This window comes from Manis pentadactyla, chromosome 13 (genome assembly GCF_030020395.1).
Source record: "Manis pentadactyla isolate mManPen7 chromosome 13, mManPen7.hap1, whole genome shotgun sequence".
Classification (NCBI taxonomy): Eukaryota; Metazoa; Chordata; class Mammalia; order Pholidota; family Manidae; genus Manis; species Manis pentadactyla.
In genome coordinates, this window is record NC_080031.1 from 97858056 (window position 1) to 98824537 (window position 966482).

General features: G+C 45.0%; 3 protein-coding genes, 1 long non-coding RNA gene, 1 other non-coding gene and 1 pseudogene across 13 annotated transcripts; 1 reads left to right on the forward strand and 5 right to left on the reverse strand.

The window, feature by feature from the left end:
- Positions 1–180931: 180931 nt before the first annotated feature.
- On the reverse strand, positions 180932–689692 carry SPOCK1 (SPARC (osteonectin), cwcv and kazal like domains proteoglycan 1). Its single transcript, XM_036897747.2, has 11 exons — positions 689535–689692; positions 688755–688940; positions 451099–451144; positions 336358–336472; positions 313194–313320; positions 269639–269753; positions 215403–215519; positions 211762–211983; positions 190873–190935; positions 184741–184878; positions 180932–184284 (listed from the first exon to the last, which is right to left on the reverse strand). Exons 2-11 carry the CDS (start codon positions 688938–688940, stop codon positions 184094–184096), a joined length of 1320 nt encoding a protein of 439 aa, XP_036753642.1. The 5' UTR covers positions 689535–689692; the 3' UTR covers positions 180932–184093.
- On the forward strand, positions 373239–413762 carry LOC118916898 (TIMELESS-interacting protein-like; annotated as a pseudogene).
- On the reverse strand, positions 513326–513432 carry LOC118919080 (U6 spliceosomal RNA). Its single transcript, XR_005027363.2, has one exon. It is a non-coding gene; the product is annotated as a U6 spliceosomal RNA (small nuclear RNA).
- Positions 689693–805779: 116087 nt separating the features above from the next.
- Positions 805780–939604, reverse strand: KLHL3 (kelch like family member 3). 9 transcript variants are annotated; one of them, XM_036897639.2, is made up of 16 exons: positions 917099–917351; positions 916509–916711; positions 901386–901505; positions 888665–888771; positions 877520–877641; positions 867393–867555; positions 856134–856243; positions 843423–843539; positions 839710–839859; positions 825628–825745; positions 825027–825224; positions 823443–823544; positions 820254–820382; positions 816075–816215; positions 813910–814053; positions 805780–810300 (listed from the first exon to the last, which is right to left on the reverse strand). In XM_036897639.2, the coding sequence occupies exons 2-16, from the start codon at positions 916520–916522 to the stop codon at positions 810272–810274; spliced, it is 1764 nt and encodes a 587-aa protein (XP_036753534.1). In that variant the 5' UTR covers positions 916523–916711; positions 917099–917351; the 3' UTR covers positions 805780–810271. The 9 variants fall into 9 exon arrangements, with proteins under 9 accessions (XP_036753534.1, XP_036753561.1, XP_057346886.1 ...); XM_036897666.2 differs by lacking the exons at positions 916509–916711; positions 917099–917351 and adding an exon at positions 939441–939604; XM_057490903.1 differs by lacking the exons at positions 916509–916711; positions 917099–917351 and adding an exon at positions 924785–924955.
- Positions 871724–873016, reverse strand: LOC130680423 (uncharacterized). Its single transcript, XR_008993431.1, has 2 exons — positions 872018–873016; positions 871724–871924 (listed from the first exon to the last, which is right to left on the reverse strand). It is a non-coding gene; the product is annotated as an uncharacterized LOC130680423 (long non-coding RNA).
- HNRNPA0 (heterogeneous nuclear ribonucleoprotein A0) lies at positions 935997–938819 on the reverse strand. The gene has a single exon (XM_036897715.2). The coding sequence runs from the start codon at positions 938497–938499 to the stop codon at positions 937582–937584; it is 918 nt and encodes a 305-aa protein (XP_036753610.2). The 5' UTR covers positions 938500–938819; the 3' UTR covers positions 935997–937581.
- Positions 939605–966482: the final 26878 nt, after the last annotated feature.

Genomic DNA, 966482 nt, shown 5'->3' on the forward strand with positions numbered 1-966482 from the left:
ACAAGTGTTATTTTAAAGAGCTTAATTTGTGTGAATTGGTTGCACAGAAATAGAGAAGAAGACAGGAGGTGATGAACCCGAACCTAACCCCCAGGCTCTCTGGTCCTGAGGCCGTGATCCTCCACTGCTCCTAGGGCGTGAGAGTGACGAGGGCTTCCTGGACCATCAAATTCTACAAGTGTTTATTGAGAGCTTTTACTTACGTAGCCCTGGATCAGGCAGTGGGTTTGCAAGATGATTAAGATTTGACAGCATCTCCCAAGGGGCTCACTGCCTAGGATGGAAGACAGACAAGAGGCAGGTGGAAGCAATGGGAGACAGCCTGCGGCAGGCGCGGGTAAAGCGCTGCGGGAGTCAGGTGGGAGAAGCCTCCGGAGGAAGGGAATTTTGAGCGTGGGCTTGGAAGACTGAGTAGGAGGCCACAGCAAGGTGGGAAATGCATATGTGAAAGGGGTCAGAAACCAAACTGCACACTGAGTAAAACAAGGCAGAAAATGGGTTTATTACAGGGGTTTCGGCCTATAAGCTGGGAAGTTCAAAGCTATGGGAGCAGTGAGTTCTGAGTTGCTCACAGACTAAGGAATCTTTATGGGGTAAATGCAGATGTTTTTGGCTTTTTCAGCTGATTGGTTGCCTAGAGGTCATCCTCTTTATTTGGATTCAGGCGGCCCAGAGGAGGCATGAACAGACTTGGTGTTGGGAGTCAGCTGGTGTCCTCTGCTGATCACTGAGAAGAGCTGTAAATTCCCGCAGTTTAGGTGAGGTTAAGTTTCATTTTCTTTAACGCATCCATGTCGGCCAGCTCCATTTTGTTCCTGACATAAGTGACTCCATTTTAGTTTGGTTCTGCAAAGGGCAATGACATGGGAAAGGCAGAAACAGAGTACATGGGTTTGAGTGTGTGGGTCCACTTATACGTGGATTTTTTTTCAGTAAATATATTGGAAATTTTTCAGGAGATTTGTGATAGTTCAAAAAAACACTTCCTTTTCTCTAGCTTACTTGTAAAAATACAGTATATAATATTTATGCAAAATAACTGTTCATGCTATCCCTAAGGTTTCCAGTCAACAGTACCCTATTAATAGTTAAGCTTTTGGGAAGTCAAAAATTACATGTGGATTTTCAACTTTACAGGGGGGGGGTCAGTGCCCCTAACCCGTGTTGTTCAAGGGTCAGCTATATATTCAAGTTCTAATAAACAGATCATGGTATCTGGACCGTCAGATACACACAGAACAAGTGGAAGACGTTGCAGGAAATGAAGAGTCCACCAGGCATGTCAGCATGATACAGTGGTCAGACCAATTCCTCCAGAGGGTGAGAATAATTTCTCTGGTCTGCCAGCCCTGTCTGCCCAGAGATCTCACCAAAATCTAAAGGCAACTTAATAGGTGACATTCTAGGCTGCCTTAATATGCATTAGATCTCAAGCTCTGCGACCTCACAAGGCTGCCATTCCTTTGGTGAGCTCCTTTCACCAGTGCGGCGGCCCCTGCTGGGCACCATGTGAGGCCGGGGGCACGGCGGTGGGAGCTTCAGGAGGCCCTTCCCCCCAGGGAGCTGCCAGGGTCTGCACTGACCCTTCTTGGGGTGGGGACGGGGGAGTAGTAACAAGGATCCACAAAGCATTTCCAGAAGGAGGAAAGGGGAACTTGGCTCCTGGGAAACGAGGGAGAAAGAAACCGGGAAACAGCAAAGGCTTCCCTTTCCCAAAACTTTCTAGAATTCTCTGTGCTCAGAGAATCTGTTGCTTCTGAAGAATAACTGTCAGGTCTCAGCCAGGAAATTTATGCAGGTCACCAGAACTAGTTCGGAGCTGCTGACTGTGCCTCGGTTGACCGGATGCTCGGGGATGAATCGCTATGAATCCTTGGCCTCACTTGTATAAGGGCTTCTTTTCTTTGTTAAACTTTGGCTTAATGACATCAAAGGCAGCTTAACATTTCAAGGGGCACTTGGGTAGGACTGTGTTTTCCTGCAGCAGACATCTTTCCTGTTTTCAAGATGAGTTTTACAGTCCGATGTAAAAAGGAATAAAAAGAAATAGGGGAGCGGTGGAATTCCTCTGCTTCTTGACTGTAGGGGTAGTTTCACGCGGGTGCCAGTCGCTCAGGCTGCCATGGCAAAAATGCCAGTGACTAGGTGGCTTAAATAGAAATGTATTTGCGCACAGTTCTGGAGCGTGTGAAGTCTGGGATCAGGGTGCCAGCACCGTCGGGTTCTGGGAGGGCCTCCTCCGGGCTCCCAGAGGCGCCCACAGCTTCCCGTAAGGACACTAAGCCTGTCACACCAGCCCCACGATCTTAGTGATCTCCTTGTATCTCCACCTCCGCCTACAGTCATACTGAAGGTTAAGGCTTCAACATACGAATTTTGGTGGACGCAATTCAGTCCACAGCAATGAGTGTATAAATCTGTCAAAACTCATCGATTCGTATGCTTTAACTGCGTGCCGTTTATTGTAGACAAACAGTACCTCTAAAAAGTTAAAAAAAAAAAATTGTACAGGCTAGATACAACCAGAACTTGGCCCTGTAGATTTAATAAAGACAAACAAAAAAATCAGATTAGTTCTTATTTATAATTGAATAACTATCGCTGTTCAGGGGCAGGTCGGAGCAGGAACCATGCCCTTCCCCATTGCCCCCTCTCTGGGATTACATTTGCCCATCTGTGACCCGGCCCTAGGACGGGACTGGGTGCTACCTTGATGCCCACTGAGCCCAGGCTGGTTTCTCCACTTCCCCAGGCCAAGCTGGGCACCGGTGACCCCTGCACCCCCTTGGCTTTGGGGGCTCTCAGGATCCAAATAAAAGACTGACCTACCCCAGCTTTTGAGCAACAGCTTCATTTTACCACCTACTCTTGAGCATACGTATTTCTGCAGTATTTTTAGGAGGCTGTACAGTGGAAAAAGGGTCTCAGATGCCAACCGCTACCCCAGCACACTCACTATTGCCAGGCCAGAGCCCAGTTCTGAACCCAAGTCTGGCTGCTCTTGCCCGAAAGGGCACAACTTGAGAGACAGGAGTTAGTGAAAGAGAAAGGTTGCTTTATTCAGGAAGCCAGGACCCCGGGAGGATGGTGGACTAGAGACCCAAGACCATCTCTGAAGTGTCGTTCAAAGCGAGAGCGTTTTAAAGGGGAATTTCGTCGTGGCAGGAGGGGCCTGGCAGTTAATCACTGGCTTATGGGCGGCTTGCTGGCACGGAGGGGACTGTGTGCTTTGATCTGTCGTTTCCTTGGGGGCTCCAGGCGAAATTCCTGAAACTCAGAAAGGTCTGATTAGAGGACAACATGGAGGGAACTTCTTGTTTCAAAGGCGTGAGGTAGGGTTTGTTAGGGCCTCTGACACCATCAAGGCTGATCCCCTCCCAAGGGGATTTGTTGGAGAGAAATCCCACCTGAGGAGGTTTCCCTGTGTGCTGGGTGAGACCTCAACCTGGAAGAGGGGTCTTGACTCCGAGAATGAGTTAGTGAGCAGGTCAAGCAGGTGCAAGCAAATGAGGCCGAAGTTCACACTCAGAGGAGGAGCTGGCGTGCTGGGGAGGTGAGCGGCAGTGAGCTTCAGCTGGGTGGTCTTATAGCTGGAGTTTAAGCATGGCTGGAATATTCGTCAGATGGGTGGGGTTTTCTCAGAATAGGGAGGGGATTTCAGGGAAAAGAGCCTACACCCTCCTTTTGTTCTGAAATGGGCAGCCACAGAACTATCAGGGCGCTAAGGGGTGTGGCTTTTACTATGCTAATGAGCTTTTAATGAGCTTTGGGATAACTGTAGGTGACCTTTGTTGCTCTTCCCAGATCCAGTTGGTTTGAAGCAGTTAGAAACCAGGGTCTGTGTTGCCATCAGTTATTTCCCTAGATTCTACCTGGTTTGTTTTTACTCGTTCTGCCCGCTGGCCGCACGAACTTGCCTCAAGCTTTTCTTGACTTGCCCAGGGCCGAGCTCCTTTCCTGAACTACTCTGCCTGGTCCAGTATTTCCTACCCTTTTCTGGACCACCTCATGACGTGTGCTCCAGCTCCAGCTCAGGAGACTCAGAGTTCAGATAATGTGCTGGTGGATGGTAATTGCTTGCATGACCCAGGGTTGCCTCCAAGTTAACAAAAGCTTCTGTGCCTGAACCCTAGGATTCTTGATGCTTTTTATCCAACCCCCTCGATCTCTAGCCTGTCTGTCCTGCATGCCTGGGGGGTTTCTAAAGCCCCAAATGAAGCATATCACTTGGCTAATTTTTCATTCACTTGGCCAACTATCGTCCTTTATTATTCATTACTTTATTCTTTCAGAAATTATATATCAAGTTTCTGCTGTTCTCAGCACTAGGCATACAGAAATGAATAAGACATAGTTTCTGTCCTTTAAAAAATCACTGTCTAGTGGAGATGGATAGACTTTTAAAAAGTAGATAAATGTCACAGAGGGCTGTAGTTGCTTTGAAAGAAGTGATTATGGGATTTAGCAGAGCCTAAAGAAGAGAGATGTCAGTTCTTCCTGGGTAATAAGAAGGTATCAAGGAAAACTTCAAAGAAAAAGTGATCCCAAGAAAGATTTTGAAATGAGACAGTCAAGACATTCCTGCCAGAGGAAGCTACACTGAGCAAGGGCACTGTAGACACGCTTGTCGTCCTGAACCAAGGAGAGGGTAGTAGGGAAGGAAGGCCATTGACAGGAATGTGAGAGAGTAACTGCTTGGCAAACCAACGCGTTGTGGGCCACCCAGAAACAATGGGACATAGAGAGGAATTTAACGGACTTGGCCACATTCCTCCCTGTCCACCACCCCTAGTTCGTACTAGGATGCAGTTATCTATGGTGATAGCTCTCTTCCTGCAGCAGGTTCTCTATCTAAATTCTTTTTATGCGATTGGGGTGGGAGAGGGAGGTCAGCTGTTTCTTTCTGAGTCATTTGGGCCTTGACTGTTTTCAGCTCAGATAATCTGCATGTCACAGTGACACATCTTGTGACCCTTACACAGGCACAAATAATGTGACCCTTTCAAATTTGAAAAAAGAAAAAGATTATTGTTTTGTTTTGTTTATTTATTTTCCTGATGACAAAGTATAAACATTACAACAAAACCAAAGCCTCATTCACCCAGTACTTAACACCTGACCAAAGTTTTGATTTATATGTTCTTATGAACAAAATAAAATGAACTGTGACCCACAGGCCATTGGGAGCTGGCCTATTTGCACTCACACTTAGGCCATGTCACACGAGTTGCCCCTTTGAGAAAGATCGATCTTTGCAGCTATGCTGTTGGGTCTGCCACGTAGACTCATTGTCCTATTTCCTGGAAGAGAGCTCCTGAATCCATAAAGGAGAATCAGTATTCAATCTACTTTTATATTAAGAAGGTTTTCACATAGATATCTGAAGATCTCTGAAGATGCCTGAAGATCACATAGATCTCTGACTGTCTGAGGGAAAAGCAGTGATTAGATCCAGACAGATAATGTCAGCATCCCCCACATGACATCTGTGTGTTCGTGTGTTCAGTGAAGGTGTATCATGTCATCTCAACTCAGTTCCTCATATCCCCGGAGGCCCTCGTGGGCTGAACAATGGTATCCAGGATTAAGAATGTCTTGGACCTTAGGACCAGAAACTCGAGCATCACTTAGGCAGGAGAGAAGGCAGGTTCCTGCAGATGACTCTTGCTTACTGAAGCCCACCCAAGGGTCCCATCACATTCCACTCCCCAGGTAACCAGCAAGACCTCTGGAAGCTCTGTCTGGCCCTACGAGAACGTTAGGTCTCAAATTCCAAAAATACCTGTGTAAAAATTTGGGGGTATCAAGAGAAGTTCTGCTTGATTATTTTCAAGGCCAAGGGATCCAGAAACACTGTGTACCCATAAGGCATCACTCTCCATATGATTCAGCAAGACAAATAATGTATAGGGCAAAGATAGAAGATAAGACTCACTTTAGAGTTAGCTGGGCCATTGACCCTAAACCCCAGTATAGACACTGCCGCTAAACTAGACTGGACCCCAAGCAGCGCTCTTTCTCCCACATTAGTTGAACTCAATCTCCAGCCCTCAGGCCCTGGCAGTGTTGAAGCCAAGGGTAGCCAATCCAAGGTGGGCCGCTGTGGCATGCAGGTCATTTCAGACTTGAAAACAGTCAAGGCCCAAATGACTCAGAAAGAAACAGCTGACCTCCCTCCCCCACCCCAACTGCATAAAAAGAATTTAGATAGAGGACCTGCTGCAGGAAGAGAGCTATCACCACATGTAACTGCATCCTAGTACGAACTAGGGGTGGTGGACAGGGAGGAATGTGGCCAAGTCCGTTAAATTCCTCTCTCTGTCCCATTGTTTCTGGGTGGCCCACCACGCGTTGGTTTGCCAAGCAGTTACTCTCTCACATTCCTGTGAATTGCCTCCCTTTTCCTTGGAAGTCCCAGAGCCCTAGCCCTTTCCCTTATTTCAGAATGCCATGTATACCTCACCGTGTCTGTCTTTGGAATCTATGTCTGTGGGTTCCCCTTTTTTCTCCTGCTAACCTCTCTCACACCAGTTAGATTCTTAGACCAGCAAGAAGAACCTTAAAGGGTAGAGGGAAATTCTTCCACCCCGAGAGCAGATGTCCCCTCATCCACTGTAGTGCTTTGCTGTTGTCCCGACATGGCCTCAGACGCTTCCATACAAAGTTTAAAGAAGCGATTCCTAATTCATTAAATCAGTACAAAGCTTAGGACCCTTTGCCATTTTTGGCCCAGAGGATGAGTGGACCTTGCTTTGTCCTGGCCTTGTCTTGCTGCTTCCCACGAGGCTCTCCTGCTGGGCCACATACCCATAGATTTCATGCTATTAAGAAAGATGTCACATACTTGGATTTGGGTCACCAAAGCTCTGCCATGCATCTCCTTCCTTCTTCTTTTTCTAACCGTTACTAACCAAACAACGAGAGGGCATTGTGTCCCCTCGGTCTTCTTCCTTTGTTTTCCCCCTTACGTGGATCTGAGTCATGCCCCTCCGCCTGGGTTATCCTTTGCTGTCCTTTCCCCACCAGTTGATATTTTTAAATATTTTCATAAGAATCAAATCTTGGAAACTTTAAACTAAGTCATCCAAACCTTCTCTTTCACTGTTGCTAACATGGGAGTCCTCTGTGCCAAAGGTACTGGTACTTCTGACTCTAGTGTCTCTTGATTTATAACTGAAAACACTGTCACCCACTGTCTTAGGGATACTTTACATCCTACTATCTCATGATGTCTTGGAGGCTCTTGTTAAATAATATTTCTCTCAGCAAAGCCTCAAACGTCCCTGCCTCCTTTAGAAAACTTCCTTACTCTGTGTGGCTTCTGAGGTTGGGCCTAAATCTCCCTTTACTGCCTTGAAGGAAGTGAGAAGATGCCAATGAAATGGGCATAAGTGGCCGCAATTACTCTTAAGCCCAAAAGCTCTTAGGAACTGACTGATTCTTGCTTCTTTTAGAGGATGGAATTCAAATCAGCGTCTCTAACTCCACTGATGTCACTCTGAGGACGGTATTAGTATGATGGGTCAGGTTTCAGAGATCATCTCCCAGGAAAGTGACGTGCCTTAAGGGCATACATAAGCAAGCCCTAGTGGACAAGCAGACTCTCTGATTCCCTCCCTCCTGCAGCTGGTGCATGTCTTCCTTCCGTAATAATAAAAGATTCAAGACTTGGGTGCTGAGGGGGGAGTAGAAGAGAAGAAATAGGCAGGCTATTCCGTGGTCTCTTTTGTCTGAAAGTACTTAGGCTCAACTAAGTCATCACAAATGTGCAGGGACAATAGGCGTCGTCAACACCCCTTATCGGGACTCTTAAATTGACTCCACAAATCTGTTTCTGCAGCCTTGCCTTCTTCCGATCCATCCTGCATCCCGAAGCCACAGTGATTTTATGAAATGTGAATCTGATCATATCTCTACTCTTGGAAAAGGAAAACACATTCAGAGCTCTGGGACAAGGAGCAGAGAAGTGGTCGTGCTTAGGGAAGACTAATGTCTGCCTGCCCACAAGCCATGATTTATTAGAGAATTCAGGTTCTGATAAAGAGCCACATGCACTTCAGCCTTTCCAGCAGGGAGGTTGAGGGGTGTGTGTTGGGGTATCTGATGGTGGACAGCAGAATGAAAAGGAACTAAAAAACAATGTCTTTAAAAATCTAAGTGTTTTGCAAAATAGGTCAACCCTATTATGTTGCAAAAGAGGCCAAGCCCATCTTATAAAGGCGCCACATTCTGAATAATTTAGTAAGTACGTCATATGTGGTCTCCTCCCAAGCAGAGAATTCTGGGTCTACTTTTGGACAGGATTATGGTGCTGTGTGCGCCAGCAGGGTAGGCTGTTCTGCTCCCATTTTTGGATGAGGGCAAGAGACTGCGTCTCCCCTTCCAGGACTCTGGGCCTGATGAAGAAGAAACTCTGATGTATCCAGGCGGGAAGCAGGCTCTGTTCCTTAGCAGCTCAGTTGAAGGCAGTCGCAGCAGCTGTCAGAACTGCGGCAGCAGAAGCCCAAAGCCAGGGAGTGGAGGGAGGTACAGGGCTCGTGGGACCAAATGTCAGACTTAGGCGTATGAGATGAGGCCAAGCTGGTGCAGGGAATATGGAGGGGTCTGGAGTCTGAGGCTAGGTCAGCTCCACAGGAGACAGCTACTCTGAGCAGTGTTTGAAAATTATAATTTGGAGTCTGATTCAAGGGCGAACAAAGCTTGTTAGGAAGTCAGGGCCAGCTTTCAGGATGGAAGGCCAGAGAGGCCAAGCCCACCTTCAGCCTCCCTGTCTTCTGAGAATTTCTACCTGCTCTGGTCTTAAAGGAGCAGACATCCAAAGCCAGTGTCTGTTGCAGGTTGAGGTGCTCCCCCCATCAGGCAATCCGAAGATGTTAGCATTGTGTGGAGACCCTAGACAGGGTCCACATCTTAGCCGAGAAAGTATTGTCTTCATTGCTTTGCTGGGGTAAACTGAGCACCCCAGCCCATGTGGGTCAAAGGTGTACGCAGTAGCAAATGCCTTTTATTTCAGAAACATTTTACATTTTCTATCATGAATTTTGAAATAGTCCTTCATACTGAGACATCCTAAAACTGAATTTGAAAACCACAAACATGAGTTTTAAGCTTTGCAGCTTCTTGCCTTCTTCTTGTCCACTGCAAGTTTTTCCTGAGCACCTGTCTCTACCAGAATGACCTTCCCCCACAGAATACACACTCTGAGATGGGCTTCTCAAAACACCTGCATTCCCTCTCCCGTCTCCCAACTCTCCAAAGACCTGGAGGGCTGGCTGACCTTTTGATTCTTAATTTGTAGGGTAAGGACAAAAGCCATAAAGTGGGCTTTTTTAAGGGACATAACAGCCAGCAAAAAGGCAAGATAGACACCTTCATGACAAAGGAATGCTGGTTAGGCATAGCCGTAAAGATTTCTCTTTCTTTCTCCATGATGTATGTCTCTTTGCCTAAAGGAGAACTTTGTGGGTAAAATTGTAATATTTCCAAAATATCTCGCCTGGCTTTAGTACATCTGCATATCAATAGGCATTCAGAGGTGGAAAGAAGTATGGCTTTAATTCATTTGCATCATTCCTCAGGGGTGGAGAGAAGTTCATCTCCATATCAATGGGTAATTACCTGGGCAAGGAGGGCTTATCTGTACTGGAGAGGTGAGGTGGGGGGGCAGTTTTGCTTCTGCTGGAGCAGGAAAGAGAGAAGGGCCCAGACTGCAGTTTGTAAGCAATAAACGGATTTTAAACTTTATTTCTCCCTTTGACTGATTTCGGTTTTAAGAGGTACTTTGCCCCAGGATTTCCTTTACCCGGACTTACAACTTTCATACTGTTTGCCCATTTTAAATGATACAGGATTCAATAGGAAAAAGAAGTGGGCACTCAAGCTCCCCACTGAGTGATCGTAAGGGTAGAGTTTGTTCTCAGTTCTTTTCCCCGCCAAAACAAAGAATTGAAAGGCAGAGACACAACAGTAAAGCGGAGTGAAAGTTTTATTTGAATGTACTCCAAGGGAGGAGTGGGCCGGAGGCGAGGTAGACAAAGGTCCTGACCTATTTGTGGAGGGTCTATTTATCATGTCCTAGCTGGGAGGCACCTCTTTGATTGACAGGGTGAGGTCATTTGATTGACAGTTCTGGTTATGCACCCATTCCTTTTGGTACACATGTCTTTTCCCAAAATACACACAGAAAAGCCCATGGGGATGGGAGGGGGGTAACAAAACCACAGTTTTATTTTAATGAGATCGTGCTGAGGGGTGGTTTGGGTGGTTCTTAGTTTTGTTAGATTGCACCCACGTTGAGATCTGTGTGGGGCCAGTTTGGCCTGCTTACCATAGGCAGGGAAGTTATCTGCCTATAAGCCTTTGTTGTCTTTAGGTGGGACCTCCAAACTGGGCAGGTTTCTTCTTAAACCTCATCTTCTCCTTCCCTGGCTGCTCGTGTCTGTCTTTCTACCTAATAATCTGACTCATCCTCTTCATTTTAATGGCCTTTGTTTGCAGTGCCCAGTACCTGACCTTAAATATCAGCGGAAGGGATTCCCTCATCAGTCAGTATGTGCACCCTGAGCTCAGCACAACAGATGATCATAGAGGAAATCCCCCCATGTCTGATACTGGGACTGATGAGGATATTTATCAAGAAGTAACTCTCCCTTCATTTTATACCAGCATTTCCTGCCCCTGAAATATTAGTTCCTAGCCCAGTGCTATCATCACCTGCAGGGAACACCGTGTGGGTGAGGCCAGGTTCCACTAGCCTTGCCTTCTTCCAAGATCTTCTCCAGGGTTCTCCTCTGTGGAGTGGCCTCCTGCAACCCCACCCCAGTCATTGTTTGCTAGGAGGCAGCTGGTACACTGGGAAGATGTAAGTCATGAAACCATAAAATTCTTAGAAGAAAACATAGGCAAAAATCTCTTGTATATAAACATGAGCAACTTTTTACTGAATGTATCTCCTCAGGCAAGGAAAACAAAAGCAAAAATGAACAAATGGGACTACATCAAACTAAAAAGCTTCTGTACAGCAAAGGACACCATCAGTCGAGCAAAGAGGCATCCTACAGTATGGGAGAATATATTCGTAAATGACTTATCTGATAAGGGGTTAACATCCAAAATATGTAAAGAACTTACATGCCTCAACACCGAAAAAGCAAATAATCCTATTAAAAAATGCACAGAGTTTATGAACAAACAGTTCTCCAAAGAAGAAATTCAAGTGGCCAACAGGTACATGAAAAGATGCTCCACACTGCTAATTATCAGGGAAATGCAAATTAAAACCACAAAGATATATCACCTCACACCAGTTAGGATGGCCAACATTGAAAAGACTAGGAACAACAAATGCTGGTGAGGATGTGGAGAAAAGGGAACCCTCCTACACTGCTGGTGGGGGGTGTAAATTAGTTCAATCATTGTGAAAAGCAGTATGGAGGTTCCTCAAAAAACTCAGAAATACAATTTGACCCAGGAAAAACACTCCTAGGAATTTACCCTGAGAATGCAGGAGCCCAGTTTGAAAAACATATGCACCCCTATGTTTATTGCAGCACTATTTACAATAGCCAAGAAATGGAAGCAACCTAAGTGTCCATCAGTAGATGAATGGATAAAGAAGAGGTGGTACATATACACAATGGAATACTATTCAGCCATAAGAAAGAAACAAATCCTACCATTTGCAACAACATGGATGGAGCTAGAGGGTCTTATGCTCAGTGAAATAAGCCAGGTGGAGAAAGACAAATACCAAATGATTTTCCTCATTTGTGGAGTATAACAATGAAGCAAAACTTAAGGAACAAAACAGCAGCAGACTCACAGACTCCAAGAAGGAACTAGCAGTTACCAAAGGGAAGGGGTGGGGAGGGTGGGTGGGGAGGGAGGGAGAAGGGGATTGAGAGGCATTATGATTGGTACACATGGTGTGTGTGTGGGGTGACGGGGAAGGCAGTATAGCACAAAAAAGACAAGTAGTGACTCTGTGGCATCTTGCTACACCGATGGACAGTGACTCTGGTGGGTGTGGGGAGACTTGATAATATGGGTAAATGTAACCACAATGTTTTTCATGTGAAACCTTCATAAGCATGAATATCAATGATACCTTAATAGAAAAATAAATAAAGGTGGGGAAAAGGGACTGTCTCTGTCCCCAGGATCTGTAGGTAAAAAATAACATCACTTTCACTGCTGTAGTTGTTAACATAGCAATTGCAGCTGAGGCGGCATCCCAAGGGAGCAAGGTGAGCTTTTCAACAGGCATGACCTCAGGTGCTCCTCCTCCCCCTGGGGATCTCCAGGGTCAGGGGCAGCGAGGGCAGAGGGCACTCTGGGGCTCAGGGCTCCAGATGCTGTGGGAGAGACCTGCCAGCTGTTTACCAAAGCCAGTCCCCTCCCCGTCTGAGAACACAGCCGGACTAAGTGTCCCCGCCCCCCTCGTGGGTGGGTGTGACCTTTTCACTGTGTTCTGTCCCATGAATGTCAGTGGAAGATGCCTTTTCCAGCCTGACCCAGGAAAACGACTCACCCACTCTCTCTCCACCCATCTGCCAGCTGGATACTGATGCTCGGGGCAGCTTTGGGAGACATCACCCATTAAAGGTGGCAGAGAGTCGGTAGCCTGGGTTCCTGAATGAATGCCTCCACCACAACTGGCCTCTGCAGGAGTAAGATATCAACTCTGGCATTCAACAGCAGAAAATCTAGGCTTATTTGTTATAGCAACTAGTTGCATACAAAAATCCCTACATACAAAAAAGGTGTTTTCATGATTGATTCCTTATGACCCACAGTTGAATGGCAACTTCTAAGGCTTCACCTTGGTAAGTCAATGGACCATCCACGGAGGTTCCAATACCAGTGTCTCAGGTGTTCATGAACGCGTACTGAAGAAATCCTTGGACAAATCACGAGTGGGTAAATAACTACCTGAACAGCCCTATCAGGAGTGGGTGAGATGGCAAACACGTCTTCTCCCTGCGCCTCTAGCTGCGTCTGCAACAGCTGAGAGTAACCACTGGCCCCTCGCGGGGAAGTGCGATGGCAGTTGTAATGAGACGCCGGACTCCCTGAGGCAGTCAGCAAGAGGCCCAGAAAGAGACTGGCTGGCCGTGGCCTCTGGCCGGCACTGGGGAGGGAGGAGGGGAACGAGGGAGATGGGGAAGGGTCGTTCAGGCAAAAGTCAGGGCGGCGGCACCTCTCGGCCTCGGGAAGGGGTGAGGGGCTGCTTCCTCCCATTCTCTACCCTGTGATGTAAGATGTGTGCAGTCGTAATTCCCAAACAGTTAAAAGCATAGCTCTTTTTTAATATAGAATGAATGTGCATCAAAGATACTAACTGAAAAGTGCAGGAACCAGTAAGATGATAAAGTTGGTTCAAAGAACATTCTGAAGAACGGGTTATTTATAGTCTATCAGAGAGGTGCTCTGTAATAAATGTGCTGCGTTAGACACGAAACTGGGGTTCCTACAGGGCAATGAAGCATAACTTTCAGGGTTATCTTTTTTACTTGCAAGAAATCTACATGTTGCATGTAACTTCATTGGGTCTGATCCCTGAATAGCAGAGCCAAATAATGTATTAATTAATATTCAGATGAGACTTTTAAGCAATTAATTAATACTCAGATAAACCTGTTAAGCAATTGTCCAGTATAACACTGAAGAGACACATTGCCCCCATCTTAGCCTTATTTCCAAGTTTTAAAAGACTTTTCCCAACAGTCCGCCTGTTCCGACCATAAATGATATCCAAAGATTTTTCTTCGTAAGCAGAGGCTGGTCTCACTATATTTTAGCCTGATTATTTACAAAGGTAAAGCAAGAGGTATTAATTAGCATACATTATGATCCTTGAACATATAGTACTGAGCAAATACTAAGGCCAGAAAGTTAACTTCTGTCTGGAAATCTGATTAAGGGATCTCAGATTAGGCTTTTTAAAAGGCTTAACTGTTTGTTCTTCTATCCCGAGCTTAGAAAGCAGGTCCAAGAATCTCTATCAGACTTCACATGCACTACCAATAGATTTTGGTGAATTCTTTCTTCAAAATTCTCCCAATTTTTTGTAAGATCACTGGCATGCCAGGAAGTGACATTCTATACCTCCTGTGAGGCTGGGACCCTGTCAGCCATTGAACACATCTCAGGCCAGGTTCCTGGGAGGGCTTTGTAAACATGGACAACACGCGTTTTAAGTATTGTAAGATGTTTACACCTTTTTAAAGGTGAGTTTGTCAAACTAGATCAGATGAGGTTGAAAGTTTCAATATGACATTCCTGATGTGGCCACAGTGGCACAATTGGTTTCTCAATTTATATCTTGTATGCAAATAACTATATTGCTGTGCAAAGTAAAGAAACTCAGAGAAGGTATTAGTTCCCAAGTTCTGAGGTGTCAGAGAGAATCCAGTATCATTAAAGTATATATTTCAGCTTGCCAAAGCACAGTCTGCTGAATTAGAGAAAGATTAAAGAGAAAGAAAACAGATTTCCTCATATACTTATCAGAAATAAGAATATTAAAAATTAACAATATTCTAAAGCAAATAACTGCAATTGTATTTCTCTCTTTATTCAGTCCTATGTAATTAGGTTTATTCCACTGGATCTGGGGTCAGCAGCTGCTTTCATAAAATTGTCTGCTTCTGAATTTAAAAGAATTCTGGAAATTCTGCCCAGTCCCCTGCTACAGCCTGGCAGCTGCCTAGTGTCAGCTTCACACTTTGGAACCAGTCTAGTCCCTACATCCCTAAGTCCCGTAAGTCTAGTCCTAGATATGACAGTAGTTACTGGTTCCTGCTGTAGTCCTTTCTTCAAGGTTCTGAGTCTGTCCTTTTTTGAAGATACAGATTCTAACCTGTGGACTCTTGGGGAAATGTCAGAGGAAAGTGGAAACCGCCTATAGTGGATACTATGTGTCTGTGGTTCATTTGGACATAAATAATAATACCAAAGTAGAGGACTTGGTGATATGGGTGAATGTTGCACCACTGTGTTGTGTATTTTAAACCATTATAAGATTGTACATCAGTGATACTTTAATTTTAAAAAACAGTGGAAGGGAGTTTTTTCCCTGTTAGGATGGAATACATAACTTTTTTTTCCGGAGAATGAATCAGTGCCCCTTCTCAGGTAGGGACAGATCATGGACAACGAGAACTGTGGCGAATCTCTAGGACCTCCCAACCCCTTCTGGGATGTGATACCTTCTAAAACATTAATATTAATAACTACCTTGTAGCTAATAAAACTATTTTACAAGATGTATTCTTTGATTTAACAAAAGTAAAATTATTCTTTGACTTGACAAAGCAGTTGTTGTCATTCAGCTTTTACAACTGTTTAGAGCTAATTAAGAAATATGCAAAACATAATTATTTCTAGCATCCCTTTGTATTTTAAATAAAATTAAAGAATACATCTTTGTGAGTTCCCATGGGAACTTTTGGGACATTGTGAAGATGTTTAGGTATTAAAGAAATACTGTATTTTTTTCCTAAATTATTGTCTGATTTGGGGATGGCAGGATCAAGAGTTAGGAGAACTCTGGGTGCTTGATTAGGATAGAAACCGTGATAACCAAATGGTTAACTAATCATCAAAGTGGTAATATAATAATTTAAACTAACATCAAAGGTGACACAGTTTCATGGAAACTTGACTCCTTAAGAATCAAGGGCGTGATAAAGTCAGCCCAGAACACAGAAAAGTACTCCGGTGAGAATTGGAAGCCTTGTTATCAAGACAGGTAACACAGAACGTAAAGGATAACCTTTTACTCTCCCTTGCAGAAGCAGATTAAATGCTCTAAGATCAATTTATCATTTTAACAGAGAGAAATAAAATTCTAGTTTTACATTAACATCAGATTTAGGAGTAAAGTTTCTCCAGTAACTCCTACCCCTTGTATTAAATTTATCTTATGAGTAAGCCTAGCAGCCCTGAGCAAATTCTTCCAAAATTTTAGCTTTGATTATCTCCAACTCATTATTTTCAGGTAGTATAAACAAAGGTGGATAAAATTTGGTTTCCACAAATCTACAACTTCCTATATCCAAGTTTTGTCTGTGATGATCTTTTTCCATGTTTGGGAACAACCAGGCAATTTAAGTCAAAACTAATCCTTTTGTCGCTTTGGAGACACATCCCATTATCCTGCAAGTCACTGAATTTCTTGGCCATGGCTCCTACTATATAGTATTAGCCATTCATGTTGATTAAAATTTTTAAGTAGAGTAACTGAATTCTGTTTTAAATAGAAAACTGAGAGGTAGGTAGGTAATTGAAAACTACCTGTCAAACACAGGCATTTAGGAAACCAAAGGGCTCACAGGAACATATGATATGATTCCCTAAATCTACCCACAGGCTTTATACATCTTCTCAAAGTGGCAAAAAAGAACACATGCATTAACATGACCCAAAGATGTAGCCACTGTACAATATATGAAAGTAAGGAGCAGAAGTACATGGATTTATATATTAAGACTATACTCAGTAACCAAGATTTCTGTATTCTGTTTTACTTAGAAATTATCCAGGTATCCAAAATTTATTCATTAATTAACTCAATTTAATGTTAGTGGATGGTTTTAAAGTTGGTTAAAAATGTTGGAACTTCTATTCAAACTGACATGCTACAATAATACTTGCTGTTGATATAAAATTGTAATTGAAGTACATTGTAACTCATAAAATTGATGTTATAATTGAATCACAATTCAATTTAGTTGAGATTTTTACATTTTTCCCCATCCTAAATACTAAATAGGAGTAAAAGTAGCCTTTTTGATCAATAAATTAGTATATAACATTTCAGAAGTTCAGATTAGTTTCTTCTGAAAAACATTCCAAGATCTTACTTTTAAAAAATATTGTATTATACCCCATCCTGATAAAACCAGAGAAAACATACATGTAACTATTGTGAAGCCCAAATTATTAAATCATTCTGATTTGCCTAAGGATTCACCTTGATTACTTGAATTTTGGTTGTTTATAAAAATGCCTGTTAGCTAGAATTTTCTGTAGGAAAGGGTTTTTGTAAACCAGCCCATTTAAAATATTAGAGGTTCAGTTATTTGGGAGGACTTCTGGGAACATACATATTCGTGTAAGTGCTTAGCATCTCTACAAAAAATATTCATTTCATTTAGGAGACATTGTAATCTAATTTATTAATACCTTTCAGGAAAGGGAAATATTTCACACTCACACAATGAGAAGTAAAACTGTAATTACAGACACATAAACCTACAGAGAGCTTTCAACTTCAGTTCTACAAACTCAGTCACAGGTCAAGAACAGATATAGAAATAGAAAATTTCACTGGTCTAGACCTCAACAGTTGTTCTTAGTTCCAGGAAGAACAAGAAGTTTTCTTCGGTTGATTTGAGCTGGCAAATGGCCGGAGAGACAAAAAGACTAAAAAACTGGATTCTCAGTTGTTTCTGACCCAACAGAATGGATCTGATCATCCCAGTAGAAATCATGGCAGTCACCCATGGCAAATAACACACTGGTCGTGCACGCGTCAGAACTAAAGTTAGCCAGCGACCAGAAACAAAGGGAAAAACACAGAATTAGATCAAGAGGGAGAGTCAGGGAAGATAAAGTTCTAGTGCCGTTTGCATTCCATCCCTAGAGCCAGAATAGGATGCTAGGCTGAACAGCCTGTGAGGGGCACTTCCTGTACAGCAGAGTTGATTGGCACCAGCAGGTTAATCCACTTGGCAATCTCAGTAAAGCTGCCAAAACTGACAATTATAATTATTATAATTTTCAAGAAATTAAAAACATGCAAATATGGAACAAATACATGTCAAAGATTTAACTGACTCATCAGTAAGGGAACCAGTAAAATGGCAAAGCTGGTTAGAACTGCATATTGAAGAATTACATAGATCATCTATATCCCCAGAATTACATAGTTTACCAAAAAAAAAAAAGGCATTCTGAAATAATGGTGGTTATTACAATGTGGTAGGCCAAGAAATGATCCCCCAAGCATGTCAACACTCTAATCCCCAGAAGCAGTGAATGTATCACCTTACGTGACAAACAGGATTTTGAAGGTGTGATTTAGGTTACGGATCTTGAGATGGGGTGATAATCTGGGTGGGCTCCATTTAAGCACAAGTCTTCAAAAGTGGAAGAGGACAGACGTGGAGATCGGAGTGATGTGGTGCGGGGAGGGCCTGCTGTTGCTGACTTGGAAGATGGAGGGAGGGGGCCATGAGCCAAGACCTGCAGCAGCCTGGACACACTGGGAGTGGTCCTGACCTGACAGGTAGCAAGAACACAGGGGCCAGTGTCCTACATCTGAAAGGAACTGAATTCTTCTAGCACTTGGAATGAGCAGGAAAAGGATTCTCCCCAAGAGCTTCCAGAAAGGACCACAGTCTGCCTACAATTCAGTATTCTAGTCTGAGGAGACCTGTACTGGACTTCTGGCCTCCAAACCAGGGAAATAATACATTTGTGTTGTCTTAAGCCACTAAGTTTGTAGTAATTTGCTCTGGCACCAATAGAAAGCTAACATACTGAGAGAGAGATCAAATTTGTTAACATTCTATAGACCAACAAAACTATAACCTCTGAGGTTATCTTTTCTGCCAGGTAGATACCTACATGGTACGTTTCACTTCACAAGGTTTCATAACTTCAACTTCACTGGTTTCATAACTGATAGTAAATAGCAAAGTCAAATGCAGGTGCATTACTCTAGCTAATTAAATAGTTTGAATGAATCTGTTAAACAAAACTCTAGTTGATGTTGAAAGAACATACTATTCACCTTTCTGTCTTCTTTCCAAGTTTAATTAACTTTTTCTTGAAAGGTAAGAAGGGGAATCATTCCATTTTAGAGACCATTAACTCCATGAGGGCATCTCCTTATTTGTATCTGATGGTGTTGTCTTACCACAATGCCTGACACATAGCAGGTGCTCAATAAATGTTTGCTGAATGGATGAGTATACCCGTGCAACCTCATCTCTAAATATTTCCTGCTGTGTAGTGTGTGATTCAGCCACGCTAAACTCCTCTTCTTTTAACATAAACGAGCCATGCTCTCTCACCATGAGACTCGCATTTAGTTTCCCCTCTGTTGGAATCCACACCCTTGTTTGGCTTGGCTCCCGAGCAATCATACATTAGGTCTCAGCTTAGACATCACCTCCTCTGGGAAGTAGTGTCTGATTGCCTCATCTCCCCACACGTGATTCTCTCTGCTCCAACAGCCTCTCTGCTTAATGCCACAGCACTGGGCATGTCACATTTATCTTGTACAGACCCGTGCCTTAATGGTCTAATGTGGCAAACTGTAATAGTTTAAGCATCAATTCTAGAGTCAGACGACTTGGATTCAAATTCTACTCTGTGACTGACTCGCTGTGTTTATTTTAGGTAAGTTAACTGATCTTTCTGTGACTCAATTTTCTCATCTGTGAAATAGGTAATATTAATACCTCCATTGCATATGACTGTGGTGAGGATTAAATGTTAAGGGCTTAGGACGAAGCTTGGTATACAGCTAGCACATAGGAAGCTATTACTGTTTTGTAAGTTCCTTGCAATCAGAGCCACCATCTTGTTCATCACTGTCCTAGTTTCTGATGCAGAAAGCATGGCACAGAGTAAGTGCTCAGTATCCATTGGTGACTTGAATAGAATTGTAATCCAATGAGGGTTCTTCTATGGGACCAGAACTGGAGATAAAAATGCAATATCTTAACAGTGAGTTAAGCTATCCAGGGAGGCTCCACTCCAAAGCTGGGAGAGACCCTCCCCCTACAATGTCTAGAAGTCAAAGTAGCAACCCTGGTCCTCCTTGGCAGGGGCTGTTGACTCAAGCCTTCTGGGACATATGCCCTGTCACATTACAGGGGCAAGAACCTATCCCAAAAGGACCCAAGGACCATCTCAGCAAGGGAAGACCCTCTCCCTACCTCCCCAACCCACACACACCTCCCTCCACACCACACCCATGCTTGTTGAATTAGGAAATTGTCCAGCAGCCTCGAGACCCATGACATTGACCTGAGGAATCCACCTTCAAATTTCCCATCAGCTTGCTCAGGCCCAGGGTGTCCCCTGGAGGAGTGTAGAAGAGTTTGCTCTGGCTAAGGGAATGTAGGCTGTTCCTTCCCTCCCTGAGTTATGGGGTTGCTAGCTGAGCCATCACATCCTCTTTGGCGCGCAGCCTGTGAACTGTCCTCCTTTAGCCCTTGTGCCCTGTGGGGTCTGGAAGCACCAGCCCAGCCAGCAGCAGTGCAGAGCCACCCGCACAGGATGGAGCCTGCGATGACTTAATCAAACTCACACTCCCGCAGGCATCTGATTCAGCCCCCGCAGAGTGAAAGAAAAACATAAATTATAGAAAGGCACAGTCACTTTGCAGAAATTACCCTGAGCCAGCATGGAATTTGTACATGGACAAAACTGAGATTTAGTGTGAATTTTTAAAGGCCTCGTCCTGCGACTTGCTGAAGTGGTCTGGGCTGCACCCAAATGAGCTGTGAGGGGGCCTCAGCAGTGAGAGTCTGCACCCTCCTAGTTTTCCTCTGTTACTGAGTAAGGTTTTACAATCACAATTTTTGTGTCTCGCTTTAATATTTTTATTTCCCCTAACATTAAGGATCTTGAGAACACCACATAAACATAGGAATTTAAGAAAGGAGAGCTAAATGGAACCCCTCCGAATTATTATTTTACCTTTGAGAAAAGTGAGTCAGAAAAGCTTACCCCAAATGTCCAAGGTCAGCCACAGAGACAGAGTCCTGGATTCCAGATTGCTAGAAACACGATCTCATAAACAGTGGATACTGTTACTCCACCATCAAGCTAAGGAAGCACTCTATTGAATGGCATGAGACCGGGTTCTGAGAGCAGATATTTGATGAAAAAATAGAATTTTTCACTTCTAAGAGACTGTGAAAATTTTAACAGTAAATAAATAAATAAGGGCTTTCAAAACGCTTAGCGGCACCGGCAAAGGGAGCCCCAGTCAGGCCCGGGCTGACCTTCCTCTCATCCCTCCAGGAGAGTGGCTCGTTGACCATGGAAGCCCGTGCCCCGAAAGGCAGTTTACCTGGGCCCAACACACTGCCAGAAATCACAGGACTAAGCGGCATAAACACAGAAAGGCTCCAAGCACCTTCTGGCTTGACTACAAGACAGCACTCGAGCAACATTACAGTGCAGTTTCCAAGGGTGAGTTGGCACCACCCTTTGAGGGATCTCACCTCGGGGCCCTCTGAGGAAGCGCTAGGAAGTACCCTAGTACCTCCATCCTCTACAGCCCTCCCCGGTAGGTAGGAGGGGAACAGTGATGCAAATGGGTCAAGGCCATGCCTTGATCAACGAGGAGAATATGATTTGCCAGAGGCATCCTCTCCCGGGCTGTAGCCTGAAGTGTCTCCTCGCTCCCTCTCTGCCCCCAGGAATGCCTTGCTGGGCAGCACCCATCCCTGTGTAACCGGCAGTAGCTGGTATTGGTTAATGTGTTCTGCCTACCACGTAATGTAGTCCTGTGTTCAACAGGGGCTTCTTGAGACATTTTTTTTTTTTGCCTTTTGAAAATAAGTATGTGTATTTGATTAAGAAAACAATTACATAAAAGAAGAAAATCACTGGGGCTTTTATGACATTATAGGTTAGCTTTCCCTTCTGGTAGATCAAATAAATAGTTCCAAAACCATTCCTTTTGAATCATTTTCCAATTTTTATTCTTCAATATGATTGATTCTCCTCTATGTATTCCCTAAGAGAGTCTCAATCTAACTAAAATTCTTCCCAATGGGACCCTAAAATATATATGATCTGATACATGCTTCTGTTTTCTTAATTTACCTTTATTATATCTTTCTTCATGTTTACTAGTAATATCTAATTTATCTGTTTATTTTCGAATTACAAAGCCCCTATTATTTTATTTTTATTTTTATTTGAGGGATATTTGATGTACAGCATTATATTCGTTTTAGGTATACAATATAATTATTCAGTATTTGCAAAATGACCACCCCAATAAGTCTAACATCTGTCACCATACATAGTTATACAATTTTTTCTGTGATGAGAACTTTTAAGATTTACTCTTAGCAACTTTCAAATATGCAATGCAGTATTATTAACTATAATCACCAACCAGTATTTTATATACCCATGAGTTAGTTTATAACTAAACCTTTGTGCTGTTGGATTTCCTTGACCCGTTTGGCCCACCTGCATCACCTCCACCCCCACACAGTCTCGCAACAACTATGTTCTCTGTATCTATGAGATTGTTATTATTGCTTTTTAAGATTCCATTGTGAGATCAAACAGTATTTGTCTTTCACTGTCAGACTTATTTCACTAAACATAATGCCCTCAAGGTCTATCCGTGTTGTCACAAATGGCAAAATTTTATTCTTTTTATGGCCAAATAATATTCCATTGTATATGTGTGTTTGTGCGTGTGTCATATTTTCTTTATCCATTTATACATGTGTGGACACTTCAGTGGTTTCTGTATCTCTGCTATTGTAAATAATGCTGCAGTGTACATAGGGATGCATATGTCTTTTCAAATTGGGTGTTTTCATTTTCTCCAGGTAAATACCTAGAAGTGCAATGGATGGATCATATGGTAGTTCTATTTCTAATTTTTTGAGGATCCTCCATAGTGTTTTCCATAGTGGCTGCACAAATTTACATTCTCACTAACAGTGCATGAGGGTTTCCTTTAGTCCACATCCTGATCAACACTTGTTCTTTTTTGTCTTTTTGACAAAAAATAATAGTCATTCTAACAGGTGTGAGGTGGTATTTCTTGTGGTTTTGATTTGCATTTCCCTGATGCTGAGCACTTTTTCATGTGCCTTTTGGCCATCTAAATGTCTTCTTTGGAAAAATGTCTATTCACATCCTCTGCCCATTTTTATATTGATTGTTGTTCTGCTTTTAAGTTGTATGAATTCTTTTTATATTTTAGATATTAACCCCTCGCCAGATATATGATTTGCAAATATTTTCTCCCATTTGGTAGGTTACCTCTTTGTTTTGCTGATGGTGTCCTTTTGCAGTGCAGAAGCTTTTTAGTTTGATGTGTCCCATTGTTTATTTTGGTTTTTGTTGCCTTTGCTTTGGTGTCAAATCAAAAAAGTCATTTCAAGGGCATCGACCAAGAGTTTACTGCCTGTGTTTTCTTTTTAGGAGTTTTAAAGTGTTTTCTTTTAGGACATTTAGGTCTTTTATCCATTTTGAGTTAATTATTGTGTGTGATATGATAGTGGGCCTGTGTCATTCTTTTTCATGTGGCTGTCCAATTTTCCCAACACTTTTTTGAAGAGATTGTCCTTTCCCCATTGTATATTCTTGGTATCTTTGTAATAAATAGGTTGACTATATATGCATAGGTTTGTTTTTGGTCTTCTATTTTGTTCCACTGATCCATGTGTCTGTTTTCATGCTAATACCGTATTATTTTCATTATTATAGCTTTGTAATATCATTTGAAATCAGGGAGCATGATAACTCCACTTTAGCTCTTTCTTAGGATTGCTTTGTCTATTTGGGGTCTTTGTGGTTTCACAAAAATTTTAGGGTTGTTTGTTCTGTTTCTGTGAAAAATGCCATTGGAATTTTGATAGGGTTTACACTGAATCTGTAGATTGTTTTGGTTGGGATGGACATTTTAATAACATTAATTATTCTGATCCATGAGCACAGAATATGTTTCCATTTTTTTGTGTCATCCTCAATGTCTTTTATCAGTCTTAAGATTTTTCAATGTACAAGTTGTTCATATTGTTTAATTTATTCGTAGGTATTTTTTTCCTTTTGATGCAATTGCAAATGAGGTTGTTTTCTAAATTTCTCTTTCTGACAGTTCACTGTTAGTGTATAGAAATGCAACAGGTTTCTGAATGTTGGCTTTGTATCCTGCAACTTAACTTAATTCTTATTTATTAGTTCTGACAGTGTTTTGGTGGTATCTTTAGGGTTTTCTGTGTGTAAGATCATATCATCTGCAAATACTCACAGTTTTACTTCCTTACCATTTTGGATACCTTTTTTTTCTTTTTTTTACCTAATTGCTCTCACTAGGACTTCCAATACCATGCTAAATAAAAGTGGTGAGAGTGGGCATCCTTGTCTTAATCTTAGAGGAAAAGTTGAATATGATGTTAGCTGTGGGCTTGTCATATATGGCCTTTATTATGTTGAGGTACATTCCCTCTACATCCTCTTTACTAGCAGTTCTTATCATAAATGGTGTTCAGTTTTGTCAAATGCTTTTTCTGTATCTATTGAGATTATCATATGATTTTTATCCTTCATTTTGTTCGTGTAGTATATCACATTGATTGATTTTTAGATGTTGAACCATCTTTGCATCCCTGGAATAAATCCCACTTGATCATGATGAATTAAATTTTAATATAATTGTTGCATTAAATTTGCTAACATTTTGTTGAGAATTTTTGCATCTATATTCATCAGGAATATCAGCCTATAATTTTATTTTCTTGTGGTATCCTTGCCTAGCTTTGGTATCGAGATGATACTGGCCTCATAGAATGAGCTTGGAATTATGCCCTCCTTTTCTATTTTTTGGAAGAGTTTAAGAAGGATTGGTATTAATTCTTTTTTGAATGTTTGGTAGAATTCACCAGTAAAGCCATCTGATCTTAGACCAGTTTTGTTGGGAAGTTTTGATTACTGATTCAGTCTCCTTTCTGGTAAAAACGTTCAGATTTTCTATTTTTCCATACCTCGGTCCTAGAAGGTTGTATGTTTCTAGGAATTTATCCGTCGCTTCTAGGTTGTCCACTGAGACAACATCTTAGCCTAAATGAAAGGGTGTTAGATACATGTCCAATAATCTAGGTTCTCCCTAAGGCTCCATAGGGAAGATTTTCTGGGGGTTCTTGAACTAGTCCCAGTAGGCAGCTGCCAATGATAACTTTCTCTGGTGTTTGTTCAGTTATTCTTTTCTTCCTCCAGTTGCTTGACTGAGACCTCTGGGTAGGGCCGATAGAAGACAACTTCTCAAATGCCAGTGTATATCAAAGTCTAGCTCACCAGAAATGCCTGATTCTGCCCAAGAAGGCAGGGAAAAATCCAGAGACCCTCCTAGAAATGCTGTAGCTCCCAGAGCATCCTGTTATCCCAAGAGCCTCACTGGCAGGTATATACCAAGCATATCCGCATTGACACATGATTCTTGACTATAGAGGAAGGAGAGATGGAATAATCAAGATCATCAGTAACACTGGGAAATAAGAAAAGTCAAGCCATAAACCATGAATTCTCAAGACCTTTGTGATGCAAAGTAGCAGACAGTGAAGACATTGAAACACAACGGCTGCTTATTGGTTGAAGAATCTGGAAACTTAACATACAGAATTAAACACTGCGTAACCAAGTGAGTGTTGCTCTTCAAAGTAGTCTTGGCAGATGTGATGTTTATTCTATAAATACCTCTTTGCTTAAGATCTTCAGCCAACTCCAGCTCAGTTTACTTCCTAAGCAGTGACACATTCTTTTGCTGTCCCCTCAATGATGCAAAATCTTTGTCTTTGGAGCATGGATTTAAATTTTGGAAAACAGACTAAGGTCGTTAAGGGGTCTAATCTGCTGGGTAAATTGGATTGTACCATTCTACCATTCTCTCTAATCCCCTGCAAAGTGACTGTGAGGTAATGAAGCTTATATAGATTCCTTGATAACTTTGGAAAATGACCCTGAAGATATCTTGAGAGTAGAAACATTAATGAAAGGTCTGTCTGAGGCAATGAAAGCATCTTTAAAATAAATATACAGCCTTCAGAGTGGCTGTGGTGAAGTAAAAGTAGGGTACGTAGGTCTGGGCAAGATTCCTTTAAAAACAGAATCAATGTTCATTTATCACATACATAATCAAAAACTTTACAGTATTTCACCTTGCTTCCATCTCTGAAAACCTAAATAAGGGAAACAGGCTCCTTAGGCTTCCAGAATCTTTCAGGAAACTCTCTTCTCCTTACCTCTCCTAGCACACACATGACACACAGCAAGAGGTTGAGAGGGAGCCTGAGATCATGAGAGCTTCATAGAGAGAGACAGACCGCGTTTTGGCAGTGGCGTACGATGATTTCCTTTTCCTGCCAGCCGTTGTTTGCTTGATGATTCACTAACTCACTGCAGAAAAACTGAGTGCTGGATCTCCTGCCTCTGAGCTATTGAGACCAAAAATGTAAATTTTAGCAGTGTTCATTTAAGTCAAAGATCATTATAAATGCAAATAATTTCTAAAATACACACACACATACACACAGAGATCAAGTTTGTAAAGAAGTAAATATATTTCATGTTTAGGATTACAAAAGCCACATTAGTGATTTTAGAAGCCGAGCGTCAAGAGAGTCAAGATGTTGAGCACTATAGCCGTTCTGTGCTGAATTGAGCAAAAGTAAATTTATTTGAATGATTTGATTAGATCTATTAGATTCTATGTCACATGGAATTAAAGCACTGCCAGTCCTGAGAGACCTCACTCATTGCTAAATTGTCCACTGACTAGAGGTTGAGTGTGTAGATTGGCATTTGGGTCAGTTGGAAACCTCCACACTGGAGCGCCACCTTGCCCAGTGCAAGAAGCAGGAGTGTGCTGGCCGTGGGCTGGCGCTCACCAGGCTCAGGCTGTGGTCTGATGGTCCTCTGGAAGTTTGGGCTTCCCTTCAGCCTTCCCCTATGTGACTGCCTGCAGTGCCTCCCATCTGTCATGGGGACAGGACTCAGAACCAGGAACCTGGGGAGAACCTAGATTTCTGGGCATGTGTCCAGCACCCTGGACAGTGTATTGCCCGAAGCCAGAACTAGTGTCCCTTAGTTTCCTTACTGAAATCCCAGGTCCGCCGCAGAGCTGTTCTCCCTCCCTGCTTCTCTCCAGTCTGCTATGAACTTATGGGCAGAAGACCCACCTGTCTTTGAGGAGGGGAAGACCTGAGAAGGAAGATCAAGGGCCAGGATCAAGTCCTGGGCCCTCAGCTTCTTACCCACACAGCTTCTACAGATCTCGGGGATGCCCCAGGTGGGCCCTGGAGTTCCCCCCACCCCACCTCTGCACAGGACGCTCATCTCCCCCAGCCCTTCTGACTTTGTGGGAACCAAGAGCTTTGGCCCTGAGCTCGGCTGAGGCAGGATGATGCACATAGTGCAGCAAAGATCAGGAAGGCACAGGGACTCCCCTCTACCTCCCCTGCAAGAGGAAATGTCATGCTGGGGATGAGGAGGAGGAGGAGGGTGGTGATGGTGACGGTAGGGTTTTGGAAAGCAAGTACCCCGTGCCACCCATTTTATACTTTATTAAGTTAGTATTGAAGAGACTTTATAAAGAGACAATGGGAGAAACAGCTTGGACTCAGTGAGTCAGCTGACCCCAAGCCTTTATTCTCTTTGCCCGCTCTCCTGAGGCGTGGCCTAGATGCCCCACCCTCTGGGAAAGCTTCCCTGACCTCCGTAGCCCCTCACAGGTTGAGTGTGTTCCCGCAGCTCCTTACGTTTCTGTCGGAACACCTCCCTGCACACACACGCACACAGTGGGCTGTCTGTTAAACGTGACTGTCCCCCTTGATTAGGCTGTGAGCTGCAAGAGACTGGCTTTATTTGTCTTTGTAAGTCCAACCCAGTCCAGCACTAAGGACAGAAGATGCCACAAGGATGGATGGATGGATGGATGGATAAAAATCTATACACAATGCCTGGATTTAACAGCTGATGAATATATCCTATATGCCAGGCCATTGTGCTAGGTGCTAAGATCTCAGTAGTCATGAGACATCAGTTCCTGCCTTTAAGGAGCTTCCGGTTGGTTTGTAAGTCATGAGCTCTAATTCCTTTCCTTCTTCCCATCTGCTGAAATCCACCTGAGAGTCCTGCTCAGTGTGTGCTGTGTACAGCCTGCATGTGGAAAACAGAGCAGCAATCTGGGCCCTATTACCAGTCCTGCCTGCACAGAGGATAATGTAAATAAACGTGGACAGCAGTGGTGGGCAGAGTTCAGTCCTTTGTGTCACTGTTCAGAGGCTCCTACTGTCTACAGTCCTCTCAGGGCCACCTGTAGCCATTTACCTTTCCAGGTACCTCTCTCCTGCCAACTTCAGTCATGGCCCAGTGCAGCAGATGCCAGAACCTCCATCTCCCCACACTGAGTGCAGATCAAATAGCCTTATGCAAGGCCACACTAGCACCGCTTGCCCCTGGTTCCCTCCCCTGCATAAGAGAAAGGGTGACTACTTGCTGCTGAGCAGGTCTGGGTCTCAGGTAGTTACTTTCCTAAGCCCTCAACCAGCCTGCAAGATAAATGTCACAGATAAGGGAATGGAAGCTCTCGGAAGTTGGACAGACTTTTAAGACCAGACAGGATTTGAAGTCAGGTCTTGCTAGATCCATAGCAGGTGCTTATCTTGTTACATCAGACTTTATGGAGCAAAAGGAAGGTTTCTGTTTTGGAAAAATGGGACAATGTGCTGAAAGGAACAAAGCTGGATTCTTGGTAGTATTACCAAGGGCTGTGGCAGTCCTCTGTGCAACTGCGGTCTTTCCTCTCACAACCTGAAGAAAAAACAAATACCTGCCAGTGGAAGAGAACTGGCAGGAAGGAAGGAGCTTACAGGGCTGATGTTAAATTGCCAGTGAACCAGTGAGCTATGGAAAATGCTTCACTCATGAACAACTTTATAATCCAGCAGGGGGCAGCATGCTCCCTGTCGTGCAAAGGAGATTTCAGAAAAATGGGCTGAGGTCGGGGTAAGATTGGGACTTAATTCACAGATGATGCATGAGCTGACTGTTAGGTGCTATTGAGACCCCAGTGTGCGGTGGCAGGTTTCAGTCAGCAGCTAACGTGTGGTGGGCACCCTGGGCAAGACTCGGGCTGGGCCTCAGTTTGCAGCCATGGAACTGGCAATGCATATGGGCTGGTACAATGGCAGTCAGACGAATACATCTTGCGCAGCGTGGGCAGGGCTAAGATGAGGGCAGCTCCTACTCACACCTCTGCAAGTACTAATAACAGTCCCTCTTCCCGAGCTTGTAACTGCTGTGGCCTGCGTAAGACAAGGGCATAAATACCTTACAGCAAATGACGGTCATTCATTCAACGAACACCCATGGGCCAATAAGAAGACAAAGCTACTAAGACATAGCCTTTAATCTCAGTTTGCTTATCTTTTGGGCATCATTCCACACATTTTACAAAAGAGGGAAAATACTTTCAGAAGGCTTGTTAATCTGGGGCCATGAAGCTGGTGTGTGACAGACACAGGACTGGAACACAGGACTACCTGACCATGAAGCCTGCATCTTTCCATGATACAGCAGATGCTGAAATGACGCTGGAATGGTCCTGGAAATGAATTTCAGATTATCTACCTCCATCTGTAAGCATCCCTGGAGTTTGAAGAGTTGCTCTGATACAAGGCCAGGGGCTTGTTCATGGGCCCCGTCAGGCCATTTGGCTCAGACGCCTAGAAAGAGTCGAGCTGCTGTGGAAGTTCTTCCTGGGAGGCGGTTCATACTGCAGAGCAGTGGAGTCGGGCCTCACCCTCCCTGCACATGGCACAGACACAGCGATGTGCCCCCCGGATCACTTCAGGGAAGGGCTTGCTGCCCAGCAGCGGACATCTCACTCAGCAGCTCCTGCAGGACCTGCCCCAGCCGCACAGTGCCGCCTCGCCTGGGCCATACTCTTCCTGGGCAGCCCCTAGTCAGTGTGCCAGGCCCAGCCTTTCAGCCCAACAAGGACTGGGTGATGCTGGCTTCCAGGCTCCCCACCTGGTCGGCCAAGGCTTTGTGGGGCCTGTGTTGTAATTCGACTCCTCCCTCTACCCAGTGGTGCTTCCGCCCCTCTCCTTGCACTGGTGTTCATCCCTGATAAACATCTGTACTCCCCTCTCAGCTCTCAGACACCCCAACCTGCAATAGCAGTGAATGCCCTTTGGGGTTTGCACACGTGAGAGGCGCGCTGGGTGGGCGATGCAAAGAAACAGTACAGCCTTTGTCTGAAGATGCTCATCAGTGGGCACAAACAGGGAAGTGCGGATGGCGCAGCTCCAACTCCCGTCTGCTGAAGATGAGCTCAGAGTGTCATCTTCCTGCCTCTGCCGACAGCCAGCACCGTGGGGCCATCCTTGGCGTTCAGCCCGCTTAGGGCGAATCACAGGGGGCTGCAGCCCCATGAGGAGTCCTCCTGGCCCTGGACGCCAGCTTCTTTGCAGCTGAGCTGCCGAGCATTTTGCTCACAGCTTCTCCTCATAGTCACTGACACCATCCTGGTCTAAGCCACTGACATCTTTGCTGGGCTATTTTGGCAGCTCCGTCCCTGGACCCTTGCTTCTGGTCATTCTCCACACCACATCCACAGTGAACTCAGCAGATAAGACAGATGGCTTCCTCCACTGCTTAAAGCTTTCCAATAGCTTTGCATTGCTTTTAGAACAAAATCTATACCACTTTACATGGTCTGCAACATTCTCCATAGTCCGACCCTACTTATGTTTCTGACCTCAACAAATATTTTTTGGGTCAACCACATGCCAAGCACCTGACATTTCAGCAGAGTCATAAAGGGCTTTGACAGAGGGAGCCATGTGGACATCTGGTAGGGGTGCGGGGGGAGGAAGGGCCCCAGTGGCATAAGGAGCAGGTTCAAAAGCCCTGTGGTGGGCATGTGCTTGGCAGCTTTCAGGAAAGCAAGGAGGCTACTGGGGCAGAGTGAGTGCCGAGGAATGGTAGGAAAGTTCAGGGGCGTGTGAGGTCTAATGGTCACCACACAAGCTTTAAATCACACTCAGAGATGGGAGCTCTGAGAGGGATACCAAGTCCAGCATTTCATCCTTACCATTCCCCCTGAACTCACTGTACTCTCCCATCAGTCATCTATCCTTTTCTATAAAATCAGGTTCGTGTTACCTCAGGGCCTTTGTGCTTGCTGCGCCCTCAGCCGGCTGCTCCCCAACTCTGCGAAGGCACCTGCTTCCTTCAGGTCTGAGCATGACTGTCATTCTTGCCCATGTGCTGAGAGGAGACCCCACCCCCTTCCCATCCCAGAAGTCGTGTCCTCTCCTTTTGGTAGCATTTATCACGATCTGTATGTAGCCTTTCTGTTGATCTGTTTGTCTACCTGCCAGTCTGTTAGCTACATGAGGTTTAGGACTATGGCTCTTGTTCCCTGGCACTTAGCTCAGTGCCTGGCAAATGGTGGTCGCTTAATAAACATTTGTTAAATTAACAAAGAGTGGAAACGGTTGCCCTGTACTCCAGGGGCTCAGATCCCGGGCGAGGAGGCGATGTCACTGAGTATCATCTGCATGTGAGGAAGGGCAAGTGCAGACAGAGCCAAACAAATGCCTGCTGGCAAAGGGGCAGAGATGCGGCCTGGCAGGGAGAGCCTTGGCACAGCTGGCATAAGAGAAGGAGCTGGAGCAGGTGGAGAGCTGTGCTGCTGGCAGGCGGGCAAGGCTGTAGACTGCCAGACCTGGGGCCAGGGGCCAGGCCAGCGGGAGTGGGGCACCGGCAGGCAGGGCAGCCTTCGCTGCACCCAGCCTGCAGGGGGAGGGTACGCAGTGCTCCCCCAGGGCCAGGGCAGGGGGCATCCACCAGCATCCTCGACCACGAAGCCATTGCGAAAGCTTGCTTTTCCAGGTGACAGAGGGAGGCGTGGTGACCATAAATCAGAATTACCTGCTCTGTCATGCAAAGAGGGTGGTTCCCCAGCACGTCTCTACAGACACAGAAGGAAAGAAACCTCCCCAGTTTCAAGTACCAGGGCCAGTTCGTTGTGTTCTAACCCACCGGTCCCTGCTTGAGCACTGCAACAGCACTCAAAGCTTCCCCACCGACAAGTCCTGACCTCCGATACCCTTGCTCTGTACACAGTCAGAAAGTAGCCTTCCTGCCAATGTCAGGACCTAAAGGAAGTAAAGCTACTGAAAAATATTGAAACTCTCTTTGTGCTTCAACGCGGACTCCCCCTGCAAACCTTCTCCTCTCCCCCCAGCCTGAAGGTTTCTCTGTGGCTGTGGGGGGGGTGGTGCTGGGGGGAACAACTTTTCCACATCACCGGTGAAAGAAGGCAGTGTGTGCCAGCTCAGAGCAGGGGCAGGGGCCGGTGGGGGACAGGACAGCCCTGCTGGGAACACCAGCCAGGTATAGAGCCAGTCCGGCCTATTTCTTGGTAACTGTTGGTGCTGGCTGTGTTTAGCAGCAGCTTTCAGGGCAAAGCTGGTTGAGCTCATGGATTCTTCTGCTCTGGGTATTTTTCTTGACTTCCTGAGGCCTTGGATAGCAGGTCTCTCCTCCTCCTGACTCTTGCTGGGGTCTGCACCAGAGTTAAAAGCTGCTTGCCTTGAAGGACCCCCACTGCATCAGCCCCATGTCTGGAACACGCTGAATTGGAAGAAACGTGCCTCACCTCCCCCACCCCCAGATTGCTGCCCAGAGGCAGTCCTTAAGCATTTCTGGGGCGGTCGGGGGAACACCTGCAAGTGTGCAAAAATTGGAAGGGCGTGGTTCTGGGTCATTTCATCTCTTGGGTTTTTAGCTCACCTGCAAACCTTTTCAGAGAGCCTCTCCCTGGGTCATCCTCCTCCCTGGCTGTGCTGTGAGGGGGCCATTGCTACCTGAACCCCACCTGGGTTCCAGTTCCGAGGCCCCAGTTCTGGTCCTCCACTGCCCCCCAGTGGCTGGCTAGGCTCACTTCACCCTGACTGCTGAGCTTAATATTTATTCCTCTTAAATTCCTTTAATCACAGTAGACTCTGCATTCACCCCCTATACGCCTAACCCTTAGGCATAGGGACACAGTGCGTGACCTAAAAGAATATAAGCTCCCCAGGAACTGAGGGCATACCCACAAGGGAACAATGAAGCTCAATAAGACAGCATGTACTCCCAGGGGAAGTGTGATATTGTGATTTACGAAGAATTATATATTTGGTCTTTGTCCACTGTTCCCGTCAAAGCTCCTAAAACCCTTGGCATTTCCTAAGTGATGAGAGCTATAAAGGTGTGTTTCGTTAGGTTAGTAGGGTAGCTTTTGGAATGCATCTGAGAGTGGGGGCTGGTTGCCAAGAGGACCAATCATGTGATCAGAGAGTCAGAACTTGCAGTCCCACTCTATCATCTGACCTCCAGGGAAAGGAGAGGGGCTGGAGATTGAATCAATCACCAATGCCAAGTTACTGAATTAATCATTCTTATCTAGTGAAATCTCCTTAAAAAAACAGAAGGACTAGGTTTGGTAAGCTTCCAGGTTGGTGATCATGTGAAGGTCATGGGAGCTGCTTCTCAGAGGAAGCATAAAAGCTTCAAACCCTTTTCCCATCCTTTTCCCTATGCATCTCTTCCATCTGGCTATTCCTGGGTTATCTCCTTTTATAATCAATTGGTGTCTATCAAAATGTTTCTGTGAGTTCTGTGACCTATTCTAGTAAATTAATTGAACCCAAGGAAGAGATCATTGGAATTTCCCATCTATAGCTAATCAGCTAGAAGCGTAGGTAACAACGTGGGCTTGCAACTGGCAGCTGATTTGAAGTGAGCAAGGGGGCAGCCTTGTAGGACTGAGCCCATAGCCTGTGTGATCTGATGCTATCTCAGGGCAAATGGTGTCAGAGTTGTAGGAACCCAGCTGGTGTCCAAGAATTGCTTGGTGGTGTGGAGAAAACCTGCCCCCACCTGCTGACATTAGGATTGGGTCCCAGAACCCGTTTAGTTGGTGTCAGAAGTGGGATTTGCTAGCCTGGCCCTGGCTCACAGAAAGCTGGTTTGGGAAAAGACAAGATGAACCGTTGATTCCTGAATGGTCAAGCAGTCACCTGTGTTATGGAGCAGCAGCTGTGTTATGTATTCAGTTACTAAAGGTAAAAGTTACCAATGGAGTTTAGAGATGGACCCAACTCCTGGGGAGTTGAATCACAGGAAATACAAAGACATGCAGAATAATAAGAAACATGGTAAATATACAATCCTTTTTTTATTGTTACCTGTAGTAGCTAAAATAAAAGTAAGAGGAAGGGCTAGGTTGGGCCTTGATGCTAAACCAAGCTCAAATTTGGATCTGTCTGAGCTTCAGCCACTAGCCTCAAAGCTGCCCAGAAAGGGAAATATTATACCAGGGCAAGAGAAAGTGCCTCTAAGATCCCTGGTCATCAAGAAAGTAGTCAATGCAGGGAGATGGCAAAAACCAAGGATCTACTGCCACCAGGGCCTATACTGTGAAGGAACTGTCTCATTTTGTGGATCAGTATCATCAGCCTCCCAAGGAACCTTTACTAAAATGGGCCATGAGAATAACTAATCTAGGAGCCGTGTCAGGTTTTGAATGCTGCAGAGTGGAAGAGGATGTTTGGGTTGATAGGGGACCCACGACTCATAGTGGACCAATCACAGGTGGCTGCCCATGATCTAGACACAAGAGGTTATTCCCAAGGGACCACCGTAAGGCGGTTTATCCTGAGACAGGGTGGGTCCGTCTCCCGCTGTGAATGCAGTTGATACGTTTCACAGTCCCCATGAGGGACTGACTGTAAGAGGACTGGGGTATTCACTCACTGAATATGCCCCTTCCCCAGGACATGGTAAACGCTGTGCTTTAGGGGGCCTCTTTCACATGGGCACCCATATTACCTTATTGTTGCAAAACTGAAGGATGGTTTGGGGAGCCTTCGCTGCTGATGGAGAATGGGACAGAGGCCCTGGCTGAAGGATGGTTTGGGGAGCCTTCGCTGCTGATGGTGAATGGGACAGAGGCCCTGGCTGAATCTTCCTCCTAGATTAGTTATTCTCATGGCCCATTTTAGTAAAGGTTCCTTAGGAGGCTGATGATACTGATCCACAAAATGAGACAGTTCTTTCATAATATATGCCCTGTTTTCAGTAAATTCAAGTCTTTCCCCTTTAAATTCCAGAAATCTCAAGATAAATATGACAGTTGAGTATGGAGTCGAGTAGACTCAACAGGCACCAGAAGTAATAAGCATAAAGGGAGACCTTCAGCAATCCAGCCCTTGAAGTAACTCGTCCATGGAGAAGGGGAGGCACTGACCCTGAGGCCCACAGATGCTAGATCTGATCTGTGCCCTGTCCCCCTCAGGTTTAGTTGAGCCCACAGTGGCCTTGTGTGGAAGTGTGTAGAATTGTCCCCTATTACAAACAGGGAGACTGAGGCTGAAGAGCTCAGGCATGAGGTCACATACCTGGTAAGTGTCCAAGCAGGACCTCAAGGCTCTCCGAGGTTCCGTAATTGGCTGCCCCTAATAACAACCACAACTAACCCTGAGTGGGTCCATAATCCGCACAGCACTCTCATATGTTTAATTTAATCGTCATGGCAACTCCATGAAGCTGGAAGTATTATTTTCATTTTACAGGGAAGAAAATAAACTCTCAAAGAAATAATATCCCCCATGACTCATTGTCTAGTGGGTGGGTGAGCTAAGATTAAAATACAAATACACTACAAGGTTCTGGTTTATGTCCCATCCTGCCATTAAAGTCTGGGGACTGCGTTTTCTTGGGACAGCTGTTCTGTCTGCCAGCCCAAGCTGGGTGCCAAGTGCCACACGTGGTCCCCGACGTGCATCAGCCGGCGTGGCTGCTCCTGTCGGTTTTGTCACTGCTGTTCCTGCATGCGTCCCCTTATGAGGTTCTGTGACAGGGCTCGTTAGGAACAAATGCCTCTGCTCTGCAAGAGCCCTGGGCTAGTCTCATTGAAAATCTCCTGTGCCATCCCCTTGAGAACCCTTTCCCCTGATGGTGAAATTTATCTAGAGGGCTTGCCTGTGAGGAAAAATCAGCCTCCAGCAACACGAAGGAAAGACACACCACGTTCAGAGAGGAGGAGAGCGTGATTCCTGCTCCCACAGTGTGGACCCCAGGAAGAGTGAGTGACAGAAAGCCCAGAGGTGGCACGCAGCTGGCGTTCAAGCAACCCAGGATCAAAACCAGGGCTCGTGTTACCTGGGATTCTACCTGCTCAGCACTGGACATGCCCCACCCCATAGAAGCATTCTAACAACTCAGTGAGGGCAGAATTTTCATATTCCCATTTTACAGGTGAGAAAACAGAGGCTTGGTAAACTTAGGTCATTTGCTCAAGGGTTCACAAGTCAGTCTGATTCCCTCCTCTCTGCTCATCACTTTGCTGCAGAACCCAAAAGCAACGGCTCTCAGAATCACGCAGAAGACCCCATCTACAGCATTTTCTGATATAATAGGCCTGCAGTTGGGCCTGAGGTTTTGCATTTTTAACAAGTTCCCAGATAATCTGGGAAGTTTGGAGAACCACTGTTCTAGTAGCTGGGTAGCTAATGAATGATTTGCTCAAAACCAACCCAAGAGCATAGCAAAAGGGGGTTGCCTCCTTCACCATGGATCACCCTGCATTTGGAGATAACGCGGACTGGTGATGTCAGCAGTGGGCTTCCTCCGCTGCAGCAGTAGCTGACCCTGAACCTGACCCTCTGCCCTGTGGCTCGCTCCCATGGAGAGGGCAGGGAGGTGGGCTCTGCACCACTGAGCCTTAAAAGAGCCCAAACGGGCCTCCAGTGGGCTGATCCATTAGGCAAGGACATCAGAATGGTGGGCTTCAGGGGCCCTAACAGCCAGTAAGTGCTGGAGGCCAAGCCAGCGGAGACACCAGCCATTAACAAGACCAGGAACAGCCAAACTCTACCCTCATTTTGTCCACCACCAAAATCTGAACTGAGCATCCCTGGAGATTTGCTTTCACTGTCTCAGGATCAAAAAGCAGACATACTTGCTCTGCCTGCTGCTCTGAGGGCATGTGGCCTCCCTCCCACCCCTACCCGACACACAGGCTGACAGGAGATGATGACAACTGGCAGGAGGAAGGAAAGAAAGGGGCCAGAGCCAGCCGTCAGCGGGTGGTAAACATGGGAGCTTAGGAGGTCCCACCCCTTGTCCTAGGCACTGCCCCTGTCTGCTGAGGCCAGGCCAAGGTCAAAGTGCACAGGGCAGCAAGAGACTTAAATTCACGGTGAAAGACAGTAGCATCCTTCCTGTGTGATATGCTCTTCTGTGCTCTGCTTTAGGTCAGGCTGACCCTGGACTCTTAATATGGATGCACAGACAATCCAAACGCAGATAATACTGTATGTATAAGGAGTCGTCCAGCTGGTGAACATATTTTCTAATGATTCCACCTTTGGATCTACACTGATGGAGCCAGGCAAAGTCAGGGCAGCAGGTGATGTGCAGGAGCTCTTCTTCTAAAAGCCTATGTCGAAAATCCACTGCTCTGCAGTAGCCACATTACAGTTTCAGCAATGCCTGAGTGTCACATATAAGCACAGAAGTTGGGGACTATCAGTGGGTCACCTGGCAATATCCAAAAGGAAGATATAAGTGGTTTCCAAAAAAATGTTTTAGTTTATGAAACATCTTACCCAAAGCCAGCCAGCTATGTAGATCGGAAAGCAAAAGTCATAGTCCCATTTCTTTTATGTCAGTTTAAAACAAACATTTTAACATTGAGATAAATAACAAAGCAAAACAAAACAAAAGAATGAAAAGCAAAAGAAATGAAGAAAAACTACGTGTATGACTGTGGACTCGCAGCACCAACTGCTCGGATCACGTGAAGCATCTGACAGCCCCGATGAAGGGGCAGCAGCAGGGAACAGGGACAAGGACACATTTTAAATCTACATAAAGCCTAGGAGGGCCTGGGCCCCGCTGGGGGGAGACATCACCGCCCACAGCAAGTCTTGCTTGTCAGTCTCACCTCGGGCCCCGGGGAGAAAGTCTAGATTCTGGATTTCTTAGGCTTAAAAGAGATTGTGGCGGGACAAAAAGATACTTACCAACTTACAGTCCTGATGGGCTTCTTCCATCAGCGGTTCTCAGTCTTGGCTGAACATCAGAATTATCTGGGATGCACTTAAAAATCTTAATGTCAGGCCACACCCCAGAACAGTTAAAGTTGCTGAGAGCCGCCCATCAAAGTTTTAAAAAACTCCTTGAGTGATTCCGTGGGCAGCCGAGGCTGAGAATCCTGCTCTAGAATAGTCTTGTTGACTTTGGATTTCCTGGATGAGTGACAGATTTTGCTATTGGTTTTATACCCATTGTCCATTCAGTCAGTTAAGCCCGGGCTCTAAATCCACCTCATTGCCCGTCTCTGTACTCTGTATCCCTATTTATTTGCATTCATTTCCTCAAAATGGGCATGAACTAGATCAAGTAATTAATTTATACTTTAAGAGGATGAATAAAATTGTGAAAGTACTTTCCTGTCCTCCCAGTATATGTCTTCTGAGACTACAGTAACATCCTACCCAACTTCTTTAGCCACACATGCCTTTGCAAAATAAACTCCAACCCTAAAAACACCAGCAAGCCAGAGGTTTCTCCTTCCATTTCCAATCAGTAGTTACTTGATTTTTCTCTCTGGCTTCAAAAAAACAAACAAAACCCCACCTTTTTGGAAAAACTGCCACCTCTTCTAGTAACTTTTTTTTTTTTGTATATGTGATAATGTGGTAATTGTGATTTTTTTTCCTGAGAAAAAATTATACCAGACAGACACTTCTTAGATAATTTTTCCCACTTCACCACCATTTCCTTGTCCTATTTTTTAAAAAGTTCTTTTAGAAGTGCCTCTTCCAATCAAAGGAAGGCCATTTATTTCAAGATCTATAAATAGCCCTGGGTCTTTTAAGATTCTTCTAGCACATTGTATTCCTCTGCTCTCTGCAGTGTTCATTTTCTTCCCAGTTTTCTTATTCCTATACAGCTTGAAAAAATATTTTCCTGTGGGGAAAACTATGACAAATACACCAAAACAAAATGGGCCATGCTAAATGCCCAGAGGGTGCTTAATAATTACCTAATGAATGGATGGAAAATAGCAGAATCTTTCCAGCCCAGGGATAGATTTCAGCACTATGAATGACCACACATTCCTAGATAAGTATACATGTCACACATTCAGGAAAAATACCTAGAGAAAACTTAGTAGAAACTTTGCCAGCGGCTATGACCATAGGCCAATAGATAGACTATTGAATCTCTGCTTTTATCCCTGCTCTGAATCTCTGATGAATCTTGGGAAAAAGCTGTTTGGATTCAGAACTAAAGGAAAAAGATTGAAATTATTTAGTGACTTAAGAACTTTGTTTATTGCTACTTGAGATAATCAAATTATGTTCTATTTATCTCAAACCAGTTCATTTTATTTCTGATTAATATTCTTGTCCTGATCCTGTCTTTTAAGTCATGCATACTTCAGTATAGCACACTTAGCCACACTTAGCCATTCCTTCAAGTTGTCAACCACCTAATCTTTAGGAGTAGCTCATGATTGAGAGTATTTTGTTTCAAGATTTAAATTAAAAAATAATTTGGTAATACGTCTCAGAGGAAATCAACTTCCAGGAGCCATGCTCAAACCTTTAGCTGGCCCACGTTGTCTCCATTTCAAGTGTAGGATTTCAGAGTCCAGTGGAAAATGCCCTAGATTTTGGGGGAGACTTGTGTTTCAGTCTGTTCTCTGCTCTTTCAAAAGATGTATTCTTTTTCAAAGAGGAATGAGAGTACATTGTTTGGAAATTTAGTTCTGATTTTAGATAATAGTGTGGGATATTTATCTGAGGTATTGCTGATGGGCACCATAATGACCAGTCCTAATGAAACTAGCCGCTCAGAGAACAGAGATAAAAACAGACACAAGACTCATCAGCCACCTATCAGCCAGACTGTTCCAACCCTGCCAGCCACTCCCAAGCCCTGTGTTTCCAAACAGGAATTCCTTCGCAGCCTTTCTCAGGCAGTGAAGCAGTGAAACGTGGCAGTTTTCTGAATCCCCAAATCTGAGAACAGTCGATCAAGGAGCCAGGAAAAAAAGGGAAACAGGTCTTATAAATCTCCTTTGAGAATTAAAACGTAGCAATTAACAAGTAACAGAGACATTATTGGTTGGAAGGAATTTACTGACTTCAAATTGAAGGGAAGAGCAAGAGAGGCTGAAAGGAGAAAGAAAGGTTACGGAGGATATTTATGGGACACCAGTCGGTCACAATCTAACCAGTTCCCCTTGTAGCTGTTGCCATGTTTGTGAGTGGATGTCGCTGGCCCTGTGCGCTGCTTATAGTGAGTCATTCTTGCAAATAAAATGAAGATTAATAAGCTTATACAGATTCTAGAATGATGTTCCAGAAATAACAAGTTTTGCAAACAAATTAAGTCCTTAAATCGGCAGTTTTGCCATGTGATTCTGTGTAGTATGATTAATCTTGGTAGGAGATCTGAATGCTACATGATTAGAATATTATTACATTTGCTGGCATTTTTCCAGTGGTTGACTATTGCTAGAAGCTACAGTCCTTTCTAAAGAAATTAAACTTAAAATTTCTTATTATTCTTATTTATTTTCACCTGTCAAACAAATTTTCAGATAACCATAATAATGATTAAGGAATATATATATATATAAATGTTTGAAATATTTTAAGAAAAACTTTCCATTTCAGAGAATTCCTAGGAATCCCAATTTCTTGTTTCCAAGTCCCCAAACCGTCAGGAATTTGGAAACATTACTCTCAGCTTTATCGCCTAAGATTCTCTTACCGTCTGGTGCCCTATCTCAGCCCACAGCCTGAGCTGCTTCCGGTTTGGATCGGACCTCCGAACACCCACTTCCTGGGTTCCCTTCGGTTCATTCTCTATACTAGAGCCACGGAGGCCTTGCAAAAACACAAGTCTGCTCATTTTATCCCCTCACATGAGAGGTTTTAGTAGCTGCCCACCTGAAAAGGTGCACAACCTCATTAGTAACTTGGGAAGTGAACATTAAGACCACAGTTAGTTAGAGTTTACTGCATACCTATCAGATTGGCAAAAAATGTGAATTCCCAGCTCCTGGGGGCAGGGACAGTATCTGTTTTTGATAACCATTTTCTTTATAGGCTTCGTGTGATACCAGTTAGTAGGTACTCAGTGTCCATTTACAGACGGATGAATGGCTAAGTGGTGAATGAACATGAGGCAGAAGGCTTCATGCTGGGTGTCACACACAGTGTCGCCCAAACACCTGGGGAAATGGGGGGCCCTTTGGCTGTTGTCCAAAGTGGTTTTTCTTCTCCGAGGATGACAGTCAAAGATCCCTTCATTTATCAACAATACCTTCTCCTATCACAGTGGCGCAATTGATTCATACGAGTCTGTTTTCCCACCTTGAACATGGGGAGACTGTACAATAGGCCTGGCATTTCCTTCTTTCTGAAAAATTATCAAACTACATCAAATTATATAAAAATCCATTTGAACATACCATTTCCTCCTCTTTTGTGGAACTGCAGTGAGGAACAAATGAGATAATGCACATAAAAGTGCTTCACAAGGCACAAAGCATCATGCAGCATTAGCATCCAACATTATGAAATTGGCAGGCCTCCACTTTATAAGCACAACCCCGTCCACATAAGCTCCCACCACACAGGACCTGGGCTCAGCTTTGAGCCCTCCTGGAGAGATCTTCCTTCTACCTGGGAATGCTTCTCTTCTGGTTATTATCTCTGCACAACTTTGGGGACCCCACATTCCGGTACCCTTCCTCATTCTCTCTGGACAAAAATGGACCTTAGAATCAAACCTACCGTGTTTTGAATTTTGGCTTTGTAGCTTAGAACTTTCTTGGCCCTTGACCAGTTTCTCAACATTTCTGAACCTCATTTTCTGCATCTTTAAAATGGGAATGATAATCTCTCACTAACAAGGGTGTTTTTGAGAATTGAGTAAAGCCATTTGCTCAAAGAGCGTTCTTACTAATGAGGATAAGATATATATCAATTTCCTTCCCATTATCTCTGAATAATACAAACTGAAAGAAAGGCTCATCTTCACTAATAGGAAAGGGCAAAAAGCAGATCCTCTTTGATAAGACAGGAAGTGGGAATATCAGGTTGGGTAAGACAGCTGTCAATCCCTTACGAAAGCAAAGGATGAGAGATCTGGTCACACAGAAGCCCACCAGCCTCTCCCAGTGACCACTGAAAAACTTCCATGTGATGGAAGGATTGGCATGCACAGAAAAGGAGCTGACCTACTAAGCAGAAACCCTTGTGCAAAAGTATGTCCTTAACAGCGTGATGATTTTTCAGGTCTCAAAATCACGGCCAGCTAGAATTTGTCCATCCCGGGTCTGAGTGGACCACTTAGACACATTCCGGGAACCATGCCAACATCATCCCTAAACCTGAAAGGAATGATCAATATAAGGAATGATCATCTTACACCAAGACTTGCAACAGGGCTGACCTTGGCATAGGCTTGCTGTGAGAGGCTGGGCAAGACCACCCCGCAGGGGGACCCCAGTCTACCTGCCTACAAATTGAGCAGGCTGGGCTTCCACAGAGAACCCTTCCCAGGCTTGTATCCAGTTGGTCAGTAGCGTGTGCCTTGCCCATGACAACACAGACCTCTGGATCCAGGAATGAACGTTTCCCTTGATCTTAAATCAAAATCATTCCTGCTGTATTTGAAATCTGTCCCTGCACTCTGCTTTTTTAACAGAAAAGGAATGCTTTTTCACTGTTACCGGCTCCCATCGCCCCTCCAGCTTCTGGTTCCCTGCTGCCCTCTCACACTGAGGTCCCCAGCCTCAGCTCTGTGACCACCAGGGTGCTGGCTGTCAGCACTACGGGTGTCAGTCGTGCCCCAAATGCTTTTATTCTGTGCTGTCTCTCCATCACTTTCATATGAGCAAGGGTTTGGTTCACAATATGCAGGTTTGCTCATTACCGCTCTCAGTACACTAGCTGGACCAGAAGGAGCTCTGATCAGACACAAAAGGCTCTCTTAGCTGTAACATCCTCATGTCAGGGATTTCCCAGAATAGCACCAGTTTCAAATACTATATATTTTGTTTCCAAATCAGTTCTAAATTTCCATTGTAGAAACAGTCATTGCAGTGATGATTAAGAGCAGGAAAATGGTTGTGAAACTGACCTGTGTTGGGGGTATAGGTGATGAGGAAAATTCATGTCTGGTGGTCAGAACAGAATCATCCTGGACAGAAAGAAAATACGCGGTTTAACAGGAGCCTTTTTTTTCGCTGTGCTAACCCCCAACAGCAGGATATGCATGTCTTTTATGAGTGTGGCTCTCCTGCCCTCTAGTGTCTCAGAGTGGTAAGAACTTGTGGAACCTAAAAATGTCTTCTCACCAGGGGCCATAGATTTTATAGTCATGGAACAAAAATATTAGAACTCAAGGTAGAAACCAGAAGAGATACTCTAGTGAACTTTATCAGCCTTTGTGCAGGTGGGAAGGTGAAGACCAGAGAGGAAAGGACTTGCTCAACCTGCCAGAATTAGAGACAGCACAGCATGACTGAATCATCTCATTCATTCATTCAGTTGTAGCATATGTTCATTTTATTGTATAATACTGGAAAAAATAAATTACATTCTATGTTCCTGAAATTAGATCAGTTTCTCTGAGGTCCCAGAGGACATAAAGGTACACGTTGCTGACTGCAGAGCCAGAATTCTTAATTCCAACTTTGCTCCTAAGCTCCTTTATATCCCTTAGAAGAGAGGAAAGACCAGGTCCGTGGTGCTCATACCTCTATTGAAGTACTTTGAAGAGTTGGGCACCTGTTAGGTGCTATATCAGTGTTTGCTGAGTAAGTCCATAAATGAATCAATGGCAGGATAATTTGTTGGAATAGTGATTGTAGTGTTCTTGTGGTTGTTATTACCATATGTATATGAGCATTTGATTGAAAGAGCAGAATTTAACAAGATGCTGTCATAAAACAGCTCTCTCCCAACTTCTGCCCTTTCCAGCCTGCTTGCTGGGATGGTTGCTGTTCCGTGCTGACCCCTGTGCATTGGTTATGTCCAGGGTAGGTGTTCATGATTGTGGTGGTTACTTTCAGATACAAAAATGACCTCTGGTCACTTTTAAACACAGTGGTTTAATTTTCTAATCACTTGAAAGTGGACTTCTCCACTATTTTAGTGCTAATCTTAGACATGGGGATCAAATAATGATGAGATACCACTCAGCCTATCAAACTGGCAAAGATAAAAGCATATCTGTTGGATTTATGCTGCTGGAGTATCAGACCAACATAGTTCAGACCAGCTCTTTTCCCACAATTAGAAAGGCTTTCAAGCCTTCAAAATGTGTCTGAAGGTATTAGAGAGGTACAGAATCAACTAAAACTTGAGAGATTCAAGATTTCTGAGAGATGAGAAGTCCAGAGCTCAACATTTGCAAAGTTCCCCATCCTGAAAAATTTGGAGACTGGAAATCTTTGACCAACACTGAGAAGGTGAGCAGAAAGCAGCCGATGAGAGGCTGAGAACTGAGCAGGGATTCTGTCAGTCTGCTGCACTTGGAGGAAAATTGAAGTTCAGGGTTTGCCCAAGTTGGTGGGGGGGGACCTGGTAAATATCCTAGAGTCTCAGTGTGACTCCCTCCCGACAAGGACTTCACACTAGATCAGGCTCATCTTCACAAAGAATAAGGATCAACCTCTAATTTCTTAAGGTGATTTGATCCAGAGCCTCAAATGAGCTCTACAGTTGTTTAAATACAAAAGTCTTATTATCATCAAAATTAATGAGACATAACAGAATCTGACAAAAACAAACAAACCCAGACACTTAAAATAGACCCATGGGAGATCCACATATTGAAGTTATCAGATGGAGACTTTCATAGGGCCGTGATTCATATATTCAAAGACTCAAAAAACAGGTTGAGACTTACAGTAGATAACTACAAAGCATAAAAAGAATAAAAGAAATTCTAGAATTGAAAAATACAGTAACTGAAATAGAGATCTGATGCAGTTAAAGAGAGAGCCAATAAGCCAAAATATAGACCAGAAGAACATACGGTGACTGAAGCAGAGACAAAAAGTACCAGATACAAAAAAGAGCATAGGAAACATACATATCATTTGAGTCCTGGGAATTGAGATGGAAAAGAATGGATCAGAAGCAGTATTTGAATAATCAGTGGCTGAGAATTTTCCAAAAAAAAAAAAGGAAGAAATCAAGCCATATATCCCAAATGCTCTATGAACACAAAGTAAGATAAATACAAAGAAAACCACACCTAAGTAAATCATAATAAAGCTTATTAAAAAAAAAATCAAAGGCAGAGGGTCTGGGGACAGTGTAAAAAAATAAACTGATATATATTCACACTCTGGAATATTATACAGCAGTAGGAATGAGAAATTTATAATTACTTGCAAGAATTTTTTTTTGTTGAAGGGTAGTTGACGCACAGTATTACATTACATTAGTTTCAAGTGTACAACACAGTGGTAGAACATTTATATACATAATTCTAGGTTCCAGCTATCACCCTACCAAGCTGTTACAATATCTTGACTATATTCCTTATGCTATACATTACATCCCGGTTACTTATTTATTTTACCATTGGAAGTCTGTCCTTTTTTTTTTTTTTTTTTTTTTTTTTGTGAGGGCATCTCTCATATTTATTGATCAAATGGTTGTTAACGACAATAAAATTCTGTATAGGGGAGTCAGTGCTCAATGCACAATCATTAATCCACCCCAAGCCTAATTTTCGTCAGTCTCCAATCTTCTGAGGCATAACAAACAAGTTCTTACATGGAGAACAAGTTCTTACATAATGAATAAGTTACATAGTGAACAGTACAAGGGCAGTCATCACAGAAACTTTCGGTTTTGCTCATGCATTATGAACTATAAAAGAATATTTTTTAATGTATGCATAATGTTGAGCAAAAGAAGCCAGACATAAAATATGTCTATTTCTGAGTCCATAAAAACAATAAAGTGTAAAAAAATAAAATAAAATCAGCAAGATTTACAGTGAATGAAATCAGAACAATAATTAACTTTGGAAGGAATTGTAGTGACAGGAAAATGAGAGGTAAAATGTTAAACCTAAAAAAAGTTTGCATTAAACAATAATAATACTGTTTTGTTAGATTTAAATATATGTGAGTATGTACCCACACACATACATATATATGTATTAAAATATAGTATCTTAATATATATTAGAAAAGGTATTATAAAGCTATATGTATATTAAAATAAGCAACAATATCCAATAGGTAGGACAGAGTTAAAGTGTTGCAGGTAAAATGGAGTTAAAATGTTCCATGTTCTCTGCCATGTCCAGGAAATTTAAAAAATACCAGTTTATATTAAGAAATACTAAACCATGTTTTAAAATATTTAGGATGATAAAAGAATAGCAAAAGAATGTACAACAAGCAAATACAGGAGAAAAATAATAAAACAGTTATCCTAAAGAGAAATTAAGACAGAAGAGAGAAAAAATAAAGTAGAATATATGAGATTAATAGAAAACACATAGAAATACAGTAAATTTAACCCCAAATGTATCAACAATCACGTTAAATGTGAATAAACTAAGTACTCCAATTAAGTGACACAGATTGTCAGACTAGATGAAAATTTTTTCAAAACTATTTGCAATTTATAAGAGATAAACTTTAACATATAAGGATAAAGAAAGGTTAAAAGTAAAAAGATGAAAAAAGATAGACTGTTGCCATGGTCTGAATTTTTGTGTCCTCCTGCCCCAAACTGGTATGTTGAACTCTTACTTGCTTAAGGTGATGATGTTAGTAGGCAGGGCCTTTGGGAGGTGGTTAGGTCATGAGTGTGGCCCTCATAAATGAGATTAGCGCCCTTACAAATGAGGGTCTACAGTGATGCCTTGACCCTTCCACCATGTGAAAACAGCGAGAAGTCTGTGCCCTGGAAGAGGGCCCTCGCTCAACCATACTGGCACTCTGATCTTGGACTTCCAGCCTCCAGAACCGTGAGCAGTCAATTTCTGTTGTTTATTAGCTACCCAGTCTTTGTCATTTTGTTACGGCAGCCCAAACAGACTAAAACAACTGTGCAAAAGAAAAGCTTGCATACCTACAATAACATCAGCAAAATTAGATTTTAAGGCAAAAACGTGCTACTAAAGATCAAGAGAGACATAGTGATAAAAGTTTCGATCAACTAGGAAGACTGTGATGGTTCATTTAATGTGTCAAGTGTCAACTTGACTAGGCCATGCAACCTAGATAGTTCTCTGAACATTATTCTAAATGTTTCTGTGAAGGTATTTTTTAAGATGAGTGTAACAGTTCAATCAGAAGATGTTTAATAAAGCAGATTACTTTCCCTGCCATAATGTGGTTGGGCCTCGTCCAATCAGTTGAAGGCATTCATAGAAAAAGACTGACCTCCCCAGAAGAAGAGGGAGTTCTGCCAGCAGACAAGTCATTAGGTTCGAACTGCAGCTCCTCCCTGGGTCTCCAGCCCATCACCTACACTGCAGAATTTGGACTTGACAAGCCTCCAGAATCCTATGAGCCGATCAGTTCTTCCCCCACTTCTTTCTGTCTCTGTCTCCGTCTCTCTCAGGGAGAAAGAGAGAGAGTCTAGTGGGAGGAACCTGTCCTCCTCAGCAGGCTGCCTTTGCTCTCCCTGACTCCCCGGCTCCTGCCTCCCAGCTCCCTCTGCAAAGTGCACACCTGATGCTCTCAGGGCGCTATCACTCTCCGAGTGACAGATCTTAATGCTCCTAATTGTCACCCATTATATTATTATTTTTTTCTGTGAAACTAAAATCCTTTTCATGAAAGGGCGAGGAAAGTTCAGCCACCTTACAGTGCATCCCGAACTTCTTTATTGGGGTAGGTGGCTCTTTAAAATTTCCAGCTGTGACTCCAGAGTGACTTTCATTATCTGTCCCCATGGCAGTTGGCATGAAGGATGTTTAAGTCACACAGTAACATCTGCTGTCACCGTTTCCATTTTAAAGTGGAAACTGCTAAACAGTGAGCACTGGCAGGAGCATTATTTTCGTGGCCCCTGGGTGCCTAGCACAGTGCCTGACACGTCACAGGTGACCGTTAAATGCTGATTAAGTAAATTAATGTGTCACTACCATTCCTGTTTTTTAAGTACTTTTGAATCCTCTGTCTTAAAATCTATGGGGTGGCTCTTAAGCTTGATGGAACTAGACTAAAATATATTTCAAAAAATATCAGTAGAAAAGTTTATGTCTCATTTGACAGTGGGGGAACCCACAGCACAGAGATGCTGAAGCTGAGAGCTGCACAGTGGAGCTGCCGCCGAGGAAAAGCTAGTCAGAGAGCATCAAATACCTGCCCTCTCTGCGTCCTCCAGCCCGGACCCCCTCCTGGGATTTCTTGGGTTGGTTCATTCTTACTTCTCTTCTTTCTGATCTTATCCTCTCCTAAGCCAGTGTTGAAGTCACTGGCGGTGCAGGGTCAGGGAGGTAAAAGTCCTTCATCAGTGTCAGAGCAGGACTGAAGTCGAGCACTGAAATGCCCCCATCTAAGTTCTAAGGCAGCATCTTTAACCCATGGGTCAAAAGAGAGTGACGGGTGTCACATTCTGCGGCCACTGTTTGTTGGCCTGTTTGTCCCCCGAGGTGGGGCTGGAGGCTCCTGGGGAGATGGTGGGCAGTCAGAGAGAGCGTCCAGACTACAGTTTCTCCCCACTTCTGATGCCTGGCCGTGCTCCCGTTCAGTACACACTGACGGCCAGGCGCCCAGCTGGGACTGGAGGCTGTCATGGCAACAAGACGACTGTGCTGTGTGCCCTCGTGGACACCTCAGGGGTACATCTAGAGGACAGGCATTTGATGAATGAATAAAACTATAGCTAATATTTATGAGTATTTACCACGTGCCAGACACTGTTCTAAGTGCATTTCGCGCATTATTTGAAGATGAGCCAGTAGGTGGCAAAGCGAGAGATTCAAACCACATCCCTGCCCATCTGACTCTAAAGCCCAAACCAATGTGAAGATACTAAATATAAAATACTGTGTCGCCATTCGTAGGCAACACGGCTGCGTGGAATGAGCCTGGATTTGAGTCAGAAGGCCAGGGCCTGAGTCCTTCATCTGCCCCTCTGTGACGATGGGCACAGGGCTGAGGCCCATCTGGGAGAGCAGGCTCCACGAGGCAGGGTCAAGTCAGGCAGGAGCAGTACTTTAATTTGGGCATCTGGCACAAAGAAGGTGCTAGAATTCAGTTGGCCTGACTTAAAACATCCTGGGATACTACAACTTGGAAGAACTTGGCAGCGTTATACTCAGTGAAATAAAGTAGACGGGGAAGGCCAGATACTGTGTGATTGCACTCATGTGAGTTCCCCAGAAGAGTCAAATACATAGAGAAAGAAAGTAGAATAGAGATTACTAAGGGCTGGGGAGGAGAGGATGAGGGGTCATTCTTCAACAGATAGAGTTCCTGTTGGAGATAATGAAAAAATTCTGGAAACAGATCGTAGTGATGGCTGTGCAACATGGTTAATGCACGTAATGCCAAATCATTCCCTTTAAAAATGGCTTAAAGTGGTACATTTTTATGTTATGTATATTTACCACAATAAAAATACATAAGTAACATTTTTAATTAAGAAAAAAATCCTTGGAAGCCAAACTCTGTTGCAAAAGCTTAGAAAAATAGTCTGAGGGGACAGACATGCAAGACGCACATGAGGAAATAACGTCATGATGATGTGCAGTGGCTGATGACCAATACCATTCTCACCAAAATATAACATCTTCCCGTGTGTATTTTACCCTGTGCACTTACTTTACTGTCACCAGAATCAAAGCTATTATTTCTCTTTACACATAAGAAGAGAGCTCAAGGGCTTTCCTCCCAGCTCCACGGCCTGTGGGTGGGAGAGCTGGACTTGCACTCAGGTCCTGGATGTAACCATCCCAGCAGGCATTGCTTCCAGGGGGAAAGCACCCTTGATCCAAGCCGAGCTGGGCAGACCAATGGCTGTCATTTGAAGGTGAGCTCTGGTGAGATTCCAGGGTCTCCGGGACCTGAGGACTGTGTTTAGTTTGGAAGTATGCATAATTAAAATAACAGGAAAGTTCTCATCAAATCCATATGCCCTGGGACCAATCATATCTTCCGCTAAGAGAGCTTTATACAAATAAAGGTGCACAGGAAATGGCCTCCTTGAGCTAAGGAGGGAGATTAGCTTTTATCAGGTGGTCTTGCCCTCGCTGTACCTACCCCAGGGCAGAGGAGCCTGTGCGCGCCTGAGTCTAGGCCCTTCGTGGGCGGCTGCCATTCCTTCTGATGCCCCTTGTACTCTGCAGAGACTGAACAGCAGCACCTGCCCGTTGTCCTAAGAAAGACAGGACTTCTCTGGACATTGGCACATGCCCCAGGTAGGCTAGTAACAGGGATTCCCTTGGGAAACCCAGCAGTGTTGTCCTGAGGAGTGTCTCAGTGGACGGACTCGGCAGGTGTGTCTCCCTGCAGCGTGCCTCTCTGGAATGGCTTCGCCCTGGGAAATGGACTCCAAGACCCCGACATCGGGGGCTGCTCCAGTCTGTCCATGTGGGGTGACGTGTACGGGAGACAGCTCGCAAGCCAGAAAGCCAGCCTGCCTCTGCGGGAGACAAACGGCGGAGCTGTTAGCAGCGGGTCACAAGAAGGTCACGAGCAGCAGGAACAAGACAGTGGTTAGCTTACCATCAGCGTTCAGTAAATGCTAGTCCCTGTTTCTTCTGCATATTACAAAGGAGGTGGGCTGTTCTCTGCCAGATAAGAAAGGACCTACTCCTTGTTAGCCACAGTTTCGTGAAACAAAGGTCAGCAATTTCTGAACGAATTCGACTTTAGAGTAGCCTTTTTGGTTTACTGGCTTTGTTCATTTTAGACTTTTAAAATGACTAATAAAGGTACTATTTATTATAGAGAAAGTAACTACAAAGAATTGCATTGGCACAGAAAATAATTCACAAATGATCCTTTTGCTAGAGATGGTGCAGCAAACAAATTAGACGTTTTTGCCATAATTCTGTCAAGGGTTTTTCTTCTGTGATTGTTATTTATTTTTAATTTTTTAAGTAACATATTGTATTACTCAGTCCTAGGAAAAAAACAGTGATATGCTTAAATTGAGTAATTCAAAGAGAGTTTGCTAAAGTTACAGTTTATAACTGAGTGAGCAGGGTGCTAAGAAACCACGTGGGATCGTGCAGCACTGGGGGAAATCTAGTAGCTGTGGGGTGCCATTACCGGCTACAGGCTGACAGGGAGTGGGGAGAAGTGGTGATCAGACCTGAGACAGTGAGCGGGATTGCTGCGTGGGGAGGATCCTCTGCAGGAAGATGGGGTACCTGCTTCTCAGTCTTCTCCCTCCATGCCTGTGGCCCCAGACACCGGTGGGCATGGTTGCCCACTGGTACGATCAGCCTCTCCAAGCACAGGACAGGTGGACAAGGGTGGAGGGTTGATCCTGTGAGGCCAACAGAAGACATCTAGCCCAAACAGAAGCATGTTCCTTTGGTCTAATATTCAATCATTCCACAAAGAGCTCCCCCTCCCCCTGAAGAAGAGACCATTGGTTGAAATTTGGGTACAGTTCCTTCCGGGCTACTTCCCTAAGTAGTTACCTGCATAATATAGGCCCTCATAAAACATGCAATTTTGTTCTTCCCCTAGGGGTGTGTGTTTTATAACTGCTAAGATACAATAGGTATCGTTAAACAGCTTGCTTTTTCACTCAACAGTATGTCTTAGACCCTTCCTGTGCCAGCTCTTATAGATCTAACACATTATTTTGAACCCCTGCGAGGTGTGCCGCAGCGTGTCCACGGGAAGCCAGCTTCCCAGTATCCTAGTTCCTCCTCTCTCCTGCAGACGTGACAGGATCGCAGGTCCCTCTTCTGCTAAACTCAGATGTGCTAGGGTCATTTCCTTCAGGTGAGGACATACAAACCAAATCCACACGTGTCACCTCCACACCAACTAACGCCTCCCAGCGAAAGTGTCCCCGTCTCTCTCTTTTCCTCTGCCACCAGGATGAGGAACGTTTTAAACCAGCACTGTCCCATAAAAATATGATACAAGCTGCTCTGTAATTTAAAATGTTTGGGAAGTCATGTTTTTTTTTTAAATTTAAAAAGCAGGTAAAATTAATTTTGATAGTATATTTTATTTACCCCGTATAGCCAAACGGTTCTCATTTCAGCAGGCAGTCAAGATGAAAAATTAGTGCTATATTTTATTTTTTTTTTATACTAAGCCTTTGAAATCCAGTGTGCATTTTGCACTTACAGTGTATGTCAGTTCCCACCAGCCACATCACAAGGGCTCGATAGCCATACTTGGCTAGCAGCTACCGTGCAGGACAGAGCAGTTCTGCCTGGATCTCTGTGTGACCGGCAATCAGTGTGAGTGAAAAATAAGCCTGTTTTGTTTCCTCGTGGCATCAAGATTAGGATGTTTACTCCCACAACATCGTTTGGTCCATCCGGGGAGATACACGCATCATGATTCATTCAGTCATTTCCCTATGGGTGGACATGCATGGTATTTCCAATTTTTTCACTGATACAAAAATGTGTTGGTAAACACCCTTATGTGTATTTCTTGTGCTTATATGCAAGTTCTTCTCTGTGGTAATTTCCCAAGAATAAAATCATGTATACTTTTTTATTTTAACAAACATTTAAAAGGCTGGTCAGACTGACTTTACAACTTTTCGCTTCTGTCGGCAGCATATGAAAATATCCGTTTTACTCATGTCCTTGCCCGTGCTTGATAGCATCAATTTTTTCATTTCAAAGATTTTTCTATTTTTTTTATAATTACCTCTCTGATATTATGCTTGACATATGATGTTTTTCAACATCATAAATATTTTGACTTAAAAATCTGTACAAGCCTTGACTTTAAATAGCAGCTTAAAAACATGGCACGGATATACTAAGTTTACCTAACCATTTCCTTAATATTTTTAACATTTGGATTATTTCTAATTTAGACTATCAATAACACCTTCATGAACATGTTTGTACATTCAGCTTTTTCCTCATATCAATTCTTTTCCCTTAGGATAAATTCTAAAAGTGTAACTATTGAGTCAAAATATCCGTAAATTTTAAGGTTCTTGATATTTGCCAGCAGGTTTTTTTTTTTCCCCCAGAAAAATCGTGTTGGTTGCACTCTTTCAGGGAAATTCCAGATTATTGTATGACATTTACTGGGCATTTATCATGTGCAGACGCTTTCAGATATATTATTGCTCACAGAGGTCCTGTGGGTGCGTAGAGGGGAAATGACCCGTCCAGAGTCACGTGGTAGGTGGGAGGCCGTGCTGATGCTTGAATCCAGCTTGGATCACAAATTCAGGCTTTTTGTTTGTTTGTTTAAATAATGTAGTTGTCTCCTTTATTCTACCCATGGAAAGATGGCCTTCCCCCTGATTCCCTATTTCAGCCACAAATCTTGATGCCAAATAATGCATAAATTGAGGTCTCCAAGTAGAGAGGACGAGTATTAACAATGGTTTTTTTCTGTAGGACAAACCTCAGGGCTCGAAAAAGGGAATGCAAAGCTATGCCGCCAGGATGCCAGGAGGGGGCACTGCTGGCCCGTAATCCGCTGTAGAAACAAACAAAAGCATTCAAGAGGAGGCTGATGGTTTCTGAAATGGTTTTTCCAGAAGAGGGAGGGACCTGCCCCCAAAGGAATATTAAACTGGTGTTGGGGATACAGAGCTGTTTTCCAATGAGACTCATTGGGATTCTCCACTCAGGTGATTTATCTGCACAAACAAACCAAACTGTTTCCAAATGAAAAGGGAGTCATGATAAGATGTTGAACTGTTTTAAGTGGAAACCATCGCAGATATTTCTCAGCATGGTTCTTGCTATCACAGATAACAGTGAAATGCAAAAGGGGAAATAGGGCCGAATGCAGAATTTTCTCTTAGAGTTCAAGAGCGTTGAGTGTGTTAGAAAAGGTCAGAAACAATCTTGGCATTTTCACCTTTCGACCCTTGGACGCTGCTGGTGCACTTGAACGTTAGCCGAAAGCGAAGTGTGTGTATGTGTGTGTGCCCTCTGAGGACGCACAGAGACGTCCCTCCCCTGCTGGGGTCTGAGCCCCCTTCCTGCCTTCACCGTGGCCCCAGTTTCTCACTGGTTTCCTTTCTGCATCGCTCATTGCCCCCAAGCCCCACTACAGCCCGTGCAAGCATTCTGTCAAAGAGTTGGATCCCCACAGTCGCCTCCTGAACGCCCTGGAAGGTTCCCACCCTCTGTGAGATAAAAGCCTTCATATGTCTTACGCCACCTTCCAAATCAAGCCTCCACCCACTTGCCCAGCCCCGTTTTGTGCCACTCTTCCTGGCCCTTCTCTGACTGCTGGGCTCCAGCCATGGTGAGCTTCTCGTCTTCCCCAAACATGCTTTGCTCTTCAGCATCTCCATGACTTCGCACCTTCTGTTCCCTCTGCCTGGGAAGTTCTTCACCTGTATCTATCCTGCCAAGTTCTTGCTCATTCTTCAGAACCCAGTTGACGGGTCACCTCCACCTGAAGTCTTCTCCAAACCATGGGAAACAGCCGCTCCTCTGCTGCACCACCCGTGGGTGATCTTAGGTCCACGTCGTGGTGTTATTTCTCGTCTTGATGTCCATCAGTACCTCTGTCCGAGAGCTGCGAGAGGGAAGGGGCCATATCTCACTCATCATTTTATTTCCAAATCAGGCTTATACTGGCATGTAGTAGAGCCTTAATAAACTATTACTGTTGTTTGCATTTGCGTTTGAATAGAGAGGCTTTCATGAACTTCAGTGATCAGGCAACATGCCAAGTATTCCTTCTAAAATGTTTTGGAGGTTCTAAGCTATCATTATTTGCAGTTTTAAAGTTCACACTTGAGACACTGTTTATGCTTACTTTTATTCCTTTCAGCTTCTGGATTATTTTATTTGGAAAGAAGATATCCGAGGCTGGAATTTGGACCAAGGCCATCATACACTTCTTAAGAGAGATGGAATTTCAATGAATGGAGGGGAAATTTTTTAAGAGGTAAAAAGAGAAACCTTCTCCAGCATTTGACAGAAAAGCAGAAAGACTGAAGTGGAGAGGAAAGCAATGCTGCTTGGAGCAGATTTGTCACACTGTAGGGAAGGAGAGCTGACAGAACAGGAGGGAGTGAGGGGGGAGAGGGAGGCCTGAGTCTCGGCATTCATTCATTCATTCATTCTTCTACAAGTTCTGCTTCTGCTCCCACAGCAGGAATTAACATTGGCGAAAGACAATTGCCAAGTTTTTACCAACTCCCCATATTCTTTCAGATGGTAATGAATTCTGAATGATCATCACATCTTGAAATGTAGAAAGTCCTGAAAGGGAACTTTAGCCACTCAGAGATCTATGGAGCTTGTCACCTTACCACGTACACTCTTTTAATGAGTCTTGAAACTATACAGGTTCTATAACCACACAGAGAGTCATAACCAGCAGTCTCTGTGACCACATGCTTGCACGTGACCGCACACACACACACCTGGGGTTTCACACATCAGTCTCCTACATGGATTGCTTCATTTTCCTAATGACGGATGGACCCCTTGGGCTGAGATGAACCATCTGTCTCCCAAATGGCATTTGTAGTGCTTCAGTCCCCTCTCCAAACATCATCATGTTAGTGGGAAATTATGTAAAAAATGAATAAATGTAACCCTCCACCACCAGAGGCATTGATGATACCTATGTTTCGTTCATTAGAGCCACGTGGGAGAAAATGATTATTCTCACAATTCATTTCTATAGGAAGGTCTCTTCGCTGTTGCATAGAATTCATCCCAGTAGGAGGAATATTTGAGAACTTGGTGGTTCAAAGGCAAGAAGTGGAAAGTATTATCTACTCCAGTGAAAACCAGGGGTCTCAACTCTCAGCCCTATGAGATCAACTCTACTCCCGGGAGAGTATGTGGAAGATTTTTGTAGAAGGGACTGGTCATGCAAAGCCCTTGGAGCCTGGCAGAACTGGCTTTGAAATATGACACAACAACTTAAAAACTGGATGATTTTAGGTAAGTTAGTTAACTTTTCTGAATCTCTAGATGACACATATGGGGTACCTGACACATTGCCTGGCATATAGACCCCGACTACATTGGTGGATTCTCTTCCGCACTTCACTGTCTTCAACATCCACACTGACGATCCATTTGACACCCCGACCTCAGAATCTGAAATGGGGAGCACTCTGTGCCCCATTTTCAAACACAATGGAGTGTCTCTCCTGTGCCCTGTGACTTGCTCCAAGTGCCCTCTGCTATTGCACTTTCTAATTGAACACTGAATACTGCAGGTCCTCTTGGCAAGAGTTCTGAGTGGCTTCCTGCTTATTTGCAAATCAGCCTCTAGTTCAGCCTGATTTCTTTGCCTCTCACAATGTCAACAGGAGCCCCGTGGAGACCTCAAGCAAGGCTGGCTGAACCATGGGGAGCAGGCAGCAGGCAGCTACCGCATATGGAAACAGCTCTCATACCAGCCCAGCCTGGCATCAGTGTGGGCATTTCTGCTTTGTTCACTCCCCTGGGCTAAGTCATGCAAGGCCCATACTCACTGATGGAGGAATTAATGTGCAGAACTGAGATCTTTTTTTCCAGCTTAAAGGACAGGCCCAGGGGGAAACACAAAGGAAAAAGGTTGGATGGGAGCCACACCTGTCCCCAAACCAGTCTTCCAACTTCATCTTTCTATCTCTTCTCACCAATTGAAATGGATCATCACAATCTCGGTAATCTCACCTTCTCTCCCTTCTGGAACATTCTTAGTTTGTATATAAGTTTGTATAGTTTGTAGTTCTCCAGATTGCAATCATCCTTCAGAGACTTCTGTTCAATTCCTATTTCCTCAGCCTACTTTATTATCTACTTCCCCTCAGTATCTGTGGCACTAGGTTACCACCCTTACTCAAGTGTGTTTGAGCTCAGACTCCGGAGTCAGACATAAGGGATCTGAATTTTGGCCCTTCCTCTCATTAGCTGTGTGATCTTGAGAAAGTGTCTAATCTTTTCTAAGGAAGAATTTCTTCATTAGTAAAATAGTAATACCAATAATACATGTCTCATAGGAGTGCTGTGAAGATTAAATAAGATAATCCATAAAGAACAAAGAAAAGTACCTTGCACATAGTTAAGTGTTTAATAAACATTTTTTAAGTTAATTATATTTTTCACTGTAAAGTCCTGTGGGTTAAGATTGATCACCTATCCATCCATCCTTCCATCCATCCAATCAATGCTTGGGACCCAGAGATAAACCACACCCAATCTGCGCCCACAGTGAGCCTCAGTCTTACCAGGGAGACAGAAATGCAAACAAATGTATTATGAAATGATGTATCCAACAGACTTTGGGCTCGCCCACTGGGAACCTGTCAGCGCCCCCCACTGATGGGACAGTCGAGGCAGAGTTTTCTCGTCTGGCTGCAGGGTGCTGTCTCATGATTGCTCCTGGCTGCTCAGGGAAACCTCTTGGTCCCAGAGAAAAAGCCGAAAGCTGTGGCTACACAGAGGTCTGGAGGGACCTGTGCTATGTTCTGATTTCAAGCTACAATAACCTCCTCTTCTGCTGTATGGGAAATGGGCTAACTATTTAGCACAGGCTGCTGGAGTTCTAGGACCTTGCCAGGATTTTAATCCATTCAAACCAACTGTTCCAAGCTGAGGGTCAGGAGACCAACTCTGGACTTGATCCTAGAGTCAAACAGCAGAGGCTGAAGGTCCCCTGATGCCTTCTCAACAACTACCCCACAGGTCTATCTAAGCTATACAGTAGTAAGGTAGGTTCTGTCTTTGGAAGATTTTCAGGGGAGTCAATTCCACGGGTGTTCCTTCAATCATTAAAACCTCTGGACCATTGTACCAAGCTGTGGGAGCACACGAATATAGAAATAGCATCCAATTAGCTTGGAGGATTACAATAGCCTGTGAGCATGCCCTTAGTCGGGGGTGTGGTTCCCACATAAGCCAGCTGGCCTCTCTCTGATGCCTACAGACCGAATGCTGACTGAACAGCATGTCTTCAGGGATGAGGGGAGAGTATGGGCAGCTCTGCATAGTCCCCGTGACCCCAAATCAAAGGCTATGTCCCGAATTACATCTGTGCCTTTGCCCATAGTGTTCTTTCTGCTTGACACCCCTTGTCTACCTGGGAGATCCCTGCTGCTCGAGACAAACCCTGCTTGTGTGTCTTCTCTTCTGTGATGTTTTCCCTAACTCACCATCAGTCACTTCGTGCTTCCCGTTCTGCTCAACGTTTCTGAGGTTCTCTTTCTACTTAGATGTGCACACGCTGCTGCTACATTTTATGACTTGTGTACATGTCTCTGTTAGACATGAACTCCTCAAAGCAGGGACATGTCTTCTCCCCTATTCCAATGCTTGGTGCAGAGTTGGAATTGGAAGATAATATGAATTGATAGGACCAGATGAAATAAATAAGAAATCATACTTCCGCCCACACGAGGGAGGAACGCTAAGAGTTGCCATCAGCAAAGAGCTAAGAGGAACGGAAGAGCCTCTGATTATCTCCCAGGTGGGAGGAGATCGCAGTGGGAATTTCTGAGCTCAGATGGAAGAAAGCAACTCAACCCCTTACCGACTGTTTTCCCACAGAGCTTAGCAGCTCTTTTGTTTCCTGGCCAACTGACTTTGCTTTTTCCCTAATTATTTTGCTCCATTTTACCATTATCTAAGCTCTTAAGGTTATTTGCATCTGTATCTGAGGGTGAAAATACTGTAGAATGGTACAGTAAACAGATGCAGCAGATGCAAACAACCTTAAAAGCATAGGTAATACTAAAATGGAGCAAAATAATTAGAAAGTAATAAGTTTCGAGTATGTATTATCTTTGTTTAAATATATTTTAATCAGAAACATACATAACTTAATTTTTAACATGGCCCCATTTAACAAGTATCTGGGAAAATTTCTAGCAATCAGCACTTGGGAGCTGGTGTGGGTGAACTCCAGCGCCATCGTCACGGGGGTCAGCGCTGATCATTGCCCCACCGCCTGTAGGGCTCTGCACACCAGTGGGAGTGCTTGCAGGAGAATCCATACCCCAGGATCAGAGACCTGAGCCTCAGACGTGTTCAGATAGACGCAAGAGCAAAGAAGGCCTGGTCATCAGAACTGCCCCTCTACCGCCAAAGAGACTGGAGATTGCCGAGGCCACGAAGCAGGTCTGTCCCTTCCCGTTTGCTGGGGCTGCCGGAATGCAGATGCGCATTCCTCAGGGAGGGCTACCGGGACAGTCCTGCAAGGGGTGAGGGCAGAGGATGGGTGGAGGAGCAGGTGGACTGCAGTGTGGACGCAGTGAGGCCCCGCTGACCCCGTGGGGCACTCCAGCCCCGGGAGGGGGCTGTCCCGCATGGAGGCCTAGGGATCTGGCCTTTGTATCACATCCACCCATCATTTGATGCAAGCTGTTGTTGGTGAGCAGGTAAAACGTGGGGCAGACAGCACCCTGCACCAAAGGCAAGGCCCGAGGAGGGCTCGGCTGTAGGCCTGCAGGCCGGCAGTACTCCAGGCGGCTGTGCTGGGAAATAGATGCCTTCCTCTTGCGGGGTGGTCCGTCCACCACAGCGGCCCTCCACCAGGGTGGGCCTAGGGTCAGCATCAGCTGGGACTAGTTGGAAGTACACATTTTCAGGCTCCACCACAGCCCTGCTGAATGAGAAACTCGGGGGCAGGGCGTAGCCGTGTGCTCTGAAGCATAACCCCCACACCAGCGGTTCTCAGTGTCTGGCCTCAGGACCCCTTGCCCTCTGCAAACTTTCCTAGGACCTCAGAGCTTCTGTGTCTGTGGGTACAACCTACCTATATTTACCCCATTAGACATTAAAACTAAGAGATTTCAAAACTAGTTCATCGGTTTATTTAATAAACCCATAACTTTTATGGAAAATAGCTAGATTTTCAAAATTAGAAATAAATTAGTAAGAAAAGGGGCACCGCCTCACATATTTGCAAACCTCACCAGTGTTTGGCTTTGTAGAAGACAGCTGGGTTCTCGTGTCTACTTTCACATTCAGTCTGTCGTGACTCACGTGCCATGGAGCTTGTGGAAAACGCCACAGTACAGTTAGAATGAGAACAAAAAAGGCAGATAACATCCTAGCATCTTTGTAAAAACAGCTTTGACCTCATGGACCCTGAAAGGGTCCCAAGGACCCTTGCTTTGAGAACTGCTGCTCCCCACCATCTCTCCTGGAGGAGGAGGCACAGGCCTCTAGGACAGATACTGCTGGTTTTTCAAATACGGAGTGGATTTGGATTGTGTCTTAGACCTTGGGAGCATCGCTTTGAGAGGACTCCGGATTATGTTATGTCCTAACAAGAGTGGTTTGGTTTGGTTTCGTCCATAGTGGATAGTACGCATGGTTGGGCTCAGGCTGCAAGCTCTAAAGTCCTTTCTGTGCGTGCATTGTCCAGGGCCCAGCCAGAGGTTCGGGCAGGGTTTATACACAGGATCTGGAGCCCTCGCTCTGTGGCTCCCTCCTGTCTGGGTTCCCTCTCACTTCCCAGCAGCTGTGGTTGACCCAGGCTCAGTCCTCTGGTTTTAGACCAGACAGATTGTTGGAGTTTTAGCTGCCCTGCAGAAGGCAGATTTCAGGCTGCCCTCAAGCCAAAACCCCATCAAACTCAGCCCTGACACAAGCCATTCCTTTGTTCTGAGGGTCGTGTCCCCTCCAGCACCTGCCTGATGTGCTCTCCCAGCTCCGAAGCCTGTGGGTGGTTGTGTGTTGGTACTTTTTGCGGTCCCGTTACCTGCAGGAGGGTGGTCAGGAGCAGCTGCCTGGGCACAGGACTTTGGGGAAGGTTTTTTAAGCTTCTTTCTTCTGCTCTCTTCACTCCCCTTTTGGGTCCTACCTGAAGGAAGGATACTCATATGGATGCTGGGATCCTGTGAGTAGAAATTCTACGAGTTAAATGGTTCATGCACAGGCAAGCTGCTCTTTCTGGCTGCTTCCCTGCCTGGGGCAGAGGGGCAAGCAGCCCCGGGGCATCTCCTGCGAACTGACCCAGCCAGTGTCTGTTTCTCTCTGAACAGTCCTCTTTTGCTGTGAGGCAGCTGGCCCAGGACGTCTGCCTTAGCTGAGATCCGGGATAGCTCGGGACCCCAACTCCTGGGACCCCAAACCCTTTCTTTGGCTACCATTCCTCTCTGATGGCATTCCTCTTGTTGATGGGTTTGTGTTGGATCAACCTTTGGTCTGCACTTCTTTAGGCCTCACTAGCTTAGGAAAAAGGTATTTACCAGCTTACTAGAATTCTCTCTTCTGGAGTTTGAGGAGAAAACAGAGCTGTAATATATTGCTTTGTTATATTTGCTATATTTTATTTTTGCCAGGCATTTCCCCATATTTCTCTATTCCTCTGGGACCTCACAGAGAGGAGCATTGACTGGCTGGGCAGGATTAATGAGTTCCCAAGTGCATGGCAAAAATAGTGTCTCACAGTACCCCAAGGTCACCATCCGTGCCAACCGGAGACACTGCTGAAGGCTGGCAGGCCTGTGCCACCTCTCAGGCCCTGCCCAGAACCACAGGGTCTGGATGGCTGAGGCAAAGTGCAGAGTCTCTTCCCAGGCAGCCCGGGAGACCTACATATGGGAGAGGAAGCACCCCGGACTTGAAACCTGCCCAAGCCCCACGCCCCTCGGGGCACCCACCAGGCCATGGGCAGAGCTCCGCCACGAGGCCTGACTGCCTGGGCTCTCGTGCCCCTCCCACCCATGTCTCCTCCACTAGGCTAGGTGGCCTTCAGCTCCCAGGTGCTCATCTCTTTCTTTTTAGACTTGCCAGACTCTTGCACATTGTTCTGTTTCTTTTCTTAGACTTAGCATACCCAGGAGTCAGACAGATGAGTTCTACTTCACATCCTTGTCACATGACCCAGAAGGGCCAGCAACCATTCAGCGTGGCCCCTGTCCCAGTCTAAACGACCCACACCCACAGTGTCTCTCAACCTTTCTCTACTTGGCAGGGATCCTGGGGCCAGGTCAGTACCCTCTCTTGGGGGTGATCACATGCCTCCTTCACTGACAACCTCTCTTCTTCTCTGTCTAAGGCTCACTGTGTTCTCTGCTCCAGTCAGGATCCCAGCACAGGAAAATGGTATACACAGGCTGGATAATCCTAGGAGAATGTTCTAGACAGATGTGGCCAGGGTTTAAAGAAGAATGAAGGGATGAAGCAGTCCTCCAGTACTGGGAACAGAGGCAAATGTTTCTGGAACCTGGGGCAGCAGCTCTGTGAGGAGGGCCACCTAAGAGAAACTGTGGCCTGGGGTCCAGGGACACAGCCTGCCTGTGGGCTGCCCAACAGGCAGGGAGGCAAGGGAGAACACCCCACCATCACTCTGCCCCTGCCTTCTGACCTCCTGCCACTGACCTCCACTGGCTTAACTCAACCAGAAGCTGACAGGCAAGGCAGCCCACGGCGGGTGCACACTGCTGGGCCAGGCTCCTGGGCCAGGGCAGGGTGATAAAGGGGAATGGGGGCTGGGTCTGGAGGAGCAAAGAGATGATCCGAGACACTCCCATCTTGCACTGCTTTCTTCCTTACTGACTCAAGGACCAGGATAGAGCAACTCTTCTATTCCAAGAAAAGTAGCATCATATGATGATGGTTTAATCTTACCTGCTATATGATCTTGGGCAAACCGTTTAATCTGTATGCATCTCAGTTTTCACATCTGCAAAATGATGGCAATCGTATCTATATTACAGGGTTATTATGAGGCTCCCACAGTGGGTATAATGCCCATTGGTGGAGGCCTTCACACGGAAGCCTCCGTGAGTGGCAGATGCCCTTAGCAGGTCTGTCTGTCCTTGTGTGCCCTTAATCATATCAATGTTCCCCTACTTTTGCCTTGGTGAGCAAACATGTCTAGGCATCCCTTTTCCTAATTCAACTTGAGTTCCGTTCACAGAATGCAATGATGGACATTTTCATAGAGCTGGATTCTCCTGGAGGGACAGAAGGCTGGTGTAGGGTGTAGCCATGGGCCAGCAGTATGCCCTTCTTGTGGTCACCCCAGGGTCACAGCCAGCAAATTACTTCAGCCATCTGGTTGGCTCAGACCACAGGAGCCCAGGTGCAGGCAACGTTCATTAGCAAAGGCAATACCGGCCCTGGGCGGCCACTCAGCTATGGGTCTGGCTGTGCTGAGCTGCTACCAGACAGGGGGCAAAAGACAAATCTGGAAAACACTGCCTGTCTCTGGGTGTGATTAGTTATAAAGTGTGCATATTTATGGTTTCTTGGCCTTTTCCAATTGTGTCCTGACTGTAACCAATCCTCAGGCCCTACGAGCCAGGCGAGGTACGTTATTGGTGATGTGGTAAGAAAGTCGCAGCCCTTAAGTGGACATCTAGCTACCTTCAGGACGGGCAGCAGGTAAACAATACGAGCTGTCAATACTCAGATGCCCTACATAACCGGGTACTACAGACTGGGTGGCTTAAACAGCACAAATGTTTTTTCTCATAGTTCTGGAGCTACGAGTCCACAATCAGTGTGTCCGCAGGACTGGCTCCTTCTGAGGGCTGTGAGGGCGGGGTCTGTACCAGGCCTTCCTCCCTGGCTTGTAGAGGCGTCATCTCCCCTACGTCTCTTCACACCGTCTTTCCTCCATGTGTGTCTCTGTGTCCAAATCTCCCCTTCTTATGAGGATACCAGGCCTAGTAGATCAGAACCCAGCCTAATGACCTCATTCAATTTGGTTACCTCTGTAGAGACCCTATCTCCAAATAAGGTCCCACTCTCAAGAACTAGGGACTAGGCCTTTAACAGATGAATTTTAGGGGCAAACCAACCCGTAACCTTCTCTAATGGCTTTCGAGTCAGTGGAGGCTCATAAAAACAAATATATAGCTAGAAGATTCTTAAGTTGGCTACAGCCGTGTAGGTAATTTTCTAAACAGTCATTTTCCTGCCAAGGGCAAATTCTTTTCCCTTCCTCCCTTATAATTTGTTGGGGGGCTAAAATCTATATATGCCAAGTGGATTAAAGAATTCACATGCAGTATAGACAGGTTGACTACACTAGCCTCTTCCCTTTGCACAAGTCAGAGAAGGTCCCTCGGTGTCCTCAAATGAACTAACTGGCAGAGAAGTCAGAGTTTTGGCCTGAACCTGTCTATTTACCTGAATCTGCTTTTGTCACATCCTTGGGTAATGCCGTCTGAGAGCCATTATTTGTCTTGTCAACACAGACCAGGAAAAGAACATTAAAACTGAGCTCTATGAACCCTGTCTTTCCCACATCTTGTCCTATACCTCGTGTCCAGAATCCCAGGTGGCACCCACCCCACCTGTGCCAGCATGAAGAAAAGGCTCTTTCTCTCCAGGGCTTGAAATGTTCAGACTGACTCCTCTAGCTCCAGGCTGCTGAATCCACAATTGTTCCACTGCAGAAAGCTCATGTTTCCCCAGAGCTCAGAGGTGAGAGTGCCTCAGAGGCAGGCGAGAGACGTGTCTGCAGAGGTATGTGCTGGGATGTGGGCAAGGCACATGGGACAGGAGAATGCTCATCCCTCAAGGGACTTGCTGCCCCTCGGAGAGACTCAGTGGATAGTGAGGAGATCCACTGGCAGAGGCTGGAAAGGCATTGACCTGGGTCCATGGCTCTGCCTGGACTGGGCTGTCCACCTTAGGTTAGTGGATAATATACTCCAATGCTAACTGCGTAATATTAAAAATTATGGTCAGTATTCAGTGATTCTTTTTTTATTATTAGTCATGAAAAAACAATATAAAACCTAAGATAAAAACAAATTGGAAAATTAGGAAAGAGATTGTGGGGTGGGAATTTGTATCTCTGTTTAAGTATAATTTGCTAGTTTATAACCAAGTATAAAGTGAGAAAGTGAAAGGCAGAGATATGAATAACATGGGTACTTCTGTACACAACCAAACCAAACCAGACCAGAGGTCTGTTATCAGGGAGGCTAAGGGACTATGCATAAAATCATAAAGAAAAGGAGTTTTTACATGTTGGGTAGGTAAACAAGATAAAAAACTCCATTTTTTTATAGTCATAGAGAAATATATTCAGTTATTTTTACTTCTGAAAGTATCCCTTGTGATTAAAACACCAAATAGATAAATGTTATTTCCTTACAGTTTTGAATACATACCAGGTGAAAAGATGGGGATACTTCAGTGTTTCAATGGTCTGTTCCATCTGTGAACCATCATTGGAGCCTAAACATGTCAATTAGAGTCCCTTTGTAGAAGGTGATTGTCCAGTTAATCTATTTCCATGTCCTTTTTCTCAATATTTATCTCTTCTTTCCCCTTGTTAGCAAAAAGGAGAGACAAATGGCTTTGGAAGCAAAATTAGTTGATTCGGTATAAAATGCTAACCTGAACTTCATGTATAGTTGGGGATTAAGAAAATCTCTTAATTTAAGTAGAGATGAGTATCCTTTGAAGATTTCACTGATTCATGCATCTTACGTCTGAACAAACTAGTTTCAATCTGTTTATACCTTTGAATAAGATGTCATCAAATAATACTAGAAATATGTTGGAAAAGAATTTTCAATAAATATGTGCGCTGTCCATTATTTAAACAAAAATGATGGACAGATTATTTTAATGATATTTTATACATTAAATTCTTGATTTTATCTACCGTTAAACAGTAAACTAAGATATTTCCAATTCAAATGAGCAAATTGTTACCCGATAATAGACTTTAGGTTTTGTTTGTTTTTTCTTGGAGATTACTTATTTTTTGTAATTCATGCCATAGCTGCCTCATTTTCTTGATCTATATTTTTTCTTTTTCTTTTCTAATTGAAGTATAGTCGGTCTACAATTGTATATTGGCTTCAGGTATGCAACATGGTGACTCAACAGTTATATACATTCTGAAAAGCTCACCACAGTAAGTGTAGTCAACCATCTGTCGCCTTACAAAGACACTAAATACTATTGTATTATCATATCCCCTATGCTGTACTTCTCATCACCATGACTTATTTATTTTATAACTGGGAGTTCATACCCTTTATCCCCTTCATCTGTTTTGTTCTCTCCTCTTTCCCCCTTTCCTAGGGCAAACTTGTTCTATATTTGACTATGGATTGATGGATTTTGGTCAATACTATTTGAACAGGGATTGGAATGTTCTCTCTGATTTGCTTCCTAATTTTCCAGTTTACTGTGTATACAAAATTTTATTATATTTTAAAATGTCTTATGTTGATATATATATATATAACACAGTGTGTGTGTGTGTGTGCGCGCGCGCGTGTGTGTGCGTGTGTGTGTGTGTGTGTGTGTGTGTGTGCACAGGAGGAAAAGCAGACAGGAGGTGAGCTAAAGGCATCTGAGTGGAGCCACCAGCACAAGCAAACCTAGGGGAGCCTTGAGGCGCACATACTTTGGGGTTTGACAAGCCGTTCGGCAGTCTCTACGTGCTTCCGTGTCACCAGCCCCCTGAGCTGGAGAGCTTCTCCCCAGCTCTGTAGCTCAGACAGCCCATGGGAATGCTGTTACTCGCCCAAGTGCACCTTCGATGGCCCCCACCGAACGATGCTATTGAACTGGTTTGAATTCTACAATGGAAATCTTGCCTCACTTTTCAAATTCGGGCAGCACAGTAACAAACCTTCCTATTATTTTATAGGGTCGAATGGGAAGAACAATTAGGGAATGAGAAAATTATGCAGGACCTCAGCCTGAGAGAGCATAGAAATTAGCAATTTATTATTAGAATGGAAAACGTGACAAGGGGATTTTAAGAGCAGCGACACCCTGAGACAGCCAGCCTGCTGAAGATTCTGGCAACACTGTAATGAGCCATTTCCCAATTCCATGGAACCAAAGGCTCCCACTGCCTTAGAAAAGTGTGCAGCATTCTTTCTGTCATGCCCGGCCCCCTGCCGTCCTGGGCAAGCGGGAGTGGATGTGATGTTGGCAGGGCCCATCCACAGAGAAGCTCCATTTGGTTCTGACTTAATCAGTTCTCTGAGTGACCTGAACCGTCACTGCCTGCGGTTGAGGGGGCTTGTTGCAGTGTTTACTGTGCAGGAACATTTAGTGGGATCCTGACACCTGCCTGGATACTAGTACAGCCCTGACAGCAAAGTCAGGCATCAGACATCAGCACGGGCACCACTGCGTTCTGGGGGCCCACCTGGAGTCTGTGACCTGTCCAGAAGTGACAATTATGGAAGAAGAACAGCTGACATTAATTATGGGATAATAGCCACTAACCTAATTTGAGTCCTTGTTACAACTGAGGTACTGTTCTAAGCTTGCTACATGTACTGTGTTACTTAATCTTCACAAAACCTCTGTAGGATAGGTGCAGTGATTAATTCAATTTTGCAAATGAGGAAATGGAGACCATGGGAGTTTCAGAAACTTGCCCAAAGTCACTGAGCTGATGAAGGATGGGGCCAGGGTTTGAATCCAAGTGGCCTGCCTCAGGGTCCTTGCTCCTAACCACTGCACTGTGCTGCGTCTAGTTCTCCTTGTGGTGTGCGTGACTGTTAGCTATCAGGTTCCACAGGTTGCTTTAGTCTAAGGTCTGTGCAGAATCTGACTCCCACCTGATTTTAGGGGGTGCCAATCTAAGCCACATCTTCATCTGTGAGGTCTTGATTCCTTACCTCAATTTATGTGATTTTATTCCTCCTTAAAATATAATTGAAATGGTCTTGAGATAGCTCAAACATATTGTTCACCTGTTGAAAGTGAATCGACCTTTTATCTGGGATCTGCATTGACTCTTGCTTGAGTCAATCCAACTTCTTGAAGAATCTGGGTGGGACTTTTGCCCAAGATACCAGGATTCCTTTCCCTCTGACTGTGGTGATTTTATCTTTTTCATTTTATACATAAGTGAGTAGTTATGGCTTATATTGTTGAAATTATTCAACTAGGCAGCACAGAAAACTTGTAAAGCTCTGTTCCTTAGTTATAGTATTCTCTGTATTCTTCTGAAATTTAGACATTTAAAAACTTACATGTGTGTAACACACATACACACAAGTTCTGTTACAACATTAGGTTGATAGGGACAGAGGTAGGGTGTTAAATACATCTCCCAAAGTTGAAAGGTATATAAGATCTGAGAAGAAAATAGGATGATGAAAGAAATGATATGAGTGCCTTGGAAGGGACTAGAGAATGAATTATAGGAAAAGGTGAGGTCTTGCAAATTCCCATACACCCCTTCCAAATGAGTGAATGAATGAGTGAACTAGGAGAAGAGCAAGTTAGCAAAAGGGGAAAGGAGTGCAAGAATTTTATGATGAATTAAGTTAAGCATCAGCAAGGTAATGCTCTTCTCTGGGGCCCTGTGAAGCAGCGGTCCCCCCAAAAGCTGTTGGGTGGGGGCGGATCAAGGCATAATATCTCCAGCAGTTCCTGCTGCCTTGGACGAGTTCTAGAGACCTGCCCAGAGGGGGTCACGGCACCTCAGCTGCAGTCTATTGGGGTAGCTCTTTTCTGTTTTTCTCCCCAAGCGTAAGGGATGGTTTCTGTTAGCCCAGGAGATGTGCTTCTTCCTCTACTCCAGAGAGCAGAAGGATGCTGAGCCCACAGGGACGAGGCCGTCCCCCGAGGTGCAGACCCAGCATATTCCCCTTAGGGAACCTGAGCTGATGCTTTCTTTCTCAGGGATAAAGAGCAGAGGCTGCAATGCACAGTGTCCCTGGATGGAAAGACCCCGTGTTGTTAAGATGTCAGCACTCCCTGGCTTCTTTTAAAATTCAGTGAATAGCAAATCAAAATCCCAACAGGATATATCATAGATACTATCAAACTGATTATAAAATTTACATGGAAGAGAAACTGTTTTTACAAAGAGAGAACAATTGAAAGAAAATAGAGATCTACTTGACCTAACATATATCAACATACACAATAAAGGTAGAATGCTTCAAACAGGAGAACTTAATGAATAGATTGTTGGAATAAAACAGAAAACAGAAAGATTCCATACATATACAGGAATTTAGCTTATGGAAAAGATGGAGTTTCACATGGGCAGAAAAAGAATGGACTATTTTCCCCTCAAATGAAGAGCCAGTTGTCTCAACATCATTGATTTGATAAGTTAGACATGCCCTAACACTGAGATGTGTTAAAAAATTCTGTATTCAAGACAATGATAATATTAGATAAAAATGAATGAAAATATTTCAATAACTTTAGAGTAAGTTAGGTCTTCTACGGAGAGTACAAAGTGCCAGAAATTTAAAAAAGAAACATTAATAGATGTATGAAATAAATTTGAACTCAGTATACAAAAGGCATTTTAGGGAAGTTAAAACAATAACACTCTTTCAACTTGCTGAACGTTTGAAAAGTTCCGTAATAAAATTTTGTAAAAAATAAGCAATGTAGAAGGAGAAAATGTTTATGACACAAATTGTAGTCAGGATTAATATTCAGAATATATAAGAAGTACCTATGAATGCCAAAAATGAAAAAAATAGAGACAGGCAATTAAGATAAGAAATGCCAACAGACTATAAACATATGAAAAGTTGCTCGATTTGACTAGTACAAAATTAGCTAACATTTATTATCCATTAAATTAGAAATAATTAAACATTGATCATATCCCAGGTTGTTAAGGAAACAGACACTGTTACCCACTCTGGGGCATTCCTTGCAAAGCCAACTTTAGCAGTATTATCAACATTTTAAATACACACACCCATTAATCCAGAACTTCTGTATGTCAGACATACTCTGAAGGGAAACACATTCTTTTTCAAGATCCATGTAAAAACATTGGACAAGTGCCCACTTTAGAGGAATAGTTAAATAAACCACTGATACACACAACCTGTGGTCATTAGGAATGTGGTGAAATTATTCCAACGTATTTTTCTTTGTCAGTGAGAAAGGCCAGTCAGTAAACAATTCATAGAGCATGAGTCCCATTGAATGAAGGGAAAGCAAAAATATTTGTCTTACATAGAAAATGGAAGGATGGACATCACATCTCATTTCTCTGTCTGTCTCTCTCTCTCAGAGCTAGCACTTTGCCCTCTCTGTCTAACCAACACCCCCCCCCCACACACACACCTACACACCTACACATTCTTTGTTAATGCTTCATTAATGCTCACTTGCAAACCACTTAGAATCACCTGCTGATTAGGTTTGGAGCTCCTTTCCCTAGTCTGTGTTCCCACAGCAGCCTGTAAACCCACTTTCCTCATCTGTATCCTAATTGTTCATTCAAAATCTCTGTTCTACACCAGCTTCCTGAAGAGAGGGATGGTGTGTGTCGCATATATGGAGCTAGTCATACACTAGCCCCAAGGCCTAGCACTGTGCTGGGCACACAGGAGGCAGGCACTCAATAAATACTTGTTGAATGATAAATAACTCCTGTGTAAAAGGAAACACTGAAATACATGAATACATTGCTAATTAACAGACCTCCCCCATGTCAAATGACTAATCGGAGGAGAATACGAACTCCACATGTTAGAATGCCTGCAGCGTCTGTCGCACAAGCACCCGCCCCCCCCGGGAATTGTAGGCGTGGCTAGGTTTTCTCTGGTTTGTGGTGAGAAGCGGCCGGCTGCCTGAGCTCACGTCACAGGGACCCGAGCACAAGCTTGCACCCGTGTTCTTTCTATGCCTCTGATATGTGGAATCTCAAAGGGGAAAAGACAGGGCAGGGTATGGGAGAAGCATTTTGGGTTTTTTTTTACAATTTATCAAGGTGAACACTGGCATGTCAATTTTATTAGAAAAAGAAAAAAATCAAGGAAGCAAAGATAATGTAGAGTTTGGGTTCCAAAACAGATAAACTGTGGAAGCAATGCAGCTCTCCTGTTACGCACAGATAACGTATTATGACCAGAGAAACCCAATAACTCAGGGGTGGAATGGATCTGAGAGGTTATCCATTCCGGTGAAATTATATTTATTATAACATAAATCTGCAGTAGATAAGTTATCATTATGGGTGAGTTTCCAGGGAGGGATAAAGCTGTACGTGGGTGTCGGGAGGAGGAATATCATGTGGGGAGGACAGGTGGGAATTGTGAGGACTGGGTAAGATGAGCCCTCTTGTCTTTGTCTTAATCTGCAAGCCCCCCTCTGCTCGTGTTTGAATGTTTCCGGCAGACAGTGATCAGCCGGCTTTGGGAGAGGAAGGAGGGGCGGTCCGCACGCCAATGTAGAGCATCTCCATCGCTGCTCGGGCTGACATTGGGGATCCCTGAGCCCCGCTCTCAGCAGTCCGTGGAGATCTGCTCATTGTCTTGTTCTCCAGGGCCAGGCATTGCCAGGATGCAGTAGGCACTCAAAAAAGTGTATTGCACTAACAACATTAGATACCTCTTTTTCACATGGAAAGGAGGTAGTCCTTTATCTGAAAATGATAAGTGGCTTTGGAAGATGGGAAAAAAGACAAAAAGTGTGAACGTCTGTTTTATCTCTGAATATTTCTTTTGTGCTTTGCCACTCAGTGTATGATATTTGCCTTACTTAATAAGATGGGAGACCAAGGGGCTCAATAGCAGTCTTAGGCTCGTTACCACTCCACTCTTAGAGGATCATTTCCATCAGTAGATGCCCTTTGAGAGGGGATGGGTAGACCAGAAGGTAGGGGGGAAGCAGGCAGCAAAAAAATGATTCTGTTTTTCTGTTGCACATACTGTGCTTTTCTCGATTCGTTTTCATGGATTTTGTAGTTCTGGCCATAACCCTGTTCTCTGGGAATCCCCTCCATCCATCCACAGCCCTTTGGAAGGGCCGGCCTGGGCAGCGAGCAGCGGCAGCCGGGCTGTCAGAAGACGAGCTGGGTAAGAGTCTGTGGTGGGCGGGGAGAGGCAAGGAGTAGAGAAGCCAGAAATGCAAGCACACAGACTCCACAGCTGTAGATAGTGACTTGCTAACGGGCAGCTATGATGTTGCCTCCGTGTGTGGAATGCCCTTACAGCCGTCCTAATTTAGGGGCATCTGGCCTTGCTGTCTGTAACCCGGAAGACATTTTTGTCTGATGAAGGTAATTCCCTGCTCAGTCCGTATTTGCTGGTGTGGGGTGTTCATGCATATGTGCGCATACACGCACACGCTCCTATCTCCTTCTTCTGCTCCAAAGAGTAGAGCTACGTGTCTATCCAAGTATTCTCTGTATTCTCTTCTGTGCATTCTCCACCGGAAAAGATGCAGGCCCGCTGTAGTTGGTAACAATTGTGCATGGAAGGGTTGTTCTTTAAAAGCTCTGCTAAGTGTATATTAAATACCATTTATTAATACACAAATATTTAGGTATGTCCTATTAAAAGCAAGGTCACTTTGAATACAAATCCAATTCTCATCTGCCTTTCTCTGGCCAGCTTCATTAGCCTTTGCCTTATGGCATGTTTATACCATAAAGGACATGGACTGTTAGGTACAATCCTGTCCTTAACAGATGAAGAAACTGAGGCCCAAGAATATCAAGAGACCTACTTACCCAGGGTCGCAAATGATCTAGGATGAAGCTAGACTTGAACCTCAAATGTCCTGAACTGGGAAGCCCTTTGACACTCCCCTTTCTTCAAGGCATCTCCGTATCTTACCAATGCTCAGGTTATTCCCTGGCTGCAACATCCTCTGGCTGGCGGAATCAAAACTTAGACAGGCTTTATTTCTTTTCCCATGAAGTTTTTCCATATGGTTCTTTAGATAATTGGTCCTCAGCTAGAAGAGAAAATTTATGCTGGTGTCAGGGAGTAAACCCTCTAACTGTTGCAAAGTTAGCTTTCTGCCCACTGCGTTTTTCAGCTGCAGAGCCAAGGAAATCTAGGACAAATGCTCTCATGAATCACTGATGGGGTCTGTGAAGAAGGATGTTTCTAGGCCCTCAGAGGCCTGGCTTAAGAAATGCAAGTCATTTTAGAAAAACGGAAAAGGCTGCCACTCTTCGAACTAATACTTTGTCCACCTTCTGAGGCTCTGACCTGCAGGTGCAATGTTAGCCCAGACAGGATCCGCTCAGCTTCAGCTGACTTGTTATCTCAAATCCCCGACCAGCCCTGCTTCACGTTTGAGAAGCAACACTTTGGAGGGAGGGGCAAGACTACGAAAGAACTAGAATAACAGGCGGAGGAGAAGCCAGAGAGTTGAGAGGGCGAGATGTGCTACAGTGGCCAAGAGCACTGGAGCAACTGGGCAAGAAGGCCGAGAGCACCAGGAAATGGCATTTTTCTGCACGTTTCTACCCACGGCACAGGTGTTCACTCCTGCAAGTGTACATAGGTTGAAAGAGCCAAAAGGAAGGAACTGACGGCAATGAACACAACTTGTAAACCTTTGGGACAAAGGAAGCAAGGCTTCAGAAGTTGGCCGATCAGCCATGCAAGGAACACAGGACCAGCCTTCAAGCCTGTGCTCTGAGCCTATGCTGGGTCCTTGAAAGGGACACTAACGTGACAGCAGGACACGCAGGGCTCCTCCAAAGCCTCCGAACTCTGCTGCACTTGCTTTGCACAAAAGATAAAAATACTATGGACTTGGCATTTCCCCTGAGCTGTACTGGACACTCTTTCCATACACTAGGCATCTATTTAATCTCCAGAAGCTTGTTTGGAATGCTATTATCCCTGTTTTCCAAATGGAGAAGCAGAACTCTGCAGAGTTCAAAATCTTCCCCAATGTGCACATGTGTAAAGGAGAAAAACCCCAATTCAAACCAAGCTTTCTCTGGCCCCGGACCCACAGTCTGAGTCATTAGGCAGTTATTTCTTACAGTGTGTTTGCTCTGCAAGAGCTTGCTGACCCTCTTGGCAACCATGTTTAGATGCTGCTGGAGTCATTCTGAGGGCCAGGCTTTCTGGCCAACTCGGGGAGCATGTAGGATGCTCTGGGGGGCTGTGCTTCCTCCTTCCCTTCTCCCTTCCTCCTTTCCTCTTTCTCCTCTTCTTTTTTCTTTGCCTCCACACTTCTGCCGACACTCTCCCTGACCCCAAACAATTTTGTTGAAGCCAATATTTGGTTCCCTGTGTCAAAAGGTTTCCTATTTGGAGACAAAGGTCACACTCTCTCTTTTCCTTTGGTTTCTAACTCTTGGCTAATCAGAACTTCCAAAGATCTAACATTTGCAGTAAAGTATAAATGGTTGATGAGTCTAGTCTCATCAAGGAGGGGCCAAGAATTGCCCAAAAAGAAATATCACCCAGAGATCCAAGAACCACAGAAGAAATCAGATCGAAATGGAGATGAGTCACCAAGGAAAGGAATTAGTCACTAAGAAGAACCAAGGGTGTCATCAAGGCCGAGAGGAAGGTGTGGGGAGAAGAGATGGTCAGTCCACTGAGTACACGAACCTCTTTATTGACTTCTAAACCACAAGCTGTAATGCTCTTCCTTCTCCAAAGGCTGCCTCCCTGCAGGAAAGGGCCAGGTTGTCTTCTCCCCGTCCCCCGCTTGCCCTCCTTCTCTAGCTGACCCAGATTCCTTACGCACACCCAGCCTCTGCCCCTCGAGGCAGCCTGAGCCCTCCTGTTCTCTAGCATGACTGATTCATCCAGGCCCTGGATGAAGGATCTTTATGGTACATCCCTCCATGTCTTGCCCCAACACAAGGAAGTATACGGGGGACTCACACCTAGAAAAGAACCTCCCTAGAGATATTCTCAGAATTTGCAACTTCTCACTGCTAGTGCCAATAGAGAGGCGAAGGGGACAGCTGTTCCAAGCCCTGGAATTGCAAACACAGCCGGTGTCACTGAGGACCATCTCTCCCCATTCCGGAGTTTCGTTAGCTCAGCTTCAACTGACTTAACTAGAACAGACAAAGGCTCATTAAAGTAACATGTTGGATGAGATGTAATTCTCAGAATAATGTTAACATCAAACAAGCAATTGGGAGGCAGCGTTGCTCTGGCCCTGCAAGTGAGGAGGTATTTTGCAAGGGAAGCAGTCTTCTCACCAACAGGAACTAGATGCCGGGTGGAGGTCAGACGGCCCTGCACGGAGAGGCTGTTGCTGTGGGGAGAGAAGCCCCAGGTTGACTATACCCAGCCCTGTCTCGTCAGCCCTATTCTCTGAATGTTTGGCTTCTCGAAACATAATTCTTTTTTAAGCCTAAATCCACTAATCATGTCTCCTCTGAATCGACTCTTCGGCAATTCTTCCATACAAATCAGCCAACCACTTTGAAGAGAAGCTGCCAAATTAACTTTGGAGTCTGCCGGAGTCACGTTCCCCACAGAGGGGACCAGTCTGTTGTGAGGCAGTATGGAAAATAGCATGAAGGCAAATGAATTGCAGAGGTAGCTAGTTTGGTGTCATATGAAGAGCATATGAAGTCCCTTGAGTTAGGGACTACTCTTTGATACTAGCTCAGTCACCATAGTGGGTTAAACAGGTGCCCCCCTGAATATATGTCTGCCCAGAGCCTCAAATGTGACCTTATTTGGGAACAGAGTTTCCGTGGACATGATTAGTTGAGTGATGGTGAGGTCGTCCCAGATTGGGGTGGGCCGTACTAATGCCTGGTGCTCTTAGGAGAAGATGAGAGGCACACAGAACCACACAGGGGGAAGATGGCCACATGCAGGTAGAGGCAGAAATCAGAGTCGGGCAGCTCCAAGCCAAGGAAGGCCAAGGGATGCCGGGAGCCACTGGAGCTAGGAGGAGGCGGGGAAGGTCTCTTTAGAGCCTTCAGACTGAACATGGCCCTCCCAGTACACTGTGTTTAGACTCTAGTATCCAGAACTGGGAGAGAATAGATTTCTGTGGTTTCAAGCCACCAAGTCTGTGGTCATTTGTTATGGCAGCCCTGGGGAACTAATACGGCTGCTGACCAACTGAGTAAACTTAAACTAGTTATTTATCCTTGCTAAACCCCTGTTTCTTTGTCTAGATCAGTTTAGACCTATGACTTTGGGTAAGTTATACCATATAATCACTCTGTTTTCCAATCTTAAAAAAGTAATATGATTTTATTTAATAAGGAGAATTAGTGTTAAGACATGTTGAGCACTTAGTACATCGCAAGCATTAACGGGCATCTTGCTTAGTATGTTATCTATTTGTGTATCCCGCTTTGATCTGAAAAGAAATTGAGATGGCTTAACAAGTTTTTGCCATAAAGCATGATACACTTGCACAGAACTTGATGCTAAGCCTTCCAACATCCAATGCAAAAAGGGAAACATGATGTTTTATGGGACTCAGAACCACAGGGCAAATTACCACGATTTTATCCAGGCAATCCTGGGGAAGAAAAGAAGGGGCCGAACTGTATACTCCCATGGGTCCAAAGTTTTCCATTACATGCTCCCAGATTTGATTTAGCTTCATATGTTATTGAATTTCTACTGATACAAGACTCAGAGTAGGTAGCAGAAACAAGGGAAGAACTAATTTCTGTGCCGAAAGAACTTCTAGTCCTGTAGTAGGGTAGTGAGTGGAGGGCATTCATACAAGCCTACAAGCAACTGATGGAAGGCAGAATGGGGTCTTGCCCTCAGTCCTTGGAAGGTTGAAAGGATGATGGATAAATCGGTAGCATTCTGAAACAACTCAAAGCCATGTCTCACCTCTCAGCCAGGGGACATGTTTCTCAGCCAAGTAGTGACCACTCCAAACACCTCACCTCCATCCCCCAGCGCAGTGCCCAACCAAGGTAGTTTGAAGGATAAGCGGCTTCATTTTCCTGAAAAACCTATTCTGAGCATCACCATTTCTAAGAAAAACAAAGTCTAGGAATTGAAGCAAGAATGTAGTGTTGTAAGTGCTAAGGATACACTGGTGGGTAAAACCAAGATCTTTGCCCCGATAGAGGTTATACTCTAACAGAAGAGACAGACATCAGTTGTTCATTACCACATTGAAGGTAAAAATGTTCTTTGTATGAGAGTGAACCATACAGAGAATCGTTCTAGTTAGGGAGGTTGTCCTGAAGAAGTGATGTAAGCTGAGATCTGAAGGATGAGTGAAATTTATCGAGGTGGATGGGGGGAAAGGAGCATCCAAGACAGAACGGGTAGTGGGTATGAAGGCCCAGAGACGGCAGAGCTTGGCTAGTAGAAAGGGCTAAATGGAGCCCAATGTCAGTGCTTTGGAATGAGCAAGACCGACTTAGATAGCAATGGGGCCATGCAGAAACTTGTCAGATGAAGTTTTGTCTTTACCCCAAGAGAAATGTGAAGCCATTTGCAAGTTTAGAAGTTTGCTACACAGTGTGGTTCATGGGTCAGCAGCGTAGGCATCACTAAGGCACATGCTGGAAGGATGGACTCTGGCCCAGCCCACACCTGCTGCAACAGGGTCTGCACCCAGCTGACTGGCGTGTGTATTAAAGTTTGCAAAGTGCTGGTTTAGAACATTTTCAGGTAGTGGAGGGATTGCCAAGTGCGGAAGATCCACCTGAAACACTTGTGTTACGAAGTATGTGTGTATGTGTATGTGTGCATGTATCAGGGAAGGCAATAATAACTCCTTTCAAAGAAACCTGGGTAATGGTAGCACATGGCTTGTTGTTCTACATGCCCTGTCCTTGAGAGCAATGACTGCAATTCCTACTCCTCCGAGCTCCACCGTGTGCTTGGGACAGTGCATGTTTAGTATGCTCCATAGTCATTGCATGGCCCAAACAAGTCACTCTCCAGGGTGACACATCTGAGGCACGGGTGGGGCTGGCTCCTGCTCCTGAATGACATCTCTAATCAATCAGGCTCCTAAGTTTAGACATGGCCTGATTTCCCACTGTTCTCCAGTGCATACCAACTGACCCGAGTTGACACAAGATTAAATCAGTTTACCACCCTCCCATCCTAATTTCTTTCAGCAAGGCATGAAAACAAATTTCAGCAACAATTGACGTTTCTGAAGCTTCAGATGTATTTGCCCAGGATCATTTTGGCTTGAAAGCCTAATTGTGGAGAAGAGCTTTCCAGGAGGGGGGCAGAATCACACCCCCATGGAGCTCGGCCATGAGAGGCGGTGTTGGTCACACGGCAGGTTCCCCAACCGAAAGAGGGAGACCAGATGACGGTTCTAAGAGCCTGGTTCTCCCAGAAGCAACGATGGCTCAGGGAACAGTAGAGACATTTTCAAGAAGTTATTTGTTCTTTTGAACCATCAGAGCTGCAAAGAGGGATGACTAGAAGCCTTTCAGAAAAACAACTTAGCAACTGGGCAACTTCACTACCACAAGCCTAGACAGAGATGAATAAGCTGTCAAACACCACAAAATTAATTCTGAATCTCTGAACCGAGCAAGATTCCCAGCAGCATGAGTAGTCAGTCAGCTTCATTTTCCCCTCAGTTGTTTAGAAAAGAACAGACAAATCTTTTCTCACCCCCACAACATGCACAGAAGTGAATGTTAAAACTGGATTTGCCACCAGCTGTGCCAAATCCAATATCTGGTCAGTTTCTTCCTAGAACAAGCATTCTTGGACAGTCAGATACATAACTATAATTGAGATTGATTATATGTCTAAATGAATCAACATTATTTTTGGAGGTATGTGGACTTGGCCTAGGTCAACATTCAGGTTGTATCCATTTGGTAGGTTCAGAAAGACCACTGGGTACTCCTATGTTTCAGTTTTCTTTGAGTCCTAGTAGTAAGAGGGACAAGCAAGAAATTCCAGACACAGTCCCAGTCCTCGATAATTAAGTGTCCTTTCGTTTATGCATGAGACATCAGCAGAGGCAATTACGTGGCTGACTCTAATCAATAGAGATAGTGAGTAACAAGCAATCAAACAGAAGGGTTTGGATGGTGAGGGAAAACCGACAACACAGTTAACAACACAGTACAACACAATACGAGCACAGTATAACAATATACTACGTTATAACTTAGGGAGCAGGCTTAGAGGAAGAGGAGGAACTTAAGATGAATGCTGGGAGTTGAAAAGGGAATAACAAAGTTAACTATTGAGCAAGCCATCCAGTAGGGATACATGTAGCTTCACGGAGCATGTTCAGAAAATCTTAGCTGATACTGTACACCTTATACTTAGTCTGCCCCGGGGTGGCAGCAAAAGGTGGTCACATTGGCAAATCTCAAAAGATCAGTCATTCAAACAGGTGAAGACATCTTTTCTCCATACACCAGAATTTCCAAGTAATTTTATTGCAATGTTCAAAAAGGTTTACTGTGGAACACGAAAAGGTAGCAATTAATTCCAGCTTTCATATCTGAGTACTATTATTTCAGTATTCCTCTGGGAGTTACTCTACTACCGTTTTATTTTATTACTATGTTCAGTTTTATGCACAGTATGAAAACCCAACTCTGAACCTCAAACTCCATGATGCTGATTCAATACTTTTCATACCTCAACTAACTCCTCTGGGGAAAGGACTATTGAGATATATTTCTGTTTGAGAGAGCTCTGATTTTGCTAATAAATACAAAATCCACTGCTGAACAAAAGACATGTATCTGAGTGTGTTTATGATGCATTCTTGGCCTGAGTGTAAGGCTCTCTATGCACTAAGGAAAGTGCCTTATTTATTTATTTATTAAGATAGCAACTTCCAATTCATTTTTTCCAGTTTTACTGAGATATAATGGACATTTAACATTGCATTAGTTTGAGGTGTACAGTGCAGTGACTTAATGCACTTACATATTGCAAAATGATTACCACAGGAGGGTTAGTGAACACCTCCAGCACCTCATGTAATTATCACTTCTTTTTTTGGATGGGGTGAGAGAGAAATGGGCGTCTTTGGCAGTGTCCCTCCCACACAGCTGGAGCGGCTGGATACCTGCTCACAAGATCTCACTTTCTCCCTCCGGGGATGTCACAGTCTGAGAAAATCTCCCTTGGCCCTGAGCTGTGCTGTCTTGGGGGAGGCACTGTGCAGGAAAAGTCTGCAATCTGTCCAAATGTTTACTTTTTTACTTACTATTATTTTTCAATTTTTTTGCTCCAGTGGTGTGCTAGGCCTTCTCCACTGGAAACGTGGACTTCCACAAAGGCTTTCTTGTCCATGAGTAATTGCCTGAGACAGTGTTTTTCGGTGGCTCCTGGACCACACCTGAGGGGGGCTGAGTTGTGTACCTACTACCAATGCACAAGTGGGTGACACTCTTCCAGGGCGCTTCATCTGTGGGACTTGACCTTAGCACTGTCACGTAACACTCTTGTCTGGATGGATGCCAAATTGGTGTTGTGTCAGGGTGTTCCCAGCAAGGGGCGTCTTACTCAGTCATGTTACTGACATAACCTTCAATTCCTGGGGACAGGCAGTAAAAGCGGCTGTTAATTTGAAACAGTGAGAACATCTGGATGAGGTATAGAATTTAAACGAATTGTTTGAAATTCATCAATGCGATGGTTTTAATGAGGAGTAGGGGGATATATAAAGGAGCCTTCATTTTACTTAGCTCACTTCCTTGAAGATATAAAACCAGAGTGAAGATGTAAAACCAGAGTGACATTATGTATATTTTAAGCAGTAGATAAAAGCAAATGCAATTCAAGAAATAATACTGTACTCAATTCTGATCAGAACACAGGGGGGAGAATGCATTCAGATCTCAGCTCGTCTTCCTAACAAACACAAATATTCATAGGAAAGTGTTCAGGGTGGAGAAATATTTAAAAAGTACGTCGTGTGAGAAATGACAGAGGATATTGAGCCTAATTTTAACCCTGGGAGGAAGGCTTCAGGAAAAGGTCTTTGAGTGACTGAAAAACTACTTTGTGGAAGCAGATTCGTTTTGTGTTGTTCTAGGAGGGCAGAAGCATTACGAAGTAAACACAGTGATAGAATTTTCCAGTTGTTAGAACTGCCCAGTGATTGAATCAAGGGCGGCAGAGGCCGCACAAGATGAGAGCATCCCAAGAACCCTCCGGGAGAAAAAAGCAAAAAGGGAACTAAGTCAAAGAGTGAAGAACAAGTTCTTTCTCATGATTTAAATTTTCCACATAAAGAGAATCAGAACTAGGAGGGCTTTTTTTAAATAAAAATAATAGACTTTATTTTTAAGAACAGTTTCAGATGTACCAAAGAATTGAGAAGATAGTATAGAGAGCTCCCACGTTACCCACGCCCAGTTTCTCCTGTTATAACCGCTTACAAGGTACATTTGTTATAATGAATGAATTAATCTTGGTACAATATTATTAACCGAGTAGAAGCCCATACTTCATTCAGATGTCCTTAGTTTGACCTAATGCCTTGCCAGGATCCTGTCCAAGATGCCACATGACATTTATTTGTCATAACTCCTTGGGCACCTCTCGGCTGTGAAAGTTTTTCACGCTTTCCTTGTTTTGTTTGGCCCTGACAGTTTTGAGGAGTATTGGTCAAGTATTTTGTAGGACTTGCCTCAAATGGGATTCGTCTGCTGTTTTCCTCATAATTAGACTAGGACCAGGGTTTGGGGCAGGAAAATCGCAGAGGTAAAATTCCATCTTCATTGCACTGTATCGAGGGTACACGTAAGCAACATAGTTTATCACTGTTGATGTTGACCTGGGTCACCTGACTGGGAAAGCATGTCAGGTTTTCCACTGTCAAATTCGTCTTTTTTGCTGCTTTTCCTTGCTGTACTCTTTGGAAGAAAGGCCCACATGGAAGGACAAGGGATTTCTGCTCTCCCCCATTGAGAGCAGAGTATCTGCATAATTCATTTGGAAGTCTTCTGCAAGAGAAATTTGTCTCTTCTCCATCAATTATTTATTTATTCAATCATTTATTTGTATCAGCATGGACTCATGGATATTCATTTTATACATTGGGCTATAATCCAATACTACTGTATTTATATTGTTGCTGAGCTTGTTCTGGCTTTGGCCACTGGGAGCTCCTCCACTCGGCTCCTGTGTTCTTTGGACGTACCCCATCATGGTACGTTGGTTTTTTTGTTTTGTTCACCCGATCATTGTACATTGTTTTTTGTTTTTTAGTGTTTTGAGCACTTCTTTACATTTGGCCTGTCAAAATGCTCCAGGCTTATCTTGTAAGCTTACTGCCCAAATACTAGAATCTGCCATTTCTCCAAGGAATTCTGGTTCCTTTTAACGGAGAATGGAATTACAGACCAAGATCTGCATGCTACGTGTGTTTATTGCTCCTGGGTGCTATTGCTTCTAGGCTATCTCAGCTGACAGAACAAGGAGATACATGTGTGTGTACTAAACCATGTATATGCATTTGTTTCTATATGTAGCCATCTGTATATGTGTTAGTACTGAGTTCACACTGATGTCTTCAGCTCTAACCTAATTAGCAGGTGGCTTATTCCAGTCTCTGTAATACCCATTCTAACAGTGAGAAACCCGGCTCCCGCTGTCTGTCATCCATGTACTTAATTGTTCAGTCTCAGTATCTGGACAATTCATAGGAACCCCCATATGAAATCGTCATACAACTAGAGCGCAGGGCTTATGTGCAGTTCCTGGTGCCTTTAGACTTGCAGACTCCACTTACAGGCTCCAAAGTTTCTTCGCTCAGCACCTTTCCCCCTTTAGTGAAATAGTTTCATACAGTGAAACAGTTAGATTCGCATATCCCAGTCTGAAATTTATTCTTTATGATGTCAAATTCTATGGACCTGGAAATCATGTCATGAATCACCATTACATTATCATACAGAATAGTTGCACACCTTAAAGATTCCCTGTGCTTCACCTATTTAACACTCGACTCCTCCTCCCCAAACCCAGGCAACCACTGATCGGTTAACCATCTCTGTAGTTTTGTCTTTCTCAGAATGTCATATAATTGGAACCAAACAGTATACAGCTTTTTCAGGCTGGCTTCTTTCACTTAGCAATGTGCATTTAAGGTTCATATTCATATCTTTTTGTAGCTAGACAGCTCACCTTTTTATCAGTGAGTAATATTCTCTTGTGAACAAGCCATGCAGTTTATTTATTCATTCACCTATTCAATGATGTCTTGATGGCTTCCAGTCTTTGTCAATTATGAAATAAAGCTGCTGTAAACATTAATTTTCAGGTTTTTCTGTGGACATGAGTCTTCAGTTAAGTTGGAAAAATATCTAGGAGTATGAATCCTGCATTGTATACTAAGAATATGTTTAGTTTTGTAAAAACCTGCCAAACTGTCTTCTAAATTGACAGTAGTATTTTCATTTCCAACAGCAATGAATGAGAGTTCATATTGCTTTGCTGCCTTGTCAACATTTGGTGTTGTCAAATTTTCTTTTAGCCATTTTAATGTGTATATGATAGTATCTCACTGCTATTTTAATTTGAAATTCCTTAATGACAGTGTTGAGAATCTTTTCATATGATTATTTTCCATTTGTTTCTCTTTTTGATAAGGTGTATGTTCATATAATTTGGACATTTTTAAATTAGGTTGTTTGTTTCCTATTGGTGAACGTTAAGAGTATTTCTGTTTTGGTTACAAGTCCTTAATCAGATATTTTGCAAATATTATCTCCTAGTCTGTGGCTGTCTTTTCACTCTTTTAAAAGTGTCTTCACAGAGCAGAAGGTTTTAATTTTAATAAAGTTCAATTTACCAATTTTTTCTTTCATGGATTGTGATTTTTGTGTTGCATCTAAAAGCTCATTGTCAAATCCAAAGCTGCCAAGATTTTCTCATATATTTTCTTCTAGAAGTTTCATAGTTTGCACTCTATATTTAGATCTTCAATGCATTTTCAGTTAATTTTTGAATGGTGCAAGGTTGTGTCTGGAAGCTTTTTTTTTTGGCATTTGGACATCCATTGCTCCAGCATCATTTGTTGAAAAGACCATCTTTTCTCCATTCAGTTGCCTTTGATCTATAGATCAATTGATCATATTTATGTAGGTCTGTTTCTGGACTCTATTCTGTCCCATTGATCTATGTGTCTTTTCTTTTTTTTTCCACCTAACCCATACTGTCTTGATTACTGTAGTGTTAAGAAAATGTAGTTTTAAGTAATTTTTGAAGTCATGTGGTATCAGTCCTCCATCTTTGTTGTTCTTCATAATGTGTTTTCTACCTTGGGTCATTTGCTTTTCCATATAAACTTTAGGATGAGTTCATCAATATCTATAAAATAATTTGTCTGGATTTCGATTGGTATTATGTTGAATCTTTAGAAGAAATCTTGGGAAGAATTGGCATTTAAAAATATTGAGTCTTCCTTTCCATAAACAGAGAATGTTTCTCCATTTATTTTGATCTTCTTTTATTTCTCTTAGAGTTTTATAGTTTTCTGTGCATAGATCTTATACATGTTTTATTTATTTTATAACTAGGTATTTCATTTCTGTACTATTGTAAGTGGTGCTGTGTTTAAAAATTTTTCAATTCCAGTTATTCCTTGGAATTGAGAGATTGCATTGATGTATGAGAGTGAGGGAAGGAGAGAGAGAGAGAGAGAGAAAGATTTCAAGGAATTGGCTCACGAGTTTGAGGGTTTGGTGACTCTGAAATCTTTAGGGCAAGCTGTCAGGCTGGAAATTCAGGTAAGAGTCGATATTGCTGTCTTGAGTCCAATATTTTCAGGGCAGGTCAGGCAGAGAGGAAATTCATGCAGGGTTTCTGTGTTGCAATACTGAGGCTAAATTCCTTTTCCTTTGGGAAACCTCAGCCTGGTCTTAAGGCTTTCACCTGACTGGATGAAATCTACCCAAATTATGGAGGATAATCTGCTCAGCATCTGCTGATTAAAATGTTAATCACATCTAAAAAGCACCTTCATAGCAACATCTAGACTAGTGTTTGTCCAAACTGGGTACTCCAGCCTAGCCAAGTTGATCCATAAAATTTATTGTCACATAAATGTACCTCTGATTGTATTTCCTGGGAAATATTGTACAGATTGGCATCGTTTCACTTTTGTGAATGAATTTACCAAGGAAACCATGCGGACCCAGTGCTTTCTTTTTTGTAACATTAAATATTGACTGAATTTCTTTGATATTTATGAACCTTTTCAAATTATCTATTTCTCCATGAGTGAGTTTTAGTAGTTTGTGTCTGTCAAAGAACTGGTCCATTTCACCTAAGTTCTCATGTTTGTGGGCATAGAGTTGTTCATAGTGGGGTTTTTTGTTATTCTTTTTATGTCCATGAGATCTGTAGTGATAATCTCTTTCATATATGATATTTGTAATTTCTGCTTCTTTTTTTATTATTTTGTTAATCTTTTTTTTTCTGTATACAATTTCATTGACTTCTTCTCTAATTTTTATTATTTCTTTTTCTTGCCTAGACCTGATTTACTATACTTTCCTCTGGTTTTTTAAAGTGTAAATTCAGATGGATTACTGATTTTAGATCTTTCTTCTTTTTTTAACATATGCACTTAATACAATGAATTTCCCTCTTAAGCACTGCTTTTGCTGCATCCCACAAATTTTGATGTTTTATTTTCATTTTCATTTAGTCGAAAATGTTTTTAAATTTCTCTTGAGTCTTTTTTGATCCATTTGTTATTTAGAAGTGTGTTGTTTAATCTCCAAACATTTGGGGATTATCCAGCTTTCATTTTATTATTGATTTCTAGTTTAATCTTGCTGTGGTCTGAAAACATACTTTGTATGATTTCAATTCTTTTAAATTTGTTAAGTTATGTTTTATGGCTCAGAATGTGGTCTTGGTGAATATTCCATGTAAGCTTGACAAGAATGTGTCTTTTGATGAAGTTGGGTGAAGTATTCTATAAACATTGATTAGACCCAGTTGACTGATGATGCTGTTTAGTTCAACTATCTTACTGATTTTTGCTTGTCAAATCCATCAACTACTGATGGTTCTTGAATGTCTGACTATAATCATAGGTTTGTCTATTTCTCCACGTAGTTCTATCAGTTTTTGCCTCATATATTTTGACACTTGTTCTCATATGGATATACATTAAAGATTATATCTTTTTGAAGAATTGAGCCCTTTATCATTACATAATGCCTCTCTTTATCCCTGATAATTTTCCTTGCTTGGAAGTATATTTTGTCTGAAACTAATAAAGTTAATCCAATTCATTTTAAGTTAGTATGGTCTGTCTTTCTCTACTCCTTTCATTTAACGTATCTGTGTATGTTTAAAGAGGGTTCTTTATAGACAACATGCAGTTGGGTATTGGTTTTTTTATCCACTATGACAGTTTCTATCTTTTAACTGATATATTTAGACCAGTCACAGTTAAAGTGATTATTGATCTAGATGGATAATATTTGCTATGGCTGTAACTGTTTTCTCTTCAATGCACGTCTTCATTTCTTTTCTTTTGCCTTTTCTGATTTTAATTGAGCACTTTATATGCTTCCATTTTCTCTCATCTCTTACCATATCAGTTATATTCCTTTGAAAAAACCTTTAGTGGTTTCCTTGGAATTTGCAATATACATTTACAACTAATTCAAATAAAACTATACTGCCTCACAGATGGTGCAGATACCTTATAACAGGATATTGCCAATTCTTACCTCCCATCCCTTATAAAAATGTTGTTATTCATTTTGCTTATCCATGTAATGTAATCACACAATACAAATATTACTATCTTGAACAGTTATCTATGAAATCAATTTGTGACAAGAAAAAGATTTAATTTTATCTTCACTTATTCATTCTCTGATGCTTTTCCTTCTTTATGTAGATCCCAGTGTCTGAGCTATAGAATTTTCCTTATCTTTGAAGAACTTCCTGTAACATTTCTTGCATGGCTGGTTTACTGGTGATGGATAACCTCGGTTTTTGTTTGAGAAAGTTTTATTTTCCTTAGTTTTGAATGTTGATTTCGCTGGATATAGAATTTTAGAGTGCTGAGGTTTTTTTCTTTCAACACTAGATTCTTCACTCAACTCTATTCCTTCCTATATGGTTTTCTGTGAGAAATATACTATGACTTTTATCCTTTTTCTCCTAAAGATATGGTGTTTTTCCCTCCTTTGGCTTCTTTCAACAGTTTCTCTTTGTCTTTGGTTTTCTGAAACTTGAATATAATATACTTTGGTGTAGGAATTATCTATTTGTTTTGTTTGGTATCCTTGCAGCTTCCTGGATCTGTGGTTTGGTTTGTCATTAATTATGTACTGTTCTCAGCCACTATTACTTCTGTAATCATTCTGTTTTGTCCCCTCTTTCCATTCCCTCTGGCATTCCAATTAAGCATGTGTTTGTTACACCTTTTAAAATTATCCTACAGTTGTTGGATATCATTTTCTGACTTATTTTCATTCCCTTTTTCCCCTTATATTTCAGTTTGGGGAGTTACTATTGATATACCTTTAAACCCACCAATTTTTTTCTGACAGTTTGCTGTGTCTAATCTATTAGACACAAAAGCATTCATCAGAGGCATTCTATTTGTTAGTTTTTTTTCATTTCCAGCATTTCCTTTTTATTATTTCTTAAAGTTTCCATCTCTCCACTTACATTACCTATCTGTTCTTGCATGTTGTCTACTTTTTCCATTAGAGTATTTAACAGATTAGTCATGATTATCTTAAATTCCCAGTCTGATAATTCCCAAATCTATGTCATATTTGATTCTCATTCTGATGTTTACTTTGTCTCTTAAGGCTCTGTTTTTTCTCACCTTTTAGCATGGCTTGTAATTTTTTTTGAAAGCAGGACATGATATAGAAGTTAATAGAAACTGAGGTAAATAGGCCTTTAGTGTGAGGTTTTATATTAATCTGGTTATGAATTAGGATGTATTTAATGTTCAATGTAGTTGTGGTTGCCTAGGGCTTGAAATTCCTCTAGTGCCTTTATTATCTTCCCTCCTGTTGTCTCTGGGTTTTCATAAGGGCTCCTTCTTAAATAAAGTCTATGCCTTACAACTCTTTGAGTCTTTGAGGTGCATTTCACTGTTATTGTACTGGAGCTCTGTTGATGTGGTGGTGAGGAGTAGGGAGAGAAAATGCTGTATATAAGCTTATGATTAGGTCTCAGTCTCGTAGTGGGCCTTTCTCTCTGGACTGTGACCCTTACAAGTGTTTCTTAGCTTCACCTCCCGACTTTTTTGGCGAGGTAGAAAGGCTAAAGGGGGTTGGATTGGGTAATTGCCATTTTACTTTCTGCTTTGGTGAGATAAGGCACTGAGCAACTCTTTCACTGGAGGGTGGGCCTTTCTTATGGAGAATATTGAAGTGAATTTCAAAGTGTTTAATTTGCCACTCCTTCTGCCAGGATCATGAAATTATTATTATTATTTTTTTTGTCTCATCATGAAAACCTGATAGGTACCTGGAGTTAAAACCCATAAAGGTGTAGCTCACCCATGAGTACAGCCGCCAGAGCTTTCTCGCTCTTGTTAGCCCACATGCAGCCTCCAGCAACACATTAGACTAATCATTTAAATACTCCTTCCAGTTTATGGCTCCAGGGGCTCCTGTGCTAAGGAAGTAGAACTGCTTGTATTTCTGCAGCATCCTGGCTGGGACTCTCTGTCTTTTGGGGAGGTGATTGGCCTTGCGACCTCAGTTCTCTGATGAGTCCAAGAAAAGCCATTGATTTTTAGTTGGTTCAGCTCTCGTTGTAAGGATAGTAGTGACAGCTTCCAAGCTTTTTATGTATTAGGGCCGACACTGGAAGACCTTGGAAGAATGAGACAAGGACATGAATCACAAGGGAGACGTGGATTCATAATTGTGACTTTTACTCTCAAAAAGGACTTTCAGCTGGGTCCTACTTTTGTGTCATGGAAATGAATGAACTATGAGCATATCAAATAAGATGTTGATGTTCAGCCATAGAGATGGTTAAACGTCTAATCACCCAATTTGAGGTTACTAAAAATTAGAAAAGACAGATTTTGTAGGCCTTCCTCAGATGTGGCATGGAAAGAGAGAGTTAATTTCTTATGAAACCTGTCATATTATGTCTGAGTTCCCTAGCAGATGACCCAAAGCTGGAAAACATACTGTTCTCATTTGCTAGAATTTTTCTTGTTTTTTTCTTTTATTAAGACAAAAATTTTTATTTAATAATTATTAATGCATCACTTGCTTCATCTTTTTCTATATATAGACACTTTTTTCCTGAACCATTTGAAAGTTAGTTGAAGGTATCTTAATGCTTCTATATATGTCTCCTAAGAACAGGAATTCTGAATAACTACAATATAATAACTACACTTGGAAAATTTACTGTGTACTTAATACAATTATCTGACACCCAATTCACTTCAAATTTCCTCATTTGTTCCCCCAAAATAATTTATTGTGATGTTTTTTTATCTATTATTCAAAGATAATGACTTGCATTTAATTGTCATCATATGTCTTTCGTTCTCTTCAGTTTAGAATAGTTGCCCAAATATTTTTTATGACATTAACATTTTTTAAGGAATCCAGAACGTTTTCCTTTACAGAGTGCCCCTGGGTTTGGGCTTGTCTGATTGCTTCCTCATGATTTGATTCAGATTCAACCTCTCAGGCAGGACCACTACACTGGTTACATCGCCTCCTTTTAAGGAAATCACTTTGGGGGGGCGCTGGATTTTTTTCCATTTTTCCCTCCATTGGTGACATTACCTTTGATCCCCTGTTTAAGGTGGTGTCCACCAGGGTCTTCCATTATCAAAGAATCTTTTCAAGTTTGTAATTAGTAAGCAACTTGTGGGGAGACATCCTGAGATGCATTGAATCTTTAGTTCCCCAACATTCTTTCCTTCAATTGGCTGAACATCACTGATATTTCCTGCCTGAGCCAATTATTACTCTTGGGCTTATAGAGCAGGAGTGATTGTTTCTATCATTTCTTCAGTATTTTTTACTAAGCATTATTCTGTAAAATAGAACTTCCTATCTCCTCTATATGTATATACTCTTTAATACCAATAAGTATGTATGTATGTATGTATGTATGTATGTATGTGTGTGTGTGTGTGTGTGTGTATATATATATATATATATATATATATATACATATACATACTGTACATTAGAGGAGCTTGAAGCCCCTGGCACCTACAGCTACAGGCATTATCAGCATGGACTCAGGGGTACCTTTTAAGAAAATGTATCATAATCCATTCTGTTATTTTTCATCTTTATACTCACATATACTTTAATTTGGTCAATGAGTACCCCTCAAAACTACCTGTGGAATCCTTTTGACATGGTCCCTTTAGTCTTTGACCAAATTCTTATTTTCCATTACAGCAAGATGTTCTGAGTTTGCTCTGTTCTTTCTCTATAGGAAAACCTAGAACTGGCGTTTCTCAGATCCCAGGTTTCTTTTAGTGGGAAATGGTATTTAGAAATCAAGATCTAGGCCCAATGTGTGCTCATTGCTAGTGGGGTGTCATTGCTCATAACCCTTTTCTGTGGACAAAACTAGAGCATATTTTTAAATTTTGAGTTAATACTAATCTAATTTAATCCAGTGTCACAGAAATCTTTCTCTTCTTCCTGCATTCCTTATTCATATCTCTCTTCTCCCATAGTGTAAACCAATATTGTGTGAATAGGCATAGTGATAACTCTGGTTTGCAGCATCCATATAGTTACTCATTTGCTCAGATCTACAGTACACATATTAGTAGTATTAGAATTACTACAGCAATACCACTACCAACAACAAATATCCTAAATAAGGTTTGAGATTTCTTTGTTGTTCTTTTTGTCTTTAGAATAAATCTCAATGAGGCTATCTTGAGTAATGTATTCAGAAGTTATTTGAACAAATCCTGTTTTTCTTTTGTGTGATTTTGATATCCATTTTCTATTAAATAAGGTCATTTTTATGTGTTTATACTTAATTTTATCTTTCTCCCTATCTTTGTTAATTTATTTTGATTGTTCAAACATTAAAATATTAGCATAGAAGCAAGGGCAAAATTACATAAAAAGATAAACTCATGATGTCTCAGTTCCTTCCCTGGCTCTTATACCATATTCCCACCCATTCCCTTTAGGTTATTAATTAAGTAATTAATTTTATTGGTTTCTGTCTTGTTTATCCTTCTAGTATTTCTTTTTTGTAAAAGTAGCACACATGCATTTTCTAATTCCCTGCTTTTTTTTTAACATGAAAGGTAAAATACTATATATAATCTTTTGCACCTTGCTTCTTTTCACTTAGAGAAATATACCCTGGAGAACACTCCATATCAGCTTATAAATAGCCTCCTCATTTATGTATAGATGCATAGTACTTTACAATGTAAATGTACAATAGTTTATTCAACCAAAGATTCTGAAATAGACATTTATTTAATTTCCAAGGTTTTGCCATGATAATGCCTTAGCCAATAATCTTGCTCAGATTAGAGTTTGTCTTTTACACTGTTATGGGTAAATTTTCAAGGTAAATTCCTAGAAGTGAAATTGCTTGGTCAAAGAGTTTTCTGGGTTCCCCCCCCACTTCACATGAACACTTAGACTCAAGTTTGAAAGCAGATTTTTATTTTTCATTGTGGAATTGTGGGGAGGAATATAAGAATAGTTTGGTTATGCAAAATTTGTCACAGCTGAGACAAGGAGGAGTTAAACTTGGAAGTGTAATAATTTGTAAGTTTAACTTATATGTTTTAGAACTACATCAGGAGGTGAGCCTAAAACCAGGAGTAATGAGAAAACTAGATTTATTCTCACTCTGGACCTCAATACAAACAAAGAGCTGGGGACTAGCAGGGTTGCCATGCTTCAACTTCATGGGTGCTTTTCATATGGCAGAGAATTTTAATAGTATCTTCCAGAAGTTAAGGCATGTGACAGTCCTGGGAAGCTGGACTCCAGAGAGAGAAAGAGCTGCTCAGATGATTGACCTTTGGGCAAGGGTGTCACTAAGAACAGGAGGAATCAGGAGCATCTGGACAGCATCGATGACAAAATGTTTTGGAGTAACTGGATAGATTCAACTCCATTCAGCTCACATTTATTTGGCATACACTGTATACCAGGCTCTGCAGGATGCAAGGAAAGTGAGACACTCAACAAGTACCAACTCCATGCCATAGACTGAATGCTCATTATTTCAGTGAGTATTGACGAGTTTGTAGTGAGGTGATGTTAGTATCCCCAGAAGACAGATGGAGAAGCTGATGCTCAGGGTATTTCATGGATATCAGATCAACCTAGTTTCAAATTGTTAGTTCATCTCCTTGCTAGCTGCATAACTCTGGGTAATTCAGGTAACCTGACAGTCGGGCCTCTCATCTGTAAAAAGGGGAAGATAATAGGAGAACTGGTAACAGAATCTAGAGCAGCCTTGTGCCATCAGCGTCTGTATCACCTGGGAACTTTTTAGAAATGCATATTCCCAGGCTCCACCTCAGAACCAGAACCTCCAAGAGTGGGCTAAGCAATCTGCATTTTAATGAGCCCCCAGGTGATTCTCAAGCATTCTGGAGTTGAAGAACCCGTGGTACAGAGGTTCAGGGCATGGATTCTCCAGCCTGACTCCATGTGCTTGAATCCTGTTAAGACTCTGTTTAACGGCTTTGTGATCTTGGTTATTTAATCACTAGTTACTTAATCTGAGGTCACTCATTTGTAAAATGAGGAGAGTAATAATACCTACTTTGCTGAAATTGTTATGAGGATTTAATGTACATAAAACACAACAGTGCCTGGCATATCATGAGTGTTAAAGTGAGGATTTTATAGCTATTTGTTAAACAGAATACATAAAAATAAGGGTTGCTGGGGAGATTTAGATAATATGTATAAATTGTGATTGACACATAATAAGTGCTCAACAAATGTTGACTATTATTATCTTAGTATCAATGATGTCATAGTGACTTTTTCTGAAGTCTTAGAGCCAGTAAGAGGCAGCACTAGGACTGGAGAGAGCTCTGCCCTTTTCTGACACCTGTACCCTCACCACACACGTGATGCTGTATCCCACATGCATGCAGGTCCTGCTTTCAAGGGGAGATAAACATAAAAGTCCACACAAAGCACGTGGACTTCATGGTGGAGGTAAACCCAGGAGTTGCGGGACAGCTGCAGGCAGAGCTGCAAGTAACTAAGAAACTAAGTTGGCCTCAGAAAAGGACATCAGCATTGGGGAAGTGGTGGAGGGAGGTTGACGACTGCTGGTCAGAATTGAAAGGGACACATCATTTCAGCTGGAAACACTCCAAACATCATTATTTCAAAATTGCCTGGTTCAAAATTGCCAGCAAATTCAATGGCTGGTATTGCTGTGCTAATGTGTTAATAATAATTCTGCAGTTAGAGACAAGCCTGGGCTGTTAACATTCAAGGCCACTTAAATTTTAAAGAGTCATTTTATGGAAAGTTTTAATTAGCTTTGGATTGTAACTAACATTCTCTTTAAAACTGTTGTGGGTGTTTGATGCAGTCTGAGTTCTGTGGATGGAAATTAGAGCTGGACTTTACTCACTGCTCTGCCTTTGGGTCCAAAGCAGTTCATCTTTTCTGCACCTCAGCTTGAGCTCTGTATAGCCAGCCATTGCGTCTACCAGAGAATTCAGGCCTCTCTGTCCCATTGTCCTTGTGCAAGAGCTAGCCAGGCCGTTCAAGGATGGAGCTTGGTCTGATCCAGACGGCAGCCCCTGCTTCTCTCCTCCCTCAGGTTGATTCCTCTCTGAAAGCCAAGATGCCCTTCCTGGTGTTCAGGACAGTCTCCAAGGTACAGCCGCCCCCTCACTCTTCCTGCTTGTCCCTTCACCTCCTTCCTCCTAGATGCTCACCTGTACCCCTGTCTCGCCAATGGGTTTCAGCCCCGGGCAAGTTCACTATGAATTTAATGTGACCAAAGAAATGACAGTAGAATGTTCCTGGGGTGAAAGGGTTATACCCAACTTTATTTCCATGGTGGCAGGACAGTCACTAAAATCCCATTCACTCAGAGCCAGTCTGCAGGCAGCAAGCTGGTGTCTGCCTCTGGGCCCCTCTGCCTGCACAGCTGTCCTCTGGCTCTGTCCTTGGCATGGCCACCACTCCAGCCTCTGCTCTCCTGCAGCCTTGCATCCCTGCCACCGTGTCGCCCAGAGCACCAGGCAGAGCTCTTTATACAGAGTCAGTAATAACGCATTGCCCACACCTGTGTAGTGAGCTAGCCAGCCAGGGCCAGGTGGGAATCCTGGCCCCAGGAGCTTGCATTTTATCCACAGCCCCCTACCTAGATGCACAGGCCCAGCAGTGTCCACCTGTCTATTCTGCAGTTTAGTGAAGTTGGGACCAGCATGAATAGGATCCTAGTGGGCCGAGGTTTGAAATTTGCCTTTGCCACATATAAGCTGTATACTTGAAGCATATTCATCTTTCAGACTCTGTTTGCTCATCTGTAATGTGAGGATCAAATATAGAACAGTGTTACTGTTTTCGCCTGAGGGGGATTGCCCCCTGGCAGGTTCACTCTGGATTTGGTGAGACTGAATATCAACAGTGGAAGGTTAGGGGTAGAAGGGTTTATACCAAGCTTTATTCTCACCATGGCAGGTTGAGTGCTGAAATCATGCCTGCCTCTGGGGTAGTCCGCATGCAGCAAGCCCATCTCTGTCTCTGCCTCCCAGCAGAGCACGGGGCAGAGCTCTTTATATAGTAACACCAACAATAATGGCTTATTGCCAATGGGTGTGTAACTATTAGCCTAGCAACAGGCCAATTACAGCATCAAGTAGTTTAGGGTCAGGTGAGGATCCCGGCCATAGGAACTTTCAGTTTCCCTATGGTTACTGAGGATTGAAGATAATCCAGTGGCTGGCATATAACAATTATTAAAGGAGCAATTATTATTGTCATCCAATCACTTCCAACCATTCTCCCCTTTAGTTCTGCTCCACCTGTGTCCTTGAATTATTTTGTGGTGGCTTCCCTTTATCCCTGAGGGCAAGGACCAGGCTGACTTCTCTGAAGTCCCTCTCATTGCATCTCCCACTTAGTTCCCTCCATGCTAATCATGTTTTCCTGTTGACTAGAAGACCCACACCCCTTGTTACGGGTGTAAGTGTGGTTGTGACAAGTTGCCCAGGCTCATTTTGGAGGAATTTTAAATGGCTCCAGTGGTGTAACACTTAAGCAGAAAGGAAACTAACCAGGTGTGAGATCTGGAACTTTAAGAACCGTGCTAACGCTGGCAGCTTGGGAAGCGAAGGTGTGAGGACTGGTGGGTGCAGTTTCTGCAACCGTCTGTTATTGAGGGCCTGGGAGGCCCAAAGGAACTTGAGGGGTGAAGTGAATCTCAGCCACCCCTGTGACTGTGCAGCAGGGAGAGGGTGGCCGAGCAAAAGCCTAAGTGCCCAGAAGTCATTCCGGCAGCTGGTCTGAGGGGATCCCAGGGCCCTGACTGCAGGGTAGAGAGCAAGAAGCTGGGATGGGACCGGAGGGCGTGCAGTGACCCACTTGACTTACTTCCCCTTGATGGGCCTCCTCGCACCTCACGACTGTCTTTCCATCTCTTTCTGGCCATGTTCCTGTTTCAAATGTAGCTGTGAGTTCTTTGGGACTAGAGCTATTGTTTTTAGATTATGGTCTTTTGAAATATCCAGACCTGAGTTTGAGTTCAGGCTTCAGCATCTATCAGCTTAGATTGGACAAGTCACTCCATGTCTGTCTCAGTTTCTTATCTGTAAAGTGTGCAAAATAAGGCTTATCTTTCAGCTATGAGGTTTCTCTGTTAAAGCATGTTTACGTATTGTGCTTTCAATGAATGGTAGCTATTTGGCCCTCAGTCACTTTGAGGCTCTGATAAGGTATTGGCTAGAATAGAAGATTCAGTGACTTGTTCAGGGGATGACAAACTAACCCTAAATGACAAAGGCTTTTCTTTTTTCCAGCTGATTTAGTCTAACCATCTTTTAGTAATTCAGTCATTTCTATTCACCAGTAGATAAATTGTCCTCATCATAGACTTAACCATGCAGCTAATGTGGTTTTGAGATGGATTGATTAGCAAAGCCCTAATTGAGGCTCAATGAATGAGATAAATCCGGAAGCCTGTAAGATCAACCAGCAGTCCAAAAAGACCATTAGCAATATTTTGGTATTGAATAATTGGTAACTATCCAGTTCATCTAGCAATATTTCAACAAATATTTATTGTGTGTCTACTTTATGCATGCCAGGGTCAGGACACTCTCCCTTGACAAAGTAGGATATTAAGGGAATACCAATTTGGCTATGGTCCATCTGAGTAGAATATAATTAGGAAAGATGACTGCTGTGGGGTCAGAGCTAAAGTAGGAAGTTTAAGGCAAGTGAAGAGATGGAGTCAAGCTGACCAAGGGACCAGAATGCAAGGCTGGAAGTCACCAGGAGTCAACCAAGCAATCTGGACGTGGTTATCTACCAGAAATGAGGATCGGAGCAGGAATGGGAGAGACAGAGATCCAGGAGAGATCGGGCTGTGGCCAAGGCCTTTGTGTGTGGTGAATGGAGGAGGACTGATACTGGAAGGTGGAGGAGGCAACACAGACTCCGTTTATAGCCTGGCTGGGGCAAGATATAGTCACACATGTGTGGGTGAGTCTGTGTGATTTATAGGGACAACATTCCACAGATTTGTTAGAATCAATGTACCAAATATGAACTGTTGCTTTTACAACTGTGAGCCTGTCTATCCTTCCTGTTGGGAAAAGGTAACTGGACAGATAACCAACTGGTGTCTATCTTCCTTGATTTTATTTGTGGTCTCAGCAATGAGCCCGTGTCCTCCAGATTTACTGTGCGCCATATTTTCGGAGCAGGGCCATCTCACATGCTCGCTCAGCTTGCCAAGGTCGGATTTCCTGGCACTGGATGTGTGCCTTTTCCACTGGCACAAAAGCACTGAGGAGGTGAGTGGAGGTCTCAACTTGGTGTCCACTTGGTTGTCTGATCAAAGCAGGCTTATCACCCTTTTCCCAATAAAAGTAATTATCAATCTTTATCCAAACCCTGGTATTTGGGTCCCCTCTGGCAGCTATGGGGCTTAAAACAGGGATGGAGATAGAGACTGTATCTTACTTGGACAGTTTTAAAGAGTTCCTTGATCACCCCTTTCCACCCCAGAGCAAACATAGCTCCTGCAGAATATCTGAACTCCCATGAGTTTTCTTTCCTCTTGTATAATCAGCTGTTCATCTGTTTCACCCCCTGGGTAGACCTGCTCCAAGTGTTAGCTAATAAAGTCTGTTTCATCTACCTAGCATCTTTATATCTTGGTGCCTTGTCCTGCCTTACAGAGATATCTACTATTTAATGAAATAGTGTACTGCATGATACCAAATTGCTGTCTGTTTGCAGTTCTGGAAACCAAGTTTCCAGAAAAGCTGTCAGTTTGTGGAAGTCTCAATAAAATTTCCATGGGAAATAAAAGTATTCTCCAGCCATGAGTCTCAGAATCCAAATGGCCCCTGAATATTCCCTAAATTTCTTCTGATGCTTGACGTGGTTATGGTTAGTTGGGAATGTGGTTATCAGGAATTATAGTCCACAACTGAAATGTGGATTCTACCTCAGGACCTGGTAGGACCCTAGGAAAACGTGTTGAGGGGGCCTAGAGCTCACGACTTCTTTATATTCTTTTTAAGCCTCTCTTTCTTTATGTAAGGAGAGAGAGCTTCACTTCTTGAGTCACATGTTAGAAATGCAACACACAAAAGGAAGCTTTTCTAATAATAGATTAGTTTCACGACTAATCATGTTTACATTAGAACCAAGGTGAGGATCAGGGCAAAAGAAAGATCATTAATCTGCAGAGAAATCAGTGTCTTCCTCATCTACCTTCATCTCTGAAGTTTATCCAAGCCCAGAAGGAGCTTCCATACAGAAACATTTGTATGCACCCATCACAGATGTTGGATAGCAGCAGTGGGGCCAGTAAGGCCACCTGTTTAGTATTCAGAAATGAGCACAAACTTGCCCTTGTAAGACATCCATCAGGGAGGGCTGGAGGAATAGAAAAACTTGCAGCAGAATATTTTCTTAGTGGTCTCAGCTACCTTAAGCCCTTTGCCTTGAGTTAGAAGGCCGCTCCTTGCACAGTGCATTTGTTGATTTCTTTTTGTTAGCTAATTATTTAAGTTGACCCGTGACTATTTCCTCTGAACAGCTGAAAAACACTCCAACGACCCTGTTTCTCAGCTCATCTACTTCTACTCTAAATGTATTTCTAGAACAAGTGTACTCAGAAGGAGGTTTTTGACATTTTCAATTATTAGAAGTCAGAGCATTGATTTTTTTTTTCTGTATCAAATGCACAATGGCAGAATGTACCCTTAATTTCAAGAAGACTCATTAAAAACTTCCATCTTGATACATAATTATCAAGAGTCAAAGTGGTCATGATTAGTCAAGCCTCACAATTAAAATCCTCTGTTTGATGAACTTTTGAAATAAATGCCATTCTCATCTAAAACCTCAATCATCTATGATAATGAAGCTCTCAATTAATTCTTTTTGTTCTTCACAGAAAGATTAATAATGCTAGTTCATATTTTTTTTAAAGTATCAACATCTGCAAGAGGCATGCCATATAAACCATATGTAGTTAATCTTTTCCAAAGGGAGCAAGCAGCCGATTTAGGCATATGTTTAATGGACAGCTAATATTTCCCTACAATAATTGTTCATGCTAATTATCTTTCTTGAATTGATTATGTTTGCAATAAATTATTATCTTTATGATTATTGCTAGTTTCAGGAAAACGTTCAAGAAATAAATGATGGTTAGTCTAAATGACCTTGCGCAGAGTTAGTGTTTCAGATAAATGCCACATTAAGTGGATAATTGCTGTGATCTGATCCTCACCCTTAATAGCTTCTTCTGGTCCAGCTGCTGCTTTAGAAATCTTGAGCTCCAAGGCTGCATCCTACAAGTATTAAGAATACGTTGGAACCAATTGGATAAGTCTAACTTTATGTGGGATATTGTCTTGAGCGTTAACATGACTAACTTAGGTGGCACCTGTGGCCATATTGATGGCCTTTACTTGTTCCAAGGTAGTGATCCATCATCAAAGCCAAAGGCAGATTGATACTTCATTTGCCTATAAGGCTCATGGCTAAAAATGCAGTAAACTCAGGTGATAGTTGATCTCCTTATACAAACTCTCGTAATGTTCACGGCCCTCATGATCAAGATCTTCCATTATAACTTATATTTATTTTTCATCCCATTTTCTACTTGGTTGCAAAATTAACTGGGAACTAAATGCCCAAGCTCTATTAATCTTTGGGAAAGTAACAATTCCTGGAGACGTAGGGTTTGCATAGCTCACAGTATATAACCTACTGCATGCAGGCCCCCACAGGAGGCTTCTTAGGGGGCTGTTCAGTAGCCCCTTGCATTCTCATAGGGGAAACAATGAGTGAAGTAATCAAATACAAATGGAGTATAAGCTAAATATCTCAATCTACCTTCAGCAAAATGAACCTAATATTTCTCAGGTCTTACTTTTTATGGCTAAGGTTCCACCACAGCAACTTTCAACAAATATGTGAGCCGTTCATTATGCTGGACCATGCAGAACACAGTTGTGAATAATCCATTTGCCCTGAGCAGTCTTCTGAGGCATATTAAATAGGTAGTGACCAATAATAATAATAATAATAATGACAATACAGAGTTATAGTGCAGTTATGGTGTGCATGGTCATGGAACTGTCGGGTCATAAAGAGATACACCTTGCTAGCAGAGTGTGAAGAAAGACCACCAGGTAGAAGTGACATCAAAGTTGAGTTCTAAATGATGAACAGGAATTAAGAGGATTTAAGGTGAGCTAGGAAGGGCTAGGAAGGCATATGGAGGGTCTGTTCTACATTCTGGACCATGGGAACGCATATGTAAGTTCCGAAGGCCAGCGAGAGCACAGCGTACATTGAGAGCAATAATGGAAATTAGTGCAGCGTGGCTAGAACATAAAGTGCAGACAGAAGCTCTGAGTCCATAGAGGTAGAAGTCTGGCTTTTCTACTGAAGATAAAGAGAGTCATTGCAGGGTGTTAGGAGGGGAGTGGCTACTATCACATGTGCATTTTAGAAAACACTTTAATACCAGTATGGACTACAGTCAAGGAGGGCAGAGGAGACCCGTAGAGATGCTGGAAATACAATCCAGGACTGAGAATGGGGCCCACTCCAAACATTCTTGCTTTTCCATGTTCCCTGCAAGCAAAAGCCACTTTGGGAACAAGGGTATTTTCAGTTACTCTGCTGCAGGGCTGTAATCTACTTCATAAGACAAAAATGCTGTTTGCCATAACTAAGAAATGCTCAATTGGTAGTTCTCTGGGAGAAGCACCTCAGTCTGCTAGAATTTAAATACCCACAGAGTAAAAACAAAAGCAGCTAATAAGAAATGTGTCACTGAAATTGAACAGAAGCTAGAGAAGTCCCATTTCTTGTTCTTTTTATCTTTTCCCAAGCATGGCTCCACAGCAATTTACCCATGTTATCATTCATCTTTTGTATCATTAGCATTTGGGAAAATGCCTGAAACTGTCACCAGGAGACAAGCAACATGTAGAAGCTAGGACTGCAGTTTTGGTAAATTAGAAAATAAAACTCTTAAGGAGGAGGATTAAATGTTTCATTAAACATAAAGATGATGCTAAAAAAAATCCTTCCTGACTTCAAGAGTTGTTGGCTACTGAAATGTCACCATCAATTAGGCCTTTTTTGCATATGCTCTGTGGTGCAAAACCAATTACAGTGACAGGCCCTGTCCTCAGAACACAGAGACCACGGATGTGGGAGACAAAAGCAAGGGGCGACTTTGAGCCAAATGTATATTAAAGCAGGTACCAGTTTTAAAAAGAAAGTCACTGGAAAGTACTTATTCGTTCATGCATGCCCGTGTACACCAAGAACAAAGCAGGGGACGTGGAGGGGGTGCCGGGAGAACCGGATGTGGGCCATGCCCCAAGTGGGCTCAGTTACAGTCCAAGTGTAAAGACACGGCCTTAAATGGCAAAAACAAAGTGGAAAGTATTATCCGTAGAGCCGGGCTTTCAGTAGAAGTGGCTCAGGGACACAGTGGGGACTAGTGAGTAGAAAGAGGAAGAAAATAATAGCAGTCAACATTTATTGGACCAGGCATTGTATTGAGTCAATTTACGTCTTGTCTTCAAAATAGATTTCATGTGGTCATGACTATAATTTCTCATCTTTTAACATGGAGGAACTAAGATGTCGATGTACTAGTTCACCGTCCAGGGACCTTGGCTAGTGTTGGCAGTAGGGATCACCCTGGTTTCTGTCGGAATTCACGGTACATCATTTTACTTCTAGCGACTCTGGAGTTGAGGTCTCGGGGGAAAGAAGAACTTACGAATTTGGCTTCAGGATTCTGCAGACTTCACTCAGTAAAAGGACCATGAGAATTCCATGTATACTCAATTATTAGTAGAACAGAGGCAAGAAGCATGGAGCTGATGAGTGATAGGGTCTCTTCTGATATGGTCCAGGAGGAACAGTTAATAGGGGCTCTGGGGTTTCAGAATCTCAACATGCCAAGGAAGGCTTCCTGGAAGAGGTGGGGTTGTAGCTGGACCTTTAAAAATAGGACCTGGGAAAAAGGGAGAACAAGGCAGTCCTTAGAAGTGCAGAGAGCTGAGGAAATAAAACTAGTCCTTCATCCAGTGGAAGGGTAATACTGGTTCCGGTTCAGATAACCCAGCAAAGACCTCTCTGTACCAGCGCCCAACTTGAGGGGAGGAGACCAAGAAATAACCTCATGAAGGCTGCACACCCGAGATGATCTGGGCTGTGGGGCTTGGGAGACGTGGTTTGGAGCACCAGCGGTAGACATAGAAAGACTGGGCTGCCCCCTCAGTCTCCACTTGCTCTTCTCCAGTTTTTGATATGCACTGTGGACATTTTCTTAGTTTTGACAAATGCAACTTCAGACCTCCTTCTCACCCCACCTAACTTCCCATCAGAATGTGTTCCTGAGCCTCTCTTAGAGCTGACACTTTAAAGGAGGGCAGGTTGGATACAGGGCTGTGAAGGATGGCCTACACGAATCAGCAAAGCATGGGCAGAAGGAAGAGGGTAGAGTTGTGTTCTCTCAATAGCTCTCTACTCCTCCATCTGATGTTTGGCTCTGTGATAGAGGGCCTGGATGTCATGGGCAGACGACCAATACATGCACAGAATTCTAAAGAGCTCAGCTCTGTCTGTAATGGTAATGATAACGTAGTTGAAATGGCCCTGTTGTTCATAGGTTGATTAAACTATTGAGCTAGAAGACCACTAGCCCATATAACAGAAACATATACATAGCCTCAAATGTGCCCTTCAAAAGACCTTGGGACAGCAAGAAATTTCTTTAGTCCTTTTCCTCAATTCTGGGAAGGTGAAGAGACTAACTTGGCTTACAGTGGATTTCTGTTGGAAGATGGGAACGTATGCTTTCTCCCAGTACTACCTTTTGACATCTTAGATGTCTCCGTGGTCAATAAAGTTCCTTTCGAGACACCCTTGGTCTCCCTAACAGCTTTCCTTCAGAGCTGCTGTCATTCAGTCCACCTGGGCCACCTTTATAGTCCTACCCAAGTGCAGTCTAACTCCATGTGTAATAAGAGGACCTACTCTAGGTAGATCTTCTTGAAGAAATATCTCAGTTGAGCTGGCACCCAACCCATAGCAAATGTAGAATAAATTTGGTTGAACTAAACAAGATACTGCACCAGGGTGCGGGTGCAAAAAGTAAAAATAAAATCTTTCATGTCAAACAGCTTTCCTTATCAGAAAACTATAAAATATTTACCCCTATCCAAGACATCATACAAAATAAGCCAGTGGCTGTTCCTGAAGAGCTGATCCTCTCTATAAAGTTGGTAGTCACACAGGGCTATATTTGGATGTATTAGGGGGAAAAAATAAACACTTTTAGCAAAGTGACCAAGTGAGGTTTGCTCTTTCAGCTCTTACATTATTCCTCTTCCTGTCTCCTTGATCAAGTCAGTGGAACTTGGGGCAGAGCTAGAAATATAGAGGTGATTAGGAGAGAAGGAAACGGAAAGAGTGGAGAAATACATGTAAGGGTTTGGTGGAAATTACCAATTAGGATGTGGGGAAGATTAATTAATTAAATTACTCTGTTGAGTGTAAGTGCCCCTCCCTACCACTGTGGACTAGGAAATCAAATGTAAGTGAATAAAGGATAATCAAATCTGTTTCTCTGAAAGGTACCTTATATGGGGTTAGTATAAATTCTTGGCATCTCTTTGTTGGAAAGAGTCTACATATTCAGTAATTGATCTGATACAACTGGATACCTATTAAAACATTTTTAAAGTTAATTCTCTGTTTTATATTAAATTACTAAAATAATTTTCAGATGAACCAAAAGTACTTAGAGAAAACATAATTAGTATATTATCAACTGGGGACAGACCTTGTCTTTCCTAGTGTGATTCCAAAGAATGAGCCCATCAAAGAGGTGGGGAGAGAGGACACAGAACTGCCTGCATGGAATTATTATTAAAGCTTCTCCATACAGAAGACACTGTATGTGAAACTAAAAGGAAAATTATAAAAACTGGAAAAAACCTTTATAATATATGAGAAATGCAACAAAGGACAAATTTGGGGAAAATAATTTTCACAGAGAGCCAATAATCGTACATGAAGTATTCAATACCCTAGTGATAATGTCAAAGATGCAGTAAAACAGAAAATACTTTTAAATAGGAATGCTGAGAGAAATAAGCTTTTATAGTTACTGGTGCTGGAAAACTTTGTCTTTCTCAGTCACAATTTGGCAGCACATTTCAAATGTGGGTCTATCATTTTTCCTACAAATTCCACACTTAGGAATTTATCCCGTGGGGTAATAAAAAAAAAATTATAGCAAATGCCTGGTGCATATTTCTATTTCATGGCCCTCTGCCAAGCAATTTACCTGCTTTATCCCACTTAATCTTCTCTGCAGTCCTATGAGACAGAGACTGTTATGTCTTCTTTGTTTGAGGAAAGAAAGGGTCACCAAATCGTAGGTAGTTAGAAAATGAAATACTTGCTTCCTGGTAAGGGTTGTTTTAAGTATGAAAAAAAATGAAACTGCTTGAAATTATAAAAGGGGAATTTGTTAAATGATGTCACAATTATACAAGAATTCAGCTATCTTGACACTGAAAATAATCGTGTAGAATATTTTTGACCTACAGGCATAACTACAATGTAGTAAGTATAAGAAATAGATTACAACAGATTATGTACAATATGATCCCATTTTTGTTTAAAAAAATAAGTATCTGTATATATTTTCCTGTATATACAGATACATTTTTATAAGTCACAAAGTACATACATGAAAATATCAACAGAGTTTATGTCTAGAGGGTGGGATTGTCTATGGCATCTGTTTTCTTATTTTGTTGATTGCTTACTTTTTCTACATTGCACTCATTTTTACTTATTTAGTATATAAGGTTGCTTCCCCACCCCGAAGTTTTTTTAAAAACAGAACAAATCAGTTAACAGTTGTTAATTTTTATATTGAATAGAAAACAGAAGATCCGAGGGCAGTGCCCTCAGTGAACCATGAAACAAAGCAGGTTCAAGAGAAATAGGTTTGAGATGGACTTTCTCAAGATTTTCTTGACTAGCAGGGAGTAAAAATTGGATCACACAGCACAGTTAGTTTGTAGAGCTATGTGGCTTTGTAAAGAGCAACAAAACGGGAGGCCCTCTGAAGGTGACTTTCCCAGTCATTTACCAAGTCCCTCCATCGAGAACAGAGATTCTAAACTCAGGGCCCAACGAGTCCCTGAATAGAATTAAGGGGGTCCATGACCTTGAGTACAAGGAAACTGCATCTTGATTTTCATTAATGTCTAGCTACAAATTAGAATTTCCTTCAATTATACACGTAGGCAACAAATCACCATGATAGCACTTAGGGTTTTGTCACCAAGAGAAATCCCAGAGTTTAATGTCTTATTACAGATGTTCATATTATTATTTATGTTTGTTGTTACTTTGAAATATGAGAGTTCTTAGCTATGCTTCTTAGTCTTATTATTTAATGCAGTAATAAAGAAGCATGTAAACTGCCATCTCATATTTGTTGGTTTTTAAAAATATTTTGCTTGCCATATTTCAGTATCATAGTTTGCTGTGGAATCCTGTGTGTCGTAATTTTAAGTGTTTGAAAACATGGTTCTGAGAAGGAGGTCACTAGGCCTCACCAGAATGCCAAAAGAGTCCATGGCACAGGATTAGGTTAAGTGCCCCTGATGCAAAACCTGTGGACAGACAGGTCTGGTCAGTTGGAAGACAACTCTTGGCCCTGACGCTGAAAGATGGGTCACAGAGCTGCCGGTACGGGAGTGTGAGCACAGTGACTGGCATGCAGTGGGCACTTGAACACAGGCATGCCATCTTCTCTCTTTCCCCAGCTCCAAGGTCAGTGGCTATCCCTGCCTACAAGCCAGTTAAAAAATAAGAAGTTAGTAATTGGCTATATTTTTAATGGCCATCTGTTTAAGTGTATTCCGTGGGGCTTTTTCCAACTGACATATGTGTACACAGATTATCCGCTCAAACATCCGCTGAGCATGCACCAGGTGTACGGCCCCTGATGTGGTCTTTGGGAGCCCAAACTGTCAGCCCCTTGTCCTCCCTGACAGGAGAGATGAGGTCGTGCAGAGACCATCATCATGGGAAGTGGACGGTGGGAGGGGCACTAGAGCTGATTTTGCGGTGTGGTTGCACACTTATTTCTGGTTCTCTGTACTTGCCTACATTTCTCTTCATAGAATTTGCCTTATTTTTGTGGTGTTCTTGTGGAAAAACATCAACAGAAGCATACAAAGCACCCTTTCTCACCTCCTCTTTGAATTTGTTTTTCTGCCTGTTTCACTATTATGTCCCCCCACTTGCCACTGGGCAACGCAGAGCAGACGCTCAGTTGCTGTTTGCTGATCAGTGAAGGTAGCACGCGTTGCAGCTTACGAAGCCCCTCCTTCTCCTCCTCTTACCCGTGTTTCTTAAAGCACGATCCTCGAAACAGAAAGATCGTGAAAAGTAGTTTCCGGGGCTTGACTGCAACCTACTGAGTCGGAATATCTGAGATTAGGCCTCAGAAACCTGAATTTTAAACAAGTACTCTCTCTTCCCTTTTTGATTCACTTCTTCAGTAATTCTTATGCACATGAAAATTTGAGAACTACTGTCTTGTGTGATCCTCAAAAAATCCTTTAAATGAAGTAGGTTAAGCACCTACCTAGTTAAGGTGTTCGGCCCATTCTCAAAATTAGGAAAATGAACATAGGAGAGGTTAAGTGGTTTTGCTTAAGATGATACCTAAATAGCATGGCAGCTGGTTAAGGTATTATTCAGAGAGGTGGAACCAGGCGGGGGTGGGGGGGAATGGAAAGGCAATTCCTGTCAGCCAAGGCATGTAAACGCAAGCTCAGTGAATGGCAAGCATAAGGTAGACACGGGAAGCCTGAGGCTGAGGCAGAAAGGCTGCCCAGGAGAGTTGCTGTGTTAATCCAGGCGCAGGGAAGCCAGGGCTCACCAAGGGCAAGGGTATTGGGTATGGGAATGAGAAAGTACAGTCAGTTCTCCTCAGTGGCAGATTCCATATGTGCAAATTCATCTGCTTGCTGAAATGTATCTGTGACCCAGATGTCAGCAGTCTAGATGCTTCCACTGTTATTCATAGACCCACACAGAGCGGTGAAAAATCTGAGTTGTCCAAAATGTGTGTCCGCAGCTGAGGTGGAGCAAGGCGACACTCTCTTACTGTTTCAGGTCTCACACTGTAGACATCTCATTTTTGTAGTCACTTAGTGCCACATTTTTCAGGTTTTTGTGCTTTTTTGTTGGTGATTTACAATAGCCCCTGGGCGTAGGGCTGTTTATTGTTCCTACGTGCTAGAAGACCCAGCTGTGCCTTATGGAGAAAATATCTGTGCCAGATAAGCTTCCTTCATGAGTTACAGTGCTGTTGGCCTTGAGTTCAATGTTAATGCATCAACAATGTATATCAAATAAAGTGTTTTAAGACAGAAGCGAACATAAAACAAAGTTATGTACTGATTAGATGGTGAAAATGTGATCAGAGGCTCATAGCAACCTAACCCTGTGTTTCTCCAGGAGCAATGGTTCAGTGTTCACTCACTCAGTGAAGTCCTGGTGACTTCATAGAACGTAATTACCAGGAATAACAAGAAGGAGCTGTAATTATTGTAGCAACAGTGACTGGACGTATCTAAGCTGTACAAGTCCCTCTGTGTGTAGTGTCAGGACCGTTAACCCTTACAACATCTGTGGTGGGTTTTCCATGATCTACATGGCAACGATTAGGAAAGAGGCTCATAATTGTTGAGTTCATCCCAGGTCACTTAGGGAAGAAATGCCAAACGCTAGTTTGCCTTAGACGTTTCAGAATCAGAACGAACAGGGCTTTCCTTACTGTTGGGATGGACGGGCAAGGAAGAAGGGAGAGTTTTAAAGTTAATGGATAGATGTCAAGCCCCACCGCCCAGGGAGCTGGGGGTGCCACCAGAAAGAAGAATAGCTACGATTTATAGTCAGAGAAACAGGACATGATTTTAGCTATAGATTTGGAAGGCACCCTTAAAGATGCACTTATAGTCATGGGAGAGAATGAGATACAACCCCTGGCCTCCAGAGGAAAATTAATTTGAAAAATGTTTATATTTTAAAGGAATAGAGGGAGGAAGGGGAAGCAACAAAAGAGAACAAAAACCACAGTTGGAAGTAAGAAAAGAGCTAGAGACGGCAGGATATGGAAGCAAATTGGATTTTTCAAAAAGGCAAGAGAGGAAATGGCCCACAATGTGAGACACTCAGAAAGGTCGAGAGGATGACGACCGAGAAAAGGTCACCACATTGGCTGATAGAATGTCACTGGTGACCTTTGGCAGAGCAGTGTCTGCTGACAGTGGGGAACAGAAGACAGAGAAGGCAGTGGGGAGCAGGTCTGAGGAAATGGAGGCTACAGACCAGGGCTGCTGCCCCCCAGCTGGCGGTGTGCAGGGGGGTGAGGTGGGAGGGTGACTTTAAGAGGAGTTGCGGACAACCTTGCAGACCAGGAACTGGAGTCCTGGGAAAATGGAAAGGCAAGAAAAACATCACTTTGAAAACACAGAAGGGGCTGAGAGGGAAGGCACAGCAGACTTGGCCTTTGGAAAGAGAAGGAAATGGATCTTCTTTTTGAGGCAGTGTGCAGCTTACAGGCTGAGTCCTGCAGAGGCAGAGAAACCTGAAGTTGTTAAGCTAAGATATAAACCGGTAGCCATGGTCATCCTACAAGACATAAATGAATAAACTGCAAGACAGATTGGCACCGCTACTGTGCTCAGGTTGTCCATCTCAGAGACACTATGTTGAGACACCATCAGTTCTGCCTGGATAATGTCTAGTTATTTGCGGAAATAGCACTGTTGGAGAAGTAGACGATTTCTTTAAAGCAGATAGAGTTAGCTATTTCTAAAAACTTATGACCTAGAAATCTTGCTGAATCTGCTTTTCCATTAATAACGAGCATTTAGAAGCTGGCATTTTCAGGCCCACACCTTGCTTAAGTTCTTTACCAATAAAACAAAAAAAATCACGTAAGTCTCTCAAGTAGGTTAAACGTTCCCCTTTCTCATTTGTCTGTTTTCCTTATTCATCAAAAACCTGGCAAACCTTTTCTCTACAGATGTTGCAGAGGCAGATTTCGGCCAGGCTGATGTTAAATTGTCACACAATCCCAAATTAATAAGACCTGACTGCCTGATGCCATGCGCTCTCGCCAGCTGGACCTGGAGCCCCTTTAATTGCCCTGCCCGTGGGGATAGGAAAGAGGGCTAGGCGATTTTACCACGTCTTGGTAAATCCCTCTCAATGATAAAATGCTTCCAGGCATAGAATGTTCAGCCTGTTCCCTGGGAACTGCTGTGTAGAAGCTGATGGGTAATAGGAGTTTGCTCAGCCAGGCCGAGCCATGAGAATTGAGATATTAAAGTTTGATGTGCTAGGGAAGCAGTTCTAACCCTGGGTCCAGCTCACAGCTGTTACTCTCCTGCCCCACCACCTGCATGGAAGGAAATTGCTCGCCATCAGCTGATACCCTGATCAGCAGCCTCCAGCTTGACTGCTGGCCCCTGGGCTGCCCTCCAGCTGTGCCTCTCCAGGGCTCCAGCAGTGGGCCAGACCTGGATTCAAAAGTCAGCTGGGTCCCTTCAGTGGTGCAATTTCAGGCAACTTACCAAGCATTTCTGAGCCTGTAAAATGGGAGCATAGATCACTGGGCAGTGCAAACAAGTGTTAGCAGTGGATAAGATGCAATAATGGACTGCTAGGCAGTGCTTACTGATATCATTTAGTACTATGTGCTGTCTTAGATGCTAAGTAATTTAATATTTCTAACCTTTTTCATTATTCTTTCCACCTCAGATTCTAGCAATACATGCTCATTGTGACAAGTCAACCAATACAAAGGTGTCCAAGGAAAACCTTATTTTTTGCCTCCTTCCCCTTCTAGCACCTCATCTACCCTTCCAGAAGAATCATTTGCTAATTTTTGTGGGTATTTCTCACACCTTCTCTCTGCTCATACTAACACATACATAAGCATCAGCAACACTTCCCCCAAGTATATAAGTGTGTTATTTTTGTTGTTTTACAAAACTGGGATCATATGTCCTCAAACTTATTCTTTGTACTTCCACAAACATCTCTTCAGGTCAGTATTACAAATAAACTTATTCTTTTGAAAAGCCACACTATCCAAAACAACTTGTTAATCATATAATCAATCCATAATATAATACTACCATAACTAGCCTTCTATCAAGGGAGAAAGAGGGTATTTATGGTTTTGTTTCTCTAGTATAAATGTTGTCATTATTATTATTCCATTTTGGGCATAAAACTGGGCTTCCTGTGATATCACAGTTTGGATGAAAAACCAGAATCCGTAATTAATAACTCTCCTCTTCTGGAAACAGGGGCCATTGAAAGTTGTTTCATTCCTGCATTTTATTGGATCTGGACTTCAGGCAGCCTATAGCCCTTTTTATGACAAAGCATTGGTTGCAAGAGGACTTTGCAAACCCCAAAGCAAAGGGCTCATGTAAATTAATTACCAGGCTGTATTCTACCCCCCTGGTGGACACCCTGGTAGGGTCATTTGTTACAGTAGTCTCCTCAGAAAAGTCAGAAATGTGAGATTCCCTTAAGCAGAGGAGAGCTCTTTCTTCATTCTGGAGAAGCCATGTTGGAAATTGGTGACAACTTCTGTTACAAGCTGCATTTTTTAATCTGCAGCTCTTGATGTAAATTCCTTCTAAAAGCTGAGTTCGTTGCCTTCTTCCCATATCCTCTGGTTCTGACAATGAAGAGACTGAGCTGATTTTGAGGCCAGAGACCCAAAGTCTTAGCCCCTCTTGCTACAGTGGTGGTGCCCGCTGATGGCCAAAACTGGACACATAGTGGGACAGGCCAGGGCTGGCAGAGAGAGATGGGGCTGGTCCCTGGTCGGGGGAAAATTCTAGATTCTAGGGCAGGAGGACTGGCTCTGACAAGCCCTTGTACACAACCTTGCTTGGCAAAGAGAAAATTAAATTTAGCCTAATCCACTATATTCAGTTCAACCTACAGTGTTTTAGTCACTTGTCGTTTAAAAGCCTTGCCCAGGTATTCCGTGAAATTTACATTCTTTGTTACTTAGAAACAATTCCCAGTTCAGAGAGCTCCTCCAGGTTTTATACACATGCACGCACACACACACACACCTACACACACTGCTTCCGAGCTTCTTGAGGCCTCCCACCAAATAGAGCAGAAAGGTGGTGGAGGAGTGTGCATGGGGTGCCCCTCTGGGTGCCCCTTCCCCACCCTCCTGGAAGCAGAGGCATGGGAGCTTCCACCAGCCTTGTTGTGCCCTCTGCCTTGGCCTTTGCCCTGTGAGTGTCCTTGGCGCTGCCTGGCACGCTGGCCCATGTCCCTGCCCCTCTCACCTACTCCAGATCCCAGGAAGCCGCCACACCGGCTCAGGTTTGCAGGGGGCTGGGACCAAGCTTTGCCACCTTCTCTCTCTGCCAGCCTGCCAAGGCTGCTCCCGGGTTCACCTCTGCACAGGACTGGTGCTTAGGAAACACCGGCTGAGAAGTGAGTGCCAGGCCCAGGGTGTATAGTCACCCCCCAAGCCGTCAAGAATGCCCTGTGGAGGTCACCCAGAGAGGAGAAAGCAGTCTGGCAATGTATCTCTGCCAGCTTCCTGACCTGCCCTGGTCTTTTCTTACTATCTGTCTTGGTAGCAAAAACCACTCAACCAGCTGAGCTTCTACTCAGTACAGTTTGGGAGAGCCTAGTGCCAAGAAGCGCATCTCTTTTCCCTTAGAAGATGAAGGATTTAACTCCCTGGTTAGCAGCCGCGAGCTTACCCTTCCAGGGCACCAGTGGGAGCGCAAGCGGTCAGCGGGTAACCAGACAGAGCAGGGACGGCATCTTTCAGTGACACTTCACGCCACCTTGTCCCAGATGCCATAATTAGCTATGCGACCACCTGCTGTATGTCATTTGCCCGTCTGCTGGGGGAGGCAGTGTGGCCTAATGGCCAAGATTGTACTGTCTGCTGTTATATCCCTGACCCTCTGCGCAAGACCTGCCATGTCAAAGGTGCTCCGTTAATATTTGCTGAAAGAATGAGGGAGCGGTCAGCCCCGTACCCACTGTCAGAACCCGCCTGCCCACAGGGTGAGTCCTACCAGCCTAGGAGGGCTGACCAGGGCTCCCTCAAGCTCCCCTGCAAGGGCCAGAATTGGTGCCAGAGGCACGGGCAGTCTGCATGAACAATTGGAGGAAGAGCAGCAGGCATCTGGGGAGTGAGGTGCCACCTAGGAAAGGAGGAGAGGGAACACCTGCCGTTTAGCCATCTCTGGTCGGACATGCCGAGTGTTTCCACGTGAGCATTAAGGGCAGGATACTCCGTCTGCCAGTGCAAGATTCCAGCTGTCATCAGTGGCCATTTCCCATGCCCTAAACTTGTGTCGAATTCATAAAGGGAGGGCGAAGGAAATCTAAATCCTATCGCTTGGCTCTTTGATTTGAAAGGGCTTTGTCTGTGTGCCTGGGTGCGCGTGACTGAAATCCACAAGTGGGGAGCTCTCTCTTCGTTCTTGCACCAGCCTTTGTTATTCCCCTTTCTGTGTGGGAGGCAGTATAATACAGTGTTTAAAAGAGTTTGAAATCCAAATTCTGCTTCTATTAGCTGTGTGACCTGTTTCTCAACTCTCTAAGCCTCAGTTTCTTTAGCAGGAAAACCAGAAATGTGCTTGTCATAAACATTCAATAAATGTTAGCATAATCTAACAGGCAGGGAGAAAACACCCCTCACACACTTACCTCTGTCAGTCAGTCTCATAAACATTACGACAACCCAGTTGCATTCATTCATTTATAAACTCATTCATTCGACAAATGTTATTTGAGCCATGGCAGTGTAGTTGCTAAGATGGCAGACTTCGGAGCCCTGCTTTCTGGGTTTAAATTCTTCTGATATTTATCGGCTGGGTCACCCTTGGTCAAGTTACTTAACCTCTCTCTTTCCCAAACTCCTGTTTCCAAGGTGAGTGTATCAATAGTATTTATTTCATAGGTGACTGAGGATTAATTAGGTTAATGCATTAAGAAGGTGTAAAATACACAATGAATGTTAGCTCCCGCTGTGATTATGAGCCAGGTGCTCTACTAGAGGGTGGGATATGGTATAAGTAAAAATAGATGTGATCTCTGAACTAACAAAGCTTGCAGTCTAGCAGGAAAGATGGTTTGCAAATAATTATACACATGTTCTTATAATTGTTATAAATGCTAAGAAGGCAATGAAAAAGGGGCAGTGGGCCAGTGGAGCAGAGACATGATCTGGGGTGTGCGGAGAAAGGGCCTGAGGGGAGATCTCCCAGCGGAGTGAGAGTCAAGCTAGGTTCTGAGGCCCGGGGAGATCTGGCCAGGCAACAGGCAGCATCCTAGGTGGAGGATACAGGTACAAAGGTGCAAAGGCCTTGGCATGCCAAGTCAGAAAACTGAAATGAGGCTGGTAGTGTGGTGGGGCTGACAAGTCCGGAGATGGGTGCAGCCTTTGGAGTCAAGGTAAGGGTCTTAGGTTTGCTCCAAACTGCCACAGAAGCCACCAGCAGGTTTTAAGCAGGGAGCGCTGCAACTCCTTTCCCATGGCCTCGCTCTATCCTGGAGCCACAGGATGAGATTGGAGCATGGCCCTTGGGCCACCGAGTCCCCCTAATGCTTCCCTTCAGCACATCCTATCAGCTAACCAATCTCTGCACCTCAAAGCCAGGGGCAATTGTGGGAAACCCCCAGGAGCCGCACATTCAAATCCTGTCATTCATTCCCGTCTGGCATCCCCACCGTAAGAGAACATACTTCTGGAAGAAAATGTGTCTTTCACACACAGTTTTCCTTCTCTAATCACAGCCTCATTGACTGACACAGTGGACGGTGTAATGGACACTGACCCATCCATAACCGGTGGACTTTCAGAACCATCACCACGCTGTCACCATAGAATTCAACACACCGCAGCCAACTCGCTTCCCCTCTGCCCCTTAGGCTGTGGCAGGAGGGACTGGGGCAGAGGGCCTGCCTGCTGGGCTCCTTCCCCGAAGCCCTGGCGCAGCATGAGTCAAAGTTATTTCTGATTTTGGGAAACTGTGAGGTTCACAGAGACAAGATGCTGTGACACTGCTTAGTTTTGTTTCTGTATTTTCCTTTTAGCAGCCATTTGTTCCTTCCTGTACCTCTTTGAAAAGCTCCAGGTTCCCTGAGAAGCACTGAAGCTGTTTGAATTACAATACATTGTGATCCCAGCCAAGGTGTCTGCGCTGGGGAAACCGTCCCTTGATCAAACACGACAACTACCGCTGAGCATTTTGAAACATCACAACCCTTTGTTTGCTGTGCCTGAGGAGTATATTCCAAGAAGAAAACACTGCATTCTCTGTCTGATAAATCAGACCTGTCACGAAGGCGTCCCATCTCTGGGAGCATTAAGCATGAGGCCAAACTGCTACCTTACCTGCACCACAGCTGCTTTCTCCAGCACTGATTAAATGGCGAGCGCAGGTCTGTATAGACACACATAGGTCAGCGTCCTCTTTGATGGCTGAATTGCTGTCCTGCAGCCAGAATTCCAGCATGTAACATCCCTAACAAGGTTTTGTTTTACATTCCAGACACACACAGGCTCGTGGAAGCCTCTGACACCCACCTAGGCCCCCCCCCACTTAAGCCCCCCATCCCCTCCTTGCACAAACGGGCCCTCTCCTCCTTCTACAGTCCGAGGAGTTAAACCAGGTAAAATAACAGTGTAATTCAATTCAAATTCAGTTTAGAGAATATTCTGATTTTCTGGTTGAATAATTCTAGAAAAGATACAGGTTAGTCCGGAATCCAACTGGCTTACTGGATTTATGTATTTAAAAACAACTTTGATTTGCTTCATAGCTCACTTTAAAATAACCTGGGCTCAATCTGATTCTGGAAATGAGTGTGACCTATCCCCATTTTCTGCTTGGTGCACAGATCAAGACCCTGAGCCCCACATAGGAAGCAAATAAAACGCAGTCTGAAAAATAAATCTTCCAGGGTCCTTGTCTGACTGCTTGGGATCCAAGGGCAGAAAAGGCCCAAGAAGCCTTTTTTATGCAAAGGGTTGGCCTACAGCCAGTTTTAATAAAAACACCTTTACTTTTCATCAGTGACCATAAGACTAGCCTTCCATAGAAAAGCTAACAGGGTACCCTGGAAACGTAGCAGCTGCTCTAAGTTCTTCCAGGAAATCCTAACTGACTGTGGCCCAGTCCAAATCATGATGGGCTAAATGCTCCTCTCTGATCTCCTAGTGTGTGTCTCACCTTTTCTTGATCCTCTATAGTCTGCAAATTCATTATTCTTCTCGCTGTCCCAGAGCCAAGTACCAGGCCTAATATATAATAGGAGTTTGCTAGGTGTGACTTGAATTGAATCCAGATCTTACCTAGTATAAGTTAGGATTAAATTTGGCTGCAAGAAACAGAACTCCTCTAGATGGTAACTTAAACAAATGAGGTTTGTTTCTCTGTTGTATAAAAGAAGTTCAGAGGTAGGCAGTCCCGGGCTGACCTGGCATCTCACGATGATCAGGAGCCCCATTTTCCCTCTGTCATCTGTAGTGAGTAGCCCTCTTCTTCCATCAAAGAAGGAATTAAAAAACATGCCAACTCATTCTTTTGTTTTTCTCTTACTTACTCATTATGAACTGTAAATCACATACAGAAAAATGTAAAAAAAATATATATATAACTCAATACTTACCATACAACAAACAAATATAACAAGTGTCCAGGTCAAGAAACAGAACATTGCCAGCACCCCAAAAATTTCAGGTTCCTGCCTAATGTCTCTCCTCACCACCATCACCCTCAAAATAACTACCATCCTGATTTGTGTAGTTTATAGCTCATTGCTTTTCTTTAGTTTTATCAAATAAGTTTAACTCAATAAACTACAATTTAGTATTGTCTGTTTTAAAGTTTTTATAAATGGAATTGTACATCATGTATTGTTGTAGATCTGATTTCTTTGGTTCAACATTGTTTGTGAAATTCACCCAAACTGTTGTGTAGAGAAATTGTTTTCATTGTTGCATAGCATTCAGGTAAGTGAACAGTGGTATCTTGTGCTGCTTGCCTTTTCCTGATTACTAGTGTTGTTAAGTACTTTTTCATCAGGATTTTAGCTATTTGGATAACTTCTTTGGTGAATTACCTGCCCAAATCTCTCATTGTTAAATCTGCATGGTCTGTTTTATGTCTTTGTGGTTCTTTCTATGTTCTGGATACAGTTTGTCAATTACTGTGTTACAAATACATTTTCAGACATCGTGGCTTGCTATTTCATTACCATGAGTGTCTTTTTTTTCATATTTTTAAAGCTTTAATAAGGTATAAATGACATGCAGTAAGACACACATAATTAAAACATCCAATTTGGATAAGTTTTGACATTAATATAAATACATGAAGCCATCACTGCATTCACGATAATGAGCCCATCCATCACCCCCACATTTACCTCATGTTCTTTAATGTTATTCTCTGCCCTCCAGCCAACCAGATTTACTTTTCTTATTTAGTTTGCATTGTCTAGAATTTTGTATGATTAAAGTCATAAAGTGTTTGCATTTTTTCCCCTTGGGTGCCCTCAGGTGGCATAATCATTATGAGATTCATCAACAATGCTTGAATGTGTGGTTCATTCTTTTTATAACATTGGGGTATATACTGCTTTTTGTTCATTCATTCATCTTTTTGTGGATATACTGCTTTTTGTTTATTCATTCATCTTTTTATGAATATTTGAATCGCTTCCAGTTTTTTGTAAATAAAACTGCTACAGACATTTGACTACAATGCATATAGATTTCATTTTTGTTTTAATACTTTGGAGGCCAAAGATGAAGTTAACAGGGTTAGTGAATGTTCAACTTTTTAAAGAACTCCAAGCTGATCTAAAACAGTTGTTTCCTTTTTTATTCTACCAGCAGTGTTAGGGACTTGCAGTTTTCCACATCCTTGCCAATAGTGGGTTTGATTACTCTTTTTAAGCTTTTGACTCTTTTAATAAATGTGTATCTCATTGTGTTTTTTATTGCATTTCTCAGATGTTTTATGATGTTGAGTATTTTTTCATTTGTTTATTTACCACCTGTATGTCCTCTTTGGTAAAGAGGACATATCCCAGCCATACCTTCTTTTCATACCTTTTGCCTATTTTTTTAAAGGTCATTTGATTATTTCCCTTTTCATTAACATAAAGGCTTATTTGGAATTTCATTCTTTAGTGATGTGACTACTTTGCCTTAAGAAGTAATTGTAAGAAAAATATGAATACCGAAACATTTTTTTTTTCTGTACACAACGCAGTGGCCACTAACAGCATATACTTTTAAGTTTAATCTGCATTATTTAAAAATGATATTAGAATATTAACATATTCTCCATCACTTTAAGTCTAGATATTCACTAAAGTAAATCAAACCAAGATTTATAGTGTTTGCAGTTTCCCCAGTGCAAATATTCCCACCATGGTCAATTTAAGACTTACAGTGTGATGTCACTGACATGGTGTTTGAAGAGTTGTCAGTGGCACACCGATATACTCTGTTTCCACTGTAGTAATAGTATAGCCACAAATGACCTCAAGAACAACAACCAAAAGAATGTAGTGAAATGACGGGGAGGTCAGAAATTTTTACATATTTGTAAATAGTTTAGTTGTGATACAATTGCATAAAATAAACTGGACATATTTTAAATGTCCGTTTTGTTGTTTTGATACATGTTTATACCCCAAACCAGAAGTTCCCTGCTACGCTTTTTAACTCATCCTTCTCAACATATCAAATTATTGACAGATATCTTTTGTTACAGCTATTTTCAATGTATTCAAAAATGGAACAGACCACATTAGGAACTGGATGAACCCTTTCCCAATCTTCCGACATTATTTATCATTTTATGCCATTCTTGTTTTATCCATCTTCATGTACACTAGAAGGTTATTTTTAATCCCAGCCATACCGTTTAATGCATAATCTCTTTACAATACTTTTTTAAAATTCGAGGACTCCCTCATAACCCCAATAACTATCACATGTGATGAAAACATTTTAAAATATGTTAAGTATGTTATCAATACTTAATTGTCTCAAAAGTGTGTTTAAGGCAGATTAATTGCAATCAGGATCAAAATGTATTCTTATGGCTTTCACTAGCTGTCCCCAAATTCTCTTAACCTATAGATTTCACTCACCATTTTTATTCCCATTTGTTCGTCACAATCTGTCACGTTCTACACGTGGCCTGCGGAGGCTCTAATACCGCCTCACTTGTCACCTGTGGCGCACACCAGAGAGCGGTGGGAGGTGAGGGGGGAGGTTTGGTCCCTGCAGGCGGCTATGTGATGGCGACTGCCAGGGGGGCAAAACTTTTCTCCCATCCCAGAAATTCTCTCCGCAGAGGTAGTGGAGACAGGAAACGCTTCTATTAAGCTTTAGACCAGAATTTCATATGCATCACAGGCAATGTGCTAAGAAATTGCAAAGCAGAAAAAGAACTCCCCCTTCTATAGCTAAGCAGATACAACCCATTACATACAGGTTTTGAAGATAAAGAATAACTAGTGCCATGCTCGTCGCTGGCTGAGAATGAGGCTCTGGAGGCCACAGCGGTTCCCTGAGGCAGCACAGCTGAGGGCTGCTGGCCGGCCACACTCCCCACAGCGGGGTCCCTCCTGAGGAGAACCCAGCAGCGCTTTCCCGTGGCTGCGCAGGGCTCCACTAGGGGCAATATTGGAATAATTTTTAATATGGTGTGTTTGACGAAGAGGCAGCAGAATAATCCTTTAACCAGTTTATCTCGTCGTTTTTGAAACTTCCATCTCATTCCTTATCTTTTTCTTTTTCTATCACATGTGCATCCCAGTGGTTCAGCAGTGCCCCCACCCCCCCCATCCTCTCCCCTCCTCCTTGGCAACCACTAGCCCCTTCTCAGTGTCTATGAGTCTAATGCTGTTTTTTTTCCTTCTGTTTTCCTTTGTTTTTATATTCCACATAAAGTAAAATCATATGGTATTTGTCTTTCTCTGCCTGGCCCCTGAGTATCTTTTTATGGTAGAAGTCCTTCAGGTTTTGGGTTTACAGCACAGTGTTTCAGCAATTATGTACATTACAAAATGCTCACCACGGTAAGTGTAGTTACCATCTGTCACCATACAAAGATATCACAATACTATTGATTATATTCCCTATTCTGTACCTTTCAACCCTGTGACTTATTTTTTTATTGGTATCATTGATATACACATGAGCAATATTGTGGTTACTACATTCACCCATATTATCAAGTCCCCCCCACACCCCATTACTACACTGTCCATCAGTGTAGAAAGATGCTATAGAGTCACTGCTTATCTTCTCTGTGCTATACTGCCTTCCCTGTGCCCCCCTCTACATTATGTGTGCTGATCATAATGCCCCTTAGTCCCCTTCTCCCTCCTTCCCCATCCTCCCTCCCCACCCCTCCCCTTTGGTAACTGCTAGTCCCTTCTTGGAGTCTGTGAGTCTGCTGCTGTTTTGTTCCTTCAGTTTTGCTTTGTTGTTATACTCCACAAATGAGGGAAATCATTTGGTACTTGTCTTTCTCCATCTGACTTATTTCACTGAGCATAACACCCTCTCCCTCCATCCATGTTGTTGCAAATGGTAGGATCTGTTTTCTTCTTATGGCTGAGTAGTATTCCATTGTGTATATGTACCACATCTTCTTTATCCATTCATTACTGTTGGACACTTAGGTTGCTTCCATACCTTGGTTATTGTAAATAGTGCTGCAATAAAACATAGGGGTGCATCTGTCTCATTGAATCAGGGATCTTGTTTTCTTTGGGTAAATTCCTAGGTGTGGAATTACAGGGTCAAATGGTACTTCTAGTTTTAGTTTTTTGAGGAATCTCCATATTGCTTTCCACAATGGTTGAACTAATTTACATTCCCACCAACACTGTAGGAGGGTTCCCCCTTCTCCACATCCTCACCAGCATTAGTTGTTCCCTATCTTTTCAATGTTGGTCATCCTAACTGGGGTGAGAGGATATCTCATTGCAGTTTTAATTTAGATTTCCCTGATGATTAGCCATGTGGAGCATTTTTTCATGTGCCTGTTGGCCATCTGAATTTCTTCTTTGGAGAAGTGTTTCTTCAGATCTTCTGCACATTTCTTAATCGGGTTATTGCTTTTTGGGTGTTGAGGTGTGCGAGTTCTTTATATATTTTGGATGTTAACCTCTTATTGGATATGTCATTTATGAATATATTCTCCCATCCTATAGAATGCCTTTTTGTTCTACTGATGGTGTCTTTTGTGGTAAAGAAGGTTTTTAGTTTGATATAGTCCCATTTGTTCATTTTTGGTTTTGTTTGTTTCCCTTGCCCGAGGAGATGTGTTTAGGAAAAAGTTGCTCATGTTGCTCATGTTTATATTCAAGAGATTTTTGCTGATGTTTTCTTCTAAGAGTTTTATGGTTTCATGACTTAGACTTAGGTCTTTTATCCATTTCAAGTTTACTTTTGTGTATGGAGTTAGGCAATAATCCAGTTTCATTCTCTTGCATGTAGCTGCCCAGCTTTGCCAACACCAGTTGTTGAAGAGGCTGTCATTTCCTCATTGTATATTCATGGCTCCTTTATCATATATTAATTGGCCATAGAAGTGTGGGTTTATATCTGGACTCTCTATTCTATTCCATTGATCCATGGGTCTGTTCTTGTGCCAGTACCAAATTGTTTTGATTACTGTGGCTTTGTAGTAGAGCTTGAAGTCAGGGAGCATAATCTCCCTAGCTTTATTCTTCCTTCTCAGGATTGCTTTGGCTATTCGGAGTTTTTTGTGGTTCCATATGAATTTTAGAACTATTTGTTCTAGTTCATTGAAGAATGCTATCAGTATTTTGATAGGGATTGCATTGAATCTGTAGATTGCTTTAGGCAGGATGGCCATTTTGACCATATTAATTCTTCCTACCCAAGAGCATGGAGTGTATTTCTATTTATTAGTGTCTTCTTTAATTTCTCTGATGAGTATCTTGTAGTTTTCAGGGTAAAGGTCTTTCACTTCCTTGGTTAGGTTTATTCTTTAGTATTTTATTCTTTTTGATGTAATTGTAAATAGAATTGTTTTCCTGATTTCTCTTTCTGCTTGTTCATCATTAGTATATAGGAATGCAACAGATTTCTGTGTATTAATTTTGTATCCTGCAAGTTTGCTGAATTCAGATATTAGTTCTAGTAGTTTTGGAGTGGATTCTTTAGGGTTTTTTATGTACAATATTATGTCATCTGCAAATAGTGACAGTTTAACTTCTTCCTTACCAACCTGGATGCTTTTTATTTCATGTGTTGTCTGATTGCCATGGCTAGGACCTCCAGTACTATGTTGAATAAAAGTGGGGATAGTGGGCATCCTTGTCTTGTTCCTGATCTTAGAGGAAAAACTTTCAGTTTTTCACTGTTAAGTATGATGTTGGCTGTGGGTTTGTCATATATGGCCTTTAATATGTTGAGGTACTTGCCCTCTATGCCTATTTTGTTGAGAGTTTTTATCATGAATGGATGTTGAATTTTGTTGAATGCTTTTTCAGCATCTATGGAGATGATCATGTGGTTTTTGTCCCTCTTTTGGTTCATGTGGTGTCTGATGATGGATTTTTGAATATTGTACCATTCTTGCATCCCTGGAATAAATCCCACTTGATCATGATGGATGGTCTTTTTGATGTATTTTTTAAATCATTTTGCTAATATTTTGTTGAGGATTTTTGCATCTATGTTCACCAGGTATATTGGTCTGTAATTTTATTTTTTTTGTTGTGTCTTTATCTTGTTTTGTTATTAGAGTGATACTGACCTCATAGAATGAGTTTGGAAGAAATCCTTCCACATTTTGGAAAACTTTAAGGAAAACAGGTAGTAGGTCTTCTCTAAATATTTGATAAAATTCAGCAGTGAAGCCATCTGGTATAGGACTTTTGTTCTTAGGTAGTTTTTGATTAACAATTCAATTTCATTACTGGTAATTGGTCTATTCAGATTTTGTGTTTCTTCCTGGGTCAGTCTTGGAATGTTGTATTTTTATAGAAAATTATCAATTTCTTCTAGATTTATCCAATTTGTTAGCATATAATTTTTCATAGTATTCTCTAATAATTTTTTGTATTTCTGTGGTGTCTATAGTGATTTTTCCTTTCTCATTTCTGATTCTGTGTATGTGTGTAGAATATTTTTCTTGATAAGTCTGGCAAGGGGTTTATCTGTTTTGTTTATTTTCTCAAAGAACCAGTTCCTGGTTTCATTAATTCTTTCTATTGTTTTATTGTTCTCAATTTTATTTATTTCATCTCTGATCTTTATTATGTCCCTCCTCCTACTGACTTTAGGCCTCATTTGCTCTTCTTTTTCTAATTTCATTAATTTTGAGCTCAGACTTTTCACTTGGGGTTGTTCTTATTTCTTGAGATAGGCCTGTATTCTTATACACTTTCCTCTTAGAACTGCCTTTGCTGCATACCACAGAAGTTGGGGTGTTGAGCTAATGTTTTTATTTGTCTCCATATATTGCTTGATCTCTGATTTAATTTGGTCTTTGATCCATTGATTACTTAGGAGATGATATCTCATGGTTTTGATTTGAATTTCCCTTATGATGAGTGATGTGGAGCATCTTTTCATGTGTCTGTTGGCCATTTGTATTTCTTCTTTGGAGAAGTGTCTGTTCAGGTTCTCCACCCATTTTTTAATCAGTTTATTTGTTTTTTTTGGATGTTGAAGCATATGAGTTCTTTATATATTTTGGATAGTAACCCCTTGTCAGATATATCATTTATAAGTATGTTTTTCCATTCAATAAATTGCCTTATAATTTCATTAATGGTTTCTTTGCTGTGCAGAAGCTTTTTAGTTTGATGTAATCCTACTTTTTTATTTTGTTTTTGTTTCCCTTGCATGGAGGACATATGCAGAAAAAAATTACTAATGCTAATGTTCAAGAATTTACTGCCTATGTTTTCTTTCATGAGTTTATGGTTTCAGGTCTTATATTTAGGTTTTTAATCCATTTCAATTTTATTTTTGTGTTTGGTATAAGACAGAGATCCAGTTTCATTCTTTTGTATGTAGCTGTCCAGTTTTTCCAGGACCATTTATTGAAGAGACTGCCTTTCCCCACATTGTATGTTCTTGCCTCCTTCCTCATAGGTTAATTGACCACATAAGCCTGGGTTTATTTCTGGAATCTCAATTCTGTTCCATTGATCTATGTGTTTATTTTTTGTGCCAGAACCACACTGTTTTGAATACTACAGATTTGTAATATAGTTTGAAATCAGGGAGTGTGTTTTATTCAGCTTTGTTCTTTCTTAAGATTACTTTAGCTATTAATGGTCTTTTGTGGTTCCATACAAATTTTAGGATTATTTACTCTAGTTCTGGTATTGGTATTTCGATAAGGATTACACTGAATCTATAAATTGCCTTGGAAAGTATGTCCATTTTAGCAATATTCTTCCTATCCATGAGCATGGAATATCTTTTTATTTACTTGTGTTGTCTCCAATTTCTTTAATCAATGTCTCACAACTTTCAGCATACAGTTCTTTCACCAACTTGGTTAAATATATTCTTAGGTATTCTTTTCTATGTAGTTGCAAATGGGATTGTATTCTTATTTCTCTTTCTGCTAGTTCATTGTTAGTATGTAGAAACACAACATACTTCTGTATATTTATTTTGAATCCTACAACTTTATCAAATTCATTTCTTAGCTCTAATAGTTTTTGGTGGAGTCTTTAAGATTTGCTATATACAGTATCATGTCATCTGCAAATAAGGTAGAAGTCCATACTTTTAACATAGTCAAGATCACCAATCTTTTTCATGTGGTTACTGTTTTTGGTATCTGGCTAAGAAATCTTTCTGCAGCTTGAGTGCATAAAGAATTTCTTCTATGTTATTTTCTAGAAGCTTTATTATTTTCCCTTTCATATTTAGATCTACAGTCCTCCTGGGATTGATTTTTATGTATGTGTGAATTAAGGTCAAGCGTTCCCCCCACTGAATGTCCAGTAGTTGTAGTACCATAGAGCAAAAATCCCATCATTTCCCCCACTGCTCTGCAGTGCTGCCTTTCCCATTAACCACATGTCCATATATGCGTGGGTCTATTTTTGAAAATTTTATTCTAATCCATTGATTTATTTGTCTCTCCTTGATTTAATACTACACTGTAAAAATGCCTGTATCTTTATAGTAAAACTTGATACCAAGTATAACCTGTTCTCACTTTTCTTCAAGAGTGTCTTGGATTTTCTTGGCCTTTTGTATTTCTGTATAAACTTCAGTCAGTTTGTCAAGTTATGCATGCACGTGCAAACACACAAACACACACACACACACACACACACCTGCTGAGCTCTTGATTGAAATTTAATTGTTTATAGATCAAATTTAGGAAGAAATTACTTCTGTACAATACTAAGTTTTCAAATCCAGGTATATCTACATCCGTCCTTCTAGTTAGGTCTTCTTTAATTTATCTCAATAATGTTTTATTGTTTTCTATATGAAGCTCTTACACATAGATTATCCCTATTTATTTGATAATTTTAACATTATTGTAATTATTTCTTTAAAATTCACTTTCTAACTGGTATTTATAAATGTAATTAATGTTTACATTCTGGCCTTAAAATCAATAATTTTTTCTAAACTCAATTATTAATTCTAATTGTGGATTATTTGGGGTCTTTTACATATATAATTATATCAATAAATTTCCTTAGGTAACATAGGTTTTCTGTTTCTTCTTAGCTCTGTTTTTATTAATTTCCCTTATTTTTATCACACTGTGTCTGCTTCCATTATGTTTAATTTGCCCTTTTCTTATTTCCTAAGATGTAACTTTCAGCCATCAATCTGAGTCATTTCTTTAGTAATAGAGCTTTTTAAGTTTATAACATCCCTCTAAGCATTGTTGTATCTGCCTCCCAAGATTTTTGATATGTTTGTATGTTTTATTATCATTTCAATTCAAATATCTTCTAAGTTCTCATGTGATTTCTTTTTTGAACCAAAGATTATTTATAATTGTGTTAATTTCTAAATACTTTATCACTATTTGGTTACTTTATCATTATTGTTTGTTTCAAATTTTGTTGTGCTTTGACTCTCCCATCTCCTGTGGCATTTTACATATGTGTATGTTTACTGTTTGGTAGCATCTAAGTCTGTAAGGTTCTTTTCATTTCTTTTTCAATCTTTCTTCTCTTCCTTTTGCATCTTATGTAGTTTCTATTAACCTGTCTTCAGGTTCACTTACACTTTACTCTGTTATGCCCATTTGACTAGTAAGTCCATCCCATTGAATTTTTTTTAATTTTAGGAATTACATATTTCAGTTCTAGAATTCCCGTTTCTTTCTTTTTTATTATTTCTATTTCTCTGCTGAGATGTTATTTTATTAAAACATGGTTTGTTTTACTTCACTGAGAATAGTTACTAGAGTGCTTTAAATACTTTAATATTTTTCAACTTTACTAGATATTTTCAAAGTTACTAGAGTGCTTTAAATATGTTTCAACATTTAGTTCATCTTAGGCTTGGACTCTATTGACTCTTTTCTTCTGAGATTATGCTCCATTTTTTTGGCTCTTTGAAAGCCAGGTAATTTCAGATTATATCCTGAACATTATGAATGTTAAGTTATGAGAATTTTGGAACTGAAAATACTATTTCTTGGGCAGCAGCTTTCATCTTAATGCAGATCTTTTGTCTTTAGCTTAGCTGCTCTGAATCTGGTCCATGCTTGTCCATTCAGGGGTTATACAGAGATCTGGGAAAGCAGAGCTTGGATCCCCAATTAGGCTCTTTCCCTTTTGAGCATCCTGTACCTTCTTCAGCACCCGTGTTTGCCCAGCTTCACTGTTCTGGTTCCCCAGGCCAGAAAGACTACATACAGGTTTCTTCATGCAGCCCCACCGCCTCTGTACATGCAGCTTGGCCCCCAGCTAAAAGCCTTGGATGCGGGAATTTACTTGTATAGCTCTCTTTCTCTCTCTTCCGAGCTGGCATGCACTCCCCACAGCTCCTTCTGCTTCTGTTCACTTTCCAGCATCTTCAGGCTGTTGGGTTTCTATTATGTCCAGGATTAGCAGTTGTTTTCTACAGGGGAAGGAGCCTATCTTAGTCTATCATACCCAGAAGTGGAAATTCTCTTTTAGAATTCCATCAGGAAGGTAAGGAGAGGAGGAATTCAATGGCAGTGAGTCGGGCTACAGACTGGCCATTGCCCCACTTGATATAAATAAATATTTCACCAGCAAAATTCTTTATTTCTGACACTAGAATATGAGCAACAGGATAAGACCACCTCTCCTATTCAAAATGCCCAAACATGTTGACCTTATGAGCAGGTGGCCTTTGAACAGACCCAAGGCACACACCCAAGTGACTGTATTTGGAAAGTTCTTAGGTTTCAGGTATATTCAATAGGATATGAGTTAAGTCTGGCAATTAGAAACTTAGGTTCCATGAGGAGGACCCCTCCCTGACCCTTGTCACCAATGTTCCCCAGTAAGAACAATATATATGGTCTTGTAGAAATCAGAGCCAGATAAATTAATCAGGAGAGGCTCGAGGTTGGAGGAAGACAGGAAGGACCCACCATGAAATTCACATTGGGAAATAGAAACATAAAAAGCACTAGGGTTTATTAAGTATTGACTTACTGAACCATCTGGGAAATAAAGTCAGGAGTGAATTATGGGTAGACAAGAGGCTGCTCAGTAGGTCCATCTGAGACTTGCATTCCACAGAGAGGGGACAACTGGATATTAAGTACCCCCCCTTCCCCATGCTCTGGGGCTGCCATGCTATCTCATGGCCCCTGTTAGAGAAAGAAATTGAACCTCAGACAGTTTTTATCACTTGCCCTATATTTCACAGCTAGGGAATGGCACAGTCAGGGTATGAATCATGGTCTGCTTGGACTCAGAACAGGTAGGATCTCAAGCTGAGAGAACTCGGAACCATTTTTGGATCAGAGGTTCTCAGTCTTTACTATGGTAAATAAGACTGACTGATAGTGGATCTTTATCATCCACTCAAAGTGCAAAGTGAAAGGCAGGTGAGCAAGACTGCCATCGTTAAAAAAATTAGCCAGGAATTTCAGTTTAAGAAAGGAAGTAAAAAGTCATTTGCACATTGCAATCTCTTGATCACAATTCATGACACATTCCTTGAGCCACCACATCATAACTTAGCAGGGTGAAAGCACTCAAGGCCTGGAGCATGTTAACCTGGAAAAAAGGAAATGGCCCGAGTTTGGATAAAGGAACTTAGCAGGAAAGAAACTGCATCAGTTTCCTTCGCAGCCCTTGCAGGAACAAACAGAGCAGCAAGAGGCAACCAACAGATGCAGATGCCTGGTTTCTCGCAGCCTCTGCAGCCCCGTGCCACCTCCTGGCTCACACCTGCTGCAGTCAATCTGGCCTCTCAGAGCTATTGACCAGTCTGCCTGAAAGTCATTGCCCAAATTCCATCTCCTCTCAAATCCGTTTTCCCCACCCTGGAGGGAGCCAGTTGGATTTCTCAGTTATCAAGCTGTATAGTCATAAGCTTATATACTTCTAAGAGGCAATACGGTGTTAAGTTTCTTTTCTGTGGAAATGTCATCTTGGCTCCTCTGGGGAGTGAGTGGAATATTTAAAATACTCTTTCAGTCTTGGTAGCCCATTAATAGAGATGCAAAGGTGAAATACGACTTTGCTAAGGCTGGAATAGAAACGTGTATTCTTCGAGAAGGTCTGAAGCCGTTTGCTTCTGTGATAGCATCACTGCCTAATCTTTTATTATCTATTTCTCTTTCTACCTTTCTATCTGGATGAAAAAGTACATCCATGGGCAAATAAAATTTCTCTGCTAAGGCACATCCATGCCACACATAAACTAATTTTTGGCAATATGTTTATCACCTTTAAGGCTAATTAAGTAAGCATTGGTTGTTTGTTTTTTAAAACAATGAATGCAGATACTATTTCTTGGGCATTTCTTTGTGCCAGGCAATACTGAGGCACTTTACAAATGCTATATAATTTTTAATTAATTTTTGGCTAATGGTAATATATAAGTATATTCTCCGTATAATATTCAAATAACTTAAATAACACTGAAGTCCAATTTGATCTCACTTCCTGTCCTTACCCAAGATTCTGCTGTCCTACCAAAAAGTAACAGCTTTTCCAGCTTTTTCTATCCTTCCAGAATTTTCTATGCACTTATAAATGTATGTTCCTGTAGAAGAGATACAGTACTGTGTGTGTGTGTATGTGTGTGTTAGTTTTATAAATAGAATCATCACTGTGTTTCATGCTGCAATTTGCTTTTCACATTTGGTGATACATCTTAGATATTTCCCCAATTTGTTGGTCAGTGAGCTCTGGCTTTCTTGTAAATTCCTGTTTCATTGTCCATAACAGGTAGCACCAAACCTTACTTAGCTATTATTCCCTGTAAAAGCAGACTTAGGTTTCTTGGTTTTTTTTCATTTCTTTTCCTTCTTGCTATTATACACAAGGGTAAATTTCTATATTCTTCAGATATTTAGTGTTTCTTAGCTTCCTTATTACCAAGCCTAGTGTGTAGCTTACACAGACAGATTTTGAAACCCAGTACTTGATTACAGACAAAACTATCCGCATTTTATCTCAAGGGTGGAAGAGGGCAGGGGGAGGGAGGAAGAACAGTTAAAAACACAACAGCCATGGAGATGTCACCTCTGGGATCAATTGCTTATCTTTCAGACAATAAAAAGGACGTCCAAGCCATAGGAAACACACGGCTGTTTTTCATTTTGGTTTTGTTGTGTTTTTAATTAGAAATCAGCAGAAATCTCCTGCAGAGATGAGCAAAACAAACTCTTAATTAAGAAGAGTGTATTAGGTATGCGGAGACCCCATTTCCTTCCAGAGTCTGCTACTTCCTGTGCACCCCCAGGGACGCAGGCCGCAGCACAAACATAAAACTCCCTCAGGGCTACTGTCCTCACGCTCCAGGCTGGGACACTTCTGTCCCGCAGGCTTCAGAAGAAACATTTGCATTTATTTATCTTTTCAAAATCAGTAGTGTTGTTTTTAAGGTTCTATTATAAATCAGACTTATTCTTATATGAGATATTCAAGCATTACGGAAATGTTTAAAGAAGAAAGTAAAAAAAACCTCCCATTTTCTCTATCCCAATATTAATTAACATTTTGGTCAACAGCTTCGAGATATTTACGTGTTTTCTCTCTCTTTCTCTGACAAATATAATTTTCTATAAATGGGATTATAGCAGTCCATACATTTTTATAGCTAAAACTTTTTTCACCCACATGTTCTATGTGTCTTTCTTTAACAAAGTTAATGGATGTGATCTGTCCTTGATATTGACTAAATCATCATCAATCTCATGGTGATATGGTACATTTGACCATTCACTCATTCCCCCATCCATTTATTCCCCCAAATCTTCATTTTGCAGCTTGTTCATGTCAGATATCATGCTAAACCCACACATTCTAAGTAACTCAGGCAAGTATGAGGCCCTTAGGCATTTAGGTCTAGCAGGGAAAACAAATAAGCAGTAGGAACATGTGGTAAGTTCTACTGGACCTAGTTTAGGAGGTGTGGAGTCAGGTGGGAATTTGCAAGGGGACAAGAGAGGAGAGGGGTGAATAAGAGAGGGGGGAGCTGCACGTGCAAAGACATAAAAATGAGAGATCCTGGCCATTCTGTAGAAATGAATACATCCCATCCAGCTGGAGCTAGCCCTTCGGGGGTGTGGAAGCGGGTGACGCGGGGTTTGGGCAGTAACATCGGCCGTGCTCAGTGGTCTGCTACACTGACTCAGCAGTTGTTTTCATGGCACGAGTGTATTAAATCCCTAAACCACCTGTTTAAATTCAGACTTGGGCGTGGCTCGAGTAAGCTGGAGGGCAAGTCAGTTCCATCTATTTTGATACACTTGTGGAAAACTGTAAATATGACCAGACACATTCGTAAGTGTGCTCAAAAGGAGACAGAACACTGTAGCAGTGAGAGAACACGGGCTGGCTCTCTGTCTGGTGCATGGTACTGCTGAACGGGGCTGTAGAAAGGAGAAACGGGTCTGTATGGGAATAATTGCTGGAATCACTACATCTCCGTTGTCCAGCTCCAGCTGGGTTTATGAGGGGTGGCTTGGAAGTAAAATAAACCCCAGGAAGAATATCGAAGATTAATATTACAGAAACACTTGACCGCTGAACAGACTTTCAGCATTCAGGGGCGCAACGCAGGGACGAACAGGGCGAGCGAGGCCACGCGGCCAGAGCAGGGTGAGACCAGCAGGTCATCATAACGCAGCCGTGGCTCCCTCGTCCTTCAGGAGCACGTGCAGGTCTGAAACACAGCGAGTCAGGTGAGCGGCCCATGGGGCGGAGGGAGGCGCCCCCGGGAAGGGGAGGCCCCCTGGAGAAGGGCAGAAGCACAGCGGCCAATACGCGGCGGGTGGCCCCGGGAAGCCCTGGGGCAGGCCGAGCGCGGGAGTGGCCTGGGGAGCCGGGATCGCCCTCAAAAGCTGGAGCTGGGTCCTCGGTTCCGGCCTGCCTGCGCGGTCCTTGCACATCTGCCGGCTAGCTGCATGCCCCGAGTCCTTGGGCCGCAGTCCAGCCCAAACGCACTGGGTCTGCAGCCAATGAGCCAGGTTGTCATCTTGGCAGGGTCCCTCACCTGAGGTGTGTTCCTTGGGCAAGTAACCTCTCTAAAGCTGCTTCTTCCTCTTTAAACTGGGTGTGGGCACTGCCTAGTGGAACTCAGTGACCCAGAGGGCTGACGGTGGTGGCCCTGGTGGTGACGGCACCCATGGTGACATTCCTTCAGAGCTCTGGTATTGGGCGAGACCGAGAAGGTGCAGGTGTGCAGCGCGGCACTCTCTCTGCCAGAGGACGGGGCACCTCTTCCGTCCACCTGCCTTCAGCAGGAAGAAGATAAGAAGCCCCAGAGAAGGGCCTGTCCCTGGACCCCCAAAACTCCACCTAGGCAGAGCCCCAACAGGCTCCCATCAGCCCATGTCCCCACAGGGGCAGAGCGAGCCTGCTGGGGAGCAAGGGGCCCACGGGACAGGCCATTGAAAGACTAAGGGACAGTTAAGATTCTGACCTCAAATATGAGGCTAAAAAGACTAACAGGGAATCTGCAACTAAACAATAATTCATAATTTTGACACTTAAAAGAAGCTTCATTTCCTCAAGGTGACTTTGAATGGACATTTTTATACTCCCCACCCAGGGAAATTCTGAGAAATGAAGGTAGAGCCATGATCCTCCTTGCTTCGACATTCTGTGATTCCCTGAGATTTCTAGTTAAAAAAAAAAAACATTATTTTTCTCTATGTTGAATAAGGATTGAGTGCCTAGCAGGACACTGAGGTAAGTTGAGCACTGTTCAAATATCAAAGGAAAAAATATCTTTGATCACCTTTGTAGCCCAAAAATCAGGTTGGAAGAAGTACATTATTCCAAGACAGTGGGAAAGAATTTGCAAATGAATTAAGTTTCAGTGAATGAGACTACAGGTAGCTTGCACCTCGGAGGAAAATGTTTACTGACTATATATTATGCTGAGAAATAGAAAAGGTAAATATTTATGCTTCCATTGAGACACATTTAAAATTCCCAAACATCCATTGTATAATCTGCTGAGCAATTTGCCCAACTGTTTTGCATTCTTTCCTGAACAGGTGATTATGATATTTATTCCAGTCTGTGTGGGTTTGTTATTCATGACTATTTGTGCCTGTTATTTATCTGTTGTTGGGGTTTTTTTCTTTCTGAGAGGGCGGTAACAACTTAATAGAAATTATATGTAAAGTGTTATAATACATCTCTTCTGATTTTTTAAAATCAGAATCAATTTCAGTTTCTCCACTGACAATATGCAAATCCACAATTTTGAACATTGTGGGACAAAAATATTAATTAAACAGTACAGACTCTGCTTTCAGTGTCATGGAACTGGGTTTCCTGGGTCATCAAAGACACTGGTTAGTAGAGTCACCACACATACAGTACAACTAGAACTCAACCAAATGCATATCACTAAATTGAGATCAAACAAATATTTTTCTTTGATAGTAAGGAGGCACCTCAGGATCTTAGAATGCCGTGAAGGGGGTCACTGCTCATCACCTCTTACTATACAGAAGATCACAGTGGAGATCTCTGACCAGCCAAATGAAGAACAGCTCACGATGTATTTTGCTCAGTTACTGTTTTCACACTGAGATTGATTGTTCCAAAGACTAAGTGGAATGAAATAATTTTAAGGATATTTGATTAGAAAATGTCGATATGATAGGATTAAGAAGAAATGGTGAAAGACCAGTTATGTGGTTCCAGGATGAATCCGGGCAAGAAGTGAAGAGCATCTTGATGAAGATGGAGCTGAGAAGGAAAGGATGAAATTTGGCCAAGAAAAGAGCCGAAGTGCAGGGGAGAGGGACCAAAAGATGTGCAGCTGTGAGGGCAGCAGAAAGATGTGGGTCTGGGGGAAAAGAGCCATTTGGTTTATTACTTAGAGACTGACTGCAGTCATCTAAGTGACTCTTCGGCCCTCTGGGTCATATTGGTATTCTGTATTTCTGAGAGCTTCGTTGGTAAGGTTTAGTTGGTCATGGAACTTTCCCCTTGTGTTTTAATTGCCTTTTGTCTTTCTCTTTCCCTTCACCATGAGCTCTTTGATGGCAAAGGAAGCAAATTGTCCAACCTCTTTGTTCTTTTAAGGCTTCAAATCATGTGCTTCTATTATGTATCAAAAAAAATCTTTTAATATAGAGAGTGGGCTATGATGACTCTAACAGGGCTAGGTGTAAACCCGTAAGACTGAACACAGATCATACTGGTTAAGTTCTAGAAAATTGAATTTTTAAAATTACTAGTTGATTACTTTTTGATAGGTAATAGAAGCATATGATTTGGAACCTTAAAAGAATAGAGAGTTATAAATGAATACTAAGTAGTGAGAAGACCCTTTCTTCTGCCTTGTGCCCCACCAGGCCAATTACTACCCAGCATGTAGGTACAACAGGTACATACTTTTTTAGTTTCTTATGCATATTGCAGAGTTTCTGGTTAAACAAGCCAAATGTGAATAAATATTCTTAGTTACCACATTTTTAGTACACAAAATGTAGCATGTCACATATACTGATCTGCACCTTGCTTTTTTTTTTTTTAACTTAAAATATCTTGGAGAACTCTCATATCAATACAAAAAGAACTACTTTTACTCAACCACCAAGTGTTTTATTGGATAGATGCAACATAATTAAATAACCCCTTACTGATGGAATTTGGGTTATTTCTAATCTTTGGATGTTAGAAAACAATCTTTCAGTGGGTAGCATTGTACATACACCAAGGGTTTGTGCATTTATAATCGTGACATATTGCCAATTATCCTTCTAGTGGTTGTGCCAATTTACGTTCGAATCAGCAATCTGAGAGTACCTGAGTCTTCACAGCTTCAACATCAGAGTGCTTTATCAAACTTTAGGATGTCAGCCAACCTGTTGGGTGAAAAATGCTACTTCATGGTAGTTTAATTTGCATTTCTCTTAGGAATGAGGTTGAGCCTCTTTAAAGTGCTGGAAAATGGAAGTAGAGAGAAGATCTAAAACAGAATTTCCTTCTACCAACATCAATAACCAGCACATAGTTGGCCCCAGAGAAGGAGGCCTCTCCTCTGAGAGGCATTGAAACAGCCTCTCAATGCCAGCACTTCGTGTGAATTATCTCGTTAAAATTCACAAGCCCTTGAATGGTAGGCCCTGTTATCTCCACTTCACAGATGAGGAAACTGAAGTTGAGAGGGCATGACCTTCCCAAAGTCTGGGAAGTGACGGAGCAGGGGCTTGGCCCAGGTCTGGAGGACTCCAGGATCAACCATGGCCTGGACGGTTAGGATGCGGTCTTTACAGAGTGTTTGAAGTAGGTCATTTGTATGCTGTTCTTCTCCCATTGGATTTATGCTCTTCTCCCTGGCCTAGCCATCTCCCAACTCTGCACCTGGTTAGGAAGGACATTGTTTCTTCAATGTGCTGTGGTTCGTGGCCTTTCCCTGTCTGTAGAATGTTGACATACAGCAAGCTTACTCTCGGGCGGTCTCTCCCTCTCTGCACTTTACCCTTTTCCATCGTGTCTTGATAGAAGCCACTGCATTTGGAACGAATTACAGATATTGATCTGTTTTCTCTCACACCTTTGTATAAATACGGGAGTTGGGGCATTGAGCTGCATGATAATAAAAAAACAATTGGAGAAAATTAATTTTCTTGGTTGTATTTCAAGAGATTAACTCAACATAATCATGTGAGAACAAAATGATGCAAGACTAGTTGACTGCTAAGCTCACCACAACTGGATTTTTCCCACTTCTCATCTGGGAAAGGCTGGTTCTCCCCAAGTAGAACTATCACTTTGAGAGGGATGGAGAATGAAAAGTCAGAGCGAGCTACCAGTCTTCCACTGAAGTCGCTCACCCTTAGAATTGGAGAGGGGGCCCTATCAGCTGCAGCTGATACTCTGGGAAGCCTTCAACATGCTATAAAGTAACTAGTTGTGCTCTGTCTCCTCTCCAGGGCTATCTGCCAACCCTTCCAGGTTCCTCTGATCTCACTCTGGCATCTAGACATCTGCCCCCGCCCCAGGAGGCACGTGCAGTCCTCTCTGTGGTAACCCAGGGCAGCCCTCATAGAAATCATGCCTGCCTTCCCAGTCTGGCCCTCCCGGGTCCTCTGACCCTGAAGCTTCAGCAGGCCTGCTGAAGGAAGGTAAGCTTTGTGAAGGCCAGGTGCCATCCCCATGCGTCCTGCACCACCACCAGGTGCCATCCCCATGCAGCCTGCACCACCACCAGGTGCCATCCCCATGCAGCCTGCACCACCACCGAGTGACACCATCTTAGTCCTGGAAACCAGCAACCCCATTAAGGCTGTTTCTAATCAGATCACTTGAAAATCACCATGAAAATGGCTGGCATGCAGTTCAGTTGAGGGATGAAGGAATTTAAACAACTGCTACCACATGCACTGCTGTTTACCTCATCCCAGGGCTTACCTCAAGGCTGGTGTTTTCTGTCCTGGGTAGTCAAGAAGAAGGGCTTGGCAGAAAGAGAAGGAAAAGAAACCAGGATTCAGCTGCTTCTATTTTTCTTCCCCCTGCTTGCACTGTGAACTACTGCTTTTCATTTTACACTGTGGTTCTCTCTCTTGGCTGCACCTTGGAAATACCTGGAGAGTTTTTCAAAATACTGATGCTTGGGTCCCATTCCCAGAGATTTGTACTTGGATAAGTTTAGGTACAACCTGCATGGTTTTAAAACTCCCTGGAGGTACACCCATGTTCATGCCAACATTATTTACGATAGCCAAAATGTAGAAGCAACCAAGCATCCATGAATGAATGAATGGATAAACAAGAGGTGGTATATTCATATAATGGAATGTTATTTGGGCTTGAAAAGGAAAGCAGTTCTGACACATGCTACAACATGGATGAACCTTGAGCATATTATGCTAAGGGAAGTAAGTCAGACATGAAAAGACAAATATTTTATGATGCCACTTATATGAGGGACCTAGAGCAGTCACGGACTTTGTCTCTGGTCACAGATGTCAATGGGACTCACATGACGGTTTCCAGATTAGCTCTGTGAGAACCTCCAGGGGTCTTTAGTTTCCCTCCTAAGATTATAGAATCAGAATTTCAATGGTTGGGGCTTGGGGATACAGACTTTAGTAACCCCCCTAAGTGAGTCTGATGTGCTCCAGGGGTTGTAAATCACTGGCTGTTGTAACTCCCTGGTCTTACCAGAGGTCTCAGGCAGTCTGGCATGCTTTGCCAGCCTTACTTTATGTTTTCCCTGTGTCCCCCAGACAGGACTTGTTTTCCTCACCTTAACACCCTGCGCTCTCATAATGCTCTGGTCTAGAATGTTTTTTCTGCCTAGAACACCTTCTACTCCTTTGCCTACAACACTCCTCAACCTTCAAGACTTAGACCAGCTTTTACCCTTTCCATAGAACTTTCCTGGATCCCTTTTCCGTCCCCATTCCTTCTCTCTCCGATTACTGGTTACAGTTTGTTTTGAGCTTTAGGGCCTTTCCATCATATGTGTGTTTCTCTCACTGTTGGTATGTACAGCATACGGCCTCATGCTTGAGTCTGGTTCTCCCTGGGAAGACAAGGCCTTAGCATGATACTCGGCTCAGAGTAGGTGTTCAGTATTTATTATATTCAATTGAATTTAACTTTCCAGCCCCAACCTTAATTCTAAGCTCCAGATAAAATATATCCAGGGATCCACATGATGTTTCAAGCTTTTTGACCAAAGCACAGTCAAAACAAGTTCTTGATTTAACCCTGCAGACCTCCCCTTGCCACAGTGCCCCTCATCTCAACAATGGCGTCTCTATCCACCCAATTAATTGTTCAGTTCAGAAGGCTGACACCACCTTTTACACCTCTGTATTTCTCACCTACTACATCCAGTCAGACATCAGGACCCGACATTCCATCTCTAAGAAAAATCTCAAATCTTCCCTTTTCTCTCCATCTCTGCTGTCAACACCAGGCTACGGTTCTCTCCAGGATAAGGTTAACTGATCTCAAATATCCTGCCTTGTCCCTTCCAATTGGTTCACCTCACTTCAAATGAGCTAAAGTGTGTAACATGTCTAGTTACATCACCCCACTGCTCAAACCTTTTCCTTGGCTATCCATTGCCCCGGACAGTCTTTAACAGGATCTAGAAGGTTCTGCCTCCACCCTGTGCCACTCACCGTGTTTTTACTTTCCATTCTAGCAACACCAGCCCCATCTCTGTTCTTTAGTTTGGCCTATGTCTTTCTTAATCAAAAAATCTGTCCATAAAATTATTTCTACCTAGAATGCTACTACTGTTGGTAACAGTTATATTGGCCCACTTGCTATTCTTTCAGTCTTAACTCCAAATGCATTGCTTCAGGGGTACCTAGCCTCAGCTCAACTGGGGTAGGGCCCCAGCTTACCTTCTCAAATCACCCTTGATTTTTCCATGTTAGTGTATAATATAGGTGTTCTTATAAAAAATAATAATTTACCGGATACTCCCACTCTGTTGGGTTTCATCTCTAGTTCTATCCTTGGATTCAACCATCTAGTAATTGGTCAGTGAGTATTCATTGCATGAATCAACTCCATACAATCCAGCTGTCTGTATAGACCATCCTTATTTCCTGGGCCCCACTTCTTTCCAACCCCAAGCAGAGAAAATCACTGATATATCTGTCACAGAATTGCTCCTTTGTTTAGCTGGCCCAAGCTAATCATTGATACACAAAATAGGGAGAGCTGGCTGAGGAGGGGACATGCAGAAGTGGGCCCCTCAGCACCACACACTGAGACCCCCAAGTCCTCCAGCCCACCTAGGGTTGGAGGGTGGGAGGGAGGAAGACCCCACCCCTTTCTCTTTCTGTCTCTAGACACATTATCATGAACAAAGTCAGGAGAAGGAAGATTATTTTCTTGTGATGAATGCTGAATTTTAAATGAAGTTCCTTAGGCTTTTAAACAATCATATTTATTCTACATGCAACAACAGTTTCATTATATATAGTGAAAATCCTTCTAAATGTTAATGTAACATTGTCCCAAGCACCTCACATTTGGAATAAATAAACCAAGATATGGCCTCACATTCATGAAAACTTAACTGAGCCCAGTTCTCTCTCTGCTGCAGCTTATTTTAGAGAGAAAACAGAAACAATTTCTCATAGTTTTAAACATACAGCCTGTGAAGACTGAAAGACATGAGTTAAAAACCTAGCTTTAAAAATAAACATGTGACTTTAAGAAAATAATTTACTGTTACAGAGCCTACTTTATAGGGTTTTTGAAAAGATCACACAAGTGAACATATACCAACTAATTAGCCCATAATGCTTTAGTATATAGTATATTGTATATTGTTATCATACATAATATATAGTCAATACTCAATGTAGGCCATATTAGTAATTATTAGTATTATAGATTCCTTTTCTTCTAGCTCAGTTATAAAGCATATCATGGGTCAAACTGAATCTGCCTCACATCCATTCTTCATTCGGTAAGTATTTCTTGTGCGCCCCTACTATGCTTCAGGCTGTGTGCTAGGTACAGGGAAATACTTTGGTGAATAAAATGGGTATAGCTCTGCCTTCATGGAGTGTAAAGCTTAATGGGAGGCAGAAAAACAAGTAAGCAAACTAATTAATATATAATGATGAAATGTGGTAAGTGTCGTAGGGAAACGAGCAGTATGCTCTGTGAGGGAATGGGGGCGGGTGGGTACTATAAACAAAGACAGCAAATGAACAACTACAGCTGATTGGCCAAGATCCACTGATTCCTGTTCTCAACCCCACAACACTGTATCAAGAGAAACTGGGTCAGGCACCTCATTTATCCGTTGTGGTACTCATCAAATTTCCTGATACGTTTTATAAAGCTAGCCAAACTCTAATGCTCTAATCTGATAAAAAATGGTGAGTGTGAAACACATGCCAAACCTACAGGTCAGTAGGTTAAAAAAAAAATCTTTACATAAAATGCTAACAAAATTAAATCCAGCAGTATTCGAAAAGGGTAATTCACACAACTAACTGGTGATCTACATAAAGAAATCTGCTAATAGCATGTATCCTATCAGTTGGTCAAAGGAGAAAGACTGTATTCTTATCTCCTATAAGAAGAAAAATATTTTCATTACATTCAACATTCAGAATAAGGCTTTACTACTCATTGTTGTGGTTTTTGCCTGAGGTTCTAAGGGTTTTGGCTACCAAACATAATGAGTAAGACAAACAGATCTTCAAGGTTAGAGAAAAAAAAGTGTGTGTGTAGGGGGTGTAAATTGGCCCTCTGAACCAGCCTAGTTTGGGTTACACCAATATCCACAAGACTTCACATCAATATAAGCCTGGTTTCTGCCTAGCCCGTGCGGTCTGCTCAGCCCAACAGCTTTGCCAGAAGTAGCAGAAATAAACCCTCGAAGACTCTTGGCTATTCTCTAGCGACGTGGTTTATGCCAGGATATAACTGACTGACAGCCTCCATTTCTGAAATTAATTACTTTTCTTCTGGAGTTAAATTTGCTGATGATGCTTCTCACAAAACTATGAGGTCTTTACATAGCAAATGTTTCTAATTAAATAAGAATAAAGGCAGAAAACTTCCAGACCTAAATGAAATACATTTATTCCATGCATGTGGTTAAATCTTTAATAATTTGAAATGTAACAGCCTCTTCCCTCCTGGGAAAGCAATGATGTCTTGCTCTTTCCTGTATTTGCGTCTGTCTCCCTTCTAATGCTTATTTATGACTGTAGCAAAGAAGAGAGATGTATTCATGTCTTCTTTCCCTACCACCTCCTGCCCAATCTCCTAAACCTGTGCTATGGATTGGGTTGTGTCCCCACAAAATTCATTTGTTGAAGCCCTAACCCCCAGGGTGACTATATTTGGAGAAATGACTTTTAGGAGCAAATTAATGTGAAATGAGGCCAGAAGGATGGGGGTTCTAATCCAATGGGATTGGTGACCTTATAAGAAGAGGAAGTGATCTCTCTCTCTCTCTCTCTCTCTCTTTCTAGAAGGTGGCCATCTGCAAGCCAGGAAGAAAACTCTCACCAGAACCTCACCATCCAGCATCCTGATCTCAGACTGCCAGCCTCCAGGACCATGAGAAAACACATTTCTATTATTTAAGACTCTCAGGCTATGGTATCTTGCTTTGGTAGCCCGAGCAGACTAAGACACTCAGAGAGGAGAGAAGGGGGCTGTTGTGAGTGTAAAAAAAAACCCTAGCTCTCTCCCGTCTCCTGTCTAAACATTCTCACCTGCTTTCAACCCTTGGCCCACTTAATGAAGAATGCTGGGTTACTGGGTCCTTCCAACTGGCTTCTAGGAGCCCAAGGTTTGTGCATATTTCCCTACATAGGGACCACAGACATCACTGTTTGAGGATCAGTGTCTCTTTTCTGCATCCCTCCTTTTCTTCTTGACTCTCTTCCTGTGGAGATACATGGAAAGAACAGTGAGTACCTCTGGGTACCAGGTTATGGGCCAGCACCACAGCCTGAGAGCAGCCCCTTTAATCCTCACATCCTGTGCATTAGGAGAAACGCAGCAAGGGGCTCCCATACCATAGGTCCTTTTAGTAATAGAATCTAGTTGTGTCTGGCTTCGAAGCCAGTGCTCTTGGCCCAGTCCTTTGCCCATATCACAATGCTCTCAAGAACCAATTATCACAGGAGCTGCTGCTGGCCAAGAACAGGTGGAATGCAGAGACCAAGGGGGTTTCCAAATGGCCAGGCTACTGTCAACTTCTCCTCTCCCACACCTCCCCACTCTCCCTTATGCTAGACCCGGATCCATCAAACAAAGCAGATGGAGAAATCCCAGGTGCTCCAAGCCCTCAGAGCTCCCAAGGTTGCTCTTTGATGTATCAGGATTGGAGGAAAGCAAAGGAAAGAATATGTCAAATAAGAATCTTTGAGTTGAAAGCTAGCTTAGGTAGGGAGTGGGGAGGGATTTAATTAATGAAGAGGGGTATCTCACAGAACCTAAGAGCAGAAAAGAGGCTGGGCTTTGGGAAGAGAACTAGCAGAATAGGAACTAGCCGGTGGACATGATGCTCTCCGTCTCTCGTTCTTGCTGCTTAGGGGCTTCATGGTCCTCTCTTTCCATATACCAATTGCTTTGACTGTCCACATGGAGCCCCACACGGTCAAGGTTTCTTGTTTCTGTCTCAGCTGTCCAGAGACTTCTTCTGGGCTATCTCTTAGTTCCATTTGTACATCCCTAGGACAGAGGACCTGATTGGCCCAACTTGGATTATCTTCCACCCTTGGTCCAGGTTGCTGTGGCCCAGAGAGGCAGGATCACAGAGTACGCGTGGCAATGAGCTGGGGGACAAAGGACCATCCCCCCCAAGTGCATACCACAAAAAAAGGAGAAGAAACCCGGAGAAGGAAGCCAACTGGCCAACTTTTGCTGAGTTCTTCCCAGGAGTCTCTCTGTGTCCTGGATGTTGTGATGAGTGTGAGTGAATAAAGCATGCTCTCTAAGGGTCTAGCTGGGCGGACCAGAGGCACCTAACAGCATCCATGCCTGAGCATATGAAATGGCATCTACTCAGGAGCCAGAGTACGTGATCAGATGCCCTCCTCAGAAGTTAGAGGGTGACTGGGGCCGTGCCAGTGAGAGGGAAACTCAGATTCACTGTGGCGAGTATCTGCTCCATGTGTCCACATGTTTCATCTGATTCCAGCCTTTCAATGACCCCGTAAGTTACACGCTATCTGAGAAAACTTCCAGGAGGAGGGGGGAAAGCATTCCAGTGGAGCTAACAGCACGAGCAAAGGCGTGGCCGTGGGAAGAACTGTGGCTTGTGCAGGGGAGATTCAGGGGACCCGTCTCAATGAGGCAGAAAATACTTTGGAAAGGGCGGCATTTGTAGGGAAGAAGTTTAGTAACGTAGCCTAGTAAACTCACCGCCACTGATGTATCCAGTTTACCTCTCGATGCCTGTGATGGTATATATGCAGCTCTGGAGCCCAGCCTTGGTGATGAGCAGAAGAAGGAGGTGCAGCTCAGACTTTGAGAAGTTCACATTCTAGCAGACGGAGGAGGACAAAGACAGACGGAAGCAAAGGGCACACTCATCACACATTTCAGAGACTGAAACATCACCTGGGGATTCTGGTTTCTCAGTCTCTGAGCCATGTTTTTTGCCATGAAATAGGGAGGGCCGAGGGGTCCAACCAGAACATCGCTATTGCAGGTCTCAATCTGTTTCTGTCACTTTAAAGGGAACCTGAAGAGATTCTTAAAAGAGATTCAAGAATTTAATAGCTAAGATTTTGGAGGATTTTAGGGTGACCTGGTACCCAAAACAACAACATGCCAAGGTCACCAATCTACAGGAGCAACTACCCGTGTTCAAAACAGCTGATGCTGTACCATTGGGCAGCAATGCTGCTCATATAGAATAAATCTCATTTTTAATAAAAATGTATCTTTAAGATATACACAACGATTACCCTAGGAATAGATTGGACTGTCTATTATATTGATATATACACAATCTCGGAAATTTGTCTCTAGTGCCTGGTTTACTATACACCAACAGAATTTAGAGTTCCATAAAAATACTTTATAGCATTCAGGCAGCAATGTTCCTATTTCTTATGCGGATACATTGGAAATGTGGTCGGCACTGTCATTCATGCCTGGCACTTAAGTGTTTTTCACAAATAGTTGCTGCCTTAAGAAAGCATCACCAAAGAAAATGTTTTTATTTGGTTCTTTGAGGATATGTCAATAGACATTAAAATAAAAACTTCCTTGTTCTGAGGTGCTCTAAGCCCTGCTAGAAATGCTTTCAAGGGGGAGCTGGAGGGTCACTATGGACTCAGCAGGGGGGTCGAGGAGGTAAAGCTGGACGACTGTTACTTCCTAAAAGGATGGCTCTGTTGACCACTTCACCTTTATTGGGATTGGGAAGGTGGGTGCCTACAGAATTTGAGTAAGATGCACCCCCACCTGTCCCGGGGGAATCATCATATCCCCGTGCCTGGTGCACCTGCCTGCACGGGAGGGCGGCCCTGCAGAGCACCCGTGCCTCTCCTCCGCACCACTAACATGCACGCATCCCTTTCTTCCAGCAAACTCAGTCCTTGACTGCATGTTTACCCACTGGCTGTAGTTGGGGATATGTAGACTTTACAAAATGTAGACTTTACAATTTTGTAGACTTTACAAAATGATTCATCCATAATCTGTTTAAATAAGGAGGCTGGATAGGACATTGAAAATAGACTTTTGCGTCAGATCTGCCTGCCCCACTGTATTGCTTGGAGTGAGTGGGTCACATGAATATAACAACAGCAGTGTTACTAAAAATAACAGCACTCCCCCAAGTCCCTTTTTTGCTTTAGTTTTCTCCATAGCACTTATCGTCTGATTTGTGTTTATCATTTGCTTGGTTTACCTTCCTGCAGTAGAATGGACACACTATGCAGGCAAAGGATTATGTCTTTTTTTTTCCTCCACTACCTGTATCCTCAGCACCTGTAACATGTCTGGCTCTATTAAAGCATGTGCTCTATTAAATATTTCTTGAACAAACGAAAAAGCCAACCTTTATTAAGTCTTGATTATGTATTTTGTTTCACTTAATTAGTACAATGTTATGAATAATACCATTTATTATTCCCATATTTTTAACTTAAGAAAACACGAAATGCATGTATGTTTCATATAAAGAGTTGAAATACCAGTAGAGCACAGATTATGGTTTTAAAATACCATTTCCAGGTAAAACCAGCAAAGGCTTCGTGGAGAAATGGCTAATTCCAGATCTGGGGTGAGGCATGTACCGAAGGAGACCAGAGCATCTAGTTATACGGAAAGCAAAGGAGCAAAGACTACTTGAATTGTGCCAAACGTGTTAAGAGGCCAGCTTGAAGGGGCTCCACTGGTCAAAGATGCGGCAATTTCAGTATAAAAAGAACACTGCCATAGAAAACCTTAAAGGCTTAAAATCCATTAGTTCATAATGGTAGCTTTTAAAAAATCCTGATTGGTCACTTGAGAGTGGTAAAAAAAGAAAAGAATCAAGACTTCCCATTTTTAGCTCAGAGAAAGAGAGCTGCAAGCAGTGTTGTTCCCACACTTAACGCAGGATAAAAGCTGGAGAAACTGCAGAAATGTCTTTTCTTGACCTTTCAGAGAACTGGGGTTACAGGGCAAATAACTGTGCCAAAGGCCAGTGTCAAAGACAAAATGCAGCAGACAAATAAGGAGATTATTTTATTCAGACTACTGCAACAGGGACAACACCCAGATTCAAAGATCAGAGAGTCTCCGCAAGGTGGTTTTTGCCTTAGACTTTTATAGGGAATGGCAGACGGCGTCCGTCAGGGTGTTCACAGGTGGGATTGCTTTGCGATCAGGGAAGGGCTTAGCTGAAAGTTCATTGCTGTGTCCAGCCAGTTTCAGGGGGACAAACAATTCTACCTTCTGCTATTAGCTCACGAGATAAATAGCAGGAAGTCGGCTGGGCTGCCAGGGAAGGTGTGGTCTGGCTTTGTCAGCAGGTTCAGGAATAAGGGGAAAGGCCTGTGTTTGGACCCCTTATGGGCAAACACAGGAGTCATCTAGAGTCTCAGCTAGTCATGATAGAGTAGATGGCAAATCTGGCCTGAGTTCTGTGGGGAAAGGCAGTCCTTTGTGGGAAGCCATTTCCTGGACACAAAATGGTGAGAGGATTTCTTCACCACAGCTGTTTGGTGGGGGCACAGGGCTCGGGGAATGGCTGACACTGTCACTGGAGAGACAGGGGGCGAGCAATCCACCACTTGACTGGGGCAGACTACCAGATGGCAAAGAAGTCCCTGAAGGGACCCTGGAGGTCCAGCTAGAAAGGTTTAAGGAATTCCTAAAGGCCGGGTGTGGGCTATATAAGAGTGTGAATGCCAAACAGGAAGGGTTTGCAAACTCTCGCAGGTGTGTTCATTTCAGGGACCCCTGAGAGGCGAAAGGCAGCCCCCCTGAAACTCCACCTAGCCCAATCTCCCCTGTGAAACAAAAGCCCTGACCTTCCTGAGGAAGAGCAACAAAAAGCGTGGCCCGAGGGGGCTGGAGGCAAGTCCCTGAATCCAGAAGGAAAAAAACCTCTGGCCCCGCCGCCCCCGCAGCAGGTCCGGAGGAGGGGAGAGGAGGGGAGGGGAGGGGAGGGCAGGGCAGGGGAGGGGAGGGGAGGGCAGGGCAGGGGAGGGGAGGGCAGGGCAGGGCAGGGGAGGGCAGGGCAGGGGAGGGGAGGGCAGGGGAGGGGAGGGCAGGGGAGGGCAGGGCAGGGCAGGGCAGGGCAGGGGAGGGCAGGGGAGGGGAGGGCAGGGCAGGGCAGGGCAGGGGAGGGCAGGGGAGGGCAGGGGAGGGGAGGGCAGGGCAGGGCAGGGGAGGGCAGGGCAGGGCAGGGCAGGGCAGGGGAGGGCAGGGGAGGGCAGGGCAGGGGAGGGCAGGGGAGGGCAGGGCAGGGGAGGGCAGGGGAGGGGAGGGCAGGGCAGGGCAGGGGAGGGGAGGGGAGGGCAGGGGAGGGCAGGGCAGGGCAGGGCAGGGCAGGGGAGGGCAGGGGAGGGGAGGGCAGGGCAGGGGAGGAGCCCGCGGGAGGCCGCGCCCCGGCCCAGGTGCGGGCGAGTGGCCCCAGCCGCAGCCCCGGGCCCGGGGAACCGCTCCCCACACGCCCGCCCCACGCCAAGTGCCAAGAAAAAACCACAGTGGGATGCCCACAGGAGAAGCACGAGAGAGAGATTTTCTCTGGGAAGCAGGGCAAAGGGAAGACAGATGTCTCGCAGGGCGCGGACACTGAGAAATACACCCCCAAACAAGGTAGGGCTGCTCGTGATGGAAATGCGCTTACTTGGTGTTACTTTAATCTGTGTAAAATATTTCTATTTCATCTACCTTTTACCGTCTGTTCCACTTCATCATATGTTAGCAATTAAGTTTCTTGTTATTACTGGATTTTTTTCACCCCTCTATTTTCAACCTTCTTACATCATTTTGTTTCAGAAGTGCTTCTTGTCAAAGCCCACGACTGCTTTTGTCGTTGGCATTTGTTGCAGTGGCATTTCATAATGGCCTCTCTGAATCCCTCCAGCGACGGGTCCTTTGAGGGTTTAGATAAGATCATAACCTTGGTGAAAGCAGCCTGTTGGGTCTAATGATCGGTTAGAGCATTTCCTTTAGCTTTCATGTTATCTCTTTTTAAAGCGCTCAATCTTTACAATAGCCACCTCTCTAGGAAAGAGTGCATCAACAAGTTTCTTGTTATCCATATTTTCCCTCCAGTTTTTTTTTTATTGTGATAGTTTGGGACTTAAAAGTGTCCAAAGAATCCATATATACTCTCACCCAAACATCAATGTACCACATTCCCTCATTTGCTCTAACATACATCATCGTCCATCTTTTTGCTGAAAACCATCTCACTGGGTGTGAAGTGGTATCTCATGGTTGTTTTTCTTTTATTGAGGTGTAACTGGCACATATTAATTTCAGGTATACAACACTGATGGACATTTGTATACACTGCGAAATGATTCCCACGGTAAGTCTAGTTACCCATCCATCATCATACATGGTTAGATTTTTTTCCTTGTGATGAGACCCTTTCAATTTACTAACACCTTTCAAATATGTGATAGTATTAATCATAGTCGCCATGCTGTACATTACATCCTTATGACTTACAACTTTTTGACTCCTTGTACCTATTTTGTATGCCCCCCAAACCCCCCCCACACCAACTTCCTATATCCCCTGTGTGATGGGATTTCAGCAGGGGTGAGAAACCCCCTGTGGCTCCAAAGCAGCTGTTGGGGAGGAAGAAATTTCTTCTACCTGTCAAGGTTCTCCTCGCTGGTCTGAGAATCAGTTGACATGAGACAGATTAACAGGAGGAAAAAAAAATTTAATTACATACCTATGGGGAAGCCATAGACTGGGGTTCCAAAGACAGGGACAGCGAGGTACATAGGGCATCCTGAACCAAGGGGAAGCGGGTGGGTGTCTGAGACTTCAGACGAAAAGGGAAGTGATTCACAGGAATAGGGAAAGAGTAAATTTTTGATAAACAAAAATACCTGACGAGTCACACGGAAACAGTGGGGCACGGAGAGAAATTTTAACAGACTTAGGCACATCCCTCCCTGTCTACCGCGTCTAGTTTACATTATAATACAGCTGCTATGGTGACAGCTCTCCTCCGGGAGCAGTTCCTGCATCTAGATTCTTCGTCTGCCATTTGGGGTGGGGCAGAGGTCAAAGTGTCTTCCTGAGTCTTTTGGGCCTTGATGGCTTTTAGCTCAAAATAATCTGCAATGTCACACTGGCGCACCTTTGGGGCGGCCTGACCCTGGTCCCTACAAAGTCATGCACTACTCCAAAAGCGTATTGCCTGTCGGTGTATGTTTACTCTCTGGTCTTTGGCTAGTTGACAAGCTCTAATAAGTTCAATAAGCTTTGCCATCTGGGCTGATTGTACCTCAGGCGGAGGTCTATACTCTAAAGGAGAACTTAGATTAGTGATAGTATATCCTGTTCGATGACCTCCAGTTTCAGTCTTGAGGTGTGATCCATCAACAAAGAGCATTAGGCTGAGATTCTTGATAGAAGTCTCTAATAAATTTATGCAAGATACCGAAACTTCCCTGAGTCATGATGATGATGAGGCCCCCCTTCTGATATGGGAGGTGGCCAAAAAGCCTGTTTGTTATCAGTCAGTAGTACTGTCTAGACTGCGTAAGGACCTGAGATGTCAAGTGAGAAGCCTAGAACTGGTTCTGCACAAGTGTCAACAGGTATTGAAGTGGCAGCTATTACCCTTCGGCAAGGGAAATAATAGGCCTTTGGCTGCTGGGTCAAGGAGAAGACTATACCATGCCACCGGTGTTTGATGGTTCCCCTGAGGTTAATCAAGGGCTTGTCCAGCTCACTCACACACGAGATCACGAAACAGCTTTCTGTAGTTAGGGGAGGGAGGCCGCTGAAGAGCCTCCTCTACAGCCAGCTCACATCTGAGCTGTCAGAGCAGAGAGGCTCTTACAGAGGACTTAGCCAGTTCATAAAGAAGTGTTGCCATCTTAGAAAAAAATGGCACCCATTGTCTGCAATTTCCAGTTAAATCTAGAAGTCCCCTCAATTGTCATTTGTGAGGAGTCTAAGATAGCTTTGAATAGTCTTTGGTCCATCAGGAGAGAGGGCTTTTCCCTCATAACTAGGTCATGCCCGAAATAATTCTGTTCAGCAGAATTTAAATTTGTCTTTTGAAACTATGTCCCTTTTTTGCTAAGGCAAAGCAAGTAAATGGCATCCTTCTCATAGGTTTCTTTGTTGCTTGAACAAAGTAAGAGGTCATCTACATATTGTACCAGGACTGAGTCACAAGAGGAGGTTAGATCGTTTAAGTCTTGATTGAGGACCTGGGACATGTAGAAGGGGGCTTCAGTGAACCCCTGGGATATGACTGTCTAGATATACCTTCCCAGATGTAGGCAGAAGAGTATTACCACCCTGGTCTACAGGCACCCTGAAAAAAAGCAAAGCACAGATTCACTCTAGTGAAGCCAGTGCCTTCAGGAGGAATTGAGGACAGGATTAGATACCCCTGGGGAAGCAAGGGGTAACAATTTGGTTATGGTTCTGAGGTCGCAAACAAATAGATATCCCCATCCACTTGGTTTTCTTTACTAGCAGGATGGAAGTATTACAAAGATTAGTATGTGATACGCAAGGACTTGTGGATAAAAATCTCCCTGGTAGATTTGATGCCTCTGCTTCTGGCTTAAAGGAATATGGGGAGGTTTAGGTAATGGTGTGGTAGGATCTATCTGAACTTTTATAGATCCTGTTCCAACTATTTTGCATATGTATGTGACATTTTTAGCCCATAAAGTGTCAGGTAGAGTCAAAATCCTTTTTTGGGGTATGCGTTAAATATAATGGAGGAAGCAAAGGTTTATCCAGAGCAGACCCTACATCATTATGACTAGAGGAATCTTTTAGAACCTCAAGAAATAATCCCTCTGGTGTGTATTTTCTTTTACAATTCAATTAGCAAAGGTGTGGTATCTCAGTAGGAAGAAGGACCCAAGCATTAGGTTAAGGACTTGGCGACAGGAAGAATCCGTGGTGATACACGATATACTCCATATACTCACCACCTGTGTGGTATGTTTACTCCAAGGTCAAAGTTGAGCAAAGCCGGCAGGGTTTCATGTAGACAGAGTGGCACCCATATCTCTTTGAACATGAATAGCACCAGGAATTGATGAGGATGATTATATGTTTATAGTTAATTCACTTTGAGTGTTTTAGGTACGTGATGTGAGTTTAGCGAAACTACCCATCATGTTGCCGCCCTGGCTTGTATTTTGGGTGACCGAGTGGCCTGAAGGGCCGTTGATCTGACACTAGCCCCTCCATTGAGTGCAGACCCTAGATAATAGCCTGCAGAGTCAACAAATAAAAGTAAGTTCCTTTTATGATCCCCACAAGGGCCCTTGTGATCAAGTCTCTCCTGCCCCCAGGCTTCCCCTTGGGTGCTTGACTAGACAGTGCAGAGCTTATAAAAACCGTGCTCTTTTTTTTATCAAATTGGCCAACCTGGCTTTAAGCAGGGAACCCTAAAGTGCTCCACCAATGGGGATACTAAAAAGGGCAAGGGGCCCAGGTCCAGCCTCCCTCTGTGCTCACCCTGGGTAGACCTCCTAGCACCATCCCTCAGGGTGCCACTTGTCCTTCCCCAGGACCTGCGGTAATAAACTTCTCCCTTTCAGTTCCCTCGTGGCCTTGTTGAACTAAGGCTCAGCATCTGACATGCCAAGTGCTAATTTAACAAAGTCACAACAGTATGACAGGATATCGAATGCTTCTTCCTTGCTTGCTGGAAGAGCCTCATTGATCCTAATTGAGGGATTTTTTTCCTTTGTCTTGGGGTTTCATAGGATGGGACAATCTCTCCTCCGGTTCGCTTCTGTTAGTTGCCAGGATCTACAGGTGTCCTTGGCAGTAGGTAGGTGGTTGGGGCATGGGCCTGTCAAGGGTTGACGTGTAGGGCCAAGTTCGGTGGATCTTGTTTCATTTTTGTCCTAAAGCCCTGTCAGAATGTTCTGCCAGAGGTTGTATTTGTACTCAAGGGTTATTTCCAGTTCTAATTTCTGTTTTTGGCTGAAGTCTTCAATTTCAGGTTTAACTCCACCAACAAAATCAGATGGAGGGGCTGCTGATGCATCAGCGCTTCCTTTAGTCTGAAGTTATTTCCTAGTCAGTTCTGAAAATCTCCCATAGTTTCATCTTCTCTGTTTGCATGATTGAATTTTGTTCCAGTCAATTTTGCAGGGAATGTTTCAGGTATGGCTTTTAGGAGATGACTTACTTTTTTGAACTCCACCTTTTTTTTTTTTTTAACCTTGTCAGGTTTACTGTGGGAAGAAAGACATGCAGGTGCCTTTCCAGATCCATCAGCTTTTGCATCCAAGAGCTGGCATTTGAGGTTCTGACCAACACGCATACTACTTGACAGGTCAGGCGATCCTAGGTCCTTTTGTACCCCCTGAAATTCTCAATTCTTCTCTGATACTTGCTGATCTTGTTCGGGTTTAGGGAAATCTTTACTGCTTTTAATTCAGCTCAGGTCCAAGGCTTATGTTCTGCAGTTGCCTGCCTACCTGGCTCATGGGCTGGATCTTTACAGGCAACTGGCATTGTGTAGTTTTTAGTAAAGTTGTTGGGGGAAAGGTGGAGGGTGTGGACAAGGGGAAGGAGGGGAGGAAGTGTAGAAGGAGAGGACTCAGAAGGACCATGGGGCAGAGGGAGGACTGGGAATTGAGAGGCAACTGGAGGGCAGGAGGAGGCTTCCCAGGGAAGTGAGTCTCCTTTGTCCTTGCTTAAGGTGTGCGGTTGTTCCTTAGCTTTGGCCAGAGAATCATTCAGAGACGTGGTCATCCATTCAGATTTTCATCTGGAGACCTCTGCCTAGCCAATCAAAAAACTGCTGCTCATCCTGCTTGTAGAATCTTAATCCCTTTCTTTTCTCAGGCGCCTCTCAAATGAATGGTTTCGTTCAAATTAAATGTCACCAAGGGTGGCCCCTGAAGGCCCAAATCATCCTTGGTGAAATTTTGCCATTTGGAAAATCGGTACAAGAATTAGGATTTTAATCAGAGAGCATGTAAGAAGCAGGAGTTCCAGCTGCAGCAGAGGCTGTAGAGCTAGAAGACCCCAGGACATTGGTGACGGCCGGCAGGAAGGCAGTGCTTAGGCACCAAGTTCGTTGTTTCATGAAGAATTTGACTTCCATCCTTATACTGCTTGGGCAGTTTTTACGCCATTGCCAGTTTTTTATGCTAGAATGCTCCAATTCATCCCCCATGTCCCGGGCATGCACACACACCTAGTTTCATTTTTTTTTATTTTATTTTTTTATTGAAGGGTAGTTGACAACAGCATTGCATTACATTAGTTTCAGGTGTACAACACAGTGACTCAACATTTATATACATGATATTTCTAGGTACCAGGTATCACCATACCAAGTTGTTACAATATCTTGACTATATTCCTTATGCTATACATTACATCCCGGTTACTTATTTATTTTACAATTGGAAGTGTGTTTATATATATATATATATATATATATATATATATTGTGAGGGCATCTCTCATATTTATTGATCAAATAGTTGTTAACCACAACAAATCTCTGTATAGGGGGGTCAATACTCAATGCACAATCATTAATCCACCCCAAGCCCATTTTTCATCAGTCTCCAATCTTCTGATGCATAACGAACAAATTCTTACATGGAGTACAAATTCTTACATAGTGAATAAGTTACATGGTGAACAGTACAAGGGCAGTCATCACAGAAGCTTTCGGTTTTGTTCATGCATTATGAACTATACACAGTCAGTTCAAATATGAATACTCATTTGATTTTTAAACCTGATTTATATGTGGATACCACATTTCTCTATTATTATTATTTTTAATAAAATGCTGAAGTGGTAGGTAGATACGAGATAAAGGTAGAAAACAGAGTTTAGTGTTGTAAGAGAGCAAATGTAGATGATCAGGTGTGTGCCTGTAGACTATGTGTTAATCCGTGCTAGACGAGGGCAATAAACATCCACGGATGCAGAAGATTTCTCTCAGAACATGAGGGGGGAGGTTCTAAGCCTCACCTCTGCTGCTCCCCATTTACTCACCAGATGGCCCCCTGCGACTGTGCCTGTCTTAGGTTGTTCCTCCCTTGAGGAATCTTACCCGTCTCTGGCTAACCAGTCATCTTCCGGGGCCATACAGGGAAATGTGAAGTTGGTAAGTGAGAGAGAAGCCTTATCGTTTGAAAAGGTTAGCTTTTTACTTCTTTGCATATTTATGCCCTGTGGCTTCTATGCCCAGCATTTGTCTTGAGGTGTCTTTACCACTTGGAAGAATTATGATACTCGGTAAATTCGACATGTGGCACGAGTTCTATTTAAAGGTTGTGATTAGGTAGGAAGAAGAAAAGCTATAGAAGTAGCAGGCAGAAGAAAACCTGGGAAGATTGATTATTTCTTTGACATATCTTCTTGTAGAGTAACTTCAGCATGGATAGGTTTTAAACGACTAATTAAATTGTGCACATACAGTAACATAATAGGAATATAGTTACCTAACCAAAGCATACCTGTAATTACCAGCCATCTCCAGTGAAACCAAGAAAACCAGTTAGGCACCTTAGGCATTTGTGAAAACTTATCTATGATATGGTGGATATTGTCCGACTGAACTTAAACAGTCTGAGAGAATTCAGATAAACTAGAACAACCCATTCCTGGGGACTGTTCACATCCCATATGTTCTTTTAACGATAAATAGTCTGTGGTTGTAAGATTTTGGAGCGCTACAATTTGCACTTCTCCTAATTCTTGGTTGAGTTCCAACAGTATAGATCCAGTCCAATTTTTGTTTTACTGCATGCACAGGCCAGCTTAGATATCTCCTTCATCTTTCCCATGGCAAGTCCAGGAACTGGTGGGATGAGTGCATCTACAGCTGTAGCAGTGCGTGGATCTTTGTTGGGGTTTTTTGATGATCATCTTCTGTCATGAGTCTTCCCGAGAGTGCTGATGTTGGAAGTTCTTTTTCATATCGTATCTTAGTTCATTTTCGGGGTAGCCAAATTAGGCTTTGATCCTCTGTATAAACACAAACAGACCCTTTTCCTACACTTTTATATGCCCTTTATATCATTGTGTAGAACTCATTAGAGGTCACCACATAGGAACTGCATTTTTTTTTTTTAATCATTAATCTACACTTACATGACGAATACTTTGTTTACTAGGCTCTCCCCTATACCAGGTTCCCCCTATATACTCCTTTACAGTCACTGTCCATCAGCGTAGCAACCTGTTGTAAAATCACTACTAGTCTTCTCTGTGTTGTACAGCCCTCCCCTTTCTCCCACCCCGCTATGGATGCTAATCTTAATACCCCCCTACTTCTCCCCCCCTTATCCCTCCCTACCCACCCATCCTCCCCAGTCCCTTTCCCTTTGGTACCTGTTAGTCCATTCTTGAGTTCTGTGATTCTGCTGCTGTTTTGTTCCTTCAGTTTTTCCTTTGTTCTTATATTCCACAGATGAGTGAAATCATTTGGTATTTCTCTTTCTCTGCTTGGCTTGTTTCACTGAGCAAAATACCCTCCAGCTCCATCCATGTTGCTGCAAATGGTTGGATTTGCCCTTTTTTTATGGCTGAGTAGTATTCCATTGTGTATATGTACCACATCTTCTTTATCCATTCATCTATCGATGGACATTTAGGTTGCTTCCAATTCTTGGCTATTGTAAATAGTGCTGCGATAAACATAGGGGTGCACTGATCTTTCTCATACTTGATTGCTGCATTCTTAGGGTAAATTCCTAGGAGTGCAATTCCTGGGTCAAATGGTAAGTCTGTTTTGAGCATTTTGATGTACCTCCATACTGCTTTCCACAATGGTTGAACTAACTTACATTCCCACCAGCAGTGTAGGAGGGTTCCCCTTTCTCCACAGCCTCGCCAACATTTGTTGTTGTTTGTCTTTTGGATGGCAGCCATCCTTACTGGTGTGAGGTGATACCTCATTGTAGTTTTAATTTGCATTTCTCTGATAATTAGCGATGTGGAGCATCTTTTCATGTGTCTGTTGGCCATCTGTATTTCTTTTTTGGAGAACCGTCTGTTCAGTTCCTTTGCCCATTTTTTAATTGGGTTATTTGTTTTTTGTTTGTTGAGGCGTGTGAGCTCTTTATATATTCTGGACGTCAAGCCTTTATCGGATGTGTCATTTTCAAAGATATTCTCCCATACTGTAGGGTTCCTTTTTGTTCTATTGATGGTGTCTTTTGCTGTACAGAAGCTTTTCAGCTTAATATAGTCCCACTTGTTCATTTTTGCTGTTGTTTTCCTTGCCCGGGGAGATATGTTCAAGAAGAGGTCACTCATGTTTATGTCTAAGAGGTTTGTGCCTATGTTTTCTTCCAAGAGTTTAATGGTTTCATGACTTACATTCAGGTCTTTGATCCATTTTGAGTTTACTTTTGTATATGGGGTTAGACGATGGTCCAGTTTCATTCTCCTACATGTAGCTGTCCAGTTTTGCCAGCACCATCTGTTGAAGAGACTGTCATTTCGCCATTGTATGTCCATGGCTCCTTTATCAAATATTAATTGACCATATATGTCTGAGTTAATGTCTGGATTCTCTAGTCTGTTCCATTGGTCTGTGGCTCTGTTCTTGTGCCAGTACCAAATTGTCTTGATTACTATGGCTTTATAATAGAGCTTGAAGTTGGGGAGTGAGATCCCCCCTACTTTATTCTTCTTTCTCAGGATTGCTTTGGCTATTCGGGGTCTTTGGTGGTTCCATATGAATTTTTGAATTATTTGTTCCAGTTCATTGAAGAATGTTGCTGGTAGTTTCATAGGGATTGCATCAAATCTGTATATTGCTTTGGGCAGGATGGCCATTTTGACGATATTAATTCTTCCTAGCCATGAGCATGGGATGCGTTTCCATCTGTTAGTGTCCCCTTTAATTTCTTTTAAGAGTGACTTGTAGTTTTCAGAATGTAAGTCTTTCACTTCTTTGGTTAGGTTTATTCCTAGGTATTTTATTTTTTTTGATGCAATTGTGAATGGAGTTGTTTTCCTGATTTCTCTTTCTGTTGGTTCATTGTTGGTATATAGGAAAGCCACAGATTTCTGTGTGTTGATTTTGTATCCTGCAACTTTGCTGTATTCCGATATCAGTTCTAGTAGTTCTGGGGTGGAGTCTTTAGGGTTTTTTATGTACAGTATCATGTCATCTGCAATTAGTGACAGTTTGACTTCTTCTTTGCCAATCTGGATTCCTTGTATTTTTTTGTTTTGTCTGATTGCCGTGGCTAGGACCTCCAGTACTATGTTAAATAACAGTGGAGAGAGTGGGCATCCCTGTCTGGTTCCCGATCTCAGAGGAAATGCTTTCAGCTTCTCGCTGTTCAAAATAATGTTGTCTGTGGGTTTATCATAAATGGCCTTTATTATGTTGAGGTACTTGCCCTCTATTCCCATTTTGCTGAGAGTTTTTAACATGAATGGATGTTGAACTTTGTCAAATGCTTTTTCAGCATCTATGGAGATGATCATGTGGTTTTTGTCTTTCTTTTTGTTGATGTGGTGGATGATGTTGATGGACTTTCGAATGTTGTGCCATCCTTGCATCCCTGGGATGAATCCCACTTGGTCATGGTGTACGATGGTTTTGATGTATTTTTGAATTCGGTTTGCTAAAATTTTGTTGAGTATTTTTGCATCTACGTTCATCAGGGATATTGGTCTGTAGTTTTTTTTTTTGTTGGTGTCTTTGCCTGGTTTTGGTATTAGGGTGATGTTAGCTTCATAGAATGAGTTTGGGAGTATCCCCTCCTCTTCTATTTTTTGGAAAACTTTAAGGAGAATGGGTATTATGTCTTCCCTGTATGTCTGATAAAATTCCGAGGTAAATCCATCTGGCCCGGGGGTTTTGTTCTTTGGTAGTTTTTTGATTACCGCTTCAATTTCGTTGCTGGTAATTGGTCTGTTTAGATTTTCTGTTTCTTTTTGGGTCAGTCTTGGAAGGTTGTATTTTTCTAGGAAGTTGTCCATTTCTCCTAGGTTTCCCAGCTTGTTAGCATATAGGTTTTCATAGTAGTCTCTAATAATTCTTTGTATTTCTGTGGGATCTGTTGTGATTTTTCCTTTCTCATTTCTGATACTGTTGATTTGTGTTGACTCTCTTTTCCTCTTAATAAGTCTGGCTAGAGGCTTATCTATTTTGTTTATTTTCTCGAAGAACCAGCTCTTGGTTTCATTGATTTTTGCTATTGTTTTATTCTTCTCAATTTTATTTATTTCTTCTCTGATCTTTATTATGTCCCTCCTTCTGCTGACCTTAGGCCTCATTTGTTCTTCTTTTTCCAATTTTGATAGTTGTGACATTAGACCGTTCATTTGGGATTGCTCTTCCTTTTTTAAATATGCTTGGAGTGCTATATACTTTCCTCTTAAGACTGCTTTTGCTGCGTCCCACAGAAGTTGGGGCTTAGTGTTGTTGTTGTCATTTGTTTCCATATATTGCTGGATCTCCATTTTGATTTGGTCATTGATCCATTGATTATTTAGGAGCGTGTTGTTTAGCCTCCATGTGTTTGTGAGCCTTTTTGCTTTCTTTGAACAGTTTATTTCTAGTTTAATGCCTTTGTGGTCTGAAAAGTTGGTTGGTAGGATTTCAATCTTTTGGAATTTACTGAGGCTCTTTTTGTGTCCTAGTATGTGGTCTATTCTGGAGAATGTTCCATGTGCACTTGAGAAGAACGTGTATCCTGTTGCTTTTGGATGTAGAGTTCTGTAGATGTCTATTAGGTCCATCTGTTCTAGTGTGTTGTTCAGTGCCTCTGTGTCCTTACTTATTTTCTGTCTGGTGGATCTGTCCTTTGGAGTGAGTGGTGTGTTGAAGTCTCCTAGAATGAATGCATTGCATTCTATTTCCTCCTTTAGTTCTGTTAATATTTGTTTCAGGTATGTTGGTGCTCCTGTATTGGGTGCATATATATTTATAATGGTTATATCCTCTTGATGGACTGAGCCCTTTATCATTATGTAATGTCCTTCTTTGTCTTTTGTTACTTTCTTTATTTTGAAGTCTGTTTTGTCTGATACCAGAATTGCAACACCTGCTTTCTTCTCTCTGTTGTTTGCTTGAAATATCTTTTTCCATCCCTTGACTTTAAGTCTGTGCGCGTCTTTGGGTTTGAGGTGAGTCTCTTGTAAGCAGCATATGGATGGATCTTGCTTTTTTATCCATTCTATTACTCTGTGTCTTTTGATTGGTGCATTCAGTCCATTTACATTTAGGGTGATTATTGAAAGGTATGAATTTATTGCCATTGCAGGCTTTAAGTTTGTGGTTACCAAAGGTTTAGGGTTAGCTTCTTTACTGTCTTACTGTCTAACTTAACTCGCTTGTTGAGCTATTATAAACACAATCTGATGATTCTTTATTTCTCTCCCTTCTTATTCCTCCTCCTCCCTTCTTCATATGTTGGGTGTTTTGTTGTGTGCTCTTTTTAGGAGTGCTCCCATCTAGAGCAGTCCCTGTAGGATGCCCTGTAGAGGTGGTTTGTGGGAGGCAAATTCCCTCAACTTTTGCTTGTCTGGGAATTGTTTAATCCCTCCTTCATATTTAAATGATATTCGTGCTGGATACAGTAGTCTTGGTTCGAGTCCCTTCTGTTTCATTGCATTAAGTATATCATGCCATTCTCTTCTGGCCTGTAGGGTTTCTGTTGAGAAGTCTGATGATAGCCTGATGGGTTTTCCTTTGTAGGTAACCTTTTTTTTCTCTCTGGCTGCTTGTAATACTTTGTCCTTGTCTTTGATCTTTGCCATTTTAATTATTATGTGTCTTGGTGTTGCCCTCCTTGGATCCCTTGTCATGGGAGTTCTGTGTACCTCTGTGGTCTGAGAGGCCATTTCTTCCCCTAGTTTGGGGAAATTTTCAGCAATTATTTCTTCAAAGACATTTTCTATCCCCTTTTCTCTCTCTACTTCTTCTGGAATGCCTATGATTCTTATATTATTCCTTTTAGATTGATCACTCAGCTCTCTTAAAATTCTTTCATTCCTGGAGATCCTTTTATCTCTCTCTGCATCAGCTTCTCTGCGTTCCTGTTCTCTGTTTTCTAGTCCATTAATGGTCTCTTGCATCTCGTCCATTCTGTTTTGAAGTCCTTCCAGAGCTTGTTTTATTTCTGAATTCTCCTTCCTTAGTTCTTGCATATTTCTCTGCAAGTCCATCAGCATGGTTATGACTTTTGTTTTGAATTATTTTTCAGGTAGACTGGCTAAATCTATCTCCCCAGATTCCTTCTCAGGGGAAGATGTAGCAGATGCCGAAGCTGTCTGGGTTAGTCTTGTCTGGATCATATTTTTTTGCCTTTTCATGTTGACAGGTGCTATTGACTGTCAGCTGGGAGGGCCAAAATTTTCACTTGCTACTGGCCTTTCTTTACTGGGGCAACTGCGACCCCTAGTGGCTTGTGTTGGGTAATTGCGTGTAGACTGGGTCTTTGTGTCTTGCCTGGCCGGGAGGGAGGAATTTCCCTTTCTGTGGGCGGAATTTGTCTCAGGCTGCTTCTCTGCTTTCGCAGCGCCCGGAGGGATGATGGATGGGGGGGCTGCTTGACTGTTTGCCTCCGTGAGGGGTCTCAGAGCTGTTGCCCAGGGGGTTAGTGCACCCGGTTTTCCCTGTAATTTCCAGCTGCTGTACTGTGACCTGGGTTGTTTCCGTCAAGCTGTTAAGTCCCTGTCCCTTTAAGACTTGCAAAAAGCCCCCGCTTTTCTTTGTCACAGGGGCATCAGCTTCAGCACCCGCTCAGAGGTCTTACTCCCTGTTCCCCCAGTATCCAGGGCCCCCTGGGCATGTACTGTGTCTGCACTCTGGCCCGGATGGCTGGGGCTGAGTGTTCGGCAGCCCTGGGCTCCGTCTCCCTCCCGCTCTGCCTGCTCTTCTCCCGCCGGGAGCTGGGGGGAGGGGCGCTCGGGTCCCGCTGGGCCGGGGCTTGTATCTTACCCCCTTCACCAGTCGCTGGGTTCTCGCTGGTGTAGCTGCAGTCTGGCCACTGTCCTGCGTCTTCTGGTCTCTCTTTTAGGGCTAGTTGTGTTTGTTGTATTTTCAAAAGTATATATGTTTTGGGGAGGAGATTCCCACTGTCCTACTCACGCCGCCATGTTGGCTCCGCCCTAGTTTCATTTTTTTAAAAATATATTTTCTGTAATCGGTAACAATTTGTTGTACAAAACAGAAGTTTGCTACACATGTTTAGTGTGCAGTCTTGAAACTGGAAACATTTTAGTCTAGTGGTTGTTCAAGTGTGGGCCAAGGATGCCTGAGGGTTCCCAATACCTTTTACGGGGTCTGCAAAGTCCTTCTTTTTTCAACTTCATATTTGTGTGAAGATAGATTCTTTTCATATATTTCAACCAAAACAGTGTATTGCAACAGATTGAATGCTGGAACAAATTTAAGAATTCAGGTGTCTTCTCTTAAATCAGACAGTTAAAAAGATTTGCATACATGTGGATCGGTGATGTTCTTCTCATTAGCATTGTTTTGGAATATGTATTTTTCATAAAACATGTTTTTGACATTAACATGTAATGGCTTTCTTATGTTAATTCATGGATTAATAAACAGGAAATATTGATAGATATAATCTGCATAAACAATAGATCTTTGAGGTCCTTAATAATTTTTAAGAGAACAAAGGAGTCTTGAGGCCAAAACACTTGAGAACTGCCGGATTCGTCCTGTTTTACTTGTGAAAATCCTTGCCCAAGGGTCCCAGCTAGAGGACGGTGGTGGCACTAAGAGCCACACCCACAGTCTGCACTGCCCATGTGCAAAATCACCACATATATTGTTTTTCTATATTTCAGCCATCTCCCTATTATATGCAAGCATGTAGTTTTTATTTTACTGATTGTATTATAAAGAAATTAAGTGTTCTAATGCCAAAGTTTCTGTGTGTGTGTATGTCTGCATCTACATGCATGTGCACATTTTTCTATCCCCAGTGTAAAGGAAATAGAAATTCTTTATTGCTCTGTTAATGCCTTCTCATATGGGACTTGGGATTGGAATTTCATTGCACTGACATATTTTCATGGATTCCATGGTCGTTCACGTGCACTCTGTTTTTTCCCCAGCAGCTTTCTATGCCAATAAGCTGTCTTATGTTCTTTTTCATTAAAGATTGAATATGTACAAGAGTATAACGTGTGAATAAAATGTAAAGAAAAACACACTAGAGGGTGGATACACAAAAATCAATGATCAGTCCCCTACGTTTATTTTTTGATCCCATATCCCACCTCCTAATATGCTGATGTAGCTACTTTGCTGAATATAGTATTTATCATTTTCTTGCTTCTCCTCATAATTTTGCCACATATGTAGGCATCCTTAATCAAAATATTCCCTAAAGTTTTGTCAATTCCTGACCATGTATCATACTATATGAATTCTTTTGGAAATTTCTTTTTCCTACAATTTTTTCTTTTTGGAGACTTACCTATGTTGATATGTGAAGTGTACCTTTTTCATTTTCCTGCTATACAGTTTTCTGGTGCACAAATGTATCATGATTTATTAATTCATTCTCCTATCAAAATAACATCTAGATATTTTGTATTAAGGTATCCTTGATATACAACCTTATGAAGGTTTCACATGAGCAACATTGTGGTTCCAACATTCACCCTTGTTATCAAGTCCCCCCCACACACACCCATTGCAGTCACTGTCCATCAGTGTAGGAAGATGCCATAGAGTCATTACTTGTCGTCTCCATGCTGTACTGCCTTCCCTGTGAACCCCCCATACCATGTGTGCCAATCATAATGACCCTTAATCCCCTTCTCCCTCCCTCCCCACTCACCCTCCCCAATCCTTCCCTTTCGTAACCGCTAGTCCCTTCTTGGAGTCTGTGAGTCTGCTGCTGTTTTGTTCCCTCAGTTTTGCTTTGTTGTTTTACTCCACAGATGAGTGAAATCATTTGGTACTTGTCTTTCTTTGCCTGGCTTATTTCACTGAGTATAACACCCTCTAGCTCCATCCATGTTGTTGAAATGGTAGGATTTGTTTTTTCCTTTGGCTGAATAATATTCCATTTTGTATATGTACCACCTCTTCTTTATCTGTTGGACACTTAGGTTGCTTCCATATCTTGGCTATTGTAAATAGTGCTGTGATAAACATAGGGGTGCATATGTCTTTTTGAATCAGGGATCTTGTTTTCTTCAGGTAAATTCCTAAGAGTGGAATTCCTGGGTCAAATGGTATTTCTATTTTTAGTTTTTTGAGGAACCTCCGTATTGCTTTCCACAATGGTTGAACTAGTTTACATTCCCACCAACAGTGTAGGCCCCTTTCTCCACATCCTTACCAGCATTTATTGTTCCCTCTCTTTTGGGTGTTGCCATCCTAACTGGTGTGAGGTGATATCTCACTGTGGTTTTAATTTGCATTTCCTTTGTAATTAACGATGTGGAGCATCTTTTCATGTGCCTGTTGGCCATCTGAATTTCTTCTTTGGAGAACTGTCTGTTCAGATCCTCTGCCCATTTTTTAATCGGGTTATTTGCTTTTTTGGATGTTGAGGTGTGTGAGTTCTTTATATATTTTGGATGTTAACCACTTATCAGATAAGTTGTTTACAAGTATATTCTCCCATACTGTAGGATGCCTTTTTGTTTTGCTGATGGTGTCCATTGCTGTACAGAAGCTTTTTAGTTTGATGTAGTCCCACTTGTTCATTTTTTTATTTTGTTTCCTTTGCCCAAGGAGATGTATTCAGAAAAAAGTTGCTCATGTTTATATTCAAGAGATTTTTGCCTATGTTTTCTTCTAAGAGTTTTATGGTTTCATGACTTAGATTCAGGTCTTTCATCCATTTCAGGTTTACTTTTGTGTATGGAGTTAGACAGTAATCCAGTTTCATTCTCTTGCATGTAGCTGTCCAGTTTTGCCAACACCAGTTGTTGAAGAGGCTGTCATTTCCCTCCATGGCTCCTTTATCATATATTAATTGGCCATAGATGTGTGGATTTATATCTGGGCTCTCTATTCTATTCCATTGATCTATGGATCTGTTCTTGTGCCAGTTCCAAATTGTTTTGATTACTGTGGCTTTGTGGTAGAGCTTGAAGTCGGGAAGCATAATCCCCCAGCTTTATTCTTCCTTCTCAGAACTGCTTTGCCTATTTGGGGTATTTTGTGGTTCCATATGAATTTTAAAACTATTTGTTCTAGTTTGTTGAAGAATCCTGTTCATATTTTGATAGCAATTGCATTGAATCTATAGATTGTTTTAGGCAGGATGGCCGTTTTGACCATATTAATTCTTCCTATCCATGAGCATGAGATGTATTTCCATTTATTCGTGTCCTCTTTAATTTATCTCATGAGTGTCTTGTAATTTTTAGGGATAGTTCTTTTGCCTCCTTGGTTAGGTTTATTCCTAGGTATTTTATTCTTTTTAATGCAATTGTAAATGGAATTGTTTTCCTTATTTCTCTTTCTGCTCATTCATCATTAATATATAGGAATGCAACAGATTTCTGTGTATTAGATTTTACACAGAATTTTTTTTTACCATTAAAACAGTTTTACTGTGAATATTTTTAAACCTTTTTATTCTGAGATTATTGTGCATTCACATGAGGTTGTAAGAAATAATATAAAGAGATCCTATGCCCTTCTCCCAGTTTCCCCCAGTGGTAAGGTCTTGCATATAACCCTTGTACAGTATCACAACCAGGAAACGGACACTGATGTAACCCATTTACCTTATTCAGGTTCACCAGTTTTCTGTGCTTGTATGTATGCAAGTACATTTAGTTTATGAAATTTATCTCATTGTCAAGATAAAAAAAGTTCCAACACCATGATCCTTTATGTTGCTCTTTTATAGTAACAGCCACCTCCCTCCCTTTCTCCTTTCCTAATCTCTGATGACCACTAATCTGTTTCCCATCCCTATAATTTTGTCATCCCAGACCTGCCACATAAATGGAATCACACAGGATATAACCTTTTGAGATGGCTTTTTTTTTTTCACTCATGATACTTCCTTTGAGATCTATCCAAGTTGTTGCATGCATCAGTGGTCTGTTGCTTCTTTACCAAGTAGTTGTCCATGGCGTAGATGTTCTGCCGTTCCACCTGCACAGGACATTTGGGTGGTTTCCAGTTTGGGGCCAGCTCATAAAACTGCTGGACACATTTGTACACAGGTTTTTGTGTGAATATACTTTTATTTATGATAAATGCCCAAGAGTTCAATAGCTGGGTTGTATGGTAAACATATGTTGTGTTTTGTCGGAAACTTCCAAAGTGTTTTGCAGAGTGGATGCACCACTTTACATTACCATCTATGAACATTTTAATATGTCTTTTTGTTGTAGACCAAAAAGAATTCTTCCAAGGTATACACCCAAGGGTGGATTTCCTGGGCCGTGCTGTCTACATGTCTTCACCTTTGCTAGAGAATACCAAATTGTTTTCCAAAGTTCATGCAAAAATGTATTTTTCAGTATATAAGAACTCTGTTTACTCCTTGTTCTCAGTGACACAATAATCTCTAGCATTTTCATTTCCTCCATTTGGGAGAAATACAGAATCTCAAAGGATTAATTGGTACTTTCCTAAGCATTTTTCATATGTTTATTGCCATTTAGTTTTCTTCAGTGATGTCCCCTCCAACACTCTTGTCCATGTTTCTCTTGGTTCGCTTGTCTCTGTCTAGTGATTCTTGAAGGCAGGATACTAAAATTTTGTCACATATAAACATTTCATATTTGTGGTTTGGTTTTTCATAGCCCTTATGAAACATTTTTTGGAATAAAAATCATTAACTTTCATAGTCAAATGTATCAAAAATTTCTGGTATGATTAATGTTCCCATGTCTCCTCTGTTAAAAGTTGGGTCTGTTTGCTCCCAAGCAGAAAACAGTCACCAAGGCACTGGTGTTTGGCAGAAAGTTTTATTGTCAGGCCGCTGAATAAAGGGACAGGAGTCTGGCTCAAGTCTGCTTCACCCAAGCACTGCGTAAGGAGAGCTTTAATGGGTCAGGGTACATGTTTACTCATTAAGGAGAGGGGTGTGTTCAGGGTGTTTGGTATGACTGGGGCTGTGCTTATTAATGTGCAGACGCAGCCTGTCACCATGCTTATTCATACGTCATATGTTTAAAAAATGGCAGGTTAAGTGCCACCCTGGGCAGGGATCTTAGCATATCAATGAAGCAAAAGTTACTGTAGGTCCTTTCAGGGTTCTGTTCATGCCCTGGAAACTAGTTCCAGCTGGCTCCTCAATGGGAGCCCCCTGCTCTCTCAGCAAGGGCCTTGTGGTTCCAGATAAGCAGCCTGCTGAATAGCCAGAGAAAAAGTTTATGTATTTAACCCATTTGAGGGTGGTTTCACTCCTATACTCTTCAAGTTTTATGGGCTTATCTTCTCTAATTCACTTAGAATTTACTTTAAAGCATGGTTTGAGGTGGAAATCCAAATTCATTTCGGTCCAAATGAATACCCAGTTTTTCTAGCACTCTACTGCATTCCATATTCTATTCCCAGTGATTTTTCAGTGTCTCTTTTGAGGTATGTCAAGTGTCCATTGATGTGTGGCTCTGCCACAGGGCTCTCTGTCCTATTATCAGTCAATGTCATTACATGGTGCTTTCATTACTCTAACTGTATAATAATTCTTGATATCTGGCTGTCCCAAACCTGTTTTATTTTTCCCAGGAGTATGTGTCCATTCTTGGCCCTTCCTTGTAAAACTTTGAAGTGGCATATGAAATTTCATAAAAGTTTGGAATGATTGGAATTGCATTGAAACTATATGAGGAGAAAAACATCTTTATAGTCTCCCAACCTATGAATATGATGTCATGTCATTTCTTAGATCTTCTCATAGAGTTTGCTAATACATTCCCAAGAAGTTTGGTACATCTTTTAGTTACTTTTATGTAGGTAACATATATTTTGGTTACTATTTTAAACGATGTCTCAATTTCCTAGGAATTCGCTAGGATATAGAAATGCAATTAGGTTGCTAAACCATTTGCTTTCCAGGTTGTCCCCAGTACTTATCCTCTATCCTATTTATCTTTCTCTGTACATATTACTTTCTAATATACTATATAATTTTCTTATTTATTTAGTTTATATGATATGATTGAACTGCACAGAATATCCCCCCAAGATATTTGCAATAAATTATTCAAATTATTAAGAGTTCATCCATTGTTACATGATGTGATTGAACTGCACAGAATAACCTTTGGTACATTTTATCTGTATCTATTGATAAGACTTTGTTTATTTTATGTTTTCCTTCACCAGAATGTAAACTATGTTGGAGAAGAGATTTTTGTCTGTTTTGTTTCCTGTTGTGTCTCCAGCATCAAAAATAGTGTTCTGCTCATAGCAGGTGATTAATAATTATTTGTTGAATGAATGGATGAACTCTTTTTTAATTCTAATAATTTACTGCAAATATCTTGGGGGGATATTCTGTGTAGTTCAATCATATCATATGCAAATAATGACAGTTTAATTTCTTCTTTCCAGTCCCTGTATCTTTTTGTTGTCCAGTTGCTCAGGTTGCTTCCCTTGATATAACATTGGATAGAATTGGTGATACTGGTGATGGTGGTATTCTTTTCTTGCTACAGATTTTAAAACTTCTGATATTTCTTATAGATGGTGTGTGTGTATACCCATGTATTTTTTATCAGGGGGAAATTTTCTTTATTATTTTAAGAAAGTTTGTTTTTACTTCTAGTTTTCTAATTTAAAAACTATTTTAAAAACTGGAAATGAAATTATTTAGCATATTTTATCTATATTGATAAGACCCTATGACTTCCATATTTGCTTAATTAGTGTGGTGAAATGGATTAATGGTTTCTAATATTAAACCAGTCTTGCATTCCTGGGTAAACCTAACTTGGTTCTGCTTTGGTTTATTTGTGGTAAATCTAACTTTTAATACTTGATGTTATGCTACTCTTTTATGCTGCTTTATTTGGTTCATTAACACTTTTCTAAAAATTAATTTTACATCTATATTTATGAGTGAGATTGGTCTGCAGTTTTTTATTTCCTGTAATATCCTTTCCCCAGTTTTGGTGTCAAGGTTATGCTAACTTCATAAAAGGATTTGGGAAGTGTGCCCTCTTTACTATGCTGAAAAAGCTTATGCAACATCACACTCAATTTCTTCACTGTTTCATAGAATGTTTCTGTAAAACCATCTGAGCTTGAAATGATTTTCTAAAATTAATTATATAATTTTAAAATAGTTTTCCATTTTTTTCTTGAGTCAACCATTGTAGTTTATATTTTTTCAAAAAGTCTTCCATTTCATCTACGTTCTCAAATTAATTGGCATAAATTTCATAATTATTTTTACTGCTTTTAAATCTCTGTTCCATCTGTGGTTATGTCCCATTTTCATTCCTAGTATTACATATTTGTATTTTTTCCTCCATTCTTTGTTCTTTTTGGATAACTGGTCAAAATAATCAATATCAATTGAAATGTGTTCATTTTTACCCATTCTCTTGCATCTTTTTTCTCTATTTTATTAGTTGTTCCTAAATTCCAAACACATGGGTTTTTTAATTTACATTTATTTATTGCTTTCTAACTTTGAGCTCAGAGAATGAGTTCTGTGTGATATTTAATGACTGAAATTTATTGACCTCTTCTTTATGGCCTGATTATGTGCATGTATTTTCTCATGTAGGATGTAGTTCTGTACCTGTCTGTTAAGTCCGGTTAATTATGGCACTCAATTCTTTTATAGCCTTACTCTTTATTCCCCAGTTTGATTTTTCAGAGAGGTGTGTTTTTAAAATCTCCTATTATTATAGTGGATTTATCAATTTCACGTTGTAGTTCATTCAGTTTTTTGCTCTTTTGGGTTTGAAGTATGTTATTAGGTATGTACAAACTTAGGATTTTAAATTTACTTCTTGTGGAGGGCCAGATGTGATGTCACCCCAGAAGTGACATCACCGGATCCGGGCACCAGGGAGTGATATCACCAGAAAGTGATATCACCAGAAACAGAAGTGACATCATTATGAGCTTGTGTATATAAGTGGTGGTCAGAAAATAAACTGCATCACTTGTCCACCATCTGTAGGCAGTGAACCTCCTGATCCCAGCTTTGATTTCCATGTTTTTCTTGTATTTTTCACTGTTTTCCTCAAGCTCCTCATCCACTCCACTCAGGTTCAGCTGGTCTGTGGAGCTGGTCTCTGCAACTTCTTGTCATTTTTTTCCATTTTGTTCACCATTGTATCCCTCTTGTCTAAAATAGTAGTTAGAACTTAAGTAGACTCTTAAATATATTTGTTGAGTGAATGAATTGAAATTTTTATCCATACATATAGTGAGCCTATAAATCTCAGTAATTTCTTTTTTGTAAGGTGTATTTTATTTGGTCTGAAAGTAATGTAGCTATAATAACAGAATTTTGGTTTGTATTTGTTTGATACTTGTTCTATCATTTTCCATTCAACTTTTGTAAATCCTTGCATTTTAGCTGTATTTCAAGTACAGCAGGGGCCTGAATCTTGATTTCTATCCAATATGACTGTCTATATTTCAACTGGAGAGCTTACTCCTTGTATGCTGACTATGATTACTGATATATTTGGTTTCTTTTCTACTGTCTTTTTTATTTTGTAAATTCCTTTTGGTTATATATTTTCTTTTTATCTCATTCCATAATTTCTTATACTGTTCTTACAGTGAATGCACTGGAAATTTTTAATTTATATTTCATTTTACAAGTCTAAATTTAAAAAATTTGTATTCTTTCTCCTTAAATGAAATAAGGATCTTAGAATTTTTTAAATCTGATCATTGCAATCATGACCTCTATGGTTTTGTATTCCAGGATATTAATGATAAATTAACTTTTGTAGCCCTACAGATTAGAGAATAACATTTTTGTTTTGCAAAATTAATGTTGGTTTAAATTTACACACATTTGCTATTTTCTGGGTTTCTACATTTCTTCTTCCATATCAGAACTTCCTTCTGGGGTAATTTTCCTTCTTCCTGAAGCATATATTTTATAAGTTATTTCAGTGAAATTCTGTTGCTAATAAACTCTGTTTTTCTTTGTCCAACAATATCTTTATTTTACACTTATTCTTGAAAGATAGTTTACCTGGGTATTATCAATTTTAGGTTGATATTGATTTTTCTCTGTGTTATAGGATCATTCTATTTTCTTTTGTCTTACACTATTACTTTATATAATGTTACTCTGAGTCTAATTCAGTGGTTTTCAAAAGGTAACCCCTAGACCAGCAGCATCTAAATCACTTTGGAGCTTATTACAAATACATTTTTTCAACTTTATTCAAGACCTACTAAATCCAAACTCTGCAGCTGGACCTCAGGAATATGTATTTTAAAAAGTCCTATAAGATGATTTTGATGCATACTAGAGTTTGAGAGTCATTGATCTAATTATTATTCCCTTGAAGGTAATCTTTCTTTTATTTCTGGCTGCTTTTAAGGGTTTTTATTGTCCATGGTGTTCTGTAGATTGTGATGAGTCTAGGAATTAATTGGGTTTTAATTATTTTAAGATTTCTTGGATTTTCTGAATCTAAGGGTTTGTGGTTTCCAAAATCCTGAAATTTATAACCTATTAACCTATTTAAATATTGCTTTTACCCTTTTTTCTGTGTTATAGTGTTCTGGAACTTCAATTAGGCTTACACTGAGCTTTCTCCCTTACACTAAAGTTTTTTTTAAGTATTTCTCCATATTTTATATATATTTGTTACTTTTATTATATTTGGGTTCATTCCTTCATCTGTCCCCCAAAGAAGATTTATATTTCTTCTGTTAGGAGCACATTAAATCTGGCTTACATCTTTGGGTTTTAGACCACATAAGTGATGTGAATTCTGTCCCTAAACCCTATAAATTCAGATTGTGTTAGAAATTCTCATGGGAATGTTTTGTCATTCTACTTTATAGTGAACAAAGGCCAAGACCTGCATGTGTACTTCCCTCCCCCGGTTTCCTCTGTGTGTGTGTGTGTGTGTAATAAATTCATCCACTGAGGTTATTGCCATTTGAAGGTCTTGGCATCCCTGAAGTTTCTGAGCTTAACTCCATCCTGCTGACACCTATGTAGTCTTACTGCCTCCTGTCTGCACAGATTATTAAAGTACAGCTACAGACCACCAAAAGATTAGCACAATCTAGTTCTTGTGTTAGCTTAATCCTGTAGATTTTCACTTTTTTATTTTCTTCTGCCAATTAAGAAATCAATGTATTGATCAATACATGATCAATGATGACTTGATAGATAAGCTATCAGGAGAGTAACTTAATTTTCTTTAATATTTTGAGAAATACTATAACAGGAGAGTTTTCTCTGAGCATCTTGTCAGCCCTATTACCAAATGTTGAGATCACTTGAATTGTTATTTAACCCCTTGTATCACTCTCCATACCCTTCTTTGAATATTTTGGACTTAGTGACCATGCTGGCCCTAGAACTCAGTAAACAGTTTGGAGAATTCCCTTGCTTATAGGCTTGGGAGTTGGGTTTTGTCCCTGAGAGTCCAAGCCTCATCCTGGCTTCCCCAGAGTGTCCTGGCCCAGGGAAACCTGGCAGCCAAGTGGTAGCAAAGGGACATTTGGGGTCCATGCCCTCTTGTCACTTTTACCTCAGTTCAGAAGGGGTAGGCACAAATTTGGCACAAATAAGACTGCAGGTCAGAGGTGATGGAGTGGAAGCAAAAATATATTGAGTGTCCTAGATCTGGCAGCTGCTGTTCCCACAGATGTGGCTCCAGTGTTTGGAAATTCTCTCTGCTCTGAATATCACTGCTCCTAGAGTGGAACATAAAAGAAGCCATCAACTAATACAAAATAAGAGCAAAACAAATATTTGTAAAATGGATGAGTCCACAGATTTCTCTGAGCCTTGGAACCTTACCAGAGGTTCTAAACCATGATCGGCCCCAGTTATTTATTGTTTCTTTTGGTCTATAAATATGCGTTTGTACTGAGCATATGTCCTGCACTATGTTCAGTGTAAGCCACCTAAAAACAGACCTGCTACTTCCTGTTAGAAGCTTATAGTATTTTGGGTTCAAAAAACATTCCTTAGAATGTACCAGCCCAAAGGCCCAGGGCTATGTTTTTACGGGGCAGTAGAGAAGTGGTTCCTTCTGATGGTTGAGGGGAACCATCAGAGGTGGGTACAATGCCCCCTCAAAGCTGTCATGGATGAGGCATGTACTTCAATTGAGCACAGAGATGGGAAGAAGTGAGAGTATTCCAGAAACAACACTACTTACTGTAGGATATAAATAAAGCAGGTTGAGGGAAAGGATTACAATGGAATAGGAGGTCAGTGCCTGTGATGCTAGAGCATTGAAGAGAAGTTTGGAGTTTGTGTATTTATGTAGCAAAAGGGGACCCATGGGCTTCTGAACAAAAATGGTCCAGGATATTTCCATGTTAACAGATGTGGCTGACTAAACCCGTAGACAGGCCAGACGTTTTACATTGGGGAAGGAAGATTTCAGGGTGTCCCAAAATTCCCCTAGGAGTGATTAATGCAGTTGATTTCAGGTGAGGAAATACTGTCTGGTGTCAGGAATAGATGGCTGTCTCCCATGGCCAGCTGGCTGTGACATGATGTGTGTAATTACATTAAATGTGATTCTGGAAAGTGGCTTCATTGCTATTGGTTAATGTTCGCCAGCTCCTAAATCCTGGCTTGGTGCTCACCCAAGATTCTTTGTTGGTGAATTTTTTGTTAAAGTATAAAATGACTCAGGAGTTATTCAGCAGAAAATGTCAGGTGGCAGAATGAATAACCATTCCCCTCATCAATCCCTATGGGCAGCATCTGTTTGAGAGCTTGGCTTTTCCATAATAAAAATATGTCAGCTCTGAATATATGTGTAAACTATTGAGACTGAGCAGAGTCTCAAAAGGACTTCTCCACTCAGCCACAGGTGAAATACGGCAGTTGGTGGTGAATGAGGCACCGAGAGCTGTGACGTTGAGAGCTGGACCTGGAGAAACCATGGCGAGGCTAAGATCAAGCAGGAGAGGGGAGGGCAGTGTGTGATTCAAGGGTAAAGCAATTCCTCGAAAAATTCATCTTAATCCACCCCCATTTATGAGAAAGCTGTGCCATAGAGAACAAACATCTGGGTGTTTAAGAAATATATGAGGCTTTGTTGTCCTCAAAGCCATGGAAATCAGCAGCTAACCCAGGGGTGAGGTCTGATGCACAGAAATGCCATTACACACGATGCAAAGGCTGTCATGCCAGTGAGTACAGAACTAGAGGGCCTCAGGACAAGCCCGCCCAACCACTCATGGCACAGGTGAGAAGCCTGGGGTCCAGAAAGGGAAGGGACTGGCCTAAGGAATCGCAGGGAACCAGTGAAATTCTCAGTTCGTGCTGGCATATAGACGCATAGCCTATTCACTCAACTCTGAGCCCAGGCTGCCCAGCCGGCTGTGTGTCCTCTGCTCTAGCTTAGAAATCATGAAATCTTCAAGGTCCGATTCCTCATCAGACAGTGCTGGGTACCTGGGAGTTGATAAGTGTTGTAAACTGACATATTGCCAGAGGTCTGGAGTGTGTGATTGTGTGTGTCAGGGCTTCCTGTTTTTTTTACTTTTTTGAGCCAGAACGCACAGCCCCACAGCATAGTAGTTAAGCACTTGGGCTCTGGAGACCTCCAGTCCTGGGTTCAAATCCTCACTTTGCCACATTTACTAGCTGTGTGACTTTAGACATGCTGCTTGAACTTTCAGTAAAATAGGAAGAATAACCACATTTACCTATAGAATTGTTGTGAGACAACATGAAGCTTGTCCCTTCTGTTTTCTTCTGTTTTATAAATTTAGCTCTTAAATTTAGGCCTTTGATCTATTTTGAATTAATTTTTGTATATGGTTTAAGGAAAGGGACCAACTTCATTCTTTTGCACGTAGATAGCCAATTTTACCAAGATCATTTGTTGAAAAAAAATGTTCCGTCCCCATCAAGTGATATTAGCATCCTCATTGAAAATTATTTGACCATATTAGATAAGGGTTCATTTCTAGGTTTTCTATTCTATTCCATTTGTCTATAGGTCTGTCATGATGCCAGAACCACATTGTTTGATTACCATAGATTTGTAATAAGCTTTAAAATCAGGAAGTGCAAGTCCAACTTTGTTCTTTTTCAAGATTGTTTTGGCTATTCAGGGTCTCTTGAGATTCTATATAAATTTGGGGTGGATTTATCTGTTTCTGCAAAAAAAAAATCCATCTTTGGGATTGTGTTGAACCTATGGATCACTTTGGATGATAGTGACATCTTAACTATAAAGTCTTCCAATCCAGGAATACCATATGCTCCATTTATTTATGTTTTCTTTAATTTCTTTTAGCAGTGTTTTATACTTTTCATTGTACAAGTCTTTTACCTCCTTGTATGCGTTTATTCCCAAGTACTTTATTCTTTTTCATGTTAATGTACATGGAATTGTCTTCTTAAATCCCTTTTCAGATTGTCCATTGTTAGTATTTAGAAATACAGCTGAATTTTTTGTGTTGATTCCATATCTTGTAATTTTGTTGAATTCCTTTATTAGTTACAAGCTCTTTTTGTGAAATCTCTAGGGTTTTGTACATACAAGGTCATGTCATTTGCAAACAGAGATAATTTTATTCTTCCTTTCCAATTTGGATGTCTTTATTTTCCTTGCTTAATTGCTATGGCTAGTACTTCTAACACCATGTTAACTAGGAGTAGTAAAAGCAGACATCCTTGTTTTGTTCATGACCATAGAGGAGAAGCTTTGCCTTTCACCATTTGAGTGTGATGTTCACTGTGGGATTTTTATATATGGAATTTACTATGTTGAAGTAGTTTCTTTACATTCTTAGTTTGAGTGTTTTCATCATGAAAAGGTTTTTAATTTTGTCAAATGCTTTCTGTGCAATTGAGATGATCGTGTGAATTTTTTCTTATTTTGTTAATGTAATACATTACATTGATTGATTTTTGTATGGCAAAACATCTTGTGTTCAAGGGGTAAGTGGCTTAGTTATAGTTTACAAACCTTTTAGTATGTTACTGAATTTGGTTTGCTAATATTTCATTGAGTTTTACATGAATAGTCATAAGGGATGTTGGTTTATAGTTTTCTTTTTTTTTTTATTAAGGCATCACTGATACACAGTCTTAAGAAGGTTTCACATGGAAAACATTGCGGTTACTACATTCACCCATATTATCAAGTCCCCACCAAAACCCCACTGAAGTCAATGTTCATCAGCATAGTAAGATGCCACAGAATCACTACTTGTCTTCTCTGTGCTACACTGTCTTCCCCATGAACCCCCAACACCATGTGTAACAATCATAATACCCCTCAATCCCCTTCTTCCTCCTTCCCCAACCACCCTCCCCTTTGGTAACTGATAGTCCCTTCTTGGAGTCTGTGAGTCTGCTGCTGTTTTGTTTCTTCAGTTTTGCTTTGTTGTTATGCTCTACAAATGAGAGAAATCATTTGGTACTTGTCTTTCTCCATCTGACTTATTTCACTGAGCATAACACCCTCTAGCTCCATCCATGTTGTTGCAAATGGTAGGATTTGTTTTCTTCTTATGGCTGAATAATATTCCATTGTGTATATGCACCACATCTTCTTTATCCATTCATCTACTGATGGACAGTTAGGTTGCTTCCATGTCTTGGCTATTGTAAATAGTGCTTTGATGTTTCATATTTGTAGGTGGCACCCTCTAGTACCCAGAAGCCCTAGTCTCTTGAGCTGCTCAGCCCCTGGAGTGATGGCGGGCTTCACATGCGAGCGGCACTTGTGCCTGCCAGAAGGAAAGAGCTCTTTCCTGCTTCCCGGCTGCAGTACCTGCCTCCACTTCCTGGGCCAGTGGGCCAAGCTCGCAGGGAAGAGCCTCTATGCTATGCACTTGTAGATACCATAAGTGGGGCTGCCATCTGGCTGGCCTGGCACAAAAGTGGGGGCAGCTAGTTTGCAAGCCAGTGCCAGCCAAAAAGAAGAAGTGGCAGGCTGCATATTGTGGCACGGGGCCTCATAGCTGTGTTGCTAGCCAGGGGGCTGGAGCACTTGAAGCTCCTAAACGTTCCCAACCTACTTGGTTGAGTGTGCCAGGACAATTTTGTCCACCTGTCCTTTCTCCTGACCAGCAAGTTCTGCAATCCTTGCCCCTTAAGCAGCCTTCTTGCTGTTAGGAAGTCTCTCAGAGTGCCTGCCTTTCTTTTGCCCCAGAGTGGTGGATGTGGGCATCTGTCTCCACAAGTGGCTGTAATCTCAGTCTCTCTAAGAATTCTGCCTGTCTTAGCTTTCCAACCTCACTAATCTCCAGAGCACCATGTAATATAGGTTCATGTTCCCAGGGCAGATCTCCAGGGCTGGGTGTTCAGCAGTCCTAGGCCTCCACCCACTCCCCGCTCCATTTCCCTCCCTCCCACTGGTGAGCTGGGGTTGGAGAAGGGCTTGGGTCTCACCAGATCACGAGTTTGGTACATTGCCCTTTCCCATGAGGTCTGCTCTGTTCCCCAGGTGTAGACAGTCTGCCACAGCCTTCTTTCTGTTGCTCTTTCAGGACTGGTTATATTTGCTGTGTTTTCATATTATTTGTGGTTTTGGGAGGAGATTTCTGCCTTTTATGCTGCCACCTTTAAGCCCTCTACCCACAGGTTCTTAATCCCTGGTCTATAGTTTTCTTGTAGTGAGTTTGTATGGCTTTGGTATCAGGGTAATGCTGGCCTCATAGAATGTTAGAAAGTATTCCATCCTGTTTGATTTTGGGGGAAGAGTTTGAGGAGGCCTGATGTTAATTTCTTCTTTAAATGTTTAGTAAAATTCACCAGTGCAGCTCTGTGTTCCAGGACTTTTCTTTGTTCGGAGGTTTTTAATTACTGATTCAATCTCCTTACTACTTACAGGTCTATTCATATTTTCTACTTAGTCTTGGTAGATTCCATGTTTCTTAAGAATTTGTCCATTTCACCTATCTGGTTTGTTGGCATAGAATTATTCCCATACTCCCTTGTAGTCATATATATATATATATATATATATATATATATATATATAAAGTCAGTAGTAATATCCCCCACTACATTTCTATTTTTAGTACTTTGAATTTCCACTCTTTTTTTCTTAGTCAATCTACAATCTAGCTAAATTTTGTTAAGTTTGTTAATCTTTTTGCAGAAAACCCTTTTATTTCTGTTGATTTTCTCTATTTTATTTTATTTATTTTATTTTTATTTCCTTCCTTCTCCTAGCTTTGGGTTTATCTTGCTCTTTTTCCAGTTCCTTAAGGTATAAAGTTAGGTTGTTGACTTCAGATCTTTTTTTTAATGTAAGCATGTACAGCTATACATTTTTCCTTTTAGTACTGCTGTTGTTACACCTTCTAAGTTTTGATATGTTTGTTTTCATTTTCACTTAATCCTTTTATCCCTCCCTTCCCACCTACCCTTCCCAGTCCCTTTCCCTTTGGTAACTGTTAGTTACCTTTAGGTAACTGGGAGATTTTTTCTAATCTCCCAGTGATTTCTTCTTTGACCTATTGGGTGTTTTGGAGTATTTTGTTCAACTTACACACATTTCTGAATTTTTTGGTTTTTCTTTTGTTACTGATTTCTAGTTTCATTCCATTGTGTTCAGAAAAGATACCTGTATGATTTCAATCTTCTAAAATTTATATAATTTAAGTCTTCAAATAATAAGACTAGACTAGTTCTGTGGCCCAACACATGGTCTATCCTGGAGAATATTAATGTGCACTTAAGAAAAATACATATTTTGCTGGTGTTGGATAGAGTATTCTGTATATGTCTGTTAAGTCCAGTTGGTTTATAGTGCTGTTCAGGTCTTCTTTTCTCTTACTGATGTTCTGTCTAGTTCTATCCATTATTAAAAGTGAGCTATTGAAGTCTCTGATTATAATTGTAGAGCTGTCTATTTCTCAAGTGTATCAATATTTCCTTCTTTTTTGGAGCCGTGATTTTTTGGTGCTTATATATCTATAATTGTTTCTTTTTGGTGAATTGACCCTTCTATCATCATATAATGCTATTCTTCATCTCTTGAAAGAGTTTTTTACTTAAAGTCAATTTTGTCTGATTAGCAACATAGCCACCATTGGTCTCTTTTGGTTACTGTTTTCATGGAATGTAATAGCATTTTCAATCCTTCCAATTTCAATCTACTTTTGTCATTTTATATAAAGTGAGTCTCTTGTAAATACCATATAGTTGGATCTTGGTTTTTATTCATTCTGCTGATCTATGCCATTTGAGAAGTCTGATAACGAAAAACTTATTTTTGACATTTTGTTATTTGCTGCATGTCTTATGGACTTTTTTGTCCTTCTCTTCTTCTATTACTGCTTCCCTTCTCATTTCTTTTTGCAAATATTGTATAAATTTTTTGTTTTGTGGTTATGATAGGGATTACATATAATATCCTAAGATTATAAAAATATATTTTAAGTTGATACCAACTAAATTTCAATTACATACAAAAAATATATTCTATTCCTTTACAGCTCCATTCTTCCCCTTTATGTTACTGATAACAAATTATATCCTTATATATTGTGTACCCAATTAACATAGATTTATAATGACTTTTATGCATTTCTTTTAAATACTTTAGAAAATAAAGTCTACAAACCAAAATTATAACAGTACTATTTGTTATATTTGCCCAAGAATTTACATATACCACAGAATTTTATATCTCCATAATGATTTGAGTTACTGTCTAGCATCCTTTCACTTCAACCTGAATGACTCCATTTAACATTTCTTGTAGGAAAGATCTAGTAGTAATGAACACCCTCAGCTTTCGTCCATCTGAAAATATCTTAATTTTCTTATCATTTTTGAAGGACATTTTTTTGGTTATAGAATTCTTTGTTGACTGGTTTTTTTTTTTTTTTTTTTTTTTTTACCCCCAACACTTTAAATTATTTCATTTCTGGCTTCCAAGGTTTCTGCAGGAAAATGGGCTGAAAATCTTACTGAGGATCTCTATCATGTGACAAGTCACTTTTCTCTTGTTGTTTTCAAGATTCTCTGTTTATCTTTGACTTTCAATTTAATTATTATGCATCTTGATGTGTGTCTCTTTGGATTTATCACACTTTGATTTAAAAAACCCTGAGTTTATTGAGCTTCCTGGATGTAAAAATTCATGTTTTCCCTTAAATTTGAAACATTTTCAACCAGCATCACTTCAAGTGTCTCTTTGCTCCTTTTTGTTAACTTTCTGGGACTCCCTTTATATATATTAGTCCATCACATGGTGATCCTTAAGTCCCTTAGGTTCTGTTCACTTTTTTCATTATTTTTTTTCTTTCTGCTCCTCAGACTTGAGAATTCCAATGTTATATCTTACAATTCATTCATTTATTTTCCTGCCTGCTCAAAATGTGTTGTTAAACTCTTCTGCTTTATTTTTATATTTAATTATTGTATTTTTCAGCTCTGGAATCATTATTTCTTACTGAATTTCTATTTATTTTTACAATTGCTCTCTCTGTTTATGTGGTGGGGGGAAGGGGAAGGAAGTGTAGCACAGAGAAGCTTACTATGCTGAAGGACAGTGACTGTAATGGAGTACGTGGTGGGGACTTGATAATAGTGGGAATGTAGTAACCACAATGTTGCTCATGTGAAACCTGAGCATAAGATTGTATATCGATGATACCTTAAAAAAAATAGGACACTTGATTTTAAAAATCCACCTCTCTTAGTCTTTGCAGACTAGTTGTGTGACAGGCAGTCCTTCATCAATTAACTGGCATGTCTGAGGCTTGGGATTAGTCCAAGTGAAGATGTAAGGTTTTCTCATGTGTCTTGTCTCAGCATGCATCTTGCCTGGACCTGTGTGTGGCTTTGAAGTGTTTGCCCATGTACACAGCTGCTTTTGAATTCCTTAATTTTCCAGAGATTCTCTCTTCAGCTTCTCTTCAGAGCCTTAGATGCTCTATTGTGTTTCTTTACCTGTAATCTCTTGTCCCGGGCATTTTCAGGTCGGTGATTTCCCTGCAGCTTTCATGAGCATTGCCTGCTGTTTCTCCCTCTCTGAGATTTGAGTTAGGTAACAGAGACACCAGATGGGTAAGCAGCCCCCAGAGAGGTTAGAATATTGAGGAGGGGGCAGCTTCTCTATTCTCTCTGGCATAGGATGGAATTGGGAAATGGGCTTTCACCGCCTCTAGACCACGATCATGCTGCACTGGAGAGGGAGTGGTCTAGGGCAAGTAAAAATACTGTGCAATCGCTTATCATTTAAAATGTGGCTTTTGGTGTTGATTGGGTATTCACTTGGTTACTCTCATCTTTTAACTTTTATAGAACTCTTGTTTTCTTAGTTTTTGTTTGTTGTTTTCTTTTAATGTCTCATGGTGGGAAGACTGAGGGTTTGGCGCTTCCTAGTCCCGTTGCGTTCCGTTTCTTGCTTTTTAAGGCTCATATTTGTTGAGTGAATTGGACTCGGCAGTTACCAAGCACTTGTGTTGGAGATATGCCTAGGGTGCTAGATGAAAAGAGGAGGAAAGCCTGGTTCTCCTGGGAGCAGCTGATAAGGGTTCCTAGAGGAGCAGCGATTGGGCTGAGTCCCCTGGGCATTTCAGATAAAGGAACTTTCCAGAATACAGAGACTGAAGAAGGGTGGAGGTGCTTAGGAAAAAAATAGAATTTGAGAAGGGATGAGTGCAAGGGGACAAAGAAGTACAAAGGGAATGAATTATAAAGAGCTTGTTTGCCAAGCACATAGTTTATATTTGGTCCTGAAAGGAACCTTGAAAACCTGGGGAAGTGACATGATCATATTTGCCTTGAAAAGAAATTACTCTGACAGCTGCAGCACATGGGATTGGAGCAGAGCAGGGCAAAGATAGAGTCACTAGTTAAAAAAATATCCCAAGACAGCCAACAAAGAGGACAGTGGTCAGAACCATGGTAGTGGTGGGGAGATACAGAGGAAGATATTCAGAAAGAGGAATTGACAGAACCTGGTGATTTATTACAAGTTGGGAGTTGGGAAGAAGGGCATCCATGAAGGTGCCATTCCTGAAGTAAAGGAATGTCAGGGGAGAAAGTTTAAAGAGGAAACTGACGAATTATTTTTAAATTATTGATTGTTAAATCACAAGCTTCTTAGTATATTGCTTTTGTTATAAGTATTTTGTTATAATTACCGTGTATTTCACTTTTGTTATAAAAAAACCAAAGTTTTTATGTATTTTGATGTTTTTTAAAGTTTTTTGAGGTTGATACCCCCACTGACCATCAGATCCAATCCCAGTCCTTCCCTTAGAAGTCCCCACCACTACCAGCTTGGTGTGTGTCCTTTCAAGCCTTGTTCTGTACATTTCTATGATTACCTGGAGAAAATTGATAATATTGCCTTTTGGATATTTATATATTTCAGACTCTATATTTCATTTGATTTTTTTTCTCATACAACTGGTATCCTTGAAGTTTTGCTAGGCCAGTGTCTGTGAAGTTGCTTCATTCTTTTTTACTACTGTATAGTATTCCAGAGTATAGCATCACCCAGTGTGCCCACTGATGGATATTTAGTTTTGTCCGAGATTTCCTAACAAATGATGCTATAATGGGTTATACTTTTACACATATCTATGTACATTAGTGCTGTATTAGGAATAGTTACTGCGAAGAGGAATTATTGGGCCCTAGGGTATATATGCTTATTTTGGTAGCTATTGCCAAAATGCCTTTCACATGGCTGTTCTGGTTGTAGAGTATATGAGTATTGTTTAAATATTCTCATCAACAGTTGACATGATCAAGGCTTTTTTTCTGAGTGAAAATTAGTATCTCATTGCTGTAATTTGTTTTACTCTGATCATGAGCAAGGTTAGGCATAGTTTTCTTGTCATTTGTCTTCTATGAATCACTTGCTTCTATCTTTTCCCTATTAATCCATTGGTTGTATTTTTCTTATGGATTTGTAGCAGTTAAAAAAATTATATTCTAATCCTTCATCTGTTTTGTATCTTCTTTAGTCTCTTATGTTTCAAGTTTGTTTTTGACATTAATTTTGATGGAGAGAAATTTATCAGTCTTTCTCTTTATGGCTCATATTTGTTAGGACTTAAGTTTATAAAAGCCTTGCTAATTCCTATTGTCATAAGCATAATCATTCTGTTTCATTCTATTATTTTGATTTTTAAGGTTTTAAAGTGTCAGTGAGAAATTCAAGTAGAATTAGCTGAATGGCAGGTGATTGTTTCAGAATGGAGTGGACGTCAAAACCTACACTCGAGATAGAGATGGTTGAAACCAATGGTATAGACAAGGCTGTCCAAAGAAACCACATGACATTGAGAAGTGGGCTGGGGACACAGATCTGAGGAATGCTGATACTGACTTGTTCAACCAAAGGATATATGCGAGACCTAAAAGAACACATGGGAGACCCAAAAGAAATGGCCAGAGAGGTAAGAGGAAAACCAGGGAATGATAGATAAAAGGAACCAAGAAAGGCAAGCTTTAACATGGCAATCATGGTATCAATTATGATGTCCACCAACTGATACTGTAACAGTTATTTATTGGTCTGTTGTTTTCAAGGACATAACTTCACAGAGCAGGCACCAGGCTTTATTTACATTTATATTCCTAGAACTGAATGTGGTGCCTGCCTATAGTGGCATTTATCCATCCAACATATACATACATCTTCAAATCTACTAAAAAATCTGTAGTCTTGTTGAGTGAATAAACTTTGAACTCTTCTTCTTTCCTTGAATCAATTTATCAAAACAACTCTTACAGCTGACTAGGCACTGTGAGAAGGTGCTGTGACCTTGCTCATGCTGGGAAACTGGCCTCGAGTCCTCCTTCAGTCCTTCAGTAATGGACCAAAGTGGTATCCAGGAGGTCACAACTTGAGAAAAAATATGAATTTGACCTGTACAACTGTGCTGACTTAAGAGGAATTTGGAGTATGCCCACAAACACCAACCTTCTCTTTAATGTACCCTGTAATTACCCTGGAGGCATCATATTGGCTGCTGTTCTCCTGACATTCATTTGTGGACTTGTGACGCATCTTTTCCTTGAACTGTCAGTTTATAAATTGTCTGTAAAATTAGTCCATGGGGTAAAGGAATGGGATTATTCATAAAAAAGTTTCTACCTCAGCTCATGGCAAAATTACTCACTCAGGGTATAATTAAATCATAGGCATGCTGGCATGAATGTGGATAAAGGTGGGAAGAAATAGTTCCTGTTCCAATGCTTTCTGATATTTGACAAGCATCTGGTGTGTTAATCCATGAGCCAAGGCGAGCCCAGAGTCCCATGTAAAGGAGAGAGGCGTTTTTCTGCAGGAAAAGTGGAGAACAACTGACTGTGGAGGAATAAGAATTGAAAAAGCTCTAGGCTGTAAACAGGATGAAAGCAGCAAAATCAGATAAGTGAGGCCTAAGTAACAAAGTTGAAGCCTGAGAGAGGTGACAGCACCAAAAGGGGAGCCAGGTGATAACAATGGTTCTAGACTAAGTGGACGCAAGGCATGCATGTGCCAAGGTGTGCCGAGAGGGTCCAGGGCAGGCGGGAACACCCACAGGTGCCCCACCACCACCAACCCCCGACCAGGTACAGAAGCCTTAAAGGAGGGCTCTGCATTGGCTGGCCCCTCTGCCCATACTGTTCTCAAGAGGTCATGTGTGGACATGGTCTTGTGAGTTCACATCCAAAGGCAACAAATAGACACACTCAAACATTGCAGACAAATTAAAATTTATTGAGACAAGACAGAAATGCACCTACTCAGGACTACAGTTAAGCATATACTATTAACCAAAGATTCATGTTCACATTCCAGATAAGTCTACGTGGAAAAGCATTCAGAATTTACTGGGTTTTTCTACTTCACTATTTCATCTACAATAGGAACAACAAAGTGACGCTCAGGATTTGGTGGGACCTTATTACAAGGTTACACACTGAACAGGGACAAACATCAGTGACTTTGAGAAAAAGGTATAAAAAGACCAAACCACCCACTGTAGAAAGGGTTCTTGGATGTTACTGTACAATGTGGTCAAGGTAAAAACAAGTGTGAGTGGCATTCTGGGGCAGACCTGGCCAAATGTTGGCATGGGGAAATGGGCATAAAGGGGAAACTGGTACAAAACCTCAAATTCAGTACCAAGGCATTCCCATGCCTAGAATATTTGTGGAAGCAAAAAGACATTAATAGAGCAGACAACCATGGTGGCAGAAAATTCGGGGACCAAAGTTGGATGCCAAGAAAATGATAGTCAATAAAACAACCATTTGTGGAGTAAGAATACAACTATTCACTAAGGCAGTTCCGAAAGTCGAGTGAGGATTCATCTGAATACCTGTCTCAAACAAGGGGATGCATTGTCAAAGTAGTTTTTTCTTTAATCAAGATTTTTATGTATCCTTAGTCACTAGCTAAAGGAGTCCTACCAAAAAAAATGGAAAACAAAATTCAACTTCTTTTAGGGTAACTAAAAATCTCTTTAGTACTTGTGAAAAGTTACTTAAAAACCATTAAAAAATCTAATGTTGTCACGTCAAAGGGATGTTAATGTTGCTCCATTGATTTTGGGTTCCAGTCTTAGGAGGGTTTTTTATTTAATATCTTAATGAATCAAAATATCTTCTTAGAATATCTCCGAAAATGAACATCTCATTACCTTATTGGAAATTGACTACTGAGCACTCTCCTCCGTCATTAAGTTAACGCTAAGTATCTTGAAGTGTCATCTTAATTTGACACTTGTTGTAAGATAATTAGGCAAATTAAAATCAGTGGCTCACTCTGTTTCTAGAAGTTTCTTCAAGTGAAATCAATTTGTCGATTTTAATTTGTTCTCTTGTGCATTCTTCCAAGCTCAGAGGAGACAGTAACAATAGTTTTCTCTGATGGTCTTAACTGAGACTTTTTAATGTCTTGATTCTTTTATATACTCTATTACGATTTAACTGCAATGAAGCACCTGTTTTCTAAATTATGATCTGTTTTGTTCAGTGAAGGAAAAAAAAACTGAAATAGAAGTGAGGGAGTTGAGATCCCAGTACAAAGCTTGCCTGCGGTCTCCCTTACAGTTGGCTCCTGGTTGTACGTATGCCTGTGAGGCCAGAAGGAGTTTGCTGTATCGAGTATGTTCATTTCCCATCTGAGACCGATTCTAGGGATAATGCCACTTTGGCCAACGCGAGGATTAGAAAATCCTGGTTGGAGGCTGGTTGGTAGAGTGCAAACAAATGGTTGGTTCGGCCGAATGTATTTCTCTCCTGAGTTTATTTGGTCGTTTTGTGGACTGGCTGGAGCTCATGGGGAGGGGGAGAAAAACCAGAGAGACTTGCTGGGTAGCTGGCAGGTAGGTGGAGACCAGGTGGGGCAGGAGCTTCAGGGCGAGTGCTAAATTAAATGGGGCCACTTTGAAGACTACTCTTTGGTACTTACATCTCGGCCAGCATGATGGGGAAGGAGAGAAATCCTAAAGATGAGAGAGAGAGAGAGAGAGAGGATGGCCCTACCAAATTTGGAGATGATTACAAGCTTACTTAGGGCAAAGAAACGCAACAGTGAAGGGCTCTCTTCATCAGGATCTTGACACCTGTGTCGGTGAAGGAATGAGGGCAGAATTAGCTCTGAAACATCCAACCCTAGCTTCCATGAGCTACCGTGCAGTTCTTTCCAAGCCTCCACCTGGGATTCTTTACAAATGATGAGTGACATCAAATCCGTGTAGCTCGTGTACCCTCAGCATGATTTGTGGGCAGCAAGGGGGTAAAAACAAAACAATAAGAATCTTGAATTTTCTCTGCTAAGGAACACTGTGGTACTGTCTTCTCAGCACGGGGGTGTGTGTACGTGCCTTGGAAAAAGCCCTTGAGGAGGTAGGGAAGGGAGGAACCTGCGGCAGCCAGGCCTGGGGGCTTTGAGTTGGAATGAGAGAGATGGCTTGTGACGCTGCCCACATGGGAGTCTCATGGCTTCTGCAAGGAAAGCGCTTCAGGCGGACAGAGGCTTATACAAATCAAAGAGGCTTCCAGTAACTCTGTTGATGCCTGGAGAAGAAACCTCCTCAGCCTGCAGGCTACAAGTTCCAACTGTTAGTGCAAAAAGGGACTTCGATACAAATTTCTATTCCAGAAATTGTGTTCCAGGTCTGGACAAGCCGATAAAGTTATAATTGTTTTGTCAAATGAGTTTTTGATACCCAAACACTTGCTGAGGTGTGTGTATTTGTGTACTTGCAAGGCGCACACACCCAGTCTCTTCTGTACATACATGTTTATGCATGTACAGCGAGGAGCTTCCAGACACCACTTCCTAATGAAATCAGTTCCCCTAAGGGACTCTTGACTGAATTAAGGCTGTTGTTTATAGGAAGCCAGATAGAGTGATATGAAAAACTAATTTTTAATAGTAAACACCAGGGGTGGTGGGGAGAAAGGTACAGTGTGGTGTGTTTTCCACAACATCTACAGGACACAAGAAAAGCACTTAGACACTGTAAGGCTGGGAACCATGCTGGAATAACCACCAGTGTGGGTCATCAAATAGGGTCTTTGACGTTTAGAGGGTGGGGGGCTCCCTGCACGGTCAGAATCCCACATCAATCACATGCTCGTTGCAAAAATCTCCTGGGAGGGAAGGAGGCTCTCATTCAGCCGGCCATCCCCCTGTCTGAAAAATAAAACTCAACACCCTTCTTCCCACACAACCATATGCAAAATCGGGATGCTCTGGGGACAAGGAGGTGTCGTCCAAGCCTTAGGTCAGGAACAGAGAGCGACAATGGAGAAGAAACCTCGGTGCTGTGGAGTCCTAGATACAAATGCGGGAACAGGAAGTGACTTGCAATTGTGTGCGAAGCTCGTGTCCTCTGCCCCGTGGGGACTACCACAGGTACCCGACGCCGTCCTCCTCGTCGTCCTCCTCGTCCTCCTCGTCCTCGGCCACGGCCCGGGTGTGCACCCTCGGCTGCCCCGGTCGGTCCGCTGGTCCCGGCTCCCGCTCATCCTCCAGGTCATCCAGCAGGACCACGGAGCCACCGCTGCCGAAATCCCCGGAGGTTTCCTGCTCCTCTTCTGAAACATTGAGAATGAAGAAAAGACCAGGGATCAGTTTCTGCTTATGCCTCATGACCCATGTGAGGGGTTCCCTTGCCCGTGCCCTGACTGAAGGGCAAACCCTTGGCAGGTGGCTTCCTGGACATGGGAGCAGCCCTGCCCCGGGGGGTTAGTCTGTGTGGCCTGGACCACACGCTTTGTTCTGACATGAGCCCCAGAATTCCTGGGATGCTTCTGCCTCCCTGGGAGGTTTGTCTAAGTCACTCTTTTCCTGTAACAGTTTCTGTCAAAAAACGTTGTCCGATCCGCCGGTCACGGTGAGTTCCTGCCCCTTGGAAAGCTAGCTGTGCAGAATCTTGGGGTTTCAGGGTTCCTGTGGGTCACTGCTACCTCCTAAAATCCTTCTGCCTTATGCAGTGAGGACTTACAAGTCACCAGAGGTCACTGGGGGGCCGATGCGAAGGCCGTACTCACCACAGCTCACAGAGCCCTGTTTCCTGGAGCCAGCCAGCTCGTTGCCGTATTTGTCCACGCACCAGCACTGTCCCGTGCTGCCGTGGCACTGTGTGGCTTTGTAGTAGCCCTCCTCATTACACCGAGGTATGAATGCTCCTGGGGGGAACAAGAGGCCCGGATGGCGTCAGACACTCAGGGTTAATGACCTCCAGGACCGAGAAGAGGGCTTACGTACTGGGCTTTGCTGCAGAGCTGGTAGGAGAGACCTGGGTGATCCGTGGTTACTTACGATTACGGGGCCCTGGGACTTACTTAGACTAAGAACTCATCAAAGAAGGAAAACCCCTTTAAATCATGAATGAGTGCTATTCCTATGAGTAACTTTTATTTTTAAATTTTCCTAGTTTTACAGAGATACTGAAGCAGTCTAGGGTGTACATCATAATGATTAGACTTATACTGTGAAATGGTTTTCACAATGAGGTTAGTTAATAGTCATCATCACATACAGATACAAAAAAAAATCTTTTTTCCTTGTGAGAAGAGCTCTTAGGATTTACTCTCCTAACAACTTTCTTGTATAGTGTTAATTATAGTCATCATGTTGTACATCCCATCCCTAGTATTTGTTTATCTTAAAACTGGAAGTTTGTACCTTCTGACCCCCTTCCTCCAATGTCCTCTCCCCCAGCCTATGGTAACCACCAAACTGATCTCATTTTCTATGAGTTTGGGGGTGGTGGTCTTTTAGATTCCACATATAAGTGAAATCATACAGTATTTTCCTTTCTCTTACTTCACATAGCATAATGCTGTCAAGGTCTATCCAGGTTGTCACAATCGGCAGGATTTCCTTCTTTTCATGGCTGAATAATATTCCATTGTGTGTGTGTGTGTGTGTGTGTGTGTGTGTGTGTGTGTGTGTACACACATACATACAACAACTTTATCCATTCATCCATCAGTCAGCACTTAAACTGTTTCCATATCTTGGCTATTATAAATGATGCTGCCATGAACATGGGGTGCAGGTATCTCTTTGACATAGTGTTATTTCCTTTGGATATATTCCCAGAAGTGAAATTTCTGGATCATACGGCAGTTCTAGTTTTAATTTTTTTGAGGATCCTCTGTACTGTTTTCCACAGTGGCTGTACAAATTTACATTCCCATCAAGAGTCCCCTTTCTCCACATTCTTGCCAGATTTTGTCTTGTTTTTTTTATGATGGCCATTCTCACGGGCATGAGGTGATATCTCATTGTGATTTTTTTTGTATTTCCCTGATGGTTAATGATGTAGAGCATTCTTTCATGTACCTGTTAGCCATCTGTACGTCTTCCTGTTATTGAGTTGTATGAGTTCTTTATATATTTTGCGTATTAAGTCCTTATCAGTTATATGGTTTGCCAATATTTTTTCCCATTAAATAGGTTATTTTCATTTCATTAACAGCTTCTTTTGCCATGCAGGAGTTAAGTTTGATGAAGTCCCACCTGTTTTTGTTGCTTATGCTTTAGGTCAGACCCAAAAATAAGTCATGGCCAAGGCCCATGTCAAGGAGCTTTTCTCCTAGGAGTTTTATGGTTTCCAGTATTAAATTTAAGTCTTAAGTCCATTTTGAGTTAATTTTTGTGAGTTGTGTAGGACAGGGATCGAGTGTCAGTCTTTTACATGTGAATATTCAGTTATTCAAGTACCATTTGTTGGATTCTGTCTTTTCTCCACTGAGTATTCTTGGCTCCCTTGTCAAACATTAGTTGACTGTATATGCATGGGTTTACTTCTGGTCTCTTGATTCCATTGGTCTGTTTTTATGCCAGGACCGTGCTGCCTGATGATTATAGCTTTACAGAATAGCTTGAAATCAGGAAGTATGATGCCTCCTGCTGTGTTCTTTCTCAGGATTGCTTTGGCTATTCGGGGGCTTGGGTAGTTCCATATGAATTTTAGGATTGTTTTTACTACTTCTGTAAAAAATGTCATTGGAATTTTGAAAGGGATTACATCGATCCATAGGTAGTTTTGGATAGAATGGACATTTTAACAATATTGATTCTTCTAATCCATCAACACAAGATTCTACTTATTTGTCTTCAATTTCTTTCATCAGTGTCTTATAGCTTTTAGTGTAGAGATCTTTCACCTGCTTGGTTAGTTAAATCATATCATCTTCAAACAGAAAGTTGTACTTCTTCCTTTCCAACTGGGATGCCTTTTCTTTCCTTTTCTTGCTTGATTGTTTTGGCTAGGACTTCCAGTGCTCTGTTGAATAGAACTGGTAAGAATGGGCACCTTTGCCTCACATCTTCATGGAGAGGCCTTCAGCCTTTCACCACTGAGTATACTGTTAGCTGTGGGCTTGTCACATGTGGACTTCATTATGTTGAGGTATGTTCCTTCTATACCTAACTGGTTGAGAGTTTTTATCATGAGTGGAGGCATGTTGAATTTTGTCAAATGATTTTTTTGTATCTATTGAGATAATCTGATCTTTATATTAATGTAATATATCACACTGATCGACTTAAGCCATCCTTGCATCCCAGGGATAAATCCCTCTTGACAATGATGAATGATCGTTTTAGTGATACTGAATTTAGTTTGCTGGCATTGAAAATATTTGCATCTATATTCTTCTGGGATATTGGCCTATCTACAGTTTCCTTTTCTTGTCATGTCTTTGTCCAGCTTTAGTATCAGGGTAATGCTGGCCTCATAAAATGAGTTTGGGGGTATATCCTCCTCTTTGATTTTTTTTTTTTTTTTTTGGGTGGGGAGAGTTTCAGAAGGATTGGTGTTAAATCCTTAAATGTTTGGCAAAATTCACTAGTGAAACTATCTGGTCCTGGGATTTTCTTTGCTGGGCAAGTTTTGATTACTAATTCAATCTTTTTACTAGTAATTGGTATGTTCAGATTTTCTATTTCTTCTTGATTCAGTGGCTTTTTTGACACTTGAGAAAATCATGTGTTTTTTTTTTTTTATCCTTTATATACTCCTGATGAGATGAATGAGTGTCCCAATTAAAATAAAAAACATACCTTTGCTTTCCTGGAATAACTACTACTTTGTCATGATATAATGCCATTGGAATACTACTAATGCAATTTACATGTACATTACTAAGTGACAGAGGCATACAGTTTTGTTTCTTCAATTTCCATATCAAAGCAACTAATTCATAAAGAACGTCAGGTATTTTTCATTTTTTGTCTACTCTATACATGTATAAAATGAGGATGATATCTTTTGTGAAGGATTCACCCATATTTTGGGCCTAGTGCCTATTTTGTGGGTGGGGGGGGTGAGAGTTGCATTTTAATTATATTTTATGATTTTTTTTTTTTCAGTCTAGATGGGTTCTCTGTTTCTTTGTGACCCATAAATATCCACTTCAACTAGGTTTTCATAAATGTTAAAAGTTGGTTCATAGCAGTGGTTCTCAAAGTGTGGTCCCAGCACCAGCAGCTGTATCATCACCTGGAAAAATCTTAGAAAAACAAATTCTTGGGGACCCACCCTAGACTTACTGAATCAGAAACTTTGAGACTGGGGCCCAACAAACTGTACTTTGATAAGCCCTCTAGGTAATTCTGATACAGGCTGAAGTTTGAGACCTAAAAGTTTATAGTGTTCTATTATCTGAGGGCATAGGCCACTTTTAAATTCATGACAGTATTTGAGCCTCTCGTATTGCCAAAGGTTTGTATGTTTCATTGTTTTCTGCTTTAGTCTTAATTATTTATTGTATTTTCCCTACAGCTTTTTGATTTAAAAACTTAGTTGATTTAATTTTTCCTTTAATTAATGCATTTGAACCTTTGAAAGCTCACCTGTTGCTTCCCTCTGGTCTTGGCACATAGTGCTTTTGTTTTCATTCAGCTCTGCATCTTTGATTTCTCTTTTTCCTGTGTTGTAGTAAGGGAATTTGATAGTTTTTTTGGTCTACTTGAACTAAAAAAGTTGCAGGAAGAGGCAGATATGACAATTTCTCCTTGCCGTTCTCTTTGTTCTGTTGTGAAATTGTGGGTATACCAACTGATGGTGTCATAAGAAGTGAGTTCGGCCTAGTCCCATTTATTGTGATTAGGTATGTTTGCTGCTCTTATTTTGTGTTTAAAACTATATATTCTGTTTCCAATATTCTTATTGTTATCCTTGAAGTTTCCACAAAGAAGCATATTTTTTGGTCATAGTTATTCAGATTTAACAGTGTGTATTATTTCCTACAATTGCACCTCAATAGCTCCTTCTGGGATGATTTGCCTTCTGCAAAGTAAATCCTTTAGGTTTACTAACCCTAGCCGTACTGAAGTATCACCAACCTATTGTTTCAGAATACCTGTCATCATATTTGAATGTGCATTGCTGAAGATATGATCTGTGATCGTTTTTCTTAGGGTGTGTGTTTCATTGGTCATGTGCTCATCTTCAAGGACAGAATTCTCCTGAGCGTGACCTGAGTAAGTAACATTATCTACATCAACCATGTGAAGACAGAGGTCTCTGCTTATTACAGCAGCTTTCTCTCTCCTAATTTTTAGAGTGCTTGTGTTTTTAAATTTACCTTTTCTGTTTCATGTAATACACACCAGAAAGACGGGTACCATGGGAGGCAGAGATTATTTTGAACCTGGATTCAACTTTAGATTCAGCTCACCAGGCTACTGCAAGATGATCAGGCTCTCAGAGATCAAAGGAGATAATGGATAGAAAGGTGCTCTTTCTAGGGGTGCTGTGCACTGGCTGAACGCTTGGGGAGAAGGAGGAAGAAAAGGTAGATGCTTTCAAAAGGCAGGTTTGTCAGGAGATCCTCTGCAAAGGGGGAGAATAAGCTGGGGAGATGCTGATCCTCCTCTTTGAACTGCAGTTGGAAAACTTAATAGACCAAAAAAATTGCATACTGGGCTGAGCCCCATGGTTGCCAAGAAGTAAGTGCTGCTCTAAATATATAATGTAATAGAATTACTATTTTTCCTAAGTAGGTAGTAAATATAACTGATTATAATTTATTGTTGCTTGTTTACTTTTTGAATCTGAATGCCCCTGAGTATACATAAAAACAACATTGACCTGTTTAGATTCCTCCATGCAAAAAGTAATTTGTAATGAGTCAGCCAGGGTAATCTCCATGGGTGAGGAGAGGTGATAAAGTAAGCCTTAAATGAGGTGGGCTCCGTGGTAGGTATTTCATTCATGTAAGGTAGTCAGAATTGGAGACAGGTCATTTTATTTCAACCCCACATCTTATGAATATTTCAACTCATCATTAACTAATGGAAGAAAATGTCCAATGAAAGTAATGTTTTCAAAATAACATTATACCAGTTCTGTAACTACCCGTGGACCTTAGGCACATCACTCAAACCCAATCAGTAAAGGAGGATCTGCCAGACCTCACAGGCCACCTATATCTCCAAAAGGCTTGCCCGTGTCTTTCAAGTAAATAGCTAAACATCTGAAATAGGAGACTACGTGGGAATGTACCGGCTTCTGTGTGTTTAACAATAGTTCTGGATTACTGTGTGGCAGCTGTCAGCTCTCTTTCGAAAAGCAAGACAGACTCATTTCTTTGGTGAACAAATGAGGCTTACCATTGTCTCTGCAGCAGCCTGGTCTGAATGCCAGAGGAAGGGCATGGAGCTGAAAGGTTAACTTTTAACAGGCCAGCCTGGCAGGGAAAAACCCACTCCCTCTGTCTTCCTCTTTGGACAAAGAAGAAGCAGGCAGGGTCTTGCCTTACGCTTTCTTCCAGGGATCATGCACGGGAAACATAAATGCACACTCAAGTCCTTGAAACCTGTTTGATAAATTTAGAAGGGAGTATGGCTCATCATCTTCCTCTTTAAGTGGACAACTTGATCTAGGAAATAGAGGACATTATATAAGGAACTTGGGCTCCAGTTCTTCCCAGGGTGGCCACTGAACGATCACTCACAGTAGAGATGGTGCTGGACTCCAGCTCTGGCAGGCCCCTCAGCCAGCTCACCTAGCCTCACATTAAGTCCAGCTGCCTGGAAGAGACCTGTCTGGGGTGAAATGAGGCATTTCTTTTAGGAAATGCAGGTCCCTAATTGAATAACCATTGCTGTGCTCCAGACATGGATGGTTTAATTAGTTTCAGCGAGTGGCAAGAAATTGTACTTACCCAACAGGCTTTTCCCCTTGCTCAGCTTCTGAATCCTGTTCATTTCATTCTGGCAAGGGAGACCTAAAAAATAATTTATGAAAGTTTCCAGATGGTACCGGATATAATCTCTAATGATTGGCGTCACTCTTGATGTGAAATGCAGACACTGACTCACCTGGGAGTGGGATCGCTCCATATGCTGCTGCTATGCAGCAAAACAAATTCAGGCCATTCATGTTACTAATTTAGAAATTCTTCTACCATGAGCTCCTTAAAATAGTATTTGGGGGCTACTTGCACTGTATAGGAATTTCTCTTCCCACCAGGTATCTACTAGGTGACTTGATACTAGGCTTTTTCCTTTATGTAAGGAAGTCAGTACTCAGCTAAGATTCATTTGAGCTGAGAATCAGGACCACAGCTTTCTAGTGGGTAAGTGTTCTGAATCCACTGACGCGCTAACCAAAGGGAAGGTGACAAATGTGAAGACAGAAGAGTCAGACCTTAATTCTCAGCGCTGCCATCCCATAACAGAGTCCGCTGGGTAAGACCTTCTCTCAGCCTCCCAGACCTCTCTTATAAAGCACCCATGTGTTATGAATAAACACAAAGCTGCCGGTTCTCAAGGCCTGATACAGCGGGAGCCACCTGGCTAAGGACGGCATGTGAAAGAGAACATCTTCCTTCCATTCTAAGCAAAAAGAAGGGTGACCTCACTAGTTTTTGAGTCTCACCATGACTTGCCTTAGCAGATCCTGTGGCTCTGCTGTTTGCTCATAGTCTTCCTCCAGGCACGGACAGAGGGATTCTGATTCGCTGGGCACTTAACTACCTATGCACATGCAAATGCTTGCTTTTGTAACTATGCAGAAACCCAGAGGAGAAACTGTAGGCACTTAGAACCCTGCTCCCGAGAAGGAAGAGCACCATCATTCATAGAAACACTACCAGACAGATGACTATGAAGCAGGTTTCCATCCATAAGCCCCCTCCTTCAAGTCACCCTACAGTAATTTAAAACGCTTACTTATTGAAAGATAAGGAAAAACGAATCTGACTGAGACTAGAAATTGCTGCAAGAACGAATAAGACAAAAATGCCAGATGAAGAATTCATAACAGAAAAATGCCTGCTGCTGAGCAGATGAAAATGATTAGCACACAGTTCTCTGAGTAGTCACGGGTTCTAATGAAAAGAAGCTGCACAAAACTAGCCTCTACTGGACAGACACAAAGGCTCAAAAATGACACAGGAATGAAACTGAAGCAACAAAGCTGATGTGAGAGAAACATCCATGTTCGTGATAGAACAAATCAGATGGAACAACAAAAACAATTGAACTCTAGAGCTTAGAAGAGTATAACGTGTCCTTCAAAGGTAAAGAATCATTTTGGCGTCTAGGCCAAATCACAAATAAGATGGGAAAAATTAGTATGGGTCCTCATTATTCTGTAGCTACACCCAGTGCTAGGAGGATAGTGTTTAAAAAAGATATCAAAGAAACTGTGAATCCAAGAACTTTATATAAACAAAATAGAAACAATGGCAAATGGACCAAGGACTAGAATTCCTGTGAGAATTTTTGAATAAAACTCAAACTTTATAGTATTGAAAAGTGCTCTCTCCATAAAAAAGGCACTCAGAGACTTAATCGTAGAGTTAGCCATAATAAAAATTCCAGATGCCAACCCCTGTGAGCCGCAGCGTAAGGAGTTCTATGGAGAAAAATTTTAGCCTCGAGTTACAGTAATAAAGGAATGTGCAAGCACAGCTCCCAGATGTGGGTCAGGGAGGGAGGTCGTAGGAACCCAACAGCAAAAAAAAGAACTACAACAAATGTACATGTGTTGTGCCTTGTTCAGCTCCTCCTGGATGCTGGTCGTGCCGTGGCCGGGGGCCCTGGCTTCCTTCAGCACTTGCTGAAAGGGTGGGACAGCCCATGTGGCCGGGTCCGTGGCGTGGGCAGGGCGGTAACCTCCCTCTCAGGGCCCAGCAGCACTTGTGCTTACTCAGGCTGCACCCGAACCCGGCTAAAGTCACAGGATATTTTTTCTTTCTCTTTTCTACACACGCGTCTTTATTAATGCACCAAATAGTAAGATGGAGCAGTGGGTCTAATAAAGCCACCACCATCTTCAAGTAAGGTTGAGTGTAAATGATATTCCAAGACTTCTGCTGCAATTATAATGTGATTTGAAATGATCTGCATCTCCCGCGAGTGACAGAGCCGCGGGTTCTCCGGTGACTACGATGGCTCGTTACTGACGCAAAGTCACAGGATTGTATGTGAGCTGAAGGCCAAAGCTATCGTTCAGCCTAATACTGAATCGCTACCAGCAGTTCTACTAAAGTAAACACATGGCTGCAACTCAACATCGATTTGGAGGTATGAGCCGACGTGATTAGAGGAAGAAATGAGGTATAAAAACTGAAGAGAGGAGGAGGGGCAGAAGATGGCGGCGTGAGTAGAGCAGCAGAAATCTCCTCCCAAAACAACATATATCTATGAAAATATAACAAAGACAACCCTTCCCAGAATAAAGACCAGAGGACACAGGACAATATCCAGACCACATCCGCACCTGAGAGAACCCAGCGCCTCGCGAAGGGGATAAGATACAAGCCCCGGCCCCGCGGGAGCCGAGCGCCCCTCCCCCCAGCTCCCGGCGGGAGAAGAGCAGGCAGAGCGGGAGGGAGACGGAGCCCAGGGCTGCCGAACACCCAGCCCCCGCCATCCGGGCCAGAGTGCAGGGCCCTCGATACTGGGAAAACAGGGCGGCAAGAAAGGTGAGCAGGCACTGGAGGCCGGGCGACAGAGGGCATAAGAAAAGCGCGCGACCATTTTTTTTTTTGCTTTTTTGCTGTTTTGTTTTGGCGAGCGCTTTTTGGGAGTTTTAAAGGGATAGGGACCCCAATACTAGGGAAACAGGGCAGAAAGACCGGTGAGCAGAGGCCTGAGGCTGGCACCGGAGAATAAAGAAAAACAAACGACCACCTTTTTTTTTTTTTTTTAATTAAAAACTTTTTTTTTTTTTTTAATTAAAAAAAATTTTTTTTTCTTTTTTTTTTGGTGGGCGTTGTTTTGTTTTGGCAGGTGCTTTTTGGAAGTCTTAAAGGGGCAGGGCGGGTCACTTAATCCAGAGGTAGGGAATCCGGGATCTCTGGGCACCCTAACCCCTGGGCTGCAGGGAGCAGGGAGGCCCCTTACAGAGATAAATAGCCTCCCAGCAGCACCTGCTCCAAAGCAACTCCACCATTTTGGAGTAGCTGCCCGAGCCAGGCCACGCCCACAGCAACAGCGGAGATTAACTCCACAGCAGCCGGGCAGGAAGCAGAAGCCCTGTCTGCGCGCAGCTGCGCAGCACAAGCCACTAGAGGCCGCTGTTCTCCCAGGAGAGGAGGGCCACAAACCAACAAGAAAGGAAGTCCTTCCAGCCGTCACTCGTCCCAGTTCTGCAGACTATTCCTATCACCATGAAAAGGCAAAGCTACAGGCAGACAAAGATCACAGAGACAACACCAGAGAAGGAGACAGACCTAACCAGTCTCCCTGAAAAAGAATTCAAAATAAGAATCATAAACATGCTGACAGAGATGCAGAGAAATACGCAAGAGAAATGGGATGAAGTCCGGAAGGAGATCACAGATGCCAGAAAGGAGATCACAGAAATGAAACAGACTCTGGAAGGGTTTATAAGCAGAATGGATAGAATGCAAGAGGCCATTGATGGAATTGAAATCAGAGAACAGGAACGCATAGAAGCTGACATACAGAGAGACAAAAGGATCTCCAGGAATGAAACAATATTAAGAGAACTGTGTGACCAATCCAAAAGGAACAATATCCGTATTATAGGGGTCCCAGAAGAAGAAGAGAGAGGAAAAGAGATGGAAAGTATGTTAGAAGAAATAATTGCTGAAAACTTCCCCACACTGGGGGAGGAAGTAATCAAACAGACCACGGAAATACACAGAACCCCCAACAGAAAGGATCCGAGAAGGGCAACACCAAGACACATAATAATTAAAATGGCAAAGATCAAGGACAAGGAAAGAGTGTTAAAGGCAGCTAGAGAGAAAAAGGTCACCTATAAAGGGAAACCCATCAGGCTAACGTCAGATTTCTCAACAGAAACCCTACAGGCCAGAAGAGAATGGCATGATATATTTAATACAATGAAACAGAAGGGCCTTGAACCAAGGATACTGTATCCAGCACGACTATCATTCAAATATGACGGTGGGATTAAACAATTCCCAGACAAACAAAAGCTAAGGGAATTTGCTTTCCACAAACCACCTCTACAGAACATCTTACAGGGACTGCTCTAGATGGGAGCACTCCTAGAAAGAGCACAGCACAAAACACCCAACATATGAAGAATCGAGGAGGAGGAACAAGAAGGGAGAGAAGAAAAGAATCTCCAGATAGTGTATATAACAGCTCAATAAGCGAGCTAAGTTAGGCAGTAAGATACTAAAGAGGCTAACCTTGAACCTTTGGTAACCACGAATTTAAAGCCTGCAATGGCAATAAGTACATATCTTTCAATAGTCACCCTAAATGTTAATGGGTTGAATGCACCAATCAAAAGACACAGAGTAACAGAATGGATAAAAAAGCAAGACCCATCTATATGCTGCTTACAAGAAACTTACCTCAAACCCAAAGACATGTACAGACTAAAAGTCAAGGGATGGAAAAACATATTTCAAGCAAACAACAGTGAGAAGAAAGCAGGGGTTGCAGTATTAATATCAGACAAAATAGCCTTCAAAACAAAGAAAGTAACAAGAGATAAAGAAGGACACTACATAATGATAAAGGGCTCAGTCAAACAAGAGGATATAACCATTCTAAATATATATGCACCCAACACAGGAGCACCAGCATATGTGAAACAAATACTAACAGAACTAAAGGGGGATATAGACTGCAATGCATTCATTCTAGGAGACTTCAACACACCACTCACCCCAAAGGATAGATCCACTGGGCAGAAAATAAGTAAGGACACGGAAGCACTGAACAACACAGTAGAGCAGATGGACCTAATAGACATCTATAGAACTCTACATCCAAAAGCACCGGGATATACATTCTTCTCAAGTGCACATGGAACATTCTCCAGAATAGACCACATACTAGGCCACAAAAAGAGCCTCAGTAAATTCCAAAAGATTGAAATTCTACCAACCAACTTTTCAGACCACAAAGGCATAAAACTAGAAATAAACTGTACAAAGAAAGCAAAGAGGCCCACAAACACATGGAGGCTTAACAACACGCTCCTAAATAATCAATGGATCAATGACCAAATCAAAATGGAGATCCAGCAATATATGGAAACAAATGACAACAACACCACTAAGCCCCAACTTCTGTGGGACACAGCAAAAGCAGTCTTAAGAGGAAAGTATATAGCAATCCAAGCATATTTTAAAAAGGAAGAGCAATCCCAAATGAATGGTCTAATGTCACAATTATCGAAATTGGAAAAAGAAGAACAGATGAGGCCTAAGGTCAGCAGAAGGAGGGACATAATAAAGATCAGAGAAGAAATAAATAAAATTGAGAAGAATAAAACAATAGCAAAAATCAATGAAACCAAGAGCTGGTTCTTTGAGAAAATAAACAAAATAGATAAGCCTCTAGCCAGACTTATTAAGAAGAAAAGAGAGTCAACACAAATCAACAGTATCAGAAACGAGAAAGGAAAAATCACGACGGACCCCACGGAAATGCAAAGAATTATTGGAGAATACTATGAAAACCTATATGCTAACAAGCTGGGAAACCTAGGAGAAATGGACAACTTCCTAGAAAAATATAACCTTCCAAGATTGACCCAGGAAGAAACAGAAAATCTAAACAGACCAATTACCAGCAACGAAATTGAAGCGGTAATCAAAAAACTACCAAAGAACAAAACCCCCGGGCCAGATGGATTTACCTCGGAATTTTATCAGACATACAGGGAAGACATAATACCCATTCTCCTTAAAGTTTTCCAAAAAATAGAGGAGGAGGGGATACTCCCAAACTCATTCTATGAAGCTAACATCACCCTAATACCAAAACCAGGCAAAGACCCCACCAAAAAAGAAAACTACAGACCAATATCCCTGATGAACGTAGATGCAAAAATACTCAACAAAATATTAGCAAACCAAATTCAAAAATACATCAAAAGGATCATACACCATGACCAAGCGGAATTCATCCCAGGGATGCAAGGATGGTACAACATTCGAAAGTCCATCAACATCATCCACCACATCAACAAAAAGAAAGACAAAAACCACATGATCATCTCCATAGATGCTGAAAAAGCATTTGACAAAGTTCAACATCCATTCATGTTAAAAACTCTCAGCAAAATGGGAATAGAGGGCAAGTACCTCAACATAATAAAGGCCATCTATGATAAACCCACAGCCAACATTATATTGAACAGCGAGAAGCTGAAAGCATTTCCTCTGAGATCGGGAACTAGACAGGGATGCCCACTCTCTCCACTGTTATTTAACATAGTACTGGAGGTCCTAGCCACGGCAATCAGACAAAATAAAGAAATACAAGGAATCCAGATTGGTAAAGAAGAAGTTAAACTGTCACTATTTGCAGATGACATGATACTGTACATAAAAAACCCTAAAGACTCCACCCCAAAACTACTAGAACTGATATCGGAATACAGCAAAGTTGCAGGATACAAAATCAACACACAGAAATCTGTGGCTTTCCTATATACTAACAATGAACCAACAGAAAGAGAAATCAGGAAAACAACTCCATTCACAATTGCATCCAAAAAAATAAAATACCTAGGAATAAACCTAACCAAAGAAGTGAAAGACTTATACTCTGAAAACTACAAGTCACTCTTAAGAGAAATTAAAGGGGACACTAACAGATGGAAACTCATCCCATGCTCGTGGCTAGGAAGAATTAATATCGTTAAAATGGCCATCCTGCCCAAAGCAATATACAGATTTGATGCAATCCCTATGAAACTACCAACAACATTCTTCAATGAACTGGAACAAATAATTCAAAAATTCATATGGAAGCACCAAAGACCCCGAATAGCCAAAGCAATCCTGAGAAAGAAGAATAAAGTAGGGGGGATCTCACTCCCCAACTTCAAGCTCTACTATAAAGCCATAGTAATCAAGACAATTTGGTACTGGCACAAGAGCAGAGCCACAGACCAATGGAACAGACTAGAGAATCCAGACATTAACCCAGACATATATGGTCAATTAATATTTGATAAAGGAGCCATGGACATACAATGGCGAAATGACAGTCTCTTCAACAGGTGGTGCTGGCAAACTGGACAGCTACATGTAGGAGAATGAAACTGGACCATTGCCTAACCCCATATACAAAAGTAAACTCAAAATGGATCAAAGACCTGAATGTAAGCCATGAAACCATTAAACTCTTGGAAGAAATCATAGGCGAAAACCTCTTAGACATAAACATGAGTGACCTCTTCTTGAACATATCTCCCCGGGCAAGGAAAACAACAGCAAAAATGAGTAAGTGGGACTATATTAAGCTGAAAAGCTTCTGTACAGCAAAAGACACCTTCAATAGAACAAGAAGGATCCCTACAGTATGGGAGAACATATTTGAAAATGACACATCCGATAAAGGCTTGACGTCCAGAATATATAAGGAGCTCACATGCCTCAACAAACAAAAAACAAATAACCCAATTAAAAAATGGGCAGAGGAACTGAACAGACAGTTCTCCAAAAAAGAAATACAGATGGCCAACAGACACATGAAAAGATGCTCCACATCGCTAATTATCAAAGAAATGCAAATTAAAACTACAATGAGGTATCACCTCACACCAGTAAGGATGGCTGCCATCCAAAAGACAAACAACAACAAATGTTGGCGAGGCTGTGGAGAAAGGGGAACCCTCCTACACTGCTGGTGGGAATGTAAGTTAGTTCAACCATTGTGGAAAGCAGTATGGAGGTTCATCAAAATGCTCAAAACAGACTAACCATTTGACCCAGGAATTGCACTCCTAGGAATTTACCCTAAGAACGCAGCAATCAAGTTTGAGAAAGACAGATGCACCCCTATGTTTATTGCAGCACTATTTACAATAGCCAAGAATTGGAAGCAACCTAAATGTCCATCAATAGATGAATGGATAAAGAAGATGTGGTACATATACACAATGGAATACTACTGAGCCATAAGAAAAGGGCAAATCCAATCATTTGCAGCAACATGGATGGAGCTGGAGGGTATTATGCTCAGTGAAACAAGCTAAGCGGAGAAAGAGAAATACCAAATGATTTCACTTATCTGTGGAATATAAGAACAAAGGAAAAACTGAAGGAACAAAACAGCAGCAGAATCACAGAACTCAAGAATGGACTAATAGGTACCAAAGGGAAAGGGACTGGGGAGGATGGGTGGGTAGGGAGGGATAAGGGGGGGAGAAGTAGGGGGGTATTAAGATTAACATACATGGGGGGGTAGGAGAAAAGGGAGGGCTGTACAACACAGAGAAGGCAAGTAGTGATTCTACAACATTTTGCTATGCTGATGGACAGTGACTGTAAAGGGGTTTATAGGGGAGACCTGGTATAGGGGAGAGCCTAGTAAACATAATATTCGTCATGTAAGTGTAGATTAGTGATACCAAAAACAAAGCAAAAAAAAAAAAGGGCAGTTCCTGTGTGGTAACCTCCAACGAGTTCTACACAAGGGTATAAAGGACATATAAAAGTGTAGGCAAAGGGTCTGTTTGTGTTTATACAGAGGATCAAAGCCTAATTGGGCTACCCCGAAAATGAACTAAGATACGATATGAAAAAGAACTTCCAACATCTGCACTCTCTGGAAGACTCATGCCAGAAGATGATCATCAAAAAACCCCAACAAAGATCCACGCACTGCTACAGCAGTAGATGCACTCATCCCACCAGTTCCTGGACTTGCCATGGGAATGAGGAAGGAGATATCTAAGCTGTCCTGTGCATACAGTAAAACAACAAAATTGGACTGGATCTATACTGTTGGAACTCAACCAAGAATTTGGAGAAGTGCAAATTGTAGCGCTCCAAACTCTTACAACTACAGACTATTTACTGTTAAAAGAACATATGGCATGTGAACAGTCCCCAGGAATGGGTTGTTTTAATTTGTCTGATTTCTCTCAGACTGTTCAAGTTCAGTTGGACAATATCCACCATATCATAGATAAGTTTTCACAAATGCCTAAGGTGCCTTAATGGTTTTCTTGGTTTCACTGGAGATGGCTGGTAATTACAGGTATGCTTTGGTTATGTAACTATACTCCTATTATGTTAATGTGTGTGCGCAATTTAAGTAGTAGCTTAAAACCTATATACGCTGAAGTTACTCTACAAGAAGATATGTCAAAGAAATAATCAATCTTCCCATGTTTTCTTCCGCCTGCTACTTCTATAGCTTTTCTTCTTCCTTCCTAATTACAACCCTTAAATAGAATTCGTGCCTCATATCAAATTTACCAAGTATCATAACCCCTCCAAGTGGTAAAGATACCTCAAGACTAATGCTGGGCATAGAAGCCACAGGGCATAAATATGCAAAGAAGTAAAAAGCTAACCTTTTCAAACAATAAGGCTTCTCTCTCACTTACCAACTCTACATTTCCCTGTATGGCCCCGGAAGATGACTGGTTAGCCAGAGACAGGTAAGATTCCTCAAGGGAGGAACAACCTAAGACAGGCACAGTTGCAGGGGGGCCATCAGGTGAGAAATTGGGGATCAACAGAGGTGAGGCTTAGAACCTCACCCCCCCTGTTCTGAGAGAAATCTTCTGCATACGTGGATGTTTTATTGCCCTGGTCTAGCTTGGATTAACACATAGTCTACAGGCACACACCTGATCATCTACATTTGCTCTCTTACAACACTAAACTATGTTTTCTACCTTTATCTTGTATCTACCTACCACTTCAGCATTTTATTAAAAATAATAATAATAAAGAGAGAAATGCGGTATCCACATATAAATCAAGTATAAAAACCAAATGAGTATTCATATTTGAACTGACTGTTTAGAGTTCATAATGCATGAGCAAAACTGAAAGTTTCTGTGATGACTGCCCTTGTACTGTTTACCATGTAACTTATTCATTATGTAAGAATTTGTTCTACATGTAAGAACTTGTTTGTGATGCCTCAGAAGATTGGAGACTGACGAAAATTAGGCTTGGGGTGGATTAATGATTGTGCATTGAGCATTGACTCCCCTATACAGAATTTTATTGTCGTTAACAACCATTTGATCAATAAATATGAGAGATGCCCTCACAAAAAAAAAAAAAAAAAGGACAGACTTCCAATGGTAAAATAAATAAGTAACCGGGATGTAATGTATAGCATAAGGAATATAGTCAAGATATTGTAACAGCTTGGTAGGGTGATAGCTGGAACCTAGAATTATGTATATAAATGTTCTACCACTGTGTTGTACACTTGAAACTAATGTAATGTAATACTGTGTGTCAACTACCCTTCAATAAAAAATAATTATTTATAAAAAAAAAAAAAAAAACTGAAGAGAAAAAAATTACCACTATTTGCAGATGATATGATTACACACCTGAAAATCCAAGAAAACCAACCAGAGTAACTATTTGAATGTGCTAAGGTGGCTAGGAACAAAATTCATATGGAAACCACCACCAGCAAGCAAGGAAATATAATGGGGGAAAATGGATTGTTTATAATGGCAGTAACAATAGGTACGGGGAAAGCATGTTGTCCATAAGAACAGGCTTAAACGTAACTCCACTGGTTAACAGATCCTGCTCTGGGATAAAAACTCAGTATTATATAGCCAACGATTCTCTCTATCAGAAAACACCAGCAAGAACTTTTTAAATAGAAACAAGCTGATTCTAAAATTCAGGCATAGAAGACTATATCCTGGAAATTTCTGAAGAAAGATTAATGGCAGGAGAGGGTAGCCCCACTAGATATTAAAACATATTGTGAAACAACTGTGATTTAAACAGCTTAGAACCGATTTACAAAAAGTTAGATTAATAGACAGAGTACCCAGGAATAAACATACAAGTTTTATATTTGATAAAGGCAGTCTTTCAGACTAGAGGGAGAATGATGAGTTAGTAAATAAATAGCAGAGGTTTACTGGACAACTACCTCCACAGAGGGCTGGGTTGCTACACTATTGAAATCTTTAGTGATGTAAGATTTCAATAAACAACCAACTGAAAGGTACTGAAGAGAACACAAACACGAGAATTGCTTTGCTCTCTCTCGGTGGAGAATACTTTTCTAAGCTTTATGGCTTCCAAGAAACCATAAAATAAAAGATGGAGAAATATGACTATCTTAAAATTTCTTCAGAGCAAAAGTGCACACAGTTGGGAAAAAATACTTGCCATATGTTAGACGAGAACAGTTCTAATGTCTTTAATTTAGAAAATTCCTACTAAAAACATACTAGAAAACAATTCCCCCAAAAAATACACATTTCAAGGAAAAGGTAACTCAAGAATATCTCAGGAGAGGGGCGGAAGATGGCGGCATGAGTAGAGCAGCGGAAATCTCCTCCCAAAACAACATATATCTATGAAAATATAACAAAGACAACCCTTCCTAGAATAAAGACCAGAGGACACAGGACAATATCCAGACCACATCCACACCTGAGAGAACCCAGCGCCTCGCGAAGGGGGTAAGATACAAGCCCCGGCCCCGCGGGAGCCGAGCGCCCCTCCCCCCAGCTCCCGGCGGGAGAAGAGCAGGCAGAGCGGGAGGGAGACGGAGCCCAGGACTGCCGAACACCCAGCCCCCGACATCCGGGCCAGAGTGCAGGGCCCTCGATACTGGGAAAACAGGGCAGCAAGAACAGTGAGCAGGCACTGGAGGCTGGGCGACAGAGGACATAAGAAAAGCGCGCGACCATTTTTTTTTTTTTTTTTTGCTTTTTTGCTGCTTTGTTTTGGCGAGCGCTTTTTGGAAGTCTTAAAGGGACAGGGACCCCAATATTAGGGAAACAGGGCAGAAAGACCGGTGAGCAGAGGCCTGAGGCTGGCACCGGAGAATAAAGAAAAACGAACAACCACCTTTTTTTTTTTTTAATGAAAAAAATTTTTTTTTTTTTTTTTTTAATTAAAAAAATTTTTTTTTCTTGTTTTTTTTTGTGGTCGTTGTTTTGTTTTGGCGGGTGCTTTTTGGAAGTCTTAAAGGGGCAGGGCGGGCCACTTAATCCAGAGGTAGGGAATCCGGGATCTCTGGGCACCCTAACCCCTGGGCTGCAGGGAGCAGGGAGGCCCCTTACGGAGATAAATAGCCTCCCAGCAGCTCCTGCTCCAACGCGACTCCACCATTTTGGAGCAGCTGCCCGAGCCAGGCCACGCCCACAGCAACAGCGGAGATTAACTCCACAGCAGCCGGGCAGGAAGCAGAAGCCCTGTCTGCGCGCAGCTGCGCAGCACAAGCCACTAGAGGCCGCTGTTCTCCCAGGAGAGGAGGGCCACAAACCAACAAGAAAGGAAGTCCTTCCAGCCGTCACTCGTCCCAGTTCTGCAGACTATTCCTATCACCATGAAAAGGCAAAGCTACAGGCAGACAAAGATCACAGAGACAACACCAGAGAAGGAGACAGACCTAACCAGTCTTCCTGACAAAGAATTCAAAATAAGAATCATAAACATGCTGACAGAGATGCAGAGAAATACGCAAGAAAAATGGGATGAAGTCCGGAAAGAGATCACAGATGCCAGAAAGGAGATCGCAGAAATGAAACAAACTCTGGAAGGGTTTATAAGCAGAATGGATAGAATGCAAGAGGCCATTGATGGAATTGAAATCAGAGAACAGGAACGCATGGAAGCTGACATAGAGAGAGACAAAAGGATCTCCAGGAATGAAACAATATTAAGAGAACTGTGTGACCAATCTAAAAGGAGCAATATCCGTATTATAGGGGTCCCAGAAGAAGAAGAGAGGGGCAAAGAGATGGAAAGTATCTTAGAAGAAATAATTGCTGAAAACTTCCCCACACTGGGGGAGGAAGTAATCAAACAGACCACGGAAATACACAGAACCCCCAACAGAAAGGATCCAAGAAGGGCAACACCAAGACACATAATAATTAAAATGGCAAAGATCAAGGACAAGGAAAGAGTGTTAAAGGCAGCTAGAGAGAAAAAGGTCACCTATAAAGGGAAACCCATCAGGCTAACGTCAGATTTCTCAACAGAAACCCTACAGGCCAGAAGAGAATGGCATGATATATTTAATACAATGAAACAGAAGGGCCTTGAACCAAGGATACTGTATCCAGCACGACTATCATTCAAATATGACGGTGGGATTAAACAATTCCCAGACAAACAAAAGCTGAGGGAATTTGCTTTCCACAAACCACCTCTACAGAACATCTTACAGGGACTGCTCTAGATGGGAGCACTCCTAGAAAGAGCACAGCACAAAACACCCAACATATGAAGAATCGAGGAGGAGGAACAAGAAGGGAGAGAAGAAAAGAATCTCCAGACAGTGTATATAACAGCTCAATAAGCGAGCTAAGTTAGGCAGTAAGATACTAAAGAGGCTAACCTTGAACCTTTGGTAACCACGAATTTAAAGCCTGCAATGGCAATAAGTACATATCTTTCAATAGTCACCCTAAATGTTAATGGGTTGAATGCACCAATCAAAAGACACAGAGTAACAGAATGGATAAAAAAGCAAGACCCATCTATATGCTGCTTACAAGAAACTCACCTCAAACCCAAAGACATGTACAGACTAAAAGTCAAGGGATGGAAAAACATATTTCAAGCAAACAACAGTGAGAAGAAAGCAGGGGTTGCAGTATTAATATCAGACAAAATAGCCTTCAAAACAAAGAAAGTAACAAGAGATAAAGAAGGACACTACATAATGATAAAGGGCTCAGTCAAACAAGAGGATATAACCATTCTAAATATATACGCACCCAACACAGGAGCACCAGCATATGTGAAACAAATACTAACAGAACTAAAGGGGGATATAGACTGCAATGCATTCATTCTAGGAGACTTCAACACACCACTCACCCCAAAGGATAGATCCACTGGGCAGAAAATAAGTAAGGACACGGAAGCACTGAACAACACAGTAGAGCAGATGGACCTAATAGACATCTATAGAACTCTACATCCAAAAGCAGCGGGATATACATTCTTCTCAAGTGCACATGGAACATTCTCCAGAATAGACCACATACTAGGCCACAAAAAGAGCCTCAGAAAATTCCAAAAGATTGAAATCCTACCAACCAACTTTTCAGACCACAAAGGCATAAAACTAGAAATAAACTGTACAAAGAAAGCAAAGAGGCTCACGAACACATGGAGGCTTAACAACACGCTCCTAAATAATCAATGGATCAATGACCAAATCAAAATGGAGATCCAGCAATATATGGAAACAAATGACAACAACAACACTAAGCCCCAACTTCTGTGGGACACAGCAAAAGCAGTCTTAAGAGGAAAGTATATAGCAATCCAAGCATATTTTAAAAAGGAAGAGCAATCCCAAATGAATGGTCTAATGTCACAATTATCGAAATTGGAAAAAGAAGAACAGATGAGGCCTAAGGTCAGCAGAAGGAGGGACATAATAAAGATCAGAGAAGAAATAAATAAAATTGAGAAGAATAAAACAATAGCAAAAATCAATGAAACCAAGAGCTGGTTCTTTGAGAAAATAAACAAAATAGATAAGCCTCTAGCCAGACTTATTAAGAAGAAAAGAGAGTCAACACAAATCAACAGTATCAGAAACGAGAAAGGAAAAATCACGACGGACCCCACGGAAATGCAAAGAATTATTGGAGAATACTATGAAAACCTATATGCTAACAAGCTGGGAAACCTAGGAGAAATGGACAACTTCCTAGAAAAATATAACCTTCCAAGATTGACCCAGGAAGAAACAGAAAATCTAAACAGACCAATTACCAGCAACGAAATTGAAGAGGTAATCAAAAAATTACCAAAGAACAAAACCCCCGGGCCAGATGGATTTACCTCGGAATTTTATCAGACATACAGGGAAGACATAATACCCATTCTCCTTAAAGTTTTCCAAAAAATAGAGGAGGAGGGGATACTCCCAAACTCATTCTATGAAGCTAACATCACCCTAATACCAAAACCAGGCAAAGACCCCACCAAAAAAGAAAACTACAGACCAATATCCCTGATGAACGTAGATGCAAAAATACTCAACAAAATATTAGCAAACCGAATTCAAAAATACATCAAAAGGATCATACACCATGACCAAGTGGGATTCATCCCAGGGATGCAAGGATGGTACAACATTCGAAAGTCCATCAACATCATCCACCACATCAACAAAAAGAAAGACAAAAACCACATGATCATCTCCATAGATGCTGAAAAAGCATTTGACAAAGTTCAACATCCATTCATGTTAAAAACTCTCAGCAAAATGGGAATAGAGGGCAAGTACCTCAACATAATAAAGGCCATCTATGATAAACCCACAGCCAACATTATATTGAACAGCGAGAAGCTGAAAGCATTTCCTCTGAGATCGGGAACTAGACAGGGATGCCCACTCTCTCCACTGTTATTTAACATAGTACTGGAGGTCCTAGCCACGGCAATCAGACAAAATAAAGAAATACAAGGAATCCAGATTGGTAAAGAAGAAGTTAAACTGTCACTATTTGCAGATGACATGATACTGTACATAAAAAACCCTAAAGACTCCACCCCAAAACTACTAGAACTGATATCGGAATACAGCAAAGTTGCAGGATACAAAATCAACACACAGAAATCTGTGGCTTTCCTATATACTAACAATGAACCAACAGAGAGAGAAATCAGGAAAACAACTCCATTCACAATTGCATCAAAAAAAATAAAATACCTAGGAATAAACCTAACCAAAGAAGTGAAAGACTTATACTCTGAAAACTACAAGTCACTCTTAAGAGAAATTAAAGGGGACACTAACAGATGGAAACTCATCCCATGCTCGTGGCTAGGAAGAATTAATATCGTCAAAATGGCCATCCTGCCCAAAGCAATATACAGATTTGATGCAATCCCTATGAAACTACCAGCAACATTCTTCAATGAACTGGAACAAATAATTCAAAAATTCATATGGAACCACCAAAGACCCCGAATAGCCAAAGCAATCCTGAGAAAGAAGAATAAAGTAGGGGGGATCTCACTCCCCAACTTCAAGCTCTACTATAAAGCCATAGTAATCAAGACAATTTGGTACTGGCACAAGAGCAGAGCCACAGACCAATGGAACAGACTAGAGAATCCAGACATTAACCCAGACATATATGGTCAATTAATATTTGATAAAGGAGCCATGGACATACAATGGGGAAATGACAGTCTCTTCAACAGGTGGTGCTGGCAAAACTGGACAGCTACATGTAGGAGAATGAAACTGGACCATTGCCTAACCCCATATACAAAAGTAAACTCAAAATGGATCAAAGACCTGAATGTAAGCCATGAAACCATTAAACTCCTGGAAGAAAACATAGGCGAAAACCTCTTAGACATAAACACGAGTGACCTCTTCTTGAACATATCTCCCCGGGCAAGGAAAACAACAGCAAAAATGAGTAAGTGGGACTATATTAAGCTGAAAAGCTTCTGTACAGCAAAAGACACCATCAATAGAACAAGAAGGATCCCTACAGTATGGGAGAATATATTTGAAAATGACACATCCGATAAAGGCTTGACGTCCAGAATATATAAGGAGCTCTCACGCCTCATCAAACAAAAAACAAATAACCCAATTAAAAAATGGGCAGAGGAACTGAACAGACAGTTCTCCAAAAAAGAAATACAGATGGCCAACAGACACATGAAAAGATGCTCCACATCGCTAATTATCAGAGAAATGCAAATTAAAACTACAATGAGGTATCACCTCACACCAGTAAGGATGGCTGCCATCCAAAAGACAAACAACAACAAATGTTGGCGAGGCTGTGGAGAAAGGGGAACCCTCCTACACTGCTGGTGGGAATGTAAGTTAGTTCAACCATTGTGGAAAGCAGTATGGAGGTACATCAAAATGCTCAAAACAGACTTACCATTTGACCCAGGAATTCCACTCCTAGGAATTTACCCTAAGAATGCAGCAATCAAGTTTGAGAAAGACAGATGCACCCCTATGTTTATTGCAGCACTATTTACAATAGCCAAGAATTGGAAGCAACCTAAATGTCCATCAATAGATGAATGGATAAAGAAGATGTGGTACATATACACAATGGAATCCTACTCAGCTATAAGAAAAGGGCAAATCCAAGCATTTGCAGCAACATGGATGGAGCTGGAGGGTATTATGCTCAGTGAAACAAGCCAAGCGGAGAAAGAGAAATACCAAATGATTTCACTTATCTCTGGAATATAAGAACAAAGGAAAAACTGAAGGAACAAAACAGCAGCAGAATCACAGAACTCAAGAATGGACTAACAGGTACCAAAGGGAAAGGGACTGGGGAGGATGGGTGGGTAGGGAGGGATAAGGGGGGGAGAAGTAGGGGGGTATTAAGATTAACATGCATGGGGGGGTAGGAGAAAAGGGAGGGCTGTACAACACAGAGAAGGCAAGTAGTGATTCTACAACATTTTGCTATGCGGATGGACAGTGACTGTAAAGGGGTTTATAGGGGAGACCTGGTATAGGGGAGAGCCTAGTAAACATAATATTCGTCATGTAAGTGTAGATTAGTGATAGCAAAAAAAAAAAAAAAAAAAAAAAAAAAAGGCAGTTCCTGTGTGGTAACCTCCAACGAGTTCTATACAAGGGTATAAAGGGCATATAAAAGTGTAGGCAAAGGGTTTGTTTGTGTTTATACAGAGGATCAAAGCCTAATTGGGCTACCCCGAAAATGAACTAAGATACGATATGAAAAAGAACTTCCAACATTTGCACCCTCTGGAAGACTCATGCCAGAAGATGATCATCAAAAAACCCCAACAAAGATCCACGCACTGCTACAGCTGTAGATGCACTCATCCCACCAGTTCCTGGACCTGCCATGGGAATGAGGAAGGAGATATCTAAGCTGGCCTGTGCATACAGTAAAACAACAAAATTGGACTGGATCTATACTGTTGGAACTCAACCAAGAATTTGGAGAAGTGCAAATTGTAGCGCTCCAAAGTCTTACAACTACAAACTATTTATTGTTAAAAGAACATATGGCATGTGAACAGTCCCCAGGAATGGGTTGTTTTAATTTGTCTGATTTCTCTCAGACTGTTCAAGTTCATTTGGACAATATCCACCATATCATAGATAAGTTTTCACAAATGCCTAAGGTGCCTAACTGGTTTTCTTGGTTTCACTGCAGAGGGCTGGTAATTACAGATATGCTTTGGTTATGTAACTATACTCCTATTATGTTAATGTGTGTGTGCAATTTAAGTAGTAGCTTAAAACCTATACATGCTGAAGTTACTCTACAAGAAGATATATCAAAGAAATAATCAATCTTCCCATGTTTTCTTCCGCCTGCTACTTCTATAGCTTTTCTTCTTCCTTCCTAATTACAACCCTTAAATAGAATTTGTGCCTCATATCAAATTTACCGAGTATCATAATTCTTCCAAGTGGTAAAGATACCTCAAGAGAAATGCTGGGCATAGAAGCCACAGGGCATAAATATGCAAAGAAGTAAAAAGCTAACTTTTTCAAACAATAAGGCTTCTCTCTCACTTACCAACTTCACATTTCCCTGTATGGCCCCGGAAGATGACTGGTTAGCCAGAGACGGGTAAGATTCCTCAAGGGAGGAACAACCTAAGACAGGCACAGTCGCAGGGGGGCCATCAGGTGAGAAATTGGGGATCAACAGAGGTGAGGCTTAGAACCTCACCCCCCCGTTCTGAGAGAAATCTTCTGCATACGTGGATGTTTTATTGCCCTGGTCTAGCTTGGATTAACACATAGTCTACAGGCACACACCTGATCATCTACATGTGCTCTCATACAACACTAAACTATGTTTTCTACCTTTATCTTGTATCTACCTACCACTTCAGCATTTTATTAAAAATAATAATAATAAAGAGAGAAATGTGGTATCCACATATAAATCAAGTATAAAAACCAAATCAGTATTCATATTTGAACTGACTGTTTATAGTTCATAATGCATGAGCAAAACCGAAAGTTTCTGTGATGACTGCCCTTGTACTGTTCACTATGTAACTTATTCATTATGTAAGAATTTGTTCTACATGTAAAAACTTGTTTGTTATGCCTCAGAAGATTGGAGACTGACAAAAGTTAGGCTTGGGGTGGAATAATGATTGTGCATTGAGCATTGACTCCCCTATACAGAATTTTATTGTCGTTAACAACCATTTGATCAATAAATATGAGAGATGCCCTCACAAAAAAAAAAAAAAAAAAGGACAGACTTCCAATGGTAAAATAAATTAGTAACCGGGATGTAATGTATAGCATAAGGAATATAGTCAAGATATTGTAACAGCCTGGTAGGGTGATAGCTGGAACCTAGAATTATGTATATAAATGTTCTACCACTGTGTTGTATACTTGAAACTCATGTAATGTAATACTGTGTGTCAACTACCCTTCAATAAAAAATAATTATTAAAAAAAAAAAAAAAAAGAATATCTCAAACATAAGGAGTCTCAGTCTAAGTCTTCAACAGAGAAATGGAATGAAGTTCATAAGGAAATATAATTTCTTATCTCTCCCTTTGGCAATCTCAGAGTTTGGCTACACCACTGAGAACTAGGTATTCTTGTATATTTTTGGTGACAGTGAAAATCGTACAGCCTTTTTGGAGGGCAAATTGGAAATATCGCTCAAACTTAAAAATGCACATGCCCTTTCGACCAATAATTATGCTTTTAGGAATGTAACTTAGAGTCTTACAAACATACACATGTACTTAGTTTTCACTGAGTGCCCTTTTGTAATGCCCACATTTTTTTGCTCGGTGTGTGTGTTGACTCTGCATGTGTACATACACACACGTAATTTAAGTACTTTAACGTTAGTAGCTAGCTTCCTTTCCTGGGGATGGGTTCTGCTGGCTATGGTCATAGTGCATCATCTTGGGTATCTGACTCAGGCTGAACCAGTCTTTTCTGGGACATGGGACTGGGATTCAGACCCAAGCCGTGTCTCAGCTGGTCCCGTGAGCTGTGGATCCCCACGCCTGGGAAGCTGAGACAGAGCCAGACTGTGCGGCCCCTCAGGGACGCTCAAGAGCTCCTGCCTCTGGATTCCAGAGACTCTTGAGTCCCGAGTCGGCACACCCTGCAGACCGACCCTCCCACTTCCCATTCATGAGATCCTCCTGTATTCTTTCCATACACCCCTCCAGTCTTGACTCCTTCTTAAATTAGCTGGAGTGTTTTTTAATAACCCAAACATCCTTATCTAAGACACTCAGTATAAATCCGTACTTACCCTAGAGAAGCTGACAAATGGCTTTCTCCAAGGATTACATGGGGAATTCATGGGACAGAATTCATGACAACTCTTATATTTCTCACAGTAAGAATCTCAAATGATCTTGGAAATTAGGTAGCAAAGTTTTCTATACCCATTTCACAGATGAATAAGCTGAGGCACAATATGGTTAAGAGATTTATCCCAAAAAGAGAACTGAAGAATGGACTCCTGGATTATGTCCATGGGTTTTTTAATATACCATGCTAAAAGTGGAAATAAATTATGAGAAAAGAGCCTTTGGGCCTGCTGTTAAATCATGGAGGCCTTTTTCTCCAGCCGTGTCCTTCTGTCCGCTGCACTGCACCTGCCTGCCCCCGACGCGGCGTGTGGTCCTTACCTCCAGGCTTCTGGAAGCAGTAGCACCACTCGTTGTTAGAGAGCTTGCCGTCCTTGAAGGAGTCGCAGGAGTTGAAGAGAGGCTTGATACAGGGCTCATATTTATCCAGGTAGATGGCGTTGATCTCTGAGTGGTCCAGCAGAAGGTCATAGTTCATGTCCAGCTTGTTGAACATCCAGCCCAGGGAGTCCTTGCAGATGGGCAGGATGCTGGTGTCAAACCCTGCCAAGGGAAGGGCACGTCTCAGCTGCCCCCAAGGCCGGTCTTCCCCACCACCGCCGCCCCTGAGGCCACTTCCTTCCAGGGGCCTGGCCTCCATGGGGCACTACCGGAATATGCTGTCGGTTTTTAAATGAAACAATCGGAAATGTACTAAAACAGAAGTCAGCATTTGAGGAAAATAGGTTCTAAAGGACACAAATTCCCAATGCTAATTAATCTGTGATACAAATCGGGGTTTTCATTTGCTGGAATACAAGTGGGGAAGAGGACTACATTATAATACTGCAAACTACTATGCTTTTATATTTAGGGGGAAAATTATTTCAAAAACCCAAACAAAAGAAACTATGGTAAAAAGGAGGGCAAAGAAATGAAACTACGTGTCACTGGTGATGTCCCAGAGGAATGTCAATCGCAAGCGGTGTGAGCCCGAAGGGGAAAACCAGCTGGGTGCCTGCCTGCGCTCCCCCCTCTCCGTTTCCACAGCCCCCTCCAGAGCTGCATGATATGGAATCCAAACCGACTCAGTGATCCCTTTCTTATTTCCATAGGGGAAAAGGGGTAGTTTTCTCAAAGAATTATTTGTGTCCACACTGGGAATTGTATGCACCCAGGTAATGACACCTTGCTTGACACTCCAGATACTGGGTCTACTGTGCACATACCCCAGAGAAGGCGCGCCCCAAATCCAGACCCCATTTTGTCTTCAGAATCAAAAGCACCATGCAATTTCAAGTTGCTCCATAAGCCGGGCTGCAAGGACTAGAGTCATTTTCCCAGAAAAATAATGAAAGTTTACTTTTTGTGTTACTTCAGGCATTCTTCTAAGTACTTTATACTTAATTATGTCACTGAATCCTTATAACAGTCCTATGAAATGATGCTACATCCTCTACACTTTACAGATGAAAAATAAAAACAGAAGCTCAAACTCATAAAATGGGGGAGCTGGGATTCGAACCCAGGCAGCCCAGCCCTGAGTCTATATCCTCAATCCCTCTACTCCCAGGGCTGACTCACAGTCCTCCTAGACAGATGACATCCACTGGCTTGGGTGGCACATCTGGGGATGGGGGTGATACAGTGACTGCATTTGAGGGCCCTGATGGGGTCAGTTCCCTCTTCTGGGGCTCCTCCATGCATCACCAGGAGCCCCTGTTTAGCTGAGTATAAGATAGAGCAAAGCATACTCACCCTTTTTAAAAGCGTCTTTACAAAGGAATTTTCCCTGTCCAGAGGCCAGTAAAACACGTGTAGCACCTTCCTCTGAGTCTCCTAGAACCCTGACTTCCCCTCATTGCCAAGGCCTGTCACTTAGACTCTAAGCACCTTGAGTCAAAGACTGTTCCCTTAAGCGGCCTCAGCCAGTACACACATAGTAGGTGCTCAATAAAAGTTTTTGTTGCGAGTAGCTTTTCTAGCTACTGCAAAGTTTATCTCTCCAAACATAAAATCTTTCCATTTTAAAATGCATTGCTTTTAATATCTTAGAACACATCTTAGAAAACATCCCCTTTTTTGAGAAGAGAGAGACCATGGGACATAGTGTGGCCTCGGTGCCTAAAGGTCATTATGGAAGAATCTGTGCTGATGATGTCCTCAGGGGCTACCGAGTAAGGGAAGATCATTCACACTGATGCTAAATGGCTCCACACTTTTATATAGGAAATTTATATGAGATGCATCAATTTTATAGGATATTAACATTTGAATACATGGGAAAGAGGAGTTACTGCTGGCTGACCACCAAAAGGAAGCACAAGGCTGGTTAGGCAGTAGTCTAAAGGTCAAGCCCACCCCACACCTATTTAGAAGTTTCCAGAAGAGGGGCCTCTGTATCTGATACCTCTGGGTGGAGGGGGCAACAGAGCAGCCCTTCTAGTTGTCCCCAAGCATGTAGAGCTTCAAGCATAGTCCACGGTTTCCCCTACAGCGGCTGACACAAACACCTCTCCCTCCTGTGGCCTTGCGGGCTAACCAGTGTCATTGGTTCCTGTTTACTACTTTCACTCCAGTTGCTTCAGGACATCAAACCTAAAAGCCTCTTCCGAGACTCAGTTTGCTTCTGGCCAAGGGCAGGTCTTTCACGGGCTCCCCACTTGCCTGCAGAAGGAGTCTCCCGGGACCTGTAGCTGCAGGAGCAGCTCTCCATGCATCAATCTACTCTTTGTTGAAAGGGTTATTCAGAAAGCCCAAGGGCCTGCTGCTCTTGGAGGATCCCAGGGAAACATTTCTCTAGACCATCTGTGAATTAATTGCCCACAAACTCTCAAGCAAGCCTCCAACAGGGAAGGGAAGAAACCATCTTACTTCCCCTTGCCCACAGACAAACCAGGAACCCTTCTTCCGATATTTAGATTCTGGGAGACAAACACCATCTATTTTTCCCTTAAGATAAAAGATCTAAACAAGTGAAAGAATTGTCTCCTCAATCAATGTTCTCTACTGGGAGTTACGGCTATGAGCAGCAAAGAATAAGCAAAAATTAAGGCAATCATTCTTATTCTGGCTGAAGACTAGATGCTGGTTAAACTCTGGATCCCAACATTGTTGCAAAACTCCAAGCATTTGAACACTTGTCACTGCCGAGGCCATTCTGTGCTGATCAGTCACAGGGAGGAGAAGCCAATACCCAGTGGCCTTTGAGTCTAAGGCACTGAGAGACGGCATCAGAGCACAAATACGTGCACCCACTCTGAGTTTTTCCTGCAGCTTATGAAGAGGCTCAGAGTATGAATTTTGCCAGCTGAGTGGTAGGGGAGGAGACACTTCTCTGAGAGTTTCTGTGGAAAATAAAATGCAGTCTGACTAATGTTTACAAAGGTAGATTATCAAAGATATTTGCTTCTAACAGCTGAATGTCAGGATCAACTTCAGTGCAGCAAAGTAAAGATTGAATTACATAAATTATGTTATATCTACAGAGTTCTCTGTAGCTATTGCAAAGCAGACTGTACTCAACAACACAGAAAGAAATTCATAGTATATGGCTAAATGATAAAAGGCCAGAAAATAGTCTGTAAAGTATCTATGGTACATACATGCACACACATGGTTTCTGTATGCCAAGGAAAAAAAATTCGAGGTATACACCACAAAATGCTTAGAGTTGTTAAAAGGTTGGGGGGTATAGATTTTTTGGTATTTTTATATATACCTAATACATTTTCCAAAATGTAAATGTATGACACTTTCCGCCAAATTTTTTAAAATAGAAGTTGTATATTATTTGCAGTTCTAAGAGATGCCCCCCTCCTCCATATTGTAATATTTCTCAAACTGGGACATACTCTCAGTATGCACATTTAACAAAGTGTTTCTTTGATCATCTCCAAAATGCTACTGTTAAATCCACAATGTCTAATTACAGATGGTGGAATTTAAAATGAAATAAATTAGCAAGAGTAAAGTGGTCTTACTGCCTTGGGCTGTGTCAGAGCTGGTGGGCTTGATGACCCTGTTTGCATCCTCGTGAAGGGCTCCAAACCAGTCTTTGAGCCGGGAAGCAAGGTTCCTCAAGTCCTTGTCTGTGCAGGCTGGAGAAAAGCAAATGAAAGACAGGCTGAGTCCACGGGCCGTCTCTTGCGAGCTCTCCGCCAAACCCACGAAGCCAAAGCCATGCTCAAAACAAACCTCCTCTCCAACCGTGATACAACCACGATAGAATTCCTCACCCACACTTTGAAAACATCCCCAAGGTACTGTTACCCACGGTCGTGGAGTATGACAGAGCGCCCAGACTCCAGGCAAGCTGCAGCCTTCGGAGCTGAATTTGGACTAGGTCGATCTGTTAACCAAGCTGTAATGGTCCCGCAGCCGTGCATCAGCCCCAAAGGCCATCATGGATCCCTCTTGCTAACCAGATTAAACTTGCCATGGCCATTTGCCAGATAAGATGAGATTTTCCACCACACTCATGCCAAGAGATTCACACTCGGCAATAGCTAATGCTCTAGGAAGAGGCTGTCTGGGACACCAGAAGACCCCGGTAACACAGACTCTCAACTTCATTTTCAGCCTAAGGTTTGGTATTTGTGGATGTGACCTATTTTCCTGGCCTTTGACAGGCTGGTTTGACTTTCTTCTGTGGACAGATGGAGGCCTTCTTCATGGAAGAGTCCATGTGTGACTGTCCAGCTCATCTTTGAGGCTGTGACAGAGGAGTTAGGGCCAAGGAACATTCGTGAGTATGTTCTGAGAACAAGAGGCAGACCCTGATGGCTGGCTGGCTGGGTGCCTGCTAGGGGAAGGTCTTGGGGAGTGCTGAGCCTAGGCTTGAAGGGAAAGATCCCCAGTGCGGGGAAGGGAGCTCACTCTCCCTTGGCTCCCCGCTTGTCCCCTGGTGCTGGGCACTGAGGTCCCGACAGAGGCCTGGGCAGTGGGCCCCTGCCAAGAGGCAGAGAATCCAGCAGTGCATAAAATGGCCTTTAGCATCTGGAGGGGCAGAAATTAGTGATGTGAGAGGCCAAATCCCGATAGTAAGAAGGGAACAAGCAGTGAACCCCACAACTGTCACTTCTCCTGTATTCTAAAGCTACAAGAGGCAGGCTGTGATGAAGCCAGGCAAAATGTTGTTACAGTACAGAGCCCAGTTCTGAATGTTTCAGTGGTGCTGAGGGGATGTAGATTAAGGCTGGAATCTATGAGTACAGACAGACCACGGCATATGCTCAAGGCCTCCCACCGGAAGGCATGGGGTGGCAGTGAATGAGTAAGTCTTGTGCGAACTCCAATCCAGGCTTCAGTGCAGGCTCTCACTGTATTGGGGTGAACCTGCCTTGCAGAGGGCAGGGTATATCTTCTCTCGAAGAAAACAGTGTCACACAGATCCTGTCCTCATTTTCACAATCCCCATCTGCTTTCAGGAAAGTCCATCTCTCCTTAGGCTGGGGCTTGATGGGGAAGAGTGCCCAGCTTCCCAGACCTCAGGCAGGAAAGGTCCCCCTCACCCCGCCTGCCCTCCATCTGGGGGGACATGTCGGATGCAGGCTGGGTCTGCACCATCCCAGCACCCTCACTAAGTGCTGCCTCCACTCCCGGCAGGATCCGGATCTAAATTCTGCAAAGCAAGGAGTGCGGGGCCATTGTTTACACCCAAGTTGTGCATGGCAAGACTCTGTCTTGCTTTCAACAGCCAGGATGTGACTCTGTCTTAAAACACCAGCCAGAACACGGCCCTGAGAAGCTTCTTGACAGGTGGTGGGGGTCTAACACCTGTAACCTGGCCTCAAACGAATCCCAGATTCACCACCACAGGCTGGGCGACTCAAGTCCCTTCACCTCTCCCTGCTCAGCTTCTCATCTGTAAACACAGGATGTCATCATGAGACTAGAAATTAGACAAGGTGTGTAAGGGCTTAGCACAGCACAGGGGGCAGAGCCACTACTTGGCACATGCCAGCTGTGATGAGCACCACTGCCAGTGTCACTGTTTTTATTTTTAAATCCAAGATTTATAGGCAAGCAGAGAGCAAACATCACAGCATTGAGAATGCCAGTAAGAGAGACGCACCTAAAGGAAACTGGCTTTGACCACACAGGAGATGGATGAAAATGGATTCTGATTTTGTCTACTACAGCTGCCACTAGCCACATGTGGCTATTTACATTTAAATTCATTAACATTAAATAAAAATTGAAATTTAGTATCTCAGTAGCACCCACCCCATTCCAAGTTCTCCATCGTCACACGTGGCTAGTGACGCCATATGGGACAGCACAGATGCAGAGTATTTCCATCAGGACAGAATGTTGTGCTGGAGGGAGTTGGCTATCCCTTTAGGATGCCTAGCTTTTTGGAAATCCATCACAATGGCCTGACATCCAAAGTTGTGCCTCCATTCCTCTCCCTTCAGTCTTTACAGATGGGCTGCGTAAAGTCACAGCCTGCAGGTGACAGGAGCCAGCATCTCCTGTTAAGCCACGTACACCAATACAAGGGGGAGGAGCTGTTGCCAATGGCTGGGACTTGTGGCTTTGGTGGGGCCTTGGGAGCAGGCCCACACTCGCTGGCTTACTGGCCCAGCTTGCAGCCTTGTGGGGAGACAGCTCTCCCTTCCTGGGCTTTTGGGTATTGCACGGCTCTGAGCAGGAGAGGATGTGGTCTGTGTTTCTGTGGGGGATGGGATGTAGAAATGGGGATGAAAATGGAAAATTAACAACATCTATTTCTTCTCGATTGCCGTGCACACCATCCGTTCTAAGTGTTCTCAAAGCAGACAAAATTGCCAAGTCAACTTGCAAAGAAATGAATCCCCACCTCACACTGCAGGATAAATTAAACCGTCGTGTTTAACTAAACTCTGCGGGATGTGCAGGTAATCTGTATCTTCAGAAGACTGCCGGGTTTCCCACAGGCTTCCCAAAGCACACGGGCTCTGGATGGCTGATAGAATCCAGCACTGGAGTCTTAAAAAAGTGAATGTTACTCAGGGAGAAATCTGCACACAGGAGGCCACTGGCTTGGGCAGAGAGTGATCAGAAAGCCGAAATGGAGGCAGGAGGCACTCAGTTACTGGGCCCTGTTCACCCCGGGGGTTCTCAACTGAGTGGTCCTTGTGAGGAGAAAGTCAGGCACAGTCGGCCTGGAGCTAGATACACCCAGAGAAAAAAGAAAGACAAACAGCCTGCGGAGGGCTTTTTGTTCAGATTTGGTATTCTAGCCACAATGGACAGGCCGGCACTGCGAGGAAAATGCCTGCCATTTAAGGGGCCTGTCACAGCCTTGGATGAAGGGCTGAGGACTAATGATTTCAGAAATGGGGGCACCGAAGAATACCTCCCACATACTCAGTTGCTTCCTGGGGGAAAAGTGGTTTTTGTGGGGAGAAAAGCGTAACACCATTCCCACCTGCCATTCTCCCGTGCTGCCCTGAGATGGACAGTCCTTGGGATTCCTAGAGACAGATGTCTAATGGTCTCTGCATCCCTTGGTGAGAGGAGTGGGGTACCCACCACCAGCATCACCTCTTCAGAGGAAAGGATGGTACTACCGCAGGAAGGGGTCCGGTTCACTCGTGCAGGCCACCCCCTTTTCCACTGCAGTCCTTCCTCTGCAGATGACTGCAGCCCGTCCTGCGTGTTCCCCCACCTTCCGTTCTGTTCCCTGCACGCAGCCTGAGCTCACATTTGTTTAGCTCTAATTGCTCTCATTCTCCCAGTTGTCTCTGCCCAGCATTCTATTCCTCAGGGTTTCCATATTTGCCCTCTGGTTTCTACAGCGTACTGCCCATCTTCTTACACAATCTCCTTCTGCACCAGCGTGGCCGCTGTGTGGCATCTCTGAGATCCGCTAACCCCGCCTCCGCCTCCGTCTGCAGTGGGAAGATGGCACTACCAGGCACTCATATCCTCAGGGCAAACACCTGGGAGCCTTTCTGGATTCCGACAGAAAGTTCCCTGCTTGTTGCTGCCCGTGCTCCCTTCCTTCCAGTGCAGGTCACGCTCTTACCTCCCGCCTAATCGGGCTCCTGTCTGGTTCCCCACATCCCCCTCTGCATCCGGCGGCCAAAGCCAGCTTTCTAAAACGATCAAGTCACTTCCCCACTCGGCTGCTTCGGAGGCTCGCAGTCACCCTGCAGGCAAGTCCGAACTCCGTAACGGGACCCGGGGGACCCTATCGAGGCACACCTCTTCTCCATCTTGCTGATGCCAACTCCTCCATCAGATCTCTGCTTTTTGGAAGAGGAAAGGTATTTCCTCTCAGAGGATTGTCCTAATCTTCCAAAAAGGTGAGTTTTCCTTTTCATATGCTTTGAGCGTCTTTGTCCTCAAGTGGCACACGTCACATCTGTGACTTCTCACCCAGTGCCCCTCTCTCCCTCTAGCTCACAGCAGCGTAACACCCTCTGAGTCTGGCACAGCCCTTAGGGCCCAGCATCTTACCCAGTCAGTTCCTGGCAGGAAGAAAGCTCTCCACACATGGTTATTAACTGAGTATAATAACCCTCTTGTTGCCTTTGGTAAACTTCAATTTATCCATCTCTAAAATGGCATAATATAGCTTGACTTACAGCATCATTGCACGGAGTAACATAGTATCAGTAACACATTGCTCACGGCTACTGGCATATAGCAGGGACTCAATAAATTTCTGGTCCCCTTTGTATCTCCCAACTGTCTGCATAAAATGTTAGAATTTTATTGTTATGCTTTTTTTAAGCCTGAGGAGATGTCTGTGATATCAAAAATAGCATCTCTCCTTTATTCTATAGATGGGTCAGTAGAAGTCTGAGGGATTCAGCTCGTAGTAGATGCCTCCCTTCTCCCAAGGAGAAAGCTCGTATTTCCCCACACCTGTAATCTCAGCACTTACTCTAAGGACAGATGCATGGTAGCCCTTCAAAATACACGTACTGAAATATACATGAAAGACGTATGAATGAAGGGTCCCACCAGTTACTAACTCCCATAGTCGAAGAGCTCTCAAGTGGCAGAGACGGGGCTGGGATGCAGGCTGCTTGCCGCCCTGCTGGAGGCCCATCTCTCTGGGGGCCCATCTGGCCCTTGGATTGGCTGGGCTTGTGGGTAGCCAGCGCTGCCTGCAGTAATCACTACCCTTGGTCAGCTCGGGGTTGAATAAAAATCAAATTATGAGGCCCCCAGGTAAAGGAGGCTCTGCCAGTGGCGCGGGTGATGCAGCGGGCTGAGCGAGAGGGCGCAGGGCCGGCAGGCCCCCCGCCTTCAGGAGCTCTGGCGGAAGAGCGGCCACCCTGCAGGAGGCGGGTGCACAGCCTGTGCCTTCCTGTTACGCCCCCAGAGGCATGTGTCCCCGGTGCAGCCGCTGGGGCTTCATCAGAGAGCAGTGTACATTATTCCAAAGTGTACGGAAAGACAGCTCTCTCCCCCAGGGACGCGCAGGGCTCAGGCAGAGACGGGCCCGGGTAATTTGGGGGTCTCCCAGGGGGCTTTCCTTTCTGTGTGGAAATATGAACAAAAGGCAATAAGGAAGTGTAGAAAAGGCACGCACAGCCTCTGTGCAAGGTCTATGGCTCTGGGAAGAAAATGTGATCAACTTTTTCTACCTGGGGCCTCTTCTCCCCATTCTACCCAAGGCTTGGAGCTTTAAGGGGCTTAAAGCTAGACTGGATTTGAATGCAAAGGGTTCACACAAAGTGGAGAGTACATCATGAGTGACCCAGCTGACGGGAGAGAGGAGACACTGTGGCGATACTACAGGGCAGAAACGCTGTTGCAGGATGACTGCAGCCCTGGTGGGATTCTGAGGCAGGAAGGGAGCGGTGCTCTCATTATGAGTATTTGCTTGTGGGCATTAGCCCAGCAGGGCCAGAGAGAGGACTGCTGCTTGCTTGAGTGTCAGTAGCCTGGCTCTGCCTGCCCCCTAAGCCCCCATCACTCCATCTTCCCTGGCTTCTCTGTCTTCCTTCAGACAAAGCCAAGGGCTAGTGAAGAACTGGTGAGAAATTTCGAAATCGGTAAGGGTTTTGGAAGGAAGGAGACAGAATTCAGGAAAGCCAGGCTTCTTTGAAAAATGTTCACAAGGGCCATAACCGGTGATCCAGGCTGGTGTCAGCTTATGACTTTGGAGGCTGAAGGACACTCTAAACAGCCCTGAGAGAGGATTAGGCAGAAAAGGGAAAGGAAACAATCAGAGGTATAAAAAATATTTAGGAGTTGATATAAAAAGTGGAGTTATGGGGGAACACAGTATTCAAAGCTACAATGTTAATATCAAATAGAGTGAGAGTATGTCTGTGTGTCACAATCTAAACACCCAGTTGGGGATGTTTGCAATGGCAAATCTGAGATACAAGCCTCACAGGAGCTCTGCGAACCTCTGCTAGGGAACCAATTACTGACATACTCTTGCAACTCATGAAATCCTTCAGCTGAAGAGCCAAAGGAGAAAAACCCCACCTGTCACTTGGGGCGACCTCGCCCTCCCACCCCGGCCTCACTAACGCTTAGCTCAGGGCTCTGGCAGAAGCTAATATGAAAACAATCAAAGTTTAATTTAAACTTTAGTGCCTCTGAAGGTGATTAAAGAGCTGGGCCAGACTGAAGTTCTCTCTGGAGCAGGCTGGGAGGCCTCTCAGAAAAGAAGACCTGGTGCTGGCCCTTTTCAAACCAATCTCCTTCAACCCTCCTAGGCACTGTTGTGCATAATTACTTAATCAGAGCAGCACTGGATCAATGCACTCAGAGTTTTTGCAATTAGCATCTCCCGTAAAAGGTCCAGCTGAGCCTTCTTCAGGGCAGAGATTAGATGCCGGGCAGAAACTGGTTTGGAGCAAACATGAGGATGCCTTCCTGATCCTCCTTGCCCAGGGTCATCCCTCTGCCACATTATCCTCAGGCTGCTGGCGGCCTCTGGGCACATGCCAGCTCCTCTTCCCCACAGGGACCCTGAGACCCCTGTGCTATTGCAGGCCCACCACCCAGCACGTGTCCCTAGGTTGGGGATATTGCAGGGACCCTGACAGGGGTGCTGCACTCTGGGGGAGCTTGGAAAGGGTGTGGGGAAGGAGCAAGGCTACAACTCCTTTGGGGACATGGGTGCTAATAAACTGGCATCCATGTAGATGAGGGTGGATTTTGCTTAGCAGAGTTTTAGGAGCAATAACCAGAGCCATTCTGCTTTAAAGCAATCCTGGGGCAGCAGGAGAGAGCAACTAGGCTCTGGAGAAAGAGCTGAGGTCAGATGCAAGCTCTGCCATCCTAGCCAAGACTGGACAAGTGACCTTTCCGATGTTCAGTTTTCTCCGCTGCAGAATGAAGGTGCTAAAAGAACTAGCTCATCACATGCTGTCGAAGATTAGACTAGAATGTGCCTAAGTGCTCAGCACTAGGTGACCAATGGTACTGATCCTTGTGTTCGTGGACACAGGGCAGCATGGTGATCCACCAGATGCAGAAGAATGGGAATCAAGACCATGCATGTGGTATTTTCACATGAAGTGACCCCCCTGAAGCCAGCAAGATATAGTTCTCTTCTGTTGTTTTTCAGAGGTTAGACAACATCTCCAAGGTCCTACAGGTGGTAAATGGGATTCACACCCCAGTCTCCTAATCTGAGGTTCACTTGATCTGCTCACATACCATAACCCCAGGCTTGCACTGTGATCCCCCCCAGGGCCCCAAGAGCAGGATGAGAGCCTCTTCTGCCAGACAAAGATCATGCCCTTGAATCGGGGGGCCAGAACCACATCACCTTGTCTACACGCAAGCAGGCAGCCACACTGCAGCTCAGAGGTCAGGCTTCTGGGTCTGACAGTCCTGGGCTTGAATACCAGCTCCCAGTGTGCAAGTTGTTTTTCATGTAAGTGACTCCTCTTTTCTCTGCCTCTGTTTGTTCATCTGTAAAATGGGGATAATAACCATACCACCCTCTCTGGGTTGTGGTGAAGGTTCACCGAGTAGATGCAGCTTGCAAGAGCCAACAGGCAGCTGCCGCCATGCCCCCCAGGGAACCTTCAGGAGCTGGCGGAGCTGGCGCTGCACACCCCGGGGAGCTCAGAGATGGGGAACTCCCAGCCACGAGCAGTTTTAATGACAAGAAACACAACTGAAGCTTCCTGGGGATTTTTAAAGTTTACCCAAGGTGAGTTCCCATTTCTTACTGGCGGTCATCTAACAGAGATTTGAACTAGGTTACACCTGCACAAAGTAAATTGAATTATTATGTGTAATTCCAGCTTTTACTTTTCAGTGGCTAAAACATCAATACACATGCATGTTCTCTTATCCTTAGAGAATGTATCACTTTATTTAAAAACAGGCATGAGCATAGAAATTAGGGCCCCATTACACAGGAGCTTGCTAATAAAGTCCTTCTGAAAAAGCAATCTTTGGAAGAGCTTAAAATACTGACACAAAACTTGGAGGAAGATGAGTTAAACTAATTAATGGTACAACCTACAAGCAAAGGCAGATAAATTTCCCTTTTGAGCCCATTAAGACTATTCTTAGTAACCTGATTTGAGGACACTTTAATGTTTCCCTTGATTCTAATGATAATCCTCCATCTTAAAAAAGAAATACATTGCACTACATTTGTAAATGAGCATTAGTGGAGTAACACTTACATTTCCCCCTGAATAATCTAGAGTAGGGAGGTTAGCTAGAGGAAATAAGCTTTTAAAACTTCTAATACAATCCACAGTTACACATTCTGGACTAAAAAAAAAATTTGAATATGCAAAATATCGGCTAGAAATGCCAAACCCGGGCTTTAACTGTGTTTCCCAGGTAGTGGGTAAGCATTTCTCTACATGGGAAACCTGGAATAAATGAGTACTGTAGAAAACAGCATCATAACCAGAGGCCTTACTGAAGGATTTCACGGCCAACCAGACTTCCTAGGCCCTCGACTAATGCAGGTTAAACTGGAGCTATGACAACCGTTGTTCTGGGTCGTGAGCGGCAGCTGCTTCAGGACAAGGTGTGGGATTCAGGCTCAGCCCAGACGGCTGGGAACACTGAGGTGGGCGGAGCCCAGGGAAAGGAGCTGGGCTGGTGATGGTCCCCCTGAGGGCCACTGCAGAGAGGCAGATGAAGGGTCAGGCCAAGAGAAGTGGCATCTTCACTTAGCGTTTTGTTAATGTGTGAGCCCAAGTGTCTGATGACAGTCAGGGAAAGCTTCCAGGAGGAGGCAACCAATTTGAATGAGGTAAATTATTTCTAAAGCTGATTTATACTTAAGATTAGCTTTGCTCAAATAAAACACACCAACTTTAGCATGATTAGATCTAATTTAAATTACAAACATATATAAAGGTCAAACATGTAAGTGTATGTTTGTGTGTATATATATAAAAGATATATATACATATATGATCTTCTGTATGTCTGCCTAAAGATACTCCAACATGTTACACATTATATAAATGTTCATATACATTCCAAGGACTGTCTTCTGACCAGGTAGCAATGACTGTTCCAGGACTGATACATAAGCCTGTATCTGAAAAGGTTTTAGTGACAGAAAACATATTTTTAGGGTACATATAAGATGAATCTCCATTCCTAATTGGCAATTTGTGTCCAGTTTAATCTGTTCAAATTTAGTGTCCAAATCTGGCCATTATTAAAGGTAATTTAAGTTTCTATGTTTGTTAATTCCTAAAGTACCAATACATGCATGTACGTTTTTATCCTTGAACATGAAATAAGCTTATATTGTCATTCAATGGGGCAGGAAGTCACAAAGGACTGACTGAGGACCATGAATGCCACACTTGGCATTTGCAATCTGACCCTGATGGCTGAGAATGTTCAGGGAGCATGAGATCGCTTCTTTAATTTGGGGTTCACAGGAGGTCATGGGCGTACATTCATTCACAGACTAGGTGGGGGACCAGGAGTAGATTTAGGCCGAACGCAGAGAATCCTGAGCTCCTGTAAGTTCCTCCCCACCACTGCCCCCTCTCCTGGTCTAGAGTAGATGGTGACATGGGTACATTGTGACTTGGGTATATGGACTGATGGGAAGGATGGTGGCAGCACACCCTTCTTGTGATGAAGGTCCAGTACCTCCAGGTCTGGCATCTAGGGTCAGAGGGTGAAGGCTGGAGCTGGATCGAAAACTCCCAGCTGGCACTGAGGCCAGAACAGAATGGACCTGGAGATGCCAGTAGAGATGCAGCCTGGCATATTCATTCTGCTGGACAAATGGATGGAAGATCAGGATAGATAAAGGAAGACCTAAGGAAGAACTGCCTCCTGAAACCACAAAGGGCACCTTCAGCTACTCCAAACCTGCCAGGCTCAGTGTTTGACTCGCTATTCTTTTCACCCCTCAGGTCATGCAACCCACTCTAAATTCATCTCCACTCCAGAAGCCTTGGGACATGAGTGGGCACAGTGACTTGGCATGAAAAGAGTATGGCACCCAAGCCTCAAGGGACCTCCCGAGAGCTTGAGAGGATCATGTGATTGACACAGAGGTGAAACAGTGGCTATGACCATTTTAAGAAACACTACTATATCTGATCAAAATTGACTGTTCAGAGATCTAATGTCTAACAAGCCAGCAATACCCCTCTTCCCCTCCTAAATATCATATATAATCAACAATATAAACAGAGAAAGAATCAAATTCGATTTTCAGTAAAATGAGGAGATATAATCCCCTCACTTTGAACAATATAGCAGAAGCCACCGAGATGGAAGTAAACTGTACAAGTGAGCCAATAAACCTAAAAAATATGCTTCTGACAGGCAAAGGGTTCCTCCTGGAGTGACAGACCAACATTTCCTGTTCAGCAAAAACTAAGGGATCTGAAGGAAAGGACAGGGCACAGATCAGGCAGAAGTTGCACAGGAAGAAAACCCAACAAGAAAGCAGAAAATGACTAAAGTGGTCTGGGGCGCAGTCTCAGCAAAGGCCCATGAAACTGTTCATCCTGTAGGCAAGGGGCTTGCTCCAAAGTCTAGCAAGAGAGATGGAGACAGAGTGCACACAAATGATGAGAGAAATCCTCTCAGGCCTGATCTGTTTCATAAAAACAGAAAAGACAGCACAGAGCAGCCACTTTAGCGGGAAGCCATCTGCCGCTGGTGACTCACTGAAGCAGAGGGCTTTTGGTTTGTGACGTCTACCAAGCAGATGCTTTGCTCCCCTTCCATCCACAGAACTTCCTCTTGAGTAGGTAGGCCCTTAAAGGCTACCTTGTTCCAATAATTCTTTTTAAAAGCTGCTGGCACATTGATAAAACATATATATATAAAGGAAAAATTGTGAAAAAGAGCAGGAACACTCAGCAGAAAAATGGAAAAGGGGAAGATGTGGACCAAGTATAACACCATGGATTAAAATCAAACAATCACCTTTATAAAGAAAGACAATAAAACTGTCTACAAGAGCCGACAGGAGAGATGAAGAGAACCAGAGGAGATGGCATGTGCGTGTTTAGTCCCCAGGAAGGAAGCAGAAAGAAAAACCGAAACCATCATAAAAATGAAGCCACATGGGAAGGAGCACAGGGGAGTACAGACAGCATGGAAAACTCAGTTTTCTCAGTAAGAAAGGAGAGTGGCTGAAATGAGAAGAGTGGACAACGTGAAAAGGAAATAAGGAATCACAGAAGATTAGAGAGTGAAGGACAGCTGTAGAGAAGAGGCAAAGAATCCCTGCATGGGCGTAATGCAAGCCCGTGAAGAAGCAAAAGAAAATAGTGGAAGTGGACATATACTTAAAATACAATTCATTAAACCATTCCTGAAATTAAGAATTGAATCTACATATTGAAAAGGCACACTCTTAGAGAAAATCGACCTGGAAGGGTCAATACTAAGGTCTATCCTGATGAAGTTACTGGGTTTTAAAAATAAAGAAATACTGACAGTAGCAGAAAAGATACCCAAGTAACCTGAAAGAAAAAGGAAATAAGGCTGTCCTCAGATTTCAAAACAGTTCTATTCAAAGCCAGAAGCCAGTAAAGCAATAGCCACAAGATAGTCAAGGAAAGGAAGGCTTTTATCTGCACCTGAGCTCCCTTCCGAGAGTAAATACTACAGAAAACCCATTTGGAGCATGCAGTGGCTCAGGGAGGGCTGTCCCCGGGAACCCTGCAGAGGCGCTACTAGAGACTGTGGCCAACTGTGGAGATGACTTGGGAAATGCATTTATTTAGGAATGAGCAAAGGTGGAGAGCTGGGTGACAGATAAGAATGCTAGTGCTATATGCCCAGACGATGAAGAAATGATACAACTACCAAGGGGAAAAATCATAATAAAGGAGGGGGAGAAGATATAAAGTAGGGTGAGTTGGCCAGTGGCGCTCATATATAGTGGTTTGGGGGTCAGAAAAAATCCTCAAAAAATGACAAATCAAGTAATAGAAGAATGAATATATTGAATAGAACAAAGGTAAAGCCTAAGAGGATAACTATATTAACTATTATCAAGTGAAAGAAGAAAAAGAGGGGAAGGAGAGAAAAACCCTATTAATTTTATCACACTTTTAAAATAACATCCGTGATTATCAGAAGAATTATACACACACATGCCCTCTCCCACCCCACCCCACCTCCAACACACACACAAAGAAAATAGTACACCCAGTGGGGGAAAAATGAAGGAAAACAAAAAATAATATAGTTTTAGGACCACACATAATTTTTTACACCAATAAATCTAAATGGGTTAAAATTTACCTCTTAAAAGAATTAAGATTTTATTTTCAGACTGGGGTCCCAAAGAAAAACCTAATTCCGTGTAGATTGCAAGAATCATAATGGCAACATGATGCAGAAAAGTTGCTAGGTATTTTGACTCTAAAATTCCACCTTGGGACTAAAATCTATAAACATGAAATATGTGCATTTGAAATAACATATATAAAGCTGACCACTACTGCATTGTTTGAAATAGCAAAAATCTGGAAATAATTCAGATGTCCGTAGTTAAATCCACCCAACGCCCCCAATGGAAAATGAGATAGCTATTTGTATGATATTAAGGATCTCCAAGATATATTAAGTAAAAAAAAAGCAAAGTACAGAGTGTTTCATATGTTACTATCTGTGATAAAAGGAGGGAAATAATCTGTATTTGTGCTTAACTGCTGTGTGCATTAAGAATCTCTTCAAGGACATACAGAAAACTAGTAATAGTGGCTTCTGTTTTGTTGGGAGGTGGGCACTGGGCAGACAGTAGGCAGGACTGGAGAGCTCCTACATTCCTCGTAAATCTTCTAGGTTGTGATGTGAACATATACCGCTTTGAAAAATGTAAGTCTATCTCCTGGTCTGTTTCCCCCACTACGCGGAGTGCTCCTGAGCACAGGAACCTGTGCCTACTCTCCACTTGTTTCCTCAGCACTGAACTCAAGCCCTGCAACAATGCAGGAGGCCGTATGCTGAGTGAATGAACAAATGAATGAACAAATGCAGTGCGGGGCCACAGCCCCACAGTGGGAAAAGGTCCCAAGAGACCTGTTAGCTGTGTGACTCCCGAAAGTTTGCACCTATCCATCAGTTCTGAAGCCGCATGCTAACATTCTTCTTTTTAATCCAAGGGGGGAACATAATCCCTGAACGTGGGATTTTGTAATCAACACGTGTGTGCTGTTCTCCCTCCTGACACGTGACGTTGGGCAGGCCTGAATTCAATGCCAGAGCTCCCTGAGTCAGATGCTCTGGGGGGATGAACACGATTAAGACATGACCCTTGTCTGGTGCTCGTTCTCCCCTCTCCTTATTTGTAAGAGGAGAACGTTTTCCATCCACTGAGTTGGTAGAATTTTAACAGTGAAGACCTGAGCCGCTCTCTCCCCCAGAATACTCTTTCCTGAAGAACCAACGCTGAGTTCCAAGCATGAGCTCATCTGTGAAATCCTCTCTCCACCCACAGAGGATTCAGCTGCCCCTTCCTCGGGCGGCCCCAGGGCCCTGCACTGGCAGTCTGCTTCTCTGTGCCGTGGCACAACCTGTGGCACGGGTTCTGGCCTCCTTGAACTGACCCAGCGAGGATTCTGCGGCTGTCACATCTGTACTTATCCTCAGCTCCCGGCAGTGTCTGGTTAAAAGTAGGCATGGAGACATGTTTGCAGAAGGCACAAACCAAACGCTGCGAATACTCTGAGCTGGGTGAGACACTGCTTCCATCACCATAAAAGCACCAAGAATAAACCTAAGGAACAGGCCAAGTAAGAAAGTGACCAGTGTGTGCCTTTGAGGATGAGGGGGAGAGCATAACCATCAAGACAAATGACTTCCATCCAAAGAAGACTTGCCTTGGGCAGGGGGGGACAAGATGAAATGCTTGTGTCCCTGACTCCATGATGCTGGCTGTATACAGAGATACCCCTTGTCTCAGTGAAGCCTCAGGATGCCTGGGAGGTGATCCCTTTATCTCCACTTCACATCCAGGAACAGCCTGGCCTACGCAGGTCAGAGACGTTGCCCCTTCTCACCAAAGCTGGCATCTGAACCCAGGACCAAATGAATCAAGCCCATTCTCCCCACCTGTGCTGACCTGCTTAGGGGGAGGATGGCCTAATTGATTCTACTGCAGATATCACACTGCCTCCTGCTGTCCGAGGGAAGAATTACAAGAAAGCCTGGCAGCTCCGGATCCAGGGCTCCAGAGGCTGAAATCAGGCCTGTGTGCTTACAGATTGGCTTCAGCCAGCCCAGCAGCCGCCAGGGCCCCCTCTGGGTTCTCACTTTCATGTCTTTTCCCACTGTGATTGGGAGATGCTAGAAGGACTCCACACACCTGGCCTGCTGCAGTACCGGCTTCTCACTCCTGTCTGGGTAGTTACCACTAAGTAATTTGGTTTATCTGTGTCTTCAAGAGCTTATTTGGAAACCATGGAACACCGCTTACAGAAAATTAAGCTCCATTTTTCGTAAGCATTCAACCAGGAGCGCAGGCAGGAGATGGTGATTTGGAGGTAACTGGCTTATGCATATGTAAACATGATGCATTTAGCAAATTACGTAGACTTCACACTTCAGAGCATTGAAGAAAACAAAGGTACCTTCCAAATAAATTTTAGAGCAATAGATTCATTCTGAAAGGAATACAGAATTACTGGTTTGTAAGAACAGTTGGACTTCAATACAAGTGGAAAATAATGGTTTATCATGTAGAGCACAGGGTGGGAATGATCAGAATTTGAACAGGGCTAATTTTAAATGGTGTTAAGGGGTCTCTAAGGACTTCAAAGAATTACAGCCCGTAAGGTGCCTTGAGATTGAATTCATGGTGTGATGAAGCTGTGCATTTCCAACTCAATTCCGCTGTGACTCCTCGGGTTCCACACAGTTTCCCAGCATACGGCTTTCTCCCTGGACCTAGACAGAAAATTCTAGATCTACCTTGAGCTCAAAAAGCATTGCACGAGTTAAAGAGCCACTGCAGTGTATTACATCCCTTTTCCATTATCCACTAAGACCTGTTGTCTCAGTCCCTTCTGATATCTCATCAGCAAGAAATTGCACTGAAAATGTAATTACAAGCATCACCCCACGAGGGGCCCTACAAGCCAGCATTGCGGACTTTAGAACTCTTGGGCAGGGCAGGGCAGAGCGCTGGGCTTGAGGGGTTCCAATCCGCAGCCCGAGCAGAGTGGCTCATTCGTCTGCAGGCATAGCATCCGAAGGCCCCACTACCGCGCAGTCCTTGAACGGCCAGCTGTGGACTCTAAGAGACAGGTGGGCCAGCGCAGCTCAGCTGGTGTCCCTTTCACCAGTATAAACACCAGCAGTAACACTATGTCCTAAGAGCTGCCATGTATTAAACACTGACTATAGCCAAGAACCATGCTGGCTAGCACTTTGCCTTTTCACTAAACTCTGGTGATAACTCATCAGTCATCATTTCTCTTACCGATGTGGAAACTGAAACTAAGGGAGGTTAAGTGACTGCTTTTCTGGCTGCCATTGACAGCTTATATGACAGGTGCTATACACACAAGCATGGCCTCACTGAATCATCACACCAATTGTCTACGAGGAGTGTTTCATTCATATCCATGCCCCAGGTCGTGAGCCAGAAGGAAGTGACATCCCACGTCTAAGGTCAAGCCAATAAACGGCAGAGCTGGAGTCACATCAGGCCACCCCCGCAGCCAAGTCTGTCCTGTGCTCTCACTTTTTTAAATGACGTCCCCAGACAATGAGGCAGAGCCCAGGGAAGGCGCAGGCTGGGCCTGCTGGTCTCTGGTGCCAGTACTTCCCCTTTCCTCTCCCTCCCTCTCTCCCAAACACGCATGCCACACACACACACACACACACACACACACACACACACACACACAGATTCCAAGAGACAGATTCATAAATCGTCACAACTTTCTGAGGCAGGCACTGTTATTATGGTTTGCATTTTATAGCTGTGGGGACTGAGGCTTGCAGAAGTCACATCGACTACTCCACTTCAACAAAATATTCTGTAGCAGAGCCAGGGTTTGCACTAAGGCTGTCTGTCTCTGGGCCCTGTCCTGTGAGCCAGGAGGCCCTACAGCTAATCTAATAATTAGAGACATGGTATTGACGGGCCAAGAGCTGGTTCTAATTAAGATTCTGTTTCAGGATCAGGAACATACACTGACAATTATCACCGTTTAGTAGATTTTTATATGAGACTTAAGCAGGCACAGATGGCTGCAAAGATTCATTTGTACTATTACAAACAACCACAATGCTTATAACACTAAAAAAAAAAAAAAAAGGTAGACACACATGTCCAGTGATAGGGCTTAAATTAGGGTTCACAAATACATTAGAAAACCCAGAAGCCATTAGCAAGTATGACAGAAGGATTTAAGATGTAGAAAGTGTTTATAACAAGTGAAAAAAGCAGAATATAAAAGTGTGGCTTGGTGTCATTTCTGGGGCATGAAATGGGTAGCGTGGACCTGGGGTGGGAACAGAGACACAGAGGCAGGGGGAAAACACACAGCGCAAGGTTAATAAGCACAGGGTCCCCACGTTCAAGCATCTTTGTCAGCACTTTTTCTTGTTTTTTGCCTGTTAATGTTTTCTAATTGCCTATAATAAACACATATCCATTCTTTTGTGATTTTTAAAGAGTTGTTTTTTAGGTCTAAAAGTTTATATGTAAGACAAAAAGTCCAATGGGTTTGGAGTATGCAGATGCTTCCAGAAAACAGTTTCATGGGGAAATCCATTTGGCAAGCAATTCTCTCCCTGATGACTTGTACTGCATAATCTCAGGTTGAATTGTGTTTGTTTAAATTTGCTTAACCTGGAGGCTCCCAGATTTATACAACCACCAGACACTTTTTCTGTGTAGAACATAATATCTTGCAGCTCTGAGGGACCGGGTTTGGGAAATGTTTGCCTACAGATCATTATTTATTCATCTCCACCATCTATGCACTGTGCAAATGCCAATCTCTCCCTCCCAGGAATTCCCTGTTTCTATCACCTGTGACACTAATGAATTTTTCCTTTCAGTATCTCCCATAAATACCTTCAGAATTTAAGTAAGAGTGGAAGAAATAGTCTTACTCCTTTTCGACTTCAGACACCTGGATCTGTAGACATCATCTCAAGTCCAAACACTTTGTGATGCATGAAATACTTCTTTAATTGCCGCTGTGCTAACACAAGTGTTATCACTGAGTGGCACACTATTTTTTTTTTTTGAGAACATGCTGGGAGCCATATTAGGGAGCCCGAGTACTACACAGAGATGAGCAGGAGGCTGAGACAGTGGTGGCCTCACAGGGTGGAGTGGTGTGCAGTGGGGCAGCAGTGATGGCTCTGACTATGTGGTTCCTTGTTGAACCCAGTTTTCCTTGGCCATGTGGTCCCCAGTGGTGGTGTGCCCTGAAGACATTCAGAGTCACATGTATGTACTTGCTAGTCCATGGGTGGGGGTCTCAGGGCATCCACACTTGGGGTCTTGATGGAAATGTGGCCTCACACATAGCTGATGAGCCAGTGAAGCCTGCAGCATCCAGATTAGAGGGAGTGCCCTGGATAGAGGGAGGGGGGAGCCCCTCGGGGCCTCCGAGCTCTGTCTAGGAAAGGGACTTCCTGTGTCAATGTGCCTGCGCTTATCATCCGTAATGGGATATGTACATAGCTAAGACTCAGTCATCCAATTTTCTATCTCAAGGGATATAAAAATCCTGACAGGTTTAAATTCCTGTAAGGGTCAGGGTACACGTCTCTTGTTCAGTTTGAGCTCCTCTTTAAATCCTGTGTAACGATGTGAAAACCCCAATGACTCCAATGGAAACCACTCCTTTCTCTGGCAGTGGTTATTCTGTATGAAGCAAGGGTTTCACCGAGAAAGCCTGGCAGGGTGAACCAACAGCAGCCAAGTTCATCTGGAGGCAACTTCTCCGAGATGGATGATTCAGAGCCTATGAAATGAGGCTGGAGCCGATTCAAACAGCCTCTTTGGGTGAAAGTGAATTCCAAAAGACTCATTTTTCCACTTTACCAAGAGGTGGCTTAGTAGCTGCAAGAAGAGTCTGTCCTGTGGCTGTCACATCAGTATTGGGGAAGAGAAACTGGTCTGACCTGTAAAGAGCAGAGCAGGGACCCAGGCACTAGCGTCAGCAGCAGTCACAGTCATGCTCAGGACACAGTTCCCCAGCCGAGTCACTTCTCCCAGAAAGAAGGCTGAGGGAGCCCAAGGGCCTGCTGGGAATAAGTCGGGGCCCTGGGAGCTCTTGCTTCTGACTCTGTCGCTCCCTTGCCAGGTCTCAGTGGGGAAGGACGGTCTGCACAGCTGTGTGCACACATGAATGGCTCGGGCTGCAGTGGACAGTCCCATCCCACCCTCTGCACTCACTCCCCATACGCTGACAGATTTGTTCTGGGCCATGTGTGTTTTTTGTGCTCTGGAGAGGGAGAAGGGAGACACACAATGGGACTGTTTTTTGATGTCACCATGTCCCAACATACTGCAGAAGTCCCTGGCACTGGAGAACATGACACTGAGCCTGTCATCACATGGCTCTGAAGGGAACCCAGCCAGGATTGAGGAGCTCAGAGCAAATGAGGTGACAGGGTCCCATCCTGTACCCAAAGGAATCTCAAGGACACTCTTGTTGAAATGCAGAGGTAGGCAGGCCAAACTTTCTGTTATGCTAAAAAGGGAGAGAAGCTAGGACAGACGGGTTGTGGCCTGGGGATGTAGGGGCCCCTCTGGAACAAGACTGCTCTTCATCGCAAAACCAGACCACTAGCAAGCCTGTAGCTGCCTGTCTGGGACCTTTGCAGACATGAGCATCTCTCACAAGCTGCTGTGCTCTCCTTGTGACACCTGAGGGGGTACGCATGTGCACACCAGCTGGACAGTGTCTCCCCACATCACCCTCCACCCTGGAAGACGGAACAAGCACAGGTCAAGCATGAGCACAGACCTGGTGGGGGTTGAAGTCAGGTCTCCCAGCATACTCATCCTCCACTGACTCACTTAGGACTCTTCACATGTGAGGAATTGATGCACAATACATTCAGGTCAAATTCAAGTGGTATTCCAAATGAGGCAGACCTAGAAATCTTTGGAGAACAAGTTGATACCAAAAAGCAAAATCCAGCTTATAAGGACTTGGAAGAATCAGGTAGATCAGCTTAATACCAGCTAGTGTCTCTCAGCTCTGGCAGGAAGGAGGACCCAGTTCTCATGGAGTTCCCAGCACAGAGGTCTGCTGCACTTTTCTAGGCTCTTGGCAGGAAGCCAGCACACCAACCTCAGGGTTAAAAGTAGGGAAAGTATGCTCAGGTGGCAAAGGAGGCTTCCCAGGACCCAAACTGGAAGAGGACAAAGGAACCAGAGCTACCAGCCCAATATGGCCCCACGTAGACACTGCCCAGAGGGAGGCCGGATGAGGGGAACTACACTCCAGAAGAATACGAATAAAAAGACACCTTGATACAAAAATCAACAAGAGATTTGAACAGGAACTTAATGAATGAAAAAATGAGAATGACCAGTCAATAAAAGATATTCATAAATGCCAAAGAAAACCACAATAAGACACCATTTCATACACATCAGGTTGATGAAAATTTAAAGAATACACACAAGTGTTGGCAGGGATGTGAAATAACTAGAACTTTCCTATACTGATGGTACAAATATAAATAGAACCAACCCTGTGGAACACAACTGGGCATTTCTAATAAAATTGAAAGCAAGCATTTGCTATATACCTCAGCAAAATTTCATTCTAGGTATACGCCCTGGGAAAATGTTGACACGTGTATACCTAGGGAAATATAAGAGGGTTAGTATCAGCATTGTTTATAATAGAAAAAATGGAAACAAATGTGCACAAACAATAGAATATGTTACTGTTTACGATGTTGACTACCTTATAATAGAGCGCTGCTGACTCTAGCTACGTGCGGTTGCCTGGACAGATCTCCAGATTATAGCACTGAGTGAGAGAACAGAGTAGAGCCCCAAGTAGGAAGAAAACGAAAACAAAATGCCATGAAGGGATGCAAATGAGGGACAACCATAAAGAAAATTAATGTAGCAAGAAACAGGATAATGGTTAACTCGAAGAAGGGAGGAGAGGGGATGACACAAGCTGACTCCTAAGTTAATGGCGAAGATCTATTTCTTACTATTGCTGATAGATACACCGGTGCTCTTTGTATCATTACTGTTTATTTCCTGCATGTGTTTCATAGATAACAATGATTATTTTATATTCAATAAAAATCATTCTGAAAGTCAAAATTAAGTATGATAGTTTAAAATGTTTCTTCATTGACATAGGTCTGGCCCTAACCCTATTCACAACAACGTGGTAACCATTCTGTAAACCAGAAACCACTAAAACGGAAGGCAGTCACACTATAAAGTATTTTGGTTATATCTACCATCCTTGGAATTAGTCTAAATTATTTATGTTTTGCTTAGGATGAAGAACAAAGTATTCTCAGTTGATTCATATGGCTCAAGATAAGATGCATGCTTGATTTTTTTTTTGATACTCAAATTGTCTCACTGAGAAAAGAGTGGATATCAATAATGAGTTTAAAGAGAAATATCTATGCGAATAGAAATGTTTGCTTAATGCAAAAATATTAGCTCTACAAGGAAAAATAGTCTTAGAAAAATCAAGGTGGCACATTGTATTTTCTAAACATGGCCAAGCATGTTCTTCCTTATCAAATGAGGTTGCCACAACTCATCCCCGAAGGCAGAGTCTCTACTCCTTCTGCCTGATTTTGGAGATTCGTGTCGACAAATAGAGTGCAGGGGTGATAGCTTGTGACTTCTGAGTCTAGGTCATGAAGTGTGACAGAGCTTCTCTCTGGACACTGGCTTTTGGGATCCAGCTGCCACGCTCTGGGGAAGCCCCAGAGAGACCACACGCAGCTGATTCTAGCCGACAGCCCCCGCTGAGACCCCAGATGACAGCCAGGATCAACGCCAAACACAGAAGAACTTTTCAATACGACGCCAGCCCAGCCACACGAGAGACTTCAAGGGAGAAGCACCCAGCAGAGCCGGGCGACCCCAGGAGCCCTGACAGATAACAGTAAGTGACTTGTGGTTATTTTATACCACCCAAATTGGAGTGGTTTGTTACATAGCAGTAGAAAATTGGAAAAAACTATGACATTACGCTCTCTTACAACAAGTAGAGGAAAGATAATACAGAATGAGTATAGAATGCAGCTTGCCACTAACTAGCTGTGTGCCTGGTTAATCTCTGTGAGCCTCAGTTTCCCTAAGTGAACAACTGGGGATTAATATGAATTTATATCACTGAAAAAGCTTTTCAAGCGAGGGCTATGATGCAGCCATGTTGTGCACTGTGCACAGGAAACAATAAAGGCCAGCTGATGATACTGATACTAGGGCTGGCGTCTGGCTGGCTCCCGTCCTCTTCCAGACCTCGTCCTTCCTTCTGTGAGCCATGGATAGAATTCCCCACTGCTGCCTGGCTGGGAATGCACCAGCCAAGCCTGCAACTCTCACATGAGGGGTCATTTGGTCCAGCCGTCACCTCAGAGTTTCTTTTTTCTCCCATTCCTTAAAATGTGCCATGGCTCCTGACCAGCAATGCCCACAAATAAGGGAGAGAGACAGCACAACATAGTGCTAAGAGCACAGACTCTGGGGCTCGGCTGGCTGAGTTCAAAGCCTGGCTTTGCCTTTGCCTCTTCCTAATTTTGTGATCTTGGACAATTCACATGGTCTCTGTGCCTCAATGTCTTCATCTGAAGAATGGGATTAATATCATCTACTGCATGAGAATATTATGAGGATGATATGAAGTGAATTAACATACATGGAACCTATAAAACATAACAGAATCTTGACTGGCACACAGCAAATTCTTCATAAGCATTGAGAGCTCTTGGTCACTAGCTTGGAGGAAAGTGACTGATTTTGGTAATGCAAAGAGTAGAACTCAGTGAAAACAGAAGGACTGGCTTCTTCCAATGAACCACTACCAGGAAATAGAAATGGGGCTCTGGCCAGAGGACCATGTGCCTCTGCAGTGCCATCTTGAAAAGAAACTCCAGCAGCCATTGCTCAGCAGCCTCGAGGCAGGACGTAATCTGCTAACCGTTGCCGTACTTTTAAAGCTGTAACGGACAACTCATGCCCTGAGATAACTGACATGAAAAGTGTGACTCATATACCAGACAGGGCCTATAAGACTAGTTTAGAAAATAAGAACCAAATTGTTCTACTGATGGAGAGAAGGCACGAGGAGGAAGGCATCCTTTCATCTGCAATGCAGGCCCCAGGCATGTTCAATATCCTAATTATCACACAGGAGGAGAAGTGCCAATTCATTGTCATCCTAAATGATGCTTGTCGCCTGTCTCTCAACCTCTCTGCACTCACAGAAAGGCAGGGGAGCCGGACAAATCTGGCTCCTTAAAAGATTGCTCCTCCCACATACACTGGGTACATTGGAAGGAAGCACTGTCATAGTACAAAGCAAATAAAGGTAGTAAAACTCACACAACCATAGCAGGCTACACAGTGAAACTGGATCTAATTAGCAAGTGTCAATATAGTATTCCTTGCTTACTTGAACATTTGCATCCTTTGCTATTTCAGGAAGTCAGCAGAAGATTTTGTTAGACACCCAACCTAACAGCTTGTACTTCCTATGAAGTCGCTTTATATTAATAAGGTAGCTTCTCTCTGAAATTCAAGGGCCAGGCAGCTCCCTGAATGACAAGAAAGCCAACTCAGGTCTTTGAGCTGCAAAATCCAGAAGCTCAAGTACGGCTCCCCTGATAAGGTTGCACAGAATGAGGGAGTGCGGCCGAGGGTGGCAGGTGTAATTAAAATTATGTTCGGCTGCTGATCTGCCAGGCAGATAAATTCCATAAGCACTAAATTGCATCAGTTTACTGAAAAAAGTTACAATTGACTGCTCTTTCTTGTTAAATACAGCATTGATTTAAAGCTGGGATCCTGGAACCTCACTGTGATTAATGAAATCTCACCACATCTTTGGAATAAAAGGAGCACCCATCTTTAACCCACAGAAGCATTTCAGGCATTGATGCAGATCATGGGAGAAAGTGCCCTGCGCTTCCTGCTCTCTGCCCCACTGTTACTCTACAATTTGGACACCTTAACACGCATCATGAAAACTGATTTCCTGTTAGAGTATAGAGCGGTTCCTAGGAAGGGGGCCACCTGGCATGTAGGGAAAAAAAGGAGACCAGAAAGCTAGGCATGGAAAAGGAAATGATTAAGTATTCCCTGATGTCATGAATGTCATGGTAAGTCAGTCATCTCTATCTACCATGCTGGTGAGAAAAGGCCTGGAAAGAGGGCCTCATCAGCAAGACCAACCGTGGTGGGAAGGACACCTACACTCAGAGTGTTTGCTACATATCGAATAGCCCTGCCTACATCACCCCCTTTCAATCCACTCATTCAACATTTAATCAACAGATATTTAATGAGCGTCTGTATGCTAAGGACTGTTCTGTTTACACGACGGTGAATAAAACATAGTTCTGCCCTCAAATACAACCAGAACAAATAGATTAAGAGGAGATCCCAAAAATTGAATAAGAAGAGCTAAAAAGGTAACCATGAGAAAACTATTATCCCATTTTGCAGATGAGGAAACTGAAGTTCACAGAGGTTACAGTTGGCCAGTGATGGAACCAATCCAGATCTGTCTGACCCCAAACCTGTGATATTTCCACTCTGTCCTGAGCTTCCTTCCAGCTTCAGGAGGGAGAAGAAACTGGGGAGATGGTATCCCTTCTCAGGACAACATGGTCAAAAAAAAAAACTGGGCTCAAGGAGTAACTTACAAAAAACAAGTGGGAAGCTGGTTTGACAAATGGCACAAGTGTTGCTAAATTGAAGGAAGACATGCAGAGAAATGTATCTGCATTTTATACATTTGAGGCTGTCTGGCCTCCGTGTGGGACAGAAAAGGGAACAGCATGGTCTGGGTGAAGAGCCACTGAGGGAGGAACCTCCCCGCTCAGTGTGGGTGGAACCAGTGGGGTGGGACAGCACCCCAGCTCCACCAATGCATGAGACAGAACTGCCGTAATGGTGCGTGTGGTGTATGTGTCACCTTGGCTGGGCCATGGCACCGAGATGTTTGGTCAAACAGTACTCTAGATGTTTCTGTTAAGATGTTCTTTTTAGATGAGATTCACATTTAAATCCGTAGACTTTGCGTGAAGCAGGTTGTGCTCTGTAATGTGGTGGGTGGGCCTTGTCCAGTTAGTTGAAGGCCTGACAAAAAGAAAGACTGAACCCCCCCAAATTCTATGGACTCAACGTACACCATCAACTCTTCCTGGATCTGCAGCCTGCTGGCCTACCCTGCAATTTTGGACTTGCCAGCCTCCACAATCACACAAGCCAATTCCTTAAAATCAGTCAATCAGTCAATCTCTGTTTATTTTTTCACATACACACACATATACACACACATGCACACACCGGTTCTGTTTTTCTGGAGAATCTTAACTTAATACACCTACATTAAAATATGGAACTAGGAAACCAGCTTCCAGGGCCCTGAGAATCCCACCACACCTACAACAGGACGAATCCGAAGCTGCTCGCCGGTTGCTGGTCTGAACAGCTGGGCCTGGCATCCCTGAAAGGTTCATGAGAGGCAACAAGGAACAGCAGCGTGAACAGCTTGGTGGACTCTCTTCAGGATGAATAATGCATTCATTTGATAGATACTTACTGAATGCCTTCTATGTGCCACGCCCTGTGTTAGGTGCTGGAGGATCTGGGCTCTGCCCCGTACACAGTAGGCAGTCAATGAATTCCTGCTGAATGAATAAATACCTTCACTCTAAAAAATTAACTCACCTATTTGTATGATCGTTACATCCTAAAGAACTCCAATCCAGGATTAAATCTGAAACTCAGTTCAAGATATCAGGAGGGCAAGGATCACATACAGGCAAGGGTGGCCATGGAGAAAGAACAACTAATGAGAGACCCAGGGCTCTGGGACTCTGCTTTACAAGTTGGAGATTTTCTCCCCAAGCTCTTTTTATCTTTTGTACTTGAGTTTTCAGTGGGAATGTGTGTGGGTCACAGGGACAGTGCTTTCAGAGACAAACAGGCCCCAGTTTACACAAATAATGTAGTCATCAAAAGCTCTAAGGCCAGTTTTATATAAATGCAATGCTTATCAAAATGTTCTCGTGTTCCAGAACCCCCAGGGCCATGTTGCCGAATAGCACAGGCTGGGGTGATGGAAATGTTCTGCGTCATCGTGTCCAGATGGTGGCTACCAGCCAGGTGTACCTATTGATCATTTGAAATGTGGCCAGTGTGACAAAAGAATCGAACTTTCAGCTGTACTTCATTTTAACAGCCACATATGGCTGCTAGCTCTCATACCGGACAGCACAGCTCCAGACTGGGGTACGGGTACTTGAGCAGAGGAGATCTGTCCAGACCTGGGGACACTTCTCCCATCAACCTGGTTACAGTCAGATCAGCTGCTTAGCAGTCTGGCTGGCTGTGGTCTCTCCTTCTGCCCCAGTGTCTACTGCCCCTCTGTGCCCCTCACTCTCCTTTGCCCAGGGGCAGGCAGACACCCAGACTTCGAGGAGGCCTTGGGGCTACCCTGCTGAATAGCCTGCTGGGCGAGGAGCTGAAGAGGGTGATAGGGTGGACCCCAGGGTGGACGGCAGGGGAAGGGGCACCTATGAAACTCTGGTCAGAATGCACTTGTCACCCTCGAACTCCCATCTCCTTCAGATTGTAGGAAACCCACTTTCTGCCCCGGGGTGTCGATACTTCCTTCGCTGCCCCCCATAAGCCAGGATGGCCCTGAAACTGACGGTCTGGGCTGTCAGAGGAGACTTGTCCCCACGGGAGAGCTGTGAATCTCCGCCGTGGGGAGCGGGCTGCCTTCGCAGGAGCAGAGGCAAAGGGCTGAACGGGTGGCAGTCACAGTGAGGGGATGCAGTTCTCCGGCCGAGTGACACAGAGTAGAAAAATCATCTCAGCCTGACTCTCACTGGGCAAAATGCTATGTCCCAGACGAGATGTAATTCATACCACTACCACTGGCTGACTCTAAATGCAGAATACAGGGCCAAACACAGAGCGTTCACACATCCGGCATGGCAACCTGGGGCTGGCTGGTGGCTTTTAGTGTGTTCACAAACAGGTTCAGGACATTTTTGAGCAGCAGGAGGTCCTTAGGGTTTCTCCCAGCATCCTGGAGACACTAAGGGGTAACATGTCGGTGGGGATGTCATCCTTGGGGGCGGGGTAGGTTTCATGTCCCACCCCAATGCTTAAGGTAGAAAGTTTGCAATGGGTCATGGGGTAGAGAGGGCTAAGAGGTTGGTCTCACCTGCCCACTCACTCAAGGGCTCTCTGGAGATGACACTGACTCTAGAGAAGTGACAGAATCAGTGTGCAAGCGGACACATGCAAAATCTCCGACAGACTCTTTCTAGAATGAAAGACTTAGTGGTCATTAATAACCAGCTTAGAGACAATGACACAGCCAGGCAGACGATGAGTCACTCAGAAACGGAAGTGGTTAGCACTGAGCCAAAAAGAAAAGGAGAGACTGAGAATCAGGTATGCGCACCAAAACGGTAAGTTCCCCTCGAAGTTCTCCAGGGAGCAGATAGGAACGTGGTCCACACACGGTGATTAAGCCCAGTCCTGTAGAAAACACAGTTCACCAAACTCCTGGAGCTGGCTTGGGCTGGGAGGGGCGGGGGTTGCCGTCTTACCATCCGCTAAGTGCACTTGCTCTAACTCCTGACCCACCTAACAAGCACTGATTCCAGTCTGGCTCCTGGAGAGAATTCCAGCCTCTGTCTATTTCACAAATGTCCAGACTTGATAAGCTATCTTATTTTTTATTTATACAACGTTCACTTCAGAACTTGGTTAACGTGACCTCGTAACAGACACTGAGCCAATCTCAGAAAATAAAATCAAGTTTCAGGTCAGTAAAATTGCATCCAGACAGATCCACAATGTGGGGAATTCGTAAAAGTAAAAGCCGACTTACACGAGCTTTTGTCATTAACTAACCAGCTAGATTTCCTTAGTGTAAATCTATGTGACCTTACTCCTACTAATAGCTATTATTGAGTGTCTACTCTGCACCACATACTTTAAATCATCATCTTGACTGATGCTTCAAACAACACTGGTGAGGTAAAAGCTTTGTTTCCCAATTTTAAACCCTAGGAACTGAGACCCAGAGAAGACGAATAGTAAGCCCCAAAGCTAGGACTGGCTCCAGGTCTACTTGGCTCCAAAATCCTTAGACCCCTGACTCCAGCGATGATTTTCAAGTTTAGTTGGGCAGAGAGGTCAGAGATCATGCTAAGGGGCAAGGCAGAGGCCAAGAAGACACCAAATTGATTAATTTCTACAAAAAAGGTGCCGGAGGAAGTTTCATTTTGTTTTCTATAAACTGAATTTGACTTCTTTGGTACTGGAATCTGCCTTGAGAGGCTTCTGCAGGCTTGTGAAATTGTACACGCTTTCTATGGCTCAAAGCGCACCCTTTTAGAGGTAGGCTTGTGTTATGAGGGATCCTTTAAGAAATTCACATACTCTGATGGGCTCTCTGTACGTGAGTGGGAAGGAGAGTGGGTGTCTGTGAGCTCTCCTTTGGACTAAAGTTTTGAGAGCAGGAACTAATATAGCCTGGCACACTTAGAAAGTACATTGGGCAGAGCGCTGGATGGATGAAGAGTTGAAATACTGTCCTACCCCTCCGGGGGGTAACAGCCATCAGCTCTTGAGCCTACAACCATTTGACTACTGTGTTATGATTCATTTCACATTTATTCCACAAACATTTATTGTTGGACAAAGGACCAGTTTAAAGATCTGATCCAATGTGACTCAACACAGCTTAATGAACCATTAGCGACTACGCCTCAGCAATTCAGTGCAGGAGCAAAGATGTTTAACATGGCCACTAAAGGATACAACCAGCAATTTTCAGAAGAACAACAGCATATAGAGATCACCAAAGAAAAGACATGTTCAGCCTCACTAGTAATCAAAATAATACAATATCTGCTTTGTGGCAGGGGGCGTCTAGCAAATAGACAACATTAAGACAAATTTGTTTGTGTCTTTAAACCAATTCTTAGGATCAGAAAGGATGTTGGCAAATGGCCAGGATGATAGAGTCTAAGGACAGTATTTTTTGGCACATAAGTTGACAGATGGATCAAAAGACCTAAAATTATCCATATCTTTGACTTAACAATTTCATTATATAACCATTTATCCTATAAAAGATGTGCATAAAAACTTAGATATAAAGATGTTTATGAAAGTATTTAGATAGAAAAAACAAGAGCTAACAACTTAAACCAAGGGACTGGTTAAATATATCATATAACAGGATCTATGCAGCCACGAGAAACCAATTTCTCAAAAAATTGATTTGGGGATGGTATGCAATATATCTCAAAGTGAAAACAGCAGGTTTCAAAGCATTGACCAGAAAATCATTTAAGTTTCATTAATAAAAATCCACATTTTATGTATTTTTATTTATATTTTTGTGTTCAATAGTTTAAATTATTTTGTAATTTCATTTTGAAACTACAACTGACAATACCCTCTGACACTCGTGTGGGACCTTCTCCTGTTTCCTCACACTCTTTTCGTTCCCCATGGTGGCCCTCATTTGGAAAAAGAAAGAACTTGTGCGGAGCCACTAACTACACCCCAGACCAGACCTCACACCCAGCTCCCCCACTTGGAGAGCAGATTCTCTCCATCACACAGAAGCTGGAGTTGCCCTCTACCATTGCCAGTTCCCAGATTTCAGCAGATCTCAGGGTGAACTTCTCAGAGTTCCCATAATCCAACTGCCTTGGAACATGGCAGATATAATTACGCCATTGGTCTAGATGTAAATATCCCCTAATGGAAGGACTGAGCAGCTACCATATGTTTTTAATTCTAATCCCTTTCAAAGAATTTTTTTTTTAATGATAATATGAACAGTAATAAGAGTTTTGTTTTATAAGCGTTGTCCCTCAGAAGCATGAAAGCACATTCTTCCTTGTAAATCATACAATGGCATAAGTACAACCAGACGGGCTCCGCTTTGGGGCTCATTTCAGCAATGCCATTTTGAAACATATCCTTGAATAAACACAAAACACAGCTTTCACTGTGGGACTATTGGGAACCAGTGGGCTCGATTTTTAAAGGGTAGATACTACCTGGGTGGGGTTGGAGGTAGTTCAAGTTCTCAAAGCCTAGCTTCATTCCGGAAAAGCTCTTTTTATCATAATCGCAAGTTCAGGAACAGGACTGCGAAAGTGAGGGTGGTAAGAACAATTAACAAGTGCACAGAGGACAGGCGCCTCTGCTGCAGGAGCCATCAAAGGGCAGTTCAGAACGTATCAACTATGCCATCATTTCTTCAGGGAACTAATGGTTTCCCGAGCTTTCTCTCCGTCTCTCCATCTCAAACACCTAAGTTGAAGTTTCTGGACAGCCTGAAGCATGATAAAATCTCAATAAATGTTTTCTGGATAGCTGTGAATACCAGTAAGAAAGTATCTCTCTCCTAACCCCCCCAAAAATGTTTTATCCCAGAGGAGCAATCCCTGGGGGCTAGGGTGGGTGGCTTCATGGGCTGACAAAGGGAAGAGAGAATTCCAAAGCTTGGGAGCAGCTTAACTGAAACGGGAGTCAAACTAAATTCGGGAAAGTGAGTTACTATGCCTTTATCAAAGAGCAGAGACGGTTGTTTCCCAAGCAGTGGTTTTAAATGGTTCACCTGAGGTGGGGCAGAAGGGAGAGAGGAGACAGGACAGCACGTGAGCTGCTGTGGGGCAGGAGGTGGAGAAGGCGAGGACGGAGGTACCGTCAGCAGAGAAGGGGAGGAGGTAAATGAGCAGAATTGTGTACTAATAAATGCGGAAAACAAGGGTACAAATGAGAAAACCGAGGAAGGAGAAGTCAGCGCAACTGAGAGGGGAAGCCGGACATCCTACTAGGAAGGGAGGAGAGTTTTCAGCAGGAGGAAGGTGGGCAACCTCCCCAGAGGCCACAGAGAAATCGGGGAGGAAGAACAGGAAGCACTAGGGACCGAGGGGTCAGGACGGCCGCTGGGGCTTGGAGATGGAGGGCAAGGGTGACACAGGGAGGCGGGGAGAAGAGGGATGATGTGCACTGTACCTGAGGGTTGTAAGCCTGGACGGTATCAGGGGCCAAGATGGGGAGACCCTACTGGGTACAAATGATAGAGAGCGAGGGACAACAGGAAAAAGAGGAGGATGGAGGGTCGGTGGGCACGAAAGAATTCCCCCTCCTGTTCCTGAGGAGGAGAGACAGACGGGCACCAGGGCTGGCAACCAGCGAGCTCAGTCCTTCCCGGCTCATCGCCCTGCTGGGCAGAGGGAGGGGCAAAGAGGCGGGCTGGTTGGCAAGGGGCCTCCACTTCTCTTGCACTTAAATCCATCCTTCCTCCATTCCCAGGGACTCAGCTCGCAAGCCCTCCTAGAGACCCTCAAAGGCATGGAGGTGCGCCCTCAAGGCACACTCCTCCCTTGGCCTCCCCGCACCTACTAATCCTTCCAACCTCAGGGCAGGCGGCTGGAGGGGTCCAGGTGTCGGCCAGCACAGCCTCGTAGGCAGGAAAGGGCAGATGCCACCACACCAGTTCTTCCAGAAAAGGCCTCCTTCCCTACCAGCGAGCCCATAAAGGGCCTGGTGTGCAGAGGACCGCACAATGTAGCACCTGAATTTAAACCAGGCCAAACTAGTGCTATTTCTGCAGGTGTCTGTGCTGCTACTTCTTTTTTTTCCTCGTCTTGAAGGAAGAGAGGACCCTTGAGTCTTGCACTGAGACTTACCAGCCCGCCAAGCGCTCCAGTCCCTGTGCGCTTCCAGGCAGACTGCTGTGCATGAGGCCCAGGTGCACACACCCTCTGTAAGGCAGATCCAGAAGGAATGGGCAGATCGGGCAGGGGATGGCCAGCCTGGGGCAGGGCTCATGTAGGTGGGCGGGGAACCGGTGCTAAGCCATGCTGGGGAGCCGCACCAGGCCTCTGTGATCAGAAGCCTGCCACTGTCTTAGTGGCTGGCCAGTCTGGTTGCTGTGCCCTCAGGGCAAGGCACCCAGTGCTTGTAACCTGATGGGCGGAAAGCATGTTTCCTGAGGACACCGTGTGCCCTTGCCTTCCCTTGTCACATCAGTGAATCTTCACCAGGCTTGGCTGACTGGGATCGTGCCTTACCCAGGCTGGGGCTGGAGGGTGGGGCATGTGTCCACTGGCAACTGGCCCCCAACAGTGCCCAGATGACCAAGGGGGACAAGTGACATTCAGAGAGGAAAGACCAATGGCCAGATGAGAGCAGGTGGCCTTTTCTCTCTGCTTGGATGCCCTCCGTGCGTCGGACTGATGTCCCACACTGGGGAGTAACTGCTCACCGGGGAATGAGGCAGATGTGGGACTGCGCCCATAAAGCCCCCAGTGTCCCAGCCAGCAGGAGAGTGCAGAGCCGAGCAAGAGAAGACATGGTGTGTGGCTGCAGAAAAGGGAGGCGCAGCTCCCAGGAGCAGAAGCTGGGGAGCACTTTACCTGTGTCCTTGGAGGGATGGGACCTGATGCTGGGCACCAGCTCTGGCCTACCTCATTCCATTTTTTGTTAACACTCGTCACCAAGTAACCCCGAGCAGGGGCTGGCCCCCGGGCTCAGGTTTCTCTGCCGTGCCCTATCCGGCCTGACCACAGCCAGGAGTTCTGAGAAATGGAGGAAGGAGTGGCTAAAGGCAAGAAATCCAAAGGCTTCCTTCTTTGCCATCCAGGCAGCCCTCTCTGACTCCCCCTTCTCCTCTCTCCCCTGCCCCCCAGGCTCCTCCTCAGGGGCCCTCAGCTCTGTCACATATTACAGTTATCATGGCCTCTTTGTACCCTACAAATAGGGCAGGATGGGTATCCAGCATACAGGAGTGTTCAGGAAATGAACCATGGAACAAAAGTGTGAATGAGCGAATGAAGGTCATTCAGCTCAAAGGCCCCGGGCCACTGGGGAGGACAGGCAGGATGTGAAGGGGGGAGGCCTTCCACCTCAGGCTTCTCTGCACCAGGCATCTTGCTGCCCTGAGCTCTGCCCCAGGCTAAGCCACGGGGGGATCTGCTCCATAAATGCTTACTTAGCAAGACATTTAAAATGCTACTGATTTCTATGCTCCAAAGCAGAGGTGAGACAGCGATAGACACGTTGAGCAGTGAGCAAGGAGTCCTGCACCCCCAACCAGAAGTCATTTTCCTTTCAGATCACCAGCCCGGCAGCCCTAAGAGAGACGGGACCCCACTAATCGAGGCAGCCACTAGGACCAGCGGGTGCTCTGGCTCCGACAGCAGCAATTAGAGGCTTAAGCTGCCTTTTCTATGAGACAATGAAAAATAAAGCTGATTTCAGATAGTGTGCTTGCTTGGAAGGCATCTTTCTCTCCTAAATTTAGGAAGAAAGACAGGAGACCACACAACCCCAGGAGCCAGGATCGGGAGCCGCTGACCCATGTGAAGCCACCACGGACAATGCTGTCAAACACTAGATGCTGGACATGGGACTAGGTGGCAGGGGCCCAAAGGTGCATAAAAACAAGGCCCTTGTCCCCTTGCGGCCAACCTGCACCTGGGTGGGACCCCGCCGAGGCGTGCTGCTGGACGAGTGGCACCCTAGCGCCCTGAGGGCAAACTATCCCCCTGTTCCACGTCACTGGCATCTGTTAAGAACTGAATTCATACGCTGAACCCTGACCGTGATGTGATGCTATGGGGTGGAGCTTTGGGAGCTCACTGAATTTAGGTGAGGGTTTGAGGGTAGAGCCCCCACAGTGGGAGTGATGCCCTTGTAAGAAGGAAGAGACCAGAGCCAACCCCTCTCCACCAGGACATGAGGGCGCACCAAGGAGGCTGCAGGCTGTGGGCCAGAAAGGGGCCCCTCACCCTGAGCAGACTCTGCTGGTACCCTGATCTTGGACTTCCCAGATTCCAGAACGGGGAGAAATAAATGCCAGCTGGTCAAGCCTCCAAGACTGGTATTTTGCTAAGCAGCAGGAGCCAGACAGGGTCCCAGCATGGAGCACGAGGCCTGTCTCAGAGCCGGTGCTCAATCAACATGCTTTGAATTAATTTGTGTTAGGGTAACTGTAGCCACCATAACTGATAAGCCCCAACATGGGACAGGACCTGGCAGTCACTGTCCTCGCCAGCTAAGATGAGAGGACTGCAGTATCATCATGCAGGTACCACGGCCTCATTTGCAGATTTCTTTGAGGTGGACTCTTCTCCTTACACTCGAACATTCCTAGCCTCCAAAAAAGTCTCCTCATACATAAATATGCATTGGAAATAATAAGCACACCAGTGAACTTTCAGAAACCCGGTCACCAATACCCGACGCTTAGGGCCAAGATACAGCTGATGAGCACCGGAGAGAGACAGAGGCTCTGGCCTCCCACACACGGGCGGAGGGCTGCAGGGGCTGCATTTCTGTATTTCAGTGATCACATGACTGGGGGTTTGTGGCAGAGGCCACATTCAGTTTGTCACGAATCAGAAAAAGGCCTTTGGGAAATTAGGTTTTCGGGACCAAAAGACCTTTCTGCCTGCCAGCAAGATGGGCTGAGACGTGTGTCCAGCCTGGGCGGAGCCGTTGCCCCTGTGGGCCTGCTGTTATGGGGGAGCCCTGGGCAGAAGCCCTCAGGATCCAGCTGAAGAAGGAAAAGCCACGGAATCAATTCTGCCTCTCCCCTTCCGACTGGGAGAGGGCAGAAGGTTACGGCCGCGGTTCTCGAGCCACTTTCCTGGTCACCAAATGGGGCGCTCCTGGAAGAGCTCGGTAAGGCCAATGCTCTGTCTCAGGGGAGATCTGATTCTCCGAGGCCCCATGGGTGGGGGACACGGGCATCTGGCAGGGGAGCAGCCGGTGGATGACAACACCTCAAAGCAGGCCTGGGAGGTGACAGGAACAGCAGGCTTGATCAGCCCCTTTTCTTCTCCTTCTGCCAAAATCTTTTTTGAGGGCCAAGATTTCAACTGACTGGGTGGTTTGGGAAGGAAGGGAGGTAGGGAGGAAGGGAGGATGAAATAGTGGGGACTCAAGATGCAGACAATGAAGAAGGCAGGGACAGGAATACCCACTTAATGCCAAAGCCACACTGGCTTCTCTGTCCCCTGTGCTCCCCCACCCTGAATGCCAACTGTTTCTGTGATGCAGGTTGACAGTGGTACGAGCCACCTTGTGGGTCAGGGCCGTGTGTAAACAGATGAATACCATCTCTTTGGTTTCCCAGAACCACCTATGGCATTGCTTATTTTTATACCTCTGGAAATCTGGTACGTATGAATTTTCACCCTTAGAAGATACAAGTTCTACGAGAGCAGGAACCGTGTGTGCACGTGTCTGCACTCCTGCATACAGCAGGAACCAAGAAGAGCTTTATGATTTTGATTTAAAGCAAAGCACTAAGGACAGAGAATTATTCAATGGGCCCTCCTATTACCCATAATAAGGTACATGATGATGATGATGACGATGATAGTGTGGTAATAAGGGCATTTATTATGAGGTTATACACCAGGCCCCATTCCAAGCACTTCACGTCAATTATTCCATTTGAACCTCAAAACAACTCCATGAGGAGGTATCATCATTCATATCTCCTCCATTCCTCCAATGAAGACATGAATTCAAACTAATTAAAGTATTTGCTACAAGTCCTCCAACTGGTAGGTTTCTGTACTGAACACAGATCTGTCCGAATCCAGAAACAGGACTTTCCACCACTGTTTTTCTGCCTGTCCTGCCATGGCTTTTGCAACAGGGCCATTCTGCTCACACTGGGAGCCTGGGGGAGATGGGGATAAACCTGCAGCATGTGCAGACAGAAGAAATTATGAATCCTGATCCTTGGGGATCTCAAGGCCCATTTGTGCAGATGACCCATTGGCAGCTTGAATTTCATTTATTGCTCCTCAATGTCATTCCACCCTGCTTGCTGCTTTTGCAGAAAACCCGAGTTGGAGGATGCAAATTCAGACTGCGAACCATGATCCGCATCCTTCCGGCTCCCCCACATACCCAGAGCATCCTTGCTTTAGGCCCCCTCCTGCTCAGGGCCGCGGCTTCAGCAAGCAGGCCTTTGTTCACTGTGACCCAGAAGGAGGCACAGTCCTGGCACCAGGTCCCAGAGTGTGAGTGGAGCTACACACCCTCTGCTGCTGGTAGCTTCTATCAAGCCGCATCAGGCAGGCCCTGCAGGAAGATGAGCGGTCTGCTCGAAGGGAACTTCCGCCTCCCAGGCACCCAGGACAGCGCTGCGCATTCACAGGTGTCTGGTTTGCTACCTGAACAGCCTCCTTCCTGTGCCAGCCTTCCTCAGGTGAGGGCAGGACAAGTGCCCCCACAGGTAACCCATTCACTGCTCAGATGCTTTGAGAAGTAACAAACCCAGCTGCTGACTTGGGTCTGCCACAGCGGCCTTCCCGAGAGCTTCTCTGAAGGTGAATGGAGAGCTGTCCCGCACGGCTAGATTTCCACCTGGGCTTCTGTCCTTCCTCCTGCTCTTGTCTCCCTGCTCTGACTCTGTCCAGCAGCTTCCCAGAGCCTGCTGCCCAGTGGTGCCCGCACGGCCTGGGCTCTGAGCCTAGAGCCAAAGGGCTGTCGGTACTGAAAGGCTTCCCGCTGACGTGGGCCCGCCCCCAAACCCATAGGGGCGGGACGGATGGTGTTGACAGCTTGCTAGCGCTGTGTGAGGGCTCGGACGCCGGTTCTAATGCATCCTGATGAGCTCCATCTGCTGCCAATCCACACCGGGCATATGTCTCCTTACCCCAGAACTGCATTTGGCTGGAAAATTCATCACAAAGTGTGGATATGCCTCACAGTGAGGAGACATGCTGGAGACAGTCCCTAAGCATATCTAGGAGCAAAGGAAGGCAGGTGGGGAAGAATATTCTGCAAACATAGACTCACAAAAATGCATACGGGATGACTACTTTCTGAGACATTCACCCTTTCCCAAATAGCCAGACAATACCGGAGCATAAAAGTGAGCCATCAAAGTCTTTACGTCGGCTGGAGCCTTAGCTGAAACCATTTCCTCAACTGCTTCTCTTGTTTCTGTGTGATCATTGCTCTCATTCTCTCAATTCCAAGATCCCGTTTATCTCAGATCTCTATTTTTTGTTTAAGAACCATCAGTTTCACACACTTCTTCACATTAATGATCTTCACTAGGAATTAGTTTTCTTTTGGGAACCACAAGTGTTTTGTTGGGAGAGCCGCTGAGACATCTGCTGGACTCACTGCTGGCCAAGTGCTTTTCCCACACTGGCCTTCCAGACCGTCAACGGTGATGAATGAGGGCCTACTATGTGCCTATGAATCCAGCATTGGATTCCCTGGGCAAAGTACATGTTTTAGGCAAAAAAGGCTAGGAACCAAACATACATCCTTTAAAAAATATATTTTATATTACTAAATTTTCAAAGAGTATTGTAATACTGAAGAGGAAATACAAAGCAGGAGTGCCCATACCACCCAGTTCCAAGCTTATACAAAGCTACAGTAATTCAGTCAGCGTGGTGGTGGTGAGAAAAGAAACAGACAAACAGATCAGTGGAACACAAGACTAAGAATTAGACCCACACAAATATAGTCAAGTGGTCTCTGGGAAAGGCACAAAGGCAATGGGTCTAATTCAGTGGCAAATGGATAGTCTTTTCTGTATATGATGCTTATGATATGGTATGATCATAAGATGTCCAAATGCAAAGGAATGACCAGAGACAGGGACGTCACGCCTTACACAAACATTAACTTAAAATGGATGATAAGCTGAAATATATGTTACAAAACTATAAAATTTCTAGACAAAAATACAGGAGAACATCTATGTGGCCATGGGTTTCTGATGAAGTTTTAGATGAAACACCCAAAAGCATGATTCATGGGGAAAAAAAAAAAGGTAAACTGGATTAAAATTTAAATCTTCTGCTCTATGAATAACACTGTTAAAAAACAAAACAAAACAGAAGCTACAGCCTGGGAGAAAGTATTTGCAAACACATATCTGACAAAGGACCCGTATCCAAAGTAAATACTCCTAAAACTCAACAACAGGAAAACAAACAACCCAAGTTAAAAATGTACAAAAGATCTGAACAGGTACCTCACCAAATAACATGGAAAGTAACTATATGGAAAGATTCTCAACATCAACTGTCACAAGGGAGGGAATTGCAAATTAAAACAATAATGGCATACCACCACACACCTACTAGAATGTCTACAAAATACCCTGAGCTGACAATATCATCTGCTGGCCAGGGTGCACAGTAACAGAAACTCTCACTACTGCTGGAGGGAATAGAAGGGGGTACCATCACTTTGGAAGACAGTTTGGCAATTTCTTTAAAAGCTAAACATCTTACCATCCAATGATAGCACTCCGAGATACTCCCCCAACTGATTTGAAAACTTATGGCAACACAAAAAGCTGCCCTCGAATGTTTGTATCAGCTTTATTCCTAATTGCATGAAATAGAAGCAATCAAGATGCCCTTCAGTGGCTGAAGGATTAAACAAATTATGAAACATTCCTATAATGGAATACTATTCATTGATAAAAAAAAAAAAGAATGAAATAACAAGCTATAAAAAAGGATAAATATTTGCTAAGTGAAAAACAAGCCAGTATAAAAAGGCTACATAAGGTATGGCTCCATTTATATGACACTCTAGTAAAGATCAAAGTATGGAGAGAGTCTGCAGCTTGCAGGTTCCCAGGGATGTGAGGGGGGAGGGGGAGTGGTGGATAAACGGGAGTGCAGGGAATTTGTTTAGAGGGGTGAAACTCTTCTTTATGATACAGTAGTGGACATATAACCCCATGAATTTGTCAAAACCCTTAGAACATTATAGCCCAAAGAGCGAACCTTAGTGTATAGAACTTTTTAAAAGTCATTTAGGTCAGGAAACCCTAGGATGAAATACAAAATGTGAAAAACCAATCTACCTGTATTACAGAGATGCTGACCTGAGTAGCTTTGGAAATGAGGTCATAAGACTGAAGAACAAAAGACTATACGTAAGCGCTATACTCTGGCTGATAGTCATTTCCCACAGAGGTAGGGGTAGGGGTTAACAGTTTTGTTATCACTATACATGCATAGTGGGACTGACAACGAATGGATGGCAGCAGCCGGGAACCAAGTTTCTCCCTGCTGGAGTGGGAGGTTGCAGACAAGCACGGGAGGGCCTGGAATGATCCACGGGGTAACAGATTAAAGTCAGAGACGTCAGTATGAGCTCATGTTTTGTTCAATATACAGACAGGTGATGAGAGCAAAGGAGCAGACAAGATGAGCCTAGAGCATCTTGTAGTGCCAGCAAGTAAAGAAGGGCTCAAAAATAAGTAAATAAAATAAACCACAATGAGAGTATATCAAAGGGACACGGGAGCCACAGAAAGAGCTCCGAATGTCTAACGCTGGAACACTTTGAACAAAATCTTAGGATTGGCTTAATCTGATAGTCTGTGTTAGTTCATAACCTTAAGAACAAAATAAACATCTGTGAGTCTATAAATCTATGATTGAATGGATAAACAAATCAATAAACACATCAGGAAGAAACAAATCTTCCAGGCAGAATTCCAAATAATTGATGCAGACACTCCCTCCTCCAGGAGGTGAAGCATCAACTCCCCGCTCCTTAAGTGCGAGCTGTGTGCACAGTGACCTCCACCCGAGGAGCCCAGCATGAAAGGGCAAAGAGTGACCTGACAGCGGAGAGCCCCGATGGGCGCCGCCGCAGCCAGGCAATCAGGGTTCACGCCGACAGCAGCAAGTCATGTTCTAGTATGTGACAGGATGTGATGAACGTGCTGTTGCTGCTGAAAACCCGTAACCTGTCTAGTCATGAGAAAAACATCAAATGAACTCCTTCTAAGGAACATTCTAGAAAATATCTGACCAGTACACCTTAAAACAATCAAGGTCATCAAAAACAAGGACAGCCTGAGGAAACTGTCATAGCGCAGAAAAGCCGAAGGAGACAGAGCAGCTAAACAGGCCACAGTCTCGTAGAGGGAATCCTGGGACAAAGGAAATGAGGTGAGAACTAAGGAAATGTGAATAAAATATGGACCTTAATTAGCTATAATGTATCAATATATTGCTTCATTAATTGTGACAAATGGACTGTATGAACGTAAGATGCTAGTGCGGGGGAAATGGGTGCTCTCTCGACTATCTTTGCAATATTTCTGTAAATTTAAAACTTTCCTAAAAGAAAAAGCTTATGTTAAAAAAAAATGAACATTGAAGTAATGACTTTGGGAAATTCTAGGATTTTGTTGGATACCAGTCACTGGAAAGAAGAGGTACACAGTCCTCTAAGCATAGGAAGGACCAAGGATTGACGGTGTCAAGGAAGTGGAATAAGGACCCTCTGCAAAGGATGCATGAGGCACTCGCCAGACCAGCCACAGAGGGACACACGGTGCAGAGGCCTTCACAGCCATGACTCACCTTTGCACCCCAGCAAAACATTAAATTGCCGTCCATGGGCTTCTTAGTATAACGATATTATTGTTTACCCCATTCTGGAAGTTTTAGCCAAAGCATTAAGACACACAAAGAAAGTGTAACATACCTAGAGATAGAAGAGTAAAGCACTTAAAAGCCTAGGTGCAGGAGACAGAATTAACCTGGGTTCAAATCCTGACTCTGCCATTTGCTAGATGTGTGGCCTTGAGCAATGTAAATAAACAAAGGTCTGCTTTCTCATCTTAAAAATGGAGATACCAGTATCTCCCACCACTAGGCTTTCAGATGATTAAATGGTAACATAAATATGACACACAGTGCCTAGTCATAGTGAGTAATCAGTACATAGCAACTATTTCTTAAAATGTACGTTGGAGAGAGGATGATAAAATGCCCATCATCTGTAGATGACGTAGTCTTTCATGGAAAATCTAAAACGATAAAATTAAACCGCCCCACCCCCCGAACCAAGCTTTCCTGTTTGAAAGAAAGAATCATTTTAACAAAAATGGAAAACAGATTTCATTCACAAAAAGCAATCACAAACATCAGCTTTCTGGTCAGAAATGGAATGAGAAATAGAAGAGCCTATATGAAAGTAAGCTGCAGACATTTCCTGAAGAAACTTGAAAAGAAAAGAGAGATATGCCATCCTTCCAGATGGAACAACTTAACTGTAAAATTATCAGTTTGCCTCAAATTACTTTATACATCCAATTTAAACCTCATCTTCTGAAAGTTTTCAGAAGGACTTTTAATATCATCCGGGAAAATAGGCAAGAACAGCCAGGGAGATTTTTTAAAAGAGTAGCTGTTCTTAGTGAAAAGATGAATTACAGAGTAAAAGTCATTAAGAAAACCTGTTATTTTAAAAAAAGGAAAAAAATTCTTCAGTCCCATTTCTCAAAGGCACCCCAGAATATTAAATTGATTAAAACAGCATTTTTTTCTACTGGTCATAATCCATGAGAGGGTCATGAACATAACTTTCTAAAATATGAAGTATAATGGGAGAGAATTGATAATAGCACATACTATGCAGAGCAAGAGTGAGTATTACTTGGTAAAAGTTCTAAGTACTGGCTCACAATACAAACTGTTTCTTCCTGTTTGAATGCCACTGGCCTAATGCATCAAACATGAACATTCAAGCCATGAAAGAGCAAAATGGAAACAGGTGAAATTTTTATCTGGCCTCAGTAAGGGAGATTTCTAAACATACATCAAAGCCAGAAACTCCAAAAGGAAAGAGTGATAGATATGACTGGGCAAAAACATCAAAATCTTGGTCTATCAGAAAATATCACTAAAGGCAAATGACAGATTGGAAAAAAAATGTGAAAAATACATGATGGATTCATATCCTTAATATGTAAAAGCATCACCATATAAATTAACTAGTACAAGACCAACACCATAAAAGAGAAAGTATAGTGAATATGAGGCAATTCATAAAGATGTTACAAATAACCTACACTCACACACACACGCACGCATGTACACACATATGCATGTATATGTGTGGGAAAAAAAGTTAAACATGCAAGTGTAGTCAAATAAGTAAAAAAAAACAAATTATGACAGGTAATTGTCTCCCAAGAGCCATTCTTCCTCTTTTCTTGAGAAAGAACTTTGATTTTTAGCTATCTCATTGCTTTCTAGGTTTAAAGTCTGCATTCCTCAGAATCTAGGAAGGGCTATGCAACTAAACTCAGAATAAAGTCAGACTGAATTGGCCATTAAGATGTAAACAGAATTATACCCAAATTCACAGAGCCCTGCTTGAAGGAAAGCAAAGTGCCCTTCTTTGCTCTCTGCCCTTTCCTGTTGACTGGACTACAGGTGGAATGTCTGGAGCTCTAGCAGAAATACTGGACCATGAGGTTGCATGCTAAGGTTGTAAGAACAAGACAGAAGGGTCCTTGATGATTGAGATTCTCCACACCAGACCTGGATGTCTTACCACTTGACTTACTTGGTATGAAATAAAATAAACCCTCTTTTGCTTTAAGCACTGTTATTTGAGCACCAGAGTGTTATGTCTGCTGAATCAAATTCTAACTAATAAAAGCACCTTTTTCTTAACCCACACAGCAGAAAAATTCTTTTAAAACTTACAGTATCCAAAGTTGGTAAGTGTCCCCTGAATAGGTATTCTTATTGCTTACAGTATACATTTTCTGGAAGAAATTCTCCCAGTATGTAACAAAAGAGTTACAACATGCATATCCTTTTACCCATAAATTCTACTGCTAGAAATGTATCTTATGAAAATAATTAAGATGTGTGCAAAATGAATATACAATGATGTTCATAAAAGCAATGTTTATAATAATGAAAAATTAGAGAGAAGCTAAACGCTCAATAACAGAGGACTAGTTATAAAAATTACATAGTACATTTATAGAATCAGACACCATGCAACCATTAAAAATCAAGTTTTAAAAGAATAATTGATGATATGGGAATATTATCAAGTATTATTAAGCTAATAATAAAGATTTTAAAGTGGTATGTGATTATACTCAGCTTGGGAGATCGTGGGTAATTTTTAAACTTTATTCTTTGTATATTTCAGAATTTAAAAAATGTTCTGTAAAAAACGTGTAGCTCTCATAGTGTTTTTAAAATGAGACTTACAAATCTGCATGTCTCTGGCCTCTCACCACATACCTGTCTCCTGCTTGGGAGTTCCTTCTGCTCACCTTCACGTACGGTGTGCTCTAGTCCAACAGGCCTCACGGGTTTGTAGCATGGAATGTCCTATCTGCCCCCTCGTCAGCAGTCTTTGCCAGGGATGGGGAAGCCCTGACGCAGAGCCACACTGTCTTTGCTCCAGGTCAGATGGCCCCACTCCAGGCCAACCCCAGCCCCTGCACCTGGTTCTGGGAACTGCATGCTCTTGGGACACTCTGGGTCGAGGTACTTCGAGCGATGCTCCTGAAGCCATCTCACGTCTTCCCTTCTCAACGCCAAGAAGCCATTGTCCCTGAGCCCTTGGGAGCTCATGGCCTCACACCAATAGCGCCTGTCTATAAGAAAATGATCCTTAAAAGGAATGTGCTCTGTGTCAATTAGGAAATATGTGTAGCTGCAAATAACAGAAGTCTTGACTAACAGTGGCATAAATTCATGGAGGTGACCTTGTGACATAAGAAGCCAGGAGAGCACCCACCCAGGTTCTTTCTACGCCTCTGCGGAGTCATCCTTAAGGGCAGACTTCAGTCCTTAGGCTCATCACCTTGTGGTCACAAAATGGTTGCGACAGCTCCACACAAGCCTCTGCAGGGAGGAAGGCCAGCGCCCGCTCTGCCGGTCCCCGTTCTCATGGCAGCAGACACTGTCTCAGAAACCTCCAGCAGACTTCACTTGAATGTCACTAGCCAGGGTTGACCCACAGGGCCACACCCTCAGCTGCAGGAGACAGGGAGGTACACATTCTTCTCCAAACAAAATCAGAACTGAGTGGGTACGGGATAGACACCTAACAGTGTCTGCTATGTGTTGGCAAGACTGCTTCTAGAACCCCAAGGCCTTTCAGAAGGCAGGGTGCTACCCAACTGCAGAGAGCAGAGCAGGTCATCCGTGTGTGTGTGTGTGTGTGTGTGTGTGTGTGTGTGTGTGTGTGTGTTAAGAGAGAAGGAAAACTGATACTCACTGAGCACTTTTTAGAACCAGCCGCTGTCATAATTACCTCACTGAATTCATTTCATTCTCAAGATAGGCCTTATTCTCTTTGTTTTTACTTATAAGGAAACTAAGACTCAGAGGTGCTAAGTGGCTTGCCCAAAGCCCATAGCTGGTAAGTCCTGGGGCTGGACTTCAATGCCATGACTGTCTGACTCTGCAGCCCATGCACTTGCTGGCAGACCACACTGCCTTGCAGCGAGGGCTGTCGTAGGTCCCTGCTGGCCAAACCAAAGAGGGGAGGAAGTATAAATGAGCTGTGTTCAAACTCGAAGATCCACAGTTAAAGACTCATGGGAGGTCAGGTAAAGAGCAGCCTTGCTTGGGAAACAGAAGGTAGCAGGTATGCTAGTGGCCAGGACTGTGGTCTCTACCTGAACCGCTGCTCCCGGACAGAGGCAACGAAGCAGAAACACAGGACCCCAGAGGGCAAAGTCCTCAGTTACGGTTTGCACAGTAAAAGACTGGGGAAAGCAACCCAGGGAGAGTAGGTACTGCGTATCAGAAGTCTTGCAGGAAGCCAAGGAGGCCTGTCTCCATCACAGGTAGAATAAACAGTAACTCCTAACACACAGGAAACAGAAAGGTACCAATTTAACCTGGATATTTACTTAAACATTGCTCTTCTTAAATGTGTAACAGATATGTTACAAATTCATGCTTATATTTAGCTGTGTCCATTCATTCAACACATATGCCAGGGATATAAAAGTAATTTATTTAAATTAGACATAATTCCTGCTTGCAGAAGGTCCCAGTTTAGTGGCTATACAGTGCCAGCATATCAAAGGGTCCCAAATGGAACAGAATGCCCATATTTTTAAGTTCGTTTTCTTGTCTCAGCCACATGAGATGAAGTCTAGCTCTTCTGACCACCAGGACTATAACAGGGGGAGGTCAAAACTGTAACAAAATACTCAAAAAGCAATAAAAAGCCTGTGGAGTACCAGACTTATAAACCCAAATGCATAGAGATGGGCTCTAGGCAGCCCAGCCCTAGACAATTGTTACCTTGGGACGTAATGAGCTCCTTTGCAACACATTATTGATGAATTTGTTGCTGAGAATTCTTGTCATCCCACTCAGGGGAGAAACAGCACAAGACCTGGGCACAGAATAGGCATTTAATAAATGCTAGATAGATAGGAGGATGGATGGGTAGACAGTTGAAGACACAGTTCTCATGACCTCCAAACTCAATCACTGCCCTCAATTTTTCAAAACAAAACAGCTGTCAGACTGTTGCCTTAAGCTTTAAATTTTTATTTTCAGTAGGGCTTAGAGGCCTTCAGAAGCAAAGAATGTAAAGTCACTACATTTTTTCCTACATAGGCAAGTTTCCTACTGGACCCAGAGGTAATCTGGATTTAATCCAGCTATCTCACAGCTTAGAAATATGTATGATTCTTATAAACTCTTGCCATCTCCAGACACTCCCCCCTTTGCCCAGAAATGTTGTCTGTGTTCTCATGAGGGCCTGACAAGACACTGAGCAGAATGTTCCCTTCCAACGGATACTACACTTCTGCCATCGAGGCACAGGTGTGTGCTTCCTGGGCCACCTTGAGCCCTCTTCCTAAGGTGGAGAGGCAGGACTCAGGCAGGGAGAAGGCCTGCCTGAGCCTGGCGTGGATGATGCTGGAAACGGGCACAGCCATCGTGTTACAGCCAGAGGTCAAGCCCCAGAGTGACTGAGGCCAGGGACTGGTGTCTTCGCATCACGGAGCCTGTCTCTGAATCTAAGGTCCTAACTCACCTCCAACCTCAGCCTCTGCAAGGGCGGCAGCTGCCACAACACCCAGGACACGAAAGTGCTTTGAAAACCGTAAGAGCCTGTACACACATTCCCTGTTCAATTAATTCCACAGATGATGGAAGGCACCCTAATCTATGCCACATACTGGCCTGTGCAGAACATGGGGCCCACAGCAGCAGGCAGTCTGTAGGGAAAGCCAGGGCAGAAGCCCCAGGTGGAGAGGACAGACTGGCAGGCGCAGACGCACAGACAGGAGCCTGGCAGGGGAAGGGACCCTCAGCAGCCCCCCTTCAGTCCCCGGGGAGGAGCACAGATGCTAGGTCCTGGAGCCCAGGGAGGGCCAGCAGCATCCCCACACTGAAGGAACCCGGCCACAGCCTGGGACCCAGACACAGATCGGGCCAAGGGGGCCAGGGGCACGGTGCCGCCCCTCCTCAGCCTCTGTCCTGGAGATCTCGGCAATCCCTGGGGATTGACCGGGCACAGGATGGAGTTTTCTGAATTCTAAGATCAAGAGAGATGCAGGGACAGGGCCCCCGATGTCTTCCACCTCAGTAACACCTCTCAGGGTAGTACTTCCATAGGATTAACAGCCCCCATACATGGAAGGGCTTTAAAAAAAAAAAAGCCTAATTTTTTTGGAAATCACTTTTTAGGAGTATTTCTTGTCCCTGTGCCTTGGCACACGATCAGACTTTTGATCAACCTCCCGGTATGCACTAAATTGCTGGTCTTTGACATTTGACTCCTAAATCTGGCTGCATAGCATCAGCGTCCCCTGCCCAGGGGCCTCTGAAGCTGGGGCTACATTCAATCCCTTGCTGGGGTGGGACTCAGAAGACTTGCTGGGCTGCTGGCCTCAGCCTACCCGCACCCATGAGTTGCTACAGAGAGTCTGGTAGGAATCTCTCAACCCTGGCCAAGGAGCCCAAAATAAATTGATACCCTCTGGGCTGGAGTGGGAGGGAACAGAACCATGTAACTGCTGTCTTGGGGTGTCCAGGCAGGGACGTTAGTGACAGGAGGGCCACACTTCCTCATGCAGGTCCATCTACGTGGCAAAATTCTGTCAATCAGGAAGGACCTGGTTCCAACACCACCTGCTACCGCACCACTGGGAGACCTGAAGGCGAGAACTCTCACATTCTGCCGAATATATTACTACGTATTCAACTGGCTGCTCGTCTTGAGCTTTACCTGGCATTACTATGTATTCCTCAAATTAAATAATCAAAGTGACATTCCTGCTTCCTGCATGTCTAATTCCTACTTTCAGTTTTTAAACAGAATCATCATCGTCATCATCGAGATAGTAGTGGTGATGAAGATGATAAAACAACTCTATTTTGAACTCTGTTTAAATCTGTGGTTAAAACTGAGTTCATTCCACTCCCAGCGCACCTGTTAGGGTGGAGCAGCCCCCTCCTTTGTCCCGACTTGGTGGGGGTACCCAGGCTCCCACCACCACTCTGGGTCTAGGAAGAAAGAGGCCTCCTGACATTTCACAAGCAGCTGGCTTGCTGGGGTGACAGCCCCCTGCTTTCTTTCGACTGTAATTTCAGTTTTTTATTGTAATGCCATCTTTTCTTTTCATGGCAAGACAGAGCAGGCAATGAAAGAGCAGTTGACTCCAGGACAGATTACAAGTGAATTTTGATCTTTAAGGAGCTAAGTCGGAAACTTGTGTCTATCAGAAAAGCATAGTATGGTGGTGAGCCACGAGCCCACAATAGGGTTCTGATAAACTTCAGAGTGCCCAGCACGCTTATGGAAAGAAAGAGGAGCAAATGAGGGAGGATGTTAATGTTCTCACCTTGGGAAAATCCATCAGGGAGCTGTGAGCTTGGTGAGGGGGTGCATTCCCTCCTGAGCTCTGCAAGCGGGGTAAAATTCAGTTTAAAATGTGTGGGTGTATGTGACTTTGTCTTTTTCTGAAGGAAGGCTGCCCTTTTAATGGGCATTCAGTTTAGGTTAACACAGTCTAATGTGAGTAAAAGAACACAAGCCCTGGGAAGACTTCAAATCCTTGCTCTGTCATTTGTTAGCTTGTGGCCTTAGGCAAGGTACTGAAATGCTCCAAATCTCAAATTTTCTCACAGCAACAGAGAAGCCATTATTTGGTTATTAGAAGAATTAAACCTACACATCAAGTGCTTACCACGGCACACAGATTAAGCTCCTTATACAAATTATCTCTTGTCACAGTAAATCATATCATTGGCATTTTAAATTATTACATACTACGGTACATCTATATAACGGACAGCCTTTAAAAAGAATGAGGTAGTCAGTCATCATTTGACAAAAAATGACTGAGAATTCAAACAAAAGGCCTTCATGTAATTTCCGGTCTAGTTGAGTGAGACAGACAATAAACAAAATAGATAAATGAATCACTGAATATACCAGAAGGTGATAAATGGGACAGAGAAAAATAAATGAGGAAAGGAGACTAAGAAGCACAGGGAAGGGGTTCCTGAGAAGGTCACACTTGCGTGGAGACGTCAAGAGGTGGTGAGGGGTGGGCCATGCGCTGTCTGGAAGACGGTCCAGGCTGAAGGGGCCATCGGTGCAAAGGGGCCATCGGTCCCAAGCAGGAACATGACGGGCGCCTTTGAGGGACTCCTCGGAGGCCTGTGTGCCTGGAGCTGAGTGAGCAAAGGCTATGGTAGCAGAAGAAGGGGGGGCAGAGACTGATCAGGGCACCCCATCTTGTTGGGCGTTGCAGGTCGCTGAAAGGATTTTAGTTTTTCCTCTTAACAAGGTGTGAACTCCTTGGGGTGTCTCAAAGAGGGTATTACACAACCTGACTTGCATTTTACAGAATTAAAGCTCAACTGCAATATTCAAGAGAATACAGGAGCCCAGAGATCGATTAGGAAGCTATTAGGAGATGACGGTCGCTTACACTAGCAGCGTGGTAGCAGTGAACATGGAAAAAAGTGGCTAGAGCTGGAAATCTGCTTGAAAGGAGAGTCAAGATGGTTATTATGGAATGTGAGAGAAAGAGAGTTTGTTTTTTTTTTGCTTCAGCAGATGAAAACAGGGAGCCGCCTCATTCATTAAAATGGTAAATACGGCAGGAGGCAGGAGCAGATGTGGGGGGAAGATCAGGAGGTTGGTTTTGGACGTGTTATGCTTGATCCACCGAGGGGCGTCGACGTGGAGGTGCCGGGCAGTCATTCCTGGTTTCAGTCTGGAGCTCAGGGGAGCAGTGCCGCGGGGGGGCTATGGGAGGGAGCGCGGGAGAGAGGGAGATAGACACACGGGTAGATTCGTGTACACCTAAATGAAAGCCTATCTGTGATGTATAAAAGAGGTGTGCACAAAGTATTATGTAGAACACGATCCTGATTTTGGATGAGTAAAGTTTAGTAAGTATGCTAGTATATATATATATATTAAAATAATTGCAAGCACGTGCAACAAAAAGCTAACAGAACTGGGAATATGAGATACTTTTACCATGACATACAGATTTTAAAGAATATGTATTATTCTATAAATTAAAATATATAAGGGCAGGGGAAGGGTACTATGCCGGCATTGTCAAAGCCATTAAGTTCTAGCACAAACTTCTATCCACATCTCTGGACTCCAGTTATGACAGGGGCCATCCTCTGCCTCAGTTACTCTCTTTTCACCAGCAGCTTTCGAATCAGTTGCCACCAAGTAGGCTTCAGAATGACCAGGGGAACCGGCGGTCTGCTTTTGCAGAGTTTAACTCACAGAAGAGGAACCTGAGTTCAAAGCCAAAGTCAGCAGTCACCCCGAGAGCCTGGATGAGAAAGTTTCTCTTCTTTGCAGTTGCCAATTCTGAAGCTTTCTTTTTTTTTTTTTTTTGACGTTGTGACTTTTAGAATAATAAGGCCTTAAAATAAAATGTTCTTTACATGTTTAATTTCTGGCCATAATGTAGTGCTGAATAATAAGTGAATAAAGCTGAATGGCTATGGAAAGGTTAATATAAACTGCTTTTAAATTGCAAGTTTGCAAGCCTGAGGCCTTCACTCTGTTACACAGTAGGCATTAAAGAAAAATGGTCTTTTCAGGATGCAATGATAAATCTCCATTTTGCTGGGAGTCTCTGCAGCAGGATTCTTTCAGGATTTTTCCATTGAGACATCGCAGCTAGGAAGAACTCTTTATCCCATCTCTTTGGCACCACCTCCTGTTCCCCTTGAAACACATTTCCCCAACTCCACTTGTGAAAAGTAATGAAATTAGACAACCGTCTGTCAACCCAGGACTTTGTTCCCCAGAATCTAGCCCCTAGGTTGAGATCACTGTTTGAGGAAAGGAAATCATCGTAGACTATTATTCTACTGTTGCAAATAGCTCAGCTGGAGGGAAGTTATTTCTTCCTAGCATACTGCTGGAGAGACGTGCAGCCCTCTTTTCTAACCAGCCTTACCAGCCATGCCCCACACCGCCCCTACCACCCAGCACGCCTCCACAGCCTTCTTCAGAATTTGGGCTTTGCTGGCTGGACCCACGTGCCTTTTCCAAAAGCAAATCTGTGCCAACAGAGCCAGCAAAGAGCTGCCCTTAGAGAAAGTTCTCTCCACTTCTTCCTCCAAAGACAGAGGGAGAAGGGACTGGGAGAAATTCTGTAGAAAGCCTTCAAAAACATTGCTAGTTGTGGGGAACACAACTCATGGCTGACACTTCGAAATTCGGGCAAGTGGTATTAGATCCCTGAAAATGAAATCTAACTTCCACCCAACTCAGCTATAGACCATCTTCAGGGCGAGGACTCCGCTGTGGTCTGAGGCGCACACACAGTGGGAGCAGAGATGCTAGCCCGAGGGTCAGGCTCTAACAGAATTCCACGCAACCCAACGCCAGACCTCAGGCAAGATTCTTTCTCTCAACGGGCCTCCAGTTTTCTCTTGTGGTAAGCAGGGCCTGAACAGAGGTGGCAAATTCTCTTCCTACACATGTAATGCAATGTAGTAAAGCATAAAAATGGAGTCACTCTGGGGCAGGTCTGAGGCCCTACGCACTTGGCCGTCCCTGGTCCTCATGGGGAAAGGCAACTTCAAGGGACACAAGAGTCCCGTCTAGCATAGTTTGGAAGAAGATAAGTGAGATCGTTTCCTGATCTGGTATTTTACGACCACAGGTTTTCCCCTCAGCAATGTGGGAGCTCCAAATCCCACCTCCAGATACAATACAGCTGCCAAGGGCAGGCCAAGGGGGAGTGCCCTCTCTCTGCCAAAGAGGGGAGGGAGGCAGGCTTGGACAGGCTCACGTCTGGCAAGAGAGAAGTGTTGGCTAGTGTAACAATGTATCTAAAGGCTCTAATTGTAAGAGACCTCTGTTGTCCCCTTAGATTTTCAACCACTAAGGAAATCAAGAAATGAGTACCTCCAATATTCCTCATATTCTTGACTGAGGACTTAAGAAAACAGTGGCAGCAATTCTCCGGAGCAAAAAAAGGTTAATGTTAGATGTAAGAAGTGACTTCCTAACCAGGCTGGCTGTTGGGTACTGGGAAATGCTGAGAGAGTAGGGGGGGGTCTTTCCTGGAAGACTCTCAGGCAAACACAGAAACCCAGGCTAAACCCTAGATTTCATTTTCATCTCCCTCTTTTTAATATTTTTTCTTTTTCCTTTTCTGAGGCTAGACTGGACTCACAGACATAAGAGAGAGAAAGCAATGAAGTAACCTGCCCAAAGTCAGCCATGGTAATTGACACATGTGAGAGGAAATAGTCAGTGATATTGAGGGACCCTCAGTGTCTTCAGGGACCAGGAAAAAAAAAATCACACATGCACAAAAAGAACAAAAATCGACCACTTGGCATTGGCTTCCCAAAAATGCTCTTGAAACTTAAAGCTGATACATTGGACTTTTGATTTGCAAGAGCTCGGGATGTTATAACTCAAAGGAGCAGGGCTAGAAGAAGCAGAGAAATGCATGACACTCAAAAGCCAAGGAGCTAGCCCCCACCCTCACAAACCTTCAACACTCCCCCAGGAATGATCAAAGTTGGAGCTACAGGACACACCATTTTGGGAAGGAGAACGGCTAGAGGCAGGTGAGTTCCTTGGAAAAGGTCTACTCACCATGCTTCTCCCTGTCTCTAATCCAGCTCTAGGTCCTGGGCAGGGAAGGGGGAAACCCCAGATGGGGAGAGGGCCCCAGGAGCAAAGGGGACCTGCATTTTGCTACCAATATGAAATCCAGTCTGAGGCAAGCCTCATAAAAATATCCTCTGCAGAGAACAGAAATTGCTCCCAGGCGGCTCCAAGAAGAGAGGGCTTGAGATAGCAACCTCAGCACAGTCTTTCTTGACACCAGAAGGTCATAGAAGGGCCTCCTCAAGTTGTCTGTGGCCCTGAAGGGGGCCAGGGAGGGACAGTATGAGGATTAATAAGCCCAGAGGAGTAGGAAGTATGGGAAAGAGAACTCGGTATGACCTAGGGGACGTGTGAACAGAGGTCACGGGTGGATCTCTGGTGTCTCTGGTTGGATGCAGGGAGGATGAACATTGCTAGTCAACTAAGTAAAGATGCCAAGACACAGAGACAAGTCCAGGAGCCACTTCTCACCAGGATCGGGGCTGGTAAGCCACCACCCAACCCTACTAGGTTGAATTTAGGTACAACCCTGAGTTAACAAAATTTCTCTGGAAGTGAGTACATGAATGTTTTTATTACCACATGAAACCCAGGTTCAAAGTCGCAGTCTGAAAATAAAATTTCATCATCGGCAATACTAATGCCACATTTTTGACACACCTGCCTTTTGAGACGGTGCAATGTCATTTCTGCAATGGGTGCAGACGTAAGGCTGCTCCTGACACAGTCCAGAGCCCCGATGTGTCTCAGGAAGATGTGGACTGTCACTCGCAGGGCCTGCAGCTTCTGGAAGGAGCCGTGGCAGGTAAGGCCAGGGGACTGCATTGCCACACCTCCTCCTCCCTCCACGCCACGGATGAGTTGCCTTTCATTTCACCTCTGATCTCTCCCCTTCATCCCAACTGCTACAACCTCCTTCCAGGATTCACATTTTGAAATGGAAACACTTTTAAATGTGCTCTTGTTCTCACTGACCTGACTCTCCATAAAGAGCTAACAGACCTTTCTGGGAAGACTTGGGGGGTCCTCCAAATGAAGTACACCCTTACTTCTTAACAGAGGGCTTGTCACACTTGATTAAATGAATTCACTCTCGAATATGCCATTCCAGATATGGCCTTGATGGCACCATCTCTTTGCTCAATTGTGTCCTGGTAAAAATTAGAACAAATTCTTACTGAGCCTATGCAAGTAGCTACATTGCTTTTAAAAGTAAAGAGACTCAGAGAGCAGTGTTGCACTTCATTTGGAGGACCACCAAGCCCTCCCAGAAAACTGGCCTATCACCTATTATGGTGAGTCAGGAAACCTTAGCAGATCTGGGGGCCCCTGAGGAGAAATGCATTCACCCCAATTCCAGATGCCGCAGGCAAAAGGGTAGAGATGACTTCCTTGGTTTGGTTTCTCCACCACAGAATAAAAGAGCAAATAAAAACACTAAACAATACACCTGGAATAACAGAGACTATTGAAATTTCCTAAAATGAATCTTAAATCTCTAGAAGTTAATTTTCCAGACTTTGTGGTTGCTTAACCTCACCACAGCTTGAGGTTTTCTGACCACACGAGGAGGAGGCCTAGGTATATTCATCAACTTTTTTTTACTGTAGTTACATAAATGAGTCAGACCAAAATGCCTTAAGATCAAGAAAAATCTATGGAGATTATTTGTGACCACAGTGCCTTATGCATTACAACGTCGTTCGCATTCTGAGTTAAAGCTCCCAAAGAGCCTTTTAACACAACAGTCCAGCAGTCACCATCATGAACACATTTAGACGTGAACAGCTCCATCCGCGTGCCCTCGGGAAGATAATCCAATTCAGGGAGTGGTAGCCATTCATCCTCCTCCAGTACAGAGAACACACGAGAAGATGCGCACACACACACACACACACACACACATGCACGCACACACACACACATGCACGCACAGCACTTCCCACGGGTGAGCCACGACAGCTGAGAAAGCCCAGCTCCATGGAAGGCAAAGGGAAACTTCCACCCTGGGTCTCATTAAGGAAGGCTCAAAAGGGACTGAGACTAGTCAGACCACATTACCGTGTCTGCCCTGACAATATCCAAGTCGGTCCCGGCTGACCTGCCCCTCAGTCATGGAAGGGAACAGCGGCCCCAGGGACCTCATCTCCCTGCATCTGTCTCCTGGCTCTGGCCGTGTTCCAAGCAGAATATATTCATAAAGGAATGCTTTCTGGGGGAATATTCTCCACTGTTGTGACTTCTCTGCATCTCTGTTTTGAAATTTGGCCTTGAGAGGTTCAAAGGATTTACGGACTTGAGTTCAAGGAAGACTAAGATATACCCTAAGGCAGGCCCTGGTCTTAGATGCAGAAAAACCTGCCCTTCCTCCACCAGAGTCAGTGCGGCGTCTACAGGAACCTAGTGCACATTGTGCTCTAACAGAATTATTGTCAGACTCTCAGCTCTTCTATCTTTGTCATGGCAGCTGATGGCAGTTCTGCTCCCAGGCCCTAAACAAGCTGTCGTACCCGCCAAGCCCAGCTGTTTCCCCACGTGGGCTAGAATAGCTCTGTTGAATGCCAGGTTCCAGGCACCGGGGGCAGAGCCTGGCCATGTTGGCCCACGCTGGCCACCCACACCCCCCTTCAGGCGTCCCCTGCCATCCCCACTCACCATTCTTTTCTGCTTTGTGTTTCGGTGGCTCAGGCTCCGGGAGACACGGACAGGGCCCGTCACAGAGCATGGTGAGGCTTTTGCCGGTAGAACAAGCATGGAACTCCAACTTGCACTGCAAAACAGAGAGCGAACAGGCCTTCAGAAGGCAGCTGCGCAAACCCCCACCTGGCTCCCTCAGGAACAGCCAGTGCCTCGCCAAGCCACGGTCAGGCTCCTGGGCGCAAAGATGGGAACAGGGGAGTCCGTCTCAGTTAGAGGTCTGGATCACAGTATCCTAGATAAGAAGTGGCCGTTTGTGTTCTTCCAAAGGTTTCCATAGGTTCATGTCTAAAGACACTGCAGAAGCACAGCTTACTTACTCTAACTGACGGCAACCTCCATGTAAGTGTTAGTAAAAGTATTAGCCTGAAGCAACATCTTGGAGTTCCACAGGGTCCACAAAGACACCCCCCCCCACCTCTCAGCAGAAGGCTGCTTCTCCATGCCGCCTTACCCCCGCGTCGGGAAGCGCTGCCAGGGGCGCACTCCAAGGTCCTCAGCGGCTCACACGCTCTTCCTGAGAGCAAGAGGAACAGTCTGTTTAGTAAGTTTGGATGGGATGTGAGAGGCCCAGCCTCTTGCCTCGGGAACAAGTGAAGAGTGAAGGCTTTTGCTTCAATCACCCAAAACCTACATTTACAGTCTTTCCCCCAGAGGATGCCTGCGGTGATGCAAGTAGCCTGGGACTAATAAAAATGTCCAATGAATTCGCAATTCAGTATTGAAGCCGGAAAGTCATATACCCTCTTGTCAACCCTTTATCAGCAACAGTGGCAGTATTTGGGCCACTTTCTGCCAGCTCTTTACTCTGAAGTCTCAAACGATTCAGAACACAAGCAGGAAAGAAGGATGCTAATTATAGGTGCAAAAGACCGGAGCACTGAACAGCATTCTTGTTAGTCCCACATTATGGAACAAGAAATTGAGACGCAGAGATGTTAAATAAGATGAAGAGGATCACAGTGCTCACAAGGGGTGGATTCAAAGCATGCCTGACTCCAGGGCTAAGCACTTAATGGCCCCACATCACTCCTGTCACGTGGACGGACTTGAGAGAACAGATATCCTGTATGGAGCTCTGGGCTGCTGCCGGCCAAGGTTGGAGTTGTTTGAGATTCACTCCTTTTTTCCCTGTGAAAGTCTCAAGATCAAAGCCTGTGTGTAATGAGTCTTCTGCCAAGGCCCATGGGCCCAGGACCATGTTTGTATCTGGTGGAGGTTCAAAGAAAGAGGAGATAGGCAAAATTTATGGAGCACCCACTGCACATGAGGCTCTTATCAGGTGCCAAGGGGAATCTTTTAAAAGAAGGAGAAGAGCAGATATACGCCTTGCTCTTGGAAAACACAAGTGCCTACCTTTGAAAAAGGCCACTAGCATTTGCCAAGCAGCTCACAGCAGTACAGCTGAATACTGACTCATTGTGGGGACGAGATATTCAGCCCCCATACCAATTACAAACCGAGGCAAAGAGTACTTTAAACATGGTTCTAAATGCACTGGAGTCACTCGAGTGACTCCGACTGTCACCCACACAGTCGCTGACAATTCTTGTGGACAGAGAGCAACAGAGAAGCCCACAGGGGCCTGGCTTCCTCTTGACGCAAACCTTCCTTTTGTCCCTGTTTGTTAGGTGTCCGGTAGGGGCCCAGTGGGGCCGTGGAGTGGTGAGGCGGTCTGAAAGGAAACCGTGGCCCGGCCCTCAACCTCACTGACCCAGTGAGGGAGCAGAAAAGCTCATGTCCTCCTAAAGCCATGCGGACGTGACTCTGAGGTGAGGCAGGACACGTGTGCACGTAGGGATGCAGCACAGAGACCCGAAGGTTAGGGACATCCTGCAGATGGGCTGAACTGAGAGAAGGTAAGCCAAGGGGAATCTGGAAGGTGGCCGGGGGGTCACCGTATAAGAGCTTTCTTTTCAAATTGCACAGAAACATGCCTGTGCCCAGGGCAGGAGCAAAGACCTCTGGGGCCAGCCCCGCCGCCTCCTTCACTCTGGGTTAGTGCTCCGGAACAGTTCTCAGTTTCAGATTAGGGGGTCTCAAACTATATTTTCAACAGAATCCCTAAAGCTAGTAATTTTAGGGTAACAAATATTTTTATATGAAAATGTTTTTCAAGTTCAGAAGTTATTATGATACGGTCTCATCACACTCTTACTACAATTGCCTGTTTATGTCTGGATGGACTGCGGCGCTCCTCCAGACATTCTCTGGTCTCCCTCAAAGAGGCCCTACACTTGGCCGTCACGCTACGTCTTGCAGCGCAGCACCACCCCACGGGGAGGCAGACTTTCCTTCCCCAGTGATGACAAGCCTCACCACACAGCTCCCTCTGGCCAGCGGGTGGCCAGCAGGAGTAAGGCAAGCCAGGATTGGACAGGTGCTTTAAGAACCGCTGCTTGGTGTCACCACCTCTCTTGTGCTTCCTTCTACCATGAAAATGACATGGGCCTATGACGGCTGCTCCTGCCACCTGGGACCCACAAGGCAGAGGATTTGGACCAGTGCTGAAGCTAAGCCACAGCCAGTGTGCAGCATGACAAGGAATTAATGCTTGCTGTTGGAACCCATTGATGTTTGGGGCTCATTTGTTACTGAGAATAATTTAGCAAAAGCTGACTAACAGAACAACTTGCTTCCTACTAGACTGTGAAGTCCTTAACAGCTGGAAGAGGTGGTGGTCACCATCTTATCCCCAGCCTGACACGATGCATGTGGATCCCTGGCACAAAGTAGGTGTTCAGTAAATAGCTGCTGAATGATAAAGGCAGAAGGTAAGGTGGCATTGTTCACTCTGCTGCTGGAACCTCTGCCCCAGCCTCCAGGAGCTGCCAGTCTGCCTGCACAGGGGTGCAGGGGCCGGAGCTCAGTACTCGAGAGGCTTGTGGTTAGCCCCCCTGACCCGTGCAGGCTCCCTGAGTCCTCTCTCTGAGCTCCACACTCAGCACTCTGCCTCTCAGCCGCCCTGCTCCCCCCTCTGCCGCTGGAGCCAGAGTGTGGTCCACCTGCTGCCGGATGCCCGGAACATGTATTCCCTGGCTGGCCTCATCTTGCCTGGCAGCCCCCGTGGACTCTACCCCAGTGACCCAGCTTCCTTGGCCTCCCCCGGACCGCCTCCTGGACACTGTTGCAGCCTGCGGATGCCGCCCAGCCTCTTCCCTGACTCCAGGAAGGCACCAGCAGTCAAAGGGCTGGAAGTCCACTTTTCATAAAGCTCAAAGCAAGCTAGTTACACACACACACACTGGTATGTAGACCAGTAAAAGCTAAAACATGGTAAAGCTACAGAGGTGTTGGAATGACAAGATACCATTGGAAGGAGGGTGACACCAGACAGCAGCCCACAGAAGCGCCGTGAAAACTGGGAGTGGTTTGTTTCACAAGGTGGGTGCTGGAGCCTGAAGCTTTTGGTTTCTTAGCACCTATATAAATAATACATATATGTTTATGAATCAAATACTTTATGATCAAATATAAAACAAAGTTTACACCCATCTATCAAGGTTACGGCCACGCTATAACCACACCTCCCGCGAAAGCTCGCTAGGAGGAATGAGAGCCTGCAGGGCCCCTGGGAAGGGCAGAGGGCACACGGCTTGGAACCCGAATCCTGAACTTTCGCTGGGCAGAGGGCTCCCGAGGGCCTGCGGCGCAGGCATCTCACGTATGCTGGCTTCCTACAGCACCTCTCCAAGTCCCGCCTGGCGATGACCTGCCCAGTTTCTTACCTCATCCTCTCTCCCCCACGTTCTTGCTCTGGAAGAACAGATAAAAAGCCAATAGTAGCCCCGCGCAGCCTTACCCAGCAGGGCCAGATCACTCTCAACACTCAGGGCTTCCTGCCAGACCAGGCCTGCTCTGTGACCGTGATTTTCCCACCAAGTAGAGGCCTGCCGCCCACTCGCCCCACCTGCAGGGAACAGATGCCCAGCAAAGCCCCGGCCGCCTGCCGCCCGCCACGGCGGCAGAGAAAGCACAGACCCGGCCCACCTTTGTCCAGTGTGCGTGGCTTGACTGCACACAGCTTCTGAATGCATGGCAGGTTTGCTGCCCCCTGCACAGAGGCCTGTCGAGGGAACAGGAGGCGAGGGGGCAAGAGGCAGGCCATGGTACCTTCCCCTGCAGCGATTGCTCCTCGCCGTGGGTGTCACCTGCCCTGAGACTCTGGGCTCCGGCCTGCCAGGCCGCACGCAGCCCTCCTTGGGAAGGAGGCGGCAGGAGCAGAGAGCGTCCTTACAGAGTGTGAAAGTTTCTCCTGGAGAGGCGAGGAGGGAGGAATGAGGGTCCCCAACACCACAGGGACATCACTGGCTTCTGGCCGCTTCAGGACCAAAGGACAAGGGCCCAGAATTCCCATGCCTTCTCTTAGAGCACCCAAGGCAGGCATTGAAAACTGGCCAGATTATGGATGGTGACTGCTTTGCAGTGAGGAGCTGCCCAGACAGCACCTGTCCACTCCCTCCTCCACAGCTGCCCTGCAGGCAGAGGACCCAGGTGGCCCACTGGCACCACCGGGCTCTGCTGACCTGCATCCGAACAGTGTCTGCAGAGCTCCAGGTGAGACAGGGTAGATTGGGAGCCCTCCTCATGGAGTCCGCAGCCTGGAGGTGGAAAAGCACAGAGCAAAGTACAAACTGACACTCTTGGGGACTAATAAAGGGACACCCATAACTCCTCACTTTAGAAAAGAATTGGGGTGTGGGTAAAAAAAAAGGAGGAAACAGGTATAGAAGACAGTGCTGGGATGTGGAGTGAAGAGCCAGCCCACTACACGAAGCTCACAAACAGCCACAGGCACGCCTCCAGCAGAAGGGGAAAGACACACACTGCAGTAAAGGTGGGTCCTATCAGACGGCCCCTGTGGCCTGTGCAGAGAACCCCGCTGGCCCTGGGCCACGCCAGCCATGGGTCTAAGTGGAGAGCAATCACCACTGCTCTGGCCCCTGCCTCACCCTTGAGTGGGGAAAGCTTTGTACCTTATGTTATGGGCTGAATTACATCCCTCCTGAGAGATATTTTGGAGTCCCAATCGCCAATATCCCAGAGAGTGGCTTATGTAGAAAGAGGGTCTTTACAGAGATAATCAAGTTAAAATGAGCTCATAAAGGTGGGTCCTAATCCAACATGATCAGCATGCTAATAAAAAGGGAAAATTTGGACACAGACACACGTGGAGGGAAGATAGTGGTGTGAAAGACACTGGGAGAAGATGGCCATCTACAAGGACCACCTGAGGCCACCAGAAGCTAGAGGACAGGCAGGGGACAGATTGTTCCTCACAGCCTCACAAGGCACCAAGGCTGCTCACAGCTGGGCTTCAGACCCCTACTCCAGGACCGTGAGACACTAAATTTCCATTGTTTAAGCGGCCTAGTCTGTGGTACGTCATTACAGTAGCCATTGCAAACTAGTAACAGTCCATCCAGGTTTTTTAAAAAGAGTCTCTAAGGAATGAAAATGCCTTGTCTTAAGTTTATAAAGTACAGGTCTTTGTGCCAAAATGGCTCAGTTCTCCTGTAAAGAAAAAGAAGAAAAAAAAATGTGGAGTGGCAGCCTCATGATATAAGGCAGCTGGACATAAAGAACTTGGCCAAATTTTATCAGCTGTGATTCATGCCCGGAAAAGAAGAAATATGAAAAATTCAAGCCTTTATATTGACTTTTTGATCAAGCAGTTAAATAAATAATTAACCCTAACTATTTAAAACAGGAGAGCCCGAAAGTGGGAAATCAGTTAAGGACTGTCGAACATTGTACTGAAACCCATATTCATACAAATGCAAATATAAATACAAAACCCTGAAGCTTCTAGACCCCTTGACCTGCCATAACAGAAATGGCTTCCCCAAACATCACAAAAACAGAAGACGGAGAGAGCCAAAGATTTCACAAATTGGCAGGAGTGTTCAAAATGTTGACCTGCTTAAAAATAAATGTGCTAGCAGATTTCCCGACCAATCTTTCCTTCCATTTTGCATAACACACCAACACGTCAGAATGAGTGAATGTTTTTCTGCAAATGGCCAGTAAATCTTTCTCTTCTATGATCTGTACAGCAGAACTAAATGACCTCTCTCTGGTTCACTGCTCACTCAGGTCTCCACCGAGTGCCCTTCTCCACCACACCACACTCTTCACTTTGCCTTGCATACTTTGGGTATTATTTTTAACATTTTATTTCAATTGCTTTCTCCACTCTATTTCATCAACCAATCATCTATTTTTAAACCAGACTGTTGACAGTTCACAGTTGACCATTTTGTTCACAGTTGATGAATTCTGATTTGTTTTTATTCCCCAAAAATCATGTCAAAGAAGGAGGGGGGGTAATATCATGGCTCCACTGGCTTTAATAATGGGGTGTGGAGTGAATGGTTGTTGACCACATGTGTGATCCTTGTAGGGCAGAGAAGAGCCGTGCATCTCTGCCCAGGGCTTGGGTGTCTCTGTGGCCATCTGGAAAGAGCCATGAAAAGAAACAAGGGGACGGTCTTTGGTCCCATTCAGAGCTTTACCAAACATGCAATTATGTACATGCTCCTTCTTGCATCCAAATGAATATTTATTGAGAACCTAGTAATGGGCCAGACTCTGTTCAAGGCTCTGAACCAACAGGACAAAGCCCCTGTTCTCATGGAGTTTATATGGTAGGTACTGATGAGGGCAGGGGAGAAACATAAAGGGGAGCAAGAGACAAGAATAGGGGGGAATGGTATATTATTTGGTGTGATCAGGAAATTGTCTGGCAAGATTATGTCTAGACAACGAACAGAATAACGTGGGCCATGCAGCTTTCCAGGGAAGGAGGTTCCAGGAAAAAAGAGGTGCAAAGGTCCTGGGGTGGAAGATGCTGCCTCTGCTCAGGAGAGAGCAAGGACGCCAGTGTGGCTGGACAGGAGCGAGCAGGGAGCAGAGGGGAAGGGGCCCTCCCAGCTGCACTGATGGCGGCCTTCCCAGGAAGGCCTGGGTGACTCAGGGCTCTGCCTTTACTCCTAGTTCATTTCCCCTTCTCTCCTCCTCTCTCTTCCCCCTCCTCCTCCCCATTCCCAACACATTTCTGAGTCAAGAGTTCTAAAGAAGACAGAACCTTAAACTTTAAAATCAAGTTGCTAAAAATGTGAGAAAGGAAAAGCTCTTCCCTACAGGCAAATGCCAGCTACACTAACTTAGAAGGCATGCTGGGATTAGAAAGTCATTTTGCAATTCCCCATGTAATAATCAAGTCAGGAAAGGATCATTTGATGTTTACTAAAAACACTGGTTAAACGTGATTGGAGGCCAGGACAGTCACATAGTCTCAAAGCGTCATCTCACAGGACACAGAGCAATTAAACATTTCCCTAAAAATATATGGCAATCACCCCTTAACAAAGGGACCAAGGGGCCAATTAAGTGCCCCAAGTAGTGGGACCATCTGGCATGTACCTCCTGACACGCTACAAAGGGAAGCACGCAGTAGTGCCTATGTGGTAGAGCTGCCAAAATAGCTTAACCTCACCTTTGTTAGGAAACAAATCCATAATTGAGGACATCTTGTAAGATAAGTCAAAAAATAAACAAAAAGCCCCTGGGGTGAGCAGGTGTTTGTTCTAGATTAGAAGAAATTAAATAAATGAAATAAATGCAATGAGTGAGGCTTGACTGGATCCTGAAAAATAATTATTATACAAAGCTGTAAAAGACATGGTAGCAAAAATCACCGTGATTTCAACGTGGACTGTTTATTAGGTGATATTACTGAATTACTCCTCTCGGAGGTATAATAAAACCTACGAAGGCCATACAGGAGCTCATCTACTTTCTTTTCTCAGGGGTGAGATGTTACAAGGTCTGCAATTATTTCTAAATGGGTTCCTGGGAAAAGTGTGTTTGTGGGTGCAGAGACAGCAAACGATTCAAAATGTAAAGAATGCCAAATCTCGGCGATGGGTATACAAGCATTCATTACATTATTCTCTAGACTCTTCCTATGTTTAATAATTATTAAACCACTAGGCAGGTAAAAATAAATGTACATTGCTTTGCCCAGTGCTGCTGGGAAACTTTTCCCAGAAACACTTGCGTTTGCTCCCCAGCTGCGCCCCCTGCAGAGCCCAGGCCACTCCCCTGCTGCAATGACATCCCCTCTGTGCTTCCCCAGCAGAGCGGGAGCTCTTTGAGGGCAGCAGGGATCTGTTCACTGTCTGCAGGACCTGGCCGAGAACTGTCAATGGGCATTCCACAAGAAACCATAGCAGTTTCTCTGGAGCACAAGTTCTGGGAATTGACGTAAGCACGCAGTCCTGTGATGAGAAAGCTGAGGACGGCGCCCTGAGTCGCAGCATATTTCATCTTACAGAGATACTTTTCCATGTTGCCTCTGGGAAACTGAGGCTGGAAGAAGACAGGCATCTTGTCCAAGGTCATTCTCCTGATTGACTTCCTCACCCTCTGCTGACCTTGTTTGCTCCGTCAGTGGCTTAGTAAACCCTTTTCCAGCGAATGAGGAGGCAAAGAGGTCATCCAGCTAAGGCACAGCTCACCCCGGGTTTCTCTCAGGATCAAGGCTGCATGAACTTTCCCTGACTTGTGTCACAAAGCCAGTGGAAAGTGCTGGATGTGAAATGCCCAGGGGCAGAGGCTCTACCTGAGGTGGCCCAAGAAGAAGATGCCATCTCCCCAGAGGCAGGACTCTGGGGCAAGTCACAAGGGTAAGCAATTCCTTCAGCCTTTGCTGAGCCCCCCACGCGGTGCATCTGGTGGTGCCCGTGGCTTGGTGAGGTGGCACCCATAGGTGCCTGCCTGCCCCGCACACCCACCAGACTCACCACTGCTACTGCCTGGTCCCTGGTCCATGCTTTGCGCTCCCCAGCCTCCCATCCCAGGGCCTCCCTTGTCTCACCTCTGCTGCTCCTTACTTCTGGGCCCCTGCCCTGCTGTCTGCTCAGCCTGGGAGCCCCCTAAGGCTGGATAATATTGTGAAATTTTACATTTCTGTGGGATTACTCCTCTATCTGGGGTTTGGGAGAGACAGCCCAGGTGAGGATGGACTTGAAGTTTCCAGGCCCTGCTGCTTCCTGCCAGCCTCTGGGGGAGACAGCAGCCCCCAGAGAGGAGAGACTGGGGCACAGCTCAGGAGCGGAGGAACCACACACAGCCTCACCTAGTGCGGCATGGAAATGGCAGAGAGGCCTTGGAGATGGGGACAGGTAAGGGTCCCTTCATGCGTCCGCTCACCTTTAGGCTGTCACTCAGATGTCACCTTCTCATTGGAACCTCTCAGCACACTAGTAAGACCACAACTGGCACACCTTATATATATGTAATCTTTTATCTAACTTAACATCTTCTAATGTGCTGTGTAAATTTATGATTATTTTATATGCTGTTTTCTGTCTTCTTTGCTAGAATGTAAGCTCCCCGAGCATAGGGATCTTTGTTTTGTTCACCACGGTATCCAAAGTGCCTAGCATAATAACTGGCATATAGTAGGTGTTCAATAAAAGTATACACAGTAAAGGAATGAGTCAACAAAAGCAATGGCCTGTGTGCACAGGTGAGTGGCAGACCAGCTCCTCCTCGCCACCCCCGTGCTTCTACAATAATACATAATACATAATAAGAGCTCCCCACCCAGGACTAGAGTGAATCTCACAAAATGCCCAAGGTCGGTTTCCTCCCATCCCTGTAGGAATGGGGGTCCCCATAAAAATGAAACTGGTTTACATAACACTAAGGAGGCAAACCACTTCAAGGACCAGCCTGAGTGTGAGAACTGAGATTCAGGCCTTCCCCTCTTCCTCGACCACCAGCAGCTCCCCTGCGCTTTTCTCACTGCACTTACCACACTGCACCTGTTTACCTAGCTGCCTCCTGAAGAAAACAGGCGTCTTATCTAGATCACAGCACACAGCAGGTACTTAATGTATGTCTGTTTATTTATGGGATATATTTCACATAGCACGACATGAGAGCTGGTGTTGCCAGGTTCGTTTTGCAGATTAAGAAACCGAAACCTTGAAAGCAAACGACTGTCTCAAAGTCACAAGGCCAGTAAATGGCCAATTTCATTTTTAATCCAGATCATTCCATTTCTCCCTCATGCACTGCTGTGTGTGGTGACCCCCAGACTTCTAAGCACTGAGGGGTCTGGCAAAGCCTTTCCAGGCATCTCAGGATTGCTGAAGAAAGAGACAGTGGCTCCTGAGGAGAGGGAATGAGTCCAGCACTGAGGAAGCGGAGACAGCAGGGCAGGTCACGACACCGTGCTGGAGCAGGGAAATGACCACAGTGGGCCACCTACCCTAAAACGTGCCAAGGGCAACCTTTGTCAACTGCACTAGCAATGCTGATGGTATTCAAAGTCAGTTTAAATACTTTAGGTGGCATTTAGCTAAGATAACTTGCAGCAGTCAAGCTGATGCGTCAACGACACTGGATGAGATGACGCAGGCACCTTGCTCCGTGTGTTCAGGAAGCTGATGGCACCCAGGCTCACCTCCATGGAGGCGTGAGGGCCTGCAGCTTCTCCCCGCTAACAGGGGAACCGCCAAGTATTACAATGAGACTCCCCTGAGCAAAACACTTAGTTGCTGGCAGTTCAGACTGGCCCAGCCAGGGCCTCAGAACAGAGGCTCAGCCCTCTGAACTCGGATCCCAACTGGAATCGGCTCCTTTGAGGGAAAGAAACTGGACACTTGCTCACGTTCACATGCCCCCAGGCCCAGAGAGAAGCCCCACACCTCAAAGTGGATAGAAAGGGCTGAAATTAATTAACCATCTTCCCAGCAACTCTGCGAGGTTCAGGATAACCACTCCCATTTTCCAGATGAGGTGGCCGAAAGGTAAGGAAGGAAGGAACACAGATAAAAATAAAAGGAGACAAAACGAAAAAAAGAAATCAGCAGAGGAGGCGTGGCTGTAAGCAGAGAGGGAAAAAGAGAAGAAGTACGAGGAAGACCACGGGGGCGGTAGGGAGACGCAGCCAGTGGAGGAAAGCGGACACCTCCAGGAGGCTGCAGGCAGTGGAGGGGCGGGGTGGGAGTGGGTGCTGGGCCGCAGCCCTGCTCAGCCCAGGCGTGGGGGCCCCAGCAGCTCTAGAGAAAGGAAGAGAATGTGCCACGGTGCTGGCACCTGCTTAAAATAAAAATGTCTCCTTTGCAACAAGTGCCCCTTGGATGCCTGTCTGGCTGGCTGTCCCAGCCTCCCTGCAGGGCCCACGCTAAGCCACCTCTCCCAGCCGCCTGTCCCCCCACCACTGGGGCAGGCTCCCCCGCAGGCACGGTTCACGGTTCACAAGAGACAGGCAGGCAAGTTGAGGTGGCGCCTAACTCCTGTCCTGCCTCTCACCTCCCCAGCTGTGTTGGTGGAGGGGGCAGGCCTTCTGCCAGGCTCTGTCTGTCTCTCTCCTTGCAGCCCTGAAGGGCAGTCTGGCGGGCCACTGCTCTCTAGAGGTGAGAACCTGAGCAATTTGCATACCCCGCCCAAGCCTCCCTCTCCTTATCACTAAATAAGGATAATCCCCTCCTGCAGCTGTCAGACCAGAGAGAGATCCCTCCGCTTGGCAGCTTTCCAGGCACATGGTGGATGTGAAATCTGAGCTCTTTCCTCCAGTCTGCCCAACCCTGCCTTCATTCTTCCCTTCCACCGCGGGCCTCTCCACACCTGAGTGACCTCTGTGAAATGCAAATCTGTGATACTGCCCTGCTTTACACCCACTCCCCGCTCCCTGTCATCCCTGGATAAAAGTGCAGATTTGAGTCCAGCAGGAAAGGCCCCTGGTGACTGACGGCCACACGTCCCTCCCCCTCTGGCCTTTGCTTCTCTGCAAACACACGCCCTCTCTGCTCCAGAGCACAGACCCCCGAGGGGACGACACACCGTCCACCTGGGTGCTTTACTTTGTCAGCAGCCCCCCAGGAGCCTGTGGCAGGTGTCCCCGTGGGTGCCAGCACCCGTGCCCACCTCTGCAACCCTGGCGCTTACCCAGTATTGCAATGACTGCCTTCCCGCCAGTCTTTGTTCTGAGCTCCTGGCACACAGTGTTGTACTTCGTTTGTTTAGGCTCAGTGCCTCGCACAAGATCTACAAAGAGCAGGCGCTGAGTGAACGCCAGATGGACCGACAGAAGCTCGGCCAAAAGAGCACCCGGACCGCAGCCCCCCACCTTCTCTGCCTGTCGAGGAATTCTACACACTCCAGGCTGGTGGCCCAGATGAAGTCACCTCTCAGCACACAGCCCCTGAACGGCACCGGGGTCCTCCCAGCCTCTCAGATGCAAGCCTTGCAGGGCCCTCCGGCTACCCAGTCGGGGCCTCCCTGCTTACTGGGGGGCCACACCAAAGACCAATCCCCTAGGCGCTGACATTTTCCTCGCACCCTCAGATTAAGCTCAAGTCCTCCTTCCTGAGGCCTGGCACCTCTGGCCCTGATTTGCTTCTCCAACAACCTGGCCCCAGTGCTTCCAGACCACTCCCCGCCCTCGTCCCCAGACCTTCTTCCCGCTGACGCTCCTCTCACGTGACTGCCTCTCTCATTTCCTCAGCCAGCCCTCCCCACACGGAGCAGGCTGCTCGGGGCTGCTCCAGGACCCCGGCACACCGACCTGTTGGACCTCAGCTCAGGGCATTCAGGTGACACCTCTGGGCACCTTCAGAGTAAAGCTATAAACACGAATCTGTCATGACCCCACAGGAGCATGGGCCCCACGAGGGCAAAGGTTCTTGGTTTTTTCATTCACTGCTACATCTCAGGCACCTAAAACAGTGCCCAGCACATACCAGGTACCCTTATCTGTTCAATGAAAGAAAAAGAGAAAATAAGCTCCCCAAAGCCCTACCAGACCTATCACCAAAGAAAGTATGAGTTTCTTGGAGAAATGAGGGGAGGAAAGCTCAGATATTCGAAGTGGTAAAGCCGTGTGAGCCATGTAAGGCAGGGCTGGGTCACCATGTCACCAATGCACAGGAAGGTGAGAGCCAGGACCCACAGCCTCTACAGAGCAGCCCAGCAAAGACGCTGATTTCTGATCTCGGAGATACTTATTTGGCTTCATGGGCGCTTAAGCATTTGAAGCTCAGCAATGGTGAAGCCACCTGTCAGCATGGCCACCTCTGCCAGTGGGGTGCTGCCCCCTGTCCTAGAGCAGCTCTGCTGACCAGCCTCCCGAGGGGTGGGCCTGGGCTGCCTCCCTCCCAGGAGGCGTTTCTCTGTCATCACTACCACGCTGTAGGGGGAGGCTCCTGGTTCCTGCGTTCTGAAGCGAGGACCTCCCTTAGAACCTCTGCATGAAATCCCCTCAAGACTCCCGACAAGGGAGAAGAAATGCACATGGCGAAAGAGGAGCAGCAGATTTTTAGTGATAAGGAGTCCATGTTTCATTCCCAGCAGGCCCTGACATTCTGAGGAATGAGAAAACAGTTGCTTGCTAAGCATATCACCAACTCGTTTCCAAAGCTAACAGTCCCCAAGGTCAGAAAAAGCCATTAACATCTCACCATGGCCTGACAGGAGATAACCATCCCTCCCCAGCCAGCCTTACTCTATGTCTGCTCTGGCCCAATTTCTTCTTCTCCCATCTACTTGGTCTAGAAACTAAGACCCAAAGACCTGCCGGAATAAAGACTGCAGATGTTCATAAGGGCCAAAGAAATGAAGCTCTAGATAAAGGTGCCCAAAAATGCCAAAGCAGACTTTTGAACAAATGCAGCAAGACTAAGGCGATATTTTTAAAATGAAACAGTACCTGAAACTTTGAATTACTACCTGCTTTTACTGCTTAGAGATGAAAGACCCTGTAGTGCTGAACAAAAAAGCCATATAACTCAGAGAGGATTTTTCTCTGCTTGGCGTCACCTCTGTGTAAAGTACATTTAAGTAATAAAATGCCTTAGCAAGAGTTCACTCTCTGCTGATGGAGCTGAATGGTGAAACTGGTGCGGGCTGGAAGCAGTCTGTCATGGTTCCTTTCTTTGCTTATACAATTTCCCCCCAGACAGGTCTCTTCTCATTTCTCCTACAACCTAATGAAAGGTGAGCCAGCCGGACCAGGTGACCATTCTGCCCCATGAGACAAGTGGCAGCTGATGGTTCCTACCATTCATCCCATGGCCAGAGATGTCCAAGTCGCATCACTCCTGGGGATCCCCTGCCCCCTTGTGCACTTTCTTTTGAGGCCCACACTACAGCTCCAGTGGCCCTGAGATGGCCATGACATGACACAGGCAATCTCACAAGGCTGGATGAGGTAAGGGCATCTGATGCCGGAATGCACCCACCTGAGTAACTTCTTGGGATGTACAGAGAGCAGCAGATCTGAATCTAGGAGGTCAGCCCTGGGACAAAGCCTGCAGTCTTGTGATGAGATGCCAAGCCCCCAACCAGATGGGTGGCGATGGTTATGTAGATAGATTCAAAGGGTGAGCAACTGGCATGAGACTAGAGGGGCAGAAGTAGGGACCCAATTATAGGGAGGCATGCAACTGGGGACAAGCCACCACTGGGAATCCTAGAAAGTAAAGACTGCAGGGATGGTGAGGTTACATGCGGATGCATGACCATTATTCAAGCACTAAGGAAATGGGACACGAGGGAAGTTGGTGCAGTGTCTGAGGGTCAGTCAGCCTTAGATTTCTACCCTGGCTCTGCGTCCTTGGGCAGAGAACAGGGAAGGCCCCAGAGCCTGTGCAGGACCTCAGTGTACAGAGGTCTCAGCAAAACGGTGGGGCTTCAAAGATCCAGGAGCTCGTTACATATTTAGGCCTTAGCTCCAGGCTTTACACAAGCCTCCCCTTCCCCTGATCTCAAAGTTAGCACGCTCAGACTAGTCTCTGCCCCCCTACCAAGTTGCCACTTGCATATTTTGATGTCAGTCCAGAACCTATGTTAATCAGGCCAAATTCATTAACGAAGGCCAACTGTGATCTCCAGGAAGCTAGCTGCTCTCCATCTAATATAATTTGTGTTTCATACAGCCCAGTGATTTTTCAAACACTGTAACACCAAACTCTGGTGGGGGACCCCTGTGAACAAAAGGGAACAGCTCGTATCTCACGGCGCCCGTTGCAACGTGCCTGCTCCCTCCTGTTTCAGGGAATTCTGGGCTGCAGTGTAATAACGAGCACTACGTTGCGGCACCCTCATCATGTCAGTGCCGCAGATAATTAAGCTCATCAATTATCTCTTTTCCTTTCCTGCCTTAGGAGGACACCACTTGTGAGGTTCACAGGGAAGCCACTATATCAGCCACTCGAATCCCCGGGAATTACACCGCTGACTTCTCGGAACATCAGAGTAGTCAAAGCAGATGCTCTAAAATGAGCCATCCTGGGTTCAAATCCTCCTTGACTCTAGGCTTCCCAGCTATGGGAACATTAATTAATCCTCTTGTGTCTTATTTTCTGAATTTGACAAATGGGGGAATAGTATCTGCCTCAACGGGCTGTTATAATGTACTCATTCAACTAGTACCTGTTGAGTACCTACTGTGTGCCAGGCAGTGCTCCAGCTGCTAGGGATATAGCAGTGAACAAAACAGGCAAAGCTACCATCCTCTTGGGGCTTATGTTCTAGAGAAGGAAGCCAGATACTAGGAAACTCAATATAAAAGGAAATGACGTGTACAAAGTGCTCTGCACAAGGCTAGACACAGAGAACGCATTCTGTGCGCGATGGGAAACACAGGATACTTTTGGGACATGCATCCCTCCCACTGCACCTGCCCATGAATGAGAGGGACATTCTTATAGTCTTTGTCTCCAGGAAGTTTGCCAGACTTCTATCCTCCAGGGAGACAGCAGGAAATAACGATACAGCAAGAATCCTGCGGGGTCAGGACTAAGGCAATGTCAAGGGGAGGAAAGACTCTGAAGGCAGACATCCCAGACTCAAAGACCTAGCATTGCTTGCCCATTCTGTGACCTGGAGCAAACTGCTGAGCCCCCTGAGGCTCAGTTTCTGCATCTGTAAAATGGGGATGATAGTGACACCTGCCTTGAGTTTTGAGGATTGGCCCGGATCACGGTTAGAGCTCAGCCTGATGCCTGGCACACCATAGTGGCCATCCCCTCACCCCCACAAAGACTCCGGGAGCCACAGCTGGTATGCAGCCTCCATTCCACTTCTGAGTCATTTCACTTTTCATCCATGAAGATGCCATAAATGCCATCCTCACATAGTGGCTTTGTCCCCTTCTACTTGACAGCGATATGCCGAGCAGGCTGGGCACGCCCCAGAGGCTGCCGAGTGGCCAGGGCTGGTGAAGCGGGGACAGCACCTCGCCCAGCATGCTCCATCCACCTGGAGCCGTGGCCTGAAGATCTGCTGTCTCCCTGCACCCTAAGTTTCTGCAGGGCAGAGATTCACTACCTCACCCTGAGCACCTGTGCCAGGGCCTGGGGTGTTGCTGGGGCACAGAAAATGCCTGAGAGATGCAGTCAGAGCAGGGCTGGTTCAGGGGCACTGAGAGGCCATAAGCACAGAGGGACTCATCACTTCACTTCCCCCCAAAAAAAGTCCTCTGTGAGAAGCATTAGTGAAAACTCAATGTTCTCTAAAGGTTTTGTAGAGTCAGAGGAGAAAGTTCTATCACAGGGCCCTACTAAGCCTGAAGAAAAAAGGAAATCTCTATCAGATTCTTCAGTCTCCTCCAGAAGTTTCTCTTTGGCTGCCCCCTGAGCCAGTCCCTCCGATCCCTCCAGATGGCCCCCCTTGCTGTTTCCTGCTGGTTCCCCTCTGGATGGGCACACTCTTCGCTCTGGTGAAGCCACGGGCCCACTTCAGGATCCACCAACTGCAGAAGGCCAGGGAATTCTACAAAGCACATCATTTTCCACAGTCAAACAAATATTCTACACTTATTACAATTACAATCAGAACAAAGCAATAAAACTTGTTAAAATAAAAAAAAACATTTCCATGTAGCTAGAAGAAACCGAAATAGATGATTCTAACAGAAGGGTCCCTCAGCACCCAGCATGACAAACCCGAAGGTTCCCTAAGTAGTGCCCCTGAGCCATCCAAATCTGCCCCCACCTGCCCCCTGCCCCCAACGCACAGGGCAGGCCGCACAGGACAGCATGTGTAACGCAGACCTATTTTCCCAAGCAGAAGCTCAGTTCCGGGGAAATGGTCCCACTCACCGCCTGTAACTACGGCAAGGCTGGGGCGGCCCCTCCCTGATTCCCCAAACCAGGAGGGAGGAGACGGTCAGAGACAGAGGCGGCTGTCCCGCAGAACAGTTCCACTCTCGGCGCATGGTGAGGAAGGCCCTTACCTTTGCCCAGGGATGAGGAAAGGCAGCCCCAAGGCACGCCCTTACAGAAGGAGATGGCCAGCAACTCTCTTGCTCAACCATTACCGAAGGGAACGTCCAATGATGATGACAGTGATAGAAATGACTACTGAACGCAGAGCTCTGCGGCCATTAGCTCCTTTCCTCCTCACAGTACACCTCAAATGTAAGCACATTCTCAAGATATTTGCCCATGGGATGCATGGCAAATGGCACCTCACTACTATTCCATCCAACACAAACCCCATCCCTTCCCGCAGACACAAAGCAGTGCCCTGGGGGTGGGAGGGTGGCTCCACAGCCACACAGACCTCAACTTCATGCCAATGCTGCCATGTACTAGTTGAGTCAGGTTTTCCCATCAGAAGACTGAAGGTAATAACAACATCTACTTCAAGGGCTGTTAAGCTAAGGCAAAGGAAATAAAGAATGCTGTTGATGCGTTTACTGCAGGGACTCCCCGTCTGGTCCTGCTCCCGTCTCCCGAGCAGGGCCCTGCTTCTTCTGGTCCCGCTGCCTAGGTCACCTGCTGCCTGGCTGCTGAGGATGCCCGCTCCCCACCGAGAGCAAAAGAGCTCCTGCCTGACCACTCGGCTCCTCCCTCTGCTCCTCTCGCCACCTCGCCCCGCAACCCATCCTCAGCCCGACCACAAGGATTCTTCACTGAGGACAAAATAAGCCACCTCAAGTGTTACAAGATGTCAAGGGCTCCTCAGTCCCCTGTCAGCCCCCAGCTAGGTGCAGACGCTGAAGAAGGACAGTCGTGGGATGACAGCCTCTATCATCATCAGCTTCATTTCATGGATGAAGAAACTGGGACTCAGAGAAACCCTGTGATTTGTCCACAGAAACCAGGATAGTAGGAAGTAAAACTGAGGTTTGACTGATGTTTTCTGAGTCCTCATCAAATGCTCTTATTATGTAACAAACTCATTTGCCCAGTGGCTGGGGAAGTCCTTGTGGATATTTGTTGAAATGAATGAAATCAGTACAGTGAGGATACATCTTCCTGAAGAGAAGCATGAAGGAAGCACAGCCTGGTTTATTTCCCTCCTGACTGATCAACTGCAGCAGGGCCAGACGGCAGAAAGGTCACCAAGTGGCCTCCCTTCTTTTCTGAAAGCGATGGCGTTCCCCGAATGCTGCATCCGAAAGCTCTCCACCGCTCTGACCTCTGACCCAAGAGGCCGCGATTAGGTCCGAGTGTGGGTCCTGGACCCATCAACTCAGACAAGTTGGCTCACCTCTCTGAGCTTCTGTGTCTTCCTCTGGAAAACAGGGGCAGCACCCCCGACCTTTCTGGGCTATGTGCAAAGTGAGGCAATATGGGCAAAGGCCGTGGCACAGCCCAGCATTCGATAAACTGGAGCTGTTATATCCTCATCTTTATCATCATTGCGATCATTATCAATATGGTTATTCACGTCATCAAGTTCATTTAAGGAGCCATCTCCTCAAGGTCTCTCACCCTTCGCGCTCCTGCATCCTTGGACCTCCTGGCGGGGAGGCTGGGGCCTTTGCTTCCCTGCGACACGGTGGCTGGCAGCATTTCTCAGGTGGACAGCACAGCAGGTGTGCCAGGGCAGGAGACCCAGGGGGCACGGGGACTGCGATGCGCAGGAGCAGGTAGTCGGAAGTGCAGCATCGGCTCGAACCTTCGGAGGCCCAGAGGGCTCCCCAAGCCCCATGGGAGGGGGAATACTGAGGAGCCTCAGAAAGGGGGTCCGGAAGCAGGCAGAAAATAGGAGTGCGTGAGCAGGGGAAAGACGAGTGACTCCCCCATTTAACAGGGACTCCCCCATAGGATTTCTGCAAGGTGGGGCTGCAGACCCTACGTGTTTTCTCCAAGCTTCCTGGCGCCCTGAAGCATCCCCCACACTCCCGCGAGAAGCTCTCAGGTGGAAGTCGGGAGACTCAGGTCCCAGTCTCTCCTTAAACAACATCCTGCCTTCGCAGCTCAGTTTCCACGTGTATAAACACGGCTGAGTGCTGGGGAGTGGGGACCAGGAGAGGCTGAACTTGGTGGGCTCTGGGCTTTGCTCCAACTCAAACACACTGTGTCCTCAGCAGCCGGTTGCATGTCCCACCTCAAGGCTGACGCGACTTCCTCCCCAGGGAGGGGCTATGTCTTCTGTTCCTACAGAGCTTCCCACAGAATGGGACTGACGTGTCTGAGCAGTGCCGCGGCTCCGAAGCCACATGGTTGCCTCCTGCTTCCTCATCAGGTAAATTTCACTTCTAACCCCACTGGTTTTCATCAATGCGAGTCGGTTGTACATTCTTCCTGTGCTCAGCAATCTCTCACAGATTTCAGAGATGAGCATCTCTGTCTCTCCAGAGGGCTTGTTTCTACTTTTGGATATAAATCACCTAATCTCAGCTTGCTCCAGGGCACCTATAAGGAAAGCTAAGAAGAATGGTATCTTGATAGGAAATCTATCAGCCCCTCGGAGGGCTGCTAGTCCTCCTGCCCCTCCCCTGACCCACCACCAGCACCCCGCCCCTCTGGGGGCCCTGAGCTTTCCTGCTGATCATCCCCATCTTGGTGACAACTGTAGGTTGAGAGATACACAGAGAAGTAGCGGGGTCAACGCCCTGCCCTCAAGGAGCTTGCAAGAGGATTAACAAATGGATCGACTAGCATATTGGAGCAGACTGGCCGCGAGTACACAATGGGCCACGGCAGGTCCCCTTAGGCGCCATGGGGGTTGAAAGATGGTGGAGCTCCAAAAGTAGGAGGGTTCCCCATATTCCCAATGAATCTGGTGGAACTGAAGTGAGGCAAGCGAAAGACTGGATGGGTTACGGGGTTTTATTTCCCAAAGCTTGCTAGCCAGGCTCCACACTGTCCGTCCCTCCCGGCCTCGGAGCATGTGCCCTCTCGCTCCTTTCTCCCCGTCCCCGCTTGCAAAACCTGCTCCGTGCCCCAGCCCCCCCGCAGCCCTGGCGTGTGCCCCCTTTCCCCGCCAGCCCCTTCCGGGAGAAAGGTTATGGGCGGGTCCTTGGCGATTGACGCGCGCCAGACCAATTACATGCCAGGAACGGAGGGAAGGAGCGAATGGCCGCGCTCTCTCCACTCCTTGCCCCCAGATCTGCCAGAGGCTCTGCAGCGGTAAAACACCCATTGGTATGTAAATGCATTAAGGACAGGTGGAAAATTCTAGAAATTCTGTCCATTTACCCCACAGACAGAAAACCTCTTTGGGGATAAGTCTTCCCAGCAGCCTTGCAATGTGTATTTCTGAGGACTGGAAAGAATGAGGTGTGGGGTGAGGCCAGGGACAGCGACAGAGACAAAGACAGGAAAGTGGCTCAGAAATCAAACTGGAGCCTGGTCTTGTGAGGAGTGAGCAGCAGCTACTGCTTGTGCTCCAGCAGAGAAGCACAGTCTGTGTGCCAGGAGAGGATATAGAGCAGGGGCCAGGAGGATGCCCTGGGGAACAGGTGAGGGACAGAAATGGGGCACTGGCCCAGAAATGCACGCAGAGAGAGAGGAGGAGACAGCCTGTTCCTGACAGCCAACACATCACCATCCTCTCAGCTTCCCTTCACCCTCCTTACCGCTGCCCGTGGGCATCAAAATCTTTGACACTCCCTCTGACTCAAACTGGAGGAACAGAAAATCAAAATCCTTCAAGCCTCCCTGTCCCAATAGTATCTCCTAGTTTTCTGGTGGCCCTGCTGCGAAAGGAAGTAGACATGACTTTAGGCTGCAGACTAAAAACTCTAGTGATGCCTCCTATCCCATACTGCATGCACTAAACCCTATTGGCTGGCATGTCAATGTCCAGAATGTGGCCACCCTCCTCCTCCTCCCACACCTGCCACAAGTGTGATAGCAGAGGGCCTTGGTGCCAGTGGCACAAGGGCCCTGGGACACCAACAGGCCTTCTCCACACCCAGGACCTGGAGCGCTGCTGCTCCCCCTCAATGCCCCTCAGTGACCTCACCCAGTCAGACCTGTTTGCGATGGGAGTCACCCACCCAGCAAATCCGGGGCTGACTTCTAGAAGCCATGCAAAGCAGATGAGGCTTTCATAAAGAAGTATTCTCCACTAAACTTGGATGTCCACTCAACTAGTCCAAAGTCAGCATCATCTGATAACAAGATAAAAACATCCAAATCTATGCTAATTTTTAGTAACAAAATATACAGAGAAATTGAGAGTGAGCTTTTAAGAACTTCAAGCTTCTAAAAACACTCTGGGAAGCACTGGGTTAGAGGAGAGGGCTTTGTAACTACAGAAGATAGCTCCATGGTTTAAGCTGGAATGAGGAAAAGAAGGGTGTCTTCTGGAACATACCCAGGAGATGTGCCAGGAATGCAACAGAGGCCACCAGCAGGCTGGAGCATTCCACTCCCCAAATAATTGGCCAGAATATAAGCACAGGATCTAAAACTTGGATGCCAGACCTTTTTATGGTCACTGACTTGGTTGGGAATCCATGGAGAAATGGAATCAACTTGGAGATGGTCCATCATTATCCTTGTCCAACAACAGAAATGGAGGCAAGACTTTTTCTAACAAAATGTGCAAGTCCCACAGGAGACACGCTGCTGGTGTTAAGGTTCTATCTCAATGAAATAGCATTGAGCTTGCCTTTAAAACCAAACAACTGTTGGCAAAACAGCAATCTGAAGTTCATCCTTTCGTCAACAAAATTGCTACGTAATTTCCAAACTTCTCAGAGAAGCAATGAGCCAACGAACACACCCATGAGCAATGACATAGTGAGTGAGAGAGGGAGAGTCCCTGCTCTTCTCCACCCCAGAGCACCCCTCTCTCCTGGCCTGTCAGACAGCACGTCACTCCTGGGCTCTGCCTCTGGGCACATCCAGACCTGCCTTCCAGTGCATAGAGCAGGCATCTGACACACAGATATACACTGTGTGGGGACACGTGATCTTCTACTTCAGTGCAGCTCACTGTGCCACCAGCGTAAGTAAGTGGCACCCAAGACAGCCAATTTGTCTAGGGCAGGTGCTATGCCCAGCCAGTCTTCTCATGCCCCATGGCCCAGCCAAGTGTGGGGACCAAAACACAGCAAGCACTTTTGCTGGCTGGAGTTAAGGAAAGAGCAGAATCAGTCACATTTGGGTGCTATATGGAGTTTCACCTTGAGGGCATGAAATACTTCTCAAATGCTCCATCATCCCCAAGCCAGCAGAGAAGAAGGGCCACGGCACAAACAGAATAGGCAGATTCTGTAAAAGGAAATCCCTTTGTCCCCCTAGGTTTTAAGTAAGGGGCTTTGACAAGATGCTACCTGATTCTGCCGAGACTCTCAGGCACCTGTCATCAAGAAGTTTCTCTTTCTCACAGGACTCTCTGGCTAACTTTCAGATTCCAGTCGGCCTCCCCACCCCACCATCTCCTTACATGCTTGTACAGCCATGGACCTGAGCCAAGCCCAGGGGAAAAGGCAACACAAAAGCAAGAAAAGTGGGCCGCAGGTTCCCTTTCCAGCCCTCTGCGTCCAGTGGCAAGAGCAAAGGGGAGCGGAGAGACACCCAGGGGCGGGCATGGGAGGGCTGGTCTAAGGGCGCACAAAGACGTGTTTGATGCATTGGGCAGTTTCTTTGCGAGCCTGGGGACTCTGCTTTCAAACTTGGCAGCTCTAAGTGATGTTCTCTGTCCTCTCAACGACTATCTCCTCTCTCCTCCAGCCCTGCCTTCTGAGCAGCAAGGCACTGTAGGTGCTAAGGATATAAAGTAACAGCTCAGGCAGAACGGTGCCATGCCAGGCGAGAGGACACTCCCAAGGGCTGTACTAAACTGCAGTGATAAAACCCTCGCTGTCACTGAACACTGAGAAACAATTCCTTCACAAAAAGCATCAATACCAGGCAGCTAAATGCCCTGGGCTATACTTAGAAAAGGCACATCTCCACTGAGAGACAGCCCACTAGCCACCTCTACTTTTAGGTCTTGGTTTCCAGGTGAGGACACATAAAGATAACAGTTCTTTGGACAGCAACATTTAAGTTAATTGCTGGCTCTCCCTGGCTCCCAGGCTCTCTGAGCCTCCATCTGCCTCAGATGCCCCATTTTGCTCACGGTTGGGGGAATCACAGATCGTCCCTCCCTGCCCCCAAATGCAGAGCACCTCCAAGTAGGGGCCTTGAACTGTTCGTCTCTGTCATTCCCGGGGCTGGGCACAAAGCCTGGGATGAAGGTACATGGATGGTGAATTGAAGTCCTTTCTTCAGAACTGAAAACTCTTTACATATGGGGGTTCATCTGTCCTGAGAGGGTATTATATTTGCTCACAAAGCTATTCCACCCACCAAGACAAAAACGAGTCCCTAGAGTGCTCAGTCACGTCAGTCCTCGAAGACACATGAACTTACATTCTGCTATTTTCTTGTCAAGTCCCTCAGGAGGCCACACAGAGACCTTTGTGGTCTGCCCCTCCCCACTCTCCTCTCCTCTCCTGCATCCCCGCACACCTACCTGCCAAGGTGTAAGTGTCTCATGAGTCATTTCTCCATGCCAGGCATTGGGTAAACTGCTGGGGATAAAGCAGTGGGCCAGAAATAAATATGGTTTCTATTCCAAGTTACTCATAGTGTAATGGGGAGAGAGAGATTATTTAAATAACCTCACAAACACAAAACAAGACTATAACCATAGTGAATGCCAAGAATAAAAGCTATGTGGTTCTGCTGAGACGTACAGGTGCCCTGCCCAGCTCCAGGCCCGTCAGGGAAGGCCTTTCCCCAGGGAGCAGTCTAGGGGTGGGGATACGGGGGACGAGGGGATTGCTGTGCTCTCACTGTCTCCCTGGCTCCCGGAAAGGCAATCGAAGAGGCTATCATCCTCATCAGCGGGCAGAGGAGAGACTCGTCCCCTGCCTGCAAGAGAGTCTGGACTGAAAGAAGCCCCATGCCTACTTGAGCACATTTCAAGAGCTCTTCACTTCACTCAATTATTTCATCTTTTACTCACAAATATTTACTAAGCACCTACCATGCATTAGACACTATTCTAGAAACTCAGTAGGAAACAAGACAGACATTGTCCCTGACTTCATGGAACATACAGTTTTGAGTAGCAAGTTGAATAAGATGAAGAAAGCAGAGCAATGGACCAGAAAGTAACTGAGAGTGAAGCTGGCTCTGTTGTGTGGTGGGTGGCCAGGGAGGGCCTCTCGGAGGAGGGGGCCTCTCAGCTAAGACCTGAATGATGAGAAGGAGCCAATCACGTGATGTTCTGGGGGAAAAGCATTCGGGCAGATGGAATGGAATGTGCAAAATCCCTGATGGCAGACCAGCTCGGCGTGTTGGAGGAAAATAAGCTCATCAAGATGGCCAGAGCGCTGGGGAGAGAGACGTGGTTAGATAAGGGAAGCCAGAGGCCGAACCATGGAGGCCATGGGGGAAAGGGTGGGCATCTTGGACAGTATTCCACAACTGACGGGAAACAAACTGGGTGTTTCACTTGCTCACTCAGCCACTCCGTGAGGAGCCAACCACAGAGAATGCTGACGGAGACAGGGAAGCCAGGGAGGGGGCCAGTCAGTGGCCCAGGGGCAAGAAGATGGTGGTGGCAGCCCCCAGTGTGGTGGGAGATGCAGCGGCGATGAGCGGTTGAGGCAGGAAACAGCTTGGAGGAGAAGGAGACAAGGCTTCTACAGGACAGGCTGAAGGGGATGAGAGGAAATGTGGGGGGTCCCAGATGAGTGAGGTCTGGGGCCCGAGTCGCTGGGGGAGAGTAGACTGTGGCAGACTGGGAAGGGTCCTGCAGGTGAGAAGACTTAGGAGCCGTTTTGGCCACGTTCACTGAGAGATGCCAATCCCACATCTGAGCGAGCAGTCCCGGCAGGCCACTCAAAGGCCACTCTGTAAGCATACTATTCACGGCCCTGAGCCTGGAAAGTTAAATACTTCAAGTGCATCAAGTATTGAAAAAGACTGAAACTGCTCGGGTTCAGCTAAGCCCAGGTGCACGTACACCTCTGTCACTACGGCTGTAGGATCTTAGGCAAGAAACCACCTTTTTGTGAGTGTCAATTTCTTCATCTGTAAAAATGAGGACGAGATCGATGCACCCCAGGGTTGGGAGCTGGATGGGGACCAGCACCAGGGGCAGGGCGGGTGCTGCCCTCAGACTTGGCCGGCCCCCAGCTGACCGCCAGGCCCACCTGTGGGCGAGGAGCGGATGAAGTCACAGTGCTCCCCCATTCTCACCATTAGCTATCACCCTCCCTAGGTTCATGCAGACTTTATGAAGGAAAAAAGCCTGAGAAATTCTGAAGCAATATAGTAACACCGTTTTGAGTGACTGAAATAGCAGGTCAAGAAAAATGACAGCTACAGGGATAAAAATGTGGATCTACAAAACATGCAATCAAGAAGACCTGTGAGCTGTGCAAACCAAGTAACCTCAGGACCCCTCTCCCTGCCCACAGCAGAGCTCCCACCAGTACAGAAGAATCTGGCAGGGTGGGTGGGCAGAAGGGAGAGGGGGCCGCCCCCACTGAGGAGGTGGGGTCACCTAGGAGACTAGAGTTGAGGAGGCTGTCAGCACCAGGGGCATGTGACAGAAGAGCTTTGTTTATATGACACAATAACGGGGTGGGTGGACAGGGCCTCCTGGAGGGCGCCCCACTGCCTGCCTCATCCACAGCAACTCACTGTCTGCAGCAGCCCCTGAAAATTGCTCAGCCGCATACTCTGTTCATTTCCCCGGGGTGGGCCCTCCTCTTTTTCCACGTGGCTGTAATAAAACAATGACCTGGGCCCCAGACAGAAAACACAAAAACAGGTTTCCATGACGACCTCTTCCCAGCGAGGTACTTGGGAGATGCACCACACAGATGCCGTGCCAGTGGGGTCCGCTGCCACCGACGGAGACCAAGCCCTCCGCCGCACGCCACCCTCCGCCCCAGACACCCAGACCAGGGCTCTGCCCAGCGCCAGCCTGGGCGGGCCTGGGGGCATCCAGTCACCAGTTTGGAAAAGAAACATTCTGCTGAAGAGGAGTAACTAATGCAGACAACTTCAGAGAGAATATTTCAACTCAGGAAAAGGGGCTGTTCGTGATACTTGGAAACAAATCATCATAGCAGCATGTTGTATCTGTGAAATCAATGAACCAGCCCAAGCCATTATTTGTACTTATTTGCCACAGCAGGATTAAATAGACCCTCAGACTGCAGCCACAGTATTTCTTGAAAGAAAAAATTTTAATATTGATAATTAAAATCCAATTTTCTTGCCAATTCCAACTGAATCCGACCCCTCCTGGGTTAGCTGAGCCAGGCAGTTCTGTTACACTGACGTCGTGACTGTGGACTTGGTGACTTTGCTGTCGGGGTGACATTCTGGCGTGGCCAGGCCCCTCCACGTGGACGCTGAGAGGGCACGGCAGTGTTACCAGCCGAGTCTGTCTCCCTTCATTACCCCAAGAAGAGGCTTAGTGCCAGTGCCCATCTCACAGGATCACTGGGAGAATGAAGTCAGATCGTTTCATGCCACCTGTGGGGGTGGCAGCTAGCCTGGGGCAGATCCTCAAGGTGTTGGTGAGGACCACACCTAACGGTGGTCAACAGTGCCAGTGAGGGCTGGGGTATGATGCCCAGGTCAGGACACACAAAGCTGGTCTCCGGAGAGGGTTTCTGGAGCAGGCCCTGGTGTCTGGCCATTGACTGAGGCGGCTGTCTTTGCTTAATTCCTTAGAGTGGGGGGCTTCCCAGGGAGGAGCAGACCTAAGCCCAGTTATCTGCTCCCCTTGCCCATCTGGCCAACTTGGTGAGGGCCCATTTCTGTCCACCCCCTCCAGCCCTGGAATGGCCAGGCCGGCAGCCAAAGCTGCTGGTTGCTAGTCCTCCAAGAAGGCTGTGTCTCAGAATTTGTGACCTTTGGCTTAGAAATCCCAGCAAAGTTACTCCCAAGCTCTAGAAAGTGTAGCCAGCTCACCGGCCTGCCTCAGTGACCTGAACATGGGCCGAGCATATCAGACAGGCTCAGCCAGCAGCTGATGAATGAGCAAGTGGTGAAGTGAGGATGCGAGGATGTGAGGCCAAGCCAGGCGGAAGGGTGAGTGTGCAAAAAAACTCCCCCCTGCAAGGCTGAGCAGGTCTGTGTCCACTTCCCGCCACCACCTCCTCGCAGTCTCTGGGAGACCGTTTGAACTCAGACCACCCTGATTTCCCTAACAGGAACTCAGTCACACCTGAACCCCCTGGGGCCCAATGCTTGTACCCACTGGTGGATGAAGGAAATGGACCCGACTGCCACCTACATGAGCACCTACCGTGCTGGGTGCCTCCATGGGATCAGGGGTGGGGAGGAAGGCCTCCTACCAGCCAGTGCCTGCCACGGAGCATGCCCTCAGCCAGAGGCGCCTGCCCTCATCCCTACCTCCATTGTCCAGAACATGGAGCCATCCCACCCGCTTCAGGGAAGGTGGCAGGAAAGACCTCAGGAGGAGAAAGGGAAGTGTGATGTAAAAGCTGGGCCACTGCAGCCAGAGGGAGGATGGGTTTTCTAGAAGAGGTCCTCAGACTTCCTTGGGAGGAGGCAATTTGTATTTAAAGATGCTTTTGTATGTGCCAGATACTATTCTAAGAAGTTCATATGTAATCATAAATTTCACCTTTGCAAAACCTCCGTGAGGTAAGTACTGTCGCTCCCATTTTGCAGATGAGGAAACCAGGCCACTAAAAGGCTTCATAACCTGTCCAAGGGCACACAGCTAACAAGCCAACCTGGGACTGGAGCCTAGGCCATCCAACTCCACGGGACAAGCTCTTCACCAAGACACTGATGGGTCAGCCCTTCCTCCGCGCCCCCCACAGCACTCACCCCGACCATGCTATGCCCCCACGCACCCTTCACCTGACTGCCCTGTGAGGCTGTCTATATTTACATGACTCTCTTCCCCAGAAGCAGGGAACAACCTGGGGACAGGACTAGTGTCCAGCATGGTCCTAGTACATGGCGGGTGTGTCTGATGGCTGGAGGAGCCACTTGGGAAGAAGGTCCCAAGGCAGGCACAGAAAGTACATGGCCTCCTCTGACTCTGCAGATTTGGAGTCTTGAGATGGGCCTCAGTGAGTGGAGCTGAACGCTGGCAGAGTGAGAAGACAAAGCAGCCCCTCCCAGTCATGGGGCCTTCAGAGGGTCCATCTCCCTTGTTCCCCTGTCACCTACGGGACTAATGGCTCTGTCACATCAGCCACCAGGGCCATGCCAACCGTATTACCCTTCCCTCACCTGCACTGACCGCGGATTCTTGTTTCCCAGGCATTTGTGTACTTTGCATAGTTCTTCTCGACACACAGTGAACCTAATGTCTCCTTCCCAAGCAGCCTCCTCTGAAAGGCCACTGGGGCCCCCGGCTGCCCCAGGAGGCCTGTCCTCCGCCATCCCAGCCACTCCCTGGGTGGCTCTTCCGCCTGCTGCTCAGTCCCCTGAGACCCCTGCTTCTCACAGAGGGGCAGAAGGGCCACACCAACAAATGAAAACTACACTCGGTGCCCAAAGGGATGTTAAAATCCAGGACTCACTTCAAGTACAGAGAATTCCTCAGGAAAGGGGAATCTGAGTGTTCATGGTAGCTGGCACCTTCTTTTCTTTCAGTGTTTCACAGGAAAAATCTCTGAGAAGCGTCAACTCTATTTTCTATGACTCAGCCCAGAAGAGGCTGAATGTGGGGTCTTCCTAAATGATGGGGGATTATCAGCATCAAAAAAGGAAAACACAGAAATAAATGTGGGTAACTGGAAGAATGTCCTAATCTCAAGACACACTTTACAGGCCTGGCCATCTTCTTAAAAACTTTTTAAATAACTGTACTGAGGTATAGCTGGCATACAACAAACTATATTTAAAGTGTTCGATTTGATGAGCTTTATATACAAGCCCTCATGAAACCATCACTGTAATTAAGGTAACTAACATATCCATCATCCCCAAAAGCTTCTTCACACCCGTTTGGGGTCCTGCCCCCCCCTCCCTGCCCCCACCACAGGAAACCGCTGATCTGCTGTCTCGCATTTCTGAGCTGCTTGGCTTGCATTTTCTGAAGTTGTCTATCAATGTCATCAAACAGTCTGTACTATTTTTTGTTTGGCTTTCACTCAGCATAATTTGAATATTCATTCGTGTTGTTACATGCATCAGCAGTTCATTCATTTTTTATTTCTGGGTAATATTCAATTGCATAGATCTATCACATTTGTTCACGCACTCCCTTGATGGACATTTGGCTTATTTGCAGTTTGGGGCTCTAAAAAAATAAAGTCACTATGAGCCTTTCTCTTGGGTAAAGACCTAGAATGATAGTTTTTAAAGAAGTTTCCAAAGTACTTTCTAAAGTGGTTAGACCGTTTCACATTCCCACCAGCAGCGTATGAGAGTTCCAGTTGCTCCACCTCTTTCCCAATACTTGACATGATCGGTCTTCTTCACTTTTGACATTCTTGTGTAGTGGTACCTCACTGTAATTCTAACTCGTATTTCCTCAGTGACAAATAATGTTGAGCATCTTTTGTGTGCTTATTTACCATCCATATATCTTCACTGGTGAAATGCCTGCTCAAATCTTTTGCCCATTTTTATTGGATTGCTTACTTTTTATTATACTTAGTTTTTTATATATTCTGGCTGCAAGTGCTATATCAGATTTATGATTTTCAGATATTTTATCCTAGGCCATGGCTTCATTTTTCACTCTCTTAACAGCCTCTTTTGAAGGCAGAGTTGGGAAAAAAAAAAAAGGATTTTTATTTTATGTATCATGCTATTGGTATTGTATCTAAGAAAGATTTGCTCAGTCCAAGGTCACAAAGATTTTTCTATTTTTTTAGAAAGTTTTACACTTATATAATGTAAATTTTTATATATAAGTTTTATATTTAAGTCTATGAGGTATTGTTATGGAAAAACCTGAAAAACCTGGACTGGATCGCCGATGGAAGAACCAAGTGGCACTCAGAGGTCTTGGTGTGTTGAGGTTTAAATTTTACAGTGGTGGGCTCAGAGGGGAGTAGTCTCCCAAGGTCTGAGCCCTGAACAAAGGCAAGGGGAGCAAGATATATCTTTCTGCTTCTGCATCTGTGACATTTCTACGTGCACAGCAAATGAGCAGGCAAGAGGAAGTGAGGTTAGGGAGTGAGTGCCTGGCAGAGCGGGGAGTGAAGGGGAGGTAAAAATGGGCATTTCTGCTGTCTTTGCTACCTAGAGAAGCAGAAGGGAGCCCCCTGGACTAGACTGCTGTCCTTGTACATTTTTCCCTATCAGTATATATTCTTATCACTTTATAAATTAACCATTTTGTTTTTCCTAAAACTATCCTGCAAATACGGCTTCCTTCCTTTCACTAATATTCACTTTATGCAGTCAATATTAGAGATAATAAGATAACAGGAAATGGTGTCTCCTCTCAAAGAACATACTCGTTTTCTTTTCTTTTTGGAAAAATTTTGAATATATGCCAAAGCAGAGAAACCCCACCACGAATCTCCATAATATCAGCTTAACAATTTTCAAGACTTTGCTACATTTGCTCGACCCTTACCTCTTTTTCTTCTTTGCTAAATTATCTTGAAGCAAATCCACTATGGCCTTCACATATCTCTTTAAAAATATGTGCTTTTTTCACTCCACCACAATGCTATTACTGTATCTAATTCCCACTGCATGGTTAATTTTTTTTAAAGTCTCCCGAACATGTTTTTCTTTGTAAATTTTGGTTGGTTGGTGTCCTTTTGGGTCCATCCACTGTTAGCAAAACATCTGGTGACTTTATCTCCCCCTGCACCTTTCTTTAGGCAGAAACTGGGTTCATTTTCAGGCTCTCAAAATACCTCACCTTCTGAATCGTCTGCTTACCTCTGTGGGGCCTCCTTTCACACATTCCTGTACCCCAGCACTTCCTGCAAATGGAATTGAGCACTGCAGCCTTCAAGAGACTGAAGTTCAACTTCTTTTGCCAAAAATACCTATGGGTTACACATTGTTGTATGCTTTCTATGCCTGACAGCTAAGGACAAACAATGCGGTTGCCCACTTGAGTGATTCTATGATTCATCAGAGGGCTTAGGAGGTAATAGCCTGAAGTTCATCAACAGCATTTGTCTAATGGTTTCTTCCATGCTTGATTGTTGCCCACATCAGCAATATATCTTTAGGGGCTGAAAAATGGCAATTTTCTAGTTCTATTAGTACTTCTGCATTTATTAGCTACACTCCTGTAAAGAATCTTCCTTTATTGAATAGAGCTTTAGGGTTACCCTGAAGTATGATTTGTACAGAAATAGTATGTGTCTAATTACTTTCTTAATTGCAAAATTTAGAATAAGGAGCTGGAGCCCTGCTTCCTTTCCAATGGCAAAGGAATTTACATGTACGTTTTCTTCATTAAATGTACCTTCAAGGATTGTTTTCTCACTTCTAGAAGTTTCAAACTCATCTGGCAGAAGTATAGACCTGGTTCTATGGAGCTCGGAGGAAAGGAACGGCCTAACCTGTCATAATAGACTCATGGAGGCTGCGCGGAGGACAAGGTGCTTAGGCTGAGGCTTAGGGCTGGAATCCAGTTACCCCGTTTTTGCTGGGGGTGGATGTGGGTCAGGGAGACTCAATCCACTCTACCCTGTCATTGCATTAAAATGCAGAGAAGGGGGGCACCCTCTCTGTCTCACCCTATCTTGCTTTGCTTGCTGCCGGGAACTGGGTTGGTGCTGGTGTTCTAGAGGGGCCAGGTGGCTGGTCCAGAGAGCTTCCAGCAGGAAATGGTGGAACACAAGAGAGGTAGTAGAGCTTGCTCAGCATTGTCTTTGGGGCATCCCACCCCCATTTATACATGAATATCATCTTTTAGTCTCTGTAGTAGGAGAAGAGGAAGCAAAGGAACCCTTCTGAGGAGCTCCATCGGATCAGTCTGGGCAGGGTGCCCAGGTTCCTGTAGTGCCTGGGCTCTCGTCTGGCCACCACGGCACAGCTAGCCTTGGACTCTGCTAGCTTTGGACTCCAAAGCAGTCCTCAGTGCCTCTGGATAAGAACTTGGGGAAGTTGCTCTTTTGGACCCAGGACCTTCACTGCTGCTGAAGGTCTGCTGTGCTGAGCATCTCACTGGACAGAAGCCAGCCCCTCAGGAAGGCCACCCCTGACCAGAGGATTAGGCATTTCTGCTCCATGCCCAGTATCTAAAGATGCAGAAGTGTTTCATTTGTCTTAGAAAGGGAAAAAAAACCAACAACTTGCTCTGGTGAAAGTGAGACCATCATTAAAGCCATTTCTGTCAATACACAGTTGTGGTGTCAATTTATGGTAAGATCTAACCCAGCTAATGTCCTCTCGTTCCCTCACAATAGCATACAGGGCCTGGACCAGGGCTTATGCAGTAGTATGAGCTTCTGTGAACATTACCCATATCTGGTGCTAAAACGTTCTCTTGGAAAGTGTGAAAAAAATCTGACTGTACTCAGTTGAGCAGTATACCAACAGGGAATATTTTGTTTCTTTTAAAGAAAAACAAAAGCAACATGATCACGAACTTAATTAAAGTTGTTTGTAATGATTTAATTAGATTTATAACACTGTGCATATTCATTCTGGCCAGGGACCTCTCTGTCTTCTAAAGGAATGGCTGGCAGAGATCTCATGTGCTTTGCAGTTTTACCTAATCCTTAATTTCATCTCCTGATGAAGTGAGGATGAACATAATCGTGTTCAGGTAATTGCTTTATCAAATGGTTTAATTGTGCATTCAGGAGAACTGACAACAAGGAGGTTATTCTTCCTAATGTGTTTTTAACAAAAGCTCCAACTAATTACATGGCATTCTACTTGGCATTTGAGAAGAAATGAAAACTTATTCTTCAAATCTTGGTTAAATGTATGTTTGCATATAGAACACAGAAATCAGTAGTAAAATAATTAGTTGAATTGCTTCCTTCTGCTGTAACTTCCTAGCTAATCCGCAGGTTGAAGTAGTCTGTGTAAATTCTGTGGACACATTTTCACCATGGATGGTGTCTGAACATCTGTGCTTTCTGAAAATGTCACAATAACCATTTTGCCTGAAAGTTTATTCTTGGGAGCCAAAAAGACTGTGTTATCTTGGCATGCTCCAACGAGAAATAAATGTTTAATAGAACTGGGGACAGATGTGCCCCATGATCAGAAGGAAGTATTACAACATTAGGTTAAAAGGTTTAAAAGAACTCGGAATTAAAATGATGCTGAGTCTACTTCAGTTTAGATGAACTTTCTCTTTAACTAGGTAGCTAATATGTCTAGTATGGATTTGTCAATGTCCTCCTATGCCTGGCATTCCTAGAAACATGGTATGCCTTAATACACTCCTGCAGGCTCAAGCTAGCATCCTTTACCTGGAGCCTTTAATGAGGCTAATACACTTGATACTTTAAAAGGTGATTATGTAGAGCAAAACTTTTAAAATTTTACTCAGTCCAGAAAATATTCTTTCCCTCCCTCTTCTTCTGGAAAAAGTACTACCTTTGATCATAAAAAAGGGTAAGGCTGAAGAGAGTCACGGGACCATAGTATTTGATTAAGGGTTGGACACATGATTCAAAAAGAGACAACTGGAACCCTGCTCTGGGAATGAAACATAGACACTGGTAAACTTCTTTGGAGTTTTTAGGCTGGGAACAAATGACTGGGGCTATCAAAATCCATATTCTCTGCTAAGGGGAGAAAGCCCCTTTGCAGAAGGAAGCTAAGCAGAGACAGACAGAGAGAGACAGAAGGAAATGGAATATTGTCTGTGCTGAATTTCTCCTTCTTCCTCTAAGGTCTGCCTAACCCTGCACTTTCTAGCCTTGTGTATCAGTAAATCTTCATGTTGGGATTAAACTAAATTTGAGTTATGTTTCTGTCACTTGAAATCAAAAGCATCCTAATGATACAGCTAGGATTTTGCTCTACTTTTCAGCCAGCTTTGCACTCACGGAAATAAAGACTTGATTCGAGAGTCAAAGCAGGTTTCAAATATCTGCTCTGCTTCTTACAAACTGTACTGACCTTGGAAAAGTACTGTAGTTTCAGTTTTCACATCTCTAATTTGGGACTAATAGTACTACCGACATCATAGGTTTATTGTAAAAATTAAATGGTATAATAGAGGAAATAAAATGTTACGGCACTTAGCACATATGTCCCAGTTCTTAATATGTGTTCAGTAACTAAGTACTGTTTTGTTATTATTATTTATAACTATGGCAGAGATTGCCAGATAATTGTACTATCTACTTTATCCTTCCTTTAATAATATAACACTCAAATTTTAGCTGGATATATAGCCACCCAGAACAAAAACTGCATTTCCCAGCCTCCCCTGTAGGTTGGTGCGGCTTTGTGATTAAGTTGTGTCGACAGGAGGTGAGACGTTGAGACAGGGACCATAGATGTAGTCAGAGTAGGGTGAGGGCCTCCGGAGGGGGCAAGGTGGGATATCTGCAGTCAGAGCAATGTAACTCCATGCAAGGAAACCCCCCCTGCTAAAACTCTATGTTAAACATTGAGCTCTAGAATCATTCTTCAGTGAGATCAGTTAATGTTCCCCAGATAAAGAAGAGTAGCACATGTTTTATTATGCTAATCATTTGTAACCATGTGTAAGATTCACTTCAGCATGCTAAAAGGCCCAGGCCTATGTGCTGTCTTCCCTCCTTCAGATCTGACGAGGTAATTCTGCAAACTGAGCAACTAACTTAGCATGCAGACCCAGCTGTAGACGGCATGGTAAAAGGCAGGAAGAATTCCATCTTAAAGATAAGATTGCATTCTAACACCCAGGAAGTTCAAGAGGCAAGATTCTTTAGCAAGTAGACAAATACCTCAGCCCACCTTGGGGGCTGGGCAGGCAGCCTTTTGATGTGCTCCTGACCCAGGCGCCGATGTCCCAGAGAGAAATCAAGGCAGGAAATTCCTTATGTTAAGTTAATTTTTAATATTCAGAGACCACTTAACAAGTCCCCACCCCTAAGTTTTTCATGTTCTCGAAAAATCCTCAACTGCCTATAAAACCCCCTAGACAACGCACCACTACGGACTCTCTTGTCCCCTCCTGGCGGGAGCCTGGAGCTCTGTCCTTTCACTTTATCTCTAAATAAAAGCCTGTACCTTGCTCTCCTACCTTGACTGTTTGTGAAGCTCAACGTGCCAGTGATGACTTCTGGATTGAGCCTACTTTCTTCCGGCTGGGGCACAGCCATCATCTTGGACCCAGATGCCAAAGCTCAACAGTTTCCAAAGGCTAAGAAGACAGAACAAGCTGCAAGGACCCTGGTCACTGACAGCCTGGAGGCAGTTTATCAGCCCTGGGCTGCTTATCTTGGCAGTGTTTACATGAGAGAAGTAAGACCTTATCCTGTTTAAGCCTCTGTGTCATTTGGGTTTTTGTCATCATCGCAGCCCGAACCTGCATCCTAATTGATATCCAATTCATATTTGAAATGTTATTCATAGTTGCTCCCTCCAAACCCTGTGCAGGAGAGAAGGGCATGATCACCAAGCTAGGGCAAGAACTCTAAGCTACTCCTGGAGGGTTTTCGCACTACGAATGCCAGCTCTCATGACCAAATGATATCTGGCTGCCCCAGACTGAGGAAGGGCGTCCGAGGAAAGAGGGCCCGAGGGAGGGAAAAGGCAGAGCGGGGGCATCTGCCATTAGGGATTTGTCCCCAGATCTCAATCTGTTTAATATATAAAACAAAATTGCTCACAGCTGGCTAGATGCAGCTGGGTATTAGTCCGAAGTCACAACACCTCTTTTGTTGGCTTTTTCTAAGCAAAAGAAAATCAAAATAATAAAATCTACTGCCTGACCCCCTCACAGACCATGGGTGCCCATGTGGTCTATGGACACACGACTCCTCTCTCCTGATGAGAAGGGTGAGGCTTTTTACTACGGCTTCTCCCTCCCTCCCCAGGGCTGTGCAGATGGGAGCAGCCACTGGCTGGCCTAATTGCTGCCATTCCTCTTATTCTTTGTGCCACTGCAACTGCCTCTGTGCTCCAGTCTCCTGACGCACAAAATGTGCAACGCAAGCCTTCCACATTTCATTTCCAATCATTTTGTGTTCTGCTTAGTCAGAAGTAAGGCCCTCACCAATGAGCCATTTGCCGGTGAAGACAATTCTTACCCAGCAGGTTCTATGGAGGCGGGGCGATCCAAAAATATTCCTGGAACTACTGACTCCCTCAATTCTACCGCACAGCAAAGAAGAGCAGCCATGTATAAAACGTCCCTTGACTGCTGTGGTCACAGGGCCATAAAAGTCTGGAGAGGTTGGGAAGACATACTGAGCTCGCTGCTTCCTTGAGGAGTCTTACAATCCACACCCTCCATCGCTGTAACCTTCACAACAGCCTGTTCACGGGAAATGCGGCCAAAAGAACCCATTTACCAAGAACTTCAAACATGACCTTTGCTTGGTAGCAATTGTTGGAAACTATTAAGATGACTGAAAATAATATAATCTGCCAAGACAATATGTTGAAAGAAATGCCAGCCCTGTAAGCAAGCTCCCTCCCTCCCCCTCCTTCCTATGTGCACACTCAGAATGGAAGAGAAACAGTTCCCTCCACAGCACCTCTTCACTCTGCATCTCTCTTCTGCATCTAGACATAAATGAGCCATTTGCTAATTGTTTAACAGTGATTAAGGAAGTTAATGTTTGGGGGAGGGGGTGAGAGCAGACGGGTGTTTGCCTGCTTGTTTTCCAATTATCCACAGCCAAGCTGACACCAGACAACACTGGGTTGGTTCTCCGGGGCTCCCTGCTGCACCCAGAGAGCGACGCAGAGGCCAAGCTCCCAGCTGCGTCGGGCCGGGAAACCAGCAGCCCAGCCCTGAATGTGCTCTTGGGTCAGGTGGGTGCAGATTGAGAGAAGTCAGCACAGCCCTGTCCAAAGAGGCTCAGCCCCAGAGACCTTTGGGGCCAAGGCCCGGAACAGTGGGCACCACCTCCCCTCTGAGCTTCCAGCACCCCAGCGCCGCCTGGGGAGGAAAGCTGAGACTGCGCACGTGAAGCCGGCTGGCCAGATTCTAGTCGGTAGCAGTGCTCCCCTTCTCATGGGCAAAAATCTCAAGTTGGCAGCCAGGATCCGGATAAGCTTCCCTCTTTCCATGTGTGTAACAGGAGTAAAAGGAAATGGGTTCCCAGCTGGGCCAGCTGAGACCACGGAAGCTGTTGGCAGGATTTGCAAGTCCCTCCCTGATTAGGATGGTGAAGAAGTCCTTTTACTGAGCTCAGAGCTGAAGTGACTTTCTGTATTTGAGTTCAAAGTCACCAAGGCCAACTATGACTTCCTGGATGCCCCTTTAGACTTTTTTATGTCCATCTCGGCAGCTATTATAGAAATCCAGACCCCAGTCACACTAGCAGGCTGCTCTCAGTCACCGTGCCTCCAGTCCTGCCCCCAACCATTCCCATCCTACAGCCAGCATAAACAAGCCTTAATAGGATCGTCAGTGCTTTTAGGGCAAGGCCCAGGCCCCACCCATGGTGTCCAAGACCTGGCAAATGTGGCCCCTGATTACTCTCCTAGCCACATTTCGGTAGCTAGTTAACCCCCTGTCTCTAATCCACATGTGATCCAGCCATGCAGACGCCATCACCAGTTCCTTCAAGGGGCCGTGCTCCCCTTCACCTCATTGATCCCCTTTGCCCTCTATTGGCATGAGCTGACTGTTTCTCTGGCTGGCTCCTTCCAGCCTTACGATCTTGACGGAACCATCCCTTCTGCTGTGAAGACTGCTCGCTGCTCCGAACTAGAGAGGTGGCCCTGCCCCGTGTCCCGCAGGACCCAGAGTGTCCTTTATCTGAACATGGGCTCAAATGAAAGGAGATTGCTTTTCAATTTGTCTGCCTTTTGTGCAACTTAAAAGTCGCACAAGAACTGGGACTTTCGCTGTTTTGTCCTTTGCCATGTCCCCGTATTTAGCATAATGCATGCCCCAGAGTAGGAAAGAACTCAATATGTATTTATTGAATTTCTGGACTTCGGTTTTCCCGGTGAGAAGAATGCGACATGGAGGGTAATTAAACCTGCTGCACTATAGGCCCTCCGTTTGTCTATTCTCAGTGGTGGTCTTTTATTCCTTATCTTTTATGGGTTATGCTTTATAGAGTCTGAATAAACATTTTTTTTTTTTTTTTTTGCTATGTAACATCTCATATCCCTTCATCTCAAGACTTCGTGCATTCTTGTTCACTTTATCTTTGATTCTGGGGGAATTGCTGAGCTCTGAGTGATGGCCCTGATGCCAGGCCCCTGGAATAGCCCTGCTACAGACAGAGGCTCCTAACGCACCCCTCCAGCCCCAGGAACCTCTGACCATTCAGGGCCTAGACGCAGAAGGAAAGCCCGTGTGATGTGACCTGAAGACAAATGCGGCATGAAGGACAGAGCTGGTGCTCAGGTTCCTCCTCCTCTTCCTCCTCCTCCTCTTCATCCTGCCTGCACTCTCCACAGCCCTATGATCCAAATGTGAAAGGGTAAATAATTCCATCGGTTTGTTAAGAGTTAGCTCATTCACTCTTAATTGACTCTCCACTGGTGGTCCTCCAACAGCTTTGTGTCTAAGACTAAAATGTCCTCTTAAATCTCAATAAACAGGAGGCCATGTATTCGGGGGCAATAATCAGAACACTCCAGTAGTAAACCCAGCCAGACTGAAATTCGCCCCTTGGAAGGAGGTGTCATTCAGTGCCACAGGGGTATAGAGTTGACCTCAGCTTCAGAGGTCTTGAGCAGCCAACACATGGCTTCTGAGTCACACCTGATTCATTTCTTCAGGAAAAAGAGAATGCCAACTTTGTAGGAGTTCACATAAGACAGAAAACTTGCAGATTAAATGCCAAAAACCGATACCCCCATCATTTTCCATGGCTATGCTGCCCTTTCCCTCCCCCGACCCCCGACCCTCCCCCCCCCCGACCCCTTCATTTTAACTTCAAGCAGCAGTGGGTGATCACAGACATGCAGGCAGGCAGTCACGGGTGTCAAACCACTGCCCTGAACTCTCGGGGCCTCTGTATGCCCTGTATGAAGAATGAGGAGAAGAATACTACAGGTTCTCATGAGACTGCTTTAGCCCTTTCCTTTTGCTCAAGGAAAAGACAGTAGAGCAGGCTGGTGCCAGAGTTCAAGAATACCAGAGGAACAGCAGGCTGAGGCTGGCGGAGGCTTTGAGGGCTCTGCCCGGCTGCATCTGGACACCACTCCACTTTTGAAGAACCAGGAGTCATTGCAAAAGAGTCTTTCAAATCCTGATCCTGCCTCTTAGACAAGCTATTTATCAGTGCCCAGAAGCAGGACACCCTCTCTAACACCAGAGGGCAATGTTCTGCCCGGACTGCAGTGGGGCCTAGACCAACAAGCACTTCCAGACACTCCCTGGGCCACTGACAGCACTGCAACCTCATCTGACAGGTTCCCACTGCTCCTTGCAGCTCGGGGGTCATGGGAGGCTGGCATTTTAAGCTCCTGCAAATGAGAGATTGAGGCAAATGTGCAGGTTTCTGCCAGAGTTTGATGTGCAACACGCCACCTGCCCAGACAGTACTGATCAACCACTTTATGGCTCATCTCCAATCTCAGGCTGGAGATTTGGTTCCCTCCAGAGCTGGAGGGGAAAAACTGAGCAGTGCAAACTGCATTTCACAAAAAGAATCATTGCAGAGCACCTCTAACTCTCTGCTAGAGCCCCAGGCTGGGTGTTTAGCTAAGCCACTTGGCCCAGGGTGGGGAGGGCTGATTTTTCTCAACCACCAAGCTCTCTGCAACCCATTCACTCACATCCCAGCTGGGTTGCACAGACCAGAATCTTGCCATTCCTTCTCAGCCACAGTCCTTGGTGGGTCCTCTCGTGCCATGAAAATGACTAAGTGCCCGCTATGCCCTGTGTCTTCTGCCTGGTTGGAGGTGGTGTGACAGGCATTATCTCTGCTAATGGATCTCACAGTCTTAAGGCAGACACAGACAAGAGGGCAGTTACAGTAACAAGTGTCCCACAGGGTGGCACGGCCTGCCTATCAGCTCCCCTTCCAGCTTTGGTTAGATGTTTCCTCTCAGACCATTCTCCCATCCTTCCTGACGCCCTCATCTCATGGGCCTCTCCGCTCACCATTACAGCCGTACGGGCAATCCTCTTAGTTCTTCTAAGACAGCATCCTGCCTTAGAGCCTTGGCCCATGCTATTTCTCTGTCTAGAACATTCTACCCTCCTCTCTCCATTTAAAGGATGAGATAGGAAGGCAGCAGGGCATAGCTCCTGCCCAGTTAAAGTACAGTGTGGGCCCTGGAAAAGGACAAAGTCTTACAAAACAGGGTGCTTGAGACTGAAACAATGTAACAATGTATTCCCCATCCGGACCCAGTATAGAACAGCTCATTGCTCATAGTCATGTAGGCCCATTAGTTTACAATAGGGCATCTGGGAAACCTTCACAGAGACAGGTTAAAATATAACTAGCATTCTGGCTGAATCTATAGAAAACTCCCACTGCAACAAGCATAAACCCTAGACACCCAGACCCCACTTGGCAGCCGTGCCCCTCTCTGCACCCACGGGGAGTTCCATACTTTCTCTTATCCTGAATAAAGCTCTCTCTCTCTCTCTCTCTGTAACTGAATAAAAACTCTTTGTCAATCTGCCTTGTCCATTCACGACGTTCAGTCTTCAACTCCGCAAACGAGAACCCCAGCTTCAAGGACACGTCCTCAGAAAGGCCTTCCCTCAGGAGCCGTCCCTTATAAAGTAGGCCTCTCTCACTCCTATTTCCTCTGTTAACTCTTACCAAATTTGAAATTACGCACTTATTCGTGTGGTTACTTATTTACCTCTGTCTCCCCTGCCAGATGTGACCTCCAAGTGAGCAGGAACGGTCTCTCTCTTGTTTCCCGCTGTCGCTCGCCATGCCCTGCACCAGGCCTAGAGCAGTTCCAAATGTTCAATAAATAGTGGCTGAACAAATGGATGACGGTGCTCTCTATAGTAAGTGCCTGTGGAGTGGGGAGGTGACAGACCCTGGAGGGCTTTGTTACCAACAATAACGCCTCTGAGTTTAGTTTTAGCAGCACAAAGGAAGTCATCCGAGCATTTAAGAGGGAAAGACACCCAAACAGACTGCAATTACAGAATCATCCCTCCTTCTTTCATCATGTGGAAATGGACTTTGGGAGTCTGGGAAGGACAGACTGAAAGTAAAGAGATCTATTAGCAGGTGCCTGTAAAAACTGCAGTCCTTCCTATTCAAAGTGTGGTCAGCAGCATGGATGTCACCTGAAAACTGTTAGAAATGCAGAACCTCAGGCCCCATGTGAGAGCAGCTATATAAAAATCTGTATTTAATAGGGTCTCAGGTGAAATTCATACACCTAGACACTGGGCTTCAGGTGAAAGGTAATGATGGCCTGACTGCCTTGGGGTGGGGGGGTAGGGAATAGAACTGATGCATCAATGTCCCCTATAAACCCACTATTCCAGATGTGTGCAGAGTATCAGAAGCAAGCCCCATTCCTGCAAATTATGTCCAACTGTGATTCCACCAGGAGTTAGGGGGAGTGTTAGGGGGGGAAGGGTGGGTGCCCCAGGCTGAGTTGGGCTGGGCCATTTAAGCCAGCAGAGTAGAACTGGCTGTGACCTTGGGCAGAGAAGCTGCAGCTCACAGGGCAGGCCTGAAGTCGGCGAGGTAAGGATTACTGACTCTGGCCATGGAAAGGGCCACCTTTTGAATCTCTACTCTATTCTAAGTTTCCCCAGTGCCTGGCACATAAGACAGGTCCAAATGATCCTTGTTAAAAAACAAAGGAAATATCAAGCAGTGATTACTGAGGTCCTAAAGCAGACTACCTGGGTCTGGGAACAAGCTAGATGTACCTCTGGCTTGCTGTTTTGTTAAATATATATACCCTGTGGTTAGAAAAATGTGAAAATCTGAGAAGATAAAACTTTACTTTCAGTGAATGGCAATATATGATTGTCTGCAGTGTGGAACCAGAGGGCAGCAGGCAGGGAGGGGCCTCCCAGGCCCTGGACTTGCCGTGCTGTAAAGGGCCCGACGGCCAGGGGACGACAGAGAGCAGGGGCTGCCAGCTGGGCATGCCCGTGCGGGAGGCCCAGGGAGGTGGGGCAGCAGGAAGGCCCAAGCCCAACAACCGCATGGCAGCGTGGCAGCAGTGACCGGGGTGTCACCAGTAGCACCTCTCTTGAATCACAGACTCCATTCTGCAACGGAAGCTTCCACAGAAAAACACGAAGAGAGACGGCAGCCAGGCAGCTCTGGCTGGAGGAGTGGGGAGGGTCAGAGCGCCACCCCCTGCCTCCCACCATGTCCTACAGAAAAGTCCTGAGACCCCCACACACCGGTTCCTCCACACCTAGCAGAGGGTGGGCACTAAGGGGGTGCTGACTTTTATTTGTGTAAGGCAACACATCAGTAAACTCTTTTCACTACTGTGGTTTCTTTCTTTAATGCATTGTCCCAGTGAGATGTGCCCCTTCCCTAAAACAGATGGACAACCTGATCCCTGGAGACTATGTGGACTTCCAGGCACAAACCATCACTCCTTCCTGTGTCCCGAGGACCCCTGACTCTCTGCTGATAAGTCCTATTGCTGCACCCCATGAAATGCCTGTCCTCTGTGAAACTCCTCATCCCTCCAATGAGAAAAAATAGACCCACTTTATCCCTCGTCTCATTTTCAATGAAACCACTGTCTTTTTGTTGGTTTGAGTTAAAATGACCTGTCACCATATTAGCACCCCCTTCCTTAGACTACAAGCCCTGGAGGCCCCCTGGAAAAGGAAGAGGAGCCCCTGTAGCCCGGGGGCCTGGCGCAGCACTGGATGCCACCCAGGGTAAATGCGTGCCAGCAGCATACTCCTCCCTTCTGCTGTGCTGCCCATAGGCAGCATCCTGGGCCTCCCTCATGTCTTTACTCCCCATCAGCTGAGCTGCATGGCTTGTGTCTTTGGAACAGCTTGCCACCTCACCTTCTCCAGGAAGCCTGTCTAGATTGACTGCAGGATCACCCACCACCCTCAGAATCATCCCCGCGCCTTAGCCCCTGACCACTCCAGTTACACAGGGGGGTAACATTTTTATCTTGTCTCTTTGGCCAGAAACTCTGTTCATGTGGCAGCTCTTCAAGGGCAAGGCCCAAAGCCCCTGAGACTCACAGGCCCAGCTGTGGCCCAGAGACTTGTCAGAACAAGCAGACGTGGAGCACTCCCGATGACAACTGGGGCGACTGACCTTGGATGTGTAGGTGTGGCCATCAGAGCCGCAGACCATGGGCGACTGTGCCGCGGGGCAGGGCTTGCACTTGACCAGATTTGAAGGGCCGACCCAGTGTTTGTGGCCCACGGTCCCCTTCTTCTGCCTAAGAACAGAAAGAGAGGGAATAGGTTAACTGCAACTCCAGTCCCCACGTGCCTTTCCTGCCAGTTACCCGGAGAAAAGCCAAATAACTCAACACAAGGACTGGTCAAACAGCTGGGCGCATCCTGAAGGCCTGGCCAGTGCTGTTTGTTCCAACTCGCCGGCAGAGCGGATGATTCTGTTCCAAAGCCCAGGCTCAACCCACCAGATGGATGAGGAAAACATGTGGCCATTAAGAATGTTGTAAAACATTACTTACTGACATGAAAAAGCATTCACAATACATTAAAAAAATCAGTGGCGGGGTGGCTCCCTCAGCTCACGCAGCCCCCCGTACAGGGTGGGGCGCATCCAGGTACAGGCGCCCAGAAACTGTGCCCAGAAACTGTACCCCTGGGCCTCACGCTCCTCCAGGGCTGACGGGCAGCACTCCCAATGGGCTGACACACAAACAACTCGGCGAGCATTTAGACAGAAACACACCTCCAAACACAACCAAATGACTTTATCGCAGCTGTGGAAAACAATCTCTGGATATATTTTAAAGCAATTTCAGCCCAGCTTCCAATCTGCTATTCAACAGAGGCTCGGAGGTGAGTCACTCTCTGCTGCTAAAACCATCAGAATTCCGTTCCTGCCTCCCAGCTCCAGGTCCCCCATCCTAACCTTTGTCATAATGATGAATGGTACGACTAGGATAGCTTATGTCCACAGAAGAAACCCCATCCCCTACCACAAACCACTGAGAAAAAGGCCTGCACTTAAGGCCACCGTTCCTCTCTGAGTCACCGCTCTCCCAGCAAAGCGCCGGGAGTGACTCTTGGCTATGGGGCTGAGCTCCAGGCCGACCACAGGAGTCTCAGGGCTGCCCATCAGCCCGGTGATTATGGGCCCCTGCAGTGATTTGCATGGACAGCCCTGGGTGGTGGCTATTGTGTGGGCTCTGGAGTCAGAAAACACAAGCTCAGATCTTAGCTCTGCCACTTACTCACTGGGTGGTTTTAGTAGAATATTTAACCCTGTAAACCTCAGTTTCTTTATCTGTAAAATGGGGGGAAACAATCTACTTCAAGCAGATGGTATGAGGATTAAAGGAGTTGATGTACATACTCAGTACAATGCTGGAAAATAGAAAATAATAAAAATGGTAGCTGTTGTTATAATTATTAGTTTCCCCAATAACAGATTGGGGGATAGAGGATGAGATTACTGTTGCCACAGAAAGGTGACTTAAACACAAGGCCCTAGGTTTGGGGTTGCATTTTCATTCCCAGGAATAATTCATGGGGCCACAAGAAGGAAATCTTTTCTCCCAGGCACGGCATCCATCTCCAGTCCTCGGGCATTCAGATTCAGCCTCCCAGGTAACCTGCTTTCTTCCAAAGGAAAGAGAGTGAGTGGGGAAGAGCATCGGCCAACTTTGTTCTTATTCTGCCTCAGACTTGCCCTAGCGGTCTGGGGGGGCAGCAAGAGAAGGAAACCTCTGTGGTTGACATCACAGAGCACGACCATGTACCCAGGGCACGACCCTTGGGGATCGGGGACCCAGGCTGGATGGGGCATTGCCTGAACCTGTCTGACCAATGACCTAGAAAAGGCAGTCCAGTGAGGGCCCTCTGAGATCATCTAGTCCAGCTCACTCATTCTGCTAGTGGGAAAGACAGAATCCCCAATCAGGAAGAGCCCTGCCCACACTCATGAAGATGGCTGGTGGCCCATGGTGATGTTCACACAGCTGCAGAGGGCCCAGGGGTAAATCTCCCCTCTCCAGCCCACCGCAGGCCCACCTAGATCACGAGCCGGAAAATTCTCTGGGAACAGCTACGTGTTTGTCTTCTCTCCCATGCCTCCCTGCTTCCCCAGCAGCTGCTCACCTTGTCTTTGCCCCTCGGTCTGGGGTAAAAATGTCTCAGGTATGCTTCTAAATCACGTGGATACAAGGTCTCCTATTATCCCTTGCCAAACACACTTTATTCTTTCAAGGTTTGTTCTGACTACTGAAAAAGGGCTGGGGGGTGATGGGGTTCCAAGCAGCAGACAAGCAAGCTGTCAGCACGGTGTTAATCTTAACATGATCCCTTCGGCAGAGCACCACACATTAATCATCATTCGCTCAGCAGATTGTCTGACACTGCAAATGAATCAGCAAATGCAGGCAGCAGCTCTGGTGCCTGCAAGCCCTCTCCTGGGTCAGTCCCCAGTATGCGTCCCCACAGCTGCAGTGACTCTTGTTATGCGTTCCCAGAAAGGAGCCATAGAGTCCAAAGAGTGGGCAGTTTTGCTGGAGCAGATGTAGCCATATGCAGTGATGCCCAGAGGAAATAAGCCTGAAGGGGCTTCCATAAACGCCAAGGACAGAGATGGGAACACTGAGCCGATGGTTTTGAGGAAAAGATGAAACCAGCTATTCATCACCAGTTAATGACAGGTCATCCCTGTCTCTGGACCTGAACCTCACCATTAAATTAAATTCATTAAGGGGAGACAAAGAGACGAGGACAGCTGGTGCTTAACAGAGGGCCTCGTGCATCACAGACGCTCAATATATCCCTGTTGGGTGGTGGGGGTGCTGCTTGTGTGCAGACCACAGCAGTGGCTGCTCAGCAGTTAATCACAACATCACAGACTCAATCAAACTAATCTTGTCCATCAACTTTATATTGTAAATGAGGAACTGAAGACAGAGGGGAAATGACTGGCCCAGTGTCACACAGAAATTTGGCAAAACTACTTCATTTGTATCTGTTGGATTGAAGTTATCCTGGAAATGACTCTGCTGCCCTGGGACCATTTTAATTCCCTATTTTGGCATTTGTATTTTCAACATCAGGGCTCAGCTTTATGAATAAAACCCTTCCAGAACATTGTCTCCGGCTCTCCACTGGCAGAGGAGCAAGCTCAGCGCACCCACTGTCAGGTGCTCATGGACTGTCCCAGGGAAAACCATGTCTGATCTTCCCTAAGATGCCTTCAGGACTAGAGGTAAAGGTCAAGCCATCCTGAATTTTCCCTTTTCTAATGAACCAAGCAAACCTATTTTTGAAGGGCACACCCAGGTGTTCGTTACATTATGGACCCTCCTGAAGATGGTCCCCAAACCTGTGGTCTCTGTTCAGAGGCCAAATTATGCAAAGTCATGTGCAAGTATATGTGAGCCCAAGAGGCAGATGTCCCTGGTTACTGTGTGTACATTTCAATCCCCACAATTCAGTGCAAACCATAAAAAACAGTAGAGGCAGAGGACTAAGTTTTTTGACTCTTAAGATATTTTACTTCTTGAGTCAGAGAAGAATGAAATCTGATGAAGGTGTCTTGATGGGACTGTGTGATATAATGAGTTATAAGAAATACATATTTGGTCATATATGACAAAATACATATTTTCCAGGTGTATCTGGTCTTCATCCACAGTTCCTGAAAACACTGCACAGTCTTAAAGGTGAAATGGGTGTTTCATCATGTTAATGAGAGTCTTTCAGACGCCCACCCAAGGGCAGGGGCTGGAGGCTGAATCAGCCAATGGCCAATAATTCAGTCAGTCATGACTATGCAATGAAGCCCTCACAAAACCAGTGAGAAGAGCTCTCCTCTCTCTCTGGGCTCTGCTCTGCTGGCTTGGATCCTGCTTTCTGGTCAGAGAGAGCATCTGTGCTTGGGGAACCAGAACGCCTCCATGTGCCACCAAGCCAGGCCTCCATGAAGACAGAAGCTCCTGTACTTAGAACCTTGCCCTGTGTCTCTCTTCATCTAGCTGTTAACTTGTATCTGTTATTAAATTGGTAAAGGTAAGTGTTTTCCTAAGTCCTGTGAGCCCCTCTAGCAAATTAATGGAACCTAAGGAGGAGGTAGTTGGAACCTCCAATCTGCAGCCAGTAGGTCAGAAGCACAGGGAACTGCCCAGGGCTTGCAACTAGCATCTGGAGTTGGGGGTGGAGGGCAGTCTTGTAGGGCGGAGCCCTTAACCTGGGAATCCGGGGCCGGGCGGAGAGCATCAGAATTGAGTTGGGTTCTCAGACACCCCGCTGGCGTTCGAGAATTGCTTCGCATTAGTTTGTGTGGGAAACCCCCTGCCACATATGTAGACACATTGGAATCGGGTCTGAGAACCCGAATGGAGTTACACTACTATTACTGCTGTGCATAATATTGTTACTGTTGTACATACGTGTTGGGAAAACATACAGCATTGCATTTGGTGTCGGAGGAGTGGGAATAATAACAGGCTGCTATTCCCAATGTCACCAACACTCATCACCTGGGGTGCCACAGGCGGTGTAAGCCTGGGAGGCAGGTCCTGCCAGGCTTTCCATTGGCCGTGAAGCCCTCCCTCCACCCCAAGCCTGGCTGCTGACAGCACCACACAGAAACTCCCAACCTACAGCCATTTCTCATTCTCTTTTGCTCAAATGCTTATTCTCAATATTTTTTGTCAAAGTTTTCCAAAATTCCCAGCATTTATGATTTGAAGCAGTGATGATACTTAAGTACAAATCTGATGATGTGACTCCCAAGCATAAAACCTCCATCTTCTCCCCACCTCTTAGGACATAGTCTGAACTGCTTGTTTTGGTGTTAAACCGACCGAGCCCCTCCCCACAGGGTTGCTCTCTCCTCTGCTCCCCTCTCCCAGGCACATATGCACATGCACACACTGACCAGCGCCACCACGTATTTCTGCTCAGCCACCCTGTGCTGCTTCCCAGAGCCCACCAAGGATCTCTGTGCCTTCGTGCCATATCATGGGGGATTTTTCCTCGACCTGGCACACCTCATTCCCTTCCACATTTCTTCCCTCCATCCTCTTCTCCATTCTGCCTCATGACGCTGTCTTCAAGGCTCAGCTCAAAAATTCCGTCCCCTTTCCATTGGCCATGAAGCCCTCACACCACCCCAAGCCTGGCTGCTGACAGCGCCACACAGAAACTCCCAACCTACAGCCATTTCTCATTCTCTTTTGCTCAAATGCTTATTCTCAATCTTTTTTGTTAAAGTTTTCCAAAATTCCCAGCATTTATGATTTGAAGCAGTGATGATGCTTAAGTACAAATCTGATGATGTGCCATGTACACATCTCTTATATGTGCAATGTCAAAAATAGGTTAATGATGCAGTGGGGGCTGCTAAGAGTATATACAGAATCGGTGTACCTATAAGAGCATCTATAGACTCCTGGCGTCCCTGCACTCCCACACCACCATGGTCCAGTGCTTATTTCTGGTCAGACTCCTGACTGCTGTCCAAGCAAGCATCTGGGTTTGACTTGACCAAATGTTAAGAGGCTACTATTATCCTGATTGTGCATGGGGTACCCAGGCTACACGCCTGGGAGCCCATCCTTGACACCTCCCTTTCCTTCCCTCACCACTCCCCGTGTCAGTCAGCCCTATCGATTCTATCTGCAGGCAGCCATGTCAGCCACGTGCATGTCTCTAAGCCACGTCAGCCATGTACACATCTCTTATATGTGCAATGCAAATTCAAGTCTATATGACTTGGCAAATGCTTTCTATCTGCATAGCCCATCTCTGCCCCTTATTCAAGCTTCATGTCAATTGCCTCCCATGAAATCTCTCCCAGCATGAGCCCTACTCCAAGTAGAATTAACTGCACATTATTTGTTTAACATTACACCTTGTTCAGACCCAACTGCGACTTTCACTCGAACACAAAGCAGCTCTTCGTGTGTCTGTCTTCCTCAGTATCCTGTGTGCTGCTCAAGGGTAGTGACTGGTCTTTCTCATTTGGGTGCTCCTGGTGCTTGGAAACATGGTTGACCCGCAACACATGGGTTTGTTCAGTGAAGTAACTGCATTTATTCGTTTGGACCTTTATAACTTCCTCCTTTAATTTCTGGAAATTATTAGCACTAACTAGAAGACCAAAACAGCAGTGTTGTTTTAGGCAATGAGAATTCAACAGACTTAGAAATCCTAATTCAGACTTGAAAAAACAACAATTAGCAAACATTTCTAAAGACAACTGGGAAGTAGGTGGCAGGAACTGTCCTGTGCATCTGAGGGCTGAAGAATCATCTTATATTCCACAAGTCAGATGGTGTCAAAGCTGGGAGAGGACTTCCAATGCAGTGGGTCCACATTCCCAACAGATACTAATTTTTAGGATTCAGGAATGAGAAACCGGAATTTTCAGGAATTCTCAAGAATCGCTGAAATAGTAAGTTTTTCTTATATCTTCACAAAATTTTATTTGTTTCTTTTTTGACAAATGGGCAATATTAATTTAGTATTATTTATAAAGAAACATAGCCTAAAGTGAAAACTCAAACACTAGACATCCTCAGCAAACGTAACTGGGTAGTACTCAAATAATGCGACATTTGGACCTTCTAGCAAGGTAACAGCACTGCACAGCATTACATCTTGATACACTCAATTTAAAGACTGACGTTGTTCCCAAACAATTCTTTGGAACACCACTCAGAGGATTTCTGCAAAGTATACTATGAAAATGAAAGTATTAATTTTCATCTTATTTACGAGAGCAGCTCACCCTCGGTAGCAGCCTGGACTATGAACACACTCCTGTAAGATACCAACAGCTCCAAGCAAAACTGAGCAGACCACGACTGCTCAGGCCAAGGTGCTCTCGCCCAGCTTTCTGGAAATGTCAGCCTTAACCTTCAGGCTCACACGTCGGCATTTCCTGCCTTTGCTTTCCATTGGCTCTGCCTTTCCTCACGTAGACATCCCTACCCTCACCATTCAAACCTGGTCCCATACCCTGCCACTTCCCCGCGGCTGGCACTGAGGCAGTGTTTGATGACATCAGTTGTGACCCACTATTTCACTTGGCCACAGGCAGAGGAGGGCCACAGTCAGGGCCCACAGCAACACAGAGGCAGGACAGAGTTGCAGGGCAGTTTTTTCAGCAATAAATATGTGAGCAGGTGTAAATTTCCTGACATCAATCTCAAAGGATGAAATTCAACAATCTGTGTCAAAAATAGGTTAATGATGCAGTAGGGGATGCTAAGAGTATATACAGAATTGGTGTACCTATAAGAGTATCTATAGAATTTTTTCCTCTCAGTTACTGAAGAAGGGCCCTTCATTTCATTCAGCATACTGTGCATTTGAGCAAGTTTGCACAACTTCAGATAGAGCTGGTGAAAGTGGAAAGCAATGCCAGATAATAAATAATAGCAGCAGCATTTCAGTTGTTTTGCATGACTCCCACCTGCCAGCATAAAGGTCCTGAACACGCCTCCCTGATCCCCCTCACACACAACAGCGCTCTGAAGGTAGATGCTCTCATCACCCCCACCTTACAGGAGGGGAAAACACAGTCCTACATTCCCAGTCCCGGTCACAGGACCTTCTCTGTGGACCTCCTCAATGGCAGACCCGCCAGCTCAGAGGCGTGCAGGGCCCACCCGAGAGTGATCCCTTCCCAGTCATCACCGCATTTGTTTGCTGGCAGCCAGCATTACATGCATTTTACTCTCATGTTAATATCAAACTGCCCACTCCAAAACAAGATTGAATTTGTTTGCAAAATCAGAACTAATTGCTTCTAAAACAAGGATGGAAGATATTACAGACAGTTGACATGGTGGCTATTTTGAACCAGAGACAAAATAATGAATGCTAATTGAAATGATAAACATGTTAACCATTGAAATAATCTGTCATGTAAAACAATGCTGTAATTCCTCCATTGTTAGGGGTATTTGAGTCATTATACTAAGTCATAGAATTACACAGGAAGAGCATAATGGCCTGTGTCACTGACAAAAACTGCTTTGATGAGAGAGACAGGCTCCCACACGAGACATTCTCCTCCCTGGTGTCCATGGGCTCCTGAGCCCCCTTCCTTTTTACAGTGAAGAAGGTCCCAGACACAAGATCCTGTCCAAAGAGAGTCTAATTTTCCTAAGAAGCAGATGTGTATTAGAGATAACTATTGTGTGCCTCGGAGTACCCTAAGTGCCCCTGGGAACTCGGATGGCACAAAGATGGGCTGAAATCTAAAAGGGAAATCTGTATTAAGAATAAAGCAGTTTACCATGTATTGAGGATGTATTACTCTTCTGGCAATATCACTGATACCACCACCAGTAATGACCAACATGTTATGAGCTCTCACAACGTTGCAGGCCTTGTTGTGAGCCCTTTATCCAAACTGCCCTATTCACTCCACCCAACAGCCCCAGTAGCAGAAAGTTATGGCAGAACATGGCGGGCTGCATTGGCCAGTGAGCTGGGGAGACTTCATGGGCAGGGCAGGGCAGAGCTGCGGGGTGGGGCCCCGCCACTGGGGAGAGCAGCAATCCCCGGGGCCAGCTCGCCTGCCAACCACAGAAGAGCCAGCGCTTTGCATGGCTTCACCCCATCTGACTTGACCCAGGTAAGGAGGCTGAGGCTTGTGACGCCTTCCAGAGGGAGGCTCAAATGCATCAGAAGGGACAGGCAGGCCCTGGAGCAGCAGAGGGCTGTCAGTCCCCAGGCATGCTGCCAGACCATCACCAAGCCAGGTTTCTAAAGCACCTTCAAACCCGTGGGAAAAGTGCATAAAATTTTAGAGCAGAATCAGGGTCTCCAAAAAGATATGTGCCTGGCATGGATGCAATTCCAAAAGCATGCCCGTTTTCCTGGGTGCGTGTGGATGTCAGCCTCTGAACTATGGCTCATTTCCAGTGGAGTCTCCAACGCCTTTCACCCAAGCTACTCAATGGCCAGGAAAGCTGGGAAGCATCTTCTCTTCCTCCATGAGAAGATTCAAAAGCCAGGACAGAGTTTCCAAGAACACTGTAGGTGCTTGTGTAAATGAACTGAAAATAAGAAGGCACATGCTACCCCTGACTCGGACGGAACACAGCCTCAGTGAGGTGGGACTGAAAATACGAGAAAGGGAATGTCTGCCCGGTTACTCTCTGCGTCTACCATTTGACCGTGTATTACTTGCAACTATGTACTAGTGGTCGAGTTTGTTTCAAATTTTAAAAGAAATGCCTTTTCCGAATTTTTTAAAGAAATGCATGTTGCTGAAACCACACCTGTCTGCCAGGCCTCCATTTCTCCAGTAGTATTTGAAGAAGCTAAGGTAGTTGAAACAGAAGAACTATCTCCCAGGTACTGAAAGGAGGGCTGGGAAAAAGGGAGCTCAGCTAGTAAAAGCCCCCTGACCAGTTCTCAAAGATCTCTATGAAGAAGATCAAGGGGACAGATCCCCACATATGAACTAAATTTCCATATAACTAAATTTTGAATCTCTGTTTAAGCAAAGCTAGCAAAACCGAAGGTGTAAATGTTCCAAATGCAGAGAGGAATCTAGAATTAGTCTTAATTTTTTCAATAAACACTTACTATACACCTACTATGTGCTGGAAATAGGCAAAGAGTTCCTTGCTGGCATTGGGTTAAATGCACATCCTATAACATATATGCAACAATTATGATTAAGCATAATGCCATTTCATTATTCTGAATGGCTGAATGTATTTGGGGTAGGTGTTACCTTAACTGTATTTATTCTTATTCACATATCTTATTCACACCTTCATAGACACTGAGGTTTCTCACAGACTGCTAACTTGTCCAAGAAAATCCCTACCCGGCGAGAAATCTGCTGTTTGTTTCAGGAATCCTCCCAAGCCATTCTCCATTTAAGGATGCCAGAAGCAATTTGTGTGGCCAGTGGGCAAAGGACATGAAGGAAAAGAATTCGCCAGATCACAAACCCAGATCGCTGGTGTTTCTCACATTTCTGGACATTACCTGCTTGAATCAAGTGTCCTTATACTTGAAATCAACTATATATATCCAGGGATCTAGTCAAACCTCCTTCTAGCCTAAACTCACAGTGCCCTGTATGTTTTCTCACCAGATCATGAATATTAGCAGGCTGATGCAATCATGTAAATTCTGCTAACTGGTTGGAGACTGTGGGTACAGTCACCCTCCATTAAGAGAGTGACAGAGTACAGCCCTGGCACCAAGGGCCTTTGTGAAGCAGAGAGAGTGGGGTTTTAATTTCAAGTGTAGCTTCCTGAATGAGCATGGCCACCGGGAGACCCACACACAAAAGCAGTTTACACACGTAGGCACGCATACACACACACTCAAATAAATAGGCCCCGGCTAGAATCCTGCTTTCTTAAGGAAAAGTGCCAAGCCAGCCAGTGTAACAGCAAGGTGTTAGGGAAACGGAAGTGAAGAGTTGAGCTTCCTTTATTCACTTAGGATAACAGATAGTGGTGTTCTGTATTTTTGAAATCCATTTCTTCCTAAAAGGGAGCAGAAAGGAAATTGCCATATTACTCACTGACTTTCGCCATCCCCATTTTATTTCTTGTTTTGTTGCTCCTCCTAGTTAGCTGGGCTGAGAAAGGGAGGTCCCTTTCTAGCTCTGAGACCTTAGAGGAAATCTTTAGCGATGGACACGCTAATTGGAGAAAAATCAAATGATAAGCAAGCAGGCCCAGGGCAGAGAATTTCATTTGGCCTCCCTCCCTGAGCATTTATAATTCTGACTATTCGCAGGAGGGGTCAGAAGAACAGAGGGTTTGCTGACACAGCTTCCGGCTAACTGTTGGTAAGCCCAGGTGTGCACACGAGGGTGAGTGCAAGCACATGCAGCTCCACTTTCAGCTCTGCTGCACTAATCGACTTAGGAGACATTCGCTTGTGTTCCTGGGGAGCAATTAATTATTATGGGACATACATGCGAGAGAAAAAGACCTGCGTCTGTTGGCTAGTCACCAGCAGCAAAGCCCCTGTTGCAGGAAGGCTGTGTGAGATCTGCCACAGGAAGAGCCAGTTAGCAAAGTGAAGCAGGAGCAGGCAGGTGGTGTGGGGTGCGGCGGGTGGGGGGGGGCACTGCTATTTTCAGGACAGGCCCAGAGACAGGTGGAGGCTGATAGAGACATGCATCCGAGGAGCTGAACACCTTCATGGACAAACTGTCCAACTGGGTCGTGTGCCAAAAGTGCTGTGAAAGGCAGCTACAGCCACACCAGCATCACGACCGCCTCTGCTCTGGAAGCCTTCGTCGCAGTCAGGGGCACAGAGAGAAGCGGAGTCCTGACAAGCTCCTGCTCGCCTCGGCGGCCTTCATGGGCAGGGCACTTTCTGGGTGGGTGGCCAGGAGCTAGGGCTGACTCCATCAGCCTTGCATTTTCTCCAGCACTTTATCTTCTCCTGCCAGTACCCTCCCCCTTTCCCCAGGACCAGCTCCAGAGCCACTCCCCTCCGAGGATGTCTCAGTCCCCTGCCTCCGAGTACATCTGCCCGTTGTTCCCAGTCCTCGTACGTGTCCCAGGGCTCTTGTATCACGAGCCACTTTGGGGTATGTCAGCGAGGTACCCAGCAGCTCCCATGTAGAGACAAGGTGCTCAGGAATGTACTGGCACAGGGAATGGTAAGCAGCAGCTCCGACGCTACCCCCGAGAGGACTGGACCAAGGTGCAGGGGTGACCAACAGAAAACCTTTGACTCGGTGTAATGAGGATACCTCACACGGCGAATGAGAGCTGTCCAAACATGGGGTCCATCTCAGGTTCGGGGGGGAGGCTCCCCAAACTGCAGGCATTCAAGAAGAGGTCCCTTAGAGGGAGGGGATTATATGAAAGGCATACTATGATCAGTGTAAGCTTTCTTCCATGGATGGACATGAGGAATCTGTTTCCACGTCTCTACTACTGTAATCAAGTGTACTGATCACCCTTGGATATAAATCTTTATGTGTATCTCTACATACTTCCATGAGATAGGTTCTCCGAAATGGAATCATAGTGTCGATAAAGCCAAAATGCCCACCAGAAATGTTGTAACCAACTTACACTCCCATCCCACAGGCCCCTGCAGTGAGCATCACCCCCTTATGCCTACCCTCCGCTCTGCAGATATCTGCCTGGTATTGCTCTGAAGCAAAGCACCTGGATACACCACCAAAGGTTCATAAGTAATGGAGCTATTAAGACCAACAAACCACCTTCACCCCAGAACACAGGTGAAAAAAAATTGCACATGGAGAAACTGCTTAAGCTGGACAGTGGGGAGATTATCAGGAAATCAAATGTCACCTCAGCATGTGCCAGTTTGCAAGTCTATCGTGAGCACACACAGGAGAGACACAGCTGTGGGCCCAAGCCCCCTCTCAGGGGCAGGTTGCTCATCAGCCAGCAGCCCTGCCCCAGGCTTCTCCCCAGGACAGAGAAGGTGGCCACGAGGAGGCTGCCTGCTGCCTTCCCAGGCTTCCTCCTGGCTGGACGGGCACTAGGGCCTGAGGAGGCTCTGAACTGTCTCATTCTGAAGGGCAGGAAGGTCAGCTCCATGGGCCAAGGGCCAGAGGAGTCAGGCTTCAGAGAGAAGAGGTTCTGGAGTCTGCAAACGTCCTGGATGAAACAGGAGATGAAGTTAGGACAGTCTCAGAGGAGCTGCGGAAAGACAGTGAGGCAAGCCATCCCTGTGATGGCCGGCAGGGACAGTCCCAGTCTGTGCCCCTTTCTGTTTTCCTTCTTGATGGAAGATTCAGAGGCCATTCCTCTGGGCTCTGAAGAACACAGACCTCCCACTCTGGGAGCCTCAAGGGCCCTGTAAGCCAGAGGCTACCTCATCTCCCCCAAGGCCCAGCCTGCAGTCCCAGAGGATAGCTGACCTCTAGATGTGTCTGGTCACTTAGCACAGATGAAAGGCGGGCAGAGATGGGGCCCCATAGCAGCAGGCCACCAGGCCGGCATGCGGAGTCTGCACTAGGAGGCTCTCTCCCAAGAACAGGACTCGTCACATCTCGGTTCCCTGGGCACTCTGTGAGCATTTTCTGGGTATTTAGGAAAATGGCATGTTCTTTGCAAAACACAAAAGGAAATGGGACGCACCTCTGCTCACATGATACGCACAGTCCTGGCCTTACTGGAACGTTGCTTTGTGACTCAGCTGACATGAAGTACATCAGCCTGGGCCTGCATCTCCAGCTCCTTCTTGACTTAACTGACTCATTCATCCATTAAATACATTGTGAATACCCACAGTGTGCCAAGACCTGAGCTTGCACTCCACAGGGAATCTGAGCACTGCAAGTAAGTGGGATGAGCACAACAGGAAGGGAGGGCGCCCTCTGTCAGTAGAGAGCTTAGCAGGCATGACAACTGACACCATCTAGAACATTAAAAATGGCAAGGCCTTTGCACATGCGAGCTCATGTAGACCTCAGCAACTCTGTGAGGCTAGCCAGGGTGGTTCTCCATCTGTTCCTGGCAGAACTAGAGGCTCAGCGGGAGACCATATTGCACTGAGCACCTACTATGTGCCAGCACTGTGCTTACTGCTGTCCATGTCACAGTGCCACAGTGGGCATTTTAAAGTAATCAAGTGGTGAGGAAATAGAGGTTTCCTGCAGGAAAGTGTCTCGAGGACAGAGTGGCTCTTGCACAGAAGATGGGCTTCGGAGGCAGCCTTTCCCCAGTCCCTCAGCTCGGCCACGTGACGGTTGTGCAGCACTGAGCAGGTCACACTGTGCCTGAGCCAGAGTGCTCATGCTCGTAACCCCCCGGGAGCACTAGGAAGCACCAGGCGGTGCTGGCCCTTTGCCGCCCCGCCCCATGCCCCAGCCGCACATGGGAATGGCTGCACCCTTCTCGGATCTTTATTTCACGGGACATGGTATTTTCTAGCTTAGATTATATGCATCTGTGTCCCCAATCTCCTCTCCTGGATATGAACTTCAAGAGGCTGTCTTCAGGATCTTGGCGTGAGTACACGCACACGCACAGCCCTCCTCCAGCTTCTCTCACGGGGAGCTCTGGCTTCAAGGACAAGAATTCCTGAAAACACAGTGCATCCTAAGCCATACAATTCTGTGATGCTCCTACTGAAAGCCACACAAGGCGTCCCTTCTCAACTGGCCCAAGAGGCAAACCCGCACCACAGCTCTAAGGCCCTGCAGGGTCCGGCCCTGCCTCCCTCTCCAGCCTCCGGCAGCCACCGGCACCTCATTCACCGTCTCCCTGCTCCAGAGGCGTCTCTCCTATCACTGCTTTTAGGACACCAAGCCTCTTCCCCTTCCAGAATCAGCACCTTTGCAAGGGCCGTTCCCTCCTTTGAGAACACTTCTCCCTTCTCTGCCCAGCAGGCATCGGTCCCCTTTCACCTCCCTAGAGGCCTTCGCCATTCAACCAAGCTAAAGTGACTCTCCCTTATGGCACCGGCTCTTATCCAACTTAATGCTTATCACAATTAATTAGATATTTAATTTCTTTTCATCTGTCTTTTCCAGTAGACTTTAATCTCCACCAGGATACACTACGTGCCTTCACCATGGAATTCCACACACAGCAGTCTCTGGCAAATGGAGGTCACCGTAACTGTTTGTTCAATGGAGAGATTATCACAGACTCCGACTTGGTGGAATTGAACTGGTGACCTTTTCCCCACCATCACTGGTGTATGTGAGCCATTTTCCAGAGCTAGTCTTGCCAAAATCATGACAGGAGGGACTTGAGCCCTAAAGCCATCCATCACCATCTTCCCAGACGGCCTCCCTGGCATCTGCCAGGAGAGAGACCCCAGTTCCAGGCTGGAGGGCAGCGCTGCCCCTTTGCCCTGCACTTGGGAATTCCTCAAAGCCTTGGGAGGCCTGTGCCAGGGTCACCATCTCCTCCTGCCAGGTAATGCCAAGCTGGACTTGCAGTTGGGCTCGAAGCAGGACACACCTGCACCTCCAGCTGTAACGGGATCCCAGACTCGGCAGGCCGGCAGGGCGCCTTTCACAACTCAGTAATAAAGCCACATCCACTTGGGCGTATGCCCATTAAAATCATTTAAGAAAGTGCTTCATACAGCTACCAAGGTCCCCAAACTAATTAACTTTCATGTCTTCAGTCCCTCTGTGCAGGGAAGGCCCCGCCCTTGCCCACCCTCTCCAAGAGGAACATTGAAGTCAGAACAGTAGCTTGAGAACATTCTACTTAAAACAAAAGTACTTCTAAAGACAGCCTCGGATCTCCTTCTAAATCATCCATTTTCTGGCCCCAGAACCTGCACGGTCGGGGCCCCAGATGGGCCCTACTATAGTGCCCGATAGTCATAAGGAATGTCTTTCACAGTTTATTAATTTAGTTCTGATATAGAATGTCTAAACTGCATACCTGTGAGTTTGAGATCCTGAGGAGTTTCTGCCCAGAAGCAAGCAAGCCTTTGGTACATTTATTAATAACAGAGGAAAGAGGTTTCAAAAATTAAAACAGAAGTTAGTGACAGTGGGAAAATTCAATCAAACCACTTTTGTAAAAGATGGTGATATATCTGTGAGGAGCCACATAGGACTTACTCCACCTGGACACTCCCCTCCCTGGATGCTATAAAGCACCACCCAGAATGTGTGGGCAACTTAACACCTTTAGTGGGTTGCATGGGGGTGGGGGGCATGGGCACATGTGTTTCCTGTGTTGACGGACGGACATGCTAATATAATGATTAACACGTTTGCTCCCCAACAAGCCCTGAGCCATGGTGGAAATCACAGCTAGTGATAAACTCTTCAAAACTGGCACATCCGCCTCAACCTCCTCTTTCTGACCCAATTAAATCCAATGCATGAAATATGCCGCTCTGTACACACCTTAACATGCGAGGACACCAATAAACAGAGCAACTGCAGCCCACCCAGCAGAGCTGCAGAGCAGGCCACCGCATTCAATGCTTTCTGAGGGTGAGCATTTTGTAATGTCCATAAATGCCCAAACACTGTGTTGTACCCCCAGAACTGTTGTATCATGTCAACTTTACTTCGGCAAAAGTCAACCAGTCGGTCCCAGGCCCTGTCAACAGCCATTCCCAGCTCCACACTTGGCTTTCTAGCTCTCCAGCAACATTGCATCTGGGCACATACATATTCTGTGAATTTCACAACCATAAAACACTCTCCATCTCCTGCAGATAGAACATGGCTCAAATAAAAAAAAAAGAAAAGAACAATAAGCCAGAGCTTTGGGGTCAGTTAGAAATACATGAGCTCCCCCCTGTGGAAGGGGCGCACTTCCCTAGTAGGACAACCTGGGAGGAGTTGACCACCAGGTAGGCTGTGCAGGCGAGGGCTATGGTAGGGTGGAGGCTCTGGTCCTTGAGAGCCACACCCAGAAACTGCCCAGCCGGGCAGGATGCCACTAGACTGACTGGGAGACCTTGCCAGGTAACCCTGTCCTCACCCACCCCCCATCATCACAGACAACACTGCTTTGGCATTGCAGTGTGGTTAAAAGTATAAATAAACAAAGGGAAACCAAGGCGGGACAAAACACGAGTCTGGTAAATTTTACTGGCACTCATGATTTCGCTGTATTTTTAATGTGTTAATAAAACTTGCCTTTTGAGTTTGCCTTGCAGTGTAAGATGTGCCTCTCACTCCGTGCACCCTGTTCCAGGGGACTAAAAATTCCGCACCATCATTCACATGGCCATCATGAATTGCTTTGTACTCTCTGCTGCTCACGTCATCATGCTTGTCTAATCAATACCTTCAGTTTCAGGGGAGCAAAACAAAGGAACAGAGAAGGTAACTGGCTAGCTTGAATCATAAAAATTTTGCTCTTTGAAGTCCCCAGTAGCAGCTGCGTCCTTGCAGGCAGAGGCATACAGTGTTTCTGGTATTAAAAATAAATAAATAACAAGTTTGCAGTTTAAAGTAATTAAATACCTTTCTGGTTAAGTGACATGTGGTTTGAATGACCACTTTTAGAAAAACCACAAAGGGGAAAAGGGAACCCAGAATTACTGCTTTTGACACAGAAGGGAGGAAACAGGGTCAATACCTGCGTCCCCACCAGTCACTCTGTAGGGGGAGAGAAGGGCTCGGGTCTGTGCACAGGACTGGCAGCAGACAGGCCGGCTGGCTGGCAGAGGACCCAAACAGCCGGTGGGAGCCCATGCCCAGGTCTCTGTAGCAGAGGCAGCTGTGTGGCCTCCCACCGTTCTGGTTCCAAATCGGCCCCTACCAGCCTTGTCCCAATAAGGGAGTTATTTACAGAACCTCAGTAGTCCCATCTGTAAAGTGGGGATCACAGCACAGACCTGGTAAACTGTTGCGTGAAGACCGCAGGATCCCCTCAGCAAAGTGTGCCTAACACGGTAGGCGGTGAGTGGGTGGCATCTCTTAAACCAACTGCTCTCCCTTTGTCTCCCTGGGCCCATCAGTATTTGCAAGACAATCAACTGCAGTGCTGGTTTTTCTACCTATAAAGGTGACTGATTCATAAGGGAAGCCAAACCCTAATCTCAGTGGCACTAATTCCACAAACAGCCTAGAAATAGCACCCAGCTTTCATTAGTACCCTACCCAAACCAAGACCATGGCAAGTGGAGATCCCTGGAGGTTAAAACAAAATGCAAGACAAGTCAGGGGCCCCATGGAGAAAGGGTATGAGCTACATAAATCTGAATGCCTTGCGAGTTGGCAATGCCTGGAACTGTGAAGCACCAGAAAGCCTTCCAACACCGAGGAATCATCTGCCCTCCACGTGGCCATGTGCCTTCCAAACTGAGACAGACATGTGTATGTATAATCAACCCACTCAAAGCCCCTGTAGCAGGAGGCAGTACTTTGTTGTAAAACAAAACTGAGATGAAATAACCGTCATCCTTTCAAATATCCTCTGAGAGTTTGGTATTTGAGGCACATTCTGTGATGTGCTTCTCTCTGACCTCAAACACTTTGATGGTTTTTTTCCAAGTTCACATGAAAGACAGAAAGCTCTCAGATTGGTCTACTACACCACGAAGCTCGACTGGATCTGAATTTTTTGCTTGTGCACAGAAGTCGTTGTTATTCCAGATAATTAGGAAGGGAAGATAAAGGGCCATCACATTAGAGAGCCCAGCCCATTGGGAAGACCGGCTGTCGGCTCCTTATTTAAAAATGGCTTAGTTCCCACCACTCCCAGAAGACTTCCAAGAGTACCTCAGATATTCCAAGTCCCACCTTGATATCCTTTCCTCCCGTTCACATCACACTTGCAGAATGTGCGAATGTGGCTTGTCTGGAAGGCTTAAAACAAATGCTTCAATTTTCCATCCTCCAAATGAAAATCAATGGCAGCAGAAAGGTAAAATCAATGTTCCTTACTCTGCAGGGAGAATCCCACCCCCCATCTCCTGCCCGCCCAGAACAATAAATCAGGACTAGACATCCCGAATGGCAGTGAATCCCTGAGAGCAGCGCCCTCTGCAGGTTGGACCCCTCTGACCCCTAAAGCGGTCATTTTCTTTACAAAGCCTCAGAAAATATTTTAAAAACCTAAGTCTGGAAGAATAACTTGGTTGTATGAAAAACTCTTCTTCCCCAAACAAACCATTTGCCAGTGGGATCTCTGGCATTGAGGACTAGAGTTTGACTTGACTGTTTCCCTAAGGATCCATTTTGCATTTTCAAGCTTTAAAGAATGTTCAGACACCCCGTCAGCCTGCACCCCCAGACAAACAATGAATGATCTGCTTTCCATCACCAAAGATCAGCTTACATTCTCTAGAATTTCATATAAATGGAAATCATACAGTATATACCTTTTTTTATGTGGTCTCTCTTCTCATAATTATGGGATTCATCCAGTCTGTTGTATGTACCAATAGCGTATTCCTTTATATTCCTAGTAGTATTCCACTGCATGGATGTACCACAATTTGTTTATCCATTCACCTGTTGATGGATATTTGGGTTGTTCCCAGCTTTGGGCTACTATAAATAAAGCTACTATGAACACTCATGTGTGAATCTTTGTATGGACATACGCTTTCATTACATATTCTAGATACAAATCTTTTGTCAGACGTATGTTTGTAAATATTTTCTCCCAGTGTGGCTTGTCTTTTTATTATTGTAGCAGCATCTTTTGAAGATCAACGTTTTTAACTTTGATGACATCATTTTGTTGGTTTTCTTTTCTTTTCTCATTTATAGGTCATGTTTTTTGTGTCCTATTTAAGAAATCTTGGTCAAATCCAAGGTTACTACTCTTGTGCTCTTCTAAAAGTTTTATAATCTTATTAGCTCTTGTATTTAGGTTGATGATCTGTTTCTAGTGCATTTTTTTGGTATACAATGTCTGGTATAAAAAATTTTTCTGTATACCAGTATGTTACACAATCATTAAAATTTATATCTATAGAGTTGTATATCATAAAAATCCTCATTTATAAATTTACTTTAAGAAAGCTCAATACAAATTTTTATTACAGGATAGGTACCACTTGCTCTGACCAAAAAAAAAAAAAACAATGGACAAAACCTATGATTAGCAGAAAGAATGGAAGGAAATGTGCTGGAATGTTTTAATTACTGTTTTTAGACCATTGCCTATTTCCTGTTTCCTTTCACTTTTATATTTTTTCAGTATTTTCTGTAATAAGCATCAATTATTATTATATCAGAAATGTTAGAAAATTTTAAAAATTCATTTAAGAGAAGGCTTTCTGACTGCAGGCTGCCTGCGCCTACACTTTTGTCCATTAACGGCCACTTGGGAGAACCTCAGGGATGACCACACCACCGAGAAGTCACCCTTTCTTGCCTAACAGTAGGAAGAGATGAAGCAAAGAAGAGTGAGTCTCGATGAGGCCTCGAGGTGAAACCAAATCCAACCCCAAATCCCACCCACCCGAATGAAGGAGAACTCCAGCAGAGGCAGGGCTGGGTGCCCCAGTCGGCACCCCCTGGAATTGCCTGTCTGTCCACCCTAACGCTCTGCAGTCGCAGATGGGTGTGCCACACAGCTTCTCCCCTCCCTCAATCCCCATGGCAAGGAAAGCAGATGAAACCCTCTCATTGGTCTGTTCCCTGTCCTCTGCCTCCATCCACCTGCAAAGACAGCCCACGCCTGCAGCCTCTCATCAGCCTCAGGCTGGCCCGGCCGCCTCTGCGTGTGCGTGCACTGTGGCCTACCCGGCACGCGGGCTTTGCCTCCTGGGCTGCTGCAGAGGCCAGACTGGCTGATGGGACTACCTACAGATGTTTCAGGAACAGAAGGATTATGTACGTCCTTTATTGATGAATAAATAGAGTTGTCAGCATGATTTCCTGGTCAGAGGGGACCCCTGAAGTCTAAGGTGGAAGGACAGAGGTTTCATCTGGGAAGCTGTCCAAGACCCTAAGACGAGGAAGGCTGACAGGACAGGCCGGGTGATTCGGCCTCTGAAAGGGACGGGAAGGAGGCTGGCCCCACAACTGCAGAGAAAGCCACTGCAGAGCCCCCCCAGGGTCAGGCCCACTCCAGAATCCTCCCAAATCCACCTCCCAAAGCTGCCTCTCTGGGCTAGTTTTCCAGTGAACAATGGAGCCTCTCGTCAGAAAAGCAATCACCTTCTTAGTCCTCACCTGCTGTGAGTCACGAAGTGGGTAACAGGAATGACCCTATGATCCTGGCACTAAACCTCAGGCTTCCTGGGGCCGTCCTGTTGAGACCGAGACGGGGGCAGGGCACTGGGAGGGAGCTACTTTTTTTCAGGAGCATGCAGCTTTGGGGTTTGCTGGCTGACCTTCCAGAATGGCTCAGGCGGTAGTAATGACTATTATCCTAAGTGTTGTGGTAATGGAAGACCAGCTGCCATATGTGACAATGGACTATGAACCTTACACATTTTTCCTTATTGAATGCTCACACAAACATATGCACAAAATACTCTATGCAGGGGTTAGTAAAATGTACTCCCTATAAACCCCCTTGGTAAGAATCCCTAGAGGATGCATCCTGGCAAATGGGAAGGAGGAATGGGTAAGCGCTTTCATGAAACCCATTTTATATATGAGGCAGCACAAATTAGAAAGGTCACATAGCTAGGAATAGTCAGCTTGGGAACGGAACCTAGATTGGTTTGATTCCAAATCAGTGCTCTTCATTCCTGTAATTTTGTGTCCACCAGGAGATGGGGAGACGAGGATTACACATTCACACAAGCAAAAAAGTAGTTGTGCTTCCAACACAGAAACACGTCATGTCCAGACAAATGCCATGTACACCTGGATATGCCTGAATACCAATGAGGTTGCTGCCTCGGCCTCATACAGATTTGAGCTTAAAGCTTAAAATCTCTGGCACTTCCAGAAGGGCTATATCCTAGGAGGAAACAGACAACGGACTCTCCATGTTCCACCCACAACCAGACACACACACAAAACCAGACAGCTGGGCAAGTAGACCACTGTGCCATCCCAACGCATATCCGGGCACTGGCAGCAAAAGAGGCCACATCTGCCTTCCTTCAGGGAAGGAAGAGATCATGCCTAGCAGGAGAAGCTAGGATAGTTTTCTCAGAGTACGTAAGCCCTAAAAGGAATTTCTAATCACACAAAAAAGTGGTTTTGGTTTTGTTTTTTACATTCTACTCTGCAGTGAACTAGATTTTTCTTGAAGGTAGGAATAAGATCTCTTGTTTACCCTCTACAGCTTCAGTGGCTAACACACCCTGGCAATAGTAGGTACTCAATACCGTTTTGTTAAATGAAAGGAGTAAATACATAAACGAGGACAACTTGAATGCAGAGGCCAACACATGGTAGTGACGAAAAACAAAAGCTTTGGAGTTAGACAAATCTAGCTTTTGAATCTCGGCTGCCACTTGCAAGATATACGAGCAATTTTCTATTGCCTCTCTCTGCCTCAGTTCTCTCATTTTTATAGTGGAGACAAAAGTAAATACCATCTTGGCAAAAAGGCTACAAGAGTTCAAGAATGTAGGTAATCAGAGCGTGCCCAGCACAGCCTGGAGATCTATTAGTGCTTCCAGGGAGGACCTCCAGTCTGAGGGAGGAGCAAAGCACATGATAATACTTCGCATCTCAGCCTTACAGAGACATAGGTTGAGTATTTTTGGCATGCTTAGAGGCTAGTTCTGTAGCTGCAGGAGCCAGGTGTGTGGAGGTACAGGGGCTGTGCGCTGGGTTCCATGCTGTTCGGCACCTAGGGGCGCTGATTCTCTGCTGCGCCAGGACCCAGTTCCCCAGCATTCAGACGGCACCCATTAGAAGACTAAGGGAAATTAAAACATGTCCCAAGCGGAGCACCAAAGGCACGAGCACAGCTCAGATTTTAAGAACTGAGAGATGGAAGAGGACCCGTTCTGCAAGGTCCCAAGGTCAGCTGTAACTAATGACCAAAAGCGGTGGGAGGCAGATTTCAGCAGGAATTGTGTTCGAGAAAGGCTGTGTGCTGCCTGAGGTCAGTGCGGCACAGGTGAATGGCAGAGCGAGGGGAGAGTGCAGCTGGTTGTGCATGACTCCAACACTGCATCTCTACAGCCCTCCATGGTACAGGCAGCACAGGGAGGGCGCGGAGCAGGCCCTCAACTGGCCTCTGCCCTCACCCCCTCCTCCTAACCCCGTTGTTAAAGGAAGCCTGTCATGTGTGTGTGTGTGTGTATGTGTGTGTGTGTGTGTGTGTGCATGTGTGAGTCCCCTTGCTTCCAGTAATTTCACAGGACTGAAGGCAGAAGCAGCCTGAATTCAGCCTGAATTCAGATTTCTGGTTTCTGTCATTTGTAAAAGCCTAAGCCCCATGGATGGGTAATGCCAGGAGTTGTGAGGGGAGAAGCAAAACCTTTAGGTCCCTTGAAGATGAGGGGGAACCCTCCCACTGGGCGGGGGAAGACGAGCTCTCAGGTGCTGCACCCCGAGGAAGCAGCAGGACACATTATCAGAAGGAAGGCGGTGTGGTGGCCCCCAGACCTCCAGGGACCTCAGAGGATTACCACAGTGAGGATGTCAGTGGCAACCAGGACACTAAATATTCTCTGTTTTCTTAGCTATGAGCTTCCAGGGTCCTGAGGTCTTTCTGGGAGGAGCCAGTGCCTCTATAATGACCAAGAAGGGGGGTTTTCTGTTCACCTGCTCAGCGTCAAATAAATTTTTTGCAAATCTGTGTCTGAGTGCTGAGATGCATACCCCAGCTGGAGTGCAGGCATCGAATACCATATAAAATACCATATAAAAAACACGCTATGCAAACACTTGCTTGCTCTCTCTCTCCTGCCCCCCACCCAGAGACCAGGTACCCCCGGATCTGCCAGCTAAGAGCACCTCCCAGCCCCTGCCTTACCTGGGGAGCAGGTGCCTGCGGCTGACACACAGGGCAGTCTGGTAGTCCTGGGTCACACATACTTTGTGCGGGCTGCATTTCACCTTCAGGCAGGGGTCTTTGGATGGGTCTAGGGCTGAGACAAAACAGAACAAGAAGAGAGGGGTTAGGACCTCCAGGGAAATTCTATTTCTATTTCTCCTCAATAAGTGAGTGGGGAATAAACAGACCATGTGTTTGCACTCGGTGCTATTTTCTTAGGCCGTGGGCCTTGGAATGAAACCGAAACCAAGGGGAATCGTGTGCCTATTGAACATATTCTTCGACTTCAGGATAGCCATTCCTTTGTGCTTTAGGGAGTTGCAGCATCTTCATTCTGAGCAGGAATTACTTTTAAAATCCTTTAGGATCTTACATACCCCAAGGACCAAGAGCTACTCTTCCCTCTTTGGTTATTTGTCTGCAATTGCTTTTTATGACTTCATTCATGCCTAATTTTACTTATTTCTTATGCTATAACAAGTCCTTGAGGACAGAGTTTTTTGGCTTCAGTTCAATCACACACACTCTGGGCATAAATAAACCCATTTTAAGTTTTGTGAAGAACTTCAGGATGTGCAACAGTGTTATGCCACACAAAGTTATAATGTAATATGGAGAGAAAAAAAGCTTACACACAAATATTTATTGTGTAAGGCAGAATTAGGTAAGGGCCATGACATGATGAGCATATAAAATAATGACAGAGCTCAAGAGAAGAGAGAGATCAATTTCTGGGGCAAGGATTAATGATGCATTAATCTGTGAATTGGATCTTCAAGGATGAGTAGGACTTTGAAAAACAAAGACAGAAAAAGCCATCTAGGCAGGCGACCCCCACATGCCAGTGTGGGAAGGCATGTCTGGGCAACCATGGAAATTCAACCCAACTGTAAGTGTGGTTTGTAGGCAGGAGTAATGAGGGGTTGTGGGGAGAGCTGATTTAACTAATTTGAGAAAGGGTTTCCAAAGACCGCAGTTCAGACGCTGCAACATTTCCTGGAACAGGCTGAGCAGCGGCCCTCAGCTGATAGCACTCTGCCTGCTGAGGTGCACGTGCTCATCCTGGCAGAGAAGCCTCTGGGAATTCTCTGCAAAACAAAAGCAATTGTGCCATCTCCCAGCTCTGGGGCCTAAAGCTGATTAGGCAGTAAATCTTCCATAACTGCTCTCTGCAATCACGGGACATGATGCTTTTCCAGGACCTACCCATGCAAACATTTGGTTAAACAAACCAGCACCCTGTGCAGGAATAGCGACACCCCTGTAAGAAATGCTATGTCCCTGCCGCCAGGTCCCTCAGCAACTGTGCCCTGTCTGCACTTAGAGCAAGTCATGATTCCTCTCAGCCCGCTTGGATCCAGAATCTCAACATCACTTTCTTCAGATGGCTGCTGGGAATTTCTCCAGGGACCTCAACACACAACATCCCAAGGCCTTCCTGCTGCTTGAACGGCTCAGCACCGTTGCCTCGACTGCAGCAGCCTCGGCCGCTGTGAACAGAAACAGGGGGCATTCTTAGGCCAATCAGGTGAGTGAGACCAGGTCCTGGTCCCAGGGGAGTCACATGGCCAAGCCTCCTCCCAGAGGATGAGCGTGGAGCTTAAAAGAGGAAAATGGTTGCAAGGTAAAAAGAGAGGCTGATTATAGCCCCTGGGACAGAGGGCTCGCAGGGAGCTGTTAAGTGGAGGGCCGCCTCCAGGAGGTGAGCGGCAGGGGGCTGCGTCTACCCTGGGTCCTCCTAGGCTGGGCCTGCCAGAGGCCTGCAGCAGGAACTTTCTGGTCCCAGGTGGAATTCTCTCGGCCCTGGGGACATCCACATGAGAAGCCAGGAGGCGGTGGTGGCCTCAGGCCAGCAACCTTCTCCTTGCGTCTCGCCTGTTCCCCCAGCCCCAGAGCAGCAGTCCAGCCAACTCTGACTTGCTTTCCAAAGCTCCGCCAACACTGAGCCAACCTTCAGATCACCACGACTGATGGCCATGCAGGCCCTTCCCACGCTTCCAGCCACCGCAGGATGAAGGAGGATGCTGAAAGATCTCAAGAAGTTTGGGGAGCAGACCACCGGCAGCCCCGGCCACAGGGACCAGCCGAGGCATGTACCTGATGGGTGCGCAGTGCCACTGAACCCTTGGGATTTTCACGGGAGCATTTCAGAGATGGAGACTAACAGGTGCCCTAGGGGGATGGGTGCCAAGATCTGCAGAACTACACGACAAGCTCGATGGCCGAATTTGAGCTTCTATGGCTCTGCAGCCAACAACACAAACATGTGATGCCCACATCGTGACCCGATGGCCTCAGTGGGCAGTGCAAAGTTAAGGCAAGTCAGTGAGCTGAGCAGACCAGGGAGGAGCACAGACTCCAGGCCCACGTTTCGGAGTCTGATGCTGGCTCCCCAGATACCAATGTCTCTTCTGGAAAATGGGGTTAATAACAGTATCTACCATTGCTTTGGTTGCCATGCGGATTAAATGAGTTAACATTTTTTTAAGTGCTTAAAACAGCCCTGGTACATGTTAAGTACCGTCTGTTAATTTTTTGTGTCTGTTCTGTGTTCCCAGGGTGAATAATAAGCCTTCATAACAGCAAGAACAAGAGCTAACACCCGGAGTTTTTGACATGCAGGCAGCGAACTAAGCCCTCTAATTGGATTATCATACTTAATTCTCAGCACCACCCAAGGAGGTGGCTGCTGTTAATATGCTCATTTCACAAATAAAGATCTTAAAGAGAAGTTGCTGGCGAGAGGAGCAGAGGGTATCTGACACCTAGGCAGTTGATTCCAGACCCCGAGCCTCTCACCCTGAATGCCGGCAGCATGAGAGTCACCTAGGAGCTCCCTTAAAAGGCTGACTGCTGGGGTCGCACTGCACACCAAGTCCAGAGCCCAGGTGCACCATCTTCTTGGAAGGCCTTCAGGGCCGAAGATAACTTAAGGGGTAAAAGTAAGGGGAAGCCAGGGCGCCTGGTGCTGCCTAGGCTGGGCCACACGGGACTGTCCCAGTTGTGCCACACACACAGCCCCAGCCCCAGGGCTGCCCCAGAAGGTGAGGTGCCCGGCCCTGGGCAATCATGCCCTCTGCCTTCTCCCTCTGAATGCAGCAACCGTCCAACTAAGTAAACTGAACTGTAGTCTGCTCAGTTTTCTTTCTGTGCCCTTGCCCTGTCGCCCTACCTTTAGGCTAACTACTATAGACCACCCCTCCTCTGATTCTTGAAGCTAACATTTCTTAAAAAAAACTCACACCAAAAATACTAGTAAATAAAAATCATTTAACTCCATATACAAGTCACATATAGTGATCAAGTCTGCTAAAAATTAACTGACCAGGGTTTGAATAGTTCAAACATGTATGCAAATTACTTAGAGTCAATGAACTTCACAGAACAACAAAGCAGGTAGTAAGTGAAGCTGTCAGCATCTATTCAATCACCAGGGTGCCTTTGGTTTTGAAAAACAGCAACACTGGAATGGAAAGGAGAAGAGGATAGTAAAGGGAGTGTGTCATTTCCCTTTAAATGTGGCCTCCCCAAAATGCCCTCCCTAGTAGCCCCAAAGGTCACGGTGGCAGTCCTTTTGAAAAGCACCCAGCGGTCGTATTGGACAGGGCTGTGTGGCTCCACTTTGTAAAGGGAATGATAAGCGATCAGAATAATAAGTGGCACTGGAGAAGCCCTTTAATATAGTGCAGGGAAACTGTGCAGGCCGGGAGCAGGATTGCTGAGTGCCAGTGATAATGCCGGACAAGGCTAGAAGCTACCTTGTCAAGGTGCTAATGATTTCTGGAGGCTGTGCTCCAAGCGTCTCTCTCTCTCTCCCCACGTATGCCTGGTAATAGGATGCAGCGAGCCCCACATGGCAAAGCCCTGAGTCCCCTTAATCTCTTCTATCACAACGCCTGCAGGATTTTGGTGGCTTTGAGTGGGACAATGTGCCTGGCACACAGCAGTACCCACGGAAGGGTAATTTCATCTTTCCTGCCCATACACAGACACCAACCAGGTGTCAACTGGTACATAACCTACGTCCAATTAATTTGTTTAATAATTCTTCCAAAACTTTTTTCAAAGAAGAACAAGAATGAATTAAGGAGAGATTTGTTAAGCTGATAAATAATGAAATTAAAAGCCAATTAATTACAGTCTCCTTGTAATTTTTTAAAATTAATTTTATTTTTTAAGCTCACTGCTTGGTTGCAATTAAGGCAGTGATATTTTAATTATCTTAATTGTTTCTAAACGTGTTTTTCAGTTTCAGGTGCTTTTTAATTAGCTACACTGATTTTAAAATACTCAAGCCTTTTTGCTGTCCTAGGGTACATCCTATAAGCTCACTGGCAAAGGGTCCCAACCCCTGTAACAGTGCGACAGGGTACACCTCAGAGCTGCTGGCGTGACGGGACGCTCCGTTTTGTGGTTGATCAAAGCATTCCTGAGAGTCACCGGAGAGAGTGACACTGTCTTATGTTTATTCCGTTAATGTGTGCAGGGTGTCTGTTCTGTGCAGGATGGAGGCTGGCACCTCTAGTGTGCATGGGATGGCTTACCTGGCCTCCAGGAGCTCACAGCTCAGCAGAGGTGACAGGGACAGGGGTAAGACGAGAGAGACCAGCAGCCTCACCACGGAGGGCCTGAAGCCACAGGGAGGACGCTGGGGGGCCACGGCCACCATGGACAGGGCAGGAGCTGGTGGCCTTGGCCTGCCCTCCCCTGCTGAAGTTGGTGGAGAGGCGGTAGGAGGAGACCCCTTTATACACAACGTGGAATGTGGCACTTTGATAAGAACAGGTATTCTGCACACTCTCTCCCTCCAATGAGGGAAGTCAGAGTGGAGGTCCGGGTGGTCAGGGAGCCCTCTTTCCTCCTTGGAGGGGCCTGTGTGCCCCCTCTGGGGACACTAAGTGGCACAGGATTCTGAGAGACAAGCTTACCTGAGGAGACTGATAAACAAAGACTTCGTCAGAAACAGCCATGAGAACCTGTGGTCACCTCTGGTGACCCCTGAAACTTCCTCAGACAAAAGGCCACTTGATTTGCAAAAAGGTGACACGTTAATGGATGTTTGTTGTCCCTTGTTGCTTTTAAGATTGCTCTCTGCCCAAATGTGTTCACCCAAGGTTCATCTGAGAGCAACTGACACTCCCAGTCATTCATTAGGAGTGACTTAATGCATGACTGACAAAGAAATTACTTCCAACTGCTAAAACCTCATCAAACTAAGACACCAAACATTCCCTACAGCTTGTCTGTTCCCATGGTAACTTGCGCATGCAACTTGCCTCCCTCCTTGCCTGAGGGGCTTGTTTACTAGCTGATTACAGAGCCTCACAGAACACACAACAGAGGATGCCACCCACAGAATTTTGCTAGAACCAGAGAAGAATGGCATTTGGAAAGCCTCTGTCACGATTTTCAGCTCTCAAATCAAAGGGTTGGCCACATTTTCTGAGGCTGAATGAGGGGCCTATTGGCCATGTGTCTAAATGGGACAAATAGTTGAGTAATACAGATGCCTAAACATGGGTGCCCAAGGATGGGAGCGCAGGAGTGGGCAGGGACATGGAGGGACAAGGACACGGGCAGAAGATAAAAAGATGTATCTGATTGAAGATACCCCTCCTGGGAAGAGATATTTTCTCTTCCCTTCAAACTGAGGACCTAAGGACTCCTTTCTTTCTGCGTTAAAACTAAAAGCACCTTCTCTCTCACGTTATTGTGCATGCTGTGGGGGGGACTGTGTATAAGCTTTTTGGAGGGCCATTACTTAGCCGTGCCCTCAAATGATAACAGTTGTTTAATAGAGGTGGATGGCTGTATAGGAATTGATTATATTATCCCGTCAAATTTTTGGTATATATGAACAATTTAATATTAAAAGGAAAAAAAGAAACATCCTTTGAAGCAGCAAGTCAACATGTCAGGCAGAAGTGGGCCTCTTAATGGTCTACAATAAGGGAAAATTATAAACAACTTGACGGTCCATCTATGTTAGTGTTCCTGGGCTGCCATAACAAAACACTACAGCCTGGGTGACTTGAACAACAGACATGCATGTCTCAGTTCTGAAGGCTGGAAGTCCAAGATCAAGGGGCCACCATGGTCAGTGTCTGGGGAGAGCTCTCTTCCTGGCGGTCGGATGGCTGCCTTCTCGCCATGTCCCCACATGACCTGTTCTCGGTGCCCCAAGTGAGCACTCTGATGTTTCTTCTCACAAGTATATCAATCGTACAGGAGCAGGGCCCCACCCCTAGGATCTCATTTAACCTTAATTACCTCCTTAGAGGCCCCCTTTGAATGCAGCCACACTGAGGGTTAAGGCTTCAACATATGAAATATTGAGTCTATAACAACATCTATAGGGGAAATGGTTACCTTAATTACAAGACATCCAGTCATGAAATATTGTCTCCATTACTATAAAGGATGAAGCCAATCTAAGAATGATTAGACGTACTTTAGAAAAGGACGTGTTAAGTGGTGGTGGAATATGCTCCGTAATTTATAAAATAGATCTCATAAGTGGCCAAGCCAGTACTCAAAATCAGGTCTGTCCACTTCCAATGGAGATGGCTGTCCCTTCCCTCTCCTGCTGCCCTTGAAAAGAAGAATCTCCCCACACCAGCCCCAGCCTCTACCCACTCACACTCCAGGGCCCACAGGCTCTGCTGACTGTCTCAGCCTTCTGGGGCTATCCGTGCAATAACCTATGAATGAATTCAGACTTCCTGTGCCCTGGGCCAGCACCACCACTGCTGCCTGTCACCCACAGGTCTAGAAACATCACCTACAAAAGGCAGAATCTCCGTGGGCTTTTTGGAAACTCTTGCCTCCAGCAGGGACACAATGACAAGTTATGACCATTGCCAGGGGCAAGAGCGAGTGTCCAGTTCTACGAGAGTCTGGCATTTGCCTCGGAGATGTAAGAGGTAAGGATGCCCCGTTCCTGGCTGTGACTACTGGCAATGGCTGGGAAGAGCTCTGCCTCTCTGGTCACATGCAAAACAACATTATGAACAACTGCTAAGTCCAAATTGACTAATTTACATACCCTGATCACTAGGAAAGAACATGTTAAGAGCGGCCTACTAGAGCAGTGTTAGAAATATACTCCATAAAATCACAGGCTACAACATTGCATTAGCCTGGCCAGCCAGTCTTCCCTTCTCAGAGCTATTCTCCTACACTTCCCCTCTGGCCCAGCTGCTCTGGCATGGTGAAGACAAGGACTCCACGTTTTTGCCAAGAAACTGATTCCCCTATAAAAGTGGGATGGGGGGGAAATAATAAAAAAAGAGAGGAGGAAGAAGAATTAAGTGGAAAGAAAGGGAAGAAGGGAGCATTTTATCATATAATGTGTCATCTAATTAGGGGGCTGACAACAGACAGTGACATCCAAGAACTTTTACTGTGAAGAAAACATTGCGCTATCAGAAGACAAAGACATATTGTTGAATGTTTGATTAGTCTTATATTTTATAGTAAGTGCAAAAGTCAGTTTCTTTTCAAGACAATGCTGATGCCCAGCAAAGTTAACTTTCTCTCTGTCTTAAAAAACAGCCTGGACCATGTGAACCTTGTGGGGTTTTGTGAAGTGTGTACATGGCCCATGTCACTGATGGGGAGATGCATGATGCTTGGTGGCAATGTGGGAGGGGACAGGGCAGCATAAACAACAGGACCTGAGAATGGCCTCAACTCCCAGTGGAGAGACATGACACCATCCAGAGTAGACTTAACCTTTGCATCCATCAAAATGGCCAGAATTTATTAAAATGTTATAATAGTAATGGTACTCATGTTCATCGCACTGTAGTTGACAGAGATTATTCAGAAGAAATTTAGGAACACAAGAGAGAATTACTTGAAATACAAAAGACCAGTTATATAACTTAGAAGATAACAGGGCATAAAATGCACAATAAAAATCAGATGCTACCAGGAAAAAGGTACATTTAAAAGAGTGCTATAGTTCATGAAGTCTATGTACTTGTTCTTCATTTTAATGTAATTAAAATTCCAATAAGACATGTTGATTTTCCCAAAACACTAACTCCTTTGGGGCCGATGAGTATGATGCAGCAGCCACAGTAGCTGACCGTGTAAGAACGGAGAAGTTCACAATCTTCAGGAATTCCAATCCCTGCAAAAATGTAGTGTGCCTAGAAGTGACATGTGGGTATGAGAAGGAGACACAGATGTGCCATTTCCTGCCTATGTCATCTGGATGGTTTACTCAACTGCAGGATTCAGTTGCAGACAAAAAGATCTGCTTCACGTGCATGTTGTGAGGATCTGGTGAGCGAATGCATTAAAGTTACTTGGCATAGGGCCTGGCACATAGTGCCTGCTCAGCCATCATCCCCACCCCTCTTACCAGCCCTTCTTAGCTTCTCTTCCAATGTAGGAAGTAGATATAAACAAAGGGCAGGGAACCATGGACATTTCAAAGCTCAGACCCTGGAGCTAGGATGCTGGTCAGCCTTTCCAGATCTGTTTGTCTGCAACTGAATCCTACGGTTGAGTAAACCATCCAAATCACAGACTGATCTCCATAAGAAGAAACATTAACATTTATTTTTTATATATATAATTGATAAAAGTTGATATACAATGTTGTATTGGTTTCAGATGTACAACATAGGTAAGTATCTTACCCTCTGTTACCATACTATTACAATATTATTGGTTATATTCTCTGTTTGTACTTCTATTCCTATGGCTATTTTATAATTTGCAGTTTGTACCTCTTTATCCCCCTCACCCATTAGAATTCATCTTTGAATGTCAGACTCAGGATCCACTTCACCCAGAAAACTTCTGCTGACTAACCCGATCCACACCACTGTTGAAATCACCATAGGACAACTAAGGAGCCCCACATCTCCAGCAGAGCCATGTTCTGCCTTGACTGTTTTCAGACATTATAAGGTCTGGGAATGGAGAACAAAAACCTTTTTCCCCCTTAAATTATGTGCGCCCAAGGCACACAGCAAAGCCTACGTGGTCATGCTTTCTTTTTGAGAGAGAGAAGGTCTTGGGCTTTGAAAAGTCCCCATTGGAGAGTCACAGAATTTGAGCGTGAATGTATCGTAAGGGCCTCCATTCAGGCACCACTGATAAAAGACTTAAAAAAGAGAGAGAGAATGCTCAAGCAGAAAGAATCTGGCAGACACCTGATCTGAGCAGGCAAGGGCTTGAGTTCAGGGAGGTTGGTAATGTGGTTGTGCTAGAGATAAATGGGCAGGCTGGCTTCAGCAAAGCAGATATGGTGTACAAGGTTGGTGCATTCAAATACTCAGCCAGAGGCTATCCATTCGGCTTTCTGCCCTGTCTTATGAAGCCTGGTGGACACATGTATTAACTGAAACCAGAACAATACTGTCTGCTGGGAAAGCTTGCCTCTGACTGGAGACAGGGATGCCCAGGCGCCTCTCAGAGCTTGGGATGTGGCTGTCATTTCTGTGGCGTGGCATCCTGAGAAGCAGAACCTCAGAGCAGAGCTGTCGTGAGGCAAGATGGTGCTCATTCATGGCCACCAACCTGGTAAGTCTAAAAAATCAGTAGAAGAGGAAACAAGTCCCACACCATATGTACCTACCACAGCTGGGTCTCTAGTTCTTGTTTTCCACAAGCTAACCTAATCGTTGCTTCTCAGACTGTGGTGAACCAAGGAGACTGAAAATCTACAGTGAATCTCCCTGCAGCACCTATTTCACTAGATGGTAGGTAATTTAAAACGTTTTTTAATAAGGCAATCAATCATTAGTCTACTATGGAATAAGAACATAAACTTCATGTAAATTTGTATAAAAGAGACTTCAAAAATGTATATGCTCACAGTGGGTTCCACCCTGGACCTCAAAGTAGGCCTTTGCTCTTATTTGCCCTTGGGGTTATTTGGTAGGAAAGTTTGAGACGTGCTGAGTGTTCACCAAGTTTAAGGCTTCCTAGAAAGGAGTAGGGAACTCTCCAGGGTACTGATATCTCAGAAGGAAAATTAATGGCAGTGAAAGTACATACAAAGAACATTCGTAAGCAAATTGTCCTCTCTGTAGGACCAGAAAGCAGCTCCAGTTAAGGCCGGTTAATCAAAACTGCTACCCATGCCCCCTGGAAGACTCCCCCGTGCATCTGTTCTCAGGTTCTCAGTCCCACTGATGGAAGGCCTCAGGGTTTTTCAGAGAACTGACCCTGCATACTCCAAAGCTTTTATGAGTCTTCCATGTGCCAAGCATTGGGTGAGGTTTATAAATGAGTTCCAAAGCATTTGTGGCTCCCCAGGTATGAATATCAAAATTAAAGCTTTTATTACTTTCATCCCTCCCACTGTTAATTTTTCAGAAACACTTGGCTCTGCATTTATAAATGGGTAATTGGAGACTATTCATTTCTAAGTCCTTCCTCTCTCCAATTAGGGCAGATTCATTTCTCCTTCCTTGGGATGGTTCCCAAGGTTACTAAATTCTACTCCTTACCTGAAAACATTGAAGCAATCATGACAAAGTTAGTGCTGATTGGAGCTGAGGTTTCTTGGGGCACCTTCTAAGCCATTAGAAACAAGCTCAAGCTGAGAGAAAAATGGTTACATCTCCCACTGCCAGGATTCAGTAAGTGCCATTTCTTTAAGTCTTGAGTATTCTTGTTGTTCCTCTGTCTTTTGTGGCCCACACTGTTCAATCATTGCTAAGCATCCAAATAAGCTGAACAATTCATAGTTCTAACCTTGCCCACAGCAGCTCTTTCCCGCCCATCTCTTCACCAAGGTGCCACTCCATAGCTGATTACCTCCCTTACATTACTCTAGGACAAAGCCTGTAATACAAATGTAAAATATAAATCAGGTCTTAACTGCACATAGAAGACAGAAGAAACAATAAATAATGGGCAAGTACCTATGAGGTTTCGTAAGACAAATGAAATAAACACAAGGAGTAAAATCTTTCACTTTCATTCTTTAGCAGTAAATATTGAGTACCCAGGAGGTAAGACAGAGCAGAGAGACCATCATTTCTGGATACTATAATGGCTGAAAAATTTTTTTTGTTTTTTGTTTTACTAAAGGAGGGAAAATAATGTTCTTGCTTTTGTTGAAGTTAAGGATTCTAAATTTTGTTTTATTTTTTTGAGAAGAGTACATTGCCTGAATGGGAGATGAAGGTCTTAAAGGTAACCTACCGACTGGGAGAAGATACTTGTAAATGATATATCTGATAAGGGGTTGATATCCAAAATATATGAAGAACTCATACAACTCAACAACAAAAAAATAAGTATATATATCATATATGACCTCTTTCTCTCTCTCTTTCTCTCTCTCTCTCTATCCCCCTATATATATGCAATAGAATATTACTCAACCATGTAAAAGAATGAAATCTTAGCATTTGAGACAACATGGATGGAGCTAGAGGGTATTATGTGAGAAAGACAAATACCTTATGATTTCACTTATATGTGGAATCTAAAAAAGAAAACAAAACAAATGAACAACAACAACAAAAAAAAAAACAGAAGCAGACTCATAAATACAGACTGGTGGTTGCTGGAGGGGAGAAGGGTGGAAGGATAGGCAAAACAGGTAAAGGGGATCAAGAGGTACAAACCTCCAGCTATAAAATAAGTAAGTCATGGGGATGTACTGCACAGCATAGGGAATACAGTCAATAATATTGAAATAACTACATTGCGACAGATGCTAACTAGAACAATCAAGGTTTCATTTTGTAATGTATAAAAATATTGAATCACTATGTTGCACACCTGAAACTAATATAATATTGTATGTCAATGACTATTCAATAAAAAAAAAAAAGAGCTTTGTGACTCTGTCTTCCACAATGTGGCCTCAAACTTCTCTTCTAGAATTTACTGCCCATTCCCAGCCTGGAGTCTCCCCATTCTCCAGTATTACCCTGCCTTCAGTTACACGAGACAACTCATGAACTTCCAAAACACGGGGTGTGCTTTAATGCCTCTAGAGTCTAGACTGCAGTGTCCAATACAAAGCACTATTCCGTTCTTATAATCACTTTAGAAGGCCAACTATCTCCACTTGACAGATGAGGGGAAAAAATTAGAACTTGCCAAAGATCACAAAATTAGTAAGTGGCAAAACTAAGATATGATTCCAAATCTGTCAAAATCCAGAAGCCTCAGGAGACTACAGACAGTGTCTGCCCCCCTCACGACTGCATGCCTCTCACCTAAACAGTGTCTGGGACTTCGCGGACTTGAATAACAGCATTAAATGAGTGTGTCAATAGCCCCTGGCCTGTGGGCTTAATCACTACCCTATCCTGCTCTGGGAGGCCAAGGACCTAGTCTGGCCCATCATTTCCGAGCCCCAAGGCCCCTGACATGGGTCTGCTCTAAGGGACAGCTCACTTCGTGCTGGACCAACTGTCTGTGCAAGGAGCATCTTTGGATGAATCTTACGACCTGGGATTTCTAGGTCGCAAAGATTCAGAGCTAGAAGAGTCCCTGGAGCATCGGCCTTGGCCAACACTTCCATATTTAACCTAGGAAAGACTTTCCCACCACTGCAGCAAACACTTAGGAAAGTCATTTTACATGCAAGTACTGTTATAAGCGCTGGACATTCAGAGATGGGTAGGACAGAAGTCTGTGCTCTTAAGAGCTGACATTCTAGGAGGCGGGTAAAAAGGAAAGGAAGGGCAGGAGAGGAGGAGAGAGGGAGCAAGAAGAAAGAAGAAATACAGAGGGAAGGAGGGAAGGAGAAAACACTAGAAGGTAATAGAAGCTAAGCAGATAATTTTACAAGAGTGATGCTATAGAAGAGCTCCTGCAGAGTCACACTGGATTAAGTCGTCAAGGGTCTCCCTGACTACTTAGGAACATTCCAGAAGAGGGGCTACAAAGGCCCCAAGGTAGAAAATGACCCTGGCATTGCTGGATAAAGGGACAGGTTTCAACAGACCGCAGGACTTTTCTGAGGACACACAGCTAGGATCGGGCCAGAACACACTCATCCTCAGATACGTATCCTTAGGATGAGTACCCCCCCACACACACACACGTACACACACACATGTATATCTGATAGCATGTGGAGGTCTAACTGCGGAGCATCGGCAACTCCATGCTGGCCTTGCTCCTGAGCTGGACTCACCTTCATGACCACCACATGCCACACAGCCTCAGGGTTCTGCTTGACCACAGGGGCATGGACAAGCCACTGTTCAGGTTGCCAAAACTAATGGTGAAGAGGCCAGACAGAACCCAGACCTCAGGCTTCCTGGACACTGCCTTTACTCATAGAAGCACATCATCAATATGTGTGATACAGATTACACGGAAAGGCCAAAGGAACACAAATTCTGTGCTCCAGACAGATCTAGTTCCACATCTGAGCTCAGCCCCTTGGGTGCTGTGTGACTTTGGGCACGTTATATAGGCTCTCTGAGCTGTTAAGACGCGTGGGAACCTCTCCCTTTATGGGGTCGTTAGGACTGGATGAGAAAATGTATCAAATGCTGAACACTGATCCGGGAAAATCCTCACTAAATGTTAGTTTCGACTCTTCCCGACATGATTCCCCTCAGACGTTCCCTGCGGTCGCTCCAGTGCAAAGCGGATGCCTCTTCTGCTCCGGGTTTCTCTGCCGGGTGATCTCGGAGCCAGAGTAAAGACTTCGAAGCATTAGTGCTTCTAATATCTATACTTCCAGGAGACCTCCCGTGAGCCACCAGTAGTGCCAGGCCGGCCCTGCTCTCTGTTATAACTGCCCTGGTGACTCCTGTGGCGCAGGGCCTGGATGCCACCGCTCCAGAAGCTGCTCCATTCCGCCTCCATCACCCAGGCTGCCATCGTGGGCAAAGGTGACTCGGGGTGAACAATACGCTCCAGCTGGAAACCGATACCTGGCACTCCATCAGTGTATGGAACAGGGTGAAAGGAGAAGAAGAATGATGAAATAAAGGAGATCCCCTTTTCCCCAAATACTCCTTCCCAGGGCAAAATGTGTAGCAGATTTTTTAGCACCAGATCCCACTGGCTGGGGCTGAACCAGCCAACAGGCCTTTTGTGATCCTGACAAAGCTCATGAGAAGCTGTGTTTCTGTGCAATCCAAACAGTACCCATTTCATGCCAAATCGTTTAAATGGGCAACACATCTCCCTGGTGCGTTCCTTCCTCTGACGAACAAAAGCCCCGTCTGGTCTCTTTGCGGGCCCTGTCCAATCAACAAGGGCAAGAGGCCCTTGATCCCAATTCAAAGCCCCCGTCACAAAGGCAGACGCGCTGGGCTATCTAGCTCCCTCTGAACAAGTTTCCCCCACTGGAAGCTAAGCCCAAATCCGGGACTTTGAAGTCAGACTGATGAAGCCGCCCGTTGATTTTTAACTCATTTCTAAATTGCAAGTTGACGACGTTGCAGACTGGGTTCACTGCTTCAGGCAAAGGCCTTAACAGAGGGAGAATGACAAAGCCTCAGAGATAGTGCAAAAATTCTTAGTATTACAAACCTCAGGAGCCCACTGGTGGAGAAGCAGAAGTGCCCTTGCATCCTGAGAAGCAGGGAGGGGCTGAGGCAGAAGGACCATCAGGGCTGCTGCAAAAATTAAGTGGCACGTTAGATGCTCTCTGCTGCGCTCAGCTGGCATTTGCCACTGCGCATTTCCAGGGTCATAGATACCATCTCAACCCTTCCCCCCTCACCAAGAGTTTGCATCTTCATCTCTTAGGGGATAATTCATTACGGAAACATATCTTAGCAACCCCCTCCCCAAAGGAAGATCAATGTCCATTTGATTCCAAGAATTAATATCCCAGAACCAAAATCCTTTTGACTCCAAAAAGGAAATCAGAAGGACAACAGGGTTTACTCTAAAGTAGTCCGACATCCAATGACTCACCGATTTGTTAAGCACAGACCCTCACTGAGTCCTAACAGGTGCCAGGTATCGTTCTGGGTGCTGAGTAAGAAGGGGCTGATCCCTGGCTTGTGGCAGTTACAGGCCCCTGAGAGCCGGGCACCTGCCATATCTGATCTCATGGAGTCTTAAGCGACCCTCTGAGGCAGGGGCTCGCATCATGCTCGTTTTACAGTCAAGATAACAGAGGAACTGAGAGGACACAGGACTTGCTCCGCCATCTAGAACTAGAAGGGGAGAGAGCAAGGATTCAGACAGAAGTTTGCCCCCAGCCGCCCTGCCCCCAGAGGCCACAAAGAGCAGGCCCAGGCCCCACCATCCCACAGGCATGCTTCGACCAGCCCACACAGCGCTGTTGACATTTTGAGTGAGTTGCTAGCCATAAAATTTAGAGAATACATCAAACTCCAGTACACATTTCTGGATTATTTTTAAGCAGAATACATGGCACTCTTGGGTTTCTATTCCCACATGGCTGCCTCCTTTACCTCCTTGCCTCCTGGGCCCCTCACACTGCTTCTCCTCTGTCCCTTTCTCTCTCCTCCTCTCCTGTACTCATTGGCTGCCTGGTCCCAGAGGCACTGGTGCCTGCACCACCCATAGCTCCACAAGAACACACCTTTTCTTCACAAAACAACCAACCACACCATTCACATTCTACACTTCCCTCACTTAACTAGCAAAGATCCCATGACAATTGGACATAATGTTCTAGAAGGGCTAGTTTTCTTTAGTTTAGAAGTAGTTCCCAGTCCATGATATTTCAGTGTTTGGCAAACAACATGATAACATTTTTTTAAGCTTTAACAGGCTGTCTAATTATTCTTCCTTTGAATTTTCACATCTGTGTAATTCATTTAGCAATCCGCTGCCCAGGAGAATTTTCCCCTTCTAACAGGCTGGTGAAAGCCCAGCCCGGGGGAAAATATCCTGGAGAAGAGGTCCTTTGGTGCCTCTCCTGGCCCGGAGTCACCTCTGGTATCTGGCAGCTCTAAGACTGATGTTCAGGACAATTAAGACTCTAAGAAAAAAAGCAGAGGAAGACGTCTTCTCCATCCTGTCCTGATCTGTGGAGGTTTCTCCTAATCACTTGGTCTACAATTATCCTCTCAACATTACAGCCCACAGAAATCCCATTCCCTGGACACTCATGGATGAAATAGTTGAATGAACAGGTATTTCTTTGGATGCGGTTGTGAACCAGGGGTCTGTGGACGGGCCTTAGAGGCTCTAAAACCTGCAAAGTTGCAGATCCATTTCCGTGAGGTGCGGGACCCAGGGCAGACATTTTCCTCGCCTCCTTCAACCCCACCTTCCTGGAATCACCGTTTCTTTACACAGAAGCTTCTCTCCCCGTTGCGCACAGGTGAGGTGGGAGGATGGTTCAAACTGCCCACTTCCCACTACAAAGACAGGGGTGGCGGGGGCCAGCTGTCCTTCCTGTCCTCACCCTGCTTCGTTCAACTCCAGTGACCTTCCTGCAACTGCCACATGAAGGAGAGGTTCCAGGGCAGAGGGGACAGGGGGCACTATTAGCCTGTGGTCCCTGCTGCCTGGCCCTCTGGTGCTCCCTTCCAGCTCTCGCAGCCTCTGGGGGCCTTGGATAACCTTCCCATGACACCTGAGTCAGGTTCGGCTGCTCCCATCCAGAGAACTTAAGCAAAGTCATGGTCTAGGGAATGTCACAGGGTTCTCTGGTTAAAACCACACCATTAAGGCATTAAACAGTCCACTGCAGTTGAAACTCAGCCACACCGGCAGTTTTTGCACTGAACTGTCATTGCTGTGAAGGCTCAGAGTGATCACGGCCCACAGGAAGCTGCTCCCTGGTGATGAAAAATACTGTGCCTATCTATCGCCGCCATGTGGGTAGTGAGGTTTACACAGAACACTCCCATGAGGGTCAGCCAGGAGGGCGTGTTGGCTGTGCCACAGAAGGGCGGCAGTCCTGGGAGTCACTGTGGCCAGGGAGGGCCCATGGAGAGGACAGGCGGGCTCAGAGAAGACCCCTTGGCGAGCTTCATCCTTCACAGGGTGGCCCTGTGATGGCCTGGTGCTCAGGCTATTGGTGACCAGTACCCCAGGGTCTCACTCGGAGAAGGCAAACCACCTCCTTCCTCTCCCGGGGCTTCTCCAGGCTTCCCAGGGAGAGATGGCTGTGCCAACTCCCAGATTAACGAGCTCACTTCCAGTCACTTGAAGAGACTAATGTGCCTCTTAGCCCCAAGTCCAAATTCCCAGCTTAGAACCAGGTCCAGCTGGAATCCACCGTGACACAATCTCCTCCGGCCTGGGGTGAGGAGTCTGGTCCCAGAAAGCAAGAACGGCTACCTGGCACCAACCCATAGTACTTTTTTTTTTCTTTTTTGGACAGAGAGACAATATTCCCAGAGAATGGGAGGCTTTGAATTGGCAAGGTACCTCAGGATATCAATTTCAGGAGTTACAGGAAGTTTTTTGAAAGGCCTGTTAAAACGAGATCACCTCTGTTTTGCATAGTCTAAGCCACTTAGAGTTGACAATTGCTGTCAAGTGTACGTCATCTCCCCAGTCTCCAAACACAGCAAACTAGGATCAGACTCAACCTCCTGATTGAGTACGCCAGGGTATCCTGTGCTCCTCTGGAGCCTCTACGTTCCCTCCCCAGGTAAGGCTGACGTCCTGTCCTGTCAACCTGAGCTCACATTTGGTATTTCTTTGGGATCCAATGGCAATTATTGCTTATGCTGTAAAATCATTATTGCTTTCATCTACAAATTTAGTTTATGATACACAGTTTCACCAGTTTCTGTCTTGTGTCACCTATCCGATTGGGAGCTCCTGTCTTATACATATTGTTTACTTCTCTGAGAGCAGCCAATATCGTACTTCTATTGAGAAAATATAATCAACAGGTTTATAATAAACATGTTTATAACATTCTGGCACCACTGGCAGTGTTTCTTCCAAACTGTTTTTGTGTTCAAATATCTCTAGGATGTGCCTACATCTAAGATGTGAGCAAGATGGAAGATTTCAAAAACCTATCTTTTCTATCAAGTAATCAGTGCCACCACTACCCAGTTTCCATGATGTGAGAATAAAATCCAATAGTTGTCATAGGCTGGGTAAGATCTAAGAGTTGTCATCCCCTATTCTCATCTTTGGTGATGTATTATACATGAAATTATCTCACTGTGAATCCAGGGCCCCAGCACAATATTTGGACTAGCTTAATATTTCTACTTTCAAGCTGGTAACAAAGTTGTTTTCTTGTTCTTTTCTTTCCCCCCATCCCTAGAGGAAAAGAAGCCTCTGATCAATATACTATTCCCATTTGCTTGAATCTCCTGAGAAAACTCTTCGTACAATGCTATCTGAAATAAGACTAAGGAATTTAGAGGACAAATTATTTACATGCCCACCCCCCCCCCCACCCTCTTTCAGGAGACCCTTGGCCATGTCTGGAGAAAATCTGCTCATCACTACTGGTGTGGGAGGCTGAGGGGGATGCTACTGGCACTTAGTGGGTAGAGGTCAGGAACGGTGCTAAACATTCTACAATCTGTAGGACAGCCCCTTACCACAGAGAATTATCTGGTCCAAACCATGGATAGCTCCAAGGCTGAGACACCATAGCTTAGATGTGCAAGCTGTGTTGGCAGAAGCTATTATTTAAAACATTCTTTGGAGCTGGGTTCATTTCTGTAGCAGGGGATAAGAAGTCAGAAGTCAGGAAATGGAGTCTAGAAAAAGAGGGAGCAGGAAAGTGGGGTTTGCCACTAAAGCATCTCCAGAGAGCCAAGCTATTCCAGGTCAGCAGTACAAGGTCCTTCAGAAATTACATAGGCCAATTTCCTCAAGACACTGTTAAAGGACTCAAGCCTAGGGAGGGGAGAGTGGCTCATCCAGGGTTCCCAGGCAAGCCAGCTGTGGCGTGGAAACTGGAACCGTGGTCTCAAAGCTCCAGCCTTGTGCTCCAGCTGCCCCAACCACGCTGACCCCTGGGAAAAGAGAGCAGGAAATACAGCCCTCAAACTACCATTGGCTTTCAAATTGATTAAGAGATTTGGGAAGTAAAGTGAGACCTGGAGTGAACCAGATATACAATCTGAAGCTTGGAAGGAAATACATGCATTCAACAACAAATACACGAGCATACCTTATTTTACTGTATTTTGCTTTATTGCACTTCACAGATACTGCATCTTTTACCAAGTGAACGTTTGCAGCAGCTCTGTGCCAAGCAAGTCTACCAGTGCCATTGTTTCCAATGGCATTTGCTCACTCTGTGCCTCTATGCCGCATTTTGGTAATTCTAGCAATAGCTTAAGCTCTTTCGCTCTTATTATATTTGTTACGGTGATTATATTTGTTTCAGTGATTATGAGCCACTGAAAGCTCAGATGCTGGTTAGCATTTTTTAGCAATAAAGTTCTTTTTAATTAAGGCAGTACATTGTTTTTTAGGCATAATTCTATCACACACTTAATAAACTACAGTGTAGTGTACATGGCTTTTACATGCACTGGGAAACCAAACAATTCGTTAGACTCACGTATGTGCTTTACTGCGGTGCTCTGGAGCCAAGCCTGCAATATCTCCCGGGTCTGCCTGTATATACGCCAGGTGCAGGTGCAGGTGCTAGAAACACAGCAGAGATGGCAAGGACGAAGTGCTGGCTGCACTCTGACTTAATTTCCGGTGGGAGGGGCAAGAGTGGCCGGCATGGCCCCCAGGAAAATGCAGAAAGGCTTAGGTCAAAGATAAATACCTATTTTAGGTAAGCCTGGTTGCCTACTAGCCCCTCCATGGCTCAAAAGCCTTTAAAAAGTCAAACTCCCTAAGTTACTTTAAAAAGGGTGTTTTAGGATGAGGCAACATTTTGCTTCAGGCTCTAAAACTTCCATAGGTCATTAACTATTATTGCATTATCTAGTAATTACCTAGTAGTGCATGACTAGTTAAAGCAACAGTAGTAATAATAATAGCCAATGTTTCTGGGACACAGATATATGTACAGGACGCTATGCTATGCACATTACAAACTGTCTCATTAAATCCTCATGACAACCCTGTGAGGTAGGTACCATTACCCCAATTTATAGATGCAGAAACGTGGGTTCAATGAGGTAAAATACCTAGTCTGGGGTCATATAGCTAGGGGATCTCACATCCGGGTTTGTCTGCCTCCAAGACCTAAGCTCTTCACGACGAGGCTGGCCCGCATCAGGACCTAAGCTTTCAGAGCTAAGACCCAGCAGTCAGCACGGTGGCCAGTTCCTGCCAATGTGCAACTCCCCTTTTCCCTGTTCCTCTACCACGGCCCAAACGGCAATCCTATAGTTTATGCATAAGGTCTTATACCAAACAGCTATCTTCATTAAAACATATTGTATTTCCTTCTGCTTCATATGCCTTCTCAGAAAATTTAACTTTGCAGCAGACCATATATTTCAAGCTCATGTGTTTTACCCACAAGGCAAAAAGACACCCTGGCATGGGGATCACCTTGTTTGAAATGTAAATGTTCCTATGCTATTAAACTCTGAAAAGCAGGGAGCATGATATACTTCCTATATGAAGTATTCGTTTGTACTTGTGAACACCATCCGGCAAGACAGATTTCTAGCTGCCCCATAAATTCTCATCAGTAGACTTCAATTGTTAATGGGGCCAAGAACTTCCAAAACAACCCAAATTTCTATGTGAATATTGGATCTAAGTCATGACTTTTCTACCAGATTAAGTTTACTTTTTTTTTTAACATCCCTTTCAAGAATCTCATGCAGATGTCCAGAATCTGCCCAGGTTCACACCCACTGGGTCTCCTGGGCCCAGAGAAAGTGCAGCAGAGTCAGGCCAACATAGGTGTGAGGACCGCAAGTGACCAACTCCTCCAGCTCCGTGAGCACTTCAAGGGTAAATGTGTGGTGATCTCATGCAGCCAACGTCCAGAGAATACCTGCTCTTTATCAGGAAACACGGGCACTTTCACACGCGTTGTCCCATCACACCTCACCAGAAGTCTGGGAAATAAGATTTAATCACTGATCAGAAAATCTTTATTCAGACCCACAGGGGCTTGGGCACTACTCTGGGGCATGCAGGTAGGACACAGCTGGGCCAAGATTCAAATCTATGCTCTAAATCCAAATTACCATTCTTTCTCTCCTGTCACTGGCCTTCAGGAGCTTGCAGTTTTATAGGGAAAAATTCTGGAAGTTAACCCAGAATACTTACCTCGTGCCAGGCACTGGGCGAGGCTCTCTGCAAACACTACCTAACAGCAACCAGATGAAGTAGGTGCTGCTACGGACTGTACTGTGTCCCCTCCAAATTCATATGTTGAAGCCTGAGCACCCAGTATGATGGCGTTTGGAGGTGGGCCTTTGGGACATAATTAGAGTTGCATGAGGTCAGGAGAGTTGGGGGACTCGTGATGGGATTAGTGCCCTTATAAGGAGAGATGCCAGAGAACTCGCCCGCTCACTCATTCTGTGTGCATGGAGAAGAGGTCACGTGAGGACAGAGTCAGAAGGCGGCGTCTGAGAGCCAGGAAGAGGGCCTTCACCAGAACCCGACCATGCCGGCACTCTGATCTGAGACTCCCAGCCTCCAGAAGTGTGAGAAAACACATTTCTGTTCATCCTCCCAAGCCATGGTATTTCATCATGGTAGCCTGCGCTGAGACACACAGGTGCTGTTGTGCTCCCATTTTAAAGACCAGAAACCTGAAGCTCTGAGCAACTCTGATGTTCCCTAAGTGCAGAGCAGTAAGTCTGATTCAGACCCTCCTGTGGCCACAAAGCCCTCACCCACCGTGCCCTCACCAATGCACAGCAAACTAGGTGCCCCCACAGCTGGGATGCAAACATTGTTTTCCAGGGACCCAGCAAGTGAAGTATCCTATGAAGGAGGAGAGCCTGCAAGGGAACTCAGATATGAGCAGGACCCTCGCTGCACCTTGAACCCCATGGGTACCACTACCCGGACATGACTCAGCTGTTCCCCTGCACAGGCCCCTCTCTGAGTTTATTCTTGTCTCAGGATAGCCTCCCATGGCCCACATTCAACCCCACGTGCCTGAGAAGCCACACGGCCATATATTTACCATTTTTGTTTATCTTTCTCCCCATCATGAGCTCTTCCGGGGCAGAGAACGAATTTCACTAACCTCTGTGCTCCCACTGACCTCCACTGTGCCTGCTACAGGGCAGGCACCCAATAAAAGTTTACTGAACGTAACTGAGAAGCAATGTCCTAGAAACCACCACACAAAAGGGTGGGCAACTCTGTGACATGGAATCTAGCTCACAGTGGGTACACTGGCAGTGCTTGCTAAATAGAGGAAAATCTACCCATCAGTTTTAAGCATCTGAGAGATGTCTGTATTTACATCAAGACAGCTTTTACTTATTCTTGGATAAAAATAGCGGTCATAAAAAATTGCAAATGACAAAAAGTTAAAAAACGAGGACAGGAGGACAACCCTGGGCTGGCACCCAGTAGGCACTTAGCAGCGTTCCTTGACCTGCTGAACTCTCAGGCTAACGATTCCTACAAAGAGAAACTCAGGCTAGAGTTGCAACTGTCATTCATATCTGAGGCGACAACATGACAACCAAGCCTTTCTAATAAACATACGTTATCCAAGTGCCCCCAATTATAGAGGTTACTGCAACTTAAAATCCCATTAAGAGTCTCAGAGCAGCTGCTTCTGTGCACCATGTGCGTCTCACGTGCTAACTCACCGAGGACAATCTGCCTCCCTGGCCAGCGAATGGGTCTGAGTATCCGGCCTTTGAATGGCATGTTTTCACACTTCACTTTTATAAAAAAGCCTTCTCGAGGCATTCAGTGATGATGGCACTTTTACCCTCACCACCATGTAATGCAGCCCTCAACTGCAGCAGCAACCCACATGTCTAAATTTTCCAGATGGGTAAAACCAAAACCCAAAACAAAATATTCCCCCAACAATTTCTAAAATGATGGTCAGAATAGCCCTCAAACTTAACCCCTGGGAAGTGCTCAATCCTGCAAGCTCGTTTATATGAAAATGTCCGTTCTTCCCCTATACCTTCCATTCTTCTTGATGCCTCTGCGAGGGCAGGATAATGAGGACTTGGAAAACAGGGCTCACTGGGTTCCATCCCCTCCATTAATAGATAGGGCTTGATATGGTGAGGGAAATGGGAACAGTATTTCCAAGCTATCTCACTCGCCATGTAGAAAAACCAATTATCCAGAGGCCCCTCTCCCTTGCAGGAGGATGAGCCCTCTGTGCATCAATATTTCATGCGCTGTCATCTGTGCATTATTTAATAAAGCAGCTGAGGAAACGAGTTTATTTTCTTTTTCAGCCTTTCCACCAGAGACCCAGGCTTACAGTACACGATGCTAGAATTCAGCTGGCAATCATAGAGATGCATTCGCCAACTTTTTGAAGCAAAGGAGCTGTTCCTAGTCTTAACAACACGCTCCCCAGTGTCTAATACACACCCCTTACCCCAGGGATGCCCAGTCACCACCTGTCCCTGCTGACCGAGGAGAATGCACTTCAGTATCCAAAGATGCGGTGATCACCAGACTGCCAGACATTTGCTGAGTGCCACGCCAGGGTGATGCCAAGCTTATGAACTGGGGTCCCTGCCCTCATGGAACCTAAAGGCTCCCTGCAGAGACAAGAAAACACTTGGACCGGAGAATGACGGAGACTGCCAACCAGCTAAGCACGTGAGTGACTGTCACGCAGTGGCGCGGGGCCTGGTGGGAAAGGCGCTGTGGATACCTGTCTTCTTTCTGTCCCATATTTAACCAACTTCCTCCTGGCCCCTGTTCTCCCCAGGGCCTGGTGTTAGCGGAGATGTGCTTTCCACTGATGCTTGCCTCTCACCCCCTGGTGAAGGGACCAGACACCCCCCTTTCCCGAGTCCTAATACAGCTGTCGGCAGGCAGGTGGCCTGAGCCCAGCCCCACTCCTCTTTGGGGGGGGTCTTCGGGAAGGGACTCAGAGAAAATCCGAAGGTCAAATCCACCACAGCCAAGGCGGGAGCACCCAGACTGGGCTGTGTCCAGTGCCTGACCTTCAGCAGGTCCCTCAGTTTCTGCCCGATCCCCTTGACCTCCTGCCATTCCTCTAATAAACCACCTGATTCTTAGGCTTTCTTGAACCAATAGAGTTGGCTTCTGCTTTTTTGCAACCAAGATGCTGCCTGATCACGAGCCGCTACTGAGAGAGAGAATGGAACTGTGATCCGGGTCTACGCTATCTCATCACGAGGGCCGGATTATCCAACCATGACTGAGCATGGCCGGAGGACACCAAAATATTTTTTCTAAGACTGGTATTTCAAAAAGAAAAGCTAACCACCACCAAGCTGCAGACTAGAATTATGGTAAATATCAGAACTGTATTGATACAGTCTTTTCTTTATAATATTTTGCATTTATTTTATAATATTTTATTACTATACAAATTATTTTATTTTTGCATTTATTTATAATTTAGCCTTTGTTTTTATTTTGAATTGCAGATGGAAACAGAGCTTAGGGATCTGAAAAATTCTAGCCTGGCTCTGCTCATTGGACAGGTATCTCTGCATTTATCACATCTCCTTAACCAAGATTCCAATCCCTTTAGGTTAAAGGCTGGACATTCCTTGTCATAAATATCAAGCTACCCTGTACCTCGGAAAATGTATGTGTTAGGCAGTTACTGGGTTCTGCATGTACCTGCTACCATTTAATCCTCACAGCAATGCTACCAAGTGTGACTATTGTCATTTTATAGTAAGGGGGATAGAGGCCCAGAAGAGATAAGTAACTGGCTCTAACTTACACAGTTGGTAAAAGGCAATGCTAAAATCTGAACTGATCCTAAGAGAATCAAGAGCTTCTGCTTGTAACCTAAGCACTGAGGCACCCGCTGAATTATCGCTCTCAGCACACATGGTGGCATCGTTCACGATCAAATCCAGCGACCAAGTCCTGGGGGAAACTTGAGCCATACGTTATAATCCTGCATTTAGCGGAAACCCTTCCTCTTCGAGTTTAAATATGCCAGCAGGTTATATCCTGCATTTAGCAGAAACCCTTCCTCTTCAAGTTTAAACATACTTCTCTCCTCTCCACAGGGAAGCGATGGGCTGACCTAACTCAGTGGTGTAATTGGCTTTCATATGCTTCAAGACAATTACTAGGTCTCCCTGCAGGGTTCTTTTCCTGAGGCTACAATTCCTAATTATTTTTCATACATGCCCTAATTTCCAACTCCACAATCCATTCTATCGCTTTCCTTTGAACCGTGTCCTCGCTGTCCTTTGCAGTTAGTGGTCCTGACACACGGACATCACGTCCTGGTGCCTGGGATGTCCATCCTCTTATGTCTGACTCAAGCATCTGCATAAGAGGGCAGATGTGAAAAGGTTCATTCCAGAAAGTGAGTGACAGCCCCCACTGCAAAATGGAGCACTGGCCTTGATCAGAGGTTCTGTTCCAAAGCTGGTTGCCTGGCAGTTTCAAGCATGTACAAGTTGGTATTAGATGGGAAAGAGATACAACAGGGGAAATTGGTATCAGGGAAGGCCAACCCTTTACCAGCCCCACTGACCTCTAATGAATGACAGAGACAGAAATGAGGGGTCCAGCACATGTCCATAGGAATAAGTGAAGGGAGAAGGGAGACCATGTGCCCAGCGGAGAAGACAGCCCTGAAGGAATGGCCCCTTGTCAGGGACAAGGCCACCACCGCCTTCTAATTCATGTGGGCACTGCAATGTTACAGGTTCCCCACGTGCTCACCCCAACAATTCAGTGAGTCCCTGTCCTCAAAGAGCTTTTAGGATTATAGAAAGAAGGGTTCCAGACATCATAAGAGAGGAAAATGACAAATTAATACGGGAATGAGAGGTACGAAGAGAGAGTCATTATGCTCTGGGCTAGGCACGAAGGAAGGGTACAGAAATGAGGGCAGCGGAAGTGGGGAAGCAGAGGTGGGCTCTCAGAAATGGGCAGTACGTGACATGGAGAAATCGTGGGAAGGGTAACACGTGGCCAGAGGACCAGAGGGGACAATAAAAGCACTAAGAGGTTGGCTAGGCAGGGGAAAACCAAGGCCTTTGAGCAAAATCATGGTATAACTAGAGTACATGATTACAAGTAAGTTATAAATAGCATCTTTATAAGTGCAAATGTTTAGCATCTGCAATTCCCATGGAAGCTGCCTGGGATGGAGTACGGTTGTGCCAGGAAGGGTACAGAAGATTGACACTGTCATAGCTTGGTCGTCACCAGTAGAAATTGCTAGGCTGTTCCATCAGTCAGCACAGCATAGTGGTTAGGAGCTCAGGCTCCAGGTTCCCATCCCAGCTTTCCATTTACTAGTTGTGTGACCTTGGACAAATTACTTAACTTTTACTGACCTCAATTTCTTTATCTTTGAAGAGGAAAAACAATTACAGCTACTGCACAGAGTTGTCAAATAATAAAGCAGGCAGTCCATACAAAGTGCTTCGCAGGGTACCTGGCATACAGACTGCGTTCAAAAAAGCTCCCAAACCATCCCCTCCAGCCTTACCAGCGTCTGCATGGCCATCCATTTGGATGAGCGTGATTTAGGTCTGCGCATGCGGATCTACCCCACACACACGCTTACACACACATTTGTTTATGAGCAGCAATAAGCAGTGACTACTTTGGGGAAAACACATAATTTGCTTACAACTCACAATAAAATTAAAATGTATCTGCAATAGTTATAAAGGCAGGAGGCTTGTAGTGCCCACATCTATTTTTGACTACATGAACGCTGACTCTAATGCTATAGAAAGAGGCTTCTGGGCCTGGGTATCTGCCCTAGAGGCATGTTGACAGTGTGAAATTTTTACCCAATCTTCCTAATGACTGAATTAATCTAAGGCAACAACCATTAAAATTACCAACCCATCTTATTTTATAAGCTCCTAAATGAGAAGCACCAGCAAATCCCACAATGAAGTTTTATTTGTCTTACGGGAAGAACACCCTGTTCCTTAATCACACAAATGGCCAGTCTGCCCTCAATTCTCTTAGGCATTTGCCATCAAGGTCATCCTGAACAGGTGCAGAGGAAGGGCCCTCCTTAGGCCTCCTGAAACCACTGGAAGAGGAGCCCGAGGCCTCCCTGGCAGTCAACGTGCTGATGAGTGGGGTGGGGACGGTGCCCCAGAACCTGTGAGGATCCTTGCAGGTCCCCAGGGACACTTAGACTCTGGCAAACATACTTGAAAGGTTGTAAGTGAAAAGCACAGAATACAGACGGGCTTCCCAGAGCTCCCTCACCACAATCCTGTGTGTGTGTGTGTGTGTGTGTGTGTGTGTACAGATACTTTCATATGCATGTATAAATGTTTTTCATCAATAACTAATATTGACTGTGAGAACCTATCACCTGCTAAGTTCTCAGAAAGAGGATTCCTTAATCAGAAAAGGCAATAACCCAAAATGATGTTCTCATCGATACAATTCAGCCATGAGGAGCAGGACAGGATGAAAGCTAGTGTGGACAGCAAAGAAAAATGATGCCAATAAACGGCATGTGAAGCCCATAACCAGCGTGTGGTTAATCCAGTGCATCAGTAGTTGGTGCAATGCCAACAAAAACCTACAGACCCGCACCCCCTTCCTGTGACATTCCCCTACAGGGCATTCCAGGGCATTCCTGTGGGGGAGGCGGTGGTGGCCAGGGGTGGGCAGAGGGGAAGGCCATGTCTCACAACATAAAGGGCACAAGCACATTCCCTTTGCTTTCCTTCTCCGGGAGTTCAGATCGAGTCCTCCTTCACCAGAGATTTTTCAGTAGCCCCCAAAGCCTGGAACTGAAACTTATGGAATGGAGGAAAACCCCAGGATTAGAGGGATGGATTAACACAAGGCTGGACACAGTGTGCTCAGAGCAAGAAGGTAAGTGAAAGGCCTCAGAGAGCAGTGTCTGCCCCTCAAAAACTGATTGCTGGGTGTGCATTTTCCTAGTATCGGCAGAAATTTTTCCCAGAGAAAACCCACCATGTGGAGTTAAAGATAACATTTGCTTTCTTTGAAATCAGGGCAACTTCAGCCGGTGGTCCTGTGGCACAGGTGTGCCAGGGGCTGTCTCCACATTACCAAAGGCATCTTCAAAGGAACTGGGGTTGGGGGAAGTCCCAAGGCCCCTTCACTGGGAAAACAGCCCTGAGCGGTGCTGGGCTGAGGAGCTCAGGGTGTCCAGTTTGGGGAGAATGTAAGGACAGGAGAGAACCAGGGAGGAGTGGGGGACTCAAGAGGGAAGGACAAAGAGGGCAGGAGAAAAGCAGATACCAGGTAAATATCCTTCAGAAGAGAGGGGGCGATGGGGAGGAAGGGAATGGAAGTGGAGAGCTTATAAAATAGAATTTAAAACTCCCTCTCACATGAATACACATTAAAAAATATCTTGCCCAAAAATGCTGTCAGACTCAAAGATAAGGGAATGGGGAGCCCCAAGCATTCACTTCAAAGGGTCTTTTGAGTGTCAGCCAGCAGACAGAAAAGAGAGCGGGAAGGAGAGGGCATCTCTGACGGAGCACGCGAGGGGGGAACGGGGGAAGGGGGCCAGTCAAAGAGCCTTCAGGCCAGGCAGAAAGCAGAAGGCCCAGTGACCACTGCGGCCTCCTGGCCTGAGAGGAGCCGGTACAGGCAAGAAAAGGTGTGGCCATCAGGCCAAGGAAACGGAAGGACCTCAAAGCCACAGGCTGAGAGGGTAACATGCCTACCCTGTGGCTCACTTCCGGAGATCACCTCCGCACCCCAGGAGGTGAGCAAAGGGTGGACGGCAGCTTTGGAGACACGGATCTCAGGGCCATTTCATCCCCAGCCCTCGGGATGGTCAGCCCATCTCCCTGCCCAGTCTGCAGCCAGGGACACCCCCACAGCCTCCACACCATCCAGCCGCCTTGCATGAAACCTCTCGGAAATTGGCTCAGAACAGTCTGTTTGATTGTCTCCTGTTGATTCCCCTGCTAGAATGTGAGCTCCCCCAAAACAGGAATGCGTCTGTCTGTGTGGATGTCAATCTCCTGTGCTGAGCACATGCGAAACACATGTCTGGGGAACAAGCGAAAGAATTTCTCAACTGTCCCAGTTCTTAGTCACACTGGTACCACTTCTTAGGGGGTGAAAGAGGCACCATCCTTTTCATCAAGCCCATTGATGCCTGTTATGTGCCAGGCACCTGATCACAAGCCATCCCTACAACTTCCCACGAGGAGACTGTTGCTAAATACCTCACATTTCAGGAGACCAAGGCTTGGGAAGGTAAAGGGACTTGACGTTTTGTGTAACTGAATAGCAGAGGAGGAATCAGATTCAGAAGCCCAAGGTCCTTTCCCTATGGAGTTTGGGGAATGGTGGAGTCTAGTACCAGCCCACCAGCGTCCCATCCCCTGAGGGCACAGGCCTGTGCCCTCAGTGTGGGACAGAAACCAGGAGCATAATTTGCTCAGACCTAGACCCCCATGGACCCACCTGCAGGCTGGCCTAACACTGACCAGTGTCTCTGCATCCAGATTCCCACCTCAGCAGACACAGGGGTCAGTTCTGAATGGCAGCAAGTGGCCCAGGAGAAGCTGACAGGAGGTGAAATGAGCAGTATTTTAGTGCTCTGGGTGGGCTTCCATGTCTCTGAGACTGACCTCTCCTGAATTCCCAACACAGTGACCAACTGCCCGTGGGACATGTCCACTCAGGCAGGCAAGGAGTTCACACTCAACACTTGAAAGCGACATTCTTGATTCAGCAGATGTTTGTCAGTCTTTTCTAGCTCAGCAGATGGCAGCCCCACCCCTGGGCCCTGAGGCTAGACACTCAGGCGCCCCCAGGAGTCCTCCCTTGCCCTCGCCTCCTACATCCGCGGCCTCTTCTCTCCATCCCTGTCACCTCTGGTCACCTGCCGCAGCCTCCTAACCAGACTCCCTCTCCTTCCCTGGGGCTCGACGACCATGCCTCCATTCAGAAATATGAATCCCACGGAAGCCCTCTGCTGCTTGAAATCTCTCCAGTGGCTTGGAAAGCTTCTCCCAGGGCCTACAGAACCCTGCACAGCTTGGACCCTGACTACTTCTTGGGCCCCTCTCTCCCTCTGGTCCTGAAGCAATGGCCTTCCTGCCTTCTGACCCTCTGCAGGAAGCCCATTGCAGCCCTAGAGGCCTCCTCCCTGGATCACTGCAGAGCCCGGCTCCTTCCTGTCACTCACGCTCCGCCTGTCCCCTGAGGACCTTCCTAGCCCAGCCTTTCCCGGGAAGCTGCCTCTGTCCTATCACCCTGCCTTTTCTCTGTAGTACTGAGCACTATTTTATTCTCCTGTTTCTCTCTCCCAGAATGCGCACCCACGAGAGCAGTGTTCTTTTCCGTTGTGTAAACCACTATATCCCCTGCACCTAGGAAAGTGCCTGGAACATAATGGGAGCTCAGTATAACCTTAATAAAGGACTAAATGCCCCTCTGCATCCCCAGGGCCTGGCACAGCAGGTGGCCCAGAAGAGCAGGTGTGCAGAAAGATGATGACATAGTGGGGAGTGAATGATGACTTCCATTTCCAAGCCAGTTAATCAGTGACTAGCTATGGAGCGTTTCTAAGGCCATTCAGGCTATTTAAACTCTAGTATTATTTTTCCTCCAAAATGAAAAATAGGTTTTAATTACAAAAATGGGACAGTGCAGAAAAGGTGGAGTCCACTCCCAGTTTGCTAAGCACCACACCCGTAATGGGTGATGAATATTAAAGGGACCAGCTTTCTATCTATACCCAGTGAAAACACAAGACTTCAGTTACCTTTTCCTCATTTGATCTAAAAACAAAAGGCCCCAGCTCTGAGTTGGGTGCTAATGTCTGATTTAAGCTCTGATTTTGTCTCAGAAAAGGCAGAGCCATTTGCTCTCCCTTAATAGGACTTAATGCCACCAATTAGTTAAACTACACATTTACGTTGTCACACAGGGCACAGGGCAGCTCCCAAGGCTAGCAGGCCCATAGGGGTCATCCTGCCCCCTCTCTGTTTTGCTGGGGTGCCCTGGAGGCCTGGGAACCATTCCTGTCTTGAGGGAGGGATACCTCCTTAGGACACCTATTTTTCTAACCACTTTTACAACCCAAAATTCCTCCCAGTAGCAGACTAAGTCCTGCAGAGCACTAACAGATTGGCTGTCCTGCTCTTTCCCCAGCAGAGACCAATAAAACATCCCCCCTCAGACTGGGCAACAGGAGTGCAAGCTTCATGCCCCAGCGCAGCCACCTGCCAGATCCAAGATTTGGGGCAGGCTGCTGACTTTGCTAAGAAAGCAGGATTTATAGGACTGGTTCTAATTCATAGGGCTTTTGTGAGAATTGAACATAGGTAAGACCATCTTTCCCCTTGGGCCACATAACTTCTTAAGGCCTAGGGCCCCACCTCCCTCCTACAAGGCGCCTCACTAACATAGACAACACCCTCATTAGACTCCAGGCACCAGAGCTTGATAGGAACTGTCTCCTTTCATCCTCAGAATAAGGCCACAACATAATGGATCAGTACTGCAATTTTCCAGTGAAGAAACTAAGAATCAGAAAGGTTAAGTCACTTGCCCAAGGTCACACAGCCAACAAGTGGCTGAGCGAGAGCTCCAGTTTCACCCCCACCTACCATCCTCCTGCACAGCTGGCCTGGAACTTGAGGCACCCAGCACGTGTGGGCACTTATCAAGTTGAGCATAACATACTTTGTAAAACAAGCAAGAAAGACGCAAGTGTATGATATGCCTACTAACTTATATCACCTTTGTAATGATCACGCTTGTAAGCCTGCCCTGAGCCAGTTTCAGTAAGAACCTAGTGGGAGAGGAAGAGATTGGATTCTGAGGTACCAGGCACCTTCCCTGACGAGTGCATCTCATTCGCCAAAGACTGTTATACATCACGGTCTTCATTCAGAGGAGAACATCAAACCCAAAGAAATCGTCAGTTTCCTAAGCCTGAAGCCAGTGGGATTTCCTTCTGCTGCTGCAGGGCCCACAGGGCTCACAGTCCCTGCTCCATGGGCTGTCTGACTCCGGGTGCCACTCCCTTGGCCGCCCCATGGACACCTCCAGCTACAGCCAAGACTCCCCCAACACACAACAGACCCATGGTTTGGCTGAAAGAAAACTGGGCGAGCCAGTGGCTCCCCCTTGGCTTTCCTCATTCCCACCCTCTAACAGGCACAGTCTCAAGACAGACAAGCCCAGAGTTCAGGCGCTGGGATAATGCAGAACACAAAGGCTCTGAATGAGCTGCTCACTCTCCTGGTCCTCAAAGCAAAAAATTGAAGTAACATGTGATCAAGTGGATGGCTTGGTCAGGTTTGGCTCAGAATAGAATCCAGCTTACATACATGTGAGGCCTTGGGCTGGGCAATGGGCAAAGAGAAGGTGACCTCAGGAGCATAAGCACAAAGGGCTTCCACCTCAGAGTGCCAACCTTACAGACAACCAAGTGGGGAACCCAGGGGCCACCCAGCAGAAACTGAAAGGCCTGCTGGAGGAACCAGCTGAAGAAAACATGTGGTGCCCAGCAGGCAGAAACGAGGCATTCTGAATAGAAGCAGCATGAGTAAACACGTGAAGGAGAAGAAATTGAAGATGTGAGCAGAATGTTCTGGAATGGATGTGTGTGAGGGCGCTCTAGTCTGGAACCCCAGCAGGAAGACCATAAGCACAGTGTTAGTGACTTTGGACGTTATTCCATCATCAGTGGTGTCAGTGTGTGGGGAGGGGTGACACAAAGGATCTGCTTTAGGGTCCTTCACCCCATCAGCCATGGGGATCAAGATGGGCTAGGATCACCATCAACAGGGGCCTGTGGTTCTGCCCACACAATGGGGCTCACTCAAATTCCAGCCTCAGGAATGAAAATTCTGATCTGGGTTCAGAGAATGACAGATGCAATCATAGGATAAGACAGGGAGGGGCCCCACCCTAGCCTCCCAATCCTGGAGGCTTCTGGCTTGCATCAGCTTTATACCTCTCTTTTGCTGCATTTGAATAAAACGTTAAACAGAGCTGGAAGCATGGTCTCCACGGAGGCTGGGAACTTTGGAGCATTCGCTGACAAACAGGCTTGCTGCTGTGTAAACTCCCAGGGCAAATGCTAAGTGGCAGTTAATCTTACCACTGCCGCAGATTCTCTGAGCTGAGGATAATATATGATAATCTAAATCGGGCCGGGCAGATGCCTGCCTGGGACATCTGATTAGGATCTGCTTGGAGGATTCCCTTTCATCCTCCAGAAGATCACAGGACAGGTCGGACCCTGAGCGCTCCAGTTCCTGCGCTGTTCATCCACTGAGCCTCCAGTGTTGGCTAGAAGGGACACGAGGACAAAAATCTGCAAGTAATGTTGCAACAGTGGCTTCACGGGAGGAGACCCACAGCTTAACCACACACACGGAGACTTTCCGCGGCTCTTCCTGTACACAGACCATCTTAAAGCAGGGGCTCAGTTGGGCCCTTCTTTGCTTAACACCTTCCAATAGATACATTCAACTCTGAAATAAAGTTTCAAATGCTCACTGGGGATACCTCCAGCCCTCACCACCTGCGACGCCCCACCAGCTAACCTCAACGCCTCTGGAAAAATGAGCTGCCTACAGCTTCCCTCACATTCCACACACCCACGCACATCTTCGCGCTCGTGGTCCCTGCCGCCGGGAAGCGCCCCTCTTCTCCCGGCCAAATCTCATTTGTTCTTCCAAACGCAACTCAGACATCCCCCTCTCTGGGAAGCTTTTCCTGAACAGTGCCTCAGATCTCAGTCATTCAACAAATATCTGTCAGCGTTTACTGCATGTATATTATGACAGCACTATTACAATCCCTATTCTATAATGAGGGACACCAGAGAGGGTGACTTGCTGGAGGTCACAGAGACATAGTCTGAGTCGCCCCACCCTCCAGTCTGGACTTCAGAGCCCTCGTCTGAGCGCCCTCCCTGTTCACACTTCATCTCTGCACCAACATTTCTCTTCCTGGGTCTTTCCTGCCAGAATGTGAAGTTCCTGAGGCCAGCAATGGCCTGACCCATCACACTGCCTGGTAGAGGGGTACCAGCCTGCTGCAGGGGCTCAGCCAAGAGCTGGCCAGGTCTCCAGCCGGCCAGTGCCATCAAGCTAAGCTCCTACCCTCCAGACGTCCTACTCTCTGGACCCAGGTGCCCCGGACTCTGGCCAAACGCCTTCCAGGCCCAGGTCATCCATTCTCATGGAGACTCAGTGAAGAACATGAGCAGTTCAGTGGAGAACCACCGGGAACTACATCAACCCAGATTTCATTAGATATAAACGTATCCTTTCAATCCCTTAACCCCACGGACCTTTCTGGAGTACTCACTATGGGGCAGAGATTGCGGATAACAAGACGAACAACACCCAGTTCCTGCCCTCGGTGAGCATCTGGCCAGGGGAGTGAGTGGGTGTGGAAGTCTGCACTCAGCGAGACAGCGGCCTGCACGGGGTTGCACAGGGAGGAACAGTGAGGAAAGGTCAGGAAAGGAACACGTAAGGCATCGTGGCCTGCAAACCATTATTCCCAGTGTAAGCGTCTGGGGTTTTCTCAGACCCGACGGCACAGCACAGCACGGACTCCTGCACCTCACCTCCGGAAGTCAGAATTTTGGCACAAGGCCCACCATTCTGCAATTGGCCATTCTCCAGGGGACTCTGTGGCACTGGTTGGGAATGGGACCTAAGAGCCTCTGCTGTGGCCCTTGAGGGACCCAAAGAACATGGAGGGCCTTCAGGGAGCTCAGGAAAGGCTGAGAGAACCTCAATTCTAAGTCAAAAGAATAAGTTAAAGGACTGGCGTTTGAGTCCAGTATCTAGCTCTTGCCGGCTATGCAGATCCCCGTCCTCACCCGCAGACTGGAAGGCACAAAGGCGGAGAGTCAGACCGCGCCGCTCCACCATTTCTCAGCTGGGTGACTTTGAGAAGGTCCCTAAGCCCCTCTCTGTGCTTTAGCTGTGCTTACTAGCAACACTGAGCTAGGAACAGGATCTGCCCCAGGGAAGACAATCCACTCAGCACACTGGCTGACACCTGACGTCTATCCAATGCTTGTAGGCTATTATGATCATCGCCATTACCGTGCGACGGCAGTGTGGCCTTAGGATTTGGTCCAGTGACCACCAACAGAAAGGCTAGGACTGGAACAACCTGTATCAGTTTTAAAACAGAGCTTTGCTTCTTTAATTCTAAGAAAAGTAAGTGCGCGTTCTCCAGTGAGTGTCTGGGGTACAGCTTTCTCCCAAGGGTACACAGCTGTGTTTAGGAAGCTAACAAAATAGGCTCATAAGCAGATATGAGTCAGATAGCCAGAGCCAGAGGAGGCTGCTCAGGCAGGCAAAAGCCTGGTGCGGGAGCGTGTGAGCGCGCGGCTCGACTGATCCAGGGCCCAGACACAGAAAGCCCCTCCCCCTTGGCCCCTCACAGGTCACTCTTGGCCCAGGCACGCCACCACCTTTCCAAGCCCCCAGGCGTCCTGTCAGGCCCTGGCATCTGCCACCCAGTGTGGCCCGCAGCCCCGTCAGTTTGGGAGAAAGTGAGGCCCTCCCGGAGCTGCTGGCGGGAGCTCTGCAGGGCTTCAAATAAAATCAACACCCAAATCCATAAGCCATGAAATCAAACTAGAGGCTTCTTGCCCTTCACAGCCCCGTGCAGAGAACACCAGGGCAGCCACATCAACACCCAGCTCCCCGTTTAGGGCATGAGCGTGGAAGGCCCCCTCTGCACCCCTCCCCGCCCTCCTCACCTTCACCCTCAATGGCCCCTTCACTTCTGAGGGGATCCCAAGACCCGTGTCTCCGGAAGGCCCGGGGGGCGCTGCTCCTCTCACGGCCCTGTCCCTCGGGACCATCTCAGGCCGACTCACCCTCACCCCCCAAGTCTCATCTCCAAGGTCTCCCACTCAGAGAGGCCACTCTGACCACCCCGTCCCGTCTGTTCTCCTCACCCTAAGCTGCACATTCCCTTCAGGGAACTTAACCCTGCTGTGCTTACTCTGAGGGTGGGCTTTCCATCCTGCTGACCACTGTATCTCCAGCACCCAGCAGAGCAGACGGCATGGGGTGAACGAGCGGAAAGACAGATGAAGGGAGTGGGGGGCAAACCAAGGCACGAGGAGGAGGAAATGAAAGGGTCCCCAGGAGAAGAGCAGAAAGAGGCTGAAGCAGAACAGAAGGGCAAGTGCCTTTCCGGTGTCCTGGGCGGCCAGGGATATTTTTATTTATCCTACGAAGGCCTACACAGGTGCCACTGCTTCCATTTCAAATCTACTTGCTCCAGGGCTGACGCCACCTTCTCCAAAGCCCCTGCCACCAGACGGCAGCCACCTGTGGAGCAGTGATATTGGTGTCCACACAGAGGCCTGGCAGGTCGGGCAGAATGCTGTCACCAGCCTCCCTTCCCCCGGCTCCTCTGGGTGGGAATAGCTACGTAACGGCTAATGCTCTTGCACCAACCATCTGCTTGGAGTGCACCTGTGGTCAAAGGACTTGATTCACTCCAAGAAAACATCTTAAAGCCCTGGGTAAACTGGACAAGGTAACCCAGGGAACTTGCCCCTGGCCCCACCTACACTGGGAAAGGGGCAGAGGGCATGGGGTTGGAGGATGGGCCAGTTAGTAAGAACTTCAGGGAGGTGCATTTGCTGCATCAGCCTTTAACGAGGGCTAATCTGAGCCACGCAGGGCCAACGAGATCCTGGTCTGTGAGCCACAGGTTCTCTGCATCCTTTTCCGTGTCTCAGAACCTCCAGGTGCCCAGCCTGGTGAGGGACCAGGCAGGGAACGAGGCCCCCTCTGTGCCTGGTCTGTTCCTACTGGTGCCACGGCCTGGGCCCCCCTTGGGCTTCCTTGTCTATCATCTCCCACCACAAAATCTCTTCTGACTGGGAGACCAACGACCTCGAGGCCACTCGCTCCAAAGCCACCATGGAGTCCTCCCCTGGCTCGGTGCTCGGACCCCCTGGGCCCCTGACCACATCCCCCCTCCCTCCCGAGGGCGCCTCTGCCTATGGCTCCTGCCACACTGTGCCTCTGCTCACCCCAGCGGACAACCTGCCAGGCTGGCGCTTCCGGGGCCTGCGTGCTCTCCTCCTGCTTCTCATGCCTGCCTGGCTGCTGCTCCTAAGCATCCCCTCCTGACCGTCCTTCACCAACTCCTTCCTCCCTGGGAGGGCACAGCAACCCTCCCCCCCGGTGGCTCCTCAATGCTGATGGCGCTTGACATTTCTCCAGGCCCAACCTGAGCACCAGGCCCACCTGCCCGGGGGCCTGTGGCCCCTCATCCCAAGGACCATCCACAAGGAATGTGACAGTTAGCCTGGCCCTACACTTACCTTAGCCTGATTCTTCCCAGACCACCTGTTCTGTGTACCCCTCAGGCATCCCATCCAGAACCTTAGCCATCTGTGCTACTTTCTTTCTCCATCCCCTGCAGCCCCACACAGCATCATCTACCCCCTGAGCCCCCCACCAGCTCCCTGCCCCCACCCCATCATAGTCTCGCATCTGATCTATAGCTGCCACCTCCTTAGTGAAGCCTCACTGGGTTCAGGCTTCATCTCCCTCCAGCCTACCTTCCAACCTGCCCTCATGATCTATCTGTAATTCATACACGCGTTCAGCACCCGCTGGGTCCTGGGCACTGTGGACACAAAGGCCCCCTCCCTCTGGGTGTGTTCCCACTGGCTGTCAATTCGAGACAAGACATTAACCATTAATATGGTAAAAACAGGAGTCCATATGAAGTTCTGGGGGGGCCTGGAAAAGCCACTCATGTCACTTCCTAGCAACCACCCCAGTGACTCCCCTATGGATGCCCTTGACAGAGCCACCAGGGTGGTGCCATGACACGCAGGGGTGGGGTGTGATCCATTAGGAGGTATCCCGTGTCATTAGCATAAATTAGTCAAAGGAATCATGTCCCAAGAATATGAGTTTTCAGACTGTCACCTTTCATCATCAGGGCAGACACAGGGCTGTGTGGCAGTGACAGCTCTCCCACCTGGCTGCCGTCTGCAGGGGAGGAGGTCCTACCCTACAAGGTGAGCGTCAGTCCGGGCAAGCTCACAGTGCATCCTGGGGCAGGCGGTCACCTCACAGCAAAGGATGGCAGGCACCCTCCTTATGGTGGCCAAGGGCTTCCTGACACAGCCCAGCCTACCCCATCCTGTCCTACACCTGTCCCCAACCCGCTCCTGGCTCTAGCCACACCCGACTGCCATTTTCTGACTACACTCTGTACTCCCAAGATTTCAGGACTTTCTCATTTGCTCATCCCATGCCCTAGAGGCTTTTCCCACACTTCTACCATCCATCAGGCTGCATGCAACAGCCCAGGGAAGCTTGATCAACTGTTTCCCTCAAGGAGCCTCATGACCCCACATACCCGTGGTCTTCCCTCCCCACTCTTGCGTAAGATCCAGGGCAGGGCTGGGCAGGCCTGGTGTCGGATCCTGCGCTCCCTACCCAGGGCCTTCTTCAGCCCAGTCAATGGACACAGTTCCATATATATATATATCTGAAGCAAATCAAGGAGAATTCATTGTGGGGGTCTTCCTGTTGCAGAGTCTTAAAAAAGAAGCCCACCCAGGACAGGACAAGGGCACTTTGAAAGAGCCCAGGGTCTGTATCCTGACTTTGCATCTGAGGAAAGAATGTTCTAGAAGAATGTTTCCCTCTTCTCTCTTGGTTCCTGTCTTATCTTCCCATTTTAAGGCTGCAGAGGGCCAGGACCTACAGGCACAGAAGAAAACCTCCAGCTCTTCCTGGCCATGTGACCTTGAACAAGGTATTTAATCTCTCTGAATGTTTCTGCTTCCATAAATGAGAAGCATATGAAGAATAAGTAAGTTAACATGTGGCTTTCAAAGCACACAGTAAGTCCTCAGTTAATACTACATTCCTGTCCTTCTATCCCCTTTTTGGCAATCTTCTCTAGGCAAACTGCAGCACCTCACGCCCACCTGTGTCCAAAGAAGGCCTGAGCTATGACAGAGACCCTGCTGCAGTGGGCTCCACGACTCAGCACGCTCCGGGGCTAAGCTGAGCAGTTTGATGTCCTTGGCTTTGGGGCATATAAACCTTCATTCAAACTAAGCTAGGTTTCATCTGGTGGCTTAAAACCATTGCATGGATCACAAATTTCCTTTTTAAGGACTGTAGAACCTGACTGGTAGTATCAAAAAGTCAATCATACCCTTTCAGGACCCACACAGTATCAACGGCCTCTCAGGTAGAGTGGGCTTGGAGCTTTCTCATTACGGAAAATAGGCTTTCTACGAGCTACCCACACTGCTTACCCACTATGTCTCACTGCCTTTACACAAGGTCACTGGAGACAGTGGAGGCAGAGAGCAGGCCCTAAAGTCTGTGAGTCTTAAAGCTGAGGTGCTCGGCTCCAGGAAATTCCCAGTGTTTGCACTGCAACAAGCTCACAATCTGTTTTATGGAAGAGAGCTATAAGGAGAGGTGCTCAAAAAGAGAGTAGTATGAAAAACAGCTCAGAGAGACTCCCCCCCGAGGGCTGTGTCCCAGAGGGGTCAAGGGCTGTGAGTCTCACTGGAGACCCCAGCCTATGAAAACGCCTGGCAAAGGAGTTCAAGCCCAGCTACCTAGACTTAAAGACCAGGGCAATGGAGTCCAATGTCAGTCACCCACCAAGAGCAGCCATGCCAGGTGGGGATAAAGAAAAGCCTCGAGTTAGCCCGTAAGAGCCCTCCCACTCCTGAGGGCTGCCTCCCGCCCGCGTCTTCCTGCATCGAGCTGTGCAGTCCGTAACGTGGGCACAGCCAGCGGAGGCCACATGGCCTGGAACAGCCTCCTCTCAGGGCCCTGTAAGGGTTGTAAGCAAAGGTGAAACAATCTGATTTATACTGGAATAGATGACTCAATATCCAACAACAGTAGGATAGACAAATAAATTGTGTGTACAACAGACTACCACCGAGCAGCTAAAGCAAAGGAGCTAGAACCACGTGAATCAACACGGATAAACCTCAGAAATAAGATTTAAAAAGCACAGTGTGATAGCATCTATATGAGCATTAGGGCATGCGAAACAACAGCATGTATGTTTACTTACAGATATTTACATAGTAAAGACATAAACGTGGGCATGAGAAAGTCAGGATCTCAGTTAAGCACTGGGGAGAAAAGAACAGAATGAGATCGAGGAAGGGCAATGGTAGGATCTTCGCTACCAAAATCTATGCTGTTTTGTTTCTTTAAGTAAATGATCTGAGGCCAATGGGGCTGGGCTAAAGCTGGTAGGCAGATGCAGAGATATATTTTTAGATGTTATCTGTTATAAAGGACAAAGTGTCACTTGATGGCTGTGTGACAAAGGGACTGGAGCAGAGTGGGCAGGACAGGAAGCAGGTGGACCAGTCAGCAGGTTTCTGCCAGACACGAGGCAGTGGGAGAGAGGGGTGGCGGTGGAGGTGATGAGAGGTGGACAGACTCCCCGTGTGTCTTGGAGGTGACCTGACAGGCCTGGGCTGTTGGCGGGATGTTTAGGGGAGGTGGAAGTTGACGGGTGGGCAGCAGGCATTTTGATTCCACTTTCTCGGTTAGAGTAACTGGGTTGTAGAAGCGCGGGAGCAGGCAGAGGGCAGTGGAGGAGGAACATCTGGCCAGCCTGGGGACATCCGGAGCCCTCCAGCCCTAGCACCGTTCTCTCCCAAATGAGGTGAGACAAGCCATCTCCCAGACCCCTACTGGGCCATCACCGCAGCACATCCCGGGAATTCCTTCCTAAGGCATGCCTTTGATGAAATAACCTAATTAATGGGATGTGTAAGGATAGAGCTGAAGCCCCAAGTAGAAATGCAACCCGAGCTTAATCCTGCCCTCAAACCTTTCGGTACCACCAGCAAAGAAAAAACGGGAGGTCTAGATGGTGTCCATGAATACTTGATAGCTTTATATAGCTTTGGGGATGCGAGTGGCTATGAAATACGGACAGCGCCTGGCTGCTCCCGAGAAGTTACATTAGCGGTAATAACGCAGCGGGCTATCGGTACAGGGTGCTGTAATTTATTTCCCCTCCAAGGAGATGTTAGGAAAGGCAGATTTAATAGTGTGGAAATGAGAATGGGGGAGAGGATAGTGCCACCGTGTAGATAACCTATCAGGCTACCCCTGCCCCCAAGGGCCCTGGATTTCCCCTCGTCTCCCAGAGGCAGCCCGAGGCCCCCTGCACAGCTCTCCTGCCCCCGCACCCCAAAGGGGTACCTCACTTTGTGGGGCAGAACGGGAAACTGCTTAATGGCTCATTTAACTCACAGGCTGCTCAGTGTACCTGCTATGCCAACATGTCTGTTTCAGACTGAATAGTCCCAGAGAGCAGGGGCAGAGTCTGACAGCATCTCTGACAGCCTTCTTTTCCCTCAAGCTTAGAATCAATGACGCTTTCTTCATCACCCAACGGAGAGAAGCTGTGAAGAGGCCAGTCACATTAGTTACTGGGGTATTAGGTCTCAACTGCGTGGGGCGCTGTGCCCGGCTCTCAAGGTGCAGGAAACACAGTCTAGCAGCCGAGCAGCAAGGAACACGTGGGAAGGGCACAGCAGGGGAGACGGGGCGCTCCTAGGCACCCTCTTCACAGCTGGGAAGTCTTCCCAAGGGAAATTGAGACATGAGTGGGCATGAGAGGGTGTTAGCCAGAGGATGGGAATGGAACAGTGTTTCAGACAGAGGGAACAGCATGTGTAAGGGCCCAGGAGGAAGAGAACCCGTGGCCTGTCAGTGGAACTGTGGCACTGCCACAGATAGTGGCAGGTGGAACATGCAGAGATGTGGGTGGAGGGGTAAGTAACGACATGGTCTTTGCTTTTCCCAGATTCAGCCACATGCCGCCCGGCACTGGGCAGGTGGGATAGGGGGACAGCCCCTCCCTCCAGGCATTCACAGAGCAGATCTGGCCTCGCTCCTGCTCCCACCTTCCCTCCACGGCCTCCACTGCCCCGAGCCCCCTGCTCCCAACCCAGGTGCTGCTGAAGCCCCTCCAGGAGGGTAGACCTCGCCACTCTGTCTTAGAGCCCCTGCTGACCACCATCATCCCAGGTCCAGAGGAGCTCCAGGACTTGGCAGAAAGATCCCATGTGATCCCCCCCAGCAGATGATGCCCCATTTCTGGTCAGAGCTTCCTGATCAAGGATGCCCACAATGCGTACCCCTGTCCCGTACCGGGTTGACAGGTTTAACCACAATGCAAACAGAATGCCAAGAGCAGCCACACTCTTTACCGGATGCAATTCAGACTCCCCCCCACGTCCAGCACAAGAATTAGGAAGACAGAACGGCCTGGCAGCAGTCTGTGATTGAACCCTCCATGCAGCCACGGGGTCATCCATCACTTTGTTTTCCTCTCACTTGAACAATGTAAAATGACCCTCTTAAACACCTGAGGTGAATGAACTGATCCGCGCCCCCCCTTTAATTCCCCTCACTGCCCGCAGCCCCCACACCTGTGCACAGGCCCCCAGTATCTCCCGCGGAGCCTCAGCTATACGTCTTCCCGATGATCCTCTGTCCACCTGAGTGTTTGGATTCTACATAGGCTCTCTTACATGGGCACCCCCTTGCCAACTCGCCTTGATACAGGCAATTAGCCACTTACCTGAATCTCACAGACACTTAAAAGATAACTTTGCAGTGCTCTGGTTTTACCAACATCAATTTTTTTCTAAAAGGTACCTTAAAACATCCATGTGGCCATGAAATTAGCTGAACCCTAACCCTCACATCACGATCGTCCCTACTATTCAGGAGACAAAGGAAGAGGTGGGGGTGGGGGAGTGGGCCCAGGCATGATGGCCCTATTTGGTTCAAGGCTACAGTGGGTCAGCCTGGAACCTGGACAGCTGCCAGGGGACATGGGTTGACATAAGGGTTGCCCACAGTTCCAAAGCATGGCTTTATGTCAATCATCACCCGGACTGTTTGCTCTGGGAAGTGACTCAGCCCAGCCAAGTTCACCGCCCACTCTAATTGGAAATGAGAAGAAAGTTATGAGTATGTGCTGGTTGAAAGCACCAGGGGTAACATCCCTCCATGGGTGGCTGGTAGAGGCGCCTCCAAGCTGGGGATGCAGGGCTCAGCACCCTGGGTGGGTGTCAATATGCAGGCGCACAGCACTCCTGTGTCACGCTGTGATTTATAGTAACAACTAAAATTTGGTCTTCAACCCCACTCCTGGCATGGAGCTCCTAAAACCCTTGGAATTTGCTAAACGCAGTGAGGGATTAAGGTGTCTTTTTGTTATGTTAGTGATGTACTTTTGGAAAATACCTAAGGATGGGGGCTGTGGCCCAGAACAACCCTGTGATTAGAGGGTTGGAACTTTCAGCCCCACCTGCAGACCTGGGATGGGGGAGAGGGCTGGAGACTGAGTGCAAGCACCTATGGCCAATGATTCAATCAGCCACACCTATGCAATGACATTTCCATAAAAACCCAAAGGACTGGGCTCAGAGGGCTGCCAGGATGGGGAACATTCGCAGATTTGGGGGGTGACGCTCCGAGAGCATGACGCTCTGCCCTTTCCCCAGGCCTTGCTCTCTGCATCTCTGCCAGCTGCCTGTTCCTGAGGTACGTCCCTTTATAATAAACCAGTAATCGACTAAGTAAAAGGTTTGTCTGAGTTCTCTGAGCACTGTAGCCAATTAATCAAACCCAAGTTGGGGTCATTGGAACCCACTACCTATAGCTGGTGGGTCGGAAGCACAGGTGACAGCCTGGACCTGCACCCAGCATCTGAAGGGGTGGGGGTGGGGGGCACTAAGGTGGGTAAGGTGCCTCAGCCCGAGGGGAGGGAAAAGTTCCTGAGGGAAGAGAGTTACTCCTTTAGGTCACCAAGTGCCCCCAAGTCCACCACGTTAGGGGTTCCTGTGGGCCTGGAACAATGCTGTTCTGGGGAGGATGCTCAGAAACAGGGGGCCTGGAAACTCCTCTACTACCTCAGCTCCTCAGTCACGCCTTCAGTGCCTCGGGCTCCATCCTGACACCGAGTCCATCTACCTGTCCGCATCCCAGCACCACTCCCTCCTAGTCCACCCGGAGCCCGACCCAGGGTGGCAGTCTCCCAACTGCAAGCACCAGTCTCTGCCCTCCTTACCCAATGCATCCTCTACATCGAGCCAAGGGGAGCTGTCCACAGTAGGAATCTGTCATCACCGACACGCCCCTGAGCACCTTCCGGTGGGCTCCTACGGCCGCGGGGCCATGGCAGTGCTCCCTAGGGGCTCTGCGTGGCCCGGTGTGGTCTGGCCCCAGCCATCCCTCTGCCCCATTTCCTGCCAGGCTTCTCCTTGCTCTCTGCCCTCTGGCCTTCTTTTGACCCCCTTACTTACCCTGCTACCTTCCATGAGGGGGCATTTAAATACGCTGTTTCTTATGGCTTCAATGTTCTTCCTTTTCTGCTGTCCTACTCAGCTCCTTTAAATTTCAGCTTGAATGCAACTTCCTCTGGGAAGCCTTCCCGGATCATCCCTAAGTATGCCAAATCTTCCTTCTTTAACTTTCTAGAGCACAATTTGGCACTGTTTAAAAGTACCTTGCTTTTATGATTGCTTGATAATATGTCTCCTCCCCAAACTGTAAGCTCCAGGACAGCAAAAACTGCGTTTGTTTTTGTCATCACTACGTGGTCAATACAAGGGTGTCCAGCATGTACTAGGCACTTAGTGTGTATTTGTTGAGTCAAGGAATCTTGGTTTCCAGGGGTTTGCAATAGTTGGTCTAGTTCTTGAGTCGATCCCCATCTCACCTCTGGAAAAATGACATCCAGCAATGAAAATAATTGGCCAGAGCAGCTAGAGGGAGCTGGGTGATGAGGGCGACTCAGGCTGTGCTGTGACCCAGAGACGATGTTTCGGGCAGGATACCCAGGACAGGTACTGTCACCTGATCTCAGCAACACAGCTGGGATCCGGGGCCCTGCGGACCACTGTGGGAAGCCCGCTGATCCCGCAGTGCCTCCAGAACCCGCCTAGGGCATGAATCTCTCCAACTGCACACCCTGAAGGGGAAAAAAGTCCTCTTCCTCAGAGCCTGAGTCAGCAGATCCCACCACAAGGTGACCCCAAGGACACGAGACATTGCCGCCGTCCCTCGGATGACAGCTGCCTGTCACAGAGCCAGCCTGGGCATGCGTGTTAATCCCCAGCGCTGCGGAAGAACATGGCGTCAGTCTGACATGTGTCTCTGGAATCATTAACACCATCTCACCTCCCCGCATGGATTCTCTTCCAAGCCGTGGTTCTTTTTCCTCGTGTATATTCTCTAAAGGCCACGTTGTCAGCAAACAGCCTGCTGGGCTACCTGAGTCACCAGACAGCTAATTTACTGAGCAAAAAGCTGACGTGTCCAGGATGCTTCTCAGGTATCTCTGGCTACTACCTAAACCTTGTCTGTTGTAAGTCGTCGTTTTACTCGTTCCATCAGCCACATTTAAGCCAGATGATCTCTCTCTTTTCCTTGAACACTTTCTTTACGTGGGTCCTGGTTTTCCTCTGCCTTTCTAGAGATTTCCTCTCACCTCTAGTCAGTGCTTCCCCCTCATTTTCCCAACTTCTGAATGTTGGAGATTAGTCTTGGTCTGTTAGTCTTCGGCATCAGACTTCTTTGCTTTTCTGCCTGTGCTCCCTCCAAAATGATCTCATCCAAGACCATGATTCTAAATACCAAGCACAGGCTGATGACTCTCAACCCCTTCCCATGTCCGATCGGATGCCTCCCCTGATACTCAGGCCCGTCTATCCAACAATCAACGACTGAACCCCTAACATGTCTCAGAGTGGACTCCTGACCTTCCCACAGTCCCCTCCCACCACAGTCCATCATCAGATCCACCAACATACAGCCAGAACTCAACCATCTTACTGCCCCCACTACCACCACCCTGGCCTAAGCCCCCGGTGCCCCAGCCTGCCCCAGAGCAACCATCTCCTGGCTTCTTCCCTTTGACCCTCTTCAGAGGAAAGTCAGAGCCCACACCATGTTTGTAGGGCCTGTCACCTCCTGTTCTCATTTCCTAATATTCTGCCCCTGTTCACTCTCCCCCAGACGTCCCTGCCATCCCTCGGACAAGCACACGCCCTCCCTGGGGCCTCTGTGCCTGCTGCGCCCTCTCTCCAACCGCCCTTTCCTGCGACTCTTCACTCCCACCTGGGCTTCGCTCAGGGAGACCTTCCCTGGCCTGAAACTGTCAACACCCCTTCGCCAAATAAAAAATAAAATATCAACTCCCCATTCCATATTCTTTTCCTTGGTCTTATTTTCCTCTTTGGTACCTGTATTCACAGACTCTAGATTTTACTTATTTAGCTTGACTGTCGAATTGTCTCTCACCAGAAACTAAGCTCACAAAGGCAGGCATTTTGTCTGCTTCCTACTGTAGTTACAGTCACCGAGCAGGGCTTGGCAAATAGGTGCTTGGCTACTCACTGAACAAATGGGTGAATAGGTGGATGGATGAACAAATCCCTCTTTTACAAACAAGGAAGCAGAGGCATAGAGTAGTTAGGAAGCGTCTGCAGGTTGGAATTTGAATCCAGAATTGATAATAATATAAGGAGGCCTCTGTGTATAACACTGAGAATACGAATTGAGGGGCTGAGATGGTAACCTACGAATACAAACAGGATTGATTATGCAAGCCCTACTCGGGTTACTTGAAATGGGTGTCTTCAAAATGTAATTTTCTTGGGAAAAAAATGAAAAGGGACAATGTAGGCATCAAGGCAACTGTCCTCTTGAGTTGGCCCAGGAAGGGGAAAAGGACATCAGCAAGACCATGCCCGACCCTGAGTTAGACAGGGAGTGAAGTCTCTGATTGACAGGAAAGGGGTGGAATTAATTCATCAGAACAAGAGACCAGAAAGGCTGGGCCAGCAGAGAAACACCGTGCACATGCGGGGGTGGGGGGGCCCCCAGAAGGAATGGTGATCACAAAACAAAGCGGTCCTAATCAGATTACAGCTGATAATGAATCTGCTACAAAACTCTAGAACAATGTTAGGATTTTAATAAGCATCCCCAGAGAGCATTCAGTGAATTTCACAAATGCCCATTCTCATCACTTAATTCTAAGGGGGGAGGAAGACGGCCCCTACTTAGCTGTTTCTAAATTAATAACGTGCCTCATTGCTGTTATGCCTCAGAAACAAAGCCACTGTAACATTTCAAGCTGTTTTGGGGAGAATTTTAATATTCTCCCTGCTGATATAAACAGAACCTTATTAACTAAGTCCCAGAGATGCCACACTTGGGATGTAATCCAGGCCTGGGTGCCAGATCTAGTGTTAACATTTAAAAATACTGCATGTGCACAGTTGATTTGAACAAATAGGGGAATATAAGCTTTCCCCTAGAAAAATGGAAAGAAGCTAAAAGGTAAATCTATACCCTCCGTGAGAAAGATTGCTTAAGCCCAATTTCGACAAAGGCTACAGTAGTGGCACACACTGTCTCCTCTGCTCCATGATTTTCATGACAGCAACACTCCCTCGGCTCTAAAGAATCTGTGTGACAAATATAGCCAGTTCCATTCCAAGAAGGGGAACATAAAAAGAGAAGATCCATGTGGCTCACGTACAGATGGAAGCTGCATCACAAAGGGCCTCCCGACCCTCAACTCAGCGGAGGCCCAGATGTGGCCCCCGCGCCTGGGCTCCCTGCCCAGTGGCCTCTCGGTCCGTGCCTGGACGCTCCATCGCACAGGGACACTGAAGGCCTCACAGCACAATATGCTGCCAATCATGGGAGCAGAACACGGCTCCACATCACTGGATGCCATCAGTTCCAAATAATCCCGATCCCACTGTGACGACTCAGCCTCTAATGACAGCCCACAAGGGCAGCTGCAGCAAAGCCTCACAACTTCCAGTCTCGACACAGGAAAAGCAAGTCACAGGATGGTGAAAAAGAGAAAGAGAAATGAAGAAAGAATAGAAGGGAAGCTATGGTTGTCTATTTGTTCATAGTCTGGGCAAAACATTTGTCATGAGAATAGACTGCTAATACACATTTAATTTTTAAAGACATGTGCTTGTTGTATTGGAAATAAAAGGGGAAACCAGAAGACATTGTGCAGTGTGACAAACCAGTGAAGCCAGATCAAGCTCAGGACAAGGGGGACCTGGCTCCGCTTGAGACCTCATTTATGCATCCTGATACAGATGTACAAGAATACACACACACACATGTGCAGGTGACATAGCAATTTCTTGGTGTTTCCAGCATACATAAGAGCTCCAGAGGAAGCAATGAGCAAAAATTGTATTGAGCAACACTTAGAGGCTTTATTGGAGTTCAAAATCATTTCCTCCACTTGTAAATAAGTTAGATGCTCAGAGGCCGAGATGTCTCCTTCATTTAAGGAGCTCAGCTTCTGAAAGGGAAAATAATAACAAAGCATTCTTTTCCTGGAATTAAAAATCAGGTCACAGTAAACTCAAAAATAACTTTGTAAAGGCTAAGGATGGGAATAGAAGAATTATTCTATAAATAATCACTGACATCCATATTCATTGTGAGCCTTTGAAACTTGCTGGACAAGAAGTTTTAGAAAAGCAGTGGCTGAAAGCTTTGCTTAAAGAATGTCATCCATATTCACATCCTAAATGTGCTCTAATCAACACATCAAAGTGCTCAACTAATTAAATGCTGATTGCTTGTTACGCAAGGGTGAAAGTCAACCACCCTAGCCAAGATTTGAGTTATTCTAAGAAATGATGATAGTTAAGCTTTTTCGAGCCATTTTATACTTAATGAGTACATAACCCTTAATGAAACTTCATTTAAGCTAATGATTACCTTGGTTTAACAAATAACTAACTGATGACACTCCTTCAATGCCCTAATTTTGGTAGCTGACACTGTGGACGTGGCTTCTAAATTTTGAACACTTCTCTGGACTTGACCACTGACAGTCAAAAATGATCTGGTTACTCCTTTTCCCACCACACCCCTTGCTCAGGCTCCTAAGGGACAGAAAGTGGTACCTGATTTGCTACCTTCAGTGACAGCTTCAGTGTCACTATCCCTTTGGGATGAGAACATTTCCCAAAGTCAAGGCGTTAAGGCTCAAGTCATGAGACTTACTCTCTTGAAGAAAGAGGCGTAATGAACATATTCCAGGCCTGAGCATCTTATCATTACCTCCCTGGGGAGGCCCCATGAGCTGCTTCCAATTACTGATGCTCTGCATATGATTTCCTTATCATTACTGCTATTTACTGTTTTTCCATAGGATGGCATTACCATGTTTACCTGAAGGATAATACATGCTTTAACTAAATGAGAAAATCATTCTCTCTCTCTAATCTCTAAGAATTTTGCATATGATGCTGTTTAAATGAATTTAGGGTGTCTCACCAAGTCATCAAGAAACATTATTTACTCTACCTGGCTTACAACTTTTTGATTTATAGGGTACTTTCTAATGTTGCATGGGTAAACAAGAAACCGCTTAGATGAGGAGCAATGTCACTCTTGCATAACTGTCTCTCTTTCATAAATTAATCAGCCTGATTGGAAGGACACTACAGAAAACCCCTTTGAAGTAATGTGGATTAACAATGTGCTGCCACTTGCAGGGGAGGGGAAAGGAGAATTCTTCCACAACATGTGGAATAACTCTGCCTCTTGGGTAAGAGCTTAGGCTCTGGGCCTGCAGACGTGGACTTCAGTCCCTTACTGGGCACTTTTTTGGTGGCCTTGCCTGGTTAATCAATCAACTCAAGTCTTGGTTTGCTCCTCTGCAAAATGGAAATAATGACCCCTGAACTCTGAGCTGGTGATAAGTCATCGATGAATATCATGCCTACAAAATCTTCAGTACTGGCTTGATGAACATCAGATGCTAATATTATTTTTAATTTTATTCCCAATATTATTAGCAATGTCCAGCCAGCAGCAAAACAGTTTGGTAAGAGCAGAGGTTTGTGTCAACCTGATCAAACAAAATCTTCAGACCGTCGTGCACCGCACACTGCCTGGGAGAGAGCAGTATTCTGCCAGGAAAGGTTCGGCTCTGGACAGAGAGCAGGGCAGCGACTGGCAAAAGGGAGACCGGCAGCTGGTTTCCAGGGTCATCGATAAATGGCACCATCCCCCACTCGTGGTCAAGGTAGAAATCTAGGAGCCACCCTCTTCTTTTCTCTCCTCTCTATTCAACCCGTCACGCTGCACTACAGATTCTACCTTAAAACCTATCCGAACGGCTCCGCTCCTGCCGACTCCCACTCCCAGCTCTCCACTCCCGGCCACGGCCTGTCTGCCCTCCGGAAACCCCGCAGTAAGCCGGGCAACGAGGCCCCGCCTTCTTATCTCCTGTCACTCCCCAGCCCCACCAAATCCAGCCTCCGCCCAAAGCCAGACCCCTCTGCTCTGCCTAAAACCCTTTCATGGGTCCCTGCTGTCTTCCGAGTGAAGTCCAAACCCAAACAGGTCTGCCCAGCCGTGCCCTCTCACCTCCCTCCACTGGTCCCCCAGTACAAGGGCTCCTCAGTGTCTGGCCCTCAAACGCACTCAGCTTGCCGCCACCCTGCCCGAGCACGGACTGCTTCCTCTGCATGCCAGGCGCCTCCCTCACCCTTGGCTTGACTGGCTCCCTCCCTGTCAACAAGACACAGCTGAAACATTTTCCCTATAAGAAGGGAGAATCCAGGGACTCCAAAGGGGGTGATTTACTCTGGCACAGTACCCCACGCGTTTCCAACAGTTTTGTCCATTGTAATGCCTCTTTTGCTAGTTCACCCTCACCTCTCCAGGAAGCCTGCAGGCTGCACAAGGGCCACGGAGGCAACCCCTCTTTCACGCACTGCTATGGCCCGCATTTAGCATGGTAATCCACACCGAGTGGTAATTTGGTAAAAAATAAATTACTCAAATGCTGCCACGGGGCAAGGTGTGAGTTATTTGGACTTAATTCTGCATGGTTCTGGGTAAACAGGAAACCCATATGATGGAAGTCACAAGGCAGCCAGCACATCCCAGGAAAAGGCAGGCATACTTGTAGCAGAAAAGCTGCCTGCCTTGTCAGTGGTGAGCACCCCCCCACCCAACCACCTTGCCAGAGCTGAGGTGGGCACTAGGCAACAGTTCACAGGGCATGAATGACTGGCTGCACCACCTGGGCGGGTGACTTTCACCTCTGCGATGCTTTGAGATGAGAAAGCTCAGCCCTGGGGCAGAGATGAACCATGCACATGGGAGAGCAGGAAAGGAGACGGCAGGACCAAGCACTGACTTCCTGGCCTCAGTTTTAGAGAAGACACGCCATCAAGTCAGGGCCAGTGCTGAAGGGCAAACACTTCTCACTTGCCCACCACACTCAGACCCAGTTGCAGCCCTGTGCCAGGCCAGCCCAGCCTAGTCTCTGGAAAGAGAAACAATGAAGTTAAGAGAAAAACAAACAACTAAGTAGCTTTGCAGAGCACTTACATGTGACCTGCTCTGGGGGCAAGCACTCTGCACACCTTAGCTCGTCTAAGAACTTGCCAGAGTAGTATGGGAGACACACTGTCACTGCCGCCACTGGACAGGTGATGCCCATTAGATGCCAAGAGAGGTCAATATACATGCCCAAGGTCAAAAATTCTACAAGTGGCAAAGCCATGAGGAGGACCCAGGCAAGCAAACCAAAAAACACACTCCTAGTCCTAACACCATCCTGTAGTACAAGATCTCAAGAGGCAAGATTCAGTACATATTATTCTTTTCAATTCCTCTAGAGGAACTGCTGGTGGTGTTCAAAAACCCACTTAACATCCTTGTTAAGGCTGCCAGACTGGGCTAGATTCCAAGAAGCCAATAAGAACCTCTAAGTCTGAGCACACTCGAGGTTCGGTTCAAGGAAGGGGTTGCCAAGCGTGCAAACAAAAAGCCACAGAGTGACCTGGGAAGTCCGGTCCAGCCCCTGAAGCTTCCTACATGGAGCTGACCCCTGCCTGCAGACGGCCCACGCCAAGTTCACCTGCACATCTCTCCCGGGGCCTCCGAACTGTGTGAGCCTGCCAAATGCACCAAGAGACTTGGGAGAGTCTACCTGCTATCTGGAAAAGCGAGGGGAAATTATTTTAGAGAGGCGCACAGACGAACAGGAGAGGTCCGGGCGACCACCCAGTTGAGTTCCTGGCCCTGCTGCTCACCAGGTGGGGCATGTGAGGCAAGCGACTTGCCCTTCTGGGGCTCTGTTTCCTCCCCTGTGTTGCCCAACTGCTTGTTAGAGCTGTTAAGAGATATACATTAATAGACATACTTAGGAAGTGCTAATATAATCCAACAAGTTAAAATTGCTTTTATTATGAAGACATACAGATGGCCGACAGACACATGAGAAGATGCTCTACATCCCTCATCATCATGGAAATGCAATCAAGACACAATGAGCTATCTATCACCTTATACCAGTCAGAATGGCTAACCTCAGAAAGACTAGAAATAAGTGCTAGAGAGGATGTGGAGAAAAGGGAACCCTCATGACTCCTGGTGGCAATGTCCAAAGGTGCAGCCACTGTGGAAAACAGTCAGGAGGATCCTCAAAAAATTAAAAGTAGAAATACCATATAACTTAATAATTCCACTTCTGGGTATTTACCCAAGGAGAACAAAAGCCCCAGTTTGAAAAGATGCATGTGCCCCTATGTTCACTGCAGCGTTATTTACAATAGCCAAGATATGGAAGCAACCGAAGTGTCCATCAATATGCATAAAGAATACGTGGTACATATATATAATGGAGTATTATGCAGCCATGTGAAGTATTGCCGTTTGCAACAACATGGATGGACCTAGATGGTATTATGCTAAGTGAAATGAGTCATAGAAAGACAAATGCCATTTGATTTCACTTATATATGGCATCTAAAAAACAAAACGAATAAACAAATAAAACAGAAATAGACTCGTAGAAGTAGGGAACAATCTTGTGGTTGCCAGAGGGAAGCGAGTACAGAGAAAGATAAAATAGGTGAGGGGGATACAGACGTACAAATTTCCAATTATAAAACAAGTCACAAGGATGATTAGTACAGCATAGGAATATAGTCAATAATATTGTTATACTTTGTATGGTGATGGATATTAGCTACACTTAATGTGGTGAACATTTCATGATGTATATAATTGTCAGTCACTGTCATACATCTGAAACTAACATTGTATGTCAACTATATTTCAAAAATTAAATTAAATTTAAAAATTAATAAATAAAATAGCTTTTACAATGTTACAACCAGCATAATTAATATAAGCAGGAGAAACTTCGCATAGATATAATGATAACTGATATTTATTAAGCATTAACTGGATGTCAGGCAAGTCTTACACAGTATGCTTAGGTTTTCATATTTAATTCTCAAATGCTCATAAACAAGACAATTAACCCCATTTCACAAGTGAGGAAGCTAAGAACTAGAGATTCAAGAACATGCCACAGCGACACAATGCCCAGTAGATGTCAGAGCCCAGACATGACCCAGCTGGGTGACTTGGCAGCCCACACGCTAACCCACAACATTTGAATCCTGCCAGGAATACGACAGGATAGCATGCTGTCCCTGAACATATATATTTTTAAGATTATAGTCCTTTGTCCTAAGTGACACAGATTTCCTCATATTCCATCCCAGGTCACTGTAATTTCCTCTGTCCAGGTTCCCTGGTATCCAGCTTGGGGACCTCCGACTGGCCCGTTGACAAGTCCCTTCCATGCCTGTCATAGGCCAGCACAGCTGTCCTTCTGTGGGGTTGCTGACACCCTACATTCCCCACGATGGGCACATGCAGGCCTGGAGCAGGCCACTTAGCAGACAGTGTTTCCAGTACAGGCTGCTCTAAGCTGGACAAAAACACCAGCACCAGCCTTCTCCTGATTTACTATTACGTATGAGGGAGGTGAGTAAGTGGTTTACAGATGCACATGTATTTTCTCCATGATCTTTACAATCAAACATTCTTAACTGTCCAGAGAGAGGCATGGGATTGGGTGCAACACATCCGTGCAGACAGGCCCTGCGTGTACACTGGCTTCACATCACAACAGGTCACCTGGGCTCCTACTCGCCCAGGCTGAGATGGTAAGGGGGCAACGTCCAGTGGGGAAGTTAAGGCCAACCTGCAGCAGGAGCGGGGAGAGAGTGGAGGAGGTGGCCGACCTGTGCCGGGACTTGGGGCCAGAGGAGAGGGGGCAGGAATGAACACCGACCACGCCCACACCATGTCGGGGCGCTGTGCTACACGTGCCCTGTTTGAGATGAAATGAGTGAGCACATCCAAAGGGCTGGGCACCGGGCGTGCCCACCACTGCTGCTGGCAGATCCTTAGTCTTACTCATTATCACACCCTATGAATCTAAAATCCTACCTGGTTTAAAATCAGAGCACAGCTTATTCATTTAACTTAAATTCCTTTAAGAAAAGGAATTTCATACCGTAATGGCTCTGAAAAGCACTGAAAAGGACGTAAACACTTAGACCCCAGCAGCTCTTCAGCTCTGAAGACGACCCTCCAGCCGCCTTCATCCCTTACGCCCCAAGCAGCCACCTCGGGAACTGGTCACCCCTGATAGCCCTCGCCCCTCCCTATCTAGGTGTCTTTTTCTCTTTGCCCCTAGTATTTTGACTGGCTGAGCCTCTCTTCCAACCAGAAAAACACTGTTTTCCCTGTTTAAAGGATAGAGGAGAGAAAAAATGGGGTTGCCAATCACGGGATTCTCTTTGGTGGCTGCCAGGGCAGGGAGCTCTATGGACGTGGCCACACTGATCATTTTGTCCCAGCCGAGCATCACAGGTCCGGAAAACCACGTGATTGGGGGGGCTGCCTTCATTTTTACAGTTGCGGAGGTGAAGCTTAAGAGGGTCACACCGTCAGGGATGGGAGGGACTCTGAGCTTTTCACACCTCCTTCTGCTTCCCTAAAGGAGGCTGTGCCATCTAAAATGCCATTTCCGTGTACCTGGAATGGACTACATAGACACCACCTGGGGAGCAGAGGGACAGAGGGTGTGGCGGCAGCCCTGCTGGGATGCAAAGCCCCCCTTCATGGCGCTGGTCCCCTGCGCTGGTTCCTGACCCCTTCCGCCTCCATCTCCTCATTCGCAAACCTGGGATAACAACCCCTGCTTTACAGGGTTGTTGTGAGAATTCAAGGAGCACACTCAGTAAGTTATTATTTCCTTCCTTCAACCTGATGAGCCAGCCTTAACAAAATTCTCTACAGAGTCCCCTGAATGTGGCAGCAACCACTTTCTCTCCCTTTCAGCATTGAATCCCACACCATGGTAAGAATTACTCGCAGAGTGTTTACTATTTCCTATTTCTAAAAGATATTTTCCATTAGGTAATTCAAAGCTATTAAGGCTGCCAAAGCCCTAAATAACCAGGCCCTATCAGAGCCAGCACGGCATGACCCGCATGCTATAAATGAATTGCTTCTAAAAGTAAGCAGATATGGAAGTCCTTTGATTTTGCTCTGATATGACTCAAACTGATAGAAACACTGTAAATATCCTTCCCCAAGTTGGAAGCAGGCAACATTACCACTGGCAGAAAATGTGAAACCATTTTCATAATAATTTGTTGAGCCCGGGACCGCAAGAGTGCCTTGTGTGACAGATGAGAAGGCGCCGGGTTTGATTGAATCAGACTAACCACATATTGCTTGACTGTACTTTGCTTCCACGAGGGGCCCCCTGAGATTTCAGTCCCAGTATCAGTCAACCCAGATAAACAAACAAGAACCCAAACCTCCAACCTGAGAATGGCCAGCGAAGTTATGTTACATTAGAAGGTGGAAAATGGATTCATACAGTCAATTAGCAAACGGTTACTGGGATCAAGTTTAAAAAATGCATGTGATATGCTTGGCACACAAATACAAAACCACAAGAAATGCAGGGAAATATAAACTCTTCTAAACACTAAATCCATATTTTATGTTCTTGGGCAGCAAGACTCAAGCACTTCTAGTGCTTTCAATGTTGCAGTGCAGCCTTTCAAACTTGTGTGTTTGCCAATACAATGAGATTTGATATTGATTCTTGGTTACACAGCCAGGACCTGAAAGAGCTTGGGACCAAATATATGACCCAGGGTTGCCAGTTCTTCTCCAGGCATTTTCAATTCTATAGAATTTTAGAGTGATACTTTCACCCTGTTATACGTAGGACAATCAAGCAAAGAGATAGGAGATGTCAGTCATATAGTATCAGTTAAGTGAGTTTCAGTTTCATTCCACATGCTGTGAACTTCCTTCTTTCACACATAGATACATACATACATACATGTACACACACACACACAAACACACACACACATACCCCTATACAACAGGCAAAAGAAACTGGGCCAAGTTTTACATGAATTCATCTTGACACTGAAAATGAAATAATCTAAAGAAGCAGAGAGCTCCTAGCTTCCTTGTTATTACAAGGCTAGACTGAGTAAACTATTCAGCTAGAGGATTCTTGAAGCAATAGTATGTCTTAGTTTTTGGAGAACTAAGACTGAACCATGTGCACTTATTTCTGAAATGCTTTCAAATGACCTGTTCTGTTCAAGAGACCCACCATTTCTGTTCTTTAGAGCCTGTGTATTAACCAAGGGAGGCACAGGAGAGAACAGAATGCACATACACTTGTAATTCCAGTTAGGCACCCAGTCTGGGACGAGGGGGCATCCAGAGAGAGAAATCAAGCCTCTCCCCTCTAAGTTATGACTGGGCTTCCCAGAGCTTTCTGGTACTTGATAAGCCAATCATCAGGCAGGTTAGGCTGGAGCAGCTGGGCTGGAGAGAAGGCATGCCTGGGCCCCATGTCACAACTCTCATCTTGGAGTTGTCTTATTTGTGCTCCTCCAGTCCCGTTATAGCCAGTGAGGGAAGAGAGACATCTTAGACCCAGAACTGCCAGTAAGCATGGCCTGTATGATGTGAAGACTTTGTGGACTTCCTCCCCCTAGTACTCTGTCCCCAGCCAGTTGGCTGTGACCTTCACCGATGAGCCGAAAGAGTATGGAAATGCAGGTCTCCTCAACCTCAGCAGCCAGACATCAGCAGCAGGGAGAGAACTGGGGTCAGCACCCCGCACGCCTGACGCCCAGAGAGAACGCAGACCTAGCATGATAGCTCTGGAAGGGACCTCCCAAGCCCCCAGTTTGCGTATTTCTTTAACGATGAGCAAACACAGTCCCAGAGAGGTAGGGGCTGGAGGTCCCATTAGCCTGGCTCTTCAAAACACATCTAAGATTTCCACCTCATCTTCCCCTGAGCATGTGAGCAAGTCTCTAAGCATCTGAGATTCAAGTCCTATAAGCATAAAATGAGGGAACTACTTACCTCAATAGCGGCATTGCCAAGAGTCAGTGATGATTCACAGAAAGTACTTAGCACAATGCCTGGCACATAATGAGTATGTGATACACTGAGACTGACATAATGGTGATAGTGTAATTTTTAGCATCCCTTCAAACCACAGTCCTTTCAGAATTAATCTTCTTCACCCAACAGGTATACATTGAACATGTCCTTTGTGCCAGGTACTGTGTAGGCAGCACTGGCAGGTCAGGTGGCCAGATTCTCTCATCGGCCTTGGACGAAATTGCTTCCATGGGGCCTGGTTAACAAGCTCGTTTTGGTCAGGCAAGGCGTCCATGTGGCCACCTGTTTAGTCCATGACTAACTCTGAAGCCCTGGCTCAGGCCATGGAGTCTTAGCCCTTCTGGGCTGCGTTTCTGAAACTTCCTGAATTTGTATTTGAGTCTTGGTTTCAGTGTTTTGCACCTACTTAACCTCTATCATGTAGGTGCTATTTCCCATTTTGCAGAAGAGGAAACTGAAGTCCAAGTTATGTCACACAAGTGGGTGACAAAACCAGTATCTGACTCCAAGCTCCGACTTCCTAAATACTGTGCTCACGAGAGAACCAGATCAAGAAATCAGGAAGCCTGGTTCCAGTCCCGGCTTCACCTCTCAGTGGCTACATGTCCTCAGCTGAATCCATGACCTTGATGGCTCTGAGCTCCCCATCTGTGAAGCGGGGTGACAGTGCCTGCTTCCTGGAGTTCCAGTGGAAGGGTGTGCACACACATCTGCAGAGTGGTTATTACTACTGTGAGGATGGGTACCTGCCTCCCATCTGGGGTTGTGGCTGGATGTGGCAGACCCAATGTTGCCCCAGCACCATCACTTTAATCTCTCCTATTCTTAAAGCAAGAGCAGTATCAACAGAATCGCTATCAAAAAAAAAAATCAGTCACACGTTTAATGTGCATCCATGTCTGCATTCAACCTATGTCAGTACCAGGAAACAGACCAAAGAGAACTGCTACCAAAACTCTTTAAGGGCAAGGACCTGTGTCATTATGTACGTGCCCCGTCCCCATACTCAGCACAGCACCTCACCCGGGGTCTAGCACGTAACAGAAGCACAAACATTTCCAGATAATAGTACGTAGTTAACAAATTGCTATTATTTACTGCTATGAGCCAGGCACTGTGCTATCTCAATCTCCTATTAATTTCAACCTATCAAACAGGGATTATTTATATTCCTATTTTACAAATGAAAAAACGGAAGTTCAGAGAAGACCGAGGTCACAGAGATGGAGAATGGTGGAGCCAGAATTCCAACCCAAGTCTGTCTGAATCAGCGCCAGAGCCTTTTGGCAACACGGCCACCGGAACACAACCAGAGCCACTCAGGTACCAGAAACCAAGGTCACGTCCAGAGGACGCGGTGTGCTCTCCAGGGGGCCGCTGATGTCATTGCTCATTCAGAAGAAAAGGATCACATGTATCTAGAGCACCATTTTTCCCAAGAGTCTAACCCACAATGGGCACAATTCTGGCATATATGGCACTAAAAAACAATAGAACATGCAATGATCGACTAAGCATATACTGATAGCTGTGGTCTACATCCTCCAACCAGTGAGCGTGAACCGTAAGACAAAGGCATAAAAAGGCAAACAAAAATCATGCCTCACCACCCAAGTGCCGGCTTCAGGATGCAAATGATGAGGGCTAAGGCGGGGAAGGGCAGGGGCGGTGGTCGAAGGAGAGATTAGTGGGGCCCGAGGCGGTCAGGAAACTACTTGAGTGAATGTGAAAGCAGTTAGTATCTGAAGAAGAGAGGATGTGAGGCCGGATTTACAGCACATTCAATCATGATCATTATTGTTGTAGAAATATTTCATTCCTGTGCAAATATGTTGTAATTATCAAGTCCTACCCTCCACTAAAAGAAAAATAATAACTCCACCTCAAGGGAAAAATAAATATTTACTCCTTAATTAGGTGCCAACAGAAGGACTACCCTGTACTAAGTAAGCACCAACAAGCACTGGGACCCACGTGAATGGAAGACAAACCCTTCCCCACACGACCAAGATAAACACAGGAGGCAGGGTGGATGCACAGCAGGGTCTGTGATGATTTCAGTGGGAGAAAAGAACATCTGTGAGCATTCACTATGCATCAAGAACCAACTTTTCATAGGCTTTCTCATCTAACACCTATAAAGAAGCTGTTTTCACCCCAATAGAGAACAATTATATTCCTTCCAACTTAATGTCAAGATTCTGGTTTTCAATTGGGCAAACAGTCAAACTAACTGCCTTCTAAGCAGCCTCATCCCCTGGGTGAACTCAGCCTCACCAAGGTCTGACCCAGCCAGCAAAGGGGGAACTGCGCTCTGCAGGCCCCCTGAGATCACCCGAGAAGACTCAGATCAACCAAGCCCCTGGGAACGAGAGAGAAAAGCCAGAGCACCACCCTATCTAGTGTGCAATGGAAACCACAATATCTGGGATGTGATCAGAGCACCTTCCTGCAATGTAAATTTGAGTGGGCAGTGATTTTACATACACAAATAAATGCAGACATATTAAGGAATAGACTTTTTTTGAAATGCGTGTGAATTTTTAAAGATGAAACCTAAGACTTCCAAGGAGTTGAAGGTTTTCTGGAAGATTCCTTCAGGCCACAGCACAAACCTCCTAGCAATAAGAGCTCCTGTTTCCCTACCATGGGGCATTTGTGGTAGAAAGTTCTCTAAGGCTCCAGGTTAGTCAAGCATTGCAGCTCTGGAAGCCACAAAGTATCTTTGGGGTGACTGCATACTTCTGATCTGAGGCATAAGGGCTCATTTGGAGGAGAACCCCCAGACACTAAGCTAGCTACAAGTTCCTGTCAAAGTGACAGAGCAGGGCCTCCTCCCAGGTTCAGCCTCTCTCCTATAGAAGCAAACGATTCGTTGGCACACTGAAATGTACAAGGAAAAGACTCATCACAAAATGCTCCCCTTTTAAATGAGTTCTGCAGCGAGTGGCAATCACAGGGTGATCCATAGCATGGCAGGGGGATGGAGCACTGAGATGAACTCTAAATGACAGGGAGGACTCAGACAGCTGAGGAGAATGTGCAATATATTTTGGCAGGTGAAGACCATCTTGGCCGAAGACTGGTTCAGCAGAGGAGCAAGGGATCTACAATCTCACCGCGTGCATTCAAATCCCAACTCCATCACTTACTAGCCATGCCTTGTAGACGACTTATTATCCTCTCTCGCCTCAGTTTTCTCAGCTCTCAAATGAGACCCTGACTGACACTGCTAACAAGGATTCCAGATAATCAGGGGAGCTGTTTGTCTATCTGGCCATCCATCAGCTGTGATGATTCAGTCAGACATTCTGAGGTACATTAAATACCCACTCCAGGACACTGCTATGCTACACCAGTGATAGTGGATAAAGAAATGTATATACAGCACTACTTCCTTAAAATTTAGGCATTCTATTAGTAAAAGAAACAAGTATGAAATGAGAGCAGAGAGTAGAGACCGCAGTGCTGCCCAGTTCTGCAGGGGGAGCAGGAAGGGGCCGCAGGTGGTGGCAGGGGCCAGGGTACAAAGCCATCTCTGGGGAAGGCTTAAAAGAGGTGACTCTGGGCTTCTTTCAGGATAAATAGGAGATCACAAGGACAGGAGTGGGGACCATGCAGTCCAAGGAGAGGAAGGTGTGGGCCAGGGCGGGGGCCTGCAGCCTGGAGCATGCAGCTCAGTGGGCTGGGCTGGGGGCGGGGGGCAGGCAGCAGGGGGGGCCAGGAGGCCACCAGGGGCCAAGTTTTAATCACAGGCAGACGTGGTCAGATTCACGTTTTTCAAACAGGCATCAGGCAGGAGTGCGGAGGCTTGAGGGCAGGGAGAGGGAGTCTGGAGGGTGGAGGGAGGGTTAAGATGTGAGATTCCGGGGGCTTCATCAGCAGAAGGCAGTGGAGAGTTGAGACTTGGCACTGGGAACAGAGAAAAGATAGGGAAGCCCACGGGAAGCCACAGGGAATCAAGATAAACCGACAAAGAAAATAAAACTCAGTTGACTGAAGCATTTCTTTCCGGCACTGGAGGCTCTTCTCAAACATAATGAATAAATAAACATGCTGCCAGGGACTCCAAAGCAGCCCTCAGCTTCCCTTTGAATCGATCCCCAGAGCCAGTGTTCTGAGGGCCCCAAGTGAGCACCCACCACACTGAGCAGCACCTCCTTCTCTCCCTGTGGGGACCCCTGGGCTGGGGAGACTGACAGAGACCAAGGACATGCTAGAATCTGAAGCCAGGCCACCTTGTCTCCACCTCACCCAGTGACCTTGGACAAGACCCCATCCCACCCAGGCCTGAGGTCTACAGGTGCTCCCCCCCAGGAACGTGGCTTCTAGCTTATGTTCCATGACCACAAGGGTGGGACTTCCTTCCAGGCTTGCACCATGACACCTCTGTGCTACTCTAAGGCCGTCATCACATCCACAGTGTGGGCAAATCCACAGAGGCTCAGAAACAGTTGCCTGGCATCGACCCCTGTGACTGGAGGGACTACTAACCAGACTGCTGATGTGAGTAATAACAACTCAATCATCTTTTTACTGGTCACCTGCCATGCAAAGTACTTAAAACACCTGACTCAGTCCCTTAAACATTCTTGTGAAGCAGGAATGATAGCATTCTCCTTTTGCTGATGAGGAAATTTTAGCTTAGAGAGGTTAAGTAACTTATGCAAGGCATTGTAGCTAATAGATGGTAGAGCTGGGATAGAAGCTGGGCCTTACGGTTCAACCCACTCCTGTCCTCTATGCTGCACTGCCTCCCCTGCACAGTCCCACTGCTTCGAGGTTACTACATGGTCGGAGATCAGAAGAAGGAGCCTTGACAATACCTGCCTCGAGGTGGCCACCACCTCTCCTTACCCGTGGCAGACATGGCTAATGAACCCCAGAATCCTTCCCCACTCACTTGTGATCACTAGTTAGATCCATTTCTAACTAGTCAGAGTTCAAGATGAAGCCTGATGTTTCTGTCATCATTTTTGCCTGGGAAAACTGAGCCCCATCAGAGGATTTGACCTTGTTTAAGGTAACGCAGCTTGTTGGAACTAGCCTCCTGGTCTCTTGACTCCCACTCGAGCAAGCTGATGTTGAGATCTCCCTGTGCAAAGGACAGGGCCTTTTCTAATGGACTAGAGATAACAGAAGAGATACAGCTAAGATGACGGCACCGTCACGTTCCAGGAGGAGAATGTCCCGAGCCCAGCCCTAACACAAGGTTCTTGGATATCACAAGTCATGCAACTAACAGCCCGCTACAAAACTGCATTTCTGCTTTGTTCTGATTGAAATAATTTATAAAGCTGAGAAATCAACTTTTGTTCAGGCTAACAAATATTTGACCTGCAAATCCCAGAAAACTCATGAATTAAACGAGAGAACAATAACACCACTCATTTAATTCCTTCTGGAGGGACGAGATTTTCTTTAAGCTTTGCAGGAAAAATTGACAAGTTATGGGACTCGGCTATACCAAAAGGAGGAGCCATGTGCCCCATTCCCAGGACAGAGCAGAAGCAAGCTCCCAAAATCGAGCCCTGTGGGAACCAGGCAGATTCTTCTTACCCCTGCACTATGCAGAACACGTGGTCCCAGCTCAGCCTGGAAGGAGCTCCTCCTCATCACAGACCACATCAGGAAGGGGATGGGGGGGCCCAGACAGCACCCCCAGAAGTCAGGCACCCAAAGCCAGCTGTCAGTAGTCCGGGCAGAGGCAGCAAGGAGACAGGAAGGAAGATCATCAACAAGGAAGAAAACAGCACCTGGGCTGCTCCAGGGGGCAGAAAGGGGGCAGTCAGGAGATGCAGGGTTCTCTCCAAGACCCACCTCTGCAGTGCCTGGGTTGGGAGAATCTTAAGGAGGCACACCAGAAGGAACCTGTTTGATACAAAGCGTCTTCCCTGCAAGCTTACCTGGAATCTCTCCAAATGGATGACTACTGCCAAATTGGCACCCCGAAAATACTACAAAATGGGTCCAGTGCACCCTATCCATTTGTCTAGTGGCCTGCTTACATCAATACACTGTGTTCTTTGTGTGAACAGGAATAATGATGCTAAGACTATAAAAATCACTCATCCAAAATTATTTGCAGAGTGGTAAGTGAGCAGGATTCTGGCAGTGGAAGTCTCAAAGGTCCTTTCATTAAATTTTAACTCTTCCTTGTGAGAGGTAGAGCTGACTGGGCCAGGAGGGATTGGAAAATGTGAGTGTCCCCCAGTTTGACAGGGTCTGCCCCAGGGAGAGTCATGCATCTCCAGAGCTAGAACAGGCCCAATGAGCCAGGAATTGGCATTTCTGCAAATACGTTTCTTTCTAAAAGGGGAATGCATTATTCCAGAAATCACATTTCTGAATTCATGAAGGTAAAATGACACCAACTAAGAATCATGCCTTTTCTTCTCCAAATGAATAGAAGCTCAAAATACTGCCAAACAAAATCCTGGGTCAAATTCCATGAGAAAATATACCTTATTACCAGAAACACACACAGATGTGGAGAAAAATAAGTGACACAGTGCCTTTACTAAACATCTTATACTTCATCATGATTAAAGCACTCATTTATTCATTCATTCAACAAATGCCTGTCAAGTCCAGGGCCCTTTGCTAAGCGTTTAGGAAGCTAAGTCCTCAGCCCTGGATGAGCTCCCAGTCTGGTTTATGAAGACAAGCTTATGTGGCTTTTTCCTGGAAAGAGATGTTGATTTTATAGGGTTCCAGGCATGACTTGTAGAGTTGCTTTGCCTCCTAAAAGTGAGCAAGTCTTGAAGAGAGGCCCCAAACACAGAGGCTTTTTAAGAGCCACAGGCTTCGAGATGTTCTTGCTTAAGAGTCAGGCTGGTGCAATATCCCCAGCTGCCTGACTGCCTGGGCCACAGACTCTGAAAGGACAGCCCAGTCCCTAGACACCAGGTTCTGCCCTCGAGGGGTCACCTGCTTCTCCTGACCCTGGAGGTTGGTGTTTCTGGGCAGCGTGGTGAGAGTTAATGCAGCAGGGAGAGGGGGAAGAGGGGTACAAAGACAGAGCAGTGCAGAACAACATCAAGTGACTTCAAAAATTACATCCTACACATTCCATACTGACAGTTCCTCATTCCCCAGAAGTACCATTTTGATAGGCTCTGCACAAAAGGAAATGCCCTTTCCATCTTTTTTCTATGGGCACATGAGTGACCCTCTCATCTGAGTTGCCCTGCCTGGTGATGTATCTCTGATGCAGCGTGAGTCACTCTCACACCTGTCTGAGTATCTGTCAGATGGGTGGGTCGTCATGTTCTGGGCACATCAGCAGGCAGCAGGCACTGTAGTTTGATGGGTTAAGATCAAGGAAACCTATGAGATTGGTGTTATTTTTAACCTCACTTTACAGATAACAAATAAGCCACAAAGGATATGTCATTTGACCAAGGTCACACAGGGTTTGACACATAAATCTAGTCTCCTAGCCACTGGAAATCCACTGTCTCTCAGTGGACTTGTTGGGCTAGTGACAGTCTCCACTCTAGACTGTGGGGACACTGACAGCCAGGACTGAGTCAGATGCACTGCTGTCTCCCCAGCATCTTGCACAAGGACCCCCACACAGTGGGCACTTAGCAAATGGTCACCAAGTCGATGTGTAAGCAAGGAAGTGAGTATGTGCAAAGGTGAACACTGCTGGTCTCCACACTGAATCCTAGCCACCTAAGACAGTTCCACAGTGTGAAATGGTAAAAATCCGAATGAAATTCCGGTGAAAAAGTCTCCCAACTTTATTATGAAGATGTTTGATTTCAGATCTATGTTTTCAAACATTTTTGCAATTATTGTCTTTTAAAATAACTCATTAAAATTAATACCCCACTAGAGTAAAACAATAGCCATAGAACACGGCCAGCAGAAACCTATCTGCTTAGATAGGTATGCCTCACTTTAAGAAAAATTGGGATATAAATCCCAGATTTCTCTGCAGAAACACATATAGGGAGGGGCATCTAATTATAAAGAGGATTCACCATAAGTTTCCTCACAATAGCCTGTTGCCTTATAAATTTCGGTTTTAAGTGTTTAATTTCAACACCTTCCAAAACCACATCCTTTTAATTTCTGTTTACCCTGAGGAAAAATGACCAACCAGGTGTAGTTACTAAGAAGTGTACATGGCTTTATGTTATAAAAGTCCAGGCCAATATCAGAAACTCGGAGGTACATCTGGCTGAGACAAAACTCAAAACTCCAGACAATGGAACAGCAACCCTTAACTCTGCTAAAATGATAATTATTCCAAGGCAGCATTATACAATCCATTCAGGTCTCATTTCAAGGAAGCTGCCCCAACAAAGCAAATAAAAAATTCAAAGCCTTTTCACTTTCAGTTAACAACTCAGATGAAAATAGATCCCAATTTTAGGAACTTAATTTTATTAGTACAGCCATGAGGGTCAGACTAACAGAACCATTCATTATATTTGCTTAGGCTGTAATTAAATTCATTTTCTTGACATGAATATTCATATTTTCCCATAATTGTTGACATAAAGGTAAGCGTGAATGTCAGTTTTCCCTCCCAAGGAAATCAGCATCTGAATTATTTCTATGGAGAAACGAGGTTACTTAAAATGATGAATGAATTCTTTTTTTCTGGGGAAGCACACAACCAGTAATCGCAAGGAACTAAAGCATCTCAAGAAATGCAGGCTCCACCGTACACGAGGCTTCAGGGGCCGGGCTTGCCCAGGCTGGATAGGAGAGTCTTGGTCAGACTCCAGTCTGCGAGGCTCTTCCCGGTCTCTGGCATTTTAAAGGATACACCCCAACTTGTATCCTTTGTCTTGGCCTCTGTTACTATTCCCATCACACAGGGCAGCGTGAAGCCTCAAGTTTTCTCGTTCTATTTAATGCGTTCTATTTAACTGCTGGCTTTTATCATGCCATATGCATAGGCTACCGGAAGGACGACAGAGAGGCTGCAGATTATCAAGTGATCTGAAAACACGCCAGGTGCCTGGGTAAATAAATCCAGGCCAAATTGAGGAGATTCATTCAAGTGCCCGTTTGGTTCCCAGCACTGCTCCAGTGTGCATGGGGAAATCAACTGTTTGGGTAAGGCTATCATCAGGGCCCAGCAAAATACTTTCGTGCTTTCAGGGGACTCTTGTCTCCGAACAGGCCAGTCTGAGCTTAAGTCTGGCCACAGCCTAAGTGGGAACAGAGGCTAATGCCAATAGCAGCGAGAGCATTTAGCACACTTGCGCACAGGCTTTCTGTTTATGCACTGATCTCCAAGGGGAACTGGCTATAGGCTGAAGTCAGACCCTGCCTCTAAAGCCTTCCCTCCTCTGGGTGCTCACAGACTCGTCAAGGAAGGAGGAGGCCTTGGTGCGCCTGTGGGAAGGACTCTCTTTGCAAACCTGTCAAGTGGTTAGCCAACGTTTGTCTGGCCTCTACTGCAAAGAAGAAACAACAACTATGAACCTTAGAAACAGATTCTTGAAAACTGTCGTCGAGCACCTGCTATGCTCCAGCTCCTCTGGCTGGCACTAGGTCTCAAAAAGCACCACACTGCTGTTCAAGGGTTAAAACTGGTTTTTGAGGAATTAAAGAAAAGTTTTACTTTTTGTGTGTATAAAGCACAGACATACATATACCTAGGCGGATGAATGTGGTATTAGAGTTGCGGTATTAAAATTTCACACAGGGGGGCAATTCGGAAGAACAATGTCTAAAAAGTCTCCTTAGGAGAGTGCTAATGGAAAATAGAAGTTGAAAAACACTGGTCTAGTGAAGGGAATAGACAAAAATTCTTACCCTCGTGGAGCAGGCAAAGGAATAAGGACTGGTCAGGAAGAGACAGAGGGTGCAAACAGGAGGAAATCTCCATTTCCACTGAATAATTTCTCAATCTTCTCCCAATCATGGCTGTTAACAAGATCTGTGACTTCAATGTGAGAGAAATAAAATTCTTACGACGCATTAAAAGGGTAGCCCTGACAACCCAGAACAGCCCCGTTATATAGAGAGCATAATGTGCTACAGTATGAAAAGAAAAAGGTGAAAGTTTGATGGTCAAACAACAGATTGATAAAAGGGCAGGGAGGGGAGGGTTTGTTCCTGAATATTGAAAAACAGCATGAAGTTCCTAATGATGCCATTTTTTAAACACCATCTTTGATGACCTAGTTTCAGCAGTTCATACGTACCCTGTACGTTTCTTTTTCCTCACAACTGAAGACCCAGGTGACTGTCTCAACTCGTGTCCATCCATTTGAGACTAATGATCTGCCATCGGGGGTGTGCTTAATGATTTCCAATGATACCTCCACATTTATGAGACCTTAGCTCCGACACCATTACTCTCGTTTTATCACATGTGTTTATGAAATAATGAGAAAAATAAATGTACTGGGAGTTCAAAGAATCAGTCTAACACGCAAGGTTGTACACAAAGAGGTGACGATCTTGCCAAACACATGAACTGTTAGCTGGCAGGCCCAGGCAGAGCTCAGAATGTCTTGCCTGCCAGGGAACATCTGAGCAATGGCACGAATCTAGTGCCTGCAGGGACAGCCACGGGCACCAGTTCATCACATACTGAATCACACCAAAGGTGAATCTGAAAGAGTCAGGCCCACCTGAGGGCACTGACCCGTTGGATAATAAAATAAATTTCAAGACTCACTTCATGAAATTTACTCCAGAAGTAGTCTTCCTCTAACCAGTAATAATACCACAAGTTTCCAACTTCCGATGACTCTCCAACGTTTTTACATACGCTGAACAAAGTTATTCTCCAAGGAAGCAGCTGATGATTTCAAAGAACAGCAGAGCTCAGCAATGTTTGCAGGCTAAGTTCAGCCTCCCTGTAGCTTTACACCACATCTTTTCTATGGGGAAATTAACAAGAAAAGCTCTCGGCTTAATATATTATTGGAACTTGTCTACAAGCTAATTGGATAAGACAGCTCACAGGCGGATGCAGTCCACGGCTGGGTGTCTCCAATACCAGTCTGGAAAATGGTGAACAGAGGACTGCTTACCACCTAGGCTGAATATAGGGGTACATGTGACTTACTGTGCATTTAGCCAGATTCTTTCTTGGCCTAAGTGACGTGCTTTCCAGGGGCAGGTTGCAAAATTGTGGTCCATCCAGAGGAAACAGTCAAATAGAAATCCTTCAAGGATGTTAGGCAGGAAAGGAATCTGGTATAAAATCCAAAGGCCAGTTTAAACCTGAGTCCCAAAGCACTCCCCTACCTCCAGATTTCAGAACCAGCGAGAAACATGAAGAGGCATCACCAGTCACCCTGAAAACAGCAAGCTGAGGTTCAGAAATGGTCTCTGCTAAGCTGAGTAAAACAGTAACCTCACACACACAGGCCTTCATGAAGGCTTGTAAATCTAAGCCCAGGGTTTTTCCCCCTTCAAAGAAAATAAAATGGTTACTGCTGCCTGTTTATTCACAAGAGGCAAGTCCACGGAGAGTTGTGCGGGCAACCAGCCCACCCAGTCCTTCATGGCTTTGCTCGCAGGGCACTGGGAGCACAGACCAGCCAATTTAATAGGCGCTTGTTCACACGCGGTACATTTCAAGTGCCAGATAGTTCATTTGCTTTGTGTCTGTGCTTCTAAAGTTACTCTTGGAGAAGAGATTAACTGCTATTCTCCCCCAAGAGCACAAAAGCCTTTTATGCTCAAACCCTTCCCAGGGCGTATATTGAATCAACCAAGCCAGCTAAAAGCCACACACAGGATTATCGGGCACTGCTGAAAGCAGTGGCCCCAAAAGTGCAGGGCATGAAGGAGGGGCAGACAGAAGCCATCAGGAGCACTGGCTGCCGAGACAAGTGCAGGTGAGACCTGTGCTGAGGCTCCGCCTCCACCCCTTTACAGGTGGGTGATCTGAGCGAGTTCCTGGCTATCAGCCTCACTTGTACTCACTGTAAAATGGGGACCCACAGTCACCATCTCCTAGAGGAAACTGTACGGAGATCACACGCACAATGATTGCAGAGGGACGGCACACAGCTCATGCCCAGTAGCTGTTAGCTGGCATCATCATCATCACTATTAGGGGCTAACAGATAAGAAAGAACCCGCAGGCTTCATTTGGCCCTCCCCAGGGGGTCCCTCTAGTTACTGTCCTGCACAGAAACTATCCTAAATGGCTCAGACACAGGCACCCACCCTCAAACATATCTTCCACATGCTCGTATGCTAAGGCATGGTGCACCCAGCATACGCATTTGCTGAAGCAGGGGTGCCCAGCTTGAGGGTGCATCAGAGTCACCTGGAAGGCTTGTTAAGACACGGGTTTCTGGGCCCCATCCTCAGAGATGCTTATTAGGTATGCCTAGGCGGGACTCAAGAATCTGCACATCTGATGCACTGGCCCAAGGACCCCATTTTGAGAACCACTGTGCTAGAGGGAGGAGAAAAAGAGACAAGCTCAAGAACTGAGAAAAGAATATGTGAAAACAAAAAGCCACCTTTGAGAAGCTCAGAACCAGAGGGAGTCCAGCCCTGGGCAAAACCAGGAGCCAGCCCCCAGGTGCACAGCAAGAATGGCTACAGGCAGGTGTCCACCCACTGCAGAGGCAGCTGTGCTGGGCTCCCAATGCCGACTGCAGGGCTGACCCAAGGCCACAGCCGAGAGGGGACATCCAGACCACAGAGGGGCCCTACAGAGAGGTGGGTTTCTGGAAACAAGACTACCAGCAGGCTGCATACCATTCTGCTCAGTTATCGCCTCCTCCGTGGAAAAGCAATGCACAGCGGAATGCTCTTTCCAGGGCGAGTGATGGGCGTATTTCATGTTAATTCTTTCTGGAATTGGGAAGCTTTTATTTTCCTCATGTCAAGAAGAAAATGGTGGCAGACATTTCCAGCAGAAATACCACTGCATTCTTTACAATGTCATTCAGCTGCTGCCAGAATTAAACTCTTGACCAAATTAATCTGTTTAGCACCCATGTGGTGGCTTGATCTTCTTGCCTTGAGGCTTAAGTATCGTTCTGCAAAGGCACTCACACGTGTGGCTCGGTAAGAGATGCTGGTCCGTAATGTGCCACATGCACAGGTGGCGACACTAATGCTATGGAGGCGACACTGAGGATCACCTGCTGCTCCTCCCTTTCAAAGGGCTCCCCTCTCAGCGCTATTCCCAAACCCCCCCACATGCGGAGAGCCCTGTGTGGCCAGGCTCACCTATGCTCACGGCTTCCCAGGTCCTCCACTCTTGGCACCTGCCACCAAGGACTCAGGACTCTCCCACCTCTGAGCCTCTGCACGGGCTGTTCTCTCCGCCTGGAAGACTGGCCTCTCCTGCCTGCACTGTGTGTTTAATTCATCCTTCTCGTATCAGTTTGAGGATCACTACTGTGTGACCCGATAGTGCCTGCTAGGGATGCCCCATCAAAGCCGTATGTTGAAGCCTTAGGCCCCAGTATGATGGCATTTGGAGGTGGGGCCTTATGGAGGACGGGAGGGCTGGACGAGGCCATAAGGGTAGAGGCCCCATGATGGGATTAGCGCCCTCATAAGAAAAGGAAGGACCCTAGAGCTCCGTCTCTGCCACATGAGGACACAGCAGGAAGACGTCCCCTGGAGGCCAGTAAGACAGCTCGCGCCAGGGTTCAAATCTGCCAATACCCTCATCTCAGACTTTCAACCTCTGGAACTCTGAAAAATTTAAGCCCCTAGTCTGTGGTATTTTGTTACAGCAGCCCAAGCTAATACAGTGCCCCGTACCTCCCCGTCATTGCATTCATGTTTCTGATAATTATTTGTATCCAGATTGTAAGCTTTGTGAGGCCAAGAGACGCTCATGGACCAGGGCATCTCCAGAACATAGTAAAGCTTTGTAATAGGTGCCCAGCAATTCTTCATGAGGGAACCAATGAACGAATGAACAGCTAACCCTAAGCAACAACCTGCTTCCTCTTATCCATCTGCAAAAAGAGGCATTTTGACTGAGGATTTCTAACAAGATTTGCAAGCAGGGGACACAGCAGGAGCTCCAAAGCAGCTGCAAGAAATAAAGTTTAGAGCATACAGAGAATCAGGAAACCTGCTCCAGGACCATTCTGTGCTATGGGAGCTGCTCAGACCTCAGCTTTTAAGGCATTGCAGAAGGACTCTTAAAGCCAGCAGCCCTCAGAAGAGGGACCCTGCAAACCTGGACTTCCAAGGAAGTACCTCCAAATTCATCAGAGAAGGCAAGGGCTAGGCTAACCTTAGAAATTCTGCTCTAATCAGTTGTATGTACTAGGTTATAGGTGAGATTTAATTTAACAGGAAAATAGATTTTGCTGCACACCAATAAAAAAATAAATTAGAAAGCCATGACTGTTTTCTAAAGCTTCAGTCCCATCAGTTGGCCTTGTCTCATGAAGAACTTTCTGAGGATAGCAAATTGAATCTGTTGTACTGATTTAAGCCAGATCTTGAAGTGCTTTCATAGATCTTGAAATGCTGATGATCCTCTGGCTCTGATATAATCAAGACACAAATAAGAATCTTTGGCAATTTGGCATCTATGGCCCAACTTGGTGCCAGACACTGAGATCTGTCAAGGAGCCCAAGAGCCTGCCATTGTGGTTTAAAGAACAACCCAATCAGCCCGGCAGCATCTGCAGAATGAGGCAACGCACACCACGACCCACACACAGCGACACTCCAAGAAGAAAGGCCCATGGCCACACAGCAGACCCGCGTCTTACAAACAGAGATGAGGGAAGACAGCACGGGGCTCCTGGGAGCGAAGCGACCACCAAGACTAGCCCTATCCGAGAATGCAAGCCACCAAAGCAGGTTCGTGCCGCGAGAGCAAGCCTCTCAGACCTCCCCACGCTCTGGACCTTTGTTGTCCCACTCCCTGGGGGGCTTCTGTGGGGAACGGGAGCTGTTGTGAGGCAGATACACCTATGAACAGGAACCATACGACTCTGCCTTCCGGATGGTTCTCCATCCATAACCAACACAGAAGAGTGTAAATTCCATCTCCTTATCAAAATGGATGAGATCAAAGGGCAATGATTAGCAAAACAAGCCTGGGTTCGTCTTCCTGTTCTTCCTTCTCCAAGGACTGGCAGAGAGGAAGGCAGGGCTTCCAGGTGACCTGAGAAACGCTGAGTGACTCCAACCAGCGTGGGGACTTTCAGACGGCACCTTGCTGGGCCAAGCGCACAGGGGGCTCTGGCCAACATCTGGGCCGAGGAGGCTGCAGCCCACCCTCCACAGAGAAGGCTGCCAAGCCACGCAAGTGAGACCTCTGACCACAAATGCCGCAGAAGCATCTTTTTGCCAGACCCCAGCTGATACATGATGGAAACACTAATCATCTTCAGATAACCACCTCTGTTACTCGAATGGAAATACAGTACAAAAGTGCAAAGATTTTTAAAATCCCCTCTATGTACATTTTAAATATGTTTTGCCAAGGGGCAGAATGCATATACAAATATGATTATTTTCAGTTTAATTACTACATGGCAGCTCTTGCCCAGATAATGGATTTACCTTGGAGCAATGTCAGAATTTAGGAACAATCTAAATATACCTCTGCAATCACTCACAGCTCTCGATACCTGAATCTGTTAGGTCTCAGCCCGGGTGATGCCAACAACCTCTTCAGCAACAAGATGAGCGCACACTACGAATAAAGGCCCCGGGAGCCACCTGCGCTGCAGTACTTGGGCCCTGTTGGTTCTGATTATGGGGGCCCCTCCGTGAGGTTGGAGGTGCTCCTGGAGAAGCACCTGATCCCCACTAGACACACACAGGGGACCATCACCGCTCTTGTCTAGGACAGAGCAGGAAACTTAAAGAATGAAACAGAACGACGCACTTATTTTGGCCTTTCTTTCAATAGCTCAGAACAATAAGATAGGGAGCCTAGAGAAAGAAAAGGATGGACATCGGTCTCAGGGAGGGTGAATCAGGACACGGGAATGCAGGCAAAGGAAACTTGCCATGAGCTGGTTAAACCAAGAAAACCCCTCACTCGCTCGCATAAACAAACAGCTCCAAGGGTGGCCGGCACCAGGGGTCATGGAGTCACAACTACAGTAGCTCCCAGGCCCCCGGTGCCACCAGAGCGAGGGGACACAGGCCATGGGAAGATGACTCGGTCCTGAATCCCGGGATTCCAGAGGAGGAGAGGCACACCTCCTACAAAGGTGCATTGCCAGTGCTCTGGGCAGACAAAACAACAGAGGCCCAGCCAGAGGGCTCAGAGGAGACACGCATCGGGCGGGAATTCAGGAAAAATCTAAATATACCTCTGCAATCACTCACAGTTCTCCATACATGAATCTGTTAGGTCTTAGCCTGGGTGATGACATCAACCTCTTCAGCTGTGGAGTGGTAAACAATGACGACGGCCTTTGGCCTCTGAAGGGAAGGCAACCCAAGCATCCCTCGTACCCCACTAAGAAGGAAGGAAGAAGCCCTGGTGAGGAAAGGGGCTAGTCAAAGGCAGGGTTGGACGCTCTACTCTGGACCCCAGGCACTCCCGTCTTCCTTTATGCACAAACCTCTATTGGCATAGAGCTACCAGCCAGTATCAGCTCAGAGCTGCTGAGGGCATGTAGGAAACATGTTTCCTATGTCACAGGAGCAGCTAGCTTCTGCAGTGTGCAAGAACCCTGCCTTAAACCACTAGCATCCCTGGGGAAAGGCCCAGAGAAAGACCTTCATACCCCTGGACCCCAGGTTCTCCTTGGAAAGATAAAGTCGCCCGACCCACCCACTGTGAAATGAACAACGGGAGGAGCCAGTGAGAGAACACAGGGAAAGACCAAGGCCTGAGCTGAAAAGGCAAACACACAGGTAATGTTTATTTTACTCTTTGGGCTTATTTAGAAACTCCAAATAAAAGGAACCGTTAGTACTCTTGTAAGAAAAAAAATAAAAGTTGCTTCACTTTTTAAAGCATTCTTCAAAAAAAAAATCTAATCATTATATCAGAACAAAATTGATGGATACTGATTTCCACTTATCTACCAACTTTGGCACAGGACTTTTAGATGGCTCATTGTTCCTTTTCTATGTGCTTCTCTGAAAATTTCACAGGATTTGTTTGATCCTTTTTAATACTTTCAAAATATATTAATTTTGAAATCAATAAATACATTTTTTGGCATTTATAATAAATGCCCATAGTGATTTCACCACATCATGTAGCTTTTCTCATTGAAATTTTAATTGAAATCCTTGTAAATTTATAAGCAGCTGTGATTCTTATATATTCCAGAAAGATGCATATACCTTTATCAAGGCTCACCTACTGGTAACATCGGGCAAAACTGTAGTGCGATATCACAACTGGATCTTCACACTGATGCAATTTATCAATCTTGTTCAGCTTTCGCCAGTTTTACTTGCGCTGTGTGTGTGTTTAGCTCGATATAATTTCATCATGCGTGGGTTTGTGTCTCTACCAAATACACAGTCAAAAATATAAAGCCATCACCACAAGGATCCCTGGTTTATCCTTTTATAACCACTCCCTCCGCCTTCCTGCCACCTCTGGGCCCCCGACCGTCTCTAACCACTGGCAGCAACCACTCTACCCTTCATTTCTGAAACTCCGGCATTTCAAAAAGGTCACATGAATGGGACCTGCAGTACGTGACCTTTTGGGACTGGTTTCTCCCACTCAGCAAAATTCCCTGGAGATTCATCATGTATCATAGTGCCTTCCTACTTTATTGGAAAGTACTATCCTGTGGTATGGATGTACCAGTTTAACCAGATTCACCAATCAAGGACCTCTGGCCTGATTCCAGTGATTAGCAATTACAAAAGAGCGGCTACAAACTACCCAATTTATATGTCAGTTTATATTATATATATATATATATATATATATATAATTTATATATAACCCAATGTTAGATGTCAAGCATATCTTGATGAAGCTGGAAGAAAAAAAAAAAAAAGACTACAAAAACTATTTGGCAAAACTCACCTGGCCATTTGGAAACAGGTATACCTTTCTGTATGTGGCTGGCTATTTTCTTATGCTTGTAAAGTCAAGTCAATGGCTATAAAATTTATTTTACTTTAGTTAGAGCCTCCGCACTCAGTCACGATCATTCATATAAAACAATCTCATGTTTAAAAAAATCTGTGTGCCGATTTTTATATGACTGTAAGTTTTCATTTTCCTGTAATAAACGCCCAGGAGCAATTGCCGGGCTCTACAGGACCTGCATTCCAGAGTGACTGAACCACTTTACATTCCCACCAGGAATCACGAGTGATTTTGTTTCTCCATAGCCTCACCAGCATTTGGTGTTGCCACTGTTTTCCAGGTTAGCCATTCTGATAGGAACGCAGAGATACCCCATTGTTATTTAATTTGCATTTCCCTGATGGCTAATGATGTGGAACCTCATTTCATGCGGATATTTACCATCTGTGTATCCTCCTTGGTGAAACGACTCTTAGTGTCTTTTGTGTATTTTCTAATTGGCTTGCTTTTTCACTTTTGAGTTTTGAGAATTATTTACATGTTCCAGATACTTGTGCTTTATCAGATATGTATATTTTTATCTGACAGTTTGTGTCTGTAGTGTGTTTCTTTCCAATCTATAATGTGTTTCCTCATCTTAACACGGCCATTCCCGGACAAGTTTTTAATGTTGTGATGAGTCCAATTTATCAGGTTTCCCTTTTATGGATCATGCCTTTGTTGTCAAGTCTAAGTAGTCTTTATCTAGCCCTAGAGACTGAAGATCTCTCCTGTTTTTTCCTACTTAAGTCCATGATCCATTTTGAATGAACTTTTTATATAAGGCATGAGGCTTAGGTTGAGGTCCATTCTTTTGTCTATGGACGTCCAACTGCTCAGCACCATTTGTTGAGACGTCTGTCTTTCCTCCATGGAAGGAATGCTTTTGCACCTTTATCAAAAATCAGTTGAGCATATTTCTCTGCTTCTACGTCTGGGCTCTCTCTTCTGTTCCACTGAACGTGTCTGTCCTCTGCCAGTAGTGCACTGTCCTGACTGCTGCAGCCATGTGGTAAGCCTCAGCATAAGGTCAAGTGTTTCTTGCTGTTATTTGTTTTTGTCAAGATCATTTTAGCTCTTCTAGGGCCTGTGCCTTCCCTTAAAAACTTTAGAATAACCAAAATACGAAATGCCTGCCTCGCCGATCACTGCGCTGGGGTGGCTGCTGTGTGCCTGAGAGGAAAAGACGCTGGAACCCCAGGGGAATGGCTTGGTTGACCTACCAGATTATGAGCATATAGAAGATGAAATGCTTCCTCCTCTCCCACCTCCAGCCACTCCAGGGATCGAAGAGGGAACAGGAGGTCCTCTTCCTGTACCTCCAATGAGAACAGTTAAGGGGAACAGACCCAAGCTGGATGCTTAGAGGGTAATTTGAGAACGAGGGCTTCCAGCATTAAGGGACGTGTTTGATCACGTAAAATTCAAAGGTAAAGGTCATGAGGCTGAGGACTTGAAGACGCTAATCAGACACATGGAGCCCTGGGCACATAGGCTCTTCCTTAAACTGCAATTTGAGGATTTTACTGACAGAGTTGATACCTGGGAAATAAAAAGAAAGTTCAGACCTGTTTAAAACAAATTCGACTTGATCTCCCTATTCTACATGAAGATTTTATTAGCAATAATGATGAAGAAGGGGAAAATAATGGCCATGATGTCACTGCTACCGAATTAGAACCCTTTTTGACAAATTGATCTGGAAGTGAGAAGTTTGCTTCTGAGTCAAGTAGTGGAAGCCTAACAGAAGAATAACGTCAAAGAATTGAAAGAAATAAACAACTGGCCTTGGAAAGAGGGCAGGCACAGCTACTGAGCAATAGTCCCTACAAAATGACTTGTTAGAGGACACCCCCAGGGCACAGACAGCTGAAGAGATTAATCCAGGTGAGGACCAAGAGGAGGAGTCCTCAGATGGACTTCACATGCACATTCTAGATGGTCCACTGAATGATGCTGTTGACCACACTATAAATAAAGAAGAGGCACTAAAATCAGAGAAAACACAACTGGACCAATCCTTTAAAAATGCCCAGTAGTAACTTTATGCTTCATGCAGAAATGTCACTGAGGTTGGATAGGCCTCAACTAAGAGAAAATCTATATTTGCTATCCAAGTTTGAGATTTCTATATATTAAACTTTAACAGACTCCAGTCTAAAAAAAAAATTTTTTTTTAATAATCTTATCTATGCCTAAAAAAAATCTTGGTAGGATTTTCATAGGAATTTCTTTAACCTATGTATCAATTTTGGGGTGAATGGACATCTTTACCATGTTGAGTCTTCCAATCCATGAACAATATGTCTATTAATTTAGGTCTTCTTTGATTTCTTTCATCAGTATTTTGTAATATTCAGTAAACACACCCTATATATGACTTAGGTATATATCTAATTATTTCAGTTTCTTTGGAGTTGCTGTAACTGGTATTGTGTTTTTAGTTTTCACATATTCATTGTTAGTATACAGAAATGTGATCGATTTTTTTGTACTCATCTTCAGCTCACACTTATTGGTTCTTGGAGGTTTTTATTATTATTATTATTCCTTGGGGTTTTCTACTGAGACAATGATATCATCTAAAAATAGGCACAGTGGGAGTTGGGACATTCCTTTCCAATGCCTTTTGTTTCTTTTTCTTGCGTAGTGCAGTGGCTAGAGCTTCCAGTACCACACTGAGTGTCGACGGTGAGAGGGGTCTTCACTGATGCAGCCCTCAAGGCAAGGAGTTTCCCAGTCTAAACCACTTGGCATCTCTGGTTGAAGGAGAGTTGGGCCCACAGAGGTGAAGACACATCCCTGACTGCGTGTCGTGGTGGCTGCGCCCCAGCTGCCCAGGTGCTCCTGGGAAGGGGAGGAAAGCTTCAGACTCCCAGGGGCAAAGCAGCATCCCAGCCAGGCCACTCTCTTGCTAGTGGCCCCCCAGCTACCATGGCAACCCTCAATGGGAGACAGAAATCTTAGGCCTCCACTGTTAGTGTAGCCAGGGTGCTGGGTCCACTTAGAGTTGTCAGAGGGAGTCCTCTTATATCAAGGGAAGGACAAGTCTGGGTACCAGGGCTGCTTTCTGACCCTGAGTTGTAGGTAAGGAAAACCATACCTGGGATGCCTCCTTCTGTTAGATATGGGCGGGGGGCAGGGGGGCAGGGGACAGAAGATGCTCTGCCGCTTTGCAGTCCTTCCAATCCTGGGTTCCAGACCAACTTGCCTTCCCCTTACCACCTTTCCGAGTTCCTGTTACTTCCTGTGTATTTCCCAGGGTTTACTGTCAAACTTAGCAGGGAGGAGCAGGGAGAAACAACTCTATGCCATCTTATTCAGACCAGAAGTTGTAACAAATACTTTTATATATTGTTTTAAAGTTGGAGTGAGTGAAACCCTTCTTTCAATAGAATTCCAAATAAAATAATATATGCAGGTAATTCTCCCTCCAGGAGGTAGGGCTTAACCCCTGAAGTTCCCTGGAAGGTGGACCGGGTGTAGTTAGTGACCTGCTTCCAGAGAAAAGAGTAGGGAAGGGAGAAATAGTAACTTTACAGAGGAGAAGCCTGAAAAATACCACTTTTACCAAGTGAAGAAAGTCTGCAGTTTAGTTAACAGTCAGGTACCAATGCCAGTTTCTTAGTTTTGACAAATTTATGAGGATCATGTAAGATATTATCAATGCGTAAAACTGGGTGATGGATGAGCAAGAAAGAACATGTTATCTTTGCAGCCTTTCTGTAAATCTGAAAGTATTCCAACAGAAAATTTCATTTTAAAAAGTCAAATGAAATATAATCCTATTACTAAATATGAAACATATTTCCAACAAATATTTCTCTTCACACAGTTAGACATCTTTCACTCTAAGGCAGATAAGACATTGACATTAAAGGGCTTTTGTGCAAATACTGCTGTCCAGGGAGTGTTTCACTAAGTACGTGTTGTTCCACCGCAGAAAAGTGCCGATCTGGAAGTGAATAAAAGAGTGAACTATTTGCATCTGCCTTCCAGCGGGCAGTGAGCTGGAGGTCAGATCCCTGGGGCTGAGTCTCTGGCTGAGTGGAAGTTAAGGCCCATGGGAAGAGCCAGGGTCATTCAGTCCTCCCTGGGTGAGTTTCTCTGGGCCAAGGAAGATAAGATATGGGATGCTCTGAGGAATCCTGAATGCTTCTCCCAAAACGTCCAGATAAGGGAGCCAGGACTAAGCACGCTGCCCTGCTGGATAACGTGTGTCAACCTTCAGGGACTGTGTCACCTACACAAACAAGGCAGATGTCTGGGAGTTTGTGTCCAATGACCTGACAGTCATCAGCAAATGCAATGTGATCAGTTTTCATAATCTGCTGATGAGTCATAAGTAAATCCTCAGTGAAATGACTGTACCTAACACCCTAAAGCCTTACTAGTTTCAACCTGATTCCTGGTAACACCAGTGATGATAACTGTGGACCAGACACATCCCAGATAAAGTAAGCGTGGCTACAAGTCACAGAAGTGATATGGGAGGAAGGTGCCTAGTTTGGGTGGTACGCATGCAAGCAGAATGTTTGTGGGTGTGCACATGTGCACAAGGCTGGCAGATACACATCTGTGTGAATGCACCTGTGTGTGTGAAGACTTACAACAGGCGTATGGGTGCCACGGTCCAGCAGACAGGTGATGATTGCTGAGTATGTGTTTCTATTAAGAGTGGCTCATATGTGTCTTCTAGAGAGGAGGGGAGTGAGTGGGTAAGGGTGGAACATGCCAGTACCACACAGAACTCACACGGGCAATTCCATTGGTGACCATCAGGAATAGTAATGTCTGTTGGGAGGGTGCACACCTGACATGGGAGCCTATGCTTAAGGCTTCTCCTTTGATTGAGGTCCTGCATAAATGAAACTCTACTAACATTTCCCAAGGTCTGTCCTTAGACCCAGACAGAAGGGGGCCTTACTCCAGGCATTAGCAGGCTGGGCTCATCCCAGTGGGGCGGGGCCTCTGTGGGGCTTACGAGATGTGTGTGCCCATCCAAATCTCATGCTTCCCCTTTCTAGACCATGTCCCTGGGCCCTGCAACCAGAATGTCCTGTCAAAATGACCCGGGGCCAATTTCCAGGGCCTGTCAGGGCCTTTCCTCCAAACTTGTCCCCTCTAGGCTGACTGAGCTGCCAGTGAGACCATGCTAGACCCAAGGAGAGGCTATCGGGGAGCAGTTTGCAGTGAGGAGAGGAGTTTTTGATCAGAGTTCAGACAGGAGGTGTTGTCTGCAAGCCCCCAGGCAAGGTCCTTGGAGGAGGACGAAGGGAGCTCTCCCCATACCCCACACCCCAAGTCACTGTGGGGTCCTCTGTAGCAGGACAGAACATGTTACTGTTAACAGTGTGTTTGCTCGATTATAGCTTAATTATTTAGGGTACATGAGCTTCTAATTACATCTTCTGCAGGCCCCACACGTTACGCCCAGCCTAGGCACAGCTACGTGTATGTGCGAACTCCCCTGAACCTCCCTGAGCTTCACGAGGCCCCGTCTCCAGCCCTCGGGCCTCCCGTCAGTGGGGAGACGGACTCCCCAGGCATTGCTGACCAGGGTGGGGGTAGACGTGGTTTGCTCAGACAGCTCACACGGCGGCACACACCTTGCAGTCCCCAGAAAGTGACTCATTTAGCACATCAGTCCCAACCCGCTTCACACCCCCACACACACCAGGGAAACACCCACTAAGCGCAGTGACGTCAGTCAGGAAACTCCTAGGCCAGGGTGAGCACCAACAGGTAGTTTCAGCAGACTCTGCTCGGTCACTGGTAAACCACAGCATCCTCACAGCCCCAAACTGATGCCACTCAGATCTAATTAGTGTGGGCATGACAAGCAGCGCAGGGACGAGAAGCACGTCCTGGAAAACCGCTTCAGGCCTGCTCCAGCTCACAGCCGCGCCGCCCTCTATAATAGCTTCACCCAATTACCTTGCAAACCGTCTGCCTTTTGTAAATCAGTGATGCCAGTGAAATGAATTCTGCACCCGGAAAGGAAGGGCAAGCAAATGGCAATTGCATGGGAATCATTAATTGGCTTGAGCCTTCTAGGTTAAGTGAATTATCATTATTTCCTCAGTTTGGGGAGCATTGTGAGGAGATGAGGTCAAGTGGATAGCCAACCATGATTTCACCTTCCTCCTGGCATTTGCTCATTCAAGGAAGGGAACAAAGCCCTCGTGTGCCTTTCCGGGAGGCAGAGCTGAGGCTGTGGGGTCCCTGCCCTCACAGCACCCCATCTAGTCAGTCCTGGAAAGGCACATCACGCACAGAGGGCATGTGTAGGAAACACACCGCTCTATGAACTGCTTCCATTCCTGAAATGAAATCTAACTAGTTTGTTTAAAGGCCCCTGCCTCAACTGAGGCTGTGAGCAAAGGACACCCAATGGACATTTCACAAGAATGTTTGATTTTCACAAGTTCATAGGAAGGTGGGCTCAGCAAACACCAGCCTTAGTGAGCAAGCCATAAGTTGTTAAACAAACAATTAGCCTTTACTTCTGGAGAGTAAATGGAGAAAGTAAAGAATATTTGCTCTTATTCATAGAGTCAACAAGTTCACAAGTCCTAACATTCAGACTGCAGACAGAAGAACAGTCTGAGGCAGTGGTCCCCAAACTTCAGGGTCACCTGAAGCCCTTACTGAGACACAGACAGCTGGGCATTATTCCTGGAGTTTCTGCTTCAGGGGATCTGGGTGGAATTTGAGAACCTGTATTTCAAAGAAGTTCTCTGGTGATCAGATGCTGTTGGTCTGGACCACACTTTTAAGCCACTACTTAAGGAAAGGGTTTTCTTACTGTAAGGTTGAAGGCACTGGGGGGAGGGGTGAGCACATGGGACACTGATGACGCGCCAAAGTCCCCGGCTGCTGCCCCCTCCCAACCCAAAAAATGTGCCTTAGGCTAGCCAATCCTCACACCGCTGTAAATCTAAGCTCTGCCTCCCCCTACCTTCTTTAAAAAACTCGCTGCCTGCCCTGCTGAATGTGACTTCCCCAGCCTGTGATAGCCAGACAGGGGAATATCACCCAGAAATGGCGCTCAAATAAACTGCCTGGCCCTTTGTTGCCTCTCGTCGCCTGCTTATTTCGGCTAGAATTTATCTTACACTTACTACTTCCAATTTCCTATGGCAACTCAAATTTATTTAAAAGGTAGTACAGCCTCGTGGTTGAGATTGGACATTGGGGTCAGGTAGATCTAGGTTTAAAATGACATTCCATCACCTGCTAGCTGTGTGATCCTGGACAAATTATGTTCACCTCTTGAAAGCCAGTTTTCTTCTCTATAAGTTAAAAACAATACCTCTTAGGGCTATACAGAGGATCGTAATGAGACAATGTATGTAAATCCAACCTACTACATATTAAACTAATTAAGCTAGATAACTAATTGTTCTTACTCTTAATAATGCTAATAAAATGTTAACAAATTATTTTCCATACTTTGTCTCCAGAGAGACAAACATTATCTTTACTAAGAGTTTAAATTTGTACCTAAGCAGTCCTTGAAACTTACTACATGTTCCTTTAAGGCAAACAGGCTTCTAAAATCTTGTTCACAACATGAAATTATTTAGAAAACCCTACACTACACAAAAACTTTTGTAAATCAGTGCAAAACCTCCTATTATGTATAAAAGAAAATTCAAGACCAATTTTATTCATCAATGTCAATGCAAAAAAAAATTAGCATACAGAATCAAGAAGCACCATAAAAGAACATATCATGTTTAAATGGAATTTATACAAAGGAATGTAGAGTACTCAAAATGAGTAAATCCATCAAACTGCAATATAGTTCACCATATTAATAGATCTCAAGAGTAAAATCATATAACCATACCATAGACATTGAAAAAAGTATGGGCCAAAATTCAACCACCATTCTTAGAAACAGTAACAAAATCACTCAATCAAACAGGGAGAAATATAAACTTATTTGATATGATGAAATATATTTATCTCAACCCCAAAGCTAGGACCATGCTTAATGAAGCACCACTAGAATACAAGCCAATAAGAATGAAGCCCTAGATACAACCAAGGCCAGGGTGCCCACTATTTACCACTGTTATTTCACATCATAGGAGGGGCAACAGGGAAGGCCTGAAGAAGTATAAAAGTTGGAAAGGAGTAGATCAAACTAGGACTATTTAAAGACCACTTGATTTTATTTTGGGGAAATCCCGCCAGAGTCATCCCCCACCCCAAACAAAGACATCTAGAAACTACCACAAACCAAAAGACAAGTCAGCAAGTTAGCAAGATACAAAATTAACTTGCAGACATTCATAGCTTCCTCATATACAAACCTCTACCAATTAGGAAAGCTACTCTGAGGAAACAATTCCATTTATTATCACACACATGAAATAAAACACCAAGGAATTGATTGATTAAATATGCACAAACCTGTTAGAAAACTCTAAAATCCTTCTAAAGGACACAAGAAAACCTGCACAATTAGGAAGATATATAGCATCCCTGATAGGAAGACAAACTCATAGAGATGTCTACTTTTTCTTAACACAATTTGTAAATGTAATGCTGTCCTAATGAAAACATTGCTTTTAGTTTGGGAAGCACACAAGTTTATCCTTAAGTGTATTCAGAGAAATAACATATAAGGCTATGAAGAAAAGAAAAAAAGAAGTGAAAAAGCAGAGTAATGAAGAAGGGAGTTGAACATATTATAAAGCCTCAATATTAAAACAGTGTGGCACTGGTGATGGAATATGACTACAAAGAGAGACAAATGGATCAGAGCACAAAGTCCAGAAATCAATCAAAATGCAGACCCAGTGTAAAGGTGGGCATCTCTTATCAGGGGGGAAAAATGTATATTCAACTAGTGATGTAAGGACAACAGAATAGCAACTGAAAAAAGTTGCTTCTATGTCTTAAAGCATATGCAAAAATAAATCCCATGATTGGAGAACAAAATGGGAACATACTTCATTAACCTTGAAGTAGAAAAGGCCTTTTGAGTCATGCCAAAAAGTGGAGAAGCCACAAAAGCCGAAGTTAATTAATACAAAAACACGTAAAAATGAAACTTGTTTGGTAATATACCACAGGCAAAGTCAAAAGGCAAACACCACCACTGGAAGTCTCTTGTTTATATTCAAATTATAAGCAAAGGGCTAATCTCTCTACAAAGAGCTCCTAGAAATAAACAAGTAAAAAACCAAGGACCTAGTAGAAAAGTGGGCAAAGGATTTTAATAGACATATGTATTGGCAAGGCTGTTAGAAAAACAGTTATTCCCAAATACTTACCATCATTTGCGGGGTGGGGAATAATTTGACAAAAGTCATCAAAATTATAAATGCATATATCTTCTGATCCAGTAATTCCTGTTTTGGGAGTGCAGCATGCTGAAAAATGTGTCTGTGATGTGTGAAATAACATGGATGCAATGTTATAAATTGCAGCACTGCTTATGATAGCAAAATACTGGAAATAACCCAAATGTCCATCATTAGGGGATGGGTTAAATAAAGTATAGTACATTTCTACACTGGAATACCACCCAGGCCCAGAAGAAGAGAGGAAGGACAGTGATCTCTACACACAGATACAGAAGACCTCCAAGATACACTGATACTTGCAAAAAAAAACCAGTACAGAACAATGCCTATAATATGCTATCTTTAAATAAAGCAGAAAAAGAATACACATGCTAATAAATGCTTTAAAATATCTCTGGAAAGATATATAAGAACTAATAACAGTGGTTACTCGGTGAGAACACTGGGCACAAAGAGACTTTACTGTATCCTTTCCTATTTATTTTTATTTCTGAACCATCTGAAAGCATCCTCTACTTAAAAATGATATTAAAAAAATAAGAAATAAAAAGGGATGTGACCATCTTTTGCAGGATAATGTTTTAGAAATTGTTATCCAAATATACCCTGGGGGGTACCTCATCTCACAGCAGAGCCTGGGACTTCCCCTTGGCTCTCTTGAGCTTGGGCTCCCTTTTTCCCGACAGCTAGCACCTGGGGGAAAGCACGTTGTGGTCTTAGGATACCATGTAACTGGGAGCGATTTTAAATTTCTCAAAATTAAAATGAAGCTCCCCAAAATGTCAAAGGCAGGCAAATGTTTTATATTTTAAATTCAACACTACAGCCTTTCTATTCTCTCGTGTGTTCAGTCTCACTTTCCTAGGGCCAAAGACACCATCAAGAAGGTGATTTTCCAAAGTTGATAGGAAAAAATGGTTAGTACCTAAACATGGACTGTCGCATTCATACGTGGGTCCGACCAGGACAAACTGGATGGCAGCCTCTGAGATAAAGGAAGACTTAATCCTGAAGAAAACTTCTTATCTCCTCTCTGTGTTACCAAAAGCTAACCTGCATAAGGAATGCTTCTGTCCAAATCTACTATTCTATTTTTATAGGAATTCTGCCGGAATATGCCATCATTTTATGCACTGATGATGCTGCTGATTCAATTTTCTGCTTGCATAAATATCGCTAAGTTCCTTGTTATGAATGAACAGGACTGGCCTCAGGTATGAGCCCTCCAGTTCTAATCACTGCAGCCACCGGAACTAATGATTCTGTAATGGCTCGAAGCTGATAAACCAGCGGCCAGCCTCACCCACCACACTGCTCTGTGGGCTTGCATCACGGGCACTGGCAAGGAGAGGCAGACTCGATGGGCAACGGCAGGGATGAAAGGATTATCTAGTGGGATAAAGGCAATCGTGATGAAGCCATTTCTAATAAGATGGCAAAACATTCTTTCCAAACAGGGGCAGCGATCTCAGTAAACATTCCAGAGAAGGGAGTCGAAGCTTATGGTAGTATTGATGAAAGATGTGACTCTAATAAAAATGCAGTGAGTATAAAAAATGTCAGAGATGGTTTCATTTCATGTCTAATAAAGTAAGGCACATAAAAATAACATGTTGGCTGTAAAAAGACTATATTGCATTCCATACAGGTACACAAAAGCACAAAGTGAGGGAATTGGAGACTGCAAGCCGCACAGGGATCCACGGAAAATGGACCCCAAGTTCAGTGCATACACGCAGTTCAGAGTTGAGCTGGGGCCGGGACAGACCACACTGGGAAACGCACTGTCCTTCAGGTGCCTGTGAGCCTGGGAAGCTTCCCTATGGGATTTATAAATGAAGGACTTCTGGAAGAAAGACACATAACAGAATTTGGGGGCAAAAAAATTTTTTTTCAGGTGTTTGAAAGGAATCAGCATAAAAGAGAGCTGATTTCCAGGTGTCTTCTCAAAGCCATGGCACCAAAATAGAAAAAAAAAGATTTCTGACAGAACTGAAAAATGGGGTGAGCATTCTTAAGTTCAAAACCAGAAGAATTTCAAGTCTATGGGTCTTTGTTTTGGGGTGTCCTCTCAGAAAATGACTCCCACTTGGACCCTGGTGGTCAAGGTTTTGCTCCCCCCTCCATGGGAAGGCACTCACACCCAGAGGAAAGGGATCAGGGCTGCCGACCCTGCATTGATGACTGCGAATCACTCCACTGGGCGAGGCTCTGTGACTGCCGGCACCCGGGCAGCCTCGCCATCACCAAAGGCTCTCCCATGCCAGCACCCATCACCTAGGCAGTGCCCCCCAACATGAGAACTAAGTTCTTTCAAAGATCCTTGACAAATCATTTTTTAAATACTTATTTTACAACTTAGCAATGTCTAGAACAAAGTTTACCTGCATTGAATGAGAAAAAATAGCCCACAAAAATGGATAAAATTTTTTAAGATATGATTTCAAACTCTGAGTAATACAAAATAATACCCTATGAATTCAATTGAAAAGATAATCACTCTCTCTCTCACCCCACTAAAACCTGAAGAGATCTTAGTGAATATGACCAGGTATCCCTCTAGAGCCAGAAAAGAAACATTATTGGCACTAAGCTGCCAGGTGGGAGCTAACATAATTAATTGTAAACACATCGTGTTTCTTTAGGACTCTCCTTGATGCTAGTATTAAAAAAAAATCAATGATCTTTTCAACTTAATAGCCAACCTGAAAAGCAATTTTAGAAAAATAATTGGTTTTAGAAATGAATAAAAAAAAGCAACACACGGGTGTAAGCATATCTTTCCATTACTTTCTGGAGCTTTACAAGGCCATTCTCAAGACTCATAGCATTTATAGGAAATAATTATACTCCAAATGATTATTACACCAACTGTGGCTCTAATCAATAGTTAAGGACATACACAGAGGTGGGAATTAATTACACATTCAATATTGCTCCTTAAAAATGAAAGCAAAATTTTGGGTAATCGAAGCATCAAGAACTTGGGGGAGAAAGCTGGAGTCAGTCTGAAGGTGCCCGGGTACAGGGGGTTCATGTTCTGTGACATCAACCACCTGGGGCTTCTGGGGTCACCTGGCCCAACCTTGAAGTCTCTGAAGCAGGAGTTCTCTCTCAGTGGCATGTGTAAAAATGTCTTCTAAGGAGATTCAATGACCCCAAGATACCCTTCAAGAATGCATGACCAAGAAAAGAAAAGAAACAACTCTGAAAAAGCAAAGTGACTGTGGCTGGTGGGGAGTTGGTGGGGGGTGGGGGAGACTGCGAAGGATGAAGGGGCATTTATTTATCAGGTCAGAGAAGAAGCCCGGGGAAGGGCGAGCAGGGCAATAGAGGCTGAGCCTGGCGAGGCCAGGAACAAGGCTGACAGCAGGCAGCGCAGCATGGAAAGGACAGGCTGCCGTGAGGGAAGCTGAGGGTGCCAGTGGGTGCCAGGCCGTGGCCTGGCGTGTGGCCAGCCCAGTTCTCACACTGAGGCCCGGTGGGGGGCTCCTGGAGGCCCGCAGCCAGCAGCACACACACCTGGGTTAGACTGACCCTTGGTTCAGGTGTTCCAGCCACACAGACATTTTGGTTCAGCCCTGGTGAGGACCCAGCCAGCCTGTGGCTGAGGAATTCATACAAATCATGTATTTTTTTTTTTTTTTGCCATCTCCCTTTTGCTTAGTTATCCATAACAAACACTGCAGAAAACATAACAGAAATACCCCTTCTAGACCCCAGCTACTCAGCCCATCAACAGCATAGATGGTCACAAGGCACTTGAAAAAACAAACAAACAAAAAGAACATTTCTTTACTAGACAAAAGGCCTTGTCTTTAACTTTTATCTATTTTCGTACACATTACTTGGAGGCGAAAAATTAGCTACCAGGCAAAGTTCTACTACGTTAAAAATTAAATTTACTCTTTTGCATTTTCATTCAGAGGTAAGAACATATCAAAAAGTATAAGTTTTCTGAGCTCTTTTCACTCTTAAATACCTGTAGCATCTTAATCTGTGTATTCTACTACTTAGCTGCTGGTAAAGTCTGAAATTAGTCTCTATTTACAGGTAATTGTCTAATTCATTCATTAATTCAGTCAACATTTGCTGAGTGCCCTTCGGTGCTAGGGCTCCAGGCATAAATGACATAACTTGATGTCCTTGGAACTCACAGCCTAGTAGAAAAGCCTGTTTCCATAATCTGTGAAGCAGAAGGCAGAAGTAACACCTATTTCTATGGGCTCACTCATAACTGCTGATTAACTGGAGTATAGGATACTTACAAAATTTTGAGACAAGTAAAATAGATAGAAAACAGCATGCTTGCTAGTCAAGGATAGGAGTTTTAGAGTCAGCAGTGGGGTCAAGGTCCAACCCAAACATTTACTTGCACTGTGACTCTGGGCCTCTCTGAACCTCGTTTCCTCATCTGAACAGAGAGATGAATTCCAGCCTTCTAGGGTCATTATGTATTTTCAAGGAGATAATTTATATGAAGGGCTAAATACAAAGACTTGAACAGAGTCAGTACTCAAAAAAAGCAGGCATCGATTGAGATATGTAAGATATAACTCTTTACTTAGGATTTGAGAAAAATTCACAGAGATTAACTACAATTTTCACAAACCACTGTTGCTTATCCATCAGAGAATCACAGCCAGGCAGGCCCAAAGCACAGTCCATATGTTCTTAAAGAAAAGGCAACTGTTCTTTAAATAAACATCAAAGATCATTAATGAGATCTGGAGCCCAAACCTCACCATCAGCATGTACTAATTCTCTATTAACTCTTTTGAGGATGAAACAACCTACTTCCTAACCAAATAACAGGAGCCAGGAAGTAGTCTATTTTCTCACATGTAATGCCAGGTCTTTGTGGACATTCTTGGCTCAAATAACTTGTTTGAAATTTCATGTAAGAAAAACATTATGGGAAAGGAGGGGCGGAAGATGGCGGCGTGAGTAGAGCAGCGGAAATCTCCCAAAACCACATATATCTATGAAAATATAACAAAGACAACCCTTCCTAGAATAAAGACCAGAGGACACAGGACAATATCCAGACCACATCCGCACCTGAGAGAACCCAGCGCCTCGCGAAGGGGGTAAGATACAAGCCCCGGCCCCGCGGGAGCCAAGCGCCCCTCCCCCCAGCTCCCGGCGGGAGAAGAATAGGCAGAGCGGGAGGGAGACGGAGCCCAGGGCTGCCGAACACCCAGCCCCCGCCATCCGGGCCAGAGTGCAGGGCCCTCGATACTGGGAAAACAGGGCAGCAAGAACAGTGAGCAGGCACTGGAGGCTGGGCGACAGAGGACATAAGAAAAGCACGCGACCATTTTTTTTTGCTTTTTTGCTGTTTTGTTTTGGCGAGCGCTTTTTGGAAGTCTTAAAGGGATAGGGACCCCAATACTAGGGAAACAGGGCAGCAAGACCGGTGAGCAGAGGCCTGAGGCTGGCACCGGAGAATAAAGAAAAACAAGCGACCACCTTTTTTTTAAAAAAAAAAATTTTTTTCTTTTTTTTTAATTTAAAAAATTTTTTTTTCCTTTTTTTTTTTTTTTGGTGGGCGTTGTTTTGTTTTGGCGGGTGCTTTTTGGAAGTCTTAAAGGGGCAGGGCGGGTAACTTAATCCAGAGGTAGGGAATCCGGGATCTCTGGGCACCCTAACCCCTGGGCTGCAGGGAGCAGGGAGGCCCCTTACGGAGATAAATAGCCTCCCAGCCACTCCTGCTCCAACGCGACTCCACCATTTTGGAGTAGCTGCCCGAGCCAGGCCACGCCCACAGCAACAGCGGAGATTAACTCCATAGCAGCCGGGCAGGAAGCAGAAACCCTGTCTGCGCGCAGCTGCCCAGCACAAGCCACTAGAGGCCGCTGTTCTCCCAGGAGAGGAGGGCCACAAACCAACAAGAAGGGAAGTTCTTCCAGCCGTCACTCGTCCCAGCTCTGCATACTATTCCTATCACCATGAAAAGGCAAAGCTACAGGCAGACAAAGATCACAGACACAACACCAGAGAAGGAGACAGACCTAACCAGTCTCCCTGAAAAAGAATTCAAAATAAGAATCATAAACATGCTGACAGAGATGCAGAGAAATACGCAAGAGAAATGGGATGAAGTCCGGAGGGAGATCACAGATGCCAGAAAGGAGATCGCAGAAATGAAACAAACTCTGGAAGGGTTTATAAGCAGAATGGATAGAATGCAAGAGGCCATTGATGGAATTGAAATCAGAGAACAGGAACGCATAGAAGCTGACATAGAGAGAGACAAAAGGATCTCCAGGAATGAAACAATATTAAGAGAACTGTGTGACCAATCCAAAAGGAACAATATCCGTATTATAGGGGTCCCAGAAGAAGAAGAGAGAGGAAAAGAGATGGAAAGTATCTTAGAAGAAATAATTGCTGAAAACTTCCCCACACTGGGGGAGGAAGTAATCGAACAGACCACGGAAATACACAGAACCCCCAACAGAAAGGATCCAAGAAGGGCAACACCAAGACACATAATAATTAAAATGGCAAAGATCAAGGACAAGGAAAGAGTGTTAAAGGCAGCTAGAGAGAAAAAGGTCACCTATAAAGGGAAACCCATCAGGCTAACGTCAGATTTCTCAACAGAAACCCTACAGGCCAGAAGAGAATGGCATGATATATTTAATACAATGAAACAGAAGGGCCTTGAACCAAGCATACTGTATCCAGCACGACTATCATTCAAATATGACAGTGGGATTAAACAATTCCCAGACAAACAAAAGCTGAGTGAATTTGCTTTCCACAAACCACCTCTACAGAACATCTTACAGGGACTGCTCTAGATGGGAGCACTCCTAGAAAGAGCACAGCACAAAACACCCAACATATGAAGAATCGAGGAGGAGGAACAAGAAGGGAGAGAAGAAAAGAATCTCCAGACAGTGTATATAACAGCTCAATAAGTGAGCTAAGTTAGGCAGTAAGATACTAAAGAGGCTAACCTTGAACCTTTGGTAACCACGAATTTAAAGCCTGCAATGGCAATAAGTACATATCTTTCAATAGTCACCCTAAATGTTAATGGGTTGAATGCACCAATCAAAAGACACAGAGTAACAGAATGGATAAAAAAGCAAGACCCATCTATATGCTGCTTACAAGAAACTCACTTCAAACCCAAAGACATATACAGACTAAAAGTCAAGGGATGGAAAAACATATTTCAAGCAAACAACAGTGAGAAGAAAGCAGGGGTTGCAGTACTAATATCAGACAAAATAGACTTCAAAACAAAGAAAGCAACAAGAGATAAAGAAGGACACTACATAATGATAAAGGGCTCAGTCCAACAAGAGGATATAACCATTCTAAATATATATGCACCCAACACAGGAGCACCAGCATATGTGAAACAAATACTAACAGAACTAAAGGGGGATATAGACTGCAATGCATTCATTCTAGGAGACTTCAACACACCACTCACCCCAAAGGATAGATCCACTGGGCAGAAAATAAGTAAGGACATGGAAGCACTGAACAACACAGTAGAGCAGATGGACCTAATAGACATCTATAGAACTCTACATCCAAAAGCAACAGGATACACGTTCTTCTCAAGTGCACATGGAACATTCTCCAGAATACACCACATTCTAGGCCACAAAAAGAGCCTCAGAAAATTCCAAAAGATTGAAATCCTACCAACCAACTTATCAGACCACAAAGGCATAAAACTAGAAATAAACTGTACAAAGAAAGCAAAGAGGCTCACAAACACATGGAGGCTTAACAACACGCTCCTAAATAATCAATGGATCAATGACCAAATCAAAATGGAGATCCAGCAATATATGGAAACAAATGACAACAACAACACTAAGCCCCAACTTCTGTGGGACACAGCAAAAGCAGTCTTAAGAGGAAAGTATATAGCAATCCAAGCATATTTAAAAAAGGAAGAGCAATCCCAAATGAATGGTCTAATGTCACAATTATCGAAATTGGAAAAAGAAGAACAGATGAGGCCTAAGGTCAGCAGAAGGAGGGACATAATAAAGATCAGAGAAGAAATAAATAAAATTGAGAAGAATAAAACAATAGCAAAAATCAATGAAACCAAGAGCTGGTTCTTCGAGAAAATAAACAAAATAGATAAGCCTCTAGCCAGACTTATTAAGAAGAAAAGAGAGTCAACACAAATCAACAGTATCCGAAACGAGAAAGGAAAAATCACGACGGACCCCACGGAAATGCAAAGAATTATTGGAGAATACTATGAAAACCTATATGCTAACAAGCTGGGAAACCTAAGAGAAATGGACAACTTCCTAGAAAAATATAACCTTCCAAGATTGACCCAGGAAGAAACAGAAAATCTAAACAGACCAATTACCAGCAACAAAATTGAAGCGGTAATCAAAAAACTACCAAAGAACAAAACCCCTGGGCCAGATGGATTTACCTCGGAATTTTATCAGACATACAGGGAAGACATAATACCCATTCTCCTTAAAGTTTTCCAAAAAATAGAGGAGGAGGGGATACTCCCAAACTCATTCTATGAAGCTAACATCACCCTAATACCAAAACCAGGCAAAGACCCCACCAAAAAAGAAAACTACAGACCAATATCCCTGATGAAAGTAGATGCAAAAATACTCAACAAAATATTAGCAAACCGAATTCAAAAATACATCAAAAGGATCATACACCATGACCAAGTGGGATTCATTCCAGGGATGCAAGGATGGTACAACATTCGAAAGTCCATCAACATCATCCACCACATCAACAAAAAGAAAGACAAAAACCACATGATCATCTCAATAGATGCTGAAAAAGCATTTGACAAAGTTCAACATCCATTCATGTTAAAAACTCTCAGCAAAATGGGAATAGAGGGCAAGTACCTCAACATAATAAAGGCCATCTATGATAAACCCACAGCCAACATTATATTGAACAGCGAGAAGCTGAAAGCATTTCCTCTGAGATCGGGAACTAGACAGGGATGCCCACTCTCTCCACTGTTATTTAACATAGTACTGGAGGTCCTAGCCACGGCAATCAGACAAAATAAAGAAATACAAGGAATCCAGATTGGTAAAGAAGAAGTTAAACTGTCACTATTTGCAGATGACATGATACTGTACATAAAAAACCCTAAAGACTCCACCCCAAAACTACTAGAACTGATATCGGAATACAGCAAAGTTGCAGGATACAAAATCAACACACAGAAATCTGTGGCTTTCCTATATACTAACAATGAACCAACAGAAAGAGAAATCAGGAAAACAACTCCATTCACAATTGCATCCAAAAAAATAAAATACCTAGGAATAAACCTAACCAAAGAAGTGAAAGACTTATACTCTGAAAACTACAAGTCACTCTTAAGAGAAATTAAAGGGGACACTAACAGATGGAAACTCATCCCATGCTCGTGGCTAGGAAGAATTAATATCGTCAAAATGGCCATCCTGCCCAAAGCAATATACAGATTTGATGCAATCCCTATGAAACTACCAGCAACATTCTTCAATGAACTGGAACAAATAATTCAAAAATTCATATGGAAACACCAAAGACCCCGAATAGCGAAAGCAATCCTGAGAAAGAAGAATAAAGTAGGGGGGATCTCACTCCCCAACTTCAAGCTCTACTATAAAGCCATAGTAATCAAGACAATTTGGTACTGGCACAAGAGCAGAGCCACAGACCAATGGAACAGACTAGAGAATCCAGACATTAACCCAGACATATATGGTCAATTAATATTTGATAAAGGAGCCATGGACATACAATGGCGAAATGACAGTCTCTTCAACAGGTGGTGCTGGCAAAACTGGACAGCTACATGTAGGAGAATGAAACTGGACCATTGTCTAACCCCATATACAAAAGTAAACTCAAAATGGATCAAAGACCTGAATGTAAGCCATGAAACCATTAAACTCTTGGAAGAAAACATAGGCAAAAACCTCTTAGACATAAACATGAGTGACCGCTTCTTGAACATATCTCCCCGGGCAAGGAAAACAACAGCAAAAATGAGTAAGTGGGACTATATTAAGCTGAAAAGCTTCTGTACAGCAAAAGGCACCATCAATAGAACAAGAAGGATCCCTACAGTATGGGAGAATATATTTGAAAATGACACATCCGATAAAGGCTTGACGTCCAGAATATATAAGGAGCTCTCACGCCTCAACAAACAAAAAACAAATAACCCAATTGAAAAATGGGCAGAGGAACTGAACAGACAGTTCTCCAAAAAAGAAATACAGATGGCCAACAGACACATGAAAAGATGCTCCACATCGCTAATTATCAGAGAAATGCAAATTAAAACTACAATGAGGTATCACCTCACACCAGTAAGGATGGCTGCCATCCAAAAGACAAACAACAACAAATGTTGGCGAGGCTGTGGAGAAAGGGGAACCCTCCTACACTGCTGGTGGGAATGTAAGTTAGTTCAACCATTGTGGAAAGCAGTATGGAGGTACATCAAAATGCTCAAAACAGACTTACCATTTGACCCAGGAATTGCACTCCTAGGAATTTACCCTAAGAACGCAGCAATCAAGTTTGAGAAAGACAGATGCACCCCTATGTTTATTGCAGCACTATTTACAATAGCCAAGAATTGGAAGCAACCTAAATGTCCATCAATAGATGAATGGATAAAGAAGATGTGGTACATATACACAATGGAATACTACTCAGCCATAAGAAAAGGGCAAATCCAATCATTTGCAGCAACATGGATGGAGCTGGAGGGTATTATGCTCAGTGAAACAAGCCAAGCGGAGAAAGAGAAATACCAAATGATTTCACTTATCTGTGGAATATAAGAACAAAGGAAAAACTGAAGGAACAAAACAGCAGCAGAATCACAGAACTCAAGAATGGACTAACAGGTACCAAAGGGAAAGGGACTGGGGAGGATGGGTGGGTAGGGAGAGATAAGGGGGGGAGAAGTAAGGGGGTATTAAGATTAACAAGCATGGGGGGGTAGGAGAAAAGGGAGGGCTGTACAACACAGAGAAGGCAAGTAGTGATTCTACAACATTTTGCTATGCTGATGGACAGTGACTGTAAAGGGGTTTATAGGGGAGACCTGGTATAGGGGAGAGCCTAGTAAACATAATATTCGTCATGTAAGTGTAGATTAGTGATACCAAAAGAAAGCAAAAAAAAAAAAAAAAAAAGGGCAGTTCCTGTGTGGTAACCTCCAATGAGTTCTACACAAGGGTATAAAGGGCATATAAAAGTGTGGGCAAGGGGTCTGTTTGTGTTTATACAGAGGATCAAGGCCTAATTGGGCTACCCCGAAAATGAACTAAGATACGATATGAAAAAGAACTTCCAACATCTGCACTCTCTGGAAGACTCATGCCAGAAGATGATCATCAAAAAACCCCAACAAAGATCCACACGCTGCTACAGCTGTAGATGCACTCATCCCACCAGCTCCTGGACTTGCCATGGGAATGAAGGAGATATCTAAGCTGGCCTGTGCATACAGTAAAACAACAAATTTGACTGGATCTGTACTGTTGGAACTCAACCAAGAATTTGGAGAAGTGCAAATTGTAGCGCTCCAATGTCTTACAACTACAGACTATTTACTGTTAAAAGAACATAAGGGATGTGAACATTCCCCAGGAATGGGTTGTTTTAATTTGTCTGATTTCTCTCAGACTGTTCAAGTTCAGTTGGACATTATCCACCATATCATAGATAAGTTTTCACAAATGCCTAAGGTGCCTAACTGGTTTTCTTGGTTTCACTGCAGATGGCTGGTAATTACAGATATGCTTTGGTTATGTAACTATACTCCTATTATGTTAATGTGTGTGCGCAATTTAAGTAGTAGCTTACAACCTATATATGCTGAAGTTACTCTACAAGAAGATATGTCAAAGAAATAATCAATCTTCCCATGTTTTCTTCCGCCTGCTACTTCTATAGCTTTTCTTCTTCCTTCCTAACTACAACCCTTAAATAGAATTCGTGCCTCATATCAAATTTACCGAGTATCATAATTCTTCCAAGTGGTAAAGATACCTCAAGACAAATGCTGGGCATAGAAGCCACAGGGCATAAATATGCAAAGAAGTAAAAAGCTAACCTTTTCAAACAATAAGGCTTCCCTCTCACTTACCAACTTCACATTTCCCTGTATGGCCCCGGAAGATGACTGGTTAGCCAGAGACGGGTAAGATTCCTCAAGGGAGGAACAACCTAAGATAGGCACAGTCGCAGGGGGGCCATCAGGTGAGAAATTGGGGATCAACAGAGGTGAGGCTTAGAACCTCACCCCCCCTGTTCTGAGAGAAATCTTCTGCATACGTGGATGTTTTATTGCCCTTGTCTAGCTTGGATTGACACATAGTCTACAGGCACACACCTGATCATCTACATTTGCTCTCTTACAACACTAAACTATGTTTTCTACCTTTATCTTGTATCTACCTACCACTTCAGCATTTTATTAAAAATAATAATAATAAAGAGAGAAATGTGGTATCCACATATAAATCAAGTATAAAAACCAAATGAGTATTCATATTTGAACTGACTGTTTAGAGTTCATAATGCATGAGCAAAACCGAAAGTTTCTGTGATGACTGCCCTTGTACTGTTCACTATGTAACTTATTAATTATGTAAGAATTTGTTCTACATGTAAGAACTTGTTTGTTATGCCTCAGAAGATTGGAGACTGACGAAAATTAGGCTTGGGGTGGATTAATGATTGTGCATTGAGCATTGACTCCCCTATACAAAATTTTATTGTCGTTAACAACCATTTGATCAATAAATATGAGAGATGCCCTCACAAAAAAAAAAAAAAAAGAAAGAAAAACATTATGGCATCAAAAATACACATCTCCCTTAATGAAGTGATCATTTCTAGGAACTTACCCTATAGAAATATCTATAAAAGCATGACAGATTTTGCTGACAGCTATACCCAATGAGCCATTTTTGGTAATAACTTAAAAAAAAAAAACTGGAAACAACTTAAACCCAAAAGTGGGAGCATGGTTAAATAAATAGCAGTACTTGAGAAGTTCATATATACAGTTGACTACTAGGCACCCACTAAAAATAAAGTATTGATGGACAGGTTGATAAGGAGAGCTCTCTAAGATGTATTACATGAAAAAGCAGATATGCAGGTAAAAACAAATATGTGTACACATTGCTGTGGTCACACAGTCAACTTCTAGAAGGATGCCCAAGAAGCTGTTAGCAGTGGCTATTATCAGAAAGAAGAATTATGGAATAAAAAGGAACAAAGGAGTGGATAGAATTTACTTTTCATTTTATACACTTCCGAATTTTTATAACGTGCCTGTTTGTTTCACTTAAAAAGAACTACATTTTCAAGCTGTCAATGCAAAGGTCAAAATGCCTCCCCAAATTATAATTAACATTGAGCTACAAAGAAACAAGTTCAGAGGAAATTAAAATTAGACTTTCCTTGAAAAACTTGACAAACTTCGTGATTGAGGCTAACGGTGCTTTTAGTACAGAGTTTTTGGAGGGTTTTGTTTTTTGAGAATAATAAGTTGCCAATCAGCTGCCTGTCCTTATGACACACAGCAGGATACACTGGGTATTAAAACCTGGTTGTGGAGACACACCTGGGTTTGAACCCTGACTCCAGGAGACTCTAAACCAGGGACCAGAACCTAGAGCCCAGAGGCCAAATTCTGGGCCAACTCTGGCCCACCATTGGTTTCAGGATGGCCCATGAGCTAAGGATAGTTTTTATATTAAATGGTTAAAAAATGAAAACTCATAGTATTTCATGACACGTGAAATTTTTATGAAATTCAAATGTCAGTGCCCATAAATAAAATTTTATTGGAACACAGCCATGCCCACTCATTTGCAAACTGCCTGTGATGCTTCTACACTATAAGGCACAACTGGGTTGTAAGAAAAGAGATCGTATGGATCCTAAAGCCTAGAATATTTACTATCTGACACCACAGAATAAGTTTGCTGGCCCTTGTCCTATACGACTTAACTGAACCTCAGTTTCCTTAACTGGAAAATACATACAGAAAGAGCTGGAATTTCATAAGGCAGGTTGTGAAGACTGACTGTAATACATGTAATAACATGCAAATAGCAAAAGCACTGTTTAAAAATACTGCTTTTTGCATTTTAACACTGAAATCACAATGACATGTCAGCGTCTGGGGTTCTGTTTTCGTTTCTTAGTGGTGCATAACACTATAGTGTTTGGCTGATGGCGTCTGAGACTAGATGAAAGTCTGAGCCCCCCCCACAGTCAGTTGCCTAATACTTGGGGCTATCACTGTGGTTACCATTCCCTCTGCCTGTAGGTCTGCACGCTCTGGTCCTACTCAGGCTGTGGGCACCTGCCCCGGGTAATGACACCCCTCTTGCTCGGCATCCCTCTCCGCAGTTCTTTTGCACGGTCCATGCACAGCCCTGAGGTCAGTTTTGTGGCACAGCCCTCCTGGCTGCTGCCTCAGCCAAACCCTCCCCTTTCCCAGCCAGCAGGGACTGCTTGTCACCACATGCAGAGCCTTGGGAAGTTGAATCTCACAGAGAGGTCTTCAGGAAGACCTGTGGAATGACCTTGACATTCAGGAACGGGCTGGGCTGCTCCACAGGGAAAGGGGGAACACCAAAGCAGCCTCAAAGGCCATCGTGAGAGGAAAATGACAGGGACTTACACCGACCCCTGGAGGTCAGGGCGCACGCACGGCCCCACTTGCTTTCCTGGGTATTGCTGTGCAAACCGCACTCACCTACATTAGCTCAGCGATTGTACCAACACCTCTGCAGGTTAGCTATCCCCACCCCCATTCTACAGACAATGAAACTGAGGCCCAGAGGCGCCATGTGGCCCTTCCAAGGCCCCAGCCTCATGGTCAGACAAGGCCAGGGGCCTGTGGGCCCGTCCTGACTGGCCAGTCCCTAGCCCGATAGTTTTTGGCAAGTGATTTCTCCTCAATGGACTCCTTTTCCCCTCTGTGAAGTGAGAAAACCAAGTAGGATGGCTCTCAGGAACCCTCCCTGCAGAGCGACAAGGCTGATACTGGGGCACAGCAACCCCCCCTCCCTCAGCCCACTGTGATGGCCTGCAGCTCCTAGAGGGCCCCCCAAGCAATGAACGCATGGAGACTGCATGAGGGGACGTCATCAGAAGGATGCATTGGGTTGGCTTTTGGGTGCCTGCATGACCCTTGATTCCAGGCAGTAAATAAGCTTGCACATCTTAAAAGAGATGATGGGGGAAATGCAGGCATCACCGACCCTCCCAGAAGAACGCTTAATGCCCTTCAGGTGGTGCTAAGGCCCACCCTCCCGCCCTGCACCTCCTCAGGACGTTTCAGTCCCCAAAACCCAACTAGCATCGTCTCTCTGTCTCTGTCTTTCTTTAGAAAGCTTTGTCTGGGGAGAAGGCTGATACATGATTTGACTTTTGCTGTTTCTCTTGGGCACTGAAATTATGCGGCTTTAGAGCAGGTGCTCCTATGCCCGGTGCTCCTTCAGCCAGTGGCCGGCATCCCACAACCACGTGGCTGTTGGTCCCGTGGGGCTGAGCTGCACACCAAGCTCACTGGAGTCTAGTCAGGGCTGGCTGCCACCCTAGAGGAGGGCTCCTCAGCCTTGGCACTATGGACACGTGGGCTGGATAACTGTCCAGAGCATCCTGGGCAGTGGGGGATGTCACAGCATTCTTGCCCTCAGCCCTCCGGATGCCAGGGGCACCCTCCTGCCAGCTGTGATGACCAAAACTATCTACAGACATTGCCAACTGTGCCCTGGGAGGCAGAAGCTCCCCTCTTGAAACTACTGTTCTAGACACAGAACGGGTTTCAGGAACAGACCCAGGCTTCCGAGCGAGATGGGCTGGAGTTCAAATTCCCCCTCAGCCACTACACCACCTAAGTGCCTTTGGTTGGCCAAGGTCTTTTTTTTTTTACTTTCTACTGACAAAGAGAAACCCACAGTAAATTTTTTTAATGACAATATATAAAATACTGCAATGTAAAATGTAAAACTCCTCAGGCTCCTCCAAGCCCATTCCTCAGAGACAAATGGTTACAATTTGGCTTTGATGAATATTTTGCATGCAGATACAAGCATTTGTCAGAGATACACATACATAAACACTTTGTTCTACATAAACAGAATACTATTAGATACACTGTTTTGCTTTGTTATACTTACATCATGGATACTTTTCCAGATGACTATGTATAAATTTCCTGAACCCTTTTAAAAGCTGCTGAGAATTCTCCTCCCAATATTTGAACCCAGTTTCCCAGTTGTATGGGAGCCACCATATTTACTTTGTAAAGATGCCTATATTAACGTATACACACATTTTTTAAAGAGGAATACATAATACTGGCATATAATAGATGCTCAATAAATAGTAATTTTTTTTTTTCCAGTAACCATTAGCTCAGCACTTTGTATCCAATCTGACACTGGGCCCTGGAGATATGGAAGTACACAAGAATATAAGCCTACAGGGAAACAAACAGCAAATCATTCTGAAAAATTACTAAATTACAACTGACAGTGCAAAGCATACACTATTAGGAGAGAGGGACCTACTGTAGTCTAAGGTCAATGAGAAGGTTTCCTTGCAAATGTGAAATATAAACTAAGACCTCAAGAATAAGTTGGAGAAGCCACATGGAGGTCACCAGGAATATGCTAAGCAGAGGAAACAGAGCGTGCAAAGGCCCAGTGCAAGCTATTTGCTCACTATAATAACATGGAGCAAACTCAACAGTCAAATAGGTAAGAGGTGAAATAATTATAATTCATTTTCTTAATTACAATCCTTCTGTCTTATCCAACACTCCCTGAAAAGTTATACCACACAGATACCTTTTCATCTTACACATTGAGAGAATCAGATTCATATAAGAAAGCATGGTTCTAAGAAAAATGGAAAACGCAGAGAGCAAAGAAAAAAAATGGGAATGATACGGTCATGAAGAAAACAGCCACTGAGAATATTCTCTAGAAAAGCTCCCGCAGCGTGATTTACCCAACGGCTGGCATGATTATTTCTGACTGAGACCCTGTCCTGGTGATTGGATGGTTCAGTGTAAATGTCCGTAGGGGCAGAGACAGTCCCCCCCGACCCCCTTTCCCTTCAGGCCAGGGCAGCTCAGTGAGCCGGAGGTAAACACTAGGCACATACTCTCCAAACACACAGTAATGCCTCTTTATCTGAGAGTTTCAGGACCTCTTCTCTGGTTTTCTGAGATTGCATGATGTCCTGAACATCGAGGGAGTCATCATTTGATAGGCTAATAAAACCACATTTATAATCCTGCATGCACTTCAAATCCACATTTATAATCCTGCGTGCACTTCAAATTCTCCAACACCACAAGCTGCCAGTGGACAGGAATCTGTAAAAGCATATCCTCTGGGGTTGTGGTAGACAATCCATGGATGTGGTTCTAGCCTTCGACGCTGGACCACAGCACACATGCAGGGACTAGGGGTTTCCTTGAAGGCAGAGACCAGCCTCATCTAGTCCTCTAGCCCCTCAGAGGCTTCTCTGTAAGGATGGTATTACTGCTGCCCATGCCTTCTTTATTCACCCCCCCTTACTCAACCATCTCAGTGTAAGGCGAAAACATTTCTTTCTCCATAGAGGACACCAACCTCTCTCCATGAGTCTCACACTGGGAAATTGTACTGCACTTGGAAATTTATGCCTATATTTGCAGCTTGGCAAGATAAAACATGGCCCCAGAGCCGTTTATTCCCCTGCCGTTCTTGCCAAAGACAATAGAATCCATTTAGAGGAACAGAATAGTTTCAAATGCATGGAACCAAAGCTCTAACCTGACCAGATATATTAGTTTCTTTTACTAGGAACACCCAGTAATACAGCCATTTTTCTTTCTCATTGTATATGCAATGAATGAGGCTTTGATTGTACATGACCAACTCCATTTGCTTCATAGGTGGTCCTATAAAGTGATACAGACCTAACCCCGTAAACTGAATCTACCCTAGACGTACAAACTAGGTAAGTTGTTTGAGGCATAATTTCTGTCATAAAATAGTCACCTCTTAATAGATCTGCCTTATCATAAAACTAAATTCAATCAAAGTCAAGCCACGTCAGTGGTAACTAGCCCTGTCCCCACCCAATCTTCAAGGCCCTCAACAGCAAAGCAGCCATGTGGTTGCCCAGCCTCAGGTTCACCCATGGTGACTCATCCCCCTCACCCCACACCTCCCGTGGCCTCCCCCATTCCCCCACAGGGTGGGCTATGGAAACACCATAACTGAACTGAGCTAAAATCCATCACTGAGCTACACAGCTTCCTAGGCTATCCTTTAGAGCCAAACAGAATCCTCAGTTCCCTCCCTACAATCAACCCAGCCCATATCCGAGTACAGCTGCTCTATCCAAGGAGTTCAAACTCCCATGCACCCTGCCGGCTTCCGTGGGGACTTGCCCACACCCCTCAGTGTTTCGTCACCTCACCCCTACTTTGAAACTATACATGCAGTACTTGAAATCACTTCTAGAGAAGAAATCTGTTCCCTGCTGTGAAAACAGAATGATGAATGTTCACCCTTAATCTCACAGTATAATTTTGTCATCACCAACTGGGCATTTCTCCTCCTGCCTAATCACTGACAGAAGGGACGACTCAGGATCGACCTCCCTAAAAGTGAAAATCACAGTTATTAGCAATTGCCTGCCAACACTTAGACGGCTCATACCTCCAAATTACATTTTTTCCTCAGGGTACATGTTTTTACTTTTAAAAATAATTTATTTTTGCCAGGCTGCTGAGAAGAGACATGATTTAAAGTAAGGCATTTTATAAGTTTCTGTTGAGTTTTTTAGAGAGGGCTTCGTAATACTTGCTGGAAAACACACTAGAATGAACTTCCTGTGTCTGCGTCCTGTGGCAATGTGCCCAAATTCTTCTACCGTGAAGACCCTTTCTCACTATTGAAAATTATTTCTGAATTATTATCTCGTCACCCCTCCAAGGGAACCATTGTGTTAATAGTTCTGATGGTGGCTAAGAATTCCATAACAAAATTTAATATGAATTCAGTTATACATTTAAATAAAATGTGCATCTTATTGAGCATATCTGCATCCACATGCATCTGAGAAGTGGAGGTATAAATATACATGAAAGTGTGCAAAGGAAGTGTTTCTCACCCAGGTGAAGCCCAAATTACACCGCAAAGCTCCCCCATGACACCCCTCAACTCCTCTAGGGCTCCTGTGGTATACAGGGGAGAATGCAGATGCTCACAGTCACCCATTTTCCTGGGGGCTTGAGGTGGAGGAAGATGACTAGGCATTCAGGTATCAGAATTCTGGTTTGGACTCTGAACGTCTGACTCTGGCAGTATGCCCCCACTCGGCATAAGAGAAGAGACCCATTTGCTTCTGCTAATTGGCAGCACAGATCACCCGAACTCCTTGTTCCTGCCAAGAAAAGCCCAGAACTCTCTGTTCCAATGCTAATCAGTTACCAGAAACAAAATATTCAGAGTATTCCCTGATGGAGACACAGGCCATCCATTCTTCCTAATGTTGTCAATTTTATCCGTGTATCCAGCCAGCCCTTTAGAGGCCTGTGTACTCTGTATTATTCTGGTTTATCATTGAATTAACTACAGAATTGCACTTTGGCACTAAGCCATTGGTACACACTGAGAGACCTGGGGAGAAGCAATCATAAAACCTTACCATGGTATTTACTGTCAGACACAGTCAAGAGCATGGTCCACTCTGTGATGCCCTTTTCAGGAACTCGGTGAAGGAGGCATCTCTGGTCTCAGGACCAGGAGCACCTTATATTTTTCCTGAATGGCGGCCTTATTTTCATCCAATGGGCACATGAGGTTGTATGTATCCTTCCTAACTTTGTTAGGAAGCTCTAGAGCCAGCTCTAGAAGTACGTGGTAATTGTTATTGTGTATGCCTACTGCAGCTTTGTTTACTTACATTTTTTCCTTATAACCAATTTTTGCCATCTATTCATTTTGTCACCTGATACTTATGTATTTTAAAGACTGGGACAAAGAAAATAATTTAAAAATAAGTATCAGGCTATCATGCATTTGGTTACAGACCTGAGGACAGCTGAGTGATGTTTCTAGTAAGTTCCTGTAGAGAAACTGAGCATTCATGAACCTCAAGTGCATATAACAGGAAGACAGGTGCTTTATCTCCTCATCTTAAAGTTAGAGGGAAAGAGAGGGGCTGGTGCGTAGAGTGTGGGTGAGGGTCATGGGTGGCAGAGGCCCTGGGCAAATCCAGGGCTAGAATGTCACACTGGCTCAGTGGGCTCAGAAGGACAATCTTTCACCGACTTGAGCTCTTCTCCCCTTGGCAGTGAGCATCTCTATCATTTTCCACCTTCTTGCTCTCTTTCTACCACTCTTTTGGCCAAAGAGCAGGAGCAGTGCGGGGCCAACTGCGATACACGGCACCCACCTCCTCCTGCCGGGCTGCCCCTGCCCACACGCTGCCCAAATGCTCCCCAGAGCACGGACACCCAGGGCCTAATGAAATCTCTCCTCAGCTCACGCGGGCTCCGCTTTGCTCTTTGGGACTGTGTGTGTGTGTTTCTAAATCCCCAAGGCACCTTATTCCATGTGAGTTCTGTGAGTGTGAGAGTAAGTTTGTGTGCTTATGTGAGGGCAGGGGTTACATTTTCCTGTTCCCAAGATTAAAACAATCCATCTGAAGGCTGTGCTGAAGTGATGACCCGGTGCTCAGCCCAGGGCTCGGATTCGCATCCCGGCTCCCTGGTTCCCCACGTGTGGCTTCAGGCTTCACCAGGTCTAAGCCCAGCCCAGGCACAGATGACTGTGCATCAGCATGTCCCGGGCCTACTGGCACCACTTCCACCCTCGGGCCACCCGGCTGCCCCCAGAGCACACCCACCACAGGCAAAGGTCTGACCTGAGGCCCCACTTCCCACTAGGAGGGACACCCAGTGCAAGTACCCAAAGACACATTGACCGCTCATACCTTTTTTTCTTAAATGATTTGCTAACACTGAAAATTAGGAGGTTTCTCACACTTAGAAACACTTCATTTCCTGCCCCTGTTGAGAAGTGAGAAATCCTGGTGCAGCCGGGTCCCCAGCCCCTTGTCACCCGCTGGTAGAGCTGGGGGCGTAGGTGCCAGCTCGCCCCAGGCCGCACCCTCCCCGTGTTCCTGTGCCAGGCCCGCCTCACTGTTTGAAGTCCCTACTCAAGGGGTGTGCTGAGGTGCCCCTCACGCTGATCTTCGGAGACAAATGGGCAAAGAGGAAAACAGCCCGTTCAACAGTGGCTCACTCTTTCCTCATATCCCTTCATAAATGTGTTTAAAAAGAAGCATCCTGTCCAACCTCACTTCTGCAGCAACGGAAAGCTCGGCTCTCAGGAAACACTCTTCCCACCCAGCGCTGCCCCTCCGGCTCACCCCCAGCCACTGTCCATCCTCAGAAAGGTGCGCAGACCACCGCCTCTAGGACGCCTTTCCTGGCCCTCCCCCAGAAGGGCTGGCTGTCCCCTCTCCTGGCCTCCAGTGTACAAGGTTCTACCAGGGCACCTTAAACACGCCTTCTGGGTTATTTTATTTCACCTCTTTCCCCCTCAAAGATGTGGACTGTCAGTGCCCTGAAGATAGCCTCTGTTCCCTTCCTCTTCGCACTTCCTGAATATACCCACCTGGGTACCCACTGGGGGACTGAATGATTCATTGAACAATTAGCTCACACCCTGGATAGGGTAAGTGGTTTATCAAAAATCCCTCCAAATCCAAAAATCCACAACACAACATGAGTCTTCTATCTTTTACCCAAGCTTTACTGCCTTTTATCTTGATCATAATAAGAGCACATCAGGCGCTACACTGGGAGTTTTGCATGTCATATCATAGGTGTGATAAATGTCAGTTTCTATTTTATAGATAAGGAAACTGAGGCTCAGAGAAGTTAAGTGCTTGCCTAGGTACACATGACTGCTAATGGGAAGAGCTGGGACTCAAACCCATCTTTGAGATTGCAAAGCTGAGCGCCTTTCCACTACACCACGTGGCCGCCCGTGATACCTGGTTATCAGGACAGAATGAACATTTGATAGGCCTCCAGCAAGGAGCTGTGACATAGCATAGCTGAGGACCTCAACAAAAGAAAACCCTCTGTCTCAGGCCTCGGAGCCCTGGGGACCAGGTGATTCTGGCAGTGTTTCTCCAAGCAGCTGTCTCTCTGTCATGAAAATGTCCGAATCCACTCTACACTCTCAAATGAAGAAAATTTAAATAGCACTATTGATTGATTTTAAAATTCAGCTGACATTTTTTTCCCTATTGAGAATTTCCCCAAACCAAGGCTGTTTCATTACAACACAACAAATACAATATAATTAACTCAGGGGCTGTTTTTCCAGGAGGTGGACTAGCAGGAAGAATTTTTTTTTTCCTTTTGATAAAACAAACACTCTATTTTATGAGTTTGGGGAAAGGTAATAAACATGTCTTTAAAATGAATTCATCCACGCTGAAAGAACCTCTTTAAATACAGTAATAGAAAGCCGCAGTGCCTCATAATTGCAAGGGGAATTTTACTACCCTTCATGGTTCTCCATTATTCTATCCAAAGAGGAAAGACACCTCAGACTGGCTTTGTTCCTTGGTTCCAGGGGCCCAGGGTGCTGGGAGTCCTTGAGAAGACAGGGGTACCCAGAATATGATGCCAACACAGCCACTGGTGCCCCTGAGGACATGGAGCCCACACCCACAGGGATGAGCACAGGCCACACCAGCAGGACCTCAGCGCATCTTCACAAATGCAATACGAGATATATCATTGGGCCCACTTTACAGATAAGCACATAAAGGCTAGGTAAGTCCCTTATTCAAATGTATGCAACAAGCTATGGGAGAGCAGAGATCCACACTTGATCCTTTAAACCCTGTTTTTCCCTCCACATCTTGCAGAGCTCCCGAGACTCTGCGAGAAGAGAAAGAACCTCCTACTTTGGCCTTTTCTACTTTTTAGTATGAGCCTCCTTCCCCATTCCTGATGGTTAAAAGGCCCATTTAATTCCTCTGGTTTTACTGAAGCTATATTCATACCTCATTGGTTAAACTGTAACCTTTGAAATAAGAGCGTCGGGTTTCAAATTTCTCATTTTTCCTTCCTTTGTGAGGAAAACATATACGGATTCTCTGCTGCCTGAAACTATGATAGCTTAACTATGGTAGATGGAAAGGCCCTCAAGAACTTTTATTCCAGAGATGGGCATACTGAAGTCAGGAAAGAGCATGTGGCTGCCTGAAACTGCTTATGCTAATGGCCCCCGTCCTGCGATACCACACTCTCCAGACCAAGTAGCTTGAGGAAGAATCCGTGTGTGTTAGAAATGCTAAGAAAAAGCAGCCCAATAGCAAAACAAAGGTAGACAACAAATATGTCCGCCAATGAAGCAAGAAGCAGATACATTGTAGCATATTAATACAATAGGATATTGAAATATACAGAAATTAACTAGACTTACAACTATCAAAACAAAAACCCTCAAAAACAATTTTTAGTGAAATAAACATTATAGAAATATTTCTATCGTGCAACACATAGTGTAACATATTGTTTGTAGACATGCACATATGACAGAAGAGTGTAAGAACGTGGGCAGAAAAGCATGTTTGATATGGTCACCTTTAGGGAAAAGAAAAAGAAATGGGGCCTCATCAGATTTCAGTTTGGCATCTGATGTTTTATTTCTTTAAAAGAAGCAAACAAGCAAAGGCGGCTGGAGATGAAAGAGGAAACCTCTAACTCGATCTAACTGCAGAGCGGCTAGGCTGAGTCAGAGCAGAAGCACACGGGCAGCACCCGTATTGGAATTAATGCTTTTGTGTTTCTTCCCTGGCAGAATTGCCTTGGAACATTTAAAAATCAACAGCTCAAAATTTTAAAAGGTAACAGCTATTTTATTGTCATCATCAAGAAACAGACGAAGAGAAAGCAATAGGAGAGAGGCTGCCGCTGGCATGGGGTGGGAACATCTGGGGCGGGGATCGCTCCTTAGGGGAGCGCGTAGTCCTGAATTTGGTAGGAAGGTGAAGGTAAGAGGGAGAAACCAACCACGCCCAACACCAGAGAGCCCGAAGATAAATCATTAAGATGCTGCCTGCAACCCAGGCCAGCCGCCTCTGAAAATCAGCAGCTCAAGGGATCAGATAAGGTGAACAGATCCTTAAACACTGAAACATTTTCAAGACCGTATGAATGCAAATCAGAGGCTCTTTGGAGTGAGGTTAAATTCCACATCAAGAAGAAAGCTATGGGGATTTAGGGTTTCTATTAAGCCTCTCATGTAAAATTTCAGATTTAATCTCGAAGAAAAAAAAATCTTCTGAAGAACAATTTTAGAAATAAGCAACCGTGCCTCCCCCGGGCACCCTTTAAAACTTCCCAAAACACAGATGCTGCAATAATCCACGGGGCTCTGGTTCCAGAAACACAGCTGGAACACAAGAAGAATTCATTCCTTTTTGAGTCGTAGAATTTTTGCCTCAAAACAGGTGAGGGCTTTGGTCCGGATTTGAGCTTGTCCGGATCTTGGTGTAATAGATTGGAAGTCAAAGGGCACGGGTTTTCTTGGCTTCTATTCAAGTGAACAGCATGAGTGAAAGGGGCCCCTGACTTTTCTAAGCTTTATTTTTATGTGGAGATCAATCTCTACAAGTTCATATTCTGCTCTGAAGATCACCTGCATCATCTGAGATTTAGTCCCAGCCAGGATGCTCTGGAAGACTGATTAGTATTCACTCCAGAAGAAAAAAACATTACCCTTAAAGCCAACAGCTAGACATTTTATCTGAAACATTAAGGGAAACCACTTGTCTTAAAAAGTTCCATGATAAATCTCCCTTCGGCCATTTCTCCTAAAAAGGCTTGTCTCATCAAGTGCAACTTCATACCCACATGCACCGGTGGGTTCTTGCCTGAGTGGCCATGGCTATAGGAGCCAATCTAAATCAATTTGTGTTTCATCACTCCAGGTAATCAGAATTTTATCTTAAAGTGATGTATTGGTTATGTACATAAATTACCTGCCCAACCCTGCAGTGCAACACCAAAAAAAAAATCTTTCATTCAGCAAAAGCATTATGAATAAACGTCAGTTTTCTTTTTCAAAAAGGACTGGTCAAGAAGCTTTGAAACAACTTGTTAGAATTCACTTTGCTCCTATTTTGTGAATCCTCGAAGCAACACCTCTTATTTTCTTACCACAGCATCATGGTTCAGTCAATCAGCCCTTTCTTTCCCCTCCAGGCCCTTTGGATAAGTCTCTTCATCAGCCACACCTCTCCAAGGGAAAAGGGAATCTTTGTGACAGCACCTTTATTATCACCCTGAAGGTGACTTCTCTGCAAAGGTTGGGGTGCAGCACAGGGAGTCTGATCCACACACCACAGGCACAGGCCGAGGGGGCCCGTGTCACAGCAAAACACGCCACGCCGACCCAAACTGACCTGGGTCACTAGTATGAATGCCTGATGCCTTATGGCCTTTGCAGTTTCACAGCCGCCTTGCCAGTAACAAGAAGACCAGGACTGGTTCATGCTCTTCACCCCAGCCCCACCCCCCAAGTCCTTACACACACACCACGCCTGCGTAAGACCTGATGGATGACTTATGATTGATTATTGGCAGTAGCCCACGGAGAGGCCTTCCTTAGGGTGGTCCGTTTGATCCAGCACAGTGGGTTCAAACATCGAGCACTAGATGGAAGGAAAGAAGGGAGGGAAGAAGACAGACAGACGTTAAAAGGCTGACCGTCTTCAGCCTCAGAAATGAGGGTGTGGGCGTACCACTGCGATGACCCGCCTAGTATAACACAGGCCAGCCCCAGTGCAGTCCCAAGAGCTTCAGAGCATCACAAGCCGGAAGGCCCCCAGAAGGGAGTGAAGGAAGAGGAAACCTGAGTGGGGAGGGAGAGAAGCAACAGGGAGAGGCAGCTCAGGAAGAGAAGGGGACGGAAAACGTCAGTTACCTGCTGACGCAAATGCGTACTGAGCACTAGCTGTCTGCCCCACACACTGACTCACCTCATCTGCGCCAGGCTTTGTTTGCTATTTCCAGAACCGCACAGCTGGTAAACTGGCAGGCTCAAGTGCCAAGCTGGGAGAAGCTGACCACAAACCCGCCAGACCCCACACTGCACTTCCCTAAGCGTACCCCACAGAATGCACTGCTTTCTCTGGGTACCTGACAGGTGTTCAGTGAAAAAAAACAAAAGCATGTGCTCATGGGCAAATGTGCAAAATGGTAAGTTAAATGGGCTTCCTTTCTAAAAGATTCCTCAGAGCTTTCACATTGCTAATGAGCATTGTGAATCTCCAGAGACAGTGTATGTGTGTCCCAAACAGAGTGTACGTGTGGGACAAGGGACTGCGTTCTTGAGGAAAGTGGCCAGATGCCACTTTCAGAGGCATGTATCTCATATCAGCTCAATACCCACGATGGGCTCCCAGGTTTGCTAGGGGCCAGGTGAGAGAAGGTGTGCAAGGCAAAGAGGCAAAGGCCACCCAAAGCTGTGGGGTCACTCCAGAGCCCCCAGCCGCAGCCAGCCTCCTGCAGAGGTATACCCAAGGGCCTCCGCTCCTCCTGCCATGCCAGGCAGGAAGCCATCTGCATTGGCCCGTCGCTCTCTCCACCCGGGCAGCCCAGCTCTCTCTGTGGGGCATCTGTCTTTGCGGGCTTCACAAAGGCAACGTCTCGTCTGAGTTATTAATTGTTCCCTTTTCTTCTGGACTCCTGTCTGTCCCTTCTGTGAGGAGATTCTGACATTAAATCATTACAATCAAAAAGGATACACTACTTTATTCAAATCTCAGAAAAAGTTCTTCTTAAAAAAGCCTGCAGTTGATGGCTATTACACTCCACTGACAGAAGCATTAATGATTCGTTTAAAGATAACAAGTTAAAGACATTTTCAGTCCTTGGAAGAAGACTGCCAGGTGATGCACTATTTTCCTAACTGCCTTGAAGTCAATTAGATGGTAAGTGCTCACTCTATGAAGCCACGTTGTTCAAAGTTCAGTAAATATCCCTGAGAGCAATTCCCTGTAGATAACCATTTCTTGCACACTATAAGCACCCTAACTATTCACACCAACATCCATCCAGGGCAGTCAGGAGCTGCATGATCATTCCAGAGGTCAAGGTGCAGAACTGAATGTAAGTCTGACCACCTGTGACAGTGACAGCCCTGGGCTCCAAGGCAATGAAGGACGTGATGGAGAAGTTACCCAAAAGTCTCATGGCAGGGCATCATTTAGTAGGTGCATCTAGGCTTCCTAATCACAGCTGCTGAGTCACCCAACAAAGTCCCAAAATACTGCCCTCATCATGTCACTCCTCTGCTCAAAAACTTTCTATGGCTCCCTACTGCCAAGAAAACACAGTCCAGACTTCATAGATTGGTATGGAATGTCCTTTACGACCTGCCTCAAATCCACTTTTCTGGCTAGATTCTACCAGAATCCCCCATGTATGGCCTTCTTTCCCTTGCCCTCCCCCTACATTTTAAGTCAACCCTGCACCCACCTTCATTATGAAGACCCCTTCTGCCTCTTCCCCCTACCCCGGTGCTTATTTGTTATCTGAAACTCTGAGATGCTTTTCAACAAGTTCCACTTCTACAAAGTTTGCCCCAAACACAAAACCACTCTTGCCATGTTTGATTCTTTCTCAGCTTAGGAGGGGAAATGACTTTTCTCTGCAGCTGACAACTTCCACCGGAGTTTAGCAGCACTCCTGTTATCTGGAAGAGGAAATGCTCTACAACTTCCATGCCTGTGGTTTACATTTCACCAAGTGGTGTCAGCAGTGATACAGTAACCTCCCATTTTTATTGAGCAGCACACAACGTAATTGATGACATCTGCTGGGGCTGATATTTTAGGTGAAGGCTATTCTGAGCTCTGCCTCTTCTCCCCACGGCTCTGTATATAAATAGCCAAGAGCAGCTACACCCCAGGTACAAAGTGGGGTTTCTTGGCTAAGGTCCTCAGTTACATCCCATAAAGTCATGAGGTTTTCTGGGAGAATTTATCTAAGCAGATCCAGTGTTCATGCCTGTAGAGCTGGGAAAAGAAGGAGCAGAGGCAAGACTCTGCCGGATAGAGCTGACATCACTCCTCAGAGAGAAAAATCCCTGTTTGGATTTTTTGGCTAAGCAGCCTTAAGTACCAGGTTCTTTTTGGTGTTCAAAGCTTCTGTGTTAACCCCCAAATCAAAGGAAGCCATCATCCATAGCCCCAAATGGCAAACAATGCCCGCCTTCATAGATTACCTTTTCCAATGTGTATTGGCAAAAATAAAAATGTCTTCCCTTGGTAAAGTTTTAATATTTGTTTGCAAGCCTTGGGGAAGAGCAAATCTGACAGCTCTTTAGACAACATTTGATCCTTATAGGACAAGAATCTATTTCTGGCTCTGGTCTAGACCTCTAGTAAGCAGAATCCTGGTAGGGATGTTTGCAGAAGGGCTTGTGTATCAGGCACAGACGGAGATTAGGTTACTCTACATCTGAGTATTCTTATGAAAAAAAGGTATATCCCTTTGAAAGAACTTTTCAGAAATTTTAGACATTTTTTTATGGAAAATTTCTAAACTCAATTACAAATACCTTCCTAAGCTTTAATGTGATCGATGGTGATGATTCAGTCGTTGCTAAAGCTGTAAAGGAGCGAAGACTTTGGAGGCTGCTAAGATCTGTAAAAGGCCAGACAGATCCCTAAAGGAAAGTCTTCCCTGGCACCTGCTTCCAAGAAGCACACACAATACACAGGAAGTCCCCACCGACAGCCCAGCCCCACTGCTTCCCACACCTGCAGCACAGCCACTAACACATCCCAGGGCAGTTGTTCACTGAACTACCACCCAAACCCCCACTCCCCGCTCCTAGCTCCTCCAAGGCAGGCACCACAGCCTTTTTGCTTCCTCCCCAGAAGCGGGCTTGGTGCTCGTGCACACAGTGATAGTTGAGAATGAATGAATGCATATTATGAATGAATGAAATGTTGCCCTGCTTCAAGGCCTGAGCGAAAATGTCTATGCAGAAATTTTAATACCCATTTTGTTTATAAGACAACCAGAGTTCCAGAGAAAGTGATAAAGAAGAGGGCAAAAAAGGGCACCTCCTACCACGTTACATGTCACTACCTTCCTTGATTTCTTTGTGTCAAGTTGACCATCATGAGCACATCAAAAGCTACAGAACTGAAGTGCATCCTCAGAAGCGTAAACTTCAGGACTTGGTAGGTAATATTATCCCTCTGAGTTTCAGCTTTTATTGTGCCTACATACATGAAGTACAATCCACCATCATTAGCAGCAGCAGGGTCTGTGTCAGCAGCAGCCACTCTCGGAACAGTAAGAACACGGACGTGAGTCCTGGCAGGTCCTCCTGTGTCTTACATGACTCACTGGGGGGACACCCGTGGTGATTTACAAGGGCCGTGGGGAGACTGACGTTAGGCTTGCTAATGTGAGTTGGGAAGAGCCCTCTGAGGACCGTGCTCACACCCAAGTGGTCAATGAGCCGGCTCTGAAACACACTTCTGTTTAGAAACCATGAGGCAGTTATTTAACAGTGAAATATCAGTGCCCTTGAAAGCCTCCTGGGATTAGCCTGCTTCTAGCTAGAGTTTCATTTTTATGGCTCATGTGAATTGGGTAGCATCTCCAGGCACAGTCTGTTCCATGAATGAAATCACTGTAGTTGGCTCAACAATTCACCAGGTCAGTCTGATAACCATTTTACTATTTGTTTCTTTGTTTTGTTTTGTTATTAAACAAAGCCAACCCATGATTGTAGTGGTCAATTCAATAAAAAAAATTTCAGTCTGTTTTAGACAATCTCAAATAGCCAATGGGATGCAATAATTTCTATCACCCCAGCCAGTTCGGTCCCCAAAGTCAGTCAAACTAGACAGCTAGCTGGCTTTTGAGGGAACAGTAACTCCGCATGCAGGAAAGGAAAACCGAGACCACATTTCCCGTGAAAGATACAGGAAGAAATAGTGCATCCTTTACCTTGGTCAAAAGGCTTGCTGGGATTCCAGTTTCTGAAATAATCATCCTATATAAGGGAAAAAAAGAAAAGAAAATGATGGTCAGATTTCAGGAAGCTTCTCCTGGAACTGCCCAAAGACCTGCCTTTCTCCTGTCCTCCCAAAACACAAAGGAAAACACAGCTTAGAAATCTTTCCTCAAATAGGCATTAGCATGCAATCAAAAATATCAATTTACTTTTCAAATTCTTGTCTTTCAAACTGTATGGGTTAAACACCGGGAATAGTGTAAACATTTCAGCCTTCTTGGTTTGGCAGAGAAGCAGAGACGCCTGGGAAGTGCAAGGTGCATTTGCCATCAATTACGGGCAGGTGGTGCCTTGCTGATCTCGCTGATGATCAAGCCTGTGTGTTTGTAACAGCTGGTAATTCAACTGTCAACATTTCTTTTACATGGAGACATGTAACTTGTGGTGCACAGTTAGTTTTCCAACACTCATAAAACTTGAAAACAGAGGGCCATTTAAATGTTAGAATTAACCACAGGCATACATTTAGCTTAATACCATTTATTCTGGGAGTATAAAGATAAAACAAAGTCTGCCCAATCTGGTCGATTCATAGCTGTGTCTTTCTTGCATGCAACTTGCATCAATTTATGCTCTGAGGCGAGACGCTTCATTACTTTGAACTTCCAGGGGTCTGGGTCACTCACTTCCTCATGGTTATGTTAACCTCTTCCCCACTGCTAATAAAGCTTTCCTTCCAGACAGCCACTGTCCACTCTGTTCCCACCTCAGTGCTCAGCCACTGGTATTTCCAGTCTGTCAGCAAACGCGAACCGTTAGCAAGGCAAAGAGGTTTCAACCCACCTACACCATCCCACATCATTTTAGGGCATGTGCCCCTTTTCAGTTAAATTTCCTCTGAAACGGACCCAAATTATTTGCTGTATGTGTTTTTGGCAGGTTCTCTGCATGCTGCAGTTTCAGAAAGCTGTCCAAAATGAGGCCTCAAATTTCTCTTCCCGAGAAGTAAATTTACATCAAAGTGCACAATTCATTTAAATTATTGTCCATGCTGTCTCCTGCTGCAGTTTATCTCCAACAAGATCTTTTGTGAATTTTATCAGCTTCTGTCGTTCAATTACCTGGTTTTATTAGATCCTGGCTGAGTTCACCTAAGCCCTTAAATAGATTTTAGGAAACTGGATTTAGAGTAAAATCAGAACATATTGCTTCTTGGGCCGTGATTCCATCTTCCAGAGCATGAATAAACATGAACAGGTTCCTCTGGATTCGGCATTAAATTATTTTTAACTCCAAGAGGTTGGCCCACTTTACCCTGGCTTTAATTTTCTGGCAAAACTGGCCTTCTCACCTATCCGGTTAGGAAGTCTCTGAGGTCTACACCATGTAATATCACTGAGGAAACTTAAACCAATCCCTCCACCACATCTCTCTCCATCTATAATTTTAAATAAATCCTAATCTTTTGAACTATGTGGTTTGAAACTCAGCTGCCAGTGTTAAATGATTTTAATTTAAGGGCTGGACAGTGGGTGGGAAATTCAGCATCTGATTGCTGGGTTTGATGGCCAATGTGCTTGGCCCTAGACACCAGCATGTAACCAACATTATCTGCTCTTCACAAGGTCAAGAGAAGAGAGAAGCCAAGAGGAACTCATTCTTGCCACTGGAATAAAAATAACAAGCCATCCGTCCGTCCAACTGAGGTTCATAAATGCCCTCTTCACATGCAGAGGATGGCATCGTGTCTGATGGACTATGGAATCTTATAAAATATTTCCTACTGAACATGCTATTCTAATACATGGTGGTCCTTGGAAGCTTAGGATGTGTGCCTGACAGGGAAGGACTGGAGCCAAAGACAAACTCCTTTCCTTTAATTTCACATGTCACATTCTCTTTAATGACAAAGGAAGGTTCAAGCAAGTCTCAAGAACTGAATATTCCCTAATGATTTCAACACACTCTATAACTTGGATGGAATTAGAAGCCTGCTCTGGACCTTGTCACTTCTTCAGGTTAACTGTAATTGCCAATTTTACAAATTTCTTGGGGAAAAATCACAGTTTTAAATAGAAAGCTTTCTAAAAGCAGGTACCTGCATTAGAATATTTTTAACTGATTGGAAATGTAATAACACTGCCTAACTGTTGCCAAAATGTGAAAGTAAGCCTTGAGTGAAAGCTCATTATGCAAAACGAGCCCTTCACACAGCCCCTCGCTCAGCAAGGCCAAGCAGGGAAGGAAAATGACTCCCTGCCTCTGATTGCTTTCGCCCTGCCTCGGGAAAGTGGATTGCCAAAGTACAGACCAATGAGCCGAGAGCTGATGAGACCCTGGGTGTAACTGCTTCGGCTGAGAGAGAAGCCCCATATTGGCAGCCAAGATCATGAACCCGTGGGAAGCATCTTAATAAAACCTGAGCCCACCAGGGGGATGGTCAGTGAGCACAGACGAGGGGGCTTCCTGGTGGGCACTGTTGCAGAACGAGATGCCCGGGCATAGGGACCACCCTTCCACACTATTCTTGCCAGGTCCGACTGGCCTTATGCATGGTGAGTCTATGCAGGTGGGGGCTCTACTGATCATTTCACTCTGCATCTGCAGGCATTTCTGGGGAGGCAGCCACCAAATCCATGTACAAAAAGCCAAAGACACAAGGAGACCTCTTTTGGAGCTTTACCTCCTGAGAATGTGCTCATCCCTGAATCCCACTTAATAATTGCGTTGTTCAAAGGACGTAAGGACAGCTGTCTGTGGCCCAGAACCAACACTCTATCAATCCCAGGCTGGTCATTTCTCTGGGCCTAAGACCCAGGGGGCACCACCTCAACTTCTCTTCTATCTTATTTTCTATCTAAATAAAATAACACAGCATGTATTTTTATGTTATCTGAAAACAGACCCAAGACTTCCTATGCTGGTGACAGTTCCATCAGCCTTCTCACCACTACAATTTCCACCTGGGAAGGAGTGTGCCTGCCACCACACACCCCCAGTGCTGCACAATATCCAAATGTGTTTCTGCTGCATGGCCCCCGAGTCCCAGCCAGGTTCCAGGAAACTGCAGGACTTTAAGAGCCCTTGTCTCTGAGCTTCCTTATACCCCAATAAAGTTGTGGCCTGTTAAAATTCAGACTGTGGTAGAAGGCATATCAAATGGTTATATCAAACATGCCAGAAGACTGTTGGAATTGGCTTCCTAACTGGTGATTTCATCATCCAATGATGAATCTTTTAAAAATGACTTGCAAGGGCCCCAGCAACAGTTAATTTTTAAAACATAAACCAAGATAGAATGCATATCTAAATACAGCCATTTATTAAATTCAGTAACTCCTATTAGTGAATCATACAGACTGAGGAATGAAGGATGGCAGTGTTACTACCTGGGTATATTTTATGGGCACCACTGCACAGAATCATTATGTCATGGCTCCACCGGACAGGGCGTGGAACAGCCTTCCTCTAAATTCTAACCATATGAGGAGAGGCTGGTGCCATTTCACTACACCATGTTATAAAGGACAATTACCCAACTCTTTAGGGATTGCTAAAAGCTGGAAGAACCTATAAATTTAAACAGAGTCTCACACTTGAGCACATTGACTTATGCTGGAAATCATGAAATATCTCAGTGCACATAAAGTCGTATTAAGAAAGTGACAAATCATTGCATGTCTAGGATGAGGAAGAGGACATGGTGCCGTGACCGAGGAGGAATCAGATGGGGAACAGCCATGACCCCAATTAGGTTTTTTATTCTTCCATGGCTGATCAACATGGTTAAAACTATACTTCTCCACGTAGCTCACTGATTAAATATCTTACTAACATAGGAATGGATCCTGTGAAATTATTGGCACCCAGTGGCGAACGAATTTAGATTTCCAACTCCTTTAGAGATATTCTGTTTTGATAAGCAGTTACAGGAGAGGAAATCTGTTTAAAGTATATGCCTATGTAACACATATTGTACATTCTTATATGTGCTAGACATTAATGAACATATTTCTCCTTAATAAGGATATCATTACATGTTAATAACATGTATATGTACATATATCCACATATATGCAAAAGAACATAGGCTTTATAGTGCATTTTCCAATAAAACCTTTAAGCCTCCCTAACATGAAATTGTGCAAGAACAATCCTGCTAAAATTTGACTGATTAAGCCTCTTTATCATGGATGATCACAAACAATTGTAAGTCTAAGCTTCCCGCCCATTTCGAATGGGAACCTGACTTTTTCTTCCGGTGTACCACAGCCCCAAAATGGCTGATTTAGCCATTTTGCAATTTAGCTCAAATATTCTCCAGGGATTTGCCTTTCCTGAGGTACTTATTTCATCTCCAAAGAGTGCCAAAACGGACGCTAAGAGATGGAGCGGCAGAACCAAATAGAAGCCGTTTGGCCCAACTGCTTTACTCTCACTTATGAAGACAGTGATGGAATTTTTCACCTATCTTACGGCTTCAGATACTACAGATCAAAGCCATTTAGCTCACATGGAACAAATCATTTCTCCTTCATACATATTTTAGCTAAGTTGTTTGAACCCTGTAGTTTCATCTGAAGATTACTGGAGATAATACAAATTACCAGCCTAGAAAATAAATGGGAGCCGCATTTGTCTCAACCAGGAGTGAGCAAAAGAGACACGTACAGAAGTAAGGGGAAGGGAGGGCAGGGGCTTCTTTGAGGACGTCTGCAGACCCCCTGCAGACACATACAAAAGGGAGAAGCACTGCCCTGCGAGGCCAGGTGGACTCAAGCCAGGTCTGCAGATCCTGGATCGAAGTAGATCCTGCTTTACCAACTCCAGAACCTTCACAAAGAGATCAATGAAGGGGCTACAGGCACACTGCTCCCAAAAGCATTCAGGGCAAACTAGTTCTGTGATTCTCACACTACTTGACTGGGGAAGGTGGGAAGGGGGGGCTGGTCGGCAAGTAGGAAGAGTGCCTCCAAAATAATAACAGAAGTCCCTGGAAAACTGAGATTTCCAGATGATGTTGTATAAGAGCATCCGCTGTATAATGTGACATTGGCTGCACTTTAATTGGAGCACAGTGCAAATCCCTACCCATGAAGCTGTTGGGAAGTACAAAACATTCCATTTACTGCGGAAGGAGCTGGCTTCCTATATAACCGCCTCATTTCCGAGCTCTTCCCAGGGCTCTGTGCAAGCAACGTGCTGTCAGGCCTGTCCTGCCCATTCCCAGTCAAGAGCCCCCCACCCAGCGAGAACCCTTCTGGTGGAAGTAGTTCAACCGACTGGCCCAGCTTGGGTGGTGACGTGAGGCCCGCCAGCCTTCCCTCCATAGATCCCACTCCTGAGAATCCTGTACACCAGGGACAGGGGGCTTTGTGCATCAGTATACTTCCATGTGAACACAGCACCTTCACACACCTGGGCCCAGGCTACTTCTGAGCAGGGATGGGTCTTACTCACCTGAAGATTCCCCCAAGGAATCGCTCAGCAGCACACAGTAAGTCCTGGCCAAATCGTATAAAATAGAAGTAAGCTGTTCTAGCTGTAACAGCTCCGTACCCCTGTGAGATTCCCATAACTGTTACCATGTGTGTGTAAATACAGGTGGGGTGGGTGTATGCTTATACACACACTCTAGATCAATTTCTTCCTAAACTGGTCTGACATTTGGTATAAAGTCCTGCAGGTCTTAGACACAATGATTTAGAAAATAACAACGTCAGTTGCTCTGCTCTTTCAGTAAATAACCCACCAGTAAAACACGGATAATAACTGACAATCTTACTTGTACTGCCACTAATGAGAAAAGATAAAGCAGCAAATGGACTGTGTATATGCATTTGATAAATGGCATCCCCCGGATACACCAGTGCAAAAGAAATGTGTGCGGTCCTGGTTCACTGAGCTAAAACAAATATTTACCACTGAGAGTTAGGATTTAGAATGAAATTTACATTTTATTTGGCAACTATTTCGATGCTACGTGTACAGACAGTTGAAAAGTCAAAAACCTACCTCAACTTCCTGAATACGAAAGCATTATAAATGAGAGAAAATAAAAGAATCACATCAAATAGGAAGGAATGTAAACATTTCAATAATTGCATCAAATTGTCACATTATCATAACATTAGAAAAGTCCTAGGGAGATGTTTTCTCTTTAGTCACCCACCAACATTCCCTTAAAAAGGTCCCATCATTCATTGAATTCATGGGAAAAAACATTAGGCTATCGGGTGGAATAACAGAAGCGGGGAGAAACCCAAGTGCGCTCTAGCAATCCATGGCGTGACACAGAACAGCCAGCAAAATCACGATTAAATCCGAACACTCAGGCATGATTCCTAGCTGCAGGAATTTCGATCGAAAGATTTCCTGTGACGCTGGTCCCAAGGGTGAAATTCAGTAACAATCCCAAGATGACATCAGAAACCAAGAGGAACAGACTTCTACACTTCTGCAAAGAAATTTGTTTGCCCTGCAATTCAAGAATAGCTTGAAGGGGTCCAGAACCCGAGAAAAGCATGGATTTATCGTCTTACAAGTTTGGAAAATGAGTAAGATTGTCATGGTGTCTCGAGTCCATTAAAGGATTACAACCCACCCCAAAGAACACCCCGTTCCTCAGGACTTTCTGCCTGTCCATCTGTCCGTCCAAGCTGGAGTGGGGGAAATGACCCATTTACTTGCTCTTCTCTTGAAGAGAAAAACTGAATCTGAGGTTCCTTCCCAAAAGTGTCTCTGCACATGGCTTTTTCTCCTGGGAATATGGATGGATGGACAGATGATGTTCCATTTGTACTCTGATCAAGACAAGGGGTGATTCCCCAGATTCCAAGCTATCCATACATACTCCCAACCTCATTAGTAAAATTAGCAAAATGCCCACACTAACCACAAACAGAATATTCCAGAAGGAGAGAAGCAGCCAGCCCTATGGAGGCGAAAGCAGAGGAGACGCTATCAACAGGACTGGCTCTGAAGCAGACAGGCGTTAAAATTCTGCCTGGAACACTTGTGAGCAGTGTGGCCTTGAACGATCTGCTCAGCTTCTCTGAGTTGCAGTTCTCTTACCTATAAAAGCACCACTGCGTCACCTTGAAGGGTGGGTGTCAATGATTTGGGGTGACGTGGCAAAGTGCCTGGTACATTATCAGGCACAAATAATTTCTCAGTATATTAAAATGTACACTTTTATGTCCATCGCCAGAGGTCTATAATACTGAGATGTCCCAGCAATGCTGAGAGAAACAGGCTTTGTGGGAAGAATGTTATGTTTAAAATTTCAACAATGTGACTTCTTGAATCTTACTGATTAGGCCCAGGCAAATGGAGACCAACTGCACCTGGGAATAATAATTATGAAATATTTTAAATGTATAATTCTATTAGTCTCACATATGGAGAGTGGCTAGGGAATGGTCAGGCTCTCCACCCAGCAAACCAGGTGCACCCCGTCAGAGGCCTTCTGTCCCCCCTGCTGGAGCTTTCTGGAGCTGTCTCCATCTTCTGCTCTCTGGTCTGCTCCAGTCCCCAGGACTTACTTCTTGGCCCTGCAGCAGCCCATGCTCTCTTCAGCCTCCTGCACCTGCTGCCCCTCCACCTGGAACACCCTTCCTCTCTCTTCTTTGACTACATTCACTGTTCTATGAAGTCCCAGGTTAGACAGTGCTTCTTGTGGGCAGCCCTCCCTGTCCCCAGTCCCTCCACCAGAGGCCCTCTGTGCCCCCCAGGGCACTGACCCGCCCGCACTGCGTGGCTGCCTCCTCTTCTGCAATTCAACTACCCCGAAGGCCAAGGGCTGGGCTTCTTCACCACTGAAACTCCTGGGCTCAGCCCAGCGCCTGGTCTGCAATAGATACTCAACAAGTGTCTACCAAATGGATCAAGAAAACAGTTCAACCTCTGCTGCTTTGTTACACCAATACCTTAGGCTGCAACTCCCCAGTTAAATCTCCTTTGATTCAGAACTACAGACTCTGTGACCTAGAGGTCTCTGAGGAAAGGGAAACGGGCAATTCCCATAGGGAGACTCTACACGGGGCAGTAACCAGAATCCGAGACCAGTGGGCTGGACATCGGAAGGCCATGGAGGGATCGACCAAGCTGTGCAGGAGGCAGACAGGTGGGCCTCTGCCTCACAGCCTCACCCCACAGCTGAGCCTCCGCAGGAACGAGTAGACGTCATGACCCGGCGCATCAGAGCTGGGCAGAAACCCAGTGCAAGATTCAATACTTGTATCAAGTTGAAGTTCAAGTCAGAAAGTTAAAATTATATTTTAAAAACCTGAGTAATAGTAACAATATTCATCTTATAGTAGTGATATACTGTGCCAGGCACTGTGCTAAGTCCTGACTGTGTTTTATTTCACTGATAGTAACAACCCAATAAGCCTCTGGGATAGGCGCCACCCACACCCTGTACTGTAGCTGCGAGGCTGGAGCAGTGAGCTGTGTGAAGACTGGAGCCTCGGAGAGAGGGCACGGGGCTGGCTGCCCGGTGAGGATGTCAGCAGGAAAAGCAAGGCATGGCAGCTGAGCCCACGGGCGCCCCAAGAGGCCCTCTTACCACTTAGTGTGCCGGAAGCCTCAGCTTTCCACCTGTGATGGGGATGGAAGCACCAAATTTGAAAGGGCTTTGTGTGACTGGACAGCAAGTCCACCTGCCATGCACCAGCTCCAGAAAAGCAGACAGGGCACCCTGATTTCCTGATCTACCCCTGCCCGATGGCTCGCTGAGCTTCAGAATGACAGCCGTCAGCCCTGACAAAGCAGCCTCAGCAATCCTCTGTCATGCACACTGTGGACTGAGCCCTCACGGTTGTCTGCCACCAGCTCTCCAGGAGCCCCAGTTCAAAGTGAAGCCTCCAACGCCAACATCAAGGCATGGAGGAGGTGATTGCTTTGCACCAGGCATCCCTTTGGGAAGCTACGGCCACAGCCTTTGCAAGCAGTTTTCGTTAGCTGCACAGCCAGGCTTCTGTGGTTTCTCCCAGCCCTGCCAGTCAGCCTCTCCTCTTCAAGGGAACACGTAGGAAGGATAGCAATAATTCCCCCTTTCCCAGTGTCCCCAGGACAGCCTCCCTGCCTGCCCACCTCTGGCTTGGAACCGCTTACACAGCAGGTGCTCCTCACCAAAGCCTCAGAATTGGTCCGCGCTGATGGCATCCCAGGATCTGAGAATGCTCATGTGAAATTTGCAGCTTCAAAGTGGCATCCCCCCCATGGTTAATGGTATCCAGACAGGGCAAGCTGCTGAAAATGGACCCACACTCCTGAGCCACCGTTTACCTCTACAATCACCAAGGCATCTGTGGAGGAAGGTGGGTCCCCTCTCCAGACCTTAGAAGGCCCAGCCAGGGCTAAAACCAGGGCTTGCCATGAGGGTAGATCAGTCCTCTGAGACTGACTGAAGACTCCCAAAGGCTGCTGGACCCAGGGAACACTGAATCGTGGTGACAAGCTACCTTCCCCCTCCCATCAAGAACTTATGCAGCTATGTGACTGATGTGACATGGCCTCTCACCCCCAACGCCGCCAGAAAGATGCCCGGTGGGCTCTGGAAACAGATGAACACAAAGCACTGCAGCCAGGCTCCCGCCTCGGGAACTCGCTCAGCAGGCCCCGTGGTCTAGCAGTGATGCACTCATGTCACATGACAAGACAGAGAGCCCAAGGAAGCCACGTGAGAACTGGCCTCATACCAAGAACAATGTATGTGAGTCCCCAAATGGTGGTTCAGCCCTCGCTACTGGGGGGTCCACATATCACATACTTGTGGCCGCACATAGGTGAATGTCTACTCCACGAACACCCCACTGCCTTGCTCTCCTCCGGGGGGATTTCTGCAATCTGACCATGTTCATTTTGGGTGTGGGGAGCCAAAAGAGACAGAGCGAAGGTGAAGCTGCAAAGGAAGCTGGGGCCAGAGGCTCAGGGACCTCGATGCCTGCTGAGACATGCAGACTGTATCTATCGGCACCAAGGTGCTACTGTGGCTGGGGGTGGGCATCATTACAGCCTGTCTGCTCCCGCAGGAAGCCTAAGCAATGATGCTGTCTGGAGGAGCCACCCTCACTGTGCATGCCACCCCAGGGACAAATGCCAACTCACACCCTGGCCCTTCCAACTTTATCAGCAAGAGTTGCCATGCCACCTGTTAAGGACATGTGGGAGGCATTATGGATCACAACTGGGAAGAGCTAGTCTGTGCGCCTGCCCCTCTCTCTCTGTCCCTTCGGGGACATACTGCCAGCTTGCGATACCTTCCTTTATCAATTAATTAAACTTCTCTCCCTTTGGAGGTGAGCTCCCTGAGAACAAAGGCCATGCCATGTGACCCCGCTCCAGGCACCCTTGGGGGTACCCCCCTCCCAACCCCCAGTCAGTGATAACAAATCATCGCCTCTTGGTCTGAGTCTTTGAAAGTCCCTTCTTGTTTCCAGGGAACACGAATAGGGAGAGGAGATGAACAGCCAAGTTTCCCTGGTACCCATTTTTTTAAAATCAAAACCCTCCAGGACACAATTATCAGGTGAGATCATGTATACAGAAACAAAATACACATCCATCAGGACATGTTTATTTCTTCTGGAGAAGCACGCAGCCCGCAGAAGCATGTAGTGCTTTTATTTTTACACTCTCTTTCATCTATTATTTGGGTGAATAATAGGAATGTTAATAACAATCCAAGTCCCTTCCAGTCCTAAAATTCAATATTCTAAATATATCAAATAATGAATCAAATAATATGCCTGAAAGCTCTGTGTAAATAGAGTCGGAGCGATTCTCACAGACCAGCAAGGACTAGAATCCAAGACGGACCAAAGCAGCGAGCTTCTCTGCGCTTTCATTCTTCGCTTCCAAATTTAAGAACCTAGTATGAACACAAACAGTAATTATTTCCAAGATTTTAAAAATCCTTTTCCTATTAAATTACTTATGAACATTTAAAGAGAGTCCAGTTGGGGCTTGCGTGAAAAAGCTCTTGAAAAAATGTTCCAACATCAAATTTTTTAGCCAAATTACTTTTTCGTGAGAGCTGTAATCGCCCAAAAGAAAGTCACATCTGAAGACGTGAGAAGAAATAGAACCCCAGGAAGCGGTGAGGGGGTGCAGAGATGCAAGGGGGGGAGACTTCATCAGTAGCCACACCCCTCAGGGCCAGGAGCCCGCCAGCCCTGGGGCCTAGGCAGCGAGGCAGCCCACGTGCATGATGTCAGGACCACACGGCTGCGCTGGGGTCAGGTCATCAAGATCGACGCCCTCACTGAGTCAGTCGCATGGGTCCATTTTCTCAGTATCACCAGCTGTCCTTAAATAGTGCCCACAACCACCTCTCCCCCCCACCAAGAAGGAAAAAAAAAAACACAGAAAAGGACTAGAAAAATATTAAAATGATTATCACGGTGGGGGAATATGAGGGTATTCTTCCTGTTTGTATTTACTTTTCAATTAAAAAAATAACACGGGTTCCTTCATGTATTCATGTTGTCTGCTCACTCATCTATTGATTCGTTCATTCATTCATTCTTTTAAAGTTCTGTGGGATGAAGACAGTATCACCAGAATACTGCAGCTGAGGAAATTCCAGTGCAGAGAGGTAAGATCATTCGTACCCGGGTCCACACAGCACTAAAACCTGCAGTGTACACTCCATGTACACCAACAGCTTACAATGAGAAAGGGACTTCATGCATCCAGACACAGGAAGTAAGAATGAAGAGCTTCTCAGACTATGACCAGGGGACAGTGACTAGCAACATGTCCGGACAGCTGAATGGAACCACAAACCTGGCAATAAGCCCACTTCTGGGCTGGCACATAGGGTCACCATTCATTTGTTCCTTTTGTCTTGGCATTTCTGCTACCCCATAAGGAATGAAGGATCTAGAATAAACAGGGGTTGACCCTCCACCCACTCGCCAGTGCACAGCCCATGGCCCCTGCCAGAAGCATTCAGGGAAGGCCCCAGAGCTCACAGCAGAAATCACACATTTACTCATGATGTGGTGACGGCTCCTGCCACCAAGCCAAACTGTGGCTCCATTTAATAAGGCTCAGGTACGTCATCTGATTTACCAGCAGGACACACAAATCACAGCTAGACTGGAGGCACCTTGTCAGGGCCGCCTGCTGGAATCATTTGGGAACAATGCAGCATGGGCTATTTTGGTGTTGCCCGTCAAAGCCCCCGAGGCATCTCTCACATCTCTCTTTTCACAAAGCTCAGCTCTTAACCCAGCTTGGAGCTCAAATCTATGATTCTGTTTCCCAGTCTGAAACACAAAAGAACATAAAGCCTACGGCAGTTTCTCAACTGGTAACTTCTCTTGACATAACCACTGCCGTTGCCTAAGTGATTCTGAACAGGCAGTTCAACCGTGGTGGGCTCTGGTTTCTCATCTGTAGGATGAGGGCAATGGTGCCCTATTCTGCCAGGGTTTCTGGAAGGATTATTTGAGATATACATGCAAAATGCCCAGCAGGTAGGATGCACCAAAACATAGTAAAGGCATTTTTAATTGGCCTAAGTATATCCTCTGCTCTAAGCTGGTAAGAGTCTGAAAAACAGACGGCTAGTTTCCTCTGGATGAGGTATTTGTGACGCTGCCGTCCTGACTCTGAAGAGATTTTTAAGAAATCAGAGCTCAGTGATGGCTGTTTGAGAAAAGCAGCAGCCACTACTCTGTGCAAAAGTATAAATAAAAAGCCACTTAAGCAATCACACTGCTCACAGCTTAATGCACGTGCTGCAGAGCTGCAAGCCGGGTGCGAGCGTATGATGGATTTCTCATTATCTGTCTGCTGCCACTGCAGTCCATCCAGCAGCCTGCAGGCGTCCGGGCTGGGAACGTCTACATTAGCTCCTGATGGGCCCCACACTCCTGCTATCAGTGGGAACAGGCGCAGCAGGAAGGAGGCGATGCCTTCATAATGAGGTGATAACACAGATAGACATGTTTGCTTGGGGACGAATTGCCAGGTTTTAAGTCAGCCATTAAAGGGCCCTTCCTCAGCTCACAAGGGGCTCCCAAAATAGTGTGGCCCAGAGGGAATGTCTAGGTTAAGCCTCTTGGTCCCTGCCAGGCAGGGGCAGAGCCTCCCCAGGTGCCACAATACGGCCTGCTTGTGACTCGGCAGGGCTGAGCGCCAGACCACGCACCAAAGGAGAGAAGCCATGCTCCCCAATCTCCCTCCTTTCCAAGGAGGGCCTGTGGAACCTCAGAGTTTTCCACTGGACTGGAGCCACCCTGAAAAGTGCCAAGAACTAACTGGGGACATGCTAAGCCCTTAGACTATTTATGCTTCTCTAGGTAAATGCAGAACTTGCAGACAAGCCACTCCGGCATGCAGCTGCCACAGTAAATCTAGGTTCAGCAGGAGCCCCGTGCCTTTCCTCAGCACAGGGCTCCTACGCATGGGTGGCTTTGAGGGGGGCAAGGCTCATCCTCACAGACTCAGCCCTTCCTGCCTCCTCCCAGCAGGGGCTCTGGGTGCTGGCAGTCTTCTCCCTCACCTTGCTAAGCAGAACTGCCCCTGGGCCTTCCCTTCAGAACAAGGGAAGGAAGACTGTGACAGCTCCCAGGCCGCGCACATGCAGTAAGGGGTCCAAGCCCAGGATGATACAATCCTGCCAGGGTGTCTGCCAAAGAAAGGCGAGGAATATCAGGGAGAGGGCCTCAGTTGGCCCCTGAATGGATGGCAATACCCATCAGCCTGGGCCCAGGGAAGGATGGAAGGTGGGGAGGATTAAGAGCTCCTTAAGAAATGGAGGAATCCTTAATGGAGGATTAAGAGCTTCAGATATGATGGAAGATGAGGGGGATTTGTGGAAAGGGGGGAGGGAATATAAAGTGTGCAAATAGTCTTGAAGGGAAAAGATACAGTATCCAGAAAAATGGACACAGGCAATGTAAGAATATTTTGCACTACAGGCCTGAAATGGACCCAGGGGTCATAGAGCAAAGACCCAGGTCCTGGGGAGGTGTTGGTATGCCATCATTTTCTAAGGGGAGTTTGAGAGGCAGCAACTCAATCTGTGTTCAATCTACGATGGGAAGCAGTGGATGCCTACTGACCATCTACTGCCAAGCACTGTACTCTGCACTGTATGGTGATTAGCCCTCATAATCACATATTGACTTTGTAAGGATGGAGATATCCTCTGTACTTTACAGCTGAGACTATGGTTCAGAGAGGCAAAGTAACTCGTTGCAGGTCCCACAGCAGGAAGCAGCAGAGCAGGAACGCAAATCCAGCTCTGTCCAACTGCAGAGCCCTGGGCTCTCTCCACATGCCATGATCACCCCACAAGCCAAGTTGGCCAAGGACAGCACCAAGTTCTAGACCATCAGCTGCCAAAGGGCGGACTCTTCTGGACCTGGCTCAGACCTGAACAACGAGCAGACTTAGAACAGCTATTTGGATGAATCAGAGCCGGTATGTAAAAAAAGTATGACATCTCTTGGCAACTTGTAATTTAATTCTATGGAAGGAAAAGGCCCACCCTTGACAAAGCCCACAGAAGCTATGAGGAAGCTGTAAGGAGAGACAGGGTGAACATATGGGTGAAGGCAGAGTATGGAGAGAGAAGTGAGAAGAGCTGAAACCCCAGGAGACAGCCTGAAGGAGCAGGGAGGGACACGCTGTCACACAGACCTCCCCACGGTTGCCGGGGTGGCACTGGAGCCGGGGACACAGGGTGACGCAGAAGTCTCACTGATGCGATGCCCAGCACCCAGCAGTTTCTCCTGGGCAGGGCCAATTCGCATTCTAAGGGAGACCACCTTGCTGAGAGCGCCAGTCTGCAGTCTGGGCTGTGACTCACTCGGGCCTAATGTGCCTCTTCCCCCAGCAGCAGTGCAAACCCAGCCCAGCAGCCAGGCAGGCCCGCTGGTGCCCAAGCATTCACCTGTGGGAACACACACCTGGGCCAAGCTGGGCCCTTACTGAGACTTAGCTGCAAGCTAGACCTGGGTCACTCCACCATCCCACCGGCCCTCGCGTGCTTCCACACAACAATCATGCCGACATGACAGAATTAGAGAAAATATTTAATAAATTACGACCACAGCCTCAACCACAGCGACCCAGACCTTTCCACTTATTGACACCATCTCTCTGCTCTTTAGAGGACATTATTCTTAAATCTTTCACAACCAAAAATCTGCCTGGGGACATAGAGCTTCCTCACCTGAATGTTAGCAAGTCTTATAGCAACAGCGGCAGTTCATTTCCAAGCCATTTGGGCTTGCATTTCTCCAAGAAAATAAATAACCAGTTTAAAAACTGTCAGAAAAACGTACCACTGATACTCAGCTTAAACATGATTATTTATTAGAAAGTATTGAAAACTGCTTATACCTGCGGTAACTAGAAGCACACGCTGTCCTCAGTGAGTTTTATACTAAACGGCAGGAAAAATACATAAAACACAGACCTGCTAAGATTCCCATTTTGAACAGATCTTTACTTGAGACCCACTTTGGCCATTTGTGGCTGATTGTAGTGATGGAAACTGACTTAACCAAACGCTCAGGTAGAGAAGATCCCTGGGGGAAGACCTCTGAGCAGTGGAAGAGGGGAAAATAGCACCTGTACAGCCACTCCCCTGTGCCAGGCAGGGCTCAACCCTCCCAGCTAGGGCTTGGCAAACTTTTTCCATAAAGGGCCAGTGTGTGAATGAATATATTTGGCTGTGTGGGCCACATATACTCTACCATGTATTCTTATCCCTGCCCCCTTTAAAAATATAAAGATTATTCTAAACTAGTGGCTTCAACTGGGTGTGGTCTGAAGGATGAGTTTATCCACTTCTGCCCTAAACAGATTGCTCCTCCATGCTCTAGTAGGTGCTATTTGCCATCCCGTTTTAAAGACAAAGGGAACAAATGAAGTCCTGAGATGTTAGGGAGCCTGCTTGAGTTCACACGCTTGGCTTCAGTGTCAAAGTGCAAAGCCAGGCACGATCTAAGCCTAGACCCACTGGTTTTCAAAAGTCACACACTTCCCACTGTACCTCATGGGCTCAAACACATTTTGAATTTGGCAGCTATCTTCGAAGCAAGAGTAAATTCATGTTATGGGCAAGAAGGGATGTAAAAGGAACTGATGTATGTGGAACACCCACTGTGCATTGAGCCCAACCATGGACTTTACAGGTGAGAGCCCAGAGGGCCAACACAGATGGTTGTACAGGTCACGCACTGTACAAATGCCAGCGAAGAAGAGGGGAGGCTGAAACCCCATGTGCACTACCCGTATCGGCCACACTGTGGAGCAGCTGAGCTCACCCAGAAGCGACTCCGCCTCCTCACAAGGCCCCTGACGGCTGCACAGCCCTGCTCCTGTGCCTCCCAGCAGGCAGGAGGAAGGAAGAGCAGCCTCGGGGAGAGGCAGGTGAGCCTGCAACCCAAAAGGGCGAAGGGAGGCAGAAGAGGGCTTAAACGTGGTGATGCGGAAGCCAGTGACAGAAATCCGGGCACCAAGCCTCACGCGCTATGGAAAACCACGCTCGCCCTCAACCCCCAAGTCTTAGGATGGAGTTTTGTAGTGAACAGACAGACCACTGTTTCACACACAGTGAATTCTCTATTCCAAAAAGTGATAATGGTGGAAAATAGGTATTTTAAAGGAAGATTTATGCAAATTTGCTTCAGGTCAACAGACATTTATTGACTGTCTTGGTGATGACTACCTAAGAGTTTATTAAAGGAAGGCAGGAGCAGCTAAGAATTCCCCTGACATCTTGCATGGTGGAGGTTGCATCCTTAACAAAAATGGACTCTGAACTTGAGACCAAAGGGGTGAGACCCAGGGCAATTGCTCTTCAGGCGCTCCTCAGCCACAGTTCGCCTGACCACCGCCTCCAAGACAGTGACCCCTTCCCTGCCAGCCCACATCATGGAGGGTCTACAAGGGCGCACACAGCTGTCACAGCATAAACCGTTTCTGCCTGGAGTTCCCTGGCAGGAGAGGCCAGGCCCAGCCCGGGACACCCACACGTACAGCACCACATGCTCCACCTGCTGGGCTCAGACCATATGGTCAGGACTTGGATGCCGCAAGCTGGGCCACACGCTGCCGGAGGCCCTGCTTCCTGGGCCTGTTCCTGCTCAGCACTTGGCCACGATCCCCTAAGTGACAGTGCTGGGAGAGTTCTCAGTGACCCATGAGAACCTCCTTTCTCCAACATCCTAGCCAACTGGAAAAAAAAATACACTTGTAATTATATTCCCAAGACCTCAGTGGTCGAAAACTTAGTTAAACTGTTAGAAATGAGTTAACCCGTGAAAGAAACTACATTTTCTTTCCTTTTTTCATCTCTCACTCCAAAGACAAGATTTTTCTCTGATGCCCCTGCAAGTTTCTGCAATTGTCTCTAAACAGATACTAATGAGAAGAGAAAGCAAATTGCTTTGTGCAGTTACTAAGCTCTGAACTCCCTAAGCAGCCCATCTTCATGCTGCCATTGTAGTCGTGTCTACGGACGGTTGGTTCAGGCTAGGGCAATCATTCCCAGAGCCCTTCTCTCCTGCTAACTGTTCAAAAGGCAATGTGGAAAATTACCCAGAAAACAGCTGTTTGTGCTTTAGGCGGTACCTACGTGGGGAGAGAAGCAATGGGTGGGTGGAAGTCACAAGCCATAAAATTGAGAAAATACTACTTTCAAGTTAAATATGAAGGCAAATCCCTTTGCAAAAGGTGATTAATAGTCAAGTGGAAACATAGTAAGACAAGACCCTCCGGTCAAGGAGAGAAGGAAAGCAGCAAGAGTCAGTGCGGATGACAAGTCACTGAGCTGCAACAGTCACTGTGGGGCCCCAGGAGCCCATGGCTGCTTCACCCAGTCAGCAGCAGCCAGGCCCAGCCCCCAGCTGCTGGCAATTGTCTTCCTTCCTCCTGCACACACGACTCCACCATGTAGAGGCAGCTTCTAAATCACCTGGGGTAAATGGGGCTGCTCAAGGCACAGTGCTGCTGACGTTTTGAAAGAACAGGTCGTGGCAGCTGTTACCACTGCCAGCCCCGGCTTTGTCCCAAGTCTGGACTATAAACTGCCCACAACACAGAGGCTGCAGCACAGAGGTCTGAGTCCTACTCAGTGCTTTCCCTGTGAGGGTCCCATCTCCCCAGCAAGGGCCACTTCTCACCCTCACAGCTGTGATGATTTGGTCAGTAGGCTAGAAAGTAAGAGTCTTCAGTCAATGAGTGGAGAAGACATGGAAGCAGCCAGAAATTCTGATCAGAGGCCTCTCCCAGGTTCCTGACACCGGACACTCACCTGATGCTATGCTTGGACATCAGGCAACATTGAAGAGGGAAATCTGGCCTCATGATGATTTTTACATATGTAATTCTAGACCAGGTTGCTGCTAAGTGCTGAAGTCCACCGTATTTTACCAAAAACTTCCAGGTCCTGATTGCACCAGGAGAACAAGATGCAATGCCTTCGGGAATGAAAAAAACATCAAATAACCTTAAAAGGCCCTGCGGAGATAGTCTGCCGCGCTGAATTATTTCTGAGATGGAGAACTGGGGAAGGAGAGGCTACGCAGCTTTTCGTCAGTACCGAACCATCCACAGCAAGAAGCCTGAAATGTGACCTCATTGGCTTGGTCCAAATTGCAAAAAGGAAGCCATATATTCCCCATCAGGGCGTCACGGCAGAGCCCTGAGCTCTGGAGACCCATGGAGCCCACTTTGAATCTTGGCTCCAATCTTTATTGCCTGTGTGACCTTGGAAAGATACTGAGCCTCCTGTTTCCAATCTATAAACTGAGGTTATTAATGGGGCCAACTTCACAGCCTCTGCTGAGTCCAAATGGGGTAATCCATGTAAAGTGCTTAGCAAAGAACCGAAGAATGCTCATAAAGAGCAGCCATTATAAGGAGAATTATTCTTTAACGATGACTCATTTCTGGGCATTTGAACCCTTATTTCCTCTTCTTTTCTAAGCCTACCCAGCATATTACCATTTTAGGGGGAAACTTTTAGAGAGAGTGTTAGATTGGCCTGTTGTTTTTTGTTTTGTTTTTGAGAACGCAGCATTCCCTTGCTCCATGGTCTGAAAACAGGTCCAAAGAGTCAGTGACTTAGTCTTTAAAACAGGAAAAAAAAAAAAAAAAACAGAAAAAAAACCCCTCCTAACATGTAAGCTGGAGGCAAAGGTGAGGGAAGGTGTTTCTGTTTTATCATAAAGAAAAAGCAATTCAGGAGGAAAGAGCACAGTCTCCCAGCTGGAGATGTGTTGGTTGAAGGCAGAACAAAGCCACAGAGAGCTGTACATCCTGCTCAACAGGAGCAGGAAATGACATTTTCCTACATGTTGCTGTCAAATATGCAAAGGAAATGGTATGCATAGAAGAAAACCCGGACAGCATCTTCCTCATCAAAAAACACCATCAAGAGTATGAAAGAAACAGGCCACAGAGTGACAGAAGGTATCTGTGTATCATTTAAAACCTACAAAAGGCTCGCATCCAGCATCTATCAAGACTGCACACAAATCAATAAGAAAAAGACAACCCAATTAAAGGTAAGGGGCAAGAGATTTGAACAGACACATCATACAATAGTATACTCCTGGCCCAACACATGCCACAAGGGCTAACGTGGTGAACTGTGACCCTAACCAGTGTAAGACAAGACACAGGGCAAGCGGAATGCTCAAGCCAGCTGGCAGGGGTGCAGCACAGCAGGGTCAGCCACTTCAGAAAAAGCACTGGACAGTATGAACTGAAGACAATCACACATACCCAGAGACTCCACTCCCAGGAACAGACCCAAAAGACATCAGGACAGGTGTACCAAAAGGCGTATGCAAGACCGCTCACAAGCAACAACGCTCAAACTCACCCCGATGTGAAACAACTCCACATCCACCAGTACCACGATGGCTGAGCTGTGGTATGTCCACACAAGACAGGGCTAGTCAGCAATGAAAACACACAGACCAGTGTTACACATCACAGCCCCGGCAACAGTGCATGCCGAACACTGAGTGTGAAACAGTCAGACACAGAGGAGCGTGAACCGTGTGATGTCGTTTACGTGATGATCAAAAAAGGGCAAAACTAACGTGCGATGAGAAGTTAGAAGAGCAGTGACCTCTGTTCTGAGAAGAAGGGAGGGGAAAGAAGTCAGGAGGGACTGAGACCAGGGAGGGCGAGTCGGGCTCTGGAGTGCTGGGATGCTCCTTTTCTTGACCCACAGACTGGTTCCATGGACCCACACCAAGTGTGCGCACTCGGTGATAAGTCTATTCTAGTTTTGTACATGCATATTACACTCCAATATAAAAAGCTTAAGAATTGACTGAAACAGAGAAATAGTTAGTCTCTTCTGTTGTATTTACCTAACCTAGCTGGGTCACTGCTTATTTAGAAATGAAGAAGTATTCTGAGCCAGAAACAGGCATTTCCAGGGAAATGTTCACATGGCAGAATGTGTTTTTTCTGCCTCCAGGTGAACTGCTGGATGGACGCAGCCCGCGGTCAGTGCAAGAGAAGGGGCCATGTCCCAGGCTCAGCCCCGACAGGTCTGGGAAGCCAGGAAGGCCCAGGGGAACCACAGTCCTGACACTAATAAGAAATGTATTCATTGCTTACTAACTTCTGACATTGTTTCAAACACTTAAAATGTGTCAAAAATCCTCAAGTTTTTATTTCATTTTTTAAATGAGGTGGCTAAGCACAGAGGAGTTGAGCGGCCAACCCAAAGCCAGACACTAGCACGAGACAGAGCATGGATTCGGTCCACGTGGTCTTGCTCCTGAATCCACATGCTTAGCCCCGGGCTGCGCCACCTCCAAAACTACCTGACAAAATAAGGAAGAAGGAGAGATCCAACCACCCACCTCGGCAGAGGCACTGGTGCCCACAGTGGGCCGAGGGAAGGCAGCAGCCAGGAGAGGAGCCGCTGTTTCTGGCACAGGTCTGATGTGCCAGGCAAGTGGCCTAGTACTCAAAAGTAGCTACTATTATCATTCTGATTAGCAAGATGGAGAAAGTGAGGCTCAGAAAACCTCACAGCCAGTGAAGAGCAAAGGCAGGATCTGAACCCCAAACCCCCTCCGCTGAAAGGCCAATAAGATCCAAGCCAGAACAGGCCCAAACACCACGGTGCTCCCATGGCAATTCCGGGGAGGCCACCACCACTGAAGTGGGGTGTAAGAGGGGGAGTTCATGCCTGTGTGGTCAATGTCAGGACTGGGCCAGAGGCAGGCAGTACAGGAAGTTCAGTAAGAGTCCTCCCTGGCTGGGGTCTCTGCGCATGACTATTGTGAAGAACTGGATTGGAACTTCCCCAGAACATCTTCCTAGGAACATGAGAAAAGCATGTCGGAGACTAAGGCCAGTGTTTCAAAGGAGCTGCAGCTGAGAGATATAAAGAGCATTAGAAGCAAGCCCTGGATGCAGCCCTGCCTGAAGTCCAATGCTGGACCATCAAATTATGTGGCCTATGTCTAGGCTTTGTACTTAAGCTAGCCTGAACTGGGTTTCATTTCCTTGTGATTTTAAGCATCCTAGCACATCAGAGGTCTCTGAATAAGGTATGATGCAGGGATATTTTCCAAAATGAGTGATGGCAAATTGGACAGATGAGGCCAAGCAGTCTGAATTACCTGTAGGGAAGCTTAGCGAGATGGGACTACCCTAAGCCAAACCCCCAAAGCCCCTTGCTCAGCTTCCAGGAGAGGGAGGCGGCATGGTTTCAGGGGAAACTCTATGGTGGGGCAGTTACCATGGGTACAGACGTGATCTGAAACAGCTGAGTCTCCCATCATCTTTCAGAGCAAAAAGCTGTCAGAAGGAAGCCCTTCCACGGCAGAGCAGAACGCACAGCCAGGCTGGTCTCCGACAAAGGAATCTCCATGGAGGAATGAATGGACTCATCTTTAAGATTTTCCTGCCGTTTTCATTCCATACCAGACTCAGCCAGTGAAAAAGAACAAAATGGTATTTTACTGCCTGTAGATACACACCTTAACTTTTAAATTCATATCTTCAGATAGGAAGGGGTTCAGCAATAAGAGGAAATTAAATACATAAATCTATTGATTAATGTGCACAAACGCACAACCGGCACCGTGACAGTAAACTCTTTGCCGGCTCTACTCCCCCCAGAGTCATCGCTTCCAACACAGTGGAAAATCCTGATTTGGAATGAAAAACAATTCCATTTTAATCTTGTTTATCTTCTTGGTCTAGTAATCCCCTGTGGCTGCAGCCCATCTGGTACACTCCTGTAAGAAAACTGGGGCCACTGTTGTTTAATCCAATTCTGTGGTCAGTTTGTGGGATTTTTTTTAATAATGTATACTATAGGCCACTGGGTAGTAGGCTATTTTTCTTAGCTGAATCTAATAAACCAACACAGAAACCATTTATTTCAGGAATATGTTGAAAATACAAATAACATGTGGGCAGCTTTTATGAGAGCACATGAAATGCTACCTGTGGGGGAGTTCACAGAGCCCAACAAATTAGTCCAATCTCAAGTGGACCAGGAGGAAGGGACAGACTCACCAAAGCAATACGCAATTAGTAATAATATGCTGCAAGTCTGTAGCTTGCATTCATCAGAGCATCAGAGGGTGTGAAACGAGCCTTAAGAGCCCCAAAGAGCAAAGTTTAGGCTGTGCATCACAATCACAGAGGAAATGGTTAAGACACATCTCTGGGTCTTGCTCTCAGGAATTCTGATTCAGGAACTCCATCACAAGGCTTAGAAATCCCTCCCCACCTGCTCCCCCAAGAGACTCTGATCATGGGGGTCCGGAGACGGCATTATGAAACGCTACCACAGAGAAAGGCTTCAGCACTCTCACCGCACAGAGGAGAGCTCAGGATGAGTAGGGCTTTGCCCTCGCTCCGGAGCAGCGCTGTCCAACACAGCTTCCCGTGGTGATGGAAATGTTCTGTACTCTGCACTGCCCAGTACGGAAGCTGGTAATGGGCACTTGAAACATTTAAATGGCTTCATGGATCTATTGGCTTATTGTCTGAACTATGCAGCCCTAAGTGGCAGAGCAGCATTTAGAGGAAAAAAACTAGAGTGGACTGGATTAAACTATATTCCTTTCCATTTTTGGCAAATTTCCAGCAATTTCTTCTTAGCTAAATAGATGGGCAAAATGGCATGGTCTGAGTACCTACTCTTCTCAAAAACTCTATCAGGTTTTATAGATGAGGAAACTGAGGCTAAATGATGTGCCCAAAGTCACAGGGCTGGCTAAGAGAGTCAAGATTTGAACACAAGTCCCTACGATTCCAACCCTGTGTTGTTTCCGTAACAACATGCCGCCTTCACGGATGTGAGCTCAACACAGAACACCAAGAAAAGGTCATGGAAAGGTGGCCTCACTTATGCTGAACTCCTGAAACGTTTCATTATTGTCTACCTATCAGTTGGCATTCCTACACAGGGCTCTATGAATTAACAGCATCACACAGGGAAAGGAAAAGGTTCCAGGGCCCAGCTGTACCCTGAAGGACTGGGAGCCCCCTGTGCCTCCTCCCCAGCCCTCCCTCGGCTGGCTCAGTTCCAGCCACACCAGCATCTGCGGCAGAAACACAGCAGGTACTCTCCTGCCTCAGGACCTTTGCATTCACTGTTTCCCAGTCCAGAACGCTCTTTCTTCAGATACCCACATGGCCTATTCTTGCTTCAGATCTCTGCTCAACTGTCCCTTATAACTCAGTCCTCCCTTCACTATTATGAATCCCTCTTTCCACCCCACAAACCACTACTCCTGGCACTGAGTCTCTCCCTCTATTTTTGTCTATTGTATTCATCATTTGTCTCTCATCCATCTTCCTCTGCTTCCATTGGGCTATAGCTGCATAAATACAAGAATTCAGTCTCATTCACAATGTATCCCTGCACCCAGCCCACAGGGCATTCAATAAACATGCTGCATAAATACCTAGATGTACAACATAAGTTTACCTGCATAGTTACAGTATAGGTGTTATTTTCTTTTTGTTCTTCATACTCTTCTATATTTCCCCAATATTCTACAATAAGCACCTATGCCCCTTGTAGCCATAAATCCATAAATGTCCTTCACACAGTCCTACCCATTGCCATTGTGTTGCGCTGAGATCACCAGCTCTATGAAGTCTCACCTTCAGCTGCCCTGTTCTCTCTGCATCCTCCTCTGAGCACCATCAGCAATGGCACAGGGCACAGAGCTAGGACCCCCGTGAAACAGAGATGGTCACGTCTGTAACTCATCAAACCTGCTAGACCCAAGGAGCATAACCACAGAGGCCCACCAATGAACATACTTGGCTTCTTTCATTTAAAAAAGGCAACTCCATCATTTCTGACAATTTTACAATTGCAGCAGAGGCTAAGAATGAAAGGTCCCACTACCTGCTGAAGCAGCTACACAATTTTCCCCCTCTAAGGGCCAACTTTAAACATCCTTGCTAATCCTGGCCACAGGGAGTTGGGGCACACTCAAATTCACTGACCAAGCATGTTTAGATAATGCTTTTTTACTGAAAAAAAAAAAATATGTTGGATGTGGCCTCTGATTTATGTCAATCAAATATCAGTTGAGTTATATCATATATAAAACAGGAGGTGCACAGGGGGTATCACTTCACTGTACAAAGCTTTCCTCATGTGTCACCCTACTGAGTCGTCTCAACAGCTCAGTAAGGTGGGCTTTGTTGTTTCTCCTGTTAGAAGCTGAGAACACTAAAGCACAGACAGGGGACAGGACTTCTCAAATGTGGCAAGTCAGCAGGTAGACAGAGGTAGAGAGGCAGGATTCAAACTCGGAGCTTATGCTGAGTTGAAGGGCATAATTTCTAGTTACAAAAGTCAGGAGCGAAGTTGGCAAGGGGGGGGCATCCCAGCAATAGAGGCAGTGCAGGGGGAAGCTGCCAGGCACAGCGTGGCCCACTGCATATGAACTAAAGGAGCAAACAGGCTGTGGCTCTGTGCTCCTGGCTCTGCCTGTGAACACTCCCAGGCAACAAGCGCTGCCCAGTGAATTGGTAGATGGACAGGCTTTCCCATGGGCCTGACACTAATGCAGGCCTCATAAGTAAACAGCACTCATCTGTGACAAGCTCAGATAAATCCCAGTTCAGGGCTCTCTTCTGGCAGGAGAACTGATCCTCCAGTACAGTTCATCATTCCAGGAGATGGTGAAAGGGGACACTCAGCACCACACAGAACGTTGACACAGGCTTGTATGACAGGGACGTGGGGCCCGGGATTTGACGAAGGACAGACCTTCACAGGAGGCTCTGACACGAGGCTGCCCGAGCCCTGTGGCAGAGGGTGGTGGCACAGCAGGGCCCAGGGAAACTCAGCACGTCTGCTTACAGAGCTTTAGTCTCAGGGAACCTCAGGAAAAGGCAGAAGAGACAAGAATGTATATATATATATATGTGAATACATACACACATGTATTTATGTATTTTTGCATATATCATGGATATAACTATATATTGTTTGTATATTATATAATATAGATGCATATATCTGTGTGTATGTACACATACACATGTCTCAGACTTGATCTAATCTAGATCTACAGAGGTCAGTGAGTGCCTTCAATTTTGATACGAAAGGAAGATTTCTATGCATACTTAATTTTAGTAAAATAAGAAATTATATGAAGTGGAAAAAGCATAGCTATAAGTTGTAAGAATAGACAATGGACAAATTTTAGTTTCAAAACCTCACTGGGGGAGGTGGAGCCAAGATGGCGGCGTGAGTAGAGCAGCGGAAATCTCCTCCCAAAACCACATATATCTATGAAAATATAACAAAGACAACCCTTCCTAGAATAAAGACCAGAGGACACAGGACAATATCCAGACCACATCCGCACCTGAGAGAACCCAGCGCCTCGCGAAGGGGGTAAGATACAAGCCCCGGCCCCGCGGGAGCCGAGTGCCCCTCCCCCCAGCTCCCGGCGGGAGAAGAGCAGGCAGAGCGGGAGGGAGACGGAGCCCAGGACTGCCGAACACCCAGCCCCAGCCATCCGGGCCAGAGTGCAGACACAGTGTGTGTGCAGGGGGGCCCTGGATACTAGGGAAACAGGGCAGCAAGAACGCTGAGAGGGTACCAGAGGCCTGGCACTGGAGGACATAAGAAAAGAGAGCAGCCATTTCTATTTATTTATTTATTTTTTTTTTCTGTTTTGGCGAGCGCTTTTTGGAAGTCTTAAAGGGATAGGGACCCCAATACTAGGGAAACAGGGCAGCAAGACCGGTGAGTAGATGCTTGAGGCTGGCGCGGGAGAATAAAGAAAAACGAGCAGCCATTATTTATTTATTTATTTAATTTAAAAAAAAATTTTTTTTGGGGGGGGCCGTTGTTTGCTTCGGCGGGTGCTTTTTGGAAGTCTTAAAGGGGCAGGGCGGGACACTTAATCCAGAGGTAGGGAATCCGGGATCTCTGGGCACCCTAACCCCTGGGCTGCAGGGAGCAGGGAGGCCCCTTACGGAGATAAATAGCCTCCCAGCAGCTCCTGCTCCAACGCGACTCCACCATTTTGGAGTAGCTGCCCGAGCCAGGCCACGCCCACAGCAACAGCGGAGATTAACTCCATAGCAGCCGGGCAGGAAGCAGAAACCCTGTCTGCGCGCAGCTGCCCAACACAGGCCACTAGAGGTCGCTATTCTCCCAGGAGAGGAGGGCCACAAACCAACAAGAAAGGAAGTCCTTCCAGCCGTCACTCGTCCCAGCTCTGCAGACTATTCCTATCACCATGAAAAGGCAAAGCTACAGGCAGACAAAGATCACAGAGACAACACCAGAGAAGGAGACAGACCTAACCAGTCTTCCTGACAAAGAATTCAAAATAAGAATCATAAACATGCTGACAGAGATGCAGAGAAATACGCAAGAGAAATGGGATGAAGTCCGGAGGGAGATCACAGACGCCAGAAAGGAGACTGAAGAAATGAAACAAACTCTGGAAGGGTTTATAAGCAGAATGGATAGGATGCAAGAGGCCATTGATGGAATTGAAACCAGAGAACAGGAACGCATAGAAGCTGACATAGAGAGAGACAAAAGGATCTCCAGGAATGAAACAATGTTAAGAGAACTGTGTGACCAATCCAAAAGGAACATTATCCGTATTATAGGGGTTCCAGAAGAAGAAGAGAGAGGAAAAGGGATGGAAAGTATCTTGGAAGAAATAATTGCTGAAAACTTCCCCAAACTGGGGGAGGAAATAATTGAAAAGACCACGGAAATACACAGAACCCCCAACAGAAAGGATCCAAGGAGGAAAACACCAAGACACATAATAATTAAAATGGCAAAGATCAAGGACAAAGAAACAGTTTTAAAGGCAGCTAGAGAGAAAAAGGTCACCTATAAAGGAAAACCCATCAGGCTAACATCAGACTTCTCAACAGAAACCCTACAGGCCAGAAGAGAATGGCATGATATATGTAATACAATGAAACAGAAGGGCCTTGAACCAAGGATACTGTATCCAGCACGACTATCATTTAAATATGATGGTGGGATTAAACAATTCCCAGACAAACAAAAGCTGAGGGAATTTGCTTCCCACAAAACACCTCTACAGAACATCTTACAGGGACTGCTCTAGTTGGGAGCACTCCTAGAAAGAGCACAGAACAAAACACCCAACATATGAAGAATCGAGGAGGAGGAATAAGAAGGGAGAGAAGAAAAGAATCTCCAGACAGTGTATATAACAGCTCAATAAGCAAGCTAAGTTAGGCAGTAAGATACTAAAGAGGCTAACCTTGAACCTTTGGTAACCACGAATTTAAAGCCTGCAATGGCAATAAGTACATATCTTTCAATAGTCACCCTAAATGTTAATGGGCTGAATGCACCAATCAAAAGACACAGAGTAATAGAATGGATAAAAAAGCAAGACCCATCTATATGCTGCTTACAAGAAACTCACTTCAAACCCAAAGACATGTACAGACTAAAAGTCAAGGGATGGAAAAACATATTTCAGGCAAACAACAGTGAGAAGAAAGCAGGGGTTGCAGTACTAATATCAGACAAAATAGACTTCAAAACAAAGAAAGTAACAAGAGATAAAGAAGGACACTACATAATGATAAAGGGCTCAGTCCAACAAGAGGATATAACCATTCTAAATACATATGCACCCAACACAGGAGCCCCAGCATTTGTGAAACAAATACTAACAGAACTAAAGGGGGAAATAGACTGCAATGCATTCATTCTAGGAGACTTCAACACACCACTCACCCCAAAGGATAGACCCACCGGGCAGAAAATAAGTAAGGACACGGAAGCACTGAACAACATAGTAGAGCAGATGGACCTAATAGACATCTACAGAACTCTACATCCAAAAGAAACAGGATACACATTCTTCTCAAGTGCACATGGAACATTCTCCAGAATAGACCACATACTAGGCCACAAAAAGAGCCTCAGTAAATTCCAAAAGATTGAAATCCTACCAACCAACTTATCAGACCACAAAGGCATAAAACTAGAAATAAACTGTACAAAGAAAGCAAAGAGGCTCATAAACACATGGAGGCTTAACAACACGCTCCTAAATAATCAATGGATCAATGACCAAATCAAAATGGAGATCCAGCAATATAAGGAAACAAATGAGAGCAAGAACACTAAGCCCCAACTTCTGTGGGACACAGCAAAAGCAGTCTTAAAAGGAAAGTATATAACAATCCAAGCATATTTAAAAAAGGAAGAACAATCCCAAATGAATGGTCTAATGTCACAATTATTGAAATTGGAAAAAGAAGAACAAATGAGGCCTAAGGTCAGCAGAAGGAGGGACATAATAAAGATCAGAGAAGAAATAAATAAAATTGAGAAGAATAAAACAATAGCAAAAATCAATGAAACCAAGAGCTGGTTCTTCAAGAAAATAAACAAAATAGATAAGCCTCTAGCCAGACTTATTAAGAAGAAAAGAGAGTCAACACAAATCAACAGTATCAGAAACGAGAAAGGAAAAATCATGACGGACCCCACAGAAATACAAAGAATTATTAGAGAATACTATGAAAAAATATATGCTAACAAGCTGGGAAACGTAGGAGAAATGGACAACTTCCTAGAAAAACACAACCTTCTAAGACTGACCCAGGAAGAAACAGAAAATTTAAACAGACCAATTACCAGCAACGAAATTGAAGCGGTAATCAAAAAACTACCAAAGAACAAAACCCCCAGGCCAAATGGATTTGCCTCGGAATTTTATCAGACATACAGGGAAGACATAATACCTATACTCCTTAAAGTTTTCCAAAAAATAGAGGAGGAGGGGATACTCCCAAACTCATTCTATGAAGCTAACATCACCCTAATACCAAAACCAGGCAAAGACCCCACCAAAAAAGAAAGCTACAGACCAATATCGCTGATGAACGTAGATGCAAAAATACTCAACAAAATACTAGCAAACCGAATTCAAAAACACATCAAAAGGATCATACACCATGACCAAGTGGGATTCATCCCAGGGATGCAAGGATGGTACAACATTCGAAAGTCCATCAACATCATCCACCACATCAACAAAAAGAAAGACAAAAACCACATGATCATCTCCATAGATGCTGAGAAAGCATTTGACAAAGTTCAACATCCATTCATGATAAAAACTCTCAGCAAAATGGGAATAGAGGGCAAGTACCTCAACATAATAAAGGCCATCTATGATAAACCCACAGCCAACATTATATTGATCAGCGAGAAGCTGAAAGCATTTCCTCTGAGATTGGGAACTAGACAGGGATGCCCACTCTCCCCACTGTTATTTAACATAGTACTGGAGTTCCTAGCCACAGCAATCAGACAAAAAAAAAATACAAGGAATCCAGATTGGTAAAGAAGAAGTTAAACTGTCACTATTTGCAGATGACATGATACTGTACATAAAAAACCCTAAAGAGTCCACCCCAAAACTACTAGAACTGATATCAGAATACAGCAAAGTTGCAGGATACAAAATCAACACACAGAAATCTGTAGCTTTCCTATACACTAACAATGAACCAACAGAAAGAGAAATCAGGAAAACAACTCCATTCACAATTGCATCAAAAAAAATAAAATACCTAGGAATAAACCTAACCAAAGAAGTGAAACACTTATACTCTGAAAACTACAAGTCACTCTTAAGAGAAACTAAAGGGGACACTAACAGATGGAAACTCATACCATGCTCGTGGCTAGGAAGAATTAATATCGTCAAAATGGCCATCCTGCCCAAAGCAATATACAGATTTGATGCAATCCCTATGAAACTACCAGCAACATTCTTCAACAAACTGGAACAAATAATTCAAAAATTCATATGGAAACACCAAAGACCCTGAATAGCCAAAGCAATCCTGAGAAAGAAGAATAAAGTAGGGGGGATCTCACTCCCCAACTTCAAGCTCTACTATAAAGCCATAGTAATCAAGACAATTTGGTACTGGCACAAGAACAGAGCCACAGACCAATGGAACAGACTAGAGAATCCAGACATTAACCCAGACATATATGGTCAATTAATATTTGATAAAGGAGCCATGGACATACAATGGCGAAATGACAGTCTCTTCAACAGATGGTGCTGGCAAAACTGGACAGCTACATGTAGGAGAATGAAACTGGACCATTGTCTAACCCCATATACAAAAGTAAACTCAAAATGGATCAAAGACCTGAATGTAAGTCATGAAACCATTAAACTCTTGGAAGAAAACATAGGCAAAAACCTCTTAGACATAAATATGAGTGACCTCTTCTTGAACATATCTTCCCGGGTAAGGAAAACAACAGCAAAAATGAACAAGTGGGACTATATTAAGCTGAAAAGCTTCTGTACAGCAAAAGACACCATCAATAGAACAAAAAGGATCCCTACAGTATGGGAGAATATATTTGAAAATGACACATCCGATAAAGGCTTGATGTCCAGAATATATAAAGAGCTCACATGCCTCAACAAACAAAAAAAATAACCCAATTAAAAAATGGGCAGAGGAACTGAACAGACAGTTCTCCTAAAAAGAAATACAGATGGCCAACAGACACATGAAAAGATGCTCCACATCACTAATTATCAAAGAAATGCAAATTAAAACTACAATGAGGTATCACCTCACACCAGTAAGGATGGCTGCCATCCAAAAGACAAACAACAACAAATGTTGGCGAGGCTGTGGAGAAAGGGGAACCCTCCTACACTGCTGGTGGGAATGTAAATTATTTCAACTATTGTGGAAAGCAGTATGGAGGTTCCTCAAAATGCTCAAAACAGACCTACCATTTGACCCAGGAATTGCACTCCTAGGAATTTACCCCAAGAATGCAGCAATCAAGTTTGAGAAAGACCAATGCACCCCTATGTTTATCGCAGCACTATTTACAATAGCCAAGAATTGGAAGCAGCCTAAATGTCCATCGATAGATGAATGGATAAAGAAGGTGTGGTACATATACACAATGGAATACTACTCAGCCATAAGAAAAGGGCAAATCCTACCATTTGCAGCAACATGGATGGAGCTGGAGGGTATTATGCTCAGTGAAACAAGCCAAGCGGAGAAAGAGAAATACCAAATGATTTCACTTATCTGTGGAATATAAGAACAAAGGAAAAACTGAAGGAACAAAACAGCAGCAGAATCACAGAACTCAAGAATGGACTAACAGGTACCAAAGGGAAAGGGACTGGGGAGGATGGGTGGGTAGGGAGGGATAAGGGGAGGGAGAAGTAGGGGGATATTAAGATTAGCATGCATGGGGGGGTAGGAGAAAAGGGAGGGCTGTACAACACAGAGAAGGCAAGTAGTGATTCTACAACATTTTGCTATGCTGATGGACAGTGACTGTAAAGGGGTTTATAGGGGGCACCTGGTATAGGGGAGAGCCTAGTAAACATAATATTCGTCATGTAATTGTAGATTAATGATACCAAAGAAAAAAAAAGGCAGTTCCTGTGTAGTGACCTCCAATGAGTTCTACACAAGGGTATAAAGGGCATATAAAAGTGTAGGCAAAGGGCCTGTTTGTGTTTATACAGAGGATCAGAGCCTAATTGGGCTACCCCGAAAGTGAACTAAGATACGATATGAAAGAGAACTTCCAACATCAGCACTCTCTGGAAGACTCATGCCAGAAGATGATCATCAAAAAACCCCAACAAAGATCCACGCACTGCAACAGCTGTAGATGCACTCATCCCACCAGTTCCTGGACTTGCCATGGGAATGAGGAAGGAGATATCTAAGCTGGCCTGTGCATACAGTAAAACAACAAACTTGACTGGATCTATACTGTTGGAACTCAACCAAGAATTAGGAGAAGTACAAATTGTAGCGCTCCAAAATCTAACAACTACAGACTATTTACTGTTAAAAGAACATATGAGATGTGAACATTCCCCAGGAATGGGTTGTTTTAATTTGTCTGATTTCTCTCAGACTGTTCAAGTTCAGTTGGACAATATCCACCATATCATAGATAAGTTTTCACAAATGCCTAAGGTGCCTAACTGGTTTTCTTGGCTTCACTGGAGATGGCTGGTAATTACAGGTATGCTTTGGTTATGTAACTATACTCCTATTATGTTAATGTGTGTGCGCAATTTAATTAGTAGTTTAAAACCTATACATGCTGAAGTTACTCTACAAGAAGATATGTCAAAGAAATAATCAATCTTCCCATGTTTTCTTCTGCCTGCTACTTCTATAGCTTTTCTTCTTCCTTCCTAATTACAACCCTTAAATAGAATTCGTGCCTCATATCAATTTACCGAGTATCATAATTCTTCCAAGTGGTAAAGAGACCTCAAGACAAATGCTGGGCATAGAAGCCACAGGGCATAAATCTGCAAAGAAGTAAAAAGCTAACCTTTTCAAACAATAAGGTTTCTCTCTCACTTACCAACTTCACATTTCCCTGTATGGCTCCGGAAGATTGCTGGTTAGCCAGAGACAGGTAAGATTCCTCAAGGGAGGAACAACCCAAGACAGGCACAGTTGCAGGGGGGCCATCAGGTGAGAAATTGGGGATCAACAGAGGTGAGGCTTAGAACCTCACCCCCCCTGTTCTGAGAGAAATCTTCTGCATACGTGGATGTTTTATTGCCCTTGTCTAGCTTGGAGTAACACATAGTCTACAGGCACACACCTGATCATCTACATTTGCTCTCTTACAACACTAAACTATGTTTTCTACCTTTATCTTGTATCTACCTACCACTTCAGCATTTTATTAAAAATAATAATAATAAAGAGAGAAAGGTGGTATCCACATATAAATCAAGTATAAAAATCAAATGAGTATTCATATTTGAACTGACTGTTTATAGTTCATAATGCATGAGCAAAATTGAAGGTTTCTGTGATGGCTGCCCTTTTACTGTTCACCATGTAACTTATTCACTATGTAAGAATTTGTTCTCCATGTAAGAACTTGTTCGTTATGCCTCAGAAGATTGGATACTGACGAAAATTAGGCTTGGGGTGGATTGATGATTGTGCATTGAGCATTGACTCCCCTATACAGAATTTTATTGTTGTTAACAACCATTTGATCAATAAATATTAGAGATGCCCTTCCCAAAAAAAAAAAAAAAAAACCTCCCTGAGAAAGGAAATGAAACGATACAAACACGATTAAGAGACCATACGCTGATGTGGTTGGGAGAAGGACCTCTGGAGGCAGACAGACCCAGCCCCAGCCTCCTTCACTCCCACCCACTGGCTCTGAATCTGCGCAAGCCACTTGGGTGTCAGGTCTCAAGCAGAGATAACTGGGCGAGGACTCCGTGAGTGTGCCTATGTGTATCTAAGGTACTTGTTATCAGTAAGGTGGGCTTTGTTGTTTCTCCTGTTGGAAGATTTTTCTTTATGTGCAATACAGGCTGGTGAAATTCACTGCCCCCTCCTCCCCTTAAGAATTTATCTTATTTTTTGACACACAGGATGGTCGGTCTTGCTTGGCAAACATTCCAGGTGTACCTGAAAAGTAAGTATATTCTTCGGCGGGTTCAGTGGTCTAAAAAAAATCAATTAGGTGAAAATGGCTGACAGCTTTTCAGATCTTCTGTATTCTAGATTTTTATCTGATTATTCCATCAGTTAGGAAATAACAGTGTTGAGCTTTCCAGTTATGATGGAGAATCTATTCCTCCCTTTAGTCGCCAGGTTTTTTCAACAATGTTAAAGCTACACTATTAGGCACATATGTATTCGTCATAACTAGGTCTTCTGGGTAAATTGACCTTTTTGTTACTATGAAATGTCCCTCTTTATCTCAGGTAATATTCCTTCTCTTGAGGTCTACTTTATCTGATATTAAAATTGTCACTTCAATGTCCTTATGCTCATTTTTCACATGGTATAACTTTCTCCAGGCTTTACTTTCAACCAGTCCATCCCCCTGTATTTAAACTGGGCCTCTTGCCCACAGCATTTGGTTGTCTTCTCTTCTATTCAGTCTGATGATCTCTGCCTTTCATATGAAGTTTAATTTATTTACAATTAATGTAACAATATTGCTGAACTCAGGTCTGACATTTTCCTATTTGTCTTCTCTGTTTCATCTGTTCTTTAATATTTCATTCACCCTCCTTCTTTTGTTAATTGAATTTTTTGGTATACCATTTTAATTCTTTTACTGGTTATTTTGACTTTTTACTTCTTTTAGTACTTGGTTACAGTATGTATCCTTAATGCTTAACAGTCTAGTTCATACTGTACCACTTTATGTAAGAAACAAAATAATTCCATTTGTCTCCTCCCCATGCTGTTTCTATGGACTATTGTTGATGTTCAAATATGTATAAATATATCTATGTGTGTATATATATTTTTATGTATAATCTCTATACATTACAAACCAAACACCACGGTTTTTGTTTTAAATAGCCATTTCTTAAATAAATCAAGGTAAGAAAAATGCATAAACAGTCCTACAAAATATACATATCATTCATTCTTACAGACCTGCATTGTCACCTGGTGTCACCCCCTTTAGTCTGAAGGAGTCCCTTTAACATATCATGTAGTACAGTTATGCTGATGACAAAGTTTCTGCTTTTACTTATCTAAAAGCATTTCACTTTCATTTTTTGACACATATTTTTGCTGGATATAGATTTAAGAGTTGACAGATTTTTTTTTTTTAGTGTTCTTTTAGCATTTTAAATGTTCATTGTCATCTGGTCTCCATCATTTTTCATAGGGAGTCAGTTTTTTTGTATCATTATTTTCACAGTATATAGTTCTCCCCCCTTAAATTTTAGATTTCTCTTTCTTTGGTTTTTAATACTTAGACTATAAGGTGCCCAAGCACAGCTTTCTCTGTATTTATACTGCTTTGGGTTTGATGGGCATACTGTATCTGTAAGTTGACTTTTTCACCAATTTTCAGAAATGGCTAGGCCACTATTTCTTCAGATCTTTTTTCTGTCCCATTGTCTCTCTCCTTTGTCCTTCTGAGATTCCAATCACGTATATATTAGACCACTTTATATTGTCCCACTGGTACCTGATGCTCTGTTAATTTTTTAAAATCAATTTACTGTTTTTCGGATTGGATAATTTTTTAATTGATCTAACTTCAGGTTCCGTAGCCATTTCTAATCTGCTGCTAACCCCCATATAAAAAAATTTTCATTTTGAATACTACACATTTCAATGCTAAAATTTCACTTTTTGAATAATGCTCATTTCTCCACTTAGATTCCTCAGTCTGCTTATTCCCTGAGACTGCTTTGTTGTTTAATCCTTCAAATATATTTATAATGGTTACTTTGAGGTATTTATCTTCTAACATATGGACCATCTCAGGGTCAGTTGTACTTCATCGCCTTGTCTCTTGACTGTAGCTGATACATTCCTGTTTCTTGTAGTGACTTTCACTGCATAGTAAATACTGTGTAGGACACATTACAGAGGCTCTGGTTTCTTTTATTATTTTTTTTAAGTATTTACTTTTATGTTCTAGCATGTAGTTATTTTGTCTAGACTCAAACTCCAACTCAGTTTCCTCTGCAGAAGGTAACAGCGAAGACTTGTCAGTCCCTTCAGCTGTTTAAGCTTCTGAGTTCTTCCAGCCACACTGGGGTCTCCCCAGTTCATGTAAGCTCAGAGATCAGCTCATGATTCCGGCAAAGTTAGCAATTATTTTCATGCTCCCCCTTCCGTGGTTCCCTCCTTTCTGAAATGTCCTTTCTCACTTCCCAGCTGATCTGGTAGCTCTGAACTCCATCCTCCAACTCCTCAACTCACTAATAGCACAGATTTCTGCTTGACTTCTAACCACACCTGGCTCCTGTGACTGGAGAGTGTCCTCAAGCAAAAAGCCATATATACACACAAGTTTTACCGAGTGAAGTTCCCTTCTAGTTTCTTCTGGTACAACTAAGCCAATGGGTTCGTTCCTCAGAGAGGAGAGATTTCTTCAGAAGTCTACTCTATGGAGGTCTTGATATAGGAAAAAGCTTCTCCTCAGCCAACCAGGGAAGAGAGAGAGAGACATACCCTTGAGAAACTTCCGGTCCCTTAACTGACCCCTTGTTCTCTTCTCCATGCCTCCTCGACTGTCTTTTTGTCTTCAAACCCCCACCTGGGATGTCCAGAGCCTACACAGGGGAATTCATCTCCATCTCCAGCAAAGGGGGCTGGCTCTTCCTGTTCACACCCTCAGGATGTGCTGGTGGATGTCTGACCAAAGAGCAGATCCCTAAAGCTGCCCATGACTGTCCCTGACGCATCACTGATTGTCGCGCTAAGCCATTTACCAACTAAGAGGCGTCCGTGACAGCCCTACTACATACACCTGGGACAGCCACAGGCGCACTATTTGGGGCAGGACTGTAGGTAGCAATGTTCTCTGCTGACACCAGTTGGGAGCTCCTTCGTGCTCACATGAACCTCCCTGCACCTCCACTACCAGTGCCTCTGGGTATATGCTGGAACAACAGTAAATACGAAAGCAGTAGCTCCTTGTCTCCTTTATCTTGGGTGTGAAATCTGGTTAAGGCCATTAGGAACTCTGTTGGCAAACACACTCATTGAGCATTCTGTCATTGTTCTAAGTGTGGTCTCATCTGGGGCAAGGGGTACTCAGGGCACAGAGGAAAGAGGAACAACTGCACAGCTCCCTGAGGCTGGCAAGATGGGTCTGTGCTTTACACAATCGCTTGAACATAAGCAGACACAATATAAAGAATGAATGAAATCAGTCTGATTTCAAGTCTGAATTTTGACAAGTCTAGATTCACAAATTTTCCCTAAGCAGTACTGTTTCAGCATCACAGGTGAACAAGTTAAATGCTGGGAGGATGGCGAGGGTTTAGAGTATGTGACTGACACCCACAAGCGCACTCTAGGTGGTCCCAAATGCTGAGGGTCATGGCATTTCTAAAACAATGTGCTTCCAACTGTTAGAAAATCAAAGAGGAATCTTATCAATGGCCCGAACTTACTCTTACTAGATAATATTGCAGGACCTATAAACAAACTGACAGAAATTCAGGCTCTCCTACTTCAGGGAAATGGGACTTGTTAGAATCAAGAGTGTAAAGGCAGAGAGATAAATCAAACTAGATTTTAAATAGCTTTGAACAGATAAATCGTGGGAGATAAATTCTCCATGGATACTGTAGAAGACTCTGTCACTTTACAATAGGGAGTTAACCTTGAGGTTCCTTTAAATCTGTTTTGGATCCCATTGAAAGCCTAATTAAACTACTCTCCCAAGAAAAAAGCACATATCCACACACATGCAATACAAATAATTTCAGGGGTTTGGCATATCCTCTAAAATGTCCATGAACTCACACCCAGGCGGAGCTCATGACTCAAGGTTAAGGCAGCCAATGGTTCATCTCTTATTTCCCACCCCATCACTTCATTCTGGTGCATAAAAATGCGGGTTATAAAGCCAGGACTATTCCAGTCTCTTCCACCACTCTACTTCCAGAGTCTCGATCAGGTACAGGGCTGGCACAAGGTAGGTGCTCAGTAAATATAGGTGGTTGAAAATGCCATTATTGACTCAGGAAATAGAATTTCAAACAAGAGCAAAGAAAATAAAAATGATAACATCAAAAAGCCTTTACCTACTGAAAACAGAAAAGACAGCATTACTGATAAGACAAAAATCACTGAAACGTTTTTATCCACGAGAAGCTAGATTTTGGTGCTCAAAGGCTTGCATCCACCGCTAACACTGAAGGTGGGGAAGGAATAAGGTCTGTTGATCTCTGCACCAGCCGCAGGCGTTGGCACCCAGCAGGCTTGCCCGTAAGCCCTCGGTAACAGCAGAACACAAGCTCTGCGGCAGCTGCCTTCCCTCTCAGGCTTCCCAGCAGCCTGGCCTCCACAGCCTTCCAGAGCCTCTCAAAGGGAGGCATGTGCTTAACCAAGCTCAGCAGCTTTAAGTGTGCCAGTGAGATGGAAGCTTAGTTGTGCAGGCCTGGGGGGCAAGAACCGCAGAACGTGTAAGACAGTCAGGAATAGGATTTTGATAGCGTCGGGAAGCTACGAATGCCTCCACAAGGCACCACGGCGCGGTCTGTGCCAAGGAGGGGACATAGGCACGGAGAGATTCCCAGGATGGATCATGGAGCTTGTGTGCATTTCTATGTACAGGTAAAACAATTGCCAGCCATCACTGTATGGAAATGGCTTTCAGGAGTGTTCCATTGACCTGATGCCGTGGTAACACAGAAGAACAAGGCCCAAAGTCATGTCAAGATAGGAGCATGTCCTCTAGTGCCACAAGTGTGTGTGTGAAGAAGAAATAAGGTCCTTAATGTACGAGACAGACCCTAGGCTGTGGAGCAATCCTCTGGCCACCAGACAAGAAAAAGAGAGCTTGTTTACACTGTTCCAGATGGAAGTTGTCTCTGACAGGAGAACCCTTGATAATGCAGCATATGCAATCATAAATGCTCAAGCTACGTTCCTTTATTTCTGAGTGGAAGTCACATGACACAGACAATTCAAATCCCTGTGCTTGAGAACAACGTCATAAATGGTGAGTACATCTGTGTGAGAAGTGGTAAGCTTTGTGTATCCAATCCTCAAAAATAAAAAGCAAATTTCACCAGCCATACTAGAGAAAAGATTGATTATCCTTCTAATCTCTCTGTAGAAAATATTTTAAAATTAATGTCATATGAAGAGATGACTAAATAATGTGTATCAAAAAAATGGTCAAATTTATGATAAAGGTGTGTCAGGCTGTCAATTTATAATATAAATCTGTAATGTTCTGGACTGGGTCATGTTTGTAATATGTCAACTTTTTAAAATTTGTGATTTTCTGATGATTTATTCTTCCAGCTGAAACAACAAATAATTTTACTAAGTTTGTCTTTGTATAATTATGAGTTCTTGTCACAAAGAAGGCTTCCTGCATTTTGTAAGTGTCAGGCCCCACAAAACCTGGATCCCCCCATGCTTGCTCTACTGGGGGTCTCTGAAGCTCCTCTGAAAAGCCAAAGCATCAGAATGCTTTGTGCACACACAGAATCCTCAGGCAGGACCCATCGGGGGCCAGGGGAGACCCCGTTCTTATGCAACTCTATCACTTGGTTTTTCTGACTTCTTTGCACCTCAATCTTCTTGGCTGTAAGATGGGGATAGTTTATATGGCCGTTTAGATATTCAGTCCCAAATAAACTGCTTTCCCAAGTCCGGAGCTAGGAGGCAGAGATGTATATAATCATGAGCAAAACTAGACATGAACACGTGGTCCTTGCTGTGAGGCCTCCAGACTGAGGAGGAAGCAGGCCTTTGTTGACGTGAGGGCCCATCCCTGACCCACCACCTCTGAAATCCTTCCCGAACAACCAAACACATACATTCACGCAAAACACCACAGGACAGTTTGAGTAAACATCCATTTTTCTCCAGGAGTTGCTTCTGCTCCCAGCCAGGGGGAACAAGCACATGGGGGCTGAAGCTCTCAGCCAGCCAGCCAGCGCTCATCACACACACACAGTAGGCAGAGTTGGTTCTCCCCTGCAGCAGGTGTTTGCTCCCCAGGGGCCTCTCTTCCCCCATGGATCTGGGTTCTGGTCAACAGTTTGTACTCACCGTGAGAAACACGTAATGGTTACAAGAGCTGTGTAGCAGAGGAAGAATCTAGCATATGATGACAACATGCAAGTCTAATAGATGAAAATTTCCAGGGCCCAGGATGAGCAGACCCTTCGGGACTGGTGGCCACCTTGGTGACTTAGGGAGGACATCATAAAAACTGCTCCAGCCCAGATGGACTAACCTACAACTATCAGACATGGGGAGCAGAGGAAGCACAGAAGGACGCACGGCATGACCTCAAGGAGTTTGCACGGAAGGGCGGCTGCCAGCTTCAGAAGACTCGAACACAGTGCGGCCGGGCTCGGGTACTCCGACCTTGCCAAGGGCTAATCTTGTGAGCACTTCCATCCCTAGGAACACATTCTGCACTAAAGGAGGTAAGCATCGCTATAATGACAGGATGAAGTAAGTGTTAAGAAGAAATGGGATGCAGTTCTGAGTCATGAAGATTAAAATGATAATACACATCAAGTGCTGAGCACAGAGCCTGGTGGTTAGTAAATGCTCAACAAACTGCAGCTGTCAGCCCTCATTATCGCCCCCTGCTGACCTTGTCTTGGAGCAGGGTAGTGGCCTACAGTCCTTGAATCCCCAGTTCGACTTTTGCTAGTGCAGGGCAAGCAAGAGCACTAAAAAAATTAGCACTGGATTCATTCTACTAAGGTTTTTTCAGACACACACAAAAATCTTTGTGGACTAAACTGCCCAGCTCCCATCCATGTCAGTCATTTGCCTGCTTTATCTCAGAACAACTCCTTGCTCTTTCTCTGCTCTGTCTCAGGGGGGAAGACATTTCTCAACTCCTCTGACCTCTGGCTGCACCACGGCTGCTTTGTCCATTGGGAGGCGCAGGTGGAACACCAACCGGCGGGAAACCAGGCTGATTCTCCTCACCTTCCCTGCTCCCAGGGGCATCTCAGCAGTAACCGTGCGTCCTCCCTGACCCAGCTCCTGTGGACAGCTGTCCCTCTGGTCCCAGCTCAGGCACAGCAGCCCTCGCCCCGGTGCTGGCTCCTGCCACGGGGTCGTGGCTCCTGACCTCTGGTACTGCCATGTCCTCCCATGGGCCCTGCAGCCCAGGAATGGAACAATTTCCTGCTCTTCTCAGCTCATCCCCCTCCTGTGTGACCAGCTCTCTGTACTAAATTTGCTCCATTGAAAGTACCTGAAGTGGTCTCTGTTTTCCTACCTGGACCTGACCCATACACCACCTAAAGAGAATCTTTGTACAACCATTCAAGGAAGCAGTCAGGAGCCTTTAGAAATAATGATACCTAGCTAAGGGTATTGACATAAACACACGTGATTGACAGCTGCAGTTAAGAGAACAAGACTGTAACAATAATCTACTCAGAAAAGACAGTGAGGGTTCCGTCATATATACCCTAAAAAAATGACTCTAGAAATGCACATGAAATTTTGATGGTGGTTATCTCCAGGTGGTAAGATTCTGGTTTTTGTTTTTTCTTTACCTCTTTGTACTTTTCTAAAGAGTTTCTTTTGTATTAAGAGGAATTACTTTTATGTCAGGACACCAAAAAAAAAGAATTCCATTTTGGGGAAAAATATTATCTACAAGGAGACGGATCTTCAAGAAGAAGTACAGGGTTGCCTAATCCACACCATCTATCTACATCCTCTGCGTAACTCAGAGCCTTCAAATGCAGTCTTCCCAACCTTGCTCCCGGCAGGAGGAGAGGAAACAGGGAGCCCACAGGAAGGGGGGTGAGCAATGAGAAAGAAGGATGGCAGAGAGTCGCCAGAATCCTGCCAGGGTACCAGGCTCCATGTTCCTCTCGGCAGGCCCCTCCTGGTGGTGTGCACTTTGCACTCACCATCCACTTCTCCACTAGCTGCCTCCTAGGAACCAAAGCAAACATCCCTCCTGCAGAAGCCTTCCTGCTCTTCTCAGTCAGTTGCTATCTTTCCCACGTGTGCCTGCCCCTTCCTTTGGCACAAGCAGAGAGCACACCATAAGTGCTAAATGATGTCGATCCCCTCCCATGAGCTGAGCATGCTACGGCATGATTCCCACTGACGGGAATTCTCTGTTTATAAATTCACACATGATTTCACATTCCGGTTCTGCCTCATAAAATCTGCATGTCCTCAAGCAGATTACTTTTCTTCCCGGAGCTGTGAATTGAATAAGGCTGCAGACTCTTATCACATAGGATTATCATGAAGATTAAATAAGAAAACTCAGGTGAAGTATCAGGATCATGCCGGTCACACAGCAGGGACGGGAAAGTGGGGCGTCCCTGCCATTCTTGGGTCCCGCTTCATAGAGGGGCTCACACATCAAAGGCATTCTGTAAAGAACCTCTGTTTCATGTCCCTTTCTACACATAGACATCACTAACCTAGTCATCAAGGAAGCCACACATGAAAATGCCAGCCTCTCAGCACCATAACCCCAGAGGCACAAAAGCCTAGGAAGAGCAGAGACTTTGGAGCCAGGTCCGGTGTTCCAAATTCAGGTTGTGCCCCTCACTAGCTGTTGCTCAGCGAGTTATCCCTCCGACAAGTTACTGAACTGAACCCTCTGAGCCAATTCTGAACAATGGAGAGGATACTGCTGTCTTTAAAGGATTCTTATAAGGGTTAAATGAGGAAAAGGATATAAAGCACTTAACATAGCTCCTGGCACAGTAGAGCTCCACAAACATTGGCCTCCATCCCTCCCGTTCAAATGAATGACACCAGGTCTTTTCTCAGCTTATGGAAAAAGCAAGCAAACTTCACTGCAATTACAAACGCCATAGCATAAGGGCACCCAGGTGGACCCACACTAGCGTCATCTTCGTTTAAGAATTGTATATTGTCTACTGATTTATTAACCATAAGAAGCAATTCCCCAGGGGAGATTACAGTTGAAATAATTGTTTTAAAGAAAATAGGGTGGGTCAACACACCAGCATCATTAATCATCAAAACAGTAACACACATTTGATGAGCTGGCCTCCGCAGAGCTTCCTTTCTGTGATGATAGGAGAATTTGCACAAAAATCTATAGTTGTCTCATCCAACAACCCATCGGCACCTCCCCCACCCCTGCCCTCCTTCCCTCCAGAGCAGCAGGAATCTGCGCCCCAGAATCACAGTTCCAATGGCAGACGGGCCTCCATCATTAACTGCTACAAAGCAACAGAATTTTAATGGGTTTATTAATGGATTGATAATTTAGCAAACATTTACTGGCTGTTTTCTACTGAGCAATGTCCATGAAGTACTGCAAAAGCAACCCAGGAAATGAGAGGCGGAGACACAGAACATGAGAAACTGCCTCCCCCAAGTGCAGGTAAGACACAAGCTTCAAATTCAATCTGGAACTTATTAGAAGCTAACAGGACTGCTCTGTTCCCAACCACAGTCACTCCTCACAAGACAGGCCTCAGGAAGTCCTTTTCTCATTCAAGAACAAACCTACAGGCTGGTCTAGAAGTATACGCAGTTTTCATCTGAAAAAGCACACGTTTCAAAGTGGGTGCTAATCTCTCAGGCCACAACACAGAGCCTCTGGCGTTGTTTTAACAAACATAGCTAACCCCAAAAGGACAAATTCAGTCATTTTCTTTCCATTTGCTTCAGAATGTCATGGTTTTATTGCAACCAGAAGTAGAATACTGATTTCAAAGAAAGGTGACTGACCATTTTCTAAGCATTTACTGTGTGCTAAGCACTGCCCTCAATGTTTTTTTGAGGGGGGTGAGGAAAAGTGTGGCTCCAAATCTTTTTCTGAGCCCCCTATTAATGGTTGGTTTTCAATACTGGTTGTATATTAAAATCACCTGTAAGAGCATTAAAAACTACTGATGCCTTATATTCTTTAGGAAGGATGTTCTCTTTTGGTAATTACAATAAAACTATAGAACAGATATGGCTATTCCCAGTCTGCTGAACTGTGGTTTCTTTATCTGTAAGCATAAATAACTTCAACTTATTTTTAAGTAAGTTCAGAGTTTCCACTCTTTCCTCTTTTTCTTGATCTAATCTTCACACACACACATACTTCTATTGCCTTTCGCCCTGTTTTGAGAAATACCACATATAGACTAAAAATAAATACATAAAAAAAAATAGCAATCACCTGCAAACTGAATTCCAGTAAGAGCCACTAACATTTTGATATCTGCCTTGTCAGTCTTTTTCTATACCTTCTTAAAATTACAAGAAAAGTAGCATAATTCTGCACCCACTCTTTTGTAACCTGCTTTTTACATGTAATAAAGCATGAACTTTTCCCCATGTTATTAAATCTTCTACAGCATCATTTCAGAGGCTTGCCTGTATTGCAGTACATGTCTGTGTCCTCATTTATGCAGCTTGTCTGAATTAATTAGGTGATCCTGTCGGGGCAAAAGTTAGTCTTCCATTTCTATACCCAAACCGGAAAAAGCAGGTTCTCAGGTATTTCAAAACGTGGAGACCCTTTCATTGTTTGGTCGGGAGTTGCATTAATATGCCAGTTCTTCGGGGTACCTTTTTTCAAAGAGATCCTAGACACATCTCAGTTCAAGAAATGCCTGGAAACCCCCTAGGAGACTGCTCAGTATTCAGACTGAGCTCCCTTAAATCTCTGCAGCAGCAGCGCTCGCTGAGAGAACTCACACTGCCAGGTGCAGGTGGCCTTTTGTCAAGAGTTCTGAGGTGGGAAGGGAGGGAACATTGTGGGCTCCAGAGACCCGGTTCCAGTTCCGGGGCAGGCTCTGCTCCTATTTGGCTTGCGAACGCAGAGGTCACCTATCCACTCGGTTTGGTCCCTGCAGTGCTCTGTTCAGAGGGCCACTCTTTGGCCAAAGACTCCCTCCCGCGGGAGGGATTGGGAATAAAGCTGAATATCACTGAACCCCTCAGGAAAACCATGCCACAGACATGCACGGCCCATTTTCACCCTGGCAGTGAGGAAGGGGCAAGACTGTTTGTTGTTCTCATCTTTTTCTTAATCCAAATTTAGAAACTGTTCTAAAATAGACCATAAGAACACAGGCCAGTGCAGGCGCTGAGAGCCACCGGGAGTGCGGGGTGGGGTCAAGAGCGATGCGCTCTGGGCTGGGGCAGCGGGGGCACAGGGTGCTGGGACAGCGAAGGAGCCCACTGTGGCACCAAGTCTCAAGGACTTGAGAAGAAACGCTTTCTTTGCACCAAGGTCTTCCCCCCATCTCTGTCTCACCATCCCATTTGGTAACTATGCCACCAATAGGAGATTCATCTGTGGTAGGAGGCCTTTGCCAGGGAGATAACTGTGGAGGAGAAACGCCCACTTACGGTATATCTGAAGGACAGAGCTGCCAGAAGACAGCAGTGAATGGGACCAGGCCTGTCTTCCATGGCCTGTTAGATGTAAACCCCAGTCCAGAGGACCCTGGGTGGCTGTCCTGCCCATGCAGCATCCTAGATTTAAGAGCAAGGCTGGGCCCAGCAGAGGAACATAGCTCAGCTGCAGGTGGGTAACAGAGGGCGGGGCCAAAGTATCCTGGACCAAAACATGCCTCTACCGTCCATCCCCCATAGCATCTGAAATTCCCAGTGTCTTCTAAGAACCTAGGGGAAATGTGATTTTTAGCAAGCATATGGCATTATGCTTTTGACTAACCAATGGGGTGATACACAAACTACTCCCCGCAGAACTAGTCGATTCAATTAGCCCATTGCGGGACACTCCATCGTCTAGGTGGGAGCAGAGACGAGGTATGGCCACAGCTAGGGGGCACGTTGGCCAGGAGGGGTGGGTGCCACAGAGAAGCGCAGAGCCCAGTCCTGGTCTTGCTGTACAGGGTGCCTCACCTGCGCAAGCGGTGGTCTCCAGAAATAACCGAGAGCAGGCTGGGCACCTGGGTCACCTCACCAGCAGAAGAAACACCAACTACCTCAGGAGAATCATCACAGGCTCCAGCCTCCCTTCCTTCCCCTCAAAATGGCCCTGACCCCACCCCTCTGTGCTCCCAGAACACATTGTCACATCGCACCGAGACAGATGCTCTGGGAAAGAATTCCTCAAGTCTATCCAAGCCACCACCCACCCCTCGGCCAGGAGCTCACCCGGCCGCACAGCTGCCCCCTGCGCTTCCTGGGACTGAGGGACTGTGTTCATGCTGAGCGGGAAAAGGTACAGTGTGGCCTATTTCCAGTCATTTTCTACACAGTTCCGTGACCCCACCCCTTGGGGGAAACGAACCCCCTTGCAAATGCTTCTGTGTTAGATGGCAGAACTGACAGGAGCTCCCATGGGAGGTATAGGCCCTGCCCCCGATGCTGCCTGCAGACACCCAGCCTCTCTCAGAGGCAATCTCTGGCCCCAGGCTCCAAGCTGTACTCCGCAGTCTCCCCTGCTCCGGGGCTTGATCCTTTTCCTCCTATTTCTGCTCTTCTCTCAGCTCCTCCAAAGCCCGCCCCGAGTTGACCTGGAGGGGCCTCTGCCCCCCGACAGCCTCTGCAGACACGTGGCACCACCTCGGTCCTCCTCGGCCGACTTGCCTCACTCCACAAGGCTCCCAGCCCCATTACTGTTCCCTGCTGAATACAGAAGGAAACATCATTCCCTCACATGACCTGGGATAAACCCTCACCACCCTGCAAATGTTCAAAGAACTCCAAACGCCCGCCTCAGCAACACCCCACCTGTGCACCACAGTGAGCCCACCAGCTCCTCTGGCCTTGATTTAAAACTGACACATGGTACAGTGGAAAGATGACAGCCCTTGGTGTCTGAGAAACCTGTGATCAAATCCCAGCTCTGCCCCTCACAACCTTTCTGAGACTCACTTTCCTCACCTATACAACAGAGATAATAAAAGCTGCCTTTTGGGGCTCTTTAAAAATTAAATAGAACCACCATATATAAAGTACTGAGCACAATGCTGACAATGCATCCTGATCTCTGTGAAAAGCAGTTAGTCTGTATATCTGTCACACATCTGGTTTCTGCCCAGCTAGAATCTTAGCTACTCATGTATGGCCTGGCTCTATCTAAAAGGACATAGGGGGTCCTGCCATATTTGGTGGTTTTGACTGCATGGACCCAGCTTTCCCTCTTTACTCAGTTAACCTCACCCCCTCCTGAGCTCAGCACCAAGCAGGGGTGCCATAATTGAGGCCCCAGGACAACCCCAGCCAGTCTGACATCTTTAATTAGCTTTGGTGAGGTCAGCAGCATTTAAAGCTGTCTTCCACCCACCTGCACCAGCTCCATCTCAATGCCCAGCAAACACGAGCTGTCTTCAGGAATATTTTTGAAAAGTTGCCGTATGCACCAAAGCCAGCTACTTGAGGGATCCTGTAGCTTCTCTAAAACCAGAACTCTCATCTGTCTGTGCACCTTTGCCACGTCCATCGGTCCCTCTTCTCCCCTGCAGAAGTTTGTCAGTGGCCACATGCAGCCTGAAGAGGAGCAAAGAATCGCAAAGGGTAGAGCTGGAACCATGCCAAAGAACAGATGCATTGTCTCTGCTGAAAACTCCATCTGTCTCCACTAGGAAGCCTTCCAGGATCCACCCTGGACAGAACTGTCTGCTAATCCTCAGTGTGCCTCCAATTCATATTCCAAGGGGCCATCATTCCCTCTTCATCACGTCTGTCTTCCCCTGAGGCTGTGAGCTGCGACCTGTATGCAACTCTACACCGGGTCTGGTTTGCAGTATAGATGTCCAGCACACTTCTACTGAATGATCAGAGCCCTGTGAGGCACATACTGCCTCCCTCTCCCCATTTAGTGGAAAGAAAACAGCAGCTGAATGAGGCTGGGTACACCTAGGAGGTCCTGCACCTCACACGGGAGGAAGGAGAACCACGCTAGGCCCCCTGCCCCCGGAACACACCAAGCAGCCTCGCCCTGAACCAATGGCTTGGGATTCCTGTGAACACACCTATGAGGTCAGCTTATCTTGTGTTATGATTATTCGCCATCCTCCCTTCTACATGGCCAACTTCCTAAGACCAGGCACAGTGTCTGTCCACTGTGTCCAGCACTACCAGGGCAGGTAGGCTGGGTTCCCAAAAAGATTTGCTGCAAGAATGCAAATGGATCACCTATCTTGCAGTGCCTCTCAGACCTCACTGTGCCTACCAGTCCCTGGGGCATCTGGTCGATGTGCCCACTGTGATTCAGTAGGGCTGGAGTGCAGCCCAAGTGTCAGTATTTCTAGTAAGCTCCCAGGTGATGTTAAAGCTACCAGAAAGCAGATCACATTCTGAGAGGTGAGTCTGCAGTCATCAGAGGCTCAGCTAGCTAGAGCCAATCCTCTTGTTTTTAATAAAGAACTTCGGTTTCCCATTCCTGGGCACTTGGAGTTGTCCCCTCTTTCAGCTATGTCATGACACCTCCCTCCTGGTACTGGGTTATCAACATTCTGGGAATTCAGAGCAAAGCTCCGGTTCTGAAGAGCTCAGGGCTGGAGAACTCTGCAGGCTTAATCCCCTCAAGGCTTGCTCCCAGGCCTACACTCAGGACCAGGGCCCACAGTTCATTCCGAACAACCTGGCCACAGGGGCACTGCCAGATGCTTCTGCCTTCAAATGCTGGGAATTCAGAACTGTACGTGCCAATCCTTATTCTATTTTTTTCCCCTTGCAGATTTCAACTCAAGCTCCTCTGCCCTCTGAATATTTCATTCATGCCCAGGACGGAGTCCTAAATCACAGGAAGCCAGAATTCTGCAGATCAATCAGCCAAACTGGCAACATGTTGTTTTTCTCATTTCACAATCAGAATAACACAGTTCTGTGTTCGGCATGGGCCTGCTGCATGCACACTAGAGAACAAATCTACCTGCCTTTGGAGGAGATCCACTGGAGAGCCAGAGCCCCCACGTGCCATGTCATGTAAGAGGAGTGACTCTCTAGAACCTTCTGAGGAGTACCCTTTTTTCCAAGTTGATAAGGGATTTGAGTGGTCACTGGGCCAGGAACAACGAGCAGCCCATCTTTTTTCAGAGGGCTCTGGCTGGGACAGTCTGTTCCCTTGCTGTACTGCTTGGCCGGGGCAGAGGGGCGTCTCTGTTGGCAGAGCTGAGTGCCCACCTAAAGACAGAGTCCCTGGTCACCAACCTACAGCCCTTGACTCCCTCCCACTACAGCTAGATAAACACAAAGGGTTTTCTGGAAAATGTTAAAATAGGAAGCAGAAAGGGCCTTTATTCCTAGCTCCTACAGTGAAACTTCCAGAAGCCCTTGCCTCCGTGTCCCTCCACAGAAATGAGGGCAGCAAGAACTCATGGTCTCTGACCTTCAGGGGCTGCCAAGCTCTGTCTCTGGCCTGCCCTACTGCTGCTTTGGTACAGTGCACCCACTGGGGAGGGTGTGGGCTTCAGCATATCAGAAATAGGTGCGTTCCAAAACTGGAGGGAAGGTGGTTTCATGAAAGTCAGGTGAGAATATTTTTTAAAAACGGGAAGTTGAATAGTATGATTGAACCTAGAACAGAGTCAAGCTGTCCTTGTCAAAAGAGCATCTTCAAAACAACCTGTTTCAGGAAGGGGAGGCTCAGCTCAGCAGGGACCAGTCTTCCCCAAGTCTGGCAAACGAAACCTACAAGTCATCTGGCTGGATAAAAGTCTGACACTCACAGAAATAAAACATTACTGCAAAGGCCGCCTCCTTCCTCCAGAGTTTGAAGCATTTATGACAAAAGAGGTAATTCACCAACCATAATCTACAAATGCAACCAAGTTCCAGTAGGCATATTTTCTGTTCTTTTACTCCATCAGATGAAACTAGCTTCCCAGATCTCCACAGCTATAATTTTCCTTCCTGCAATTTAATTTTCCTTTCTCCTGGCAGACACTTTATTTTTGTGAGTCGTACCCAGTTGTGATAGCTCACCAGAACCTAGGGTAACAAATACTTTTAATTCGATTATTTTAAAAGTGTCATTAATTTTTCAAGCCACATAACACACACAGGCACAAAGGTATTCACCAGACATTCACAACCAGTGAAGGTTAATAGTCACTTAATGTAACTGTATACATTACAAGCAATCTTCCTGTCCCACTGCATTTTCAAAGACCACATAAATAGGTAATCTATTCCTCTCTTTTTCTATCATAACATTCCACTAGGGTGATTCTGATATGCTGTCTCCTGCTGCCTCTGCAGTAAAGGGCTGCATGGCACCTGATGGATAGATACTGGGTTTGAGTGAGGAAGAAACTGCAGCCATCCATAAACCTAGCTCATTTAAATTGCTAGCTGTCAACTACCGGAGAAAGAAAAAGCTGTCTTTAAATAATAAAAAAGTATAGCTCTGTCATCTAGAATGTCAAGCAGAATTCCTATTTCCAGGCAGCAGCAGGGAGGGACCCCGTGATCATGAGGGCCTTTGTCTTCTCAGCCCTCTCCCCTGGGAACCATTCCCAGGACCTTGAGAAGAGGTTCAGAGTGCTCAAGGTAGTTCTCCCTATGACTAGGTTTCTGGTGAGTGGTCAACCAGATCATTATTTAGATGGCCAAGTGGATCTGAAGTGGGAAAGAAACAGATTCAGCATGTCACTAAGAAAACCACCCCCTGATGAAAAGGGAATTCAAAGATGAAAGAAGCATTGCCTATTGTTGATTTTCCCTCCATTACAAGTAAGGTGCTTAGGGGAAGGCTAGAACTCTAAAAACCAGAGCCTACGTGGGAAAGCACAGAGTACACCCACTTGGACATTTCACCTGGTAGAGAGAGAGTTTTTCCCTAACCCCAAGACATGCTCCCAAGGGCAGTGACACTCAACAATGTGGATGTGCTGCCCGATTCACCTGTTTCTCTGCAGGAAATAAAATGTCATTCATGTACAGACTTGCTCAATCACACAGGAGACCATTCTACCCAGAGCATACAATTCACATTTTAGCCCCTAAAATTTGCAGATGGATGCAGTTGTAAGCTAAAAAACCTAAGTCACTTTCTCTACCTCATCAGTTCAAGTTTGACCAATCTCTGCTTCAGAGAAAACGGGTGATGCACGCAGACCAACTCCAAGGCCATTTATCACAAAAGTTATGGAGCCTGTTTGAGACATCATGAAAACGCCCCAGCCGAATCTAAGCTGCCGCTCCCAGAAGAAGGGAGGATTCATGGAGTCCCAGGGAAATGGCATTTGAAGGAAAATCTCTCTGTAAGTAAAACACCAGAGAGACTTCAATGATTGAGTTTTCCTTTGGCCTTTGATTGATTTGCAAACAAAACTCGATGGCTACATTGGATAAAATACCTATTAATTGAAAGCCATTCATTACTCCTTTCTCTCATCCAACACCATTTTTCCAATATGTTTATTACTGCTTATAAGTAATAGGTTGACAGCCTTTGAAAACAGTCTTTCTGATATTTGTAAAATGTTTCTCAGAAGGCATCAATTACGAAACTAGCTGTGTTACCACTACAGTAATGCTGCATTACAATTTTAGGAAATGCCATAAAGCTATACTTTGTATTCAAGTGACGTCAGGAAGATGGCAAACAGGAGGCCCCAGACATCATCCCCTCATAGACACACCAACTTAACAACAACACACAGTCCAAAAAGCCTTTTAAGAACTCCACAAATCAAGAAGCCATGGTACTCCAGGCAAGCTCAAAGCCAAAAACAACTGCACTGAAAAAGACAGGAAAAGTCCACTCATTTTGACCATATCACCCCCTCCCTCAACCTGGCACTACTCATGATCAGAAGGTAAAGCCCAACTTATGGCTTCTCCCTTGGGAGGGGAAGAGAAGAATAAAACATATATCTATGCTCTGGTTTCCTGGGGGGCCGCCCAAGTGAGTGGTTTCTGCCTCATCCGACTTAGAGCACCGATAAAGCAGCATATCTTGGATACCTGGCAGCTGCAGAGAACAAAAAAGAGCTCATCAAATTGTGGCAGCACCAGAGAACTTATACTGCAACAGAAACAGGAAAAGCTCACTACCACCGGGAGAAAGTGTCCAGCTTGTGGCTTCTCCCTTGGGAGAAAAGAGAATAGTGAAACATGAGTCAAACATTGCAGTTTTTCAGAAGGCTGCCTGAGAGACTGGTTTCTGTTTCACACGACTCAAGGCACTGATAAAGCAGGCATGCGTTGGATACCTGGGAGCCACAGGGAACGAGAGTGGCTTGCGGTGGCACCAGAGAATCTGTAGTACCATAGACAGACACCAGAGGGATCACAGGACAAGCAACTCCTGAAAAACAAACTGGCAAACCTCTCCGGGAAACTGAAATTACATTCAGAAGCCCACCGATAATAACACATCCCCAGAAAAGCTTTGAGATGCTCCCATAATCTTTAGCCTGGCTATTTGGTGGAGTTGTTTCCCTGTATGACACAAGTCTGTAAAGACTGAGAGAAATGGCTGTTTTTTCAAATGTACAGATTCTAACACAAAGTTATATGGCACACAAAGAAATAAGAAAACATGGTCCAATCAAAGGAACAAAATAAATCTGCAGAAACCAAATCTCAGAAAACAGGTATATGAATTATCTGACAACGATCCAATATAATTATCATGAAGACATTCAAAAAACTTAGGATAATGATGCATAAGCAAAATAAGAATATCAGCAAAAAGAAAGAAAATTTTAAGAAGAATCAAACAACCTCTGGAGCTAAAGAACACAATAACTGAATTGAAAACTTCACTAGAAGGATTCAACAGCAGACTTGATCAAGCATAATAATCAAAGAAGTCAAAGACAAGTCATTTGAAATTACCCAGTCAGTGGAGCAAAAGGAAAAAGGAATGACACAGTGAAGAAAACCTAAAGGACTTAAGAGACTCCATTACACACTCCAATATACACAGCATAGGATTCCCAGCAGAAGAGAGAAAACAGTGCACAAAGCTTTTTTTGAATATGGCTGAAAACTTCCAAAACCTGGGGAAGGAAATGGACTCCCAGATTCAAGAAGCCAAACAGATCCCAAGTAAGAGAAATCCAAATATGTACACATCAAGACATATTGTAATCAAATTGTCAAAAGTCAGACAAAGAATACAGAAAGCAGCAAGAGAACTGTGACTCATCACATACAAGGGAACACTCCCCATGAGATTATCACTGGATTTCTCGGTAGAAACCTTGCAGGTCAGAAAGCAGTGGGTGATAAATTCAAAATGATGAAAGAAAAACCTGCCAAACAAGAATATTATATCCAGCAAAACTGTCCTTCAAAAATGAAGGAAAAATAAGAACTTCTCAGACAGACAAAGGCTGAAGGAATTTATAACCGACAGACCTGTCTTATAGGAAATGCTAAAGGGACTCCTTCTAGTTGAAATGAATGTTTGCTAGACAACAACAAAGTCATTTGAAAGTATAAAGCTCACTGGTAAAAAGTAAATATATACAAATATAGAATACTCTAATACCACCATCATGGTACCTAACTTACTTTTAAATCTGGTAAAGGAGTTAGAAGATGAAAGTATAAAAATAACTATAAAAAGTAAATGGAATGCATGATACAAAAAGATGTTACTTGTAACAGCAGTAGCAAAATGTAGGGAGAGAAGTAAAGACAAGACTGTATGTGATTGAAATTAAGTTCTTATCAGCTTAAAATAGATTGTTATAACAATGGTTTACATAAATCCCATGGTAATCATGAAGAAGATACACAAAATGAGAAAGTAATCAAAGCACGTCCTAGAAAAAAATAATGAAACAAAAAGAAAAAGAGAGATGGCAGGAGAGGAGAAGAGGGACAAAGAAAAAGAGATACAAGCAGACATAAAATAATTTTTTAAATGACAAGAGTAATCCCTTCTCTATGAGTAATACTTAAAATGTAAACCGATTAAATTCCCCAATCAAAAGACATACAGTTGCTAGATTTTTTTCTTAGTTCAACCATGTGATGTCTAAAAGAGACTTACTTTAGATTTAAAGACACACATAGGCTCAAGTGAAAGGAAGGAAAAAGATATTCTTTGCAAATGGCAACTGAAACAACAGGGATGGTCATACTTACATCAGACAAAATGGATTTTAAGTCAAAAACTGTCAAAAGAGACAAGGAAGGACATTATGTAATGATAAAAGGATTAGTTCACCAGGAAGATATAACAATTATAAATATGTATGCATCCAACATCACAGCGATCAAATATATGTAGTAAACACTGACAGAACTGAAGGGAGAAACAGACAAAAAAACAATAATAGGAAGAGATTTAAATACCCTGCTTGCAGTAATGGGTAGAATATCCAAAACCAAGTCCAATAAGGAGATGGAAGAATTGAACAAAAATCTAGACAAAATGGAACACCCTACCCAACAGTGACAGAATATACATTATTCTAAAAAATACACAGAATATTCCTGAGGACAGATCAAATGTTAAGTCATAAAATAAATCTTAAGAAATTTATGAAGATTGAAACCACGTCAAGAATCTTTTTTGACCACAATGGGATGAAACTAGAAATCAACAGCAGAAAGAAAGGAAGTTCAAAAATATGTGGAAACTAAACACAGTCTTGAACCAACAATTGGTGAAAGAAGAAATCAAAAGGGAAATTATTAAGTATTTTAAGGCAAAATATGCACACACACAAATTTATGGGATGCAACAGAAGCAGTCCTAAGGGGGAACTTTACAGCAGTAAATATACATATTTAAAAAGAAAGTTCAAATAACCAACCTTGTACATCAAGGAACTAGAAAACCAATAAACTAAGCTCAAAGTTAGCATTCAGAAGACAAGAATAAAGATTAGAGAAGAAATAAACAACCTGGAGAAGTGAAAAACAATTGAAAAAAAATCACTAAAAGAATTGGCTTTTTGAAAAGGTTGACAAACTTGATAAACCTTTAGCTAGACTAAGAAAACCTCAATTTCAACAATCAGAAATGAAAGTGGAATACATTACTACTGATTGTATAGAATAAAAATTAACAGAATACTGTGAACTATAAATAAATTGGATACTTTAGATTAAACGGACAAATTCCTGGAAACATTCAAGACTGAATCATGAAGATATAAAAATCTGAACAGACCTATGATGAGTAAGGGGATTGAATGAATAATTAAAATCTCCTGACAAAGAAAAATGCAGGACCAGATGGCTTCACTGGAGAATTCTAAACATTTAAAGAAGAAGTAACACCAATCTTTCTCAAACTCTTCCAAAATTTTGAAGAAGGACAATTCCAAACTCATTTTATGAAGCCAGCATTACCAAAGTCAAAGACACTATAAGAAAATTAAAGTATAGGACAATATTTCTGATGAATATAGTTGCAAAAATCCTGAACATAATACTAACAACCTGAATTCAATGCACAGTAAAGCAGTCATACAGCATATCCAAGTGGGATTTATTCCTCAGATGCAATAATTGTTCAACAAATGAAAAATCAATCAATATGACTGTCAGAATGTAGGATAAAAATCACGATCATCTTAACAGTTGCAGAAAAAGCATTCAACAAAATTCAACACACTTTCACAATTTTAAAAAATCCCATAAACCAGAAATAGAAGGGAATTACCTCAATATAATAAAGACCAAATACAAAAACCTCAGAGATAATTATATTCAATGATGAAAAACTAAAAGCTTTTCCTCTGAGATAATGAACAAGACAACAATGCCGACTCTTGCCACTTGTATTCAATATGGTGCTTGAAGTCCTAGTCAGAGGAATTAGGCAAGAAAAAGGGATGAGGCACCTGATTCAGAAAGAAAGAAGTAAAATTCTCTTTGTTCACAGATGACATGATCTTATAAACCCTAAAGAACCCACACACAAAAAAAATATTAGGACTAATAAACTAATTCCAGAAACAAGACCATCATATGACAATCAACTGAATTTTATACACTATCTAATGATATCTAACTAATAAACTAGATAGAAATTAAGAAAACAATGCCATTCACAAAATCATCCCAAAGAATAACATACTTAGGAATCAATGTAACTAAGACTTCTACACTGAAAACTACAAACTGAGTTGAAATAAATTAAAGAAGACACAAGTAAATGGAGACACACCTTGTGTTCATGAATTAACATTATTAAAATGCCATATTACACAAGGCTACAGATTCAAAGCAATTCCTATTAAAATCACAATGGCATACTTCTGCAGAACCTTGTTTATAAATTCTAATATTCATATGGAACCCCTAAGGACCCCAAATAGCCAAAACAATCTTAACAACAAAGCTGGAGGCTTCATATTTCCTGATTGCAAAATGTATTACAAAGCTACAAGAATTGAAACAGTATGGTAGTTGCATAAGGACAGACATGCAAACCCATAGAATGGGAGAGCCCAGAAATAAATTATGCAAATGTGGTCAAGAGATCTTCTATCTGGGTGCCAAAACTACACAATGGGGAAAGAATAATTTCTTCAACAAAGAGTGCTGGGAAAACTGGATGTTCACACGCAAAATAAGAAAACATAAGATAACACCATACACGAAAGTCACCTCAAAGTAGATTAAAGAATTAAATGTAAGACCTGATACCATAAAACTTGTAGAAGAAAACAGAGGGGGAAAGTTCCATAACATTGGTCATGGCAATTATATCTTGGACATGACAACAAAGCACAGACAGCAAAAGCATAAAGAGGTAAATGGGGCTTTATCAAATTAAAAAGCTAGAGCTTAACATAGCAAATGAAACAACAGAGTGAAAAGGCAACCTATAGAATGCAAGAAAATATCTGTAAACCTGATAAGAGGTTAATATCCAAAATATGTAAGAAACTCCTACAACTTGGTAAGAAAAAAAAAACCAAATTTTAAAATGGGCAAAGGACTTAAATAATCATTTCCCCAAAAACACACAAATGGCCAAAACTCAGTGGTGGGTATACAGCATGGAACAAATCAAACACCTTACCTTCTTAGGACTCAAGTTTGTGAGGGAGACAGGCACACAAACTCACACATGGACCTATAAAAGTGTCAAGAAGTATTAAGAGCTACGGAGCAAACAAACAAAGCAGGGTGAACGGTCTGTGGATAACGAGCGGTGTTACTTTAGATGGGCTTGTTAAGTATGACCTCTCTGAGCAAGTCACATTTGAGCCAAGGGCTGAAACAGACAGTGAGCCAGCCATACAGACAAGTGTGTGTAAACCAGTAGACAGAGGAAACATCAATTGCAAAGGCCATGAGGCTTTTTTTTTATTAAGGTATCACTGATATATAATCTTATGAAGGTTTCACATCAGCAACATTGTAGTTTCAACATTCACCCATATTATCAAGTCCCCCCCCCAAACCCCATTGTAGTCACTGTCCATCAGCATAGTAAGATGCTATAGAGTTGCTACTTGTCTACTCTGTGCTATACTGCCTTCCCCGTGCCCCCGCTACATTATGTGTGCTGATCATAATACCCCTTAAACCCTTTCTCCCTCCCTCCCCACCTGCCCTCCCCAACCCCTTCCCTTTGGTAACCCCTAGTTCTTTCTTGGAGTCTGTGAGTCTGCTGCTGTTTTGCTCCTTCAGTTTTCCTTTGTTCTTATACTCCACAAATGAGTGAAATCATTGGATACTTGTCTTTCTCCACCTGGCTTATTTCACTGAGCATAATACCCTCTAGCTCCATCCATGTTGTTGCAAAGGGTAGGATTTATCCATTCATCTACTGATGGACACTTAGGTTGCTTCCATGTCTTGGTTATTGTAAATAGTGATACGATAAACATAGGGGAGCATATGTCTTTTTAAATCAGGGATCTTGTTTTCTTCAGGTAAATTCCTAGGAGTGGAATTCCTGGGTCAAATAGTATTTCTATTTTTAGTTATTTGAGGAACCTCCATATTGCTTTCCACAATGATTGCACTAATTTACATTCCCACCAGCAGTGTAGGAGGGTTCCCCTTTCTCCACATCCTCATCAGCATTTGTTGTTGTTTGTCTTTTGGATGGTGGCCATCCTAACTGGCGGTAAGGTGATATCTCATTGTGGTTTTAATTTGCATTTCTCTGATGATTAGTGATGTGGAGCATCTTTTCATGTGCCTGTTGGCCATCTGAATTTCTTCTTTAGAGAAGTGTCTGTTCAGATCCTCTGCCCATTTTTTAATCAGGTTACTTGCTTTTTGGGTGTTGAGATGTGTGAATTCTTTACATATTTTGCATGTTAACTCCTTATTGGATATGTCATTTATTAATATATTCTCCCATACTGTAGGATGTCTTTTTGTTCTACTGATAGTGTCCTTTGCTATACAGAAGCTTTTAAATTTGATGTAGTCCCATCTGTTCATTGTTGCTTTTTTTTCCTTGCCCAAGGCGATATGTTCAGGAAGAAGTTGCTCATGTTTATATTCAACAGAGTTTTGGTATGTTTTCTTCTAAGAGTTTATGGCTTCATGACTTACATTCAAGTCTTTTATTCATTTAGAGTTTACTTTTGTTTATTGACTTAGACAATAATTCAGTTTCATTCTCTTACATGTAGCTGTCCAGTTTCCCCAACACCAGTTGTTAAAGAGGTTGTAATTTCCTCATTGTATATCCATACCTCCTTTATTGTGTATTAATTGGCCATATGTGTGTGGGTTTATATCTGGGCTCTCTATTCCATTCCATTGATCTATGGGTCTGTTCTTGTGCCAGTACCAAATTGTCTTGATTACTGTGGCTTTGTAGTAGAGCTTGAAGTCAGGGAGTGTAATCCCCCCGCTTTATTCTTTCTTCTCAGGATTTCTTTGGTTATTCAGGGTCTTTTGTGGTTCCATATGAAGTTGAGAACTATTGTTCTAGCTTGTTGAAGAATGCTGTCTGTATTTTGATAGGGATTGCAATGAATCTGTAGATTGCTTTAGGCGGGATAGTCATTTTGACAATATTAATTCTTCCTATCCATGAGCACAGGATTTACTTCCATTTACTGGTGTCTTCTTTAATTTCTCTCAAGAGTGTCTTGTAGTTTTCAGGGTATAGGTCTTTCACCTTGGTTATGTTTATTCCTAGGTATTTTATTCTTTTAGATGCAATTGCAAATGAAATTGTTTTATTGATTTCTCTGTCTGTTACTTCATCATTAATATATAGGAATGCCACAGATTTCTGTGTATTAATTTTGTATCCTGCAACTTTGCTGAATTCAGATATTAGTTCTAGTAGTTTTGGTGTGGTTTAGGGTTTTTTTTTTATGTACAATATCATGCCATCTGCAAACAGTGACAGTTTAACTTTTTCCTTACCAATCTGGATGGATGCCTTTTCTTTCTTTGTGTTGTCTGATTGCCATGGCTAGGACCTCCAGTACTATGTTGAATAAAAGTGAGGAGTGAGGGCATTCTTGTCTTGTTCCAGATCTTAGAGGAAATGCTTTCAGCTTCTCGCTGTTCAATATAATGTTGGCTGTGGGTTTGTCATATATGGCTTTTATTATGTTGTGGTCTTGGCCTCTATACCCATTTTGTTGAGAGTTTTTATCATGAATGGATGTTGAATTTTGTTGAATGCTTTTTTGGCATCTATGGAGATGATCATGTAGTTTTTGTCCTTTTGTTGATGTGGTGGATGATGTCAATGGATTTTTGAATATTGTACCATCCTGCATCCCTGGAATAAATCCCACTCGATCATGATGGATGATCTTTTTTATGTATTTTTGAATTTGGTTTCCTAATTTTTGTTGAGTATTTTTGCATCTATGTTCATCAGGGATATTGGTCTGTAATTTTCTTTTTTTTGTGGTGTCTTTGCCTGGTTTTGGTATTAGAGTGGTGCTGGCCTCATAGAATGAGTTTGGAAGTATTCCCTCCTCTTCTACTTTTTGGAAAACTTTAAGGAAGATGGGTCTTAGGTCTTCACTAAATGTTTGATAAAATTCAGCAGTGAAGCCATCTGGTTCAGGTATTTTGTTCTTAGGTAGTTTTTTGATTACCAATTCAATTTCATTGCTGGTCATTGGTCTGTTCAGATTTTCTGTTTCTTCCTGGATCAGTCTTGGAAGGTTGTATTTTTCTAAAAAGTTGTCCATTTCTTCTAGGTTATCCAATTTGTTAGCATACAATTTTTAATAGTATTCTCTAATAATTTATTGTATTTTGGTGGTATCCATAGTGATTTTTCCTTTCTCATTTCTGATTCTGTTTATGTGTGTAGATTCTCTTTTTTTCTTAGTAAGTCTGGCTTGGGGTTTATCTATTTTGTTTATTTTCTCAAAGAACCAGCCACTGGTTTCATTGATTCTATTGTTGTATTCTCAATTTTATTTATTTCTCCTCTGATCTTTATTATGTCCCTCCTTCTACTAACTTTGGGCCTCATTTGTTCTTTTTCTAGTTTCATTCATTGTGAGTTTTGACTGTTCATTTGGGACTGCTCTTCTTTCTTGAGCTAGGCCTGTATTGTCATATACTTTCCTCTTAGAACTGCCTTCACTGTGTCCCATAGAAGTTGGGGTGTTGAGCTGTTGTTTTCATTTGTTTCCATATATTTCCTTATCTTTGTTTTTATTTGGTCATTGATCCATTGATTATTTAGGAGCATGTGGTTAAGCATCCATGTGTTTGTGAGCCTTTTTGGGTTTTTTTGTATAATTTATTCTAGTTTCATACCTTTGTGATCTGAAAAGATAGTTTGTACAATTTCAATCCTTCTGAATTTATTGAGGCTCTTTTTGTGGCCTAGTATATGATCTATTCTGGAAAATGTTCCATGTGCATTTGAGAAGAATGTGGATCCTGTTGATTTTCGATGGAGTATTCTGTAGATGTCTATTAGGTCCATCTGTTCCAATGTGTTGTTCAGTGCCTCTGTCTCCTTACTTATTTTCTGTCTGGTTGTTCTGTTCTTTGGAGTGAGTGGTGTGTTGAAGTCTCCTAAAATGAATGCATTGCATTCTACTTCCCATTTTAATTCTGTTAGTATTTGTTTTACATATGTAGGTGATCCTGTGTTGGGTGCATAGATATGTATAATGGTTATATCCTCTTTTTGGACTGACCCCTTTATCATTATGTAATGTCCTTCTTTGTCTCTTGTTACTTTCTTTGTTTTGAAGTCTATTTAATCTGATACAAGTACTACAACACCTGATTTTTTTCTCCCTATTATTTGCATGAAGTATCTTTTTCCATCCCTTCACTTTAGTCTGTGTATGTCTTTGGGTTTGAAGTGAGTCTCTTGTAGGCAGCACATAGATGGGTCTTGCTTTTTTAATCCATTCTGTAACTCTGTGTCTTTTGATTGGTGCATTCAGTCCTTTTACATTTAGGGTGATTATTGATAGATATGTATTTATTGCCATTGCAGGCTTTAGATTCATAGTTACCAAAGGTTCACGGGCAGCTTCTTTACTATCTAACAGTCTAACAACTCACTTATTATGCTATTACAAACACAATCTAAAGGTTCTTTTTTTCTCTCTCTCTCCCTTTTCTTCCTTTTCCACTCTTTATATGTTAGGTGTCATACTCTGTATTGTTTGTGTATCCCTTGACTGACTTTTTGGGTAGCCGATTTAATTTTGCATTTGCTTAGTAATTAATTGGCCTACTTCCTTTTGTGTGGTTTTATTTTCCCTGGTGACAGCTATTTAGCCTTAGGAGCACTTCCATCTAGAGCAGTCCCTTTAAAATACACTGCAGGGACACTTTGTGAGAGGTAAATTCCCTCAACTTTTGCTTATCTAGAAATTGTTTAATTCCTGGTTCAAATGTAAATGATAATCTTGCCAGGGAGAGTATTCTTGGTTTGTGGCCCTTCTGTTTCATTGCATTAAATATATCATGCCACTCCCTTCTGGCCTGTAAGGTTTCTGTTGAGAAGCTGATGATAGCCTGATGGATTTTCCTTTGTATGTGATCTTTTTTCTCTCTCTGGCTGCTTTTAATACTCTGTCCTTGTCCTTGATCTTTGCCATTTTAATTAATATGTCTTGGTGTTGTATTCCTTGGGTTCCTTGTGTCGGGAGATAGCACACTTCCATGGCCTGAGAGACTATTTCCCTCCCCAGATTTGGGAAGTTTTCAGCAATTATTTCCTCAAAGACACCTTCTATCCTTTTTTCTCTTCTCTGGTACCCCTATAATGCAAATATTGTTCTGTCTGGATTGGTCACAGTGTTCTTATTATTCTTTCTTTCCTAGAGATCCTTTTTTCTTTCTCTGCCTCAGCTTCTTTGTATTTACTGTTCTCTAATTTCTGTTCCATTTACCAAAAACATGGAACACTTCATGGATTTGCATGTCATCCTTGCACAGGGGCCATGCTAATCTTCTCTGTATTGTTCCAATTTTAGTGTATGTGCCACCAAAGCAAGCACGGCCCTGAGGCTTTTGATAGATGTCAACACACTGACCTCTAAAAGGGCTACACCAATGCTCATTCATCAGCAGCATCTGGGAGTGCCTATTTCCACATATTTTCACCAGCATCTCATTTATTCATATTTCATTTGTTTTCTATAGAAAATAATTGCATTCTCTTCAAGAGCTTGAATACATTGACTCAGGAATGGATGATGGGAGGAGAGGAAATGAAAGAAGGCAGCTTCCATTCAGAGTTTCCTGTACCATGCACTGTACTCCTTACTTTGCAGATGTTTCAGTTCATCAACACATCAACCTTTTGAGAGAGCTATCGGTACTCTCTTTCGCATGCAAAAATGCTGAGGCTGAGAGACTTAGAAATCAGTCCAAGGGCATTCAGTCCTGAAGAACACAACTGGAGTCAATGTCAGGTAAGCCTGGGCTCTTCCCACAACACTGGGGAACCTCTCAGTGCAGGGGTACAGAGGAGCTCCCTTGGAAATCCCATACAAGGGACATGGGGACCTAGTCACTCCAGGCTCCCACCTGAGTAGAGCTGGTTGTCTTGGGTAATTTCTTGCATATGAATTTCATTTTCCATTCATTGGATTTTTTCAACAGTAGAAGCCAATATTTCCCCATGCACCAGGAGTTTATCTACAGCCAAAGTAAGTTACTGTCAGGAAGATGTGGATATGAATAATTAAGCCCCTATTAAACTTGCACACATCTTGTAATAAATCTCAAATTAGAATGTGCCAAGATCTTGTTAAACCTGCCAACACATCTTCTTAAATAAGGTGGGAATATAACTTGGGGCTTATCAGGAAATTCAACCTCTCCTGAAAGATGCTCTTTGACTGTACAGAATTTTAATCTGCAGATTACCTGAATTCATCTCCTCTATCATTCCACTGTATTCATGCCCACTGTAAAAACCAACCAAGGAATCTCTCTCGGGATGTCCCCAAATAGGATGTATTTTAATACATATTGCATTAAACCTCATTATTTTGAAGGAAATATTATCCAAAAGAGTCTCATTCTGAATACACTTTGCCCAAATTCTAAAAAATACTCATTTGCATTCATCATCAACTTAAATGGACTTTTCAAAAAGCTCTTGTGTTTATCCCTTCTGTTGTGGGGAGGATGGAGCACTATGGCTAAGAGCACAACATCTTGCATCAGATTTCCTGTCTCTGCTCCACCACTTCCCAATTGCAAAGCGGGGACCAGAGGAGCACCCACTGCACAGAACGGTTTAAAACACTATGAGTTTAATCACCTGACATGCTGCCTGCCCCATAGTAAGTGTTTTGTACATGCCAGCCACAGTCACTGTTGCCTGGTATATCCCAACCATGCAAACTGATATTAGCCAAAACACATAACTGAAAGTTTTTAGTAACATTTTTCTGGTCTAAAAAGAATATATGTTTATTTTCATAAGCTTATCAACAGAAAAGTAAATCTTAAAATTAAGGAAGTCTTGAGTACCCATATGCTAATGAAAAGACCAACACAACTATACTCATTTTGCCCATCAGGAAAATTAAGACACCAATGGTTGAGAAACTTGTTCTCAATCTCCCAGAAAAGAGGATGGAAATACAGAAAATGATGCCCAATCTTCCATAACTCTCTAAATGGTGCCTCCAGGCTTCCTATCCCAATTTGGCCAGTATATTCCTTAAATATAAGCTTTAATTCTACATACAAACTGTGTAACTTTGGTGTAGGGAGAGACAGAAGTTCCCATGGCCAGGATGCCCACCTGGCCCTAGCCTGCTCATCCACTGCACATGGGCATTGATGTAATAATGGGCCTGCTGCACAGGCACGTGTGTACACAGACATAAGCTGTTATTGTCTCTGCTGTTATATAAAGACCCCCACCCAGTGCTCTGGGCAAAGACAGCAGCAGATAGGGATGCAGACTAGCAGGGGCAAATTGCAGATTGCAGATTTGCTGGATGCAGACATGGTTCGAGTGCTCAACCTGCCAGCACAAGAACAAAGCTGGGTATAAGACCTTTTACCCACCATGTTCCATTGTCATTATTCAGTCTCACGAAATCCAGAGTGAACTTGCCCAGAGCTGAAAGCCTCCAGCATGACACTTGGACAAAGCAAATAACCAGTCTGTGCCTCAACTTCCTCATCTGTAAGGTGGGGAAAATAAAAATACAACCCTCCCACAGCTGCTGTGAACAAAATAACCTAGTACATCAGAGTAGGTAAGACCTGTGGCACTGTGGATAAAATGAGAGTTTCTGTGGCCAGGATTCTTACCCCACCGTGGTTGACTAGCTCACTGCACACCTGTGGGCAATACACGGCTGTTGACTCTATAAAAAGAGCTCTACCCAGTGCTCTGGGCATTACACAGTGGCAGGGCTGCAAGGCTGCAGGAGAGCAGAGCAGAGGCTAGAGTGGTGGCAGCACTGAGGACAGAGGCCCAGAGGACGGCTGTGCAGGACAACTGTGCAGAGAGGCCCAGAGGATGGCTGTGTGGGACGACTGTGCAAAGAGGCCCAGAGGATGGCTGTGCAGACAGAGGGGCCCAGAGGCAGAGACTGGCTTGCTGCATACAGACTCACTCTGAGTGAATGGGATTCTAGTGACTGACCTGCCACCTGGAAATAAAATTGGATATAACCCTTTCACCCCAAGAACGTTTTGCTGTCATTTTTTTTGGTCACACTGAATCCAAAGCAAATTTGCCCAGAGCTGAAACCCATTGGCAAGACAGGCACACATATAGCATTTGCCAGCATGAGCTGCTGGGAAGGTATGGCCACCTGCCTTTTCTGGAGTGCTTCCTCCCAGCTCTGGAAAGAGTCCAGACTCTCAAGATGAAGACACAGGAGGAAAATGTCTTAGCAAAAGAAAGAAAGGAAATGAACCCAATGTCCCTGCAGAGATCCCTCAGATTCTTAAGACCTTGGGATGAACTGTCCGTTGCCCACGCCTCCCTGCGATGCCATTCAAGATGGAGACATCAGCTCAGCAGGGCCTTTTCTGCTGCAAGACATCCAGCTGACAGCTGAAGCCCCTCTGATGGTAATTAGACAACCAATTGTGAAGCACGATCGGATGGACCACCAAATCTGTGCCAATGGCCCACATGAAGGACGACCTGATGATTTTACACAATCTATAAATCCAATCCAGCTGGAGAGCAAACATGCTGGAGCCCCTGTGTCAAGGGCCTTGATCCCTAGGCCATGTCACCCTTAGGGCCCTTGCCTCCAAGCTCCCCGTCCTCCCCTGCACCCTGGGACCAGGGACAATAGGTCAAGGCCATTCCAAGCATGACCACCTACCTTTTCCTCAAAGAAATGGATCTCCTCTTATTTACATGACAAAAGAAAAATCCCAGAAAACATAACTAGTGGTCATCAGGGGAGAGAACAGATTGGATACTAAGACCTGGACCTAGTTGCGGAGCACAGGGGAGTATTTGCAGAGAAAGCATCTAACACCATACCAGGCACACAGTAGTCACTTCCTAAACGCTGACTCTAGTCATTGCGCTCCTCCTCAATGCAGAACACAGCTATAATACTAGGCAGCGTGCCACAGTCCAAGGTGTGACAACAAGTGCTTCACATGTGTTATTTACTCCTCAACAATGCTAAGAAGCAGGTGCTATTATCATTTGCACTTTCCAGCTGAGATAAGTGAAGCTTAGAAAGGCTAGGAGACCTGCCAAGATAACACAGCTAGTAGAATGCAGAGCCACACAACCCGAGCCTTCTGAATCACTCCTTCTAACTTTATCACCTTCATATAACATATGCTTTTTTTTTTTTTTCAGTCTTTTAGGAATTGGAAATGTTCTTTGAAATCATAAATGGCCTCTAAGCTGGCAGGCTTCCCCACACCAGCTTTAGGGTTCTCCGACAGTCTTCTGTGTCAATTTGATTGGGCCATGTAGTGCCCAGCAGTTTGGCCAAACATTCTGGGTGTGTCTGTGGGGTGCTTCTGCATGAGATTAGTATTTGAATCAGTAGCCTGAGTAAAGCAGAATGCCCCTTTCACCTCCAACCCATGGGTGGGTTTCATCCAATCAACTGAAGATGTTAATAGGACAAAAGGCTAGGTAAGAAGGAATTCCTTCTGCCCAGTTGAGCTCGGCCATTTGGTCTTTTCTTGCCTTCATGTTTAAGATGGAAAGATTCGCTCTTCTTGGATCTCAAGACTGCTGGCTTTTGCACATAACTTATACTATTGGCACTGCTGGTTTTCAGGCCTTTTAGACTCAGAATGCAACTACACCATCAATCCTTCTGCTCTCCAGCTCGCCATCGACACACTTCTTAGCCTCATTAGTTGCATGAACCAATTCTTTAACTTATACTGAGATATATATATATATATATCCCCATTCTATGGTCTTTGGCCTCTGGAGAACCCTGGAGAATACAGACACCAAGTGTCCCAGAACTCTGACTGAAGCCTTCATTAACAATGGAGCTTTTTGTGGGTTGTTTAGACAGTAAGCATCTAAACCTTAGATAAATGTCCAACCTGAAGAAATGTTGCTTGGCAAGTTGAGTGAGAAGTGCTCTGAAGTAGGGGAGCCGGGGAGAAGGACAGGGGCCCAGGGGAGTACTGTGCTCTTTGTCCTGCAGTACGTCCCACGCTGGTGCTTTGTTGGCTGCACAGCCCAGTGCATCCCTCTGGGCACAAACACTACCACACAGTGCAGGCTAAAGAAATCCTCTCCATGGCTCCTCAGCACGTCGCCCACAGTTCTGCCCATCTTGCGAGCCTACAGCAGGGTCTGGAAGAATCTAAACAGTGGTGGAAGGCCAGGGCATTGTGGGTCAAAACCTCTGCAGTTCCTGTCGTTCTTCCCATTTACAAGACGGACTCCCCTGGCCTTCACACTAGGTTCAGTGGGGATTAATCTGTCATCAGGCTGAAGCCACATCAGCCATTATTGCATGTTGCATGGAAAGCAGAGCTGGGACCTCGCCTCTGCTCTGCCAGGCCTCCCACAGGCTGCTGCTCTGAAAAATCAGCTCCTTCATCATGATGAGCTGCCCAAAGTGCAGGAGCTAAGAGAAGACTTGTGGGCCCAATTCACAATACTTATGTCTCTCTCCCTTCTCTGCCCTGGCGCTCTGATTGGCACCTTCGGATGGCTGCATCACAGATCCCCAGACATTCTGGGAGTGGAAATTGTAACCGCAAGTCCGAGTCGTTGGTGAGCGTTAGGTGAGGGCTGCACACCTACTGCTACATCTCCCGGCTCTGTCCAGCAGCTCCAGCCAACAGGCAGGCCGACACCGCCTCTGTAGTTAGAGGAGCGTAGAACCGGTTGAATGCACCCCTCAAATGCATCAGCACTTATTTTAAAGCCACATCTCCCTCAGACCCCAAGACCTGAACCTGCTCCAAATCTACCATCCAGATGCACTGTGAACATTCACATGGCAAACCAGAAGCAAAAATAAAGAGTAAACGTAAATGCAGGGCTGGTACTTGGGTCGTGAGGGTAAAAATATTCACCCATGGAACACTTCAACAAATACATGTTGAGGAACTACTGTGTGCTAGGCACAGGTCATGGAGAGGTGAGGCCCGTGAGAGTTCACCTCCTCTGATGGACTCCTCCGGGCCTCTTCAGTTTGCCAGGAAAGGGTGCTGTGGACCCCTGCAGAGACCTCCCAACACGCACCCTGAGGACGCTAGCTCTCACCTCGGCGAGTCGCGTGCCAGGCATTACTCAGCCATACATACTGTTATCATTCCGTTTGCTGAGCGCCCGTTAGGCCAGGCACTGTGGGAAGTACTATGCACACTGTACCATTTAATCCATCAGACATCTCTGCAAGGCACGTGTCAGTACTTTTATCTTAGGTGAGGACCAGAGAGTTTAAATGACTTTCTCAAATCCAAACAGTGGTGGAGCTGGGATTCAGCTCCTCATGCCCAATGGCAACTCTGGTCTTCCTGGGCATCCACCGTGACAACCGAGGGTTCCAAAGGGACCGGCTCCTCACTCGGCTGTGCAGCCACCTTCCCACCTCTTTGTCTCTGAGGCTAAAGGGACTGCTTGCTCCTCTGTCTGAGAAAGAAGAGCAGACACGTGAGCAGCAGGCCGTGGCTGCAGGCCCCCGGGCGTTTGCTTCCCCTTTCTTGAGTCTGCCCAGTCACCCAGTAGATGAGGGAGTTGAATGAGTGGGTCCAAAGGATATAGTCCAGCCACAGAGTCTTCTGATCTGTGCCACTGGAGGACCTGCTGCGGTGTGGCCAAGAGGTTCTAGCTCCTTCCAAGGGGAAGGTGACGCCACAGCCAGGCCTTGACAGGCAGCCCCCGAGAGAGGAGCTCGCTCCAAACAGCCCGCCCGGCCACATCCCAGTCAGACACAAGCCCCACGCTGCCCTTCCTGCTCCTGTCCTCTTTCTTGCCAACGTAGCACTGCCTTTTACATATTAGTTTTACGTGACTCAGATCATGCCGCTCCACTGCACTGAGGGTAACCTCCTCCCCAGGCCCCACCCCCGCCCCCACCGTTGCTGGGGTGCTGGTCACTAAACTCCAGAGCATGGCCCGCCAGCCCCAGGGGTTTACCTGGCGCTCCGCCTCTCCGCCCCCTCCTCTGGGGCCCAGCACCCACTCCCTCCTCCTACTCACAGGCCCCCGGTCTCTCCCTGCCTGCAGCACTCGCCCCCGTCTCCACCGCACTGGCCCCCTGCCCTTCAGACCTGGGCTTACAGCTCCCTTCCCCTGGGAGGCCTGTTCACTGTTTCAGCCCGTCTGTCCCTCACAGCAGACACCACAGCCCCCACAGAGGATTTGATGATAGCAGCTGCCACTGGGGACCAAGCACAGTCACCAAGGAGAGAACTCTGCAGCCTCCCCCGTGAGCATCTTCTCTGGCCTTCCTGACGCGCCCAGGATGCTGGCAAAGGAAACACAGGATCACAAGGCACAAAGGAGGACATCTCATTTGTGGGCCAAGAAGGTAAGAGATCCTTCGGAGTTCAAGTGCTCAAGCACTAGTTTTGGCCGGGATGTGCAGTGTATGGGCGCCTGAGTTCCTGGAAACAAACAAATCATGACTGCAATCCGGTCAAAGCTGAGAACCTGCTCTTTTGGGGAAAGCTGGCACATACATGTTGCATCTATAAATACACAAAGATTTCCATGAACACTAAATGTAAGTGTGATATTTTCTAAACAAGATGCATCTGTTTGTTGGAAAATAGATCTCAGTGGCCTCTAGTATTCAGTAAAAAAAAGAAAGAAAACGAGAAATCAGGAGTGGGAGGATAAATATCACACCCAAAACATCATTATTAAACTGAGGCACAGTGGGTAGCCAGCCAGCTGGCTGGGGAATTTAAAAAAGGTCCCGTTAGAGTCCAGCAGAGCCCCACTCTCCAGGCATTTCTGCCAAGCAAGCCATCCTGCCTTCCTCCGTCCCTCCCCATGTCCACACGGCTCCCACACTGCAAGCTATGCAAAGCCCGCTGCCTTCACGAGAGTGCACTGGGATTCTGGGAGACAGACTTGCCTCAAAACAATGTAGATACGTAACTTGGACTCAGAATGACAAAGTGTATGAACACCTAAACAACCTTCTTTTCTGCTGAGATCAATAGAATAGATGGCTTTAAAATGCCTCTCTCTTTGAAATGCATGAATAAGGTTCTAGCCAAAAGAAACGACATCATTTCCACTTGTCAGACAGGCTGTAAACCTTCCAGCAAGTTTTTGGGAGAGTCTTTTAAGCTCTGTGTGAGAAAGGAAGAAATGGTTTGAGAAAGGTCTCTCCTATTCACTGGGTGCAAAGAGAGCAAAAATGTTTAAATTCCAGACACACGGGAGAACTTTATCTCGGAACCAGGTCCCTGTGCTTCTTGCTCTGTCGCCCGATTCTTCTTTCCAGAGCAGACAGTGCTTTTCTGGCCTTTCTGGTTTCAAAGATAACCTTCATGGTGAGACTCAATAGCTGAAACACAGTCTTTGGTTCAGAAGGAAGCAATAACCATGGCCCTAAAATGAGGTCCTCTGTTGAGGTCAAGGGAACATGACACGGAAACCTCATTTTCTCATCACAGTCACGTTAACATTTGTCATCGCTCCCCTCTTGGCACTTAGGCAAGAACCCAGCCCTATCCCCGAGACAGGTAGTGGGGCTGTCCGCCTTTCTCTAGAGTGTGAAAGCTGCACGTTCAGACGGCAGTGCCCATTTCAACCAAACGCTGGTGAGACGCTAGCACCTCAGCAGCCGCAGGAAGGCCCCTCGGTGATGGGGACACCATCACGACGCTCAGGGGAAAAAGCCAGACACAAAAGACTGCATGGGGTGTGATTCCATGTGGGTGGCATAGTCCTAACAGGCACATTTAAAGAGGCCGAGAGGCCAAGGGTGGAAATGGGGACTTGGGAAATCTGGGGGTGACGGAAGTGTTCTCAAACTGCATTGTGGCGATGGTTACGATAACTCAAAAACTCTACTAGCATTCACGGAATGGAACACTTAAAATGGGCTGTTATGACATGAAATTACACCTCAATAAAACTACTCAGTAAAAGAAGTGTGTTCATTGATTTGTTAATGATATGGGAAACATAAGTAAACAACACAATACCACATATAAAATCCTATGCTCCTAATTTACTTTAAATATACGTACTGGCACACATAGGCCTAAAAGAAATAAAAGAAATGTGCCGGAATGTTTACAGTAATTATTTTCTATAGAATGAGATTATGGATTTTTATTCTCTTCATTGTGTATTCTGTATGTTCCAAACTTCGATCATGAACGTGCACTGCCTTCATAATTAAGAAACGAAACTGTTACTCAGTAACGCATCTGTGAAGTCATTGTACGTAGCTGGAAGGGCTCAGGACAGTGTTTGAGAAAACTCCACTTCTGGCCCCAGCAGCTGAGCAGATTCTTAATTCTCCTGTTCTTGCTGATACTCAAGGGCCTGAAAGAGTGAAGGCCCTTCTTTTCAAGCAGGCATATCCGTCTCTCCTCACTGGGTCCACCCTTGCTCTCCCCAGAAGGGCGTCAGCACAGTGAAAGCAAACATTAATTGTCATATATTATACACGCATTCAGCAGCTTGCTGTTAATACACTGAAACAAATTTCAATGTGTTCAATCCAATCAAAAATGAACGAGAGTAACTGGAACCACGTTAGCAACATGAGCCCTGAGGTGCCCATCCCCAACCCAGAACAGAGTCTATCTGTACAAATGCTCTTTTTTTCCCATGAGAAGGGATCTTTACTGTCTTGGAATACACTGTCTCACTGTAATAGAGGATTTACTGGCCCCAATTAATGATTTTCTATCCTTCAGTATTAATATCACACATCGGATCTCCAGGTACTTTGCTGATACGGAATTTTCTAAAACAATAAATACTTTGCACCATGCTAACACAGGAGTTTCTCTATCATAGATGGTAAGATTGAGGACAAGAGAACTGAGGTCATCCCTACAGTTTGCTGATATGAAGATATACCCTAAACGGAGGCAAACAGATTTCCTTGGCCTGGCCCAGTAGGAAAGCTGGAGAGTGGAGCCCTCAGCCTGCGTGCCCTTTCCCAAGAGCCACCCTTCAGCCTGCCGCAGCGGTGAGCCCCACCTGCTGCTCTGCACCAAGAACCTGCACCCCCAGACCACAGCCGCGGGGGCTGAGAGCAGACCTCTGGCCAGAGTTGCCTCCCTCCTGACATTAGCACCGGGATGTGTGACGCTCCTGCTCTCCACTGGTCCTTGGAAATATGCGTCTATACATTCCAGAGCTCTGGAGCAGCCGTTTCTCACCAAGGCCCTGGTAAATAGGTAAAGCCTGATTATTCCCTCTTTTGGCTTAAACGAGCCTGAATTTTTGTGACTCACATCAAAAGGGGCCTTGAATATAGAACCTACAGAATACATTCCACTCTGAAAATCAGAAGTAATTCCCTCAGCTCTCTGCCGGGAGGCATCAGCAAAGGGGCAGCCAGAGGAATAAAACGTTTCTTCTGCAGGTTGGAGACCAGGTGAACTTCAGGTCCAAGTGCCGAAGGAAAGGGCTCCTGGGGCCGGTGTCCAGGCTGGAAGCCCAGAGGCCGTCAAGTCACTCGGTGGCTCAGGATGAGAGCTCCCGAGGGCAGGGCCCAGGGACAGGGCCTGCCTTGCCCACCACTGTATCCCATGCACCAAGAACACTGTCTGCGGCGTAGTCAGGGCTCAACTCGTGCCACTGAGCAAATGGATTTCCAGGTACTTTGTGAGCATCCACGTTTTTCAAAAGTCCATTCCAGGAACAGGCTTAAGAAGTTCCATATACAAAGATGGAAGTAGGAATAAAGTACAGGGTCTTTCCAGGCAGCCGAAGAAAGCCCCATCAGGCAGAAACACCAAGCTAGGGTTGCAACGACGGGACAGAAAGCCAGGAGTATTAGGCTACAGAAGTAGCCTTACGGGACTTTCATCTGTGGGTCAGACAGATCCCACCACAGCTGACATGTCTACAGACCGGAACACAGTTCCAAGGCAGGTCCTTCAACCCCCACTTCCTACTCTGCCTGGTCACTCTACCATCTCAGCAGTCCTACCTACCCAGAAGATTTTGCAGCATCTTCCCTTTCTGCATTATGTACCATAAAAATCCTAAATATCCTGAACCTCTGGTCTTGGACTCCCCAACAGCATCCACCTGTGGAAGTACTGACTTATCTCCCCAAGTTCCGGGAGCAGAGAAGCCACGTCAGCTCCAGAAACCACCCAGCTGAAGGCTAAGGGTACATCTCTCCACTCTGACAGCAGCATGCTGAAACACGCGTGTATACAAACACACACGCGCACACACACGCACAGAACTCAGTGGCTACCAGCCCTCCTAAATAAAGACACTCTGTTTCTTTTAGCCCAGGAAGAAACATTCATAAATATCCAATTATCTCCAAATAAATGTGTCTGCAGGGGCCCCAAGTGATTTGGTGGCAAGAAAACTGGTCACCTGACCAGAGTAACTTCTCCCTGTAGCCTCCCCACTAACTAAAGTAACTATGTGACTTTGCAAGGCATTGCATCTCCCAGTCTGTTCCTCCATCTGTACATTAGAACTAATAATATTCCTTTAGAGTGTTCATTCAAAGACTAAGTCAGAAAACGCACAAGGTGTCTAGCAGTGCTTGTCACAGGGCAGGGACTCAGCAAATGGTAGTGGCGATTGTTACCACCGTTTCACCCCATGTAAATGGTCACGTCAGTGTAAGCACATGGCTGGCCCAGCCACATACCTACTTTGGGGATATAGTCGGAAATGCATGCTCAGACCCTTCTCCAGCAGCACATGTGACCCTGGAGCACAGTTGGGGACCAGGGGACCAAGGAGATCTGGCAGAACAGGGAATCGAGTCAACAACTTTTACACCATGGCCACCAGCATCCGTCTCCCCTTCTCTGGGCTCCTTTGGGGCACTAGCTCTCCCACACACCTGGTTCCTGGCTTTGGGCCAGACCCTAGGCCAGCTCCAGCATGGAGCACGTGCCCATCGACACACTGCATTTTCCTCGCCACAGTGACTAGTTTGTGGATGGGTGATGATGCCATCAGAGCCCATGACAGCACCAAGACGTCTGCCAGGATGGTGGAACGACATTTCCCCCTGACCCCTGCCACCCCCAATGCCCCCAGAGGACACGGCCGGCCCAAGAGCAGGCCCGACACACAGACCTGAACAGAGCTCAGCGGTGTTATCAGGACCTCGTTTCCTGCTTTCCATCTAGGAGCCCCTGCTTCAAGCTAAACCTCAAGCCAGAACTACCTCTTGAATTCCTGGTTTTGCCTTAAAAGTTTTTGCTTTTTTCCTATCAGTTTGAAATCAGAAGGTGTCTCACGATGCTGGGAGAGTCCTGACTGATACAGGAAGTGCCTGGGGCTGGTTAGAGACAGGGGAGCAAGCAGAGAGGCCCAGACAGCGCTCGGTGAGCCCAGAACCAGTTTGGACTGTGGGAAAGACACCCTGGAGATGCAGCCCGGCCCGACAAGCCGCAAATCCACAAGCCCGGGGGGGGTGCTCCTGGCTTGCACACGGCCCTCTCTGATCCACAAACCTGAGGTCTGCCCGTGGGTCCCACTCGGGTTTGATGTGCAGAAAGCCCCTGCACAGTATAGCTTGTGACTTCCTATCTGTCCCATCTGTCCATTTCAGGTGGGAGGTACCATGACATTGACAAGGGTCATGTTCTCTGGAACATACAGTGTGGAAGCACCTCATAAATTCCACTTTACTGACTGCCTTAAAGGAAAAAAAAAACCCAACACTTAGTTAACACACACACAGGAGAAGGCAGACATTTAGGGGACTTGTGATCTCCAGCCATCATCCCTGAGGAGAGCTCGGCCGTAGACAAGAAAAAGGGACTTGGAAATGCCTAGGGTGACGTGCCCACCGCCACACGTGCCACATGTCATCACCTGCCCTCGTGGCCACCTGACCTGGTGATCCCTCTGGCCTGGCCCCAGCTGCCCCCAGGTGCTTCCCCACCGACAGGCCGCAGGGGGAACAGTAGTGCCGTGCCCAGGGCCTGCAGCTCAGTGCGCTCTGGCTTCCCAACTGTTACTTCCTAACTAGGACTTAAAGCAAATCATTTCAGTGCTCTGAGTTCAGGTTCTGCATTGTAAGATCGGGCGAGGAATACCACCCTCTCGGAGGGTTGTTCTGAGGATGAAATGAGGAGCAACTTACTGGCTGGGTAGCTAGCAGGTCTCAGCTTACTTCTACTTATAAGAAGTCTGAGGCCAGAGTGCCTGTGTGACTTGCCCAAAGTCCTAGAGCTAATAACTACAGGGTGTGGGACTTGCATCCAGGCCTGACATCAGAGCCCTTGCCCCCTGCACCCTTCCCTCCCCGTGCCTGCAAGGCTGGCCCTGTGGTGCCCCACGACAGCCAGTCCCTGTGCCTGACCCCATCTGTGAGCACTCTTCACTGTTTCTCCTCGGGCACCTGCTGTGGCAACCAGGCTGCCAGCTCCTTGAGGGGCACACCTCCCAATGTGATGTTCTGCACACGCTCAGCAGAAACTTTATGTTCAAGGAGGCAAGATCTCAGAGATGAGAAGCCAGTTCTAAATTCTCCTAATGCGTGTGTCTGCTCCTTGCAGGGACATTGGAAATGGAGTTGTATTTTAAGGTCTGCTCAGAATAAACAAACCCTGTTCCCAGAGCCTTTATTCTTCGTAAGTGTCAAGATGTCCCAGTCAAATAGGTTTATCGCCATACAAAGGAAATCAGGATGCTGCCAGGAAGACGGCTTTGGCCTAATGGATGCTATCATCATGTCTCAGGTTGGAAAAAATCGTGGCAAAAAGAAAATCAGAACGTGTCGACTCTGGGTTTTGAGGCTATGCCCACAGCACAGAGGACATTGCATGAACTCTGAGAGTTTAACAGGAATCAAATTTTTAAAACAAATCTTCTTTTATCATTTTATCACTTGTTCCATAAATTGTCACTGAGCTCCTATGTACCAACCACTAAAATGGCAGGCCCTCAGATTATAACCCTGAATATGCCAGGCCCAGCCCTTGCCCTTGTGCCAGGGGTGGGGACAATACCCCCCTGGGCCCTGCATCGCCTGCCAGTGGCTCAAATAGGTTTGCAAAAACTCTGTGTTCACTACGATGTGGGTGACAGCCAATCCTGGGAGAAAAAGCATTTCATGGAACAACATCTCCAAAAACATGTTTTTTCTAGTAAGGTGCCAACGGAAGAAAACAGAAAGCTTTGGCCAAATCAGTTGCGATGACTGACTTTGAAGCTGGAGTGCTGCAGCAGGTCTTCCCCGGTGCCTCATGTGTGCATGTGTGCAGGGACCCACAGAGCCTGTCCAAACCTGTGAGGTGCAGACGGTGTGCAAAAACGTGTGACCAGGAAAACGCTTGTCCCTAGACATATTGAGGAAGCACGTCCCACAGAAACCACCGAACATCACCGCCAGCGTGGCAGGGGGCTGCGGCAGGTACGTCGTAATGGGAAGTTGTCATTGCCGTGCACCCCCCAGCCTGGGTGGACCATCACCCCCACATGCCCTTTTACTTCTATGTGTCTCTCAAAAGAATTGCCTTCAGTGAAAAAAAATAAAATTGAGATGCTGAAAGGCATTTCATTCCTTACATCATTACGAAACGTCTTGGGCACTTCCTTCAGCTCACCCTGGAAAAATGATCACTATGAATAACTGAAAATATTAATAAAAACTTCAATTAGTGGCCCAGCTGATCTCTAGTGTGTCCACTGAGGGTGATAATAATTGCAGTCTCAAGAGGCATTTGCATGACCTCCTTCTTCCCCACTCAGGACCATGTAAAGGGGGTTCCAGAGCGGGGTGTCTGGCAGAGGCACCTAACAGTGGGGGTGTAGCACAGAGAGCCAGCGGGGTCCCTGCGAGGGAGTGAGAATCCTCACCGATTATTTAAAATAAATCTGGCTGAGTTTCAGACTAGAAAGGGCAGGATGAAACGGAAGACCCCCAGCTGGCTGTTCACAAGACAGTGCCCTGCGGCTGAGGGAGGAGTCAGAGAGCCCTGCTCTTGGGCACCACCAAGTAGGACAGGTTTCTTTTGTCGTCTCTGGTCTCCAACCAACCCTCTCAGAAGTGCAGTCGCTATATCCTCCTCTCCCAGCAAAATCTGATCTCAGGAAATGAACTGAACTTCATTCACACCAAAATGTATGACTAATACTAGATAAAAGATTCAATAGTGGATCACATATTAACCAAAATTGCACTGCACTCCCAAAGCAGGCTTCTGGGCCTCTGAGCTCTGCTCAGCTTGTCTCTTTGAGCAGAAGGGCGTTCAGTCGAGTCCAAGTTCCTCATGAAGCTTCCCCACCCCCACAGGGTCACAGGAAGAAGCCACAGAAGCTCCCCTCACCAAGGGGAGAGGTGGGAGGGCCGGCCACACCTCATCCAGGTCAAATCTCAGTGTCCACTCTGCTGCAGAGACTAGCTTTACCTACAGACCCGCAGCAGGAGAGGATGGGTGAGAGGGAAGCATGGAACGACTGAGACCAGAAACTAGACAGCACCTACTTGCCCTCTCTGCTCAGGAGCCTCCTGTCTAGGCTCACCCAGAAGAGATTGAAAAAAAAAAAGGCCACAGCCCATCCGCACACAAGAGCCACACAGCAGCGAAGCACTAAGTGCCCTGCGTACGTCCAGGTCAACACTCCCACTTGACAGTGGAAGAAACAAGGCCCCAAGGGCGGGGGCTCCCCAGGGTTACTCAGAGGACTGGTACAGGGGTCCCCCAGAAAGCACCATGCTTCTAACCCACACAGCTGCCTCTTCTAACCCACGCAGTGAGAGGCTCCCGGCTCTCAGACCTGCACCGTGAAATCCCACCACGAACCGGACACAAACTCACACAGATCCTCCTTAGGGATCTCACACCTCCAGTGTCACGTTCCCCTTTTAGGGAACAAGAAATCAACCTCTTCTGCATTCACCCAGCAACAGGTTCCTTGGTGTCCAGCTGCTGCCAAGACCCTCTGTCCCAGGAAGAGAGGAGCCGGAGGCTCAGCTGTCGGTGCTGTCAGGGGCACTAAGTGGCCCTCCCTCGTGAGCTGCCCCTCACTGGAAGTGGTAAGCCCGAGCATTCAACTTTGGACCTAACGGGTGCACATCAGGGACTTGGCTTTGCCTCACACAGCACAACCAGCAGCATCCGTTTAATCACACTGGACTCCACGTGAAGCCCCCTGCCTTCTCCTCCCCACACTCAGTCTCATCTGTGACACTTTGCAGTATGTTTCTGCTGTACAGAAGTGTATTTCACACAATCAACAGCCCTTTTCCACACTGGGAAAGCTAACAGAATTTAATTATTTCAATGAATCTAAGAGAAAAGAAGGTACCCCTTTCCCACCCCTTCCTCTGAGGCTTCCATGCACCAGCAGTGCATGGAGGCTAATGTGTGCACCGGAGGAAGGTATGTGGGTGGCTTCCGTGTGGGTGATCGGATGCCCCCAGCCTCTTGTGGGCAGTTGATAATTCCAGTCCATCCTTCATGGTTCACCTCCATGACTATTTAAAAGTGAAAACAAAGGTGATCAAGCCAGATGTTTATCCTGCTCCGAGTCAGAAATCAGTCCACATTTGCATTAATAACCTCCTGTAAAGACAGTTAACATATCTTAGCTTTTAGTGACCCTGTGACCTGTGCCATCACTGAAATGGGCTGGATGTTCACAGCACATTTTAGAGCAGTGGTGCTTAAGTGGAAGCAATTTGGCCCCCCCGGGGACACTGGCAATGTCTGGAGATGCTTTTGATTGTCACAAATGGGGAGAGGGAGGTGCTACTGACATTCAGGGGGTAGAGGCCAGGGATGCTCCCCACAGCAAGGAAGTCTCCTGTCCAAAAGGTCCACAGAGCCAAGGCTAGAAACCCGGCTGCCGGGCAATCATCTGCAAATGGCACTGGGCATAAGGTGTGCATGAAGGATTTACTATAAACGCACGTTTCTGGATCCCACTCCGAGACACTCTGTTTCAGCTGGCCGGAAGTGGGAGTTGTTTGTTTTTTTCTTCTTCTTTTTTAAACAAAGAGCTCTCCCCCTTCTGCAACTGGTTTTGATGTAAGTCGTTGCCAATTTCCTCAAAACCATGGCCTTGTAATTCCGGGAGCTGCCACCAGGTAGCAGTGCTGCTAGCTTGGGTAGCAAACCTTTGACAAAGTCCTTAGGCAGGGCCTCATGGAGACACATACGCTGTATTTGCCCACAAAAATGCAACCACAGTTAAGTAGCAACATGGACTAGACAGACAATCGGAATAAACCCACATAATACAACGCAACACTTGAAAGGAATGCAAACAGCAGGCACTAGGGGTTCCCTGCTAACAGTCACCTCTGCCTAACTTAACTTACCCGGAATCTTAAAGTCAAGTGACTTGAGAGCTGGGAGAACTAAAGCCGTCCAGTCCTACAGCCGCATTTTAAAAGACTAGGACACACACCTGGTTTCCAGAGCCTGACTTTGCCAGGCTGTGCCCACCCACCGTCCCAGAGGTTGGGAGCTCCTTCCCATGTTGGGGCTGCACCTGTCTGCCTTTACGACGTACCCACAGCTGTTTGAACCACTTGCATTAAGTCCGGTCCCCCACCACCTCCATCCTGGTGGGCACTACCCGGTTGCCACAGCCCAGTGTTATCTGAACTTGCTGTCCTGCAAATCACCTATGGCCTGGTAAAAATCAGAGGCCCCTCCCACTGAAGACTCCCCTGCAGCATGCCTGGAGGAGGGCTGGGGACCTCCTCGGGCCAACACCCTAGGCCAGGCGGCTCTTCAGCTCTGGACCCATTCCAGACTTTTCCAAATTGTTGTCCCAACGAAAAACCAACTGGGTGCTGTGTGAGATGAATCAGACCCTCTGGGGGCACAGGAAGGTCTATTTTAACAAACTCCTGAAGGATATGTACATTAAGGTTGAGATCCTTATCCTCCATATGGAAACATCTTAGAGCACAATGCCCTCCCTTGTCTGACGGAAGCATCTTCTCCGTCTGCTGGATAGACACAAGTGCGTTAGTGTTGCGGCAGACTCTCCGCCATCAGTGGGTGCCCTGCTTCTTACCATTCATTTCTGCCTCGTCTGGAGCTCACACATGTGTGGAAGGGATTGCCACTGCCATTTTATCATGAGGAAACAGACTTAGAGAAGTTAATAGCTGTCCAAGGCCAGGAAGCTAGAGAGAGCCAAAGCAGGATTCAAACTCTTCCACCCAAGCCCCTTTCTCCCTTCAAACAGCCAGAAGCAATGTCAGTAAGGCCTCAAACTCCCTTCCTCCTGCACCAAATTCTCTTTGGCTTCCTCTTTCAGGGACAGAGTGGACCCTGAGGAAGGAGAAGCCCTGGACGGCTGGGAGCTCCCCTTACCTGTGGCCTCCTGCCCTCGGATCCGGCTACCTGCATCCACTGCCTCCCTCCCCATCCTTCTCCTGAATGAAGTACCTGACTCAAGTCTGCACTGTTTGACCCCAACCCACTTCCCGCTGCAGCTCCCAAGTCAAAAGGCGGGCGGTCCAAACAGGGAGGACAGAAAGACCGAGAAAGTCAGCCCTTGACAAACACTGAGCTCTGAGTGCACAACCTTTTCTCCAGCGGCACAGAGAGCCGAAGGGGCGCTGCGTAGGACACGCGGTCAGGAAAAAACCTGCCTGAATGTAAACCGCCCTACAGACAGGAGTGATTCAAGTTAAAGAGAAACAAACAGGAAACACAGCTTTGTCCAGCCAAATCTCCTCCGCTTCCTCAACCGAAGAAGGGCAAGTTCTTGGGAAAACCAGGTGACAGCTCAGATAGAGAACTCCAGGTAGCGCTGAGGGCCAGGCTCTGTGCTGGGCACGCTGAGGAAAACAAAAGCAGGCAAGGCAAGACCCAGAAGCTCGTGATCTGGGAAAGAGGGAGAGAAGTCCCCCAAACCCACACAGCATGTGCCGACGGACGGGCCACAGGAAGTGAGAGTCAGAAAGGTTCCCCAGACCTTCTGCTGGCTCCCAGCAAGTGGCACCCCCCGGGGGCCGCTCCCCTCCCCACTCGCAGGCCTCTGCAGTTCTGCCTCCTAAGCAGGTCTCAAGGGCTCCCCTGCATGGCTTCATCTTGGGCAAAGCTCCTCATCTGTTCCCAGGACAGCACGCTGCCCTGCTCCACCCCAAGCCATCCCAACGCAGGGGATGGAATTCTACTGCAATCCATTACATTAAGTCCACTCCTGTTTAAATGCCTCAAAAGCTCCTTTTAGCTTTCTAGGAAAATTCAGATGTTTTGTCTGGGGGCCTGAAGCCCCCCAACGGCTCACTGCTGCTCTTCTCTTAGCCTTCTACTGAGCTCTGAGCTCTAGCCACGAAGACTTGTTACTCCAGCAGGCCCGAGGCTCTTTCATCGGAGGTGAAGCACACATTGCTACCTGGTACCCAACAGCTCGCACACCCACCCAGTCTCCTGGTCCTTTATCCTTGTGATTTCAGCTTAAACAGGGTCTTCATTTTGAAGCCTTCCCTGAGCCCCTCCCATTCCAGAGCAGGCACTGTCTGCTCCTCCACTCAGAATACCCTACCGGGGAGTGTTTTCAAGCCATATCGTAATTACTCACCGAACGGGCATTGCCTCTTCTATAGGAATAGGCGTCACCCGGTGATTTTGCTAAAACTGATTCAGCGGCTCTGGAGTGGGACCTGCCACACTGCATTTCTAACCAGCTCCAGGTGATGCTCACGCTGCTGGGCTGTGGGCCACGAAGGGTCCACAATGGCCCGACAATGGCTCATGGCACAGCTGGGCTCGTCTTCTTCACCATGCATCCCTAGCACCAGGCCCAAACCCAGCAAACACCGGCACTCAGTACATTTTTTTAATTAAGGTATCATTGATATACAATCATTTGAAGGTTTCACATGAGTGACACACCCCATTGCAGTCACTGTCCATCGCATATTAGATGCTATAGAGTCATTACTTGTCTTCTCTGTGCTATACTGCCTTTCCCGTGCCCCGCCTACATTATGTGTGCTAATCATAATGCCCCGTAATCCCCTTATCCCCCCTTTGTTAACCACTAGTCCCTTCTTGGAGTCTGTGTGTCTGCTGCTGTTTTGTTTCTTCAGTTTTACTTTGTTGTTATACTCCACAAATGAGGGAAATCGTTTGGTATTTGTCTTTCTCAGCCTGGCTTATTTCACTGAGCATAATACCTTCTAGCTCCATCCATGTTGTTGCAAATGGTAGGATTTGTTTCTTTCTTATGGCTGAATAGTATTCCATTGTGTATATCTACCACCTCTTCTTTATCCATTCATCTACTGATGGACACTTAGGTTGCTTCCACATCTTGGTTATTGTAAATAGTGCTGCGATAAACATAGGGGTGCATCTGTCTTTTTGAATCTGAGAAGTTGTTTTCTTTGAGTAAATTCCTAGGAGTGGAATTCCCAGTTCAAATGGTATCTCCATTTTCAGTTTTTTGAGGAACCTCCATACTGCTTTCCACAATGGTTGAACTAGTTTACATTCCCACCAGCAGTGTAGGAGGGGTTCCCCTTTCTCTGCACCCTCACCAGCATTTGTTGTTCCTTGTCTTTTTGATGCCGGCCATCCTAACTGGTGTGAGGTGATACCTCATTGTGGTTTTAATTTGCATTTCCCTCATGATTAGTGATGTGGAGCATCTTTTCAGGGGGGATGAGAAAGGCGGAGCGGATGGAGGTAGATGCTCAGCAATCTTAGGTCCAGATAATAGTTTCATTAGGGCCCCAGAAGCAGTGACACTGACAATGTCCATAAAATTAATATTGTCCCTTACAGATCAGACCTTCCTGATGAATATCTAAGTATCCATATATAAAGGTGATTATTTGCCTGAATTCAATCAGGCAAGTACAAGACCAAAGGAGAACATCTGAACTTGTGGTTTTGTGCCCTTCACCAAAGCTAAACAAATTGCTACTAGCCGGAATCTCAGACAGGGGACCAGAGTGCCTGTGCTTAACTGTGAATTATTAATGTGAAAGATTTGCATGTGCTTTTTATGATTATGGCTGACTTTTATGTCTTTGTGCCCTGCTTAGAGCTTCCAAACACAACTATAATTTCTTTGCAAAAAAAAAAAAGGAAAGAAAGAAACAATTTGCATAGGCCAAATGTAGGAAATGCACTGAAGTAGCTTCAACATGAAATGAAATTGCAACAATTACATTGCTCCTCCATTGCCAAGGGTAATCCAGATGCTCTGAAAGGATGGAGCTCAGGGACTTGTTTAAATCATCGTCAGAGAAAAGTAACACATCCTTTTGGAAACCTGATTCTTATTTCTGCAGACCAGTGATTTCACTATCACCGAATGGAAAAAAATCGAGGTAAGCATTTGCAACAACTGCAATAACCGGCTGCAGATCAATACAGCTCTAAAAGTACCCTCCTCATCTGAACGCTTCCAAGGAGCTCAGCCCAACCGGCAAGACTCGTTACAAAGATCGCATTGTATAACTCAACACACTCGCTTGGGCCGTACACAATGAGAAGAACCTGCTGAAAAGAGAACTATCAGGGAACTCTTGCAAGTCAAAATCAATATTTCTCTGAAGAACAGAAAGGCAGGCATGCTGCTGAGTCCTTATTTACATACATGTGGCTCTCAGTATATGCCTGCCCCATGGCTGAAGGAAGAAATCAATAGTTTCTCCCAGGAAATCTCAGTACAGAAGGATGGGAGGGATATAAAAGATGTTTGGGGTTTGTACTTCTTTTTCATTCCAATTCTGCACATCCTCGGGGTAATATCTATAATTGTCAAAAGACCTACAATATTTGAAGACGTCTATTTAAAGAGTCAATACGACTGAGTGCCTAACTTCCAGCCGGCCCAGTTCCTGGGACGGAGAACTCAGGTTTCTGGCTTGAGCAAGTGGAGAGACGGGGGAGCACATTCAAGTCCCAGGGCGGCGGTAACAAAGCGCCACAAACTACACAGCTTCAACAACAGAATGGACCGCCTCACAGCCCCGGAGGGGAGAAGTCCAAGATCAAGGCGTCAGCGGGGTTCGTGGCTCCTGAGGAGCCCAGCTTCCTGTGGTTTGCTGGCGGTCTTCAGCGTTCGTGGCTTCTGGATGTGTCACCCGATCTCTCCCTTCATCTTCACGTGGCCGCCTTCACAGTCTTCCTCATGGGCATGTCTGTCTCTGTGTCCAAATTTATTCTTCTCATAAGGACACCAGCCATACTGGACTCAAACCCACCCTAATGTTCTCATTTAACTTGGTTACCTCTGTAAAGACTCCGTTTCCAAATAAGGTCCCATTCTGAGGTACTGGGGGTGAGGACTTCAACACATCATTTTTGAAGGACACAATTTATCCTCTACCATGGAAGGAAGGGAAGATGTTAAGCCCGGTTCTGAGCATGCTGAAGGTGAGCTGTGTGGGCATGCATGGGTCCTGAGACCAGAAGACACATTTGCAGGAGATATAAAGATCCGTGGTCATGTTTTCAGCTCAAACAGAAACAGGTGCTTGAAGGGCGGGTGCTGGGTGAGGATGGCACGGCTTCAGCCACTGATGTCAATGAGATCACCCCAAAGAAGTTCTAGGGTTTTGAAGAGAAGCGGCCCTGAGAAGAGACCCTTGGAACATCAGCTCTTGATGAGGATGAAGAACAGGAGCCCACAGAGGGGTCTGAAGGGCGGCCAAAGAGGTGGGAAAGGTGCCAGGGGCACCATCACTGCGGCCAAGGGAAAAGATCAAAGGAAGGGTCACCAGTTCCATTAAGGGGTCGCATTATCCATTAGGCTGCCCGAACACAGTGGCTTAAAACAACTGCCATCTGTCATCCTTGGCAGTTCTGCGGTCAGGAGTATCCGCAGGGCTTGGCCTAGCAATGCCGCCGCACCCTGTGCCATCAGCTGCAGTCCCAGGGCTGGGGGGTTGGGGGAGCCGACACTGCGTCCTTCCCATGCCTGGACCTGGGGGAGGGGGCCGGGAAAACGGCTGGACTCGCTGCAGGGGTCAAGAGCGCCCCTCGTGGCCTCTCCAGCACGTGCTCTCAGGGGCAGAGTGGAGGGGCAGGCTCCGTCTGATTCATGCCTCTTTGGCCCCCAGTCTCAGCACACGCCATCTCTAGCTGCAAAGTGAAATGTAGGACTTCTTGTACAACAAGGAGGAAAAAAGTGTCATGAAAATAAGAAAAAGTATGTATTGCTCACTGAAAATTTTGTTAAGAGGGTAGACCGCTCATTAAGCATTCTTACCACACACACACACACACACAAGATTAAATGAAATAATGCAAGTAAAACTCTCAGCCCAGAGTCTGGCACATTTTAATCACCCATTATATGGTAGCTATGACTTAATCAGTTCTACAAGGCTTGTTATGAAAAGCAATATACACATCCATTGCCATCTCCCCAGAGGCATGTTGGTAGCTATTTTTATGAACCAGCGTTACCTTGCATCAGGGATGGGTCGGGCATAAAGGGGGTTAGGGAATACACCTGATCACATTCAAAGATGAAAAACCTTTACAAATGGATAAGACCAAAACAAAAGAACACCCCAGAAAATCTTCAATTCCCAGTTAAGCAGAGGATGGTATTCTCTCCCTAAAAACAAACAGGTCTCTTATGAGAAATTGCATTGCTGTTGAGTGAATTAGAGGTAAGAAATTTAATTTATTTAGGCATTGTTATTCGTAGCATCCATCACTTAAACCTACTGGTTGAAAGTGTTATTTAGACAGTTTGGTTACATGTTTCATGTTTAAATATACTTGACATCATTTTACGTTGTTAAATGTCAAATATTTTCTAAAATCAGAAGTGAGGAAATATAAAACTTGGTAACAAAGTGGGCATGAAAGTACCACTACACTAAAAGCACAATTCTGATGTTTTCCAACCCCTCGGCTGGGAGATGAGTTTCCCTTTTATCAGTATGCACGTTTCCCACCAGTTCCATATGAAGAGCAGATTTCATTCTAGGTCGGGACAGCTGATCCATCAGGATCCAGTGAAATGGCGGGTCACAATTTCCAAATAGGACTCAGATCTAAGGTATAGCAAGTGGCCACATCTGCCCCAGAAAACAGGTATAAAAACAACCCTGACCCACCAAAGACCACAGCACTCAAGATGGTCCAAGGGTCAGAAGAATGTGGATGGAGGCAAGAGCCACAGAGAAGCAGGTGCTGGCCCGAAGCAGGAAGGCCAGGAGAGGAAGGAAATGTAGGGCGGGTTCCCAGCTCCCAGCAGAGCGGGTGGGCCAGGAGAGAGCTCCGGCTGGTGGCTGGCGCCGCCCCTCACAGGCCTCTCCGTCTCCTCACTCATCAGATGGAGGTACAAGAAGTCCTACATTTCACTTTGCAGGAGATAAAGAGGCATGAATCTGCCCCTGAGCACATGCCCTCTTGTTGCAAGGTTGTGACCACTGGCTGGTCGGTGAGAAGCACCCGCTACGGGAGGTACTCTCATTGTCACGAGCATTTCCTCCTTAAAACCACAGTCCTCTTGTCCCCCTCCTCCTGACAGGATCCCGCCTGGGATCGACCACATCCTCCATTCCCTGGGAGGAGGAAATGCATGCATTTTGCCCTCCCAGTTCTGTCTCACCACCAGCCATCCTCTTGCAAAAACGCCTGACACAGAGTGGAGAAAATGCCCAGCCATGAAAGTTCCCTGTGGTGACCTCCCCGGAGGGCAGTAAGTTCACACACATTGCTGCCATCATATGGAAATAAGATGTCTCCCCAACATGCCAAAGTTCAGCTCCCTTCATGCACCCTTTTAATGCCATACCTTTTAAAACACTCGAAGGACACAGACTTTATCATGTCGATCAGAATATCTACATAACCCTGATATAAATAGGGCCCATCCAAAATAAAACTATGTGACAAGCCGTGGAGAAGCATCAGTCGTAACAGCCTCTACGCAGTGTACTTCAGAAGGCGCAGCTGAGAACCTGCCTTAGAAACCTTCTTAGGTGAGGCCTGGGAAGAGCTACAGGCCAATCAATAGCAAGGCCATGTGGACAGGTAAGGCTCAGGTTCTGGAATCAGACAGAACAAGGCTGGAACCTTCTCTACAGCTTATTGACTGTGTGACCTAAAGCAAGTCTCTTAACTTCTCTGCACCTTCTCTCTTCCTCACGAGTAAAATCCAGCCTTGCTGCATTGTTGAGAAGGTCTGGAAAAAGACAGGAGAAATATCTAGAATGAGAGCAGAAGCACAGCAGGCCCCCAACGAATGACAACTACTAGTATTGTTATTATTGAGCCAGTAAATATTTTAATAGACTAGACTTTTTTTCTTCAAGGCACAGAACCAAATTCCACCTAAAAGACATCTCTGTTAATCACTCATCAAATATTTAATGAGCAGTAATATAGTCCAATATTGTGGGGGAGAAAAACAAGATGCATGGTGTCTTACCTCAAGGTAGTTATAATGCCATGACTGCTGAAGATAGCTTGTTCTTGGACACAGGATTTGTAAATAATTTTCTGTATTTTTCATCATGTCGCAATTAATATTTTTATGGATATAACTGTGGCTTCCAAGAAAGGAAGACCCCTGGACGGGCCAGACCACGCCTGTTACAGAGCTGGGAGAGTGCCCCGCACAGTACACAGGGGCTCAGCAAGAAGCGAAATGGTGGTGGGAGACTTCAGATCAGAAATTCCCTGAAAAAAGCAGCCTTACCACATACTGACAGACACTGGTAGGCTGTCGCCAAGGAGAAGTGTCATTTCTTATAAGTGCTACTGAAATAACTTCTCTACTTCAAGACAAAGATAGAACAAGGTAGCCTGGGTGGATTTTCACAGGCGGGTTGGAGGGGGCGGGCATTACAGTGACCCGCCTCCACCTGCTCTTCTCTTCACATCCACACACCTGCTACTTTCTGTGTTTGCAAAATAACGCACAAGGCCCTTCTGAAGGCTGTCTTCTGGCACTTGCACATTACACAGCTTTGTGATCTGGACGTATCGTGTTCCCCTGTAGGTCCAGTCAAATCAGAGAAGACAGACTGACAGAGGACAAGTAGGGAATATGGAACCCTTTCCCAGAAGTGACACAGGGTAAGACGCAAACCCACTGGCTTCTTCCCAGTCGACCAGGAGGCAGCCTGATTGCAAAGCCTTCTGTGGCCTCCCCCGCCTGCCACCACACACCTCGGCAGCTGGTTCCTCTTCCTACATCAGAAACAAATGCCTCTGATCAGATACCCCAGGGCTCCTGGTAAGACAGGGTGGCCCCTTTGACAGACACCAACTCTTCAGTCTATTAGAACTCTGTCACTACTGCCAGATCCTTCCCGGGAACTCCTTTGTGACCTTTAGGGACAGCAGCGAAGTACAAATCAAAGGTCCCCAGAACATGGCACAAGTTCAAGACCTAAAGCCCCTCCTAGATGGGAGGCCCTGAGGGGCAGCTGGAGGCGTCCGCTCTTCGGTTCCCTGTCCCAGGCTCCCTCCCTGGCAGGCCCGTCTCCCTCCAGGTGGCTACACCCTCCCTCCACAGGCACCCGCTGGCCTCTCAGCGCCACACAGCAAAACTGAGCACCAGCCACTGACTGAGTCTTCCCTCCCGACAAGCACCGGCCTGATTTCTCAGTGTTTGTAAGGTGCCCTCAGGGGCCCCTCTGAGGAGCCCTCAAGTCTCAAACATTCTTTAAAAAGCCTTAAGGAAGCTGCACCCAGGAAGTTCCTGGACATGCCCTTCAGCCCACTCCCTCCACCTGCACCCACGGGCAGACCTCCGCGAGCTGAACCACATCTCCCGGACCCAGCCTCCTCCAGCTCACCCTGAAGCAGCCTCTGGTCCATGGCTGCAGGAGGTCCAACGGGACCCTCCCTGCTCCCCACACCGGGCACAGACCCCCGATCCCGGCCACCTGCCCTCCTCTGCATACAGCCTTCACCCCAGCCCCAGCAGCCCACGGCACCCGCCACGGCCCCCTGCCCTCTCCAGTGTTCCTGCCCGAGGGACTCCTGGAAGCTGACCTCCCTTGTGTCACCTACCCTGTGCTCTCCTTCCCCATCACCCCAACTTTGAGCTCCCCCAAGGGAGGACCACATCTCACTCCTCTGGCTGTACATCTCTCATGGTGCAGAGAGTTTTCCAGGCCACAGGCTTTCGATCAGCATGCGCTGGGCATACTGTTTAATCAATCAATACAGCGTCAAGTTCAGAGCCAGGCCATGGCAGCAGCGGCAGGCATGAGGCACTTGGTCTGTGGACAGCTTTATTTTGCGTCCCCACCACCAGAAGGTGACATTCCTAGGACAGTCCTGTAGGCCTGGTCCCCACTGAGCCCCAGCCCTCGGACAGGATCTGGCCCCTAGGAGGCACTTGGTGGATATTTTATTCATTGAACAATCCGCTTTCATGTCAGCTTTGTCACCTTGGATAAATGACTCTCCATCTTCATTCCCACCTCTGTAAAATGGGAGAACAATACAGTATCACCCCAAAGAGCTGTCAGGAGGCGCCAGTAAAGTAATAATGCAGGATGGGCCGGCATGGGGCTGGATGTGGGAGGTGACTGAGATGAGATACAGTGAACAATAAGATCTTTGAGGCAAACTGGGGGTGCAGAAGGGGTGGTGGAGCACCGCTGGTTCCAGACCATCCCTCAGAAGGAAGCTCCCCTCAGTCAAAGCACCCCGAGCTCTGGGAACTCCCGCCACCTGCTCTGTCTGGTCAGTGCAGTTAGACTGGGTGTTTCCATCTCACTAACACCAACTCAGTCCCAAGTTAGCTTTTCAAGTCTATCACCATAAAGTCCACCTTTTAATAACGTAAACTGTCAACTGAGGTCAATTTATAATTTAAATCTGCACTGCATAATGCATAGGATATCTTATCATAAATTATTCACCCACAAATTGCCATCTGGATATTTAGCGAACTTGGTGGGACATTGAAGAGGGAAGTGGGCATTTGCCCAGCACACATCAGCGAGCAGAGAGCCGCTTGGCTGTCGTTGCTGTTGTTTCATTCTTCAGGCACCTGATCAGATGCATTCCTTCCCTTCCACCTAGAACCACTGAGGAGCTGCGTGCTGTCCAGCCTGCAGCGGCTACTCATCCAGCCCCCTCCCTCCTCAGACCCCTGTCCTATGCTTTACCTTCATGACAGCCACAGGGCATATTTCTCACAGGAGCTGGTCTCCCAAGGACACAAAGGGAAACATCACCTACTGCTGACTTGGTATTTAGCAGAGATTTTTTCCTCTCTTTCCCTCAAGTCAATACAAAGAGCTGGTTTTCACTCACCCACAGCTCAGTCTTCCTGAGGGACGATCCCCTATAAAGGGGAGAAAGCTTACAGTGGACCAACCCAGTGAGGAGACCATTCATCCGCGTTTGCCATCCAACACTAGTACATCCTTCTCTTGGGCCACTATGCTGCTTGCATCCCTTCAGTTACTCATAATTGACCATCTATTGCTATGATCCAGGTACTGTACTACTTGCTGAGGACATAGACATGGACAGAACACACTGTTATTGGAAGTTCATGGTCCAAAAGATAGGTGCTCAGGCAAACAGACCTACAAATGAGACTTGATGCCCACTTTGTTCTAGGCACTGTCTGAGAAGATGAGAACTATACATAATAAATGTATGTTCAAGGTCAGTGGGGATGCAAAAGAGTCTGACCAGCTCTGCTTGTCAGGGGAGAAGGTCAAGGAAGATGCACATAGAAAGGATGCCTTAGCTGGGTCTTGAGGGATGAGGAGGAGTCTGCCAGGCAGACAAAGAGAAATGGCATTCTGAGAAGGACCAACAAAAGCATGGGCCCCATGTAACTGCATCACATATAGGGCACTGCAAACAGGTTAGCATGCAGAAACACTTTAGGGGGCAAGATGCCCCCCAGCCCCAAGTGTGCTGCCAGGACAGGCTAGATCTGTGCTCTCCCCGTTCAAGAAGTCAGTGTGTCTCCACCTCACCTGTGGCTAAGGATTCTCACAGAATCTTTGTGACTTTGGGAGGAAAAGAATTTGTCTTATGCTTTCATAATGGAATAACTGGGACTTTGGAGTCCCCTCACCTCACCCTCTGTTAATAATCCACCCTCCAGCCAGACAAAACATTATGACTCTAAGGTATCACTCCATTGAAACTTTATGGGTCTTTGTGGTAACCAAGAAGTCATTGCCAGACTCTCCTCATCCTGAGATACAAATGTGAGAAAAAGAACAGAAGCTTCACCTTCTGACAAGGACTTGAAGAGCTGTGCTTCCTTCCTGAATGCTGTACCAATCACTGAAAACCCTGAAGGTTTTTCTCTGCAGAAATCAGAGAGGCTTTCTACACAGAGCCTGCTTAGTAGGGAGGGGTAGGGTGAAGGCACTCTGTGGCTGCATGCTGTGTGCCCACGAGGGACGTCAGTGGGCAGCAACCAAATGAGACCAGTCATTTTCCCAAGGCAAAACATCTCCTTACCTTCCTTCACACGTGCCAAGTGTGCCCAGCACACGGCACTGGGTCCAGGTAAGCTTCAGCCAACACCACCGTCCAGATGACAGGAAGGGACACAGTGCAGACCCAGGGCATTTCCCTTTTGCCCTTAATCTATACAACACATTTAGCTCTGTTTGCTTTCATGCAACAAATTAGATAGATGATAGATAGATAGATAGATAGATAGATAGATAGATAGATAGATAGATAGATAGATAGATAGATAGATAGATAGATGATAGATAGATAGATAGATAGATAGATAGATAGATAGATAGATAGATAGATAGATAGAAAGATAGATAGAGACAGATAATCTCCTCCAATAATAGCTCCCAGACAGCCATAACTTCCCACCAACCATGATAAGCAACTGAATTTTTTCCAACAGTTCTTCAGCTGTTTCCTCCAAAACTTGAATGCTCCAGGTGGTTATGTATTTAAGAGAAATTCTCTGTTGGTTTTGGATAAACTGTTTATACCAGAGTTTGATATTCTTTGGCTAAACCCTTTCTGAGACTCTGTTCAAACAGATTAAACACTCAAAACTGTGAAGAGCTTTTCTATGCCTTCCGGACAAAATTTCAAGACTTACATGATCAAATCAAGACTCTAGATCCCCTGAACTCCAATTTAATAGGCACTTTCAGCTGGTACTGAAAGTAGGAACTCATCACAAAGCCTGTGATATGGGAGAACAGAGGACGGCTTCTTAAGGTATCATTTCTGGCATGAAGGCTAAAAATTGTCTATCACAGGCAGTAGTTAGTCACAAAGGACATCTCAATAAAGCAAGTCCACTTGGGAGCAGCAATATACGACTTGTGTTAGGAGTGGTCTTTCAGGCATCGTGTCTGCGTGAAATAAGGATTCTCCCTCTCACACGACCCTCTTAAGAATACGACTATGGATGGCCTGACAGTGATGTTACTGTGTCTTAGAAAGACGGCCAGGGGTGGAGCTGGAATTTGCATTTGCATGATACTCTTATTTGGTGATGACATGCTTTTCTGACTTTTCATCGCCAGGACAGCAGCTGCCCTCAGGAAGGTGAGCAAAGCACAGGTGTGCACTCTAACGGACAAATCCACCCCAGATGAAGGACCAAAAGACATGCATTCCAGAGTATGCAAAGCCATTAGGAGAGTTCATATACAGAAAGCACTTTGCACCCTGAGTCAAAACTAGCTACCATGTCAATAAAAATAATAGCTTCCATTTATTGAGGACCTACTATATACCAGGCAACAGGTCCAGGATGTGTGTTAATTTAATCCTAACAGTAAACCCTACAGGGTAGAGAGAACTCCAACATTATACAGATGAAGGTGAGGAAATGCAGATTTTTTTTTTTTTGTAAAACACTGTGTTCCATACTAATGAGCAAATGCAAGCATTTTTATGTGCTTGCCCAACTTGGATAAAGACAAAAAGCCAAAAAGAAATACACAGACAGATGCATTTCCTGAATTGGGTCTCTTTTCCTCTGTGATAGCCATAATACAGTGCTGAGCTTTGCCCACGTCCCCACACGTCTCTGTCGCTTCCCCGTCCACTGCTGGGAGGTGGCTCTGACCGCAGAGTCAGCCTGCAGCAACTTCAGAGATCCTCCCAGTGACAAGCACATTCCTGACTAAGTGTCCACAGTGCAGTCCCCAACCGATTCCAGTCCCTGAACGTCCAAGGAACAAAGAAGGCCAACTTCCATTTCAATCACTTGGAGGGGATTTAAGAAAAATAGCAATTGGTGCCACCACTCCTTGTTGCAGCGGCACCACTCCTGGACCCAGCTCAGCTGTCAGACACAAATGTGCAAAACTCAGTCTGCAGTCAGTTTGTCACAACAGCCATCTCTCACCCTGTCGTTCCTCAGGAGAAACATGTAAAAACAAACACACACACCAGGCAAGATGAAAGGCAGAAGAAGGCTGCATTTATGTCTCAGCACTGCGGACAGCGCTGGTGCTCAGGCTTGCCCTCACTCAAAGTCCCCTGTCACCTCAGCTCACCTAAGACATGCAGCTTTTTCTACCATGGATAAAGTGAAGGTTCCTGCAGCCAGGATTCTCACCTGACCCTGGTCGGCTAGCTCACTACACACGTGTGGGAAGCACATTGCTACTGACTCTGTATAAAGAGCTCCGCCCAGTGCCCTGGGCATAGGCAGAGACAAAGGAGGAGTACAGACCTGCACACTGTTGGATGCAGACGTAATTCTAGTGCTCAACCTATCACTGGGAGAACAAGCCAGGTAATAAAACCTTTTACCCCAAGAACATTCCATTGTCATTCCTCAGTCTCACTGAATCCACTGAATGTTCTTCAAAACAAGTGAACTTGTTCAGGGCTGAAACCCAATGGCAAGACATCCACATTTACCCAATGGTCATCTGGACCCATATGGAACTTAATCACCTCCAAAGTCACCAGGAAGCCATAAGACTTGAGCCATTATTTCCCAACCATGCTGCTGAGTCTTCAAAAATCAAGAGCATCTCCAAATACTACCTATCCGAGGATGCAGCCTCAAGGCTAGGGAGGGGATTCCACATCAACACTGCCTCCTAGTTCAACACCCCCAAATGCACCTGCCTGTTTTTATCTCTGCAACCCCTATGACAGGAAGACACTCCTGATAATAACATAGTGCAGCAATCTTCGGGGTTCCACCACTAACAGTAACTACTAGTATCCTTCCCTTCCACCCCATTCAAGTACACACTTCTCAGAAGGGCATCTACATTCCAAAGAGAACTTGTAGGTCAGGATTCCTCAGGCTTTCCCCCAAAGAGATGACCCCAGAGGCTGGAAGGAGCTCCTCTGGAAAGCCTCTTGACACCACTTCAGGGGTGGGTTCCTTCCACATATGTTCCTGCATACTCTTTGCCCACATTGAAGCATTATCATATGATGTTTGTTATAGATTGACTGTGTTCCCCCAAAACTCATGTGTTGAAGCCCTAACCCCCAGCGTGACGGTGTAGAGGGTAGGACCTTTGGGAGGTACATATTTTTAGATGCGGTCATGGGGATGAAGAGCTCATGATGAGATTAGTGCCCTTAGCAGAGAGGACACATCAGCGCCCCCTCACCCCTCCACATGAGGACACAGAGGGAAGGTGGGAGGAGAACCCGCACCAGAACCTAACCATGCTGGCACCTTTATCTCAGACTTCCAGCCTCCAGATCTGTGAGAAAGAAATGTCAACTGTTTCAACCACCTCGTGTGTGATATTTTGTTAAAGCAGTGTAAGCTAGGACAGTGTTATAAGGATGAATTCTCTCTCTCTCTCTATTCTCTGAGACTGTGACCTCTGTAAAGGGAGGGATAAGGCCTCTTTGTGCTCACCACTGCGTTGCTGGCATGGAGCACACGGCTTGGGGTGTAAGAGGCACTAAGGAAATATCTGTTGGGTGGACGAATGCATGCATGGGCGAGTGGGAGGTGAGTGGATGCATGTGTGTATGCACCAACGAAAATTATGGTTTTGAAGAACATTCAATGCTGGAGGAAATGGATCTGACATAACTTGTACAAATGCAAGAAATAAAATTATACAAACAATGTGATTTGAATTATGTAAACATTTACACATGATTAGGAATCTGGAAGGAAATATTCTAAAAATGCTAATAATGGTTATCTCTGGGTGGTAAGATTAGGATTGATTGTTGCAGTTTTCTTCATTTCCCAAGTTTCCATAAATTGCATGTATTTCATTTATGATCCAAAATAAGATTACATTTTCAAAAGGGAAATTACTGAGAAAAAATATACCAAACGCCTCTGTGTTTCAGGAGATTTTCTCCTCTAAAACTAGGGCAGAGAGAGTCAGGGCAGGGGAACCAAGCCTTGGGTGGATTCATGGGCCAAGCCCAGGGCTCAAGCCTCTCCGGGTTTCCCAGAAGCCTGAATTATCCTCACGATCTCCGCTTTGACGCAGAAGATTTTATAGTGGGCTTTCTCCCACTGAGCGTTCCTCTGGCCTCCGCCCTGCAGAAAGGAGGACGTTCAGAGATGGAGGTGGAGCAAATGCCTCCTCTAAGGACATACCAAAAGCTACCAGGAATCATCAGCCCAGAAGGCTAGGAAGGAACTTGACCCAAATCTGGACAGTCTGAAGAGCAAAACTGAGGGAATCACAAATGGATTCACTGAGCAACTGAGGAGCTCCTCCCAAATTTCAAAGTACAGAAGAGGGTCATTGTTGTAAAGGTAACTTACTGAAGAAGCAGAAGGGCTGAAGGTACAGTAATTGTAACCATCACAGCACTCGCGAAGGGCCTCGCACAGGGGTCAGCACACCTGTAAAGGGCCAGATGGCAAATACGTGCGGCTTGGCAGGCCAGACGGTCTCTGTCACAACTACTTAACTCGGCTGTTGAAGTGCAAAAGCAGCCATGGATAATAAGGGAGTGAACATCACTGTGCTTGCAGGAAGATCTGTGTGCAAAACCAGCAGGTCAGATTTGGCCCTAGGGCTGTAGTTTGCCACCCCCTGACTCAACGTGGCAGACGTTGGTTAGTCTCTAATTTAATTCCCACAACCCTTGGATGGGGAAGCTAAGAGATTAAGTCCCTTGCCCAGGCTATGCTGTCAGAAAGTGGCAGAGCTCAGCTCAAACCTGTATCAGTTTGATTCCAAAGAGCTCACTCTTTACCATGAGGTCACCCTGAGCACATCCACGTGCCTGCATCACGCTGAGTATGGGCATCCAGGGATGCATAAGATCCAGACCCTGACTTCCAAAGTTTATAATTTAATGAGCATCTGCTCCACAAACACCTACTCGCACCCCCACCCCAATACAAGTATGTCCCAAAAGAGTAAAATACATGTCAGAAATATTAACAGTCCCAGCAGACACACAACAAGTCTATCAAACACCTTTAAGAAAGGTGTTTACCCAGTACACAAGGATAAGGGTCAGAAGTAAGCTCACTTCAGCTTTTAGACACTGATCTACACGTCTAGGAGTCGCAGGAGCAGACAGGCAAAGATATGACACGAGAAGCCACTACCACAGATTTGCCGTGCTGGGTGGGCCACAGTTTAGCTCCCTGGTTAAGAGCATAGGACCTGAGGTCAGGTGGGCCTGGAAGGAATCCCACCTCCACGTGACCTTGGGCCGATGACCTAAACCCCAGCTACCGCCCCTGTAAACCAAGGTTGAAAATCCCACCAGCAGGGGATTAGGAACGGAGTCTATCGTGTCCATCATTGTATCCACAGTGCCAGGCACATAGTTGGTACAGAATAAAAGGCAGAAAGAGCCATTAAAGGGGACTTTCTGAAATAACTTAAAACAGCAGGAAAATAAGGCTTATTTTGTGGACAACTTTCAATAAAGGAGCCGAGCACTAGACGCAAGGCACGGCTGTCTTGCAGAGCCAGCCTGGGCAGGCCAGCACCAGGGACCAGCTTTGAGATACATAAATCTACTCCCAGGCAGCCCTTCTCTGCAGGAGGCAGGTGTGAAGGACAGTTAAGGTGAGCAGGAAGAGTGCAGCATGGCTTCTGCTCACCTATCACAACACAAATGACCTACGGTTCTGGGCCCTCGGCTCCCTCCAGCCAGGCCCTGCTGTTTCTGTATTTCCCTAAGCCACTCGCCAGGAGCTCCTGACTCCAGAATACATGCTACCATTACTAACCTCCAGCAAACAGGGAAGTAGACACCCAGCCCGGCCCTTCCCCACTCCTGTTCCACGGGCCTTTCTAGGAGGTCGCCTAATTGGAGCAGGACAGGTTGAACACCAAGATTTGCAAGCAGTTTTTCCTGAGGCTGAACCACCATCTGCACACGGGTGGCCACTTCATCAACTCCAAAGCTACAGGCAACAGAGTCACTGTCTCCTTTCCTGAGGCCCCAGGTCTTTCCTTCGTAGCAGCTGTGATCCCATGTAAGGTGGATGGGAAAGATACGGGACATTTTCTGCACCTGCAGTGTTCTAGGGAGCACGAAGCTAAATACTCAAATTATGTGATTTTATCCTTAGGACAACCCTGAGAGGCGGGTGTTTTCACCCACATTTTTAGAAGAGGGGACTGCAGCTAAGAGATTACTACATCAGTCCAAGGTCACACAGCCAACAGGTGGCAGACCCAGTCCACCTGAGCCCGGGGACCCTCTACCACACCTTCCCCCGATGGCCAAGGCACTGGGTTGTCACTCTCCCCTTCACCTCGCCCATCTTGCCCCACTTCCCCCTTGCCCACTACACACCAGCCACACTGGCCTCCTTTCTGTTCTAAGAACTGACCGCTTCCCTTCCCTGGAGTGTTCGTCCCCTTCTCTTTACCTGATAACACCTATTCAACCTGTGCCTCTCAGCTCAGTTGTCACTTGCTCTGGACGGTTTTCCCGGCCACCACCCTTGACAAGAGACCAGGTTAACCCTCCACCCCCATTACTGTCTCCTTTGCTGAGGCCCTGGGTCTTCCCTTCATAGCAGCTATAATCCCATGTAAGGTGATGATTCATTTATGGCTTGTTTCCCAGCCAGGATGGTGGGTTCCAGAAAGGCAAGGCCTGTGTCTCTTTTCCACCACTAAACCCAAGTACTTCCCACATGACACACAGTAGGTGGCCCGGCTACATCTGGTGAATGAACAAATGAACAAACCAGCTGCCACCCAGACATATTCCTCAGACATCTCAGGGGGCCCAAACAGCATCTTGCTTGAGTTTAGCATAAGCATTAATCACACGTGCACACGTGTGCATGCACACATACACGTAACTTACCCCCCATGTTAAATTCTTGAAAAGCAAGATTACAGATCACCCACTACTCTCAGATAACTGCACAGCCCTACCCTGCAATTTCCACACTGAACTTTGTGTGTGTCATTCCTAGTGTGCTACCACTCTGGCTTATCTGCCATTGCTACTGTCAAGTGACCTGGTGAAAGAATCCACGCAAAGCCAACATGGAGTCACTGTTATAAAGTCCTTGGGTGAGGGGGACATATGCACAGGGCTGCAGAACATGAAGAGCTTTTGCACAAAGGCCCCCAGCCCTGGGGCAAATCCACCTACTTAGTCACCCGGCACCTCCAGGGATGATGCATGAAAGGGCAAACCCGGGACCCTCCCCACACGGGGCCTGTGTTGTTGGGACTGTGCCCGACACTTCCATACCCAGGGCCAGGCAGCACCGAAGAGCTGAGGCTGGGAGTTAGGCAAAACTGGGCCTGAGGCATGGCCCCATCACCACTCCTGTGTGGCCTTAAGTCTCCTCATCTGTAAAATGGGGCTAAGACTGGTGCCACCTCGATAGAGGTGCTGTTAGGATGAGGTGACTCCGACACAACTCGGTGGCACATGCCATATGACGACTGTCACCCCATCACTTACCCCCTCATGGAATGTGAGCTCCTCAGAGGGCGGGGTCCTGGGAGGCCCCCTGCATGTCTAAGTGCCCAGCACAGGTCCTGGCACTTGGTAAGTCCTCAGGTCATGCTTTTGATGAGGACACTCATCCCAGCTTGTAAGCCCCATCTGCAGAGCACCCAGCTATCAGCAGCTGCTCCCCTGCTCAGCCACCCCCTCACCTCCAGGCAGGCAAGGAGAGCCTCCGTGGGGAGTAGGGGGTTGTGGGGTAGAGCTCTGGCCAACTGGAGTTAATCTTGGATTCTTCCCAGCCCTCTGCATGGGCCCAGCATTCAAAGGTCCACCCCTCAAGGCAGAGTTCTGACCTTCTCCAACCTTACTAATGGAGTCAGGTTTGGGAAGAATTCTAGAATCTACTCTGGAACTGACAGAAGTGGGTAGCCCCTCATCTCTGGAGGCATTTTCCCTATAAATAGGGCCCCTGAGACATCTCCTTAAAAGAAATGTCAACACTGGGGCACACCTCAGTTTTTGAGGGTGTTTTTAAGGTAAACTCTTCCTTTGAAAAAGCCCATTGTGGAGCAATCTGCCTCCTAACCCATTCATGAAGCAGACATTCGGGTCTTGGAATAATTTTCCCATAATTCATGTTCATCATCCTACTCTCATAACATGAATCATCTGTTTAATAGAAACTTTCACCAAGATGGGCAAGAGCCACTGGATCTTGCCTTAAAAATTTTCTCCAGAGCTCAGAAGGTTTTCTATTATTGACAGAAAAGTTACTGTATTTTTAGTAGGCACTTAAAATATTACTCATGCAATCAAAGCTGTTTTCCTAACTCTACTTATACAGTTTTCAAACATGTATTATGTGTGACCTTATTAGATATTCTGTAGAGCTGCTCACATACAACAACATACAAAAGTACAGTCCCAAGACTTCTGGCTGCACTGGGGAGAAGGGGATCCCCAGGAATTGTCCCAGAGGGACAGCAAAGGCCCTGAGCATAGTGTCCACTCCCAGCTGGTGGCACAGAGGGCGTGGGTCCCCAGAAAACACCCAGAATTTCACTGAATTCTCTCCAAGAATACTCGAAGGGTTCCAAGGACAAGACAGCATTTTTCAATCCTACTAAGGCCCAGATGTCACATGGGTGACAGGAGCGTTTCAATATTTTAAAAATAGAAAACACTGAAACTGCCTCATCAAAATCTATAAGCTAGATAATAATGCCACAAATAGCTACCATTTACTGAACACTCACTAGCAGGTATTGTGCTGAATAATGTAGAGATAAAGGATCTCCTTTAATCCTCAGGACAGTCTTGTGAGTCAGGCACTATCGTCTTCACTTTTCAGACAAGACAAGAAAGAGATGTTAAGCCTCCCCTGGCCACTCCACCAGGAGGAGGCAGGCTGGGGGCAGGGCTCAGCCGGGCTCCAGCACCTACGTCCTCAACGCTGACACCGAACTGGCCTAGAAGGCCACCTAGAGTCCTGTCCCAGCCCAGCCCTGGGGTGCGGACCTATGGTCAGGTGAAGGGAATTATCGCCATTTCCACCAGTCAACTGTTTATCAAAATAGTTCAGCTCTCTAAGTATCTCTGAGACACCAATGATGAAGTGGGAATTTACGTAGAAACAGCTGGAGCAGGGGCGTCCGTCGCGGGCTTCCATCATGAAAGTCAGGAAAGAACCAGAAGGGAAAGAGCACAGACCTAAGAAAAGGTGAAAAGAAGGGAGATAGATGCTCCAGCTAAGCACGGACCAACTGTCAGTGAGACAAGAAAAAAGCAGACCAAGCAAATGAGGAGAGTAGCAAACAGCCGTGGTTGCACTTCCTAAGCACCTTGGAGCACTTAGATTGCCGAGCCAGAGACCGGGGCGGGGGCGGCTCACCGCGACGACCGCGTCAAACGGGGCGGCTCTGCGCTGCCAGCACTCCTGTTTGTTTTTGTCTCTTCACTATTTCTGTCTCTTACAGTAGACAAAGTGGGAAGGCTTGGATCACACTTACTGCCTGCCCGCCTGGGCAGACAGGAGGGGGGTTCACCTGTGGTCCCGGGGAGCCTCCCTCTACCGCGGCCTGCCCGAGCTCATGCCCTTCCTTTCTTTCCCAAAGTGAACCGCTGACGCTCACCAGATGGCCGCCACGGTGCGAAACGTCTGATGCCCTGGCCTCTCCTGGGCCCCCATAAGCCATCGCCATGCCTGAACGCAGTCAAGGGCAAGACACAGCACCGCCACTGAACACTGGGCGGGGAAGACAGTGAGGCTGAGGTTTAAGAAATCAAGGCACAGAGTGTTTCTAGAGCAGCTCCGGGGGTCCTGCCCTCAGGTGAGGCACAGGGAGACACTCCTGCCTAAGAAGCCACAGCTTAATGGATGAAATACAAGTAAGTCCCCTAGACCCATGCCCAGGGCCATCAAATCAAGACAACAAATAACGAGGAGAATGCCAGCAGTTCCGATACCCAGGATCTACTATCACCGTTACCATCCCACCTCAAGCCCCTTCGACCTCCCCATTTTTATCTGCCCGCAATCCTTCACACTGACCCATATAAACCCAATAAGGTTTCCCACCACAAGAAGTTTAGAAATCCACCCCCCCCCCACTTCTTCTCCCCTCTTTAATACTGTTTGAACCAACACCTGTTAGGTACCAACCACCTGCCAGGAATGATGCCAAGTCCTTAGGATGCTAAGGTAAAAAGCATACCTTGCCCACAAAGTCCAGGGCAGGAGGTGGAGAAGCTACTGCTATGGCAGCAGAAAAAGGGCTGTAACCAAGGGGCAGACAAAGGGGGGACAGTGCAGCCCTGGTTAGGAAACAGCATCGGGAGTGTGGGCCCACCGGCCCGCCACCCCAGGCTTCCTGCCTGGCCCGACCGACCCAGTCTCACTGCTCACAGCCCTCTCCTCAAATTGGGACCAACACCTGATCCTGAGAGGCTATGAGCAGCCGAAATAATCCAACCAGATTCTCCCTCAAACATCTGTACCTAATAGTCGCAAAGACCGGGGTCGGCTAACAGTGGGCTTTTGAACCAGAAGCTGGGGCTGGGAGAACTGTCTCCAGGCACAAACACACTAATGAGCAGGCAGACAAATGCAGTTTCTTTCCAACTACTACCTCGTGAAGTAGGAGAATAAACCAGGCAAGCAAAAGAAGGGGGGCTGGGAGGGTTGTTTACATTACAATTTAAAGAAAAATTACAAGTGTGCCAAGTCCACAAAGGAGGGGAGCATGAGGCCCTGGAACTAGACAGCGGTCACCTGTGATCTAGTCTGGGGCCCTGGAAAAGCTCCCCCAAGAAATGAGGCCTGAGAGAAGAGCAGAAGCTACCTGGGCAGAGAGGGAGAAGGTGACCCAGGCCGGGAGAAGAGCACGTACACAGGCCCCATGCAGCTCCCACAAGCTGGCCAGGGAGCAGCGTGCAAGGGCACACACACACACACACACACACACACACACACACACACACACACACACACAGCACTCCACACCTCAGGGTGCGCTCGCTGCCAAAACCTGGGCTGGACCCAGGGATTAAAAAAACAAAAGCTGCCATTAGCACACTCTCCCCCAGGAAGCTTCTTGGGCCAGCTTCTCTGGGCTGCTACCCTGGTACCTCCCTCTCCCAGCCCGCCTCCCCTCACAATGGCACACACAACTGTCTGTTCCAGAGGAGCGTGTGGTCTGCTCCCTTATTAATCTTGCTGCATTTCATTAAAATGGCCCGGTGCCTTCCTGGTGTTCTGCACCGAGCAGCGGGGGTCATGCAGCAGGCAGCAGCTGGGCGAGCTGTGCTTCATCTCCCTCGTGCTGGGGGAATAACCTAGAGGCTGCTCTGGGGGACAGACTTGCTCTTGCAGGCTTTAACCCCTTCCCCCATCAGCCCAGTGCTCGGGTGCGAGCGGAGGTTGGGGCACCTGAGCAGCAGAGTCCGCTGAGCTGTCAAGTAGGCCGAGCTGAGCCCATGGAAGGGAAGACAAAAGGGGACTGTGCCATATGAGCAGGGTGATGTCCCTGAGGTTGGTGGGTGTCTCTGGAGAGGCCAACGGCAGCAGAGACTTCTCTGGGGACCCTTGTTCACCAGACACGAGTGACAGGAGAGGGCGAGTGACTTGCGGTTCCCTCCATCCCCCCCTTCCCTCACTTGGTTTCCATCTGGGCTGTCACTCATTCATTCATTCACTCTGCTGCTGTCTATGCCGTGGCTGCTCTGTATTGTCTCTGTGAGGGATCCAGAGGTCAATGACAGGACCATAAGAGATCCCCCCAAGGAGGCTACAAATCAGCGCAGCCCCAAGAGGCACGGCTGCACGGAGGCGAAGACGAGCCGGGCGACTGCACAGCCCACGCCCTGGGCTGACCGGGACCTTGCGTCAGCTTCTCCAAGTGGGAGAAGGGAGCGAGGCCCATGGTCGTAGCACAGGCTGCCTGAACAAAACACTATAGTCTGGGTGGCTCACACAGCAGGAATTTATTTCTCACAGTCCTGGAGGCTGCCAGTTCCAGATGAGGCTCCAGGTGACGGGTTTCCCTGGGGAGGCCCTGCTTCCTGGCTTGCAGTCGGCTGCCTTCCCTGTGTCTTCCCATGGCAGAGAGAGCAGCAAGCTCTCTGGTGTTTCTCCTTAAAAGGACTCTAATCCTATCATGAGGGCCCCACCTCATGACCTCATCTAAACCCAATTATGCCCCAAAAGCCCCCATCAACAAATACCACTGCTTGGAGGTTAGGGTTTTAACAAACACATTTTGGAGGGACACAATTCAGTCCATAACCACCACCAACCTTGTATAAGACTAGTAAGAAGGCTGCCTGGGATCCCACGGGCATACCACTTGGCACAAAGCCCCGCCCACATAATCCCCGCTAGCTTCCTGTAATTACGGGGACTGGCCCGGGGCTGGTGCCTCGGGTGAATGGCAGGTGGACTTTGTCTCCCAGGTCCAGGCCTGCCTCTTAGCACATTAGGGACCAGCAGATTCTGCACCCCACACCCCCCTTGTGGCCCCTGCCTTTACCTGCCAAGACAGAGCGTGACTTGGAATTGAACTTTGTCCTTCCAGGGGTATGAAAGGAAACTGAAAACACAAGAGATGTGATTAAATGCTGAGCCAGTCATCATGTCACGATCCAACAAGGTCCAGTGATTTTCCACCTCTTCATCAAGTCACTAGCGGATTTAAAATGCAATGAACATCAATGAGAACAAACACTAATAAGGTCCTAACAGGCATCAGATGTCACAAGGTGAGGAAGAAGCCTTGCATATTTTGACTGAAAGAGGGTTAAAGAGGAAATAACCAGGATACTAAATAGAAATATTTTATTCAAGAGGAGTGGCTTCCCTGCAAGGCAGCTGCTCCAGCGACGCTCACTCATGAAAGAACGCGCTGCTCTGGGTCCTGCGGCAACAGAAACGCCCCCCTCTGTGATGTGTGTCCTTCCTGGCATTTTAGCTAACGTGGTAAAGTCACCAGGCCTAAATTTACATCAGGCCTAAGAGAAAGATAAGGTCCTTTCCCAACATATGCAGTCCTTAGAGTTTGAACTGTCATGAAATTTCTCCAGAAAAGCACTACGGCCTTGGAAACAGTCTATCAAATGCTTCCTTTAAGCAACACTGGCCAAGCTGGTGTATTTGTCAAGTGTCTGGGGCTACGATTTTCTCTACCTTTCCAGGCTCTCAGGAAAACCTTTCTGATGGATGGACTTCAGGTCCATGAAAGAATCCTCTAAAACCTGCCGGCTGAGATGCAAGGAGAGCCCAGAACCAGAGCTGCAGGGCTCTCACTCCTGTCGCAGCACAACCACAGCACATCGGCTGGACACCTTGCGCCTCAACCCTGGTTAGAGAATCAGACTTGGCCTGAGGGTGCTCAACCATTTTCTGGGCTCTCTGTGCCTTCAGACATATACCCCCTCTTGTTTCTCAGACATCCTGAAACACTGTCTGCTGTTTCTTTGTGCTTCCTGCCCAAGAGAGACTTGCTTTGAGTGCTAATGAGGCAGAATAAATAGTGTAGTATCTTCAGAATCAGACAGACCTGGATTCAAGACTCAACTCCCTCACTTGCCGCTTTGAAACCCTGGGTATGGTCTTATCCTAAACTCCGCTTTACCCCACTGCCAAGTGGGGAGGCCAGGACTATAGAAACACTTGGCAGAGGGCTAGGCATACAGTGAGACCTTCATAAAGGCTATTACTAATGGGTCTCATGAAAAAATGAATTCTTCACTCCAGCACAATAGTCAAAGTAGCTGGGTAAATAAGGAAGCCCCAGGGGGTTCTAAAAAGCAGGGGGCAGAGAGCAGTCACCCCTTTTGGTAGCAGGGTTCATTTACCATGAATTGTATAAGCAACCTTCCATTATAAACACAAATGGGAAGAGGAGCAGTATGCTCTCTCACACTACAGAATCCCCAAATTATACACAACCTCTTAGAAAGAAGGTCACCTCAAACCACAGTCCAGAAATCTCCACTTTCAGATTTTCCTCTTTTTACAGTTTCCGTTCTTGATCATAAGATGATGAAGATAATGATAACTGTGACAGCCTCAAAGATTCCGAGAACGCTCGCTACATGCCAAGTACCCACGGAACACTCTGCATGTATTTCCTCATTTAATCCTCACAACACCTTGTGAAGAAAGGGCTCAGCCGAGATCAGATTGTCCCACAGAAATATAATGTGAACCACAAATGCGAGGCACGTACGTCACTTAAATTTTCTAGCAGTCACGTTAAAAAGTAAAAAGCAACAGATGAAATTAATTTCACTGCTTCATTTAACCTAGCACATCCAAAATATTATCACATCAACAGGACATCAATATTTTTTAATATTAATGATTTATTTTACTTTTCCTTTTTTCTTACTAAAGTTTCAAAATCTGGTGTGTTTTACACTCACCATACATCTCAATTCAGACCAGCCCTGTTTCAAGGGCTCAGTAGCAGTGCATGGCTCCGAGTTACTGCATCAGACCATGTGGGCCTAAAGAATGAGGAAACAAAGAAACTGGGCCCACATGGACCCCGGATGAAGCCACGTTCTTAGCTGAAATGCTCCCCTGCCTCTGAGTTGCTGAATCCACTAAACCCCACATTCTTCAGGCCACCACTTGCCCCAAGAATCAGGGCTTCGTCCCTCAATCTAAGGACTGGATGCAAATCCCTTTCTGCGTGCTGAGGGGAAACTCAGAGACACCTGATATGTCCCTTTTAGAGAAAAGATCCTAACAAGGCACCAGCACTAAAAACCACCTAACAATGACCCCAGGGGTGAGGAACAGTTATGCAGAGAAGACAAACACTTTACAGCACCCAACTGATGTCAGAGGGCAGTTTCAGAATGGTCAGAAAAAGAGTGTCAGAAATTCCCGGAAGGGAGAGTGAGTGTTACGGAGATTAGCTGTGATTGGGTAAGGATTCCAAAGTAAAGTACCAGAAAATGACAATGCTAAGCACAGAAAAATATGAAGTAAAAGAGGAGATAATACATACTTAAGTGGGAAGTAGGTAAATGCATCCTTAAGTGGAGCTAGAGCAGCGAATGGAGAGGCAGTAGGCGAGGAGGCCGGAGGTGAGCAGACATCTGCAGGCCTGCTTCTCACCTCATGGAACACCGAGTTACCTCCTCAAAGATATGGAAATTATTCCAGGCAGAAACTCTTTGCAGCTGTCATTTGTGATATAATGACATAATGGTAATTACCTGCCAGTTGTCCTGTGAGTAAAAGTGCATTCAAAAACCAAGATGGCTTGAAATGCCTCCAGGAGACTGACACAACTGACGTGGAGTTTCCAGCCCAGAGACAGCTACTGGGAATAGGCAGAGCTTAAGGAGAAAGGGGGTGAAAACCCCCAAGTGCGACTGCTTCATCTGCAGCTAAGCACAGGATGGCCCGATGTCCTCGCCAGACAAAGGTAAGTCCCTTACAAGGCCCGGGACAGAAATGTCTGCCTAGCGTCTGAGCACGCAGGTGAAGGGCCAAGCCTGAGCCGTGCACCAATCCCCTGCCATGCCAGCCTCCGGGGGTAACGGAAGTCCTGAAGGACGCCACCTGGGTGGCAGGTGGCCTGCCCCTGAAGCTGACTGTTCATCACCACAGGCGTGAGCAGACACTGAGCTCCTGCTAACATCTCTCCTTCCCACTCCAGACTCGGGCCTCTGTCCTTCCAGGAGGGACACTACCACCAGGAGCTCCGCCTCTTACTAGCAGTGGGACCTCGGTTATTTGTCTGCTCTGCATCTTAATGTCTTCTTCTGTAACAGAATCATCTGCTTATTTAACCAAAAATTCTTGAGCCTGTACCATTCTAGCTTCTGGGGATAAAGTAATGAAGAAAAAAATCCCTCCCTCATGCACCCAAATTCTATTAGAGGAGAAGGTGCCCAGTGGACAGACCCAGATCAACATGTATAAACAAATATAACAACAGTACCTACACCTCACTTTTCTTGTGAAAATTCAATTAAATGGCACATCTAATGCAGATTGTATGCACTAAATAAATGTCAGCTATTGTTATTATGAATAGTAATAATACCTCTACCTAATCCTTCCAGCTACACCTGGGCCTTGGCTGGGCCCCAGAAGTCCAATTTGGCCGGAAGCCAGGGCAGGATAAAACCTGAAAGGCCCTCCATTCTTCCCATCCTAACGCCTTTCTGGGTCTGTGCCTCAGGGACATCCTGCCACAAGGCACAGCCTTCATTCAGCAAACAGCAGTCCCACCAAGCCCAGGCACACAGCAAATGTGGCCCTGAATGATACAACTCACCAACCAGTGAAGGCCAGCTTTCTAGGCCCCACAAGCAGAGGTGTGCCTGCCTCCAAAATGCTGTCAAACTAGCAGGGAGAGATGCCCTCACTTGCAGACGCAAGCACTATGGCTTACCATGTGTCCACGGGCCTGGAGGGGCAGTTAAGGCCATGATCATGAATCTGTGACTTCGCAGTGGAGCCCCAGGGAGCACTGGGGCTCTGAGACGGAGAGGACATGCCTACAATGACGACCACAGCATTTACGCTCCCCTCGTCGGGCACCAGCTGATAGTCCAGCTGACAGCAGCGCTTGCTTTGCATGGTCTCAGCTAACATTTCCAATAAGCCTATTGTGTGACACTCCTTTTGAAGAATCTCTATTTTGTAGGTAAGGAAACTAAGGTTAAGCAATTTGTCCCAGGATGCACAGCCAGGGGAAGCCAGGGAGACAGTCCAACCCCAGAGGTCAGGTCCTGAAGCAACAAGCTAAACCACCTTCCCTGAGGGCCGCCCAGTGGGAAGGGAAGGCAGTGAGACTGGGGCAGTGAAGCCACCAACCCCAACTACCTGCGGCAGTTCATATTCGATCTATTTCCCATGAAAAAGTCCATATGAAATTTCACTTGGAAAAGAAGACAGTGCCATTGCTAATTTGTTGAACCCTTGGAATAAATGATGGCAGATATCAAAAGTTAGCTTGTATGTCAAGCTTTAAAAAATGTTAAGAAGCCAAATGCCATCAACAGAGTAGACAAGTTGTGATAATAAGTTCATATAATGGAATATGACACAGCAATGAAAAAGAACTGCTTCTAGATAGAACATGGTAATCTCACAGACCCAATGAGTCAATGAAGACCAAAGAATATATACTAGATGAATTCATTTCATATCAACTTCAAAAACAGGGAAAACAAACCAATAGTGACAGAAGTTAGAACGGTGGTTACCATTGGTAAGGAAACGCTGGCTGGGAAAGGCATCAGGGAGCCTTGGAGAGTGCTAGAAGGAATGGGGAATACTTAGAGGTAAGTAGTGAGCTGCATGCTTAAGATTTTGGGTACTTTTCTATATTATACCTCAACATAAAATGTACAAATAAAAGAATATCTCAGTAAGTTTAGTTTAGGGTCCTGACTTGGGGTAAAAATGAACCCAAACTCCTTTACGAAAGAAGATAATTGCCTGTCTTGGTCGTTAAAATAAAAATAAGGATTTTTTTTTTAACCCCAGAATAAAAATATTCAGCCACAGTAATAAAACACTGGAGCAGCGCAATTAGCTAGCGGGAGTCTCAAGCTCCAGGTTCGCACAGGTTATGCGTGACCTCCAGCCAGCCCCAGGCCTGCCCTCTGAGGACAGCCACAGTTTGATTTGCAAAAGACATGTCTGCAGAGAACAAAGCCCACAGCGGCCACTTCAAGGGGGTGTAGAAGAATATTCCCTTTCTCTGCACCCAGGAGCACTGGGCCTTTTCAGAAGGCACCACGAGAAACTCAAAAGCAATCTCTAAAGCACTGAATGCAATAAAACTGTCACTGGCCATCTCAGAAACCACGTACATGAGGTAAAATGGGCATATGGGACAAAAGCAGCCCCAGGCCGCTGGGCTTTCACACACAGCAGTCCACTCCAGGCATACTCGCCTCTAATTATTTCCAGGGCTGGGAAGAAGCTGGGTTAGAATAAAAGCCCGGAACCTACCCAGATACAGTGCAGAGAGCTACCCAGGGCCCTAGGTGTTTCTGGTCCCAGGAGGACAGCAGCCCGGGCGTGGTCTGGCCCACGCCCCCTCTGGCGGCCAGCACAGCCGCCTCTCCCTCTCGCACGCCTTGCTTATTAGAAGTGAAGCCAGCCTCCTTGCCCAGAATCACAGGCCCCGTGCGTGCTCAGCTTTGCTGCTGTCGGTGGGAGCAGTTTTGATGCAAGACGCAAAGGAGTAAATTGAGTCGCTGGGTTTGATCACAATCACACTCTGATTTGAATTGGGTTTCAGCAATTACAAGGTCCTCAGCCAGCAGAGCTCCCCTAGGATTTGTGGGGGGGTGCTTTTCAAAAGGAAATGAGGCCCACCATACCGACAGGTTTCCCTTCTGTGCTCCTTGGAAAAGACTTTTTCACAGACACCCTCTCTGGTACCGGAGACACATATAAGCCATATGGGAAAAGTGACTCCTGGATTCGCTTTGTTTTCACGCCCTTGTTTTCCCTTCCCATCAGCTGCGTCTTTTTTAAACATACTGTGTACTGGGTCTCTGTGCCCAACCTTTCCGGTGCCCCTCTGAATACACACACAGGAGACAACATGGTCAACTGCAAAATGTTAACATCCGTGCAGCCTGGGAAACAACCATGGGTGGCTTGTGCCTTCTTTGTACAGAAAAAGGCACATGAAGAATTTCACTGATGCTTTTGTTCACTTGGTCTGCTGTCGGATTCTCACCCACTGGCACCTTGCTTCCTTACTAACCCATCAAGGAGAGACCAGCTTGAAGGTCTAACGACCTGGGTTCTCTTTGCTCCCCAGAAGAGTAAACGTTACTTGCAGGTCTCGGAACAAGAGGAGAAGAAGGAGGCAGACGATAGCCCTCCTCCAAGTTCTGTGTGTTCAACATCTGGGCCCCCGGTGAGGAAAAAGGACTGCCCGAGCAACTCCAAACGGGAATAGAGGAAGGGTGTGCTTGGCGCACTGAATCGGGGAGCAGCGTCCCCGGGGCTGAGGACTGGGCAGGAGTGGGCATGTGCAGGCCTCCCAGCGGGGGCACGTGGGGCCAGGCCTCAGGGCCCTCCTCTCCCCCTCCTGGGTCTCCTAAGTCTTTCCCAAGGGAAGGAGGCTTGAGTGACGCCTGGCGCTCCACCTCTCATCTAGCTCAGCAAATTGTGCTTAAAGTTGATTTAACTTTAGCACAAAAAAAATTAATGTGTGATGTCTTACTCTCCAAGTATCAAGGAACGATTTGTTCCTGTTATTTTTTTCTTTTCCATTTTCTACAAGGAACATGTATTACTTGTAGAATAATAAATTAAGTTTTTGGAACAAGGCAAGACACAAGCAATTAAATGAGCTGACAGAGAAATCGTGGGAGGGGGGCTACTTCTTACGCTGTGGCATGACCACCAGCTGTAGCAGAATTCAGGATTCTCTTCTAATGTATTCAGAAGAAACCCCTTGACATTCCCTACAATGGACAGATTCCAAAGTCAACAAATTAAGCAAATCAGTCCTAAGTATAAGTCTTTTCCCAAAGAGAAATCAGCCTGGGTCTGGAAGAAACCAGGCAAAACTAAAAGAGTCAGGAGCCAGAGCTGGAAGAAATGCAACACGATCCTTACCTTGGCTTTGTTCTGCATGGGAACTGCTGTCTGAGGGACACCCAGCCCGTGACAGTCACTGGCAGATGCTTGGGTTCCTGTGGCTTTGTGGCCAGAGGAAGAAGGGAGAGAAGAGGTGATGGGGAGATGAGAAAGAGGCAGCACTGAGAGAACATGAGAGACGGCCACCCCGGCTCCCTAACGTGTGGATGGGCTGCTAACGCAGAAACCCATCTTGAAGGTTGAGCTAAGCAGCAGCAATTGGTCTCAGGCACGGATGGCTACTCTTTCTGACCTGGAAGCATGAACGAACTCAAAGGCCCCTCATGCAAATGCGGTTGACCTCCCCACATGAGCCAGAGAGGGGACAAAGATGCAGCCAGCAGCTCCCTGTGGATGGCCCCCTTCGTGAGCAAAGTGGCCAGGCTGGGCTCCATGACCTCTGGCCAGCCACCAGGCAGTCCTTCTCTCTGGCCCCAGCAGGCCAGGCCAGGGCTCAGTGTCTGAGACAAAGGCTGTCCTCTACGGACCAGCCACCTTGCTTTGATCACTAGAAATAGCTCAGTTCTCTCACTCAGATTTGGAATTGGAGACCTGAGGACAGTCAGCATTTGGGAAGAGAGAAGAGAGAAGCAGCAGCAGGGTGGGAAGCCCCGGGGAGGCAACCGCCCCCTCTGAGGCATCCAGGAAGCCAGGCCCACGAGCCCGCCACTGCATCGCCCCTGTTCTCTGCAGGCTCAGCCCCTGCACGGCTGGGACTGTGCCCTGGGCACTGCCCGCCCCAGCCGCACAGGGCACCCTGCCGTCCCCCAGGACCCAGAGCAAGTCCCTGCTCCCAACAGCCTGAGAGAGACCAGAACTCTCTCCCATTGCCATGACACCCCAAAGGCTTGCCTCCAGGGCTGGGGGTGCTATGGGAGGCTGTCAGCAAGGAGTCCATGCCAGCCCACGCCCACCAACTAGGACTGATAACGTCAGGATCATGTTTTGAAGCCAATAGAATGAAAACTCGTTCTGGCTTTCCTTCAGAACACAGACAGACTAACCATTTGAAAGAGTTTCATCATAATGAACCTATTTTAATCTCCTTCAAACACAACAGAGATCAAACATATACAGATTTATCTGTACTGCGAAGAAAAAAAATCCTGGGTAATATGCGAATGTGTTTCTGTGCCACCCTGTGGCTTTAACTACCAAAAAAGGAGGGTTTCATGTTCAAAAAGACACTGATCAGTGACAAGGTTTCTGAATACATTTTTTGCTTCCCAAGCAAGCTGCAAATATTTCTGAGCACCATCTCTTGAGCGCTGGAGGTCCTGGTGCTGCTTAAAAATCACACAAGCCAATGATTTTAAACATTTTACTCGTTTCTTTGGCTTAATAGCCATAAATCATACATTAAGTCAGTGTCTGATCTGAATGTGAAATTTCCCTTCAATAAGCCGAGACATGTCTGGTGGTACCGTCACTGAGTCCCCAGCCAGGATGTGACATGACAACAGAACCCGTGGGGTGCATGGGATTGAAGACCATCTCCTTCCAGAGCCCAGATAAACTCATCTCTCAGGTAATTCAGACCCTAGCGGTGGATCAATTCATGAGTCCCAATGGCGAGAGCACTAAAACCAATTCCCCTGCACAGACTGAATCAGCAGACTAAATATTGCCACTTTAACACTTAGTGAGTAAGAATTAGAATGTCAGGGAGGAGTTTTCCAAGCATTCATCATTCTCCTCTTTTTCCTCTAAGATATCCACATAACAACTCCCTAAGACCCACACCAAATAAACTCACCAGACCGACAGCTTAGCAGAGCAAATGCCATGTGCATGAATCACGCACCAGCTACGGTGTAGAGATCCGCCCTCCATCAAGAGGATGCGCTAAGGACAGAGGGGTGGGATAGAGGGGGCGGGGGCCTGGGGGAGGGGAAATGTGGGGAGAGCACATGCCAGACCACACCTGTGACAGGTTAGACAACACCGAAGGCTAAACATGGATGTAACAGCAGAAAATTCATGAATGTAACGGCTTTACTGGCACAGTCATCGCCGTGGCTCCTGGCATGTTTTCCGGATGGTCTGTGGGTATGAGCCTTCCGAAAGAGGGTGTGGCTTAGGAAGAGGGACCACCTCCAGGGGGAACAGGGTGGGGAGCCCTGCCAGGTGGGGAAAAGTAGCTCATATGTCTTCACCTTAAAAGGAAAGCAAGAGATGGACCAGGTCTCAGAAGCCCGATTAGCTGCTGGGCCAGGGCTGCTAAAATTGTGAAACAAGTAAAGATGGTCCCTTGTTTTTCCATCCTTCTTCCACAGTCTCACACAGACTGCCCACTGGGCAGCCCTGCGGTGCCCCACCTCACCTGCCCCTCCCAGAGGGCACCTTGTGTGCCAGAAGCAGCAGGTAAGGGCACGGCTCCTGGAATCAGAAAGACCCTGGGCTCAAACCCCAGCATTGCCACCTACAGGGAGGCCTCAGCTCAGCTGCCCAAGCCCTCAAGCCTCCTTTACCCACCTGTAAAGTGGGGATATGAGAACATCTCAAAGAGTTGCTGTGGTGCATAAGTTAAATAAAAACATGCCAAAAAAAGGAAAATTCTTGGAACACTGCCTGGCACATGGCAGGGCTCCACAATGGCCGCTCAATTATCCTTCCTCCGGCCCTCTAGGCACCGAGTCCTTAGTTTCCACAGCTGACATTCCAGTGAGTTAATTTTTCTGGTAATACCAGCAGCCCGGGGACACAGCCTCAGCCCCACCCCAGGCAGCACGCCCGGCCTCCCAGGTCCTGGGGTCCAGCCACCTCCACCTCCTTCTTCCCTTAGGAGCACTGCCCAGTAGCAATTTTAAACAGGCAAAGCGCCCTCCAAAACTCAGCCACCAGCTCCCTTATCAGCCAAACCAAGGTCACTGTTCTTTCCAGGACCACAAAGGGTACATGCCATCCTCTCCACGCTCCAGACCAAGCAGACAGGCCTCTTTCCCCTTGCCAACTCGGGAACCTGTGCCTCTGAAGGCTGGTCAGGATGCAGGCCACGTTCTCCAAGCCTGCCCTCTGCATCCCCAGCTCAAGCCACACGGGCTCCGTTCCAGGCACAGGGCCATGGCCCGGGACTGTCAACACAGCAAGGACACACGGCCCAGCAGGCTCCCTGCAGGGACCTGGGAGGCAGAGGAGTGCTGTGCCCTCTGGGGCTGGGAATAGGGCCTCTGAGGAATAACCACAAACCTTCACCAAGAACTGACAGCCAAGCTGCCCAGTGGGGCTCTGCCTGCTAATCAGGTTCTAGCCCACCTTGAACCCAAACCCTGCCCAGCAGTCTAAAGTAGACTAAACTGGGTTTGGGTCCCAGCTCCACCACTCACCCCTGTGCCACCCTGGGCAACTAACTCAGTACCCAGGAGGACAATAATCGTGCCTATATTAGCTGCTTGTGGCTGCCATCACAAATACCACAGACTTGGTGGCTCACATTTTTTCGACCTTTCTGAAGGTCAGAAGTCCAGCATCAAGATGCTCACAGAGCCCTGCTCCCTCAAGGGCTCTGGGGGGAAATCCTGCCCTGCCTCGCCCAGCTTCTGGGGGCACCTGTCATTCCTCGGCTTGTGGCTGCATCACTTCCATCTGCCTCCATCTTGCCACGGCCTTCCCTTCTGTGTCCCTCTGCTCCAAACCTCCCCCCTTCCTAAGGACAACAGTCATTGACTGACAGCCCGTGCTAAATCCAGGATGGCCTCATCTCAAGATCCGTAAGCTAATTACACCTGCAAAGTCCCTGTTTTCAAATAAGATCACGTTCACAGGCACCAGCGGTTTGGACTTGGACACACCTTTTGGGGGAAGGCAATTCAGCCCAACAATGCTCATTCCACGGGATTATTCATATCGAAAAAAATAACGTCTGTGACATGTTTTGCATGGGATCAGTGACATGATGAATAATAAAAAGGACATGTTGTGTTATCACACTTGCCACCTGTATCTCCTTCTGCAGGAGGCCTTATTCCAAAGAGAATGTGAAGCAATTCAGACTTCCCCCTCTAGACTGCAAAACCCTTAAGAACAGGGGCCATTTTGGTGACATCCATCCCCTCAGCTCCCCTAAGACTGTACAGGAACGTGGTCTCAGCAGCGAGATCCGGGGCTCCCACAGGGGTCATCCGTCTGGCCCTGACCCAGAGGTATCACAGAGACAGCCCACAACCTCATCTCCCCCACAGTCCCTAGGAATGAATACCTCACCTTCGAATTGATAAACCACTTCCTTCATCCATTCTTCAGGCAGTCGCTGAACACATGCTCTGCCAGGTACCTACCATGTGCCAAACATCTCCGGGATGTTCTTTGGCAGCGTTCAGCAAACCTTTTCTGTAAGGGTCTGGAGAGGAAACATCTAAGGCTTTCTGGGCCGTGTAGGTTCTGTCACAACTGCTCAACTCTGTGTTACTGCACAAAAGCTGCCACAGATAATGTGTAAACAAACGAGCACAGCTATGTTCCAGCACAATTTGACTTAAAAAGCAGGTGTTGGGCTTAGTCGGTGTATTTTGTGGATATACAAAGGAGTACGGTTCAGCATGTCCACAATGATGGACCAAACCCCCCAGAGAAGACAGGACAAGCTGAGAACAAAATCCAGCTCTCTTGTTCCCACTCAGGCTGAACTATGTTCCACCTTGTCCAGCCAAGACCAATCAAAGGTGCACTTACAACCAAGGGGGAAAGTAGGAAGAGTCAGGCCTGAACTATCTGTCGGTGGCACAGAAGAAATATTGGTAATACGAAATCCAATCAGCCAAGAGGAAGAGTCTGTTCACACACACATTCAGCAAGTGTTTATTGAGTTCCTACTGCACACCAGGCCTCTACTAGGTGGTAGAGAGATGACAGCAAACAAAGCGGACCCAGTCCCCGTGGGCCACAAGCCACCAGATTTGAGCTTCATCTCGGTGAGAGCACCGCACCGATTGTGAAGTGGAAGCACACGAACCAGACAAACCCATGGAATACGGAGAAACCCATTCAACACTGACGGCCTCTCCAAATGTGGTGCCAGGTTCTCAGTGTTCTTTGACATGATACCTGGGGGTAAAGAGGCATGGGGGAGGTCGCCGTTGAATTCACAAGATACTGAATAACAAAAGCAAGGTCAGCAATTTATATTCTTCAAAATGACTATTTTTCTTGAAATGCAACCAAAGGTCCAGGGTTTATAAGCCCAAGATAACTCAGGCCATCTCCTCCCCTTGAAGTCCACACAGTGTGACAGCATTTAAGGCTGCAGCCTCAGGGGCTCATCCTCCAGGGCTGCTCAGTGTCATAAGGGCCGCTCTCACCTCCCAGCCCACGTGGACATGAGCCCCGTCTCCACCTCGGTGTGGCACTCCCCTATCACACGGAATTTGGAGCTTCTGGCTCCTCTGCCAGGGCTGCAGATTCTGTTCTGTAAGATGCTCTGACTGCTGAGCAGCCTCTTCAGAATGGAATCATTTCACATAAACATTAAAGAGGAAAAGAAAATCTACCTGGTGGATGTGCCAACTGTCACAGCTGTGACCCTGACGAGAAAAGGGCTGCAGAAGAGAGAACTGACCACAGACCACCCACTTGTTGTCATACACCATGCTCTGCACAAATCGTTATAACATTGGTAGGCAGGAAAATAGGCCAACTGCAGCAAAATACTTAAGGCTCATTCCAAAGACCAATCAAGACCGGACTGAGAGGTACAAATAAAGCACCTGCCTCCCACTCCCTGGAGATGGTTTTTATCATAGTATATCGGCCCTCTTTAAATGAGTAGTAAAGCCCCTCTAATTCCTCACATGCCCTAGAGCCACACAGGACGCTGAGAAGCATCAAGGCTTTCTAGATTTCCAAGCTCCTGCCTGCCTGCCTGCTCCTGACCCTGTCCTCTGGTGGGCACTGCCTGCCTAAGTGGTCCCAAATATTCCTACCCCTGTGCTCTAATACTACTTTGACTGGTTTGAAGTTCTGGATGGTACAGGGATCAGTGGATCACGCTCTTCATCAGGGCTCAACTTGTCACTAATGAGGTGAAACTGAGGCAAGAGGGATCCCTGGCTTGGTGGATTTGACACACATGGTCCCAACACTTGACATGCAATCCCAAAGCTGGTGGTGATGGTAAGAGCCGCGGCCGATGACCTCTGCTGCCGGCCAAGCCTGCTCGGGGCACTGAGGGCCCGACCAACTTCACAGACTTGGAGCCACAGAGCAGTAAGAGGTGAGGCGGGGGCGCGGATCCAGGTCTCGGTGATGCCAAAACTGCTTCCAAGAAATGGGTTTGACTCTAGCTGCTCAGGCTGGAGTGTATAAGCAAAACCACGCCACCCTGGCTGACCACATCATCTTAGGTTGCCGGCAGCGTGATTGTGGTGTGCTAATTGCCAAGAGCACATAAACTGTCACTAAGGTTCAAAAGGGGACACATAGGTTTCAGGCATGCCTGACGACGTTTTGTGGGGGCAGTCACAGAGGTCAAATGGCCCCAACATTCTGGGGTGTGAGAACATCAAGGGCCCGTGGGATGGCATGGTCCCGGGCCTACTCCACTCTCCAGTGTCCTGCCCGCCCAGATGCATGTGTATGCTCAGGGGACATCTCTACAGCCTCCCAGCCTCACCCAGGACTGGGCATCCTTCCCTGCTCTTACATAAATCCCATGTCTTTGTTCCATTTTCCCTATTAGTTAGAGAACACACTTTCTCCTCTTCTCTCTGCAAAAGCCTTTGCAACCGGAGGGGTACTTAGGGATTTTCTATTTAATAAAAAGAGCAAAATACAAGTCAAGTTGGCGGACAGAAATTCCCCGTGGTCTGAAACAAGGTCACAGAGAAGTGAGTGTGGGGAAATGATGCTCGCCTGGAGGCTGTGGGCATCTGTACGCAAATAAAGGACATTTGTTCCCATGACTGCTGACGCAATGACCCCCAGGACCCAAATAGCCTCCCAGCCGGACTCGTATATATTTTTAACGAAAAACTGCAAATTAGATTAGTTTAATTTGCCCACATCTGCCTTTTTAAACAAAGGAAATTACCATTTTAACAGGAATACCAGCTATTTGTCTCAAGGAAAAAGGTCCTTGGGAGGTCAGCTTTGTCTGTCCTATTTTCCACTTTTAAGAAGCAAAGAGAAAATGAGGGATGCGGAGCAGAGGGCAGTGGGTCAGCCTTGAAAGACACACGGTGGTTCTGGTGGAGACAGTAAAGGCACTGAGAGGAACAGAGCAGCAATCCCTGCTCCAGGGACAGCTGCTGGCGGTGGGGCGGTGGGGGGGGCAGGCTTCTCCCGTTGACCCCCTTCCGGGTCTCCTTCAGGGGCGCTGCCCTGAGGGCCTACTGCGTGCAGCATGGGGTGGCTGCTGGGACTCAGCAGGGATCAAGGCACTTGGCAGAGGACAAATGGAGGTAAGGAGCCCGAGATTGTGTCTGATCCAAGGCCTGGGGCTAGAAGGGACCAGGGGGCTGCAGGGGCCAGCGCTCAGGTGAGAGGAAGAGAGAGGGCGGGAGTGCCGGAGGCAGGTGTGGCTGGATGGGGCAGGAGCCGCAGCACAAAGAGAAACCAGTGGGTGGCACCTAAGGAGACCAGGCTTTGTCCTGAGGGCAAGGAGGAAAATCAGTGGTTCTCTGTGGAAAAACCCCCTGGCAGCTGTCAAGTGGGTGGCTGAGAAAGTCTAAGCGCAGTGAAGCTGCAGCCATAAGTGTCGGGGCTGCATCTGGGGGTGGCTCACTTCCCCAGGCCTGCCCCTCCTCAGGTCTGCCCACACCCCCCCAGACTGTCCCCACCCAGCACTCCCTCCCCTCTGCCCGTTCTTGACGGCCATCCTGCACGTGTCCCTCCTGCCACGGTCCCTTTAAACAGCCCTTGGCTGCCAAGCACCCCAGCACAGGCCCTAAAGCCACACCCCGCCCTGCCCTGCGCAGTCTCTCCTGACAATGCCCCCTGCCCTCTGTTTCCACAGCGTCCCTGGTGCTGCTCTGCCCGACACCCTGCTGACCTCGACCTCACCGGCTCCTTTATCTCTGTCTGTCTTCTCCCTCCCCGTGGCTTTTCCCACTCCAGGCCGCAGACCACCCGCCCACCCTGACCCTCCTCGCCTTTGGTCTGGAGGGAACAACCAAGCTCTATGCACGTCTCCCACCTCCCTTTCAGATCACTGCTTCGCTGGCTCCATTTTCCCTTCCTGAGTCCCAGCTGAAAACTGGCCTCCAGACCCCACTGTCGCCCCCTCTGCTCTTGACGTTTTCATTTCCCTGGACAGATCCCACAGCCCCACATTCTTACCACGCTTCCATCTGCAGCCCATGGACAGCCAGCTGCCCACTGGACCCCCAACTACATCTCAACCTCAGCAACTTTGAGACCCCAGCTCCCACATGCAAGACGACCTTCCTCTGGTTCTCCTACTTCTGTCAGGAGCACCACCAGAACGCTCAGTTATTCCCAGAACGTACATCTTTTCCTCTGTTCTTCCATAAACTGTTACCAAGTCTTATCAAACGTCTCAGCCGGACCCTCTAACTCCTAGGGGTGAAGCCTGGAGTTAGAGCACAGGATGCAGGCCTGGAGCCCGTCTGCACAGTTCACATCCCGGCACTGCCACTACGTAGCCGCGGGTCCTTACACTGGCTGCTTAACTGTGTGCCTCTGTTTCCTTGTCTGTACAAGAGGGCTACTATGAGTACTTACCATAATAACATAGCAATCGTCAGATTGTTGTGAGGATTACAGATAATAACACGAAGCACCTAGCAGGGTACTGGCAGCATACAGGAAGGATCTGCTTAATGAAAGCTGCAATTATCAATTCAATCACCTTGGTCCAGCCTGTCCTTTCCACGTCCTTTCTCCCTCTAGGTCCAGACCTATATTATTCAGCACCGACTGCCTTGTCTCCCTTTCTCCAGCCTCTGTGCACCTACCTGCAAGCCAAATATCACGTTTAGGTTTACCTTTGGAGGCCCTGCTTTGATTGTATCGTCGCCATTACTGACAAGATAAAGTCCAAACTCCTGCTCCTGGCACACGATGCTCCCCTCCCTCTGTTCCCAGGAGATGGGCAGAGCCCGCCCCCCAAAATCCAGTGCTGCCTCCATATTTGCCAAAAAATACCCCATGTCTAAAATCCCACCTATCTCCAGGCACACAACAGAATCCCACACAAAAACCTGGAAGGGTGAGAGGTTGAGCTGCACTGCAGGCCCCACCCCTCCCTCCCCCTGCACACACACAGCGCCACGGTGCCTCGCAGTGGTCTCACACTCTGCCATGGGCCAGCCACGTGACTCATTAGCGGCCACGGCATAAGCAAAAGCTTGACATAGCCCTGGAAAGCTTCCGTTTCTGCTCCTGTGCCTTGAGAACATGCCTGAGCTGGCCGCTGGGAGATGTGACACCTGGAGCTGTCCCCGCCAAGTCCCAGGTGAGCTGACGGCCAGAGGGCCCGCAGACTTGCCAGCGAGACCAGTCAACGGGAGTCGACCCCGGCTACCTCCAGACACCTACGCTTACTGAGGCCAGGGAGGCTCTGTGGTTGTCTGACAGGCAACAGGAAACGGATACGTATATTAACTGACATGAAGTAAAGTTCGCAACAGAGGGAGAGTGATCGATAGCAAAGCAGTGACACAGAGCCCCGGCTGGGAGTGTGCGTGGGTGCGTGCGTGCGTGCGTGCGTGCGTGCGTGCGTGGGCCGTCTTTATGTTCACAGAAGGTGATGCAGTTACAGGCGTTACTTACATGATTGTTTCCCAGCCTAGAAGATTATGTCCTTGAGGAACCACATCTGCCTACTTTACCATTACAGACTGAAATGCCTAATTCAAGGCCAGGAACATTTGCATCCACTGAATACTGTTAAACGAATAAGTGAGTGAATGTCCAAGTGTGTGCAGGCATCTACACGTCTGCAAGTTTTGCACCAAGTGATCAAAAGCGGTTATCTGTTGTTGCTTAGATGATAGGTGGTATGTATTTTAGGTGTGTTTTCTGTTTTTTAATAAGTAGTATTTTCTATTTTTCTACAGTTAACGTGATGGTTTACATAATCATGTAATAAGAGTTCAAATAAATCCTTCAAGGTGGAGTCCCTGGATTCAGGACAGAGCCCTTCTCAGTCAGCTGAACCCTGGGACATGTCTTCCTTCTCCAAACTGTGTGTGTGCTATCATCCATTCATACATTTTTATGTGCTTCTTTATTGGCAAAGATCTTATTTCCATGAGTAGATTGCAAAATGGTTAATAGTAACAGAAGCTTTACAACCCATTAGACATTACAGTCCCACAGCAGTTAACAATCAATTTTTTAAAAATTAACACAGGAGCATATCCAGTTCTGAGAGGGAGTAAGTTCTAAGATCAAGAGGTACAAGCCTCCAGTTATAAAGTAAGTCATGAAGAGGTAGTGTACAGCACGGTGGTTATAATCAATACTATTGTATTGCAAATTTGAAAGATGCTAAGAAAGTAAACCTGAAAAGCTCCCAGACAAGAAAAAAAATTTTAACTTTGTATGGCAACAGATGGTAACTAGACTAACTGTGATGGTCACTTTGCAACTTTGTATGGCAACAGATGGTAACTAGACGAACTGTGATGGTCACTTTGCCACATATACAAATGTCGAATCAGTTGTACACCTGAAACTAATATGTGCCAATTATACTTCAATAAAAAAAAGGCCTAGAATTATTGACTTTTTCATACATATGTAGAAAATAAGGCACAGTGGAATGTCCAGGACCACAAAGGACAGAAACAGAACTCACCACAGGTTAGAAGCAGGCACAAATTCTGACTCTTTCTCCAATGCTGATGCTGTACCACTTATGACCTTCCCCCAAAACAGTGCTTGTGACCATGTGAATGGTCTTCCTCGGGACACTGAGCGTGTTGCTCATTCATCTTTGTACCCCATCTAGCCCACTGCCTCACATATAAAAGGTGTTCAATAAATGTTCACTGCACGGAACCAAGGGACAGAGCCAGTGGGAACTGAGGAGTTCAGCTCCCAGGGCCAGTTGTCCTTGTCTCCTCTGCTAGAGAAGAATGTTATAAAGCCAGGTGGGTTATAAGATGGTGTCTAGAGCAGGGAGAGATTCTAGGGCTCAGTGGGTCTGACCATCCTTAACCTGAGGCCCATGGATGGGCTTCAAGAGGTCCACCAAGCCCAGTGTGTGAGAACTCCTTTCGGGATGTGTCCAAGGAGAGGGCAATGCTTTCATCAGACATTCATGTGGAGTCAATAACCCAGGTAAGCTGAGATGCATAGAGAAGAAATGACTTCTACCCAAATGGCTGTCAGTGGGCAGTGTTGGGCTAGAACCCAGACTTCCTCATTCCTATCCTGGAGTCTTCTCTTTCTTATAGACTTCCCACCATGTGGCATGTTTATACCAATGTCATGGTCCCCGAATGCTGCATTTCTGCAGCTCAGAAAGATGGTCAGACAGCTTTATGGCTTTACTGGATTTTGTTTTCCACAGACCACATTTTTTGTGATGGTAAAATATTTCTGACATAATCTGGCTCCATTCCTTTAATTCATAATCCATACAAATGTCAGGCATGCCAAAGTAATTCTCTTGGAAATGATTTATCAGCCGTAGGAACACAAGTCATCCCATCTGATCTCCGGAATTAAAACCACATTTCTCTTCAGAAGAGACTGAAAGTGCAGTCTTGACAAACAGGCTGTGTTGTCCCTGGCCTGGGATGAGCAGGTCCCGGTCGGCAGGCAAAGCAGTAAAAGGAGACACTCTGTGCAGGGCTGTGTATCTCCCTACATCCCGACACCAGGTGCAACACTTAGTGCCAGGTAACAACTTTCCAGCTGATGACATTTAATAACCACAAGAATCACCCATCTATAGCCACAGGCAACTGTGACCCTATGTACCTGCTGGAGAAAAGGAGAAAGCAGGGCCACCGAGAAGTGAGGTGGTTGACTGAGCAGAAAGAGCATTCCTGCAGTGCAGTCTGGAAGAGTCGCCAGCTCAGCCCTGCAAAGGCCTGGGCCACATCCTGCCAGGTGAGGAGGTAAGCCGGGGGGCCAGTCCAACATGTGTGGCTAACCTGGCAGAGTCCATCCCGAGTGGGTGCTTGGCCCCTGGGAAAAGCCTGAGGAGGGATATCAGCCAGATGTCATTCACTTAGTCTACTCCACAAAGGATCCCAGACCCCCAACAGCGGCATGAGGGCTATGATCTCATGCTAGTGGGGCCCACTCAGAGCTCTCCAAGCCCCTCCAACACACACTACATTTCCTCACAGCCTATAGCACCCCTCTGTGTTTGTGGCTTTGTCAAGGACAGCCTTGGGTGAAACCCTGGGGTTCCGCTATCCAGGGAGACACCGACCTTTCAAACCTCCAGACCCAAGTGCTGAACTGGGTTTGGGGTTCCCCGCTGCACCTCAGCCAGTTCTATTCCTCAAACTTCCTCAGACAAAAATGTTCCCACCACCAACCAACCTCCAAAATGCCTCTAGCATTTCTTAATGAGAAGGAACAGAAAACGCTTGCAGCAGGCGTGACAGTATCTCCAACGAATCCAGTTAGCACAGTTTTCTCAAAGGGTGGCACATACAGAACTGGGGATTTTAGGAAGAACACAGATTATTTAAATCCTTTATGTTATATGTAGGAAACCTGTGGTTTCATGTGTATTATTATTTTAGAAGACGTTGGAGGGAAAATAGAATTGATTTAAAGAAAAACATTTTTAAAAATAAATTCTGGTGTTCAGCATATGGCAGACTATCAGGACAGTTGGGTCCATGAGCCTGGGAGACACGGATTGGACGTGAGAGGACAGATCCATGCCAGCCACACCTGCAGCCCCTGGGGGCACACATGTAATGGCTCGGTCATGACCGGGAGGGACTGGTGGGTCACCCCTGGCAGGGCAGCTAACCTCGGAGGACCACTCTGCCCCTGGAGACGTTCAAGGATCATCTCATTTAATTTTCATAATTATCCTGCAAGGTAGAACTCCAGCTCCTCCCTCATAGAGGAAAAACACAGAGAGGTTAAGTGTTATTAATTATTCATTAATTACACTTATTAATGCCATGCATATGAAGTGGCTCATATGGCCTCACAACACGGCTGGGTGGATTCGATGCCACCCAAGAGGGCATCCCCATGGTGAGTTACCCCTTCCCCCAGGAAGAATGAGAAGTGTAGTAACACTGGGAATGTATTCTCTGAAGAGCCTTGAATTTCTGAAATTTTCAAAAGACGTTCACATCCATCAATATCTGCTTTCCTTGTGGTCAGTGTTACTTTCATTTGACAGATGAAGGAAACAGGCACAAAGATGTTCAGCAAATGACCATAGGTCTCCCTAAGTGAGCACAGAGGCAGGATCAGAACAGACTTCACCAGACTCTTGGTCCAGAAGCTCAAAATCCTGCTCCATGCTGCTTCCAGGATGCCAGCTCAAAGGGCCGGAGCTGTCCCACAGGAACCCTTCAGGGACTGGGTCGCGAGGAGCTCCGTGGATACTTTGTGACTTTTAGAATTGCACTGGTGTCCCACACCCAGTGAGGGCTGGTCCAAGGGCTGAGAGGAACATGCCCGTCCCTTCTCCACACTCAAGGCTGGTGCCCCACATGGCGTGTATGTGCCCATGCCAGAGGCTATGGGCCACTCACTGTCACCTCCTGGAAGTCCCCATCTGGGCCATACACAGCTGCGGTTACCTACGTCTATCAGCCAGAGTTTTCTCAGCCTTATCTTTCTAACTAGGTCATAAACTCCTTAAGGAAAGGGATCAAATCTCTCTCTCTCTTCACTCCAAGCTGCCCTCCTCTCAGAGAGCCATCCCTGCAGGAGGTTAAGTGGACTCACTGTCCTCCCCCTCATCACAAATGCCTCCTTCTTGTCCTCACCAGCACTGGGTCAGAGTGTAGATTTCGCCCATCTGCCTGTGGGTGAGTTGCAGTGACTGATCCTGTGGACTCTGAAGAGAGACTTTTTAGGTTCACAAACTAGTTCTTGACCTTGGGCCAGTTACTTACTCTGAGATTCAGGTCTATCTCCATCAAGTGGGAAGATCATTAATGTCCACTGCTCAGGACTGTGAGGGGCTCTTAAGTGAATGGGTATGAGTCATTTCACTGGGCTCTCTTGCACCTTCTTTAAGACTCAGCTCAGACATCACCTCCTCCAGGAAGCCTCCTTGGACACACCCACCTTCCTGTCCACAGAGGCTAGTACTAAGCCCAGCCCACAGTGAATGCTCAACAAATATTTGTCAAGTGAATGTTTACTGAGAATTTCCCAAAGGAAAGAGAAGCCTCAGAACTTAAAAGAAGAAAGATGAACTATTAGAATGGTGATGATGGGGTCGATCTTCAGTAGCCCAGGTTGGGGGGCTGCCCAGGATACCAGAGAGCCCCCCACCAGCTCACACTATACAGCTGGCTGCCTAGATCGCCCACACATGGCTCCACTGTGTCCGCTGACAGGACTTTCAGTGGGGCCAGCCTACCTGCACATTTCAGGGACCGTGTCGACCTCAGAGAGGCAGCCCAGTGGGCTGACAGGTTGTGACAAGATGGCACAATGACAATAACTATGCCTTTGAAATAACTGGTGCCTAGAGACTAAGTGTTCAGTCCCAGATAAAGTGGCACGAGGCAGGTCCCCGTCACTCAGGAGACAGACCGGAGAGACCTGCACAGCAGCCCAGCCCCAGCGCCCCCAGGGAGAGCAGAACTTAGTGTGGCTGTGTCTGGCATTAAGCAATGCATCTGGCCTTGGATCAACAACTTACATGGGCCACAAAAATACAGCAACAAATCTGTAATATTTGCTTAATTTGTCTCTCTGCCCCTAACCCTTCCAGCAGCTTCTAATAGGATGGGCAAGATGCATTCTTCCCTCAGGAAGACAGAAAACAAATATTTGGGGAAGTTATGAGAGTAAATAAAGCAGGAGCCACCCAGAGACCCCAGCTAAACACATATTCAACAAATCTAATTGATCCTCTCATTTGGGAATATGGCAGATTAACAGGATTTTATGGCATCGTTATGGGAAATATTTCCATAATTTTTTCCCAGTTAGATGATTGATAAAATCTAATATTCTAGCACCTGTTTAGTCCTGAAAATGAACAAGGAGCATGAAAAATACTGAAGGGATTCCAGATGCACCAACCTACCATAGCCTGGAGTCTAGAGACAGGACAGAGAGACCAACCCAGGAGATGCATTGTGCACATGCCATGTGGAGTCCCCTACACTCACACCACAGGCAGCCAGAGAACCAAGATGACAGGGGTTTTGGCCAAAGGCTTCAGGTGAGGGCCATCTCTGTACTGATGACATCAGTCTGAAGGGTTCCCAATGGAAGCAAGGAGAAGATGCGTGTCACCTGAGAGATGTGCACTTATCATTTATACTTTAGTAAGCTCTTTATTTTCCTGAAAGCTCTACAGAGGATGCATAAAATAATGTCAGAGAATGCTGGAAATATGCCAGGAGCGGGGACATGCCAGGAGAGACTTTGCTAATACTCATTGAGGGCTCAGCATTGGGTGCAGTGAGCTTCTGCAAGCAACAGCTTGTTTATTTCTAGCAAACCTACCAGGGAGGATCCAGAGCCCAGGTTCTTCACTGCTGGGCTGTACTACCTCTTCAGTTATTAAAAAACAAACAAACAAAATCAACTGTGACTTCGTCTCCATCACTGAATGAGACTCACTCCCTGCAGAAGTCCATCAGCACCACAGCGGCTCACGCCCAAGCGAGACCTGGGGGAGTCCAGACGGCGTGCGCTGTAAAGAGGAGCTTCCCACCAAGAGGGGAGGAATGGTTTGGGTAGGGACTGAAAGTTGCCCTTTTCAAACTATATTTTCAAAGCAGAATTTCTTTTTATTTTAAAAATTATTTTTTCATGAGGCATAAAGAAACCGAAAGGCTTGCTAACTCTGGGAGACGTTAACCTCTTTTCCAGACGCACTGCCTCTGAAGCGAACATCCCCTGACAATCAACCAAATTACTTTTCCATATTTCAAAACGGTCTGTCCTGAAATTGCAAAGAAGCTGACTCATCTGCAAAAGCCCATGGTTTCCATACTTGGGCTTTAAGAGGACTATGGTTTTCTCAGCCCTTCGGAGGGCAGCCCACCCATCAGAAGCTGTGGCCATGGACCCCCGTGGCCTCTGGTCAGCTCAGGTGACCACCAGGCCACAGGGTGGAAGAGGACAGTGTTCCACATGCAGCCCTGGTAGGGCCAATTCTCACGGCCTGTCCCCACAGCCAGAGGCTGAACCTCGCCAGACTATTATAACTCCAGCTTGCCTATGAAACCCCTGCAGGGCCGCCACCAGCATGAACAGCTCAGGGAAAGACCCTCATTACTACGGAGCCCCCACTGAGAAGGGGCTCGGGCCAGCTCTGGTGCGAAGATTCACAGATGGGCAGGGAGAACGCTGAGGTCTGCCAGGAAGCTCTGCACTGTCCTGACCCCCACCTCTGCCTGATACGTGCCTAATCCTTCCCCGACTACCCCAGCCAGCCAGAACAGCAAACCTGCAGGACATGCCGCATTTCCTTAAAAAGGGGCCTTGGGATTAGAACATCATACTCCTGCTCTAAGCGATCAAGAGGAGGTGCTCTTAACCATGATGGTCTCTAGGGTTTTACCGAGAGCATGGTGGGGTGATCCCTATGGGGTCCTCGCAGGGCCCCTAGCCCTGCATTCAAGACATTGGAGGGCTCTCGAGAAGACTGGAGCACTGCTCCCGGCCAAGGGTCTGGGTGCCGCATGGGTAAACACCTGGGCACTGACAGCCCAGAGAAGAGCTGCCACAGGGGGAGGAAAAGGGCGAATCAAAGTCCGGCCACAGATAAACCAGGCGTGGTACCCACTGCCCAGAGAGAGGTCCTTCCACAGCCGCTTACAGACTCATCTGCAGAGCACCTGCCCAAAACCACCCTGCAGCCCACCTGGTAATGCCCTGCCTCTGCTGGAGCCAGAGCCGGTGGGCAGGCATGGAGGCAGAGCAAAGAGAGGGCCTGTCTCCCAATGGGGGCTGCAGAGCATCCTTGTTCCAAACCCCACAAACAACCAAGGGCTGGGAACCAGGGACCATCCCTGATGGTTCCCGCAGACCCAGCCATCTGGGAAGGTGGGTGCCAAGCCCCACTCACGGATACACCACAACTGGAGAAAAAGCAGTAATGTTCAGGGAGTTGGTATCTTCTTATCGTTCCAACGAGGACGAGGAACAGACTGAGCCAGGGGATAGGGGAAGCCTGGGAAAATGATGGCTAACAAAGGCTAAGATGGATAAAGTGCTAGCTTTACCTACATGGTCTTAGTTAGTTCTCAGAATGATCCTGCGCCGCAGGAACTCCTAACATTCTCCTCCCAAGATCACACAGCTAGCACCAAGAAAAGTGTGCCTGTGGGGGCGTGTGTGTGCACACACTCTCCACACCCCTCTCCCCACACACTGCACTCGCCCGCCTGCCTTAAGTCCTTGCAGCTCTTTCTTTTAGAGGAAAGCCAAAGGGGTCTTCATTCAAGAAAGGCTTCTTTTCCATCTGAGATCTCAAAATTTCTCTGGGAAATCTCAGGTTTCTCTGGGAAGAAAGGGGCCCTTTGAAATAGCGCATTTATTAGCGTTTGCTCAGAGGCATTTCTCTCTCCCTCCCAAGGAGCTCCGAGGAGGCCCATCTGTTCATGAGGGTTTCACCTTGAGGCCGGCGCCAAGTGCCAGGGAAGTCAGGTTACAAGTGCAAATGCTGGCGTGACTGGGAGAAAACAGGCCCACTTATTTCAGTTCCCCTGAGTCACAGGGGGTTTTCATTTTTTTCAGCAGAACCTGCTAGGTTTCTCTTGGAAAAGCTTTCAGGCAAACGTATAACCATTGCAGATTTTCTAACTCTCCTGAGATTAATATGCTTACGGGCATCGTAACAAAACAGACTTACACATCTCCCCCAAAATGAATTTAAATGATGGAAGAAAGCACTTCACGGGTTTGAATTTAGTCAGCATTTTTAAATGTCACTTTTTATTGACAGCCATCTGGCGTGGGAATGAGGTGCCTTTTTTTACCACTTGGCCGAGGTGATGGTTGGCCAGCATTATTTCCTATTTGACCGTAATTAATTTTCTATTAGTAAGTAGAAATGGGGTAAACATCTAAGCAACTGCACTAGACACCACGGTGTGAATGCTGGGCTCCCAAAAGCAGCACTGGGGGTTCAGATCTCAGCTCATCCCCCGAGACATGACATTAAAACCATGGCTGAATAAGGCAGCACTTTGGAATCACGTTGTATTTCACTGGATGGAGGGGGGAAATGTCTGAACACAAAAGGGATTTTCTAATGGAAATATGAAAAATAAGAAAAAGTATATTTCTAATTGCATCAATCCAGATTTAGGAAACAATTCTGAATCTTACAGTGCAGATAAAAGAGGCACAAATAATTTTACCTGGAGCTTCTCCTACTATATGTGAAATACAGTCATGTGGATCAAGACCTTGTTTTTTAGAACTGTTAATCAACAGCCTGAAATAGTTGCGATGGACCTCACAGGCCATCTAGGACAACAGGCTCATTTTGCAGATGGTAATACTGAAGCTCAGAGATGTGCCTAAGGTCACAGCCTGATCACTTCAGAACTGGAGCCCCCCACCTTGTTCCTTCTCCTTCCCCTCTTCTCCATTTCCTCTTTGCTCTGCTTCACAAATACGCTGCCCCCTTAATCTTCAGTTAGAGGAAGAGAAAGAGGGGCAAGCTGCCTGCATAAGAAACAAGATCCAGGGAAAGCTCTGGAATTCTGGCCTTCCCACCTCCGGCTGGATAGCATTTCCACTGCCTCCGGGGAGCTTACCTTCTGGGTGGTGCACGCTGAGACAGATAGAAAAACAACTCCCAACTTCCATCATTCTAAATTTCAACCACCTTAAAGCCCTCAGAAAATACTCCATGGTTTCACCATCACCCAAAAACAGACATTTATTAATGTCTACTGTGTGCCAGGCATTGTTCTAGATGCTTGGGATAAAACGGTGAACAAAACTAAGATCCTTGCGACTGCCCGATTCACATTCTAGCAGAGAGAAGCCGCAAACAATAAATGTGATCAGGAAAGCATCTACTGTTTTAGAATGGAGTAAGTACAATAGAAAATGAAAATGCAGAGCTGGGTAAGTGGGGATGAAAAATACAGGAGGTGGAATGGAGGTAGGTTGCAATAAGAGAGATGATGATGATGAGCATGCCAGCATTCGCTAGTCTGGCCCTGGGATCACACACTGAAATGCCAGCTAGAGCCAAACCAATGAATTAAATAAGCAAAGTAGATCAGGTACGAACAGAGGCAAGCTAGACAGAGCACATACATGTCCCATCGGAAGGGGCAGCCATAAATCAGCACCAGCCACCCGTCTCCATAAAGGACCATGGGCCAGTGTGGCCACGTCTGAGGATTTTCCAAGAAAAATAGGGAATCCAGATATATGGAGCTTTGGATAACATCTTCCAATTTTTTAATATTAGTAACTAATTCAAAAACGATTTTTTAACATACTGTTCAGGCCAAACAAAACACACCTATAAGCCAGATTTAACCCACAGGTTTGTCCCAATACACCTGTGCACTTACGGTTTTTTATTTTCAAGAATATACCACTACTCACTTTGAATCTCTCCATAAATACAGCGAGCATTTACAAAAGGAGCCAGCAGGTGAAGTCCTTCCAGGTAATGCTTTTAATAAATACCTAATAATTAGGAAAGTAAAGACAACACAATCTTATGAAAGATGCAGGGAGCCTTTGTCGCCCATGGTGCTGGAAAATTTCATCAAAAACCCAAGACAAGCTTGTTACAAAGCAGTGGATGCAGCCATCAGAAGTTATCCTGAACGGAAAGCAACTAATGTCTAAATTCATCATTGTTTAGGTCAAGAATGCAAAAGCAACCTGAAACAATTTTGCAAGCATCCAAGGGAAACCCCCTCATCAATTCATATAATTACTGACAACTCACATAATGAGCTTATCGTAGCCCCGTAAACCAGCTGAACCACAGGTTATTAGAGTCTCCGGAAGGTGAGAGAAGCTTGAGGTGTGCTTTGCGGGGAAAGGGCCAGCGGCGGGAGGCAGAGGCAGGGATGCCGTGGTTTCTCCGTGTTCTGTCCTCCGGGTGGAAATGAGGGACCTCTTGGAGGGCAGCGTAAGGGCAAGCACTGGCCACAGCAGCCCCCACGCAGGTCCACCCCTCCCTGTCAGCAAGCCCCGGAGCTGCCCTGATCCCCGCTGGGCTGAAGGGGGTGCCTCCTGCTTCTCCGCCAGGAGCTCTCCAAGGCTCCAGATTGCCCCCCACTACCCGGGGAGAAGGAGTAAGTCTGCTAACAGGACCCAGATTGCAGAGGGCAGAGGAGAGAGAAAAGTTTGACTAATTCCTCTCCCTCTAAAGCCAAATACACTTGAGTTCCTCATTTGAGAGGACGTGTGCGCGCTCATGCTTACAAAAGGACGCCTGGAACCACAGCTGTGTTGAGAATCAACTGTGTAGGCTCACCACGTGTCAGGGGACACAGCGCAGCAGTCACCCCACAGCCTTCCTGCAACAGCTGAGCCCCAGACTCTACTCTTTTCACCAATCTGGCCCAGCCAACAGGGCAGAGAAAGAACACAGAAGCCTCCGCGGCCAGGCTCCTGGAGCAGCCAACTCCATCACCCCTAGTTCAGTGCCCGGACGAGCTGCTGCCCTCCAGGCTTCTGTCCTGGCTCCACAGAGAGGTTGCCCGCAGCTCCAGGGAGGTGAAATGAGTGGCCTCCCCACTCACGGAGCCCAGCGTCCCGCAGAAGAGGCTTGTTGCTGATGAAACCCATGGCCCAGGGCCCAGACTCTTACCAGGACAGGGACGCACAGAAACGGTGTCAGCTCTTGGTGCTCCATGCCTGTGTCAGACCCCATGGGTACTGGACCTCTGGAGGGAGGTATTAATTCTGGAGCTGAGGTGGGTGTCACTGAGGGAAGACACCAGGGACAGCAGGAAGGCCAGGCAGGAGTGGACGCCTGCCCACAATCCATAAGGGTGACGTGACCGGGGGTCATGGCAGAACACCACCTCTCCGCCAGCTTTACGTTGTCAACACCTCCTGGCTTTGCACGCCATTCACCTCGAGTGCTGGGGGCCAGGAGACTGTCAGCCTCAGCAGAAAAGCCCATTTGGATTCAAAGCTGCTGCCTGTCCACTTAGAAGGCTTCCCAGGGCACAAGCCTTCAGAACAAGAGGAAGGCACATGGCAAGGGCAGGGGCTCCGTGCTGGCACTGCAGTAAGCACAGTGCACACATTTTTAGTTGACATGTGTGATGGAGGTCCCACGAGTGGGTCTGTTAGGCGCTCAGAGCACAGACTCTTGGCTTCAAATCTCCGCTCAGCTACTTTCTAGCTGAGTGACCTTGGCCAGCGACTGAGCCGTTTGTTAGCGTTTGCATCTGTAAAGTGGGAGTACTGCCACTACTTGCCAAGCCCAGCTGTTAAGAGAAATAAATGATTTATTCAAGGAAGTGCTTTGGTCCCCAAAGTGTGAATGTCAGCAACCATCAGCTTCTGGATGTAGGACCTGAAGGACCTGAAGCTCACAGAAAAACAGTGATTTGCCTACAGCCAAAAAGCTAGTAAGTGGCAGAGCTGGTCTTGAACTGAGGTCTTGTGCCCAAACACTGTGGCACATGAATAGCGTCCTGGGATGCTGCCGAAATATGGTTGAAATAAACTCGGAGATAGAATGAACAGCTTAATTATTATCAGTGAAATATGTCCTGGAACAAGACATAATTTCATAGTCTGGAAAGAAAAGATATAAGATCTTTACTCCAACGACACAGCTGTCACGTTAAACCAGTTCCTGTCCTAGGAGAACAGGCTATTTTAGAGCATTTGGTCGGTTTTTCTCTAGGGTGAGGTGACAACACTGTGCTGTTTTACTTGAAGCTACATTTCACAACCAAAGAGAGACCTGGGAAGAGCCAGGGCACAGAGAAAGGGTGGCACTGACAGGCTTAACCCAGAGGGAAGGACTTTATCATAAAACTTATACCTGCCTGGGACCCAGGACCCAGGGTTCTTGCAGTCACTTACTAGCTGGTGCACCCACAAAGGCAAACGGTGACCATGTTAGGGAGCTATTCAGTGGTCCCACTAGATGGTGACCCAAGGATGCCTAAACCTTGTCTGAGCCCATCTGCTCCTCCTCCTCAAGTCCTCTGGGGAAAGCAGATGACAGAAAAAGCACAGAGCATTACTTTCCTGAGTTCAAACTCCCACATAACATACTAGTGATCCAGGTGACGCCACAGAGGAATGAATATCACCCAGACTCCATAAAAATCTCATTCTCTCCCAACACAGTACTGGACCTCAGGCATTTCTGTTCTATGAGAAAATAACCCATTGCCTAGCGAGCATCATTGGAGAAAAGAATTTGAGAATATTTGAAACGTACATCAAGTCACATCCCTCCTCAGCTTAAAATCCATCCATGGTTTTCCCTGTGCTCAGAAGGGCATCCGAAGTCCTGCCACCACGCACCAGGGCTCTGGAGGGGCTGTGCCTGCTTGCCCCCTCTCCCACCTTTCTCCCTTCTCCTACTTCGCTCCAACCACACCGGCCTCCCTGCCACCCCTCCAACAGGCCAAGCCTACTACCATCTTGGAGCCCTTGCAATTGCTGTTCTGTCTTCCTGAAAGGTGACTTTGCTGCATTCTGATTTATTTCCTTCCCAGCACTTACCGCTATCTGAAAACATATGCTTTGTTTTCTGACTTGCTGTCTGTCTTCTACTAGACTGCAAGTCCCATGAGGACAAGAGGCTTGCCCCTGCCCCCCGCTGCCGCCTCCGCAGCACTCAGTGTGCATTACAGAAGGCAGACTGCCCGGGCCTCCCCCAGCTCCGCCATGATGCCACAGTCTGGTGACCAGATGGAAGGAGTGGGGAGAGAAAAGGAGGAAGACAAACAGGGGCCCAGACCCACCTGCAAAGATGCACACCTGGGCTCCCTCTCACACAGCTCAGCCATGATCCCCAGCCCACTGATGTCAAAGACAAGAGCAAAGGGATGAAACTCCTTTGCTGGGACCCTGCGGCCTTGCAGGCTCCTACCTCCTGAGTGGTCTTGACCTTGAAACACATCACATCTCGCCCTCGGGGATAAAGGGTTTGTCTTTGACTCTAAGCCATCCTCGAACAAAGTAAGAGAAAGAAGGGGAAAGGCCTCAGGCTCCCAGCTGTGGCCAACGAGTATGGAAGAGATTGACCCTCTCAGACCCCACTCACTTCATTTTTCAGACTGAATGACTTTTAGGGTCATGCGCAGTTCAAACATTCTCCCGTGTTATGTGGTTAAAGGACACTGGCCTCCACAAGGACTGATTCCCCTGGAAAGTTGAAACTTCTGTCAAGGAAAGAACATGGGTTCTGGCATTAGACGGTCTGGTCATCCTAGCTCCCTCACTTACACTCGTGTGGCCTTGACCGTGGTTCTTAGTCTCTCCAAGGCTCGGCTTCCTCAACTATAAAATGAGAAGATAATTCCACCTTCCGCCCTCGGTGGGTGGGAGGATCAGGCCCCAGCAACATGCCTGCTACACAATTTACATTCTGTGAAGGTCAGCCCCTTCTCCTTCCCAATGCCTTCCCCAAACACACACCTTAGAACACAGCCCACCAGGACCCTGCCGGGCCACCGCCAGGCCCCCATGCTATCTCCAGTGTGTCATGACCACCCACCCCCATCTCCACCTAGGAAATGCCAGGCATGGTTCTCCACCTCTCCATCCTCTGAGAAGACTTTTCCTTCCTTCATTCAAAGCCTGGAAGAAGATGGTATTGCAGAGGCACCAAAAAAGTATGTTCAAGTCCTTTACAAGGCGGTATGTGTTTCAGAACCTGAGTGAGAGGGGCTGAACAGAAGCTACAGGCTCAGGGAAATCCTAGACCCACGAGCAGTGCACAGGTGGGCAGGGAGGCTGCCCTGCACACACTGGCAGGAGGCTCCCAAACCCCTGTGGATTTGGGCTGAAGGCCAGAGGGGGGGCATCTGGGGGAGGCAGGCCGGCCTAGTGATGCAGAGCAGGGCTAGGCTCAATTCCCAAACCCACCATGTCCTAGCCGTGTGAGCCTCAGTTTTCCCTTTCTGTAAAATGGCATAATAGTGGTCACCTTGTAGGTTGTTACGAGGGTTAAGATGTGCGTGTACAGCAATTAGCACAAAATAAATATTACATGGCTAAGAGGCATATAGCACCTGCTCGTGGAAGACTAGCTGTTGCGCTAACAAGCACTGGGTTGGAAAGTTTGTTTTGTTTTGCTTGTTGATGTTCCTGTTTCTCTGTTGGGTTGGGAGGACATAGGTGTGAGTATCCCATTCATTCCTTCATCATCTATTAAATTCAGGCCCAGGACAAAGTGCTGAGCAAAACAGACATCCAGCCCTTGGGTTGCCTGAGGTTGAGTGGAAATGCAATTTAGTTCAGTTTAGCACTTAGCAGGCAGCCACTAGGTTTCAGGCCAGGGCCAAGCACTGGGGACAGGAGGAAAGGATGCATCACATCTGGGTGGCCTGGCAGTGGACCACCAAGAGCTGCCTCCTTAGGCCACCACAGAGCCAGTCTGGGCCCTCAAGCACTGAAAACTTCACTTTTTCCTGAGGCTCCATCACAAGTCAAATCATCTCACCAAGACTCTATTACTTTTCCAAGTTTTCCCATTGCATACCCTTATTATCATGCTCCTGAAATTCACATTCACAGGCGCTTAGCCCACATGCTCTGATAGTTTATTACAACATCTTCCAGCTGATATAGTTCCCCTTATCTGGAAAGTCCACTGCTGTGCCTATTTGTGTTTAAAAAGATCTTCTGGAGGTATCATTTCACTTGCTCCAAATGATCAAGATGTTCTGTAGAACCAGCCATGGAAATGGATGGCGGTGCAGGTTTATCATGACAGCCGGGCCTTCCTAAGATGTTTCGAGCAGGCTGGCTGCAGGAAGCAGGGAAAGGCTGCTTTTTGATAACCATCTCAGTGGCTGCACGGACCATCACTGTCGAGTTCTGTTATTAGTTTCATTATTCCAAACAAGTTCCGTTTCGTGGCCACTGGATAATCGGCCAAGAAGACATCTCTGTGTTTTAATGGAAGCAACAAGTATTAACTAGACTGAACCCCACTCAGCCTGGTGATCATCACAGCATGCAAGCGAGATGGGCACTGACTGCTACTCACGGCCCTGCCCTGACAGGCGGGTAGTGTCCACACCAGCTCTCGGATGCACACCACCCAGGGCACGGTCAGAGATAGCCCGTGCACGTGGGGGGGCAGCCTTTTCTCCTCGGAGGCCCTATGACTGGAGGCAAGAAGGAGAAGGGGTTCACACAGAAGGCAGAAATGCCACCTTGAAAAGAACACCACACTTCACAGATGGGCACACCAAGGTTGGGGACCACAGAAAAGGACATCTCTTAGTGCCTCACTGTAGGAAAAAAACAGAAGTAAGACACAAATTCCCATGCTCCTTGGTACCAGTGGTAGCACAGATTCTTGCAGGAAGGGAGTAGGCACAGTGCAGGGACCCACTGGGAATCCAGTGGAGAACAGGATGGCACAGTCCCCACCCACAAAGCCCAGTAGCAGACCCACACCAGTGCAATACAGTGGATAGGAGAGCGTACTGTGTGAGGGGCCTCTGAGCTGGGGCCTGAAGGATGGGTCCTGATTATCCACAGATAAAGGGTGGAGCAGAGAGACAAGGGCATCCACAGGGCAGGAGGCAAGGTGGAGCCTGCTGAGGAGCAAGAGCGTGGGGAGGAGAGAGTGACAGTGATGGGGACAGAGAGGGAGGGGGGACCGGGTCCCCAAGGGCCTTACTGGGCTTGCTAAGAGTTTGGGCTTTGCTCTGATGGCAGCAAGGAGCCCTGAAAGATTTCAAAAAGGGGAAAGACTCAATTCGATTGGCATTTTTACACAATCCTTCTGGGTGACCGATATGCTGTTCTGGGCTGTATCCTGGACTGGGAGCGAGGAGATCCAGGGCTTCCCTCCCTATCCAGCTGGGTGTTTTTGGATGAATCACTTCCCCTCACGAGCCTTATTTTATCATCTGTAAAGTGTTCCTAGTAACAACCAGGCCCTGTTGATCTCTGTTGTGAGGCTGCATCTGTGAACGTCACATAAGGCAACACGCTGAACAAAAAAATTAGTGACACCTCCCCAAAACACCAACACCTTACTTCATCCCATCGCTTTACCCCCTCCAGGAAAAAAAAATCTATTCAGACCTAAAAACAAAAAAGTTGACTCTGAGTTTCCATTGCTGTCTCTAGCCATTGTCCCCACAGTGAGTGGCCAGCCCAGTCACCTAGGAGGAAGAGGAACGTGGGCAGAGAAGCTCTCTAGGGCTGAGCCCTCAGACTCCAGACAACCCCCAAGATAAACAGTCCCTCCCAAAGATGAAGAGTTGAGGGAAATGACCGCATGTCATGAAGACAGAGTGTGAGAGCCCAGTGCAACAGTGACCTCATCTGTCACTTCTCTCACCAGACAATCATTTTCCAGGACTACAGAGTGGTCAGCTCAGATGAAAGTACTGATTCATCAGAGCACAGGTTTGCACCCCAAAGGCCCATTCGGTCTCAGGACCTCACTGGCAAGTGGCCGATGGACAGCGATGCTGTCATCCAATTTCTGGCTGCCGGGATGCCTTGTGCAGCCCTGAACATCAAGAGGCCCTTTGGAAGAAGTTCGGCTGGAGTGAAAAATTAGCTAGACTTCCCTTCCACAGCTGACATGCCTGAAAAAAGGAAACTCCTGGGAGATAGCCAGGTGCAGCAAGATGCTTCTCAAACAAAATTGGCCACTTTGACTTTAAGGAATTAGAAAACAACTGCATGCCTGTCCACTTCATTGTAGGTAGGAGCACAGGGGAAGCCCGAGGTCTCTGCTCTGGAAGCATCCCCAGACCAGCCAGAAGAAACCCCACTGAAGCATTGAGAGTCCCTGAAGCGCCCAGAGAGGACAGACCGACTCCAATTCCCCACATCAGAGGAGCCTGGGAATGTGCCGCAGGGGCTCCGCCAGGCCTACGGCCTGAGGCAGGGAGCCTGCACTGTCTTTTTACAGGCCTCAAGCACAAGAGGTGGAGATGTCATCCCAAGATACATGTGCAAGAATGTCCTGCACTGTCCTGTGAGGGGAGACAAGTGCAGAAGACCCAGGTTTCAGTCAGCAGAAAATATGGAAAATAAACTAGAGTCCAAGTGTACCCTGATCATCTGACCAGACCTGTATGTTCTACCACAGAAAGCTATCCAAAATCTAGCGTTCAGTGGAAAAAAGTTACTTTTGAACAAAACATGGTTTGTCTGTTGCTATTTTTATAAAATCTTAAAGAGTTCACGTTTGTGGGTGCTGTGCCAAGAGCCTGCAGCCGTCACCTCGTTTAATCCTTTGTAGCACAGGTATCTGCTATTACCTCACTTTGTAAATAAGGACATTAGCTCAACATCTTCTCTCAGTCAGTTCTGCTGACTGCAGAACCACAGTACTTCCCACGGACCACTGTAAGCACTCTTCGTCTAGCTTGAGTTTTTTCTCCTCAGGATTACACTGCATTCTAGAAATGAACTCTCAAAAAAAAATTTTAATGCACACTGATTCTCCTTTGCTTGCGACAAGAAAAAGAAAATAAAATCACAAGCAAAAACCACATACGTACATACCATAATCCATGATTTTACTAACATCTCTTATTTCAAAAGTGACTTTGACATTGAACATTTTTAATAAGCTGACAATTAACAGATGAGTAGATAGATGGATGGGATTTATATTCCCACAACTGGGTAACCCCAGCAGATCCTGTCCTGCTGTTCTAAAGGTTCTTATTTGCCACACCGACTTACTCCCGGCTCCCGGAGGGGGTTCCAGCGCACACAAGCACAGACTGCAGTCCTCCACCCAAGACCTGAGCCACACTCCTGGCTTCTCTGAAACCACCCCCTTTGGAGGGAGCTGTGCCACGCCCAGACTTCACAGTCTTCTATGGAGATCTTCTGCCTCTAGACAGACCTCAGTCCCAAATACCTGAATGAACCTTCAAAACTCTGAAATACCAAACAACTCATACTGAGCCTCTACCTGTTCCCGTAAACAACCAATTTGTCATTTACAAAGGTCCAGCAAATGTGTGGGTGACAAGAGGCTGTATTTACTCAACTCTGTATCCACTTGCTTATTATTTTTAACAGAGATCACCCCCACTCTACCCACCTGTTCTTTCTAAATCCTGTCTCCAATTTGCCTGAAACCAAAATTTGAGTATTTGCAGATCCAATAGCCTGTCCCCAACTAATCAAGACAAAATCATCTGTAGACAAACTATGAGAAATGATTCCAAATGGAAAGAAAATAAGGGAAATCTTTTCTCCAACTCATAATGGTACAAACAAATTTAATATAGAAGAGGACCAGGCAGGTTTGCCCTCTCTCCTGTCCCCACCCCATCTTCTGTGTCTGCAATCTCAAGCCCTTGGCTTCCCAGCAAACTCACTGACTGGGTGAGAGAGGCGAGCAGGCCAGTGTCTGAGTGGTGACAGACAATGACCAAACATGCCTGTCCTTTGTCACGAACCACCTTTCTCATTTCCCCTTCTGCTGAGCCATCTGCAGGAAAATGTCAGCATGTGCTGCAGGGAGAAAATGTATTTGTTAATTTATGTGCTGGGTAAATTCACTTATTCAGTAGAATAATAAAAATGTGACTGCTCACCACCCTTCCCTTCAAGAGTAAAGACATCTTTATTAATGATTTTAAAACCTGAAAAAAAAAGGAAATGCTTGCTCTGTTTACATTTCCCTATATTAAATGGAAGACATTCTCTTGCTGGTGGCTAAACATCGAAAATACCCTTCTGGTCATGATTTATTGCTGGAGAAATTTTATTTAAATTGGGGTGTGACTGTGTGTCTAGCTATCAATTACATCACTAGGGAAAGAAAACAACAGAGATTTACATTTTTCAGTAATTCCTGTGATAAGTGTTCTGTGTTCCTGGGAGATATTAAAAAAGATTTTCTAAGAATTCTTATTTTAACCCCTAAGGTCCAGAGCTTCAATTGCTGCATATGCTGGTGCTAAACAGTGTCATGGAAGTTCCCCAGCATTTCTCTCCCTCATACTAACCAGAGGATATTCCTCAAGGACATACCCCCTGTGTACTGTAGCTTTGCTGATCAAAGTCTGCTCAACCACAGGCCTCCTTGATTCTGAATTTGGCCTGAATCCACAAACAAGCATTTGATTGGACCAGAGAAACACTGAGATTTGGGAACTAGCAGTTGTAAGTATATATAAGAGAAGATACAGGGTGACATTACTACATCCTGATTAGAGAATATGAGCCATTTAGAGGGTTAAATATCAAATAGGTAAGGAAAAAGTTATTTCAGAATAAATATGTAACTAGAGATTCACAAATAATTCCTGGAAGAAGGCAAGACAGATAGAGAAGGTCCCAAATGTTCTGAGACTTCTATCATAAAAGGCAGTCCCTTCCTTTTACAAGCACACAGATACTACTGAGTTATATCAGTGCTATTGGTAACCCCTGGCCTGACTTTTTTAATAGAATAGAATTTTTGACAGCAAAGGAGAAACCCAACACATGTGTTTGTGTGGCTATTGAAGGCTACTAACAGTGGGGGAAACTATGAACCCCATAGGCCCAGAGTAGAGTGACATGCACCAAAGGTAGTGAGAGGGGTCCTCTAGAATGGGATCAGGGTGACAGGTAGGTCTCTCCTTCTTCCATTGTAAAGAACAGCGAGAACTGCCTAGATCCCCATAATGGGATAAACAGGCAACAATTCCTTGGTCCAGACAAGGCCTTCACCACATACCCCAATTAGCACTGAGCCAGAAAGCCACAAGCAAGTATCTATAACTCGTCCATTGCTCAAATGAGTCAAAATTAAAATGAAGGTCCTCATTTTCTTAACTCAGAGTCTGGCAGCAAGCCCACCTTGCTTATAGAAAAAAAAAATTCTCTGAACCGCATTCATTCACTTCCCCACTGTTCCAACTGAATAAAAATTCATTAGCTAGCCCACTTAACTGTTACCTTGGCAACCCTGACAAATCACATATTTCTAGATATCCTAAAATCTCAGGTCATTTTGTTGCTCTCAGAAACCTAAGCAGATAAAAATTATAAATCCACATATTCAATAATCTCAATGGACTTGAAGCACTACAAACATGAAGAAAACTATCTGACGTTCGTCATAATCGATTGCTCAAAACCAGTTGGCAAAGAGAAAATCTTAAAAGTAGCCAAGAGGGGAAAAAAACGTTTCTCTCTTTACATACAGAGGAACAAGTTAAAAGGAAAAGAATACATTTCTCGATGGAAACAATGCAAACAAGAACACAAAGGAGCAACATCTTTACAATACTGAAAGAAAAAGCTGTCAACCTACAATTCTATACCCAGCAAAAATGTTCAGAAAATGTAGTTGAAATAAAGATTTTTACAAATGAAAGCTGAGAGAATTCCTCATGAGCAGACCTGATACAAGAAATGTTAAAGGAAATACTTCAGGCAGCAAAATAACTATACCAGATGTAGATTTTGATCCACACAAAGATTCAAAGAGCTCTGGAAATAATTACATGGGCTGTCAGAACCCTCACTGTCATACATACTCAGTGTTTTCCTTATAGTAATTATCTTGTTGAAAATATGTTTTAACTTTTTAACTCTACCTGTATAGTGTCACTTTCTTTGATATTGCCTTGACTTAAGGCAGAAGAGCAAAAATGATAGCTTTATATAATCCTGCTAAAAAATAACAATACTCAGGACTCAAAAAAATCTATCACTCTGCCTAAAAAGCTGTAAAACTGGGGGAAAGAAAATAAAATGTGCAGTGGAGGAAGCAAGTTGTAACTCATTGAAAAAATCAGAAGGCTTCCAAAAACAATATGAATAAGAAACTGCCAAACATTTTCCAAAAGTGATTTCACTATCTTGGCAGTAATCTATAAGAGTTCCAGGTGTTCCACACCCTCACCAACACCAGGTATTGTCAGCCTTTTGAATGTTACCCAGTAATCATGGAATAGTGGATTTAAAGTAGTCTATTATTATGGCTTTACTTTTCATTTCCCTGATGACTAATGGTTTTCAGTATCTTTTCATGTGTTTGTTGGCCATCTGAAGATCTCTTTTGGTGAAGTTTTTGTTCAGAGCCTTTGCCCATGTCCTAATTGGGTTGTCTTCTCATTATGAAGTCATAATATTTTTTTACATATTCCACATTTAAGTCTTTTGTCATACAGACACACACATAATACATATATTTTCTCCCAGCCTGTGACTTGTTTTTTTCATTTTCTTAATGGGGGCTCTTTCAAAGAGCATAAGTTTTTTATGGTGACAATGTCTAATCTAAGTTTTTATATATGATAAGTGCTTTCTGTGTCCTATCTAAAATACCTTCGCCTACTTCAAAGTAATGAAGATTTTTTCCTATGTTTTCTTCTAGAAGTTTTATAGCTTTACATTTTATTTTTATGCGTCAGTGTATAATCTGTTTCAAGCTTTTTTTTTTTCATATGGTGTGAAGCATAGGACAAGGTTCATTTTCTCCCCCCTATTTTTTTTTTCAGCTATCTAGTTGTTCTAGCACTATTTGTTGAAAAGTCTGCCCTTTCTTCAGTGAATTACCTTGGCATTTTGGTTTCAAAAAAATCAGCTGACCACATATGTGTAGGGCCTATTTCTGGACTCTGTATTCTATTCAATTGACCTATATATACAACTCAGCAATTCTACTTCTAGGTATTAACCCAAGGAAAATTGAAACATATATCCTCAACTTTGTACATGAATGCTCCTGGCAACTTTATCCATAATAATCCCAAATTAGAAACAACCCAAAAGTCCAACAACTGATAAACAAATTATGTTATACCCATATAATGGAATACTAGTCAGCAATAAAAAATAATGATTTACTAATACATACAATGACATGAACAAATTTTTAAAAGATTATGCTAAGAGAAAGATGCCAGACATTACATATAATATGGTTTCATTTATATGGCAAAACTTCCCTACTGTGACAAGAAGTAGATCAGGTCTCCTGGGGCTCGGGGACTGACTGCAAAGGAGCCAGAGGCAACTTACTGTAATAGAAATATTCTAAATCTTAAAATGGTGGTGGTATTTATGTGGATGTATACATTTGTTAAAACTGAAGCTGTACACTTAAAATGGACACATTGTATTACATGAAAATTATTCCTCAATAAAATTGAGTTTTAGAAGGCAGTCTTCTCTGTTATCAAAATGCACTTTACCAAAGGGTCTATCTACATTCTTAAGTATGAAAGATTACACTTATAAAGATGGTAGGGGTCCCTCATTTCTATCGACCATTTCTAGAATGCTTTCACAAGGCTAATATTTTAAACTAACACTTGAGATTGGGTTTCACACAATGGATGGCCTTACCTAGGGAAGACATATTTATTACTAATGTACTTATTGATCTGCCCTGGTTGTTTATTTTCCAGAGTCCCATAAAGCCATTGATATGGCAAAAGTCTATGACGCTGGAGACCCAGCAAAAATATTCGATACAAATATACCCCACTACAATATAGCTTCTGCTCACATGTGTACCTTCCCAGGCAAACAACCTTCCCAACCTGCTCCACAAAAGAGAATGACCTGGAATTCTGCTGCCAAATTACCGATCTCCAAGAAAAAAAAGAAATATGGTTTGCATTTTCTGAAGCAAATAGTAACTCTAATAATGTTGATGAATCACAGTGTAGCACAGCCCTGCAGAGTGCCAAGGCTTGTTCAAGCAGCAGCCCAGTTCCTGAATGACACATCTGTAACCTCTGTATTAGCTAATGACGATGTACTGAAGCTTCTCAAGCTGGGGACTGCTCACCCCTAGCAGTGCCCTGCATTTTGCCAGAGAGCATAGCACACTACAAAATAACGCAGGGTCTTTTCTGGAACATCAGTTTTACATGGAAATTTAGAAAGGAGAAAATGTTTTTCTATATTATGAAATAGAAAGCGATGCTCACATAATTGGTTAAGATTTTTTAAGGTCACTTCCAAGACATTTCCTACCTGTAATAGCTGCTTCAGGTTAAACTCCCCAGATCCTCAAACTCCTTTTAGGGTGTATATGCCCCCTCTGCTATATTGTTATGGGTACATTCCAGAACAACAACAAAAATAAAGGCTGGCAGAGAAATGAGAGTACGATCAATACCGATAAACTGACGGGGATCAGAAAACCTAGTTCCTGGCATGCTCCTGGTCTCCCACAAATTCATTCTAGCCCAGTGCCCATGCAGAAGTCAGGTGCTAGACCCAACAGCCAGAGCCCAACCCTGGCACAGCTGCATTTCCCCCTTACCACCTCGGGATAATTACCATAGTTTCTGCATCCATAAAATACAAATGACAATAGTAAAGCACTGTGCAGTTAAACTGCCTGATCAATAGTGAGTGATCAATAAATGTTTGCTGCCTATCATCATTGCACTTGTTTTCTTTTTGTTTCTAATCTCTATATACCATGGCATAACCTTTTTACATATCAACTGCAATCCACCCAGTAATAGATTATTGACTATTTGCTCTCAAATATGGAGGGAAATATGAGGAATTCTGGACACCCTACCTGGATGCACAGCCTTTCAGGGACTCTTCAGACATGGTATACAACCTGGATATCAACTGACATCTGCAAAATAAATAAGGGCTTTTTGGTCGAGCTTTACAAAGTGACCTGAAGTAAGCTCTGGCCCTCAGTTTGGCCGTGGAGATGAGCTGAAGAATTAATTCAATCCTTCGGAACAAACAAAACACCAGTTTATGACTTAAGAGTGTCTGCTACTATATTCATATACAACAGGAGTATCCATGATCGAGAGCCGGCCGTCCACCCAGGAGGCCCCTTCAAGCTGCGCAAGGCCTCCCACGACACCAATGCTCTGGTCGGAAGTTTGCCAATAAGAACAGAATGAGAACTAGACAGTGGCATGTTTCCAAGGGATGTTTCTAACAATGGCAACCTGATATTCTCCTACATTCCCTGGATATTTCTACTTAAAGAATTTGGTTCATCTCCCCTAGAAAAGCACTGAAAAGTCTTATTACATGCAGCCTCGGTTTCTAAAACCTCATCAACACAGGGGCCTTTCCCCAGCACCTGCCCCAACATAATGTAAGACCTCCAGCCTCCCCAAGTCTCACCCAGTGATTTCGAGGACTTCCTCAGAGTAAAATATGTAAGCTCGCAACTAATCCTTCACAGGCTGGCTCCGCCTTATTGATGGGCTCTGCCTGAACAACACCTTAAACAAGTGCTGGTATCTCTGCAAGGCACACAGTCTCCAGGGCGTCCACGGCCACCGACCTAGACGGTGAACCCTAGTCTTGCTCTGTGCAGCAGAGAGAGCTAGTGGCCCACCGAAGACTCTTGTCCCCCTTTCATGGACTAGGGGTGCTCCTGGGAAGCAGCCGAGAAGACATGGACTTCACTTCCCAGCCCCCTGTGCGTCCAGGTGACACCGTGCGAACTGATCCTCACTGACAGAGCAAGCAGAAGTCATAATGTATGTACCTCCAAGTTAAATGGTTAGAAGAAGTGGGCATGTATTCTCGATGCTGTCTCTTTCCCCATTTGTCAGTGGACACATATTAAAACATAAACCCTCTAAAAGCTTGGGTCTCTGAAGGACTCTGAGAAGCAGAGCCTTCCCCTAACCCACTGAGATTTGGGGATTTATCTCTTAGAGTAGCCAGCATTACCTTAACTAAAACACTATGGTCACTGCCTGTCGTGCTCAGGGCTCAAAGCAATGGGAACTGTGCCACAAGTCTCAAGGCCCACTTGAAAAAAAAGTTGAGTTTCTCTAGTTTCCTCTGGAAGAAACAGATAAGCAGTGCCAGGTTTACTTACGAACAAGCCAAAAATTCAGGAGAGAGCCAAGCTCTCCTTTGTCCCCCTTGTTTTGCCACACAGGTCTATCCAGAGCTCAGTGAGCACAGACACCCCCAGGGAGTACGATCCCCACCAGAACGGGGGTCCTCACCACTACCTCCAACCACCTCAGAACCCAGGAGCAATTTAAACCTTCATAAAAGGCAATACTTGGACCGCTCAGCAAGTCCTACCATCCTGGCCAAAGTCTAGGTTCTGTGTCCTAACTCATTGCTGTGCCAAGAGTGACCTCCCCTATTTGTACCTGCACTGCAGAGCCCAGCGTCCCATTTCTGTCCATTTCAGGGCTTTGCATGCATGCGCCAAGCCGTGACCTACCACGATCCACTTTCTAAGACCGCCAGCAGACATACTAACCTGTTCATACCCGGAGCTGGGTTCAGCTTACAAACAGGTTGGTGCATGTAGAGAGGGCAGTGGTAGAAGTGAGGCTGACAAGGTAAGTTGGGTCCTTCACATAACAAAGGGCCTTCAGAGGTGTTAAGCAAGAGGACTCTAAGATGAAATCACATCTCCGTCTCACTAGGGAAGTCGGGTGGGAAAATGGAATGACGAAGAGCCAGTTAGGAGCTGTCACAGTCCACCAAGAGAGATGGTCACATGGGGACCAGCCTGCATGCAATTCCCCCAACTCCTCTGGATTTACTTGTACTTTGCTGGGATTCATGGGATCTAAGACACCTTACTGTGTGTGCGTCACCATCCACACTCTGCATCTCTCACTGAAAAGGTGGGGGCTCTCTATCCCCTGAACAGGAGTTTTGTGTCCTCTCTCAAAAGTGCTTTAGAAGAGTGAACCCCCAGCATCGGGCGTTAAGTCACCCCCTCAGGGTCCTGCCGCCGGCCTGCTGATTCCCCAGCCGCCTCTCCTCACCGGTCCCTAGCCGCCCACCCACACAGAGAACCAGTCTGCATTGTGGACGCTGCCTTCCCACCTCCTTTTCCCTCGTTCCCCCACCCTGAGAAAACACCAACTGCTATCAGCCCCACCACCTGATCTCTCTCCAGGCCTCAACTTCTTGCATCTCCGCTGGTGCCACCAGAATCCAAGCCAGCAGCAATTCTCCCCAAGCACTAATGCGATGCCCTCCATCCTGGAGGTCCCACAGCTATTCTGGCTCCCCTCCAATCTCACTCCCCTACTGCAACAAGAATGCCCTTTCAAAAAAACAAGACTGCCCTTTTAAAAACTTACATGTGGTCATGGCACTCCGGACTTAAAACCCTGGGAAAATCTCCTTTGACTCGTAGGATAAATGCAAGTCTTCATACGGTATGCACAACACCACCAGGATCTAGTCCCTACTATTTTTCCTGTGGTCTTTCTGCTTTTCTCTTACTCACTCATTCTGTGAGATGGGTCTCCCTCTTCTAGTTCCTGAAATGGAGCACGATTTCCACCTTCTCAGGAGGTGCTCCACCTCTGGGGCTGCATCTGAGACCGCGCCCCTCGCTGCTCTTTGCTCCTGTGCGTCCTTCATCTCTGTTCCAGGCACCGCTTTCTCAATGAAGCCGTGCCGGCCCACCCCATCCTCACCCCCAGTACATCAGTTCTCTCATTATGTATAACACACCTTATATTGTGCCTTGAATACAATATAATGTATGTAAATAGGCTATATAATATAAATGTAAGTAACTATATGAATGCAAAATACATAGAATCCTATTGCACTTTGCCTTTTGTAGCACTTATCACAACTCTACCTACCTATTTGGTTAATTCTTTAACAGCTGTCTCCTCTGCTAGAAGGTAAGCTCCTTGAAGGCAGGAATGAGTTCAGCTTGTTCAGTGTTATACCCTCAGTGCCCAGAACACCCCCTAGCACACAGGAAGCACCCAAAAAGTCTGATCTGGCTTAATCAATTCAGCCTTCCCATACCACAGATTAAGAGACTGAGACCCAGACAAGGGATGGGGCTTTTCCAACGTCTTGCTATCTCTGTCAGAGCTGTGGTCTAAACCCTGGGCTCTTACTCCACATTTCAATCCTCAGCCTAAATTGTTCTAGCCCCCCAGAGATCCACCCATAACCCATATGAGAAAATAAAACCTCAACTACAGAGACGAAAGACATGTATTTAAATCCCACATTTGCCACTTAAACCTTACAAGGTTGTGGTAGAAATTAAAAGAAGCAATATTGTATACTAGGATTGGCCTAGGATCGCCCACACGTAACCTCTCTACGATACAGTCGTTCCTATGATAGCTTGTAAAGCACGTTCTTCAATTCTCATGCATCTGCCTTGATCAGGCCAGAGAAGCCAGGTCCTCTGTAATTCATCTCATAATGAACAGTCACTGTTCCCCCCAGGCAGCCAGCAAACAGTGGTCAATGAACATGATAAAGACATGATGCCAATCTTAGCACGTGGGTGTACGTTCAGCATCCAGCACAGAGCCACGTGGCAGGTGATCCCTCTTAAAGAGATGGCACTGCTGGCTAACTGATTTCTGCCAGCCATGTATTTATGAGGAATTCAAATTTTGATTTAAACGTACTCATGGCATATTATTGAACATACCAAAGGTTTTTTCTAATGTGGGCAAAATGGAAAATCCATCACCCCCGCTCACACTCAGTCAAAGCCCAGACAGCTTTGGCTTCTGCAGGGAAGTCGGTGTCTGGAAGCTTTTTCACCACTGGCACATTACAATGATGCTCCAGCCAATTCTGTGGGCACCTGGTTTTCTGCCCACGATGTCTCGGGCCCTGTGCTAGGCTCCGGGCATTCATCAGCAATGAGACACAGCTTCTGCCCCGGAAGCCCACAGTCCAGTGAACTACATTTGTGCAGCACTTTACAAGCTACCAAGTGATTTCACTTGAATCTTTATCCATCATTCCTGGTATTTTTAGTACTATGTAAGCCTTTCTTGGTCTGAGAAGAATTTAATGTAAAATTTGTTTCCAGTTAAAATTGAGTCAAGGAGCTTAGTTACCCTCATTCTGGCTTTGGGATTCTAAGTATGGAGGAACAAATCATAGATTCCTCTGGAAGCACATAATGTGGCAGACTGTTGAGCAGGTGCCTGAGAGCCACCGCACACTCCCTTCCCCCTTACTGCCTCCCACGGCAGAGGCTGAATACTCAGCCTCCCTTCCACTGAGGGGTCATCATACAACCGAGTTCCAGCCCCTGCAACATCTGTAGGAATCTGTTCCAGGGCTTCTAGGAAAGCTTTGTCTTCTGATTCTAAGAAAAGACAGTCCCAGCTGGCTTGGCCTTTATTCCTTCTCACTGTCTTTACATGGATGTGGTGCTTGGAACTGTAACATCCATCCTGTAGACAGGAGGCAATGAGCAACTCAGAAGGGAAAGATCCAGAGAATCAGAGCCATTTTTGTTGACACTGTTGAGCCACTGAGACAATAATAGCAGCTACATGCCTTCAGACTATTAAGTAAGAAAAGGCATTTTCAGAGGTTTTCTGTTACCAGCAGCCACACAGTCCTGGAATACACAGTTCAGGACATCACTGAGCACATGCCTTTAAAATAGGCACCCTTGTGCTTATGCACCAGTCCAGTCACTTACTAGTAATATGAGCCTGGATGAATATGTAATTTCTTGGAGCTCAGTTTCCAACATATATGAAATAAAAATATTATAACTGCTGGCATGAATGTAAAGTGGTGCAGCCACTATGGAAAACAGTGTGGCAGTTCCTCAAAAATTAAACATCAAATTATCACAGGACCCAGCAATTCAATTCTGGGTATATAACCCAAAAGGAAGCAGGAACTCAAAAACATATTTGTACACCCACGTTCACAGCAGCATTATTCACAATAGCCAAAAGGTGGAAGCAACCCAAATACGCATCAACAAATAAATAGATAAACGTGTTATGTTCGTACAGTGGAATATTATTCAGCCTTACAAAGGAAGCATATTCTGACGCAAACCACAACATGCATGAACCTTAAAGGCATTATGCTGGGTGACATAAGCCAGTCACAAAAGGACAAATACTATATGAGTCTATTGATATGAAGGACTTAGTCTAGTCAGAGACATAGAGACTGAAAGTAGAATGGTAATTGTCAGGAGCAGGGGTGAAAGGGGAGATGTTTCTCTGTTTTGCAAGATGAGGGACTCCTGGAGATGTACGGGGAGGATGGTTTCTCTTACTATCACTGAACTGCATACTTTATGATGGTTAAAATGTTAATTTTGTTACACATACTATCACAATTTTTAAAATAAATATTTTTAACATTAATGAAAATAAATAATTTAAAAATGATTTTAGAAGGCGGAGCCAAGATGGCTGCATGAGTAGAGCAGCGGAAATCTCCTCCCAAAACCACATACATCTATGAAAATATAACAAAGACAACCCTTCCTAGAATAAAGACCAGAGGACACAGGACAATATCCAGACCACATCCGCACCTGAGAGAACCCAGCGCCTCGCGAAGGGGGTAAGATACAAGCCCCGGCCCCGCGGGAGCCGAGCGCCCCTCCCCCCAGCTCCCGGCGGGAGAAGAGCAGGCAGAGCGGGAGGGAGACGGAGCCCAGGGCTGCCGAACACCCAGCCCCAGCCATCCGGGCCAGAGTGCAGGGCGCTCGATACTAGGAAAACAGGGCAGCAAGAACAGTGAGCAGGCACTGGAGGCTGGGCGACAGAGGACATAAGAAAAGCGCGCGACCATTTTTTTTTTTTTTGCTTTTTTGCTGCTTTGTTTTGGCGAGCGCTTTTTGGAAGTCTTAAAGGGACAGGGCCCCCAATACTAGGGAAACAGGGCAGCAAGACCAGTGAGCAGATGCCTGAGGCTGGCGCTGGAGAATAAAGAAAAACGAGCGGCTACTATTTTTTTTTTTTTAATTAAAAAAAATTTTTTTTTTTTTAATTTAAATCTTTTTTTTTTTTTTGCGGTCGTTGCTTTGTTTTGGCGGGTGCTTTTTGGAAGTCTTAAAGGGGCAGGGCGGGTCACTTAATCCAGAGGTAGGGAATCCGGGGATCTCTGGGCACCCTAACCCCTGGGCTGCAGGGAGCAGGGAGGCCCCTTACGGAGATAAATAGCCTCCCAGCAGCTCCTGCTCCAACGCGACTCCACCACTTTGGAGCAGCTGCCCGAGCCAGGCCACGCCCACAGCAACAGCGGAGATTAACTCCATAGCAGCCGGGCAGGAAGCAGAAACCCTGTCTGCGCGCAGCTGCGCAGCACAAGCCACTAGAGGTCGCTGTTCTCCCAGGAGAGGAGGGCCACAAACCAACAAGAAAGGAAGTCCTTCCAGCCGTCACTCGTCCCAGTTCTGCAGACTATTCCTATCACCATGAAAAGGCAAAGCTACAGGCAGACAAAGATCACAGAGACAACACCAGAGAAGGAGACAGACCTAACCAGTCTTCCTGAAAAAGAATTCAAAATAAGAATCATAAACATGCTGACAGAGATGCAGAGAAATACGCAAGAGAAATGGGATGAAGTCCGGAGGGAGATCACAGATGCCAGAAAGGAGATCCCAGAAATGAAACAAACTCTGGAAGGGTTTATAAGCAGAATGGATAGGATGCAAGAGGCCATTGATGGAATTGAAACCAGAGAACAGGAACGCATAGAAGCTGACATAGAGAGAGACAAAAGGATGTCCAGGAATGAAACAATGTTAAGAGAACTGTGTGACAAATCCAAAAGGAACAATATCTGCATTATAAGGGTTCCAGAAAAAAAAGAGAGAGGAAAAGAGATGGAAAGTATCTTAGAAGAAATAATTGCTGAAAACTTCCCCAAACTGGGGGAGGAAATAATCAAACAGACTACGGAAATACACAGAACCCCCAACAGAAAGGATCCAAGGAGGACAACACCAAGACACATAATAATTAAAATGGCAAAGATCAAGGACAAGGAAAGAGTTTTAAAGGCAGCTAGAGAGAAAAAGGTCACCTATAAAGGAAAACCCATCAGGCTAACATCAGACTTCACAACAGAAACCCTACAGGCCAGAAGAGAATGGCATGATATATTTAATGCAATAAAACAGAAGGGCCTTAAACCAAGGATACTGTATCCAGCACGACTATCATTTAAATATGATGGTGGGATTAAACAATTCCCAGACAAACAAAAGCTGAGGGAATTTGCTTCCCACAAACCACCTCTACAGGACATCTTACAGGGACTGCTCTAGTTGGGAGCACTCCTAGAAAGAGCACAGAACAAAACACCCAACATATGAAGAATCGAGGAGGAGGAATAAGAAGGGAGAGAAGAAAAGAATCTCCAGACAGTGTATATAACAGCTCAATAAGCAAGCTAAGTTAGGCAGTAAGATACTAAAGAGGCTAACCTTGAATCTTTGGTAACCATGAATTTAAAGCCTGCAATGGCAATAAGTACATATCTTTCAATAGTCACCCTAAATGTTAATGGACTGAATGCACCAATCAAAAGACACAGAGTAATAGAATGGATAAAAAAGCAAGACCCATCCATATGCTGCTTACAGGAAACTCACTTCAAACCCAAAGACATGTACAGACTAAAAGTCAAGGGATGGAAAAACATATTTCAGGCAAACAACAGCGAGAAGAAAGCAGGGGTTGCAGTACTAATATCAGACAAAATAGACTTCAAAACAAAGAAAGTAACAAGAGATAAAGAAGGACACTACATAATGATAAAGGGCTCAGTCCAACAAGAGAATATAACCATTCTAAATACAATTGCACCCAACACAGGAGCACCAGCATATGTGAAACAAATACTAACAGAACTAAAGGGGAAAATAGACTGCAGTGCATTCATTCTAGGAGACTTCAGCACACCACTCACCCCAAAGGACAGATCCACTGGGCAGAAAATAAGTAAGGACACGGACACACTGAACAACACAGTAGAGCAGATGGACCTAATAGACATCCATAGAACTCTACATCCAAAAGCAACAGAATATACATTCTTCTCAAGTGCACATGGAACATTCTCCAGAATAGACCACATACTAGGCCACAAAAAGAGCCTCAGAAAATTCCAAAAGATTGAAATCCTACCAACCAACTTCTCAGACCACAAAGGCATAAAACTAGAAATAAACTGCACAAATAAAGCAAAGAGGCTCACAAACACATGAAGGCTTAACAACACGCTCCTAAATAATCAATGGATCAATGACCAAATCAAAATGGAGATCCAGCAATATATGGAAACAAATGACAACACCAACACTAAGCCCCTGTGGGATGCAGCAAAAGCAGTCTTAAGAGGAAAGTATATAGCAATCCAAGCATATTTAAAAAAGGAAGAACAATCCCAAATGAATGATCTAATGTCACAATTATCGAAATTGGAAAAAGAAGAACAAATGAGGCCTAAGGTCAGCAGAAGGAGGGACATAATAAAGATCAGAGAAGAAATAAATAAAATTGGGAAGAATGAAACAATAGCAAAAATCAATGAAACCAAGAGCTGGTTCTTCGAGAAAATAAACAAAATAGATAAGCCTCTAGCCAAACTTATTAAGAAGAAAAGAGAGTCAACACAAGTCAACAGTATCAGAAATGAGAAAGGAAAAATCACGACGGACCCCACAGAAATACAAAGAATTATTAGAGAATACTATGAAAACCTATATGCTAACAAGCTGGGAAACCTACGAGAAATGGACAACTTCCTAGAAAAATACAACCTTCCACGATTGACCCAGAAAGAAACAGAAAATCTAAACAGACCAATTACCAGCAATGAAATTGAAGCGGTAATCAAAAAACTACCCAAGAACAAAACCCCCGGACCAGATGGATTTATCTCGGAATTTTATCAGACATACAGGGAAGACATAATACCCGTTCTCCTTAGAGTTTTCCAAAAAATAGAGGAGGAGGGGATACTCCCAAACTCATTCTATGAAGCTAACATCACCCTAATACCAAAACCAGGCAAAGACACCACCAAAAAAGAAAACTACAGACCAATATCCCTGATGAACGTAGATGCAAAAATACTCAACAAAATATTAGCAAAGCGAATTCAAAAATACATCAGAAGGATCATACACCATGACCAAGTGGGATTCATCCCAGGGATGCAAGAATGGTACAACATTCGAAAGTCCATCAACATCATCCACCACATCAACAAAAAGAAAGACAAAAACCACATGATCATCTCCATAGATGCTGAAAAAGCATTTGACAAAGTTCAACATCCATTCATGATAAAAACTCTCAGCAAAATGGGAATAGAGGGCAAGTACCTCAACATAATAAAGGCCATCTATGATAAACCCACAGCCAACATTATATTGAACAGCGAGAAGCTGAAAGCATTTCCTCTGAGATCGGGAACTAGACAGGGATGCCCACTCTCTCCACTGTTATTTAACATGGTACTGGAGGTCCTAGCCACAGCAATCAGACAAAACAAAGAAATACAAGGAATCCAGATTGGTAAAGAAGAAGTTAAGCTGTCACTATTTGCAGATGACATGATACTGTACATAAAAAACCCTAAAGAGTCCACCCCAAAACTACTAGAACTGATATCGGAATACAGTAAAGTTGCAGGATACAACACACAGAAATCTGTGGCTTTCCTATACACTAACAATGAACCAACAGAAAGAGAAATCAGGAAAACAACTCCATTCACAATTGCATCAAAAAAAATAAAATACCTAGGAATAAACCTAACCAAAGAAGTGAAAGACTTATACTCTGAAAACTACAAATCACTCTTAAGAGAAATTAAAGGGGACACTAACAGATGGAAACTCATCCCATGCTCGTGGCTAGGAAGAATTAATATCGTCAAAATGGCCATCCTGCCCAAAGCAATATACAGATTTGATGCAATCCCTATGAAACTACCAGCAACATTCTTCAACGAACTGGAACAAATAATTCAAAAATTCATATGGAAGCACCAAAGACCCCGAATAGCCAAAGCAATCCTGAGAAAGAAGAATAAAGTAGGGGGGAATCTCACTCCCCAACTTCAAGCTCTACTATAAAGCCATAGTAATCAAGACAATTTGGTACTGGCACAAGAGCAGAGCCACAGACCAATGGAACAGACTAGAGAATCCAGACATTAACCCAGACATATATGGTCAATTAATATTTGATAAAGGAGCCACGGACATACAATGGCGAAATGACAGTCTCTTCAACAGATGGTGCTGGCAAAACTGGACAGCTACATGTAGGAGAATGAAACTGGACCATTGTCTAACCCTATATACAAAAGTAAACTCAAAATGGATCAAAGACCTGAATGTAAGTCATGAAACCATTCAACTATTGGAAGAAAACATAGGCAAAAACCTCTTAGACATAAACATGAGTGACCTCTTCTTGAACATATCTCCCCGGGCAAGGAAAACAACAGCAAAAATGAACAAGTGGGACTATATTAAGCTGAAAAGCTTCTGTACAGCAAAAGACACCATCAATAGAACAAAAAGGAACCCTACAGTATGGGAGAATATATTTGAAAATGACACATCCGATAAAGGCTTGACGTCCAGAATATATAAAGAGCTCACACGCCTCAACAAACAAAAAGCAAATAACCCAATTAAAAAATGGGCAGAGGAACTGAACAGACAGTTCTCCAAAAAAGAAATACAGATGGCCAACAGACACATGAAAAGATGCTCCACATCGCTAATTATCAGAGAAATGCAAATTAAAACTACAATGAGGTATCACCTCACACCAGTAAGGATGGCCGCCATCCAAAAGACAAACAACAACAAATGTTGGCGAGGCTGTGGAGAAAGGGGAACCCTCCTACACTGCTGGTGGGAATGTAAGTTAGTTCAACCATTGTGGAAAGCAGTATGGAGGTACATCAAAATGCTCAAAACAGACTTACCATTTGACCCAGGAATTGCACTCCTAGGAATTTACCCTAAGAATGCAGCAATCAAGTATGAGAAAGATCAGTGCACCCCTATGTTTATCGCAGCACTATTTACAATAGCCAAGAATTGGAAGCAACCTACCTAAATGTCCATCGATAGATGAATGGATAAAGAAGATGTGGTACATATACACAATGGAATACTACTCAGCCATAAGAAAAGGGCAAATCCAACCATTTGCAGCAACGTGGATGGAGCTGGAGGGTATTATGCTCAGTGAAACAAGCCAAGCAGAGAAAGAGAAATACCAAATGATTTCACTTATCTGTGGAATATAAGAACAAAGGAAAAACTGAAGGAACAAAACAGCAGCAGAATCACAGAACTCAAGAATGGACTAACAGGTACCAAAGGGAAAGGGACTGGGGAGGATGGGTGGGTAGGGAGGGATTAAGGGGGGGGAGAAGTAGGGGGGTATTAAGATTAGCATGCATGGGGGGTAGGAGAAAAGGGTGGACTGTACAACACAGAGAAGGCAAGTAGGGATTCTACAACATTTTGCTATGCTGACGGACAGTGACTGTAAAGGGGTTTATAGGGGGGACCTGGTATAGGGGAGAGCCTAGTAAACATAATAGTCGTCATGTAAGTGTAGATTAGTGATACCAAAAAAAAAAAAAAAGGGCAGTTCCTGTGTGGTAACCTCCAATGAATTCTACACAAGGGTATAAAGGGCATATAAAAGTGTAGGCAAAGGGTCTGTTTGTGTTTATACAGAGGATCAAAGCCTAATTGGGCTACCCCGAAAATGAACTAAGATACGATATGAAAGAGAACTTCCAACATCTGCACTCTCCGGAAGACTCATGCCAGAAGATGATCATCAAAAAACCCCAACAAAGATCCAAGCACTGCTACAGCTGTAGATGCACTCATCCCAGCAGTTCCTGGACTTGCCATGGGAATGAGGAAGGAGATATCTAAGCTGGCCTGTGCATACAGTAAAACAACAAATTTGACTGGATCTATACTGTTGGAACTCAATCAAGAATTAGGAGAAGTGCAAATTGTAGCACTCCAAAATCTTACAACTACAGACTATTTACTGTTAAAAGAACATAAGGGATGTGAACATTCCCCAGGAATGGGTTGTTTTAATTTGTCTGATTTCTCTCAGACTGTTCAAGTTCAGTTGGACAATATCCACCATATCATAGATAAGTTTTCACAAATGCCTAAGGTGCCTAACTGGTTTTCTTGGTTTCACTGGAGATGGCTGGTAATTACAGGTATGCTTTGGTTACGTAACTATACTCCTATTATGTTAATGTGTGTGCGCAATTTAAGTAGTAGCTTAAAACCTATACATGCTGAAGTTACTCTACAAGAAGATATGTCAAAGAAATAATCAATCTTCCCATGTTTTCTTCTGCCTGCTACTTCTATAGCTTTTCTTCTTCCTTCCTAATTACAACCCTTAAATAGAATTCGTGCCTCGTATCAAATTTACCGAGTATCATAATTCTTCCAAGTGGTAAAGATACCTCAAGACAAATGCTGGGCATAGATGCTACAGGGCATAAATATGCAAAGAAATAAAAAGCTAACCATTTCAAACAATAAGGCTTCTCTCTCACTTACCGACTTTACATTTCCCTGTATGGCCCCGGAAGATGACTGGTTAGCCAGAGACGGGTAAGATTCCTCAAGGGAGGAACAACCTAAGACAGGCACAGTTGCAGGGGTCATCAGGTGAGAAATTGGGGATCAACAGAGGTGAGGCTTAGAACCTCACCGCCCCCCTGTTCTGAGAGAAATCTTCTGCATACGTGGATGTTTTATTGCCCTTGTCTAGCTTGGATTAACACATAGTCTACAGGCACACACTTGATCATCTACATTTGCTCTCTTAAAACACTAAACTATGTTTTCTACCTTTATCTTGTATCTACCTACCACTTCAGCATTTTATTAAAAATAATAATAATAAAGAGAGAAATGTGGTATCCACATATAAATCAAGTATAAAAATCAAATGAGTATTCATATTTGAACTGACTGTTTATAGTTCATAATGCATGAGCAAAACCGAAGGTTTCTGTGATGACTGCCCTTGTACTGTTCACTATGTAACTTATTCATTATGTAAGAATTTGTTCTCCATGTAAGAACTTGTTTGTTATGCCTCAGAAGATTGGAGACTGACGAAAATTAGGCTTGGGGTGGATTAATGATTGTGCATTGAGCATTGACTCCCCTATACAGAATTTTATTGTTGTTAACAATCATTTGATCAATAAATACGAGAGATGCCCTCACAAAAAAAAAAAAAAAAAAAAAGTATACACTTCCAATGGTAAAATAATAAGTAACCGGGATGTAATGAATATAGTCAAGATATTGTTAACAGCTTGGTATGGTGATAGCTGGTACCTAGAATTGTCATGTATATAAATGTTGAATCACTATGTTGTACACCTGAAACTAATGTAATGTAATACTGTGTCAACTACCCTTCAATAAAAAAATAATTATCTACAGAAAAAAAATAAATAAATAAAAATAAAAAATAAAATAAAAATGATTTTAGAAATTGAAAAATGAAAAACACATTTTCATGAATTCATAGGTTGCCAGACTATATATATCCTTGGCTGACCACCACCCTGGGTCATTTCCTGTAAGGCCCACCCCCTGTGGATTTGTCCCAGATCAACATCTCTAAAAGGTATTTAATTCAAGCCACAAACAGGCACGATTATTTGTGTTTCTTAGAAACCAAAGATGAGTCAGATGGTTTCCCACCATGAGGAAGGCAAAAAGATAACCACAAATAGTCACATTACAAGGCAGAATATAACACCTGCCCCAGAGAGAGATACAAACAATGCAGCATCTTCGGGGGTCAGAGCCCCTGCTTATGTCTTTGGAATTTGAGAAAAGTTCCAAAGGTGAGATGGCACTGGGGATGGACTTGAAGAATGACAACATTTATTGCTGAAACAGAAGGGGTTTTCAAGTTGTTTCCAGTTAGCAATAATAGTAACATGAGATGAACAGTAATCTCACCTGGTGGGAGGGAATCGTGCACTAGAATGAACAGGACAGATGGGAGCCAGATGAAGCCCCAAGCGCTGGGCTAGGGAGGCGTAACATATTTTACAGAGGAGGGCAGGAGATAAAGGTGCGTGTCCACAGCACCTAAGCCTATTCTAAACACAGCCCATGTTCTTGAAAACTGTCGGCTCACTTAGGGGTCACCAACATCTGGAGAGATCCTCCAAATAACTAGGGAGGCCAGGCCCACCCACTGCGGTGGCCACGTCCTGCAGGCCAGCAGCACTGGGCTACTTCCCAAGAGAATGAAGAGCCACAGCAAACCCCTCGCAAGGCCTTCCATTACTGATGGACAACCCCCACAGGCCAGCCCTTGTCCCCCAAGAACCTTTCTCATGCATGCTTCCAGGTGAGATCTACCCCCACAGACCCAGCAGGGCTTCCTCTCTGAAGGAACAGCAGCTCACCTTCTTTCCGCACACCTCCCCATCTGGGCACCCGGCTCCTTGAGAGCATTTGCCCATGGCCTTCTCTATACAGAAGGCAAGTCAGCTACCACAAATAGGACTGAGGGAAGAAGAAGAAAAATGGGTAAGAAGATCCAATGCACAGAAACCAGTTATGCAATTGAGTCCAATTTTAAGAAATTATTTCAAAGTTCTAATCGTTGCAAGTGATGAAACAATTCATGACAGAAATTGCAATTATGGAAGAAATCATCTGTTCTGCAACAGCAATTTTAGTGACATTTATAACACACAAGAAATCATGAAGCTTAATTATCTGAATTTACTGGGGCTACAGATGCCACGTGGAAATCTAATTAAATGGATCCACTGGAACTGGCCAGGTGAAGAAATGGCAGAAAGTTGCTGATCCGTGCACTGGTTTTTAAAAGCACCTCGTGAACAGCCTCCAAACAGGCAGTGAATAATGATCTATCTTTCTTCCTCAACTGTCATTGGAAATTTAAAAAAAGAGAGAGAGAGACATTTCAACATTTCTATATTGATCTTCAGTCCCTCACGACAGAATTTACTTCAACTCCCAAAACATATCCCCCATTCCAATGATCTTCAATGCATCTCCAGGAGGAATGGAAACTCCCTCAACTACTTACCTTTCAGGTCTTACATCCAAACTCTATCAGGTCTAAAGAAGTAGGTATAAATCCTTAACTGGTTGAGAGCAAGATTTCCTTCCTCAATTCCTTAAGAACATTAACAGCTACATATTAATAGCCTCAAGTTCTATACTTCCTGAAATATCAATGAATTCCTGGTTTAAATACTAAGTATTCCATGAGACCAGAATTCTGATTATAAAACTAATAAATGCTCAAAGAAAAAATACAGAAAACACATAAAGATACAAAAAAGGTAATTAAGGTTGCCAACAATCCCACCAAATATATATAACCATGATTAATATTTTAGTCTCTTTCCTTCCAATATATTGTCTAAGCATACACATTCTTTATCACAATGTAAACATATCATATCTATAATCTTACATCTCATTTTAATGACACATTATGTCGAGTACATTTAACACCATTTCTTCAAACAATCCCCTATTCTGGATTTATAGCTTCTTTCCAAGTTTTAAACTTTCATTGATAAACTAACACATCCACATACCAGTGTCTACATCTCTGATTAATCCATGGGGAGGGATTCTCAGAAACTCCTGAGACAATGTTGAATGCCCTTTTAAAGTCCCAATACGACCAGTCATATTGCTTTAATGAAAAGTTATACCAATCTACATCTCTGCCTATGGAGTACTGAAGAGCCCAAATTGAGAACTATGTTTTTTTTTCTTTCTAACAGCATTATTAAACTTTCAGTGAATGCCTTTGCCATTTTTTTTCCTGTATAGTTCTCTTTGTTTAACAAATTTGGATATAAAATTTTGTCCCATTTCAATTAACATTACAATAAACATTAGCATCTTAAAGGTTCTTTGAAAACATGATTCTCTTAATGAGCACACGGAGACCATCATATAAAATGTACTTCTTTCAGTAAGGGGAGAACTGCTGAGAGGTTGAAAACATTTCCATGTTTATTAGCTATCCATATTTCCTTCTAGTAACTGCCTGCTTAAGTCCTTTATCAATTTTCCTACTAGGGTTTTAGCACTGTTCTTATTTATTTATTAACCAAATTTGTCCTTTGCTGCATATTCTTCCAAGATTTTTTCTCAGCATTTATTTTTTTGGAGAAGTTTTCTGACTTTTAGACATGTTAATTTTAAGTAAGTAGACATTTCACCTCTCTGGAATTTTCTGTCCGTAAGTCCACTTACTGTCACAGAGTTATCTACAATTCTTCCTCCTTTTTATTTTTTATGGCAGTAGTTTTTGCATTTAAACTCTTTAATCCAACCAAAAATTTATTTTGGTATATTGTGTGAGGAAAGGCTGTAATCATATTTTTTCCAAGTACAAGTTTAGAATTTATTAAATAATTCATCCTTGGCCTTCATCATCCCCGAAGTCCTCGTCCATATTAGTCTCTGCGTGTAGACTCTTCTGTTCCACTCAACAGTCTGTTCCTGCACTGATAACCACGTGGTCATAATTAGCATAATTGGAGTACATCTTCTATCTGGAAATGCAAATCTCCTCTGATTATACATCATTTTCAAAATTTTCTTTGCAATTCCAGCCAGCTTATTCTTCAAGAATTTGAGAATAATTTGACACATTCCAAAAAAAGAAGAAAGCAAGCAAGCCGCAGCTGAGATGCTGACTGGAATGGGGTAAGATGATACATTCTTGTGGGAAGAACCAACATCTGTCACACTGAGTGAAAACAGTGGCACGCGTCTCCACTTATTCAAGGCTTCTCTTTTGTCAATAAGTTTTAGTGATTTTCTTCGTATGAATTATGCAACATTCCTGTTTATGTTATTCCACTGTGTTTTATATATTTTTACTCCTAAGTAAACTATGCCAAGCAAGGAAAGTCTGAGAGGATATGCCTAAATTTCAGCTCCACATTGTGAAAGATATGTCTCACTCTCCACAGAGAGGCTCAACATTGCAGGAATGAATGAAAGAATAAACAAATGGATGGATGGATGGATGGAGGACAAATGGGTCCAAAAACACTGGTGCCAGAGAAGAACTGGGTTGGCCAGTCCACGCAGCAGAATCACGATGGTTCTGTCATGCTCAATACCAACTTTACATTTTCAAAGAAAAATACCTCATCTTAAAACAACTACTGCCGCTAGTGGGTCCTTCACGGTCCACGCGCCCATGACTCCTGATCTTCCACCCCATCCCTGCGAGTGGGCACGACCAAACCAAGGTCCTCCTGGGGAACTTCAGTTTTAAACAGAATGACACTGGCCTGGCTCAGGGTGGTGTCAGGCCTGACGGATATTAAAAAGGTGGTTTAAAATAAGAGAGAGACCAGTTTTATTGAGATGCCATCCACGCACCATGCAATTCATCCATGTGAAGCATACAGTGCTGTGGTTATAGCGGCACGCAGAGCCGTGCAACCATCACGCAAAACAGAAACTCTGGAGCCATTCTAAGCTTCTTTAAAATGGTGGTGAAATACACATAACGTAAAATGTATCATCTTAACTCTTCTGAAGTGCACAGTACAGTAGCATTAAGTACATTCATTCACATTGTTCTGCAACTGATCTCTGGGACGTTTTCATTTGGCAAAACTGAAACTTTGTACTTATTAAACTATAACTCCCCATTCCCCCTCCCCCACCCAGCCCCTGGCAACCTCCATCGACCTTCCAACTCTATGAATTTGATGTCTCTAGGCACCTCGTGCAAGCAGTCACACACTATGTGTCTGTGATTGGCTGATTTCACTTAGCAAAATATCCTCAAGCTTTATCCATGTTGTAGCACATGTCAGTGTTTCATTTTGAGGCTGAATACGTTATAAGCATTTTTAAAGGCAGGAGAAGGTGGGTGGGAGAGGAAAGGAGAGAAATAGAGGAGGGACAGACACCAGCAGTCAGGATGCTCCGGCACCGGCCACGGCAGGAGAGGACACCCTAAAGCAGTGATGAGCAGATGAGGGGCAGTCGGTACATTCAAGATGTATTTCTGGGTTAATCAAATACTTTAAGATAGAATGACAGGACTTGCTGGTGGAGCTGAAGTGGGACTAAGGGAGAGGAATACTCCAGAACAATGCCCTGACTAAGTGTCAGAGGGAAGACTGCAGAGGACTGATATAGGAAGTGGGGAAACAAGAGTCAAGTCACCCCGGAGAGCTACTCTGGAAAGAAGAAATATGAGGGCCTCATATTAGTGAACCCAAGGCTGCCCTGGGAGGGAACGTTTACAGCCAATTCCCCTTTAAAAATGCACTGACCAGTTCACCACCACTTTTTGCCTTTATAAGAAAACTTCATTGGTAAGATTTCGCTCGGTGGTGCTTGCCTGTGAGTGCATGTGGGCACACCCACACAGACGTGCATACAGAGAAGCCACAGACTTGATGATCTGTGGGAATTCTCACCAAATTCGATTTAAAAAGGAAGACCGGAGTCCCGTGTCTCAGCCAAAATGAGTTGAAGGGCAGACTGATGCATTACAGAGGTAGCAGTAAGAAGTAGATGAGACGGACAATTATACCCAATTACAGGGAAAAGTGTCATTACTTAGGTTTCCTAAGTCAAGACTACCTGCTAAAAGCTACCGCAAAAGTAAATAAGGCATAAAGATAGTTTAGCTTTTCAGGCTGGGATCGATGACCCAACACAAGACTTCACGACGTCACGGAGAAGAGCATGCACTTTGGAATCGGACCCTGGCTCTGCCACCCAACGGCTCTGTGGTCTTGGGCAAATAATATCATTTCTGGCTGAAGAACTCATATCATAAATGAATTTCAGTCTCCTGATTTGTAAAATCAAGACAACCAGGGCAAGCCTATTTTATAGGGTTGGTGGGAGAGGTATATGAAACAGAGAGGAGGAGGCCGAATACGAGCTCATCTGTGTACGTGTACGCACGTACATGTGTCACAGCGTGGTGCTGCATCAGGTTTCAACGCTAGACAGAGGGTCAGAAGTTCTGAGTTCTGCACCAGCAAGTTCTGTGACAACAGACAAGCCACTCCCCTCTTTTGCCTTGAGCTACCTCACTCATTAAAGTCTCAGCTGACCTGATAAACCGAATTGTCAACCAGCCACAGGGAAAGCTAAGAACCAACGCACACGTATTAACAACTACAGTCCCAAGGGGCTGAGGAATTCATGCCACTAGGTTCCGAGACATGGGGTAAAGGGGCTGAAGGAAGAAGGATGAATTGCAATTCTGATCAAGATGCAGCCAGGCTCCCAGACGCCCTCTGCCCCAGGAGAGAGCACAGGAGGCTCGCTCTCAGGAGAGGCCCATCAGAGGATCTCGTCCTCGAGAGGCCCCAGGCAGAGGCTGAAGGCTGGCATACTGCACAGTTCACATACAATAGGGAGGTTAGGCATACCAGGCAGGATGCTGAGATAACCCCCTTCCACCACACACTCACACACATCATCCCCACTGCCTCCCAGAAATACTGGCAGCCCACCTCTCCAGGCAGGAGATGAGAGTCTTCTCTGGAGAGTATGAGCAGCCCAAGAGGAGAGACCTGAGGAAACAGCCCTGATTCTTCATCCAACAGCCCAGCCAGACCACCACGCAGGGGAGCTCGGCATCAACAAGCAAGCCCCACCCACACGCCAAACCTCCACACAGCACCATAGCCCTCCTCACGCGGGACCAACGCAGCAGGACCAGACGCCGGAGGAACAGCTTGGCTACGACAGACTGAGATCAAAACAGAGGGAAAAAGAAAGTGAGAGACCTGGAAAAACACAGACTCTACAGGAAGGGGGAAAACTTAGAAGCAGTTACCACTAATATCCTCAGAGAGATAAGAAAGGGTACTGTAACCACAAAATAAGCATCGAATGATACAATGAAGGACCATCTGGAAAAAAAATAGGTCTTGGAAAGTTAACATATGTACATGTGTATTCACAGAAAAGGAAAACTTAACATATTTGGACGATGAACTTGAGAAAATCTCCTAGAAAGTAGAGCATAAAGACAGAGAAAACTGGTGATAAAAGACGATATAATTAGAAATAAAGGTCTGAATAATAAAAATTCCATATAATGCAGGGGAAAATGAAAATTCAAAACAACTCAAGAGAAGAATTCAAAAAATGTCCCAGAATAGAAAGATATGAATTTCCATATTTAAAGGACTCCCTAAATATCCAGAAAAAAAATAGACAAAAATAAGCACAGATTAAAGCACGGCATAAAATTTTAGAACACTCCGGGGTGAGATTAAGTTCTACAAATACATACATAGCAGGGAAAGGAAAAGAGCAGCCTAGACAGTAGCAGGCACCTGCACGGCTGACTTCCCAGGAGCAAATGGACTCTAGAAGGCCATGCCTTCAAAATTTTGAAAGAAGTGTTTCCAACTTAGAAGTATATATCTATCCAAGCTACCAATAAACTGTGAGGATGCTTTTTAACTCCTTCAGGATCACAAATATTTATCTTACATGTACCCTTTCTGGGGAAACTATTGGAAGATCTGCTCTGCCAACCAGAGGAGGTAAATGAAAACGATGCAAATATGTGATGCAGGGAACCAGAAACCCGAGGCAGAAGACAGGTGCAGTGGATCCCCAGGTGATGGGGACAGAGATGGATGACAGCTAGGCACCAGGCCCAGCAGGAGACTGTCCAGAGGGACAAGGGTCCAAGGGCTCCAGGAGAGATTTGCTCAGGAAAATGGAATGAATGAATGAAATTCAGATCCAGATGCATCTGAATATTATCGAGATTTTCAGCTTGCAAAGGCTTAGAGCTTAAAATTAGTGACAAATTCTTATAAAACCAAGCAAATAAGAAAAGCAGCACAATCAATAGTACCAGAGAAAATAATCAATTGTGAAGGAAAGAAAAGTAAACCAGTTTGCTACATGGTCGAATTGTGGTGTAGTCCTAAGAGAGGATCTTAGCATCTATAAAAAGAAATGAGGACACTGTGAACTGATGAGGAAAACCAAGATGTACCGTGAAGTGAAAAAAAAGCAAGACACAAAACGGTGTGTTATAACAAGCTATCTTTTATATTTTTTTAAGCAGGTAAGTCAGGATGTATATTAATGTTTGCTTTTCATTCCTGAACTCTGGAATTCCGGAAGGGTGGATACACACACGCACACGTACGACAACTAATAAGAATGGTCGCCTGGAGAGGCAGCAGTGAGAATAGGATGGATGTGGGATGGGACGGAAAGTAAACTCTCCATTCACACCTTTGGAATAATGTGAATGTTCCAATAACATGTATGATCCAATTTTTTTCTTTAATGTGGCTAAATACCATGCGACACCCCATACCATGCAATTTAGCTACACCACGGCTTCCACGGATTTTTGAGAGCCTGGTAACCCAGCCACGCTAGAACATTATTTCCAGAGCAAAATACATCCAATGCTGCCAAACAATCCACTGACAAACCATCTAAACAAATAAAACTCATAGACCTAAGCTGGAACTGCTCACATGAAATAAGATGGAAAGAAGGGAGAAGAAAAGGAGGGAGAGACAGGGGATTCCTCCGCTCGGGCTGACCTAACAAAATACTGTCTTGGGGGCTTAAACAAAAGTGCATTTTCTCGTGGCTCTGGAGGCTGGAAGTCGAGATCAGTGTGCCAGCAGGGCTGGCTCCTGGTGAGGGCCTCTTCCCTGCACAAGGCCACCTTCTCATCCGTGCTAATATGGCAGAAAGAGAGAAAGAGGTCTCTCTTCTTCTACGACCACCAGAGCAATCACATTAGGATCCCATCCTTATGACCTAATTTGATTTTGATTACCTTCTACAAGCCCCAGCTCCAAATAAAGTTGCACTGTGGGTTGGAGCTTCAAAATACAGATTTGGGAAAGACAGAACTCAGTCCACGCAGAGGGAAGGCAGTGATTTTACACAGCCCAAGAACATGCCGGTAGGGCAGAATATGAACTAGCTTTGGAAGAATGTTCATCAAAGAGCAAAATCAGGGTCAACAGGCATGGTCAAGTACCTAAGACTCTCAAATACGGAATCTTCCCGTTATGTCAGGGGTTATCCCTCACCTTCTCTTGGCAATCTTTCTTAAATGCCCACTCCAACCTCACTGAGTACCATCTAGTGGGTCTATCTGCACCTTTGCTTATGAGCCTTCTTACAGAACTTGGAATTCAATTTTGGATCTAAACCTCACGATGGTAAAGTGCTGATGGAAATGGAAATGGTGGACTGCTACAGTTCCCTGGAAGCTACAATTTTATTTTTTATACCTAAATTTAATTTGAGTTTTATTCTTAGAATCTGCCAGTTTCATATTTGCCCAAAAGCCTAGTGCCCAAAAGCAAGTTCCACTAAAAAAGTAAGCCTGTCTAATATGGAAAAGGAAAGACAAATGTCTTATGAACATGGTGTCTGCTGACCCAGATCCTGCTGAGCGCGTGAGCGAATCCTTGCGTGCGAAGGCGGCGCTTACTACTGCTATTCAGGCCAAGGGCGGCTTCATTTATCACATGCCTATCCAGGGGCTCTAATAGTTCTTTAATAACCTGAAAACCAAGGGAGTCTTCTAACATGACTGACCCTTATTGACTCAGCTGAAAATGGCTGAACATCACTATTCCCGTGATTCTGGAAAGAAGTACGTGGGCAAAATCAAATGCTCAGCATCAGTGGGTGCGAGAAGGAACCCATCCAGCCTCCGCTGGGAGAGTGGTGAGACCCCTCCAATCTCTTTATAATCTTCTCCAATTTTCTCAGGCAGCAGGACCAGCCTTAAAAGCATGTGCTGCTGACGTATGTGAAGTGTCAGCCCAGAAAAAATCAGGGGTACAACGCAGAAGGCTACCTTGGCTTTCACCTCTGAATCCCCTCAAGACATAACCAAGGAAATTACCTCCTTTCTGCAGCCTTTGCTTTCTCAGCTGCAAGTTAAAGGGATTGAACCAAGGCTCTTTTTAGCTTCCAGACTCTGTAATTCCAACTTTCATCAAATCACACTATTTAGTAATATAAATCCAATCACAGCCTTAGCAGCCTGCCAGGCTTAAACCACCGCTCAGCACAGGCCAGGGGCAAATGTGTTTGGAGGGCTCCCCACCAGCAGGAAGGACGGGGGAAGCGGCGAACGGCACAGCTTTGTGATGGCCTCTGACATTCTGACCTCGGGTTCCGGTCACACACGGCTGGCAGCTGTGTCTTAGGCTGCATGGATGGCAGTACCAATCCACCGTGCACAGGCCATTGACTCCTGGATGATTCATTAGCAACAGAATACAAAACTATTGTATTGTTTTGAGGACAAAAGAAAATCCCTAAGCAAGAGGCCTCCAACAAACGAAGCGCTTCTAAGTGTTAAGACATGGGCTTTTTATAGGACACTCACTCCAGGCCTCTGGGGAGGAGCAGTTTACCTGTTCAGGAAAACAGGCCAGAGCAGGGCTCCCAGCAGAGCCAGACAACATGCTCCCAGGGGAAGGGAGGGGGCCCCAGAGCCGCCCCGAAGGGCCACAGGGTGTTCAATGGCATCACGATTCCCTGAATCTCATCAACAGCCACATCCCACCTGTAAAGCAGCAGGAGAACAAGCCGAGTCAGTGACGGTCTGGAGGGCCCACTGATGACGCTTCCGCGGAGCTGAGCCCCTCCTCCTGGGCTTCCGCTGCCCCAGACACAGAGGGAGGCTCTGCACAGGCTATACCTCCTTCCCGTCGTTCACCCCGTTACTTTGTACACAGCCTTGCTGGCCCTTTGGGATTTTCGGTGACAATTATAGTTTAGGACCAAAGTATTACATTCAGGCCAAAAAGATGGACGGGATGAGATGCCAGCCCACACGAAAGGAGGGAAGATGGAGAGAATAACCGGGTAAAGTCAGAGAACGCTGGGTTCAAATCCCCAGTTTGCCATTTATTGGCCACGGAATCTTGGGCAAGCTGTTAACTTCCCTCAGTAGTTTCTCCACCAGAAAAAGAAGATGACAGTATGATCTAACTCATAGGGTTGTGCTCAAGAGGTAACTAAGATAATACATGTACAACATTCAAGTATATTACCTTGAACACAGTAGGTGCTCAATAAAAGTTAGACACAGGTGTGTGCCCACACTCACACAAACTGAGCACCCCCATGAACACTTCATAACACAGCGAGGCAATTCTAACACCGAGACCTCAGACATCATGCCCCTGCAAGGGAGAATAAAGAGACACTTGTCAACAAGGAAAAAAAAAAAAAAAAGACTAATTATAGTAGGTCCTCTGGGTCTTGTGCCCAAGAGAAAATGAGTTTGTTGCTAGGTTCCTTTTCTGGCCACAATTCATGATGCAATTAAATCACTGGTGTTGTTTTGCATGTTCCATTTAAACAGCATCCTTGTCCAGGTCTTCATCATGTGGCCTGCTCACTGGGGCCAGCAGGGAAAGGAGGTCAGTGGGATCCCCTCAGTGGCGCCTGCAATGGTCAAGGTCCCTGAACCTGACATCTGCCCAAGTTTCTGAGGTCGCCTGAAAGAGGAGGGTTTTCTGGAATCTGGTGCGTCCATCTCTGCTGCAACCACCAGCCCCAAGGGGTGGGAAAGAACATGGGCTTTGAAAAAAGGTCTGCCCCATTGGCTGGACCATTAACCCTAAGCATGTTATTTAAGCTCTGAGCCCATAAATGGAGGCTAATACCACTCACCTGCAAGGTCCCTGTGGGTTAAAAGAGATGCATGAAGTTCCCAGCACAGCACCTCTCTCATCCCAGACCCTCAGTTATTTGTAACAGCTACAATAACACGCCATCTCTCCTGCTAGTCTCTCAAAGACCTGTGTACATTCATCTTCTGGCCTTCCCTTAAACATTAGCATCCCCAAGGCTTAGTCTTTGACTTCCTCTTCTTCAACACAGTCTTTCCCCGCATAGTCGAGACTACACTAATGGCTTCAAACATCAGCTACAGGCTAATGACTCCCGGACGGCTGTCTCCAGCCCAGTCTTCTCCTCCGGAGCTCAGAACATTATTTCCAGTTGTTAGGCTACCCCATGGCCCCTAAACCACGTGTCTAAAACCAATCTCAGTACCGCCCCGCCACACCTGTTCTTACTCAGTTACCCCTAGCAGCCCCCTCTCCAGACAGCCAGAGGCTCCCAAGGCCCTGTGGTCAGCACCGTCTTGCTGCTTTTCCTGCCAGTACGCACTTCTGCAGGCTCACCTCACCACTGCAGGCCCCCGTCACTCGTCCTGCCTCGGGTCGAGCTCCTCCCCGCCCCACCTCCTTCTCCACTCCACTTTCTCCCAAATCAGCTGCCCGCCCTGAAATCTCACCCTGTCACTCTGATGTTTAAGATCCTGCAGTGGCGCCCCTCACCTGCAGGTAGGATGAGGCCAGCATTTATTATCAAACTGCAGAGTGAAAGGGGGCGCCGTTCACAATGACACCATGCTAACAGGCATAAACTGGGATGTCCTGGGCAAATTAAGAAGTGGTCAACCTACCTCTGAATGGTGAGCCTCAGCCAGGATCACAAGGCCCTTCATGATCTCACCCCTGCCTGCAAAACAACCTTGCCTCCCTCCTCTCAAACATCCCCTGCTCCAGCCTCACAGACTTTCAGCACCACCTCCAATATGTCATCTTCTTTCCTACCTGGCTCCCACACCATTACCTCTGCCCCCTCTGTCTGCCTGTTCCTACAGTTGCTACTTGCACATTATCCTCTCTGCGATGTCCCCCTCACTCCCTCGGACACACTGGGTCTCCCCTCACGCCCTCCAGTGCCTGAGCACTGGGCCCATGGGCTCCGCCTGCACATGCCTTCCGGACTACAGCTCTGACAGCAGCGTCCAGTGTAGACAGTAAGGGGTCCGAGGGCCATCAGATGAATACCTAAGCACCCAACAAATGATCTCCGCTGGTTCTGAGTCCCGATCCGTCAGGGGTGCCGAGTCACAGCAGAGGACCCAGTCACACTAGGACCAAGCCATTAAGTGTGGCCTGCAAAGAGATGAGCCCAGACGTCCCCAGTAAGTGCAATGCACTCAGAACTCTAGTTCCCCTCCCTGAGGCTCCCCCTACCCCTTAACACGTTTTTAGGTAAGTCACAGAGCCAGCCTCACAGCACGCAGAGGTGACCTACGCAGAACAGAGCCGCAGGACGCTGGAGGGGGAGCGCAGGCAGGGCTGCAGCCAGGCCCTGGGGTGGGTCTTCGGGCACCTCGGGCACAGTTTAGTCTCAGCTCTTGTCTCCTGGCTAATGCTGCTCCTCCCCTCCTCTCACCTCCAGGCAGGTACCCGACGTCCACCTCTTGCCTCCCAAGGTCAATGATACCAGTTCCTAGTCCAAGTCCCAGGGAAGACACCTGCTTGGCTCGGGGGCCCATTCCCAGCTCAGTCACCTGTGGCTATCAGGTAGACGCTCTAAGAGACTGGCCACTGAGGGGCCTGCCGCTGTAGACGGGGAGGAGCAGGGGAAAGGGTAGGGCTTGGCGGGAGCTCAGGGAACATTCCAGAAGGAAGTCCACTTCCCATCTCCACCCTGAGCGGTTTGCGTCTTCCCTCAGCTCTGCACTCCCTTCCCTGTAAAAGTATGCTATTTTTCCTCGGCTGGAATCGTCTTCGTGAATTTTCTGCCCATTTTTCAGGATCAAGACCCAATCTCACTCATCCACAAAGGCTTGTGGGGCTATTTCTATCTAGCTACAAAACACTGTTCATATTGCTTAAGGAAGCTGCATTTTATTTGTGAGCATACTTTTCCTCAACCCTATGAGCGGTCTACTTAAATTCAGCACAATCAGATTTAAAGGGCCCCTCCTCTGTGCTGGGCCTGAACGACAGCCTGCAGGAGTCTCAGGAAGCTCATAACCTTGTAGGAAGGAACTTACAGGGTCTCAAAAGAGGATATTACAAGTCAGAGTGAGTAAAGAAAAGAGGGAGTCAAAGGTGGATGAAAACATTATCTCCCAAGAAAAGTTGATTCAAAGGTGATATGTTCATGTTCTAGGTCTCCATTTTCAAAATGATTCAATCCAGCAATCCTCTAGCAGCCAGTTCCTTGGAAGCATTGAGTCCAAATGTTGACTTCTGCACGTACCATCAGAAGCACATCTTTTGGATAAGGGAGAGCAGCCCACACAGGACTTGAAATACGGCGAAAGGCCACTTCTCGCCACTGGTAGACTCATGTTCTGAAATGAATGATCTTCGGATACCTGGCACTACATTCAGTTCTGTAAATTGCAAGAGGATGCCTCACGGAAAAGAAGATGCTGACAACACAAATGGGGACCCGGGCCTAGTTCTTCCCTAGGAAGGACCCCAAATTCCTCCTCTGTAAAATAAAAACTCTCAGCAATCCATGCCAGCAGTAAAATTCTATGCTCTGCTTTAAATTATGTATACGCAGGCTTCACAATATCCCTTTGGACTTAAATATACCAAAAAGCAGTGCCTGGCATTTATTAGCAATACAAATTCAAATGATGTGGAAAATAGTTACATTTTATCTTTTGGGGACATGGAAGTGCCTAAAGACTTTCTTCTTGCTGTACCTTGTATACATTTGCTAACAGAAAAGTCACTGCAATTAAACCAAGCCCAGTGCAACTGCAAAAAACGACACATACACACACATGGAGCATTTGCATCTCCAGAGGGCGGCTGGACCTGGAAGAAACAGATCCTAGGTAAGGCTCGGTAACAAAGAGGAGAAACCACTACAGGCAGGACCCCCAGGGGAAGGCAGGCTCCCTTTGGTCTCTGTAGGCCATGGGTGATAGATTCCAGAAGTCCACCCTGGATTCTGAGCAATTCCCACAGAAGGAGGGTATGTGAGATACACAGGTAAGAGAAAATTGGGAATATGCTAACACCACAGAAAAGCTAGAAGACACAAGTCAACAGAGCTTCTTAAGGACTGAAAAAGCTGGTTATTTTAGAATTGTTGTAAGCAAAAAAAACCATAAAATTCACCATCTTAACCATTTTTAAGTGTAGAGCTCAGTAGAGTTACACATATTCACATTATTGTACAACAGATCCTCAGAACTTTTCATCTTGCAAAGCTGAAGCTCTCTATCCACTAAGCAATCCGTCCCCCTTTCCCCTCCCACCAGCTCTTGGCAGCCATTCTCTCCTCTTCTCTGGTTTGACTATACTAGGTACCTTGCAGAGGCAGAATCATATAGTATATGTCGCTTTTTGGTGACTGGCTTTTCTTTTGACTTTGCATAATGTCCTCAAGGTTCATCCAGGTTGAACTCCCCCTGCTTTTGAAGCCTGAATAATATTCCATTGTTTGTACGGACCATGCTTTGTTTATTCTTTCAGCTGCTTTCTGTCTTGGCTTTCTATCTTGATCTCTACTCTCAGCTAACTGAGTAATGCTATGGACATGCCGGTAAATGTGGCAATGATTTAAGAATATTCTCACAAACAGAAATGCCCATTTTGAACCGAAGGGTCGGCCTGTTTTCCTGTTTCCTAATATGAACTATCACTGCTTGCCTTCGCTGGCCAGGAGAAGACGGTCTAGACTGAAGGGTGTCCCCGGGCTACATGAACCACGCCATCATTCACAAAGGCCGGGTCACCACCCAGCAGCAGGGGAGACAGCTCTTCCCTGAACCAGTGGTCTCCTACTGGTGGTTTTTGTTTGTAAAAGGAAAGCTTCTTTTTTTTTTAACCAGATGGAATCAATTTAAGGAGTTGGAACCACATCCCAATGGAAATGAGGAGACTCTGACAAAATTTAATCAAGTTGTTAACATGATCAGGCAAAAGGAAACTCCTTTAAACATCAAAAAGAAAATTTTGAAAAATGCACACAGTGACAAAAAGCTATTAGTAATTCATAGTTGTTTTAAAATAAATTGGTATTTTATTACATCAATAGCCATCTACCCAAGCCACCACCTTGCCACCCAGGGATCTAAAGTCCAGGAGTGGGAATGCCTCCCTAAACCATCCCTAACCACCCATTCTGGCACTCTTGATCCTATCACCACTACCCATAAAAAAAAATAAAAAAACAAAAAAGACAAGGTTTCAGTCTATGCCTGCAAAAAAAAGTCTATCTAAAGTTAAGCCACCTCTAGAAGACCAGTGAGAAAGATTAAAAACTCCAAGGTATATGATACAATCTGGCTATGATCCAAAGCCCAGCAACCTAACACCTGCTTCTCCCCCATTCTCACATTCGGTCTCTGACATCAAGTAGTCTTTAAGCGCTGGCATTAAAACATAAATACAAGTATACTGGAACCTGATGAAGAACCACCCCCGACCTGTCAGTGCTACAGAGAGGTGCTCACTCTGAGCGCAGGCGGTATCCAGCCCCCAGCTTCCAAACATCATTTGATCAGAAACCTGTCACTTCCTTCAGGGACACAATTCCACTGTAAAGTGCAGCTCCTGAGATCCCCAAACGCCTATAGAGGCCACCTGAGCCCCTCTGTCCCTAGGCCAGCAGGGCCGGCACTCAGCAGACGCCTCTCTGCTAGGCACAGCCACTGTACGGAATTCAAATACAGTTGGCCCTGGAACAACAAGGTCTGAACCACGTGGGTCCACTTACACATGGGCTTTTTTCATACACTATCTGACTGGATGTAAGGCAGCAGATTCCACAGGTAACACAGTCGATAAAAATGGAAAGGGTGAAAAGATGTGCACACTGGCCAGGGAGGGATCGCACCAGCAGCCTTGGGGTTATGAGAGCCAGGTTCCCAGCACCCAAGCTAACTGGCCGCCAGTTGGGCTGGAGGGGAACCCTGGGATCTGAGAGGGGCAGAGTTGCTGAGGCCCAGTCAGGCAACTCAGAGGAAGGAGGTGGGAAACTTCTGCCCCTTCAAAGTAGACCCTCCCGGCCCTGATCCACCTGCACACAGGTGTCCACCCCGCAGGGGACGAGCACAGCAGGGAAACCACCCTCTCCTTGGCCCCTTTTTTCCTGTTGGACCCTACAATGCTCCCACTTCTTCCCTACTTTTCTATTTGTTGTCGCATCTGAAGTTAACTGACCCATTTTATACATAGTAGGCTATTAGTCGTTAAGTTTTTGGAAGGTCAAATGTCACGTGTAGATTTTCTAATGCTCAGGAGGTCAGTGCCCCTAACTGCTGAGCTTGAACAGCTCAGTTAATGTATAAGTGAAAAAAATTAGACATGTTTTTAAATTTTACTAGCAAGAATTCTTTGAACTTTAAGTTTTCGAACAGCAATAATTTAAGAAAATATTTTTCCTATCAGTCCATTTGAACCACTGATTTCAAATTAATTCAATGACGGATTTCAGATACCAAAACACTCAGGTTCTGTACTGCTCGGACAGGCACGGGTTTACCAGCATTCTGTACAAACACATCCTGCATTTGGCACTGCCTCTCCTTTTTAAACCCCTCCCAGTGTTCCTCCTTAAGGCCAGGCAGGGCCCCTCTTCAGGAAGGCCGAGGCCTGGGAGGAAGGCCTGATGGGCAGCAGGAAATGGCCTGAGATCTGATCTCTGCTGGGTTATGAGCTGGGTGCTGAGGAGACAAGACAGCACAACCTTCCACTGACCCGCCTCCCGCAGCCCCTGCTCCAAGGCACTGGGGCAGCTGAGAAGCCAGGAAGGAGAAGCCTGGCTCTGGTCCCCAGGATGCCTGGGAGGCCAGTTGCTCTGTACTCCCTCCAGCCTGCTGGCTGGTTACAATCCACGGACTAGAAAGTCACCTCTCCACTGCCCAGTGAGACAGAAAGAACGCCCGTCTCCTCCAGCGGACCGCAGGCCCTCCTGGGCCAGTTTGTCAGAGCTGGGCACCTGACCATGATTTTAACCCCGGAATGTTCTCAGCTTCACAGCCCCGAATCCAAAACAGTTCCCTCAGAAGGTGGTTGTCATATTAGTTCTGCCACAACTTTTTTTTTTATTAAGGTATCATTGATATAAACCCTTACGAAGGTTTCACATGAAAAAACAATGTGGTTACTACATTCACCCGTATTATCAAGCCCCCACCCATACCCCAATGCAGTCACTGTCCATCAGTACAGCAAGATGCCACAGAGTCACTGTGTGCCTTCTCTGTGCTACACTGTCCTCCCCATGACCCCACACACCATGTGTACCAATCATACCCCCTCAATGCCCTTCTCCCTCCCCACCCACCCTCCCTCACCCTTCTCCTTTGGTAACCACTAGTCCTTTCTTGGAGTCTGTGAGTCTGCTGCTGTTTTGTTTTGTTCCTTCAGTTTTGCTTTGCTGTTATACTCCACAAATGAGGGAAATCATTTGGCACTTGTCTTTCTCCGCCTGAGTTCTGCCACAACTTTTATAAAAAACTGGAGCAGCCCGTTTCCACAGGCATCACGGGGAGGGCTGGATGATGCCAACTGGCAGCAGTTAGGCTGTAGAGCCTCTTGCCTCTCCAAACCCTGGCTGTCTTCTCTGTAAAATGAGGTGATGCCCACAGAAAAGGATTAAAGAAGGTAGCATTCATGAATGCTCGAAGAATGTGTCTGACACAAGCATGGTAAGACTTCCAAAAAATGGAATCTCCATCTCTCAATGCAAAAATGCCCAGGGACTCTTCAAGCAACACACCCCGTGCTTGGCAGAGCCACATTCTGCAGTCACCATCTTGATGTACTTAAGTGATTTTTGAATAGGCCTTGCACTTTAATTTTGCATTAAGCCCTGCAAATTATGTAGACAGTCCTGAGAGGACTCCATATTTCAAACGACTTGTGTTTTTTTCTCCCAAACCACCTCTCTCTGTTCCTGATAATGGCGCCACTCTCTTCCCCATTACTTGGGCCTGTGAGCAGAGAGGGTCCGTGGTCTCACAGACCACACTGAAGGCTGCCACGCACTTTGAATACCACTTTGATCTTGCATCTGTGTCTTCCTCAGCCTCCCCACTGCACTGCTCTGCCTGTCTCTCTCTCACGGGGACTAGAAAACACCCCCCCAACTAGTCTGCCCCCTGCAGGCTTCTCTACCCCTCATCTGCCCTGCCCGCCCATGCCAGGTTACTCTCACCAAGGCAGGGGGTCACGGCATTCTCCTGCCCAAGCCTCTCCACGCACCTCACTCTCTCCTGACACAGCGGCCCTGTTGTTCTGAGGTGCCTGGCGACCCCCACACCTGGCCCAGTCCAGGCAGGCCCACCCTGCCAGCGTTTTGGAAAGCCACAGGCAAGGGGCTAGGTCCCCTCTCCCAACTGGGTCCTTTTTCTACAGCAAACCAGCACCCTTCTTCTGATCTACAGACCATCGTTATTGTACCTGCACCCCCCGCGGTCAGAATCCACGCTTGATCCTCTCCATCTCTACCAACCCCAAGCACCCCAGCACAATGCAGAATTTTAAAAAAGTGACTCCTCCAATACACATTTTGAATATTGCCCCAAGCTCATGTGTTGGCCTTAGGAGCAGTGAACTCAATGCTATCATGGTACTTTTTACAATGTATTCAATTTTGCAGGACATCTGTCACCTCCTTTTCTCCTTCCTTTCTTAGTGACAATAAACACAGAGGAATTACATTAAGTATAAACAGACTCTCAAAATCTACCTCAAAGTAATATGAAAGATCTTTACTAATCCAGCTAATGCGCTTTCTCTCCAACACCCCCTAAAATCTAGTTCTCATTTGAATATTTAACAAGCATTATCTTGGTAAACCCCTTTCCCTTGATCTATGTAGAAATAAAAATTGAATTGAGCCCCTTCAGACTGTGTTTGGTCCTGCACATACATTTTATGCCTCCACTTGAAATCTGAATCCCACTGCAGCACATTAACTCTGGCTTGTATGAAGCGCTGCCAACAGAATCCATTGATCTGCTCCTTTCACCATGTGCTGCTTCCTTCAGAGAGTTCTGTGACTTTTTAGCTTAGTCAATATGCATGTACATTTTCTAGTTCTACAGATTAGGGTAATTTCAGACTCTGTAATAATTGCATATTGTAGACCCCTGGCCAAAAGAGAACCTTGAAAATGTGCTTTGTAAAATAAACCAAGATCTAAGGATCTACACTTTGTGGTGCCTAAGCTCACCACTATGTGCTGTGTGTTTTTATCACAACAATGGTTTTCTGAGTAGAAGAGCTTTTGGCCAAGGAAACATATTTTTTCCATCAATTCTGCTGGATTATTGTTGTACAGAGTAAAAAACTTAATAGAAAGAGAGTGCTTTGCCAAGTTATCACGAAGCTGTCACTTTGAAAGGGTGGGGCTCACTGAATCCCAAGTGACCTATTATCTCTTCTCCCGTTCGAGCTGGCTATTGCCTAGTGCCATGGGAGAGCATAATAAAAGTGGGTGTGAGCATCTAGCAGACATCCTCATAACTGAGACTGTAATGCACTGGGGTGATGTGCCCCATCCAACACTCATATAATAATTCTTAGGAGAAAATAATACCAACAAATTCCCAGCACATAGCTCTGACAAAGGTGTTTGTATAGTTATGACTAGCAGTTGGTGCAAACACAGTTTAATTCTTTGCTTCTAATGGCCTCCTTAGTACAAGGACAATTATTTACCCTCTGTTTTTTCTACTGCAGTGTTAGTGCTGAGATATAAATCATTCATATATATATATATATATATATATGTTACATATGTATAATAAATGTTAATTATATCTAAAATATTTAATATATATATGATTATATAATATACATATATACAACTATATATCACTTTTGATCCTGGTGCTTGCATCAAAGTAGCACAGCTATGTGGGTGGAAAAGAAAGCCTGCCCTTACTTCCTGAGAATCTTCCACGGCACTATTAGCCTGGGAATCCATGATACCTTCAAACCTGTGAATCTGAGTTTTAGGAAAAGAGAAGGTAGAGGTTACTTGAATTTTTAAATCTCTTTCCATCTTACCATGTTTTTCGCCTTCATTCAAGCCAAAGACAAATATTAGAGGCCTTGTGTTTTCCTCCCATGTCACAACTAGTTTGGTTTGCTTAGCAAAATAAAGCATGTTCCTGAAATAAAACTCAAAAATCTGGTCCTGCCAGAAAGGGAATATGGAATTCACTGTCAGTGCAAACAGCACCAGAAGCACGTCCCAAACCCCCTGATTCCACTAAAAAAAAAGCAGTGTGGGGATTTCAGAATGAGAACCTGCTTCACATACACCTCTCATTAAAAATAATTGTCAATTCCCTGTGTGCTCTCTGTGATCCTCTAGGGTAACTACAAGAAAGTAAAAATGAAAACATGAGCTGTATCTACCAAAAACAGCCCAGAAAGCAAGAAACTCTCCCAGTATCTAAGAGGGCCTAGAGAACTTGAGCCCAAAATATCAATATACTGAAAGCTAAAACCATTATCTAACTCAAACCAGTAAAATAATCATCCTCAATTCTCTACTTCTTTAAGGATGGAAAAACCCAGCCATGGGAATCTAAAGCTTTAAGTTCAAGGAACAAAAGATTTCGTTCCATCTGAGGCTGTGTCGTTGCCCAGGAACAGTTTTATTGTAAGCTTATCAGCACCGTGGACAGTTCAAAGTAGCATTATGAGAAATCACTATTGTCCCATAGTTATCTACACAAGTGATGCAACTAGGGAGACCAGAGGAGATCAAGATGTCCATGTGTATTTTTTTTTTCTTTGCCCTGTTCTGTTGGGAGAGGACATGTGTTGGGGGTGTTGAGGGGAGTAGAAAGTAAATAAAAAATCAAGGTCTTAGAACTCTACTGTGACCACGGTTGAGTCTTCTTACCCCCTAGGTTTCACTTGCCCAGGTTAAATTTAGCTGTGATGAATTAATGCAAACACATCTCATGCTCCCTAACAGCAAATATTATGTATGCTGCATAAGGATGTCACAAGAAGGAAAAGATAGACATTATTTGGGATCAGGAAAATAAAATACAGGGAAAAGAGAATCTCTGGGTCCATCCACTATATTCAAGTAAGGAGTGAGAATAGTGAAGATGAACCTTCACAGGAAAAGTTAAGATCATATTTGTCTCCATTAGTGCCATCTCACCTGCACAACTTGAGACTGGCTTATCTACCAAGCAAAGTCTGGGCCGGGAAGGGGGTTGATGAGGACTCAGCAGCAGACAGGATTCCAGGTCTAAGAGGGCAGCCGTCCCAAGCCAACTCTGGCACCAATAGGGTAGATTCTGAGTCAACTGCAAAGACCCTCCAAAATACCCAGGAGAGTGGAAAACACATTCAGCAAATAATGCAGTAGCAGCTTAGATGTGGTTCAGTAACAGTCACATGAGGGGGGCATTCAAAATCTCTTTTCAGGACCAGCGGACTCTGAAGCAAATGCTCCATCACCGTAAATCCACGCAAGCACCTCCGAAGCCTGCTGCTGTGGAGGAAGGGCACAGTGGGGTCCAACAGGCTGGGGCAATGAGGTGAGGCCCCTGGAAGAATTCAAAATGATTTCTCCCAGCAATGATTGCGAAGGGTTCATTCACACTGATTAGTACTCTCGTTCAAAAGTGGATATTGATTCTCCCACAGAGGGATTAATAAACACGAAAGTTACATGATTTGCATGATGAGAATGTTGTTTTCCCTCAATTCTGTTTTGGCAAAGTACAATGAAGGCTCTTGAACAATTAATCACAATTGCTAAATTACAGCAATAAATGACAGATCTTCTCAATCCCAGGCCAAGAATGCTGTCAAATCATATATATGCAAAGAGTGTGTTTTTTGCCTTTAGATACCAGCTTTTCGAAAAGCTGTCACACATAATTTAGAGCACTTGAAGATAAAGCATAAATCTATTTGTTCCTTTTGTTTTTTTTTTACCCAGAGAAAATGGTCTCTTTTTTCCAAATTAAATTTATCACCAACCAAACTTCCATTGTCTTAAAGGACTTTCTCAGAAACCTGTTCAATTCTCACATCTTTATATGATGAGTTCATTCAGCTAGGCATTAAGAAAAAATGAAGCAACTTTGCACTTCATACAAGAGAATGTACCCATTTTTTAATCATGATAACATTCTGCTTTGCTGTCATCTTCCAGAGCATCTTTCCGTGAAGGATATGGGCCTATTGACAGATACCAACTTATTGTAAGGACAATAAAGAAGTTATTGTCTCCCACTGAGAAGGAATTGAGGCCAGAAGAGGTAAAAGGCCATGCCCAGAGTCCCAAAGTAGCTCATCAACAAGGAAGGATGCTTCCTTACAGATGGTTTTGTTTCCAGGGCATCAATGGAGACACCAGGCTGCCTGAATCAAACTATGGAAGTTGATCTCAGAACAGCCAGCCTGTCTTCTAGAAAACAGGGGCCATGCTGGCCTGAAGGGTATATGAGAAGAAGAGTTGCTTCATGGAGACTAAATAAAGATGATGCTAAAGAGACAGGGGCCAAAGTCACAGCCTGAATATGGCCTGGAACGGCAGAACCTATTTTACGTGGGTATGTGTGCGGATAGGGTCCACAGGAAGGTAGTTTCTGGTCTCTAGTACCTGCAGCCCCAGAACTCAAGACATTTGGAGAATCTGTTCTTAAAATGGGATCCCTCCTTCCTAGAATTCACATACTAATTTATCTTCCCAGTCTAATTTAATACACCAGACCAGTCACACAAGAGGCCATAGGTTGAGCCAGAGAATCTCTGCAGCTGTCCACGGTCTTGGATCATCACAGCTCCCTGCTCCCCGGTGCTCAGTCACTCCTCTTAATCCTCAGGCACTCTTATCACTTATCAGGAAATAAGACTGGCATCAGATTCACCTGCCCAATCAGTGCTCATAATAGCTCTCCTTTTGACAGGAGAAATATGATTTTACAGTACTACAAAGCTAACATAACCAGTAACTCATGCAATCACAATTTCTATAGCTGTTTGCACATCTTTTAATATTTACTAATAGAATTTGTTCTCCCCTTTTAGTAAATTCAGAGGCAATGTGCCCCTTATGCCTTCCCTGATTCTAGAACTATATTAAATGCTAAAGAAGCTCAGTTACACCTGGTCTTAGGTGGTATCTTCATTTCTAACCATGAAAGGGTTAAGACCACCCACCAGCTTAAGGCTTTCGTTGTGTTTATTCATTTGACAAACAATTATTGAACAAAATTACATTCTGGAATAATTATTACCACTGGGAATTTGTATGATAAGAGACTATTCTTGTCCTCAAGGAGATAATAATGAATAATTGGGGCAAAAACCCATAACCAGTAAAATGATAATCTATAGGAACTATGACAGAAGTCTGTAATGGACAACATGTGGACCCAAACAATAACTGGCCACCTAAATCCAATGGGAAATTTGTACAAATTTCATTTTGTCTATGAAACTAGAATAATACCAAAAATGCTACCTCTGTGTAAGATAGCTTGACATCTCCAGAAGAAACTCATTGTTAACACATACACTACAACTACCATGCATCCGCTAGTAGGTTTGTTGACCTTTGTTTCAAGAGACTATTCTGGAAATATGAGTAAGTCTGCACATTGTTTAGTCACTACTATCTGCTCACACTCATCCCACTTAATGGTCTAGGGCTTCTCAGTTTATCCTGGTAGCCAGGAGAGAAGAGGCTGGACTTTGAGAGCAACTCACCCAACAGGGAGATCACTAGGTAAGATGAAGCTTCCCTGCCAAGGAGCAGAAACCCACACATAAGAGATGCCTGCAGAGGTCCCTATGAATTTTTCAGATGAAAATCAAAGAGAAAATAGACATGAATGGAGTAGAGCAGAATGACAGCAAGTGGAAAGAGTACTGGCATGGACTGGAATTTAGATAAGGGTCTATCCACGCAGAATGAGCTTGAGCAGAATACAGTGTTCCTAGGCTGAAGGGGACAGATGAGTCATATGGGTGTGGGACAGGAGAGTATGGGCAGTTCCCAAACATTCCAAGCCAATGCCACTCACAGAGGGTGTTAACACCATACTAAGAATCAAGACATTATTCAAATCTCATACCCTGACAATCTCATTGCTCTTAGACAAAGCTGCTGCATTTAACCACACAGTGGACAGCTTGTAGGGAAGGGGTTCCTGGAATTATGCAGTGTGAGAGGCCTGTAGGAGGAAATAAACTAATAAGGATGCGTTAGTGTTTAATTCAGTAATTCAATTAGCCTTGTTTGAGGACCTACAATGTGCTAAATAGCATAAAAGATACTGGAGGTGCAAAGAGTAAAAGCACTTGGAACCACACTCACAGAATTACCACAGCCCCTTTATTCTGACAAAAACGTGTTAGCTTTTCTAATCATCTCAGAGAAACAAAAAGAGGAATTTGTTCCTCGAGCAAGATACAACTCCTTCAGTTCTAAACACAGTGGGAGCCGCATATGGGGGACAAACCAAAGGACACAAAATGAGAAAATCCAGAGAAACAACTCACTTCCGTTCAGTGGTTACTGAAAATAAAACAGTGGCATCAGCACATTGCCAGAAAGTATAAGCAGGTGCTTAGAGAAATGTTGGGGTGTCCTCTAAAGAGAGATGGGATGGCTTCTTTGTGGACTGAGCATCGGCATTCCTGCGACGAGTCATTCTAGATCAGGCTGAACTCTCACTGATAGGTCAGGACAGTACATTCACAGAGGCAGCAGCCCTTTGGTGACCTTGACCTGGCGAAGGACCTACATAAACAGACACACTTTATTGTAAGGTTCAAGACATATTTACTGACCAAACACCCCTGAAGAAGCTATAAGCTTTGGTTATCACTTCCAGATACGGCTCCAAGAACAGGTTCTCCTGACTAGCCTGGAAGAACCTCAGGAAAAAATTAATAAAAAGCAAGAGTTGCCTGCATTTTTAAATTTCCTACAAAGAATATATATTACTTTTGCAATAAGAGAAACAATTAAAAAAAAAAAACGAAACACTAAGTATTGCCTAGAGCAACATCTTTGGCCCTGGTTGCCTGAACTTTGCAAAAGAAGCCATTCTTCTTGAAAAAGTCAGTGAGTCTTGGTCTTCAGTAAAGTTTTTAGGTAAGAACTCATATGCTATGAAATTCAGGAAACATTTCTGTGCCTCAATTATCTCATTTTCCTCCATCTAAATTTCCCCAGGGGGAAGAGTTCCATTTTTTGCTTTTTTTAGCTTTTACCAATAAAGACAGGAAAACATCTAATACTCTTGAGCATATGATCTTGTCCCTTTGCGAAAACACCAACTAGCTTCCCAGCTAATATAAACTCCTACAGAAACATGAAAGCCAAAATGGCATCAGAGGAAGCAGATCTGAGCCTGTGTGGGTAGACCACCAACTCAGCTGCGCTACTTTGAAGTGATGTTTACCAGCGGAAGCAGAATGCACACCAGGAAGACTGAGTGTGTATCCCGTATTTTGGCCATGCTTCGCCTTCTCTTGGTGAAGCTGTTCACACAGCTACGAGGCGGTGAGCATCTCGGCAAGCGGGCGGCCCAGGTCAAATGCCGTCTGAATGAGCGTGTCCGTGACTGCCTGTTGAACAAGAAAGGCCTCCTCTCGCTCAGGATGAGTGGGTGTGGATGCATGTGTCATGCAGTCTCCTAGGAACTAAAACAAGACTCATTAGTAAATTCAAGGGCAGGAAATGCTCCCCAAGGTCTGAGACAAGAGCATTTATCAAATACATGCCAGAAACAAGAAGACAGTCCCTGCGACCAGACGCAGCCATCTCTAGAACTGACCTTCCTCCTCACACATAAAGGGCACCTCCAACTCCAAGCCTGGGGGGAGTTTTCCCATCAGTGAAGAGGTGATCCAAGAGCAAGACGCCCTTGCACTGTGCACAGGGACAGACGCCACTGCAACGCTACGGGCAGACAGAACCTCCATTGCTCACAGCCGCCTTCGGACGAGGTGCTTCAGGAAAGGGCTCCTTCTGGGAACTCCCCGTAGAGCTGCCCAAGACTGCCAGGAATGTAAGTGGCACTGCTCCCCCTGTCTGGACTACCTCATCTGGAATATACTCCCACCCTGAACAGAAATAAGGGTTCCAGCTTGTTTGCAGATTCTTACCATCCCTGAGATTTTTATCAGCACCATCAATAAGGCACCAGCTCCCCTCAGGGAGCAGCTGATTGTATATTGGAGGAGATGTAAGGAAAAAATAACTACCTTGTGAGCCCTTACAAGGGAAAACTGTACACACTTGAGCTGTCTAGAGGTATGTGAGTGAATGAAAGCAATCAGGGAAGGCTTCCTGGAGGAGCAGGTTTGGAACTAGAAATCTGAGGTGCACCTGGGATGTCAGGGTGATAGAAAACTACTTCCTCCCGGAGTGGGGGTTGGCAAACACGAATACATGAGGGCAGAAGTACAAGTAGAATGTAGAGACTGCAAGCAAACAAGCATGATGTGGGAGAGACCCTGCAGAGGGGGCTGGGTGGGAAGGATGGGGCAAGAAGTAGGACTGAATCGTAAAGGGTTTGAAGGTCAGGCCAAGAAGTGTGGGCTTCCTTCATCAACACTGGGTGGTCTTTGACAGCACCCAAGCAGGCACATTTAAGGAAAATAAAGAAGATATATACGGAGTGGCCCACGAGATGGTCGAGGGATGGCCTGTGCTGGAGAACAGGTAAGGGCTCTGCAAGTCTAGGATGCCTGGGGGAGGAGGTGATGAAGCGTGATTCTTCACCTCCCCCTGCCCTGTCTGCTCAACCACCGTCCCGGCACGAGACCAAGCAGAGCCCCCTGAGAGACTAGGACACGAGGTCCCCTGAGAGACTCTTCCCGTCCAAGGAGCAAGGCAAAGCCCCAGCTGTTTGGCACTTAGGGACACAGAAAGGCCAAGGAGTTGAGCTCGGCAGCTGCTCTCTGCCCCTCGCCATGCGGCCCAATCCTATAGGAGACAAACCAGTTTGTCCCCGTGGCCAGCAGACTACGGGGAGCCAGGCCCCAGGCAGACACCGCACACGCAGGGCGAACAATGCCGACCACGCCAGCAGAGAGGCAGGCCGTACAGGGCCACGAAGACCCCACAAGCAAATCCACTCTGGGGGGTTTCCATCTGTTGCACTTGAACTTGAGGAGAAAGTCATCTCTAATTCAAATAAAATCCAATTCCTTACACTGGCGACAAGGCCCTGGATGGTCCACAAAGCCCTGCCTGGCAATTCTACCCTTCTTCCCACTTAATACACTCCAGGCATACTCTTCCCATTCCTCCAACGTGCCACCTTCGGGGCCGCTCTAGGCCTCTGCGCCCGCTGCCCCCTCTCCCTAGAATGCCTCCACCCGACTCCCAGCCCTATCAGGAAGACCTTGCTGACCGTGCTTCCTTAACTCTTGTGCCCACAGAAGAGGTCCACCACACCCGCACACCTATCACATCCCCGGGCATGTTTTCATAACTGTCCTTAGCTCTATCGGACATTCTAACTTGCGCCAACTTTTGGTCTGTTGCCTGTGTCCCTATCAGAATGTAAAAACTAGACGAGCAGGGACCTTTCAGCCTCGTTCACTTCTGTCTCTCCTGTGTCTATTAGAGTTCCTGGCTCATATTAGTGGTCAATCAATATTTGCCAAATAAGTGAAATAATTAATCATTCCAGGTCTTAGGAGATCCATGCAATTTCACCTCCGTGATAGAAGTCTGTTTAAGACTATGTGACACTAAGGCAGACCTTATAGAGACTGGGGCTATAGGGTCTCTGGTTTGTTTAAACTATCTGCATCAAAATGTTGACAGCTGGGTATTTTATGTGTTCCCATCAAATGGGTGAAAAGCCACAGGGAACTTTTTGAATACACAATCAGTAAGAAATAGAAACTTCCAGAAATGTCTTCATTAATGAGGTGGCTTTTTGGGGGGCAGTACCTTGAAATAGCACCACGGTTGGTAATAAAACTCCCCTCGCTGTGGAACAAAGGGCAAAGGGGAGAGAGGTGAGATCACTGGTATTCCACCGACCGGGATAAGAGAGTCCGGAAGGCCTGGCTGGAAGTCACGGCGTGCTCGCGGGCCTGCATCTTTGTTCTGCTCCTGTGTCTGGGCTCTAACGAGGCTTTATGAAAAGCAGAACTGCCTTTTAAGAAAATTTCATCCTAACCTGGCAACAGCAAAATATAGCCAAGTCTCACTCACTGGAACTAACGAGGTGGAGAGACAATAAATGAGACCCTCAGATAATTCAGAAACCTCTTCCAGCAAACGTCCCTGTGATCTAATAATAAAAACCACTGCCATTTCTGTAGCGTTTGATCCTTCACTGAGTGCTTTCACATTCTACCATCATCTCCTGTGAGCCTCAAAGCCCCTGTGAGGCCAGTGTTGGCATCATCAGCGTTTTGCAGATGAAGAAACTGAGGCCCAGGGAGACAGGAGCTGAATCTCAGGCAGGAGGCAGAATGAGAAGCAAGAGCCTTTGCCTGCTGAGGGGGTGAACTCCCCTCCTGGGCCTGCACTTCCTCACTGAAGCGGGAGCAAGAGCACGTGGGACGTTCCCACGGGGCCCTGCGCTCAGGCCCCTGTGCAGGGCACTGGGCGCGTCTCATCTGGGCTAACCCCCAACACTCACCTTTATTTTCCCTTAGGTTTCACTGGTGGAATTTGCTGTTTTACAGCTTCCTCCAATTGTTATTAGCATGCCTATTTCTCCTCAACTACGAGGATACAGAAAGGCCCAGAAGGCAGCAGCCATGTCCGCTGTACCTACTGCTGCTCTGACGGCAGCCAGATTCCCCCAGAGCCTCCAGCCAGTCAGGTGGCTGGGGCGCCGGGGCCGCATGCAGACAAGGCCACAGCTCACGCACTTGGGTGACGAGGCCCTGCTCGGGTCAGACCCAGTCCTGTGAGGGAGCACTGGTCACGGGCAGACCCCTGGTCAGACTGCCGGGCTCAGAAGTCCAGCTCGGCCACTTCCCAGCTGCATGACCTGGGGCAGTTACCCAGCATGTGCCGCAGTCTCCTCATCTGAAAAATGAGGATGACAGTGGTATCAACCTCATGGAGCTACCGTGACTATTAAATGAGAAAACGCCTGCGGAGCCCTGAGATCAGGGTTGCAGGGCTGTCAAGCAGGGGCATAATAAGGGTTGGCTGTGGCCACTACTTGCTCTCATTTCAGATACAATGTTCCTAAAAGGTTAAGAGAGTCTGCAAAGGATGAGGGGTGGGGAGAGACAAGCCCACATGCAAATTACAAGGCAGTGTGATTAGTAAGAGTTCAGAGAGATGAACAAAGCAGATTAGTAGCCAAACACAAAACCAAAAATTCACCAGAAGAGAGAGAAAACTTCATGGAGAACATCCAGCCCATTTCAGCTTCAAGGCCTTCGCACATGCTGTTCCCTTCGCTTGGTGAGCTCTATCCCCACACCCTCCCGTGGCCTGGCTCCAGTGCCCCCTTCTCAGGGGGCCCTCCCTGGCCCACCCAGAGAAAGGATCCTCTCCCCCGCCCCGCCCCACCGCTCTATCACATCATCCTGCTGCCCTGTCTTCACAGATTTCACCACTCCAAAATGATCTGAGGTGTCTACTTTCTTATTGCCCAACTCTTCCACCAGAAGGTGAGCTGTATGTAGCCAGGCACTTTGCCTGTTTTGTTCACTATTGCCTCCGTGAGGCCTAGAACAGCACCTAACACTAGTACACGCACAAAAAAATTGGCTGAATCAGTAACTGGACACTGGACTGAGCCATGAAGAATGAGAGAGAATATTCCAGGCTGAGAAAGGATGTGCCACATAAGGAACCATTAGGGCAAGTGTGTTGGAGTCTGGCCTGGAGTTCTGCCCATGGCAGAAGTCCCAGAGGACTCTCTAAGGTCTAGTTAGATGGCCTCCCATGACACGGGCTCCAGTGTGAAACCCTAAGCTCTCAAACTTTACTCACTCTGTCTAGAGCCGTGCGTACACATAGTTCAGCCAGGCAACAAACAACCCCTATCCCCAATACTCCCATCACAACAGGGGGCAGGAGCTGTCCAGTGCATGGTGAACATCTGCCCTACGGGACAGAAAGACCTGGGTCTTCAGCTACTTGCATGAGGGAAAGAGTATGAATGTGCATGTGACAACCTCATCATGTCATGGGTCACCTCCACAAACTACCAATATCTCAAGGGACCTATGGTTTACTATGAGATCATTTCCCCACCCACAGCCTTCATGGGGAAAATTCACTTGTAATGAAGTGTTGACATCAAAACATTTTGATGAGAAAAAGCGTTTGAAAGTTAAGAATTATATTAGCAGAGAATTATATATGACATATTATATATTACATTATATGTAATCATAAATTATAATGACAGTTATATATCAATGGCAGTAGCTAACATTTATCAAGGCCTTGCTCAATAGTGCTAGTATATTGTTATTTTGCATCAGTGGAGATTCTGAATTTATAATATAAAAATATATGCAAGTAGAACCATTCATTCATTTATCAAATATTTACTAGGTGCCTACTGTATATACACCAGGCACTGATATGTAGCAATGAAAAAGTCACAGGTCGCTTCCCCAAGGTTCTCACAGTCTGGGTGTCACATAAGGAAGGAGCATTACCTCTGCTTGAGTGGGTCAAAATAATTTAAAGAATAGTTCAAATAATACTGATAATAATATCAGCAACTAACATTTACTGAGCAATTACTATGCCCCAGACACTGTTCTAATGTACTCTTCAGTCCTTTAATCCTCACAACATACATATGAGGTAGATGATTATTACTTACATTTTACAGATGAGAAAACTGAGGCACAGAGAAGTTGGGTCCCCTGCCCAAGGTCACATCACTAGTCAAAGGCTGCAGAGGTTGATTACGCTTGATTGGGACAAAGTAAGGGTTCACCTAGTGGTATGGTAATCCTTTTTAACCTCAGCACTACTGACATTTGGGGCAGGTAATTCTTCACTGTGGGGCTGTCACATGCATTGCATGAAGTTTAGCAGCATCCCCACCCTTCACCCATTAGATGCCAGCAGCAGCTCCCTCCTGTTGTGACCAAAATTGCCTTCAGATGTTGCCAGATGTCCCCTGGAGGGGAAATTGCCTCCAACTGAAAACCACTGGGCGAAAGGAAGGGCATGTGCAAGACACACGGGCAGGAAATGCCACCTCAGGTCCAAAGAATGACAAGTACCTTGATGTGGCCAGTAGAAGGGGCACAATCCCTGTAGTGACAAAGGACGGGGTCAAAGGGGTGAGCAGGGACCAAAACACAGAGAGGCTCAGAGCCTCTGAAGGAAGGATTTGGGCTTTATCTTGAGGAGAATGGGGCACCACTGAAGCATTTTAAGCAGGGACGTGATGAGATCAGATTTGGGTTTCAGAAATATGGAGCTCGAAGCAAGACAGTAGGCAGCTTAATGATGGCATGGCAAAAAAGTAGGGGATATTGGGGAGGAGGGATAAACTCAGAGGCTGACAAGAAGCCAGGGAAGAGAAGATGGTTTGGCAGCACAGGAGATAATGGACGGGCTTGGGTATGGGCGGGCTGGGAAGAGGTATCCAGGGATAACCCCAGCCTACAGATCTGGGTGCCTGGATGGCAGTGCCACTCACAAAGGCCAGAAGCAGGAAGAAAAGGGCTCAGTTTTACACACAGAGTTTGAACAGCATCAGGGAGAGGCGGTCCAAGCGGACGTGTCACTGTGCTACCGGACAATCAAGGTCTTGAACCTCTCCAATCTGAGCAGGAGATGCATATTTAGAGTGTGAGCAAACATATGGTTGTAAAAACTTCCCTAGTGAATGAAATTACCCAGGAGAGACTCATAAAGTGAGAAAAGGCCTCAGAACAGACCCCTGGGGAGTCATTGATGCTTAGAAGTTAGGAGGAAGAACAGGACCCAGACAGAAAGAGCAGGAGCTTTGGGGGAGGCCATGTCAGAAAATCATGAGAAAACAGTGCTGAGGAAGCCACAGGAGAAGAGGGAGACACCAGGCAAGACCAGAATCCAGGATTCATGACCCATGAGCAGATGTAACTAATAGGCACCAAGGCCGTCCATTTGGGATATATTCCTAAAATACTTCCATGAGGCAGACATACACTACTCACAAAAATGAACACACATCTCCAAATTTAGATAGTTGAAGAGACCACCGAACCAAACCCACTTACTTAATTCACTTGTGATCTCACTGAGATTAGAAAACAACTCCAGCGTCGAACACTGCCAAAACCGTGGCAGCTGAGAATGGATTCGAGTCATGGCAGCTGTACACGGGGGCAACGCAGAGCCTTGGAATGTAAAATTCGCTGCACATCCAAATTCCTTCTCCCAACAAAATGAAGACCAGCACGCAGGCTTACACTTCTGACAAATTATAAGCGGATCTTTTTGTGGGAGCCCAAACTTGATTCCTGTTTATGTGGAGGTCTGTTGAACTGTCAGAGGTTTTTCCTGTTAAACACGCAGGAAGGCTTCCAGGATAGGAGGTCTTCTGAAAACCTTTTCAACATTTCAAATAGTTACACATTCAATATATGTTTTACATTCAATATATGTTTTACTCCCAATACTCATTTGCAATCTGCATATGCTCAGTGTTCTGTCCATCGGGCAGTGAACCTGTCGGGGTGGACTATTAGGATGCAATTTCACGTTCCCCTGAAGCTGCCAAAGACAAGTTCTGAGGCAGGAGATGCTCCAGCGGGGAACAGATAATAGTGGAGTCTAGGTCTTCCAAACTTTCTCTGGAATATATTCCAGAATCCAGGGCTCAGAGTTATTCTACACACAAAATAGTTTCCAACACAAGACCTTGGAAATTCATAACTTAAATCCATAGTGATCTTAACATACATTAGCTTTTCCCCCGAACATCTTTTATGTTCTGTTACATTTTTAGATCTAAAGATAAATAAGATAAAATAGAACATAAGCTTTAAAAGGCTGTATTACTGGTTGAAATATTCACAATGCCACAATCTGCCGCAGACAGTCATGTGGTTAAATGTGCAAACAATTACTCAATTTAATTTCAGCTTGCAGAAGTTGAGAAACAAGCTGTAATCACAGTGGATGCTGTTCATTTTATCCCCAAAGCCACCATCTTTTATGTTCTTGATTGGATTTTATTCTTGGACACAGGAGTGGGCTTCCACAGCAAGCATGCTAATTCACAGGGCATTATGAGGGCATGCTTAAATAAGGCCACAGCTGGATATCTCCAAAAGGGAGATACTCCAGCTCCTTAAAGAGACAGGAGCCAAGCTGAGCCACTACCCAAATCCTCATACTGCACAGTCGCACACCCCACTGCATTGAGTCCTGGGAGCACATAGCGTCAAAAGCCCTGGTCTTCAGGCAAAGGAGGAGCCCAGAACCATTCCAGGTTATAGTCTAACACAGGTTATAGACTCCAAGATCACACCAGCAGCACTCTGCCAAGACCTTGGACAAGTTATTCAAATTCTCTTGGCTTCATTTTTCTCATCTGCAAATTGGAGATAATAATAGAACCTACATCAGAGTTAATGTGAGGAATAGACAGGTGCATACACATTATGTGTTTCGCACGTGACCTGGCATCTATTACGTTCCCATTATCATCATTAATAGTATCTAATAAGCTAATAGAGAAAATATGAGCATTAGTTATCTCTGACTGTATGACAAATTACCCCAAAATTCAGTAGCTTAAAACAAGCATTTATTCTCTCACAGTTTCTGTGAGTCAGGAATCCCAGCATGGTTTAGCTCAGCGCCTCCACCTCAAGTTTCTCACAAGCTGCAATTAAGTTATGGGCCAACATCTCATCTGAAGGCCCAACTGAGGGAGGACCTACTTCCAAGTTCACTCATGCGTTGTTGACAAGATCAAGGGCCTTACTTCCTCCCTGGCTGGCAAGCAGAAGCCTTCCTCGGTTCCCTGCCACCTGGCCTGGGCCTCTCCCTGAGCGGCTCACAACGTGGCGGCTGGCTTCCATCAGCAAGCACGCAGATCAAGAGAGGGCACACAAGACGAAAGCTCCAGACTCTTTGTAACTTCATTTCAGCAGTGACATCCTATACTTTTATCACATTCTACTTGTTAGAAATGAATCACTAGGTCCAGTCCATGTTCATGGGGACAGGATTACACAAGACATGGATACCAGGTGGTGGGGGTCATGGAGGACCATTTTAGAGCTCGACCTTTTACAATCTGAAAAACCAAAATCTTCTTGAGGAGCTTCCAACATTTTCTTTCCTCCTTTGAACAGATATTTGAGTATGTACTCTGGGCAAGCACACAAAGGCCCTGAGCAGAGAGCAAAGAACAGAGACATGCCTCTGCTCTCACGACACTGATAACTAGCAGTGGAAACAGACAAGGCATCCAAGAAATAAGGCAAATTTTTAATGTAAGTTGTGACAAGGGCCATGAAGAAAAAGCACATCATGTAAAACTACAGGGAGAGCATGATCCAGTGAGGATTTGTGTAAGGCCTCCATGAGCAAGAGGGGCCAGGCTGAGACCAAAAGGATGAGGAAAACGTGAGCAAAGGGCAGGGCCGGGAAAGGGAGTAGAGGTGCACACGCAAGGGAACGGACGGCAGGAAGGCTGTGAGGTCAGGCGTGTCCTACCCGCGGCAGGCTGGCCAAATGGAGTGTCGGAGGCGGGATGCTGTCCAAGCAGCCTGACACAGGGAAGTTCCTGATTGGCCCCTGTTCTCAACTAAATGGAATTCACAAATGCCATTCAGATATATTGGTCCTCCATGGTTTGGTTTAGATCTACAAACTACCACATAAACAGTTAATAAACCTACTTTGGTCTCGATCTTCCAGACCTTTAAAGCTCCAGTGTCTTGGGGTCGTAGGGTAATTCTCGTAATTTGCCCATGAAGACAGGCTTTTATACGAGGACACACTATCTCCAATCCAAATCATATCTGATAAAGCTGCTAACCAGGAGCACTCATTTAGAAAAATGAAGACTGCTTCTCATTTCATTTCATTAAATCCAATCAATTTTTCCATAAATAATGCTGCTAAATGACTCCTGGAGTTCAAAAGAATATGGGAATGCTGACCCACGGCAGAGGAAGGCTGAAACACTCAAAAGAAGGATGCTTTTCTGTTGATTCCCAAGGTTAGAGAACAGACCCAGAAGCAGATGCAGCTCAGTGGGGGTTTAAATAACTTCCCTCCCAGGCATTTAAATTCTGCTCAATGCCTTCTCTAGCTTACCAGCAAGCTGCAGGTGCAAGGGTCAAACAGCCACAGGACACATTTCAATACATCTGAACTCTAATATATTTGTCCAGGAAAAGACAAATTTTCCTGGGCTGAGATATTTATAATAAATGGCTTATGTTGTAATCCTATTGACAAAGGGCCATCTTTCCTATTGACTCTGTGAAACCCCACCTCCCCCTACTGCCGGTAGTCCGTCCATTCATAATAATGCAGTTAAGGTTTGCGGGTAGGAGACACATGTTTATTATGCTCAAAAAATGAATGTCAACTCTAAGCCAGCCCCACTCCCCTCAACCTAACATGAGAATGGAATTCCTGAGGTAAACCCCACAAGCGAACCAAAGCAGAGGTAATCAAAGTTGCATGCATGCTTTTCTAGGGCAAGAAGGTATGGTAGCATCAAACTGAGGAAGACAGGCCACAAAAAAAGGCTCCATCGGGTTGTCTAGTCACCATCCACATCACAGCTTCATCCATGATAATGTAGAGAAAGGGAGTCAAGAATGATGGACTAGGAGAAAACTACCTAGTGAAGACTTGGGTAAGCTTTTCAAGTAGCTTTAGCAAACAGCAGGAGAACTGGAGATCCCTAAATATAGAGTTTGTTGGCTGGAAGTTGAAAGAACTGGATTCCAGCCTCAACTAATTAACTCTCTGGCCTTTAGCAAACATCTTCAATCAAGCAATTAACAAGTAATTATTGAGTAGCTACTTATATGGTCAGTGCCAAGCAAGCTGATGGGTTGACATCAAGGAGGTTAAGGCTCCTTTGCTGCCCTCAAGGAGCTTAACATTTTAATTCAAGACAAAAAACAAATGCATATGAAAATCTCTGCTTTCCAGAACCTGCCAGAAATGGCTCTTGGTTACCTAGCCCTCAGAGAGCTGGAAGCTAAAATTTTAAGAGCTTATTTTAATACTTAGGTGCCAATAAGAGAGAAATCCTTCAGAAATACACGATCTTGACATTTCCAAAGTTTTTCAAAGGAAAAAATTAAAAAACACTGGTTCTGATGGATAGTAATAAGAATTATGCAAAAAAAAAAAAAGCAGAAGGTCTCATGGTCTGTAAGTCTGGGAAACAATGGATTGAAAAATTAAATGTTTCTTTCCTAAAGGACTTTGCAGAGGCTCTGAAATACTAATGTGTATTGTGAGCATCTATCAGGGAGCAATGATGTACTTCTCCAGGGAATCGTTTTTCTCGTGGGATTTAAGGTTCTGTGCCCTGTGCTTCGGAAAGCCTGTGCTTCACACGTCCCTTTCTCCTAAAGGAAGGCCCTCAGGGGCTCAGAATGGGTGTGCATGGGCCTGAGCCGCTGTGATGACCTGCTGCCCTCCACCAGCCACTCTCGGAACGGTGAGGTGAGCCCCGGTGGCGCCCCGGACACCGCCCAGTCATGCTCCACGACAGTGCCACCGGGTGGGCTTTCAGAGCAGCACAACCTGACGCCCCCTCCGGAACCCAGAGGCTGGTGGTGAAAACTTTTCAGGACGTAGATCTCCATACGCCACTCCCACTGGAAGTTGTCCCCGTGCTTGGCCATTCACCTCCTACAGGAAAATTCCAGACCACACTGACCTTTCCTGCTCCACTCAAAGCACAGATGGTCTGCAAGATGTTCTTGGCACTTAACCGGGGCAGGCCTTGCCTTAGGACACTTGCTGTGGTTCCTTTTATGACTACTGTTCTCTTTGACCGTTTCTTTGTGGAAGGATTCGTGGGCACATCTTCAGCCAAACAATGCAGTCCACGAGGGCAGAGATTTTGTATTCCTCTGTGGCACCAAGAACATGGGGTTTCAAATTTTTGCTAATTGACCAAGGAAAATTTAAAGAAAAATGCGAGTTCTTGTTACAAAAAGAGGTCAGCCAGCCCCACGCTGGCCGCGCTGCAATGAGAGCTCTGCTGTTTGTTGTCCCCATGGGCACAGCATGGGAGGCGAGGCCGACACCGCTGCGATGGTGGCATCAGTGAGAAGGCCAAACCCACAGAGAGGGACAGGAGGCCACAGACACATCAGGAAAAGGCTTCTGACGTGGCTCCTGCTGAGAGCCCCAAGACCCCGGCAGACCCTCTTAAAGGTCACCTACCTCCAAATCCAGTCTGCCCAAGAGCCATGCACTCTGCAGCACTGGGAGACGGCCTCGGTAACCAGCTCGCCAGAGGCAGAAGGGAAATCTGCCTTATGAAAGTCACTGGCCCAGCAGATTGCAAAGAGTGAACAGCGACAGATACTCAGAGGGAGGCTCTGCCCGCAGGAAGCTGCCCAGAGGTCTGGTGGAAGGTCCTCAGCCTCTTGGGAGGATGCATAGCATGGCAGTCAGGAGCAGATCACCCACCTCGGAATCATGGCTCTCTGGTGATCAGCCATCTGTCCTTGGGCAATTCAGTTAACATTCTGAGCCTCACTGTTCTCATATATAAATGGGGTGAAATAGGTCTTTCTTCATCATGTTTTTGTGAGAATATCTGATAATTGCAGAGTGCTTAGCCCAGCACTGGGCACACAGTAAATGCTCACTGAACAGTAGCCACTGTTACTAATCACCATTCCCCCTAACCACAGTCTGCTTTGGGTGGCTTAGCTTTGCTCAACTCTCCAACCCAGGCTGAGGTCCCCACAGTCACCTGAGGTGTTCCCAGGCTGATCTATTTAGATGATACATGCTCAAGAAATGGAAAGTATTTTTTGCAGAATTAGATTGGCAGATTTTGCTGCCTTCCCCACCAAACTGTAATACTTCCCAAAGTCAAATTACATGTGTACTTTCTTGTTTCGCTTCTTAATATCTCTAACAGCTTTCTCATCTGAAAAAGCACAGATAGTCATAGCACCTACTTTGTTCAGTTGTTGCAAAGGTTAAACAGAAATACATGTAAAGTGATCATCAGACAATAAATTCCCCAACAAGACAGGCTGCTATTACCATTTGCATGGCTCTGTTTTCCCAAATCAAGAGAAAGACCCGGCACCACTGCATCTGCAGCCACAGCACGGCTAACACTGCTGCAAACTGCAGGGCTATTCTGAGATAATGGGAAAACCCAAAGGCAGCCCCTTTACCATCCAGCATATATAATGATGGCTCCTGGGGATCAGCTGGGGACCAGCAGCCAGTAGATGAGACCCAGGACAAAATACAGCCAAGCGGGAGGGCAGTTCATAGCCCTAAGTAAAGGAGCACCTCCTGCAGGAAGCAGAGGGCCGGGGACTCTGCACTTCCCAGCAGGTAAATGAGAGGCTGACAGCAAGGGGCTCGGGGCGCTCTGTGGCCTGGCGAGCAGCACAGGTCTGTGGGCTGGGGCACGGGAGGCAGTGATTTAGCCCAGGGAGACTGGGCAGGAGATGGGAAGTGGGCAGCTGACAGGGGTGAGCAGAGAGAAGAGTGGTAAAATGTCTCTCAAGCTGCAAAATGCAGGCCTGGGGCCAGCTGTCTGTCCACCAGGGAATTCATCTGAAAGGACTCCCTGCCATCAGAGGTACCTGGTTCCAGAGCAGCCAGCCCAGGTGCACACACAGCGTGAACCTTAGGAATGGGGACACGAGAAATGCTTTGGTCTGGGGCTGCAGTTCTCCAGAGGCAGAGTTCCTGGTCAGACAGGAGGTATCCCCTGCCACACCGTCTTCCCATCTGCCATCCCCAGCGCTACTCTCTTTGTCCAGGAAGAATGGAAATCTGCGAAAGGGGCCCAAACCTTAAAGGAATATAGGAGACAATAATATAGAAAAGGAAATGCGAATATCTCAAGTATACAGAAAATGCTCAGTGCAAATTAACACGTCACTACAATTTCCTATTTCACCTATCAGGACAAAACTCCAAAAGCTTCCCTAGCTGGGAGGAGAGAGGTGCTCACATTGCTGCTGGGGGGCTAGCTGGGGCGCGCCCACATCACAGCGCCGGAACAGCCAAACACAGGAAGCAACTCCAGTTCCCACCATAGGACACTAGGTAAACAAAGTGTACCCAGGCCACGAAATACTCTGCAGCTTAAAAAATAATGAGGACCCAAGAGAAAAATGGGCAAAATTCATAACCAGTCCACAAAAACACACAAAATACATGAAAAGATGCTCAGCTTCGCTTATTATAAGAAATGTGCAAATTAAAACTACACTGTGGTAACATTCCTTACCTGTCATTGTTGCAAAAATTCAAAAAAAATTCATGAGCTGCCACATATTCTGCCAGCAAGGCTGTGAGGAAACCAGCCCTGTCATACGGCAGTAGCTGGGAGACAGAAGGCTCACCCCCATGGCAGGGGACTTAGCAGTCTCGAACAACACTGTATGAGCTTTTCTTCTGACCCAGAAATCCCACTTCTAGGATTTTACCCCCAAAGAGATGACTCCACAAACAGGAAACAATAGACACGATTCGCTTGCCTTCATGAATATGCCGGAAAATGTTAACAACAACATAAATGCCCATCCACAGGAGACTGGCTGAATAAACTACTCTAAGTCCACACAGGGGTAAAAACACTCTGCAGCCCTCAAAGAGGAGAAGGATCCTGATGAGCTGCTATAGACTCTTCCCAGGATACACTGCTAAGTGGAAAAAGCAGGATGCCAAAGTGTGTATTACATGTACACATACACACCCAGGAAAAAAGAGGAAACAAGGACATACACACATTGTACTTATTTTTGTAGAAATAAACTAGAAGCTAATGAAAATAGTTACCTACAGAGGAGGTAAGTTACCAGAGAGGAAAGGATGCAATAAGGAACAAGGTTTCTAAAGTGGACATTTTATATAGTTTCGATTCTGAACATGTTAATATTTTACATTTTCAACAAATAAATTTAAAACGGCCAAGAAGCAATCGCTAAAGTTAAATACAAAGAGTAATAAACAAAACTAAATGTACATTAAAATGGTAACATAATCATTTAGAAAAGAATCTGTTTGAGTAATTTTGAACACACTACTCTTGACTATAAACCCTTAGTGGGACAGAGTCAAAGCACGGAAAGAACTGCAAAGAAATACCGAGTGTTACTTAGTAGGTTTCTCGTGACAGCAGCACCGGTGCTGTAATTCCTAGACTCTTCTGTGTTAACGGAGGATAAAATAAATGAGTATTCACATCGATGTGTTTGGGAATCGGTGTTTCTCACCACGGGAAAAATAGCAATTTACGGCATCTAACGGTGTATTGTTAGATTTATATTAAAACTATCAGTATGATCTCATAATTTGCATAATTCCTACCTCCGTGCATGTAAAGACTCTAAAAGTAATGACAAGTCCCAGTAATGACAAGCCCATCCAGAACCCAGTTCTTGGCTTCAAAATACCAGTTCTCATTAGAAGGAACTGGGACTCTGAATAGATGTCTGATTCCAGGACTGGGGAGGGAGGAATATGAGATAAACCTAGAACATCTCATTATGTCAGAAAGCAAGAGAGTGCCCAAAAGGACAGAAAAGCAAGCTTGAATGGTTTCCCATTGAGTATCAAAAGGAATAATGACAATACAGTCAATAATGACAGCACACTGAATTTTCTAGAACTCCCTGTATTCATAGCATCCTAGTGTTACTAAAAATGTGGGAGAGTGATGAAGCTCTTCTTTACTGAAAAGTATTAGCTGAAAAATGCAGAAAGAATACAATTGGAAAATCATCACATCCCTTAGTAATCCCCAATGTAACCACTAACACAGGCAAGGACCATCAGTAGGTGCTAAAACTGTTGGCTAAAATGTTTTCAAGAACAAGATATTCACATTGTCTCAAGATTCCAACCCCCAGATTATTTACTGAATACAAAGGACACAGAGCACGTTTGCCATGAGGGATCTGGCATACATCACGTTACCCAAGTCATTAAACTGAGCACCCAAAGAGGGAGCAAACTGGCATTAGGTGCCCTATGTGACACAATGGGAAGTATACATCACCCATGTGTCTTCTTGCTAAAATGTCTAATCGGAACCTTATCATGAGGAAACAATCAGGCAAATACGGACTGTGGGGCATTCAATAGGACAACTGGCCTCAACTCTACAAATGTCCATGTCAAAAAGATCCCCCTCCCAAAAAAATGGTGGATGCACTCTTCTCTTTGCTAGACAAAAGGTGACATGACAACCAAATTCAATAATCAGTATCTGTCTACATCCTGGAATTTTTTTGAGAAAGTGGGAGAAATTTGAATATAGACTAGATAATGTTGTTGTATTAATGGTAAACTACTTGGGTCTGATTTTAGTATTTAAAATGTGAGGTTCTTAGGGAACCTATCAGCTAAGGTGTCTTAAAAATAAAGAATAAAGAAGATCTCAATGTTCTAATATTTTTTAAAGTCCCTTCAGAATATTTTACATAAAAAAGGCAAGATACAGAGCAGTGTATCCTATCTTGGTTTAAAAAGTGAGGGAGAAGGGATAAACTACAAGTTTTACTTGCATGTGAGTGTACATGTAACTGGGAGCAGGAAATGCAAGAAGTTAGTAGGCGTAGGCAAAGAGGGGCAGGGAAGAAAATAGACACGGGAGTAGAGAAAGTGTATTCACCAACACTTTTTCAAATGTCTGGATCCGTGAGTAGCTATTATCTACTAAAAACAAAGAAAAACCATTGTTACAAAAGAAACATTATGACCTAGAAAGTAGAAGCAATCGGTCAGTGAAAGAACTGGACAAGGCTGTGGGAGGCCCTCCCTTCCCCACAGGTGTCCAGCCCGTCCTTGCAAACTTGGGGTCTTCTCAGGCTGCGGAGGGGAGAGCCGCGTGCAGTTCGAGAACACACATCAAAAGTCTTACAGTTTTGCATATTCTTGTTTCTCAGCAATTATTTTTCTAAAATTTATCCTACAGAAATAATTGTAAGGATGAACAAAGATTTGATCACCAAAAGCGTTCGTCACAACAGTATAATTGAGAAAAACTGAGAGCAGCCCAAATGTAAACAAATGAACAAAACAGGCTTATTTAAATACATCATGGAATATCCCTCCAAAGAAATACTAGGAAGATACGGTCAAAGTATATGCCACGGCACAGAAGGATGCCTCGGTAGCATTTTAAAATGAAAGGGACGGGCATTGCATGAGTCCATTTAAAACTGCATACATGTAGGCAGACAAAGGCATCCAGCAATATAGCTATCGGGCCTTATTATTTTTCTTCCTTTAGTGTATTTTTTTTAATTTACTTTATACTTTTAACTTTTTTTTTAAGCAGTGAATTAATTTTTGTTAATACAACTGGACCAGCCCTGTGCAAAAAGCTTTGGAGAGACACAACCCCCACACCTTTCCCACCAACTTCAAGGAAGGGTAGAGACTTGCAGACCCCTTCAGTGTTTGGAAGGCTCTTGTAACACTTCTCGGTGTAACTTGCCTGCAGGAGGGGTGGCGCTGGGTGCCAGCCAGCTAGCTAGGATCTCAGAACAAACCTGTCAGCCTGCCGACAGCCCCGAGGAGCTGCTCTGCACCAGAGCAGGTCGATGCCCAGTGGACCGTGGCAATGCGGCCCCTCTGCCTCCCCAGAGAATGATCACCCATGCGGGTGAAACACAACCTCATCTCAGCACAGTTCCCCTTGCCAAGCTCCATGCACCAGCTCACACAGCCCCTAAGCTAAGGACTGCTGGAACAGGCTGACAGGAGCAGCTCCCACACACCAGCACAGCCTTGGGACTCTGGAAAGAGGGACACTGGCCTCACGTAACGAAGCTGAAAATCCCAGTTTCCGTCAACTTGCTGGCTGCCAAGCCACCTGATAGAATGAGGTTTACTTCTATCAGCAGCACAGCGTGTTCAGGACTGTAAGTCTGGAGTCCAACCCAGATTTGAAGCTCTCCTTCTTTTCATGAGCTTCTCCACTTGGCACATCCTAACTGCTCGGAGCCCCAGGCTCCTCAGGGACCTCGAGCAGAGCTATGAAGATAAAACAAGCCATGTGTGGAGTGCTTGGTACAGAAGTTCTGTCTGTGTGTGCACAGGAGGAGCCCTGTAAACATACAGCAAAACGATGACAAGGCTATCCCAGAACAGCACCCGGTACATGCTAAGCCTCAATAAATATTCGCTGTTATTACTGGAGTGAAGATTAGTGAGCTGCAGACACCCACAGATCAGAGAGGGCCTGAGACGCACTCACACGTGGCTATGCTCAAAGTCGCCAGGAGACAGACTGGCGTCAACATCCCCAAAAAGGAAGACGTTATGGATAAAAGTTTTAAAAAATCACATCCAAGTCCCACATAGATTGGGGCATTCCGATTTGAAATAATCACTGGCTTTACGTTAATGGAACATCAACTAAATGATCCAATAAAATGTTTAAGAGATTAAACAAACTCCTTCTCAAGCCCTAGTTAATGTGAAAAGAAATTTGCAAAGGTTCCAGGTTAACCAACCTAAACTAGGTTGCAAGTCTGGAGGATCTTTAAATCAGTATCCATCAGTGAGATTTCCTCTCTCTCAGTGAGCTATTGTGTTGCCAAGCAGAGGATTAGGCCCTTCAGCTCAGGAGAGGGTTGGGCGGGATTTATGCAGCCCTGCCCCCAAATTTAACTAAGACTCAATTTGGGCACCAAATTCATCTATGTATTCTTAAAAAGAAAGGAGGGGGATGGAGACAGGCACTAGCTTCCAGATGTTAAAGAATGAATCCTACCCAGAGAGCTTTGTAAAGCGGGCAGGCTGCCCATGGCCTCCTCACCCAGGTGCTGGCCAGCCCTGGGGACATGTGGTGTCCATGCTTCCCCCAGGCAGGGCTACTTTCCCCTCTCAAGTGCAATTTAAGGGAGTATTGCAGGAGTGTGGCTAAAAACCTGGGGGCGCCTGTGAGAGAGGAGTCATTGGTTCCCCCAGTTGGGACTCCCTCTCAGGCAGTGTGTCACTAACCTGTCCTGTGACTAACGGAACAGGGAAAAGACAATTCAAGAGCACAGGCCAACCCGGAGAAGGGGCAGCACCAGGAAGCATGTGTCTCCTCCGTTCAGTGGGGTAAGGAGTTCCGGGAACAAAGGACACAGACGGCAGCTCGGCTAGAGCCATTCTGTGTGTGTCCCCCAGCGGGATGACCTAGCAGGTGAGAGGACCTTATTCACGTGAGGCCGTTAGATGGCTAGGAGGGGATGCTCTTGGGAGATTACAAATGCCATTAGCCAGACATGTGACTTCTCCTTCCACGTGCATGGAATGATTACTCCCAACTGCCCCACTGATGCGGAGTCTGGCCAAGTGACTTGCTTTGCTCAGAATAACGGTGTCCCAGCTAAGATGGTGCACTGAGATGCTAGTGCAAGACTGTGCTGCACCCTCCTCCTCCTGCCACAGTGACTGTGAAAGCACGGCGAAAGAATCTTCATCAGCCTCTGGTCCTGGGAACAACGCAGACCGCAGCGCCTACCAACCCATGAGAGGCGTGTAGCATACGGGAGATATGCACCTTTGTCGTTTCAAGACAAAAATGTGATTTTTGAAGTTATTTGTTACTGCAGCATAACCGAGCCCATCCTGACAGATAGGGAACAGGAAGGAAGAGGCTGATCTGAGTCAAAGCACCACCTTAAGGAATGATGCTGTAGGCAGGTCCCCCACCCAGCCCTTCAGAGAGCTTGCCTTGACGCCCACCCCAGAGGAAGAGGGTTAAGTAGTTATATATCCAGCACGACACTGGCTCCGCAAGGCGCAAGTCTTGACTATGCTGGCAAAGAGGAAGAGATTCTCCAAATCTGATCAGATGGAAGTTTTAAACTTAATGGACTCAGGTTTACAGCTAAAAATGATGGGGAACTATGGAATCTTCCCAAGACGTTATTCAGGGAAATCTGCAATTAAAAATAAACAAAATCGTCTGATGTTTATTTCTGAAATTGAAATTCCTCAATGAACTGGTCGCCTGTACATGTTTGGTAAACAGGGACATGTGTTTATGGCTGGTCTCAGAAAGCTGCAGCTGTTCACATTTGCTCTCCTTAAAACACACACACACACACACATTACTGACATAATTCTCAAAAAGACAATTAATATTGCCCCAAGACAATCAGTCTTAATCAGCCCTACCAACCATAGTATACTAATCCTATTATGTGGCCTTCCTGCTTCTTTTGGAGATAAGAGTTGTTTTTCTCTGCACAGAGAGGGAACACCCACCCTACAGGGAGAGAGAGAGAAATTAGGGTATCTGAAAATAACATGTCCAAGAGAAGTGGATTAGAACTCCACTGGTCACTCTAAGAGGGGCACACACGGAATAGCCGAAGCGTGGACCACGGGTGTGACAGGGAAGAGATTCATTGACAGGTACGGGTTCCCCAGCTTCCCACCCCATGTTGCCCTTTAAAGAACAAATCTGTCTTTCTCCAGCCTAGAAGTCAGGAGGGCAGGAAGCACCCTAGAAGCCAGGAAAAATGGGGAGGGTGTCAGCCAGGAGAAACTAAGGCAGCCTACATGATGACTTGCTGGGAGAAGAGAAAGGAAGAGAGGACTTTATGGGGTCGTCAAGGGTAACTCCTGAGCAACACAGGGAGCAGAAGGAGGAGGAGGAGGACGGGGAGAGAGAGCTTCTGGGAGCTGTGCGCTGTGGGTTTTGAATTGCATCTTCTCTAACACGCTTTGAAAGACAGAAGAAAAACTGGAATTCCTTTTGAAGTTCTTTGCCTACTGGCCTGTCCCTACGTGAGGGGAACTTCAAACAAAGCCTTGGCTGTGTGGGGCCCTGGGGTTGTTTGGGCAACAGATTCTTCTGCAGAAACCCCCTGCTCACAGCATCCTTCCTCTTGCCCTATCTGATCTTCCCCCAAAAGGTGCAGCACAATCCAGAGCAGGCGTCCTCCTCTCTACAAACCTCCCTGACCTTGTCACGGAGACTGGAAGGCGCTTGCTGGGTTCCCTGCAGCACCCCGTGCTTCCCCGTGTTAACTCACCTCACCTGTGTCGTGATCGTCTCTTTACCTGTTTATCTAAGTAGAGCACCAGCTCTTTAGGGCCAAGATTTAGGTGTGACTGTCTCACATTCCTGAGACTGGCACCAGGCCTAGCACAAAGTATTCAATAAGTGAGCTGAGAGTCTCTCTCAGACATTGAGCTGACCAGAATAATGGGAAGAAAGTGATTCTGATCTGTTCCCCGGATCCACATAACGGCTGAGTTTCTTGCCTATGCCTCCACATCTCTGCTACCTGCAGGAAAGTTTTATGCACTATGAAAACACTAACTGTGTGCAAGGTGGGAGAACGTGTGGAAGGGAGTGTGAGATTTAAAAACTATGACTGAAAAAATGTATCTAAAAAGTGACTGCAGAAGATTAATGTGGCTATCAAGGTCCCACAGTGGACAACTGGTAATGGAGTGACGACATCAGCCGCAGGTCTATATAACGCCACAAAGAAAGCGGTCCCCCAGAGTTGCAGAAAGTGGGGCAGGGGTGCAGCAATGGGGGTGCTCCACACCCCCCTTAAGTATGCCCAAGAATTCCGTGGGCCTCTCAACAATAACGCAAGGATAGAAAGGACAAAGATGTAGCTTAGCTTAGCATCACACAGGATGTGTTGTTGGGAAGTTAATTTTCAAAGAGGAAGGGTCTTTCAGACCAGACAAAAAAAAAAAGACTTTTTTCTGGACTCTCACCCATGCCTTAGACATCTAAGCTTCTCCAGCAGACAGACCAGATAGCACAGAGATAGCAACCCATGCTGAACTTTAGGGCCAGGGGGATGCAGAATAAAGGAGAAAAAGAAGGGCCATTTTGAGGAGGGAAAGGGTCACAGTGGAAATGCCCAAGGGTGTTTACTTGGGGCAGGGCACATGGTACACGTGTAATCCTGAGCTAAGTCTTCACATCCACGAACAGAAGCTATAAAAACATCCACACACACAAGATACATTACTCTCCCCATCTCCAGTACCATATAGACGGAGTCTAGACTTGCAGAGTACTCCAGCCAGAAGTAGAGACTTGGGGGGCTATCCTCTGGGAGGCCAAGTGGGCGTAATCGCCTTCTCATGGGCTTTGTCCGCCTTCCCTTCCCAAGGGAGAGTGTTGCAATTACACAGGGAAAGAGGAAAAGCTCCCAAGACATCCTCAAGTACATGTTGAACATCTGACAGCCTCCGAAAGGCTAGAGTTCATGAGCCAAGGTCCTGGAATGCAGGAGCTCATGGCCCAGGTGTGCCTCCAACAGGCCAAACGAGAACTCAGTGCGAGGAATGCACTCCCCAGCGGAGCTGTGTGGCAATGGCCGGCACCCCTGCAGCATTCACATTTGCCGTACAGCGTACGAACAGGAAGTGAGCTGTGAACAGGATCACCTTGGTGAAAATAATGGCTGCGACCCAAGATGTACAGCCAAACGGACTCAAGCGAGGGTGACCAGCCCAAACATCTGGAGACTGTCAGTTCTCTTGGAAAATGGAAATCGTTTTTATGCTGCATTTTCCCACTCCTCAGGGAAACAAAGTCAGGCAGGCAATTTACTGTGACTCACAGATAAATACACACCAATCTCACACAAAAACTCCCTAAGGCTGTCTTGGCAAAAATAAGGAAAATGACATCATCGTTATTATATCTGATTGGCTGCAATAATACATCAGATTTCCTGAGAATATTAAAAAAGTAATGTATTTATTTGATGGATTCTCCCTTTTCTTGGCTCTGGAAAAGTCAACTATCTGGAACAAGAGCAGCTCACACCCTAGAATTTAGGCCCCACAAGGACAGAGAATTTTCCCTGTTTTATTTATGGCTATCCATATGTCTGTCTTATGTCCCAGAGCCTAAGACAGTACCTGGCACATTTATTGCTTAAAGGAATGACAAAAAGAATGGCTTATCATATGCCCCTCACTCTCAACTTCATCCACCTAGACTACACCTTGCCTTAAAAAATAATAATCAGGGAGAGTGACATCACCAATAAAGCAACACAGGTTGTTCTTGACCTCACTGTGCCTCACAAGAACAACTGACAACTACTCAAGAACAGGACACCACTGAGAGAATCCTAGAACATGTGGGTTAGGCCAAAGCACCCCTTGCACCAGAGACCAAGAGGGACTGTGCTAGGAGGATCAGAGAAGCCACTACATGCTAAACTCATTGCCCCTCCCTCAGGCTAGCACAGCACCATGTGGAGGGGTCTCCCCCAAGCCTCCAGTTGAGAAATGGAAACCTAGGGGTATGATCAGCACCTCCCAGCACCAGGGTGACTTAATGGGAGCCACTACTCTGATCTCACACCACCAGGGAATCCGCAAGGGTCATTCCCTGGGAGTCTGTCACAGAGGAAAGGGGGGCTTGCAATGACTAGCACATGGATCTCATCACAGTGAGTCATACTTGCAGAGGCCAAGCAGTGATCCCAACCAGCCCGTCTGTTTGCTCAGCCGCAGAACCAGGTCAGGAGCGCTCTGACCGGGGAACTCGGAGGGTTGAAGATTTACCTGGTTTAGATCCTAAAGCAGGAGTTTTGCCAGCCCCAGAGCCTGGTTTGCCCACCCCCAGGCAGAAGTGGGTTCCAGAGCCCCGACCTCTGTGGAGAGCATCTTCCAGCCCCATCTGACCGGATGGTTGGTGAAACTCCTAATGTGTGGTCCCAGTGGCACTCAACTAGGTAAGTGCAAGCAAACCCAATAGTTTGTAGAGCAGAACCAGTAGCCCCGTTCAGCCAGGGAACTTGGGGTGTGAGCCCGTTTATGTTAGGACAACAAAGAGCTTTACCAGCACCCTGGCAGGGAATCTTTGTAGCCCCACTCACCTCTGAACAAAGCCTGCAGCCTATCCAACCAGAGAGCCTGACCAGAGCACCTGGGAAGCAGCACAAGCCATTCAGCAGCTCATTCAAAAGTCCTATGTACAGTGGGACTCAAACAGAAAACACAGCCCATGGCTTTCCCACCTGCAGAGCAAAACTGGTAGCCTCACCTGGCCAGGGAGTTCAGTACACACACACTTTGGCCTGATTCAGGTCCCCAAGCAATGATCTGTACACCCCGGGTCCTGTCCTGTTGCCCTGCCAGAAAGGGGAAGCTAATTCATAGCCCCATCTATTACTGAACATAGTACTCTGTCCCAACCATCCAGCAAGCCTGAACAGAGAATCCAGGCAACTGTGGAGCATGTCCTACGGCCTCCCTTGGGTAGGCAACCAAGCCAGAAGTCCTATCCGACTGTCCCACCAGAGGCACACTACCCATGCCCAACCTCAGAATTCAACCAGCTGCCTTGCCCAAAAATAGACCATAATAGCAGGCCCCATCTGCCCAAGGACATTACCAGCAGACGTATCCAGAAACCCAAACAGAGCTGACTGGTGAAGAATGGTCTCTGTCAAGACAAGCCTGCAAAGTCTGGAAGAAGAACTGAATTATTTGAACACACAGAAACTAATGTAAGGAGTCAAGGATCACACAAAAATCAAGTGAATATGACACCATCAAAGGAAATCAATAAAGTTCCAATAACTGACTCCAAAGAAACATGGATCTATGAACAATCAAAGAATTCAGAATAATCCTCTTAAGGAAATTTAGTGACCTGCCAGAAAACACAGAGAACTAAACAAAGTAGGCAAATAACACATGAACAAAACAAGAAGTTCAGCAAGGAAAGAACAACCATAAAAAAAAAAATCCTAGAATTGAAAAATACAGTAACTGAAGAATTCATTAGAATTAAAAGTAAACTCCACCGTGCAGAAGAATCACCAACCTGGAGGACAGGATTTCAGAAACTACTCAAAGGAGAAAAAAACGTGAAAAAGAGTGAAGAAAGCCTATGGGAATTATGGGACCCAGTGGAAAGAAACAATATTCACATTATGGGAAATCCAGACGGAGAAGGGAAAGAGAAAGGGCCACAAAGTTTATTTTAAGCAATATTGGCTGAAAATTTCCTCAACCTGAGGAAAGAAATGGGCATCCAGGTCCACAAGGCCCAAAGGATCCCCCAGTAAGATGAACCTAAAGAGGCTCTTCTGAGACACGTAACTGTCAAAAGTCAAAGACAAAGAATTTTAAGAGCATCAAGGGGAAAGAGAGAAGTTACATATAAGGGAACCCTATTACATTATCGGTGGGTTTCTCAACAGACACCTTTTCAGGCCAGGAGAGACTAGGATGACAGATTCAAAATGCTGAAAGAAAAGAACTACCACTCAAGAGTTCTATACCTGGTGAGGCTGCCCTTCAGAAACAAAGGAGGAAGAAAGACTTTCCTGAACAAACAGACGCTGAGGGAGTTCGTTACCACCAGACCTGCCTTACAAGAAATGCTGAAGAGAATTCTTTGAGTGGAAATAAAAGAATGCTAATCACTATCATAAAAAAACAACAAGGGAGCAGAAATATAACTGGCAATGTATGGCCATATACATTATAAACACATATGTCAATAATCATAGTTAGATTATGTGATACAGTAACAGTGGTGCACAATTCACTTACAATTCTAGTAAAAAGCTAAAAAAGAAAGAGAGCAAAAATAACCACAACTACAGTAACCTGTTAGATATACAACAAACGTGAAAATGTTTAGCAGCAATAACCTAAAATGTGAGGAGGAAGAGAAGTGAAAGTGTATAGTTTACAAATTCTTTTGAACTTATCAGTTGAAAACAGGGTGTTGCAATTTTAAGATATTTTATATAAGCCCCGTGGTACCCACAGGGAAAAACCTATAGCAATTACACAAAAGAACATGATAAAATGGTCAAAACATACTGGTACCAAAGGACATCAAAACACATGAAAAGGCAGCAGAATAAGAAATAAGGGAGGGGGGGGGGCGGAAGATGGCGGCGTGAGTAGAGCAGCGGAAATCTCCTCCCAAAACAACATATATCTATGAAAATATAACAAAGACAACCCTTCCTAGAATAAAGACCAGAGGACACAGGACAATATCCAGACCACATCCGCACCTGAGAGAACCCAGCGCCTCGCGAAGGGGGTAAGATACAAGCCCCGGCCCCGCGGGAGCCGAGCGCCCCTCCCCCCAGCTCCTGGCGGGAGAAGAATAGGCAGAGCGGGAGGGAGACGGAGCCCAGGGCTGCCGAACACCCAGCCGCAGCCATCCGGGCCAGAGTGTAGGGCCCTCGATACTGGGAAAACAGGGCAGCAAGAACAGTGAGCAGGCACTGGAGGCTGGGCGACAGAGGACATAAGAAAAGCGCGCGACCATTTTTTTTTTTTGCTTTTTTGCTGCTTTGTTTTGGCGAGCGCTGTTTGGAAGTCTTAAAGGGACAGGGACCCCAATATTAGGGAAACAGGGCAGAAAGACCGGTGAGCAGAGGCCTGAGGCTGGCACCGGAGAATAAAGAAAAACGAACGACCACCTTTTTTTTTTTTTTTTAATTAAAAAAATTTTTTTCCTTGTTTTTTTTTGTGGTCGTTGTTTTGTTTTGGCGGGTGCTTTTTGGAAGTCTTAAAGGGGCAGGGCGGGCCACTTAATCCAGAGGTAGGGAATCCGGGATCTCTGGGCACCCTAACCCCTGGGCTGCAGGGAGCAGGGAGGCCCCTTACGGAGATAAATAGCCTCCCAGCAGCTCCTGCTCCAACGCGACTCCACCATTTTGGAGTAGTTGCCCGAGCCAGGCCACGCCCACAGCAACAGCGGAGATTAACTCCATAGCAGCCGGGCAGGAAGCAGAAGCCCTGTCTGCGCGCAGCTGCGCAGCACAAGCCACTAGAGGCCGCTGTTCTCCCAGGAGAGGAGGGCCACAAACCAACAAGAAGGGAAGTCCTTCCAGCCGTCACTCGTCCCAGCTCTGCAGACTATTCCTATCACCATGAAAAGGCAAAGCTACAGGCAGACAAAGATCACAGAGACAACACCAGAGAAGGAGACAGACCTAACCAGTCTTCCTGACAAAGAATTCAAAATAAGAATCATAAACATGCTGACAGAGATGCAGAGAAATACGCAAGAAAAATGGGATGAAGTCCGGAAAGAGATCACAGATGCCAGAAAGGAGATCGCAGAAATGAAACAAACTCTGGAAGGGTTTATAAGCAGAATGGATAGAATGCAAGAGGCCATTGATGGAATTGAAATCAGAGAACAGGAACGCATGGAAGCTGACATAGAGAGAGACAAAAGGATCTCCAGGAATGAAACAATATTAAGAGAACTGTGTGACCAATCTAAAAGGAGCAATATCCGTATTATAGGGGTCCCAGAAGAAGAAGAGAGAGGCAAAGAGATGGAAAGTATCTTAGAAGAAATAATTGCTGAAAACTTCCCCACACTGGGGGAGGAAGTAATCAAACAGACCACGGAAATACACAGAACCCCCAACAGAAAGGATCCAAGAAGGGCAACACCAAGACACATAATAATTAAAATGGCAAAGATCAAGGACAAGGAAAGAGTGTTAAAGGCAGCTAGAGAGAAAAAGGTCACCTATAAAGGGAAACCCATCAGGCTAACGTCAGATTTCTCAGCAGAAACCCTACAGGCCAGAAGAGAATGGCATGATATATTTAATACAATGAAACAGAAGGGCCTTGAACCAAGGATACTGTATCCAGCACGACTATCATTCAAATATGACGGTGGGATTAAACAAGTCCCAGACAAACAAAAGCTGAGGGAATTTGCTTTCCACAAACCACCTCTACAGAACATCTTACAGGGACTGCTCTAGATGGGAGCACTCCTAGAAAGAGCACAGCACAAAACACCCAACATATGAAGAATCGAGGAGGAGGAACAAGAAGGGAGAGAAGAAAAGAATCTCCAGACAGTGTATATAACAGCTCAATAAGCGAGCTAAGTTAGGCAGTAAGATACTAAAGAGGCTAACCTTGAACCTTTGGTAACCACGAATTTAAAGCCTGCAATGGCAATAAGTACATATCTTTCAATAGTCACCCTAAATGTTAATGGGTTGAATGCACCAATCAAAAGACACAGAGTAACAGAATGGATAAAAAAGCAAGACCCATCTATATGCTGCTTACAAGAAACTCACCTCAAACCCAAAGACATGTACAGACTAAAAGTCAAGGGATGGAAAAACATATTTCAAGCAAACAACAGTGAGAAGAAAGCAGGGGTTGCAGTACTAATATCAGACAAAATAGACTTCAAAACAAAGAAAGTAACAAGAGATAAAGAAGGACACTACATAATGATAAAGGGCTCAGTCAAACAAGAGGATATAACCATTCTAAATATATATGCACCCAACACAGGAGCACCAGCATATGTGAAACAAATACTAACAGAACTAAAGGGGGATATAGACTGCAATGCATTCATTCTAGGAGACTTCAACACACCACTCACCCCAAAGGATAGATCCACTGGGCAGAAAATAAGTAAGGACACGGAAGCACTGAACAACACAGTACAGCAGATGGACCTAATAGACATCTATAGAACTCTACATCCAAAAGCAGCGGGATATACATTCTTCTCAAGTGCACATGGAACATTCTCCAGAATAGACCACATACTAGGCCACAAAAAGAGCCTCAGAAAATTCCAAAAGATTGAAATCCTACCAACCAACTTTTCAGACCACAAAGGCATAAAACTAGAAATAAACTGTACAAAGAAAGCAAAGAGGCTCACAAACACATGGAGGCTTAACAACACGCTCCTAAATAATCAATGGATCAATGACCAAATCAAAATGGAGATCCAGCAATATATGGAAACAAATGACAACAACAACACTAAGCCCCAACTTCTGTGGGACACAGCAAAAGCAGTCTTAAGAGGAAAGTATATAGCAATCCAAGCATATTTAAAAAAGGAAGAGCAATCCCAAATGAATGGTCTAATGTCACAATTATCGAAATTGGAAAAAGAAGAACAGATGAGGCCTAAGGTCAGCAGAAGGAGGGACATAATAAAGATCAGAGAAGAAATAAATAAAATTGAGAAGAATAAAACAATAGCAAAAATCAATGAAACCAAGAGCTGGTTCTTCGAGAAAATAAACAAAATAGATAAGCCTCTAGCCAGACTTATTAAGAAGAAAAGAGAGTCAACACAAATCAACAGTATCAGAAACGAGAAAGGAAAAATCACGACGGACCCCACGGAAATGCAAAGAATTATTGGAGAATACTATGAAAACCTATATGCTAACAAGCTGGGAAACCTAGGAGAAATGGACAACTTCCTAGAAAAATATAACCTTCCAAGATTGACCCAGGAAGAAACAGAAAATCTAAACAGACCAATTACCAGCAATGAAATTGAAGAGGTAATCAAAACACTACCAAAGAACAAAACCCCCGGGCCAGATGGATTTACCTCGGAATTTTATCAGACATACAGGGAAGACATAATACCCATTCTCCTTAAAGTCTTCCAAAAAATAGAGGAGGAGGGGATACTCCCAAACTCATTCTATGAAGCTAACATCACCCTAATACCAAAACCAGGCAAAGACCCCACCAAAAAAGAAAACTACAGACCAATATCCCTGATGAACGTAGATGCAAAAATACTCAACAAAATATTAGCAAACCGAATTCAAAAATACATCAAAAGGATCATACACCATGACCAAGTGGGATTCATTCCAGGGATGCAAGGATGGTACAACATTCGAAAGTCCATCAACATCATCCACCACATCAACAAAAAGAAAGACAAAAACCACATGATCATCTCCATAGATGCTGAAAAAGCATTTGACAAAGTTCAACATCCATTCATGTTAAAAACTCTCAGCAAAATGGGAATAGAGGGCAAGTACCTCAACATAATAAAGGCCATCTATGATAAACCCACAGCCAACATTATATTGAACAGCGAGAAGCTTAAAGCATTTCCGCTGAGATCGGGAACTAGACAGGGATGCCCACTCTCTCCACTGTTATTTAACATAGTACTGGAGGTCCTAGCCACGGCAATCAGACAAAATAAAGAAATACAAGGAATCCAGATTGGTAAAGAAGAAGTTAAACTGTCACTATTTGCAGATGACATGATACTGTCCATAAAAAACCCTAAAGACTCTACCCCAAAACTACTAGAACTGATATCGGAATACAGCAAAGTTGCAGGATACAAAATCAACACACAGAAATCTGTGGCTTTCCTATATACTAACAATGAACCAACAGAGAGAGAAATCAGGAAAACAACTCCATTCACAATTGCATGAAAAAAAATAAAATACCTAGGAATAAACCTAACCAAAGAAGTGAAAGACTTATACTCTGAAAACTACAAGTCACTCTTAAGAGAAATTAAAGGGGACACTAACAGATGGAAACTCATCCCATGCTCGTGGCTAGGAAGAATTAATATCGTTAAAATGGCCATCCTGCCCAAAGCAATATACAGATTTGATGCAATCCCTATGAAACTACCAGCAACATTCTTCAATGAACTGGAACAAATAATTCAAAAATTCATATGGAAACACCAAAGACCCCGAATAGCCAAAGCAATCCTGAGAAAGAAGAATAAAGTAGGGGGGATCTCACTCCCCAACTTCAAGCTCTACTATAAAGCCATAGTAATCAAGACAATTTGGTACTGGCACAAGAGCAGAGCCACAGACCAATGGAACAGACTAGAGAATCCAGACATTAACCCAGACATATATGGTCAATTAATATTTGATAAAGGAGCCATGGACATACAATGGCGAAATGACAGTCTCTTCAACAGGTGGTGCTGGCAAAACTGGACAGCTACATGTAGGAGAATGAAACTGGACCATTGTCTAACCCCATATACAAAAGTAAACTCAAAATGGATCAAAGACCTGAATGTAAGCCAGGAAACCATTAAACTCCTGGAAGAAAACATAGGCGAAAACCTCTTAGACATAAACATGAGTGACCTCTTCTTGAACATATCTCCCCGGGCAAGGAAAACAACAGCAAAAATGAGTAAGTGGGACTATATTAAGCTGAAAAGCTTCTGTACAGCAAAAGACACCATCAATAGAACAAGAAGGATCCCTACAGTATGGGAGAATATATTTGAAAATGACACATCCGATAAAGGCTTGACGTCCAGAATATATAAGGAGCTCTCACGCCTCAACAAACAAAAAACAAATAACCCAATTAAAAAATGGGCAGAGGAACTGAACAGACAGTTCTCCAAAAAAGAAATACAGATGGCCAACAGACACATGAAAAGATGCTCCACATCGCTAATTATCAGAGAAATGCAAATTAAAACTACAATGAGGTATCACCTCACACCAGTAAGGATGGCTGCCATCCAAAAGACAAACAACAACAAATGTTGGCGAGGCTGTGGAGAAAGGGGAACCCTCCTACACTGCTGGTGGGAATGTAAGTTAGTTCAACCATTGTGGAAAGCAGTATGGAGGTATATCAAAATGCTCAAAACAGACTTACCATTTGACCCAGGAATTCCACTCCTAGGAATTTACCCTAAGAATGCAGCAATCAAGTTTGAGAAAGACAGATGCACCCCTATGTTTATTGCAGCACTATTCACAATAGCCAAGAATTGGAAGCAACCTAAATGTCCATCAATAGATGAATGGATAAAGAAGATGTGGTACATATACACAATGGAATACTACTCAGCTATAAGAAAAGGGCAAATCCAATCATTTGCAGCAACATGGATGGAGCTGGAGGGTATTATGCTCAGTGAAACAAGCCAAGCGGAGAAAGAGAAATACCAAATGATTTCACTCATCTGTGGAATATAAGAACAAAGGAAAAACTGAAGGAACAAAACAGCAGCAGAATCACAGAACTCAAGAATGGACTAACAGGTACCAAAGGGAAAGGGACTGGGGAGGATGGGTGGGTAGGGAGGGATAAGGGGGGGAGAAGTAGGGGGGTATTAAGATTAACATGCATGGGGGGGTAGGAGAAAAGGGAGGGCTGTACAACACAGAGAAGGCAAGTAGTGTTTCTACAACATTTTGCTATGCTGATGGACAGTGACTGTAAAGGGGTTTATAGGGGAGACCTGGTATAGGGGAGAGCCTAGTAAACATAATATTCGTCATGTAAGTGTAGATTAGTGATAGCAAAAAAAAAAAAAAAAAAGGGCAGTTCCTGTGTGGTAACCTCCAACGAGTTCTACACAAGGGTATAAAGGGCATATAAAAGTGTAGGCAAAGGGTCTTTTTGTGTTTATACAGAGGATCAAAGCCTAATTGGGCTACCCCGAAAATGAACTAAGATACGATATGAAAAAGAACTTCCAACATCTGCACCCTCTGGAAGACTCATGCCAGAAGATGATCATCAAAAATCCCCAACAAAGATCCACGCACTGCTACAGCTGTAGATGCACTCATCCCACCAGTTCCTGGACCTGCCATGGGAATGAGGAAGGAGATATCTAAGCTGGCCTGTGCATACAGTAAAACAACAAAATTGGACTGGATCTATACTGTTGGAACTCAACCAAGAATTTGGAGAAGTGCAAATTGTAGCGCTCCAAAGTCTTACAACTACAAACTATTTATTGTTAAAAGAACATATGGCATGTGAACAGTCCCCAGGAATGGGTTGTTTTAATTTGTCTGATTTCTCTCAGACTGTTCAAGTTCATTTGGACAATATCCACCATATCATAGATAAGTTTTCACAAATGCCTAAGGTGCCTAACTGGTTTTCTTGGTTTCACTGCAGATGGCTGGTAATTACAGATATGCTTTGGTTATGTAACTATACTCCTATTATGTTAATGTGTGTGTGCAATTTAAGTAGTAGCTTAAAACCTATACATGCTGAAGTTACTCTACAAGAAGATATGTCAAAGAAATAATCAATCTTCCCATGTTTTCTTCCGCCTGCTACTTCTATAGCTTTTCTTCTTCCCTCCTAATTACAACCCTTAAATAGAATTCGTGCCTCATATCAAATTTACCGAGTATCATAATTCTTCCAAGTGGTAAAGATACCTCAAGACAAATGCTGGGCATAGAAGCCACAGGGCATAAATATGCAAAGAAGTAAAAAGCTAACTTTTTCAAACAATAAGGCTTCTCTCTCACTTACCAACTTCACATTTCCCTGTATGGCCCCGGAAGATGACTGGTTAGCCAGAGACGGGTAAGATTCCTCAAGGGAGGAACAACCTAAGACAGGCACAGTCGCAGGGGGGCCATCAGGTGAGAAATTGGGGATCAACAGAGGTGAGGCTTAGAACCTCACCCCCCCGTTCTGAGAGAAATCTTCTGCATACGTGGATGTTTTATTGCCCTTGTCTAGCTTGGATTAACACACAGTCTACAGGCACACACCTGATCATCTACATGTGCTCTCTTACAACACTAAACTATGTTTTCTACCTTTATCTTGTATCTACCTACCACTTCAGCATTTTATTAAAAATAATAATAATAAAGAGAGAAATGTGGTATCCACATGTAAATCAAGTATAAAAACCAAATGAGTATTCATATTTGAACTCACTGTTTATAGTTCATAATGCATGAGCAAAACCGAAAGTTTCTGTGATGACTGCCCTTGTACTGTTCACTATGTAACTTATTCATTATGTAAGAATTTGTTCTACATGTAAAAACTTGTTTGTTATGCCTCAGAAGATTGGAGACTGACAAAAATTAGGCTTGGGGTGGAATAATGATTGTGCATTGAGCATTGACTCCCCTATACAGAATTTTATTGTCGTTAACAACCATTTGATCAATAAATATGAGAGATGCCCTCACAAAAAAAAAAAAAAAAAAAGGACAGACTTCCAATGGTAAAATAAATTAGTAACCGGGATGTAATGTATAGCATAAGGAATATAGTCAAGATATTGTAACAGCTTGATAGGGTGATAGCTGGAACCTAGAATTATGTATATAAATGTTCTACCACTGTGTTGTACACTTGAAACTCATGTAATGTAATACTGTGTGTCAACTACCCTTCAATAAAAAATAATTATTAAAAAAAAAAAAAAAAAAGAAATAAGGGACAATGGATCTAGAATACAAAAAAAATTAACAAGGAGTAAGTCCTTACCCATCAATAATTACTTCAAATGTAGACAGAATAAATTTTCCAATTAAAAGACACAGAACAAGTTAAAAAATAAAGTCCAAAGATACACTACCTACAAGAGATTCACTTTAACCTTAAAGTCATACACAGACTGAGAGTGAAGGAATGGTGAAAAAGACTTTCAAGCAAATGGTAACCAAAATAAAGCGGGGGTAACTATACTTGAAACAAACTAGACTTCAAACTAAAAATGGTAAAAAGAGACAAAGAAAGTCATTACCTCATGATAATGGGGTCAATGCATCAAGAAGATACAACAATTATTAATAGTCATGCACCTAAATATATAAAGCAAAACCTAACAGAGCTCAATGGAGAAATAAACAAACAGTCACACACTGATAGCCGAGGACCTTAATACCCTGCCGTCAACCATGGATGAATCACCCAGACAGAGGATCAAGGAAACAATGGATTTGAACGCGACAGACCAAATGCACCCAGCAGACATCTACAGAACATTCCGTCCAACAGTAGCAGAATACATATTCTTCTCAAACACACATGGAACTTTTCCTAGGAGAGGCCACATGTTAGGCCAGGAAACAAGTCTGAGCAAATCCCAGAAGTTTGAAATCACAAGTATCTTCTCTGACCGCAACAGCATGAAACTAGAAGTCAGCAAGAGGAAACCTAGAAAACTCATGAACACATAGAAATTAAAGAACACTCACCTGAACAAAAGAAGAAATTACAGGGGAAATAAAAATGTTTCTTGAAACAAACAAAAATGGAAACACATCATACCAGGACTTAGGAGATGCAGCAAAAGCAGTTCTACATCTACAAGAAGCAAAAATGATCCCAAATAAAAAAAGTAACTCTACACCTTAAGGACCTAGAAAACAAAGAACAAACAGAGCCCAAACTTAGCAGAAGAAAGGAAATAATAAAGACTAGAGCAGAAATAAGTGAACTAGAGAACAGAATAACAGAAAAGTTTAACCAAACTATGGGTTGGTTCTTTGAAAAGGTAAACAAAATTGGCAAATTCATAGCTAGACTAACCAAGGAAAAAAAGAAAAAGGACCCCAATCAACAAAATTACAAATGAAAAAGGAGACATTAGAACTGGTACCACAGAAATTCAAAGGATCATAATAGGCTACTCTGAACAACTACACGCCAACAAACTTGGCAACCTAGAAGAAATGGAAAATTCTTAGAAACATACAATTTACCAAGACTGAGTCAGGAAAAAATGGAAAATCTGACTAGATCAGTTATTAGTAAGGAGTTTAAGTCAGTAATCAACAATCTCCCAATGAAGGACCAAATGGTTTCACTTGGTGAATTTTACCAAACATTTAAAGAAGAATTAATACCAATCCTTCTCAAACTCTCCCAAAAAATCAAAGAGGAGGGAACACACACAAACTCATTTTACAAGGCCAGTATTATCCTCACACCGAAACCCAAAGAGGACACGACTAGAGAGGAAAACTACAGGCCAATGTCCCTGATGAATATAAATACAAAATTTCTCAACAAAACACTAACAAACTGAATTCACCAGCACATAAAAGGATCATTCACAATGATCAAGTAGGATTTGTCCCTGGGATGCAAGAACGGTTCAACATTCACAAATCAATTAACATGATATATCACATTAATAGGATGAAAGAAAAGAACCATATGATCATCTCAATAGACATAGAAAAATCACTTGACAAAATTCAACATCTATTCTTGATAAAAACTCTTAACCAATCATGCATAGAAGAACATATCTCAACATAATAAAGGTCATATATGACAAGACCACAGCTAATATCATACTCAATGGTGAAATGTTGAAAGCTTTTCCTCTAAGATCAACAACAACACAAGGATGCCCACTCTTACGACTCCTATTCAACATAGCCCTGGAACTCTTAACTAAAGCAATCAGGCGAGGGAAAAGAAATAAAAAGTATCAGAACTGGAAAAAAGTAAAACCATCTCTATTTGTAGATGACATGATTTTATATATAGAAAATCCTAAAGACTCAACCAAACAACTATATGCAATCAATGAATTCACTAAAGTTGCAGGATACAAAATTAACACACAAAAATCAGTAGCATTTCTATACACTAATAACATATTTTTTTGAAAAATAACAACTAATTCCATCTAAAATAGCATCAAAAATATAAAATACTTAGGAATAAATTTAAGGAGGCAAATGATCTCTACTCTGAAAACTGTAAGACATTGATGAAAGACATGAGACACAAATAAATAGAAAGGTATCAGTGTTCATGGATTAAAAGACTCAATATTGTTAAAATGTTGATACTACCAACAACTATCTATAGATTCAGGGCAATCCCTATCAATATTCAAATGGCATTTTTTCACAGTAGAAAAAAAATTCCTAAAATGTATATGAAATCACAAAAAACCCTGGATAGAGAAAGAAATCCTGAGAAAAAAGAAACAAAGTAGGAGGCATCACACTGCCTAATTTCAAGCTCCACTGTAAAACTAGCCATCAAAACAATATGGTACTGGCATTAAAAGGACACACAGATCAACAGAGAAGATCAAGAGCCTGGAAATAGACCCAAACTTACATGGTCAACCAGTATTTGACACAGGAGCCAAAAACACTCAAGAGAGGAAAGGCAGTCTCTTCAATAAACAAAAAAAGGGCTGATCACAGGGCATAAATCTGCAAAGAAGTAAAAAGCTAACCTTTTCAAAGAATATTGCTTCTCTCTCACTTACCAACTCTACATTTCCCTGTATGGCCCCGGAAGATGACTGGTTAGCCAGAGACGGGTAAGATTCCTCAAGGGAGGAACAACCTAAGACAGATACAGTCCCAGGGGGGCCATCAGGTGAGAAATTGGGGATCAACAGAGGTGAGGCTTAGAACCTCACCCCCCCTGTTCTGAGAGAAATCTTCTGCATCCGTGGATGTTTTGTTGCCCTTGTCTAGCTTGGATTAATACTCAGTCTACAGGCACACACCTGATCATCTACTTCTGCTCTCTTACAGCACTAAATTATGTTTTCTACCTTTATCTTGCATCTACCTACCACTTCAGCATTTCATTTAAAAAAAAAAAGGGAGAAATGTGGGATTCACATATAAATCAAGTATTAAAATCAAATGAATAATCATATCTAACTTGACTGTTTATAGTTCATGATGTGTGATCAAAACTGAAAGTTTCTGTGATATGACTGCCCTTGCACTGTTCACCATGTAAGAACTTATTCACTATGTAAGAACTTGTTCACCACGTAAGAACTTGTTTGTTATGCTTCAGAAGATTGGAGACTGTTGAGAATTAGGCTTGGGGTTGATTAATGATTGTGCATCGAGTCCCCTATACAGAATTTTTTTGTTGTTAACAACCATTTGATCAATAAATATGAGAGATGCCCTCTCAAAAAAAAAAAATAGGGCTGAGATCATTGGATATTCACATATACAAATGAAACTGGACCCACTCATAAAAATTAACTCAAAGTAGATTAAAGACTTAAATGTAAGACTTGAAGCCAGGAAACTCCTAGAAGAAACAGAAAAAGAAATAGAAAAGAAGGAATAAAGCTCCTTGGCATGGGTCTTGGTAATGATTTTTTGGATACAATACTTAAAGCATGAGCCGACAAAATAAACAAGAAGGGCTACATCAAACTAAAAAGTTTTCTCTCCAGCAAAAGAAACTATTAACAAAGTGAAAAGACAACCTACAGAATAGGAAAAAATATTTGTAAACCATGTATCTGATAAGAGGTTAATATCCAAAGTATGTAAAGACCTCACACAGCAAAAAAGAAAATCTGATTTTGAAGTGGGCAAAAGACCTAAGTAAACATTTCTACAAATAAGATATGCAAAAGGCCAAGAGACACATGGAAAAGATCCTCAACATCACTAGTTATCAGGGAAATGCAAACCAAAACCACATTGAGATATCACCGCATGCCTGTTAGAATGGCCATCATCAAAAGAAAAAAAAAAAAACAAGACAGAACAAAAGCTGATATGTGTGTGGAGAAAAGGGAACCCTTGTGCACTGTTGTGGGATTCTAAGTTGATATGGCCACTATGCCTGTATCAACTATACAGATTGGAAAACTATACAGATAATACCTGAAAAAATGAAAAATAGAATTACCGTATGATCCAGCAATTCCACGTCTGGGAATACATCCTAAGGAAATGAAAACACTAACTAGAAAAGATATCTGCACCCTCACATGCGTAGCAGCATTATTTACCATAGCGATGATGTGGAAACAATCTAAGCGTCCATCAAGAGATGAATGGATAAAGAAGCTGTGGTGTAGACACATACAATGCAGTATTATTCAGCATTAAAAAACGAGGAAATCCTACCATTTACAACAACATAGATGGACCTTGAAGGCTTTATACTAAGTGAAATAAGTCAGACAGAGAGAGACAAATACTGTATGATCTTACTTACATGTAGAATCTTAAAAAAAAAACTCATAGAAAAAGAGATCAGACTTGTGGTTACTAAAAGTGGAGGGTTGGGGAAAGGGAAATTGGAGGAAGATGGTCAAAAAAAGTTTGAACTTCCAGTTTTAAGATAAACATTTTAAGATTTACCTGAAGTACTAGGGCTGTACCATACAACATGATGCCCACCGCGAACACTGCTATAGGATGTATAGGAAAGTTAAGAGAAAAATCCTAAAGGTTCTCATCACAAGGAAAATAATGTTTTCCTTTTTTTCTTATTTTCTTTTTATTGTATCTCTACAAGAAGATGAATGTTAGCTGAACCTACTGCAGTAATCATTTCACAATTTATGTAAATCAAATATCATGTTTAAACTTACATGGTTATATATGTCAATTATTTCTCAATAAAACTGGAAAAAGTAATCACAAAAGGAGTGAGCATGTCTCCAGGCCAGCATTTCTCAGCTGTGGCACTGCTGACAGTCGTGGGGGAGGCGGGCAGGGGGCAGATCTGTACATGCGGCAGGACATCCAGCAGCATCCTTGGCTTCATCACAGCTGTGCCAACCAAAACTGTCTCTAATCCTTGCCAAATGTATCTTCTCCAGTCAGGACTCTCGGCTCCGGTCCTGCAGAGAGCTCCCCAAGGGCTGACAGCCCTGGAGAGCCGTTGTGTTTTCCGTCTGGTTCATGACGCTGAGTCGGCAGCCAGGGGAAACCCTTCTCCCTGCCCACCATGAGGTGAGTGCACCAGACAGGCCTGCGGCGAGGAAGTCCTGGGTAATGGAAATCAGGCAGACGCCCTGAATGCAAAGGAAGACAAGAGATGTGGGCCCAAGCCTTGTCTGCATTCAACAGCAGAAGCCACTTGGCCGCCGTGCCGGGGATGGACTTGGTTCTTAACGATCTCCTCTCACCCTCCTCCGCCACAAGGGCACTAAAGCATCTCTGTGTTGTGCCGGTAGCAGGGGATCTGCCAGCAGCCGTTTGATTTGAAATCAGCCTTGCAGCATCTGCTTCTGCTCCTAATTATGAATGAGGCTGGGACTCATTAATATCTGCACAACGAGTTCAAAGGGCTCTTCAGAGAACAAGCTCTGCAAACGCTCATCAGGCAGGGTCCACCTGTGGGAAGGGGGAAAGCTCTGCCCCCCGCCTCTGTGGGAGCTTCTGGTCTTGCACACTTGTTTTCCTGACACAATCAAAAGGGCTCAGAGAACTGTTCCTCCCAGTCCAGGCTCACAGGCCTCCTTGTACCTGTGTTGATTTGAGACCGCACATGACACAGCATGCTGTGTTTCCATCACACTCTTCTACACCACAAAGCCGCTAACAGCCAGAGCTGCCAAGGGCTCAGGAACACACCTTCTGCAGTTCTGCGGGTAGTCAGCGCAACGTGGCAAAACACATCAATGGCCTTTAAAAGGCATGTGCTGGCAGTACACCACAGATGGCTACTTCTGGGAATGCATCATAAGGAAATAATTCTCACTGTAGAAAGGTTCATATGCCCAAAATATTCATCATGTAATTATTCAGAATAAGGAAAAATGGAAACAACCGATTGTCTATTGCCAGATATTTTAGTTTGGCATATTGTCGTATATACACTCACTGGACTAACACACACCATTAAAATGTCATTTACAAAGAATAGCATCAAACTATAGTAAAATGTTTATGCTGTGTCATTAAATGAAAGGACAGAGAATACCAAATCATATCAACAGCATGATCTCAACCATGAAATAAAAATTTTAGCATTAAAAAGTCTCTGGAAGCAAATTGACCCCAAAAAAGTGTTAACAGTGACTGCAGATGGGAAGTGATTTATTTCTCTTTTTCAGTATCTTCTAAATTATCTTTTTAGGTTGGCTATTTCTTCGTATTGGAAAAAGAACAATATAAAGTCAAAATAATAATGGTAAACCCACAGTTAGAACATAAATACCTCCCCTACATATTCCTTTTATCCTAGGTTTTTCTCCAGCTTTATTAAGATATAATTGATATATAATATCATGTAATTTTAAGGTATACAATGTGATGAATACATGTATATATTGCAAAATGATTACCAGGATAAGATTAGTTAATACATCCTTCACCTCACATAATTACCATGTTGTTCTTGCTGCTGTTCCAGTGAGAACATTTGAGATTTATTTTCTTAGCAACTTCCAAGTATACAATACAGTATTAATTACAGCCCCCATGCTGTACGTTAGATCCCCAAAATGTATTCATCTTTGAACTGGAAGTTTGTACCCTTTGATCAACATCCCCTCATTTCCTCTACCCCAACCCTTAGACCCTCCCCAACCCTCTCATACCTTGGCAAACACCAATCTATTCTTTATTTCCATGAATTAGGCATTTTTTAGATTCCACATTTAATTGAGATCATACAGTAACATGTTTCTCTGACTTATTTCATTTAGCATAATGCCCTCAAGTTCCACCTGTGTTGTTGCAAATGGCAGGATTTCCTTTTTTATGGCTAAATAATATTCCATTGTGTATATTTATACATTTTCCTTACCCACTCATCTGTCAAAGAACATTTAGGTTGTTTCTACATATTGGCTATTGCGTATAATGCTGAAATGAACATGGGGATGCAGACACCTCTTCCAGATAGTGATCATTTCCTTTGGAGATATACTCAGAAATAGGACTGCTAAATCACATGGTAGCAATCGTATTTCTTGAGGAATCACCATATAATTTTCCATGATTTGTTTTTTGCTATTGAGTTGTATGAGTTCTTTATATATTTTGGACATTAACCATTATCAGATACATGGTTTATCAGTATTTTCCCCATTCTGCATGCTACCTTTTTGTTTTGTTTATTGTTTCTTTTGCTGTGTGGAAATGTTTTAAGTTGATGCACCGCTGCTTATTCTTTTGGTGCCACATCCAAGAAATCATTGCTGGAAATGACATCAAGGAGATTTTCCCATGTTTTCATCTAGGAGTTTTATGGTTTCAGGTCTTATATTTAAGTCCATAATCTATTTCTGAGTTAATTTTTGTGAGTGGTATAAAGGAGCCAATTTCATTCTTTTGTATATGAATATCCAGTTTTCCCAACACCATTTATTGAAGAAACTATCCTTTTCCCATTGAGTGACCCTAGTTTATTTTTCACTGTAAGCACTTGCAACCAACTGTTGTATCTTAATCTTCATATTGTTTTACTCCCCCAACTAGAACATAGGCTCCATAAGGGTGGGCAAGTGCCTGACATGTAATAGATGCCCAATATGTTTTGTTAAATTGAATGTACAAGATAGATTATAGGTTTTTTTAAATCTCTCAATCAGTAAAACAAAACTGTTGTTCCCTGAACATTTTCATGCACTAGTGGTGAGACAGTAACTGGCACAACCACTTGCAGAAACTATTTCACCACATCTCTGGAAGCTGAGCATTAACCGATCTTATGACCGATGCATTCTATACCAAGGCATGTACCTGAAAAAACGCAGACACAGGAAGATCAAAAGAAATGTGTGTCCAAGAGAGTGCTATTATGTAATAGCCAAAACTTGGAAACTATCCAAATGTCCTTCAACAATAGAACAGGAAAATAAATTGTAGAATATTCACGCACCAGTGAGGATGAACAAACTATAGCCACACACAACAATGTCCCACAAGTCGGATCTTGAGCAAAGGAAGGCCGACAAAAAACAGTATCCCGCGATTCCATTACAGAAGTATAAAAAGGACAGAACTAATCTGTAGAGTTAGAAGGCAGAAGACTGCTCACCTGGGAAGGGAACAGGTTGACTGCAAGGGACCCAAGACGGACCTCACAGATGCTAATATTCTGCTCTGTGATCTGGCTGCTGGTTGTCTGAGCTTGTTCACTCTGTGGAAGGGCATCGAGCAGTGCATTTATGATTGTACCCTTTGCTCTATATGTGTTGTACTCCACGGAGATGTACTCCCTACCAGTTCAGAGCTGCTGAAGATAGGGAGTCTCTCCTGTGATTCTCTCTCCACTGGCTACAGGTCTTAGACCTAGATCCCTAGCAAGACTAAACTCACCACTCCACACCCACACGTTTCCGTCCTGCTCTTCTAAATGATTCATCTCAAGTATACAGACCAGCACCCTTCTGCTGGCAGTGTCTGGGTCCTCAAACACAGGTGAAATAGCGGAGGCTTTCTGTGTATGTCAGTAAGAGCCAAGGTGAGCTGAGGAGGCTTGACGCCCCGACGGATTCAAAGATGAACACTTATGCTACCTGCCCACAGAGACAGGTTCAGGCCACATGCCTCTGCTTCCGATGTAGACCAGGCCTTTTCCTTTGCAGAAAAACTCCCAACAGGTCCTCGATTGGCAAGCACCCTGTCATCTTCACTTTGTCTCAAGAACAGAAGCCTGTAGACTTCAGAAGACAGGAATCAGGTTTGTTTTGCTCCCTGCTACATCCTTAGTAGCCATCACAGCGCCTGGTACATAGGACCCTGGCCAGTAAGTATCGGTGGCGTGAATGTGCAAACACACGAATGAACAAACTACTCGACCTGTGCACCAGGATCTCCAGTTACTAGAAAAGCCAGGCTCTAGGTCCAGAATGACCACGGAAAGAAAGAAACTACTTGTACAAACACATGCAAAGGACTTTCTGAGGTAGGAAGAAATTTTTAAACCACCAACCCTGTCCTATAAAAAATCACATGACTTATCTAACATTAGTAGAAACAGCCATGTTTTCTCTTTACCATGAACAGCATTTTTATTCTCATCCAGTGGACCAGATGGCTGGTCTAAAGTTACAGACAAGCTCCAGCGTCACAGCCAGGCTAGCTGGCTCAGATGGGACGTGGTGGCTTGGCCCACCAACCAGGCCCACCAATCACAGGGGAAGCAGCACGTCCAATAGGCAATAGAAAGACCTGGAAACTACCCACTTGTCCCTATAGGGACTATGGAATAGGGCTATGGAAAGACCCTAAAGAGCCACACAATTATGTTCAATGCACTTAACTATTTTCTCCATCTTGGCAATGGTTTTGTCAATTTTAGGTACCATTAATCAGAGGAAATTCAGCAACGTGGGGTAGAGCAAAGACTGAAGGTTTGTTCAGAGCACAATCGATCGCTTCAGAACAAGCACTCCTGCCACATCCTACTGACCCTCAAATTGTCTAAACTTTAATGAGTCTTTCCTTTTGGAGTCCTCTGATCTTTCCAAAATTATCTGGTCAACCAAGCAAAGGGATTTGATACACCAAAAAGAGTCGCAGGGGGTGTCACTGTCCAGCCCACATCCCTCAGACCTTCTCTGTTTCCAAACTGGCAGCGTCGGCATCTCTGTGCCCAAGGGCAGACCTCCCATGACAGTACACATTCTTTATTACAAGCACCACTCCTCAGCCCCACCTCTATAAACTAAAGCCAATGTCAACGACAATTTCCTACAGTTCATCCATGCACAAAACATACCAATTCTGCTCCAGAAGATGCAAAGTGAGACTAGAGTTGGCTGGGTTCAGACCCCTTTGGAGTCAGGAAGATTTGCTGAGATGATCCTCAAGGACTTTGTCACATAGAAAGTCCCATGTCACTTCCACTGTGCTCATGGGCATCAGCACCTCTGACGCCCAAGAAGCTGGTCAAGAGTCAAATGGGATTCCACTCCGGGAGCACCTCGTAACAATGGCTGCTGCTGAGACCTATGCAGATGTACACACTTGAAAGCAAAACCTTTCTCCCTATTGATGTCAAGGTAGCCCTGCTGGCGTAAGGGGGAGACATTGTGTTCATGATTACCGGAAGATAAAATGCTCATTCTGCATAAAATTTTATTATTCGTGGGAGCAAATGCTGTTGGCTATTTGGGATGAATATTAATTCTCCAGGATTTTTCTGGAAATACAGTGAGAATCACTTGCATCGGAATCACACCTGGACTGCTTCCTTAGCCTGCAGGGCCCTGGGTGCCACCTCAGACCTATTGAAGACGATGTCCTGCAGTATGGGACTGAAATCCACACTTTAAACAACCTACTGAACTAAGTTCTGCCTGTGATTTTTCAAGATTATAAGGGTGTGAGTGAGAACCACTGCCCTAGCACCCCGCCCTGGGTGTCTGCCCTTTTTGCCTCGGCCATGACTGGTCACCTGCAGCTTGGTCTGGCCTTTGCTAGAACTGAGTTAGGGTGATTTCACCTACATGGTGGGACAGAAGGGGAGAGCTGAAGTAGACAAGTAGCCACTCCTGCTGTCTGCATATTAGCTTTCTGTTTTATCTGTGCAAAGACTGCCTGCAACACCTGCAGTAAGTCCTGCTTCCCTGCTCCAATCACAGGCACCAACAGGCTTTGCATAAATGCCTGCTCGCCCACCACATAATTATGCTGGGGAATGTGCACGGTGGCCTGTGCAGTGTGACATGTTCCAGATCACACAGGAAGAGTCTGCAAATTATTACAAATAATTGTGTGATCTGTCCTTCCTTCCTCCATTCCTCCCTTTCCCATTGCACCAAAAAAAAAGTTCATTTTAAAGGATCAAGGGAGACAGATTCCTGAGGACATATTTTCATGCAACCATAAGAAAAGCAACCCAGCCAAGTTAATTTGGACATTAGTTTTATTCTTCCAGGATAACCTCCAGAAATTCCCATCACTAGTCTGTGAAAGCCCCTTTCCTCCTCCCCAAAAAAGAAACCACTACCCTCCTGGTTGCCCCAGGGACTTTGGGAGGGCACAGAGCCCGCGGCTGCGACATGCCACCCACTGCTCAGCACTCCAGTGTGGCAAAGGTACTGTATGCATGTCTGTGACCCTTTAGGGTGGAAATCTCAGTTTTCATCCTCAGCCTCCCAAGCCTGGCACCCAGTAGGTTCTCAGCAAAGGTAGTGGGAGGGGAATAGGGAGAAAAGTAAGGAGCAGCCCTTATATACTAGCCTCACTTTAGAATAGGGTCTCCACGAATCAGCACTCCATCCATGAAACCTATGGTGGTCTTGTTCCCAAACAGCAGCAGGAACTGTAGGAGCTCTGAAGCCCTGGACACTTGCCCACAGAGGGGAGAATCCAGGGGCTCTGATATACGAGGAGAAGGAAGGACCTTTGGAAAGGGGAGGAGGGGCAGGGGAGGGAAATCTGCACAGTCGAGGTGGCTGGAAAAGACAGGACAGAGAAAGAACAAAAGAACAGGCCACCCTTCCGACTACCTGGTGCATTTGTGCACCTTACTTATCACAGGGGACTTGTTCCCCTGCCCCCAGAATGGGTCGAATTGAAAAATGTGCAAGGTGTGCTTTTAAAATGAACCAAGGGAGCTTGTTACTTAAAAGAATCCCAGGGCAAACAGCTCTCATGGAAACCCAGCAAGGTCTCCCCCACTTCAAGACCTTCGGGCCTGCTCTTCCTGCTCGCCGCCTCGGACCCACCTGCCTCCTCTCCTCCCTGGGCCCGCTCCTGTCCCTGGGGGGCTCGGCTCCAACGCCTTTCCCAGGGAGGCAGTCCCAACCGAAACAATTCATCAGCCCATCCCCGCCCACTCATATTCTCTGAGCATCTGCGCCTCTACTCTGTAGCACTGTTCTCAGCTGTACCTTCAGTGATTATTCTGTGATTGTTTACTTGTCTGCCATGCTGGGCAGAAAACTCCAGGAGGGCACAGACCATGTCTATCTTCTTCACCCAGTACCTGTCAAAGGCCTGGCACATAACTGGCATTTGGAGACTCTGCACCAATGAACCACCATGCCCTGCATTAGCTATCGTTATTGTTTGTGTTGTTCTAAACCACAGCCAGCCTGCATCAGCTGTAGTGAATTACACGTTCTCTCACAGCCTGTAATGATCTGGAACTGAAGAGTTGGATCTGTAGGAAAAGGAACAAAGGCCTGGCCGATCCTACTAGTATTTTCCTATTGGTCCTAAAGTCAAACCTGGAGCCTGGGACTCCTGAATACCAACAAGAAGCATTTGCTGGACCCTGCAGGGGCTTTCCCGAGGACAGTGGTACAGAACCCCATCCACCACAAAGCCAGCCTAGGACCATTCTGTAGGACAAGGTGGTTTTTACCTTTTGAGATGGGCTGGAGGCAATTAGATCAGAGCTTACCATTAAAAGTTATAACAATCAGGGCTTTGTGGACATTAGAGATCCCTGGGGAACCCTTCATATAACTAAGATCTCAGGCATGGCTGGGCACAAACCCCTTCTCAGATTCGCTCTGTTGAGAATTCCCTGTTTCAGGGGAGGCCCAGTGATGATGTGAAATATGATAGGAAGGTCTTCTGTGCCCGGAGCTGTAACTGGAAAATCACAGAGAATGAATCATACGGAACCTCTCATAGCCTTCCAGATTGGCAGGAAACGGAGTGCAGACAGCTCAAGGGTAATGGAACGTATTTCCCCAACATTTATCTAAGTCAGGAGACAGGGAACAACATCTCTAGCTGTGTCCCAACAATTCACTCACATTCACAGGGAAGAAGTTAAGAGAAGTGACCTTCAGACGGCAAATCAGGATGGTAGGTATACCGGCCACTCAGAGAACATGAGCATCTTCTCTGTGCCATGACCTCACTCACCCTCCCCGAGACCCCACAAAGTAGGTAAAACTCAAGTTTTACAGATGCGGAAACTGAAGGTTTAGCCAAAGACCCAAATTTATAGGTGGCAAGACTGGCAGGTGAACCCAGGTTAGGAACGGGTGACTCACCATGACATGGCTTAGCCTCATAGAGCTTTTCACAGGTTCAGGGATGCTTCCTGAATTGTGAGGGGGCTGGCTTTCCCTGTCAGGTTCCCCTGACTCTCAACAGCACCCCCATCTGTTGGTATCCATAGTCACTTGTCAGTTACTAATAGAATGAGAGACACATGTCCAAAGCCAGCATGACTTACTGGGACCACCCCTTGGAAAGAAGGCCTCCTCCCCATTCTGGAGGTATGAAAAGTCCTGGTCCAGGATAATTCACTCATTCATCCCTTCATTCATTCCAATTCATTCAAACGTTCACTGAGTACCATTCTGTGCTGGGCTCAACAGTAAAGATCTAGGGACACTAAGCTCTATACAACAGTGCACCCTAAAAGGGTTTGTAAAGTTGTGAGGTCCTGACTTAGAGAAAAGAGTTATACCAAAAAAATATTTTTCAGTGTGTGTGTGTGACCTTGAATTTCACCTACCATACACACACCTGTAACCAAAATCTATAAACACACACCTGAAATTCACCTGCAGGCTCTTCCCCAGGGATTCATGACGAGGTGTGCTTAGAAAACAATTCAAGTCAACACAGTGCTTACTGACCACCTAATATATGCCAGGCATGATAAGACTCAGGCTCTTACTTCAGTAAGCATCTAACAACTAAAAACACTAAAATACAAATATTTGTAACTACAAATTGAGGAATAATGTATACAAATATTGTAAGGTTGTTAATAATACTAATACTAGCCTCCACTTGCTCAGTATTTATTAAGCCAGACACTTTGCTAAGAGCTTCATATGCATTAGCCAATTTACTCTTCATGCCAACGCTATGAAGCTGGTCACCACAGGGGATGCACATTTCCTCGTTAAGGAACCATCCCTCCACCCCCTTTAACCATGCCACCCAGTGGAGCCCCAAAACCACCACTCTAGGCTCAGGTCCTACGCACATCCTACCAACCTGCCCAGCATGACAGACGGGGGATGAGTGCCTGCCATGGGTAAACCTGACAGGTCTCAATTCTGGAACGTTTATTGGCACTATTAAGACATAAAAACTATATGCTGATGTGCATTTGCAGCTGTCATGAAGCATCACATGGAATCAGTCAGCCTGAGAAGAAACCCAACAGGAGAAAGCAAGCCCAGAGATGGAGGGAGCAGGGGAAAGGAAAACGACAAACACACGCACAGGCCCCGTGGTGTCACCTGAGTCCCCGGGTCCAGCCTTACCTGAAGCCAAAGTTTATCAGCAGATGCCTCAGTTACACAGGTAAATAAGTTTTCTTTTCCATTTATGCCATCTTGGACTAGATTTCAGTCATTTGCTGTTTAGAAGCCCCACCCATAGACTGTTACTATCCCCACTTAACAAATGAGAAGTCAGGGATTCAGAGAGGATAATCTGACTACTTTAAATTCAATTAACTGCCTAAGGTTTGGGGAGGGTATGGCAATGTGCCTTTAGGCCAGACACCTGTGAGTCCGCCTGCCTGCTCAGTTGCTCAGAGCATTTTTTTCCCCTTCCATCCACCAGTGCCAAGATGAGATTTGCAAGTCACTTGCTACGGTCCCTTTTCTGCATGGTAGGTTTCTTTCTGCTTACCTCTACACTGAGCGGGTTAGTCCTCTGGGGCTCCAGCTTTATCCAGGGGTCTATTAAATTCTCCATCCTGGGAACTGTCTTCTTTCTTAATAGTGCACAAAAATGGTGCTTCTTAAAATTGATGGCATCTTACACAGGATGAAATATGATGAAAAAATACTTGCAACCTTGGGAAAATTATTTATTCTCCTACAGTTAGTTTCTTTTGTTTGTAATGATCTCTTCTGGGGAGATGAGACCGAGTGTGAGCCTGGGTCTGAGGAATTTCCTAGGGAATATATCCAGTCACCTCACCAGCAGAAAGGTAAAATGAGTCATCCTGAAGGTGTCCAAGTTTGGATATTGAGCGTTATTTGGTCTGAAACACATTCTATTGAGTAGATGAGTAAGAAATGACTAACATTACTTTGTCTCCCCAAACATGATAGAACAGTTGAGATGATGATTAGGTCCCACTGCTCTAGGGGAGCACTGCGGTCTGCTGGTGTACTGGGGACCACGTCTTGCTTCTGAAAATGGTCTCATCACCATACAGAAGAGCCCTCATCCTCCCAGCAATTCAGCCCAGCTGAAGCGTGAGGGGCAGGACTGGGGGAGGACCAGGAGAGGCAGGGGAACTTGACCTGGAATCTCTGCCATCCTTGCCAGGCAGGAATCAGGGTTTCTCCAACAAGGACAAATGGAAGGTCAGAACAGAAACCCCAAGAATGGTCTTAGGCCTTCCAACTTTCGGACTGTCCCTTTAAAATGATTCCTGTGAAATATTTCTATCAGTAGTCATCTAGTTTAGAGGATTTAAGACAGTGCGTTCATGAGAGAGTTAGAATCACAAACCCATTTATTGTCCTTGAAACTGTTTCATCAAAATGATTTTCTGCTACTATTACTAGCTGAGTTTCTGTGGCGACAGATTAATGACTGACCCACTAAGCCACACCACCTCTCTGGTCACCGACTCCACTGAGCACACCAGCCACTATGCCATCAATAAGCTCCACCTGTCCTGGAAACTCATTATAGCTGGTATGTTAAGATCAAATGAGATCAGATGCTCCCTACCACCCCAGTTCTCCTACAGAGACCATCAAATCCCAGGAAGCGCACACCGCAAGGAAAACGAGCACAGGCTGGTCCTTGTGGTCTCAGGAGAACCACAGACTCATTTCCCTCTGGGATAAAATAAATGCCAGCCAAGGCAACACTTCTGATTCTTCGGGCCTGCTAAAGGCAATTATCCTAGAGTTAAATGTCAGGGCTAGTTTCATGTGTGCAAAAGAAAGAAAATGTTATGTTTGGGGTAAGCAACAATATTATGTTAATCAAATCAGAAGCTCATTATTAGCAGCCTCCATAGCCCCTACAATAAGCTGTATCCACCTGGCTTCCCATTCCACTTTGTCCCGATCTAAGGCTCTTCCCAGATTGTGCTCAGACATGGAGGAGGAAAGACTTGCACCCTGGTCTCAATGGAGCCTCACACTCAGAATCCACTGAATGGGGAATAATAGTCATACTTCTCTCTTCCAGGATGGTTATGAATATTGAGATAATATATGTAAAGTACCTTAAATAATATCTGTCACATGAAGTGCTTGCTTATTGTTAAGTATTATCTATTTCTACAATGTTTTAATTTTTAAATTACGACCAGCACATACTACCTTTGCAAGAAAAAAATGTATTTTTAAAAATAAGAAAATACAGTAAGAAGTGTGTGACACCGTCAGTTAAAGGATTTCATCCATTAGACAAGAGGTTACCTGACAGAAAAGATCACATTATTTATCTCGCTCACCCTACAGCCACTGCCTAGCACGCGGCAGACGATCAAACATTCGTTGTGATGAATGAACGTACAAATGAACGTAAGAACGAACAGAGAAAATTTTCCTTAGGGGAATGGTTATGGAATGCCAAATCGGGTTCAGTACAAATCAGGCGAACAGTTGTGGCATCTTGACCCGGCAACCTTGGAGGTTGACAGATGATAGATAAAGGTAATCGGATGACAGCTGGAAGTGAGAAATTATCATGCAACTTAAAACAAACATCTGTCTTCTTCATCTTCTCCTTAATACCGTATTTGTGTAAGAGTCCAGGTCTCAACCTGGCCCAATCATTCCAGTTGCTAGTCTTCATAAAAGAATGATAACCAAACTAACAGACCACCAAACACATTTAGGAGCAAACATCTCCTAACATCTGGATGCTGTCACATTTCTCCTGGATCCATCACTCCAGGTAGGAAACTATGAAATAGTTCTGAAAGTTTTACTTCTGGAAAGGAGGTCCTGATTATTTGTGTACTGAGAGCACCAGGACCACTTCGCAGGGGAGCACGGAGCACACATCCTGCCACCATTTCCATTCCAAAGTTAGCCCAATACCACCACTGACTGGCACTGCCAACCCTCTCAAAGGAGCTTTGTTTTTAGTTTCACAAGTTCAGGAATCACTTCTAAATATGTCTCCCCCCAAGGGCAAAAAGGTGGCAAGTCCGGGAGAAAGGCAAGAAGATCTCTTTCATGTTGACTTTGAAAAACAAAACATCATGACAGTAACCTCAGGGCAGTTATCATTGCTATCAGGGGCTTCAACAAAACAACTAAAACAACAGCAGAGAAGCTGAGCTTTACCAGCCTCAAGCAAGATCTGGCTCTGTGGAAACCATCGCTACACCATCAGCTGGGGCTTTGTCCACTGTCCACCCGAAAGCTGGTTCCTACAGGCAGCAACCTTTTACTCCTTGGTCCCAGGGAACCGGGCTTTGTGGTTATTCCAAGGAAATGACCCAGGCGAAGACACTGGACTTGGCCTAGCGAGCATCTCGTTTGAGTTTCACACCACTTTAAAGAGGTCAGTGGTATTTCTGCCTGAGCCACGGCTAGCATCAGAAGATCCCCCGAAGCAGATGACATGGTGGATGACTGAAGATGCCTGGGATTTAACATTTTTACATGTTTTTCATGGTATGCTGGATTAAGTTATCATTTTAAAGAATATAAGCTGTTAAAAATATTAGGTAAACACCTAAAATTGCTTGGAAACAAAATAGCAGTGCATTTGAACACAGAAGCCTTTTTCTTTTGCTAAGCCTTGGACATTTTTACAATATTTAAGGCAGAAGTTCCCAAACAAGTTAAGAATTACCTGGAATGCTTGTTTAAAATATAGGATTCTGGAATATGGCATCGGAATCTCCAGGGGGGAGCCTGGGTGCCGAGATTTAACAAGCACCCTAGATGAGCTTCATGATCAGTCAGGTTTGGAAAAACACTGATCCAAGGACAAAAAAGCATTACCATTTGCAAGACAAGAAATGAAGAAAGCCCAATTTTAGAAATTTAAAGCTGGAGGGGAAATAAGAATAATGTCATGCTTTTGATACACCGAGAACAGACACCCTTGCAGGCACGAAAGCACAGCGAACCTTTCCACACCCCGAAGACCAGCAAGCACGGCTGCTTTCCATCCACCAGCCCCACGCACACCAAGGCATCCACAAAGGTGCCCCGGCCCCCTCTGCGCCTGGCCCAGTTCTCCCATCTCCAGCCGAGTTAAGCATCTGCCTTGTCCCTTGACTCTATCTAAAATGTACTGATAAAAGAAACAAAAAAAGCAAATTTATTTCTACCCTCAGTGAGTCCATGAATGGGAGTTCCTTGGGGCATATTTGGGGCAGTTTGCCCTTCTTTTTCTGGCTGCAAGATGCAGCCCAGGAACCTGACCACTGGCAAAGGTAGTTAGTTCCTCATAGCAGAACAGGAAGGGGAACGAAGATGGTTCACAGAGCATGCCAGGAGCAGGGGCAGGTGTGGCTGGGGTCTATCAGCTACAAAAGTAAGGCCCCAAATAACTGAAAGTTTATTGAAAGTGTTTGAAAGCCCCTTTCAAAGAAAAGAGAAGCTGCCACGGTCAACTGGAGAGAAGGGAAAGAAGAACAGAGAGAGAAGAGAAGAGCCAGCCCCCACTCAAGGCCATGGGTGCACATATTCCTCCAGAATGGGACCCGGAGAGGTGTTCTTCAGAAAGTACCAGAAAACATCTGGATTCACTGAATTTCTCAGACTCTCCTCTGCAAGGCCTGCAGAAGCCAGGACTGGGGCTAAGGAGAGTCCAGTGAAGGAGGGTGACTCCCACCCATCTCCCACCTCAAAGAGCTCTGTGCCCTGTGCCCACAGGGGCTCTGCGGTATAGGTCTCTCTCTCAAGGACAGGAATTCCTAATGATAAGTCCACTCCTGGTCCTCTGGAAGCGCACGGCCCCAGCCACCCAGAGCAGCCTCGGAAAGAGCGGACAGCCGCTCCCGCAGCACAGAGGGGATGCCATCTGCTGGAAAGACTGCGCCAGGTGCCTCTTGCCCCACATCCTCTGGGGCGTACCTGGGGACCAGCAGCCAGCCTTGGGGCAGAAACAGGCAGCAGATGTGCCTCTGGGTGCCCAGGGATAACTCGTCTCCTCCCAGGGCTTCCCCAAAGGGGCAATCCTCTGCCACCAGGCTCCTCTTCAGGGCAGGGGACAACTCCACAGAGCTGCCTGCTCCCTTTCCCTTCCAAGACGCCAGCAGTCAAAGCCACCACACTCCTCCAACCCCAACATTTCATCAGGCCCATTACCACCACCCTCCAAGCCTCTTGAACACCTGGCTCCCTACTAAATGAGCTGGGCTCACCCCTAAACCTAACCCTGCAGCTGGGATTTTTCCGGCACCCCCTAGAGATGGTCCAAGTCACCGCTGCCCCACGGAGGTTCTCCAGAGGGCTTGACAAGTCACCCACCACCCTTAGAAGAACTCAGAAGCTTAGGAGCCCCTCTCCCCGCGGCTGCTCGCCGTTCGTACCAGCGCAGTCCTACAGAAACGCGCACCTAGACCACAGGTAACAGCCCAGAGCATCAAGCCTTGGAAGTTCTCTTTAAAGTTCCTCTCAGGCAAGACGCAGCCCGGGCACCCGACCCCCAGGCTGCCGCGGGAGGTGTGCACCGATCCCCTCCGCACCCCGCCTCCGGGGCGCTCCCTGCCCCCGCGGGCCGGGCAGCCGCGGTACTCACGTCTCGGAAGCGGTTCCAGTACTTGTCCCGGTCGTACTGGGAGACGGTGCTCAGCCACTGGTCATTGTCCAGGAAATTGCCGTGGTTGGGGCCCGCGCCTCCAGCAAGCGCGTCGGGGTGCCGGCTCTCGACCTGCAGGAAGCACCACGCCGCCGCCGCGGCCGCGAGCACCGCGATCGCCGGCATCTGCGGGGCAGGGGAAGCGCGGGGCGGTGAGCCGGGCGGGCCGGGCGGGCCGGGCGGCGGCGAGCCCCTCGCGAGGCACCGAGGTCGCAGAGCCCCCCGCCACCGGGCCCCGCTGCAGGGGCGGGGGTCCCACGGCGGGCACGCGGTCAGCCCTCGCACACCTGGGGCGCCTACCGCGGATCTGGAGACCCGGGGACCCGTCTCACGAATGGGGGGCTCGGTCACAAACGGAGAGGCTGCGTCACAAACCAGGGGTCGCTGGCAAACTACAGAGAACCCCGTCACCTATTCTCCGGGGCGTCGCTGACCTCTACGCTCGGGACCCCTCCCCAGAACGGAGAGCCCCGAATCGGCAAACCGCACTACCGTGGACGGCGCCCGGCGCTGCGGGGCGGGAAGAGAAGGGCGGGCTCCGGCGGGACCGGGCGCGAGGGGTCCCCGCGGCTGCGGGGCAGGGGGACACCCGTCGCCCGCCCGCCGCCTCTGCAGAAGGGGGTGCAAAGATACCCCCCGGCCCGACCCCGCCAGCCCGCGGTGGTCGCGAGGGGGTCCCAGCCACGGCAAGTTGGGGCACGGGGCTCCGCGGGGACGTACCGTGGGGGCCGGCCCGGTCCCCGCGTCCGAGTCCCCGAGCTCCCGCGGCGCGGTCCGGGGAAGGCTGCTCTCCCGGCTCCCGGCGCTCCCGCCACCCTCCGCCGCGCGTCCGGCCGCCGTGTGAGCCCGCCGCGCACTGGCTCCGCTCGCTCCCCGGCTCGCTCGGGCGCGGCGCCCGCGGGCGGAGGAGCCCGAGCGCACGAGCCGAGGCCTCTGGCGACCCCTGGCGGCCGCGCGCTGCTCTGCGGCGGCCCCGCCGCCCGCCAGTGGGGACCCACCCCTTACCGCAGGGCTGAGGCCGGCTTCCAGACCCAGGCTGGTGGGCGGCCGCCGAGGGCCTGGGGCCGTGAGGCCGAGCAGCCGATGGGCGTTGAGGCACTCTCGAAAGAAAGGTCGTCGGGGCCCCTGGATCAGGACCGCGTTGGTTGGGGGAGGAGGGCCATCTTTGAACTGGGGATTCTTGGCCAACGCCCCAGACCTGCTGAACCAGCATTCCTTCGGAGGGCCTCCCAGGGGTGCGTGGGTTTCTGCGCTGCCCACCCCAGCTCATGCGCCCACCTGTGTCTCTGCCCACACGCGCCCCATACCATGCCCACTGTTGTCAATCCCTTAACGCAAAGCCCTTCCGGCCTCCATGCCTACATCCTTAAGCCCCCAACATTGACCCTGTGGGTGGCCCTTGGTGTTCTGCAGAGAAGATAGCGTCTGCTGCTGTCCCACCCCTTGAGTACTGCCCACCCCCCATGAGCCTGTGGGGTTTTCCTGGAGGGGAGGGAGGGAAAGGGGAAAACTAGACCAGGCTTCTGGGCAGGACACAGACGCAGGAGGCTGGACTGTCCCCACCCTCCATCTGCCCACAAATCCTCAGCTCTGTGTGGTCAGATAGGGCTGGAAGGGAATGAATGCAGACCCCTGTGTGCATACAGGTGACACTTACCTGTGGCCTTTCTCTTGCATAACCACACCCCATTCCCTAGACACCTGGGTGCTCTTTTAAAACAAGTTCAGCACTCACCCTTCTCCCCTCAACACCCACTTAAGACTCTTCATGTTCTTTCCTGATAAAGACCAAACTATTGGCTGGAGCCCCCAGTCCCTGCATACCTGGCTTCTGCCCACCTCTCACACCTGTCCCTCCTCCTTCCCTGACTTCCTGGACAGGCTGTCCTTGGTATGGGGCCTCAGTGGAGAAGAGGTTCCTCCGGTGCTGGGTGTTCACTCCTGCCTGGGCCACTGTCCACACCCATCCCCAACATGGGCATCTTTAACCACCCCTACGTTTTTCATCCTGACCTCTTCAGAGTAACTCTTACTGGGCCTGTGAAGCAGGCCAGGACCCTAGGGACGCTCTCCTTGAGAACACAGTGCTTCACCAACTATATGCTCAGCTCATTGCCCTTGAAATCACTTGCACCACATCAGGGCTCCTCACCTGGCTAGGGCTCTAGGAGGGCAGAGGCCACGTTTGACTTGTTCACTGCTGCTCCAGTGCCCAGAGCCAAGCTCCTGATGTACAGCAAGTGCTCAGAAAAGACATGAATGAATGAATGAATGAATGAATGAATGAATGGCACATAACTATGGTCTGAACCACATGCCTCAACATGGGCGATGCAGTCAGTTGTAAGTTGTGCTGCACATAACATAGTTGTGTGTGGTTTAATGTGTAGAAATTGGATTCCAATTTTTCCTAAAAAGTAGCAGATGCTTATCCCGACGTTACTCTGACTGATTTACATTCCTAGAAGCATTCTGGAAAGAGAGAACAAGGCGTGGAGTCAACAGCTATATATCGAGGACATGTCATCCACGGTTTATCATGGAAATATTGACGTATTTTAGTATCATGTCCTGGATTTACCAGAGCCAGAGAGAGATTTTTAAATGATGGAGAGAAAGTTTCTTAATTTCACAAAAACCCAAGCAGCTATCTTCCCATCTCTCTGCCCAGTTTGATGGCAAAATTTCTTCAAAGATCTGTCCCCAGGTGAGATGTCGTTACTGCCTCCTCAGCTCCGCCTCGTTCTCCCACTCTAATCTGCCTTTCATACTCACTAACTGAAATGACTCGTCGCCATCGGCAACCTGTTCCAAGTCACCAGACCGAGTAAGCAGCCCTCAGTCCTCCCCTACCTGGCCTCTGAGAAGTTCCCTTAGGCTCCCGTGGCACAGCTCCTCCCAGCTTCTCTGCTCCCCACCGGGCACTCCCACTTACATGCCAGGGCTTCTCAGGGCCCAGGCCAAGGCCCTCTGCTCTCTGTCTAAGCCCTTTCCCCTAGCTGCTCACACCCAGTCCTGTGCGGAGATGCTCCGGTTCCATTCTCAGCCCAGAAGTGTCCGCTGACTTCCAGTTGTCTGTCCAACTTCATACCTGACATCTCCTCCAGGTGCTCCATGAGTATGTCAAGATTTACCAGGTCAAAAGAGACGTCTAGATTTCCCTCCACAAACTTGTGCTCTGAGTCATCCCTGTTACTGGGAATGTATCCCCAGAAACTTCCGAGTCATCTTCAGTCCCCGCATTTCCCTCGGCTCTCACTTCCGGTCCCCCAGCAAGTTGATCCACGCCATTCTGAACACCCCAGCGGGCCACCCACTTCACTCCGCCCTCACCGGCCCCCTTGGCCCACTTGGCCGTCCATTCTCACTTGCCGGAGTGCAGGGCTTCTTGGTTAGTTTCCTTCATTCTTTACTTTCCCCTCCAACCCAATTTCCACTCAGGGGTCAGAGCAATCTTTTAAAAACAAATTACTCCCTTGCATAAAACTAAACATGAAAAAAAGAATCCAGACTCTCCCATGATTGATAAAGCCCTGCACCATCCTCAGAATCTGTTAATTCCCTGGATTCTAGCCACATTCCTTGTCACAGATTCGACTGTGGCTCTCTAATGTGAGAGCCACTTATGCTCTCAGCTCAGGTCCTCTGCACCAGCCAGGCCCTCTGCTGGGAATGGTCCTCTCCCTGCTCTTCACAGGTCAGTTGTTTCTTAGCTGTCGGATCTCAGCTCACATGTCACTACCTCACTGAAGCCCTCCCTGACTACCCCATCTAAAATAGGCCTCTCCATCTCAGCCCCATCATGACCTTCTCTCCTTGCACCTGGTTGGTCCCTTGAGAGCATTTTGTTCCTTTGTCTCTCTCTTCTCCAATTCAAATATTAACCCCAGGAGATTAAATATACTCTCTTTTTCATTTCTGTATCCCAGGCTTAGCTCAGAGCCCAACATTCAAAGGGAATGCAGTAAGTATTTATTCCAGTGATTGAATGAATGAATGAAGCAATTCTGTTACCCTTAATGCATTCTATAGTTTGAACACTGTCTAGCAGCTTTTCCTGTGGCAGCCCTTAAATCCGATCCAAGCCCTGCTTTTCTGGCAGGGCCTGTCCCCAGTTTAATCAGAGGGCATCTGCTCTTGGCCAAGCTCCAACCTCACAACTGGAATCTTCCCTGTAACCACCTAGCGGGGTGGGAAGGGCAGCCAGAGCACCACAGGCAAGTGGGGGGGGGGGGGCTGGATCTGTCCTGAGCCAGCAAAGGACATGACCTTCAAACAGGGGCAAGGAGGCTGGAAGCTGGAGACCTGCCATCAGCTCAGCCAGCACTTCAGGGGAGAAATGTCAGATTTATTTGGCTGCAGGAAGCACCTGGGATCAAAATCAATACTGAGCCTTGGGGCTGTATTTCTGCTTTTCATTGGCTTGTGCACAACTATAATAACTCCTTGTTTTAACATAGTTCTTATTTCCAAAGAGCCCCACATGTTTTATTTTCAATTGAGTGGATCTTCAAACATGTGCTTCTAGGTAGTAGGAAGCAGACATAACTATCACCGTTCTAAGCTGAGGATGGGGCACAGAAAGGTTAGGTGAACTGCCGAAGGTCACAGAAAGAGAGAAAGATGGATCTAGTAGTGGAAAGTTCTAGGTGAAGCCCCCACTTCCCGATGCAATGCTGGGTTCTATCCAATAGAAGAGGTGCCTGTCATACCTACCTTGTCACCAACCCAGATTTATCCTTAGCTGCAAACTCGTATATCTGCCTGTTACGGGGCATCTCCACTTGGCTATCTCACTGGCACTTTGAACTCAGTGTGTCCAAAACAGAATGCTTGAGCCAAAACCTACTACTGCCCAAACAAACCTGGTCCCCTTCCATAACCTCACTTCGGAAAACCACCACCACCACTCCAAGTACTAGTATCATTCTGACCTCCTTCTCAGCCCCTACTTTCAGTGAATCACCAATCTGTCAAGGACAGCTTGCGGTATTCCCCGTTCCACCCACTCTCCCCCACAGCTGGACCTCTAGAGTCCACTTCCCCACTGCCTTTCCCCTGCACTGCGGGGTCTTTGCCTCCCGGCCGGCCATGTGCACCTCACTCTCCATACAGGAGCCAGGGTGGTCCTCTCTCAGCACCAAGGTGATAGCTTCTCTCTCCTACTGACCTTCCCATGCTCTCAGGGTGAAGACCAGGTGCCGCACCATGACCACCTATGCACCCTGCTAAGCCTGGGTGCTGCCGGCACCCCCGTCTCCCTCTCCAACTGATTGCTTTCCCCTCTCCCTCAACTCAGGGTCCTTCTGTGGGGGGCTCCCTACAGCCTGGATGCTCCTGCCCCTGCCTGCCCTTCCCCTGGCCAGCACCTGCTCACTCCAAGTCCTCAGGGAAAGCGGCCCTGACCCCCATAATGTCATGGCTCTTGTCACAGCGGTGTGATGACAATCTCCCACCAGACACTGAGGTGCATGAGAGCAGGATCCACGTGTATGTCTGTCTCGTTTGCTGCTGAGCCCAGAGCACTTAAAAAAAGCAACCAGTACATAGTAGGTACACAATATACTATTGAGTAAATCAATGAATGCTCATAGCTCAATGCATTATTTCCTTCCCTTCTTAAAAGCAAAGAAGCTCCTACAGTTAGACTGGTATCTTAACCTCAAAACATAGGGACAGTAAGGGATGGTATGGCCTCTCCATTCCAGGCTGTTCTGCTGATTTGAGGGTGACATTGGAACATATCCCGGCCCCAAGAGAAGGAAAAATTAAATAAATTTATTTCTTGGCATCACTGAAAACAGCTCACCCGGCAGGGTCTGTAACTTTTATGAACATGTCGATTTCACCTATTGATTATGTGTGTTCAGCAAGCCAGGCTCACCCCATCTCCCCGCATACCCCGCTGCCATCCCCACCCCACACACATACCTTCTTGCTTCTTCCCCCCATGCAGAGCCACGGAACGTGGGGAACCCCAGCTTCGGAGGAATAGGCTTTAAGCCAATGAACGCCTCACAAAAAAGTGAAAATAACTGTCAGAAAAGCCTAGAGGCCAAGCAGCTACCCAGGAACAGAGCACAGGAGGCTGAAGTCATGGCCACTGAGAAAAAGTCCTCCTGAGGGTCACAAGAATAGCAAGATTTGCTGACAGGCATGGAACACTTACAGCTCGCCAGATACGCCAGTCCTGTGCGTTACCCAGTACAATCCGCACAGGCCTCCAGGAAGCAGGCACCAAGGTGAGCCCCATTTCACAGAGGAAGACGGTGAGCCAGTTCTCCTCCCTCACCCAGGATCTGTCAGAAAATGGAAGAGCCAGGGTTTGAACCGGGCACTGCTTGATGCCAGTGGTCCCCCTCGGACCCCTCATGGCTCTCAGCCCCACCACTGCTGTCTCCCTCACGTCCCCCACTAAATTTCACACTAGTGGAAAGTCACCTTTTGATATAAATGGGCTGTTACTAATTCATTTATACACAATATATGTTGTTCTCATGAAATTTAGTGTCTGTTCCCATGGAATGAATGGTCTAGTCAGCAACATGTTAAATGGGAAGTCACACTAATTATTTATAGTTGTGACTGCATGTGCTTCAAAAGGCGCTGGCAGCCGTGCCTCACCGAGCATGTCACCAAAGGGCTTATGACCCAGGGTCCATGGAGGAGATGTGACATCAGCCCACGTGTTCAGTCCTCACCCAGGAATGCCAGGCCCTCTCTACCTCTGAGAGTGATGGCTGCTTACAAAATGCCTGGTAAAAGGAGGGGAGGTGGCACCTTGACCCACCTCTGTGGTCCTGTGGGCAAAGTCTAATGACATGGCCAGGGCCACAGGAGAGAGACTTACGGGGATGGATGCATTTGGAAAAATTGCTCTGAGGAAGGCAACCTCAGATCATTTAATCATTCAGCAGTGAGCGATGGAGCAGGCCCTTTGTGCCAAGCTAGGTGATCCTGGGGCAGAGGTAGCCCCTATCCTTGTGGGGTTTACCCTCAACACCTGCTGGCAGCACTGGGCACATTTGCTTGATGCAACTGAGAAGAACTCATCTTCACTGGATTCCTCTGTGTTCCTGCAAGTTCCCAAAAATCTCCGACATCCTTTTGCCTGGAATGTTCTCCCATTCTCCAGGGCTTGAAACAATCCCCGCAGTTGGTGAGACACCATCAGCTGTCAGATGCATCCCATTTCAGAGAAGTTAAAATTGTGTGTATCTTAGAATCAACAAAACAGTGCAACACCTACCTCACAGGGTTGTCAAGGTTAAACGAGCTGATATTTGCAATGTGCTTGGAACTGTGTCTTACACGTAATAAATGCTATGGAAGTGCTTGTTTGTTCAAAGTTCTTCACCCGGCCCTATGAACTAAATGCCACCATCTCCCACCTTATGGTTAAGGACTCTGAGGTTTGCAGAACGTAAATGACTTGCTCAAGATTATAAGGGATCTGATCCCAGGCATTCTGGCTCACAAGTCCAGGTCTACACCTCGACGCAGGGCCGCCTCACCCTCTTCCCCTGACACTATGAGATGGAAAACATAAAGACACCTGATCTCTGCTGACTGAATAACAAGCCCTCAGAGACTTGAAGACAATTTTGTTTTCCTTTCCCAGAAAAGCCGTCCAAACTCCTTTTCTTTCTCTCATTAGCTTTGTGTTCATTTAAAGAAGAGAAATGCACCCCCATGTTGGCATCAGCCTCCACAAACATTAGGGACTCAGCATAGGCTGTCAGCAACCTCCTTCCCTCCCGGGGTCAACACCAGATCCCTGAAGCTAAAAGGGTTTCCGTTTGGGGGTGACGCAGGTTCACTCCTTGGGGAGATGGAGGCAGAGAAATGCCAGGTCAACAGAGAGCCCGGCTGCGCCTCCAGAGAGCAAGTGCTGCAAGAGGCCCCCGCCCAGCAAGGAGCCCAAGGCTGAGAACAGAGCCCCTCGTGGAGGGAGCTCTCCGAGAACCATTCAAGTGGGGATGGAAACGACAGCAAAACTGGGGCTAGGAAACTCACACAGAGCCAGGTGGGCCTCGGAAACGCAACGAAATGAACCAGATTAGTTCGTTGAGCCCCAGAGAAGCCCCAGTATTAACAGTCTTATTGGAGCATGAACTAACGCCAAAGGATTTCTAAAACTGCAGGGAATGAGTTTGCACCAAAACCAAACTTCCTGTACATATTTCCTACCCAAACTCCCAAAATGGAATAGAGAGAGGTCGGCAAACACACACGCGCGTGCGCACACACACACGCACACTACACTGAACCAGCTTAAACCGCAGGGAGTGAAAGACACTAGGAAGGCACCATCTCATCAAGACAGTCCCGAGGCCTTGGTGGCGCAATAGGAAGAAGCAAACCTCCCCGACTGTGCTGCCTGCAGGCACTGAGGCTCCTGCAAGCTTCGTTCCAACACCAGATCAGCTCACCAGCCATGGACTCTCAGTCTGATCGACTAACCCTTCTGGACCCATTTGCTTGCCTGTAAGACGGGGATAATAATGGTGTTGCCTCTTCATAGGGCTGTGGGAAGGATTGAGAGGTATGCAAGCCTCACAGCGCCTAAGGTCTGTACCTGAGAAACACTATCAATATGACACCGCAGGGTCAGTGCCATTCCTTTAAGACGCTTTACAAGCTTACCGTGCAATTTCTTAGTAAAGTATTATTAGAGGCTCACATAAGAAGGTCAGTTCACCCCTTTATAATCTAAGATACTTACAGAAGAAAAATCTCTTACATACTCCTCTCCGCTAGATTTTTCTTGAAGTCAGTGTTAGGAAGAATTTACCCGGCTCCACACATATTTGCATATAATTTACAGATGCCTATGACTATGAAAGACACCCTCAGGCAATCTGCAAGCCAAATGTGTTCATTTCACTCTAGGCACGAATTAAAAGGGAGTTATCAAGCCAGGGAGAACTGCAGGGAGTCAGCAGGGGTCCCCACTTCTCCCAAGATCTTCCACAGGAGCACATGAAGTTCAAGATGTTAGCATCTGTCCAACAAAGGAATATGAAGCAGGTCATTAAAATGGTGGCTATAAAATCCATGAAGCAATATGGAGAAACATAGAGTTTAAAAAAAATCAAGCGGTAGAATTGGATAACACATTTCAGCCAGAGGGAAGGGAGAATAAAAGTGCACATGCCAGGGACTAGCAATGGCTGTGGTAGGGGGGACACGTGGGCAATGTTCTCCTTCTTCTTCCAAAGATATCTCAGCGTGGAAGTGTAACGTGAACAGCATATCCTTCCCCAACAGCCTGTATCCCGGAGTTAGAGCCGGGTTTGGATATCAGCTCCGTCACTCCATGCTTGTGTGATTTCCACCAGTTTTTCACTCTCTCTGTTTCAGTTACCTTATTTGTAAGACGGAGGTAATGAAAGCACTTACCTATCAGGATTTTGAGCAGATACCGTTTACACACAGTGCTTTCAACCGTATCTGAGTCATACTAGGTACTCAGTGGATGTTAGATGAATATTCATAAGAACCTCGTTCCTCCTTATCAGTGGGGACTGGCCAGTAGTGGCTGCCCGTCTATCAGTTCTTCTCAGTCCTCATTTCTGATGAAGGTGGTGAAGAGAGAATTAGATTGAGGGACGCGAGGCCCCATTAATGCCATGTTTTCCTGGCTGTTCATAGGACCCCACGTCCCCCTCTCCTAAAGTGAGGGGAGGAGACTACGGCACCTCTCCCCTAGCATTGCACCCTGAAGAGGTATGAGGTGCCCTTCACATTAACACCTGACTTCACAATTCCATATGCTCTGAATCAATTACAAAGAGAGTTCAAGCAAATCGACAAGGGGAGACGGACAGCAATGGGAAAATGAACAAGAAAAGGCGACTCACCAAAGAAATGTAAATGGCCAGACTATGTACCAGTCACCTGACTAGTAACTGAAATAAAGCGCATTAAAACAATAAATCACCTATCAAATTTGCAAAGATGTTTTTAATCTTTACTCTTTAATTGACAGATATGGGGGAAAGTCACCCTCCTATGGTGTTTGTGGTCTCATGAACTGGAGCAACCCTCCTGCAGGCAATCTCATGATACTGTATGCACAGCCATGAAATGTTTGTGACCTTTGACTTTGAAACTTCACCCACAGGAATTTAACCTAATAATTAAGAATGTTTACAAAGATTTGTCAACACTAATGTTCTTCTCAACATTATTTTAAAACTCACAATCTAAGTGTCTAGAAATATAGGATTAGTCAAACCACTATTAGGTGGCCATTAAAATCATGCTATTTGGGAATATCGAACAGCCAGGAACATATGACATTAATTGAATAAAAATATCCACCAGTACTATCTGAGGTCAGTTCTCTGGAAGCAGAGCCTGAGACAAGAGTCTTGAGAAGGTGACCTGCTGGGAGAGTGCTGTGGGAGACAGGGCGCAAAGGGAACAGGAATTGCAGGGGCAGAAAGCCAGGGGAGGGGTCTTCATGGAACAGCCTCAGCCTGCCCCCACAGGGAGGTCTGAGGCACAGAGCCGGGACTCAGAGGTGCCCCATGAGGGGCTGGTCTTTTCTTTCCCCGGCGCATTGGCTGCTTACTGACACTGGTTGTGGGGTGCAGGGTCATAAGGGTGTGTAACCCCTCCAGATGTCTCTGCCACCGTTTGCGTCCACTTGCTGCTCATGTGTAGGCCACCCCATCTACCCACAGCTTCTCCGGGATGCTGATGGGTTACCCTCTCTGGGAATCGCTAAGAGGAGCGTTACTTAGGAGCTGCTGCACCCGGCTTTGAGGTCCTGACTGACGCTTGCCCTTCCCCTCCCCTGGCTAGCCCTTTTGCCAGCCTAGGTGACTGGCTTGGTGGGGCAACCCAGACCTTACCCACTGAGAATCTGAGCCCGTGATCACCATGCCTTTACCAGGCTGTGGCTGCTATATTTGCCCTTTTGTAATTAATGATTGTCCGTGGAGGTCCCAAGGGACCCCGGGGGTCACCTGATGCAAATATGTTTCTCCTTACCACCACCAATTGAGAATCAATTGCTCCTTTCTGTGCTTGCTCATCATGAGATGAGGAGCCCAAAGTGATGAGCAGCAGCTGCAGTTTAGGCTCAGTGGAGTACCTGCTGTCTACTCTGGCGGAAGCATGCCCTGCTGGGACCCCGGATCTCTAGACGGACAGACTGAAGTTGCAGACAAAAAGTGCAAATTCTCCAGATGGTCCCCCAGAGCAGTGATGAGCAGGGAGGCTCCTGCTTCTACTCTTCGATCCTCAGACACATGTGTTCTGTCCACTGGGCAAAGCACCATGAAATGGCCAGTGGTTTAAGATGTATACTCGGTCCAAAGGATGTTGCCCCATCCTTGTGGGATTTCATCTCCAAATTGATACCTCAGCTACACCTTTAAGAGGCCATCCCAATCCTGACTTAGGCCCTCAGCTTTGGAGTCAGGCAGTATATTAAAGGATCCGTGGATCCCATGGTTACGTGCTCATTGCCGTACCTCCTTTGCTGTAAAGTGGGTCCCTGGCCCAAGGCAGTGTTATGTGGTATCTCATGTCAGTACATGAAACACTAATTTGATCCTTATATTTGCTGGTGGTGTTACCTGAGGCACTGGGGGCAGGAAAAGCAAATCTGAAGCCAGGATATGTGTCAGTCCCAATCGGCATGAAATGTTGAGGTCTGATACGTAAAGCATTCAGCAGTGTTTCTGTTTCTGGCAGGTCAAACGTTCAGCTGTGGCAGTACCTAAATCAACCTTGGGGAGCAGGAACCCCTGTTGTTGGGACTATGAATAGCCTTCTCTACCACTACGGCCACTCCGTTCATTGGCCCGTTGTGCAAGAAACACAGGTGTATGTGCATGCATGGCTTAGCACACACATGTTTCCGAGCCCTGTCTAGTGAGAGGATCTAGAACAATCATGACCCACAGCAATGAACATACCTGGTGCCCAGATCCTGGTTTCTAAACACTATTCTTCAATAAAAGAAATTCAGGTTCCCTGAGAAGTGGTTGATTGCAGGGCTAGAGTGGGAAAATAGAAGATAAGCCTGGAGCATCTCGTAGTGCTAGTAAGTAAAGTGCTCAGCAAGATGTGGGTCAGGGGAAAGAACAGGGTCCAACCTGAGGAAGCCCCAAATGAAGCAAAATTAATAATGACTGTATCGGATTTAACCCACACAGAGAAAAATAAATATCCATGCATTCAAACTGATATAAATGAATGAATGAATGAATGGGGGGAAATGGGCAGCTCACTCTTAGGGTGGAATTCCAATTAACAAATATTGACAGAGAGAGGGCAGAAGATGGCGGCATGAGTAGAGCAGCGGAAATCTCCTCCCAAAACCACACATATCTATGAAAATAGAACAAAGACAACCCTTCCTAGAATAAAGACCAGAGGACACAGGACAATATCCAGACCACATCCGCACCTGAGAGAACCCAGCGCCTCGCGAAGGGGGTAAGATACAAGCCCCGGCCCCGCGGGAGCCGAGCGCCCCTCCCCCCAGCTCCCGGCGGGAGAAGAGCAGGCAGAGCGGGAGGGAGACGGAGCCCAGGGCTGCCGAACACTCAGCCCCCGCCACCCGGGCCAGAGCGCAGGGCCCTCGATACTGGGAAAACAGGGCAGCAAGAACAGTGAGCAGGCACTGGAGGCCGGGTGTCGGAGGACATAAGAAAAGTGAGCGACCAATTTTTTTTTTTTTTGCTGTTTTGTTTTGGTGAGCTCTTTTTGGAAGTCTTAAAGGGACAGGGACCACAATACTAGGGAAACAGGGCAGCAACACCGGTGAGCAGATGCCTGAGGCTGGCACTAGAGAATAACGAGCGGCCACCTTTTTTTGTTTGGTTTTTTTTGTGTGTGGTCGTTGTTTTGTTTTGGGGGGTGCTTTTTGGAAGTCTTAAAGGGGCAGGGCGGGACACTTAAACCAGAGGTAGGGAATCCGGGGATCTCTGGGCACCCTAACCCCTGGGCTGCAGGGAGCAGGGAGGCCCCTTATGGAGATAAATAGCCTCCAGGCCGCTCCCCCTCCAACGACTCCACCACTTTGGAGCAGCTGCCCGAGCCAGGCCACGCCCACAGCAACAGCGGAGATTAACTCCATAGCAGCCGGGCAGGAAGCAGAAACCCTGTCTGCGCGCAGCTGTGCAGCACAAGCCACTAGAGGCCGCTGTTCTCCCAGGAGAGGAGGGCCACAAACCAACAAGAAAGGAAGTCCTTCCAGCCGTCACTCGTCCCAGTTCTGCAGACTATTCCTATCACCATGAAAAGGCAAAGCTACAGGCAGACAAAGATCACAGAGACAACACCAGAGAAGGAGACAGACCTAACCAGTCTTCCTGAAAAAGAATTCAAAATAAGAATCATAAACATGCTGACAGAGATGCAGAGAAATACTCAAGAGAAATGGGATGAAGTCGGGAGAGAGATCACAGATGCCAGAAAGGAGATTGCAGAAATGAAACAAACTCTGGAAGGGTTTATAAGCAGAATGGATAGAATGCAAGAGGCCATTGATGGAAATGAAATCAGAGAACAGGAACGCATAGAAGCTGACATAGAGAGAGACAAAAGGATCTCCAGGAATGAAACAATATTAAGAGAACTGTGTGACCAATCCAAAAGGAACAATATCCGTATTATAGGGGTTCCAGAAGAAGAAGAGAGAGGAAAAGAGATGGAAAGTATCTTAGAAGAAATAATTGCTGAAAACTTCCCCAAACTGGGAGAGAAAATAATTGAACAGACCACGGAAATACACAGAACTCCCAACAGAAAGGATCCAAGGAGGATAACACCAAGACACATAATAATTAAAATGGCAAAGATCAAGGACAAGGAAAGAGTTTTAAAGGCAGCTAGAGAGAAAAAGGTCACCTATAAAGGGAAACCCATCAGGCTAACATCAGACGTCTCGACAGAAACCCTACAGGCCAGAAGAGAATGGCATGATATATTTAATACAATGAAACAGAATGACCTTGAACCAAGGATACTGTATCCAGCATGACTATCATTCAAATATGACAGTGGGATTAAACAATTTCCAGACAAACAAAAGCTGAGGGAATTTGCTTTCCACAAACCACCTCTACAGAACATCTTACAGGGAATGCTCTAGATGGGAGCACTCCTAGAAAGAGCACAGCACAAAACACCCAACATATGAAGAATCGAGGAGGAGGAATAAGAAGGGAGAGAAGAAAAGAATCTCCAGACAGTGTATATAACAGCTCAATAAGCGAGCTAAGTTAGGCAGTAAGATACTAAAGAGGCTAACCTTGAACCTTTGGTAACCACGAATTTAAAGACTGCAATGGCAATACGTACATATCTTTCAATAGTCACCCTAAATGTTAATGGGCTGAATGCACCAATCAAAAGACACAGAGTAATAGAATGGATAAAAAAAGCAAGACCCATCTATATGCTGCTTACAAGAAACTCACCTCAAACCCAAAGACATGTACAGACTAAAAGTCAAGGGATGGAAAAACATATTTCAAGCAAACAACAGCGAGAAGAAAGCAGGGGTTGCAGTAGTAATATCAAACAAAATAGACTTCAAAACAAAGAAAGTAACAAGAGATAAAGAAGGACACTACATAATGATAAAGGGCTCAGTCCAACAAGAGGATATAACCATTCTAAATATATATGCACCCAACACAGGAGCACCAGCATATGTGAAACAAATACTAACAGAACTAAAGGGGTAAATAGACTGCAATGCATTCATTCTAGGAGACTTCAACACACCACTCACCGCAAAGGATAGATCCACTGGGCAGAAAATAAGTAAGGAAAAAGAAGCACTGAACAACACAGTAGAGCAGATGGACCTAATAGACATCCATAGAACTCTACATCCAAAAGCAACAGTATATACATTCTTCTCAAGTGCACATGGAACATTCTCCAGAATAGACCACATATTAGGCCACAAAAAGAGCCTCAGAAAATTCCAAAAGATTGAAATCCTACCAACCAACTTATCAGACCACAAAGGCATAAAACTAGAAATAAACTGCACAAAGAAAGTAAAGAGGCTCACAAACACATGGAGGCTTAACAACACGCTCCTAAATAATCAATGGATCAATGACCAAATCAAAATGGAGATCCAGCAATATATGGAAACAAATGACAACAACAACACTAAGCCCCAACTTCTGTGGGACGCAGCAAAAGCAGTCTTAAGAGGAAAGTATATAGCAATCCAAGCATATTTAAAAAAGGAAGAACAATCCCAAATGAATGATCTAATGTCACAATTATCGAAATTGGAAAAAGAAGAACAAATGAGGCCTAAGGTCAGCAGAAGGAGGGACATAATAAAGATCAGAGAATAAATAAAATTGAGAAGAATAAAACAATAGCAAAAATCAATGAAACCAAGAGCTGGTTCTTCGAGAAAATAAACAAAATAGATAAGCCTCTAGCCAGACTTATTAAGAAGAAAAGAGACTCAACACAAATCAACAGTATCAGAAACGAGAAAGGAAAAATCACGACAGACCCCACGGAAATGCAAAGAATTATTGGAGAATACTATGAAAACCTATATGCTAACAAGCTGGGAAACCTAGGAGAAATGGACAACTTCCTAGAAAAATATAACCTTCCAAGATTGACCCAGGAAGAAACAGAAAATCTAAACAGACCAATTACCAGCAATGAAATTGAAGCAGTAATCAAAAAACTACCAAAGAACAAAACCCCCGGGCCAGATGGATTTACCTCGGAATTTTATCAGACATACAGGGAAGACATAATACCCATTCTCCTTAGAGTTTCCCAAAAAATACAGGACGAGGGGATACTCCCAAACTCATTCTATGAAGCTAACATCACCCTAATACCAAAACCAGGCAAAGACCCCACCAAAAAAGAAAACTACAGACCAATATCCCTGATGAACGTAGATGCAAAAATACTCAACAAAATATTAGCAAACCGAATTCAAAAATACATCAAAAGGATCATACACCATGACCAAGTGGGATTCATCCCAGGGATGCAAGGATGGTACAACATTCGAAAGTCCGTCAACATCATCCACCACATCAACAAAAAGAAAGACAAAAACCACATGATCATCTCCATAGATGATGAAAAAGCATTTGACAAAGTTCAACATGCATTCATGTTAAAAACTCTCAGCAAAATGGGAATAGAGGGCAAGTACCTCAACATAATAAAGGCCATCTATGATAAACCCACAGCCAACATTATATTGAACAGCGAGAAGCTGAAAGCATTTCCTCTGAGATCGGGAACTAGACAGGGATGCCCACTCTCTCCACTGTTATTTAACATAGTACTGGAGGTCCTAGCCACGGCAATCAGACAAAATGAAGAAATACAAGGAATCCAGATTGGTAAAGAAGAAGTTAAACTGTCACTATTTGCAGATGACATGATACTGTACATAAAAAACCCTAAAGACTCCACCCCAGAACTACTAGAACTGATATCGGAATACAGCAAAGTTGCAGGATACAAAATCAACACACAGAAATCTGTGGCTTTCCTATACACTAATAATGAATCAACAGAAAGAGAAATCAGGAAAACAACTCCATTCACAATTGCATCAAAAAAAATAAAATACCTAGGAATAAACCTAACCAAGGAAGTGAAAGACTTATACTCTGAAAACTACAAGTCACTCTTAAGAGAAATTAAAGGGGACACTAACAGATGGAAATTCATCCCATGCTCGTGGCTAGGAAGAATTAATATCGTCAAAATGGCCATCCTGCCCAAAGCAATATACAGATTTGATGCAATCCCTATGAAACTACCAGCAACATTCTTCAATGAACTGGAACAAATAATTCAAAAATTCATATGGAACCACCAAAGACCCCGAATAGCCAAAGCAATCCTGAGAAAGAAGAATAAAGAGGGGGGATCTCACTCCCCAACTTCAAGCTCTACTATAAAGCTATAGTAATCAAGACAATTTGGTACTGGCACAAGAACAGAGCCACAGACCAATGGAACAGACTAGAGAATCCAGACATTAACCCAGACATATATGGTCAATTAATATTTGATAAAGGAGCCACGGACATACAATGGCAAAATGACAGTCTCTTCAACAGATGGTGCTGGCAAAACTGGACAGCTACATGTAGGAGAATGAAACTGGACCATTGTCTAACCCCATATACAAAAGTAAACTCAAAATGGATCAAAGACCTGAATGTAAGTCATGAAACCATTAAACTCTTGGAAGAAAACATAGGCAAAAACCTCTTAGACATAAACATGAGTGACCTCTTCTTGAACATATCTCCCCGGGCAAGGAAAACAACAGCAAAAATGAACAAGTGGGACTATATTAAGCTGAAAAGCTTCTGTACAGCAAAAGACACCATCAATAGAACAAAAAGGAACCCTACAGTATGGGAGAATATATTTGAAAATGACACATTCGATAAAGGCTTGACGTCCAGAATATATAAAGAGCTCACACGCCTTAACAAACAAAAAACAAATAACCCAATTGAAAAATGGGCAGAGGAACTGAACAGACAGTTCTCCAAAAAAGAAATACAGATGGCCAACAGACACATGAAAAGATGCTCCACATCGCTAATTATCAGAGAAATGCAAATTAAAACTACAATGAGGTATCACCTCACACCAGTAAGGATGGCTGCCATCCAAAAGACAAACAACAACAAATGTTGGCGAGGCTGTGGAGAAAGGGGAACCCTCCTACACTGCTTGTGGGAATGTAAGTTAGTTCAACCATTGTGGAAAGCAGTATGGAGGTACATCAAAATGCTCAAAACAGCCTTACCATTTGACCCAGGAATTGCACTCCTAGGAATTTACCCTAAGAATGCAGCAATCAAGTATGAGAAAGATCAGTGCACCCCTATGTTTATTGCAGCACTATTTACAATAGCCAAGAATTGGAAGCAACCTAAATGTCCATCGATAGATGAATGGATAAAGAAGATGTGGTACATATACACAATGGAATACTACTCAACCATAAGAAAAGGGCAAATCCAACCATTTGCAGCAACATGGATGGAGCTGGAGGGTATTATGCTCAGTGAAACAAGCCAAGCGGAGAAAGAGAAATACCAAATGATTTCACTTATCTGTGGAATATAAGAACAAAGGAAAAACTGAAGGAACAAAACAGCAGCAGAATCACAGAACTCAAGAATGGACTAACAGGTACCAAAGGGAAAGGGACTGGGGAGGAAGGGTGGGTAGGGAGGGATGGGGGGGAGAAGTAGGAGGGTATTAAGATTAGCATGCAGGGGGCGTAGGAGAAAAGGGAGGGCTGTACAACACAGAGAAGGCAAGTAGTGATTCTACAACATTTTGCTATGCTGATGGACAGTGACTGTAAAGGGGTTTATAGGGGGGACCTGGTATGGGGGAGAGCCTAGTAACCATGATGTTCATCATGTAAGTGTAGATTAGGGATACCAAAAAAAAAAAAAAAAAAAAGGGCAGTTCCTGTGTGGTAACCTCCAATGAGTTCTACACGAGAGTATAAAGGGCATATAAAAGTGTAGGCAAAGGGTCTGTTTGTGTTTATACAGAGGATCAAAGCCTAATTGGGCTACCCCAAAAATGAACTAAGATACGATATGAAAAAGAACTTCCAACATCAGCACTCTCTGGAAGACTCATGCCAGAAGATGATCATCAAAAAACCCCAACAAAGATCCACGCACTGCTACAGCTGTAGATGCACTCATCCCACCAGTTCCTGGACTTGCCATGGGAATGAGGAAGGAGATATGTAAGCTGGCCTGTGCATACAGTAAAACAACAAATTTGACTGGATCTATACTGTTGGAACTCAATCAAGAATTAGGAGAAGTGCAAATTGTAGCGCTCCAAAATCTTACAACTACAGACTATTTACTGTTAAAAGAACATAAGGGATGTGAACATTCCCCAGGAATGGGTTGTTTTAATTTGTCTGATTTCTCTCAGACTGTTCAAGTTCAGTTGGACAATATCCACCATATCATAGATAAGTTTTCACAAATGCCTAAGGTGCCTAACTGGTTTTCTTGGTTTCACTGGAGATGGCTGGTAATTACAGGTATGCTTTGGTTATGTAACTATACTCCTATTATGTTAATGTGTGTGTGCAATTTAAGTAGTAGCTTAAAACCTATATATGCTGAAGTTACTCTACAAGAAGATATGTCAAAGAAATAATCAATCTTCCCATGTTTTCTTCCGCCTGCTACTTCTATAGCTTTTCTTCTTCCTTCCTAATTACAACCCTTAAATAGAATTCATGCCTCATATCAAATTTACTGAGTATCATAATTCTTCCAAGTGGTAAAGATACCTCAAGACAAATGCTGGGCATAGAAGCTACAGGGCATAAATTGCAAAGAAATAAAAAGCTAACCATTTCAAACAATAAGGCTTCTCTCTCACTTACCAACTTTACATTTCCCTGTATGGCCCCGGAAGATGACTGGTTAGCCAGAGACGGGTAAGATTCCTCAAGGGAGGAACAACCTAAGACAGGCACAGTCGCAGGGGGGCCATCTGGTGAAAAATTGGGGATCAACAGAGGTGAGGCTTAGAACCTCACCCCCCCGTTCTGAGAGAAATCTTCTGCATACGTGGATGTTTTATTGCCCTGGTCTAGCTTGGATTAACACATAGTCTACAGGCACACACCTGATCATCTACATTTGCTCTCTTACAACACTAAACTATGTTTTCTACCTTTATCTTGTATCTACCTACCACTTCAGCATTTTATTAAAAATAATAATAATAAAGAGAGAAAAGTGGTATCCACATATAAATCAAGTATAAAAATCAAATGAGTATTCATATTTGAACTGACTGTTTATAGTTCATAATGCATGAGGAAAACCGAAGGTTTCTGTGATGGCTGCCCTTGTACTGTTCACCATGTAAGAACTTATTCACTTTGTAAGAATTTGTTCTCCATGTAAGAACTTGTTTGTTATGCCTCAGAAGATTGGAGACTGACGAAAATTAGGCTTGGGGTGGATTAGTGATTGTGCATTGAGTATTGACTCCCCTATATAGAGTTTTATTGTTGTTAGCAACCATTTGATCGATAAATATGAGAGATGCCCTCACAAAAAAAAAAAAAAAAAGTACACACTTCCAATGGTAAAATAATAAGTAACCGGGATGTAATGTATATAGTCAAGATATTGTAACAGCTTGGTATGGTGATAGCTGGTACCTAGAATTGTCATGTATATAAATGTTGAATCACTATGTTGTACACCTGAAACTAATGTAATGTAATACTGTGTGTCAACTACCCTTCAATAAAAAATAATTATCTACAAAAAAAAAAAAAAACAAATATTGAAAGAGAAAAATAGAAAATCATCCTCAATCAAACCTTACAGTAATCATTGCAGTAAAATCAGTAGGGGAGAATTTGAAGAGAAACAGGACACGAATAGCATCAAAGTATCTCGCTCAAGATGTTTATTAACTACAAAAGAAAGACAGCAACTTCACAGTGAAGAAAGATGGCAGAAAGCAGCTTCGCCAAGTGAAGAAAACAGCATCACCTGTAGCAAAACATTCTGATGTCATGAACCTCTTGGTGTGACGCGGGAGAAGGTCATAACTAATTTCTTTGGTATTCTTGCCAAAAAATGCATAACTTTATTCCAAACATAAGAAAACACCCAACAAACCCAAACTGAGGAATATTCTAGAAAATAATTGATCCATATTCTTCAGAAGTGTCAAGATCAGGAAAACCAAAGAACTGTTAACAATTAGAAGAGACTGAAAACAGCAGCAACTAAATACGGGATTCCAGGAGAGAAAAAGGACATTGGCGGGAAACTGGTGAAATTCAAATACAGTCTATGATTTGATTCCTAGCATTGTAGCAAGTTAGTTTCCTGGTTCTGTACTGTGGTTATGTGTGATGCTAACATGAAGGTAAGCTAGGTAAAGGATGTAAGGGCACACTGGGTACAATTTTTGTAACTCCTAAGTCTAAAATTAGTTCAAGATGAAAAGTCAAAAAAATCAACATCCAAAACAATGAATAAAATATACTTCGCATTTTATAAACCGACAAGAAAAAGAAAAGAAAGGAAGTAGAAGCTCAGATGATGCAAAGTTTCTTAGTGCTACCTAAGCCCCCCCAAAAACAAATAACTTGGGTAGAAAAATGAAAAATCATGTCCACTCCCTAAACCAAGGAGAAACTGTATCTAGAGTGTCCACATGCCATGTTCTTCCATTAGCATGGTTAATGGGAAATTGACTGCCCTTAGAAATGATGCCCAGTTTCTCTCTCTGGGCATAGCACAAGATAAATCCCCAGGGCAATGGCCTATGTCATTGAATCCAAAGTAATTAAGCTAATGTATCCTATCTTGTGTTAGAGGTGTAATTCAGGAGGTACAAATCCTTTACTGAACTCAAATTCAATAGTCATGTACAATTCCTTTATTTGTGGTGTGTACAAAGGTTGTAGGAAAAGTATAAAAGGTGATAGATACATCATAGTTATATTCCTGTGAAGACTGGGTGTTTCCACCTGACACGCCGTTCGTGGGGCACCCTTTCATTTGCACAGAGGAAAATGTTCAGGTAAGTAAACATCAGCACATAATGCAGTAGAGGCCTGCGGCCTTTGCCTGCCCAGCATTCTTTTCTCTTTCTTCTGCCAAATACGCCCTGATTTTCCTCAGAGGAAGCACCTGCTGCCTTCTCTCAGCCCGTAGGATCCAGGCGGGCAGGTGCCACACCCTCGGTCTTGAGCCGGGCGCGTGGAGAGCATGTAACTCCCTCGGCCAGTGTAGCAGTTCGGGAGGGGCACGTGACCGCAGCCTGGCCAATGAGGCTCCGTTCTCCGGCTTTTCAGAACTATTCGGATAGAGAACGGGTCCTCCTTGCACAGACTCCTAAGACGGCAGGAAGTAAGCCCGGAGTCAGGGGTGCCCACCTTGCTGCTATCTTGGAAGGGGTGCTGAATGAGGCCAACGGGCAGGAAAGCAGAGCCGGACAAAGAGGGAACAGGGTGGGCACCAGACCCGTCTGTCAGCAGGCTCCTCCCTCTGCCTCCCCTTCTCTCTCTCGTCTCTCTCAATCTCTCTCTCTCATTCTCTTTTCTTTCTAAAGCCAGCTTTAGTGGGATTTCTAATACTTACTAATATGGTAAAAAATAAATACATAAAGATTTCCAGGCCAAAAAACGTGTTTTATTTGAAACCCCAGTCCCCAGATCTGTTTCTAAATTCACCCACTCTGTTATACCATTGTAAATAATCCTATATTTGTAACTTTTGATTATTCTCTCCTTCTCTCACTTTCCTGGTCTTCCCTCTCGCCTCACATCTCAACAACATTTACAAATTTCACCTCTTCCCAGCGCAAACAAGTGTCCCATCTGCCCCCTTCCCCAGGTGTCACACATTTGAAACCTCTGGAACTCAGATTTTGAATTTTCTCTAGGCTCTAAAATAAGCAATTAAAGAGAAAGAGAGAGGAAAAAGAGGAAAGACTTGCATGGTCATTCTGGGGTTAAATTGGAAGTTTACTCTAACAGGAGGCAGCCAGACTGCAATGACCTGTGCTTTCGCGTGGGCCACCAGCCAGTTCAACCGTCTTGTGCAAGACACCTAAGGGCACAGGCTGCAGCCCCTAGGCCGAGAAAGGAAGGGTCATGCTAAACGGGAGCGGGACCATCTTCCGCCAATAGTGTTTTATTTGAGTCAGATCATCCTCTAGAAGGGAAAGCAGTCTTTCAATGGACAAAGAAACCAGACTAACATTCTCTTCTGTAAGACTGAGTCCCAGGGTGTTATTATCCAGCCTTAACACTTACCCGCCTTCCTCCACTAGCTAGCCTCCTACGGGGGAGACCATCTGCCTTCAAACAAAGAACAGCAGCAGCATTGGTGGCAAACACCTCCTGTATACCTACTACGTGCCAGGCATTATACTAGACATGCTTTAAACAATACCTCCATCCTCACGGCAACCCTTGGAGGTAGGTCATTTTAGTCTCCTTTGTTAAACGAGGAAACTGAAGTTCAAAGATAATAAATACTTGACTGAGATCCCATAGCCAGGAATGTCAACACCATGATTCTAACCCAGGTCTGTCTAGCCACAAGGCGCCTCCTCTCTCCTCTGTGTCATGTTTCTCCACAACTCTTGCCCTTTATCAACTCTCAGTTTGACCAGAAAAGCCACAAGCAGAAACACTCGTGTTGAACTCGTAGTGTCATTGGAGGTAGGCTGGGAGTGCTGGTCGGCCAAAGGGAGCAAGGACCAGACAGCCACTCCACACCTTTCACCCAGCAATCCAAGTAAAAGACTGTATCTCAAACAGTATGTATTAACAATGATGAATAAAAGGTACAAATTTCCAGTGTATACAAGGGGGCTTAACTCATCACAAATGAAGAAAAAAAACCCAGAAACATCAGCCTGGGTAATGGCTTCACAGCCACTAGGATGGAGATTGTGTAGCCCTAAAAAATGATATTCACAACTGTGTACATGAAACAAGATCAAGCAAAAAGAAAAAAAGAAACAGAAACTAAAATAATATCAATTACAAAAAAAATAACTGTACAATCATTTACTATATGCAGATACAGTAACTAGCACATTACATAAATCCTCAACTATAATTCTATAAAATAGGTACAATTGTTCATCCCCATTTTCCAGATGGGGAAACAGGCTCAGGTTAAGTAAAATTCCCCAAGTAATTAAATTGGAACCTATTTTAGAAACTAGGGAAATTCAACCCCAGAGCCTTATCTTTCAAGTGTTTATCACTACTATATGAAAACATAGATATGAACATGCATTGAAGAACAACTACATAGGAATGTCTATATATGCCAGGCCCTTTTTAGGGTTCTGAGATAAAGAATTAACAAGACAGACAAGGTTCTTTCTCATGGGCTCATATTTTGGTGAAGGGAGAAGACAGACAAATGTGACAGTAGAGGTAAACCCTACAAAGGAATTAGAGCAAAGGTAAGAGGACAGGGAGTGACTGGAAGGGTGCCAGTTTAAATATTTATACAGGGCCCTCCTGAGGGCCTTCTGAGAGGGGACATTCGAGGAGAGTAAGAAAAGGAGGGGCCAAGCCGTGTAGCTGGGGTCAGGTGGGTGGCAGAGTGGGGGTTCCCCAGAGGGAAGAAACATTAAATATGAAGATGCTGAGAAAGGATATGCCAGTGTGTTTCAAACGGGAGGAACAACAGGGTGGCTACAGAAGGAGGTGAGGGCATGGTGGGAAATGTGTCAGAAGAGGGAACAAGACCCTGAAGGACTTTGCAGGCCATTGCAAGGCCTTGGGATTTTATGAAATGGGAAAAATCTTAAAAGGGTTTTGAGCGAAGAATGACATGATCTAATTAGGTTTTAGAAGGATTGTGCTGTGGAGAGAACAGACTAGCAAGGCAGGCCAACAGAAGTAGTAAGAAGTAGATTTGAGTTCTAGATACACTTTGAAGACAGAGGTGGCACCGTTCCCTCATGCTTGGGTGTTGAATAGCTCAAGGATGCCTCCAAAGGAAGATCTACTGGTATACCCCTGTTCATGGTGTAATTATGCACAATAGCCAAAAGGTGGAAGCAACCCAAGTGTCCACTGACGAATGGATAAACAAAATGCAATATATACATACAATGAAATATTATTCAGCCTTAAAAAGGAAGGAAATTCTGATATTTGCCACAACATGGATGGACCTTGAGGATACTATGTTAAGTGAAACAAGCCACTCAAAAAAAGCAAACTGTTTGGTTCTACTTATATAACTATTATGGACAAAATCATGGAGAAAAAAAGCAGAATGTTGGTTGCCTGGGGATGGGGAAAAGGGAATGGGGAGTTGTTGTTTAATGGGTATAGTCTCAGCTTTGCAAGATAGAGTTATAAAGATGTAAGGTGGTGACAATTACACAGCAATATGAACATACTTAATACCAATGAACTGTACACTTAGAAGTGGTTAAGTGGTAAATCAATCAATGTGATATACCCCATTAATAAAATAAAGGATAAAAATCATATGATTTCAATAAATGCAGAAAAAGCACTTGACAAAATTCAACATTCATGATAAAAACTCTCAACAAAGTGGATATTAAGAGAATGTACTTCAACATAATAAATGCCATATATGACAAACCTACAGCTAATATACTTAGTTAAAATTTGAAATCTTTCCCTCTAAGATCAGGAACAAGACAAAGATGCCCACTCTTGCCACTTTTATTCAACATAGTATTAGAAGTTCTAAACAGCAATTAGACAAGAATGAAATTAGAAATGGAAATTAGCAACTAAATTAGAAATGGAAGGAGTAAAACTGTCACTATTTGCAGATGACATGAAATACATTGATAATCCTAAAGCCTTCACCCAAAAATAATTAGAACTAACAGATGAATTCAGTAAAGTTTCAGGATACAAAATTACTATACATAAATTTGTTGCATTTCAATACACTAATAATGAACTATCAGAAAGAGAAATTAAGAAAACAATCCCATTTACAATTGCATCAAAAAGGATAAAATACATAAGAATAAATTTAGCCAAGGAGCTGAAAGACCTGAACTCTGAAAAACCGTAAGACACTGAGGAGAGAAATTGAAGGTGACACAAATAAATGGAAAGATATTCCATGCACATGGAATGGAGGAATTAACCTTGTTAAAATGTCCCTACTACCCAAAACAATCTACAGATTCAATGCAATCCCTATTAAAATACCAATGGCATTTTTTCACAAAACTAGAATAATCCTAAAATTTGTATGGAACTACAAAAGACCCTGAGGAGCCAAAGCAATATTGAGAAAGAAGAACAAAGCTGGAGGTATCATGCACTCAGATTTCAAACTATACTACAAAGTCACAGTAATCAAAACAGTAAGATACCAGCATTAAAATAGACACAGAGATCAGTGGAACAGAATAGAAAGCCCAGAAATAAACCCACATATACATGCCAATTAACCTACAATAAAGGAAGCAAGAATATACAATGGGGAAAAGACAGTCTTTTCAACAAATGGTACTGGGAAAACTGGACAGCTACCTGCACAAGAATGAAACTAAACCACTTTCCTGAACCACATACTAAAATAAACTCAAAAGTGGATGAAAGACTTAAATATAAGACCTGGAACCACAAAACTCCAAGAAAAAAAAAACATAGGCAGTAAATTATTTGACATTGGTTTTAGTGATTTTTTTTTTTAATATGTCTCCTTACACAAGGACAAAAAAGCAAAAATTAACAAGTGAGACTATATCAAACAAACAAGCTTTTGCACAGCAAAGGAAACCATCAACACAATGAAAAGACAACCTATTGAATGGAGAAGATACCTGTGAATGAGGTACCAGATGAGGGGTTAATATCAAAAATATATAAAGAACTCATAAAACTCAATAGCAAAAAAACAAACAATCCAATTAAGAAATGGACAGAGGACCTGAATAGGTTCAATTTTTTTTTTCTGAAGAAGACATACAGATGGCCAACAGGTACATGAAAAGCAATTCAACATCACTAACCATCAGGAAATGCAAATTAAAGACACAATGAGGTATCACCTCATACCTGTCAGGATGGTTATTATAAAAAAGACAAGAAATAATAAGTATTGGCAAAGATGTGGAGAAAAAGGGGACCCTTGTGCACTTGTTGGTGGGAATAGAAATTGGTGCAGCCAGTATGGAAAACAGTATGGAGGCTCCTTAACAATTAAAAAATAGAACTATCACACAATCTAGCAATTCCACATCTAGGTATTTATCTGCAGATATGAAAAACACTAATTTGAAAAAACATATGCACCCCTATGTTCACAGCATTATTTACAATAACCAAGATATGGAAGCAACCTAAATATCCACTGATAGATGAATGGGCGAAGATGTGATATGCATGTGTATATGTATATATACACATATATACAAACACACAATGGGATATCACTCAGCCACAAAAAAAAATGAAACCCTGCCATTTGTGACAACATAGATGGATCTAGAGGGTATCATACTAAGTGAACTAAGTCAGAGAAGGACAAATTGGAAGCTAAAAACCAAAACAAAACAGAACCAGACTCATCCATATAAAAAACAAATGCATGATTACCAGAGGGGTGGGGGGATGGACAAAATAGGTGAAAGGGATTAAGAGGTATAATCTCCCAGTTATAAAATAAATAAGACTCAAGGATGTAATGTACAGAATATATAATACAGTCAGTAATATTGTAATAACTTTGTATGGTGATGGATGGTAACTAGGCTTATTGTGGTGACCATTTCATAATTTTTTGTCAAATCACTATGCCGTACACCTGAAACTAATACAATATTGTATGTCAATTACTCTTTAATAAAAATAAAAGATAAATAAATAAGAATGTTTAAGTGATAAGTATTGTTATACATATTTTACCACAATAAAAAACAATGCTTTTAAGTCATCAACAAACTCCTACCACCCCACCCTCTGCCAAAAAAAGGGAAAGGAACTGAGGGATTGTAAATGTCTTCAGGTGGAGCCATTGTTCTGTGGCAGAGGGGTGAATCTTCTCACACCTACTGTCAACAGTCCCAGAAACCTCCAGGGCATTTGAGTCGGCAAAGGCTGCAGGAGCTTAGAGGCCTTGATTCTTTCTGACTGATTAAGTGTCTCAAAGAGAACGTATAACAAAGAGTGCTAATACGAGGTGTGTTGTTCAAGCATCTATTAGAAGAGCAAATGATGGGTTCTATTCCAATTTAATGAAGCAGAAATCATCCAAAACACATTTCAAGCTATAAAATGTCCCTTCTCATTACAGACTCTCCAGAGGAGGTTTTGAATGGAGAAGATATTAGAGGAGAAATATAAATAGAGGAGAGTTAATATCTGAAGACTAAATAATATGATAGTAGACTCTGACATATTTGACCTACCTTTTGAGAAATGAACATAGATTTGTTTACTCATCACCATTTTTAATAAATAGCCAAATAGACCAGAGTTAAACCCATTATAATGAGGATGGTGGGAAAGGGGAAAGATAAATGTGTGGGTACCTTTGTATTACAAGGACCAGATGGAATGTGGGGTCTTCAAAGGGGTTGAACCCTCCACAGCAGGATAGCAGAGCCCCAGCATGGCCCTCAGAGCATTCTGTGCTTCTCCCGCTCTGTCATCCAACTGGAGAGGATAACTCAGCTGAGCAATAGGGCCCCGTGTAGATGGCCTGCTTCTGGTGCGCCTAAAAGGGGCACAGTGTAAGGATGAACTTCAAACCCAAAAGAGCTAAGTCTGTGAGGTCTCTTAAGGGCACCTCATCCACCTACAGGTGGGCAAACTGGTCCCCAAGGTGACTGACCCAAGGTCAAACAGCCAACGTGTGTAAAAGAACTGTTTCCTTGAACTCCCTGTGTAACCTTGAACAGAGGAAAGGAATAAGCAAAGAAAAAGGGATTTGAATGGTTGAAATCAAAAGGAGACTATAGGTCTCCTCCTCAGGTGCAAGGTCACTGGGGGCCTCCAAAGCTGTGTTCTTTGTGAAAATAGGAATAGCAGTTACTTCACAAGGTTCCCTTTAAGAAAATAAGACATGTATACTTATCTAGGTATGTTAATAGATTACCGAGTATAGTCATTCAGTTCTCATCTTAAATATCACTTACCTGGCCCAACCCTTCCTTCTCAAGTTGTATTTATCCCTAGGCCTCTCTACCACATGTCCCTGTTTCATTTTCCTTATAGTATGCATCCTTAATTTTCTTACTTGCTTACCTGCCCTGCTCACGGCTGTACCCCAAGTACTTGAAACCCTATCTGTTACAGAGTGGTTATCCTCTATAGTTGCTGATGGAATTAGCCTGAAATTAAAGACATTCTTACAAGACTCTCTTGAGAATGAAATGATTCCTAAAGGACATTGTGACACCCCCTTTTCTATCTGAAATGGCCCGAATATAGTCCTGCCAATGGACAGAATGTTATGGCAAGAGACTTCTTAAGGTCCTTTCCACTTTTCAGAATTGCTTAACCTCTCACTATGTCTATTTGCCTCTGGAAAAATCTGTCATTTGCAAGAAAAGACAATGAGCCTGCAGCACCTTTCCCTTCCCTGTGAAGACTTACACCCATGAAAAATTGTAAAATCTGGTCACACAGTTGAAACTCAACTCTTAGAAGGGAATGAAGGAGGGAACTTTTATACTTAAGAGCTAAGACTAAAATATGTAAAGAAAAATAATGCTGGCACTAAGTATTGGCAGCTTCTCTGACGGCAAAACTCAATTTTAAAATAAATCAGGCAATTCTGCAAACTAGAGCTAGACTTCAGGAAATTAGGGTTGGTGTTCAAGTGGGCACATTACAATTTCATAAAAATTGTCTCAGCTATTTCTCTGCTGAGGCTTTTGGAAGATAATGGCATGCTTAATGTTTCTGATTACACAGCTAGCAATTGGGACCATGCAGTAATTGGAGAAGCAGGCAAGGAAAGGTATTTGGAAGGAAATAAATGAGAGGCCAGCCTGTGAGCATGATGTCCCCAGCTCACAGACTGAGCCAGGCTGTCACACCATGCCCCGACCTCACTCCGACTTCTACTCTGGTTCCTTTAAGTCAAATTCAACCCAGAGGGACAGTAGATCCTAAACCCATGCTTAATGAGGTTTGTTCTGTTTTCAAATAGATGGTGTCAAAGGGTGAGAACTCCCTGCTGTGTGACAAACATCCTAAGGGGCGAAACCAACAGGAAAGCCCTTTCTCTACATGCAAAGTGTCACTGTGCCTTCCAAGCCAAGATTATTCCAGTCAAAAAAAAAAAAGATGCTTAATAAGAGAATTTAGGTTTCCTTTCCTAGCAAGAAGACAGAAGACTCCATTAGTTTAAGTCCAGAAATGCCATGCCCTAAGAACACCCAGCAAAAAAAAAAAAACACAGATCCTATGAACTGAAAAAGTAGCTGGAAGGAAGCCCCCAGTCAACCCTCTCATCTCCAACAGGAGGAGACTGAGGCTCTGGGACACTGGGCACCACGCCCGAGGGGATACCCCAAGTCTCCTTACTCCCACATAGGCTGGACCGACCATCCTGGCGTGCCCAGACCTGTACTCATTTTGGTATTGTAAGACCCTCATTGGACTTCCAGTCTGTGGGCTGGCATGTGAGGAGTTGGTAGTTGTCAGTCCTAACAAGTAAAAAGCTGAACAAACTGAAAAATGAACTCTTCTTAGAACCATCAGAGAAGTAAGGTCACAGGGTAAATCACTACCCAAAACTGGAGAGACAGACAGACAGACACAGAAAAATTACAATTTACTGTAGTTAGAAACCCACAAGCAGGAAGCTCTGCAGGAACCAGGGCTGAAGTAGGAGAACCCGAACTGTGACTGATGAATCCCTGAAGGTTCAGGGCTGGACAGGTCTGAGAGGGTCCCTGCCACAGGGAGGTCCTCACACGTGTGTGAGTTTTACCTCCAGGAGCCCTGCAAAGTTCTCACTGTTAAGGAAGGATAGAAATCCCCTCATGCTTGAGTAAGGGTGGAGGGGTTAGAAAAAAAAAAAACTTTTTGAAATACACCAGAGCATTTTATTCTTTTCGACAAGGCTTGCCTGCAAGAGAAACTAATTTCTCAGAACCTAAACTATGGAGGTTTTACTGGAGTCAAACTGACTTCACGGAGTCAAACTTGACCTCCAGCCTTCTCCAGGCTCTTAGATGGGGGAAGGAAAATACACAGCTCAGTCCTCTCCAACCATCCTGCCCCACATAAGAGGGAAGAAATTCTAAGAAACATTGTGAAGTTCACAGTCCAGGGATACAGTTTTACTATAATACTGTGACCTAATCATAGGACTATAGGATTCCCCCCATGCCTTACCATCAAACTATTAAAGGCCTATTTATCACGGTTACTTTTACCCAGTACTTCTTTCTCATCCAGCCATCAAGAAAAAAAAACTACAAAGCATAATAAAATGCAAAAAGCACAATTTGAGGAGACTGAACAAGCATTAGAACTAGAGTCATTTATGGCTGGGATATTTATCAGATCAGTAATTTTTTAACTATTATTTATATGCTAAGAGCTAATAGAAAAAGACATGCAAGAACTGGTGGGCAGTGTAAGCAGAGAAATGGAAATTCTAAGAAAAAAGCAAAAAACAAAATTCTAAAGATCAGAAACATTGTAACAGTAATGAAGAATCCCTTTGATGGGCTCATTAGTACATTGGGCATGGCTAAGGAAAGAATCTCTGGGCTTGAGGATGTGTCAATGGAAACCTACAAAACTGAAAAAGCAAAGACAGGAAAGACTGAAAAAAAAATGGAACAGAATATCCAAGAATCTTAGGACAAGTACAGAAAGTATAATACACGTGTAACAAGGAATACCAAAAGGAAAATAAAGGGACAGAAGCAATATATGAAGCAATAATGACTGAGAATTTGCCTCAGGTTAATGTCAGATACCAAATCACAAATCCAGGAAGCCCAGAGACCACCAAGCACACAAACACCCCCAAAACTATACAAAGGTGTATCATATTCAAACTGAAGAGAATCAAAGATAAAGAAAAAAATATCCCAGAAGAAGCCAGAGGAAAAATCACTACCTATGAAAGAAAGAAGATAAGAATTAACTCTTACCTCTCCTCAGAAACTGTTCAAACAAGAAGAAAGTGAGGTGAAATAGTGTTGAGAGAATGAAAAATAAATCCACCAACTCTTGAGTAAGGGTAAGTTCTACATCCTATGAAATTATCCTTCAAAATGAAGGAGAAATCAAGACAAACAAGTTTCTCCAACAAATAAAAACTGAGGGAATTTATTACTAGTCGACCTTCCTTACAATAAATGTTACAAGAAGTTCTTCAGAGACAAGGAAACTAGAGGCCAGAAACTCAGGTCTATATGAAGAAAGAAAGAGCATTAGAAAAGGAATAGTGAAGTAAATTTTAAAACTTTCATTTTTCTTATTCTTTATTGATCTAAGTTAACACCATGTTCAAAATAATAATAGCAACAATGTATTCAATGATTATAACTTTATATGTAAGTGGAATGACAGCAATGATACAAGGGACAGAAGGGAGGATATAGGATTATTTTGTTATTATAAGATACTAGCACCACTCATGAAGCAGTATAGTATTTCAAAGCATATTTGGATTAGTTGTAATGCATATTGCAAACTCTAGGGCAACCACTAAAAACAGTAAAAAAAATAGAAATATAATTGACATGACAAAAAGGAGAGAAAATAGAATCATTTAAATGCTCAATTGAAATCACAAAAGGATGGGCGGAAGATGGCGGCGTGAGTAGAGCAGCGGAAATCTCCTCCCAAAACAACATATATCTATGAAAATATAACAAAGACAACCCTTCCTAGAATAAAGACCAGAGGACACAGGACAATATCCAGACCACATCCGCACCTGAGAGAACCCAGCGCCTCACGAAGGGGGTAAGATACAAGCCCCGGCCCCGCGGGAGCCGAGCGCCCCTCCCCCCAGCTCCCGGCGGGAGAAGAGCAGGCAGAGCGGGAGGGAGACGGAGCCCAGGGCTGCCGAACACCCAGCCCCAGCCATCCGGGCCAGAGTGCAGGGCCCTCGATACTGGGAAAACAGGGCAGCAAGAACAGTGAGCAGGCACTGGAGGCTGGGCGACAGAGGACATAAGAAAAGCGCGCGACCATTTTTTTTTGCTTTTTTGCTGTTTTGTTTTGGCGAGCGCTTTTTGGAAGTCTTAAAGGGATAGGGACCCCAATACTAGGGAAACAGGGCAGCAAGACCGGTGAGCAGAGGCCTGAGGCTGGCACCGGAGAATAAAGAAAAACGAACGACCACCTTTTTTTTTTTTTTCTTAATTAAAAACTTTTTTTTTTTTTTAATTAAAAAAATTTTTTTTCCTTTTTTTTTTTGGTGGGCGTTGTTTTGTTTTGGTGGGTGCTTTTTGGAAGTCTTAAAGGGGCAGGGCGGGTCACTTAATCCAGAGGTAGGGAATCCGGGATCTCTGGGCACCCTAACCCCTGGGCTGCAGGGAGCAGGGAGGCCCCTTACGGAGATAAATAGCCTCCCAGCCGCTCCTGCTCCAACGCGACTCCACCACTTTGGAGCAGCTGCCCGAGCCAGGCCACGCCCACAGCAACAGCGGAGATTAACTCCATAGCAGCCGGGCAGGAAGCAGAAACCCTGTCTGCGCGCAGCTGCGCAGCACAAGCCACTAGAGGCCGCTGTTCTCCCAGGAGAGGAGGGCCACAAACCAACAAGAAGAGAAGTCCTTCCAGCCGTCACTCGTCCCAGCTCTGCAGACTATTCCTATCACCATGAAAAGGCAAAGCTACAGGCAGACAAAGATCACAGAAACAACACCAGAGAAGGAGACAGACCTAACCAGTCTCCCTGAAAAAGAATTCAAAATAAGAATCATAAACATGCTGACAGAGATGCAGAGAAATACGCAAGAGAAATGGGATGAAGTCCGGAAGGAGATCACAGATGCCAGAAAGGAGATCGCAGAAATGAAACAAACTCTGGAAGGGTTTATAAGCAGAATGGATAGAATGCAAGAGGCCATTGATGGAATTGAAATCAGAGACCAGGAACGCATAGAAGCTGACATAGAGAGAGACAAAAGGATCTCCAGGAATGAAACAATATTAAGAGAACTGTGTGACCAATCCAAAAGGAGCAATATCCGTATTATAGGGGTCCCAGAAGAAGAAGAGAGAGGAAAAGAGATGGAAAGTATCTTAGAAGAAATAATTGCTGAAAACTTCCCCACACTGGGGGAGGAAGTTATCGAACAGACCACGGAAATACACAGAACCCCCAACAGAAAGGATCCAAGAAGGGCAACACCAAGACACATAATAATTAAAATGGCAAAGATCAAGGACAAGGAAAGAGTGTTAAAGGCAGCTAGAGAGAAAAAGGTCACCTACAAAGGGAAACCCATCAGGCTAACGTCAGATTTCTCAACAGAAACCCTACAGGCCAGAAGAGAATGGCATGATATATTTAATACAATGAAACAGAAGGGCCTTGAATCAAGGATACTGTATCCAGCACGACTATCATTCAAATATGACGGTGGGATTAAACAATTCCCAGACAAACAAAAGCTGAGGGAATTTGCTTTCCACAAACCACCTCTACAGAACATCTTACAGGGACTGCTCTAGATGGGAGCACTCCTAGAAAGAGCACAGCACAAAACACCCAACATATGAAGAATCGAGGAGGAGGAACAAGAAGGGAGAGAAGAAAAGAATCTCCAGACAGTGTATATAACAGCTCAATAAGCGAGCTAAGTTAGGCAGTAAGATACTAAAGAGGCTAACCTCGAACCTTTGGTAACCACGAATTTAAAGCCTGCAATGGCAATAAGTACATATCTTTCAATAGTCACCCTAAATGTTAATGGGTTGAATGCACCAATCAAAAGACACAGAGTAACAGAATGGATAAAAAAGCAAGACCCATCTATATGCTGCTTACAAGAAACTCACCTCAAACCCAAAGACATGTACAGACTAAAAGTCAAGGGATGGAAAAACATATTTCAAGCAAACAACAGTGAGAAGAAAGCAGGGGTTGCAGTACTAATATCAAACAAAATAGACTTCAAAACAAAGAAAGTAACAAGAGATAAAGAAGGACACTACATAATGATAAAGGGCTCAGTCCAACAAGAGGATATAACCATTCTAAATATATATGCACCCAACACAGGAGCACCAGCATATGTGAAACAAATACTAACAGAACTAAAGGGGGATATAGACTGCAATGCATTCATTCTAGGAGACTTCAACACACCACTCACCCCAAAGGATAGATCCACCGGGCAGAAAATAAGTAAGGACACGGAAGCACTGAACAACACAGTAGAGCAGATGGACCTAATAGACATCTATAGAACTCTACATCCAAAAGCAACAGGATATACATTCTTCTCAAGTGCACATGGAACATTCTCCAGAATAGACCACATACTAGGCCACAAAAAGAGCCTCAGAAAATTCCAAAAGATTGAAATCTTACCAACCAACTTCTCAGACCACAAAGGCATAAAACTAGAAATAAACTGTACAAAGAAAGCAAAGAGGCTCACAAACACATGGAGGCTTAACAACACGCTCCTAAATAATCAATGGATCAATGACCAAATCAAAATGGAGATCCAGCAATATATGGAAACAAATGACAACAACAACACTAAGCCCCAACTTCTGTGGGACACAGCAAAAGCAGTCTTAAGAGGAAAGTATATAGCAATGCAAGCATATTCAAAAAAGGAAGAGCAATCCCAAATGAATGGTCTAATGTCACAATTATCAAAATTGGAAAAAGAAGAACAGATGAGGCCTAAGGTCAGCAGAAGGAGGGACATAATAAAGATCAGAGAAGAAATAAATAAAATTGAGAAGAATAAAACAATAGCAAAAATCAATGAAACCAAGAGCTGGTTCTTCGAGAAAATAAACAAAATAGATATGCCTCTAGCCAGACTTATTAAGAAGAAAAGAGAGTCAACACAAATCAACAGTATCAGAAGCAAGAAAGGAAAAATCACGACGGACCCCACGGAAATGCAAAGAATTATTGGAGAATACTATGAAAACCTATATGCTAACAAGCTGGGAAACCTAGGAGAAATGGACGACTTCCTAGAAAAATATAACCTTCCAAGATTGACCCAGGAAGAAACAGAAAATCTAAACAGACCAATTACCAGCAACGAAATTGAAGCGGTAATCAAAAAACTACCAAAGAACAAAACCCCCGGGCCAGATGGATTTACCTCGGAATTTTATCAGACATACAGGGAAGACATAATACCCATTCTCCTTAAAGTTTTCCAAAAAATAGAGGAGGAGGGGATACACCCAAACTCATTCTATAAAGCTAACATCACCCTAATACCAAAACCAGGCAAAGACACCACCAAAAAAGAAAACTACAGACCAATATCCCTGATGAACGTAGATGCAAAAATACTCAACAAAATATTAGCAAACCGAATTCAAAAATACATCAAAAGGATCATACACCATGACCAAGTGGGATTCATCCCAGGGATGCAAGGATGGTACAACATTCGAAAGTCCATCAACATCATCCATCACATCAACAAAAAGAAAGACAAAAACCACATGATCATCTCCATAGATGCTGAAAAAGCATTTGACAAAGTTCAACATCCATTCATGTTAAAAACTCTCAGCAAAATGGGAATAGAGGGCAAGTACCTCAACATAATAAAGGCCATCTATGATAAACCCACAGCCAACATTATATTGAACAGCGAGAAGCTGAAAGCATTTCCGCTGAGATCGGGAACTAGACAGGGATGCCCACTCTCTCCACTGTTATTTAACATAGTACTGGAGGTCCTAGCCACGGCAATCAGACAAAATAAAGAAATACAAGGAATCCAGATTGGTAAAGAAGAAGTTAAACTGTCACTATTTGCAGATGACATGATACTGTACATAAAAAACCCTAAAGACTCCACCCCAAAACTACTAGAACTGATATTGGAATACAGCAAAGTTGCAGGATACAAAATCAACACACAGAAATCTGTGGCTTTCCTATACACTAACAATGAACCAACAGAAAGAGAAATCAGGAAAACAACTCCATTCACAATTGCATCAAAAAAATAAAATACCTAGGAATAAACCTAACCAAGGAAGTGAAAGACTTATACTCTGAAAACTACAAGTCACTCTTAAGAGAAGTTAAAGGGGACACTAACAGATGGAAATTCATCCCATGCTCGTGGCTAGGAAGAATTAATATCGTTAAAATGGCCATCCTGCCCAAAGCAATATACAGATTTGATGCAATTCCTATGAAACTACCAGCAACATTCTTCAATGAACTGGAACAAATAATTCAAAAATTCATATGGAAACACCAAAGACCCCGAATAGCCAAAGCAATCCTGAGAAAGAAGAATAAAGTAGGGGGGATCTCACTCCCCAACTTCAAGCTCTACTATAAAGCTATAGTAATCAAGACAATTTGGTACTGGCACAAGAACAGAGCCACAGACCAATGGAACAGACTAGAGAATCCAGACATTAACCCAGACATATATGGTCAATTAATATTTGATAAAGGAGCCATGGACATACAATGGCGAAATGACAGTCTCTTCAACAGGTGGTGCTGGCAAAACTGGACAGCTACATGTAGGAGAATGAAACTGGACCATTGTCTAACCCCATATACAAAAGTAAACTCAAAATGGATCAAAGACCTGAATGTAAGCCATGAAACCATTAAACTGTTGGAAGAAAACATAGGCGAAAACCTCTTAGACATAAACATGAGTGACCTCTTCTTGAACATATCTCCCCGGGCAAGGAAAACAACAGCAAAAATGAGTAAGTGGGACTATATTAAGCTGAAAAGCTTCTGTACAGCAAAAGACACCATCAATAGAACAAGAAGGATCCCTACAGTATGGGAGAATATATTTGAAAATGACACATCCGATAAAGGCTTGACGTCCAGAATATATAAGGAGCTCACACGCCTCAACAAACAAAAGACAAATAACCTAATTAAAAAATGGGCAGAGGAACTGAACAGACAGTTCTCCAAAAAAGAAATACAGATGGCCAACAGGCACATGAAAAGATGCTCCACATCGCTAATTATCAGAGAAATGCAAATTAAAACTACAATGAGGTATCACCTCACACCAGTAAGGATAGCTGCCATCCAAAAGACAAACAACAACAAATGTTGGCGAGGCTGTGGAGAAAGGGGAACCCTCCTACACTGCTGGTGGCAATGTAAACTAGTTCAACCATTGTGGAAAGCAGTATGGAAGTATATCAAAATGCTCAAAACAGACTTACCATTTGACCCAGGAATTGCACTCCTAGGAATTTACCCTAAGAACGCAGCAATCAAGTTTGAGAAAGACAGATGCACCCCTATGTTTATTGCAGCACTATTTACAATAGCCAAGAATTGGAAGCAACCTAAATGTCCATCAATAGATGAATGGATAAAGAAGGTGTGGTACATATACACAATGGAATACTACTCAGCCATAAGAAAAGGGCAAATCCAATCATTCGCAGCAACATGGATGGAGCTGGAGGGTATTATGCTCAGTGAAACAAGCCAAGCGGAGAAAGAGAAATACCAAATGATTTCACTCATCTGTGGAATATAAGAACAAAGGAAAAACTGAAGGAACAAAACAGCAGCAGAATCACAGAACTCAAGAATGGACTAACAGGTACCAAAGGGAAAGGGACTGGGGAGGATGGGTGGGTAGGGAGGGATAAGGAGGGGAGAAGTAGGGGGGTATTAAGATTAGCATGCATGGGGGGGTAGGAGAAAAGGGAGGGCTGTACAACACAGAGAAGACAAGTAGTGATTCTACAACATTTTGCTATGCTGATGGACAGTGACTGTAAAGGGGTTTATAGGGGAGACCTGGTATAGGGGAGAGCCTAGTAAACATAATATTCGTCATGTAAGTGTAGATTAGTGATACCAAAAACAAAGCAAAAAAAAAAAAAGGGCAGTTCCTGTGTGGTAACCTCCAACGAGTTCTACACAAGGGTATAAAGGGCATATAAAAGTGTAGGCAAAGGGTCTGTTTGTGTTTATACAGAGGATCAAAGCCTAATTGGGCTACCCCGAAAATGAACTAAGATACGATATGAAAAAGAACTTCCAACATCTGCACCCTCTGGAAGACTCATGCCAGAAGATGATCATCAAAAAACCCCAACAAAGATCCACGCACTGCTACAGCTGTAGATGCACTCATCCCACCAGTTCCTGGACCTGCCATGGGAATGAGGAAGGAGATATCGAAGCTGGCCTGTGCATACAGTAAAACAACAAAATTGACTGGATCTATACTGTTGGAACTCAACCAAGAATTTGGAGAAGTGCAAATTGTAGCGCTCCAAAGTCTTACAACTACAAACTATTTATTGTTAAAAGAACATATGGCATGTGAACAGTCCCCAGGAATGGGTTGTTTTAATTTGTCTGATTTCTCTCAGACTGTTCAAGTTCATTTGGACAATATCCACCATATCATAGATAAGTTTTCACAAATGCCTAAGGTGCCTAACTGGTTTTCTTGGTTTCACTGCAGATGGCTGGTAATTACAGATATGCTTTGGTTATGTAACTATACTCCTATTATGTTAATGTGTGTGTGCAATTTAAGTAGTAGCTTAAAACCTATACATGCTGAAGTTACTCTACAAGAAGATATATCAAAGAAATAATCAATCTTCCCATGTTTTCTTCCGCCTGCTACTTCTATAGCTTTTCTTCTTCCTTCCTAATTACAACCCTTAAATAGAATTCGTGCCTCATATCAAATTTACCGAGTATCATAATTCTTCCAAGTGGTAAAGATACCTCAAGACAAATGCTGGGCATAGAAGCCACAGGGCATAAATATGCAAAGAAGTAAAAAGCTAACTTTTTCAAACAATAAGGCTTCTCTCTCACTTACCAACTTCACATTTCCCTGTATGGCCCTGGAAGATGACTGGTTAGCCAGAGACGGGTAAGATTCCTCAAGGGAGGAACAACCTAAGACAGGCACAGTCGCAGGGGGGCCATCAGGTGAGAAATTGGGGATCAACAGAGGTGAGGCTTAGAACCTCACCCCCCCGTTCTGAGAGAAATCTTCTGCATACGTGGATGTTTTATTGCCCTGGTCTAGCTTGGATTAACACATAGTCTACAGGCACACACCTGATCATCTACATGTGCTCTCTTACAACACTAAACTATGTTTTCTACCTTTATCTTGTATCTACCTACCACTTCAGCATTTTATTAAAAATAATAATAATAAAGAGAGAAATGTGGTATCCACATATAAATCAAGTATAAAAACCAAATCAGTATTCATATTTGAACTGACTGTTTATAGTTCATAATGCATGAGCAAAACCGAAAGTTTCTGTGATGACTGCCCTTGTACTGTTCACTATGTAACTTATTCATTATGTAAGAATTTGTTCTACATGTAAAAACTTGTTTGTTATGCCTCAGAAGATTGGAGACTGACAAAAATTAGGCTTGGGGTGGAATAATGATTGTGCATTGAGCATTGACTCCCCTATACAGAATTTTATTGTCGTTAACAAGCATTTGATCAATAAATATGAGAGATGCCCTCACAAAAAAAAAAAAAAAAAAAAAAAAAAAGGACAGACTTCCAATGGTAAAATAAATTAGTAACCGGGATGTAATGTATAGCATAAGGAATATAGTCAAGATATTGTAACAGCCTGGTAGGGTGATAGCTGGAACCTAGAATTATGTATATAAATGTTCTACCACTGTGTTGTACACTTGAAACTCATGTAATGTAATACTGTGTGTCAACTACCCTTCAATAAAAAATAATTATTAAAAAAAAAAAAAAAAAAAAAAAAGTGTAGGCAAAGGGTCTGTTTGTGTTTATACAGAGGATCAAAGCCTAATTGGGCTACCCCGAAAATGAACTAAGATACGATATGAAAAAGAACTTCCAACATCTGCACTCTCGGGAAGACTCATGCCAGAAGATGCTCATCAAAACACCCCAACAAAGATCCACGCACTGCTACAGCTGTAGATGCACTCATCCCACCAGTTCCTGGACTTGCCATGGGAATGAGGAAGGAGATATCTAAGCTGGCCTGTGCATACAGTAAAACAACAAATTTCACTGGATCTATACTGTTGGAACTCAACCAAGAATTTGGAGAAGTGCAAATTGTAGCGCTCCAAAGTCTTACAACTACAGACTATTTACTGTTAAAAGAACATATGGCTTGTGAACAGTCCCCAGGAATGGGTTGTTTTAATTTGTCTGATTTCTCTCAGACTGTTCAAGTTCAGTTAGACAATATCCACCATATCATAGATAAGTTTTCACAAATGCCTAAGGTGCCTAACTGGTTTTCTTGGTTTCACTGGAGATGGCTGGTAATTACAGATATGCTTTGGTTATGTAACTATACTCCTATTATGTTAATGTGTGTGCGCAATTTAAGTAGTAGCTTAAAACCTATATATGCTGAAGTTACTCTACAAGAAGATATGTCAAAGAAATAATCAATCTTCCCATGTTTTCTTCCGCCTGCTACTTCTATAGCTTTTCTTCTTCCTTCCTAATTACAACCCTTAAATAGAATTCGTGCCTCATATCAAATTTACCAAGTATCATAATTCTTCCAAGTGGTAAAGATACCTCAAGACAAATGCTGGGCATGGAAGCTACAGGGCATAAATATGCAAAGAAATAAAAAGCTAACCATTTCTAACAATAAGGCTTCTCTCTCACCAACTTTACATTTCCCTGTATGGCCCCGGAAGATGACTGGTTAGCCAGAGACGGGTAAGATTCCTCAAGGGAGGAACAACCTAAGACAGGCACAGTCGCAGGGGGGCCATCAGGTGAGAAATTGGGGATCAACAGAGGTGAGGCTTAGAACCTCACCCCCCCGTTCTGAGAGAAATCTTCTGCATACGTGGATGTTTTATTGCCCTGGTCTAGCTTGGATTAACACATAGTCTACAGGCACACACCTGATCATCTACATGTGCTCTCTTACAACACTAAACTATGTTTTCTACCTTTATCTTGTATCTACCTACCACTTCAGCATTTTATTAAAAATAATAATAATAAAGAGAGAAATGTGGTATCCACATATAAATCAAGTATAAAAACCAAATCAGTATTCATATTTGAACTGACTGTTTATAGTTCATAATGCATGAGCAAAACCGAAAGTTTCTGTGATGACTGCCCTTGTACTGTTCACTATGTAACTTATTCATTATGTAAGAATTTGTTCTACATGTAAAAACTTGTTTGTTATGCCTCAGAAGATTGGAGACTGACAAAAATTAGGCTTGGGGTGGATTAATGATTGTGCATTGAGCATTGACTCCCCTATACAGAATTTTATTGTCGTTAACAACCATTTGATCAATAAATATGAGAGATGCCCTCACAAAAAAAAAAGGACAGACTTCCAATGGTAAAATAAATAAGTAACCGGGATGTAATGTATAGCATAAGGAATATAGTCAAGATAATGTAACAGCTTGGTAGGGTGATAGCTGGAACCTAGAATTATGTATATAAATGTTCTACCACTGTGTTGTACACTTGAAACTAATGTAATGTAATACTGTGCGTCAACTACCCTTCAATAAAAAATAATTATTTAAAAAAAAAAAAAAAAAAAGAAATCACAAAAGTCAGAAAAAAGAGTGGAAGGCAAAAAGTAATAAAGAACAAAGGCAACTCAGAACAGTAACAAACATGGTATTAATCCAGCTATACCAATAATCACTTTAAATGTCAACAAAGTATAGAAAATACAAGGCACATCTGATGAAGGACTGTTATCCAAAAATGTATGAAGAACTCTTAAGTCAGTAGTGGAAAAAAAGTGGCCCAATTTAAAAATGTGCAAAAGACCTGAACAGACACCCCAACAAAGAAGATATATAGATAGTAATTAAACATATGAAAAGATGCTCCACATCATATGTCATTAGGGAATTGTAAACTAAAACAATGAGATACCACTACACACCCATCAGAATGCCCAAAATCTGGAACACTGACAACACCAAATGCTAGCAAGGATGTGGAGCACCAGGAACTCTCATTCATTGCTGGTGGGAATGAGCAATTGGCAGGTCCTTATAAAACTAGACATACTCTCACCATATGATCCAGCAATTGCACTCCTAAGCATTTAATCAAATGAGTTGAAAACTTATGTCCACACAAAAACACGCATGTGGATGTTTATAGCAGCTTTACTCATAACTGCCAAAAGTTGGAAGCAACCATGATATCCTTCAGTAGGTGAGTGGAAAAATAAACTATGGTACACCAGACAATGAAATGTTATTCCCACTAAAAAGAAAATAGCTACAAAGCCATGAAAATATATGAAGGTAACTTAAATTCATATTACTAGATGAAAGAAGCCAATTTGAAAAGGCTACACACTGTGTGATTCCAACTACATGACCTTCTAGAAAAGGTAAAACTATGAAAACAGTAAAAATATCAGGGTTGCCAGGATTGGGGGTAAGGAGGGGTGACTACAAGGAGCACAGAGGACTTTTAGGGTAGTGAAACTATGCTGTATGATACTGTAATGTTGGATACACGTCATTGTATATTTGTCAAAACCCTTGGAATGTACACTCCAAGACTGATCTGTCATCTCTGGATGATAATAATGTGTCAATGTAGGTTTATCATTTGTAACAAATGTACCTGTCATGCCAGAGGTGGATTTCGGGTCTGGGTAAGTTCACTCTGGATTTGGTGAGACCAAATAACAACAACAGAACATTGGGGGTAAAAGGGTTTATACCAAACTTTATTCTCATGCATCTGGCAAGCCTGCAATCCATCTCCATCTCCACCAGCCTGGAAAGAACTGGGCAGAGCTCTTTATACAGCAACACAGGCAATAATGGCTCATTGTCAACAGATGTGTAAGCATTGACCTATGCAGTGGGCTGGTTATATCATTGCATGTGCATAGTGGGCAAGTAGATTAGGGTCAGGTGAGGATCCCAGCGATGGGAACTTCCATTTTCCCTGTAGTACCACTCTGGTAAGGGATGTTGATACTCAGGGCAGCTGGCAGAGGCTGGGGGGTGGGGAAGCAGAAAGTATATAGGAACTCTGTACTTTCTGCTCAATTATACTGTCTATGAACCTAAACCTGTTCTAAAAAAGTAACATCTATTTTTTTTTAAGTCTCTTATCCTGTAAAATCCCTCAGTTGTTGGCAAATAGGGGCAGTTGGTCACCCTACTCCCAAGCTAGGAGGAGTGCCTTACTCAGAAATGAGGGCAACGTGTCTCTGAAATGATCACAGAGATTAATGGGGAAATGTGGCTTGATTTCCTGAAGTTACAGTTAAGAAGTCTTCTGAAATGGATCTGCTACGTAAAGCAAGACATACTGTGGTTAAAGTGAAGGTTCCTGTGGCCAGGATTCTCACCTGGCCCTGGTCAGCTTGCTATTGGCTCTATCTAAAGAGCTCCGCCCAGTGCTCTGGGCCACACAGTGATGTGACTGCAGGGCTGTACGACTGCAGGAGAGCAGAGGCTGGAGTGGTGGCAGCACCAAGGACAGAGACTGAGATGGCTGTGCAGACACAGGGGCCCAGAGGCAGAGACTGGCTGCTGCATGCAGACTCGCTGAGTGAACGGATTGTAGTGATTGACCTGCCACCGTGGGAATAAAGTTGGATATAAACTCTTTCACTCCAAAAACCTTCCATTGTCATTTTCTTGGTCTCACTGAATCCATAGTGAACTTGTCCGGGGTGGATACCCATTAACTAGGCAACCCCCAAATGATAATGTCCTAATCTCAGGAGCCTGTGAATGCGAGCCGATGTGGGAAAGGTGTCTGTGTGGATGTAACTGAGTTAAGGTTCTCTAAATGAGGTCATCCAGGATTCCTCTGGGTAGGCCCTGCATCCAACGACAGATGTCCTCATACGAGTAAGGCAGGGGGGTATTTGAGAGAGAGAGAAAAGGAGGCCATGAAAATGCGAAGCAGAGATTGGAGTCATGCAGCTACAGGCCGAGGAATTCCAGGACCCACCCAAAGCTGGGAAACTGAGGCAGGTACACCCACCTAGAGCCCAGGGGACATGCAGCCCAGCCAGCACCTTGATCTCAGACTGCCAGCCTCCAGAACTGCGGGAGAGCACATGTGATAATTCGTTGGCAGTCATAGGAAACTAAAACATCCCCTAGGATGGTTTATCTCAGCCAGAAACCAGAGGATCCTTTTAAATCAAACATCAGATTCTGTCACTCCTGTGCTCATGAGGGAAGTTCCTACAATGGCTTCTCATGGCCCTCAGAGCAAAACCAAAATCTCTACAAAAGCCCTGGGTGAGCTTTTCCCCACCCGCCACCTCCTGATCGCCCCACCACTGCTCTCCCTTCTGCCCACCCCCCCAACTCCAGCCACACTGGCCTCTTTGCTTTTCCCTGGACACACCAGGGACACTCCCACCATAAGACCCTGACCCTCGCCAGAGGTCTGGACGGTGATTTACCTCCTTCTAGTCTGATTAAATTCCCCTTTCTCATTGAGGCTTAGCCCAATCACTGCAGCACCATTTTAAGATTGCAAGCCCCAGCTCCCAAATACCCTTACCCTGTTCTGCTTTTTATTTTTCCACAGCACTTCTCACCTTCTAACATATAATTTCCCTATTTATCATGTTTACCATGTATTATCTGTCTCCTCCAAAAGACTATAAATTCCATAGTGGCAGGAATCGGTTGTTCACTGATATATTGTCAGTGCCTCACATAGTGTGTGACCCCTCCTAGGTACTCAATACACATAAATGGAGGACAGAAGGGATGGGGAGAAAAAGTAGGGAATGAAGGACGATGTCTAAGATCATAGCAGAGCTGATAAATCAAAGCCAAAGTTATTTGATTTTTTTAAAGGCCTTTACCATTTTTAATCCGTGCCACCTCCCTAGATTTCTGTTGCAATACTGCCCCTGAAATGCCTGCCTCTGGGCATCCTTGTAGGCGAAGCCCCCTGAGAGGAAGCCCTCTCGGAACTCCCAGTACACACTCTCCCATCAGAGTGACCTTGGCCATAGCAGGAGCCAAGAGCAGAGGCAGACACGGGCCTTTGCAGAAGGAGAGGGAGCAGGGCAGGGAAGGGTAGAGGTGACACATGTTTGAAATGCATCGGAATATCAACCCGGAAGTAATTTAAGTAATGCCACGAGGCCATAAATCAGACACTTCCAAAACTGGAAAAGTGTCAAGGGCCCACCTGAGTCCAAATATCCACTGACGCCTGACTTGCCTCTAAGTCAATCTCACCAGAAAAGTAACTCAACTCTTACCTTCAAATATTGTCTTAAATTTAACTTTTCTTCTTCTTATTGTATAAGAGTAGGCCTTCTTAAAGCATTCACCATCAAATCTTCCAAATTAGAGCACTTTTTCAGAAAGGACCAGATAGTGAATAGGCTTCGTAGGGCACACATCTCTTTGGGAACTGTCCAACTGCTGCTGGAGCACAGAAGCAGCCACACACCATATAGAAAGGAATTGGGTGTGGATTTCCAATAAAGCTTTATTTACAAAAACAGCCAGCAGCCCTTACTCTACCCACCCCTGGGTCACACCACCCAGAACAAGTCAAATCTCTTGTTCCCAGGTCAGTGCCCCGGATACTTTAAGACAAATACAATAACCTTTCTATTCTCTGGATCAAAAAATTCCAATTTCTTCCCTTCCCGTTGGTATGAACTACAGATCCTACGCTGGAACCCTCCCCTAACCCCTTCCACTCATCTGTGTAGCTCTCAGTGGGGTCCTGACCTGGACAGGATGCCCCAGCGTGGCCAGGCTGCAAGAGAGGGCATGAGCGCCTTCACTCCGGCCACCGTGCCTCTGATAACACTGCCAAAGACCACTTGCTTCCCTGCGTCCCACAGCCCACCATTGACTCAGAATGCGTTCACACCAGCTAAAACCCCAAGTTACATCCACAAGCCAAGGACCCCCTCCACCGGGCCACGTCTGCACCTTTGGTGTTTTGGACCTTTGCTTTCCCTCTCAGCTTTTGCCTCATCAGAGTCCAGGCTCTGGCCCATCCAGTCAAGATCTCTCTGATCCCTAAACCTGTCACTCAGCATACCGGTCCCCCCTGTCATGTCCATCACTAAGTCCCTGCCAAGACATCTCTAGGAGACATGGCCCCTTGCCCCCAGGGTCCCGGGCACTTCTGCTCCCACACTGCTGCTTCTGTGGTTCAGAATGACACCCAGGGTGCTCCCCCCTCCTGCAGTACCTGCTGCAGCCCAGGGGGTATGCACACCAGGCAGGACAGAGCAGGGCTGTGTGGAGCATGTCCCCATACTAGGGGCATTCAGAGGAGGGAGGGAGGGAGGGGAAGGAGCCTCCCCTGCGCTCCACGGCAAAGGACACAGCACAGATATGCCCTTGCCCACTCTTCGGGGGAAACAACGTCACTGCAGTAGCTTTACATGACCTCTGCTGTGATACTGGACGGGGGAAGTCAGTCACCTGTGGCTTTCTTCTCACCACAATTAAGTCATTGAAAATGGAAACGTTTTCCAGTTTCTAGGCTGGCCAGGCTCTTGAGTGATTGAGAAGTCATGTTCTTTCTTCTTTTTGAAGAATTTTTAAGCGAAAAACAAGTTGTTTTTCAATAGGTGCTGTTTTTACTCCCTATACTCCTGACACCAAACGTGGGGGGTATTTTTGTTCTCACACCAACAAATTCTCCAACTCTCCAGACACCAAGTGGGTGTCCTATAATTCAGATCTGACACTGCCTGCCTGGAATTACCATCAGATCCTGCAAGTTAAAGGGCCCAGTCCCACAAGGCTGTCCCCGCATCAGACACCAGGCCCAGGTTCCAGACCATCCACACGTCTAGCCAACTAGCTACAAACTGAGATTCTCACACCTCCTCGTGTTCCATAATTCACTAGAACAACTCACAGAACTCAGGGAAACCTCTTTACTCACTATTACCAATTTATTGTAAAGAATACAACTCAGGAACTCAGAGAAAGGGAAGGGACGCCCAGGGCAAGAAATGGGGAAGGGACACAGGGTTTCCGTGTCCCCGCCAGTGCGCCACCCCCCAGCTCCTGCACGTATTCACCAATACAGAAGCTTCCTGCTTTTATGGAGGTTTCATTAAGCAGGCATGACCAATTAAATCATTAGCCTTTGTGACCGAGCTCGATTTCCAGAGCCTCTTCCCTTCCTGAGGGTCAGGGGATAGGCTAAAGGTCCCAGCCCTCTGATCACGTGGTCGGCTCCTGCCAGCCTCCATCCTGCAGCCACCTTGGGGCTCCCCAGCGGTCCCCTCACCAGCATAAACACAGGTATGGTTGAAAAGGGCTCATGGTGAATAACAAAAGACACTCCCATCACTCAGGAAATGACAAAGGTTTTAGGACCTCTGTGCCAGAATCAGACACAGACCAAGTGTATTTTTAATTATATCACAGGTACAAATCCCTGGCTTCTTTTTTCTAATTTTCAAACATCACATGTACTGGGGTCTCAAGGGAAAGCAATTCAGTAGACCTGCGGGTCTCTCCCTTGTCAGTATCAATCTAGCATCATCTAGGGGTTCATGCTTCAACAGGAAATCAGACTTTTACAATCAGAGCAAGCTGAAAGAGCCAAAAATACAAATTCTTTACTGCAGCCCTAAGAAGCGACCTGAGTCTGACACCCACGGTAGCTCTCTCTTCTACGTGCACAGGAGACAGGGCACAGAGTACGTGTGTGTGAGTGTGTGTGCTTCCAGTCAGTTATCCAGATAGAATTTGGTATTCATGAGTTTTATATTTGCCTATTTAAGGATGCTCAGACATAAACGGATCTTTAATTACGCGGGTCTAAATATAACACCATCTTCTTGCATACAAATTCCACCTTTCGCCAAATACATTCATTTGCTCCTACTAACATTAGCTCTTTCTGAGCTTTCAGCGAAAAGCCTGGAGTGAGTCAGGAAAGGAACCTCTTCTGTACAAAGGAAGACCCCTCCCCAGTGAGAAGCCCTCCCTTTTTCCTGTGAGTCTTCTCCTTTCTAAGAAAAGGGAGTGTGGGGAACCAGCACAAATTCGCCTGCCTCGGTGTGGCCCAGCCTGCCCATCTGTTACTTGTGAACATCGGTGTTTTTCAGGCTGAGCAGCTTTGCTGCAATGGGAAGTTGGTACTAAGTACAAGAAGGTATTACCTTTTTTCTGTTACCCTGCAGACTGGAGTGGGGTGTCCCGGGCAAAAGCAGGACCATCACGGTTCCTGGTGGGGGAAAGTCTCCTGGCTTCTTGTTTCCCAACAGCCCGCTTGCTGCTCTGAAGCTCATTTCCTTCCGCACTGATGTCCACCAGCTACTCTGATTACCTGTTTGAATGTGGAGTTGCTTCTGGGCTGGTGAGGAGACGGTAAGGCTGTGGAGCAAAGGATCATGGAGCGGGAGCTGTGTTTTAGGCGGCACCTGGCTGTGTAGCCCCGTTAGATGCGCTGTCCCTGAGCCTCTTCCCGGAGACACCCCAAGGCTTTCCTCCCTTCTCTGCTCCCCGAGCACTCCTAACACCACACACAGCCACACCCCACCTTCCAACCACACACTTCTACATTCTTAACCCAAGTCTGTGAGCCCATTCTTTGCAACCCCTGCTTCCTTTTCTTCTTTGAATGAGCTCAGATCGCCCAAGGGAATGAGGCAAGATTCCAATTTATTTGCTTGAGCTTCAAACCTGAGGCTTGCTCATCCCTAGACTGGAAAACTCTAATGGCTCGTGTGCCATTACAACCACCCCACGCTGCAGCAGAGGCAATTTGCGTTTCAAAAGTAATAGAGAGTAAATTGCAGAGGAAATATTTTATGCAAATTAACCAAGCTTAACATTTTGATAAAGGGCTTTTTAGAAAATGAACCAAGGACTCCAATACTCCGTTGCAAGTTTAACACAAAAGAAAATTTCAAAAGCCTGAAATTCTTAAGTATATGACAGCAAGAGACATTAACCACCAATGAGACAGAGCACAGAAGCCAAAGTGCATAAAACTGTTAGTTCAAAACAGTGTTTTTGTGAGCTTATGGATTAGGGTGTTTCGATAATTTAAATAATTCTCTCTCTTCTTTAGAGTGGACTCATTGCTAAGCCAAAATATATTTGCTGTGGGATCAGTGCTACATTTGGAAGTGAGCTTGGAACCTACTATCAAACAGAAGAGGGAGGAGAACAAAGATTCCTTAGGCTGGAGGCCAGGCCCTGTGCTGGGTGCGTCCCATATGTCACGCACTTAAACAGGCGTGTTCTGAGTTCCCTGAGAGAAAGTGACAAGGGACTAGGAAAACTCACATGCTGATTAGTCTGGGTAAAGACACTTCCATTTGGAAAGAAAATGGCTGAGACAGTACAGTTAATGTCTTTTTCACCCACTCCCAGGCCACTTGAATAAAATACTCCTTCAAAATTCAAAAAGGTGGGTTGAAGCCAAAATCTCTTGAAAGTCTATTAATATTCCCACTTATCCCAAATGCAGGCTTCCCCAAAGGCCCAAGCCCACATCCTCACAATTCCCAACTAAAAGCGCTTGAGAGGGAGGGGGAGATTTTAACAAAGGCTAAAGATCTGAGTCTCTGCTCCACTTACCAAGATGTGGTTCCCAATGGGGGTTCCACAATCTGGAGGACCTTAAAATCGTTACAGGGGATCAAGCATCCGCATGCACACCAAACTTTGTAGACGGGATACACACACCACACAAAGACGCACTGTTTCTCAAACGTGTGTAAGTCCTATGGCCCTTCATACAGTGCAAATTCATGTTGAAAAGTAACTGAATTTGTAGTTTTTGGTGATATAATTATATATTCTTCCTTAATAGACCCTAAAAGTATAATCAGTATCAAGTGGAGATCCACAATGTTTTTTACCTCAAAGAAAGTTCTCCAGCACAATAAACTTGGAAAGCAATGACCTCAAAGGATTAGAAGAGTTGTTACCAAACTCACGCACATTACCATGTGTAACTCCAGAGGGAAAATCCTGGGGCAAAATACCTTTGACACTGAAATCAGTTAAAGGGAGAAATAAAGTGGGAGAAACCCATTTATCGCTTACAAGCGGTCATCTACTTTTGCTCACCTGTGTCTCTCATGACCCGGCTGCAAAAAGGGACCCCACCCAACCTCTCCTGTCCAGATATGCCCCCGCTCCCCCTTGTAATTACCTATTAATATGGAGATGCACTAAGGCCAGGTGAGAGATTCTGGAAATAGTGCAATTTTACTCACACCGTGTATGTAGAAAAATCTCAGAGGCCCACACTACAGCCTCAGTGACTCTTGTTTAATAAGAAATCTTAAGAAGCTTGATCACCCATTTTTCCAGAATTAAAATTTGCAAATTAGGAAAGTGGAAAAACATATGGGAAATACTCAATTGATATGACCATAGAGCTTTAAAAAATTCCTGTGTGAAAAATTCTCCATAAATATTACAGGGCAGTTCAAGATGGGGGCATAGGAAGATCCTGAACTCACCTCTTCCCACGGACACACAAAATCTACAGCTACATGTGGATCAGTGCCCTCTGAAAAAGACCTTAAAACCAGCTGAAGAGGTTCTCTACAACAAGGGATAAAAGGGCCGTATCAGTATGGGTAGGAGAGGCATAGACACGGTCTCACTGAGAACCACACCCTCGGAGCAGTGACCCACATCTCATGAATACAGTTTCTGCCTGATGAGGAGTTTCTACCCTTATCAGCCATCCCACCCTGTGGGACCTACTCCAGAGAAATGAGCCCTCTACACCAGACAGATGAGTATCTGGCTCTGAAAACGCATGGAGCTTATGCCCAGGAGACCCAAAGGCTGTAGGGAATGGAAAGTCCACTCTTAAAAGGCACATGCACAGACTCACTCACCCTGGGACCTGATGCAAAAGCCGCAATTTGAAAACTGCCTAGACTGTATGCAAAGGAGATTCATTAACTAATTTTTAACTGTCTGTCAGAGATGCAGGGGTCTGGTGGGACTTTCTCTGGAAAAGTAGGCACTGGTGGGCACCTGCAGCCCACACAGGCACACCCACTGAATGCCAGGCTCTGGTGGGAAGGGGGGCCGGTGTCGCTGAACCCAACAGGACTGGAACAATGCTTGGCAGGCTAGCAACCCCATGGCACAGCACAGACAGTAGACTGAAATGCCCTCCCAGTCTTCTTGTGAAAAAAGGCCTATTTAGCTGTCTTGGGTCCTCAGCGTGAGGGGGCAGGCTTTAGATTTGCCACACATCTACAGGCTACAAAGGAACTCTAAGGGAACTTAGGCCATGGGATGCCAGCCGTGCACTCTGTCCCATCCTTGCTATAGCTCACCAGTACCTTCCCAGGAAGGAACTTATACACTTGTATGCAGTCCCAATTTTTGCTACTGTCACCAAGAGAACACCTCCAAATTGTCCAGGCTGAGAGCCTGCAGGAGTGAAACCTGTGATCCCACAGGACTGCATATTTTAAAAGCTACTGCCTGAGGGTCTGGCTTCAATATCAGCCTGAAACTAAGTGCTGCCTGAGATCTCTCCCTTTGGAACACTGACAGGGCTTGGGACACCCTCAACAGTAGGACCTCTCAAGAATAAGTCAGGCAGCTTAGATAATCAGAAAAGTTTGAGAAACAACCAGGAATTAGGGCAAAGTTGAACAATAAGCTTTATGACCTACATAAGGCCACTCCTTCAAGACTGGGAAAGGAAGCTGTTTCACCTAATCCATAGAAGCAAACGCAGAGAGAAGCAAAACTGAGGAAACAGAGGAATATGTTCCAAATGAAAGAACAAGAAAAAAAACCCATTAATAAACCTTAATGAAATGGAGATAAGTGATTGACCTGATTAAGAATTCAAAGTAATGGTCATATACATGTTCACAAAACTTGGGAGAAGAATGTATGAACACGGTGAGAATTTCAACAAAGAGACAGAATATATAAGAAAATCCAATAAGAAGTCACAGAGCTGAACAATACCATAACTGAATTACATTAGAGGGATCTGACAGCAGACTTGATAAAGCAGAAGAATGAATCAGCAGCCTGGAAGACAGGGCAGTGGAACTCACCCAATCAGGGCAGCAAAACGAAAATTTTTTAAAGTGAAGAGAGTTTAAGGGACCTATGCAACATCAAGTGAAATGATTTTAGCATTATAGGGGTCCCAGAAAGAGAGGAGAGATAAAGGACCAGCAAACTTATTTGAAGAAATAGTGGCTGAAAACTTCCCTAACCTTGGGAAAGAAACAGACATCCAGTCCAGGAAGCCCAGGGAGTTCAAAATAAGATGAACCCAATGAGAGACAAACCAAGACGTATAATAACTAAAATGTTAGAAGTTAAAGAAAGAATCTTAAAAGTAGCAAGAGAAAAATAAATTGTTATGTACAAGGGAAACCCCGTAAGACTGTCAGCTGATGTTTCAGTAGAAACTTTGCATGCCAGGAGGGAGTGGCATGACACATTCAAAGTTCTTAAGGGGAAAACCTTCCAGCCAAGAATATTTTACCCAGCAAAGCTGTCATTCAGAATTGAAAGAGAGAGAGAGTTTTCCAGACAAGCAAAAGCTTAAGAAATTCATTGCCACCTTGCAAGAAATGTTAAAGGGACTTCTTTAAGCTGAAAAGAAAAGGTACTAACTAGTAACAAAACATGAAAGTAAAAATCTCACTGGAACAGGTAAATATTAGTAAAAACAGTGGATTAACCACTTATAAAGCTAGTATGAAGGTTAGAAGACAAAATTAGTAAAATTAACTATAACTACAATAATTAGTTAAGGGAAACACAAAATTAAAATATGTAAAATATGACATCAAAAGAATGGGGGGAGGTAAAAATTTAGTTTTTAGAATGTGTTCAAACTTAAGTTGCTATCAACTTAAAATAGACTGCTATATATACATATATATATACACACACACACACGTATATATATATAGGCAGTTACATGTGAATCTCATGGTAACCAAAAAGCAAAAACCTGTAGTAAACACACAAAACACAATGAGAAAGAAATCTAAAGATAACACTACAGAAAGTCATCAAACCACAAACTACAAGGGAAGAGAACAAGAAAAGAAAAAAGAACAGAGAGGAATATAAAAACAACCAGAAAAAAATTAACAAAACGGCAAGAAGTACATACCGATCAATAATTACACTGCATGTAAATGGACTCAATTCTCCAAAGTTATAAAGGATATGAAGGAAAAAACTGCACAAAAGTACAAATGGCCAATAAACATTTTTTACAGTTCAGACTCACCAGAAAGCAAACATGTATAAAATAAAACAATTAGATACCAGTATTTACCTATCCATCTGGTTAGATGTGCCTAAAAATTATAATAACTAATAGTGTGAAAAGTCTAGTGAGGATATTTACACACTTTCAGTTGAAATATAAACTCACAGTGTGTTCATAGAAAGAAATCTGGCCATAGGTAACAAGATATCTTTTTTAAAAATACCTTTATAGAGGTATAATTGGCATACAATAAACTACACATATTTGAAGTGTACTACTGATAAATTCTGATTTATATGGATACCTGGGAAACCATCCCACAATCAAAGTAGCAAACATATCTGTCACCCCTAAAAGCTTCCTTGGATTCCTTTGTAAATGCTTCCTACCACTTCTTCCCACCACCCCACACCCCATGTCCAGGCAACTATGGATATCCGTTGTCACTCTTAGATTCTTAGATTGGTTTACGTTTTTTAGAGTCTTATATACATGGAATCGTACAGTATGTACCCTTTTTTTGGTTGACTTCTTTCACTCAGTATAATGATTGTGAGATTCACCCATGTTGTTGCAGATAGAAATAGTTTACTTCTTTTTATTTCTGAGCAGTATTCCATTAAATGGAGATACCACAATTTGTTTATCCTCTCCAGCTAAAGAGATTTGGGTTACTTCCAGATTTGGACTATTATAAGCTATTCACATTCATGTACAAGTCTTGTATGGACATCTATTTCCCTTTTTCTTGAGTAAATACCTACGAGTGAAATGGCTGGGTCGTATGGTCATAAATGTGGTCATATGTCTAAATTCTTAAGAAACTGCCAAAAAAGTTTTCTAAAGAGGTAATACCATTTTATACTCTCACAATGTATGAAAATTCCATTTCCTCTATCACCAATAATTGGTATTATCGGTAAAAAAAATTGGCTATATATATCCAGAGCTTAAAAAAATGAACTCTATTTGATCTATTAATCTTACACATAAGAATATATGCATTAAAACATTTTTAAGTGAGGATAAATATACTGAAAAATGTTCATTATACAATTAGTAAAAAACTAAAAATGCAAATCACCTGAAAGTTAAATCATAAGAGACAGGGTAAATTAAAATGTGACATCTTATGAAAAAATGCCATACCACCATTTTGTAAAACATTTCAATCATACTGAATACAAATATACATATATATTCATGTTTATATTCAGCATTAATGGATTTTCATACAGACACGGGAAGAGAAAGGGAGGAAGAGCAAGAGGAGGAGAGAGGACCGCACAGAAAAACAACATTCTCTTTCTTCCTACTTGTTTGTATTTTCCTAATTTTCTACGTAAATGTATTTACTATCATCAGAAACCTATTCACTTTTCTGAAAGAGTAAAAAAAAGTAAAAAGAGAAGCCCAGACATTGAGCAGTGACGGCCAAATGCCTACAAGTGAGAAAGGAGGCGGAAAAAGAGACGCATTAGAGAAGGTGTGCTCAGCAGGACCCAGATTGGGGGGCAGAGGGAACACATTTATCTTACAGCAGAAATGATCAAAAACTTATTCCTAATAATAATATCAACACTCTGACTGTAAAGGCAATAAAGTTTATAGATTGATTTCCATTAAAAAAAAATGGTTCACGTAGAAAGGTTTGGTCCCTGAAAAGAATAAAGAATGAATTCCTTGATGACTCAAGTCACTATACACATGGAACCTGTTACCCCGAGAGGTGGCGCTTGACAATGTAAAGAGACTAAAGAAAAATGTAGTGACTCTACTAGATGTTACAGGGGGAAATGTCCATGTAAGCCTCATGGTCACCTGGCAAAACCCAGGGCCCCGTGGCACTGTGGGGGAGGCGGAGGGCGGGCGATGGGGCAGCGGTTTAAAGGTGAGGAGGGCGAGAGCAGGAGGGACTGCCCGGGAAGACGGGGAGACTGGCTGAGAGCCCCGGCAGACACTGGACACCAAGCACGGTGTCGTCAAAAATGAGGTGGGGGCCCTGGAAGACAAGAATCATGCAACTAGCCCCACACTTCATTTATAAGAGCTAAGAAATCTGCCCACATGGGACCAGTGTCCCCTTCTTCTCCCCATATCTTCTGGGGAAAAGGAGGTGACATTACAGAAGATAACAGAAAGGTGGGGACCATCCTGCTGGGTGGGGAGCTGCAGAAGGTGGGTGCTTCAAGAGAGTGAAAAGAAGAGACCCAAGAATCCAGGCCCCGGGTTGTATGCTCGGCCTCCAGTTTGCTGGGAGTTGGCCACAGTGTAGGCAGAATGGGTAGATTTCCGAGATGAATACCTCTCCCCGGCGGCCTTTTGGAGCTCAACTCTCATGAGCTGGGCTGGGGAATGAGTGGCTCCTCCTCAACAGGGTGCTTCCATACATTTCCACCCACAGAGCCACATTCCAGAGGACCACACCAACCACAGGAGGACTGTGATGGAGACCCACGAGACAGGTCTGCATCGGTGGGCACGGAAAGACTGGGAAGCTGATCAGCCGTGACTCACTGGCTTTTCCTGCCAGGGCACAGCTCTGAGGTGCAGATTCTTCGTTTAGCAAGTCCCAAAGGACAGACTGACAGTGAAGGCTAAGAAAAAGGTATAAAATTATCAACTGAGCCCCCAACTTTTGAATTAAGGATGCTTGAATTCAACATTCAGATACCCGTTTTCATTATCCAAAAGTCCCCTGGCCTCTGCAGCCTGTAGGTGGAAATGAAGGAACACTGACTCGAATATTCACATTCCCTGCTCTTGCCCCACCCACTTCCGAATATCCATCTCCTAACATGCCTGAGGAGTGTCCCTTACAGGCTTAAAAGCCCATCCGGCATCTGCAGCCCCTGCAGGACCAGCCACATCCCTCCTCTGCCTATCACTGACCTCCCTTCCTGTGACGGGTGAGCCTCAGCCCTGCCGCTCCTGAGAGCACCCATCACACGCACACAGGCCCCAGGCGCTCTCTCCTCATGCTCCCAGTGCCTACAGAGCCTTCCATATCCACATGGGCAGATGCCCTCTCCCTGCCCCTGCATCACTCTGTCAGGTGGGCACCCGAGCATCCTCCAGCACTGCCATGGTTCGTGGGGTCCTTTGTAGAAAGAGAATTTCAGCTTCACTGCTAAGCCCTCTTAGGGACTGGACCGGACCAGACAGGAGAGCACCTCTCTACCACTCCGTCCTCCCCTTCTTGCTCTGTGCCAGGTGCTCCATCCACCAGAAGTCAGCTCCCTTCTTTCAGCCATAATCCAAAGAGCCCCATGAATTGCAACTCACGCAAATAAACAACTAAAGGGGTCCAAAGTGATTATAATTCCAAGACCTATATCCTCCTGGATATTTCCACTAACATGGCCCATCTCTCTGACTCAACATGGGTAAACTGAACCCTTCGTGCAAATCTGACTTCTCCCCACCCACACTCCCTTTCCAGGACTGTTAGCACAATTTTCCTTCTCCCCAGAGGGAACTAGACCCTCAGAGCCCTCCTGACTCCTGTCTCGCAGGTCCGCTCCCAGGCACCAGGTCCTCATGCGCCTCCCCTGCTGGCTTCTCTCTCCCTGCAGCCACAGCGCTGCCATACTCACCTCCAGACAAGGAGACAAGCCTCCAGCTGATCCTCCAGCCTTCCTCTCTCTCGCGGGTCCCTAAGACCACCACGCACACACAACAAGCACATCTCTGGTGACAGCCCACTCCGCACAGCAGTGCTGGATGGACAGTCACCCACAGCCAGAGAAAGATCCCTCTCCGTTACCCTGTGGGCATCAGTAATGGTAGCCATTTACAGCACACCTCAGCCGGGCACTCGAAGTGCCTTATTTCACCAATCTTCACACGACTCTGTTAGGTAGGAGCTATTGCTCCACTTTACAGATAAGGAAAATGAGGCCCATGTACTTACATTACTTTTCCTCTGTTAGCCTTAAAAATAAAGCTGCCAGTTATTTTACCAGCAAAAATGGGTTTATTTGGAACAGCAGAGGATCACAGTTTGGAACAAGTAAGCTATGGCAAAACCACAAGCATGACTGGTAAACAAAGGAGAAAAGGCTCTTTCACAGAAGAAAAGGGTGGGAGTTGGGGGGACTGTTCTAAGCAAAAAGTCCATTGGTGGAAACTGGGAGTCCCGTGTGTTGTGGCTGCTCATTGGCTGAGTTTTAACAGTCTCTCATTGGCTGTTGCTGGGGGAGGCAGAAACTCTTCTCTCCTCCCACTGGGTGGTAAAGCAGCCAAAATAGCTCTGAGTTGTAAGGTGTCTGTCTCTTCCTTCTTATGGGGTCTGCGACTAACCAAGAGTGGTGGGCATGAGGGCTCACCCTGGGGGCTTCCCAATGCCCTGTCAGTGAGGCTTCCCTTTGTCAATATTCACACCTCCAAAATGGAGCTTCTAAGCCTCCTTGAGGTCTCCAAAACACTGTGAGAATCCGACAAGAGTCATGGACCCCTCAGCCAGAAAAATACACATACTTAAAAATTGTAATACAAATAGTACATGCATACATATATTTATTATATAAAATGTATATATACATATAGTGCAAAGTCCTGCTTACTATTTTAAGAGATTAGCAGACATGGTGAAGGAATCCATATGCCCCCTATTGGTGTACCTGGAGTTAAGAACCCCAGCTTCATAATATCTTTCATGCTCCCCAGAAGAGCATATAAAATTTTAACCTTATTTTTAGTTAATTATCTTGAAAGGTTTTTATTTTCATCTTTATTTTCTAGCACATTTTATCCCCATGGAATGGAGCTAATGCATCCAGCTCATCACTCTAAGGAAAGACAAGAGGCATGGGAAAAGCATTACACCTGACACCGCTCCCCCAACGTCCCTTAAAAAGCCAACTCCTGTTTCCCTAACTGGGTAGGAGGTGCCTCCCTTGGGCAGCCAATACGGGTTTGGAAGACATGAGCAGAGGAGGGACTGGAACTGCATGGAAAGTAACCCACAGTGTTTAGAAAACAAGGACTTTCCTTCAAGACGATCCGATTGGTGTCAGAAATACTTCCTTGTGGCACCAGGATTTAAACTCATGATACCGAAAGTACAGTGAACATCCAGCTATATAATCGCTAAAATGCCTTCACCTGCCCTGGGTTAATGGGCTGTCATTCAGAACACAGGTTCAGCCGGTAACAAACCAGAGCAATGACAAAATAAAACCACTTCCTCTCCTTCTCACTCACTCATCCACCCATCCAAAATCTACTGGACACCTACTGGATGCTTGTGGATTCAAAAATGTTTTTGCTTTCAATGAGCTCACAGCCTACAGGGAGAGACAGATTATTAAATGGATAATTACAGTGCCGTCTGAATGTGAATAAAGGTACATCATAAGGGACAGGTTAAATGAATCATGAAACAGCCACACAATAGAGTTCTATATGGCCATTAAAAAGAGTGATGTATCACCATATTCATTGGAAAGATATCCACAGTATATTAAATGCAGGGAGGAAAGCAGATTGCCAAACAGTATTTTGCTCTCTTTAGTTATAGTTTACACATACACAAATGTTGGAAGGATGTTCATCAAATTATTTATCAATTAACTCTAGGTGGTACATTTTTAAGTGATTTTTATCTTATCCTTGATGTCTATTTTGTTTACACAATTTTTTCAAAAGGCAATGGCTCTTTGTGGCAAAAAATGAGGCACTCACTGCAGAAATTCAATGTGCTAAGTTCAGCAACAGAGATACTTGCATGCACAGGCATACACACACATGCACGCATACCCCACACTCACTTGGAGTGCACGATTCTCTAAAAATATGTGACAAGTGGATGACTGTGTCTGGAGTTTTCTTCCATTTTGGCTAGCTAGCTATTGTGGACTGGAGTTTTCAAAGCTCCTAAAGATTTCAGAAAATAAGAAAAGATGCCAAATGATAAGCATTCCCTACCTTCCATGGCAACAATTTCTCCATTCTGCAAAAGTGAGCTTCTCTTGACTAATCAAAGCAGCTTTCCGTTGACCCTTCAAGAGTGGCAGCACCCCCGCCCCCCATCATTCTGCCTGGCCCCTCAGGCACTCCAGGCCTCCTTACTATGTCTACAAAACACACAGCAAATCCACTGGCCCTGACCCTCTGCCCTTCTTCACATGCAAACAAGGTGCAGAGTTTAAGTTCATTTATTCAGGTAACAAACACGTACTGACCCTCCTCCATGTGCTTGGCCTCCATTAGGAACTAAGGTATAAGGTGAACAAGACAGATGCTGTCTCTGTCGTCATGGAACTCAGGATCTGGTGGGAAAGAGGCTGAAACAAGGCTGGCTCTGGAGTTAAACTCCCTCAGTTCAAGTCCTGGTGTCCCACTGCCCAGCGCGGTGGCCTGGGTGTGCTGGTTAACCTTTCTGGCCTTCAGCTTCACCGCCTGTTAAACAGGCGTACTAAAGCTCATCAGTCTGTTAGCGCGTTAAATGCGATGACGCATGTGAAATAGGTGGTGCGGTCCTGGCGCAAAGTGGTTCCAGATGAAGGTTAATTAATACTGTCACAAGCATTTACACTTGTAATCAGTTGTTGTAAAGATGAGAATGCAGAGAGCAGAGCTGGGAGCTCACCCCTGGGAAAGCACTGAGCGTGTCCCAGTGCCTTTGCACACCTTTCCGGATAACAGAGGCCCAGCAGGAAGGAGGAAAAGTGTGGTCAGACTGTGCACCATGACTCTCTTTAATTAAAATCGTGGCCATCAGGAATCCACAGGACTGATGCAATTTCCTGCCCACATGGTTTAACTTGGGCAACACTGAGAGAAATGGAGAGGCAGAATGTAAAATACCTCCTATTCTGGGAGAATATATAGTAGGAGTTCCACTATGCTGACCTTTTCCAGTGTTTTGATTAACTGGTCATCCTGTTCCTCCCTGCAGGTCTAGAGAGCTATAAACAGAGAGAGGGGTGACTGGTCAGCCAATCACATTTTTGGTTTGCTGAGAAGGTTAAGAGTGTGCAATAAAGCATAGTGACTGGAGGAGGAGAGGAATCCCGTCTGCAGGCGTGGAGAGGGGCTGTGAGGAGGTGGAGCTGCCCCACCTTGACTCACCGTCCTGAGCCAGGCTCAGCCCTTCTGCTGGCCAATTAATTCCAGGTGCCAACATCTGCCCTGAATTCTTCAAGGTAATTAGCACCACATGTTATCAACAGGAAACTGGTACCCATGGGCGCTTGAGATAATTGTTTCAGCACTGGCATATCTCTGCCTACCATGAAAGGTCACTGCAGCCGATATATTCCCACTATCCCAATGAGGCCGAGGTTCGTTTGCAGAGTCGAAGAATGAACTTAGCAAACAGTCAAGGTAGGAGAACTGGGGAGACTTTTATTGAGAGATGCAGTGAGAGGACAGACGGAGCTCCTGGCGCCAGCCAGGAGGGGACAAGAGAGCCGCGGGTGGTGCGTTGTCTAGGTGTTTTATAGGCAGTTGAGGATTTGGGGGAACCGGATAAAAAGCTTAGAGGTGTGGACTTGCTAAGTGGTCCCTGAATATTAAAACTTCACTTAACACAAGAAATTTACTGCTCTGATTTCTCCCTGGGATACTGGCATCGTGGTCTGGGAGCATCAAAAGGCTGCCTGCCCAGCCCCCAAGGTGGGCTGAGTTATTGTCTATTTGCTAATAAGTAAGTTAAGAATCTTACTTCTTAAATATCCTGGGTGTTAAAATGCAATCTTATCTTTAAGGTGGAATCCTTCCTGCCTGTTACTATGCCGTCTACAGCTGGGTCTGCATCCTAAATTAGTTGCCCAGTTTGAAACATCACCTCATCAGATCTGAAGGAGGAAAGACAGCGCATAGGCCTGGGCCTTTTATCATGCTAAAGTGAGTCTTATACATGATTACAAATGATTAGCATAATAAAAACATGTGCTACTCTTCTTTATCTGGGGAACAGTAACTGATCTCAGTGAAGAATGACTCTAGATCTTAATGTTCAACCCAGAGTTTTGGTAGGGGGTTTCCTTGCATGTAGTTAACATTGCTCTGACTGCAAATATCTTGCCTTGCTTTTTCCAGAAGCCCTCACCCTAGTCTGTCCAAGTTCATTGTCCCTGTCTCACCAATCCTACTGGTTCACTGAAAAAACTGCCCCTTGTCATTGCAGTTCTAACAGTTCGTTGGCGCAGGCCTCAGGGCATCCACGCAAAGTCCTCTTAGAGAGAAGCCGGCTCCAAGAATTTGCAACAATTAATTCTCGCGACTTTCAACCCCTCAAGTTTCACAGTCCCTCACACAGGCCGTGACTGAGAAACACAGGTTGTTTTGGTGTGTCTCGGACCTGATGGGCTCAGAAGAAGAAAAAATGTAATTGCATTGGATGACTGTGACCAAGAGTGTGAGGACGCCCCTGCAGATTCTGGGGAAGTTTCTCCAGGTGAACAAGGAAACGTAGAGAGCTTACCGAGAGTCCTTGCCAGCCCCGCACCCACACTGCAGCCACATGACCAAGCCACATTCTCCCCGCTCTGAACGGCGTTTCTCTGGCTTCTCTCTGCTCACACATTCTCGTTCTCCAGGCCTCACCCCAGACAGCATTTCCCTTAGGAGCCCTTCCCCGAAGCCCCCTGACCCAGGTCAGGAGCTCCCACACCCCTGTGCTGTGGTCTTGTTTGACTGCCTGCCCCCTCCCAGCCCGCCCTGCCAGAGCCGGAGGAACACGGGTCCGACTGCCTTGCTCAGCCCTCTACCCCCCACATCAGCCATAACACTCAGCAAATATTGACTGGGTGACTTCTGGACACGTGGAGAGCATTGATGCTGTGCTGTCTGGGTTTTAACATGAAATTCAGAAGAATATATTAGTCCCCAGGGATGCACCGTCAACACATTCTTGATTCCAGAGCAAACAGGGGCAAAAACTTTACTGCAAACTGAGTCACCCCCTGGTGGCCCCAGCTTGAGCCTCACCTCGGGCAGCAGCATCATTCCAGGGAAATGTCACGTCTGCGTGGAAAGCTGAGCGCACCCACAGGCCAGGAACCAGACACAGCAGCTCAAAAGTTGGCCCCGCCCCAGGCAGCGGGCCCTTCATTTGCTTACTCGTTGTTCTATGTGCTCAGCCCACAGAGGCCTGCACCCTGGGATGTGGGGCCTCACCTTGGGCAGACATTCCCCCCGGGGCCCAGCATCTCTGTCCCAGGCGCCTCAGGCAATGGCCACACCAAGTTAGTGCATCCCACATCACCTCCGTCAGACCCACGAGCCCTCACCCCCAGAGCTCTGGCCGCACCCAGGGAGCCCCACGCCCCCGGCTCAAGCCCTCTCGGGTTGGTTCATGCCTGATATCCTCCACAGCCTCCTCAACGCCCCCTCCCTCTGGGACGCCCAGCAGAAGGACACATCTCCATGGCACCACCCTCCTTCCTCCTGCTGTAATTTTATCCCAAGTGAGTGCTTGAAATCAAGTGATGAATGCTGGTTTCCCCCAGCAAACTGTCACATCATGAGGGCAGGGCCGAGACTAGGGTGGCCTCTGCTCATGATTTTATCCTGTGCCTAGGCCTGGAGGCATGCAACAAAAATCTGCAAAGGAAGGATCAGCTGACCTAGGTCAGCATTACCCAAACTGCCCTTTAAAGACATGTGCACACATGCTCAATAAAGGTTTGAGAAACAATGTATACTTTCACCTCACAATATACCTTAGCACTTTATTCTAAAACTCTGAGGAGTCCTGCCACAAAAACACTCATTTAGCTTGAATCCACTGTTCCCCAATTTACCTGAGCATGAAATCTGTTTTTCATTCCTTTCAACCTCCTAGAGACAGTAATGTGCCTTAGAACAGTTTGGGGCACATTATCCTGGATAATGTTTTTGTTTATGGATACTCTATTTAGACAAAGTGTGAACCCACAGTTTTTTGAGAATGCTCTGAGACACGAGGCGGCCTGCAGTGCCCACACGCTGTTTCCGCCTGCCCCACCCCTGCCCTCCCCACCCCCCCGCGGTCTGCACTGTGCCAGGTCTGGGAAATCATGCCAGCAGACGTGGGCAGAAAGCCCTTAGGGTTATTCCCTTGGGTTTCAGCCAGAACTAAGAACCAGGCTGGAACCTGGACAGGCAGGGAGCAGACTGTCCTTCCCAAGTTCACAGTTTCTTCACACCATATGCTGATCACACAATAAGAACAGCAGTCGGCATGCACACTTTTCACATAGTGGTTCCTAATATTAAATTTGTTGTCTCCAAAGAAGCCTAGTAGGTAATTCAGATACAATTTTCCATACTTAAAAAAATAGAACTGAGACCCATGGGTTCAAGTGACTTGCTCAAGGTCGCTCAGCCCCAGAAGTTGCAGAGCTTGAACAGATACAGATCCTATGCCTCTCCAGCCAAGGCTCTTGCCTCTTAAAGATGAAGTCACTCCTTCCAACTAAAACTTGCCCTAGAAGAGACAGCTGCCAGCCCAACAAGTCCATGAACTGAGAAGAGAGCTCATCCCACAAGCAAGTCAGCCCAGCTTATCCTGGGTGGGGACAACCCCACGCGTCCACTGCAGTGGCTGAACCTGGCATGTGAGTCTTCTTCAGTCTACACAGTGGAGTTCGTTTCTAGCTGCCTACATTTAAAACTCAAGAAATTTCACCTCAAAATCTAGATTCCAGCTTCTCTTGAAAACTTGGGAGACCTGGCCACCCTGGGTCTGTGTCCCTGTGGCAACCACCGCCTGGCACAGCAGGCCCTGACAGGACAGGCTCCTCCCCTGTGGTGCCCCAGGCCCCCTGCCTCGGCCACTCACTGGTTTACCTGCTGGGCCCTGTGGGCCCTGGAGCTGACGCCCCCTGCCTTGTTTCCAAGACCCCCGGACAGGGCGATGAGAGCAGAGTGGATGAACCCGGGGATCGCTAAAGAAAGAGGGAGAAAGCACCAACAAGAACATCTTCTGAAATCTGGGATAAAAACCACCACCAGAAATAAAAACAAGTTTCTGCAACAAAGAGAAAATGCAAATATAAATTCCCCTTAACCAGCAGCCAAACGCTTTAATATTTATGCCTAGACTTTTTGAGGCAATTTTAATTCACATTTGCGCTTTTCCTATGGAAAATAAAAAAGAAGACAGGGGGTACAGAATGTGAAAAATACTCGAAATGCCATCATTTAAATGGAATTGAAGCCTTTTCAAATTACTGTGTCCAGGGAAGCCGTTGCCTTGAGAAGCGTTTTGTCAGTTCCATGCACCAGTCCAAACCCGCTGAAAACCATGAGAAGCACCTGCGTCCCCGTGAACTCCAGATTCATTTGCTCTGGGCTTGGATTCTAACGCGGCCCCCATGCAGCGGGAGCAGAGCTGGGGGCGACCGCTGAGGACCTGCCCGGGCCTGTGACAGGCGAACTTACTGTATCACATTTCCAAGCCCCACGCTGATACAGAGACGCAATTCCACGCAGGGGCTGCAGCACCCCAAACCCGACTCTTGTCAGGCCGGCTGGTGGCAGCCAGGATGCAAAATCCGCCATGTGCACATTCTCAAGTCCTTCAGAGCCCCGTGGTTCGAGCTGGCCCTTTCTTCCAGCAGACCCACCTCCTGCTGGCCGTGGACTTGGCCGGCTGGGCACTGCACGGGCATGGGATTAATTTCTCCCGCGGGCCAACTCTCCAGTCGGCCCACCTTCCAGGGGCAGGCTCAGTGCAGTCTCCTCCTGGAAGCCCTCCACCATCTCTCCAGCCCTCCCCACTCACTTTCCTCCCAACCGCTGGAGTCTTCAGTCGTTTCAACACTTGAGCTGCTGCCTCGAATTATTACTCACTCTTCCCACACGTGGACCCCTGTGACTAACAGCGAACAGCCTGGGTCCTTAGGCTGGGACGGGGTCTCCTGTTTCTCTTTGTAATTACACACATGGTGGGAACTTAGCGGAAACGGCCGCCCTTATGCAGTAGGCGCTCTGGACGTGAGATCCAGGGGCTCCAAGTGCAGCAAAATGGAACAGCAGGAGCCCGGGCCTGGGTGACCGTGCAGCTGGGAAGATAACATATCAGTGGCCAGTGGCCAGGATGTGCCCAACTCCTTGGCACGACCGTGAGACCCCGCACCCCGGCCCTCCCTGGAAAGGCAGGCCCCAGGAACGACTGAAGAGAGTATTTCCCAGCCTGGCAGGGTGGAGACTCAGTGACAGAAAAAGAGACCTGTTACACAACTGAGTTTGTAACTGGAGCTTCCCATTGGCCTCAAATCTAGATGGAATCATAGAGGGAACAAGAAATGAAGCATAGGTTCTCAGCCTCAATGCAGACGACTGGTCCTTCCCAGATTACGATTTAATTGGTCCTGGTGGAGCCCTGCCCACAGTGCTTAGCACACAAAAGGTGCTCAGTAAATAGTTGCTGTGTGAACCTGAGGAAGGTCTTACAGTTATCCCATTTTATAGAAAAGGAAACTGATGTTCAGAAGGTTAAATAGCCAATGTTGTACGGCTAGGAGCAGAAGAGGTGGGATAAGAACTCAGATCTGCCCTGTTCTGACCAGAGCAGACACCTCTGCTCATAGCCCGACGGAGGAAGTCAGAGTGAGTCTGCAGAACCGGCTCTCAGCTGCGGCCCGACCTTAAGGATGGAAATCCAGAGACAGTCATCAGGGCTCACAGCAGGAGTGCTCTTCCCCAGGCTCTTCTCTGCCCCTTGGAGCAGCAGCATCCCCCAGGTACTCGGTCCCCAGGCTCTTCTCTGGCCCTGGGTGCACCAGCATGCCCCAGGTACTCGGTCCCCAGGCTCTTCTCTGGCCCTGGGAGCACCAGCATGCCCCAGGGACTTGGTCCCCAGGCTCTTCTCTGGCCCTGGGAGCAGCAGCATCCCCAGGTACTCGGTCCCCAGGCTCTTCTCTGGCTCTGGGTGCAGCAGCATCCCCCAGGTACTCAGTCCCCAGGCTCTTCTCTGGCCCTGGGAGCACCAGCATCCCCAGGTACTTGGTCCCCAGGCTCTTCTCTGGCCCTGGGTGCAGCAGCATGCCCCAGGTGCTCGGTTCCAGGCTCTTCTCTGGCCCTGGGAGCACCAGCATCCCCCAGGTACTCGGTCCCCAGGCTCTTCTCTGGCCCTGGGTGTAGCAGCATCCCCCAGGTACTCGGTCCCCAGGCTCTTCTCTGGCCCTGGGTGCACCAGCATCCCCCAGGTACTCAGTCCCCAGGCTCTTCTCTGGCCCTGGGAGCACCAGCATCTTTGCCAGGTACTCGGTCCCCGGCTCTTCTCTGGCCCTGGGTGCAGCAGCATCCCCCAGGTACTCGGTCCCCGGCTCTTCTCTGGCCCTGGGTGCACCAGCATCCCCCAGGTACTCAGTCCCCAGGCTCTTCTCTGGCCCTGGGTGCACCAGCATCCCCCAGGTACTCAGTCCCCAGGCTCTTCTCTGGCCCTGGGTGCACCAGCATCCCCCAGGTACTCAGTCCCCAGGCTCTTCTCTGGCCCTGGGAGCACCAGCATGCCCCAGGTACTCAGTCCCCAGGCTCTTCTCTGGCCCTGGGAGCACCAGCATCCCCCAGGTACTTGGTCCCCTGGCTCTTCTCTGGCCCTGGGTGCAGCAGCATCCCCCAGGTACTTGGTCCCCGGGCCTCTTCTATCTCCACCTCTCTCTCTCCTAAGGAGGCCCCCACACTCCTCATGCCAGCTGGGTACTTCCGAATGGATGTTCTCTGGAATAACATGACTCGTGCCAGACTCAGTCTCTCCCCCCTCAGTCCTGGCCTCCCCCTCCCCTTTAATACTTCCAATAATCTAAGTTCAAACTATGTGAACCACAGCACCATGGACCAGCCCCCGCCTCCCCAGACACGCACCGTGCGGGGCACGTGCTCTTCTCTATGCAGAGTCCCCCAGACTCTGGAATGACGTGGTTCATCCCCAACTCACTCTCTCCAACCTCTCACGCCAAGCCTCACCTCTCCCCACTGATACTTCCAATGATAAAAGTTCAAAATACCCCAAGCACAACATCCCCAAGCAATGCCCTCCTCCCTGTACCGTCATCCTGTCAGGCACCTGCTCCCACTCCCGACACGCTACCCCTGGGCCCCACCATTCCATCAGCCCATGACCAGCCTGCTGCCAACTTATCACTACTTTCTCCTGGACTGTGGGAGTGGTCTCCACCTATCTCTCTGCTTCCAGGTTCGCCCCACCTATCAACCCCCACAAATAGGACGCCTGACAAATCTTCCAAAGCCTATCCCTGGCCAGGTCCCTTCTTCACTCAGAATTCTCCAGTGAGACCCCACTAGTCTATACTGGTAGATAAAACCCAAGTATCAGAGTCCACTGCCATGAGCTGGTGGTAAGCCACATCTCACCAGGGCTCTGCCACAGGTCTGCCAGGCATGCCATTCCTCAGATATACCTCCTACTCCCACCCTGGCCCAGGCACCAGTACCACCCAACTGCAGAAGGAGGGCTCAAGGCCAAGCAACAGAATGAGGAGGACCAGTCACTCAGCCGACTGACACAGACGTGAACCCACTGCTCTCGATGTTAGAATCTCAGCATCAGGTCACAGCTTGGGCTCACTTATGAGCTAACAGCAGAGCCATGGAGTCATGGAACCCTAGTCTTGTCAACTGTGAAAAAAGAAGGTGGAAAAAGTAAAGGTTTCTCATGGGGCCATGGGGAAGGTGGGTTGCTGGTAGTGAGCAGGGCTGGCAGCCTGGAAATCACAGCAGGTCGTGGGGTGTCTGGGGGATACAGGGGAAGGAGACACTGGCTCCTGAGAGGCCCTCAAGTCAGTTACATTTTTATAAGGGGAGGAAGTTACTTCAGGCTGTGTGTCTGCTTTTGAGTAGACAAGACTCAGAAGTCTTCCAGGGAACATTATTCAGAAGGATCCTCCTCTGGGCAGAGCTTTCTCTCCTCCCAGGTTGGGACCTTCCACACATGAGCAACTGAGCCATAGGTATCCCGTTCCACGGCCAAACCTCTTCAATTGGATGCTGAGGGTCTCAGTCAACCCCTCCCTACACCTCACCCTGCCCCTAGCTCAGGCCCAGGGTTCCCTTGCCTGGGTTGAGTTGATTGGGGTTCCCTACTTTGGCTTTCCAAATGCCTAATTGGAAATAATTACAACTCTTAATTATACTTCAATCAACACACACCAACACCACAGCTGCTTGTAGGTTATATTTTTCATTAAAGCAATGTTTTCAAGAGCCTGTTTAAAAAGGGGGAAAAAAACTACTGAATAATCACTTATAATTTAAAAGTAAATAAGAACAAATTATGATCATGTTTGTGAAACAAAATACTCTACCCAATCCAGTTAGTTAGTGACCTAAAAATCTTTTTGAGTCACCTGGAGCTTCAGATTTATGCACCAACCTCAGTGACTGAATCTAAGATTCCAAGGTTAGTTTCCAGTAACCATAAGCCCAAAGCTATTTGGGGTCCAAACACCCAAAAGCTGTGGAGTTTCCAAGAAAGGATGTCAACAAAAAGTGTGGTCAGGCCAGAGGACGGGCATTCCAAAGGAAGACTCCAGTAGACAATGATGATAATTCCTTGGACTGATACAGTAGTTCCCATTCTGGAATGTATATCCAGATGTGTTTATGCATAACTCCAAGCCTCATTTCCTTTGCTGGTTCTTAAGCTTTTAAAGGTAGAGCATCAAAAACTCTGCCATAGAGATATGCATATACACCAAATATATGCAAGATTCTGTATACAATTTTTTAAAGTTCACAAATTCAGTAAGTCCATCCATGAATCCCTTAAGACCTAATGATTTTCAAGGTTCTCAATGTTCATGTGTTTGTTTCTAGTAAATGCTAATGCATGGAGACACTTGCAAATCATATGCACTATGAAATTTGGGGGCATGTTTTTTTACAATTCATTCTACAAACACTAGGTGCTGACTATGATCCAGGCACTGGGCTAGTTGCCAGGAGCAAGGGTGTGGTTATGAATCAAATAGGGTCTCTTCAGGAGCTCACAGCTCAGTAGCAGAGGCAAGGGGAGGATGCACGTTGCACTGGACAGGAAGGAGGAGGAAGTACTGGAAGAATTTTGGTCCCTGTGACACTGCCAAGCTTACTGTTGCCACCCTACAAAGCTGCAGTTGGGATGGGAAGACAGGGAAGTGCCCTAGCGCAGAACATGCAACAATGGCCTTAATATTGAGACCTGAGTCCCCCTAGGAATGCCAACCCCCTGAAGGCAAGCAGCCAGGGAATGTCACCAGTTCATCCTTTCATTACCAGGGATGCACTGGATGCCTTCCAAGGTCCCTACGCCTGCAGTCCAGGCATGCACACTCACAACAGAGCCATCTGCTATAAGAAAGGCAAACGTAAGGGGAGAGGATGTAACTACGTCCCCTGATGGTTTACTGGGATAACTGCTCCTACGGGACATGTCAGTCCCCTAATTCAGAGCTCAGTTTTGGTGTTTCCAACCTGTTATATTACCAAGTGAACATTTTTTTTGACCACCATTTACTATCATAATCATTTTAAAAGGAAAAGACATTTCACCCTTATTTAAGAATAAAGGACAGCCTCAGAAAGAAGAGTTGGAAAGTCACACCACGTGTGTTCTCATATTACACACACATATGTGGTTTGCATTTTTTATCTTTTGAATTTTCTAAAGACTAGTGAAATTTCATCACATCTCAGCACCAGTTCACAGAAGAGCATTTGGAAACCACCACAAGAGGTTTTGGAAAAGAAAGCAAAAATTACGTAAGGAGTAACTGGCCCTGCCCAAGATAGAGAAAAAGGTTTCCCAGTGGAGGAATTACCCAGGCTGGGTGCTGAAGGATGGAAAGGTCTCCAGCCCCTGGGGTCGCTAGAATCACAGACAAACTGGACATGAAGGCTGCTGCTAAGAAGCGCAGTGCCAATCTCATTTTTTAACTCTTATATCTACCAACATTCCGTAATGTCCATGTTGTGACTTTTGTATCTTAAACATTGTCGTCTCTAAGCTATCCTTGTACTCCCAAGTTGGACTGTCCTAACTGATGAACAAATACTGCAAGCTATCACTGGGTGGCCCTGCTCCTAAAACAGGAGTTCAGTTTTGTTAGCTTTACTATATTTGTGTGTACTCCCTTATTTTTTACAAATACTTGGATATTAGATTACAGGGGAAAACCAAAGTCCCATTGCTAAAGAAAAAAGCATATAGATATTGGGAAATTTAGAAAAAGATGAGAATTATTTGGTGAACCAAAATCAGTACATATTTAGTCCCAACAGTTATCACTGGAGTTAAACCAGCAACTATGGGTTTAATTATGAAAAAAAACAAAAACATAAACATATAAGACTTCCAGTTAAATAAACCAAATGACCACTAACATTTCTCTCTTCTCTCCATGAAAGCCCCATTAAAGTAATAGCAATCTTTAAAAACTATAACTTATCTAGAGGAGAAGAGAATAAGATAGAAGATGTCAATGAATGAAAATTTTCACAAATTTTGGAAAGACAGAAAGTGGACGATTTGCTTTGCACAGCAAGGCAAAAAAAAAAAGCTACCGCCGATATGCCCACAAAATGGAGATATCTTGAGATACAAACTAATCCCTTCCTTCTTCACCCCAGCACAGAACCCCAGAAAGGCCCAGGACTCAGGGTTCTAAGTGCCCTAAAAGGCAGAAGGTGGGGAGCATGAGGACACAAAGCTGGAAACAGAACTTACTGAAAGTTGGAATACAGAAGTGTCATGCCCCAAGATTGCCTCCAAAACCCTGAACAGTCACTCCACCCACCCTATCTCCAAGGAAATCAAAGATTTATTCTCTGGAGAAATTAATCCAGATAGACTCTTGCCTCAGGAACCTCAAGCATATAACAGGTAAAGGTAGGTTATCTTAAAGTGTGCGGGCTCCATTCCTCCACCCCATTCCCTGAAAGATGGAAACAAGGAATTCTCCCAGGATGAAGATGGGAGGATTCATATACAAAGAAAAGATATCCAGATACTTAACATTTTCATGGTATTGCCACGCAAGAAACTGAAGTCTAGTAATTGACCAATCACACACACACACACACACACACACACACACACACACACACACGTACCCATGCCAAACAGCTTTTTAGAGCCGTACTGTTAAATAATAACAGTCAACCAAAGATCATTTATTTAAAGAATTCCTGATATGCAGATGAAACAAAACAAACAGAAAAAAGGAAAGAACCAGGAACACTGAGCTAATAAAGAGAAGTAAATGTCATATTTTTGTAAGAAATAAAATACTCCATCTAAGAAGCAAAATAGGATTCATTTTTCTTTTTAAGGAAACAGAGATCAAGAAAGAACTTTACGATTAAAAATAACATAACCCAAATAGAAAATTCAATGGAAGATTTGGAAGACAAAGAATTTACCTCAAAAGCAGCATTCATCTGGTTTCTTCTCTAAAAGAGAAAGAGACCAAAGAAAGGAGAATTGAATGTGGCTTCCGGAAGATAAGGGAACAATGGTTTCAAATCAGATTTTAACCTGAGATTTTATAACCAGCTAAATTATCATTCCTATGAAACTAAATACATTCATCTTCAAACTTGAAAGAACTCAAAACTTAAGCAGGGAATTAAAGCAGAGAAGCTGCAGTATCCCTGGGTGACGCTGTGCCACATGCCTGGAGGACATTCTGTCCAAATAAGAAAAAAGAAGATAGAATTTCTAGGAAGGAGGAGTCTAGGAGGAAAACAACACAGAATTGCTAGACTAGCTACATGTGTGTGTATTCAGAAAAAAAAATTGATGGAAGGGTAAAGATTGGTAATGGAAAAGAATTAAGAGTTTTGTGTTAAAAAAAACTGAAAAAAGAAAACTGCAAAGAAAAATAGGAAAAAGAATTAACTCTAGGAAAAACAAAATAAAAATTCAGAAAGGAAAAAAACAACAATAATATACTTGGCTTGTCAATTAGCTACTTTGCGTAATCATCATAATATACCATAGATATCTGATTCAAAATACATTATGTAATTCTAGAAAAATAGGGAAGTGGCAGTGATGGGGTGGAGGGTGGGAAGATGGTTGCGGGGCAGCTTTCTAACCCTACCCATACGCCAATAAAAAGTCAATGATGTCTAAAATGGGCAAACCAAGAAATGGCAGTATTAGCATATTATTTATAAATATGGAAGTAAATTCCCAAATTGATATTAAGGATGCTGAAAGTACTTGACTCTATGGGACAGAACTGAAGAGGGGTGAGGGATGGAACAATTGACTGCTACTTTTATTTTAAACTTTTTGAGTTTAAATATGACTGAGCACCTATTTGATAAAAGAAAATCTTATTTTTAAAAATAACACACATGAAATGTTACCATATTATTTAAGATCGCATGTAAATGGTGAGGCATTTTAAAGAGTTTATATTTTCATTTCTCTAAGAATAGACACCTTTATAAGTCTATTGCCCAATTTCCACCTATTCAGTTTTGATTTTCACCTGTACTTTAAGGCTTGTGTTATGCACAATTGCAGGGATTTGACTGTTAACACTTTTTCTAGGACTAAGTAGCTAATAGACCCCCAAGGTCTCTGCGGTTCTGAGGCCAGGCTTCCACTAGCAGTTCCACAATTGGCCCAGCCTGTCTGTGCCACATGCTAATGATCCCATTCACTGGTCCCTGGGAGAACAAGGTGCTGAGCCAGGATTTTCACAGCTGGAGGCCTAAGCATCACACTAAGCTGGGCCAATGCTCCTGTCAGTTCAGGAATCCACCTGGCCCTTGGCAGGAACTGGGAAGCTACTGGTGCTGGCTTGCTCCCCTGAGTGCCAAGTCCTCTCCCAAACATCCTCACTGGGAAGATGATAAGAGTGGCTATTTTCAAGATAATAGTCCCACAGTTGTGATGATCAATAATCGCCCCACAGTGAATGTCACATCTCCCCAAGAAGCCAGCAGCAGTTGTGCTCCCACCATCTGTGAAGCCCCTTGGGGCTGGGGCCTTGGATATTCATAGCATCTGGGCCCTCTTTCCCAGAGAAGCCAGAGGCCCTCCTTCTGTCCCTGACGCTGAGTAGACTATCAAGTGGGCCAGCTTGACCTGGACAGTCTCAACATAAATCCAATCTCATCCTAATCAGGCTTAATTGAGATTAATAACTCTCACAACTGGCTCTAGGTATTTCATCAACAGACATCCTGCTAAGAAAACTGCTCTGCCAGCCTCCAGTTGAGTCAAACAAACAATTTCTGTTCTCTTCCCTTCCTACCCTGGATCCCAGCCCAGGAGACCACCCAACCCTGTGAGGACAGAAGAAAACACCAAGGGCACTTTCAGGATGCAAAGAGGATGGGAGAAGCCAAAGCAGAACTTCAACGGAGTCAGAAGTATCAAAGCCCTGGCATGAGCCCTGTTGCCCGGCTCTGATGGCCCCCGTAGGGTAGATGCAGGAAAGTTCTTGTAGCACCGAGGCCATCATTGTTGGGTTGTCCGCGCTGCAGCTGATGTTTCCTGGCTCTGCCCACCTTGGCTGAACTAAAAGTAACATTAGTAATTCATTTCCTCAAAAGATATTTGTTAAGCTCCTACTGTGTGCCAGGTACTGGAGAATTTAGTGGGGAATAAGACAGACAAGACACCTGCCTTTGGGAATTTAGAGTCTAGACAGAAAGACCAAATAAGCCAATAATCTCACATGTCAGCATGGCCTAACAAATTTTAATAAGGATTGTGAAGTGAGAGGGTGGTCTGGATGGTGGAGTGAAAAGAGGGAGCCTAATTTATTAGATTAGGGGTCAGCCAAGGCCTCCCTTGGGGCAAAGGAAGGATGAGCAAGAATCAGCAGGACATGGAAAGAGCATCCCATTCAGAGGAATAGTCTGCTGTGTCCATGGGTAGGACAGTGACAATGGTCAGTGCAGCTGACACAGCCAGCAGAGGGGACAGCAGAGCAAGATGAGGCCACAGAAGTCCACAGAAGCTGGAATATGCCAGACCTGGCAGGCCACAGAGGGAGGGTTGGATACTATCCTAAGCACAATGGAAAGTTACCTATGAATGCAAGATCCTCTATCTATGATTTGCAGAAGATGTTTGGGCATAAACTTTATAGCAAAGTCTCTACTTTTTCCTATTGGTAAACACTTCCCTAGAATTACATTCATTCATTCATCCAGAAAGTACATACCAAGATAGTAAGACTAATTCCCACAACATGAGTGAAATCACTCTCCTGTGATCAATGGTAAAGCTTGGCCTGAAGAACCGATGGGCGCCCCACTCTGCCTGGAGACACGAGGGGCATGAAGAAAACAGAGGCTCCTGACCGCGAGAGGCTAGAGAGAAAAGGTGGGTCAAGCTGCGCTTCTCCAACAGGAAAAGGCTTTCCGACTCCATTCAAAGAACGAATGGAGTTCTTTTAACTGATGATTTCAGAATGAAACAAAACAAGTTGAAAGGACTTTGGAATAAGAATTCTGAAAATATACAAAACAATCCTTTTCACACGGACACACACATATTTCAATCATGGTCTAAGACATTCTCTGCTAAGGGGTGGTCTAGATAGTCGGTGCTGTAAGAGTTAAGAGGAGGAGGGAGAGATCTCTGTTTTTTTCAGATGAAAAAGCAAGAAAATATCCCATCCAGCTTACTTTATCCCTATTAACTTATACTTTACACATGGGCTATTCACAGAAAAGCACTTTTCAGAGAATCGTAGCCGAACACTTCAAAAAACTTCAACACTGAAGATGCTTTTTGATGGAGTGTAGAAGGTAATAGCTTTGGTCCCAAGAGTCAGCATTGAAACCAGCAGCCTGTGCTGAGCCTTTAAGGTGACCCAACCCTTGGGAACAGCTTTTCAAAAAATTTGGAAATGGGTGCCTACCTTATTCATTGAGGCATGAATACCGTGCCTATTACCTGAGCTGCCAGGTATGAAAGGAGACAACCTGAGATGATGGGCACAGTGAGAGCTGCGATTACTGGCGGCCCCAGCTCACCTTTGTGCTTCCCCATCTCGGCTGCTTTTCAATCAGGTGTTTTTTCCAAACCCACTGAAACTCAATCGCTGGGCTGGGTTCCTGCCTGCCACCAGAGCTCTCTTTCCTAAGCCTCCTGGGGAAGCCAGAGGCTCCAAATTCCTGTCCGCTCTCACTCCTCTTGTTTGAGGACATTGGATGGGGAGTCCCAAGCCTTGCCAAAGCTTCCTTTGGAAAGTCAGGTCCCAGGAGCATCTCTCTGCAGAGCAAGAGGTTAGAGCAAGTAAAGTAGTGTGAACAAGGGATCTTTGGCTGAAAGAGAAGCAAGGGCTATAACAAGGCTTGTGATTCCAGAGTTCTTAGGAGCTTGAAAACATAAACACCAGGAGAACAAAGCAATTCATGTAGAAATTGGATCGTTGCCTGTTCTCACTTCCCACAGCCTGTGCCTGAATTTAGGGACTTGCCGCTTGTCGTCTGGATGATTGTAGCCGTCTCCCGGGTTCCAGCCGTGCCTCTCTGACCCAGTTCCTGACTGGAACCATACTTCTATCACAGTGACTACTCTCAAACTCAGTTATATTCTGCCACTCCCACAGTGAATACTCTTCAACAACCATCCATTGCCTATTAAAATCCAACCAAGCTCCCTAAAGTAACACACATGGCCTTACATGACCCAACCCCTGTGACCTCCACTGTCTCATTTTCCCACAACTCTTCTCTTTCCGCTCAGTGCCCATCCTTCCTACTCAACAGAAATGCACAGCCACTGACAGCTCCGAGAATGCACCAGAATGTGGGGCTGACACGTCCGTGCCTTCGCACGTGCTGTTCTCTCTGCCTTATCCAGTCATAAAACCTCTGCTCTCAAATGCTCACTTAAATATTACTTGCCTCTAAAGCCCTCCCTGATAACATATCTGTCTTGCCAATGGGTTTCAACCCTGGGCAAGTTCACTATGGATTCCCTGAGACTAAGGAATGACAATGGAATGTTCTTGGGGTGAAAGGGTTTATTACCCGGCTTGTTCTCCCGGCAATGGGTCCAGCACTAGAATTATGTCTGCATCCAACAGTCTGCAGCTCCATAATCCACCTCCATCTCTGCCTCCCCCAGAGCACTGGGCAGAGTTCTTTATCTAGTGACTCAGTCAGTAATAGCTTATTGCCTACAGGTGTGGAAGCAGTAGCCTAGCAGCAGGCCAGTTACATCATCAAGTAGTTTAGGGTTAGGTGAGGATCCTGGCCATTTTCCCCACACTCCACCCCTCCAGGATTCTCGCCTCACAATCTACACACTCTCAATCTTCTGCAATGGTCCCTGTGTGAGAAAGCTGGAGCATTGTAACCAGATTCCACAACAGCAACAGAGGATAACAACTACAAAGAGATAACAAAAATTAAGATACAACAAGATTTTGATACAGGTAACAAAAATTATAATAATCTTCAAGCCTGAGGAGGTTATTCCAGGTGTATTCAAAACCAGTTCTCCTCAGAGGAGCTCATGACCACACTTAGTAGTGGTACTGATAGGGAGTTCCATGCACCCCAGCGAGTAGCAGTTTTTTGCTAGAATTTGAACCCAGTCCTCAAAGACCTTAGGGGTGATAAGTTACGTGTTTTAATGACACCCACATAGGCAAATCTTGTCCATCAGGTAGGATGCATGCAAAAGAGTGGTCCTATGATAGAACTGTAGCAGGAAGGGGGTCTCATCCAGGTCTTTACCCCTCTCCCTGTGGGGGTTACTGAGGGATCTATATATAGTGCTCCTGGAGGTGCATGCACTGGCCATAATGATGAAACAAAACTCCCCAGTAGGATGCTCCTGCCTTCCAGCTGTTAAGATATACTAGTGTGATCTTTGGAGGCCACTCTGCTGTTAGTCCAGGAATACACAGGAAGCCAGCTTCCAGGACTTGTCCCCAAGGTGCCAGGAGGGCCAGCCATCATCGGTCCATGTGTCTAAATGTCCAAGGCCGCATCCACACAGTGCAGTCTCCAGGGTTCAGTGCAGTTGGTACTGGCAGCAAGATATTATTCTGGTGGGCAAACCTCAGCTTCAACAATTCCTCCTTGGTTTGTACTTGCAGTTGTATAGGGGAGGCAGCCATATGTGTTAACACATCTTTGGGGCTCAGAGCTCCCTTTCAGGGTTTCTCATTCAAATGCCATAGCACAGTCCATAAGTAGACTGACCATTCCTATAGACTATTGGTGTCTGACTTCAGTCCAGATTTTAACAAACCATTGTGCCTCTCTATCATGCCTGCCGCATTAGGAATGTATGGCACATGAAACTTCCATATGATTCCTAACTGTTACACCCATTCTTATAGCGCATGTCCAGAAAAATGGGTGCCCTGATCACTCTCAATTACCTGTGGTCGGCCACAGGCGGCAAAGAGATGCTTCAGGCCTCTTTTGGTCACCTATTGGTCTGCACAACATGTAGGAAAAGTAACCAGAAGTCCAGTAGCTGTGTCCACACAAGTTATGGCATATTGGTACCCTTCTGACATGGGGCAAGGCCCAATATAGTCTATCTGCCACCTGACGAGGGGTATCGGCCCCTTAGCTATTGTTCCAGGTTGCCATGGAATTCGATGTAAGTCCCTTTTAGAGCATATGATGCACTCCTGCTGGGCTCTGCTGACTTCTTCAGAGACCGAGGGCAAGCTACAGCCCACACTGTCTTTTGCCCCACATGCAACAAATGCTGATGACACCACTGGGCCACATCAAAGGCAAATTTTCCTTCTCTGGGCCAACTCATCTGCTTCACCATTTCCTGGGGATGCCAGTGGCAAATGACCTGTCACATGGTGTACTGTAATTGTTTTAGTCTGACCACAGGCCCATAAGTCTTGCCACAATTCTTGCCCCCAATGGGGTCGGTGGCCAACCAACCAGTTGGCATGGAACCAGATCAGTAGCCCCAGAGTCAAGCCTCAATAGATGGCCCAGCTGACAGTGAAGACAACTATCGGGGAGGCCTCCTGGTTGATCACAAGCCACACTGCCCACAACTCTACCCATTGACTGCTCACCATCTTCCATCCATATTGTCTCAGTCTTAGGATGGAAAGCTGTGGCCCTCCATTTTGGGGGCTGCCCACAGCTGGAGCTGTCTGTGTACCAAGCATCTTTGGGTATAGGGGCTCTTCCCTCCCAATAGGGACTCTCTGCTACTAATGGTTCAAAAGCAAGTTCTTCCTGCTTTTCACTAGTATATATCAGTGGCCCCAATAAGCATTGGAGTTCTTCACTCAAGGAGCTATTAGAGAGGGCACACTACACTGCTGTAGGTAAGCACCCCACTTGGCCAGTGTGGGTGTTTGTGCCACACCACTCCTTGGCTTTTGGGTCAAGTCTTGTACCCACCCTTGATGGGATAGGTGTTTATTACCTTTATCGGGGCCATTCCAGTGATGGTTCTGTAGCCAGCAAGGCATGATACATGGCAGCCAGTTGTTTTTCTATCAAAGTGTATCGTACCTTTGCTCCTTTCCAGAGTTGTAACCAGAATCCAATAGGATGGTGAGTCCGTTCAAGAGACTGCCAGAGACCCCAGGCATAACCGTCTTCAGTCACATGAACATCCAGCTCCCAGGGCCTTGATGGGTCTATTACACTCAAGGTCTGCACCACCTTGACTGCCCGTTTTGCTGTAGTAAAGGCAGATGTACATGTCTCATTCCAGTCCCACCTCACGCCTTTTCATACCAAACAGTATAAGGGCCTCAGAATTTGTGCCAAATGCAGGATAAACACTTTCCAGTAGCCTAGAAGACCCCAAAACTCCTGTTACACTGCCACAGTTTTAGGGATAGGAAAGGCCTAGACTTTACCTATGACTGCTTCTGCTGTAACTTTAGTTTTATCTGACCAGACAACCCCCAAGAATGTGACTGACAAACCAGGTCCCTGAACCTTGGTGCTATTCACAGCCCATCCTTTCTCCTGTAGATGTTACAGCAGTCTAGGTGCTGCACCTTCTAGATCTGAAAGAGAATCAGATGTGAGCATGATATCATAATATAATGGTACAGCTGCACTGTTGGCAGTTTCTCCCATGCTACCAAGTCCTGGGCTAAAAGTCCATGACAGATGGCGAGGCTGTGGAGGTATTCCCTGCACAGGTTCAAATCCTGCCAACTACACCAATTGTCCTGCCAATGGTTTCAGCCCTGGGAAAGTTCACTATGGATTCTGTGAAACCATGGAATGACAATGGAACAATCTTGGGGTAAAAGGGTTTATTACCTGGCTTGTTCTCCCAGCGATAGGTCGAGCACTAGAATTATGTGTGCATCCAACAGTCTGCAGGTCTGTAATCCTCCTTCTTCTCTGCCGCCCCCAGGGCCCTGGGCAGAGGTATTTATATAGTGACTCAGTCAACAATAGCTTATTGCCTGTGGGTGTGGAAGCAGTAGCCTAGCAGCAGGCCAGGGACATGATCAAGTAGTTCAGGGTCGGGTGCGGATCCTGGCCATGGGAACTTCCATTTTCCCCATAGGATCTCTTCCTCCATTGTCCAGTAGAGGCTGTAACACCTGGTTTACAGGCTTGCCCGAGTTCCTTAGAACATAGATTAAAATTTCATCCTTCTCCAGGCCCTTCCCCAGCACCTAGAATGAAAGGATCTCTGCACTGTCCATAATTATGAAGAATCATTCCCACTTAACAGTTGAGAAAACTGGGGAGTGACAGTGCCAGTTGGCAGTAGACTTGGCTGTATAAGTTTATCCAACTCCTAATCCGGAACATCTTCCACCGAGTCTCCCTGGGGCTGGGCCTGCCCATCTCTGCCGAAGGTACCGTCCTCAACATGAAGCCCCAGTCAGCCAGTGCCATATGACACAGAGGTCTCTGGGGTCTGGGTGTTAAAATCAAAACAAGGCACCCCATGGCATTGCCATGCAACCTTATTGCCCTTTTCTCCCCTCTCCAGGGAGCTTTCTAGACCCCCCAGCGGCAGTTTAGCCCCAGATACCTAAATCCACCTGAGCTTCTGAGGATCCACAGAAGACCTCGCTCAAAGCACTGTTTGCCAAGGAATAGAAAGGTGGCCTAGTGGGGTGGCCTTGAACAGACAGTCAAGGGAGAAACACAGCACAGGGGGCTGAGTTTGCCTATATTCTCTACATTTTCTTAACCTCCCAGAGTCCCAAGTACAGAGAAGGCCATTGGGAGGGAGCCTTTAATTACCTGCAGGTGTCCCAATTAAGCAGCACTGCCTCCCCAATTAGCAGTCCCTTCCATTGGAAATCATTAGGCCTCATTCCATGTCCCAGGAAACATCTTAATCAAGCAAGCCCTGTCTGTCCCCAACTCCTGAGGCAGCCTGACTCCTGCTGACGTCAGCGCGGTCCTGTCTGGCCTAGATGGTGATGCTAAATTGGGCTCTGGGTCAGTTTCCCAGTTAAACACTTCCCTTTAATCACACTATTTTCTAATGTTTAGCCAGACCAAGGGTCTGTTTCTGATATTACCTACTAAAGTAGAGCATATTCAGAGATGGCCCCTCCCTAAAGAAGGAGACAAATTTGTAAGCATACTCCAAAAAAGCATCTGTTACAAAAAATAAATCTGGAACACTAAGGGGTGAGAGCTACAAAGCAGCCTGTTTTCAAGATGTAAGAAAGGAAAGCTGCAGGAGCCTTCTTTGTCAAAGCCAGAAGAGCTGCCAGGTTCTCTCCCCGTTTTTTCCTCCTCTATTCACAAAGTTATTAAATTGAGGGAGAGAATCTGAGGGAAGAAGAGATCTTTCCAGGTGCAGATGAGCATACATAGCTCTTCAAGTTCTCAGCCTTTCAATCCAAACATGTTAGTTGGAAACTGGGGGAAAGGGAAGAGGATTTGGAGTTGTCCCCACCTGGGAGGCTGTCAGTGGAACTGTGGCCTACTTCATGTCAGCACTAAAGCCAGCTGCTGACCCCCAGATTTATGATTTTTTTAGAAATCCCCCTTCTTGGTTGTGTCCAACTCTCTGTTCCAAATTCAGAGAGCCATTGTCTTGCCAATGTGTTTTAGCCCCGGGCAAGTTTGTTATGGACTCAGTGTGACCAAAGAAAATGAAAGCAAAATGTTCTTGGGGGTGAAAGGGTTTATACCCAACTTTATTTCCAGGAGGCAGGTCAGTCACTAGAATCCCGTTCACTCAGAGCGAGTCTGCAGGCAGCAAGCCGGTCTCTGCCTCTGGGCTCCTCTGTCCGCACAGCCATCCTACACAGCCATCCTCTGGGCCTCTGTCCTTGGCGCTGCCACCACTCCAGCCTCTGCTCTGCTCTCCTGCAGCCTTGCAGCCCTGCCACCATGCCACACACAGCACTGGGTGGAGCTCTTTTTATAGAGTCAACAGCCATGTATTGCTCACAGGTGTGCAGTGAGCTACTCAGCCATGGCCAGGTGAGAATCCTGGCCACAGGAACTCTCATTTTATCCACAGCCATTCTCATGATAACAAAATGTTCACTGGCAACTGAGGGGTTCATTTCCCGCCTGTCCCAGCCTGAAGCCCTCACACCGCCCTGTTTACCAGGCAGCTTTCTCCGGGCCCCCAGTGTGGGGTCCTCCTCACACGCTGCTGGTTTGTCTTTCTTCCTTTTGCTTCATTGTCAGCCGACTTAAACTTCCAGGAAGGGGGAAGCGAGGGAGGAATAATACAGACGGAATTGGTTCAATCACAGTTTAGAATCTCTGGAAACTTATTCATGAAAACCCTCCAAATACATCTTAATTTTCACTCTGAAATAGACTCAGCAGTTCAAATCAAATTCTGTTTCCTTTAACTTTTTTCATATCCGTGTTAATCATATTCCTATGAAATTGAGGAGAGAGGAGAGCCCCTCTCCTTGACACTAAATGTAATATGGAGATGATTAGAAGTACATTTGTCTTTGTTGCCTGGAGAGCTTCATGCATTAGCCCTCCAGAAATTAGATCAACACCTAACCATTCCAGACACTCCCTAAGCCCTCACCACGGAGCTGGCTTCTGCAATAATCACCCTCTATTGATTTTTTCCCCAAAGTATTTATTTTTTAAACTTCATGATCAGTGTACCTTAATTCATTACTATTCAATATTTAGGGATAAAATCTCAAACCCTAGGGGACTCTGGTCCTCTCCCCTAATAGAGTGAATATATATACATAATTTGTCTGAAGCCAGTTATTTCCTTTTAACTTTTGCCATTTCTTCCCTCTCTTTACCAAAGACAAAACTATTTAGATCTGATAAAGCATCTGGCCTGTTAGATTGTGGAGAAAGTGAAGGTTCCTCTGGCCAGGATTCTCACCTGGCCCTGGTCCGCTTGCTCACAACACATGTGTGAACTAAATGTTGTTACTGACTCTACATAAAGAGCTCCGCCCAGTGCTCTAGGCTGCTGCATGACTGCAGGGCTGCACGACTGCAGGAGGGCAGAGACTGGAGTGGTGGCAGCACCGAGGACAGAGACTGAGATGGCTGCGGGGACAGAGAGGCCCAGAGGCAGAGACGGGCTTGCTGCCTGCAGACTCGCTCTGGGTGGACAGGATTCTAGTGATTGACCTGCCACTGTGGGAATAAAGTTGGGTATGACCCTCTCACCCCAAGACTGTTCCACTGTGTCACTGAATCCATAGTGAACTTACCTGGGGCTGAAACCCATTGGCAAGACAATTGGCAATAGTTGGGCAGGATTCATTGTTGACTGAGGAACAGAACAGGCTGCCCTTGTGGGAGGAGTGTTTCAGCAGGCTGCTCCTATGGACGGGGAGACATTCGAGTGTCCCCTGTGGACATGCGGGCCAACGCGGCCTGCCTCCTAGAGGACCGGGCCTCACCCTAAGATGGGGAAGGGGTGGAGGCAACACCTGAGGCAGTGAAGTTGGCCCTCAGCAAAATAGGAAATTCCTTAGAGAAACAGAGTGCCCGTGAGGCAGCGGGAACGGTGGGGAGCTTTTTCTCACAGTACTGAAAAGGCCATAAGGGAGAAAGACGTCCTCCTGCAGGAGGCGCAAAAAGAGGCGGCACGAGGACGTGAACTGCGAGGTGCTGCTGAGGAGGTAAACTATTTGTTGGTGACTGAAATGGCATCACTACAAGGTGCTGTGGGAATGGCAGAGGATGTCATGGTAGCCTGAGGAAGCAGCTGGAGAAGAAGAGGCAGCCAGAGAAGCAGCAGCACGAGAGCGCAGGCTGCCAGGTGCCGCGGGGCAGTTGAAGGATGTAGTGGGGCCGTCAGCCCCAGAAATGGAGGAACAGAGGTTTGATGAACAGCTGGGGGTGGAGGCCCTGCTGGTGCCGGAGGCATCAGCCCCTGCTCTGCTGAAACCCACCTGGTTGAAAGCTGGCGGAAGCCCAAAAGAAAATAAAGACTCGGCAACTGTGGGTTCCTCCAGGAGGGGTGCAGCCCCCTCCCAGGGCATGAGCACTCCAGGCTCTGCTCCTATCCTCAGGCTCAAGCAATGGAAGCACAACAGGAAAGACAGTCTGCTTCTTGAAGAAAGAATTTAAAGGGCCCCGTAAAGGTCACAAGGACCCAGATGTGGGTTGATTTGATAAAGGCAGGAGCAGACAGAGAAAATTTGGATGGAAAGTCAAACAGAATCTCACTGGAGCTGTGGCGATTGAAACTGGAGCAGCAGTTCCAGCCCTGAGGACAAAGAGGCAGAAGCCAGAGACAAAGCAAGAAGACCAGTGTCTGCAAGACTTTCTGCTGGAGAGGCTGGAGAAGGTGGGTATTATAAGGCCACCCATGGTCCTTTCGGTTGACTCATTTGAGTACAACTGGTTTGAATACAGTCAGGATGACCACTTGGTGGCAATGAATCTCCTCAGGCTAGAGAGTGTCTTGCCAATGGGTTTCAGCCCCAGGGCAAGGTCGCAATGGATTCAATGTGACCAAAGAAATTGACAGAAAGACATTCTTGGGGTGAAAGGGTTATACCCAAATTTATTTCCAGGTAGCAGGTCAGTCATTAAAATCCCGTTCATTCAGAGAGAGTCTGCTGGTCTCTGCCTCTGGGCCCCTCTGCCTGCACAGCCGTCCTCTGGGCCTCTCTGCACAGCCATCCCGCACAGCCGTCCCAGTGTCTGTCCTCAGTGCTGCCACCACTCCAGCCTCTACTCTGCTCTCCTGCAGCCTTGCAGCCCTGCCACCGTGCAGCGAGCAGAGCAGTGGGCAGAGCTCTTTACGTAGAGTCCACAGCCATGTGTTGCCCACAGGTGTGCAGTGAGCTAGTCAACCAGGGCCAGGTAAGAATCCTGGCCACAGGAACTCTCATTTTATCCACAGAGGGTTATTAAAATTTGTAGTAATTTTTGTTATTTGTATATTGTCATAACCTTTGTTGTTATTGTGGAATTTAGTTGCAATGTTCCAGCTTCCTCACACACGGATCACTGCAGACAATTGAGGGAGCATAGAATGAGAGGTGAGAATCCTGGAGGGGTGGAATGTAGAGAAAGTGAAGGTTCCTGTGGCCAGGATTCTCACCTGGCCCTTGTCAGCTAGCTCACTACCCACATGTGGGCAATACATTGTTACTGACTCTATATAAAGAGCTCTGCCCAGTACTCTGGGCTGCTGCACGGCTGCAGGAGAGCAGAGACTGGAGTGGTGGCAGCACCAAAGACAGAGACTGAGACAGCTGTGGGGGCAGAGAGGCCCAGAGGCAGAGACCGGCTTGCTGCATGCAGACTCGCTCCAGGTGGACATGATTCTAGTGATTAACCTGCCACTGTGGGAATAAAGTTGGGTATAAACCCTTTCACCCCAAGAATGTTCCACTGTCATTTCTTCAGTCTCACTGAATCCATAGTGAACTTGTCTGGGCTAAAACCCATTGGCAAGACGTAGATGAACTTCCCTTTCTCCCTTACAGAAATCCTTATTGAAAATGTTGCTGCTCCAATAGTGGTCTAGAGATATTTCCGAGGTGCAAGCCACAGTTTGCCACTGGGTTCAGGTTCAAAGCCTTCTGGTTGGTTAAAATGGGACTCTTCAAATTTTCCCTAACAAAGTCTCAAGTTACCCCTGAGAATTCAGATAACCTGCGCTCCATGCCTTGCAGCCCACGCTGGCCTGACCTCTGTGCCAGCCCCAGGAGGAAGCCAAGTGAAAGCCTGGTGATAATATAAATACTACCACTGCTATCAGTTAGCATTTGAGTCCTATGTTCCAGAAACAACTGAAAGGTGCTCTCCCTATATCACCACACTTATGTCAGAGACGTTACCATTTCCCACATTTTACAGATGGGGAAACTGGAGTTTAGAAAAGCCAAGTAATTTCTTCAAGAACACACAGCTAGCAAGTGACTGTGCCCAGGATTCAAACCCAGTTTATTCAATGCCAAGTTGTCTGAAACCTCAGATCAGAGTAGACAAGGGAGGAAATTAACACTGAGCTGGGGTTAGCATCTACTATCGTACATATTAAATCTCAACTCCTGCCCCGCTTACACGAGTGTGAAGAGATTCATTATATTAGATCTAAATCCAGACCTGTACTCAGGTTCCTACTTCAGGTGAATCACTTTCTGTCTGCGTCTTAGTTTTTCCATCTATGCAATGAGAATATTGTATTGAGTGATACCATGGGAAACTTCAAGTTCTTACACTCTATGATTCTAGGTAGATTGATATACATGTAAATAGCCATAGGTACTATGGACAGACATGTAAAGTTGGAGAAGCCCTGGAGGTGATCTAATCTAGGTATGCGAATGCACAGCATACAAGCTGCCTCTCTCCTATGCTGTGGCCATGGCAGACATCACTAATGGATCACTCTTTCTTGCTGCGCCCATGGCAGACATCACTAATGGATCACTCTTTCTTGCTGCGCCCAGCTGTAGCTTAGACTTCTTTTCAATTCCACGCTAAGGAAGCAATTGAGTGAGACAACAGCACCCTGGATAAACCTATTTGCCATCCCTGATGTTAACCAACCTTCCCGATTTACAAATGAGGAAACTGAGACCCGGGGAGAATAAGGGATTCGATAAACATCTGTTGGGCAATTAAAATATGCCAGGTCTTGAGTTAGATCCCAAAGATAAAAAGATGAGTAAGACATAGTCTTGTGCTCTGGTGACTTTCAGTTTAGTGAGAGATGTAGGCTGTTAAACAAGCAATTACAATACTGGGTAGTAAGTATTATTTAGCCACATGAGAAGCCACCTAACCTAGACTAATGGATTCACAGAAGGCCTCCTGCAGGAAGTAGCACTTACGCTAAGACATGAAGGGAAACAGGAGTTTGTCAGTGAGGAGTAAGAAGGCCATTCTAAACGGAGGGAGGATTCCAACAGAGTAAAAGAGCTCAGACTACTCAAGTCATTATAAGTTGCTAAGGATGGCTGGAGGCTTGCAGCATAAAATGCAATGAGCTAAGGAATGGTGAGCAGAGAGGAGGCCAGCAGGGGCCAGCCATGAAGGGCCACACATGCTGTGCTAGCAGGGCCATCCTCTGAAGAAGAGGTAGGGTCTTTGTCCCCTCTCCTTGAGACTTGGCAGGCTTGTAACCGCTTCAACCAACTTTCAAGGGTTCTGTGAAAATGATGCCATACAGCTTCTGAGGCTAAGCCAGGAAACCCATCACGTGCCGATATAGAACAGCTTCCACCTTGTTCACTAGAACTCTCACTCTCGGAGTCATGAGCCACAGTGTAAGAAGACCAACTAACCTAAGACCACTAGGCTGGAGGGGCCACGTGTAGGTGCTGCATCTGACAGCCCAGCCCAGCCCAGCCTTCTGGCCCTCCCCACCAAAACGCCATAAATGTGAGTGCAGCCGTCTTGGACTTTAGACCAACCCATCACCCATTACCGGCTGAATACCGCCAACTGACCTCTCTTAATGCCTCGTGGAACAGAAGAATCATCCAGCTGAGCCCTGCCTGGATTCATGACCCACAATTTACGAGGGATAATTAAATGGTGGTTGTTTTAAGCCAATACATCTTGGAGTATTATTCAACAGCAATAGATGACCAGAACCACAAAGGAGCATTGAAGGTTTTTAGGAAGAATTACATGATTAGATTTGTTCTGAAAGGAGCCCTCTGGCTGCTGCGTGGGGAATGGACTGGGGAGCGGGGGGAATGGAGAACACCTCTGGGCTACTGCACTTGTACGGGTAAGTGAGGACCAAGACAGGGGCAATGAGGTGAAGGGAAATAATGAGCTGATCAGAGATACGCAGAAGGTAGAGTCAGCAGAGCACAGCGACTGACTGGAGGGAGGAAAGTCAAGACAGATTCCCAGCGTTGCGGCTCGGGTGATGGGTGGATGGCGGCATCACGTGCTGATATAGGGAAGCTTGGAGAAGTGTGTGTGGGCAGCACGGGCAGAGGAGTGAGTCCATGTCAGGCATGTCAGGTGACACGGTGCAGGACGGTGTGGGTAGCAGCTAGAGAACGCAGGAGACCCATCCACGCTGGACGCTGGATTTGAGAGCCACCAGCGAAGGATGACAGAGAAAGCCTGAGAAGGATGGGCGGGCGGGGATCCCGCTGTGAGGAACAAGAAGCGTCTCGAGCAGCGGACCCGCAGAGAGTGGCAGAGCGGGGACCGGGCGCGGCCTGGCCCCCCAGCTGCTGCTCACCACCTCCCTTCCCCTGCCCCCTATCCACCCACAACGGGCGGGCTTTGAACATGGCGAACCCCGAGGCCGAGGACGCATGGGACGAGGCCCTCTTGCCCCGCCGCTCACTGGGATGGCATTCGCCACTCCATGCCAGCTTCTTTAATTCTTTAACGCTCTGATTTACCCTCCTCTCCCCATTCCCTCCAACCTTACCATTTTCTTTCAAACGCCCCTCATTTTTCCCCATTTCATTTTCTTTCTTCTGCAACCTGCAATTAAGGTCGTTTTCCCCACAGCTATTCTGACACCAAAGCAGCTTAATCTGTTCTGACTGACTCGTGATGCGCACACAGTGTCCGACGGTCCCGGCACAGCAGCCGTCTTCAGAGTCACTCCACGGGGTGAGGCCTCGTCTCCATGACGCCCCTGTGGGAACGCAGCACGAGCGTTGGGCAGCCACTGTGTCGGACAGGCTTTGTGCGGAGGTAACAGACTTCAAGGCAGTGAGGAGACTCACCCCCCGGGGACTCACCGAAGACCCCGGGTGGAGGAACAAACTCAAATCCAAATACAAGAACAAGCAGAGACGAACCTGGAGAGTAGGGGGCCAAGTCTGGGGTGCGCAGCGGCACAGGGGTCGTTAGGGCGAGCAGCTCAGACGTAAGGTGGAGCCGACCCCACACACACCCCTCCCCCGTGGTGGGCACCTCCTGTGTGGGGGCGGTACCGTAGCCTCGGAGAGTCTCATGGGCCTTGACTCCTCCAGCTGCCTTCTAAACAGACGCATGCGCGCGCGCACACACGCACGCACACACACGCACGCACACACACGCACGCACACACACGCGCGCGCACACACACACTCACAACACATGGAATTTGCATGGCTGGATGGGCATGGTCCCAGCACGGGAGAGAGGAGTGAGAATCTGAAACACAGACTGAAACATCATGCCTCCTTCGCAAACCCCCGGTTTGTTTAACTTGCTGGCAACTGACTTAATAGGCTATGTAAACTCATGTTTGCCTCATGGCAGTCCTGAGCATCTTCTTCAGCTTAAAGAGGCGTAGAGGCAACTCCTTGAAAACTCGACCATGTTGGAGCTTTCCGGAAGTTCCCGGGGTTTTCCTTCAGCCTGGGCCAAGACCCTGAAAACCACCCAGTGAAGCAGATGTAGCCATAATACACGTAGAGCGATTCACATTAGGCCTAAGACATGCGAGGCGCCCCGCGAGTGATTTCTCTAACTTCAAACACCGTAACTGTTTCTATCATGCTTCAGGGTGTGCTGGACACCACGGGGTCTCACAGCATCCCTCATGACATAATCTGGGGGAGCCACAACTCTGTCCCTTGCCACAGTCCAGGGGCGTCACAACAAGGCCTGTGATGTAATCTGGAAGCCTTGCCAACACTTCTTCAGAAAGTACTTGGTTCCTTAACCCCAAGAACAGTCTCTGTGGGCTGAGCCCCCCATAAAAAGAATCACCACGTCCCAGAAGGAAGAATCCTGTTATTATCTGAACAGCAAACAGTATCTATAAACGCTCTGGAAAACCTAAAACCGTGTACGGTCTGCACTGCTTTTTCTGAAGCTCACACCTGCCTATCCAGCCCCCTAGTTCTCTGCAGAAGAATTACAGGAAACTTACTATCACACCACCACGCACCCTTTTCCCCTTCCCCAAGGGAGCTGGGCTACCCTAAACTCTCCCCCAGCATGTATCAGTCTCCTTTCAATAAAGCTTATGGAACCTGGACTTTCAAAATTCTTACAGAAAATACATTTCCTGGGCAAGAATGTATTTGTTCTAAGAAGCAATGCCTTCTTCATCTCCCCTGTCCTCTGCCCTCCTAATGACTTGCCTAGTTGAGTTTAAATAATATTGGATGTTAAATCACAACCAATACAGTTAGAGCAGCGCCCAGGCCTGCACAGACCTTCTGCCCTTGTCCTATCTGACCTGTGGGTAAATACCCACCTGCAGCTTCTGGGACATCCCAAACCTCATTTCCAAAAGCAGAAAAGTAGAAAAACTGGAGAGATGTGTTCTTGCCCTAAGAGATAAAATGTGTTGCAGGTGGCTGATCTGGGGGGTAAGCAACATGGCCAAGGACATGGGTTTTAGACTTTAGCAGACTAGAATAAAAATGTACCGGCTTAGCCACTTACCAGCCACACAGCTCCAGGCAAGTTGTAAACTTTTTTGATGACCTGGGTTTTTTTTAATCTGTAAAGTAGAGATGGCGACAGTAGCTCTCTCAGAGGACTGTGAGAGAGAACATTGTAAAGCTCCCAGCACTGAGCATGGCACAAGGGAAGCCCTCAGTAAACAATAGCTATTAATAATACATTATGCTGAGGATGCCTTTATTAACTTTGAGCTTTGGGGTTTGGTGCAAAGGCTGTTTGGGGGATGAGAGAACCAGGTGCTTCCGAAACTATGCTGGGTAGCAAGCATGAGTCAGCTGTAGTCTCAGGAGCCATTTTCACTGCCTGCTAATGGGTTTTGGTGCCACCAACTTTCAGGGGCCCCCTCCACCCTCAGTTTGCTAAAAACTGTCGGTGTCCTTCACATAGACTCTTGGGTTACTCTGGACTTCAAAACTGCCATGTTGTTTTGCTATTTCAAAGATGACTGGACGAAAATAGGCATGAGCCACCACCGAGTCCAAACCCCAAAGCCCACACATGGCTAAATCAGGTCATTCAGTTCAATGCAATAAACACCCACCTGCCTCATATCCCAGATCATTTCCTCTTCCTAAGTCACTCGTATTCATCCTCTGGAATGCAGTACATTAATCAGGTCTGCAAATATTTAATGAGTACCTACTGTATGCCAGGAAGCGTGCTAAGCAATGGGAGTAACAACAATGAACAAAATGGGCAAATATATCTCTGGGTTCATGGAACTTGCATTCTAGCCAGGGAAGACAGACAATAACCAAACAAATGAGTGAGTAGCATAGAGAAAAATAAAGCAAGTGCAGGTGGCGAGGGAGTGGGGAGTTGGAGTCTTCCAAGAGAAAGCCTTGCTCCCAAGGGTTTCAGCAGGGGCCTGACGAGAGTAAGGGGGTGATACTTGGTGGGAGCACTCCAAGAAGAGGAACCCACATATACCAAGACCCCAGGGAGGAGCAGAATGAGTTTGAGGTGCTGGAAGTCCAGAGGGAGATCAGAGTGCGTGCAGTGGTGTTATCAAAGGCAGAAGAGAGCGAGGTGGTGGAGGGCCGTACCAAGGAGGAACTTGTAGATCTTGTTGGCAACGTGGACTTGAACGCTGGAAAGATTGGCAGTCAGTGTGGGCTCTGAGTAGAAAAGACACAGAGTATACTTAAGCATTTGAAGGCTCACTCTGCATGCTCCCCTGAGAATGGGCTGCATGGATAGCAAGGCAGAAGCAGAGACATCTGTGGGGAGGCTCCTATGTTATTCTAGGAGAGACGTGAGGGTGACTTGGACCAGGAGGCGGCAGTGGGAGTGATGAGAGGAGGGCTCCGGCCTCACTTGCTCCAGGAAGCCTCATCCTGTCCCCTCCCCTGTGTGTACACCACTATAGCACCTTCACCCTATATTCTGATTGTCTCTCTACTTCCACTGACTCTGAGCTCCTTGAGGTAAGGACCATATTTCGCGTATTTCCATGGCCTGAGCACCTAATCCAATGCCTAGAACAGGACTCATGATACTAATAAAATGAACAAACGTTTTGTCCTCCCACTACATGCCAGGTACTGTGGGATGACCACCAGTGGTCTGTGGCCCCAGGGAAGGCAGCACTGGATGTATACGCTCTTCAAGAATGCTTCTGAAGTTCCACGGTGTGTTGGTTTACTGAGGCATAAATCTGAATCACTTGCTTGAAGAATAGTATGGAAGAGAAAGACACTTCCCTGGTGACTGGACCGCCCACAGCGACCATCCGGAATGCATACCTCAATCCCAGTCCAACGTAGGCTTTCTCTCCTTTTTCTTCAGTGGCATTTGGTGGGCCGCAGTCGGGTGGGGGGGCAGGAGGGATCATATTTCAGGATCCAGAAAGACGTCCCTTCTGAAAGTCAAGAATCTACCATAAGATGCAGTCTCTGCTTTTGTCAGGCTCATATTCTCCTGGGGAGACACAGACTATAATAAAATATAAGTGCTGTAAGATGGTAGAAAATATAGAGAAGAGACAAAGAGGATATTTGACATCTGAAAATCAATTAATGTAATATGCCATATCAATAGAATGTTGAAAATCAATAATTATCTCACTAGATGTAGAAAAAGCATTTGATAAAATCCAACACCCTTTCATGATAAAAACCTCAGCAAACCAGGAATAGAAGTGAATTTCCAGAACATGACAAAAGGCATCTATAAGAAACCCACAGTTACCATCATACTTAATGTGTGAAAACTGGTTGCTTCCCCTGAAGATCAGGAATGAGAGAAGGATGTCCACTCCACCACTTTTATTGAACACGGTCCCAGGTGTTCTAGGAAGGGCAACCGGGCAAGAAAATAAAAGAAATAGAAGACATCCAGGTCGGAAAGGAAGAAGGAAAACGCTCTCTGTTCAAGACGGCATGATCTTTTATATAGAAAATCCTAAGGAATCCACTAAAAAAACTACCATAACTAGTAAGTGAGTTCAGCAAGGTTGCAGAATATAAGATCAATATACAAAAAAAAGCTATGATATTTCCAAACACTAGCAATAAACAATCTGAAAATGAAATTAAGAACACAATTCCATTTACAACAGCATCAAAAGTAAAACACTTGGGACTAAATGGAACAAAACCCAGATGCCATAAAAGAACAGATGAACAAATCCAAATACCCGAAAGTCACATGACCCTGCATGACAATGAAGGTGTCACATCTCCTGCATGGACCATGTATTCAAGAAATAAATAAAATAATCAATATTTAAACTTTTTTGAATCTCCAGTGTTACATGCTCCTCATAACACCCCCATCCCTCTCTTTACCTTACCATCCGTCCTAGGACCGGGTCCTCTGGGAAATAAAGCATCTCTCTCAGCCTTTACCCTCTCACCAGAGGGCCTCCCTTCCTCCTGGCTACCTGGGAAAAGGTTCTCTGTCCCACTGGATTCTAACTTATTTCTGGGTGATGTTTTTGATATTTAGATTATTCTCTCCTAGCTCTGTGACACTCTGTAAACTACATGAGCTAATGGCAGCAAAATAGGGGCAGCCAATTTGCGTGTATTTGCATGTCATTTGATGCTCCGTTCCTGTGAGAACAAACTGAGCACCAAATTCCCACCCCTGACTCCTATGACTGCCCAGGGGTCTCCTCCTCAGGCAGGCTGACCAAGACCCCAACCAAACCACTCAGTGCTCCCTGCTAAGGAATGCACAACCCCAGTTCCAGCCCCACAGCCTCTGGTCAAAACAACCTCTGGCTTTTTCTTCTTTTCGGTCTCACCAGGTATCACATCCTCTCTCCCTGCTCCAAGCTTGCAACAAATAACCTTCTGCCACAAATTTCTTCTGGAGCTGTCAGGACCCTGGGAATAAAACTTTTTCTTTCCTAGAACAGGAGATAAAATAGTCCACTTTTGGCTTTGTATCTTCTAAACGAATATATATGATTTTTCTGTAAGTTTCATTTATGTCCTAAGATGATACCATTAAATCATTTTAATTAAAAAGAATAGTGACTCTGGAGACACATGCGCATGGGGGTGGCAGTCTCCGTGGTTCTGCCCTTGCTCGCCAAGAGCGTTTTTTTCTCCTAACCTGCGATAGTGGTGATTATTGAGCAACGTCTTCCAATAATTCTTAAAACCAGCAAACAAAGAATCAAAAACAAGAAATAGACCCATAAATACAGGGAACAAACTGGTGGTTGCCCTAGTGGAGTTGGGGAAGGGATGGGTGAAATAGGTGAAGGGGGTAAAGAGGCACAAACTTCCAATTATAAATAAATAAGTCATGAGGATGAAAAGTACAGCATAGGATTATAGTCAATATTACTGCAAAAGTGGAGACCATTAATTAGCCAAGTGAAAAAGAAGTCTTTTGTTTTATTTTTCCAACAACCATGGCTACCGAGAAGCTATGACCAACTATAATTGAGATGTGAATTACAAAATTGCTGAAGGAAAGTAGAGAACCTACCAAGTGATGCTGACATTTGCTGATGTTGATACAAATAAATAAGTTCTTGGGGATGGATGGGAACAGTGTGTAGGTAGAGATGATTTTCATGGTTTTTGTTTGTTTTTATTTATATCTTGATGTAAACTGAGACCTATGTGCTGCAATACACATAGCTCCTTTCAAGTTCTTGTGAAAATCCTACCACATCTCCAACAGCTAAATTATTTTTCTCTCCAAGAGGCTGAGGGGCACTCCCTTCGCTGCCCCCATCCTGCCCTGCCCACAGCTCTCTGCAATCAGCACCGACAGCACATACCACATCGAGTACACCCGGCTACTCAGCTGCTGAAAGTTGACAAATTGCTGGTTCTTTCAGCAGATAACAATTCTTCATGGCTTATTTTCAAAACACTTGAACTCTATAATGTATGCTCACTCTGCTATAAGGAATTACAGAAAATTGATACACTCCTCAATACCAAGAAGCAGAATTATTGTTCTTGGTCTGGTTGTGTACGTGTCGTCTGGGTTTCGGGCCACATGAGGAGAAAATGCAAAATTGAGGGCACTGTTCAAGGGGCTTGGAGTGTGACATGGCTGAGAACTGCTCAGGGCCCGGGAAGGACTTCTCTGCAAAGCAATCACGGGCACCCGCACAGAGGGGTCACAGCTAGAAATCAAGGTCAGCTGGAATGTTCTGCATGGGAGATGATTCTATTCGGTCCACTTTGGTAACCCTTTTTATTCCCAACATATTTTCTCAGCATTCCAGAACGTCAGACATAGAAAGGGCTTAAATAAAGTCTATGTTTTCCAATGTTCGCAATTACAAGGCAACGATAAAACCTTGAAGCCCAGAGAGCTTGGGTGACTTCCAAGGTCACAGAGTCAGTGAGAAGATCAAGGCTGACATCCGAGGCTCTGATTCCAGAGCAGTGCGCCTTCTATTACACTGGTCACTCTGGCACTGCCACTCACTGTGTGTCCATGAGCGAGCTCAGCACCTTCTCTGTGCTCCAGTTTTCTCATCTGTTGAATGCAGACATAATGAGCACCTCTCTTTCAGCTCATATGAGGAGCAAATGAACTAATTCATGTAAAGTGCCTAGCACAGTGTCTGCCTCAGTAAATATTCAATAAATGAGAAGTCTCATTATTACTGTCATTAATATTTCCATCTTACATACAAAGAAACTAATTATTAGAGCCTCAAAAAGAGTTATCAAGAGAACAGGGTTTTAGAATAATTGCTTTTGATCTCAAAACCCTAATGTGTTACGGGCCCTGTGACGATTACTCTCAGAAACATGCTTCTTAGGCAAACATGTTTGAAGCCTGCAAGACTGCACCTTGCACACCCACCATGTCCCAGGAGCTGGGAGAGCTTGAATATTGAGGAAGAAAACTGAATTCAAATTGCCCCTCACTTCCAGCTTCCCAATTCTCAAAACCCAGGCTGAGCAATGAAGCCATCAGCAGACTGAAATTCTATCCTTCATGTTTCTGGCCTGCTTGTAACTTTAATTGCTCAAAATCCCAATTTTTGTTAATGCTCTAACCTAATCAATGAAGCACAATAAATGTTTAAGGATTAATGAGCATGTTAATAAGAAAGAAGAGATGATTTTACCAAGGATGCCTAGAAGATAAAAGAGTGAAAGCCGTTAGAGAAAAAATATTAAAAGATGTGATTAACTGTACATGAGAAAGATGCAATTACCACTGCTGTTTTCAAAAAGAACCTCATCACATGCATCAGATTCAATTGCCCCTTTTTCCTGCAAATAAACCAGAGACTTTTCTCCTCCATAATAGAATTCAACCCTTGGCACTTATGAATCAGGATCAGATTGTAACACCCTCGCCTGGTAAGTCTGGAATTATTTCCAGCCAATTCAGAAGCTGCTCGCTCTCGGTTAAATAAATCATTACCAGAATTAAAATGTAGGAAAGAAGGCCAAGCTTTCACACAAATCAGGGGAAAGGGAAGAGAAAGAGAGAAAACCTGCAGGTGGGAATCAATTAGATCAGCTCCTGGTGTTTGCACACTCTTAAGACTCATTCAAAAGACCAGACCAATCTCCAGCTCCTGCTCCTAGCGATCACTCACTCCCCAAAACCGCATTCCTCCAGCAGGAAAATCCACTCTAGGGCATGCAAGAGACAACATGTATAGGAGGATGGGATGGGCCTGTCATTGGCCAGGAGTTTTGTACATTTTGAAGGCCTTTATGGTGCATGATTCTTCTCAAGCTTTGTACCATTCCTGCGAGGTCAGCAAGCAGGCATTGCCTGGTTACAGATGAGGAATTGAGTTCCCAAGTTCTGAGACTTATCCAAGTTTTGGGGTTTTTTTTCCGATAGTAACAGGTCAGGGATTCAAATTCAGGCTCTACAGTTCCAGATCTAAAGCTTTTCATTACACACACACACAAAAACACAAACACATATACACATACAACACACACACAAATTATATTGGAAATACTCCCCAAAAATTCTGTATCACCTCAATTCAGTAAGAGAAACTGAGCAAAACATGGAGTGACATGTACAAAGCAAGGGAATTAAATCAAGTAGTAGACAAGTACTAGGGTGGGCTGGCTGCGTACCCGTACCCACACACCAGCTCTCCAAAGGAGATGCTACTGCCCCCATTTTACAGATGAGGAAACTGAGTCACAGCAAAATAAAAGACTTGCTTGGGCTTCTATTTCCTCATCTATGATATTATAGGGTTGAACTTGATCTCTAAGGTCTCTTCCATCTCTGAGGATCTGTGATCCCAAGAAAAGCCAAGAAGCCAGCCCGTCACAGAGGGGAGGGGAGCCCTTGGGTCTTGCCTTCCATGTGCCCCAGTCTCTCCCTGGTATGCAGGTGCCAACCTCCGTTGCCTGAAGCCCTCCCAGGCCGCAGAGGGAGAGGTCCTCTGAGAAGCAAGACACCCAGTGGAAGTTTCTTTTGTCCTTCTCCAGGTAAAAGTGCCCCACAGTTCTCAGCACACAGAGCAGACCCAGTAGCCCACAGATTCCCATGGCAATGCAGCTCCCAGCCAGGCAGCCCCATATGCTGAGTGGGAGGCCCCCCCACACACAACCAGAACAAACTTCCTGAGAACCCCACAGAGCCCCCAGCCTTCCATGCACCTTCCCACAGCCCACCTGCCCCAGCCCTCCACTCCTCCGAGCGGGACGGGGTTTATGGAAGTGTCTAGCCCAGCTGAGATGAACTCCCTTCCCCTGATATTAACAGCAGCAGCTGCTGCCCTGTGCACACCCTTCCACAGGCTGAGCAAGGCCCGAGTTCCTCCTGCGGCCCGCCATACTCAGTGCTTTCCACAGCTCTGTGCTGGGGGCACTGTTGTGATCCCTGCTCTACAGGTAAGAGAACTGAGGATCAGAGGTTAAAGAACTGGCCTAAAGTCATACCACTACGAAGTGAGGGACTGAGAGTCAAATCTAGATCTTTTCTGACCTGACAGCTTGCACACTTAGTGGCTTCCCCCAGGGCCTGGCACCACGCCTGGTGCTCACCAGGCATGTGTTGAAAAGTGAGCGTGTCCATATGGTAGAAGGACAGGGAGCCCTTCAAGGGGAGAGAGCCTGAGATCTGGGAGGAAACACATGCCTACAAATACGCTGCAAAAAAAGCAGCGAAGCAAACAGCCAGGAGGCCCTGCACACAATCCCAGAGGAACGAAGCACAGCCCTCACCAAAGACTGGACGGGAAGAGGGGTGCAGGGTGGGTGGTACCTGGGCATTACATTATGTGAGAAGCCTTTTTCCTGAGTGTTTATCCACTGCCCAGAATCAAAAGCTTCATAAAATACAAGGCTCAGGGATAGGGCAATCCTGGTGTGGGTAAAAGGGAGAAACTTCCATTCATTCACTCAGCCAACAATTTTAAGCACCTACTGTGCACCAGTCTCTAGTCCTGGGAATGGGAGCACCTGAGGTCTCAGCCTCTGCAAACACCACTGCCCCACATGGGAGAAAGGCCAGGGTGCTCCAGGGACCTGCCCTCACCACTTTCTCCCTTACATGGGCCCCTCCCTACTGAGAGCTGAACGGCAGCCCCCCGAACGGGGCTCTGGGGACAGGAGGAGGAGGGCGCACCTCTGGAAGGAGAACAGATACGAAGCCAAACCACCCCCACCCCGGCAGAGGGGACAGATGCCTGTGGCCGATATGCCTCACAAAAGGGAGAAACAAGGTACCAAGGGGAGGGAGACCCAACCCAAACCCAGCTCAACCTCCAAGTAAATGCTTTCTAATTAAAGAAAAACCTGATACTATCAGAAACAATATACCCAGTCATTTCTAAATGCCATCCTTTATCTCATCTCAAACTAACTTTTCTAGGGAGGATCAATAGACACATTTGCCCTTATCAAATGCCTGAATCCAGAAAGAGGAGCAGGTGCGAAGGCCCCAGCCAGGGAGGCACGGTGCCCAGCAGGGCCAACAGCCAGGGGCCAGGCCACACCCCACTTTCAGACCAGCCCCGAGCCCTGTGCAAGCCTGTCCCCATGAATAGTTCCAAATAGCTCCCGCTCCCTCAGCCGCACACCCACCCCTGGGCCCTTGGTTCCAGCATAACCCTACTAATGATAATAATAACTGCGATTCACAGAGCATCTATCAGGAGCCAGGCCAGATTTCAGATAAGCCGTGTTCTCCGTTATACAGATGATGAATCTGGGACTCAGAAAGGTTAAGCAACTTGTAAATGACTTAACCAGGACTCCATCTGACTTCTAAGCCACCCACAGCAACTTTGCTACAGCTCCCACTGGGCCCCCTGTGGCCTCCTCCAGGTACTTTGCCCCAGTCGGCTGGGGCTGGGGGAGGGAGGAAGGACTGGCAGTGTCTTCTTCTACAGTGAGAGTGAGAATGACCTTGCTCTGTCCTCTGCTGGTCAGCAAGCCCTGCTGTCTGCTGGGCTGAAACAAGGAGAGACCACCTCAGAGTCAGAAGTCAAGGGCCTGAGCACTGGGCAGTCTGAGGCCAGGAACCCCGAAGCCAGGGCTGAGGCTGGTGGCTCTCCCTGCCCCCCTGCCCCTGACTCCCGAGCTGGCACCATTAGCCTCCGGGCCTGTGTGGGGAGGTCTAACCTACTGCCCTCGGGTTTCTCCAAGGCACAGGGAGGTAGTGGAGTATGGGGGTTAAGAGCAAGGCCCTGGAGTCAGATCACTGGGACTCAATCTTGGGAACCTTGAGAAAATCAGTTTCCCTTTCTGCAGACTTTCCCCATCCGCAAAATGGAATGACAGTAACAGTACTCACTGCAAGCGGCTGCTGCGAGAACTGGATGCGACAATGCAGGCAAAGCCTGGGGCAGCAGGCTGGTAGCTGTCAGCACACCTTCCAGCCTGAAAACAGGCTGATCCATCTGGCAAGAAAGGCCCTGACCGTGTTAGCCCTGCCAAAAGGCTTTCTGGGTGTGGGCGTGCCCACGTCCGTATGCAGAACAGGGCTGAGTGCCAGCCCTCCCCCTGACCAGCACATCATGCACCCATGGGAGCCTCAGCAAAGCCCTATGCAATCACCCTCTACCAGTGGAAGCAGAGACTCAGGGAGGCAAAGTGACTTACCCAAGGTCATACAGCTGGTGAGGGCTGCTCCAGGGAGCGTGGAACTCTGATGCAGGGCATGCTCCATCGTTTCAGCCCTCCATTTGTGTCGTTCTGTATAAAACACGCCAGTGGGTATTTGCATTCATTTATTGAGACCACATTCTGGCTCAGAAACCACACTAGGCTCTGCCCTCAAGATGAACATGCCAGTATACACAGATGATTGCAACTCCAGGGTAGGGTGTCTTACCCAGTGTCCGCACAAAGTCCCTTAGGGATGCAAAAGAGGTAGCAATCAACCCTGCTGGGGAGTGGAGAGTGCAAGGAAAGGGCTGCCAGGAGCAGGCCACCCCAGCCAGGTAGACATGCAGGACTGGGGAGGGCGATCCGGGCCCGGGCATTTGAGGGCCTACGCTTGGGGCGGCCGCCGGCACCTTGGGCTCCTGTCTCTCCGTGTGTGATGCTCTGGTCTACCCTGCAAGGATTCCCCCTGATTAGACCCCCGCAGCCATCCCAGATCTTTCCTCAGGCCACCAAATACTCACCCACCCAGGAGGCATGCTAGCCCATGAAGTGCTGCCTTCTCGGAGGCCACAGCAGTCTGCATGCCTGGCTCCTCACACTGACTGGGAACCCGGCAAGGCCCAGGCAGCCCTGGTCTCGGGTCCGCAGGAAACCCTCACCTTGTATCTCCCCCCAGAGCTGCTTCTGGGCCAGGAGCTGGGGACCACGGGGCCGCCTGTCCTGGTGAGGCCAGGCAGAGTCATACGGCTCAGTCCTGCAGGGCCTTCTCCCAGGCTCCACTGAGCCGGCTTATTCAGCTGCTTTATTATTATCAACAACTACTATACTACTTTTGAATGCTTACCACATTCCAGGCCAAAAAATTTTTTTCTTAATTAAAATGAATACTCTATCCAGGATCTGCAATTCATGGTAACATGCTGCCCCAAGAAAGAGTTGCATCTGTCTCCTTCAGAACCTTCCTTGACAGGAAATGTCAGCTCTTTGTAGGCTGAAAATATTTTCCTTTGGCATGATAAAAGAACCTGATGGCTTCTACTCCAGAAAGTACAGAGATTTCAGAATTATTTCAGGGACCGAATGTCTCTGGGTGACAAGAGCATTTCTCCCCCTCCAAACGTGGGCCTCTGATGCTTTTTAAGAAAGCAGACAGGCCTAGTTTTCCCCAGCAATCTATAAAGACTGCAGCAATATACCCCGAAGTACCCCCAGAGATAAAAGAGTAAGATTAAATAATTTGAAGATAATTTCTTCCATGAAAAGAATAATGTTGCCATCAAAATGAAAACCATTGTAATAAAACCAAATTATGCTGAGACCTTGGGAGCACTCTGCCTGTCTCCTGCCATTTCAAGACAGCGCTTCTGTAAAAACGGCGCTGAAGTTGTCAGCACAGGGCCTCCGTCAGGGGCAGAGGCTGGGGGATGCAGATGCCCACACTGCTGGGTCATGCTGTAAGTTTTCTCCAAGGGTAACACGGGAACCAGGCCTAATATTAAGTACCCAGCAAGTGAGAACACAATGGAAAACAGAGAGGGCCAGGCCAACACCACGGAAGCCAGAATCAAGCTCTATCAGGCTTCAGGGAAATCAGGACAACCAGTGTCACAAGAAATGGCAGCCATTGCCTTCTCGTCTCCAGTTGGGTCCAGTTTGGAAGGCTGAAACTGTCCCATTTGATTTCGGGTCTGTACATGAGATGAGTCCAGAGGCAAATCTACATAGGACTGGACCCCAGTGGGCTGACAGCAGATGTGGTCAGGAGATGGGGCTTGCAGGGGAAGGAGAGAGGCAGCCCACAGAGAACCTCTGGAATCAAACTCTGCCAGGCCAGGCATGTGAACAGACCATCTGCAAAGCTCCTCCACAGGCTAGAGGGAAAGAAACCAGGCAGAGAACATCTGTAAGTATCTACATAAATAAAATTAAGTTTCTGTCTTAGCACACCAAAGAGGCCAGGGAGAGTGTTCCTTATCTTTAAGGGTATGTTGGGAAAGTCTGACTTTTAAAACACAGGGACACACACTAGTCACTTAAAAAGCACCGAGAGGTGACACCTCCTCCCTCTTCCAAAGCAGGTGGAACCCGAGTGCAGCTACAGACACCCACGGGCCAGCCCCTCAGTGAGATATTTACATGCATATTAAGACATTAGGCAGAGAAAACATTAGGCAGTGGTCAGTGTGGGTCCTGAACCTGAGGCCTTGGACGCAGACTGCCTGGCCTGCAGGGCTTGGTTTGTGACGGAGCAGCTCCTTACTGGGCCGTGAGCAGCACCAGGAACGAACTTACTTCGTGTTTAGTAATTCACCTGGGCCTCAAGGGGGATGCCAGTGGGCCTTCGCAGCCAGCCACCCAGAGAGCAGAGAGGACAGGTGCAGAGCGTGACGGGACGTCAAAAGGTTCCGGCCCCAAAGAGAAGCGCCTTCCTCCTGCGGCCCCCTGTGCCCCTCCTGCCCCTGTGCCCCTCCTGCCCCTGTGCCCCTCCTGCCCCTGTGCCCCTCTCCAGCAGCAGCAGGCTTCCCTGCGGACCTGTCCCCCTCCCTACCCTGAACGCCACTTGCTAAAGGCCCGGCTTAGCCGCCTGAGTCGCCAGAGTCCAGCCTGGGGGTCAGCACGCAATGGGCGCTCAAGACAGGGTTTGGTGGCTGGTTAAACAGTGAATAAACCTTTAGGTCTAAAGCCTGAAGTCTGTGCGGTTCGGGCAGCTTGACTCAGCCGCTCCGGCCCCTCCATTCCCATCCCCCTACCCTGCTGAGCCCCCTGCCTCTCCCAAATTCTGCTCCCCTTAAAGGACCTGATGCCAGCACTTACTAAGCTCTCAGGTCATTTTCTCTGGCCTCGGACTCCTGCATTTCAAGCTGGGCTCCTGGAATGAAAGGTGTTTCTGTTTGAGGAATTCCAGCCTTTGCAGACTAACAGTAGAGGGAAGGTGGGAGGGAGAGAAGTGTTGACTGACTAAGCGCAAGCAAAAGAAGGAAGAAGGTAGGGGGAAAGCAAGACAAAAAGCAGAAAGACCTATAAGTCGCCCCAAAAGCAAGAGCTCACAACTCCTAAGAGGCAGGCCAGGGGGAGTATTAGTATATTAGTTAAGGCTTTGATGCCAGACTGACCTGGATTTGAACTCTAACTCTTCCATTTCCTAACTGTGCAATTCCAGACAAATTGCTTGACCACTCTGAGCCACTTCATCATCATAGAATAAGGATGCTAACACTAGGCTCTCAGGACTACTGTGAGGAGTAAATGAGCTGATGTAGATAAATCATTCAGGGAAATGCTTGGCACACAGAAGAAATTCAAGAGCTGGTAGCTGTTTAACTATTTGTATTTCTAAATCAAAGAGGGGCCTCTGGTGTGCAAGTAAGGTATTTTCCTGTTATAGGATAGAAATGAAAAGCTTCTGGGATTTCCTGAAGACCTGGGAATAAGGGAGGAAATGGTTTTTTAAGAGGAAAACAAAGTGTTTGGGGAAGGGCACAGACAGCTCAGTGTTCGGTCTCCACACAGAACACTGCTCGTGGTATTTCAAAAACTGTTTCCAACTTGAAAGACATTGCAAATTTTACACTGTTACAGAGGGGGTGGGGGAAAGGCACGACTTGTTTCACTGTTTTACATTGCCAATTTCATTCACTTCTGACACTGGAAGCACATTTCTAAGACATATGAATCTCTACCCCAGCGCCGTACCAGAACAGCAGAACAGTGTATCAGGGCTGTCTTGGGCAAAGGGACAGAAGGGCAAGTGCTTAGAACTGAGCTGGCCAGTCAGGATCGTTTCTGCTGCCAACTGTCCCTGATTGGCAGCAGCTGCCTGGTGCCTTGTCCTACAGGGGTCAGTGAAACAGGGTCACAGTTGATTAGTGATGCCTGCCTTGGGCTCAGAATAGGGTACTCAGAGCTCTCATGATATGTTTTTGATGCTGTGCTAATTCTCCAGCTACTTAAGAAGATCAATAATGATCAGAAGCTGCTCAACAGTTGCTAAAACAGGGAGGGGTGATCTGAGGAGAGGCCTTGCTGTCAGGAGGGTGACGGTCCAATGCTCAGGGTTTGGTGACAATGTGCCATTCAGGAGGCGATGGAAGAATGGAGCTTGGACAATTGGACACGATGAGGAGCATCTGTGATGGTTAACTTTTTGTGTCAACTTGACTGGGCTAAGGGATGCCCAGAGAGCTGGTGAAACATTATTTCTGGGTGTGTCTGTGAGGGTGTCTCCAAAAGGGATTAGGATTTGAATGGAAAGACTGAGTAAAAAAGATCACCCTCACCAATGTGTAGGTGTTGTCCAATCCACTGAGTACCTGAAGAGAACAAAAAAGGGAGAATTTGCTCTCTGTTGGAGCTGAGACACCCATCTTCCCTTGCCCTTGGACTTTGGGGCTCCTGGTTCTCAGGCCTCCAGATTCAGACCAGGACTTACCCCATCAGCCCCCAGTCCTCATACCTTTAAACTAGGACTGAGTTACACCGCCAGTTTTCTTGGTTCTCCATCTTATAAAGGGCAAATAGTATGACTTTTGGGCCTCCATAACCATATGAGCCAATTCCTATGAAACATCTCTCTTGATAGATATGAATAGACAAATAAATGGATGGATGGATGGATGGATGGATGGATGGATGGATGGATGGATGGATGGATGGTTGGCTAGATAGATAAACCTTTTGTTTCTATTTCTCTGGAGAATCCCAACTAATGCAACATCTCAACAAATAGCTGCTTTGATCACAGTAGCCTTTCAAAATTTGAAAAAAAAAATGTGTCAACAGGTTGTGCCCAAGAGAAAAAACAACCCTTAGTTGACAAACTTCCCAAATCTTTGCCATCCTTGTGGAAAAATTAGGATAGGGATGAGGAAAAGTGAAGACAGGCTCCTGGCAGCCTCCTCCAAGCACAAGGACTGTGGTTTAATTTCCACACAAATAGGGTTTTTTCCCCCTCATAGTCTATCATTATTGATTTCCAGGTTATTTCTATTGTGGTCAGAGAATGTACTCTGTATGATTTCAATCCTTCTAAATCAATATACTGAGACCTGTTCTACAACCTGCATCTGGCCTGCTTCAGTGTAGATGCATGTGTGGTAGATGGCAAAACGGCCTTAGCAGCTTCTCCTCCCAACAAAAGACGAGGTCTTTCTCTCCATCCTTTAAGTCAGGGTTGGCCAAGTGGCTTATTTTGGCCAAAGGGATGTTAGCAGATTTGGCATAAACAAAGACTCCACAAGTGTTCAGTCCCTTGGGTCTTGATCTCTTGCTGTGCCTGAAACTGTACCACCACCACGGGAACCACCCTGAGGCAGCCTGCCAGAAGGGGACCCCCACCTCCAACAACTGCCGACCGCCAGATACTCGAGTGAGGCTATCCTGGGACATCTAGCCACCAACCGGCCCAGCTACTGACCGCAGAGGAACGAGTAATTCCAGCAGGGATCAGCCAGACCGTGTCAGAGCAGAGCAGAGGCAGCTTGGGCAGGAGGCTGCAGAATCAGAAATCGCCACCACAGCCCTGGGCCAGATGCGTGCCACCTCTGCCCCGATCCACAGGGGCAACATGGAGACACCCAACCAGCCAATCAACGGAATGGTGGGAAATAATAAATGGGGATTGTTTTGAGCCGACAAGTTTTGAAGTGCTTTGTGATGCAGCAAAACAAATAGATGCGTATACATGCATGTTACATACACACTACTACATACATACATACATACATACATACATACAAGCGCGCATGCTCCAGTGACCTTTCTCTCCTTTTTTCTACTTTATGTAGGTTCTAGTATGTAGTATGGTTATTGATTGTGTATTGAGGCTTCAGGTTATGACATAAGGCAGAACTGTCATGGAACTAGAAGAGGAATAACATCACCTAGAGATGCAGTGACTGATGAAATTTGGGGTTGTCCTTTGGGACAAAGAATAAGCATGTTTTAATTTTTGTGGAGGGAGGTCGCATTAGGTTAGGAGGGAACAGCTGTTGTTGCCATGACTGTTCAGACATCTGGGGGAAGAGGGCAGGTGTGGGTGTTGAGTGGCTGGATGAAAGGAAGGTGGCAGGTCATGAGAACTGATAGGTCAACAGGCATTTCAACCTCTCTTGCGTAAAGCAGGGGCTGGAAAACTCACAACTACACTTCCCAGACTTCCTGCAGTTTGGATTTCTGGATGTGATTTAGGTTCTGCTAACAAGACGCACTGAAGCAAAACCGGGATTCAGCTCTTCGGATGAGGGGCGAGGGTTGGGGTGTCCAGGTTCCTTTACCTCTCCCAGGGATTTCACAAGCCACTGAACATCCTGCTGTAAGTCCCTCCCACGCAACTGAACCCCAACTCGGTGAGGACTGATTCTCCACGGCCATGAGGATCCAACCCTGCACATACTTAGATACCGTCCCGGGCACAAGAACGGCGAGCCAGACGAGTGTGAGAGGCTAACGACCACCTAAAGGGATTGTTTAAATTTTTGAATCAGACTAAATTTTACCAGATTGGATTAAAATTGAAGGGTTTTCCCTCCTACTAGCCAGTGAGTGGGAGACTGGTGAGGAAATTCAGAGCACTGTCAGCGAGACTGAGGATGCATTTTCTCTGTTCATGTGACTCTGTTTCCATTTATGCCATATATATACATATATATATATATGTAATCTCACCTAATCCTTCCAACAATTCTGTGGGTTGAGGACTCTCATTACCCCCATTTCAAAGGTGAGATAACACAGAGAGATCGTGCCCAACGTCACATAGCCCATAAGCAGGGGAGCCTGGGCCGTAACCTGCAGTGCGTCCCCGGAGCCTCTCTCTGTCCCGCTGTGCTGTTCTGGCCCCTGTTTCACCTCCCTGCCTTCTTGGCCTCCACTCAGGTCTCCAGTGCCCTGTGCTTCCTCCCCTTTCAAAGTTTGCTGAGGCATTCACACTCGGGTAGGAGTAAATGTTGAGGCTGGTAACTTTGACAGCAGAGGTGTTATCACCTGAACGACATCAAAAATCTCTGAGCTCTAAGGAGCAAACTTAGGACTAAAGTGAGCAGAGTGACACGTGTGGGTCTTTCCTGGGTGCTGGAAAGTCTTCCCACGGTCACCTGGTCTAGAAAGTGCCTTTCCAGGTCCTCATTCCGTCTCCTAGCTATGCACCTCCGCCCAATCTCCCCCACAGGGAGAATAATCTACCAAAGGCAACCGAGGTGCACCTTCTGATGCCCACCGTGCTCCTGGCCAGTGGGTATCCGAGAGGCAGCAACCTGGGGCCTTGGAAATAGCAGGCCTGATGGGGGCAGCAGGTGACCTACATGTTGAGGATAATGTCCCTGACCCTCCATCAGCCACAAGGAAGAAGCTTCATGGGGAAGCCTAGGGGAAAACTACAGTCAGATTGCATCTCCATCAGCCATGACTTCAATTTGCAGAAATCCGTAATTCTCCCTATGTCCTCATGGGAATGTGTTAAGGTGTGGGAGCTTCTGGCAGGAAACTGAAATATTGATGAAGATAAGTCTATGACTTTTTTGATAAATAAGATGCATTTTAGTACAAACAAGTTGTCAAAGTATGAGCAAAAATTTGTGTCCAAAGAAAAAAAATATTAAAAATGAGGAAATATTTTTTCTATTAATTTTTTCCTATGACTTGAAGAAAATTACTCTTGCTGAGCTAGCAGTGCTGTGCAGTCTTTAGTAGCTGGAAAAGGAATTCCTTACTTCAATTTAACAAACATATTTGAGCACCTTTTAATGCTCTGTGCTGGGTGCTGAGGGTACATTCAGATGTGGCTACTGCATTCAAACAAACCTGTGAATGGCTGAGCACGAAAGAGCACAGAATCACAGTAAAGAACCTGACCTTCAGCCTCAGACAGACAGGAGTTCACATTCCTGCTCAAACTTCCACCGGTTGTGGGGTGTGCAAGCTGGTTAGCCCTTCTGGGCTTCATTCACTTGTGTGAAAGGGGCATAATCATGCCTGCCTCTCAGGTGGTCACGAAGGTCACATGCTAAAGTAAACGCCGTGCCCCTCCCACCCTTAAAGCCTGGGGTGGGTGCTGTGGTGAGTAACCCAGATGCCTGGAAGGCACTTAGTTCCCCCAGCCCCTCAGAGCTTCCTCTGCTGACTGGCTCAGAGCTGAGCCCCTCCCCAGAAACTGTCCTCTGCTGAAGGCAGCTGCCCCACCCAAGGCTGTATGACCCAGTGGAGTGGGGCAGAGGGAGGGGGCATGCATATAAAAATGACCTTTAATTCACATACCATAACAACTCACCCTTTAAGTACAATTCAGTGAGTTTTAGGGTATTCACAAAGTTATGAAAACATCAACGCAATCAAATTCCAGAACGCATCATCCCCCAAAATACCCCGGATACCTATGATCATTAGCAGTCACTCCCTGCTCCCTTCTCCCACAAACCCCGGCAACCCACTCATCTAGTTTCTGTCTCCATAGATCTGCCTATTCTGATATTTCATAGAAATGGAATCATGTAATACATGACCTAACATAACTACTAATGCTTTCACGGCTCACCTATGTTGCAGCATACATCAGTACTTCCTTTTTATGTTTATACATTCATTAGTTGAATAATGCTGCTATGAACACTCATGCACAAGTTTTTGTGTGGACATATGTTTTCAGTTCTCTTGGGTAAATACCAAGGGAATTGCTTGGTCATATGGTAACTGTGTTTAACTTTTTGAGGAACTACAAGACTATTTTTCAAAAAAGACTGCACCATTTTACATTCCCATCAGGAATATTCGTGAGTTCTAATTTCTCTGCTTCCTGGCCAATACTTGCTATTATCTTTTTGATTGTAACCATCTTAATGAGCATAAAATGGTACCTCATTGTGGTTTTGATTTGCATTTCCCGGATAGCTAATTATGTCGAGCATCTTCATCTGCTTATTGGCGATTTGTGTATCTTTTTGAAGAAATGTCTATTCAAATCCTTTGCCCATTTTTAAGTTGGGTTGTTTATCTTTTTATTGTTGAGTTGTAAGAATTCTTTATATATTCTGGATATTAGATCTTTATCAGATATATTATTTTCTCCTAATCTGTGGGTTGTTTTTTTGACTTCCCTTATGGTATCATTTGAAGCACAAAGTTTTTAATTTTAATGAAGTCTTATTTACCTATTTTTTGTCAATAACTGATTTTTGATGCAGAAGGCTGCCACCTGTGTCAACTCGGGACAAGGCCGCCCCAGCTCCAGGGCTCCCCGGGGCCTGGCTGCAGCCTCTGCTGCAACTGCCTTTCAGTTTGATTGGTCCTCCTGCCCCCTTCTGCTTCCCTCAGTCCCTCAAGGGTGCTGCTGCTAGGGTCACTCACCACTCACATTCTGCATGAATATCTCAGGGTCTTGGAGTCTGTTTCTCAGGGAACCCAACTTGAGGCACTCCTAGTGCTTCCCCGTTGATCTCAAGAAAGAGAATTACCTCCTGCCCATGGTTTCCGGTCCTCCTGTGATGCGGCTCCTGCCCAACTCTCCAGCCTCATCCTCCTTCATTCCCCTTATGCTCTATGGTCCAGCCATTCCCATCTACTTGTGCTTTCTCAAAGAGGCCAGCTCTCTAGCCCCTGGCCCTCTGCACTCGCCTTCAGCCCTTCCCAACACCCCTGTCTACCCCTTCATCTGGCTAACACCCATCACCCATCCAAAGTACTGTCTAAGCTTACCAGCACTTCCACCAGGACATCCTCCCTGACCCTTGGGTGTCCACAGGCCCCTTTACTTCCCCTTCTGCTCACCATACTGTACTGTAATGCCTTCCTTATTACTTTGCACAATTCTACATGTCCTCCTAGGACACACAGACTTAATTTACACCCTATCTAGGAGCTGATGCAGAGCCTTGACATCCAGGAAGATTGGGTGAACATGCACTGAATGAGTTAATATGTACTGAATACACACAAAGTGCAGAAGCAGCCGGAGAAGGCAGTGACTAACTAGGGACTGTCTCGGGAAGGGGGGACTCCTGCACAGCGCCCAGGAGCCCCCAAGGCCAATAGTGGAAGGGCGCTACTGACGCCACCCCAGAGTCTGGAGCCCGTGCTGTGTGTGTAGTCAGCACCACAGCAAAGCCCAGTTTCTCACTCGTCCCTCCTGCCTCCACCACCGCCTCCCTGAGCAGCCACCTCCCGCACTCACAGGATCCTGGTGTCTAGCAGTTTCCCAGATTCAGACAGAAAATTTCTACTAGAAGCTGCTAGAAATAAAACCACCCTTTCTGGTACATACATAAAGCCTCCTCTGACTATCTGGCTGATGGTTTTATGGGCTTCCTTATCAGGGCTCTGCAGAAGTCGTGACCAGGACAGACAGTTCCTTAGTTATCATTCAAATAGGAAGGCAGGTTACATTAAAATGATGGATCTACAGCTGAAAAATACATTTGGGTGCCCTCTGTAGCCATGGCCTTTCCCCCTTCCATCCCCTCACTCCAGATCCAGGCTGACGCTTGAAGGTGGAGGTGAGGCCCACATCTAGAGGAAGACCCTCAAAGGGGCTCTTAGCTCCCTGAGAGTGTGGACTCCCTCCCCACTGGGGTTCAATGCCCGTGAGGATCTGTCTGTCCTTTGTGGGCCTGGGGAAGGGCTTGGCTTTGTTACCAGGGTCTGACTGCTTATAACTGGCAGGCAGGGGTTTAAACACACACTGTCCCACTCAGAGCCTGAGCTCTTACCTGTTACCCAGTATTGTCAGACCACATGCTAGGACTAGATCTCCCAGTTCTCTTCCTACCTTCTCCACACAGCCACACACCTCCTCCCCAGGCACAGGGAAGCCCCGGCCTCTCCAGCTCACATATTCCTCCCTCCCATTCTGTGACCAGGGCTGGAGTGGGAGCCACACCTGGCAGGAGCAGACCCAGGACTAGCCCATAGCAGCCGGACTGTGTGCATCAATCTCATGACCCCCTTCAGCTCAGCACAGCTTGGCATGTCACCCAGTGGGCCACCGTTCAGTGTGAGGACGTTGGGAGGGCAAGAAGACAAGGGAATTGGGGAAACTGCCTCCAAGAGGCCAACACCAAATCTCACCTGCCTCCACCTCACAGTTTATAGCTCAGGAAGATTTATGGCGCTGCACACACGAGTCATTCTTGAGATAAAGGTCATAGATCTTGCAGTTGACAGGCTCCTCAATCAGCGCTTCAGGAAAACTTCCATGGCTGCAGATGAGCTGCCCCTAAAGCCTCAACGGCAGGCTCCGAAAGGTCTGCCTTGCTTAGGATTTCTCATCCATCCTGCAAGAAAGACATCCACCCTTGAGGCCAGTCCAGCAGGGGAGATGGCTGAGTGAGGCTCTGACGGGAGCCTTCCCTGCCCAGCCCTGTCCCGGGGCTGCCAATCTAGTCCCTCAGCAGCTGCCACGCACACAGGGAGCTTCACTAATCCTCCCGACAAGGAGCCCTGCATACAGTCAGTGTCCAGCCAAAATAACTGCAGGGACAGAAGCCAGAGGATGGACCAAAAAGGATGTGGATTCTGGGTCAAAAAAGGTAAAGTCCACGCTGACTGGTAGACAGGGAGCCACACAGCATTTGGAGGCATGCGGCTAATAGGAGCTTTGACTGTGGCCAGCACTGCTTGTCGCCTACCCAGTGTCCATTGTCACCTCCTTTCTCCCGGGCAGAACCCTGAGCTGTTTGGAGCAGCAGTGCGCCCAGCTGATAGTCTTCACCTCCCCAACTCTAGGGCAGCTGGGGACGCTGCAAGAAATGAAAGTGGGATTTCTGGGAAGGTTTTGCTTCCCTGTTACAGGCGCTGCCCCTTCCTTCTTTTTCATGGCTTTTTGAAGATGTGAAAATGGCTATGGAGCATCTATCTTGCAACACGTTAAGGATGGAAGCATGGAAAGACAGAGCACTGGGATCCAGGGACACCACGGAACTGCTGTGCCAGCCCTCGAGCGCCTTGGACTCGTGGTTGTGATCAAAATGACTCATTCTTCAGTTAAGCCACTGTTGGTATTTTGCTGTCACATGGAGCCAAATGATCCTGGGTGATAAAGTCCAAGCTCTTACTGACTCCAGGAATTTGAGTGAGTTGTTTAACCTCTTTCTAGCCTCAGTTTCCCCATCTGTACAAAGGGAATGGTGAGAATAATAATCACCATGCACCACCCACTACACCGAGAAAGTGACCGTCGTGTACAATAGGTAGGCACATACTGCACAAAATACTACCTCGCATCCTCACTGGGCTTTTTTGAAAATCAAATGAGACCACATTTGAAATTCCCCAGTAATAGAAACAGTTACCCGTGTGCTTATTTAGTCCCATATTCCATGGAGTCGGTGGGGTCAAAGCCAGGAAGATGCTTTACTCTTGGAACAGGAAGTAAATTCAGGAGACATGTCCACCATCCCCACCCAGAGGGAAAGAGGAAAAGAGATGTAGATACAGTTGTGCCAAACGAAGAAGCCAACGGCTGCTGGGCAGTGCCAGGCCCCTCCACATGGCTTCACTCGGGGGCTCCCTTCAGAAGTTTAACGCTGGGTGTGTCCCCAGCCCAGATGCAACCCTGGCACAGAGAGCTTGTCTCTTTCCTTGGGTCTCTTTTCCCTCCGCCCACACTCCTAGCTCAGGGAGGCCTGCATGCCGACATTCTCAGCGTCATGTCACTACAGGATACTCGGTCTCTCAGTTTAGAGGCTGCTCTGCTAGGCCGCCTTCTATGTGTCAGGGCCTTCTCATGTAATTTTCTCCACAAGCCCATAAAACTGGTGTTAGCATCCGTATTTTACAGCTGGGGGCACTGACACCCAGAGTTGAAGAAACTGGCTCAACACCGTCATTGCTTCACCCTAGGTCACATTTGATCCCACATCTCTTGACTCAATAAGGCTTCTGATCTGAAGCACTAGGCTGACCTGTCTTCTGCCACTTTAAGAAATGATTCTCACTCTCTTGGTCTCTCTCTGGGTCTCTGCTCCTGTATTTCTGCATGAGTGGTAGCTCTTCTCTGGCTGTATACATATGCATGTGCGTGTCTGTGTGCACGTGTGGGCACCTGTGTGCACGTGTGGGTGCCTGTGTATACGTGTGGGTGCCTGTGTTCATGTGTGCACACCCATGTACACGTGTGGGTGCCTGTGTTCAAGTGTGCACGCCTGTGTGCACGTGTGGGTGCCTGTGTTCATGTGTGCACTCCTGTGTACACGTGTGGGTGCCTGCATCTTTCTCGTTATGCTCCTGTCTCCCCATTTCTGTCTTGGCATGTTTCAGGCTCTCTCTTGCTTTGTACGAACCTTACACCGTTTTCCCCAGGGCCCTGAGTTCGCCTGTCTCTCTCTCTGTGGGTGTGTTTCCCTCTTCACTCCCACGCCCACCCCCGCTAGCACACCATACTGTCCCTGCTGTTCACCAACGGTGTCCCTAACAAAACTCTACCCTCGGTGTCCACAGGGACCATCTGCTTTGTTGGCACAGCGGCATTTCAAGTACCTAGCACAGGTAGGTGCCAAGAATCTTTTTGTTGAATGAATAACTAATTTTTGAACAAACTGTGAAGGGGAAAGAAAGATCCCCAGCTCTGGGAGAGACGGGGTGGGAGGTCTCTCCTAGAGGCAGCTGGGATGGGCAGGGAAGAGAAATAAAGGGAAGGGAAGTCATGTAAAGCTGCCTTTTCCAGTCCTCGCAGAGCCTACAGTTAGGGGATTCTTCAAAACGTCTCCATCGTGTGTGCTGAAAAACGTGTGATACAGGTTATCAAAAACTACGTTCATGGGAGATGTGGGTTCAAACCCAGCTCCCCACCATCGCTTAGCCTCTGAGCCTCTCCTCCCCACCAGTCAAGTGGAAACAAGAACAGGACAGAGCAACGAAACGCTCGTACGGATTCAAGAGCCCTCAGCTTTCAGAGGAGGAACTGAATCCCAGAGAGACAGGAGCGCCCTGCAGGTCGAAGAGCTGTGAACGAGGCCACCTTCTGCCCCGGGCCAGCGGCAGACTCCGGCACCGGCGGAGAGAGCTGGGCCCTCCAAGCCACCCAGGAGCCTGGACCAGCTGTGAAGCTGTAATGACCACAGGAAGGGAATGCGGGAGAGGCCGGGCCTGCCACGACAGGACCCCTCCTCCTGTATCCTGGCCCGAAAGAGTCACGGCCTTCAGGCCTGCAGCCACGGCCTTTCCTCGGCCCCAGAGCAACCTCTGGCGCAGGCAGGCGGAAGGGGCCCCAGAGCCTCCACCGGGCTCACCGGGGACCGGGCTCCACCTCAGGCACTAACAGGTGACAACAGCCAGCTGCCTTCTACAGCTCCAGGCCCCCGTCTCCCCATCTGCCAATTCAGAGGCTGGATTTGACGGACATCTAAAGTCGCAGCCAGATGCCCCTTCCCGTGGGCCCTGCTGTGGTGCATTGTGGGGAAAGCCACCTGGGGGGAAGGGGATGGGCTACGGGGAACACAGACTGCTCAGCGAGAATCACACGAGGCAGACAGAAACAAAGACTGTATATTAAAATCTAGCTAGCCAGGTTCAAAAGACCCTATTTGTAAACTGCAGAAAAACAAGTTGGTAGAAAAACTACCAAATATGATTTCACTCTGGAACACCTCCTGGATAACAGGAAACCAGGTCAACCAGGTGAAGGGGAGGGAAAGGTGCGTGTGCTCAAAGCACTCATTAGCCCATCAGCCCCCTGCCAGGGCTCTCTCAGAGGCAGCGGCAAGGCCCAGAGCGGGCAGGCCCAGGCTGGCCAGTGTGCATGCGTCTCCAGCCTGGCCCCGGGCTGCTCCTTGAGGGCCAGGCACTGGTGCCCTCCCGGCTCCAGAATGCACCCCTAGGGTGCAGCCCTCCGGGACCCGAGGACCACACAGCTCAGCAAGCCGCCTCAGCAGGACGGGGCCTCATGAGCCGGGCAGCCCTTGTGATCCTGTGATCCTCGGCCAAGCGCCATGGGGAAATTAAAGTGCCCAGCACAGGGCCTGGCACACAGAAAACGTGGAATAGCAGCTAGCTGCTGTGATTATTGAAATAATTGCAGAAGAGCCCTCTTCCCAGACTGAACCTTCAACTCAATTGTGTGTCAAAACCGTAGCAGCTTCCATCCGGGTCTGCCCCACTGCCCAGGGCACATGCTCAGGCTCAGCTTTCTGGGCCTCCTCTGCCCCAGGGGGACACAGATTCCTGCTGGCCTCGCCGCCCCACTGGAAGGCCGTCGTAGCGCTCAAACACGTCTGCCCTCATTATTCTGAAAAGGTCAACTGCTCCATAGACGCAAAGAGGGAGCAGCGCCAGCCCTCCCACTCTTCACTCAGCTGTGTGGGGTGAAAGAATAGAGGCCACCTCTGGGGACTAGCCCAGGGGAAAGGAGAGAGAGTGGGGGGCATCCTCACAGGCGTTCGCTCCTTCTCCTGTAAATGCTTCCTGAGCACTGATCAAGTGCCAGGCACCTGAGACCCTGAGGAAGCCAACAGGCGATGCCTCCTGGGAGCTCAAAATCCACTTTTCTAAACGTGGGGAGGGATCTGGCTGAAAGGTTCCCACTCGTCCCTTAGGTCTGGCTTAGGAGCCTGACCCCTCTGGGCTATATCCATCTGTCCCCTGGCACAGGGCAGAGCCTCTCACCTCCCCAAGGAGCCTGGGACCGTCCAGTCTGTCAACCAGAAGGGGAGCCCAGGTCCCTGAGCAGGCGGATTTGAGAATCGTAGCTCTGGCAAGTCCCCAGGCCCACCTCGTGAGAGACTCGCCTCCCACACTGCGAAGCCCCGCTTAGCTGGTGTCTTACTCTCTAGACCTGGCTCCCAGTGACCCCAGGTACCGGAGAGGAGGGGTCCAGAGAAGGGCGAGGCAGGGCCACCCTTAGGGGACACCCAGCCTTCAGAGTGGCAATGCCACCTCCCTCGGTGATGGCCATGGGGACTGAAGATGTAATCGCGAAGCATTCAGCAGGGTGTCTGGCATAAAGCAAGTAGGCCAATCAGTAGCGGCTGCTGGTATCACCATCGCAGTAGCCAGCGATGGAAGACGGGGACGCTGTTGGCCAGCTGGCCTGAGTCTTGGGCCTCGGTATTTTTCCTGAGCCATGCGTGCACTTCTCAGGGACGCCTGGCGCCATCCTCGCCTCGGCGCTCCTCAGCACCCCTCCTCCCGTTACCTAATCACGGCTGTAGGACTAAGGCCGCAGACGCTGCTGTGCGACCCATATCCCGGCTCCCGCCCTTCGCAGCCCTGCTGCCACGGGCAGGCTGAGGCTCTCTGCACTGCGTATCTTCATCTGTGAAGCGAAGGTAGTGACAGTAACTTGGGGGGCCATTATGAGGATTAAGTGTGTTGATGTAAATAAATAAAACACTTAGAAAAGTGCCTGGCACATAATACTCAATAAATGTGAGCTATGATTATTACTTTATATATATCGATATTATATAAACATATTTAATAAACAGGTGTATAGATTTAATACAATATTGTTAAAGTTTATATATTTAATAATAAAAAATATATAACAAAATGCCTATAAAGTCTCTAGGTTTTCTAAAAAATTTCCGAAAATCAATGCTTACTTACATTGTCCCTGCCCCGTGCCCGAGGCTGGCACACCCACCTGGCAGTGGTCACCAGGCAGCCGCCCACACCACCAAACCCTGAGGAGGGGCTTTGTGGGTCCGGCCCTGCACTGGGGCTGGAGAATAGAGACCAAAGGAACCCACGCCCTGACAAGCAGATCTTAAAGAAAAAAAGATATTTTTAATCTGAAGACACACACGAATAAGTCTATCCTTTGCACATCTGAGACATAGCAGAGAGGCTGGGCCACAGAAATGAAATACCGAGAAAGGTTCTCACAGTTCCGCTTTTATTAAAATTAAAGTAACAAAGGATGGGAAACTAGAACTCAACTCCTGTTAAATAATACATTTGAGCAATGGTTTCTTCAGCTATCATGGTAATGATCGAGCAGGGGACAAGTGTTCTCTCACAAGGTACATGGTCCCTAACACACAAGCAGAGGCCACCAGGTGAGGGACCCTGCCATGCGATGTGCTGTGTGGGGTGCCAGTGATCAGGCCCGCCTGCCTGCGGGCACCCACAGGGACATACATGCAGTATCGTAAATACTTCAAAGAAAGTATTTAACACATCACGTACAAATCAATCAAGAAGTGCAGAAAGGGTCCTTTATTGCCACTGGAAAGGGGAAAAATAATTTGCAATCTCATAACCAAAGGCAGGAACACAGCACGAGGGCAATTTGTTTCTCCAAACACCAGAGTGCCATGCATGCCTGCCTGGGCTGATGCCATAACCCATGAGTCTGCACAGGGGCTCTGAGGTGGTGATTACCCACGACAGCAGAAGGCTCTTCCATGCCCGAATGTTGGAAGTGCTGCCGGCTCTCCTTGGTCAGTAGACATGCAGCACGGCTGAACATGAGGGGCTGAGGACTCTAAACAGTGCAAACACTTTTATAAAATACATTCCAGCCTCCTTTGCTTCTCCAGGCAAACAGAGCCTTAAAACCTCCAGCTAACCGGAACATGAGTTTGCTCGGCTTCCCAACTTGGTCCAACAAGGTGCAAACGGGGAAGGACGGACACAATTCAAGCGGCACCTGTCCCAATAACAAAAATAAAGATTTCTCGAGATGAGGCTAATGGCACATAAATACACAAAATGGAGCCGAGAATATAAACACAGCTCAAGAAACAAGGAAGTTGTAAGTGTAGTGGGAGTGTCTGCGGAGCACATGCCTCACACATGGAGATCATGAGGACATGAGGAGTGAGCCCTCTTTGCAAGTTCACAGACAAGCTGCTTCCAGAGGGCATGTCACCCAGCAGCAAAGGCCCTAAGCTGTTGGCAGCTTCAGAAGAACAAGAGGACAGAAAAGAATGAGGACTGGTCTGCAGGACCTAGGAACCTCTTGGGAGGATGGTGGCGGGCAGGCCTTTCCCTGGGGCTTCTCAGCACAAAAGCAGGTCAGGCTCAGTGCTAGGCAGTGAGTGACAGCTGCCAGGAAGACGGCCAACCAGCCTCACCCCTTTCTGGAGGACTCCAAAAGGAGCGGACAGGCAATACAGATGGGTTAAGTGCTGAGTCGGGCTAAACCTGAGTCCCTAAGCAATTCCAGAAACATCAGTAATTGTGTGTTTCAGCAATCTCTCTTAACTATGGTGTGAGAAAGAAGACTCCAAGTCAAAGAGACTCATCTACCGAGAACTGCTGGACAATCAGTGTTTGGATGGCAAGAAGCAAAGGGAAGATAGCTGCAGGCGTGAACTACGTTTGAGAGTGAATGGCTTAGAGAACAGAACATTTCATCATCATGGAAAATAAAAAGCAATTCAAATATTCTGAAAAAAATTATCTTATAAAAACATCTACATTAAAAGTTTAGCCTGAAAGCTATAGCTTCAATTTTATAAAAAGACAATCTTTGAAAGGATCTGGCTCAGGAATATCAAACATTACACAACAGATATCAAAGTAAGACAGCTCAAAAAGCATCTTAGGGGATATTGCAACTGGTTAGTCATGAAATAGAATTAAGTATTCTTATTGCATAGCAGAAAATGAGGTCACTGTCATTTGCATAATACTGCAACTTTTTAGATGGAGAGATGCCATTGGGTACTTATGAGAAATCACTTTGAAATTCAGAGTCTCACTTCTGTGCTCACCAAATCAGTATCCCAGTAGCGTCTAAGCTGCTTCTAACCTTGGGCCACAATTCCATTTCACCACTGTGATCAGATTTCAGATACACCACTGGCCAAGCTGCAGTCACAAGCAGTTGTGGCCACCCAGCACACAACCAGCACAGACTTGAAAATAAGTCTGTCATGTCCACTGTGGAGAGAGACTCATACCGGGTGGTAATGAGAGATCGGGTTTCAGATGGCATCTGTGGGCAGCCAGAGCAAACTGGCTTTTTGGCGCTGACGTCACCAGTGTTCTAGTCCCCAGGAAAAAGGACACAGGAGGAAGTGGAGCCAGCCTGCGCAGCACGACCAGCAGGCGCACTGCTTCCTAGAAGAGAGACCGGAGGTGGCACTAACAGCGAAACTCCAAAAGCAGAAAACACTGCTCGCTAGCTTCTGGGAAAGGGGCCCTTTCTGGGAGAATGACACATAATAGCCTCCCCCACACAAGCATGAAAGTCCAATTCCTCTGTTTGGGGTGAGGAAATGGGGAATTCACCTTTCATCTGAAGTCAGGAGCTGTGGGAATAGCACACCCCAGACTCCAAACCCCAACCTTATCCCCACCACACACCAAAACAAAGTCCCAAACCTTCCTCAGAGAGGGTGGAAAAACATTTGGAACCAAAAAGTTCATTCCATCAGCTTCCCCCGGGAGCTAGGCAGAGCTCTGAAACCGCAGCCGTCCGCAGGGCTAGGTCACGACCAGAGCGCCCAGCTGAAAGCGTGCCAGAGGAGACACTTGTTCCAGGCCCACAAAAGCTGGATATTTTCACTTCTTCCCAAGGCTACTAAAAATTCTGAACATCTCAGTGCTCTCTGAATGTCTCACTGAAATAACGTCTGCTCGATATGCGAAGAGGAGGTTTCCTCTTCAAGAAAGTTGAGTGTTTAGTGCACATTACATATTCAGTAAATACACCAAGTGGCCAGCTCGCCAGGGAGGCCCCTGGTTTTCTAAGTGCAGGGTCAGTTGGGGGGCAGGATGCCAGCCTCCTTGCAGGAAGTGGCCCAGTTATATCAGAAGTCCAACATCAGGGCTCATAAAGCCTCCCAACACCCTATAGGTGGACCCTGACATCAGGGAGGGTTACCCCAGCCCCTGAGGTACGAGACTGTTCTCCAGACATAAGACCTCCCCTCCTTATGCCAGAAATTCCAACATAAGCAACTTGCTAGTTTAGGAACAGCACAACTTTAAGGTTCTTTTCTTTTTTTAATGCAAATGACTCCATGTGCCATCAAATACCACCTGCTCCAGATGCTTGAAGTTCTGTCATTGATAATTTCTACCTGTGAATTAGCAAAGTTCTCATCATGCTCCATTTTTAAAATGCAAATACCCCTGAGAGAGGTCACATGTCCAGAGCCTACCACCGTCTCCTCCCTCTCAGGGAAGCAGGGAGGAGGGGATGTTCTGAGGGTTGGAGAAAGGGTCCTGGCCCTGGGATGGGGCAGAGCCCAAGAAAGGAAGACAAGAATATCAGACAGACTTGACCACTGTCATAAAGTGCCGAGGGCCAGCTTCAGCCATATACTCCTTTGAAGTCATCCATATCCATCTGAACCACACAGGACTCCCTCCAACGCGGGGGCAAAGCTGTCGTTGGGTTTGGAGGCAGGGTGACCTTTTCTTTATCCTCCAACCCAGTACACTCTTAAGAATAAAATGGGATTAAGTCTGGATAGTAAGTGTAAGTGGGACTGTCCTGTCTGGGGAAACCCCAGAAGTAGGGCCCTGAGACCAGTACAGGCAGGGACTGAAGCCTTACCACTTTGGTTTGTTGTTATTGTTTTTGATGTATATATTTTTCCACCAGTGTGTTACTCAGGGACTCTCTGAATAGCTAGTTTTCCCAGCTGAAGAGACACAAAATCTCCCACACCTGGAATCCACAACATCAAAGACCAGTGGCCCACAGACTGGGCAGTTGTCATGTGCTCCCTGGGGCAGAGGCCAAGGAGGAGTGCCCAGCTAAGGGGCTGGAGCACACATTCACTCCTAGTTCCAGCACACAGAGGGCACAGTGCCATTCAAGGATGCCCAGCTCTTCTGCAGACGGTGCCCAAAGTCGAGGCCGGCCTGTGGGCATGGGCAAAGCACTGCCCCTCTTGCCGGACATTTCTGGATACTCCTGGCTTGTCCACCTGGACCTCCAGAAGACAACCACTTTTGTAGTCTCAAGGTCCATTCGGAGCAAATCCAGAAAAGAGGTTTCTGTGATTTGATTTTTAGCATAGCAGAAGGATCAGTAGTAAAGAAATCCAGTGGACTGTCACACACACCCCTTAATGAAACACCATGTTCTACACACACACACACACACACACACACACACACACACACGTTCAGGTTCTTTGTTGTCCCTGTAGAAACAAAAAAAAAACCCAAAGGTGCCACCTGGAGCTATCAGGAACCCACTGCTCAGGGCAGAGGCCAGAACACCTCAGGGGGGCAGGAGGTGAGGTCACCAGTCTTCACAGCAGACACCATGCTGCCGAGTCAGAGGAGGGCAGTCCTCACTGCCCCACGGGCTCCTGCAGCGGGGGGCGCCCAGCTGTCACGGTCCGGCTGCTCTGAGTCTCAGCATCCCGCCCTTCCTCTAGCACCTGTCAGTGGGGGTCGGCATCACAAGGGCTTGTGAATCACAGCGACACCTACGATGAAAGGGGCAGAAAGTTACCCTCTTAGTTTCTCCAGAGTTATTCAGAGGCCCAAGGACTTCATTCATCCAAAACATCCTGCACAGCCAAGGGCAATGGGCACCATTTGCATCCAAATATCAAAGGGCCGGTGGTCTTGGGCTGCCTGCAGCCAGCTGTTCCCCACTCCAACAGCCAAGTCCCAGCGAGACACCCAACGCCCACGAGCACAGTCCCTTGGCACCACGGGGCAGTGGCCTCACGCGCACCATCACGCGGTCACACGTCCCATTGCAGCGTCTGCCCTCACCACCCCGGCACTCAGCGCAGCGGTGCTGAGCACCCTCCTGGGCGCCCACAGGCAGCAACGCTCTCAGTTTGTATCACTTTAAGAGAAGGGATGCGCAGTTCCTGTCTACTTTTAGAAGACACTGAAATGAACTAAAAAGAACAATGGACTGACTTCACAGGAGTAAGAAAAACTGAATTCCGGCCCTACCTCTGGGACCAGACAAGCTGCCTTGTGGCCTCAGGCAAGTCCACTTATGTCTTTGGGCTCAGTTCCCATACTATTCAATGTCATCTAACCGAAAGATCCCTCCAGTGCCAAACCCTGTACTTGAATAAGCAATCTGTACATGTTGCAGTTTTAGCCAAGCTAAGCCATACTCAACAGCTAAGTTTGTAAATCCATGTATGACCCTACGATCTCACTAATGGACAGAGGTTTTGTGGGGGCTGCCGCAGGCTGATTCAGCCAACACCCCTTCTGCCTGCTGTCCTGTCATAGAGGCCGGCAAGTTATGAGCTCAGCTTCCCAGACTACCCTGCAGCTGGACGTGCCGCGAGGCCCAGGTCCCGCCAACACGGTTGTAAGTCTGACGGTGCTGCAACTTGTGCTGGGCCCCTCGCCCTGCCTGGAAGAGCCCCCCGCAAGGCCCAAGGGACAGAAGCAGTGCCTGACAAGCCTGGCCCCACAGAAAGGAAAGGAGAAACTGGATTCTTCACTTACAGTCAGGGCCATCAGGCCAGCCCTGAGACAAATAATACACTCCTTCCTTATTTAAGTAAGTATCTTTCAGTTTTTCTGGTACCTGCAGCTGTACAGAATCCTAACCTACAGGTAAGGTGCAACTGGAACCTTATTTTAACATATTCCTACAATTATAAAATCTTCTGGTTGAAGATGGGATTGAGAGAACATTGCTACAAGAAACCCCAGGATGCCTCAATGATGAGATTCAGCTAGACATCCATTTCATTGCTGCACAAAGACACAGAGAAGCTTAGAGGACGGCAGTACCCAAGTCCTCAGACCCAGATGTGCCACTGACCTTGAGAAGATCTTGCCTGTGCCTCCGGCTTCTTTTTTACAAGGTAGCATTTTTTAAAAAGCAGTCTCCTGTATTGCTTTTTTATATAAACCTTCTTTTTGGTTATAAAAGTAAGATCTTCTCATTATGGGAAATTTGGAAACACAGAAGAACACATAGGAAGAAAATATTTATCCCTTCATACAAGGAGAATCACCATTATATTTTTGGAATATTTTCTGCCTTCGAAAAATAATCCCGATCATTTACTGAGGGGGTTGCTTTTGTAACAGGCAGGCACTGTGCTAAGTACTTTCCACATATTACCTCACAACAGCCGTAAAAGGCTTGCTAATTTTATTCTCATTTTACAAATGAGAAAACAGAGGTTCACTCAGACTGATTACCTTGCCCAAAGTCCCAGGGCCTGGCAGAGCTGGGATTCAAATTCAGATCTGACTCCGATATCCATTTCTTGAAGCGGGAGTTACTCAAACGTCCGTGTGCAGGACTACGTGGCTGGGATCACATGGCACACACTTACCTGTTCCATCAGGTCTGTCACAAACATTTTCGCATGACCTTAAAAAAGCTTCCAGTGCATAAATATTCCACAGATTATATTTAACTATTTCCCTCATGCCAGACATTAAGTAGTTCCCAAATTTGGGGCTATTATAAATAATGCTCCAATAACTTTGTCCATAAATCTTTGCATTTCAGGCCATTTCCTTAGATTCTAAGACAACAGATTTGTTCAGTCAGTGGGTTTGAACACAAATTGCACACTTGCTTGACTCCTTCCCAGCGACTTCTGGAGTGGGCAGACAATAAAGAAGTTGGCATGAAATATGCAGCACATGGATACAATGCTAACCACTCACACTGGAACCTTCCCCCTCGTTAGGGCACACACGGAGCCAAGTGGGGTTCCTCACTGGCCCCACTGCCTCGAACTAGAAAACGCCCTCTCTTCCTACTACAGTTTCCAGAAGAAAATGACGGTGTTAGTTCTGATAATTAACCATGAAAAGAGAATCACTCTGAGACAAAATGCCTCTAAAATCTTATATTTAGTTCATAAAAATCCTAAATGAGGAAAAAAAGTGAAGTAAGTTCCTTGCAATTGAAGCCTCATGCTGACAGAATATGACACAAACCCCTTTTAGCCTCAATGGCACCATCTTCCTCAGCACGGAAATCCAAGTGAGACAAAACAATGAACATATCCAGTGCAAAATGGGGGTAAGAATACCCCTGGAGTCCAGCTACAAACAAGATAATGACTTAAAATGCTTAGGATAACGCCTTGCATGTTGTATGTGCTCAATAAATAAACGGTAGCACTGCCTACTCCAGTTTCTGGGAAACCAGATGAAGGAGCTGGGCTACAGTGGGTATGTGTTTCCTCATCTCCCTATAGGCCCTCGACCTCAGAAGCCCCCACTCTGATCCCCCCCACTCCTGAACCTCACCAAACCCACCTCATACTCCCCAGGATTAAGCCTCCCCATCAGCCTCACTCCTTACTCCTCCCTCCAGCCTCCTGCCTGGAACACTTTTCCAGCCCCCCTGAGCTAGGGCAGCACAAAGGGCATGGACTCAGGAGTCAGACCTGGGTTTGAATTCTGACTTTGCCATATTTCAACTCATGTGGTTTTGGGCAGGTTACTTAAGCTCTCCACACCTGGGCTTCATCATCTGTAAAATGGGAGGATATAGTCCCATTCAACCAGAGGGTTTCTGGAAAGATGCTAGCAAACACATGCACTGCACCTAACACACTGGCCTGTGGTGCAGGGAGGGGGCAGCAGCAGAGGGCAGCTGGCTGTGTGACTGCCACCCACCCTCAAGGTTTAATCAAGCCCCATCTCCTCCGGGAGGCCCTCACCAGTCGTGTCCCAAAGCCTGTACTGGGTAGCACATTCCATTTAGGACTTATGTATACGTCATATCATATTTCCTGTTTTGTGTAGGCAGGTCTTACCTTTCCATTTGAATTCCTGGAAAGCAAGAAGCGGATCTTATCCCACCTGGGAGCCTGGCCCAAAACAAACCCAGCACAGCAATGAAATTCTAAAACCTCTTAACAACTCGGATCAGTTGGAAGTGGCTCCTTGGAACATGGTGTTAAGAGATGTGAGGCTACGTTCAGGTATGGATGTCTGTCGTGGGCACAGATGGAGCCGTGGTGACGTGTGCCAGTCATCTGCCATCCCTAGAGGAGGCACTCAGTCCCAAGTCCAGCACGCCTGCCCCTGCCTCGCCCGCCCCTTGCCCCAGCGTGGGGGCGGGGGCGCAGCACACTGACCCGCATAGCTGCGCCCCGTGCTCATGTTGGTGGGCAGCAGCGTCCACTTGTCGGCGACGGGATTGTAGTACTCCACTGAGGCCAGGTTGCAGGATCCGTCATCCCCTCCGACCACATACAGGAGCCCGTTCACTGCACAGACCCCTTGGAAGCAAACAGAGACCACAGGGGACATTATAGCAGGAGCACCAGGGGAAGGGGAGAGATGACAGAGAAATCCGGATTGCCCTGGGGGCACACTTGTTCCCGTCCACGGAAAATGGAGAGTTGGCTCCCAGGTCTGAGTGTGCACGACGCACGACGGAAGAACATACTGACAGCCGGTGGGTTCCGAGGAAGTGACACTTTTCACTGTTCTGACCGGGGAGCTTTCACGCCCACACGGTCCCGCGGATGCTCCCAGCCAGCCCGACCCTGTGCTGTGCACGGCACCACGGATTCAGGCCCCTCCACTGCATGCTGCCTGCCCGTACGCGCCACGGAAAAAGGCAATGGGGGAGTTCATGTGTGCTGCTCCTATTGCATGCTGTTGTGGTGCTCATGGTTGGGTCTATGATTCCTTCACAGAATGGAGTCTGCATGCACACAGTTCCCAGGGCGGGGGCACCCCTCCCACCCTGCGCTCAGAGGGAGCTGGTGTTGGCGCAGGGTCTCGGGCAACAGAGACTCGAGCAGGAAAATGTAATTACTGCTCATCAAGACTTTAAAAGGCCATAGTCCAATATACTGGACATATTCTTTCAAAGCTAGATTAAGGGATTGGTGATGCTCAAAGTAGTAATTATTAGTGTTGGTGAAGACACTCAAATACTGGTGAGAGTGTAAAATGCAGCACCTTCCAGGATGGCATCAAAAGTGCATGTGCTCCCTCTGACTAAAAATTTCACTTCTGGTCTTTTATTCTAAAGAAATTTTAGGTGTGTCTACTGATTAACTCTGAGGACCACTTATAATAACTAAAGCATTACTTACAGAAAATATGGAAATAAATGTCCAATAATAGACTGGTTACTTAAATTATGATATAGCCATTTAAAATACTATCATGTAAATATATTTAGTTCTATGATAATACATTTATAACAGTTGTAGATTTAAAAAGCAAGTTATAAAACAGCACGACGGTATGATTCCATTTCTGCTATAAAAAAATAGAAGTATCTCTATGTAAATGTGTATATACTCACACATTTACGTCTAAACTTAGTTCTCAGGCTCTACAGAGACTAAGCTGTCTTAAGGATCTGCAATTTCTCACTCATGTGGCTTAAGGCCAAATGCCAAGTTATATCATCACAGCAGGCTTAAGGCAGTGAGCAAATTAATTAAGTCCACTGTTTACACTTTCAACAGATCAGCTACAAATGGGTTCAGCAAACAGGTAATTTGAGTATAATGGAAATAAATCTGCCTGATAGTCACCTGTGTTTTCTTTCCAGCCTGGGAAGCTGAGCTAAACCAACGCTTTCACTGAGTAAGGGGACACAAAGCGAAATATACCACATGACTCACAGGGCCAAGTTCTAAAAAGCAACTGTCTAACAGGAGTATCAGGCCCCAGGAATAAAAGGCTGAACGCTCTACAGCAAATCATTCCCATGGGAAGGAAGGGCGGGTGGGTGGGTGGGGGACAGAAGGGAAGGAGAGACATGGAGTACAAAGAGGACTAGGGGAAGTGCTCCCACTAGAAAACCAATCATGGGTCTGGTTACCCCTAAAAGAATGAGATTGTTTTCAGCGGGGAGGGAGAGGTTCTCATAGCCAGGCAATGGCAGAGAAAAGATAGAACCAAGTGTCATTTTCTGGCCGTGTCCACACAGCCCTGTGCTCAGCTACCCAACAAAGCCAATGGGCAGGGGGCTCCAATGGCGACCGGAGGGCTTTTCTGAGTCTGTGTCTGTGTGCCCCTAAAAGTCACCACCGTTCACTGGAGGGAAGGAGCCACTGCATCTAAGTGGGGGGCCCTGCGGGTAGCTGTTGGGGCTCCAAGCTGCCTCCTCTCCTAGCCCAGAGCTTACCTGGCAAATGGATGCTCCCTGTTCAGGGCACAAGCTGGGCCCAGGCTCCGGGAGTCCCCCCAACTGCCTCATTTTTAAAGCTCTTTATTTGCAGAGAAAAAAAGACTCACCACCCCCAAGGGGAGAAGGAAAGAGCAGTCACCTTACCTGCATTGCGCCGGCACATGTTCATGTCTGCCACCTGCTTCCAGGTGTTTGTTCCAGGGTCATAAACCTCAACGCTCTTCCTCACCAAGGGCCCGTCGTGGCCGCCCGTGGCGTACAGCTGCCCGCTGAGGACACCAACCCCTGGAAGGCAAAGCACAGAGTTCCAGCCGCAGGCCGACTACAGTGGCCAGAAACTAGGAGGCCTGGCGTGCAGACCCGGGCAGCCGTCACCAGCACGGTGACCGGGGAGGGCTCTTCTGCTCCCCTGGACCTCAGGGTCCTCACCTGTAAGACAAATACAATGGCACCCTGCCTGCCTCGTAAGCTTGTCAACATCAAAACCTTGGAAGATAAAGCAGATATGATCCCCTATCTATTTAAAGAAACATAAATATACATATATAATATATATGTAATGTATGTATAAAATGGGAAGAGAGGGCACATAGGCAAAGAAAAAAAAGTGAAAAAAAACCACCAAAACATTAAAAGTAGTTATTTCTAGGTGGTGAAATTACATTTGTTCTCCTCTTTGCCTTATCTGTGTTGCCTAGTTTTCTATAATATTGTATTGCTTATATTCCTCAGCCTTATCTTAGATGGGTAAAAAGAATTAAAAACAGAACCTAGCCACACAGCAGGTGTCGGAGATCATTACTACAGAGGCCTCCCTGTTTGTCTTAAAGGAGGACCTGTGCTTTCTGCCCACTTGCTCTCCTCCTAGACTGCACAGGGCCATTAAGTCACCCACGATATGTTGATAGGCCTGAGCTGAGTCCCGGGACTGACTGCATCATTTGCAAGTTTTAGCACAACCTTTTAAAATCTTTTAATGCAAGTCAAGAAACCAAAGCCAGAATGAAGGAGGGTGGCGGAGTACCCAAGAAAGAGCAACTGACCTGGTGGCCAGGACAACCTGGGTTCCGGACTTGTGTCTCGAACTCGCCCTGCCGGTGAACCTTCCCCTTTCTGAGCCTCAGTTTTTGCATTTGTCAAGTGAGGGTGCTGGACTAGATGGGCAGTTCCAGTGGCCCATGGACTACTCCACCCCACAGACGGGCTACATCTCAATCAGGTGGAGAGATTTTGAAATGATAGATTCCAGAGCCTCACTCCCAGAGACCCTGGTCAGGAACCAGGACAAGTGCCCCATGTGACTGGGATGCACAGCCAAGTTTCAGACCCAAGGACTCGATTTCTAGAACATAAACTTCGTCTGGGTAAGGACTGTGTCTTACCAAATCTGTTTTCCTGTGCCTGACGGTGGTGGTGTTTCTCCTGCAAACAACAAACTGTAAAATCCCATCCAGCAGCTATGCCGGTGTGTTTCCTATCAAGCGGTTCCTCACAGTTGCCCCAAACGGACAGCAGAGGGTGGTGTTGCATCAACAATGGCTATCTAATGGCCTTAGACTTAATAAAACTGTGTGCTCCAAGCTGCCTCGCCTTCTCCTTCCACGTGTGTCGCAGGAACCAGCACACCGTGGGACCCAGAGTTGGCCCCTTTGTCCCACAACCCTCTGTGGCATTGCCCACACCTGCTGAGGAAGCAAGTGGCCTTCCAGGCACTCGGACACTGACACCCTTTGCAGCCTCCTCTGTAAACATTCACACACAGGCTCCAAGACCTAGAGCCACGGGGGCTCCCAGAACCTCTAAGGGCCTCAAGTGGCCAAAGGCCGAAATCTCTGAATCTTCAGCCACCAAAGAACACTCACCATGACAAGTGTGAGGGTTCCCAACTCCGGAAGTGAGGCCTCCCCAAGTCTAGGGACGTCCACCACTGAACAAAGGCCGACCCGGGAGCCGGAGACCAGGGTTTGGATGGTAATGTGAGGAAAGAGCCCATCTCTGAGAGAGAGCCCATTCCCTGAATCGAGGTCACTGTGCCTCTCCGGGACACAGGCAGCAGAGCTGTCACCGTCTAGGGCCTCCGGCCCGGGTGAGGGGCAGGAATGGGCCAAGTAAATCTCTGCTCAGCAGTAAACCCTCGGCAGCCAGGCAGAAGCTGAGCAGCATCACCTGCACAGGCAGCCTCACCCACAGATGAGCCTGGCCTTTCTAACGCAAGCCTGTGCTCGGTTCTCCGCGTGGGGCTGCCCCTCCACACTGCTGCTTGAGCTGTTTTCAGAAGTAGGCACACGTCTTAGCACTGTTCCCCTCCTCCTGGATGAGCTGCCCCTACATCCCTGAGCTTTGAACTTGCTCTCACCCCTCAAGTCACAGAGGATCACTGGGAAATACAAGAAGCCTCTACCACGACTCTATACACCAAGATCACTAAAAGAGCTCCAGGAAGGGAGAAGAACATGGGATGTGTGAACTGAACTGGCCCAAAGGAACATCTGCAAGCCACTCACTTCCCATCTGAGGCATCAGAAGCCAGACAGGCGGAAGGGACTTGCCCAAGGTCTCACGGCAAGTTCCAGCAGACCAGCACCAACACCAGGCCTCCTGACTGCCAGGCATCCGCTCCATGTTCAGGAAGAGCCAGCCAGTCAGGATCGGCAGAGACAAGCTCCCTGGAAACAGCATTCCAGATATAAATGTTTCTTAAATGCAATCATACAGCATTTTCTTTCCTATCCAGTGAGCACACAGATGTCCTTAAAAAATATTAAAACAGCGTAGTATTTAAGGAATGCTGGGGAAATGTCATGTGTGTGGCACTATAAAATGAGATCACAACTCAATCTTCAAAAACACAAAAAAGAAAGGCCTTGAGGGCATTATGTTAAGTAAAATAAGTCAGAGAAAGACAAATACGTATGATCTCACTTAAATGTGAACTTAGAAAAAAAAAATTCAAGCTCATAGATACAGAGAAGAGATTGGTGGTTGCCAGAGGCAGGAGTTAGGGGGTGGGCCCAATGGGTGAAGGGGGTCAAAAGGTTTTAACAAACTGCCAGTTAAAAAATTTATAAGCAAGTCATGGGGATATAAGGTACAGCATGGTGACTATAGTTAATAATACCCTACTGCATATTTAAAAGTTGCTAAGAGAGTAGTTCTTAAAAGTTCTCATCACAAGTAAACAAAATCCTGTAACTATGTGCAGTGACAGATGCTAACTAGACTTAGACTATGGTGATCATTTCACAATATACACATATATCAAATCATTATGCTCTATACCTGAAGCTAATACAATGTATCCAACATTAAACCTCAATAATATATACACACACAAAGAGAGAAAGGAATAATATCGTGGGGAGAAACTCCCAATTGCGGCCTCTATTCCCAGAAGCCACAGGGCCTTCCTGACAGGCCCACGCTGGCCATCAGTCACCACCACATGGGAACTGGGAACAGACGGCCAGTGCCTGGCGGCCGGTGCCCCTGCCTGCCCCCTCAGACCCTTTCCTTTGGCCTCTAAGGTGGTGGGGGGGGGCGAGGCAAGGACGAAGGGGCTGCTGCCCCACTTCCTGCAAAAAAGAACCACCTCACAGGAAACAGAAGTGGGCTGCACTTGGGAAGTCACTCCCTTCCCGTGTCAGGGGGCGGCTGATGTGGGGGGAGATGTGTGGGGAGCAGTGGGGGAGACCTAAGTTCATCTCCAAATATGAACATTAACAGCTTGGCCTTCAACCCCCAAAACAGAGACTTCAGGCAAGCAAGCTCTAGCTTTCTCCACTGAAGACGGTGACAGCCATCCTATTACTTCATTCATAAGAAAGAGACCCTAATAACTTGGGGGTCAAAAAGCTAACTTGGAAGTGAGAACAGATGTTAGTGGGAATCCTGACTCTGCTGGTTATGTGACCTCGGGCAAATTACTCAACCCCTGGTCAATGTGCTTTCTGGGTCTGTTAGGTGGAATTAATACTGCATTTGTCGTTTGGGGCTCTGGTGAGGACTAAATAAATTGGAGCACAGGAAATGCTTATTTGGACAGCGCCAGCCGTGTAGCAAGCCTTCACTCTCAAGAGATGCAGGCGCCTCCACAGAAATGGAAGAGATGATGATGAAAAGAATATTATCTCATCTGTTCTCTAGCAAAGTGATCTCCTGGCAAAGGTCAGCTTTGTAAGTGCTTGTGCCAAGCTGTAAAGGTGCTAGTGGATTATACACATTAAAAGGGAAGAAGAGGAAGGTGAAATAAGGTTGAAGCTATTGGTCTCCAGACCCACCTGTGAGCAGATCAGACACAGCCTGCACCCCGAGGCTCCCCCATACCTGCGCCACTGCGGCGGGTGCTCATGTCTGCCACGTACGTCCACTCATTGGTTGCTGGGTTGTACTGCTCCACGGTGCTCAGGCATTGGCGGGAAGCCCCGTCGTAACCCCCGACAGCATATAACTTCCCTGGAACAGACAAAGTGGCTGCAGGTGGTGGCAGGGACCCTGACATGGAACCAGAGCTTGGCTGAAACCCCACCTTTAACCCACATGGGGCACCCTCACTTCCATCAGTTCAGGGCCCGTTTCCCCTGGGGGGATCACAAACCGGGCTAAGCATCCTTCACATTTCAGATTTCTCCTTCCTCTTAAGCTATGAGCTCCCTGAGGCAGTACTGAGCCTCTTTCTAAGTAAGCACCCCAAAACACCCAGAGCAAAGCTATGGGCTGGCACTGCAGGAGTTCAGCATACTCCTGTTGGCGAACTATGTTAGATCTTCTCCAGAACAAGACACCAAAGAGATGAGTAGCTAGAGAACCCCAGCTATAGGCAGGCAGGCTGACTTTCTGGCTAAAGGCTCATAATAGCGGACAGAACATATGTGGAAAAATGAGAACCCAAATCCTGTCTTCACCACGGTTTGTACTTCATCCACATCTCAGCAAGTGGGACATATGAATGGAGCCCTCTGTGCACCCTCTGAGCTGGGGTGGCTGGAACTGACCTGTAGGATCCCTTGTGATCTCTGAGCAATGCACAAGAGCCATGAAGCACCATCATCATTTTAAACTAAAAATCCCATAAACTGTTATCCAAGGGCATCATTTCTTCCTGAGGCTTGGCATGAGGTTGGGCAATGAGGCAGGAAATTGGCATTTGAACTCTGCCAGAGCAGAGATCCCAACATTTGGGGTCTAACATGTAGTCTCAGAATGCAGTGGGAGGTGTGTGTGTGTGTGTGTGTGTGTGTGTGTGTGTGTGTGTGTGTGTGTGTGTGTGTGTGTGTGTGTGTGTGTGTGTACACTCAGGGGCGGTCTATCCCACCTGTGGGCCTCTGACCTATGGGGGATCATGGAGTTATAATGAGGATCTGAAACACTGCCAGATAGAAATCCACTTAACAGGGTTACTTAATCAAAAAAACTTTTGTCATTATGTGCTTTCTTAATGGAGAAATAACAAGAATACAACTACTAAGTGAAAATCTGCAATAGTTTCAAGTTAGAGATTTCCAGGTTCAAATTAGGCAAAACCATCAGAACTCTTGTGCTTCCAGATAGTAAAATTATTTCTTCTTCTATCACCGAGTCTGGCTTTGTTTTCTGCCTCAGAGCCCTCTCGCCTGGCCCTCCTAAGGAAGGGGCACTTCCGCCCCAGTTCTGCCCTGAGCCACAGGGGAAAGCCCGGCCCAGCAGCTCCTCCGCGGTGAGGCCTGGGGTGTGGAGGGAACGAGAGGCCCCTGAAGTTGCCCTGCAAACCCAACTCCCCATTACACCTGCTCTCCGCTCTGTGCGAGCTTCTGCCTAGAGTCTGACCCTCACTGTCCCTTACCCTAAGTAGGGATTCTTCCGACAGCCAGCAGCAAATGGACCTGATTTCTGTTCTTTCTCTTCTGGTGTCATTTGGGCCCTATCGCCATGGTAAGGGGATGATGAGGAGAGTACTGTGGAGACCATGAGGACAGCCATGCCTACAAGGCCCTGGCGAAGCTAAGTCCCCTCAGATCCTCCTCAACATTCTCATCAAAGCTGCAAGTTGGACTCTCTGCTGCTCCAAGGTGACCCATAGCCAAAAGAGCTTCAAATTCAGGATGGACAAGATAAAGAAATTTCCAGTCTGCCCTGGGCCCACAGGACATGCTCCAAAACACCACTTCTGCCATGCACACGACATGCTCACAGACCCTTTGTCCAGGGGAGAACTTCAAATCACTACCAGGAAGGCACCTCCTCTAATGCCCATCAACTGTTCCAACCTTGTGTCAGTCAAAGCTTCTCCTTGACTCTATTAACAGGGACTTGCTATTTTTAACCCCTACTCTATTGTTTGATATTTCTGGCTAAGCAACAAGAAGGGAAATGGGAAGGTGGCTAGACAAAGCACTTATATTTGGCAGACATATCAATTTCTGTTCCACCAGGAGGAGGAGATTGCAAGAAACAATTTATTTTGGTAGGAGGACAAAATCCTTGCACTCACTAAGATGACTTGTTTAGTATGTTAGAATAATGTGCTTTTAAATGAAAATTTACACTACACAATACTGGGACAGAGAAATTCAGTGACAGAACAGAATCATTCTATTAAAGTCTGACTCAGTGCACCCTATGCTCTCCCCACAGCATGTGTGTGTACTTGTGCGTGCACATGCGAGAGCATCTGCACACACGTCCAAATACACAGACACTCCAGCTAAATTCCCATTCAGGACAGATTAGCAAAGCAGTTCTGTCCCACAGAGTCTAACATTTTAGTCCAAATAATACTCTATGTTTTGATATGTTGAATTCACATAAATTTTTAAACCTCTTCCCTATTAGCATTTACTAGTGGTCTGAAGGAGGACAGCACAATAGACTGAGCACTGGGTTAGAGTCTTCTGGGCTTGAGAATTGGCTGCACTACTCCCTGATGTGGGGTACACCACTAACCCCCTGGGATTCATTTGGGAAATGGAGACAGTCTAAGCCCTGCCTAGCTCCTTTAAGATGGTCTTAGGAGCAACGCGAGAAAGTGGATGCAAAGCTGTTTATAAACTACAGCGCACTCCCACCAGGCCTCAGATAGCACCACTCCCTTCTTTCACCCTGCCTACCTTTCCTGACCCCAACCTGCCCTGCAGTAACAGTAACCAGCCCTGAGGTGCCCATCTCACTAGAGGCTCTGTTAACATTCAACATATGAATATGAGGACAAAATTAATTAGACACAGTTAACTCTCACCCCCACTGCCTTATGCACCTGGGTTATATCCTGACTCTAGATTTCCCAACGTGCAACAGAGCTACTAACTAGTGGCCACAGCGACACACAGGTGTTACCCCTTGGGTGCCTCGAATGCTCCCCAACGCAGCTGGCCCTTGCTAGCCTCGGGCCAGCACCTTGACCTCTCTGCGTCCCAGCTTTCCTCATCCATCCAGCCAGGATGCTGGTGTCTGACTCGGAGCGGTGACAGGAGGAACGGAGCCAGGGCCCCAGGCCCAGGCTGCAGCAGGGGCGGGCTGCCGCCCGAAGCTGCTCCTTACCTTCCACGACGCCCACACCCACACTGCTCCGCCGCGTGTTCATTGGGGCCACAAAGAACCACTCGTTGGTCTTATAGCTGTAGGCTTCCACTGATGCTAGGCCTAGGAGACAAGAGACTCGTGAGATTGCTGCGGCACCAGGCCTCACCCTGCTGTGCCAAGTAACAGTGAGGGTCGGGGAAGAGGCCTGACCTGAGGGCTAGGATCCTGGGTGTAAGGCTCAGCACCGCCTCTGCCCGGCCAGGAAACACGGCTGCAGTGTGTCTGCCTGAGGGGCCACTGAGACCTGACTTAGGGTGCACTGTGACACATGGATCTAACTGAACTGCCCTGAGAAACTACAAAACAGAATAAAAACCTGAAGGTGCCCCATTGCACACCTACTCCAACCCCCTTTTCCCTTGTCTTCCTTTACCTGGAAAAATGGAAAGCTGAAAACTTGCTTTCCCAGACTCCACAGCAGTGACCAAGCCAATGAGATCTAAGCAGATGTCTGATGGGCATTTCTGAAATAGACTTTTTTTTCCTGATACTGGTACCATCCCTCTGCCTGTTGCTACCTGGAACACAAATGTGCTGGCTGGAGCTGTAGCAGCTATCTTGTGATCAGGAGGATAAGGCCAGCAGACTTTTAAAGAACCCCAATATCCTCGAGCAACCAGACCAAGTCAGCAACTACCAATTCTGGACTTATTGCTTCATTGGTAAAACAGTATCTTCCATTTGTTGAAGCCACAGTTTATGAGGTTTTCTACTTACAGGCAAAAGCAAAAGAAACAATGTCCAGTGCCCTTTTGTTCTCTTTATTCTCAGGTCCCACTCACTAGAGGCAGCCTCAGAGGGGCTATAGACCCCAGAATTATGTAAGTGAGGCAAAGAGGAGGCTGGGAAAAGTTACTAATTGGTGAAGACACAAATGAAAATTCAGAAAAGTAAAAAATGTTGTTTCTCACATCCCTGGGGACCAAAGGATATCATTTTAGTTTAACAGAATTTATCTTCAGAGACATCCACCTGGAGATATAAGGGGAGATGAGATAATCTCTCCAAGTCCATGTTCACTAGTAGTTTCTGACACAAACTTTGAAGCCAGAAAGAAGCCAGGAGCAAGGGGGTGCTCCTGCAGAGGCACACCCTTGCAGAGCTTCAGCGGGGCAGTACAAAGGGCGAGGGACAAAAACCACATGGCCTGAACCAGGTTTCTCCCCATGGTTGGGCCTCGGTTCCCTCGTCTGTCTGGTGGAGGGTTCAGACTACACCTGAGACACCCCCCAGCCGAGCATGCTCTCTAAGTCCTGTCTTCTGAGTAAATGGGCTCCTGAAACACTGGAAAGGAGGAAATGGCCTGGTCTGAGAGTAAGGTCCTTCCAAGAGCTCTAGAAATGGCATCACGCGGACAGTCATGTACTCTGTGTGCAGGAAGCCTGGCTCTGGCTCCCACGCCAGGAAGGCAGGAAGGATGGGTATGCTCTTGGGGCAGTCCCTACAGATGGACAAGTTGGCCTGAGGCCCGCTGAGCAAACCAGGGTTGCACGGAGGGTATGTCCCAGGCTGGGAGGAGTGGAGACCGCGTCCTAGACCTACCAGTACTGCCATCAAAGCCCCCGACGGCGTAGAGCAGGTCATTGAGTACAGCCGCACCCAGCGTGCTCCGGCGCTCCTGCATGCTGGCGATGGACGTCCACTGGTCCTTCACACCATCGTACACGTCCACCGTCCGCACACGCAGTGAGCCATTGAACCCGCCCACAGCATACACGTGGCCGGCCATGAACACCACACCTGAGGCACAGGAAACCAGGCATCAAGGTCATCTCAGGAGGCTGATGGCTGGCTCATGAGGGTGAGTGGCAGCGTGGGAGCCAGGCAGGCACATGAATGACTCGCCACAGAAGGTGATCTCCAAGGTTAGATACTTGGGAGCCATCACGGAATGTATTCTATTTTGTTTCATATTTGCTCGTCTAATGTTCGACTCAAGCAAATACTTGGATTGGTTTCACGTCCATAAAGACATAAGAACTGACCCCAGAAGGGGCAGCCAGAAATCGGGCAGGAGGAGCAGGGAGAGGAAGAGAGCCTAATGCAGACGTCCGCGGGAATGAGGAGCAGGGCACGGTGGCCAACGTCACACGGAGACGAGCGGGGAACGGGCAGGCTGCCGAGGGAGGGATGGGCTGCTCACCTGCCCTGCACCTCCTGGAGGGAAGCTCGGCGATCTGGTCCCAGCGGTCCTCCTCGAAGTCATAGCGCTCCACGCTGCGGATTGCCTTGGGCGCCTGGCCGCCGACCACGATCATGACCTCCAGAAACACAAGGGGACGTCAGCTGGGTCTCCACGACATCCAGGTTCAGTGACCCAGTCCTTGGTACTTGCACATGCTAACTTCCCTGGTCCACGGGTGATCTGAGAGACCAGTTTACAGAGCTACATACATGAAGATGCTGCCCCTAATCACCAATAGGTGTTACTATCAAGAAATGTCTAATGAGCATCTTCCCACAATCACTACACTTCCCAAAAGCCCCTGCTCAGGGCTACGTAAGAACAACCATTCAGGACATATGCATTCTCAGTGACCTCAAGGATTTAGGGTGAAGGGACCAAATTTTATATCAAAACAAAATATCCCAAAATACATATCAAAACTTCAATATATTTTAGAATAGAGGGCAAAATGTGGGTCCATTTTTAAGGTAAAATTACTTTTTAAATATTTCTGACTGTACAGACTGCAGGGGGCACTTATTCATTACAGAATGGGAAAAAATTTGTGAACCATTGCTTTGTGGTGGTTACCACAAGAATGTATTTAACTGATGATGTTCTGAAACACAGTTCTAACAGTACTATTTCCAAAGTCAGGTAGTAGCTATCACTGCTAGCCACTGTGTGAAGTGTGCTGTCATTTGCTTGTCACCGTAACTCTGTGACATAGACATCCATATGGACAGATGAGGGAAGTAAAGCTCAGAGAACACATGTAAATAACCCAAGGTCACACAGCTAAGAGTGGCAGAACAAACACCCAGAGCCTAGTCTACCCAACACAGAGGGGAGGCCAGCCCCACCCGTCTCCCTCTAGACCCAGAGTTCCATGCAAAGACAGCTCACTACATGTTTTTCAAACTGCAGGTCCCATTTCACTAGTGGGTCATAAGATCGACATAATGGATTGTGACCAGCATACTTCTAATACAACAGCACAGAAAATAGAGTAAGGGTATTATTTCATGAAGTATTTGTTCAGGTTATACATACATGTGTGTGTTTCGTGGATAGCAATTTAAACATTATTTCTCAGTGTAAGATGTAGTCAAAAACAAATAAGTAAACAAAAGCCACTGCTCTGTGATAACAACTGCGGTCCTTAACTATTATATACATACTGTTGTGACTTTTGTCATATGTTAATAAAAATTAAAGTAACAAAGTTAACAATAGTTTACATATTTTAAAAAACTTGTGCAAATTGATGGCTGTGCTCATAATGGTATCACTTTCACTCACTGGCATTCCAATCTGTTTTCTTAAGTGGAGAGAAAGGGGTGGAAGTCATAGGCAGACGATTAATGTAAATCAACAGACCTGGAGGCCTGTTTTAGTCACCCCAGTGGTTCTCAAACTTCAGTGTACATCAAATTCACCTTGAGAGCTTGTTAAAACATGAATTGTTTGGCCCTACCTGCCCCCTGCAACCCCTCAAACCCCCACACACACCCAGAGTTTGATTCAATAAGTTTACAGGGGAACGAGAAACTGCATTTCTAACAAGTTTCCAGTTGATGCTGATGTTGCTTTTCCAGGATTCATACTTTGAAAATTAGCCACTTTTAACCCATGACCATAGGGATTGACTGATGGTGTTCGATAAAAATTTTTTGCTTTTATGAATTATCATAGTGCTCTTTACTTCCCCACAAAACATTTTGAGGGGAAAGGAGTGGTGATCAAAATCTGTGGCATGCACTCCCAGGAGAGCAAACCTCAGGTGAACAATATCTACAACCATTGCTCAAGATCAATCATTTATGCCCCAGATAATTCCAGATACAGGCTCACCCACTGCCCACGTGGGTGGTCACTGGTCATCAGTCCACAGCTGCCTGTAGCCAAATATGGGTCACCAATGCTCAAACACTCAGAATTCAGTTCTGACCTCTGGAACATCTCAAAGGAACACAGGATCCGCAGTCCAGGCTTAGAGCTGCTGCGCCTTCTGGAAATAGACATCCCGCATTTGACTCTCCTTCATGCCTCGGCTCAAAAGGTCCACTGCTTTGTTTCAAGAGCAGTCCTTTCCAGAGAAAGGCTGGACTCCACACTACTTCCCATTCGTAACTCTTTGCTTAGAGAGGCATCCATGAACAGTTCAAGGGGGACGTTAATGAACACAGCCTCTTGGCAAACTTCAGACAATGCCCAGCTTACTCCTCCAGAGCCCAGAGACTTGCCCTGCAGTCATGAACATGCCTAGAACTGGCCCTCTGGCTTTGAATTGGTAAAGATAAAATGAAAGCAAAATCTTGCAAGGATTTTCCTTGAAATCTGGTTTGGGGAACTGAGTAAGAATAAAACTAGTTTGTAGGTTTTTTTCTGCATGAGCACAGGTACCCAACACTCTCACACATACCGTTCCTGCTCCTTAAAACATTCTTTCCCCTTTCTGATCCCTCTGCTTTAACACCTGAGTATCTTTCAGGTCTCAGTTTATATGTTGCTTCCTCCAAGAAGACCTCTCTGACCTCCTAATGTGAGTTACATGTTCCTTATCTGAAATCACACATGCATTGTGTCTCCCATTAAAACTGCCCCCGCATTATGTGTAACTGTCTAGCAACTTGTCTCTCTTCCTAGATGGTGAGCTCTGCCAGGGTAGAAAATGTGTCTGCCTCAGTCACCAAGATAACCCCAGACCTCACCGTTCCCTAGGCAAAAGCGAGGATTCAAATATTTATTTGGAATAAAGAATGAATGAATAGTAAATAGAACAAGGAATTAGATAAAAAAAATAATACACAGTTAAATGGGGGGAAAAATGCACCAGAATGTCACTTTCTTGGGTTAAGGAAGACATGTTGGACACATTACAATTCTGAGGACAGAATTTGAAGAAAGTAATAAAACAAAAAGGGAGCTTTTCCCATGTCTTGACTCAACCACCAAAAGAAAGGCTGATTATTCTTTGCACAAGCTATTGGACTTCGGTAAATAAAAAAAAGGCAAAGCCCCTTTTTCAGAGAACCTCACCATGCCCCTGAAACCATCTCTGCCGAGGTAGGGAGGTACATTCACATTAGGGAAAAATCAGCACTCATCTCTGAGAATCTTCATAGTAACACAGAAACAATATTATAGAAATGAAAGAATTTTAATATTAAAGTAAAACCTGAGTAGACAGATAAAAAATAATAACAGGACAAGGTTTTCAAAATAATCTTGCCTTTGAGCCACAAAACCACTGGTGAGAGGTGACTTTCAATATTCAAAATTTATACAATAATCTGGGAAGAGCAGTTAGGTGGTTTTGTTGGGTAGAACCACTGGTTTCTGAAAATGTGGAGGCAGCCCAAAGCAGAGGGAGGAATAGGTATACTTTCTGCTTCTCTCACAAGCATAAGAAATTCAATTTCTATGGCCATGATACAAGGAACACTACACTCATCGTTGTGTAATCATGCAGAGTGAGAAGAATAAGCTTTCTATCTTGAATACTAATGGATGGTTGTTTCCATAGATACTGATCTTAGCAACCAATTAGACAAAAATGAGTACTTTCCAAAGCCTACATGTATTACATCTCCAGAATTGTAAACCTCTAGCTACTCAGGAAGATCACAGGATGTCAAGGTAAGAAGAGACTTGAACCATTCTGTGCTACAAGCCCTCATTTTACATTTCCAGAAATCCAGAGGCCCGATTTGTTCAATAGGCATATTTCTCTCTTTCCCCCAAACCCCTAAATCCCAATTTGCTAAGGATTTATAATACCTATACTAGAAATTACTGAATCAAATCAACTTATTTAATGATCACTATTTTTAACATTTGTCCTTCAAGGTAACCCTGAGTAAAGACTACTAGTGATCATATGAGAATCAAACCCAAGAAGTGGTCCAACTAACAATTATGCTAGAGCAAACACAATATAATCACACTCAAGGCCTGCAGTGCACTTGGGAGTGCTGCAGGGCAGCTCAGGGTCCTGACCCCAAGTCCTGGTTGTCAGCACTGAAGGCTGCAGAAGTTTTGCTGGATGGAGAATTCTGGTTGACAAAATACAGGTGAGCCAGACTTGACTACGGACAAATCTCACTCATTTCGGAACATCAAATGGCCATTTACTTTAGGGAAATTAGTGAGAGCATAGAAAGACTACCTGATTCCTCAGGAAGGAAATTTCACTCTGAGCATAACAAGATGATTTTTAAATATATATATAATTTCTCTCTTCCACATGGATGGTTCTGCCTACCAAGGTGACTGCGGGAGTGAAGGCATGTCGGGTCCCTCCTCATGATATGGTAACGACTCTGTGTCTGGGAGCAGCAGGTGAACAGAGCAGGGCTTTCTGGCCCACTTGTGGACCAAGACCCTAACCCTGACCCGTAAGTCATTAGACTCTCCGCTAGGGTGAGAGAATGTCCTGGGCTCTGCACGTTTTTTCCATCATGCAAAAGTAGACTGTGTATCCAAACCTCTTCCATGACCGGTGAGCTGGGCAGAAGGCAGGCCCAGCCAGTCGGTCCCTCGGGCCAGGGCAGGAAGTGCGAGTCTCTCTTACCCTGGTGCGTGGGGCCGCAGGGCTAACACCAAAACTTCATCCGAAGAAGCATGTTGAGGTTGAAGCAGAAGACTTGTCCCAGCAGGTTTCTGAGCAACAGGTGCTCTAGGCAAAGACTGACAGCCAAGGTGCAGAGACAGCGGTGGCTGGAGAGCCAGCAATGCAAAAGCAGGACCCAGGGAAGCGAGAAGGGGAGAGAAGGTGGACTTCGGAGTCCAACACACCTGAACTCAAATATCATCCCAGTCACTATATAGCTGTGTGACCACAGGCAAGGCGCTCAACCTTGCTAAGCCTCACTTTCATCACCTGTAATATCAGGATAATAGGACTTTTCTCCTATGGGGGTCAGGAGGCTTAAATGATACAAAACACTTAGCACAGTGCTTGGTAAATAGCACACACTAAATGTTAGTTTCTGTTATGCAATTGACACCAGCATCATTACTATTGCTCAAAGCAGTTGCCAAAAAAACAGACTCCCAGTAATGTAGAAAAGGACAGTTATGATCTTTGAATGGGAGAGTGAGCACCACTAATTCCAGGGTGATGATGGGGCTTTTTCAGGACTCAGGGTGTTTCCCAGGTGTGACCTGGGACCATTTAAAGGCCCAAGATGGAAGAAGAGTGGTGCCCAGCCAGGGACCTGGCCCTGGTGGGAAGTCATCCTACCCACCTCGCCAGCAGCCTTATTTCCAGCTTCATCTGCTAAAAGCAGGGCAGCCCGACTCAGAAGGAAGCCTCCCACGTCCAGCCCAAATGGCTTTTTGGTGTCATTTTTAAGAACTGAATAGAGTTGTCAACTGAACTGAAATGGCAGTGAGAAGCGCCAGGCTCAGTACATCTCCAAAAGGTTCATTTGCATCTTCCTGGAGCCTCATTTTGCTGCTGCCATCTGTGGACAGGGTAACGTAGGAGTGCTTCCAGTGGCTGGGAGACAGCCTCTGGTTGTCCATGGCAACCCAGCCCCAGGGAAAGTGCTGGGCGGTGACTGTGTGGGAGCCCAGATGATGCTATTAGCTGCTCCAGCTGGAACATGTCAGTATGATCTGTGCATGCATGGCTCAGGAAACAAGCACCCTCATTAGCCTCTGCAGCTATCTCAAGGCAGAGTCCTATTTCCTTCAGGGAGGGGGCTTGGCCGGCAACCAATTGCTAAGAACAGTCCAAATCTCCACCAGTGTGTTTCTCAAAGTTGGCTCTGTCAGAAAGCCTATCTGGACGGAATTCCTAGCACTGAACTGCGAGCCCAAACTGCTGCCCTTGGAATTCCTGTGGCTGCTCCTCCAATCAACCCAGTGATCTCCTAATTTGGCTTCTTCTTCTCCACTTATTTGGCCACTAACATATTTCCATCTTACTTTCACAAAGGGACTTCTTAAAATTAAAAGTCCCAAAGGGCAGAAATCGAGTTTCTTTCCACGTAGTACCCCGCTAAAATTCTTTTGTGAAATTTGGAGGTAGTATAATAGAATCATTTAAAAGCACAGGGTCTGGAGTCAGTCATCCTGGGCTTAAATCTCAGCATGGCTATTTATTAGCTGTGCTTTAAAGATACATAACAAATTCTTTGATACTCCTCCACTTGAGAGATGGGACTTAATTTCCCTCCCCTTGAGTGTGAGCTGGACTTACTGACCTGCACCTACCAAATAAAACACAGCAGAAGTGATGGGACACCGCTAGGAAAGGAGGCTATGAGAAGACTGCAGCTTCTGTCTTAGGCCTGCTCTCTCATTGTCTTGCTGTAGAATCACTCACTGCCGCATCATGACAATGCTCAGGCAGCTTATGGAGAGGCCAGCAGGGTGAGGAACTGAGGCCTGTAAGAAACTACGAGAGTGAACTTAGAATCAGATCCTTCCCAAACAAGCCTTGAGATGATTACAGCCCCAACCAACAGCTCGGCTGCCACTCCACGGGAGGCCTGGGCTAGGAGGACCCAGCTAGGCCGCTCTGGGATCCTTCCCCGCTGAAATGGCAAGATAATAAACATGTGTTGTGTTAAGACACCAAGGTCAGGGTAATTTGAAATGCAGAAACAGAACACTAATACCTAATGAATAGGTGATATAACACAAGACCCAGTTTCCTCATGCATAAAATGGGGATATTTACAGTTATGAAAATCCTGTAGGATAATAAATGTAAATCACTTAGCCCAGCGCCTGGCACATGCTAAGTGCTCAGCAACTGAGACCTGCTTTTATCATCATTGTAGAGTCTGTACTGTGTAGTGGTCAAAAGCATAGGCTTTGAGTTGGTCAGACCCGGATCCGAGCCCTCATGTAGCTACTGAGCTGTGAAACCCTGGGCAAGCCATTCAAACTCACCAAATCTCAATTTTCTCCAATACTGAAACTTCAGAGTTGTTATAAAGATGAAATAAGATAATGTACATAAAGTGCTTCGCCTAAGACACATGGAGGCTGTATTTAAACAATCCTGCTTATATCACCATCCATGTCTTTGGTGATAAGGACAATGACCCAGGGAAGCAACAAAACACAGAGCAAAAATTACTCTAAGTGACCATCAGAAGTTGAGCCAGCTCCCCTGCAGTCATCTAAACCAGTTCCCGGATGTTCACTCTCACAGACTTGCATTTGACCCTGGAGACAGCTTAGGCCTCAGCTCCTGCAGAAAGCTCTCCCCAACCCCTTGCCCCTCTCTGAGCTCCCATGAGCATCTTGTCCCTACCTCCATTGTGTCACTGACACTGTCCATTGTAATTGTCCTTTTTATATCTGTCTCCCTTCCCCCTGGTCTGGAGCACCTTGGGGACAGTACCAGCTCATGTGAGTCGTTGTGGATGCAGCGCCTGGCCCGGTGCCTGGCAGTTAGTGACATCTCCGTGGAAATGCGTTGGATGAGTTTATTGATAAATCAGTGAGTTAATGCACGCATGATCGTTTATAGTTTATTGCTGGTGTTTTATTTATTTATTTTTTTAGTCTAAGTGTTTCACAATCTGTTTAATCCTCCCAGGGATGACAACTAGATTCGTTCAATACTGGCCTTGTGGGCTGAACCAAATGTTCTAGGGTCAGAGTACATTAGTGATCAAGGGAAGATATGAAGTAGGACACAATCCCCACTACATCCATGCAAAAACACATGTATGAATATTGACAAGCACTGGAAAACAATTAGGGGTAACAGAAATGGTTCGTACTAATCTCCATGAGATTATTTCTTCTTTAAACATCTCTCTCTTCCATTCATGAAAACGTTTACTACTGCTCACCCTGTGCCGGACTCCAGGCTGTGGGCCAAGGACACAGACAAATGAGGCTTGCCATCATGGAACCTCAAGTTTAGTGGAGGAGATATTCTAGAAGAGACCCCTAAACACCTCCCAGAAGTGTCAACCTAGCACACTCAGTCATCTCCTGGAACTACCGTCCCTGTTTTTCAGAAACCCACAAAGTGATCACCAACATGACATCTCCATCTTCAGTTAAATAACTTTTCTTATCAATTGCACTTCTACACATTAGCAACAAACTATTAGAAATTAGCATTTAAAGAAAAAAACATTTACGGTAGCATCAAAAACTATGAAATCCCTAAGTATCAATCTAATAAAAGACATGTAAGACCCATACACTGAAAGCTAAAATGTTGCTAAGAGAAATTAAAGGAGACCTAAATATATGGAGATATATACCATGTTCCATGGATCAGAAAATTTAGTACAGTAATTACCCTTTCCGTGGTTTCACTTTCCTTGGTTTCATTTACCCTCAGTCAACCACGGTCTGGAGGCAGATGATCCTCCTTCAGACCTGTCATCAGAAGGTCAGCAGTAGCCTAATGCTCCATTCCTATGCCTATGTCATTTACCCCACATCATCTCATCACAGAGGCATTCTGTCATCTCAAATCATCACAAGAAGGGTGATACAGTATAATAAGATGTTTTGAGAGAGAGAAAGACCACATTCAACTAACTTTTATACAGGACATTGTTGCAATTGTTCTATTTTATTATTAGTTATTGTTGTTACTTTCTTATTGTACCTAATTTATAAATTGAGCTTTATCATAGGTATGCATATATAGAAAAAAACATAGTATATATAGAGTTCAGGGCTATCTACAATTTCAGGCATCTACTGGGGGTCTTGGAACATATCCCCCCGTGGATAAGGGGAGACTACTGTACTGTTAATACGCCAATTCCCCACAATCGATCTAAAAATTCAATGTAATCCCTATCAAAATCCCCATAGGCTTTTTTGTAGAAATGGGCTAGCTGGGTCTAAAAGATAAATGGACATCCAAAGGACCTAAAATAACAGAAAATGACTTTGAAGAACAAAATTCACACTACCTGATTTCAAGACTTATTATAAAGCTAGTAATCAAGACAATATCATTTTGGTGTAAAGATCGACAAATAGATAAGAGAAACAAAATAGAGTCTGGAAACAGACCAATACATATACAGTCCATCATTTACAACAATGGTGCCCAAGTAATTCAATGGAAAAATGAGACTCCATCAAATGCCATAGCAAAACTAGACATTCAAATACAAAATAACTGAACCTTAACCTTTATCTCACACACCATATTAAAAAAGAATATCAACATGGATCACAGTCCTAAATGTAAAATCTATTACTTTAAAATTCTAGAAGAAAGCATAGGAAAAAATCTCTGTGGTCTTAGATTAGGCAAAGATTTTTTAGAGGGAACAAAAAATATGTAAATCATAACACAAAAAATTGTTAAAATTAAAAACTTCTGCCCTCTCAAAGATATTGCTAAGAAAATGAAGACAAGGCACAGGTTAGGAGAAAATATTTGTGAAATATATATCTGATAAAAGACTTTGAATCCACAATATAAAGAACTTACAATTCAGTAAGAAAATAACTGAATTATTTAAATGGGGAAAACATTTGAACAGTGACTTCACCAAAGATATACAGATGGCAAATAAGCACATGAAAAGATATTCAACATCTTTAGTCACTAGAGAAATACAAATTAAGAACAAATTGAGATACCACTACATATACCTACTAGAATGGCCAAATTTTTTAAACATATGATAAAGTGGTGAGACTGTAGAGTAACTGGAACTCTCATACATTGCTGATGGGAATGCCGAATCGTACAGCCATCTTGGAAAAGCAGTCTGGCAATTTCTTATAAAGTTAAACATACACTTACCATGCAACCCAGAAGTCTTACTCCTAGGTATTTACCCAAGAGAAATTACATGTGTCCACACAAAGAACTGTAAGCTTTATTTGTAATAGCCAACACTGGACACCCAAATGTCCATCAACCAGAGAATGGATAAACAAATTACAAAGAAAGAGCATCCATACAATGGAATGTTACTTAGCAGTAAAAAGGAATGAACTCCTGATAGGTGCACCAACATGGATGAATCTCAAATGCATTTTGCTAAGAGAGAGAAGGCAAGCTCAGAAGGCTATATACTGCATGATTCCATTTCTATGACATTCTAGAAAAGGCAAAAACTACAAGGACAACAATCAGATCAGTAGTAGCCAGGAGCTGGGTGTGGAAGAAGGGATCTGACTACAAAGCAGCACAAGGGAACTTTTTGGAGTGATTAAAATATTCTATATTTTGACTAATATAGTGGTTACATGACTATATGCATTTGTCAAAATTCATCAAATTGCATCATTAAAAAGAACTAATTTTACTGCAAAATTATTATACCTCAATAAATATGAAATTTAAAAGAAAACAACCTGGGGTTTTGATAATGGGGGAAGTATGCATGTGGAGGGGCAGAAGGTATATGGGAAATCTCTATACCTTCCCCTAATTTTGCTGTGAACCTAAAACTGCTCTAAAAATATAAAGTCTTGATTTTTTTTAAAGTAGTAAATATACTGGAAATGCATCTCTTAAGGAGATGGATGGGATGTTAGAGTGCTTTAATTAAAGGAGATTTTGATGATTAAAAAAATAAAGAAGGAAAAGAAAGGAGTCCTTTTCATCTGCCCTGAAACCTGAACCTGTCCTTGAGAGGCAGTTTGGTATAAGAGGAAAAGCACAGGCATTAGGGTGGAACAGACTTTGGTGTAAACCCCAGCTCTGTACTTAACTAGCTGTGTAACTGGGCAACTTAACCTCTCTGAGGAAACAGTAAAACAGGGCTATGAATAGTGCTGACCTATTATTGTCATGATTTATGAATCATTACAGATGCAATAATCCTCAAGTGATAGTATCCCTCAGCACATTCCTCAAACAAACAGTGGAGATCCTGTCATTAGTTTAAGTGCCTAAACAATGGTGACAGTAGAGTTTGAGAAGTAGGTTGGACGGTAGAACCTTAAATCACTCAAGGATTAAAGTCAGGAGAACAATGAGGCCAAGGGTGGCAATTCCTTTTTTTTTTTAATTCCTTCAACAGATTCAAAGGAACTCTTGGTTCTAGTTGCCTGCAGAAGGCTGTGCGCCCAGGAATCTAAACATTTTCATTCTGAAAATAAATGGTTCCTACGGAGTAGAGGTGGCGGGGGACAGCTTTCGCCACCTGAAACACAGGGTGTACTTTTCTCAACGACACACTCATTGTCCAAAGGGGAGGAGGGGAGCGCAACATGCTTAGGACAGGCTCAGACACACACTTGGCTTTGATTTTTAAAACTGACTTTAGTGGGTTTATGAGGTAAAAAGCTAGATATAGAGTCTAGAAAAGGTGAGGTCACTGGGTATGGTCTCCACGCAAAGAAACTGGGCCAGCTTTGCACCTTAGCTCCAGAATACACTCTCCAGGAAAAGATGTAAGTGACCTGGTATCATATAGTATGAGAACCTCAGTTTCCAAAGAGAAAAGCCACCAAGACACACAACAATGCCAGCTGAAAACTCAGGGTATACGAAGCCTCTTCCACAAAAAACAACAGTACAGCTTAGAATCAATATTTCAAGACCCAACCTGGTGGGAATTCAGATCATAGTGAAGGTGGTATTCACATCGATGGGGGAAAGAGATCATTCAGTACAATAACTTTGGGGCAACTGACTCATCATTTGCAATTATTTCAAATAAAACTGGATTCCTAGCCTCCTCCTTACAACAAAATAAGTTCTAAGTACATCAAAGATTCTAATTGAAAACAGAAATCATGAAAGTACTTGAAAACATGGGAGCGTTTTCTAAAGATTTCTTCTTTTTCTAGAGATCATTTATTTCAATTATTTTTTAAATCTGAAAGTAGGGAAAACATTTCTAAGCATGATACAAAACCCAAGCTATGAATCAAAAGACAGGTTAATCTGACTACTTAAAAACTGTTTCTGGGGGTTCAAAAAATGGTACAAATTAAGAGGCAAACCTCAAACTAAGAAAAATATTTAAAATACATACAAAGGTATAATCTCTTTAAGGCAAAAAGAACCCTTAAAAACCATTATTGAAAAACACACAGCCCAAAAGAATGGCCAAAGGACATGAACAGAGAATTCCCTGCCCCCCCAAAATACAAATGCCAACAATCATATGAAACCAAGATTAATCTACCTTAACAATTAAAGAAATACAAACTAAAACAAGATGCCATCTTTTAAAGAATATTTGAGACACAAATGTTTATAATACAAAAAAAGTGGAAAGTATTGCAAGGCCCACAATACTGGACAGTTAAATAAATAGTAGTACATAAATATAATTAAATACCAGGTACTGTTGGAATTTAAATGCTGATTTTGCTTATTCTGATAACAATTGAAAGCAATCTGTAGCATATGGTTGAATAGGAGAACAAAATTTCAATCTGTGTAGCAAGGTTCCATTTATCTAAAAAGTGTAATTTTTATCTATTTGTGAATAAGTGCACAGAGATATGTCTGGAAGAAAATTTACCAAAATGACAGCAGTGATTGCCCCTGGGTGGAGAAATTTCAGTTAAGTTTTACTTTATTTCAAAATTGCAATACCTTTTCAATAATCCACAGTGAGCACATATTTCTATAACTAAAGAAAGCTAATTATTTTCATTTTGAAAAATATGAAGAAGTTTCAATGTGATATTTCAACACAACAGAACAAAAAGCACCAATGTGCAGTCAGGCAAATGGCCAGACCAAGGCCCTTGCCTGGTGGCTGCCCCTTCTCACGTGTACTAGGCTACCAGAGGCAGACAGGTTCTCTTAGGTTTACAAAGATGAAGCCAGGTGCTGGACGGTATGGGCTTAGAGAACAGGTCTGGTGGGTGAGAAAGACAATTCAAGCACTGGTTCTATCACATCAGTGGTGTTGACCTTGGGTAGTCAATCTCTCTGACCCTCAGTCTCCTCTTTGCAGAACTAGGGTACCAGCCTCTACCTTATAGGGCTATTGAGAGGATCAAATAAGATAAACATGTGGTATCTTCAGCTTACTGCTTCTCACCTAAGCAGCGCTCAGTGAATGTCAGCTGCTTGTATGATTACCTGGGACATTTGTAACCTTCATTCACATGGCAACTACTAAGTTCTCCGTGATCCAAGGTCACAGAGCAGAGTGGAAAGAAGGAACTGCAACCTCAGAGGATCTAAACACCTGGTCTTGGACAACATGCTTCTCCAGTCCTCGGAAACCCTTCTTGGAAGCAGCAAGCAAGGAGTATGACAGCCAGCCAGGAACAGGAGGATAAAGCAAGGGCCTAAATAATTCCGTGGCGCTACCCACGGTGCAGTCAAGGAGCCAGCGTGACTCACTCCTCTCCTCCCACCTCCCCTCTGGGTTGGCTGGGACCTTACGCCAGACATCAGCACGTTAGGATTCTAGAAAGACTGCTGGAATGTCAAGCCGGAAAGGGCTTCTGAGATTACCTGGCGCAGTGTCTTTCATTCTGCGGGGGAGGGACCGGAGGACCAGAGAAGGGGAGGGGCTCCAGGGAGCGGCACAGTCGGATCCCAGCGCAGGCCCCTGACCACGGGTCCCCCCTACACTTACCCTTCCCTCCCCCAGGCTATCTCCTACAAGGTCTCAGTTCCCCATTCCTTCCCCTGCTTTACTACCTGTCAGACTCTTGAAGAGCCTGTCCTCTGCTCCGGCAGCCTTAACTGACTTTCACGGCTCCGCAGTGAGGGAAGAATCAGGCTCGGACTGTTCTGATTCAAAGACTGGCCTAGAAAGAGGACTTGACTGTCTAGTTAAGCCATCACTAAGAGTCACACAGCCATTCCTCTGCTTCCAATAGAAACAGAGCCCAAACCATGGTGTGAAACAAGAACGGGAGGAGAGGAAAGAGCTCTGGGTTTTTCTCAGACCTCCCTGGTGACCCTGGAGGTTACCTTGAAACTCTTAGGAAAGGAAGAGTCCAGAAGAGAGAGGTACTAGCAGTTTCAAGGGGAACCAGCAGACTCCACCGACCAGGTTGTAAATGCAAGCAAGACGCAGGGCAGCTGCGGGTGAGGGGAGACCTGGAGGCAGGGGTGGAAGGCCGCTTTCCAAGGGCACATCCCGAGCTGGCAGTGACTGGGCTGGGGCTTACCTTGGGCAGGCTGACAGGAGTCCTGGGCTTGGTCCTTGGGTTCTTAATCAAGAGCCTCTGATCCAGAGGAAGCAGATGGTATTTCATGGCCTCGATGAGGAAGTCCTTACAGGTGTTGTTGTTCTTTATCAAAGCTTCCTCTTCCACTGTCTGCAGGTAATAACCACAGTGACCCAGGAGCAGAGCTTGGCCACCTCTCCCAAGCTGTCTCCCAGGCCAAGTCATTCCTGCATCCCCGCGCTCATTCACTCCCACACGTCGCAGATCCCAAGGAAAATTCCAGAGTTACAACTTAGCGCCCGCCTCCCGCATCTCAAGAGCACGGTGCAGTGACTGATTGCGCCCTCACGTCCAACAGGCAGGGATACAACCTCACTGGTTGCGTGTGTTTGTTAGCTGGCTAAATGAGATGATGCAAAGCAAAGACAATTAGACGTCCTGGAAGTTTCATTCCACGTTTCCTCCTGGTTTGAATGCATCCTAACGTTTAGGGCAAATGGTGAGACATTTGAGAGAGAGGGAGAGAAAGACGACGAGGGTAGGATCCATCGGCCAACCTTTGGAGGCTTGGAATAAAACAAGGTGATAGCCAAAAAGAAGAATTCATAGCCATTTCCTTACAGTGAAAGCCTCCCTGAGAGAAAAACTAGCCAGTGAGGTGCTCTGTAACACAGCAGTGATAGCAGAGCAGAAAGAGTGTCCTGCACAAAAGTCCTACTTACTGACCTCACCTTGGACCACATTCTAAGCTGCGATTGTGGCTGCCTCTCCCTTCATTCCAGAGCTGCGGACCTAAGCAGGAGATGCACAGGTGTAAACCTAAATGTTTCATCAGCAAGGCCACGTGTGAGGCCATGCTGCTGCTCTTTCTCTCCAAGCTCTGTCGTCTGGCCTAGGCCAGACTGCTATGTGGCGTATCTGTAAGGGCTGGTGTGGGCTTCGGAGGCCACTTGACGTTTTCTTTGCTGGAGAATTTGGAAGCTACTGGGAGAGGCCATTTCCAGTCAATGGCTAACACTGATTGAATGTCTCCTGGTTGGGCAGCCCAGTGCTGGACCCTGGGAAGAAAATGATGAACAAGATAAGGGCTCTGACCCTGAGGCCCTCCAGTCCAATCAGAGAATGCGAAGGGCCTCCCCACCTCAATGACCTCACCCCTCAAGCTGGCCGTGCACGACCTGACTGAGCCTCTCCTGGGTCCCTGCTTGTGACTAGGCATGAAAATGTGCCCAGGGCCACCACCTGCCGGGCAGCTTTGGAGCTGGCAGGAGAAGAAGGACTGGTGCAGCAGGGCCTTTGTCACCCCTGGGCACCTGCTTCCCCGGATGTAATCATCCCTAGGAACACTCCATTTTCTTGGAGGGTTTTTTTTTTTTTTAACACCTCTCCCCCAACTGAGGGACTAAGCTAGGCTGGAACAAATCATAAACTTCCAGTGCCAGTTAAAAAAATGAAAAGAGTGGGAAAAGATCTCTAAAAAAAAGTCTAGGAGGAAGGAGAAATGCATGAACAGCTCCCTCTCCCAAAGATCTTGTTCAGCTTGAACGAAAAGCATCCCCCAACCCTTGCCTCTGGGAGGCAGTGCCCCGTGGTACAGTTTTAATTGGGGATGGTGAAAAAGTTTTAGAATAGACATGGTAATGGCTGCACAGCATAATGAATGCAATTAATACCACTGAACTGTACCCTTAAAAATGGTTCAGATGATAAAATTCGTTATATATATTTTATCACAATAAAAAAAATTAAGATATGCACTTACTACCATGTTTTTAAATATTTAGTAAAGCCTAAACATTGTCAGCTATTGAAACAAGAAAGAAAAGAACACATCCCCCAGAAGTGCCTGCTGGGGCAGGTCTGCGCAGGGCTTCCCTTTCTGTCCCTCCTCCTCCTCCATCGCCATCGGTCATCCCCAGCCAGGTCACCCTGGTTTGAAGTTTCAAGGTCAAATGAGTGTTAATGGAACATCCTCTTCCGGAGGTGATCCGAAAACAGCTCCTTTAAAAAAAAAAAGGGTCCCACACAACAGTTCTCACGCCCAATGCCTCTCACCCCTTTCTTCTCCTGCTTTGCCGTGATAACCCAGGAACTATTTTCCAGTATCTCTGTGAAGTCTCAGTTGTAGATGCTGACGGAGGCTGTGACTAGGGCTCTCTAAGGCCCCTTTAGCTTTCCCCGGGCGCAGGTCCACAAGCCGCCCCAGCTCCCTGCGGGAGCAGGACCGCGCTGGGTGCCAGCTGTCCACCTCTACCTTTGGTCAGCTTCCCACGGGACAGGGGAGGTCCGACTCGGACACCGCAACTCAGGCCACTTCAACTCCTCGGCTTAGGGGCTTTATTTCCCAGGAAGGACGCGCCGCCAGCAGGTGGCAGTGGTACCACCCGAAGTGTGAAACGCAGGGGCTACGGAGGCGTGCGAGGGTATCCCGCTGACCTGAGCAGACGGCTGCTGTTCAGAGACTCAGAGAACGTCTCACTAACCCCTTAAACCTGCGGTCAGCAGTGCCCGAGCTGAGGACTTTACAAGACCCTGTGAGGACGCTCTCTCCTGCTACTACCCACGGTACCGGTGGTCGTAAAGGCAGAGCACTATCAGCTAGCGTTCGCTCGACACCGGGTTGCAGGCTTTGCATGGCGTATCTCATTCTATCTCCAAGCAATCCTAAAGAGAAGGTGCTGTTTTCACCAGAAGAGAAGACCTAGACTTCGAAAGGCTGAGTATTTGCCCAGCGTTAGACGGCTGGGAAGTGACAGAATGAGGCTGCCGGGCTGCTGAACCTCCTCTCCCATCCTCGCCTCCCACCGTCCCTTCCTTCAGAGGCTTCACGGGGACAGCTGCTGAGGGCTGGCCTACTGCCTCAGTGTTTTGTTTTGTTCATATACAAGTTTTTATCCTCTGACTGCTTGTAAGAGTATCTAATGCCAATGGAGAAACAGAGCAGAACGTATTCAAGGTGGGAGCCTACCTAGTGGAAGGTGTTTGCTTTAGAACCAGACACACTTGGACTTGAACCCTAACCCTGGCCTACCAGCTGGTGACACCAGATAAATCCCAACCTCCATAAGCCTCAAAGCCCACATGTGCAAAAAGGGGGTTGTAACCTTTGCCTGCCTGGGTTGTCATAAGGATTAAACAAGAAAACACACAGTACTATAAAGTCATCCATAATTGCTTTCTTTCCTTCTCAGTGGAAGGAGAAGCAATATGTGAGGGGCTACCAGTGAGAGGCTAGTTTTTATACTCCTGAATCGGTCTCCAAGTTTCCTAAAACTAAGACAAAGAGAGAATATAGAAACATTATGGAAATGACGCCTCTAAAAGGAGCTAACATCTACTGAACATTTGTTATGCCAGCTCCATGCTAAACACCTAATTTGCATACTTACGATTTCTTGGGTCCTCACAACCCTGCTGGGCTTATTATAAAATCTGTTCTATCAAAGGAGAAAGTGAGGCTTGAGGAGGTTAAATAAAAAGTCAAAGCTAACAAATAGTAGAGCAAGGACTGAAACCTAAGTGTCTTATTCTCAAACTTATGCTCTTAAACCTTACACTAACATGCCTCACACTTAACCCAGTGGCTTGGTGTCCTCAAACCATACAAAAGACCCAAAAAGCGCCTCGGCCTCTCCATACAGCCAGGGCTGCCCATGAATGTTCCTAGAGGTTGGGGTGAATGGGGGCATGCTTGGTCGCCCCCCAGCACTCACCTGCACCAAGTAATCCCTAGGTAAGAGAGGGAGACGGACATGTTCCATCAGCTCTGCCATGTGCTCTAAACGGGTTTCTTTCTCATAATTGATCCATGAAATCACAGCTTCAAATACCTATAGAGAAAATCAACACAGGTAACTTTAGCAAAGCAAAAACAGCTTTCAAACAACTTCTGCAAACTGAAAACAGAAGAAAAAAGCCACAGGTCATCCACAAAGGTCTTTAACCTAAGGCTCCATATTTAAAATAAAACAAAGACATTAAAAAACTTTATTTACTGGCTGACATCAGAGAGTGATCACACACACACCGGCTGTGATAAACCTGCTACCCAAAATGTAAAACATCAAGGTTCATTGCAAAATAAAAATCAGTTCCGATAGTTATTTAAGGATAGAAATAGAGAGCAGTAACTCTGAACCAAATGTCATGAAGATTGCTCAAGAGGACCAGAAGCCCTGGGGGTGATGCCATCATGCCCTTCACATACACCCCTTTTCTTCAATGATCTCCCATGTCTGGTTAGTACAAAATAAAAACAGTAAAAATATCCTCTGCCAAAAGTTGGTGGTAATGGTGAATGTGACACCAAATGACAGAAAATGGCAAAAATTTCTCCTTGGGTTTAAGTTCTCCTTTGAGGAGAGAGTTCATGTCCACACAAATCAGAGCTGGGCTGGGCACCAACATGGAGGACCTGTGGTCTGGGTGTTTGATGTTTGCCTTGCTCGAGGAGAAGGCCAAAATCACACTCTGCACCACCACATACACTCCGGCAGCTAAAAATCAGAGTTGGTAAACCCGCAGGGAAGCCAGCACTGTTTTTTGAAACTCAATTAACATGGCTTTTTAAGAGTAGAGGGAAGAATTTGACAATATCAATCAGATCTTTAAGTGCACATTTACAAACTCCAAGTCTACAGCTCTGCCTACAAAATACAAAAGTTTCCAAGATTACGTGTTCCAATATGTTGGGGCAGCAGTTTTGTAACAGGATAAAAAAGGAAGCAACCTAAAGCTCACTAATGGACGAATCACTTAACTAATGTCTGTACCATGAGATATTTTCAGCTGTTCCAAAGAATTAAAACAAAACACCTTCTTGTGCCAGAAAGCAAAGAAAGTACTCAAAGGTTAAGGGGGATAAAGTCAGACACAGAGCCAACTAGGTAGGACTTCCATTGCCAGCATCTGGAGCAGTTTGAACATCAAAGAGAATAATGAAGAAATCAAATTGGTGCTGGTTCGGGGCTGGCGGTGGGAGACAGGGAGAGGTGACTTGGAAGGTGCCACAGGAAACTTCCTGTGGTAAGGTGTATGTTTGACATCTTCATATGGTGGAAACTAGGTGGAAGTTACGTGGGTATGTGCATTTGCCAAAACTAATCAGATTGTATGCTTCATATCTGTACATTTCATTCTATGTAAATCATACTCGATTTAAAATATTCCTAATTAAAAGCAAAAGTCAGCAATGAATCATAACCAATGGTTAAAAAAGAGAGTCCAGGAGCCCATAAGAATTTGGTAGGAAGTGTGGGAAGGGCTCTTCTTCACAGAAAAATGCCAGCTACTAAAGGTAGAAGGAATGACAGAATTAGAAAAATATCATTTTGCACCCACCAATGTAATAACTGTTTCAGCAAAGAGCTTCAGTGGTTGCTAAAATCGTTGGGTGAAAAGTTATTTGGGGAACAAGATGTAGACAGTTCTCAAAATATCACCTCACAGATTACTTATTAATTACAGGGGGAGCAGGGAACTGGGGAGAGAGCCTTAAAAGGGGAAATGTGACAGACAGATACCACCTTTAACAAGAGATCAAAGTTAGCACCACCAATAACAGGACAAACATGGTGTAGTCCTGACTGTGATGTGATGGGAAGAACAAAGACAATTCCATGTTTGGAACATTCTGTAGGACAGCTGGACTGGATTCTTCAAAACTGTTAATAGGAAAGACAGAAAAGAAAAAAAAAAAACCAGGGAGAGAGTTCTAGATTAAGAGGATTTAAGGACATGAGAACTAAATGAAGGAAGCAGAGGTGAGGGGAGGGGAGGGAAAGAGCAGTATGTATGTATAGTTTTGCTCCCAGTTCTGTAAAAAATAACCTATTTTTTTCTAAATAACATAAACACACACACCACGGAAATCCTTGTCTCATTTCCTTTTTAAGTTATCAACTTTCATAGAACGATATCCCTCACACTCTTCGCATTATTTCGTGAATCATGTGTTTCTTCAACTAGCCCTTAAGCTTCATGAGAACAGGGACCTTGTTTTATTTGCTGGCACATAATACACACACTCAAATACTTGTTGAATAAATGGATGGACAAATGAATTAAGAACAAGCATGTAAGGAGGCAGTGGAACCTAAGCAGACTGGAGCAGAGGGCAGGACTGGAGAGAAGGGGCTGGAATCTTGGTGGGGAGGGCAGAGCCAGGACGCAGATGCCGAGAAGCCTGGCTTTACCAGGTGAGGACTATGCGGTTACAGTCCCTCTCTCCCTTGCATTGTGGTTACCCACCTTCCTTGCACCCCCCACTACTAGACTGTGAGATCCTGCAGGGTGAGGAGTGTACCTGCTCGTCTCTGCACCTCCTGCCGCCTCGCACCATGACAGGCACAGAGCAGGTGGCTGGCTGAGAAAGCTTGGCTGAGGAATGACCTGCAAATCCGCGAGTAGATGGGATTTACCGGTCACGCCCTTCCCCGTCAATCAGCTCGGTCTTTGTTATAAAAAGGGAAAAAGCAAGCTGAGTCTAACGAAGTTGATGTTTAACCTTATCTTTATTTTTGGCTTGACTTGTCTAACTGGTTCTGCTTAGTCGCACTGTTTACCTGCTCAGCTGTGAAAGGCCCAGCGCTCAGCAACAACGGTGACCTTCTGAGCAGCAGAGAAGTCCACATATTTTTTCACTTAGACTTCATGCTTGAATAATATAAACAAGCAACTAATCTTCCAACTAGCTTTAGCCTTCACTGTGCCTAAAATCATTCCCAACAGTCCCTCCCATCAACCGTCTGGCCAAGTGTAATTCTGGAGGGAGAATCCCAGGGCAAAATACCTTTGAAACTGAAATTAGTCAAAGGGAGAAATAAAGTGGGAGAAACCTGTTTATTTCTTACAGGCAGTCATCCCAGGTCTCTCGACCCGCCACCCATCCTCTCCTGTCCAGACATGCCCTCGCTGGCCCTTGTAATTACCTATTGATATGAAAACGGACTACTTCTTTCCACCCCTTGGAAACACCTATTGATATGGAGATGCACTAGGGCCAGGGAGAGATTCTGGAAATGTTGCAATTGTACCCACAGCAAGTCAAGAGGGCAACGAGTAACAGCGGCAGTGAGACCCGCGCACACGCCAGGCCCTGTGCCCCGCTCTTCACAAACACTGAAGTCAGTCACCCTGGACTCACACGAGAGCCCAGCACGTGGATGCTCTGACCCCCTGCGAAGTGGCTGCCCAAGTCCAGAGCCAGAAGAGGAGGGCCGGGGTCACAGACCTGACTGCAGCTCACGCTCTTACCCAGCTGCCTCTCAAATGTCTACAGTAGTGGTTGGCAGACTACAGTCCACAGGCCACATTCAGCCTGACACCCATTTTCATAAACAAATGTTATGGGAATGCAACCGCATGCATTTGTTTACGTCTTGTCTGTGACTACTTTAGCACCATAACAGCAGAGTTGAGTTGAGACTCTTAGGGCCCACAAAGCCTAAAATATTTACTATCTGGCCTTTACAAGAAAAGTGTGTCGATCCCTGAACTGTAAACTCTAATCAGAGACCGTGTGGCTTCAATCATGGGACAGGGTGATGCCTCCTCTGAAGAAAATATTTTTCATGGGTCTCATGATGAAATAATCAGCTACCACAAAGCACTCTAAGGGTTTCACTGTTAAACAAAGAAATAGCATCATTTCCTCACTGCTTCATACTCTAAAAACTCTTTCTTGAGTGCTACAAGGTTGCTATGTGGAAAGGAGACAGAGAAAATCAGATTTCATAGTCCCGGACTCACCACACCGCTGACGTAGGCACAAGCCTTGGCCAGAGAACACCAGGTGAACCGACCCTCTGGTTATCCTGGCCAGCGAGCCAGACTGCACTTGTACTCTGCCAGTGAAGTGATGAGCCCTGGGGTACTTACCCTGCTTGCCCAATGTGTCCTGAGGATCAGTAAGGGGGTGCTCAAATTAAAATAGGCAGGGCAGTGGCCTGGCTAGGGGAAAGGTCCAGGTGATTCACAGCAAAACACAGAATGCAGTGAGGGGGGACTAATTCTGACAGCATTAGGGACAAAAATGTAGGTTCTTGCACATGGACCTAATTTGTTACTCAAGATTTGACTAACTTTATTAAACAATAGGCATAGTACAAGGCATTTTACATGCATGACCGTATTTAATCTACCAAAAACTCAGTGAAGTAGGTATCACTGTTCACATTTTACAGATGAGGAAAGCCTCGGATAGGTTAGCAACTTGTCCAAGGTTACACTGCCAGGCAGCGGGTCTGGGATGTAAACTCATCTCCAATGCCAAAAACCAAGGTTCTAACATTACGCAGTATTGCCCATCTCAGAAACACAATTAGTTGAAAAACCTGGGCACACTGCTGAGCTGGGAAACTACATTCCTAAACCCATAACCCTAATTACACCCCACAGGTCTTCCTTAGACATCTCCCCCATACTCTTTTTCTGTCCTAGGGATTGAGCCAATAACATTTGCCAAATTATTGCTGTGATTTTTCAATCAAGAAGATAGTACTTCTAGACACAAGAACGATTCAGTCAGATTTCTGCTGTTGTTTCTTAAAACAAAGCTTGACAAGAACTACATTACCTATACTCCACCCTCGCTGCCACACGCAACACCAGGGACAGCTGGGAGCAGTGGTGTGCTGGAGCCGGAGCTCATCATGCCTGTTTCTTCCCTACTCAGTTTAAGAGACTAATCACACTATCAGTTTGAAACCAACCTTGGTGGAAATATTTACACCATAGAAATTAGAAAATGAATCAGCAAATGATTCAAGCCTTTCAGAATATTTTTGGAGAGCCCGTTGTTAAACACTTCCCAGCATACCACAGGCTAGGAGAGTTCCTGGTCTGACCCCGCCCTAGACTCTAGGAAACCCACCCCGTGGCACTCCTCTTTCTGACAGTATCATCATCTTACGGTTTTCCAGAGCACTTAAGAACTCTTTTTTGTACTTGCTTCATTTCAGACCCATAAGGGCCCTGGGAAAGAGCTACAGTCACCCCCGAAAGGGAAAAGGGAGGCAGAGAGTGGGAAAGTGGTCCAGCCAACATGACCCAGCTACCTGGCGACAGAGAAACAAGGAGAACCACTGGCTTTCTGTGCACACTTCCACAGCACCCTGCACATTTCCCCCATAGCACCTTTCAGTTTGGACTCATACATTTATTTGGGTACATATTTGATAAAATCTGTCTCCCTCATGTGATGTTAAGTTCCATGCAGGCAGGGATCTTATGTTTATCTGCTCACAAACGTCTCTCCCATGACTAACACACTATCTGCCACATAGAAAGCGCTCAATAAATATTTACTGAGAGAATGAATAAATTAATCAGAGCAGGAATGATTGGGGTACATGGTTCTCTTTCTACAGCAGCACACTGCCAAATATCTCATACAAACAACAAAAACAAAATTAAACAATGATATTGCCTTGCCTGGAAATTGTTCTTCATCCTTCCACTACTGCACACAGCCAGTAAAAAGTCTGCACTATGATTCTGCAAATAATTTTTTTTAAAGGACTGGATTAACAAAAGAAAAAAAACAGTTTGACAGAAATACCTGCAAGGTGAGAGACTACTTCAGATTTGAGCTTGACCCAAGGATGGAAAATTCCTTCCGGTCAATCTAGCTTCCGGCGGACTGAGCCGACTTGGAAGGAATCCTGCTCCATAGCTCCAAATAAGTGAAAATGATTATTACAAAAAAATTAAGATTTGAGCCATACTCAGAAGCAAGAGGGAAATGATCAAGTGCTTTAAATAAGAAGGAATTCAGATCTGGCAGCTGAATGGAAGCTGAGGCCAAAATGGCTCCCAGGCTCATACAATTCAGATACGGGCTTTAATGGTTCGAACTGGTATCTTATCAGATAAAATATCTAGGCCACAAGCTCCCTGGGGACAGTGTGGCTCTAGCTGCAGACTCGTCTACCGGGACTAGATGAACTCTGCCTTCTGCCAAGGGAATCAGGGAAGCTCACCGTCGCCTGTGGGCTGGGAAATAAAAACTTCATCTTCAACAAACTGGAACCCCAGGATTACACCACGTACAGATGTGGGGTTTGAACCAACATTGTCCAGGTGGTATAAAGGATACTCAGGACAAAAAGGAATACAAAAACTCTTTCCAAACCACTCAACCTGCCCAATAGCGGCACTACCCTGGCGAGCCCTGGGCAACCCAGACTCCCATGGACATAACACCCTCTGAAGATGGTCTCATAATCAAAACTAACAGATCTCTAATGGTTCAAGCTGCCAAAAGGGAAATCAAGAGATGCACTAAATCATAGACTATTTGGGGCAACCAAAGAAAGGCAGCCTCAGACTATTCTCAGAATACTAGGGGTAGGAAATTTCTGCAGTAAAGGGGTTCTGGGACCAAATGAGCCTGAGAAACCCATCATACCTATATCCCCAAATCTCCTTTAGAGATTCACAAGGTTCATTAACATACAGAAGCTCCACTCCCAGCCTCGTCTCCCACTACCCCCATTCAAAAACCCTTGATTCTCATCAAACAGCTTACTCTTTCCCCAAGTACAATAAGTTATTCCAAACTCCATGCTTGTATTCTTACAATTCCTTCAACCTGAATGACTTCCCAGAACGTTACTCTCTCATTCTCCTAGTTTTAGCTCAAATATTCCCTTTTTTATGAGGCCTGACCCACCCAACAATCTGGAATAAAATGCTCCAATGTGCTTTCCTTGAACTTTGATTACAGACAACTATGTGTCTTGGCTACATACGGATGATACATGTTTTCCAGCCTGTCTGTCCACCAGACTGCAAGCTCTTGAATAGCAATGACTAAGTGTCACTCACCTCTGTCTCCCTGTCAGGGTAGATGTGCATTAATAAAGAGCAGGGGCCTGAGAGGGTGACACAATCAGTTTCAAATCATGCAGCTGTTAACAAGCCTGGCTTCCTCCTCTGCAAAATGGAGACAGTAATCTCTGCCTGCAAGTTGGGGTGAGAACTAGAAATGATATGCTAAATAGTATTTTGGGCAAAAGAAGTCAGATGCAAAGGTACACACATACACACACACACACACACACACACACACACACCAATATTCCATTTATACAAAGTTCAAAAACTGGCAAAACTTATCTATGAGAAGTCAAAATAGTAGTTACGCTTCTCAGGGTGGAAGGCAGTGACAGGAAGGGAGCTCTGGGGTTCTCTTTATCGATCTGGGTGCTAGTTATGTGGGTGTTTCACTCTGCAAAAAGCTGAGGTGTGCATTTTTTATTTGTTCATGTCTCTGTGATCTTACTTCAATATAAACATCACTTAAAAAAAAAAAAGAGATGTGTGCGATGTACCCGGAGAACAGTGGGAAGTCACGGTAGATTTTTGGTCACAGCGCTTTGGTATTCTTCTGCTCACAGGTGCTTACTGAATTGCACTTCCTGTAAAAGAGCAATGCTGCGGTGGGGGCCCACGCCAGACCCTTGTGTGTCGGCTGAGAAGTTGGCACCTCTAAGTGCTGACCTCAGTGAGGCGGGGCTGCCCGCTGCTCAGCCTAGGCAGGAGGACGTACCTGCTCAATCACTGGATGATGCCATGGCAGCAAGTACTCAAGCTCAGACCAGCCCCCTGGCCAAGGAGCTCCAGCCTGCATCCCACACCCACCACTGGCTAGAGGGGCTAAGGATTCAGATAGGAGGGCATGCAACACTAATGATCCTGGGAGACAAGGGCTCAGTCCCTTCCAGAAGAGATCAGAATTTGGTCCCTGATTCCATTGTTAGGAGACAACAATACATTGAAAATGTGATCACACAAAGAGAAACTAATCTGCAGTTCCCACTGGAATATACACTTGACACTGGTCTTAATTTTTTGGGAGACCTAACCAATTTCTCCCTAACCTGCACCTAAAATGTGGACCAGTTCCCCGTTAGTACTCACTCTGAAGACCTCAACAGTGTTTCATAAGAAGACATGGACTTCTTGATAAGTAGAAACATATTTACCCCCTAAGAAAGCAAAGACTGAGAAAAGCCCAATAACCAGCAATTCAGTGGCAAAAAGAACCCAGGAGCCATCTCTCTTCTCCTCAGATGGGGCTTGTCCCGGAAGGTTATTTTCCCTGCCCTGGGTCACTGAGTCTGTCCAAGGTGAGAGTCAAACTTTGGGTCACAAAGTGGAATCCTATAAACAGGCTGTCTGCTCACAAGCTCAGCTCTGACCCCGAGACACCTCCCATGCAGAGGAATCTGGTGACTGGGAGAGACTAGCTCCTCTCTATCTTCGTTCTATCTTGGGGTGGGGGCGCGGACTGTCTTACCCAGAGAACTAGAGATTCTGTGACTCCTACCAGATCCTCTTGTCCTCTCTCAAATTCACAGGATTTATAAAACAAAAAACTATATGAAGGAAAAACAAGAGAGAAAATGGCAAAGATCCATGCCTCCTCTGATCTCCAGTTCCCACATTTGTCCTTTTTCTCTGGAAAAATGTTAAAATTATTCCCATGACCTCAGCTGGCTCAGAGCAGAGTCTAGCCCCTGGACCCCTCAGGGAACATCTGTTCAGTGCCTCCATGGGGCCTCCAGGGCTCTGTGTCAGGGGCTGTGCAAGACACAGTTATGGCTGCAGTGCCCTCACGGCCCTCAGGGAGTTTGAGTGCATGGGAGGAGTAAGGCGTGGGCAAAAGCAAGTGATGTTGCAGGAAGAACAGTACCTGAGCCCTGGAAGAAGCCCAGACATGGCTGAGGGGCTGGGGATGCTGAGGAGCACTCAGAGGCCACTACCACTCTCCGCCCCTGCTGGGCACCCAGCCCCAGGTCATGGAGCCCCCCAGACCAATATGGACTCCGGGGAGAGAAAGGCCCCAGTCAACAGTTACTAATAGTAGTAACAGTAGTGGTATAGGTAGTAATAATAGCAGCAATAATCATATCTTACAGTAATGAACACTTTCTGTATCCTAAGTACTTTCTATATATCAACTGATTTCATCTTCAGAACAACCCTATCAGATACTATACTATCATTAACCTCCTTTTACAGATGAGAAAATTAAGACTTAGAAAGGTTCTTTTACTCATTCATTCAATATTTCTTAGTGTCTACCATGAACCCAATGGCACTCTAGCAGTGGCCATGAGACAAAGTCCATGACTCTGCACAGTACACAGATTCAGGTGGGAGACTCACTTGCCCGGGGCACTGAGCTTATTAAACCACCGGAACCGGATTCAAACACAGCCACTCTGACTAAGACCTGTACTTTCAATCACCCAAAACACAAACTGCCCTGAGCTAGCCACTGGCACTTACAATCATCATTAACATTAAAATGTCATATTTCCTCTATTTTAAGATACATAGGTTTTTCACATTTTAATGTCTTAAATCTGGCTGCATTTTATAGTATATGCTGAAAGAAATCTGCAGACAACAAAGTAAGTCGTAATACGGCTGATATCACTGTTCAAGTGTGGATTTAGCTGAATACAGGTCGATTACCAATGCAGTTGAGTTTTCTGCAAACATTAACATTAAATGAAAATGAATTTTAGCTTAAATTAAGATTCCTGACATTACTTCAAATACACTCCAATAAGTTGACTATAATGCAATATAGAAAGAAAAAGCTATTATGCATGTAAGAGATTGCCTATCATATGCAATGCAATTGAAGAGAGTAGAAATCACCAAATCTCCTTGAACACATCACAGAATTTTCAAAGCCTAAAGGTCTAGGACTCAAATGACAAATATCTAATTGTCAAAAGCTTCCAGGTATTCAACTTCCAGCAGCATATGATCATTAAGGGGAAATAAAATTGTGGATTTCACCAAAGAGAAAATGCAGACCAAACCCCACTATTCTTTGATAAGCCTCAAAATTATAGAGCCTCTTAAAGGTATCAAAGGGATCAAGACCATAGTAATCTACTTTCTGAAAAGCATCACATAACTCGGAAGTTACACGTAACTTCTGAGAACCAGACATAATATACAACTTTGTTAATATGAAAAACACCTACACTCCAAACTCTGATTATACAGAATAAGCAACTCATATGTAAGCATATGAATAAATAAGAAACACTATAGACAATTTTTAAGTTATATTTAATGTCATGCTTCTTTGTTTCTGGAAAGATGTAATGAACTCCATGGTTTATTTGACCATTATCAATGGCAAAACTGATATCATTACTATTATCAGTAGTGCCTCAGAATAGAGAACGCTGATAATTACAGGGACAGCTGTTGTCTATTGAGCACCTGTCAAAAACTGCATTTGATTCTTCATACCCAGTACCCCTAATAATCCTCATGACAACTCTGTAAGAGAGGTACTCTCAGTATTCTCATTTTACATATAAGGAAATTAAAGTTCAAACAGACCAGTGATTTTTCAAAGTCATACAGACAATAAGCATCAAGCCAGACATGGAACCAGGTCTGCCTGAGTCCACAAAGCCCAAGTGGTTTCCAGGACACATAAGTCCTCTCCCTACTAACAACTTAGCTCTGTCCCTGCCCTGGCACAGCAAGCACAGGTAAGCCCTCCCCTGAGAAAGCTTACTATGATCTCAGAGCAAGATGGTCCAGCATGAATTCAGGGTAGCAGGGTCCCCCACTCAACCCAAACACCCCCTAGTCGATCCACATTCTACTGCCTATGTGATTATTTCCATTTTCTCAAACTACACTTGAAGACATGCTCAAGCAGGCCCAAACACTGACCAAATGGACCCAGCATTCACATAGCCAATCAACTGACTTGTTCGTTCCTTCAAATTGTGCCACTGTGGCAGCGTAATGCAGAGCAGACTTTAAACAGATTTGGCAAGAAGTGAGGGGGTCCTCCTCATTGCTGAGGTTGGGTGAGGAAGGGGCTCACAGCCTGACCAGAGGCATTCTTTCCCCTGGAGGTGCTGTTCCACATCAGTTAATGGGGGCAGAGGCCTCCCTGAGCCACAGGGAGAACCCAGATTGTTGTGCCAATCACCTTTTGGGGATCCTTTTGAAGTCTCAGGGCTGCCCACAGTTCCAATGATCAACTGCTTTTCTTCCTGGTCAAATTTTTACACAATAGGCAGGGGCTTATGAATTTCACTCTACTCTCTGGACTTGGGCTTTTGGACACAGTTTCATCTACAGTATAAAATCCTTTTCAAGGGCTTTTCCTTAAATATTCCCTCAGGAAAGGACCTCAAGCCTGGGCACTAAAAGTGGACTTGAACAATTCAAGAAACATATATTGAGCACCTCTCAGGATGCAAAGATGAGTAAGATGTGGACACTACCATCAGGGAACCCACAGTTGAGTGAAGGAGGTAAGGCCAACTCAGAACCAGCTAAAATAAAAAGCAGAACAGGCGAGTACACACAGAAGCAGAAGGAATTAATTCCAGCTGCAAGGTCAATAATAAACCCAGCTAACACTGACTGAACACCTACCAGGGACCAGGTACGACACTGGGCATTTTACGCACCTTAGGCCACTTAATCCCCACAACCACCCTGCAGAATATGCTCTATTACCATCTTCACTTTATAAATGAGGAACAAGATGGAAAAGCAAAGTACCCTGCCCAAGGTCATGTAACTGATGTGTAAATACTAGAGGTGAGATTTGGAGGCTGCTGACCAACACCAGCGTTTATGTTCAGTACAATAGGTTACATGTCCTAGAGTAAAGAAATTCTTCCTGGTAGAAATAGAATCTGAACTGCTTGGGAATTCAACCAGACGAAGACAACAGGAGAATCATCCAAGCAGAGAGTCAGTGAGAGGGAGGGCCTAGAAGAAGGGCAGGCAAGCAGTCACAGAGCAGCTGAAGCAATGGGCAGAAGTCAAGCTTCCAGCGCAAAGCAAGAGGTATGGGCTCAGCGAGTTAGGGGACTGGGTGTCAAGAGACCTGGATTCTAGCCGGCATGGCTGCTGACTGACTGTGTTAACTTCAGCAGTTCCTATCCCCTTGGCCTCCTCATCAATAAAAATTCCAATCCCTACTGGAATAGATATTCCCACAAGGTCTGCTCTGGTCAAAATGTTCAACAATATGCACAGAGGCCATGTGGGATGGTGGTGAAGACCAGGTGACAGGTAAACCCCAACTCTGCAGTGACCGAGGGACCCTGAACAAGCTGAAGGACTCTGACACTCCGTTGTCCTTATCTGTACTGTGGGCATGACAGCAATGCCTGTTTCATGGGGCTATGGTGAAGGGTGAGTGCACTGAAGAGTATAAGCACCTGGCAGAGTGCTTGGCAAGCTGTCAATGTCTAGTATGGAGGCAGCTGTGTCACCACTGTCGTCACCACCATTATTTCTTCTTTAAAGTTCTTTAAAATCAGCCCTTTTTTTTCTCTGCAAGAGAGAAGGTCTCACCCCTCCCGAGACCACCTGACGCGTGGGGTTCCCGTTCACCAAGGGGCCGTGCGTACCTTCTCTTCTGAAGAAACCGTCAGCTTGTCACTGGATATCAGGCTGCACACCTGGTCCAGACTTAGGCTAAGAAATTCTTCCCCCAGCATCACCTCTGGAAAGTGCTGCTCTGTTCCAAAAAAAGAAGTTCAGAAAACACAGTTACAGCACAGTCCTGCCTCTCCGTGAACCAAGGCCGTGACACGCTGTGGGATTCCGACCGGAGCCCTGGGGGCTCTGGGAGCAGGTGGGAGGAAGACGCAGAGGCGGAGAGGCAGGGAGAAAGATGGCCCATCCTGGCTGAAGGGAAACCAGTCATTTTAACTCTGGAGCAAAGGCATCCATCCCCCTGTGTGATCCTCCATCCTGAACATCAACACAGATGAAAATGGGGCAGAGGCGGGAGCTCATACATTTTTCATGAGATTGATGCTGGTGTTGCAGAAAAGCTTCACTGGGACCCGCCTACTTTGGTGAGCTCATTTCCCCTCAGGGCCCTAACTGGCAGGACTGTGGACGGTGCCTCCTGCAGCTCAGCCAAACAGAAGTGGGCCAGAACTGCTGCGTGGCTGGAAGTCTCGAGAGGTTCTGGAAGGAAGTCAACATTAGAAGATCGGCAGAAGGTGTCACCCTTTCTTGTACAAAGTCAAACCTTTCACAGGGAGGCCCAACTAAGCATCCGTCCAGGTGTGGTGTAACACAACTGGCCCCACCACCACTGGGAACAAACAGTCCATGACAGCCATTAAGATGGAGGGGGATTGGGAACAGCTAGAAAGAGACAAGGGCCACAAGAGGGAAATGCCAAGGACAATTCCTACAGTGACATGTGCCCAGGCCATCATCCTGCTAATACAGAAGCAGTGAAATAATATGCACTTCAAAAAGAGAACACAGATTTGAATCCTGGCATTGCCGTTTGTGCGTTGTGTGCTTGAGCCATCACCTCCCTGGGCCTCACCATCCTCATCTGTAACATGGGGATAAAGCCGCTTGTCTTGCCTCCCTCACATGCTCTGTGGGAAACAGCCTGTGAAAGTGTTTTGAAGCTTCACCAAAGCGAACCAGCCCGAGGGCTGGCATTCCTGGTGCCGCGGGTCCTGAAGATCACAGGGTCCTTTGTCCTTCGCCCCAGACCTTGCCCCTTCTCAGGACTCTCAGGACCCTGCCCCGTCGTTCCAACAAGGATCTGTGCTCCCTACCCTCCAAGCTGCAGGCCTTCCCCCTTCCTTCTTTGGTGGCCCCTCTATGGCCTGGTGGCTTCTTAGATAATTCTAGAGGGTTACATCTCTCAGTTACCACTGAGGGCTCTGCCCCAACTTGGTCAGCCAGCCCCTGAAATGAGGCTCAGAGTTCCTCCAATCCTGGGAGGTTGCTGAAATGTCAACGCTGCTGCAGCCACACGGTGGAAAAGAAAATCAGAGCATGCGAAGCCCCTCTCACACTCATCAGCTTCTTAAAAACCAAAGACTTAAATAATTTCTTACAAAACTCATCATTTTTAACTTCCTGTTGAAGTAATTTCAGACCCAAGGAATTCCCATATATCCTTCACCCAAATTCCCTGAATTTTAATAGTTTACTCTCAAAGATGAAGTTTTACACATAATCTTTTCCATCTTTCTCTAGACAGAAAGGGCTCCCCACCAGCCTAATGATTATCACGAGCCTACAGTTAAAGATTGCCCATCTTAAGGCTCAGGAATGTTTGTATATAACAAAACAAATTTTAAAGTAAGATCCTTTATAAAGGGGAACAAGTATCATAAAGTAAGTTGATCCTGCTTCTCTATAAGTCAACAGGAAGAAGCCTTTGGTAAAGCTTAGACTTAGGTCTTGAATATCCCTAAGACCTCCCTAACTATGAGAGTATTTAAGACTGGAGAGTATTATTTTTAAAGTGTCCATTCCGAAAGATTTTAAAATAAAAGCAAGCGAACAGTCTTCTCTGGATGACGGGAATTCATTCTTGGCCAGGAGGCTGGGAAAGTAACAGGAGTCTCCCTACATGCACTTCCTGGTCCAAGAAGTCTCTGAACCAGAGTCCCCCTTCTGTTGGCAACACCCAAAACACAGGAAAGAGAAAAAGCAGTCACCACACGACGACAAAGTGCAGGACAGCAAGGCTCTGAGGCCCAGAAGGGCCAAGTTCAGCAGGAGGGCCAGGCAAAGCAGCACCAGCCGCCTGCCCCAGAGCCACACTCAGCCTTCCGCCTTTAGCTTTGGTGACAAAGAGCTGACATGTGGAGGAGGAACAACAGCAAAGGGAACGAGGAGGAAATAAAAAAGCAAAATTCTGGGTTGTGAAAAAGTGCCTCCTAATATGCATAAAGCAGAAAGTAGATGGACTTGGATTTTGGAAAGCAAGCAAGCCGAAGTGCAGTGATGTGCGATCTAGCTGGCTTGGTGAACAAACCAGAAGCTCAAGAAAAATTAAGGCAGAAAGCAGCCACCCCACCCCACCCCAACCTTCTCATCTCTCACCATTCTGGGGCACCTGCAGAATTTGAATCTAGGTCTTCTTTCTGAAGCAGGCTGCTGCTTTGCCCATCTGGAACCTTCCCCTGAAATTCCTTCAAGAATCCTCCCAGGAAGCAGCATTTGGTGGGGAGGGGACAACACAGAAGTTGTTCCTCACGGAAAGCAGCAGCTTCTCACCCAGGGCTGGCACCCCGGGACCCAGGGAATTTTAGGGCATGAGCAGGAAGAGACAAAGAAAGGAAGCAGACGGAAACTCTCTCCCTTACCCCTCCAGCCCGAGAAGACAGGGACAAGTCGCCCCTCTCCATTAGCAACACTAAAGAAACAGCAAGATAGAAAAAACAGGGGTAGTATGCTCTGGCCAACTGGATTGTCTGGAAAACAAGAGTTCCCCAAAAGACTTCGTACTTAAATCAGCCCTCTCTCTGGCTGCTTCCCAGAAAGAACCCCTTCTGCCTCCAGGAGACACCTCCCTGAGAACCAGCGACCTTTAACACTTGTTTGTTTGTTTGGGGATTTTGTTTGTTTTGCTTTGCTATTAGTGTATTAAGAGAGAATGGAATAAAAAGTCTCGGCTAAATGTCAGAAAACCTGGGTTCAAGCCCTGTCTCCTCCTCCTACTGTTACTTCTTTCAAGGCTTTGACTTCATCATCGATAAAATGGGACCATAATACCTGACCTATGTCCTGAGATTGTTTTAAAGCTCAAAGATGATAACATATATATTAGTCCATTTTGAGATCTTTAAGAAACTCTTAAGAAATGAAGGATGAATATTATCAGCATGAATATTTTCCTGCATCACAAAATTCAATGCTGTTGGCAGCACCACTCTCAAACAGAAACTTTTCCACATCAAGGACGTCCTTTAGAGCTGCGGGTCCTGTAGGTGACACTGTAGACCTCAAAAGTCTTAGAGACTCACTTTAATTCCACTGAGTTCAACAAACTTTCTAGTGATGTAAGTTATTCAATTACTAAAAACTGTTTTCTCATCTATTAAATGGGGCTCATAATAGTACCTATCTCATAAAGGTATATGGGCATAAATAAGCACATATAGGTAACTCACATTTACTGAGACCATTGCAAATGCTCAATCACTGTAAATATATGATGTGCCAAATGTAGTGTTTCTTCAAAAATGAAGAAAGCAGAGCTGATGCCTACAAGCAGCCTACTGGCTTATGAGTGGGGTCAGACATGGCACGTATTACTCCAACCCTAAGTCCACAGGGCCATGACTGGAAGAGGCACCCCAAGTATAAATCACGGCATGGAAGCAGGAAAATTCAGGGCATTCTAGAGAACAGAAAGAGCAATAGCTCAACCTAGCTAGAGCCTAGGCTACGTCTCCACTCATCTAACAATGTTTACTGAACACCCACAAAGTATGGGGGACTGTGCCAGGCTCCAGGAGATGCAATGGAGAGGCTGGTGCAGCTAGAGCTTGGGGGGTAGGTGGGAGGCGCAAGGTGTGTAGTGTCTTCTATCATGCGTTAGCCCCTTGAAGGGGAATTCTCCAAGAATAACTTTTCTTATCTTTTTGCTTCTTTCTCCTTAAACATGAGTGGAAACAGAAAAAAAAAATTGATTAAGAGTTCTGGTTAAGGGTCCTAATTAATCAGGCTTTACTTTAAGTAACAAACACTGTTTAAGTTCCAGGTCTTGATTAATGAAACACAGAGTGTCTATCTATTCCTGTCCATGTGGATGAGAAATTAGGGAGAAGGGGAGGGGCACTAGATGATTTCAAGTTCTTTGCCCACCAAGCAACACACACATATCCCAATGTTAAATGAATGAGAAAACTTGGATGGCACACTCCCAGTAAAGGGCTCACTCGGGGGGATAGAGGTGGGTCTTTTCAAGGAAGTAGGCCTGCAGAGAGTTGAGGGTGTTTCCTAATAGTAGCTAACACTGTGCTAGGTGTTTTACACATGTTCTGTCACTGATTTCTCCCAAAAGCCCTACTGAAGTGAATGTCAATATCCCCATTTTACAGATGGAGAAATGGAAGCTTAAAAATTATTCAGTCACAGGCTTAGGTTTACACAGCAGTAAGTGGTAGAGCCAGGGTTTGAGACCAAGGCCACCCAATTACAATAACAAACATTCTGATGAGCATCTTGGTCTCCGAGACGATAATGACTTGCCCTGAGCAGGCCATTGGGGTAAAATTCAATATGGACGTCAGAGGACCCAAAGAATTCCTCTTAAGGGTGCTACAGAGAGACAAAGAGAATATTAATCTGAAGACCTTTCTTCCAAATAAGTCTTAGAATAGTAGTAATCTAAATATTTGGACATCCACTCTGGGTTCAAATCTCAGACCTAACTCCTGAAGTGGTAAGATCTTTCCCTAATCCCTGTCCACCAGGCTACATGAAGTGACATTCTTCTATGGTCCAAAGCCCTCCAAACAGGAAACAAAAATCACCATAGCCCTCATCAGCCTTTCTTAGCATCTGAGGCCTTTCTCCCATACTGGGGCTGTGAGCTCCATGAGAGCAAATTCTACGTCGCTTGAATCCTGTCTTGTTTGAGGCTGGATCTTCGGCGTCCAGCACATCTGCATATATTGAGCTCCAAGATCATTACTGCTCTTCCCTACCATTCTTTAGGACTGCCTGGGGCTCAGGCAATTGCTCAAGTTAATCCCACACCCATTCCCCCATCTTGATGGGATGAAATAAAGCTAAACCTTTAATCGGGTTCATCTAAACTACAAGCCCAGAACAAATGGAACTGAAAACCCACCTATGACTTCTTTGACCTGCAGAGATTAAAAGAACCCCATTATTCCCCTGCCAGCAGCCCCAAGGAACAGGTAGGAGTGGCTCTGAATTGAACCACACGTCACGCCTCCCAGGAAAGACTGGGTGACACAGGGGACACACAAACAGAATCAAAGCATTTTAGTAGGGTAAGAAAATAAAACAGAGCCTCTTTAAATGCATGTCTCCTGCCCGCTGTTGCCCTATTTTTGGAGGGCCGAGGTAAGCTTTCCTGAATCAATATTTGGCTTTTGGAGTCCCCAGTTTCTCTGCTCCAGGGAGAAGGCTCAGAGGGGGAAGTAAGAGAGACCCACCGTGGGCCCTGTCACACTGCATCACACCAGCAGCCCTCGGGCTCTCACATTACTGCCTCTGCCCTGCCTAGACCTGGTGGGACAGGAGCCTTCCTTCCACGCTGATTTAATTCCAGAAATACATGTGTTGTCCCTCCCCCTTTCTCCCCCCCCCGCACACACACACCCCATTTTACAGATGGACTGCATCAATACTGCTCAGTTATCAGTGTTATCGATTCAACACAGAGTTCCCTGCTACCCAGAGAAAGGGAGGAATAAGGGATATTTCCTACAAGCCCTTCAGGGAGAACACCTAGCCACAAAAACTACTGTCTCTGCACCTATCGCTTCATTTGCCACCTTCAGATGAAAAGCAGAAAATCAGTGGGGGGCAGGAGTACGGCAGCCGCCAGGGCGACATAGGCTGTACCGGCCTCTGGAGGTGAAAGTAATGGGCTCAGAGCACAGGCTCTGGAATCAGACGGCCTCGTGGTGAATCTTAACGCTGCCGCTTACAAATGATGTGGTCTTGGCTAAGTTACTACGCCTTTCTGGAATTTCAGTCTTCATCTATAAACTAGGAAAACGATAACTACCTCTTATAGTTACCTGACCAAAATGAAATAATGCCTGTGACGTGTGCAGCACCACACCTCGCACCCTAGCAAGTGCGCAGAAATGACAGAAACTTTTACCATTATCATAATCATCACCATTTTCTGATGCACAGCTGGAGGCAGCAATTTTACAAGACAATCTTACTGAGTCAGAGGTTTCCAGTTTTTAAATTATTTGTCCAACTTTTATGCTGCCTTTAGCTTAATCACTTCATTCCATGATCTCAAGTGACTCAATTGAAAAAGGCCATTTCTCTCAATAAATACATGAAATCCGATAACTTTTCCATCTCATGGCTGGAGAGTTTTAGCTCAGCTTTGGCAGACTGATGTAAACAACAAGTCCAAAGAATTTTAATTGCCACTTCATTATTGGGGTCTCATTAACATCCCTCCGTTAACAGCTCTGTGCATGGCCGTCCAATTACCTGACAACAGAGTCCCCATAAACCTGCACCCTGGCCCGTGAAGTTAAAGATTAAGCAGTCCCTGTAAACAATAATGGGTATAAGAAACCTGCTGCACAAAACACCAGGGTCCCTTGCCCAGCTGCTAGTCACCCAGGAGGACTCTGACACCATCAGCTGGGGGCCAGGGTCTCAGCAATCAGGTTTTAAAAATGGGACCCACCCTTCCCCACCGCAAAATAATCACAGTCAACCTGGGGGCATAACCTTGAAGGGGACAGGAGGGACTGCGGCAGCAGGAAGAGACGGGGCCTTCCACACAGGAAGCCAACAGGCGGCCAGGGGGACAGAGGTGGTGCTCCAGCCCCCAGAGTCTTTGGGCACCTGTGTCTGCCTCTCTCTTCGTGCCTTCACCAGGGGGCGAAGCCTTACCAGAAAGCAAGAGCTGACCTTAAAAACAGTTGCATTTTGGCAATAGGTATCAATTTTTAAAAAAATGCACACTCTCTTTGAGCTACATTATGCTAGTACATTATGCAATCTCACTATTACCTACACGCTACTAAATATGCTTTAAAATATTATGTATCAGAATTCTCATTCAAGCATTTTATATAAAAGAAAAACCTGCTAATACTAATGTTCATCAATCAAGAGCTGGTTAAATAAGTTGTAGTTCATCCATATTATGCAGCAGACAAAAAGAGTAAGATATACCACACACAAGGGTCTGGAAAGAACTCCAAGACTGTGTAGTAAGTCAAGAAAAAGGACAGTGAGTACAGAATGCTTCTATTTCAGTTAAAAAGCATAATATAATGTATTCTGAAGGGATCACCAAGACAGTACCCCTGCCCCTTCGGAGAGAGGGCCTGGAGGAAGACTGACTTTGCAGTTGACGCTTCTGCATCCTGTTTGGATTTTTCTTACCAGGGGGATAACTTGAATTTTATTTAATACATTTTCTAAAGTTTTTAAATAATGGTATAGCAATGCATCTGCTAACATGGAAGGATATTCAGTATATGCTGCTAAGGTTTTTTAAGCTAGAAAACATACATATGCAATGAAAAAGATCAGGAAATCTACATATCAAGGCGCTGCCCGCAGTTCTCTCCAGGCACGACTGTGGCAGGTGCTTTTCCTGCTCTTTCTGGCTGTCTTCTTCTGCAATAATTGGGGGGTGGTTTTGTATTAAAATAGTGATAACAACAGCAGTAATAACAATAACAGCAAAAGAAAGTTTGTCTTGAAGGAGAAAAAAGAATAGAATTCAGAAGCAAAGCTGGTGGTCACAGATAAGTGAAGGCAGAGGCCAGCTAGCCAGAAACTAGGGAGAGTGGGGGAGGCAGGATAAACCTGCCTGTATACCTGGACAAAGAGGAAACCGAGTCAGAAGCTCTGGAAATGGTCCTCCCCCCACAGTGCGTGCTGAGGAGTCCCATCTCTCCACCAGCACCCGGCTCTGAGGCCCGCTCACTGCAGATGACCAGACAGGCAGGGAGGTGCTGGAGCGCGGCCCTCAGCAGTGCCTCCCTCTGCAGGAGGCTCTTCTCCCTGCCCACCCACCAAGCCCCAAACCAGCCTGGAAACAGGGCAGGATGTACTACACCCCACCACAGAGAGGAAGAAAACAGGCCTGGGGCCACTCAGCTCCAAAAGGTGGGCTGGTCTGTTCCCTTATTCTCATCTGGGAGGTCTCCTTATAGTTTGTTGGCTTAAAATACCCCATAATTTGAGGCAGGGGGCCAGGAAAGCCTGGGACCACAGGGTCTGGCACTGTCCCTTATGTGTGACCCCAGTGGGTACCTACACTTCCACGTATATTATGGGATGAGGCAGCAGATTCGTCTCAAGAGCAGCCAGGGCAGAGAATGCCAGGTTTCATCTGAAGGCAGGTGGCATAAGACCAAACAAACAAAGCAGGACCACATCCTTTTGGTGCAAGGGATCAAGCACAGAAGATCACTTTATACTTCCTTCTCTGAGTACTGCACCATCTTACCTTCACACTGCTTCTTCTACTGTCTTTGCAGCATGGTCTTATCAACCTCTGCATAAGCGTGACTTCCCTGCTGCACACGGCAGAGAGCTGCAGAGAGAGCAGGGAGCGGAAGACGGCCACAGGTTCCACAGAAAGCCCGGATGACAGGGAGAGGCTCTCGGCGGAAGTCATGGTAACTGAGCCAGGGAAAGCGGGAGGGTTTACACACGCAGTGAGGGGGCAGCCTCCCACCAGGGAAGAGAAGACGTCCACGTCACACTTCCCCACCCCAAGATGACTAAACATCCCATGTCTAGCAGTGACAGCGGGCTGTCTGTCTACACTGTCTGCTTGTGAGGATTTTGTGACTATGTGCCACAGGCTTGCAGGCTCACATTTCCAATGGAAAATGCCAACTCTAGCCACCAACTCTCAGTTACTGATTCACAGGGCTACCTTCCAGTCAAACCAGGCCGAGCAGCCACAGAATGCAGCTTACAACATAAGCACTGATTCAGAGCCAACACTGTCTGGATGTCTCGACCACCTGTGTGACACAGCAGATAGCTTCACCTCTCTGTGTCTTAGTTTCCTTAGCTGCCGTAGGTATAAATGAGATGATGCGCATAAAATGCTTAGCACAGGGTACGGTATGAAGTGAGAGCTCTTAAATACTAGCTCCAAACAGTTCATCAGGCTATCTACATACACATATGTGTGCACACACCCCGACAATACTGACAGAACCCAATCACCATGGCAACAGGACCAGGGAGCACCAAGACAACGCCGTGTTCCCGGCTGCGTCCTTCCTGCTCTCCCCGCTCTCCCACAGGTGAGTCTCACCAAAATCACACAGATTTTCAAAGCGGGGGAAGCCAAGCCAAAAGAACGAGGGAGCCTCTGTTAAAGGTGGGCGTTCAGAACCCTCCCCAAATCTCAGATGATCATGTGAGCCGATGACAGAAGGATGGGACATGTGCTGTGTTTACACGCATGCACGCACATGCTCTGCAGGAGAGTTGGGCAGAGGAGACAAGGCAGAGGACGACAGCGAGCCCCTGGCCTCTAAGCACTCCCCCCACGGCACCAGCAGGTGTTCACACGCTGCCCTGGGCTTTGGCCAAGCTCTGGGCTCCTGCTGAAGCAAAGCTTGAGCACATCGCTCAAGAAAGCCGCCTCCCTGAGAGAAAGCAGAAAGGGGGTGTGGGAACAGGAAGGGGAAAGAGGGCACAGAAGGGGAAGTGAAGAATCAGGAGATGAAGGTTCAAAGGCAGAAGAGTCAGCAGAATTTACAGAACTGGGGCAACTAGGGAACACGCTTCACAGAAATCATCATAAGGATGTCTTAACAACTGGTCCCATTTGTGTCCTCAGAAGCAGACTTGAGAGAGAAGTAAAAGTCCATGCAGGCTCCTGGGGTCTGGAGGTTGAGCAGGAAATAAAAGAGCAGAGTAAATGCTTGTTGCCTTGTGGGCAGAGGGGCTAATTCAGTACAGGGAGCTGGCAGGTGGGCAGCCAGCAGCCCTCAGCTAATATCCAGACATTGGCCGGACAGAAGACACAGAACAGAACACAGATGATATTCGCTTGGGCAGGGGCAAGAATGAGATGTTTTATTGCAAGGGAAGGAGGTGGCCATGGCCATGGCCGAGTCTGTTGATTAAAATGACCAGACCTATTTCCTAGCCTACTCGTGATCTTCACCCTCAAGTGGAAATACCTATCAATGAAGATTTATTTCCAGCTGAATATGGTGGACTGAACATTCACATTCATCTCTCCTCCCTCCCAAAACCCAAAGGAAAATGGCTCCAAGAAAAATTAAATGGCATCAACAGATGATCTGATGAACTGAGAAGGACTGTTCAGTTGTATCTGTCTTGCGTGAATTAGTGGTAATGACACTCGCTATGCAAAAGAAAAAGACAGTTATTAACTGCCTTTCTAGTTTAAAATGTTTTTAATATTTGAATGTTAGTTTCTAATTTTTTCTGATTAAAAAATTATAATACACAACTCAGCTCAGTTGTAGAAATGATATTAGGAGAATATTGTGAGAGGAGAAGAGCATCTGTTTAGGAAGGAAAGTATGAAATCTCACTTGTTCTTCTGTGAGAAGTCAACAGATAATATCTGAGGCTAATAAACCCAGAATAGGGATACAAACATTTTACTTAGATCAACAGAGATGAAGAGTAGATGAAGCAGTTTTTAGCTGAAACGCAACCTGCTTTTTAATTCTTTTAGAATTGAAAATCAGTGGATCTGGGGAGCAAGTCTTGGTGTGGAGAGGCAGAACAGGGGAATCTTGCTTATTGTTATAAACCTTGCAGTAGTATTTGAATTTTTAAATCATGTTCATAGAATACTTTGATCAAAAGAGAGATTTTCTTAACAACAACAAAGATTTATTTCAAGACCTTGTGCACATCACTCTTCTCCCCGCCCCCACGAAGCCTCCTCAGACCGCCTTCCACTTCCCCAGTCAAAATGACTGCCTGTACCATCCACCCGCCAGATAATCATACACCACTTGGCGATGAGCTAAACTCTTCAATTGTTAAATCTTCCCACCTGTGTCTTGCCTCCCTGACTAAATTATAACTGCTTTACAGCAGAGCGCACTTTTCTCCATCTTTGAGGGGTCTACCACACACCAGGTTATTCACATCAACGAGCTCATCGCAAGTGCAGCGGCCCGGATTCCCATTACCTGCGTAAGCGTTGGCCTGCTGCAGAAGGTCAGTACAGGTGTGCACATCTGCAAACGCGCGGATGCCCAGGCAGTTGGTGGGATGCAACTGAGACTGCAGGAAGTCACAGCAGTTCTGCCTGACATCCATGAGCTGCAGCAGGCTGGCTGCTGGGAGCAGCACCTGGAGAAGAAGGTGACATTCTGAGACACCAGACCACTGGTGGCAGGGCCCCGTCTCCCTAAAGCATGGTTCCCATCACACTGCTCCCAGGCTCAAGGTGCTTGCCTGGTTCTACACTGTCTGTCCGAATCAGTCCAAACTTCCTGGCCCGACCTTCAGGGCCGCCAAGCCTTATTTCCCACTACTCCCCACTTCATAGATAATAAGCACCCGCAGATAGATTCTCTGTATCCTTACAGCCCACAGCAATGCTTCCCAACAGATAATGTGTATATGAATTCCCTGGAGATCTTATTAAAATGCAGATCCTGATTCTGTAGGCCCAGGGTGGCGCTGAGAGCCCGCACATCTAATGAGCACCCAGGCGATACTTGCAACTGCTGGGTCACAAACCACTCTGAGTAACAAAACGCCTTTGGACTGAATGTTTGCGCCCTGCCACCCCCACCCCCACCCCCAATTTGTATGTTGCAGCCCTAAGTGCCAATGTATTTGGAGATAGGTCCTGTGAGGAGGTGATGAAGGTAGAGCCCAATCCAGTAGGGCTGGTGCCTTACAACAAGACACAGCAGGGCTCGCTCGCTCTCACGCTAGGTAGTGAGATGTTGCAAAAGCCCTTCAGCTGTTTCTAATGTACAGCCAAGTTTGAGAAGTACTCCTCTACAGCCTTCAGCATACTGTCTTCACTTAGAAAAGTACTCACTGAATTGTTCACTAGCTCCTTCCCCACTTAATTACTGAGCATCTCTATGCCAGGAACTGGTCTAGGCTCTGTGGTCTAGATCAGGAGGTTTGGTGGTAAGCATGATAAACTAGACTCCTGCTCTGTGGAGCCTAGAGTCTGTGGAACAAGAGTTGCCCCAAATCCCCTGGGATTCAGGCCATCACATTTCGCCCTCCCATCCAAGAGACAAATACTGAAGAACATCTCTGGGTACATTCTCAGAGAAAAGGTCACAGCACACAGGAGCATTTATCCTGTATCCTGGGAGACAGAAATAATTCCTGCTCAGGTGTGTGTGCTTGTGTTTTTCCTAAAGGCCAGGAAAGACTGGCTTGAGCAGGCCAGATGGGTGCTCAGACTGCCAGCCCCAGTTGAGTTTCCCTAGGACTTTTGCACAGCTGCCAAAACCTGCCCTCTAGATCAAAACTCCAAGAGATACAGCCAGAGGGTCCCACTCAACCCCAGCTCCACTCCCCTTCACCCCTGACCTGGGAAAGGGCTAAACAGTCTGAGAGTATCTTCCCAAAAAGAAATTTAGAAAAAAAAAAATCACAGAGTAGAACAGCCTGATTTGAGGCTGTTTAGCGTGGGACCCCCAGCATCCATTCGTCCCACAACAACCCCAGGCCCTGGGCCTCTGCTCTCAGCTGCTCCCCTGGCGCGCACAGAGCACGTCTGGCCAGCCAGACTCCAGCTGTTCACAACCACAAGGGCCTGCCCGGTCGGACATGGGCTGCTGGGTGCCCTTGCTTTCTTGGTCCTTTTATTTTTATTTAATGACTTAAATTCTGGACCTGACCTTCTCCCCAAACAGCTCTGATCACCTCCATGTGGTCAGGCCAAAAACTCTGTCCACTGCCCATTCTTGGTCCTTGTTCCTCCACTAGGGGAACCGGCTGTGCAGATTTGCCTAGGACCCAGGGGTTTTCCAGGAAACGGGACTGTCAATGCTAAAAGGGGGACAGTTGGTCGCTCTTCCTCATCCCTGCCCACACACCAAACCCAGCAAGAGCCTCCACTACAGGTGTTCCTACTCTGAGCAAAACACCTGCTCGCCACAAGGAAAGCTCTTCCTACCTAGGAGCCTAAGCTTCTCCCTCACAGCAACTGATTCTAGAAAACATGCTCCTCTCCCTTCCTCTGCCCTCTTTCTTCCACTCTCCCATGTCCCCAGCAGGACAGCAGTAAACTGGCACCATGTCCTTGGTATTTTCTGAACAACTGATTCATTCCAGAGAAGGAAAATGATAAAACTCTTAAGAGTTTTAGACCATAAATGAACACAGCCAGGCTCCAAATCTAGCCAACTGAACTCTATCCCCACTGGGGTGTCACCACCTCCACTAAGCAGACATAAACTAGGAAACTCAATTAACCTGGGAGCTTGCTCAGCGTAGCCAAAGATTCCAGAGCCAGATTACTCTCTGCCTGCTAGTGAAGTGGAGAACCATTAACCATTCTTGCTGAATACACAGCAGGAATGGAAAGCTGTGTTCCAAATTCCCAAATGACCTCCATGACATCCCGTACTCCAGCCAACCAGCATGAGCTACAAACTGGACAGTTAGGGCCATAGGTTGACCAATCAGCCTGGGTTGCTGAGACTTTGACAATTTTAGCACTGAAAGTCCTGGGTCTCAAGAGACTCCTCGGTCCTGGGTGAGCTGGGATGGCTGATCACACTAGGGACCAAGAACTTCTAACCACTTACCCTGGTGGAGAGGAATAATCAAATGCTGTCTAGCACACAGCCTTATTCAGTTCTTTGGCAAGCCCCAAAGGGGTCAGGTTGAGAAGAGGCGGGAATGGGAGAGCAGCCTTTTGTCCCCCAGAGGAGCATTCTGGGAGTCCCACCCGAGACGGCACGCCCAGCCAAGCCACGATGAGATCATGCCAGGGACACCTCCCCCCTCACCCTCTGTTTCACCAGGAGGACAACAGCACAGTTTGGTGCTTAAATTCTCAAGCTCATGACAATCAGCCTAAGAAATGAAATAATAAATACTTCCTGAACATATTCCTTGGGTTATGCTCTCAGTTTTTAAAATCTCTCTGGAAAGCTACCCACATAGCTTTCAACTTCCCTACTGTTCATAAAACCCACTTAGCATGCAAAAATGATGAGGCTGCCCACCTCTGCATGCCGTCCATTCTGTCCGGGTCTGCGCCTGCCCAGGAGCATTCCCAGGCTGGCTTCCCAGAATGACCGGGGCTTGTGGTCTCTCTCATTGCCCCTGCCCTCTCTTTGATCTCATGCTGTGATTAGCTATGAGTCAAAGGCCCTTTTCTTCCCACTGCTTGCTTCCTCCAGGAAGATGTGAAAGAAAAGTAAAGGAAGTCAGAATGCTGAGTGGGGAGGCTTGGAGGCTGGAAGACAGAGCGTGGCTCCACCTCTGAGACTCAGGGATAAACTGGGGCCCAGCCCACTGGGCTTCTGGGGCTGCACATGACAAGCACACACACAACCCAGGGGCTGCGAAAGAAGTGCGAGCAGAATGTCCATGAGGTGGCTGCCTCCACCTCCCTCTCCCACATCAACAAGGGCTCTCCAAGGATTTCCTCTTCTCTTGCCCGCTGCTCGACTCCCTCAAGTGGCAGCATAACAAGATCGTGAACAAGAGGCCAAGCCCAGGACCTCAGCAAGACTGTCCTGGTGGAAACGCTGGGGCAGTTCTGCTTGGTCCCTGGGAGGAGGCTGAGAAGGGGAAGGGAGCAATCCACCACAGGGGTGGGAGAGGACCCTACCCTAAGTCAAAAGGCTTCCGGCTTGCTTCTCGCCACCCCAGCACTGTGGCTCTGGGGAAAACAGGCCCTCGAACGAGCCTCAGCAGGGCTTACAGATTCCCCTCCAGCTTGCAAATGTCCTCCCCTTCATTTTTTATGTGCAGGCCCATTTTGTTTTTTCTCTCCTTCAGATAACATGAAAACACAGCAGAGGATATCCCGTCACAGAGTTTGTTTCCTTTAACAAAAACAAAAGGAAATGCCCCACCTCAGAAAGCACCCACTCCTGGAATTTCAGAGAGGTGGGGCCATGCACAGAGGGAAGGCTCACCGCACCTGCCAGAGGCCCAGGAAACCAGCCTGCCCGGGGCCTCTGCCTCAGCCACATGGTGGGTCTGTCTGTGCTGGCACCGGGCATGAGGCCTGGCACAGAAACAGTGCTAAACAAAAATTTGTTGAGAAAAAGAAGGGGGATAGGGGTGGTGTGCAGATGAACAGGAGAGCTCGCAGAAAAGCACTGTGACTAAAAGTGTCACTTGGAATTCCGACCTCCACTTACCAACCATGTGCATAAAAGCCAATCATTCAACCTCTCTGTGCCTCTGTCCCCTCAACAGTAAAATGAAGATAATAATGGTACTTCCTTAAAGGCATGTTGTGAGGATCTAATAGCAGAATGCATTTAAAGCAATTATTGCAGTTCATGGTACATAGGGAGTATTCAGTTAAATTCATTTTTATTATTATTAATTATTACGAGCTGAAGGCAAGATTAGGATCATTCATTGAACAAGGAATTCAAGTTCACCGCATCAACAGAGCACAGAGAGTTGGTGAGGGCTGGACTCAAATCCCCATCTGCCACTCACTACCATGTGACTGGGGCCACTATTTAACGCCTTTGGACATCGATTTCTTCAACTGCAAAAGAAGGGTTATATTAGAACATTCATTTGGTGGTTATAAAATTAAGTGAAGTAATGCAGCAAAGTGACTGAAGCGTGCTTGGCTTACCATGAGTAACAGTAAATGCTGGTCCTGACGGTCGGTCCCCCCACCGCGGAAGGGCAACTCAGTCTCCCACGATGTGCATGGCTGGGGACATATAAGGGCAGAGCTCTCCCAGCCACTCAAGCAAGCCTCAGCTCTCTGGCCCTTGTTCCTGAGGCTTTCAGGAGAGCCCTAGCTCCTCTGTGCTCACCTCCTCGGTGCACCAAATCCTCAACAAATACTGTCTTCAGAGCTTGCGAGCAACTGCCTCAGCAGATACACCGCATTTTGATACAAACTCTTCTCAACCTTTTTAAATTTTGTTTTCCCCTAAGGTCACCCTGACCAAGCCACAGTTTAAAGTGAAGAGGAAAAAGGAAAGGGAATAGTTAGGACATCTCTTTGATTCCAAGTAATGTGCAGTTCCCTGAAGGTTTCACACTGTGCCTCCCAGTGAAGCCCCTGCACATAGTGCCCCTTCCACACCCGGCGCACAAGGAACACAGTGGGTCCCTCAAGAACTCGCACACCAGCTGGGACACAGACAGGCGGGCAGAGGGAGGCAGGACTGACCTCCCGATCTACCTTCAAGACCAGCCCACCTAGCGCTTCCTCAGTGAGGCCGGCACTGACCATCTCCATCAAGGCAGTGGTGACCACTCCTCGCTTCCTGGGCACCCCCCTCTGGCCCCTATCACACTGTATGGTGCCCATTTAGGTCCCCACCCTCAGACCATATGCTCCTAGGTGAAAGGGCCTCTGTGCCCACACTGTCTACGGGCACAGGGTAGTGCTTTGCCTATATTAATTCATTTGGGACTCATACCAGCCCGATGAGGTGCTGTTATTATGCCCATATCACAGATGAAAACACAGCCACATGGAGGTCAAGTAACTTGTCTAGGGTCACATGGCTAGAAAATGGTGGGGCCAGGATTTCAAGGGATACAGTCTGACTCATGACTACCCAGTAGAATGGGTACTGTTGTGGTTCCTGTTCTACAGATGACAAAACTGACCCTTGAGGCAGGGTACCCGTGGGGGTGTCAGAAGAGCTCTGGTGGGAGGGAGGGAAAGCAGATCTGAGCCTGGCAGAGCATCTTCTCTGACCAAATCCTGTGACCGTACTTTACAGATGGGCAAACGATGCCCTGCAGCAGGCGAGGGCTAGGAGAAGGGCACTCTGTGAATCAGTGGCTAGGCTGAGGCTGGGAGCCAGGTCTCCATTCTCACTTGGTTCCTGCCTCGTCCCTCTCTCCTACTTCTCCCTCTGAACCTGCACATCATCTTTGCTCTGACCCTCTGCCGCCACCCAAACAGAGTAGTTTAAAAAAGCAGTGGTGGTACAGCAAAGGACACCACCAGCAGAACAAAAAGGCATCCTACAGTATGGGAGAATATATTTGTAAACGACATACCCAACAAGGGGTTAACATCTAAAATACAGAAAGAACTCACGTGCCTCAACATCCAAAAAGCAAATAACCCTACTAAAAAATGGGCGGAGGATATGAAGAGACACTTCTCCAAAGAAGAAATGCAGATGGCCAACAGGCACATGAAAAGATGCTCCACATCACTAATTATGAGGGAAATGCAAATTAAAACCACAGTGAGATATCACCTCGCACTAGTTAGGATGGCCAACATCCGAAAGACAAGGAACAATAAATGCTGGCGAGGTTGCGGAGAAAGGAGAACCCTCACCGCTGGTGGGAATGTAAACTAGTTCAACCATTGTGGAAAGCAATATGGGGGTTCCTCAAGAAACTAAATATAGAAATACCATTTGACCCGGGAACTCCACTCGTAGGAATTTACCCAAAGAAACAACTTCTCAGATTCAAAAAGACATATGCACCCATATGTTTATCACAGCACTATTTACAATAGCCAAGACAGGGAAGCAACCTAAGTGCCCATCAGTAGATGAATGGATAAAGGTAAGTGGTACATATACACAATGGAATATTATTCAGCCATTAGAAAGAAACAAATCCTACCATTTGCAACAACATGGATGGAGGTGGAGGGTATTATGCTCAGTGAAATAAGTCAGGCAGAGAAAGACAAATACCAAATGATTTCCCTCATTTGTGGAGTATAACAGTAAAGCAAAACTGAAGGAACAAAATGGCAGCAGACTCACAGACTTTAAGAAGGGACTAGCAGTTACCAAAGGGGAGGGGTGGGGGAGGGTGGGGAGGGAGGAAGAAGGGGATTGAAGATATTATGATCAGTACACATGGTGTAGGGGGGGTCACAGAGAAGAGAGTGTAGCTCAGAGAAGACAAATAGGGACTCTGTGGCATCTTACTACACAGATGGACAGTGACTGCAATGGGGTATGGGAGGGGACTCGATAATAAGGGTGAAAATAGTAACCACATTGTTTTTCTTGTGAAATCTTCTAAGAGTGTTTATCAATGATACCTTAATAAAAAGAAAAAAAAAATCAGTGGTGAACTCATTCCCTCCAGAGTCCTCTGACTGGTCTACCTGCTGCTACCAGACTGAAGAAAATTGGTGTTACAGAGACTGCCATTGGTTTAGACAGAAGTTGCAAAGAAAATGCCTAGCCAGGTGATAAGGATCCAGAGTAGGAAAACTGCTAATTATCCAAGTGTGTAAACACTTTGTACTTCCCAGAAGGGAAAAGTTATTAAATAAATACATGATGGAAAGGGAGGAAAAAGCTGGTTCCAGTCAAACAATTCTACAACCTCCCCTGTACATTTTTTTTGTTTATTTTTAGTGGTTTAAAACAACACAAGTTAATTTTCTTATAGTTCTGGAAGTCAGAAGTCCCAGTAGCTCCCACTGGACTAAAATTAAGGTGTCAGCAGAGCAGCATTCCTTCTGGGGGCCTAAAGGAGAGTATGTTTCCTTGTCTTTCCTACTTCTAGAGGCCACCCACCTTCCTCACCTTGTGGCTCCCCATCCTCAAAGCCAAAAGCATCAAGTGGACCCTGTGGCGGGTCACATCTCTCCGGTCCTCCTTATTCTGCCTTCCTCTTGTACTTTACATTGGGTCACCCAGAAAATCCAAGGTAATCTGCCCATCCCACATTCAGCTGCCTAGCGACTAATTTCATCTGCAATGTTAATTCCTCTTTGACCGTTAGCCGAACATCTTCAGAGACTCCAGGGATTATGACACAGACATCTCTGGGGGCGATAATTCCTCCTACCACTATGTCTGGTTAGTGAGTGTCTTGCCTGATGGTTTCAGCACCAGGCAAGTTCACTATGGATTCAGTGAGACCAAGAAATGACAATGGAATGGTTCTTGGGGTAAAAGGGTTTATGCCCAGCTTTATTCTCCAGCACTAGGTCGAGCACTGGAATCACATCTGCGTCCAGCAGTCTGCAAGTCCATAATCCACCTCCATCTCTGCCTCCCCCAGAGCACTGGGCAGAGCTCTTTATATAGTGACCCAGTCAACACTAGCTTATTGCCTACAGGTATGGAAGCAGTAGCCTAGCAGCAGGCCAGTTACACCATCAAGTAGTTTAGGGTCAGGTGAGGATCCTGGCCAGAGGAACTTCCATTTTTCCCATAATAAGTTACTGATCTATCCTAATGCAAGATTTCACAACATTATTTGTCCCTGCACATTTTTAGGTGGATACTTAGCGTTTCTCATTACAGTTGCAAAAAGTGTAATTTCTTGCACTTTGTAAATCTCAATATTTACATCACTTTTAAAGTATATGAATAAATTTAAATGTGATGGTGATCTGACATAAACATCATTCATTTAAAACTTTTTTCAGCTCATGCCAGTGCTCGACCTACTACTGGGAGAATAAAGTTGCGTATAAACCCTTTTACCCCATGAACCGTTCCAGTCATTTCTTGGTCTCACTGAATCCATAGTGAATTTGCCCAGGGCTGAAATCCACTGCCAAGATAATGCCCTATCCTCATTTTATACTAAATTACTTTGCACTTACTGTTATTGCCCAAGAGTCATTCAGCTGCTTGAATTCTGCTGCCAAACCAAAGATTTAAACATTTCATTGACCACTCCATTCTGGATGGGAGAGACTGGAAACAAAATGGAATGGCTGTGCATTTTTCTGTGTATAAAATACAGATCAGCTTGACAAGAGCAGGGTGAGGATTCATCCAGATCACTGTAAAACCAAGAGCCTTCCCAGGAGCCAGAGACAAAGATAGGCTCAATTGCAGGGAGGCTCTGCAGACCCAAATGCAGCGGGCATGCCTGCACCCCGACACTCCCCTCCTGATGAGTACCCTTCACCGCAGCAAGCTAACTCCCACTCATTTGCACTCATTTAAGCCTCAGCTTAAATCTTACCTCCTAAAAGAGCCCTTTCCAGATCCTTCATCCAAACTACTGAGTCCCCTTTATATTCTCTCTCATTTCCTTCAATGGACTTAATGCAATTTGTGCATAGACATTACTCGTGTGCTTATCTGATGAGAATCTGTTTTCACCCCTCAACCACAAACTCCAGGATAGCAGGCAATGGGCTCACCAATGCTCACTGTCACAAGCACCATGCCCAGCAAAGCACCTGGCATATTACAGGCACTTGAATATTTGGGCTGAATTGAGTAAATAAATGATTATCAATTCGGCACCCCCAATACCTCGATCCTGAAAAAGAGGTTGTGTTTTGGAAAAGGGACCTATGTGTTTTGGTCACTGGAAAGGCATTTGCCTCACAATACATAAGGAAGGTGGAACTGTGCTTTCAAAAAAAAAGGGGGGGGGAGGAAAAACATTCATATCACATATAATTTCCAACACTTAAAATAGTAAGATCCTTAATGACAGGAAACAGTGTACCCTGTGTCTGTGTTCAGCCCAGCGATTTGCAGGGTCCCCGCATGGGCCACCCCCTCAAGCATCTCCCCCGTGGAGGCATGCTGCTGATGCCCCACCAGGTCCCTGCAGCAAGGAAGCACGCTGTCGGGTGAAGCAGGGTCTGCACTGGCTCCTCTTTTCGAGGCTCCAGATGGCTGAGGATGAGGGCAACAAAAGGAAGAAAAGCCCGCAACGACACATCTCACGCTGCATACCTCCACTGAGACTCAGGCCGGGCACCGGGCACCTCCTCCACTGGGCATGAGTGCCCAGAGAAACTTGGTTGACTAATGCTGAAACAGGAAAAGTGTGTAACAGCCTCACAATCCAATACGGAAAATCCTACAGAGTACACGATGAGTGGGGAGAAGCAAGTTCACCCAGGCTTTTAGTTCTTTCTTCACCAAGAGTTGCCACCAACACACGTCAAAGGATTTCTGCTCTGGGGCCCAAGCTTATTCAGAGGCATTAACGCCCAGTGGTTGAGAGCACGTGTGCTGTGATGAGGCGGGCATGAGTTTGAGGGATGTCCACCCAACTGGCCATGTGACCCAGGGCAAGTCACCTAACCTCTAGCTTTAGTTTCCTCTCCAGTTACCAAATGAGCTGCTGTGAGGGTTAAATGACGCTGCAAAGCAGTGCACCTGAGTGTGCAATGCACGGCGCTCTCAGCAGGGGCTGGGTTTACCTGGACGTTCTCTTCTGTCACCTCGATTTCGGCAGTGTAGATGTAGTCGATCAGCTTACTCAGCGTCTGGCCATCCACGTCCTTGATTTCTATCTTCTTGGCTTTACTCTCAGACATGTCACCTACAGTCCCAAACAAAAGCAAATGCACATGAAGTTGGTACCTATGGTATGCTTAATTTCCACATGACCTTTTCCATGTGGGAAAGGCCTTGCTAACTCAAAAGCACTCTGTGCTCTCGGAGACAGAAGAGTCGACGCAGATGTGGGGGAGGATAAACCAGCTGCCATCAAGGTCACATCAACCCTGGCTCTCTGGTCAGCCCCATGGCCAACCGCAAGCACTGCCCGCTCTATCTGTTGCCCGTTTTCATTTCTAAGGCAAATCTGTGCGCAGTAACTCATTCAGCCACATTTACTGCAAATGTGTATACACAGGGCCAAGAAAAGTGAACGACATATGCACCTGTCCTCAAGGAGCATATGGCCTAGTAGTGCAGATATATACAAATATATAAGGTGATAAGAGCTTAACAGAGGTATATGCAAAGTACCAGTATAACAACAACAATAAAAAGGAACATTTATCTAGTGCTGTGTTTGGCATTGTGCTAAACACTTTAAAGTGTAGCTTCTTTTATTATTCACAATAACCTATAAAGTTTATTAATATCATCTCCATTTTATAGATGAAGAAACTGAGGCACAGAAGGGTTGATAATTCATTTTGCCCACAGTCACACATCTAGGAACGGGCCAGGCCAGAATCGAAACCAGGGAGTATGACTCTAGAGCCCATACTTGTAATCACCATGCTGTACTAAATCCCAAGAATTTTCAGAAGATGGAGCAACAAAACCTGCCTGGGGAATCCAGGAAGCATCCTAGGAGGTCACATCTGAGCCCGGCATCCCACCGGCAGCAAAGGTGAGGAAGGCATTGTAAGTGTACAGATAGGAAAGTGCCGAAAGGATAAAGTTTGGGAGCAGTGAGAGGCTGGTAGGCTGGTCATGGGGTAATGGGGAGGAAGGAGGTAGAGAGGGGCCAGGGGTGCAGAGCCCTGTAAGCCACTTCAGTGAGCCTGGACTTTGTCCTGGGAGTAGCACCATGACAGAGTTTAAACAGGGTACAACGTCAGCAGATGGGTACGCCTGAATGAAATTTTGGATGCACAGTGGAAGCTGGGACAGAGGCAAAGAAGAGTTGGGAGGCCCCGGTAATAGTCCAAGGAAGAGAGGACATAGGCCTGTGAGCCAGGGCAGCACAGGCACCGCGTCTGCACAGCCCTGAGGTCCTTACGTCAGCCTGCACCCTCCATAAGCAGACAAGTTTATCTAGAGCCAGGCCCACTCAACAAGGGCTGCTGATTTCAGAAGGAAAAGACAGAAGGAAATGCATCTTTGTAGATCAAAATCAATGGCAACCTGACTGCAACAAACAGGGCTTCAAAACCTCTTAGGCGAGTGTGAAAACAGAGCCTGGGCAATTGTTTTCTTCCTGTGGAATTTGTGCACTGGAGCCAAGAAAATAAAGTACAGCACAGCACGTGGGCTGCAGACACCCACCTCCAAGCTCCATGAACTGCACGTGATTCCTCCACCAATCCACAGGCCCCATCCTGACGCAGTCCTAGAAATGAGTGACTCTGGAGCAGGCAGGAGAGGGGGAACTGCACTCCAAACCTGCCACTCCCTGCACTGCCAGAGCAGGTGGGCCAGAGACCCTCCCCTCAGCTCTCCATCTGACTGCCGCTGAGAAGGCCTCAGCACAAATGGCCCTGGGGCAGGTGACGAGGCAAAGAGGAAGCAGGAAAAGATGGTGGATTTCCCCCCTACCCACAAGGCAGACTCTCCCAATTTCCCTCCTGACTTTACTCTAAGACACACAAACAGAACATATACCTAACATATGCACAAGGAAATCAGAAGTTAAACTCATCTCTCCAGACAGCTATGAAGAAGTTGTTTAATTAGAGTTCAGTGGCAATTATATTATAAGAGATAATCAAAGATAGCCAATTCTTAGTTTAATAACTTGGGCCTTTTAAAAAAAGACTGAAAAAGGAGCAACGTGACTACAGGAACAAGAAGATTCGGAAGCCCTTATGTGAAGGTCACATCAGAGCCTGGCCTGCTTGTTTTCTCTCTGTGGCATTTGTGCTGGAGAGTCAGATTAGGGTTTTGTAATTTTGGGATAAACAAGTAGAAACTCCTGAAATTGTATCAAAATATTTGTATATTTGGGCAAAAGTTTGATTGTTCTGGAGGGATGACAGACAATTTTTATTAGTCTCAGACATCCAGAAAACGTTAAGACACAGTTTTCTAGATAGTGGGACTTGGGGAGATTTTTTCCTGCTTCTTTACATGACTGAAATTTCTAATTTTCTACATTAAGTATTTAAAACTGCAATAAGCAAGGGGGGAAAAGACGTGAAAGAGAAACTAGGGCTTCAAAAGACAATACTTATTTTCTACTAAAATCCCTTATAGGAAAATGGAGAGCTATATAAATCACACAGACTGGAAAAATCCAATCCTATTATGTCTTATGGACCAGCAGAAATTACTGCACCAAACTAAGCCTTCAATTTAGACCCTACAAGCAATAACAGTTGCTAGTTTGTGCCAGACCCTCAGCTAAAGGTTTATACACATTTCTTCCTTTAATTCTTGTAACAACTCCAGGAGGTAGATATTACTTCCATTTTACAAATTATAGAATTGGCATTTCAAGAGGTATTTGAATATAGTAGTGACAGGCAGGACTGGGATTTGAACTTTGGCCTTGACCTCATATCATTTCTAACAAATTCCTCTAAAATTTAAATTCAACCCTAACTAATGACCTTAAGAAAAGTATTCCCAAATAAGGCCTTGGCCCAAACTCTGAGGACAACTTAGTACTTAATACTAGCAAGCAAGAACTAAAAGGGATAGGATCATGTCAGGCTCATTGGTCAAGATGCCCTCAACATCTAACAAAGTGCTTGATATAGAGGAAGTACTTTAAAAATATTTGTTGGAGCAACAAATAGAAAAGAAGGAATAAGAGAGGCTTTCTCTTGACATCTCATCATTCTATGGACTCCAGTAATTCTTGAGGAGCAGAAACCATCAAAGGCTTAATCATTCTTTATCCTTCACTCAACTCTATTTTGACAAAATATTTCTAGAAAACAGAACAAGAGCCCCGTAAATCTTTCTATCTTCAAGATTAACCCAAGAGCCTCCTCTGCTGGTTTTTACCAGGTGGCCTGGCCACCTCAAACTCTGAACTTTCAGAAAATGTCTGTCAGTTGCATATCTTTTTAGCCCCTTCCATCTTCTGCTTGTTACCTGTTAATATGCACGTCCTATTCCTCCAAAGAGAACATGAACTAGTCAAGAGCAGATATTTGTTTATTCATTCATTCATTCTTTCATTCAACATGCATCAAGCACTTCCTATGTGCTAGACCCAGAGGACACAAGGGTGACCAAGTCATGGTCCTGCCCTCATGCAGCTCAGTCTAGCGGAGAGACAGAGAGGTAAACTGACCATTCATTATAAAGTATGTTAAGTGCTAGAAAAGAGGGCTCAGCTTAAAAGGTTCTTAAGCAGGGATTCCTGTACCCTGAACTGTATGCAAAATGAGGAGCACACAGGAGTATATATTTGCGTTTTTTTGTGGAAAGAGTTCATTGTTTTCATCAGACTGATTCATAATGGTTAAGTACTACTGATCTAAAATGAGAACTGGAGAAGGAGTCATAGATGTTCAGAAGAGAAATGAGTATGAGGGGAGAATATTCCAGGCAGAGAGAATAGTGCATGTAAAGGTCTTGAGGTGAGAAAGAACATGGCCTGTCCTGAGGCCGTAAGAATCCGAGTCTGGAGAAGCATGTGCTCAGGGAGGAGGGGCTGAGGAGGCTGGAGATACAAGCAGGGTCTGGATCACTAGACTTCATCCTGAGGGCCATGGGGAGCCTCTGACAGATCTTAAGTAGGTAAGGGATGCATCAGATTTATATTTTGGAAAAATCACTATAGCTACAGCGTAAAGAATGGGTTGGGGATGAGAGAACCAAATAGGGGCAGGTTGACCAATTACAAGGCTACTGCAGTAAATTAGGTAAAAAATGATGGTGGCCCGGACCAAGAGATGATGTGCCCTGAACTTCTTTAAAACCTCAGGCTCTACCTTAGGGTCTTGCACCTAGACATCCCCAAGAACCACAGAGAGCCCAGGAGACCAAGCGATCCCACATCTCTATTAGGTCCAGGGTGTTAAGTCATAGTTCTTGATCCTAGAAAGCACAGCCTGTGCACAACTGAGCTCTTTTAGGTGAAAGAATGCCAAAGGGGAGCAGGAGGGAAGGGGTGCCATTTGAGCAAAAGGGGAAACCTTTCACTATCACAGGAGACTCGGGAGGTCTAGAAAATTACTGGCCCATCTTGCAGGTCATTGGTATAGTCCCCACCCCATTATTCAGCAAGAAGCCTCAAGAATCAGAAAGGAATGGTAGAGTGGCTGGCAGGTCTTTCTGAAGAACCAGAATTAAACCACCAACCACCCCTACAAACTTGTATGTCAAGGGGAAGGAAAAAGTACACTCAGGAGTCCTTAGGTTATGGAATTCTTCCTCACTCCTCACTTGAATCCTTACTGCTGCAATTTGATTTCGTGTTCTGGAAAGAAAGAAAATAGAAGACCCTTATTTTTTGTGTAAAGATCCCTCAAGGTGCTCAGATGGTTATTAAACTTTCTTACGCCTAACCCTCACCTGTCTAAGTTCTAATATGTGGGTTCCCAACTCATTTGGCTAGAGCTGAGGTTTATGTCACATGTTAACCCCACATAAGAAAAAGAAATATCCTGCCACTTCCCTGAATCATGGTCAACCCTCCTTCAGACGTCTGAGCCATTTAACTGCAAAAGGCTGACCTCTGTCTCCTGTAAAATAAGGACATTACCTTCCCTGTCTTTATCCCAAGGCTGGGTGAGAATCAAAGGAGATAATGAGAGCGTTAGGGTCGTGACAGCACGGTTCAGCAGAGCTGCAGTGATGGATGTCACCCCACCACCCACCCTCCCTGCAGTCTCAACCTTCCTCCACCTAGAAAGGTCTTTCTGCTCACCTAAAGGCACACAAAGCACCAAGCCAGGAAGGAAATGCTAACCCGAACCACCATCAGAGCCACCCTTCACAACAACAGGAGCTTTGTAAACCATGATGTGCTCTGGAAATAAGAGTAAACATTACTAAGTACCTGTTAAGTACCGGGTGCCTTAGTCCCATGATCTGTACTTGTCCCCTGGTAATTTGTTATGATTCCCATCTCACAGGCAAGAAAACAGGATCACAGAGGCAAAGTGAATTCCCCACAGACCCATTAGGTGCTGGAGTCAGGACTGAAACCCAGGTCCCTATGGCTCCAAAGTGTTTTCCAAGACACCATACCATCTCCCAATGTAAGGTGACATTACCCCTGTGTTCAGTCCTTAGCCTCCACACCAACTCCAAACCTCTTCTATGAACAGTCACAGCACATTCCTTACCAATGGTTACCTCCAACGATGGTAGGATTTCAAGGTTACGTTATTCCAAGTCCAGCAAGTCTACCCCACACCACCTAAATCAAACCAGCAGCACCTTGATAGGTATTTGAACAGTGGTCTTTCTTCCTGGGCACTACATCGGCCTCTGCTGAACTACATCCAAATCAATTCCTGAGAAAATGCACTATTTCTGCATTAAGAGCAACATATTTTTAGACATGACTACTGTACCTCTCAGTCTTAAATCTGGGTCTCCTAAGCAAGAAAAGATTCCTGACTTTGATGTGGTGTGTTATGGACAGGAGGAAGAAACCCTATATCACTATGAGCTTCAGCCCAGAGGTAAATGACTCTAAAAGACAGTCACAGGGAAGATGAGGCCATTCCCCCTTAATCCTAAGCAGCCTCTGATACTTCCAACCCTCTTTTTCTGAGTATTTGACCCAGTTTCTAACTCCTCTGGGGATAATCCCTCAGAAAAATGACCTTACCTATTACTGCAACTCCACAACCTCCCTCAAGGCCCTCTTTATCCAAAGAAATGATTCAGTTCCCTAATGCTCCCCCACTCCCTGCCCCATTGCTTTGGGGTAAGTTTTGCTGAGTGGCAAGTTATACAAAGATCTCTGAAGGCACCAGTACTCAGAACACAGACGTGGACCAGGGCCTGGCGGAAGCTGGCATGAAGAAAGGGTAAAACAAAGATTTTATGGGAATGAGTATATGCCTGGGAGGTGAGTAAGAGACGTGAACACTCATTGTTCTGCTTTGCGGATAGTTGGCATCCACTCAAATTCTAAACCCCCTGCCTCTTATTCTCTCCTTATTTGTACTCACCACATATTCAAGGTTGAACATTAGCCTACATACAATAAAAACTGGACAAGAACTCTCCTTTAAAAAAAGGCAAAGCCAATCTAACAATAACAGACCCATAGATCAATGGAACAGAATAGAGAGCCTAGATATAAATCCACACATGTATGGCCAATTAATATATGACAAATGAGCGATGAATAGATAATGGGGAAAAGACAACCTCTTCAACAAATGGTGTTGGCAAAATTGGACAGCTACATATAAGAGAATGAAACTGGATTATTGTCTAACTCCATATACAAAAGCAAACTCAAAATGGATCAAAGACCTGAATTTAAGTCATGAAACCTTAAAACTCTTAGAAGAAAACATAGGCAAAAATCTCTCACATATAAACATGAGCAACTTTTTTCTGAACACATCTCCTTGTGCAAGGGAAACAAAAGCAAAAATGAGGAAGTGGAACTATATAAAACTAAAAAGTTTCTGTACAGCAAAGAACAGCAAAACAAAAGGTATCCTACAGTATGGGAGAATATATTTGCTAATGATTTATCTGATAAGGGGTCAACATCCAAAATATATATAGAACTCTTTTGCCTCAACACCCAAAAAACAAATAACCCAATTAAAAAATGGGAGGACCTGAACAGACACTTCTCCAAAGAAGAAATTCAGATGACCAACAGGCACATGAAAAGATGCTCCATATCATTAATTATCAGGGAAATGCAAATTAAAACTACAGTGAGATATCACCTCACACCAGTTAGGATGGTCAACTTGCAAAAGACAAACAACAATAAATGCTGGCGAGGATGTGGAGAAAGGGGAACCCTCCTATGCTGTTGGTGGGAATGTAAATTAGTTCAACCATTTTAGAAAGCAATATGGAGGTTCCTCAAAAAACTAAAAATAGAAATACCACTTGACCTAGGAATTCCACTCCTAGGAATTTACCCAAAGAAAACAAAATCTCTGATTTGGTAAGACATATGCACCCATATGTTTATTGCTACACTATTTACAATAGCCAAGATATGGAAGCAACCTAAATGTCCATCAGTGGATGAGTGGATAAAGAAGATGTGGTACATATACACAATGGAATACTATTCAGCTATAAAAAGAAAAGAAATCCTGCCATTTGCAACAACATGGATGGATCTAGAAAGTATTATGCTCAGTGAAATAAGTCAGGCAGAGAAAGACAAATACCAAATAATTTCCCTCATTTGTGTAGTATAACAATGAAGCAAAACTGAAGGAACAAAATTACAGCAGACTTAGACTCCAAGAAGGGATTAGTGGTTACCAAAAGGGAGGGGTGGGGGATGGTGGGTGGGGAGGGATGGAGGAGGGGATTGTGGGGTATCATGATTGGTGCACATGATGTGTGGTGGGTCACGGGGAAGACAGTGTAGCTCAGAGAAGACAAATAGGGACTCTGTGGCATCTTACTACATTGATGGACAGTGACTGCAATGGGGTAAGAGGGGGTGACTCAATAATAAGGGTGAATGTAGTAACCACATAGTTTGTCTTATGAAACCTTCATAAGAGTATATATCAATGATACTTTAATAAAAATTAAAAAAAGAGGAAATATTAGAAAGAACTATAATTTCCAACCAATAAGGAAATAGATCTGCAATACATATGATGGAATCTTATGGAGTCATTAAAATTATGATGTAGATGTGACTTCAATGACATGAAAATGCATTAATAATAAACTGCTAAGATTAATTAAGCAAACTTTCATTGAACACCTACTATGTAGAATATCTTGCTAGGCAGTGGGGACATGGCAGTGAATTAAAAAGGGAAAGTTCCTACCCTCATAAAGTTTATGACAGACCAGGGAAATCAGATATTGAGAAAGTTAATGAGAAACTAGTAATACTAAAGAGAAGCATAAGGTACCATAAGAATAAATAGCAAAGGGATTTGGCCTAATCCAAAAGGGTCATAGAAGGCCTTCCTGAGGAAGTGAAGCTTAAGTGGTAATGAAAGACAAATAAGAGGCAGGCAAGGAGGAAGAACATCCCAGGAAGATGAACAGCAGTTTTTGTAAGTATACACATCAAAAAAGGCCACCAACTATGTATATATAAAATGAACTCATTTATGTTAAAAATAGATTTTGCATCTGTATATATTCATAAATACTAAATCTGAAATGTTATGAACTATCAAGATGTTGCATTACATGTACTTTTATTTATTTATTTTTTGCTTAGCTACATTTTCTAGTTTTTTTTTTCTGTAATGAAAATATGTGAGTTGTGTTTGGATGGGTAAATGTTCTGGGTGGCTGGGTGGGTGGACAGATGGATGGATGGATGGATGGGAGGAAGAATGGGTGATAACCAGACTCAGTGGAAGGCTTGGGCTGAGCATCACAGTAGGTCTACTTTCTTTTCTTGATCCTCTCCTACCTTCAGTGACTAGAATCCAAGACCTACCTCAGAAGCATGTTTTCTCTCCATCTCTAAAATTACGTTGTTTTTGCTTAGGCACTTCCACCACTACCGCCGAGGGAAGTTCATTAGGAAAAAGTGGAACCAACACTACGATTTGTTACAATCCCAAACAGATGTCTCTCTCAACACCGGACTTTTCAAACCACACACACAGAGAAGAATGTCTGGCATAGCTATTTATTAAAGTTACAGCCAAATAACTATTACAGACAAGATGAATTATTTTAAAAGAGAAATTGATGAAAAAGAGGGAAATAAAGAAATAAAAACCTTACTACTAGAGTTTGAGACTGCTCCAAAAGAGAACGTGGCCCAAAATTTCCAGGTAGTGAAATTAGCTGATTTTCTAAGCTTCATTGTTAAATTCGTGGCGCAAGGTTCAAAAGTGGCTTGGTCCACTTAGCAGTGGCACTGCTCCAAATTGAAACCAGCTCCTCCACATGAGGAGCCAAGGAGGACACACACATGAGGAACCCTCAAAATACAAGTGCTAAGTCTACCCCAACAAGAACCTCTTTTGCCCAGCAGAGGCTGTGTACTATATTAGGAAAAGGTGAAGAGCCTATTCAGCCATTCTTAGCAAGCCCACGTTTGTTCTTTCAAACTTCACTTTTTACTGTCTCCTAAATACCAGGTCCTCAGGTGGGCACTGAGAATTCAACAGTGACAAGACATGGTCCCCAAGTGCCCAAAGCTTACAAGCAAGAATGGAGACATTTCACTCATTCACTTAAAATAATCTGAGTCCTATTTTGTACCAGGTGCTCAGACAAACAAGTCCAACAAGATCACTATTCTATAGAGCTTATATTAGTGAGGACAGATTTAAAAAAACACATAAACATCTAGCCAACATGATTTTCAGATAGTAATAAGTGTTATGAAAAAAATATACTCAAGTTATGAGATAGAAAGAGACTCAGTGAGAGACTGTGACTAGGATGATCAGAGGATACATGTAAGCTGTGAACTGCAGGATGTGATGCAGCAGGCACATGAGATGCCAGTGCATGGGCACTGCAGACACCAGGAAACAGATGAGAATGCAGTGACAGTGACCACAGTCAGAGGAAGCACTGGGTACCTGATGACCTTGAGGGGTGACACCTGACCCAGCCTAGCTGGCTTTCAGTCAGCAGAGAATTATAGAGCACTGCATGCACCTGGTTCAGGGAAGGTGCTGTGGGGTACTACAGATAGGAAGCTTAGCCCAGGGGTTTCAGGGAATTCAGTCTCACATGTGAAATAGTTGCATAAGGCTATTGGACTTGTAGGGTAAATGGAAGTTCCCATGGCCAGGATCTTCACCTGACCCTAATCTACTTGATGATGTAACTGGCCTACTGCTAGGCTACTGCTTCCACACCTGTTGGCAATAAGCCAGTATTACCGTGTTGCTACATGAAGAGCTCCACCCAGTGCTTGGGCAGAGCAGAGGCTGGAGGTGAAGGCAGCCCTAGAGCAGAGGCAAGGGCTGCAAGGCAGCAGAGAGGCCCAGAGGCAGAGACCAGCTTGCTGCATGCAGACTTGCCCTTAGGAGGACGGGATTCTAGCACTTGACCTGCCACCACAGAATAAAGCTGGGTATAAACCCTTTTACCCACAATGTTCCATTGTCATTTTTCGGTCTCACATTGAATCCAGAGTGAACTTGCCCAGGGATGAAACCCTCAGGCAAGACCTACAGGAAACAGGAACTCCCTAGAAACTGAACGCCAGATGGTGACTATTCCTGTGTCTTACCATTCCCTCTCAAGCCCCACCACCACTTCTCCCACACTCCTGTGCAGGCTGGAGGAGATCTGTGGCCCCTGCTTGGCAGGAATGGCTAGGGAAGGACAAGATGTGTGCCAGCTGGTCCAGCACTGGGCCAGGCATCAAGAAACCAAATTCCACTCATTCACTGTGTGATCTTGGGCAAGTCCCTTCCCTTCTCCCAGCCTCGGTGTCCCCATCTGCAAAATGAGAGACCAGAGGCCTAGAAGATCCCAGGAGTCTACACTTCTAACAAACTCCCCAACATGATTATGATGCATGCTGAAGTCTGAGTACTAATGGGCTACATGATTCTACCTGCTTGCCGCATAACAGACAAGGGGCTGCATGCCCGACTGGCCCACCTGAGACTATGGTCCCATCAAGTCCTCCACGGGACAAAGCGCAGCATCTGGCACACAGAAGTTCCTCATGGTGGATGTGACAGCCTTCTCTTTCTGCCCTCCCCTCATGCCACCACCCTCAATATTCCCCAGTGGAACTGCAGCCCCATAACTGGATTATTGCATGCCCATCTCCATACCTGTGAACATCGCACAGAAGTAGGGGCTGCAGGCTGCCAGGACCACACGGTGGGCTTCTATTTCGACATCTTCTGCCACAATCATCACGTCACACAACAGCTGCTTACTGTAAGACACCAGTGAGGGGACAGGATGGGTCACGGAACCAACACACATCCCCAGCCAAACAAGGGTCTTTTTCCTCCCACCCAGATTCGACACTATCACCATACAAGGCTGTCACAGAAACTTGCTGCTATTTTGAGTTAGGCAGGGGATGGACCCACTGGCTTTTCCAAGCCCCTGATAAGTCTGACATTCATGCTCTCCTAAGGCACACAGAGAGATCCAGCTACTGCAGCTGCAACCCGGGCTTTCCATTTGTCCTCACGTCTCTGCTCCCCAACTCCATTAGCTCTGACACGGACAGGGGGACAGCAGCTCAGGGAGCATAAGGAAAAACTTGGGGCTGTCAGTCCAGTGACCAAATGAACGCCAAGGAGCATGAGCATGTCACTGAGATGGGCCACCAGTGAGAACAAGGATTAACAATTCCCCAAGGGATCCATCACCCATGAAAGTATTGGTAAGAGGCCCCCTAAATCTGGCAGACTCCAGTATTTCTCTTCCTACCCACATCTAACACTGTCACCAAGAAGACTCCACCTGCACACACAGTGCTCCCTAAAGGTCCTGTGTACACTTCAATCATTGCAATTATTAAGGATACTGTAATTACCCTTTTACTTTTTTGTCACCTCCATTACACTGTGGACTCTGAAAGGGACTTTTTTTTACTGTTTGAGCCTAGATACCTGGCTACATTCTAGCACCTTTGAAATGGGATCAATCCGTGCTCATAGAATGAATATCTGACTGCTTGAGAGATGTAAAGGGTGCCACAAGTCCCTGTTAATCCAAGAATTTTTCCTCCACCAGCCTTCCAAGTTCTGATTAGGTCTACTATCAATACAATAGTTAACTTTATTGAGTTACGTGTGCTAAGCACTGTTCTATCATGATCAATTGGGATTTATTCCAGGCATGCAAGAATGGTACAATACTTAAAAATCCATCAACATCATATACCACGTCTACAAAAACAAGGACAAAAATCACATGATCATCTCAACAGATGCTGAAAAGGCAACATCCATTCATGATAAACACTCAACAAAATGGGTACAGACGGCAAGTACCTCAACATAATAAAGGCCATATACGATAAACCCACAGCCAACATCATACTTAACAGCAAGAAGCTGAAAGCTTTTCCTCTAAGATCGGGAATAAGACAAAGATGCCCACTCCCCCCACTTCAATTCAACATAGTTCTGGAAGTCCTAGCAATGGAAATCAGACAATACAAAGAAATAAAAGGCATTCAGATTGGTAAGGAAGAAGTTTAATTGTCACTGTTTGCTGATGACCTGATATTATACATAAAAAACCCTAAAGAATCCACCCCAAAACTACTAGAACTAATAACTGAATTCAGCAAAGTTGCAGGATACAAAATTAATACACAGAAATCTGTTGCATTCCTATATACTAACAATGAACTAGCAGAAAGAGAAATCAGGAAAACAATTCCATTCACAATTGCGTCAAAAGGAATAAAATACCTAGGAATAAACCTAACCAAGGAGGTAAAAGACCTATAATCTGAAAACTACAAGACACTCTTAAGAGAAATTAAAGAAGACACCAATAAATGGAAATAAATCCCATGCTCATGGATAGGAAGAATTAATATTGTCAAAATGGCCATCCTGCCTAAAGCAATCTACAGATTTAATACAATCCCTATCAAAATGCCAACAGCATTCTTCAATGAACTAGAACAAACAGTTCTAAAATTCATATGGAACCACAAAGACACCAAATAGCCAAAGCAATCCTGAGAAGGAAGAATAAACCTAGGGGGATTATGCCCCCCGACTTCAAGCTCTACTGCAAAGCCACAGTAATCAAGACAATTTGGTACTGGCACAAGAACAGAACCATAGATCAATGGAAAAGAATACAGAACCCAGATATAAACCCAAAGCATATGGCTAAGTAATATACGTGTTGGCAAAAGGGGACAGCTTCATGTAAGAGAATGAAACTGAATTACTGTCTAACTCCATACACAAAAATAAACTCAAAATGGATCAAAGACATGAATGTAAGCTCATGAAACCATAAAACTCTTAGAAGAAAACAAGGCAAAAATCTCTCAAATATAAACCTGAGCAACTTTTTCCTGAACATCTCTTTGGGCAAGGGAAACAAAAGCAAAAATGAACAAATGGGACTACATCAAACTAAAAACCTTCTGTACTTCAGTTTTACTTTGCAAAAGAGACTATAACTAGAACAAAAAGGCATCCTACAGTATGGGAGAATATATTTGGAAATAACATATCCAATAAGGGGTTAACATCCAAACTATATAAAGAACTCACATGCCTCAACACCCGAAAAGCAAATAATCCAATTAAAAAATGGGAGGAGGATCTGAACAGACACTTCTCCAAAGATGAAATTCAGATGGCCAGCAAGCACATAAGATGCTCCACGTCACTAATTATCAGGGAAATGCAAATTAAAACCACAATGAGATATCACCTCACACCAGTTAGGATGGCCACCATCCAAAAGACAAGGAACAACAAATGCTGGTGAGGATGTGGAGAAAGGGGAAGCCTCCGACACTACTGGTGGGAATGTAAATTAGTTCAACCATTGTGGAAAGAACTGTGGAGGTTCCTCAAAATAGAATACCATTTGACCCAGGAATTCAACTCCTAGGAATTTACCTGAAGAAAACAAGATCCCTGATTCAAAAAGACATATGCACCCCTATGTTTATCACAGCACTATTCACAATAGCCAAGAAATGGAAGCAACCTAAGTGTCGATCAGTAGATGAATGGATAAAGAAGATGTGGTACATATACACAATGGAATATTACTCAGCCATAAGAAGAAAGCAAGTCTTACCATTTGCAACAACATGGATGGAGCTAGAGGGTATTACGCTCAGTGAAATAAGCTAGATGGAGAAAGACAAGTACCAAATGATTTCCCTCATTTGTAGAGTATAACAACAAAGCAAAACTGAAGGAACAAAACAGCAGCATACTCACAGACTCCAAAAAGAGACTAGCAGTTACCAAAGGGAAAGGGGTGGGGGAGGGTGGGTGGGGAGGGAGGGTGAAGGAGATTAAGGGCATTATGATTAGCACACATAATGTAAGGGAGGGCACAGGGAAGGCAGTATAACACACAGAAGACAAGTAGTGACTCTATAGCATCGTACTATGCTGATGGACAGTGACTACAATAGGATGTGGAGAGGAACATGGTAATATGGGTGAATGTAGCAACCACAATGTTGCTCATGTGAAACCTTCATAAGATTGTATATTGATGATACATTAATAGAATAATTAATTTTTTAAAAGGTAACTCAGTTGGAAAGAAATAAAACTATCTCTAAGCACAGATGACATCTTATATACAGAAAATCCCTACAGAATCCACTAAAAAACTATTAGAACAAGTAAATGAGTTTTAGAAGGTTGCAGAATACAAGATCAATATATAAAAATCAACTCTATTTCTATGCACTTGCAATGAACAATCCAAAAATGATATTAAGAAAAATTCTATCTATAATAGCATCAAAAAGAATAAATACTTAGGAATTAATTTAATAAAAGAAGTGCAAAATCTATGCTCTTAAAACTACAAAACACAGATGAAAGAAATTAATGAAAACCTAAATAAATGGAAAGAGCTCCAGTGTTCATGATTGGAAGATTTAGTATTGTTAAGATGGCAATACTCCCCCAAGTTGTTCTACAGATTTAACACAATTTCTATCAAACTCTCAGCTGGCTTCTTTGCAAAAATTAACAAGCTGTATCTAAAATTCGTATGGAAATGCAAGGGACCAGGAAGAGCCAAAACAATCTTGAAAAAGAACAGAACTGAAGGCCTCGTAATTCCCAATTTCCCAACACCTACTACAATAAGCTAAAGACAGTGGAGCAACAGCACAAGGATAAATACATAAATCAAAATAAACATATAAATCAACTATAAATATATAAATATATTATTGAGAGTCCAGAAATAAAACCTCATATTTACAGTCAATTGTTTTTGACAAAGATGCCAGCACCATTCAACTGGAAAGAATAGTCTCTTTAACAAATAGTGCTGGACAACTGGATAGCCACATGCAGAAGAATGAAGTTGGACCCCTACCTCACACCATAAACAAAAGTTACCTCAGAATGGATCAAAGGCCTAAATGTGAGAGCTAAAACTATTAAACTCAAAGAAGAAAACCTGGGGTAAATCCTCATGACTTTGGATTAGGCAATGGTTTGTTAGGTTGTAGACCAAAAGCACCAACAACAAAAGAAAAAAATAGACATCAAAATTTACAATTTTAGCTCAAAGGACACTATCAGGACATCAGGAAAATGAAAAGACAACCGACAGAATGAGAGAGAAACTGCAAATCATGTATCTGGTAAGACGCTGTACCTAGAACGTATAAAGAAATTGAACCCTTACAACTCAATAATAAAAAGACATATAACCCTATTCAAAAATGAGCAAAGGATATGAATAGACATTTCTCCCTATATAATAAAGAAATGATCATATGAAAATACGCTCAACATTATTAGTCATCAGAGAAATGCAAATCAAAACCACAACAAGATTCTACCTCACACATAATAAGATGGTTATAATAAAATTTAAAAAAAAAACAGGAAATAACAAGTGTTGGTGAGAATATGGAAAGATTAGAACCTTCAAACAGTGCTGGTAGAACTGTACGATACTGAAGTTGCTTTGGAAAACAGTCCGGCAGTTCTTCAAATAGTTAGACATCGAGTTATCGTATGAGCCCCAACAATCCCACTCCTAGGTATATACCGAGGAGAACTGAAAACATGTCCACACAAACACCTGTACATGAATGCTCCTAGCAGCATTATTCATAATAGCCAAATGGCCTCAACTGTGGTATATCCATACTATGAAATATTCAGCAATAAAAGGGAGTGAAATATTGAGACATGCTACAACATAGATGAACCTTGAAAACATTGCTATGCAAAAGAAGCCAGTCCCAAAAGACATATTATGTGATTCCAAAAGAGACAAATCCATCGAGGAACAAAGTAATATTAGTGGTGGCCTTAGTGCTGGGGAGTGGAGGGTAGGGAGATTATTGCTAAGGCATATAGGATTTTTGAGAGGGGGTGAAAATGTTCTAAAATTGACTGTTGTTTGCACAACTCTGTGAAAATTCTAAAAGCTATTAAATTGTACGCTTTAAATAGGTGAGGTCTATAGCATATGAATTTTATCTTGATAATGTTACAAAAAAAGGAAAACTGAAGGCAATGTGCTAAGATGGTTCACTAGTAGTAATAAAGGCATAGTGGCAGACCATCTTTAAAAAAAATGAGGGCAAAGAATTGTTTGCAATGGTGAAATGAAAGTTCAGACTGTCAAGATGAGATAGAAAAGTCTGTCTCTCTCTTTCAGGCCTGATCAGGTGGTGCTGTTCCAAAAAGGTCCACATCCCCACTTGCTGGCTGGCTGGGAGATCCGGAGCCAACTAGCCATGAGGGCTCCACTGCCCAGCAACAGCTGTTGGTCTGACCAGAGGCTAGGTGGTTACCATGCCAACAGCCCATTCTCTACCACGAAATGAAAAGAACAGGAAACTCGTGAATAGTGTGATTCATAAACTGCAAAGAACGTGTGCTTGAATTAAAATCGCTTAAAATGTGAAAATAATGCAAGAAATAACCTCAGGTCCCTAGAATATCATGTAACATTCCATTAGCTTAATCCCTGGATGGCAAGATGCTTTACCCAGGCCCTCTCCGGTTCCCATTACCCTCACCCAGACCAATAAAATGTCTATTCAGGCCCCCTTATTCTCCCTGCCTCACCTATTTCACTCTAGTTTTTCTAATTAGCCATTTAAATACCTTAGAAGGTGATAAAATCTTTGAACACCACTAGAATGCAAGCTTCACTGAGGGCAAGACTTTGATCCCCTTATCTACTGCCATATTCCTGTAACTGAGCAGAGTGCTTAATACATCATCGTCATTCTAATAATAAATAACACAGAATGTTCACTATATGTCAGGGCCTCCTATTATGTAACATGCTGTTGAAATCAGCACTTCTACTTCTAGCAACTAATTCTATAGAAATAATTGTGAATATGCACAAGTATATAACAACAGTAATATATGTGCTGTCACTGTTCTAAGCACTTTACTTATTAATCCTCTTAACAAGCCAGCAAGACTGGAACTATTATTAGCCTCATTTTATAGCCGACAATGTTAGGTCAGGGAGATTAATTAACTTTCCCATGATCACACAGCTAGTAAGCATTGGAGCAACAATTTGAAATCAGGATGCCTGGTGCCAGAATCCGTGCTTGTGACAACTACGATACTGCTCCAAACATAAGCACTGCAGGTGTTATTTATATGACCGATTAGAAAACCTAGACATCCAACAACAGGAAACTGTTCTTAAAAAATAATCCAGAAATAGAATATCATTCACCTACTTAAAATAATGTTGTAGAATAGTTAGGGGTATGGAAAAACTTGTTCAATGTAGTATTAAGAGAAAAAAAAAATCTGGTTCAGATGTATTTTAAGGAAAAGAAAGATATTCTCCAAACTGTTAACAGTGGTTACTACTGTGTGTTACATTTATAAATGACTTTTTTTGATCATCAGTATTTTCTAAACATCCTATGACAAATATGTTTTTACAAAAAAAAATTAAGAAAATCAGAATTTTTAAAAATAAAATAAAAGTGAAAAAGAAATCCATCTGTAAACTTGAACTAAAATTTGCCAGATAAACTATATCTAGATTATGGACCATTTGAAAATAAAGAAAGAAGAAGAACAAGATTCTGATGGTTAGTTTTATGTGTCAATTTACTGGACTAAGGACTGCCCAAGAGAGCCGGCAAAACATTATTTCTGGGTGTGTCTGTGAAGGTTTTTCCAGAAGTGATTAGCGTTGGAATTGGGAGACTGAGACAAGATGCCCTCACCAATGCATGGAGGTGTTATCCAATCCGTTGAGGGCTTTAACAGAGCAAAAAGGCGGAGGAAAGGAGAATTCTCTTTTCCTTCTTGAGCTGGACGGTCCATCTTCTCCCACCTCAGACTGCAGAGCTCCCGGTTCCTGGGCCCTTGGACCGTAGGATCCACACCAGCAGCTCCTGTTTCTCAGGCCTTCGGACTCAGACTGAATTATACCACTGGCTTTCCTGGCTCTCCAGCTTGCAGACGGCAACTTGGGGGAATTCTCGGCTCCCATTAACCACGTGAGCCAAAACCTATTGTAAATCTCCTCTTATGTATATCTAAATTGGATCTTAAGATATATTTATTGGTTCTGTTTCTCTGGAAAATGATGGCTAACACAAAGATTATTCACTTAAAATTCAGCAAAGGACCACTGTTTTCCAAAACAAGTTTCATAAAATAATCAGTCTATACTTACAGAACCAAAGAGGGTTCTATAGTCAAATACATGTGAGAAACCTTCAGGTTGATAGCTTGTTGCAGGACTTCTCAGAGCTTTAACATGCCTCTATGCATTATGAATCTCAGGCGGGGTATAGCAGCATTATATTACAAAAAAAGGACAAAGGAACTGAATACAGAGCTCTTTTCTCCCACAGAGCATCTTGAGGAAGTGCTCCTCGTGACATGCTTTGGTAAATGCTGACTTATGCAAAAGAGGAGCTGCAGCAGGACTCTTAGAGGAGGTTAAATCCAAGTCCATGCTTTTGAGGAAAGATGCAGAAGCCTGGTAAGTTGAAAAAGTAGCAGGAAGAAAATAGCAAGATGACTTTTTAAAAGTTATTTAAGAAAAAGAAAAGACGCTAGTAATGGAAAGTGGGAATGGGGGGAATTCTGTGGGCTTCTCTATTCCCTGAGCATTCCCTTTCAGCAGTTACCAGAGCTGGCTACATCAGGCAAAATAAGGTCTGGTGAGAGACCTGAAGTCTTTTTCTTCTGGCATTACTGAGATAAAATGAACATATACATATAACATTGTATAAGTTTGAAGTATACAAAGAGATAATTTATTATTGTGAAATGATCACTACAATAAGATTAGTTAACAATCATAGAGTTACCATTTATTTTGTATGCTAAGCACATTTAGGATCTACTCTTACCAAATCTCAAGTATAAAATACAGTATTGCTAACTATAGTCAACATGCTGTACATTAAACCCCCAGAATTTATAACAACTGCAAGTTTATACCCTTTAACCAACGGTTCCTCATTTCCCACACCCCCAGCCCCTGACCAGCAATCTACTTTGTTTCTATGAGTTTGGCTTTTTTAGGTTCCACATATAAATGAGATGATAAGTATTCGTTTTTCACTTAGCATAGTGCCCCTCAAGTGCCATCCATGTTGTTGCAAATAAATGGCAGGACTGCCATAATTTGGTGTGTAATACTCCATTACACACACACACACCACATCTTTATTCATGCATCCATCAGTGGGCACAGTGGGTAGTTCCCATGTGTTGGCTATTGTAAATAATGTTGCAGTGAACTTGAGGGTGCAGGTATTTCTTAGAGACAGTGATTTCATTTCCTCCAGGTATATACCCCAAAGTAGGATTGCCAGGTTGTATGGTAGGTCTATTTTCAATTTTTAAGGATGCTCTGTGCTGTTTTCCATTGTGGCTGCTTTTACATCCCTACCAACAGTGTGTAAGGGTTCACTTTTCTGCATGGCCACCTGAGTATCATTTGCTTTTTTTCATAATAGCCATTCTAACAGGCATTAGGTGACAGCTCACTGTGATTTTGATTTGCATTTTAAATATCTGTATTTAGTGATATTAAGCCCTTTCCATGTACCCACTCGCCATTTCAATGTCTTCTTTGAAGAAATGTGTATTCAGTTCCTTTGTCCATTTTTAAATCAGATTATTTGGGGTATTTTTCGCTATTGAGTTGTATGAGTTCTGTATATATTTTGGATATGACCCTTTATCAGGCATATGGCTTGCCAATATTTTTTCCCATTTCATAGGATGCTGTTTCATTTTATTGGTTTCCTTTGCTGTACAGAAACTTTTTAGTTTGATGTGGTTCCACTTGTTCATTTTTGCTTTTGTTGCTTGTGCTTTTGGTGTCATATCCAAAACTTCCTTGCCAAGACCAATGACGAGGAGATTTTTCCCTGTTTTCTTCTAGGATTTTTATAGTTTCAGGTCTTACATTAGAGTCTTTAGTGTATTTTGGGTTAATTTTTGTGAGTGGTATAAGATAGGGGTCCAATTTTATTCTTCTGCATGTGACTGTCCAGTTTTCCTAACATCATTTATTGAAGAGACTATCCTTTCCCCAGTGAGTATTCTTGGCTCCTTTGTCAGATATCAGTTGGCTATATGTGTGTGGGCTTATTTCTGGGCTTACAGTTCTGTTCCATTGGTCTGTGGCTGTACCACGCTGTTTTTACTATATAGCTTTGTAATATGGTTTGAAATCAGGAAGTGTGATGTATCCACATTTGCTCTTCCACAAGATGTCTTTGGCTATTCAGGATCTTTTGTAGTTCCACATGAATTTTAGAATTTTTTTCTATTTTTTTCTATGAAAAATGCCATTGAAATTTTAATGGGGGTTGCACTGAATGTAACTGAGATGGCTTAAGGTAGTAGGGACATTTTAACAATACTAATTCTTCAATCCACAAAAACGGGATGTCTTTCCATTTATTTTTGTCTTCTTTAATCTCTTTCATCAATATCTTATAGTTTTCAGTGTAGAGACCTCTCACGTCCTTGGTTAAATTCATTCCTAACTATTTTATTGTTTTTGATGCTAATAAAAAGAGGATTATTTTCTTTCTTTTTCAAATAGCTTGTTTTTAGTGTATAGAAATGTAACTGATTTTTTATGTTGATTTTATAACCTGCAACCTTACCAAATTTATTAATTCTAACAGGTCATTGGTGGATTCTTTAGGGTTTTCTGGATCCCATTAGCTGCAGAGACAATTTTACTTCTTCCTTTCTAAGACGGATGCCTTTTATTTCTCTTTCCTGCCTTGCTCTGACTGGGACTTCCAGTATTATGGTCAGTAGAAGTGGTGAGAATGGCACCCTGGCCTTGTTCCTGACCTCAGAAAAAAAGCTTTCAACGTTTCAACCTTTCACAGTTGAGTATAATGTTAGCTTTGGATTTGTCATGTATGGCCTTTATTCTGTTGAGATATGTATCTCAACAAAAATACTGGGGGTTTTCATCATGAAAGTGTGTTGAATTTTATCAAATACTTTTTCTGCATCTATTGAGAGGATCATATGATATTTATTCCTCATTCTACTAATGTGGGATATCACATTTATTGATTTTCATATGTTGAACCATCCTTGCATCTCAAGGATAAACTCCACTTAACCATGGTATATGATCTGTTTAATGTGCTGCTGTGTTCAGTTTGCTAGTATTTTGTTGAGAATTTTTATATTAATATTTATCAGGGATATTGGCCTATAGTCATATTCTCTATAGTGTTCTTATCTGGCTTTGGTATCAGGATAATGCTGGCCTCATTAAAATGAGCTTGGAAGTGTTCCCTTCTCTTCAATTTTTTGACAGAGTTTGGAAAGGATTGGCATTAATTCTTCTTTGAATGTTTGCTACAACTCACCAGTGAAACTATCTGGTAATGGGATTTTCTTTGTTGGGAGATGGTCAATTACCAATTCAATCTCCTTAGTTGTTATTAGTCTGTTCAGATTTTCTATTTCTTTATGATTCAGTCTTGGTAGGTTGTATGTTTCAAGGAATTTATCCATTTTGTCTAGGTTATCTAATTTGCTGGCATATAACTGTTCATAGTGGTCTTTTATGACCATTTGTATTTCCATGGTACGTTATGTCTCCTCTTTCATTTATAACTTTGAGTCCTCTCTCTTTTGTTCTTGGTTAGTCTAGCTGAAGTTTTGTCTGTTTTGTTTATCTCTTCAAAAAACCAACTCTTACTTTCACCAATTTTTTTCTATTGTCTTTCTAGCCTCTATTGCACTTACCTCCACTCTAATCTTTATTATTGTTTTCCTTCTGCTAACTTTGGGCTTAGTTTGTTGTTGTTCTTCTAATTCCTTGAGGTATTAAGTTAGGTTGTTCATTTGGAAACCTGGAATTTTAAATCAGATAAAGAACACAAGCCATACCAGGGAACTAAGTGAGTAACTTCAATAGCATCTAGGGAACACACACAAATTCTTCAGTGACAAGAGAATCAAACCCACAGGCATGAACACCAGCACTGCCCACTGCCTAAGACAACTATGGGCAGAGCTTCCAGGAAATCTAGCGGGAGGCCTAATAAAAACTGAGCAGTCAGACATGAGACAAATTTAACCTAACTTGTTTTTTAATGCAAAAGTCTAGGTCCTGCAGAAAAGAAAAATGAGGAAACAAAGATCAGAACTTTTGAAAGCAGTTCAATTCCCTACTCAACAAACACATTTTCAGCATTATGTGTTTTTGCTCAAGCCATTTTCTCTGCCTAGAAGACTTCCCTCTACCCTTACACTGTTCATTGCTTTGACTCTTACTTATCCTTCAAAATTTAGCTCAAGCATCCTCTACTTTAGGAAATTTTCTCCAAAGCTGCAGTCCAACACAGTTGCTTCCATAACACCCTTTGAAAAAACAAATAGTTATTGCACACCTACCACCTGGTAGGCACCGAGTGCATTCCTCCTTCCTAAAACCTTATTTATACTGTAGAAAGATCATTTTCATTGACCTATTTACATTTTTTACTTATACCCCCAACCCATTTCATCCTATAGCCTAGCCAGTGCCTCTGGACATCTGGTGAGACTGGAAGCTCCTAAGAAGTACCAGGTGATAGAAATCAAGATGATTCAGAAGTTGCCCCTGCCCTCAGGGAACTTGTGAACTACAGAGAAGAGAGAGGATAAACAATTTCAGTTCACAATAGGATGAAGTACACAGTAAATATGTTGTGCTCAGAGGAAGCCTCTGAGCTCTCTGGTAAGGAAGAGATTGTGTGCAGAGCTCTTGTACAGAAAAACATGTTCGGTGTCCTGTCTTGCAATAAGCTCATCAACATGCACAGTGGCCTTACACACAGCCTGCACCTGCCTCACCACCAGCTCAGGGAGGATGAGTACAGTCACATTCCATTTCTTTCTTTACAGAGTTCAATGGCATTTAAAAAGCTAGGTATTCTTCCATTTATGTGGCTGTCTTGACAAGCTAAGTTGAGACCAAGGAATGAGAGGGGAAAACCAAAAGAAAACACACTGCACCCACAATCTTTAATCTGCAATTATGTATGTGCATCGTGATCATTCTGTTACTCATCTTCAAGCAGATGATTTGAATGGAAATCAAGTTTATGAACAGAACTGATTTTTCCCCTTTGATTAAGCACTAAAATGACAGGTGTTAAATAAATACAAAGGAAAGAAACCGATTTCTAAGAGCTATTCTGTCTCAATCAGTTCATAAAGGGAAAACCAAGTGAGTGAGTGACAGTGGGTGGGGAAGAGTCAGAATTCACTAGGTGGTGGTGTTCCGACTTCTGTTCTCAGTCCCTTATGAGGGTCACCCAGCAAGTTCGTTCCAAAAGGGCAGACAAAATAGGAAAAGTACCTCCGCAGCTCGTTCATAACCTTGAATGCTTTCCCCATGTGGGCAGGGTTGACAGTGATCTTCCTCTGGTTCTTCTCCTCATCCCCGACTTGCATCTGGGGCTGGGAGCTCGGTTTGATGCTATGAACGGGAAGTGGGAGGGGAAAGAGAGGATCACATGTTAAATCCACTCATCCAGTTGCCACTAGTCTGTGCATTTGCCCACCCACCAGGGGCATCCGAGTCAGCCTGTGTTCTTCTCGACAGACCCAGCAGGGAAGGAAATGCACGGGTCAGACATTTCTGCAGGATCCTCCAGTTCAAAGTGTGTTCCCTCGGGTGGAAGCCAGGTGCTAGCTCGGCTTCCTCCACCAGCATTTGGGGGACTTTGTGGGAAGTCCCCATCCTCCATATGCCATGCCCTAAAGGGGTGTGGGGTTGGGACAGTCTTCAGTTGTAGACCACTCACTTCACAGGGATGTTTGTTCATTCAGCAAACATTTGATGGAGCCTGTGTGCCAGGCTCTGTATTTAAATCTAAGGGAAACACAACAATAAACAAGGCACAGATGCTGCTCTCACAAAGCTTAGAGTTCAGTGGAGAAGAAAGCCAAATAAACATTTAAACATCTTAAGTATTATTATTTGATAGGAATTACAGAAGCACAGAAGATGGGCAACTATCCCAGTGCTGGCAAGTTGAGGGAATACTTCCTAGAAGCTGAGGAAAAGCAGAAATCTAAAGGAAGTGCAGAAATTAGCCAGGTGAAAAGGAAGATGGAGAGTATTCTGGCACAGGAAACAGTATACACCACAACCTGGAGAAAAAGAGTCAAGTGTGTTTTAAGGTACTGGAAGTTCAGTAAAGCAAGAGGAGAGTATCAAGAGAAAAGGCAAAAAGACTGAGCAATCCTGTGTGTCATGTAAGCAAAGCTAAGGAGTTTGGATTTTATTTTTAAACAATGAGAAGCATTTTTTAAGGGTTTTAAGCAGAGAAGGAGGGCAAGAAGCAGGTGAACACATTTGTGCTTTAGAAAGATCATACTGGCTACAGTATGGAGAACAGCGGCACAGGAATGAAAGCTTTTGGGGAAACCATAATGCCATAGAAAGACAAAGGACTTCAATTGTTTTAAAAAAGAAAGGCTATCTCAGTTTGAAAAAGACAGATGCACCCCTATGTTTATCGCAGCACTATTTACAATAGCCAAGAAATGGAAGCAACCTAAGTGTCCATCAGTAGATGAATGGATAAAGAAGATGTGGTACATATACACAGTGGAATATTATTCAGCCATAAGAAGAAAACAAATCCTACCATTTGCAACAACATGGATAGAGCTAGAGGGTATTATGCTCAGTGAAATAAGCCAGGAGGAGAAAGGCAAGTATCAAATGATTTCACTCATCTGTGGAGTATAAGAATAAAGAAAAACTGAAGGAACAAAACAGCAGCAGAATCACAGAACCCAAGAATGGACTAACAGTTACCAAAGGGAAGGGGACTGGGGAGGATGGGTGGGAAGGGAGGGATAAGGGTGGGGAAAAAGAAAGGGGGTATTATGATTAGCATGTATAATTAGCATATAGGGGGAGGCATGGGGAGGGCTGTATAATACAGAGAAGACAAGTAGTGATTCTACAGCATCTTACTAGGCTGATGGACAGTGACTGTAATGGGGTGTGAGGGGGGACTTGGTGAAGGGGGGAGCCTAGTAAACATAATGTTCTTCATGTAACTGTAGATTAATGATAACAAAAAATTTAAAATTTAAAATTTAAAAATTTTTTTAAAAAAGAAAGGCTATCTGTGCAGGCTGCACTAGCAGGTGGTGACCAGCACAAGTCAATCTTAACCTCAAATCCCTCTGTAGTAAAGACAAAGCACCCAGATCCTTATGGGATGCCAGCTAGATGCCCAAGTACTCCTGAGCAACAATGTCTCAGCTTTATGGGAGTAGGAAAAAAGAATCAAAGGAATCAGCAAGGAAGGATTTTCTGCCCAAACTGATGAAACTATTCAGCTCCAAGGTCAAGCCTGGGACCTTGGAGTTACCTCTGTTTGGACCAAGCTAAGCTTTGCTTGCTAGATGGAAAACAGAACCCTCTCAACTTATGTAGATTTGGGGACCCACAGTTCACGCCAGCTCTAGGACACTGAAGGCAGTTTGCTTTGCTTTTCCCTAGTGGGCCTCTGTCCATACCACCACTTAACCTCTCAAACTGGTTTGAGAAAGGGGCTGCTGGGGTTAAGAGAATGTTTGAGACACCTGGGGGTCTCTAAAGATCTCACTCTGGGATTTGTAGCTATTGGAACACTCAAACACAACCAGCAGGCCAGACCCACAGCACGTCTGACCACGACAGACTCCCCTCTGGCCTCCTTCCCCACTTCAGTTCAGTGTGCAAATGTAAACCACAGACGTCTGAACTTTGGGACTGTTTGGATTCTGGGTGCAGAGAAGTTAGCTGAGCACAGGAAGATAAATATCAAGAGATGCAAAAAAGGCAAATGGTTGGAGTCCGGTGCTTAAGGAGGTAAAGACAATTTCCAAGCAGAAAATGTGATCAGGATGAGGAAGCATCCAGTAAAGATGAAAAACTTCATGTAAGAAATCCCACAAGCATAATTTCTTTTATAGTTAGTATCCATCCCTACTCCAAGGCCAGAAAGATATTAATATCTATTTTTATTAAAGTTTAACATTTTGCTTTTGATATTTGCCTTATTTTATCTGATATTGATTTGTATGTCATGATGTGAAACAGGAATATAATTTCTAAGTTCCACTTACTTCATACTTCTTATTTTTCCCACTCACCTGTCATGCTCCCTTAGTTCACATACCAAAGTTCCAAATATGCAGGGATCTATTCCTGAACTCTCTCACCTGTTCCACTGGTCAAATTTCTGTCTCTGTACCAGCCCCACATTATTTCTGTAGCCTCATTTTAAGGTCTGATACCTGACAGGGCACGTCCCCACTCCTATTATTACGCTTTAGATATGTCTTGACTATTCTAGTTTCTTTACTCTTTCATACAAATTTTAGTATCATCTTGTCTAGTTCCATGAAAGTCTCTAATGGGATTTTATAGAAACTGCATTGAATTTATAGATAGATCTGGAAAGAACCAACATCTTTCTGATATCATATCTTCCTATTCATGAGCATGTAATATCTCCCCATTTATTTAGGTCCTCATCCACGTCACTCAAACTTCTCTGTTTCTCTGTATGAAGACCTCACATATATCTGATTAACTTTATAATTTTTGTTGCTGTTTTATAATAACAATGGTGTCCTTTTTAAATTATATTTCCTGATTGCTGTGGTTTATAAAATGCAATTGGTTCTTGCAAACTGATTCATATCCAACCACCTTACTAAGGGTTCCTATTATTTATAACTATTTGAAGACCCAATTAGGTATTTCATGTAAACAGTCATATTAACCTACATATAAAGCACGAGGCTTTTTTTCCCCTCCTTTCTAATTCTTGGGTCTCTAATTTCATTTTCAAAAGAAATTTTGCACTGGCTAGGGTGGCCACACAATGTTGAACAGAAAGTATGCTAATAAATATTTTTTTCACCTCCTTGATTTTAAAAATGTTCCTAATATTTCTGCATTGTGTGTGCTTGTGGTAGGATTTTTGTAGACGCTCTTTATCATATTAAGAAAATTCTCTTGTATTTTGTTTTTTAATCATACAGTTAGGGTCAATTTTATCAAATGTTTTTGTGACTCTAACAAGATGATCATATGGATTTTTCCCTTTGTCTTTAATGTAGTAAATGAAACTAAATATATTTTCTAAAACCAAACCACATTTGCATTCCTGGGATAAATCTAGAAACTGTAAAACAAAGCACAAATTCATTATAAATGTTGCCTTCAAATTGTTAGAGAGACTTAAATGCCAGCAAGAGAAGATCTAATTTGGTATCAGAGAACCACTGAAAATTTAACTAAGAATATGAAAGTTCCTAAAAGCCCAGTGGACAGACTTCGTAATTCCATTTCTCATACATGGAATAGATGGAGACCAAACACAGCCACTGTGGAGGCTTTGACAACAATCTTCAGTGCGACTAGCAAATGGGAAGGCTCGCCCTTCCTTGCTGGGTTGCCTTTGCACTTGCCAGCCTTTCAGAATCATCCAATAAGGATGTACCCATTCATACAATGTTATATTCAACAAAGGGTCTCAAACATAAATTGCTTATCATCAGAGAATTAAAGTTCACCAAAATGCAATTCACACTAAAGCCTCCCTGAAAGAACAAGTGACTCGTTGATGGCCATAGGGCTGGTCAGGGAAAGGACTTCTGGTTTCCCCCCTCCATCCAGAGCCCTTTCCACCCACAATGCAGGCGCGAGGCTTGACATCAGAAGGAAACCCAGGTCTCTTTCCTCCCTTGCTCTGCTCCTCTGTGATGACATTAGAAGTCTGGAATAGTTCTGGGTCCCTGGCTTCTGGAAGGTACAAGCTTCCCAGCAACTCATATCAACTTTCAGGTAGTACGAAGTTAAGAAAAGAGAAGATCTGAAGACTCAGAGAAGTTAAAAACTTTGTACAAGGTCACACAGACAGTAAGTGTCTGCAATAGGATCTGAGCTCAGGTGTCCTTGACTTGAATCAGCCCAGACTATTTCCAGCACAGCCTACCCCCCTAGCAATATAGTACACACATACATTCACACACACACATACATATGACTCAGCATAGGATCACATGTTCACAGAGTTGCTAGATCCCACCATTCCCTCCCCTAAACCTTCCTCCCCCCATTCATTCCAGATCTTAACTAGTTAGTCCACAACAGAGAGCCCAATCCCACTCTCTCAAGGCCCAGTACCCAGCATGCTCAGTTCTTGATTCCCAGACAAGGCTGCTGGGTCCCTTTTCCATCTCTGAAACACAGATCACACTGCGATATAGTCCCACTCTCTTGTAAATTACACACATGCATACACACACCCACATTTCTCTAGACAGACTCAGTCACAAGACGTTTTCTGCTGAAAAGCAATGATCAGTCCATACCCTTACTCTAAGCACAAAGTGGCTGGTTTCTCCAAGAGCAGACTGGCTGCAGCTTTGACCTACCTTTAAGCCGCAGCTCCCATTAAAATCACACCAGGCTTCAAGAACTCCCACCCAGCCCAGCTGAGGTGATTCAGCCATCAGTATTTCATGATCTGGCGAGAGGTAATGAAACCTAGCAAATTCTCTCCACAGTCAACATTAATTTATATATGTCCCTCCCACAAGATCTGGCTGCTGAACAAAGGAGCCTCCACCTGTGCTCAGATGTCCAGAGTTTCAGTAACATTCATGCTGAGCCATAGTTAAGATTCAAATGGGTCACCAGAAATAGATGTGGTGAGAAAATTTGGGCCAGGCATAATCCTCACTCTTTCCTGTAGAATTAAACACATAAATTGTAGCAGAATCAGAATGCATCAAACTAGTCAACTTTGTCAAACTATACTGGCCCAACACTTTCATTAATTGCACACACTGTCCTTTTATTATTAAACATATTTATACGAACCCCCATTGATACCATGGTGAACCCACTGCAGTGAAAAGTTCCTCTAGCCCAACGGGTAAAAAAGCAAACAACCCCTTCAACAGCCCACAGAGAGAGAGAATTGGAAGCTGGCTCAGACATAATTCATGCCCTCATATTCTCACTGACTCCATTCAAGGAGTTATACATGTGAGACAGTGCAGACTCACAGCCACAGGAAGGACGGACACAGCTGGCCCTCCCTTCCTGGCCTCTCTGCTTCTCTTTCCCCTGGTCTGACCTGTGGCAGTGTGATCTCTCACCTGCTGTTGCCCATCTAGATGCTCTCCCCCCAAGAGCTTCCTGCACACCACTGCCAAACGGATCCTTCTCAAAGGTCACTCTGACCACATTATTCAGGTTCTCACTGCCCACAGGTCTCTTCAGGGGTCATGAGGGTTACAAGCTAGAGGCTCTGCTGCCATTTGTTCTACGTATTGTGTGTCCTTGTAGGATTTCCTTTCAAGCACTCTATAGCTAAAAAGCTGGAAACTGACAGCCTGCAGGATAAAGTTATGATTTCTTGCCTAGTATTCAAGGCCCCCCATGACCTGGACTGAATCTAAATTGCTAGGCTTATCTGTCACTTACTCAAATTCTTCCTGAGTAGATGAACCGTCCATTACAGATGGACTGCCCCTCCCTCTTCCTGTATCATAATCTCCTGTTCTTCCAGGACCAGTTAAGCTTTGCCTACTCTGTGAAGCCCTCTGAATACTTCAGTCCTAAGCGATCTCTGCCTTTCTTAAATTCCTGTAGTACTTCTGGCCTATAACTAAACTGACGCACAGAATAGTTCTGTTTATGATTACCTTTTCAGGGCGCCTATCCAACCATCCACCTCCCCTATACTAGATTGGACATTCCTGGTGGGAAAGAACCATATGTCTGAGAACTCTTTATATAGCTTAGCCTGCCCAGCATAGGACCATACCCAGAGCAGGCCCTCATTACATATTTGTCATCAGTGTCACCTCTGACCTGAAAAACTTTGGCTTGTCCTTACATGTGATAGTCGAGGAGATGGGGGGGAGCTGGCACCAACCACTGCCTCCAGCCCCAATTCTAAAATATGAAAGTAGGGTTGGCCTTCAGAGTGAAACTATAAGTCAAGCATACAAAATATTAACTATAGATGTTATAAATAAAAACATATAAGCTCTAAATATTAGGTCCTCTTCTCACGGCACATGCCTCCCACAGCCTGCTCTCCTGCCCTCCTTATCCTCTAAATTCCAGATCCACGTATCTAAAGTCTGTCTTGACTCCCTCACTTAGATTTTCCAGTCACTCATACTCAACATATCCAAAACTGATCCCCACCCCTGAATTCTGCTCTTCTTTCTGTATTCTGTATCTTAGAAGCATAACCACCCACCCACTCATCTATCCAGGGCAGAAACTGTGATATCGGTCTTGACATCTTCTTCCCTCTCTCTAGCAATCCTCAGACATAGCCTGTCTACCCTCTCTCTCTCCACTCCATTCCCTTCTCACAGTCACAGCTACAATCCCAGGCCAGGCCATCATGATTTCTTGCCTGGATTACTACACAGACTTCCTCCCAGACTCCAGAGAGACCTTTACAGGATGTCAGTGTGAGCGAGGGATAGTCTATGTGAAACCTCTCACCACACTCAGGATAAATCTCTGAAACCTAGCCTAGCCCTTCATAGTCACATCATTGCCCTGAAGACTTCTTGTTACTGTAGTACTAAAATGCTTGCAATTGCCCAAATACACTAGGCTCTTTTGCCTATCTCCACCCAACTCATCCCTTCCAGCCTCTTGCTGGAAGTCTTCCCTGTCACCCTCTCCTACCCATTAGATTAATTTCCCTTCTTCTGTGGTCCCACAATACTCTGTGCTTCCCTCTAAATAATACTGTAATTACCTTTTACTTCTCGGTCTTCCCCAGTGTGTGCTGGTATATGTTTAAGAGTTGGCTGTGAGGAAGGAAGCCCTGATTTGTAACATTTGCCAATTTCCTTGGTGTAAATTCTCCCACCATGGCAGATTTCAAGCTGTCAACATGATGTCACTGAACATGTGGAGTTGGAAGATGTGCAGCAGCACCATTACACCATTATATAATATTTTCATCATATAGATACAAGATGCAAAATCTAAAAGACATAGATCAAAGTCAAATAACTAGGAAGTGGTGAGTTTGAGTGTTGCACTTGTTTATAATTTATTGGCAAGTCACATAATTTAATTTTTAATAAAGGCTGTATTTAATAAATTGACTCATAATATTCCTGAAAACTTAACAAGCATCTCTTGCAAGTGGGCGAGTGCTGGCTCCAGCACACTACTGCCAGCCCACCCTAGACTTTGAACTCCTTGAGAACCAGGATGGTATCTTATTTCCCTCTGTACTTTTAGCCCCAGCACATGACAGGTGTTCCGTGTATGATTATTGAGTAAATGAATGGATAGATATGTAAATGAGGTAAAACTACCATCCATTCCATCCTTCCTCACTTCCCTCATTAAAACAATTATGGCTTTGTCCCTCTCAACTCCTGCTCTGTCCTTCTGTATGAGAGGTGGAGGGTTCTTTCTCAGGCAGTCCAGTCTGCTGTGCTGGTAATCTGGATACAGAGAAAGTCAGCATCAACTAGAGGGAAGGGAAGGAAGAAAGGGTGACTGCATACTGTGTCAGTTCTTAGCCTCTTTCCATTGCCGAGGAAAATTCAGACAATGAATGGAAAGAAAAGGACACTAGAAAGCATGTCAGCAAGGCAGAAGATGGCAAAGCCTCCGGGCAGGCTGACTGTGCAGAAGGGTCTGGGGTATCTGCCAAATGAGGAACTCCAAAGCATCCGGGATATGAGAGGTTGGGGAGGAGACGAAAGGCAAGTCTGAGAAATGCTGCTGAGGGTTATGAACTGCATCACATCTAAAAGTCTTCAAGAGATGCAAATGAAGTTGAGAGAGTGTGGGCTGATCCTGGGGCACAAACACAGAGCCCAAGCCCCTTATGTTCAGGCTACAGATGAGACAGAACAGAGAGGGGCAAAGTCACCAAAAGAAGGCAGAACAGCTCTGAGTTGGAGCAAGACTATGGAGCCAGCACTCACCCACCTGCAAGAGATGCTTGTTAAATAAAGTATCTTTTAGACAAGAAAACTGAAAAACAAGAATTAGAGAGAGAAAGCTCTTGGTCCAGCTTATCACACACTATGTAGGAAAGAAGTCATTTAATCATCAGAGTTAGTCATCTGGTTCAGCCTCAGTCAGATCCTCTTAGCTTGAAGTCTGTAAATGCTCACATGCTATAACCCAGTCCCCAGCCCCCTCTGCAGCCTCTTGATCAATTTGGCCTTCCCCAGGGTCCTCCTTCAGGAAGCAAGAAAGTGGTAGCAGGCCATCAGGAACATCTTGCCAGTAACAGTTTTCGCTGAAAATTAATAAACTGCCACCCTGACTGCTGGACTTCAGGTTCTCATGATGAGTTCATCAACATGCCTCTCTCCTCCAGATCTGGGCAGGAATGGGATACTAACAAGATAGATTTCTGAACCTTCAGGACTGTGGGCAGACTGCAGACCTAGCATGCATCCCGATCCTAACGTGCAAGGCCACGATGACCAAATTTAGATTTCTATTTCCGGATCAATGAAGGACCTAGCACTTGAGATGTAGGCAGCAGGACTCAGGACTGTAGGGTGCAGTCCTCTCAACAAGGGACCCCCTACACACACGCTGCGATAAAGTGCCCTGTTCTCCACATACTCTTCCAGGGGTGCCACCTGAGTCCCTGCAATAGCATCAGGCTGATTCCCTGCAATAGCCAACACAGGCACATGGAATATATGCCTGTGTGTAGGACACAGATTCCGGGTAACAGTTAATAACAGCACTGACTGAATGCTGATGGTATGTTAAGGCACCTTACCGCCACTATCTCATTTTATCTTCAGAATAACCCAAGGAGGCAGGTACTACTATCTCCTGAGGCACCCAAATAAAACTTGTCTAAAAGTCCCACACAACTACTCATAAAACTGCTGCTCAAACCCAGGTCTATCTGACTTCAGGGCCTACACTCTCAGTAGCAATGTCCTCTGACTTGGGGTAACACCCACAGCCTAGCAGGCCAAAGGAAGCTCAGTCCTTACGTCCCATTCATTCCCTGAGGTTCTTCAATGTGCAGCCAAACCAGGCCAAATAAAAGAGACTCCGTTCTCTAAGACCTGTGACAAATCACCACTTCACTCTGCTGACTGTGAGAAACCACAGCGTATGCTGGTGTCAGTATAATTAATTGTAATGAACTTGGAATCTTCACACAAGCCCATCATGACTCATCAAAGCTGGCCAGCAGCCGCTGCCATTCCTATCATGTAAATTGTATGTAATGTAATTCCTTCAGAAACAAGCTCAAGAACAGGTATGTTACAAATCACATTCCTAACAGCCCAATTCACAAAGGGCTTCCATTAAAGCCCAGGGGGAAAAAAAAATCTCTGCGTAAAAAATGTAAAAATAAGAGAAATACTTCAGCTGTTACAGATAGACAAAGAAAAGAAAGACTAAAAGAAAACACACCCCTCATTATGTGGCACTTTGGAGGCCAAGCTTCTATTTAGGTTGAACAGGATATAATAGCTCTTCCGTGTGTGGTTCCAATAGAGGCTATGATAAACTTTCATAAGTTTAAAAAGAAAAGGTCCAGGAAAGTTGTGCTAAGAGTCTGAAAATCCTTAAAAATGATAACTCCTTTATTTTTATTTTGTTATCATTTATAAGCCCCTAGAAACCACCATTTCCTATCTGTCTCTACAGATTTCTAGCTTGAGAACCACTGAACTTATTTAACAGGAAAAAAGCTAAGAACAAAGCACTTTTGAGTTGTTTTTTATATAGTTCATTAATGCTCCTTTCAGTCTAACCTACTTTTAGGGTTCATCCAGCAATTGAAAAAAATTAGGTCAGTTCTACAATGGCAAATTTCATCAAATAAAGCACTTGCTTTAGAAAACTCAACCAAAAATGTTCTTTTCTGGATCTGCCTTAACAACCTAAAACCTAGCCAGCAAGATCCTAAAAATCCAAATCTGAGTCTAGGGAAATCAAATGGTTTCCTTCACCAACTTTGCTTTTTTGCAGTTGAAGACCTTACCTTACTTTGCCAAAAAGTATTTCCAAAATGGAAAATTTGATTTCAATTATCATGGTAGAAATGCACATTTGCTTCAGGCAGCAGTGATGTCCAAGAAGTTCTACAGAAGTTTCTACCAGTAACTTACAGGGGTGGGAGAAGACTCAGCAACGTGCAGTGAGAAGAGAGAAAAGGCAAAGGGCACTCAGTGCTTGCTCTTCCCAGGCGTTACCAGCATTTTACCTGGCACTGCAAACCTCAGCATTCAGAGAGCACTGGCTTTCTTCTCAGAAAATATGATCTATGTGTTCCTGGATCAAGGTCGAAAAGATAAGCTCCTCCCAGCTCTGAAGCTCCCCACGGTCCAGGAGCAGCTCTCCGCAGCCAGGACGAACCTTTCTCCCTCTGAGGACTGCCTGGTGTAGTGCTAAGTGTGTGGTGCCCCCCGCAAGCAGGCATCCCAATGCTTCTGATGAAGAAAACCACCATAATTTAAAGAAAATGGAACCAACTTCCCCCTTTCATGATGCTTCTTCCAGAAGTTGTGGTTGTCCATGAACCCTGCAGACATGCCAGAGACTGCCTGAAATTTTTTTTGTAATTGTAATAATACACGTCACATGAAATTTACCATCTTAACCGCTTTCAAGCGTAAAGTTCAGTGGCATGACATACATTCATATTGTTGTGCAACCATCACCACATATCCATCTCCAGAACTTCTTTTTCCAATTGAAACTGTGCCCATAAATGGCAACTCCTCACTCCTCCCCATGCCCAGCCCCTAGAAACCACCATTCCACTTTCTGTGTCTATGAACTTGACTAGTCGAGGCACCTCATATACGTTGGACGGTTATTTTAATCCATCCACAAGGCTGATATCCACAACTGAAATAAAATCCTGATAGCAAGAGCGACTGCCATTTCCAAAGTCTATCTGCTCTACAAACACACATATACACACATACATACACACTCACAATTTATCGCTGTAGTAGCTGAGAGTCAGGGACCCTTTTCCTCTGGCAAAAGACAAGACAGGGTCATCTTGCTTGGACTGATCAAGCACCAGGGATCCTTCACAACGGGAGACGGGACTCCTAGCCTCGGAAGGTCCCTCAGAGAGCTGAGGAGCTTGGGGATACAGCAAAGATGACTGCCAGTTCACAGGTTCTTCTTAAGACTGGGCCTGAGCAAGGGTGGATTCAGTCTGTGGTTTCCAATCACTAAGGCATTTAGATGCCTCAGGGTGTCTATAAATAGGAGGATTAAGGTAGGTGTTGGTATAAACCTAGAAAAAAAAATACCAAGAAATGCCAAGCCCTGTGTGGCATGCCACTATGAGAAGATGGTTTAGGTGGAAGCAAGATGATGGCCTGATAAGCTTTCTCACTCTCACGGGAAGGTCCCACGTAGTCTACTTCGGATGATAAATATGGGAAGAGCCCGAACTAAGCCTTGGTTTGTATCCCTGCACAGGTCATGAGGTGCATCAGGGCAACAAACGCCAATGATAACAGCTACTTTTTACTAAGTATTTAATCTGTGCCAGGAAAACTTCCCTAGACCCTTCATTTATATTTCCTCATTTGATCTTCAAAACTCCGTGAGGTATAGATACTGTCATTGCCCCCTTTACACCGAAAAAAAAATTAGTTCTGAAAGAAGGTGACACGGTCAAGGTCACACTGTTTTGAAGTAGATTTACTACAAGGTCTATTTTACTCCAAACCCATGCTTTCAACTAATAGCCTTTCAAGGTAGAAGTTATTTTCATACCCTCATGGCAAAGAAAGAAAACTGTCCATTAGAAATCTCTCGGCTGAAAATGTTTAATGCTTAAAAACAGCCCCAATTAAGCTTCAGCAAGTTAATTGTGGAACAAGCACCAGAGTCAGGATCCCTCCAGTCTCTGGAGGTTTGACATGTGATTCTAGGCCAGTAACTCAACTTCTCTGGCCCTGGGTTTCCAAGGGAACTTATAAAACAAGGCTACTTACCCCTGTGCTCCCCGACCTCAAAGCATTCCAGGGGGTCAATGACCCATGCTGAGATAATAAGGCCGATATCCAAAGATGAACCTATTGGCCAAGTGTTTCAATCTCCTCTCTCACTTTCTTTGTAGTTATTAGAGCTTCGCACAGAAGTTATGGGTTAATCAGCAAATGATTATGCAGCACCTACTATGTGTACAGCCACACAGCAGTCAGCGAAGAGTATTCAGAGGTACAGGCACGTCCTTGCCCTTGAGGACCTGTCTCTGAGTTTGGGGACTTGTAAGAGACACAAAAGCAGAGAAAGATCTGGCGGGTAGGCCTATTATTCAGTACCCAACTATGAGATACAAGCTACAGGTATTGGAATAATTCAGAAGAACGTCAGCTGGGACTAGGAAAGCTGACGTTTCCAAGACAAAATGAGATTTTAAAACAGCCTTGCTAGATGGGTAACAATTGGAAAAAAAAGGAAGAGAAAGGGATTGCAGGCAAAAGGAGCTACAGTCCTGGGGCCGGATGGAGTGGCATCCGGTGGGTGACCACGAGAGACCAGCAGATCTGCTGGTGAGGATGTAGATGAGCAGTGGGCATGGGGGTGGGGGGCAGACTCCAGAAGACCTCAGTGCCTGGCGTGATACGCTGGACTGGTGTGGAAACAAAAGGTAGTGAGCTGGGTGACTTGGTAAATTCTGGAAGCCGCCCCATTTGGATTTCTTGCCTACTATCTGCCTCCAGTAGGGAAAAGCAAAAGGACATTGCAAAAACCAGGTCACAAAGCCCAAGACATCGGCCATCCCCGCTGAGAGGCACCAGCATCTGGAAGAACAAGGATCTCATAGGGGGCAAAGACTCATTAAATTTCTGAACACAGAACTGGGAGCAGTAGATGCCCAAAAATGCTTGGGAAGCAGTATTTTGATCAACTGCTGCTAGTCTCACACAGCCCTTCCAGCCCCAAGATGGCACAAGTCAAGCAAACAGGCCTGGTCTGGAATCTCTAAACCTCCAACCACATCACCCTGCCCTACTTCTGGCTACCAGTCCGACAGGAGAAGGTAAGGACACTGCCCACCTCTGCCCCACACCTAGGAGATAGGCCTCCCGATGTTCTGTTGCTCAGCAGGCCGCAGGGAGTCCAACACTAAGTTCCTGTTGTTCAAGACACGGGGAGAGGCCATCCCAGACCCTTCCTGTGGGGGCCACACCAAGAAGCACAGTCCCTGGGGCCTCTTCAGACAAGAAGACACCCAAGAAGCATGCCACAGAGTACAGAGATGTTGAATGGCATCACCCTGCCCCATGAGATGCAGGAGTTGGGACGATCCATGCAGAGGAAGGTGCTTACCAAGGTGCTCTCCACACAGTGCTGATTTAGCTGGACCTGCTGTCCTTTAACCAGCTGTCTGCATAAACTGGCAGCTCAGAGCAGCAGCCCCCCATCATGGTGCACTGCCAGGGCCTGACCCCACCCCCGCCCCGCTATCTTCTCACCTCAGGGAAAATGGCAAGCCTTTTTGTCTACCAGCTGCAGTCCGAGAGAATGAAGATGCTGGCACAACAGGAGGAGACGTTTTAGCACAGACAGAAGAATGACCCACCCCTGCACTGCACTGTGCACCTTCACAGTGGAAGAGTCAGATCCTCAAACAATTGTTTAAGATTTATATGCATGTGCCTGCCAGGATATATACCCTGGCTAGTTAGATCCTTCTCAACAGAGGTACTTAAGTTCCCTTCGGTTGATCCCTTTTCATAAGAAACCCCTGGGAAGGAGCAAGAGTTCCTCCACAGCACACACCACGCACTTTGCAGCGTCATTCACAAACTTTTCAATGCAAATGAAAGTCAGTTCAGAGCAAGTGTCATCTGAATGGGTTTCTCTCCTACTTACTTGAACTTGTCTGTATACAGGCATGTGTGTGTGCTTGTGTTCCACACACACATGCACACACACACACACACACACACACACACACACTCACATTTAGGAAAGACATCAGCGTGTCATGCAAGCTGAAGATTTGAACACTTCAATGTGAAAATGCAAGCACTCTACGCCAGGCCAGCTCTGCTATGACATCAAACCGCCCCCCACCAAAGAAAAACCACCTTGGGAAAATAGCCAGGAAAGGGAAACGCCTCCTTGAAACAGCCTGAGAAAGGCAATCCTGATTCAGCCCATGCTGAAACTACTCCCCAACACCAGCCAGGAAGTCCCTGGTGCTCGCTGCCCGGCAAACCTTCGCGGAAGCGAGATCTCTGGAGAAAGGGGCTTCCCTTTTCTGACCCTGCCACCCACTGGGATCCATCAGTGTCCAGGTCTTCCGACCCTGCTTAGCCAACGTGAACACAAAAGCTGGTGGCTGCACCGCAAACACACATCCACTTACACACACACACACACACACACACACACACACACACACACACACCACGCACTATGTATACATACCTTTCACCTTCCATTGTGCGAGGCCCAGCCAGGAGTGGCAGCCGCTGAACTGAGCACGCACACGCACCTAGGGATCCTAGCTCTGTTCTCTGTTCTCCCAGCCAACCGGTGGGAGATCTGATCAGCAGCAGTGATTCAGCATGGCTGCAAATGAAGCCTCCTCCCTCTCGATCCTCCTTCCTCTGACTTACTCGCAGCAGCTTCTACCGCAGAAGCAGCAGAAAATGTCTTACCCAGAGCTCCCTGCAGCCCTTTCAGCTGCTCAACGCAGCAACCCACTTGCCCCCCCTCCCCCGCAGGCTTGCTGCTCCTCCGTCTCCTAGGAACAGCCCAGCTCCTGAGGCCCAAGTGCGCTGCCACCTCTCCAGCGGCCTCCACATCTGGCCAGGCATCCCCGGCCCAGGTGGCTGGCCCACCCCAGGGGCTCCTGCCTCCTCTGCCTAGACTGCAGAGGCGCAAGCAGTTCCTCAGTAGCCCAAGAAATACCGGCCCCCACCTCCTCCCCTGCCCCCATAGGCTGAGTCTTGTCAGCCTGGCCAGATTGCTGGACTGAGGAGGCCCCTCTGTGGCTTGTAGTGGAGTTTATCCACCTGGGGAAATTGGCTTGTAGGTCCTAGCTCATGTTCCAGTTCCTCTTCCCAAAATCTACAATAGCTCTGAGCATCTGACAGATGGAGAAAAGTCAAGGGGAAAGAGCTTGATAGAACTGAGAATGCAGAGATAAACTAGGAAAAGAGAACTGGTAGAAAAAGGGAAACTGAAACAAACCCTACGTTACTGTAAGAAGCCAAAGACTATTGCAATAAAGCCATCGTGACGAATACTGCATACAGTTATTTCCCTAGGCCATACTGAAAAACCACAAGTTTCACAGCACAATCCTAAAGTATCTTTCTAAAGTCTGTCGTATTGAAATTTGACTTAACCTGTGGCTCCAACTAGTTCGTTTCTCACTGAACCCCATCTCCAGCCAAAGATCTCTCACCCTAGGGGCGGAGCCTCAATTTAGACTAACTTAACTCTAAAGCATAATCTTGGAGAGGCAGAAAGCCAGTCCGTGTCTCCTAGCCATGGCCAAGAGGATTAGAGGTCACTGGGGCAATTGCCTGGTGATTGATTACACACAAAAACGGGTCCAGAAGCTTCCTGGTGCCGTGAGGAACGAACCACACAGGGGCATCTCTGTTCTGGAACTGACTGTACCACCCCTGTTTCAGGATCCGCACTCCCACTGGCCTTTTCCCCAGTCTGGACCTTCGTCCCTCATCCTGTGATAGGGTCAGATTAGATGATCTCTAGAGTCCGTTTCAGCTCTAAAATCATGAGCTACGATTTAAAAATGTTTTAAATGTTCCATTTTTCTTCTCATTAGAATAATATCTAAGGTTGTTTAAGAAGAAATTTTTACTGGACTCTAATGTTTTATAGGGGGTGCCCTGTTATCAGGGAGGGTAACAAGATGTATGTGAAATCCCAAGAGACATTCAGCAATCTATTATTGTTATAATTTTGACCTGTTAAGTTTCTTCACTGCTACAAAGCTCTGAAACCATAGAAGGGAAGGTGGGACACTGAGGTAATAAATACTTAAGATTAACTTAAACTTTATATAGCCTCCTGAGCTCAAACTGGCTAGGGTGGTATTCTCAAAGATTACCTCCCCTGGCTTACCAGTGCCCTCGTAGATGAAGCCATGACCCAAATTCACTTGTTCTCAAGTGAGAAGAGCCTGCGTTATTTTGTTTACATTTACAGCCCCCATCACTACCCCTTCCTTTAACAACAGTACCCCTCGTATCTCCTCCTGTCCCTTCCTCCTCTGATCAGCCTTGTGGCTCTGCTCCGGATATTTCCTCTTGAGGTGAATCATAGGGACCAAGAGAAACTGAACATCACAAACAAGGAAACCAAATCCCAGAATCCAAAGTGCAGATATCCGGCAGGAAAACAACTGGGTGATTCATAGAAGGGATGTGAGAATAGGATGAGTCTCTCTTTCATGGGTTCATACCCTCATTATTCCCATTCACCCAACAGGAAAGGGAGGAAATGTCACATCTAACAAACCAGAGAGAAAAGATCAGAAAAGGAAATACTTAAGGGCTTAGCATGCTCAGGCTTCATTTGGGAGCCAAGATAAAAATTTTACAGCATGCTCTTCACAACCCACTTCTGCTGTGCTGACCAATGTCACTACAATGTACGTGTGGAAACCATACCAGTACCACCTGCACACCGTATTCACCACTCGCTGTATCCATGAAAGGTACACAGAACAGAGAACACTCAGAGATCATCATCTAGCAAAACCAGAGTCAGAGCTAAGCCAAGAGTCAACGTCTCCAGAATCAAGGCCCAAAGTTCCTACCTGGATCCTCTCCAATTTCAGAGCTACATTTCACATTTTCTATCTTACCACCCAGATGTTCTCTGGACCAAAGCCTTCACTTGTTTCTTTAGGCAAATTTTCCTGACTGGACTGCAGGTTCAGAATAATTGCTCCTGGATTCCCACAGTAGAGGAAAACCAATGGAGCCACACACTGGTGTCCGCCTGGGGGGAGGCGCCGTCCTTGGAACGGCCAGCAAAGCGCCTCGCCCCTTCCCAGCCCCGCTTCCCATACCTGAGGCGTCCGCAGCTTACCAGCAGCACCCAGTGACCCCACCTCTCCAGCCCAAAGAAAGTCACCCAGCCGTAGACACCAACTTTGTCCAGAATCCTTCAGTGTTACATGGCTCAGGAAGAAACCATGTTAGGAAAAGAAACTTTTCTTTTTAACTGAGTTTGGTCTAAAAAGTTCTCTTCTCCGTATTTCATCTCTCCACAGGGAAGCAGTACAGCATAGCCTGTGTGGAGCCAGGCCAATCATTCTCCCTTTTAGGTGTCTTTTTTCCTTTTCTCACTCTGATCCTCCTTCTTTAGGACTTTTTCTCACATTTGCAGGCACCGTAACACCGTACGGTTCCGAGGCACAGTTCCCACACCTAGCTATGCATCAGAACCACCTGCCCAGCTGGTTAAAAGTATAGGCATCAGGGAATCAAAAGGCACAAGGAAACTTTTTTTTTTGCTATCATTAATGTACAATTACATGAGCAACATTATGGTTAGCAGACTCCCCCTATTATCAAGTCCCCCCCGCACACCCCATTGCAGTCACTGCCCATCAGCATAGTAAGATGCTATACAGTCACTACTTGTCTTTTCTGTGTTATACGGCCTTTCCCATGTCCTCCCCACTACATTATGTATGCTAATCATAATGCCGTTTTCCCCCTTATCCCTCCCTTCCCACCCATCCTCTCCAGTCCCCTCCCCTTTGGTAACTGTTAGTCCATTCTTGGGTTCTGTGAATCTGCTACTGTTTTGTTCCTTCAGTTTTTCTTTGTTCTTATACTCCACAGATTAGTGAAATCATTTAATACTTATCTTTCTCTGCCTGGCTTATTTCACTGTGCATAATACCCTCTGGCTCCATCCATGTTGTTGCAAATGGTAGGATTTGTTTTCTTCTTGTGGCTGAATAATATTCCATTGTGTATATGTACTACCTCTTTATCCATTCATCTACTGATGGACACTTAGGTTGCTTCCATTTCTTGGCTATTGTAAATAGTGCTGCGATAAACACAGGTGCATATGTCTTTTTCAAACTGGGCTTCGGCATTCTAGAAGTGGAATTCCTGGGTCAAATGGTATTTCTATTTTGAGTTTTCTGAGGAACCTTCATACTGCTTTCCACAATGGTTGAACTAATTTACATTCCCACCAGCAGTGTAGGAGGGTTCCCCTTTCTCCACATCCTTGCCATTTGTTGTTGTTTGACTTTGGGATGGTGGCCATGCTAACTGGTGTGAGGTGGTATCTCATTGTGGTTTTAATTTGCATTTCTCTCATGATTAGCGATGTGGAGCATCTTTTCATGTGTCTGTTGGCCATCTGAATTTCTTTGGAGAAGTGTCTGTTCAGCTCCTCTGCCCATTTTTTAGTTGGATTATTTGCTTTTTGTTTGTTGAGGTGCGTGAACTCTTTATATAATTTGGATGTCAACCCCTTATCGGATCTATCATTTATGAATATATTCTCCCATACTGTAGGATGCCTTTTTGTTCTCCTGATGGTGTCCTTTGCTGTACAGAAGCTTTTTACTTTGATATAGTCCCACTTGTTCATTTTTGCTTTTGTCTCCACAAGGAAACTTTTTTAGGTTATGGAAACATTCCACATCTTGACTGTAGTGATACTCACATGATTGTATACAACTCCCACATTTCATGAAATTCCTGGACACTTAAAATGGGTGAATTTTATTTTATGAAAATTATACCTCATTAAATCTGAGAAAATGAAAACCCTGAAGAGCCAGACTCCACCTCGTACCTGTACAATTAGGGCCCATGGAGCAGGGATTTTAATGAACTTCAAGGATGACTCTACAGCACAGCTAAACGCGAAGACCACTTAGAACAGTACACAGAGCCCTGACTATTAGAATCAGCCAGACCAGGGTCCAAATGACTTACCAGAAGCATTGCCCTAAGCAAGTTATTTTACAAGTCTCAATTTTCTCAAGTGTAAAAAGGAGATAACAATAGGACCTATCTCCCAGGAATGTTAGGTTTCAAAGTGAAAGTACATAAAGCACTTGGCCAAGAGCCTGGCCTGTAATAAGCACTCAGTAACCATTAGCGGCTATTATTTTCATTGCCTGTGCCAATGCTACCAAACTGTAGCTTCATGCATCCTTAGAAGAACCACCACGGTCCTTTGTGCCAAGAAGCACAGCCCTGGGCCTCTCCTGGAGCCATTTCCACATCGCCAGTGGTCACCATTACCAACAGGCCACCGAGGACTAGCCAAGACCAGGGCTAAAGTAAGGCCCACCCGTATTTGTGTCACCAAAGCTTCCCCTCAGATTCTGAACCACTTGATGCGTTGACTCCCCCTATAGCTGCTTAGAGTGGTGCCCCCTGGAAGCCAGGCCAAAACTGAAAAGGAACTTGAGGCCCCAAAAAAGTCAAAAGGTACACAGAGCAGCACCTTACCCAGAGTTACGCCCGGCTTCCCTCAGTACTCCATTAAGGGTGTAAGAATCCACGCTCTGGTTTCAAGAGCATACCAACCCACGGCACTGGGTCACACTTTAAAGCTTATAAAGTGTCTCACACCCCTCAACTCCTTTGATTTAAGATAACATGCCCTGAAAAACAGTAACAGCTTCTGCTCCTTGACTATTTACTCTAGGCCAGACTCTGTACTCAAACTTTGCACGTACCCCTCGTGTAATCCTCACAACCACCCTGTGAGAAGAGACTATTACCCCTGTTTTGAATGTGAGATATATAGAAACACAACAGATTGTTGTGCATTCATTTTGTATCCTGCAACTTTACTTAATTCATTTATTAGTTCTAATAATTTTTTGATGGCGTGTTTAGGGTTTTCTATATATAAATGTCATCTGGAAATAGGGTTAACTTTACTTCTTCCTTCCTGATTTGGATGGATTTTATTTTTTTCTTGCCTAATTGCTCTGGCTTTTAGGACTTCCAATACTGTGTTGAATAAAAGTGGCAAGAGTGGGCATCCTTCTCCTGTTCCTGATCTTAGAAGAAAAGCTTTCAGCTTTTCACTACTCAGTATTATGTTGGCTGTGGGCTTACTGTATATGATCTTAATTATGCTGAAGTAGGTTCCCTCTATACCCATTTTGTTAGGAGTTTTTATCATAAATGGATTTTGAATTTTGTAAAGTTCTTTTTCTGCATCTATGAGATGATCATATGATTTTTAACGTTCATTTTGTCAATGTGCTATATCAGATTGACTGATTTGTGGATATTGAGCCATCCTTACCACCCTGGAATAAATTCCACTCAATAATGATGTATGATACTTCTAATGTATTGTTGAATTCAGTTTGCTAACATCTGTTGAGGATTTTTGCTTCTATATTCATCAGGGATACTGGCCTATAATTTTCTTTTCTTGTGGCGTCCTTGTCTGATTTTGGTAGTAGGGTAACACTGATCTCATAAAATGAGTTTGGAAGAGTTCCCTCCCCTGTTAAAACTAATAAACAATTTCAGTAAAGATGCAGGATACAAAATCAATATACAAAAATCTGTCGCATTTCTATATAATAGCAAACTACCAGGAAGAGAAATAAAGAAAACTATCCCAGTTACAACTGCATAAAGGAAACCCTAGGAATAAATTCAACTAAGTATGGGAAAGACCTGTATATTGAAAACTACAAGACATTAATGAAAGTAATTCAACTAGGCACAAATAAATAGAAAGATATTCCCTGCTCAAGGATTAGACGAGTCAACAAAATATCCAAACTACCCAAAGCAATCTATAAAGTCAACACAATCCCTATAAAAATTCTTTTCAAAGAAAAAGAATAATCTTAAAATTTGTATGGAAATACAAAAAACCCTAAAGAGTCAAAGCAATCTTGAGAAAGAAGAACAAAGCTGGAGGCACCATGCTCCCTGGCTTCAAACTATATTACAAAGCTATGGTAATTAAAACAGTAATGGTGTTGCCCTAAAAACAGACACATAAATCAAAAGACCAGAATAGAGACCCCTGAAATAAATACATGCATATATGGTCAATTACTTTACAACAAAGGAGCCACAAATGGACAATGGGGAAAAGACAGTCTCTTCAAAAAAATGGGAAAACTGGACAGCCACATGCCAAAGAATGAAACCGGATCACCATCTTTTACCATATACAAAAAAAGTAATCTGAAATGGATTAAAGACTTAAACATAAGACCTGAAACCATAAAACTCCTAGAAGAAAACACAGGAAATTAGCTCCTGACCTAGGTCTTAGCAGAGATTATTTTAACCTCACACCAAAAGGCAGCAAAAGCAAAAATAAATAAATGGGACTAAATCATATTAAAAAGCTTCTGCACAGCAAAGGAAACCATCAAGAAAAGGAAAAGGCAATGTAATGAATGGGAGAAAATATATACAAATCACATATCTGATAGGGGGCCAATATCCAAAATGTATAAGGAACTCATACAACTCAACAGCAAAAAAAAAAAAAAAGTCTGATTAAAAAATGGGCAGATGATCTAGACATTTTTCCAAAGAAGACTTACAGCTGGTTAACAGGTATATGAGAAGATGCTCATCATTAATCATCATGGACATGTGAATCAAAACCACAGTGAATGCTATCACCTCACACCTGTTAAGAATGACTGTTATCAAAAAGACAAGAAATAACAAGTGTTAGTAAGGATGTGAAGAAAAGGGAACCCCCATGCACTGTTGGTGGGAATGTAAACTGGTACAGCCATTACGGAAAACAGTATGGAGTTTCCTCAAAAAACTAAAAATAGAACTAATATATGATCCAACAATTCCACTTCTGGGTGTGTATCCAAAGAAAATGAAAACACTAACTCAAGAAGATATACGTACCCCCCATGTTCACTGAAGCATTTTTTACAATAGCAAAGACATGGAAACAACCTAAGTGTCAAGTGGATGAATGGATAAAGAAATTGTAGGGTGTGTGTGTGTGTGTGTGTGTGTGTGTGTGTGTGTGTGTGTGTGTGTATAAAATGTAATTTAATATTATTCATCCATAAAAAATAATGAAGTCTTGCCATTTGCAACAACGTGGTTGGACCTTGAGGGCCCTATGCTAAGTGAAATAAGTCATATGGAGAAAGACAAATATCATTTGATCTCTCTTATACGTGGAATCTAAAAAAAAAAAATTTAAGAAAACAAACTCAGAGAAAACATTACTGACTGCCAGAGGCGGAGGGTGAGGGAAGGGAGAAAATAGATGAAGAGGGCCATAAGGTAAAAAAAAAACCATACTTTCAAAAGTAATCCAATAAATACATGCTCTATCAGAACATAAACAAATAAGAGGAAACTGAGTTTCTGAGAGTTAAATGACCACAGCCCCATAGGCTTGAACCAAGGGCTGCCTAACCTCAGGGCCCTCTATTAACTACTGGCATGGCAGGCCTCTCTTACTGCCTATATTTTAGAGATAAGCCTGAGAGAGAAAGCAATTGACTCAAGATCACCCAGTGAGCTGGGAGCCAGGGTGGGTGTGGAACCCCTGACACTTAGATGCCTGGCCTAACGCCACTTTTCCACCTTACCTGTAGATGGAAAACAGCATTTGAACCCCTAAAGATATTAATACAGGCTGGCATACAAAGCCTCCAAACACGTTCTATTATAAAGTCCTTCCCCCTGGATCCCTCCAGTCCGTTAACTTACCAACCAGACCTTGCCAAAGATTGCTCTTGGGGAGCACTGGAGCACCAGCTGAACCCCGAATGAGTCAGAAGAGAAAGCCAGACCAAATAAAACAGCAAGGCGGGTGCTCCACACAAGAGAGTACATGGCACACTCATCTTACAGGGTCTTCTAACAATTCCTTCCCCTGCCTGAAATCTTCAACCTGGAACTGGTGCCCTCTGTTGGTCAATATGTGCACCTCTACCTTACAAACGTGAAACATTATTACATCAATGGCTTAGGATGGGGGAAAAAATCGGCTTCCTTAACAAAACATTCTATTCAAGAATGAGCATTAATTCCTACTTACAATTTTTTCAAGGTACTTGCAGCTTAAATTGACTGTAGTCTATCCTCTTATCTGCTGCCCCTGTCTCACCTGAGTACAAAGAAAACCGGAATGTTTTACATGAAAAGGTAAAATACAGATGAGACATAGCCCCAAACTCCAGAATACGGTGATGTGTATGTGGATGAGGACAGGCCAGCATGTTTAGCAGGTAGAGAGAACTGAGGCAAGCACGTGCTTCAAGTAATATAAAATCTATGAGCAAATATGGTCAAATATCTGGTCACTCTCTACCTTCATACAAGTGCATGCTTATAATTCAATCTCACTGAATATCTTACACTGGCTACTCAATGGGCTGTACCAGGGAGTTACAAAATAAATCCTTCACGAATAGAATGCCAAAGAGTTTACAAGTTGGTTGGGGAAATTACACATGGACACGTGACAAATGGTAAAAACAAGAAACTCAAAAGAAGTACAGAAAAGGTACCATAGGACATCAGTGAAGAGGAGACAATTTCCAGCTTGGGAAAGGAGAGAGCAGAACACAAGGAGCAGAAATAAAGTTGTGAATTTAGTAAATAATTCTGAGGAGCTTCAAAAAGGGCATTCATAATTACAAATAGTTTCAATTCGGTAATTTGAATTTCTCAGGACTTCATTTAAATTTTTAAAAAGTAATTTAGGTTTATTTAATCCCACAACTTTAATATATTTATATATGTCACATTAAATAATACATTATTCACATTTTATTATAATTTTTGCAATACAATGTACATAAAATTTACCATTTTAACCATTTTTAGGTGCCCAATTCAGTGGCATTAAGTACATTCACAATCCTGTGCAACCACCACCACTATTCATCTCCAGAATTTTTTTCGAAATCAAAGAAACTCTGCACCCATTAAACAGTAACCCTACTCTCTCCTCCTCCAGCCCCTTCTACTTTGTCTCTATGAATTTGACCACTCTAGGTATCTCATATAAATGGATCATACAATATTTGCTCTTTTGTGTATGGCTTTGTTCACTTAGCATAATATTTCCAAGGTTCATCCATGTGTCAGAATTTCATTCCTTTTTACAACTGAATAATATTCCATATGTATAGACTACATTTTGTTTATCCATTCACCTGGTGATAGACACTGGGTTTTTACTATTTCACCTTTTCACAGAGCACGATTTAGTAAACGTTTCCCTAATGTCTGCATTTATAGTTTCCAACCTCTTGCTACAGATAATGTTTTAATAACTGTCTTTCTGCAAAGACTGTTTGCGTTTTATTGAATTGCTTGTTTAGGTTAAATTCTTAGCATTGGAATCATAGAGCCAAAGGATATGAATCCTTTCGTGATTCTTATTAAATAAATGCGTATTTACCCTCCTCATTCATCATCTTTCCTGGCCTAATGGAGAAGTTCATCTGTCTACAGTTTCAGCTATAAAAGTACAAAACTTGAGCAAGATCAGTAGGAGGGTAGCAAACAAAGCGTTCCACCAACTGGAAACAAAAGCTTTCAAGCTCGTGGATATATGGATCCAGAGATTTGAGGACAACTGGCTGTGACTCTGAAGCCAGGAATAAAGTAGAAATTCAGAAGAGGTAGGTCAAGCAGGCATTTTTGGCTTCATCTCCTTTCTGTGACCCAAGTCTCAACTTCTCTGTACCAAAATCTTCTTATAAAAAGATCAAGACAGAATAACTTCCTTTTTAGGGAAGTAACATGAAGTACTTCAATCAGACCAGCTTGCTACACATTTCACTGCATAGTTTACAAGCAAGCAAACAGAATGTGAGCCTGCTAACATACTGACACGCCTACACCTGTTATGGGATGCTACGGCTTCTAGTAGTTATACTTTCTTCCTCCCTAAGGAATTATTTATGGCACCTATGTCAACAATTGCCTTCACTCCAATCACTTTTAAAGACCTACACAAGGCAGTCTTTTTCATAAACTTGCTTACAAATGATTTATGTGATGGCAGTGAGTCTCCCATGCTCACAATTGCTAGAAGCTGCAATAATGAAAAGACCTAGAGTTTTTCAAGAGAGGAAAGGAATAAACAAAGCAGAAACTACTTAGAAGAGCTCTCTACTAGATACAGAGCCGGCTGACCTATGTGTAGGTTTTTTGTAAAGCTGCACCTTCTACCCACAACCTGATGTTTTCCACTGGTTACACTAAAAGAAAATGTTAGCTGGGACAGGGGTTCCCAAGACAAACCCCACATTCAGAGATTAACTAGAAGAACTCAGAACTCAGCACTGTTAAGTGTGGTATTTACAGCTAAAGTTTATTACAGCTGTGTAGTAAGGATTCAAAGTCAGATCACATGGGGAAGAGGCACAGGCCGAGTCTAGAGCAATCCACATGCAGGTCTCTTTATGTGGTCTCCCTATCATGAAGGATCACATAGAATACACTTACGTGTGATATTTCTGCCCAAACACTCAGTACTCAAGGTTTTATGGGCACCCCCTGCCTACCAATAGTCCAGACTCCCAAAAGGGAAGGAGGTGTTGAGCATAAATCATATTGCATATTGCTTGCACGGTCTAGACACAGTGAACCACCCTCATCAGTTAGGGAAGAGTGGGGACACTTCCTGTAGTCCAAGTGCCCAGATAATGACCAACCCTGCAAGTAGGACCCTCTAAAGAGAGCACACCACCAATTAAAGATTTTGGCCAAAAAGAATGCTCTCTCTCAAAAAAATGCACACACCTAGTAGAAGTAACTAGATTGTGGGTCTCTTACACCTTAATCCAAGTTGTTCTGATTGCTTTCCCCAGGAACCCTCATTGAAAGCAACTATATCAAAGGAACAGGAATTTTGTCCTAAGAGGGAAAACCAGAAAGAATCTTCTAAAATTCAAGGCAGATAAAACTCCTCTGCTCAAAACCCTGAAGTGGTTCACCATTTGTATAGTAAAAGCCAAAATCCTTAAACTAGCCTACAAATGCTACATGATCTGGTCCCTCTCTGACCTGATCAGCTATTCCGTTGCTCCTCTACTCTCGGCTCCAGCCAGGCTGACCGACTTGCTTTCCCTCAAAAGGGCTAAAAGCACAGTCCTGCCTCAGTGGTTTTGTTCTTCCTGATCCTCTATCGGGAATGCTCTTCACTAATATTTACATTGCTCACTCCCACATTTCGTCCAAGTCTTTGCTCAGATGCCACTTTCTTAGAGAGACCTACTCAGACTACTCTATTTTAAATTGCACTATACCTGCCTTGCAAGCACTCCCTACTCCTTACCCTCATTTTCCCACACCACTCACCCATCTTCTACGTACAATATAATTAATTTTGTTCCTTGTCTGCCCCTCCACACCAAAACATAAGCTCTACTGAGGGCAGAGGTTTTTTGTCACTTGTTCACTGCTGAATCATCAAGCAGAAAAGTCATACACTTAGCAACATAGTAAGAAACAGAGAATTTCAAACAAGGTGGGAAAGTTCATGACAGGTGGGGAGAGTAACTTAGTGCAAATAGCTAGGTCTTCTCCAAGTTTGGAGGTGCCTGGGAGATCAAAATTAGAGAATGTGGGAGGACTTACAAAAATATCACTTCACAGATAACAGCAGCTGGCATATCCAAAAGGGTTATCGAAGAGTTTAAACAAAAGGAACTATTTACAAGGGTGTGGGCACAACTAAGGAAGATCAGCAAGGTTTGGGGGACTAGCAACAGCAAGCCTGAAGTACAAATAGGAGGGAGTGGCTACCAGAGCCAGAAAAGACCCAGAGTTGTAAAAGAGGGTCAGTGGGGCAGAGCTGTGGCCACGGATCACCTGTCTACTGAGTATGTGTCCTTGCAGAAGAGGGGGAACAAGTACACTCTCCAGATTGCCTGCCAGTTTCTCCCCCTGTCCAAACTCACCATGAAGCCAGAGAAGAGAGTATACAGTTCTTTTAAGAATTAACCTCCCAAGAATGCAGAGCAAGGTAGAAAATGGATCATGAAGAGCAAAACGAAAATACGTAGCACAGTAACCATTCTGTAAAGCTATCTGCAAAAGGCACGATGCCTCTGTGCGCTTACCATCGCCTTCACCTGTGTCCAAATCGTCTTCCAGGTCTCTCTTCCCATTCTCGGTGGCAATCACCATTCTCCTACTCACACAGTAATTCTGATTCAACTACTCCCTCTTCCTTATTCACATATCCAGTATTTCACAACTATTCTTTCACAGCACTCTTCACATTACCCTTCAGTCTATTTCTAGTGCTACCTCTTGGCTCATGCTCGTTTTCTTACCTGGTTAACATCAGTTGTCTTAGCAGCCTCGCCACCTGAAACATCACTCAGATGCCATCTATTTGACTCGATACTTCTGGATTAATCTTCCTAAATTACAATCTCACTGCCACTATTGTTGCTCAAAAACCATAGTGACTTCCACTGCCTGCCACACTCCTTAGCGCACTACTCAAAGGCCTCGTCAGTAATGTGGTTCTAACTTTTCTCAGTTGCTTTCCTACAACTCTTTCATCCTTAGTAGAAATTATCCACTTGTATTTGGAAGCAAATGAAGTTTAGTGGAAAGAGTATGACCACTGGAATCAGTCAGACTTGGATTAAACTCCCAACTCAATCACTTCACCAGTTGGGAGGCCTTAGGAAAATCACCTAACATTTCTAAGATTAGCTTCAACTACCTTATCTGTGAAGCAGTTACTCAGTGGATCCAATGAGAACATTTGTAAATGTACCTGGTTCAAAGTTTAGCACACTGTAGGCATAATTCTCTGTATATGCTCCATGTCTCTACCTATTTGTCCCTCTACCTGAAATCACCTTTCTCCCCACACCTTCGCTGTGTGGCCAATTTTGGGTTGAGCGCTTATCTTCCACTGTTTTCCTTCATCTTTCTTCCTGCCTGTGAGTCATCTCTCCTCAACACTCACAATATTCATATCTTACTACCTTATAGTAACAAATATTACAACACTTACAGACAGCTAACATGGCTCACCTCGCTCCGACAAGAACTGAAGCAGCAGAGATTTTGGAAGTTCCCAAATCCAAACTCACCCAGCAAAGTCAAGGGCAAAGCCTAGGTTGAAAACCAAATCTGTTACTGGAAGTGCTCTACGGACATGTGCATAAGTCGCTACTCTTTCCAAGATAGTTTTCATTCACTTCACTAGCTGCACAAGCACGGTGTAGCTGAGGATGAAATGAAGGTTCACCTTTTGCTAGTCAGCCACACTTATTATCAGAGGTTATAATTCTAACATTACTATGTACAAGACAAGATGGTAAACCCTTTACTTGTATTCTTTCACTGTTCGACAGCCCTGTGAGACAGGTATTACTAGCAGTATCTCCTTTTTTAAAGGCAAGGAAACTGAGGCTAAGGCCCATTTATTCCAGGTCACAGACCTAGAAAGGGACAGAGTCAGGAGTGGGACCTGATATATTTGATGCCAAAATTTATGTCCTTAAGGATTATGAAATATTGTAGCAGATGCCTGCCCTGAGGCAAATTACATTTGCAACAGAAGTGTCAAAGAAAAAATGTACTTTTCCTGTGGTACCCAAATAATAAGTAACCAGTGAAGAAGTGAAGCCTTAATTTTAATTAGAGAATGTACACTAAATAACAATGGGATTACCTCCCATTTGTTTGTGTGGTGTGAACAGTCTGAGATGGTGCCATAATGCTGAAAAGGAAAGGATGTAGCATTTCAAAAGAAATCAAATTCCAACCAGAGTGTAAGTTATTTGAAAACAGGAAACTGTTTGTCTCACTGCTGCATATCTCTAGATCTAGGTGTGTTTTGCTTAAGGTAATCAATACCTGATGAAACCTACAGTAAACACTGGGAAATAAGCACTCTCTGCATGGTACAAGTTCACATCAGGGTATTTTTGAGCAGTAGATGATGACACAAACCTATTTCAGGTATATATTTTTTTAAATAAATAAACCATTCTACATGATAAAAGCAGCAGAGAAGCCAAAGAAAATCTGCCTGAAAAGGGAGCACACAGCTAAGAAAAGAATGCCTAGCAAGATAGCTTCCTGAATCCTTTTCCTTTCTGAATATGCAAATTATCCAGCTCCAAGTGCAAACTGAAAAGTAGGTGGAGAAAATCAGTACATGCCCTTTCTAGGCTTCTTAGTTCCAGATCCCTTTTTAAAAAGCAGCTTTCAAATCTCTCCATTTTATGATAAATGTTTTCTCTGGTAGCATTAAAATTCTCATTTCGAGAAATCTGAAGTTCACCCAAAAGTGGGATCCAATGTCAAAGACTAATTTTCGCAAGCCAGTTGTATGCCTCTTTGAAATGAGCAATAATTCTATTTCTCAACTAAGATAATTCCACACATTATATTTAGTAAGAGACTAAATTTAAGCATCAAGAACATTCACGATATGCTAAATTCAAATTCGGTTTGAGGCTAGTAATTCATACCCACTTAATACTTTTTAAATTAATCCTGCCTCTCCTAAAATTATATATAACTGTTAATTCATTTTTAAAATGAAATTTAGGGCATGTAAAGTTACAGCATATTCAGTTTCTTTTTCATCAGAAACTGATTTAATTCTGCAAAAGTTATTATCTAGCAAAATTATATTTTAAAATCTAATAAGTAAAAATTAGGTAAGACATTATAGGAAGAAAATGCAACAGTGGTGAGGAACTAGTCTGAGGATTCCTCTTGAAAGCTATCAAACTAGAAAGGCTCTAAGCAATTAGATCTTCACATCACAGGAAAATGAAGTACAAAGAAAATAGCTCTGCAACCTTGAATAAATTGGCCTGAGCCTCAGTTTCCCTGTCTTTAAAAAGGAGAGACTGCTAGTAAAACCTGACGGGGCTAACAGACAGTGAAAGAATACAAGGGCTTACTTATCGTCTCTGGCATAGTAACCTTAGTCCTATGACCTCTGATAAATCCTGTTATAGGAAGAAAACACAAGACATATTACAGCAAGAAAATGTGAGAATTCTTACAGTTACTAAACTGTGGCTTAATAAAAGGGTATCTCCAAAATATGAATTATACTTCTTATAGATTCATTTATGATGATTATCATTTCCCATTTAAGACCTCAACTGGTTTGTAGTACTTTAAGTTCCCCTCCCTTAAGCTGATTTTGCTATTAATACTTGGCAAAAATCATTTATCAAAAAATAAAATAAAAATGGATTGGATGATGTGCTTTTAAAGTCTTTGTGGTCTGGCAATCTAAGAATATATGTAAGGAGCCCAATACATCATGCACTGCATTTTGGCCCACTTTCCTTGACCTGCACAGAAAGTCACCACTCTGCTCATATGTGACTAAAATGCCTACCATCTTATCCTAATTATTTAAGTTCCCAACACTCAAACTTAACGGTGCACACCTTATGAGCAAAGGCTGATCCTTACCTATTGAGCTGTCATGCTCAATGATTTTTTCTTGAAAATAGTTTAAGGGTTCCTTCTTGAAGACTGTTACTGAATAATCATGAAATATTACTAAAAACAGTGTCAAACTGGAAAGGATCCAAGCAATAATCCCAGTAGAATCCCTTCATATAAGGGCACTAAGGCTTATTTTTAATGGAGACAAGTCACACATTTTTTAATCAAGTCTGTGTCATTTAAATAAACAATTTGGGAGGAAAAGTGACAAAGCAAAATTGTAACGTTAAGACTGCAGAATACCCAACATTTCCTTGAAGGGCTCCAGCAGATTTCTTGAGAACTATCAGCCAATATAACCAGTGGCTTCAATCAGTAGCCTGTACCTTCTTTTTCCTCTTTCAGTAAGTTCTAAGTGGCAACACAAACCTTGCAAAAGTTCTAAATTAAAAACATGCTAATCAATAAATTATGGTGCATCTATAGTATACCATATGGTTACATGAAAGTTATATAGAAGAGTTTCTTTCAAGTTAAAATACATAGGTATGTGCTAAATAATCAATTCTTGCTCTAAAAAATAATACATATGTAAATAAAAAGATCTAAAAGTAGGCAAACAACACAGGTTCTCTCTATAAGGAACGATTTTTTTCTTTATAATGTGCCTTTTAAAAATAAGCAAAAAAATCCCTATTTCTTGTCCTCAGTAACTACATGATCCTAGGCAGATTACTTAAATTAGGTAAGCCTGTAGCTACTATGCAAGAGGTTAGTATGATCTCCTCATAGAATTATTCTGAGGACTAAATAAAATGATGCATAAAGTGTTTTAACAGTGCAAGGCTCATAACCCAATAAATGATACCTTTCTTATATTCTGACAGTAATGAAATTTCTCAAGTGATGTATGTAGCCATCATATGGATAAACTGGCAAATATTTCTGCAGTAAAACTACTGGAGAAAACAAGGGAAGACAGCAATATAGTGGTTCTTATGGGTCACTAACTGTCTTATCTGGTACCTGATAAGATATAACCTAGATTTCAAAAATTGCCGTGAAATGTTCTGGTTGAATTTAACCCAAGGCTATAAAAAAGCCCCCAGTGAGTATGCACCATTCCCTATGTTATACTGAGAGTTAAGTAATACTTGATTGCAGAGAACTGCTGCATTCTAGCACATGTAACCGAGGTAGTTATCTCACCAACTATGTCTTTATTTGATGAACAAGAACATATCTGCAAGGATAACTGCATTATCCAGACAGCAAGAATGGAAGAAACCTATTAAAAGGAGTTTTTAAGTTACAGCAAGTTCCACAGCTACACTATGGAATATTATACAGGCGTTAAAAAGAATGAGTCTATTTGCCATATGAGAATGTTAATATAAACGATAGAGCTATACCTTTTTATTAATATAGGTACATACAAAAGATCTACTTGAATATATACCTATTAATGATTATCCTTGAGTAGGGGGTTTTCTCATGTTGGTAGGATTTTTTACTTTTTTAATTTGTGGTTTATAATCAGTTATCTAATAGTAATTTTTAAAAATACACCAGCCCTAAGACTCAGTAAGATTTCTGTATTTGCTATTGCCTAGTAATATTGGCATTTTCTGTGAAGTACAGACCTAATGCCATGCAATATTATAGTTTATAAAATAGTATAAAGAAAATATGTTGCTTAAGCTTTATCTATTCTTTCAAGGGACCTTTTATTGGAAAAAATTTTACAGTGTATTTTCACTTTTAATAGAAAGCATCAGATAAAGGCACATTGAAGTAACCTGTAATAAGACACTAAGGAAAAAACATTGTCCTACCCTGGTCTAAAGGCAATCTTTGTTGCCTTGTTTCAGAAGGAAACAAAACAGATCTGTGACAGTTAACAGAAGCAACTTTTCACAGTGATCAAAATCTTACACTGACTCAATAATCAGTAAGCTGGTTAAAACAGAAGAAATTTACCCTAAGTGCAGATGTTGTCTTTGAGTAAAATAAAACCCATACACTGTCTAAATGCAGTTCTGCTCAAATCAAACCAACATCCAAATGCCCACTTTCAATCAGCAAAGACACAGGCATACAAAATTTAACATAGAACACAAATTCTCAAATTTGAGGAAATTCAACACACTTAAAAGGTAAATAAGTTTAAATAACTGACACTGTCACTTCTGGTTAAGAGGGTAATAACCATAAACACCAAATTCTCAAATACCCTCAATTCTGTAACCTTGCTTAAATATAAGAACTCATTGTAGATTTAATAATGAATCTATGTTGCAAATCACTATTATAGGAAGAAACAATCTACCATCCTAATTAGTTACTATGCACATTAATAATTTGCAAGCTTAAGATTTGAAATCATTATCAATTTTTAAACTTTATAAACCACATCAACTATCGTTTTACCTGCACTAAAAATACTAAAAATGCCTAAGATCTTCACAGCAGGGAGACAAAAATAGGCTTTTATTTTGCTCATCTTTCAAACTGGATTCAAGCATGGTACAAAATTTGTATTCAATACTAACTTGGTTCTATACCACCTCCCATGAACTTTTAAATTTGAAGTAATAATGTTCAGTTTTCATAGGCATAAGGAGTCAAAATAAACTGCCAGAAAAAAGAGAAAACCTCACATGCTAAAATCACTTGCACAAAAATTTATGAGGAATTCTGGAAACACTATGCTTTTGCCTTCACTAAATACCAATCCAGGTTACAGAAATTTGTAAAGGTAGACATGTGACAATTAAAGTGTTAAAATACCACAAACAGAACACGAAGTCACTCTTCTAATTAACAAGAAAATCCTTTTACATAATTCACCTAACTTTTTAAAAGTCACTATATTGGGAATACAAAATGATAACCTGTACTAAGACCGAAACGTTCCAGGTGGAATAGTTCAGTTGACCCAGAAACAGATCTTCCCACTACAGCTGGGTAAAAGGTAAGCAGAGTAGTAATTAAAATTTAAGCCTATCATTTCCTGTGGACCCCAAAAAGCTGGCCTAAATTACAAAAGAAACCCACGATACTAACACTTCATTGAGAATGAAAAAACAGAAGTTTAAGGAAACTGTTAATATTTGAAAGCAACAGATGTTTATTCAATGTGCAAAAACATCTATCCCACTTGTCTATAGAGGTATACTTAAATTTGTACCAAGCATCAGCTGTCCTTTGTCCAAGTGACTTCTGAGCAGCCACAATCTAGCCTAGCAATCTTGACCTTCCATCTCTTGAAAGTAGAGCATTGACAATGGGAAAAAAAAAAAAAAAGATAAGAACTAGATCTTAAAGAGTGCCAAGAACTAAAAAGGGTCTATGTTAAAATATTCTTTAAAGCCCAAAAATCTCCCCTTCAAAGCTTTTCAGTATAGCTTTGGGCTACAAGATTTAAGTCAAATATTTTACCAAACATTTAATCAAGTGTACTAGATTAACATACTCTGAACCCACCCACCAGGTTATACATACTCTCACTCGATCATGTAAAGAATCGAATTCTTTATTTGTGATAACCATAAACGTTGCTATTCTATATTTCTATCCAGGAAGGCAATTTTCTCCTATATCATTTTGTTTTTTTTTTTATAAACAACAACTTGAATTCTATTGCATGAAAGGGCTACAAATATACATTTGTTAACCAAGCAGAATACACAGATATTTTTGCTTTACAACTTGAACCTTATATACCAGTACATGAAGCTGGTTCATTAGCTGTCATAGCAGTTTGGGGCCACTGCCCAAGCTATGCATAGCAGTTTACATTTTCAAATCTCATGTCGAAAGGGGCAATTGTGATATGGACTGTTAACTACATTCCTGTAATGCCCATCTCAGTTACAAGTAAACGTGCAACCAAAGTCTGCACAGATCTTTGATGGCAAAACCTCTAAATCTGATGCAATTGTCCTAAGTTTTTAAACAAATTGTTTTGCAGATATACTGCCATTCTGCCAGTAGATGGTGCTACAAAGGTAGGGGGAAGGATTTCCATGAGGACAACAGTTCAGCTATAGGAAAAAAAACGTTTAAATCTTCTCTGAAAATACAAAAATGCATTTAGTTTGAGGGCAAAATATAACCCTTATTTGTAACCATTCATTACAGACAAACCAGTAAGAAGGATGAATCAACTAGGCCATCTGAAAAATTTTAAACAGTTTTATGAATGAAAACACATGCTTAACACAAACTATTTCTTTAAAACTACACAGTACATACTTTGAAGTAAATTCTCAAAGAAGTGACCAACCATGTCAAGATGACAAGCAAATCGCTTAGTACAAGAGATGGATGCACAGAAACTGAATTATTTTAAAAAGCCACATCCACCACTTCCAAAGTTTTGCCTGTAAGGGGTAAAATTCAACACATCACTAGTAGGGCAACAGGAAAAAGGGAAAAAAAAAAAAACCCACAGGACCTTTAAAAGTTTCTCTAAATATACATCAAGAATTAACAAGTAAATTTTTCAACTAAAAATCCCTTAAAACGGTACGAAATGGGTCCTAGAAAAAAAATGTTAGACATGTACGGTCAAACACAATGATTTATTAAAAATAAAACGTAAAAATGATTTTTGTACATATGCTTCCAAATTTCAGGCATGGGATCCAAGTAGATTTCATAGAAAACGCTGTAGCCAGATATCAAGTCCTTACAACAAAGTAAACTACCCCCCAACCCCAACCCCCGCCCAGATTTTGCTACAGAATCAGCAAGTTCACTCCCTCCCCCCCCCCAAAAAAAAACACAAATTAAAACAAGACATTTTGCTAGTATAAAAACGACCAAGGTCCAAGTAATAATAAAAAAATAGAGTCCATCAATGACTGTAACACAAAAATGTGTATGTGGGGGCAAGTCCATCTTCAGAGAGAGACGAGAGAGGTGGCAGGCAAAGGGGGCAACACCCCCAAGGGTAAGCAGCCTCAGAAAGCAGCTCCCCCAAGGGAAAAATGGGGAAGGCGGTGGGAGGAGAAGGGACTTAGGAGTCGACCTTAGTTGGGTGGTTGAAAAGAGCTACCCCGGATTAGCCACTCCCAGGCATTTAAAAATTTTTTTTAGAAGGAGCTGCCTCCATAACCACCCCCACCGCCATAGCCGCCTCTGTAAGGTCCACTGTTACTGCGACCGCCCCAGCTGCTGCCGCCGCCGCCGCCGCCGCCCTTCATGGGCCCGTAGGAAGACTGGTGCTGGCTGTAGCTGCCGAAGCCGCCGAAGCCGTTGCCGTAGTCGCTTCCGCCGTAGGACGAGCCGCCGCCGCCGCCGCCTCCGTAGGCATTGTAGCCGCCGCCGCCGCCGCCGCCGCCGTAACCACCATAGCTGTTGTAACCGCCGCCGCCGCCCTTCGACAGGCCGTTCTGGTCTCGACCGCCGCCGCGGCCCCGGCCGCCCCGGCCGCCCCGCGAGGACCGGGAGCCGCCTCCGCCCCCTCCGGAGTGGATATCCTCCTTGGGGACGGCCTTCTTCACCTCCACGCGATGGCCCTGGATCGGGTGGAACTTGACCACCGCGGCCTTGTCTGCCGCGTCGTGATTCTGAAAATACACGAAGCCGAAGCCACGCTTCTTGCCCGACTGCTTGTCGGCAATAATTTCGGCCTTTTCCACGGTGCCGAACTGCGAGAAGTGCTCGATCAGGTCGCCCTCGGCCACGTCTCCCTTTAGGCCCCCGACAAAGAGCTTCTTAACCTTGGCGTGGGCACCGGGCCTTGCCGAATCCTCCCGGGACACCGCCCGCTTCAGCTCCACCGTGTTGCCGTCCACGGCGTGGGGCGAGGCGGCCATGGCGGCATCGGCCTCCTCCACATTGGAGTAGGTCACGAAGCCGAAGCAACGGGAGCGCTTGGTCTGGGGATTCACCACCACCACGCAGTCCGTCAGAGTCCCAAAGGCCTCAAAGTGGCCGCGCAGGCCCGACTCACTCGTCTGCACGTTGAGGCCTCCGATGAACAGCTTACACAACTGAGAATTCTCCATCTCCACGGCCCGGGCCTTCCCCCCGCCCTGCGAGCTCCGAGGTTTCGCCGTCGCTGTTATCGCTGGCTAAGGCCTCTTTACAGCCTGGGCCCAGCCGTTGCTGGAGCCGCCACCGCCGGTCACCGACGGGGAAGGGAGGAAGGGAAGGGAAGGGAAGGAGGAAAAAAGGAAGGGGGAGGGAAGGGGAGAGGCGCTGGCTAGAGGGCGAGCCGAGGAGACTGGAAGACAACCAAGGCCGCCGCCGCTACCGCTACCGCCACCGCCACCTCCGCTCCCCTAGCTGGGCACCACACAAAGAGGCCGCTGAACGCGCGCGCACCCTCCCCGAGGCGTGCGTCACCGCCGACGTGCGGCAGCCTAGGGCTTCCCGCCAATCCCCGCCTCGGTCTCCTTAGTCCCGCCTACCGCGCCGCAGCGCCGCTCTCGGTCACGGACACCCCGCCCTCCGCGCTCTATTCAAGCCCTCAGCCTGTCTTACTCCAGCCACCACCTCTACCGCTCTGCTTTCACCCCGGGCTCCCCAGTGTTCCCTAACGAGGACCTCTGCCTGCACTCCACACACCCCCGCGGTTCATTTCCTCCCAGCTACGCGGCTGTTCCCGATGGTTTACCCCCTCCCCTGGCCGCATCCCCTCGCCCAACTCCGCAGTGGCGTTCGCGCCAGCCCCTTGAGAGACATGTCAGTTCAGCCAATCACCGCTATCCGCTCGCACCCACTTCCGTTTTCGGCAGCCGCCGGACAGGCGCGCTCCCCGGTGCGTGCTGCCCCCGGCACCCCCTGGGCGCAGAGCCTTCCTGCCACCCTGCCTCCTCCCGCCCTGGGCTTGGCGCGCGGGGGGAACGGGGCCGCGCTGGGGGCCGTTCCCAACGGATGAGGCCTGGGGCACCACGCGCGGGCTTTTTGAAACTTGACTGTTGGGTTGGGGGCCTGGGCTACTTACCCTCGGCGTTTGACGCGGCCGCTACAGTACCTGGCGCCCTCGCCCCTCCTGTCCGCACAAAGATGGAGGGGAGAGGCCTAGTCAGGGAATGCGGTTATTAACCGTGTACAGTGGGTCCAACGCGCAGTTAAACCCAAACACTGGCACGTGGCCCTGCGCGAAAGCGAGCCCGAGGCAGCGTGAAGGATAGCAATGCGCCAAAAGCGCTCCAGACTTTCCGCGCGGGCGCAGCGCGGGCCCCCACCACCCTGCGGCCGTCCGCGACGCGCCCCCGCGACGCCCTCCCGGCCTCCCTTCACAGCGGGCATTCTCATTTTACCTGCTGAACACACAGTTTGATATGTGTACGGTTATCCATGAGTTGCTTCTTCCCAACTAAAACGTTAGATTTTTTTAAGACGTTTTATACCGAACTAGGAGCCAAGGTTGTTAAACACATAAACATACAGAAATACCACAGACAACTGGGGACCGTCTTGCAAGGCCCTCACTCGAGCTGAGAATTCGAGAAAATCTAACAGCTTCCATGCGTCGAACTCTCGTGGGCCAATAGTGGGCCAACAGTGACGTGGTGTAAGATGCGGGCCCCACAGCTCCCCAAGCCAGGTGGTAAACACCGAAGAGGAGGAGGACTTCCTCACTGTACCCGGGAGGCTTCAGGACCGGTTTGTGGAAGGGGTGGAAGTTGCTTGGAATCTCAAAGGATCCGGGATAAGATTTCTAAAGGGGTTTGAGCAGCAAAGCCCGAGGGAAACAAGCTACATAGAAGCAGTGAAAGGATTAGTTTGAGGCAGGAGATTTTTGATAGAAAATAGTGTTAAAAAAAATTCAACCAAGTAAATTTGAAGATCTAATTGGTTTTATTAAGCCTTAAGTAACTCATGAATCCAGCACCACCCCACCTAGCAAGTAGATGCTCTGAGGAACCGTACAGAATGGAAGGTTTTTACAGACAGGAGGGTGGGGCAAACGATTACAAGAAAAAGAACAAATTAGGATTGTTTCAGGTAAGGTCACCCTCCTTTAGGATGAGCAGGGGGATTTAGGCAGATTGCCTCACTAGAAAGTTCAAACTGATTAGTTTAAAATTCCATTCCTGAGAGGCTGCAACTGCTTGGGCATTAAGTCCCAGTTTGGTGACTTGGCCTAGAAATGACCCCATGTTAGACCTGTGTTTTTCTTTTTAACAGTTCTAAGAGGTTAGATTGAAGGTGTTTGATACTATGAAATGTCTTGAAATTAAATTAAGCAGTTTGAATATTATTCCAAAGGCATATTGACAGGTTTCATAGCCTGGTGACAAACTACGGTCTAGCTCTACCACCTACCGTGTGACTTAGAGCAAGTTACTCAATCTTTTTAAAAACTTTTAACCAGTTTTATTATCTGAAACTCAGAAAAATAAAACAACTCCCCAGTATGAGATTCTGCCACGTAAACACAGGACACAGTGCCTGCCACATAGTAAGTGCTCAATTCATCCAATAAATACTATACCAGGTGTTGATAATATGGCAGTAAACAACAACAAAAATTTCTGCCTACACTCTAGTGGGAAGAAGAGGACAATAAATAAGAATGGTATATACTATGTTAAATACTGCTAAGTGCCATTGAAAAATTAAGAGTTCAATAGGAAGCTATTATCTTGTTACAAAAAAGTTCATATATGGCAGGATATGTGAACTGCTTGAGGAAAATAAAAGCATTCCAGTATTTGGGATCTAGAAACCTAAAATTGTGGCATGAAAGAACTAGAATATCTAAGAAAAGAAACTGTTTTACAGGGAGAGGAGAAGTTAACTTCATATTTAAGGTGATACTGGGATATTCGTGGGGTACTGTTTTCTGGCATGCCCAGGACTATATATAACTCAGATGAGAGATTAGACCTTAAGAAATATATTTTGGAGTCATCCAAATAAATGTTAAAACAGTAAAAGATCAATTTCTGAAGAAAAGGAAATCAAGCCATACTTATTTTTCCCATTCTAAAGTAACAGCTCTCTCTTACATTGTTTTAAAATAATCTTCCACACAACCTAATTGGGGATCTATCATGGGTTTAATTTCTGTTGACTATGAAAGCTTCACAGAGGCTGGTATAAGCTTACATTATAGAAGCGATGGTAGGGATGGTGGGAGACAATACAAACACGTTTAAGAGACATTTAGGAAGCCAATATAAATCTAAGATAACTGGGATGTTATATTCTTTTTAGAGATTAGATTGGTCAAAGTAGTGTATAAGAAGTATTATATAAACACTTAAATCATACAATTTCTTCCTCCTCAGAGCATTCAGAGAGAGAAACTACTTTTTCCTATGTTACCTTTTAGATCATTGCCTGAGTTTGTCTATTGGCTATACCTTGATTACAGGTGTCTCAGTATTCAAAAAAAAATTTTTTTAATATAACTAAATTTAATATAACCTTTGGTTTCCATGCCTCTTGCAACCTTGATTACCAAAATCTAACTGAACGTGGTGGTTACACAACTTACAGAACTGCACACTAAAAGGGTGTATTTTACTGTGCCTGAACTATATTGAGAACAAGCGAGAATGAATGAGAATCAAAAGAATGCACTGAGGAAGAATGGGGAAACAATTGCAAGCAGTATTTCCAGAAAACAGCAGCTCTGAATTTTTTTAGTTAACTTCTTATTACATCTAAGAGTTTCTTTTTGCAGTTAGGGTTCTGCTATGCCCTGAATTTTGGTCCACCCCCAAACCCCCCCTCACCACAGTTCATATGTTCAGCCCTAGGCTCCAGTATTTCTGAAAGTAACTGCAATTGAATATAAGGTCTGTAAAGATGTGATTAACATAAAATGAGGTTGTTATGATGGGACCTTAATCCAGTATGACTGGTGTCCTTATAAGAAGAGGAAGAGATACCAGGGGTGCATTGCACAGAGGAATGACCATGTGAGAGGCAGCTAGAGGGTGGCCATCCGCAAGCCAGGCAGAGAGGTCTTAGAAGAGCCCAACCTGGCTGGCACCTTGATCTCAGACCTCCATGTTCCAGAACTTCAAGAAAAAAATGTGTTATATAAGCCAGCTATTCTGAGATATTTTGTTACGGCAGCCCTAGCAAACTAATAGATGTTCTGTTTCTATTTACCCAAGGTACCTTCCAAAAGGGCAACCTCTGCTACTTGTGATCAGGTACAATTTTTCTGGTGGACTCTAGCAACTCATTTCAAAAGCCTTAAAATTTGACCCATTCTTTTGAACTTAATTAAGCTTCTAGAAATTTATGCAAAGGAAATAATTGAGGGTCTGTGTAGAATTTAGCTACAAGATGTTCATTTCAATGTTTATACTAGGAGAAAAATTGGAAACTATGCAATTGCCCCCAAATAGCTAATTAAATAAGGAAATAATTAAGCATTCCAGCTAAGAATATTATAAGCCACTTAAATTGATATTATACAGAAAAAAAGATGACTTGTATTTGAGTATGAATTTTGTACCACTATGATGATGTGTGAAAGGTCATATTACTTCTTTTACCAAATCAAAATAAGTCTGACTTTGAATCCTATACTTGACAGAATGGCAAAAATGTCAACATGCCATTATTGGGCTCCTTTCACATTTTTTCACTCACAGGCACTTCCCTTTCCTCCCTTCTTCCCCTCTTGGTTAATCTAAGAGTAATACCCTCAGTAAAATGCTTTTTGTTAAATAAAAAAAAAAAAGCCACAGTGGGAATTGGCTTGAAAAGGGACTCCCTCCTGAGGCAAGAGAATACAAAATCCTACTTAATCTACAGAGATATTAATTGTATCTTGTTTCACTGTCTGTATTCTCTTGCCTCTGGTGCAAAATCTAGGCTTTTAGAGAGAATTATATTTATTTTCTCCACATGAGAGGGGATGTCAAAGGAGGAGGGCTTGATGTGAGAAAAAGATAGCTTCCAAGTCTGGCAGTGACCAGACAAAAGATACAAACTTCCAGTTATAAGATAAATAAGTTATGGGGATGTAAAGTACAGCATGATGACTATAGTTAGCAATACTGTATTGTTTATTTGAAAGTTGCTAAAAGAGTAGATTCTAAAAATTATCATAAGAAAAAAATTGTAACTGTGTGCGATGGATGTTAACTAAACTTGCGGTGATCATTTTGATATATGCAAAATTATGTTGTACACCAAAAACTAATACAATGTTATATGTCAATTGTATCTCAATCTTTAAAAACAATTTTTTTAAAAGAAACACCTAGAAGCTTCTGGGGTTTTGTCCTTGGTGAAAACAATAGCACAGCCAGTGTAAAAAACCACCATTCCACCCTACCTTACACACACACACAGACACACACAAATAACAGTGGAACCTGCCCACTAATTATCTTGAAAAAAGGTGTTATCACCTTGCTCTTTGGACCAGATCCATTTTTCTGACCTCAAATAAACCTGGCATTCCTATGTGTAAAACTCCAGTTATAACATGTATTGAACTGCCGGACACACATGGGTGGGAGGTTGAGGTAGATCATCAGAACTAGAGGATGTTATAAACCGAGTGCTTGTGCCCTGCAGAATTCCTATGTTGAAGCCTTATCCCCAGTGTTCTGGTACTGGGGGGAGGCGGAGGTGTGGGAGGTAATCAGGCCATGGAAGTGGAGCTTTCATGAATGGGATTAGCACCTTTATAAAAGAGGCCCCAAAGAGCTTTCCAGCCCTCCTTCCATCATGTGAGAACGCAGTGAGAAGACGGGTACCTATGAACCAGGAAATGAAGCCGGCACTTATCAGACACCAGATCTGCAGGCACCTTTATCTCAGACTTCTTAGCCTCTTGAACTTTGAGAAATAAACTTTTGTTGTTCATAAATAACCCAGTTTCTGGTGTTTTTTTAATAGGAGCCTAAATGGACTAAGAGAACTAAACAAACAGACATTTCTCAGAATATCTCTGCCCTAAAACACACCCAAGTACAAACACCTGCACATGCTCACACATAGAATATGAGCCTTGTAAATTACAAGCCTTTAGACCATCCTATTTCCACTTAGTCACCATTTTATTTAGTTCATTCATGACCTAGGTACTGTGAACAAAAAGTCTCTGGCCTTCAGGAGCTCAACAATTTTTGGAGAGAGGGGGAATCAATCAATAATTGTAACACACTGAAAAGCTATAAAACAGAGATTGAAAATATAGTGTATTAGGACAAAAATGGGCAGAACCCAGACTTCATAAATTTAATAGAGGCTAACTTCTAGAAGTACATGTAAGAAATAGGCCTACAAGAAGGAAGTAACAATTCAAGTACAGGAAACAGAGTGTACATACTGTGTTTGACAGTGCACAAACTATCAAGGGTGTGGTGTAGTATTAGTTTCCTACTGTTGCTATAACAAATTCCCACAAACTTAAAAAACACAATTTATTTTCTTACAGTCTCTAGGTCAGAAATCAGACACAGGTCTCACAAGGCCAAACTCGAAGTACTGGCAGGTCCAATGTGTTCCTTTCTGGCAGCCCAGGGGAGAATCTGACTGCCATTTCCAGCTTCTAGAGGCTACCCATATTCCTTGGCTTTTGGCCCCACTTCCAACCTCAAAGTCAGCAATAGCCTGTTGAGTCCATCTCAATCAGATCATTCTGATACTGACTCTTCTGTCTCCCAGATAATCCAGCAAAATCCCTTTATTTTAAAGTCAGCTGATTAGCAACCTTAATTCTATCTGAAACCTTAATTCCCTCTTGCACATAACATAACAGTCATAGGTCCTGAGGATTAAGATGTGGACATCTCTGGGGTACCATTATTCTGCCAACCTCAGATGGGAATAAGAGAAAATCAGGCGGGAAAGGCAGGTAGCAGCTAGATCAAGGATTACATGTGTCTTGCTAAGGATTTCGTCTTTAAATAACATGTTACCACTGAAGAGTGTTAAGGAGAAAGGTAATAGAGATGCACATTTAGGAAGATGGTGTAGCAGAGGCAATGTGTCGAAGAGAGGTTGAAATAGGGTAGGACTTGAGAAAGGAGCCCATCTAGAATGGCTGCGCAGTACATCATGCTGCTGGGCATCTCCAGGGCTGGGAGTGAGGCAGAGGCGGCGGGGACTGGGCAGGAAGGATGAAATCTTTGAGAGATACTTAGGAGTTAGGATTGACTTGATGTGGTGGTAACTGACTTCAGTGGGTTAATTTTCTTATTTTGTGATAAAGTAGATCATGGTTTCATTCACCAAAATGGTGAATTTTGAAGAGGAAGCAGGTCAGATTTTTTCGTTTTATACTTGTTGCTGTTTGGGGGAAAATAGTACATGGTAGGTGGAGAGAATGGAGAGGTGGCCTATCCTTGCATGCAGTACCTCCTTCTACCTCATAACAGAACCTACAATTTTTAGCTGGGCACATGGTTACCACATACAAACACTTTTCCCAGCCTTTCTAGACAAATACCAAATGATTTCATTTATGGAGTATAAAAACCAAGCAAAAGAGAAGGAACAAAATAGCAGTAGACTCAAAGACACTGAGAAGGGACCAGTGGTTACCAAGGGGGAGGGGTTGGGGACAGTGGGGATGAGGGGGAAGGAGATTAAGGAGCACAATAATTCGCAATCACAACATAGGTTGCTCAAGGGGACAGCAGTACAGCACAGAGAATACAATTAATGATTTTGTAACATCTTAACTGCGTTGATAGACATTGACTGCACTTGAGGGGATGAGGATTTGATAATATGGGTAAATGTTGAACCACTGTGTTGGATATTTGAAACCAACATAACATTGTATAGCAATGATACTTTAATTAAAAATTTTTTTTAAAAAAAGCTTTCTCAGCCTTTCTTGTAGCTAGTTGTGGTATATGACTCTTTTCTAGTTAACAAAGTATAACCAAAAGTGTTGAGTGGCAGCTCCTAAAACACATTCTCAGAAGACAACTAGCACATACCCTTCGCTGCCTTCTTTGCTACTACCTCTACCTGGCTGCTTAGCATGTGTGTGGGCTAACTGGTGCTCCAGCTACTATCTTGGATCTAGAAGCTGAGAGTCATACCCTATTGATGAAAGCTGGAGCTAAATACAAGAAAACTGGATCTCAAAAATACCAAGGAGCTGCTATAGCAGCCACAGATTGCCTACCATTAGGTCAGAGAGAAATAAATATCTTCTTAAAACTAATCCTAATTCATACAAGAGTATTCAATGACCTTTACTTTACTCTTGCAAATGCCCACTGGCTCTCCAATGTTATTCAATGTTCATTGTGCTAAGTGTTACATCTTATCTTATTGAGTTCTCACATGAATCTTGAGAGGCGTATTTTATTAGTATGCCAATCTTTCAGTTGAAAAAACTAAGGTTTTAAGATATTACATTGCAACTATTTACTACTCTGCCTTCCACCACAAAAAAAAGTTTGTGACCATCATGCCAGGTAGAGGAAACGCAATGGACTAGAAACAGGAATAATGAAGAAGAAGATGGGAGGGTGGTGAGGAGGAATAAGTTCATACTCTGAATCCCTCTGCTTTTATTTTTCAACCTTAAAATTAAAATTCTTTGAAATTTCAAGAAAGATATTGTCATTTTTGCATCACTAATGTGCCTAGTTAACTTCACCTGGGCATAGATTGTAGTAGTTGCAAATGACCATTTCAGCAAAGAGAACACAATATTTGGCCTAAACCTTCAAGTGTGAAGATCCATAAAGGAAAACCCAAAAGTTGGAAGGCCAAAAGGTAGTGTTAGAAGGGAAGGGAGGTGAACCCCATTCTCCAGTGGATAAAGATTTTACTCTTTATCTCAAACTGATTCAGGAACTACAATTAGAAAGATTTCCTAAGTGTGCAAACTAAACACATACATTTTCTATGGCTTCCTCCTAAAACTCCATTAGATGACAGTAAAAGTTTTAAACAGACATAAACCCTTGTTATGGACTAAATTGTGCCCCCTGAAATTCATATGTTGACTGCCTAACCACTAGTATGACTGTATTTGGAGACAGGTCTTCAGGGAGGTGATTAAGGTTAAATGAGGTCATAAGAGTCATGGTCTAAATCAATAGGGCTGGTGTCCTTATAAGAAGAGACACCAGGGATCTCTCTCTCTCTCTGTGTGCACATAGAGAAGAGGCCATGTGAGGACAGGGCAGAGTGAGAAGGCGACCTCTGCAAGCCAGAAAGAATGTTTCTCACCAGAAGCCCATCCTGAGGGCACCTTGATCTCAAACTTCCAGCATCCAGAACTGTGAAAAAATAAATTCTGTTGTTTAAGTCCATGGTACTTTGTTTTACGTCTACCTAGAAAAGAAGTGCTTTCAGTGTCCATGTTCAAGGGCACCAGATCATTTGTACCTGCAAGACTGTCTAATGTGTATCTTGCCTGAATTTTTCTAGGGAAGATTACACTAGACTTAGTGATTTAACCTATGAATCCTGTAGGAGTCACAGAATTACATAAATTACTTAAGTTTATATTTTAAATTTTATGACTTTTATTTATATCATCCTAAAAGTTTATATATTTATATAAAAGTTTATATATTTTTATAGCACTGTTTTTACTTGATCCAGTTAGAACTTCAAATTTTTTAAATATTCATTTCCTTCAGCAAATTTCATTCTAGTATTTTCCTCTCCGGGAGGAATGTGTCAGATTAATGTGAAAATCAAGTTTTTAAATCTTACCTGTTAAGTCCATTTTCAATTTCTCATCTCAGCCTGTAGTATAGTTGGGACTAGGATAATGACTTACAAAGTTTCTCTTCTTACCTTACACAGAAAAGGTAAATAATTTCCACTGAGATAAAATTTCCATCAACGTAAAGAGGAAGATTTAATCTGTGAGGTGTTCTATACTCAGACCTGTGAATGAAGCATTATTCATATACCATATATATTTTGAGTTCTGAGGAATCTGATCCTTCCTCATTTCTAAATACATACTGAACAGAGTAAAAAACAGGTTAGTCTACTCAATAAACTGCAGGAGCGGTATTTAGTTGTAAATGTTCAGTGAGTTCAGATTATGTATAAAGCCTTTCTGGATTTTTCAGGATATAAACAACATTTTTAGTTAAATTATATTTATTATCATAATTTATTATCATAATTAGCACATTAACATTAGAGAAAAAAATCACACATCATTTTTTCAACTAAACTAGGAGAAGACACATGGAAAAAACAAAAACAATTAACCAAGATTTACAGGGGCAACAGTGCAATAAGGATTAGCAGCTAGGAAACTGAGAATTGCATGCTCCTTGAGGAACCTATTTCATATGATACTCACTAGCTGAAATCTCTCAGTATATACGGCAATGATTTATTTGTTCAGGACTGGCTATGTGCACAGCCTAACTTACATGAAATCTATTTTACTTTGCTGCCCAGGACTATAACTATGGTCTGTTTTCCAGCTTCTGAAATAACATATAGAGCACTTTTCATTCATCAGTATTAATTAAAGAGGTTTCTTTCAAACATTAAAATTGCATATAATTCAGTTTAAATTCAAATAATTTGCTAATTCCATTCTACCCCCATTGGTTTGAGGGGATTTGTTTTTCACCTGTCCCTGATATGATTATCTACTGCATCCAACCAAAATATGTAGCATAATACATTTTCTAAGTTTCATCACAAAGTTTTGAGCATAGTTTTATAAAAACATCACTTGATCCTACTGGCACATTCAAAAGTTCTACTAGAAATAATAAGTCCCATTATATTTAAGCATCTACTGTAGATAAGGATCCTTATCATCCTGTATTTCAATTTTCAAAGAATCTTCTTACTCTACATTCTAGAATCATATGAGTAGAGCATAGAGAGACCCATTGATTATCATCCAATCAGAAACTTTCACACAAAAAATGTGGCCCAGGTTGTTGACATGCTCAGGGACACAAAGGTCATAGCAAAGTCACAACTTATAAATATGCAGTCAACAACTTTTTCACACATGGCTAAGCCCATAACACTCTTGTTTGTATAGTTTCTGTATGGGCTTCCTTATAAGAGAAAATGAAAACATTGTTGAAGCATGAGATGGCCCATTATTCTATCCTTTTAGTCATCATTTATCCAAAGCCTACTGACAGCCTGTCACAAAGGAAATCTCAGGGCTCAAGTTTTCCTGGCTCAAATTAAGATTAAAGATTCGGTGTTAGAATGATATTTTGCATCTAGAAGATAAAGCTGCAGACAACTGGAATTAAACTGGTATTTAAACCAGCCCTAAGTCAGCTGAGGGAGCACTGGGAAGAGAGGAGAACAGAAAGGTACCTGCATCTACCAAATGTCAGACAAGCTCACTCCTTCCTCTCCACTAGTTGTGGATTAGAAAGAATAACAGAAAACTAAGCTTGCTGACACATCCTGAGTTGATCTGGCATGAATTTCTGACAGCATGTATCAAACTGAAATATCTCAGTTCTCAAATAAAGGGTACAATTAAAGATTTATGCTGAATTTTTCTGGGGAAAAAATGTCTTTCATGTGTAAGTAATTTCTCCCATATTTTGAGAGCAAGAAATGTATATAGTGAGTGTGAAAGTTGCTTCATAACTCCAGGCAAAGGAAAAGTCATGTTCTTTTTCTTTTATCAAATTAAATCTCATCCTAAACCACCACTCATCAGGTTGATGGAAATTAATCTCAGTCAGTACTGGGGCCATATATCAGTCCCAGGGTAAAAACTTCAGGTTTTACACAGTCAAGAATACTTAGGGACAACCCTCTGATCTTTGGTCTAGATTGATCACTGCTAATAGGCTCTCTGTCTAAGACCACAGGGTCCCTTGCAGGAAGATGGCTCTGCTGCTTTTTGAAACTTGCCTTCCAGCTGGAACTGGAGCTCTTTATCAAGGCTAGGATCCCAGGAAAAAAGGTTCAGGTATCCACTGGACCACAAAGCCATTCCACACTGAGAACAGGCCACAGCCCCAGGAGGTTACAAGGGAACAGCACAGAGGGGATGGATTCTGGTTTGCCACTCCATGGAACCCTCCCTCCCCAAATAAATGTCTCTTTGAGCCTCCGTAGCAGACTCTCCCTCCTGGGCTCTTCCCTCTTCACTGCTTTCTGAGACTACTTGGCATAAGCCCTTCAATGAGTTCAGGCTTTAAAACACAAGGCAGTTGTACTTCTGTTTGGTCTTGCTAAACAAAAACTTGAAGAGATACAGCAGAAAAGCATTCTTGGAAAAGGACAGGAAAACAGAACAAAAGGAAAATCAATATTTCAATAAATTAGTCTACCACATGTGTCTATTGTGAAGTGTCATTTTTGCAAAATTATTTGAAAGTAGATACAACAGAGACCACCTTTTTCACCCCTTTCTCATTTCTGAAGTAAGTCTCCTGCAGGCACAAGTTTAGGGCAATTTGTGATTGAACTCAGGCCAATAAGCAACCTTGGGCAGTTTCTAGACAAATGGTTGTCTGTACCAGTTGGGGAGCATCTTCACTAATGTTATGCTCTTGGTTATCAGTTTTAGGCTGTACAAGCGAATTACCATATGTCCCCTCTGTCAGTGAATGGCATCATCATCCAAATAAGGTTGTTATATGTCTTTTGTTTTGACAGCTGCCTCGCCACCAGTTCTACACTTTTCAGACATGCTGAACTGCTTGCAATTCTCCTAAAAGTCATGCAAGCCTTTGCATATGTGCCTCCTTCTTCCTAAAAGAATGTTCCACAGCCTTCTTTATATTATGGTGCACACAAAAAAGGATAACATTTGTACAACAAATAAGAATGAATTGGAAAGGACTTGAAGTTGTTTATATGGGCCTGTTGAAATAATTCAGTAGAGAAGGTATCTAATAAGGTATCAAAATTTTTCATGAGAAACATTAGCCTGCTCATTTAAATGTAACTTTTTTCTTTTTACTTTAAAATAATTCCAAACTTAGAAAAGAGCTGCAACAATAATGGTAGAAATTCCTTTTTTTTCCTGTAGAGTTGAGAGTAAACTGCCAACATGATGCCTCACTGCCTGAGCTAAAACTTTACTGTATAATTGCTACAAACAAGGACATACTCCTACATAACCACAATACAATCATCACAATCAGGAAATTAACACTGATCCACTAATATCAACTAATCCACAAGCCCTGTTCAAGTTCTGACAATTATCCCACCAATGTGAAAGGACCACATGTTGCATTTAGCAGTTCTGTCTCTTTAGTCTCCTTTTGTCTATTAAAGTACCTCAACCTTGAGATATAAAGAAAGTTCAGTGGGCTAGAAGAGGAGGACAGAGGTGGAGATTTCTTGAACTGATGCAAAATAACTTCAAATTCCATCGAACTTTTCATATCAGGAATTTTAAAATAACGAAGAAGCTCTTACTCACGGGCTCTGCTATAATAGTTACCTTGTAGTTACCCTTAGATCCCATCAAAAGTGTATCTCAGCTGTAGAAACAAACGTACCTGATATATATGAAGATAATAATTCAGGGCCACCATCCCAAGTTTTGACCACCAGGAACCCCAGCCCAACCCCTTTGTTCCATCTTCCGGACCAGCTATACACTATACTCATTGGATTCTTAGATCACTATGTGTTCCATTGACTCCACCATCCCGTGTCCTCAATAGGCATCTGAAACAGATGTCCAGCTATCAGATGACTCCCTTGGGCTACACTCAGCATCTTGCACTAGGACTGCAAATGCCAGCTATCTTTCAAAATATTTATTTGCAGAGGTGATAGGGCCTATGGTTACATGCTGCTCCATTATGGATACACTGTTAGGAGTTCAGTATAGAGATGCTCTTGGTACTGTTCCCAGGTTATACTGAGTATATCAAGAGTTTAGGGGATTAACATCTCCTGTGCACGTATAATCCATTTGAGATACACTGATTGGATATTTCTGGCTTTTTCTTTCCCTCTCTGCCTTGATAACTCTTCTGATTTCAGAATTCAGTTTGGAGGTGCATTCAAAATCATTCATTCATTCAATTAACAAATACTTAGAAAGAGAAATTAAGAAAACAATCCTATTTACAACTGCATTAGAAAGAATAAATAACTAGGAATTAATTTAACCAAGGAGGTGAAAGACCTGTACACTGAAAATTACAAGCCATTATTGAAAGAAACTGAAGAAGACACAAATGGAAAGTTATTTCATGTTCACAGATTGAAAGAGTATTATTATGTTCCATATGCTAGAGAAGAATAAAACAATAGAAAAAAATCAAAGAAACCAGGAGCTGGTTCTTTGAGAAAATAAAATACATAAACTCCAAGCCAGACTTATCAAGAAAAAAGAGTGTACACACATGAACAAAATCAGAAATGAAGAAGGAATAATCACAATGGATACTGCAGAAATACAAAGAACTATTAGAGAATTCCGTGAAAAATTATATGCCAATAAATTGGACAACTTAGAAGAAATGGAAAACTTCCTACAAAAACACAACCTTCCAAGACGGACCCAGGAAGAAACAGAAAATCTGAACAGATCAATTACCAGCAATGAAATTGAACTGTTAATCAAAAAACTCCCCCAAAACAAAAGTCCATATCCAGATGGCTTCACAACCAAATTCTACCAAACACTTAAAGAAGAGCTAATACTCATCCTCTTAAAGCATTCCAAAAAGTAGAAGGAGAGGGAATACTTCCAAACTCATTCTATGAAGCCAGCATGACTCTATACCAAAGCAAGAGAAAGACACTACAGAAAAAGAAAATTATAGACCAATATCCCTGATGAACATAGATGCAAAAATCCCCAACAAAATATTAGCAAACCAAATCCAAAAATACATCAGAAAGATCATCCATCATGACCAAATGGGATTTAATCCAAGGATGTAAGGTGGTACAATATTTGTAAATCAATCGATATCATATACCACATTTAAAAAAAAGAATAAAAAACATATGATCATCTCAATAGATGCTGAAAAAGCATTTTACAAAATTCAACATCCATTTATGATAAAAACTCTGAACAAAATGGGTATAGAAGGTACATACTTCAACATAATAAAGGCCATATATGACAAACCTACAGATAATATCATACTTAATAATGGAAAGCTGAAAGCTTGTCCTCTAAGATTGAGAACAAGACAAAGATGTCCACTCTCACCACTTTTATTCAACATAGTACTGGAGGTTCTAGCCACAGCAATCAGACAACACAGAGAGATAAAAGGCATGCAAATTGGTAAGGAAGAAGTTAAACACTCACTATGTGCAGATGACATGATAGAATACATAGAAAACCCTAAAGAATCCACCAAAAAACTACTAGAACTAATAACTGAATTTGACAAAGTTGCAGGATACAAAATTAATACTCATAAATCTGTTGCACTCCTATATACTAACAACAAACTAGAAGAAAGAGAAATGAGGAAAACAACTCCATTTACAATTGCATCAAAAAGAATAAAATACCTAGAAATAAACCTAACCAAAGAGGTGAAAGACCTATACCCTAAAAATTACAAGACACTCATGAGAGAAATTAAAGAAGACACCAATAAATGGAAATACATCCCATGCTCATGGATAGGAAGAATTAATATTGTCAAAATGGCCATCCTGCCCAAAGCAATTTACAGATCCAATGCAATCTCTATCATAATACCAACAGCATTCTTCAGTGAACTAGAACAAATAGTTCTAAAATTCATATGGAACCACACAAGACTCCAAATAGCCAAAGCAATCCTGAGAAAGAAGAACAAAGCTGGGGGGATTATGCTCCCCAACTTTAAGCTCTACTACAAAGCTACAGTAATCAAAACAATTTGGTACTGGCAGAAGAACAGACCCATAGATCAATAGAACAGAATAGACAGCCTAGATATAAACCCACACATCTACAGTCAACTAATATACGATAAAGGAGCCAGGAATATACAATGGGGAAAGACAGCCTCTTCAACAATTGGTGTCAGCAAAACTGGAGAGCTACATGTAAGAGAATGAAACTGGATAATTGTCTAACTCCATATCCAAAAGTAAACTGGAAATGGATCAAAGACCTGAATGTAAGTCATGAAACCATTAAAACTCTTGGAAAGAAACACGGGCAAAAATCTCTTGAATATAAGCATAAGCAATTTTCTCCTGGACACATCTCCTCAGGCAAAGAAAACAAAATAAAAAATGAAGAATTTCAATGCAATCCCTATCAAAATTTCAATGGCATTTTTCAAAGAAATAGAGCAAACAATCTTAAAATTTATCTGAAACCACAAAAGACCACAAATAGCCAAAACAATCTCAAGAAAGAAGAACAAAGCTGGAAACATCATAATTCCTGACTTCAAACTATATTACAAAGTTATAGTAATCAAAACAGTATGAGTGGCATAAAGATAGACATACAGATCAAGAGAACAGAGTAGAGTCAAGAAATAAGCTCATGCATGTATGGTCAATTGATTTACAGCTCTTTTAATTAGTAAAAGAGCCAAGAATATACAATGGGGAGAGAATAGTCCTTTCAATAAATGGTACTGGGAAAACTGGACAGCCACATGCAAAAGAATGAAATTGGATCACTATCTTACACCATAAACAAAAATCAACTCAAAATGGATTAAAGGCTTGCACCATAAACTCCTAGAAGAAAACATAGGCACTAAGCTCCTTGACATCAGTCTTTGCAATGATTTTTTGTATTTGATGCCAAAGGAAAAAAAAAAAAGTGGGACTACATCATACTAAAGAGCTTCTTCATAGTAAATCAATAACATAAACATCAATCTTCAGAATGGGAGAAAATATTCTCAAATCATACATCTGTTAAGAGGTTAAAATCCAAAATATATACAGAACTTATACAACTCAATAGAAAAACAAACAATCCAATTTAAAAATTCAGATCCTTTGCCACTTTTCCAAAGACATACAAATAGCCAAATAGCCAACAGGCACATAGAAAGGTGCTCAACATCACTAATCACCATGGAAATACAAATCAAAACCACAATGAACTATTATTACCTCACATCTATTAGAATGGCTAATAACAAAACAAGAAATATTAAATGTTGGTGAGAATGTGGAATAACAGGAACTCTTGTTCCTGTTGGTGGGAATATAAAATGGTACAACCACTATGGAAAACAGTATGGCGAGTCCTCAAAAAATTAAAACTAGAACTACCATATGATCAACAATTCCACTTCTGGATATTTATCTGAAGGAAACAAAATCACTCTCTCAAAAAGAGTCCTCCACCCTCATGTTCACTGCAGCATTATTTACAATAGCCAAAATATGGAAACAATCTAAGTGTCCATCAGTGGATGAACTAATAGAGAAAATGTGGTATATATATATACATATATATATATACACACATAGAATATTTTTCAGCCATAAAAAAGAGAGAAATCATGCCATTTGAGATAATGTGGATGGACCTTGAAAGCATTATGCTAAGTGAAATAAATCACAGAGAGAAAAACAAATTTTGTATGATCTCACTTATATGTGAAATCTAAGAAAAAAAGAAACAGAGAACAGATTGGTGGTTGATAGACCCAGGGAGTGGGAGAGAGGGCCAAACAGGTGAAGGTGATGAAAAGGTATAAACTTCCAGTTATAAGATAAATAAGTTGTGGGGATGTAAAGTGTAGTGCGGTGACTATAGTTTACAATACTGTATTGTATACCCGAAAGCTGTAAGAGTACATCTTAAAAGTTCTCATCACACAAAAAAATTTCAACTATGTGTGGTAATGGATATTAACTAAACTTATTGTGGTAATCATTTTGCAATATATACATATATTAATCATCATGTTGTACACCTAAAACAATGTTATATGTCGATTACATATCAATAGAAAACTTTAAAAAGAAATATTTAAGGAATGTCTACTAGGTACCCTGTTAAGTTCTGGGACTGCAGAACTGAACAAGTCAGATAAAGCCTTGATCTCAAGGATTTTTACAGTTGGTGGAGAGCAGACAATTAAAAAAACACAAAGAACTTCAGGAATGATAGGTGCTCAAACATAAATGACAAGAAGCGAGCCATGGGAAGATCCAGGGGAAGAACATTTCAGGCAGAGGAAACAGCTAGTTTAAAGGTCCCAAGGAAGAAAGAAGACCAGTAGGCTAGAAATTCCTGACAGAGAAGAATGGTAGGAAATGAGGGCAAAAATCTGGCAAAGCCAAATTGTGCAGGCCTTGTAAGCCAGGGAAACTAATTTAGATCTTAAGAGCAACTGAAACCATTGGAGGATTTTAAACAAGGAAACAACACAATGTGATGGTCTTAAAACTTAAAAGATGACTAAATTATAGACTGCAGAATACAAGCAGGAAAACCAGTAGAGGTCTACTGTAACAGTCCAGGGAAGAGATACCAACGTATAGGATTAGGCTAGTAGTAGGAGATGTGAAAGGAATGACAAATTCAAATACACTGTGGGGCAGAATCAAAAGTAACTTACTGATAGACTTGATAATAGGGTGTACGATGACAGGAGTAATCTAGAATGGTTCATAGGCTTGTGACTTGAGCAACTGGGTGGATAGCAATTCCATTTACTGAAATTTGAAAGACTAAGAGATGAGACAGGACTGTGGGTGAAAATCATGAGTTCTGTTTTGGACATATTAAGTCTGAAATCCCTATTAGACATCTAAGAGTTGTTAAGTAGGCAATTGGATACAGGAAGTCCAAAGATCAGGAAAGGGTCAGGGCCAAAGATATAAATTTGGAAGCAATCTGCACACAGTATTTAAAGACATAAGACAAGATGACATAACAGTGTGCAGATAGAGAAAGTACCTCTAGACAAAGTCCCCAGGCACTCCAACATTTAAAAGTTTAGTGGAGGAAAAAACAAAACAAAATAAAATAGCAGTAGACACGAAGTCACTTGAGAAGTGACTGGTGGTTGCCATGGGGGAGAGGGAGGATGGGTTGGGGGAAGGAGAGGATGGATTGCAGCAGGGGGGAGGGGGAATACAAAAATTCTCAATCATAAGATAAGTTGGTCACAGGGATGGTAGTATAGCATGGAAAACATAGCTAACGATTCTGTAACATCTTCCTATGTTGATAGTGACTGCACTAGTTGGGGTGAGGGTTTAATGTGGGTAAATGGCGAACCACTGTGTTATGTAACTGAAACTAATATAGGATTGTATGTCAACTATATACTTTAATTTTTAAAAAGTTTACTACAAGATAATCTACTGTGAGATTTGCTTTGGCCTGCTGGGGGGCCCTGCTTATTTTTCTAACTTTACCCAGGTGCTGCTTTTCTTCCTCCAGCCCTAATCAAGTGATTTGCAACCTGGGCAATTTAGCAAGCAAGCCCAAAACAACCTAGTAAAAACAGGAAGAATTTCATCTTGAAAATAAGATTGCATTTTAAAACCCAATTAGTTAAAAAGTTAAGTTTCTTAACATACTCTTTAACAAACAGACAATAACTCAGCCCACCTTGGGAGCAAAGCAGGCAATCTTGAGTGATATGCTCCCAGACCAGGAAGTTGCTATCCTGAGAGGAAATCAGAGCAGTAAATTTCTTATAAATAACCCAGAAGACTAATAAGAAACATAATGTCTCTTCAAAGATAAACATTTTGGGACCACTTAGCAGGTGTGCATCCCTAGCCCTTTGTCTCTCAACTGCCTGTAAAATCCCTAGACAACGCACCACCCTGGGGCTCTCTCGTCCCCTCCTAGCACAAGCCAGGAGCCCTGTCCTCTCACTTTATCTCTAAATAAAACCCTCTGCCTTGCTTTCCTAAAAAAAATAAACAAATAGAATAAATAAATAAATTTTACTAGAGGAAAAGGAGAATAAAGAGGAAGAAGAAGAGGTAAAACATAAATGAGACTGAGAAACAGCAGCAAGTTGCAGGGGTAGGTGAACTAGGACAGTGTGATATCTTGGGAGTCAAAACAAGAAAGTATTTCAAGAGTGAGGGCTGTTGTAACTGAATACCATAGACTGGTGGCTTAACAACAGAAATGCATTTCTCCCAGTTCTGGAGGTTAGAAATCTGAAATCAGGGTGCAGCATGGTTGGGTGCTAAGTGAGGGCCCTTCTTCCTGGTACACAGCCTTTTCCCTGTATCCTCACATGGCTGAGAGACAGAGAAACAGCGTTCTGATCTCTTTATCCCATTATAAGGGCACCAATCCTATCATAGGGGTTCCACTCTCATGACATATATAACCCTAATTTCTTCCCAAAGGTCCCACTTCCAAAAACCATCAAACTGGGAATTAGGATTTCCACATATGACTTTGGAGGAGGACACAAATATTCAGTCTACAGCAGATTGTGATAATCTAAAGGAAAGACAATAACAAGTGCTGGGGAAGATGTGGAAAAACTGGAACCGTCATACAGTGCTCATGCAAATGTAAAATGACAGAACACTGTCTGGAGGTTCTTTGAAAGTTTAAACATAGAGTTACCATATGACCAGAAATCCCACTCCTAGGTATAAATCCAAAGGAAATGAAAACATATGTCCACATAAAAACTTGAACACAAGTGTTCAGAGCATATTCATAAGAACTCCAACATGGAAACACTCTAAATGAATATCGAATGATGAACGGATAAATAAAATGCAGCATATCCATGCAATGGGATATTATTTGACAGTACAAAGAAATTAAGTATTGTACATGGTACAACATGGATGAAGCCTGAAAACATTTTGCTAGGTGAAAGGGAAGTCAGACACAAAAGACCACATATTACATGATTCCATTTATAAAATTTCCAGAATGGACAAATCTATAGAAACAGAAAGTAGATTGGTGGTTGCCTAAGGCTAGGACAGGGAAGGAGAGGGAAATGAGGAATGGCTACTAATGGGTACAGGGTTTCTTTTAAGGGGGAAAAATATACTATCATTAGACTGTGGTAATGGCTACACAACTCTGTGAATATATTTAAAATACTGAATTGTCCAATTTCAGTGGGTGGATTGTATGGTATGTAAATTATATCTCAATACAGCTGTTTAAAAAAATAAGGGAGAGGTCACTGGTGAGAGACAGCTAAGATCAGAATGAGTAGAGACCATTGGATTGGGTACCATAAAGGTCATTTGTGACCTTGAGAAATAAATGTTTAGCGGAGTGATGAAGATGGAGAAAGAAAGCAAACAGGGCAGGCTGAGGGGGAATGGAAAGCGAGGAAGCAGCATCATAGAAGTTTGGTTGTAAAGGGCTGCAGAGAAATGGGGTAATGGCTGCAGAGGGATATGGAATAAACAGAGGGTTTGTTTTCACAGGATGAGAAATAGTAGAGCATGTCTGTTGATGGGAATGAATCAATACAGAGGGAGAAATTTATAATCGAGAAAATGTTTGTTGTTGACTCAAAGTCCTTAAAAAGGGGATGGAATAAAAAGCACAACTGGAAAGGCTGGCATGCATTCGTTTCAACAGGGGAGAAAGCAGGGGGCCTAGGACCAGATGTCATTAGACCGCAGACAGGCTTAGGAAGAAAAGAGAGGGGCTGCTATTTCCTCAAGAGGCCTGAAGCAAAGTGATCAACTTAGGGTCAGGACAAAGAAAGGTTTTATATTGCTGTAAAATGAAATTAGCACCCCCTCGCACCCCCCCAAACACAGCAGCTCATTAGATCATGTTTTCCTCTCAGCTTCCTGGCCTTTTATCTTTGCCCAGAATCCAGTTCTTAAATTTGGCATCATTTGCTTTTGGAGATGCTAGAAATTTTTAAGACCAATAAGTCTGGGCTCCTTTGTGTTTAACCATCTTTCCTTTAACATTTCTCTCTACTCTCAGCATTTTACTATGAGCAAAAACTGCAAGAAGAAACCAGTCCGCATCTTCTGCATTGCGCCTGGAAATTCCTTAGCCAAATCACCCAGTCCCTCATGTACGTCTGCTACCTTCCACACCAACACAGCGGACGGCACCGTGAAACTCTGCCTCTACAGAAGAAGACCCTCTTTCCTTCGGTTCCCACTAGTATTTTCCTCACTTCCTTTTAAGCTTTTACCTAGTCTCCCGAAAGGCCTTGAGGCTTCTCCTAACAGACTCTTCAGTTTTTCTCTAACATTCTCCTCCAAGTCCTTCCAGCTTCTGCCTACTGCCTGGTTCCCAAACCACTCCTACATTTTTAGGTCTTTGCTATAGAGGAATTCCACTTTCAAGTACCAAGATCTTTATTGTTACTTATGACAAATTACTCCCAAACTTAGCAGCTTAAAACAATAAATGTTACCTCATGGTTTCTGTGAATCAAGAATTTGCAAGTGGCCTCACTGGGTGATTTTGGGGGTTGTCATGAAGACGCCAGCCAGGGCAGAAGGATCTGCTTCCCAGACAGCTCACGCACGTGGCTCTTGGCAGTTGGCCCCACTTCCTTGCCACTGGGCCCTCCCCACGGGGAGGCTTTTTACACAGGGCTGGCTTCTCCCAGAGTGGGTGATCCGAGAGAGGAGAAGAGCGAGGGAAGCCACAGTGCTTTTTATGACCTCGTCTCAGAAGTCACACATGGCCGTTTTTTTTTCAGCTTTGTTGAGGTATAATTGACAAATAAAACTATATTTACAGTGTATAAAGTGATGATTTTATAGATATATACACATTCACCATCACTTCTGCCACATTAGTTTGCTTAAAATGAATCACTAGGTCCAGCCCATACTGAAGGGGAGGGAAATTAAGCTCTGCTGCTTGAAAGGAGTATTATCGAAGAATTTGTGGACATATTTTAAGCTACCATAAGGAGGAATGAAGAAGGATTCTGGAGATAAAAGATGAGAAATTGCCATTTCTAAGAGTGGGAAGTGAATGTAAGACTGCTAGAAAATTTAGTAGGAATTTCAGGAAATTTGGACTTCCCACTTCAGACTTCTGATAATGAGTTTAAAAGATCAACTAGCCCCCTGAATTCACTGACTAAGTCAGGTGCCTCTCTCACAGGCAGCACCCCCTGGTTACCCCTATTATTGCTTTAGCAGGCAGATTTGCAGTAGTTGTCTGCTTGTCAATTTCCCCCACTAAACTATGAGCCTTTCAATGTGAACTATCCCTCACACGACAGGCATTCAGTGAATCGTGGTAAAATAATTTAATCTGTTTCAAACTCCTGCTTTAGGTAAGAAAAGAAGAGGTAGAAGGTGAAAAAGAAAGCCACAACATAACACAGAAAAAAGGGGTGCACAAAAATAATAGGGCAGATGGGCACTTGGTCACAATATAACCTGGAAAGAGAGAAGTAACATTAAATTTGCCAAAGAATCTAGTTTATTATCACTCTACCTCCAGTGCTCAAGGTTTGCCCCTAGCCCAGATTCAGTCTGGGTCTGCACTCCTCCCAATCCAGGCTTCCAGACCCAATTGTAATAAAACATGGGGGGAGGCTTGTATTAGTTTTCTATCATTGCATAACAGATTGCCTCAAACCTAGTGGTTAAAACAACACAAATTTATCATCTTACAGTTCTGTAGGTGAGAAGTCTGAGGCCGGTTTCATTGGGCTAAAATTAAGTTGTCAGGAGGGCTGCATTCTCTTCCGGAGCCTCTAAAGGAGAAACCGTTTCCTTCTAGAGGCCGCCTGCATTCCTTGTCTCACAGTCCCCTGCCTCCATCTTCAAAGCCAGCAATGGTGAGTCTAGTTCCTTTCACACTTCAGATTTCTCCTGCTCCTTCTTTCGTTGTCCCATCCCTCTATCTTCCCCCCACGCCCCTCCCTACCCATCTCTCTCATAGATTTAACTGTACTCCTGCAGCTAATCCATAATAATTTCCCTATCTCAAGGTCCTTAACCTTACTCACATCTATGATGTGCTTCTCACCATGTAAGGTCACACATTCATAGGTCTGGAGATTAAGACATGGACATCTTTGGGGAGCTGTTATTCTGACTACCAGACAGTTCGACATACAAGAGAAGATGCCCAGGTGGAAGTTAAGAGAGACCACACATTCGTATAGGTCATAAAGGCAACACTGATTTAATTGAGTCCTGGAGGAAATGTTTGACTTTGGTTACTCAGTTACTTAACACTCCATGTAAGGTCGAAACCCCAGATGGGAAAGCAAGGCAAGGCGGGTAAGAGAAGAATGGGTAGACAGTCTGGAACACATCACAAACAGACAAATTTCTGTGCCCCAAAACTAATGCTGTAATTAGGTGGTTTCAAATTTTGGAATCATAAACACACACAACCATATATTGCTTCTCTTCAATAAGTTACTTATTTCAAAATAGCTTAAATTCCTTATTTCCTTCCAAATACAATGTTCCATTCACATGCCACCAGGTGGCAGAGAAGAGCAGAGAATAAATTCCTAAATACTCAAAAGAAAAAAAGAAAAACCAAAACCTTTTCTTATACTGAGAAGTCTAGCCCACGGGATAGGGTTGCAGACCCAAACTTATGAAAATAGAAAAGCACCTTATTTTTAAAAGCTTCCAGAGAAACCAATTTCACAATTTTCTCCAACTGAAATTTGGGAAACCTGTTAAAAATGTATGTCAAAACAATAAAGCCAGACAAGCTCAGAATAGTTAGGCAAAATCATAAGTTCAGAAAGAACTAAGAATCACTTTAACTTAAGAAGCTACCGAAAACAAAAACAAATCCATAACCTTGGCCCTGCCTCCTTGAGGAAACTTAATGGCTGTCTCCCAGTCATCCCCTCAAGCACCCCAAATTAAATGTGTCCCTGCTGAACTCACCATCTTCCTTCCACACTGTCTTTTCCTCTTGTTCCCTGTTTCAATAAATACGATCATCCACTGGTTGCCAAATGCAGGATTCCCTCAGTCATCCTTGCAGCTCCAAACACCCTCAACTTTCAAAGAATGAGTACTTTTATCTTCTCTTTTTCTTCACTACTAGTTTGAAAATAATGCACTGTTTTATTCTTTTAGTAGTTATCCCAGAAATTACCACATGCATGTTTATTTTATCAAAACTAAAGTTAATGAATATCTTTATTCTATCCTTAGGTGATACGAGGATTATTTAAAATGCATTATCCCCCTTCTGGATGTCACAGTGGTTGTTGTACATTTTAATTTTTTAAACCCTACTGGGACATTATTATTACTGTTTTCTACAACCAGTGTTCATTTAGATTTACCCATACGTTTGCCACCTTCTTTGCTGTTCTTTCCTTCTTGCATCTCAGATCTTCCCTCTTGGGTCACTTGCCTTCTGACTGAAGTACATCTTGGAGAATTTCCTACAGTGAGCATCAGCTGGAGATGAACCCTCTCCAGCTTGTGTTTGAAAAAAAATGTCCTTTGCCCTCATTTTGAAAGATATTTTTGTTTAGTGTAAGTTCTAGATTGGCAAATATTTTATGTCAGCCCTTTAAAGATACCATTCCACTGATTTCCAGTGTTGCTGTTAGGAAGTCAACTATTAATCCAACTGTTGCTCCTCTGAAAGTAATCCGCTCTTTTCCTCTGGTGCTTTTGAGATGTTTTTTCTTTGCCTATTGTTTGTTGTAGTTTCTATGACAAGTCTTGGGTGGATTTCTTTTTATTTATCCAACTTGACATTGTTGATCTTCTTTAATTCATTCTAAAATATTTTCAGTCATTGCAACTTCAAATATTGCCTCTGCCCTATTCTTTCTCTCCTTTCCTTACATAATCCCAACTAGACGAATGGGAAGTCCTCTCACTCTATCCACCACATATCCTAATTTCTCTTCCAAATTTTGCATCTTTTTGTCTCTCTTCAAAACATTCTGAATAATATCTTCTTCTCTTTCTCAAGTTTACTAATTCTCTCTTTTGCTTTGTTCACTTTGTTTCAAACCCTTCAACTCAGTCTTTATTAGGTGATTTACTCAAAATTATAGTTTACTTGGTTCTTTTTCAAACATTTTCTGCTCCTTTCTATAATTTCTTATCCCTTTCAGATATTTTTAGGCTTATGTTTCATGTCTTTAAACACTGCAGGCACAGTTGTATTAGTCACGGAAGGGCAGGTTATGTGGAAGTAATAAGTGACTCCAAATTCCCAATGACTTACAACCGCAAACATTTGTTTCTTGCTTTTGCTCTATGTTCACTGTGGGTCAGCTGCCGTACTGACCCACATCTTCTTTTCTGTGAGACCCAGACTGACAGATAAGCCATTATCTGAAACATTAATGCTTGTCATGGGAGAAGGGAAGAGAGTATGGCCAAGCACAAGCTGACTCTTAAAACTTCTGCCAAGAAGTGATATATGTCACTTCTGCTCACATTTCAAGTACAAGACTCTTGTAAGGAAGGGTACCAAACTTCATGAATAACATAAAGTCTATCAGAGCCTATCCTTCTTATTATTAAATAGTCACTTCCCACCCCCTGTCACATACAAATATACTTATCTCCTCCCCAAGGGGAGAAAATCCTAAAGCCTTATACAGTCACTGCTTTGAGCTTAAAGTCCTAGTTCTCTGAATGATACATATTCATCTCTATGTCAGGCCTACATGAGGTTCATTTTAACCTGGATACCTATGAACTACTAAGTCACCTGTCCCACCCCACCCCAGTATACATACAATAGTGGAATAGGATCAGGATAATTACAATAAATACTCCCATTTGGAAAGGAGAAAGATGGAAGACACAATTCTAAAACCCAACTGGGTAGACAAATAGAAGGGGTTCCTACTCTGGGGAGGAGGAATATTTCTTGAACAGATTTTGGTTTCACTCCCTAGGAATAACTCCCTCATCCACTGTTCACCATGACCCTTGGTCCTGCCCTTGGGAAGGATTTTCAATCATTCTTGGTCACTGTGAAGAGGGCACGGGAAATACGCCCTCCTTGGGGTCTTAGCAGCTTTCTCTGCCTGTTTCCTTCCCATAGAACATTGGGGCCTACAGGTGCAGACTCTTTTAACCCAGGCTAGTGGTACTTTTGATGTACAACCCTTTTTCAAAAACATACTTGATTATTTATTTATTTTATTTTAACCAGCTCCCTATACTAATAGCCATACCCATAATTCTTTTCAACACAATTCTCCCTCATTAGAGTTCATTCAGATACTTGAGCCTATCAAGTTTCTGCTGGAATAAACACAACCTTAGTGTCTTTTTCTTGATCATTTTGTCAAACTAAAAAGGATTTAATATATATCACTTAAATCTATTCATAGGTTTTTAACAATGAGGATCACTAATTTGATTTTTGCTTTAGAGTCTAAGATAAAGTCTAAGTTGAACTTTATCACTTAAAGGCCTTAGTTTCAATTTTATCAGATGGAGATGAAAATCACTTATATCTTCAAACCTCAAGTTCTAAATTCCTGTGCTCTCTTAATTTCCTTTCAGATTAATGAATTAAATGCTCTTTCTGCTTTCAAATCAGCCATTCTTTTCTTTATTAAGGTATTATGGATATATACTCATATGAATGTTTCACATGAAAATCAATATGGTCACTACATTCACCCATATTATCGAGTCCCCACACATACCCCATTGCAGTCACTGTCCATCAGTGTAGTAAAATGCCACAGAGTCACTATTTGCCTTCTGTGCTACACTGTCTTCCCCATGACCACCCACACAAAGTGTACTACACATAATACCCCTCAATCCCCTTCTCCCTCCCTCCCACCCACTCTCCCCCACTCCTCCCCTTTGGTAATGCCAGTCCCTTCTTGGAGTCTGTGAGTCTGCTGCTGTTTGTTCCTTCAGTTTTGCTTCATTGTTATACTCCACAAATGAGGGAAATCATTTCGTACTTGTCTTTCTCTGCCTGGCTTATTTCACTGAGCATAATACCCTCTAGCTCCATCCATGTTGTTGCAAATAGTAAGATTTGTTTTCTTCTTATGGCTGAATAGTATTCCATTGTGTATATGTACCACATCTTCTTTATCCATTCATCTACTGATGGACACTTAGGTTGCTTCCGTATCTTGGCTATTTGTAAATAGTGCTGCGATAAACATAGGGGTGCATATATCTTTTTTGAATCTGAGAAGTTGTTTTCTTTGGGTAAATTCCTAGGAGTGGAATTCCTGGGTCAAATGTTACTTCTATTTTTAGTTTTTTGAGGAACCTCCATATTGCTTTC

Bases quoted from the DNA above. Each gene is read 5' to 3' on its own strand.
- SPOCK1 (XM_036897747.2), bottom strand. From the start codon at position 688,940: ATGCCGGCGATCGCGGTGCTCGCGGCCGCGGCGGCGGCGTGGTGCTTC. The intron at 190,936-211,761 runs GTAAGGACCACA...ATTATTTTTTAG, and splicing joins CTGCTTCCAGAAGCCTGGAG to GTCTCCCTTGCCAGAATGAA. The intron at 184,285-184,740 runs GTGAGTACGGCC...TCAATGTTTCAG, and splicing joins ACAGGGCTCTGTGAGCTGTG to AAGAGGAGCAGGAAACCTCC.
- KLHL3 (XM_057490903.1), bottom strand. From the start codon at position 924,921: ATGAGTGTGCCATGTACTCTCTTGTGTGGAGCACCCGCCTTGCTGTTT. The intron at 825,746-839,709 runs GTAAGCCCCAGC...GTGTTTCTGGAG, and splicing joins CTCCTGTCAGCCTGCCCAAG to GTCATGATCGTGGTCGGCGG. The intron at 816,216-820,253 runs GTATGGGGGAGC...TTTGCCTTCCAG, and splicing joins CACCCGCCGCAGTGGCGCAG to GGGTTGGTGTCCTCAGCGGG.
- HNRNPA0 (XM_036897715.2), bottom strand. From the start codon at position 938,499: ATGGAGAATTCTCAGTTGTGTAAGCTGTTCATCGGAGGCCTCAACGTG.